Consider the following 1,153,433-nt stretch of genomic DNA (forward strand, 5'->3'; position numbering starts at 1 on the left):
CTGCTGTAAGTGTGTGCTAGTGCTTATCGCAGCTTAGTGAAGGGACCCCATAGTAAACAGGCGTAACTGAGAATAAAGTAGCCTGTGTTCATTTAGCTCCATGTCCAGGCAAAAGTTGAATCAGCTTTGTGGGAATGTAGTCGTGTCTCAGTTAGGGAAATCAGAATTACATCTCCATGGAGGCAATGAGGTGAGGCCTGGAGTGATAAACCTATCGGAGTGTTGTTTTGAGGAAATTGAAATCTGGCTAGTCATATGCCAAGTCATCCTGACTTAACAAAAAATGAAATGAAGTGGCCCATGTACCAACTAAGGGGTGGTGTCCACATTGGGGTATGTTGCTTTTACCAGGGTCCAGTTGAGGAATGCTTTTTTTTTTCTTCCAAGGTCCAGTGGAGGAGCAGGACATATAGTATAAATATGATATGCATCTCAGCCTGCAGTTGCAGCCTAACAGGCAAGGCCCATCTTTAAAGTAGGCTACTTAAATTTTTAATAGTTCTTTTTAAATTGTGATTGCATTTATTTTTAAATAGTGCAACTTGCATTCCTTTTTGTTCTCTCTTTTCCTTCTTGCAGAATCTTATCCATCCCATCCTCACAATTTCATATCCACCTCCCCACTGCAATTTCTCTGTATTTCTCCCTTCTCTTCCTCAAATACTTCTCCATTTCCCCTTCCCTAAAATTCATCTTTATTTATTCCATTAAGCACCTTAACATCTCCTCCTTTCCTCCTCATCTCTTATCAAAGCTTCTTTCCATCATCTCCTCACATAGCCTGTACAATCTCACTAGGATTCCCTTAATTTCCCTTCTCCTTGGGCTCTTCTCTCTCTCATATCCTATCCCTTTGGTTTTCCTTTGTTTTCTCTTCAAACTTTCCAATTTCCTCTCTGTTTTCCTCCTCAGTCTTTCTTCATAGGGAAGATGGGATGACTTCCCTATGAAGAAAGACTAAGGAGGCTAGGGCTTTTCAGCTTGGAGAAGAGACGGCTGAGGAGAGACATGATAGAGGTCTATAAAATAATGAGTGGAGTGGAACAGGTGGATGTGAAGTGTCTGTTCACGCTTTCCAAAAATACTAGGACTAGGGGGCATGCAATGAAACTACAGTGTAGTAAATTTAAAACAAATCAGAGAAACTTTTTCTTCACCCAACGCATAATTAAACTCTGGAATTCGTTGCCAGAGAACATGGTGAAGGCGGTTAGCTTAGCAGAGTTTAAAAAGGGGTTAGACGGTTTCCTAAAGGACAAGTCCATAAACCACTACTAAATGGACTTGGGAAAAATCCACAATTCCAGGAATAACATGTATAGAATGTTTGTATGTTTGGGAAGCTTGCCAGGTGCCCTTGGCCTGGATTGGCCGCTGTCATGGACAGGATTCTGGGCTCGATGGACCCTTGGTCTTTTCCCAGTGTGGCATTACTTATGTACTTATGTACTGAACTTCCACATTCCTTTCCATCTGCGCCATCTTCTCTCCTTCTTATAGTTCTCAAATCCTTGTGAAACAGTATTATGGGAAGAGTAGCGGCAGTCTGTCAGACAGGGATGTGCATAGAGGAAATATTTTTGGTTTGTTTTTAGTTCATTTACCCCTTTTCCCAATTTTTGGAATTTTGTTTTCATTTCTTTTTACACATTGGGTTTATTAGAAATATTTTTAACTTGTTGGAACTTCTTAAAATATGCTAATTGACTTTACATATGTTAATTTATAGGTTTATGCATGCTATATTTATTTAACCAGCACTAACTGGTCGATATTCTGCCCGCGGTGAAACTGCGTGTTAGCTGTCACATCCGGCCACTCCTCCATCCACCCAACTCCCATCCACTCCAAAATTAGGCAGCTAAAGTGGCATTTTTACCATGCGTTGCTCTTTTTAACGTGGCAGACATCAGCATGGGTCTGTACTATTGTCTACCACATAATAAAAGCCATGTTAGCTGCTTAATACATCTTCATAAAAGCTCTAGTGTACCAAGGCGTGGCAGTAGGTGCGGTCCGTTCCAGATGCGGGCAGCAAGGAGGGGCACTGAGCAGTCACGTGGCTGTTTGACTCTGCTGGTCCCCTGCCCTGGAACAGGAAGTTAATGTCAGAGGGGGGCATGAGACCTTCAGAACTGACCGCCATGTGACTGCTCATTGCACCCCCTTGCTCAGAGAGCAACAAAGGTAGGTGTGCCACTGCATAAAAGCATCTCTAAGGGTTGCTAAGGTTAAGCCATCTTAACACACAGGAACTGTGAAATCTCTGTGGTAACTGTTGAAGCTATTTCCAGAATTTGGGGGAGTAAGGTTTGCTACCACATGTCAGCTGCATGGCAGATAACACAGAATGCAGCTAGCTACGCTGCCATGTGTACTGCAAGCCACAGTCCCTGCCCATTTCTTTCCCATTCTGTGCGTCAAAATGACATTTTCTGCATTAGCTGTTTAAATTGGCAGTTTGCACATTCTGTTAATATGGTGCAACGCTGCATGGTCTGCCATCTGTGACATTTGTAATATTTATTTATTTGTATAACATATTTGTTGACTGTCCAGCAAATAAAGCTCTGAGCTAATGCATCTTCCTTTTTTTTTTTTCCACTGATGTTGACGTGGATACTAGAGGTTACAGTTCCTGTCTGTGCAAAGGACATCCATGATCCCTTGATGAAAGGGTTTGCTTTTCTTTCTGGTGAGTAGCATAAACTCCCCTGTGTGCTTGTTGTAAGGTAATTAAATACTGTGGATGAACTTAAGCACTGCTTGGCAAAGTGACACCAGATATATTGTACTTCAGATAGCTCTTAATTCTACTGGAATTGTTGTTAATAAAACATGGTCACAGTCCGCAAATACATCTTGGGTTTCTTTCTTAAAATCAATGTGAAAGAATATTTATATCAATATCTAGAAAGTGGGGAGATATCAATTGTCAAGCATCAAAATGTCTGACTTAGTATGTTCAGAACAACTATCAGTGCGGAGATTACATGTGGACCACTGAACCCTGAGGCAGATCTTCGAAACGGCGGCCATCGTTGGTCGTGGTCGAAGTGTAGGAAGGACCCGCACGTTAAACACCTGATGAAGTTAAGTAAAATCCGGTGTGGACTTTTATGTATCAATGGAATGGATCCTCTGGAGCTTAGTCGAGATCGGGAGGCGGGGCTGGTGGTTGGGAGGCGGGGATAGTGCTGGGCAGACTTATACGGTCTGTGCCAGAGCCAGTGGTGGGAGGCGGGACTGGTGGTTGGGAGGCAGGGATAGTGCTTGACAGACTTATACGGTCTGTGCCAGAGCCGGTGGTTGGGAGGCGGGGATAGTGCTGGGCAGACTTATACTGTCTGTGCCCTGAAGAGCACAGGTACAAATCAAAGTAGGGTATACACAAAAAGTAGCACATATGAGTTGTCTTGTTGGGCAGACTGGATGGACCGTGCAGGTCTTTTTCTGCCATCATCTACTATGTTACTATGTAAGTGAAGTTATTGAGCTAAATTGACAAGATCATTTAGGTTTACAGAGGTTTTCCGGCCGATGATGAAGAAGTCCAGCCCCCCCAAAGCTTTGGTTTATGCTGGGGGCTTCTCTAGGCCTTTCCTCTGATCAGTATTCTGACCATTTGAGTTATTGCATACTAAGTCAGACATTTTGATGCTTGACAATTGATATCTCCCCACTTTCTAGATATTAATCCGATCAATAGGGAGATCATGTCTTTGCTAGATTAAAAGAATATTTATAATCATATCCCACTTAGAACTAGTCTATGTATGAAATATAAGCTAAAAACTGCATGGGACCAATTTTTAAAAAAAGGGTCCCAGAGGTGATCTGGGAAATTATAGACCAGTGAGCCTAACATCAGGGCTGGGCAAAATGGTAGAGACTATTATAAAGAACAAAATTACTGAGCATATACATAGATGTAGATTAATGAGGCAAAGCCAACATGAATTTAGTCAATAGAAACACGTAGATAAAAATGTGGCGGTCGGTATTGTGTATCTGGATTTTCGAAAGGCATTTGACAAAATACATCATGAAAGACTCCCGAGGAAATTAGAAAGTCATGGGATAGGAGGTAGTATCCTATTGAGGATCAAGAACTGGTTGAAAGATAGAAGACAGAGATTACAGTTAAATGGTCAGTATTCTCAATGGAGAAGGGTAGATAGAGAGGTTCCCAGGGGTCTGTGCTGGGATCACTGCTTTTTAACATATTTACAAATGATCTAGAGATGGGAATAACTAGTGAGATAATTAAATTTGCTGATGACACAAAGTTATCCAGGATTGTGAAAAATTGCAAGAGGACCTTACGAGTCTCGGAGATGGCAGATGACATTTAATGTGAGCAAGTGCAAAGTGATGCATATAGGAAAGAGGAACCCAAACTACAGTTACATGATGCAATGTCCCACATTAGGAGTCACTGCCCATGAAAAAGATCTAGGTGTCATTGTTGATGATACATTGAAACCCTCTGCTCAGTGTGTGGCTAAGAAAGCAAATAGAATGTTAGGAATTATTAGGAAAGGAATGGAAAACAAAAATGAAAATATTATAATGCTTTGGTACCGCACCTCGAATACTGCGTACAGTTCTGGTCACCACATCTCAAAAAAGATGTAGCGGAATTAGAAAAGGTACAGAGACGGGCTATGAAAATGATAAAAGGGATGAGATGATTTCCCTATGAGGAAAGGCTAAAGTGGCTATGGCTCTTCAGCTTGGAGAAGAGATGGCTTAGGGAAGATATGATAGAGGTCTATAAAATACTGAGTGGAGTGGAATGGGTAGATGTGAAATAGCTTGTTTACTCTTTCCAAAAATACAAGGACTAGGGTGCACACAATGAAGCTACTAAGTAGTAAATTTACAACAAATTGGAGAAAATATTTCTTCACTGAGGGGCCATTTTACTAAAGGGCTTGCCACGTGGCAATCCGCCACTACTGCTGACCTTATGTGGGCACCAGCGATAGTGACACCCCCAGCATATGCCATTTCTGATACTCCTGGAAATTAACTGTAATTTTTACTGCCAGATTAACATGGGAGCCCTTACTACTACCTCAGTGGCAGGGGCGTAGCCAGACACCCAATTTTGGGTGGGCCTGTGCCCAATATGGGTGAGCAGAAGAACCCCCACCCCATCCCACAGGTGATTTGGTCTCTCCTTCTCTCACCTGCATGTTATATGGTCTCTCAAACATCCCCCCTCTCCCACAAAGCTTTTAAATAGCAGATTTTCACCGGCAGCAAGCAACAACTAATACACTACTCATGTTGTCCCCACAGCCTGTTTCCGCATAGGCGGGAACACGTCAAAGGGAAGGCTGTGGGGCCAAAGCGAGAAGTATGTATCAGTCGCTGCTTGCTGTAGGGGAAGATCTGCTATTTGCAAGGTATGCAGAAGGTACAGTTGTTGGGAGTTTTCAGCTGGTGTGGCTTGGGAATCCCTGCCAGTCACATCATAGGTGTGCTGCTACAGGGTGGGCCTGAGCCCAAAGTGGGTGGGCCTGGGCCCACAGAGCCCACCCTTGGCTACACCACTGCTCAGTGGGTGGTGGTAAGGGCTTCCCCAGAAATGGCTCACAGCAAGTGTTTACTTACTGCATGGCCATTTCCTTTTTGGGGCTTTTTACTCGCTGCAGTAAAAGGGGTCTCGGCACGCGGCAAATCCATGCACTTATGCTACCGCAAGGCCCCTTTTACTGCAGCTTGATAAAATGGGACCCCCCCCCCCCCCCATCATGTTGTAAAACTCTGGAATTCATTGACAGAGAATGTGGTAAAAGCAGTTAGCCTAATAGGGTTTAAAAAAGGTTTGGCTAATTTCTTAAAAGTCAATAAGACATTATTAAGATGGACTTGGGAAACTCCACTGCTTATTTCTAGGATAAGCAGCATAAGATCTGTTTTACTCCTTAAGGATCTTGCCAGGTACTTGTGACCTGGATTGTTCACTGTTGGAAACAGGATACTGGGCTTAAAGGTCTGTCACAGTTTGGCATTGCTTATGTTCTTATGTTCTAGGTGAGGTACAACCAAGCCATATTAATCTCAGAATACTATTTTTAGGCTCAACTGATGAAGGGGTCCCCATTCAGGAAGTGGCAGATCCCATAAAAACTGCAAAAAAAAACATCATGACAGGAAGCCATAGTAGGCAGGATATAGCCTGGGGTTAGTGGGTAGAACCCAAGGCCAGGGAAAAGAAGGAATCTGGAGTCACAAGGGAGGGGCTCAAATATAAAATGCTTTGCATATGGTCAAAATGAATACTTTCAGAAAAATTGTGTAAGGAAGCTTGGAGAAAGCAGATTCCTAGCTGAACCTCTTCCTGCCTATATGGAGGAAGTGACTATAGAAAGGGTACCGGCAGTGGCGTAGCAAGGGCGTAGCAAGGGGGGGCGGGAGGGGCAGTCCACCCCGGGTGTCAGCTTGGGGGGGGGGGTGCTCCCTGCCAGCTCCCCCCCCCTCGGCGCTTCAACAGCCCCCCCCCCAACCAGTGCCTACCCTCCTCAGCTCCCTCCGGCTCCAACCACCTCCCACACCCTACCTTTAAAGAAATTTCAGAAGCCGTGGAGAGGCGAGGCACAGCGCCTCGTGCCTGCATGTAAAAGAAGTGTGGATCCTCATCGGGCCTTCCCTCACGCTGTCTGTCCCGCCCTCCGTTGACGCAACTTCCTATTTCCGCAAGGGCGGGACAGACAGCGTGAGGGAAGGCCCGATGACAATCCATGCTTTTTTTACATGCAGGCACGAGGCGCTGTGCCTCGCCTCTCCACAGCTTCCAAAATTTCTTTAAAGGTAGAGTGCGGGAGCTGGTTGGAGGGAGCTGAGGAGGGTAGGCACTGGGTCAGGGGGGTGTTGATGCGCTGAGTGGGGGTGTCATCGTGCAACGGCGAACGCCCCGGGTGGCAGTCCTCCTTGCTACGCCATTGGGTACCGGTGAGGGCCCTGTTAGATTCTCTGTCAACCCAATCAATGGTAGTGGGGAAGTTGACGACTAGGATTTGGCAGCAGAAAGGTGAAAGGGTGTCTAGGCTCCAAGATAAAGTGCAGATATGATGCATCCATGGGGCATCAACCCCATATCCTGTACATGAAGTGAGGATTAGATGTCAGGAAAGCACATATTGGTTAAGTGTGGTGATAGTAATTTGTCTTCCTTGTGATTTGAACTTAGTAAGGGATTAGAGGGTTATTGTAGAACTCTTAGACTCCTCTGAAGGGTATGTGACACAGTGGCATAGCCATGGGGGCTTTGGGGGCCTGGGGCCCCCTATGGGCTCGGGTCCCTTTCCAGAACTGCAGCACCCTTTTACCTTCGATGGTGGGGATGCCAAAGCCCCATCAGCCAAATAAATACAGTGCCGCCACTCCCCTCCTCCTCGTACTGCTTCCTTAATGCAGAAGTCAGTGGCGTGCCTTCAGCCACTGACACAGGGACTTCTCATGCATGCAGTGTGAGGAGGAGGAGGGGAACGGCTTGGGCACCTGTATTTATTTGGCTGATGGGGCCTCGGCATCCTCACCAGCAAATATATGTTTAATTCATGAGGAGGGGAGGGGGGAGGAATGCATTGCCCCCCTCCCCAGTCCACTCCTGGGCGCCTTTAAAATTCTAAGGCTGGCTACACCCCTGATGTGACAGGGGCAGAGGAAGAGAGAAGGCTAGTAGGAAAGTTTGAGGAAACGTTTCCTTTTGATAAATGTGATATGATTGCCACCCCAGGTTGTCTCTGGAAAGAAAAGAGACAGAGAAAGGAAGAGACACGGTGAAGGATTATGCAAATAGAACAGGCCAGGCAGTTAATGTACAGAATACTAATACTTACACACATAAGTGCACACTTACCTGTGAAGGTGGTAGAAAGGTGCCTGAGCACTAATCATGTAAGTGACACAGTGTGTAAATGAAAGGGGGATACGCAAGGGTATGCATTCGTTGGGACATGGGCGGGGCTCCCGCTTACCCATGTAACTTCACTGAATACTCTAAGTTACATGCATCTCTGCTGCATTTAGGCACTCACTGTTATACCAGGTCTATGACTGAGGTAACTGCAGGCGTGTAAATGTAAGGCATGCTTCCTCCCCTTCCTCCCCAGGCATTCTCTTTCCTCTTCCCCCCCTCCCCTTATCTCCTCAGCAAACATGATTCATACAGCACACCTCCTGCAGTGGTACTGCTCTTTGGCGCTTGTTGACCTGAAATGCTGCCTATCTGGCCCTGGCTGAAAGAGTGTGTAAGCATATTTTTTGTACTCAGTCACAGACATCATTTCTGATGCTAAGTCCATTTCACAATATATCTGGCTTACTGCTGTTCTTCTAGGTGGACGTGGGAAAGACAACAGCTACATCATAACATTTCCAGAGAACTCATCTTTCAATGAAGTGCCTGAGAAGATTTTAATAAATGTGTTAACTTACTTAACCTCAGTTGCAAGGTATGGTATCCTTATACGTTTTAGGATCTACCGGCAGAGACGTTTCTGGCTGATTTAGAGGAGTTTCCCTTGCGTTAGTTGCCTCCTTTGCACAAACCTGAGCTACCTATGCAAATGAGCTGGCTAGCTTAATCTCTCACAAACTGGGATATAAAAATTCTGGCAAAAAGATAACTACATCTCAACGATGTATTTTATGAAGATAGGCCTGTACCATAATTCGTTATTCATGAGCTGCTTTCTTCTTTTGTAAAACCTTGCTTCTGTTTCCCTCCTACATGCAAAAGCTTTCTGCTGTGAAGCAGCAAAATTGCAATTATTCACAAATGTCAGCAGAATATCAACCCTTTTTTAATTTTATTTAAAAATGTCTATTCTGCCTAAGAACTAAGTGGAGTACTCATAACACACACATAAAAACATAATACAGATACAAATTCTGTACGCTATTACATCTCTCAGCGAGGTAAAAAAAAAAAAAAAGTCCTAACAAAACAGTTTAACAAAAAAAAAAAATGAGTTTTCAAACCATGACATCATCTTACATTTTCTGACAAGGTGTTCCACAACAGTGTCCCTGCTATTGATAGAGCTGTAACACACCTGTCTGTATATCTTGTCCTTGTCACTCTCTCAAGAAAGCCTCATAGCGGTTTCAGATCTTAAATGTCTTGCTGGTCGGTAGATTGCAAAGCTTGCTGAAAATACCAAGGGGCTGGGGGGATGGGAGGGTGGTGGGGTGTTTCTGGTACCTCAGTGTAATTTGGGAGTGTTTTGGTGGGGTTGCATTTCCTTGTTTTATTCTAATAAAAGTTTATTGAAAAAAAATACCAAGGGGCAATTGCATACAAAACCTGATGAATTATTGATAATATTTTATACTGAACCCAGCATGTAATAGGTAACCAGTGCAGTTGTTGCAATAATAGTGTAATACGGTCAAGCCACAAGGCCACCCAGACTCATCCTGGCAGCACACTTGCACTTTTTGCATGTTTCTATGCATTGTGTCTCCTTTTAAGCTCCCTGATACAGCACGGTGAGATCCTCAACTGCCACGGCATCTGGGCACCTGGATTTGGTTATAGAATACTAGTGCAACATTGAATCGGGTCACCCAAAATCTTGGCACCTGCAATTATACCAGCCATAGACTAGGCATAATTGTGAGCACCTAAATGTGGCAAGGATGTGCAGTATTCTGTAAGCAACACCTGTAAGTTTCAGCCCTGCCCTTGCCCCTCTCATGCTTTGCCCTTGTGAACACCTCCCTTGCATTTCCATGCTATGCCTCCTAGGTACTACTACTACTTATCATTTCAATAGCGCTACTAGACGTACGCAGCGCTGTAGAACATCAAGAGACAGTCCCTGCTCGACAGAGCTTACAATCTAATTAGGACAAAGAGTAGCAAGATTCCAAGCAGAATCCCAAAGAATAGCAAGATTCCGGAATCCCATAGTAGCAAGATTCTGTGTGGAATCCCAAAGAGTAGCAAGATTCCGGAATCCCAAAGACTACTACTTATCATTTCTATAGCGCTACTAGACGTACGCAGCGCTGTACACTTGAACATGAAGAGACAGTCCCTGCTTGACAGAGCTTACAATCTAATTAGGACAGACAAACAGGACAAATAAGAGATAAGGGAATTACTAGGGTGGGAATGATAAAATATGGATACTGAACAAGTGAGTAAGGGTTAGGAGTTAAAATCAGCATCAGAAAGGTGTTTTGCTGCCACTTGTACACTTACCCACACAGTTGACAGTATTCTGTGCACTGGGGGTTCTCAACCCAGTCCTTGGGAGACATCTAGCCAGTCAGGTTTTCAGGATGCCCACAATGAATAGGCATGAAATAGATATGAATACAATGGGGATAGTGTCTGCAAATTTAGGTCATGCCTATTCATTGTGGGTATCCTGAAAACCGGACTGGCTAGGTGTGTCCAGAAGACTGGATTGAGAACCCTGCTGTACATTTACATTCCCAAGAAGTTTATATATGTAGGCACTTTATATATCAACCTTCCGCTGTTAGACATGATCATTGCATGTGACTCACTCTTCTGCTTATTTCAGAATCAGTAAGACAAAAATCAAACATAAGACATTACTAAGACCCCCATGGTATCCAGACATTGTTCAAAATGTCTTATAAATATAACAGTTTTTGCTGTATACTTTGATGATAAATTTGCCTATGACATCTAGGTTGGAAAACAGATGTTTAAGAGGGTGCATGCAAAACTGCAGTAGTATTTTATATAAGGTATGCTGAGCATTGGGCAGGTACAGGATGTGTTCCTGCTCCAGCAGGCTTACATTCCAACAAAAGTTTACTTCTCTTTTAGTGCTGAACTTTTGAGCATTAAGATTACTTCTTGTATAACAAATGTTTCAGCATGCAAAAATATTGTGCTAATCTTAGCATGATTATTATGCAGAATACATGCTAATGAGCTACATATGGAATTATTTCTGATGCTTCTGCTAAAGTTCAGTGCACTAATTCTTCCTGAATCATTCTGAATCTTTACTTCATCGCTGGAGATAAGATTCACAATTTGGGGACCAACAGATCCAAGATCCCCAAGGAGACCTTGATCCAGGAGGACCTCCTGGAAGACTGGCCCAGGATACCTATGAAGGGACTGTCCCAGGACATGAGTCAGGGGTACTCTAATCTTGGACCTGTACTTACTTACCCACTAATCATGTCCCCAACCACTCACCTCTTCCTCTACCCATCCACCGTTGAGCAGGCTAAAGAAGGTTAGGTGCCGAAAGCAGCATTGAAGAGGTGAGTTTTAAACAGAGATTGGAAGATGGGTAGGGAGGGGGCTTGGCGTAGGGGTTGAGGAAGATTGTTCCAGGCATAGGGTGAGGCAAGGCAGAATGAGCGGAGCCTGGAGTTGGCAGTGGTGGAGAAGGGAACTGAAAGGAGGGATTTGTCCTCTGAGCGGAGGTTACAGGCGGGAACATAGAGGGAGATGAGGGTAGAGAGGTAGTGAGGAGCCGCAGACCGGGTGCATTTGTAAGTAAGGAGGAGAAGCTTGAATTGTATGTGGTATCTGATCGGAAGCCAGTGAAGTGACTTGAGGAGAGTCTTCAAATCTCTGCTTAAAACTCACCTCTTCAATGCTACTTTCGGCACCTAACCTTTCGTGAAATATAGTATGCCCTATCAGACTGACTCTACACTTGTCTTTTGACTGTACACTTGTCTTTAGATTGTACACCTGTCTTTTAGATTGTAAGCTCCTTGAGCAGGGACTGTCCTTCCATGTTAAATTGTACAGCGCTGCGTAACCCTAGTAGCGCTTTAGAAATGTTAAGTAGTATTAGTAGTAGTAGAAGGGAAGGTAGATAGGAGGGGTGGTGAGTAGGTGTGTAATGGTTGGGGATTGGGTAGGCAGGCAGATGGGTAAAGGGTAAGGGAGTGTTTAGGGGTACTGAGTAGGCAGGAGTTTAGACAGTGAGTGTTAAGTATGTGGGGGCGGGGGGGGGGGGGCTCTTTGGTCCCAGGATATTTTTGCTAAGGGCTTTTAGTGCTGAGTTCTTTATTATGGGATTTTTATATTACAATAGGCATTTTATTGGAAGTAAAGTAATCACTTATTAATAAAAAATAAAATCTTTGTTTAAAAATCTAATGCAGGTTTTTGGCACAGTTGTATTATATTGTCCTGTTAGTTTGTGCCAGAGGCAATGGAGGATGAAGTGACTTGCCTAAAGTCACAAGGTGCATCAGCGGGAAAGGTGGGATTTGAATCCTGGCTTCACTGCTTCACAGCCCCTCCACTGATCTAACCACTAGCTTCCTCTTCTGTTCCATACTGTAGAGTTATAGCCTACTGCTATCAGCCCGGTTACTCCTATGGTCTGCAATTTTGCTAGGTTGTGTTGTGCTTCCACCATTTATTCCCTTTTTGAAGCTAAATATCCATCCTTAGTTCGTATCTTCTGCCTTTCTGGGCTCTATTATTGTTTTAGCCTCTTCCAACTCAGTTCTGAGGGTATTACACATATCCCCTAACCTTCCCATGAAAAGTTATTTCCTGACATTGGAAAAATCATCTCAGAAAGGAGTCATTGCATTGATAGATCTACTTTAGGGTTGTCCTTGAATTGTTTATGTACCTAACAAAAAGTACAAAAGGTAAAATTATGGAGGCAAATCATATTTTTAACTAAGATTACTTTTGGTTTGTAAAACAGGACAACACATTCAGGAACAACAGGAACCAAATGGTGGAACTCCTTACCACCCAAAATTAGAAATATACGGGAATATACTAGATTCCGCAAAACCCTCAAATCGTTCCTATTCAAACAAACCCTCACAAAGAACGACCATATCTCAGACAATTAATTATTACCTGAATTAGTTATTGCTCTATTTACCATTAACTTTCTCTTTGCTTCATGTACAATTTCTCATTCATAATAGATTTTCTAAATGTTAAACATCCATAGCTTTCCCAGTATGTTTATGATATTGTATTGTAAAATTGGATTCCTACAACAAATTACTTTCTTATGCATTATTCTTTGTTATGTATCCTATATTGTTTATTATAAGCCACATTGAACTCAAACTTGTTTGGGATAATGTGGGGTATAAATGTCACAAATAAGCAGGGCTTTTTTTGAGGGGGTACTTGGGGGTACTGAGTACGGCACCTTTTCCACTGTCTGCTAAACTTGACCCATGGTTCTTGTATTTTAATGAATGAGCTCAGGTTCTACATACAAGTTCTGCCTTGTCATAGATTCTATGACTGGTTTCAGGGGTCCTGGCTATTGTAGGGTGGGTCCCTCAATGATCACTCCAGCCCTGAAGGGTGGCCTGGCATTTGAGTACTGGCACCTTTTTTGCTAGGCAAAATGCACTGCAAATAAGTAAATAAATAAATTAATTCACTCAAGCAGGCCAATAACTTCAGTAGGAGTGCAGGAATAGTCTACTGGTTAGAGCAGCAGACTGAGAGCCAGGGGAGCCCGGTTCAAATCCAACTGCAGCTCTTTGTGATCTTGGATAAATCACGTAACTCTCCATTGCCTCAAGTACAAACTTAGGGCTCCTTTCACAAGTGGTGCTACCGATTAGCAGTGCAAAGAAGCTCATGGGAATTGAATCTGCTTTTTCGCATTTAGCGCACACTAATCGGTAGAGCCGCCTTGTAAAAGGAGCCTATAAATTGTGAGCCCTCCGTGGACAGAGAAATACCTACCATACCTGAATATAGCTTTTAGGCTTGTTGGCAGTATATAAGACATTAAAAGTAAAAAATCTATAACATTTATTTATTTTCTCAATTTATGAGCCTTCTTTCCCAGTTCTGGACCTCAGCGGTGTACTACATGAAAATAAATACAAAATTGAGTACAGTTCAAAAATCATATACTGTATAAACTATTTCATCCAATGTAAATCGTCAACCAGCCCAGTTACCCTTCACTCATCCTTCTCATGCCCCACCTTACTTATGAATATAAATCCAATATAAATCGTCAACCAGCCCAGTTACCCTTCACTCACCCTTCTCATGCCCCACCTTACTTATGAATATGCGGAAATACTTTCACAGTCTGACTCAGCACTGATTGTACTGTTTAGGCATTACAATTAAAATAAAAGTTTTAAAATATATACATATAACTTCCACAAAAATTATATAAAAACCAGACTCCAGAATCGGAGCCCAGTATGGGAAAAGACAATTAGCATATTCATAAGTGACTACTGAACATATTAATAAGGGAGGACAACACCAAACCAAATTTAACTAAAAGCTGAACTAAATGCCCAGTGAAAGAACAAATATTCAGTACTCTTCCTAAAATATTAAGGCACTGAGTTCCAAAAGATGCGTTCAAAACAGGAAAAGAGCCTTTCTGGGTTTCCATCTATTTCACCTCTGCCAAAGATGGAGTGCGAAGTAATACATCTTTCAGTTAGCACATAAAATCTCAACTGGTCCCTCAAATATTCAGCACTAGCCTTAAACAAGGAATTGAAAATCAATATTAATTGCATATGCTGTTATGGAACAGTGACACCTAGTGAATGTTTTGGTTACCTGCATGGTGGTGCTCTTGGTCTCTTTCATATCCTTTGACCTTATGCTTGTGGTGATATATTTCCTGTTTTGCAGTAAAGAGAATCATGGAAACCAGAACAGCACACTTAGACACAGGATACAATAATACCCACAGAAAGCTAGTTTTTACCTCGGCAGTATTTAGATTGCTGCTGTTAGGTCAACCTAAATATATTTTTCTTATTGAGAGATTAGGAACTCATTGCTTGAAAACAGCTCAGCTGCATTTGTACTTGCAGCTCTGTCTGTCCCTTGTGATCTAGAGCAGGGGTTCTCAAACCTGTCCTAGGGGACCACCAACCACTCAGTTTTCAGGAAATCCCTAAAGAATATGCATTAATATGTAACACACAATCAGTTATGCTTGATATGCTTGAAATACTTTTATTTATTTGCTTCCTTAATACAAAATATGATATTTTTACCATATACCTTAATTTCCACATACATACTCACTCACCATACATACCCTTAACCACACTACTACACACAACTAATACAAATCAGTTCTAACTACTCGCTATATCCATAGACCAAAGAATATTTTCAAAGTCCACCATCAAAATCCACTTTCATCTCCTCTTGGGAATAGTTCTCTATGGTTTCAAATGATGTTGCGCTCCTCCGGGCTCCAGTTAGTTAAGCGGTGTAATCCTTTTGTAATCCGGCAACTCATACCACACTGCTTAATGGTGATCCACACTGCATCACTCTTTAATGGTCCCCAGATATTTAAATGAGTAGCATATTCAAATCATTGAGTTCTCAGCTACTGTGCTTGAATCCACATCCATTCGATAAATACACCCCAGACTCAACACAGTCTGCGTTTCGCTAAAACAGGGACATCAGGAGTCTGGTCCTGCATAAATCAACACGTATGATGATCCTCAATATTGTTCAAATTAACCACATTCAATATCTACTACACATCACCATACAGATTTGCATGCTTGTCACCTCTATTAAATACAAATCTTCTCTCATGCATATTTATTAAGGATATCTTGAAAACCCAACTGGTTGGTGGTCCCTCAGAGTAGGTTTGAGAACCACTGATCTAGAGCCTTCTGGTACCCTAGCAAATAAGGTTTAAATTGGATCTTGTGTGATTAGAACAGTGGTTCTCAATCTAGGCCTCAGGACACACTTAGCCAGTCAAATTTTCAGAATACTCACAATAAATGTGTATGAGAGATTTGCATACTATGAAGGTGGTACATGCAAATGTATCTCATGCATAAGCATTGTGGATATCTTGACTGGCTAAGTGTGTCCTGAGGACTGGACTGGTAACCTGTGCAGTAGAATAAAGAGAAACAACTTTCAAAACAATGGGGCAAAGTTTTCAGGGAGGAGCAACTTCTGAAGGGGCCAGTAAGAGCAGTTGTGACCATTGTAGGACATCCTTCAAAATGACTCCCAATTTCAATTATTTCTTCTCTCTCAGTCAGTACGAGTGTGATGTCAAATTTATCCTCATTCTGGACAGAAGATTGGATACGTGGACATCTGTGAAGATGACTCTGCAGAGATTAGCGGTAATCTGTCATTTATTTTGATTTAAATATGTTTGGGCCAATGGTGTAGTTATGTGGGGCCACGGGGCCTGGGCCCTCCCAAATTTGCTCTGGGCCCCTAGTTGGGCTGGTGGAGGTCCCCAACACCCGCCAGCTGAAGCCTTTATCCAGCGCTGGTCTCCGGTGCCGCCACATTGCCTACACTGCTCTCTCTTCCCTTCATGTCCGGCACCCTCCTTTTAGTGAAATTGAGCATACTCAGTTTCACTGAAAGGAGCATGCCGGACATGAGAGGAAGAGAGAGCAGTGCAGGCAATGTGGCAGTGCCGGAGACCAGCGCTGGATGAAGGCTTCAGCTGGCAGGGGATGGGGATCCCTGCTAGCCGAGGTATTTGTGGCAGCAGTGCTTCAGCTGGTGGGGACTGGGGACCCCTGCCAGACAAGATATGTTAACAGAAGTGGCAGTGGGTGGAGAGGAGCAGGGCGGTGAGGCGGCAGAGGGGGGGGGGGGCGGTGAGGTGGAGGAGGGGGCGGCAAGGCGGAGGGGAGGTGGCGGCGGATCAAAATGGGCCCCTCCACCTTGGGCTCTGGCCCCCTCCCATCTCGAGGCTTGGCTATGCCCCTATTTTGGGCCGATATTTAGATGAAGCTGTATGTCCGCTGGTGGTCAGTGACATATAGTTTCACTATTTGTGCATTTTTTAAAATTATGCAAATAGTATTAGGCAGAAATTCTGCTTGAATGACTTGATACTATTTAATATGGGACTGGGCCAGAGTGAGGGTGCTTAGATTGCAGGCATTGACACTTATGCCCATGTCAATAATTTTTCAGGACACACGTAGATGACTGTATTTTTAAATCAACATATGTACTTGCATGCGTTGCCCACATTCCATGCAAACTCTGCCCATGTGCACGCCTATTGGCAAAATATGCAACACCATGTCAAAAGCACGTGTTTTTATGCTGATCAGTATTTTCAAGAAGTGAATGACTATTAAATTATTTGCATAGGAGGGCATTCTATAAATGACGCCGAGATTCTGCGCAGGTAAGAACTGGCATGGAGTGCTATTCTTTAAACGGTGCTCCAGGTTGAATGATGTTTATAAAATAGTGCTTAGAGCCCATTTCTGAGCCAAAGGTTAGGCACCGGTATTTACGCCTGATGAAACATGGTGTAAATGCCGGCACTCTGCTTCGGGCATTTTGGCACAGAAATGGGGCTATTCCAGGGGTTTAGCCAGGTGAGGCCACAGGGGCATGGGTCCCTGCAGATTTAGCCCTGGCCCCCCTGCTTTCACTCCCCCTCCCCCGCTGCCGACTCTTCCCTGCCACATTCAAACCCCCATCCTGCTGCTGCCAAACCTCCCCCGCCACCGCCGTCAGGTACCTTTGCTGGCGGGAGTCCCTAACCCCCACCAGCCAAAGTCAGCACCTGTCTCCGGCATGTTGCTGATCTGGATTCTGTTTCTGTGAGTCCTGATGTCCTGCATGTAGAACATGCAGGACGGCAGGACTCACAGAAACAGAATCCAGATTAGCAAACATGCCGGACTCGGAGACCAGCGCTGAAGGGGACCCCCGCCAGCAAAGGTACCTGGCGGTGGCAGGGGAGGGTTGCAGGGTCGGGAGGGATGGCGGCACCGGGGGGTCAAAAGTGGGGGAGGGGTTCAGTGGCAGCAGGAGGGCTAAAATGTGCCCCCTGACCTCGGTCTCTGGACCCCCCTCCCGCCAAAGTCTGGCCATGCCCCTGGGCTATTCTATAACTTCATGCACCACTTTTAGGAATGCCCCTGCCACTCCGCTGGCCGTGCCCCCTTTTGAGTTGCACTCTAGAGGATTTAAGCACCTGAAGTTATAGAATGGAGCGCAGGGAGATAAGTGCGTAAATTTCAATTATTGCCAATTAGCTGCAATAATTGCAATTAATTGGCTCATAAGCTAATTAATTTGCATGCAGATTGAAATTTCAGCACTGAACTCTTAGTGCCATATATAGCATCTGAGGGATAATATTTTTATTCCTAACATAGAGAAGGGAAGTGTATAATAGGGCACCAAGGTAGGAAAGACATATGTTGTACCTTTCTAAAACAACCTATCCAGAACCTTCTGCACGAAGACACACTTGCTCCAAGACAACAGTAACTATGCACATGTATGTGCTGGAAAACATTGGTACATATGCATGTATTTTATAGAATATACATTCTATTTGCTCGTTCTCTGCCCTTGACATGCTTATAGCTGTATCACCTTCTGTTATGCTGATGATATTTTAATTATACTGGACATTTCTGGGCTGCAAAATGGTTTAAATGCATTATCGGAGTGGTTAATTGAACATCGTCTGGTTCTGAATGTTCAGAAAACTAGAGTATGTTGGATTATAGGACATCTGGATAGGCCTGCTATGATACCAATATTGTTTGGAATCCCAGTGCCCCCAGTAGAATGTTTTAGATACTTGGGGATGCTCATTGACTTGGTTAGCTTTTGAAGACCAGGTCAATAAAGTTTCGCAAGAGGGTTTTGTGATCTTACGGAGGTTAAGATCTTTAAAATATTTGTTTAAAAAAGATACTCTTTTACATGCATTGTTGATAGCAAGATTAGACTATGCAAATGTGACCTATGCAGTCCTATCTGGTAACAACTTCAAGAGACTGCAAACTCTGCAAAATGTTGCAGTTAAAATTTTGGGAAATAAGCACAAATATGATTGTTTCACTCCCTTATTTGTTCATTATCATTGGTTACCTATTAAATTTAGAGTTTCTTGTTTTAGCTCATAAGAAGTTTTATGAATTAAACCCATTGTTCTTAAGTACTTTGACAGAAGGGTACTTGGATCTATGCAAGATTTTTAGAATGACAGTGCCCCCAAGATCTAGAGTAAGGGAGGATTGGGCAAGAGAAATAGCGCCGAATACTACATCAAAAGAAATATACGCCCAGAACTGAACTTAATGTAGTTTAAGACTAAGCTTATTGAAAAAGAGGACATAAGGATTTATTAGGACTTTGTTAATGGGGAAGATAATATTTCTGTGTGCATATCTTGGTGAATAAGTGTCTTGTGAGATTATTATTAGGTCTTTTCTATCATATGGAATGGTGTTTCTTTCTTTTAAATTTGTGATTTTAAAGTTTCATTAACCACCTGATCTGTATAAGCCAGGCAATATATTAAACTTATAATAAACGTAAAGTATACAAATCACTTATACCTCCATTGTCTTGGGTACAAAAACAGAATGTGAGCCTACATGGGATCGAGAAAGTACCTGTACACAGTCCCCCAAATTCTATATATTGCGCCTTAATTTCCACATGGAAATCGAAGCGTATGCTATAATAATCTGCGTAACTTAATTGGTTAACTAGTTCATCAGTGCTGTTAATTGGATGTTAACAAACAATCATCAGCACTAATTGATATTAATTAAGATTTACACCCAGAACTCGGTAAGTGTATTCGGTAACGCGATGTGCATAAATTCCAAGATGCATAGCTGAAAAGGGGGCATGGCTATGGGCATGGAATGGGCGGACTGTGGGCATTTTGAAAACCTATGCACATTATTATAGAATACACGCACTCTGTGCCTAATTTAGGCATCGGGATTAAGGGAAATGGGACTTGTTATACCGCCTTTCGCAACTACATTCAAAGTGGTTTACATATATTCAGGTACTTATTTTGTACCAGGGGCAATGGAGGGTTAAGTGACTTGCCCAGAGTCACAAGGAGCTGCAGTGGGAATCAAACTCAGTTCCCCAGGATCAAAATCCACTGGACTAACCACTAGGCTACTCCTCCACTAGCAACATTCCATGTAGAAGCCTGCCCTTGCAGATCAGCAATGCAGCCGTGCAGGCTTCTGTGAGTCTGACGTCCTGCACATATGTGCAGGACATCAGACTCACAGAAACAGAAGCCTGCGCGGCCACATTGCTGATCTGCAAGGGCAGGCTTCTACATGGAATGTTGCTAGTGGAACATTAACATTCCATGTAGAATCTCAAATAGTAGCAACAGAATCTCAATAGTAGCAACATTCCATGTAGAATCTCAAATAGGGAAAGGGAAATGGGACTTGATATACCGCCTTTCTGAGGTTTTTGCAACTACATTCAAAGCGGTTTACATATATTCAGGTACTTATTTTGTACCACGGGCAATGGAGGGTTAAGTGACTTGCCCAGAGTCACAAGGAGCTGCAGTGGGAATTGAACTCAGTTCCCCAGGATCAAAGTCCACTGCACTAACCAATAGGCTAAAAGATGGCCTAAATGGATGCAACCAAATTTACAACTGCACCAGTAATCAAAGTTAATGTGTGACAGAAAAAAAACCATGAGTATGTGTTTGAGTGAAGATATCATCCCATCCCTACCAGATTCTGCAGCATTATTAGGAGGAATGAGATTTTAGAGAAAAGAAAAGAAGGAAGTCCTTTAAAAAGAAAATGTTACAAAGTTCTTGTCATTCAAATCAACATAGGAGGTAGCATTTATTAGAATACTTTTTAAAGGTAGCCTTGTGTCTTTAAATATAACTTTTATAAAATAAGCTTTTGCAAGCGTCTGCAATGCAGAAGTTCCTGTATTGTTGAAAGCTTTTAGGTTTGCACGCATTCTGCACCACTTCCTCCTCCTCCACTTCCAGATATTTATTTGCCTCATACCATAGTCAAGGAAATTAAGAAAATAGTGAACAGTTTGGGAAGAAAATATAGAGCATGAACTGATGACCATTTCTAGTTTATTTTGCTGATAACAGACAGACTAAATTCAATTTTTAAAAAAAATAGCTTGTGAACCTAAAATTCTTGCATTCAGTTTTTAACTTCTTATAAATGTTATCCTGCCACCTTAAATATTACAGTGGATTAAATACATGAATTTACATCCACCAAAGGCAGGACGCAACATTTACGGTGGTGGATCATTTTCCAATCCATTGCTTTCCCTGTGCAGAGTAGCTGGGGATGAACTAACCTCCCTTGAACCACGATTAGTGATTGTGGGAACCTGTCAGCTACAAATTAAAATAAACCCCAGGAAATAGATGCGCGGTGGGGGGGGGGGGGGGGGGGGGGGGGGGGGGGGTTGCAATCCGCTGTGTAGAGTGTTACCGGACCATCTCTCCAGTGCTGCTGTCGAAATGGAATCAGCTGCACGGCTCAATCTGGGCTTTTTCTTGCAATTCTTAAACACCTAACAGAGGAACGGATCAGATTTCATCCACGCCGCACTGCTGACTGGAAGAGGAAGGCATTTATTGTATAAAAAGAGATGGCAGAAGCAAATCCCCAAAGAGACATGATGAGGTTCCGAAGGAATGCGGTAAGGGCTCTTGCTACTGCACTGCCTGACTTCAAACGCTGGGATGCTGCAGCCTGGTGCAAGCACAGACTGCTTAATAGTGCTAGAGAGAGGACAGGCAGAAACAACCCAGCCTCGTAATGTATTTCTCAATGTTACATCCAAATGAGACAAAATACACTGCTGATCTGCTGAGATGGAGAACGGTGTGAAATGGTAGTCGGAAATAGTTCATAGGGGAGTCCAGGTTGTTTTCTAGGGAAAACTGTTGGGTGATATTTTAATGGGTTCTCTGAGGGCTGTGAAACCTTTTATTGGATCAATATAAGAATAATCCTAAAGATAATGTAATGCATTTGAAGGTAGTACCTTTGCAGTCTGGAAAGCACGTGCACAGCATCAGCCTGCAGATGATACCTCTGAAGTCCTACTTAAGTTAACCCCTAGCATAGGACAGGTGTCTTTCTAGGGAGAGAAAAGGATTTTGCTGTATTTTCAACCTTTTATCCTTCATACTTTTCACATTTGTTTTACATTCTGATCGGTATACACATCTCCTCCTGATAACAATGTCCTTCCTTATTAAAATTCCTAGGAAATTGTAATGATGCAAGAGGTTCAGAGGAGCTGGGATTGCCTCTTTACTTGTCCTGATTGATCTTTCAGAATTAAATGCTGTTAGTTCCTCCCGTAGAAATGACTTAAGAGCTTTATTTTCAAAAGTGTTGTTAAGGTCAACTCTTGTGAACGGAGAATCTCCCACATCCAATGATGAGCAGACTGTGATTAATTACAGTAATAAGGGGCCCTTTTACTAAGCTGCTTAAGTGTCTACGCACGTCCAACATACGCCAAAATGGAGTTACCGCCCGGCTACTGTGTGGCTTTTGTGGTAATTTCATTTTTGGCGCTCATCCGATACGCGCATCCCAAAAATAATTTTTAGTTTTGGACGCGCATCCGACATGCACTTGATGTGCATAGGTCATTAGCACCTGGTTACCACGTGAGACTTTACCGCTAGGTCAGTAGCTGGTGGTAAGGTCTCAGACCCAAAATGTATGCACGGCAATTTTTATTTTGCCGTATGTCAATTTTCGGCAAAAATTGAAAAAAAGCATTTTTACAGGTGTGCTGAAAAATGATTCTGATTGTGCCCAAAACACATGTCTACACTACCACAGGCCATTTTTAAGCGCACCTTTGTAAAAGGGCCCTTAAAATAGCAGCAGAATTATTTTGAATCGCTGTGAAAATGTATTAATGTTTTCTTTTCCTGTAAGAAAAATGGAAATAGCATTAAAGTAATCATTTGTTGTCTCAGTATTTGGACCACATCTTCCATGAGCAGGTTTGGGTTTTGTTTTTAATTTTTTTTCTTTCCCTTTGGCTGTAAGTAAGTGATCAGTTAACCTGATTTGACCCTAAAAATGGTGGTGAATGTACAAGATACAGGCCTACTTAAAATCAATAGAAATCAGTTGCCAACAGCTCTTGCTTCCAATCTGTTCCTGGCTCAGATTATTATAGATAATGGTGGTATCCTTTCCAAACTATAGTGCTGTCACCAGAACCAGATCCTTACAGGAGCCTCCAAGTTACCCAGTTCCAGGAGGAAGACTTGGCCACTCCTCTTTTTAAAGTTATATCCCAAAGGCGTGTGGTATTTGTAGTCCCTGATTCTACCCATTGAAATCAGTGCTGCAGATCCCAGAATGCATCAGGATGAGCTTGCCAGAAATCCTTGCATTTCCCTCCTGTAACTGGGTAATTTAGAAGCCCTGTCCTTATTGTTTCAAAACCATTTAGCTAAGCCTGTTTTTTTCAAGCATGGCACATCTTAGATATTCATGATGAGGGGTTACATTTTTACTGCTGCTGTAAGTATTTCTGCTATATAGGACATTTCTCAAAGCCATTCACCCGGTTAAACTGGTTATCTGAAAATTGCTGTAGTCCAGTGTTTCCCAAGTCAGTCCTGGAGCACCCTCTTTGCCAGGATATCCACAATGAATATGCATGAAATTGATTTGCACACACTGCCTCCTTTATATCAGGGGCGTATCTGGACTCTGGCAGTAGGGGGGGCCAGGGCCAGAGGGAGGGGGCATATTTAGCCCCCCCTCGGCACCACTGACCCCCCCCGCCATTGCCAGAGCCCCCCTGCCACCAACGACTCCCCCCCGCCATTGCCAGAGCCCCCCCGCCACCAATGACTCTCTCCACCTCCTCTCCCGCCGCCAACCCTCCCCCGCTGACGTTGTTTACCTTTGCTGGCGGGGACCCCAACCCCCGCCAGCCGAGGTCCGCTTCCGCCTGCTTTTAAAAATAATTCTTCAGCTGGCGGGGGACCCCAACCCCCGCCAGCCGCCGAGGTCTTCAAAGTTCTTGTTCATCGTCCTCCTCCGTGACCATGCTGTACACTGCTGATTCGGAGTCTGTCTGACGTCGCACCACGTTGTACGCGCGTACAACGTGGTGCGACGTCAGACAGACTCCGAATCAACAGGGTACAGCATGGCCATGGAGGAGGACGACGAACAAGAACTTTGAAGACCTCGGCGGCTGGCGGGGGTTGGTGTCCCCCGCCAGCTGAAGAATTATTTTTAAAAGCAGGCGGAAGCGGACCTCGGCTGGTGGGGGTTGGGGTCCCCCGCCAGCAAAGGTAAACAACATTAGCAGGGGAGGGTTGGCTGCGGGAGGGGGGCCAGGGCGAAATCTGCGGGGGCCCAGGCCCCTGTTGCTCCACGCAGATACGCCCCTGCTTTATATGCAAATCTTTTTCATACATATTCGTTGTGGATATCCTGAAAACCTGATTGGCAAGGGGGGGGGGGGGGTACTCCAGGACAGACTTGGGAAGCACCAGGACTGCTGAGAGGGGGGGTCAGGGGGGGCAAGATTCCCCCAGGCCCAGCCTCCTGACGGGACCCGGGTGATCACGTTAACGCAACCACCTGGGTCCTGACAGGAGCAGGAGAGAGACGGACTCCGGTGTCGGGCCCCCCTTAGAGACTAGGGAGGAACAGACCCAGGATTCCAAATTGGGTTCCTGTGGTTTGGCTGGCGGGGAAACCTTCCTCCAGTGCTGAAGCACAAATTTGAGGGGAAGTAGCCACAAGGCAGGCAATGTAGCGGAGAACAGCCCTGGAGGATGGCTTCTACTGGCGGGCTTGGGAACCCCCAGCAGCCAAGATATGTGGAGTTATGGTGGGGGGCAGGGAGGTGGGGAAAAATGTACCTCTTCCCACTTTGGGCTCAAGACCCCCCCCCCCCCCCCAATTTTTGAAGTACGGGTATATGGTGTCCTGGTTAGGGCGGCAGCGGCGGTCCTGCCCCGGGCCCTGTTCAGTCTCTCGGCGGGCCTGGGAAACACTGCTGTAGTCAGTCCATTTGTTCTGCACCATAGCATGCTTACTTGCAATCAAAGTGAGGGAAGGAATCCCTAGGGGCTTGTTTTGAGCAGGATGGGAAATTAGTGAATGTGGATTGTATTTTCAAATCTACTTTTATTAGTTTCCTTAAGTAGAGGAGTGTTATTTCCAATCTGACGAAGAAGGGCAACCTTCGAAAGCTAATCAAGAAATGTATTAAGTTACAGTATGTCCAATAAAAAAGGTATCATCTTATTTTCTTTTCCATGTTTTATTTTGTTTGATTTCTATTGATTAGTTTCCTTAGAAATTTTACCTGCAGAAAAAGTAGGCACAGAGGACAATGGGTATTTTGTTCCTGTTGCAGTTTTCAAAAGGAAGGTGTTTGTGTACTTTCCATTTGAAAATTAGGTACAAGATTTGAATCTATGGACTCATTACTAAGACAGACAGCGAACAACTTGCTTTTGTAGTGAAAGGTTGTCACTGTCTCAATTCTTCCCATAGATCACCTGGAAAATAATAATCTACTAAAAATATTTTTTGCAGGTATTTACTGTGTAATAGGGATCAGAGGCGTAGCCAGGTTTTGATCTCAGGGGGAGCAGACTTTTATAAAATAGGCGCTGGTTGGTGTCAGCTAGACAGCAGTGTCGTGGCGGGCAACGATTAATACAGGCTGTCTCTGTTACATTCTGCCTACAAGGAAACAGTAAGTTACATCAGGAGGCAGGACAGAGAAGAGGTCCCTGGACTGGCCAGAGCAGGCAACTTGTCTTCTTAACTTTAAATAAAAATATTCAAATCATGACCATCACCTCAGGAATAGCACACCCAGTCCTTCCACTGCTAGACACCAAGATGGGCTTTTGTTTGTGTGGTGACTCTACAGGATGTGAAGAACACTATTCTTGAGCATTTTTATTTTGGGTGACAAGGGCCACCAAGGTGGCCCTTGCCCCAGAGTCTACTTTCAAATAGGCTAGACACTGTGAAATAACACAAACCCCTGCAAAAAGACACCCAAAACATATACTGAAAACTTACCACACCATAACAGCCCTAACCCATCTATGAAAAGACAGTGCTAGAAATATTACAGTGGGACCTAGAGAAGTGTTTCCCTAGGTGGTCCTGGAGTACCCCCTTGCCATTCAGGTTTTCAGGCTATCCACAATGAATCTACGTGAAAAAGATTTGCATGTAATGGAGGCAGTATATGCAAATCAATGTCATGCACATTTATTGTGGATATCCTGAAAACCTGACTGGCAAGGGGGTACTCCAGAACTGCCCTAGAACACAAAACTTACCACACCATAACAGCCCTAACCCACCTATCAGAAGACAGTGCTATATATTTATATTACACTGGGCTCTGGAGCACCAATATACCTACTATTGGGAAACTGGAACAAGCTGCACTGTTACACATCCCTACACAGATACTACATGCTGGCAGAATCCTTCACCTCAGTCACACATGCAGAACATGGACAGACCCTCATCTATATAACATAAGAGTAGCCATACTGCGTCAGATCAATGGTCTATCTAGCCCAGTATCCTGTTTCCAATGTGGCCAACCCAGGTCACAAGCACCTGGCAGAAACCCAAATTGTGACAACATTCCATGCTACCAATCTAATGCAGAATAGGGAGCCAAAAAAAAAAAAAAAACAACAAATATCCTGTACTTTGCAAAATAAAAATAGAAAAAAATGTACATTTTACAAAGCAGGTACATCTCAGTCCTTACAAAGTATTAAATAAAAATAATTTTTTTCTACCTTTGTTGTCTGGGAATTTGGCTGGTCCCAGTCTTTTTTTCCATGTTCCATGAGTCAGCCTTACAAATTCTTTTCCAGGTTGGCCTTTCCATTTCTTCTCCCGCCTCTTGTCTTCTTCCTTTCCTTCTCTACATCTGTCTCCAAGTGCACCATCCTTTTTTCCTCTGCACCACTATTTGTCCTGTCCAGCATCTCCCTTCTGTGTCCCTTGTTCCTATCCTGGCCCCAAGTTCAGCATCTGTCCTTTCTGTGTTCCCATCTCCCCCACTTTTTAGCACACGCCTACCTGGTCTCCTCATCTCCCCCTTTCTAGCATCTGCTATCCTGGTGTCCCCACCTCTCCCTTTTTCTAAGATTGTCCTGTGTCCCCATTATATTATATAAAGATTTATAATTAAATATAATGGTTGTTTTAGAAAATAAATGTATATACAGTATATATAACAGCCTCTCAGTGGATATGATAGGACTGTGAACTCTATATTCCAGAAAGCTTGGGACAAACACAGATCTCCTGAGGTAGAGGAAGGGACTTGTACAGCTTAGTAGTTGATAAGGATGAGCAGACTGGATAGGCCATATGTTCTTTATCTGCCATATTTCCTATGATTCTATGTTTTATGCTCCTGTAAACATGTTGAATTAGGTCTTGCTAGAATTATAGAAATATAAATCTATTTTAAGCATATCTTTTTTTTTTAATTATAGAAATATAAATTTATTTTAATCATATCTTTTTTCTTCCCCAGAACTCTTTCCCTGGAAATCTGCAGTTAGTGTTAGTGCTTCGCCCTACAGGGTTTTTCCAGCGCACTTTCACTGATATTGGATTTCGATTCAGTCAGGAGGATTTCATACTCAAATTACCGGTAGGAAGATATTAAATAGACTGTTTATGTCTGTTTTGAGCTACCAATTTATCACGTTGTAACCTGGTGTTTTATATTTGGGTATGTTTAAGCTATGAACTATGGAATTCTAATTACCCAGACCCCTAGATTTTATTATGAAAATTGTAGGCAAATAGGCAAAATATGGTGAAATTGAACTTTATTGATACATTCACAAACCCTCCTTAATTACAGCACTGATGATTTTTGTTATTTTATAATTTTCAACAGGAAACCCTCCTATTAAACTCTTTGGTGATTATTTTTGCAAATATATAAATTTAATAGTTACAAAAATATTCCCAATAATGAAAGATTCTGCTGTTAGCACATTTGAAAGAACTCAGTTTGGATTTTGAAGTATGTAGTATTTAATGTAACAAACTGATTTTATTTATAGATTCTGGATTCTGTTTTCAAAACTGGCTATCAGCATGTTGTTGTTTTTTTTTTAACACAGCTGTGACACTGAATATGTGTATTGGGCTAGATTCTATATATGGCACCTGAAAAATCCATGTGGAAAAAAATACACTTAGGCATAGGCATATTCTGTAAAGTACACCAAGCGGCTCTCTAAGCAACTAAATTTGGTTGTGTTTATTTAGGCAACGTTTTATTTGGTGTAAATTCCGATGCCTAAATTAGGCGCAGATTAGGTGTATTCTATAATAATGTGCATAGATTTTAGAAACACCCATGGCCACACCCCCTTTCAAGTATGCAACTTAGAATTTAAGTGTACCACGTTATATAGAATAAACTTACAGTCAGATGATCAAAAGCAAACGCCGGCGCTAGAGGCTGTTAGCACCATACTAGCACCGGCGTTTGCTACTGCCCCGTGATCAGAGCCCATGAGCGCGTGAAACAATGTCTCTCGCTGGGAGGGGGGGTTTGGCCAGTGGCCACTGGACCACCAGGGACCATTGTCTGGGGGTTTGGAGGGCTGGAGACCCACCGGATCTCCAGCCCTCCCTAAACCTGGGGGGGGGGGGAGTTCGTTGGGGGACCGGAAGTCCGCCGGACCTCCAGCCCCCATTGCTCGGGGCAGGGATAGTCAGAGCCTGGTGGTCCCATGCACCTCCAGCCCCTGTGTTTGACAGGTTTGGGCTTTTGACAGCCCAGACCTGTCAAACAAGTGTGGGAGGATTGTGCTGAGTGCATGCTCAGGCACAATTCGCCCGCACTTCTACCCCATGATCAGAGATAATTGCGCTGCTTAAATTTGCATGCATTATCTCTGATCATAGGTCCAATAGCGCCCCATGCTGTTCCAGCGCTATTTTAGAGTGCTGTTTGGAACAGCACGGGGCTTTTGATCATCCCTTTAACTTTCCGCCCCACTTATCCCTTTCCATTTATTGTACTCGCTTGTTTGTAACTTAAAAAATTGTAAGCCACATTGAGCCTGCCAGTGGTGGGAAATTGTGGGGTATAAATAAATAACTAATCTGGCCCTTAGTGAGTTGTGCACATAAATTTCATTTAATGCCAATTAGTGCTGACAATTGTTTGTTAACATCCAACTAACAGTGCTGATTAGCTAGTAGTTAACCAATGAAAAACTGGTGTACATACCCACGTCTAACTTTAGGTGTGGAACAGGTTATTCTATAACACTGCATGTAAATTTTAAGAATGCCCATGACCCGCCCATGCTCCTGCAATGACCACGCCTACTGTTGAGATCCATGTTGTACAATTTATGTGGCCTACTTTATAGAATACACTTAGCGAGTAGTGCACGTAAATTCTAATTAGTGTCAATTAGTGCTTAACATCCAATTATCAGCGCTGATTGGCTTGTTAACAAATTGAATTGCGTAGGCTAATCAGAATACACCCAGATTTGCATGTGCAACTCTAGTTGGACTATATAGAACTTGCAGGATAGTGTGTGGCCTGCCAGGCAAATATTTAGTCCTTTCCATGGCGATATTCATGTGGAAATACCAGCATTTACATGCGTATATCACATACACTTCTAAAAACAATTTCAGAAATTCTCTATTTACATGTTGAAATTCACATTATGTAGAGCTGAGGTTCTCAACCCAGTCCTCAGGAAACACCTAGCCAGTCAGGGTTTCAAAATGTCTACAATGCATACGCATCAGATAATTTGCACGCACAACCTCTATTCTATGCAAATTTATCTCATGCATATTCTTTCTGGATATCCTGAAAACCTGACCAATTAGGCATGTCTGGGTTGAGAACCCCTGATGTAGAGATTTCAAGGGTGAGGGGTGGGGGTTTGGGTGCGGTTGGTGAGGCTAACATCTACTTGTGTATTCCCCAGTTCACTAAGGGGTCATTTAATTAAGCTGCAGCAAAAAGCGGCCTTGGTGTGACCTTATGTGGGGTTTTCCTGTGCAATAAAACTATTTTTACCACAGCCATAGAAATGGGCTTTTTGTATTAATGAGGATCCAAGAAAACAAAAAGGCAGATGATCTGCAAACTCCAAAGTGGAAAAATAGAACAAAGCAGATCGTTAAAAAACAAAATATAATTTATTAATGAGAACCAAAGAATTGTATATAAATCAGTCCGACACAGGCTGTGTTTCGCCTAGCAGAGCTGCTTCAGGGGCTACACAATGATCCTTTGCTGTCACAATATAGTGGATATATATTGATGAAAACGACTGCAAAAAATGTACAGTAGATCGCAATCATTGATCATCTGGATTATATATTGGAACAACAGCTCAGCCAAATAGACTAAAAAAGAGTACTGACATGAAATCAATCGGACATTCTCTTGACTCTGATAGAGCTGACAAAACTCTATCAGAGTCAAGAGAGTGTCCGATTGATTTCATGTCAGTACTCTTTTTTGGTCTATTTGACTGAGTTTTTTTTTTTCAATATATAATCCAGATGATCAATGATTGCGATCTTCTGTACATTTTTTGCAGTCGTTTTCATCAATAATAAATTATATTTTGTTTTTTAACGATCTGCTTTGTTCTATTTTTCCACTTTTTGTATTAATGGCTATGCACTAATGTTGCTGTCAGTCTGTGGCCTTTAAGAATTTTACCACATTTTCTACCACCCATTTTGTAGCCAAGGCTCACATGGTATTCCTACACTGACAAGTTAGCACACATTAATGTAGCTATGTTAACTGATTAGCACAGGAATGCCCATTCTCTGCCCCCTGACATACCCTCTCAAAAAAGAGTAAAAATATTTTTTATCGTGCGGTTAGTGCTTGTTAATTAGGCAGTTACCACAGGACACCTGAGTACATTCTATGGAATGCGATTTTAAGCTGCATTAGATACATATTAGCGCTTAGGACTAGGTTATATACATGGCACCTAAAACACTGGCGCCAAAAGAGCCCATGTAAATGGTATTTTATAAGCTGCACCTAAAATTCAGTGCAGTTTATAGGATTAACGCTTAGCAGACAGATCGCGTGTAAATTTAGTAGTGGCCCTTTGCACCTACGAAAATGTAGTGCAAATGCCCACACCTAAATTTACGTGTGCAGCACCTATATTCTGTAATGACGTGTGTAACTCAAAAACACGCCCCCGATCCACCCCGAGATGCCCATGATCCTTCTATTCCCATGCCCCCTTTTTTGCCGTACATAAATTTTAGGTTTGGGATCCGTGCTTAACTTTACGCATGTTAGTCCCAATTAAATCTAATTAGTGCCAATAACTGCTTGTTAAAAAGCCAATTATTGGCACTAATTGACTCATTATTCTATTAAATTGTGCTTGAATATTGGGAATGTGCCTAACTTTTCACATGCAGTTTTTGGCAACCTTTATAGAATCAGGGGATTAACACAGCTTAGAAGAGCACCTAAGGGAATACATGGGTACGGGGAAAAAGTTTCACAGTGCTTTTCACACCAGCTCCGTGACACATATAGGGTTTAAAAAAGAGCTTGTTTCAGCCAGAGCTTTACCTGAGGGATTAAGGGGGTCATTTTCCTAATTCCCATGTAGGTTTTTTCTGCCTCCAAAATGGAACCAGGATAAAATTGTGGCCTTACTACTTAATTGGTAGCACTTGCACATGTAGGTTTGTAAAATGGCAGGGCACGTGTAAGAGTTAAAATGTTTGTGTATTAAAGGAATTTGGAAGGTCTCACATAACCAAGATTCTGCTATTTGACACTTGATGCTGCCTGAAGGGTGTTAACATGTGCTTCATATTTATGTACCGCCCAATGTTCAAAGTGATTTATGTGGGCAGAAGAGGCTTCTGCCTGCTTAAATCGCTTGGGGCTGTCCAGCTGCCGATGTTCAAAGGCACTTAACTGGGCAGTCTTGCTGAATATTGGCTCTGACCACCCAACAAAAAAATGGGCAGGTCAGTGGCAGTGTTGTGGAAGAGTAGCCGAATGGTTAGTGCAGCAGGCTTTGATCCTGTCAACCCGGGGTTTGATTCCCACTGCAGTTCCTTGTGACCTTGGACAAGCCACTTAACTCTCCATTGTCCCAGGTACAAAACCTTAGCCTGTGAGCCCTCTAGGGAGAAAGAAAGTAACTGCATATAATGTGTACAGCACTGCATACATCTAGTAGAGCTATAAAAATGATTATTAGTAGTAGGAGACAGTAGCTATGCGTTGCCAGCACCCACATAGCTAAGTAGGTGAAAGCTGTCCTTAAATCCCCTACTTAGCTATGCAAGCTCGACACTGAATATCAGCCGGGGCCCACATAACTGCAAAACTCTTTGAAGGCCTTTTTGGAATGGCAGCTGCCAAGGGCAGGAGCGACTGGCCTTTACTCTTGCTCCCATCGCTCCACTGGACCACCAGAGATATGCAGGTAGGCCTAGGAGGGCCTATCTTGCATGTTAGAAGAACGGAGGGAGGGAGTTGCATGATTGGGGGGAGAGGCATGGACCAGGGGCTCCCAGGTCAGGAGGGTGGGTGGGGAGATCAGAGGGCTCCATGCTGAAAGGGAATGGGGATCAGAGGGCCTTGTAAGGGCTTTGCAGTTATGCAGGACCTGGTTGAAATTCAGCCTGGACCCACATAACTCTCATACGTGGGCCCTGGCTGAATATCAGCTGTGACGCGCTTAAGCTCCACCAGCCAGTCCCACTGAGCTTAGTACTGGATTTGCAGTTATGGTGGCCACTCATAGCCCAGCACTGAATATCTGGGGCTAATTTAGACAGCCACAATCAGTGCTTAAAAAGCACTGACCGCTGCCAGCTGAATATCTATCCTGTTGTTTTTAAGAAAGGAATTATCCGGATAATTACCCCTGATGCAGCCCAGTATTGGGCGAAACGTGGTCATGTTGGTTCTTTTTTATGTGAGATCTTCCAATTCCTTTAATAAATGAATGTTTTATCTGCTACTGCTTCTCTCATCCTGACTGTTGGCTCTAGACGGAAGTGTGCTTTTTCGATTTTTACCTCTCTAGTTTTGCCTCTGACACAGCCTTTTGGTGACACATGGCCACTCCAGGCATAAGTATTCATTTGGTTGAATTAAAGTCTTTGAAACCTCTTTCTGCAATTGTTGGTCTGCTATTTGTTGTACAGGGCTACCAAGCCCGTGCTGTTCATTTTTTCAATATTTATATTTGCAAAATGGCTGATTCCACTCCACGTGTTCACAAATACCCGTGCAGGCCTGCATGTTTTCTTTTTGTAAGATTATATCAGCAGATTATTTTCTAAAATACCACTGGAATTGAACACGTCCTGACCTGCTTACAAGCTCTACATTCTGTATAAAATGGGGCTTCACATGTATAGCTTGTGAAAATATATGGCTAGGGCAGTGATTCCCAAACCTGGTCTTGGAGACACCCCAGCCAGTCAGGTTTTCAAGATATCCACAATGAATATTCATGAGAGAGATTTACATGCACTGTCTCCACTGCATGCAAATCTCTCTCATGAATATTCATTGTGGATATCCTGAAAACTTGACTGGCTGGGGTGCCTCTAGGACCAGGTTTGAGAATGACTGGGCTAGAGGATTTATGTGGTTGCCAGTTGCTTGTGATTTCATAAGTCATTTGAAAACTTGACCCTTATTTTAAAAGGATTCCGAGGCTTATAGCATGAAGAAAACAATTGAAAAACTTTCAATTTTGTACTAGCAATATTACGTTGCTCCTTAAATCCTTTTTGAATTTATATACAACTTATAAGTGTGAAATGGTAAAATACATTTTATAGTTTTATATTAGACTGATCAAGACATTGCCATTCACAATGGAGAGAAAATTTTTCACATTAAGAGAGCCCATTTATTAGTGACTAGTAAAAAAGGCCCGTTTCTGTTTTAAAGGAAACGGGCGCTAGCAAGGTTTTCCTCGGAGTGTGTATGTTTGAGAGAGAGAGTGTGTGTGAGAGTGACTGTGTGAGAGAGTGTATGTGTGTGTGACACAGAGAGAGTGAGACTGTGTGCGTGTGTGTGTGTGAGAATGAGAGTATGTGCCAGGGTCCCCCCTCCCTCCCAGTTGCAGGGTCGTCATCCCCCCCGGGTCTGTCTCGCAGTTGCAGGGGGTTACCCCTTCCCCTTCCCGCCCCCCAGTTGCAGGATCCCCCCTCCCTCCTTCCTCCCTCCCTCCGAGTTGCAGGGTATGTTTGTCTCCCCCCTCCTTTTGTCCTCCAAGTTTTAAAGCACTGTCTATCCAGTTGAAAGAGCTTTAGACTTGTTTCAGATGGAATAACATTTTTAAAATGACAATGTCAAGCAGCTGCAAGTTTATGCTTGTTTTTCAGTGTATAGTAATGACGGCTGCGTAGGGGAGCGGAAACAGAGATTAACCAATGGGCTTCATTGCTTACTGAAGACTTGCTTTGCTGACTTCCACTCCTGACTATTGAACTTGCTGCAACATCTCATAGGTTTGCAGCCTTTGTTTTGAGTGAACGGGGATGACGGCTGCGCTGTAGTAGGAGCCGCTCCTCTTTGCCGCCTCCGTCTTGCGAATCGCCAGTGGACCCCAACCCCCCCGTCCTGAGCCCACACCCGCCTCCTGCAGATTCAACACTCGCCGCAGTCACCGTGTCGCCGCCCTCCCTCTTCGTCCTCTCCGATTGAGGGCGGTTAGTGTGCGCGGGTGGTTCGGGAGGTTCGCAGGCAGTGTGCAGCGATTCCTAGGCAGGGGGAGGAGTATGGAAACACGCTCCACATGTTTCCCTACTCCTCCCCCTTCCTGGGTCGCTGTTTCCTGCTGGCTGGGTGACGGTTTCCCTGGGTCGCTGTTTTCTGCTGGCTGGGTGACGGTTTGTTGCTGGGGGTCGGGCTGGACTCGGAGGCGCAGCCAATCAGTGGCACTTTTTTCATGACGTCACTTTTATCTACTCCACTCCATTAAGTAGAGCACCTCTGGCCGGAAGCCACGGTTCCAGGCAGCCTCAGAACGTTGGAGGTGAGAATTATTATATAGGATGTGCATTTCTTTGGATACAAAATGATACACACAATGAGAAGCTTGTTTCATTTTGTTTCATTTGAAAACAACATGAAAAAACTGAGAAGATTTGTTTTTATAAAATTTAGTTGGTTTCCTTTTATCTGCACAGTTTGCAAATAGGGCATGGCATTTGCAAATAATGGGCACTGAAAGTGAGATGAAATGGATCAGTAAAAAAAAAAAAGGAAAGAAACATTTAAACAAAATGAAAAAAAAAAATGCCGAAAACAAAATTAAAGGTTGCCAGTGTGCATAGGCCCACTATTTATGAAATAGTGTTTACATTTAAAAGCACATTAGCATATACTGTTAGTCAGTAGCCTGCATTAAGTTTATTTATTTATTTTTTTTCTTTATTTATACATTTCACATATACAGTACCAAGAACACCTCTTGTACAATTTAGGAGAACTGTAAGTACATCTTTACACAGGAAATCTCTACCCCCAACACACTCTCCCGCCTCCCCTGTTAGTCCACAACTGAAGCCAGTGACCAAGCCACTATTCTGGGAAAAATTGAAACTGGAACAATCCAACTCAAAAAAGAGACACTGAAGGGAGACGTGGAAGGCAATTATAACTGAGGTGGAGATGCATTCGCCGCCCCAGGTGCCAGAGAAGGAGCCCCCCTGTCCCCCCGGGAATCCAGGAATGCTTTCAACTGCACAGGTTCAAAAAACACATACTTTACAGCATTCAACTTCACCACACATTTGCAGGGATAATTGAGCCAGAAAAGGCCCCCCCAACTGAAACACAGTGGGGCGCAACTTAAGAAAAGCTTGTCGCCTCCTCTGCGTTACCTTGGTCACATCAGGATACATCCGTACTTGTACATTCAAAAATTTTTCTTTCCGAAATTTAAAGAATAACTTCAAAATCCTATCTCTATCTAACTGTGAAACAAATGTCACTATAAGAGTAGCTCGCTCCCGCCGCTCCTCTTCACCCTCCAACTCCCGAATAAAGTCCAAAGTGTCAAACCGCCCAGCAGACTCCTCACTAGCAGCCTGCTCGAGCCTGCATTAAGTTTAATGGACTGATTGACCATCTCCATATGTTAACACAATTTGATAAACAGGCGCCTAAGCTAGCAGAGTATGGAGTAAGATGTCCTCATTTTATATCTTTCCATCTGTGTGCTTATTGTAGCTATAATGATAAGGTAGCAATATAGCTCCATGAAAAGCGGGGGCAGGCTGATTTTATTGCGTTTGTATTTATAGAGTAGTAATTTTATTCCTTGTAATGCAGCAGTAGTAAAACAGATTGACTCATTCTGCCCTGTTTGGCACAGAGCTATGCAGTGACCCTACGTCATCTGATGGGAAGTCTTTGACTGTTAAAAAAGAACTTTCCCAAGTTTCAGAGAGAACAATTCAATGAATGAAGGATTCCTCAGGCCTTAATCCGAGAGGGTTGTTTCCCTGTTCTTTGCACATGGGAATAAAGTTTATTGAATAAAGCCTGCTGGTGCCTATTTGCTAAATTGTGTCCAGTTTTTAACCTGTGTTTTAATGCATGCTACATGTTAACTCACAGTTCTAGAAAGCCTGAATGCACTGCAGTAACAGCACATGTTAACCGCTGTATAAAACATCTAGCATAACAACATAGTAGTCGACGACATATAAAGACTTGAATGGTCCACCCAGTCAGCCCAACAGCTACACTCATTATCAATTCAGGATTAAACCAACAATGAGTGTGGTATAAAATACTTGAACCTGGTCTTTCCTTGCCATTTCTGGGACATAAGACTGTAGAAGTCCACCTGGCACTGTCCTTATGTTCCAACTACTGCAGTTGCTGTCGAAGCCTTCTCCTGCCTATCCCCATAGGCGGTCGGTGGCCCAACTGGTTGGGGAGGCTAAAGGGGGCGGGGTTAGGGGTGGGGCCAGGGGTGGAGCTTAAATCCATAATTGTCTGATAACACACAGAAAAAAAAATAAAAATAAAAGTCATAATTAATACCTTTTATTAAATTTAGATATTAGATATGTATCATATGTCAAAGAATAAAGTGGTTGCTCAAAGCATATACTAACCACAATCGCTCAACTGCAAAACACTATGCACAACTTTGTGCAAAAACACACTCAGAACCTTACTGTACCATAAATATTACACTGGGCAGAACTTAATACACCAATATACCACCCATACGGAAAATGCAGACTGTCAACAATATGAAACAAGGGATCATAATATCACAATTCTCATGTACAGCCACAAAACACCCTAATTCATGTTTAATGTGGGATAAAATGCCATAAATAAGTAAATAAATATAAACTTTTAATGTTGAGCACCTGATTCTCAAAGTGGACATATTCCAAACACTATAATGAAAATAAAATGATCTTTTCTACCTTTGTTGTCTGGTGACTTTGTTTTTCTGATCATGCTGGCCCAGTATCCGATTCTGCTGCTATCTGTCCTCTTAACTCCATTTCCAGGGCTTCCTTTCCATTTATTTCTTTACTTTCCGCCTTTCTTCTTCGTTTCTTGTCCTACATCTGTAAGTAAAAGCTGGGTCCTCCGCAGACTTGACTGTCCAGTGGATCCAGCTTCTGCCTGTTTTCTCCATCCATGTGCAGTTTTTCTTCCTTTTCCTTTTCCCTCATCTCATCTCCTTCCTCTCTCTTCCCTCCCCTCCCCTCTATGTCCAGCAATTTCTCCTCTCTCCCTGGGCCCAGTCTTCCCATCCATGTCCATCCATGCTCCTCTCTCCCCTGCCCCCCCTCCATTCACCCATATTCAGCAATTCCCCTCTTTCCCTGAGCCCTGCCATCCCATCCATGCTCCTCTCTCCCCTGCCCCCCTCCATTCACCCATATTCAGCAATTACCCTCTTTCCCTGAGCCTTGCCATCCCATTCATCTCACTCTCTCCCCTGCCCCAACTGCCCACCCTCTTCTCCCCCCAAGATCCCTTTACTTTTTTTTCTTTCAAATTTACCTCCAGTCCGGCAGCGCAGCGACAGCGTCAGTGAAAGCGCTCCCAGTAAAAGCGCTTCGTTCTCTTCGCTCAGTGACCCGCCTTCTTCTGACGTCATGATGTCATGATATCAGAAGAAGGCGGGGCACTGAGCGAAGAGAAGCGCTTTTACTGGGAGCGCTTTCACTGATGCTGCCTGTCGCTGTGCTGCCGGACTGGAGGTAAATTTAAAAAAAAAGGAAACGGATCTTGGGGGAAAGAGGGCGGGCAGTTGGGACGAGCGTCGTCGTCGTCATCAGGATCCGATCTTCGGCTGGGGAGGCTTAGCCTCCCCAAGCCTCCGATACTGGGTGCCTATGCCTATCCCAATCTGTCTTGCTATATTAATTTGCTTGTTCTATGTGTTAGATTGTAAACCACTCTGAAGGCTGCTATAGGGAGAGGTAGTAACTTCTAAATAAACTTGGAAACTTGGACACAGATGTGCAAGTCTGCCCGGAACTGTCTTCACATTCCAACTACTAGAGATTTCTTCAAAATCCTCTACAGCCCACCCTAAACTGTCTTGCCATATCCAGGACACAGACAGTAGAAGTCTACCCGGAACTGACCTTAGTTCTTCACAACTAGAATCGCCATCTAAGCACCACTTGATACATCAACACACATGCAGTCATTCAAGTTTAGTTTTTTTTATACCATCCATTTTCTAATTAGGGACCTCTGTGTTCATCCTACTCCTTTTTGAACTGTGTCACCGATTTTATCTCCACCACTTGCCTCATGAGGGCTTTCCAGGAATCAATCAAGCTCTCTGTGAAAAAGAATTTCCTGACATTACTCCTAAGTCTACCAGCCCGCATCCTCAATTCATGTCCTCTAGTTTTACCATTTTCCTTTCTCTGGAAAAGATTTGTTTCTATATTAATACCTTTTAAATATTTAAACATCTGTATCTATCTCCCTTATCTCTCCTTTCCTCTAGGGCAGGGGTGGGCAACCATGGTTCTTGAGGGTCACAACCCAGTCTGGTTTTCAAGATTTCCACAATGAATATGCATGAGATCTATTTGTGTACAGTGGAAATCTTGAAAGCTTGACTCAGTTGTGGCCCTTGAGGACCGTGCTTGCCCATCCCTGCTCTAGAGTATACGAATTCGTGTCTTCCAGTCTCTTTTCATATGTCTTTTGGTGCAAGCTCCATACCGTTTTTGTCACCTTCCTCTGAACCGCTTAGTCTTTTTATATCCTTAGCAAGATATGGCCTCCACAACTGAACACAGTACTCCAAGTGGGACCTCACAAACAACATGTACAGGGGCATCAACACTCCTTTCTTCTGCTGGTTACACCTCCCTCTATGTAGCCTAGCATCCTTCTGGCTACGGCCACCGCCTTGTCACACTGTTATGTAGCCTTCAGTTCTGCAGACACTATCACTCCAAGGTTGTTCTGCCTGTCTGTGTATATCATTCTTTCACCTCCTACCACATACACCTCCTTTGGATTTCTACTCTGCACTTCTTTGCATTAAATTTTAACTGTCAACAGAGCATTCTTCTAACTTTTTCAGATTCCTTTTCATGTTGTCCACTTCTTCTGAGATGTCCATTCGGTTACAAATCTTGGTATCATCCTCAAAAAGGTAAACCTTACCTTCTAACCCTTCATTAATGATGCTCAAAAATATATTGAATTCCTTCAGCAGCACTTCCATTACTTTTCCAATGACCAAAGTGAGGCGAACCGACCTGTAGTTTCCCACTTCTCTGTCACCACTTTTGTGAAGCGGGACCAAAAGTTATCTAATACAGTGCAAGTTATTTTCCCCATGCCTGTATCTATTTTTTTTTTCTGGGGGGGGGGGGGGGAGGTTGTAGCTGCTGTGCAGTGCAGGTTAGTTTCTCCATGATTTCTTAAGCACAAAAGTCATTTCACATCTGTTTTGAGTTGAGGTGCTCCATTCTTGTTTTGTATCCTCTTGCCCTTTAGGGATCCACTGTGCAGTTAATGGTATTCTCCGTTAGCGGCACAAAGTTAAATGTCCAGTAGCAGATACTGCCCCATGTCAGTGGCACAACAGCCTTGCCCAAAGTGCCAGGAATTCCTTCTGTTATTATTGTGGAGGTTTTGACCTTCTATGGGTTAAATGTTGCAGTTCATTTTGTCAACTACAAAATCCTAACACAGTTCAATAGTTTGGGGCCACTGTGTTTTACAGGGTCTTGGGAAATAATATTCAGTCTTCTTGCACAATTATCCAGAAATATGTAATTGGGACAAAGATGAATCAGTGTGGACAGGATAAAACAAATATGTGCTCCCCTCCTGACTGAAACACAGTTGTAGTGTAATGGCCCCGTTGAATCAAGCAACCTTTGCTATATATATATATATATATATATATGAAATGGATTTGAAGTCTGTACATTTCTGTGGTCCTTGGTGATTAACCTTTGTAAGCACCTGTGCTGCTCTCAGTACTTGTTGCTGCCTGCCTCTGGGCGTACTGGGAGGAGCAGGTTTGCTCCTTCCCTCCGAGTGAAGAGAAAGGTAGAAGAATTATTAAAGACTCACCTATTCGGAAAGGCATACCCGACTGACCCAACTTAAATGCCTCAACCCTGCAACACTTCACTATCAAAGATGGTACTGGACATTAACAAACCCTTCTACCTCTAACCCAACTTGACTGAATCTTACCTTCCCCATCCCACGATACATCTTTTGTACTTATCCCCTACCGGACTTGGCGAATGCCTTTACGGTATTATGTAAGCCACATTGAGCCTGCAAATATGTGGGAAAATGTGGGATACAAATAAATAAATAAACAAACATGGCAACTGTTAGAAATATCCCTTAAAAATGAATCCATTGTGTGGAGTGGCAGAACACTCCATACTGAAGCAGCTCCTAGCTGCTTAGTAGCCCTTTCAAACATAGAAAGCCATAGTGATTTTCCAGCTGTTGACTGTTGACTGCTCTTGTTGATTGTTAGCTTCTGCCAATGCTGTCTCTCTGATGCTGGTTTGTGAGTACCTCATTTAGCAGTCAGTGACAATTCTTCTCTTTGGAAGAGGATTAAGTTACAGGCACAGACTCATTTTGTTTGAACAGAGTCCTAATCCAGATGAATTCTGTTTACAAGTGTTCCATTTGATTTATTCATTTGTCATCAATTATGTTAAATGTGAATTTGAATGAAGGATTTGGAGTCTCCCTTGTTTAGTAGAAAACAGTTTCAGTACAGCCATAGGTTTACCCATCAGGATATACGTGGTAAAAAGACCTTGTAGAGGCCTGAATAAGTATGTTAGTGGTTTACGTTCTGCCAGCTTTGGAAGCTGTAATTCTAGTGAAATTCAACTTCTGTAAACAACATGCAAACAGCTACTGCATTTCCAGGCTCTGTGATACAGAGCACAATAGATTATGAGTCCATATGAAAACTGGATTCTGTGCATACTGAATGTTAACTAGTAATATCCAATTCTGTATCTAGGAAAATGCTGGAAAATTGTTGTTGGGCTAATTATATATACTTTCATCTGCCTGATTAGGATTGGCGTACCATTTAATGTTACTTTGAAAGACAAGAAAATCCTGCTCTGTTTCCATAGGTGGTTATGCTCAGCTCTGTCACTGATTTGCTGAAGTACATTGATGAGAAACAGTTAACAGCAGAGTTTGGTGGCACCTTGGAGTACTGTCACAGTGACTGGGTTATCTTCAGAACAGTAAGTAACTCTCCTGCACAACTGAGGTTTCTTGGGATAATGTGGGATATAGGTAAATGTATCCTCTACCTTTTAAGACTCTGCTTATCTAGCAGGACAGTGGTGGCACAATGAAAGCAAGTTTGGTCCAGTGAAGACTAGCTCAAAATAACCTGTTCCTTAGCTGGACCCTAGTATTACCATATTGAGAATGCGACCATAACCTGCCTCCGTGATTAAGTTCCACTAATAAGATAAACAATTAACTGACTATCTTGAAAGGATTATGCAACCTTTGGATGCATGACTAAGGACACCAACATACACTTATTTATTCATTATCACAATTCCTCATTTACAGCCAGAAAACAACCTTTTAGGGTGGGTAGTGTTCACAATGAGCTCCTTTTGTTATCGATTAATGATCATTTAGAAGAGATAAGTCTTCAGTTTTAGCACAGTATAAGTCAGCACAAGAACGAAATATAAGAAAACCAATTGACTGCATTAAGGGCTTATAGCCCATTTAGTTATGTTTAAACAAATGAGAGATCTGCATGAAACAAAATGTTTGTTTTTATTTTGACTTATAAAACCACTTGTCCCTGAAATATGCTCAAAATTGAATAATCCATTTGTGTATCTAAAATGTAAACTTCTACAAAACAGATGCAGATGTGATTCCATATGCTCAAATGAAAGGAGAATTTAATTTTACTTCCATCTAATTTCAGTATATTCCATCTTTATAACACCAGGCTTCCCAAGGCAGATTACAGCAACAGTTAAGATGAACCCATCAAGAAATTAGATATCCTCAGTGAAATCTCTCTATCTGGATTGTATAGTACAGTGTAGAAAAATGAACACAAAATACAGAGGTTATAACTGCTATAATAATTTCTACCAACTATAATAATTTTTAAGCTGTTTTACTGACTTTTTATTTCATGATATTTATATCTAAATATGGGAAGCTTTCAAACAAATTAAAAAGCTGTCAAGTAAAACAAAAAACAAAAGCAAAATCTTTTGTCCTCCACCTTTTAAGGCACTGCCTGTCCAACTGGAACAGCTTTAGACTTTTTACAGATGGACCACACATTTATTTTTAATAATCTTTTGCTATTGTTTCAATAGTGTTTGCTATTGCTTTGGGTGAACTAAAGCTCTGCCTACTGCTGTCAAGCTCCAACTACTGGCTTTAGCCCGTATAATGGACTAGATAGGAACACCCCGTCTCCTGTTTTCTTCAACCTCCTTGCGCCAGAGATAGGGTTACCATATGGCTCCAGAAAAAGGAGGACACACTGATCCAGTCCAGTTTTTGCTTCCATTGAAAGCAATGGAAGTAAAACCCAGACTGGCTCAATCTGTCCTCCTTTTTCTGGAGCCATATGGTAACCCTAGGCTCAGGGAAGGAAGAATTGATGCCCCAGCTTACAACACTACAACTCACATTTAATGATTGTGGCCTGGCTGAAGTAAGACACTTTTGTTTCCTGTTTGAGGCTTGCAAGCTTTGCTCTGAGGTCTGGCTGGAGCAGGACCCTAAAACTCAGAGAAGAACCAAGAAGGTCTTACAGGCTTTGTTTGGGGCGTGGCAGCCCCACCAGCCTCATACTGTGTTATGGGCCTGCCAGCCAGAGGCTTGCTCAAGACTGTGCTTCTTGAACTGCAGAGGCATTTTACCTTGCGTTCCTGGCCCTGTGACATAACAGGCCTCAGGATTCAATTAAATAAAACACTTGTATTCACATATATCCCTTTGTCCGGCTGTGTTATTTTACAGGCCCACCCTCAACCCTCACTCAAGTTATCACAGGGAGATTATGGTACAGTGGACAATTTTACAAGCCTCTTTGGCATAATAAGCAGCCCTGTATGTGCACCATTAGATTTTCATAAAATTTCCTGCCCATTATGCACACAAAATTATATACATACAACTTGTATGTGCACAGTGTCATGGGTCTAGGATAGATGTATTCCAGAGGGTCTCTGGTTGTTGTTAGGATGCCCATAAATATACTCACATTTTCTGTACATAAATTACTTAATGTAGTGTGTGAGTTATTTTGGTAGACCAGTTTTTAAAGTGGAAGTATGTGCACTTTTTCTTTGAAAACTAATGGAGCTTATGGATATATCTGACGCATAGATCAAGAGGGTTGTTCTCAAAATGAGGCAACTACTTAGAAGGAAACTCAATGGAGCAGTTACAAAGGTTAAAAGTTTGCATGAGACATTGAGGGGGTCTTTTTCTAAGCCGTGGTAGCGTTTTTGGCTCGTGGTAGAAATGAGCTGGTGGTAAATGCTGAGGTGCCCATAGGGATATAATGGGTGTCTCTGCATTTACTGCCAGCTGATTTCTACTGTGAGCTAAAAATGTTACCATGGCTTAGAAAAAGAATCCCTGAGACTGCTTAAAAATTGAAGGCCCAGGTAAAATGTATTCCACAAATTAAAAATAGGTTGAAAGAAAAATAAGTGTCTGCTAACATGGCTAAATAGTACGGTGAAAAGGGCTAATAATACCATAGTGGCATTTTTTAAGAAATGGAGAGCAGAACTTAATAGGAAAATGTTAGTGTGCATGTGGGAGCTCTTACATTAACAAGAGTTAATCACTCTAAATTGCCAGTTAGCTTATTAGATGAATGGTAAAAGGGACACTTGGGGAGAATAATGCTATAGCAGAAAACCTACATGAATTCCTTGTTTTGGTTTTTATTGTGGAAGATGTTGAGGAAATAACCACAGTGAACCATTCTTTATACAGTAGCTGGTGACTCAGAAGAAGTAAAACAAATAATTGCAAGTTTGGAAGAAGTTCTAGCACAAGCTGACAAACTAAACAGTACCAAATCACCGAGACTTAATGTTTTCACCCCAGAATTTTAAAGGAGCTTAAATTGCAGACCTATTACTGGTGATCTGTAACCTATCATTCAAAGCTGCTTCTGATGACTGGATAGTAGCCAATGTAAACATCTATTTTCAAAAATGCCTCCGGGGGTGACTCAAATAATTACAGATCAGTGAACATGATATTTTTGCATAAATTAGTAGAAGCTATTGCTCAGAACAAAACTGCTTATATAAACAGCCTTAATGGGAAAGAGTCAGCATATGGATAAATGTAAACCAGTTTGTATTGGGTATTTGTGTTCTAGAAAGTAACCCTCATGAGTGATTCCTCATGGAAGGGAAAAGTCATGGGATAGTTCTAGCGGGTGTACCTAGGTATACCTATATTACTCCAGTTTTTACAAAAATTTCACTGGTAGCTGATTGAGCATTGAATAAAGTTTATGGGTTCCTTTTACTAAGGTGTGGTGAAAATGGCCTGTGCTGGTGTAGACATGTGTATTGAGCACGTGCAGGTCCATTTTTCAGCGCACCTTTTTTCTGTTGGCCGAAAGTGGACTTGCCGCAAAATAAAAATTGGTGCACGCCCATTTTGGGCCTGAGACCTTACCGCCACCCATTGACTTAGTGGTAAGATCTCACATGTTAACCAGGTGGTTATGGTCTACGCACATAGAATGATGATTACTGCACGGTTTCCACCATGCGCCAGAAAATAAAAATTATTTTCCTGCGCGAGTAGCGGACACGTGTAAAAAAAGAAAATTACCACCCAGGCTACATGGTAGCCAGGTGGTATCTCTGAATTGACATGCGTTGGACGTGAGTAGGCGCCTATGTGGCTTAGTAAAAGGGCCTCTAAGATTGTTTAGTTTTTAAAGAACTGCATTAAATGATTTCTCCAATTCTCGCTTCTAGTTTATGCCTCTATCAGCCTGTTGGAACTCTTTCTTCCTCTACTTGAGGTTCCTTCATTTCATCTTATTAGACTTGAAGTTAATAAGAAATCTATCTTTTGACTCGTAGGCCCTAAACTTTGGAATGAACTTCCTGGAACCCTTCGTAAGATTACTACCTTTGTTCAATTTAAGAAAGGTCTTAAAACATGGTTATTTCATGAGACATTTGGAAATTAGACTTGTTTCTTAGTATATATTGCTGTGTCTGGGAAGAATTGAAAATAGGGTTATCTTTTGAAGTGTATGGCAATTAGATTACTTTATTTCTTTTATATGTGTTTTATGTATTTTTCAATGAAAATTTACGGTTAATTTTAATGTAAGATTGATTTATATGTTTATTTTTACTAGTCATTTATGTTCTTTTGTAACCTGCCCAGAACTGTGGATGGTACAGGATATAAATATGTTAAATAAAGAAATAAATAAATCTTATTGTGGACTGGTTAAAAGATTTAAAACAAAGATAAGGCGTAAATGGTCAAGTTCACAATGAGAAGAGTTAATAATAGAGTGGCTCAAGAAAGGGGCAGGGCCTTGAGCTCAGCTTGTGCTTAATTTCTATTGCTCCACCTCCATCACAGCCATAAGGTTTACTGTTGGAGGAAGAATCAAATGTCCACAGGTTATGAGAAATCAGAAAGCCTTATTTTGGGGGAAGTTCATGGTGTGTCTGTTGTTTCCAATCCCCGGCATAAACCAAACAGCAAATACAGTGGTACAGCTTGTAATTCAATCGATATAGGTTATTGAGCTTGCAATTTTATAAGAACAGAATCTCATTAAAAAGCTTAGCAAGTGAACTGTCTAATAGTAATTTTCTTTTATCAGGCAATAGAAAGCTTTGCACTAACAGTGAAGGAAATGGCTCAGATGCTGCAGGCTTTTGGCACAGAGCTGGCTGAAGCAGAGCTGCCCAATGATATGTATTCAGTAGAACATATTCTGGCACTGCACACTGAAAGATACTGCCAGCTAAAGGTATGAATAATCAAATCCTGTTTAGAGATATGAGATGCCCTCAGTTAGGTGGCAGGTTGATTCGATCCAGGTTTTTCATTCTTGCCTGCATGGAAGTTTCCTGTTTTTGCTTTGTTGTGACTTTTTGAGGGAGGAGAAGTCAACTTAATGCACCACATCACATGCTTGCAATGGGATGACACAAAACTGGATCAGCTTCTTCTGAAATAAATAAAGCCAAGTGGTACCTGCTTTCAGGGGGTCTTTCACTCAGGGGCATAGCCAGACTTTGGTGGGAGGGGGGTCCAGAGCCCGAGGTGAGGGGCACATTTTAGCCCCCCTCCAGTGCCGCTGACCCCCCTGCCATTGCCGACACCCACCCCCCCCGCCACCATTGCCGACTTCCCCCACTGCCGCCGACCCTCTCGACCCCTCTCCCACTGCCAACTCACCATCAGAAACAGAAGGAAGCCTTTTGCGAGAAGAAGAGGACCTTGGCTGGCGGGGGTTGGGGTCCCCCATCAGCAAAGGCAGGCAAATGCAGGTTGACGGCGGGAGGGGGGGGGGGGTCGAGCGGGTCAGCAGCAGGGGGGTCTAGGGCCAAATCTATGGGGGCCCAGGCCCCCCTGGCCCCACATAGCTATGCCACTGCTTTCACTATGGCAAGCTCACATTTTTAGTGTGTGCTAAAAATACGCGCATGCTAAGTGTTAGAGACGCCAATGTATTCCTATGGGCATCTCTAACGTTTAGCACGCGCTAGTAAAAGACCCCCTCAATTTTTAATCACGTTGAAGATGTCAACTGAAAAGGACCATATGTCCACTAGTCTGTCCAGTCTGTCTGTGGTCTTTTCCCTCCCTTTCCTTATACTAAGATGTCTTTAAAGATGATCTATTAAATTGCAGTTTTTTTTCCTAACGGGACTTACAAGCTTTAAAATGTGTAGATGGTGCAAAATAAACATTAATGTTTTTGCACATTTTTCTGCATGTATGGCCCATTTGAAAAGGTTCACAAAATGGCCTCCTTGCAAGTAATAATTTTCATGCATAGCCTGCTACATGCAAAAGTTTACTAATATTTTGAGTTCATGAGCTACTGTGATACAAAATTGTGCAAACAGCTCAATACCTCAGAACTTAGCAAAATATGGTAGTTGAAGTCTTTTGAGCCAAAGAGAAAACTTTCTCAGTGAGGTACACTTATAAGCATGTTCTCTTTGCCTAACTGGGCTTGCTGCATCTCCATTTGTGCCCGTGCTAGTTCACTATTATCATTTGTTGGTTTTATAATACTCTAATAGTGATAATTTGATTTTGGGGGGAAGTTTTCAATGTGGGCTGATGATATGTTAATTTGCAACTAATTTGTGCTATGTTAGCACAGGTCTCATTGCACAAGTTAGTAGTACCATTAAGATAGGTTATTATACTGTTAACCAGGGTTAAAAGTAAAATAAAAAACTGATCAGGTGGTGTGGAAGCACACAATATTTAAAAAAAAATCAACCAGTCCACATATTAGAAAATTACTATATTCAAAGGAAATGGGCTCAATGAGTCATTTTCTAATATGTGGACTGGTTGTTTTTTTTTTTTTTTTTTAAATAAAAGTAAAATAAGCCATCTTAACGGTAGCCCGCATTGTTAGCCTCCCCCTTTATTTGTTGTCACTCCCAATGTGAACTGCTCATAGACGAAAGAGCCACAAACAAAAGATGATGGGTCATTACCCATCTGTATCTCCCTGTTTCTCACCCCACATCCCCACCCCTAGCTTTCCACTTGGGATGCCATTGGAATGCTATTATGTTTCAGTTATATTTTCTAATATTTGTCATTTTTTGCTCATATTGTTATTACCTAAGGAAGAGGTTCTGGTCTGGAGATATGATAGAGGTATGTAAAATACTGAATGGAGTGGAACAAATAGATATGAATCGCTTGTTTACTCTTTCCAAAACTACTGGGACTAGGGGGCACGCAAAGAAGCTACTAAGTAATAAATTTAAAATGAATCAGAGAAAATATTTCTTACTCAAAGAATACTTAAACTCTGGTATTCATTGCCAGAGAATGTGGTAAAAGCAGTTAGCTTAGCAGGGTTTAAAAAAAAGTTTGGATAATTTCCTAAAATTAAAGTCCATAAGCCATTGTTAAGATGGACTTGGGGAAAATCCACTGCATATTCTAGGATAAACAGCATAAAATCTGTTTTGCTTTAATGGGATCTTGCCAGGTGCTTGTGACCTAGATTGGCCACTGTTGGAAACAGGATATGGGGCTTGAGGGACCTTTGGTCTGTCCCAGTATGACAATTCTTATGTTCTTAAAAGCTAGTCAAAAATGTATTAAGCTAGTCAATTTATGAACCTTTAAAATGGACTAACATGGTCACTGTACTTCTTTATTCAAGAGTAGCTGAGAAGACTTTTTTTAAGGGTGTGAGAGGAACAACATCAGTTGGGGCATGGGAGTGCCTGGCATTTCCTGTGTGACATCATACCCTTTGTGAACCACTTCTACTTGGAGCTGTGCTGTGTGGTGGAAAATTGCACTTGGATTTATCTAAAAAAACCCAACTTGTCTTAATTGTCTCTTTTGCTCTTACTGTGCTAAAAAGTTTGTAGTTGCTGGGTCTTTGTGGTTTGAATAGAGGTAGTTAGGCCTCCAGGCTGATTGAAAGAGGTGACACTAATATCAATGCTATTTCTTCATTGTGGGGTTATTGCTCCAAGAATACAAAGTAATTGGGAAAAGAAGATAGGCAGTCAGACAATTGATATGTAGTTGGGGTTTCAACTTTGAACCCAGAGGAAGAATAATCATTCACTGTGTAATAAGATCAGATTAATTTTAGAACAAGGACTTTGTTCTGAGCCTGATTTTCCATGATTGATAAAGCATTGAAAATGACCTACATTTTTTTTCATATTAATGCACATTCACTAAATAGCAAGTCTTTCTTTCTTCATGATTTGATTTTGGAATTTTGCTTGTGTTCTGGAATTAGTTGTTGAAGCATGGTTAACCAGTATGTCACACTATATTCCAGCCAAGTAAAGTAACGTTGGTATTCAATTTTGGTTGCACTACAAGAATTTCTATTGCTGCAGCTAGAGTATGAACACATTTTTTTTTTCATATTATGCACATTCACTAAATAGCAAGTCTTTCTTTGTTCATGATTTGATTTTGGATGTTGCCTATGTTCTGGCATTAGTTGTTGAAGCATGGTTAACCAGTATGTCACACTCATTCCAGCCAAGTAAAGTAATGTTGGCATTCACAGGCTCTGAAGACAATCAAAGAGACATACCATAAGATAAAAAGAGGCTGATCCATAGTGAGTTCAGCAGTTAGTAGAATATTTTAAGAGGAGTAGTCTAGTGGTTAGCACAGCAGACTTTGATCCTGGAGAACTGGGTTCGATTCCCACTGCAGCTCCTTGTGAATCTGGGCAAGTCACTTAACCCTCCATTGCCCCAGGTACAAATAAGTACCTTTATTTAATATGTAAACCACTTTGAATGTAGTTGCAAAAACCACGGAAAGGTGGTATATCAAGTCCCATTCCCCCCTTTTCCACCCATAAATGTTCAGATTCAGTTTCAGATTGAATTAGAATGTCATAAATATATTTGATTATATTGTCTCCACAAGACACCTGAGCTAGGGCTTCCTGCATGTATTTGTGGAACATGGATGAAGAATCCTTATAACCCTGAGGTAACACAGTCCATGCGTACTGTTTATTTAGCCACTGAAATGCTGTTTTGTACTGGCATTCCAGGGCCAGGGTCAGGCTCCAAAACCCATTTGAAATGTCTAGGACAGAAAATAATTTACAGTTGGGGTTTAATTTAGAGATCATTTCCGGGTATGAGGCTACCACCGGCACCACAGATTTTGATACATGCTTTAGGGCGCAGAAATCTATGGTCAGTCTAAAAGAGCCTCCTGGTTTAACTATTGGCCATGCTGGTGAGTTGCATGTAGAAGAGATCGGTCTAATTATACGCCTCTCTTCCAGTACCTGTATAATCTTAGCTATGGGTTCTATTGCCTGATGAGGTACTGGATATTGCTTTTGTGGCGGAGGATCCTCACCTTCCAACAGGATTTCTGTGGACATTCTGCCACATTCTAGTTTGTCTTGTGCCCAGACAGAGATGTCTGTAACCTCTGTGGGAATTACATTCAGATCATACTGTTGGTCAGCTTTTGTGCATTGTGTGGCCAAATGCATGGGAATTGCTTCGTGCACCAAAACTGTAGACATTTTTGGAGATCCAATACATTGCCACAGTGTAAGATTAGCCATATCCACTACCAAATTTAACTGGTTAAGGACATCAATTCCAATTATCTCCTTTTCTGTGCTTACTATAGTGGCGGCATTGGTTTCCAAAATTTCATTATCATGTTCCCTCTGCATCTGCACCGGGATACCCCATTTAACTGGGATAGCCACACAGTTGGTAACTGTGTCATTGACCCCTTGGATTTTATATGTTTGCACATTTTCCTGGTCTGCAGTAGGAGAAGCCCTACTTGTAAAACTGATTCCAGCCCCTGTGTCAATCAATGCTAATTTATCCTGACCCCCTATCCTGCTGTTCACATTGGGGCGTCCACAAGTGTCCAAAATCAAGGGTGCCACAAACTTTAATTTATATTCTGAATCTGTCTCCTTTCCCCTCTCCCAAAGTGCTGGAAGTATGTGCTCAGGTAAGTGAAAGGAGTCAGGCTGGGCACAAAAGACTTGGGATTGTTTGATATTTGGACACTGGAGATCAGGACATCCCTAATCCTTTTTTTCTTGATTATCCTGGGCAACTGTCAATTCACTTTTTATTCTGTCTATTTCAAGCTGCATGGTATATTTATCTTGCTGCTACTTAATTTGCTGCTGTGCTAACTGGTCTCTCATGAAGAGCTCATGAAACGTGATGTAGCTTGAGGAATTTCTAAAATTACCTCTGCCCTGCCCTCTCCAGAGGGCCTGTCCTGTGTTTCCTGACCTATTGCTGTGGGAGGGCCCTTCTGCTTGCCATTTCTTCGCTTCTGACACAGTAATTACCTGGGATGGCTGAGTTTTCCACACAGATCCAATCCTGAGCATTAACGTGTCAAAACGAGTTTCTTTGGGATCCTCAGCAAACAATCGGAGATGTTTAGTAATCTCAGGGGATAGGATTTCCAATAAAAATGCTTTATGCTGTTCCTGACCATAATCTTCTGTTTTGGGTCAACCCTCCTGGTCTCAAAAGGCTGCTTCCAGTACCCACAATCTATGCGCAAATTGTTCTAGTGTGTCATTTGGCAGGGGTGCAAGTGTTCTAAATGCTTGCATTTGAGTACAGCGAAATAATTGCTCAAGACCCTTTTTCACCAACTGGTATGGGTGGGTGAGAGATTCTACTTTAAAATAGTGGGGTCTTAAAGCCACGTGCGTAAGTTAGTCAAAGTCAGACGTTTTCCTCTTATACTTTCCTAGGCCCCAATGAATCAGAATATCAGTGGCCCATTTGCACCATTCATTCGGATTAAAAGGCATAGGGCTGACCTTCTTTATTATCCTTTCAATGTCACTATCCTTTAATGAGTCATACAGTACCAGGTTTACTGGTGTTCGGGGGGTCTGTACTGGACTCACTCTCTGTGTCTGCAGAATCCTCCCTGCCCCTCAGGTTAGTGCTTGAGTCTAGGGTTTCCTCATCTGTGAATGTCTGAGTGCTTAATTCAGTGTTTTCAGTCTTAGATTTGTCCTCACTTCTCAAGTGCACTACACATACTTCTGTGTGCTTTTGTGGTTCTATGAATTGAAAACCTGGCTTGTAGGGTGTTTCATAGGCCGGAGGTGCTGAGGGAGAAATACTCGGGGCCTATCAGTGCACAGAGTTAATCTGGTCCTTTGAGGCAGATTTACTTTTTAAATGTTTTAATTCTGTTTTAGCCTCGTCCTTTTTGAAGTCCCTAGTTTTGGAGCCTATCTGTCTGGCATTGGTTTTTCTCAAGCCCTGCTCCCAGATAGGACAAAAGGTATGTTAATCAGGAGTAATTAAGAAAACCCAGGGCTAGCAGGCAGCTGAGCACCATATGGTCCATTTGCCATCCTTAGTGATTCCTGAGGGAGGGGGAAGTTATCAGAAGTCAGAAGCTGGTTTAATATTAATCTAAGTATGTCAAGCTGGTTTCATATTAATTTAAGTATGTCCAGCAATCCTGACAACTACCACAGCTTAGTAAAAGGACCTCTAAGTGGACAGACTCCATCAGGGTTGCTGCATTATATACTCCCTTTCTGGTCATATTCAAATCCAGTCTAAAATCTCAACTCATTTAAGTTGCTTTCAAATCTTAACCACTATTCTATAGCAACTACAGTTGTTTCCGATATGTTTGTCTTAACTTGATTGTAAGATCTGTTGAGCAGGCACCGTCTCTTATACATATTTGTAAAATACTACATACTTCCGGTAGTGCTGTGAGAAATGATAAGTTATAAGAAGGGAAAATGTGAATAAAGATGCAAATTGCAGTCTTTTCTTTTGAGGATAAAGCTGTGAAGGAGGTCATGCTTTGAATCTATTTTTGACTGATTTAGTGATTAGGTCAATGTCAGTGAAGCACATCCATACCACAAGGCATAAAACTAAAAATAGCAATACAGTAATAAATGTCTCTAATCTCTTAAGCTAAGGATGGAGATAAAATGTCATGTATTATTGCTTGCACTAAATTATTTTAGTGGGTTAAAAACTGACACTGTAATAGGATGATGTAGTACAAGGAGCAATGCTTTGTGCAATTTTTGCAGAAGTCTACTCAGTGTCTTTACAGCAGAGCTTATCTGCAAATAAGCATGATAGAAAAATAACATGCAATGGTTTACTCTGGGGAATTTCACACAGAACCCCCCCCCCCCCCCCACACACACACACCAAATAACTCATACAAATTTTTTTTCTTGTAGATTTTGCCTTGCTAAGTAATAATGTCTTCTATTTGCTAATTTCATTGCCTGTGTTTTTTTTTCCATTTTGAACTCTGTTTGGCTATGAAGTGTAGTTTTTTGTTTTTATTTTTGTAAATCTGGCCTGCAAAGCAAATTTTGCATGGTTTATGTAAACCATAAACCATGTGCATAAAAAATGGGGGAAAAAAATCATATTAGGTCATACTAAAGCTCCATGAAACCTAGCAGCTTGTGTCCAACAGTGGCCAATCCAGGTCACAAGTATCTGGCAAAATCCCAAAGAACAGATCAGCCAAACCTTTTCAGTTCGCGGCACCCCCCTCCCCGGCCACATGGGTCTCTGCACCACCCCCCCCCCCCTGCCACATAGGTCTCCCTTTCCCTGCAGCCCCCACCTCTCACACCAGCACACCTCTGCCTTCCCCAATCCAGCATCGCTCGCTATCTTTCTTCCTGCAGGTCCAGGATCACCACCGCTTCCTTCTCCTACCCCAACCACCACAGCAGGGCTTGCAGCTTACATTTTCCGGCTGTTCAGGATTCACACACGCAATCCAGGGCCTTCCCAGTTTGCCGTGTCCAGCCCTCTCTGAAGCAACTTCCCGTTAAAAGGGAAGTTACGCACAGATTGCCCTACATCCTATTCTATAAAATGCATGCAGAGCACCCTTTACAGAAGTCTAGTTTAGTGCAGATCATCTTGGCACCTAACTTTGGGCAAACAATAAGGAGTGGGAACTGGATCAAGCTCTTTAAAAACAGACTCAGGCCTCCCAATGTGAAATTATACATGTTTATTTAAGATGACTCAACATGGTACCATGTTTCGGCACACATGTGCCTGCCTCAGGAGTCTTCATGCGTATACTTGACAATCACATTTGTCCTTGGCAATACATCTTGTAAAATGAACATAAGCTTGTCTTTAAAAAGACCGTTGATGAAAGAGAAAGTATGAATAGTGTGTAAAATGCCGCTTCGAGTCATCTTAAATAAGCATCTATAATTTCACATTGGGAGTCCCGAGTCTGTTTTCAAAGAGCCTGATCCAGTTCCCCATTCCTTGTTTTTTTTACTTTTTCTATCCCGTGGGACATTTGTGTTCTTTCCACTTTTTGTGGTCTCTTTTGTACTTAACTTTGAGCACCATTTCTTGAATTTCCCCATATATCTGTGCCAGGGAACTGTTTCTAAGGTCTACAAAGCACCAGTATTCTCAAATCTCAAGTTACTAGGGACAAAGGCATCAAGAAAAAAAACTATCAAAAATTCTTCAGGTCTTCCTCTTCAGGATTCACTGGGATTTGGTCCTACACAGACTAGACTGGCACTTCTAAAACACCCTCAAAGTCCTCCAAGCTCCTCAAGAATATGGAAAATTGACCTCAAATTGAGATTTTTGTGTATATCTGGGCTCAGACCCTACAGACTTCTTGCTGACACTAGTAGCTATAACCAACTGAGGGCTCCTTTTACTAAGTGGCAGTAAGCCCAACGCAGGCTTACCACTTGCTATACAGGAAGTACCATCAGGCTACCACAGCAGCCCGACGGTACTTCCTACCCCTAGCGCGCCATTATTTCCAGCACTTCAAAATTTATTTTTGCATCGCCTGAGAGTACCCAGCGGTAATCAGGCAGTGCCGTGCACTGCCCGGTTACCGCTGGGTTAATGCGGGAGCCCTTACCGTCACCTCAATGGGTGGCAGTAAGGGCTCCCCCCGAAATGGCCGTGCAGCAAGTGCTTTACTTGCCACCTGGCCATTTCCTGTAGAAAATCAAGACTTCCCTTTACCAGCTGCGGTAAAAAGGGGGCCTCAGCGCACATGTAAAACACGCACCAAAGTCAGTGCTGGCCCCCTTTTGCCACAGCTTGGTAAAAGGGGCCCTGAATATCTGCACTTCTTCAGATCACCTAGGGACAACTCCCTTCAGGTGCCTGGAAACAGCACAAAGCCCCAAGCCCTACTGGGCTGTAGCAAGACTTCCATTTATGCCTCAGATTTAGAATCGGTAAGGCATTTAAACTCAGATGGATATTTTTGCCTGTCCTCTGTTTTATAGCACAGTTATTGAGCACAAATTAAGAGTACTCTACTGAGGAACGTTTTGGGGAATCTTCAAGTGAATATGCTGCCTAATTGAAATCCATTGCAGTTCTCAGCCGTAACGGACTCCCTAGTGCCAGTCATGCACACTTGACAAGTATTTAAGATGTCTCTTGACATGAATTGTCCTATGCAAGTCTGGAAGTTGTTCTCTTAGGGTATTTGGTGATTCTAAATGCAAGCATGCAGTATGCAGGTAAGTGTGCAGAAATGGTATTGTGTCTAACAAGTACTGATTTGCATTTGTGCAGAAAGAAATCACAGCGGTAAGGAAAGAAGGAGATTTGCTCTTGAGTAACCTGGAAGTGCCCTGCTGCAGTACAGCAAATAACCTTTCTGAAAAGCACGTTGACTGGGAAACTGTAAACAGGTAAGTGATATCCAAAACTTAAGGCAGATCTTCAGTACATTGAATCACATGTGCAATAATATGTATGTGTATAATCATAGATAGCTCCAACATGTTAAAGAGCTTTAATTTAATTAACACAAACATTTATATAGTAACATTGAGGGGGATAATCGAACGGGGGCGCCCATCTCTAAGGATGGCCCTGTAAAGGGGCGGGGCAACCCGTATTATCGAAACAAAATGGATGTCCATCTTTCGTTTCAATAATACGGTCGGGGATGCCCAAATTATGAAATTTAGGTCGACCTTAGAGATGGTTGTCCCCGGTTTTCGGCGATAATGGAAAGCGAGGATGCCCATCTCAGAAACGACCAAATGTAAGCCATTTGGTCATGGGAGGAGCCAGCATTTGTAGTGCACTGGTCCCACTAATTGAATGGAAAAAGCCCTTCCTAATCCGGAAAGGAACGGGCATGCATGAAGGAAATTGCATGCAAATGAGCTGCTCGCTGTTAGCTCATTTGCACACGATTTCCTTCCTAAGGAAGGGAAGCGATGGCAGTTGAGGATGTCCAAAATGTGGGTGTTTCTGTGAGAAGGACATCTATTTATTATATTTGTATATCCCACATTTTCCCACCTCTTTGCAGGCTCAATGTGGCTTACAATACATCATGGATAGTGGTAATGATAAGAGAATAGACATTTGGTGTTACAGAAGGATTTTGGGTTGAATGGTAATGGAATACATGATAGTAATATAACAGAAGGCATTATTAACATTTCTGGATATATGTGGGAGTTTCATATGTTTTGATCTTTGTGGTATGTCTTGTTGAAGAGATGGGTCTTTAGTAGTTTACGGAAGTTGGTCAGTTCATAGGTCACTTTTAGGTTGCTGGGCAATGCGTTCCAGAATTGCGTGCCTTTGCTATGCCTCTGATACTCTCTTTATTTATTTATTTGGATTTTGGATCACAAGTAGCAGCAGTGGGATTTGAACTGGCCACCTCTAGATTGCAAGACCAGTGCTCTAACCACTCCACTCCCTTGAAATTTGGCTGTCCCTGTGGGGGGGGGGGGGGCAGTTGAGGACGTCCAAAATGTTTGAAAGAAGGATGTCCATGCCTTCGTTATGCCTCTGCTGACACACACATACCTCCCCCCCCCCCCCCCCCGGGATCTGCATACTGCCTCCCCCACACACTGGGATGGCCAAATTTAAAGGGAGTGGAGTGGCGGAGTGGCCTAGTGGTTAGAGCACTGGTATTATAATCCAGAGGTGGCTTAGTGGTTAGAGCCCCAGTCTTACAATCCAGAGGTGGCTGGTTCAAATCCCACTGCTGCCACTGCCCCTCCTCCCTCCCCCTTGTTCTTTAACTCTTTCCTCACCTCATTCCCCTGTAGCTGCTCTTTGTCCCTACTCTCTCCTAAACCCTCCCCCCTTCCCCTTGTCTTCGCTGGCCTTCAGTCCATTTGTGGGCAGCCTCCCCTAATGTGTCTGCCTTTTTCTTTTTAATTGCGGTTTTGTAAAAAGGCCCCTTAGTGACACGGTCAGAGTCACCAGTTGCTGCCGTGGTAATTGAACCTGGTTCTCAGGCCACTGCACAACCACCAGTTGTTGTGACTGTTTTAATTATGTATATTTTGAGGGTAATTTAATAACAGGGTGTCTGGTTTTAAACAAGCACATAGGCGCCTACTTAGGCACTATTTTATGAATACATATGGAAGGGTGTTTTCAAAAGGATATCCACATCAGACCATCCCAAATGGATGTCCATCTCACTTATATTTTCAAACAGGAAATACATTGAGATTTCATGTTCAAAAATTCACGAAATGGACATCCATGTGCTAAAGATGTCCAGTATGAATAGCCATTTTACAAACTGGAACGTCCAGATTATAAATGGAGGAAAATAAGGGACATTGACATGTCTATGGCAGCATTCTTAGAAAATGGCCACACAGACATCCATGAAGAGCAGAAGGGGAGCCTAGTGGTTAGTGCAGTGGACTGTAAACCAAGGGACTCAAGTTAAAATCCCACTTTCTCTCTCTTAATTTTTTTTTTTATTGTGAGCCCTCTAGGAACAGAAAAATACCTACTGTACCTGAACGTACACCACTTCAATAGTTTCAGACTTGTAGGTGGCTTATATATTTAGATATTCTTCTGTTCCTGGAGGGCTCACAATAAAAAAAAAAAAAATTAAAGTGGAATTTGAACCTGGGTCCCATGGTTTAAAATTCACTGGACTATCCACTAGGTTACTTCTTAGATTGGGCTTCCTTCTTTGTTAACAATACTCATAATACCTGAAACTGTCATGGAGCTTGGTATCCCCTGTCAGTTTCACTTTCAGGGGAGAGGGAGGGGGACAGCAAGCACTGTTCTGTGATTGTCGATGCACTTAGGATTCAGGAAGAGTCAGGCCTTAATCCCTCCCTTGGTCAGCTACTCAATCAGAGCACCTTTTTGTACACTGGATGTTCCTAAAACAGGTCTAACTAAGGACATCCTTCTTTAAGTTTGGACGGTTCATCCCCTTTGGTAATTGCTGTTGGTCATCCTGATTGTGGACCCTCCCTAGTCCTGTCCAGAACACACACCCTTGCTGTTTGGACATATGGCGGTGTCAGATATGTCCAAATCTTGCCTTTGCAAAATCGAGATTTGGATATTTCAAGCACATGGACGTCCTTTTCAGCATTTTGGGATGTCCATATGCTTTGAAAATAAGTGCCTATGGTATCTATGTGTTTTTATAAAATGCCTACCTTGCAGGCACAGACATTTGCACCTGGTCTCAAGCAATGTAAGTTATTAATGTATGTGCATCAATATGCATCAAATTAGCATATTTTATAATCTGTGTGTGTCAGGGGCGTAGCCAGACACCCAACTGTGGGTGGGCCTGGGCCCAAGATGGGTGGGCAGAAGAACTCTGCGTTGTCCCACAAGTGATTTGGTCTCTCCCACTCTCGCCTGCATGCCATATGGTCTCTCAAACATCCCCCCTCCCTCGCATACCCACTTAAATAGCAGATTTTTACTGGCAGCGAGCAGCAACTAATGCACACTGCTCATGTTGGCCCCACAGCTTTCCCTCTGATACAACTTCCTGTTTCCGCATAGGTGGGAATGCATCAGAGGGAAGACTGTGGTGCCGGTGCGAGCAGTATGTATGAGTCGCTGCTTGCTGCAGACAAAGATCTGCTATTTACAAGATATGCAGGAGAGACAGTTGTTGGGAGTTTTCGACTGGTGGGGCTTGGGGATCTCTGCCAGCCACATCATAGGTGTGCTGCTACTGGGTGGGCCTGAGCCCAAAGTGGGTGGGCCTGGGCCCACCCAAGCCCACCCTTGGCTACGCCACTGGTGTGTGTGTATTTGTTGACTCCATCCACACTCTCCCCAAACTCTGAAGTTGTAGAATCCCATCAGCAAAGTTCATACCATCATCTCAAAGTACATACTTCTATGCTGGTTGGTAGTTTTAAAAGGGGCTATTTGTGTGCCAAAATGATGTTATAAAATTGCCCCCTTTGTGTTTTGATGAGAATATGTAACTTGTACAATCATTCGTGCTGAAACATAGACATTAATATGTTTTATGTTTTTTGTAAAGACCTCTTGGTATAGTCCTGTGGTTATTCTTGAAGAGTTGAAGCTGTTTCTTCTGTATATATTCTTCTGTATATATTGTGTTACTTTGCAACACCATCCATTTCCTTGTGTGCGGGATCGGACGAACAGTGTATATTAGTATACACAGTACTCTCAGACTCCTGAGGCAGGTGCTTATATGCCGAAACACAGCCGCTGTGTCGAGTCTTTTCTCGTATTTTCAATAAAATATCAAGTACAAAAACTCTTGTGTCTCCCTTGTGTACTTTGGAAGAGCCTACCCACCCTACTCTTTGTTATAAAATTACCCCCTTTGTGTTTTGATGAGAATATGTAACTTGTGTAGGCATTCTTGCTGAACCAGAGACATATATATATATATTAATTCAAAGACTTGAATTAATATTTTTATAAACCATTTTTAAAATTCGATTTCCATAAGGTCAAATGTAATATGTCCTATTTGACTATGTTGGTTGTACATCACCACTGTATGATTTTTCCTTATTGTGTATTGCAGGTATTTGCCTTTTTTTGTTTTATTCTTAAACAATGAACAGATTCTTCTTAACCCATTTGCTCATTCTTTTTCTAGATTATTATCTCAGTTACATGAGATGGAAATAGCATTTGATGGATTCTGGGAAAAACATCAACTGAAAATGGAACAATATCTCGAACTGATAAAGTTTGAGCAGAATTTTCAAGAGGTAGGGTAGCCACTAATTTTTATGTGTGCTTCACCACAAATAAAGAGAAATAGAAGACTGCTGCTCTTAAATAATTGAAACTCACTTTTACTTAGAATGTTGAGATGGGAATTGACACTTCAGAGCATTCACAATTACCCCGGTATTTTACAAAAGGCAATGACAGTCACAGAACCTTTTGTAAAATACTGTAAGGATGTGCAGGAGTGCATATGTATTGGACACGCATCCCACAGAAGCAGTGATTTTGAAAAGGAGGAAATATTTTTTTTCACTCAATGAATAGTTAAGCTCTAGAACTCTTTGCCGGAGGATGTGGTAACAGTGATTAACGTATCTGGGTTTTAAAAAGGTTTGGGCATGTTGCTGGAGGAAAAGTCCATAGTCAGCTATTGAGACAGACATGGTAGGGATGTGAAGCATCAATGCTGCCCTAATCGGGAATAGGCTTGTTGGATAGGTAAGAGAGGTGGTGGAGTTTTAATCAATTTTAGGGATAGTTTGTGTTTTAGAAAAGTGAATATTGGAGAGACTGAAGGAGATGTGATATGTTTGGTGTTAAAAAATTAAGCTATGACTGTTTGTTTTTTTTACATGTCCACCTGGAATATTGGATGGTTGATTGTTCTGCTGTAACTGATGTTTTGGCAAGTTTGCCTCTGGATTTTAAATGTGTTTCTGTGTTGGGAGATTTTAACATACCTTTTGATCCGGTTTCAAGGAAATTTCTTGAGTTTGTTCTTCTGAGCAAGTTGTCAAGGTTGCTACCCATAGGGCTGGACATACTTTTTTTTTTTGGTGTTTTTGAACTCACCGCCAGTAATAGATGATGTAGGGCCTCATATATTAAGCCACGCTATCAGTTCCTGCATGGCAATGCTGACGAAACCCATTCAAAGTGAATGAGCTTTGTCAACATTACCATAACAGTATCCATTAACGTGGCTTGATAAAAGAGACCCTTAGTTTGGTTAAGTCATTTGTTGATTCACTTCTCGATGTTAGTAAAAAGGGAAGTATTTGAGAGGAGAGTGAGAGGATATATTTTATTTTATTTATTTTTATTTTCAGAACTTGTTTATATTCAAATGTGACAGAACTGTGGGGTTTTAAGCCTGTGATAACTGTTTTGATATTTTCCTGCAATGTATTTCTCTAGTTTAGCCATCAGGTGGTGCATGTTATGTTTTAAGCTGTTGCAGGTAAGCAAATGATTTCTCCTTTAGTTTAAGCAAAAAGAGGAAGTGCTTGCAGTAATGTGGCCAGCTATTTTCAAATATTGTTGTTCTGGGCTCTGATTGGCCTGGAGTTCAAAATTACCCAGGAGTTACTGGTTTTGCCTCTAAATTCAGCCAGAGAGAAGAGAGAGAGAAATCTCTTTGCTGAATCCCTGTGAAAAGTTATATTTGATAACTTGTGAGCACCTATATGTCTTGATCTCACCAGGTACTATTTAGATAGCATACAAATGTTTAGTTAGTGTTATAATTAATCTATATTTCAGTTACCTGTTATTGTTTTGCTGATTGTACCTTTTCTGTTTATTGTTCTGTTTTGGTCTATGAGTGCTTTCTGGGAACTGTGGGACCACTGGGAGTGTGTCCCCAGTAACCTAGAAATAATGGGGGATAATTTGAGAGCAGGAGTCTCACCCAGAGGCGGTTGAGACCCAGTCGGTGGGAGGAGGGTTCTAGTGTAGAGCACAAGCGGCAGGTGCAGGTGGACCTGAGCTGTGCTGGGGATAGACCCTCTAAGTGGCCACAGGGTAGCCCCAGGTGGGTGGCTAGGCATTTCATGACACTCATCTACAAATCTAGGCAGCTTATAATAGTACACACATCATAAGTACATAAGTACATAAGTAGTGCCATACTGGGAAAGACCAAAGGTCCATCTAGCCCAGCATCCTGTCACCGACAGTGGCCAATCCAGGTCAAGGGCACCTGGCACGCTCCCCAAACGTAAAAACATTCCAGACAAGTTATACCTAAAAATGCGGAATTTTTCCAAGTCCATTTAATAGCGGTCTATGGACTTGTCCTTTAGGAATCTATCTAACCCCTTTTTAAACTCCGTCAAGCTAACCGCCCGTACCACGTTCTCCGGTAATGAATTCCAGAGTCTAATTACACGTTGGGTGAAGAAAAATTTTCTCCGATTCGTTTTAAATTTACCACACTGTAGCTTCAACTCATGCCCTCTAGTCCTAGTATTTTTGGATAGCGTGAACAGTCGCTTCACATCCACCCGATCCATTCCACTCATTATTTTATACACTTCTATCATATCTCCCCTCAGCCGTCTCTTCTCCAAGCTGAAAAGCCCTAGCCTTCTCAGCCTCTCTTCATAGGAAAGTCGTCCCATCCCCACTATCATTTTCGTCGCCCTTCGCTGTACCTTTTCCAATTCTACTATATCTTTTTTGAGATACGGAGACCAGTACTGAACACAATACTCCAGGTGCGGTCGCACCATGGAGCGATACAACGGCATTATAACATCCGCACACCTGGACTCCATACCCTTCCTAATAACACCCAACATTCTATTCGCTTTCCTAGCCGCAGCAGCACACTGAGCAGAAGGTTTCAGCGTATCATCGACGACGACACCCAGATCCCTTTCTTGATCCGTAACTCCTAACGCGGAACCTTGCAAGATGTAGCTATAATTCGGGTTCCTCTTACCCACATGCATCACTTTGCACTTGTCAACATTGAACTTCATCTGCCACTTGCACGCCCATTCTCCCAGTCTCGCAAGGTCCTCCTGTAATCGTTCACATTCCTCCTGCGACTTGACGACCCTGAATAATTTTGTGTCATCGGCGAATTTAATTACCTCACTAGTTATTCCCATCTCTAGGTCATTTATAAATACATTAAAAAGCAACGGACCCAGCACAGACCCCTGCGGGACCCCACTAACTACCCTCCTCCACTGAGAATACTGGCCACGCAATCCTACTCTCTGCTTCCTATCTTTCAACCAGTTCTTAATCCATAATAATACCCTACCTCCGATTCCATGACTCTGCAATTTCTTCAGGAGTCTTTCGTGCGGCACTTTGTCAAACGCCTTCTGAAAATCCAGATATACAATATCAACCGGCTCCCCATTGTCCACATGTTTGCTTACCCCCTCAAAAAAATGCATTAGATTGGTGAGGCAAGACTTCCCTTCACTAAATCCGTGCTGACTTTGTCTCATCAGTCCATGTTTTTGTATATGCTCTGCAATTTTATTCTTAATAATAGCCTCCACCATCTTGCCCGGCACCGACGTCAGACTCACCGGTCTATAATTTCCCGGATCTCCTCTGGAACCTTTCTTAAAAATCGGAGTAACATTGGCTACCCTCCAGTCTTCCGGTATTACACTCGATTTTAGGGACAGATTGCATATTTCTAACAGTAGCTCCGCAAGTTCATTTTTTAGTTCTATTAATACTCTGGGATGAATACCATCAGGTCCCGGTGATTTACTACTCTTCAGCTTGCTGAACTGACCCATTACATCCTCCAAGGTTACAGAGAATTTGTTTAGTTTCTCCGACTCCCCCGCTTCAAATATTCTTTCCGGCACCGGTGTCCCCCCCAAATCCTCCTCGGTGAAGACCGAAGCAAAGAATTCATTTAATTTCTCCGCTACGGCTTTGTCCTCCTTGATCGCCCCTTTAACACCATTTTCGTCCAGCGGCCCAACCGACTCTTTGGCCGGTTTCCTGCTTTTAATGTATCTAAAAAGTTTTTACTATGTATTTTTGCTTCCAACGCTAATTTCTTCTCAAAGTCCTTTTTGCCCTCCTTATCTCCGCTTTGCATTTGGCTTGGCATTCCTTATGATCTATCCTGTTACTTTCAGTTGGTTCTCTTCTCCACTTTCTGAAGGATTGTTTTTTGGCTCTAATGATTTCCTTTATCTTACTGTTTAGCCACGCCGGCTGACGTTTAGTCTTTTTTCCCTTTTTTCTAATACGTGGAATATATTTGTCCTGAACCTCCAGGATGGTGTTTTTAAACAGCATCCACGCCTGATGCAAGTTTTTTACTCTGCGAGCTGCTCCTTTCAGTCTTTTTTTCACCATTTTTCTCATTTTGTCGTAATCACCTTTTCTATAGTTAAACGCTAGCGTACTTGATTTCCTAGTTTCACTTCCTTCAATGCCAATATCAAAACCGATCATATTATGATCACTGTTATCAAGCGGCCCTCGTATCGTTACCCCCTGCACTAGATCATGAGCACCACTAAGGACTAAGTCTAGTATTTTTCCTTCTCTTGTCGGCTCCTGAACTAGCTGTTCCATGAAGCTGTCCTTGATTTCATCAAGAAATCTTATGTCCCTTACGTGTACAGATGTTACATTAACCCAGTCTATATGCGGGTAATTGAAATCCCCCATTATTATTGTGTTGCCCAGTTTGTTTGCGTCCCTGATTTCCTTTAACATTTCCGCATCCGTCTGTTCGTCCTGGCCAGGCGGACGGTAGTACACTCCTATCACTATCCTTTTCCCCTTTGCACATGGAATTTCAATCCACAGTGATTCCAAGGAGTGTTTTGCTTCCTGCAGAATTTTCAATCTATTTGATTCAAGGCTCTCGTTAATATACAATGCTACCCCTCCACCAATCCGATTCACCCTATCACTACGATATAATTTGTACCCCGGTATGACAGTGTCCCACTGGTTATCCTCCTTCCACCAGGTCTCAGAGATGCCTATTATATCTAATTTTTCATTTAGTGCAATATATTCTAACTCCCCCATAAAATCAAACAAATACAAACTGACAACATAACTAGTGCAAGGGGGCATGAAAGAGTGCATGGTGGAGGGGGAGGAGAATACCCGTACACCTACTGCAAGCAACACACACACACACTCTCTTTCCAGATATCCCCCACAAACATTCCTACAGATGTGTGGAGAGTGATGAGAAAAAAAAGCAGAAATGCTAAACAAATATTTCTTTTCAGTATACATGGAGGAAAATCTTGGAGAAAGTCAGCCGATGATAAACAAAGGTAGATATGAGAATGGACTATATATCACACCATTCATGGAAGAAAGTGTTTATGAACAACTTGTGAAGTTGAAAGTGGATTAAAGCTATGGGGACAGATGAGATACTTTCCAAGATACTAAATATGGTACATTTCTACTCAAGGACTTTGTACCTGATTTGCAGCAGGAACAAAGTTTGTGGCCTACACCAAATACAATTTCGAAATGAAATCCCTGTGGTTTGTCAGTTGGTTCTGCTCTCTTCTGATCTTGGGCCCTGCCTTTCTTCAGCAGAGAGGGAGGGTAATTATCAACCCCCAGCTTAGCAAGTTACTGCTCAATTACCTTGGTAAAATCATTTCAAAACTGCCGACTAAAAACAGTCATGTTTTCAAAGTAGTCATGACAATAATGTCATTTTAGCAGGAGTTTTCTGAAAATAGGTACCAGACAGTAATTTTGTCCTTTTTAGTTGCTTAACAAGATGACTATTTTTAATATAGCAGATTTAATGTTTCTATGGGTACACTCTGACTCTATTTGTTTGAATGCTGGTTACTTTCCTATTAGCATATCGTAGTTCCTTTCTTGTTTTCTATTATAATGCTGTTTTATTTAAAATGTAAACTGCCCAGGTCTATGAATTAGTAACAGCGCTATAACACATTATTGTTAGTAAATAAATAAATTATTGGGCTATTGCCTAAGCCTAAAAGTACTTTCACCACAAATGGTTCTGAAATTATAATCTACTGTGTTAATGTCTTTATATTTTATTGTTTAGATGAGGAACACGTTTGAGCATTTAATGATGCAGCAAGCAGCATTGGCAGACACTGGAGACAGCCTCTCACAAGTAAAGCAAACGCTGGTGGACTTGGATGCTTTACATGATAAGTCTGAGGTCAGCTGCGTGAAGTCTGCTCCTCTCAATCTCACTGCCAGCATGACGGCTTAATAAGAAAACAAAAAATGTAAAGCCGCAAACCTGTTAGTGGTTCAATAGGATAAGGGGCTGGATTATGTTTACTATATTTGGAGTGAAAATTTTTTATATTGTATGACTGACATTTTTTTAGAGAGAAAATACCAGCTGAGACATAAATATTTTCTTCAATACGTTCCCAGTGAAGGAGGTGGGGACAAAAGCAGTGACAGAATTCAAAAACATATGGAATAAACAGAGAATCCCTATATAGACAGAGGATGAAATAAACGCAAAATTTAAACGACTTTCATACTTTAAGCAGGGCATAAAGCTGCAGTTACTGGCAGGTATGACTCTGGCCACCTTGCTGGGCAGACTGGATGGACCATACAAAATCTGCTGTCATTTACTATGCTACTATGGTGGCTATTTCCTTCCCCTTGTCTAAACGTGTACAGCGCTGCGTAACCCTGGCAGCGCTATAGAAATGCTAAGTAGTAGTAGTAGTAGTATTTTAGAAGTTCTATTCGCTTTTTTAGATGTCCCCAAAATAGCATTTAGATGTCCAAAGTGCAAGGAGTCCAAATGTCGCTTTTTATAATGTTACAGTTGTCCAAACCTGCAGAACATCCATATGGCAAGGGGGTGTGCTCTGGCCATGTTGTGGATGGCACTAGGGAGTGGCTAACACTTGACACTCATGTCCCAGCCATTTCCTGTTGCAGAACAAGAAGGAACATCCATGTCCACAAACATGGATGTTGGTATTTAGTAGGACTGCACATGGAGATAAAAGCTCAGAAAACTGAATTTTGTTTTTTCATGGAGGCTGTCTGCGCACCAAAGCTCAAGCTTGGTGCCAAACATGCCTCAGTGAAGCACTTACTCAATCCAAAAGAGGTGCAGATTCCTCTTTTGGTAACAGAAGCTGAAAGGGCCAGATTCTGTAAATGACGTCTATTCTGTATAATGCCCTAAAGTAAGGTGTGTCGTATAGAATAGCGCACAGGACTGGGGAACACGCCTAGGTTTATTTTATTTATTTATTGCATTTGTACCCCACATTTTCCCACCTGTTTGCAGGCTCAATGTGGCTTACATAGTACTGTCAAAGGCATTTGCCCAGTCGGTGGATAACAAATACAAAGTTGTATAGTGATCGTATGAGGTATAAGTGGAGGGTCGGCATGGATGAAGATTGCGTGATGTCCTCTTCGATCATAGTCATGCTGTATTTAGGTGCTGCCATTTACACCACTGAAAACCTGGTGTAAATACCTATGCCTAAATATTGGCAAGTTCTCCCAATTTCTATAATAACGCACATAATAAGAAACAGCATAAGGAATGGCAAGTCAAATGCAAAACGCTGATAAGGAAGGGAAAGAGGGACTTTGAAAAAAAGATTAGGTCTATTAAGAGGAAGAAGCCGGCAAAAGAATCAGTTGGACCGCTAGATAACCGAAGGGTAAAAGGGGCACTCAGGGAAGACAACGCCAGAGCAGAGAGATTAAATGAATTCTTTGCTTAGGTTTTCATCGAGGAAGATTTGGGAGAGATACTGGTGCCAGAAAAGATAAAGCTGATGAGTCAGAGAAACTGAATGAAATCTCTATAAACCTGCAAGATGTAATGGCGCAATTTGACGAATTGAAGCGTAGTAAATCGCCTGAACTGGATGGTATTTATCCCAGAGTACTGATAGAATTGAAGGGGAATCTTACCTCACCAATCTATTACATTTCCTTGAAGGGGTGAACAAACGTGGGTAAAGGTGAGCCGGTCGATATTGTGTATCTGGATTTTCAAAAGTTTGACAAAATACCTCATGAAAGACTCCAGAGGAAATTGAAGAGTCATGGGATAAGAGGTAGTGCACTATTGTGGATTAAAAACTGATTAAAAGATAGAAAACAGAGAGTAACGTTAAATGGTCAGTATTCTCAATGGAGAACAGTAGATATTGCGGTTCTGCAGGGGTCTGTGTTGGGACCACTGCTTTTTAACATATTTATAAATGATCTAGAGATGGGAGTAACTAGTGAGGTAATTAAATTTGCTGACAACACAAAGTTATTAAATTGCAAGAGGATTGTGAAAAATGACAAGATGATCTTACGAGACTGGGAGACTGGGCATCTAAATGCTAGATGACGTTTAATGTGAGCAAGTGCAAAGTGATGCATGTGGGAAAGAGGAACCCAAACTAACTATATCTACGTAATGCAAGGTTCCATATTAGGAGTCTCCGACCAGGAAAGAGATCTAGGTGTCATCATTGATGATACGTTGAAACCCTCTGCTTAGTGTGTACTTATAATGCCCCTGACATGCCCACACTCCTCCCATGGCCATGACCCCTTTTCAGTTACATGCATTAGAATTTATGTGTGCCAATTTTTAGAATATGCCTAAAAAGGTGTGCGCGTAAATTCCAATTATTGCCAATTAGTGATGATGATTGGTTGTTATTGGCCAATTATCAACACTGATTGGCTCATTTCTCAATGAAGTAGCACACGTAAATTGGGCTTGTGCCCAGTTTAACATATGCTACTTGCCATGCCTTATATAGATTCCAGGGAGGAAAGAACAAATATTGACCAGTTAGTGCTGATAGACTGTGAAATATTTTCACTAAGCTCCTGATCCCTACTCTTCTTGATTACCATTCCAAAAGCCAAAAAATGTTGAATTCCAAAATGCGTCTGGTCCCAAGAATTTCGGTTAAGAGATTGTGTACCTTTACTCTGTAACGTAAGTGTATTATTGAAATCCAATAATCTTTGAAAAAGAGTGAAAGTACTTAGATGAATTCTTGTAAATATTGAAGCTGGTGCAGGGAGTGCTAATGAAATTAAAAAGGAAATAAAGACCACACTAAGATGAGTAAAAGCCATGACCTTGCAATCTCTGCTCTGTTACACATTAGCATAACATGTTATCTGTCATGTTAACAACCAGCACTGAGCGGGGCAGAGAATGGGTATAGAGTGGATGGATATTTATTTATTTATTTATTTATTTATTTGTAACATTTATCCCAAACATGTTTGAGTTCATTGTGGCTTACAGTGGATGTATAGTGCCTTACAGTTGACACAGAGGTTGTTACCATGTGTTAATTGATAACTTGGCAGACAACTTGGCATGGTGCAGTTAACACCCCCAGAATAGATACAGCTAAGTACATTATATTATCTGCAATGTAGTTAACACAATATAATGACATTTCCTCTGTTTATCTGAATGGGGAATAGCTATGAGCCCCCCTCCCCCCAAACAGTTAACACAGGGGTTTTGCAGTTATCACATATTAATCAACCATACTTTAAAAAACAAGGCTGAAAATGTATTGCTGTTATGAGGATGTATGATAATTTATAAGGTTTATTATCATTTATTCAGGGTCCCTTTTACTAAGCTGTGTAAGCGTCTATGCGTGCCCAATGTGTGCCAAAATGAACTTACTGCCCGATTACCGCGTGACTCTTTTGGCAATTTCATTTTTGGCGTGCGTCCGCTACGCGCATCTGAAAAATCTTTTTTACTTTCTGGTGCATAGCGGACGCGAGTCAAGTGGCATTTGAGGCGCGTAGGTCAATATTGCACAAATTATTTACCGCTAGGTCTGTGGCTGGCAGTAAGGTCAGAGACCCAAAATGGACCCGCGGCAATTTTGATTTTGCCGCACGTCCATTTTCGGGAAAAAAAGAGGACTTTTTAACAGGTGGCCTGAAAAATAATTCTGCGAGTGCCAAAAACCCGTGCCTACACTACCACAGGCCACTTTTTACCGCGGCTTAGTAAAAGGACCTCTCAGTGTTTTTATTGTATGTTATTTCTGTTATTTCATGCAATGAACTTTTGATAGGCAATAGAATAATAAAATAAATTATTATTATTATCATTATCATTTTTAGGCTTTAATAGGAAATGCTCAGGTTGTAATCTTACACGGTCACCAGCTAGCAGCAAACCATCACTATGCACTGAACTTAATTTGCCAGCGCTGCAATGAACTGAGGCACATTTCAGATACCTTGGGTGATGAAATCAGGAAGAAATATAGAAGACTCAGCAAGACACTTGAATTGCACCTTCGACTTAAGCAGGTAAGGGAATGAAATAAGGATCCAGGTATCCTAAATAATCTCTATTGGAAATATCAAATTTGGAAATGTTGACTTAATAGGCAGCTTATTGCATCAGTCGTGTGTGTTTTTAATGCACTGATATATAGAATTACTTTTAAACAATCATGACATCATTTTTTATCCTTTTCTGTGGCTCTAGCTCAGCTCGTTTGGAAGTAGAACCCTTGTGAAAGTATTGATTGTTTAGTTCAAACAACCATGGTTTGAGTTAGCTGAACACTTAGTTGCTCGTTGACTGAAAAGGACCATGCAGCTCTTTTTCTGCCGTCATCTACTATGTTACTATTGGATCCTCAGAAGCTTAGCCGAGATTGGGAGGCGGGGCTGGTGTTTGGGAGGCGGGGCTAGTGCTGGGCAAGACTTCTATGGTCTGTGCCCTGAAAATGGCAGATGCAAATCAAGGTAAGGTATACACAAGAAGTAGCACATATGAGTTTATCTTGTTGGGCAGACTAGATGGACCGTGCAGGTCTTTTTCTGCTGTCATCTACTATGTTACTAGGTTACTGTCCACCTTATAATTGAAAGAGAAAAACGCCTAGATTTCGACCCAAATCGGGAGATAGATGTTTATCTCACAAAAACAAATAAATCGGTATAATGGAAAGCCGATTTTGGACGTTTTCAACTGCACTCCATCGCGGAAGCGTACAAAGTTGACGGGGGCATGTCAGAGGCGTGGTGAAGGTGGAACTGGGGCGTGGTTATCGGCCGAGGAGAGATGGACGCCTTTCGCCGATAATGGAAAAAAAGTATGCGTTTGTAGCTAGAATTTAGGGCACTTTTCCTGGACCCTGTTTTTTCCACGAATAAGGCCCCAAAAAGTGCCCTAAATGACCAGATTACCCCCAGAGGGAATTGGGGATGACCTCCCCTGACTCCCCCAGTGGTCACTAACCCCCTCCCACCACAAAAAATTATGTTTCACAACTTTTTATTTTCACCATCAAATGTCATACCCACCTCCCTGGCAGCAGTATGCAGGTCCCTGGAGCAGTTGTTAGGGGGTGCAGTGGACTTCAGGCAGGTGGACCCAGGCCCACCCCCCCTACCTGTTACAATTGTGCTGCTTAATGCTTAGTCGTCCAACCCCCCCAACCCCACTGTACCCACATGTAGGTGCCCCCCTTCACCCCTTAGGGCTATAGTAATGGTGTAGACTTGTGGGCAGTGGGTTTTGAGGGGGATTTGGGGGGCTCAACACACAAGGGAAGGGTGCTATGCACCTGGGAGCTCTTTTACCTTTTTTTTTTGTTTTTGTAAAAGTGCCCCCTAGGGTGTCCGGTTGGTGTCCTGGCATGTGAGGGGGACCAGTGCACTACGAATCCTGGCCCCTCCCACGAACAAATGCCTTGGATTTATTCGTTTTTGAGTTGGGCGCTTTCATTTTCCATTATCACTGAAAAACAAAAACGCCCAGCTCACAAATTGTCGAATAAAACATGGACGTCTATTTTTTTCGAAAATACAGTTCGGTCCGCCCCTTCACGGACCCGTTCTCGGAGATAAACACCCATGGAGATAGACGTTTTTGTTCAATTATGCCCCTCCATGTAAATCCTGGCCTCCTAATATTCTGTCTACAGGGAAGGAGAAGAACACGTATCACTCATAGGAAGGTTTAGGAGAGAATAAGTGACAACAGGTGTCATAGTCATAGTTGGGGTGAAGTTGGAAGGTTATAAAAGTGAGAGGATTAGCGAGCACATGGTCTTTGGTTGCCGTCACTCCCGCCAGGACTCGTGAGGAGAGGGGGTATCCTGATCAGACCGAATAACCTAAGGCTGAACTAAGTAGTAGTTGCTGTTAATAAAAGCAGTAACTGTGAGGAGAGCTCCTGGTGCGTAGAAAGGATTAACTCCCCCGGGAGCAGAACAGGAAGGAGCCTGTTCAGTGCCAGAGGCAGCAGCTTGAAGTGCACCTCTGGAGGAAGGACAGACAGGGGAGGTCTGGTCCTGAGTGGGTCCGGCAACTGGATAAATGCCCAGCAGGACAGCTTGCCATGGAAGGAGTGGGGTGCCGCAGCCTTGGATTGTTCTGCCAGAAAGGATGGGAATTGGAGGATTGGTGGATATTCTAAATATATAAATACCCTAGGATTTATAAAGAGACCATTAATTTAGTAGTTGGAACTTTACACCAAAAGTCTTGGATTGGCACAAAAACCAATTTCAGCAATTTGAACTGTTTGTTAAAGAAAAGTATGAAGTTTGGATATCTGCCTGTTGCATCGTTCCAGTAAGTTATGTTTTGCGTTTAACATAAAACCTGGAGTGAAGCGTTTCACTGGAGTGAGAGTGAAGTCAATTTATTCACAGACTGGTAAAGAAATAATAAAGAGTGTGGCTTAAAACCTTACGGTCTACCGGGATCAAGCCCAACCCTGGCCTGCACCCAGCTCAGTGGAGTGAAACTTTTTTGTATGTGGCCCTAGTTTCAAATACCTGACCTGACGAACTAGCTGGTGCCCAGAACTTGTGGTGAGGCCAGGATTGCAGTCAGATAGAGGGTGTCCTGGAAAGTTGAAATGTTCTCCTATTGTTTTTTGAAAGTTGCCATTTTTCATGTCAGATTTGTGGCCAGTTATTTGGGGGGGGGGGGGGGGGGGGGGAATTGACCTGTTTGTCCTTTGTAGTTAGAAGATAGACATTGCTGGGAGATGATGGTGTATATTACATTGGAGGATTCCCTTCATTATGTGTACAAGAGATTTCATTACTGAAAACATGAGGAAACATTTACTTTTCTCTGGGAAATTATTACTAACTTTCCTCCTCCCTTTGCATTTCCATAAAACAATATATTGGTTGTTATTTTTGTTCTCTAGTGCAATCAGAGATGATGATCCTGCACAGTCGCTATACTTCTTTGTTCATTGTTTGCATTTTTTTATGCTGTCCCTAGGTCCATGATTGTTGTGATGAAGGTGCCTACCTCTTAGCAAATCAGCAAGTAGATACGTATCAATGCAAAGAAGGAGCACAGAAGGCTCTTCACGAGATAGAAACGTTCCTTGAAAACTCCGCACTCTATTCAAATCACAATCCCCATGCTCTGCATTACGAATTTGAATCCATTTTAACAAATGAGTTGAAGGTGAGATTTTTTTTCCCTTGCAAAATAAGTGACATTTTAATAGCGTTGTGATCATCTTATGGGTCCTTTTATTAAGCTGCAGCAAAAACTGGCCTTAACATTACCTTATTTGGGTTTTTCCTGCACACCAAGGCCAGTTTTGCCACAGTTGTAAAATGGCCGATTTTCTATTTTCTTTTAAATTTAATGGGCATTAAAAAAAATTACCATGTGAGCCCTTACTGCCATGCATTTTGTAGGCAGTAAGGGCTCATGTGGGAATCCTGCACTAACTGGTTGGCGTGTGCTAATATAGATGTGCTACTTGGTTAGCACAGGAACACCCACTCTCTGTCCCCAGACACATCCTGTCAAAAAAAATGTAAAAAAAAATGTTAGCACATAGTTACCTCCGGATTCTATATAGCTCAACTCATGCTGCTTGCACAAAGCCAGTCATATTCTGGATTTGCATGTGCAACTGAATTAGTTAACAAGCCAATCAGCACTAATAATTGCCACTTAACAAGCAAAGTGGCGGGGGGGGGGGTTGGTGGCTAAACAGTGCCCCCTCCACCTTGGGCTCTGGCACCCCCCTCCCGCGAGGTCTGGCTACGGCCCTCCATTAAACTCTTAATTCTATGTAGTATGCCACAAGTTAGGCACCAGGTGGACATGGACGTTAGGCCCAAATGGGGGTACACAGCAGTTAAGGGCTAGATTCTATGTATGGTGCCTGAAAAATCTGTGCGTAAAAAAATTATGCCTATGGAAATTTAAGTCTATTCTATCCATGCAGTACATAGAATACACTGAGTCATAACTAAATTTGATTGCGTCCATTCAGGCCACTTTTTACTTGGTTTAAATCCCGATGCCTAAATTAGGCACAGGCCATGCCCCCTTTTAAACTATGCAACTTAGAATTTAGGTGTGCCACGTTATAGAGTACACTTAGGGCCCTGTTTGCTAAGGTGCGCTAACATAAAAATTAGCACGCGCTAATGCTAGAGATACCTATATATTTTTATGGGTGCCTCTAGCATAAGTATGCAGTAAAAACGCTAATGCGCCTATAACATGGCTTAGTAAACTGGGCCCTTAGCAAGTTGTGTGAGTAAATCTCAATTTAATGCCAAAAGCTGTGAAAACAATCCACGACCACTTGAACTTCAGGAAATCACTAAAAAACAACCTCTTCAAAAAGGCCTACCCCAACGACCCCATGTAACCCTCTTCACCTACCAACACAGCATGACTATGATCAAACAGAACATCACGCAATCTTCATCCATTCCGACCCTCCACTTATACCTCATATGATCACTATACAACTTTGTATTTGTTATCCACCGACTGGGCAAACGCCTTTGACGGTACTATGTAAGCCACATTGAGCCTGCAAATAGGTGGGAAAATGTGGGGTACAAATGCAACAAATAAATAAATAAATTATTGCTGATAATTGCTTGTTAAAATTCAATTAACAGCGCTTATTAGCTTGTTAACCAATTAAATTGTGCATATTGTTATAGAATACACTTCAGTTTCCATGCGGATTTGTAGGCGCCATGTATAGAATCCAGGTGTAAGTGTCTAAACTGCACTTAAGTGTAATTCTATAATAAGTTAGCACTTAAGTTCTTTAGCGTGTAACTGCAAAAGGGGCATGTATGTGGTTGGGGCATGGACAGGGCATACACTTCGGTGCCAAACTTATAGAATACTACAAATTATGTGCCTAGGAGCCAAAGTATTGGGAATGGTTTTAGATTCTGCACTGACCATGGAGCCTCAGATGAATAACAGTTCAGAAAGCTTATTTTAAGCTGAAACAATTATGATTGTTGCATCTGTATTTTTTGCAGGATCACATTTGAATTATTGTTCAATTATCGATTTTAGCTTGATTATGGAAATTCCTTGTATTTGGGAACAACTACAAAGTTGACTAATAAGATTCAGTTGATTCATCATTCAGCAGCTAGACTGATATACTGTAAATCGAGAGATGATCATGTTACACCTTTTTTGGTAGAACTGAACTGGTTGCTAGTGCAGGCTCAGGCTCATTTTAAGGTGGTCTGTTTGGTATTTAAGATCTTGGAAGGCTATTGTCCAGACGGATTATCCCAATCGATTAAAATGTTAAGTTCAACTACAGTAACTTGGAGCTATAATTATTTGCATTTGGCTTTCCCAACCGTAATAAATGTTAGGTTTAAAGCACATTTCCCCCCCATTCTTTTATGTATCTTGCTGGGCAGTTATGGAATGATCTTCCCATTGAAATTCATTCTTTAAGAAGTATTTTTCTGTACATAAAATGATGAAGACTATTTGTTTTCTAACTCTTTTAAAAAGTAGTCAAAACAATGTGTAATTCCTGATCAAATGTATTGGCATTGTTTTGTATCCCGCTTAGAATCTCAATTGAGGGAGTTGGTGGATTATAAATCCATTATAACATAACATTTAGGAGCCCATATGTACATGGTGTAAGTGTGGGTAACTAAATGTTGACACATACAGGGGTACTTTTACCAAGCTGCAGTGAAAGGGGGCTGTGTTAGCATCAGCGCATGTTTTTAACGCATATTGAGGCGTGGGTAAAAGGCTTTTTTTGTTTTTGAACAGAAATGGCCATATGGTAAGTGAACCATTTGCTGCATAGCCATTTCGGGGGGGGGGGGGGGAAGTATTACTGCTACCCATTGATGTGGCTCCTGTGCTAACCTGGCAGTAGCCGGGCAGCACCGATTACCATCAGGAAAGCCCCGGCGCTACAAAAATAGAACATATTTTTATAGCGTTGGAAGTGGTATGCAGTGGGGGTGGGAACTACCGCCGGGCTCCAGCGGTAGTTCCGGATTGGCATGTGGCAACCCTTTAGTAAAAGGGCCCCACAGTTAGGTGCTTTAATGTTGAAGCCCAAATACCAACTTGGGCTCTATTTTGTAATGGAATCTGGGTGCCCAGATGCCTTTATAGAATACTATATTAGTGCACAGGTTTTACACGCCTAATTTTTAGTGCCCTTTATAGAATTGACACCTAACTGTCCAATTAATTTCTGTTACTGAATACTAGAAATGGTAGTAAATTGTGGTGAATATTGTCATTGTGTTGCTTCTTTAATGGTTCAAATCTAATACAGAAATAGATTCTGGTCCATAGAGAATATTCATGATTTGAGTTTGCTTAGAGGAAGCTTCTTGTATAATTATAGGCTCAAATAGCAGCAGTACACCTCAAATTAGTGAATGTTCGAGGGATGTTTGAAGACCAACAGACGTGCCTTAGAAAACTTGCAGATAAACAAGTGAGACCAGTCCAACTTGTAGCACCCCGATCCGAAAACTCACCCAGGTCCAAGTCTCCACTGTTCTCACAGAAGCATGGTAAGTAGCTGTCAAGATATCTAAGACTGCTGACCTCACCTTCATGACTGCAGTGTACCAGGAGTGGCCTAGTGGTTAGGGTGGTGGACTTTGGTCCTGAGGAACTGAGTTCAATTCCCACTTCAGGCAGCTCCTTGTGACTCTGGGCAAGTCATTTAACCCTCCATTGCCCCATGTAAGCTGCATTGAGCCTGCCATGAGTGGGAAAGCACAGGGTACAAATGTAACAAAAAAAACCTAACTAATTAAGGCTTTTCCTCCAATAGGGAAAAAAAGGCTTAGTAAATCAGACACTCTTTAACTGACTTAGTTGAGCTATGCAGTTTAAGGTAAAGATAAGTAATCACCACACATGCTGCAGGGATTGTGCTTATCTGGTTCCTTTTCTTTTTGTCTGTGAACCTTCTGCACTGATAACACTCTAGAGGTAAGTTCATAATTTGAGTGGAGGAGTAGCCCAATGGTTAATGCAGTGGCCTGAAAACTAGGGGAATTGGGTTCAGTTTCTACTGCAGCTCCTTGTGCGTCTGGGCAAGTCACTTAACCCTCCATTGCACCAGGTACAAAATAAGTACCTGTATATAATATGCAAACCACTTTGATTGTAACGACAGAAAGGTAGTATATGACATCCTATCCCCTTTTCACATTCAAGCACTGCTGTGCATGGTGGGTATATTTTATGTCTTTATTTTTTTGTTTTATTTTTGTTACATTTGTACCCCACGTTTTCCCACTCATGGCAGGCTCAATGCGGCTTACATATTGTATACAGGTACTTATTTGTACCTGGGGCAATGGAGGGTTAAGTGACTTGCCCAGAGTCACAAGGAGCTGCCTGTGCCTGAAGTGGGGAATCAAACTCAGTTCTCAGTTCCCCAGGAGCAAAGTCCACCACCCTAACCACTAGGTCACTCCTCCACTCAAATTATGAACTTACCTCTAGAGTGTATTTACGTAGCTGTTAATAAATTTGTCATACTCTACTCCATTTCTTTTACATACAGGTAGAACAGTAAAAGGAACTGGCCTATCATTAAAGAAAGCACAGAGAAATAGCTGTTGACACAGTTCATCTCTATCTTTCTAGTCTCACTCAGATTTTAAGACTCTGCTATCTTGTTTCTCCTTTTACTTCTTTCATCGCAATAATACTGTATCCTATAGTACAGGGGTCCTCAAATCTAGTCCTCAAGGTCCACTACCCAGTTTGATTTTCAGTATTAATACAATGAATATGTAAGAAATCTATGTGTATTCACTACTTCCATTGTATACAAATAGATCTCTATACATATTCATTGTGGAATCCTGAAAACCAGGCTGGGTTGTGGACCTCGAGGGCTGGATTTGAGGACCCCTGCTATAGTGGATATGCTTCCACTACTACCTCATTCTCAATGGGAGTCTTCTATCTTGAGTTTTCCTTTCACTTTTTTTTAGCTTACTTAGTGCTTCAGTCTTCTTCCACACATTTCAGTACCTTGTGAACACCAGGATTGAGTCTCAAATTTCAACCATTGCTTGCCCAATATTAGTACCTGGGAGTCCCACCACCAGCTTAAATTCACATGGCCTAAGCAGAACGTTCTATTTTTCCTCTTATATTTATTTTGTCCTTTCTTCCTCTTTCTACCTTGGTAAGTAATACTGTCAGTCCCCCCCTCCCCCCCAGTCAGTTTTTGCATGAAATAAATCCTTCTTTATTTGGTATCACAGAATCGCAAAGTACCTGGAAGATGAAATAATTGTGAACAGATAAGTGATGGTGCTTGTGCAATACTTTTCACTTAATTAGGATCAGTGAAAAGGTTTTGACATTTTAAGATCCTTTTTCCATACCTACAATTTACAATAAGTATGCTCTGCCTGTTTACTTATAAAGTAATCATCTTTTCAGAGTTAACCTATTTTATTTTATTGTTAGATGCAAAACACACACCTTTCTCCTTACATTTTTCCCAGGGTAACGATCTTACTGTAGCCTTTTTTGACTTAGGTGGTAAGTGAGCCTAGGGGCGTAGCCAGACACCAATTTTGGGCAGGCTTGAGCCCCAAATGAGTGAGCACGTGAACCCCGCTCCCCACCTGGCATCTCCTCCTCCCCCCAGACAATCTGGCATCTCTTAACTTTATTCCTCCAACCCCCCCCCCTTTTTCCTGGTACCTTTTAAATCCTTCAATGCTGGGCCTGCAGCAAGCATTGACTCATACCGGTTGCTTGCGCTGGCCCTCAGCTTTCCCTCTGACCAACAGGGCCGGCGCAAGCAGCCAGAATGAGTTGCTGCTCACTGCCGGTCCAGCATGTAAGGATTTAACAGGTACCAGAGGAAGGATTTGGTAGAATAAAGTTTAAGAGACACCGGATCGCTGGAAGTCTTCAGCTGGCGGGGCTTGGGGATCCCCGCCAGCCATAAACTTGCTGTGTCGTTGATGGGTGGGCCTAAGCTCAAAGTGGGTGGGCCTGTGCCCACCCGTGGCTACGTCACTGAATAAACTTAGAATGACAGAGTTCTGAATCTGTAGGAAGAACAAAATGTTTTGACAGAGTTATGTCTTTTACGTTTTTTGTGTTGTAGGTGCAGACTTTAATTCAGGCTTGAAATTTTCTTTTGACATTTCCTTACCTGGTAAAAAATCACCAAGAAAAGTGCAAAGTTCCCGGAAGGTAATATTCTATGAAACACAGTTTTGTAAAAAAGAAACAAAATAAAACAGAATGCTGTGAACGTCTCCAGCACGTCAATACCGTAAATGCACAGTTTGTTTTATTGCATTGTCATGTTTACTACTACTACTACTTAACATTTCTAGAGCACTACTAGGGTTACGCAGCGCTATACAGTTTAACAAAGAAGGACAGTCCCTGCTCGAAGGAGCTTACAATCTAAAGGACGAAATGTCAAGTTGGGGCAGTTTCTAGTTTCTAGTAGAGCAGTAGCCTTTTATTCTGTTGCCAGCAGTGGTGATTTTCTGGCAGGTCATGCCAGATCACCAGCCTGGAACATTTTTGAACAAGCATTTGTTTCCCCATTGCTTCTGGAGTAGAAGGTAGAACCTCTCACTGACTCCAGAATGGTATCATTTTAGAAAATTGCCCTATATGACGTGATCTCCTTATCTTGATATGATGTTTGCAGAGTACCATAGTGAAAGGTAGTATTCATGAGTCAGTCCGTTTCTTAAGAACATTTTTAACATTGCTGTTGTATGGTGACAACCCCATTTTAGAGGATCTTAAATGGGTTTATCATAATATTCCAGTGTTCTGTATACCTAACTTCAAGATTTATGGGACTAGCTTTAATCTTCCAAAATAAAAATCCTCCCACTCTGAATACCTAAATTTACATACCTAGAAAGTAGATGGGGACCGGGGGAATAAAATTTGGTACTCAGTTGCTTATTGTTAGGGGGGTAGTTACTGAACTGAGATAAAATATCAGTTGGTGAAGAGAAAAAAGGAGAGTATAAAGTTGGATCAGTGAAGGATGGATGAACAGATGGGGACAAATGTATTTAGGCAAGCCTTAAGATCAACTCAGCAAGCTGTGCTATTCTGTGGTTGATATCTAAAGTGATTTAAACAACCAGCAGAAGATCCTGGCCATTTAAATTACTTGTGTGGGACTAGCCAGGGATATTCAGTGGCTTACCCAGAAAGTGCCGCTGAAGATCCCCTTTTTTAAATTTGGAGTTTCAGTAGTAAAATACCCTTACCCTTTGTTATAGTTTTTATGTCCAGAAACTGTATAGGAACATACTGAGAAAGCCCCCAACAGTTACCACACAGGCCTTCTACTTACTGAGTGGTAGGTGCCAAACGTTATTGCTCTTTAGTGAAAGGAACCCAGAGTTTCTCTCTGGAGCTGTAAAGTAAGAGTCAAGTTTTTGCTGACACAGAAAATATAACTCTGAACACAGACTGTAATTTTGTCTTCTGTTGCAGATTGAAGTGATGCATGATTACCAAAGAAAGCGAAATTCCTTGCAGTCATTTATTTCTGACAGCGATGACACCTTGGATATTCTGAAAGGGTATGAATGGGTGCATTAATTCCTATTAAATGGCAGGGGACGCGAAGGGGTAGATTTTCAAAGAGATCTAGTTAAGTAGCCAGATCAGTTTCTTTGAAAATCTTCTATCACTGAGCGACTAAATATAGCCACATATTTTCATTAGAGGCAATTTTTAAACTTTTTTTTTACTTTGTACCAAGTCTCAGAGTAAAAGTATATATGTACTTTATCTTTGAAAATTTTCACAGTTAAGAATTCATGTAGTCACTCACACCTGCTTTTATTTGTCAGTGTGAAGTTGAAAACGCAGAGCACGATATAGTTTCTACCATAAGCTAAACATACCCCTAGGAACACCACCTCTCAATGCATTAATAGTTCTTGTGTTGTGGAAAAATACGTAGACTCTTGATCATAGAAGGCAAATCTCACACTGCAGGCAAAACATTTTTTTTATCTGTATGAATTGTTTTGAAAGTTGTCCTTGATGGGTGGGTATATTTAGTTGCAGTGTGATTGCTCCAGACAGAGGAAACTAAGAATATAAGTACATTAGGCCAAGGTCCCTTGAGCCCAGCATCCTAGCCAGTCCTGGTAACAAGTACCTGGCAGATCCCAGAATGTAGATCTATTTCTCGTAGATCTTTTCTAGGGATGAGCAATGGCTCTCCTAAGTTTCCCTCAAAATTGTCCAAACCTTTTTCAGACTCTGCATCGTATTTATTGCGGACTTAGAGGGGTATAATCGAAAGGGGCGCCCAAGTTTTCCTGAGGCAGGGAAACCTGTATTATCGAAACAAGATGGGCATCCATCTTTCATTTCGATAATACAGTCTGGACGCCCAAATTGCAAAATTTAGGTCGTCCGTAGAGATGGTTGTCCTTAGAGATGGCAACAATGTAAACCGAGGATGCCTATCTCAGAAAAGACCAAATCCAAGCCCTTTCGTCATGGGAGGAGCCAGCATTCGTAGTGCACTGGTCCCCCTGACATGCCAAGACACCAACCGGGCACCCTAGGGGGCACTACAATGGACTTCAGAAATTGCTCCCAGGTGCATAGCTCCCTTACCTTGTGTGCTGAGCCCCCCCAACCCCCCCAAACCCACTCCCCACAACTGTACACCACTATTATAGCCCTTATGGGTGAAGGGGGGCACCTACATGTGGGTACAGTGGGTTTGTGGTGGGTTTTGAAGGGCTCACGTTTACCACCACAAGTGTAACAGGTAGGGGGGGATGGGCCTGGGTCTGCCTGCCTGAAGTGCACTGCACCCACTAAAACTGCTCCAGATACCTGCATACTGCTGTGATGGAGCTGGGTATGACATTTGAGGCTGGCATAGAGGCTGGTAAAAAAGTATTATTTAAATTTTTTATTGAGGTTGGGAGGGGTTAGTGACCACTTGGGTAGTAATGGGAGGCCATCCCCAATTCCCTCCGGTGGTCATCTGGTCATTTAGTGCACATTTTTGTGGCTTGGTCCAAAGAAAAAAAGGACCTGGTAAAGTCGTCCAAGTTTTCGTCAGGGACACCCTTCTTTTTTCCATTATCGGTCGAGGACGCCCATGTGTTAGGCACGCCCCAGTCCTGCGTTCGCTACACCTCCGACATGCCTCCATGAACTTTGGTTGTCCCCATGACGGAAAGCAATTGAGGATGCCCAAAATCGGCTTTTGATTATGCCGATTTGGGTGACCCTGTGAGAAGGAAGTCCAACTTGCGATTTGTATCGAAAGATGGGCGCCCTTCTCTTTCGAAAATAAACCTGATAATGTACTGCCCTTCAGACATTGCCAAACAGAGCAGTTTATAAAATTAAAACAAGAAGCTTAAAAGAAAGGAGCTAAAAATGCTGACAGGAACAAAAAAGAATAGGAGGGAACTGAGAAGACAGTGCCAGGGCTCCTGTGCTCAGAGTGGCATTTTTGAAAGGGGTCCAAGTCAGAATAGGGATAGCCAAACGGACATCTATTTTCAAATAGGAAATACGTTGAGATTTCCTGTTTGAAAACACGTGAGATGGATGTCCATGTGCTGGAGACGTCCAGCATGAACAGCCATTTTACAAACTGGAATGTCCAATTACGAACAGGGGAAAACATGGGAAATGGACGTTTGTTTTGCAACATTCTTGGAAAATAGCCACACAGATGTCCATGAAGAGCAGAGGGGCAGCCTAGTAGTTAGTGCAGTGGACTATAAACCGAGGGATCCAAGTTTAAATCCCACTTTAACTCTTTTATTTTGTAATTGTGAGCCCTGCAGGCACAGAAAAATGCCTACTGTACACCACTTCAATAGCCTTCAAGCTTGCAGGTAGCTTATATATTTAGATATGATAGGTATTGTTCCATTCCTGGAGGGCTCACAATAAAAAAAAAATTAAAAGAATTAAAGTGGGATTTGAGCCTGGGTCTCTTGTAGGCCACTACACTAACCACTAGGCTACTCCTCAGACTTGCTTTCTGCTTTAAGAGTGCCCATAATACGTGAAGCTGTCATGCAAAGCTGCTTAGGCGGCTGACCTTATATGCTCCACCCAGACCCACCCATATAGGCACCCACAGAGGCACCAGTGGTAGCCTCTCCTTCCCATGCCAGCAGGGGAGGCCTTCCTAAAACATCATTTCCTGCTGCCGTGGGACCACAGGGAGGGGAGACCACTCAGCAGGAGATACTGGCTCCTCAGTGGGCAATAACTTAGAAAAATGGGAGTCTCCAGCTAAAAGCAGGATATTTGGTAGGTCTGGTAATAGAACCTGGTATCCCCTTTCAGTTTCACTTTTGGGGTGAGAGAAGGGGACAGCAACCACTGGGGGATTAAGGAGGTGTCATACCTTAATCCCTCCAGTGGACAGCTGCTCAATTATAGAAATTTTCTGTAACCTGGACCTGCTGTGTTCTTCAAGGTGACCCAGGCTGGCCATTATCTGAGAAAGGATGCTGAGCTTAGTGGAACATTGTGCTCTCTCAGAATTGCATCTTTTACATTCATCTATGAACCAGGAGGGAGTGAGAACTGACGAAACACTAGGCCCCAATAGCTCTGTTTCCAGTGTCTAGGCAGGCTATTGGAGAAGAGGGTTCTGGAATTTTCCAAATAATCAGAGTTTCTGGTTACTGAGTCTTTGGATAAATGGTACTCTACAGTATGTAATACTTCAGCAGGTGTAGGAACAACATTAAATAGAAAAGGAAATATGCCAGCATCAAGTGTTACCTTTAGATACCTTGACAGTCAAACTTTGATGGTACCACCTGTATGGACTAATATTTTCCCCACCAATGCAAAACTAGAGTAAACTGTTGATGTATCCATCTACAAAAGGATTTAGAGGGAAAGTTATAAAGATGCTGTAAAAAGTGGGCTTTTACCGTGCCTTGATTTACTGAGGAAGTCAGAAACCAGTGGTAGCTCAGGTTATTGACTCCTGTGGTATATGATTAGTGATCAACCTTGTAAGCAGTGCTATTCTAACATCCTGGGAGCATCGGGCCACAAAGCTGGAACCTGATGATTATAGCTACATCTTAAAAGGGTCATGCCAGGTAACTGTGAGGTGCCTCCCTACAAGCCACCCCCCCCCCCCAGCATATACCCCCACCATAAACCTGCCTCCCAAACCAGGTTTCACAAATACAAGTCATTGACTAGGAACCGGGCCTTTAGTTATGTGGGTCCAACCTTATGGAATTCTCTGTCTGATGTGGTTAGCAGTTTAAGCGGCTACTTCAGTTTTCGAAAAGCGTTGAAAACTTGGATGTTTCAAAATGCATTTGGTGATTTTTAATTGCATTCATTTCTGAGGTTTTATTATGAATATTGAACATTTCATTTATCTTATCTGTTTATTGTATTGTGAACTGGTCACCCTTTCAAGGCCTGGCCAGGGCTGACCCTGCTTAGCTTCCTTCACAAACGTTCACCAACACCAGGCTTCTTGTAACCAAAGGTTTTATTAGTTGCCATTTAACATAATCTTCAGGGCTTATTTCTTCTTTAACTCAAACATTTCTTCTTCAACTCAAACATAACAAAAAGGCATGACTCAGAGTCTTCTAATTAAACCCTTTTCAGACTTAAAGCAGTTCCTCAAACTTTCACAGTTCAAACAGCTAAACAAAAGCATTTACTTTTCATTTAAAGACTTTCTCAGATGGGCGATCAAGGAGGACAAAGCCGTAGCGGAGAAATTAAATGAATTCTTTGCTTCGGTCTTCACCGAGGAGGATTTGGGGGGGACACCGGTGCCGGAAAGAATATTTGAAGCGGGGGAGTCGGAGAAACTAAACAAATTCTCTGTAACCTTGGAGGATGTAATGGGTCAGTTCAGCAAGCTGAAGAGTAGTAAATCACCGGGACCTGATGGTATTCATCCCAGAGTATTAATAGAACTAAAAAATGAACTTGCGGAGCTACTGTTAGAAATATGCAATCTGTCCCTAAAATCGAGTGTAGTACCGGAAGACTGGAGGGTAGCCAATGTTACTCCGATTTTTAAGAAGGGTTCCAGAGGAGATCCGGGAAATTATAGACCGGTGAGTCTGACGTCGGTGCCGGGCAAGATGGTGGAGGCTATTATTAAGAATAAAATTGCAGAGCATATACAAAAACATGGACTGATGAGACAAAGTCAGCACGGATTTAGTGAAGGGAAGTCTTGCCTCACCAATCTAATGCATTTTTTTGAGGGGGTAAGCAAACATGTGGACAATGGGGAGCCGGTTGATATTGTATATCTGGATTTTCAGAAGGCGTTTGACAAAGTGCCGCACGAAAGACTCCTGAAGAAATTGCAGAGTCATGGAATCGGAGGTAGGGTATTATTATGGATTAAGAACTGGTTGAAAGATAGGAAGCAGAGAGTAGGATTGCGTGGCCAGTATTCTCAGTGGAGGAGGGTAGTTAGTGGGGTCCCGCAGGGGTCTGTGCTGGGTCCGTTGCTTTTTAATGTATTTATAAATGACCTAGAGATGGGAATAACTAGTGAGATAATTAAATTCGCCGATGACACAAAATTATTCAGGGTCGTCAAGTCGCAGGAGGAATGTGAACGATTACAGGAGGACCTTGCGAGACTGGGAGAATGGGCGTGCAAGTGGCAGATGAAGTTCAATGTTGACAAGTGCAAAGTGATGCATGTGGGTAAGAGGAACCCGAATTATAGCTACATCTTGCAAGGTTCCGCGTTAGGAGTTACGGATCAAGAAAGGGATCTGGGTGTCGTCGTCGATGATACGCTGAAACCTTCTGCTCAGTGTGCTGCTGCGGCTAGGAAAGCGAATAGAATGTTGGGTGTTATTAGGAAGGGTATGGAGTCCAGGTGTGCGGATGTTATAATGCCGTTGTATCGCTCCATGGTGCGACCGCACCTGGAGTATTGTGTTCAGTACTGGTCTCCGTATCTCAAAAAAGATATAGTAGAATTGGAAAAGGTACAGCGAAGGGCGACGAAAATGATAGTGGGGATGGGACGACTTTCCTATGAAGAGAGGCTGAGAAGGCTAGGGCTTTTCAGCTTGGAGAAGAGACGGCTGAGGGGAGATATGATAGAAGTGTATAAAATAATGAGTGGAATGGATCGGGTGGATGTGAAGCGACTGTTCACGCTATCCAAAAATACTAGGACTAGAGGGCATGAGTTGAAGCTACAGTGTGGTAAATTTAAAACGAATCGGAGAAAATTTTTCTTCACCCAACGTGTAATTAGACTCTGGAATTCGTTGCCGGAGAACGTGGTACGGGCGGTTAGCTTGACGGAGTTTAAAAAGGGGTTAGATAGATTCCTAAAGGACAAGTCCATAGACCGCTATTAAATGGACTTGGAAAAATTCCGCATTTTTAGGTATAACTTGTCTGGAATGTTTTTACGTTTGGGGAGCATGCCAGGTGCCCTTGACCTGGATTGGCCACTGTCGGTGACAGGATGCTGGGCTAGATGGACCTTTGGTCTTTCCCAGTATGGCACTACTTATGTACTTATGTACTTATGTAGTGCAGCTGTCACCTTTTCAGCAGAGAGTTTCACAAGTCCACAGAGTTCAGCCAGTACCTTCAAGGGGATCTTCCTCCTCTAGCTCCCAGGTCTCCAGCTCCTCTCTCTTCTCTTTCCTTTCTAAACTCAGGTAGGTATAAGGTGGTTAATTAGCTTCTTCACCCCTATAGGCCCTTCCCCCTACTTCCAGGCAGGACCCAGCCCATAACAACTTCCACACGTTTCCACCCCAGGACTCTCCCTGGTCCTAGCAACCTCCACCTGGACATTCCCCCTACTGGCTCCCTCTAGTGACTCCTCAATAATGACATGACCTGGACATTTCCCCTCATTTCTATGGGACCAGCGCCCTCTAGTGGCCTAGCCCGGATAGGACAGTCCCTTATTCTTCACAGTATATATGCATTAAAAAATTTGTTATTGTAAAACGCTTTAAAACTTGTGTGTAAGGTGATATATCAAATTATTAAATGAAATCAAGCCCCCCCCCCCCCACCTGGAAGTCCTTATTCAGAAACTTGACTCCTGGTAGAGGATTGTGCTTGGGGGGTCACCTCACAATAACTTGGCTCAGCCCCATTATAGGATTTTATAGCTGCATTATAAGATTTATATAGTACTAAGCTGCTTTACTGCATGTGCGTGCTCTGCACCTCATTATTATGTACCTTGCAGTGACTTAAATAACACTGCTATACAGCACACAAACTGAGTTAGAGCCCTTTAACACAAATTAAGGGGGGGATGAATAATAAGAGTTATCACTGTAACACAACTTGATAACTTCCCCCCTTACAGAAGTATTTACTAAGTGCCCTTATTTGGCAGTTTGACCCCTTATGGTAATGTTGTGAGAATACTGTTATGGGTCAGATGTGCCATTTTGATGCTGTTAGGAGGAGTGACTAGGGATTGCTACTGCCCCTTACTGCTAGACATCAGGGACAGCCCAGTAAATCTGAGAGTTGGTTCTGGAAGGTGTCCAAGGGATTATGGGGGTTCTCTTTAGGAGAGTCCAGGGCCTCTTTGAAGAGGTCCAGAAGTCTGAGTAGGGTCTCTTTGGGAGTGTCCTGGCATTCACTTTGGAGAGGTCTTGGTGGGTATCTTTGGGGTAGGATACAGTGTCTACTTCAGGGGGGTCTGGGGTTTTCTTCAATGGGTGGGGTGTCTCTTGGAGGATTTTGTTTGGACAGTATCTCTGACTGGGGGAGGGATACTGCCAGCCCTTTTAAGATGTCTTTCATGAACATTGAGCCGCGTGTTAGCACATAACACCCGATGTTGCCATTTAACGTGCATTAAATGTCACAAATCCTGTTAATGTTGTAATGCATTAATAAATACCCCTTTTAAATGAGTACAATAGTTCCCTGTTTCTGTTATTTATACACTGGAGCAGCAAAAGGTACAGAAGGAATGTAGTGTTTGCTTTCTTTTTTTTTAGACATGTCATAAATGAGCTCATAGAGACAGAGCGGATATACGTAGATGAACTGTCTACTGTTTTGGTGGTGAGTTTGCAGAAAAGTAGTGTGGTTGCCATGTGAATTCATCTGAATATACAGAGATAAAGGTCTTCAAATAAGCAGATGGTGACACCTTTATATTGATCTGACTCAAAACCTTTGAGACCAGTTTTTGAGATCTGTGGCCCCTTCGTCAAGTCAATGCATCTTGTCACACTTTGCATGTGCCATTGCTTACTATCATAGGATTTACCTCTGCAACTAGGCAGTCTGGGTCTAAAAGCTCAGAATTCATGATCTTCGTAACTCTCTCTGCATTGGAATTTGTCATCATGGGGGCATCAGGAATGTACATGTACATCAGGAAGTTACAGAATTCTGGTGTTGTACCCTTGAATGTGTACACATACTAGTGTAAATGCCAACTAAGTGGTATACATATTATTCTGTAATAGGGGATCTCAATCCAGTCCTCGGGACACACCCAGCCAGTCAGGTTTTCACAATATCTACAATGAATATGCATGAGATAGATTTGCATACAACGGAGGTATGGAAATGCTTTTAAAACAAATAGGAGGAAATATTTTCTCACTCAAATAGCTGGAACTCACTCCGAAGGATGTGGTAACTGTGGTTAACGTATCTGGGTTTAGAAAAGGTTTGGACAAGTTCCTGGAGGAAAAGTCCAATAGTCTGTTATTGAGATGGACATGGGGAAAGCCATGGCTTGCCCTGGGATTGGTAATATGGAATTGTGCTGTTAATTGGGTTTCTGCCAGGTACTTGTGACTTGGATTGGCCACTGCTGGAAGCAGGATACTGGGCTAGATGGATCTTTGGTTTGACCAAGTATGGCTATTCTTATGTTCTTATACATCCCATAATATTCATTATGGATATTGGGAATCCCACACTGGCTTGGTGTGTTCTGAGGACTGGGTTGAGAACCCTTGTTCTATAATTATGCATGTATCCCCTATAGAGCGTAAATGGAGATTTGGGCATTTACTTTTATACATGTAACTTTCACGTTAATTCCCGCATTCTATAAATGGTGTGCAAATTTCCACGTGGAAAATTGCATGCTATCCTGAGATGTACGTGCAACTAAATTGGCAAACTAGCCAATTAGCACCAATAATTGGGTGTTTATTGGCAGTAATTGGCAACATTATGGATTTGCGTGTGCATCTTGCTAAGCACCATTCTATAAAGATCCACAGGCAAATCTTATAGCGCACAACTCAGAAGGGGGTGTGGCTATGGGAGGAGCAAAAATAAAAGTAGTTGAGGACCAATACAATTCCAACTCAAGGCTACAAAGCTATTTTATTAGTCAGATTTGACGCAGATCTGCATTTCAGAGTGTGTGTGTGTGTGTGTGTGTGTGTGGGGGGGGGGGGGGGGTGCCTCCCTGAGGAGTCAGCAAATCAATCCAGATGGAATGGATATCACTGTACACAAACTCATTCAGACACTTTACAAGGCATGTGAATAAAACTAAAAAAGCAGTGTCCTTGGTAATGCAGATACCAACAGAGTAAAATATTATGTGCATTGCTATTTCTTCTGACCACGTTTTGTAAAACCTGCAATATACTTGCAGCACAGAATATTTACTCTGTTGGTATTTGCACTGTTTTTAGTACACTGATATCCACACCCAAATGGATTGATTTGTGATTTCTGAGGCAGGTGCCCCCATGCCGAAGCTCAGATCTGCGTCAAATCCGACTAATAAAATTGCTTTTTACTAGGGCTGCATTTCGATTAAAACTTTTAATCACAATTAATCGCACAATTAAAGGAATTGTTATTACTTACTTATTTCTCACTGCAGCTACTTGTGACTCCGGGCAAATCACTTAACCCTCCATTGCCCCAGGTACAAATTAAGAACCTGTATATAATATGTAAACTGCTTTGATTGTAACCACAGAAAGGTGGTATATCAAATCGCAACCCCCTTACCGTCCCTAAAGGACTAATCTGTCTCCCTCCCACCCCTAGATCCAACATCTCTTCATTTCTCTTTCTTCCCCCCCTCTTTTCTTTTACCAGATTCATTCTCTCTCTTTCTTTTCTGGGGTCCCCCTATCTCTCTTTCTTTTCTGGGGTCCCCCCTCTCTCTCTCTCTTCCCTTCCTTCCTCCTTCCTATTGTCTAGCATCTCTCCCTCCCTCCCCTCCACCTCTATGAGCAGTGACACAAGCTTGGTGGTGAGCAGCACCATGCTGTTCTTGTGGCTACTGCAGCTCACTTCCTTGGCCGTAGCTTCCATCAATGGCCCCTCCAGTTCTTCTTGCGGGTCTGCAGATCACTCCTCTCCCCCCACCCATGGTTCAGCATCTTTCCTCTTCACAATCCCCTCTGCCAGCCTACTTTAAAGGTGATCTTCTGTTGGTCCCTGGAAGTGGCAGCATTGCACATATACTGCCTGTGGCCTGGCCTGAAGCTTTCTCTCTGGCCTGTCCTGCCTCCTCTGACATCACTTCTTTTTTTTCTGCATGGATGGGATGGGTCAGAGGGAAACTTTTGGACCAGGATGCAGGCAGCATATATGCAATGCTGCTGCTGGCAAGGAATAACAGAAGACCACCTTTAAGGTAGACTGGTGTAGGGATGAGTGATGTTGAAAGACAGGTGGGGGGGGGGGGGGGGGAGATGTCTAATTGCACCGAGGACTGGGGTTGGTATTGTAAGAGTGTAGAAGAGAAAAGATGTTTGAAGGAGACAGGAGGCGCTGTTTTTTTAATTGTGATCCATTTTTTAAAATCATGATTAATGCATTAATCATATAGTTAACTGCAATTAAAATGCAGCCCTACTTTTTACCCTTGGGTTGGAATTTCATCGTCCTCTCCTACTTTTATTTTTGCTCTCCGCCTTGATTCATAGGGGTTTTCTCTTCTTTTTTTTGTGGCCATGGGAAGGGCATGGACAGGTCAGGGTCATTCACTTATGATGTGCACATTATTACAAAATATCGGAGATCTGCGCCAAAATTACGCACCAAGATTTACACTAGGGTTCAGTTGGTGTAAATCCTCGCTGCCAAAGTTTGGTGCGGAAATTGGTTCTAAGCGCAATTCTATAAATGGTGTTCAACTCAGAGCACCGTTTATAGAGTATCGCTCTGCGTGGATTTTTTTTCAGGGCTGTTTTTGAGCATCATTTATTGAATCTAGTCCTATGGCATGAACATTTACACTAGTTCTATCACTGGATTATGTGCTCTTCCCCAAAATAGAGCTGTGTGTATACCCAGTTAGGCTAATATTCTGTAAAGGAAAATGAGCACCTTGGAGATGATATTCAGACCACGGAAGGTAGCCGGCTGCCTCCCACAGTTGGCGGTCAGCCCAGATATTCAATACTGGGCTGTTTACGGTGATTGCCACTGAATATCCAGGTGTTTTTTGGTTGGTTAAAATTTAACAGGCCAAGCTGATATTCAGCACTGGCCAGTTAAGGTTAAACCAACCAAAGATATTCCAGCTATTTTGGTGGCCTAATTTGGCTGCCAAACTTAGCTGGCAATGTGCTGAATATCGATGGATAACCAGTTATAACGCATGATATAACCATTTATCTGCTAAGCGCTAAACGTCACTATTCAGCTGGAGATAGCTGGCTATCTCCTGCTGAATATTGCCAGATAGCTGATTAAGTGCCTTTTAAGTGCCAGACTGGTTAAATGGTTTTAAATATCAATAGGCCCCTGACAAGTGCACTTTAGGTGCATATATCTAGGCGCCATTTTATAGAATTGCCCTTATATATCATTATTATATAATAGCTAGGGGGAGGAGGGAAAGAGGAGTGTAAGGGAGAAATATACTTCCAGAATGCTGTGGTGATATGACTGTGCTGTCTGCCCAAGCAACGTTACAGCATGATTTAATATAACGAGTAGAGCTGCAGTGCAGTGTCTGCGATGGTTTGCTAGCAATGCTGACTGGAGAGATGCTCTAAATCAACATCTGTGACCAGAAATACAGATCTATCTGGCACCTTGATTGCATTTCTAGATCATGATCACTAAAAAAAAAAAAAAATGACATTGATTGTGAATCCAAACACAGGAGTTCTGAGAGAAAATTTTCCATTCGTTTTTTGTTCATTTGTCTTTTTTCCATGATTTTCAGACATTTTATTTATGGTTTATTTCAGGGGCCCTTTTACTAAGGTGTGTAGGCACCTATGCGTGTACAATGATCATCAAATTAGAACTGCCCGGCTACCATGTGCCCAGGGCAGTAATTCTTACAGGCATCCAAAACGCGTGTCATTAAATATTTTTTTATTTTCCGCCGAGCGGCGCTAACCAGGCAGTAATTGGCAGTGTGTGTGACAATTACCGCCCAGTTAATGCGTGAGACCTTACCTCTAAGTCAATGGGTGACAGTAAGGTCTCAGGCCCAAAATGGACGCGCGCCAATTTTTATTTTGCCAACGTCTATTTTTGGTCAAAAAAAGGCCTTTTTTGAAGGTGCGTTGAAAAATGGACCTGCGTGTGCCCAATACACGTGCCTACACCAGCGCAGGCCATTTTTCAGCACGCCTTAGTAAAAGGAGCCCTCAATAATTACCTTTGTATCACATTCATTTTAATAACTTTTTAAAAACATTTATTAGAACTTTTCAGTGTATGCAAATCAATTGTATGTATGTTAATTTAGACATGTTAATAATCCACATGCACACCGTGGACTGTGGTTCCCTAGAAGGAATCATATTTCACAGATTTAAGTCTGTATATGGACTTCTAACTTTATAGTATTATTTAATTCTTGCAGAGATCTATGTATGAAATGATGCGGCCAATATTCAGCCACTAGTGGTCAGTGATTTTTAAAGCACTAATGGTCGCCATTTAAATTAGACCCCATTATTCAATGCCAAGCTATTTTTATTTTAAAAGCTTTATATCCCGCTCCATCTACAATTTGAGGCACTGACATTGAATATGCAGGCATGACCATGGTCAAATTTCAGCCAGGACCCACATAAGACACTTATCTGTCAGCTACTCCAACCATCCTTCGGTTCTGATCCCCTTGATCCAATCCCATCCGCCGAACTGAAACACCCCTGGATGCTCCTCCTACTCACCCTGACACACCCCTGTAAAAAAACAAAACCCTTGGGACTTACCCAGAAGCTATCTCTGATAGTCTAGTGGGATAGGGAAGAAGCAATCCCCTTCTGCTCCTGCCCTGTCTGGCTCAGGGTTCAAAATGGCAGCACTGACCCTTAGCAGTAGTAACACAAGACTACTGCCATGGGACCCAGAGCCAGACAGGGCAGGAGTGGAAGAGGAAAATTCCTGTCCCTTCCCAATAGACCATTAGAGGTGGTCCCTGGGTAAGTCAGGGCATTCTTGGGGGTTTGCAGTGCATGGGATGAGCAATGAAGGTTATCACTTGGGCAGGGGGATTAAATCAGAGGGGTACTGCATGGGAGGACTGGAATGGGGTATAGGGATAATCAGAACAAGAGGGATCAGAATGGGGGAGCAGGGGGATTGAAAAAGGGGGATATGTAGAGGAAATTAGATCTGGGGTTGGTTTAGGGGATTGGAGTAGAGGGATTAGGGAGATTGGGAAGAGGATTGGATTGATGATCCAGCAGCTGTGACCTGTTATGCAGGTGCTGGATGATATCTATTGCCAGCACCCGCATAACATGAGATCAAAGATAGGACAGCCTTTTGTGTAGTCCAGTCTGGCTGCTTAGCTGTGCGGCCACCAGCACTCAATATGGCCCATCCCCGCATAAGTGTTGGCTCTTCCCCAACTTTCAAAATGTACAAAGACTAGGGGACCCTTAAGGAAGTTACATGGGATTAATTTTAAAACACATAGGAGGAAATATCTTTTTTCACTCAACGAATAGTTAAGCTCTGGAACTCTTTCCCAGGGGATCTAGTAACAGCAGTTAGCATATCTGTGTTTAAAAAAAGGTTTGGACAAGTTCTTGGAGGAAATGTTCATATTCTGCTATTGAGACAGACTTGGGGAAGCACTTGCCCTGGGATTGGTTGCATGGAATGTTGCCACTATTTAGGTTTCTGCCAGGTGCTTGTGACCTGGATTGGCCACTGTTGGAAGCAGTATATTGGGCTAGATGGACCATTGGTCTGACCCAGTATGGCTAGTCTCATGTTCTTATGTCCACCCTGAATTGCCCCTCCAGTGCCCCACTTTCGAATAGTCAGGTAAGGTGCTGCTGAATATTAATGACTGGCCTGCTCAGCATACTTTAACAGCTCAGGAGCCTCTCCTGCCCTGTTTAAACCCTTTTGAATATCAGGCATGACGTACTTAGCAAGAATGATTAGAAATCTCCCCATAACTTATAGAATGGCAAAATAGACATTTCTTAAATTTAAATAACATCTTTCTGTTTTTGTCTCCCAAACAGTATTTAGGTTTTTTTTTGTTACATTTGTACCCTGCGCTTTCCCACTCATGGCAGGCTCAATGCAGCCTACATGGGGCAATGGAGGGTTAAGTGACTTGCCCAGAGTCACAAGGAGCTGCCTGTGCCTGAAGTGGGAATCAAACTCAGTTCCTCAGGACCAGAGTCCCACCACCCTAACCACTAGGCCACTCCTCCACTTTACTTTAATGATCGGAACCAGCTATGTGATCAGAACGTTTTCCTCTGTGATTCAGGTTATCTGAATCCATTGTAAATAGTGAACATTTTAAAATCTTCTTCCCCTCCCCTACATCTTGAATTAGTAGGATTTTAAAGTTTAAAAAATAAATCTATTTCTAGCCTACAACATTGATGGTTTGTAAATTACAGTACATACGTCTGCAGGTTCGGTCTTGAGGGCCCTGGGTAGAGGGAGTGACCGGGGCCGATTGCCCGCGCAGCCTCTCACCCCTCCCATCTCCGGAGGACCGGCGGGCCGACGGGACCTGTGCTCCTGGGGTTGATGCCGTCGGTGCTGATTTCGTGGACATCGGTACCGGTACCGAAGATCCGGCCGTCGATACCGATGCCGTCGAAGTCGACGTCGAGGGGCCGGCGCAAGTTCCAAAAAGCCGGTCACGAAGAACTTGCCTCGCTACTTGTGTCCGTTTCCGGAGAGCGAGACACAAGGTACACGACTTGGTATCGTGCTCCGGCCCGAGGCACTGGAGGTACCAAGCGTGAGTATTGGTCTACGAGATATGCCGGCCGCAGCGACCACACTTTTTAAATCCACTCGGGACCTTCGAGGACATCGACGGAAAAATCGCGTCAGCGAAGTCAAAGTCGTCGATGGTGGCGGTAAAAATCACACCTCGAAAATAAATCGACCGCGCGGCCACAAGGCCGCAACGCAACGCCCCCGCTAAAAGACGAGGGAAACAAAGTTCAGCGCGTTTTAATTTTTTTATTTTTTAAGAAAGAGAAAAAACGCGAACCAAGAACGAAAAGAAGAAAAAATTCGCGCGAAAACGCGATCCGGTTTCCGGGGCTGACAGAGAGAGAGAGAGAGACGAATGCGGCTCTCTCCAGCGCGGAAAAGAAAGAACTGAGCGGGAACGGTCACGCACGGGCGGGAAGACGGCCGCACATGCGCGGTGGGCGTGCCCTGCGTGCGGGACCGCCCGCGAAGTTTTGTTCCGGTTGGTGGGGGCTGCCGTGGACGTCAACCCAGTCGTGAGAACAAGCAGCCTGCTTGTCCTCAGAGAATGATGGTTTGTAAATTACAGTACATACGTCTGCTCTGTGAAAAGGGTTCAATGAGAGCAGTATACAACTTTTTAAAATAATAGTGGTTAATTATAGAATAAGTTCTACCCTAAGCTCTATGGCTTACTCAATAAGTGTTCTCATTCTCTGGGGTTTTTGTCAGTTTACACTCTATCCCATGAACTCTTGATCACTGTGGCATGGGAAAGTAAATACTATTATTTCTTCATTTTCCTGAGTACTGTTAGAAGTATGATGTGTTGCAAGTGCTGTACCTGTTAAACAGATTTATTTAAGGTGGACTTTGTTCTGTTTGTTCAAGATTCTACCCATTCACACTGACATTGCCCAAACAATATAAGAAAAAGTTGCTTATCACTGTTTCCTTAAAAACATTCGACCATCGGTATTTTATCTCATGTTGCAAAACAGATATTCAGGCTAGCTCCTTGGTTATTCATCTCTCTCCAGTGAAATGTCTGCATTTCATATAGGAGGGAAGTTATCAAGGTGTGGTAAAAGACGGGCTTGTACCTAACCTTGATTTATTACTACTCTTAGTACTTCTACTTATCATTTCTATAGCGCTACTAAGCATACACAGCACTGTACATTAACCACATATGTACCATGGGAATCGCCCTCCTGCAGTATCTCAGGAACACTGGCTGCTGATTCCTGTAATTAAGGAATAATGATGCTTGCGAGCCACTTCATATAGGTGCCCTTTTATGGAAACACGATCTCTTGCAGTACAACTGTGAGGTTATTGCTAGGGGTTGCTGGTGCCATTTTGGATAAAGGCGCTGGCAGGGCAGGAGAGACTGGAGCTTGCTCCTACCTGAACCAGTAGACACCAGGGATTTGAGTAAAATAAGATTGATGGGACTTTCAAGAGAGTGGGGGAACGCTAGGAAGGGGATAAGATCTTGAGGGGGTATGTAGTTGAGGGAGGGGCACTTTCAGCTAGAGGGAGTTGGATACTAACCCCCTGCTATTCTTTTGCAGTCCACTGTCAGCATTAAAACTGGATATTCAATGCCAAGCCATTTCCTGTGACTGGCATTTAATATCCAGTTTCATTTTCGACCGTGGCAAATAAACTGGTTAAGCCGATAAATAAATATATTTTTGTAGCGCCAGATATGATGACACACTGGGGGTGGGAAGTACCACCGGGCTGCTGCGGTAGCCCGGTGGTACTTCCTTTTTAGTAAGTAGTAAGCCCATGTTGGGCTTACCGCCGCTTTGTAAAAGGGGCCCTACATGTTTAGCAGTTAAGGATAGGCCTGCTATTTATGCGGCCTATTTTAACCACTAATCATAGCCAGTTTGGCATTGAGTATCGTTGCCTAACCACATATGTCTCATTTGCCTGTTTTGAATCTCATTACTCTGTAATGTGATGTGACGTTAATGCTACATTATGGCACCACACCCAGCATTAGAACCCTTTACAATACATTAAGGAACAAATAACACAGATCAGTACCCTAACACAGCTTGATAAATACCCCCTATAGTGTCTTATTGCCTGTAGAATGCCATCCATATCCTGACACAACACTTATGGCTCTATTTATTAACAGATTAACATGTGTTAATGTGATCTAATACATGCAAAACAATACAAGACCCATTCTCATGGGGCCTGTTTATTAACTATGCTTAATTCAGATTATTGCATATAAACATGCTCTAATGCATGTTAACTGGTTAACATATGTTGGTAAATAGAGCCCTAGTCTTTACTAGTCCTTTTTGTTGTATGGACCTGGACGTTTTTTATATATTTTTTTCAGGGTCAGTGTAAGGGTATTGGTTTCCCCCTAGATGAACCTTCAGCCTTATGTTTTCCTACCTCCCTCCCCCCCCCCCCCCGCCACTCAATAAACTTTATTGTCCCTAATCTGTCCCCCCTCCGTAGTGTTTATATATCAAAAAAACATACAAATAATGAGGGAAATTTCCAAAATACAGAAGAACAAGGACTTTGCAGAGAAAATCAAACTCAGGATACAGCGAAGGTGACACAATGAGACGATGATGCTGTGTGGTTTAGAAGATTTATTCAACAGCTCTACACCTTGTCTCGAGATGATTTTGATGTTTTTATGTATAGACTCCTGAGGCAGGTCACTGAGCTGAAACACAGTCATGTCAAATCAAGGTGTAGAGCTGCTGAATAAATATTCTAAACCACACAGCATCGACTCATTGTGTCACCTTTGCTATATCCTGAGAGGGAAATTTCCAAAAGTAATTTATGCAGGTTAATGGGCTCTTTGAACATCTTCCACCGTTCCTGCAGATTGCAGATAAAAGTATTCATTGATGATTCTGTGGCTCTCAGGATCTATTGTTTTGCTTTGCAGCTGCTCTTTGCCAGCCCCAACCACCTTGTCTTGCCTAATGGTTGGGCCAGCCCTGCCACACTTGTGTAAGGAATATTTTTCAACTTTGATCGTGAATCTAATTCATGTTTTATAATAGTATATAAGATAAAACTGACATACTGGGTGAGATCAAAGATCCATCTAGCCAAGTACCCTGCTTATAGCAGTGCCCAAGCCAGATCCCAAGTATCTGGCAGAATCCCAAAACGTAGCAAGGTTCCATGCTACCTCTTTCCAGAAATAAGCAGTGGCTTTCTCTGGGTGTACTTTAAGAACAGTTTATGGACTATACCGCTAAGAATTTATAACTCAGCTATGCTAACTGACAATGAGTTCCAGAGCTTAATTATGCATTGAGTGAAAAAATATTTTCTCCTTTTTTTTTTAACAGTACCCTCTCCGGTATGATGTGCACATCTAGATTTCACTTGCCATAGTGCCTTCTTTTTTATTGTGCCCATTCTCTGGATTCCACCCTTGTGTCTCTTAGGGGCTCTTTTAGAAAGCAACGGTAAGCCCACCGTGGAGTTACCACATGGCAATCTGGTACTACCGCTGGTCCAACGTTGGCACTGGCAATAGTTCCACTCCCAGTGCGCGACATTTCCGATGCCTGTGGAAATATTTGAAAAATATTTCCACAGGGGGTTGCGCGTAAGTGCAACCCCCACATGGCCATGCAGTAAGTATAATCTTACTGCATGGTCATTTCTTTTTTTTGCCTTTTACCCGCTGTGATAAAAAATGCCTCAGCATTCAACAAAAATGGCTGCTGTCACTATTGCAAGGGCCCTACCGCATCTTAGTAAAAAGACCCCTTAGGAAAGTAGAATCATTCTGTAGATTTTTTAAATGGCCTATCTTTTAAAGAGGCCTACCAACCCTGATCAATGACCATAAGCATCGACTGTTCTAGGTGCTCATTGATTTTTTGCAGTGGACCCAAGGGTGGTGAAACATTGTGTGCAAATACTTTTAAATTCCTAAATGATTTTACACTCTTCATTTTCACTCTTGCTCTTGTTTCTTTCTCTATCCTATCACCTAAAATTTTGCTCCTTTCTTATTTGTTGGGTCCTTTTATTAAGCTATGGTATAAAGTGGCCTTAGTGTGCCTGCTCACTAAGGTCATTTTTATTGCAGCCATAAAATGGTCAATTTTCTATTTTTTTATATTAAGGGCCAGGTGCTAATGTTGCAATTAGCGCATGGCCATTAAAAAAAATTACCATATGAGCACTTACCATTACTCATTTTGTAGGCATTAAAGGCTCACACAGTATTTCTGCGCTAACCAGTTAGCATGTGCTAATGTAGATGTGGTAACTGTTTAGTGCAGGAAGGGCCACTGTCGGCCCTCTGACATGCCCCCTCAAAAAAAATCTTTTTAGCACGTGCACATTTGGCAGTTACCACAGGATACATGAGCACCTAACACAGCTTAGTAAAAAAGCCCCTTAATATTTTCACATTTTAATTTGTAAACCTTCTTGTTACATTGTCAGGAAGGGCATCGATCAAGCCTAATAAACCTAAACCTTTATGTTCGTAGCACCTCCACCCCCTCAATCAGTTCTATATTAGCTATATTGTCAGTTCTGTATATTTTTATCTTATTGAATGAAATATTATTTCTTTACCACACCCTCACATGATTTTCTTCTATCCTAAATGAAAACCACAATGATGATTAAGGCAGAGATTTTCAATATTTCTAAGCCAATATACAGTCTGATGGCTGGTTTTATTATGAACATGACTTTTTTTTTATTTCAACACTCCAGGGTTACAGAGCTCAAATGGAAAATCCAGCAATGGTTACTTTCATACCACCTGCCCTGAGGAACACCAAAAACATTCTGTTTGGAAATATGCCAGAGATCTATGACTTCCACAACAAGTAGGAAAGCAAAGAGTTTGTAAAATATGTATGAGCTAAGGATGTTTTCCATTTTCAGTCCCTCGTTGAATTGTTTCACTTTCTTTCAGAGTTTTTCTACAGAAGCTTGAAAGTTGCCTTGAAGCGCCAGAAAGAGTTGGATTCTGCTTCCTAGAAAGGGTATGTGGGGATGCTAAACCCCATTCTTACAACAAATAACAATTAACGTGTAACAATATTTCTATTTATATATTTCCCACTGTTCAAGATCATCAATAAAAATGTTGATGTCTAATGTGCATTTTGTTTATATGGCGCTTTCTTGACGTCTATAAGTAGAGAGGTGTGGTAGCCGTGTTAATCCACTCTTAAAGGTTATCAATAGAAATCAAACAAAATAAAACATGGAAAAGAAAATAAGATGATACCTTTTTTATTGGACATAACTTAATACATTTGTTGATTAGCTTTCGAAGGTTGCCGATCTGACGAAGAAGGGCAACCTTTGAAAGCTAATCAAGAAATGTATTGTTATGTCCAATAAAAAAGGTATCATCTTATTTTCTTTTCCATGTTTTATTTTGTTTGATTTCTATTGATAACCTTGAAGTCTATAGAAGCAAGTACAGTTGAATGTATGCAGTGGAGTGACTCGGGCTGCACATACTGCAGTAGGACCTGTTTATCCACTCCTACCCTAGCTGAGATAATGTTTAACCATCTCTCTGACCTTATGTGCAACTTTCTTTAAGTCAATCACCTTACTTTCTAACTCTTCCTACTTTCTTACCGACTTATATGTTACTTCTTTGCTTTACCCTTCACTATCAATTATAATACTCTATTATGTATTATGTTGACATTATAAGTAGTATACCATGCCATACTTTGAATAGTTTTTGAATGTTTTTACAGCTGTAATTGCCTATTGCTCATGTTTGATCTATCTTACTGTACACCGCCTTGAGTAAATTCCTCCAAAAAGGCGGTAAATAAATCCTAATAAATAAATAAAATAATTGCAATATTTATGTAAGCAAATATAATGAAAATGCACTGAAAATTCTACTCTGGCCCTGAAGAACTTTAACCAAGTCTGTTTTCAAGATATCCACAATGAAAAGTCATGGAATACATTTGCATAGATTTAGTTTAATATCTTTACGTTGTTACATATTTTGATTATCCAGAAAATGACATCTGCTTGCCGCCCACCAGATCTAGATTTGGTAATTTTGACTTTGATTTATGTAGCCATTGAATTAATTTGGAAACAGGAATAATGTGAACACCCTGGGAAGATCCACTTGCAAAAATATTCACAGCAAATGCAAAGAGGAAGCATATATTATTTTCAGCTGTTTGCTGTAGAAATGCATATGAAGGTTTTGGATGAAATATGGGAAAATGTGGCCATTATGTTGATTTTTTTTCCAAAGGAGTGAATAAATATGTAGATAAAGGTGAGACTGTTGGTACTGTTTGTCTTGATTTTCAGAATGAAATAATAAAATAAGCCCATGTTTACGAAAGCCACCCTCACTTTGAATGGGCTGTGTTGGCAATGCCGCACAGCAGCCGTTAGCACGGCTTTGTAAACGGGGGGAATAATGTTTTATTTTAACTTTTAAAATGATGGTGGCTAGGCCTTCAGAATTTAGGGTTGCTCAGTTCCCAGTCGTAACCCAGGTAGAACTTGCATCTTAATGAATGAGTCACTGTAATGTGACATATCAACAGTGGTTCCCCAAAATATCACTGATCTTACCGATGTGGAAATTAACACCAAAAATATGTACTAATAGGGGCCTTTTACTAAGCTCTGATAAAAGGACCCCTGAGATGGCATCAGTGCACGGGTTTGCGAAATGCCGAGGCCCCCTTTTACAGCAGCAGGTAAAAGGCTTTTTTTTTTTTAAAAAAAAAAAAAAAGGAAATTGGCTGTGTAGTAAGTTAACCACATGCCACGCGGCCATTTCCTGGGGGAGTCCTTATGGCACCTATTTAGGAGACAGTAAGGGCTCCATCACCAATCCAATGGTAACCCCCCCACCCCCAAAAAACTTCTGACACGCTGGAAATGGCATATGGTGGGGGCAGGCACTACTACCAGGCTCCTGCAGCAGCCCGGCAATAATGCCAGATCACCATGTGGCAGGCCCGCAGTGGGCTTCCCATACTTTAGTAAAAGGACCCCTATGTGTCCAAAATGATGTGTCCACTGTGTTGATTACATTCTTGGAACACTGGTATATTGCGATGCTGAGTCACGTACTTTGAAAGCAACCTTACCTGAGGAAGATGCTTTGAAACTGGGCCCCTTGTTGGACCTTAGCACTTTGGCCTACAATAGATAAGAGATGAACAGTTGTTTATTGTTGTTTAATGAATAACATTCTAGAACTTTTGAATCCAGCAGGTGCTTTTGTTTTATCATAAGTATTGAATGAGAATACAGGATTTTTGGACAGTTAGGGGACTTTTACCAAATTGCGATAAAAAGGACCCTGTGGTAGTGGCGGCAGCTGTTTTTGCTGCGTGCCAGGGCCCTTTTTACCACAGCAGGTAAAAATGGCCGAAAATCGACATGACCATGCAGTAAAATTGTATATACCACGTGGCCATGTGTGTGTGTGTGTGGGGGGGGGGGGGGGGGAAAGCACTTACGCCACCCATTGAGGTGGTGGTCAGGGCTCCTACTACTACTACTACTATTTAGCATTTCTATAGCGCTACAAGGTGTACACAGTGCTGCACAAACATAGAAGAAAGACAGTCCCTGCTCAAAGAGCTTACAATCTAATAGACAAAAAATAAATAAAGTAAGCAAATCAAATCAATTAATGTGAACGGGGAGGAAGAGAGGAGAGTAGGTGGAGGCGAGTGGTTACGAGTCAAAAGCAATGTTAAAGAGGTGGGTTTTCAGTACAGATTTAAAGGTGGCCAAGGATGGGGCAAGACGTAGGGGCTCAGGAAGTTTATTCCAGGCGTAGGGTGCAGCGAGACAGAAGGCGCGAAGTCTGGAGTTGGCAGTAGTGGAGAAGGGAACAGATAAGAAGGATTTATCCATGGAGCGGAGTGCACGGGAAGGGGTGTAGGGAAGGACGAGTGTGGAGAGATACTGGGGAGCAGCAGAGTGAATACATTTATAGGTTAGTAGAAGAAGTTTGAACAGGATGCGAAAACGGATAGGGAGCCAGTGAAGGGTCTTGAGGAGAGGGGTAGTATGAGTAAAGCGACCCTGGTGGAAGATGAGACGGGCAGCAGAGTTTTGAACCGACTGGAGAGGGGAGAGGTGACTAAGTGGGAGGCCAGCAAAAAGCAGATTGCAGTAGTCTAAACGAGAGGTGACAAGGGTGTGGATGAGGGTTGTGGTAGAGTGCTCGGAAAGAAAGGGGCGGATTTTATGGATGTTGTAAAGAAAGAAACGACAGGTCTTGGCAATCTGCTGGATATGAGCAGAGAAGGAGAGAGAAGAGTCAAAGATGACCCCAAGGTTTCGAGCTGAGGAGACAGGGAGAATGAGAGAGCCATCAACAGAAATAGAAAACGGGGGGAGCGGGGAGGTGGATTTGGGGGGGAAAATGAGAAGCTCGGTTTTGGTCATATTTAATTTCAGGTGGCGTTGAGACATCCAGACAGCAATGTCAGACAAGCACGCTGAAACTTTGGTTTGGATGCAAGGTGAGATATCAGGCTCCTGCAGTAACCTTGCAGTAACTGGGCAGCATGTGGCACTGCCCAGTTAGTGCCGTGCTAATAATTATGGAAAAAATTTCTGTAGTGCCGGAAATGGTGCACACTTGAGGCGGAACTAACCCAGTGGGCCGGCGGTAGTTCCAGATTGCCACCTGGCAACCCTTTCATAAAAGGGCCCCTTAGAGCAGTGTGGATTATTTATTTTCACAGATTTTTGGTATTAACTGCCATTGAATATTAGGCCTGTAGTAAATAACATGAATCCATCTTACTGCAAAGACAGTAAAAACCCCTCCCTAGGCCCTCTTTCCATAGCCCCTCTAATCTCTGCGCCTCCTTGTGACCCTGAGGAAATCCAAAGGGGGCTCTAACGGAGTCATGCCTCTTCAGACCATCCAAGGGCATGCACCTGTGGCCCACATATTGTGGATCCTGCAGGCTTTTATATCTGACAGTTGCATAGTGCCACCTGATGATGTCACTCATTGCACAGAAGTTCAAGGCAGTCACAACAGGTGTGGTGTACTGGAATTAAACAGCTCCTGCTCAACTTCCTGTGTTTGGAGTCGGGTATCAGCTTACACTCCTCCCCCTCTGGCATACTTTATAGAGGTAAAATGTACACATACATTTCCTCTGAAAATTGGTGTAACTTTTGTGTGTATTTGGCACATAAGTTAGGAAGTCTGAGATAGATATTCAGCCGACGGGGGTGAGCATTTTTAAGCTGTTGTTGGCGTTATTCCTGAATATTCAATGCTGAGTCATGTATGGACACTGGCATTCAATATCCAAGTTTATGTGGCTGGCTATCTCTTATGCAGTTAAGTGTGGTATTCTGCACTTAACCACTTATGCGATACCACATAAAGATAGGACTGACTTTTATGCAGTCCGATATGGCTGCCTAACTTAGGGCCTCTTTTATCAAAACACACTAGTGGCCATAGCTGCCAAGGGGGGGCGGGGGCAGGGGGGACAAAATTCCCCGGGCCTCCAAGGGGGGCCTGGCGCCGCAGTCCCACCTGCCCTCCGTCGTTGACCGTCTGCCCCCTGCATTGAAATCGCAGTCTCACCTCCATGAAAGCAGCGCTGCAGGCAGTAGAACACCTCCCTTTGGCCCTCCTTCCCTCCCTGTGTCCCGCCCTCGTCTGACGTAACTTCCGCGAGGGCGGGACACAAGGAGGGACGGAGGGCCGAAGGGAGACATTCTGCTGCCTGCAGCGCTGCTTTCACAGAGGTGAGACTGCGATTTCAATGCAGGGGGCCCGGCCCGGTGGCAGATGGATGGGGGGAGTGGTGGCGGCGACCTCAGGGGGGGGGTGGAGGGGGAGCAGTGGCTGCGGCGTTTTTGGGGGATGCGGTGGCGACCTCAGGGGGGTAGAGGGGGAGCAGCGGCAGCGGCAACCTCGAGGGCGGGGCCCCAGGGGCAGCCTTGCCCTGGGCCTGGCCCAGTCTCTCGGCAGCCCTGCTAGTGGCTCCCAGTGCAGTAATGCTGACAAAGCCCGTTCACTTTGAATGGGCTCAGTTGACATTGCCACATGGGAACCGTTTGCATGGCTTGATAAAAACCGCCCTTAGGCGGTTAATTCCAGAATATTGACACTTAACCGCATAAGAGATACGCTCCTGGACCGGCTACAAAATAGCTGGCTTTCAATTTAGTGGTTTGTGGTGATATTCAGCGGCATTAACCGGTTAAGTGCCACGGAATATCAACAGATAGTCCTGCACAAGCAATTTAACCAGCCAGGAGCCCTATCTGGTTAAATTGTTTTGAATATTGACCCCTCTGTTACTACCTTTTAACATGCACAAAGTCAGGAAAACACAATTAAAAAAAAATCACCAATGAAATGGAATACAAAACCTGAACACTCCAAGTTGTTACACTGTGCTATTATGAACTTGATTGATCTGTCAATTTAAATGGTTTTTTTTTTGCATCCTAAAGTCTTTTTCTCTTTAGCAATTTGTAGTAAAATGTATTTCTTTTTACTTCAGCGGAAGGATTTTCAGATGTATGAGAAGTATTGTCAGAATAAGCCCCGCTCAGAATCTCTCTGGAGGCAGTTTGCTGATAGCACTTTCTTTCAGGTATGGTCCTTAATAAAATATTGAGTTGAATCATTGTAAAATCTTATGTTTATGCACAATTAAGGTTCTGGGGAGGTTTCACTTTCCCTTTGGTAATTATTTGCCAGTTTGTCCAAACAAAGCAATTAAGGCCCCGATGCTCAAAAGTTGTAATTAAATACCGAGTGCGAATATCTCCGCGGTTGAAATTACCGGTTTTGAACCAGCAATTGATGCTCAAAGGAAATCGCATGCAAACGAGCTGTGCAGAAATTCTGCAAGTGACTCAGTAGGGAAAGCGCTTAGCACATGCGCAGAACAGTTTTGCGAAAAGTGTTGATGTACTATGCATGCCCAGGCAAAATAAAAAAGGCGACAACTGCGCTGTAGGCGTGCGTCCAGTGACATCACATGGAGTTTCCTATTTTTTCCACAACAACTTTTTAACACTACTGTTTACGTGCAAGACACACACATATATAATACATTCACATGACACACACATATAATACACTCGCATTTTATACACACAAGTGCAGCTACTATTAAAACATGTTCCACGACAACTTTTTAACACTACTGCTATGTGTGGGACACACATGAATTTAGGGCCCTGTTTACTAAGCTGTGTTATAGGTGCATTAGCATGTTAACCATGGACGCATGTTAACTGTGTATGCACCTACAATATCCCTATAGGTGCCTATACGGTTAACACACGCATTAATGGTAGGTGCATTAAAAATGCTAATGTGCCTTAGTATTCAAACATAACAGCAGGGTTGACATATAATATGGCACAGGTGTGGGTATAATTAGGAGGAAAAAGCCTTGAGGAAACTCCTCTTTTGTGCAACCAAATGCTTTAATCGGAGTTGGACTTTCTCATCATTGGCTAAAAAAACCTTCAGATAACACAACTTAAACTAAGAACATTAAAGCTTTTCAACTTAGCTTATGCTGTTCTTCAATGGTCTTGATCTTCGCATTTGTCTATAAGCGTTGGCTGTGAACGTTGGCTGTGATCTACGGCGGCCAGCGTTTCGAGTCCTCTCTGCATCAGGATTACAAACCAAGTGTTCTCCACTCAGTTACGGTGGCCAGCATTTTGAATCCTCTCTGCATCAGGATCACAGACCAAGTGTTCTTTCAATTAGGTTTTCAGCTGCTCGCTCTCGAAAGAACACTTGGTCTGTGATCCTGATGCAGAGAGGATTCGAAACGCTGGCCGCCGTAGATCACAGCCAACGTTCACAGCCAACGCTTATAGACAAATGCGAAGATCAAGACCATTGAAGAACAGCATAAGCTAAGTTGAAAAGCTTTAATGTTCTTAGTTTAAGTTGTGTTATGTGAAGGTTTTTTTAGCCAATGATGAGAAAGTCCAACTCCGATTAAAGCATTTGGTTGCACAAAAGAGGAGTTTCCTCAAGGCTTTTTCCTCCTAATTATACTCACACCTGTGCCATATTATATGTCAACCCTGCTGTTATTTTTGAATCATTTGAACAAATTCAGTGTTTAAACCCTTATTGAATTTTTGAATCTAGAGCAATGTGCCTTAAAAACAGGGCCCATAATATATGCACATAGCACATTTCAGTGCAAAGTAGAGAAGGAGTGGGGAAGGTAGGCTCTTTCCAAACAGAGAGAAAGACGTATGATTAAAAAAAAAGTTTATTGGTAACATCAAAAAAAGTATGACTCAACACAGCCGTGTTTCGGTGCCGGAGCGCCTTCTTCAGGAGTCTTATGATGTAATATGATGTTGAATTCCAACTAAATATATAGTATGGTGGGACCACAGTCCTTTTCACATACTTTGTCTCAGAAATCCTGTCAAGCAGTCAGAGCTTTCACAATCTTCACTCTTCAGGAGGGGCTGAGGACACTGATGAGTGAAGATTGTGAAAGCTCTGACTGCTTGACAGGATTTCTGAGACAGAAAGTATGTGAAAAGGACTGTGATCCCACACTAATGTCTACATGCAGTAAAACCTGGGTTAGCTGCTTAATACAGTTTATAAAAGGAATCGATTTAAAATTAAGAGCCCAGGAATCCAATAAGTTGAAACCTACTTTGATTTTGTTTGCAATCTCATGTAATTCTTTGAGGAATGGGATATAAATTGTAACATCATCAGCAAATAAGAATTCTGAAAACCTGTTTGATTCTAGCAAATGGCCTAAAGGGATTATTATATTGTTAAACAAAATAGGTGACAGAGGAGAACCCTGTGGCACTCTACTACAGGAAACCCATGATGACGAGATAGTACCCAGCTGCTTTACTTTGTAAGACCTGGATTTCAAAAATCCAGACAACCATTTCAAGACAGTTGCACAGATTCCATAATAGTCAAGTATTTTAAAAGGATGTCATGATCTACTGTAAATACATTTGACATGTCAAATTGGAGAATTAAAATGTTGTTTCCTAAGCTTAATTCTCATCTAAGATTGGCTACTAATGTAGTAAAAATGGCTTCAGGTCATCCAAAATATTGCTTCTAGAATCATAGTTGATACTCAAAGAATATATTTTATTACCTCTATTCATTGTTAAGTGCACTGGCTTCCTGCAGTGTGGAGGATTTGGTGTAAGATCTTGTCCCTAATTCTCAAGGTACTCAACCATGAGGCTTCTCTGAGCAACAGTACTGAACTTAGAATTTATAGATCACCTGATATGCTTTGCTGGATGTTCCTTCTTTTCACCACGTTTGTCTTGATGAAATTCAAGCTCGTATATTTGCTGTTGCTGGGTCGAAACTTTGGAACTGACTGCCAGATGATTTAAGAGCTCTCACCTGCCCAGGAACATTTTGTAAGCACCTTAAATCAGGCTTTTCCCTTACACTAATTATGATATGTTTTCTTCTTTATAGTAGATGAGGACAGCTTGATATAGTGAGCTTGGAATTGGTAGATGTTAGCTGAGGGAGACTGTATGTGGGTGTACAAGATAAATTTTCTTTTCTTTTTTTATTGTTAAAAATTATTTTTATATGACCGTTGACTTGTATTCCACCTAGGGTTGTAAGTAATGCAGATTATAAATATTTGAAATGAATAAATAGTCCTGTGGGGCATTTTTATTGAAACTGCAAGGGTCTTCTGATTTTTAATGTCTGCTGATCTATAGACCTCTGGGAACCGGAGATTCTGTGTTGGAACAGCTGGCTTGTCCTTATTTCAGAGTTATTACTGAAGTACCCTTTGTTAATAGATTTAGGAGATTTAAATATTTATGATAGTAGATAATTTTTCTCTTCTACATTTCTATGTGGGTTTTATGAAGACTGTTTAAAATCAACTCATCAGTTGAGGAGTATACTCAACATGATTTTTATTCGTGTTTCTGTTAAAACTGAGAAGAGGGTATATTCTACCTTTCTGTTCTCATGGTCAGACCATTTCTAATATTATTTAAAACTTCAATTTTGTTTGTTTTGGTGAAGTCAGCTAGATCTAACACAAAACTTAAAGGGGAAAGTTATCAAAGTGCAGTAAACACACTTTGATTTAATTGGAGTCAACAGCCTGCAGTGCCTCTATACTGCAGGTTGCTGATCCCATGGTAAAGGACTGATGTTGCCTTTGAGCCACAGCACAAGTGACCTAAGGCCAGCAGCCCAGAAGGGGCTCCATAAAGGGGCCAGCACCATAAACTTAACCTGCTGGCTAGACGGCTTCCCCCAAGGGTGAAAGCCCCGCTTGGGCCCCTCCCAAATTCATTCCTCACCTTTTGTGCAGCATCCCCTGGTACTACCCCCCAACTGGGATGGCCTTCCTAGTGTACCCAAATGCTACAGTGGCACTGCCAACACAAATTCCCCCACACTCCTGAAGGCTCTCCAGATCTACCTGATATCAAATATCCCTGGTTGCTAGGAGCCAGGCTGGAGCAATCCCCAATTGCACCTGCCCTTGTGGCTCCATCATCCAAAATTATGCTGGTGATCTCTAGTGGAAGTCTGACAGTACTACCGCTAGGGATCATCATTCCATATAAGGGCAAAGAAGGAGAGCAGTTACAACTTGGGGGGGATCTGTGTTGGGTTAGCCACTGTAGCGGGTTGACCCGCTGGGGGCCCACCCCAGTTGGGAAGGCCAGTGCCAGCAGATACCACACAAGGGGGCATAACAGATTTGGGGGGGAAGGTCCCTCTAGCCAACAGGTTTATGTTTGGGCTGCTGGCCCCTCTATGGCAGGGCCTGAGATCACTGGGCCATGGCTTGGCAGCCTGATGATCCCAGAAAGTGAAATAAACACAGCTTTTAGCTAGGGTTATTTTACTTGTCATGCCACTGCTCCTGTCAAGTTAAACTGGGTGATGCTGCTGAAGAGTAAGAGTGTAGCAGCAACTTAGCTGGTTAGTAGCAATTGTTTGCTAACCAGCTATGTAAGAGCATAAACTTGGCCAGCAAAATGACTGGCCCAACTTTATTCACCAATAACCCAGCATATGTTTGAATATTGGCTGGTGCATGCTTAACTTCCGAGTCAGCGCACATACCCAGATATTCAATGCTGGGAGCTGCACATGCCCTGGTATTGAATATACAGGGTTAGGTCGGCCCACAGCTGAAGTGGCTTGCAAGCTGCTTATCACTGCAGGCTGAATATCAGCCCCTATTTGTTAGTCGTACACCTGTGGAATCTAGCTGTGAGCATATATGCCAGTTATATAGCTGGAGAAATGCTCACACTTAAGTGTATACACACATGTATATCCATTACACTAGTATTGCATAAAGGATAGTAGATACCTGCTTTTATTTACTGAAAAGCAGGTGTCTACTATCCTTTATGCAATACTTAATTGGCATCCTCTCGGAACCTAATTATAGGTGACCTTTTACAGAATTGCCTTCTATGTGTTATATGGTCTGACTTGAGTCCAATTAAAGTACAGGATTATTTCCATTTTAATTTCTGTGAGACATATAATTTTAGGATGTTTAACACAAAAGAACATTCCCAGCAGTCATCCAGTACGTAGGAAGATCTGTTTATTTTTCTTTTTAAATTCTGACTCTACTTGAAATACATGCACAGTTTTTATTACAATAGATTAACTTTTATTTTTCATTGTCTTAATTTTTTTTATTTCCAGGAATGCCAAAGAAAACTAGAACACAAACTAGGGCTGGATTCATATTTACTTAAACCAGTGCAACGTCTAGCAAAATATCAGTTATTGTTGAAGGTATGTATGCAACAGGTGAATTCTCAAAACAAAAGACCATATCTAAAACTGAACCTATGTAATCTTGAACACATATGTACAACACCATCCTTGGATAATTCTTATTTTGATCTGACTGGAAAGTTTCACAACTTGGAAAGCAAAGGATAGTCTAAGGTGGGGCTCGACAAATTCTAGGTGCCAGGTGTCTGCCACCTAGAAATTGCACCGCAGAACCTGGGATTTCCACTCCCTAAAAGGTTTTGTTTTTCTAAATTTTAAAGTAGAGACAAAGGATTTTTTGCTGTCTGTACCTTGTGACTTTGGGCCCCTTTTACAAAGCGGCGGTAAGCCCAACTTGAGCTTATCGCTTGCTAAAAAGGAAGCACCACCGGGCTACCACACCAGCCTGGCATTAGTTCCCACCCCCAAAGCGAGTCATATCCGGTGTGTACCTGGCGGTAATCAGGCAGTGCCGCGCTCTGCCCAGTTATCACCGGGTTAGCACAGGAGCCCTTACCGCCACCTCGATGGGTGGTGGTAAGGTCCCCCCCCCCTAAAAAATGGCCACGTGGCAAGCGCTTCACTTGCTGCATGGCCATGTCCTGAAAGAAAGAATGAACTAACTTTTACTTGCTGCGGTAGAAGGGGGCCTCTTCGCACATCAAAAACACATGCCAATGCCAGCTCAGGCCCCCTTTTGCCGCAGCTTGGTAAAAGGGGCCCTTAGCTTGCAGTAAGTTTCAGCCGTGGGGTGTCGGAAATGCCTGCTGGTCTAATGCACTGAAATCTCATGAGACTTCAGACTGAAAGACTAGTAAATACTTCCTACACTGTATGGCTCAAATTTACTGAGCTGGAATGGATCGGGTGGATGTGAAGCGACTGTTCACGCTATCCAAAAATACTAGGACTAGAGGGCATGAGTTGAAGCTATAGTGTGGTAAATTTAAAACGAATCGGAGAAAATTTTTCTTCACCCAACGTGTAATTAGACTCTGGAATTCGTTTCCGGAGAACGTGGTACGGGCGGTTAGCTTGACGGAGTTTAAAAAGGGGTTAGATAGATTCCTAAAGGACAAGTCCATAGACCGCTATTAAATGGACTTGGAAAAATTCCGCATTTTAGGTATAACTTGTCTGGAATGTTTTTACGTTTGGGGAGCGTGCCAGGTGCCCTTGACCTGGATTGGCCACTGTCGGTGACAGGATGCTGGGCTAGATGGACCTTTGGTCTTTCCCAGTATGGCACTACTTATGTACTTATGTACTTATGTATCATGCAGTACACATGGTAGGAGGGACCTTATTTCTTTGGCTACATCATTAGCAGGGAGTGGGGTGTGGGTGAGGGGTGGCCAACTGGATTCCTGGAGGTGCATCAAGGTCACTTGCTGATTACCTAGGAGGGGGGGATAATTCGGGAGAGTTGTGGATTAGGCCTGTTGGGTTTTATGGGGAGGTGGGGGTGGGGCACACAAACTGGATGAGGACAGAATGGGTATGAGCTAGGATGCAGATATGGTTCCATGACAAAATGTCACGGACAAAAAGTAATGATGACAAAATGTAATGGGAGAAACTAGCACAGACAACTTGGCATGGGAACAATGATATGGACAATGATGTATGGAAAATGGGAAGTGAAATACATCCTGTTCTGTGTTTTATTGAAAACTTAAACAGTCACCTAAAAATTAAAGGATAAAGGGTGCTGGGCATAGAATGTTTGAAGATATTAAACTACAGCAGCCACTGGAAATCAAAGAATAGACCAGTATAGAATAAAGGGTGCTGTGCAATCAAAACAGGTTTATAATGTAATGCATAAGGAATCCAATACACTGCAATACAAAAGAGCCAGTGGACATCAAAGAAGCCACAAGAACAAAGCATGCTAAACAAACAAATCAGCAAAGGCTTATCATGTCTTCACTTCTCCAGTTAACAATTTTTTATATTATTGGATGATTTAAGTTAAACAGATGACTGCAGTTATTGCACCGATATAAATAGCCTCATGTAGTAAGGCTAACGGGTGTAAATTCATATAAACTAAGAATGTCAGAATTCATAGTATTGCAGAAAGGAACAAGAAAGCTGGTAGTTTTAGCTTATTTGTTTACAAAGCATTCTGATGGTAGCAGCGGGAAAGAATTGTTGTGATGCAAGAAAAGATCATGCATGGCTTGTGTTCACATAAAGGTTGGTGACATCATCTTTGAAATGAGTCCATATGGTCATTCATGGGTAACCTGAGGTGAAGAAAGCATGAGTCAATGTGAAATGGAGAGCAGAGTCATCCAAAGAAGCAACAAAATCAACCATCCAAAATGAACTCCTGGTTCTGCTTCATATAGCCATACATCTTCTTCCCAAAGATCAACACTTGCCCGCAACATTCAGCACCATCTCCAGAAAGAAAGATCCATTGATACCTCCATCTATTCATAAACTCAAAGTGGTCAAATCTTCATCCGTGTTCAAAACATTCTATCAACAGTTGTAATTTTTACTTTATGCAGTGTTTACGGAGGAGGTTGCAAGCTGAAGGATTATCTACATACTACAGAGATTAACCTGATTTTACTTTTAACACAAAGTGTTTTCTTGCACTTGCCTTTGTCCCACCTGATGATGTCATCAGCATTTTTAAAGACTAACAGATGAACCTATGTATCTTGATCTGGAATATGTTCTTGACTATCTGGAAGGCAATTTTATTGGTCAACCAAGAAGGGTTAGAAGAGGACAACGCAGACATGTGTATAAACCTGCCTTACTTAAGGTAGCTGCCCCCCCCCTCCCCTAGCATCAGAGCTATCTTAAGATGGCTGACATGATCTTTGCTACCTCTGTAAAGCAGAGTCTGGCCAACTGTGTGATATAAGTAAAAGCAGGCTATGTCAGCAGAATTTCACAAGTCTCCATGTCAGCAGAATTTAACATAAGGAATGCTAACACAGCAACAGGAAGGGGCTGAAGAAAGGAAATGAAGCTCTAGGATGTTCACAGGTAGCCTGAGAGGTTGTGATTTATGTGGTCACAAATAGTGAAACAGGACAAGGTATCTTAAAATTAATATGTAGCAGATGTTGAACAGGAAAAGGGGAGGGGAAGTAACAGTAGAAGCAATAGATGTAAGACATGGTACATATGGCTAGAATTAAAGTATATAAGGAATGCTTTGTTAATATAGAAACAGGAACATCCTCTGACTCTAAGAAGCAGCTTGCTTCAGAGATAACTCAAGTTCCTCTCACAGGAAGAAAGAGACTCTATTTGCATGTACTACTTATGTAATTGGCAAAACAGCAATTAGATGTCTATTCCTATATGTACAATAAATCTGCTTCTTTGATAAATTTGTGATTGGCTAATGGTATATCTCTTCCTGTGATCTTCATGCCAAATTAGTTTATCTGGGGGAACAAGCACCTTGAAGGTTTAGCCTTGCATCTTGCAGTCTGTCTGATAAGGGCACCGGTATAAGGCTAAACACATGCAATCAAGATTTAGAATTAATACACACGTGTACTTCAAAACTTGCCTCAAAGCATCAATGCTATTGAAGGATGGCATAATACCTTCAATAACAATGTTGGATTTTCCCCTCCCACTACAAACAAACTTGCATGCAAGCTACAGTAGGAGCAACACAGTGTGGAACTCCTGCATCGGCAGCTTGAACTTGGGGTTCAGCCAGGAAAGAAAAAGAAGACAAACATGAGGATCATTGAAGACCTTCACACTATGGTGACTGACTACAGTTGTTTTAATATTGCAGCATGACATTAGGTTCATGCCAGTTTATCCATTATGCTAATTTTAAGTTAGAATAAACTTCAGAATGCAATATTTAAATATATTATCAATTATCAGGTTTGTAAAAATAATGCTACATGCCATTTTGTCCATACCATTTTGTCAGGTCACTAGTGAGAACAAATTGGGAAGGGGATGAGAGAAGAGAGGAAGACTGGTGAGGTCCATGCCACACTGATAGGTGAAGCAAATCAAAACTCCTAATCCTTTCCCCTGAACTTTGGTGGGAACAACATAGAAGAGGAAGGATGGTTCTGAGATTCAAATATCAATTGTCAAGGCCTGTTCTAAGGGGTCTATGGAAATTAATAATGTGCCACCCTCAATGCTCCAGTAGTTTACATTGGTGAAGTGCAATACTTACATTTTGCTCTTTTCCCCCCCAGGAGTTACTGAAATACAGTATTAATTGTGATGGGATTCAGGAATTACAGGAAGCTTTGGTAGCCATGTTGGATTTATTAAAATCAGTCAATGACTCCATGCATCAGATTGCAATTACAGGATATGATGTACGTATATATTAATCTTATTTATATGAAAGAATCATCTTATACTCTGTAATGATAGCTGTATGGAGGGTGATGCCTTCTTTTTTGACCCATCCAAAGCACATTTGGATAGAAGCAAGTTGTTGTGAACATGAGAGACTGGATAGGCACAAGCATGGCTTTGGAACCATTGAAGTTGAGGTAAGGATGGAGAAAACATTTTGGAGAATTATAAGGGACATTGGTAGATGCGCAGTGTATGCATGGGTCACCTGGTATTGAAGAAGAAATAGCAGGTTAGAGCTGGAACATGATCATAAGAAGAGAGAATGTGAAGAACGTGTGTGGATAAAGAGTGGAATGGGAGCTATGTATGTCTTTCAAGATAGAGGAAAACAAGAAGAAAGGTGAAAGGACATGTGGTGTGTAGGGAGCAAAGTTGGTGTGGCTTCACTTTCTGGGAAAGAGTATTATAGAAAGTAGAAGTTGAAAGTGGAAACTAAAAAGGAACAATTGAAGACACTTAGCTCTGAAGCACAATTGTTATTTAAACAAAATAAAATGGCAAAGCCAGGAGAAAACATAGAGAAGATGAGAGTGATCAGATCTCACTAACATTTTAAAATAGTACAGCCTTAGAGGGTGGAGAGTTTATATTTGCACCTCAACATACAAACCATTGATTAAAACTGACTTAAAATAGTAGTCACTGATGAACAGGAAGAAGGCCCAATCTGTTGATTCTTGCACACTTGCTCTGTACATAGTTATGGTGCACAAAACCACTACAGGCTCCGGCAATGAGTCTTCGCATGCCAGAGACTTTCCAAATTGCAAAAGATTCCTATGGAAATGCGTACAAGCTAAACATTCCACAAACTCATGTAACATAGTAACATAGTAAGTGACAGCAGATAAAGACCTGAACGGTTCATCCAGTCTGACCAACTGTCACACTCATTATCAATTCATGATTAAATCAGCAATGAATATGATGTAAAATACTTGGTCATGGTCTTTCTTTGCCATTTCTGTGATATAGACCATAGAAGTCTGCCCAACCCTGTCCTTATGTTCCAACTGCTAGAGTTGCTGTTAAAGCCCACTGCAGCCTATCTGTCTCGTCATTTGCAGGACACAGTCTGTAAAAGTCTGCCTGGCACTATCCTCAGGTTCCAGCCACTGAAGTTGCTGTCGAAGCCCTTTTCAACCCATCCGAAACCAATTGCGTTATACAGGACACAGACCGTAGAAGTCTGACCGGCACCAGCCCTAGTTCCTCACAGTTGGAGTCTCCAAGTGTCAACGCAACACATCCACACACATGCAGCCATTTAAGTTTAGGTGTTTTAATACCATTTATTTTCTAATTAGAGATCCTCTGTGTTTATCCTACGCCATTTTCAATTCTGTCACATTTTTGTTTCTACCATCTCCCTTGGGAGGGCATTCCAGGCTTTGACCACCCTCTCTGTGAAAAAATTATTCTAAATTCCCAAGCTGATGTCTGATTGATTGACTCCATTGAATCTGTATATTTTGGGACAGTCCTCTTGTAATTTTGTAACTCTTTTAACTCATACACTCTTATCTGATCTGACTGCAGATTTGTCAATTCCTAAAACGGGCTTGGAAATTAGCCTACATTTACAATAAATCATTCCGTGCGATGCATGAAACTTATTTACTTAAAAGAACAAACAAACAATTTTGGCAATGAAAGCATGTGTTTTTTTGTGATATATCAAAAAATATGAAACAATCTCTTTTTTTTTCAGGGTGACATAAATGATTTTGGGAAAGTATTAATGCAGGGCTCCTTCAGCGTGTGGATAGGACATAGGAAAGGCCCAACAAAAATGAAGGATCTGGCACGATTCAAACCAATGCAAAGACATATCTTCTTGCATGAGAAAGCCATCGTCTTCTGTAAGAAAAGAGAGGAATATGGCAATGGACATGACAAAACTCCTTCTTACAGTTTCAAACATCTTCTGAAAGTATGAACAGAAATCAAGAAGTTTTGATAAGACTTTGGTAACTTTTGTAATTATGAGATGTCCCTTAACTTCTATAAAGTAGATTAATGACTTGAATCATTAAAGGTTTCTTCCATTCTTGTGTACTTGAGGAAAAAAAAAAAACCTTAGAGGCAGGTTCTGTGTGAGATTTAATAATAGCAAACAAAGAGGCTGATGTACTCCTGTGCTTTTTGTGCTCAACTTTCCATACAGAATAGCGTTGAAATAGGCGCCATAACCAGTGCATTTAGTAGGTGCTTTGTCATATAATTACTCTCTTACTGTGCTTTAATGGCAAAAGTGCTGCGGTAACGTGCTACTGGTGATAGTGGTGGTGGGGGTGTACCCAGCATGTTCTCTGTAGTTACTACACAGCAACGTTCTTTACACACATCAAGGGCTCCTTTTACAAAGTCGCGCTAGCGATTCTGGCTTGGCAAAAGCAACAAAGTCCATTCAGTTTCTATGGGCTTCGTTGCATTTGCTGCGCCGGAATCGTTAGCGCGGCTTTGTAAAAGGAGCCCCAAGTTTCTTTGCAGTTTTCATGGATGCACTTCTATACCTTCTCTTTAGGATATGGTAAGTGCACTTGTGTAACTGCACAGGTGTGCATTAAGTACCTTGTGCTAACAGAAATGGGCAATCCATGTCCATTTTCTGCCCATAACCCACCCAGTACCAACCCCCTTAGCATACAGTACAGCTTGCTCAGGAGTTTTAGTAAGCTGGCTGTTTTCAGTGCATGGTAGCCATTACTGCAGGCCTGTTCTAATCGAATGTGTTAAATCTTATGCTACCTTCCTTAAATTGAACAATTGTCGCAGTCTGTTTCATAGGCAAACAATCTCATTCTTTTGACTTCCAAAGCTAATGTGCGCACATGGTCTGTTTTTTAGATGACTGCTGTTGGTATCACTGAGAATGTGAAAGGTGATAATCGAAAATTTGAAATTTGGTACAGTGGCCGGGAAGAAGTGTATGTTGTACAGGTTTGTACAGTGCATGCAATGCTATTACAGTGGCCTGTGGTAATCACTTTTTACTTACAAATGAATTGACCCACTGCATTGTACTGTATTGGAGATACTGTGTTTGCTTCTCTAATTTGTCCAGATCATTTCCACAACGTCATGGGATTGCTATCCTATAAAAACAATGTTAAAGGACTCATTTTTGAAACAAAAAAAGTCCAAAAAGTGGCACAAAGTGGTATTTAGACCCAGTCTTTAAAATTGAAGACATTTGTCTATGCGGAGTGGCCTAGTGGTTAGGGTGGTAGATTTTGGTCCTGGGGAACTGAGGAACTGAGTTCAATTCCCGGCACAGGCAGCTCCTTGTGACTCTGGGCAAGTCACTTAATCCTCCATTGCCCCATGTAAGCCGCATTGAGCCTGCCATGAGTGGGAAAGCGCGGGGTACAAATGTAACAAAAATAAATAAAATACACTCTTAATACATGTGGTATCAATGAAATCCATACATTAAATCAGAAACTAATTAAGATCACTGACTTGCTTAGACACCATCAGTTTGTTCTCAACCCCTCAAAATCAAAGTTTTTTTTTTTTCCAATACAACAAATGTTCCATTACTTGGGTGTATTTTTCTCTCAAATGTTCCAGTTCCAAGGGCGGACACTGTGCAAATTCTAGGCATTTTTCTTGATTCCAATCTTTCATTCAAACCTCAAATATCCTGAATTATTAAAAGCTGCTTTTACAAGCTTCATCTTATTCGTTCAGTCCGCTCTCTGATTCTTCCTTCTGTTCTTAATATTCTAGTCCATTCAGTAGTGATCACACAGTTAGATTATTGTAACTCGTTATACCATAGACTTCAGATCAAAGAGCTTAGATGTCTCTAAATTATTCAAAATACCACAATTCATCTGATTACTAACATAAGAAAGCATGATCATGTCACATCACACCTTAAAAATGCTCACTGGCTACCAGTTAATCACCGTATCACATACAAAATTTTACTTCTAACTCATAAGATATTAGCCTCAGGAGAACCATTGCACCTTTCAAGTGATTTAATTCCATATAGTCCATCTAGAACTCTTCGGTATGATCAACTAAACCAGCTCATAAACCAAACTTATCATATTATAGTTCATGAACATATCAGATACTCTATCTTCCCTGTCCAAGGACCACAACTCTGGAAAACTCTTCCAGACTCCCTAATACTGCAGTCATCCCTAGCAAAGTTTAAGGTAGATCTCAAAACCTATCTTTTTGATGACACTTTCTTCTGACATTTGTTGCACCCAGGATACTCACTGATCTTACAGAGCCTCCCCTTCCTTTTGTGTATCTATGATCTTTTCTATCTTTATTGTAGTTCTACCCCCTTTAACTCAGTTGTTAGTCTTATGTCTACTTTATTTTACTTTTTTAAAATGTTTTATGTTATAAACCACCCTGAAGACTGCCATAGGACAGTGTAGAAAATTCTAAATAAACTTACAAACTTGGAAAACTTCCAAATCACTACTTTCCAAACTAATTTGTAAGACATTTTTTAATGCAGTTCGTCAGCAGTATGTCCAAATCACAAGGGGGCATGTTGGGGGCGTGTTGGGGGTAGGATTTGGGTGTTCCTAACCCTGGACATTTTTGTTTTGTTCCATTATGGAAGAAAAATGTTCAACACAACATTTTTCTTCCATAATGGAACAAAACAAAAATGTCCAGGGTTACAATTTAGACATTTTGGTCTAGACCTATTTTTATCACAACTAAGCCCTAAATGACCAGATAACTACTAGAGCGATTAAGGCATGACCCACCTTACTCTCCTAGTGGTCACTGACCCCCCTCCCATCCACCAAACATGTGAATGAAACAGTACATACCAGCCTCTATGACAGCTTCAGATGTTATGGTCAGTCCTATTAGAATAGCAAGCGGGTCCCTGGAGTATCCTAGTGGTTGGTGCAGTGCACTGTAGAGAAGGGGACTCAGGCTCATAACCCACTCTAACTAGTACACTTGTGGCAGAAAGTGTGAGCCCTCCAAAACTCACCAAAACCTACTGTACCTACATATAGATGACACTTGCAGGCATAAGGGATATTGTAGAGGTGTACAGTTGGATACAGTAGGTTTTTGGTGGGTTTTACAGGGCTCACATACAATATAAGGGGGCAACAGTGAGATGGATATCTGGGACCTTTTATATGGTCCACTGCAGTGCCCCCTAGAGTGCTCCACAGCTCTGCTGGGATGTCTTTGTGTCCAGTCTACTAAGAATGCTGGCTCCTCCTACATCCCAAAGGCATCATTTTATGTGTTTTTTTACTTGGATTTTTTTTTTTTTTTCAAAAATGGTCCAAAAATATAGATGCACTGAACACAACAATGTCTAGCAAATGGCCATTTTCAAATAAAAAAAGAGACGTTTTTCAGGTTCAGAAATGGCCATGTTTGCTACTGGATTTTTGGGCGTTTTCTGCAAAATGTTCAAAGTTGATTTTAGATGTCATATTAGAAATTTGTGTATCCACTTCTTTTTGGTACAGTGGTTTTTGTTTAATTTGTATTGAGTAGTCATGATATCTTTTCTAGGACGTGATTACTGCAGTTTTAAAATAAGCTGTAAGCCATGTCACACTTTTGAACCAGAAGGATTCCATAGCTAACTAATTTAAATCTGAACTTTAATCTTAATGGAAGATACCCATGACTGTATGGACAGGCCCATCTTTAATATAAATGCTTGGGATGTAAAATTAAGAAGGTGTCTAGGCAGGAAAGACATAGGCGCACATGTTGTGCTTATTTTATAAAGACAAAAGCTATAACTGTTCTGTGTAAAATACATTTGACCAAATGTCTTATATATGTAAAATGGTAGAACCATCAGCAAAACACTTATTTGGCCATTACAACTTGTTTATTTTAGAGTTCTTCACCTTCAGACTGTTAGTTTTCATTTATAGGTTCAACACAAAAATATTGTGCACTCAAAACACGTTATGCAAATTGCATAATTACGCTCCTATTAATTATAAACATTATGGGCCAGATTCAATAAATAACGCTGAAAGTTAGGCACTAGAAAGATCCATGCTGAAATCCTATTCTATAATGAATGTTCCATGCCAAATGCCCTTTATAGAATAATGTTTTATTGCCGATTTCTCTGACCAACTTTGGGTGCACGGACCTTCACCAAGTGAAACAAGTTGAGCATGCAACCATGGAATTCTATAAAATGACAACTAAGTGGGTCTTTTACAAAGGCACGCTAGTGATGCCCATACAAATAACAAAAGATGGCATATGGGGCCCCTTTTACCAAGCTGTGGCAAAAGGGGGGCATTAGCGCATGTTTTACATGCGTGCCGCCGAGGCCACTTTTACTGCTGATAAAAGGGACGGTCTTGCTTTCCTGCAAGAAATGGCCAGGCTTAAATGGTCATTTGGGGGGGGGGGCCCATTGAGGTTGTGGTGAGGGCTCCTGTGCTAACCCGATGGTAACTGGGCTGTGCGCAGCACTGCCCGATTACTGCCAGGTACAGTCTGCTGCTACAAAAATATTTTTTTTGTGGCACCGGAAATGATGGCGCAATAGGGGTGAGAAGTACAGCTGGGATACTGCAGTAGACTGGCGGTACTTCTGTGATAGCGAGCGGTAATCCCGCATTGGGCTTACCGCCACTTAGTAAAAGGAGTCCACAGTTTGTAGAAGACTTGATAACATAGCTTTCGTTAGTAGTAGGATTAGTCCATTGAGAGCATTTTTCTGTGAAAGCATTAAAATTACATGTACTGCAATGCAATAAGAATGCATAACCATGTCTCTAAGAATCCTGCTTTGAAAGAATGTAATACATGGGCCCAATTGAAAATTTGGGTATATAGACAACACATGCCATTTCAACCTAGTTGATACAAGTGTTATGAGCAATTGTAGAGCAACCAGAGTGATTCTACAGTATGTCAATAACTGCAGTTTTCATGTGAATTTTATCAAAGCTTGCTTACATGGTAGGAGGTCATCTACTACTTTATAAATGAAATTACCAAACTATACATTTCAGGGTTTGATAAAATAAGAGAAATTATGTTTGTGACCCCTTAACAGTATGTTAAAATTAATTGCTGACAAAAGTTCAATCAAGTATTTAAGCAAAGCCTGGAACCGTTTGGGGGGAAAGATGTGAAATAGGTTACTGTTATCATATTGTCTATGTTCACTTGAAATGAAATATTGACTGAACAGTAGGACTTTTCATTATCTTTCAGGCTCAGTCGATAGACCTGAAGATAGCTTGGCTGACTGAAATTAGAAAAATCTTGACCAAGCAGCAGGATGTTATGAAAGGTACAACTCACCCTGTTAATTGCTACAAGCCCCACCACACCATTGCTGCAATGCAACCTGTGATTTGTTTATCCAGGTAGCATCATCCATAGCTCAATCAATACTGACCTGAAGAAAATAGTATAGCTCTTGAAAGTTAGTCATAAATATATAAGAAATCTGTTAAAAGGGACCACCTACAGCTTCCATTGTATGCAAATGGAGCTCATGCATATTCTGCTCTGAATTATCTGCTGCATTAAAAGTTAAAGCATGGTAATATTTTCTGTATTTACTGTAAAGCACAGTCCCTGCTCATTTCTAGCTCCTAACTATCATTTTCTATATTAACTGTTCAGTGTGACAATTATCACATGTTAACAGTTAACATATTGCACTTTTAGTTTCCAAAAAATAAAAATAAAAAATAGTCAATCCCATAGGAGCCAACGTTTCAAAATTATTGGGGGTGCTAAGCCCAGTGGAAATAACCCCTCCCTGGACACATTCAATGAATATTCTCTATATTGGGGGTGCTCAAGCACCCACAGCACCCACAGGGTTGGCTCTTATGGCAATCCCAACACAAAATCGGTGTAGAGATGTCTAGAGAAATGCACAATCCTGTAGCATAAAACATATTTTAATTAAAAAGGGGACAAATGGAGAATTCAGTATAGGCTGCACCCACAACCGAGCTTAAATGTCAGTGAGTTCAGCCAAAAAAAAGGCTCACTTGAAAGATCTATACATTATTTGTACTCCTTATAATTATCACTTATTATTTTTTATATGTGTATATATCAAACATTTGCTAAACATAATGCATGATGTATATCCAAACAGGAGTGTGAACACCTCAATAGAAATACTACACACCCTCCCCCCCCCCCCCCCCCCCCCCCAAATCTGTAGACTGAAAAACCAATCCAAAAATAATCTAAATCAAAAAATATATGTCCATACAAAATATAAAGAAGCACCAGAATGTAAACGGGCAGACAGGAGCGAACTTATCTTATCTCATGTTTTCTCACAGTTTCACTGTCTTTTAGTATAGCACTGCACTGTTGGTGAATGCTAATAGCCATATGAAACAGCTAATGAACTGTGCTTTATGCATGATTCTGAGTCAGCAAGTGAAAAAAAACAGTTTATTGTAGTGCATACCATAACACTTTCTTTGTCCAATTAAAATGAAGCAGGGCATGAAAGGGGTCCTCTGTGTATTCTATAATTCTGAGACAGCATGACTATATAGAGGGGCATAATCGAATGCGGACGCCCATCTCCATGGGCGACTATCTCCGAGGGCGGGTACACGAAGGGGCGGGACACACCGTATTTTCGAAAAAGATGGGCGTCCATATTTTGTTCCGATAATATGGTTGGTGCCAGGCAAATGCATCAGATTTGGGCGGATTTGAGATGGGCGGTATTGGTTTTCAGCAATAATGGAAACCGAAGCCGCCCAGCTGAAAAACGAACAACTCCAAGGCATTTGGTCGTGGGAGGAGCCAGGATTCGTAGTGCACTGGTCCCCCTCACATGCCAGGACACCAACCGGGCACCCTAGGGGGCACTTGTAAGCAGTAAAAAAAACAGTAAAATACCTCCCAAATCCATAGCTCCCTTTCCTTGGGTGCTGAGCCCCCCAAATCCCCCCCAAACCCACTCCCCACAACTCTACACCAGTACCATAGCAATTATGGATGAAAGGGGGCACCTACATGTGGGTACAGTGGGTTTTGGGGGCGGTTTGGAGGGCTCCCATTTACCACCACAAGTGAAACAGGTAGAGGCGGGGTGGGCCTGGGTCCACCTGATTGAAGTGCACTGCACCCACTAACAACTGCTCCAGGGACCTGCATACTGCTGTGATGGAGCTGGGTATGACATTTGAGGCTGGAAAAAAAGTTTATAAAGTTTTTTTTTTTTTGGTGGGAGGGGGTTAGTGACTACTGGGGGAGTCAGGGGAGGTCATCCCCAATTCCCTTCGGTGGTCATCTGGGCAGTTGAGACACTTTTTGGGGACTTGTTCGTGAAAAAAAAGGGTCCAAATAAAGCGGCCCAAATTCTCGCTTCTGCCGCCCTTCTTTTTTCCATTATTGGCCAGGCGCGCCCATCTCTCCTCAGCCGATAAACATGCCCCAGTCCCGCCTTCACCACGCCTCCGACATGCCCTGTCAACTTTGTTCGTTCCCGCGACAGACTGCAATTGGAGGCGCCCAAAATCGGCTTTCAATTATATCGATTTGGGCGCCCACGGGAGAAAGGCGTCCATCTTCCGATTTGGGTCGAAATATGGGTGTCTTTCTCTTTCGAAAATAAGCTGGATAGCATTCTGATATTAACTAATATTTGTTCAAGGTGGAAGGGTGATAAGTAAAGCTGGTGGATTATGTTGTGTGATAACTAATGGCTTGCTTTGCTGAGTCATATTATCTGCATTCCATTCACAGCCGGAAAACAGCAACAGAATCAGTTTTCAGATGAGATTCAACACTCTCCACCGCTAAACAAGAGGTAAATATTGAAGTACCAGAAGGCGTCTTTCTTTTGTTTGATGGCAGCATTTTATTTGTTTATATCAGGTTACTTTTGTATAAAATTGAGCATAATGCATACCTCTGTAAAATGTGAATGCTACCAAAAGCGTCAGCTGTAATATTCTGCTCAATAGTGTAGAAGTTAGCCATTATTTGGCAATATTATCAACATTTACCCTACCCACACCATCTCTAAAATGAAGAATGAACAATGTTTTCCAGACAGCTTCACTTTTACAGTATATCTGGGTAAATGTAGTGTGTGAATCATAGGCTTTTCTAACATGCTTTGTGAGGAATTACAGGCCCGAAACGCAGCTAGCATAATGGCTTAAAAAGAAAAAAAAAATCCAGCCCAGGAATGCATAACTTCTGGCTATTCAACTTTCAATAGAGCCAAAGTTGGAATCCAATGAAAGTGCTTCTCAGTACTGCACTTTGAATTTGTCTTAATATTATGTAGGGGGAGAGTCATGAGTAACCAAGCTGAGGTAGACAGGATTTTTCCGCCAGTTTAAATAGGTAAGTGACTCCTTTAGCTCAGTAATAGCAATTGATGTGGTGCTATATCTTTGGTGGGTTAAATCCTAAAGGTTTGTAGTTTGAGAATATGCTGTAGTGTTGAGTTTTTCAGTTAACATTCAACCTTCTCTATATGCATTAAGAAAGTTTTCCTTTTATATTGTTTCCCGTTTTGTTAAAATAATTTTCCTTCCTTTTGTGTTAAAAAGCTTGGCTGCCCCTACTTCTTCTTAATTCTACTTCCAAATATGCTTTGTCTTGTTGCCCCTCTTTTTCTTCGACTTAATATAGATGATTCATGACTCTGACCCACCGAGGAGCCCTTTAACTAAGCTGCTTAGGCACCTACGTGCGCCCAATGTGTGCCAAATTGGAGTTACCGCCTGGTTACCACATAGCCCTTGCGGTAATTTCTACGCGGGTCTGAAAATTTTTTTTCTGGCGCACGGCAGCTACACACGTCAAGTGGCATTTGACACGGGTAGACCATTACTGCCCAGTTACCGCATAAGACCTTACCCGCTAGGTCAATGGCTTGCGGTAAGGTCTCAGACTCAAAATGGACGCGCGGCAATTTTCGGCCAAAAAAAGGCATTTTTTTGTAGGTGCGATACAAAATAATTCTGCTCATGCCCAAAACACACGTCTACACTACTGCAGGCCATTTTTCAGCACACCTTAGTAAAAGGACCCCTGAGTTTGTTATATTATGGTTGGATATTTGTTTTGTTGTATTTCTATGGTAGGCATGTATAGAATAAGGTTCTGTCTGATATCTGGTGGTTGATTGCAATGTACTGTCTTACCTTTGAATAAATAAAGTATTAAAAAAAATTCTTTAACTTGCTCAGTTGAGCAATAAGTTTCCCTACTCTTTCAACCATCACTACCCACCTGTGGGTCAAATACTGTAATCTGTGACTCATTTGACCATAAGACTAACTTATAAATGCCAGATTTCACTCTAAGGGGCCCTTTTACTAAAATGTGCTAAAATTTGCAGTTACCACAGCTTAATGTGGGGTTATACTGCATGGTAGTTCTGCAAATTTCACATGGCACATTTTAGGAGTGTTCCCATTATTTTTATTGCAGATCATACTGCGTGGTACCTGCTGAGAGTTAACGCCTCCTACGTTTGCTTATTAAAGCCTATGGAATTGGTGTAAACAAAGGAAATGTGAAACGGGCTTGATTAAGTTTATCAAAACTGTTGGAATGTGCGTAGGAATCTGAAATTGTAGTAGTTAGGGATGAGAAAATACCTGATTTTGGAAAGCCATCCAAGTAGATATGGGCAATTGTTTTATGTTTTTGATTGGTGTTTTCTAAAGGAAAATCTGGTTTTGTATGATATGTTGTTATTATATGTTTTGTATTATATAAGCGGTATGTAAGCTAATAAACCATAAATCATAAGTGGTCGCGTGTTACCTCTGTGTAGCCAATTAGCTCATGGTAAGTGCAATGCCCACTTTCTACCTATGCAACACCCCCTGAGAGAAAATATCCAAAAAAATGCAGTAACATGGTTTAACATGCAGTAACAGGTAAACTACCAGAAAATCCTTTAAAGTGGTCACGTGGTAACCTGTTTCCCTGCCTTAACCACACATTAAGGGCTTAAAGCCCTTATGTGTCAACCATTAGAGTAGTACATGGCCCCCATTATCCATACATTTTTGAGGTCATCAATCAAAACTATGATCACTGTATAAGGAGACTCCTTCCTCTAGCCAGCCAAAGCTTCATGCCTGGATCTCCTGTGCACGCACCACACTGTTTCAGTACTTTTATACATATATATCAGGGATTCTCAACCCAGTCCTCAGGATATAACCAGCCAGACAGATTTTCCGGATACCCACCATGAATATGCTTGAGATAGATTTGCATAGAATAAAGACAGTGCAAATTTCTCATGCATATTCATTGGGGATATCCTGAAAACCTGACTGGCTGGGTGTGCCCTGAGGTCTAGGTTGAGAACTCCTGATATATGATGCCACTATGGATGTCCAAGTAAGAAATTTGTGCTTTTGATATTGCATTGTTTTGTGTTATTTTCAGACTGTTGAACATTTTTGTTCATTTAGATATTCAAACACACATTAATTGACTGCATAGTCATGAATTTACAGGTTAATTCATGTAAATTGGTTTAGCACGCACTACATTTTTTAAGGTGCATTAACAAATGGAATGTGTGCTAACGAATGCACATACCTAGAGGTTATGATGCTGCTTAGGTGAGATGACACCCCATTCAGAGTTTGTATTGTTAAGGTTTGCCACATTCTACTTCACAATGTACTCGAACCAAATAAATTCCAGAAAATCAAGTTTGCTAGAGGTCTTTGAAAAAGAACAGTGTCTTTTCATGTTCCTCATTACAAGATTGTATGCAGTAACCTGAGACCTCCTCAGTACACAAAATCATTCTACAGCTTTGCTTGTCCATGTTTGTAGTGAAGAGATGTTACATCTCTATATGAGATTACATTTTAAACATGATTTTAGAGATATCACTTGTTTTGTTTGCTTGCATTCCAGAAATGAGCAACGAGCTTCAGTAAGCTCAGAAGAAAATGATTCTGAATGCACCAGTCCTGTAATTCTGGATGGCGTATTCTCATCACCAGAGAATAAGCCAAATAAAAGTATGTACTATATCACATCACTCTTCTCTGTGGACATCACTTCCAACACGGTATTATTTAAACGCTGACCACCCTGGGCAGAATTAGCCCTGGATATTCAGTTCTTGGCCATGTCTGAGTGCTGACACTGAATATCGGGGGCTAACTCTGAACAAGCTGGCCACCAGAGTTTACGTGGGTGTCAGCTGATTATCGGCCGAGAACCACATAAGGGTTTCTGCTGAGGTCCAGGCTGCCCTCCATCTGATCCCCCCTCCTACCCATGGGAACGGTACTTCCCAGTGTTATGGAGATTGAAGGATTTGCTTTCTAGTGTGAACTTTAGGAGAGTGGCACAGTCACTTATGACTCCTTAGTTTGACTATTGTAATTTTTTTGCTTTGAGGTCTTCTGAATTAACCTATAAGTTTTTCTCCTATTCATTCCTCCTTTATCACTGAGCAAGCCTGTTAACACTTTAGTGCCACCTTGTGGTCTGCAGAGGTCCCTGACACAAATGCAGCTTACTCATTCACCCTCAGCAACTGAGGCTGATCTCCTTCCGTGGTAGCATAGGGTCTAACATGACATTTAGGTTTCAGAACACAGCACTGTTTATAGGATCATTGGGTTGCTACCATATATTTCATATTCAGTTACAGCAAAATTGAGGTGTGTACCTGTTTATCACATGTCTCTTATTTGGGCGAAAGTCCATCTACAATGTGATTAAAGTTTTCTACATTATTTCAATACAGGTTGGCCAGGAATGTCACAGTCTGTAGAAATCTGTGAAGGTCTTGAAGACTGGTGTGGAAATCGCTATCTTTGTAATTCAGATACTGAAGAAGAAGATGGAACTCTGTTGGTAAGTGACCATAAATGTATCTCTCTCTCTCTCTCTCTCTCTCTCTCTAGATGTGTAGTTAGTATTAAAAAATACTGAAAAAGAAATTCCAGATTTATGCTTCCATAGTTTCCCTCTACCTTCTCTTTCACAGACAGGTATCATCATATAGAAATATTTAAAAAAAATGCAAAAAGGGGATAATGTTGTCCAGCATTACAAAATAATTCAGATCAAAAGAATAGGCCATACAATTTTTCACAATTTGTTTTTATCAGAAAATGTACATATCAAATGCATTGTGCTGTGAAATCTATATTTCTAATTTCAAAACACAAACACACACACCGTCCCTCTGATTCTGCAAAGGTCGCTGAAAATTATGTGTGCAAATTTAGGTGTGGTGCCAATTTGCATGCACAACTTAATAAGATAATGAGCTAGGTAGTGACAGGAATTGGATTTTTAACAAGCAATTATTGGCACTAATTAGATTTAATCTGGTGTTACATGTGTAAAGTAAGGCGCATGACCCATGCCTAAAACTTATGCGTGGCACAAAAAGGGGATGGCGATGGGTGTTTTGGGGAATAGTGGGGTATGGTTTTGAGTTACACACATAACGCCCTTAAAGAAATGACCAGTACCTGAAGAATAGGATAAGCCTTTACACACCTCTAAGGACACTAAGGTCCTCTCAAGGACTATCACTAACCAAACCATCTCCAAAAGATATTACATGATGTGATACCCGCAAGCGAGGCTTCTCCGGAGTACCCCCCACACTCTGGAGTGCACTCCCTGAAAGACTCCGCTTAACACAAGACTATCTCTACTTCAGGAAGCAAGTGAAAGCTTGACTGTTCAACCAGGCCTTTAATGGAAGAAGTAACTAACTTGTTAATTTCACTCACACACACACACACACACACACACACACACACACACACACACACACACACACAAGGAGTGACACGGGCTGCACATACTGCAGCAGGACATGTTTATCCACTCCTACCCTAGCTGAGATAATATTTAACCATCTCTCTGATCTCATTTGCACCTTCCTTTAAATTAGTCACCTTATTTTCTAACTCCTCTTACTCTCTTACGTACATGTTCCATCTTTGCTTATACCCTACACTGTCAATTAAACTGTTCTATTACGTATTGTGTTGACATTATACACTACACTGTCAATTAAAATGTTCTATTATGTATTCCTGCTTATAATCGAACGAGAAAAACGCCCAAGTTCCGACCTAAATCGGGAGATGGACGTTTATCTCACAAAAACGAATAAAGCGGTATAATCGAAAGCCGATTTTTGGACGTTTTCAACTGCACTCCGTCGCGGATGCGGACAAAGTTGATGGGGGCGTGTCAGAGGTGTGGCGAAGGCGGAACTGGGGCGTGGTTATCTGCCGAACAAAGATGGGCGCATTTCACCGATAATGGGAAAAAAGTATGCGTTTTTAGCTAGAATTTAGGACACTTTTCCTGGACCCTGTTTTTTCACGAATAAGGCCCCAAAAAGTGCCCTAAATGACCAGATGACCACTGGAGGGAATCGGGGATGACCTCCCCTGACTCCCCCAGTGGTCACTAACCCCCTCCCACCACAAAAAAATGATGTTTCACAACTTTTTATTTTCACCCTCAAATGTCATACCCAGCTCCCTGGCAGCAGTATGCAGGTCACTGGAGGAGTTGTTAGGGGGTGCAATGGACTTCAGGCAGGTGGACCCAGGCCCATCCCCCCTACCTGTTACAATTGTGCTGCTTAATGCTTATTAGTCGTCCAACCCCCCCAAACCCACTGTACCCACATGTAGGTGCCCCCCTTCACCCCTTAGGGCTATAGTAATGGTGTAGACTTGTGGGCAGTGGGTTTTGAGGGGGATTTGGGGGGCTCAACACACAAGGGAAGGGTGCTATGCACCTGGGAGCTCTTTTACCTGTTTTTTTGGTTTTGTAAAAGTGCCCCCTAGGGTGCCCGGTTGATGTCCTGGCATGTGAGGGGGACCAGTGCACTACGAATCCTGGCCCCTCCCACAAATAAATGTCTTGGATTTATTCGTTTTTGAGCTGGGCGCTTTCATTTTCCATTATCGCTGAAAAACAAAAACGCCCAGCTCACACATTGTTGAATAAAACATGGGCGTCTATTTTTTCCCAAAATACGGTTCGGTCCACCCCTTCACGGACCCGTTCTCGGAGATAAACGCCCATGGAGATAGGCGTTTTCGTTCAATTATGCCCCTCATTGTGTTGACATTATACCCTACACAGTCAATTAAAATGTTCTATTACATATTGTGTTGAAATTATAAGTAGTATACTATCCAGCTTATTTTCGAAAGAGACAGACGCCCGTATTTCAACCCAAATCAGGAGATGGGCGTCTTTCTCTCATGGGCGCCCAAATCGGTATAATCGAAAGCCGATTTTGGGTGCCTCCAACTACAGTCTCTCACAAGAATGGACAAAGTTGATGGGGGTGTGTCAGAGGCGTGGTGAAGGTGGGACTGGGACGTGTTTATCGGCTGAGGAGAGATGGGCGCGCTCGGCCAATAATGGAAAAAAGAAGGGCGCCAGAAGCGAGAATTTGGGTCACTTTTTCTGGACCTTTTTTTCTCATGAACAAGTCCCCCAAAAGTGCCCCAACTGCCCAGATGACCACCAGAAGGAATCGGGGTTGACCTCCCCTGACTCCCCCAGTGATCACTAACCCCCTCCCACCCACCCCAAAAAAAAGAACTTTAAAAACTTTTTTTTTTCAGCCTGTATGCCAGCCTCAAATGTCATACCCAGCTCCATCACAGCAGTATGCAGGTCCCTGGAGCAGTTGTTAGTGGGTGCAGTGGACTTCAGCCAGGTGGACCCAGGCCCATCCCCCCCCAACCTGTTACACTTGTGCTGGTAATTGGGAGCGCTCCAAACCGCCCCCAAAACCCACTGTACCCACATGGAGGTGCCCCACTTCAGCCATAAGTGCTATGGTAATGGTGTAGAGTTGTGGGCAGTGGGTTTTAGGGGGGGGGATTTGGGGGGCTCAGCACCCAAGGGAAGGGAGCTATGGACTTGAGAAGTATTTTAATTTATTTTTTAATTGTTACAAGTGTCCCCTAGGGTGCCCAGTTGGTGTCCTGGCATGTGAGGGGGACCAGTGCACTAAGAATCCTGGCCCCTCCCATGACCAAATGCCTTGGATTTGTTCGTTTTTGAGCCGGGCGCCTTTGGTTTCCATTATCGCTGAAAAAAGGATACCGCCCAGCTCAAATCTGCACAAATCCAATGCATTTGCCCAGCACAAACTGTATTATCGAAAAAAAAGATGGACACCCATCTTTTTCACAAATACAGTATGTCCCGCCCCTTCACATACCCGTCCTCGGAGATAGACGCCCATGGAGATGGGCGTTTGCGTTTGATTATGCCCCTCTATGTCATACTTTGTATTGTTATTTGAATATTTTTTACTGCTGTAATTGTCTATTGTTCTTGTTTGAATTATTCTTACCAGTACATTTTCTCTAGAGAAAAAGGTGCCGGTACTCAAATGCCAGACCACCCTTCAGGGGTGGGGTGATCACTGAGGGACCCACCCCACAATAGCCAGGCCCCCTGCAACCAGTCACAGAATCTATGACAAGGCAGAATGTGTGTGTGTAGAGCCTGAGATCTTTCATTAAAACTTGGGGACCATGGGTCAGTTTTAGCAGACAATGGAAAAAGTGCCGGTACTCAGTACCCCCAAGTACCCCTTCAAAAAAAGCCCTGATTCTTACTGTACACCATCTTGAGTGAATTCCTTCAAAAAGGCGGTAAATAAATTCTCATAAATAAATAAATTACAGAATAAGAATGCTCTATGCATAAATTTAGTTGCAGGCATTTGCATAATGTTTTTGGGGTGCAGATGGTGGCACCTAAATATACACTTGACCATAACACTTAAGCATTGTTCTGTAAACTGCGCTGAACTTTAGGTGTGGCTTATACACTTAAGCAAGGTTTTTTTAGGCACCATATGTATAGGTTTTGAAATTATAAACATGGATTTCACAACTTTTTTAAAGATTACACATGTGTTTTGACATTCTCATGCTTGCTTCAGGGGTGAGTAAATATTCTAAAGGAAAACAAAAATTGTTTTATGAAAACACAAAATTCTCTCCAGCACCATTACCATTCAAAAATGTATATAATCAAAACAAAAACAGCAGAGAGGCACAAAAGAGCCACAGCAAAGATCCAGTAATCCAAAGAAAAAGCAACCAGGCAAACCAGCTGGTGGCTACCGTATTTTATTAGGTTTTATGTTTAGGTTTATTATTTATAACCTGCCCTTAACCAGGCTGGGGAACAAAAAACACACCTAAAATACATAAAAAAATTCATAAAAATACATACACAACTACAATATACTCAAATAACAATGTAACAAAAAGCTGTCCATTCAGTCACTTCTCATTGGAATCCTTGTTCCTCAAAAAGAGAGTATATGTGTCTCAAAATGATAAGCTAACTTTATAGGCACGTTAAAAACGCTAACACGCCTTAGTAAACATACCTCTAAGAGTGTAAAAACACTTCTTACCATGCAAAAATGGCTCAAAAATGCTCATTTTGATTTTAAAAAATTGTCATTACCAGCTTCCCTGATTAAAAAGACAAAAAATTGTGCCAAAACAGTAGCATGACCCCACATGGGGTCAAGATAGAAAAACTGGAAAGAAAATATGCCAAAATAATATAAAAGGAAGTTTCATTTTAAAAAAGAATTCTAAACTTGGAATTTTTAAAGACTGGACATGTGTTTTGATATTCCTATGCTTGCTTCAGGGGCGAACAAATAGTCTAAAGACATGAAAAATAAAAATTAACTCTTCTGAAACCACAAAATTCTCTCCAGCACCATTACTATTCAAAAATGTATATAATAAAAAAAAAAAAAAACCCAACTGGACACCAACATTTATACATTGTTTTGAAATGTTAAATGTAGATTTGATAGTACAATGTTTTTGAGATAAAGTGATGTATATGGAGAATTGATACACACATTTTGTGATAAAAATGTGTGGAAATAGTCTGTTTTGCAAACAAATTAAAAACAAATTCATTATTGATGATGGGCAGGACCCTTGTTCTCCTGTGACTTGACAGATTTGGGAATGACTGCAAAATCTTCCCTTAACTGGCAGCAAGTTTGCTTCTAGAGAGAACCTAGGCAGAAGTTCTCTCTAGAAGCAAACTTTGCTGCCAGTTAAGTAACGCCATGTGACTGTATGAAGTACTACTGAGATCACAAGGGTTATGGTGAAGGCACTTTAAACAAAAGGTTGAAAAGTTTAAAATGTATATAAAAATATATAATTTTCAATTTCAAGAAGTGGTCACCTTAGGACTGCACTACCCGGCGGTAGGGGTGATTTGGTGCATGCTATGTGTACAGTAGCCCTACTGTGGTACTTGGTCAAAATAACCCCGACAAAAAGGCCCCGACAAAAAAGCTCCAAGCGAAAAAAGCTCCCGACATAATAGTCTCTGACACAACAGCCACTGTCAAAACAGCCTGCCCACAATATAACCCTTGACAAGTTAGCCCCCCCCCCCCCGACAAAAGGGCCCGATCAGGCTGCCCAGAACACGGGACTGCATTTTTTCCCTAATAATCTTACCTTGCGAAACAGGATATGGTTGGTAAGACTATGAAAATGATGACAATATTGCTTTTTTTTTTTTTTAATTAGCATGTTGATGGAAGAATAGTTTCTTTAAATAGCAGAACGGATCATGAATACCGGTTTGTAGCTATAGAATTTTGTTTATTTATATATGCTTTATGCAATTGAATGCTGGTAGGTGTCTTTATCAGTGAAGATATCAGTTGTAGTTTATTTATTTTTTGTGATGTGTTATTTTTTCTTAGTGGACTGTTTTGTTAAGGGGCTATTTTGTCAAGGGTTGTTTTGTGGGAGGGGCCATTTTGTCAAGAGCTACTTTGTTAGGGTGTGAAATGTCAAGGGTTATTTTGTTACAAGGCTGTTTTGTTTGGGCTATTTTGTCTGGTCTATTTTGTCAGGGCTTTTATGACTGGGTGCCCCCTACCTAAATCAGCAAAGATTGTGAAATAATAAGATATGGACTCATACAACTTTTGCTCCACTAGATTCCAGTTTGCTAGGGGTCCTATATATTAAAATCATCCCTAAGGTGCCACAATTAATTGGATTCCTAAGTTGGCTGTCCAGATTTTTGTCATATAAACTGTCTATTAATTTGAGAGAAAAGAAGTTCTTATAAATCAGAGCACGGCCTCCTCCTTTCTTATGTTGTCTAGGACAGTGTATAGCTTTAAAAGCTTGTGGACAGATATTTAAAATATAAAGTAAACGTTAATGTAATTCTACTTCTCTAGTCTCCAGGTAAATATAAAGCCTCAGCTGATTGTAACAGGAGAGACTCTGATGATTTACTTGTCAGAAATGGAGATTTGATTCAGCTCGTGCACGAGAATGGAGAAGGACAATGGTAGGATTTCCTTTTACTTTTCTACTTCACATAGAGGGGCCCTTTTACTAAGCCGCGTGAGCGTCTACACGTGTCCAACGCACGCCAATTCTGAGTTACCACCCAGCTAATGCATGGTCCAGGTGGTAATTTCATTTTTGACACGCGCCCAATACATGCGTCAGAAAATATTTGTATTTTCTGGTGCGCAGGCGATAATCAGCATATGGACGTGTGTTGAGCATTACCACCCAGTTAACACATGAGACCTTAACTGCTAAGTCAATGGCTGGTGGTAAAGTCTCAGACCCAAAATGAACAGGCGCCAATTTTCATTTTGCCGCATGTCCGTTTCAGTCCCCCCCTTCCAAAAAAGGCATTTTTACAGGTGTGCTGAAAAATGATTCTGCGCATGTCCAAAACACACACCTACACTTTGGCCATTTTTCAGTGCACCTTAGTGAAGAATGGAGAAGGACAATGGTAAGATTTTCTTTAATTTTCTACTTCATATAGAGGTTCTTTTATAAAGATGTGCTAAAAAAGTGGCCTATGCTACTTTTAGTGCTTGATTTTCCCGTGCACTCAGGTCGCCTCTTAGCACATCTGCAGAAATGCCAAAATTCTATTTACAGAATTAATGGCCAGGCACTAAGTTCAAAATTAGTGTTTGGCCATTTACCGTGTGAGCCCTTACCGCCGTCTATTAACTTGGCGGTAAGGGCTCACGTGTTAACTCTGTGGTAATCGGGCAGCACACAGCAATGTGTAGAAAACAGAAAATTGATGACATCTAATTTCTGTCCTCCAATTGATATAAGATTGATGATCTTTTGTTTCATTTACAGATTCTCTCAAATTTTCTGCAACATCTTTTAAATAATGCTACGGACTCTGTGAACCATGAGTTATTGGTCTTTCTTAAATTCTTTTCTTTTAAAGGGACTTGTTCATCCAGGGGCCCTTTTCTACCACAGGAAACTGCTTGCGGTAACTACAGAACTGCCAGTGGGTTCCTGTGTTACCCCAGCGGTAGAGCCGATTTGGCGTTCGTTGCCCGTGCGGTATCCCTACCTTGTCTTTATAAGCCCCTTATTTTGTTTCTAAAGTCTTTCTGGGGGTTATATTGCATATACCATGTTGTGTTTTATTAGTATATATATATTTATATATCATTCTTAAATTAATTATTCATCATTCTTTATAGCTCTATGCATAAAGTTCTGTCTTCTTCCAAATCTACTTTGTTCAGTGTCATTATGGGAGGAAGTTATCAAGTTGTGGTAAAAAGTGAGGTTTTTCTCGCACCTTGATTTACCATGGGAATCACTATCCTGCGGTGTCTCTGTACCACAGGTTGCTAATTCCCATGGTAAGGGTCTAATGCTGCCTGCGAGTCACCTGATACACAGCATTAGTCCAGTGGCCTGGAAGAGTTAGGTTCAAAGCATGGTTCGATACTTCTGGGCCACAGTTCTATCCTTCTACTCCCTGAGCAGCACCCACACCCTACATCACAACCCCCCTAATAGCAAGCCTCTCAATCACACACACCCCGATCACAGTCCCAATGGGGCGGTATTGGGGATAGCATTGCAGCCCCTTTAAGATGTAGCCCAGAAGTACACTTTGAGGCCCGATGCTCCCAAGATGGCAAAATAACCTCAGCTTCTGGTTGGTATTATTTTGCCAGTTACAGAACTTACATAGTATTGAGCTGCAGTACATGCGTTTGAATGTTTTGCTTCTCATTACTACGTACCCTAGATTGATTTGATTATCACTGAGTTACAGTAATTTAAGTCACTTTAGAGCAGTGTTTCCCAAGTCCGGTCCTGGAGTACCCCTTGCCAGTCAGGTTTTTAGGATAAAGGAATTAGAGAAGATGCAGAGAAGGGGGACGAAAATGATAAAGGGAATGGAACGACTTCCCTATGAAGAAAGGCTGAGAAGGTTAGGGCTCTTCAGCTTGGAGAGAAGGCGGCTGAGGGGTGATAGGATAGAAGTCTACAAGATAATGAGCGGAATAGAGCGAACAGATGTGAAGCGTTTGTTTACACTTTCAAACAACAACAAAACCAGGGGACACAAGATGAAGCTAGAATATGGTAGATTTAAAACAAATAGGAGAAGGTTTTTCTTTACTCAGCGTGTAGTTAGACTCTGGAACTTGTTGTCGGAGAATGTAGTGACAGCAGCTGGCCTTACGGAATTTAAAGGGGGTTTGGACAGATTTCTGAGGGAAAAGTCCATTGAACATTATAAATTTTTTTTTTTGGGGGGGGGGGTGGTCTTGAAGCCTGGATTGGCTGCTGTCAGAGACAGGATGCTGGGCTTGATAGACCCTTAGTCTTTTCCCAGTATGGCGGTGCTTATGTACTTACTAGTAAAAAAGGCCCGTTTCTGTTTTAAAGGAAATGGGCGCTAGCAAGGTTTTCATCGGAGTGTGTATGTTTGAGAGAGTGTGAGAGAGAGTGAATGTGCGAGTGTGTGTGTGTGACAGAGAGTGAGACTGGGTGCGAGTGTGTGTGTGAGAATGAGAGTATGTGCCAGGGTCCCCCCTCCCTCCCAGTTCCAGGGTGGGGGTCTCCCTTCCCTCCCTTCCTCCCTCCCACCCAGTTGCAGGGTCGGTCGCCCTCCCTCCCTCCCAGTTGTAGGGTCTGTATGTCTCCCCCCTCCTTTTGTCCTCCATGTTTTAAGGCACTGTCTATCCAGTTGAAACAGCTTTAGACTTGTTTCAGATGGAACAACAATTTAAAAATGACAATGTGAAGCAGCAGCTCATAGGTTTGCTTGTTTTTGAGTGTATACCAATGACGGCTGCGTAGGGGAGTGGAAACAGAGATTAACCAATGGGCTTCCTTGCTTACCGTAGACTTGCTTTGCTCACTTCCACTCCTGTCTATTAAACGTCCTGCAGCATCTCATAGGTTTGCTTACTTTGTGACTTCACCTGAGGCGCAGCCAATCAGTGGGATTCATGACATCAGTTTGATCTACAGCACCTAGCAGACCACGGTTCCAGGCAGCCTCAGAACGTTGGAGGTGAGAATTATTATATAGGATAATATGCATGAAGGAGGTTTGTATATAATGGAGGCACTGTCTGTGTGCAAATCTTCTTCATGCATATTCATTGTGGAGATCCTGAAAACCTGACTGGCAAGGGGTACTCTGGGACTGGACTTGGGAAATGCTTCTACAGAGCTATTTAATTCATGTTAAGGGGCTAATAGTAAAACTTGTTAACTCCCCTCCCTTTTTTGAAAAAGTCCCTTTTTCCTGTTCTAAGGGAATGTTTAGTTTAATTATTTCATGGTATAGCACACCTCCTCCTTAGTAGCACAGTTTGTGATCCAAAAAAATAAAAATACAAAAGAGAGAAAGGAAATAAAATTAAAATGGAACAGTTCCACAAAAGAAATCACTCAGTAGATAGCAAAAAGAAGGGCAGCAAGAAAAGCAGCAGTCTCACCAGCCCTGCCAAATTCGACTGCAGTCCAACTGCTAATCTGGGCCATATGCCAAAGTAAACAAAAAGATTTTCAAAGTAGCCCTAAACCTTTCATGGTTTTATTCACTACAGAGAACAGGTGAAAGGTAATTTCAATGATAAAGTCCTAGAAATGCAAAACAAGATTGCTGTAGATATTCATGACAATGTGGAGGAATGGGAAGTTGATGAATTTACTGTGATCCTATAGGCCATGAGGGAAAATATGGAGGAAGCAGTGTAGACAATTGCAGGGGTAGCCGATATTGAAGGGACTTGTGAACCAACAGAAGAATCTTATACTGAATACAAAATGGGTAGCCAATGCAAGGACTGAAGTACCGGTAAAATATGATAGAGGAAGGGAAAGGGGATGGGATTGGATACACTGCCTTAGTGGTTACGATCAAAGCAGTTTACATCTAGTATAATAATTTGCTCCTCCAACATTCCAATGTGTGTCACTGGGATCGTAACCACCTGCTGACATCACTCCTCCAACGTTCCAATGTGTGTCACTGGGATTGTAACCACCTGCTGACGTCATTCCTCCAACGTTCTCCGTCCCCCCTCCCTCCCAGTTCCATGGGACCCTGGAACTGGGAGGGAGGGACGGAGGGACAGAGGGAGGGGGGACCCTGGAAATGGGAGGGAGGGAGGGCGACACTGGAAGTCGGAAGGGGGAAAGGAGGGAGGGAGGGGGACCTGGAACTCGGAGAGAGGTGGAGGGGACAGGGAGAGATGCTGCACATGGATAGATGGAGGGGGCAGGGCACAGGGGACGTTGCCTGCATATGGATGAATGCAGGGGAGAAAGCATAATGCAGGGGAGGGAGGGGACCCTGAAACTCGGAGGGAGGCAGGGAGGGGACGACTCTGGAACTCAGAGGCAGGGAGGGGGACAACAACCCTGGAACTCGGAGGGAGGGAGGCGGGGACGACCCTGGAACTCAGAGGGAGGGAGGGGGACCCTAGAACTGGGAGGGAGGGGGGCCCTGGCACACACTCTCATGCTCACACACACACACTCTCTCTCTCACAGACACACTCGCACCCAGTCTCACTCTCTCTCTGTCACACACACACACTCGCACATTCACTCTCTCTCTCTCACACAGTCACTCTCACACACACTCTCTCAAACATACACACTCCGAGGAAAACCTTGCTAGCGCCCGTTTCATTTGTGTCAGAAACGGGCCTTTTTTACTAGTATTGTATACAGTAACTATTTTATACTATGGGTAATGGATTGCTCCCTAATTAGCTGTTCTTATACTTGAAGGTCTACTTACATGTGTAAGTAGCAAAATCACATCTTATAAATAATAAATCATTCAAAAAATCATGCACTTGTAGTGCTTATACATATAGGGCTAATTTTCAAAAGAGAAAAACATCCAAAACGTGACATAAAGCAGCAGATAGACATTTTTTTAACAAAAACATCCAAATCGCTATTTTCAAAACCAATTTTTAAGACGTCTTTATATGCAGTTCGGGGCAGGATTTTTGTGTGTTCCTAAAACTTGAGTGTTTTTCTGCCAAAGCCAAAATGTCCAGGGCTAAAAGTTAGATTTTTTGGTCTAGATCTGTTTCAGTCATGACTAAGTTACAAAAAGGTGCCCTAAATGACCAAGTGACCACTGGAAGAATTAAAGCATGACCCACCATTATTCCCCCAGTGGTCACTGACCCCAAAGATGTGAAAGAAACAGTGCATACCAGCATCTATGATAGATTTAAATGTTATGGCCAGGCCTATTAGAGCAGCAAGCAGATCACTGGAGTAGCCTAGTGGTTGGTGCAGTGCACTGTAGAGAAGGGGACCCAGACCCATAGCCCACTCTAACTGTTACACTTGTGGTGGAAAGTGTGAGCCCTCCAAAACCCATCAAAAATATATTGTACCCACATATAGATAGCACCTACAGGCATAAGGTTAATGTAGTAGTGTACAGTTGGGTTTTTGGTGGATTTTGGAGGGCTCAAAGTACAATATAAGGGGTAAAGGTGAAATGTGAAGTCCACTCCTGAGATGTTTGTGTGGCCAGTGTACTAAGAATGGTGGCCCTCCATACAGCTTGTTTTTGTGCATTTTTCACTTGGACTTTTTTCTTGTTGAAAATGATCGAAAAAGATAGACACACAGAGCCCAAGGACTTCTAATAAATGGCCATTTTTGAAACAAAAAGATAGAGGTTTTTCTGGTTCAAAAATTGCTGTGTTCACCATATTATTTTTTGGACATTTTCAGCAAAATGTCCAAAATTGAATTTAGACATCATATCGAAAATGCCCGTAATAACCCCCCAAATAATGGTGCTCTTTTATTTTCTAATGTATTCATTTGTAGAATGGCCTCCCCTGTTTGTGTTGCACCAAATATATATGCTTCTGTGGCGATACAGTGCATATTTTATTTTTTTTAACAAATGCTGTTTTTGTTGAGTCTTTTATAAAATATTAGTGTAGTTTTAAGTGCCTGGATTCATGTCTGTTTTCCAACCTGGATGACTTATAGAAATTTATCCTCTTAGGCCACTCTATGTGTTAGGGAGGAGATATATCTTCAGGCTCCATTCCACTCAATATCAAGCTCATAACTTGCAAACCTATCAGGCTTATTTTCGAAAGAGAAGGGCGCCCATCTTCCGACACAAATCGGATGATGGGCATTCTTCTATCAGGGTCGCCCAAATTGGCATAATCGAAACCAATTTTAGGCGTCCTCAGCTGCTTTCTGTTGCGGGGATGACCAAAGTTCACGGGGCGTGTCGGCACCGAAGGCGAAGGCGGGACTCGGGCGTGATTAAGAGATGGGCGTCCTCTGCCGATAATGGAAAAAAGAATGGTGTCCCTGATGAGCACTTGGGTGACTTTACTTGGTCCATTTTTTTCTTGCGACCAAGCCTCAAAAAGGTGCCCGAACTGACCAGATGACCACCGGAGGGAATCGGAGATGACCTCCCCTTACTCCCCCAATGGTCACCAACCCCCTCCCACTCCTAAAAAATTTTTTAATCATTTTTGTGCCAGCTTCTATGCCAGTCTCAAATGTCATACCCGGCTCCATGACAGCAGTATGCATGTCCCTGGAACAGTTTAAGTAGGTGCAGTGCACTTCAGGCAGGCGGACCCAGGCCCATCCCCCCCCCCCCACCTGTGGTGGTAAATATGATCCCTCCAAAACCCACCTGAAACCCACTGTACCCACATGTAGATGCCCCCCTTCACCCCTTAGGGCTATGGTAGTGGTGTACAGTTGTGGGGAGTGGGTTTTGGGGGGGCTCAGCACCCAAGGTAAGGGAGCTATGCACCTGGGAGCAATTTGTGAAGTCCTCTGCAGTGCCCCCTAGGGTGCCCGGTTGGTGTTCTGGCATGTCAGGGGGACCAGTGCACTACGAATTCTGGCTCCTCCCACAAGGTCTTGGATTTGGTCGTTTTTGAGATGGGCGTCCTCGGTTTTCATTATGGCCGAAAACGGGGGACGACTATCTCTAAGGCCGACCATCTCAACATTTAGGTCGACCATCTCTAAGGTCGACCTAAATGTTGAGATTTGGGCGTCCCCGACCGTATTATCGAAACAAAAGATGGATGCCCATCTTGTTTCGATAATACAGGTTTCCCTGCCCCTTCGCGGGGCCGTCCTGTGAGGACGCCCTCATGAAAACATGGGCGCCCCATTCGATTATGGCCCTCCACGTCACCACTATTTTCTGAGCTTTTGTAGAAGATGGATTATTCTCTGAGCATGTCAGGGCTGTAAAACAAGGATAGCTTACATTCCTTTATTTTTCTGCTCCTCTGCATCTTTTGCTAATGCAGATCAAGAGTTCAATAACTTTGGGTGCATGTGAATGACTATTGACGTTACGGATCTAGAAAGCAAACAGATTTGGTTTTCAGGATAACCAGAATATGCAAATTAGGCTCTGCATGCATATTTCTTTTGAATATTCATTATGAATAGCCTGAAAATTGTTTGTGACAGTTGAAGAATGAAGTTGAATGGCTGTTTTGTTACAATCCACAGAAATGTGAAAAAATGAGAGATTCAACCCATGAATGTAATATATGCAGTTTATCAATCAGGATCAATAAACTTATGGAATTGGATCGTTTCTATGATTCAGTTTTGGCAAATCACCATGTTAGATTCTGGACCAGGCTTTTGTACTATGGTCAAAATATATGGATATTTAACATTTGTACTTTAACGTCACTGATCTTTGCCACTAATGCAATTGCTTGTCGAACGATTTCAAGGTTGGTGAAAAATTTGAACAGGAAGAAAGAAGGCTGGCTTCCTGGCGCCAGTTTACATGCCCTCATCAGTGACTGTAGGTTTCGGCATGCCAAACTTGCAGGTACAGTATGTGCATCTAAGAGCTGTGTGCATTAATTCATGTGGTTTACTACAGCTTACATTATTTCTTTTTTTTCTCCATATTTTTATTAAAGGTTTTTCATAACATAAAACAGAAAAGTAAACACAAAAGCAAACAAAAACAACACTCCATGGTAAATAAGCGTAAATAAAGATCAGAACAATATTATCATTGTTCCATGACAACACCTTTAGACAAACATCCTAGATACATAAAGTCAAGTAGTGCTATGCGGTTCCTGACAAAAGAGGTCTAAACGAGCCCAAGTCCTTAAGACAGACTTAACTCTATGAAGTCTATGGGCCAGAATTGTATCTTATTTTCTTATCACACAAATGTAACTCCACCACTCATTATAATTTAGCTAATAATGCACAATGGCAAGCGTTGGCACATCTCACATCTTATATTACTCGTCTGTTTATAAACTCATGCTGTTTATAAATTCATATTCAGTGGCTAGCACAGTGGCGGCCCTGTCATTAGGCCAACTGAGGTAGGGGCCTCAGGTAGCATTCTTCATGGAGCAGCAGTCTCCATGTCCTTCCTCGATCCTCTTCCCCATGTTTACCTCATTTTTTTCTTTGCCAAAAGGTGACTGGCAGCAGCAATGGCAGCGATTCCCATAGGCTGCCCTGCCACTGCCACCTACCTCTTCTCCCTCCTGCGGCCCGCCTCTTGAAGTAACTTCCTGTTTTCTCAGAAGTGGGATGCAGTACAGCGAAGAGGCCAGTGTGGGTGGCACTGCAGCAGAGCAGCCTATGGTAATCACTGCCGCTGCCACCTTTTGGAAAAGAAAAAAAATAAGGTAAATGCGTGGAAGAGGGTTGAGGAGGGAAGGAGGAAGACGCCAGACTGTGGCCGCCGGCTGGGGTGGGGGCAAGAGCGGCCTCTCAACCCTTCTCAGGTGGCAGGTTCCTGGGCTAGCCTATTTGTGACAGCAGATAGCCAAGACCTGTCGCTTCTTCCTCTATATCATTAGCAAAATCCGCCCTTTCCTCTCTGAGCACACCACCCGAACTCTCATCCACTCTCTCATTACCTCTCACCTTGACTACTGCAACCTACTCCTCACTGGTCTCCCACTTAGCCACCTATCCCCCCTTCAGTCCATTCAGAACTCTGCTGCACATCTTATCTTCCGCCTGAACCGCTACACTCATATCACCCCCCTCCTCAAGTCACTTCATTGGCTTCCGATCAGATACCGCATTCAATTCAAGCTTCTGCTACTAACCTACAAATGTACTCGATCTGCAGCCCCTCCTTACCTCTCAACCCTCATCTCCCTTTACGTTCCTACCCGTAACCTCCGCTCTCAAGACAAATCCCTCCTTTCAGTACCCTTCTCCACCACCGCCAACTCCAGGCTCCGCCCTTTCTGCCTCGCCTCACCCCACGCATGGAACAAACTCCCCGAGCCCATACGCCAGGCCCCCTCCCTGCCCATCTTCAAATCTCTGCTTAAAGCCCACCTCTTCAACATCGCCTTCGGCACCTAACCTCTACACCTCTACCCAGGAAATCTAGATTGCCCAACTTGACATTTCGTTCTTTAGATTGTAAGCTCCTATGAGCAGGGACCGTCCTTCTTTGTTTATTTTGTACAGCGCTGCGTAACCCTAGTAGCGCTCTAGAAATGTTAAGTAGTAGTAGTAGTAGTAAGTTCAGGCAACAGAGACCATTTTGAAGAATTCTGTATTACAGAAAATGTAGAAAAAATATAGCAGTCATATGACTGAATTCATATTCTGTGGAAGTGGCACATTTCTTTCCGTAAGTGTCCACATAATGGACATAACACAACTCTTCCGTTCTCCGATTCCCTAACGTGGCTGTGCCACATGAACTTGATCTTACCACAACATCACCCTGTATTTGTTCACACCGGAGCCTGCAAAGGCCTCTCCGGTACTGCATAAGTCACATTGAGCCTACAAATAGGTGGGAAAATGTGGGATACAAATGTAATAAGTAACTATAGTAGAGTTGTACACTGCAGGTATAGCTGAATAAACCATTTGGCACTCATTAACCTATTCTGGTATGCTAATCAACTGCAGTTGTTTGAACTGACCTCTGAAAGAATTGTTAGCTACTAGAAGACAGGTGCCATGGTGCAGAAGAAGGAGAATTAATCATTATTAACAGTGAGCCTGCTGGCACAGGCTATTTCTGCTCAGGAATGAAATGAGAATCGAGCCAGAATCCTGATGAGTTTGTTCATTTTAAATACTGGTTTAATTATATACAGACACTGAAAACTTCTAGTGCCACTGCTTTAAAAATCTATTTGGTTTGGTCTGGATGGAGTGCAGATGGAATCTGTAGGTATGTGCGTTCATTATACAATACTTCAAACAACACTTGTACCTGTGAACTTTACATGTGAACATTTATACCTGCTCTCAAGCAGGTGTACATGGCCGCGCCTGTACTCAAAGTGCAATGTCTGCTGCAGATGGTAGTATTTTATAAAGACACATAGGTGTCTACTGGGCCTCTTCACCTAGGCACCTTATTATAAAATTACCCTCAAAACCAACTTCTTAGATAGCTGATGTTTGGCATAGATCAGGGGTTCTCATCCAGTCCTTGGAACACACAGTCAGGTTTTCAGGATACCCACCATGAACATACATGAGATGAATTTGTATAAAGGGGAGGATGTGCATACAGATTTATCTCATGCATATTCATAGTGGATATCCCCAAATCCTGACTGGCTAGGTGTGTCCCAAGGACTAACTGCTGGTCTAGAGAAATGGGACTATTTGCTAAAAATGCTCAAAGTTTGGAAGTTCCAAAGCAATTAAAACCCTCTGCTGTCATCCATGGCTGGCAGGAAGTATCTGATTTGGCACGTCTGTTGTTTCTAAATACCATGCGGGTGATTTTAAAATCACCTGCCTACTTTAAAAGTTTGAACACACTTTTATTGCAGATAAGTACATAAGTATTGCCATACTGGGAAAGACCAAAGGTCCATCAAGTCCAGCATCCTGTTTTCAACAGTGGCCAATCCAGGTCACAAATACCTGGCAAGATCCCAAAAAAGTACAAAGCATTCTATACTGCATATGCCAGAAATAGTGGATTTTCCCCAAGTCCATTTAATAATGGTCTATAGACTTTTCCTTTAGGAAGCCGTCCAAACCCTTTTTAAACTCCGCTAAGCTAACCGCCTTTACCACATTCTCTGGCAACGAATTCCAGAGTTTAATTACACATGGAGTGAAGAAACATTTTCTCCGATTTGTTTTAAATTTACTACATTCTAGCTTCATCGCATGCCCCCTAGTCCTAGTATTTTTGGAAAGCGTAAACAGACGCTTCACATCTACCCGTTCAACTCCACTCATTATTTTATAGACCTCTATCGTATCTCCTCTCAGCTGCCTTTTCTCCATGCTGAAAAGCCCTAGCCACTTTAGCCTTTCCTCATAGGGAAGTCGTCCCATCCCCTTATGTCATTTTCTTCGCACTTCTCTGTACCTTTTCTAATTCCACTATAATATCTTTTTTGAGATGCGGTGACCAGAATTGAACACAACAATCGAGGTGCGGTCGCACCATGGAGCAATACAAAGGCATTATAACATCCTCAATTTTGTTTTCCATTCCTTTCCTAATAATACCTAACATTCTATTTGCTTTCTTAGCAGCAGCAGCACACTAATTTTTAGAAAGAAATAGTACCTGGCAGGAATTAGGCAGTTTCTGTATACACATATACCTACTAGGGTCCACTATCTATTTCCAGAGTACCAACTCAACAATTGAACTCATTAAAGTACTCAGTACATCAGTATGTCTTATTAACATTTATTTACCCAGCTTGTGCCCGTAACAAAAAATGTCAATTCGGAACTCACTTTCCACGCACTTGCCACGCACTGCCCAGTTACTGCCGAGGTAGCACAGGAGCCCTTACTGCCACCTCAGTGGGTGGCAGTAAGTGCCCCCACCCAAAATGGGCGCACAGCAAGTTATTCACTTGCCGCACATCAATTTCTTAAAAAAAAAAAAAAAAAACTCCTGCCTTTTACCCACTGCGTTAAAAGGGAGTCTTGGCGCGAGTCAAAAACATGCGTCAACACCAGTTCTTGCCCCCTTTTGCCACAGCTTCATAAAAGCACCCCTTAGCGCTGAGATTCCATACAAACTACACATTGGTAACTTGACAATAAGTATCACGTGGTGCCCACATTCTCTTAACGGATGCCAAGCTTCTTCTCTTTATTGCTGCCACCTCCTCATACCTTTGGACAAGACATACAGCATTGGCATTCCACCACCCAATCATACTCAACTCAGAATTACTTTCATGGAGAAGGGCTTGTGAAAATGACTTCCACTTGCACTATTTTGCTCCGTGATCTATACAGTTCTTTGTGAATGCTTTCCTGCTAGAAGTACTGTATATATACCGTGAAAATTCATGCTTACTTTTAGCTGGGTAAAGAAGGGCTTAATGCACATTCTTTTGAGGATTAGTGCACACTAAATCAACTTAGCATGTACTAAAACATTTGGGGGGGAGGGTTCTTTTACAAGTGCACTAAATGGTAGAGACACCCATAGGAATATTTGGGCATCTCTAGTGTTTAGTGCATGCTTATATTTTTGTGCGTGCTAAAAACGCTTGCGTGTCTTTTTAAAAGGGGCCCTTAGGTAGACTAGTGAAGCAAATGTACACTAACAAATGTACCCTTCTGCTCTTCTACCTTTTCACAGAGCTGCCAAATTACCCAGGTCCAGGGGAGATATTTTAGACCAGTCCTGGATTTCTGATAAGCCTCTCCTGATACGTTATGAGACCTGTGAGGTTGATTTCAGTGGGTAGAATCAGGAACTATACTCCTTCATAGTGTAAGTTTAAAGCAGAACTGACCAAATAGTCTCCTTCCTGCAACTGGGTAAATTGACAGCTCTGCCTTCCTGCTGCCTATAAGCCCATTTAGTAAGGTTATCAGATAAATACTTATGGCTTTGTCTTAGGAATTATAGGGTCTTTTCGCAAAGGCAGACTAGCATTTTTAGCATGCGCTAAATGCTAGAGATGTCCATATATTCCTATGGGTGTTTCTATCGTTTAGCACTCGCTAATCATTGGCATGCATTAAAACACTACAGCGCCTTTGTAAAAGACACCCTATATATTTCAGCATTATGAGATAACTGTGTTGTCAGCAGGGCTGTGGAGTCATTACATTAAACCTTGGGGGGTCCTTTTACTAAGCCGTGTAATCATCTACGCACACCCAACGTGCGCCAAAATGGAGTTACCGCCCGACTACCATGTGGCTCTTGCGGTAATTTCATTTTTGGCATGCATCCAATATGAGCGTCTGAAAAATATTTTTTATTTTCAGACACGCATAATGGATGCATGCCAAGAGGCATTTGGCGCGCGTAGGTTATTACCACCCGGATTCAATGGCTGGTGGTAAGGTCTCAGACCCAAAATGGATGTGCAGCAATTTTGATTTTGTTGCACTTCCATTTTCGGCAAAAAAATAAAAGGCCTTTTTCACAGGCGCGCTGAAAAATGCATTGGCGCACGCCCAAAACCCGCGCCTAAACTACTGCAAGCCATTTTCAGCACACCTTTGTAAAAAAACCCCTTGGACTCCAATTCTGATTCAGACTCCTTTATTTTTCTACTGACTCCGACTATGTATAGTAAATTTAAGAGAAATTTGATTAATTATAGAAACAGGACATTTCTTTATGTACAAAGTTAGGTCTAATAGACCACAGAATATATTTATTTGAAGACTGAACAAAGAACCTGAACAAAAAGTAAACAAATACATATAAAATAATACATTTATCATATATTATAATGTTGTAAGTTTTTATTTTGAAGCTGGAGTCAGTACATTATTTTGACTCCAACTCCATGCAAACTTGCTTCTGACTCCGAATCCACAGCCCTGGTTGTCAGGCAACTAATTACTGACGTGGCATGGCACCTAACTCTAATAGCATGTAATTCAAAAGGGGGCGTGACCGCGGGTGGGTCAGGAGTGTTCCAAAAGGTTGCACGCATAATTATGGGCCTAACTTGGGCACCAGCATTCACACCAGGTTTCAGCCTAAAGTTAGGTGTGAAAATCAGCGCCTACATGCTATTCTATAAAGGGTACATGACTAAATCTGGTCACGTCTGTAGTCTTTGTCATCTTTAGTGATCATTGGCAGAAAAATATGTATTCTTAGTGGAAAGCAAAACATTAACAATATTCCTCACTGTTTTTTAGATGCTGCCTTCTGTAATATTAGAAAACTAAGCTCCCCTTGAATTAAGGTCAGCTGCCTAGAGCCTTCCTTGAACTACTTTCTGAAGAAGCGAACTCTAAAGCTGGCAGCACTGCTGAGAGCTAGTCAGATAGATGACCTCTTTGTTCCTTCATTTTTGGAGTCATCCAGCCTCCTCGACCCTGAGCAGCAGTGTATTCCCAGCGGTCTGTCACTGTTGGAAGCAAAGCCATTTTTCACCGCATCATTTTTCCAAGGAGAAGTGCAATACCGTTTTATATTGCTCCCTGTTTTTCATAAACTCCTGTTCTCTAGACGCAAAACAATGAACTTTTTTGATGATCTTAAAGACACGATGCATTTGCTGACAGTTTCAGTTCATCTGTGTCACTCTCCTGGATATTACTGATCAGAGGGGACTGTCCCTTTTCGGTAAAGGACTGCGTACACTCTGTAGCACTATATAAATGTCTAATAGTGGTAGAAATAGAAAGAAAGCACATGGAGAGCCAGTTTCTGGTTTAATAGTGGTTTGAATGGTTAGTGCAGCGGGCTGAGAACCTGGGGAACTGGGTTTGATTCCCTCTGCAGCTCCTTGTGACTCTGGACAAGTCATTTAATGCTCCATTACCCTAGGTACAAAAAATTAGATTGTGAGCCCAATAGGGACAGAGAAAGTACCTGCATATAATAAAAACTGCTTTATTTGTGACACAGAAAGGCGGAATATCAAGCACATGACCCTACTTGCCCAGGACAAATTGGCCAGCAATCCTCCACCTGGAATTCTGCAGGGTGTGGGAAGGTAATCCTTGGGTGTGAGGACTCCTCATAGGAGCCGACTCTGTGGGTGCTGTGGGTGCTTGAGCACCCCCAATATTGAGAAAATTCCTTGTATGTGTCCAAGAAGGGGTTATTTCCACTGGGCTTAGCACCCCCAATAATTTTGAAAAGTTGGCTCTTCTGCGGATAGGGTAGGGGAATAAAACAATGTATCTAGAATGAATTTTCAAATTTATGTGAATTGTCTTCCAACAACAACAAAAACTCCTAAATGCACACTTTATTTTCATGAAAAGTTTTTAAAGGGAAATTGCCTTGCATTTTCCTTTAGTATATTTACTGTGAGACCCATGGGTACATAAAAGGCAATTCTGTATCTGCACGCCTACAGTTTTGTGACCCTGCACATGTGAATGTAGTAGCAAATTCCACGTATGCACCAAGGGTGCTCATACATGGCATAGGGATAGATTCTATATAGGGCGCCCACATTTAGGTGCTGGTAAAGTGCACACTAACCCCCTAATTCTATAAAAGTTGCCAAAATTGCAATTAATGCGTGTAAATTTAGGTAGGGAATCCATGCTTAAAATTCACGCACAATCTTAAAAAGGTGAAGTGGGAGGGGGATGGGCTTAATGGGGGACACTCCTAAAATTAATGTGCATTCTTATAGAATAACAAAGATACGTGCCTAATGTAGCTGCATACATTTCAGTTTGTGCAAATGGCCATGCCTAAAGCTAGGTGTGATTCATGGTCTTAAGCACTAGTCTATAAACCACACCTAACTTTAAGCATGGCTTATAGAATAGTGCTTTTTTTTCAGTGCTGATTTTTTTGGCACCATATATAGAATCTAGTCCTAAGTGGCTGTTCTATAAAGGAAAGTATGCTTGTGCTTTCTGTTATAAAGTAGTGACCATGTCTGCATTTATGCATGCCTATTTAGGTGCCTCCCACTTAGGCCAGCTCAAACACTGATGTAAATATGGGCACCTAAATGAGTCAAATGCATGTGTAAATACAGGTGTTCTGTAACCTACACATGCATATTCTTGGCATGTCCCTGACACATCCCATGTTCTCCCACATCCATGACCCCTTTAAAGATGTGCACCCTTGAATTTATATGCTCAGGTTATAGAATAACGACTAAGAGCAGTTGGGTGCGTAACTACAAATTGGTGCCAGTTAGTGCCAATTATATCCAATTTTAGTTGATAATTGGCTAGTATGACCAATTAACAGCCAATTATTAATTTGTGTGTATATATTGGGCTAGATTCTATATATATAATGCCTGAAAAACCCACACTGAATAAAATTACACCTAGGTGTATTCTCTAAAGTACGCCTAAATTTAATAGAATAGAGTTAAATTTCCATGTGGTACACAGAATACACCGAGTGACTCATCACGCAACTAAATTTGGTCACGTCCATTTAGGCCATGTTTTACTTGGTGTAAATCCTGATTCCTAAATTATGCACAGATTAGGTGTACCTTCTGGTATTTTTCCTCTTTCTTCTTCCTTCTCATAAAATTCTCTTATTATATGCTGTTCTGTTCTTGTCAAATTAGAGCTGGCTTGATCAGAATATTTCCTGAATTCATTCTTCATAAAAATGTTGATGAACTTTACTGTATATATTTTACAGATTTGAAGACTGATTTTCAGGGACTGAGGATCATTTCAGATGGGGTGAATGTATGATATACAGTACAGGCTTCTTCTGGAGTAGGTACTGAAACATGTTGCAATAACACACTGGGGTCTGTTGTCTTTTGCACTTAGCTTTACACTTCATTGTCGTCAGGAATGACTTCAGCCTGGGTGGTATTCCTAGGCTAAAACTTGTACAGTCTCTAGGAGGAACTGAAGTTTACATGCGTTGCTTTGTAGTTGTATAATATGTGCCATAGCCGGAATTTCATTGGTCACATCACACTAAAGATATTAGAATAAGAAGATGCTACAAGAGCTTTCTGTACTTTTTAGATTGCCTCAATGGAATTTTGATATAGAATATGTGATCTGTAGGTGTCTTTATTTCAATTTTCTCCTTACTACAGATGTAGCTTGACTTTTTAAGTAGGTGCTCAATTGAGATAGCTGCTATTTGCTTCTAGAAACAGTTAGTATTGCATATGTATCTTCTGTTCATGCCCATCCATCAGATTAACCTCCCTGTTTACAAAGCTACGTTAGCGGTGCCGTGTGGCATTGCCGACACAGCCCATTCAAATTGAATGGGCTCTGTCGGCATTACTGGACAGACAGCTGTTAGCGTGGCTTTGTAAACAGGGAGGTAAATGTTTTCATATGGTGGCTACAGGAGAACTTTTGGCCTCTCTCTGAGTTTATGAATTAAGCATCCTGAGATGCATTATAAAGTTGTTATATAACATACAAAAGCCCGTTTACTAAGCTGTGTTAAATATTTAACACTTGTTTTCATTTAATGCACATTAGCAGTTAGGGGGTGATTCTATATTGTAGGCACTAACGGTTATGTGCCGATTACATGCATAAATGATTAGAATAATTAGAATATATGTGCACATACGTATGTAGGTATATGACAACAATCTACCTAAGCATTGTTCTTGAAAGAATATGCAAATCTTACATAGTGCATATTTTACAGGTGGGTGTACATATAAATGATGTCTAGACAAAGCACAGGTGGGACTCATATGCACATAACTTATAGAATACTGCAAATTACTTATCTGTCTTTAGTACTTAGTCACATTCACTTACACCAGCTCTACGGCTGATATAACGTCTCACATCCAATTTATACACGTGTAGCTGTTAGGCCAGTAGTTTAAAAGGACAGTAGGTGCCTGCATGCCTTTAGCAAATAGACTCCTACCAAGTACTAAGTTATAGAACTGCAGTTTTCACATGGTGTTCAGAAACAATTAACGTCATGTTAACTGCGCACATTAACCACAGGTTTAAACATGTGGAGACACAGAAAAATAATCCAATATGTAACCCCCCTTAGAATTATTTTTACAGTTTTTTTCAGCAACTGCTTGGATTTCATGAAATTTTACATCTTTGTTTGTTGTTACTATCTGCATTTATATGCTGAGTGGAATGAGATTATCTATAAACATAGAAACGTTACAGACATTTTAGCGTGATCACCCAGCGACTTTCACGCATTCAAAAATGTTTGCACTGTAAAACTACATTATTGAAAAGAAACAAGGTTGCAGTTTACTGTTGATGATGTCACAGTGATGTAGACCTTTGCCTGGGAAGCAATGTTGGAGGCCTATCACAAGCTTCGCCCAAAGCCACAAACAATCGCTTGGAAAAGCCTGCCACAGGGACCAATCAACAAGGCTGTTAAGAAATTCCCAAAGCAACTGAAGGCCTGTGTTAAAGCTGGGGTTGGACACTGAGCATTCACAGTGACTGTGAAAATTCTGACAGACACACTGTTAATTGTATCGTTTGAATTATGTTATTTTACTGTGTTTTAGCTCAAACATTTTTAATGCGCAAAACTTCCTAGGTAGTAATGCTAAAATGTCAGTATCATCAACATAGCTTAAGATAATTAAATGTTGTTTAATATGTAAGTATGATGACTAAATAAGTATGTGAGATTACTCATTGAAGTTCAAAGCGGTTGCTGAGAAAATGGCAAAAAATTACTCTAGAGGAGTAGCCTAGTGGTTAGTGCAGTGGACAGAGATCTTGGGGAACTGGGCTCCCACTGCAGCTCCATGTGATCCTGAACAAGTTACTTAGGGGTCCTTTTACTAAGGTGTGCTGAAAAATGGCCTGTGGTAGAGTAGATGTGTCTTTTGGGTGCATGCAGAATTATTTTTTAGCGTACCTAAAAAAAAATGCCTTTCTTTAAATTTTTGCTGAAAACAGACGTGTGGCAAAATGAAAATTGCCGCGCATCCATTTTTGGTCTGAGACCTTACTGAAAGCCATTGACCTAGTGGTAAGGTCTCATGTGATAACCAGACGGTAATGTTCTACGTGCATCAAATGCCACTTGAAGCGAGTAGCTGCCGCACGCCAGAAAATAAAAAATATTTTTCAGACGCGTGTAGCGGACGCATGCCAAAATTGAAATTACCGCAAGGTCCATGTTGTAACCGGGTGGTAACTCCAATATGGTGCATGTGTAGTGTGTGTAGGCACCTACGCGGCTTAGTAAAAGGGCCCCTTAAACATCCATTACCCCAGGTACACAAACTTAGGGCTCTATTTACTAAGCCATGAACTAATGATAAAGACACCCATTATATTCCTATGAGTGTCTCTAGCATTAGTGCATGCTAATTTTTAGTGTGCACTAAAACGTTAGTGTGCCTACAGAGTGGCTTAGTAAACAGAGGAGGTCTTTTACTAAAGATTAGCTTGAGTTATCTGCAGCAGGGCCCATAGGAATAAAATGAGCCCTGCTGCAGATAACTTTAGCTAATCTTTAGTAAAAGACCCCCCAGGGCCCTTAGATTGTAAGACCACTAGGGACAGAGAAAGTACCTTCATATACCCCCAGAATCTATAAACAGAAACGAATGTTATGCATGCAAATCTAATGCATTGCCAATTTCTGTGTGCAAGTTAATTGTTTAATCAGCACTGATATTTGGCTACTATCAAGCAATTATTGGCACTAATTAGAATTTACGCATGCAACTTTCTAAGTGTATTCTGTAAAGTGGTGCATGCAAATTATAATGTGTGGATCACAAAAGGGGGTGTGGCCATAGGCAAATAATGGACATTCCTGAAAATTACGTGCACCATTACAGAATATGCCCAATTCATGCCTAAATAAGATGTGGGCATTACACCAGGTTTTAGTTGGCATAAATGGCTGGGACTAACTTTTAGTCATGGGATGGCTGCTACGTATATTCTATAAACCATGCCCAGCTTTAGACAAGGTTTATAGAATAGTGCTAAGCACAGGTTTTTTTGGCCCCAATTTTTTGGTGCCATATATAGAATCTGGTCTATAATGTGTACAGCACTGTGTATGTCTAGTAGTGCTATAAATATGATTAGTGTTAATAGTAGGGTTTTGTTTTTGCCTCTCTTTGTAGGGGGCAAAGAATGGGTAGGGAATGGGCAGGGACTGTGCCTGGCAGATAACACAGGGGTCATTAATGTGCATTAACTGTTAATGTAGCAGATACCAGGGAACAATTTGGAACCCTTTCACTAAAGGGCATTACAATCTGGACTTAGTGCAACTAGACATGAGATTTTCCTGTGTGCTAAGCCCAGATGCCAATATTTAGGGCATTTTAGTTTTTATTCTTGTGTAGGTCCCATGCTAATCTTTCCTGTAGTGTGTAGGACTTGCAAAAAAATTTATGCAGGAGCACTTACCACCTCCTATTTAGGTGCACCTCTGTTAACTCAGCATTAACCAGGGTTAATGCAAACACGGTAGCTGTTTAATGCTTCCATGCCCATTCTCTACCATGACACCCCGTCCAAAAATATATATTTTTTAAATACACGGTTAACACGTGAAATGGAGATATTAACACAAAATGCTTTAACACGTTTACAGTGAGGGGTTCATTTACAAAGCTGTGGGGAAAAGGGCCTTGCGCTAGCGGCGAGGGCTGTTTTTCCTGTGCGCCAAGGCCCTTTTTTACCACAGTAGGTAAAAAGCCCCCAGACAAACATGGCCATATGGTGAGAGAACTCTGACCGTGTGGCCATGTGGTGAGAAACCCTTACCACCACCCGTTGAAATGTTGATAAGCGCTCCTGCAGTAACCCAGCAGTAACTGGGCAGTGCGCAGCGATACCCGATTACTGCCAGGTTACCGCCATGCAAGCCATTTCCGGGGATTTTCTTTTTCCCCTGGAAATGGCGTGTGCTCAGGGCAGAACTACCGCCAGTGGCCGCATTTGGCCAGCGGTTATCTCAGTTAGGTGTTTGGTAAGCCCACGTTGGGTTTACCAAAGCTTTGTAAAAGATCCCCTAAGTGTTTTCTCACGCGTTAAGCATGTGTTATGGCTTAACACCAGTGGCGTAGCAAGGGCGGCTGCCACCTGGGGCGGTTCGCTGCTACACACCCCCCCTCCTGGGTGCAGCATGACACCCCCCCTCAGCGCATCAACCCCCCCTCGGCGCATCACCCAAGCCCCCCCCTGAGTGCATTCTTTCCTGTGCCGTGTGCACGCCGCTGGGGAGGTGTCGGTTCCGCTGGTTCCCTGCTCCCTCTGCCCCACAACAGGAAGTAACCTGTTCCTGGGCAGAGGGAGCAGGGAACCAGCGGAGCCGACACCCCCCCCAGCGGCATGCACCCGGGACGGACCGCCCCCACCGCCCCACCCTTGCTATGCCATTGCTTAACACCCTTAACTAATAGGGCCTCTTAGTTTTAGAGAATTGTGATCTATTTAGTGGTCATGCTAATAATGCACAATAGCAAGCTTTGCCCCACTTTACTAAAACAAATGGCTTCCTCATAGTGCTGGGCATGTCCTGATACTGCAAGGGATTAGCTGTTAATGAGAGGTAGCTACAAAGTCTTAGCACAAATTAGTAAACAGGCCCCACAATGTAGTTTAATTTTCCATTATATAACTGTTTTTTCTAAAGATGGACTGTTACTATAGGAATACATCATATGAGATTTATTGTAAATTATATATTACTTTATCCATTCTTGACAACCCTGTATGTTTGCCAGAAATGGCCTTATTCTACGACATGTGGTGTTGGGTCTTAATACATGGTTTAATGGAACAGAGTCAACATGGATTCAGCCAAGGGAAGTCTTGCCTCACCAATTTGCTTCATTTCTTTGCATTCGTGAATAAACATGGATAGCGGTAAGCCGGTTGATGTAGTGTATGTAGATTTTCAGAAAGTGTTTGGCAAAGTCCCTCATGAGAGACTCCTGAGAAAATTTAAAAACCCATGAGATAGGAGGCAATGTTGTATTGTGGATTAGGAATTGGCTGATGGACAGAAAACAGAGGGTAGGATTAAGTGGCCAATTCTGTCAGTGGAGGAGGGTGAATAGTGGAGTGCCCCAGGGATCTGTACTGGGACCGGTGCTATTTAACATATTATTGATCTGGAGATTGGAACAATGAGTGAGATGATTAAATTTGCAGATGACACAAAACTATTCAAAGTTGTTAAAACACATGTGGATTATGAAAAATTACAGGAAGGCTTTAGTAAGGCAGAAGACTGGGCATCCAAATGGCAGTAATGTAGAAAAATGCAAAATGATGCACATTGGGAAGAATAATCCAAATCATAGTTATTTGATGCTAGGTTCCACCCTAGGAATCAATACCCAATGAAAAGATCTAGGTGTCATCGTGTTCAATATGCTGAAATCTTCTGCCCAGTGTGTGGCAGAGTCCAAAAAAGCAAACAGAATGCTAGGAATTATTAGGAAAGGGATAGAAAATAAGACAAAGAATAATGCCTCTGTATCACTCCATGGTGTGCAAATCTGGTTGCCGTATCTTAAAAAAGATATAGCAGAATTAGAAAAGATTCAAAAAAGAGTGACCAAAATGATTAAGGGGATGGAACTCCTCTCTTATGAAGAAAGACTAGAGGTTAGGACTCTTCAGTTTGGAAACAGACAGATGGTGGGGGGGGGGGGGGGGAGGGGGAATCAGACAGAGGTCTACAAGATTCTGAGTGGTATAGAACAGATAAACATAAATCAATTTTTTACTTTTTCAAAAAGTACAAGACTAGGGGATGCTCAAGGCAGTTACATGGTACTACTTTTAAAATGAAGAGGAGGAAATATTTTTTTATTCAATGATTAGTTAAGCTCTAGAACTCGTTGCCAGAAGATGTGATATCAGTGGTTAGTGTATCTAGGTTTAAAAAAGGTTTGGACACGTTCCTGGAGGAAAAGTCCATAATCTGCTATTGAGATAGACATGGGGAAAACCACTGCTTGTCCCTGGGATCAGTAGCATGAGTTTTGCTACTATTTGGGATTCTGTCGGGTACTTGACCTGAATTGACCAATGTTGGAAGCAGGATACTGGGCTAGATGGACCATTGGTCTGACTCAATATGGTTATTCCTATGTTCTTGTTTTAAATCATGTTGATGCATCTCTTTGGTTTCTGAAACACATTGAATGCACTTGCACAAACATATTATACACATAAATTCTTCTTACTAGTATTGAAGGGGAGTTTATTATTTGTCTGTGTGAACTATAAAAAATCTTATGCACAGCTTTTAAGTAAAGCAGTGGGCATTAGTGACCTTTTTCATGTTAGATATCGCATTCTGTGGAAGATGTGAAGCAGGTTTTGTTTTCTTCAATGCAAGGTAATTTACCTCCAATCTTGAACTGAAATACCCAATTAAAGAAGCAAGGGCAGAGAGTTTAACCATAATAGTACACAACACCTTTTATTTTCACCCAGCAGTATTAACTGTAAGACTTTCACCCACTTACAAAAGATGCATAAGAAGTAATGAGGTCTGCACTAAATAAGGCACATAATGGTGTGCTCATACTTAATTCATCCTTAGGAATTGGGGGGGGGGGGTATTTAATTGTTGATAAAGATATAACTGATTCTGCAATTTTTTTCACATTGAAACTTTGCACAGTGATTTTTGACTAATTGTCTCTCAGTCAAAATAATTTAGAATTTACTGGCCAGGCCTAGTATGTGTCATTTTGCAGTTCTACGAATCACATTTTTGTTTTCAAGATATTCATTTAAAATTGACTGCACTATAAAAACATACTTGTACAAAAGTGTGAATTCTATATTTATGTCTGAAAACTATTGATAAATAAAACAATTTATGTAAGTGTATTTTAATCTGTTTCATAAGTGTTTTATATTTGTTCAGTATAAACAATACTTAATATTGGCACTTGCATTGCATCCGTTCCTCACACACACATGAACAAAACATACTATGATAATTTTATAAATTGGAAAAATAATTTTGGCCGCAGCTTTATTAACCAATCAAAAATTCATAACCAATACAAATAAAAATGTTATTATCAATATTTCAATGCAAGCTTCATTTTTCTTATGACCTTTATAAAGCTAGCCGGTGCCGACCTAGCTGCACATATTTATTCCATCAAATGTATTAATACTCCATGAACCACCTTGTAATGAGACCTGTGGTGACATCAAGGCCTCACTTCTGCTTCTAGCGGTTTCACACACAAGCAGATTACACTGTAAAATCCATATAGCCAATAAATTCATTGTCCTTAAATGAAGGCTGCTTGAAAAATTCTCATTTAAATTACTGCAGCTGCGACATAAACTACCCCTTTTAACATCCCTAAACATTGCTATCCCAACTACAAAATTATCCAAGATCCCAATCCCAACCCTCACTCTTCTAAATTTTGGGAGGGATTGGGTGAGATGAAATTTCTTGCTTCAGTTCCCTCAACTATCTTTCCTCCTTGCTGCCCATCAATTCTCCTCAGCCTGGAGTCCGCCAATTTTCCTGATGTTCTCCTGCTCTTGTCCTCCGCCCCCAGCCTTAAAAAAAACAAACCAAAATTTACATACCCTTTGAAGTCACCATTCTTTCTGCTCTAATTTGGATGCCTTACTAAACCTCAACATCTCTTCCCAGTAATCCCTTCTTTGCTAATTAATTTGTTAATTAATTAATTACATCAAAATTTCATTAATTTTAATTTTAATTCCTAAGTCTTTATAAGACTCCCATTGCAAAATAATTAAATTATCTTCTTAACGAGTATATATCTCCCCTGCCACCACCCATTTTTCTTTTATCCCTTCACCATAACAAAATATATATAGGCACTACTGCAGCAATGCCAATATTATCCACCCATAATTGATCTTTTGGGTTTTCTTTGATGATACATTGAATAGAGTAGAGCACCTTCCAAAGTCTTTTATTTATATAAAAAAAAATTAAAATAAAACAAAGTTGCATACCTGTGATGGGTGTTCTCCATGGACAGCAGGATCAAACAGCTACACTAATTGATGACATCATTAGGATGGTGCCAACTGGCATTAGCTTCTCCAGGAATAGCTTTCTTAGGGTGCATGATAGTTCCCACACTACTGCTACTGTAATTATAACCATCAATACATTTTCAAACATGCTTTGATGCAGGGTGGGCTGGGAGGGAGACATGTTACAAGTATACAACTTTATTTTCTCCATGAACAGAAAGAATTGAACAGCTGCCCTTGTTACGGGAACATTTTAACAACTCAAATGACCCTGCACCCCAAGGACCATGGAGGTAGAAGTTTGTTGAAGCATTAACTAGACAATTTGTTTCTAAACTGAGTGAACAAAGTCACTGTTCAAAGAGGATAGTTGGTCAATACAGTGATGTTTAGTTAAAGTGTGCTGAGAAGATTGTGTAGCCACCCTACAGATCTTCTCTTTTGCAATTTTGTAACTGCTGCTTTTCTAAATTGATGAGCAATAACTTTCCCTCATGGTTGCAAATTTGTTCTCTAATAGCAGAAATCCATACAAAAACTAGGAGAGAGTTCTTTTATTTATTCACATATTTTTTCTTCTATCGTTGAAGAATAAGACAAGTTGGGAAGGTCTATTCTTCAAAGAGGTTCTTGTAAGTACGTTTGCAATACCCTCTTGCAATCTAAAGTGTGAAATCTTCTATGAAGATCATCTTTAGGAGATGGGCATAAACTGAAAGCACCATGATTTCAATGAGAAGAAAATCCAATACTACCTTTGGTAGGAACTTTGAGTGCGTCCTGAGAAGTACCTTATTCTCCAGAAACTGCACATATAGGTAGAAGTGTAACAAAGTATGTAATTCACTAATCCTGCAAATTGAAGTTATGCCACTAAGAATAAAGTTTTTCATGGGAGAAATTTAGTGAAGCATGGTCTAATAATTCAAAGCAAGTTTCCATCAGCTGGTGCAGAACTATGCTTCATGCTGGAATTGTTTTTTTTTTTGAGTGGTGGTTTCCAGTTGTTAGATCTTGAATAAACCTCCTTACAAGGGTGATCAGCTTTATGGCTATGTGGTCATGGTCCACTGCATGGTAATCTTCTGGCCACGAAAAGGAACAGTTTTCTTGACAAATATAATTAAAACATATTTTTCTTAACCATCTCAGACCAACAAAGTGGCACACGTTGGAATGGCAGTGATGTTAAATGTGTACATTTTTTTTATACTGTTTTATGGTAGTTCTATTATTAGGTTTCAATTTACAGTTTTCAAGTTTATCTTATTTATTGTATTTATATTTATTCTTGGTTACTTTACTATTGTTATGCAGTTAACAAAATTATGTTTTATGTTACGTACCTACTGTAGACTGCCTTGAGTGAAACTCTTCATAAATGTGGTTAATAAATCCCAATAAATAAATAAATAAAAGGGAGGGGGCTCTTGTTAGTGTCATGGTCTCTTTGGCATTGAAGGTGATCTTCTCCCATTGGAAGTCCTTACATCAGGCCACTTATCAGGAATGGTGGAACTCATTGCTCCAAATGTACAAATTCGAATTACATCTGGCGAAGAAATCTTCTCGTGTCACTTCCTATAGGGAAAAATGGCTGCCACTAGTATCCTGTTTTGCTTCGGTACAGAGATAAGCAATGAGGTTGATGTATGTTGTGGCCTATGCATGCTCCATGTCTGGATTTGTATCCTCCAGCCCTCCCCCCTCTCTTTTTTTTAACTTCTCCACCTCCTCTTTCTTCCCCCTTTTTCTTAATGTGTTTCAAGTTGTGGATAGTTGTTTCTTGAATGTGAGCTCCAGTTTTGCCATGATTTGTAAATGTTGCTTGATGAACTGTGGTGAGCTCTTGCTTCTATTGTATTATATCGAAATCCAATAAAAGATATTTAATATATAAAAGGGAACAGTACTTAGTGATCACCACAAGATGGTTCATGGAAAGAGAAATTATGGTTTATCAATGTGTGTCGAGATGAGCAAACCTGCATATTGGATTTCTTAATCAACGTAACCAAGTTGGAAAAAATGATATCTCAAAAGCCAATTTGTAACATTTTCTACAGATTTCAGAAATATTTGATATGACTTTTGCTCACTTTTGATAACGTTGTGTTTTTTTTTGCAAGGGGGGGGGGGGGAACCTTGAAGACATTTTTCAAATTTCTTTCAAATATTCTCCACCTCTGCTGTTAAATATCTAGGTTTGAAGAAATTGCAACAATTCCTCTGGACTTGTACCTATTTGGTTCAATCTTAACTTCAAATAGTTTGTGCATTTCTGCATGTCCTTTGTATGTTATGGAGAACAAAGTAACCCCAATATGGTAGAAATGGACATAACCTTCTGCCCATTTTTGCTGATAAAGGGGCCCTTTTACTAAGCTGTGGCCAAAAGTGGCATTTGATTTTCTTGCACGCTAAGGCCATTTTTTCCACAGTCGTAAAATGGCCAATTTTCCATTTTTTTGTATTAATGGCCACTCACTAATGTTGTTATTAGCATGTGGCCATTAAAAAATATCGCATTATTGTGTGAGCATTTACCGCCACTCATTTTGTAGGCAGTAAGGGCTCAGGTTAATTCTGCGTGAGCTGAGCATGCGTGACTAGTCTCAGCATTGGTGGCTGGAGGCACCCTACCAATTTACGGGTTAGTGCAGCAGCAAGAGGAGGAGGAGAGCAGCTTAGTAGGGAATTTATTTGGCTGGTGGGACTTTGGAATCCCCGCCAGCCGTTTAACGGGTGCAGTGTATGTTTGGAGGGGGCCTGAGCCCTAAGTATGTGGCCCAGGCTCCCAAATCCCCCGTCGTGGCTATGCAACTGTCATGGATTAGTACGTGCTAAATTTTCATTTGCCACAGGATGCCTGTGTGCATCCTATGGTTCACCATTTTAAGCTGCATTAGGCACATGTTACCGCATAACCGTACCTTAGTAAGAGGGCCCTAAATGATTTGGCCTGCTTACTTTCCATTTCTCAGGTTCCCACCTTTAAAAAGGCCTCTGATATCTCAATTGTACAGCCATATAGGTTAAAATATTCATCAATGAACCAGAGTGGTTTCTTTGCAGCAACTCAACCAATTTGTAAAACTTAGCAAATATAGCTACAGTGTGATTCAGTGACTTGTAATTATAGATTACCCAGGCATTGATGAAAAAAATAAACAAACCTTGCACTGCATTTAACTAAATATTGGAATTCTTTTGTCGCAGTACATTACAGAACCTATCCTTTATTTCTATTTATATATGAGATTTATTAACCACCTTTATGAAAATATTCACCCAAGGCGATGTTCAGCAGGTATAACTTAATAAAAACAACTCACATTGTGCTAAGTGTAATAATTAGATGGATTTGAACCTTCCAACTTTGCAAGCTGTAGGTTTTAGCGACTCATCCATTAATTCACAATAAACTATATGCAGGCAGCCATGGCTTTGTGCAGAATTCAGTAAATGAAGCACAGCACTTTATACAATGTTTTCAGTAGGAAACAGAAACTACAAAGCCTTCCGTGTCAAGTGCACTGCATGGCTCATATCACAATGGGTAAATGACTATAAGAATCAAATGCTTTTGCTTGTACTGATTGAAAATCATATTTAGGTCATATTGCTATCTGGGCACAATCGTGCTGCCTCACAGCTAGTTCATTGGAAAGTGAAAGGTTTCTGTTGGCCAATGAAAAGGAAGATGACAAGAACAAGAACATGCGAGCATGGTAAGGGCACTTAAATGTGCTTGGGACAGGTATAGAGACATTGGGGCCCTTTTGCTAAACCTTAGTGCATGCTAACTCCTGGATTCTATAAATGGAGCCCAAAGTTGGGTGTCCAAATTTGCTCATGACCCGCATGCAAATAAATTACAATGAGCCATTAATTGGCTGTTAACAAGCAATTACTGTTGTTAATTGGCACTAATTTGGATTTGCACATGGATCTGGCTGCACGTGATTCTATAAAGATCTGCACTCAAATCCTCTCACGCACAATCTAACAGGGGGTGTGGCCATGGGAGGGAAGAGCAGGTCAGGGGCATTCACAAAATATGCACGCAGAATTCTGGGGATCCACACTCAACGTGCATGTCAGGATTTACATCAAGGTTCAGTTGGTGTAAGTCCTTGCGCGAATCCACACCAATCCACACTCAAGTTGTGTGTTAGGATTTACACTTGGTGTAAGTCCTCATGCAAATCCTCACTAGGCTCTGTTCTATAAAGGGTACTCATCCTGGAGCACTCTGATTAGAATAGCTTTGAGTGCTGATTTTTCCCAGCGCCATTCACAGAATCTGGTCCTAAATGTTAAGAAGTCCATTTTATACCTAGCATTTAGCATGTGCTAAGCTTTAGTACAAGGGCCCCATTATTAGGAAAAGGATTAAGAGGTTTTAGCTCCATTGCTTAGGAATATGGAGGGGGTATTCCAGAACTGGAAGGTTTAAATTGAGATTCTGTCCAACTGATGCAGAACCTAGTCTTCACTCTTATATTGAATAATTAGTTGAAAAATGTTATCATTTATAATGGTAGTTTTACTAGCTGGGGGGGGGGGGGGGGGTTCTCTTCAGGTCCTTGGGACTTTTTAATGTATAGTGTTATGCATCTAATTTGTGCTGGCAATAATGTGGTGGTGGACACAATGAATCTAAATGTCACTTTGACTTGCTACCACCCAAAATTCTTCTGTCTGGAGATACCAGTAGCCTACTGGCTTTCCTTTTTTTTCACCTTGATTGACAGTTTTTCTAGAAGGTCCTTTGGAGAACAATTGCTACTGCTATTCACCATCCTGTCCTAAAACTGCAAAAAAATGTGTTTGGTGGGGGAAGGGGTATAATTCTGAATATCTTCCCTGGGTGCAGAAAACACTGTGTAAAATAATATTTTTCAAGTTGTACTGTTTCTGAGGATTTTTAATAGCAAAACTGTCTTTCAAGGTCAAACAATTCTTTTTGTTAATTTCCTATGAAGGAGGAATTGGCTAGTTGTTAGTGTAGCGGGCTTTGATCCTGGTGAACTGGGCTCAATTTCTACTGTAGCTCCTTGTGACTCTGGGTACAAACTAAGTGCCTGTATATAATATGTAAACCACTTTGATTGTAATCACAGAAAGACAGTATATCAAATCCTATCCCCTTCCCTTAAACTTCAGTTTCTCTTACCTGCCCTCCTTAATTGACAGTCTTACTTTGAATTTTGAGCAAGGGATTTGTCCATTTGTGATGAAATGCGGGATCCATACAGTTAGAGTGGAGGAGTGGCCTAGTGGTTAGGGTGGTGGACTTTGGTCCTGGGGAACTGAGCTCGATTCCCACTTCAGGCACAGGCAGCTGCTTGTGACTCTGGGCAAGTCACTTAACCCTCCATTGCCCCATGTAAGCTGCATTGAGCCTGCCATGAGTGGGAAAGTGCGGGGTACAAATGTAATAAAAATTACACAGTAGGTAAGCACAATGATCATTTGTGCATATGGATTATTAAGTGCATTTCCTCTACCTTCATTGTGCACAAGGTAAAGGTTCGTGGATTTGATATACCACCTTTCTATGGTGCAAGGGTCAAGAATTTAATATATTGTTTTTCTGAGGTACAACCAAAACAGTTTACATTTATTAATATATGCAGGTACTTTGTCCATAATGGACTCACATTAAATGTTTTTGTACCTAGTGCAATGGAGAGTTAACTGACTAGCCCGGTGTCACGAGGAGCCACAGAGAAATTGAACCCAGTTTCCCAGGCTCTCAGCTCACTGCTCTAACCATGAGGCTACTCTTGACACCTTGATAGTGACTACAGTTAACAGCTGGGTAGGTATTGAGTTAATCAGCAGAACAGGCGTGACGTGACCTCTGTGACTTTGTTTAAAACAGGTCCTTGAATTTCATTTACAAATAAAATGATCTACTAAGTTAGAGAAAACAGACTCTCTATTTTTTTAATTTCTATGAAAAAGAGATGAGTATTTATCCTATCAAAATTAAAATTTATTAAAAGAAACCCGTGAAGATAGTGGAAAAGAGGTAGTACCTTTACTAGGCTAGCCAATATTTGAAGAGAGGTCTTATGGAATATTAAGTTCTAGTCCTTTGGGAACGTAACACAAACAAGGTTGAATTTTACCGTGAGAGGGCAGAAAAGTAAAGTATAAGAAAATAATGTAATCATAGTAAAGCTTAGTGTGTGCAAAGTGCCATGTGGCCCATAGGTATGAAATAGGATACACAGCATTTAATGTGAGCCAGTGGCGTTCCGAGGGGTGCTGACACCCGAGGCGGATCACCGATGCGCCCTGCCCCTCGGGTGCAGCGCCCCCACCCGTGCAGCGCGACCCCCCCACGGCGAAGGTACACCCCCCACCCTGGCGAAAGAACCCCCCCGGGTGCACGCCACTGGGGGGTGCTGCGTGCCGGTCAGCATCATTCGTTTCCATGCTCCCTCTCCCCCGGAACAGGTTACTTCCTGTTCCGGGGCAGAGGGAGCATGGAAACGAACGACGCTGACTGGCGCACGGTACCCCCCCAGCAGCGTGCACCCGGGGCGGACCGCCTCCATCGCCCCCCCCCCCCTTGGTATGCCACTGATGTGAGCTAATGTTCATTAGTGTGGCTAAGCTACATAAATTGTATTCCATAAAAAAATAAAATCAATAGAGATGAGAATAAGTCATTTCTGAATCAACTATGTATCAGAAATCACTACCATGAACAGTGCCATTGATCGCTTCAATCTAAATTCAGATGCCTAATTGCATACTGATTCTCAAACAAAGAGATGAGCAGCTCTCTTAACATGTTTTGGTATGTGCAATTCAATTACATTTGATCTTTGTGGCATGTTCTCATTAATGCTGGGAAATTACTGGATATCAGGTAATGAAACATGTGGCAGATTATGATTAAAACCCTGAGCCCATCTTCTGCCCCTTGAGCCCCCCCCCCCCCCCCGACTTGGAATGCTACAGAGATAATCTTTATATCAAAGGCTATGGGCAGGGGAGGATTGCCCTATCAAAGGATCAGGCATTCCCCAGCAGGACCCTGATGTAAACAAACTACAGCAAGTCTGTCCTCTTAAAGGTGTAGGGGTTTGCAGGTTAGCAGTATAGCAGTAGCTGCCAGTCTTTGAACTCTTGTGCCTTTAAGAGGGGGCTTAACTGATGCTACAGTTTGTTTACATCAATTGCAGACATGGTTCATGGAACAGGGGGTAGAGCAATGGCAGCCATTGCCTGGAGTGGTAGAGGATGCAGTGGTGTACCTAGCTTGGTTGCCACCCAAGGCAAATCACCCCTCTCCTTTAGTCGCACCCTCCCCCCCCAAGCAGTAAGAGGGTGCATTGAGCAGTCACGGAGACACAGTCTACATGCACGCGGCTGTCGGATCTGCCGATCTCCTGCTCTGTGACTGCTCGATGCATCCCTTTACTGCCTGTACCAGAGGTAGACCACACCCACTTCCCTGTCCTTGGTATGCCACTGAGGGGATGCAACTTCCAGGTTAGATAGGAAGGGGGCAAGAGAGAAACAGGGGAGAGGAGGGGCCAGAAACATGTCTGGACTGATTTTATTTTCCATCACCTGTCCTGAATCTGGGTGCCAAAAATCCAAAGGGCCTGTTTTCAACTTTAGGTGACAGAATAAAGAAGCAAGAGAAATAAGTTCATGGCCCAGACCACCGGCACCAAAACCCTGTTTGTAATCTATCATGTAGAATTTGGGAACATTGATATTTTATCTTGAAAACAATAAGCACTTTTTTTCCTGATCTTTTTTAAATCTGTATTTTTATTTGAATTTTCCTTTTGAAATGTGTAGAACAACACTGGGAGAGTGCACTCTCCAACACAAGAGAAAAACCAATTCCTACAGTAAAGAAAGACTTGGCTGAGAGAGGCTTGGTGAAGAGAATATTTCACTTTTTAAGCAACAGGCTGTTAAAATAGAAGAATAAAAATGACATTAAGTGAGTCAGTTATCTTATTCCATTTTGAGTCTGAATAATGCATTGCACTACTGAGTTAGCTGACACTAACACCATGAATGTGAAATAGGCCATTGCATAAAATGGGACCTGTGATAAATAATACACCTTAATGGTGCATTATGGTAGCATCGTTTAATAAATCTAGCCCAAATTAAGTGAGATGTGCATAACTTTTTATCCAGTCAGTAAATTTTGAAACTCTGGTATAGATTCCATATTTATCCTTCATGGCGCACTGTTCTCCCCAGCTGGTTATTCCAGTGAGGAACCAGGTGTGCAGAAACTCTGTTGTGTGGGGACCTCCACTGTCTCCCTGACATGCATCTTTCGTTTCGGTTGCATACCCAGCGCAAAACATATTTACAAACACAGAGTATTTGCTGGAGTTCTTGCATGTTGCCCTTTCAATAAATGGCACCTCCAATTTCTGGAGAATTGTGGCTGGTCTTCCTTGGAATCTGACATCACCCCAACCGCTCACGACACTGTTCTTCTTCCTTCTGAGGAGGTCGTCTGTGAATTCTTTGTTAGCAATGCAAATGGGCGTTACATAGCTGTTAAACGTCATTGCCGTCTTCATTTCCAAGAGCGCTATGTCATTGTTGTACCTCTTTTTGCTTGCATTATAGCTGGGATGCATGATAATATTTGCCACTTCTAGGTATTGTTCTGTTCCATCACTCTGCTCGGTGTTATGTTCACCTGTTGAAAAATACACATTGCTCTTAAAAATCTCAGTACCATGAAGATCAATTAATGAGAGGTTAAATGGGTAATTTTATAACAAGTTACCTAGGTTGAGAGGGAAAGTAGGCCCTTATTTAGTGCCTCTTTTATGAGGACATGAAAACGCCTGTGTTGTTATGAAATACTAGGAGAAAACCAGCAGAAATTGCAGCTACGAAATAGGTGGTGTTAAGGGTTCACATGCCAATTGTTTTGGTAATGGCCCTGTGCTAATGGCAACCTCATTTCAGAAAATGGAAAATTGGCCGTTTTCTAGCTGCGGTGAAAATGGTCTTAGCACATGAAAAAGATCCGCGTAAGGGGGCACTGAGACCACTTTCTACCTAAGCTTTGTAAAAGGAGCCCTTATTATGCAGGGGATCATCCTTACTGTTGTGGTGTGACAATTTATAAAATACATACGTTGGCTGTGACGCTGCCCACACTCCATTCAAACTCCATCCCAGAACATGTTTCCATGAAGGTCACATAAAAATACATATCTTCTTGGTACCGCAAACACTTTTATGCATAAATCTCTTCATTCCATAGCAGGCTGTACATGTCTATTGTACGTGTAAATTTGTAGGATATCAATATACCACTGTCTCCCCTTCATGGGTTCATCATGGTTTACAGGCAAAATACATGCAAGTAAGTGTTCACATACCTATGTAAATGGCACCATTGAGTCTAATCACTATTCTGAAATTACATACTCACTTGCATAAATCATAGGGACCAAAAAAGTGGGTCACGTCTGAAAAACACAGCTGCTCATTGATGTGTTTGTACATGCATATGTACGTGTAAATTTGTAGAATATCAATATACCACTGTCTCCCCTTCACGGGTTCATCATGGTTTACAGGCAAAATACATGCAAGTAAGTGTTCACATACCTATGTAAATGGCACCATTGAGTCTAATCACTATTCTGAAATTACATACTCACTTGCATAAATCATAGGGACCAAAAAAGTGGGTCACGTCTGAAAAACACAGCTGCTCATTGATGTGTTTGTACATGCATATGTACGTGTAAATTTGTAGAATATCAATATACCACTGTCTCCCCTTCACGGGTTCATCATGGTTTACAGGCAAAATACATGCAAGTAAGTGTTCACATACCTATGTAAATGGCACCATTGAGTCTAATCACTATTCTGAAATTACATACTCACTTGCATAAATCATAGGGACCAAAAAAGTGGGTCACGTCTGAAAAACACAGCTGCTCATTGATGTGTTTGTACATGCATATGTACGTGTAAATTTGTAGAATATCAATATACCACTGTCTCCCCTTCACGGGTTCATCATGGTTTACAGGCAAAATACATGCAAGTAAGTGTTCACATACCTATGTAAATGGCACCATTGAGTCTAATCACTATTCTGAAATTACATACTCACTTGCATAAATCATAGGGACCAAAAAAGTGGGTCACGTCTGAAAAACACAGCTGCTCATTGATGTGTTTGTACATGCATATGTACGTGTAAATTTGTAGAATATCAATATACCACTGTCTCCTCTTCACGGGTTCATCATGGTTTACAGGCAAAATACATGCAAGTAAGTGTTCACATACCTATGTAAATGGCACCATTGAGTCTAATCACTATTCTGAAATTACATACTCACTTGCATAAATCATAGGGACCAAAAAAGTGGGTCACGTCTGAAAAACACAGCTGCTCATTGATGTGTTTGTACATGCATATGTACGTGTAAATTTGTAGAATATCAATATACCACTGTCTCCCCTTCACGGGTTCATCATGGTTTACAGGCAAAATACATGCAAGTAAGTGTTCACATACCTATGTAAATGGCACCATTGAGTCTAATCACTATTCTGAAATTACATACTCACTTGCATAAATCATAGGGACCAAAAAAGTGGGTCACGTCTGAAAAACACAGCTGCTCATTGATGTGTTTGTACATGCATATGTACGTGTAAATTTGTAGAATATCAATATACCACTGTCTCCCCTTCACGGGTTCATCATGGTTTACAGGCAAAATACATGCAAGTAAGTGTTCACATACCTATGTAAATGGCACCATTGAGTCTAATCACTATTCTGAAATTACATACTCACTTGCATAAATCATAGGGACCAAAAAAGTGGGTCACGTCTGAAAAACACAGCTGCTCATTGATGTGTTTGTACATGCATATGTACGTGTAAATTTGTAGAATATCAATATACCACTGTCTCCCCTTCACGGGTTCATCATGGTTTACAGGCAAAATACATGCAAGTAAGTGTTCACATACCTATGTAAATGGCACCATTGAGTCTAATCACTATTCTGAAATTACATACTCACTTGCATAAATCATAGGGACCAAAAAAGTGGGTCACGTCTGAAAAACACAGCTGCTCATTGATGTGTTTGTACATGCATATGTACGTGTAAATTTGTAGAATATCAATATACCACTGTCTCCCCTTCACGGGTTCATCATGGTTTACAGGCAAAATACATGCAAGTAAGTGTTCACATACCTATGTAAATGGCACCATTGAGTCTAATCACTATTCTGAAATTACATACTCACTTGCATAAATCATAGGGACCAAAAAAGTGGGTCACGTCTGAAAAACACAGCTGCTCATTGATGTGTTTGTACATGCATATGTACGTGTAAATTTGTAGAATATCAATATACCACTGTCTCCCCTTCACGGGTTCATCATGGTTTACAGGCAAAATACATGCAAGTAAGTGTTCACATACCTATGTAAATGGCACCATTGAGTCTAATCACTATTCTGAAATTACATACTCACTTGCATAAATCATAGGGACCAAAAAAGTGGGTCACGTCTGAAAAACACAGCTGCTCATTGATGTGTTTGTACATGCATATGTACGTGTAAATTTGTAGAATATCAATATACCACTGTCTCCCCTTCACGGGTTCATCATGGTTTACAGGCAAAATACATGCAAGTAAGTGTTCACATACCTATGTAAATGGCACCATTGAGTCTAATCACTATTCTGAAATTACATACTCACTTGCATAAATCATAGGGACCAAAAAAGTGGGTCACGTCTGAAAAACACAGCTGCTCATTGATGTGTTTGTACATGCATATGTACGTGTAAATTTGTAGAATATCAATATACCACTGTCTCCCCTTCACGGGTTCATCATGGTTTACAGGCAAAATACATGCAAGTAAGTGTTCACATACCTATGTAAATGGCACCATTGAGTCTAATCACTATTCTGAAATTACATACTCACTTGCATAAATCATAGGGACCAAAAAAGTGGGTCACGTCTGAAAAACACAGCTGCTCATTGATGTGTTTGTACATGCATATGTACGTGTAAATTTGTAGAATATCAATATACCACTGTCTCCCCTTCACGGGTTCATCATGGTTTACAGGCAAAATACATGCAAGTAAGTGTTCACATACCTATGTAAATGGCACCATTGAGTCTAATCACTATTCTGAAATTACATACTCACTTGCATAAATCATAGGGACCAAAAAAGTGGGTCACGTCTGAAAAACACAGCTGCTCATTGATGTGTTTGTACATGCATATGTACGTGTAAATTTGTAGAATATCAATATACCACTGTCTCCCCTTCACGGGTTCATCATGGTTTACAGGCAAAATACATGCAAGTAAGTGTTCACATACCTATGTAAATGGCACCATTGAGTCTAATCACTATTCTGAAATTACATACTCACTTGCATAAATCATAGGGACCAAAAAAGTGGGTCACGTCTGAAAAACACAGCTGCTCATTGATGTGTTTGTACATGCATATGTACGTGTAAATTTGTAGAATATCAATATACCACTGTCTCCCCTTCACGGGTTCATCATGGTTTACAGGCAAAATACATGCAAGTAAGTGTTCACATACCTATGTAAATGGCACCATTGAGTCTAATCACTATTCTGAAATTACATACTCACTTGCATAAATCATAGGGACCAAAAAAGTGGGTCACGTCTGAAAAACACAGCTGCTCATTGATGTGTTTGTACATGCATATGTACGTGTAAATTTGTAGAATATCAATATACCACTGTCTCCCCTTCACGGGTTCATCATGGTTTACAGGCAAAATACATGCAAGTAAGTGTTCACATACCTATGTAAATGGCACCATTGAGTCTAATCACTATTCTGAAATTACATACTCACTTGCATAAATCATAGGGACCAAAAAAGTGGGTCACGTCTGAAAAACACAGCTGCTCATTGATGTGTTTGTACATGCATATGTACGTGTAAATTTGTAGAATATCAATATACCACTGTCTCCCCTTCACGGGTTCATCATGGTTTACAGGCAAAATACATGCAAGTAAGTGTTCACATACCTATGTAAATGGCACCATTGAGTCTAATCACTATTCTGAAATTACATACTCACTTGCATAAATCATAGGGACCAAAAAAGTGGGTCACGTCTGAAAAACACAGCTGCTCATTGATGTGTTTGTACATGCATATGTACGTGTAAATTTGTAGAATATCAATATACCACTGTCTCCCCTTCACGGGTTCATCATGGTTTACAGGCAAAATACATGCAAGTAAGTGTTCACATACCTATGTAAATGGCACCATTGAGTCTAATCACTATTCTGAAATTACATACTCACTTGCATAAATCATAGGGACCAAAAAAGTGGGTCACGTCTGAAAAACACAGCTGCTCATTGATGTGTTTGTACATGCATATGTACGTGTAAATTTGTAGAATATCAATATACCACTGTCTCCCCTTCACGGGTTCATCATGGTTTACAGGCAAAATACATGCAAGTAAGTGTTCACATACCTATGTAAATGGCACCATTGAGTCTAATCACTATTCTGAAATTACATACTCACTTGCATAAATCATAGGGACCAAAAAAGTGGGTCACGTCTGAAAAACACAGCTGCTCATTGATGTGTTTGTACATGCATATGTACGTGTAAATTTGTAGAATATCAATATACCACTGTCTCCCCTTCACGGGTTCATCATGGTTTACAGGCAAAATACATGCAAGTAAGTGTTCACATACCTATGTAAATGGCACCATTGAGTCTAATCACTATTCTGAAATTACATACTCACTTGCATAAATCATAGGGACCAAAAAAGTGGGTCACGTCTGAAAAACACAGCTGCTCATTGATGTGTTTGTACATGCATATGTACGTGTAAATTTGTAGAATATCAATATACCACTGTCTCCCCTTCACGGGTTCATCATGGTTTACAGGCAAAATACATGCAAGTAAGTGTTCACATACCTATGTAAATGGCACCATTGAGTCTAATCACTATTCTGAAATTACATACTCACTTGCATAAATCATAGGGACCAAAAAAGTGGGTCACGTCTGAAAAACACAGCTGCTCATTGATGTGTTTGTACATGCATATGTACGTGTAAATTTGTAGAATATCAATATACCACTGTCTCCCCTTCACGGGTTCATCATGGTTTACAGGCAAAATACATGCAAGTAAGTGTTCACATACCTATGTAAATGGCACCATTGAGTCTAATCACTATTCTGAAATTACATACTCACTTGCATAAATCATAGGGACCAAAAAAGTGGGTCACGTCTGAAAAACACAGCTGCTCATTGATGTGTTTGTACATGCATATGTACGTGTAAATTTGTAGAATATCAATATACCACTGTCTCCCCTTCACGGGTTCATCATGGTTTACAGGCAAAATACATGCAAGTAAGTGTTCACATACCTATGTAAATGGCACCATTGAGTCTAATCACTATTCTGAAATTACATACTCACTTGCATAAATCATAGGGACCAAAAAAGTGGGTCACGTCTGAAAAACACAGCTGCTCATTGATGTGTTTGTACATGCATATGTACGTGTAAATTTGTAGAATATCAATATACCACTGTCTCCCCTTCACGGGTTCATCATGGTTTACAGGCAAAATACATGCAAGTAAGTGTTCACATACCTATGTAAATGGCACCATTGAGTCTAATCACTATTCTGAAATTACATACTCACTTGCATAAATCATAGGGACCAAAAAAGTGGGTCACGTCTGAAAAAACACAGCTGCTCATTGATGTGTTTGTACATGCATATGTACGTGTAAATTTGTAGAATATCAATATACCACTGTCTCCCCTTCACGGGTTCATCATGGTTTACAGGCAAAATACATGCAAGTAAGTGTTCACATACCTATGTAAATGGCACCATTGAGTCTAATCACTATTCTGAAATTACATACTCACTTGCATAAATCATAGGGACCAAAAAAGTGGGTCACGTCTGAAAAACACAGCTGCTCATTGATGTGTTTGTACATGCATATTTTGATGCTTAGTGATGGAATAACAAAAACAAAGATGGAAGATGATTGTGTCAGCATATTTGAATTGATGTTTAACGCTTTATGTTGTTTTTTTATCTGTTCAATATGTGTGTTTATATGGTAGCTGCTTAGGTTTTAAGTGCTTTAGAAGTTTTTAAAACAAATAATAAATAAATGCTAAGCCACCAACAGAGGTTATTTTATTTATTTGCTGCATTTATATCCCACATTTTCCCACCTATTTGCAGGCTCAATGTGGCTTACAATATAATACAACAATAATCACATTGATGCAATAAGAAAATCAGAATAAAGATAACAGATAAGGTGCAAAAAATATATCATGGCAACCATATTAACGGAATGAGAATTTCAACATTGTGGCAGGTAAGGTGCAAGGAAATTTATATATATATATAATAAGAAGTGAAAAATAGATAAAATATGACATAATGAGCAGCTCTGTTTTTCACACATAGCCCACCTTTTTGGCCCCGAATGATATGCAAACAAGGCTCAACAATGGCCTTCTGGACATGGCTCCACACCCCATTCCAACCCCCATAGGCAGCCCCTGGTATATAGGACAAATTCTGCTGGTTTCCTCTATTGACGTACCTGCTATAAGTATCTAAGTTTTACATATTTGTAAAGTCCTTTATGAGACTTCAGTCCTGCAACTTAAGCACAGTAGGAAGTGAAGAAGGGCAGGTCTTGAGCTGCTTATTTTCTGTGTGGACATTTGCAAAACATGATACAAAAGTCAAACTTCGCAGCTTGGATTTCATGAAAACATAGCAACAATGAAAGGGTAAGGCTCCATCAGTGGTAAGTGGCTTATATATTCAAAGGGGTGGTATTATCTTATCTGGTTTCACTATATCCTACAACCATTGATGCTCTTAAACAATGCAATTATAAATTGACAAATAGCCTCTTTTACTAAACTGCACTAGTGATTCTTGCATGACAAATGCAACATAGCCCATTCAAAATGCTATACTGGGAATCGCTAGCGCAGGTTAGTAAAAGAAGCCTTAAACTAAATTCAGTGTTGAGATTTATTTTTCTTTAAAGAAATTTAAATGAAAGATGAGAAGTTTTTCCCCCCTTCAAAAACTCTTGACTTATTATTTTGACATTAAAAAATATGAGAACATAATAATTCCAGGCATGGCCACAAAGCAATATTTTTAAACTTTAGGAACATAAGATATGCCATGCTGGGCCAGATCAAAAGTCCTTCAAGACTGGCATCCTGTCTCCCACAGTGGCCAATAAATAATAGAATAGAACCTCACTGGCTTCATGTTTTGCTCTCTTGGGTACGTTTCTTATATTAAGTCACCAGCAGCCCAGTTTGCCAAAGATATTAGACTTGATCTGGAGAGAAATGAGTAATCAAATCAGAGGAAAAAAGAAACTGTTTGAAGCTGTTTCAAATGGAGGTAGAGAAGGAAAATCATTTTTCACCTTAACCTTAGGTGCTCATAAACCTAATACCATGACTATCAATCTCATGGTAATAAAAAACAAGGGAAAAACAAACTAGTATCATTACAAAAAATTGATTTAAAAAAATGTTTGTTTAAAGATAGGGAACACCCCCCCTAGGGACTTAAGGGATAATCTATATAAAAGAAAACGTCAAAACTCCCGATAGGGGTAATTTTTAGAAAAAAAAAAGTACTCCTTTCGGGTGTTTTAAGGTTTCATTTTATTTAATAAGAAGATTATCCCTTAAGTCCCTAGGGGGTGTGTTCCCTATCTTTAAACAAAAGGTTTTGTGAATTTTGGTACCAATCTCATGACCCATCTTTGCTTCTGATTTTATTGCAATAAGAAATTATCAGATGAGCAAGATCCAATATTTAATAGCCCAAAGTGACTTTTCAGCTCTTCTTTAGCTAAATGAGTATTGAACTAAACTAAACAGTATTTTTATATCGCAACCACCTTGCCGGTTCTATGCAATAAAAGAACCAGGTATTCCTGGGAAGTAACAATCAAGATAAAAGACAAAAAAATCAAACAAATTATAAAATAGAATCCAATATTAAACTTACTTCAAACATTTCTCAAATAGCCATGTTTTAAGGATTTTTCTAAATAATAAGAGACTATTGAAAGATCTAAGAATGCCTGGGAGCTCATTCCAGGATTTTATTCCCATAAAAACAAATGAGGACTGGAAAACTGACTTAAATCTGACAAATTTTGAAGACTGGAGATTTAAAGTAAAGTATTCTGTAGTTTTATGGTGTTACCCCGACAAGGAAAAGTAAATAATGACAGCATATATTTGGGAGTGAGATCATGTAAAGCTTTGAAGATGATTGTACAAAAGTTTTAAAATGGAGTGGAGGAGTGGCCTAGTGGTTAGGGTGGTGGACTTTGGTCCTGAGGAACTGAGTTCACTTCAAGCACAGGCAGCTCCTTGTGACTCTGGGCAAGTCACTTAACCCTCCATTGCCTCATGTAAGCCACATTGAGCCTGCCATGAGTGGGAAAGCACAGGGTACAAATGTAACTAAAATAAATCCTAGCTTGAATGGGAAGTCAGTGGGCCCTCACCAAGAGGAGAAACACCTTATTATACATATTAGCAGAATATATCAAACAAACTACTATATTTTGCAAAGTTTGCAGCCTCTTTCAAATTGGTTGCGTGCATCCAATAAAAAGTACATTACAATAGTCTAGCTGGCTTAAAATCAAGGCCTGAGCAACCAACCTAAACCACAGGGATTCAAAGCAATGTCTAATCCTTCTTAGCCTTCTCAGACTAAAAACACTTTTTTAGTTAGTTGTGCCACATGTTTCTCAAAGGAGAAACCAATATCCAGAACTACACCTAAAAGTTTTAACTCTGATTCGATTGGGAAAGGAATATTGTTTGTAGTAATCATATGATATGAAATATTCTGTCTTGGATTAGAAGCCAAGAAAATTTTTTTTTAATCCAAATCTAATTTTAGTTTGAGTAGTTACCCAGTCTTCCACTAGCTGAACTCCAAATGTAGCCTTATTATTAACATTTGATAGGCTTTATCCAGGGGAATAATTAAGGTGATGTCATTTGAGTAGATTAAATTTTGCACCACATGTCTATCTAAGATTTTTCCTAAAGATGACATCACTTTGAAAGGACCCGGCAGTACTGATGTGGGGACTTACTTTCAAATATAGTTTATTTATGTTCCAAACATCCAATGTTATAAGTATATCACAGTCCACATTCACATATGGAGTGGAGGAGTGGCCTAGTGGTTAGGGTGGTGGATTTTGGTCCTGAGGAACTGAGTTCAATTCCCACTTCAGGCACAGGCAGCTCCTTGTGACTCTGGGCAAGTCACTTAACCCTCCATTGCCCCATGTAAGCCACATTGAGCCTACCATGAGTGGGAAAGCGCGGGGTACAAATGTAACCAAAATAAATATACTTCAAACTCATTACATATTTTTCTAGAACGGGGATCATCAGTATACTTAACAGCATTTCCCATTTGGGCACAGCGTCCCATATACATATGGTGCTTTGTACTTCCTCATTGATCTACCCGATTTTTTAATATAAATTTTTTGTGCAATCTTCAACATTTATATTCCAAAAGGCATGTACCTTTTAACTTTTAAGATACAAGTAAAATGGCCATTTTTTCTGCGATTGCAAGCACAGACTATAACAAACCTCTACCCTGATGAAGAATCACGGAACCTGGCCATGTCGGCAGAGGTTTCACTTGGATATAAAATTGCTGCCAAAGCTAAGTATTTTTACTTGTATTTTAAAAGTTAAAAGGTACATGCCTTTTGGAATGTAAATGTTGAAGATTGCACAAAAACTTTATATAAAAAAATCGGGTAGATCAATGAGGAAGTACAAAGTGCCATAAGTATATGGGATGCTGTGCCCAAATGGGAAATGCTGTTAAGTATTCTGATGATCCCCGTTCTAGAAAAATATGTAATGAGTTTGAAGAGTTGAAGATTACTAGATTAATGACAGTAGGTGACAGGGGAGATCCCTTAGGGACACCACACACTGAATCCCATAAAGGGGAAACTTCATTCCTTATTTTTACTTAGTAAGATCTTAAAGTTAGAAATCCCCTGAACCAGTCCAGGACTGGACTTACTGCCTCGATTTTATCCAATAACTATAACACCAACTCATGATCTATCACATCAAATGCTGCCAACAGATCAAATTGGATCAACAGCACCTGAAGACCCTTACTGAGGCGCCCTTTTACTAAGCTGCGGTAAAAAGTGGCCTGTGATAGTCTGGATACGTGAAATTGGAGTGCACTGGGCCACTTTTCACCGTGGCTAGGAAAAAGGGCTTTTTTAGTTCGGAAGTAAATGGCTTTATGCTAATATTAAAAGTAGCACATGGCTATTTAATGTCTGAGCCCTTTCCACTACATATTGACCTAGCAGTAAGGGCTCATGTGCTACTTATGCGGTAATCAGGTAGCATGTGCCAATGTGGCCGCACTGACGATTACCACTGGGAATGCCCCCCATGGTAGAAAACAGAAAAATATTTTCTACCGTGGGAAACAGCGTGCGTCAACTTTGAAATTACCGCCGGACACCCGTATTAGCCTGGTGGTAGTGTCGATTTGGTGCATGCTACATGTGCGTTAGCCCTCCTGCAGCTTAGTAAAAGGGCCCCATATGCCAGTATTTTACTTCTGCTGCTGTGGCATTCAGGGGCCCTTTGACTAAGCTACGGCAAAACGTGGCCCGTGGCAGTGCGAGCACGTCTTTTGGGCGCATGCCAGACCAGTTTTTGCTGTATCCTGGAAAAAAGGGCATTTTTCTAAAGGGCCAGAAAATGAACGTGCGGCAAAATAAAAACCAGCGCACGTCCACTGCCGTTTACCGCCGGGGAAGCACTACAGGGTAGAAAATAGAAAATATTTTCTACCGTGTGTTTTGGCGCACGCCAAATTCAGAATTACCACCCAGGGTCCTTACTCGCCCCTTAAAGCTGTTTCGGTGCTGAAGTTCTTTCTGAAGCCTGATTTTGAAACAGACAGAATGTTATATTGATCAAGATACGCCACAAGTTGTAAGTACGACTTCTAATATCTTTACAAACATGGTATCATAGGAAATGCTTATATAATGAAAAGTGCTTAGAGCTTACTTACCTACCACAACACTAAACTCGGTGCTGCTTAGAAAGTGATTTGTATCAGTTAGCATGCAATGTGCAGCAGTTACTATCCAGGTCTCACTGATAATAGATCCACCACAGAAACCAGCTCCAGCCTTGTTCACTAAATAAGCCTGGAGCAAAGGAAATAATTTTAATTATGTATCACACAAACTGGTAAGTCAAACCATTAGCAAGAAATAGTGATATCTTCATAACTAGCATGGACATCCAGTAGAGGGGCTTTGGGGAGGCAATTCTAAAGTGGGTGCTAAAATTTATACACCGATTATGAGTATAAATGCTTAGAATTATGCCATAAATGCTCATATATGTACACATACATGTATAAATAATCTTCAAAACCTGCGCATTCATTTACATACAATACATGGTTACAGGTTAGAATTAACTGATTTACCAGCTCAAAATGCATCCATAAAATCCGTAAAATACCTCATAATTTATTATCCTAACTATAAAAACATCAGTTTCAAGTCTATATTATACAAAGATTTCTCTCATGTAGACACTAAATGGTAGAATGATCTACCAGTTGAAATTAAATTAATTTCTAACTATTTAATATTCTAAAATTCCTGAAAACTTTTCTCTTTGAAAAATTTCTGAAATAAGTACGCTATCCATCAAATTCTAGTATTTCTGTAAAAGCCTTTGAAATCTAGCTAAGTTGCTTTAACAGATCGATCTTTACATAAATATTTGAATCTGCTTTTACTTAACTGTTTTTAGCCACATAGAGCTGAATAATTGGTATTTGGATTATGTGGGATATAAGAACCAAATAAAAATAAATACATGTCAAAATTCTGCCTAAGTGATATTCTGTAAATATGTGAGTATCCAAGAAAACAACAGGGCAATCTATGTGCAAGATCCAAGATGGTGACACAAAAAGTAGTCATACGAGTTAGAACACATATGTGAAGAGGTATCCAGTTCTCAACATAATTTGCCCCTGGAGCAGTCCATGTATGGGCGAAACATGGCCTATGTCGGGCATTGTTGGTTGAATAAATTCATCTTCATATAGATTTCTTCATCTGTTCTGCTTTTTGTGTCACCAATATGTGCATATCCTACATGGCAGATAGTTCACAAATTGGTACACCTACTTAGGTAGAATGTAGGTGGGACTCAATGGCATGTAACTTATAGAATACTATCTGACCGATATTCAGCCCATGGGAGGCAGGCCGGCTAAGTCCAGAGATTGGCTCTGAGCCCGGATATTCAATGTCAGGCCATTTTGGTGACCAGCATTGAACATCCAGGGTTTTTTTTCGGCTGGTTTAAACTTAACCAGCTATGTTAATATTCAGCGCTGGCTGGTTAAGTTTGTACCGGCTGATATTCAGTGCTATTTAACTGGTCAGGAATGACTCCTAGCCAGTTAAATAGCACTTAACTGGCTAAGCACTAATATTCAGCACAAGATACCTGGTTATCTTCGCTGAATATTACTACTTAGTATATAGCAGCTAACTGGCTAGCCACGTGAATTCAGTGCATTGCCGGCTAAGTTTGGCAGCCAAATTGGGCTGCCCAAATAGCAGGCCTATCTTTGGCCACTATAAACTAAACCGTCTAGCTCTGAATATTGATATGGCTGGTTAAGTTTAAGCCATCCAAAAAAAAACCTGGATATTCAATGCTGGTTACCGGAAATGGCTCACCATTGAATATCCAGGGTCAGTGCTGATTGCAGCACTTAGGCGGCCTGCCTCCCGCAGGCTGAATATCGGCCAGACAGTGGCCAAAGATAGGACTGCTATTTAGGCGGTCCTATTTGGCTGCTCAACTTAGCTGGCAATGCACTGAATATTCACAGCTAGGAGGTTATGTCACGCTATATAGCTGATCTGAAATTATGCGCTAAGTGGTAATGAAATTATGCTCTAAGTGGTAATATTCAGTGGAGATAACCAGCTAACCCACACTGCTTAGCTGGTTAAGTGCTATTTAACTGACCAGGAATGGATCCTGGCCGTTTAAATAGCGCTGAATATCGGTTGATATAAGTTATGCACTTATCTTTGGCATTGAGCCCAGTGCATCTATCATGTTACATTAGAATTCTATAAAGGAAAGTGGGCACCTACTTTACTTTATAGATATGCTCTGAGCAGGAGCCCACTAGGCACCTATATTTGGGCATATGGTTATAAGAATTGCCATCCCTATGTCTGCATGTGTGAGGGTAGGAGTTGAATGTGGGAGAAAAGAGATGTGTGAGTAGGAGAAAGGTGTGTGAGGTAAGATGAATGGGTATAGCTACAGGCAAGAGCATACTTCTCCTCCAATTCGATATGTCGTGCATTCAACATGGTAAACCACAACATGCTACTAAGACTCTTAGACTACTTCGGGATTGGTGGAAATATCCTTAGCTGGATCAAGGGCTTTCTTACCACCAGAACATACCAAGTGAAATCAAAATTAAACATATCACCTCCTTGGAAAGCAGACTGTGGAGTACCTCAAGGATCACCACTATCACCAACACTCTTCAACATAAAGATGATCCCACTGGCCAAGGCCTTATCAAAGCAAGGCCTCAACCCGGTTATCTATGCAGACGATGTCACAATATACATTCCCTTCAGACACGACCTAACAGAAATCACCAATGAAATCAAACTCGGTTTGAACACCATGAATTCCTGGGCAAATTCTTTCAAATCAAACTGAACACTGAAAAACACACTGTCTCATCCTCTCATCTCAACACAATACATACAAACCCACAACCTTAATCACCCCAGACCACACCCTCCCTATATCAGACAGTCTGAAAATACTCGGCGATACTATCGACCGCATCCTCACATTCGAGATCCAAGTGAACTTTACAACTAAGAAAATGTTCCACTCAATGTGGAAACTCAAACGCATAAAACCTTTCTTCCCAAGGGAAATATTTCACAACCTTGTACAATCAGTGGTACTAAGCCATGCAGACTACTGCAACGGAAACTATTCGGGATGCAAAGAACAACTTACAAAAAAACTCCAGACCGCTCAACAGTGGTGTAGCAAGGGCGGGGCGGTGGGGGCGGTCCGCCCCGGGTGTCATCAGGTGGGGGGGTGCTCCGCTCCCGCTGCTCCGCCTTTAAAATTTTTTTCGAAGCACCGGAGAGTGGCAGGCAGCGCGCCTCGCGTCTGCCCTGCTAGTAAAGAAGATCTCGCTGACGTCGTCGCCCTTCCCACATTGAGTCCCGCCCCCCTCTGAGGCAACTTCCTATTACCGCGAGGGCGGGCGGGACTCAGTGTGGGAAGGATGACGACATCGATGAGATCTTCTTTACTAGCAGGGCAGACGTGAGGCACACTGCCTGCCACTCTCCCGCACATCGAAAAATTTTTTTTAAAGGCAGGACAGGGTAGGAGCAGCAGGAGAACGGATCTCAGCTGTCGGGTCGGGGGGGACTCAGAGGGGAGAAGGGGATTGGGGAGGGTGGGGGAGCTCAGAGGGGTGCTTAAAGGGGATTAGGGAGGGTGGGGGAGCTCAGAGAGGGGAGAAGGGGATTGGGGAAGGGTGGGGGAGCTCAGAGGGGTGCTTAAAGGGGATTAGGGAGGGTGGGGGAGCTCAGAGAGGGGAGAAGGGGATTGGGGAAGGGTGGGGGAGCTCAGAGGGGTGCTTAAAGGGGATTAGGGAGGGTGGGAAGCTCAGAGAGGGGAGAAGGGGATTGGGGAGGGGTGGAGGAGCTCAGAGGGGTGCTTAAAGGGGATTAGGGAGGGTGGGGGAGCTCAGATGGCTGCTCAGAGAGGGGAGAAGGGGAGGGGAGGGAAGGGGAGTGCTCAGATGGGAGAAGGGGTCTGAAGCTGGAACTGGGGTCTGACAAGGGGGCAGGAGGGAAAATGGGTCCATGCCTGGGACAGGTGGGAGAATGGGTCTGGGGCTGTAAAGGGGGGATGCAAGGCTTGTGGTAGATGAAGGGGGCTGAAACTATGGGGACTAGGGTCTTTAAAGGGGACAGGGAGAACTGGCTGGGGCTGAAGCTCGGGACTGGTGAGAGAAAAGGGCTGGGGTTGAAACTAGGGGCTGAAAAGAGGACAGAGAGAAGTGGCTGGGGGCTGAAGCTCAGGACTGATGGGAGAAAAGGGCTGGGGACTGGTGGGATAGTGGGGCTGAAAAGGGGGGCAGGTGGGAGATGTGGGCTGGGGCTGGAACTAGGGGCATGTGGAATAAGGGGGCTGGAACTGGGGGCTGAAAAGAGGAGGCAGAGAGGGGATAGAAGGGGGGAGCGTGAGGGAGGGCAGACCCTGGATGGATGGTAGAGGGAGGGCAGACGGATTGAAGGGACAGAGAGAAAGGGCAGATGGTGGGTGAAAGGGGAGAGAGAAAGAGGGCAGACTGGGGCAAATGGTGGATGGAAGGGGCAGAGATAGAGGGCAGATGTTGATGGAAGGGGGAGAGAGATGGCAGACTGGGGCAGATGGTGCATGGAAGGGGCAGAAGTGGATGGAAGGGAAAGAGGGCAGACAGTGGATGGAAGGGGCAGAGAGAGAGGGCAGACACTGGATGGCAAAGAGAGAGCGAAGACAGGTGCTGGATAGAAGGAAGACAGTGAAAAGATGAGGAAAGCAGAAACCAGAGACAACGAACTGTAAATATATATTTTTATTTTTTTTTTGCTTTAGGATAAAGTAGTATTGTAGCTGTGTTAATAAATGTTTATAATAGAACATGTAAATAAGGTAATCTTTTTATTGGACTAATTTTAATACATTTTACTTTCGGAGAACAAAACCCCCTTCCTCAGGTCAAGATAGGACACTGTAACAGTACTATACTGAATTGACCTGAGGAAGGAGGTTTTGGCCTCTGAAAGCTAAATGTATTAGTCCAATAAAATGATATTATTTGTTTTATTTCTATTTGTTAATTTGTAAAGTGGTGATTGGTATTTGTTAGTTTTTTCAAATTTACATCTGCTGTCTTTATATTTTGCACAGTACTAGAGGACATTTTCTGTTTCTGTGGTGTTGCATTGTATGCAGAGTCTGGCATCGGGGGTTCAGTTTAATTTTTGTCTAAATAGAAAGTTTATGATTGCTTATTCTATAGTGGATTAGGGTGTATCTGTATTTGTGAAAAAGACATGGCTTTCGGTTGGCATGACTGTGCAGGATCGACGATCTGTACTAATCTGTCTGTTTTCGTTTTACAATAGGTGAATTGATGTTCTAGTGCTCACTGTAGTGTTTAAGATGCTTTCCTTTTCCTTGTGTGACTCGTACAAATTACTGCTTATGGTATGGTAGAATTGCTCTATAGGTCCTGAGTGTTTTGTATTCTCGGTATGCCTAGTACTGGATTTCGGGGGGGGGGGGGGGGGGGGTGTTAAAAAATGACTGGCCTCGGGTGTCAACTACCCTAGCTACGCCACTGCCGCTCAAAACACAGCAACTAGGCTGATATTTGGTAAATCGCGATTCGAAAGTGCCAAACCCCTTCGAGAGAAAATGCACTGGCTTCCAATCAAAGAATGTATCACCTTCAAAATCTGTACCTTGGTCCACAAAATTATCTACGGCCAAGTCCCAGGATACATGACAAACCTCATCGACCTACCAATCAGAAACATAACCAATACATCTTGAAAATACCTAAACCTCCACTACCCAAGCTGCAAAGGACTCAAATACAAAGCAACCTACGCATCCAGCTTCTCCTATATAAGCATACAACTATGGAACGCATTGCCAAAAGCAGTGAAAACAACCTACGACCACCTAAACTTCAGGAAATCACTAAAAACCTACCTATTCAAACAGGCATACCCCACAGACCCAACATAGATACCTACACTCAGCAACACAGCAAAACCAAAGATCGAAATGGACGCTATATAACCTTTCTTCCCTTCAACCCCCATTGTACCTGACACACATATACCTTATTCAACCACAATATCACCTTGTATTTGTTTCTCTTCCGGACTTGGTGAATGCCTTATTCGACCACAATATCACCTTGTATTTGTTTCTCTACCGGACTTGGTGAATGCCTTTACGGTACTATGTAAGCCACATTGAGCCTGAAAATAGGTGGGAAAATGTGGGATACAAATGCAACAAATAAATATATGTGTAGGGTTACCATATGGCTCGAGAAAAACGACAGATTAAACCAGTTTGGGTTTCACTTTCATTGTTTTCAGTGGAAGCAAAACCCGGAGTGGATCAATGTGTTCTCCTTTTTTTTGGAGCCATATGCTAACCCTATATATGTGGGGTAGGGTTGAGTGTATGGAGGGGTGGTATTTGTGTGTGGGGGAAATGGGGAGGTGTGTGTGTGTCTGCATGAGGTGGTATGTATATATGTGGATGTGTATTAGAATTGTGGTCACATGTGGGGGAGGGAATGAGTCGGATGAGGGGAGATATGATTGATATCTACGAAATCCTGAGTGGTGTAGAACAAGTTGAAGTGAATCGATTTTTTACTCATTCCAAAAGTACAAAGACTGTGTGCATGGATCTGTTTCATGGATGTGTTAGCGTAAGGTTGTGTGTGGGATGGGAGGCAAGCTATTTTGTAGGAGGAAGGACAGGCTGTGTGTGTGGGGGGGGGGGGGGTGGGGGATCAGGACTGTGTATATGTGTGGAGAGAAGCTCATATATCTGTGTTCTGTGGGGGGGGGGCAGTGAGTTTGTTTGTTCAGTGGTGGTGTGAGCATGTTTCAGTGGGTGGATGTCTGAGGAATGTGCATGTATGCGTGTCGGAGGATGTGGTAACAGCAGGTAGCGTATTTGGTTTGGACAATTTCCTGGAGGAAAAGTTTATAGTCTGCTACTGAGGCAGACATAAGGAAGCCACTGCTTGTCCTGGGATTGGTATCATAGAATGTTGCTACTAATTGGGTTTCTGCCAGGTACTTGTGACCTGGATTGGCCACTGTTGGAAGCAGGATACTGGGCTAGATGGACCATTGGTCTGATCCAGTATGGCTATTCTTATGTCCTTATGTTTGTGGCCTGGCTGGACCCAGGCCTGGTTTGTTTGATACTGCAGTTAAGCTAGTGCACACTGGGACTGATTTTCTAAAGACTTTATTTTCAATTTCCCATGCCTGTAAAGAGAACAGGCTTAAGCATACCTTACTGAACATTGATAGTTTTATTTTACTTTTAAACCCTTGTGTGGCTGTGTCTATGTAGGCTCTGTGCCCAACTCTCTCATGTCATTGTATGTCGTTAATAAAAGAAAACAAGCAGAAAATACACATTTTATGTTTCTTTGTTTGCTTATAATAGTGCAAATTCTTTTCTGGATAGCACACATATGAGTGAACCATTATTCATGCACATGCATCAGTAAAAGAGTGTACACTAGTGCATCCACTTTGCCAACAGTGCAATCTGTTTAGGAAAAGTGACATCTTTGCAAAGAGTGCACACTCTCGATAATGTAGCTCCCATAACAAAAATGTCTGGAAAATAAATGAGCAAACATTTCTGGAAACAACACGAGAAATAACACCAAACAAAAAATTTCCGGCTGCCCATCTCTAAGTACTATGCAGAGCCTAGACCCACAACATAATTTCCTGTATAGAGAAGTCTACTACTACTACTATTTAGCATTTCTATAGCGCTACAAGGCATACGCAGCGCTGCACAAACATAGAAGAAAGACAGTCCCTGCTCAAAGAGCTTACAACTCATCTTCCAGACATGGTCTTGAAGTCCTGCTCACCAAGCCTAGAGGGAAAGTGCAATATAAAGTCACTGGATGAGGCTACCACATATTTAGGCCAAATTTGCACATTGCTGATGCTCTTAAAGACTGAAAATGTAAATTCATCAAGTTTTAATTAAGCTAAATTTGGAGAGTTGATTTGTTTAAGATATTAAAATGATAGAACAGAAATAAAAGTAGTTTTTCCTTTAAAATGTTCTTATTATTTGTACTTTCAAATATTTAATGATAATTAAGGGTATGGACATTTTTAAGGATAGAAACAACAGCAGAGGCGATAAGAGTGGCTGAAGATCTTTAATAATAATTCCACAATATGACTCATGTTGACTCAATTGATAGGAAGGTTTTTTCAAATCTAGAACCTGGTTTCCTTCTGTGAGGAAAACAGTCTCCTAATGCATGCCCTTTCGCTGAAACACGGTCATGTCGACTCACATTGTGGAATTGTTATTAAAGATCTCCAGCCACTCTCATCGCTTCCGCTGCTGGCTTTGTGCAGAGGATGGACATTTTGAAGCGATTTATTATGCTATGTAACTCTTTCATTGTAAATCCTACCCTAGAAAAGAACCACAGGTCAGTCCTGTGGGTTATGTTGTAGCTCTGGAATAGGAAAATCATGTTTAGATCCCTAGTACCTTGGGGCCAGTTATAGCAAAATGCATTGTGGTGGTGATGATATGCTCAAGCCTCAGGAAGGAGGGGAGTCAGTTGCTATTACTGATGGCCAAAGAAGAACAGCACTGAGAATGTGCTTTGGTGGTGGCTCCTTTGCAGCCCTCCAACTGGTGAGACTTTGCAGAGCCAGCCAGGCATGTCACTGCTCAACGATTGAGGGTGATAAAAGTATGATGTCTGATTATGCATTTTTACAGGGTTATTCTGGGAGAGGCTGTGTTTGAGAATCTCAGGAAGGAAGCCCGAAAGGTAATTGATAGGTGTGGAATGCTAATGGTTCTCCTAGGATGGCCTAATACCGTTGCACCAACCATTATTTTGATTATCTTGATCTCAACAACTACATAAAAGAAGACAATGTGCATTACTGAACTGTTATTGAGAATCTCTTCATGGGCATTATGAGTCATGGCTATGTGAACCATGCCCATGTCCACAGTTATGGGAAGAAGCCTATTTTATCATCTTTCTAGGACAGAGATTCAGTGATGAGTCAACTAGCTCTTCAGAGCAATTCAATAAAAAGTAAACTGTCACAGCAATGAGAACTCTTGAGGCAGATCATTTTTATTGAAAAAAACCCCACAATTTTATAGCATCTGACCACCAGAGGGTAGCACAATACGAAAAGTGTCATACACAGCTATGGTACATTTTTTTCCCACAGACACACACACACACACTTGCAAAACCCTTTGATAAATCACACCCACAGTATGCAATTTATATATATAAAAAAAGTTGCATTGCAAGGGCTGTTATTACATGATAATAAAATTACTACCTAATTGCAAAGCTGCGAAATACTTACACAAGTAAAAACCTTGTTAACATGCTGCATTACTATGTATTAAAGACAGGGAAACTGCTTAGAATTTATTATCATATCCTTTCCTTTCATAACACCTTTGCTGAGCCTTCTTTCCCTTTTCTCTTTCTGCATAAATGAGCATATTGAAGACCGAAAAGTATTTTAATGAGCTCTGGCTTGCTTTCTTGTCTGATGAGAAAAATGAACTGTGGAGCCAGGGACAGTAGATTTTCAGAAAGCTTTTGACAAAGTTCCTCATGAGAGACTCCTGAGAAAATTAAAAATTCATGGGATAGGAGGCAGTGTTCTGGTATGGATTAGAAATTGGATATTGGATAGAAAACTGAGGGTCGGGTTAAGTGGCCATTTTTCTCAATGGTGAAGGGTGAATAGTGGAGTGCTGCAGGAATCTGTACTGGCACTGGTGCTATTTAACATATTTATAAATGATCTGGAAATCAGAATGATGAGTGAGGTGATTAAATTTGCAGATGACGCAAAACTATTCAGGGTTGTTAAAACACATGTGGACTGTGAAACATTGCAGGAACACCTTAGGAAACTGTTTACATAGATGTGTTAGCATTTTTAACGCACCTATAAAGTTAAGGCACGCTAATCGCTAACATGCCAATGCATTCCTATAGGCACGTTAGCATTTAATGTGCGTTAAAAATGCTAATGCGTCTATAGCACACCTTTGTAAACATAGACATTGTGGACAAATGCAAAGTGATGCATATTGGAAGAATATTCTGAATCATAGTTACCTGATGCTAGAGTCCAACCTGGGGTCAGCACCCAAGAAAAAATCTAGGTGTTTTTGTAGATAATACGTTGAAATCTTTTTGCTCAGTGTGCGGCAGTGACCAAAAAAGCAAACAGGATGTTAGGAATTATTAGGAAAGGGATGTTAAATAAGACCGGAAATACAATAATGCTTCTGTTTTGCTCCATGGTGCGACCTCACCTTGAGTATTTTGTTCAGGTCTAGTCATCTTATCTCAAAAAGAGGTTAGGGCTCTTCAGCTTGAAAAAGAGATGGATGAGGGGAGATATGATTTAGGAGTACAAAATCTTGACTGGTGTAGAATGACTAGAAGTAAATTGATTTTTTACTCGTTCCAAAAGTACAAAGACTAGGGGACACGAGGAAGTTACATGGAAATACTTTAAAAAATAGGAGGAAATATTTTTTCACTCAAGAAATAAATAAGCTGTGGAACTTTTTGCTGGAGGATGTGGCAACAACAGTTAGCATATCTGGGTTTAAAAAAGGGTTGGATAGGTTCCTGGAGGAAAAGTCCATAGTCTGCTAGTGAGACAGACATGGGGAAGCTACTGCTTGCCCCAGAATTGGTAGCATGGAATTTTGCTAATAATTGGGTTTCTCTCAGGTACTTGTGACCTGCATTGGCCACTGTTGGAAACAGGAAACTGGACTAGATGGACCATTGGTCTGACCCAGAATGGCTATTCATTCATATGTTCTTATCACAGTAGCAACAGGAACTGAGGGGTTGGATTATGGAGCAGAGTGTCTATTTTGGATGGGGTAGAATGTAACAGTTCTTGAGCATGGACCTTTGCTTGGAAGATCTTACCCTGAAGGAATATTTATAGCATTCTACAAATATAGAATCACATGAAGGATTACAATTAAATAAAGGTAATTTCTGATGTGGCAAATGTATAATCTGTGCTATTACGGATGAAATTACTGAGTTTGCCAATCCAGTGATCATAAAAAATATATATTAAGACATTTTTCAGACTGTAAAACAGAGTTTGTCATCTACATTATTCGAAGTCCATGTTATATATTGAAAGCTACAGACAAAAAAAAAAAAGCAATACTGGGCTTTCAAGATTGAGATAACAGGAGTCCTTTATTGGCAGGTGAGCCAACACAGGCCGTGTTTCGGCATTAAACGCCTGCCTCAGGGGTCAAGGTTTGGTTCTGCAGTATATAAATCGTATAAATCCAAGGCCTCAAAAAATGAGACGGTGTCTGTTGAAGATTATCGCCACAATGCGAAGATTAAGCTCCTGTAATCTTCAACAGATACCGTCTCATTTTTTGAGGCATTGGACTTATACAAGTTATATACCTCAGAACCAAACCTTAACCCCTGATGCAGGCGTTGTTTAACGCCGAAACACGGCCCGTGTCGGGTCACCCGTCAATAAAGGGCTCCTGTTGTCTCAGTCTTGAAGGCCCAGTGTTGCTTTATTTTGTCTGTATACTTTCTATGTATGCTGTATTACCCTCTCTATTTGTTTTGTAGATATTGAAAGCTAACCATAGCATTTATTGAGTATCTGAGGTCTTTTTCCTCCTTAAATTTGTTTCATATAAAACCAGTTTACTAGATTCTTATACTTTAAAGTTTGACATGAGGGATTGCATACCATTTTGCTGCAGCATCCCCTACTGGGATAGCTGCAGTGGTTCTACTATCTACTGTTCCCTTTAAGCTGAGCGGGAGTCCTCCACCTACAGCCCTGTCAGTGGGAGGGGGGGGTGCTGTTTCACTATTATATTTTCAACAGTAAGGGACAGAACTTCAGGGAACCTGCCTGTATCTAGCGATTGAAAACACAATATTGAAGCACCACCTCCTACTGGCAGCAATGCAGTTGGACGATTCGTCTCCTGCTCAACTTAGAGGGATCACTGCTGCTAAGCCTTTATAAGCTACAGAATCCTAGGATGTGGTACAGTATTGATTTATTGTTGTTTGATTAGTGAAGTAATACCTTTTGTTTATGGCTCAGTCTTTAGGCCTAAATAGTGTAAGTTTTAAGTTACTGTCCCTTTCTGAAGTGCATGAAGGTCAGAGGATTTACTCATTCCTCTGCCTCACAGCAGAAGAAAAGAGTGAATGCAGGAGCATGAGTTACAAGTCAAAGGAGTAGTGAGAAACAGCTTGCACACTGCCTTGGGTGAATTTCTTCATAAAGGCGGTTAATAAATCCCATAACTAAATTAATAATTGGAGCTTAACTACAGAAGGAGGTATTGTGCAGAAAAGATTTCCTTGTGAAGAGAATGTAGAAGAGGGTCCCATAGAGGAGATAAATGCTCTTGTGAAGTTTGGTCAAAAGAATACAGGTTCACCTACTACTCAGGGAAACCCCTAATGAAAACCAGTGAAAGGGATCACAGACACAGTTGAAGCTCTATGGTGCAATGCTATGTATGAAGTAACCCTATACTGAATTGTGTTTACTCAGTCCTGTACAACTTCTGGAAAGAAATGCTATCTTGAACCAGTTTGGGCCAGATTTATAAATGATGCTCAAAAATGGGTGCTGAAAAGATTGGTGCTAAGCATGATTCTGTAAAGGGCATGTGCCCTTTATGGAATTGCGCTTAGTGATGATTCACACACCCTAACTTTGAGCACCAGACTTATGCCTGCTAAAACCTGGTGTGAATGTTGGCATCCAAGTTGGGTGTGCTCACCCATAACGACGCATGCAACGTTTTGGAATCTGGACTGGCTACTGTCAGAGGCAGGATGCTGGTCTCAATGGATCTTGGTCTGAGTCAACATGGCTTCCAGATCCAGATGTGCCCTCAAGTTGAATCAATTTCTAGTGGCAAAACAATGAAAACAGCAGGGATGACCCAGGGGGAATGACTGAGGAGACCAGAGTTCCAATGACTGACCTCCCGATATTCAGCGCTATTTAACTGTGGGAGATAGCGTTTATCTTCCATTGAATATTCTCAGTCAGCGCTTACCCCCAGATTCTATATAATGCGACAAGTTGCGTGTGCAAATCTGGTCATATTCTGGATTTGCACATGTAACTTAATTAGCTAGCAAGCCAATCAGCACCAATAATTGCAAATTAACAATTAATTATTGACTAATTGGCATTCGTTAGAATTTGCACATAGAACTGTCTAAGCATATTCTGTAAAGTAATGCACGTAAATTCTAAGGCACATAGTTAAAAAAGAGGCATGGACATGGGGTGGAATGGACAGATTGTGGGCTTTTCTAAAAACTATGGGGCCCTTTTACTAAGCCGCGTAAGCGTCTATGCGTGCCCAACACGTGCCAAAATGGAGTTACCACTCGACTACCGCTTGGCTCTTGTGGTAATTTCATTTTTGGTATGCGTCCAAAAATATTTTTATTTTCGGGAACGTGAAATGGAATTGCGCCAAGTAGCATTTGGCCACATAGGACATTATCGCCCGGTTACCATGTGAGTCCTTACCGCTTTGTCAATGGCTGGTGGTAAGGTCTCAGACCCAAAATGGACGTGCGGTAATTTTCATTTTGCCGCACGTCCATTTTTGGCAAAAATTAAAAAAGGCCTTTTTTACAGGCGCACTAAAAAATGAATCGGCGTGCGCCCAAAACCCACGCCTACACTACCGCAAGCCATTTTTCAGCTCGCCTTTGTAAAAGGACCCCTATGAGCGTTCCTAAAGAACACATCCGGTCTGTGTCCAGCATGGGTGTAGGCATTTACATCAAGTTTTAATTAGAGTAATTGCCTGTAACATAGTAACATAGTAAATGATGGCAGAAAAAGACCTGCATGGTCCATCCAGTCTGCCCAACAAGACAAACTCATATGTGCTACTTTTTGTGTATACCCTACTTTGATTTGTACCTGTCCTCTTCAGGGCACAGACCGTATAAGTCTGCCCAGCACTATCCTCGCCTCCCACCACCGGCTGGCTCTGCCACCCAATCTCAGCTAAGCTCCTTAGGATCCATTCCTTCTGAACAGGATTCCTTTATGTTTATCCCACGCGTGTTTGAATTCTGTTACCGTTTTCATTTCCACCACCTCCCGCGGGAGGGCATTCCAAGCATCCACTACTCTCTCCGTGAAAAAATACTTCCTGACATTTTTCTTGAGCCTGCCCCCCTTCAATCTCATTTCATGTCCTCTCGTTCTACCGCCTTCGCACCTCCGGAAAAGGTTCGTTTGCGGATTAATACTTTTCAAATATTTGAACGTCTGTATCATATCACCCCTGTTTCTCCTTTCTTCCAGAGTGTACATGTTCAGATCATCAAGTCTCTCCTCATACGTCTTGTAACGCAAATCCCTTACCATTCTTGTAGCTTTTCTTTGCACCGCTTCAATTCTTTTTACATCCTTCGCAAGGTACGGCCTCCAAAACTGAACACAATACTCTAGGTGGGGCCTCACCAATGACTTATACAGGGGCATCAACACCTCCTTTCTTCTGCTGGTCACATCTCTCTCTATACAGCCTAACAACCTTCTAGCTACGGCCACCGCCTTGTCACACTGTTTCGTCGCCTTCAGATCCTCAGATACTATCACCCCAAGATCCCTCTCCCCGTCCGTACCTATCAGATTCTCCCCGCCTAACACATACATCTCCCGAGGGTTTCTATTCCCTAAATGCATCACTTTGCATTTCTTCACATTGAATTTTAATTGCCAAACCTTAGACCATTTTTCTAGCTTCCTCAGATCCTTTTTCATGTTTTCCACTCCCTCCCGGGTGTCCACTCTGTTGCAGATCTTAGTATCATCCGCAAATAGGCAAACTTTACCTTCTAACCCTTCGGCAATGTCACTCACTTTACCTTCTAACCCTTCGGCAATGTCACTCAATGCCTGTGATTAAATTTAGTCGTGCGGACGGGTGCTAGGCATAATCTATAAACTGCACCTAAATTTAGGTTACTTTAAAGAATATGTCTAGATGTATTTTTTTGTTCCAATTTTTTTAGGCGTGATATATAGAATCTAGCCCATAGTGGCTAACCAGTTATATTGCACAATATAACTATCTATCCGCGAATGTCCAAATCAGGCCATCCAAACAGCAGGTCTTTCTTTGGGTGCTATAAACTTAACTGGCCAGTGCTGATTATTAGCGTGGTGAGTTAAGTTTAGACCAGTTAAAAATAAACTAGGCTGACTCCTGCGGCCTGAATATCGGCCCCTGAGACTTTATTATGGGGTCCTTTGGGCGTGTTAGTGTTTTTAGTGTATGCTAAAATAACCGTGTGCTAAACGCTAGAGATGCCCATATATTCCTATGGGTATCTCTATTTTTTATCACACACTAATCATTAGCGTGCGCTAAAAATACTAATATGCCTTTGTAAAAGACCCCCTATATAACCAAATAAACTGTTCCAAGGACCTGACACAGACTTTGTTTTGGCAATCTATGCCTGCATCAGGAGTCCAAAAGGGCTAAGATATAACATAACATAAAAGCTGACGATTAGTTAAGGTTAATAAATAATGAGAAATATGTAAAAATATCTATGAATATAAAAAATATATAAAAAGACACAGACAAAGACACTCTGCAGAATTAAATATCAATACACGGTAATGAAAAAATAATAAAAAATAATACAATAGCAAACAATTATCCAGTTAGTAATAATCTGGACAAAATCACAAATGCTATAAAATAAAGACCAAATTAATAACACTTATATTACTCCTGGTCAATATATATTCATTAAACTGATATTCCTACTTTATTTATGGAAGGATAAGTTAACTATAATTGACTAGTGAAAATATAATAACTGAACTGAGATATAACATTAAAAATAATATCCAATTCACAATTCAAAGACCAGGCATTAAAGCATCTAATCATTTTCAAACTGATTTCACACCTGAATTTACAAATAAATACTTTCATTATGAAACTTTCTTATTACATAGTTTTTATAGTTCATAGCATCAAAACAAAGCAAGAAACAGTTACAAGGGCAATTTGGAGCTCTGGAGGGGCATAATCCAACGAGGGGCACCCATCTCTAATGACGGCCCCGTAAAGCAGGTTGATCACTGAAGGACCCACCCCACAATAGCCAGGCCTCCTGGAACCAGTCACAGAATCTATGACAAGGTAGAATTGGTTTGTAGAGCCTTAGCTCTTTCATTAAAACTTGGGGACCATGGGTCAATTTTAGCAGACAATGGAAAAGGTGCCGGTACGCAGTACCCCCAAGAACCCCCTCAAAAAAAGCCCTGCTCCTGTGTTCCTAGCATGCCTTATCTCCTTATATTTACGAGGTACAACTTTCTAAATTTAACAATGAAAGCTATGTATTGCAATTCGGCTTTTCAAATATTTAACAATCTACAAATGTTTTACACTGAGATCAAAAACGTTTTTCTGTATATAGATCATTAACGCTGAAGCACAGTGAAAACATAAGAATGTGTACTTAAATTCCAGTATCCCAGCAATCCTGAGCTAACACAGCTTTTATTCTGGTGACTATTAGAGACACATGATAGCCAAACAACATAAACTCTCCCCTGTGTATTTGTTTACTGCAACTAATTCATAAAGATTATAGTTCAGACTCTTGAGAAAAAGGGACTTTACTGCAGGGATTCATTGCCTGCTTGTATCGTTGGAGTCTTCATGGCAATTGATGCTAGATAGTGAAATTCAAAATTGAGTCCAAAGCATCAGGAGGAGACATAAATGTTATTACAACAGTAATATACATGTGGAGGAGTGGATAATGATATATAAGAGTAAAAAAGGGTGCTATTGAATTTGAAAAGGAGAAGGGTTATATGGGGAAGGTAAGAATATAGTATGGATTATACAACTATGAATATCAAGGTAGAGAGACGGGTGACACTAGAAAAGCTCCAAGAAAAGTGTAATATTCAAATTGGAAAAGAAATAGATATAACGGTAAAAAGAAAAAAGAAGCACAATTGACAGACATCCCAGAGAATAACAAAGACATACTTAGACACTAATATACAAATACTTCTTTTTAACTTCCTGTGTTTATTTTACAGTTCCATTTACTAATGGTATGTTTTAATTCCATTTGTGATAGTCAGAGGCTCATTTTACTAAGGTGCGCTAATGATTAGCATGTGCTAAATGATAAGATGGCCATTATGGGCTGAATTCTATATATTGCACCACAGAAAATTGGCACCCCCCCCCCCCCCCCCCCCCAGTATAAGCAGTATTTTTTAGCTGCACCTAAAATTTGACATGGTTTATAAAATTAGTGTTTAAGTGGATAGGTCTTGTGTAAATTTAGGCACGGCTATTTGTACCACAGAAAATGTGGTGCAAATGCCCACACCAAAATTTATGCACAGAGCACCGTTATTCTACAATTACGCACCAAACTCAAAACCATGCCCCCGAACTGCCCCAAAACGCCTATGACCCTATCAATTCTGTACCCCCTTTTTTTGGACCACATGTAAATTTTAGGTGCAGATCCTACGCCTAACTTTATGTGGGTAACTCCCAATTAAATCTAATTAGTGCCAATAACTGCTTGTTTAAAAGTCAATTATTGGTACTAATTGTCTCATTATTCTATTAAATTGCATGTGCAAATAAGGAACACGCCTAAATGTGTGCACTCAATTTTTGGTGACCTTTATAGAATCAGGGGGTATATTCCTATGGGTGTCTTATCATTTAGTGCATGCTAATCGTTAGCACATGCTAAATCTGTTAGTGCACCTTAGTGAAAGGGCCCTTTTTTTTAACTTTGTAATTTTATGTTCTTTGAAAATGAGATCCTTTACCATCTTCCCTTACAAATTTGTTATAACACAAAAATTTTAGGAAAACTCCAAAGATCAATCTTTTTTAAATTTGTCCTGTGATACTTGAGTTTTGAATTATGTTTTAACTATTTGTATATTCCTGGAAATTGTCCAGCTCTATTAGACTCTGTAAGAAGCATAGAACTCCAGTGGGTCATTGTGGGGTATAAGCCTTATAGTATAGGATAAGATAGTATAGTATAGTACAGTACAATACCTGCCAAGGAATTTCCCCTTTTAGACTGTCTGTTCCACCAACAATCCTCTCATTGCCCGCCAATACAGGAACAATTACAGTGCTGTTGTCTGTTAGTTTGGTCTCTGTGGTTGCATTTTCTGTTTTAATGGTGGGCCAGTCCCCAGGCAAAGAGCGGCTAAAAGGTGTTTTGGGTACAGCTTCTTCTGCAGTAATTCTTCCACATGGAAATTTCACTGTTGACGAAGTTCACATAATAATATCATACCATTTCCTCTTGGCAAATTTATGCAAATTAGCTCTCAGTTAGACCTGGGAATGCTACATTGAAATGCTGCTAATAATACTAATAAAAGCATACTATGGTCTCATTTTCAAAGCACATAGACTTACAAAGTTACATGGAGGGGGACTTCCAATATGATGGCTGAGTCTGACTTTGGACGTGTTGATCAAAATATCCAGAATTCAAATAGTGAATATAGCGATTTTCGAAACAGCAAAATGTCTATCTTTATTTAATCAAAAATGGCTACTTGCTCGATGTTTTTGTGTTCTGTGCGTTTATCTTTTTGGTTCACTTTTGAAAAAAAAGTACAAGTGAAAAATGCACAAAATCAAGCCTTTGGGATGTAGGAGGAGCCAACATTGTTAATACATTGGCCACACAGACATTCCAGCAGAGCAGTGGGCACAGGGGGCGCTGCAGTGGAAGTCACATAAAAACTCTAAGGTATACATCTCACCATTACCCCTGTATATTATGTAGGATGCCCTCCAAAACCCAACAAAAACCTACTGTACTTAACTATACACCACTACAATAGCCCTTATGGCTGCAGGTATCACCTATATGTAGGTGCAGTAGGTTTTTGGTGGGGTTTTTTTTTTTTGGGGGGGGGGGCTGACACTTTCCACCACAAGTGTAACAGAGTGCATTATAGGCCTGGGTCCCCTTCCCTAGAGTGCACTGGACTGACCACTAGGCTACTCCAGTGACCTGCTTGCTGCTCTAATAGGACTGGCTATAACATCTGAAGCTGTCAGAGAGGCTGGTATGTACTGTTTTTTTCACATCTTTGGGAGGTGGAAGAACATCAATGACCACTGGGGAAGTAAAGGGGGTGGGTTATTCTTTTATTTGTCCAGAGGCTATCTGGTCATTTAGGGCACTTTTTTTGTGGCTTAGCCATTATTAAGAGAACCAAAAAGGTAAAGAAACTCCTACACACAGAACAACCACATCCAGAAGTAGGGACTGATTTGATGGCATCTTTGTTGACACTATAGCATTCCAGCACTTTTGGCATTCCATTTTTTCATCTTGCACCAACTCATTATCAATTCATCTCATATTATGTACATGACCCATGAGGCAGACATGTGTGTCGGGACCAATACATGAGTGGTGCCTAATAAAGGCTCATATATTACCCATCCGGCTGCAAGAGTCTTCTTGGTCCACCCCCTACTTTATCTACCCCTACTGATGTTGTTAGTGGTTATTAAAACAGGTCTAGCTCAAATCATCTTAGTTTTACTCCTATACATTTGTTTTTGTTCCATTATGGCTGAAAAACATCCAAGTGTTAGGAACACCCTAATCCTGCCCCCAATATTCCCCTGACATGCCCATTTCTGATTTGGATAAACTACAGATGAAATGCATAGATAAACATCTGCAAAATAGGTTTCTAAAATAGCAATTTGAATGTTTTGGCAAGCACAACTCCAAATGCTGCTTTTTGCCGCTTTTTAAATGTTTTTCTCTTTTGAAAATGAGCCCCATAGTAACCACGTAACTTTGTAAGTCTATGAACTTTGGAAATGAGCCTTCACATGCATGAAAAATACTCCACAGTTTTAGAATATCAAGTACTCAAAGTACTTTAACATTTCCAGTGAGAGCAAATGGTTGATAAGATTAGTTTACAATGATAATAAAGTGCTCACTAGACACCAAAAACTAATGACTATTTACATTTCATAAACTAACCTGCTGGCTCACAGGATTTCATATCTTCACCAAGCTCATAGCCATGTGCACAAGAACAAACAACTCTCTTGACAGGATCATTCCTGCAGAAATGCTGGCAACCTCCATTCAAAATTGAGCAAATGACGGGTATTGCTAGGTTGGGGAGGAAGAAGGACAGGGTAGAGGAATACATATAATGCATTAAAACATCTTGTGTGGAAAAATATAAATTTCATACTAGCTGACCAAGTACCTCTATCCTGATCCAACTGAATCTCTAAAAATGCCTGCTTTTTTCAATGATTAAATATAGCTATGCATATAAGGATGCCTTTAAAAGGCATTTCTGTGGGTGAAGTTCTGTTCTATACACATAAATAGCCTGTTATAAAATTGTAAGGAGTATAAGCACCTAAACTTATGCACATGCAACCTATCCCCCAAATTCCATATATGGGGCCTTAGTTCTGCATACAACTTAATTGATTAACAAGCAAAGCAGTGCTGATAATTTGTACTTAACAACCAATTAGCAGTACTAATTGGCTTTAATTAGAATTAACATGCACTACTTTCTAGGCATATTCTATAACTCGGTGCACATACATTCTAATGTGCACAGTTGAAAAGGGGACGTGACCATAGATGTGGAATGGGTGGGTTGTGGCCATTTCAAAAAACTATGTACACTATTATAGAATACACCTGATCAGCGTCTAACTTAGATGCAGGTATTTAGGCCTGGTTATTTGTGGCCTAAATGGGTGTGCCTAAATTTTAGTCGCAAGAACAGCATGTGAGCATATTCTATAAATTGCGTGTAACTTTAGGCATAGTTAATAGAATCACACTAAGCGCGTGATTTTATGGCACCAATTTAAAATGCATGATGCTGAAAAGGGGGCATGGCCATGGGTATGGAAAGGGCAGGTAGTGGGCACTTAAAAATCTATGTATACTATTATGGAATACACCTGATCTGTGCTTAAGTTAGGAGCAGGTATTTAGACCTGGTTTTACAAAGCTGCACTAGCGGCTTCCGGTGTGGTAATGCCGACACAACCCATTCAAAGTTAATTGGGCTGTGTCGGCATTGCTGTGCGGCGACTGCTAGAGCAGCTTTGTAAAAGGGGAGGGTTGTCATTAACACACAGCAACTGTAAATAATTAACACGGGAGCACTTAAATGTTCACAAGTTAAGTGTGTGTTAAGTGTGTTCCCAAGTTAAGTGTGTGTTATTCAGGTAGCACATGCTAATCATAATGTGCTACCTGAATAACACTTCCAGGCCCATTCCTCACCCATGGCACGTGTCATATCTGCAAGGTAGGTGAGCCCTTAGGTCCCGCGAGGCCCCGAGGGACCTCAAAGGACAGCCGTGCAACCCCAAGTCTTCACCCGCGGCGACCGCCGTTCACCAAGGGTTGAGCCCCCAGCTGCAGGCGGTCAACGGGACTTCAGGAACCGCGGGGTGCCGAACTGACCCGGACAGGGACCAGGAGAGCAGAGGGCAGATGGAGAATGAGGACATCCAATGACAGGCAATAGTTCAGGGCCGGCAGCTAACAGCATAGTCAAGAACAGGCAAGAGGTCGAGGCAGGCGGCTAGCAGAGAAAAACCAGGAACAGTCCAAAAGTCAAAACCGGAAGTACAAGGAAAACAACGGAGCACAGGAACCCACGGAGACTGGCCTCTGGAACAGAACCTGAAGCAAAGTTCTAACACAGTCTTTCCCCTTAAGTACTGCTCAGGATCAGCCGCCCCACCCCTGCAGGTATTGCCGACCAACCCGGGTCTGGTTACTGACAGAGCCCTTCTGATTGGCTCTGTCTGCCCAATCCGGCACCTCGGAGGCGGAGCTCCAAACCCCCGCGCCCGGGAGAGACGAGGACGCCGGCCATCGCGCCTGGGCACCGCCTCCTCCAGCAGCGCCAACTCTGCCCCCACAGCCGGCGACCGAGAGGCCGGCGGCCGCAATCGCCAGCCTCTGCCCTTGGCCCCGGGTTGAGCGGCCATCACCGCGGCGGGCCTCGGCTCCCCGCCGCGGCTTCCGACTCGCCACCCCTTGCCACGATGGACACCAGCTCTCGCCCCCCGCGGCGCAGGCGCCGGGAGGAGCAGCGGACGCGACAGCACGCCCCTTGGGAAAAATATTTTTTAAAAGTAAATAACGTGGGAAATTGCAAATTGCTGCAAAACACTTTAATATGTTTTGCGGTTGCACACTAATCCCCTGATTCTATAAATATCGCCAAAATTGCGTGAACAAATTTAGGTATGTGCCCAATTTGCAAGTGGAATTTAATAGCACAATAAGCCAATTAGTGCCAATAATTAGGTTTTAAAAATAATATTTTTATTCAAAATGTTTCAAAATATAAACACAGCGATTATGACAACTCCCACAGTAACTCAGTTGCAACCCTTTTCCTGCACTTTTCAAATCCATCTTCTTTCCACTCTCCTCAAACTTCTCAAAACCTTTTTATCCTGCATGTGCTTATTTAACCCCAGATCTCCTATCTTAGCCTGAGGCTCTCCTATTCCACCTCTACGACCATCTTCTGACCAACCCCTCATTACCATATCATACTGACCTTGATCTCCCATTTCTTCATAAGCCATCCGTTTCAGAATATTTTCATCCTTCCTCCAGCACTGCTCATGACCACCATTACTTGAAGTAGCTTCAGCTATACCTTCATCTTCTAGCTGTTCACATACCACCCCACCAAAGCTACTTACTTCCCTTGAACCCATCCCTCTAGCCTTCAGGCCATTCCCTTACTTTTATTTTTATTTCCCAACCCACCCCTCTGTGTTTGTCCTGCACCTTTCCCAATATTCCTCCTTTGTTTCTTCTTACTATCCTCAATCCCTTTTCTCCCTTTCATCTATTGTGTGGCAGAATCCCAAAACTTTAATCCTTTAAACCCTCTGTTCAATACCAACAATCCTCCCCACCACCCTTTTAGTGCTCTTTGGGGCCTTTTTACAAAGGCACGCTGAAAAATGACCTGCGGTAGTGGAGACAAGCGTTTTGTGCATGTGCAGAATCATTTTTCAGTGCACCTGTAAAAAATGCCTTTTTTATTTTTGCTGAAAATGGACGTGTGGCAAAATGAAAATTGCCGTGTGTTCATTTTGTGTCTGAGTCCTTACCGCCAACCATTGACCTAGTGGTAAGATCTCATGCGGTAACCGGGCGGTAATGGTCTACATGCGTAAAATGACGATTACCGCCCACGCACCAGAAAATAAAAATATTTTCCAGCGTGCATAGTGGGCCACGCAGTAGCCAGGCAGTAACAAAAAATCAACGCACGTTGGGTGCATATAGGCACCTATGCGGCTTAGTGAAAGGGCCCTTTTAACTTTTCCACATCACATTTTTTTTAATCATCTTGTCTTACAATGCCCTTGCTGCCACAAAAGCAGCACAAACATGGTCCAACCTCCTCCTCAACAATGGTGACAGAACTGTGGCTTTGACTCCCCATACAGCACCTCTAACACTGAACACCTGCAGCTTCAGTCAATGTAGCAGCCACTCAATGCTGAGATCATACTCAAAGCTATTTCCTCTCACCACTGCTGCAACTGTAACCAAAGATAGACATGGGGGTAAGTCACTATTTATCACTGGGATTGGTAGAATGGAACTACTATTTGGGATTCTGCCATATACTTGTGACCTGGATTGGCCACTGTTGGAAGCGGGATACTGGGCTAGATGGACCATCATCTGACCCAGTATGGTTATTCTTATGCTCTTATAGTCCCAGAGAAAACTTTTGCTGCCAATGAATACACTGCCAAAGCCACCAAATTCAATATTTTTCTTATATATTTGTCAATTGCCAGCCATTCACCTCCCACCTGAACACTCTCTGCTTTGCTGGTAAGCCCCTCCTCTTTCTTTCCCTGCTCAGAACTGTCCTTCACTTTACCCTTCCTCCCACTCCTAAACAAGTAGGCTCAGACTCAGCTATGTTAGGAACCTCCAACCTACCAATCTATTAGTTCAGGGACCATATAATATGAATATGTTTCCAAACAAATATATGATGTGTGCTTATCTATATATTATCATCATCATTAACCTAGCTCAATTTATCCCAAAGTCAAATTTCTAAGCACAGGAAAAGGCTTGATTATAATAAAAGGGTTTTTAGCACTGTTTCAAATTTACAAAAAAGAAGTTGAGGAACGAATGTATAGAGGTAGTCCATTGCACAGTACAGATGTCACAACTTGATAACAAAAGTGGCAGATAGAATCCAAGTGAATTTGCATATGGGTGGGAACTGTATGGAGAGAGGGTTGAAGAGATCAAGAGGGAATACGTGAAATAATAGAGTTACACAGAAATGGAGGAATGCCAGTATAGAAAGCGGTATGGGCTAGTAGAAGGATTTTAAATGGCATGCAGAATATAACTGAAAATCAACGTTCTTTAGATAGCAGTGGTGATACCCTATTACATTCCTTAGCTCCATAGAGCAATTTGATAGAGACATTTTGAATTATCTCAAGCCTACAAAGTTGTACTTGAGGTAAAACATATAAAAGAAAATTACAGTAGTCTAAGTGTGACAGAACTAAAGAATGAAGTAAAAACCATAACACAGATAGTTCTCAATTGCTGTAGCATAGCAAATCATTTCTTCACCTCTTCAGAGATGTGTACAGAAAAGCACAAATGACTATCGACGAGTTCTACACAAAGTGAGAATGTGAACTGCCACTTTGCACTTGGCAATTTTGAATGTTCTGTTGTAAACTAATCTTCAAAATAGCAGCAGCACATAGGAAAGAAGTATTAGTGATTTTAATAAAAAATATGTTGTTTATTTCTAATCTCTTATCATTTACTCAGTCATGTCATATTTTATTTAAAAAAGATTGCTTTTGGTTCACCATATTTATTTATTTCATGTATATTCCTGTTTTTGGTTTTTTTTTCTGCAAAATAGTATAAGGGGGATTACACCTGTGTTTGTTTTATTACTCTGGAAGAGTAATGAGTATCACTTTTGGCTATGTATCTCACTACTTTAGTTCTGCATTCTCCGTTTCCCCACAAGCAACTAGAGTACATAACAATTTAGTAGTGGTTTATGGACTTGTCCTTTAGGAAACCGTCTAACCCCTTTTTAAACTCTGCTAAGCTAACCGCCTTCACCACGTTCTCCAGCAACGAATTCCAGAGTTTAATTATGCGTTGGGTGAAGAAACATTTTCTCCGATTTGTTTTAAATGTACTACACTGTAGTTTCATTGCATGCCCCCTAGTCCTAGTATTTTTGGAAAGTGTGAACAGACGCTTCACATCCACCTGTTCCACTCCACTCATTATTTTATATACCTCTATCCTGTCTCCCCTTAGTCGTCTCTTCTCCAAGCTGAAAAGCCCTAGCCTCCTTAGTCTTTCTTCATGGGGAAGTCGTCCCATCCCCACTATCATTTTAGTCGCCCTTCGCTGCACCTTTACCAATCTTTCCCACTAACAAATGAACAGGCATGAAGTGTATACTATATCCCCGCTGGGACCGCCAGAATATTCATTACCGTCAAAAGCACGAAGCCCCTGGGAAAGAGTGGAAGGTGAACATTAGTCTATACCTAGTAACCTGTATAGGAAGAGTTGGATATGTAGCAAATCCTTCCCTGCTAGGAGACTAATATGTAGATTCACTGAAAATAAAAGTCCTTTATTCTGATCAAGGACACTTACCTAATTCACAGTTCTTTCCATTATATCCTTCCTGACACCAGCACTCATAGGCACTGATGCCATCCTTACACTCGCCTCCATTTAAGCAGGGGTTGGAGTCACATTGATTTCCATCTGTGAAACAAACAGATGACCTGAAACTGGAGGTAGAATTTATACAGCAATAAAGAGACCCATTAACATTTCCTTTGCTTGCACACAGCAGACAAATACACATAGCTGAACAAAATTAGTCTTTTGATTTCCCTGAAAGGTCTAGGCCTTGGGCCTTTCATTTGTCACTTGTACATTAGGACTTGATTAAAGCATTACCTGCCTTTACTCAAGATCTCCTCTCTGAACAATTGTATGAGTCTCACCTCAGCACGAACGTAGGGAAATCAAAAAGGACTGCAACTCCAAGAAGAAATGCAAATGCGTTAACTGTTTACTTTCCATACGCAATGGGCCAAATTCTATATATTGCGCCTGAAAAATCGGCACCGATTAAAGACATGCTTAGTGTGATTCTATAAAGAGTGTGCATAACTTATTGAACAAGAATCTAATCAGTGCTGATAATTGGGAGATAACAATCAATTTTCAGCACTAATTGGCAATAATTAGGATTTAAGTGCATATCCAGTTCTATAATAGATTGTGCCTAAATCATATCGTGCTAACAATTTGGGGTTGTGGATAGAGGCGTTTCTAGGGGTGTTCCCAGATTTTTTGCTTTTGATATAGAAACACTCCAAAGTACGACTAACTTAGGGGTCCTTTTAATATGGTGCGCCAAAAAATGGCACGTGCTGGTGTAGACATGTGTACTGGACATGCGCAGGTCCATTTTTCAGCACATGCAACAAAATAAAAATCGGTGCACGTCCATTTTGGGCCTGACACTTTACCACCACCCATTACATAAGTACATAAGCACTGCCACGCTGAGAAAAGACCAAAGGTCCATCAAGCCCAGCACTCTGTCTCCGACAGCGGCCAATCCAGACCCCAAGAACCTGGCAAATGATCAATGGACTTTTCCTTCAGGAATCTGTCCAGACCCCCTTTAAACTCAGCAAGGCCAGTTGCCGTCACTACCACTACCATTTACCTAGTGGTAAGGTCTCACACGTTAACTGGGCGGTAATGATCTATGCACATACAATGCTGATTACTGCTTGGTTAGTGCTGCACACCGGAAATTTTGTGGCACGCTTAGTGGACACACGTAAAAGATGAAATTACCGCTTGGGCCACACTATGGCTAAGTGGTAGTTCAAAATTTACATGCGTAGGATGAACGTACGTGCCTACATGGCTTAGTAAAAGGGCCCCTCAGGCACCAGTATTTATGTCTAATTGCAGCCACCTAGTTAGGCACACCTTAGTGCTAAGTGCGAATCTATAAAGGAAGCATACTCATTATAGCATTGTGCTAAACATGTCAGTGGAGTTGAGGACTGGCCTAGTGGTTAGAGCACCAGTCTTGCAATCCAGAAGTGGCTGGTTCAAATCCCACTGCTGCTCCTTGTGATCTTGGGCAGATCGCTTAACCCTCCATTGATTGTGAGCCCTCCTGGGACAGGAAATATCCAGTGTACTTGAATGTAACTCACCTTGAGCTACTACTGAAAAAAGGTGTGAGCAAAAAGCTAAATAAGTAAATATTATCAGTGCCAATTTTCAGGTGCTGCTTATAGAATTAACCCCAATGAGACTTCACTTTAAGAAACAGTATGGTGTCTTAAAGGTTATTCTTCAGGAACAATGATATCAAAATCCATAATTCAGAGCTCTTTGTTGTATTTCTGATGACCTAGATTTACAAAATGTAAACTAAACCTTCAGAAAAGCAAATAGAATTTTCTGTACCAGGTTATCAAGTAAGTAATGCTTCTTGTGTTTCATGAGGTAACATCTCCAAATGAGTGAGTTTTGTACGTACTATGACAGCAGTGAACTTCATGCTTAAGCCAGGGTATGTGGAGTATGATCTGTCTCTCAAATTTATGCTAATGATCGCTGGGAAAGCGGAGTTGCAGCTGTCCTGACTATTGCAGTGTTCCTGCTTTTAATTACCATCTTTGCTGTTAATTTAGGGGTCCTTTTACCAAAGTGTGTCGAAAAGTGGCCTGCGCTGATGTAGACGCATGTATTGGACGTGCGCAGATCCATTTTTCAGTGCACCTGCAAAAAAGGCGCTTTTGGGGGCTGAAAATGGACATGTGGCAAAATGAAAATTGGCGTGCGTCCGTTTTGGGCCTGAGACCTTACCGTCACCCATTTACTTAGTGGTAAGCTCTCATGTGTTAACCGGGCGGTAATCATCAGCGTACGTACAATGCCAATTACCATCCGGTTAGCGCCGCGTGCCAGAAAATGAAATATATTTTCCAGCACGTGTAGTGGACGCTTGTAAAAAATGAAATTACCACCTGGGCCACGCGGTAGTCAGGCAGTAATTCCGAATTGGTACACATTGGGCACCAATTAGGCACCTACGCGGCTTATTTAAAGGGCCCTTAAGTATATTTTTGTATGTATTACATTTATTCGGTAACATACTAGTGCTATGTACTGACTATTTAATATGCAAATCATTTTGATGGCACCGCACTAAATGTTTCATCTTCTTCATGTTCAATTATAAAGTGCTGCGTACGACTGCTAGTGCTATAGAAATGATTTGTAGTAGTAGTAGTAGTAGTAGTAATCATCTCTCTGACCTCATATGCAACTTTCTTTAAGTTGGTCACCTTATTTTCTAACTCCTCTTACTCTCTTACCTATCTATATGTTCAATCTATACTGCCTATTAAAATGTTTAATTACCGATTGTGTTGACATTGTAACTAGTATACTATCCTGCTTACAATTGAAAGAGAAAAACGCCTATATTGCAACCCAAATCGGGAGATGGGCATCTTTCTCCCGTGGGCGCCCAAATCGGTATAATCGAAAGCCGATTTTGGGCGTTTCCAACTGCAATCTGTCGCGGAAATGGGTAAAGTTGATGGGGGCATGTCAGAGGCGTGGTGAAGGCGGAACTGGGGCGTGGTTATCGGCCGAGGAGAGATGGGCGTCTTTAGCTGATAATCGAAATTTTGGGTCGCTTTTTTTGCACCCTTTTCTTCACGAACAAGTCCCAAAAAAGTGCCCCAACTGACCAGATGACCACCAGAGGGAATCGGGGATGACCTCCTCAGACTCCCCCAGTGGTCACTAACCCCCTCCCACCAAAAAAACCCACTTTAATAACTTTTTTTCCAGCCTCTATGCCAGCCTCAAATGCCGTACCCACCTCTATGACAGCAGAATGTGTTCTATCCTGTGACAGCCTTTCCCTGGTTCTGATGTGGCTCTCGGGTGAGTGTGACAACTTTTCTGTTATGCGCACTGCAGTCACATGAGCAATGCATTGTGGTGGGTGTAGGGTATTGGGCTCCATGATTCCACTAGCTTGTGGCAAATGCTCACAATGTTGGTAGTTGGTAGGCTCTACTCCCATGGTGCTTTTCCCCTGCTTACTGGGTCAGAGTGTGCCCTGTTTTGTTTCCGGTAGTCCATGAGGTAGTGGCCATTTTTGTATGCCAGTTTTAGATCCCTTTCACGTGTTAGCCACGTTACAGAACTTAGTTATTACCTTGAATGTGGCTGAAAGAGGGCATTGTACACCATTCTGCCAGCTCTGACCTACTGCTAATCTCAGTACCAGGGAGACTCGTTGCCAGTGGGGCACAACCTTTGATCTGTAGTTAACTGTGAGTAAGTGTGCTTATTCCAATAAAGGACGTTTTCGGAGAGATTAGTCTTCAGGTGTCAACTGGTGTGCCAATGTTATATAGCAGCAACAAGTCCTTTGGAGCACTTTTAGTGGGTACCGCAGTGCACTTCAGTCAGGTGGACCCAGGCCCATCCCCCCTACCTGTAACACTTCTGCTGGTAAATGGGAGGTCTGCAAAACCCACTGTACCCACATGTAGGTGCCCCCTTCACCCCTAAGAGCTATGGTAGTGTTGTACATTTGTGGGTAGTGAGGTTTGGGGGAGGGGGTTGGGTGCTCAGCACCCGTGGTAAGGGAGCTATGCATGTAGGAGCGTTGTCTGAAGTCCACCGCACTGACCTCTAGGGTGCCCAGTTGGTGTCCTGGCATGTCAGGGGGGCGAGTGTACTACGAATCATGGCCCCTCCCATGACCAAATGGCTCGGATTAGGATGTTTTTGAGCTGGGTGTTTTTAGTTTCCATTATCGCTAAAAAAAACAAACGACCAGCTGAAAAACATCCATTTTTTTGAAAATATGGTCTGTCCCGCCTCTTCACGTACCCGTTTTCGGACATAGATGCCCATGGAGATAGGCGTTCGCATTCGATTATGCCCCTCTATCTCAATTTCCATATAGCTATCCAATGGTAATACAGATTCATCTCACAGTTTGAGGTGTAGGTATATTCTTATTTTATCAACCCAGGACCTCAGCGCTACCCAGCGTGGCTTATTCTACAAAGAATACTTGCTCCTGTACAAGAGCGCCATCGCTTAACATTGGAGCTGTATTTCTATCATCGGTCCTTATTTTATTTTCTTATTTTGTTATTTCTTATTTTCTTGTGGTGGTAATACCCACAATCAATGTAAAAAAACTCCTAAATAAGGAGGAAAAAGCAATGGTTACCTGGACCTCTCGTCGCTACTACACACCCTTACTGTGAGAGAGGTATGTCCCTTTAACCGTGAAATCTAACATGTGACTAAATATCAATTCTTTACCTTTTTCTTTCAATAATAATTTTTTAAAATCTAGATGGATAGCATATACTTTTATCCCAATCCCGGCTGTTCACTTATCTTAACAGCTTGTGTCTTTGCTGTGTTATATCTTGGGGCACTCTGTTTTTCATTGCTGCTTCATCTTCCCAACCGGTTGGTACATTCGTGCTGTCCAAGTTCAACTCCAATGTTAATTCCAATCTCCCTTCTTAATCTCCCGCATTGATGTTAGTTTTTTCTTCTTCTACAAGCACGTCTTGTTCCACAATTATTATTGCTGCTTCAGGAAGAGTTCTTTTTCTCATGCCTCATGGAAATTGAGACAGTGAACCAGTGGTCCCTAACAGAACGAGTTTAGTAGTATACTATGCCATTCTTTGTATTTTTATTTGAATATTTTTATTGCTGTAATTGTCTATTGCTTATGTTCGATTTATTCTTATTGTACACACCAACTTGAGTGAATTCTTTCAAATAGGCAGTAAATAAATCCTAATAATTGAACCTTGAAAAACCCTAAGGGGAGAAATCAAGAATATGGTGCCCAAAGTTAGGAGATCCATAATAAACTAGTATTCTGGAAAAGGTACTCTGTGTGGAACGACCTCTACAAAATACTAGCTTAGCATGCATCTCACACCTAACTTTGGGCATGAGCATTTACGCTTGCCCAAGGCTGGTGTAAATGCTGGCGTCCAAGCTAATGACAGTTAGGCACACAAATGCAGGTATTTTATAACATCTTGCCTGACCTTCCCATGCCCCTCCCATAAATATGCCCACTTTGGAGTTCCACACTATGAAATTTTAGGTGTGTATATTCAATAAAGGTGTAATTCCTAATTACTGCTAATTAAGTGCTTGTTAGTGCCAATAATTGATTTTTAGCACCTAATTGGCCAATTAGTTTTCACGTGAATCTGGGACCTTTGGTCAACCTTTATTGCATTCTCCCCTAAATTTATTTATTTATTTATTATTACATTTATATCCCACCTTTTCCCACTGATCGCAGGCTCAAAGTGGCTTACAGTACAAGAAGAACAATTATACAAATTGAGAATAAAGATATAAAATAACAATTAAACAGCAAAAGACAAGAGATAATAACAGGTAATTATAGTCCTTGGGTCTGAAATTTATGATAATAGTTAATTCTAGTTAAGTAAAACCTGGGGAATAAGCCTTCTTAAACAATACTGATTTCAATAATTTATGCAAATTTAGGTAGTTCTGGGTAGATTTTGTTTGGGTAGAGCATTCCATAATTGAGTGCCTACGTATGTAAAGTTGGTGGCGTAAATTGATTTGTATTTAAGGCCATTACAGTCTGGGTAGTGCAAGTTCAGATATGACCTTGAGGTCATGAATCTGTTTCTAAAAACACTGAGGACCCTGTTTACTAAGCTTTGCTAGCGTTTTTAGCACACACTAAATGCTAGAGTCGCCATATGTTCCTATAGGCGACTTAGCGTTTAGCGTATCCTAATTATTAATGTGATTTCTGCCAATTAAATGCCCAGTGTATGAAAAAGCATAAAAAGGGCAATTCTAGGCAGCTGCATTTAGTGGCTCCCTGTGTGTATAAATATATATAATACCAACACTTGAGTGAATAATATATACTTACACGTGAAAGTCCTAGTAGGGCACTTAAGCATTATTCTGTCAGTAATGTGAGTAAGTGGCATAGGGCTCAATTCAGTTAAGGGTGCCAAAAATTAGCGAATTTAATTACACACATTAATGACCCCTGTGAGCCCAATTGGAGGATAGCACTGACATGTGTAACTTACAGAATACTGTACATTATGCGTTATCCCTGCAACATATACAGGTCTGCAGTTAGGCCAAGTCTGGTGTAATTATGGGTTCGTAAATCTTAGATGCACCAAGACAGGGTAATGCTAGAATCTAGGTGCCGGGATGCTGTTTTAGAATAGTTCACTGCATGTCCTTGGGGCACCTAAATGGAGGTGCCCCGTTGTAGAATTGCCCCCAGTGTGTTTTCATGGATTGATATATGGTATGTTGTACCATTGATTTTAACTTTGCTTTTTAGATTGTCATTGTTCTATATAGAATGCATTTCACTTTAAACCTTCTGACTTCAACTATATGAATTTTTTTAAAATTTTGTTTGTAATGTAAGTGATGTAAGTTTACATTGTGTCAGTCCTCATGTTCTATTTGAATTTGTTTGATGCATATTTTATTGTGTTCTTATTTGCTGCCATCTGCAATTATATAATTAATAATTGGCATCCTTTCCTTGGCTATTATTGATTATTGTTTTTTTCACTTCTATTTTCAATCTTATTTTTATTTGTATAGTGTCCACCTTTTGATACATATATGTAATACAGTGCATGAGTACATGTTTGCTGTTAATTGTTGAACGTCTTTTTATGTATACATGATTTTGATTGTGTGTATACATATTTTTTTGCATTTAGATTGTCTGACCCCTGAGGCAGGCGCTCCCTCCGCCTAAATACGGTCCCATGTCAGGTCTCAATATGGGCCCCTTTTACAAAGCTGCAGTAAATGGGACCCTGCAGTAATGTCAGCACTTGAATTTGCCGCACACCAAGGGCCCCTGTTAATGCAGCAGGTAAAAGGCTTTTTTTTTTTGGAAAAAGGAAATGGGCATGCGGGAAGTGAACCACTTGCCATGTGGCCATTTCCCAGGGAAGTCTCTACCACCACCTATTTAGGAGGAAATTACAATCAAGTAAGCTCAAGGTGCTTGGGGGCAGGGACTACTGCCGGGCTTCTGTGGTAGTAGCCCAGTGGTAGTGCCGGATTGGTAGCGGCAAAACAGCGGTACGGGTACCACCGCTTTGTAAAAGGAGCCCTGTATGTGGTCCTTTTCCAAAACATTTTTCCATTGACATGTGGAGGAACATTGTCTGTCCCTCCTTTTTTTCTGTTGTGGTTTCCTGTGTAGGGTTTCTCTTTCTGGTTCTTGTTTGTTACTATTTACACATTTACATAAAGGAATCCTGTTCAGAAGGAATGGATCCTCGGAAGCTTAGCCGAGATTGGGTGGCAGAGCCAGTGGTGGGAGGCGGGGTTTGTGGTTGGGAGGCGGGGCTAATGCTGGGCAGATTTCTATGGTCTGTGCCCTGAAAATGGCAGATACAAATCAAGGTTAGGTATACACAAAAAGTAGCACATATGAGTTTATCTTGTTGGGCAGACTGGATGGACCGTGCAGGTCTTTTTCTGCCGTCATCTACTACGTATGTTACATGCTTCTAAAATGACCTCCTTAGCAGGCAGCTGGAAAGGCTTTAGTTTTGATCTTGTGCCCATTGTATGAAACAAAATTTGCCTTACTGCAAGACCTATCATGACTTGTCATTGCTTTCTTAGCACCTTAGTTTATTTTACTAAAACTTAGTGTGTGCTAACAGATATTAAGTTGCGCTGTCACATGGCTCATAGTTATAAAACAGGATATGCAGCGTTCAGTATGCACTAATGTCCATTTGTACGTGTTAAGTGTTAGTAAAAGGGCCCTTTAGTATCCCAGACTGAAAGGTATTTTTAAAACAGCATCCAATGTTTAAATGTGACCAATATCACATATATCAAAGTCTAATATTATAAGAAGCATCATTCATTACAACCAGATTTCTCCTTTAAAAGATGCAGAAAATGTATTAAATGGTAACACACTGAAGTACTTATGATAAAGTTATTTCAATTATACCCAACAAAAGTAGTTAAAGTTGTATTTTTTTGATGTATTGCTATTGTCTTTTCAACAGGTCAGCTTCAAAACTATCTTTGATGAATCTACATTCTATATTATGGATGAGCTCATTTTAATTATTGAAGACTTTTTTTTACTGAGCTGTTCTGGGCATACATCCAGCTACAAAACAGGATCATTTGCTGAGAAACATCTCTTTAAAATTAGTGTCAAATATTATTATGCATTTAGAAGTTGATTTATGGTGTCCTTTCTGGTTGTCTCACATAATAATACACATTCATGAATAGTTAGGTGACACCAAGTCCAGGTTCTGATATCAGGTTTCATCAACACCATGAAAAGATGTAGGAATCAGGCCTTCCTGCTCATTCCAATGGACTAGCTGCTATTGCAGTGGGCAAGATACTATAGCATTGCTTTCAATAAAGGATGCATCAGCTCATTGAGGGGCCCTTTTACTAAAGAGTTGGTGCACTACCATAGCCCTTAGGGGTGAAGGGGGGCACCTAAATGTGTGTACAATGGGGGTTGGAGGGCTCCCATTTACCACCACAAGTGTAACAAGTAGGGGGGGATGGGCCTGGGTCTGCCTGCCTGAAGTGCACTGCACCCACTAAAACTGCTCCAGGGACCTGCATACTGCTGTCAAGGAGCTGGGTATGACATTTAAGGCTGGCATAGACGCTGGCAAAAAATGTATTTATTTATTTTTTTTAGGTAGGAGGGGGGTTGGTGACCACTGGGGGAGTAAGGAGAGGTGATCCCCGATTCCCTCTGGTGGTCATCTGGTCAGTTCGGGTACCTTTTCGAGGCTTGGTCATGAACAAAAAGGGACCAAGTGAAGTCAGCCAAATGATCGTCAGGGCTGGCCTTCTTTTTTCCATTATCGGCCGAGGCCGGCCATCTTTTAACCATGCCCCCTGTCCCGCCTTCGGATTTTGTCAGCGTGCCCACGTGACCTCTCTGCTAATTTTGCGAAAACAAAGGGCAACCCATGCGTTCTCCTGCTCAGTGTGGCGTTGTTTCTCGTTGTGTGAGCATCACCCTGTGCGTCTAGCCAAACAATTCCATTGCTTTCCAGTGTTGATTCATATGGAAATAATTGCCTCGGTTTTCATCGGTTTCGGATTTCACTGATAGTTTTCGGATGGATTATCGACGAAAACCGAGGTCTCATTGTACAACATAACTACTTGGTGCCAAGTATGTGTATGCACCAGGGATTGCGCCGGTAGGATCTGGGTGTGTGTTTCAGGGAGTGCAAGGTCTTTGCAGTGGGAGGGGGGTGTCTGGGAGTATCTTCAGTTGGGAAGGGGAAGGGATTCTGCACTGTAGTTTACCTCCAGCACTTTTATCATGCCCCCTGGGAGCATTGGGCCATGTGTTAGCAGCCCAATAGTTCCAAGCAAGGATAATATCAGCAACTCAAAGCTGGATTTATTTTTCCATGAATAACACAGTTTACAAGGTTCAGTGCAAACTGTGTTATTGATATACTGCAGGAGCTACTAAACTGTGGCACTGAGCTACCACAGGTAAGTGACTTCCGTGGTAAAGTAAGCTATGGTAAATGTGATATGTGCCGCCAACTTAGTGACTTTTCTTTAAGTACTTCTTCAGGATTTTATAGGGATAATAAGTAGAGAAATCTAGGTTCCTGGCTCTGTACAATACAATTATATTATTTATACTAGAAATGTTTGAGGAAATTTTCATCTTACCAATATATTTCTTCCAAAATGTATTCTACAATGAAAAAAAATCAGAAATAATAAATAATAATTATGGCAATTGGACTTGGAATATTTTTTTAACAATGTACTCATACACATACATACTGTATGCACACATACACATGCCCACACACACACACACACACACATACACATCTATATATAAGGAAATATTGTAACCCTGGGTTACAACTCATAGGGACTTTTTAACTCTTTCTGCTTCAACAACAAAGACTTTTGTAAGTTAACTTTTGATTCAGATCTGTTATCTTGCAACATATCTCTCCTGTAAAGATTCTGAAGCTATTACCTCTTGCTTGCAACATGATTACATTGCCTGTATTGTAAATAAACCCCTTTTGAAGCTACATATATGGTCTTTTTTGTTCTTTGCACATGTTCTTAAACCTGGCAATGCAGGTTAATGTAATTCAATAAATATAGCATTTAATTCCTCTTTAATCTTGCAATTGTAAATCTTATTACCTTATAGGTAATTGGTAGAGAATTAATCAAAATATATATCTTAAAACTTATAAATACAGTGCATGTTCTTAAAAACTAGAAATATTTCCACATGCTCTGAGTAATTCCCTCTGTTCTTAAATATCATATTAGAACTGTAACATTTTTGTAACATTTTAATGGATATTAAGAACTGTGAATATTTTTTGTAACATTTTATTCTTCCTTAACATATATATGCAAATGATATATATCTATACCATGATCTGTTCACGTATGTTATGTTACATGTATATTACCATGTATGTATGCAACTTAACACATTACCATTTGTAATTCTATTACTCGGAAATGGCAACCGCCATTACGGCAAATGTAAGCCACATTGAGCCTGCAAATTGTTGGGAAAATGTGGGACACAAATGCTACAAATAAATAAATAAATAAACAAACAAACAAACAAACAAACAAACAAACTAAAGTGTGGTAAAGTTTTGCAGTTAATTTCCTATAAGTGTGCATATTACCTCATGGTAACTGAAAAGTCTCTGCTAACTTTAATTGCTAATTATCACTGTCTAATTGTTTGTTTGTTTTTTTTAACTGGTAGTTCTTTCCTGCTGCTTTTTTTCCTCCAACTCAATAGGAACCAAATTGAGTTCCGGTGCCACAGGCCTTCATTTGCAGTATTTGGGGATATTTTCCCCTTATTGTGTGTTCCACCCATCCTCCAAACGTGTCCTATTAGATCACTGCATCCTAGCCTGAGATTCATGAAACTTGACTCCTTTTGGAACCGTACAATTGATCCTGACGACGACTACTACTACTACTACTTATCATTTCTATAGTGCTACTAGACATACGCAGTGCTGTACACTGGTCATGAAGAGACAGTCCCTGCTCAATAGAGCTTACATTCTAATTAGGACAGTCAAATAGGACAAATAAAGGATAATGGAATTACTAAGGTGGGAATGGTCAAACATGGATACTAACAACGTGAGTAAGGGTTAGGAGTTGAAAGCAGCATCAAAAAGGTGGGCATTTAGCCTAGATTTGAAGACAGCCAGAGATGGGAGCTTGATGTACCGGCTCAGGAAGTCTATTCCAGGCATAAGGTGCAGCAAGAAGAAAGGAATGGAGTCTGGAGTAGAGAGATGCGCGGGAATGGGGTTCGCGGGAATTCTGCGGAACCCGCGGGATTCCCACAGGAACGGAGGCAGTTCCTGCGGGGTTCCTGCGGGGATAGAAGCAGTTCTGTGGGGTTCCCGCGGGGACGGAGGCAGTTCCCACAGGGTTCCCGCGGGATGGAAGCAGATCAGCGGGATTCCCGTGAAAGTATAAGCTGCACCTGCACCAGCCTCTCATCTACCGAATACCAAGTTCTTGAGTGCTGTATCCTCCTCTTCCTCTTCTTCCTTGCTTTAACAGCACAAATGTGGAAAGTCTTCCATTAAGGAGGTGGCAGAGTCACAAATGATGACGGAATTCAAAAAGACATGGGATGAACACAAAGGATCTCTAATTAGAAAATGGAAGTTATATAAAACCTAACCTTAAATGACTGCATGTGTGTGGATGTGTCAAGTGACGCTTAGATGGCGACTCTGGCTGTGATGAACTAGGGCTGATACCTGGCAGACTTGTATGGTCTGTGTCTCATATATGGCAATCTGGTTTAGGATGGGCTGGAAAGGGCTTAGACAGCAACTTCAGTGGCTGGAATATGAGGACAGTGCTGGACAGACTTTTACGGTCTGTGTCCCACAAATGAGAAGACGAATAGACTGGAGTGGGCTTCAACGGCAATTCCAGTAGTTGTAACATAAGGATAGGGCCAGATAGACTTCTGTGATCTTTGTTCCAGAAACACGAAAGAAAGACCTTAATCAAGTATATAATATCACACTCGTTGATTTAATGATGAATTGATAATGAGTGTGACTATTGAGCAGAATGGATGGACCGTTCAGGTCTATTTGCTGTCACTTACTATGTTACTATTAATCCTATTTGCTCCCAGGCTGGTGCACAGACCTCAGCTCTGACACAGGCACAAGAATCAGATGCCACCTGACCTACTGGCATGTGCATGTGGCAACCTCTCAGCACACAATGCCAGTGAATCAGAGACAAATCTTACATGTGCGCACCAGAGTGTTCCAAGTTCCAACTTCCGGTCCTTCCTTGCCTACAGTGCTATGGCTCAAAACCAGAGACAGACTGAGGGAGCTGACTGGAATTTTATGTACCATTAAATTTTAGGGGATGGGTGGGGATGGGTTAAAGTTTTGCAGGGACGGGTGGGGATGGGTAAGATTCCAGCAGGGACGGGCGGGGATGGGTAAGATTTCTGTCCCCGTGCAACTCTCTAGTCTGGAGTTAGCAGTGGAGGAGAAGGGTACAGATAAGAGAGATTTACCCTGTGAAACGGAGTTCCCGGGGAGGAAGTAGGGAGAGATAAGAGTGGAGAGGTACTGAGGAGCTGCAGAGTGAATGCACTTGTAAGTCAATAAGAGGAGTTTGAACTGTATGTGGAAATGGATAGAGAGCCAATGAAGTAACTTGAGGAGAGGGTTAATATGAGCATAGCGACACTGAAGAAATATAAGTCATGCAGCGGAATTTTGAACAGATTGAAGGGGAGAGAGATGGCTGAGTGGGAGACATGTGAGAAGCAAGTTGCAATAGTCTTAGCGAGAAGTGACACGAGTGTGGATAAGTGTTCTGATAGTGTACTCAGAAAGGAAAGGACAACTGTTGGTGATATTATAGAGAAGGAAATGATAGGTTTTAGTATTCTGTTGAATATATGCAGAGAAGGAGAGAGAGGAGTCAAAGATGATCCCAAGGTTACGGGCTGATGAGACAGGGAGAATGAGAGTGTTATCCACTGAGATAGAGAATGGGGGAAGAGGAGAGGTTGGTTTACGGGGAAGATAGAAGCTCAATTTTGGTCATGTTTAGTTCCAGATGGTGGAGAGACATCCAGGCAGCAATGTCAGACAGGCAGGCTGATACTTTGGCCTGGATTCCTGCTAAAACTTCTGGTGTGAGAGGTAGATCTGGGAGTCATCAGCTAAAGGTGATACTGAAAACCATGGGATGAGATCAGAGTACCAAGGGATGAAGTATAGAAGGAGAAAAGAAGAGGGTCCCAGGACAGATCCCTGAGGCTGTGTTTCTTATCAATGGGCTTCCTGAATGGCTATAGCCCAGAAGTTGTTAAATGTGAACTGGAATATGGAAATAATATAATATTTCCTTTAAACAGACATAATAGGCTTGATATTCCACTGACCAAAGTCAGAAAAGAATTTAAGATGTATTACCTTGATAATGCTGCTGAAAGTTATCACAGATTATCCTGGCACTACATCGATAGAACCGGGGCAGTCTAGGGGTAGAGCTGGGATTCATAAGAACTTATGTAATTTATCCTTAAAATCGAGTGTGGTACCAGAAGATTGGAGGGTGTTCAATGAAACGCCAATTTTAAAAAAGATTCCAGAGGAGATCCTGGAAATTATAGACCGGTGAGTCTGACATCGGTGCCCGGGCAAAATGATAGAGACTATTATTAAGAAAAAAATTAACAGAGCATAGTCAAAAGCTGGATTAATGAGACAAAGTCAACATGGATTAGTGAAGGGAAATCTTGCCTCAATACATTTCTTTGAAGGGGTGGAGAAACTTGTGGATAAAGGGTGAGACAGTTGATATTGTTTAACTGAGTTTCAGAAGGTTTTGACAAAGTACCTCATGAAAGACTCAAGAGGAAATTGGAGAGTCATGGGATAGGAGGTAGTGTTCTATTGTGATTGAAACTGTTTGAAAAAAATAGAAAATAGAGAGTAGGGCTAAATGGTCAGTATTCTCAATGGAGAAGGGTAGTTATGGGGTTCACCCAGGGCTCTGTGCTGGGACTGCTGCTTTTTAACTTATTTATAAATGACCTAGAATGGAGTAAATAGTGAGGTAATTAATTTGCTGATGACACAAAGTTTATTCAAAGTCGTATAATCGCGGAAGATTGTGAAAAAATACAAGGGGACCTTACGAGACTGGGGAGACTGGGCGTCTAAATGCAGATGATGTTTAATGTGAGCAAGATGTGGGAAAGAGGAACCAGAATTATAGCTATGTCATGCAAGGTTCCACGTTAGGAGTCACAGACCAAGAAAGGGATCTAGGTGTCATCGTTGATGATATGTTGAAACCTTGTGCTCAGTGTGCTGCTGTGGCTAAGAAAACAAATAGATGTTTAGGTATTATAGGAAAGGAATGGAAAACAAAAATGAGGATGTTATAATTCCTTTGTATCGCTCCATGGTGCGACCACACCTTGAATATTATGTTCATTCTGGTCACCACATTTTCAAAACGAAGTATAGTGGGAATTAGAAAAGGTGCAGAGAAGGGGGACGAAAATGAGAAAGCGATGGGCAACTTCCCTATGATGAAAGGGTAAAGCAGCTAAGGCTCTTCACTTGGAGAATGGCAGCTGAGGGGAGATATGATAGAGGTCTATAAAATAATGAGTGGAATTGATGGGTAGAAGTGAAGCATCTGTTCACGCTTTCCAAAAATACTAGGACTAGGGGGCATGCGTGAGCTACAATGTAGCAATTTAAAACGAATCAGAGAAAATGTTTCTTCACTCAGCGTGTAATTAAACGCTGGAATTCGTTGCCAGAGAATGTGGTAAGGCGGTTAGCTTAGCGGAGTTTTAAAAAGGGTTTGGACGGCTTCCTAAAGGAAAAGTCCATAGACCGTTATTAAATGGACTTGGGGAAAATCCACTATTTCTGGATAAGCAGTATAAAATGTTTGTACATTTTTGGGGATCTTGCCGGTATTTGTACCTGGATTGGCCACTGTTGGAAACAGGATGCTGGGCTTGCTTGATGGACCTTTGGTCTTTCCCAGTATGGCAATTTTATGTACTTATTACTTAAGATTAGCATACAGGGTCATACCAATGTCCATCTATCCCAGTATCCTGTTTCTAACAGTGGTCAATCTAGGTCACAAGCACCTTGCAGAAACCATCCAGAGACCAATGATATTTAGTGCTTGTACGTGGATACTATCCAGCTAATTTAGGACAAAAAAGAACAGGCCTAATATATCCAGATTTTATCTGGATATCAGCTGCAGTCACCTCCATTCCCATATTTTCACTGCCGATATCCAGCTATCACTTGGTACTGAATATTTGAAGTGGAGAAGTAGCCTAGTGATTAGTGTAGTGGCCAGACAACCAGGTTTGATTCCCACTGCAGCTCCTTGTGACTCTGGACAAAATAAGTACTTGTATTATAATATGTAAACCACTTTGTAACCACAAAAAGGCAGTACATCAAATCCCCCCCCCCCCCCCCCTTCCCTTTATTTGGGTTATAAATTTAAATGCAATGGCTGGCTTTTAAATGAAATGCTGACCACAGTGTTTAAATATTGACCAGAATTGATTTATATGCGTTTGCGCATGAATTTATCAATGGAATAAAAATAGCTTTGAAATAACTCCTCTGATAATCATCCTTCAAGATTAAAGTAATCTTGGAGATAAGAAAGCAAGAGAGCAACTTTTAAAAATGATTGTATGATTATATGTTTTAATTTACAGTGACACTTACAGTGAGTTCGGTGTTTTCAAAGACCTCGGCCGGGCTTCTTCATAGCTGCAAAGCTCTTCTTTGCATTCCCTTCAAGATCCCCGGCAGAAAACTCTTCAAACTTTCCCGAGTTGTATCTCTTTGTCGCACTAAAATATTATCTGCCTGCTTATTTGCGATGAAAACTGCAATGCAATAAGAAAACATGCAATCAAAATAACGCAACTTGGGAAGTAGAAAAGATAATGAAGCACCTGACAGAATCATATAAAATAAAAAAACTGTTGACAAGACAAAAGTGTCAGACTTTTCACATCACCTAGCAACCACATTTCGCATAATTCAATGGGTCACAAAATAATATGAACAATTTCATCAAACTACTGACTATCAGGATCTTTTCCATGAAAAATGCAATGAAACAAATTTTCCACATAATTCTTCACCTAGAAAAATATATATATTTCTAAGATTAATTCAACAGTTTTTTGTTTTTTAACATAAAGCCTTTCAACTTATTGTGGAACAACAAAGCAAAGCAGTTTTAATCAGAGATGCAGCCATGTATTTTACTCTACTTTTTTAGATTTTTAATGAGAAAAATTAGTCCCTAGAGCATCTCATTAGATTTTAAATGCAACCCACCTCTACATTCAGCACTGCAGATATAATCCAGTAGATAAATTAAAGATAAAAGTAAAGAATTTTGCCATTTTCCTTCTACCAACAATTTTTGCTAATGAATTATGCCAGCATTGAAAAAGGATCAATACTTCCAAAGGTCAAACACATGTTTATTTGCCTTGGACCTACGTACATGTGTAGATGGATCTTTCACTGCTGCAACAAGCAGCACGTAGAAATCAGGTCTAAAGCATGCCTTGCAGCTTGGATACAAAAAACTGTTAATAACTATCGGGGCAGTGTTTCTTAAGATCATCAACCTTCTTGCATGCATAATCCATAAACGGAACTCATTTGTGAAGGCTTTTATAGGGTGTAGGCTGGTGGTCTTGAATTGCCATGCGTATCCTGAGAATAGCTCTTGTAAATGTTTAGTGTCATCACGCTCTTTCTAGCAATGTATGACTTCCAGCTTCCAAGAAAAAAGAATGGAGGAGTAGCCTAATGGTTAGAGTAATAGGCAGACGACAATGAAAACCTGGTTCAAGTTCCACTTTCTTATCTTGAGAAATTCATTTAGGGGTCCTTTTACTAAAGCTTAGAAATATTAGCATGCACTAAGTGCCATATGGCCCATAGGGACAAAATAGGACGTGCAGTATTTAGTGCATGCTAAGCGTTAGTAAAAAGCAGCGGGTAAAAAAAAAGGCTGAAAATAGCCATGGCCATGTGATAAGATTGCACTTACCGCATGGCCATGTGAGGGGGGGGGGAGCATTTACCGGCACCCACTGAGGTGGCAGTAAGGGCTCCTGTGCTAACCCAGCAGTAACTGGGAAGCACACAGCGCTGTGCGATTACTGCTGGGTAACTGCCGTGCAAAAGAAATTGAGCTCTATTTTCCCCAGCATGGGAAATAGCGCACGCTGGGGCTAGAACTGCCACCAGTGTCCATGTTGGGCCAGCGGTAGCTCCAAATTGGCATACAATAAGCCCACGTTGGGCTTACCTCTGCTTTGTAAAAGGGCCCATGTATGCAGGTTTACCACTTTACTCTTTAAAACGTCTTCAATTAGTGCAATCTACATCAGTTTGCCTTCTTCATCATCCAAAACTTTTTGACCATATCTCCCGTCTGTTTTACCAAGAACATTGCTTGCCACTTTCTGCATGCATTCAATTTAAACTCGCATTTTGGTGTTCAAACCCCGCCTTCCAGCTGCTCCGGACTACCTTTCCTACCTCTTCATCTCCTACACACCCTCTCGTTCACTCAGTTCCACAAATGATGGTTTGCTACAACTTCCCCCTCCTTCTGTCATCCGTCTGGACTCTGTACATGCATCAGTTCATAGCTACAGTATGTAGGCCCCAGACTCTGGAACACTCTCCCCTTCCATGTTCGCTTTGAATCCTCCTACACCAAATTCAAGTCCTCTCTTAAAACTCATCTCCTTTCAATTGTCTCTATCACCTATGGCAGCTATGAAATCTCTCTCCATATACTGAAAAGATTAATCTGGCCACAGTGGTCCATGCCATGATAACATCATGACTAGACTACTGTAATGCCCTGTACACTGGTCAAACCAAAAATAGTTTGTTTCAGCTCCAACTAATTCAGAATGCTGCAGTATGACTGATATAAGGCTGCAAATGGTGTGACCACATCATACCCTTCCTGCAAAAACTACAATGGCTACCAGTAACCTTTTAGGGCTAAATTTAAAACTCTATGTTTGATTTTCAAGACCTCAGATAAAAATGGGCCATAGTCTATAATATGTTAGCCCTCTACACATCTTGAGACCTCTAAGATGCTCTCAAGGAGCATCACCATCTGTCCCCCTTATCAAAAGGAAATTGTACGGTGTGATACCCGCCAGTGAGCCTTCTCAGGAATAGCCCACACCTTTGGAATTTACTCCCAGAGGTGGCTGCATTTAACTTGAGACTATCTCTACTTCAGGAAACAGATAAAAGCCTGGCTCTTCTCCAAGCCTTTAATACATAGGGTCACTGACTATACACCCATTCTGCACCTGACTAGCTTGCTACACACACTGTAACTTAGACCAGTTCCTTATCTCTTGCTTAACTATACAAGAACTCGCCATTAGTTTAGCCACCCATTTATTTATCCCAACTGACTCTGTACCACGCATCTTGTCCCCATCTATATATCTGCACTTGGCCCCCTCAGCTATATGGTAGCTGTATTGTATAAAAGCATTAGTATCATAGCAATGTATTTGAATGTTCTATTGTGTGCTTATTAGATAGTCCATCACTACTATGGTTACATCATATTATATCTGTTATCTGAATTTCAGTGCTGTTAAGTATGTATATGTTTGATCCTGTTTCATGGTATCCTATTATTAAGTCTCAATTTACTTCTTTCAAGTTTTCCTCTTTCGTTGATAGGGTTGGGGTATACTTGTTCATTGTACTGTTGTTATTCTGTTAACAAAATTGTAAGTTTTATGTTAAACCTGCATCTGCTGTATACCGCCTTGGTTGGATCTCTTCATAAAGGGTGGTTAATAATTCCCAATACTACAATAAAAATAAATTAACAGCAAATCTGACTGCCAGATTCTGTTCATAGAATATGTGTAAGTTGGCATCTACTGCCTATGCTTAGGCAGACCCTCATAGATCATGTCAATAGCAGATTTACATGAGCACTCTTAAATGTGGCATTTTAGCACATACTGTATCATACAATATTCTGTAAGTTATGCAAATAAATGTTGGAGATGTCCATGTCCTGCCTATGCTCCTTCCCCTGTGAATGCTTCCTTGCATTTACATACATAGGACTAGACTCTATATATGGCACTGAAAAAATTGGCGTGGAAAAATGCGCTTAATGCTATTCTTTAACCTGCGCATAATGTTAGGCGCGATTTATAGAATATGAGTAGTGTCTGGACCCGAGACTAAATTTAGGCATTACCATTTATGCCAACTAAAACCTAGTGTAATTGCCCACACTTATTTTAGGTGCAGATCAGGCATATTGTATAACAGTGTATGTAATTTCTAGGAATGCCCATGACCCTCCCATGACCACACCCCATTTGAGATCCACTCATTAGAATTTATGTGCATCACTTTACAGACTAGGCTTAGAAAGCTGTGTGTGTAAATTCTAGTTAGTGCCAATTCATGCCGATCAATTATCAGCACCGATTGGCTTGTTAAATAATTAAGCGTAATTTGGCTGCACTGCAAAATTTGCATGTGTAGCTCTAGTTGCCTTATATAGAATCTTGGGGTAATCAAGTCGCGTGCTAAAGTTACAGAATACTGCTTAATGCCCAACTAGCACTTATGTACACAAGTGTAACAGTCATGTGCAAAAGTGTTGGTATTCTATAACTTACAAATGCACTAGCCCCCAGATTCTATAAATGTCGTGCAAATTTATGCATGCAAAAATAGCATGTTATCCTGAGATATGCGTGCAACTAAATTGGTTAACGAGTCAATTAATGTCAATAATTGGGTGCTAACAATCAATTATTAATGTTAATTGGCAACAATTTGGTTTTGTGCGTGCATATTGCTACATGCTAGTCTCTTAAGATCTGCACACAAACCTTATAGCGTACAACTCAAAATGAAGTGTGGACATGGGAGGGGCATGGGCAGGTTATGGGCATTCATTAAAGATGCACACAGCAATACTGAATACCAGGGATTCACACCAAATGTACGCACCATGATTTACGCTAGTGTAAATCCTAATGCCTGTGAAGGTATACATGGGACTGTTAGATCATGAAGGAGCAAAACGGATGCCAGGAAAGACAAGGTCATAGTGGAGAGATTGAATGAATTCTTTGCTTTCGTTTTTACAGAAGATGCATACTGGGCTAGATGGACCATTGGTGTGACCCAGTATGGCTATTCTTACGTTGTTATGTTCAAATTTGCTCTAAGTGCTATTCTATAAATGGCGCACAACTCTGTTTATAGAATAGCGCTTATGTGGAATTTTTTTGGCACCATTTTTTCGGCCATTTACTGAATCTAGTCCTGTACCGGAAATAGTTTTCAAAGGTGATGATGCAGAGGAACTGAAAGAAATCTGGGTGAACCTGGAAGATGTACTGAGTCAAATTGGCAAGTTAAAGAGTAATAAATCACCTGGATCGGATTGTATATACTCCAGGGTAATGAAAGAACTCAAACATGAAATTACTGATCTGCTGTTAGTGATCTGTACAACCTGTCATTAAGATCATCCGTAGTACTTGAAGATTGGAAGGTCGTCAATGTAATGCCAATTTTTACAAAGTGTTCCAAGGGTGATCCAGGAAATTACAGATAGGTAAGCCTGATGTCAGTGCCAGGCAAGGGTTAAATGGCCATTTTTCTCAATGGAGGAGGATGAATAGTGGAATGTTGCAGGGATCTGTACTGGGATCAGTGCTATTTAACATATTTATAAGTGATATGGAAATCGGAATGGCAAGTGAGGTGATTAATGTGCAGATGACACAAACATTTTTAAAGTTTTCAAAAAGAATGGAGATTGTGAAAAATTGCAGGCAGACCTTAGGAAACTGGAAAACTGGGCACCAAAATAGCAGATGAAATTTAATGTGGACAAATGCAAAGTGATGCACATTGGGAATAATCTGAATCATAGTTACCTGAAGCTAGGGTCCAACTTGGGGGTCAGCACCCAAGAAAAAGATCTAGGTTTCATTGTAGATGATATCCTGAAATCTTCTGCCCACTGTGTGGCGGCAGACAAAAAAGCAAACAGATTGAGGTGTCATTGTATACAATTCTCTGAAATGTTCTGCCTAGTGTGAGGCAGTGGCCAAAAAAGCAAACAGGATGCTGGAAAGTATTAGGAAAGGGATGCAAAATAAGACCAAGAATATTATAATGCCTCTGGTACACTCCATGGTGCAACCTCACCTTCAGTATAGCATTCAATTCTGATCACCATATCTCAAAAAAGATACAGCGGAATTAAAAAAAAAGGTTCAAAAGAGTCCTTCTGCTGGTTTGGATTGGGGCATTAATTTTGTGAGATTGTAAAGGATGCAGGTGGTAGGACTAGGAAGCGTAATATTTTTCATATGAGTGGAGGGGCAGGGTATCACAGATAACCTATCAGTCACCCCGCTCAACTTTTGAAGTTCTTTGGGAGGGAAAGGGATTCCAAAGGGGATTGAAAGCCTCCTGTTTTACTTTATCAGATCCATAGGAGGGAGAGAGAATGCTGGGGGGAGGAGATTCACCCCAGCTTGATTTAAACTATGCAGTGGAAATAATAAGGGGTGCCATCAGCCCCTTACTTTAACTTTTTAAAGTAGCAGGAGAGGGGAATATGAACAGCCAAACTTAGGCCTGCTGTGCTATTGCCTAGATATGTGTGTAATGAATAAGGCTCCTTTTTCATCTGTCCTCCAACCTCTCCTGGATTATCCAAAGGGACTAAAAGCAGGCTGAGAAGACCAACTCAGATATCTTCTATTTCAATCCGTATAGCACTGCCACTAAGCCATCAGCCTAGTCCAGCAGACCCTTTCTTTAATGGAAACAAAATAATGCATTTCCTTTCTATGATACATATAATTAAAATTATTCATGTTAATATTAATAATAGGGTTTCTGAAGGACTATTGTCAGATTTCTCTGCAAGATAAATGTGGCAAGATGAGCTGAGACGTTATTAATAGAGGAATTTGTCAGATGAATGCAAAATAGAAGGATCAATAATCAGAACTCATTGTTCTTTAGAAAAAACATACAAAAGGCAATATAGGCTGTCCTTAAATGGCTGTATTTTATACTGAGTAGAAGTGCATTCATAGCTCTAATTAAATATAACAATTAACTCCATCCATAATCAATGTTTTCTATTGTAAGATGTTAGTAACGTGGATTCAGTCCCACATTATTTACAGCATTAGTACTGAAGATGGTCTCTCAACAGAAATGTCACCATCATTAGTATCAGAAGCAATTAACACAGTGGAATGAAATTCATGGATATATTGTACTCCTGCTACTCATAATTGAGGATGAACTGAAAATAATAGATTTGCATTGCTTTTCTTTTAACATCATTATTGTGTTGCAATAGTACTTCCAAAAGACTGTGGTGCTTATTTTCAAAGCATATGGACATCCCAAAATGCTCAAATGGATGCCCATGTGCTTGAAATGTCCAAATCCTAATTTTGCAAAGACAAGATTTGAATGTCCAACACTGCCCATTGTCCAAATAGCAAGGGGGCATACTGTGGGCTTATTATGGGCAGGACTTGGGAGGGCCCAAAATCAGGACATCCAATAGAGATTACCGAAAGGGAAGAAATGTCCAAGTCTAAAATGAAGGGCATCCTTATTTAGACCTGTTCTGGAACATCCAGAGTACAAAACAGTGCTCTGATTGAGGAGTTGTCCACTGGAGGGATTAAGGCATGACATCTGCTTAATCTCCCAGTGGTTGCTGATCTCACTCCCTCTCCCCAGAAAGTGGAACTGAAAAGGGATACCAGGCTTCAGGTATTATGGGCATTCTTTACAAAACAAATCACAAGTCTAGTGGTTATAAGCTATAAACCAAGGGACCCAGGCTCAAATCCTACTTTAACTCAGTTATTTTTTTTTATTGTGAGCCCTCCATGAACAGAAAAATAATTACTGTACCTAAATATATAAGCCACTTGCAAACCTGAAGGCTATTGAAATGCTGTATATTCAGGTACAGTAACAGGCTCATTTTCGAAAGAGAAGGACGCTCATCTTTTGACACAAATCGGAAGATGGGCGTCCTTCTCCCAGGGTTGCCCAAATCGGCATAATCGAAAGTCGATTTTGGGTGCCCTCAACTGCTTTCCGTTGCGGGGACGACCAAAGTTCCTTGGGGGCGTGTCTGAAGCATAGCGAAGGCGGGACTGGGGCGTGATTAACACATGGGCGTCCTCGGCCAATAATGGAAAAAAGAAGGGCGTCCCTGATGAGGACTTGGCCGACTTTACTTGGTCCATTTTTTCTTGTGACCAAGCCTCAAAAAGCTGCCCAAACTGACCAGATGACCAACAAAGGAAATCGGGGATGACCTCCCGTTACTTCCCCAGTGGTCACTAACCCCCTCCCACCCTAAAAAAAAATTTAAAAATATTTTTTGCCAGCCTCTATGCCAGCCTCAAATGTCATACCCAGCTCCTTGACAGCAGTATGCAGGTCCCTGGAGCAGTTTTAGTGGGTGCAGTGCACTTCAGGCAGGCGGACCCAGGCCCATCCCCCCTACCTATTACACTTGTGATGGTAAACATGAGCCCTTCAAAACCCACCATAAACCTACTATACCGACATGTAGGTGCCCCCCTTCACCCGTTAGGGCTATGGTAGTGTTGTACAGTTGTGGGGAGTGGGTTTTGGGGGGCTCAGCACACAAGGTAAGGGAGCTATGCACCTGGGATCAATTTGTGAAGTCCACTGCAGTGCCCCCTAGGGTGCCCAGTTGTTGTCCTGGCATGTCAGGGGGACCAGTGCACTACGAATGCTGACTCCTCCCATAACCAAATGGCTTGGATTTGATCGTTTCTGAGATGGGCATCCTCGGTTTCCATTAGCGCCGAAAATCGGAGATGACCATCTCTAAGGACGACCATCTCTAAGGTCAACCTAAATGTGGAGATTTGGGCGTCTCCAACCATATTATCAAAACGAAAGATGGATGCCCATCTTGTTTCGATAATATGGGTTTCCCCACCCCTTCACGAGAACGTCCTGTGAGGATGCCCTCAGGAAAACTTGGGGGCCACGTTCGATTATGCCCCTCTAAGTATTTTTCTGTTCCAGAGGGCTCACAATTACAAAATAAAAGAATTAAAATGAGATTTGAACCTGGGTCCCTTGGTTTACAGTCCACTACACGAACCCTAGGCTGTCCGTCTGGTCTGTATGGACATCAGTGTGACTATTTTCTAAGAATGCTGCAATACTGATGTCTATGTTTCTTTTTTTCCCCTGTTCATAATTTGGACGTTCCAGTTTATAAAATGGCTGTTCATGCTGGATGTCTCTAGCACATGGATGTCCATCTCATGTATTTTTGAACAGGAAATCTTGATGTATTTCCTGTTCAAACATTCATTTGAGATGGACATCCATTTGGGACATTCTGACATGGACATCCCTATTCTGAAATGGATGTCCCTTTGAAAATGTTTCTCCACAAATGGCAGGGTAGTATGTTTATTGTTGATACAGCATATTACCTTTCATCACATATACAAGTAAAATGGCATGTGTTCAACCTGCTTTTTTACATGAGTGGGTAAAGACTAACTGAGTGGTGGCTCTTCCTTGCACCAGGAAGTCTTTTGGTCACATCATTTCTTAATAACTGTTTTTGGTAGTAGCTGGGAAGCAACAGTTCAATTGTTCACTGGAAGCTAAGCAATATCACGATAGGTATGACTAAACTTCAGCATGCATTTTTAAAATTTGGCTGTTTTTACTGAAGGTACTTTGCAGTTAAATATTCAGAAGAATGGGTGGCTTTTTCTAGGAGGGGGGAATCAGAGGAAACACATTTCTTTTGTGAAAGAAAAAAGTAGGGAGATTGAAATAATTTTTTTGTGATTTTTCCTAGAACTTTGATAATTAAAAATAATGGGATTATGCCTTTACTGTAACTCTTTGTTCCCTGATTTATCTCACATTCAACTCAATGTATCCAATATCCAGAATTCAGCTTCATGATGCCAAACAGTAGGACAGAGTATTCCACTTTTGATTACTGTACATTGGCTCCCCATCACCTATTGCATGTCCTTCAGCATCCTCCCTATAGCTCACCAACCATTCTACTCTAGCTACCCTAAATTTCTCTTCAACCTTTTAATTCTCTATACAGCATCTTGAACTCTCTGCTCTACTTAACATAATCTCTTAATCACTCTCTTCCACCTTCAGGTCCTCTTAGATGAATTTTGCCAAGTTTGTTTTTAGGGGCTCTTTTACTAAGGTGTGGTAGGCCTAACACAGGCCTACTGTGGCTAAAATGGCACTACCATGGGACATGCTGAGGTGTCCTGCAGTAGTTTCCAACTCAGTGCAGGCTAATCCCATGTAGGAGGCATGCCCATGGGCGGAGAGTAGGGATGCCTGTGCTAATCAGGTAGCACAGGCACATTACCGCATGCTACCCAATTAGAATGGGAGTAGCACGGGATCCCTTACCACCTCCTAAATATGTGGTGGTAAGGGCTTCCATGGTAATGACCATGTTGTAATGGGGAAATTAGCATTGGCCACTACAAAAAAAAAATATGGCATGGCGGCCATTTTACTGCCATGATAAAAGTGGCCACAGTCACGGAAAAAACCCACATGCTGATACCGGTGCTGGCCACTCTTTAGCACGGCTTGGTAAAAGGACCTTTAACGTGGCTGTCCCCAACTATGGAATGGCCTCCCACTCTACATTCATACAGAAACTTCTTATACCAAATTCAAGTCAGTACTGGAGACGGATTATCTTGGTCTGGCTTTCCCAACTGACTAATCTGTGGCTACCTTTGTCTGCTTCATAGTCCTAGCTTGCCATCATGTTTGCCCAGTATCTGGCAATAGTATCCCACCACTTCTATTTTCATGCCTTTGTTATGTCTTCTTAGTGGCATGGATTTGGCAGAATCAGTAGTGACAATGGGAAGATCTTGAAGACTGGGGTAATGTGGTTAGGAATCAAGCTTAAATTCTGCCCGATCATTTCCTATAACAGAAAATCTAATTATATTAATATGACAGGGAGGTTATTAAAATAATATCAAAGCTGTTCATTTGCTTTTCTAAACTGTTCCAGTTCATTTGCAGTTCTGCCCAAGAGAAATAGAATGATTCAGATATTTTTTTTAAATGACACATCAGTATATTGAATTGGAAGAGAATAAATTATTGGAATTGTTTGATTGGAACCTTATTTGCTATGAGATGACTATCACATTAAGGGACTTAGTAAATATATGTATACTGAAGACACTGAATCAAGCTCTTTTATAAAGCATTAACCCTCAGATTCTATATAGTGTGACTAAATTTGTGTGCACAAATCCAAGCGCATTCCATATAATGCAGATAACTTAATTGGTTAACTAGTCAATCATTGCCGATAATTGGATGTTAACAAGCAATTATCAGCACTAATTGGGACTAATTAGTATTTACATGCACTACTCGCTAAGCGTATTCTATAAGCTAGTCCGTGTAAATTCTACCACACACATCTGAAAAAGGGGCATTCTGAGGGATGTGACATGGGCATTCCTAAATTCTATGAGCATGGTTATAGAATTTGGTGCTTCACGTGGAAATTTGGATGTCTCCTGGACAGACTTTAGGCGCTATTCTATTTATGGTGCCTTGGACTGAACAGACTACTGTTCCTATGGACTAACCTATTCCTGTAACTTGGGGTTCTGATATATTAACATTTTGGCCTACCATGCTTTTCAGTTCCTCAGAACAATCCAACATAGATTTTGGTCTCGGTTAATGGGAAGAACTGAGTGTTGCGCTCAATTTGGGGGCTTCCAGGTCCCAGCTGGTTAGACAATCCCTACTGTACTTAGATGTTTCTCATCAATAACAAACCTAAACACTCTCTATGTAGTGTGGTCTAAAGGCAAGCACACTGAACTCTGATGCTACAAAGTAGGGTTCTAGTCCCACTGAAGCTTGGGCTTCTTATATATTTACTTTTTGGCCAACCATACTTTTCATGTCTTCAGAATAATCCAACATAGACATTTGTCTTAGTTTATGGGAAGAGTTGGGTGTGGCTCTCTCTTTGAGGGGAGGGGGATTCCAGGTCACAGCTGGCCAGACAATCCCTACTGTGCTGAGGTGTCTTATCAATAGCAAGCTTAAACACTGTTGATGTACTGTGGTCCAATGGCTAGCAAACCCACCTCTAATACTACAGAATGGCGTTCAAGTTCTGTTGACCATGACTGAACTTCTTATCTTTCCCGTTAAACCCACCTCTCCTCTTCCCCCATTCTCTAGCTCTGTGGATAACAGTCTCATCGTTCCTGTCTCATCAGCTTGTAACCTTGGGGTCATCTCACTCCTCTCTCTCTTTCTCTGCACATATCCAACAGACTGCTAAAACCTGTCATTTCTTTCTCCATAATTTCACCAAAATTTGTCCCTTCTTTTCTTAGCACACTACCAAAACCCTTATCCACACTCTTATCACCTCTTGCTTAGACTACTGCAACTTGTTTCTCACAGTCTCCAAGTCATCTCTCTCCCCTTCAATCTGTTCAAAGTTCTGCTGCATGACTTATATTCTGCCAGTGTCATTATGCTCATATTAGCCCTCTCCTCAAGTCACTTTATTGGCTCCTTATCTGTGTTTGCACACAGTTCAAACTCCTCTTACTGATTTACAAGTACATTCACTCTGCAGCTCCTCAGTACCTCTCCATTCTTATTTCTTCCTACACTCCTCCCTGGGAACTCCGTTCATTGGGTAAATCTTCTTATCTGTACCCTTCTCCTCCACTGCTAACTCCAAACTACATTCCTTTTATCTTGCTGCATCATATGCCTGGAATAGACTTCCAGAGTCAATATATCAAGCTGAATCTCTGGCTATCTTCATATCTTGGCTAAAAGCCCACCTTTTTGAAGCTGCTTTTAACTCCTAACCCCTATTCACTTGTTCAGTACCCGTGTCTGTTGTATCATTCCCACCTTGAGTAATTCCCTTATCCCTATTTGTCCTGTTTGCCTGTGCTGATTAGATTGTCCCAGCACTTAACTTTGGACACCACTTAAAGAATCCCCCCCTTTGTGCATAGGCTTTCCAAGGGGATGGTTTGGGGGGGGGGGGGGGAAGAGGCAGAGTTGTGATGTACACATGTACATAAGAACATAAGAATTGCCATATTGGGACAGACTGAAGGTCCATCAAGCCCAGTATCCTGTTTCCAACAGTGGCCAATCCAGGTTACAAGTATCTGGCAAGATTCCAAAACAGTACAATACATTTTATGCTGCTTATCCTAGAAATAAGCAGTGGATTTTCCCCAAGTCCATCTTAGCAGTGGCTTATGGACTTTTCTTTTAGGAAGGTGTTCAAACCTTTTTTAAGCCCTGCTAAACTAACTGCTTTTACCACATTCTCTGGCAATGAATTCCAGAGTTTAATTACACATTGAGTGAAGAAATATTTTCTCACATTTGTTTTAAATTTAATACTTTGTAGCTACATTGCAAGCCCCCTAGTCCTATTATTTTTGGAAAGAGTAAAAAAGTGATTCATGTCTACCTGTTCCCCTCCACTCATTATTTTATAGACCTCTATCATATCTCCCTCAGTTATCTTTTCTCCAAAATGAAGAACCCTAGCTGCTTTAGCCTTTCCTCATAGGGAAGTCGTCCCATCCCCTTTATCATTTCTGTCACCCTTATCTGTACCTTCTCTAATTCCATTATATCTTTTTTGAGATGCAGTGATCAGAATTGCACACAATATTCGAGGTGTAGTCGCACCATGGAGCGATACAAAGGCATTACACACTTCCTCATTTTTGCTTTCCATTCCTTTCCTAATAATACCTAACATTCTATTTGCTTTCTTAGCCGCCGCCACACACTGAGCAGAGGTTTTCAATGTATCATCAACGATGACACCTAGATCCCTTTCCTGGTCGGTGACTCCTAATGTGGAACCTTGCATCATGTAACTATAGTTAACTCCAGTTATATCTGGAGTTAGTTCAGCCCACTGCTGGGAGTGGGAGAATATTATCGTTGTAGATCATAAAAAATAGGCTAATCTATTCACGTACTTAAAGGGAGGTGTAAATGTTCCCACTTGCCTGTCTTTATAAAATAGCCTTAAAAGACACTTTAGTTACTTCCATAAAGTGTATGGCTAGTCTGCATGTAAGATGTGCCTTTAGGAAGTTCATGAAAATACAGAACATACATATGGGTTAACTCAGTTTAAGGGAGAAGCAGTAAATGTGAATTAAAGCTCAGATCTCCAATCCAAAAGCGGCTTTGAACTCTTTAAAAGCAAGATTGGTATGAGAAATTCTAGACAGGGTTTAAAAATAGGGCATTAAAATATTTTGAGCCGTGACAGTAAAATAAGTGGGTTTGTTGTAGTTAGCTTTCCTGTTTCTAAAAATATCAGAATTGCTCCTACACGTAATAATAGAAAAAAGGAATATACTTTTACCATGTTGAGAAGGACAATTTTATAAAGTCAGCTAACACAGGTAAAAACCTTTTTACCTTCATAAATCATTCTCTTAATGTCTGGCAAACAGGCTAAATTACAGCAGATAAGAAAATGTAGTAAAGGGCTGCTTGTAAATAAATTAATATTTCATTACTTTTTGGATTTAATCTTTGCTGTATTTGACAGCATTTTCATGGCCATTCATGCTGTTCAGATATAGTACGTTCTCATTGTAAATTAAAAGCATTTTCCCTCATCTGTTATGCCTGTTAGTTTCTTCCTCACTGTGAGCTATTTACCTCCTGCAAATGTCATATATATATGGCAGCAGGGTTCCCGAGATGAAAGACAAGTTACCTTCTCTGCTTAGAAATATAATTTAATATGAATACAAGGAACAGCATGAAGTCCTATTAAAATTGTTATTCTATAAGGCACCACAATTTAAAGTAATCAATTGATCAGTCAATTTGTTATCTCTAAAGTTACAATAAAATGATGCAAAGTTGTCTTCTATTTTTTGTTTAGGAGGTTCAAGTCAAGAAATGTTCGCGATTCAAGAGATGATATGTTATAAACAAGAGAGCATATGATAATTAACTCCATTTTCTTTTGCAAATTGTCATTTCAGTGATGAAAGACTAGGCTATAAAGAGAAGATCCAATTAAAGGCCACTAGGTACCTAGAATCATGCTGTCTGCCTTTTAACTGAGCAAGATATTTGTTGAATGTAAGTAAGCTGCCTTTGCCCCCTGGGACAGTCAAAAGACAAAGTTGCATTATTCATTAACAGAACGTCAAACACAAAAATTCTGTATTTAACATTGGCCAATATTCAATGGATTTGTGTGGGCTAACCAGGTGAGATACAATTCCAAACAGATACTTTGACATGCTGAAGCTAATTACTGCAAACTGTATTCTTTTACAGCACTAACAATATATTTGGCCATATTAAAATGATTATATGTGATGGCTGCATCTGATTATGCTACTTATGTTAAAAGACTCTTTTACGTGATCATATAACTATTGTACGGCAATTATCAGTGGATTGTTGCAGAATCCAAATGTTCCTTTCTCCATGAACTGCACATCAGTTCTCAAAGGGAAGGGGTGCACCTAGGAGTCCAACAGAACATTAGTGACTGTGAATCATTCCTTCTTCGCACTAGACTACTAGTGCTAGGAATGGATTAGGGGGTAGGGTAGGGGTTCATACCTGAAAGGGAGGTCAGGGGTTCTTGATAGGTTTGAGAAGTTTCGGGGGGTGCTGAACTCATGGGGGGGGGGGGGTTGTTCAGAAGATTTGAGGAATGCTGAGCTAGTTTGGAGGATCTGGGAGAGTTCAAGGTCAGGAGTGATGATGTTAGGAGGGTGTTGAGAGTTGGGGGAATGCTATTCCATAGCCTTTGTACCTGCTCTTTCAAGCTGACATTTCTTCATGCTTCATGGTAGGTGTAAAGCAGACAAAAAAGGTTGATAGTTGCTAAAAAAAAAAAAAAGAAATACACATTTTAAAAGCTGACATATTATATAACATTTTTGGTATCTTTCCACGTGCATTCTTCTTGTAAAATGGGGAAACCACAACCTATCCATGTCTCCTTGAAACCTCTGCATGGTGTGGATTTCCGCAGATAAATAACAGATTTCTAAATACCTATTTATACATAAAATAATCTCAATTGCTTTCCATATGTTATCATTTTTTCCCATTTTCCCCTAGAACTGTTCAATATTTTAGTTTCTAAAGGCTTTTTTTTTTGGCCTGAAGGCATTGTCCTATCTATCCTCAGTGATGGTTTAAAGCCCTTCTTGGTAGGTGAACAATTTGTTCTGGAAAAACTCTCCATGCCTTCTTTGAAAGCTGGACTGTATCTATGCTCAGCAACCTTTGGAAAATCATCCCATGGTTCAGAAGGTAAAATTGCTTTGTCAATACCACATACACAGTTATGCATTCATCTCTAGAATGCAACCTCCTTTGCTTACATATTTAGTACTTCTAATATTATTTCTGCAGACCCACTTGTATTTTGCCAATATGGTTGTGATTCCATCTGTCGTTTGTTGGAAGTTGCCCTGATTTCATTATTCTTCCTGCAAGTGCTGATAGAGGACTCTTGAATTCCCTTTACTGTTAGAGCCAGAGTCCATTCCATCAACCAGCTACACAACAGAGCAGTTAGGAAAGCAGAGAAGTCATCAAAGTCCTATGAGAAAGAGTTTAACATTTAGTAGACTGGAGCATCCAACCATGGTCTTGACAAGGTAACCCCTGTTAGTGTAGTCATTCATTATTGGCCTTTTCACTTACTAACTTCTGTGAGGGGTTTGAGAGGAGCCTGCTTCAAGGAGGGCTAAGGCAGAGGCCAGAGAAAACTGTGCTCTTGAGGAAGAGCAAATTTCACCCACAGGTTCCTTATAGAGAATTCGCCCCCTAGTGGCCAAAAGGCCGGTCAGACTACTAACTAAGGGTAGGAACTACCATCCCCAGAACCCACCAGTTCCAATACAGGACTCTCAGGAAATAGAGGGGGAGGGAGATGATTGGGAAATGGTTTCTGATCAAGGAGATGGGGAGCAGCTGAGGGAACCCTGTGGGGAGGAGGCTATGGAATGGGATAAAATGGAAGCAGATGAGGAGGTAGGGGAGGAGAGCATGAAAGTTTCGGTGTTAGCACAGACTCCAGCTGGTAAGGTAAAAGGTTTCATTGCTACAGTGTTGCCTCAACTATTTAAGATCGGGGATGTGAAGTTGGTGCAGTTTGGGAGGAACTTGTGGAGGAAGCTAGCCAACAAACTACCTGAAGACAGAAGGTAGTGCCGAGAAAGGTTGAGCTGTGGTTAAATCTCCCTGAGGAGGGGACTTGAACTATGTTGATGAATGAATGACTGTGAAAGTGGAAATAGCCAGCAAACTACCTGAGGACAGAGGGTAGTGCAGAGAAAGTTTGAACTGTGGTTAAATCTCCATGGAATGGGGACTTGAACTATGTTGAGGAAATGAAATGAATGTAGAAAGCTGAAGTTGGGACCTGTCATGTGGTGATGAAGCTGGAACAAGAATAAGACTGTGTGACTAAGCCTTTGTGAAATAAGGCCTTTTACCTATAAAAGTATTGGAGCTGCTGCACTTTTGTTTGACCACTACCGTTAAGACAGCTTGAGTAGCTGCTACTAGGAAGGAGCTGGAGAAACTGGTGAGTGAAGTAAGGACAAGACTGTTAGTCTGAATACCTTGGCCCACATTGAATCTGACAAGCTAAACAAGGTCAACCCTGGCCTGCTGAAGGAAGGGGGACCAGATGACACTTCAAAACAAACCCATCTGCTTATAATTTCTGATATCACATTGCAAATGCACTACCTGAAAGGCTCTGCTTAACACAAGGACTATCTCTACTTCAGGAAACAGGTGAAAGCTTGGATCTTCAACCCGGGCCTTTAATGTAAGAAGTAACTAACTTGTTAGTCTCACTCACCCACATAAGGAGTGACTCAGGGCTGCACATACTACAGCAGGACATGTTTATCTGCTACCTACTCTAGCTGAGATAATATTTAACCATCCATTATCAGCCAAGGACGTCCATCTGTTAACCACACCCCGTCCCGCCTACGGTACACTGCCGACACGCCCCCGTTGAACTTTGATCGTCCCCGCGACGGAAAGCAGTTGAGGATGCCCAAATCGGCTTTCGATTATGCAATTTGGGCAACCTTGGAGAAGGACGCCCATCTCCCGATTTGTGTCTGAAGATGTTGCAAAAAAAAAAAAAAATCGGCTTTCGATTATGCCAATTTGGGCAACCTTAGGAGAAGGACGCCCATCTCCCGATTTGTGTCTGAAAGATGGGCGCCCTTCTCCTTAGAAAATAAGCAGGATAGTGTAAGTAGTATACATGCCATACTTTGTATTGTTATTTGAATATTTTTACTGCTGTAATTGCCTATAGCTCATATTTGATATATTCTTTACTGCACATCGCCTTGAGTGAATTACTTCAAAAAGGCAGTAAATCAATCCTAATTAAAAAAAAAAAAAATAGAAAAGTGGATTTATTGCAAAATATAAATGTTTCTCTTGTTTTAGAATATTTTATACTATCTCTGGGTAATTTTTCATACCACATTTTCCTTTTTTATGCTTCTAAAACTGACTTCCTTGGAAAAGGAAACAACTTTTACATCAGAAGAGCTGGTTGTCAGACAGAAACACTGTTCCTCCCCCCACCTTCTACCTGACTTATGGAAGACTTACAAAAGGTAGGGATGAGGAAGGGCAGCTAATGTTGGTCAGCTACTAGCAATTTCAGTCCTGGGATATCAGAGCCCACTATGGGCCATTTCAGAAGCGTACATGTGTGTGGGGGGGAGGGGAGGGGGTATTGGTATGTTCCGACCCTTTAAATGCAAAAGGGGCAAAATGTCCTGGCAGTAACATTGACAGATGCATTAACTTGCTGATGCTTTTGCCAAAATTTAATTACACAACCAGAGGTTGTTAATATTTAACTTTAATAGAAGGTTAACTCAATCATGTTTGTTGCCACCATTTGTATCAATTGGTGTTTGTATTAATGAGGTATTCTGCATAAATTTGTTGTACAACTTAATATTTCCCTTAGTTGAGTCAACTTGAATATGTTGCAAATAAAGGTAATCAAATAAATAGCAGTTTTATTTCATGTTAATGGTAATGCAAATGTGCGTTGTTGTTAATGTATAATGGTGCTGTTTAACAGACCTTAGTAAACAGGCTCTTTTTTTCTACAATGATCCCAAAATAATCAGATTTAAATGTCAGTATTGCAGGACATGGCTGAAATGTATTTTAAACACGCCAAGACTGGTGGTGGGAGGTGGGGCTGGTGGTTGGGAGGCGGGGATAGTGCTGGGCAGACTTATACGGTCTGTGCCAGAGCCGGTGGTGGGAGGCGGGACTGGTGGTTGGGGGGGCGGGGATAGTGCTGGGCAGACTTATACGGTCTGTGCCAGAGCCGGTGGTGGGAGGCGGGGCTGGGGGTTGGGAGGGCGGGGATAGTGGCTGGGCAGACTTATACGGTCTGTGCCCTGAAGAGGACAGGTACAAATCAAAGTAGGGTATACACAAAAAGTAGCACATATGAGTTTATCTTGTTAGGCAGACTGGATGGACCGTGCAGGTCTTTTTCTGCCGTCATCTACTATATTACTATCACGTTACATATGGAATTAACAGATAAATAATAATGAATACATTTGGTGTGCTGTAGCAAGATGGTAGTTACCTCATATTAAACTTGTTGCCATGCTAGAGAGTATGCCTGCTAAATGTTAGGGTGCAAAAAAAGAGCTAGCATGAAAAGCAGAAGGATGACATGTTAAGGGTCTTTATACTGTTAGCTATTGAGTGCGACTTTGCAATAACAATAATACATTATCAATGTAAGCAAAATGAAGGCATTGTTTGGTCATTTGTGGAGTGGAGGAGTAGCCTAGTGGTTAGTGCAGCGGACTTTGATCCTGGGGAACTGGGTTCAATTCCCACTGCAGCTCCTTGTGACCCTGGGCAAGTCACTTAACCCTCCATTGTCCCAGGTACAAATAAGTACCTGCATATAATATGTAAACCACTTTGAATGTAGGTGGACAAACCACAGAAAGGCGGTATATAATTCCCATTTGTATACTTGTTTGTGGGACATATTAAGATGCCAGTTACTGAGGTATTCAGAGGTCCATTACCTACCTGATTTGCACTCTGAATGTCACTATCATACTGTAGAATCTTAACCGTCTACATCTTTACCATCAGATACTTCTGTGTTATAGGAAGCAACATTGAATGATTCATGTGTAGAGCTGGTGCTTAGCTTTGTCATCATCAATGGGAGACATATTAAGAGGCCAGCTCCTGAGGCATTCAGAGAGCCATTACCCACCAATTTGAATCCCAAATGTCACCATTGTGCCACCTCTGTGCTATCAGAAGCAACATCGGGCAATCTGTGGGAGCAACCAGGTGCACAATTATGACTTCAAAACTGCAGGACATATTAATATGCCAGATCCTGAGGTGGTAATGCAGAAGGGTCATACCAAAGGGCAAACTCCTTTGTGAAGTCCAGTCATGAGCGCCTAGATCACAAAGCCTAAAAATTTAATTTTAATACCTTATTTATTAGTATTTTGGGTAAAGGAAAGTACCCTCTTCGTGATTAGTACTAATGGGTTATAACATAGTGTTCATTTTTAGTTTATTATTGGTTTGGGGCTTGGGATCCTGTAGTTTGTCTGCAGTGCCTCTATTACTTAAACCAAATCCCAGCAATCATCTTTAATAAAAGGTATGTTAAATCTTCCTTTGAATCTTTCAGTGATAGACAACATTGCCTGAAAGATTGTTCTATAGCAATGCCTCAAACTAAAGAAGGCTTGACTAGTAGCAAGTTTGGATTTCATAGAAATTGATCTAAATTACTAAAAAAAACCCAAAAGATTTAACAATTTGAATAACACAAAATATACAATTGAAGCATCATATTCCCCTCAACTTTCTATTCCATGCTTTTTAGCAATGATGCTAAGTCTGTCTGTAATAACAGTCAATAGAAATAGAATAAAATAAAACATAGAAAAGAAAATAAGATGATACCTTTTTTATGGTTAGCTTTCGAAGGTAGCCCTCCTTCATCAGATCAGAAATAAGCAAATTTTGATAAGTAACGGATGAGGGAGGGGTGGGCTAGGTGAGAAACAGAGAGGGCTGAGAGAATGGGGGACAGGGAGATATGCATGGTGGTCAGAGGGTGACAAAGCAGTGAAATTTCATGGTTTATAATGGGTTAGAAAACCCAGATCTTTGTTAAGTCCCCGTCTGGTGGGTGTCAAAATATTTAATCATTTTGACTTCAAAGGTCTTGCGTTCCTGTATTGTTTTAAAGTTTCCTTTAAGTATTCTCACCATAAATCATTAGTACAGTGTTCTGGTTTTGTAAAGTGCTGTCCCACAGAGGTAACATCCTGGTTGGCACTGGCATTTTTCATATGATGTCTAATGGAAATTAAATCTCTTCTTCAGCATCTGGCTTGTTTCTCCAATATAGCATCCTTCATCACATTTTTTACACTGGATGACATATACTACATTGGAAGATGAGCATGTGAAGGATTCCTTTATGCTGAATATTTTTCCTTGTAAATGACTGTGGGGTCTTGTGAAATGTTTTGGCATAGTTTGCAGCTGGATATATTGCAAGGATAAAGGTATCATCTTATTTTCTTTTCTATGTTTATTTATTCTATTTCTATTGGCTGCTTTTAGAAGTGGACTAACACGGCTACCACATCTGTCTGTAATAAGAAAGCGATTATTCACCAATTGGATAGAAGATCTACAGCCAGGCTATATTTTTATTAATGAGACATAGATACAATCATTTAGGGGTAAATGCAAGAAAGGGTGCCAAAAGTTAGATGCAAAAAAAGACTCAGGGAGTCTTTTACTTAGGCGTGCTGGCATTTTTAAAGCGCGCTAAAAATAGGCACGCGCTAAATGCTAAAGACGCCCATAGGAATACATTGGCGTCTCTAGTGTTTAGCGTGCGTCTCTTTTTGTCATGTGGCTAAACACGCCAGCATGCCTTAGTAAAAGACACACTGTGCCTAAATTTTAATGTGTGCAGGCAAAAAGGGTTGTAGCTATGGGCGTGGAAATGGGCATTTCAAAATTTACGCACATTGTTATGGAATATGGCCCTCGGCACCTAAATCAAAGTTCCAGGATTTATGCAGCATTTTTGTTAGTGTAAATGGATGTACTTAGTTTTAGGCACTAGGATATCGTCTAAGCATATTCTATATACTGTGCCTATATCTAGGTGCCGATTATATTTTTATTTATTTTTGTTACATTTGTACCCCACGCTTTTTTCCCCACTCATGGCAGGCTCAATGCGGCAGGCAATGGAGGGTTAAGTGACTTGCCCAGAGTCACAAGGAGCTGGCTGTGCCGGGAATCGAACTCAGTTCCTCAGTTTCCCAGGACCAAAGTCCACCACCCTAACCACTAGGCCACTCCTCCACTCGCTTAGGCAGAAATGTTTTCCGCGTGGATTTTAAGCGCCATATATAGAATCTGGCCCTAAGTTCCTGACATGCCCATTTGCCTCCCACGTTAACAATCACTTTGCAGTTATGTGCCATAGAACTTAGGCACTACACTTATAGAATAGCACCTAAGTGCAGTTATGTTTAGCCCTTAGACAAGTGTAAGTTAGGTTGTGTTAGCTGGATTGTTGTGTACATGCTGCATGCATGTTCCTGCATGAGTGTCTATGTAATATGATTTGCTAACTTTAACATCTTATATAATAATTCTCACCTCCAACATTCTATGCGTCGGCCTGCCTGTGTCCGTAACTTTCTTCACAGATGGGCTCCGAAGCCCTAGCTGATGTCACTAGACCCATTATGACGCATCCTATATAATTCTCACCCCTAACGTTCTATGCGTCTGCCTGCCTGTGTCCGTAACTTTCTTCACAGATGGGCTCCAAAGCCCCGAGGGTTGGCGGCGGGAAGGGGGGCTCGAGAAGGTTGTGGCAGGGAGGTCCAGGGGTCAGGAACTCCGATGGGGGGTCAGGAACTCCGAGGGGGGGGTCGGGAAATTGGAGGAAGGGGAGTCTGCAAATCGGAGGGAGGGAGGCAGGGAGGTGGGGTCTGGAACTTGGAGAGCGGGAGGGATCTGGAACTCGGAGGGGGTTCTGGAATTCGGAGGGGGAGGGGGAGGGAGGGGGTCTGGAACTTGGAGGAGGGGATGAGAGGGGAGGGGGAGGGGGAATGCACCACCTGTACAAAAACTAAAAAAAAAAAAAAAAAATGGGGGGGGGGGGACAACCCTGGAACTCGGAGGGAGGGAGGGGCATGACAACCCTGGAACACGGAGGAAGGGGGGACACTGGAACTGAGTGGGGAGGGAGGGGCCCCAGGCACACACACTCTCTCTCACAGACACAGTCGCACCCAGTCTCACTCTCTCTGTCACACACACACACTCGCAGATTCACTCTCTCTCTCACACAGTCACTCTCACACACACTCTCTCAAACATATACACTCCGAAGAAAACCTTGCTAGCGCCCATTTCAATTGTGTCAGAAACGGGCCTTTTTTTACTAGTTAATTATATTTTAGTATATGTATGCTTCTGGATGCCTGGGCCTTTCCTATCCATGAATGCAGTTCCTTTCTATTCTTTTAAGTTGTCATTTTTATTGTAAACTGCCTTGATTTGTCTTCAAGGTAGGCAGTATATCAAATTAATAAGCGATAAATGGTAAACATGTGTAACTGCAAATTAGTGCCAATCAATGCCACATAACACTTATTATTGGCAGTTAAAAACAATTTAGTGCCCAGTTAAACAATTAACTTAGGCATTATTCTATAACTTCTGTGTGTAATTTTACACATTAGTCACAAAATTGTGCACCCAAGTTTATAGAATTAGGGTGTTAATAACCCAATGGTATTAGAGATCTGTTCTATATAAGATTTCTTATTTACCATGAGAAAGACATAAAGGAGGAGGAATTGCATTAACCTAATGATGACACCTTTAGCCAAATCGCTATCCAACTAAGGACTCAACCGTACATCTATGCAGACGATGTCACGATATACATCCCGTTCAAACAAGACACAACCGAAATCACAAATGAAATCACACACAGCCTCCAAATAATGAACTCATGGGCGGACGCATTCCAACTAAAGTTAAACGCAGAAAAAACACAATGTCTCATCCTGTCCTCACAATGCAACACAAACAAGCTCAATACCATAAACACCCCAGACTACACCCTTCCGATCTCAGACAGCCTGAAAATTCTGGGAGTCACAATTGACCGAAATCTCACACTCGAAGACCATGCGAAGAATACAGCAAAGAAAATGTTCTACTCAATGTGGAAACTTAAAAGAATCAAATCTTTCTTCTCAAGGGAAGTATTCCGCAGCCTAGTACAATCAATGGTGCTAAGTCATCTAGACTACTGCAATGCCATTTATGCTGGATGCAAAGAACAAATCATTAAGAAGCTACAAACCGCTCAAAACACAGCAGCCAGACTCATATTTGGGAAAGCGAAATACGAAAGCGCCAAACCCCTAAGAGAAAAACTATACTGGCTCCCATTAAAAGAACGAATTACGTTCAAAGTTTGCACACTGGTCCATAAAATTATTTACAGGGAAGCCCCGACCTATATGTCAGACCTTATAGACTTGCCTATTAGGAACGCAAAAAGATCATCATGCACATTCCTCAATCTCCATTATCCGAACTGCAAAGGGCTAAAATATAAATCCACATACGCGACCAGTTTCTCATACATCTGCACGCAGCTATGGAATGCACTACCGAGGGCCATAAAAACAATGCAAGACCTAACCATCTTCCGAAGGCTACTGAAAACAGATCTTTTCAAGAAGGCATACAATAAACAGCCATCTTAAATTCTAAATAATAACACTATACAAGATCTATACAAAACCTAAATCTTATCACATGACTGATTAACCTCTTTGCTATTAATGATCAAGCACTACCACCTAAAACCTTACGTCGAATAGGGTCTCTCTATAATCGATGATCTAATGTATGTTACAATCCAATCTATTACTCAGGAACCTTCATGCAATATCTTAATGTATTCTTCTTTACCATGTATGTATGCACATGGTATATATATATATATATACCATGATCTGTTCCATATATGTTATGTTCCATTTATGCTACCATGAATGTATGCACCTTAATGCAATACTTTTTGTACTTCTGTTACCCGGAAATGGCAACCGCCATTACGGCAAATGTAAGCCACATTGAGCTTGCAAATTGGTGGGAAAATGTGGGATACAAATGCTACAAATAAATAAATAAATAAATAAATATAAAGATTCTTTTTAAATATCTATAATGAATTGATTTAGAATCAGAAATTAGAAATTTTCTGTTGTGAAATAGCAAATGACTGTATATTGCATTCCTCGCTGGACCCTGGCAGGAGACCAAGCAAGATTTTTACAATATTATCTCTCAAAATGTTTTAAAGTTTAATGATTGCATAATTTTTAGGTGATCCAAGGAAACTTATGTGTTAAGTGGTGAGAGGCTGATATGCACAGACAGGGGGAGGGACCTTGGGTTGATAGCATCTAAGGATCCGAAGGTGACGAAACAGTGTGACAAGGCAATGGCTGTAGCCAGAAGGAGACATAATCAGCAGAAGAAAAGAGATATTGATGCCCCTGTACAAGTCTAGAGTTCTTGTGTTCAGTTTTGGAAGCTGTATCTTGTCAGAGGAAGGCAATACAAATAATATGCAGCTTGTGCCAAAAGATACATGAGAAGAGACTGGAAGACTTGAATGTGTACCCTACAGAAGAGGAGGGACAGGGGAGATATGATACAGATGTTTAAATACTTGAAAGGTATTAATATAGAAACAAATATTTTCCAGAGAAGGGAATATAGTCGAATTAGAAAAGGTACAGAGAAGGGTGACGAAAATGATAAAAGGGATGGGATGACTTCACTATGAGGAAAGGCTAAAGTGGCTAGGGCTCTTCAGCTTGGAGAAAAGATGGCTGAGGGGAGATATGATAGAGGTCTATAGAATAATGAATGGAGTGGAATGGGTAGACGTGAATCACTTGTTTACTCCTTCCAAAAATACTAGGACTAGGGGGCATGCAATGAAGCTACAAAGTAGTAAATTTAAAACAAATCTGAGAAAATATTTCTTCACTCAGCATGTAATTAAACTCTGGAATTCATTGCCAGAGAATGTAGTAAAAACTGTTAGCTTAGCGGGTTTAAAAAAAGGCTTGGATAGCTTCCAAACAGAAAAGTCCATAAGCCATTATTAAAATGGACTTGGGAAAAATCCACAGCTTATTTCTAGGCTAAGCAGCATAAAATGTATTTTACTGTTTTGGGATCTTGCCAGATACTTGTAACCTGGATTGGCCACTATTGGAAACAAGATACTGGGCTTGATTGACCTTTGGTCTATCCCAGTATGACAACACTTATGTACTTATAAGCTCTGGAGCTCGCTGCCAGAGGATGTGATAACAATGGTTGACATATTTGGGTTTAAAAAGGTTTGGACAAGTTCCTGGAGGAAAAAGCCATAATCTGTTAATGAGACAGACATGGGGAAGCCACTGCTTGCCCCAGGATTGCTAGCATGGAATGTTGTTACTAATTGGGTTTATGTAAGGTACTTGTGACCTGGATTGGCCACTGTTGGAAGCAGGATACTGGGCTAGATGAATCATTGGTCTGACTCACTATGGCTATTCTTATGTTCTTATATGATGGCTATTCCTATTAGAGCAGCAAGTAGATTCCAGGAGTAGCCAAGTGCTAAGTGTAGTGTACTGTAGAGAAGGGGACCAAGGTCCATATCTCTTTCTAACTGGTACACTTGTGGTGGAATATGTGTGTCCTCCAAAAAACACTAAAAACCTACTGTACGTATATATAGGTGATACCTGCAGATATAAGGACTAGTATTGTGGTGTACAGTTGGGTACAGTAGGTTTTTGGTGGGTATTGAAGAGATGTGTACCTGGGGCCTTTAATGTAAAATCCACTGTAGCACCCCCTAGGTTGCCCCACTGCTCTGCTGGGATGTCTGTGTTGCTAGTCAACTAAGAATGCTGCCCCTAACCCCCCATATATCCTAATGGCTTGGTTTTGAGCATTTTTCTCTTGGTTGTTTTTTTTTTTTTTTTTTTAAATGGTCCTAACATCTAGCAAATGGCCATTTTCCAAACCAAAATGTGGTCATTTTTCAGGTTTGAAAATGGCCATGTTCGCTACTGGATTTTTGGACGTCCTGAACTTAAATTGTTAAATAATCCATTTGATTTGGGACCACAATTCGAGAACGGGGTACTTATATGGATAAAGTTATTCACATGGTGCTGAATATTGGGACAGTCTGTTTAACTTTGTCCCTGCCCCACAGTCTTTTCTTGCTCCTTCTAAAAGCATAATTTTTTTCTGAACATCAAGATGCCTCTCCAAAAGTTATGCATTGACCAACCCCATATTTTTTGAAAAGAAGGACATAAGCAGTTAATTCTGAAGTTAGCCATATAAATCATTTTGAAATCAATGTCTAAGAAACTCTACTAGTAGCCTGCTCACTACCTGTGTTATCTATCTATCTATCTATCTATCTTGCTGAGCCATAGTTTGTTTAGTGCAAAGAATCCATTAGAAAACTTAAACCAAGGATGTGGGTGAAAGAGGTAGATAGTAGCCCAGGCTCCTATCTGAGTACACAATGGCAATGTGTTCAGAACCAGATTAAAACTAGTTCAGATTACATGAAAGAACTAAGGAGTTCTTTTACTAAAGTATGATAGGTGATTAACAAGTGAATTAGCACACATTAACTGCAACTTTACAGGTGCTAATTCATGGGTTAAGGGCATTTTGAGTTGGGTGGAAGTAACTAGAGGCCTGATGATCAAAGGTAAATGTGGGCGCTAGAGGCCACTAGCACTGGACTAGTGCTGGCATTTACCTGTTCCTCCATGATCATTGGGCTGACAGCGCCTGAGTGAAGCAATAGCACAGAGCTCACTTAAATTTATTTAAATGAGTTCTGCTTGTATTTAGTCATTAATTAGGATTTGTTTATCGCCTTTTTGAAGGAATTCACTCAAGGTGATGTAAAATAAGAATAAATCAAACATGAACGATAGCCAATTACAGCAGTAAAAACATTCAAATAACAATACAAAGTATGGCAAAGTATACTACTTACAATGCCAACACAATACATAATATAACATGTTAATTGACAATGTAGGGGATAAGCAAAGATGGAACATTTAGATAGATAAGAGAGTAAGAGGAGTTAGAAAGTAAGGTGACTAATTTCTCTGATCATAGGGGCGGAATAGCGCCTTAACCCTATATCAGCTCAGAGCTGGCGTTAGGGTTAAGGCTCTGTTCCCACCACCATCTCCCCCCCCCCCCCCCCACCTCTATCAGAGTCAGGCAGTCTGGGCTCTCACTGTCAGCTCGGGCTGCCAACATGTCCTGGGAGTCTATTGGACCACTGGACCCCCCCTACAAAAGTGAGGCCCAGATGGCCTAGTGCCCCCCAAGCCCCCCCCCCCCCTGAACAGCCCCTGCTCACCCTCCAATTTCCGCGCCTCAGCTCTTCCTCTCTCTGACCATCACCTGATCACCTTCACACTTCGTCACCCTCCCCCTCAGTCCCGCCCAACACTAACCACTACTTCCAGGAATCTCCAGGCTGTCGACCCTCCCACCTTATCCTCTAGTATCTCTAATCTCCTCCCTTCCATTATGTCCTCCGAGTCTGTCGACAAGGCTGTCTCCACTTACAATGCCACTCTCTCCTCTGCACTGGACACCCTTGCACCATCCATCTCACGTCCCACAAGGCATACTAATCCCCAGCCCTGGCTGACCCCTTGCACCCGATACCTTCGCTCCTGCGCCCAATCGGCTGAACGCCTCTGGAGGAAATCTCGCACCCATACTGATTTCATTCATTACAAATTCATGCTATCCTCCTTACAGTCCTCCCTATTCCTCGCCAAACAGGACTATTACACCCAGTTGACTAATTCCCTCAGCTCTAACCCTCGTCATCTCTTCGCCACGCTTAACTCCCTCCTCAAAGTGCCCTCCGCTCCCACCCCCCTCACTCTCTCCTCAATCACTGGCTGATTACTTCCGCGACAAGGTGCAGAAGATCAACCTCAAATTCACCACCAAACCATCTCCTCCTCTTCACCCTTTAAACCACTCCCTCAGCCAACCAACCCAGGCCTCCTTCTCCTCTTTTCCTGATATCACTGAAGAGGAAACCGCCCATCTTCTCTCCTCCTTGAAATGCACCACCTGTTCCTCTGACCCCATCCCCACCAACTTACTCAACACCATCTCTCCTACTGTGACTCCCCCCATCTGTCATATCCTCAACCTCTCTCTCTCCACTGCAACTGTTCCTGACACCTTCAAGCATGCTGTAGTAACACCACTTCTCAAAAAAAACATCACTTGACCCTACCTGTCCCTCTAACTACCGCCCAATTTCCCTCCTACCCTTCCTCTCCAAGATACTTGAACGCGTCATTCATAGCCTTTGCCTTGATTTTCTCTCCTCTCATGCTATCCTCAATCTGCTTCAATCCGGCTTTCACCCTCTACACTCAACAGAAACGGCACTCACTAAAGTCTGCAATGACCTGTTCCTTGCCAAATCCAAAGGCCACTACTCCATTCTCATCCTCCTCGACCTATCCGCCGCTTTTGACACTGTCAATCACAATTTACTTCTTTCCACACTGTCCTCATTTGGGTTCCAGGGCTCTGTCCTCTCCTGGTTCTCTTCTTATCTCTCCCACCGTACCTTCAGAGTACATTATCATGGTTCTTCCTCCATCCCCATCCCACTCTCTGTTGGAGTTCCTCAGGAATCTGTCCTTGGTCCCCTTCTTTTTTCAATCTACACCTCTTCCCTGGGCTCCCTGATCTCATCTCACGGTTTCCAATATCATCTTTATGCCGACGACACCCAGCTTTATCTCTCCACACCAGACATCACTGCGGAAACCCAGGCCAAGGTATCGGCCTGCTTATCCGACATTGCTGCCTGGATGTCCAACCGCCACCTAAAACTGAACATGGCCGAGCTTATTGTCTTCCCACCCAAACCCACTTCTCCTCTCCCTCCACTCTCTATCTCAGTTGATAACACCCTCATCCTCCCCATATCATCTGCCCGCAACCTCGGAGTCATCTTCGACTCCTGCCTCTCCTCTGCGCATATCCAGCAGATAGCCAAGACCCGTCGCTTCTTCCTCTATAACATTAGCAAAATTCACCCTTTCTTCTCCGAGCACACCACCCGAACTCTCATCCACTCTCTCATTACCTCTCACCTTACTACTGCAACCTACTCCTCACTGGCCTCCCACTTAGCCATCTATCCCCCCTTCAGTCCATTCAGAACTCTGCTGCACGTCTTATCTTCAGCCTCGACCGATATACTCATATCACCCCTCTCCTCAAGTCACTGCACTGGCTTCTGATTAGGTACCGCATACAGTTCAAGCTTCTCCTACTAACCTACAAATGCACTCGATCTGCAGCCCCTCCCTACCTCTCTACCCTCATCTCCCCCTACGTTCCTACTGTAACCTCCGCTCTCAAGACAAATCCCTCCTTTCAGTACCCTTCTCCACCACTGCCAACTCCAGGCTCCGCCCTTTCTGCCTCGCCTCACCCCATGCTTGGAATAAACTCCCTGAGCCCATTCGCCAGGCCCCCTCCCTGCCCATCTTCAAATCCTTACTCAAAGCCCACCTCTTCAATGTCGCCTTCAGCACCTAACCACCATACCTCTATTCAGGAAATCTAGACTGCCCCAATTTAACATTTCGTCCTTTAGATTGTAAGCTCAATTGAGCAGGGACTGTCCTTCTTTGTTAAACTGTACAGCGCTGCGTAACCCTAGTAGCGCTCTAGAAATGTTAAGTAGTAGTAGCCTGATCCCCCTGACATGAGGGCATGGGGGCTGGAGATCTGATGGATCTCCAGCCTCCTAACCTCCCCCCCCCCCAAATCCCCCAAATTCCCTGGTGACCAAAGTGGGCTGCCACACCAACCCCTCCAGCCACCCTGGTGGTGTAGTAGACTCCTCCCCCTCCCCCGTACCTCTGTGTTGGAGGAGGGATTAGCACACTCCCTCTTCTTTCCAGTGCTGCCTTCAAAATGGCAGCACCCAGTTCTGCCCAGTGAAGTGAAGTGAATCGATTTTTTACTATGTCAGAAAGTACAAAGACTAGGGGACACTCCATGAAGTTACATAAAATACTTTTAAAACAAATAGGAGGGAATATTTTTTCACTCAACTAATAGTTAAGCTCTGGAATTAGTTGCCGGAGGATGCAGTGTCAGCAGTTAGCGTATCTGGGTTTATAAAAGGTTTGGACAAGTTTCTGGAGGAAAGTCTATAGTCTGCTATTGAGACAAACACGGGAAGCCACTGCTTGCACTGGGATTGGTAGCATGGAATAATACTACTTGGGGTTCTGCCAGGTACTTGTAACCTGAATTGACCACTGTTGGAAACAGGATACTGGGCTAGATGATCCATTGGTCTGGTTCAGTATTGCTATTATTATGTTAAGGTATGGTAACTACAAATACAATGCACTTTAGTAAAAGGGAACAAAAAAAAGCAGAGGATAAACGACTATTCATTTCCAGCCATTAAATAATATTTAAAGTGCATAATTGCAGAAAAAATAATGCTCTCTAATTGGGTCCAAATGAAGCACCATTTAGTCCGGCACTGTCACACTGACAGTGACGGACAGCGAGTGCTTATAAAAACTTTCACATTTCTAAATCTCCACCTTTTATTTAATGAAGCTAGAAGACGGCCAGACACTTCATGTCTGGATACATAACCAGAAATAAACCAGGTGATCTTGTTTATAAATAGCGCATGCCAAGGAGAAGAGTAGATGATGCATGTTGATCAATGCACTTAGCAGATGACCAGATGGAAAAACACGATACTGGCAAGATGAAATCCAAATTGCATCTCCCAAACAGAATGCTGCTTTAACAGAGCAAAATAAAACAAATGAGAGTAAGAAGCATAAGGACTCAGTAAATAATTTCCTCACAGCTTTATACTGTTAGCAGAAGGCTGTAGCTAAGGGCAGCTGCACAATGAAATATGGACTAAAATTGTTTGGGGGGTCTCAGAGATACTACATTGTAAGAAACATTCCAGATGGACTCTGGTGAAAGCTGTGAATCTGGCTCACTGGCTGGAGTCTCTGACAGATTAATGCATCAATTCAAATGAATAATTACCAGTTGAGAGTGGCTAATGTGTATGGAAAATAGTGCACGAGAGAGAATCCTGCAATAGACCTGAACAGCATGAGTTGAAGAAGCAGCCAGAATTTACATAGCAAAATAGTAAATGACGGCAGATAAAGACCTATATGGTCCAGCCAGTCTGCCCAACAAGATGACCAGAGCCACACCCACCCCTCTGTGCAGGTTACACACCTTCATGATTAAACACTGGTATTTAAACAAGGCAGTTGGCAACTTCACCACAATGTCAGTCACATATAGGCAGTTACGTGTGGGAGGTAAATTCTATAAACGCCGCCTAAAAAAAAATCAGTGCTAAAAATAACCCGCTTAAGCGGTATTCTATAAGCCATGTCTAAAGTTTGGTGCAGTTTATAGAATACATGCTTAAGCGGAGAGTCACATGTAAATTTAGGCACAGCCACTTGCACCAACGAAAATGTGGTGCAAATGCACCAGTATTCTCTAATGCACATAGCTCAAAGCCATGCTCCCATTCTTTCCCATGACCCTCCCATTTCTGTGCCCCCTTTTTTGGAACACACGTAAATTTTAGGCGCGGATCCCGTGCCTAACTTTACATGCATTGGTCCCAATTAAATCTAATTAGTGCCAAAAGCTCTTGTTAAAAAAGTCAATTATTGGCACTAATTGGCTTGTTAGTCAATTAAATTGGGCAAAAATTGAGAGCAGGCCTAAATTTGCACATGCAATGTTTGGCAACCTTTACAGGATCAGGGGGATAATGCAATCTTGGAACAGTAGTTTTTTAAAACTTTGGCCTAGCATGATCTCATAACACATGATAAAAGGAACAATCCAACAATGTTGCTATCAACATTTTACTTGCTATTTTCAGTCTTTAATATGCCTTCCCCTCCCTCCAAACATTGCTCTAAAAATAGCACCACAACAGCACGGGGCTATATTGCCCCTATGATCAAAGCTAATAGCATGCAAATTTATGCGCACTATTAGCTCTGATCATAGGGGTACTTCTGCAGGAGGATTGTGCCTGGGCATGCACCAAAGGCACAATCGTTTCACAGAAGTTGACAGATCCAGGCTGTCAAAAGCCCGGACCTATCAAACAGCACAGGAGGTTTGACAGGTCCAGGATTTTCTCCCAGACCAGTCAAACCTAAACCCATCCCCCTCAAACAAGACCTGGAGGTCCGGTAGACTACCAGGCCCCCCACCACCAAAACACAAAAACCCTGGTGGTCCAATGGGACCGCTATCTTCCCCCCCCTCCCACCCACCACATTAAAAAAAATGCCCTGAGATGAGGGATGAGACGCCACTCCAGCCACCTGCACGAGTCCAACATCTCTCTAGTCACACTCTCTTTTTCTCTCCCAACTGCCTCCCACCCTCCCAGCCAATGTCTGGCATCTCATCTCCTCCTTCCTTCCTCAACCCCCTTCCCATAGCTGCCCTGCTGCCGGCACTGGCCTTTTATCTCTACTGCGTCCCACCTCTGAGGAAACAGAAAGTTACATCAGAGAGGTGGGCTGCAGTAGATAGAAGAGGCTGGTGCCGGTGGTAGGCAACTACGAGAATCACTGCTGATGATGATTTAAGGAAAACAAGAAAAGAAGGTAGATTCTGTAAAGGGGGTTAAGAAAGGAAGAGCGGTGGGAGATCTCAGACCATGGCCAGTGTGGAGGGATTTCGCTCCACAAAAAAAGTGCTGCCTGAGGCCCCCACCTTAGCTTGCCTAATGGTAGGGATACCACTGTTCAGACCAGCCCCAGGGCTCTGCTTTCAGCACCTTGAAGTGTAACTGTAGGTCTGTGATTAGAGAAGTGTGTTTTGAATCAGGGAAGCCAGGATTCAAATTGTTCTTCAGTAATACTCTCTGTGACCTTGGGGAGCATTTCACCCTCATTGCCTCAGGTACAACTAGATTGAGCTTGGATTTGGGAAAAGGTGGGACATAAATTTAAAAATGTAAATCCTAACTAGATGCATCAGTAGTGCCTGAGAGAATGTGTAATCACTCATGCCTCTCCTTCCTAACTATGGCATGGGCCTTGTAGTTTGGATGTTACTAGGCAACATGCAGGGCACAGATAGCTGGCTCCACCTTGGGCAGCACACATTTCCCTAGATTCTACAAAAGTCACCTAAATTTATGTGCCAAAATCTAGGCAACAGTCCAGAGATATGTGTGCAACTTAATTGGTTAAAAATAGTGAGACATATAAATAAACCATAGCAGTGTTGAAAGGCTTGCTCAAAATAATTAGACATTACATTTTTTCCTAAGTATTCCTTTTGCCCCTTGATCAATTATTGGTCCAAATGACTCCCTCATAGGCTTTTTGTTTTGAATATACTTGAAAATATTTTTAATATTTGGCTAGCTTCTTTTAAAAGTCTTTGTTGGCCTACATTATTATAGCTTTTATTTAACTTGTCAGTGCTTATCCTTATGCTCTTATTCATCATTAGGGTCTTCTTTCTATTTTATGGAAGATGCCCTTTTGACTTTAACTGTCTCTTTCACTTCACTATTAATGTACCCTGGCAGGTGTTTGGTCTTCTATCTACCTTTTTGAACATATGTAATATATTTTATCTGGACTTCAAAAATAGTAGGTCTGATACTGAAAGGCAGTGGCTGGTATATGATACGGATAAGTCTTCTATCTGTATGTTTTTGACAGCACTATATGAATAGTGCCACTGAAACTTTCCTCTGACTGCTCTGGCACTATCCATGTGAAGCGATATTCTTTAACGTAGGTGCTCTAATATATGTATGTAAATGTTTAGAATACTAACATTTGTGCACATATGTGCACATTTATACCTAAGTGCTATTCTGCAATTACCTGCTTAACTTATGGCATGTATTTAAAAGGGGGGTGTACAGATGAGTGTAGCATGGGTGGGATATAGGTGGGGCTCTCACTTGTGCACCTCACTTACATAATACTACCATACTTAGGCACACATATTTCTACCAGCTCTATGACTAGCATAAGTGCAAGTACCTAAATTTTAGGTGTTACACTAATATTTTATAATGGAACCTAGATGCCTAGGACCCTTTATAAAATAGGCTCCTACCATGCACCATCCTTGCCTCCAATTGGAGGCACCCAGTTAAAAAATTAGAGCCTGACCAAATTTCAGTTTCGGCACCAAAACCGACCTGAAATCTGGGTTCAGTCATTCTTTGGCTTTGGCCTCTGACAACCCCCTCTGTGACCACTCTCTGCCTTGCCCTCCTCCCCCCTACCACAAGCACTGCTAGAGAGCAGATCCCACCTGGCCAGGCCAACCACCCCAGCCACAACTCCTCCACCTTCTCACCAAATGATAGCCCTCCCTGGGCCTACCTTTAAATATCTTGGAGATCTAATGGCCTCTTCAGAAAAAGATGATCTCCTATTCCTCCTGCCCCTGCCAGTTCCTCAGTCAAAATGGCTGCAAAGACTGATGTGGGAGGTCCTAGCAGCCATTTTGAGATTGGAACAAGCATGGGCAGGAGCAATACCCAATTGCTCCTGCCCATGTCAGTTCCAATCTCAAAAAGGCTACTGGGACCTCCTGCAGCACTCTTGCGAGGCTGCTGTAGGAAGTCTCAGCAGCCATTTTGACTGAGGAACCAGCAGGGGTAGGAGAGACTGGGGATCCTCTTGCCAGGAAAAGGCTACTAGACCACCCGGGCATTTAAAGGTAGGCATGGGGAGGGCATTTGGATGGTGGGAGGGTGAGGGGGTGGCTGGCCCAGTGGGATTCACTCTCTCTGCCAGAGGGTCAAGGATGGAAGCCCACGAAGACCTACTCTCTCTGCCAGGTGATCAAGGGTGGTGGCCCATGAGGACCTGCTCGCTCTGCTGGGGGGGAAGAAGGGAGGCACTGTTTTCTGTTTTGGCTGAAACCGAGTGTAACATTTTGGCTGCTAATTTGGTTTTGGTCGCCCTCTGTATAGAATTGCCCCCTTAGTGCCAGGGTGTAGCAAGGAAAGAGTTAGGGAATTTGATATTCAGTCACTATCCCCCAGATTCTATAAACTTGTTCACCCACTTTTACGCTTAGTGCACAAAGTTGCCTGTGCAAGTTATACAATAAGCTAGGTTGTACATGTAAATTAATAAGCAATGATAGGCTACAATTGGCCTTAATTGGCACTAATTGCCACCAATTAGCAGTTATGCATGGAATTGCTCTTAGTTGGTATTCTATAATGTACTCATGGAAAATTTCTCGCATGCCTAACTACCTACAGTTAGGAGTGAGCATGTGGTTCTGTGGCTCTAAGGGGACTCTGTCAGCTCTTATGTGAGGGAGGAAAAATAAAAAACAAAAGGTACTTGAGACTTTTGGTCCCACCACCCCCCCCCCCCCCCCCCCCAACACACACACACATCCTGATGCTCTGATAGCTTGATAGACAAAGGGCTTCTGCTTACAAATATATCTATATCTATGGGGTCGATATTCAAAGTGATTTAACCAGCCAGAAATGGCTCCTGGCCTGTTAAATCTCTTTTTTGGGGCAAACCGGTCATATTCAGTGGCACTTAACCACTGAAAATGTCCAGTTGGTGTCCAACTCATAATTGGCTATTTTGGGAGTGTTCAGGGGCAGAGTTAGTACTTTTCCGGTTAAGTACTTTTATTCAGCACTTAGGGGTAGATGCACTAAAAAAAATCGTTAAAGCCCTTCCCTTACCAATTCCTTAGCGAATCGGTAAGAAACGGGCATGCATCAAGGAAATTGCATGCAAATGAGCTGGTCGCTGCTAGCTCATTTGCATGGGATTTCCTTCCAAGCCAATCGGCCTGCTGAGCATGCGCAGAGCAGCCAAGCATTATGCTGGCTGCTCTGCGCATGCCAAGGACATCCTTTATGGACGTCCTTCACTCAAAAAAACAACAAAAAAAGGATGTCCCTGAAGAGCAGGATGGGCTTTTCTTCAAACGGGTGCTTGATTATGCCCCTCCTCCAGGTCACTCTCAGCCAATCAAAGCGCATTTAGCTGTCACTGGTGTCAGCTAAATGCGCTGTGATTGGCTGAGAGGCCGTGGGGGGGGGGGGGGGGGCGACTGGAGCAGGACGGGCTTTTCTTCAAACTGAAGGGATTTTTTTTTCTCTACAGATTTTTTGATGGGCATCCTTCAAATATTCGATTAAACTTATGGATGTCCGTCACTAAAAAAAAAAAAACAACCTACTCAAATGCTTGAAACAGCACCCTCTCTGTTCCTTTTCCTTGGCTTCAGATCCTGTGTACTCGCACAGCCCTCGGGCACCGCTAGATTTCTGGCACAATGCCCAGCTCAGCTCCTCTACTCTCTCACTTCTATGGCAGCACGAACCGATCCCTCATAAGCACCCTGCTCTTGTGATAGGTCTCAACACACCACACCAGCTCGGCATCCTCCCCTAACTCTCAGCTCAGGAGGAGGACAGCAGCAGCAGAGCCCTAACACAGCACTCATCTCCTGTACACACACACACACAGAAGGGGGAGGGGAGGGGGCGCTTCATCACAGTCATAAGACAGGAATCGAACAGATCCTCTTGCACTCCCTTCGGACTTTTCAGTCACAGAATACTCGCTATATACAGGCTTTGTCACACATCGGCAAACTACGGGCTTTCAAGGGCTATTTAGTTATACGGATCAGCAGTCTTGACACGCAGCTTCCGTACTCCAGTTTTACCCCATCACAACGTAGCAGCAGCGCAGTGTGACTGACCACCGCACACTCCCGGGGCTTTAGGGTCACAGCATCAATAGAACTTTAACGCAGTACTGAGCCTCCTCCAGCACTGGAGACACCAGCCACACGAGCTACGTTCAGCTTTCTTTCTTGCAGGGTCTCTCTCTCTTTTTTTTTTTTTTCTGATTCCCTCACAGCAGCCCCAACGAGAGGTGCAGACCTCCCATTAGGTTTTCCATGGTGAGGGGATCGGAAAATGATAGTGCATCTCATTGTAATACGAATTATACACATTATAATACTAATTTGCTCATCTGCATTCCGTTTTCGTTAGCTGCTACCGTGACAGGACCAGGCCTTTTTTTGAGGGGGTACTTGGGGGTACTGAGTACTGGCATCTTTTCCATTGTCTGCTAAAATTGAGCCATGGTCTCCAAGTTTTAATGAAAGAGCTCAGGCTCTATACAACAATTCTGCCTTATCATAGGTTTTGTTACTGGTTGCAGGGGGCCTGGCTATTGTGGGGTGGGTCCCTCAGTGATCACTCCCACCCCCGAAGGGTGGCCTGCCATTTGAGTACCGGCACCTTTTTCGCTAGAAAATATGCACTGGACAGGACAATGCCCTTTTGTGCATGTCCTGCTTTACTACTTGCACGTTAAACTGGCTAGAACCAGTTTAAAACCCACGTTACTGGCTTGTTTATTTTAGTGCATCTAGCCCTTAATCGGCCAAAGTTACTAGATAAATAGGACCATATAAAAGCCAGTTCTATCTGAATATCACTATGGTTTCGCTGGCTCTGTAAACCTGAAAATTCAATGTCAGAGCCCAGACATAGCCTGCTATTGAATTTCCAGGTGTACCGCTGGCAGCGGACAGCAAAATACTGAGCACCATCGGCTGAATATAGATGTAGATATAGGTACAGATATATAAACCTATATCTTGTGAGGTAGAGAAAATAATATCCAAAATTGAAGTATAATTGTAAAATTATGTGGGTTGGGGGGTGTGGCAAATAGATAATCAGTAATGCAATTTATTTAGAAGAAATGAATGATAATTCACTATGGTTTTTTTAAGACAACTTTGAAGCCTACAAAGATTTTTTTATTCCACATTCTGCTTCATCTTGATTTTATTGGCTGATCTATAGTGATCTTCTCTTCCCTTTATTCTCTGTCTGTCTTGCACAGTAATAGGCCTTATTTGGAGGATTTCAAATGGTATCCTTGAAAGCAGAAACACTATGAGAACAAGAACTGCACTTTTCCTCATTATAATTTAACCTACATGAACCTCATGCATTCAGTCTCACCTAATCAGGGTGTCAGAGACGCCTCTTGACGTGATACAAGGAAGAGAATGTAACACAACATTTCATATCCCATCATTAGTGCTAGGATACAGTTTGCACTGGTCTGACATATTTAAAGCTAAGGGAGTAATATTCAGTGAGATCCAGCCAGCAATGGGACCCTTTTACTAAGCTATGTTAGGCTCTAGTGTGTGCATAACAAAACTTAAAATGGCGTACTGTGGAACACACTCAAGCATCCTGCGGTACGTGACAATTTCGCATGCAATAATCCACACTTTAAAAAAGTTTCTGTTTTTGGAGGGGGCATGTCAGAGGGCGTTCAAGCACTAATCAATTAGCATAGCTACATTACTGCATGAGCCCTTATTGCCTTCAAAATGGGTGGAGGTAAGTGTTCATGTAGTAATTTTGTTTTAATGGCCTCGTGGTAATGGCGGGAGTAGCATGATCAACAAGACTCTTCCAAAGGACCAAGGAGATGAGAGGAAGAATAATAACAGTACACTGCATTCTGTTTTATAACTTGACACAACACGGCACTGCCCATCACATTTGCGGACTCCTGAACACTTTAGAGCATCCAGTATTAACGCCGTTGCTCTATATTACTCCGACAACATCAGTCTTTTTAAAGACTTGATCCTGGTTTTATAGTTTCATCTTTAGTACACCCTTTTTTATTATCTCACAACAACCAGACACAGACTTCCGAGGCAGTCATGTTCAACGAAACACGGTGCCATGTCGAGTCAAGTAATAAAACAGTAGATAGTGTACTGTTTTTATTATTCATCTCATCTCCTTGGTCCTTTGGAAGAGTCTTGTTGATCACGCTACTCCCTCCTCACTGACTTACTTTGTTCGTAGCAGATCCTGTTTCTCCACCTAGGTGGTTGACCTTTATTCATGTTAATGGCAACATTAGCACATGTGCATTAATACAAAAAATGGCTGTGGCACAAATGACCTTAGCACATAGAAAAAACAAGCCCAAGGGCACGGTAAGGCCACTTTTTGCAGTAGCTTAGTAAAAGGGTCCCTACGGGGGCCGTTTTTCCCGCGCACTAGGACCCTTTTTACTGCAGTCGGTAAAAAGCCCCCAGACAAACACGGCCATGCGGTAAGAGAACTCTTACTGCATGGCCATGCAGCAGGGATCCCTTACCACTACCCACTGAGGTGGGGATAAGGGCTCCCGTGATAACCTGGCAGTAACCGGGCAGTGCACGGTGATGCATGATTACCGCTGGGTTACTGCCGTGCAAGCGATTTCCGGGGGTTTTCTTTTCCCCCTGGAAATGGCACATGCTCGGGTGGAACTACCGCTGGCAGCCGCTTTAGGCCAGTGGTAGTCCTGATTTAGCGTTTGGTAAGCCTGCTATATTAGCTAACTAGATGCTTCTGAATGAAAATAGTTCAATTCCCTTTTGTCTCCTTCCCCCTCCTGCTGAGTTGCTAACAATAATTTCCTAATCTATGTATTCCACAGGTTGTAATTTGGTGGGGTGACAGAAGCCAGCCAGCTAGCAGAAATCATTAACACTAGGCATCCAACTTAAGCTGCTCTCTTTTTGTGCAATCATAGCTAGTTTAAATCTAAAGGCTGGGGCCAAAAACTGAAAGCAAGTTATGCATTCACTGGCAGGTTGTGAATGCATAGCTCATTTATTCATCAATTTTCAGCACTTAGATATAGAAGACCAGGCCATTAACTTTCCAAACAGTCTGAGTTTGTGCTTATAAAAAAGGGCCGGCACTTGGGTAGGGTGAAGGTTGAGTCAACAGTTATACATTTTACAGTAGTGATCAGCTGCTAAATGTGGATATTTTGAAAATTGCTCCATAAAACAGTAGTTGGATAGTTGATATTGCCAATGTTCTCTTTATTAGGAAACTGCAATGCTTCTGTGGGACAAGAGGTGAACAATTGTTTATTCACTTACCAGATAAATTAAGAAAATCAATACTTTTTCTCATGGGGAACAAAATTATTTCAAAAACTATATGCACAATGCACAGTTTGTGAGGGTAATTCAACATGACCTATATGTGGTGAGATTTTATACTCATACTATTCTTGAAGAGAAAAAAATCTATCTATTTCTGCACTACGATCAAATAACCAGGAACACTTGAACAGTCCATCTGTACAAGTTCCCTGTAGGCCTTTACTTATCTAATTATTTACTGCTAAAACTTACTTACTTAACATACCCTTCAAAATTAAAAGCCCACCAAAGCTGTTTACAATCTAAAGATAAACTCAATTCAAAACATATGAAAGTAAAATAATAAGAAAACAAACAAACCTAAAACTAAAACAAAACTGCCCGGTACATGACAACCTACGGAAGAAACACTGTAGCCACCTCAGCTAAAACATCTCTGTGAAAGCCTGCTTAAAGAAAAGAGCTTTTCACCCCTTTTTAAAACTTCTGCACCTGCTCCTATACTTGCTTTGTGGTGAGTGTACAGAGTTGTTGTCAGACTTGTGAGTTCTTGTACCAAGTAGAGCGCTGCTGAGCCCAGTACTCGGACCAGGTTCTGCTTGGCGGCCGGACAACCCAAGGTTTCACCTGTGCTGACCTTCGTTCCCCAGAGGTTGAGCCCCTAGGTGCGGGTGGCCTGCAGGACTTATCAGACGGAGCTGGAAGCGGGGTGGTGAACGTATTGGCCAGGCAGGCAGGCAGGCAGGCAGCAGGTCAAGAGAGTAATCCAGGTACAGGCAAAGTCAGTAGGCAGGCTGCAGGCAAGAGAGTAATCCAGGCACAGGTAAAGTCAGCAACGAGGGACAAAGTAGAGAAGAAGCAAACTACTGAGCAAGTAACACCTAACAAAGTAGAAGCCAAAGCATGGAGCTCAGCTGATAAAGTGCTAGCATCTGACATCAGCAGGGAGAAGGAGCACAGCCATAGGAGAAGAGCAGGGGAAGGAGGAACCAGAAGACCAATAGGAGAGAAGCAAGGGAAGCCAGACAGAGAGAGAGAGAGCAGACTCAGGTGCATGGAAGCAAAGCAATCAAGGAGCCTGCAGCCAGAGAAGAACTACACACACATGGCTCAGGGCTGTGCCAGTCAAGTGTGTGTGTGTGTCGATGGGACCCCGCGCAGCCCGAGGATGCCACTTGTGTTGAGGTAGGGGACATGACAATTGGAATAGCCTTGCTCAGGATTTAAGGTTGGAGTATGAACTACTACATTTGTTTAGGTTGGCGTATCCTGATTGATACATTTTCAGGGACAGTTACTAAGCTATGATAAAATGCAAGGAGTAATTCTGTAAAGGAGCCACCTTGCTTTCAGTGGCAGGAAGGTGCATAAATGGTGATATTGTAGTCATGTGTAATGGCATTTTAGAAAGGATGCCCAACTCCGAATAAGGACATCCAGGTCAGTATTTCACTGGTGCTGCTAGTAATTTAGAATAGGATCTGCTGACATACAGCCTGTTTATAAAAAAAATAAGAAATGGATGTCTATGTTTTGGTGACCTCCAGCAATGAACTTGTATTTTAGAAACTGAAGCAAGGGACATGGGCATCATAGTGGCAACATAAAAACATTCATTTTATAAAATGACTACATAGATGTCCATTTCAAATAGTCTAATGATTAAAACCAGGGGACCCTAGTTCAAATCCCACTACAGCTCTTTGTGATTTCTTTATTTTCCAATCTGATGAAGAAGGGCAACCTTCGAAAGCTAATCAAGAAATGTATTAAGTTATGTCCAATAAAAAAAGGTATCATCTTATTTTCTTTTCCATGTTTTATTTTGTTTGATTTCTATTGATTTCTTTATTTAATTGTGAGCCCTCCAAGGACAGAAAAATGCCTGAATATGGATTGCTTCAAATAGCCTTTGGACTTTTATGGAAACAGTGTACATTCAAGTACAGTAGATATTTTTCTGTGCCTGGAGGGCTCACAATAAAAAATAATCACGCAGAGGTGCAGTGGAATTTGAGCTGGGTCTCCTAGTTCTCAGCCCACTGCTCTAGTCATAAGACTGTTTCACAGGGAAGGCTATGTGGCATTTTATTAACATGAATGCTCATAGTTACTGAAGCCAGTGATGTTCAAAGTACTTGGTCCAAGTATTAAGTAAAAGTAAAAATACAAGTATATTTTTATATTTAAGTAAAAGTGAAAAGTACAGTGAAGAATACATTAAAATATCTACCTAATTAACAGTAAAAAAAAGTTATTGCCTAATATAATACTTTTTGAATAAAAAGTAAAAGTACTGCAACTACAATGAATGCAATAAAAACTTCATTGCTGTACAATTCAATCCACTTTGCTTTTAGAAATCTAAATTTTTGAAAATGACTGTCGCTCATGCAAGTGTGCTTGTGAGTCGTTAATCCAGCACAGCTGAAAACATTTTCAACAACTGCACTAGCAGAAAGTGGATTGTTCAGGCTGATAAAAAGTTCCTTCAAAGGAGGCAAGGTTGCAATATTACTGATGTCCCCGTCTCATCTGCCCACAACCTCGGAGTCATCTTTGACTCCTCCCTCTCCTTCTCTGCGCATATCCAGCAGATAGCCAATACCTGTCGATTCTCTCTATAACATTAGCAAGATTCGCCCTTTCCTCTCTGAACACACCACCCGAACTCTCGTCCACGCTCTCATTACCTCTCGCCTTGACTACTGCAACTTACTCCTCACCGGCCTCCCACTTAGCCACCTATCCCCCCTTCAATCTGTTCAGAACTCTGCTGCACGTCTTATCTTCCGCCTGGACCGATATACTCATATCACCCCTCTCCTCAAGTCACTTCACTGGCTTCCGATCAGGTATTGCATACAGTTCAAGCTTCTCCTATTAACCTACAAATGCACTCGATCTACAGCCCCTCCTTACCTCTCTACCCTCATCTCCCCTTACGTTCCTACCCATAACCTCCGCTCTCAAGACAAATCCCTCCTTTCAGTACCCTTCTCCACCACCACCAACTCCAGGCTCCGCCCTTTCTGCCTCGCCTCACCCCATGCTTGGAATAAACTCCCTGAGCCCATACGCCAGGCCCCCTCCCTGCCCATCTTCAAATCCTTACTCAAAGCCCACCTCTTCAGTGTTGCCTTCAGCACCTAACCACTTTACCTCTATTCAGGAAATCTAGACTGCCCCAACTTGACATTTCGTCCTTTAGATTGTAAGCTCCTTTGAGCAGGGAGTGGCCTTCTTTGTTAAACTGTACAGCGCTGCGTAACCTTAGTAGCGCTCTAGAAATGTTAAGTAGTAGTAGTAGTAGTGATGTCTTCTGACTGGGTCTGCAGGTTTTTAATAAAGGGAATCTCTGAAATACTTGACTTCCACATAGCAAAGAATACTTTATCATCAGCATTAGAAGTAGTGCTATCTAATTCATCACTTGCATCTTCATCTTCCTTATCATCGTCATTCTGTCCAATTACAAAGAAGGCTTTCACAAAGGGTCTCTTTTACTAAGCCACGTCAGCGCCTACATGCGCCCAATGCGCACCAATTCTGAGTTACCACCCTGCTGCTGCGTGGCCCTTATGGTAATTTCATTTTTGACACACGTCCGCTACGAGCACTCGAAAAATATTTTTTATTTTCTGGCATGCATCAGCTATGCGCGTCAATTGGCATTTGACACGCGTAGGTCATTACCACCCAGTTACCACGTGAGATTTTACCGCTAGGTCCATGGCTGGCGGTAAGGTTTTAGACCCAAAATGGACAGGCAGCAATTTTTATTTTGCCGCACGTCCATTTTCGGCAAAAATGTTAAAAAGGCTTTTTTTTTACAGGTGCGCTAAAAAATGATTCCTCACGTGCCCAAAACACGTGTCTATACTACCACAGGCCATTTTTCAGCGCACCTTTAGTAAAAGGATCCCAAGGTTGGAATCATTGTCTGTTGTTCTAACAATTTTTCATCTGATGGCAAACTCTGTTTGAATATTTTTGAGAACTGATGCAAGAAAGTCAGATGTGTGAGAACCCTTCAGTCTTAAGGCCAGGCAAGCAGACTTCCTCCCTAAAGACTCTTATCAATCCAGTGGACAAACCCCAATGTAAAATTTCCTATGGGATGATGAGCAGTCTGTTGTGGTAGAGACATTTGTCTGTTCACCAAGAATTGCTACCAGCTTCAGCTTCATCTCTGCTTTAAAGTGACTGTTCTGTTTGGCTGGAGACCAGTAATGAGTTAACACAGGCAACTCCACTGTTCTTATAAGTTGTACTCACTGAACAGCAAAATTTAAGATGAGATGATCCACTGTTTGCATGACAAGGTTTGCAATAGCAAAATTCTGTTCTCAGTTTTGCTGTTTCATTTGGTTTACTGAGGAATCATCATTTACATCTCCCTTGTTTTTTAACTTTATATTTTTAACTGCAAGAATTAGATGTAACTGAGTAAAAGTAGTAAAAATTGGCAAAATTAATACTTCAGTAAAATAAACAAATGTTATCCTGTACTTCATTAAAAGTAAAAGTAACAAAACTTTTACTTAAGTAGAGCAACTAGTTACATTTTCTTAGTACTATACAACACTGACTGAAGCAGTCACAGAGGCCGGTATCCCTTGCCAGTTTCACATTTGGGGTAGGCAGCATCTACTGGGGAATTAAGGGGGTGGTGAATTCCTCCAGTGGAAAGCTGCTCCATCGCAGCACCTTTCTATAAGTAAGTCAAACAGAGCAAGGGTGACAAATGATTGAACAGCAGACGATGTCCAACATACTGTAGCTCTATTGTAACATCCAAGACTCAACACGAGTTGTGTTTTGGCCAAAAACGACCTTCCTCAGGAGTCTTCTATTGAATGGATGAAATTCTTAGCTAGCTCCTATAAAATATACATGATGTCTTATACCTTACTGCTCACACCTCCGGACAGTCCAAGCATTCACAATTTTTCTACGAGGTGCGAGAAGTAAGACATCATCTGCTGTTCAATCATTTGTCACACTCGCTGTGTTTGACTTGTTTGTGTGATTGCAAGGGTTGCTGTTCTTCTGTTTGTTTTTTTGCCATGACCAGCACCTTTCTATAATCTGGATATGTCAAGTACCAAGTCTAAATACCACCATCCATCTGGACATAGATGTCCCTTTCTCTTCTAAAATTAATTGTACATCTATACTTTGGCCCCTATCCTCCCTCCCAAAACATGCCCAGACCACGTCCTCTTACCAAAAGGATGTTCTGTAGTTTTAGATGTCTATATCTCGGCTTTATAAAATTGGGATTTGGATAGCCATGCAATATGGATGTCTAAATGCTGGTTTTCATATGTCTAAAATACAACTAGAGCTTCTAAAATAAGGGACTGTGACATGTAAAGTTGCTGAATTGGGCCTGGGACCTATGTGCAAACGACCTCTTATAGAAGGTCACTAGTGGAAAAGTACTTGCCATGTTTTGATGGCACATACTTTGCCATTAGGCAGGCACGTATGTGGAGCTTGGGCTCAACTTGGGAGCACAGAACTAAAACACACATAGATTATAGTATTCACTAATTTACATATGATCTGGCTAACATCTAGTCACAAGCATATAAGGGCCAGATTCTATATAAGGCATGGCGAGTAGTGCACCTTAAATGGTGCACGTGGTCAATCTACACACACTATGCAATTGACTAATAAGTCAATTAGTCATGATAATTGGCCAATAACAAGCAATTATCATCATTAATTGACAATAATTGGAATTTACATGCATTTCTTTTTAGGCACATTCTAAATAGAGCAGAGTCGCACAGAGGGGAGGCAGGGGGCAAAATTTCCCAGGCCCGGGCCTCCAAGGGGGGCCTGGCACCAGGGTCTCTCTCTCTCTTCTGCTCTTGATGGGACCCGGGTGATCACATCCCGACAGGAGAGCAGGATAAAGAAAACCCCGGCGCTGGGCCCCCCCTTGCATTGCCTGCCAAGCAGCTGCTGGGCCCTCATGTCACACATGCTAGGTTTTGAAACTGAGCATGCAGGACCTGAGAGAAAAGCAGCCTCAGGGGCAGGCAATGCGGCAGCTGGCAGAGGAAAGAACAGCGTTGCCTGGAGGAAGACTTCTGCTGGTGGGGCCTCAGGATCCCCACCAGCCAAGGTACTGGCAGTTTGGGTGGGCAGCAGTGATCCTGGGGGGGGGGGGGGGGGGGAGCAGCGGCGGCTCTGCCCTGGGTCCTGCTCAGTCTCTCAGCGTCCCTGAAATAGAGGTGTACATAAATTCCAATGAATGTAGCTGAAAAGGGGGCATGGCCATGGGAGGAGCATAGCCATGTCAGAGATGCCAATCAAATTTACATGCATTGTTATAGAATTCGAAGGAACGTGCATATATTTAGGCGCGGGCATCTACACCAGGTTTTCAGTGGTGTAAATGGCCATGCCTAAATGTACACATATTCCCCCGGCCTATGCATTTTTCTATAAACCCTATCTTACTGTAGACACAGTTTATAGAAGCACTTAGTGTGTTATTCCAACTCGCCTACATTTTAGACACCATATACAGATTCTCCCTATACTGTACACAGTCTATAGGGCTGGTGTTAAGTGATCACAACTTAAATGTAAACATGTTCTCTGCCATTTGCGCTAGTATTCTATACAGAAAAGCAAGTACCTACTTTTTTTTTTTTTTTACAGAATTTGTTTAAAATAAGCTCTCCCTTGTACTATCTTAGGTGCTCTGTTAAATAATTACTCTTATAAAGCTTGCCCTCATATTGGTTTAAGCTGGGTGCTCATTTGTGCATGCTGAACTAGGTGTAGGAGTTCAGCATTTATAATTTCAGCAACTGGGTTGCTCTGTGCTAATATTTACCATCCTATAGATGTACAGGGTTTATTTGCTGAAAGCAGTCTGACTTCAGAGCAAGATGTCAGCAGTTCTAGCTCATCAAAAGCAGTGTCTCATGTTACACTGGCCAGCTGATGCCCCTAGAAGAGTCTTGCAAGCTATAGCTGCTGAAAGCATACGTAAAACTTTGAACTGAAGATAGCTTTTGCTTGTAGTTTCAGGCTGCTAACAGTTTTGAGAGTTGTTTATTTTGTTTGCTTAGTAAAAGTCCATCAAAAATCCATTTAACATGGGGTCATCATATAGGGGATATATCAGATAATAAACTGGTAAGAACATATATTGCAGAGGCAGAAAATCTATGCTGATTAACCACACTGAGAAGATGCCTTTCTACGTCTGTAGAAATTCTTCAGTAAATCTATATAGTTTTTTTTGGTTTGTTTTGCTACCACTAATAGGCCAGATGCTTAAGACAAAAATCAACTTACGCAGGCACTGCATTAAACACTACAAAACTAACCAAGGTGATACCTCTGTAGGAGACAATTTTGCAAGACCAGTGCACTACATCAGTGTCTTTATGATGAGAATACTAAACAGACATTTTAAAATAATACAGGAACTTAAGACCTTTGAAGTTAAAATGATGAAAAATTTTGACATCCACAAGACAGGACTTAATAAAAATTTTGGTTTCCTATCACATTATAAATCACAAAATTATACTGCTGTTCGTCACCCTCTGATCACCTGTCCATCTCTCCCTATTTCTCACCCCCCCCCCAATACTTTTCCCTGTTAGACTGTCATTGGAATGCTTTTATATTTCACTTATATATTCTGATGTTTGTCATCTTTTGCTCACTTTTGACCCCAAAAAGAAGGTATTGCCTTTGAAAGCTTGTCAAAACTTTGTACTGTTAATTCAATGAAAAAGTATAATCATCTTTTTGTTTGTTTTATTTCTATTCACCATTTTTATTTATTTGTTTGTTGGGATTTATTAACCGCCTTTATGAAGAGATTCATCCAAGGCGGTGTACAGCAGGTACAGTTTAACATAAAACTTACAATTTTTTCAACAGTGTAACAATAGTAAAATAACCAAGAATAAATATAAAAACAATAAATGAGGTAAACTTGAAAACAGTAAATTGAAACGTAATAATAGAATTCCCATGAAATAGTATCAAAAATATACACATCTAACAACATTGGAATTCAAATACCAGAGATATAATACAATGTTAGCATAATACTAATGATACACCTAATAAGCATGCATTAGAACATTCAATTAACATAGATATGATGCTAAAGATTTTCTACAATACAGCTTAGCATATAGCTGAGGGACCAAGAGCAGATATATGATAGGAACAAATGCATGGTACAGAGTCAGCTGGGATAATTTGATGGTTAAGTAAAATCTAGGTAAGTTCTTTGTATAGTTAAGCAAGAGATAAGGAACTGTTCTAAGTTACAGTGTGTGTAGCAAGCTAGTCCAGGTGCAGAATGAGTATATAGTCAGTCACCCTATGTATTAAAAGCTTGGGAGAAGAGCCAGGCTTTCACCTGTTTCTTGAAGTAGAGGTACTCTCAAGTTATTCATAGCCCCTCTGGGAGTAAATTCCAGACTGTGGGGGCTACTCCTGAGAAGGCTCACTGGCGGGTATCACACCGTACAATTTATTTTGACAAAGGTACAGATAGTGATGATCCTTGACAGGACCTTAAAGGTCTTCAAGGTGTGTAAAGGGCTAAGTTATTATTTAAGTATTCTAGCTCATTTTGACTGAGGACCTTGAAAATCAAACATAGAGTTTTAAATTTAGCTCTGTAAGATACTGGTAGCCAGTGCAGTTTTTGCAGGAAGGGTGTGGTGTGGTCATGCGACTTGCAGCCTTCTATCAGTCATGCTGCAATATTCTGAATTAGTTGGAGCTGATAGAGGAGTGTGGTAGCCATGTTAGTCCACTCTTAAGGTTATCAATAGAAATCAAACAAAATAAAACATGGAAAAGAAAATAAGATGATACCTTTTTTATTGGACATAACTTAATACATTTCTTGATTAGCTTTCGAAGGTTGCCCTTCTTCGTCAGATCGGAAATAAGCAAATGTGTTAGCTGACAGTGTATATAAGTGAAAACCTTCAAGCATTACTATGACAGTCTGACAGGGTGAGAGGATGGGGGTGGGTCGGAGGTATGCATGGGGACATCAAAGCATATCATTGATATTCTAACAGGATGGGTGTGGATAGGTGAGGGGTGAAGAAACTCTGAAACAATTTTATTCTGCCTTCAATACATACCATCCTACAATCAGATTCAAAATTGACTACTCCCCAGAAAAAGTCAATTTTTTGGACACCACGGTCTCAATCAGTGATGGCTGTATACAAACATCTATATACAAGAAACCCACAGACAGATGCAGCTACCTCCACAACTCTAGCTTCCATCCTTCACATACAAAACGATCCATCATTTACAGCCAAGCCACAAGATACCACCGTATCTGCTCTGACCCAGGGGACAGAGACAGACACCTTAAAAGCCTGACTGCATCCTTCAAACAGAAAGGCTACAACCCCAAAATAAATCCAAGAATATTGCCTCCTCCCTCAAAACACCCAGGGAGAATCTGCTACAGTACAAGGAGAAAAAATCCACAGACAGAATTCCCCTTGTAGTGACATACAATCCAGAGCTGGAAAAACTGAGGAAAATCATAAGAGATCTACAACCTATACTCCAGGAGGATGAATTACTGAAAGAGATATTCCTATCCCCACCAGTACTGGCCTTCCGACAACCACCCAACTTAAAACACAAGCTAATCAGAAGTAAACTTCCATCACAGACTGAAAAGGAACAGAAGGGCACACGTCCCTGTAATTTATCCAGTTGCAAACTATGCCAAAATATTTCACAGGACCCCACAGTTACCCACAAAGGAAAGATATTCAACATAAGGGATCTTTCACTTGCTCATCTTCCAATGTGGTATATATCATTCAGTGTAAAAAATGTAACAAAGGATGCTATATTGGAGAAACAGGCCAGATGCTTAAGACAAGATTCAATTTACATAGACATCATATGAACAATACAGCCAGTAGGGCCCCCACCCCGGTGGGACAGCACTTCACAGAACCAGGACACTGTACCAGTGATTTCACAGTGAGAATACTGAAAGGTAACTTTAAAACCATACAAGAATGTAAGACCTTTGAAGTCAGAATGATTGAATATTTTAACACCCAACAGAAAGGACTTAACAAGGACCTGGGGTTCCTAGCCCATTATAAACCATAAAGCTGTATGTCTCTGTTGATCACCCCACCCCTCACCTATCCACACCCATCCTGTTAGAATATCAATGATATGCTTTGATGTCCCCATGCATACCTCCGACCCACCCCCATCCTCTCACCCTGTCAGACTGTCATAGTAATGCTTGAAGGTTTTCACTTATATACACTGTCAGCTAGCACATTTGCTTATTTCCGATCTGACGAAGAAGGGCAACCTTCGAAAGCTAATCAAGAAATGTATTAAGTTATGTCCAATAAAAAAGGTATCATCTTATTTTCTTTTCCATATTTTATTTTGTTTGATTTCTATTGGAGCTGATACAAACTCGTTTTGGTTTGGCCAGTGTGCAGGGCATTACAGTAGTCTAGTCGTGATGTTATCATGGCATGGACCACTGTAGCCAGACTTGTCTTTTCAATATATGGAGAGAGATTTCATAGCTGCTGTTGGTGATAAAGACAATTTTTGAAGGTTGTTTGAATTTTTGGGATCAGAGTGAGTGATAAGTCTAGCAGTATCCCAAGATTCCTGACCTGTGATTTTAGGGAAAATTCATACTTCCCAAAAGGTATTTTGAAGTTGAATATTTGTCCACTTGTGTTTAGTACCGAAATAGTCTCTGTTTTATTTGGGTTCAGGCAAAGTTGTTTTTTTTTTTTTTTTTGCCCATTTCTGAGTTCCGCTTATGCAAGCAGTCAGTTTACTCAGAGCTATGAGTAGATCCAGTTCAATGGATATGAATAGCATTACCTTGCTAAGCACTAAAATCCAGAATGTTCTGCTTCTGGGGTGACCAACTGGGAGAAAAATTATACTCTGAGACAGGAAGACTAGGCACCCCAATGGGGGAAATGGAAGTTAGTCACATGGATATTTCTGACCTATTGAATCTAAGATTATAGACCACAAGATAACAGAGACAACAAAGGCACTCATAAGCCATCGGAGCACAGTATAATACACTACACCGAATCTGGAAGCTGTACAAATAAAACTGGATTCTTTGTAGATTGTGATGTCTTTTTATGGAATCAATGCAATAATCCATCATCTTTGGATAAAGAAGTATGCAGCTTGCAGCAAAGCAATTATGCTTTCAGTAAAGTAACAGCTCCATTATAACAGTTCAGCTTGAACACTTTTATGGCATGAAAATATTACAAACTTTTTAGCTCTTAATTCTTTATTCTTTATCAAAATAGCTAGTGATTCACAAAACAACTGCTCCTTTTATGCACTGTACTGCGCTTTTAGATGCAAACATGAGAATCAATGAAACTATCTCAAAATAATACTGTACTTAGTCATTGGTTTTAAACATTCAAATGTATTCAAGCTTTATTTTTAGGACTATTGATGTTGGGAAAAGACACCTGCACAGTAGGTCTGAAATCCATTCCTTGAGACCTTTCTATACTGCATATTCCTGAAGTGTATGTAAAAATATTTCTTCTCATAACAACTTTATTTTGCCAAGAAAACAGCACTATAAGGGATTCTTATTGTGCAGAACAGCATTTATGCATTTGAATAGGTGCTTATAAAATCACCCAAGTAGACATTCAGAAAACATATGGACTGATATGTTTATGAGTAGCCAGTGAATATATAGTATAGTTTATAAAGGGCCCTGTTTACTAACGTGCAGTAACTGGCAGTGTACGCGCACTGACGATTACCGTCCGCTTAATGCGTGAGACCTTACCACTAAGGTGGCGGTAAGGTCTTAGGCCCAAAATGGACGTGCACCAATTTTTATTTTGCCGCACGTCCATTTTCAGCCAACAAAAAGGCCTTTTTTGCAGGCGTGCTGAAAAATGGACCTGTGCGTGACCAATACACATGCCTACAACAGCGCAGGCCATTTTTCGGCTCACCTTAGTAAAAGGACCCCCTAATGCTTCCAGAAAGACAACTGAAATGATAAAGGGATGGACCACCTCTATTATAAAGACAAGCTAAACAGTTTATTTAGGGACCCTTTTATCAAGGTGCCGTAGGGCTCCTGCGCAGGTAACACGTGGCAAGACAGCACTACCGCCGGGTGTGCCCAGACGCCCTGCAGTAGTTTTGGTTTTGTTGCGTGCCATGTCCCACACTAGAAAATAATTTTTATTTTCTAGCATAGGGGAGAGGGAGTAGGGGTTCCCGGAGGTAATCCAGCAGAGCGGGCACATTGCTGTACGCTGCCTGATTACCACATGAGTAGCGCGTGAGCCCTTACCACCTTCTAAATAGGAGATAGTAAGGGCACAGGAGGTAATGGTCATGCACTAATTTGGAAATTAGCGTGTGGCCATTAATAGGAAAAACTGAAATTCTACCATTTTCAAGCCACGCTAAGAAGTGGTTGGAGTGCGCAGGAAACCCACACACTATAACTACTGCTAGCCACTTTTTAGCATGGCTTAGTAAAAGAACCCTTTAGATTGTAAAACAGGTGACTGAAAGGGGAGGTGATGTTTATAAAATCAGAACTGGGGTGGAATGGTTAGAGAAATGTTGTTTAACAGCTCAAACAACAAGAAAGAAGATACTCCATGAAACTAAAAATTAGGGATGTGCAGCACCAAAATGTACATTTTGTAGTTTCCCATGATGTTTACAGGAATTTTCACTTTATTCAGATTTTTTTAAATGAGGTTTTATCACTTGGGGAACAATATTATGAGTGTGCACTCTCTCAGAAGAATGCAGACTATCTACGACACAGCAAAAACGTCAAATTTGTATCTGTCATTTCTCGCAACAAGTGACACAAAATGACATGATGTTAGGGTTTTGCTTTAGGGGAGTAAAAACAGGGCTGTTGCCCTGGGTCCCTAGGCTACATGGGGCCCCTAAGCCTGCTTAAATCTGAAAGAGATGTGGAGGGGCATTTTTGATATCATGTCTATTTTTGTATGTTTTGCTAAAAATGTCCAAAAAGCAAGTGGTGATCATTGTGATTTTTAAACCAGAAAAATGTCTACCTTTTTTTTTTTTTAATATCCAGTTCCTAGATGTTTTGTGCTCAGCATTTTCTTTTTGTGACCATTTTCAGAAGAAAAAAAAAAACATCCAGGGGAAAAACACATACCAACAAGCCATTGGGATATATGGGGGACCAGCATTCTTAGTAGACTGGCCACACAGACATACCCGCAGAGCAGTGGGGTAGCCTAAGGGGCCCTACAGTGGATGTCATATAAAAGTTCCCAGGTACACATCTCATCATTACCCTATTATCTTGTATGATGAGCCCTCTAAAACCTACAAAAACCTACTGTATCCAACTATACAACTCTACAATAGCCCTTATGACTGTGAGGGGCATAATCGAACGGCACCGGCCATCTATTTGGCCAGTGCAGCAAAGAGCAGTCCCGAACCGTATTATTGAAAAAGATGGCCAGCCATCTTTTGTTTCGATAATACGGTTGGGGCCGTCCAAATGTCAGAGATGGCCGGCATCGGTTTTCGCTGATAATGGAAACTAATGCCGGCGATCTCAAACCTGGCCAAATCCAAGGCATTTGGTTATGGGAGGAGCCAGCATTTGTAGTGCACTGGTCCCCCTCACATGCCAGGACACCAACCGGGCACCCTAGGAGGCACTGCAGTGGACTTCAAAAATAGCTCCCAGGTGCATAGCTCCCTTACCTCGGGTACTGAGCCCTCCATAAAAAAACCAAAACCCACTCCCCACAAATGTACACCACTACCATAGCCCTTAGGAATGAAGGGGGGCACCTACATGTGGGTACAGTGGGTTTTGGGGGGGTTTGGAGGGCTCAACATTTTTCACCACAAGTATAACAGGTAGGGGGGATGGGCCTGGGTCCACCTGCCTGAAGTGTACTGCACCCACAAAAATCTGCTCCAGGGACCTGAATACTGCTGTCAGGGAGCTGGGTATGACATTTCAGGCTGGCCTAGAGGCTGGCAAAAAATTGTGTTTTTAATTTTTTTTAGGGTGGGAGGGGGTTGGTGACCACTGGGGGAGTAGGGGAGGTCATCCCTGATTCCCTCCAGTGGTCATCTGGTCAACTGGGGCACTTTTTTGAGGTTTGCTCGTAAAAATAAATGGACCAAGTGAAGCCGGCGAAATGCTAGTCAGAGCCGGCCATCTTTTTCCCATTATCGGCTGAAGCCGGCCATCTCATAACCATGCCCCTGTCCCGCCTTCCATACCCTTCCGAAATGCCCCCTTTAACTTTGGCCGGCTCTGCGACGGAAAGCAGTTGGAGCCGGCCAAAATCGGCTTTCCATTATACTGATTTGGCTGGCTTCAGGAGATGGCTGGCCATCTCCCGATTTTTGTCAGAAGATGGCCGGCGATCTCCTTCGAAAATAAGCTGGTGTGTCACCTATATGAAGTTACAGTAGGTTTTTTTGTGGGTTTTGGAAGGCTCACATTTTCTAGCACAAGTGTTACAGTTAGAGTTGGATATGGTCCTGTATCCTCCTCTTTACAGTGCACTGCACTGACCACTAAGCTGCTCAAGGGACCTGCTTGCTACTTTGATAAGACTGGCCATAACATCTGAAGTTGTCATCAAGACTGGTATGTACTATTTCTTTCACATCTTTGCGGGGTGGGAAGGGGTCAGTGACTACTGAGGGAGTAAGGAGGTCATGCCTTAATCCAGTGGTCATTTAGAGCACCTTTTTGTGACTTAAGGCCCTGTTTACTAAGCAGCATTATAGGCGAGTTAACGTTTTTAACGCGCGTTAACTATGTTCGCACGTTAGCCATGTACATGTCTACAATATCCCTATAGGCGCCTACATGGTTAGCTTGCAGGCTAAGTGTAGGTACACTGAAAACATTAACGCACCTTAGTAAACAGGGCCCTTAGTCATGATTGAACCAGGTCTAGACCAAAATGCCTAACTTTTAGTCCTGGACATTTTTGTTTTGTTCCATTATGATAGAAAAACATCCAGTTTTGGGAGCGCCCAAATCCTACCCCCAACATGCCCCCTTGTGATTTGGACTGCATAGAAAAACATCTTAAAAATGGGTTTCAAAAAATAGCGATCTGGACCTTTTGGCAAAAAAAAAAAGTCCATCTGCCATTCTGTGCCGCCTTTTGGACATTTTTCTGTTTTGAAATTGAGCCCCATAGCCTGCTGGTGGCTTTTTGGGCCCCCTTCCAAATTTCTGCCTTGGGCCTGGCACTTTTAACACCAGCCCTGCACATCCCTACTAACAATCAGCAGATTGAAAAGAAATCATAGGAAACATTTTTTCATGGAGACCCCTAATTAAGCTCTAGACTCTGTTGACAGAGGATGTGGTCAAAGTGAGTCACACAGCAAGTTCCCGGAGTCAAGTCTATAAAAATGATTAGTCAGGTAGACCTGAGAAAGCCATTCTTTATCCCTAGAAATGAGCTATGAGAAACTGATCTAGTTTTTTAGATCTGCTGGGGACTTCTGACCTGCTCTATCCATGACTGGAGACAGGATGCTGGGCTTGATGGACCTTGGTTTGACACGGCATGGCATTTCTCATCGTCTTACGTTCTACTACTTTTCCACAGGGAAAAGACTAGGAATGGGGTAAAAAGCAAGTTTGAAAAACACCTGCTAATTGTTTTTAGCACAGAAAGCTTCTATTTTCTTCCTGCTGCCAGCACTTGGCTCAGGCAGAAAAACTGAAAATCAAAATATTTAGAAAATATTGCCTTCCACCAAGTGTAACATTAAAAAAAAAGAAAAAGCTTTCTGTTATTCCTTTTATTCAAGTTGTATGAACAGAGCAAAGCAGCCAGTCTCTCTCCTCCAGCTTGATATAAAGGATATATAGGGGTCCTTTTACTAAGGTGCGCTGAAAAATGGGCTGCGCTAGTATAGGCGTGTGTTATGGGTGCGTACAAATCCATTTTTCAGTGCGCCTGTAAAAAAGGCCTTTTTAAATTTGTGCCAAAAATGGATGTGCGTCAAAATAAAAATTGCCGCGTGTCAATTTTGGGTCTGAGACCTTACTGCCAGCCATTGACTTAGCAGTAAGGTCTCATGTGGTAACCGTGCGGTAAATCTCTATGTGCGTAGAATGACAATTACCACCCGGTTTCTGCCGCATGCAGGAAAATACAAATTATTTCTGATGCGCGTAGTGGATGCACATAAAAAACAAAATTACTGCCCGGGCTGTGCGGTAGCCAGGTGGTAACTCCAAATTGACACACGTAGGGCGTGTGTACACGCCTACACGGCTTTGTAAATGGGCCTCATAATTACTTAAGGCAACCAGTCAAAGAACATTTGTTGATCTCGGCAGGTCTAAGCAAAAAAAAAAAAAAAAAAGAAACTAAACATAAATCCAACAATCAATGTCTCCTATGAGTAATTGAATGGCATTGGTTCAGTTTTAAGATTAAAAAAGAAAACTGAAATTGCCACAGGATAGTATAGAATACTCTCAAAAAACCAACTGTGGACCAATACATACTCTGTTGCAAATCATTAGCGCACGGAAGCCGCTACTGCAGCTTAGTAAACAGGGGGGGCTAGAAATTCCAAAAATCAGCTGAGCTGCAGTATTTTGCATTAGTTGTTACTTCCTTAAATGTCTAGCAGATAGGCCTGCATAAAGGACATTGCAATAATCTAGATAAGGAAGATTAAGCAACTGAACTAAGAGCAAGATGCACTAAAGACGTCGGTAATTCCCGTTCCCTACGGATTCCACAGCGAATCGGTAGGGAACGGGAATGCATCAACGATAGGGAATGCAAATGAGCTACTCTTTGTAGCTCACTTGCATTCTCTATTCCTTTGGTACCTGAGTTGGAGAATCGGGACGTCCCTTTTGATTAGGCTCCTCTTCCTGGTCTCTTCAGCCAATCAAAGCGGGCTTAGCTGGCTGTTGTCAGCGAAACGCGCTTTGATTGGCTGAAGAGACCAGGAACAGGAGCCTAATCTAAAGGGACGTCCCGATTCTCCGGTAACCAGGAAAATAGAAAAAGTTTGCTGTGGAGGGGTAAGTGGCGCGGTGAAGACAAAATAGAAGGGGGAAAAAAACACGAGCGCCGGCAGAGCAAAAAACTGCGAAAAAAAGTCTCTCACAAGCGCAGGGAGAGTACGTCCTTAAAGGACGCCCCTCACATGCGCTCCCTGCTTTTTTTTTCTTTTTTACCTTTTTGGGGGGGCCCTTTTCCTTTCCGATTCCCTCACAGGAGCCCTAACGAGAGGTGCAGACCTCCCGTTAGGATTTCTACGGTAAGGGAATCGGAAAAACGGTAGTGCATCTCATTATAATAGCTTTTGAATCATTTGCATTCCGTTTTCATTGCCTGCTACCGTGGCAGGGAAAATGCCCTTAGTGCATGCCCCGGGTAAACTACTTGCATTTTAAACTGGCTGGAACCAGTTTAAAACGCAAGTTGTGGGCTCGTTAGGTTTTGTGCATCTGGCCCTAAAACAGCAAATGTTTTAGGATCGAAAAAAACTCTTATTAATCTTAATTCCTGTGATCTGAAAAACGTTCTGTGCCATATAGTTCTGAGAACTATATTGCCGTGATGAATCTAGTATAATTCCTAGAACCCTAGATTCTGAATCAACTAGTAAGACTTTATTGTTAGGTAACAGTAATGATGATGGTACTGATACTCCAGGATTTTTTAAACCATAAAACTTAGGTTTTATCAGGATTTAGTTTTCACTTATTTATTTACAAGCAACAAAGCCCATTTAATGAAAAATGAAACGGGCCCTAGGAAGGCTCTCATCTAAGTGATTTCTCCTCTCTCTCCTGCCCTCCCCTCCATGTCCAGCGATTCTTCCCTCCCATCCCATCCCATCCATGTCCAGCGATTCTTCTTTACCCTCCCCTCCCATCCAATCCATGTCCAGCAATTCTCCTCTGCCCTCCCCTCCGTGTCCCGTGATTTTGTCCTCCCCTCCATGTCCAGCGATTCTCCTCTGCTCTGCCCTCCCCTCCGTGTCCCGCGATTCTCCCCTCGCCTCCCATCCCCTCCATGTCCAGCGATTTTCCCCTACCCTACCTTCCCCTCCTATCCCATCCCCTCCCATCCATGGCCACTGACTCTGTCCTTCCTGCTAAGCCGTTCATCTTACCTCAGGTCGCAGCGGCAACAGGCTGGGCTCGCATCACCTCCAGCCTTCCCTTGCCTTCTCTCTCAATACCCTGTCCTCCTCTGACATCATTTCGACTTTACGCGAGGGCAGGACACAGAGAGGGAAGAGAACACTGGAGGCGAGCTGACGTATGCTCATTTGCATATGGTTACGAACCCAGCCAGCCAGCCATCCAGGGACGCAGATGGACAAATTATTATATAGAGAGATAGCTCAATTTTATATTCTACTCATTCTAGACAGAACATTGTTAGACAAATGAGTAATGTTTATTGGTACTGGTACTAGTCAGGGAGTTTGAAAATAGCAAGAGGACATTAGTAAGTGATGGACCCTTTTACTAAAGGGTTGGTGTGCGGCAACAGGCTTGTCGTGTGCCAATCCGGAACTGCTACCGGGCTCTAGTTCCCACCCCCAGCACGTGCCATTTCCAGCACTACAAAATATTTTCTATTTTTGTAGCTCCAGTGCTTACCCAGTGGCGCTGCCCGCTTAGTTAGTGTGGGAGCCCTTACCGCCACCTCAATGGGTGAAGGTAAATGCTCCCCCCACCCAAAATGGCCACTCGGTAAGTGGTTCACTTACCACATGGCTATTTCTTTTCAGGAACAGAAGACAGTCTTTGACCCACTGCAGTAAAAGGAGCCTCAGCGCACGTCAAAAACACGTGCTGACGCTTGCTCAGCCCACCCTTTTACTTCAACTTAGTAAAAGGACCCGTGGTGTTCAAAAAAGGTTATGCCCCCTTTTCCCAAGTCCTGTTTGCATTTGATATGTGATAAACTGGCACTTAAACATTTTTCTTGCATAAATGCCTAAGTCCCCGAGTGCATGGTCTGGGCATGTCTTGGGTGGGACAGGTACTTGACAAGTTTATAGATGTTTATTTCCCATTTTAGAAGGGGTCTAAACATCCATTTCCTAAAAGATCAATGTTGGGAGTTACAACTGCTACCAAGCAAGTTTAGGATTTAGCGAACAGCTGCTATTGAGTAGCACTCTGCTGGAGGGAATAGGGGGGTTTCCCTCTTAATCCCCCTAATGGTCCCCTCCCCAAAGACAAACTGAAACTGAAATAACATCAGGATAATAAATGGTTCTGTTTCTAAGGTCGCAAAGATAAAAGGTTATGTGCTGGCTTTGAACCCATTAATAATATATCCCTACATGGCGTAAATGGCCGCGACTAAATTTGGTCGCATAGAGAGGCACTTGGTGTATTCTATATACTATGTGGAAATTTAAATCTATTCTATAAAATACAGTCATGCTTTATAGAATATGCCTAGGCATATTTTTTTTCTGCTTGGAATTTTCAGGTATCATATATAGAACCTAGCCCTTTGCGATAAACATCCAAAATCCAAATGGAAAACATGATCATTTTCAAAACCGCAAAATATCTATTTTTTATTTTCAAAAATACCATTTGTAACAAGGTTTTGTGCTCTGTGCATTTATCTTTTCAGGACATTTTTTAAATAAACCCGTGCAAGTGAAAATCAAGCCATTGGGATGTAGGAGATGCCAGCATTTTTAGCAGACTGGTCCCCCAGACATCCCAAGAGAGTAGTGGGGCACCCTAGGTGACTACTACTGTAGACTTCATATAAATTCTCTCAGGTACATATCTCACCGTTGCTCCTTTTTATTGTCTGCTGAGCACTCCAAAACTCACTAAAAACCCACTGCTCCCAACTGTACACCACTACAATAGCCCTTATGGGTGAAGAGGCACCTATATGTGGGTACAGTAGGTTTCTGGTGAGTTTGGGAGGGCTCACAGTTTCCACCACAAGTGTAACAGGTAGGGGGAGGTATGGGCCTGGGTCAACTTATCTACAGTGCACTGTACCCGCCACTACACTATTCCGGGGACCTGCATGCTTCTCTAATGGGCCGGCCATAACATCTGAGGCTGTCATAGAGGCTGGCGAGTACCATTTTTATTCACATTTTTGGGGGGTAGAAGGAGGTCAATGACCACTGTGGGAGTGATTCCCTCCAGTGGTCATCTGGTCAATTAAGGCACCTTTTTGTGCCATATTGATTCTGAAATTAGGTCTAGACCAAAAGGTTGAAGTTTTTGCACTAGACATTTTTGTTTTGTTCCATTGTGTCTGTAAAACATCCCAGTGTTAGGTACGCCCTAAACCCACCCTAACCCCGCTTTCAAAACACCCCCAACACACCTCCTTGTGATTTGGATGCACTGCCGACAAAATACCTAGATAAACATCTGCAAAAAAGGTTTCGAAAATACCAATTTGGACGTTTGGAGAAGAAATCCATCCATATGGTGATTTATGACCCTTTTTGGACGTTTTTCTCTTTCAAAAATGAGCCCCATAGTAGTCTATGGAACTTTGTAACTCTAAGTGCTTTGAAAATGAACACCTAAGTGGAAAACAATTAACCATTCACAATTTAAAATAAATATGCAAACATATATCAGATAAAATTCAGCACTGAATCACAACTCCATACCCCATATCAGACATATGCTTGTATTTGTTTTTGTCTCTTAGGATCCTGTTTACTAAGCAGCGTTATAGATGTGTTAAGAGTTTTAATGCACGTTAGCCATGTACATGCCTACAATATCCCTATAGGCGCCTACATGGTTAGTGCATGCACTAAGTGTAGGCGTGCTAAAAACACTAACGCACCTTAGTAAACGGGGCCCTTAGGTAATAAATAAGTTCTGATGTAATATTTTTTTATTACCTCAGCGAGTGCTCCTCTGACCCTATTCCCACTCATCTACTCAACACTATCTCACCCACTGTCATCCCTTTCATCTGTCATATCCTCAATCTTTCCCTTTCCACTGCGACTGTTCCCGATGCCTTCAAACATGCCGTAGTAACACCACTCCTAAAGAAACCCTCATTGGACCCTACCTGTCCCTCCAACTATCGCCCCATCTCCCTCCTCCCTTTCCTATCCAAGATGCTTGAACGTGCTGTTCACCATCGCTGCCTCGACTTCCTATCATCTAAAGCAATTCTTGATCCACTTCAATCTGGCTTTCGCCCCCATCATTCAACCGAAACGGCGCTTACTAAAGTCTCCAACGACCTGCTTCAGGCCAGATCCAAAGGGCTTTATTCTATCCTCATCCTTCTTGATCTATCTGCTGCTTTTGACACGGTCGATCACAGTTTACTACCTCGATACGCTATCCTCACTTGGTTTTCAAGGCTCTGTTCTTTCTTGGTTTTCTTCTTATCTCTCCAAACGTACTTTTAGCGTATACTCTGGTGGATCCTCCTCCTCTTCTATCCCGCTGTCAGGTGGTGTACCTCAGGGATCTGTCCTGGGACCTCTACTCTTCTCCATCTATACTTCTTCGCTTGGTACTCTGATCTCATCCCATGGTTTTCAGTATCATCTTTACGCCAACGACTCCCAGATCTACCTCTCTACACCAGAAATCTCAGCAGGCATCCAGGCCAAAGTTTCAGCATGCCTGTCTGACATTGCTGCCTGGATGTTTCACCGCCATCTGAAGCTAAACATGACCAAGACTGAGCTTCTTATCTTTCCACCTAAACCGACCTCTCCTCTCCCCCCTTTCTCTATTTCTGTGGATAATAAGCTCATCCTTCCTGTCTCATCAGCACGTAACCTTGGGGTCATCTTCGACTCCTCCCTCTCCTTTGCTTCACATATTCAACAGACTGCTAAAACCTGTCGTTTCTTCCTCTATAACATCACCAAAATTCGCTCTTTCCTTTCTGAGTATGCAACCAGAACCCTCATCCACACTCTTATCACTTCCTGCTTAGACTACTGCAACTTGCTTCTCACAAGTCTTCCACTTAGCCATCTCTCTCCTCTTCAATCTGTTCAAAATTCGACTGCATGACTAATATTCCGCCAGTGTCGTTATGCTCATATTAGCCCTCTCCTCAAGTCACTTCATTGGCTCCCTATCCGTTTCCGCATTCAGTTCAAACTCCTCTTACTGACTTACAAATGCATTCACTCTGCAGCTCCTCAGTACCTCTTCACGCTCATCTCTCCCTACACTCCTCCCCGTGAACTCCGCTCACTGGGCAAATCTCTCTTATCTGCACCCTTCTCCTCCACCGCTAACTCCAGACTCCGTTCCTTCTATCTTGCTACACCATATACCTGGGATAAACTTCCTGAGCCGGTACGCCAAGCCTCATCTCTGGCCATCTTCAAATCTAGGCTAAAAACCCACCTCTTCGATGCTGCTTTTAACTCCTAAACCTAAACCTAACCCTTCAACTGTCCCCTATCCCTGATATGTCCTGTCTGTCCTAACCCTTATCCCTTACTTGTCCTGTCTGTCTGTCATAATTAGATTGTAAGCTCTATCGAGCAGGGACTGTCTCTCCATGTTCAAATGTGAAGCGCTGCGTACGTCCGGTAGCGCTATAGAAATGATAAGTAGTAGTAGTACTGAGTGGGTTGCAGCGTGTGAGAGTGGGTAGTGATTTGGCTCCCTATTGGGATCTGTACTACTCCCACTTATCACTCACAGTTTTCAACTTTTTAAAAAATTCAGGCATGAATAAACAAAAGGCATAAACTACCAAGTAATTTGTTCTATAATAAAGGTCCAGTGATGGACAAAGCACTGTCACAAGTGTCAGAGTAACAAACGTTTGCTAATGAGGGCAACACCAATTGCCATGTTCCCATACATCTAAGGGAACAGACTGGGTCATAAACCTAGAGAGCTTGCTTGAAGTACACAGGAGCTGTGCCAAAGTCTTAAAAATCAGCATCAGCAATTTAAATTGTGCTCTAAATCGCACTGGGAACCAATGTAAGGAAACATGATCAAATCTCCTTAATCCCATAATCAAACATAGTGCAGCATGCAGTTTTACTTGAAGAGCCCTACAACATGATTGAGACAGGCCCAAAGATAAGCTGCTACACAATCTAATTTTGGCAAAACGAGACTTTGAACAACAATTCAAAAATCGGGACTTGGCAGCATTGGCTTGATTTCATTTAGGAAATGTAAGTGATAAAAACAAGTTGTATTCTTGTTTTGATATTAATTGTCTTGTAATGCTTCTTCTTAATTTGTTATGCATGCTGCATTGAACCTGAGCTGTCTTGGGAAAATGCGGGGTAGAAATGTCATGATAAATAAATACACAAGTTTGGACAACTTTAGCTACCTGAGCTCTTAAATTCAGCTGAGAGCCCCAAGACTAACAATCTGAGCTTTAATTAAAAGATTGCAGTCTTGGCGTTTCACCGGAACCACAGCCTCAAACCTGACATCTCTGCCCACTGTCATAATTTATGTCTGCGAAATGTAGAGCCAAGTTAGTTGTGCTCATCCAACATTATATGGTCTCCAAGCAGTACTGCAATGATACATCTATTAATGCAATTGCTGTAATGGATCAGTAATGGCCCCACCATTTACCTATATATAAATAAGAAAATGCAGAATAGAAATTAAGCTTGTGGAGTGCAGACCAATGGCAGACTGAAACATTTTGATAATAGGAGGATACCTGAGGGCCCACAGCAGTAGGGGGCCCACTACTCTCCCCTGGCTTTTTAGTTTAATCAGTTTTGATAGATGGTTTTGGGCCATAGTGTCTGAGGGCCCAGATCCTTCTCAGTCCACCTGGTGCACAATAAATATTAAGGTATGCTCACTCTCACCTGCTATTGTAGAGCTGCTGAGCAGAATTGCTGCATGATTTGGTGAATTAATATGCCACATTCTGATTTTTGTTGAGTGCCCTTGGAGATTTCTCAGGTGTTTTAAAGAGTAACTGGGGTCCTTTTACTAAGCCGCAGTAAAAGCGGGCTGCGGTAGTGTGAGCGCGTCTTTTGAGCACGCGCTGTGCTATTTTTTTTACTGCGCCTAGGAAAAAGGGCCTTTTTTAAGGAGTCAGAAAATGGACGTGCGCTAAAATTGAAAGCAGCTTGTGTCCATTTTCGGGCCTGAGACCGTACCACACCCATTGATCTAGCAGTAAGGTTCTCATGCGCTGCCCTTGCGGTAAGCATGCAGCACACGCCAACTACTGTTTACCGCCGAGTAAGTGGACCGTGGTAGAAGATTATTTTCTGCCAAGCGATTCGGCGTGTGCCAAATTCAGAATTACTGCCTGGCTCATATGCCAGCTGGGTGGTAGTGCCGATTTATTTATTTATTTGTAGCATTTGTATCCCACATTTCCCCACCTATTTGCAGGCTCAATGTGGCTTACAATTGTTCCGTAATGGTGATCACCAATTCCGGAAAAGAGAAATACATAGTTAAAGTATGGAGGTGACACAGAGGGGCATAATCGAATGGAAACGCCTATCTCCATGGGCGTTTATCTCCGAGAACGGGTCCATGAAGGGGCGGGCCGAACCGTATTTTCGAAAAAATGGACCGTTTCTTTTTTTTTAGCGATAATGGAAACTAAAAACGCCCAGCTCAAAAACGTCCTAATCTGAACCATTTGGTCATGGGAGGGGCCAGGATTCATAGTACACTGGCCCCCTGATATGCCAGGACACCAACTGGGCACCCTAGGTCAGTGCGGTGGACTTCAAAAAAAGCTCCCACATGCATAGCTCCCTTACCACGGTTGCTGAGCTCCCAACTCCCTCCCCCAAAACCCACTACCCACAAATGTACAACACTACCATAGCTCTTAGGGGTGAAGGGGGCACCTACATGTGGGTACAGTGGGTTTTGGAGGCCTCCCATTTACCAGCACAAGTGTTACAGGTGGGGGGGATGGGCCTGGATCCACCTGGCTGAAGTGCACTGCGGTACCCACTAAAAGTGCTCCAGGGACCTGCATACACGCGGGCCTCTAGGACTTGTTACTGCTGTATAATATTGGCATACCAGTTTACACCTGAAGACTAATCTCTCCGAAAACGTCCTTTATTGGAATAAGCACGCTTACTCACAGTTAACTGCAGATCAGAGGTTGTGCCCCACTGGCAATGAGTCTCCCTGGTAGTGAGATTAGCAGTAGGTCAGAGCTGGCAGAATGCTGTACAATGCCCTCTTTCAGCCACATTCAAGGTAAGAACTAAATTCTCTAACGTGGCTAACACATGGAAAGGATCTAAAACTGGCTTAGAAAAATGGCCACTACCTCATGGACTACCGGAAACAAAACTGGACACACTCTGACCCAGTAGGCAGGGGGAAAGCACCATGGGAGAAGAACTTACCAACTACCAACATCGTGAGACTGTAACACAAGCTAATGAAATCACAGAGCCCGATACCCTACACCCACCACAATGCAATGCTGATGTGACCCTGTAGTGCACCCGAGAGCCACATCTGACCCAGGGAAAGGCTGTGACAGGATCAAACATATTCTGCTGTCATGGAGGTGGGTATGGCATTTGAGGCTGGCATAGAGGCTGGAAAAAAGTTTTTTAAGTGGGTATTTTTTGGTGGGAGGGGCTTAGTGACCACTGGGGGGGTCTGGGGAGGTCATCCTCGATTCCCTCCAGTGGTCATCTGGGCAGTTGGAGCACTTTTTTGGGACTTGTTCGTGAAAAAAAAGGGTCCAAAAAAAGTGACCCAAAATCACGGTAAAAACGCCTTTTTTTTTTTCAATTATCAGCTAAAGACGCCCATCTCTCCTCGGCTGATAACCACACCCCAGTCCTGCCTCCAGCACGCCTCCGACACACCCCCGTCAACTTTATTCATTTCCGCGACGGAGTGCAGTTGGAAACGCCCAAAATCGGCTTTCGATTATACCGATTTGGGCGCCTTTGCGAGAAAAACGCCCATCTCCCGATTTGGGTCAAAATATAGGCGTTTTTCTCTTTCGATTATAAGCTGGAAAGTGGAATTAGGTAGTCAAATAAAGTCCATTTTCGTAATAAGAAATAAAAAGTAATTGGATAAAACTTCAATCGTAGTAGATTAGCTTGAACAATCAGGAATAAAGAGTTACGTTTTGTGTAGTTCTGATGTAAATTTTGTTACTGAAATTTAGGATGGATCTTTGTGGTATGCCTTATTGAATAGGTTAGTTTTCAGTAATTTTCAGAAATTATTTATGTCGTGTGTTGTTTTTATTGGTTTTGGTAATTCATTCCATATTTGCGTGCTTATATAAGAGAAACTGGATGCATATGTTGATTTATATTTTAGTCCTTTACAGTTGGGGTAGTGGAGATTCAGGAACGTACGTGATAATCTAGTAGAATTCCTGGTTGGTAGGTCTATAAGGCCTGACATATACCCCGGAGCTTCACCGTGAATGATCTTATGAACCGGAGTACAGAGTGCAGATTTGGTACGGTGTATATGCTTAGGCCCTCCTGCGCCTTTGTAAAAGGGCCCCATAGTATGGAAATACAAGAGGGGGATCCATGTACACATGTGTGGAGCATAGGTGAGTCTTCTAGTTTTACACATAACTTATGTAATCCTCTAAGTTGCATGCATCACTTCCACAGTTAGTTGTCCACAGTTATCCCAGGACTATGGCAGGCTTGTAAATGTTAGCTATGTTGATACTGGGTTATGCTAGTGTTGTATAATGGAACCTAGGTACCAGCACTGTTCCCTCTAAGCTGAGCAGGAGTCCTCCATTCATAGTCCTGCCAGTGGGGGGTGCTGTTTCACTATCACATTTTCAATAGTGAGGGACAGACAAGCTCAGCAGGATTCCAGAGAAGCTGCCTGTCCGTAGCAATTGAAAACACAATATTGAAGCATCACCCCCTACTGGCAGCAATGCAATTGGAGGACTCCCTCTCAGCTTAGAGGGGACAGTGGTACCCAGGTGCTGTTCAGAATAGGCTCATACTGTGTATCCGCAGGGTGCCTAAATGGAGGTTCATAGTTATAGAATTGCCCTCATATGTGTGTATGTGCCATGATTCTGGTCATTTATGTGAATACTTGGTACCTAAATGTTGGTGCCCTCTTTATGGAATTGTCCTCCTTGTAGCCCTCTCAACCTGGGCAACCTAGTAGAAAATTACCCTGAATAGGCATCTCAGAGACATGGTGGAGGGAGGACAACCCATGGGACACTGTGATACCAGGGTACAAATTATACTAAAATAAAATAGGGCAGATCCAATGCTACATGTTAAACATGGCAGAGAGTTAAACAGGAATCTTTCTGGAAAGAAATCACATTGTAATTGGGAAGAATTCAATGGTGGAAGTATTCTACTGTTCACCTGTGCAAGATTAAGAAATAGAAAGGGAAATGTTAACAGACACAAGGAAGGCTAATAAATTTGATTCTATAATAATGGAGATTTCAATAACCCCACAACTGATTGCTTACGCAGCTAGCAGAAACAAACGTTGGTGGCACAGCATTTATATGGTTCAAATACTATTTGTCAAAGAGACAACAAACAGTTCTGTCCCCAGTAGCACATTATCACCTTGGCCACTGAACTGGCATCCATGTTGTACTTTATTTAATATCTTTCTCTAGCTGAAGTTGCTTAGTTGATGGATGTAACCAGGGGTGTGCTGGTAAATTGTTAACAGGGGGCTCTCTCTCGCCAGCAAAGTAAAAGAGAATTCAGGAGGGGCCCAAGCCCACATTTTGGGATCCATTTGTTAAAGTAGCCATGGAGAACCGTCTCCCAAAATTCTTAAAAACTTAACAAACGGCTCTCGAGAGCCTGTGAGAGCCTGCTCCAGCACACTACTGGATGTAACATACTATATCTATGCCAATGATGTGCAGCTACTCAAACTCACTGAACTAGATCTACCCACAGCTTTGAGTAAACTTACTGTCTGTCGAACTGCAACTCAGGAATGGGCAAAAAACAGCAAAAAAAAATCTGTCTGAACCCAAGTAAACCAGAAATTCTGTGATTTCAAAATACCTTTCAGGAAGTATGAATGCCCCCTATTATTACAGGTCAGGAATCTTAGCATTCAATATTCAGCTGGCGGTGGTTAGTATGCTGTTTTTTAAATGTATTTTTATTAAATTTTAAGCAACTATTACAACAACAACAATATAAAGAAGAAATGTTGTACAGAAGGACATATAAGTTGAGATTATACACATTCAGTTCAATAAAATCGAGGTGGATAAAATATTCATCTAATATTTTCCACTTTCGTAGCCTAGAAGACATGCCTGAAGATTGAAATATCATGGATTGTTCATATTTCTTAAATAACAAAGTACAATTCTACCACATGTAGATGTTGACAGTTGAATTGGTTAATTTCCCCAACTTTGTCATGTATCTTAACTCTTTTGTTCTTTCCAAAGGCTAATCGCTGGTATAATCCTTGTGTCACCGATAATCTTCCTATATGGCTTCAAGTTGAAAGTTTACTGAACAGACCTTATCCCTGTTCATTTTAGCTCACACTCCTTTTTTAGAACACACACATATTTCCTCCTATAAATTTGTTACTATTGCTACAAGGAAAGCTTTCCAGCAATTATCCAATCACTTTCTAAATCTCCAAACACCCTAGAAAATGTGGTTCTTTGGAATAATAAACATATTATGGTTAATGAGGAAACACTTCAATGGTGCATTTGGCAGAAGTGCAATATATGGGTTCTCAGTCAGTTATTAGACAAGGGTTATTTCAAGTGTTTTTTTGCAATTGCGTCAAGATTATGGCATTCCAAACTCCCAATTTTTACAAAGGATACAATTGCAACAAGCTATTAAATCCTTTGATAAAGACCGTATTACCTCTGACTTTACCAGATATGTTGACAATTTCATTAATGGTCCTCATTATCTCACTGTGCTGCAATCTTCTACAAGACTTTTCAAGCCTCTCTTACTCACTCATGCCACAACAATCAACAGGCATGAGAGAAAGACATTGGGGAGTCTATCTCAGAATCAAAATTTGGACCTAGAGCCCATTTTGTTTTCATCATTGACACATTTTACGTATTTCCTATATCACAGGGCTCTGTGGACCCCCCATGAAAATGCAAGTTAACTGGATCTTGTAATTTTGACCTGTGCTGGCCCTGTCAAACTGCTATTGGTACATTGATGCATATTCTTTTTGACTGCCCCAATTTAGTCTTCTGGATAGATGTGTGGTGTAAAATTCAGAATATCCTTCAATTTCAAGCTCCGCTATATCCTAAATATATTTTATGGAAATCCACATGTTGTCGGATGATAGAAAATCTTTATTTGACTTCTTCATCACAGTGGCATTAAAACTACTAATATCACATTAGTCGGTGTATTTTTTAAATGAGACTGCTGGTGGCTGAATTAGGCTCTGAAATTCAATGCTGGGCCATGTCAGTATGTATTGGCTGTTGGATCTTATGTAGATGCCAGCCAATATTCTACCAGGCGGAATGATTGTTATGTCAGAGTGGTGGAATTTATTGAAAGGGGCAGGGTTGGCTGTTTGGATTGTGAATGGGGATGTTGAGTCATGGGGGGGATCGGATTGTGTCTGCCATCAAGAGGTTCAGGGTTGTGTCAGGTGTATCAGGGAGATCAGACAAGTGGGAGGAAGTGTGGAATTGGTGAGATGTGGGGGATGACGCAGCACCGTGGCAGTTAAGAAGGTACTTATTTATTTTAGAATGGGTCCATACTGCATTATCTGCAGTGGCAGATACTGTGAGTACTCCCATGCTCTTATTCTAGGCAATGTGGTGCCATGCCTTAACAGTATATCTTGTGGAGTAAATGCAGGACAGATGGTGGGCATGCCCTCTGCATTTATTGCACAAGCTCTGCACTTATTGTATGTTAATTTTTGGGTTAAATCTATAGAGAACTGGAGCTGGCTGGTGAAATGAGGCAGAGCCTGCTGTGGAGTAGAGGGAATAAGAAATCGGGTCAAGGGGAAGTGGGAAACAGAGCAAATTTAGAAGGAGTAGGTAAAGAGCTATTAATCTACATATCAAAACCAAAATATCACCACAGCTAAGTTCCTGAGTACTAGAATTCATACAAGTGATCAATTCTCCCACCCACAAAAAGGACTTGCTGTTCTACACAAGGGTGACATCTTAGAACTCCGGGATAGCAGTATTGAAATAATACCTCTATCATGAACAGACCACCTTCTAATCAGATTTTCTCTAAGTGACCACCTGAAACAAATGGTACCTCCCAGAGTTAGAAGAAGTTGACTGCTGAGAATTTCTTAGAGACCTTGGGCTATCCACATGTGGATGAAAAAACAACTATGGTGTCAAAGCAGAATTATATTTGGAATACACACTTATCTAGGGCCCTAGAGAAAAATGCACCATTAAAAAATGATGCCCAACTCATAAATGCTCACCTTGCTTCTTTCCAGAATTTTGGACCCATAACATGAAGGACGGAAACTGGAAAGAAGATGGTATAAACCGTGCCTGGATGAGGACAAGCTAAACTGTAGGAAACACATGGCAAAATACCATCAAGCCTTAACAGCAGCCAAATAACAATATTTCAATGCATTGAACAGACTGCCAATTCAATCAAGCACCTATTAGGCATAGTAAATGGCCTACTGCATCCCCCACAACAGCATCAGCCTGCCCAGTCAAAACTGAACTGCAGTGATTTTGCTGCATACGTTGCCAACAAAATTAAAAGTCTCCACCAGGATTTACAGGCACTCTCACCCAGACTCCTGTCAATTAACCAGGAGCCCACAAACTTGCCCTCTCCTTATACATACATATCAGTGGCGTAGCCAAGGGTGGGCCTAGGTGGGCCCAGGCCCACCCACTTTGAGCTCAGGCCCACTCAGTAGCAGCACACCTATGATGTGGGTAACAGGGATCCCAAGCCCCACCAGCCGAAAACTCTCAACAACTGCATACCTTGTAAATAGCAGATCTTCACCTGCAGTGAATTGATACATGCTGTGGGGCCAACATGAGCAGTGTATACTAGTTGCTGCTCACTGCCAATGAAAATCTACTATTTAAAAGGTATGCGGGGGTGGGGGGGGATGTTTGAGAGACCATATGGCATGCAGGCGAGAGAGAACGAGACCATATCACTTGCGGGACAAGGCGGAGTTCAGCTCACCCATCTTTGACCCAGGCCCACCCAAAATTGGGTGTCTGGCTACGCCCCTGATACATATGGGACTCTTTTAACCCAATAACGAGGAGATCCTTGACAAAATCGTTGACAAAATCCTAAGAAAAATTCAACCAGCTACTTGCTCCCTTGACCCCTGCCCATCAAAAATAGTGCAGCAAACAAACAGAGGCTTCATAGAAGGGACCACAAAAATCATGAACTCCTCTCTTTCTATACCAATAGCATTAGAATGGGCAGTAATGTGTCTTCTGGTAAAGAAGAACAACCTTGACCAGTACAAGCTTGAAAGTTACCAGCCAGTATCTAGCAATCCCATTTCTAGGAAAACTTATAGAACAATCTGTGTTCAACTCAATGATTGTATAGAAGCGAGAAAATGGTTAGATCCATGTCAATCCAGATTCAGACAAAGTTATGGAATAGAGATAATTCTCGTAATCCTAGCAGATGATCTTCACAGAAAATGAGAAAATGGATTTAGCTAAGTGTCAGTACTACTGGATTTCTCAGCATCTTTGATACTGGACCACAATAGCATGCTAACACAACTTGTAGAAACGGGTATAAGTGGCACAGTACTTTGCTTGGTTCACATCCTCTATCAGATTGGCAACAGTTCATACTGTTTGGAAGCACCTCATCACCACCATGTCCTGAGGAACACCACAAGAATTGATACTGTGCCTATACTGTTTAATATCTACCTCAAGCCACTAGCCGAGCCGATTTGGTCAGTGGATACTCAGTTCTCCATGTACGTGGATAACGTGAACCTACTCATACCCACTGAACTAGATTTACCTATAGCCCTAAATAAACCGATTCCCCATTTAACAGCATTCAAGAATGGGCTAAAAACTACAACATGTGCCTGAACCTAAGTAAAACTGAGCTCCTGTGGGTTCATAACGTAAGTGGGCACATACCTGCACCAAACTTCTTTTAGGAGATACAAACTCCTCCTTAAATCACAAGTCAGGAACCTTGCAGTACAGCTACATTTATGCTGAGAAATATGATACATAACAGTTTTTTAAAGTTGGCTCTTATGCCTCTCTTTCCCATCTCAACAATAAATCTTCATAATTCTGGAAAATTCCAATCTTCGCTGGCAGGAGAGATGTGAGTTGCCACCTGCCAGCAAAACTACTCTGACAAATGATTTCATCTAGTAGCATTTGACTATTAGATAGCACCATGTATATAGGTGCAGCAGTGCTGGCAAGAAACTCCTCATGTCACTCCTGTTGATTAAAACTGGAAATAGTAAGGATTTATTCCAGAGGGGTTCATTCCACTTAAAGGCAAGACAGAGGCCTTGGTGTTAGGGCAATTTATCTAATTTTATTCCCCACCAATCTACCCCTCACCTACCTATCCCATTTGCTGCTTTTCTCGATCCACAATGCATGTACGTTTACCTATAAGGAAAGGAAGAATTCTTGGAGCAAATTTAGATGATTGGAGGGATGTGTAGATGGAATTTTCAAAGCTATATATGCACTTTAAAAATTAAATCTGCACAAAACTGCATATGTGTGGATGTACTTTGTGCCTACAACAATTTGTGGAATAAAAGTCCATTTGTATATTCCCTTTCAAAATCTGTGCAAATTTGTGCATAAAAAGCACATGCAAAGTTTGCATCACTATAAGAAGTTTGACTATTATCCTCTAAGGGGTAAATATTTAGCTGGTGATGGTGGGCAATGTTTTTGTGGTCACCAGCTTTATGCCAGGCCATGTCCAAGCACTAGCATAGAATATCTGGGTATTTTGTGGCTAGCCAACACTTATCCGGTTATAGGTCAATATTCAGCCATTAACCAGATACGTGAAACCAGACAAACTTGAACTTTCTGCCACAGCCTACAGCATTAATGGATAGCCTCTAGAAGGCACAGCAGGGCCTAGTTCTGTCTTCATTCCCTCTTACCCACTGTCCCCAACTTCCACCCACCCCTAACACATCTCTTCATTTATAGTCTTAACTTATAGTCAATTATACTAATTAGGATAACAAAACAGGAGTGTTTATTACAGAATTTTAATGTCATGTAGATTCCAATCTTTCTAGGCATGAAGAAGGGATAGAAAGTCGATGAGCATGAATACTATGCAAGTAATGAGATAGGTAGTACAAAGTAATAAGAGTCAGAAGATATGGTGCAGAAGTTAAGAATAAAACTTTGAAGACCAGTAATAGAATATTGAACTGTATCCAGTAAGGGACAGGAAGCTAATGGCAGCATGATAAGAGAGGGGATATGTGATCGAATTTAGAGGTGTTAATCTGACAGCAGTGTTCTAGACTGTTTGCATCCCTCTAAGTTGACATTGAGAAATATCTGAGTATTCTATATTACAGTAATATTGTCTTGATAAAATAAGTGAGCAAAGCAGTGATATCTGTGTTGAAGAGTCAAGATAGTATTTAATTGACACAATGCCATGAACCCGGTTTTGATCATATTATTAATTTGTTTTTCAAAGGAGAGTTTATAATCTTAAACAATTCCAAGATATTTGACATGGTTCGCCATTGTTCTAGAAGAACCACAAAGAGCAGAAGATGGTTTTGGATGATGACCCATAAGCCAGCAAGCTAGGGGTTTCAAGAGATTAAGGACTAGATGATTAGTGGAAAGCCAAGAGGCACCCGCAGATAGAAAGTAGTTTAATGGAGTAATATCAGGAGTTAGCAGCCAAGTATAAAAAATGAGTAAGGTATCATCTGCATAATGGTATGCACTCAGTCCTCGGGACTGTACAAGTAAGACAAGAGGGCTTAAGAAGATATCAAAAAGTAAGGGAGAAAGAATGAACTCTTGAAAAAAAGTGGTAAGAATGGAGAGGAAGAGAAGGTGCGGTTATGGAGAAATGAGGTAAACCGTTGCAAGAAGATGTCAGTGACACCGATATAGCATCGAGTCGAGAGATAAGAAGAGAATGTATGAAACTGAAAGACAGAAAACACAAAAGAAATATGGGAAGAAACTTTTTCACTGAGAGAGTAGTGGACAAAAAAATAGACTTCTGACAGAGGTTACAAGATCTAAAACATTGGCAGAGCTCAAGTGTACATGGGATATATACATATGAAGTAAGTCCATAAAGAATTTTCCATGTATTACACACAGCAAATGGCTATTATAAAATTGCACATGGGAATGCTGGCATAAATTGTAGGTGTATCTCAAGATTACATTGCCTTTTACATGATCTGTAAAAGACATGGGCTGTTGTTTGTAATGAATATGCTTACCTATAATAAGGCGCACTATCAGGAAATAGTATGGACTATGTATTAAAATCCATGATAATTGCTCAGCACATGTTAGTAAAAGGGTCCCTTTACCTTTGAGCTATTCCTTTAAAATCTAAAAAGCTACTGCATACCTACCAGTCACTGTTGCCTCTAAGCTGAGCAGGACTCCTCCAACTGCATTGCTGCCACTGTGGGATGGTGCTTCAATATTGTGTTTTCAATTTCTAGGGACAGGAAGGTTCCCTGGAGTCCTGTAGAGCTTGCCTGCCCCTCATGTGGAAAAAAATGATAGTGAAACAGCACCCCCCACTGGCAGGCCTGTAGGTGGAGGACTCCCGTTCAGCTTACAGGGAAAAGTGCTACCAGTACTTTTTTTCCTTTTAAATTGTTCTCAGAAAATATATAGTGTGATTCATATGCATCAAGTACATTTGAATAGAAATGCAAATCCAGCAGGAGGCTTGAATCAAAATTTGCAGCGTTCAGCAGCTAGGATTAATGTTTGATTAGCATTATAGAAAGCTAATCCATTAAAATTACCAGACGTTCAGAAATATTCCATTCACTGCTACTTTCATTTATAGAAGCTGTGGTGTAAATTTGATATTCTGGGACAAAATGGCCACCCCTCCCACCAACATTTCTTGAGGTATGCTATTATATTCTAATGAGCCCAGGGTTTGAAACAGCTTGATCCATTAAACATTGAATTTAAAATAAATTTATTCCTAACTTGTTTTTAATAAGACTTGGCTAGCACTCAAATAAGGATCGTTAAGTCTTTTCTGATTTTCTTGATAATGAGTAACCGTCCTCTGCCACAAGGGCTTTAAAACAGCTACACAGTGCAGTTTTGTCATAGTATCATTCTGTGAATTGTCTAAAAATGGACTTAAGACTGACACATAAGAACATGAGAATTGCCAAGCCTGCTCAGACCAAAAGCCCCTCAAACCCAGTATCTTCTCTGATAGAGCAAGCAGCAGGTATACATTCTCTTATATATGTTTTATCATTACACAACATCTCACTGGCTCCTTATGTGCTAATAAGGAACGTGCATCTGTCTCTTTGGCCTTGGTTTGCTCAGTCTCTTCAGCCCTAGTTCGCGTTCTCCCTCTTGTCCAAAGAAGCTTATTTTAATGTGATTTTTCATACAACTCAGGGACATTTTCAAGTGCTTTGAAGGGAATTATTTACTGAGCCAATGTGAAATAAGAAGAAATAATGTTTTGCTATGCCCGAGTGAGAGTAAGTTGATGAGAAAATAATGACAGCATTCTGTAGCTCCTCAGTTTCTCTCCTCTCTCATCTCTCCCTACACCCCTTCTTGGGAACTTCATTTCTCAGGAAAGTCACTCTTATCTGTGTCCCTCCACTGCAAACTTCAGACTCCTTTTCTTTCCAGTGGCGTACCAAGGGCGGGGCGGTCCGCCCTGGGTGCACGCTGCTGGAGGGTGCAGAGAGCAGCCGCGCACCTGTCGGCTCCGCTGGTTCCCTGCTCCCTCTGCCCCGGAAGAGGGAGCAGGGAGCCAGTGGAGCTGACAGGTGCGCGACTGCTCTCTGCACCCTCCAGCAGCCAAGAATGCACCTGGGGGGGGGGGCTTGATGTGCCGGGGAGGGGGGTGTCATTGCACCGGGGGGGGGGGGGTCGTGTTGCACCCTGGGGGGACTGAAGCCGCTGCACCCGGAGGGGGGGGGGGGGGTGCGCAGCGGCGATCTGCCCCAGGTGGCAGCCAACCTAGGATCGTCACTGTTTCATCTTTCTGCGTCATCCCCTAAATTTTATAAAAATCACTATAAATTGTGCATGCAAATTTGGGCACGTGCTCAATTTGTGTATGCAACTTAATTGAATAATAAGCCAATTAGAACTATTAATTGGCTTTTTAACAAGCAATTATTGTTGCTAATTGGACTTAATTGAAATTTGTGTGCCTAAATTTAGGTGCAGGATCTACGCATACATTTTACATGTAGGTCCAAAAAGGGGGTGCGGTCATGGGAGGGTCATGGGTGGATTGAGGGCAGTCCCACAATTTATGGGCTTTGTTCTAGAATAATGGGGATCCGCACCTAATTTAGGCACTGGATTTATACCAAGCTTTTGTTGGTATAAATGGTCACACCTAAACGTAGTCATGGTTCCATGACTTTGGGGCCTTTTACTAAGCTGCATAAGGGCCTACACGCATACAGCGCATGCCAAATCGGCACTACCACCCAGCTAGCTTGCACGTGAGCTGGGCAGTAATTCCAAATTTGGCTCTCACCAAATCCCGCAGAAGAAAAAAATTTCTATTTTCTACCGTGGGCCGCTTATCTGGCGGTAAACAGCAGCTGGTGTTTGCTGCATGCTTACCGTGCGGGTAGCGTCTGAGACCTTACCACTAGGTCAATTGGTGGCGGTAAAGTCTCAGGCCTAAAATGGACGCACGCTGGTTTCAATTTTAGTACACATGTATTTTCTGGCCTCTTAAAAAAGACCCTTTTTTTCTAGACATTGTTAAAAAAAATAGCCCAGAACGTACGCCCAAAAGATGCACTCACACTACCACAGGCCACTTTTTACCATGGCTTAGTAAAAGAACCCCTTTAAGCACCATTTAGAAAATAGTGTTAAGTGCTATTTTTTTCGGTGCCAATTTTTTAGGCACCATTTATAGAATTTAGTCCCATATACCTGGAATAGACTTCCTGAGTCGGTAAGTCATGCTCCTATAAAATCTCCCTAACCCCTTATTTGTCCTGTTGTCTGTCTTGGATAGATCATAAGCTCTGTTGTGTACAGCTCTGCATAAGTCTAGTAGTGCTATAGAGATGATTAGTAGTAGTAGCAGTATAACATGTCAGTACTCATACTTAGCTGTTATTATCCGTACAATCCAGATTAAATCTCCTTTAGATCTTTAATATAATAAAGTCCTTTTTCAAAAGAGCACAACTCATAATACAGATACTTCAGGATCAAATCATATATTTATATCCCAGAACCTCGGTGATGTTAATCGCTATCCATTTAAAATACAGCGATTTCAATAACATCAAGCTCTTCACCGGTTCTTTGCTGATAACTTTTGCTGAGTTGACGCTATAAGAAACACGGGGGGAATGTCCTTGAGACCGCCCATTGTGGGCGAAACGTGCATGTCGGGCAGATGATCCCCTTGGTTCGACAAGTGTAATAAATTGAAAAGATAAGTAATGTTAAAGCTACATATATATATATATATATATATATAAATTAAGAAATTAGAAAAAGAACTGGTGAAGAGCTTGATGTTATTGAAATCGCTGTATTTTAAATGGATAGCGATTAACATCACCGAGGTTCTGGGATATAAATATATGATTTGATCCTGAAGTATCTGTATTATGAGTTGTGCTCTTTTGAAAAAGACAAAACACTAAGACCTGCTGTCAAAAAAATGACTAATAGCCAAATAATGCAATAGCGGAAAAAGCCTCAAAAAGCTTCTGGGTCTTGAATTGACCTAAAGAAGCTATAACGGGTCAAAGGACCTCACTTTCATCACAGGCATAAAAAACCGCTACTGTAATTTTACTTATACTCAACTTATGATCATCTATGGTTTATACTTTATATAAACACCACACTTATCTTTGCAGTGGGTGCTTGTAGCGTGCAAATGCTGATATCTTTCCTCTCCACAAGTGCGGGGCCGTAGCGTGCAAATGCTGATATCTTTCCTCTCCACAAGTGCGGGGCCGACGATGGCCAGCGTTTCGTTTTTGAGGCTTTTTCCGCTATTGCATTATTTGGCTATTAGTCATTTTTTTGACAGCAGGTCTTAGTGTTTTGTTTTGTTCAATAGTAAGTCGATCTGCAATCGGGCACATCTATATAATAGTTGACTCTTTTGAAAAAGGACTTTATTATATTAAAGATCTAAAGGAGATTTAATCTGGATTGTACGGATAATAACAGCTATTTACAATAATCCAGTTTTAAAAGATCTACTTTGCCTTAATGCTGAGTGGCAGTACTCATACTTAGACATTTATCTATGCACAAATCTACTGGTAGTTACATGTGCAAGTAGTCAAATCACTGCTTGTGGCCGAATTGGACAATATTAGGAGCCATTTACCCAGCTAATGGCCATTATTTTCTAGATAAATGGCTTAGAGGCTCTTCTATTAAACTGTGAGAGGCCATTTTTCATTTGTTAAGCACACTTTAATTATTTTTAAAATATATATTTTTAGAGGGGAGTGTGTCATGGGCGGAGAATGGGCATGAATGTCTTAACCAGCTAGCATGTTGTGATCACTGTGCGCTAGCTGGCTAACACTGACTTAACTCAGGAGCAGTAAAGGAGGAATCCATCATGCGGCATAATATTGGCACTTGCATTGCATCCGTTCCTGACTCGCACATGAACAAAGAATGCTATGACAACCTTATAAACTGGAGAAATAATTTTGGCTGCAGCTTTATTAACCAATCAAAAATTCATAACCAACACAAATAAAAATGTTATTGTCAATATTTCAATGCAACTTCACTTTTCTTATGACCTTTTATAAAGCTAGTCGGTGCCAACCTAGCTGCATGTATTTATTCCATCAAATGTATTAATACTCTATTAACCATCTTGTAAAGTGTTACCTGCGGTGACATCAAGGCCTCACTTCTGCTTCAGGCAGTTTCGTGCACAAGCAAATTAAACTGTAAAATCCATATAGCCAGTAAATTCATTGTCCTTAAATGAAGGCTGCTTGAAAAATTCTCGTTTAAATTACCGCAGCTGTGACTTAAACTACCCCTTTTAACATCCTTAAACACTGTTATCCCAACTACAAAATTACCCAAAATCCAAATCCCAACCCTTATTCTTCTAAATGTTGAGAGGGATTGGGTGGGATGAAATTTCTTGTTTCAGGTCCCATAACTAGCTTTTTCTTTGTCGCCCATCAATGCTCCTCAGCCTGGAGCCCGCCGATTTTACTGACTTTCTCGTGGTGTTTTGCTCGGCCCCCAAACATTTAAAAAAATTTCATACCCTTTCAAGTCACCATTCTTTCTGCTCTAATTTGAATGCCTTACTAAACCTCAACATCTCTTTCCAGTAATCCATTCTTATTTTGTTTATCCGTTTTTGCTCATTAATTTGTTAATTAATTAATTCAATTACATCAAATTTCATTAATTTTAATTTTTAATTCCTGTCTTTATAAGACTCACATTGCAAAATAATTAAATTATCTTCCAATCGAGTATATATCTCCCCTGCCACCACCCATTTTTCGTTTATCCCGTCACCATAACAAAATATATATATGCACTACTGCAGCAATGCCAATATTATCCACCCATAATTGATCGTATGTGTTTTCTTTATGGTCTTAATGCATGTTAAGGAGATTAACATGTGCTAAATGCTAAAGCCCATTCTGTACCTATGGGCTTTTAGCATTTAACATGCACAAATTCCCTTAACATGAACTAAGGTGCATTGAGACCATAATGCCACTTGATGAATTCCCCCCTTAGTGCCAGATTGTATATATAGCACCTAAAAACTCAGCTCGAAATACATTTCCAACTGTGTATTCTGTAAGTGGTGCCTATTTTTAGGCGTGGTATATAGAATACGCTTAGTTGATATCACGGTGCTTAAAACTATGTGCATACATTTACACCAAGCAAAATGTGGCGTGATTTAGGTGCACAGGGGCATGTTCTATGTGAAGTTCTATGCACAGTGTGCATACATTTTGGAATGTCCATGAAACGCCCATTTCTCCGCCCATAACCGTGCCCCTTTTTGGCTGTACACATTAGAATTTAGGAGCAGTGCATTACAGAATACGCTTAGTGAGTTGTGTGCATAAATTCTAATTATTGCCAATTAGTGCACATTATTGCTCATTAAGACCTGTTGTCAACACTGATTAGCTTGTTAAGCCCATTAGATTACGTGCGTTGCTATAGAATACACTTGGATTTCGGTGTGGAACACTAGGCACGCTATATAGAATCTGGTGGTCAATGTCTCCTAAACAGAAGGCGGTAAGTGTTCGCACGTTACCAAGTATGACACGCTAACATGAACATTAGCATGTGACCTGAAAAATTAAAAAAGAAGAAATGGCCTAAAAAAGTGCGGCATTAAATCTGGGCTTATGAGCAGGAAAGTCCCCAGTTAGCATGTGCTAAGTCCAGATTTCAGCACAGTTTAGTAGAAGGAAGCCTTACTTGGGCCTATATGTGGATAATCAGCTGCATTATCTGGATAGAGCTGCTGAAAATTCTTACAGACCACCTCAGCATTATCCGGATAGGACCAGATTCTATATATAGCACCCGAAAAACCAGCACAGAAGAAAAACACACTGAGCAGTATTCTATAAACCTCATCTGAAGTTAGGCACAGTTTATAAAATATATATCGCAGTCATCTCCTCAAATGTAATTCAGGCACAGCCATTCATGCCAACTAAAACCTGATGTGAATGTCCACATCTTATTTAGGTACGGATCAGGCATATTCTATAACAGTGCACGTAAATTTCAGGAACATTCATGACCTGCCCATGTCCTTCCTATGGCCATGTCCCCTTTTGTGATCCATGCATTAGGATTTATGTGCAACACTTTACAGAATACACTTAAACAGTTGCGTGTGTAAATTCTAATTAGTGCCAGTTAGTGCTGATAATTGCTTTTTAGTGGGCATTTATCAGCGCTGATTAGCTTGTTAAACAGTTACACATGCAAATCAGCTTTGTGTGCTAATTTGTGCACACAATTTAGTCATCATATATAGAATCAGAGGATAGTGCTAGGGGTAGTCTAGGGTGGAGTTTGGGTGGAGTTATTGGTTATCCAGTTAGCAGCGATATGCTGCCCTCTAACCAAATAACTAATTGGATATAGTCAGGACAGCAAAAAGTGATTCTGGTTACTGATGAATCCAGATATTCAGCACCAGCTGCTATTCAGAAGAGATGTTGAATATCCATATTTAATTCAGCTGTGGAGGCTGACTTTAAAATAAATAAAAACATTGTCCACCTCAGCTGACTACTAACCCAGTATGTGATGCTTACATATGGGGTTAAATCCAAGAAAGGTCACCTAAAGTTAGATAGAAAATATTTGGGTACTAAGCATGATTTTTTAATATATATTTATGCTATTATCATTCTATAATGACAACTATGTGTGTAATAGCCTTTATAGAATGCTAGCATAAGTTGACATTCATGCACCAAACTCTAGGCACGAGCATTATGCCACGTCAAAGGCTGCTGTAAATGCTCACGCCTAACTGTTGCCAGTTGTGCATATGTACATATGCAACTGCTGAACATGCATCGGACTCACCCATGCACATTCCCTCTTTGCAGTTGTGTGCTACAGCATTAGGCACTATGGGCTGGATTGAGTAAATCAGTGTTTCCCAGGTCCAGTCCTGGAGTACCCCCTTACCAGTCAGGTTTTCAGGATGTCTGCAATGAATATGCCTAAAGGAGATCTGCATATAATGGAGGCAGTGTGTGCAAATCAAGTTCATGCATATTCATTGTGACTATCCTGAAAACCTGACTGGTAAGGGGATACTCAAGGACCAGACATTGGAAACACTGGAGTAAATGGTGCCCAAATTTGGATGCCGTAAAAAATCAGTATGGAACACTATTCCAGAAAGAGCAGTCTGAGTTGAATGCTCTTTATAGAATAGTGCTTACAGCCCATTCTTCCCATGCCTAAATCTGGGTACCGACATTCATGCCAGGTGTACACCTGGTCTATATGCCTGGGCCCAACTCTTGGCATTTGGGCACAGGAATGGTGGCATTCTATAACTTTGTGTTCAAATTTTTGGAACGCACCTACCATACCCTCTTTTGAGTGGTGCTTTAGGGGATTTAGGCATGCGGGTTATAGAATAGTGTGCAGGAAGATGCATGCGCCAAATCTAACTAGTGCATATTAACTGCAACAATAGATTGTTAACATCAATTTATTGCTAGTTGATGTATTGTTAGCTAATTAATTTATATATGCATCTTTCATCCTTGTGCAAATCTCAGCACCCACATTTGGAAGCCATACATAGAATCCAGGGCATGGTTATAGAAAAATGCCTTAGAGCAGTTACATCAGTGTCACTGTCAGCACCAATTATTAAGTGCTATTATTGGTAATTAAAGCTGATTATGGCTAGATTCTATATATGGCGCCTAAAAAATCCACACAGATTTAAGCGTATTCTATAAAATTTAGGTGTGGTTTATAGAATACACCTGGTCAATACTGTAGGTCCTAAATCTACGTGCACCCATTTATGCCAGTAAAAACCTGGTGTAAATCCATTTGCGTATATTTAGGTACACTGACCTGTATTCTGCAATTACGTGTGGAAATTTTGGAATGCCCATGAACACACCCCTTTATTTTATTTTGAACTGTGCACTTTTCAATTTAGATTCAGTTCTTTATAGAATACGTTTAGCGATTTCCGCTCATACATTCTGATCTGCCAATTAGTGCTCATTATTGCTTGTTAAGTGCTATTAAAAATGTTGATTGGCCTGTTACACCAATTAAGCTGTGTGCGTATTTCCATGTGGAAATCTAGGTGCCATATATAGAATCTGGCCTAATGCAATGACTAAGTTAGGTGCATAACTGGTCCTGTTCTATAACCTTTGTTTTTCAATTTTGCACACTAGTCGTGAAATTGTGTGTGCAAATTTATAGAATGAGATGAATGATGTCCCAGGTAACAATGCACTTTTATTTCTATGTTTTGTTGTAGGAAATAGTTGCTTCTGATGTGCATCATACCAAATTTATATTTTTCATGCAGACCTACATGCATTTTACAAGAGGCTTAATGTTCTGTGAATCCATTGTGAAATGCATTGCAAATTCCAAACTTGAGCATTCCTTTTCTGACCTAGACACCGTATACAAGATTAAGCTTCACCTATGTTGACCCAAAAACTGTGACCATGCTGCATGAGAGACTTTCCATTTACTAGTGGCTATCAAGGCCATCTTTATTTATGTGTAATGGAAAGAACAAAACCAGGTCAAACTTTTCAGTATCTGCCTTCTCATGAATCTTAAGATTTCCTGTTGAATCTTTAATCACAACTTTTTCCATCTTTAGCTCCTTCATGACTGCTCTTCTACACTCACAATGTTCTATTTCTCTCACTTAAATTTCTTTAGCCTGACTTTTCTCTTTTGACATCTCAGTAAGTTGGAATACCTTTTATTAATCAGAACTGACTTCTGTGATCTCCAAAGCTTATGTGCTAGAGAATCTAGTTGGGGGGGGGGGGGGGGGAGTGCAATAAAAGATACTCAGGTATGCAAAGATTTCAGTTTTCATAAGATTAATAGGACTAATAAACTTTGCCTTGCATTTCTCTCTTATAGTTTTCTTTCTGTGGCCCACTAGTTAATTTAATTAGAGAAGTCACATTGCAAGGGAAGAGAAAAGCTACAGAACCTCTGTTTCTAGGAAGGTAACTTTACAATAATCCGGGGTATGCCACCAGTGTTAAATCCTTCTTGAAGGGGTTAATACCGAGAATGTAAGATCTTTGAAGTCAAGATGGTGAAATATTTTGACACTCACTTAACAGGACTTAACAAAGATCTGGGTTTTCTATCACATTATAAACCGTAAACTTATACTACTTTGTCATCTTCTGATTTCTCATCCACCTCTCCCTGTTTCTTACTCTTCCCCCCTCCCCACCTCTACTTTTTCCTCAGAAAGCATTGGAATGTTTTTCATGTTTCACATATATATTTTGATATTGTCATCTTTTGCTAATATATTACCTGAAAAAGATTCTACCTTTGGAAGGTTATCAAAAGATGTATTGTTAGTCCAGTAAAAAGGTATAACCTATTTTCCTTTCTCTTAATTTATTTCTATTTATTATCTTTAAGCTCAGCAACAAATGCAGGTTCCACAAGTCTATCAAGCCAAGATTCCTGTCTCCAATAGTAGCCAATCCAGGAGACTAGAAAAAAACCTTGATAGATCCCAAAGTTTGGATCTATTTCTTGTTGCTCCATGGGATGCGAGTTGGTATTAAACTGTACTTGGCTACTAAATGTTTATAGAGTCACCCACCCCCAATCCCCCTGTAAACCCAGCTATGCTAGATCCTTGACCACACCCTCCAGCAGCAAATTCCACAGTGCAATTGTGCATTTTGTTAAAAAAAAAAAAAAACCTTTCTCCAACTTCTTTTACATCTGTTATTTAAAGGGAACATCCCCTAGTCTTGGTACTTCTTGAAGGGGTTAATACTTTTCAAGTATTTAAGTCTGTATCATATTTTTCCTAGAGCACCTTTCCTTTAAAAGGTTTTATATTTAGGTCTTCAAGTGTCTTCTCATATGTCTACTGCTGCAGAGCCTTCACTTTACCACATTCAGCCTCTTTATGTGGGTTAAAAATATGGTCTATTGTATTTCCAGCTTTTATGTTTCCAATCTTTTAACATACTTTGCCTTCAAATGCAGGGCTGTATAAACAGCATAAACTTTATTTTCAGAAGAATTTAACATTTCTAACCTGATGTCTATACATATCATTAATGCATACCTTTCAATATCCTCCCCACAAGTACACATCATTTGTTTTGAAAATGGAATGCTCTAGAAAAGTGGTTTTCAAACCTGTCCTGGGAGACCACCATCCAGTCAGGTTTTCAGATATCTCTAATTAATATGCATTAGATTTGCATTATATGTAAATCTATTTCATGCATATTCACTAGGAATATACTGAAAACCCAAACAAAACAAAATGAAAAGTCCTGAAAATAACATGTGGATCTAAACAGAACAAAAAATGTTGACCTGTACACACACCTAGTAATAATAAGAATAGCTATACACAAGAACATAAGAATAACTATACTGGGTCAGACCAAAGGTCCATCTAGCCCAGTATCCTGTTTCCAACAGTGGCCAAGCCAGGTCACAAGTACCTGGCAGAAACCCAAATAGTGACATCATTCCATGCTACAAATCCCAGGGCAAGCAGTAGCTTCCCCATGTCTGTCTCAATAGCAGACTATAGACTTTCCTCCAGGAACTTGTTCAAACCTTTTTAAAATCCAGATGCACTAATCGCGCTTACTATATCCTCCAGGAGAGATCCAGAACTTAATTATTAATCAAGTAAAAAAAATATTTCCTTCTATTTTTTTTAAGTATTTCCGTGTAACTTCTTTGAGTGTCCCCTAGTCTTTGTACTTTTGGAATGAGTAAAAAATCGATTCACTTCTACTCGTTCTACACCATTCAGGATTTTATAGACCTCAATCATATCTCCCCTCATCCATCTCTTTTCCAAGCTGAAGAGCTCTAACCTAACCTCTTTAGCCTTTCCTCATATGAGAGGAGTTCCATCATCTTTATCATGTTGGTTGCTCTTCTTTGAACCTTCTCTAATTCCTCTATATCTTTTTAAAGATACGGTGACCAGAGCTGAATGCAATACTCAAGTTGAGGTTGCACCATGGTACGATACAGAAGCTAGTTTGCTTTTTTGTCTGCCGCCACACACTGAGCAGAAGATTCCAGGATATCATCTACAATGAATCCTAGATCTTTTTCTTGGGTGCTGACCCCCAAGTTGGACCTAGCATCAGGTAACTATGATTTGGATTAATCTTTCCAATGTACATCACTTTGTATTTGTCTACATTAAATTTCATCTGCCATTTGGATGCCCAGTCTTCCAATTTCCTAAGGCCCTCCTGCAATTTTTCACAGTCCACATGTGTTTTAAGAATCTTGAATAGTTTTGTGTTATCTGCAAATTTAATCACCTCACTAGTCATTCCGATTTCCATATCATTTATAAATATGTTAAGTAGCACTGATCTCAGTACTGATCCCTGCGGCACTCCACTATTCACCCTCCTCCATTGAGACAAATGACCATTTAACCCTACCCTCTGTTTTCTGTCCAAAAACAATTCCTAATCCACACCAGAACATTACATCCTATCCCAGGACTCTTTAATTTTCTCAAGAGTCTCTCATGAGGAACTTTGTCAAAAGCTTTCTGAAAATCCAGATACACTACATTAACTGGCTCACCTTTATCCACATATTTATTCATGCCTTCAAAGAAATGAAGCAAACTGGTGAGGTAAGACTTCCCTTGGCTGAACCCATGCTCACTCTGTCCCATTAAACCATATTTATTTATGTGTTCTGTAGTTTTATTTTTAATAATAGTTTCCACTCTTTTACCCAGCACTGACATCAGGCTTACCAGTCTGTAATTTCCTAGATAATCTTCCATTCTCATGCCAGAGATGATTACTTCTAGTATTTTTATGACTCTTGGTATGGGGAGCCCTAGGGACTACAATTGTAGACAAAAGAACAACATATGGTTGTTAAGGATTGTCCCTTACCTATTACCATCAATTTATGTATATAACTTTCCAAACCTGTCCTGTTGACCTCACAGATAGTCAGCAATTTAAGATATCCACACAATGGGCAGTGCATTTGGGGTCTGCCACCAGTGTTAAATCCAGATATTCAATGCCGGGCCATATCCAGCGACTGGCATTGAATATCTGGATTTATTTTGGCCACTAAAACGTTAACCAGCTATGCTGATATTCAGCGCTAACCAGTTAACGTTTTAGCAGTCAAAGATATGCCCTGCTGTTTAAGCAGCTTATTTTGAACATATGTGCTTAACCGGCTTTGTCGTGCGATATAGCTGGTTAGTGGCTAGTTGCTAATCGGGATATTCAGTGGAAGATAACCAGTTATCTCCTACTGAATATCTGTGATTAGGTGCTTAAACCCTATTTAACCATCCAGGAGCCATTCCTGGTCAGTTAAATGGTTTTGAATATTGGGGGGAATGAACATATATGAGGTAAATTAATGTGCATTAATGATTCAAGATATGAAAACTTATCTCATGCATATTCATTATAGCTATCCTAAAAAACCCAATTAGCTGTAGGGTTACCAGGAAAGGTTTTAGAAACTCAGTGTATACAGTTTGAATATGAGTATAGAAAGGGAATACAGAACAGGCATTATATTAATTCATTCCACTCCTACATCACTAAGTGCCCTTTTTTACAAAGCAGCATTGTCCAACATGGGCTTACTACTCACTAAAAGGGAAGTATTACTGGACTTACTCAGCAGCCTGGTGGTAGTTCCCACCCCCAGCGCGTGAAGCGCTGCGTACGATTGGTAGCGTTATAGAAATGATTTATAGTAGTAGTAGTCATATCTGGCACTACAAAAATGTTTTTTATAGCGCTATTGTATACCCAGCAGTAATAGGGAAGTGTCGTGCGCTGTCCGGTTACTGCTGGGTTAGTTCAGGAGCCCTTACCGCCACCTCAATGGGTGGCGGTAAGTGCTCCCTCTGAAATGGCTGCACGGCAAGTGCTTCACTTGCCGCATGGCCATGTCCTGAAAAAAAAGAAAGACCTGCCTTTTACCCGTTGCGGTAAAAGGGGGCCTCAGCACATATCACAAACACACGCCGATGCCAGCATAGGCCCCCTTTTGCTGCAGCTTTGTAAAAGGTTTTTTTTTACTCACAACATTTGCAACACAATGCCAGGTCTATCTTAGGGCCCCTTTTATGAAGATGCAGCACAAGGGGGCCCTAAGGTAGAGCTAGCATTGTGTTGCAAATGTTGTGAGTATATGATAGCAAACTTCATGCCAATGTCCCAGTGCGTAGCATACCAATGATCCATGAACATAGCACCAGGGCTTTTTCTGCTCTCCACTTTATTCTACAGGTTTTAACATGCAGTTGCATACTTGAGGGAAAATATTTCACATCTTTTTCTCTTTAATTAACAGCAGGTCCTCTAGCATTCTACTGTTTTAAGCCTTCTAAGGATTATTTTTATCTGTGAATATAAGTAGAGTCAGTTCATGAGGGGAATTATTCATTCCAGAGCCAGCAGAAAGTAGAGACAGACTAAACCATAGAAAGACCAGCGTAGTACCAGCATATGCAGGACCTGGCTACAGGTAATGACTTGAATCAGTGCACATCTTTCAGTAAGTGGGCTTTTTTATTTACAGTGCTGTCCGTGCTTATCAGGATAACCACACTGTAGTACCACTGATAATTCAGTTCATACCTTTCCTGTGCCGTACAGGTATCTGTAAAGAGGCACCATTTGCTTCTGAGAGAGGCCAGAGACTCCTATCCAACTTCCTGGTTCATCAAGTTTTGTCAAAGAAGTCAGGAAAGACCATGGGACAGTATATCACCCATGGTCTTTCTTGCATAGCATAGGGGGGAGGTCAAGAAAGCATGGCTATAACAGTGGGAGAAACAGCAGTTGGCAGAGGTGCAGAGACAGCATCAGCCTACCTTCGTTTCTTGCCAGTGCTATAGCTGTAGTTGTGCTTTTGTAAGAACATAAGTGTTGCCATACTGGGACAGATTGAGGATCCATCAAGCCCAGTATCCTGTTTCCAACAGTCTCCCAGTCTCATAAGATCCTCTTGTAATTTTTCACAATCCTCTTGTGATTTAACAACTTTGAATAACCATGTGTCGCCAGCAAATTTAATTACCTCACTAGTTACTCCCATCTCTAGATCATTTATAAATATGTTAAAAAGCAGCAATCCCAGCACAGACCCCTGGGGAACCCCACTATCTATCCTTCTCCATTGAGAATACTGACCATTTAACCCTACTCTCTATTTTCTATCTGTTAACCAGATTTAATCCACTATAGAACACTATCTCCTATCCCATGACTCTCCAATTTCCTGTGAAGTCTTTCATGAGGTACTTTGTCAAATGCCTTTTGAAAATCTGGATAAACAGTATCAACTGGCTCAACTTTATCCACATGTTTGTTCACCCCTTCAAAGAAATGTAATAGATTGGTGAGGCAAGATTTCCCTTCACTAAATCTATGTTGGCTTTGTCTCATTAATCCATGCTTTTGAATATGCTCTATAATTTTGTTCTTTATAATAGTGTCTGCCATTTTGCCCAGCACCAACATCCGGCTCACCAGTCTATAATTTATGGGTCACCTCTGGAGCCCTTTTTAAAAACTGATGTTACATTGGCCACCCTCTAATCTTCCAGTACCATGCTTGATTGTAAAGATAAGTTACATATTACTAACAATAGATCTGCAAGTTCAATTTTCAATTCTATCAGTACTCTGGGATGTACACCAGTTGGTCCAGATGATTTGCTACTCTTCAGTTTGTCAAATTGCCCCATTACATCTTCCAGGTTTACAGAGATTTGTTTCAATTTCTCTGACTCGTCAGCAATGGATACCATTTCTGGCACTGGTATCTCTCCAAAGAAAAATCCAAGGAGTAGGGTAGACTGGCTCTTCCAAGAGACCAAGGGAGGCACTTGCTCAAAAAGGTGATCTTTATTGAAAATCATCAAACAATTCAAATTACTCGATACAGATGCTGTGTTTTGGCGCCAAAGCACCTGCCTCAGGAATCTTGTGGTGTTCATTGTGTAATGGTAAACAATTTTTCCAAGATCACATTCAACCTTAAGCAAAAACAATTTCTCCAAAATCTAGGGCAATGCATGAAACTTCTGTAAGCTAAAACTAAAGCTGAAGTTTCTTCCATTTTCCCCTTTAATAGAGCATGACTCGACATGGTACCAAGTTTCAGCATTGAAAGTGCCTTCTTCGGAAGTCTTGGTGCACATGTCTGACAATCTTAATTGTTATGTCTTCAAAAATGAAACTTTGTAGTGTTTACAAAGACTGTTGAAAGATGTTGTGAGTAAAATCGCTTCTGAATGCCAACTGTAGGCTAGAAAAAATAAATATATAAAATATAAATAGGGGGTATAATTCCTTGACAAAATCAAGGATTGCTTTATAGAGCAGCTGGTACAGGAGCCAACGAGAGAAGGAAAAATTCTAGACCTAGTCCTTAGTGGAGCACATGATCTGGTGCAGGAGGTAATGGTGATGGGGTCGCTTGATAATATGATCAGATTTGATATCGGCTGTGGAGTAAATACACACAGGAAATCCAATATGTTAGCATTTAACCTTCAAAAAGGAGACTATGATAAAATGAGAAGAACGGTGAAAAATAACTTAGAGGAGCAGCTGTGAAGGTCAAAAATTTAAATCAAGCATGGATGTGGGTTCAAAAGTACCATCCTTGAAGCCCAGGCCAAATATATTCTGTGTATTAAAAAAGGAGGGAGGAAGACCAAACGATAGCCAGTATGGTTAAAAAATGAGGTGAAGGATGCTATGAGAGATAAAAGAAAATCCTTCAGAAAATGGAAGAAGAATCCAACTGAAAATAATAAGAAACAAGCGCTGATAAGGAAGTCAAAGAGGGACTTTGAAAAAGAAAAGATTGCATTGGAGGCAAAAACACATAGTAATTTTTTTTAGGTATATTAAAAGCAAGAAGCCGGCAAAAGAATTGGTTGGACTGCTAGATGACCAAGGGGTAAAATGGGCAGTCAAGGAAGACAAAGCCATAGCAGAAAGATTAAATGAATTCTTTGCTTCATTCTTCACCGAGGAAGATTTGGGAGAGATACTGGTGCAGAAAAGATATTAAAAGCTGACGAGTGAGAGAAACTGAATGAAATCTCTATAAACCTGAAAGATGTAATGCCACAATTTGACATATTGAAGAGTAGCAAATCACCTGGACAAGATGGTACTCATCCCAGAGTACTGATAGAATTGAAAAATGAAAACTTTTATGAGAACTTTTTAGTGGGTTCCAGAGAGGGTTAATGTATCCATTACCCTCTTGTATTGTATGGTGAGCCCTCCAAAACCTAACAAGAAACCTACTGTATCCAACTGTACACCATTACCATAGCCCTTATTTCTGCAAGTGTCACCTACATGTGGATACAGTAGGTTTTTGGTAGGTTTTAGAGGGCTCAAACTTTCCACCACAAGTGTAACAGTTACAGTGGGATATGGACCTGGGTTCCCTTCTCTACAGTGTATTGCACCGACCACTAGGCTACTTAAGGGACCTATTTACTGCTCTACTAGGACTGGCCATAACATCTGAAGCTGTCATAAAGCCTGGTATTTACTGTTTATTTTACATTTTTGGGGGGTGGGAGGGGGTCAGTGATCACTGAAGGAGTAAAGGGGATCATGGCTTAATTCCTCCAGTGGTCATTTGGTCTTTTGGAGCACTTTTTTGTGACTTAGTCATTATTAAAACCAGTCTAGTCCAAAATATGTAGGTTTTAGCTCTGGACATTTTTACTTTTTCCATTATGGCAGAAAAACAGGATGTTTTTCTGCCATAATGGAACAAAGCAAAAATGGAATGCCCAAACCCGGCTTCCAACATGCCCCTGACAAGCCCCCTTCTGACTTGAACACACTTCAGATGAACTGTATAGAAATACATCTTAAAATGGGTTTCCAATATAGCGATTTGGATGTTTTGTGAAAAAAAAGTCCAAATGCTGGTTTGTGCAGCGTTTTGGACATTATTCTGTTTTAAAAAAGAGCCCCATGGAGAGGCATAATCGAATGGCGCCGGCCATCTCTATGGGCGGCCATCTCCGGGGCCGGACATCTTTTTCTTCGCTAATATGGTTGGGCCTGGCCAAACGTCACAGTTCGCCGGGTTTGAGATGGCCGGCATCGGTTTTTGGCCATAATGGAAAATAATGCCGGCGATCTCAAACCCAGCGAAATGCAAGGCATTTGGTCGTGGAAGGAGCCAGCATTTGTAGTGCACTGGACCCCCTCACATGCCAGGACACCAACCGGGCACCATAGGGTGCACTTCTAAAAAATTAAAAATAAAAATAAAAATTGCTCCCAGGTGCATAGCTCCCTTCCCTTGGTTGTTTAGCCCCCCCAAATCCCCCTCCCAAAACCCACTCCCCACAACTCTACACCATTACCATAGCCCTAAGGGGTGAAGGGGGTCACCTACATGTGGGTACAGTGGGTTTTGGGTGGGTTTTGGAGGGCTCCCATTTACCACCACAAGTGGAACAGGTAGGGGGGATGGGCCTGGGTCCAACTGTCTGAAGTGCACTGCACCCACAAAAACTGCTCCAGGGACTTGCATACTGCTATCAGGGAGCTGGGTATGACATTTGAGGCTGGCATAGAGGCTGGCAAAAAAGGGTTTTTTTTTGGGTGGGAGGGGGTTGGTGACCACTGGGGGAGTAAGGGGAGGTCATCCCCGATTCCCTCCGGTGGTCATTTGGTCAGTTGGGGCTCCTTTTCGAAGCTTGGTCGTGAAAAAAAGGGATCAAGTAAAGCCGGCGAAATGCTCGTCAAGCCTGGCTTTTTTTCCATTACCGGGCGAAGCCGGCCATCTGATGAGCACGCCCCCGTCCCGCCCCATCCTGCCTTTACTACCCTACCAATACGCCCCCTTGATGTTTCGCCAGCTCTGCGACAGAAAGCAGTTGAACCCGGCCAAAATCGGCTTTCGATTATACCGATTTGGCCGGGTTCAGGAGATTTGTGTCGGAAGATGGCCGGCAATCACTTTCGAAAATGAGCTGGATAGGTACCTATGTTTCTTTATCAAATTACACCAAAAAGCTGCAGATATGACAGCTAAAATGCAACCATCAACAATTACGCCGGCAGATATGCACATATCCCCCAAGCAAGTCCATAGGCACTTATGTGAGTAGGTAAAACAGTTTTACACACCCAAGCAACTTATAACATTACCACCATAATGTACTGGGGGCAGAGGTAGAAAGGTATTTTTTCTTTTCTTCTCTAAACAGATATACACATTACCAAACCTTCTGGAGGACATAATGAAAATTACATTCATAAAACCACCAGAGATTTAGATCATAAAACTACAGTAGTGTATCCAACAAGTAATCAAAGCAACCCATAAAAGCTAAAGCAGGGTATACTCATACCATATTACATATTCTGTTTCAGTGCTATAATACTGTGTCAAATGCTGAACCATTTAGAAAAAAATTGTACTGTAGTTTAAAATAATGCAAACCTGCTATTCTCAGTGCAACTCATTACACTGTATTCATTCTACATTTAAATCACTTGTCAAAATGAAATGAATAAAAATAATACTTACTGCTCAGATTAGTTCTACAGCAGTTTATGTAGCAGCCGGTCTGTTGCAATATTTTCAGAGGTAATGCTAAGGGTTGCTCTGAGCATTAAGGAATGTAATGTTTTGGATAAAGGATACTGAAAATATTCTCTTATACTTTAAAGCTACAAGCAAGTTCCATCAGTTCCAGAAAACATAGCTTTACTTGGCTAAATGTCAGTAAACAGATGCCTGCATAATATCAGAGCAGATGACGGCAGAAAAGGGGCCACTGTCCCACCTAGCTTGCCAGGTTATTCCTATCTATACTGATCTAGCTAAAGATATACTTACCCTGCATCTCGTGTAAGGTTGTAATCCAAAAAGCATCTCTTGATTCCACTGGGGCCTATCCAAGATGACTACAAGGGGTCATGGTGGCCATTTTGGATCCCAGTGAAGTTTGGGGCTTCCTTTTTTTTTACTGTAAAAGGGAGGGGTTAGTATTGAGAGTATTGAGAGGGAGGACTGGGAAACCAGAGGGTGCGTCACTGTGGTCCTTCTTCTGTCAGAAGCCAATCTGTTGGATTGCTGATATTGCAACTGCAGTTAGCACCTCCTGTGGAGATGGTGCTAACTGCAGCCACACTATTGGTAGTCATGACAGTTGCCACACAGTACCAACCCATGCACTAGCTATCACCAATGGCCACTCCTCTGCTACGCCCCTGTCACTCAGCACATTAAGCAGCTAGAGTGTATTTAAAGGGTTGAATCCTGGATTTGATATACTGCCTTTCAAAGTGATTTACATATATTGTATATGCAGATGCTTTTTCTGTCCCTAATGGCCTCCAGATTTAAACTTTGTACTTGGCTGTTGCCCAGGGTTACAAGGATTTGTGCTGTGCTAGATTTTTAAAAGTGCAATAGTGTTTGTTTACTGATTGATTGATTGATTTACATGTAATCCCTGGTTAGGTTGGGATTACTGAAAAGAGTGAACCCTGGTAGAGAGTCACTGGGGGAATTGACTGGGAGATCCCTGGGTGGGAGGAAGCATAGCCCATGGGAGGGTTTGTGGAATAAAATATAGAAAGATAGTGCTCATGTTGGGGAGTGATAGATTTGGGAGGTGTTAAGAGGAAATAAAAGAAGAATGAGAGTGGGAAATGTCATTGGTTTTGCCTCAAGCCATGGTTGACCGAGGGTCATTTGGTTGTCTGAAAATCCCCTGACAATACATCTGGAGGAGAGAGGGGAGTCCTGTTGGAAGGAGTGTAATCTTTGGTTGACAAGAATGGTAACCAGAGGATTAATAGTGCTACGGGTGGGCAGAGAAGGTTCCCAGCCCAGAAGCAGTGGGATTAGAGCCAGGGAAAGCTCAGTCCCAGGTCCAGGTTGGATCTAGAGAGGGATCACCACTGGAGAAGGGTCAGACAGTGAGGTCTGAGCCTGTTGGATATAAATTGATTGAGAGAGAAGAAACCAGTCTTTGGGATTTAACACTGCCTCACCAGGATGGGCATGGGCAGGTGCAGTTGTCTATATGTAAATAGCCCTAAAATATCTCTGTACATATACTCCTGAAGAAAGTGATATAGGTGTTACCCCCGGAATGAAAGAAGTTGGAGATTAAGTTATAATAGAGAGCTACAATCAATTGTGTTGCCATCTGCTTATTGCAGCTTCTCCTATATAAGCACGCAACTATGGAACGCAGTACCAAACGCCGTGAAAACAACGCAAGACCTATCAAACTTCCAGAAAACATTAAAAAGTTACCTGTTCAAAAAGGCATATCCGAATGATCCAATTTAAATGCCTAAACCCTGCAACACAACAAATCTAATACTCGAAATGGACTTAACATAACTCTTCCTCCTTTCGGATTCCATAATGTGTCTGTCACACATACTCTCTACCATGATATCACTATGATTTTCTCATACTGGAACTGGCGATCGCCAGCATGGTGCTATGTAAGCCACATTGAGCCTGCAAATAGGTGGAAAATATGGGATACAAATGCAACAAATAAATAAAGTTGAGTTTATTATTAAGCCTTTGGTGTGCAGCGTGGATCCTTGACTGAAGAGCTGAGTGTCTCTCAAACATCCGGATCGCTATTCCAGACCACTGACCCACTCCCAGCTTGAATGCAAGTGGACTGGAATTAGGGTGCGTGAAAGCGAAGACTGTGAGGTTTGAGAAAGATAGTGAAGTTCGTTTGTGGCCTGGGTCCGGAGCTAAAACTGGGTGAGACCCAGGTTACATACAGTATTTATATTCTGCTTTATCTGCAAAATACTAGGCAGAGAGCAAAGTAAGCATGCATAATATTAAAACATAAAGCATAGACATTCAAGAAAAATACAACAAATTTAGAAATTCACCATAAAATTCAACAATTGAGCAAATCCTAAATCAAAATTCTAAAAACTAGCCTTTAAGACTAAAACTTCTTGAAACAGCATAGTTTTAAGGGCTACTTTTAAAATCCTTCAAAATTGCTTGAATATTTGCAGGTAGAGCGTTCCATAGTAAAAGATCTACTATATAGAATATATATATGTCTCACAATGAACAACCTTGTGAAGGAACATCCATGAAGGAACATCCAAAAGATGAGCTGATGATGATGGTAATGATCAAACAGGTTGATGCAAATGTAAAGGTGCTGCAACCACCAGAGAAATCTTATTAATCAACACCTTAAAAAGAAAAACAAACTCTATATTCAACTAGTAACCAGGTCTGCACTAATATTTAACACATGGTAAAACCTGCTAGCTGCTTAACACAGCTTAGCAAAGGGCCCCAAATATTGCTGTACAAATAGTAAGTATAATGTTAAATAGGTAATTTTATAGAGGTTCCACTTGAATAGTGCTGCTATAAATCTGGATTACCTCTATTTAAAATTATGCAGCAGCCATTTGGCAAAAAGTGTGCCTCTTGTCGCTGGATTATTTTTATTGATTAACAAAAATGCTTATATATTGCCTCCCCAACTTTTATGAGATTGCCCAAATTGGTGTACAAATCAACATCAACAAACAGAAGACTTAAACTACTACTAGGGCACTCTCAAGATTCTTTCCAGCACTGCCCAGACATCAGAGCTGAAATCTTTGGGATGTGGAGCTGCACTGGAAAGCAGGAAGGATGGCTGTGTTTCTGCAGCTACTGCACCAGCCTTCCCCTGTATCCTATTGACCGGCTAAGGAACGACTAACCAATGGGCTTCAGAGAAAAGCAGGATGGAAGGTTGGAGTCTCTCAAGGAGGATGGAGAAAAAACAGGAGACAGCATGACATCACAAAGCTGAAACCAGTTTCCTCCAGCAGCCACCATATTGGTACACCCTAAAGAAAGCTAGGAGGCTATCACCTGCTGTATCCAAATTGTTATTGTTATTTTAGCTCAGTTATACTTAGAAACATACTGGCTTGTGCAGCACACAGATATACACAGATGAACTATCACCACAAAATAACAAAAAAAAAGCATTTCTGCCCATTCTTACCTAATACCTGATAAGAAGGAGTCCTGGTGCATGACCCCAGCATAAGGACTGCCGCTGCAATGTCTAGGCTAAAATAAATTGAGATAAAGTACAATTGCCTGAGGATTTCCCCCCCTTGCTTAAATGAAGGCTCTTGGCACCAGGATTCCTGGTTCTGACTGAGTTGGGAGTCCAAAGAAGTAGGCTATATTATCACACAGCACATTAAACAACACATGAATAATGCATATAAATGTAAGTTCAAAACGAATACTTTGGTGGCCTGTAAAAAAATGATTTAAATCAAATACTGCAGCTCAGTTCAGTTGGGAATTACCCCCTATTCCATGCTGATTATTGGCTGACTTCATAAGTTCTTGTTGCCAATGCCATCCCCTTAGATTAAGAGACTACTTATCCAATGGTAAGCCTCAATAAGAGTCTTATCCATAAAACATTCTCCATAGAATGATGCTCTTGGGTGACTGAGGTACAATAGACATTTTCATTCTAAAATGGGGCAGGATTTTTATTAACCAAGTTGAAGTAAAACTATAACGTGATCTTTTCTTCCTACTATTAAAGCCATGCGTTTAAGGGAATTCTAGTCAATAAGATATAAGAATTGATAAACATACTGGAATAAATTACATTTTCCCTTTCAACAGGCTAGCTATAAGCTTTCATAGCTGCAGGGAGTGAAATGATCTTTCGTAAATTTATTACAAGAAAGATTTGATTGGCATGCTAAACAAAAACTGCACACCGGATAAGCTTTAAAAAAAATGTAATATGCACTCCAGGTACGTTAATGAGACACATTGGCCAAATTCCAATTCCATTAACTTGCAACTAAAATTTTGTTGGGTTTCTAGTATGCCTTGGGAACAAACTCTGTTTTACTAATATGCATCTGGCAACAGAAAACATGGTGAAAATAATAACTGTTCTACATTTTCTTGCAGCTTGGTTAAATAATCCAACTTAGAACTTCATTTGCACTTATGATTGACTCAATTTTTCCATGTAAATTCTTCACACGCAGAATGTTTGCCCTTCACTTAGGGTCTTTTGTGTGGTACCAGTTGAAATACGTTCAGAAGGAATGGATCCTCAGAATCTTAGCCAAGATTGGGTGGCAGAGCCGGTGGTGAGAGGCGGGGCTGGTGGTTGGGAGGCGGGGATAGTGCTGGGCAGACTTCTACGGTCTGTGCCCTGAAAATTACAGATACAGATCAAGGTAAGGTATACACAAGAAGTGGCACATATGAGTTTATCTTGTTGGGCAGACTGGGTGGACCGTGCAGGTCTTTTTTCTGCCTCATCTACTATGTTACTCACGTTACTATGTTTTCCATGTAGAAATAGTGTCTGAGTGAGTAGTAAATCAGGGAATGGTAAGTCTGAGAAACAGCTTGAGGGGCCGATGCAGAAAGCAATAGCAAGCCTAGCCGTGGGGATGTACGTGTGTGTTAATGGCCAAGCAATGTACAGAGGGGTTGAGAGCAGGTGTTAACTTGTGTGGAAAACATGGATGTAGATTGTGTTACAATGTATGGTAATAAAGCCATTAAGAATTGCACGTCAGGCAGCGAAGGGAGCAGTGGCTTTTAGCATGTGGATAACACAAGAATATTTTTGCCAGGTTTGGGACAGTATAGAAATATTAGCAGAGATGATTTAATGCCAGGTTCTAAGATTTAACTGCCAGCTTTGACTTCTACAGCCCGAAGTTCATGCCAGGTATTTATGACCACTGTTGGAAACAGAATGCTGGCCTTGATGGACCTTTGGTCTGTTCCAGTGTAGCAATACTTATATACTTATCTAGAGAGCACAAGTTGGTGATAGCCAGCCTTTACTACATCTATCTCCAGCAAGTGCATCTAGGGAGGTTTCTAATTTGTAAATCTAAGCTCTAAAAGATGTCATAGAAATCCGGATGACTCTCAAAAAATGCCATCATGTGGATGTCTTTCTTTGTTCAGATATCTTATTCATCATATATGCTTTGAATCACCTATATGGCTACTGATGTTACAAGATCTATCTTGTTCATGAACTGAATTGTTGGATCAGAGTTTCATTGCCTATAGTAAAATAAAACAGAGTTTATTGGAATCAATGAAATATGAGAACTGCTGCTTTCTTGCCATACTAACAGCTGCATGCCAAGGTTGAAGATAAATAATTTGCATGCCTGGGAATGGACTCTACTTTACCATCTGCAAATAACATCTAACCAGATGCTCACAATTGGATGCTGTGGTATGTGTGGAGTGGTGGAAAGGCACATCCAGGAACTGGTCCTTTCTCCGAGTTCCAGGTACTACATCCTTCCCCTCACAGCTTCTATAAGGTAAGCTAAGGGGATTTGACTTTATCAATAGTAGCTCAAGGCAAGTTACAGTCAGTTTGTACCTAAGGCATTGAAGGCATCACAAGGGGCATCAGTGGGATTTCAACCTTAGCTTCCCTGGATCTCAGCCTGCTGCTGCTGCTGCAACCATTAAGCTACTTCTCAATATTTAAACCCCATGGCCAGTGATTCTTATATGCCACATTAATGTATATTCAGCATTATTATATGTATAGGCAAGGGCATATAAGCATTTACTAAAACAACCATTATAATCAATTGTAAATCTTTATTTATGTAACATTACTCAAATATTTCACATTATTGTTCAGTGCATAAACATTAAAAATCCACTTACATAAACCACCTCATTCCAACATTCATCCACACACATACTATTGTGCAAAATTACAAAATATCAGGATACAAAATTAATAACATTCCACAGAATACGTCATCAAGAACCGCTATAACAATCATCTTATTCCACTGTTATACTCCATTGTTATTCCTTCTATCAAATATGGTCCTTTTGATGGATCCCTCCTCTCATTGGTTAATAATGTAAATTCCAATAGAGTTATCAGTTCTCTAACCACATGTCCATGATCTAACTCCGTATGCTTTACTGGAGTATGGTTGCAGTACTCAGTAAACGTATACTTGCTTTTGTTCTTGTAAACCAGAAGTCATTCAAACTAATCTTCAATATCCTTAATACCACTTTCAACCGGCAGGCTAGAGGAATGTAAATCAGTGTTCATCTCTGCCGTACTTGCACCTGGTTTTATTTTAGTGGCAATAAAGTTCCTTTAACTCCAAGACCCTACACGCACGTGTTTCGCTCCATTGAGCGGCTTCAGGGGTCATGTTCGGCTATCACAGGCATTTGGGCATTCGAACGCGAGTCGCTTGTAAGAACGTCAAAAGACGCCTACACATGACATTTACCGAGTACTGCAAAAATATTCCAGTAAAGCATATGGAGTTAGATCATGGACATGTGGTTAGAGAACTGATAACTCTATTGGAATTTACATTATTAACCAATGAGAGGAGAGATCCATCAAAAGGACCATATTTGATAGGAGTAACAATTATATATATATAGCCATACAGCTGAATTTAATGTGGACAAATGCAAAGTGATGCACATTGGGAAGAATAATCTGAATCATAGTTACTTAATCCTAGGGTCCACCTTAGGAGTCAACACTCAAGAAAAGATCTAGGTATCATTGAAGAAATTACGCTGAAATGTTCTACCCAGTGTGTGGTGGTGGCCAAAAAAGCAAACAAGATGATAGGAATTATTAGGATAGGGATGCAAAATAAGACCAAGAATATTATAATGCCTCTATATCATTCCATGGTGCTGCCTCACATTGAGTATTGCATTGAATTCTGGTTGCCATATCTGAAAGAAGATATAACGGAATTAGAAAAGGTTCAAAGAAGAGGTACCAAAATGATAAAGGGGATGGAATTCTTCCCATATGATGAAAGGTTAAAGAGGTTAGGGCTTTTCAGCTTGGAAAATAGATGGCTGAGGGGGGTATCATTGAGGTCTACAAAATCCTGAGTGGTGTAGAATGGGAAAAAGTGAATCGATTTTTCACTCTTTCAAAAAGTAGAGAGACCAAGGGACACTCAGTGAAATTACATGGAACTATTTTTCTACTCAAAGAATAGTTAAACTCTAGAATTCATTGCCAGAGCATATGGTACCTATGGGTAGTGTATCTGGGTTTAAAAAAGGTTTGGACAAGTTCTTGGAGGAAAAGCCCATAGTCTGCCCTTGAAATAGACTTGGAGGAAGCCACTGCTTGCCCCGGGATTAGTAGCATGGAATGTTGCTACTAATTGGGTTTCTGCTAGGTACTTGTGGCCTGGATTGGTTACTACTGGATGCAGGATACTGGGCTAGATTGACCATTGGTCTGACCCAGTATAGCTACTGCCAGGTACCACAGGAGCCCAGCGGTAGTTCCCACCCCCTGGACACAACATTTTTATAGCTCCGGTGCTTACCCGGCAGCACCATGCTCTGCCCGGTTACTGCTTGTTAGCATGGGAGCCCTTACTGCCACCTCAATGGGTGGCGGTAAGTGCTCCCTCTCAAAATGGCCACATGGCAAGTGGTTCACTTACCACATGGCCATTTCTTTTAGGCCAAAAAAAAAAAGACAGACTTTTACCCGTTGGGCAAAAGGGGGCCTCAGTGCGCATCAAAAACACGCGCTGACACTAATGCAGGCCCCCTTTTACTGCAGCTTAGTAAAAGGACTACTGGGTGTGTAAAGCATAAATATTCATTTTAGAAAAGTAAACATATAAAAAAATTGATGGTACTTAACCGGTTATGTGCCAGCAAGAAGCATAAATGCCAGCTGCTTCTTGTTGAGGTGTTCTTAACCTTTAGCCATTTCACCACATATTGGTGTTATACTCCTGATGAAGCCCTAAGTTGGGTGAAACATGACCATCAGACTCATTTTCAAAAGTGATCACTGGCGATCTACCGACACAAATCGGGAGATCACCGGCGATCTCCTGATCCCGGCCAAATCAGTATTATTGAAAGCCGATTTTGGCCGGCCCCAACTGCTTTTTCGTCGCGGCACCAGACAACCTTCAAAGGGGCATGTTGGTAGGGTAGTGAAGGCAGGACGGGTGGCGGGGTGGGGTGGGAGCGTGGGTACGAGATGGCCGGCTTCGCCTTATAATGGAAAAAAAAGTGGCCGGTTCAAACAAGCATTTCGCCGGCTGGACTTGGTCCATTTATTTTTAGGGCCTAGACACAAAAAAGGGCCCCAATTGACCAGATGACCACCGGAGGGAAGTGGGGTTCACCTCCCCTTACTCCCCCAGTGGTCACCTCCCACCCAAAAAAAACTTAAAACATTTTTTTGCCAGCTTGTATGCCAGCCTGAAATGTCATGCCCAGCTCCTTGACAGCAGTATGCAGGTCCCTGGAGCAGTATTTAGTGGGTGCAGTGGACTTCAGGCAGGTGGACCCAGGCCCATCCCCCCCTACCTGTTACACTTGTGGTGATAAATATTGAGCCCTCCAAAACCCCCCAAAATCCACTGTACCCACAACTAGGTGCCCCCTTCACCCGTTAGGGCTATGGTAATGGTGTAGAGTTGTGGCAAGTGGGTTTTGGGGGGGGATTTGGGGGGAGCAGCACCCAAGGTAAGGGTGCTATGCACCTGGAAGCTATTTTTTTTTGTTTTTTTAATTTTGTTTAAGTTCCCCCTAGGGTGCCCGGTTGGTGTCCTGGCATGTGAGGGGAGCCAGTGCACTACAAATGCTGGCTCCTCCCACGCCCAAATGCCTTGCATTTCGCCGGGTTTGAGATGGTCGGGCCCGGTTTCCATTATGGTTGAAAAACGAAGCCGGCCATCTCATATAAACCTGGCGATCCTGCTCTAAACCCGGTGAGCGATTTGGCCGGCACCAAGCGTACTTCGAAAATACGCTTAGCTCCGCCCCATCGCGAAGCTGGCCCTGAAGATGGCCGGCCATCGATTTGGCCGGCGCCGTTCGATTATGCCCCTCTATGTTGTTATGATTTTTAGTCCTCAGATAAAGGGCCCTGTTTACTAAGGCACGTTAGCATTTTTAACGCGCTTACAATTAGCGCGTGCTAACCGTGTAGGCACCTATAGGGATATTGTAGGTGCGTACATGGTTAACGTGTGTACATGGTTAACGTGTGTTAAAGACACTAATGTGCCTATAACACAGCTTAGTAAACAGGGCCTAAAGTTTTGTAGTTTTACTGTAATAAACTGTGTCAAAATTTCTATTGTTCTTAGATCTGCTGTGGTATTTTGCTTTGGCTCCTGCGGTTCTTTTGCCCTTTCATTCTCTGCACTATAAAATATTACATTCCTCTTCAAAATCATTTTAGATAGTTGTAATCTAATCATGCATATGTTGCATTATATTCTCCACTTTTATCTTTGCTGTGCAACTTCTCTTTAATGTGTGCAATATTTCATATACATTCCTGGCAACATTTATTGTTTCTTCCCCTGCACTGGTGGGGTTTATAGCACTTTACAAGTGATTCTTTTTCTCTGTTATACAGTAGCTGCAATTTTTGATACACAGAATCACCACTTAATAGCATTCACAGGGAGTACACTGCCATCCTATATTTTAATTTGATTCCTTTATAGTTCTAGTTTATTGCAAGGCAATGGTAACTAGAAGTTAATTTACAACCTAGTTCCTTAAGAATGAGAATATTTCTGAGGGAAATATGACAATGAGGATTTTAAGTATGATACAAAGCACCGTTAACAGAAGATGCTTTGATTTATCTACTAAGTGCAAATATCGAGAGACTCATAATCACATATAATGGAAATTTAAGAGTGGAAAGTGCTGTAAAAGAGGGCTAAGAAAAAAAAAATCACATTCCTACCACCCAATAATGTGCAATTTTTATGGCAACACCTGACATTTACCTTGATTTTTAATGATAAGCTAGAAGTAAAAATGAAAATACTGACAGAGGATGCATACACAACACACACACCTTGAATAAATATGCCACTGTTACATGCATATCTCTAACAGAATCGAATCAATAATGAGTATCCACTGATCTCTGGTAAATAAGGTGGTTATAACACACTGTTGGAACGAGGATATACAGTGGCGAAGGAAGGGGGGGCGGTGGGGCGGTCCACCCCGGGTGCACGCCGCTGGGGGGGTGTCAGCTCCGCTGGTTCCCTGCTCCCTTTCCCCTGGAACAGGCTACTTCCTGTTCCGGGGCAGAGAGAGGAGGGAACCAGCAGAGCCGACGCAGCTCCCAGCGATGTGCACTTGGGGCGGATTGGCGTTCCCGCCCTCCCCCGCTTTCGTATGGCAGTAAGAATGCGCTCTGGGGGGGTGCGCCGTGCTGCATCCGGGGGAGGTGCGCAGCGGCGACCCGCCCCGGGTGTCAGCTGCCCTCTCTACAGCACTGAGGATATAACAAACCTATTGCAAATTAAACTTTCCAAAACTGCCACAAGATATCTTGTGGCAGTTTTGGAAAGTTTTGTCTTCCCACCCAAACCCACTTCTCCTCTCCCTCCACTCTCTATCTCAGTTGATAACACCCTCATCGTCCCCGTCTCATCTGCCCGCAACCTTGGTGTCATCTTCGACTCCTCCCTCTCCTTCTCCGCGCATATCCAGCAGATAGCCAAGACCTGTCGCTTCTTCCTCTATAACATTAGCAAAATTCGCCCTTTCCTCTCTGAGCACACCACCTGAACTCTCATCCACTCTCTCATTACCTCTCACCTTGACTACTGCAACATACTCCTCACTGGCCTCCCACTTAGCCATCTATCCCCCCCTTCAGTCCATTCAGAACTCTGCTGCAAGTCTTATCTTCCACCTGGACCGATATACTCATATCACCCCTCTCCTCAAGTCACTTCACTGGCTTCCGATCAGGTACCGCATACAGTTCAAGCTTCTCCTACTAACCTACAAATGCACGCGATCTGCAGCCCCTCCTTACCTCTCTACCCTCATCTCCCCTTACATTCCTACCCGTAACCTCCGCTCTCAAGACAAATCCCTCCTTTCAGTACCCTTCTCCACCACCGCTAACTCCAGGCTCCGCCCTTTCTGCCTCGCCTACTACTACTACTATTTAGCATTTCTATAGCGCTACAAGGCATACGCAGTGCTGCACAAACATAGAAGAAAGACAGTCTCGCCTCACCCCATGTGTGGAACAAACTCCCTGAGCATATACGCCAGGCCCCCTCCCTGCCCATCTTCAAATTATTGCTCAAAGCCCACCTCTTCAATGTCGCCTTCGGCACCTAACCACTATTCAAGAAATCTAGACTGACCCAACTTGTAATTTTGTCCTTTAGATTGTAAGCTCCTTTGAGCAGGGACCGTCCTTCTTTGTTGTACAGCACTGAGTAACCCTAGCAGCGCTCTAGAAATGTTAAGTAGTGTAGTGTAGTATCCTGGTTCCAACAGTGTGTTATAACATGCATATCTCTGGCATTTAGGTGTCAGCATTTATACCAGCTCTATGCCTGGTGTAAGGACTTGGCGCCTAACGGCTACACAGGTTGCACATATTTATTCTAGTATTTTATAAAGGAAAGATGAAACTTGGGGTCCTTTTACTAAACTGCTGTAAAAGGGGGCCTGTGCTAGTGCCAGTGCGTGTTTTGGAAACGTGCTGAGGCCCCCTTTTACTGCAGCGAGTAAATGGCTGTCTCTTTTTTTTTAAAAAGAAGTGGCCATGTGGTAAGTAAACCATCCATTTCTCAGGGGAGCTCTTACCGCCACCCATTGATGTTACGGTAAGGGATCCTACGCTTACCTGGCGGTAACCGGGCAGCCCACGGCACATGCATCCTGTGCACATCTCTAAGGACTGCTTTACTTTATGCCCTCCTCCCTCTGTGCAAACAAAGAACTTCTTCTAAGACTTCCCAGCCTTCTTCCCAGCCTTCCTCCAGCTTTACTTCCTCTTTCCAGCTGCCTTTTCTCCATGCTGTGTACTCCTTCAGGGATATCTTTACTCCAAGCCCTCCCCCCCCCTGTCTGCAGACAGGGCATTTCTTAAAAAATCAGCTTATTTCTCTACCTTTTCTGGCTTTGTATACACAGCACCTGTCTTTCTTTCCAACTCTCCCCTTTTTCTCTGCAGGTTGCTTCACATCTCCTAGGGCTCCCCATCCCTTTCTACCTCTGAAGCTTCCCAAAATCCCACTTACCTTGTGCAAATAAACAGACATTCCCTCTTCTACAGCTGGATGGCAGCTAATGACTAATCTGCTCACCTTCAATAACAGCCTCTGCTACTACAACTCCCAGGATGCTTATCTTCATTCCCCAAGCTGTCTGTTAGGCTAGCTTCATGGGTTTGTTTCCTTTCTGCCCCTTCCTTGGAGTCTCTACTTGTTCCAGATCCCAGTGTTTCTCAGGACCCTGACAAGCCTGACTTTTAAGTTAAGAAAAGTTTTTCCTTGGAGATAGGCACGCTCTAATCCCACCTTCAACATGCCCCTTGTGATTTGGATGCACTGCGGATGAATTGGGTAGATAAGCATCTGCAATATAGGTTTCAAAAATACCGATTTGGATGTTTTAAGAAGAAAAACATCCAAATGGTGTTTTATGACACTTTTTGGAAGTTTTTCTCATTTGAAAATGAGCCCCATGGAGCGGCATAATCGAACGGGGATGACCATCTCTAAGGGCGTCCATCTCTAAGGACGTATTATCAAAACAAGATGGGCGTCCATCTTTCGTTTCGATAATATGGTTGGGGACGCCCAAATCTCAACATTTAGGTCGACCTTAGAGATGGTCGACCTTAGAGATAGTAGTCCCCAGTTTTCGGCCATAATGGAAACCGAGGACGCCCATCTCAAAAATGACCAAATCCAAGCCCTTTGGTCATGGGAGGAGCCAGAATTCGTAGTGCACTGGTCCCCCTGACATGCCAGGACACCAACCGGCACCCTAGGGGGCACTGCAGTGGACTTCATAAATTGCTCCCAGGCATAGAGGCTGTCAAAAAAAAATGTTTTTTTTAGGGTGGGAGGGGTTGGTGACCACTGGGGGAGTAAGGGGAGGTCATCCCCGATTCCCTCTGGTGGTCATCTGGTCAGTTTGGGCACCTTTTCATGGCTTGATCGCAAAAAAAAATGGACCAAGTAAAGTTGGCCAAGTGCTCGTCAGGGACGCCCTTCTTTTTTCCATTATCGGCCGAGGACGCCCATCTCCTAATCACGCCCCAGTCCCGCCTTCGCTACGGTGCCGACACGCCCCCCGTGAACTTTAGTCATCCTCGCGACGGGAAGCAGTTGAGGACGCCCAAAATCGGCTTTCGATTATGCCAATTTGGGCGACCCTGAGAGAAGAACGCCCATCTCCCGATTTGTGCCCTTCTCTTTCGAAAATAAGCCTGATAGTAACCTATGGAACTTTGTAAGTCTAAGTGCTTTGAAAATGAGCCCCTTAATGTTAGGGATCTTTGTCAAATACCTTCTGAAAATCCAGGTTCATACTATTGACTAATTCCCATTATTTACATGCCTATATATTCACAAAGTTTTAATAGATAAGGCAAGGCTTTTTATTTGATCAATCCATGTTGCCCTGTCACACTGTCATGTCTATTCATATGTCCGATATTTCTGTTTTCAGGAATAACCTCTATTGTTTTGTTCCACATCATTTAAGGCTCACTGACCTAGAGTTTCTTGGATTGTCCTCAGATCCGGTTTTAAGAGCTGGCATTATATTGGCTGCTTTCTAGTCTTCATGCACAGTGGCTGATTTTTATAATAGGTTAAGATTGCAAGTAATAGGTATACAGTTTCATATTTGAGTTCATTAATGTCTGCTTATGTTTATTAAAGTTTGATCCATCACTCAGAACAAACATGGCAACAGAGTGATGTACAAAATAAAACTTGTACACAATAAACTAAACATACAATAAAATAGATCATTAATTTCAATTTTAAACAAAATAAAATGTTGACGCCAAGCAACAATGACTTCCCTTTAAGTGAAAGATTAGGTAAACAGCCATGTCTTTTATTTTTTTCTATAAGAAAAAAAAGAGCATATGATGTCTGGGAGTGAAAACTTAAAAGAAGATGTTCCAAATTTGGGAGCCACATATCTAAACTCCGATTTTCTTCTTGTAGACAGCCTCACCTCTCTTAGGGGGTTGTTTACTAAAGCTTAGCTCGAATTATCTGCAGCAGGGCCCATTTCATTCCTATGGGCCCTGCTGCAGATAACTCGAGCTAAGCTTTAGTAAACAGGGGAGTTAAAGCAGAAAGATAATTAACAAACTGTGGCCCAGATGCATCAACAAAACGTAAAACAACCGAAAACGTAAAGTCATTACCATTTTAGAAAAAACGAAGGATGCACTAAAAAAATAAAGACGCACATGTTCGGCGCGGTGTTCAAATGTCGGATGCATGAAAGTATCGTTAATCTGGTGTAATCTCCACCAGCGGTATAGGAAACGCATGCGCACAATCGCCAAACCTATGATATCACCTTGCCCGAAGACTCCGTGCCGCTCACCTCCCCGTTTTTCAATCAGCTGATATCGGAGAGTGCAGTTGAAAGTGTGCATCACAAAAATAGCCTTCCATTTTGGCCATTATTTACACCCAAATAATAAAAACTTCTTTTATGGCCGTGCTTCACAGTCAGCTAAGAGATCTGGAAGTTTCTGAGCCAATCACAGCGCGTTTAGCTCAGCTAAACGCGCTGTGATTGGCTCAGAGACTTCCAGGTCTCTCAGCTGAGTGAAGCATGGCCAAAAAGGAAGTTTTTATTATTTGGGTGTGAATAATGGCCAAAATGGAAGGCTATTTTTGTGACGGACGATTTCAACTGCACTCTCCGATATCAGCTGATTGAAAACCCGGCCAAAATTGAAGGCTATTTTTCTGACGGACGATTTCAACTGCACTCTCCGATGTCAGCTGATTGAAAAACGGGGAGGTGAGCGGCACGGCGTCTTCAGGCGGCATATATGACATACATTTTTGATAATTTTTCGATCTAGCGCAGCCCCAAAGAGAGGTACAACCTCTCGTTAAATTTTCCGGGGATTTCCACCGTTAAGGCAATCAGAAAAGGTTAGTGCATCTCATTACAATAGGGTTTCTGCACAATTTGCTCATCTGCATTCCGTTTTCATTAGCTGCTACCGCCGTTGGAAAATGGCCTTTAGTGCATGCCACGGTTAAAAACTTGTTCGTTAAAGGCTCGTTTAGTTTAGTGCATCTTACTCTATGTCCTTGCCTGCTTTATTCTGATCAAATGTTAAGGAAATCTAATTTAGCATGATTAGTGCCATCCTCCTCAATTCATTTCTAACTCTACAGCTATAAAAGCTGGCTCCCAGTCTGGGATATCACTGACAATACTGCATGTTGTTGTTGTTGGGTTGTTTTTTTTTTTTAAGAGATCCATAAAGCCTTTAATTTCTGTGCATTAAGTTTTAATTTATGGGCTAATAACCACATTGCTGCCAGACAATTTTCCATTTTTGCTACTGTACCTGCCAGATCGTCTTCTTCCATAAAAGCAACTGTATATCATTAACATAGGTAAATCAAATCCACATGCAGAAATTATAGTTACCAATGAAGAGATAAACAAATTTGTAAAGAACAAGTGGAGAATGGAGCCCCAAAGGAGCACGGAGAGTAACTATCACTCCTTAGGCCTGACATTTTCCTAGCAGACAATCTGAGATCTAATCTTGAAAAATGATTGAAGCAAAGACCATACTGGGTCCTTAAAACCATAGAATTTAGGCACACATGTCACTGCATATTCTGTAACAATGCGCGCTGAACTTCTAACGTGCAGGTAAAAAGGGACATGGTTATGGGTGGGGAAATGGGCGTTCCAAAAGTTATGCATCTAGTTATAGAATATGGCCATTTCTCTCATTGCAAAAGCAACAAGTCATTGTCAAAGGTACCAAATATAGATGCTAAATCTAATTGTTTAATTGTACTTTTCTGTTCTGTAGCCTTCCTACAGATTTGTGTAAGCCACATTGAGCCTGCAACTAGCGGGAAAATGTGGGGTATAAATGTATTAAATAAATAATTGAAGCAGCAAAACACCCTGACCATTATTCCCCGGATTCTATATAGCACGCCTACTGACATAGGAGCCGACTCTGTGCATGCTGTGGGTGCTTGAGCAGCCCCAGGTATTGAGAAAATTCCTTGTATGTGTCCAAGGAAAGGTTATTTCCACTGGGCTTAGCACCCCCAATAATTTTGAAAAGTTGGCTCCTTTGCACCTACAGCTCTGTGCTGAAATCGACGCGGATTCTATAACAATGTGCGTAACTTAAACATAACGAGCTAATGAATGCTATTAACAGCACTTAACAAGCAATAATCAGCACTAATTGGCTCTGATTAGAATTTAGGCGCACAAGTCACTGCATATTCTGTAACAATGCGCGCCGAACTTCTAACATGTGCAGGTAAAAAGGGACATGGTTATGGGTGGGGAAATGGGCATTTCATGGGTGTTCCAAAAGTTATGCATCTAGTTACAGAATATGGCCCAGTGCGCCTAAATCTACATGCACAGATTTACGCCAAATTTTCATTGGTGTAAATGGATGTGCGTAGATTTAGGTGCTGAAATATGAACTAATCATATTGTAGAATCGGTGCCTAAATCTAGGTGCCGATGATAGAATATGCTTAGTCGGCGCTGATTTCAGTGCTGATTTTTTAGGCTCCATATATAGAATCTCCTCCAATGTGCTCTTATTGCATGCAGACACTATCAGAAATAATGTTCTCTATTTAGAAAAAAGTGCACAGTATTAAAAAAAAAAAAGGCATATTCCCCCAAATTCTATAAAAGGCGCCTTAAGTTGTGCATGATAATTTGATGCATTCGAAGGTGAGGCGCTTAAGGTCAGTGCAGAGGGCCTGGTGGTGGGTGGAGGGGGGGCCCGGCGACCTCAGATAGGGGTGGGGGGCCCCGGGGTCGGCTTTGTCCCGGGCCTGGCCCAGTCTCTCGGCGGCCCTGGTTCTAATATGCTATTTAACCAGTCATTACCTGTGTCTGTGTGGTTAAATAGCTTTGAATATCGGGGGGGGGGGGGGGGGGGGGGGTAAGTGTTTTAGGAATTATGGGGGGTCTTTTGCTAAAGATTAGCACATGCTGTCTGTAGGAGGGTCATTAGGAATAAAATAGGTCTATGGCAGATAACAGGCACTAATCTTTAGAAAAAGACCCCCTGAGTCTTTGAGCAAATGATATGTTATTTCAAACCAGTCTAATAACAAAAACTAAAAGCAAACACCCCTCCTCCCATAAATCATAGATTAGTATATTCAGAAAATAAAAAGTGAAAAAAAGATGGTTTATTCATTTCATGCTTTTTCCACAGTCTTTATGGATGTACTGCAATGATGAGATTGTCTCATTCTCAGGTAAGAAATGATCTATTACTTTATTGCATGCTCTTTAAAATCCCAGGAAACATATTTTACATAGTTTATAATAAATTCAGAACCGAAACCTACTGTTTCCCAAGTCCGGTCCTGAAGTATCCCTTGCCAATCAGGTTTTCAGGATATCCACACTGAATATGCATGAACTTGATTTGCATACACTGTCTCCATTGTATGCAAATCTCTTTCATGCAAATTCATCGTGGATATCCTGAAAACCTGACTGTCAAAGGGTATTCCAGGACCAGACTTGGGGAAACACTGCACTAAAGCATTCTACATTAGTTTTGCCATTTGCATGCATGCATTTATTTGAAGAAAGTTTTTGTAAGGGCATGTTAGGGGCAGAGAATGGGCGTGGAATTACTATTCAGATAGCACGGTAATATGTATGCTAATTGAATAATGCAATTCAACAACAAAAAAAATGATCCCAAGTAACAAGTACTCTGGTAATTGGTAATAAAATTGAACTACAAGCCAGATACTATCATAACATGGATACTATAAAAGGTGAAAGCTTGACACACAATTTGATTGAATTTTATTACTGTGGTGGAGTTATACAACTCTCTTATAATTAGAGCTCTTTATAGTGGTTTGGACAAGTCACGATATAGAATACAAAAAAAAAAACACGGAGTGGTTCAATGATTGAGATGCTCAACCACCCGTAGAGAATGCAAGTTTCAGTCACATGAGATATAAAAGCAGCCTCATATTGGGTGAGTAAATACTCTGAGGACCCTCCTAAATAAATATTATATTCCACAGTGTTCAGTTTAAACGTGAGGTCAAGCTTTCACCTTTTATAGTATCCACGTTATGATAGTATCTGACTTGTAGATTAATTGAATAATGCAGGCTTAAGACAGGAGTCATTAGCACCTCCTAAATAGGAGGCAGTACATGCTCCCGCATTCATTATTTTTAATGGCTCCATGCTAATGCCAACATTAGCACATGGCTAGATATTCAATACATTTACAGGACATGCTTCATTGTTCCCTCAAAGACAGGGGTTCTCAGCCCAGTCCTCGGGGGGCACACCAAGCCAGACAGGCTTCTAGGAATCCCCCAATGAATATGCATGAGATAAATTTGCATACCAAGGAGGTAAGGCATGCAAATTTATTTCATGCATATTCATTGTGTGTATCCTGAAAACCTGACTGGCTATGGGGCTCATTTTCAAAAGAGAAAAATGTCCAAAAAGTGGCATAAATCTGCATTTTGGATGATTTTCTCACAAAAACGTCCTAATTGTTATTTTCAAAACCAACTTTTAGATGTTTTTCTACCAGAAGTGCATTTAAATCACAAGGGGGCATGTCAAGGGCGTATTAAGGGCAGGATCTGGGCCTTCCTAACACTTTGTTCCATTATGGCAGAAAAACATCCAACACTTGGATGTTTTTCTGCCATAATGGAACAAAGCAAAAACATCCAGTGCTATAAGTTGGACATTTTGGTCTAGACCTGTTTTATAAGCCACAAAAAGTGCTCTAAATGACCAGATCACCACTGGAGGGAATCAGGGATGACCTCCCTTACTCCCCAAGTGGTCACTAACCCCCTCCCACCCCGAACAAATTGGATTAAAAATATTATTTACCAGCCTCTATGACAGCCTCAGCTGTTACACTCAGGTCCATTAGAACAATATGCGGGTCCCTGGAGTACAATGCACTGCAGACAGGTGGACCCAGAGCCATGTATCCCCCTACCTGTTAACACTTGTGGTGGAAACTGTGAGCCCTCCAAAACTCACCAGAAACCCATTGTACCCACATATAGGTGCCCCCTTCATCCATAAGGGCTGTTGTAGTGGTGTACAGTTGGGAGTAGTGGGTTTGGGGAGGCTCAGCAGACAAGATAAGGGAGCAATGGTGACATGGAAACATTTTTTTGAAGTCTACTGTAGTGCCCCCTAGGATGCCCCATTGCTCTCCTGGGACGTTTGTGTGGCCAGTCTACTAAGAATGCCGGCTCCTCCTACATCCCAATGGCTTGATTTTGTGTTTTTCACTTGGATGTTTTTTTTTTTCTAAAATGGACCAAAAAGATAAACACACAGAGCACAAAAAATATCTAGCAAATAGCCATTTTTGGAGAACAAAATGACAGTTTTCTGTTTTGAAAATGGCTATATTCCCCATTTGAATTTTGGGTGTTTTTAGCAAAACTGCTCAGCTTAAAGGGATCAATGATGCTAGAAATGGTCTTAAACTGTGAGGAAAGTCCAGACTTTGGATGTGCTAAGCCTATTTTCTAGCACAGATTAGTAAAAAGGGCTTCTTCCTTCCTTTTTGTGGTACTGGCGCTAATAGTGCTATATTGATGACTTGTATTCAAAGCTTTAATCTAGTGTGCCATCTTATCATTTCAAAATAAAATTAGAGAAAATAAGTAACCCAATGTTTCTAATATTCCTTGAAACTTATTATAGCCTTAAGTGAAAATCTTCTCATGCTGGGGAGTTTATAAAATATGAATCGGTTTCTGGTTCTAGGATCTCAATTTCATTTTAGTGTTTATTTCTTAGTGATCAAATTCATGCCGAGAGGACACAATTAAAATGGATGCTTGTTTTAACAGTGCCAGGATTCAGGGCACCAAATTCAAAATTATATTATACATCACTTTGTTATTTAGCTCCTCTGTTAACCATTACTTTAGAGAGATTTATCTCAGTAAATTTACAGCCACAGCTTGATGGGAAAATGAAAACCTAACTTCAGATCCTCAATGCAATAGATGGCTGTAACTAACTGAACTGTTGTACGTGCTGTTCTGAAATGAAGCCAAGTACAAAGTATAAATGCTGAAAAAAAAACAGAGTGGAATATTGACAAGAGATAAACTGGAAATCCAAGAGGCCCTGCAAATGCAATCCAGCTGGTTTAAAGGAACAATCTTATTTAGAGAAAGAGCATTATCTGTGCCAAGAGTTACCCGCTCCTATCTGTAGTCGCCTTCCCTCAGATGCTCATTGGTTATAGTATGAATACAGAGCAGCTCAGTTCTCTGTAGCCATGCTTTACAATAATCAAAAACAGGAGGAGTTCGCTGTAGACATCAATCTAGCAACAAAATACTCAAAACCTTTCTAAAACTGCTGAGCATATTTTAAATTAGGCTACAGCAGGTGTTGCAAAAGGCTAAGCATACATAAAATAAACATACCAGCTGCCATTTTTGTTAATTTTCTTATGTGACAGGCATACATTATGATTCTATTATATCTGTCATTTGTTATTCATCTCTTTTCTTTTCCTCTAAGCCACCTATCCGACTGAAGGAAATGGCTGTGTATAGTAACATAGTCTAATTCGGAGTTACCTAGTCTTTACACACAACAAAAGGATGGAATTGTGCAGTGCAGCTGAGAGGAAAAACTCTGCACCCCACTGAACATTGTACAGCAGCTCTTGTTAAAGAACAGAATAACCCTAAGGGCAATCTATTATACTAACACAATGAAAAATCCTAAAGCAGAGCTGATGACATCAGAGTTTGGTTTGTTTCCTTTTTATTCAATAAAACTAAGGTGGCCTTATAACTCTGCAAGTAGGATTGATTCAGTTACTCCTGCTTTATCCCCACTGCGATTGCATGCATTGTAATTTTAGGGCCTGATATTCAAAGCCATTTAAACATCCAGGAGAGGCTATGGGCTGTTGAAATGGCTTGCCGGGGACTACCCAGGGATATTCAGCAGTGCTTAACCAGTTAGTGCCGCTAAATATCCCCACTAACTGGTCATTCCTAACTGGCTAGGGATGGCTAACTGAAGAAGTGATCTAACTGAAACCCTTGGAGTTGGGTGTTTTAGGGGGGGGGGGGGGGGCTCTTTTGAATCATCTGCAGAGAGTACACTGACTTTGAGGAGTGTCTTTGACACCAGATAAGTAAAATTATATAACTACAAAATTATTTATAAAAATGTGCAGCATACATTGGAGTGTGGTGGACACTTATGAATTTATTTGATATGGTTGCACTGATTTATCTTAGGCATGTTTATGGAGCCAGCCCGATGAAAGAGAATTGAGGCTTCTTTTGCAAAGCTGCACTAGCGATTCCTTCGAGGCAGATAAGAGGAAGCCCATAGGAATAGAATGGGCTTCCTCTCATTTGCCGCACTGGGAATCGGTACCGTGGCTTTGTAAAAGAGGCCCTGAGCTCTCTAAGCCTGTGTTAGACAGTGTATATACTGAGCTGCATAGTGGGTGTTTGGTGAAGATCTAGACAATTTGGCTAAGGATGTAGGGGATTCAAAATCTCAGAAGCTCTATAAAGATAAGCCTAGAATTTCAATACATTTCTCTTCTAGTCATTCTTGTTTCCGGGCACAAAATTTTATGGGTCAGGACATTCTGGGAAGTACTAGTGATCCTGTTTTCAGAACAGGCAGTCTTCCTTTCTGGAGGATAGAAGGGGTTCAACCCAAACTTCTCATTTCTTCAATGCTTCCTGATCTTCACAATGATGGAGCCCAGGCCTATTCGTCGAGGACCTGGATATGAGGTCACCTGTCTGGGTTTCTTAACAAGTGGGCTCAAATAATGACCAACCAGTGGGCACTGGAAGTTATCAGGGTAGTATACAAACTGGAATTTTTCTGCCCCCTTACAGATTCCTTCTTAGAGTCTGTTTGCAAAACTCTGATCAAACAAAGAGCAGGCGGTCCACTTTGCAGAACCTCCTCAATCTAGGGGTGGTAGTTGTGCAAAAGGGAGATATTCCACATATTTAGCGGTCCCAAAGAAGTAGGGTGCCTTTCAACCTGTCCTGGACCTCAAAACGGGCAATCACTCCCTTTGTATGATTCATTTCATGACGGACCCTTTGGTGATACCTCAGTTTTTCCAGGTGAATTTCTTATGTCCCTAGATCTTTCCGCTGCTTTTGACACTGTCGATCACAGCATACTTCTCGATACCCTGTCCTCACTTGGATTCCAGGGCTCTGTCCTTTCCTGGTTCTCTTTCTACCTCTCCCTCCGCACCTTTAGTGTTCACTCTGGTGGATCCTCTTCTACTTCTATCCCTCTGCCTGTCGGCGTACCTCAGGATTCTGTTCTTGGTCCCCTCCTCTTTTCTATCTACACTTCTTCCCTTGGTTCATTAATCTCATCCCATGGCTTTTCCTACCATCTCTATGCTGATGACTCCCAAATCTACCTTTCTACCCCTGATATCTCACCTTGCATCCAAACCAAAGTTTCAGCGTGCTTGTCTGACATTGCTGCCTGGATGTCTCAACGCCACCTGAAATTAAATATGACCAAAACCGAGCTTCTCATTTTCCCCCCCAAACCCCCCCGTTTTCTATTTCTGTTGATGGCTCTCTCATTCTCCCTGTCTCCTCAGCTCGAAACCTTGGGGTCATCTTTGACTCTTCTCTCTCCTTCTCTGCTCATATCCAGCAGACCGCCAAGACCTGTCGTTTCTTTCTTTACAACATCCGTAAAATCCGTCCCTTTCTTTCCGAGCACTCTACCAAAACCCTCATCCACACCCTTGTCACCTCTCGTTTAGACTACTGCAATCTGCTTCTTGCTGGCCTCCCACTTAGTCACCTCTCCCCTCTCCAGTCAGTTCAAAACTCTGCTGCCCGTCTCATCTTCCGCCAGGGTCGCTTTACTCATACTACCCCTCTCCTCAAGACCCTTCACTGGCTCACTATCCGTTTTCGCATCCTGTTCAAACTTCTTCTACTAACCTATAAATGTATTCACTCTGCTGCTCCCCAGTATCTCTCCACACTCGTCCTTCCCTACACCCCTTCCCGTGCACTCCGCTCCATGGATAAATCCTTCTTATCTGTTCCCTTCTCCACTACTGCCAACTCCAGACTTCGCACCTTCTGTCTCGCTGCACCCTACGCCTGGAATAAACTTCCTGAGCCCCTACGTCTTGCCCCATCCTTGGCCACCTTTAAATCTAGACTGAAAGCCCACCTCTTTAACATTGCTTTTGACTCGTAACCACTTGTAACCACTCGCCTCCACCTACCCTCCTCTCTTCCTTCCCGTTCACATTAATTGATTTGATTTGCTTACTTTATTTATTTTTTGTCTATTAGATTGTAAGCTCTTTGAGCAGGGACTGTCTTTCTTCTATGTTTGTGCAGCGCTGCGTATGCCTTGTAGCGCTATAGAAATGCTAAATAGTAGTAGTAGTAATCTCAAGGAGGCATATTTTCATTTTACGATTTGGCCTTTTCAGCATTTCCTGCATTTTGCAGTCCTCATTGATTGTTATCAGTTTTGAGTAATGCTCTTCTGCCTTGCCACAGCTCCCAGGTCCTTCTCAACGGTCATGGTGATCTTGGCAGTAGCTCTTCAATGAAAGGAAATCAGAATTCCTTCATATCTGCTACCCAGGAAAGTGTCTAACATCACCTCCAAGTTAGTGAGATTGCTGCTCCAGTCTCAAGGTTGGATAATCAACCTCTCCAAAAGTTGGTTCTCTCTCTCCCCCCCTCCCCCACCACATACACACTCAGCCCTGGGAGCCCACGTACTTGGGAGCCCTGTTTGATATGCAGGCAGGGAAGGTCTTTCTCCCAGAAACCAGAAGAGAGAAGTTACAGTCTCAGATTCAAGTATTCCTACTGCAAAGGAATCCTAGGGCATTGGAGTGCATGCAAGTTTTGGGATCAATGGTGGCAATTTTTGATGTAGTTCCATGGGCAAGGGCTCATATGAGATCTCTACTGCAATCTCTTTTGGGTTGATGGTCCACGACATCTCAGGATAATAACTTCCAACTTCCCTGGATCTGTCAGGCAAAAGCCAGTATGAGGTAATGGCTTCAGAATCACAACCTTCAACAGGACAGCAAAAAGACTGTCATAACTTTATGGGGAAAAGTTAACCAAGTACTGGTCTGAATATCGGTCAGTGTCTGGTTCACTTCCAGGTGACTGCTAAGTCCTGGATATTCAATGCTGGGAACTGTACATGCTCTGGCATTGACTATTCGGGATCAGTTGAGCTTGCAGTTGTGAGCAGCTCAGATGTTGCTTACCACTGTGGACTGAATATTGGGCAGGTAGTCTTTGTCCTTTTAGGGCTAGTTCAATAAAGTAATATCAGAGCTGTCTTCATTCTGTGGCTTTTTCTATATGGAGGTACTTCAAATTTTAAAAAAATGATTACGATGGGACCGGAATGGGCCTAAACAATTAAATGTGTAGTCCTCATTTCAGAAGGGGGAATGCATGTCTATGTCCAAAAATATCAACGTTGGGATTTACATCTGCTACCCGGGACATCTATGTGTCAGAAAAAGTGCTCCTATTGATCAGTGTTTCACCGGAAGGATTGTGGAATTTCACCCCCCCCCCCCCCCCCGTGGCTGATGTCCCCTCCTGTTGCAAAACTGGCAAAGGATACTGAGCTTGTGATAGCTTTGGGACAAATAAACACACATCTGCTCGATATTCAAACCGATTTAGGCTCCTGCATGATTAAGGGGCCCTTTTAGTAAGCTGTGCTAGCAAATGGGCTTAGCATGCCCTAATATACACTTTCCCATGTACTAAGAGGTGTATTCTATAAGTAGCACCTAAAAATTGGTGCTGAAAATTTAATTTTTGCATTAGAATGGGGCCATTAAAAAATAATGCCTGAGCACTTATCCCCTCTTATTTAGGAGGCGGTAAAGGCTCATGCATTAACTGTGCATTAATCAGCTAGTGCACAGCAATGTTGATGTACTAACTGGTTGGTGCAGGACATCCACTAACCAGGCCCTGGCTACCTCTCAGAAGTGGTCAAATAGTGCCCTGGGACTCCCATGCTTTCCTTGATCATGATTCCTTCTCCTTCCCTCCTCCTGAAGCAAAACTCAAGACCAACCCCCACCCCACCCTCTCCTCCCTCCATAGGCCCCTCAGAGGTACCTTTTAATGAGCAATTAACTGTTGGATGAAAGCCAACTGTTTAAGGTTAACTGTGTCAAAAACTCGAGTTATGTCTTTTGAGTCATCTTTCTAATGATGTTCCCAAATCTTTTGATGTTGATGGAGTTCAAATTTATCTTGTAGAAAAAGTAACATCTCTAGGTATTGTCTTGGATCCTGCTTTAACAATGAAGGATCAAGTATGAAAAGCAGTGAGTATCATCTTTGCAAATTTTAGAAATAATCTGACATTTAAGAGAGTATCTTGATCCAGGAAATTTAAGATTGTGCAGAGCATTATGGTTCCACACTTTAATTTCTGTAATTGTTTGTTAATTGTATGGATTATCAGGATTTGATCATATCTTTCCAACTCTTATGCACCTTCACTAGTTACCAATTGAATTTTTTAAATTCAATACTAAATTTTGTTATTGGTATTTAAAGTGTGTGTGACTGTCGTGATCGCTTCTACCTTACATTTGCATCAACCTGTATGGTCGTTACAATCCGTATCCCTGAACTTGTTGGATGTGCCTTCTTTTCATTCATTCTATTTGGAAGAATATAGAGCTTCAATCTTTTATATAGCTGGAGCACCTTGCCTTCTGCTGTAAGATCACTGAGAATTATAGACACATTTAAAAAGATTTTAAAGATTATGTTATTCCAGTGTGCCTTCTGTGAGAAATGAGGAAATTCTGAGAGCTGGCTACCAATACTTTTGTCAGCTTGAGATGTAATAAGATATTGCAATGGGTAAATGAATATTGTTTTATGTGTGTTGTGTATGTATTTAGGTATGTATGTCTTATATGTTGGAATTATTATTTGTTTATGTTGAATTGTGATCCACCAAGGATAGTTGATTAGCAGGATAAAAATGTTTGAATAAAATAAATATATTGAGAAATACTGTTTGTCAGATTTCTAAATGTGAAAAGACTACCTGGGAGAAAAGGGGATTTTTGCAGAAAATGACACAGGTAGAGTTGCCTGTTTCTACATTTTCTGAATTTAACCATCCTTAATTTTTATCTTGGTGGAATTCTTGGCTCCTTGTTCTGGTGTTCGCATTTATTGTCATTTTTATTCTTGTAAATTCAATAAAGAAATTGGAATTTGTTGTGCTTCAGCTGCCCTGGGGGTGTTTGTGCAGCTATCTGGGCTTGCTGTCATCCAGAAGAAGCCTGGGATGAAAGCCAGGGGAAAAGGCAACCTGGCTGCTCTCCTTCACCAGAAATATAATTGTTGCAAGCATTTACCTTGAAAACATAAACAGGAACATAAATATCATTTGACAATTGTGACATTTTCCACTTCAGCATAAGTTTAACAAATGTAGTACATAATTGCCAACTGTTGATGGAAACATCAACAATTTACCTGCAGCAGGAAAAAAAAAAGAGGTGATAGTTCCCTTGTATAAGTTGGGTTGTGGACCTCGATGACTGGATTTGAGGATCCTTGCTTTTTAAGGAGCCATGTTAATCTAGATGGCAAGTACTTGCATAAATGACAATATTCTACTTATTTACTCGCATAAATGACATAGGTCTTCCACTTTCAAGGATGGAAGACACTATTCAGTCTATTGCCTCTGCTGTCTGCACTGATAAAGAATCCCGGTGGTTTGTATGTTGGGTCTATGAGTGCTTTCTGGGAACTGTGGGACCACTGGGAGTGTGGCCCCAGTAACCTATAAATCATTGGGGAAAATTTGGAAGCAGGAGACTTGCTCAGAGGCAGTTGGGGCCCAGTCAATGGGAGGAGGGTGCTAGTGTAGAGCACAAGTGGCAGATGCAGGCGGACCTGAGCTGTGTTGGGGATAAACTCTCTAAGTGGCTGCGGGATAGCCCCAGGTGGGTGGCTAGGCATTTTGTGACAGAATTCTTCAAACACCTAACTTTGGGCATGAGGACTTATGCCTGCCAAAAGCTGTTGTAAATCCTCACACCCTAAGATGACAGTTGGGCAAGCAAATCCAAGTAGTCTATTATATGGCGCCTAATTTCAGGGAATGTCCCAGACTTGCCCATGCCCCTCCATGGCTACACCCCCTTTGGAGTTGCACAATACTGCTCCGATGCTCAGAACTCTCATGATAAGCCAACAATACTGAAAAAATATTGCCAGAACAGCACAGAAAATTAGCTCACCAATGCTAAAAGTGAATGGTATGCAAATTATATGCACACTGTTAAAAGTGAACACAAGGAGGGGGGATGTGCTTAGTGCATGTGCAGAAGAGTTAGCACAGTAAGCGCAACTCCTGTGCGCATGTGCCAGACAAACCCAAACATGAAACACAAATTGGTGTTTGTTTTCTGCACCTTTAAATAAAAGCTTTTTTTTTCTACTTAGAAGGCTTTGTTCCCATGCTTGGAACAAACTCCCTGAGCCCATACGCCGGGCCCCCTCCCTACCCATCTTCAAATCATTGCTCAAAGCCCACCTCTTCAATGTCGCCTTCGGCACCTAATCACTACACCTCTTCTCAGGAAATCTAAACTACCCCAACTTGACATTTCGTCCTTTAGATTGTAAGCTCTTCTGAGCAGGGACTGTCCTTATTTGTTAATTTGTACAGCGCTGCGTAACCCTAGTAGCGCTCTAGAAATATTAAGTAGTAGTAGTAGTAGTAGTATATTTAAACAGGCGCCAATGTGTTCTTTCACTATCGGGTTTGCTCGGACTCATGCATTTGTTTCTTACTACTGGCACTTAGAGGCTTGCACGGGCTTCCTTCAGCATCCAAACTATATAAAACATGACAGATTTAAGAGAAAGAATCATGAGAAATCCTCTCTACAAACCCCTTATGTTATTTTTTACAGGGGTAAAACATCTTTGCTTTGTGCACTTTTCTCTGAGCATTGGAAGGGAATAGGAAATTAGTGATTGAATACATTAGCATGCTTTTGCACTAATCTTTGGCATGCTAGAGCATCTGAGCATTCTGCACTCACTAATGCAGACACTAGTTTGGTGTTAATGGCCTCTGGCACCCATGTTTGCTTCTGAGTATGGGGGCATATGAAATTTAGGTGCCCATGTTATAGAATAAGGTGTTGGGCATATAAATGTAAAACACCAAATGAATGCCAATTATTCACTGTTAATGCCTCATTAATTATTTATAGTTTACGTGCACAACTGAGATCCACACCCAAATTTGGGTGACCTAGTCAGAACCTGGGGACCTATGTGTGCATTTGGGATGTGCAGAGCCTGGGCTCTTTCATTAATAATTTGTGACTATGGATCAAATTTTAGCAAGCAATCCCCTGAAAAAAAGCTCTCCGCAGGAGGAAAACTATTGGGTCATAAAGAACAGAACATTTAAAGGGAAAATAAAAGCAAAAGGGCAGGAGCGGACAGAGAAATTAGAAAGCTAGAAGAAAAAGAAATTTGATTTAAGATGACAATGATTTGCTGTAACAGACAGAGCAGTGTTGACATCAGAGGGCCAGTGAAATGAAAATCCGCTGAACTTACTAAGAGCAAGGTCAATTTAGCAGACCACCATGCTAAGAGTGCCAGTAGCATACAGCAATGTTTTGAAAGATAGAAAAGGCTGAAATTAGGCCAGTCTACGCCTATGGACATTCAAGTAGGACAGTGCCTTAAGCCTGAAGCATTTGTGAATTGGAGATTGTTAGAGGAAGTGAGGGAATTTTGCTTCAGGGGTGATTGAGTTAGCCGCAGCATTCTGCTCTAGCTAGAAAGGGCAGAAGGTTAAAAACAGAAAACCTAGTTGAGCTGTTAGGTGAAAGCAAGGGTGAGCAACAGTAAGAACACAAAATGTGAACAATAGTAAACATATGAAAAATAAAACACATTTCTCCAGATTCCATATAGCACGCCTAGATATCCGTGCTGAAATATAAGCGTATTCTATAATAAGATGCATAACTTAATTGGCTTAAGAAGATAATCGGCATTGATAACTTGTCTTAATAAATAATAATGAGCACTAATTAGCAATAATTAGAATTTACATGCATAACTCGCTAAGTGCGTTCTGTAATGCAGTGCGTCTAACTTCTAATGTGCGCAGGCAAAAAGGGGCGTGATTATGGGCAGGGAAATGGGCGTTTCATGGGTGTTCCAAAATTTACGCACGTAGTTAGAGAATATAGCCCAGCGTGCCAAATTTATGTGCCGGGATTTATGCCATGTTTTCATTGGTGTAAATGGATGCGCCTTTAGGCACTGTGATTTCTGCCTAGGTGTATTCTTTATACCATGACTAAATCTAGGTGCTGCTTATAGAAAACACTTAGTCGGCATTGATTTCTGTGCCAATTTTTTAGGTGCCATATATAGAATCTCCCCCATTATGCAGAAATGGAAATAATTAGTTAACATGTGAGATTAGTGAGGAGATAGCAAAACAGTATAGTCTAATGGGTAGAGTACAGGTCTGAAACCATGTGCTTATTTTGCTATCTCCAGTACTTGCCACATGACAATAATCACGTCATCCAAGCCGCTTAAAGTCAAATTTAAGCTCTGGCTAGGCTCATTACAGTAATGTGAATTAGCATCTATAATACTGTGAAGGGTGCTCCATAAATTCAAGGAGGCCTGTTTATTAAACTAAGGTAAGACTTTACAGTTACTGTTAGTAATTGCTAAAATTAATGTTCAGTGGTGAGGGCTGTTCCTGCACCTTCCAATACAGTTAACACACAAAAAAGTTGACTACTGCATGCAAACTCCATTGCAAATGTGATGCAGTTAGCTACAGCTATTGAGGCGGTGTTATCTGCCATGTTAGCAGTTAATGTGTGGTAACTACCACCATATTAACTTTGAGGTGAAGTCTCTTGCCCATTCGTCAACTCTCCATACATTTTCTACCTCATTCTGTGTTAGCTGTTAATGTGGAAATCGCTACATGCCAGCTGCTAAAGAACAGCTTTAACAGCTAACGTGCTTCAATTCCCATGTCAACAGGTAACACAGCTGTTCAACTGGCCCATAAATATCATGACACTGGCATTCATACCCCTTCCTCCCCCTGACAAATCACTAACTGGACTCTTTTGAGTGGCAAAAAAAATGTAGACGCTTAATTTACATAGAACATCATTTAGTAACATCATAAATCAATGTGAATTCACTTTCTTTAATTGTCCCTCACCCTGACATAGGCAAAATATCTCATATAAAGTTCCAACAAATGATTTAGCTTAGCAACCCTTCGAAAGGCTAGTACTCCACATATATCTGGTGCCACAGACAACCACTTATCTAGTTGATGACAATCTAGTCCTAATCAGGATCAGGCACCCATCAGATCATCACTGTCTACAATTCCATGCAGCTAAACCAGGAGTGGGCAACCATCGTCCTTAAGGGTCACAACCCAGTCGGGCTTTCAAGATTTCCACAATGAATATGCATCAGATTGATTTGCATGTACTGCTTCCATTGTATACAAATAGATCTCATGCATATTCATAGTGGAAATCTTGAAAACCAGGCTGGGCTGTAGCCCTCCAGAACTGTGGTTGAACACTCTTGTGCTAAGCTTTCTGGAAAAAAGGGCAGACTGACACTACATACAGAAGCCTATATTGTGTATGTAAAATTGTGATTCACCCAGAACTGTAGGATGGAGCAAAATATATATTTTTTAAATAAATAGATGCTTTTTTGGCAGCATTGCATGAAGATCCCCAAGTCTCCTGTAGCCTCATACATCTGAGATGAAAAGGACCCTTACCCAGAGCCCTGAGGAGGGGTATTGAATTCCAAAATTGCTGCTATACTGTGGCATTATCCCTAATCTAACCCCCCTCACACACACAGTTCAATCAATCTGAGTGGGTCCAAAGATTAGCTGCATAAGGCACTCCAGCTCTTAATTTAATGAAGATTTCTACAATATCCATCCCCTTGTCTCTAGACTTCCTATGCAGGGCTATGATAGACCCTCATTGTTAACCACCAACTTTATTCACTCAACTGCAACTACCATGACCTAATGAAAACCCTCAAACTACCTTAACATCTTAAGGTAGACAAGGAATCAGGGATTTGGATAGGTTAGAAAGCCCCATCTAAAGTAGATGGCTTAACCATATTCTTGACTAAGATTCTTTATAGTTATGTATGATAACTAAGAATTAATGAAAAGAAAGAAAAAATGATCTCTCCTAGTTCAGTTTCAGAGAATTATTTATTCTTTAAAAGTCTTTGTCTTTGCCATTTTATGGAAACCATGTGAAAAATATACAGTGGGGAATCACAAAAAGTAAATGGTTCATAATGCTTATTCTTCTAGCTGTAAGAAAAGTGATAATGGCTGCTCCTGGGAGAATACAGCACCACTGTGCAACGCAGAATTTGCATAGAATTCTGCAAATTTCATGCATAGTTCTACACAGGGAAGAGGCAGATGCGGAGGCACGCAGTGAAGCTACAAAGTAGCAAATTTAAAATGAATCAGAGAAAATATTTCTTCACTCAATGTGTAATTAAACTCTGGAATTCATTGCCAGAGAATGTAGTAAAAGCAGTTAGCTTAGCGGGGTTTAGAAAAGGGTTGGACAGCTTCCTAAAAGAAAAGTCTAGGATAAGCAGCATAAAATGTATTGTACTGTTTTGGGATCTTGCCAGGTTCTTGTAACCTGGATTGGCCACTTTTGGAAACTGGATGCTGGGCTTGATGGACCTTCGGTCTGCCCCAGTATGGCAACACTTATATTTTTATGTTCGAGTTTTCCTATCTCCCCCTTTCCCCTTCTCACCCAGTACAACAAGAAGAGGTGATGTACATCACGTGTTGTCCTCCTCTGCCATTTTGAAGCATCAGATTTGAACTCTCTGGGACTTCATATAGCCATGCTATTCATATCAGAAGTGGGAAGGTGGATGACAGGGGAGGAGGATGTGGCTTGATGTGCAGATGTTTGCCTTCTCCACTTACTATATGAGCTGGGGGAGGGAGTATAAGCAAGAAGTATGTACCTGGAGGGGGCAAAGAATGAGAGCTGAGGCTATGTGCCTTGAAGAAAAGGGAGGAAAAGAATGAGAGCTGAGGATATGTGATGGGGAGGATGAATACTGGTGGTGTGTGAGGGGGGACTTTGGGGACAGAGAACTAGGGGTTCTTGGTTGACAGGTAGAGAGAACAGGGTGGGGGGAGTGCAGAGAAGACTTTAGAGTGAGAAGGGCAGAGAGATTTCTAGGCAGGGTAGGGAGAAAGAAAACAGGTGAACAGAAAAAGGGGGCAAAGAGAGAAGGCTGAAAAATGTCCACCCTGAGGACATAGGGAAGGTGGAACCTGGAGAATGATATTCTATGGAGGGTTAAGGCTGAAGAGGGAAGAAGCTGGGGAAGGGGGCCACGTCTTATGATGTGGTAATTATTTTTTGTACAAAATAATTAGAAATAAAGGGCTCAATTGTGCTAAAAGGTGGCCAGTGCTATGACTAGCTCATGGATTTCCCTGCACGCTGAGGCAGAGCCGTAGCGAGGTGAGCTCACACCCGGGGCGGATCGCCGCTGCGCACCCCCCCCCCCCGGATGCAGCACGGCGCACCCTCCTCACGCTGGAGCACACCCCCCCAGAGCGCATACCTCCCCCCCCCGGAGCGCATACCTGCGGCGAGGGACGGCGGGAGGGCCGATCTTCCCAACTGCACGTTGCTGGGGTGTGTCGGCTCCGCGCTGTTCACTGCTCTCTCTGTCCCGGAACAGGAAGTAACCTGTTCCGGGGCAGAGAGGGCAGTGCACCAGCATGGAGCTGACACCCCCCAGCGGCATGCACCCAGGGCGGACCGCCCCCCCGCCCCCTTCCTACGCCACTGCACTGAGGCCACCTTTAGTTCAGTAGTAAAATGGCCGAGTTTTCATTTCCTCAATTAAAGGCCATGCCTAATTTTCCCAACTAGCGCATAGCCATTAGCACCTGAGCCCTTATGACACCTATTTAGTAGGCGAGAAAGGCTCACACAGTAACCATGAGCTAATTGATAGGTGTACGGCTGTATAGCTGCGCTAGCCGATTTGCACCGGCACACTTACTCTCTGCCCCCAAACAGGCCTCTGGCGCTAACAAATAAAAAGCATTTTTTTGCACCTGGGAAGCATGCACAGATGCCAACACTTCCACAGGATGCCTGAGCGCACCCCACGGTAGTGCATTTTCCCCACATGGTAAGCACGCATTAGTGCTTACTGCTACTTAGTAAAAGGACCCCATAGCGTACAGAATTACCCTACCAGTAAATGGTTAAACAAGAAAACTTTACTCAACAATCATCTCCAGCTTTCCTATGCACAGTGTGTTCACAAAAGACCACAGAAAGAGATGTGACAATGCCAGCTCTCTGCCTATTCAGTTGTCTTCTAGCAGGCATTGTACCTTGTCTTTACTAGATTTTAATTGGCCAACCAAAGAGAAAGGCAAGGGCTCTAATCAGCTCTCTAGGCAAAGCACACGTTGTTTACATTTTTTTAAATAAATGAACCCTGAAGATTTGTGGTTGAAATTCTCATATCTAGGGACCAGCAAGCCTAGAATAGGCAGTTATTTGGAAGTCTGCCTGTAGATTTGATGTATTCCCTTGGCTATATTAACTCACATTCATCTACTTAGGGAGTATAATGCCCACTCAAATATTTGCTATTTAGGTGATGAATAATGGCCAGTAGCCAAGTGAATGTGCATTAAAATTGGAAACCTTAACAGAAGGCTCTGGCCGGTGTAAATAATAGGTATTTGAGACCTAGAACATTCTTACATTATCTCAGCCCCTATCCTCTTAATGCAGGATAAAAGTCATAGAGTCTGTGGCTATTTAACACCCAGTTTACCTTTTGTTTTCACCAATTCTGTATGTGCAGTAAAGAAAAAAAAATAGTCCAGATAAATTAGGACCTTACTTAGAAAGCTCACTTTATTGTTTGTTTGTTTTTAATGATGTTTTAAAAAAAAATAAAAATATTTAATGGGATTGGTCATATTTGTGAATTTTGTACTTTTGTTCATTGCATAGAATGGTTTTAACTGGTTTTGTATTCTATAATGTGTGATAAATAAATACACATTCTGCTAAGAAAAGCCCCTGGAAAACCCAAGAAAAATACCTTGATTTTCAAACCTCAAATTGATGCAATTTTCTTCCCTGTTTTCTTTGCAATGCATCACATCCATTTAGTCTGCTCCTTCCTATCCCCTTGTCTGATCCATACTCTTATTGGCCTTGGTCATCGCTCACTTATCCCCTGTTAAATTGGGATTACTGAAGAGAGTAAGTTCCTGTGAAGAGTCACTGAGGGGAGTGACTGAGAGGTCCCTGGGTGGGAGGAAGCCCAGCCCATGGGAGTGTTTAATAAACAACATGCAGAGGGAAAGTTCCCTGGTACAGAAGAGTGACAGGGAAGGGAGGGAGGGGGGACCCTGGAACTCAGAGGGAGGGAGAGGGACCCTGGAACTCAGAGGGAGGGGGATGGAAAGGAGAGAGAGAGGGGAGGGAGGGGGGCCTGGTACTCAGAGGGAGGGGGATGGAAAGGAGAGAGAGAGGGGAGGGAGGGGGCCTGGAACTCGAAGGGAGATGGAGGGGGGAACGGGGGGAGAGGGAGGGGGGACTGCACCACCTGTAACAAAAAAAAAATTTTCAGCATCCCCAAACATTTTGAAAAGTTGGCTACTATGAGTAGTATTGATATCCAAAATTTGCTCAATGCAAACTGCACAGGGGGATTGTATATAACTGTACATATATTCAACAATCCTGAGTTTCCCTGTAAATATACCTGGAAGGGAGGAGACAGGATTCCCTTTGTTGAATCAGAGGCCTTGTTATTTACAGCAAACACTCTGCCTGGTCTGTAGACTGGTGCATCCAGAGAGCGCCTCAGGATTAGAAGAGAAGAGGCAAAGGGAAGCAAAGTATAGGGCACAAGCCCTGAACACCCAGTTATATTCCCCTATTAGGTAAGATAATACAGTAATACCTCGGTTTTCATTGATAATCTGTTCGAAAACAATCGGCGAAATCCAAAACCGATGAAAACCGAGGCAATTATTTCCATATGAATCAATACGCGGGGTGATGCTCACACAATGAGAAACAACGCCACACTGAGCAGAACGCGTGGGGTCGCCCTTTGTTTTCGCAAAATTAGCAGCGAGGTCACATGGGCACGCCAACGAAATCCAAGACAAATTTTTTGCAGAAAGAAAATCTGCGAAAACCGAAACCGACGATAGCCGAAGTCAACGAAAACCGAGGTATTACTGTACAGCTCTAGCAGGTTTATCCATCAAATGTTATGTTTCTGCGTGTTTAACAATGAACAAATGTAAAGGGGGGGGGGGGGGGGGGGGTCACTATGCCTGAAAGAGATATGATGTTCCCATGCCTTGATGCTGCTGGTAATAGAGTGTCTGTGCAGAACACCCCCTCCCTAAAAAAAAGCCTGACTCACTAGTGCTATGGTAAAAAAGCCCAGCTTCCCCCCCCCCCCCCCCCCCCACTGCATCCTGTCCCTCCTTTCTACAATCTCTGGCTGGAAGGGTCTCAATCTATAGGTTGGAGAAGCAGCTACAAACACTGCTCCCCCTCCCCCTCAATAACACTTTGGGCTGTGTGGTGACCTTCAGTGTCATGGTCACATAGCGCTAGAGATAGTCAAGAACTTAACAACTCCACAATGGTCTTTCTTATCGGGGGAAAAGGACCTCAGACTACGCTCGATATTATAACTGCCACTTTATTCTGTGGCTACTTTCACCATCATAAGCAATACTTTAATCATTGGTCCAAAACCCCCCAAATAACAACAGTCCATATTCTTTATTGCCAACTAGTAAAAGAGGCCCGTTTCAGAGCAAATGAAACGGGCGCTAGCAAGGTTTTCGTCGCCAACACCCCCCCTCCCTGGCCAACCCCTTCATTGTTCTGCCATTGCTCCGCCCCCAACATCATGACGTTTGACGCGAGGGCAGGGCCCAAAGAGATTTCCCACCCCGCCTCCCTGCCTCCCTCCCTGCCAACCCCTTCATTGTTCTGCCATTGCTCCGCCCCCGTCATGACGTTTGACGCGAGGGCAGGGCCCGAAGTGATTTCCCACCCCACCCCGCCTCCCTGCCTCCCTCCCCTTTCATTGTTCTGCCATTGCTCCGCCCTCGAGGGCGGGGCCCGGAGCGATTTTGGTGGCTTCATCACCACGAACCTTCAAACCTTTTTGAAGGAAGTCAGGGCTTGGCTTCACTGACGTCAGTGTCCTCAGAATGTTGAGGGTGAGTTTTATTATAGTAGATTATAAAACTTCATTTCAATTCTTCAAGTTTTCTTGTTTTTACTTCCATGTTTATAATTTCACATAATAAAAGCTTTGTGAGGGTTAAATTAACATATCACTTATCTCAACTATAATAAAAGGCACCGTCAACGTTCTGAAGCTGACTCCGTGGCTTCAAGTGAAGGGTTCGTAAGGATCGTTAGGTTCGTCGCTCTGTCACCATCTTGCTCGGCCCCACCCTCACGCCTCTGATAGGTGCGCCGCCCTCGACGTCATCGCGTTTTGACATCCTTGACATCATCACATTTTGACGTCGAAGGCGGCGGACCTATCAGAGGCGCGAGGGCGGGGCCAACAGAGATGGTTAAAGAGCAACAAACCCGACGAAAATTACGAACCCTTCACTTGAAGCCACGGAGTCAGCTTCAGAACATTGCAGGTGGGTGGCTGGAGGGGAGGGGAGAGGAGGGAAAGAAAGGGGCCAACTACCCTGCAACTGCGAGGGAGGGAGAGGGGGGCAGCGATCCAGGAACTGGGTGTGAGGGTGGGCGGCCCCTGCAACTTGCAGGGTGGGCGGCCGGACCCTGGAACTTGGAGGGGGGGCCAGGCGCACCCAGAAACTGGGATGGATGGAGGGAGGGGGAGGGGGGGAAGACCCTGGAATGGGTGGGTGGGAGGGAGGGAGGGAGAGCAGACTCTGGAACTTGGAGGGGGTCCGGAACCTTAAATTGGGAGGGAGGGGGCACAGGCGGACCCTGAAACTGGGTGGGAGGGGGCCCCTGGCACACACTTTCATTCTCACACACACACTCTCGCACACAGTCTCACTCTCTCCATCACACACATTCACACATTCACTCTCCCTCGGGCGCACACACTCACACATTCACTCTTTCTGTATCACACACTCACTGTCACACACACTCTGTAAAACACACACACTCCGAGGAAAACCTTGCTAGCGCCCGTTTCATTTCTGTCTGAAATGGGCCTTTTTTCCTAGTCTTAAATAAAGATCCTGAAGATCCTACTGGCTTCATTGGAGGATCTTCAAAAACAATGATTGCGCAACTATCTCTGGAAACCTATCCCCCACAAATGCTAACCACCTGAAGTCCTTTTCCCCCAATAAAAAAAGAAGATTGTGGAGTTGTTAAGTTCTTGATTATCTTTTGCTTATACTACTTAAATTTGAAGAACTTCTGTTTTTTGCCATACTTTTGTTAGATAAGTATCCTCGCATAGGGGCCTTTTTACTAAGCCGTGTAGGCTCCTATGCACACCCAACGAGCTTCAATTTTGAGTTACCACCCAGCTACCATGTGGCCCTTGCGGTAATTTCATTTTTGATGCCCCTCCGCTACACGTGCCAGAAAATATTTTTATTTTCTGGCGTGCAGGCGGTAATCGGCATTTTACACGCATAGACCATTATGCCTGGTTACTGTTTGAGACCTTACCACCAGGTCAATGGCTGGTGATAAGGTCTCAGATCCAAAATGGACACGCAGCAATTTTCTACTTGCCGCATGTCCATTTTCAGCAAAAATTTTAAAAAGGCTGTTTAACTTTTTGGTTTCAGTTGCGCTGAAACTGATCATATGGAACTGGAAGCACAATTCCCAAGTGAACGTGGTGGTTCGGTGGCGCTGGATTCTATGGACAGACCGCAGCAACTTCTCTTACTGGGCACACTTCTACTCTTCAAAAATGGAAATCCTTAGACCCTTTCCTTTCGCCTGCAGACTAATGTTCAGAATTGAACTCAGCTTGGTGTGTTTTCTAATGCTGTATTATGTTTGTGTTTGTTGTATCTTTAAACTCTAATAAGCAAATTTTCCAAATAAAAAAAGGCATTTTTTACAGGTGCGCTGAAAAATGAGTCTGCACGCGCCCAAAACACACGTTTACACCAGTGGCATAGCTCAGGCCCATCCAGTAGCAGCACACCTATGATGTGTGGCTGGCAGGGATCCCAAAGCCCCACTAGCCAAAAACTGTCCTTCCTGCTTACCTTTTAAATAGCAGATCTTCACTTGATGCGAGCAGCGACTGATACATACTGCTTGCACTGACCCCACAGCCTTCCCCCTCTGATGTATTCCCAACTATGTGGAAACAGGAAGATGCATCAGAGGGAAGGCTGTGGGGCCAACATGAGCAGCGTGTATTAGTTGCTGCTCACTGCCAGTGAAAATCTGCTATTTAAAATGCATGCGGGGGAGGGAGATGTTTGAGAAATCATATGGCATGCAGGTGAGAAAGGGAGATACCAAATCACTTATGGGACAAGGTGAAGTTCTTCTGCCCACCCATCTTGGGCCCAGGCCCACCCAAAATTGGGTGTCTGGCTACGCCCCTGGTTTACACTACCACAGGCCATTTTTCAACGTGCCTGATTATACATGTACCTGTGGATAGTCTCCCGAGCTTCCACCTGATTGGGGCACTCAGGGTGGGCTGACTACCAGGCTTATAAAGAAATAGCATTTACCTCTGTCTGTCTATCTATTCTACTTTATCTGACTCTCCCACCCTCATTGCATATCTGTACAATAGGTACATGTATAAGCATATGTTTAGTTAGCTACACTCAGTAGAAAAAGTATTGTTCTTACATGAGTGCTTTGTTGATGATGACTTATAATGGCTTTATTTAACACCGATATAATGATAATGGATCGGAGAATATTTATATAGAGAGTGATTGTTGCACATTATGGCAGAGGGTTCGAGCTTAAATGGACACGAATTGAAAGATGGGCCAGAGGTTTCCTAATATTTGGCTATGGCTTGTGTGTACTGGCTTTTTTCAAATTGCTCAGAGTGACCTGGATAAGGACCAGGTCTGGCTTTCTGGACCAGGCTGACATGAGATATAGCTATAAATCATAGCTGAGGAGGGGACGGGCTGCCCCACAAGAACGTAAGGGTGACTGAGTGGCCCTGTGAGTAAGTTAAGATGGGCTTTGCTAATCCTGGTGTGCCCAGGGCTCCATGTGGTCTGTAGACTGGTGCATCCAGAGGGTGCCTTTTCCAGCATGGGGGGAGGGGAGAGAAGGAGGTGGATAGACTAGAATATAAGCTTGCAGCATACAGTGAGATTCTACTGTCAAGTTATCTAATAAACAGTGGCGTTCCTAGGGGGGCTGACACCCAGGGCGGATCACAGATGCACCCCGCCCACTGGGTGCAGCACCCCCCCGGAACAGCGTGATGCCCCCCCCCAGCGAAAGAACCCCTGATCCCCCGCAAAAGAACCCCCTGGGTGCACACCGCTGGGGGGGTGCCGCGCGCCTGCCGGCTCTTCGTTTTCATGCTCCCTCTGCACCCGGGGCGGACCGCTCTCACCGCCCCCCCCCCCCCTTGGTACGCCACTGCTAATAAAATTGCAGCCAACTTCTCCATCAATCATGTTGTGTTTCCATGCACTTAAAATGGACACCGGGCAGAAACAGGGGTCATTGCTACCCCATTGTTTTTTTCATTTTTTTTAAGTGGTGATGGTGGTGGTGTGTGTGTGTTTAGTACAAATCACTTTGTATCAGTCTCTAAAGATCTAATTGTTTTAAAACAAAACTTGACTTTTTAAACAAACCTCTAATGTTTGATACTCTGTTTTTGAATGATTAGGATAACTTTGCAAGTGAATAGTAAATTCCAGGTTTTCCATTGCTTATAAATCACAGACAGTTCTCATTCAGCTCTAAAAAGAACTTATTTTGTATAGGGATCCATATATCAGGATTTCTAGTCCTGAGTTTTGGAGGAAATCCACAGAATGCTTTTCTCCAAACTCCATCTCTTTTGACCATTTAAGATTAAAAGCTAGACCATGTTTTCATTATAGGTGGGAAAGAGGGAATCACAGATCCAGTTGCTACTGGTGATTTTAGGCAGGAAAAAGAGAGAGAGAGAAAGATTCTAATAAATGGAACATGTCCAATTTGGGGTTTTTTTTCTGGACTTTAGGAAAAAGGGTTGACTCACTATTATGTGAACAATAAATCAGAGATAATGTGTTCTTAAAGGTCACTACAGTTCTACTTACAACGGGCGTGTTGATTTCACTTGTGAAATAGAATTTCCAAAATCCTAACTTCAGTAAACATTTTTGAAAAAGTCTGGAGCCCTTCAGAAATATATCTATGATGATTTTAGCCAAGGCACTGCTACAACGAAATGCATTTAATCAAAATAATATTTGAACGGAGGAGCTGTTCTGTTTATACTGCGTACTTCTGTGTACCTCTAAATCGGAGACAAGACAAATCTGTGAACCGAACCTAACGTACAGGGAACAGAGACAATACCTACCCAAAACTACAAAAACGCAAAGGCTGGCAGATCCCCTTCCCCTCCCCCCCCCCCCCCCCATATTTAAATCTGTTTTTCTTCCTGCATTAAAAGTCAGGTTCTCCATAAAAGCTAGAAAATGAAAGTATATCCCAGTGTTCAGACATTTATCCCCCCCCCCCCCCCCCCAAAAAAAAAAAAAAAAAAAAACAGAAATGAGAAGGAAACACAGACCTTGCTGAAAAGCAATTAAAATAAGGGGGGAGGGGACCCTGAAAACTCAAATAAGAATCCCTGTATTTAAATCTGTTTTTCTTCCTGCACCAAAAGTCAGATTCTGCATAAAAGCTAGAAAAGGAAATTATATCCCAGTATTCAGACACTTATCAAAACCAAAAAAAAACAACAACAACCCAGAAATGAGAAGGAAACACAGACCTTGCTGAAAAAAAGTAAACATAAGAATAAAACAGAAAACTCAAAGAAGAATCCCCGAATTTCAGGTCCTTAGATCACATTCTGGAATCGTATAACTGTATAAAGATTCATAGTTTGCTGTCACTTTCTGCCCACAACCCCTACGTCACCATTTTATGGCTTCCCAACAGCAAGGTAAGGAGTCATCATCCTCCGTTTCTCAGCCAAGTCCGATAAGACCTTGGGGCGCATCTCCTGAGTGAGAAAAGCTGAACTAGCAAACTCCTTTTGAAAATACAACCCTAAACAGCAACAACCAAGTTGTTCACCCCTCCTTCAAGTGCATGCCTTTCACCCAGGAGAGCCTTAGCCTGGTAAAATGATCTGCCCACAGCTGTTTTTTACACTTAGAGCAACGTGGAAAGCAAAATAACGTGGAGAGGAATTCAGTTCCACTAAAAATAGAAGCAATATAGATCCTGTGACTTATTATCACTTCTTAACTCCTGCATCCAGTAAATTACCCCGCCACTCCATCCTTACTGGTGAAAACACCACAGGTTTGCTCACAATCAAAGGCACGTGAGGATTTTGTTTAAATGGTGTGTGTGATCACTGCACAATAGCCCTGATTTTGTTTAAGGTACTGGTCGATAATGGGATTCAGTTACTATTGACTACTCACAGTACGTCTGCTCTGAAGGTAGGTGCACAGAGGGCTGCTGAAATCCGTGAGAACGTGGCAGTGGGGTGTGTGGACAATGACTGATCATTAATATCACGCGGTTTCTGGGATAAGAATCATACCAGGCAGAATAATAAGAACTGGTCCAATACGTATGGGGTTGAACGACTTCAGCTTCTCATGCTTTGAGCCGCTGATTGGAAATGTATTAGCTGAAAAGCCTCTCCCTGCTAGTCGTGGTTGAGATTTATTTATGGTGAGTCTGCCTTAGACTTCTTCCTTAGTGTCATCTACCTCTTTGGTTTATTTGCACTGCACATTGTGGCTGCTTAACAGAAGCTCTAAGGAAAGACAGTCATGATTACTGAATGAAGTATTAGTGAAGGCTTGAGCACTGTCAGGTGTTTGGACTGGAACAGAATTATTGGGACCTGAGTAGAATAGCGCCCTCTGTTGACAAGGAAGGGGGAGCGGCTTATTAGGGATGTGCAAGGGTTTTTCTTCATGCTCATTTCATTAGTAGATATTTTTGTTTAATTTCTTTATTTTTTTTGTGTACTATCGTTCAACAGTGCCTACACTAAAACTGGCCATTTCAAATACAATCACATCCCTAGTGGACATTTATTCCTGTAGTATTTGAATATAAAAATGGTTTTGCTGTAGGCTATGTTGAACTCCATCTCATTGCAGAAAGCTTATTTGATGACTATGCCCTTTGCCTTCCCTATTGTCCAACCATTTTAAACATGTTTTACAAAGGAAATTCAATTAAAATCCAGTCTTTGTTTAGATGCTGCCTATACTGTGCATTTGACATAGATTATGCTAATCCAGAGCCAGCCTTGCCACTTGGCAGACTAAGCATCTGTCTAAGGAGGCAGAGTTTTTTTTTTTTTTTTTTTGGGGGGGGGGGGGGCAATGGTACAGCTCTGGCATATGCTAGAGCCTTCCGCCTCTGGGCCTGCTGTTGTTGCCCCCTCTACCTCCTCCGATTCTGGCCCTGATTTAAGAAATGATGAGTACTGCACAGACCCTGTAACAACAGGCGTGCATTGAAGTTCTGCTGCTGTTTCCTCCCCCTTGCAAATTCATTCTTCTTTAACTTGGGGCTGGTGCATGAGGAGGTAGATAGGTAGGTAGGTTGTTAGTGACCCAGATGCAGTGAAGGAATAGAGGAAGATACTAGACACATGGTAGGGATAGGGAAGGGGAGACTAGATGCTGGGCAACTGGGTGGGAGGAGGATTAGAAAGAAAGGGAAGATATTGGCAACCTAGGGAAGGGGATACATAGGAGAAGGGGAGCTGCTGTTGTCTTGAAGAATAGGGTGGTAGATAGGGAAAGGGGAGATGCTGACCACCTGGGGGAATACAGACCACGGGAAGGGAGATAGAAAGAGGAAGGGAAGATGCTGACTATGTGGGAGTGGTGTAGAGGGGGGAAAGGAGAAGAGGGGAAGGGGAGATGCTGGCCATGGGAAGGGAACGTGCTGACCACATGGGGGTGGTGTAGAGAGGAGAAAGGAAGATGTTGGCAATCTGAGGAGTGTAGGGAGAGGAAGGGGAGATGCTGAACTATTAGGAGGCGGTAGAGCCTTCAACTGACCCGGGGGAGGGGGAAGAGAAAAGAAGAAAATCCCATCACATTCTTGGAACCTATGTTTTATATGGCAAATTTGGCACTTAATACCAACAAGAGATGTTCATTCATGTTAATGAAATAATAGAAACCCTCCTTGAAGACTAGTGTACACTACAATGCACACTATCAACAACACACCAACACAAACTTTATGCAAACAGAACAAAAGGGGAAAAATGAAATGACAAACAAAACAAATTGTCCATGCACATTCCTACTCTATGCTCAAAGCTAGTTATCCATACTCCAACCTTGTACATAAAAAATAGATGCCCTAAATTCACTTGGATATAAATAGCAAAAACAGTCAAATGGTGGTTTTCGTCATTGCTCAAGAGGTGGAATTAAGTACAACTGCAGTACCGGCAGTGAGTAGTGCAGCCCCAGAGGTGAAAGGACAAGTGAACTGATCATCTTTTCACGCCCCAATGTTGGAATTTAGCAAGCAAACATTTCTTTCTTTCTTAATTGCCTGTCCTCTCATTAAGGCTTCTTTTTTTAGATGTTTGTAGAGGTCTGGTATTCAAAGTGAGTTATACATTTTCTAACAGGTTAGAAATTCATAAATCGCTAATATGTGAATTTTCAGCCCTCATACAGAGAACTGGGCCTCTTCACCCACCACAAATTCTCTTCCATGAAAACGTTTTAAAAATTTTTTTTTACATTTTTAAGCTAATAACTTCAATGAAAAACTTCTTATACTATCACTAATGCCATGCTTCACTGAATAGTTGCTTCAGGAAATGTGGAGGAATGTTTGATGTTGGGCTCAGACTAGACTGCGGTGGGTGCGATCTGCCCCGGGTGCACACGGCAGGAGGGGTGCAGGGAGCAGCCGCGTGGCTGTCGGCTCTGCTAGTTCCCTGCTCCCTCTGCTGTTACTTCCTGTTCCCTGCAGGCAGGGCCGGTCCAACCCAGTAAGCGAGGTAAGCATGGCAGGAGGGCGCTGACCTCTGGAGGGTGCCGCCGCGCCATGTTGACCCTCGCTGCTTACCTCAGCTCCCACACCCCGACAGCAGCCCTGCCTTCAGTTTCCTGCTCCGGTACCCGCGCCGCCCTAGGGCATTTAAATCTTATATTTAAATTTACCTCCACGGCGCAGCTGCTGCGCAGCATCAGTGAAAGCGCTGCTGCCCGATGTCTCTAGCTTTCCCTTCGCTCATTCGTTCCCTTCTCAGTGTCCCGCCCTTGCAAGGAAATGAAGTCAGAAGAAGGCGAGACACTGAGGGAACGAACGAGCAAAGGGAAGGCTGGGAGACATCGGCAGCATCGCTTTCACTGACGCTGCACAGCTGCTGCGACGTCAGAAGTGAATTTAAACACAAGATTTAATCCAGAGAAGAGGGCGGGCAGGTGGACATGGGAGCGGGAGGGCAGGGGAGAGAGGAGCATTGATTGATGGACATGGATGGGAGAGCAGGGCCCAGAGAGACAGGAGAAATTGCTGGACATGGAGGGGAGGGAGGAGAATTGCTGGATATGGATGGATGGAGGAGGGAAGGGGAGAGAGGAGCATCGATGGACAGGGCCCAGGGAGACAGGAGAAATTGCTGGACATGGAGGGGAGGGCAGGGGAGAAAGAGGAGAATTGCTGGATATGGATGGAAAGATGTATGGAGGGCAGGGGAGTTGCTGGACATGGGTGGATGGAGGGGAGGGCAGGGAGAGAATTGTTGGACATAGATGGAGGGGAGGGGAGGGAAGGGAAGACGGGTGTAATATTTTCAATGATGCCATGGCTAGTAAAAGGGGTGTGACTACTGTAGGGGTGGAGCCATAGTGATCCCGCCCCTGGATGGGTAGGGGCGCCGACTAATAGGCTGCAGGAGGGCGCCAGAAACCTTAGGACCGGCCCTGCCTGCAGGTAGGAAGAATGCACTGGTGGGGGGCTTGGAGGTGCTGCACCAGGGGGGGGATGTCCTGCTGCACCTGGGGGGGTGCGCAGCGGCGATCTGCCCCGGGTGGCAGCTGACTAAGGAACACCACTGCTGGACTGATCCCTGAAGCAGCTGTTCAGCAAAACATGGCGCATGTCGGGCATCTGGCCCTTTGCATTAAGGGGCCCTTTTACTAAGCTGTGGTAAAAAGGGCCTTTCGCTAGTGGTGGCAGCTGTTTTTGCCATACGCTGAGGCCTTTTTTATTTTTTTTTTACCGCAGTGGGAAAAAGTCCAATAAAAGAAATGGCCATGTGGTAAGTTTGCACTTACCTTGTGGCTATTTCAGGGGGAACACTTCCTGCCTCCCATTGAGGTGGCAGTAAGGGTTCCTACGCTAAGCTGGTGGTAACCGGGCAGCAACCCCTGTGGTAATATTTTTCTGGAATTTCCAGTAGCACTTGCAATGCATGTGCTGGGGGTAGAACTACCACCAGAGGCCATGTTAGGCCTGTGGTAGTTCTGAGTTACCGTGCAGCAATTCTTTAGTAAAAGGGCTCCTAAGTTTAGTGCGTTAGCAATATTATAAGAGGTTTTTCAGTGAATTTATTAGCTTTAAAACTTTATATATATATATATATATATATATATATATATATATATATATATATATATATATATAATTTTTTTTTTCATGAAAGAAAATTAGTGAGGCAGGTGAATCATGACCTTGTGCTGGTCATGTAAAGAGTCACCACTGAGGTTACATTCCTTTTTATATATTACATAGATTAGCTATGTTGTAAAGTATATGGTTAGCATGGGAAGCACACATTTTCATTGCCCAATTTTGCAGGCATGCCTACGTTCCGCCCATGGGCACGCCTCCCACCTTGAAAAATAAAAAAAATATTTTTTAGTGCAGGATTAGCACGCGCTAAGTGGAAAACTACCGCGGGACGCCTCCATATTTTCCACAGTAGTGCTCTTTTAGCATGCGGTAGACCCGTATTAGGCCTACCGTACCTTAATAAAAGGGCCCCTTTACCTCAGTCCTAGGAGCTTTGTTATTACTGCTGTTGGATTGAACCCCCATTAACATAGTTGATGGAAAGTACAAAATACTTTAATATAGAAATGTCAAACAGTATGGGCTAGGGTACTGCAAATTTTCTCAAGATATTAACAGAAAAAGCTCTTTGCTGCTTCAGGGTGATTTAAGTAAGGATCATCATTGTACAGTTATGAGACACATGAGAACCCTTGAATCAAATTCCAGAGAGAAATAAAGTGAGTTTTTAATATTCCTTTGATATAAGTGAATTACAATAACTAAATAACATATTCTACTGCATTCTATACTGTGTATAACCTGGAAATCAAGAATTTCATGAAGATGAAATCAGTGGAATAGATGTATCTGAAAGAGCTTAATAAAAGTATGCTAGAGATCAAAAAATTAGAGAAAGTGCTTTTGTGATTCTATCAGTTTAATAGAACACTGGGAAAACATAGACATAAGTACATAAGTATTGCCATACTGGGACAGACCAAAGGTCCATCAAGCCCAGCATCCTGTTTACAACAGTGGCCAATCCAGGTCACAAATACCTGGCAAGATTCCAAAAAAGTACAAAAAAAAATGTATACTGCTTATCCCAGAAATAGTGGATTTTCCCCAAGTCCAATTTAATAATGATCTATGGACTTTTCCTTTAGGAAGCCGTCCAAACCTTTTTAAAACTCTGCTAAGCTAACCGCCTTTACCACATTCTCTGGCAACAAATTCCAGAGACAATAGATTTATTTTTATTTATTTATGCATGTGTATGCCACATTTTCCAATCATGTTGTCGGTTCAATGTAGCATACAGTTTAAAACAGTTAGACGTAGAATTTTCATTAGTAGTTGGCGCATGTCATTAATCATTTTCTATTGGTGGTCGAGTTCCGTGGTGTGTAGCATTGTTGATTAGTTAATCTGTGCGGGATGCTCGAAGAAAGATTGTCTAAAGAAGTGGGCTTTCAGGTGTTTTTGAAAAGTTATGTAGTCGGTCGTGCATTTTAGGACTTTTTTATATTGTGTTCCAAATTTTGGGACATATGCATGTGAAACAGGTTCAGTTATGCAGATTTGTATTTCAGACCTTGACATCTGGGGAATTGTAGGGTGAGATAGGTTCTTGTGCCTTCGATTGCAATGTGCATAGGTAGTTCTATTTGGTTTGTCATGTTTTCTGGTGCAAGGCCAAAAATTATCCTGTGAGCTACAGAGCAAATCTTGAAGGATATGCATTTGATGGGTAGCCAGTGAAGTTTGAGGAGCAGTGGTCTTGCACTTTCATATCAACTTTTTCCAAATATTAGTCTAGCAGCTGTATTTTGAGCTGTTTGCAGTTTCTTTAGGAGTTGTTCCCTGCATCCAGCATAAAATCCATTGCAATAGTCTGCATGGGCGAGGACCATGGATTGGATTAGTGTGCGAAATGCATCTCTCGGGAAGTAGGTTTTTTTTTAATGTGTTTCAGTTTCCACATGGTATGGAACATTTTCTTTGTTGTGTTTGAGAGGGTCTCTATTATGCCCAGTATGTTAGTGCACCTTTTGTCCCATTCTAATAGGAATCCTTCTGTGTTAATCGTTGGAGACCATTGGTTTTCGTATATGGCCGTCCAAAGTTTGTTTGAATCAATTGTGATTTATTTGGCATTCATGTTTTTGTTGGGTAGGTTCTGAGTTCTTTCCAGTAGAGGATCATATTTAGTTTAAAGTGATCAAACCAGGGGGATGCTGTCCAACTTGGGTTTTGTATTTTGAAGTTATTAGTTGGGGTGCTCATGGCCAGCCAGGGATCCAGGTGCTCGCTGCGGTCCTGTGGTGCTACCGGTTAGGCAGCCATCCTTTGTAGAAAAGTTTGTGATATCATAGAAAACTTATCTATCAATAGTTTCTATTTTCTGTTTGAAATTCTGCTCTTTGCATTATTTTATTCCCTATATTGAGCTTGTGCTGCTGAACTTTTTTTGTTGTTGTTGTTTTTAAATGATGGACACAACAGGTAAAATAAATCCAAATATTCAGTGACAATATGCAGATAGTGGCTACTGCTGAAAATCCAGAGTCCTTACTAACTTGCTGTGTTATCTGGTCAGCGGTGATATTTAGACTACTAATAGGATAGCAGGGGTGGACTGATCATTGGAACAATAGGGGCAGTGCCTGAGGACCACAACAGTAGGGGGGCCATGACCCTTATTGCCCAGGGGCCCAGATTGCTGTCAGTTTGCTCCTGCTGAATAGATTTCCAGATAAACTTAGGCAGACTGGATAGACTGTACAGGTCTTTTATCTGCCATCATCTACTATGTTACTATAGGGCTATATTTCAAAAGAGAAAAACATCCAAAAAGTGGCATAAATCTGCATTTGGACATTTTTCTCACAACACTTAGGCATTTTTCTGCCATAATGGAACAAAACAAAAACATCCAGGTCTATAAGTTGGACACTTTGGTCTAGACCTGTCTTATTAGCGAATAAGCCACAATAAAGTACCCTAAATGGCCACTGCCGGAATAAAGGAATGGCACATCCTTACTCCTTCAGTGGTCATTGACCCCCTTCCACCCCGCAAAGATGTAAATGAAACAGTACATACCAGCCTCTATGACAGCTTCAGATGTTATGGAAAGTCCTATTAGAGCAGCAAGCAGGTCCTTGGAATACCCTAGTGGTTAGTGCAGTGCACTGTACAGAAGGTGACCCATGCACTTAATCCACTCTAACTATTATACTTGTGGTGGAAAGTATCAGCCCCCCAATCCCCTCCCCCCCCCCCAAATTTTACTGTACCTACATAAAGGTGACACTTGCAGCCACAAAAAACCTACTGTAGTGGTGTATAGTTGGGTACAGTAGGTTTTTCGTGGGTTTTAAAGGGCTGACCATACAATTTAAGAAGGTAATGGTGAGATATGCACCTGGGACCTTTTATATGAAGTCCACTGCAGTGCCCCCTAGGGTTCCCCACTGCTCTGCTGAGATGCCTGTGTAGTTAGTCTAGTAGGAAAGCTGGCTCCGCCTACATCCCAATGGCTTGATTTTGTGCATTTTTCACGTAGGCTTATTTTTTTTTAACAGTCCAAAAAGATAGATGCACTAAGCACAACAACCTCTAGGAAATGGCCATGGTCATTTTCACTTCACGATTTTTGGGTGTTTTCAGGAAAACTTCCAAAGTTGGATTTAGATGTCATATCGAAAATGCCCCTCCATGTTTCTATATTACAACTTTTAACTCTGACTGTTTTATCTCACTATAACTTTTTGCTTATATTTATCTCTTATGTTCTATTGTTAACACTAAAGTGTTGATTGCCCTTCCTTTTTTACACTGATGAATGCTCTCTTTATAATTGTTGCTTTTTTTGTAATCCTGTTTATTATAAAAATCAATTAAATTTAATGAAAAAGCAAAAAAACTGTTTTGCTGTTCTAACTTTATCCAGATAACTATCTGGAAATGGTCTGAATATCACAGCTAAGCTGATAACTTCTGATTTTGCCCAAGCCCCAATCACTACCAACTTCCCCAGCCATGTTAACTCCTCTTCGATCCCAAGCTTCTATCAGTAGTTTCCTCCAACGTTTCACAGGTGCTTCACTAGAGTGTGGTCTCACTGTGGAGCACATTGGAGGAGATTCTGTTCTGTTAGGAGGTGGCTTCTCTCCCCCCCCCCCCCCCCCACCAATAGATGCTCCTGAACTGTGGTGATTTTTGATCAACGATGGCACTGCTGCTTCTTTGTGCAATCTGATGAGGTCATAGCATGGGAAGCAACTAGATGAGTTGCTCCAAATGAAGGAGGGTCTATGGATGGAGACTCTGGACCAGGAGTCACCAAGCCCTGTCCTCAAAGGACACAATCCTTTCAGGTTTTCAGGGTTTTAACAATGTATATGCATGAGATCTATTTGCATGCAATAGAGGCAGGGAATGCACTAGATTTCATACATATTCATTGTGAAAATAATGAAAATCAGACTGGTTGTGGCTCTGAAGGACCAGGCTGGGGGACTCCTGCTCTGAAACTACCACTCTGCAATTTTGGTGAAGGAGTGATGTTGCTCACTAAAGAGGTGCCTGGAAATTTAGGGGTGATGGCCATTAGATCACCCTCAGTGAGCACAGTGATGGATACTTCACATTTTCCCTTGGAGAAGCCCTCGCAAGTAACCCAGGACATGATTTGGGCCTCTGGTGAGGATGAATAATTGTTTCTTTTTGCACAAAAGATACTTTTTATATTAATGAAGAATATGTTACTTTAGCTGCTAATCAAACTTCCAAGCTTACAAAAGTATCTGGCAAGGTTGAACAATTAGGCTCAATGGTGAATGAAATTAAAGAAGTTAATGTGAATTTCCTTAAGGATAAATTGGTGAGACATCAAAGAACAGAACAGTTAGCAAAAATTAAGATTTGTGAATTTTCATAGGATCTTGGGATTAACACCTAGAGAAATATTTGATGGAAGTATTGGAGATAGGGGTCTCCAATATATATATATATATTTTACCAGCTATTAAGAAAAGGCAGAGAACAGAACAGATTGAAATGCCTTCTTCACCAGCTATGAAAGCGATTCCGGGCTACCAAGGTAGTCTCTTTTTTGTGTTTCAACAAGACCTGGATACAGTTATGAAACTAAGTCTCAGATGTTATGTGATAAGACATTACCAGAACCACTCAGGAGTCCGCAGACTTGTGCTCCCGGTGCTTTCTTTGTACTGCATTTCCTATGTAAATGTGTAGTTAAATATACTGGCTCCTGAAAGCCACTGTTTATCCTGGGATTGGTAGCATGGAATGTTGCTGCTATTTGGATTTCTGCCAGGTTATTGTGACCTGGATTGGCCACTGTTGGAAACAAGGATACTGGGCTTGATGGACCATTGTTCTGACCCAGTATGGCTATTCTTATGCACTTAGGGGCCCTTTTACTAAACTGCGTAAGCATCTACGTGCACCCAAAGTGCGCCAAAATGGAGTTACTGCCCAACTACCATGTGGCTCTTGAGGTAATTTCATTTTTGGCGCGCGTCCGATACTCGCATCTGAAAAATATTTTTCATTTTCAGGCACGTGTAATGGACATGCGCCAAGTGGCGTTTGGCGCGCATAGGTCATTACTACCCAGTTACCACGTGAGTCTTTACTGCTAGGTCCAGGGCTTTTTTTGAGGGGGTACTTGGGGGTACTGAGTACCGGCACCTTTTCCATTTTCTGCTAAAATTGACCCATGGTCTCCAAGTTGTAATGAAAGTGCTCAGGCTCTACACAATTCTGCCTTATCATAGGTTCTGTTACTGGTTGCAGGGGACCTAGCTGTTGTGGGGTGGGTCCCTCAGTGATCAGTCCCACCCCTGAAAGGTGGCCTGCTATTTGAGTACCGGCAGCTTTTTCGCTAGAAAATATGCACTGGCTAGGTCAATGGCAGGTGTTAAGGTCTCAGACCCAAAATGGACATGCGGCAATTTTCATTTTGCCGCATGTGCATTTTCGGCAAAAGTTTTAAAAATGCCTTTTTTTTTTTTTTACAGGCACAGTAAAAAAATGGATGAGCGCATGCCCAAAACCCATGCCTATACTACTGCAAGCCATTTTTCAGCGCGCCTTCGTAAAAGGACCCCTTATATTGTCATGTAACAATCAAGAGTTTTCTTAACTAGTAAAAAAGTCCCTAATCCTGGTTGTATAGATGTAAGATTTAGCAAGAGTGTCTTTTTCCCCCAGGGATGACACGTTAAATCTATATTTTAAAAAATTTGTTCTCACATTTTCTCTTCAGTGTCTCTCTTACTGAGGTCTACTGGAATGTAGGGCTTTTGTTGTTTATCTGTTTCTTTATTAAATATTTTCTTAATTTTTTTGTGTATGAAAGCTCATACTCAAATTGCTCTAATTCTAGGGCACACCTCTGGCTCAGCTCCACCCTGGGGTTTCTATCATATCCCAGAATAAAACATGGAAAAGAAAATAAGATGATACCTTTTTTATTGGACCTAACTTAATATATTTCTTGATTAGCTTTCGAAGGTTGCCCTTCTTCCTCAGATGGGAAATAAGCAAATGAGGTAGTATATATGAGAGAAACATCAAAGCATTACTTTGACTGTCTGACAGAGTGGGAGGGTGGGGGGTATGCATGGGGACATCAAAGCATTTCATTGATATTCTAACAGAATGGGTGTTGGTAGGTGAGAGGAGGGTAATAAACAGAGAAATAAACAGAGTTAGAAACCTTGAAACCCTGACTGCATCCTTCAAACAGAAAGGTTACAACCCCAAAATAATCTCCAAGAATATTGCCTCCTCCCTCAGAGCACCCAGGGAAAATCTGCTACAGTACAAACAAAAAAAAGCCAACCACAGAATTCCCCTTGTAGTGACATACAACCCAGAGCTGGAGAAACTGAGGAAAATCATAAGAGACCTACAGCCACTACTTCAGGAAGATGAATTACTGAAAGAGATATTCCCATCCCCACCAGTGCTGGCCTTCCGACAGCCACCAAATTTAAAACACAAGCTGATCAGAAGTAAACTTCCAACACAGACGGAAAAAGAAAAGGGCACGTTCCCGTGTAACACAGCCAGCTGCAAACTATGCCAAAACATTTCACAAGACCCCACAGTCATTCACAAAGGAAAAATATTCAACATAAAGGACTATTTTACATGCTCATCTTCCAATGTGGTATATGTCATTCAGTGTAAGAAATGTAATGAAGGATGCTATATTGGAGAAACAGGCCAGATGCTTAAGACAAGATTCAATCTACACAGACATCACTCGAAAATAGCCGGTGCCAGTCAGGCCCCCACCCCTGTGGGCCAACACTTCACAAGACCAGAACACTGCAACAGTGATTTCATAGTAAGAATACTGAAAGGTAATTTTAAAACAATACAGGAACGCAAGACCTTTGAAATAAGAATGATTGAATATTTTGACACCCAACAAACAGGACTTAATAAGGAACTGGGTTTTCTAACTCATTATAAAACATAAAGCTGTATTTCTCTGTTTATTTCTCTGTTTATTACCCTCCTCTCACCTACCAACACCCATTCTGTTAGAATATCAATGAAATGCTTTGATGTCCCCATGCATACCCCCACCCTCCCACTCTGTCAGACAGTCAAAGTAATGCTTTGATGTTTCTCTCATATATACTATCTGCTACCTCATTTGTTTATTTCCGATCTGAGGAAGAAGGGCAACCTTCGAAAGCTAATCAAGAAATGTATTAAGTTATGTCCAATAAAAGAGGTATCATCTTATTTTCTTTTCCATGTTTTATTTTGTTTGATTTCTATTGATAACCCTTTAAGAGTGGACTAACACGGCTACCACACCTCTCTATCATATCCCACAATGACTGAGGTCACACAGACAAAGTACTTCTGCCACACAGGCAAATCCAGTGGCAGGATCACAGGAGCTGGGCACAGGCCAGGGTCAGAATCAATCCATTAGGCCAAGGGTACTCTTTCTCTGGGCACTTCAGGGGCGTAGCCAGACAACAGATTTTGGGTGGGCCTAGACAAGAAGTGGGTGGGCACCAAGTGTTCTCCCCTTCACCCACCACCAAAATAAAATCTCAGCTGGCGGGAAAACGCTTCTTTCCACCTTAGCAGTCTGCAGCAGGCATGAGCTGAAAACTAAGCATGTGCAGGTGCTGGTATGATGGAGAATAGTGTTTTCATTACCATCAGGGGGAAGTCTTCAGGTGGCAGAGCTTGGGATCCCCACCTGCTAGCGCTTGTAAGCTCCTTTGAGCAGGGACTGTCCTTTTTGTTAAACTGTACAGCGCTGCATAACCCTAGTAGCGCTCTAGAAATGTTAAGTAGTAGTAGTAATATGTGTGCTACTATTGGGTGGGCCTGATCCCCGGGGCCCACCCAGGCCCACCTGTGGCTACGCCACTGGGGCACTTTCACTCAAAAAGCAGTCAGCAGTCTCCGTTGCAAAAAGCTTCAACATGCTTTACTAACAGGAACTTGAAAAACAGTTCATAAACTTGTCAACTTGGTCTGTACAATTCAGGGTGTTTTTTTTTTTTTCTTCAGATGGTCAGCACGGTGCAAAACATAGTCTCCACATGATATCAGGGCTTTCAAACTCACAGTTCAGTTCTATCTTAAATCTCCTGTTTGCAACCAGAACAAGGTACTTATCAATCTCCTCTGTTTGCAGCCAGGCATCAGCCATGGTAATCTCCACACTGATCTCTTTCAGTCCTCAATCACCTTCACATAATCTCCTCAATTACCCACTGTCCCATACCAGAACAGGGGTCTTTTTTTCACCAGTGCAATGCAAGTCCTGCCAGAAGTAAGGCATGCCCACTCCCACTTCTCCCACCTAGGGTGGTTATCCCCAGTCACTCCTACTTTGTTCCCAGATCGTTAACACTACTGCAGACACCATCAGGCAGATGATCAAAAGCACCGAGCTGTTCCAAACAGCGCTCTAAAATAGCACTGGAACAGCACAAGGCGCTATTAGACCTATGATCAGAGATAATGCATGCAAATTTAAGCAGTGCAATTATCTCCGATCATGGGGTAGAAGTGCGGGCGAATTGTGCCTGAGCATGCGCTCAGCACAATCCTCCTGCACTTGTTTGACAGGTCTGGGCTGTCAAAAGCCCAAACCTGTCAAACACAGGGGCTGGAGGTCCATGGGACCATCAGGCCCTGACAACCCCTGCCCCGAGCAATGGGGGCTGGAGGTTCGACGGACTTCCGGTCCCCCTGACGATCCCCCCCCCAGGTCTCCGGCCCCCCCAAACCCCCAGAAAATGGTCCCTGGTGGTCCAGTGGCCGCCAGCCAAACCCCTCCCTCCCAGCGAGTGATGGGGGGGCTGGCGGTTCGGTGGACCTCCAGCCCACCTCAAATCCACCCCCCCCCCCAGCGTTGTCTGCCGAATCCCTGGTGGTCCAGCGTGAAAAAGAACCCCCTCACAGCCCCCTACCTTAGTTGGAGGAGGAAGGCAGCCTGCCTCCCTCCTCTTCCTTGGGTTGAGCCTGCCGCAAAATGTCGGCACCCAGCCCCGCCCACTGCATCCTGGGATTCACTGGGCGGGGCTACAGACCATATAAGGGAGCAATTCCCTTATATGGTCTGTAGACCCGCCCTGTTTAGCATGCTACTTGCGCAAAGAGCCCTTGAGCACGTTTCACGCGCTCGAGGGCTCTGATCATGGGGCGGTAGCAAATGCTGGCGCTAGTATGGCGCTAACATCCTCTAGCACCGGCGTTTGCTTTTGATCATCTGCCCCCATATGCCTTGTACAGAGGCTTCCAAACAGCACACTTTCAAACTTCTATTGGTTCCCAGGACTTCCCCCTTGGTGCTATGGGTCTCAGCAGGGGAGGGCTATTAAAGACCAGAATTTTCTCCAAGTAATCTCTTTCATTAACTTCTCTATCCTGTCCGCATGGGCTTTACTTTGATTTCCTCAACAGGCTGTCGATACCAGTTCTGTCTCCTTTGTGACCACCCTAAAAATCCTTTCTCCCACCCTTCAGGCATGGGCATTTTCGGGGGGGGGGGGGGGGGGAGAGAGGTCACACTTCTATGATGTTTTGTGAAAAAATATAACAAAGAAAAAAGAATACCTCTCTCTTTGATACTTAAGAACTGTTCCTAGCCAGATGAGTGCCTTTGAATATCAACCCTACATGTTTAGCATATGTTTTCTAGTCAAGGAACACCTCAAACGCTGCACTTAAATGAACAGTATGACTAAATTAACATATAATGGATTTTTATTTCTTCACCCAAACTTCTCATATACTTCTTTTTCTAGCATTTCTTTGTTTCCTATGTGGCAACTAAGTTACCTCCGCAAGCAAGAGTAGGTATCTGGAAGGAGAGGCAGGGGGACAAACAGAGCAATTGCCTGAAGCCCCAGTACCCTCAGGGTCCTGCTGAATAACTGAGGAAGAGCTTCTGACCGCCTGGCATATCTGAGTCCAATCCGTACCTCCTGCTCGTGCCTCCTGGTTTCTGCTGCCTATGAAGGTCTTGATCACACATGACGTGAAGGCTCTTTTCTTCTGGGTTTGACATTTACTAAGTTATGCACATCTTTTTCTTCTGTTATCACATAGTTCAGATAAGCTAATTATTGGATGGATATTGGAAACAAAAACAAGCAGTTACTCAAAGACTGAATGGAGATACAGCAGTCAGCCGCCTATATGGCACAGTTTTAGCATCTGCAGTAGCTTTTCTCAATTCAATTACCATCTTACATTCAATTGTAGAGCGGCTATTAATCCAGCATCTGCAATATTTCCTTGCCAGGTTAATGCTTTTACATGAACCAAATTATGGCAAGCAGGAAATTTACTTTCTGGCGTAGAAGGAGCTTTTGCAAAACCTCAAGAGATCTGCATATATTCAGACTATATCAGATAAAGACCGAAGTGAAGAGTGTTAATGTAGAAATATCTGTGGGGGAAGTAATGCAGCTTCACACATAGAGGGACATTTTTGATGTGACATCTAATTCCGACTTTGGACGTTTTTTGAACAGGAAAACGGGTCATTGGCGAAAAAGAAAAACATTTTTTTTTTTTAACTACTGTTTTGGACTAGGTTTTTTGCTTTGGATGTTTTGCTTTTTTGGTCCATTTTCGAAAAAAAAAAAAAAAAAAAAGAAGTGCAAAACGGAGAAAATCAAGTCATTGGGATGTTATTTTTTAGGCGGAAGGGACTCGCTTGCTAAATGGTTAGTATGTGGAAGTGCCAATGTGCTGATTTGCATAGACACACCCCCATGCCAAAAAAAATACATTTTCTTTTTAGAGCATGGTTAGTGTGACTACATGGCAAGATTACTACGGGACACCTTAGCATGCCATGTGGTTGCCATTTTGTGCTCATTAGGCATGCGCTAGTGCTTACGGTCACTTAGTAAAAGGGCCCCAAATGAACCGAATGCATTGCAAGGTTTGTGATAATGTGCATCACCAGCCAGCCACACAGGCAACTTGTAGAAAGCACCACCCCTTAGCACCTTCTCATATTTATTAAAACTGCCTACATGCTTCATACAAATGACATAGGCAGGCATGATACCTGGCTTCTGTCCTCACTCCCCTCTCTTGAAAAACAAGACATGGGAAGGAGTAGTCTAGTGTTAAGAGCAGTACGCTGGCAGCCAGGGAAGCCCAGTTGAAATCTCACTGCTGCTGCTTGAGATCTCGGACAAGTCACTTAACCCTCCGTTGCCTCCGGCACAAACTCAGATTGTGAGGCCTCTGGAGAAGGGGAAATACCCAGTGGCGTACCAAGGTGGGGGCGGTCCGCCCTGGGTGCACGCTGCTGGAGGGTGCAGAGAGCAGCCACGTGCCTGTTGACTCTGCTGGTTCCCTGCTCCCTCTGCCCCGGAACAGGTTACTTCCTGTTCCGGGGCTGAGGAAGCAGGGAGCCAGTGGAGCCAACAGCCACATGGCTGCTCCCAGCAGCTAAGAATGCACCCGGGGGGGGGGGGGGGGTGTTGTGGTGCACCCTGGGGGGATGGACGCCGCTGCACCCAGGGGGGGGGGGGTTCGTAGCGGCGATCCGCCCCGGGTGGCAGTTGACCTAGGATCACCACTGAGTGTACCTTCCACTCTTTGGCAGGACATAGGTTGGCATTACTTTCTCTTTTGGCAGGTTACTGGAATTTGCACACAAGCATGAGGTTTTTTTTTTTGGTTAGCACCTGTTTTGTGGAACAAGATCCCACCTACATTGAGAGAGGATTTTTCCTACAAATGTTTTTTGGGCACAGTTGAAATCTTACTGTTTTACCTGTGCCTTTGGGCATCAGATCACTGGTGGGACTTCAGGTTTTCTGAAAAGTACCCTTTTGACTTTGTGGTGTTCATTTCAAAGCAGATGGGTGTCTTAAAATGCCTAAAAACAAATGTCTATCTGCTAAAAATGTCCAGATCTTGAATTTCGAAAGTCAGAATTTGGATGCTTCACACTGTTGTTCATCCAAATAGAAAGGGGGCATGTTACATAAGTACATAAGTATTGCCATACTGGGAAAGACCAAAGGTCCATCGAGCCCAGCATCCTGTTTCCAACAGTGGCCAATCCAGGTCACAAATACCCGGCAAGATCCCAAAAATGTACAAAACATTTTATACTGCTTATCCCAGAAATAGTGGATTTTCCCCAAGTCCATTTAATAACGGTCTATGGACTTTTCCTTTAGGAAGCCGTCCAAACCTTTTTTAAATTCCGCTAAGCTAACTACCTTTACATCATTCTCTGGCAACGAATTCCAGAGTTTAATTACACGTTGAGTGAAGAAACATTTTCTCCAATTCGTTTTAAATTTACTACATTGTAGCTTCATTGCATGCCCCCTAGTATTTTTGGAAAGCGTGATCAGACACTTCACATCTACCCGTTCAACTCCACTCATTATTTTATAGACCTCTATCATATCTCCCCTCAGCCGCCTTTTCTCCAAGCTGAAGAGCCCTAGCTGCTTTAGCCTATCCTCATAGGGAAGTCGTCCCATCCCCTTTATCATTTTCGTCGCCCTTCTCTGCACCTTTTCTAATTCCACTATATCTTTTTTGAGATGCGGCGACCAGAATTGATCACAATATTCAAGATGCGGTCGCTCCATGGAGCGATACGAAGGCATTATAACATCCTCATTTTTGTTTTCCATTCCTTTCCTAATAATACCTAACATTCTATTTGCTTTCTTAGCCTCAGCAGCACACTGAGCAGAAGGTTTCAACGTATCATCAACAACGACACCTAGATCCCTTTCTTGGTCCGTGACTCCTAACGTGGAACCTTGCTTGACCTTGCATGTTTTGGGCAGGACTAGGGAGGGCCCAAAAGTGGGACCTCCAACAGGGATTTTCAAAAACAAAAAAGGAATATCCATGTCTTAAAAAAAGGACATTTTTATCTAGACCTGTTTCAGTCACTTCCAAGTTACAAAAAGGTGCTCTGATTTGATTAGCTGCCTACTGGAGGGATTAAGGCATGATTTTTCCTTAATCCTCCAGTGTTTGCTGTCCTCCTTCCCTCCCTCTCCTCTGAAACTGGAAAGGAAAACCAGGCTTTATATCAGCTGCAGGTATTGTCAGGGCCGCCGGGGCCGGGCCCGGGACAAGGCCCCCCTGCCCCCCCCCCCCCCCGAGGTCGCCGCCCACCTGAAGTCGCTGGGCCCCCCCCCTCCACCCGCTACCGGGCCTGGCACTAACCTTGAGCCTCCTTCTTTCACTTTGCGCAAGCAGGGCAGATCTCTCCTCCTTCCTTCCGTGCCCCGCCCTCGCGGACGTTACGTCAGGCGAGGGCGGGACACGGAAGGAAGGAAGGAGACTTAAGGTTAGTTCCGGAGCGAGGCGGGCGGGCCACACTGCAGCGGTGGCGCCGGGCCCCTCCCAGAGGCCCGGGCCCGGGGACTTTTGACCCCCTGTCCCCCCCTCTCGGCGGCCCTGGGTATTGTAGCCATTCTGAACAAAGCAGCAAGTAGGTCAGAGGAGTAACTGTGACCCAGGGACCCAGATTCAACTCTATTTAAAAAAGAAAATAATAATTCTGAGCCTTCCAGAAACAGCAACAATACCTACTGTATCCAGTGCATTTTTTTCTAGCGAAAAAGGTGTCAGGACTCAAATGCCAGGCCACCCTGCAGGGGTGGGGTGATCACTGAGTGACCCACCCCACAATAGCCAGGCCCCCTGCAAGCAGTCACAGAATCTATGACAAGGCAGAATTTGTATGTAGAACCTGAGCTCTTTCATTCAAACTTGGGGTTGACGGGTCAATTTTAGCAGACATTGGAAAAGATGCTGGTACTCAGTACCCCCTCAAAAAAAGCCCTGACTGTATCTAAATATATAAGCCACCTGAAGGCTACTTAAGTGGTGTTCAATCAAGTCCTGGAGGGATCACATTTACAAAAAAAAAAAAAAAGCTCTAGTGGGGTTTTGAACCTATGTCCCTTGGTTTACAGTGCACTGTACTAACCACTAGACTACTCCTCTATTCTATATAGACATCTACGTGGTCATGTTTTTGAAAATGATGCCAGACAGATGTTCATGGCCTTGTTTTATTGTCATTCGAAATGGATATTTACAATATCACTTTGTATTTGTTTACACATGAGTCTGCTAAACGCCTCTCCATCTCCAGTACTATGTAAGCCACATTGAGCCTATAAATAGGTGGGAAAATGTGGGATACAAATGTAACAAATAAATAAATATTTCACTTTGGAAAATGGCTATTCATTTTTGATGTTTTTAGTGCAAAAATGTCCATCCTACAGCCATATTCAGTCAAAGAAATCTAGATGCTTTTCCTGTTTGATTATGGCCATGAGGTGGCTGGTTTTTTTGGACCTTATGAGCAGGACTTTATTATTTGGTTTTTTTTTAACTTACACATTTTTTTAAAAATGCCTTTCCACATTTCTAAATTTTGGGTTGTGTAGAAGTCTCTATCTTGACTTCTTGTGTCGATGCTCATTCCTATTAAATAGAGTTTCTTTCTGTCTTTTATATCATTTGCTTTTGATGTAAATGCATCTTGGGTTAATAGGAACTGCAGTTTTATTGCAGTAGACATAATACAGGCCCAAGCACCAGAAAAAAAAAATCACTACTATTAAGTTAGACTGTTATGTTCCATCCTATCCCCAGCAGTCACAGTTGGTATCTGGGCAGCTAACTGCCACATCTCAGCTGTGATCCACATTCAGAGCTTATCATCATCCCTTACAATGACATGATGTTGGATTTCCCAGAATCCACGATGATGACTGCACCTCCCTCATAATCTTGGGCTTCAGTACAATAATCTCTTCTCACCACTAGCCCTACCTACCCACCAAGAACAGGCAAATCAAAATGCAGCAATTGATGCAGCTGGGCTTAGATTTTGCTACAGTTGTGGCAATACAAACTAGATTCAACTATGAGTGAGGAAGAGAATGTGGTAATGGCGGTTAGCTTAGCGGGGTTTTAAAAAGGTTTGGACGGCATCCTAAAGGAAAAGTCCATAGGCCATTATTAAAATGGACTTGAGGAAAATCCACTGATTGTTTCTGGGGTAAGCAGCATAAAATGTTTTGTACTTTTTGGGGATCTTCCCAGGTATTTTTGACCTGGATTGGCCACTGTTGGAAATAGGATGTTGGGCTTGGTGGACCTTTGGTCTGTCCTAGTATGGCACTACTTATGCACTTATGTACATTGGATAAAGGTCTACATTGGCCCCACCCACTTCCTGATGGCCCGACTGGCACCCTTTGATATCATGGCTTATATACAGGCCAAACACCATGACATCTCTGGGTCTCTAACTCAGACTGTCTTTCCTTACATCCCAACCCAGCCTCAGATAGGAAGAAATCCCTCTCAGTAACAGTGGCATAGCTATGGGTGGGCCTGGGTGGGCACAGGTCCACTATTCCTGACTCAGGCCCACCCTGTGTGGCCTTCAAAACAGTTCAGCAGCAGCTGCCTCACTTCCCTCTCTCCCTCTGCTTCACCCCAAGATCTGGCATTTGCCTCCCGCCTGCAGCTCCACAACTCACCTCTTCCCTGTTCTACCTCAGCACTTTCCTCAGCAGCTTCCCTTTGCCACACCGTGTCCTCACTGACATCACTTCCTGTTTCCTCCCTGGCAAGACGCGGCAGAGGAAAGCCTGTGGGCTGGCCAGGCAGTGGATGTATATAGTTGCTGTCAAAAGTACTGAGGTATGGGGCTAGTTTCAGAGAGGGGGAGATGCTGGATCTTGGAGCAGAGGACGGAGAGAAAGATGAAGGAGGGAGAGATTTTAGAAGGCCCACCCATCCAAATTCTGGGCCCACCCAAAATAAAAGGTCTGTCTACGCCCCTGCTCAGTAAATGATTTTTTTTTTGTATTTAGCATATATATTTTCATTAGTAGATCAAGATGAGTTACAACGAGGTATAATAGTTTTCTAGAGGGCTTACAATGGGTTAGGGACCTGCCAAAGACCACAAAGGATAGCACTGGAATTTGAACCTGGCTTTTTTGGTTACCAATCTACTGCTGTAACCACTAGGCTACTTATCTGATGCACTTCTTCTTTAGAACTGATTTTGGACTGAGGATTGATTTCATTGCACCAAGAATGTGGTGAATAAATGAGCAGTAAGAGCTTGTAGCTGTCAACTACATCAGCTGAGGGAAAGGAGGTTAGGTCATGACCTCCTCTCACTATGCTTGGGGTGGGGGGGGGGGGGGTGTGAGACATAGGGTGGGCAATCATGATGCAGAAAGTGGGAGATCTGGTGGGTTGGATAAGGAAGAATGAAGTACAGTGAGACAAATCTTTAAAGAAAATTAGTGAAGAAAGAAAGACAGGTGCAGTGAGTGAGACAAACATTTTTTTATGGCAAAAAAAGAAATGTGGAAGGATCAAAGTACTCTGGGTCAGGCCTTAAAAAAACTGTGAAAATGAGATGGGGACAATTGGGGAATCATGGACAGTCCCCCCCCTTTTTTTTTTTTTTTTTTTTATAAAAGTAAAATGGAATAGAGAAAGGAGGAAAAGGGACTCACTACCCTTGGAATCTGGCAGGAGGGAGGAACTACTGGTTTTCAGGGTGGGGTGGGGGCAGTGGTGTGCTGGAGCAGGCTCTCACAGGCTCTTGAGAGCCGTTTGTTAAGTTTTTAAGAATTTTGGGAGCCGGTTCTCCATGGCTACTTTAACAAATGGATCCCAAAATGTGGGCTTGGGCCCCTCCTGAATTCTCTTTTACTTTGCTGGTGAGAGAGAGCCCCCTGTTAACAATTTACCAGCACACCCCTGGGTGGGGGGTTAAGGACCTGAGGTGTATTTACTAAAATGTGGGATACAAATGCAGCAAATAAATACATAAATAAATACAGTATTTAACACATTATACACTTGATGCAGGTATCCAAAATAGCTACTACATTGTGAGAAGTTCTTGCTGAGAACAATTAGGTGTTAACTGCTGCATTAAACACCTAAAGTGGAATTTCATATTAAAGAGTGTGTCATTAATATGAATTAACTTAACTTTGCCTATTAACAAGTATCTAAGTTCAAAAGGCAGTTTGGTAAATAGACCCTTTGTTTGATTAGTCAGAAAACTCAGCCATATAACATCTACCCAGAAAAACATGCATTTGAAAACCCAGCTAGTTAGACTTTGCTGAATATTCTTCTAAAGGTAACTGCCTATAGTTATCTTTCTAGCTGAGAAGATCTGTAGCTGACCCTGTATTATAGGGGTTTTAGGAAAGCTTTAAAACCCAGGTTTTTTTCTATGCAGTATATCAGAGGGATAATTGGATGTCTGTTTCCCACCTGGAGTCAGCTGGGGGGGGGGAGGGGGAGGAAGGGGTGTTTAAAGACAGGGTCAATAAAAGTTTTGTTTAGTGTTAGGGTATATCTTGTAATTTAAGCTATAATTTGCTGCTTTATATAGATACAGTGGGGGTGGGAGTTGGGAGATAAATCCTCTTAAATATTTTTTGGAAGGTTTTGGAGCTGGGTGGGAATAGGTAGGGTGATTATAATTATATACTACTTTGATAGTTTTTGTTAACTTGTAAACAGTATATAACATATAAAATAAATAAGTGCTAGGTAAAGGTCTACACTGGCCAGGACAAGTTCTTGGAGGAAAAGTCCATAGTCTGCTACTGAGATAAAGATGTGGAAGCCACTTCTTGCCCTGGGATTGGTAACATGGAATGCTGCTACTATTTGGGTTTTTTCCAGGTACTTGTGATCTGGACTGGCCACTGGACAGGCTAGATGGACCATTGGTCTGACCCAGTATGGCTATTCTTATGTAGGTGGTATGACCCATAGAGCTAGTTGGTAACCTTCAATACCAGTGGTAGACACCAGTCACTATTTGACACAAAACACCATCTGCCCTCCCCTGAGTCCCTTACATAGGTGGTCTTCTCCTGCTCCTCCACCCAGAGGGGAACATAAGAACATAAGCTTTGCCATACTGGGACAAGCTGAAGCTCCATCAAGCCCAGTATTCTCTTTCCAACAGTGACCAATCCAGGTTACAAGTACCTGGCAAGATCCCAGAACAGCAAAACAGACTGCATGCTGCTTATCCTAAAAATAAGAAGTAGATTTTCCCAAGTCCATCTTGATAATGGTTTACAGATTTTTCTTTTAGAAAATTATCCAAACCTTTTTTAAACCCTGCCAAGCTGACTGCTTCATCACATTCTCTGGCAATGAATTCCAGAGTTTAATTGCACATTGAGGGCTAGATTCTATATATGGTGCCTAAACAATTGGTGCTAAAAGATACCAGCTTAAATGGTATTCTATAAGCTGAACCTAAAGTTCAGCGTGGTTTATAGAATAAACACTTAAGAAGAGAGGTGTAAATGTCCACACCTAAATGTATGTGCGGAGCACCCATATTCTGTAATTATGTGCATAACTCAAAACCATACCCCTGTTTTGCTCTGAAATGCCCATGGCCCTCCCATTCCCGTGCCCCTTTTTTAGGTCGTGCATAAATATTAGGTGCAGATCCTACTCCTAACTTTACATGCATAGGTGGCAAGTAAATCTAATTAATGCCAATAATTGCTTGTTAGAAATGCCAATTATTGGCACTAATTAACTCATTATTCTATTAAATTGCACATACAAATCGAGAATGCACCTAAATTTGCATGCACTATTTTTGGCAACTTTTATAGAATCAGGGAGTGAGTGAAGAAATATTTTCTCCGATTAGTTTTAAATTTACTATTTAGTAGCTTCATTTTGTGCCCTCTAATCCTAGTATTTTTGGAAAGAGTAAACAAGCTATTCAGGTCTATCCATTCCAGTCCACTCAGTATTTTATAAACCTCTATCATATCTCTCTCAGCTGTCTCTTAAGGCTGAAGAGCCCCAGCCTCTTTAGCCTTTCCTCGTAAGGAAGCCATTCCATCCCCTTTATCATTTTCGTGCCCCTTCTCTGTACCTTTCTAATTCTGCTATATCTTTTTTTTTATTTTTTTTTTTAGGTGCAGTGACCAGAATTGCACATAGTATTCAATGTGTGGTTTACCATGGAACATTACAAATACATTATAACATTCTCATTTTTGTTTTCCATTCCTCTCCTAACAATTCCTAACATTCTATTTGTTTTCTTAGCTGCCACTGCACACTGAAAGAGCTCTCATTTTTGGCCACAGCTCAGGGGCTTAGCTATTACCCTGTTAAAAACAGTGCATACAGACTGTAGCCACTTGCCTCACATGAATTAGATCTCTTCCGAAAAGTTATTTGAAAGAGGGATTGCAAGCATCAGCCTGGTGGTTAGTGCAGTGGACTTTGAGCCTGTGGAACTGAGTTCGATTCCCACTGCAGCTCCTTGTGACTCTGGGCAAGTCACCTAACCCTCCATTGCCCCTGGTACAAAATAAGTACCTGTATATAGTATGTAAACCACTTTGAATGTAGTTGCAAAAACCTCAGAAAGGCAGTATATCAAGTCTCATTTCCCCTTTCCATATTAAGAGTATTCCTCATTGCATATGAATGGAGCACCTATGGGGGTTTTTTTTTTCCGGATATTTTCAGAATGAACTGCAACAGTTTCTGGTGTAATTGAATAAAGCTGGGTATCTAGAGTAACACCACCTTTCCTTGATTGGTAACATAGTGGCACACCATCCCTTTTTCATTTCTGAATACTTAAAATACAGCAGCTTGATCAGTATGACAATGAATCATGCTGAAATTGTTGTATGTATATGCAGAGAGGGGGGGGGGGGGGGTAATATCCAGGAATTCTGCTTCCATTTCCTTAGCAACACTAAGCAGATGAGTTTTACTCCCTTTGGATTTTATCCTACAAAATGGTAATAAGTATACTGTTAGGTATTCCTAGCCGTCATACAAAGAATCAACTGGTAATAAAATTGAGGATGTCATGAAGCCTCAGTCCACGAACAAAGGAAGAGCAACCCAGCTAAATCTATTGCAGTGTAGTAGAGGAACAGGCTTCCTTTACAACCTGCGCACTACAGTCCCAACAGCTGGATTGTGGTGCCTGGTCCAGGAGCTCTGTGTGTGGCTGAACTGCGGTCAGCTCGGGAACAGAGGGGACCTGGATGCTTGGGGGGGGGGGGGGGGGAGGAGGGGAGAGATCTGTTGTTCCCTTGCTTTCTCTCCTACTGTCCTTCAGGTCAGGTTGTCCCCAGGGTCAGGTGGCCCCAGTGTGGCGAGGAAGCGGATCTGACGGTCTCCTCTATTTCTCTAGAGAGAGAGAGAGGTTATTCCCCTCCCTCTGACTGTCTGATCTGACATCGTCACGCTTTTACTACAACAGGCTGTTTCGGTGTCGTCGTCCCCTCCCCCCCCCCCCCCCCCCCCCCCCCGCTATGTGACAGCATTTATTTAAACACCTTGCATTTGAGTCAGGGTAAAAAACAGGTAAGGGGACAGAGGAGGGCTTCAGGCGGGCCAGCTCCTTGACTGTTCCCACCGATTCCAAATAAAGCCGCCATAGCTTTAAGCGGACTTCACCGACGAGGGGGAAAAATTAACCCTTGCTGCGGTGAACAGAAGCTGACGTTTGTCGTCACACTTGCAGTAGTCGGGTTACGCGTGCATTTTCCTGAGCACACTTTTCTGCCTGTTTCGAGGGGGGGGGGGGGGAAGACAATGCATTGCAAAGCTTGTAATGAAACCACCCCCACCACACACACACACCCCCAGCGTATTTTTTTTCTCTTTTCTGTAAGTAATGATGTGAGCTTTTGACAGGAAAACATAATTGGAGACTATCATTGGCTGAAAGAAAAGGGGGAGGGGGAGGCAGCATCTCTTTTGTCTCGTACAGATCCCCCACGTACTGTAGTGAGAAAGCCCGCCTGGCAGGCTTTTTGCCTTTTTAGGTTGCTCCTTTATTCCCCCCCATTTTCTTCCTTCTTTCTATAGGAAACTGGAAACCCAAATCAAGCACAAAGGTGCTGGGGGGAAGGATTTGCCTGTAAGATTCGTCTGAGCTCGATTCTGCGAGGCTTCAGTCTCATTTAGGAATTTTTACGATCAAACTGGGATCTATGAGTGGAAAGGCGATCAAGCCAAAAGAGGAAAAAGATGCATCTAAGGGTAAGCCGAACTCCTTTACCTCACTTTTGTCAGTCATTCTGGAACAGGTGGTGACCTTTTACTAGAGAAAACCTCTTGTTGATTTCTCTTAGTCTGGATCTGACTGGGTAAGAATTTGACTTCCTGGAATACTGAGGGAATCAGTGCTTGGTCTGACAGTTAGAGATGCTTTTGGTTTGGAAGTGGCGTGTGCATATATTCTCCTAGACAATGTTTCATATTGTACTTAAACCTGAATCTTACTGCTGGCAACTACCTAAAGTCTAAAAATGTCTGTTCTAGACGTCTAAGTTCATTGTTTTGCTGCCTGGAAGTGTTTTTTGTGTGTGTGAGATATATATATATATATATATATATATATATATATATATATATATATAACACACACACACGTTTGTCTGTTCGCTCATGTTACTTTGCTGCATGAAGCTGCTAGTTTCACAACAAAAGGCTTTCTGAAAAAAAACCCCAATGATTATAATAACAAAAGCGACTGTCCCTTTAATGCACCGGGGAAATGGCCGGAAACCTTGTCATTATCAATTTGCTGGGTAAACTCAGATGGTGGAAGATGGAGCGGTCAGCTGGCCTTGATCCTAGTTCATAATGCTAGACTCTCCCCTCGTCACTCCGAGGGGAGAGATTCTTCCAGGAGGGTCCTGTGTGTGTGTCTCTGTTGTCATGCAATAGTAGGGCTTTGCTGCTTGATGTAAACTGGGTAACAATTACCATGGTGACATATTTTTTTACAAAAGGGAAAGAGGTGTGGAGGACCGCAACAGAGTCAAATTGGTTTTACAGTCTCAGAACAGTCAGGAGAAAAGGTTGCGCTGTGCCTCGGGATTAGCCAGATCTGCAAAGAAAAAAAATCGTTTCTAAATAGGTTTATGAAAGAGAGGGTCAATGATCTGTCTTGGCACGTAACAAAATGAATTTGTCCCCCTCCCCCAATAGTTCTTACAAGGGAATAAACCCTCCAGCTACATAAGCCTTTTTCTGAATGTGTGAGTTGAGGGCGATTTAAATACATCGTATCTCCCCCCCCCCCCCCAGTATTTCTTAGGAAGTAAATATCCCTTTAGTCCATCTAGGCATTGTTACATAACAGGTAGGGCATGGACTATATTAGTATTAGCCTTTCCACCTTTTTTTTCCATAAAACCTCATTTTTATGTCTAACAGATTTTCTGTTTTAGTAAATAATAATAATGACTTTTCCCCCAAACAGCTGCTTTAAAAGTAAAGCCTGAACCTCTGTATAGTAACAAGGACCAGTCGCTACTAGTGAGAGTAAGACTCGGGTTTAATGGAGTCTTATCGAGCGCCACGTACCGTGCACGTCTTTTAACCATTTTTTTCCCTCCTAATCTGAGCCTATCAGTTAAAAGACCGCGACATCGACGTGTGTGGCAGAGTAGTAAGTGTGTGTATTCATTGTTAAAGGAACACAAACCGCAGACTTCTTTAGAAGACCCTCTCCTGTCTGCTACACTTGCCCGAAACATTACCGATTTTTGTAATGAGCATTCAGGTGGAAACTGCCTCAGACAGGCTTATTTTTCCGTAGCTTGTTCCTAAAAATTCAAAGCCTTAATCTGAAGGTAGTAAAAAAGAAACGAAACAAAAGAGGGAGAGGCTGCGGCGCAGGGGGGGAACTTATTCTCTGATTTCCTGCCACTGCGCTAGCAGAGCTGCGGTATTGCGCTAACAGCTGACTTTCCAATGTGAATTATATGGTGATGTGCAATTCTTTCAAAGACTTTGGCTGCTGATATCTATTTGAGCCAGTCTGTCTATAAATCCTGTAAAATTTCTGTTCTTCTAACTGACAGGAATAGCACATGGGCTAAGATGTACTGTTACAGCACAAGCGTTTTTAGCATAAACTGTTGATTGGCTGTGCTAATTCTACAGCCCTTACTTATAATATTCATTTCCTTTCCTGTCTACTTCACGATGCAACAGATAACGTTGGAAAAATTTTGATGAGCCTCTCCTGGTTTCGTAGGATAAAAATCCTGCAGTAAATTTTGTCTTTTTGACTGGAAGATAATATCATATTTCGATTTGACTAATTATTTCAGATGCCTAGAAGTCAATTATTTTAATCCTCCAACATTTGGCAAGAACGGCTGAGTTCAACATTTACTTGAACCCCTGAACCCATTTCAGACAAACGCCTTAAGCCACAGAAGTGCAATTGCTCTGCTTGGGTGGTTGATAAAACCATGATACATTTATCTATATTAATAAATCCCACCTTGAACGTTCTGAAGCTCACTCCAAGGCAGAGAAGCACAAAAATCCTGTAGTCTTCATAGGCTAGGACCAGTCACCCTCACTCATAGACCCGCCCTCAGCCACGCCCCATCTGTACATAAAACGCTACCTCAACATTCTGAAGACAACCTGCTGAAGCCATCTGCAAAATCCCTAAACAGTTCATGGGTTCATGTTGGTGAAGCCATCCAACTCACCATGTCTCTATGCCCCGCCCTCAAGGGCGGAACACAGAGAGTAAAGGGATCCATAAAGGCACCCCTACCAACTGACAACCCCCTCCAACAAACAACGACCCAGGCAGGGGGAGTGTTTCCGTACTCCTCCCCCTGCCTAGGAATCGCTACAGACTGCTGGCAAACTCCCCAACCACACGACCACAAAAGCCACCCCCAAACCCCCCCCACACACACAAACACATACACATAAACACACACACAAACGCAAACACACACACATACACACAAACACATACACACACAAACACACACATGCAAACACACAGACACACACACGCAAACACACATGCAAACACACACACAAACACACACACACAAACACATGCACACACAAACACATACACAAACACACACACGCAAACACACACACATAAACACATACACACACATAAACACACACACAAACAGAAACACAAACACACACACATACACACACAAACACATGCAAACACACACAAACACATATGCAAACACACACACACAAACAAACGCAAACACACACACACACACGCAAACACACACACACACACACACACAAACACACACACGCAAACACACACACATAAACACACACACAAACAAATGCACACACACACATAAACATACACACACATAAACACACACACAAACAGAAACACACACACACACAAACACATACGCAAACACACACACATAAACACACACACAAACAAATGCACACACACACATAAACATACACACACATAAACACACACACAAACAGAAACACACACACATACACACATAAACACACACATACACACACAAACACATGCAAACACACACAAACACATATGAAACACACACACACAAACACACACACAAACAAACGCAAACACACACACACAAACGCAAACACACACACACACACACACACAAACACACACACGCAAACACACACACATAAACACACACACAAACAAATGCACACACACACATAAACATACACACACATAAACACACACACAAACAGAAACACACACACACACAAACACATACGCAAACACACACACATAAACACACACACAAACAAATGCACACACACACATAAACATACACACACATAAACACACACACAAACAGAAACACACACACATACACACATAAACACACACATACACACACACACACACGCAAACACATACACGAACACACAAACACATACACGAACACACACACACATAAACACACACACAAACAGAAACACACACACATACACACATAAACACACACATACACACACACACACACGCAAACACACACACACACACAAACAAACACATACACGAACACACAAACACATACACGAACACACACACACACAAACACACACACATGCAAACACACACACATAAACACACACACAAACACACACACACACACGCACACACACAAACGCACACACACAAACACAAAAACATACACACACAAACACACGCACACACACACGCACAAACGCACACACACAAACACACACACACAAACGCACATACACAAACACACACACATAAACACACACAAACACACATGCAAACGCACACACAAACGCACACACACACAAACACACTCACACACACACATAAGCACACACAAACGCACACACACACAAACACACTCACACACACACATAAACTCACACAAACACACACACACACAAACACACTCACACACACACACATAAACTCACACAAACACACACACAAACGCACACACACACAAACACATAAACACACACAAACACACATGCAAATGCACACACAAACGCACACACACAAATGCACACACACAACCACACAACCACAAACACACAAACACAAACACACACACATAAACACACACACAATCTCACACAAACACACACACACATAATCTCACACACACACACACAAACGCAAACACACACACACACATAATCTCACACACACACACACATAATCTCACACACACGCAAACACACACACACGCAAACACACACACACGCAAACGCAAACACAAACACACACACACACACACACAAACACACAAATGCAAACACACACAAACACACACAAATGCAAACACAAACACACACAAACATACACACACATAAACATACACAAACACAAACACAAACACACACACACACATAACACACACACACAAACATACACACATGCAAACACATACACACATAAACACACACACAAACAAACGCACACACACAAATGTAAACACACACAAACACACATACGCACACACACAAATGCACACAAACACAAACACACACAAACACACAAACAAACACTCACACAGAAACACAAATACACAAACACTCACACAGAAACACACACACACACACACAAACACACACACACACACAAACACAAACACACAAATGCAAACACACACACAAACACACAAATGCAAACACACACACACACACAAACACACACACGCAAACACACACACACACACACACACATAAACACACACGCAAACACATACACACATAAACATCTCTGCAGCCGCTCCTCCTCTCCCCTCAACGTCAGTGCCCCTGCCAGAAGACCCCGGAGAAACGCCAAGACGTCAGAGGGGAGAGGAGGAGCGCATGCTGAGACTTCAGCCAATGTGAGATGGTTCTCAACGGAGGTGTGTTTTAGGAGGATTTTTTTTTGTTTGTTTTCTTTATGTACGGGCTGCTGCTGCTGAATAGCAGAAGCAGCAGCCGCCGGACACAGTTTGTATTAGCGGTTGCGGGTGGCTAGGGGGTTGATGAGGGGGGAGGGGCTTGGTGATATGCCATGGTGGGGGGGTCGGGTGATGTGCGAAGGGGGGGGACAAGGGGCTTTCTTTGGGTGCTGCGCCAGCTGGGGGGGAGGGGGGTCTCGCTGGACATGGGTGGCTGGAAGGAAGCAGGGGGAGGGGAGGGTCGCTGCACATGTGTGACTGCAGGGGGGGCAGGGAACAGGGAGATAGGGATGGGGCTCCACACACCACATGGGTGCCTGCAAGGGGGACAGGGGATACAGGACGGACACTGCAGGGCGGGCAGGGGGACAGAAGGGTTGGTGGTCATCAGGGGGGACAGGTGGGTCGATGGACATGGCTGGCCACAGGGGAGGAACAGGGAAAAAGGAGAGGAGTGTCCTCAGACATGGGTGGCTGCACAGCAGAGGAGGGTCGCTGGACATGGGTAGCTGCAGGGAGGGCAGGGGGACAGAAGGGTCGCTGGACATGGCTGGCTGCAGGGGGGACAGGGGAGAAAGGAGGGACGCTGCACATGCGTGCCTGCAGGGGGACAGGAGAGATGCTGAGGGGGGGGGCCTGAGACCACATGGGTGGCTGCAGGGGGAGCAGGAGAGACAGGAAGGACGCAGCAGGGGGAGAGGAGGGTTGATGGGCATGGGTGGCTGCAGGGGGATGCTGGACATGGGTGGCTGCAGGGGGAACACGGGGAGAGGAGGGTCGCTGCACATGCCTGGCTGCAAGGGGGCAGGGGAGAGGGAGGGGGTTCCTCACACCACACACGCAGTCACTCATTCTCTGTCTGCCACATACACTCTCACTCACACACTCACTGTCTTTGTCCCTCTCTTTCACACTCTCACTCACACACAGTGTCACATAGAAACACAAACACTGTCTCTCACACACTCTCTCTCTCGCACAAACACATACACTCTGTCTCTCTCTCTCTCACATTCTCTCTCTGACACACACGCTCCATCTCTCACACACGCTCTTTCTGAAACATACACTCCAAGGAAAACCTTGCTAGCGCCCGTTTCATTTCTAACAGAAACGGGCCTTTTTTACTAGTATGCCATAAAGGAGGGAATGTTGTTGCATAAGCCCTACTTAGATAAACGTTTGGTCAGTGGGAAAAGAGGGTCCCTTTGAAGAGTGAATATACCCTACTCCTATGGCAGGCTGTTTATACCTGCTCAAAGACACAATATGCAAAAATGTCAGGGTGTTTTTAATCCACTTTATTTAGCATGCATCATTTTAGCATATAAACTCCAATGCAGGGGGCAGACTAACCATTTGGGCAACCGGGCAGTGCCCAGGGGCCCAGAGGCTTTAGGGGGCCCAGAGGTTCTGCCCAGTTGCCTGCTGCCACCATCACACACTACAACCCTCCAGTCTTACCTTGATGGACCCTGGTCCAGTGGGCGGGACGGGAAAGAGCAACACTCTTTCCTGACCACTGCCGCTATTCTGCCTGGTACCACCTTTGTTTTCAAAATGGCTGCCGAGATTCCTTGTGGCAGTCTTGCGAGACTGTTGAGACCTGTGAGACCACTGTGGGACGTCTTGGCTACCATTTTGAAAACACTGCGGTGCCGAGAAGAATAACTGTAGTGGGCCCTTCAAGGTAGGGCTGGGAAGAGCTCACTTAGGTTCTGGGGACTGTGGTGTGTGGGAGGGGGGCGGCAGGCAGTGGCCAGGGGGCCCAGATCACCCTCACTGCCTGGAGGCCCAGATCACTGACAGCCTGCCCCTGATCCAATGGGCCAATATTCAGACTGCTGTGGGCAGAACTTGAACTGGATATTTATTTATTTATTACATTTGTACCCCGTGCTTTCCCACACATGGCAGGCTCAATGCGGCTTACAAAGTAACAATATAAATAATTACAAAGTCGTCAGAAGAATATACAGTTTCTAGTAAATGCAATATTAATGGGGTTAACGGATAAGTAAATTGAACATAGGAGGAATTGGGTGCAGACGGATAAGAGCGTTGGGAGGAAGGCGTAGAAAGATGGAAAGGAATGGATATGGGGTAGCAGAAAGGATAATGGGGAACATGGTCAGAATACAACTATTTATTATCAGTGTCAGGATATTCAGTGTCAGGTCTAATCTGTGCACTGGGTGATGGCTGATACTCAAAGTGGTGTCCAGATAGCAAAAAGGAGAAAATTAGGATGCTCTTTTGGCTCTCTGATCCGGTCATCTCCAGTTGAATGCTGGCCCACAAAATTCCAGGGTTTCACATAGTCTAGCATGAAAATCTTCCTTTTGCACAAGTTTCCATAAATTTTCTATTCATGGCAGGAAAATGTTTTTCACATAGTTTGGGCCATACAATAATGCATTTAAACTTGTGAAAACATCTCAGTCTTTTTGAATTTAGAATAAATAGGCTTTGCATATATGGCTTTGCATATTTGTGTTTGCAAAAGGAGATGTAATTATCTTTGCTTGGTAGCACACTTTAAAGGGTGCCATTTTGCTACCCAGCTTACCTGCATGGTTAGCAAAGACGTGTGAACAAAGTAATAAGCCATGGGAAATCCCACAGTACATAATGAAGCTGTGGAATCTGCTTCTAAAGCAGAGGTTCTCAACCCAGTCCTTGGGGCAGGTTTTCAGGATACCCAAAATGAATATTCATGAGATAGATTTGCACACAATGGAGGTTGAATATGCAAATTTATCTCACGAAAATATTCATTTTGGGTAACAGATTTGCACACAATGGAGGCTGAATATGCAAATTTATCTTACGAATATTCATTGTGGATATGCTGAAAACCAGTGTGGCTTGTGTATCCCAAAGAATGGGTTGAGAACCCCTGTGCTGGAGGATGCAGCAGTAGATCCCCAAGCCCTGCTAGCTGAAGACTCCTGGCATCTCTCCCTCCCTTCCTCTCCCAGACAATCAGGGATCTCTTACCTCCACTCCCCACACCCAGTACCCTATAAATCCTTTAGTTTTTCTCCATCAACAAGCAGGGACTCATACCAGGGGCGTAGCTAGGTGGGGCCACGGGGGCATGGGCCCCCACAGATTTAGTCCTGGCCCCCTCTGCCACCGATCCTCCCCCACCGCTGCCAGGTACCTTTGCTGGTGGAGGTCCACAACCCCCGCCAGCCGGTCTTCTTCAGTGCCGGTCTCCGGTACGTTTGCTGATCTGTTTCTGTGAGTCCTGAGACTCCTGACGTCCTGCACGTGTGCACGCAGGAGTCAGACATCAGGAGTCAGGACTCAGAGAAACAGATCAGCGAACACACCGGAGACCGGTGCTTAAGAAGACTTTGGCTGGCGGGGGTTGGGGACCCCCGCCAGCAAAGGTACCTGGTGACAGCGGCAACGGGGGATGGTCGGCGGTGGGAGGGGGGTTGAAAGTGGCGGGCTAAACTGTGCCCCCCTACCTCGGGCTCAGGAGCCCTCTCTCGCCGAGGTCTGGCTATGCCTCTGACTCATACCCACCGCTCATGCCAGCCTTGAGCCTTCCCTCTATACGTTTGCCACCCATTTCAGAAATGGGATGCGCTTATATGATGTACTATGAAAAATAATGCTGACAGCTTGCACACTGGAGAGCTGTTCATTGTTTTTTGGGGTTTGGATCACTACAAATAGAAGCTCACTATATTCCCTAAGACCCCCTTTTCCTAAGGCGTGCTCACATTTTTAGTGCATGCTAAAATTGGACGTGCGCTAAACGTTAGAGACGCCTATGCATTCCTATGGGCGTCTCTAACATTTAGCATGCGCCCAATTTTAGCGCGTGCTAAAAACGCAAGCGTGCCTTAGTAATAGACCTCCTGAGTGACATCTTTACTGGACTGGATGACTCCTGATGCAGGCATCACCACCAAAACACGGTCATGTATAGTCCGATTCCTTGTGACACCTAACTCGTAGTTGATAATTTCCTGTTTGGAGTAATACATTTTAATAGGACAAGGCTTTTCACTGCATCCTTTTTGGTTTTACATCCTCACTTTCTGTTTCTCATGTTTTACTATTTCAATATGAGGATTAACAGCTCATTTTCTGTTCTGTTATGAAATTAGCATTCCTTTCCACCTGTATGTTTATTTGATATACCGCTTATCTCATACAATACAAAGCGGTTTACATAACAATTAAAATCATCCAGGAAAAAACACCAGTACTTTGATAAGAAAGCCTAAACCCACAACAGAAAATACAAATTTCCTATACAAACCAACTAAATAAAACTCAATTACACCTTGATATGACAGGAAGTATAGTAAACTGAGGGCCAGATGCACTAATCCTAACGAGCCCACAACTTGCGTTTTAAACTGGTTCCAGTCAGTTTAAAACGCAAGTAGTTTACTGGGGGGCATGCACTAAGGGCATTTTCCCTGCCACGGTAGCAGGCAACAAAAACAGAATGCAAATTATTCAAAAGCTATTATAATGAGCTGCACTACCGTTTTTCCGATTCCCTTACCGTAGAAACCCTAACGGGAGGTCTGCACCTCTCATTAGGGCTCCTGTGAGGGAATCGGAAAGGAAAAGGGCCCCCCAAAAAAGGTAAGAAAGAAAAAAAAAGCAGGGAGCGCATGTGAGGAGCGTCCTTTATGGAAGTACTCTCCCTGCGCTTTGAGAGACGTCTTTTTTTTTCGCCGTTTTTCGCTCTGCCGTTTTTTCCCCCTTCTATTTTGTCTTCGCCGCGCCACTTACCCCTCCTGGTTGCCGGAGAATCAGGACGTCCCTTTCGATTATGCACCTCTTCCTGGTCTCTTCAGCCAATCAAAGCAGCTTTAACTGGCTGTTTTCAGCGAAACGCGCTCTGATTGGCTGAAGAGACCAGGAAGAGGTGCATAATCGAAAGGGACGTCCTGATTCTCTGACTGGCAACCGATGAAAATAGTGAATGCAACTGAGCTACAACGAGTAGCTCATTTGCATTCCCTATCGTTGATGCATTCCCGTTCCCTACCGATTCGCTATGGAATCGGTAGGGAACGGGAATTACCGACGACTTTGGTGCATCTGGCTCTGAATGTACCATAAGCCATGTATAGTTTGTAAAAACTGATTGTTTTGGCCAGCCCTTTACAGGAGGGGTTAGAAGAGGCATCCTCCTTAATCCCTCATTCTTTATTAAATCCTCCAAACGGTGGCCTCCTAGTTAATTAGCAGTATTTACACATATAGGTTTGCAAGGTGACTCACATACATGCACCAATTACACATGTGGGGACCTGTTTATTAATCTGCGTTAAAAAATGGCCTGCACTATGGCTAAATGCTAATTTCCCAATTAGCACGTAGCCCTTACCAACACCTGTTTTCTAGGCGGTAAGGGATCCCTTGCTAACCATATGCTAAATGGTTAGTGCATGGTGATGTAGCTATCCACCCCCAAAACATGGCCCCAGCTCTAAAACAAATAATAAAAAGTATTTCTTAGTGGGTGGGAACCACACGCTGAACTGAAAATACCGCTGGATGCCTGAGCAGTAGTGGTGATCACACATTAGTGCTTACCGTAACTTAGTAAACGGGTCCCATAAGTTGCTGAGTTTCCTCCATTATTTTTGTAAGCTGTTTGCTTTCCATGGCACAAGCCTGTAAATGCATTTGCACTTCTGCATGTAGTTTAGAAAAGGTTCTGCATCGCCAGATCCTTTACTACTGGAATTGAGCATGTCCCGACTTGGATGTCTGAATTCCAAACTCCACCTTCTATGTAAAATGGGGCTATATATATATAGCCTAATGGTTATAGCAGCAGGTAAGCCAGGTTCAAAACTCACTTTTCCTCCATCTAAACATGGACAAGATCATTAACTCTCCATTGCCTCATCTATAAACCTAGATTGTTAGCCCTCTGGGCTACCTAATGTAACTGAATGTTAACCCACCTTGAACTACAACTAAAAAGGCATGAACGGAACCCCAAATCTCTTTTCCCTCTCCTTCCCTCTTTGAAGTGACACAGGGCCAGTGTTAGACATGCAGGGACCCAGGGCAGAAGCTGGGAAGGATCCCCCCAAATCTGCCTGCAAGGTATGCCTCCTTCAGCTTGAGGCAGGTTGGGGCCCCCCGTGGCATGGGGTCCCAGGACAATTGCCCTGTTTGTCACCCCCTAATGCCAACCCTGAGGTGACATTTTGTGCAGCTGTGGTATTGGCAGTCATGATAGCTGTTGTCTGGTAATGTCCTTCACACTAGCTGTCTGTGCCAGCCACCCCATGTCCCACTTTGATCACGTCCTTAACCGTTCCAAGTAGCTAGCTTGAGATCTTTACCATGTTGGCTGGTTTTAGTGCGCAGTAGCCTTTGGCATGGGTCCACACTAAAGGTTACCACACACTAACCCTTTCACTAGCTATTCAGGGGCCCTTTTACTAAGCTACAGTAGGGCTAACATGTGAGTAGTGCACGCCAAATTGCCACTACCACTGAGGTAGCGCAGTGCCTGGCGGTAATTCCAAAGTTTGCACGCGCTGTTTCCCATGGTAGCAAGCAAAAAAAAACAGCACGAAGGGCCTTTAAAAACAAAAAGAACACAGTTATTTCATTAGAAAAATCCTTTAATATTGAACTTTGATTGAAGAAAGACCTGACGCGGGCCGTGTTTCGGTGCTACCGCACCTGCGTCAGGGGGTCACACCAATGACAAAGGAGGTTTCAACAGACTAATTTCAAACGTCTGATGTTTTCCAAAATTTCGTATGATATGTTCCTTCGGATATAATGCAGTGCAAAACCACGAGGGCAGCCACATTGGTACGTGTTACGTGATTACCATGTGAGTAGCATGTGAGCCCTTACCACTAGTTCAAAGGGTGGTGGAAAGGGCTCGGGCAGTAAATAGCCGTGCACCACTTTTTATTTTAGTGCATGGCCATTACTGCCCCATTAAAAAAAAGCCTTTTTCCCAGCCATGGTAAAAAAAATGGCTCAGCGTGCGCCAATTTCATCAATCCACACTACTGCAGGCCACTTTTTTACCACATCTTATTACAAGGGCCCCTCAATAAATAACACGAGCTATTACAAAATGAAACAAAAGAATACAAAAATGCACAATACTATATATTATGCCAAACTTGTGAGCAGATAACTTTTTTTCCATTCTCTACCGACATTCCTGCCGTGTTGTTTTGCAATGAATTCTTAGAGTTCGCAATGCACTCAGGGGCGTATCTGCGTGGGGCCACAGGGGCCTGGGCCCCCACAGATTTCACCCTGGCCCCCTCCCCGCCCGTCAACCCTCCCCCGCTGCTTACGTTTGCTGGCGGGGGGCCCCAACCCCCGCCAGCCGAGGTCCGACCCGCAATCTCCATATTTCGTCTTCCTCCGTGGCCATGTGCTTCAAGGAAGTAACGCTGCAGTGCTGATTCGTTGAATCCAGTTCGGCGTCTGACGTCGCAGACGAAATATGGAGATTGCGGGTCGGACCTCGGCTGGCGGGGGTTGGGGCCCCCCGCCAGCAAAAGTAAGCAGCGGGGGAGGGTTGATGGCGGCGGCGGCGGGGGGGGGGAGGGAGGCAAAAATGTGCCCCCCCTCTCTGGCTCTGGCCCCCCCTACCGCCGGATTCCAGATACGCCCCTGAATGCACTTATCAAAGAATGATTTTGATCCACACACATAGTTATGATTTTTTTTGTTGCCTTAGTACTGGGTTGCCTGCCCTTTCTGAGGACACAGGCAGGTGTTTTATTATCTCATTAAATTGAAATATATTATTTATTTATTCATTACATTTGTACTCCGCGCTTTCCCACATATAGCAGGTTCAGTGCGGCTTACATAGTAAAAAGCATTACAGAAGAAACCTGTAAGAAGAACATTATTATCTGTGATAAGCATATCTGCTTAGATAGTAAAAAGCATTACTAAGGACATGTAAGAGGAGTAATATAAACTGTGAAAGACACATTGGCAGCAGTGCACAAGAATATATGAATTGGGATAGGGAAGGTAGACTAGGATAGGATATATAGCTGTAGAACTTTTGAGATATTTTTACTTTTAGTCTAAATGCTTGTTTATGGATAGCAACATAAAAACATGAAAGACAGTTTCATCAAATATAAGCATAATGGTCTGCTAAATTGATAACTTCACACAGCAGGAGAGAAGAACTTTGAACTTTGATTTTGTTGATTGTTTTGTGGGTTTTTTTTATGTTTGTGAAGTTTTCAAAACGTGTGGGAAAAAAACAGTGCATGGTTCTAGCAGCGTTAGCTTGGAAATAGAATTATTTTTAAAATTTTCTATTTGGCCAGTCTTCAGTAGTGTGGTAGCTGTGTTAGACCACCTATAAATGTAATAAATAGAAATTTTAAAAAAAGATGATGATACCTTTTTTTTATTGGACTAACAATTTATTTTTTGAAGGCAATACCTTCTTCAGATCAGAAAAAAGCAAATGATGACATACATCAGACTATATCTGTGAAACATAAAAGCGTTCCAATGATATTCTCATAGGGAAAGGTAGGAATGGGGGTGGGGGAGAGAAACAGGGAGACATGGATGGGTGATAAGAGAATGACAATGAAGTATAATTTTGTGCTTTATAATGTGATAAGAAAGCCAGATCTTTGTTAAATCCTGTCTGGTAGGTGTCAAAATATTTCATTATTTTAACTTCAAAGGTTTTATGTTCCTGGATGATTTTGAAATAATCTTTTAGTATTCTCACCATAAAGTCATTCATGCAGTGCTCTGGAGCTGGCAAAATGTGTCCTACAGAGGTGTCAACCTGGTTAGCACTATGGTGTTTAATGTGGTACCAATGTAAATTGAGCTTAGTCTTTTGCATTTGGCCTCTCTTTCCAACATAACATCCTTCTTCACATATTTTGCATTGAATACTATACACAACATTTGAAGATGAGCAAGTGTAGGATTCCCTTTAGCACATGTCCCCGCAGGAGTGGCCTAGTGGTTAGAGTGGTGGACTTTGGTCCTGGGGAACTGGGTTTGATTCCCACTGCAGGCACAGGCAGGTCCTTGTGACTCTGGGCAAGTCACTTAACCCTCCATTGCCCCAGGTACAAATAAGTACCTGTATATAATATGTAAGCCGCATTGAGCCTGCCATGAGTGGGAAAGCGCGGGGTACAAATGTAACAAAAATAAAATAGATACTATTGGAGATTCTAGATGGAATGTTGCTACTATTGAGATTCTGTTGCTATTCCACTAGCAACATTCCATGTAGAAGGCTGCACAGGCTTCTGTTCTGTGAGTCTGACGTCCTGCACGTACGTGCAGGACATCAGACTCACAGAAGCAGAAGCCTGCGCGGCCACATTGGTGATCTGCAAGGGCCGACTTCTACATGGAATGTTGCTAGTGGAATAGCAGAATCTCAAATAGTAGCAACAGTGGAGGAGTGGCCTAGTGGTTAGGGTGGTGGACTTTGGTCCTGGGGAACTGGGTTTGATTCCCACTGCAGGCACAGGCAGGTCCTTGTGACTCTGGGCAAGTCACTTAACCCTCCATTGCCCCGGTACAAATAAGTACCTAAGCCACATTGAGCCTGCCATGAGTGGGAAAGAGCGGGGTACAAATTAAAAAAAAAAAAAAAAAAAAAAAATATATATATATATATATATATGCACCAAAGCTGCAAACTGTGCCAACACATATCACAGGACCCCACAGTCACTCACATGGGAAAAACATTCTTTGTTGGTAAAGCATCATTGGTGTTTCCAAAGTTCTGCTGGCCATGAAAATTAACTAATAGCTTCATGCTGGCCAATGTAACTTTCTCCACTGTGTCTCACCTAAATATAGGAGTACACTAATGAGCATCATAAGGTTAAAATTAAACAAGACAACACTATATTTTTTTGTGTTTTTTTTTCTTTTATTAAAGCATCTGTTACTCATCACTGTCTTGACAACAGACATGGTGAAAATGACAAAAAGAAACAAGATTGTCTATTTTAAGGATCTGTTTTCCTATTTTATATCTAATGGTGGAAGAAATTCAAAAAGAGATAACACTGGTTTACACAAAATGTATATAGCTGTAAAATTAACCATCTGTATGTAACTAAATTACTTGCCAAATGTACCTAGTGGTCCATAAAAGTGGCAACGCTAGCAAACCTTTTGATTTTTAAAGGTAATTCAGCTGATATTTAAAACTGATAAGATAATAATGTTGAACGTTTTCCCAACCTTGTCTTTCCTAGCCAGGCCAACACATATTTATTTATTTATTTGCTGCATTTGTATCCCACATTTCCCCACCTACTTGCAGGCTCAATGTGGCTTACAATATGTTACAACAACACTCACATGACTGGAATAAGAATTACAGAATATAAATACAGATAAGGTGCATAAGAATATCATGGCAATCATATTAACAGAATAAGAATTTCAAAATCAAATCTGTAACAAATAAGATGCATGAGAATAACATGTAGGATTAGAAGTGTATAAATAGATAAAAACAAAACATAGCATAGTGATATCAGGACAAAATATAATGTTCAGTGATGAGGATGTAATTAAAATAAACAAGTTAGATAACTTCAATAGGAGTCAGATCATTATGGGGGATCCTTTTTATATGTCTTTTTGAACAAATAAGTCTTCAATGACTTTTGGAAGGTTGTCAAGTCGTGTGTTGTTTTTATGGTGATCGGTAATTCGCTCCATAATTGTGTGCAGATGTATGAGAAGCTAGATACGTGCATTGATTTGTATTTAAGACCTCTGCAGCTGGGATAATGGAGGCTTAAGAAAGTTCGTATATGAAGCTAAATAAGAGTGTTTTTCCCCGATGCGTATCAAAAGTCATTGTAGATGTCTGACTGGTACATGTATCGTATGATTGTTCAATGAGCAGGTAAAGCACGATTTAAGGAAAGAAGATTAAGGGACTCTTTTACCAAACTGCAATAAAAGGTGGCCGGCAGTGGAATCGGTGTATGGGATTGTCACACATCGAGGCCACTTTTTACTGCCACGGGTAAAAGTGTTTTTTTAAAGGAGGAAGTAAATGGCCAATTTGATGTGCACACACCCAGTGGTGATAAAAGGACCCCTAAGAAAAGGGAGTCTTCACCACTTTGTGGAGAAGTGGATGAAATAAAAATATGAAATACAATGAGGGGTTGCAATTATCTTATTAGACCTAAGTAGTTTACAGTTTAATTTTACAGGTACTGGGTCTGCCCCTAGTGGGCTCACAATTTAAGAAGTATATCGTGCTACTGTTGTACCTGGGGCAACAGAGGGTTAAGTGACTTGCCCAGGGTCACACAGAGCTGCAGAGGGAACTGAACCTGTTTCCCCAGAAGCTCAACCCACTGCAGACCATCAAGCAGCAGTGGGAATTGAACCTGGTTTGTAACCTGCTGCGCTAACCATTAGGCCACTCCACCACTCCAACCTAGACATCTAAATTCTGATTTTTACATTCTATCTAAAGTGTGTGTGTGTTACTTGCACGTGTATACATTCACAAAGAGTACATTTCATAGTGTGTGAATTTTATGTATGCAGCAGGATCTCCAAAATGTGCCTTCTATCTACACACAGAGAAACATTTTGGAGTCCCTGCTCCTACCAAACCCCTTCTTGAATTATGAGGTAATAGAGGCTACATTTACTTGGTAATAGTTGGCAGGGGAGTGGGCTAGGGGAGTCCTCTTTTCTATTTAGGCGTCTATGCAGGACCCCATCATTTACCTACCAGTAAAGGATTCTAGAGATCAAGAACGTCTATGGATATCCAGTCGGATGCTACATAGCTAAGGAGTCTACATCTAATGTGACCAGCCTGGTCACTTGCTTTATTTTATTTATTTTAGTTACATTTGTACCCCGCGCTTTCCCACTCATGGCAGGCTCAATGCGGCTTACATGGGGCAATGGAGGGTTAAGTGACGTGCCCAGAGTCACCAGGAGCTGCCTGTGCCTGAAGTGGGAATCGAACTCAGTTCCTCAGTTCCCCAGGACCAAAGTCCACCACCCTAACCACTAGGCCACTCCTCCACTTCACTCCACTTTAGGCTGCAGGAAACCCACAAGCTAGCTAGGTTTGACCAAGCAGTAAGCTGAACTAAAATGAAGATCTGGAAGAGTCCAATTACAGGGGAGTCAAGTGTTGCAATGGGAGAAAGTCATCAAGGTATCTGGATTTTCAGAAGGCGTTTGACAAAGTACCTCATGAAAGACTCCAGAGGAAATTGGAGAGTCATGGGATAGGAGGCAGTGTTCTATTGTGGATTAAAAACTGGTTAAAAGATAGAAAACAGAGAGTAGGGTTAAATGGTCAGTATTCTCAACGGAGAAGGGTAGTTAGTGGGGTTCCCCAGGGCTCTGTGCTGGGACTGCTGCTTTTTTAACATATTTATAAATGACCTAGAGATGGGAGTAACTAGTGAGGTAATTAAATTTGCTGATGACACAAAGTTATTCAAAGTCGTTAAATTGCGAGAGGATTGTGAAAAATTACAAACGAACCTTACGAGACTGGGAGACTGGCAGATGACGTTTAATGTGAGCAAGTGCAAAGTGATGCATGTGGGAAAGAGGAACCCAAATTTTAGCTACGTCATGCAAGGTTCCACGTTAGGAGTCACGGACCAAGAAAGGGATCCAGGTGTCATTGTTGATGATACGTTGAAACCTTTTGCTCAGTGTGTTGCTGCGGCTAAGAAAACAAATAGAATGTTAGGTATTATTAGGAAAGGAATGGAAAACAAAAATGAGGATGTTATAATGCCTTTGTATTGCTCCATGGTGTGACCACAACCCGAATATTGTGTTCAATTTTGGTCGCTGCATCTCAAAAAAGATATTGTGGAATTAGAAAAGGTGCAGAGAAGGGCGACGAAAATGATAAAGGGGATGGATGGGACAACTTCCCTATGAGGAAAGGCTAAAGCAGCTAGGGCTCTTCAGCTTGGAGAAAAGGCGGCTGAGGGGAGATATGATAGAGGTCTATAAAATAATGAGTGGAGTGGAACAGGTGGATGTGAAGGATCTGTTCACGCTTTCCAAAAATATTAGGACTAGGGGGCATGCGATGAAGCTGCAATGTAGTAAATACACATTCATGAGAGAGATTTGCATGCAGTACCTCCTTGGTATGCAAATCTATCTTATGAATATTTATTGTGGATATCCTGAAAACCTGATTGGCTGGGGTGCCTCTAGGACCATGTTTAGGACCATGTTTGGAATCATTGCTCTATGAGATGTAGAATTATTTTTCAAAATTTTATTTACAAAAACTTTGAGGCTCTTTTCTTAAATTACGATAAGGTTTTGCACTTTCTGGGTACTAAGTTAACACATGGTGAGAGCAAAGCCTGTATTACTGGTTGTTCTTTCACCTTTTTCAGTGGATTAATGATTTGAAAGACCCAGTTTCCCCACTGACACTCAAGCAGAATGTGATAGCAAACAATGTCACTAAAAGACAGTGCTATATTCATTACTCACGTGAAAAATCAAGTTATGAAGACAAATACAAGTGAATATTGGCAGAGATATTGAGTCGCTGATGGACAATAACAAAGGCCAACATTAATTTCTGATGGCATTCCTTACTATGTAGGTAGTTCTTGGATTTTCTTTAGAGTATCATTAAATGCAGCATAGAATTTGTCAGCAGAAACTTTTTCCCATTTCTTATATTCCATCTGTACTGCTAAGTTCAAGGTGGATTCCTTAAAAAAAACCCAAAAATATAATTGTGGGAGCATACAAAAGAACATACCAATACTCAAATATAAACAGTAGTAAAATAATCCTAAACTGATCAGGATCAATCTATAACTTTGCTAAGTAGAGATTACATATTGCTTTACCCAGTTTCTTAAAAACTTCATAATTTGCTAATTGTCTTATAGATATGGGTAATATGTTGCACATTCTTGCTGCCTGATAAGAAAATGATAGAGAAAAATCTCCAATTTCAACTGATAACGTGTTTCTTATCTTTTAGACGGGTTCAAGGTATTAGTTAATCTATGTGTATATTATGGTACACTTCCATGAACAATTTTGAATATTAAACTATATAATTTATAATAAATTCTGGCTTCTATAGGCAAATTAGACAAACAGAAGTGTTCTGTAAAGTTTGTAATCTCTGTAATAAATGCTTTGAACAACCCAAGTAGACTATATGCAGTAGTCTAATTTGGATAGCATTAAAGCCTGCATAGTTTACTTCCAGGGACAAAAGATCCATAAATTTTCTTTAAGCCTTCACGTTTAAGAGAAAGTTTGACACAGAGAGGTAGAAATAAACTGGTGCTTTGGTCACATTGGTCAATTTTATGCCAATCCACCACTGGTTTGGCTGCAAATGCCAACGTTAAATGGTTGCAAATAGATCCAGGATATATGGATTTTCTGAAATTGCTGCAGATATGTGAATGAGATTTTAACAGGTTTACATGTCCTTAAGTCTTACAGTATCATTTTATGATGAAACAAATCACAAGGAAAATGTAACACAAATATCAAATCATTTTGATGTAGGGAAAACAATTGATTAACCAAAAATATGTACTTGACAGCAGTTCTTGGTGTAGCATAGACCTTAAAGACTCTTTCAGAAAGTATATATGAATATTCATTGTAGATATCCTGAAAACCCAATGGGACTAGGCGTGCCGTGAAGACTGGGTAAGGAATGACTGATTTATAAAGAAAACTGTATTGGATTTTTCAAAAGTAGAACTTGATGAAGGCTAGCCTGTTATGTGGGACATATTCAGGCATTGCAGGTAGTGATGAATTCAACAGCACGTTTGCTATATGGACTTTCAAAATATGAACACGTTACTCCCTGTTTTCAGAAACTGAATTGGTTATCAATGCAATATAGAATTAATTACAAGTTGTTGATGATGGTTCATTACTGTGTGCATCATTATTTGTTCCAGTATCTATCAGACTGTCTTTATCTATATTGCCTGAAGCGGGTGCTTCGTTCAGACAATACTTGTTTGATGACAATTCCACAGTTTTGATTGTTTCGTTTAGAGGAAACAGGAGATGTATCTTCTCTGTTGCTGGACTGACAAAAATGGAATAAATTACCTGTAATTCTTAGGACACAGAATAATTTAGGGTTGTTTAAGAGACTGCTGAAACAGCATTTGTTGGCGCAGGCTAATCAGTGATTTAGGCAGTTGATGGACACATTATGGCAACCTATTTATTTGTTATGTTTCAATGAGTTTGTACTGTATTTGATGTATTTTGATTTGCAATGTTTTATTATGTACTAGTAAAAAAGGCCCGTTTCTGACACAAATGAAACGGGCGCTAGCAAGGTTTTCCTCAGAGTGTGTATGTTTGAGAGAGTGTATGTGAGAGAGAGAGTGAATGTGTGAGTGTGTGTGTGTGTGAGAGAGAGTGAGTCTGGGTGTGAGTGTGTCTGTGAGAGAGAGAGTGTGTGTGTGAGAATGAGAGTGTGTGCAAGTGCGTATGTAAGACACAGTGAGAGAGAGAGAGAGAGTGTGTGTGAGACACAGACTCTCTGTGAGACTGAGTGTAAGAGACCAAGAGAGTGTGTGAGTGACTGTGTGACACATAGAGAGTGAATGTGATACAGTGTGAGACAGAGTGTGTGAGAGACAGTGTGTGAGAGTGACAGAGGTACCTCTGCCCCCCCCCCTATGGTGTCAGGCCCCCCTCTCTCTCTCTCTGGTGTCTGAGTGTTACTGTGCAGGACGCTGAGCTCTGGCTGTGCTTCAAGGAACTGACCAATCCTATTTAATAGAATGCACCTCCAACATTCTGAAGCCAAGAAACCTCGTGTGGTTGGTCACTTCTGCTTGTGACAAACCCGGAAGTATGTGATGTCAATTCAGGAGATGGATACAGAGAGCAGGAATGCCTCAGCCATGCAATCAGCTTCAGAATGTTGGAGGTGCGTTTGATTTGTACACCACTTTGGGTAAGAACAGTATATAAATGGTAATAAATAAAATGCTGAGGCCTAATAATTAACAGCTGTCTTGGATCAGGTGTTAACTTTTTGGCATGCATGCTATATCCAGGGCTTAGCACGGTGGTTTTTTTTACATGGAGTTGACACTGTAAAAGTTTACTCATAGACTTTAAAGCTAAAATTCACCATTCCTGTCCTATTTGGAAAAGAATCCAATACACAACTATCTACACAAATCTTCATTTAATTAAACTGCAAAAATGTATTCTCAAAAAGGTTAACTGTTTAAACGTTGTTTACACCACAATGTACAAAGTTACTACTACTACTACTACTACTATTTAGCATTTCTATAGCGCTACAAGGTATACGCAGCGCTGCACAAACATAGAAGAAAGACAGTCCCTGCTCAAAGAGCTTACAATCTAAAGTTAAGTCGTTTTACTGTTTCTAATAAAGACACATTCCATAATTATATAGTTCATAAGGAATTAGCTAAACTATAGCTAGACAAAGTGATAGAACCAAATGGGTTATCTTAGTAGGGTTTAAAAAGGTTTGGATGGCTTCCTAAAAGAAAAGTCAATAGATCATTATGAAAATGGACTTGAGGAAAATACACTGCTTATTTCTAGAATAAGCAGCATAAAATATACTGTTTTGGGATCTTGCCAGATACTTGAGACCTGGATTGGCCACTGTTGGAAACAGGATGCTGGACTCGATGGACCTTCGGTCTGTCCCAATATGGCAATACTTATGTACTTATCTGAGGGTGTTGAAGGAAGTTCTGTTGGCTCTGCTGTCTGACCTTTTCAATGGTTCTTGAGAGTCAGGAGTGGTTTTGGAGGTTTGAAGAGTTGGTCTAGTCCCTCTCCACATAATTGGAAGGAGGAGGTCAGGAGCTAAAGGCTGGTTAGTCTAGCCTATGTGATGTGCAAATTAATGGCAATGCTTCTAAAACAGAGGATAATGAAGTTTCTGGAATCCAGTGGATTGCAGGACCCAAGGTAGCATGATTTTGCTAGAGCTAGGTCATAGCAGACCAATCTGATTAATTTCTTTGACCGAATGACCAGATAGTTGGATCGAGAGAGAATATTAGTTGTGCTGTACTTAGATTTTAGCAAAGCCTTTGACACAATTCTGAATAGGTGATTTAGAAATAAACAGAGTGCCCTCGGTATGGACCCTAAAATGAATGACTGTGTGAGAAACTGTTTGAGTGGAACACGACAAAGGGTAGTGGTAAATGGAATTCACTCTGAATAAAGGGACGTTACTAAATGGTGTTTTTCAAGGATCAGTTCTTGGGCTGACTCTTTTTAATGTGGTTGTAAGCAACATGAGTGGAAGAGTGGGCTAGTGATTAGAGCACTGCCCTTGACATCCAAAGGTAGTCGGTTCAGATCACACCACTGCTCTTTGTGACCTTGGGCAAGCCACTTAACTCTTCATTGCTTCAGCTATAAACTTAGGGGTATGTTTACTAAGGTGCGTTAGCGTTGTTAACAGGCCTGTAAATTTAAGACACGTTAAATGCTAATGCACCTATACATTTCTATGGGTGCGTTAGCTTTTAACGTGTGTAAACCATTTACGCATGTTAAAAATGCTAACGCGCCCATAGCACCACTTAGTAAACCCTAGCCCAAAGATTGTGAGCCCTCTAGGGAGAAGGAAATACCCAGTGTACCTGACTGTAACTCACCTTAAGTTACTACTGAAAAGGTGTGAGCAAAATCTAAATAAATAAATAAATATTGCAGAAAGGCTGTTTGGTATGGTTTGCCTCTTTGTGGATGACACCAAAATTTGACAGACACCTCATGGTGTGAATAACATGAGGAATAATCTAGTGAAGCTTGAAGAATAGTTTACAATTTAGCAGCTAAGGTATAATGATGATAAAAAGTGTAGGGTCATGCATTTTATTTATTAGGATTATTTACCGCCTTTTTGAAAGAATTCATTCAAGGTGGTGTACAGTAAGAATAAATCAAACATGAGCAATAGACAATTAGAGCAGAAAAAATATTCAAATAACAATACAAAGTATGGCATAGAGGGGCATAATCGAACGGGGCCGGCCATCTATAAGGGCGGCCATCTCTAACGCCAGCCTCGTCAAGCGGCGTACCCGACTGTATTATTGAAACAAGATGGCCGACCATCTTTCGTTTCGATAATACGGTCAGGGCCGGCTAAATCTCAACATTTGGCCTACCCTTAAAGATTGCCAGTGTTAGAGATGTCCGCCATTGGTTTTCGCTGATAATGGAAACTAATTGCAGCCATCTCAAACCTGGCCAAATCCAAGGCATTTGGTCTTGGGAGGAGCCCGCGTTTGTAGTGCACTGGTCCCCTCACATGCCAGGACACCAACCGGGCACCCTAGGGGGCACTGCAGTGGACTTCACAAATTGATCCCAGGTGCATAGCTCCCTTATCTTGTGTGCTGAGCCCCCCCAAAACCCACTCCCCACAACTGTACACCACTACCATAGCCCTTATGGGTGAAGGGGGGCACCTAGATGTGGGTACAGTGGTTTCTGGTGGATTTTGGAGGGCTCCCATTTACCACCACAAGTGTAACAGGTAGGGAGGAATGGGCCTGGGTCCACCTGCCTGAAGTGCACTGCAGTACCCACTAAAAACTGCTCCAGGGACCTGCATAGGCTGTGATGGAGCTGGGTATGACATTTGAGGCTGGCAAAAAAATGTTTTTAAATTTTTTTTTTGGGTGGGAGGGGGTTGGTGACCACTGGGGGAGTAAGGAGAGGTCATCCCCGATTCCCTCCGGTGGTCATCTGGTCCTTTAGGGTACATTTTTGAGGCTTGGTCATGAACAAAAAAGGACCAAGTAAAGTCACTCCTTGTGTGACTGAGACTAACAAATTAGCTACTTCCTTCATTAAAGGTCTGGTTGAAGAGTCAAGCTTTCCCCTGCTTCCTGAAGTAGAGATAGTCTTGTGTTAAGCAGAGCCTTTCAAGGAGTTCAGAGAAGGCTCACAAAAAACCAAAGGGAACAGTACAATATAGGGTGTGAAGTATTTGGGTGTACAATAGAAAAGTGGGATTTGGGGGCAATTGTATCTGATGATCTTAAGGTGGCCAAAGAAGTAGAAAAGGCAGCAGCAAAAGCCGCTTCTGCTTTCAGCACTGACAATGAGGCTTTACGCCAGGCTTACTTTCATGCAGTTTTGTTACAAGGAAGCTGAACCATGAGGAAACACAGATGGCACAGGTTTAGTTTACCACATACACATTATTTTGCTTAGCGTGTACATTGTAAATTTATCAAATTTATATCTGCTCCATCCACAATTAAAGGCGAGTTACAGGAAAAATGTACACAATAATTGTTTTAAAAATATGTACATTAAAACGAATACAAGTGTTAAACGAGAACCAACATCAAAATTAAAATATCATGCTAGTTACAGTAAACATACTGATTATTATAGCTCATTGCCATATGCTTCTCGAAATAGCAATGTCTTAAGTTCCTTCTTGAACTGAATGAAAGAAGTAATCCTATAAAAGTATGCAGGAAGTTCATTCCAGAGCTTAGGATCCATTACTCTAAACATAGATATCCTGTTTATTGTGAACATAATATACTGCCTTATTTGAAATACAAGTCAATATGGTTCAGAAATTAAAATGATAAAATCAGATAAAGGGAAAAGGACTCCAATAAACCATAGAAAAGACACACTCATACAGGAGAGTCCATTCATGTGCTGACAATAAAAACACAGTATCCTATACAAATTCACTCCAATGTTGTAGGAGGAATAGTCATGTCTATCTCCCATCTATGACCCTGGTGATCTTCCGAAAGCATTCTTAAAATAGTATGCTTTCAAAGCCGCTCGAAATTTAGCATAAGAAAATTCAGATCACAGGGATAGTGGAAGATCATTCCAGATGGAGAGAGCCAAAAAGAAGGAGGCACTGTTTCCTTTGGATTCGCTGCCTGTTCTAGGAGGACCAGGAAGGACAAGAACCAATCTGTGGTCATTGATAGATCGAAGGAATCGAGTAAGGACATAAGGAATAGTAAGAGAAGCCAAACAATTGGGAATGCCTGTAAGAAGCGCCTTATGATCCAGAGTTAGTATCTTCAATTTAATCCTGAATGTAATGGGTAACCAATGTAGTTGCTGGAATAAGCGAGAAACGTGATCACATACATGCTGTTTAGTGCTCTGGTGGATGCAATGTTCATTTAGAACCTATCTTGTTTTTAACATATTTTTCAAGCAAACAAGGTACCAGTGCTCAAATGTAGGACCATCCCTAAGGGGTGGGGTCAGAGCCGGTTTAGCCTATGAACCAGGAGAGGCTCTGGCTCAGGGCGCTGGAGATAAAGGATGCCAAATGCCTGAGCTTGTGATGTCATTGGCCCTACAGGTTAAGCTGGCCCAGAGCTTACCTGGCAGCATTGAGTATGCAGGGAAAAAAGAAGAGCCAGGAACCCCCTTCCTCTTTTTGTCTCAGGCCACCTTACCCCATCTACCTTTCAGGGCCGCCGAGAGACTGGGCCGGGCCCGGGGCTAGGCCGCCCCCATCCCCCCCGCCGAGGTTGTCGTCGCCACCCCCCTCTGTCCATCACCGGGCTGGGCCCCCTGAATTAAAATCATAGTGCCTCACCTCGACCTCGCTCCTTGTGAAAGAAGCGCAGCAGTGGCAGTCTGCAGATCGCAGACGGAGGGGGGTGGGTGGAGGGGACTGCGGCGCTGGTCCCCCCTTGGAGGCCCAGGCCCGAGGAATTTTGTCCCCCCGCCCCCCCTCTCGGCTGCCCTGCTACCTTTAAAGGTAGTTTTTCCCTCCCAAACACAGACAGCATTTCACCTAATGCTACCAGCATTAGTGACCTGGCATCTTCCTTCTGCCTCGCCCCAATCCCTCCTTTGACATACCTTTCTGTTTCCACAGGGGTGTGGCAGAGAGAAGATGCAGGGGCTTATGTGGGTAGCATTAGGTGAGACTGTTAGCATTCAGGACGGGGAAACTGACTTTAAAGGTAGGCCAGGGTGGGGGGGGGGGGGGGTGCCAGTGGGAGCGGGCGAAACCTACAATAAAACAGAATTAGAAATAAAAATGCATCACCACAAATTAAAAGTAGAAATGTGCAGACAAAAAACTGAAGCTGGACTCTGCCTACAGAATTAGAAATAAAAACGCATTTCATGCTGTACTGTGCAAAATGCAAAGATATCAGAGATTCTGCACACTCAGATTCACAAACTGGCATTCTCAGATCACTAAACCAGAACTACATCTATAAATTGCCTTGATTGTCTAGACAGCTCAGCTCATGTAGTCTATCTCATTCACATTTTGCAGAGACTGAGCTATTGTGTGCTGGCTACAGTATGGGCCTCTTCATTCTCCCATGGACCTGCAGGGATTGGCCATGTGTGCATTTGGGATGTGCAGAGCCTGGACCTTTTCTACTTGGGAGACAGACATGAGTTAATTTTAGCAGACAATGGAAAAGGTGCCAGTACTAATATATAGGTTAATATAGAAACAAATATTTTCTATAGAAGGGAAAACGGTCAAACTAGAGGACATGAATTGAGGTTGCCGAGTGGCAGACTTAGGAGTAATGTCAGGAAATTCTTTTTCATGGAGAAGGTGATTGATGTCTGGAATGCCCTTCAGAGGGAGGTGGTGGAGACAAAAATGGTAACGGAATTCAAAAAGGCATGGGATGAACACAGAGGATCCCTAATTAGAAAATGGCTGGTTTAAAAAAACAAACTTAAATGGTGGCCTTAGATGACCACTCCAGTTGTGAAGAACTAAGGCAGGTGCTGGGCAAGCTTGTACAGTCTGGGACCCATATATGGCAATTCAGTTTAGGATGGACTGGAGAAGGCTTTGACGGAAATTCCAGTAATTTGGAACATGAGGTCGGGTAGACTTTTATGGTCTATGTCCTGTAATTGACAAGGCAGATTTGAATAGGCTGGAGTGGGCTTCGATGGCAACTTCAGTAGTTAGAACCTAAGGACAGGGCTGGGTAGACTTCTGTGCTCTATGTCCCAGAAATGCCAAAGAGAGACAATGCTCAAGTATTTTATATCATATTCATTGTTGATTGACTCATGACTTGATAATGAGTGTAAAAACAGTCTAAAAAAGGAAGCCACACAAAGTGTGGAGGCGCACTTAATCCCCACGAAACAATATAAGAAGAAAAGAGAAGAGTGGGGGAAGATAGGCTCTTTCCAATCAATAGGTGAGATGTATATTTTAAAAAAGTGTATTTATTATAACAGGTTGACTCAATGCAGCCGTGTTTCGGCGTCATAGCGCCTTCTTCAGGAGTCTACAAAACCAAATATAAAACATAAATAAATCTAACTATAAGTTGTGAACAACAATAATCGTAAAAGCATAGATTATGACCGAGAAAAAACATCAAATAAAGTTATAAATACAAAAATGCATGAAATGTTTTCACAAAAGCAAATGCAAATCAGCAAAATTAAAAACATAAAACCAAACAAGATGTGGTGTTGCAAATGAAAACTTAAAATCCTAAAATGCGCCAAGAAATAAGAATTGATGAGTGTAACTGTCGGGCAGACTGGATGGACCGTTCAGGTCTTTATCAGCCATCAATTACTATGTTACCATGTTTCTCAGTACTCGCTGAGTACCCCCTAAAAGACCCTCTGGTTTCCATTAAAATGCATATTTATTGTGTATGCTATACATGAAACATGTCAAATTGAGCTACAAAAATTTAGGGACCCTTTTACCAAGCACTGATGCATGCTTACCACAGCTTAAATGGCAAACTGTGGGGCACACTTGAGTTGTACCATGGTACTTTTCACTTGTGTGCGCACTACCGGCACATTAAAAATAATGCTTTTTTGCCACGGGGGTGTGTCTGGGGTGGAGAGTGGGTGTCTGCACTAATCAGTTAGCGCAACTATATTACCGCACGCTGATTAATACAGGATTAGCTTATGAGCCTTTACTGCCTACAAAATAGGTGGCGTTAAGGGCTCACACACTAATATTTGTTAATGGCTGCATGCTAATAGCAACATTAGTGAATGGGTATTAAATTGGAGGATGGAAAATCAGCCATTTTCCGGCTGCGGCAATAAATGGGCTTAGTACAAGTGAAAGATCCGCAAAGGGGTGAGCTAAGACCAATTTTGCTGCACTTTTGTAAAAGGGCTCCATAATGCATTACCCCCAGATTCTGTATTGGTTGCACAAAGTTAGGCATTCAATTTTTGGTTCGGATCACAGATCTGTGCACAAACTAATTAGCTAATTAGGTGCTAACAATCAATAATTGGTGTCAAAGCACTGAGCAGAATTTAGGAGTTACTTGTGAATCTGCCCTATGCCCTCTTCTATAATATGCATGTGTAAATGTTATAACATGCAACTCCGAAGGGGGCGTGGCAATGGGAGGAGCATGGGTGGGTCAGGGGAGTTCCCAGAATTTAGGCACATTTGCGCACCTAACTGCATTTGGTGTGTGCCAGCATTACACCAGCCTTTGGCAGGCATAAATTCTTGTGCCCAAATGCATGCTATGCTAATGTTCTGGAAAGGCTGTTCCACCCAGAGTACCCTTTACAGCATATTAGCACAGATTATCCTGGCTCATAACTTTGGTTAAACAAAAAAACAGGGAGTGGGTTCAAAGCACAAAACAAAGTCCAAACAAAAAAAAAAAAGTACCAGGAGCCTTCACAAGTGGGGCAAAACCTTTAATTGTACATCATATATCATTGATCCGACTCGGGGCGTGTTTCGGCGTGAAGCGCCTGTGTCAGCGGTCATTTGCTCTTAATTATCTAGGATGAAGAGAACAGCTGAAAGCTGAATTCACATCAAATGTGACAAAAATCCGCGCCAAATGCAAGCATAAAATGCTTGCTTGCTCCGCACGGGAGCGCATTGTCCCTCTTACTTCAGGCACAGTCAAACAGCTGTCAGTAATTGCTTATTAAGGTTTCAATTATTGGTGCTGATTGTCTTGTTAAGCTAATTAAGTTGCACACATAAATCCAGAATACGACCAGATTTGCGCTGGCAACTCAAGTCCCACTATATAGAATCCGGGGAGTATGTGTTCCAACTTTATCACCCAGTCCTATAGCTAGTCATATTTTAGATTTAATTATCAACTTAATTTAATGATGTTTTCCTACTATGAAATGCAGAGACACGGAAAAATTTGTGCACTGGTTGCCGATTTTCTTGCCAGTTTTTGAAGCAAGATGCAAAAATGTCATGAGTTGGCAGTCTTTGATATTGATCTGAAAACAAGGGCAGCACAGTGTCAACTACTGGTTGTAGATATAACTTTATTGAGAAAGTAACCTTTGACAGTGGTGTGAATCTATGTTTTTCAAACATTTAGATGTCAGAATAAATGTCTGACATGTTTTGGTATTTAAAATACCTGCATCAGGGGAAAATTAAATTTTGCTTCAAAGACACAGGTCACAGATAAAGCTCATAAACAAAGATATGTTTATGAGCTTATATATATATATATATATATATATATATATATATATATATATATATATATATATAGCAATAAATGAAATGCAAAATTAATAAAAGAGAAAACAAACCAAAATAATGATACAAAATAAAATACAGTGAAATTGACCTAAAACACCGTTAGTGCCACTGAAAATGAAAATAACTGGTTTGCATCAAACAAACCTTCCTGTTTGCTAAGCTGTACTAGCAGCTGCCGTGCGCTAATGCCGAAACAACCCATTCACTTTGAATGGGCTGTGTTGGCATTGCTGCATGACTTAGTAAATGGGGGTGGGGGTGGGGTAAAAACTGGCACATTTAAAAAAAAAATCGTTATTTCTAAGTGTTTAGAATAATACAATAATAATAATAACACACATATTTGTAAGAAATGAACAAGCTCCATATGGTGTATCCAATTAATCATCAAACATTTTCAAAGACTAAAATAAAAGCAACAAACCAAAAACAAAAAAGTAGCAGTAGGTTAACAGAGAATAAAGCAGAACAGTATGTGGACATGATTAAAAGGAGTTGATTTTACCTAATAAAGTTACACACAAATATCACTTAACATCGTTGTCTAGCAATGACCATGTTTTACGGAAGGACAAAATATGACAATTTTATGGCAGCTATTTCCTCATAATGCCTATATGAACAGAGCAAATTCCACCATTCATGAAATGAGACGTGAAGATTATTTTTCCAATGTAAAACAATCAAGTGAAGAGCAATCATCAAATTAAACAATTTTACATGCTTTAGTGGAACTGACAAACCAGGGGTGGATGCTTTAAGGATTAGCACTTTAAAAGACAAAGCATCTGGAATGCCAAATACCTTCTGAATAATGTCCCAAATCCAGTTTCCAATACGGTTACAAATTATGACAGTAAAAAAGCATATGATGAAGGGATCACACAGCAGATTGACATGACCAGCACAAATTTGATATATTACGATTTACTTTAGCAAGCTTTGCAGGCGTCCAATAGGATTTATGTAAAATATAATAAGTGGATTGTAAAAGAGCAGCTGATAGAGAAGAATGCATGTTTTTTGTCCAAAAGAGTTTCAGTTCCTTACTGGAAAGTGAAACATTTAGTTCCTTTTCCCAGGCAGAAGTTAGGGTGGAACACATATTCGGTTTAGACAATTGTAGGAGTTTATACAATGCTGATGCAGATTTGGGCACCATGAGGGACTGTCATAAACTATTGAAACTTGAAGTCGAAGATTGACGAGCCAGTGACGTAGGATACAGGTGGTTAATAAGCTGAGTCAGATGATCCCAAAAGGCTCTATGTGAATGAGGGATATTATAGCAGGTGCAGAAATCCTGAAAAGGAATAATGTTAACGCCTGACAACAACTGAACTGGTGACCAAATATTGGCAGAAAAACATATTTTACGAAGTTTAGGAGATGTTTTAACTGGAAACATAGAGTTATGCCAAATGGAAATATCCATGGAGTTTGACCATATTTAAAAATTTGAAGAGAACATTTTAACTGCTCAGCAGCTCTATGGGGGCAATTCTATAACAGGTGCCTTTCTTTAGGTGCCCCAATACTGTATGGCTTCTAGGCACACTGATTCTATTATAGAATACTGGTGTAAACCTGCATTGGTGTAACCATTTATGCCAGGTGTAAATGTGCAGGTCTGATCACTTGTTATCGCCCAAGTGAACCATGCAACACACATAGCAAATAGTATTCGATAAGTCACTTGCATTAGTTGGAGATGCTCAAAATCCATGCACATATACACTTCTTACAGTTTCACAATATAGCACTAATGCACTCTCTTACAGAATAGCAGATAGAGGACTTATGCACATTAGTACCACTTTTCTGGGCATTTATTTGCACAAGGCACGTGCAACTTCACATGTCCAGTTATTTAACTGCATTTAATCTTTACACAAGAAACAGTTAACTGGATTACCCTTCTGAATATTGATCTCAATGTATTCAAAAGAAAGGAGTTAACTGGATTACTCTTCTGGATATCGACCTCAATAAATTTAACATAAAGGAGTTAACTGGATAACTTCTGAATTTTGATCACAATGTGCTCAACAGAACTGAATAACTCTTCTAGATATTGACCTTTCAATGTGTTCAATAGGAAGGAGTTAACTGGATAACTCTTATCCAGTTAACTCTTCTGGATATTGACCTTAATAGGTATTATAAAAAAGGAACTATGAGGTCAATATTCAGTGGCTACTACCCAATTAACTCAGGCTGATCAGGTGCTGCCAAATATTTGTTCAAACCACTTTGTAACTGTGCAGTTAGTGCCGGGTACTCCTGGGATGCACTCAAGGTAGAAGTGAGAGTTACCCAGCTAGTACAGTTTTCATTTCACTAACCAGATAATGACGTAGATAAAGTTAGAACACCAAAAAGGCTATCCTAACATTATCCAGGTACTGCTCTGCATATATGTGGTAATCGGATAAGTTTTCATCAGAAGGTCTGGTCTCTTGTTATCATACTTGAAGGACCAATGTAAGAGGACCAGGTCCTGCCAACACATTCTCCAATCACCCTACCAAGAAACTCGCACTCTATGAGCCACCATGCCCAGGTGCAGTCCACTGGCCTAGTGAATAAATGAGTGCCTAACAATCCAGACCTCATAAGGAAGTATATAACCTTTATACCTTTCAGGAAATCTAGACTACCCCTATTTGACTGACTGTACATTTGTCCTTTAGATTGTAAGCTCCTTTGAGCAGGGACTGTCCTTCTATGTTAAATTGTACAGCGCTGCGTAACCCTAGTAGCGCTTTAGAAATGTCAAGTAGTAGTAAGTGTACCTGTAAAAGTCAGGAAAGAACAGGAAGCAAGACAGAAAACTAGACAACTGCACCACAAGACCGAGTGTATTATTGGGACTTCCTGATCCAACTCCTGAAATCCCCAGACTTCCATCTACCCAGTTGCTGTATAGCTTTATATCTCAAGCCTGCTGCCTCAGCACTAGTAGCTCCACCTATTCGGAAGGAGTGAGTGGTACATCTTGTGACATCCAAACCCAGGTGCCGAACCACCATCCAAAGCACCGATGCAAATTAAAATCTGATCCATGGTGAGCAGTCATTATGAAGCAGGAAGAAGGGAGACTTGTGATATCAGATATGGAGAAATTGTAGCACATTAAAATGGATACAGGTAACTAGACCATCAAACCTTCTTAGCGTGGTGGTATGACCATGGGCCAATTGATTTGTTTTAGACCTAGCAATCATGATCTGTAGAGTATGCGTCAACAGCTGAATGTGCTCTATCAACAATCTCTCACTGCACTGTGAGGCAGATCTAGGAATCAACTCGCCAACTACCAACTGCATAAAAGGCCAGACTAAATGCAGCTCAAAAGAGCACCACTTCAAATGATGAAGTGGCAACCACAGGTAGAGCTGACCACAAGTACAGTAGAATGTCATAAATAATAGGAAGGCAAAAGTCCAGCAAGGAAGGCTCCACCTGGCCACAACCTTTAAACATCTGTCTAATCCAGCCCCCCTCCCCAGCAGGATTCTGTTCACCAACGGGGGCCAAAGCAGAAATAGAAGCACCGGCAGTACCCACCCAGTCTGTAGAATCAAGCAGAGAGTCACCAGACAAGATTTTGATGGACTGTAGTGGATCCAAACCTCCTTCTGCCATTGAGAGTGTATGCTGAGCTGGTAAACTGGATGTACTGGAAACAAGATGCCTCCAAGGAGCAGGAAAAATCTTTCTCTCCAGAGGCACCATCTTATAAATTCCCCTCCCAGCTCCTCCCACTGAGAAAAAAAGAAGCCCATGATTGGGTGATTTTACTATGACAGGCATGTTTAAAAAATACTGTCCTATCCCAGAGACGTTGACCAAGGCTGGGGCGACTATGCCCAGGCCGGTGTCAAGTGAAGCCCAACCCCTTTTTAAAAATTGTCTCTAAACTAGCCGCTTGCCCTCAGGAACTTCTCTGCCCTGTATCCCAAAATGCTGACTGTACCAATGGCATGTGTGGTCTCTGCAGTTTAATACTGGATAGAGTCAGCCAATCCTGAGGAAAGAAGGGCTGAATCTTTTCTATGTATAAAGGGATCCTATCATAGAGCTGAATATGGAGGGTCAGTGCAGGTCATTCAGCCTATAGCATATGAGCAGACACAGAGACTCCACCCTCCCCCCCCCCCCCCGTGGGTCTGGCATATCTCCCCTTCTCTCATCTCCCCTAATCTAGTCTCTCTTTCCCCTCTGCAACCCCCTCCCTGTGGGTCCAGCATCACTCCTTCTCCTCACTTCTCTTTCCCCTTACCCTGCGGTTTTGTAAACCTTGTGTGAGTTACCGGCTGCAGCCTGAACACGGGCTGCTTTTGGCCAGGCCATAGGTCTTCCCTCTTTCATGTCCTGCCCACAAGAAATTGCATCAGAGGAGGTAGGGCAACAAAGGGAAGACTCAAGGTCTGGTCAAACCAGTCTGTGTTCAAGCTGCTGCTGGTAAGTGACACAAGATTCATAGAACTGCTGGAGGGAGATGGAGAGGTACAAAAGCAAAGAGGCAAAGAACAGCGATGCCAGACCCACAGGTGTGTTTGGGGGGAAAGAGATTGGGCCAGGGGGCAAGAGAAGGGGAGAAATACTGGACCTGCAGGGAGGAGGGAGAAGAGAGAAGAAAAGACTTTAAACATTATACCAGGTGAGGTTAAAAGGCTAAGGATTTTGGCGTCCTTTATTGCCAGCACCCTAAGCCAGTGCCCCACCTGGTCGAATGGTTAAACTGGCCCTACCTACATTTAAAGGTTGGAAAACTCTTTCCTTTGTGCTTTTATTTGCACCACCTAATAACAACTCATACACTGTACCTGTCTCATGCTGTCTCCTCTGCACACTTACCAGCTCCATGGTCAGCCTGTCACATATGGTGCCAGAAATAGAATTATTTTTCCCACAGGTGAACAGATGAACTGACACTGACCCACAATGAGAACAGAGAAACTGTTCAAGGTGCTACTTGAGCAGCAACAAGCGGCTGCAGTAACCATGAAGCAGCCACAACACATACAGCAGTGATATTCACTCTCAGTCCTCCAGGACTGCCAGAATACCCCTAATGAATATGCATGAACCAGTCTTGCATACCTGGAGGTAATGGGAATGCAAATCCTTCTCATGTTTATTTATTAGAGATATTCTAAACACGTGACCCACTGGCAGCCCTTGAGAAGTAGGAATGAATATCAAGGACATACAGCATGCTGTCTCCTTGGTACAGTTGTCAGCACTCAGGTCAGCCTATCACAATGGGACACATATTTTAATTTTTTTCCGGGTGTGCAGTCAGATTGTCTTCCTGCCCAATCTGTTCTCAGAATCAATCTTTCCAAAATCAGAGAACTGCCCACGGTAATAAATAAAAAAGCCCCATCCTTTAGCTTCTTTGATAATCCACCAGGGTACATTCATCTACATGTAGGGATTGATATTCAAAATGATTTAAAAGGCTAGGAGATGCTCATAGCTGTTCAAATCACTTGTCTTTGGCTAACTGGATATATTCAGTGGCACTTAACTGGATAATGCCTCTGAATATACCCAGTTAGGGCTAGATTCTATACATGGTGCCTGAAAAATTGGTGCCAAAAAACTTTCCACCTAGACATATTCTATAAACTGTGCCTGACTAGGTGTGGTTTATAGAATACGGTTTGAGTCCTTATGCATGCCTAAACCTAGTCGTGGGAATTTACGCCAAGTAAAACCTGGTGTAAATACAGATGCCTAAGGGATTCTTTTACTAAGGGGCATCAAAAAGTGGCCTGCGCTAGTGTAGACGCATGTATTGGATGCGCGCAGGTTCATTTATTCAGCGCACCTGCAAAAAAAGGCCTCTTTTTTATGGCCAAAATGGACATGCGGCAAAATGAAAATTGGCACACGTCCATTTCAAGCCTGAGACCTTACCGCTACCCATTGACTTAGCGGTAAGGTCTCATGCGTTAACTGGGCGGTAATCGTCAGCGTGTGTAAAATGACGATTGCCGCCCAGTTAGTGCCGCATGCCGTAAAATTTCTGACGTGCCTACTGGACGCACGTACAGAATGAAATTACCACCTGGGCTACACGGTAGCCCAAATTGGCACATATTGGGCGTGCATAGGCGCCTACGTGGCTTAAGTTAGGCATGGTGTAGGGGTATTCTATAACCATGCGCATAATGTTTTTGTAATGCTCACAATCCGCCCATTCCATGCCCATGGCCCCTTTTCGGCTTCACACCTTGGAATTTCTACACACCACTTTATAGAATATGCCTAGCAAGTTGTGTGTGTAAATTCTAATTAAAGCCAATTAGTGTCAATAATTGCCTGTTAAGTGGCAATTATCGGCGCTGATTGTCTTGTTAACTAATTAAATTGCATGCATAAATACAGAATACGCCTGGATTTCCACGTGCAATTTCGGTCACACTATATAGAATCCGAGGGTTAGCTTCTAAGCTGAAACTGGCTATTATGTGGAAGGTCTGAGGTCAGTTGGCACTTTTTTTTAGTTAAGTGCTAATATTCAGCACATAAACAGGTTAACTGGATAAAAGGCCCACATAAAACACAGTCCTGTTTTTATCTGGTTGAATTTATCCGATTAAGTTCTGGACATGTCCTGGCATCGAATATCCAGGGATATTATCAGTGGCAACCAAAAAACATTGACTACTGCCAGTTAATTATTGTTTCCAGAACTTTTCAATGGTTCAAATAAAGAGCTGCACTTTAGTAATGCAACACAACAACAGTTTGAACAGTTTGAAATATTTATCAGTTTTTGATTTATAATTTCAACCGCTGTCATTTCTCGGCTACCTTTTTCTTCTAACTCAAACCAGCCTGAATGTAGATGGGGTATTTTGAAACCATGTTCTGACACGATTGCCTTTTCAACCAGAGGCTTACATGGTATGCAGGAGGCATGGATTTGGAAATATATCTAAAAATGGTTTAGCTGTGGCAAATCTTTTGCGGCCGCTCTTTACCACTGAGACAACAGCTGTTGCTTTGTTGTTCTTGTAAAGCTTGTACAGTTTCATGTACACATGCAACTAATCTCTGAGCTGACATACAGAGAATATGTGAAAAATGAGCTAATTACAGACAGATTTCATTTGTCGATCAGTTCACAGTTTAAGGTCGACAGGATATTTGGAAGCTCTGATTTCAATTACATGTTTACTACCTGCTTTGGGTTCAATTCACCTACATATCTTTGGGCCTCTGGTAGGTGAAGGGTGAAAACTACAAAAACAACTGTGGTGAAAATGGGAAAAGCAGATATTGAGTCAACATTCCAAGTTTACTGGATCATACAAATGAAGGAGTGACCGTAGAGGTTTGATAAATGCTTTCCTCTCTGCCCAGAGATGTGTGTCAAAAATGCAAGCAATAGGAGTCAGATAAACGGTCTGAGTATTTTGGAGATGAATGGTGATAATCCATACGGATGTGCATTTGTTTGAAAAAAGTCTCAGTGTATCAGGTTTCTTTCCGGTATCTTTAAATTTCAGATTAAAAAAAAAAAACTGAATGTGTTGCGGTCAGCTGCCTTCCAGGAAGAGCTATTCTGCCCCTTGGGAGCCTGCTTATAGCTGTATCTTGTATTTCTGGTAATCTTAGTTTTCTTTTCCTGACTAGCCCAGCAGGAACTAGCATTTCTGCCCCCACCTTTGGGCTTGTTTCTAATTGCTTCAGTGTTGTTTTCTTCTCCAGTCCTGTTGTTTGCCTTACTTCTTTTTTTTTTTTTTATAATGTTTTTATTAAGTAGAGAAACACAACATACAGATAGGAAAAGCATAATATATCAGCACCCTTTTACAGATTGGCGGTTAGCCCAACGCAGGCTTTCCCGCTCATTCTTCCGGGACTACCACCAGCCCAACCTGGCCACAGGCGGTAGTCCCGCCCCGAGCGCACGCCATTTCCAGGGGGAAAAAAATCCCAGAAATGGCTTGCGCAGCGGTAATCAGGCATCACCGCATGCTGCCCGGTTAGCATGGGAGCCCTTATCTCCACCTTAATGGATGGCAGTAAGGGCTCCCTGCCGCATGGTCATGCGTTAAGAGTTATCTCATCGCGTGGCTATTTTTTGGAGGGGGCTTTTACCGGCTGTAGAAAAAAGGGCCCTGGTACGCAGCACAAACTGCCCTCCCCCCTCTGCCATCAAAGGGCCCTTTTCCTCGCAGCTTGGTAAAAGGACCCCTCAGGGCTTTATGATTTCAGTAATCCCTGTTTGCCTTTTTGTGTTGGATGCATCCCTTGGATGTACAGTGACACTAAGACTTACACTAAGCAACCCTAGCTTTTATCTTGTTCTAGTCTAGCATTCAAACCTCAGGAGTCCGTGTTAGGGATGTGATGGAATGAACCAGCCAAAGTAAATATGTTAAAAGATTGACACAGTCACCTAGATTTAAAAAGCTGATAGGAGAGTATAGCTAAATCAAGTACTCACATTGCTTCTAGTTTCGGGTGTCTGCACATGCTCCAAATATTCCTCAGGCTGTGTCTTTAAGACATGTTTCAAAGCCTCCTGCTTCCAATGATGCATGTCTGGCATTCCTGTGCAGTGGTTACAGGTATTTGCTTTAGTGCAGTGAGATTGTGAGTGAAAGAGGATCACTCCTGCACCAACGCTATATAACACCAGTGATAATCTGGTAAAAGCCAGGGAGGATCAACTGCTTTTTCAGTGGTGGTGGTGGGTTGATGCATTGCCTAATACTGGTGTGGGGGGGTGGGATTGAAGGGGATGAAGGGTGGGTTGGCTGATGCTCTTAGGAGGATGCTGGTTGTCATTGGGGATTCAGGCTATGATAGGGGAGAGGGATTTTGAGGTAGTTTGTCACAAACAGGCTTTTGTTTTTTTTTCTTTGGTCAGCAGCCACCTCCACCTCTTAATCAGCAAAATTACCCTGAAACAATAATTTATAAAAATAAAACTATACAAAAATGTATAAAAACAAAATGAAAAAACCTGCAAATGACACAGGAAATTAGACTTTTTTTTTTTTTTTTTTTTTTTTGCCTGCACATCCTTATCAAGTTGAATGTTTGGAAAAGTTGAATGTTTGGAGATATTTCTTCCAAAGATCAAAGATTCTGGTAAATTCACTTAATGAAAGACTTTTATTCCCCTGTTTACTAAGCCATGCTAGCAGCTGTGGTGCACTAATGCTGACACAGCCCATTCACTCTGAATGGGCTGTGTCTGCATTGCCACACCGCAGCTGCAGCATGGCCAAGTAAACAGGGGGAAAGTTGAGAAAGACAATATAGCTTGTACCCTCATAAAACCAGCAACGAAATATATCTAATACCAATTGTTTCTTGAGACACTTTTAAGATGTTTTAAATGTATATTCAGTGTTGACATTATAAGTAGCATGTTATGACATAATATGTACAATTTGAATATTTTTAGTACTGTAATTGTGTATTGCCTATCCAGCTTACTCTTGCTGAACACCGCCTTGGGTGAATTTTTGCAAAAAGGAAGTAAATAAATCCTAATAAATAAACATATTAATTAAATTTAAATAAATATTGGAAATCCTGACAATTAAATCAAGTTATAGTGTAGGAAGGAAAAATTAATTCATGAAGATCAAGATAAAATCACACAATATCAAAGAGAGAAAGATTCTCGCAGTGCAGGAGCAATATGAAAGCAAAGTTTGGACTGTTTTATGGAGAAAGAACAGGCGTGCACAAGTTCTTTCTTGAAGGGACATAAAAAAATCAGATATTCAGGATATACCTAATGAATATATGTGACATATCTTCTTACTTACTACCTCTGTTGTATGCAGATCTCTCATGCATATTCATTAGATCAATTATCAAGTAACTACCTCGTACGTTATTCAAAACCTTTTAAACAACTTCTTTATGAAAACTCTCAATTGTGAATAGTTTAAAATCACATCATTTCTTAATATTAACTCACACTCTAGCTCATTCTCACCATTCATTCCACACTCACTTTTAATATACCACCCATTATGTGAGCTCAGATAAACATTGGACTGTTTAAACTTCTAATATATCAATTCTTCACTCCATGTGACATACAGTGGGGGAAATAAGTATTTGATCCCTTGCTGATTTTGTAAGTTTGCCCACTGACAAAGACATGAGCAGCCCATAATTGAAGGGTAGGTTATTGGTAACAGTGAGAGATAGCACATCACAAATTAAATCCGGAAAATCACATTGTGGAAAGTATATGAATTTATTTGCATTCTGCAGAGGGAAATAAGTATTTAATCCCTCTGGCAAACAAGACCTAATACTTGGTGGCAAAACCCTTGTTGGCAAGCACAGCGGTCAGACGTCTTCTGTAGTTGATGATGAGGTTTGCACACATGTCAGGAGGAATTTTGGTCCACTCCTCTTTGCAGATCATCTCTAAATCATTAAGAGTTCTGGGCTGTCGCTTGGCAACTCGCAGCTTCAGCTCCCTCCATAAGTTTTCAATGGGATTAAGGTCTGGTGACTGGCTAGGCCACTCCATGACCCTAATGTGCTTCTTCCTGAGCCACTCCTTTGTTGCCTTGGCTGTATGTTTTGGGTCATTGTCGTGCTGGAAGACCCAGCCACGACCCATTTTTAAGGCCCTGGCGGAGGGAAGGAGGTTGTCACTCAGAATTGTACGGTACATGGCCCCATCCATTCTCCCATTGATGCGGTGAAGTAGTCCTGTGCCCTTAGCAGAGAAACACCCCCAAAACATAACATTTCCACCTCCATGCTTGACAGTGGGGACGGTGTTCTTTGGGTCATAGGCAGCATTTCTCTTCCTCCAAACACGGCGAGTTGAGTTCATGCCAAAGAGCTCAATTTTTGTCTCATCTGACCACAGCACCTTCTCCCAATCACTCTCGGCATCATCCAGGTGTTCACTGGCAAACTTCAGACGGGCCGTCACATGTGCCTTCCGGAGCAGGGGGACCTTGCGGGCACTGCAGGATTGCAATCCGTTATGTCGTAATGTGTTACCAATGGTTTTCGTGGTGACAGTGGTCCCAGCTGCCTTGAGATCATTGACAAGTTCCCCCCTTGTAGTTGTAGGCTGATTTCTAACCTTCCTCATGATCAAGGATACCCCACGAGGTGAGATTTTGCGTGGAGCCCCAGATCTTTGTCGATTGACAGTCATTTTGTACTTCTTCCATTTTCTTACTATGGCACCAACAGTTGTCTCCTTCTCGCCCAGCGTCTTACTGATGGTTTTGTAGCCCATTCCAGCCTTGTGCAGGTGTATGATCTTGTCCCTGACATCCTTAGACAGCTCCTTGCTCTTGGCCATTTTGTAGAGGTTAGAGTCTGACTGATTCACTGAGTCTGTGGACAGGTGTCTTTCATACAGGTGACCATTGCCGACAGCTGTCTGTCATGCAGGTAACGAGTTGATTTGGAGCATCTACCTGGTCTGCAGGGGCCAGATCTCTTACTGGTTGGTGGGGGATCAAATACTTATTTCCCTCTGCAGAATGCAAATAAATTCATATACTTTCCACAATGTGATTTTCCGGATTTAATTTGTGATGTGCTATCTCTCACTGTTACCAATAACCTACCCTTCAATTATGGGCTGCTCATGTCTTTGTCAGTGGGCAAACTTACAAAATCAGCAAGGGATCAAATACTTATTTCCCCCACTGTATATCTCCACTCTATTACAAAATATCCATTTTGTTTTACACAGAATATATTTCAATGTACAAATCCCCAATAATTGTCCATCAGTTCTCAAATGCTTTTACCTTAACGTTCACTTATCACTATTACTTCCATTCCAATGATTATAGTTCCCACATGTATCTCAAATGATGTCTTATCTCTCTAATGCAAACTTCTTCATACGGAAAAGATTCACATTGTTGTTCCCTCCGACTCCGTGCAACTCATATCTTCACAGTTTTATCCACTTCACTTTAACAACGTCAAAGTTGTTAAAAAAAATTTGAACAACGTTTGAGGTAGTTATTTGATAATTGACGTTCTGAGCTATATCTAGAGATATGCATATTCATTAGGAATCAAAGTCCATTGCTCTAACCATTAGGTTAGTATGCATGCAACTTGTGACTTTGTCATGCACCAACTCTGAGCATGTCTGCTACAAGATCATATATACTTTATTTGCATGGTGTAGTTTTATGAGAAGTAATTTATATGCATATACCAGCATAAATATTCAAAAAAAATGCCTTTATAAATTACCCTCAGTCAGGCCATTTTCCTGGGTGAGTACCTTTGAAAGTTTCTCTCTTAATAATCAGTAGATACGGTAGGTTATGCTGAAGATATTTCATATCATCGGGAAGAAAACATAGGGAACATGCACAAGCAGCACTTGGTTTTTCAAACACAGCTTGTCACAAAATGGTTCTCCAGACTGATGTATTTATAACATGTGTCTGCAAAATTTAAGTTTAGAAGCTTCTTACATGAGAATATTTTGACAGTTGAAGAAGACAGATTTCATTATATTATATGCACAAAAGAACATACAGAATGACACCTAAACCTAAACCTATCTGTATAAAGGAATAAAGCACAGCAGAAGAGAATATAATGTTTTCATGTAGAATTGTTAGCACTCCTGACAGATTGCTCTTTGCTGCTTATCTGCAAATTCTATAACCTTTAATCCCCATTACAAATAATTAATGGTTCTTGCAGTCCAGTAGTCCCTCAGGCCTCAATGCAGTAAACACTGTGCTAGAATGCGGTTCTAGGCTTCAGTACACAGCATTCCAATGCACATACTAAAATTATGTTTACTCCTAATACAGTAAACTACTGACATGCAGTTTACTGCAGTGTTAAACATGTGCCTGCCAGGAAGAGACATATATAAACATATAACAGACCAGGCTCTCTGAATCCTACCCCCCCTACCCCCATTCAACAAAAATACTCTGGAGGCCCAAGTGGTCCCCTTTACAAATCCCCCCCCCCCCCCCCCCCCCCCCCCCCCCCCCCACACACACACACACCAACAACATCCGGGAGGCAGGACCAACATTTAAACCAATAACAGGTCAGTCTTTCAAATTAGGCAATACTTTTTTTTTTTTGTGGATTGACCTTAAGACAATGATTCCTTTGGTAGACTACTAAAGAAAGTAATATTTCCTTTGGTAAATTAACCCCTAGAGGTACATCCTGACTCACAGTTCGGGTTTAGGTGCCACCATTTTTCCAAGATGGCAGTGTTAGAGGCAGAAACCAGTAAGTGTTGCACCTGCTTCTTAGCTGTTAGATAGGGGTTTGGGATCTCTGGAGGGGCCACCTTGGGCCAGCAGGACTTGCTTATGAGGGTTAAGGGTGGAAGGTCCAGTAGGAACTCTACTTGGGCCACCAGAAACTGTCTTTGTGGAATCAGGGAGAGAGTGTTCTAGCCCCTACTTGAGCCACCAGGGCCTGGTTTTTCATAGGGTCATGGGGAGGGGGTGAGAGGTCTGAGAGTCAATTTGGGCCACTAGGAATCAATTTCTGTTCTTATGTGGAATCTTCAGGCCAGCTTGAGCATTCAGTTCTAAAAGAGCAGTAAAAAAAACTATGCTAAATTTAAGTGCAGTTTTTATCTTGGGAGCAATTTTTTATTTAGCGGTTTGCATATATTTTGCATGTCCATTGTGTCACCCTTTAGCACAGTAGTTTTACGCTGATTTTCCCATACTAATATTTCTTCCTATTAGCACAGACTGCTGTACTAAAGGTTAGCACAGCTCATTGTATCATCTCCTCGGTGTTCTTAACATTTGGCACTCCAGGTCTCACACAGACTCTATGTATTAGCTCTCTGAAGTAACAAAATATGCATTTCCTACATTCTGTATTTGAAAGGCTATAGCTTAGCTGTAGCATAAGTGCAGTAAACAAGAACAGTGGAGTCTAAAAAACAGAAAAGAATATTTCATGCACAATTTATCCTTCAAAATAAGCCTTCAAAGGCCCTGCTTTGTGCGATTTCCATATATGACTTTTGCATCTATATAAGATGGCTGCAACTCAGTTCTGCTGGTCAAATGATGTTGAGTCTTGCAGATTGCTCTGATTAACCCTAAACCCTTCCCATCGCCCTTCCTTTACAGAAGGGAGACATGGCAGGAGTTTGGGACACATTTAGTAATATTAGGAGTTGCCACCACAGAAGGTTGTAAGAGTTTTTCAAAAGTGAAATGGAAGCATAAATGTGCTGTTTTCCTTGGATCTTACTAAGAACAGGGTTACTAGAGCATTTGTGGCAAGCCGAGACTGGAGAGTAGTGGTGATAGTGGGAACCTAAATGCCATGGTGGAACCCTTTTGAAGCAACATCAGAACACAGCCTTAAAGCAAGCGGAAGCACATTCCTATTTAACACCTTCAGAATTCCTGCCCAACACAGTTTCCTAACCCTACATCTGCAACTGACCAAGTTGACCTTGGCTTTGCCATATCGAAATCAGGCTTAACTGGAATTGTAGGTACTTACACAGTAGAGTACCATCAAGAGTAGCTTAGTGTCATGCATGTGGATTGAAGGTAATTGGCCTTTTAGATGTAAAGTCAGAAAGAGAGGGGGGTGGATATTCAAAGTGATTTAACCGGGTGGGGGAGGGTAGTGTTCGGGGCTATCTGCTGATATTAAGTGGCACTTGACTCGATAGTGCCGCTGAACATCAACATTAACCGCTAAACTGAAAATCAACTATTTTGTGAGCCTTCTGGGGCGGAGTCGGCAGTTATGCCTGTTAATTGGACAAATTTGACCACATATCTAGTTTCAATTAGGCAGTTAGTGCTGAATATCGCACTTGACCAGGTAAGAGTTGACCGTACAAACCTGGATATTCAGTGCTGGTGCCTGCACATGGTGTGGCATTGAATATCAAGGCATAAGTCGCCAGAACTCCCATGATAAGCCAACAGCGCCGAAGAAAATACCACTGGAACAACACAGAAAATTAGCTTGCAAATGCTCAATGGAAATGGTATGCAAGTTATTTGCACTCTGTTAAGGCAAAAACAATGAGGTGGATGTGGCTGGCGCATGCGCAGAAGAGTTAGTGCCGTAAGTGCAGTTCCTATGTGCATGCACCAGGCAAACCCCAACCTGAAAAACATATTGGTGCCTGTTTACTGCATCTTTAAATATAAGCTTTTCCTTTTTTTACTTGAAAGGCTTATATTTAAACGCAGAAAACTGGCACCAATATATGCTTTCACTTTCAGGTTTGCTCGGATTCACGTAGATTTGTTTCTTACTGCTGGTGCTTAGGGATTTGCACAGACTTCCTACTGCATCCAAACTGTATAGAACCCAGCAGATTTTAGAGAGAGAATCATGAGAAATTCTTTCTTCAAACCCCCTAATGCCTGCTCCAAGCTGGCAATATGTTTTATTTATTTATTATATTTGTACCCCGCTCTTTCCCACATACAGCAGGTCCAGTGCGGCTTACATAGTAAAAGAAAGCATCTTACATGGTAAAGAATACAGTAAAAACAAGGAAATGTAGGAACAGTATTATAAATTGTGATGATCATAACTACTTACATTATGAAAGGCATTACAAAGGACATGTGAAAAGAACGTAATGAACTAGAATAGGGAAGGTAGACAAGGATATGATAGGTGAAAGGGAAGGAGAATGGGAGGGAAATGGTAAAGGATGGAGGAAAGAATATGAGGGATTGAGTATAACATTGGGGTCAGAGTAAGCATCAACGTCTTAGCAGGAGTATCGTAGGTGATCTGGTGGAATTAAGCTGGTCCAGTAGGGTAAACTTGCTTGAAAAAATGGGACTTCAACATTTTCCTGAAAGGTAAATAGTTATTAATAGCTCGGATGGATCTTGGGAGAGCATTCCAAAGTTGACTAACCAGAAAGGAGAAACTGGATGCATAGTATGTTTTGTACTTGACACCTTTGCAGTTTGGGAGGTGTAGATTGAGGTATATTCGCAATGACAGGCTTTGTTTCATGCACTGTTCTCTGAGCATTGGGAGAGAATAGGAAATCAGCTCATTAACATGCATTTGACTACATTTACCCCCTCTGGGGTAAAATGGCCACTTGTCCTATTTTTTATATTGATGACCACATGCTAATTTTCATATTAGTGCATGGCCATTAGCAAGTGAGTCCCTAACTGCACCTATTTTGTATTTTGTAGGTGGTAGGTACTGATGCACTAAACCAATGCTAACAAGCACATGGCAATGCCTCAATGCTAAACAATTAGCACAGAACATACCCACTCTCCACCCCCAGACCTGCCCCCATGTGCTAAAAAATATTATTTTTTAGTGCGTGAGTAGTACAGGCACATCCCCAAATTACCGCGAGATGCCTGAGCGTGCCTTACGGCAAGCCATTTTTTGCTGCGGTAAGCACATGTCAGTGCTTACCACAGATTTGTAAAAAGAACCCTTAATGACTGTTGAGTAGTCTGGCCATTGACTTGCCAAAAACAATGTTACATATTCTAAACAAACCCATGCAGGCAGGCTAATTCTTGTCCAGATTCAATAGGATTATTTTCAGCTATCATTACACTGGCTGCCTATTGAGGTCAGAATTTATTTCAAATTGGCGTGTTTTCTCTTCAAACGTCTACACGGCTTGGCACCAGATTACTTATATCCACATTTTATATTCACTTATGCCTTGAGAACAAGACGCAACGCAGTAGTACTGTAGGTTATTTATTCTTTGCCATCATCAAAAGGGAAAAAAGAGATTGCATCTCTTGGAATTAGGGTTGGCATTTCAAGCGGTAAGATTATGGACTATAATCAGATCTATTTTCATATCTTCTCAGTCCTATATTATTTTTAGGAAAATTTTGAAAATCCTCTTGTTTCAGGAATATGTATCTTGTTCTAATTATTGACTTCAGTATGTATTCTTATTTCAATATGTATTTTTTTTTCTCAACTACTGAATTTTGTTTTACTGTGGCCCTTTTTCCCAGTTAAATAAAACTGGCTTCTTAAAAATTGTAACCTGCTTAGAACTGTGAGGTAATACTGGATAGAAAACTGTTTTACCATTACCTTTGGCATTAATACCTTCTGGAGAGATTTTGGAAAACAAAAGATTCAAAGGGAATTCTGACTCTCTGATATTTTTACAAATGAAATAGCAGGTGTGTTAAAATGATCTTAAATCTTTTCCCAACTGCTGAATTGAACTCCTTTACTGTGCATCTGGTTGACTAGAATTTGTATTTCCTAATTATGCCTCCTTTTCAAACTGTAGCACTGTGCAGGTAGTTAATTCGACAGCGTACCAGGGCTCTGGATATGCTGCTGTCACATCTGTAGCTGAGCCCAGCGGATTCCTGCTGACATTATTGGCAGATGGCTAGATCATTACAGAGCTTTTTTTCTCACATTACACCTCTGTCTATTTTGGCTCCTTTAAATCTTAAGTGAGCCATGGCAGGGGGCTGAGGTTGCAGCCTTCCTGTGTGGAGACAAAAAAAAAACTGCATAATCATGTTGACAGGAATGGTCTTTGCTTGGACAGACTGAAGCTTTTCTTGAACCAACATTTTTCCTGGCAGTGGAGCAGTAATTCATGTATCTTGAATCAAGAGGATGATCAGTTAGAGTTTTCATGCATTTTAAACAAAATTTTCAAAGAGTTGATAATATATATTGTATTAGAACATTTTCTTTATGAATTTCCTGTATTAGATATGCTTTTCTAAGAATGGCATCTTCTTGGTACTGTTCCAATTGCTTATTTTTTACATAGTGCTAACAGTTGTCAGTATAAATCAGACAACGCGCGGACACAATAAAAGATTCATATGAGTCATGTTGGTACAGGGAGTAAGTTTTGTGCACCTCAGGCCTTACATACATCAAATCAGTTTTGCTTCACCAGTTTATGAAATATTAATCAGATGTATATTGTAAAAGGTGCAACTATTACAATGATTTGTTAAAAGCTTCAGATATATGTTATCTCCCCCTCCTTCCTCATATCTGTATGTGTGTGAGAGAGGGAGAGAGAGAGAGTATGTATGGAGAGTATGAGTGTGTGTGTGTGTGTGTGTGTGTGAGAGAGAGAGAGAGAATATGTGAGAGTGTGTTTGAGTGTGTGTGCGTGAGAGAATGAGAGTGTGTATGAGTGTGTGTTTGTGTGAGAGTGTGTACATGTATGTGTAAGTGTGTTTGAGTGTGTGTGTGTATGTGTGAGTGTGTGTGTGAGAGAGTGAGAGTGTGTGTGCATGTGAGAGAGAGAATGTGAGTGTGTATGAGTGTGTGTGTGAGAGTATGTGTGAGAGTGTGTATGAATGTGTGTTTGTGTGAGAGAGAGAAAGTATATGTGAGAGTGTTGTGAGTGTGTATGTGTGTGTGAGAGAGTGTGTATGAGTGTGTGTGTGTGTGAGAGAATGTGTGAGTGTGTATGTGTTTGTGTGTCAGAGAGAGTGAGAGTATGTGTGAGAGTGTATGAGTGTGTGTGTGAGAGAGTATTGTGAGAGTGTGTATGGATGTGTGTTTGTGTGAGAGAGAGAGAAAGTATATGTAAGAGTGTTTGTGTGTGTGAGAGAGAGAGAGAGTGAGAGTATGTGTGTGTGTGCGAGAGAGAGAGAGAGAGTGAGAGTATGTGTGAGAGTGTGTATGAGTGTGTGTGTGAGAGAGAGAGAGAGTGAGAGTATGTGTGTGTGAGAGAGAGAGAGAGTGAGAGTGTGTATGAGTGTGTGTGTGTGAGAGAGAGAGAGAGTGAGAGTGTGTATGAGTGTGTGTGTGTGAGAGAGAGAGAGAGTGAGAGTATGTGTGAGAGTGTGTATGAATGTGTGTTTGTGTATGAGAGAGAGAGTGAGAGTATGTGTGAGAGTGTCTATGAATGTGTGTTTGTGTATGAGAGAGAGAAAGTATGTGAGAGTGTTTGAGTGTGTCTGTGTGTATGAGAGTGTGTATGAGTGTGTGTGTGTGAGAGAGAGAGAGAGTGTGTGTGTATGAGTGTGTGTGTGTGTGTGAGAGAGAGTGTGTATGAGTGTGTCTGTGTGTGAGAGTGTGTATGTATGTGTGTCTGTGTGTGTGTGAGAGAGTATATGTGAGAGTATGTATGAGTGTGTGTGTGTGTGAGAGAGTATATGTGAGAGTATATGTGAGAGTATGTATGAGTGTGTCTGTGTGTGTGAGAGAGAGAGAGAGTATATGTCAATACCTGAGAATGGAGTTTCCTATCTTGCACCATACCTACCGACCATTCCTGACCAAAAATACTCCCCCACATGATTGTCTGACACCTTCTGTTTGTGCTGCCTCCAGTCTATGGAGCCAGCAAGTGGGGAATGTAGAAATATGGTACAACCAGGAGCCCCCACCGGAATGGTGGAAGACCAAGCCTTAGAGCTCAGGCCATATAGAAACCCTGGTCAGGTCAACAATGTAATGGCTAATATGGTTGGAAGCTTGCTGGAAAAGCAGCACACAGCTTTTAGCCCAGATTGAGGACTAAATGACCTAAAATTGGAAAAGAATGGTCAAGGAATCTGAAATCAAAATGGAAACTGTCAGCTATAAGATGGATTCCCTTATTTCTGTATCTGAGTTAGAAAAAAAACTTATTTTTCTGATAATGCCAGGTGCAAGAAAATAGGGAAGTAACAGTTAAGATAGAGGAGGAGGCTTTTCCGGTGAGCATCTTGTTGTCAAGCAAGTTATGAAGTAAACAAGTTTAACATTGAAGTCTATGGAAGCCCATTGATTTGAATGTAAGCAGAAGGGTATAAAAGACAGAGAAAATTTGGGTGGGGTTGGAGAACTCCCAGATGCCATGCAGAGATGCTGTCAGTCTGTGAATCTGTTTACCTTGTACTGCTTTGGTGAGTTGGAAAATAAAGCCTAATATCTTTGTGGCTTATCTTCTCTCTTTCTTTCTTATACCATATTCAAAGGGGTAACTAATCTTTTGGGTGAAGATGGGTATGAGAAGGTGTTTATATTCCCCTACACCCACAAGGAGTCAGATGATTGAGGGTACTATTGATAGCCTTCTAGAAGACCTCTCTGGTATGTGGGCAATTGACCAGCCTACCAGAGGGGACCCATGGGACAGTTTTCCCCATAAAATTCATACCATATTTCTACAGTGTGTATGAGTGTGTGTGTGAAAGAGAGAGAGAGTGTGTATGAGTGAGAGAGTGTGTATGAGTGTGTCTGTGAGAGAGAGAGAGTATGTGAGAGTGTGTCTGTGTGTGTATGTGAGAGAGAGAGTGTGTATGAGTGTGTGTGAGAGAGTGTGTATGAGTGTGTCCGTATGTGAGTGTAGGGAGTAATTTTATAAAGTGTGTACTAACATTCGCATGCCAGTAATGTGCATAAATGATCAGAATGATAGTATATACAGATAGGAGTACTCAAGGACTGAAAATAACCGGATAGCCGTGAACAAGCGATTTAACCAGTTGGCAGCCGTTTCCAGCTGGTTAAATCAGTTCAAATATCAGTTAGTTTATAAGAAATATCCAGAAATACTGTGTCAAGTATAGTTGGTTTGGTTGAAAGCTCAAATAACTTTTGCCTAATGTAAATAAATAAATTAGAGATGAGTTAAAGACTAAGCGCCCCCCCCCCCCCCCATTTACAAAGCTGCACTAGTGGCGGCCAAGCGGCAATGCCGACATAGCCCATTCAAAGTGAATGGGCTTTGTCAGCATTAGCGCACCAGCAGCCAATAGCGTAGCTTTGTGGGGTAAAGGGCTGGCACTCAAAGCACATATCTGGATATCAGGTGCTGCTAACTGTATTAGTGCTGATGAGAGGGATATAGGGCAGCCAAATATTTCCTCTGACCAGCTCGGTACTATCCAAGTAGTACCAAGATTGTCTAAAGTCATCTGGTTAGTGGCGATATTCAGATAAGTCTTTATCTGGTTGGCGGTATGAATATTGTCACTAACCAGAGAGCATCAGCAACTCAGAATTTGATTCTAGATATTCAGCATCAACTGGCATCAGGATATTGGATCTGAATATCCATTGTTTTGCAATTGTGATGGCTGACATTTTAAAAAATGCTGATTGCTAAGGACTGAATATTGGTAGGTAGCTTTGAAGCAACAATTTCCCCATGTTCATTTGGACTTTTAGCCTAATCAGAACTGGCCAGTATTGGATTGTGGCATCATAAGCTATAGTTAACAGCTACCAAGGGATTGTCCCTCTCTGTTAAATCCTCTCCCAACTCATTTAGCCCAGTCACTGTAGTAGCAGTCCCCAGCAAGAGACATTTCTTGTGGAATCATCTGTCCACTAGATGATGCATGAATGTGGACTGAGATTTTTCTCTCCTCTATGGGTGTGAATGTTGCTCCAGTGTTGATTTTCCACAACATCATGCCAGGTTGCCAAAGTGGAGTCTAGAGCCTTTTGTTACCAACCTAGAATCTTTCTAAATCTGTTTCCTTTTACCCATTGCAATTGGAGTGGAAGGCGGAGCTCCCCCCCTCCCCCCCCCCCCAAATCTGGTACCTTTTTTTTTTTTCTTTTGAAAATTATTACTTCTTACCTCCACAACATCTCCATTCTTGTCTGAGCTAAATAGCAGGTCTTGATTGAGGAACTGAACACAATTCCCCTGGTCTGGTCCATTCATACCCTGGACAGTCACCTACTAATGGTGTTTATTGAAGCCTAAATCTCAGATTATAATGTTAATACTTTGGAAAAAAGGAGCTTATTATCTTGAAGGTCTACATTAACTTTATAAGGGAATCATCCCTTTGTGTTAGGTAACCGAAAATCAGAATGAATTAGGGACCCTTTTACTAAACCACACTAAAAAGTGGCAGTAAAATGACCGCATTTACATATTTCTCTTTAATGGCCATGCACTAATTTCCCAATTAGTGTGTGGCCAATACCATGGGAGCCCTTACCGACACCTATTTTGTAGGCATTAAGGGCTCCCACGCTAACCCCATGGTAATCAGTCAGTGCTTGACAATATGCCCTTGCAACCTCTTAGCACAGGTCACGCCTACTCTCTGCCCATAGTCACCCCTCCCACACTGAAAAATAAAAACTATTTTTCAGCACGGGATTAGCACTACTATGGGACACCTCGGCGTGTCCGGCTGCAATGCTTTTTGGTGCACAGTAGGCACATGCTAGCATCTACCGTGGAGTAGTAAAAGGGTCCCTCAGTTAGCAGAAAATTCATTTAGGGTTTTTTAAAATTTGCATCACAAATTTATCATCAAAGACCAAAGCTTTGAATAGAAATTCAAGCACAGGAATAGAAAATTCCTTTAGGCTTTGATTATTAAGAGACATTGTATTCTTCTACTTGGTGAATATTCTCCAAAACTCATTCAGCGAGCACTACAGTACATGTTAACAAATACAAGTACTTGTGTTTTTTTGTAGAAAAACACAGACCTGTGGACCTGAGTTTTTCAAGCAGTGTCTGCTGGATTGTGATTTACTGCACTGAAATTTAATTCAAGCAACATACGGTTTCTATCTTTTTCCATAGGGGGCATTGTATATCTGATTTTCAGGTGCTGTGATGCTGCATTATATTTTATTTTGATTTATTAAAACTTAGATTTATTTCCACCCACCTGACAACCTTAGGCTTGTTACACCTTTCTGTATCACTGTTTTGGGACCTTTTGTCATATTGGATGCATCTATGTTTCATCATCTGGACCGGTGCAACCTACTGTGCAAGGAGGCTGCAATGCTCAACTGTCTTAGCAAGGGGGAGTGAGCCTGACAGAAGCAACGCTACCCATTCTCTGAGTGCACAGTTTCATGGAGCATCATTTTTCCTAAAATTGGGTGCACCATTTAGGTTCCCCAAGTCACACAGTGTAAGCCTATTCAAATCTAAGCTAAAAGCCCACCTTTTTGATGTTGCTTTTAACTCCTAACCCTTATTCACTTGTTCAAAACCCTTATTTTTATCATCCTTGCTTTAATATTCCCTTATCTCTTGTTTGTCCTGTTTGTCCTAATTAGGTTGTAAGCTTTGTTGAGCAGGGACTGTCTCTTCGTGTTCAAGTGGACAGCGCTGCGTACGTCTAGTAACGTTTTAGAATTGATAAGTAGTAGTAATAGTAGTCTTTGGGATTCTGGAATCTTGCTATTCTTTGGGTTCCGGAATCTTGCTACACTTTCGGATTCCGGAATCTTGCTACCCTTTGTCCTTATCCCTTATTTGTTCTGTCTGTCCTAATTAGATTGTAAGCTCTGTCGAGCAGGGACTGTCTCTTCATGTTCAACTGTACAGCACTGCGTATGTGTAGTGGCACTTTAGAAATGATAAGTAGTAGTAGTAAAACATGGTTCATCTAAAATACTAGGGAACCGTTTCTGTTCTACAATCCACTATCGGAGTGCCTAACATTTTTGCGGCCACAGTTACACCAACCATAGGCCTGGCATAACTTTGGATGCCTAAATACAGCAAAGATTCCAGTAACTTACAGTATTCTTTAAGATACATGTAAGTGGGAGTCCTGCCCATGTTTCAACCATGTTTCCCCTCCTGAAAACACCCCCTTGCATTTACATGCTTTCACCAGCAACAAGGAAAAGGCGTTTCAGTTACAAGTTGTGCACATGTTGCTATGCTGGTGGACAGAGTCAGTGTGGTATTAGTGGTGTAACAAGCTCTGGTCACTTCTGTTGCTGCTGTGAGTAGAGTAAAGGAGGGTAGGAGTGGGGAGAGAGAATTTAGGGAAGTATTCTGAAAGAGAGGGTGGAGGGTTAGAGGAAGGAACCAGGTGTGGGGAAGGGAGTACAGAAGTCAGGAGCAAGGTGCCAATGAGGGCGAGAGGGAGAAGAACCAGATGCTGGGGGAGGTGGAAAGCAGGAGCCAGATATTGGGGAAAAGAGGGGAAGAAGTTGAGCCAAATGCAGAGGAGGGTGAAGTGGAAGTCAGGAACCAAATGCTAGGGAAGAAATAAAGGGAGAGGGCATGACTTGATCTGCCACCTTTCTGTGGTTATAATCAAAGCGGTTTATATATTATATATTATATACAGGTACTTATTTTGTATGTTGGGCAATGAAGGGCAAGAAAGGGATCTGGGTGTCGTCGTCGATGATACGCTGAAACCTTCTGCTCAGTGTGCTGCTGCGGCTAGGAAAGCGAATAGAATGTTGGGTGTTATTAGGAAGGGTATGGAGTCCAGGTGTGCGGATGTTATAATGCCGTTGTATCGCTCCATGGTGCAACCGCACCTGGAGTATTGTGTTCAGTACTGGTCTCCGTATCTCAAAAAAGATATAGTAGAATTGGAAAAGGTACAGCGAAGGGCGACGAAAATGATAGTGGGGATGGGACGACTTTCCTATGAAGAGAGGCTGAGAAGGCTAGGGCTTTTTAGCTTGGAGAAGAGACGGCTGAGGGGAGATATGATAGAAGTGTATAAAATAATGAGTGGAATGGATCGGGTGGATGTGAAGCGACTGTTCACGCTATCCAAAATACTAGGACTAGAGGGCATGAGTTGAAGCTACAGTGTGGTAAATTTAAAACGAATCGGAGAAAATTTTTCTTCACCCAACGTGTAATTAGACTCTGGAATTCGTTGCCGGAGAACGTGGTATGGGCGGTTAGCTTGACGGAGTTTAAAAAGGGGTTAGATAGATTCCTAAAGGACAAGTCCATAGACCGCTATTAAATGGACTTGGAAAAATTCCGCATTTTTAGGTATAACTTGTCTGGAATGTTTTTACGTTTGGGGAGCGTGCCAGGTGCCCTTGACCTGGATTGGCCACTGTCGGTGACAGGATGCTGGGCTAGATGGACCTTTGGTCTTTCCCAGTATGGCACTACTTATGTACTTATGTACTTATGTAAAGGAGCTACAGTGGAAATTGAACCTAGTTCACCAGGATCAAAGCCACCTGCGCTAACCACTAGGCTATTCCTCCAGGCTACTCCTTCTCTCTAAATAAGGGTATCATAGAAATAAAACTGGCCTGCAAACATTGCTTCAGGGCTAAAAATTGAAGCTTAACAGTTTTGCTTCCAGGTTCAATTAATTGCACTGATTCATATCTATTAATTATATAATTTAGAAATTCTACATCACCTTTTATTTTCTAAATTCAATTTAAGACAAATTGCATGCCCCTGAAAGCTTTAGAAATACCAGGCGGACCTCCGGTATGCAAATACAAGTATTTGGTTTTGTCTGAATGTGAATTCTGAAATGAGCACTGCAGTTAGTTTTCCACTTGGAACAAACTGCCTGAGGACTCATAGGGGAGTGAAGCTCTTATGTAGTAGCAAGCATTTGTGGAGGAGGAGGGTGCAGTGAATACCTCCTGATTAAGTCTCATTGTATCTTGCCATTCAAGACTGTGAAGCTGCCAATTATTTACCTTCACTAGGTATTAAGGGCATTCTGAATTAGTTGTTCTCTCAAAATAGAAAGGAGGTTGAAACTACTGAGAAAAATGTACTTTAAAATCACTTTCAGTGATCTCCACTGGGGTTTTCTAAGCACTTTCACTTCTGGAATGTTTACAAAGAGAATATTAGAGCATGGGGGATGGCTATGGGAACCTGGATGATACCACAGGATGACAGCCTTCTTATCAAACACCAGGGGGGATGGCTATGGGAACCTGGATGACACCACAGGATGCATAGGTGGTCGGTGGCCCAACTGTTTAGGGAGGCTAAAGGGGGCGGGGTTAGGGTGGGGCTTATATCCATAATTTTCTGACAACACACAGAAAAAAAATAAGTAAAATAGCCACAATTAATTAAGTTAAGTTTAAACAAAAGAGATCTGCATGAAACAAATTGTTTATTTTGATTTTGATTTATAAAACCTTTAGCTTGCAGCACTGTGACACACGTTGGATGTAACTAGTCAGTCTTGTCTAGTACCTAGGACACTTTCTCCTTTGTTTTTACTTCCTAGTGTTTTTCATTCCCTAGTTTGCACATGTGCATGACATTAGCGTGTAAACAGTGCGGTGCCCACCCCCTATCTCGTCCCTTCTCGGGATCGCCCTTTCACTTTCAGCCGCTCGTAAGACTCACTTTGCGGGGAGGTGGTTGCATCCTAGAGGGGTCCTGCTTCGGGACTGGCTAAGCTCGCGTCTCCCAGGCTCTGGCTGCCAAGTGTCCGAAAGCAACTTTCACTTTCAGGTCCCTCCAGTGTCACGGTGCCGAGTCCGCTCCGCAGCTCCTCCTCCTTCTGTCCAGCTCTGGAAATGCCCTCCCACAGCTCCTCCCCTCCCTGTCACCACTCCTGGACTTCCTTCACCTGCACTGCAAGCATCACTCACAACAAGGCTCTGCCGTCGCGCCGGAAGTGCAGGAACAGGAAGCCTGAACCGCTGGGGAAGGACTGTCTCGGAGATGGAACGGAGCCTTGGGAGTGGGAGACAGGCATCCAGCTGGTAAAAGAAGAAGCCAGCGCAGCAAGTAGGGGTGGACGGTGGCGCCAGAGCAGAGAACAGAGGAACATATACAATTTTGTTCTGTCCCACCTTTGAGGAGGAGGCAGCCAGGGTCAGGTCACGGTTGGGCTGGGGAGGCTTAGCCTCCCCAAGCCTCTTATATGGGGTGCCTATGACAGGATGACAGCCTTCTTATCAAACACCAGAGAGGATGATCACCTTTGAATGGAAACTACAGAAAATCTTTCAGATATTTCCAATAGGTCAATGACAATTTATGATGTGGACTGAGGGAGATAAGAATGAACTACCTGTATTTCACAATTCAATTAGGGGGTCATTTACTAATGATTAGTGTGTGCTAATTAGCCTTATCTGCTGCAGGGCCCATTTTACTTCTATCGGTCCCATGACTGATGATGTGTGATAAAGGCATTCGTATGCACTAACCATTAGTAAATGACCCCTTTAATGCATTCTATATAATACATATAGGATTAAATTCTATAAATGGTGCCTCAAAACTTGGCAGAGAAAAAAATGCTATTCTATAAATGATGCTTAGCGTTAGTCGCCATTTATAGAATAGCACTTAACATCAGGAACCTTGACTACATTTAGGTGTGACCTTTTACACCAACGAAACCTTGGTGTAAATCTCCATGCCTAAATTAGGTACGGATCCCCATTATTCTATAACAATACACATAAATTGTGAGAACACCCCCAATCTGTCTATGACCCTCCCATGGCCACACCCCCTTTTTTGGACCTGTGCTTAAAATTTACATGTATAAATTTTAATTAAATCTAATTAGTACCAATAATTGCTTGTTAAGAAGCCAATTATCAGTGCTAATCGGCTCATTCAATTAAATTGCACGCACAAATTGGACATGTGCCCAAATTTGCGTGTGCAAATTTTAGTGATTTTATAGAATTTGAAACTTCCGTTTAGGCCCAGTGCTAAATATTTACATATAACTTGAACTATCCAAATTAGAGATGTTGAGTTATAGCTGCTATTTGTATGGCCCACTTTGCTATCTATTTTATAGTATTGGGGTTAATTTTATAAAGAACTGTCCATTTGATAGATAGATAGATAGATAGATAGATAGACAGACAAGGAAAGAGAGGCAGATAAAGAAATACACACATATATAGATACAGATATGAAACAGAGAAAAAAAGAAGGCAGATAAAGACCATATGGCCTATTCAGTCTGCCCATCCATACCATCTACTATCCCTTCCTCTCCCTTAGAGATCCTTTATACCTGTCCCATGCTTCTTCAATTCAGTTGTTTTTTTGTCTCCACCGCTTCCACCAGGAGGCTGTTCCACAAATTTACCACCCTTTGTACGAAGACGTATTTTCTTAGGTTACTTCTGAGTCTGTCCCCTTTCACCTTCATCCTAAGCCCCCTCATTCCAGAGCTTCCTTTCAATTGAAAGAGACTTGCCTCCTGTGCATTTATGCCATGGAGGTATTTAAACATCTCTATCATATCTCCCCTCCTATGCTTTTCTGCCAAAACATACATATTGAGATCTTTATATGCTTTATGATGAAGACCACTGATTGTTTTAGTAGCAGACTCTGGATTGACTCCTTCCTGTTTATATCTTTTTGAAGGTGAGGTCTCCAGATTTGTATACAATATTCTAAATGAGGTCTCACCAGAGTCTTATAAAGGACATCATCACCTCCCTTTCCTACTGGTTATTCCTCTCATTTTGCACCCATGCATCCTTCTAGCTTTTGCTATCGCCTTTTCTATCAGTTTGGCCACCCAAATCATACTCCTCTTTCATGCACAAAAGTTCTTTGCCCTCTGAACTGTGTTGTTCTCTTGGGTTTTTGTAGCCCAAATGTATGACCCTGCATTGTTTAGCATTAATTCTTAGCTACACACTCTGGACCATTCTTTAAGCTTTGCTAGGTCCTTCCTCATGTTATCCACATGATCAGGGGTGTCTACCCTATTGCAGATTTTAGCATCATCTGCAAAGAGGCAAACCTTACCAGACAACCTCTAGCAATATTGTTTACAAGAATGCTAAAAAGAACCAAACCTTGAGGCAAACCACTGGTAGCATCCTTTTCCTTAGCGTGAGTGCCATTTACCACTACCCTCTGTCAACTTACACTCAACCAGTTCCTAATCCAATCAGTCAGTTTAGGGTCCATACCAAGGGCACGCAGTTCATTTAGAGGTCATCTATGCAGAATCATGTCAAAGGCTTTGTTAAAAATCTAAATACCACACATCTAGTGCTTTCCCTCGATCCAACTCTGTAGTCACCAATTCAAATACATTAATCAGATATATATAGACATAGAAATAGAAATAGATATTCACAAGCTATTGGGAGAAAAGTGAAAGTATTGGTCATAACTTGAATAAAGATATTTGCAACATGTAAGAGGAGATGCCGTACAAAGGTTCCATATCTATCTATCTATCTATCTATCTATCTATCTATCTATCTATCTATCTATCTATCTATCTATCTATCTATCTATCTATCTATCTATCTATCTATCTATCTATCTATCTATCTATCTATCTATCTATCTATCTATCTATCTATCTATCTATCTATCTATCTATCTATCTATCTATCTATCTATCTATCTATCTATCTATCTATCTATCTATCTATCTATCTATTGTGGAGGAGTGGCCTAGTGGTTAGGGTGGTGGACTTTGGTCCTGAGGAACTGAGTTCGATTCCCGGCATAGGCAGCTCCTTGTGACTCTGGGCAAGTCACTTAACCCTTCATTGCCCGCCGCATTGAGCCTGCCATGAGTGGGAAACCGCGGGGTACAAATGTAACAAAAATAAATAAAATATCTATCTATCTACTATGTCTTTGTACATGACCATAATGTCATGTTCATCCAAGCGATTTTTTTTTACTGCTGGGAGCTCTCAGAACCAAATACATTTACTCATGCCTGAGGCTGACATAATCTAGGCCAATGAGCTGTCACATCTCCCACTGTCTCCTACAGCAACAATTTCTGGCCCTTTTAATTATTTTATGTTTGGAAACAAAAGAGGAAAGCTCATATAAACAAAAACACTACCACTGAATTGTTAAAAAAGGAACAATTTTTTTTTTTTTAGTATCCATATTTATATGCTTTCAAACTCTCTTTTCCCCCTCAATAGGCACTTAGTCAATACTGTTTCTTCTATAGGCATTGCTGTTCTGAATATTTAAGTCTGCTGAGGTCGCACAACATTCACAAACAAGGTTCTTACACTGTCTAAGTTTTTCATGAAGACAGATCATTTTATCATTTTCACACATCTATATGTGCATGCATATGTTAGTTCATATATCCAGTTCTCAATGAATAATAAAACTATGGATTCTTAGAAGCAGTACTACCATGCCATTGAATCTATCAATAAAACTTTTTCTCATACATCTTCCTCTCTGTTTGGAGAGAGGCCTAGCTTCCCCACTTCTTTTCTATGTTGTACTACCATGCCATTCAGCCACAGGCAATAAATACCAAATCACACTGTATAGTTACAGCAGTGCAGAATTTTACTACATGTTGGCATATTTCTAGGATACAATCCATTGGACAGCAATTTCATTCAAATCCATATTTCATACCGTGTAGCTACTTACAGGTCTTCACTTCTAATCAGTGCTCCCTCTAAACTAATAGGTTTTGTGGTTACTGTGTAGTAATAGCCAAGATTAATTCACGGTAGCTGCAAAAAACATCTGTGTTAAATGTTGGGGACCTTCCTATCATGTTTGTGGAGAGTTACTGTGTATTACCTGCATGGCAGATAATTCGTCCTTTTACTAAGCTGTGCAAATAGGCTTAACACATCCGCTAAGCCCATTTCTGGCACGGCTGTAAACTTGGCCTTTTGCAATTATTTCTTTTTCTGACCGTGTGCTACTGTTAGCCTTAGCACGTGGCGACTGAAAACATTAATATGATAGCCCCTACTGCATCCTATTTAGGAAGCACTAAGGGCTCCTGCATTAAGCTAGCATTACTCAGTTAGCATGTGCTAATGTCAGCGCACTTGGGGGCTTTTGAACTAAAGAGTTGCTGTGCGACAACCAGGAACCATCACTGGCCCAACACAGCTACCAGCGGTAGTTCTGCCTCAAGTGCGTGCTATTTTTGGCACTATGGAAAATAATTCTGTATTTTATAGTGCAGCGCTAACCCAGCAGTAAGTGGGCAGTGCTGCTTACTGCCCAGTTACTGCCGGGTTACCACGGGAGTTCTTACCGCCACCTCAATGCGTGGTGGTATGTGCTCCCCCCCTCCCCAACCTGGCCACATGGTAAGAATAATCCTACTGCATGGCCATGTCTTTTTAGGAGCTTTTTACCAGCTACAGTAAAAAGGGTCCTGGCATGCAGCAAAAATGGCCCCCGTCACTACCGCATGGCCTTTTTTTACCATAGCTTGGTAAAAGGACCCCTAGACGAATAGTGCTTCCGCACCCTTTCTTTACCCCTGACACAACTCCTCCTCCAAATAAATAAAATAAAATAAATATCTTGGGGTTAGCGCACGCAAACGGCAAAACTAACACAAATGCTATAATGAAGTGATGTTAACTGCTCTGCATTATCTACCAGATTAGCAATTAATACACAGTAACGACCTACTTGTTAATTGTACGGTACAGTCACTATGCCTATTCCATTGTCCAAAATGTTTTTTTGTGTGTTAGCTGTTTACCCCTGGATTCTATATAGTGCGACCAGGGCTTTTTTTTTTGAGGGGGTACTTGGGGGTACTGAGTACCGGCACCTTTTCCATTGTCTTCTAAAATTGGCCCATGGTCCCCCCCCCCCCCCCCCCAAGTTTTAATGAAAGAGCTCAGGCTCTACACACCAATTCTGCCTTGTCATAGATTCTGTGACTGGTTGCAGGGGGCCTGGCTATCGTGGGGTGGGTCCCTCAGTGATCACCCCACCCCTGAAGGGTGGCCTGACATTTGAGTACTGGCACCTTTTTCGCTAGGAAAAATGCACAGAGTGCGACCAAAATTGCACATGCAAATCTGGTCGTATTCTGGATTTGCACACGCGATTTACTTAACAAGCCAATCAACGCTGATAATTGCCACTTAACCAATATTGGGTTACACTAGTATTCTATAATGGAATCTGGGGCCCAGGTGCTGTTATGGGAAATGCTTTCTCTGCATGGCATCGGGACACCTAGAAAGAGATGCTCACCTATAGAATTTCTCCCTTAACGTGGGATTTTAGAGCACAGGTTGTTTCAACTTTGGTAACCATTAGCACAGGCCTGCATTAACTGAATAGTGCACTTTCGAAAATGTGCCCTTTATATCTAGAAACAGCAAGTAATAAATCTGAAGAAAATCCAAATACTGAATCTCCCTGGCTGATACTGTAGAGCAAGTTGCATTTTTGTGATGTCATATGGTGCTTTTTATTTCTTTCGATTTGTGAAGCTTACCTCAAATTGAAGGGCATAATCGAACGCAAACGCCAATCTCCATGGGCGTCTATGTCCAAAAACGGGTACGTGAAGAGGCGGGACAGACCGTATTTTCGAAAAAATGGACGTTTTTCAGCTGGGCGTTTTTTTTTGGGGGGGGGGGGGGGGGATAATGGAAACTAAAAACACCCAGTTCAAAAACGTCCTAATCCGAGACATTTGGTTGTGGGAGGGGCCACGATTCATAGTACACTCGCCTCCCTGACATGCCAGGACACCAACTGGGCGCCCTAGAGGTCAGTGCGGTGGACTTCAGTCAACGCTCCCACATGCATGGCTCCCTTATCACGGGTGCTGAGCACCCAACCCCCTCCCCCAAAACCCACTACCCACAAATGTACAACACTACCATAGTTCTTAGGGGTGAAGGGGGCACCTACATGTGGGTACAGTGGGTTTTGGAGACCTCCCATTTACCAGCACAAGTGTTACAGGTAGGGGGGATGGGTCTGGGTCCACCTGGCTGAAGTGCACTGCGGTACCCACTAAAAGTGCTCCAGGGACCTGCATACACGCAGGCCTCTAGGACTTGCTGCTATATAACATTGGCACACCAGTTGACACCTGAAGACTAATCTCTCCGAAAACGTCCTTTATTGGAATAAGCACGCTTACTCACAGTTAACGGCAGATCAGAGGTTGTGCCCCACTGGCAATGAGTCTCCCTGGTACTGAGATTAGCAGTAGGTCAGAGCTGGCAGAATGGTGTACAATGCCCTCTTTCAGCCACATTCAAGGTAAGAACTAAGTTCTGTAACGTGACTAACGCGTGAAAGGGATCTAAAACTGGCTTACGAAAATGGCCACTACCTCATGGACTACTGGAAACAAAACAGGGCACACTCTGACCCAGTAAGCAGGGGGAAAAGCACCATGGGAGTAAAGTCTACCAACTACCAACATCGTGAGCATTTGCCACAAGCTAGTGGAATCACGGAGCCCAATACCCTACACCCACCACAATGCATTGCTGATGTGACTCTGCAGTGCGCATAACAGAAAAGGTGTCACACTCACCCGAGAGCCACATCAGAACCAGGGAAAGGCTGTCAGAGGATAGAACACATTCTGCTGTCATGGAGGTGGGTACTGCATTTGAGGCTGGCATAGAGGCTGGAAAAAAAGTTTGTAAAGTGTTTTTTTTTTGTGGGAGGGGGTTAGTGACCACTGGGGGAGTCCGGGGAGGTCATCTACGATTCCCTCCAGTGGTCATCTGGGGGCACTTTTTTGGGACTTGTTCATGAAAAAAAAGGGTCCACAAAAAGTGACCCAAAATCGCGGTAAAAACGCCTTTTTATTCAATTATCAGCTAAATCAGTCGATAACCATGCCCCAGTTCCGCCTTCACCACGCCTCCGACACGCCTCCCGTCAACTTTATCCGTTTCTGCGACGGATTGCAGTTTGAAACGCCCAAAATCGGCTTTCGATTATACCGATTTGGGCGCCCACGGGAGAAAGACACCCATCTCCCGATTTGGGTCGCAATATAGGCGTTTTTCTCTTTCGATTATAAGCAGGTTTGTCATCTATAATATTGTTGCAGCTTGCTATGCTCTGCACTTAGGGATTAGAAACTCTTATTTTCATTTGGCTTTTTGAAAGCTTACATTTAACAGTGCAGTAAACTATAGAAGCAGAGAACATGCCAATAGATCAAGCTGCGCGCATCTGATGAGTGTTATATAATTGAGAATGATGGTGATGATACTCCTCCCAGTGTCATTCCTTATCCAATACCATAGACCCCAGCCACTCTCTTTTGCTTTCCCCTCATGTTCCCAGATTCCACTGGTTAATTATAACATATGTATAGTGGAAGCCTGGCTCAAAGTACATCACTAATCTCTAACCACATGTCTCTTTTCTATCAGCAGTAAGTAATTAATCTGCCGCTTCTCTTGTCTTGCAGTGTTTATGTTTCAAGTCAGTCATTTCAGCATTTGGCAGTTCATGACAGAATAGATGATAACACTGTCAGTTTGATTGTTAAATTGTTATTCTATTACATATCATTTTTTTTTCTGTAAAAGACCTGAAGGAACATGACCCACTATAATTTCTTCTTCTGGGTTTAATTTTCACCATATTATTGTTAAGGATGAACTGTCATTTGCGATGACATGGGAAATTTATTTATTTTTCAATTTTATAGCCTGTAATCCCGACCACGCCCAGAACTGGTTACACACTTACATCCATAATAAGACAACACAATACAAGATAACAATAAAACAATATTAAAACAATCTGCCAGCTTAACAAAATAAATCAGTCCATCAAAAACTTAGAAGATCGTTGATAGATCTCACAGCAGAAGGCAGCCTATTCCATAGCCAGATCAATGTCAACAACATATCTCATATCGTTGCGTCATTAACAATCGAAAAAGAGTTGAAAAAGCATGACATTTCCCCCCTAATTCTATTACCTGCATGCCCATTGCTGTGCTTAGCGTGTAAAATTATATATGCAGGTTATACAACACTGTCAGATATGCATGTAACTTAATTGTTAAATTAGGCATTAATTGACATTAACCGTCAATAATGGGCTATAATTGGATACAGTTGGGATTTGCAGTCATGCATGTAACTGCACTCAGTCGACATTCTATAACTTCCTTTAGCGTGCAACTGCTAGGGGTATGTGGACACAGGAAGGGCATGGGTGGGCCAGGGGCATGCCTAGCACTTACACGCTAATTGATAAAATATTGTCACTTTTGCTCCTAATTGACAGAAGTTAGGTGTGACCATTTATACCAGCCATTGAGCTAACATAAGTGCTTGCACCTAAAGTTAGACAAGTTATTGCAGACTTACGCTTGTATTTTATAACAGTAATTATACGTGTACTTATCCTTATAGAATTTGCTCTTAAAGCACCCACTTTGGGTTCCTAACTTTAGACAATCTTTTGAGAATCGCTTTCTTTGTGCTTTTTCATTCACTGACAATAGTGTGCACTCTTGGGAATTTCCTTATATCAGACCCAAAATGGACATACACCAATTTTTATTTTGCAGCACGTCCATTTTTGGCCAAAAAATGGCGTTTTTTGCAGGTGCACTGAAAAATGGATCTGTGCGCGACCAATACATGCGTCTACACCAGCGCAGGCCATTTTTAAATGCACCTTAATAAAAGGACCCCTCACTACAGCACTTACGGAGTCATAAATATCTGTGCTTCTATTTGCTACAAGAGAGATTATATTCCAAATGCTAAGGAAGGGCACTAAGAAAAGAATGATAATGGCAAGTCCCATAGGTCATGGTTCAAGTATAGGAGGAAGCCCCAGGGCCAAAGTTCAAGAAACAGCAGGACAGTAAACAGCTCTCAGTGCTGAGGCAAGAAGAGCCCTGTGGAGAAAATCTATGGAACCTGTTTGCCTGCTTGTGGAAGGTGGGATCACACAAAGAAGGAGGTCTGCCTAAAAGGGCATCACATTGCTGAAGCAAAGACAGGCAGCTGAGCCTAAGGCAAGAGAAAGCAAAACATTAGAACAGAAAAGGTCAACTGCTAGTCCGCTGGAATGATGTGTAAACTGGAAGCAAACAGAGTGGAGAGTAGCTGTGCTGAGAAGACTGATCTGGCTTCTGGATATTTACTAGGGGAAGGAGCAAAATGAGTAGGCCTACTCCCCAATGAGGTAAGGCTAAAGAGGTTAGGGCTCTTTGGCTTGGAAAAGAGATGGCTGAGGGGAAATATAAAATAATGCGTGGAGAAATGACTGAGGGGAGGGCTATAAGATAATAAGTGGAGAAATTATTTCTTCACTCAACATATAATTAAGCTTTGGCTTAATTATACACTTCTGAAATATAATTGTTGCCAGAAAATGTGGTAAAAGCCGTTTACATAGCAGGCTTTAAAAATGTTTTGAACAAGTTCCTGGAAGGAAAGTCCATAAACACTTATTAAAATGGACTTGGGAAACATCCAGTATATATTTCTGTGATAAGCGTCATGAAATCTATTTTGCTCTTTTGGGATCCATTGTGACCTGGATTGGCCACTGTTAGAAACATGATAATGGGCTTGATGAACTGTCCTGGTACAGCAATATAGAATTGCATTAAAGACCAGTGTCTGAAGTGACAGCCCTGGGCAATATAGAGGCATATTTTCAAAGCACTTAGCCTTTCAAAGTTCCACAGAAACCTATGAAACTTTGGAAGGCTAAGTGCTTTGAAAATGAGTGTCATAGTAAAAGAACAAAATTATGAAAGGATTCTGAGTCAAATCCGCATAGATGTAGAACTGAGTTAATAGTGCATTGACTGACAAAATACTTTCTCAAATGTGTTTTAGATCTCTTACCAGTTAATTTTGTGGACTCTCTTTTGTTGTCTTAGTTTTACTTGAAAAGGTAAATAACAGTTTCCTAGCAACTCGTCCTACACCACTCAGGATTTTTATAGACTCTAGCACAGTGGTTACCATACCTGGTCCTGGAGGCACCCCAGCCAGTCAGGCATTCAGAACATCCACAATAAATATTCATGATAAAGATTTGCATGCAGTGGAGGCAGTGCATGCAGATCTCTCTCATGAATATTAATTGGGGATATCTTAAACCCTGACTGGCTGGAGTACCTCCAGGACCAGGATTGGGAACAACTGCTCTAGAACAGTGTCTCCCAAGTCCAGTCCTGGAGTACCCCTTGCCAGTCAGGTTTTCAGGATATCTACAATGAATATACATGAAAGAGATTCGCATATATTGGAGGCAGTGTATGCAAATCAAGTTCATGCATATTCATTGTGGATATCCTGGCCTGGACTTGGAAAACACTGCTCTATTATATTCCCTCTAAATTTTCTCTTTCAGCATGAAGATCCTTAATCTGTTTAGACTTTCTTCCTAGAGAAGCTGGTCTTTGCCTTTTATCATTTGTGTTATCGTTCTCTAGGCCTTTTCCTGGTCTGCTATATATTGTTTTAGAGATGTGACAATGAGAACTGCACACAACACTCAAGGTGTGATCACACCAAGGGATTATAATATTCTCCGACATATTCAACATTTCTTTCTGAATATTTGCTAATATTATGTTTTCTATTTACTTCACAGTTTCCTCAGGATTGAGGACTATAAGACTTCCAGTGGTTTAGAATATAAAACCACAATGTTTATTCTCATTTTCACCTGTGGATTACCTTGAAACTGTTCCTAACAAGTCAGAACACATCTTTACTCTCATCTCATAGTGACTTATTTATATTAGGAGAGGGTAATTCTAAAAAAGTACCAATTTTTAGTAGGATGGGGTTAGGGGATGAGACTTGATATGCTGTCTTTCTGTGGTTACAATCAAAGTGGTTTACATAGTAATTATTTTGTACCTGGAACAATGGAGGATTTAGTGGCTTGCCCAGAGTCACAGGGAGCTGCAGTGGAATCAATCCCAGTTCCCCAGGTTCTTAGGCCACTGCACTAATCATTAGGCTATTCTGCTACTCTACAGTGTTAAGAATGCTCATAAATGAGTAGAATAATGGCATATACATGTATATACATGTGCAAATGACAATATTCCAGTTATGTAACACACACAGGGGTCCTTTTACTAAGGTGTGCTAACGTATGAATTAGTGTGCATTAAAAACTAAATTCTATATAGCATGCCTAAAAAAAACAGTGCCAAAAAATACACCTAGGTTTATTCTATAAAGTATGCTCACATTTAGGCATGCTTTATAGAATACACCTACATTTCAAAGCAGTTTATAGAATATGCTGAGTGCTTATCTGTGTGACTAAATTTTAGTCATGGACAGTTATGGAAAGTAAAACGTGGTGTGAATGCCGATGCCTAACTTAGTCGTGGACCAGGTATATTCTATAACAACGTGCATAGATTTTAGAAATGACCACTCCCCACCTATGGCCATGACCCCTTTTGAGTCAACACACATTAGAATTTATGCACATCACTTTACAGAATATGCCTAGCAAGTTGTGCGTGTTAATTCTAATTAATGCTAATTACTATCAGTGTGGAAATTATTGGCGCTGATTGGCTTGTTAAGTAATTAAATTGCACACACCAATCCAGAATACCGCATTTAACACATAGTAAAAGGACCTCATAGTAACAGAGTAAATGATGGCAGATAAATGGTCTATTCAGTCTGCCCAACGAGGTGTGATTCTATACACTGGTGCCTAAATGTGATGGTGTGTATTTTGAAAGTGGGCATATACATGAATGGCATCTGGGCAGAGTGTGGGTGGGATGCGCAGTTATGTGCTTAAGTTAATTATAATGTTCTAGTACATATTGTGTTGTCATTGCAAGTAGTATACCATGCCATACTTTGTATTGTTAGTTGAATAATTTTACTGCTCTAATTGCCTATTGCTTGTTTGATCTATTCTTACTGTATACCGCCTTGAGTGAATTCCTTCAAAAAGGCAGTAAATAAATCCTAATAAAAATAAATAAAGGTGGAAGATTTTACAATGGCTTGGATGGCTTGTGCAAGTGGTCATGCAAATATTGGTGTGAATGTACCCATAGGAGCCGACTCTGTGGGTGCTGTGGGTGCTTGAGCACCCCCAATATTGAGAAAATTTCTTGTATGTATCCAGGAAGGGGTTATTTCCACTGGGCTTAGCCCGCCCAATAATTTTGAAAAGTTGGCTCCTATGAATGTACCCTGCTGTGCTGGTATTCTGGAAAAGAAAGTAGGCATGTACTTGTCTTTAGAAAGCAGTCTCCACATAGTTTCTTCCTTAGGGCCCCTTTTACAAAGGTGAACTAGCATTTTTAGCATGCGCTAAAAATAGTGCACGCTAACTGTGTAGATGCCTATAGGAATATTATAGGCATCTACATGGTTAGTGCGTGCTAATTTTTAGTGCATGCTAAAAATGATAGTGCACCTTTGGAAAAGATCCCCTTAGGGCTAGATTCTATATATGACACCTGAAAAATCTGCATGGAAAAAATAACGCCTAGACATATTCTTTAAAGTATGGCTAAATTTTATAGAATAGATTTAAATTTCCAAGTGGTATTTAGAATACATTGAGTGGCTCGCCTCGCAACTAAATTTGGTCATGTCCATTTAGGCCACTTTTTACTTGGTTTAAATTCCAATGCCTAAATTAGGTGCTGATTGGGTGTATTCTATAATAATGCACATAGATTGAAGAAACTCCCATGCCCTGCCCATAGCCATGCCCCTTTTTCAACTATGCGACTTAGAATTTAGGTACACCACATTATAGAATACTAGTGGAACAATGCCCGTTTCCTCAACAATGAAACTGGCCCTAGGAAGGCTGTCATGTAAGCTTTTTTTTTCTCTCTTCCCTGTCCTCCCCTCCATGTCCAGCGATTCTTCCCTCCCTTCCATGTCCAGCGATTCTCCTCTTCCCTGCCCTTCCATCCGTGTCCTGTGATTCTCTCCTCTACTGTCCTCCCATCCCATCCATTTTCCTCTGCCCTGCCCTCCCCTCAATTTGTACCTGAACATGCTCTGGTTGGCTGGCTTCCGTTCCGTTTGTAACAACGCTCCTGACGTCAGCTCGCCTCCAGTGTTCCCTTTTCTCTCACTGTTCCGCCCTCTGACATCATTACATCTTTTTTTAAAATTCTTTTTAGACATCATTACATCTTGACACGAGGGCGGGACAGTGAGGGGGAATGGAACGCTGGAGGCTGGCTGACGTCAGGAGATGTTATGAACCCAGGCAGCCAGGAGATACTACGAACCCAGGCAGCCAGACATGGAATGCTGGAGGTGCAAATTATTATATAGGATATACTTAACAAGTTGTGCATATAAATCTCAAGTAATGTCAATTAGTGCTGATAATTGCTTGTTAATATCCAATTAACAGTGCTGATTAACTAAACCAATTAAGTTATGTGCATTGTTATAGCATACACTTTGGTTTCCACGCAGATTTTCAGGCGCCATATATAGAATCTGGGAGTTAGTGCCTAAAATAGTTGCACTGTTAAAGAATTAGCCCCATTTCTTTGGTATGCAATATGTAGCCATTTCCTATGAACATATATGATTAATATTTCAGGTTCTTAGGTCCACTGTGATAGGATATTTGGGAATGCTCCATAATTGTTTTCATATTTGTAAGCAATTGTCATTCCCAGCTCTGTGGATATTTTCGTTTTCATTTTCTGAGTTCTGGATAAATCTCTGATCTTTATTTGTTATATTTTTGTTGTTACCTTCAAGACTCCTATTGCTTTAGTCTACATAATTTGTCTTATTTTATGCTTCCCTAATTAAGAGAGAGAAAAACCTTTTCTCCAAGAAATAGGTTGGTGGCCTTGAAGAAACAGAAAACATTAAAAGCTTGTCATTTAAATAGTTTGATGAACATTTTTCAAATGGCTAATCCTGTTATGAATTTTAATCGATAACACCCATGGTTATATCTTGTAATATCTGTAATCCCGGTAGCAAACCTTCAGGGGTGGTAGGCTCCCTTCAGCAGTCCACAAACAAAGTCCTTCCAGACAACACAGCTTTTAGTACCAAACAATTTATTTCCCCTCCTCCACAAAATCTCAGTTCAAGGGGGTTAAAGTCCCATTCAGTTTCCAAAATAAAGCAACAAGAAAAAACTTCCCTTTAAATCCAAGTTCTCCCCCAGTTCAACAGCCTGGGTTTCAGTTTTAAAAGTCTTTCCACTTGGGTGGATGCAGAATGGCAGTACACCGCCCACAACACAGTTAATTGACTCCTGTGACCACCCACTGCCTTCAGTCCCTGCAACTCTGCCCCAAAATACAATTACAGTCCATGTCAACTGGCTCCTCCAAACCTGGTGTGTTGGTCTCTCCAGCCTCTCCTTCCTCCAAGCACTCCATTAACTCTGCTTCTCTGCTAGGCTGTTGGTTGGAGACCTCCTCCCCCTCCCAGGTGGAAGGAATCTTGTACTGATTTCTAACCCAAGGGTATTGAGCTTTGTCATCCCTGCTCCCCCTTCTGGCCCTCGCCTGCCATAGCAGCTGCTCTTTCCAGTCCTTTTCTCCCTCCCTTCCACGTGGGGGCCATACCGGGTTTTGGGACCTACAACCCCGATCCCTTCTCTCAGGGCCTTGTGGGGAATGTAGTCTGGCCCCATACCTCCTCCTGAGCTGCTTAGACCCTCCAACCTCCTTACAATCTACAAAAGTATACAAGTAAATGGGTTTAGCACATGCTAACGTGGGACTTTCTCATGAGTTACCCTATTTCCCGAGTGCACTAGAAATGGGCTTATTTTCAATTATTCCCTTTTCAGGCCATGCACTGTTTGCATTAGTGTGCGGTATATAAAAAGAAAGGCCTTTTTTATAGGTGCGCTGAAAAATTATTCTGCACATCCCCAAAACCTGCGCCTACACTACCACAGGCCATTTTTCAGCGCACTTTAGTATGCATAGGCAAGAGAAGGAAGATGTAATAGAGACATTTAAATACCTCCATGCATAAATGACCAGAAAGCAAGTCTCTTTCAGTTGAAAGGAAACTCTGGAATGAGGGGGAAAAATGAAGGTGAAAGCGGACAGACTCAAGAATAATCTAAGAAATACTTGTTCGTGGAAAGGGTGGAAGAGAGAGGAAGGGATAGCAGATGGCATGGATGGGTAGACTGGATAGGCCATAAGGTCTTTATCTGCCCTCATTTTCTGTTTCTGTGTTTAAGAGCTACCACTGCTGGAAGGACAGAATTACAGGGATACTAGGGAGCAGCGCAGGGAGCCTGTCTTTTAGAGACTTCTGAGTCTGCCAACACCTAGCAAGCATTTTAAAAACTTGCAACATAATTGTGCTAATCTTACAATAAATGAAATTAGTATCACTGGCTCCTCCAAGTTTTAAATGTGCTGACAAGATGGGCTGTCAGCCACCTTGCTTTTCTCCATGACTTGGCTTATAAAGCTACAGTTTCTTTTTCTCATCTAGTTGGAGGCAAATCACATCTTTTTACACCACAGTGATGGGGGAATGTTGAACTGTGGGAGTTCTGTTTTTCTCTGGTGTGTTTCACTGTGTCTCCTTGCACCAAAACAACAAGTAATGCCTCCCTGAAGCAGCATGAAATCTGCAAATCTACCAGTCAATATTCAGCTGGCAGCAGACAGCATTTATTGAAGTGCTGATCCACCATGGGCAGAATTGGATGCAATATTCAATGCCAAGCCGTATTAAGGCATTGCCATTGTACATTGTGGTCTAACTGGACTGAAGATAGCTGACAGCACTTATGCGGGTCCCGGCCAATGGCTGAGACCCACATAAGTGGAGACCACCTGATCAGCTTCAGAACCCTCTCCTCCCTTCTGATTAGTTTCATAACCCCCTGTCACCCATCCAATCAGTTTAAAAAAACCTTCCTGCTCCCCAGATCAGCTTCAAAACTCCCTTTCTGCCTGCCTGATCAGCTTTAGAACCCCCCCTCATTCCTGCTCAATCAGCTTCCAACCATCCCTCCTGCCCCCACCCTGAGTCCCAGTAGGTCCCTTCTCAAGGCCCATCATTTCTGGTCATCTAGTAGTCATCCTACAGTGACCTCTAGCGGTAGCATTGCTGTACTGCAAGACCACTGCTAGACGTCATGACAACCATTTTTGTCGAAGGAACCATGAGGGTCAGAAGTGAATGGGTTTGCTCCTGACCCATGGATCACTAGACCACCAATAATGATAGGTAGGTCTGTGGAGGCTGCAGGAGCTTGGGGTGGGAGCTGGAGGGTTGGTTGGAAGCTGATGAGGAGAGGGGGGTTCTGAAGCTGATCAGGAAAGTGGGAGGGTTTCTGAAACTGTGGGGAAGGAGGTTCCGAAGCTGATTGAAGGTTCAGAAGATAATCATGGAGTGGGAGGGGGTTCCGAAGCTGATCGGGGAGGGAGGGTTGGTTCAAAGTTGATTGGGGGTAGGAGGGAGTTTTGATGCTGATCGTGGGGTGGGAGGGTTGATCAGAAGGTGATGGGGGGGGTGAGATGGGGTTCTGAATGGGATTTTGTTGCAGATGGGCAGGAGGGAGGGGTAATGAGTTTCAGGCTACTACTGTCAGCTATGCAGGTGCCAGTCAATATTCAATGCCATCACCTATATAGCTAACCAGGCAAAGTTAGGACTGCTTTTGATATGGTCCTAAGTTCCCAGTTAGCTATTGGGTCACTGGCAGTGAATATTGTTGGCACCCACATAACTCCCAGCTCCTCCCTGACTCTGTCCCCTGTAAAGCCCTTCTCTTGCCTTCTTTCAGTAAGCCGGCTAGGACCAATAGTCAGCAATTGGTTAAGTGCTGCTGAATATCCACAGCTGGGCCTCCCTGAGTGTGATTTAAGCAGGCAGGAACCTCTTCTGCCTGCTTAAATCACTTCGAATATCAGACCCCTGGCCTCTTCCAGATAGATACTGCTGCTTTAGGACTGAAAAGAGCTCAGATTTAATAAGCATCCAATGGTAGAGTTAGGAGGGTGACATGCAGCTGGTCACCTGGCACACTGTAAAAGGCAAACTGATCCAGTTTAATTACTTACATACCACCTGCAAGCCTGAAAACTATTGTAGCGTACATTAGGTATTTTTCTGCCCTGGAGGGCTCACAATCTGAATTTGTGCCTGAGGCAATGGAGGATTAAGTGACTTACCCAAGATCACAAGAAGCTAAAGTGAGATTTGAACTAGGCTCCCCCAGTTTCCAGCCCACTGCTGTAACCATTAAAGTACTCCTCCATAGTTTTCAGCTGTCTTGGATCAACTATTAAATCAAAGTTTAATTTATTTTACAATAATTAGATGTCTGCATTATGCATCTCAAAAATATTGTGGATAGCTAAAGTGAGATAATAATCTTGTGTCATTTATGAGCAAGCACCTATCTTATTGGTTCACTAAATTATCATTATGAAATGACTCTCTCTCTCTCTCTCTTCTGCAGTCCACATTTACTATATCTGAGTATCAAGAAAAATCTTAATAGACCCAGATTTTCAATTATACCATTTCAAACATCTGTTTCAGTGTACTATACTGAATTAATAACTCTATTCAGTTTTGCTGTATTCGTTTTTGTTGTCTGGTGGTTTGTTTAAAATGAAGGAGAAGTGAGTATGGAACAGACATGCAAAAGGCTTATTCTTTCCCAAACTCACTTCTCTCTTTACTAAGCCTTCCAACTAAGATAATACCAATTAGTCTTAATTGTGCTAGTAGCTATTTTTGTGGCATGGACATCTGTACACTGCGATGTGAATAGAGACTATCTAATCATTTTGCACAGGTCAGCAATTAGCCATCCGATAGCCAATAATGATCGCTTTGTGAGCCAGTGTTCATATTTCTTTTTTTTTTTCATTGAATTGACAGGAATATTTTAAGAGCATCAAAAGAGAGAGAATCCAAAGCCAAACAACAAATGCACGATAGGCCTCCAAGAGTGTGTTTGCAGCCAAACTTTAATCAGGGACCTTACAGGGGCCATGTTCCGGTGGAACACCTGATTCAGCTTCTAAGAAATGGATCCTCAGAAGCTTGGCGGAGATTGGGTGGCGGCACCGGTGGGTGGGAGGTGGGGCTAGTGGTTGGGAGGCGGGGCTAGTGCTGGCAGACTTCTACGATCTGTGCCCTGAAAATGGCAGATACGAATCAAGGTCAGGTATACATATAAAGTAGCACAAATGAGCTTATCTTGTTGGACAGACTGGATGGACCGTACAGGTCTTTTTCTGCCGTCACTTACTATCATTATATAAATATGTGTATATGCGAACAAACTTGTAAAACAATTTAAAAAAGCAAAATTAACAATTTAAATAAAAGCTCCTGGCTCTTTAAATCGCCTGTCCAGGACTAACTGGAGATTTTCAGCAGGACTTAACTGGTTAGTGCTGCTGAAAATACCTGTGAGCACTCAAGCCGAAACCATCTATTTTGATGGCGTTCTGGGAGCAAAGACGGCACATAGCTATTTAAATACTGATATTTGGAACTTAACCATTTAAGACAGCCATATAAATAGGACCGATTAGAATACAGCCCTATCTTTATGCAGTTGTTCATAGCTGGTTAAGTGTTAAATATTGCACTTAACCAGCTACGTTTTAGCCAGTTCCTTTATACCCAGAATTCAGTGCTGGAACCCACCAGCTGAAGATTGGGCCCATCATGTGCATTCCACATTTTACAAGGGTAATAAATGTATATGGGTAAAAATCTTCACGTGGGGCTTTACAACAGCTCAAAGGCATGCATAGGTTTTAAAAGTGCTCATAATCAAACCAGAGAATAGATTGAGAGCCCACAAATCTTAGCTGTTGAGCTTCCTAGTATGCTATCTATTGTCTCCAGAAATTTTGCTGTGAGAATATTTTTATTTTGAAGCAATACTTCCGCCCCCCCCCCCCCCCCCCGATATTCAGCCGGTGGTGGTGAGCATTTTGCTGCCTGCCACTGGTGTTATTCTCGGATATTCAATGGCTTTGAGTATGTTAGTTATCTTTTCAGCTGGCTAAGTCAATGTTCGGCCCTTGCCCACATAAGCCAAACTGCTTAAAGATAGAACTGCTGTCTATGCAGCCTGATTTAAGCGGTTTGCTTATGTGGTGAAGGGCTGAATATTGGCACTTAACCTGACTTTTCCCCTACAATGTCCATGAGTGCTAGCTGCTTTTGAATTTTATGCTAACCTATCATGTTCAGCAAAGATAACTGGTTAGGTGCTGCTGAAAATGACTGGATAGTTGTGAACAAACAATTTATTTACTTACCACCTATCTGAAGGAATTCACTCAAGGTGGTGCACAGTAAGAATAGATCAAACATGAGCTATAGGCAATTACAGCAGCAAAAATATTCAAATAACAATACAAAGTATGACATAGTATACTACTTACAATGTCAACACAATACATAATAGAACATTTTAATTGATAGTGAAGAGTAAAGCAAAGATGTAACAGGTGAGGCCTATAATGCTCTGTCAAATTTTGAATGTTTCAATTTGACTAATTTCCTCAAATCTTCACAGGATAGCATTGCTACTAGGGCTATCCTCCTCATGATAAAGCTAATGTGCTATGATCTTACTTTTAGAAAACAAAAAAGATTCCCTGTATTGTGGTAGGAGACTTCAAATGTTTTCTGATATGGCTAAAAGTACGTAATTGAAAGGGAAATATTTCTTAATCTTAAAGAACAGATGCTTGCATTGGGTGGAAGTTTCTTTTTGAAATTTCCCTGTGAGTGTCTTATAAGATTCGCTGATATATATTATGTTGTCTTTGTCACTACACAGAAAGATTGCTTATACATAAAGAAGCCTAAGCAATGTAATAATGTTAACAGATGGCATAATTAGATTGTACTATTTGGTCATAATATTCCAAGTTTGATGACATTGCTATTAGTCTAGATTTCCTTAGATCAGGGATTCTCATCCCAGTCCTCAGGACTCACCAAATCATTTAGGTTTTCAGGATACCAGCAATGAATACGGATGAGATAGATTTACATACAATGGAGACAGCACATGCAAATTTATGTCATGCATATTCGTTGTGGGTATCCTGAAAACCTGACTGGCTGGGTGTGTCCTAAGGACTGGGTTGAGAACCCTGCCTTAGATTATCGTGGGGCTCATTTTCAAAGCACTTAGACTTATAAAGTTGCATAGTAACCTATCTCTAAGTGCTTTCAAAATACACCTCTATGTATGTTCTTCTCCTCCTCATTGACGTGGACTTGTATATTTTGTCAATCTCTTTTGAGTATCATTAATTTCAAATTCTCAAAAATAAAAGTGCTGCTCATTTTGACCAATGGGCAATTCTGTAACTTGGTCCCTCAGTTTAGTGCCAATTCTATAATGGCATCTTGGCACCAAGATTCCGTTATAGAATACTAACGTATGCCAACATCGGTATGCAGAAGTTTAAGTGGATCCTCTTATACTGTGTCAATGGTAGGTATAAGCTGGCATACCTAAGTGTGTCAAGCAGGGGCAGAGTGACTATTGGACAATAGGATAGTGCTTCAGGACCCAAAGTAGTGGGGGGGGGGGGCACTCTTCTTTAGCTTCCATTGAATTTAATCATTTTTGGTCGGTGGTTAAAGGCCTAGATAACCGTGAGTCTGCTCCTGGTGCCAAGTGACGTATATAGTATTCTATAAACTAATCATATAACTGGGAGAAATGCCCATGACCCACTCATTTTCTGTCCCTTTGTATGCCCTCCCCTGCAGTTAGGCACTATCTTACAGAATGCATATAGATGACTAAATGTCATGTCAGTTGCACCTTTGATGCACCTAATGGACATGCACCTCTAGCCACCAGTTTATAGAATTACCCCCTAAGTCTTTACATAAGAGATTAAGCTGTCCTTTTACAAAAGCGCCTAGTGTTTTTAGCATGTACTAAAAATAAGCTTGCATTAAACACTAGAGATGTCTACATATTCCTATGGGCATCTCTAGTGTTTAGCGCGCACTAGTGATTACCGCACACTAAAAACGCTAGCATGCCTTTGTAAAAGGACCCCAAAGGGAGTTATTTTCTTTAATCCTCATTGGAGTCAATATTTAGCGGATTTTAAGCGGGCAGTAGAGTCTCCTGCCTACATAAACCATGCTGAGCTAGCTGGCCACTGATATTCAGCAGCATTTAACTGGGCAGTTCTTCTGAATATTGGCTCTGACCACCAGAGGTGCTTTTAGGTCTGAAAGTTATATGGGAACCATCAGTATTCAGTGCAAGTGCCCACATGTCTAATTGGGCAATTGGGACTTTGTAAATAGCAATTTTGCCTGCTTAGGTCTGCAGGCATAACACTGAATATTGGCCATACTCACATAACTTCTGAGTAACTCTGCAGACCCGGATATTCAAAAGTAGTGTCTGGACATAGCCTGGCTTTGAATATTCAGCTATAGTTTAGTCCCTGGTGGTCAGCAGTTAGAAAAATGCTCGTTGCTGTTGGCTGAATATCAGGGGAATTGTTTATTTCTGCCACCGAAATGTAGAGAGGTGTGGTAGCCGTGTTAGTCCACTCTTAAAGGTAATCAATAGAAATCAAACAAAATTAAAACATGGAAAAGAAAATAAGATGATACCTTTTTTATTGGACATAACTTAATATATTTCTTGATTAGCTTTCGAAGGTTGCCCTTCTTCGTCATTTGCTTATTTCTGATCTGACGAAGAAGGGCAACCTTCGAAAGCTAATCAAGAAATGTATTAAGTTATGTCCAATAAAAAAGGTATCATCTTATTTTCTTTTCCATGTTTTAATTTTGTTTGATTTCTATTGCCCCCAAAATGAAACCATGAATGGTGGCCTCACTCCTTAATTGTTGGTACTTACACTTGCAGGTTTGTAAAATGGGGTAGCTGTATGTGGAAGTGGCACTGCTTACATGTAGACGTTATAAAATCCACTAAACAATATACAGGATGGGTGTGGAAATAATTAATTGCTTAAAAAATTCAAAAATGATTTTCCATAATCAAAAAAAGCAAAAGAATATCTTTAGCATAAAGCATTACTCATCACAAACACTCTTTAGACTAGGAAGGGAAAAGGCCTCAAAGAGCTCCAAGATATAACAAATCCTTTATAGATAAATGGGTTGTTATGATCGACTCTTCATCATTGGCCACCAAAAAACCTTCCACGATTGCTTCGAATGGTTTGGACGAAAAAAAATGTACTTTAATTCAAAAATCTTTTCTATGTACTGATAGTGCTAATAAGCTACTATAGAACTGATTCAAGTCACCAATACTGCAATCAACCAACTACTGCAATATGCTGTGTACCCGAGAAAAAAATACCAGCACTTATCTTATCGGTGGTATTCATTCACAGCAGTGAAATCTCATCATGTTGTGTCGAGCAGCTTGCCCCCTTCCTTTTATATATATATATATAGATAGATAGATAGATGTCCCCAAGCCGACGATGGCCAGCATTCCACGCTATGGTTGCTTCAGGGTCTCGGTGACAAGGCAACTTCTGCGAATAAAGCACAACAGATAGCAATTTCTCGGTCATTTCACATTGTAACATTCACCAAATCCCAACAGTCTCTTACTTGAAAAAGGCATGTGTTCTCCTCACATAGCTTCACTCGACATCTGACAAGCTGATCTAAAGCTGACTAATATACCCGGAGTGACGTCAGACGCTGTCGGACCGATAATCAATCAATGACCATGTCTGAGATCTAATAAAAATGGCACCACTCAATTTGTGAGTTCAAGCCAATCAGTTCGAGAGAACATAATTTAAATTAGCACATGAATCTTTACCGCCACCTGCTTTATAGGCAGTAAGGGCTCATGCGCTTATCCTGCACTAATCAACACATGGTAATGTAGCTGCACTGACTAATTCGCATAGACACACCCACTCTCTGCCCCCCAGATATGCTCTTGCGGTGAAAAAAGCACATCTGCACATCTCAAAAGAACCACGGGATGACTCAGCATGCCCTATGGTATGCAATTTTAAGCTACGATAAGCATGTGTTAATGCTTACCACAGCTTGGTAAAAGGGCCCCTTAGTTCTCTGTACATTGCTTTTTGTACGTTTGAATGATGGTGCTATAAGAGTTGAGACTGCCCCTTTCATGAGGACTGAGGTTTTGTGGTATCAGTATAGCATTATTTTCACAGTTTGAATTATGATTATTTAAGAATCCAGGGTATAAACAGAAATAAACTCAGTGAAAAAGACATATTTCTTCATATAAAATTCTTGAAAGGAGTTTTATGCTGATTAGGTTCATAGGCCTCCATATGAATTATTTTAATGGGTTCCAGTACTTAGCATGTTACTCGCGCTACAAAACAAACAATCAATCTGTCGCAGACTAAATATTTAAGTAATGAAAAGGCCGGGCTGGCTGTTACAATTACTTAATAATTCATTGATGTTTGTGACACTAATGATTTACTATATCATAATGGGTTTCCATAGCGATTGCTTGTTCTGTCACTTTCATTACTTAATCTTCAGAAACCATAAGTGATGTCTTTTCCAGTGCGCATAACTTTCCCATGAAGTAATCACTGAATGGCGAAAAAGCCATAAATTCTCCATAAAGATACATGAAAGCTTGAGAGTCAAAAGGAAAAAAAAAATAATTGGTTTACGTAATCCTCTAATATTAGCTTGAATACACATTTTCACACTTACACCCGAATTCTATAAAAGTTGCTAAAAATTATACATGCAAATTTGGGCGCGGGTGGAATGGGAGTGTTCCTAAAATTTACATGGGTAGTTATATAATAATGGGGATACATGCCTAATTTAGGCATGAAGATTTGCACCACGTTTCAGTTGGTGCAAATGATTGGAGCCTAAACTTAGGCGCGATTTCTGGGCATAAGCGCTATTCTATAAATTCTATAAATTCTATAAATTGCACCTAACTTGAAGGGCCCTGTTTACAAAGCTACACTAGCATTTTTAGCAGACGCTAAAACTATTGCGTGTTAAATGCTAGAGTTGACCATATGTTCTTATGGATGACTTAGCATTTAGCGTGTCCTAATCATTAGCATGCACTAAAAATGCTAATGTGCCCTTAGTGCTGCTTAGTAAATATGGCCCTAAGTGTGGCTTTTCAAATAGTGCTTTTTTTCAGGGCAAATTTTTTCGGGGCATCATATGTAGAATTCACCATTTAGCACACAACATTGTGTATACATGCTATAGAATAATGGCAAATTTAATTAATTGTTACATTCGATGCTAATTGGTGTTAACAGCAAGTAATTGGTGTTAATTAGCATCAATTGGCACCAATTTGCAATTACGTGTGTAACTGACCTTGGTGGTATTCTATAAATCATAGTGTGAACTTCTAAGGGGATGTGGATATGGGAAGTGCATAGAAGAGTCAGGGACCTGCCTAATATGTACATGCATAGGGCCAGATTCAATATATGGTGCCTGAAAACTCCACGCGGAATACATTTCCGCCTAAGCGTACTCTGTAATTGGCACCTGTATTTATGCTTAGTTGATATCACAGCGCTTAAAACTATGTCTACTTTCCTTTCCTATACAATATGATCCTATCAGGCACCCTTTAGATGCTTATATATAGACAAAGTTTTATAGAATTACCTCCATGTGTAATGTGATGCTTTTAGAATATGATATTACCTGCTAGCCAAGAAGGAAATGAACTGACCTATAATCATTTACTTCTAATTCATCATCAACCCACAGATACTTGGGTATATGCCCTATTTGCATGCATAATTTAATTGATTAACGAGCCAATTAGTGCCTATAATTGGACCCTAACAATCAATTATTGTGCTAATTGGGCATAGGCGTAGTTTGACTGTTTCATTTGGGGGGGGGGGCAAAAAATGGGCGGAGCATATTAGCATATCATTTGCATATATATATATGCAAATGAATATGCTAATATGGAGGAAGGAAATTAAATTTACAGGCAAAATATCACAGATGCACATTTCAAAAAGCTGACACATTTCAATTAATAAATTATGAATAAAATAAACTTTTATTTACCTTTGTTGTCTGATCATGTAGTTTTTCTATTCGCTTTGATCCCAGTGTCTTCTGTTTTATGCAGTGTCTTCTTTCCAGTAGGCTTCCCTCTGCTCCCCACCCTCCCAGTCCCATCCATCTCTTGCTCCTTCCCTCTGCTCCCCACCCCTCCCAGTCCCATCCATCTTCTGTTCCTTCCCTCTGCTCACCATCCCTCCGTCCCATCCATCTCTTGCTCCTTCCCTCTGCTGTGCCTGACCTCTCCAAATCCCATCCATCTCCTGGTCCATCCCTCTGCTCCCCACCCCTCGCAGTCCCATCCATCTCTTGCTCCTTCCCTCTGCTCCCCACCCCTCCCAGTCCCAACCATCTCTTGCTCCTTCCCGCTGCTCCCCACCCCTCCCAGTCCCATCCATCTCCTGCTCCTTCCCTCTGCTGTGCCTGACCTCTCCAAATCCCATCCATCTCCTGGTCCATCCCTCTGCTCCCCACCCCTCGCAGTCCCATCCATCTCTTGCTCCTTCCCTCTGCTGTGCCTGACCTCTCCAAATCCCATCCATCTCCTGGTCCATCCCTCTGCTCCCCACCCCTCGCAGTCCCATCCATCTCTTGCTCCTTCCCTCTGCTCCCCACCCCTCCCAGTCCCAACCATCTCTTGCTCCTTCCCGCTGCTCCCCACCCCTCCCAGTCCCATCCATCTCCTGCTCCTTCCCTCTGCTCACCTCCTTTCCCAGTCCAATCCAATTCCTGGTCCTTCCCTCTGCTCCCCACCCACCCCTCCCAGTCCCATCCATCTCTTGCTCCTTCCCACCCTCCCAGTCCCATCCATCTCCTGCTCCTTCCCTCTGCTCCCCACCCCCCCCCCCCCCGCGCGAGGTCCAAGATGGTGACTCCGTTTACCCCCTCTCTTCCTCCCTCCCTCCCTCCGGCGCAGGCAGCAGTCTTTTCCAGCGTTCCTGGCAGCGGTAGCGTTGTACACGCTGCCTTCGGTCTGCCCCGGAAGCCTTCTCTTCAAGTTCCTGTTCCCACCTATGCGGGAACAGGAACTTGAAGAGAAGGCTTCGGGGCAGAGCCAAAGGCAGCGTGTACAACGCTACCGCTGCCAGGAACGCTGGAAAAGACTGCTGCCTGCGCCGGAGGAAGGGAGGAAGAGAGGGGAGTAGACGGACACGCTCCTCTCCGTCCGCTTGGCTTCCCTGCCCTCTCTGTCTGCGTCCCGCCCGAAAGGAAATGACGTCAGAGGAAGGCGGGACGCAGATAGAGAGGGCAGGGAAGCCAATCGGACGGAGAGGAGCGTGTGCCTGCATGTGTTTTTTTTTTTTTTTTAACTAATGGCGCGGCAGCGCCTCGCGTCGTTTGGGGGGGCACTGCCCCCCCTCGCCCCCCCCAGTCTACGCCTATGTAATTGGGATTGATTTAAATTTACACGTGAAAATCTATGCCCCTTGATCCATGCATAGATTTTACACGTGGCTTCAAAAAGAGGCTATGGGCATGGGAGGGTCATGTGGAGAACAGGGGTGTTCCCGCAATTTATGCACGTGGTTATAGAATAAGGGGATTTGAGCCCAATTTAGGTGCAAGGATTTATACCAGGGTTTAGTTGGTATAAATGCTCGCATGTAAAAGTACCAATATTTGGGCAGTTTTTCTTATGCAATCTTATTAGGAACCTTCTATATGTAAACACTTCAAATTACTCGGTCCTAGATATACATTTCCCTCCACCTTCATCCAATATTCACAATGTTTTAATTTTTTTATATTTCAGTTTGCCTCAGTGGTACTCATTGCCCAGTCATTATTTCTGTGGCAATTGCTTTAGCACCCAAATCTTCATCGGCTGTATATAATCATTTATCTGTGTAAGTATTCGGACTGGGGGCTCAAAGATGTACGGCATGTATGTTTACCTGGCAGGAGTAATCCTGTAAGTAATATAGCAAAGCTGGCGCTAAAACGGCATAAGGGGGAAGTCCTTGATACAGCTTAGCAGCGAAACATGCATGTCGGACATCTTTGAGCCCCCAGTCCGAATACTTACACAGATAATTGTTTAAATTATACATAAATGATTATATACAGACTATGAAGATTTGGGTGCTAAAGCAATTGCCACAGAAATAATGACTGGGCAATGAGTACCACTGAGGCAAACTGAAATATAAAAATATTAAAACATTGTGAATATTGGATGAAGGTGGAGGGAAATGTATATCTAGGACCGAGTAATTTGAAGTGTTCACATGTAAAAGTAGTCAAGGATCCCGGCACTAAGCAATGCCTACCTTTGAATGCTGGTTGTAGAATAGCTCTAAGTGCTATGGGGTTTTTTTTTTGTGCCAATCTTTCGGCACCATTTATAGAATTTAGTCCCAAGTGTCTGCATTTTGTATGGGGAATTTACTTTTTCTGTAAATGCTGGATTACAAACCTCTGCATGGAAGAGATTTCTGGTTTAATGCTGACCTGTTAATTTTTCACTGTGTTGTGGAAGCTGCTGCTTCTATTGACTTTTGCTACAGCACCAGACATTACTCTCAGTTGTCTGTGTTTTAAGTTGTGCATATTGGCCCCTGAGGCAGGCGGCTGCATCTGCCGAAACACGGCCCGTGTCGGGTGTTCTCATTTTACTGCTTGAATACATTTGCTTTGAACTACATCTCCCTGGTGAATTGCTCATTGTGTCATCCTCTACTCCTGCTTTGGTTTTCTTTGTGTGGATCTTCATAGAGGATGTTTTCCTGCTTCTGCTGTAGAGATTTCAGGCTTTCATTTGTTTTTGTTTTTGCTTCAGTGTCTTCCCCCTGTATCTATTCTTACAGTTAGCCTCTTTTCTTGTTTTACATATATTTACTTCAAAGGTGTATGTGGACCTCTGGGAAGAACTGTATTGCCAACATCATACCTTTCCTTTACTCGAAGTGGAACCTTTGGGGAACTAGTATTACACGAATAACGAGATGGAATTCTATACAATAATACAGGCATATACCTAACAAAAGCTCTCCAGGTCTTTGCCCTTTAAGATGTATTTCTGAAGCTTTGAATTTATCCTTTTAATAGAAATCCATACCATAGAGACATAATATGTGGAATTCAATTACTCTGGAACGCTAGGAAGCTGATGTGCTAAACTCAGGGATTTCCAAAGAGATGTTGGTGGTCTACTTATAGATAAATGCTATAGATGCAAATTAACTCCCTTACAAACTTTCATGTGTAAAGGAGCTCTGGGGCAGCTGGTAGGAAAGGTAACTACACCTCATCTAATATAATAAAACGCACCGTGAACGTTCTAATGAGGACGACGTTCTATGAAGCCATCTGACGTCACTCCCAGGCTGAGGCTGAAGGGTTCGTGGATTCGTGGTGTGAAGCCTCCCTTCAAGCCAGCCAGCCAGCCGTCTCTGCCCCGCCCTCGCGACAAAACAAACAAATCCGGAAGCGAAACTTCAGGGAAGGAGGCGGCGCTCCCGACGTCTAGCCTTCCCTTCGCTGTGTTCCGCCTTCAAAATAAGGCGGAACACAGCGAAGGGAAAGCTAGACGTCGGGAGCGCCGCCTCCTTCCCTGACGCTTCGCTGCCGGAAACGCCACGGAGGTAAATTGAAAAAGAAGAAAAACAAAAAACAAAACGATGCATGGATGCGAAGGGGGGGGGAGAAGAGGGCGGGCCAGGCTGGGACATGGGATAGAGAGGAGCATGGATGCGAGGGGGGGGGGTCATGGAAGGGAGAGAGGGGACTTGCTGGAAAAGGATGAATGGAGGCGGCAGGGGACAGAGGAGCATGGATGGGCATGGATTGCGAGGGCAGGGCTCAGGGAGAGAGGGGAATTGCTGGAAATGGATGAATGGAGGGGGCAGGGGACAGAGAAGCATGGGTGGCCATGGATTGGGAGGGCAGGACTCAGGGAGAGAGGGAAATTGCTGGCTAGGGATGAATAGAGGGGACAGATGGGCATGGATGGATATGGATTGCAGGGCAGGCCTCAGGGAGAGAGGGCAATTGCTGGATAGGGATGAATGGAGGGGCCAGGTGACAAAGGAGCATGGATGGGCATGGATTGGAAGGGCAGGACTCAGGGAGAGGGGAAATGCTGGATAGGGATGAATGGAGGGAACAGATGGGCATGGATGGATATGGATTGCAGGGCAGAGAGGGAAAATGCTGGATAGGGATGAATGGAGGGGGCAGGTGACAGAGAAATATGGATGGCCATGGATTGGGAGGGCAGGGCTCAGGGAGAGAGGGGAATTGCTGGAAAGGGATGAATGGAGGGGGGCAGGGGACAGAGGAGCATGGATGGGCATTGATTGGGAGGGCAGGGCTCAGGGAGAGAGGGGAATTGCTGGAAAAGGATGAATGGAGGGGCCAGGGGACAGATGGCCATGGATTGGGAGGGCACGGCTCACACTCTCTCTCTGATATACAATGTCTTTCTGACTCTCACTCTCACACACTCTGTCTCACACTGTATCACATTCACTCTCTATGTGCCACACAGTCACTCACACACTCGCTTGGTCTCATACACTCACTCAAACAGAGAATCTGTGTCTCACACACACTCTCTCTCTCGCCCACACACACACACTCTCTCTCACACTGTGTCTCACATACACACTTGCACACACTCTCATTCTCACACACACACTCTCTCACAAACACACTCACACCCAGACTCACTCTCTCTCTCACACACTCACACTTTCACTCTGACTCTCAAACAGTCACTCTCACATACACTCTCCCAAACATACACACTCCGAGGAAAACCTTGCTAGCGCCCGTTTCATTTGTGTCAGAAACGGGCCTTTTTTACTAGTTGAAATATAATAAACTTTTTTGGTAAAAACAGGCTTGAGAAGCCTCTTAAACGAGTCATATATCAGGAACTGATTTGCATATTTCTGTAAATATTCACATATAGTGGACCATACATGAATATTTCCTGAAGAGATTAGCATTTTGCAAGATTTATTTGTAGGAGGAATGTATTCGAAGGCCAGTATCCATGGGACAGGCAGTGTATAATTTGAAAAGTCAAATTTAGTCAGTGTAAATCTTTACATATTTCCAACGGAGCTATCTGTTTAGACAGTGCTGCTGAACATAGAAGTATGACTTGGAATATCCAAAGTAGATGCTTCAGCTATATGTGTTTTATGTGTGGCCTAGCTAGATGTATAATTATATACATGAAGAGCAATTCTATAAGAATATAAGAACATAAGAATGGCGATACTGGGGCCCAGTATTCTGCTTTCAACAGTGGCCAAGGAAATCAGGGCAAGCGATCCACAAGATCCAAAATGGCAATATGAAAAGAGCAGATCACACAAGGAAAATTCCTTTTGGAAATGCTTTATTCATGTGAGGTATAAAATTATACAATACGCCAACACTGGCTGTATTTTGCCCATGCAAGGGCTGCGTCAGGGGCTATGGTAACCAGGCAGTGTGTATAAGCAACTTCACTTCCTTGTTTACAACAACATATGCCAAAAGATGGCAGCCTCAGTAGTAAAGTCCCTGATGCAGTCCTCGGAAGAGTGGAAGAGTAGCTTGGTGGTTAGTGCAGTGGCCTGAGAAGTTGGGAGCTGGGTTTAATTCCCACTGCAGCTCCTTGTGACTCTGGGCAAGTCACTTAACCCTCCATTGCCCCAGGTACAAAATAAGTACCTGTATATAATATGTAAAACTACTTTGATTGTAACCACAGAAAGGTGGTATATCAAGTCCCATTCCATTTCCCTTGTGTGGGCAAAACACAGTCAGTGCCAGGTGCATCATATACTTTTATACCTCACATGAATAAAGCATTTACAAAGGGACTTTTTCTTATGTAACCTGCTCTTTTCATATTTCCAGCAGTGGCCAATGCAGGTCACAAGTACTTGGCAGAATCCCAAAGAGTAGCAACATTCCATGATACCAATCCCAGGGACAGTAGTGGCTTTTCCTATTTCAACCTCAATAATAGACTATGGACTTTTCCTCAGGGAACTTGCCCAAACCTTTTTAAAACCCTGATACACTAATACTGTTACCATATCTTCTGGTAACAAGTTCCAAAGTGTAAGTATTTGTAAAGTGAAAAAATATTTCCTCCTAATGTTTTAAAATCTAGGCATGTGCATTTATGCAGCCCTTGTGCATGTCAATGTTTAGAATACTACCACTTATGTGTGTTAAATGTTCACTAACATTGACATTCACACTTCAGGCAGCCCTTAACACATACTTAAAATTTTTAAATAATTCAAACAACAATTTCTTTTTTGGAATAAAATTTGGCTGCAGCTTTATTTTCAAATATTAATTCATTTACTTAACATCAACTTAGTAACATATAATTTTCCACCAGGTTAACTTCAGAATGCGGTTAATAATGTTAAGCCCTTCGGTAACGAACTGGCTCACTTTCTCCCCACTTCACAGTGTGATTAATAATAATGTTAAGCCATTCGGTAACGAACTGGCTCACTTTCTTCCCCCCTTACCCCCCTCCCCCCAGGTGACTTACGGTACCGTCAAGCCACCTCTTACTCATGGCGGTTCCGCCCACGAGTTCATTTCCATTTCATATATTTCATACAATTCCTTTAACCGCTTCTGGTGCCTCTTAAACCCCTCATCCAGGCCACAAGCGGTGACAGACTCCATCTTGTCACCGCTCCCCCATAACCAAAGCTGCCGCCAAATCCTTCTTTAAGCAATCCTCCAACAAATCTTGGAGTGCACTCAAAAAGATATCAGTTCCAATATCGGACAGATGAACTCCATCCTGCCTATACAAACCTGCACAATCTGACGAGATCAAATCATGTGCTAACACCAAACCCCCCATTCTCCCCATAAATTTTGACACTTCCCAATTCACCCTGCGCCTCAACCGCTCAATACCTTTTGGATTAACTGCCCCCCTCCACACTCTTCTGGGAATAATCTGTGACCATACAATCACTGCTCCTGGAAAATAACTCATCACCTCCAATAATTCTGCTTTCATTAAACGAATTAACTGAACTCCTTTTACAGCACATAAATCATTTCCCCCCAAATGAATACAAATTAGAACTGGAGAAGAAAATCGCCGAGCTTGCAGTAATGCTGGCAACAACTGCTTCCAAGTCATTCCTCGTATGGCCAACCAGCGGATTTGAATACCAAATTCCACCAATCCCAGGTTAGATCCCCACTTTGATTCCAGAGCATGCTTGTGTGCCCAAAAGACATATGAATGTCCGCAGATCCATACACATATGTCCAGAAGCAATACATCTGTAAAAGAAACTAGAACAATTAGCATAAACCTAATCACTTCTCATCCCGAACATACCCTTTATATCTATTAGACCTCCATCTTCCCACCCGCTGAATTAAAGCCACTGAACCCCCTTCTTGGGCTACATTGGAAGCAGCACCAATTCGAAAGGAATGTGTCCCATACTCCTTTGGCTCCAAACCCATATATCTCAAACCTTTCTTAAGCACTGCTGCAAATTGATACCTCGTTAACGGCATACCATTGCTATGCACCAACCAAACCTCACCCCCCACCGGTCTTACACCATTGAACTCCACTGCACATTGCACTGGACAAAATTCCAAAGTCTTAGCCGCTCGCAGACTAATCCAAATGCCTTTTCCATCTTGGTCCGTTTTAGGCTTCCTTAAATATATACGCAACACCCCCTTTTCCACCACCACATCCCTTCTTCTCAAACCTTCATCATCCATAGCTCGCGTTGATGAAGCTACCAACTCCCCAACCCTGCAAGCTGAAAAGAAGGCTACCACAAAAGCCACCTGAAATAACAATATTTCATATTTTGAAAAACAAATATTGGTTAATACCTTGCACAATTGCACTACCTGTGCATAAAATAGCGGCCTCCTCACCCTCTCCATTCGTGATTTCCCATGTTCTCTGGAAAAACCACACAATAATTTACGAATCAAATATTTCCCCGCTGGATCTCCCCAACCCAGCAATTTAGACACAAATGCTATTGCAGCCATCGTCTGAGATACCATCCCAAACGACCATTTATTATCCACTGCAAAAGCAATAAGTCGGACCACTCTCTCTTCACAAATTGGGAAGACCAAATCCCAACCTCTGTCAGCCAGAAATGATAGGAATCGCCTCCATCCAACTCCATAAGCCTTCCAAGTATTAGGAGCTAATGCTCTCATCAACAGCGCCTCACAACCTCCTGAAAATTGTGCCACAAATCTTCGGACATCCGTGTAGGCTCCCAATCTGCTGACGGAGCCAAAGCTCTGAAACGATGTAACTGTAAACGAGATAACGCATCAGCAATCTCATTACAAACACCAGGCACATGTCTTGCTGTTAGCCATAAATTTAATTGCAAACATTTTAACACAATCAATCTCAACAGCTCCACTAACAGCGGACAACGCGAATACTGCTTATTGATTGCCCATACTACTGACATGTTATCAGAATACAAGGCAATCCTCCTGTTACACAACCTCCGTTCCCATAGCCACAAAGCCACCCAAATTGGAAATAATTCCAACAAAGCTATATTCTTGCACAAACCCATCTCTCTCCACCATTGAGGCCACTCTTCCGCACACCATGCCCCTCCAAAATAAATCCCAAATCCAATTTCTCCCGACACATCCGTGAATAATTGTAAATCCACACTTGAAACCAATACATCTTGCCAAACACAAGTTCCATTAAACACCGACAAAAATTCTCTCCAGATTTGCAAATCCGCTCGCACTGCCTGTGTCACACGCACTCTAAAATGCGCCTTCCGCAAACCAACTGTTAACAATGCTAAACGTCTCGAAAAAACTCGTCCCATAGGAATCACTCTCGTTGCAAAATTAAAATGCCCCAACAACGACTGAATCTCCTTCAACGTCACCTTTTTCTTGATGCATACCCTATCAATCTCCTGACGCAAAACCACAATCTTTTCTTTAGGCAGACGAGACTTCATTCTCACTGAATCCAACTCTATCCCCAAAAACACCAATTTGGTAACTGGGCCCTCACTTTTTTCTTTAGCCAAAGGCACACCCAACTCCTTTGCCACCGTTCTAAATGCTGACATCAAGGAAGCACACTGCAATGAATTTTCTGGACCCCCAAACAAAAAATCATCCAAATAATGAACAATAGAATCCCAACCACTAACCTGTTCCACTACCCAATGTAAAAATGTAGCAAATGCTTCAAAATAATTACAAGAAATAGAACAACCCATAGGCATACATTTATCAAAATAAAATTTACCTTCAAACTTAAATCCAAGCAACCTAAAAGCTGTAGGGTGCACTGGCAATAAACGGAAATCTGCTTCAATGTCCGCTTTTCCCATCAATGCACCTTTTCCCAAATTCCTCAACAAATCCACCGCTTGTTCAAAACTAGCATATTGCACTGTACACAAATCCGGATCAATAAAACTATTTACACCAGAACCTTCAGGATAGGACAAATTATGAATCAACCTGTATGTACCCGGCTCTTTTTTCGGTATCACACCCAATGGAGACACTACCAAATTTTTAAGCGGCGGGTCAGCAAACGGTCCTGCTATCCGCCCAAGACTCAACTCCTTCATCAACTTTTTCCGAACCACCTCCGCATGCTGAATCACAGATACTGAATTCTTGCACTTATGATCCAACACTGGTCCCTCAAACGGGATCGGGAAACCTTCTGAAAAACCTACCCACAGCAAATATGCATCACCACCACACGGATACAGACCCAACCAATTTTGTAACGCCGCTACATTAATAGGAGAAGGGGCCTTGCCAGCCCACACCTGGGCCGCCCATAGCTCCTCCCCTCCCCGACCTTCCCCGACCTCCCAATCCCCCTCTTGGACATTTAAACACAGGGTGGAATCCCTGACAGACACTGCAACAGTGTCTGAATCTGCAGGCAGGCCTATTACATCGTCCCGCATTAAATTGGAAACCAGCATTACCGGGGCTACTCCCTTTTCCCCCCAATCCGCTTGTCCCCACACTTCCTCCTCCTGCCATTCCAAAACTCCCTGTTCGACCAACGCCCATTCCCCCGGTATTTCCAACTGAGCCACTACCATACCCGGGAAATCCAGCAGAGGCTCCCGAACGAAAGGGAGGATTAACCGAAGGAGTAAAATTAGCAATCCACAAATCCACATCTCTCACACCCCAATTCTCAGATTTGTCTTTCGCCAAACTCCGCCTAAACTGCTCATCATAATTTACCCAAGCCCAACCTCCATATATTTTATAAGCTCTCAAAATTAAATCACAGTAATTCCATAAACCCGGATAAAGAGCAGGTTTCTGACTTCCCAACACACTCGCAAAAACATGAAAACTTAACAACCAATTCATGATTGTCTTTGGTACCCTCCCTCTTTTCTTCTTTCCTTCTTCCTTACCCCCATCCTTCCCCCCATTAACATCCCTATCACGCACTAACAAGGCAAATAAATCTATATATTTTCCTTTTAAAATTCTCTGCTTCCATTTTAACGTTATATAACAATCCAGAGGGGCAATATTACATAATGTATGACCCATCCTCGAACCCATAAATATACCTGCCATTTGATTCTCCCGCATCCCACTTACAACATTCCCCCTTTCCACCTCTACTTCATCCAAAGAAGATGAAGAAGACCCTGATGAATCCCAGGAGTCTGAGGATTCCCATACCTGCATAGGATCACCTGTTCCACCCCTCCTCTGCCTTTTTTCACTATCCAACCGTCTTACCACATGACACAAATTCCTCAAAAATTTTTTATTCCGCAGCTTCTTTCTCAAACCTTTTCCCGTCACCCCTTTTTCCCAACTACCCCGATCTCTAACCCCCTCCCGTACTTCCCCTCCCCCCGCCCCTTCTATATCCAGATACACACAATTCCTCCAACTCACCCATTGCTCTCCCAGAAGAAGGCCCCTCCAACGGATCCTCCGCCGCAGCATCCTGCAAAGGAACATCACCACGGGTCCGCATACCACCTGCCATCGCACTGGTTGCCGTCCCACATTCCATCCTGCTACCCCTCTCCTGCTCAATATTCAATCCCACCTGACACCCCATTTCCACACCTTGTCCACCACTCACCCCTTCTGCAACATCAGCATCTCTCCCTATATACCCCCTTTTGCACTCCCCCCCTCCAGACACATTCATCCCATGTTTCTTTTTTCCACTCACTTTACCCCCACTTTTCACAATCTTCTTTGGCCCCATTAAACAGTATTTGATTAATTTATTATTTACTATTATATATATATATATATATATATATAGATAGATAGATATATATATATTTATTTAATATAATCAATTACCCACAATCACTCACTCTCCCCGCTCCCAAGCAAACACCCCTTCAATTTTGAGTCCCTTAATCTCTCCTTTTAAAAGGTTACACTGCTGATTTAGGTCCCCTAATTTGCCCATCCAGTTCCTGACCAGGGTTGCACCTGCTTAGCTTCCTGCTTTTGCCATGTGACATACACCTTCACCATGTGGGTGGCCCCCAATAAAAACTCTACCCCTCCTCCTCACCTACCCAACTCACTGTTCACACTTTCTTTCCCCACTGTAAAATCACCACAATCCAAACATATCCATCCAATCCCTCCCCTTCAAACTCCCAAAATTACCCACGAAACGCTCACCCCACCCCCCTTTCCACACACATACGTCACCCCCCACTTGCACAGCCCCACACACCAAATAAAACCGCCAACTCCCAAATTACTTCCTTGCTCCGCTTCAAATAAACACCCCCAACACCTCGCAAACCGGAAGTGCCTTCCCAACACACTTTAACTCACCCACCCCCTCCCAACGTAACACACACTTCAAAAACCCCGTTTTTCCGCCCAGCAACCAAAAACCAACCCAAATCCCCCTCCGTACTCCTCACCTCCGCGAAACCGGAAGTGCCGTCGCGATGTTTTCTACGACGCCACTGCCAAGCACCAGCCTCCCCCACCTCAGGTAATCTTTAAAGGGGAATCGAACCAGCAACCTTCTGATTACAAGCTCAGTGCTCTAGCCACTGCTCCACTGATTAGACATAAGAATTCTTTTCGTTTTTTCACTTTTAAACCCCCCCCCCAACTTCTCTTTCACTCCCTCCTATTCACCCTAATCCTCTCCTACCTAACTAAAAACTAATTCTGAGCGCCCAAATCTTCCCTATCCTAGCACTTCCCTTCCAGCCAATCCTATCCCTTAATTCCTACCCAATGCCCTTTCTCCCTTTCCTGTTGCTAACCTAAACACTAACTACTTCCAAACTAACTCCCTCCTGCAACTCCCCCCCCCCCCTTTCCTTTCTTCTTCTGGCTGCCTGGCTTCAGCCAATGTTAACACCCTCACAGCTTAACTGTGAGGGCTTCCTTATCTGCATAAGTGCCAGCAGGGTGAATAAGCGCTATTCTGTAATGACGTGTATAACTGACATAGAACATCTAAATGCAAATTGGAGGGAGTGTACTCATGGACAAAACATGGATGGAATATGGGTGGGGCTTCCAGTTATATGCATAATTTACAGAATACTACAAGTTATGTGTGTTCCTGCCACATTTAGGCACCCACACGTAACTAGCTCTTTGACGGGTGTAACTGTGATCATGCCAATGCTATATGATGCTTGTATTCTATTAGAAAACCTGGGTGCCCAGGTGCTGTTACAGAATAGGCTCTTACCATGCATCCTTAGGCATCTAAATAGATGCATCACAACACTTCGGCATCTAAAAGTTGGCAGCTTCAGGATGCCAAAATTGCTATGTCGCATTCTGATTGTTCATGGATATCACATCTTTAACCTGCTTTGGTTTGCTGATTTTATGGGCTTTTAGGTCACTATTTTAAATACATTGATTCCATTTACCCTGATGCAGACACTTGCTGCTGAAATACATCCTGTGTCAGGTCTAATAAAAAGACTCTTGATGACCCCATACTTGAGCGGCCCCTGATGTTTTTTTGTATCTTCAGAATACTAGTATCTACACACATATGTGTACACGGGTGCACGAGATGCCAAAAATGGTTTATAAAATTACCCTCATCCTGTATTAGTAACCCCAGTGTTTTCCACCCTTCCTTCCTGTGAGGGACTGAGTGACGTGGAGGGGCATAATCGAAAGTCGCCGGCCAAATAGATCGCCGGCGATCTATGTTGGCAGCGGCGCTACAGCTGGCCGGAACCGTATTATCGAAAAAGATGGCCGGCCATCTTTTTTGTCGATAATATGGTTTAGCCCGGCCAAATGCTAAGTAGTAATAGTACTTCTGCCTCGCATCACCTTAAGCCTGGAACAGACTTCCCCAGCCCATATGCCATGCGCCCTCCCTGCCCATTTTCAAGTCCATACTCAAAGCCCATCTCTTCTCCCTTGCTTTTGGCACCTAACCACCCTCCCCATTCATGATACCTACACTGACTACATAGTTTGTCACCTTTAGATTGTAAGCTCTCTTGAGCAGGGACTGTCCTTCCCCATGTTTAAACTTGTACAGCGCTGCGTAACCTTGGCAGCTCTATAGAAATGCTAAGTAGTAGTAGTAGTAGTAGTTCGCCGGGTTTGAGATGGCCAGGTTTGTTTTTCAGCGATAATGGAAAGTTATGTCGGCCATCTCAAACCCCGGCCAAATTCAAGGCATTTGGCCATGGGAGGAGCCAGCATTTTTAGTGCACTGGCCCCCCTGACATGCCAGGACACCAACCAGCCACCCTAGGGGTCACTGCGGTGGACTTCAGAAAAGCTCCCACGTGCATAGCTCCCTTACTTAGGGAGCTGAGCCCCCCAACCCCACTACCCACTAAAATTGCTCCAGGGACCTGCATACAGCCTCTAGGACTTATTGCCGCTGTATAACTTTGGCACACCAGTTCACACCTGAAGACTAATCTCTCTGAAAAAGTCCTTTCTTGAAATAACCACATTTACTCACAGTTAACTGCAGATCAGAGGTTGTACCCCACTGGCAAAGAGTCCCCTGGTACTAAGATTAGCAGTAGGTCAGAGCTGGCACAATGGTGTACAATGCCCTCTTTCAGCACCATTCAAGGTAAGAACTACGTTCTCTAATGTGGGTAACACAGGAAAGGGAACTAAAACTGGCTTACAAAAATGGCCACTACCGCATGGACTGCAACAGGAAACAAAACAGGGCACACTCTGACCCAGTTAGCAGGGGGGGAAAGCACCATGGGAGTAGAGCCCAGTACCCTACACCCACCACAATGCATTGCTAATGTGACTCTGCAGGGCACCTAACAGAAAAGGTGTCACACTCACTCGAGAGCCACATCGCAACCAGGGAAAGGCTGTCGGAGGATACAACACATTCTGCTGTCATGGATGTGGGTACGGCATTTGAGGCTGGCATACAGGCTGGCAAAAAAGGTTTTTAGTTTTATTTTTTTAGTATGGAAGGGGGTTGGTGACCACTGGGGGAGTATGGAGAGGTCATCCCCCATTCCCTCCAGTGGTCATCTGGTCAGTTGGGGCACCTTTTTGAGGCTTGGTCGTGAAAATAAAAGGACCAAGTAAACCTGGCAAAATACTGCTTAATGCCGCTTTTTTTTTCCATTATCGGCGAAAGCCAGCCATCTGCTAGCCATGCCCATGCCCACCCATGTCCCGCCTTCGCTAATCTACCGACACACCCCCTTGAACTTTTGCCGGTGAAGCGACGGGAAAGCGGCGATGCTGTCAAAAATGCTGCTTTCGATTATACCGATTTCGCCGCTTTTAAGAAATTGCCGGCCATCTCCCGATTTGTTTTGTAAGATGGCCGGCGATCACTTTCGATTATAAGCTGGATAGTGGCAGGCATCCCTAGAAACACTCCTTCACTGAGGTTACAATTCAGCTACCTTACAGCAGGTGGAACTAGTCTGCTGAGACAGAGGCCGTCAGAGAGGCAGGGGCTCAGGCCAGGAGGGTGTTAAATGTCCTGGGTCAGTGAGAGAGAGAGAGAGAGAGAGAGGGCCCGAGTGCAGAGGATCCAAGGGTGGCAAGCAGGGCTGCAGTCCCTGGGAGGAGCCTAGGGAAGAAGAGAAGTCTTACCAGGGAGTGCTACGCCATAAGTGACAGAGCAGAAGAGGATTTGGGTAGGACAAGTTTGACTTACAACCTGGTAGACAGTGAGGCATATTTTCAAAGCACTTAGCCTTCCAAAGTTCCATAGGTTTCTATGGAACTTTGGAAGGCTAAGTGCTTTGAAAATATGCCTCAGTGTGACTTGGGAAGTCAGTGAAAGTGGAACAGCAGAGATTCCAGGAAGAAACACTAATTGGGCTGCCTGATGGAGGGGTGATCAAGCGTGTGCTGTGGTCATATAGGAACAGGCCATAGGAGAGAAAGCTTGTGATTATAAGAAGTGACTTTGTATGCTTATTTACCTCTGACCTGTGAAGAGAACAGGGTACACATTTCTTTTCATGTAAATAAATATGTACCTTTCACCTTTAACCCCTGACTGGCAATATTTATTGCAGGCCTCCCTCACCAACTTGGCTCACACAATCACACTTCCATGTTTTCTAAATGGCTTATTGTTTCCTGGCCTCCGATATATTTTTTTTAAATTTTATTTATAACTTTTGAGAATAATACATTCATATCACTATAAATGCAAAGTTTAAGATTAAATTAAACAATATTATCATATCAATAAAAAAAAGGAAATTAAATCATATACATATTGACCACCATAATTGGGAAAACAAGATATCAGAAAAATAGATAGGAAATAAATTCAATCAATCAAGGTGGAGAGCGTTATCCACACACTAGAAGGCATTAACAGTATCGTTTCCTATGTTGTCATTCAGGGTTGAACCTTCCCCTCTTCCTTGGCTTTTATAAATACAGCCATTTTTTGAGGGTCTAGAAAAACATAACTAACATTTTCAAGTGTGACCAAGCATCTACAGGGATACTTCAGCATATACAACCCGCCTAGGGCAATAATCCTTGGCTTTAAGATTAAAAACTCACGGCGTCTTTTCTGAGTATCCCTGTTGAGGTCTGGATAAATTTGAATTTTGTCCCCCATAAATTTGGCTTGCATACTGGCCTCCTATATTTTCTGATAATGCATTATATATGATATTCCACCATTTCTTTTGTTGTATTCCTACTGATAACAACTACTTACTGAATTAGAATTATACATACTGTAGATGGATCTAATTTTGCAAAGTGTTTCTAATTCTGTCTATCTAGCTATTTCCTCTCTCTGACTTGCTAGTTCAGGAAGCTACTCATAAACACATCCTCTACTTTTAGACTGCTATTATAGAAAATCACCCCAGATTGTCCTTGTATATCATTATCAAGGGTTGTCTGTCAATGGGAGGGAAACTGGGAAATGTGAACTACCATAAATATCCTATGTAGTAAAGTGATCTTTTTTGGTCTGTTTTTCCAAGGATTTGAATGAGTTCCAGCTTCGATAAACTTGTGCACCCAACTTTGTGCTATGCTATATGGCTCTTACATTCTGCTAGGTTCAGAAAAAAAGATTCTAAGTAGATTACAAACAAGAATTCCTTCATTCAGAAGAATTACAATAAAAACATTGAGAGGTCCCTTTTACTATGCTGCGCAAGTGCCTACGTGTGCCTAACACGCATCAGTTCACAACTACTGCCCGGCTACCACGTGGCCTGGGCAGTAATTTTTTTATGCGTGTCCGGAAAATATATTTTATTTTCCAGTGCACAGTGCTAACAGGGCAGTAATCGGCATTGTACGCGCACTGATAATTACCATCCGTTAACGCATGAGACCTTACCGCTAAGTGAATGGATGTCAGTAAGGTCTCAGGACCAAAATGGCCACGCATCAATTTTCATTTTGCCGCACATCCATTTTCGGCCAAAGGGAAAAAAAGGCCTTTTTTGCAGGTGCGCTGAAAAATGGATCTGCGTGCATCCAGTACACGCATCTACACCAACACAGGCCACTTTACAGCACACCTTAGTAAAAGGACCCCTATAGACTTAAACTAAAATACAGCCCTCATCTCTATAAAACATCATTCCCGTCCAAAAGAATAACTTTAGCACTCTTCAAAAAGAATAATATTATGGTATTCTCTGAATTTCCAAAGGCAATCTGTTCCAAAGCTTCACTCCCTGATATAAAAAGGAAAGCTCTAGCATGAATTTCTTTTGAACACTCTTAAAAGACAGATCATTACATTATAAACTATATTCTGACCTAGCCAAGGAAAGACATGAAGAAAAATCCAAATAATTAATCAAATTATCAGAGCCATCACCATACAACAATTTATACATCATGCAAGCTGGTTTAAATTGTAATCTTGAGTACACAGGAAGCCAATGTAGCTCCTTTAATAAGGGGGATGCTTTAGCATACTTTTCCAAATCATAAATCAATCTTGCAACTGTGCTGTGCAGGAATTGCAATCTTTGTAGCAACTCTTTAATAAGACTCCCAAACAGCGAGTTGAAATAATCCAAACATGGAATTAAAACTGCCTGTGTCACTGTTCTAAAATTATCTGGGTGGAGCTTAGAGCAAATTGCTCTTAGCTGCCGTAATCAGAAAAAAAAAATTGGGGGTAAGTTTTTCACATGTATTTCAAAAGTTAAACCTGAATCATTAAAACTCCCAACACTTTTGAATGACCTTCAGTCATTAATCTCGCCTGTTCCCAATTCCAAACACTTTGCTGGCAACTTCTCATAATCTCCAAACCAAACAACCCTAGTCTTTAGTCTATTCAATTTTTTAAAAATGTCAATCATCACTTAATAACAATTTCCTTCAAAAAATTCATAGGGCTCTGTTTACTAAGGTGAGCTTTTTTAGCATGTGCACAAAATTAGGGCATGCTAACTGTGTAGGCGTCCATAGGAATATTGTGGGCGCCTATACAGTGCGTGCTAATGGTTAGCGCGAGCTAAAAGCACTAATGCACCTCTAGTGCGGCTTAGTAAACATGGCCCATAGTGTCTTCAAACGTTTTCTGAACTTCACATAAGAAAAAAATATCATCAGCATATGCTTTTTTTTTTAAATATTTTATTGGTTTTCCAAATGTAACAATAATAAGGAACAGTGAAGGAAAAAGGCAAAGGAAAAAATAGGTGAATAAAATAAAATTAAAAAAAGAAAAATGTCCAGGTGTCTGATATATAAGTTTCTTATGTTGGGCCAATGTTAGGTCTGAAGAGATTGAAGATAGTGTTCCACTGGAGACCAGACTTTTTTCGTAGAGATTGTTGCTCAAAACTTCCCTGCCATAGCAAACTCAAATTTCTGGTGTTGTAGAACTGTATTCCACCAAAAGTGAACATTCAATAGTTGTACTGATTTCCAGTTCTGCAAAATATGTCTTTGAGAAATGGTAAGGAGAACGTCCAGTAACTTTATCTCTTGTTTATCCTGTTTGTCTGTCCTAATTAGATTGTAAACTCTGTCGAGCAGGGACTGTCACTTCATGTTCAAGTGTACAGCGCTGTACGTCTAGTAGCGCTATAGAAATGATAAGTAGTAGTAGTAGTAGTAACTTTGCTTGTGACCTTGACAAATCAAAAGATTTAGATGTAGATTTGAAAATTATGATGGAATAAGATAGGTTATCAACTATAGGTAGAATCTTTTGAACGATGCTCCAAACTTCTTTCCAGAATTTTTAAAAACCATTTGACACTCGAACATCATATGAAAGAGTACCTACATACTGTGAGCAATGCCAACATTTGTCTGATGAGTTCACCCGTCCAGTTTGTTGTATGATACAGAAAAAACATTGATTGTAAAATTGATGCAGAAGAAAGTGGTCTCACCACTCTTGACCAGAAGTGAGACCACATTCCTTCGCTTAAAACACAACCAGTATCGAGTTGCCAATTATTTTGGAGGGCAGTATTAAAATTATACGTTACGTTGACAAAAATTTTATATATGGAAGAAGTGGTGTGACCTTTTAATATCAATGCTTATGCAGTAGAAAATATAAAATGCAATTGAGACGACAATGGTGTTAATTTAGTGCATGTCTTAATACTACTAACCTGCTTATAATCGAACGAGAAAAACGCCCAAGTTCCGACCTAAATCGGGAGATGGACGTTTATCTCACAAAAACGAATAACACGGTATAATTGAAAGCCGAACTTGGACATTTTCAACTGCACTCCATCGCGGAAGCGTACAAAGTTGACGGGGGCGTGTCGGAGGCGTGGTGAAGGCGGGACTGGGGCATGGTTATCACCCGAACAGAGATGGGCGCCTTTCGCCGATAATGGAAAAAAAGTATGCGTTTGTAGCTAGAATTTAGGGCACTTTTCCTGGACCCTGTTTTTTCACGTATAAGGCCCCAAAAAAGTGCCCTAAATGACCAGATTACCACCAGAGGGAATCGGGGATGACCTCCCCTGACTCCCCCAGTGGTCACTAACCCCCTCCCACCACAAAAAATGATGTTTCACAACTTTTTATTTTCACCCTCAAATGTCATACCCACCTCTCTGGCAGCAGTATGCAGGTCCCTGGAGCAGTTGTTAGGGGGTGCAGTGGACTTCAGGCAGGTGGACCCAGGCCCATCCCCCCTACCTGTTACAATTGTGCTGTTTAATGCTTATTTGTCCAACCCCCCAAACCCACTGTACCCACATGTAGGTGCCCCCCTTCACCCCTTAGGGCTATAGTAATGGTGTAGACTTGTGGGCAGTGGGTTTTGAGGGGGATTTGGGGGGCTCAACACACAAGGGAAGGGTGCTATGCACCTGGGAGCTCTTTTACCTTTTTTTTGTTTTTGTAAAAGTGCCCCCTAGGGTGCCCGGTTGGTGTCCTGGCATGTGAGGGGGGACCAGTGCACTACGAATCCTGGCCCCTCCCACGAACAAATGCCTTGGATTTATTAGTTTTTGAGCTGGGCGCTTTCATTTTCCATTATCGCTGAAAAGCAAAAACGCCCAGCTCACAAATTGTCGAATAAAACATGGATGTCTATTTTTTTTCGAAAATACGGTTCGGTCCGCCCCTTCACGGACCTGTTATCGGAGATAAACGCCCATGGAGATAGATGTTTTCGTTCGATTATGCCCCTCCACGAGTTGTAACCATTGAAAGTAGTCAGTACAATTTCCCATCATACTCAAATAGATATTAAACAGATAGGGTGATAAAAGTGACCCCTGGGGGACTCCGCAATCTGCATTCCACTGTGAGGATACCTTAGAGTCCTTTCTTACACTATGAATTCTCCTCTGCAAAAACTCACTAAACCATTTTAATACAGTCCTGTTCACTCCAGTCTGACTCAGGCTGCTCAGGAATTGATCGTGATTCACTGCATCAAAAGTGGCTGAAATATCAAATTGTAGCAGAATCATTTACGTACCCTTACCGAGAGCCAGCCTAATTTCTGTTACCATTTCCAACAGCAGAGTTTTGGTACTGTGTACGCTGAGTACAGAAAGTTGTGCATGCAAGTTATAGACTAAGGTCGGTTGCATACATAAATTAATTTAATAATGAGCTAATAATTGGTTTTAATTAGCAATCTTAGGCTAAATTGACCTTATTTGGCACCAATTAGCAGTTATACATGCAACTACCCTTAGTAGGTATTCTATAACATATGCGCGCAAATTCCATCACATGCACCTACTAAGGGGTGTGGCTATTGTAGGGGCATGCCTAGAGTTTACATGCTCATGGTATAGAATGCTAGCATTTATATGCTTAACTGCCGATATTTAGGCACGATCACTTACAAGGTGTAAATGCTTGTGCCTAAAGTTAAGCTCATATATGTGGACTTACACTAGTATTCTATAATGGCAGTTGCATGAGCAATTGCCATTATAGAATCCATGCTTAGAGTGCTGTATCCTGGCACACAATTGTATAATTCTATGAGGTATGTCTACAAAAGGACACTAGAAAATTGGCTTAGGACTAGATTCAGTAAATGGTGCTCAAAATACAGCGCCAAAAAAAACACACTAAGCACCTTATTCTATAAAGGTTATACTCCTAAATTTATGCTCCTAATTTATGAGCATAATTTATGCCCTAAATTACGAGCATAATCTATTTTAGAGTATAGCGTTTGATTGTAATTTAGGTGCATAAATTTACGAGCATAAATTTTAGGAGCGTAAATTTAGGAGCATAACCTTTGTAGAATATGGCCCAGAGCACTATTCTATAAAAGGCACTCTGAGTTGGATGCTTAGATTTTGCCGTGAAAATTGGGTCTAAGTGTGAGAATTTTCATGTTCGTAAGTCAATCTAATCATATCCAATTGTTATTTTTACAGTGTTACAGAGCTGGAGGCATCATTTGAGCTGGCAAAACTATTGTGTCTCTAGGACCTCAATACCTGACAAGCCTTGCTTCTTTGAGTCTCTCGTTCTAAGTTATAAGATGCTCCTAAATGATATTGAGGGGCATTTTTGATATGACGTCTAAGTTCGACTTTGCACGTTTTGCAAAAAACGTCCAAAATCTAAATAGGAAAGAAGGTAATTTTTGAAAAAGAAAAACGTCTTTTTTTTTTTTTAATGATTTGGATGTTTTGTTTTTTGGATGATTTGTGATTTGGATGATTTTTTTTGGGGGGGGGGGGGTTGGGGGGGGGGTCCATTTTTGAAAACAAAAAATCCATCCAAGTGCAAAAAATCAAGCCATTGCAATGTAGGAAGAGCCAGCACTTTTAGTAGACTGGTCCCTCTGACATCCCCAAGACAGCAATAGGGCATCCTAGGGGGCACTGCAGTGAACTTCATAAAGGTACACATCTCACCATGGCTCCCTTACCTTGTCTGCTGAGCAACCCAAAACCAGTGTGTTTTTTCTAGCAAAAAAGGTGCCGGTACTCAAATGCTAGGCCACCGTTCAGGGGCGGGGTGATCACTGAGGGACTCATCCCACAATAGCCAGGCCAACCAGTCACAGAATCTATGACAAGGCAGAATTGGTGCTTAGAGCCTGAGCTCTTTCATTAAAACTTGGGGTTAATTTTAGCAGACCATGGGAAAGGTGCCAGTACTCAGTACCCCCAAGTATCCCCTCAAAAAAAGCCCTGCCCAAAACCCATCCAAACCCACTATCCCCAACTGTACACCACTACCATAGCCCTTATGGGTGAAGGGGGCACCTATATGTGGGCACAATGGGTTTCTGGTGAGTTTTGGAGATCTCACCGTTTCCTCCACAAGTATAACAGGTAGGGGGAGGTAGGAGCCTGGGCCAACCTGTCTGCAGTGCACTGCACCACTACTAGAGTACCCCAGGGACCTGCATGCTATTCTAATGGACCTGAGTATAACATCTGAGGTTGGCATAGAGGCTGGCAACTAATGTTTTTCATCACATTTTATTGGGTTGGGAAGGAGTTAGTGACCACTGGGGGAATAAGGGGAGGTAACCAGTGGTCATCTAGTTATTTAGGACACCTTTTTGTGCCTTATTCATTATAAAAACAGGTCTAGCTCAAAATGTCTTAGTTTTAGTCCGGGACGTTTTTGTTTTGTTACATTATAGCTGAAAAATGTCTAATTCGTAGGAATGCCCAAGTCCCGCCTTGAACACGCCTCTGGCATGCCCCCTTGAGATTTGGACGTACTTCTGATGGACCTCATAAAAAATGTCTAAAAATGGATTTTGAAAATACTGATTTGGGCGTCCCCGACCGTATTATCGAAACGCGAGATGGACGTCCTTCACCAGGACTTTTTGCGAGGACGTTTTCAGCAAAACTTGGACGTCCCTTTCGATTATGCCCCTCCACGTTTGACTGTTGGTTGAACGCCTATGTTATTATTCTCAGTATGGAAGTTTTGTCTGTTCTGTCCTATCATATAATGGATTTCCTAGTTTAAGCTAATTTGTGTGTTATTGTACAATTTTAGACTTGTGAACTGTTCTGGCTTGCTATGCAATAAGTGACAGTATAGTAAACAATTAAACAATAAACGATAAGAAATGATGAGCTCTGGCCAGTCCAGTGGCAGTTCCTTGCAGAAGAAACTGCATTTTATTTCTGGCTCCGGTCCTCTTCTCCCTGGGTTGGCCAGAGCTGGGGGAATGCTGCAAAGGCAGAACCCACAGCTTTGGCGACACTTACAGGGCAGCTCGATAACAGAGGCAGTCACATATATACAGTGGTGGAAATAAGTATTTGATCCCTTGCTGATTTTGTAAGTTTGCCCACTGACAAAGACATGAGCAGCCCATAATTGAAGGGTAGGTTATTGGTAACAGTGAGAGATAGCACATCACAAATTAAATCCGGAAAATCACATTGTGGAAAGTATATGAATTTATTTGCATTCTGCAGAGGGAAATAAGTATTTGATCCCCCACCAACCAGTAAGAGATCTGGCCCCTACAGACCAGGTAGATGCTCCAAATCAACTCGTTACCTGCATGACAGACAGCTGTCGGCAATGGTCACCTGTATGAAAGACACCTGTCTACAGACTCAGTGAATCAGTCAGACTCTAACCTCTACAAAATGGCCAAGAGCAAGGAGCTGTCTAAGGATGTCAGGGACAAGATCATACACCTGCACAAGGCTGGAATGGGCTACAAAACCATCAGTAAGACGCTGGGCGAGAAGGAGACAACTGTTGGTGCCATAGTAAGAAAATGGAAGAAGTACAAAATGACTGTCAATCGACAAAGATCTGGGGCTCCACGCAAAATCTCACCTCGTGGGGTATCCTTGATCATGAGGAAGGTTAGAAATCAGCCTACAACTACAAGGGGGGAACTTGTCAATGATCTCAAGGCAGCTGGGACCACTGTCACCACGAAAACCATTGGTAACACATTACGACATAACGGATTGCAATCCTGCAGTGCCCGCAAGGTCCCCCTGCTCCGGAAGGCACATGTGACGGCCCGTCTGAAGTTTGCCAGTGAACACCTGGATGATGCCGAGAGTGATTGGGAGAAGGTGCTGTGGTCAGATGAGACAAAAATTGAGCTCTTTGGCATGAACTCAACTCGCCGTGTTTGGAGGAAGAGAAATGCTGCCTATGACCCAAAGAACACCGTCCCCACTGTCAAGCATGGAGGTGGAAATGTTATGTTTTGGGGGTGTTTCTCTGCTAAGGGCACAGGACTACTTCACCGCATCAATGGGAGAATGGATGGGGCCATGTACCGTACAATTCTGAGTGACAACCTCCTTCCCTCCGCCAGGGCCTTAAAAATGGGTCGTGGCTGGGTCTTCCAGCACGACAATGACCCAAAACATACAGCCAAGGCAACAAAGGAGTGGCTCAGGAAGAAGCACATTAGGGTCATGGAGTGGCCTAGCCAGTCACCAGACCTTAATCCCATTGAAAACTTATGGAGGGAGCTGAAGCTGCGAGTTGCCAAGCGACAGCCCAGAACTCTTAATGATTTAGAGATGATCTGCAAAGAGGAGTGGACCAAAATTCCTCCTGACATGTGTGCAAACCTCATCATCAACTACAGAAGACGTCTGACCGCTGTGCTTGCCAACAAGGGTTTTGCCACCAAGTATTAGGTCTTGTTTGCCAGAGGGATTAAATACTTATTTCCCTCTGCAGAATGCAAATAAATTCATATACTTTCCACAATGTGATTTTCCGGATTTAATTTGTGATGTGCTATCTCTCACTGTTACCAATAACCTACCCTTCAATTATGGGCTGCTCATGTCTTTGTCAGTGGGCAAACTTACAAAATCAGCAAGGGATCAAATACTTATTTCCACCACTGTACATGTGTTTTGTGTGTAAACATTTAGAATACTAACATTTACATGTGTATGTGCACATATATGCAAGTAAATGCTAGCATGGTACCTAAGTATTATTCTGCAAATACCCACATAACTTATATACCCCCTGATTCTATATATGGCACCCAAATTTGGGTGAACTTCCAAGATGCATGCACAATTTAATTGGCTAATGAATTGTTAACCATCAATAATTGAATGCCAACAATGAATTATTGACATTAATTGACACCTATTAGGATTTGGCTGCATGCTATGCTATAACGCTGGGTGATTACATCCCATAACACACAACCCAAAAGGGGGCATGGTCATGGAAGGGGCATGGGCAGGTCAGGGGCATTCCAAAATGTTGCACGCAGTGTTATAGAATAATAAGTCGATGTGCCCCTTGGGTGCCAGGATTTACACCAGGTTTCAGCAGGCGTGTCAGGGATAGCATGGGAGCCCTTACCGTCACCTCAGTGGGGTGCAGGTAAGGGATCCGCCTGAAATGACCGGGTGGCAAGCGCTTCACTTGTGGCATGACCATTTCTTGAAAAAAAGAAAACCAAAGACCTGTCTTTTACCTGCTGCAGTAAAAGGGGGCCTCGGTGTACATCAAAAACATGCATCGACACCAGCGCAGGCCCCCTTTTGCTGCAGCTTTGTAAAGGACACCTGGAGGTGCTCAGTTATAGAATTGTTCTCATTAATGGCCAATTTTGGGTTAACAGTTGCAGGATTCCAGCAGAAACTCTAGTGCATGACCCAAGCTGAGGACTGCCACTATGATTTGGGAGGGAAGTCCCTCAGTTGTGAGTGAAGTTCTTGGTCCAGATTCAACTCAGCTGGAAGCCTAAAGGAGTAGGGGAAAAAAAAACCTGCCAGGTTAAAACACTGAGCTCACTGTAGTGATAACATTTGGGCTTGATATCCTGTAGGATGCAATTTACATATCTGATTGAGCATTATCTAATAACAGCAATGAAAATTCACAACTGTCACCATTGCAAGAGCAGCTGTGTTTACGGATTATAACAGGTAAAATTAAACCAAGCAGCAACAGACAAAGCTAATCTGTATTTTGAGGACATTTAACAAGTGTAAAGCATCAATAATGTTGTAGAACTTGCAAGGTAAACATGGGCTTTAATGACACTATCAGAAAAATATGCTAGAAGGTATAAATTAAATGACCCGACTAAGGGAGATACTTTTCACTATTAGCCTAAAATATAAAACACATAATTGCTGGCAAAGCCACATATGATGTCATTAAGTCTTTAAAGTACATGTAAAACAAAACTGTTCTTATACATGCCAGGCTACATTGCACAGCATAATGAGGGCAATTTTCAAAGTGATGTGAATCGGGCAAATAGCATTCTACTCATGTTAATTGGTTGTCTCAGAACGGCCCTGCCTCAGTGCCTTTAGTGAATTCTTAAAGGGGCTTGAGCATTTTTAATAATTTCTAAATGAGGTGGTAATGATCGTCACTGATCATTTAAGTCCTCAGGCTCTATCTAGTTCTACCAGCAAAGTTTTCGGTGTCACCTCCTGCTTTCATCATTATCCTCATGTCACTCGTATTCCAGCTCCTATAAATTCCCAGCAGAAGTGTAGCCAGGTTTTGACATGAGTGGGAGCAGATCTTTTTGTAAAATAAGCACTGGTCTGAGGCTGAAGGGCTGATCCACAAAGGCAGGTGTGTAAGAAAATTAGAGTGAAACAATTTTATTAAACATTATGAAGAAAATACAAGCAAACAAATGAAATGTTCAACGTTTGACAATGGCATCCCAAATTCCCACTCCCCTCCCGCTTCCCAATAAGTGAAAGCCCTTGAACAAGAACTGTGAGAGGAAAAAAAAAACACAACCTACCTAGATGAGCAGTGCAGGACCCCCACCCCAATGGTTTTTAAGGCGTTAAGAATTAAGCTCCTTGTTTTATGCTGCAGGAATTGCAGATATGAGCTCCAAACCAATAAAAAGAATGTTTTCTGTTTAGGAGAAGCCTTAGCTTGGGATCTTGGGGTGATAGTATCTGAGGACCTGAAGGCAACGAAACAGTGTGACAAGGCGGTGGCCATAGCTAGAAGATTGCTAGGCTGTATAGAGAGAGGTGTGACCAGCAGAAGAAAAGAGGTTTTAATACCCCTGTATAAGACATTGGTGAGGCCCCACCTGGAGTATTGTGTTCAGTTTTGGAGGCCGTATCTTGTGAAGGATGTGAAAAAAAATGGAAGGGGTGCAAAGAAAAGCTACGAGAATGGTATGGGATTTGCGTTACAAGACATATGAGGAGAGACTTGCGGACCTGAACATGTATACCCTGGAGGAAAGGAGAAACAGGGGTGATATGATACAGACGTTCAAATATTTGAAAGGTATTAATCTGCAAACAAACCTTTTCCGGAGAGGGGAAGGCGGTAGAACGAGAGGACATGAAATGAGATTGAAGGGGGGCAGACTCAAGAAAAATGTCAGGAAGTATTTTTTCACGGAGAGAGTGGTGGATGCTTGGAATGCCCTCCCGCGGGAGGTGGTGGAGAGGAAAACGGTAACGGAATTCAAACATGCGTGGGATAAACATAAAGGAATCCTCCTCAGAAGGAAGGGATCCCCAGAAGCTTAGCCGGTGGTGGGAGGTGGGGATAGTGCTGGGCAGGCTTATAGGGTCTGTGCCAGAGCCGGTGGTGGGAGATGGGGCAGGTGGTTGGGAGGTGGGGATAGTGCTGGACAGACTTATATGGTCTGTGCCCTGAAAAATACAGGTACAAATCAAGGTAAGGTATACACAAAAAATGACACGTGAGTTTATCTTGTTGGGCAGATTGGGTGGACCGTGCAGGTCTTTTTCTGCCGTCATCTACTATGTTACTATGTTCTTCAAAAGCATTAAACCATGAAAATGATTGTGCCAAGTCCAATAGGAAGGCGCATCTCCACTGGTCCAAACACCCACTATAATTTTCTTTCCCAGAACCCTCGCCTTCCGCTACCACGATCCTGTAACCTAAAGGCTTCATATTTATCCAGCAGCAGTCCCGCCGGTGAAAACGAAACAGCATGGCCCGGTAGTGTTTCCATATACCGAAGTACAGCTGGGCAAAAAAGTTTAATCGAGGGGCATGACCAAAAAGTAGGATGAAAGGAATTAACACCTTTGGTGCATTTGAGACAAATTGGGGTATCGATCCTACCAGAATTATAGACCTGATCCCAGGTAAAGTATGTTCTGTATAACACTGAAAACTGACATTCCCTCAACTCTGCACTAACCAAAATTTCAGGAATACGTTATACCAGTGTCAACAAATCTGAGGCGTCAAGAGTTATTTGGCAACAATTGGGATTTGCACGCACATCTGCTTTAGTCACTAATCTATAACATCTGTGCCTAGATTTCATAGCGCACAGCTCAAAAGGGGCATAGCTATGGGAGGAGAATGGGCAGATCTTGCTGCACCATATGCCTAGAATAGACTTCCTGAGTCAGTACGTCAAGCTCTATCTCTGGCTGTCTTGAAATCTAGGCTAAAAGCACACCTTTTGATGCAGCTTTTAACTCCTAACCCTTACTCACTTGTTTAGTACCCATGTTTTATCATTCCCACCTTAGTAATTTCTCTTATCTCTTATTTGTCCTGTTTGTCTGTCCTAATTAGATTGTAAGCTCGGTCGAGAAGGGACTTTCTCTTTTATGTCCAGTGTACAACACTGCATATGTCTAGTAGTGCTATAGAAATGATAAGTAGTAGTAGTAGTAAATCAGGGGGGTGTTCCCAGAAGTTAGACTCAATGTTATAGAGTAGAGAGCTGCACAGAAATGGGGATTGCAGGATTGCAGCAGGTATTGAAGAAATTGCCACAGGATTCCCATGGGGATGGAAGAAGTTGCTGTGGGATTCCCATGGAAGTGTAGTCAAAACCTCTGGTGACTCCAGAATGAGGCTTGGAATGCACTGAGACAGGCAGTTGGAGTGACAGATTGAGGCTTGGAATGTCCAGAGAAGCAGGCTGAGACTTAGAACACTCTTTAGTTGAATAATGAATAGCATCCAAAAAGTCCTCAGGAGGCTGTTGGGGTTGTGAGGAAAAAGAGGGCTGGAAGCAATAATAGCATTGACTCCAGAGGATATGAATGGGCATGGAGGAGATTAATTGTGAGGATGGGCAGGGATGAAATTGATCTTAATGGTTACAGGTAGGCAGTGGCGTTCCTAGGGGGGCTGGCACCCGGGGCAGATCGCCGATGCGCCCCGCCCCCCCCCCCCCCGATGCAGCACAGCCCCCCCCCAGGTGCACGCCACAGGGGGGTGCCGCGTGCGTGCCTGTCCTCCATTGTTCCATGCTTCTTCTCTGCCCCGGAACAGGAATTAACCTGTTCCGGGGCAGAGAAGAAGCATGGAACAACAGAGGACAGGAGCGCACGGCACCCCCCTGGCGGCGTGCACCCGGGGTGGACTGCACCCACCGACCCCCCCTAGGAATGCCACTGCAGGTAGGTATGGGTTAGATTCCACTGGGGATGGGCGGAGATGGGTAAAATTTCTGTCATATCCGTAACTAGTTTAGGTGCCAGCATTACACCAGGTTTCAGCAGGCGTAAACTCAGCCCCAGCGTTAGTCACAAGATCGGCACTAAGTCAGTATTCTGGAAAGAGTATGCACCCTTTCCAGAAAACTAGTTTAATTATCTTTTTGCCACCTAAATTTGGGCACCATTTACTGAATTCAGCTCCTAGCGATTGAATACTCAAGTTATGCCAGTATTCTACAAAGGAAAGTAGATACGTACTTTCCTTTATAGAATAGACTCCTACCACACGCTCGCTAGATACATAATTCTAGGTTTGCCCCATATGTGGTGCAGGTTTCCGAGACCACTCCATTATCGTTTATCATTTATTATTTACTATATCGTTACTTATTGCTAGCAAAACAGAACGGTTTACATAAAAGAAAAAATTTAAAACATATAAAAACACTCATAATAACATCTAGGAAATCCAATAATTGAAAGCACAGCAAATCAAACATACAATAATTAGTAACAAACTAATAATCCTGAATAACCATACACTTAACATAAAGTATGTATCTTCAAGTCTGAGTAGCTTTGGAAGACTATTCCAAAGTGAAGGCGATAAATAAAAGAAAGCTGACTTTCGTGTGGATTCCCATCTAGCCCTTGTTAATGGAGGAATAACTAATCTGTTATCTGTTAACGATCTAAGGGTACGTATGGTATAGTAAGATTAGCCAAATATAATGGAGTTAGTAAATGTAGCGCTTTATATGTCAAGATATAAATCTTATATTTTATTCTGGCTTCAATTGGAAGCCATTGAAGCTGGTATAAGAGTGGTGTAATTCTATCATATTAAAAATCTACTCATTTCCTTGGATCTTTATTTTGCATTTGATGTTGTTGAACACTTCCTGCTTCCATGCTGTCTTTCTGAGGTTGGTATCTCTAACACAGCTCTGGGTTGTTTTTCATCTTTCCTGTACCCTTTCTATTTCTATTGGGTCATCAGTATCTGCTCCGAATTCTCTCCATTTTGGTGTCCCTCAGGGTTCTGCACTTTCACCTCTTCTATTCAACATTAGTCTCAGTCCACTGGCTTCTCTGCTCCAGGATCTCAATATTAATTTTTACATTTATGCAGGCGACATTCTTCTGGTTTTTCCATTTTCTCCATACTCAGTTGATCTTTCCTATGTTCAAACTTGCCTTAGCACTATTCACATATGGCTTTCTGATCAACAACTCATTTTAAATCCAAATAAAACTATTGTATGCTGGATTACGGGTTCGCTTTCAGCTCCTATATTTCCCCTCACTCTTTTTAACCAATCTGTTCATCCTATTCCCTCATTTCGATACTTGGGTCTTATACTCGATTCTCAGCTATCCTTTGCACAGCATATCTCGTCTGTTCTTGTCTTCTGAATTCCCATGTAAAAAGACTCAGAACTCTCAAAATTCTGCTATTCATTTTCTTTGTAAGGCCAAATGCTCTGATCATGTTGCACCTTTGTTTCTCCGACTTTACTGGTTGCCTTTCCCTTATCAATCTTTTTTCAAGCTACCCTGTCTTGTTCACAAAATTTACCACATTGGTTATCCTTCTTTCTTCTCATCGGTGATAATTCCTTATACCCCTTCTAGATCATTGCATTCTATCAACTGTCACCGATTAGTACTTCCTTCTCCAAGACTTAGGGAAGTATCACTGGCTACCGCAGCAGCCCGGTGGAAGCTCCCGTCCTCAGCGCGCAATGGTAATCTGGCAGTGCCACACGCTGCTCAGTTAAAGCCTGGTTAGCATGAGAGCCTTTACAACCACCTCAATGTGTGGCAGTAAGTGCTCCCCGAAATGGCCACATGGCAAGTGCTTCACTTGCTGCATAGCCATTTCCTGAAAAAAAGAAAGACCTGCCTTTTACCCGCTGTGGTAAAAGGGGGCCTCGGCGTGCATCAAAAACACACACCAATGCCAGCACAGGCCCTCTTTTGCCACAGCTTTGTAAAAGAGACCCTAAGAATCCACACGTTATTCTGCCTTCTATTTTCTTGGCCCTAAGCTCTGGAACGATCTACCACCTTCTATCCACTCTGATCCTTCTTTCAATAAATTCAAGTCTTCACTTAAAACACACTATTGCACTATTGCTTTCGACTCTGGTTATCAATTATGCTTTTCTTGACTAGGGATTCCAGCTTGTTTGTTTGTCTTAACTCTTTTCCCTGCTTTTCCAGGTGTGTGTTTTTTCTTTCCTAATGAAATTCCTTTTCTCTGTTTCTTTTTCTCTGTTTTTATTTATTTATACTGTAGTTTTTGTAAACTGCCCTGACCTGCTTGCACAGATAAGGCAGTATAACAAATTTTAATAAACATAAAGTTAAGCAATATTGCTGCCAAATGCAGAAGGTGAGAGAGAGAGTTAGATCATAAGAAACACTTTTACTATCCACCTCAATAGACACACAAATGGAAAAATATAAATAGAACTGAAATCTGAGTCAGAGTGAGTTGGTCAAAACTGATTTTAATATGGGCTGAAGCTTTGATGATGAAAAAGAAGAGAGCATATTTTAAGGGGCAAGAATATTTTGAAGAGGAAAATTGTTCCATTTTCTGATTATTGGAGCTTAGGACTCAAATCATGAAGAAAACCAGGCAACTTTGCCTGTGACACACTGTGAATTGTAGATAATAATACAACTTACTTGACTGCCCCAGATATGAGGCATATTGTATCAGAGCACAATTAAAAGAAACACCAAATAAGAAATCTGTAGCTTCTAGGCCCAATATTCAGACCACGGGAGTTAACACTGCTAACTCCCGTGGTTGGCGCTGAGTCCGGATATTTAATGCCGGGCCGTTTCTAGTGACCAGTATTGAATATCCTCTTTATTCTTGGCCAGTTCAAGCTTAGCCGGCCAAGCCAATATTCAGCATTGGCCGGTTAAGTTTGAACCAACCAAAGATAGGCCTGGTATTCATACGGCAAAATATGGCTGCCAAACATGCGCTGAAAATCAGTGAATAAACGGTTATATCATGCAATATAACTGGCTAGCCACTTGCCACTAACTACAAATGTTCAGCAGATCATGGCCAGTCATGTCCTGCTGAAAATTTGTGATTAGCTGATTATGGGGCATTTAACTAGTCTGGCTTGGTGTGTCCCGAGGACTGGTTTGAGAGGCCCTCATCTAGAGCAGTGGTTTTCAAAGCTGTCCTGGGGGACTTCTAGCCAATCAGATTTTCAGGATGTCCCTAATGAATATGCATGAGAGAGATTTGCATATAATAGAAGTAACAGTCTTGCAAATTTATCTTATGCATATTCAATAGGAAGATCCTGAAGACCCAAATGGATGGTGCTCCCCTAATACAGGTTTGAGAACCACTGGAGTAGAGCATATCACCTCCCACAAGCTATGAGAAAGGGAAGTGAAGATCAGGTTCCAGCTTCTTACTGAGTTTTTGGAGCAATCACAGATTTCACAGGGACGTCAAATCTGCTTTTAATCTGTGCACTTAATCCTGACAGGGATTGGCTGCTAAAATGTTTTTAAGAGCAAGAGATTCTATGTTTATGAATTGTCATCGGAAGATGCACTCAGATGTTTTGAAGACTATACAGACACAGAGGAAACAATTCCTTTTATTTAGAACAAGTGTTTCACAGACTGGAAGTTTATTCTTTTGCAAATGCTAAACATCAGGGTGACAGATATAGCTTTTTTGAGCCTCAACAATAATCTGTTCTTCCGCTCTGTCTGATAAGGTGCCTAATCCTCCCAGTTTCAGTGAGGATATGAGATTGTTTGCCATTGTATGTATCCATCACTATCTATTAATAAGGCTTTGGTATCCTTTTTCCTGTGATTACGGTCTTAGATCTCTTTATAATTGTGGATTAGTAGAGATCACATTTTTTTTTTGCTTGTATTATGTATCTTCTAAGTCTGGTTTATAAGCCATCTATTTTTCTGTAACAAGTGAAGTATGTACATATTCAGTAAAATAAATATCTGAAAAATATAGTACTGCACTGCACCCTGAAATATCAAGGCTTCAGTTCAGCTTTAAATTTCTTAAAAGACCCCTCCTGTCTGAGATAGAATGGTGAAAGGCTCCACAGAGATGATGCAAGAAAAGCAAATGCTGAACATCTAGAGGAGAATTCTATTAATGACGCAGGAAAAGATCAATGGTAAGTGCTTTTCTATAAAGGGCACACATTCTTTATAGAATAGTGTTTAGTGCCAATTTCCATACCCAACTCTGAGCAATAAGGGTCAGACTTATACCTGCTGAAACCTGGTGTAAATCCCTGCACCCCAGTTGGGTGTGGAGACCCATTATTCTATAACAATGTGCACAACATTTTAGAATGCCCATGACTTGTCCATGCCCTCCCATGATCTCGCCCCCTTTTGAGTTGCATGCTGTAGAATTTTGGTGCTCATATTTTAGAATAGTGCGCAAAGTATGCACCCGCAAATCCTAAATTATGCCAATTAACATCAATAATTGGCTGTTAGCATCCAATTATTAATGGTTAACAGTTCATTAGATAATTAAGTTGCACACACATCTCGGCAGCACACTCAAATGTGGGCACCAAATACAGAATCCAGGGGATAGTGACCTCCAGATGGATCCTAACAGTTGGTGGAACTGGCAACAAAGAAGCCTGGAAAGACTGTAAAGCAGAGGCAAACTGACAGGCATCTAAGTCCCTGAGCAATAAGGGTCATGTCATCCCCCCTCCCGGTCCCATATATTTCCCTTTCTCCCTTCGTCTCCCCAGATCTGACATCTCTCTCCCCGCTCCAGATCCAACATCCTTCATCCCCCCAGCTGCAATATTTCTCCCTTTCATTCTTCTCCCTCCCTCAGGTGCACCATCTCTGTGTCTCCCTCCCCCTGGGTGCACCATCTCTGTCTCCTCCCGCTACAGCTCCACCATCTCTGCCCTACCCCACAACTGGATCCAAGATCTCTGCCTCCCTCCCTTCCCCAGGTCCAACATCCCTCCCAAGGCCAATATCTCTGCCTTTCTCCTTTCTCCCCTCCTTCCCCTGATTCAGCTCTTCCCCCTCCTCTCCTGCATATACATCAAAAGTTTATTTCTCCATACATGGCCCCAGCATAAGCTGTCTGCTGGATCAGAACCTTCTCTCTGCCACAGTCCACCCTTATGGAAGCAGGAAGTTACATCAGAAAGGGGCGGGCTGTGGCAGAGAGAAGGTTACAGTCAGCGGCAGACAACCTATGCTAGGTCCCTGTACAGAGAAAGGAACTTTTGAGGTAAGCAAGGGGGGTGTCAGAGACAGGAGAGATGCTAGGGCAGGGGAGGGGTGAGAGAGAAGGGGAATTCCAGACCTGGGGACGGAGGGGAGAGAGATCGGTCATGTGGGGAGGAGGTACTGAGTTACCCAACTGCTCTGGGCTCTCGGTTACCGCTTAGTTGCCCAAATGGTCAATCCACCCCTGCTGTAAATATCTAGTTGGAACATATGGGGTTAATCAATTGGCCAGTTTAGCCATTCTGTATATACTACATGGTAGTTTAGTATCAACATATTAAACTTTAGACCATACAAAACTAGGAGCCAGTGCTGAGCAGACATGACTAAATTTTCTAGCTCCTGGCAATAATTTCATTTCTGTACTTTAGTCAGATGTAAGTGTTTCAAAGAGTTCCATGGCAAAAAAAAAAAACCCCATTGTAAAGCATAGAATTAAAATAGAAATCAATTAATGTGAGATCCTGAGAATCCAAACAGGATTCTCATTGTTTCTTTCAGTCTATCATTTTAATATATGTTAAAGATTCCAAGTCACAATACAGACTCCAGGGATATCCCATTATTGATATTTTTCCATTTATAAAACTCACCATTTAGTCCTAATTTGTTTCCTGGTTTTTAGCCAGTTCCCAGTCCACAAAGGGACATTGGGGGGGGGGGGGGGTTCTATAAATGGCATCCAAAGATAGCAAGGAAGATCAGCACCAAGCAGATTCATGCACCCAACTTTGGGAAAGTGCCTGCTGAAACCTGGTGTAAATGCTGTCACACAACCAATGGCAGTCAGGCAAGTAAATGAGCCTATTCTATAACTCTGTGTCTAAATTTTGGAAGCTCCCCTGACATACGCACACCCCTTACCTGGCCATGCCCCCTTTTGAGTTGAACACAAGACAATTTAGGCACACAGCGTTATAGAATAGCACATAAGCCTATCTGCGTTAGTCCTAATTAGTGCCAATTAAAGTCAATAATTTGATTGTTAATGACTCATTCATTAGTTTGCGAGCAGATCTGGGATCCATGCCCAAATGTGGGTGACCTTTATAGAAACTGGGGGATTGCCTCCTTTCCATGACTTTTTAATTTCCTGAGAGACTTTGTCAGATTCTTTTGAAAATATAAATGTACCACATCAATCAGCTTACCCGAATCTACATCAGGGGCGAAGGCACACCTGCCATTTTGGGTGGGCCCAAAGTTAACCTGGGTGGACCCTTCCCAACCACACCCCTACTCCTGTACATACATACAATATAGTTGATATTTTTAATGACCCAACATCTGCCCATTTCTCTCTGAACCCCCTCCCCCAGTTCTACCTCAGAGCCATTGCAATTCCTATAGTCAACCTGCGCTGGCCCTGTAGGCTTCTCTCTACCATGTCCCCCACCAAAGAAACAAGAAGTGACATCATTGAGGGCAGGACATGATAGAGAGATGCCTGCAGGGCCAGAACAGAATGCATATAGGAATTGCCACCAGCAGTAGCTCTGAGGTAGACCAGGAGGGTGGGGGGGTTCCAGAGAGAGACAGGCAGATGCCAGTCCACGAGTGGAGAACAGGGAGAGAGAGTAGTGAGGCGCCGCCACTGAAGAGTTTTGGGGGCCTCATGGGCTGCTGACTGGGTGGGCCTGAGGCAAGAATGGCCCACCCTTAGCTACGCCACTGATCTATGTTGGTTTGCCCTTCATAAATATAGAATAAATTTGTAAAACAAGACTTTCCTTTGCTAATTCTATGCAAACTCACTCCCATTAAACCATGTCTATCCACATGGGTCAGTAATCTTGTTTTTTAGAATTGCTTCTAAAGCCAGAAGGAGTCATCTAGAGGACACCCACAAAAATGGTTGACCATGTTTGTTATAAATCATAAGGAGACAGACTTAAAGATCTAAATACATACCCTGGAAGAGAGGTTGTATAGGACAAATATGATAAAGACATTTAAATACCTCTGAGATATACAAGAGTCAGGCTGTTTTGAATGGACAGGAGACATGAACAGGAAGTCATACAATGAGACTTGAAAGGAACAGACTGAAGAGTAATATAAAGATATAGTTCTTTACAGAAAGATTGGTTGAATGCATGTAACAGCCTCCAAGTGGAGGTGATCGAGATGGAGGCAGTATCAGAATTCAACAGATTGGATGAACACCAAGGATCTCTGAGGGAGAATACGGAGTTGCAAGGACGAGGTTGTTGGTTTGGAAGGGCAGATTGGCTAAGCCATGTGCTCTTTTTCTGCTCTCATCCTATATAATAATTCTCACCTCCAACAGGATGTGCTTGGGACCGTGCCTGCTGGAAGTGGTCTGCTAGGCAGGCACGCATTGACCTCAGTGACATCAGTGACAGACAATTTGGCAAAGCAAAACAATCTGAGTGCTGGCCATTAAGACACAGGGTTGATAGGAGAGTTTTAAAAGACTGAAGGAGCCAAAAGTGTTAAATGGGGGGAGGGGGGAGTTCTGAACCACTGAAAGACATGAACATTTGGGAAAGGAAAACAATCTGAATGCTGGCCATTAAGGCCCAGATGCACTAAACGTTTTTCATCGTTAAATGAGCCCTTAAGGAAGAATTTTCTATCCTTTCCATGCACTAAAGCCTATTTTTTGACGGCAGTAGCAGTTAACGAAACTGGAATGCAAATGAGAAACTACCATTGAAATGTAGACAATTCGGAATGCACTAACCATACCAACGATAGCAACGATTCACTTACCGCCAGAAATTTAACGTCAGCTCAGACCTGTCGTTAAAGCCTGAGCTGTCATCTCCCCACTGCCCCCTGCACGATGAAAAACCAAATTGCTGGCATGTTTTAAAAGAAAAGTGGCTCCCTGCTTCCCTGTGCCTAAAATAAACAAGGAAACTAAATTAAAAAAGGATCAGGAGGGGGCAAAGGCGCTCATCAGCAGCGTCCTGTATGGACGGCCTTGCCTTGCCCCCCCCCCCCCCCCCAAAGTCCCCGCTGCTCTGTTTGTGAAACAAAAGCTTTTAAAAATGAAACCTTTGCAGTTGCTGGGCTCCCCCTCCCTTCCTGTGTCTCTCTTCTTTAGTCGGCAATGCTCCGCCTCCTGCCCTCCTCCACCTCCGTGCCCCACCCCCCCCCCCCCATTTCATCCCCGCCGCTTCCCCCCCCCCCCCCACCGGACCCCCCCTCCACCATAATGGCCGGTGCAGCACCTCTCACCTATGTTTGAAGGCGCTGCACAGGATGGATCAGCTATTCTTTAGCTCTTCTGTCTCCTCCGATGTCTCCTTTTTCTTCCTGTGTCCGCCCTCCTCTGACGTCAGTTATCTACGTAGTTTTTACTAGTTTCATATGTTTCTGTCTATCTACCTTTTTTCCCAGAACTGGTGTCAGGCTCACTGGACTAGAGTTTGCCAGATCAATCTCGTCCTGTCTTCAGTGTTCATCTGTCATCTAAATTGTAAACTCCATAATTAGGGAAAATCTCTTTGATATGTCTGTCCTGCATATACCTCTTAGCTTTATATAAATGCCTTTAATAGTAGTAATATTAGTAGATCACCCCTGGAGCCCTCTTTGAAAAATGGTATTAAATTGGCCACTCTCTAGTTCTCAGGTACCATGGCAATTTTAAATGATAATTTATAGATTAGTAGCTGAGAGAAGGGGAGAGGATAGCTGCCAGACCACACAGAGCTGATTAAGAGAGTTGTACAGGTTGAAGAGCTTGGGATGGCTACAACGTGGAGAGCACAAAGGGCTCTCAAGAATGGGACAAGTATACTTGTCCCACTCTTGAGAGATCTTTGTGCTTCTTTTTGGATTGCTTGTTCTATGTACTCTGACTCTCTCCATTGCATGTGGCTTTACAATGGGGAGAGGACAGATGAGAGTGTTGGGTGGGGCCAGAGCTTGGGAATTTCACTTGGTGTTAGCTGATATTTCAGGCAATTTTCCTATTGCTGTCATTTCCTGCCTTCTTAGTTATTAAGAGATGATGATTATGTTTACATAAGTGTAAATATGCAGGGGTCAATATTGAAAAGGGCTTACTCTCCTGCCCAGTTAAACCCCACTGAGTGAGCCAAAAGCTGATTCAGCTGCACATAACTAGTTAGTACCCCTGAATATGTCCACTAACTGGCCATCCCCTAACTAGATAGATAGATAGATAGATAGATAGATAGATAGATAGATAGATAGATAGATAGATAGATAGATAGATTAGGGGTGGGTGGGAGCAGAGTTAAGGCAGAGCATCAACTTGGCCGGTTAGCAGTGATTTTCAGTTCGCTGACCTGCTAAGTAGCAACATAAAGTTAGGACAGCAAAACAGCTGTTCCTAACTTTATGTGGTGAGTTAACTGGGTACTGATCTGATTAGGATCTGATATGTCAGCTGCTTACCCCTCACTGTTTAAAGGTAAAATATTGTTTGAAAAATGTTTTCTAGTTTGATGTGACTTGTGAACTAGAGACCAACATTTCCAAAATGAAATTGCAAAACTACATGGAAAGACTATGGAGTATCAGATTATTGCAGCCAACCTATTATGCAGATATAGTAAGTAAATGAACTCATTGTTTCTAAGGATTACTAAATACAGTTCAGTAACAGAGTATCAGACTTTCACAGATCTAGGGCCCCTTTTACAGAGCGGCGGTAAGCCCAACACAGGCTTACCGCTCGCACTTCCAGGACTTCCGCCGGCCCAATGTGGCCACCGGCGGTAGTCCCGCCCTGAGCTTGTGCCATTTCTGGGGGAAAAAGAAAACTCTTTGAAATTGTTTGCACTGCGATAACCCAACAGTAATTGGGCATTTCCATGTGCTGCCCGGTTACTGCCGGGTTAGCGGTAAGTGTTCCCTGCCACATGGCCATGCGGTAAGAGTTCTCTCACCACATGCCCAGTTGTGCTGGGGGCTTTTTTACCTGCTGCGGTAAAAAGGGCCCTGGCGTGCGGGAAAAACAACCTCTCTCTCTAGCACAGGGCCCTTTTTCCCGCAGCTTGGTAAATGGACCCCTTAGAATGTAAAGCATTTCATCTTTTTTATTATTAAACATACAATATAAATATATCTCTTCATAAAGGCGATTAATAAATCCCAATAAATAAAGAAAATACAAGGCTCATTTAACAGGATATGCTCAGAACTGTAGATATTTTATGACACCATTAATACTTAGATACCTGCAGTAGAATGGATTCAACAAATTAACCTTAAGCATACACTATAGTGGAATGTTGCACAGAATAATTGTTACCAAAATCTATTGAGCTCCAGATACTTAGACTTAGATAAAAATCAAGACTCAATTTCTAACTGCAAAGATCTACTTATCTGACTTTTCTGCATCTGTAGCTCTTCTTAAAGTATAGAACGGGTAAAAGTGAATCCATTTATCACTTTTTCTAAAAATACAAAGACCAGGAGGACACAGTGAAATTACTTGGAAATACTTTTAAAACAAATAAGAGGAAATATTTTTTCATTCAAAAAAGTCTCTAGAACTCATTGCCAGAGGATGTGGTAACAGCGGTTAGCGTATCTAGGTTTAAAAAAAGGTTTAGACACGTTCTTGGAGGAAAAGTCCATAGTCTGATATTCAGACAGACATGGGGAAGCCACTGCTTACCCTGGAATTACTATCATGGAATGTTGCTACTATTTGGGTTTCTGCCAGGTACTTGTGACCTGTATTGGCCACTGTGGAAGAAGGATACTGGGCTAGATGGACCATTGATCTGACGCAGTATGGCTAGTCTTATGCACTTATGTTTTTTTTTTAACTTACTGTAATAATAGAGGAAGCCTTGTTTGTTTTTTTATTATTATTTTTTACTATTCTGCAGCAGATCTTTAGCATTTAAACAATGCTTCTCGTGCTGGTTCAGTGGTGGTGAGTAATCACCTCTCCGGGGAAGAAATCAGTAAAGCTGAAGTGCCTGCTAATGAATGGTATGCAAGTTGTTTCCTGTTCCCAGGTCATTAAAAGAGCAATTGACACACACAGAACATTAATATTTCACAAGTCAGAATGAGTAGTAGATACAGCTTAGCTCAGATGTTGCTCAGTCTACAATTAATTAGAAACACAGATTTAAAAAAAAAAAAAAAAAAAAAAAACTACTGCAATTAAGTGAATGCAAAACAAGAACACCAAGGTGCCATGTGAAAACACGTTGAATTCTGCATCCCTAAATGGTGAAAAATAGTAAAACCAAAGATGAGCTATCCTAGAAACTGTCAGAAATAATACAGAAATTGTTTTTAAAAAAATGCTTCTCCCAGTCCTTCTGCAGCACTGATGGTTCTTTACATCTTCAAAAACATTTGACGTCTGCACTGAACAAAATAAACAAAACCTTGTTCTGTGTTATGTTGTTTTTTGGATTCTTTTTAACATCAAATCAGTTTAGCATATATATCTTTCTGTCACTTTTGTATATGCTCTATTTTAACAATACATATACTTTGTTTTACAATTTTATGGATGCTTTACTCAAAAACTATAGCATGAACTAAAATAGCATAAGAACACAGGAGCCCTTTTATTAAGGTGTGGCAAAAATTGGGCCTTATTGTGGCCTTGCACAGGTTTTTCCCATGCACTAAAGCCATTTTTTGTTGCAGCCATAAACTAGCTAATTTTCTACCTTTTCTATTAGTGGCCAGTGTTGTATAGTAACTAAGGGGCCCTTTTACAAAGGTATGTTAAGTTCTACGAGCGTGCCAGGCTACCACACCCCCATGGCAGTAATTTCAGGTTTGCCACACGCTCATAATGCCAGGATGATTTATTTATTTATTTATTTATTTCCTCCCACACACGTTGTTTCCGGTGATAATCAGCAATTGGTGTGCGCTGACCGGTCACCGTGTGTGTAGTACATGAGCCCTTACTGTTAGATCAATGGGTGGCATTAAAGGCTCAGACCAGATTCAGGCACATGCTGGTTTCAGATTTACCTCATGCCTTTTCCCATCCCATTAAAAAAAGGCCCTTTTTTTCCAGACGTGGTCAAATCTGGCCCACCGTGCACTCAGAACATGTACCTACGCTGTCGCAGGCCACTGTTTACTGTGGCTTAATAAAAGGACCCCTAAGTTACTGAAGACGCACTTGTTCGAAGAGACTTACAAAATGAATCCTCCTTATTGACTTGACTCCAATCTACACCAGAACCAACTTATACTGATCCCTTTAATTCGATTATTTTTAATCATATTATCATCATTGATTATTATATCTTAACCTGCTCTCAATTATATGTTATGTATTATCATACTACTGTCCCTACTTACCTGAATTCTTACACATTAATCTGTAACATTATGCCAAACCTCTTACTCTGTTAAAAGTGATGCCTTTACAACATAATGTAAGCCACATTGAGCCTGCAAATAGGTGGGAAAATGTGGGGTACAAATGCACCAAATAAATAAATAAATGTAACTAGTTACCGTACTTAAGTAAAAGTTTTGTTAGTTTTATTTGTAAAGCAGTACAGGAAAAATGTGTTACTTTTACTGAAGCAATAATTTTACCATTTTTTACTACTTTTACCTAGTTACTTCTGATGTTTGCAGTTAAAAGTAAAAGTGGCAGATAGACCTAAATGATGATTCCTCAGTAAACCAAAATGAAACAGCAAACCCTAAAACAGGATTTTGCAATTGCAAACCTCGTCACACAAACAGCAGATCATCTCATCTTAAATTTTGGTGCTCAGCTTGTTAAACTGGTTACTAGTCTCCAGCCAAACAGAAAAATAACGAGTATGGTCACTTTGAAGCGGAGATGAAGCTGAAGCTGGTTGCAGTTCCTGGTCAACAGACATATGTCTTCTACCACAACAGACTGCTGGACAGCCTATAGAAAATTTTACATTGGTGTGACCAGGGATTTTTGTTTTGAGGGGGTACTCAGTACTAGCACCTTTTCCATTGCTAAAATTGATCCATTGACCCCAAGTTTTAATGAAAGAACTCGGACTCTACACACCAATTCTACTTTGTCATAGATTCTGTGACTGGTAGCAGGGGGCCTGGCTATTGTGGGATGGGTCCTCAGTGATCACCCCACCCCTGAAGGGTAGCCTAGCATTTGAGTACCAGCACCTTTTTTGCTAGAAAAAAACGCACTGGGCATGACAGTCCACTGCATTGATAGTCTGCTTGTCTGGCCTTAAGACTGAAGAGTTTCCATACATTTGACGTTCTTGCATCAGTTATTGAATATATTTAGAGTTTGCCATCAAACGAAAAATAGGACAACAGACGATTTCAACTTTGTGAAAGCCTTCTCTATAATTGGACAGCATGACAGTGGTAACAAAGATGAAGATGCAAATGATGAATTAGCATTGCTACTAATGCAGATGATAATGATAACGAGGATGATAAGGCATTCTTTGCTATAAGGAAATCTTTGATCAATACCTGCAGACCCAGTTAAAAAGTCATCAGTAACATTGCATCCTGGCCTGATTTGAAGGAACTTTTTATCAGACTGAACAATCCACTTCCTGATAGTGCGGTTGTTGAATACCTTTTTAGCTGTGGTGGATTAAAGACTCACAAGCGCACTCACATGAGTGACAGTCATTTTCAGAAAACAAAGTAGATTGAATTGTACAGCAATAAAATTGTTGGGATGAAAATGTGAACAATAGTTGCATTCATCATAATTGCGATACTTTTACTGAAAAAGTATTAAAATTAGGCAGTAACATTTTTCCTTTTATTTAAGTACATTTTTTAAATGTGATCTTCATTGTACTTATACTTTTACTTAAGTATTAAAATATACATTTATTTTTACGTGTACTTAAGTACTTTGAACCACACTATTTGTGGCCATGCATTAATGTTGACATTAGCGTATAGCCATTAATAAAAATGATCACATGAGCGCTTACTGACACCCTTTTTGTAAGTAGTAAGGACTCACGTGGTAATCCTTCACTAACCGGTTAGCGTACGATAATGTAGCTGCACTAACTGATTAGCGTGGAACGCCCCCTGACAAGCCGTCTCCCCCCAAAATCGAAAAATTTGATAGCATTTGGATTTACATTTGCTAAAATGACACTTAACCGCAGTACACCTGAGCGTGTCCCATGGTATGCCATTTTAAGCTGAGTTAGTCAATTCTATAATTGGGCACCCCATTCAGGTGTCCTGAGGCCGTGTGGTAGGAGCCTGTTCTACAATGGAACTAGGTACCTAGGCTCTCTTATAGAATACTAGCCTAACTTGGAATCAGAGGGCCTACCATTTACATGCCCACACTTATACCAGACATAGAGTTGGCATAAGTGTAAGCGCCTAATTGTGACAGGTGTCCGTGAAATTCTGTAAGTTGTACTAAGGTGCGCTAGCATTTTTAGCGTATGCTAAACTTTAGCACACGCTAATGCTAGAGATACCCATATAGTTCTATGGGTGTTTCTCGCATCAGCCTGTGCTCATTTTTAGCATGCGCTAAAAACAATAGCGTGCCTACAGCGTGGCTTAGTAAATGGGGCCTAAATGTTATATGCTGAAAATATGGAAAATGATCAAGAAGTTTTAAAATAAGTAATTAAAAAAATGGATCGATGAAGATATATGGTGAGGTAATAGTTCTTGTAAATTGAAGATCTGTTTGATATTGGAACTTTTGAAAGGTCCATAAATGTTTTTTCCTTCACATGTTGGAGTGCAGAATTATTTTAATGTATAAGAATTGTTGTAAATACTTTTTGTGTTGGTCTAGTTTTTGGCTTATGTTTTCCCCACATTTTGAAAAGAATATTTGTTTAGACTTAAGTGATTATTCTAAACATCTACATGCATATCACATACATAAATGTGAACACTTAGGTTTTTAGAATTGCCCTTCATGTGTGCTATACTGGGTCTGAACAAAGGTCCATCAAGTCCAGCATCCTGTCTTCGAAAGTGGCCAATCCAGGTTACAAGTACTTGATACCAGGTACGGATCCCTACACAGGCCTATTGGGCCCAGGCCCAAGGGCTCAAAGGTCTGGGGGGACCATTCTCATTATCATGGTGGGCTTAGCACAGGAGCCTACCTGTATAGTCTGGCTGGCAACAGATCAGCAAAATTGTGCACTTGGCAGTTGTAGCTGGGAAGGAGGAGGGGGACCTCTGTGTTAGGTGGCCCAGGGGCTCACAAAGTTGTTATCCATCCCTGCCTAGCACAACACTAAGAAGTAGATTGCTCATACTCAAGAAAAGCATTGAGTTTATCAAGACTACATGACTAATATTGGGTAATGAATTGGGGACTTGTCTAAATCATTTTAAACCCAGCTATGCTAACTGCTTTTACCATATTTTCTAGCAACAAATACAATAACTTAATTGCACATTCAGTGAGAGAATAGTTTGATTCATTTTAAATGTGCTACCTATTAGTGTCAAGGAGTGTCCCTCATCTTAATAGTATTTGAAAGAGTAAACTTGTGCATACATACCATCCCACTCATGGTTTTATAGACTTCTATCATATTGTCTTTCAGCTATCTCTTGACTGAACTGAGGAGTCCTAACTTTTTTATCACTTTGGTTGTAGTTTTCTATATCTATTCTAATTCCACTGTACAGTATCTTTTCTGAGAAGGGTCAACCAGAACTGAACATAGTACTAAAGGTACGCTTTAGAAATGATAAGTAGTAGTAGTAGTGTTGTTGCTCCATGGATCGATGTAAAGGAATTATAATATTCTGTTTTATTCTTCATGCCTTTCTAAATTGTTCCTAACATTCTATTTGCTTTTTTGAGTGCCAGTCCACACTGATCTGAGAGTTTCTAAGTATTATCCAGAATGATTCTAAGGTCCATTTCCTGGGTGCAGGGCTGCTGAGAGACAAAGTTGAACCTGAGTCAAACAATGTTAAGGGGCCAGCTGCCACCACCACGGATACTGCCCCTCTCCCACTGCGGTAACCACTGCCCCCTGCCACCGACACCCCCTCCCCAGTCTTCTACTTGCCTGGAGTCATTGAATGTCAAGCAATAGCGATCGAGAGAGACTGCTGTGCTGGCCAAGGGTCCTGCTTCCTGCCGCATCCGGCCTATACAGAAAGATGAAGTTACTTCACAGGAGGTGGAATGCGGCAGGAAGAAGGACCCATGGCTGGCAGAGCAGTTTCTCTTTGTTCTGACCTGGTTTTACAGCCTGCCTCACTGACACAGACCACTCAGTAATTACTGTGGATTATTTTGGATTTGTATTAGGTAAATGAGACTTTTATTAGAAGTTCACTTTAAAATGGAGAGTGTATAAGTCATTATTGTCTAAGATACACAATGATTAAGCTATATACCTATAAACAATCATTACATCACTGGTCCCTACATCCAAGCAACGCTAAGAGTCTCTTGACCAGGAAAAGAAGCAATAATACATCATAATACACATACATCACTGATCAGGAATTACCACATTCAGGCCCTTGTCTTATCAGCTGGGAAGCGCCTACAGCAAAAACCTGAAGTCTCGCGTGACCAGGAACGGACCTTCTATGTGATACGTCTATCCATAGATGAGCTTCTGGCTTCACTGTTCAAAGTTCCCCTTTTTATTAGGCTTAGAACTCATTTTCAGAGTTAAGGAAAATTACAGAATGCTTGAGACATGTGGGACTGTGGTCACATGTTTCTCCATCCAGGTGGCCAGCCTGGACTCAAAACATGCTCCATCTTCCCCCGCATATAGCTGTGTCTTATCTTCTTACACATTCCAATTCGTTTTCACATGAACAGAATTATAACTTTAATGAGAAAGTGCACTGTCGGTCACTCAGAGTTGAAAAGCAATTTTTAAAATCCTTTACACTCTTGATCATTGTTGTCTGCCATTCAATGTGCCCTTACAGAGGTCTTTTCTTTGTGTGCTGAGGCCACTTTTTGCTGCAGCTGGAAAATGACTGATTTTCCATTTTCTGATGTTGCCATTAATGTGTAGCCATTAACAAAAATTAGCACATTAGCCCTTACCCCCACCTATTTTGTAGGTGGTAATGGCTAGACAAGCTAATCCTGCGCTAATCAGTTAGTTCACAGTAATATAGCTGCATTAAGGGGTCCTTTTACTAAGGTGCGCTGAAAAATGGCCTGTGGTAATGTAGGCAGGTGTTATAGACATGCACAGAATCATTTTTCAGCGCATCTGTAAAAATGCCTTTTTGGATTTTGTCCGAAAATGGAGGAGCGGCAAAATGAAAATTGGCGCATGTCCATTTTGGGTCTGAGACCTTACCGCCACCCATTCACGTAGTGGTAAGATCTCACGCGTTAACCGGGTCATAAGGGTCTATGCACGTCAGATGCCTTTTACCGCCTGGTAATGCCACTTAAAAATTATTTTCTGGCAAGCGTAGGGGACACGTGCCAAAAATTAAATTTTATTTTTCAGTATGTCGGTAGCATGCACACAATGTCAAAAATACCATGGGACACCTCAGTGCACCCTGTGGTATGCCATTTTAAGCTGTGGTAAGCAGGCATTAGACTCTTGAGGTGAGTGGAATCCATGACAATGAACAGGGCCGTGCCTAGGGTCTCCAGCGCCCCCCTGCAGTTGGCCCCGCCGGCGCGCCCCCCCCCCCGAAAACGATCGCTACACTACCCGCCCTCTTTTCCCCAGATCCTTTTCCTTTTTGTTTAAATTTACCTCTTCGGCGCGCGGCAGCGTAGCGTTAGTGAGAAGGAGGCGGCGCTCCCCCGCCCCGACGTGTCTTCTTCCCTTTGCTCAGTGTCCCGCCTTCTTCTGACATCATTTCTGACGTCAGAAGAAGGCGGAACCGAGCGAAGGGAAGAGACTGACACGTCGGGCGGGGGAGCGCCGCCTCCTCACTAACGCTACGCTGCCACACGCCGGAGAGGTAAATTTAAACAAAAAAAAAAGGACAAGGATCTGGGGAGAAGAGGGCGAGGTAAGCATAGTGCGGCGGGGCGCCCCCCAGAGGATGGTGCCCTCCTGCCATGCTTACCTCGCTTACCGTGTCGGCACGGCCCTGACAGTGAAGAGAGTGGATAAAGCATGCACAGAAGTAAAGCCAGTCTTCCTCTCACTCCTCTGAAATTACTAAAAGAGGTGAAGAGTGGTTGCCACTCTCATCCCTATAACCATATCACGCAGTCCAGGACAGAGCCTCTACACTTACAGAGAATATTGCAATATGTTTAAAATGTCTGCCAAATGAAAAAAACAAAAATTACATTGCATATAACTACTTTTATTTTGAATTATAAATTAAAGTGCTTTGACATAGTCTCTCTCTGTTTGTCATTCTAAATTCAATCAAATCCTACTTCTCTTGTGAAGCATTCTATAAATCTGGCATGAGTTGTATTTAAGTGAATAATTTCTCAACTGCATGCCGATTTTTGGTGATTCACGTCTAAATACCAAGTGGATGAATTACAAAATTCATTGCAGCTGGCACTTCTGATTCTTTTACTCCTAGAAAAGGAAAACACTGCAAAGCCATTTTTGCTCAGTAATCTTCCTCGTTTACCCTAATCCAGTCCTGGCCATGACAGCCCTGGACTAAAGTGCACTCCCTCTAGGACTCTGCAAATTGTAGATTCTAAAGCCAGCAGTAGGTACTACCACTGCTCAGTGATCTTGGCTCTTTCTCTCTGGGCTGGCAGGGAGAACGGAGAATCAACCAGGTTTCAGGGTGCTGCTCTGCAGCTGAGTCACCGAGGTCATACTTTGCAAGACTTTTAATACTCAGATCGAGGTACCATTTACTGAGTTAAAAATATTTACAAAGAACATTCTTTTAAGAAGCTTTTAGATTATGACATGAAGGGGCCTGTTTACTAAGCTGTATTAGCTGTTTAACGTGAGAATTAATGAGTGAAAACAGTGCAACAACAAATGAAGAAGCCCTTTCCCCAAACTATGGTAAAAAGTGGCCTTATGCATAGTTAGGTACATCATTCCCATGCGCTAAGGCCATTTTTACTGCATGAATAAAATGGCCGCGTTTTCTATTTTTTTAATTAATGGCCACGCGCTCATTTTCCCCATGAGCAATTAACAACACCTATTTTGTACCCACTAAGGGCTCACATGCTAATGGGTTAGCACATGGCAATGTAGCTGTGCTAACCAATTAGTGCAGAACACGCCTACTCTCCACCCCTGACCCTCCCCAGCACTAAAAAATAATATCTATTTTTTAAAGCTTGGGAACCATGTGGCAATTGCAAAATTACTTCAGCACAACTGAGTATGACCCACTCTAAGGGCCCCTTTTACCAAACTGCAGCAAAAGGGGGCTGGCACTGGCATCAGTATGTGTTTTACTTGCGCACCGAGGCCCCCTTTTACCGCAGCTGGTAAGAAGAAAGTCTCGACTTCCTACGGGAAATGGCCATGCGGCAAGTAAAGCACTTGCCGCGTAGCCATTTCGTGAGAGAGCCTTTACCGCCACCCATTGAGGTGGCAGTAAGGGCTCCCAGGTTAACCCAGCAGTAACCGGGCAGCGCATGGCACTGCCCAATTACCGTCGGGTACACTCCACAAATTTTTGTAACACTGGAAATGACGGTGTGCTAGGGGTGGGAAGTATTACCATGCTGCTGCAGTAGCCCAGCGGTACTTCCTGTGTAATGAGCGGTAAGCCCACATTGGGCTTATTGCTGCTTAGTAAAAAGGAGCCCTAAAGCATTTGAGCTGCGGTAAGCGTGCATTAGTGCTTACTGCAGCTTAGTAAAAGGATTCCTAACTGTTAGCACATTACTCTACAGCATCATATAGAAGATTTTAAATGTGTGTGTGCCAGGGGCTTAGCCAGACCTCGCAGTGGGAGGGGGCCAGTGCCCAAGGTTGGAGACAATGTTGGTCTGCCACCCCGCCACCCTACCGCTCCCCACCCACTTCTGCAGCAAATACGTTGGCTGACAGGGGTCCCCATCCCCTTCCAGCTGAAGCCTTCTCCAGGGTCCTCAACCCCCGCCAGCTGAAGCCTTCTCCAGCGCCGGTCTCCAGTGCCACCGCGTTGCTTGCCTGCTTTCTCTTCCCCCTCACATCCTGTATGCTCCTTTTATTTATTTATTTGTTGTATTTGTATCCCACATTTTCCCACCTATTTGCAGGCTCAATGTGGCTTACATAGTACCGTGATGGTGATCGCCAATTACGGTGAGCAAAATACAGAGTGATCTAGTATTAATGTTCATAAGTGACAAGAGTATATTAAGTGTACAAGGAGAGAGAATTAAGTTTTGTCCAGTTCTGGTAGGAGTTTCGATTGTGTTGCAGGGTTATAGGTGTTTAGGTTGGATCGTTCTGGTACGCCTTTGAGAACAGGTTGGTTTTTAGTGATTTCCGGTCGTGCATTGTTTTCATGACGTTTGGGAGTGCTGAGCAATTTCACTAAAAGGAGTGTGCAGGACGTGAGGGAGAAGAGAGAGCAGGGCAGGCAATGCGGTGACGCCAGAGACCAGCGCTGGACAAGGCTTCAGCTCACGGGGGTTAGGGACCCCTGCCAGCAAAACCAGTGGCCCAGAGGAAATTTGAGAAGGCCCAGGCCCCGTGGCCCCACATAGCTACGCCACTTGTGCATGCACTAACAACACACTTCATAATTTTTAAAACTTGGGAGGTGGGGTCATTGTCAGGGACTGTGAATGAGCATTTTTGTCCTAACTATGTAGCACAGCTACATTACAGCACTCTAACTGGTTAGCACATAGACAACGCAGAAGCCCTTACCGCCTACAAAGTGCTTCAGAGGTAATTTTTTAAAATGGCCACATGCTAATGGCAGCATTAGCAGATAATGAACTAAACCAAAAAGTAAGGGAAGGAACCCTAAAATCAATTCCATATACATAAATATATTTTAAGAGTTCTCTTGTAGTCTGACTTTCAAATACAGTGATATTCGCAGGAGGATAAGCAATGAGAGCAGGGCTGCTTCATTGGCACAAAAAACCTCCTTATAAGCATACACATCAACTGCAAAACTGCAAAGCTGTATTCCAAAAAATACGTAGAAGTACTTATCTCAAACGGATCTTCCTTGCACTCCTCTAAATAAAAGACCGTGACCTATGGTGGCCAACGTTTCGTTGCTTGCTTCAGGGTCCAGCGGTCAAGAATTATATCAAAAGCAAAACAGGGAGTGAATACTCAAGGAATCACATGAAATGTCCAAGCAAGCTTATAGTTATATAACTTCCAGCATACATCGAGAGAGCCTCACCCGTCTCTTCGCAAGAGGAAGACAGCAAGCAGAAAAAATGGCAACCCTTTAAGCAGCCCTGCTCTTGTTTCTTATCGCACCAGTGAGCTTCTTGAGGCTTTTTCCTCCTGCAAATATCACTGTATTTGAAAGTCAGTGTCACGATGGTGACTATTTCCTTGTCTGTGCTTGCCTTGCCCTCTGGTGGCCAGAACCGGTGGCTGCTATGAACTGTCATGCATTCCAGACTTCAGCAAAGTCCGGTCCGGATCTTCCGGGCTGCCAGACTTGCTTCTTTTGTTTATGCCTGAACAGCACCCGTAGCTGCCTTGTGATTCCTGCAGCTGAACTTCAGCAGCTGATGGGCTTTATTAATCACCTGGAGACTTCTGTGTTTGCCTTTGCATCATCTAAGATCCCTGGTATGTTGGTGTGCTTGTTGCACTTCTGCCTAGTCTGGTTTCTTGTCTGAGTTTCTTGTCCAGTTCTAGTTAGTCTGTGTGTAGTTTAGCTTAGGTTATTGCTTGTTCCCTAGTCTTGTTCCTGTTCTGTATTCCTGGTCTAGTTTCTGTTTGTCTGTGTTCTTGCTTAGTGGCTGCTCTGCAGCTTTCAGTCCTGACTCTTGTCTGTCAGTGTTTTTCAGTGGCTGCTTGGCAGCTTTCAGTTCCTGTCCTTTAGCTTGTCCATTTTCTGCCTTCTGTAGTATTGTCTGTCTGCGAGTCCTATCCCAGTTTCCTGCCTTGCTGCCCATGTATATTTCCTTTCCCCTCTGATCCTCAGTCCCTGTTCAGCCTAGTTGGTATCCAGTTCCTGTCCTGCTGGCCGCCTGCACCCAGGGGCTTAACTCCTGAGGAAAGGCGTCAAGTGCAGGTGAAGTCTAGCTGTTTCTGTCAGAGTTCTGCCTTGTCTCTGGTGTGGGGTGGTTTTGCCTGCCACTGCTGCTCCTCGGCAGTGGTCCAAGGGCTCACAAACCTAGTTTCTGCCTTGAAAACCTAACAATCAGACTACAAGAGAACTCTTCTTATTTATTTGAGCATTAGCAGATAGCCATTAATGGAGAACATTTTTTAAAAGATATTTTTTACAGCTGTGATAAAAATTACCATAGAGTGATGGAAAATCTTGCGTAAGGGCGTGCTGTGGCCAGTTGTTACCACAACTTACTAAAAGGGCCCCTAAAAACATAACATAAGAACTGTCAGATTGGGCCAGACCAAAGGTCCTTCTAGCCCAGAATCCTGTTTCCAGCAGTGGCCAATCCAGGTTACAAGTACCTGTCAAAATCCCAAAGAGAAATCAGATTACATGTTACCAACTCCAGGGATAAGCAGTGGCTTTTCCCATGTCTACCTTAATGACATTTAGTGGACTTTTTTGTTGAAACATTTTTAAAAATCCATTTACACTAACTGTTTTTATCACATCCTCTGGAGAAAATTCCAGAGAATATCTATTCATGGAGTGAAAAAAATAAAAAAATATTTTTTCCTATTTGAAATGATGGGGAATGAGCTGGAACAGTGCTTTGTAGTTCATGCAGAGGTTCTTACCTCATGCGAACCAGGGGTGTAGCCAGACAGCAGATTTTGGGTGGGCCTAGGCAAGAAGTGGGTGGGCACCAAATGTTCTCTCCCCCACCCTCACATCAAAAAAATATCTCAGTTGGTGGGAAAATTCTCTCCAGTCTCCACCTTGGTAGTCTGCAGCAGGCATGTGCTGAAAACTGAGAATGCAAAGGTGCCAGTATTGTGGAGAGCAGCATTTTCATTACCATGTGCTACTGTTGGATGGGCCTGAGCCCCAAGTGGGTGGGCCCCGGCCCACCCAGGCCCACCTGTGGCTATGCCACTGATGCGAACTGTGCAGTTAGCTGCTCTCAAGAGGTGTAGCTAAATGAATTCCATATTATTTGCTGAGCTGTTAAGACATGGTAACAAAACTGGCTGTGTATGAGGAAGGCAATTTTAAAAGAGGGTGTCTAAGGTAAGAGATTAACGAGGCATCTATTTCAAGCCTATTCTATAAGGAAAAGTAGCACAAGTGGCAGAAAACGTGCCTACATTTATGATGCACTCACTTACAGCAGCCTATGCCTGGTGCAAATGCTCACATTTAGATGTTAGCCAGAATGGGGTGCTAAATTGCTGTTATAGAACAGAGCATAAGTTGGAACACACACCTAACTTTTGGTGCAAGCACTTATGCCATGTCAAAGGCTGGTGAAAATGATCGCACCTAAAGTTGTCAGTTGCATGTGTAAGTGAGAATATTCTATGACTTACACACACAACTTCAGTTCATGCCCTTGGTCCACCCATATATACACCCCCTTTATCCTTACACACTATAGTATTTAGGTGCTAAGTTTATAGAATAACGCCTAACTACAGCTAAAAGCCCACATCTTCAATGTCACCTTCGGCACCTAACCACCATACCTCTATTCAGGAAATCTGGACTACCCCTACTTGACATTTCGTCCATTAGATTGTAAGCTCCTTGGAGCAGGGACTGTCCTTTTTCTTAATCTGTACAGCGCTGCGTAACCCTAGTAGCGCTCTAGAAATGTTAAGTAGTAGTACTAACTACAGTTATGCATGTAACTTCAAATTTGTGCCAAATAGCACCAATTAATACCACTTAAGAGCTATTATAGGTACTTAAGTCCAATAGGTGCCTAATTTAACAATTAAGTTAGATGCACAACTAGCTTTCACGTCCAAATTTGCACAATAGTTGCAAATTTGGGTATACAAATTTATAGAATCTGGATGGGAAGTGTGCAAATGATAGAATGCTATAATTTACACTTATTTTTGCATGCTCCGCCCAAACTCCCTTCATGTGCACAACCACAGGAAATGTGTACTTTTGTGCAGTCAGAATTCTTAAGAGGTCATATATGCATGTAAACGGACGCTTGTACTCATAAATCACTGGACTCCAACCATTTATGTGCATTCCTCCTGCTGAAAACCAGGTGGCTCCTTATAGAATTACCCCCTTAAAAGCCTAGCTAGCCTTTCACTAATGCTGCACACCCTCCAGCAGATGATTTCTATAAATTATTTGCACAGTAGGATCAACCATAGTTACTTTTTTTTATAAAAAATATACAAGAAATGTGGGTAGCAGCAGTCTTTGCAAAAAAAAGAAAAAAAAGAAGCATCAGTGTTCCAAGTGTCAGGTCAAAGCTTATCATATTCTTGAGGGAATGTAGAAAATGAGGTTCAAGAACTGCAGATAATCAGAGAATATAAGATTTTAAATATTTACTGTAACCTCTGACTTTTGGTTTGCTGAGTTTGCCTTTTTTTTCTATCTTATTAGAGCTATTTCACTCCTCACCCACAACTTGTGTCATTAACAGTGACAGCACATACAACTTAAGATTTGATTTTTTTTTAATAGACTTGAAAGGCATTCATTCTTTTTAGTTGTAATAAAATCCCTCAGCAAAGCTAAAGATTCTGTTGGCATTCCGCATGGATTCCATCAGTGCCCTAGAATGTTCCATTCTGTCCATTCCTGTGATGGTATGAGTCTAATATTGACTTTGAGGCAGTGGTGTTCTGAGGGGCGCTGACACCCGGGGCGGATCGCCGATGCGCCTCGCCCCCTGGGTGCAGCGACCCCACCCCGGCGAAAGACCCCCCAAGGTGCACGCCGGTGGGGGGGGTGCCGCTCGCCGGTCAGCGTCGTTGGTTTCCACGCTCCCTCTGGGGCAGAGGGAGCATGGAAACCAACGATGCTGACCGGCGCGTGGCACCCCCCCCAGCGGCGTGCACCCGGGGCGGACCGCCCCCACCGCCCCCCCTTGGTATGCCACTGCTTTGAGGGTAATTTGATAAACAACTTATGCGTCTAAAATAGCATTTCACCAAATTGCTATTCTAGATTTACATACATGAAAGTAGATACTAGCCGGCTGATATTCAACGCTATTTAACCAACTAGAAACGTCCGCTGACTGGTTAAATACCGTTTTCATGCCTAACTGCTAACAGTCAGCGCGAGATAATCGGTTACCTCCATTGAATATTGTTGGTAAATGCCAAAAATATAACTGGTTATATCCACTGGCGTTCCTAGGGTGGCTGATACCCAGGGCAGATTGCCAATGCACGTCCCCCCTGGTGCAGTGCGACCGCCCACCCCCGCCGAAAGGCCACCTCCCCCCGGCGAAAGGATACCCCCTGGGTGCATTTTTACCTGCTGGGGGGGGTGCGCCGCGCGCCTGTCTGCTTCGCTCGTTCCATGCTCCCTCTGCCCTGGAACAGGAAGTAACCTGTTCCGGGGCAGAGGGAGCACGGAACGAGCGGAGCAGACAGGCGTGCGGCACCCCCCCCCCCCCCAGCGGTGTGCACCTGGGGCGGACCGCATCCACCGCCCCCCCCCCCAGGAGCGCCACTGGTTATATCATGTGATAACTGGCAATATTCAGCGCTGGCCTGCTAAGTTTAGAGGCCAAATCGGACAGCCTAAATAGCAGTGGCCTGCGGTAGTGTGGGCGCATCTTTTGAGCGCACTGGGCCACTTTTTACTGTGACTGGGAAAAAGGCCATTTTTTTAATGGGCCTAGAAATGAGCGTGTGCAAAAATTAACACTAGTGAGCACCTATTTATGATCTGAGCCCTTACCACCAGCCATTGAGTTAGCGGTAAGGGCTTATGCGCTACCCACATGGTAATCATGTAGCGCACACCAATGTGGCTACATTGCCAATTACTGCCGGGAACTCCCCCCACAATAGAAAAAGATTTTCTGTTGCTGGATTTGGCACGCACTAAACTCGGAATTACTTCTGTGCACACATGCTACCCCGGCACTAGTGCCAATTTGGTGCAGGCTACCCACACGTTAGCCCTCCTGTAGCTTTGTAAAAGGGCCCCTAAGGGCCCTGTTTACTACGTGAGCTAAGGGCATGCTAGTGTTTTTAGTGTGCGCTAATGATTAGCACGCATTAAACACTAAGTTGACCATAGGAACATGTTAAAATTAGCACCTACCTATAAGACCGAAAATACTATGCCTTTGTATTACTCCATGGTGCAACCTCACCTTGAGTACTGCGCCCAGTTCTGGTCGCCGTATATAGATATAGCGGAATTAGAAAAGGTTCAAAGAAGAGCAATCAAAATGATAGAGGGGATGGAACTCCTCTTGTATGAGGAAAGGACAAAGAGGTTAGGGCTCTTTAGCTTGGAAAAGAGACAGATGAGGAGAGATATGATTGAGGACTACAAAATCCTGAGTGGTGTAGAACGAGTAGAAGTAAATTGATTTTTTACCTTTCCAAAAGTACAAAGACTAGGGGACACTTGAGGAAGTTACATGGAAATACTTTTAAAACGAATAGGAGGAAATATTTTTTCACTCAATGAACAGTTAAGCTCTGAAAACTCTTTGCTGGAGGATGTGGTAACAGTGGATAGCATATCTGGCTTTAAAAAAGGTTTGGACAAATTCCTGGAGGAAAGTCCATTGTCTGCTATTGAGATAGTCATGGGGAAGCAATTACTTGCCCCGAGATTGGTAGCATGGAATGTTGCCGCTAATTGGGTTTCTGCCAGGTACTTGTGACCTGGCTTGGCCACTGTTTGGAAAATAGGATACTGGGCTAGATATAGTTCCAAGAGACGTTGACCAGACCTAGTTTTAAACTTGCATCCCAAAGTCCTAGTTTTATTTCTATCCCAAAGCAGTGTGGTAACTGTAGTCCCTCATTCTACCCACTGAAATTTGTGCATCAGGTCCCATCATGCACCAGAATGGAGATTATCAGCAAACCAGGACTTACTTAGAATCTCATTCCTGGAACTGAATGACCAGAGTCTCTCCTTCCTCCATGGGAAAACCACAGTGCTGCCAAACTTTAGAAATATATGCTTATTAGGGTCTGCTTACACCAACACCAAGCTCCCCCTCCCCCCCATGCATCTTTGCTTCATCCACAGGAGTCACCAAAGTTACTTCTGTTCTGCTGGGCCTCTGTTTCAAACTAGTGCCGTGCAGCCTTGAGGTGAGCCCCATTTTGTTATATGGTGGCATACTTCTGTACAAGAAAATGGTGGTGGCCTTATGGCAAGCCAGTGTTATTTTGAAATAAGGAATCCAGCAGGGCAGGAGCACTAGGGACCAGCCCTGCCTTACTTAAACTTCAGAGACACCCAGACATCCCAGATGTAGTAAAATGCATAGGCGGGTAAGGGGTGGGGCAAGCATCTTGGTGGCTTATATTTATACATTTCTCAGTGCTTGGTTTTTGTTTAGCAGGCGGAGGGGCCAGGAAGGCTTTTACAGTTGATATTATCCAGATTGCAGTGGCCTTAAATACAAATCTACTTACGCATCCAACTTCTCCTTCATAGGCACACAACTATGGAATGCACTACCCAGAACCTTAAAATCAATTCAGAATTATTTAAATTTCAGAAAATTATTGAAGACCACCATGTTTAAAAAGGCGTACCTTCCAGACTCAACCTAATCTTAATTTTTCCTGTTTTCAGCAAAATCCATGGACCTTATTATCTTGTATTACCCTGTACTATCTTTTGTTATCTCTGTTGTTTTATATGATACCTATACGCTTAATAACCTGCTATTACATCGTTCATTTATACTTTCTGAACTGTAGCCTACCCTACGGTTATGTGTAAGCCACATTGAGCCTACAACTAGTGGGGAAATGTGGGGTATAAATGTATTAAATAAATAAATAAAATATTATTAGTTAAAACAGCAAAACACAATTAACATTTAATTATTTTTGCTAAAATATCCTGTTTCATTTCAAATGAATGCCTGTTACTTAGCCTCCACTCCTGCATTAGGAGGTGGTCTGGTATGGACTAGTGTTTGTTTTTGGCTGTTGCTGCCACATTGGGAGGTGGGATGGTCTAACATTAGCTTTTTTTGAGACCCAAGCAATGATATTGGCAAGAGAGGAGGTCTGGGCAATGGTTATCTTTGACCTTTTGTCCGCATATCAGGGGGAAGGATGTCCCTGGTAGTTGCTTGCTTAAGCCTTGGCAGTCATACTGCAGTGTTGAACACCACAAATGCATGCCTGACACAGTGTACACATATTTCCAAAATGACAAACACTGGGCATTAGATTGAGCTATTCCCATTTTTAACCTGAAATCTAGTAATGAAACTCTTTCTGTGCGATTTCTCTCCTGCTTTCTCTTTGTACTAGTCCAAAGACAGCAGAAATTCAGGCCTCCTAAGCATTCTAGTTAACTGCAAACGGAAAAAGCACCACACTTGAATTTAATGTCTTAAAAATATTATTTTTCATCATGCAGATCCATAGAGTAAACTGCTTCAAACAGATACTCACTGTTGGAAATGAGAACATGAGACCCATGCTAGCATTTAAGCAAACTGCGAACATTAAAAAACTAGGATCTGATTTTAATGGTTTCTTGCTTCCTTAAAACGGAAGCTGGATTTATTCTGAATTGGCAAATAAATCTACAAAAAGACATTTGAAATCTTAGCACACAACACACTACTGAATCTGTCATATGCTCAGAGATTCATCCATTGTGACTGCAGAGAAAGTGTGAATCTTAGTGTCACTGCAGTAAAGGTTAGTGTGCATGCTAAGCTAATTTCATGTGCTTTAAAGATAGCACATTGTGTAGTAACACCTTAGAGGATAATTCTTCAAAGGCCAACCTAACTTGTGCAACCAATACAAACATAAGATGCACCATTTTTTAAAGGGAAGATGCTTCCATACTTTCCTTCAGAAACTGATCATACTAAAAGTGGCCACACATATTTATTTTAAAACCTTATAACCTGCTTAGAACCTAACCCCCAAATTCTAAAAATGGAAATACTTTTAAAACTTCATTGCCGAAGGATGTGGTAACAGCGGTTAGTGTATCTGGATTTTAAAAAGGTTTAGACAAGTTCCTGGAGAAAAAGTCCTTAGCCTGCTATTGAGACAGACATGGGGAAGCCACTGCTTGCCCCGGGATTGGTAACATAGAATGTTGCTACTATTTGGGTTTTTGCCAGGTACTTGTGACCTGGATTGGCCACTGTTAGAAGCAGGATACTGGGCTGGATGGACCATTGGTCTGACCCAGTATTGCTAATCTTATGTTCTTAACCACTGCATTTGCAGCAGTTCTGGGGCTGGAACCTGGCAACAACCGGTGCAGGAGTTACTGTAAAGTTAAATAAATCTGTAGCCAAAGTTTTTGCCACTTTGGGGTGTCTAAATGGAGGTGCCCAGTTGTAGAATTGTCCCCTTGTGTGGTGGTAGCATATGTTTAGTGCATGTATAATCTTGGGCAATGATTATATTCACATATTTAAATGTATAATAAAATAAAATTCTGGGTCTGAGGTGGGTAGTAGGATCTAGAGAGGGGAAGTCAGCCACGTCATCTGCATACTGAACCTCATCTTTCTTATTTTGCTCTGCCTCTTACTACTGAGCTCCAACAAGAATGCTAAAATTTCAAATTTCAAAAATAAACATTTTTCTTTTCAGAAGCAGAACAGTTGACTAAAAGCTTGCAAAGGCTGTAGGAGTTTATATTTTTGTTATGGAGTGGTAGAGGACGTTCAGCTTCATCATTGTTTGCAGAATTGCAACGCGGAATGGTTTAAATGCTCACTAGAGACTGTGGATGATTCCAAATAATGTTCACTGGAGACAGAACTAAATGGCAGTGTAAATGATATTCCCACAAGGGCAGACAGCATTCTACGCCTTATCAATATTAGATAAACCATAGCAGAACTTTTTTTTTCCTTTTGCTACTTCAGATAAGAATTGGAAAGCACATTTTTAAACTGTTTCTGTGCTAAAAGAATCGGTGTAGCAGCTTATGGACAGGTGGTCCAGTGGGCAGTCTTCCATAGGGGCTTCTTTCTACAGCAGCATCATGTATCCGGAACCAAGGACCAAGACACTTCCTGAGCAGCTGGAGTGAACACTGCCAAAGTCCCAGGGGTGGGAGGCGTGAAGGTCAGCTGCCTTTTTCATAACATCCAGAAATGCTGCTCACAAAATTGGTGCATAGACAGATTGGGATTTATACGTTTGCAGTGGAAATGGTAGCAGGGCTATCAGTTCAGAGCCAAAATGATACATGACTGCATGCTTGTTGCATAAGAACCCAAAGGCATAATTCTGTTCCACCCCCCCCCCCCCCCCCCACTGAAATAGTAAAAAATATAAAAGGTGAAAACCAAGATTATCATAGTGAAACCAGGATATTTGTTAGTGCTGTGTTTTGAGCTGTATCTGGGAAGGGCCAGGCAGCAGGAATTTATTTTTTGTTACATTTGTACCCCGCGCTTTCCCACTCATGGCAGGCTCAATGCGGCTTACATGGGGCAATGGAGGGTTAAGTGACTTGCCCAGAGTCACAAGGAGCTGCCTGTGCCTGAAGTGGGAATGGAACTCAGTTCCTCAGTTCCCCAGGACCAAACTCCACCACCCTAACCACTAGGCCACTCCTCCATTGTTCCTACAATTTGAGATGCTACATGGAATGTTGTTATTCCACTAGCAACATTCCATGTAGAAGTTGGCCCTTGCAGATCACCAATGTGGCCGCGCAGGCTTCTGCTTCTGTGAGTCTGACGTCCTGCACGTACGTGCAGGACGTCAGACTCAGAAACAGAAGCCTGCGCAGCCTTCTACATGGAATGTTGCTAGTGGATATAGCAACATTCCATGTAGACTCTCCAATAGTAGCAACATTCCATGTAGAATCTCCAATAGTATCTATTTTATTTTTGATACATTTGTACCCTGCACTTTCCAACTCATGGCAGGCTCAATGTGACTTACATGGGGCAATGGAGGGTTAAGTGACTTGCCCAGAGTCACAAGGAACTGCCTGTGTCTGAAGTGGGAATTGAACTCAGTTCCTCAGTTCCCCAGGACCAAACTCCACCACCCTAACCACTAGGCCACTCCTCCACTCCAGGAATGAAACAACAGATTGATATGTTAGTTATTAATTCATGATGTTTGCTTTATCATTGGAAATCATAGATAAGCCATTTATAAAATGTATAAAATACAGTAAGGCTGACAGCAGGTTAATTATTAAAGATCCTAATAAGTGCTGAAAATTGGGTGTTAGCAAAGCTCCAAAATTTGTAGCTCTTTTCTCTGGGGCCCTTGTACTAAGCCGTGTAGGCGCCTACGTGCGCCCGATGCACACCAATTCAGAACTACTGCCTGGCTACTACATTGGGCGGCAGTGTAATTTTTTACATGTGCCTACTATGTGTGCTGGAAAATTTCTGTTGTGTGGCACCAACTGGGTAGTAATTGGCATTGTAAGCGCGCTGACGATTACCGCCTGATTTAACATGTGAGACCTTACCTCTATGTGAATGGGTGGTGGTAAGGTCTGAGGTCCAAAATGGACGTGCGCCAATTTTCATTTTGCCACACGTCCATTTTCGGCCAAAAAAGGGCCTTTTTTGCAGGTGTGCTGAAAAATGGACCTGTGTGTGCCCAATACACGCATCTACACCAGCACAGGCCACTTTTTGGTGCACCTTAGTAAAAGAACCGCTCTCAGGCTTATTTTCAAAAGAGAAGGACGCCCATCTTTCGACACAAATCGGAAGATGGGCATCCTTCTCACAGGGTCGCCCAAATCAGCATAATCGAAAGCTGATTTTGGGCGTCCCCAACTGCTTTAGTTCACAGGGGGCGTGTCGGAGGCGTAGTGAAGGCCTAACACATGGGCATCCTCAACCCATAATGGAAAAAAATGGCGTCCCCGATGAGCACTTGGATGACTTTACCTGGTCCTGTTTTTCTTATGACCAAGGCACAAAAAGGTGCCCGAACTAACCAGATGACCACCCAAGGGAATTGGGGATAACCTCCTCTTACTCCCCCAGTGGTCACTAACCTCCTCCCACCCTCAAAAAATACCTTTAACAATATTTTGTGCTAGCCTCTATGCCAGCCTCAAATGTCATACTCAGGTCCATCACAGCAGTATGCAGGTCCCTGGAGCAGTTTTAGTGCGTGCAGTGTACTTCAGGCAGGCAGACCCAGGCCCACCCCCCCCCCCACCTGTTACATTTGTGGTGGTAAATGTGAGCCCTCCAAAACCCACCAGAAACCCACTGTACCCACATCTAGGTGCCCCCTTCACCCATAAAGGCTATGGTAGTGGTGTACAGTTGGGGGTAGTGGGTTTTGGGGGGCTCAGCACACAAGGTAAGGGAGCTATGTACCTGGGAGTAATTTCTGAAGTCCACTGCAGTGCCCCGAGGGTGGCCAGTTGGTGTCCTGGCATGTCAGGGGGACCAGTGCACTACGAGTGCTGGCTCCTCTCATGACCACAGGGCTTGGATTTGGTCATTTCTGAGATGGGTGTCCTTGGTTTCCATTATCGCCGAAAATCAGAAACAACCAAGTCTAGGGACGACCATCTCTAAGGATGACCTAAATTTCAAGATGTGGGTGTCCCCGACCATATTATCGAAATGAAAGATGGATGCCCATCTTGTTTCAATAATGCGGGTTTCCCCACCCCTTCGCCGGGAAGTTTTGCGAGGATGTCCTCCGCAAAATTTGGCCGTCCCTTTCGATTATGCCCCTCTCTGTGTATCTGGTTTACAATATCTTTTACTGATCGAGTCTAGAAGAACAGAGTAAGACTGCCTCTTAAAATGCATAGTCTGCTTTGCCTGGAAAATGCTCAGCCATTAAAAATTACTATCAAGCAGGATGCATACAAGTTACAGAACTGTAAAGCTGTACAGCTGTAATGAATCCCTGCTTGATGCTGAAAGGAGAGCAGCCGCGTCACTGATCATGCCTCTCTTAGATTTACCTTTAATTTAAGACCCTCTCCTGCTTTCACTCTGAATATCTCATAAAAAGTAATATCCCTACTGATTGACCAATTAGGAGCTTTCTGCCACAACTCAGAGGCTTGTAGTGTAGCTGTGAAATGATGCATATACAAGATGCCGCAGTAATGAAATGCTCTCCTACTTTTCTCCTGGAATACACAGTTTTGAATAGCCATTAAAGTGCATCTGATTCCTACCTTACATGTTGAAAATGCCTATGAAAATGATGATATGCATCTCTCAAGGAGTGTAGCCTGAGATAAAGGCTGATAAGCAAACCCGAACGGAGAGAAAAGTCTTAAAAACCTGAACTTTGAGAGTCTTTTATTAAAGATTAGTGCATTAGATTTTCATTCTATGGGCACCGCTGCAAATCGTTAGTGAAAGATTCCCCCCCACCCACCCTTTGGTGCCCTTTTACTAAACCATGATAAGTGCTAATGCGTGCTTAAAGTGGGAAGAAAGATTTGCTGCAAAATTTGCTGACCAAGAAATTAAAAAAAAAACACAAAGAGACGCATTTTTGATATGACATCTAAGTCCGACTTTGGACATTTTGCAAAAAAAGTCCAAAATCCAAATGGGAAAGGAGGTCATTTTCAAAAAAGAAACATGTCTTTTTTTTCCAAAAATACTGTTTTATGCTTTGGATGATTTGTTTCTTGGTCCATTAAAAAAAAAAATGAATAGGTGCAAAACGTAGAGATGCATGCCATTGGGATGTAGGAGGATGTAGACTGGTCACCCAGACATCCCAGGAGAGCAGTGGGTCATCCTAGAGGGCAATTCCGTGCACTCCATGAAAATGCTCCTAGGTGCACATCTCACCTATGTTCCCTTATCTTGTCCCCTGAGCCATCCAAAACCCACCCAAACCATACTGTCCCCCACTGTACACCACTACAATAGCCCTTATAGGTGAAGGGGCACCCATATGTGGATACAGTAGGGTTTTGGAGGGGTCACAGTTTACAGAAGTGTGAGAGGTAAAGAGAGATAGGGACCTGGGTCCCCCACTCCATAGTACACTGCACCAACCACTACACTACTCCAGTGATCTGCATGCTGCTCTAATATACCTGACTTTAACATCTGAGACTGTCATAGAGGCTGTTAAGTCATATTTTTATTCACATATTTTGTTGGTTGGAAGGAGTTAGTGACTACTAGGGGAGTAAGGGGGGGGGAGTCATCCCTGATTCCCTCCAGCGGTCACCTGGTCATTTAGGGAACCTTTTTGTCTAAACCAAAATGTCTTAGTTTTAGTCCTGTTTTGTTCCATTATGGCTGTAGAACATCCAAGTGTTCGACAGTGTTAGGCATGCCCTAATCCCACCTTCGCAATGCCCCTGGCATGCCTCCTTGTGATTTGGATGCACTGCAGATGAATTGCATAGACGTTTGTCTGCAAAATAGGTTTCATACCAATTTGGATGTTTCTAGAAGAAAAACATCCAAATGCTGCTTTATGAGACATTTTAGATGTTTTTCTCTTTTGAAAATGAGCTCCAAATTGTCTATGTTGAGCTGGGTGCAGGCCAAGAGAGGATTTAAGGTAGATCTTGGGGTATTAAGCCACAAGTCTTTGCAGATCTTTGGTAATTTTCCTTCTCATCAATAATATTCTTCACTCCAGTATTTGTACTAATGCAAAAAAAAAAAAAAACAACACATTGAAAATTCTTGGAGTCACACTTGACCGAAATCTCACACTCAATAACCACGTAAAGAATACAACTAAGAAAATGTCTCACTCCATGTGGAAACTTAAAAGAGTAAAACCTTTCTTCCCAAGATCCATCTTTTGCAACCTGGTACAGTCAATGGTACTAAGCCACCTGGACTATTGCAACGCACTCTATGCCGGCTGTACAGAACAGATCGTCAAGAAACTTCAAACAGCCCAAAATGCCACAGCCAGACTCATATGCGGAAAAACAAAATACGAAAGCGCAAAGCCCTTAAGAGAGAAACTACACTGGCTCCCACTTAAAGAACGGACCACATTCAAGATCTGCACAATTGTTCATAAAATCATCTACGGAGATGCTCCAACTTACATGTTAGACCTCATTGACTTACCTCCCAGAAATGCTAAAAGATCCTCCCGCACATTTCTTAACCTACACTTCCCAGGCTGTAAAGGATTAAAATACAGGTTAACACCTGCTACCAGCTTTTCCTACATGAGCACGCAGCTGTGGAATGCACTACCAACAAATCTGAAAACAATTAACGAAATCACTAACTTTCGCAAATCTTTGAAAACCTATCTCTTCAACAAGGCCTACCACGAAAATCCATAGCTTAACTATAACACTTCACCAATCCACCTACTCTGAATGATGCCTTTTATAACTGCATGCTTAGTTCTTCTATGTCATCCTCGATCTCATTGCAATACCAACTGTACCTTCTACCCTGGAATGGCATTGCCATAACAGTTCTTTGTAATCCACATTGAGCCTGCAAATAGGTGGGGAAATGTGGGATACAAGTGCAATAAATAAATAAATATATTCCTATGGATGTCTCTAGCATTAGTGTATGCTAATTTTTAGTGTGTACTAAAAAATTAGCATACCTAAAGTGAAGCTTAGTAAACAGGACCCTAAATGAGGATTGAGTATTACAATATGTAATATGGAAACAAATGCTAGATGTAAAAAGGTAACAATATATAGTCATCCATGTATAATAACAATTAGAATGGAACTGAGAAATTGGAATAATTGTACAATTAGGGATTTAAATAAATTATGATCATCCGTGAGAAATTGCTTAAACAGAGAGGCTTTAAGGAATTTATGGAATATCAAATAATTGGTTTCCATTTGATGAATTTTGGAAGGGAATTCCACCATTTGGTACAGAGGTAAGGGAATCCTGACATGCAGATTGACTTGTAGATCACATTTTTGCAACTGGGATAGTGGAGGGTTAGATAATCTCTTGAACCGGGTAGATGGTTGCAAAGGGGGGGGGGGGGGGGGTCATATACTTGGGTTAAGCCATAAGAGTTTTGAAAATGTGCATAGTTTGCAACAGAATATTTACACATTCTTTATTTCACATAGGTCTAGTGCTAATACACTTGTAATTTCAACACTATTTTTGTAGTCACTGCTTACAATGTGTATTTTTCTTTTCATAATCCTGGGAAGCTCTCTGGTAAGCCATCAAAATATTCTCCAACAGAGCAATAATGTGCTCAATCCAGCTGGCTCAAGGCCATCAGATAGCAAAGCCTATTACCACAGCATTCTCCACCCCAGTGTTACAGGCCACTTTGTCACTGTCAAGAAATCAGACTTATCAACAGCTGCAATGAAACTGGCAGGTACTGCTGTACCTGCTACACAAGGGCTGTGTGCTTGCCAAGTCTCCTCTACATTTTAATTGTCTCTCTGCTTCTTATTTTTCCTTTGGTGATTGCGTCGTGAAAACCTCATTTAATAGTTATGTAGTGGTGCAATAAACTTCACAATTGTTAATTTGGGATGGATAGATATTTACGTTTTAGATTAAGGACCTACCAAATGTCTAATAAATGACGTGGACCAGCATTTTAGAAAGGACATCCAACTCGGAATATGGACGTCCAAGTCGGGACATCGCACACGGGCATCCATCTCACATGTATTGTAGAAAAGGATGCAGATGTGAGATAGACATCCATGTACTAGAAACATCCAGTATGAATATCTATTATTCAGATTGAAATGTCCAAACTATGAACAGGGAAAACAATGGACATGGACCTCTGTATGGCAGCATAGGAATGTCCATCTTACAAAACGGCCTATTTTCAGCCAAATTTAGGAGCATAACTTTTCAGCTGAAAATTAATCTTAATTTAGGAGCTTAAAAGTTATACTCATAAATTTAGGCCTGCATTCAAGTGCCTAGATTTGAGCCTAATTTATGAGGCTAGTACTGAAAATCAGTGCTGAACTCCTAACTTCTTTACCCACCCTAAATTCAGCCCTATTGCCACCCATTTTTTGTACTCCTAAATGTAAGAGTTTTAGGCCCGATATTTATCCGTCGGCAATCAGAATTTTGCTGACCACTGCCAGCATTAAACCCAGAAATTCAATGCTGGGCCACATCCGGGCGCCAACATTGAATTTCTGGGTTTCTGGAGCCAGCTAATGCATAGCCACTTAAGTGCAAGCAAAATAAAAAGTAAGAGTTAAATACAAAATTAAATCAGGAGCCACACCTCATCAATATACCTAAGAAACAAAAACCTTTATAAAGGATGTCTAAAATCAACATTTTGAACTAATGTAAGCCACATTGAGCCTGCCCATGGGTGGGAAAGTGTGGGATATAAATGCTATAAATAAATAAACATTTAAAACAGCAGCACATAGGGAATAAAAAGCATACTAACTAGCTCTTTCTCCAGCACTCCCAATCCCTAAATCCCTCCCCTCTGAGACTTTCACAGCTGGTGTCAAGATTGTTGCAGTTGTCCAGGTCTTCCTGCATCAGAGTAAGTGAAACCAATGTTTCAGCCATCATGGTGCAACAATCAAGCCTGGAATCTGACTGGCTGAGTGAAAAATATCTTCAATCTAAGCTATAACTACTTGCAACAAAGAAAGAAAAACTCCAAGAATAAATACCACAACAGAAGACAAGGAACTGGCCATGGGCAATAAGGAATGAACCACAGTGAGACTGTCAATACGTTACCAATTAAGTATTTGAAACAAGAGGAAAGTGGAACAAAATCAAACTATAACTATAGTGGAGGAGTGGCCTAGTGGTTAGGGTGGTGGACTTTGGTCCTGGGGAACTGAGGAACTGAGTTTGATTCCCACTTCAGGCACAGGCAGCTCCTTGTGACTCTGGGCAAGTCACTTAACCCTCCATTGCCCCATGTAAGCCGCATTGAGCCTGCCATGAGTGGGAAAGCGCGGGGTACAAATGTAGCAAAATAGACTAAATCACCAATTTCTACTACAAACAATCACTATTAATTTGTTCAGGGACAAAGGACTGTGTGCAATGTTATTCACTGACACGTTTAGTTGGGAAGGAAAAAGCTCCGGAACCCAGTCTAAAATATACTTTAGACAATTAAACTTCAATGAGTAATAACCTCATCAGCTGAAAAGAAAACCCCTTCCCATAATTTGTGTATGACAAGAAATATATCAAACTTGTGCAAGAAAAGTGTATAGCAAATGTCAAAAAACTTATCTGTGTTCCCAGAAAAAAAAATGAACAGTAATGTCCCACCAACAGCAGTCAGCGTTTCACTGAAAAGCTGCATCAGGGTAAACAGGACCAGACTTTAAATATTGCAGCGGTAAGCATGCCCACAGGCACTCAGAGATATCTAATTGTCTAAAGTACATTTTAGACTGGGTTCTAAGGCTTTTTCCTTTCCAACTAACATATGTCAGTGAATAATGTTGCACACAGTCTGTTCACAGAAAAACAGAGCAGGGTTCACACTCTCCACAGCGATCAAACACAACAAAAATGGGGTGGAGAGGGCCCAATGTCAAGAGATCAGTCACCACGCATAAGGGTAAGATGCTGCAGAAAAACCTTTATTTGGACCCATCACGGTCCGTGTTTCGGCTATATCAGCCTTCTTCAGGCGTCAATCTATGGATGTACGGTGATATATCGATTGATGAAGCATTTAATGATCATTAATAAGAATCACAAAAACCTTGACAAGCACTTCATACGATGCACTGCTGGAAAGTTTGAAAGAATAAAAAGAATAACACAGTCTGTTATCATTGAACAATTTAACAGTGATTGTTGTGAAAATTGGTGATTTAAGCTGTCAACATGTCCCAATGTAGGATATATGAATATATTAAATGACCCCACATGGATCATGTTTTGGCCTTTGCCTGCATCAGTGGCCGTGGTATGAGGATCTCAAAACATAGACAAAAGGTGCAATAATGGCAGGTAAGAACAGTGCCAAAATCTTCATAGGTGGTTCAACATTGAAAACAAAACCCTGTATCTTAGGAGCTATCAGCAATAGGCAGTATTTGCAATTGTTTATGCTGTATTAGAATGAATAAAGGTACATATTTTAAAGAAAGTAGCAAAGTGTCTTTTTGGAGACCAGTCCACCACTAATCCCCATTGGATAAAGTAATTTCTTCCTCTTCCCCGAAGTACAACTTAGCAGAGTTTAAAAAGGGGTTAAACGGTTTCCTAAAGGACAAGTCCATAAACCACTACTAAATGGACTTGGGAAAAATCCACAATTCCAGGAATAACATGTATAGAATGTTTGTACGTTTGGGAAGCTTGCCAGGTGCCCTTGGCCTGGATAGGCCGCTGTCGTGGACAGGATGCTGGGCTCGATGGACCCTTGGTCTTTTTCCCAGTGTGGCATTATTTATGTACTTAACTACTTTCTTCCGCATTCAATAAGCTTTATTCTTACAGAAGTAGAATGAGAAAAAAGCCTTAGTAAATCAGGTATCTGATGTCATCCACATTATTTTCCTATTTTAATATTTTTTTTTATTATGTATAAGATTCAAGTTAACGCTTTTCCAAATTCTTTAGGAAATCAGGTTCCCCTATCATTCATGATTATACTTTGCAGGCAAAGTAGAGCTGAGTCAAAGTGGATTAACACATATTACCAATGTTTGCCTCCAAAATTATGTATGGTAGCAAGCAAGTCATCTGATTCAGACAGAGAAAATAATAGCTTTTTAACTATATAGCTACAGTACGTTGGTGGTAATAACAGACTTGCTCACAAACACTTTCATTTTAAAGCTCCATTTTTTGGCATTCTCTTTTCAGATTGCTGGTGTTACCGCACTAATTATAACATTATAGCAATAAACATTTTTTATAGCTCTGCTTAGAAAACAGATTTTAAGTCTGGCATGTTAGCGTGGTGATAGTATTGTGAGCTGACATTTGAGAGACTTGGTTACTATGAGGATTCTGCTCTTCAGGTCAGTCAGACTTGGAATGCTAGTGCTTATTGCAAAGTACTACTACTACTACTAACTAGCATTTCTAAAGCGCTACTAGGGTTACGCAGCGCTGTACAATTTAAACATAGAAGGACGGTCCCTGCTCAAAGAGCTTACAATCTAAAAGACAAGAGAACAATCTAAAGACAAGTGAACAATCTAGAGGACGAGTGAGCAGTGAAATCTACTAACATGACTTTGGAAGGGGAAGCCAAGGGCCATTAGTGCAATAACTGCTCTACTTGGGGTAGTTACGAGTTTTGTTTGGATTGTGTTGGAAGCTCAAATGAGCAGAAATAAACTGCTGGGTCAAATAAAAAGAAAACTAATATAAAACAAAAACTAGTATATTTCTGAGTCTAAAGCCCTATGTAAAGTTATGACTAGCATCTGGATAGTCACACAAAAATATTCCATCCTGTCCCATAACTTCAGATCTAAACCTGAGATGTTTCCTTGCGATGATGCTAATGATGCTGCTGGTGTTGTCCAGTATTTGTGTAAAATCATAGGCCTAAAAATTCATAACTAGCATTCAATCTGTAATGCCACCAGCAATGATAGGTAAAGAAATTCCAGTTTGACTTGTTTGGTTTAGGTGTGTGTCAATACAGAGAATGAGGTCAAACTTCCACAATTAAGATGAAGTCCAAAAAAAGAAAAAGAAAAAAAGAGAAAAATAAACCATTGCCAGTATGGAAGATCAGAGAAGGATGAACATATTCATATCCCATTATTGCTGTCAACATTTTGATCCCTAAGGATGGTATACAGAAGTGAATCTTTAGCCATTAAGGTGCTGACCACAACCGAATAGGGTGTTTAGTCATAAACAGGCGGCAGCTGGCACTGAGGACAGGGGAGATGAATAAGGGAAGACACAAGGTGGGTGGGGCTGAAGAAAAGGTACAGCAGTAGGAAAAAGCTAGGAGGTAGAAGTTAGGGTTGAGGTCAGAAAGGGTTAAGAAAAAGGGGTGGGGTAGGGCAAATGAGAGCTCCAGGGGTTGAATATTGGGTGGAGACTTGGGGGCCCTTTTAGTAAGCTGTGTGGGTACCTATCCACGCCCAACGTGCATCAATTTGGAGTTACTGCCCGGCTACCACGTGGTCCTTGTGATAATTTCATTTTTTTTTACATGCGTCCACAGAAACCGGGTGATAATCATCATTCTACATGCATAGACGATTACCGCATGATTACCATGTGAGACCTTACTGCTAAGTCAATGGCTGGCGGTAAGGCCTCAGACCCAAAACGGATGCGCGCCAATTTTTATTTTGACGCACGTCCATTTTCGGCAACAATTTTTTAAAAAGGCCTTTTTTTATAGACGCGCTGGAAAATGGATCTGCGCGCGCCCAAAACGTGCGCCTACACTACCGCAGCCCATTTTCGGTGTACCTTAGTAAAAGGGCCCCTTGGAGCTTTAAGTAAGGGTGGGTACAAAGGTGCCTCATCATTTTCCTTACCGCTCTGGCTGTTTTGAACAGAGACGGGCTTGTTTTAGTGGAAGAGCAGCTCTACATACATTTATCTTGCGGTACTTTTCCAGGTCTCTCAGTGCAGCACTGCTGCCCAGCCAGTGATTCCATGATGTAGAGAAAGAAAGAGAGAGAGAGAGAGAGAGAGAGAGAGAGAGAGAGAAGGTATCAGGCTCCTAGAGTGAAAAGTGCAATGATGACTGCTTTTTGGGGGGATTTAATTTTGAATCAGTAGTGCCAAGATTTTATGTCATACAAAGTGCATGTATGAAGGTACAGGTGTTTGTACATGAGCTTAAGCATGTCCACCAAAATGTATATATGCTGACCCCGAAAAGTTTAAGATGCACATTTCAATTTAAACACAAGAACATACTGAAGATATACGTCTTGAAATGATGTAAGATGTTGAGCTCAGTCAATACTAGCCTTCTTTCTTTATTTCTGTTGTAAATTCTGTTTGGCTTCTTCCACACATGAAGGGTTAACAATGGAGTTAGCCTACTAAATGCCCGGGAATTGCTTTCTAAAGACTTTTTCAATAGCAGATGAATGCAAGAAATCCTCATGAGAACTGTATGCCATGTGCTGTCTAACAGGAGGATGCCTGTGTTTGGTTTTGAAAAATATGGCAAGAGAAATATACTTAATTATAATGTTATGTACAATAATTACTAGTATCATTTTTTCTAGTTGTCTAAGAGCCTAGAATGTTCCATTTTAGTATTAAACATATGTAAGAAAAATGAGATCACACAACCTCCCCTAGTAAGCTGTTCTCTTGTTGTCCTGCCATGAAAATAAACATTGTTATTGCCTTAGCAGCTAGATCTGTGACCTTCAGAAGCATTTTAATTAGGCTTTTAAATCTGAAAGCAGATTCAAATTATCAGACACAAGGCTGGTTTTTAAACACACAATTATATTTTTGTAATTTACTGTATTGCCTGTTCAGAACTGTAGGTGTTTTATTTATTTATTTATTTATTAGTATTTATTTACCACCTTTTTGAAGGAATTCACAGAAAGCGGTATACAGTAAAAATAAATCAAACATGAGCAATAGGCAATTACAGCAGTAAAAATATTCGAATGTCTGTAATGTCACATGAATTATGCCTACAATCATGCAGCTAAATATAGATACCTCTCATTTGAGATATGTCTCTTGAATGATTAGTTTGCAGAGAGCTTTACGCCATAATGTCCAGTTCAAAAGTACAGAAAAGTTTAAATGATCTTCTTTTTTTTATATATTCAGCAAGTGTCTGAAATTCAATTCCTCTGAAGTACTTTTCTTCAAATGGCAGAACTAGGAATTGGAAAATTACAAAATGTTTCAGTGAAGGAATGTTTATCACAGATTTCTCGAGATAAACTGAAGTGGCTAGAATTACTAGATGAGGGCCGCTGCCTGAAGTACGATAAAAGGAATTGCATTTTCATGTACAATTATGTGCAAGGCATTTGATTTCGTTGATACTTTTAAGCATATAAAACCAAGACTGATTTTAAAGACAGCCTTATCCTTTAGATATAGGCCGGATTCAGTAAATGGCTCCCGAAAGTAGGCACCGGAAAGATCCGTGCTAAATTTAGATTCTACAAAGGGTGCTCTGCGCCAAGGGCCCATTAAAGAATAGCACTTAATGCCAATTCCTGCGCCCGACTTTGGGAGTGAGGACGTAGGCCTGCAGAAAGTTGGGCATGAAACCCAGGAATTCTATACAAATGCGCCTACATTTTTGGAGCACCTCTGAACAGTCCATGCCCCACCCTTTGGGGTTACTGAATAGTGTATAGGCAGATACACCCACAAGTTCAAATTGGTGCCAGTTAACACCAATAATTGATTGCTAACTGCTCATTAACTAATTAGTTTATATGCACATCTGCCCTGTGGTGACCTATATCGAATCCGGGGGGATAGGGTCAGGGCCGGTGCTAGAGTTTCTGGTGCTACCCTGCAGCCTATTAGTCGGTGCCCCCTGCCCATCCAGCATCTCCTGTCTCTCCTTTCTCCTCCCAACCCCTCCCCTCCCCCTGTCTAGCACATTCTCTCCCTCCTCCCCTTAGTGAGAGCAACACAAATTCCTCCACTACCAGACACCTGCCCCCAGTGTTTTTTTTTTTTTGTAGGAATAAAGGTACTGGTACTCATTATGGGTAACCTTAGGGGCAGGATCACTATAGCTCTGCGCCTACAGTAGCCACACCCCTTTTACTAGCCATAGCACATATAAACAGGCATCATTAAAAATATTACACCAGTATAGGAGAAGAAAAATAACTTGTGCTTTTTTTTTTTCATTATAAATAATTTCTGTAAGCAGTTACAGCTCCAGTATACCCTGTGCAAAATAAGACAGCAGATATACATTCTCAAATTGGACATATTCCAAACACTAAAATTAAAATAAAATGATTTTTTTCTACCTTTGTTATCTGGTGACTTTGTTTTTCTAATCTAGTTGGTCCCAGTCTGATTCTGCTGCTCCCTATCTGTTCTTTTAATTCCATTTCCAGGGCTTCCTTTCCATTTATTTATTTACTTTCCTCCTTTCTTCTTCATATCATAGCCTACATCCATAAATAAAAGCTGGGTCCTCCGCAGACTTGACTGAAGGAGGTATAGAGTGGATCCAGCTTTTGCCTATTTTCTCCATCCATGTGCAGTTTTTCTCCTCCCTTCCTTTTCCTCATCTCTATCCATGTGCATCTCCTTCCTCTGTCTTCCATCCCCACCATCCATGTCCAGCATTTCTCATCTCTCCCCTCCCCTCCATCCATGTGCATCTCCATCCTCTGTCTTCCCTCTCCTCTATCCATGTCTAGCAATTTTCCTCTCTCCCCTGCCCTCCCCCTCCATCCATGCCCAGAAATTCTTCTCTCTCTCCTCCATCCATGTCCAGCCAATTCTCCTCTCTCCCCTGCCCTCCCCTCCCATCCATGTCCACCAATTCTCCTCTCTCTCCTCTGCCCTCCCCTCCATCCATCCATGTCCAGTGATTCTTCGCTCTCTCCTGGCCTCCCCATCCATCTATCCATGTCCAACAATTCTCCTTTTACCCCTATCCTTCCCTCCCATCCATGTCCAACAATTCTCCTTTTACCCCTATCCTTCCCTCCCATCTGTCAGGCCTAGTAACCCTCAGAAAGTGAGCCCCTGTGCCGAACGGAGTTAGGCAGCCGGACAATCCTGATCTTACCTGAAGAATGGAGCAGCAACTCCTCAGGAGGTCAGGGGTGTGTAGACACAGGTGAGACTTCCAGGGCAGATGGAAAGCAGGAGCAAAGTCCAAGACCAGACAAGTCTCAGAGCAGGTGACAAACAAAAGCACAGTCCAGGTCCAGGCAAGTTTCAGGGCAGGCGGCAAACAAAAGCAGAGTCCAGGTCCAGACAAGTCTCAGGGCAGGCGGCAAACAAAAGCAGAGTCCAGGTCCAGGCAAGTTTCAGGGCAGGCGGCAAACAAAAGCAGAGTCCAGGTCCAGGCAAGTGTCAGAGCAAGAGCAGTCCAAGAAAAACCCAACGCCACAGAATCCACAAAAGCAGAAGCTGAAGCAATGAGAGTTCTACCTTGCTGCTCCTAAATAGCCCTCCCCATCAGGAGGACCGGTAACAGCTGAAAGGAGGCAGAGCTACCCACAACCGTGACTCAACAGCCCCGGATTGGCCGGCCAGAAGCAGGAGGCGGAGTCAGCCGTGATCGGCCAATCTGGACGTTGTGGGGAGTGACATCATTCTTCTGAGGCTCCGCGCCTGCAAGGGATCCCTTTCTCGGGGAACGCCGGCCCTGTCCACCTGGCCGGCATCTCCCCGCCGCCACCGAAGCGGACCGGAGGGCCGGAGCAGCCCAGACCGCAGACAGGACTCCAGCGGTGTGACGCAGGGGCCTGGCGCCCGACCGCCTCTCCTGGCCAACACTCCCTGCGGCACCCTGACAGCGCGGCACGCCCGACGGAGAAGCGGCACAGGTGAGGGACGCGACACCATCCATGTCCAGCAATTCTCCGTTGCCCTGCCCTCCCTTCTCATCTATGTCTGGCAATTCTCCTTTGTTCTGTATCCTTCCCTCCCATCCATGCTCAGCAATTCACCCCAGCCCCCACCTTCCCCCCTTTTCAGACTCTGTTCCAGCCTTAGCCCCCTTCTCAGCTGCTGCTAGTTACAGTTCCAACCCCAGCCCCCCATCTGCCCATCCTCTTCTGCAACAGCCCCTTTTTTATTCCTCCCCCCGTGTTTAAATCTTTTACCTCAAAATCACAGTGGCAGCAGCAGCAGCAGGAGACAGTGAAAGAAGCAGGCTCAACTAGAACTTTCCCTTCCCTCACAGTGTCCCGCCCTCACAGAAACAGGAAGTTACATCAGAGAAAGGTGGGACACTGAGAGGGAAGAAAAGGCTCAAGGTGAGCCTTCTTCTTTCATTGCTGCCGCCACTGCCGCTTTGACTTTGAGGGCAGGGCAGCATGAACAAAAAAAGGGCTGTCACAGGAGCTCTGAGGGTAGGCAGGTAGGGAGCAGGGGGTTGCGGTTGGGGCTGGAACTGTGAGCCGTTGGTGGTGGTAAGCATGGCTTGTGGCGCCCTCCAGAAGTCGGTGCATCCCTGCCATACTTACTGCACTTACCACCTTGCACCAGACCTGAATAGGGTGCCTGTTCAACTATGTCACAGCTGGGGCGGGGGGGGGGGGGGGGTACTCTGGCATCCATTCCTAGATTCCCTACAATACCTGGGCAATTAGATTCCCTATATTGGAGCCAGCATCAGTTAGATAGACACTGTCCTGAAAAGGGAGCTCTATCTATACTTCACCCTGCCCCCTCTAGTGGCAGGTCCTCTCTCTTTTCATCCCCAGCTGCTGTCCCTCCAATAGCTTCCCTAGTACTCAGTGAAAGGCTGTGTTCTCAAATTCAAAGTGTCACTTCTTTATTCACCTTAATTCAAAAGTATGAACTTCACTCTTTGCACTCAAAAGGGTAAACATAAATTCCTATTAGAGAATGTCTTGGTACATTCTAGACAATTAAGAATATTTAAATAAACATAGCCAAGAATTCCTCAGGTGAGCTTCCAACACTGGAGTGTTAATCTTAGAGCTCTCTATATTTTTTTAGTCTGAACAACAAAGAATGCACACAATAAACAGCACTGAACTTCTTAGCTAACAAGTTTTTAAGCCTGCTCTCCCCAGTAACCTTCCCTCTGGGTTTCACTTGTAACAGGGGTTAATCTCTTCCAGAACCTTATTTCAGAATCACAAACCTTTCCCTGCTCATACAGTTCCCTAGTCCAAGGCTTCTCAGTGATTCTTTTGTCCTTACCAGGGCTAAACCCTACCCTTCATAGACTGCATGTAAGCTCCTGCAGACTTTTTCCCTGCATGAGAGCAATCTTTCTAAAAGCAACTTACTTTCTCTTTCCAGCTTCCTCTGCCCCACATCATCTCTACAGCACTCTATGGTTTAGTTTCCTCTAAGCCAGGGAATATCCTGAAAAACCTAACCGGCTGGGTGTGCCCAGTGGCGTAGGAAGGGGGGGGGCGGTCCGCCCCAGGTGCATGTTGCTGGGGGGTGTCGGCTCCGCGCTGGTGCACTGCCCTCTCTGCCCTGGAACAGGTTACTTCCTGTTCCGGGACAGAGAGAGCAGTGAACCAGCGCGGAGCCGACACACCCCAGCAACGTGCAGTCGGGGCGGATCGGCCCTCCTGCCCGTCCCTCACCGCAGGTATGCGCTCCAGGGGGGGGGAGGTATGTGCTCCGGGGGAGGGTATGCGCTCCGGGGGGGGGGGGGTGCGCTCCAGCGGGAGGAGGGTGCGCCGTGCTGCACCCGGGGGGGTGCGCAGCGGCGACCCGGCCCGGGTGTCAGCTCCCCTCACTACGGCTCTGGGTGTGCCCTAAGCCTTTCTCCCTCTCTCTCTCTGCAACCAGAACACTTTAAAAGATACTTAGTTCCCCTTCTTCAGATTGTACCTTACTTTCCCACTGCCTTTTCTCCTATACACCTTCCTGGGAATTAGCTTTTCCTCCAAGCCCTCCTCCCTCTATGCAAACAGAACACCTTCAAAGGACAGTGAACCTACTAGCTTTCCGAAGACAGCACCTTGCTTCATGGAGCCAGCTTCCCCTTAAGTCTCCCCTTCAATACTCAAGTTGCATTATGTCTCCCAGAGCTCCTCTCCTCTGTGCCTCCAGATCTCTAATATACTGCTGATTTTCTTTACAGTATCAGCCACACCATTTTCTCTCTCTGCAAACCAGCTAACTACTAATTTGTCCACCTGCAAGGAAAACTCCATGTCACTACAATCAGGGTTGCCAGATTTAAATAATTTTTCCGACCCAAACCAGCCTCTAAACCTGCCCAAAAACCGCAACCCCGCCCCCGCTGTCACCAACCCCGCCCCCGCCGTCATCAGCTCCACCCCGACGTTCATAGCTCCGCCCCTGATGTCAACAGCTCTGCCCCTGACGTCACCAGCTCCGCTCCCGACGTCATTAACCACGCCCCCCACGGGGCAAAAAACCGCAGCTGGCGAGGAAAAAACCTCCGCCCAACGGAAAAGAAAGCCGCCCAAAAAACCGCGACCCGCAGCGGGCAAAAATTTCCCGCAGCGGGTCGCGGAAAGCCGCCCAATTGGGGCGGGAAAACCGCCCATCTGGCATCTTTGACTACAATCCCTGTGATTCTTGTCTGCATTCCCCAAGCTGTATGTTATGTGCCTGGTCAGCTTCCTGAGTTTTCTTTTCTGCCTGCTCTTCCTCCCAGGGCTTCTTCTGCTTCTTCTTGCTCCATGTATTTTATAGAATTCTGACAGCAGGAATTCCTAAGGACAGTTTTTCTCAATTTCTTTCTGTTTTCCTCTCCTTTCCTCCTCTTCTCATTCCATGACAGGGCTGTAGCAGAACTTTAATGCGAATTATCTGACAGGTGAAATAAATTAGCGTTACACTCCAGCCAACACAACCACTTGGCAAGTCCCTTCATTTTGTGCAATTAGGCCTACTCATGCCCATTCTTCCATATTCAGCATTTTCAGACTTTTTCAGACACTTTGGAACACCTTCCTGCAATATCTTTGATTGAAACACTATATCAAAACTTCAAAATAGGCCTCAAAACTTAACTTTTTTTGAGAAGGCTTTTTTTAAATTTAAATTCAGCTAACACTTGGGTTTGCAGCATCACCTAATCTGGAATACCCAAGACCCGCAGACTAAAAGTTATGTTTCCCTTTCCCATTTGTAAAGGGCTGCTGCAAGGGACAGGAGCAAGGGGTCTTCACTCCTGCCTCCAATGAGCCCCACAGACCACCAGGGACTTCAAATATGCCTAAGAGGCCTACCTAGATTTCAGGGAGTTGGGAGGCCTCATTCTGGGGTGGAGGGGAGGGGCTTTAGGTATTACTGGCTGGGTGTAGGGGAAGGAGGGAAGGGGCTATTTGGAAAGCTGAAAAGGGGGATCAAGGGGATTTCAGAGCCAACAATAATTATACAGATCCCATCCAATAATTTGTCAGGGCCACATAACTGTCATATATGATCCCCGGCTAAATATTGGCCAGGATCCACATAGTATCTGGTGGCCATTTAGCCCCCAATATTCAATGCCAGTGTCTACACATGGCCTGAGGAGTGGCCTAGTGGTTAGGGTGGTGGACTTTGGTCCTGAGGAACTGAGTTCAATTCCCACTTCAGGCACAGGCAGCTCCTTGTGACTCTGGGCAAGTCACTTAACCCTCCATTGCCCCATGTAAGCTGCATTGAGCCTGCCATGAGTGGGAAAGCACAGGGTACAAATGTAACAAAAAAAATATTGGGAGCTAATCTAGCTAGCAACAGTGTTTTTAAAAAATGCCGTTGTTGCTGACTGAATATCGGTCAGACTTTTGTAAAGATGTGTTTTAATTTTCTGGAATCAAAATTTTTTTTGCATTGTTTGATTTAGTGGCACAAATCACCCAGGATGGCTTCCCTTTTTTATATACCTTGTGACATTTTCTACAAAATATCACTAACTTCCTTTACATTCCATATTAAATAATTTCCCAGGTGACTTCAAACTGCTGAGATGAATTATGAATTATGTTGCCTCGCAGGAAGCTTTTGATACACCTACATTTATCTCTTTCCACCAACAAACAGCAAAGTGAAGCACCTATTCTGTTGAAAATAAAGAAAAAAAATCTGTAACATGAATGAAATTGTACTATATCAGGCTTTTTGGATGCTGACAACCCTCTGAGTGAATTATTGAGTAAGGAAAGGACATGTTATATTAATAAATTTATCATTGTATCAAGCGGTGAAGTGAGAGGATAATCAGAAGTGATAGCACAAAATGTAGCACAAATGCCTGAATGAATAAATCTGCCATTCACTAGCTGATATCAGATCACAGATAATCTCCCATTTACACAGAGTTTGCTCTGAAGAGATCTTTATGCCCAGAGATTAAGGATGTGCATTTCTTTGAAACAACATGGGAGATGTCAACATTTTCCGTGCTGCTCCATGTTACTTTCTGCCCAAAAGGATAGGAAAAATACTAACAATTTCTTTTTCCTGTGTGTGTATGTCATTAATAGTGCACACTTTTCTGAAAGAGTGTGCTTTTTGTTTTTGTTTTTTTCAGAATGCACACTCTTCTTTTTCAAAAGAAAGTGCAATCTTTCCTGATAGGGAAGCATGACGTTTGGGCATGGATGTTTCAGTGCCACTGTTTAGGCACTGCTGTCTTTGCACCCGTGGGAACTGCAGTATTGGTGCTGGACTTTTGGGCACCCATACAGGCAGCATCTAAAAGTCCTCCATCCCTTCCCCAAACTCATCAGGATCTGAGCCAGGGGCCATCTGTGCTGGCAGAAGCACAGTGATGCAGGCAGGGTAGCCCTCAAAGTGTAAGGGAGAGCATGGCTGCCCCAAGAAGTGCCTATGAGAGGTGCCTGTGAGACAGGATGGAGCAGGCACAAGAAGGTTTAATTGACAGGAGACAGTGGGAGTGTGCTTGGCCCATTATCTGGCCTGAATCCAGTAGGTGGAGCTTGTTGCCATTTTGAGTCACCCAAAACAATAGCCAACAATTATTAGAAATAAGGAATGCCTATGTATGGCTTCACGTGGAGGACCAATAGTTTGCTTTGGTTTTGAGTGTATCAAGATGGTGGCTATGGCTTCAGCCTTGTCATGTGACACTATCTCCTTTCAATTAAACCTCCTTGAGCAGGCAGCATCCTCTATCACAGGCATATTATTTTCCATTTTTAGAGACAGGGATTTGTGTAGATCTATTTTTTGTATGTTTGCAAACTACAGGATGAAATACATTTCAGTTTTTCTTTTTCCAGTGCTGCACTTCTCAGTCTAGCTCTTTGGGGTGTTTCTTGTTTTTTGACTGCATGCTTTGGTTCCTGTTTGCTAAGCCTTCCTGTAGGTGCACTAACGCTTTTAGCGCATGCTAAAAATTAGCACATGCTATAACACTAGAGACTCCCATGAGTGTCTCTAGTGTTAGAGCGTGCTAATTTTTAGCACACGCTAAAAACACTAGCACGCCTTAGTAAACAGGGACCTTTGTTTCTAATTTGTAATCTCTTTTTCTGTATTAGATGAGGGTCTGTATGTGCCCCCAAGGTGAAGGATTCAGCTCGTGTGTAGTTCCTATGTATAGGGACTTCTAGCAGTTTGATTTGTTGAGTTTTCCCAGTAGGAGGTGTGTTGATGTCTATGGCCTGGTGCAATATCTGTAGTGTTGCCTTTTTACAGGAAGGATTGTTGCAGTTTGAATCGTGGGAGTCGGTACTATTTTGGCATGATGTTTGCTGTATGGGTTCTGAGTGTTGTTTTTTTGTTTTTTGCAGGGTTTTGTTTTATTTTACAAAGCATTTGCAGTGGAAAATGAGTGTGTTACCAAGAGAGTACTAGAGTTTTAAATATTTATTTTTATATGCTGACTTATGTCCCCCAGCTTCATAATTGGGGAATGTGGAGTAGATTACAGAACTGGGAGTGACGGGGTTTTATTGAGATTCTGTCCCATCCTCTGTAGCAGTGCTTCTCAACCCAGTCCTCGAAGCACATCCAACTAGTCAGGTTTTCAGGATATCGTCAATGAATATGCGTGAGATAGATTTGCATACACTGACTCCTTGTTTATGCAAATCAATCTCTTGCATATTCATTGTGAATATCCTGAAAACCAGACTGGGTTGAGAAACCCTACTCTATAGCCTACCATATGGAAGAATTCATTGAATTGTGCCATCAAATAAACATTGCTCTCTGTGTGACTGAAACCGAATAAAGGGGGTTATAAGGCCTTTGAGACTTATAGTATCATTTATAGGTAATTTAAAGGGGAGAGGGGACGGATGTGATGTAAAAAAATGTCACTTTGACTTGCCTCCCCCAATACATGGGTTGCCCTCCCCCCCCCCCCCCCCCCCCCCCCACCAAATACTTTTATCTAATGATGCCACTGGCCTGAGATCACAAGGATCCTCCCCTAGAGAAGCAGGATTTGAACAATAATTTCCCTGGTTCTCATTCTGTCATTGTGTACCACTTGGCTCCTCCTTCTCATCTGTCTAAAATTGTTTTTAGAAATATATCACAAGCAAATAGTCAGCAAACTGAAATCTGACAGGCAAGTGGTTAATTATAAATGAAGGGGAAAAATAACCCTGTGCTTATAGCTGTGCCAGGCCTTTTGATAGATGAAGATATGTCTGAGCCTGCACAAGTCATGCTTCTTGTATCTGTCACAATTTATTTGCTCTGGTTTACTGCATCCATAATATTCAAGACGCACTGGTTGCTCTTAAAGTAACAGTGACTCCTATTCACAGTAAAATTCACATTATCCATGTATAGGAGGATAGGCCTCACTGTGACAAAACCAAAGAACCAATAGGGTCCATTCTAGAAGAAACTGGCTCTTCTCTCCTCCCTGTCAGGCTTCTCACAGAAGCACAGGGTTTGTGAGCCCTTGGACCACTGCCGTGGAGTGGCAGTGGCAGGCAAAACCACCCCCCACCAGAGACAAGGCAGAACTCTGACAGGAAGAGCTAGACTTCACCTGCACTTGACCGCCGTTCCTCAGGAGTTGAGCCCCTGGGTGCAGGCGGCTGGCAGGACTTACCGGACAGGGCAGGAACTGAATACCAACTAGGCTGAACAGAGACTGAGGGTCAGAGGGGAAAGGAATATACATGGGCAGCAAGGCAGGAAACTGGGCTAGGACTCACAGACAGACAAAGCTACACAAAGCAGGAGATGGACAAGCTAAAGGACAGGAACTAAAAGCTGACAAGCAGCCACTGAAATAGGGGGCAAACACTGACAGAAAAGAGATAGGATTGAAAGCTGCAGAGTAGCCACTAAGCAAGAGACACAGACAAACAGAAACTAGATCAAGAATACAAATCAGAAACAAGACTAAGAAATAAGCAATAAACCTAAGCTAAACTTCACACAGACTAACTAGAATCAGACAAGGAGCTATACAAGAAACCAGACTAGGCAGAAGTGCAACAAAGCACCAACAAACCAGGGACCTTAGACGATGCAAAGGCAAACACAGAAGTTTCCAGATGGCTAATAAAGCCCATCAGCAGCTGAAGTTCAGCTGCAGGAATCACAAGGCAACTACGGGTGCTGTTCAGGTACAAACAAGAAAAGCAAGTCTGGCAACCCGGAAGATCTGGACCGGATTGGGCTGAAATCTGGAACGTGTGACAGTCCATAGCAGCCACCAGTTCTGGCCACTAGAGGGCGAGGTGAGCACAGACAAGGAAACATTCACATACGTGACATTCTCAATAGCATGACCTCTTTTTAACTTGTAATTCTATGAAGCGGGTGTTAACATTCTTGTGCTGATTATCTGCATGTAACCCCCAGGGGCGTAGCTAGGTGGGGCATTGGAGGCATGGGCCCCCGCAGATTTAGCCCTGGCCCCCCTGCTTTCACCCCCCCTGCCGCCGCCACTCCCCCGCCACATTCGACCCCCCCCTCCCGCAGCTGCCAACCGTCCCCTGCCACCGCCGTCAGGTATCTTTGCTGGCGGGGGTCCCCATCCCCCGCCTGCTGACATCCTCTTCAGCGCCGGTCTCCGGCACGTTGCTGATCTGGATTCTGTTTCTGTGAGTCCTGACGTCCTGCACGTTCCTACGTGCAGGACGTCAGGACTCACAGAAACAGAATCCAGATCAGCGAACGCACCAGACTCGGAGAGCAGCGCTGAAGGGGACTTTGGCTGGCGGGGGATAGGGACTCCCGCCTGCAAAGGTACCTGGTGGTGGTGGTGGAGGGTCAAAAGGGACGGGGAGGGGTGGTGGCGCCAGGGGGGTGTCAAAAGTGGCGGAGGGGGGGTCAGTGGCACCGAGGGGGGGGGGCTAAAATGTGCCCCCTCACCTCAGGCTCTGGACCCCCCTCCCGCCGAAGTCTGGCTACACCCCTGGTAACCCCCCATTAGAATGGAGATTAATTAAGTTTGTGCACCTACAGCGTGGCTTTGTAAATAGGGCCCTTTGTTTTACAATGGTCTGCTTATACACTGCTTAGCTGAAATGATTCTGAGGGGCCCTTTTACAGAATAGCGGTCCAACATGGCCACCGGCAGTAGTCCTGCCCTGAGCGTGTGCCATTTCCAGGGGAAAAAGAAACCCCCCCAGAAATGGCTTTGTGGCAATAACCTGCTAAGGTAAAAAGGGCCCTGGTGCATGGGAAAAACGTCTCTCGTCGCCAGTGCAGGGCCCCTTTTTCCCAAAGCTTTGTAAAAGGATCTTTTTTTGATTAGCAGCATATCAAATGGTGTTAAATAAATAAAAAAAGCTCTCTTACAGCCCTCTAATGAAGAGAGGTGTGTCTCCTAGGCAATGATGGGCTTTAGGACATTCACCTGCCCTCTTCCCTATGAGTTCATGTACAAAATACAGTTCTCCTAGGGTAGAGATCAGTCTGGGTGACTGGTCTCTTTCCAATGCAATGCTGAGCTCCAAGCAGCAGAGCAGGGATATATCTAGGTGTCAGGTCCTTCCAAAACCCTTAAATATGTTTATTTTCTTTTTTCCTTTCCTAACAGATATTTAGACATTTATCTCTCCCTGGGTACACCGACTCTTCTGTGCTGGTAAAGCCTACAATATTCTGTAGTTAGTAGCAAGATAGGTCACAGGGAACTCTGGGCCCAGCCTGGGTGCGGCCCTTATAGGCTCAGGCAGGTTCTCCTCACTCCCTGGACTCTTTATGGCAGGAGGGAGGAAAAAAAAACACAATAGCTATCTTGCAAGGCCCTTTTTTAGTTCCTCTAAATCTGTAGATATGACACCTCTTGCCTATGACTATCAGGTAAGGCCATCTCCCATTACATTTACTGAGCAGGAAGGATTCCAGAATGTTCCTCATGGAGTGACAGAGGACACATTGCTGATACCTCATCTACACATATAATCCTATGCCAATGCCTGAAGTAAATGAGGTCTAGCTTTCTGCTTTACTAACCTGCCTTATTCTGTTGTCATGGCATTTGTGATGTCAGCTGCTCACTACTTCCCTAATGTCAGTTTTATTTGTACCTGGGGCATATTAAACTGTAGAACAGTAACCTTCTGCTTCCTAAATACATGCAATGGTGCTTTTATTCTTCTGTAGCAGCTAGAAACCATGGAAGGTGAAGATGCAAATATAAGTGAAGCTAGATTGCCATGTTTTATGACCACCGCATTGTTTACAGGAATAGGCAGACGAAACTGCTTGTCTGCAAGTCAGAGACCCACACTGCTATAAATAGATCCTTTCCAGCATTGCTTCCAGCAGCTGGTGGGACGCTGTAATGAGTCTTCATCAGATTTTATCTTTTTTTTTTTTTTTTTTTTTAGTAATGCATTGCAAGACCTAGGAATAGCTTTGAAATACCTTAAAGGTATAGCATTCAGACATACTTGACAATCATCATTTCAACGAATTTCAAACAAGGCATCAGTTTAAAGATGCACAATAAATATATGATTGAGGTGCTCCATACTAGCCAAAATGAATAACAGAACAGTGGAACACGGATATAATGCGCCCTGCTATAACACAGATTTGCATATAACACAATCGTGTCTCGGCTCCCCATACAGGTCTTTTTTTTTCAACAGATCAGTTTTTGGTTCAGTTGGGTTCATGTTCTATTGGACCCACTGTAACGTGACCCCGCATTTAATGCAATGATATTTTCTGGATCCCAATCATAGGGTTCTATTAGGGTTCCACTGTATTTCAGTATGAAAAAAATCAGCTAATTTTACTATCCTCACAGGGGGCAATATTCAGTCAGTAGCAGTCAGCATGTCTTTAAACCATATATTCTGCCCCTGCCTAGGAACCGGCGCTGAATATGCGGATCTGGCTAGGAGATACTTGGACACCACCAATATTTAACATCAGTTCCCAGAGAGCTACTTGGTTAACCTTTTTGCTCCTATGGAGGAGGAGGAGTAGCCTACTGGCTAGTGCAGTGGACTTTGATCCTGGGGAACTGAGTTCAATTCCCACTGCAGCTCCTTTTTGACTCTGGGCAAGTCACTTAACCCTCCATTGTCCCTGGTAGAAAATAAGTGCCTGAATATATGTAAACCGCTTTGAATGTAGTTGCAAACACCCCAGAAAGGCAGTATATCAAGTCCCATTTCCCTTTCCCCTGTGGGTCTCTAACACACACAGATGGTTATCCAGGTACTGCCACTGGATATCAGTGGTGTCAGGTAAACACATGGCACCACAGTGGTCAGGCAGGATATTCAGTAACACTATCTGATTATGTGTTACTGAACAGCCTTTGGGGACCAGTCAGTGGTAATTAATTTGGATGGAATCTCTCCTACCCAGTCAACTAGCATTGAATATTGCCCCACATTAACTTGGATGAACATTAAGAACAGAATATTCTACACAATTCAGGTAGAATTCTAAGGGGTCCATTCACTAAGCCACGGTAGGCACGAGTGGGAGGTGGTGGAAACAAAAACGGTAACGGAATTCAAACATGCGTGGGATAAACATAAAGGAATCGTGCTCAGAAGGAATGGATCCTAAGGAGCTTAGACGAGATTGGGTGGCAAAGCCGGTAGCGGGAGACTGAGATGGTGCTGGGCAGACTTATACGGTCTGTGCCAGAGCCAATGGTGGGAGGCAGGACTGGTGGTTTGGAGGCGGGGATATTGCTGGGCAGACTTATACGGTCTGTGCCCGGAAAAGGACAGGTACAAATCAAGGTAAGGTATACACAAAAAGTAGCACATGTGAGTTTATCTTGTTGGGCAGACTGGATGGACCGCGCAGGTCTTTTTCTGCCGTCATCTACTATGTTACAAAATAGGTGTTGGTAAGGACTTCCATGGTAATGGCCATGAGCTAATTGGGAAATTAACATGTGGCCTTTACAGAAAAAGAAACAAATGCAGCTATTTTCCCACTGTGCTAAAAGTAACTGCAGCACATGGGAAACCCACGGGCTAACAAAAACGCCTACCACTTTTTAGCACAGGTTAGTAAAAAGGGTCCCTAAGTTACACTAAAGTTCTGCAAAATTTAAGGTGTGTTAAGTGCTAAATCTTGTGTGCTTTAGGGCATTAAAGACAGCCGTGGAGTTAATATGGAGACTTGTTTTTTAATGATTATTAATGGCATGACTGATAATACAGGGGCCCTTTTACTGCGCTCTTTTAAAAAACAAGAAGTGGCTGTGTGGTAAGTGAACAACCACTTACCGCTCGGATATGTCGGGGGGGGGGGTGGTATTTATCGCCACCCATTGAGGTGGCAGTAAGGGCTCCTGTGCTAAAGTAACCGGTCAGAACGCGGCATTGCTGATTACTGCTGGGTAAACACCGGTGCTACAAAAAAAATATATTCATAGCATCATAAATAACAAGTCCTCAATTTAGGCTCCTTATCAATTCCATCAGGTCCCAGATCACAATGTAATCTCCAGCCCACGGAAGCATCAAACAAAAGCCCTCCCTCCCTTGTATTTGAGTAGTAATGAATGGGGCTACTTTATGGAATCTCATTTTATTTTGTATATAGGGCCAGTGTTACAGGATTGCAAACAGGACACTTAGCCTGCCCCCCCCCCCCATGCCAGAAGGGGATCTAAGGCTACCCAAAACTAAAGGCAGCACAGCCTACTGGTAGGTTTTGGGGCCCCCTTGCAAATTTCTGCACTGGGCCCCAGCGTGTCTACTACTGGCCTTGTGCCCTATTTGTGGTGTTAGACATACTAGAAAACCAGTTGTGCAAAATCACAAGAAAAGGGGAAATACTAAACATGTTTACCCAAAATCACTACTTGTGATCGGTGAACTACTCAGGTAGGGGTAATGCTTTGGTCATTGATCACCAGGCCAAGGATGTCAGGCTGTGGTAGCAAATTGGGCCTGCACTGCATGACAGGTAAGGACCTATAGTATGGCCCCTCTCCCATTCATTTTAAAATAAGGAAACAATTGATAATATGGAAGGCAAATACTGCATTCACTCGGTCTTTACTACAACCTACTAATTTTCTCATAACAGCAATAAAGTGACTTTTACATTGCCACTTTAATCCCAATTGCTTGTTTGGTATGTGAAATGAAAAGGGTTAGAAAAGAGATAAACCAGGGTAAGTGGATGTTTGCCATGAGTAGTGTGAAGAGGGATAGACAGGGGTGGCCTCTACAACTGGCAATGTTGCAAAATGAGACAGGACAATAGCAAATATGATATGGAAATCCAAATAAACTAGGCGCAGTCTTGGAATTGATGGTATGAGTTGAGAACAGCATAGATCTTCTCTGTTTAACAGTGGTTTTAATGAATTCATTAACGAATTCATTAATGAATTCATTCACTCTAGCACGCTGGCAAATGTATCAAACAAATCTCACGTACTCACAAAAGGGATAAACATAAGAACGTAAGCATTGCCGTACTGAGACAGACTGGCAGTCCATCAAGCCCGGTATCCTATTTGCAGCAGTGGCCAATCCAGGTCAAAAGTATCTGATCGGATCCAAAATGAGTAAAATGCATAAAAAGTGTATGCACTAAACTGAATGTAGCTTTTTCATTTGCTTATCCTATATAATAAAACACACCTCCAACATTCTGAAGCTGACTGCATGGCTGAGGCATTTCTGCTCTCTGTATCCATCTCCTGAATTGACATCTCGTACTTCCGGGTTCATCACAAGCAGAAGTGACCAACCACACAAGGTTTCTCAGCTTTAGAATGTTGGAGGTGCATTCTATTAAATAGGATTGGTCAGTTCCTTGAAGCACAGCCAGTGCTCAGCGTCCTGCACAGTAACGCTCAGACACCAGTGAGAGAGAGGGAGGGCCTGGCACCAGAGAGAGGGAGGGAGGGGGGCCTGACACCTGAGAAGGGGGGAGGTATCTCTGTCACACACACTCTCTCTCTCTCTCTCTCACTCTCTCTCTCTCTCTCACACAGTCAATGTCTTTCTCTCTCTCACTCTCACACACTGTCTCTCACACACTCTATGTCTCACACTGTATCACATTCACTCTCTATGTGTCACACAGTCACTCACACACCCTCTTGGTCTCATACACTCAGTCTCACAGAGAGTCTGTGTCTCACACACACTCTCTCTCTTGCACACACTGTATCTGTGTGAAACACACTCTCTCTCACAGTGTGTCTCACATACGCACTTGCACACACTCTCATTCTCACACACACTCTCTCTCTCTCACAGACACACTCGCACCCAGACTCACTCTCTCTCTCTCACACACACACACTCGCACATTCACTCTTTCTCTCTCACACAGTCACTCTCACATACACTCTCTCAAACATACACACTCCGAGGAAAACCTTGCTAGCGCCCGTTTCATTTGTGTCAGAAACGAGCCTTTTTTACTAGTAAGTCATAAAATTGCAGATAATGAAAGGGCAGTTAAAACATGTTAGTTAGTCACTTCATTTCTGTGATTTCCATGAATTTTCTTTCCATTGAGCCAGAACTAGTGCATTATTCTCAGAGCACTGAGTAAGAAACTTAAATTTAAAAATGCAGTTCAGCTATTTTCATTATAACTGTGACTCTACTGCTTAATACGGTTGTACATGCTCAAAATATTTGTAGTTCATTTTTGGAAGTTTTAGGGATCCTTTTTCTAACCTGCGGTAAGCACTATTGTGGGTTGTGCTCAGGCGTCCCATGGTAGGTTTTGCATGTGTGCACATTATTCATATGCTAAAAAATACAATTTATTTTTTTAGCACTGGGGATATTTGGGGGCAGAGAGTGGGCATGGCTGTGCTAATCAGTTAACGTATAAGCATTGCTATGTGCCAACTGATTAACACAGGATTAGGTGTTGGTAAACAAAATAGGTGTTGGCAAATGTTCACTCAGTAATGGCCACGTGCTAATGAGAAAATTAGCATGTGGCCATTATTGTAGAAAGAGGAAACTCAGCCATTTACAGGCCATGTTAAAAGTGGCCTTAATGCATGGGAAAGACCCACGCTAGGGATAGTGCAGGCCACTTTTTAGCACTGCTTAGTAAAAGGGCCCCATAGAATTTTCTTTTTTGATTTCCAGTTAAATCTTGAATTAGTTTCACAAATTCAGTTTAATGCACATTTTTTTTAACATACATTAAAAATGTTTAATATACAGAAATTGACTCTGCAGCTACTTGTAACCCGTCCACTATTGGAAACAGGATATTGAGCTAGATGGACTCTTGGTTTTACCCAATAGGACAACTTATATTTTTATGCTGTTATGATTGCACGTGCATTAAATGTAAGCTGATATATCACAGATATCAAGGAAGACCCATATCCTTCTTTTGAAATGTTAGAATGTATTTGAATAATTGCAGATTGTAAATTACATTTAAATGTATTCATTCTTGTATCCCACAATTATCCAAAAATGAGTTTTGGTTCAATGTGGCTTACATTGCATAGATACTTGAATGCAGTGCTTATCAATCTTTTTACAGCCGTGACCCCATGATCACAGCCCAATAAAACAGTGTGACACCTCAGAAGTGCAGAATAGTGATGCACCAATGGACAGCCCACCCAGGCAGAGACCCTGAGTGCAGATTTTGTAACCCCATTTGCAGTCCCAACCCACAGCTTGGGAAATTCTACTTTAATGAAACAAGCATAGGGCTTCTTTTACAAAGCTCATTCAATTCCTATGAGCTTCCTCTCATTTGTCGCACGGGAATCACTAGCGCAACTTTGTAAAGAGGCCCATAGTTTTACACACATTTATTTAAATAATTACCTGAATAATACTAATCAGTTCTGGGTAATGCTAATGACCAAATACAGTACATTTTTATAATGAGAAAAAAATTGAAAATGATACTTGCATATCATTATGTTATACTCTCTGAATGTAGAGTGTGTATAATAATTTTTTGTATGCTAGTATTATGTTTGTGTCTCTGACTGGAGTAGGTAACATTTGAGAGTCAGAAGTCAAATGGAACTTGTCCCCCTCCCCCTGTTGCATGAATATACAGGTTGATTAGGGAAAGGGAAATCACCTTTCTGTGGTATTTTGCAACTACATTCAAAGTGGTTTACATATATACAGGTACTTATTTTGTACCTGGGGCAATGGAGGGTTAAGTGACTTGCCCATGGTCACAAGGAGCTGCAGTGGGAACTGAACCCAGTTCCCCAGGATTAAAGTCCGCTGCACTAACCACTAGGCTACTCCTCCACTGATTAATGGATTTTTCTCTAAGTTCTTGGCAAAACCTTTAATTGGTACATAGCTGTAAAGTCAATTATAGGTATTGCCATGCTGCAATTTTTGATAAGTTACAACTGTCACATAAATGAATTCCTTTCTCATTATGGTAAAAAGAAATGAAATCTTTAAACACTTGTCAATACCTCTAAGGCTGCAAATTATTCTGTGCTTTTCCTTCAGTAAGAGAGGCAAGAGATATCTAGCTGGATTTCTTGTAGGCTGTAATATGTTTCTTCTGACCAAAGATGTTGATATAGATCCGTTACTGAAGCCACGTCATTCTCTTTATTGGGTATTGAATTTCAATGCTGATGAGAACATTTGCCGCAACAGTTTCATATATGACAAGTACAAGATGATAGCAGGACTATTTTAATAAATAGAATTCTAGCATTAGAGTGTAACTGTCGGGGGGGGGGGGGCGTACATGTGGTCAGAGCATCAGCGTGTCATGGGCATATTGCTGAGCAATTCATTCAAGTTATAGAATATTATCAGTTGTGTTCAATATGGACTAGATTCTATGTATGGTGCCAAAAAAAGTGCTATTCTGTAAGCCAGGCTTAAGGTTAGTGCGGTTTATAGAATAGTGCTTACACCAGGGAATCACATCTAACTTTAGGCACAGCCATTTGCACCAACTGAAACATGGCACAAATGTAGATACCTACATTAAGTGTGTATCCCCATTATTCTATAACAACACATGTTAATTTTAGAAATGCCCCTGTTACACCCATGATGCTCCCATTTTCACACTCTCTTTTTCAGATTGCACATAAGTCAATTAAATCTAATTAGTGCCAATAACTGCTTGTTAAAAAGCCAATTGGCGGTGCTAATTAGCTAATTTTTCAATTAAATTGTGCACAGAAATTGGGTGTATGCCCAAATTTGCGCAATTTGTGGTGACCTGTTGTAAGTCGGAGTGCCTAATTTTTGGTGTCCCAATGGGGCTTTGTGCTAACATTCTGTGAACTACTTAGGCAGAGCCTTAAGCCATATTAGCCAACGGATTCTATTTAGGATGCCTAGCAATCCACGCTGAAATTCAAATGTATTCTGTAACAATGCGCGTAAATTAATTAGTTTAACAAGCCAATCAGTATTGTTAACAGCACTTAACAAGCAATACTGAGCACTAATTGGCCATAATTCATATGCACAACTCTCTAAGCTTATTCTGTAATGCACTGCGCCTAAATTTTATTGTGAGCAGGCAAAAAGGGGAATGGTTATAGGCGGGGAAATGGACATTTCATGGGCATTCCAAAATGTACATGCACTATTAAGGAATATGGCCTTTTGTGCCTAAATCTACATGCCAGGATTTATGCCACATTTTCAATGGTATAAATGGAGGTGCGTAGTTTTAGGCATTAGGATATCAACTAAACATATTCTTTATACCGCGTCTAGATCTAGGTGCCACTTATGGAATACGCTTAGGTGGAACTATTTTCCACACGTATTTTCTAGGCGCCTTATATAGAATTTCCCCCTAAGTGTGCCCCCTTGTGGCAACTAAAATTAGGCACCAATTTATAAAATAGCCCCCTAACTGCACAGTCTTGCTGTAGTAAAAGGCCCCTGTTTCTTCTACTCTGTCACAATTGACTTTTAAAACAGGGCTACCATCACTTTGAAAATCCACTTTCTCTTTAGAAACAAATCAATGTGTTGGTGAATGACTACATAAAAACAATTGATGAGTGGTTCCATCATGTTTTGTTGACTTTATTGATGTTGATGAAGGTTTGCTGCTTGGGTTCCTCCTATAATGTGAGGGTTTGGGGATGGAGTAACAACAGCTTTGTATGTCACAAATGCAGTTGCTGAACCAGTTTTTTTCCTTTCATAAAAATTGATAAGGCTTACTTGTCTGAGTCCCCCCTCCCCACATTTCATCAGTGATTTGTTTTGCAAGATTTCCCTTGAAGAAGGTGTTTTTTATTTTTAATTAGGGTTTCACTAGTGCCCTCTTATGATTTCAAATCAAATTCTCAAATTTCTTATTTCATCGACTATGCATGCTATTGTTTTAGAGAAAACATTTTTATCAGGATTTTGACAAACTAACTTGCTTTGTATTGGATGTGACCACTGAAAGAGAGAAATAAACACACAAATCATTGCAATCTTGCTTATTAATTTCTTTCCTGAAGCAGTTTTTAAAGTGAAGTTGTCTGGTACTGATAACTGTAGCATCTGAAACAACTCATATGTTCCTTACAAGACACGTATTCGTCCTTAATTAATATCCAGCAGGCTGTTTTATCTGTAAGACCTAGATAGCTATAAATTGTCAGTAAAACATGATTCAGTAATGTCATTTACTTTCATGTGAGTGGCTTTCTATTGTACTTAACTCTTGCCTCTATAAGAGGACAACATATCACTCAGATCAGATTTCTGTTTTTCCTGAGCCTATGACCACATTCAATTGTTGTGTCTTCATTGGTCCATTGAATATTCACTCTGCATCTCCTTAGTATCACTCTTATCTCTCTCTCTCTCTCTCTACATCCCTCCCCAGGAACTCCGTTTGTCAAGTAAGTCTCTCTTATCTGTACCCTTCTCCGCTGCCAACTCCAGACTCCTTTCCTTTTATCTTGCTGCACTATACTCCTGGAATAGACTTCCTGAGCCACTAAGTCAAGCTCCATCTCTGGCCATCTTCAAATCTAGGCTAAAAGCTTACTTTTGAGGCTGCTTTTAATTCCTAACTCCTGTTCACTTGTTCAGTGCCCATGTCTGTTTAATCACTCGCACAATAAGTAATTCCCTAATCCCTTATTTGTCCTGGTTGTATATCTTGATTAAATTGTAAGCTCTGTTGAACAGGGACTGTCTCATATGTGTTTAATATACAGCACTGCGTATGGCAGTAGTAGTAGTAATAGGTACTAAGGGGTCCTTTTACTAAGGTGCCCTGAAAAATTGCCTGTGCTGTTGTAGGTGTGAGTATTGGATGCACACAGGTCCATTTTTCAGTGCACCTGCAGAAAAGGCCTTTGTGGCCAAAAATGGACGTGTGGCAAAATAAAAATTGGCGCGTGTCCATTTTGAGCCTGAGACCTTACCACCACCCATTGACTTAGCAGTAAGGTCTCATGTATTAACTGGGCGATAATTGTCAGTGTACACTGCTTATTACCACCCAAATAGCACTATGTGGTAGAACATAAAAAATATTTTCAGTAGCCGGGCGGTAGTTCCAAATTGATACACATTGGACGCTCATAGGCGCCTACATGCCTTAGTAAAAGAACCCCTAAAAGTAGTAATCATTTTCCCTCTCTGTGATAATAAATTCTATAGCAATCATAATATTTGGGGGGGGGGGGGTTAAATCACAGGGTATTTGCCAGCTTATGGTGTACTATCGAGGCCAGTTCTTAGCATTTACATACAGTACATGAGGGTGCTGAAATGCACTAGATTCTACATTGACTTCATGTTTTAACCAGAGTATAGCTTCACTGATAGCCATAGATATTTGTTTAGGGGTCTGAGAACAATATATGCAGTAAAAAGGCATGCCAAAAAATAATCAGGGTCTATTTTCTGATGTAATAATTTAGGATGCTAGTGGAAGTAAAAACTAAACACAAATCTAAGGAGGAATATGGTGAACCTCTTATAGATGTTTGTCATTATATATTCAGAAGAAATCTACCTGGGTGGAGAACTCTGAAATCCCATGAAGTGTAGTAGAAACAAAAGAATGGTGGGAAATGGATCACGGACTCCAGAAACATTTCTAGAGTGGTCCATTTCCCCCCTATTCTTTTGTTGTCATTATGCATTGCCTCAGAGATGAATTTGGTATCTAAAGGTCTGATAGTAAAGATATACAACTGGCCAACTAGTGTGACCTTTGTGGTAAATAAATGAATGCAAATGCTTCTAAAACAGAGAATAGTGAGGTTTCTAGAATCCAATGCACTGCAGGATGTGAATCAGCATGGTTTCACTAGAGGCAGACCTTGTCAGACAAATTTTATTAATTTCTTTGACTGGGTGACCAGAGAGTTGGATTGCTGAAGGGCTGTCTGGTAAGGGTTCCCTTTTTGTGGATGATAACAAAATCTGCAGTAAGGTAAACACCCCTCATGGTATGGATGACATGAGGAAGGTCTTAGCAACATTTGAAGAATCTGACAGCTAAGATTTAATGTTTAAAAATGCAGGGTCATGCATTTGGGCTGCAAAAACCTGAGAGAGTGGTACAGCTTAGGCGGTGAAGTACTTTTGTGCATGAAAGAGGAACAACATTTAGGTGTAATCATATGTGATGATCTTAAGATGGTCAAACAGGTAGAAAAGGCAACAGTGAAAGCTAAAGGGATGTTTGGGTACATAGCGAGAGGAATGGCCAGCAGGAAAAAGATGATAATGCCTTTTTATAAGTCTCTAGTGTACACCTAAGTACTGTGTGCATTCTGGAGACCACACCTTCAAAAAGATTATAAACAGGATGGAGTTGGTCCTGAAGGTGGCTTCTAAAATGGTCAGTGGTCTTCGTCATAAAGATGTTTAAATCCCTCTGATTTTCTTTACTCAGCGTGTAGTTAGACTCTGGAACTCGTTGCCAGAAAATGTAGTGACAGCGGCTGTCCTTACGGAATTTAAAGGGTGTTTGGACAGATTCCTGAGGGAAAAGTCCATTGAACATGATTAAGAATTAAGTTTTTTTTTTTTTGGGGGGGGGGGGGGGTTGCCGGGTTCTTGAAGCCTGGATTGGCCACTGTTGGAGACAGGATGCTGGGCTTGATGGATCCTTGGTCTTTTCCCAGTGTGGCAGTGCTTATGTACTTATATGTACTTATGTGTGAATTCCTTATGTTGATCCCTGAAATCCAAGCAACCTTCAGGAGCTGCCTCTATCATCTATGACAGCTATACTGTCTCTCTACATACATCGAGAATGCAAGCTTTGTCACAGTGGTTCATGCCGTGATAATATAAAGACTGTAATGTCGTGTACACTTGTGTGAATACGAAGGATTTGCTTAAATTCCAGTTGATTCAGAATGCTGCAGCATGACTAATAGAAGGTCGTAAGTGATGTGATTGCATCACACCATTTCTGCAAACATTTTTCTGGCTACCAGTACAATAGAGGGTTAAATTTAAAACTTTGTCTGATCTTCAGGACCTTTAAATTAAATGAACCAAAATTTCACTAGCTACCAGTACAACAGAGGGTAAATTAAAAACTTTATGTCTGATCTTCAAGGCCCTTAAATTAAATAGACCAGAGCATCCAAAGAACTCTACACACCTCCAAAGTCTAAGATCTTCCCAAGGAGTTTTCCTAACCACACCCTCTCCAAAGGAATTCACACAATATGATACATATCATTAGGCTTCTCCAGAGTAACACCCACAGTCTGGAACACATTCACAGAAATCCTTCCATCACATACACCTTCTCTCTAGTTATGAGCAGTCACAGCATTCATCTCGATCCTATCCCTTTTGTCATAATAAATCAATCTTGACAAATTCTTGGACAATTCACACTTGTTTGTAAATTAACGGGGTTGTAACGCAGTTCCTACCATGAGTTAAATTCAGCCTGAATATCTGCTATAAGTTAGTTGAGATGTTTGAGCCACAAAATCTGCTGTGTAGCAGGTTAGGCTACGTTCCAGGGTTCTCTGTCATAGTTTTAAACGATCTCCCACTGCAGCTGCTCTTGCATCATCATTTTATATCTTCTGCTGTTGCGCAACACTAGCTCACTGCGATGTATTAATACCCTGATCCCTATACATTAGGATATTAGGGATGAACTTGACACAGGGTAGGAATTTTGCTACAATCCTGTCAATTCACAAACTAGTGTGGGCTATTTTGATGTAACAATTGATATGTATCTTTTTACATGGAACGAGTACTTTAAAACCAGTAGGTGAAGCATTCTGTCAACACCACTTGATTCTGTTTCCAGCCCCTGACGCAGCCCTTTGAGAGGGTGAAACGTGGCCATGTCAGGCTTTTAATTATTGATGTATTTATTATTTTAATGGTGAATAAATTGTACATGTTGCACATCTTGGAGGTTTTTTTTTTTTTTTTTTTTTAGTTCTACTGCTTTTTTTCCGTACTGACCTTGTAGATCACTTGCCTATTTGTTTTCTTGGATCAACATTAGTGCATGACCATTAATACAAAAAAATCAGAAATCGACTGTTTTACGGCTGCAGCAAAAATAACCTTAGTGTGTGGGGAAAAACCTGTGCAAGGGCATTGCTAAGGCCACTTTTGCCACAGCTTTGTAAAAGGGCCCCTTAATTGCTTAGTGCCTGTGTCCAATTATTCACACTGTACACCACCTTGGGTGAATTTCTTTAAAAAGGTGGTCAACAAATCCACAGATAGATAGATAAGATAGTAGAGTAGAGTATTTTATTTATTTATTTATTTATTTATTTATTTATTTATTTATTTATTTATTGCATTTGTATCCCACATTCCCCCACCTATTTGTAGGCTCAATGTGGCTTACATAGTTTTGTTAGTATTGTCATTCCAGGATATCAGGTACAGTTAATATTGTGCAGAGATTAATTAGGGGAAGACAGCAGAAGGAAGGGATTTATTAGGGAACTTATAGAAGGTGGGCTACCATAACTGAATGGGTTGGTGAAATGGATTGGGGAAGTGGATTCGTGAGGCTATAGGTTCTCATTGTAGGCCTTGTTGAAGAAGTATGTCTTTAGAGATTTGCGAAAGATAGGATGATTTCCTATCTGTAACTTTTTTACTCCAGGTCCCTGGTTACCCTTTCTATGGCATTGTATTTAGTCAAATTAATTATTACTACTACTACTACTTCACTTATATAGCGCTGCCAATTACCAGGCATACACAGTGCTATACACCATACACATAAAGGCAGTCCCTGCTCAAAAGAGCTTACAATCTAATAAGACAGGTAACAGACAGAACAACTAAGAGGCAGGGGGAATTAAAGAGAAGGGGATAAAGATACAGGCAAGTGAGCAGTGGTTAGGACTTAAAAGCCACGTCAAAGAGGTGGGCTTTTAGCTTGGACTTAAAACCGGTCAAAGATGGGGCTAGAATAAAGAGAAAAAGAATTTTCTTTGTCAGTTAGAAAAAAAAAACAGCAATTGAGTGACATCATGGACTGAGCTTTGTAGAAAAATATCGTTCTTGGAATGGTGACATATTTCAATTAGTAATTTTTACATGTTGATTGATAGCACCATTGCAGCACTTTTTCACAGTAAATGAGCCAAGTGGCAGATGCATTTCACATCTTAAACAGATGCTTGTTTTGTTTGTATCCTTCTTACTGTACATGCTGTGTTTTCAGCCTGGATTACCTGCATTATCATCATTGTGTGTAGTGCATTGTATTATTATCAACTTCATAATCCATATTGATCATTTGCAGCTATAGAAAATATCTGGTGAGTATTCAGCCCATGGCGGTCAGCATTTTTTTAAATGCAAAGTTACACTGCATAGCCACATTATTGACATGTACACATGTAAGTGTGTGAATATTCAGATCATTTATATGCATTCCTGGTGCCCAAACGTTGCACCTTCCTTCTAGGATTACCCCCAATTTGGCATACAGTGATATCACTACAGCTGTTACTCTTATAAATGGGAATCTTTCTGACGTGTACATTTTATTCTAGACCTCATTTTGAACTTATAAGCAAGTAAAGAATGATTATGAATTGATTACTTACCCCCATATTCTACATAAGTCACTCAAATTTGGGGGCAGAGCCAGAGGGCCAGATTCTGTATATGGCACCTGAAATATCCACGTGGAAAAAAATTATGCCTAGGCATATTCTCTAAAGTAAGCCTAAATGTTATAGAATAGACAAATTTCCAGGGGTGTAGCTGCTAAGGGGCCACGGGGGCCTGGGCCCCCATAGATTTGGCCCTGGACCCCCCTGCTGGCAACCCTCTCAACCCCCCCCTGCCGCCAACCCGTCGCTTGCTACCTTTGCTGGCGGGGGACCCCAACCCCCGCCAGCCGAAGTCGTCTTCCTTCGTTTGGTTTCTCAGTCTGATGTCCGTGCAGGACGTCAGACTGAGAAACCAAATGCAGGAAGAAGACTTCGGCTGGCGGGGGTTGGGGTCTCCCGCCAGCAAAGGTAGACGACGGTGAGCGGGGGGGTTGAGAGGGTAGTTGGCGGGGGGGTCAAAGTTGTTGGATGGGTCGGCAATGGCATGGGGTGTCGGCAATGGTGGCGGGAGGGAGTCGGAGGTGGCAGGGGGGGCTAAAATGTGCCCCCTCACCTCGGCTCTGGACCCCTCTATCGCTGAAGTCTGGGTACGCCCCTGCAAATTTCTGCATGTATATAGAATATGCTGAGCAGCTCACCACACAACTAAATTTCGTCTTGTCCATTTAGGCCCGCTTTACTTAGTATAAATCCCGATGCCTAAATTAGGCGCAGATTGGGTGTATTCTATAATAACGCGCATAGATTTTAGAAACACCTATGCCCCGCCCATGGCCGTGCCCCCTTTTCAACTATGCAACTTAGAATTTAGGTGCACCACATTAAGTAAGTTGTGCTTGTAAATCTCAATTAATGCCAATTAGTGCTGATAATTGCATAGCATCCAATTAGCAGTGCTGATTAGCTAGTTAACCAATTAAGTTACACGTTGTTATAGAGTACGCTTCGATTTTCAGGCACCATATATAGAATCCAGGGGAAGATACACCTGTAAACTAATTAGTCAATTGTGTACTAACAACCAGTTAATTAGCACTAATTTGGATTTACACATACATCTGCCTATGTGCTATTTTATAATGTAATGCGCTCAAAGTGTCTTGCATACAAATCAAAAGGGGGCATGGCCATGGGAGAGACATGGGCGGGTCAGGGGCATTCCAATTATTTAAGTGCAGTGTTGTAGACTACTGGGGGTTATGCATCCAACTTACTTACTAGGATTTACATCACATTTCAGCTGGCATAAGTCTTCTTGCACAAAGTTGGGTGCAGGAATTGGTAAGTGTTATTCTTTCTAGAATTGTGCTTAGCATGGATTTTTCCCGATGCCTAAATCTGAGCACCATTTACTAAATCTGGCCCACTATCCCCTGGATTCTAAATAGTGCAATTTAAGTTGTAGGTGCAAATCTGGTTATATTCCGGATTTTTATGCTCAACTTAATTAGTTAACAAGCCAATCGGATGCCGACAATTGCAAATTATCTAACAACTAGTAAAAAAAGGCCCATTTCTCTGTGAAATGAAATGGGTGCTAGCAAGGGCTCCCTCCCTCTCACCCCCCCAACTACCCCCCGGATGTTCCCTGCACCCCTGTCTTTGGAGTTCCACACCCCCATTCATCCATCCCTCTCTGTCCTCCGAGTTCGAGCCCCCTTCCCCTCGGAGTTCCATGCCACCTACCTCCCTCCCTCCCTGTCCTCCGCGTTCCAGGACCCCCTCCCCTTACAGTTGCAGGACCCCACCTCCCATTCGAGTTACAGGCCCCCACCTTCCTTTCGACTTCCAGGACCGCCCCTCCCCTTCCAGGACCCGCCCCTCCCCTTCCAGGCCCCGCCCCTCCACCACTCTCCACTCTTTCGTCCCAAGACCTCCTCCCTATTGGTCCGCCCTTCCACAAACAGGAAATGAGGGCGGGACCAGAGGCACAGCTGAAACAGAAGTGAAAGCGAAGGCAGTCTGAAGCGGCGTCCGTGCATGCTGGACTTCACTATTGCTGGCGGAGCAGGAGGTAAAAAGTTTTAAAGAACAGCCGGTACTTACGAAGGGCAGGGGCAGCTGCACATGTTCTGCTTGCACTCAAAGGGCACAGAGAGAGAGAGAGGGAGGGAGGGAGGGAGGCGGTTGAAATCAGAGGAGAGGGGGGCGTGGAACTCGGATGGGATTGGGGCTGTCAGATGGGAGTGGGCCCGTGGAACTCAGATGGACGGGAGTGGAAGGAAGGAGGGAGGGAGGGAGGTAGGGGGTCATGGAACTTGGGGGGGGGCAATTCTTTACTCACCTGGTGCTGGGTTCCGTCCCTCTCACTTCCCATTGGTCCGCCCTGTGATGTCATCCAGACGGAGGTACAAATTATTATATAGGATTATTGACACTAATTGGCATTATTTAGAATTTATGTGCACAAATGTCTAAGCATATTCTAACATGATGCATGTAAATGGGCAGGTCATACACCTGTTCTGCGCCTAATTTAGGCATTGATATTTACACCATGTTTTACTTGGTGTAACTCTCTGCAACTAAATTTAGTTGCACGGAAGGGCGCTCGGCGTATTCTATAAACTACATAGAAATTTAGGTGTATTCTATAAATGTAGGTGTACTTTATAGAATATGTCTGGGGGGAGGGGTTTTATTGCCAATTTTTTAGGCCTGATAGATCAAATCTAGTTCTATGTACTTACTGACCAAGTCTAATTTGTGTTTTGCTGTGTACAAAGAAGGTCTTCATTGACTTTCCCGTTCTTGATTTGGACTCATGTAAATTATGCATCCACCTCGGAAAAATTCTTTCCCTCAACCTAACTCCACTCACCTCTCCACCTACTTTGAGGCTCCTAAATTTAAGTGTTTGGGGGAGAAGTTCTATAACTGGGCAAGTTAGATGCCCAAATTTTGCAGGCTGTGAGCCTATTCTATAACTTAGGAGCTCAGCTTCGTTTGCCTATTGGGCCAATTTATGCCTGACAACTTCAATAAAGGTAGGAATTCGTTATTAGAGTAATAAGCACTCCTGAGCTCAATAGTACCCTATTTTCAGAAGTTATTTGTGATAAGAATATAAAAATTGCCATACTATATCAAGCCAAAGGTCTGTCAAGCAATGCATTTGTGCTAATTGGTAGTGTTCATGCACATGCCTGATTTAACTAGTACCTGCATAACTATTTATCTTTTCCTCAGTTCCTTTAGGCATCTACAGAACCCAAACCTGTCACCTGGCTTTCAACACCTGCCTCTGGTCCACACTCAGGAATTCCATTATACACAGAGGAAACATTTGCAAATTTAGTGCAAATATTTGTGAGAAATCTTTATAACATACAGAATCAGGGGGGAATTTATCAACATGGCCTACGATTAAGACTGGTTATTTTACCACTAGCTTGTGCTATTTTAGAGGACAGGTCCCATTTTATGCAGTGAGACCCAGTTACCAATAGGTTACCAGTAAAATAACCCACCTTAATGGTAGTTCACATTGTTAACTTACCCCATTACCCCCCGGATTCTGTATAGCGCACCTAGCATTCCGCATCAAAATCCATGCATTTTCTATAACATGCGTAACTTAATTGGCTTAACAAGCCAATCAGCATTGTTAACAGCACTTAAGCAACAATGAGCACTAATTGGCAATAATTAAAATTTATACACACAAATATTCTGTAATGCATAGTGCCTAAAGTTTAATGCATGCTGGCAAAAAGGGACGTGGTTATGGGCGGAGAAATGGGAGTTTTATAGGCTTTCCAAATTTTACAAACACTGTTATAGAAAATGGCCCTTACATGCTGAGATTTACGCCATGTTTTCGTTGGTGTACATTGCACATAGATTTAGGTGCTAGGGTGTCAACTAAGTGTATTGTATATTCCACACCTAAATCTAGACACTGCTTATACAATACGCTTAAGCAGAAATGTTTTCCATGTGGATTTTTTAGGTGCCATATATAGAATCTGCCCTCCTTAATGTCCCACTTGATATACATGAAATTCCGTCATGTGCAAAGAAACATTGGGCCTGGTATTCAGCCAGTGGCGAGCAGCGCTTTTGTTGTCCATTGCTGGCGTTAAACCTGGATATTCAATGCCGGGCCTTTTCACATGACAGGCATTGAATATCCAGGTTTTTTTAACTGTTAAAACGTTAACCAGTTATGCCTATATTTAGCATTAACTGGTTAACTTTTTAGCGGTCAAAGATAAGACACTATTTATGCTGTCCTATTTGACTGCTAAACATCCAGTTAGGCGTTGAATATCGGCACCTAACGGGATAAGTTACACAATATGCTCAGTTATGCACTTGGTGCTAACTGGCAATATTCAGTGGAGATAACCGGTTATCTCCCACTGAATATTAATGGTTAGGTGCCAATATGCTATTTTACTGGTCAGAGGCCATGTCTGGCTGGTTAAATAGCTTTGCATATCAGGGGGATTGTATCTGTTCATGAGCTTTTGTTTCATGAAGTACAAAAGAAGAGTAGTAGGTTGAACAGTTACAATATTTCATTGTTTTCTTAATCCTGGTCTATGAGTACATGCCATTTGCTTGCTCGTCTGATGTTACTTCCTGCATCAGTGAACATGATACTCCTACCATATGTTGCACTCAGTACGGCATACACAGTGACTCTGAATTACTGTCTGTGAATTAAATGGCCTTCCCTAGAGAATCTCTTGTAAACAAAATGAAAAGAAAATATGAACACAGTTGTATTTATTGTTTACTTTTGTTTCGTTTAAATGCGTTTCTGCCCCCTCCCCATCTAAACTTCAACTTCATTCTTGTTTAAAACCCTCCCATCCCTCTGGCCTCCATGCCCTACTTCTTCATATTGGAGCCCCATTTCAGACTGAGTCTAGACCAAGCCTCCTTTGGATCCCAGAATCTGGTAAGGTAAAGGGGGCACCCCTTTGGGCCCATGCCTCCTCATCTTCCTTGATTCTAATGGTCCAAATGGGGCAGAAGTAACCCCCAAGTCACACCAAAATGGTGCCAGCCAGTCACTATTCATCAGCCTCTCAATTACCCCCTACCAGTCTAATTTTCATTTGGGCCCATGCCTCTTCATCTTCCTTGATTCTAATGGTCCAAATGGGGCAGAAGTAACCCCCAAGTCACACCAAAATGGTGCCAGCCAGTCACTATTCATCAGCCTCTCAATTACCCCCTACCAGTCTAATTTTCATTTGGGCCCATGCCTCTTCATCTTCCTTGATTCTAATGGTCCAAATGGGGCAGAAGTAACCCCCAAGTCACACCAAAATGGTGCCAGCCAGTCACTATTCATCAGCCTCTCAATTACCCCCTACCAGTCTAATTTTCATTTGGGCCCATGCCTCTTCATCTTCCTTGATTCTAATGGTCCAAATGGGGCAGAAGTAACCCCCAAGTCACACCAAAATGGTGCCAGCCAGTCACTATTCATCAGCCTCTCAATTACCCTCTACCAGTCTAATTTTCATTTGAAAGTAGAACTGAGGGAGGGGAAGGGAAGGGAGGGAATAGTAATGCTGAGCTGGAGGTTTATTTTATATTTCTATGTTTCTATGAAGTGTTAGAATAAATGAACTAGTGATCTAAAGTAGACAGATAGGGGTAAATTCTATAAGTGGTGCCAAAAATGCTATGCAGTGAGCTCTATTCTATAGTGGGCACATGTCCTTTATAGAATAGCGTTTAAGTATGGTGCCTGAAAAATCCATGTGGTAAAAAAATAACCTAGGCGTATTCTGTAAAGTACGACTAAATTTTATAGAATAGGCGTAAATTTCCTTGAGGTGTATATAGAATACGCTGAGTGCCTCTCCACGTGACCAAATTTGGTCACGTCCATTTAGGTTGTGTTTTACTTCGTGTAAATCCTGACACCTAAATTAGGCATAGGGTGGGTATATTCTATAATAATGCACATAGATTTTGGAAGCATCCCATACCACGCCCATAACTATTCTCCTTTTTAAACTATGCAACTTGGAATTTACACACATCATGTTACAGAATACGCCTAGCGGGTTGTGCGTGTAAATCTTAATGCCAATTAGTGCTGATAATTGCTTGTTAACATCCAATTGACAGTGCTGATTAGCTAGCCAACCAATTAAGTTACATGTATTGTTATAGAATATGCTTTGATTTCCACACTGAAATCAAGGTGCAATATATAGAATTTGGGGATTAGGGCATAAACGACACGTAACTTTAGGCACTGGCAATTATGCCTGCTAAAAGCTAGTGTAAACGCTGGCACCTAAATTAGGTGCAATACAGCCTAATTCTGTATTTACATGTGTAAAATGTTTGAACGCCCCCCCCCCCCCCCCAAGCTACACCCCCCAAAATTTACACATGTTAGGATTTACATGCGGATAATTATAGAATATGATCTGTGCATAAATCCTAATTAAGGCCAGTTAATGCCAATAATTGGTGGTTAGTAGCCAATTATTGGCACTGATTGGCTTGTTAACCAATTCATTTTCAGTTTTCAATCAATTAATTGATTTATACTCGCAACTTTAGTTGCTGTTTATAGAATCTGGGGGATAGTGCGCAGTATAGTAACATAGGCAGACTCTCACGCAGAAATTTTGTTTTTTCTGGGAACAGGACCATTGGCTCCACCCCTAGATATTATTAACTGACTTGCTTATTGCCCATCTCCTGGTGGGGTAGATGGGAGTGCATTTCTCCATTTTTGGACTGTTACTCTTTCTCTTTACTCTCCTTTCCTATTAATAATGTAACTTATTTTCATCCTTCCCCACTTTTTTTTAGATTATAGTATTATAAACCACATAGACTGGATTTCTGAATGGGTGGTATATCAAATATTAATTAAACTTGAAAATCACTGAAAAAGGTTTACATCTAAATAAAGGTTTCAGAAAAGATTACTCCCTTGATTTAATAAGACTTAAGAAGATAGGGTATTCAGTTAACTCACTGTGATTACAGTCTGGCTCTAGTTCCTTCGTATTATTTATTGAGGAAATTAGATCATTGTACAGAGTTCACATATGCACACTAATATTCTCCATGCTGTTAGACTTTGAAGGCAGAATTACATAAGTATTGCCATACTGGGCCAGACCAAAGATCCATCAAGCCGAGCATCCTGTTTCCAACAGTGGCCAATCTAGGTCACAAATACCTGGCAAGATCCCAAAAAAAGTACAAAACATTTTATGCTGCTTATCCCAGAAATATGGACATTTCATTTAGGAAGCCATCCAAACCTTTTTAAACCCCACTAATCTAACCGCCTTTACCACATTCTCTGGCAATGATTTCCAGAGTTTAATTACACGTTGAGTGAAGAAATTTACTACTTTGTAGCTTCATTGAATGCCCCCTAGTCCTATTATTTTTGGAAAGAGTAAACAGATGCTTCATGTCTACCCTTTCCACTCCACTCCACTCATTATTTTATAGACCTCTATCATATCTCCCCTCAGTCATCTTTTCTCCAAGCTGAACAGACCTTGCCACTTTAGCCTTTCCTCATAGGTAAGTTGTCCCATCCTCTTTATCATTTTTGTCGCCCTTCTCTGCACCTTTTCTAATTCCACTATATCTTTTTTGAGATGTGGTGACCAGAATTGAACACACTATTTGAGGTGTGGTCGCACCATGGAGCGATACAAAGGCATTATAACGTCCTTATTTTTGTTTCCCACTCCACAGACAATGGTACAATTCCACAATTCTGCCACATTTTCCCATTTTGAAAAAAAAATGAGTTGATTTGCAAATACTTAAAAAAACAGTGAATTTTGGCACTTTTTTGGCTTGACAAATATTTTCAGTTGAATTTCTTTGGTAACACTATTTTCAAAAAGATACATTTTTTCTCACAGTTTTCCACTAAGGTGAAAAATCCACATATCCATACTCAAAAGCACATATGCAGTTAGCACTGAGTATTAATCCCATAAGTGCTTTCACCTGAAAGTTTCCTACTGTTGATGGGAAAACAATTTAGGCCATAAAAGTTGATATCTGACAAAGTGTGTGTGTGGGGGGGAAGGGGGTTATTTACTAACATGTGTTAAGGGAATAATGCACAATCTGTTAAAGAACATTAAATGGCAAATCATGTGTTACATTACTGTAACTCACATTAATTTGTTACCATAGGCTGCGAAATAATGAGATGCAATGCATACATTAATGTGCACATTGAATAATGCAGCTTGTGTTGAATACTGCCAACTGTGTTATTCATGGAAAAATACCTCAAAGCTGGTATTATTTTCCTGCCTGGGAGCACTGGGCTACTTCCGCATGGACTAATGCTCCTGGGCACCATCTTAAGGAGCCTGACCTTTATTAATCATTCCCTCCCCCAAGAAGATTCTCACCCTACTGGCATCTTTCCAAACAATCCAAGGCCCACCCACCTGCCCAAACACCCACACTGTAGGCCCTCCAAAGACCTCCCTGTAATTCCTCCACCCCTAAAGACCCCACATAAGCCCCCACCCCCAGAGGTCCCTCCAGGCCTACCTGAAGTAATCCCTGAATCAACTGGAGATCACACCCAACCCATTCCACTGGACCACTGGAGATTGCATCAAGAAGGCCCAAGGGACCTATGGGGGGGGGGGTCTTTAGGAAGCTGAGATACCTTGGAATGTTTGGAAAAGTGCCAGAAGGGGAGTGTGAGAGTGTATGGGGAGAGGGTGCCACTATTTATACAGTTCTGACCCTTATAAGAAGGTTCCCATAGCGCATCAGACTGTGTGTTACCAGCCTCATGCTCCTAGGCAGCAGAATAACACAGCTTGTGAGGTTCATTGTTTCTACTTTTACTTTTCATTAATCATGTAAACAGTAAAGCATAGTCTATGCTGAGATTACGTTGTCTTTAAGTATTGTAGATAGAGATTATCTAAAGAAAGATTTTTGATTATTGCTCTTAAGTCCATCATGTTAGAACTTCATATGATTATCTCTTATCCTGAAATATTCCCTCATCTCTTATCCTAAAATATTCCCTTCTGTCCTCTTTCCTGTTCCTGTGCATTTACCTCACTGAGGTATGCGAAAGTCTCTGTCATATCCAACCTCTTCTCTTCTATAAGATGTAAGTATCTGGTTCCTTAATGCTCCTCTGTCATGTCTTTTAATATAGAACTGGGGCCAAATTGGTTGCATTTCTCTAGGCTGCCTCCACTGTGCCTGTATTCTTTTGAGAGTAAAGTCTGCAGAACTGAACATAATGTTTTAGGTGAGGTAGTTTCAATGACATATACCGCAGCCCAGAATCGCTTGAACTCTGGCCACCACCTTCTTTTACTGTTTTGCTACCCTGAGATCAACAGACACATTCATGTCAAGGTCTCTGTCCTTGGTGCTGAACTTCAGTATCATCTGTCATTATATGATGCTTTTTTTTTTGCCTTTCTATAGCCCAAAAGAATGATTCACAGTAATCCACAGTACTTCATATTAAAGCGTTACAGTAATATAGCATAAAAACATAGAAAATGAAGGTAGATAAAGATCATATGGAGGGGCATAATTGAACGAAAACGTCTATCTCCATGGGCGTTTATTTCCGAGAACGGGTCCGTGAAGGGGCGGACCGAACCGTATTTTCGAAAAAAATAGACGTCCATGTTTTATTCGACAATTTGTGAGCTGGGCGTTTTTGTTTTTCAGTGATAATGGAAAATGAAAGCGCCCAGCTCAAAAACGAATAAATCCAAGGCATTTGTTCGTGGGAGGGGCCAGGATTCGTAGTGCACTGGTCCCCCTCACATGCCAGGACACCAACCAGGCACCCTAGGGGGCACTTTTACAAAAACAAAAAAAAGGTAAAAGAGCTCCCAGGTGCATAGCACCCTTCCCTTGTGTGTTGAGCCCCCCCAAATCCCCCTCAAAACCCACTGCCCACAAGTCTACACCATTACTATAGCCCTAAGGGGTGAAGGGGGGCACCTACATGTGGGTACAGTGGGTTTGGGGGGGTTGGATGACTAAGTATTAAGCAGCACAATTGTAACAGGTAGGGGGGGATGGGCCTGGGTCCACCTGCCTGAAGTCCACTGCACCCCCTAACAACTGCTCCAGGGACCTGCCAGGGAGGTGGGTATGACATTTGAGGGTGAAAATAAAAAGTTGTGAAACATCATTTTTTGTGGTGGGAGGGGGTTAGTGACCACTGGGGGAGTCAGAGGAGGTCATCCCCGATTCCCTCTGGGGGTAATCTGGTCAATTAGGGCACCTTTTGGGGCCTTATTCGTGAAAAAACAGGGTCCAGGAAAAGTGCCCTAAATTCTAGCTACAAACGCATACTTTTTTTCCATTATCGGCGAAAGGCGCCCATCTCTCCTCGGCCGATAACCACGCCCCAGTTCCACCTTTGCCACGCCTCCGACACGCCCCCGTCAACTTTGTACGCTTCCGCGATGGAGTGCAGTTGAAAACGTCCAAAATCGGCTTTCCATTATACCGATTTATTCGTTTTTGAGAGATAAACGCCTATCTCCTGATTTGGGTCGAAATCTAGGCGTTTTTCTCTTTGAATTATAAGGTGGATGGCCTATCCAGTCTGCCCAACCATGTCATCTATTATCCCTTCCTCTCTCTTAGAGATCCTAGCTACATGTCCTAAGCTTTCTTGAATTCAGATACAGTCTCCATCTCCACTTTGGGTGGAGGAGTGTTCATTCCATTAATTCACTACCCTGTTTGTGAAGTATTTCCTCAGGTTACTTCCGAATCTATCCTCTTTCACCTTCATCCTGTGCCCCACATATTCCAGAGTTTCCATTCAATTGAAAAACACTTTCTTCCTATGCAATTATGCCATGGAGGGATTTAAACATCTCTATCATGTCTCCCCTCTCCTGCGTTTTTTTTCCCAAACTACACATATTGAGATCTTAAAGTCTGTCACCATACATGCATTAAGGGGCAAATAACATGCATTGGGGCCATAGCGTACCTTAATAACTACCTCCATAAATCACGCCAACATACTTGAATAAATGAGGCCCATAGTTCATTATCCACATTGAACGAAGAAGCTCTGCTCTCTCCAGCAAAGTCTTCATCATAGTATTATTTTCAGTTCTGAATGCATAATGTTGTATCAGTGGTAAATCAATTATTTATTTATTAGGATGTATTTACCACCTTTTTGAAGGAATTCACTTAAATCAAACATAAGCAACAGACTATTACAGCAGTAAAATATTCAAATTACAATATAAAGTATCGCACAGTTTGCTATATTACAATGTCAACACAATATGCACTAAAACATTTTAATAGACAACATAGGGTGTAAGCAAAGATGGAACTTATAGATAGATAAGAGCTAGGGAATAAGGGGACTAATTTAAAGAAAGTTACATATGCGGTCAGAATGGTGCTTGAATATTATCTTAGCTAGGGTAGTAATGGATAAACATGTTCTGCTATGTCATTCTTTGTGTGTACGTGACTAGCAAGCTAGTTACTTCTTAAGAGTCAAGCTTTCACCTGCTTCCTGAAGTAGAGATAGTCTTGTGTTAAGTGAAGCCTTTCAGGGAGTGCATTCCAGAGTCCTTGTGAGGACTTTCTTTCCGAGCACTCTACCAAAACCCTCATCCACACCCTTGTCACCTCTCGTTTAGACTACTGCAATCTGCTTCTTGCTGGCCTCCCACTTAGTCACCTCTCCCCTCTCCAGTCGGTTCAAAACTCTGCTGCCCGTCTCATCTTCCGCCAGGGTCGCTTTACTCATACTACCCCTCTCCTCAAGACCCTTCACTGGCTCCCTATCCGTTTTCGCATCCTGTTCAAACTTCTTCTACTAACCTATGAATGTACTCACTCTGCTGCTCCCCAGTATCTCTCCACACTCGTCCTTCCCTACACCCCTTCCCGTGCACTCCGCTCCATGGATAAATCCTTCTTATCTGTTCCCTTCTCCACTACTGCCAACTCCAGACTTCGCGCCTTCTGTCTCGCTGCACCCTACGCCTGGAATAAACTTCCTGAGCCCTTACGTCTTGCCCCATCCTTGGCCACCTTTAAATCTAGACTGAAAGCCCACCTCTTTAACATTGCTTTTGACTCGTAACCACTTCTAACCACTCGCCTCCACCTACCCTCCTCTCTTCCTTCCCGTTCACATTAATTGATTTGATTTGCTTACTTTATTTATTTTTTGTCTATTAGATTGTAAGCTCTTTGAGCAGGGACTGTCTTTCTTCTATGTTTGTGCAGCGCTGCGTATGCCTTCTAGCGCTATAGAAATGCTAAATAGTAGTAGTAGTAGTAGTAGTAGTAGGTGTGTAGAGGGAGATCTGTTCTTCAAGTACTCTGGGCCATTTCCTTTAAACGCCTTGAAGATCAGACATAGAGTTTTAAATTTAGCCTTGTATTGTACTGGTAGCCAGTGAAGTTTTTGTAAAAATGGTATGGTGTAGGTACACCACTGAAACCTTCTATTAGTCATGCTGCAGAATTTTGAATCCGTTGGAACTGGTGCAGACCCTTTGTAGTCAGAACAGTGTAGAGTGCATTACAGTAATCTAGTTTTGATGTTATCATGGCATGCACAACTGTGACAAGACTTGTCTTCTCAATGTAAAGAGAGAGAGGCAGCATAGTTGTTGTAAATTATAGAAGCAGCTTTTGAAGGCTGCTTGGATTTGGGGGATCAGTGTACATGTTGAGTCTAACTGTATTCCAAGGCTCCTGACTTGTAATTTGAGAGGGAGTTCATATTTCCCAAAAGAAATTTTGATGTCGGGTATGTGAAAAATGATGGGGAATAGCAGTGCTTAAACTAAGATTCTACTACTAATGATCATTTCTATAGTGCTACTAGACATATGCAGTGCTGTACACATTACATGCAGGTACTATTTCTCTGTTCCTAAAGGGCTCACAATCTAAGCTTTTTTGTACCTGGGGTAATGGAGGGTTAGGTGACTTTCCCAAGGACACAAGGAGTTGCACTGGGAATTGAACCCAGGTTGTCAGGCTCAAAGTCCACTGCACTAACCATTAGGCTATTCCTCCACTCCTGTTATACAAGAAGCAGGAAGCCTGTATGAGGATGAGAAGTTACTGATGTGCTGACATTTCTAAATGGGGAAATAAAAATGGCAGTATTTCATGTTTTCATGTTGTGTTACTTCCCATCCAAAATGACACAATAAAACACCTTTCTGTTTCTACATCTTAGCAAAATTCAGTGGCATTCATTTATTATTTGGATTTTGCTCACACCTTTCTCAGTAGGAGCTCAGTTCCAGCTTGAGGACTGCAAATAGTTCAGGTTTTCTTAATATCCCTAATGAATATACATGACATAGATTTGCATACAATGGAGGTAACATGCAAGGACATCTGCCTCCTGCATTTGTTGAGAATATCTTGAAAATCCTTGGGCACTGTCAGTGAATACCACTGCACTAAATCATTACAGTGTGCTCCAAGGAGATAATTTTATAACAAGGCGGCTATAAACATTTTTTTAAAAATGTGCCTATTTTATGCCCACTTTATAGGGATGTGCATCTGTACATTCAATTCATTACCTTGCCTTAAAAAAATTTAGGGGCCTTTTTACCAAGCGGCGGTTAAAGGTGGGCCACAGTGGCATCGGCACGTGAGATTGCCACCCACCAATGCCAACTTTTACCGCAGCAGGGAAAAGGGTTTTTTTTTAAGAAAACAGTAAGTGGCTATGCAGTACCCAAACAATTGCTGCATGGCCATTTACTGCTGAAGCCCTTACCGCCTCCTATTTTATTTATTTATTTATTTATTGCACTTGTATCCCACATTTCCCCACCTATTTGCAGGCTCAGAGTGGCTTATAGAGACCTGTAATGGCATCACCATTTCAGGGTAGAAGATACATTTGGTATTACAGTGAGATCAAGGATGACATAGAAGAGATAAGCAAACCGTCATAGAAAGGTGTCGTTCAGCGTAAGGTGGAGTGGTGAGGTGTTGTATTGACGCTATGGGTTCTCGTGATAGGCTTTGTTGAAGAGATAGGTTGAAGAGATAGGTTTTCAGAAATTTGCAGAAGTTGGAGATTTCATTGATTGTTTTCAAATTTGTTGGTAGTGCATTCCACACCTTCGTGCTCAGGTAGGAAAAGCTAGTCGCGTGTGTTAGTCTGTATTTTAATCCTTTGCAACTCGGGAAGTGTAGGTTGAGGAGTGTGCAGGAAGATCTTTTAGCATTTCTGGAAGGTAAGTCAACGAGGTCTGACATGTAAGTTGGGGCGTCTCTGTAGATGATTTTATGGACAATCATGCAGATCTTGAATGTGGTCCGTCCTTTAAGTGGAAGCCAGTGTAGTTTCTCTCTTAAGGGTTTTGCACTTTCATATTGTGTTTTTCCAAATACGAGTCTGGCTGCGGTATTTTGGAGTTTCTTGACGTTCTGTTCTGTGCAGCCATCATAAAGTGCGTTGCAATAGTCCAGGTGACTTAGTATCAGTGACTGTACCAAGTTACGAAAGGTGGATCTTGGGAAGAAAGGTTTTACTCTTTTAAGTTTCCACATGGAGTGGAACATTTTCTTGGTTGTGTTCTTCACGTGGTTATTGAGTGTGAGATTTCGGTCAAGGGTGACTCCAAGAATTTTCAATGTATTAGAGACTGGAAGGGAAACGTTTGGTGTGGTTATGGTAGTGAATTTATTTGAGTTGTGTTGTGAGGTGAGTATAAGGCATTGTGTTTTTTCTGCGTTGAGTTTTAGCTGAAATGAGAAGGCGGTGAGGGCTCCAGCAGTAACCCGACAGCGCACAGCACTTTCTGATTACCACCAGGCACGCCCACTCCCCTCCCACTGGCACTAGAAAATAAAAAATATTTTCTAGTGCTGGAAATGGCTGGAACTACTGCCAGGCTCTTGTGCAAGACTGTAGGGTCGATTTTTTGCACGCAAACCCAGTGGTAGCCCTACCGTCTCTTCATAAAAAGGCCTCCTAATGTACACAGAATTGGTTTAATGCATGTTAAACTTTGAATTCACGTGCATTATTTGATTAATGTGTGTTACAAAGTTCTGTTGCAAATTGAAACATTTTATTAAAATAAATCTGTCAAATGATCTGAAAATAAGCCCCTGAACATTGGGAGAAAGACAGAAAATGGCCAAAGAACAGACCAACAATATTTTACATACACATCCCTACCATTTAGAATCCATTAGCACACCTAAGTACTTGGACCCTTAAATGATTTTTACACTTTGGGGTTGTTTTACTAAAGGGCATTTTCCTTAACACACAGTTAGCACAGGCTAACAAGCTATCGCAGAACACATTAAAGCATTTTGCAGTAATTTGCCTGTTAGTGCATGCAAACCTATGCGTTACCTAATTTTTAAAAATATATATTTTTAGAAGGGGGCTTGTCATGGGCAGAGAGTGAGTGTTCCTGCGTTATCTGATTCGTGTGTTTTGATTGGCATGTGCTAACTGGATTATGCAGAGTTAACGTAGGAACACTTAGGTACAGATTCTACATATGGTGCCTAGATAACCATGCGGAAATATGCCCGTAACTTAATTGACGTAACAAGCCAATCAGCATTTTTAACAGCACATAACAAGTAATAATGAATACTAATTGGTAATTATAGAATTTATGCACGGAAATCGCTAAGCATATTCTACAAAGAACTGCACCTAAATTGAAAAGCACACAGTTCAAAATAAATGCATATAATTTAAAAGGGGCGTGTTTTGGGGCATTTCATAGGTGTGCCAAAATTTCCACACATAACTACAGAATATGGGTCAGTGCGTCTAAATATATGCACACGGATTTACACCAGGTTTTTATTGGCATAAATGGACATGCGTAGATTTCAGCAGCACGGTATCGACAAAGCGTATTCCATAAACCACGCCTAAATCCTATAGAATACATTTAAATCCATGTGGATTTTTAAGGTGCCATATATATAGATTCTGGCCATTAGCATCTTCTAAATGAGAGGTAGTAAGCGTTCCTGTGTTTATTCTTTGCAGATACTGCACTAATGGGAACATTAGCAAACAAACTTCTATTAAAACAAAAGAAAAAACCCTGAAAATGTCATGCTCAATCTGGGTGTGATGCTCAAGAAAATCCCCTGTTAACTTGCATTAAGACCAGATTTCACCAAGGCTTAGTAGAATGACTTCTTTGTGTAACAGCTTAGCATATACTAAAACGCAGAGCAAAATGAAAAATAATGGAAATGGGACTTGATATACTGCCTTTCTGAGGTTTTTGCAACTACATTCAAAGTGGTTCACATATATTCAGGTACTTATTTTTGTACCAGGGGCAATGGAGGGTTAAGTGACTTGCCCAGAGTCACAAGGAGTTGCAGTGGGAATTGAACTCAGTTCCCCAGGATCAAAGTTCACTGCACTAATCACTAGGCTACTCCTCCACTCCTAATGGAAAGTTTTGCTATGCAAACTCGTATTGTTTACCATTTAATTGTTTACTGTCACTTATTGCATAGCAAGCCAGAACGGTTTAGAAATCTAAAATTGTACAATAGCACACAAATTAGTTTTCGGCAATAATGGAAACCAAGGATGCCCATCTCAAAAATGACCAAATCCAAGCCATTTGGTCGTGGGAGGAGCCAGAATTTGTAGTACACTGGTCCCCCTGACATGCCAGGACACCAACTGGGCACCCTAGGGGGCACTGCAGTGGACTTCACAAATTGCTCCCAGGTGCATAGCTCCCTTACCTTGGGTTCTAAGCCCCCCAAAACCCACGCCTCACAACTGTACACCACTACCATAGCCCTAAGGGGTGAAGGGGGCACCTACATGTGGGTACAGTGAGTTTCGGGTGGGTTTTGGAGGGCTCACATTTACCACCACAAGTGTAACAGGTAGAGGGGGATGGGCCTGGGTCCACCTGGCTGAAGTGCACTGCACCCACTAAAACTGCTCCAGGGACCTGCATACTGCTGTCATGGAGCTGGGTATGACATTTGAGGCTCGCATAGAGGCTGCAAAAACATTTTTAAAGTTTTTTTTGAGGGTGGGAGGGGGTTGGTGACCACTGGGGGAGAAAGGGAGGTGATCCCTGATTCCATCCAGTAGTCATCTGGTCATTTAGGGCACCTTTTTGAGGCTTGGTCGCAAGAAAAAAATGGACCAAGTAAAGTTGGCCAAGTGCTCGTCAGAGACACCCTTCTTTTTTCCATTATTGGCCAAGGACGCCCATGTGTTAAGCACGCCCCAGTCCTGCCTTCGCTACGGTGCCGACACACCCCCGTGAACTTTGGTCGTCCCCGTGACGGGAAGCAGTTGAGGACACCCAAAATCGGCTTTCGATTATGCAGATTTGGGTGTCCCTGGGAGAAGGACGCCCATCTCCCGATTTCTGTCAGAAGATAGGCGCCCTTCACTTTCGAAAATAAGCCTGATAGTTATCTAATGATTAGCATCTCCTTGTACAATATTAAGCACTCTAAGCACCTATGTGGTCTTTCTATTAATGCACAATATTACATATCAAAGGCTGTTTTGTAAAAATAAGTTTTCAGAGCTTTACGGGAAAGAGGGTATGATTGTTCTAGCCTAATTGATTGTGGTAGAGAATTCCACAATGCTGGGCACAAAAAGAAAAATGCTGACACACGGGTTAATTCTCATCTAGCCCTTGAAGGTGGTGGTGTCACTAGTCTATTGTCTGTGAGTGAACGGAGCATTTGCGTCAGTGTGTACGGAATAGTTAGGGTCGCAAGGTAAGATGGAGTTGCTGTATAAAGCGGTTTATATATCACAATGAGAACCTTAAATTTTACTCTTAGGTCTATCAGGATCCAGTGAAGACAGTGTAAAAGAGGAGTGGCTCTATCATATTTTGAAGCTCCACAGATAATACAGGCGGCTGTGTTCTGAATAGTTTACAAGCGTTTTAGATTAGATTTTGCGATGCCTATGTAAATAATATTACAATAATCAAATCGTGTTGTAATATAGGTGCATGCTAAAGTACGTAGGGGGTCTTTATAGAATTTCTGATGGAGGGTAATTGTCACAGGTAATAGAATGATTTTTTTCATCTCATCGGATATCTGATCATTGAAAGAGAGAGCAGAATCTATAATCACTCCTAGACATCTAAAAGACTGCACCGGAGTGATCTGCCTGTCAAACAATGTTGGAGTTAAGGATGGCGCAGGACTATGACCTGTTACCCAGGAAGCTATTGTCTTATCCGGGTTTAATATCAAGTGGTGCTTGGAGAGCCATCTGGCAATCTAACCGAGACAGCTCTGCACTTGCTTTAAACCTACGTTGGATGGATTTACATAGTGGATCAAAAGGAAATGAGATACAGAAAAACACATGGAAAAGTTCAACAGAGGATATAATAAAAGGTTACAGAGCATAAGAATGTCTGAGATACAAGAAATTAGATTCAGTAAAGGAAGAGGATTGCATTGTAATGTTCTACAAGGATATCTAGAATGAATGATCACATTAGTGCTCTTCGTCCTGCGGGGCAACCAGTAGCTCTTATTACATGAATTTATTAGAGCCGCAGGAACTAACCTGCCTAGTCAGACATACATTTGTGTGTTTTAGAAATTTCATGCAAACGCAATGTCTTATTATCTCAAGGGTTTCTTTTTTTTCTATTATAGTGCTAATACCAAATCTACTTTAAAAAAAAAATGGGTCCAATGCTTTCAAGCCTAGAACATGCTTCATTTATAAAACAGTAGATTTTTGCTGCAGAGGAATGATGATGTTTTCTAACAAGGGATTTTAAATCATTTGTTCTTTCCTACTTCTTTCGGAAACATGATATGAGCTCAGACTGCGGTAGAAAAACATTACCTTGCAGTGCTGCTAAAACTTGGCAGTGAGAGTCTAACATATGGATCATCATTATTCTACCTGCTGATCCCCCAAAGACCTACTGCTACTTTTTCTCTGAAACTAGGCCGAAACATTTCCAGGATGGCAGATACAATAGTCAATTTCCCTTGCTCTCTATTCCATTCTTTTCCTAATAGGTTAACCAGCAGGGACTACAAGCATATACCTTCAAAGTTAAGTTCCTCCAAATTACTCTACATCAATCTCCATGAATAAAAAGTGAGAGTGAATGAACCAGGCCACATCCGTCTGTCTAAGGTGGAAAAACACAAACTTCTCTGGAAACAACTTTCTCTTTTCATCTCAGCTGTTGCCCCACAAACATCTATAATCATATTCTGGTTAAATCTCTTGAAACCTTTTCAAGCATTATGACGTGTTTGTATCTTGTCCTTGTGACCTTGCCTGAGTATTTTCAGCTTGATAGTGCCCTTGTATAAGTCTCTGGTGAGGCCCCATTTAGAGTACTATGTGCAGTTCTGGAGACCGCACCTACAGAAAGAAATAAACAGGATGGAGTCGGTCCAGAGGGCGGCTACAAAATTAGTAAGCGGTCTTGAACACACAAAAAATAGGGACAGGCTTATGAACCTCAACATGTATATGCTGGAAGAGAGGAGGGAGAGAGGAGATATGATAGAGACGTTTAAATATCTCAAGGGCATTAATGTATAGGAAGTGAGTTTTTTTCAACTGAAGGAAAGCTCTGGAACAAGGGGGCATACGATGAAGTTAAGAGGGAATAGGCTTAGGAGTAATCTAAGAAAGTATTATTTCACATAAAGGGTGGTGGAGGCATAGAATAGCCTCCTGGTGGAGGTTGTAGAGTCGAGAACTGTGTCAGAATTTAAAAAGGCATGGGATAAACATATGGGATCGCTTAGGAAAAGGAAGAGTCAGGGGTTACAGAGGATGGGCAGACTGGATGGGCAATTTAGCCTTTTTCTGCCGTCATGTTTCTATGAAAGATGAGCAGAAAATAAGAGGTGATGATCTATCAGGTTTTGTTGAAGGAATCATAAGGTCCCTGATATCAGAAGGTGCTTTCCTATTTAATAAGAGCAGCTCATCCCCTCTGGTGGGTAGACAACAGGGATTACTTCAGGTAGGCTGTGGGGGAGGGGCCAAGGGAGATACAGTGGGCACCCTGGGCACCTGGGGGGAATCGCGGGGCAGAAGGCATCAGGAATAGGGTTTGATTCAATGTTTTGAGTGGCAGCATCAGGAGAGAGGGGAGTGTTTAGGGTTGAGGGGGTTGTGATGGGGGCATATCAACACTTTACTCAGCCTCTTTAAGAAGCAGCTGGGAGAATCCAGGCGCAATTTTGCAGCCTGCTGTTCTCGGGATAGAAAAACACCACAAGCTGTATGCTGGTGGTATTTTTCCAGGAATAATGTGACCTACAGGTGGGGACATTGAAAGAAAGGGGATGAGGGGGTATTGAGAGACAGTGTGCAGGGTTATTTTTGTTGTGACTGGTCTGCATGGCAAAGGGATGGTAAAATGTTTGAGACAGAGGTGATGAGGTCAGCCTCAAAAGAGGTGACTTACAGGAGCAAGGGAAGTAAACAAGTTCCCAGGTTAATTTTCAAAGGGAATTTATCACTATAATTTAAAAATTGATGTAACTTATGTGGATTAAAGGTACCCACAAACTTCACACATATGTGTTTGGTTTGAAAGGTGACCTCTTGTGCTTTTTTACTTAGAACATCTTATAAAACAAAGGGACAACAAAAATGTTGATATGTAAATATGGAAATTATGCTGTCTATTTTTATCTGGTGTGTGTGTCTAAGTCCAGAGCATTCAGGCAATTAGTCTCTCAAACTCAATGAGCACTTTCAAAACATTTTTCAAATTCAATTAAAAATTGATTTGCAGTATGCATTATATTTATCTGGGACTGTGGATTTATTTTTGTTGATATTTTCCTCTGTCCCTCAGTATATGGAGGTTGTTGAGCCTGAATAATTTTTAGGTAAAACGTTTTTGGCATAACTATTGTCCACACAAAAAGAAGAGAGAGAAGAAAAACCCCTGCGTTTCTTTGCTGCATAACTATTGTCCATACAGAATAGGTATTTCTACATCTTTTAGAAATGAACGATGTAAACCACAAGTTGGAATAGGAAAATGCTTTGTGAAACTGCTGACAAAAGCTTCTCCCAAGCAAGTTTTAAACTGCTATAATAATCCCTTGTGCGTAGACAAATAAACCAATATGAAGCTATGATAATTACTTTGCAATCTCATATCATATCGTCATATTAGGCCAGCTTTCAATAAAATGTTTCAAATTATTCACACGCACTCAGTGGCACTGTACATGAGCAGCGCCATTTTAGAAAAGTTGTGGATGTCAGCATAGAGACGTTTTAGTCAAAACGTATAGAGCCTGTGGTGTATTTTACAAACATAGACAACTAAGGTTTAATCCCAAAAAATGCAGGGTCATGCACTTGGGTCACAAAAATCCACATGAACGGTACAGTATAGGGGGTGTAGTGCTTCAGTGTGTGAAGGAAGAGCAGCAGTGGCGTTCCTAGGCTGCCTGACACCTGGGGCGGATCGCCGATGCGCCCCCCCCCCCAGGTGCAGCGTGCCCCCCCCCACCGGCAAAATTACACCCTCACCCCCCCCCCCCGGGTGCATTTTTACCTGCTGGGGGGGTGCCGCGCACCTGTTGGCCGAGTCCGCTCGTTCCCTCCCTGCTGCTCCCTCTGCCCCGGAACAGGAAGTAACCTGTTCCGCGCAGAGGGAGCAGCAGGGAGGGAATGAGCGGACTCAGCCAACAGGCGCGCGGCATGCACCCGGGGCCAACCGCCCCCCGCCCCCCCCCTTGATATGCCACTGGAGACAGGACTTGGGGGTGATTGTGTCTGATGACCTTAAAGCTTTCAAGCAGATAGAAAAAGTGATGGCCAAAGCCAGAAGGATGCTTGGGTGCATAAAGAGAGGCATGACCAGCAGGAAAAAGGAGGTGATAGTGCCGTTGTATAAGTCTCTGGAAGTGATGGCCAAAGCCAGAAGGATGCTTGGGTGCATAAAGAGAGGCATGACCAGCAGGAAAAAGGAGGTGATAGTGCCGTTGTATAAGTCTCTGGTGAGGCCTCATTTGGAGTACTGCGTGCAGTTCTGGTGACCGCACCTACAGAAAGATATAAACAGGATGGACTCGGTCCAGAGGGCAACTACAAAATTAGTAAGTGGTCTTGAATGCAAAAATTATAGGGACAGGCTTATGAACCTCAACATGTATACGCTGGAAGAGAGGAGGGAGAGAGGAGACATTATAGAAACGTTTAAATATCCCAAGGGCATTTATGTACAGGAAGAGAGCCTTTTTTAAATGAAGGAGAGCTCTGGAATGAAGGGGCATATGACAAAGTTAAGAGGGAATAGGCTTAAGAGTAACCTAAAGAAGTATTATTTCACAGAAAGGGTGGTGGAGGCGTGGAATGGCCTCTCGGTGGAGGTGGTGGAGACAAGGACTGTTCCAGAATTTAAAAAGGCATGGGATAAGCATGTGGGATCGCTTAGGAACAGGAAGAATTAGGGGTTATAGAGGATGGGCAGACTGGATGGGTCATATGGCCTTTATCTGCCGTCAGGTTTCTATGTTTCTATGTAAATGTAGAAGCCTAATGTAAAATCGGCATATCCCTAACCCCTGTCCATGGCATTCAAAAATGTATAGCGCCGGATAAGACGGTGTGCTAGGGGTCTGAAGTACCGCCTGGCTGCTGCGGTAGTCTGGCGGTACTTCATGTTTAATTGAACGGTAAACCCGCGTTGGGCTTACTGCCACTTAGTAAAAGGGACCCTATGTGCAGCCATGCTACCAGAAGTCCAGTAGTGTGGTTGCTACCCAAGCTATGAGCTATCTGTGTGACAGTTCTGCCCTCTTCGGGTCTCCCCTGCCATCACCCCCCCCCCCCCCCCCCCCGCTATTTCTGACTATTCAATCTCCTCTCCCCCCACCCCAGAATTTTTCCCTATTCAATCCCCTCAGTCATCAGGGCCTGATTAACAGTATATCGGGCTCTAAACAAATGTATATTTGTGCTCCTCCCCCCACCACCACATTTCACCTTTCTAGATGTAACAGACAAATGTTCAGAGTCTACCGGTGGGCATGGCAGTAATAATAGGTTGTGAGGGAGCATGGGGACTAGGCAAGCACATGCTTCAAATGGAGAGGCTTAATGGTTAGAGCTAGAGAGTTGCCAAGTTCCAAGAGGGAGATTCTAATAGTACATTGTGGGACCTGAAGTGCTGATTTCTACTGGTACTATTAGGAACTACAAATAGCACACTGATCTGTGATGTATGTTAAAAAAAAAAAAAAAGGACTGGCCAGCGTCTCCCTAATCTGACAGCTCTGAAGCAGTGGACTAAGAACCAGGGAGGTTGAGCAAATCATTTTCACTCTCCATTGCCTCTCGTTCTAACCAGAGGTACCAAGTGTGGAGTGTCCATAGAGTGAACTATTTATAGACAATGTGTCTGAGGCATAAATTTACGTATGAAAAAAACTTCACAAATTGAAGAAGCAAAATAATATATTTAGCTTTTTTGGTGCTTCTGGAGGGATATAGACAGAGTGGATGCAGAGTTAGGACAGTGTTGAAAGGAATTTACCCATGGCCTCTTTTATCAAGCCATGCTTGTAGTTCCCCCGTGCGGCTTGATAAAAAAGGCCTTAAATAGATAGCTGGGTAATTTCCAGGGACAAAAACGCCCCTTCACTTAGTATGCACATAGATGAATTTGTACCAGCAAACTTCTCTGTTCCAGTACAGATTTTCAAAGGGAAGCTCTATTTATTTATTTAAATTTTGCTCACACCGTTTTCAGTAGTAGCTCAAGGTGAGTTACATTCAGGTACACTGTGTATTTCCCTGTCCTTGGAGGGCTCATAATTTAATATTGTACCTGAGGCAATTGAGGGTTAAGGGCCCCTTTTACCAAGCTGCGGCAAAAGGGGGCCTGCACTGGCATCAGCTCGCGTTTTTCACATGCACCGAGGTCCCCTTTTATCGCAGCGGGTAAAAGGGAAGTCTCTCTTTCCTGCAGGAAATGACCATGTGGCAAATAAAGCACTTGCCGTGCGGCCATTTTGGGAGGGGAGCCCTTACTGCTACACATTGAGGTGGCGGTAAGGGCTACTGAGCTAACCCAGTGGTAACCGGCCAGCACGTGGCACTACCTGATTACCGCCAGGTACACTCCGGCACTAGAAAAATAAATATATTTTTGTAGCGCCAGATATGATGATGCGGTAGGGGTGGGAAGTACTGCTAGGCTGATGCTATAGCCCGGCAGTACTTTCTGCTTAGCGAGTGGTAAGCCCATGTTGGGCTTACTGCTGCTTAGTAAAAGGGACCCTAAGTTACTTGCCCAAGATCACAAGGAGCAGCAGTGGGATTTGAACCAGGTACCTCTGGATAGCAAGGTCGGTGCTCTAACCACAAGGCTGCTCCTCCACTCTATTCATATGAAACTATTCCTGCCAGAGACACAAGTTCATGCACTCTGTAGCTCTCTTTTTCTGGTGCTGTTCTGCTGCTCATGTACTCATTCAGTCAGTGCCCTCCACCAGCTCTGTTCACCATCATAGAAAGTTCTTGCATGTGCTGCCAGATCTTTTCCTCAGCCTGAAGCAGACCTGTCACAGTTTCCCATAATCTTCTTACATTTCTACTCCTTTTACAAAAGCTGAAGGGTTGGGGGGAGGGGGCGGTCTTCAGGCAGTAGCCTTCATTGGGAAGGGGAAGAGATCATGACACAAGAGTTAACATGGCCCATTTAACATGAGGTTGGGGAGGGTTGGGCTGTGGATCTCAGGTCCGATCAATGCTCCTGGGCACATAGAGTAATACTGTTTTCAGGATGACTCAGAAGCAGGGTTAGTCTTTTAGCATCGAATTCAGCAACCTGTGGTCCTAAAATACTGTAGGTTGCTGAATTTATTTATTTATTTATTTATTTATTTGTGGCATTTATACCCCGCTCTTTCCCGCTCGATAGCAGGTTCAGTGCGGCTTACACCTTTTACCTTTTACCGCACCTTGATAACTCCCTTAGGTTTTCTTTCATGCTATAAATTCAAGGAAATCGAGAACTGACCTGAAGTCTTTTGTAGAACTGCAGGTTTTTGGAGTATATTTTTCAGCTACATTTCCTTTCATGGATGTCCAGTTTCGTTAAGCGTTTCATAGTCTGCAACAGCTTTACAGATTATTCTATGCGTTGCTGAAGAAAATAGTGCACTCACAATCCATCATATATGAAACTACTGTAGCAGTGGTGCTTCTCTTCTTGTTAATCAGGAAATTGTGGCTCAGAGCGATCGATTGGAGAAGGATTATGAAACAACAAAGAGTGTACAGACAATTAAATAACTTAGCAGACTGAGCAGCCAATGTCCCTTTACTCTAGCTGTGCCGTATTCAACCTGCCACCCTCTCACTGAATCACTGGACAGAACCAGAAAAAAATATTGTATAAGATAACTTCTTATCATTTTTGAAATCCGATAAAGCTTTTCTTTTCAAATATTCTATGCAGTCTGAATTACATCTTGTTCTTTCTGGAAATTTGTTAATAGCATAAGTACTTAAGTACATAAGTATTGCCACACTGGGACAGACCAGAGGTCCATCAAGCCCAGCATCCTGTTTCCAACAGTGGCCAATTCAGATCACAAATACCTGGCAAAATCTCAAAAAAGTTCAATACATTTTATGCTGCTTATCCCAGAAATAAGAAGTGGATTTTCCCCAAGTCATTTTAATAATGGTCTGTGGACTTTTCCTTTAGGAAGCCATTCAAACTTTTTTTTTAAACCCTGCTAAGCTAACTGCATTTACCACATTCTCTGGCAACAAATTCCAGAGTTTAATTACACATTGAGTGAAGAAATAGTTTCTATGATTCATTTTAAATGTACTACTTTGTAGCTTCATCTCATGCCCACTAGTTCTAGTATTTTTGGAAAGAGTAAACAAACAATTCATGTCTACCCATTCCACTCCACTCATTATTTTATAGACCTCTATCATATCTCCCCTTTTCTCCAAACTGAATAGCCCTAGCCACTTCAGCCTTTCCTCATAGGGAAGTTGTCCCATCATCATTTCCGTCGCCCTTCTCTGTACCTTTTCTAATTCCACTTTATCTTTTTTGAGATGCGCTGACCAGAACTGAACGCAATATTTGAGGTGCGGTCACATTATTTGACTCCTGGTTGACTTCTACTGGTGAACAGTCTAAGGGGCCTTTTTACAGAGCAGCAGTAGAGCTACCACCACTTTGTCATGTGCCAATCCGGCACTACTGCTGGCTCACCATGGGAGCCAGCGGTGGTGCCATCCCCACCATGCGCCATTTCCAGCATGATGGAAATTATTTTTAATTTTTTCCGCTGGGGATTTACCCAGCAGTAATTGGGCAGCACCATGCACTGCCTGGTTACTGCGGTAAGGGCTCTTCCATCAAATGACCACATGGCAAGTATATACTTACTACACAGTTATTTCCTTTTTTTTCATAGAAACCCAGCTGCGGTAAAAAAAAAAGGTCCTCATAAAGTGGCAAAATCCACACGCTGAGGAAACCTCAGGACCCATTTTACTGCAGCGTAGAAAAAGGGCCCCTACGACCAATACATAAAAATATGTATGACTTGTCTTAACGTGGCACATGCTGAAAAAAAAAAAGTTAAATGTAGACTTTTCTGCCTGGTTGCAGAAGCTACAACAATATTTCACTATATTAAATAATAAAAGACTTGGAAATTAAGAAGACAAATATATAAAAATAATGACATGCTATTTTAAAAAATGCAGCCCAGACACCCTGCATATCTTGGGAAAACAATAAACTTGTCCATATTGGGTGTTTAGATCAGCCATCACTCCGTTCAGCACTTAAGATACTAGGATGATAGCATAAACAGGAATGCATAAAATGCAGGCTTATTTTTAGGTGGTTCACCATAGCCGCTTAAGACACTTAACTGTCTAAGGGGTCCTTTTATTAAGCTGCGGTAAACACTAATGCATGTTTACTGCAGATTAAAATCCACTACCGCTCAGATATCCCATGGTAGTTTTGTGTTCGGTGCGCGCTACCCATGCGCTAAAAAATAGAAAATATGTTTTAGCGCTGGGCGTGTGTTTGGGGATTGAGAGTAGGCATGTCCAATGCTAATCAGCATGCCCAGCACTAATTGATGTGGTTAGTGCGCGATCCCTTACCACCTAGTAAATAGATGGCGATAAGGAGTCCTGTGCTAATGACCACATGCTAATTGGGAAATTAGCACATGGCCATTTATACAGAAAATGGGGCATCTGGCCATTTTACACCTGCACTAAAAATGACCTCAACGTGTGGGAAAGCCTCATACAACTGATACCACAGTGCAGCTTAGTGAAAGGGCCCCTATCTTTTCATCTCCTGTGTAACCTGGACATTCAGTGCCAGAGCCCAGACATAACCTGGCATTGAACTTCCGGGGATATCGCCGGTGGCAGTTGGCAAAATGCTGAGTATTGCTGTATGACTATCTACCCCATCATTTATAAGACTTATGCCAGTATTATAGCCTGCAAACCTGCAAGTCTAGGCCAATGGGTGAGTCATCAGAAATGTACTGCTGTACAGGAAAGAGTGGTACTGCAAACTGTATGATACAAGTTCAGATTGTGGAGGCAGATAAATATTGTGATCAACAGGACTCTTCCAAAAACCAAGGAGATGTCATGAAGAAGTAGTGCCTTTATTCGATACTAAAAATGGCCTTGACACGGCACCATGTTTCAATCAAGTGCCTGCATCAAGAGTTTATATGTTGTGTTGAAAGACAGTGAGAATGTGTAAATAAAAACTGAACAAAATCAAGTCTTTAAAAAGACTGACGATACCAGTAAACAATTATAAGTACCATCAGCAACAAAGCAGAAACTCTGGGAGAAAATTTTCATGCAGCGTCTTTGGACAACTATGTTCTCCCAGAATTTCTGCTTTGGTGCCAACGGTACTTATAATTGTTTACTGGTATCATTAGTCTTTTTAAAGACTTGATCCTGTTAAGTTTTTATTTACTTATTCTCACTGTCTTCCAACACGACATACAGACTCCTGATGCAGGAAGTTTGCCAAAACACGGTGCCGTGTCGAGTCCATTTTTAGTATTGAATAAGGACACTACTTCTTCATCACATCTCCTTGGTTTTTGGAAGAGCCCTGTTGATAATGCTACTTCTTTGCCTCCACATTGTCCTTTTCGTAGCGGATCTTGTTTCTCCACAAGTTCAGATTGGTAATAATCAAGGCTAATGTAATGTTAGCATACTGTGCCCTTTTCCTATATAGATATGCTCTTACAAGGTCGCTACTTCCTGGAGGACTCGCAGGATCTGAACCAGTCTTCCTTTTCCTTATGACCTCGTCTCTCTCCAGGGAGCAGCTGCACTCCCTGCAGTAATCTTTGAGGAAGTGATTCAGACAGAAAGAAGCATGCTGTGGCTGATTCAAATGAAGCTTGGCAAAGGCACAATACATTACTGGTGCGCCTAACCCATTACAGAATTCAAGCACAAAGCTGTCCTGGCATGCTGAAACTTAGTCATGACCACTTATGCCAGCTCAGTGGCAGGTGTAAATTGCCGCATCTAAGCAGAATAAAATCTGTTTTACTGTTCTGGGATCTTGCCACTTTTGAAAACAGGATACCGGGCTTGTTGGAACTTGGGCTGTCCCAGTATGGCAACGCATGCAACTACCAACATTCTATAGGTTGCATGCATCTCATGGTGACATGCCCATGACTTCTCCATGCTACACACACATGGCCCACTTTTGGTTATGCACTATACAAGTTGTGCACCAATTTTGTAAAACAGTACAAAGCTCTTATGTGCCTATGAGCCAACTAATGGTGCCAGTCCTGAGCATAAGTTGCACTATTCTATAAACTGGCTCCGAACTGATGCCTAACTTAAGGATTGCTTTACAGAATTGCTTTTCGCCTACTTTAGCTGTTACAAGGCACATGCTGCCCAATAGAAGACTATCATACATTAGGATATATCTCCTGAAAAGATGTCATATCTAACATGTAGTGCTACTTTTCAGTTCATGCAGCTTCCAAGTTGGTGACTCAGATGTGAAGCTTATGTTCATGCTTTCCAAAATTACTAGGACTAGGGGGCATGTGATGAAACTACAATGTAGTAAATTTAAAACAAATCGGAGAAAATGTTTCTTCACCCAACGCGTAATTAAACTCTGGAATTCGTTGCCGGAGAACGTGGTGAAGGTGGTTAGCTTAGCAGAGTTTAAAAAGGGGTTAGATGGTTTCCTAAAGGACAAGTCCATAAGCCACTACTAAATGGATCTGGGAAAAATCCACAATTCCAGGAATAACATGAATAGAATGTTTGTACATTTGGGAAGCTTGTCAGGTGCCCTTGGCCTGGATTGGCCGCTGTCGTGGACAGGATGCTGGGCTCGATGGACCCTTGGTCTTTTCCCAGTGTGGCATTACTTATGTACTTATGGTTCTACTCCATAGAAAGATATTGATGTGGTTGGTGAAGAGATTGTTTTTATATTCCAATCATTTCCACCTCTCCCTGCTCAACCCTCATCTTCTACACATTCCTTGTCCCTCACACATATTTCACCTTTTTTCCTTCCTCATGCATTTATTGCATGGATTAAAGATATGGTCCAAGGGGAAACACCATTTGAGACTGCCACTGTGGTATATCCCAATTCCAGACACTAGAGAGCAGTGCATTTTCACCCAGATGGAGTATAAAAGATCAGTGCTTGCTCGTTTATTCTGACAACAGACCAGTGGAAGTGTTGAAGATGAGAACATTACCTGAAATCAAGAAAGCATGGGACAGGCATTGAAGGGCTGTAGAGACTAGGCAGTTGAGCTGGATGGGCAGACTACATAGGATATCAGGTCTTTTTATTCCGCCATTCTTTTAATGCTAACTGCTGTGGCTGTAAAAAACAAAATCCAGAGCTAGTATCCAAAAAGTGGTTGGTGCTGAATATCTAGATTCGGGGTGACAAGTGCTGCTGTCTGGATAGTTGCAATATTGAGTCCACTATCCTGATGGCTAACTGGATCAGCTTAGGACAGCCTTTGTGCTGTGGTAGCTGTTGTTATATGGCTAGTGGACTGTATTTCATTGCTAACCAGATAACTGGTAACTCCACCCTAGCTCAATTCAGGGACTGCCCTAACAATATCTGAATTGTGCTGAGGTGGTCTGTAAGTGCATTCAGTGGCACCGCCCAGATGGTGCTTCTAAATATCCCAGTCACAGGCACTTATCAGACAGTAGATATTATTATCTTAATAAGTGCTGCTGGATATTCTATAAATCATTTAAATATAAATCTTCACATTTGATAATGCATGCTGTCGATAGTTCCATATCATCCTGCCTCAGTTTCTGACAGGAATACTTCCTTCACAGTCTTGTACACAACTGATTCTTGGGAGTGAGCTATGCAGTTCTCTAGAACACACAACCTTATGATCCCTAGCCTTTCCCAGGCTAGGCCAACTTTGTTTGGAGTGAATGAGATACTTAGGGGACCTTTTACTAAACCGCATAGGTGCCTACGCACGCCTAATGCGCGTCAATTTTGAGTTACCGCGTGGCCCTTGAGATAATTTCATTTTTGATGTGCGCAAGAAAATATTTGTATTTTCTGGCACGCAGGCAGTAATCGGGTGGTAATTGTCATTCTACGCACGTAGACCATTATTGCCTGGTTACCTTGTGAGACCTTACCGCTAGGTCAATGGCTGGCGGTAAGGTCTGAGACCCAAAATGGACACACAGCAATTTTCATTTTGCCACATGTCCATTTTCGGCAAAACATTTAGAAAGGCATTTTTTTACAGGTGCGCTGAAAAATGATTCTGTGTGAGGCCAAAACATGTCTACACTACTGCAGGCCATTTTTCAGTGCACCTTTGTAAAAGGGCCTCTGAGAGCTACTTAGGGGGCCAGCATGCCCCCAGTGCACTCCAGTGTTCTCCTTCCCAGAAGGGTGCCAAAGCTTTATTCTGCAATTCTGCATCTTCCAATGATAACAGCATTAGAAGCAAGCTTTGGTGTATTTCCTGACATACAGTCCATCTTATGTTGCATGGTTGTGTCATGAAAAGGGTTCATCATTTGATTCCCCTGTTTACAAAATCAGAGGGAATCCTCCTCACAAAAGAATGAGACATTTTTTATATAAAAATTTGGACAAAAAAGGTTCTTGTTGCATTGTCTCAAAGAAGAAGAAATATTTAGCTGGCTACTGAAGCAATAGCTGACAGTGAACTCAAGTATCATCACTATAGAGAGCAAACCTGCAAAAGGTGATGTGTCTCTAAAAGGTACAGCACATTAAACAATTACTTTTATGTTATTCCCACATTAAAGATACACCATTTCACACTTTTGGAAACTATCATCAGGGTTACCAATATGATACTACAATCAGAGGGGGTTACTTTAGAAGCATCTTCACATGTCAGTAGTGGTCTTGGTTGGTTGCATGTTCTGATAGCAATTTTAGAAAGACAGTATGCATGGAGATCCACACCATGTACAGATTGCAAAGGGACATTGTTATGCAGAAGATAGGATTTTGGTGTGGGCTGGTGTTAAATATCAGGCAAACAGGTAGAGGGCATCCAAACTATAGGAAACCAAAGCCGAACAAAAAAAGCACAATGAATCTCCAAGAATGGGTTGGCATCAAAACTTTAATGAACTTTTTAACAGTTTCAAATATTGACATATATCCCTCCACTTTTAGAGAATGAATACATGTGGATAGCAGAAATGTTCTCTGTTGGCTTTTATGCCTTCTCCGAAACATGAGCCAGTTTATAGGGGCAAATGCATAGCCTAACACAACCCCCTTCTGCTAGATTCCTCGACACAATCTGAGCAAAGTAAGCTTATCCCTAAACCCTGGCACCCTCCAACAAAACTAAACCTCCTCCCTGGATCCCTGATGATCCTCAACAGATATAAAGCCCACCCAGAACCCCCAACACCATCCCCTGACAGAAATAAGAATCCTCATAATGCCCCTCCTCCGATGCTTCAGGTGTTTCCCTATGGTCTGCTGGGGAGCATTGGTGATTCCCAGTCACTCCTGCTCTCTCCAAAGCCTGAGTTAAAAATGGCATCACTCATCCCCTAGTGGTGGTCTCACAGTACTAACGCTAGGGCTAAAGCTGCCAAATAAGGGCAGTAGTACCATGAGACCACTGTTAGGGGTCAGGTGGTGCCCTATGTGACTAGAGATCATTCCTACTCTCTTCTAGATTACCAGGGAGTCTCCCAGTATGATTGAGAGAGGTGTTAGAGGTGGAAGAGAATTCAGGGGTCCTTTATGTCTTTCAGGGATTGTGAGGGATTCTAGGGGCTTTATTCTGCCAGGAAGGTGTTGAGGGGCTGGGAAGGCTTTATTTTTGTTGGGGTGTAGGAGGTGCATGTGACCTCACCATCAGCTCATGAACAGATAGCAGATGTTTCAGACCCATTATTCTATTGCTACGTTCAGGAACCCGCAAATTCCTGCATGCAGCAACGCATACTTTCATGCATCAGGACACAGTATTTTTTTTTTAATAAAAAAAACTGCTCCTACCAATGTGCAGGGAAATGAATGTACATTTCTGCACATCCTTTTAGATATTTTACACATGGCTGTGCAGTTGGCAGAACCTTTTGTAAAACACAGAGGAAACTGTACTTATCTGGACATATTAATTCCTCCCTCGACATTCTATGTAAAATGGGCTTTATGGTCTCTCAAAGATAATTTAACAATCATACTTCCCTTTTTACGTAATATCTAAACAGCTATCTGCAAAACAGTAGCAGAAAATCAAATTACTCACCAAAGCCCAAGGGCTCTCATTTCATTTAGGTAAAATTCAAACATCATCTTTAAGAAGGCCTCTTCTTCTGATCTATTATAACCAGAGATCTGATTTATTTTGCAGGCCCACTGATTCTGATTTCTTTTATATTTGTTTGTTTGATGCTGCACCCCCCCCCCCCCCCAAAGCAGCCTCTTTCCCTCTTCCTCCTCTTTCCTGAACAGTTACCAATATGGTCCTTCATTTTCTCCTCAGTCAACCATCATAACTACCGTGTTTCTGCCAAATGAGCCTCATAAGACTATGGGGCCCTACAGAGGTCAAACTACCAAGCTGCAGTCAGATATACATAGGTCTCTGTCCTCATACTATCTAGGGAAAGAAGCTTGGTGGTAGCAAACTGAAAGATGGAGAGTGACCTCTCAGATGGCGTGAGGTGGCTATTGGGGTTGTCTTTTAATACTGTTCTGGAGCATGCCAGCACTGCATACAAGGGGTAATTCTCAAAAAGTGACCTAAAGTCAGATGCTGGGATGATGCAAGCTAAGCACAAATTGTAAAATGCAGTTGTGCGTGCAACTGCCATTATAGGACGCTAGCATAAGTAAACATTTACACGCCTAACTTTAGGTACAAGCACTTATGCTGGCTGGCATAAATGTCCGCATTTAATTGTAAAAATAGCTGTCTGAATTGTCCCTGACCTGCCCCTCCCAGGTTCACACTCCCCTCAAAGTTGCAGGATCTGGAATTTGAGTGTGCAACTTCTTGAATACCGACTCAAGGCAATTACAGTGGTGGAAATAAGTATTTGATCCCTTGCTGATTTTGTAAGTTTGCCCACTGACAAAGACATGAGCAGCCCATAATTGAAGGGTAGGTTATTGGTAACAGTGAGAGATAGCACATCACAAATTAAATCCGGAAAATCACATTGTGGAAAGTATATGAATTTATTTGCATTCTGCAGAGGGAAATAAGTATTTGATCCCCCACCAACCAGTAAGAGATCTGGCCCCTACAGACCAGGTAGATGCTCCAAATCAACTCGTTACCTGCATGACAGACAGCTGTCGGCAATGGTCACCTGTATGAAAGACACCTGTCCACAGACTCAGTGAATCAGTCAGACTCTAACCTCTACAAAATGGCCAAGAGCAAGGAGCTGTCTAAGGATGTCAGGGACAAGATCATATACCTGCACAAGGCTGGAATGGGCTACAAAACCATCAGTAAGACGCTGGGCGAGAAGGAGACAACTGTTGGTGCCATAGTAAGAAAATGGAAGAAGTACAAAATGACTGTCAACCGACAAAGATCTGGGGCTCCACGCAAAATCTCACCTCGTGGGGTATCCTTGATCATGAGGAAGGTTAGAAATCAGCCTACAACTACAAGGGGGGAACTTGTCAATGATCTCAAGGCAGCTGGGACCACTGTCACCACGAAAACCATTGGTAACACATTACGACATAACGGATTGCAATCCTGCAGTGCCCGCAAGGTCCCCCTGCTCCGGAAGGCACATGTGACGGCCCGTCTGAAGTTTGCCAGTGAACACCTGGATGATGCCGAGAGTGATTGGGAGAAGGTGCTGTGGTCAGATGAGACAAAAATTGAGCTCTTTGGCATGAACTCAACTCGCCGTGTTTGGAGGAAGAGAAATGCTGCCTATGACCCAAAGAACACCGTCCCCACTGTCAAGCATGGAGGTGGAAATGTTATGTTTTGGGGGTGTTTCTCTGCTAAGGGCACAGGACTACTTCACCGCATCAATGGGAGAATGGATGGGGCCATGTACCGTACAATTCTGAGTGACAACCTCCTTCCCTCCGCCAGGGCCTTAAAAATGGGTCGTGGCTGGGTCTTCCAGCACGACAATGACCCAAAACATACAGCCAAGGCAACAAAGGAGTGGCTCAGGAAGAAGCACATTAGGGTCATGGAGTGGCCTAGCCAGTCACCAGACCTTAATCCCATTGAAAACTTATGGAGGGAGCTGAAGCTGCGAGTTGCCAAGCGACAGCCCAGAACTCTTAATGATTTAGAGATGATCTGCAAAGAGGAGTGGACCAAAATTCCTCCTGACATGTGTGCAAACCTCATCATCAACTACAGAAGACGTCTGACCGCTGTGCTTGCCAACAAGGGTTTTGCCACCAAGTATTAGGTCTTGTTTGCCAGAGGGATTAAATACTTATTTCCCTCTGCAGAATGCAAATAAATTCATATACTTTCCACAATGTGATTTTCCGGATTTAATTTGTGATGTGCTATCTCTCACTGTTACCAATAACCTACCCTTCAATTATGGGCTGCTCATGTCTTTGTCAGTGGGCAAACTTACAAAATCAGCAAGGGATCAAATACTTATTTCCACCACTGTATGCGCGTAACTGCTAATTGTTGCCAATTAGTGCCAATTATGGCCAATGATAGCCTTATTGTTCATTAACACCATTTATCAGCTCATTATAAAATTAGTTTAAAACTAATTCTATAACTTGCGTGTGTAACTTTGTGCACTATTGCAAATTTGGGCATGCGGCTTTCAAGAATTAGAGGAATACCACAACCAACCTCAGTGAGGAGGACATTGAAGTCTTAAGTGGCAGTGTTATATCTCATCTTTTGCCATTAAATAACTGAAATTTCACTGAATGTTTTGCTTTTGTCACTGCAGGCCCTACATTATACTATAATTTTTTTTTTTTTTAATATCATGGCCTTGTGGAAGTAGAGAAACTGTTTTCATAGAAAATAGGATAAATTTTATGCTTGTGGGCGTTTATCGCTCTGTTGCTGGCAGTCTTTATGGGAGGGACTTTGGAATGGTGAGGCTATCTCACTGGCGTTTATTCACAGAGGATGGAGGAGCTGTCATTGGGTTCATAGGTTCCTGGACACCTACAGGATTCGTTGTTGGTGCTGAATATCATCTTCTCGATTGTTTCATAGTCTTATTATTATTATTATTATTATTTGTTACATTTGTACCCCACATTTTCCCACCTATTTGCAGGCTCAATGTGGCTTACATAGTACCGTACAGGCGTTCGCCAGTCAGTTGTTAACAAATACAGGTTATATTGTGGTCAAATTGAGGTAGGTGTGTATCAGTCACCATGAGGATGGGAGGGATGAAGATTGTATATTGTCCAGTACGATCATTGGTTGTGTTGTGTTGCTGGGTGTGGGGATTTACATTGGATCGGTGGGGTAGGCCTTTTTGAAGAGGGTGGTTTTTAGTGATTTCCTGAAGTTTAGATGGTCATGGATTATTTTCACAGCTTTAGGGAGTCCATTCCATAGTTGTGCGCTTAGGTAGGAGAAGCTGGATGCATAAATTGTTTTGTATTTCAGTCCTTTGCAATTTGGGTAATGTAGGTTTAGGTATGATCGTGATGATCTGAATCTGTTTCTGGTAGGTAGATCTATCAGGTCTATCATGTATCCTGGGACTACGCTGTAGATAATTTTGTGGACCAAGGTGCAGATTTTGAAGATGATCCATTCTTTGATTGGGAGCCAGTGTAGCTTTTCTCGGAGGGGTTTAGTGCTTTCAAAGCGTGTTTTACCAAATATCAGCCTGGCAGCTGTGTTTTGGGCGGTCTGGAGTTTTTTTGCGAGTTGTTCTTTACATCCCGCGTAGATTCCATTGCAGTAGTCTGTATGGCTTAGGACCATTGATTGTATTAGGTTTCGAAAAATTTCCCTTGGGAAGAAAGGTTTTATTCATTTGAGTTTCCACATTGAGTTAAACATTTTCTTTATTACGGAGTTTACTTGGCTCTCAAGGGTAAGGTTACAGTCGATTATGACGCCAAGTAATTTTAGGCTGTCTGAGGTAGGGAAGGTGTGTTCTGGGGTGTTTATGGATATGGGTTTATACCTGTTATGTTGAGATGAGAGGATGAGGCAGTGTGTTTTTTCACTGTTCAGTTTCAATTGGAATGAGTTTGCCCAGGAGTCCATGATGTTCAGGCCGTCATTGATTTCATTGGTTATTTCTGTTAAGTCATGACTGAAGGGAATATAGATTGTGACGTCATCTGCATAGATGAATGGGTTGAGGCCTCGGTTGGATAGGGACTTTGCCAGTGGGATCATCATCATGTTGAAGAGTATTGGTGATAATGGTGATCCTTGAGGTACTCCACAGGTGGCTTTCCACAATGGTGATATGTTTGAGTTTGATTTTACTTGGTAATTTCTAGTGGTTAGAAAACGCTTTATCCAGTTAAGTACATTTCCATCAATCCTGAAGTGGCCAAGGAGTCTTAGTAGTATATTGTGGTTGACCATGTCGAATGCGCTCAACATGTCAAATTGGAGGAGAAGTATACTTTTACCAGTGGCTATTTCTTGTTTGAATTTGGCCAGGAGAGTGACTAGGACAGTTTCAGTACTATGGTGGGGGCGAAATCCTGACTGTGAGTCGTGTAATATTGAGAACTTGTCCATGTATTCTGTAAGCTGTTTGGTCACCAAACTCTCCATCAGTTTGACTACTAGTGGGATAGACGCAACTGGGCGGTAATTGGTTAGGTCGTTAGTGTTTTTCTTGGCGTCTTTAGGTATTGGGGTGAGTAGGATGTTACCATATTCCTCGGGGAAGAGACTTTGTTGTAGCCTGAAGTTTAGGTGGGATGTGAGGTCTGCCATGAAGCGGTCAGGGGCGGATTTGAGTAGATGACTGGGACATATATCCAGTTTGCAGTGGGTGTTGGCAAACCTAAGAGTTGCTTTTGTAACTGATTCAGCGGTGAGGAGAGTAAATGTTGTCCAGATATGGTCAGCTGGACATCCACCAGGGATTAGGTCCAGGTCATTGAAGAAGTTTTCGATGTTAGTGTTGTGCTGAGGAAGTCTGCTGCGTAGTTTTATTATTTTTTCGTGAAAGTAATTAGCGAGTTTATCTGCAGATGGGATGTCTGTGTTGGTCTTGGTGATAGGAGTGGTGTCTAGTAGCTTATTTACGAGTTGGAATAGTTTCCTCAGATCTTTGTAATCCGGTCCTATTTTAGTTTGTAATAGGACCTTTTGGTTTGTCTTATAGCATATTTGTATTTTCTATGTGTTTGTTTCCATGCATTGAGTGTGTGTTCATCTTTTGTCTTTCTCCATGCTCATTCAAGTTTCCTGGATTATGTTTTGAGTTTTTTTAATTCTTCATTGAACCATGGTATCGAGTTTTGTCTTCTTGATACTACCTCTTGTGCCATTATGTTGCACTGGATGCTTTCATAAATCTTGCTACATTGCTTCTGGCTCTGCTATTATTGTTAGGTCCTCTCATTCATGTGCTAGAGGAACAACACTCTATTCCTGTGATCATTTTCCACAGAATTCGGGGTGGAGGGACTGGAGCCCCTTTCTGCCATGGTCCTCTCCCAACACAGACTACTCTTGGACGAAGAAATTCTTTCTTCAAGTGTCACTTAGTCACTGTAAAACTTTTAAAACATGCTTCTCCTTCCTATTTGCCTATCCCTGTGGGTTATGTTAATGCCAGGTCAGTCACAAACAATATTGAGGACTGGATTGTGGAGGAGAGTCTTGGTTTGCTGCTACTTACAGAAACTTGGTTACATGCAGCTGATGACCCTCTGTTCAATGACTTATGTCCTCCAGATTTCAAGATACTTCACCAGTCGAGGTTTGGGAAAAGAGGAGGCAGTATTGTTATCATTTATAGGGCCTTTTTAAAATGTTGTACTAGTCTCTCATTACAATTTTCCTGGTCTAGAAATTCTGGCTTGCAGAATTGTTGATGACAGCTTTCTGACTTCCCTTTCTTAGTTCTTTTCTATCATCCACCAGGTAGTTGGCTGCCTGTGGAAGGTTGTTTTACAGAGTTTGCCTTTAATGTCTGTACTAGATTTTCTAATGTCCTGTTGATGAGTCATATCAATCTGCATTTAGAAAAAAAAAACAGTAATGTATACACAAGGAACCTATTTGATTTCCTTGCTTCTTGGCAGTTTGTCCATACTTCTCATATTGGATGTCATCTTTTGGACCTACTAGCATATCGGGGAGCAAATACTAGTATTTTCTATATAGGTAACCCAGGTGATCACGTATACCCTGGTCTGACCAAGCAAAACTTGAGTTTACTCTTTACTGGAGAGAATCTGGCAAAGCTGTGCCAGCTAGAAACATTTCTTCTTTTTGTAAATCCAGGGGCAAAATGGAGGAGTGGCCTAGTGGTTAGGGTGGTGGACTTTGGTCCTGGGGAACTGAGGAACTGAGTTTGATTCCCACTTCAGGCACAGGCAGCTCCTTGTGACTCTGGGCAAGTCACTTAACCCTCCATTGCCCCATGTAAGCCGCATTGAGCCTGTCATGAGTGGGAAAGCGCGGGGTACAAATGTAACAAAAAAAAATAGATAAAGACCAGTGTATTCAATAGTCCACTGCTCCCAATGTCAATGACTGCAGATTTTTTAGTTCAGTGGAATGGATTCTGTGAACACATTCTGGATGTCTTAGCCCCCCTAAAAATTAAGCCTCAACTCACTCGCAAAGTGTCTCCCTGGTTTGACCAATCCCTTCTATCTCTCAAAAGACACTGTAGAAAGCTTGAAAGGCAGTGGTCCAGAAGTAGATCTGATGTTAATAGACTGCTTTGGAGAAGAGCTGTTAGGGATTATAAAAATAAAATTTGGGAGGCTAAGATGAGGTATTTCGCTGAACAGATTGGGGACATTAAATTAAATATCCACAAACTCTATCAGTTGGTGCACAGAGTTTTTTTCCACCAAAGAGGACACAGTTATCAAAGTGATTATGCCTACAGCACAACCACTTTCAGTTGAAAATAGCAACTATTAGGAGGGCAGTTCTTCAGTCCCCTTGCAACAATGCTGCTCTTCCAGTTTTGCGGGCTGATCATTGGGCTGGTATCCCTGCTGATAGATTTTGGCCTTCTTTTCAGTTACCCTTCTCTGAAACAGTTAAATTCTTCCTTTCAAAGTATTCCTCATCCCACTGTATCCTTGATGCCTGCCAAGTAATCTTCTGAAGAATGCCCCTAGCTTATTCATTGAAGTTCTCAGGGAACATTCATCTTTCTTGTTTACTGAAGGCCTCTTCCCAGCTGAGAGAGGTTCTATAATTTTAACCCCTATTCCTAAAACACCCTCAGGCTCATTGAGTGATGTCAACTACAGGCCGCTTGCTTCCATCCTCTTATTGGTCAAGGTGATGGAAGGAATTGTAGCAGCTCAGCTCTCTGATTATCTTTCCATCTTTCATCTTCTGCATTTGTCCCAGTCTGGCTTCAGGCTGTGCTACAGTACTGAGACTATTTTAACCACTTTAGTTTCTGCCTTCAGGGAGGAAATTTGTTTACTACTACTATTACTACTACTATTTAGCATTTCTATAGTGCTACAAGGCATACGCAGCACTGCACAAACAGAAGAAAGACAGTCCCTGCTCAAAGAGCTTACAATCTAATAGACAAAAAATAAATAAAGTAAGCAAATCAAATCAATTAATGTGAACGGGAAGGAAGAGAGGAGGGTAGGTGGAGGCGAGTGGTTACAAGTGGTTACGAGTCAAAAGCAATGTTAAAGAGGTGGGCTTTCAGTCTAGATTTAAAGGTGGCCAAGGATGGGGCAAGACGTAGGGGCTCAGGAAGTTTATTCCAGGCGTAGGGTGCAGCGAGACAGAAGGCGCGAAGTCTGGAGTTGGCAGTAGTGGAGAAGGGAACAGATAAGAAGGATTTATCCATGGAGCGGAGTGCACGGGAAGGGGTGTAGGGAAGGACGAGTGTGAAGAGATACTGGGGAGCAGCAGAGTGAATACATTTATAGGTTAGTAGAAGAAGTTTGAACAGGATGCGAAAATGGATAGGGAGCCAGTGAAGGGTCTTGAGGAGAGGGGTAGTATGAGTAAAGCGACCCTGGCGGAAGATGAGACGGGCAGCAGAGTTTTGAACCGACTGGAGAGGGGAGAGGTGACTAAGTGGGAGGCCAGCAAGAAGCAGATTGCAGTAGTCTAAACGAGAGGTGACAAGGGTGTGGATGAGGGTTTTGGTAGAGTGCTCGGAAAGAAAGGGGCGGATTTTACAGATGTTGTAAAGAAAGAAATGACAGGTCTTGGCGGTCAGCTGGATATGAGCAGAGAAGGAGAGAGAAGAGTCAAAGATGACCCCAAGGTTTCGAGCTGAGGAGACAGGGAGAATGAGAGCGCCATCAACAGAAATAGAAAACGGGGGGAGCGGGGAGGTGGGTTTGGGAGGGGAAATGAGAAGCTCGGTTTTGATCATATTTAATTTCAGGTGGCGTTGAGACATCCAGGCAGCAATGTCAGACAAGCACGCTGAAACTTTGGTTTGGATGCAAGGTGAGATATCAGGGGTAGAAAGGTAGATTTGGGAGTCATCAGCATAGAGATGGAAGGAAAAGCCATGGGATGAGATTAATGAACCAAGGGAAGAAGTGTAGATAGAAAAGAGGAGGGGACCAAGAACAGAACCCTGAGGTACGCCGACAGGCAGAGGGATAGAAGTAGAAGAGGATCCAACAGAGTGAACACTAAAGGTGCGGAGGGAGAGGTAGGAAGAGAACCAGGAAAGGACAGAGCCCTGGAATCCAAGTGAGGACAGGGTATCGAGAAGTATGCTGTGATCGACAGTGTCAAAAGCAGCGGAAAGATCAAGAAGAATGAGGATGGAATATTGACCTCTGGATTTAGCCAGTAATAGGTCATTGGAGACTTTAGTAAGCGCAGTTTCGGTTGAGTGGAGAGGGCGAAAACCAGATTGTAATGGGTCAAGAATAGCATGTGAGGAGAGAAAATCAAGGCAGCGGCGGTGAACAGCATGCTCAAGTAATTTGGAGAGAAAAGGAAGGAGGGAGATGGGTCGGTAATTAGAGGGACAAGTAGGGTCAAGTGAAGGCTTCTTAAGGAGAGGTGTGACCACAGCATGTTTAAAGGCAGCAGGGACAGTCGCAGTGGATAGTGAGAGGTTGAGAATGTGACAGATAAAAGGAATAAGAGTAGGAGAGATGGCATTAAGAAGGTGGGTGGGAATGGGATCAGAGGAACAGGTGGTACATTTTGAGGAAGAAAGGAGAAGTGTAGTTTCCTCAATAGTAACTTCAGGAAAGGAGGAAAGGGAATGAGGGGAAGGAGAGAGAGGGGAACGGACTAGTGGAGGGAGAGCTGGTGAGGTAGAGAAAGCAAGGTTTATCTTTTGAACCTTGTTGTGAAAGAATTCAGCAAGGGTCTGAGGAGATAATTTGTTTAGGCAACAAGGTCCTGGTTATGCAATTTGACATGTCAAGTGCCTTTGATATATTGGATCTTGATCTTTTGTTAACTTTACCATACCAGTTTGAGATTTGTGAGAAGGTCTTGCCCTGGTTTCAGGGCTTCCTGAAGTCTAGGTCTTACAGAATAAAAATGTTGGGTGCATTATCATCACCTTGGTCTCCAAATTTTGGTGTGCCGCAACTTGGCACACCCCTATCTCTAATATTATTTAATGTGATGATGGCTCCGCTAGGAGGGAGACATGAGTCAATGGGATTCCATCCTTTTATCTATGCAGATGATGTCACTATATACATCCTTTTTCGAGGGGACATCCAGGGAATTCTATATAGGATTAAAACTGGCCTTGATTTATTGGAATCCTGGGCCTCTGAATTCGGCTAAAATTAAATCGGGAAAATACTAAATTTTTGGTAATAACCAATTTGTTTGAACATAATCCCTGCAGCAATTTTAGCATTGACTGTGTTTTTTATCCTTTGGAGTCCACTCTAAAAATTTTAGAGGTTGTTGTTGATCGGCACTTAACCTTGAATCTCAGGTGTCCTCTGTGGTTACTAAATCTTTTAAATTACTTGGAAGCTGAAGCGCATTAGGCTCTTTTTTTCAATTGATATTTTCAGATTACTTGTCCAATCTCTTGTTTTGACCCAATTTGATTATTGTAATTCCGTGTAAAGAATGTATCTTAAGGAAAGTGCAAACTGCCAAAAATACTGCGGCTAGACTTGTCATGCATGTACCATGCTTTGAGAGGGCTACTCCTTTGCTGATACATTTGCATTGACTTCTCATTAGGGCCAGGATTGTAGTCAAACTCTGTGCTCTCATATTTCAGATCTTGTATGGTGTTGCCCCTTGTTACTTTGCCTTCTTGCAATTCAATCTTTGGTGCAAGAGACTACCTGCATCTTGATTTTCCTACCTGTAAGAAAGTAGTTTATAAATCTATATATTCATTTACTTTTTCATACCAAGGTACTAAAGGGTGGAATTCCTTGCCAAAAATACAAGATCCCAACTTGATTATTTGGTTTTTCGTAAGTTTGTGAAATCTTTTCTTTTCAAAAAATGTCTGTCAAGTCATCCTGGTACCTAATCTCCCCCTCTATTCTCCCCATTATGTTTTATTATTGAATTCTTTATACATTTGCGATTCTTTCCTTATTGATATGTGTGTGAGTTTATGTATTTTGTTTCATATTTATGACTTCTTTTTAGCTTGTTAGCCACATTGAATTCAAAATTGTACAGGAAAATGTGCGATATAATGTCATAAATAAATAAATTACCATTAACAGATGAGTTGGCACAATACATCACTAGCTAGTGTCCATTTCAAAGAGAAACAGAAGAGGAATGTGCCTAAGAGGCCCTTTTACAAAGTGGCAGTAGAGCTCCGCCGCTTTGTCGAATAACAATCCGACACTACTGCTAGATCACAATGGGAGCTGGTGGTAGTGTCACCCCCAGGGTGCACTATTTCTGGTGCAACTAGAAATTTTTTACCACTGAGGGGTTACCCGACAGTAATCTGCCCGGTTACCACCGGGTTAGCGCAGGAGCCCCTACCACCTCCTAAATAGAAATGGCCATGTGGCAAGTATTTATTAACAGCACAGCCATTTCATTTTGGGCTTTTCATTTTACCACAGCTTGGTAAAAGGAGCCCTAAGTCTTTTTTCTTTAATTAGAAAAACATCTATGTAATTTTTGTTATATTTATTTATCCTTAGAGTTTAGAATTTGACCTCATGCTAGGAGAAAGGGGACATTTCTAAAGTTTGATGCAACACTCTGAACTTTCCATTTATCCCTTTATCCATTTGCCCCTTTGTTCTATATATGGTGCTTTGAGTTACACGTACAAATTTGGGTGTGCACCTTGATTGAAAAATGAGCCAATTAGTGCTGATATTTGGGGCCCTGTTTACTAAGCCCCACTGTAGGTACGTTAACATTTTAGGGCTCTGTTTACTAAGGAGTGCTAGCGTTTTTAGCACGTGCACAAAATTAGGGCATGCTATCTGTGTAGGCACCCATAGGAATATTGTGGGCGCCTACACAGTTAACGCACGTTAATGGTTAGCACGCACTAAAAGTACTAACACGCCTCTAGGGCGGCTTAGTAAACAGGCCCTTAGTGCCTGCTAAAAATTAGTGCTCGCTAATTCTAGAGACACCATATATTCCTATGGGTGTCTTTAGCGTTAGTCAGTGCGTTTTTTCTAGCAAAAAAGGTGCCGGTACTCAAATGCCAGGTCATCCTTCAGGAGTGGGGTGATCACGGAGGGACCCACGCCACAATAGCCAGGCCCCCTGCAACCAGTCACAGAATCTATGGCAAGGCAGAATTGGTGTGTAGAACTTGACCTCTTTCATTAAAATTTGGGGACCATGGGTCAATTTTAGCAGACAATGGAAAAGGTGCCAGTACTCAGTACCCCCAAGTACCCCCTCAAAAAAAGACCTGGCGTTAGTGCACGCTAAAAAGTTATCACACCTACAGTGTGGCTTAGTAAACAGGGCCTTTGGCATCCTAACAAGCAATTATTAGCGCAAATTGGATTTAATTAGCAATTATGCATGTAAATTTAGGCACCGCATCTGCACCTAAATTTTACATGTGAGTCCAAAAAGGGGGCATGGAAATGGGAGGGTCATGGATGGATTGGGGGAATGCACCTAATTTAGGTGCAAGGATTTGCACCACATTTCAGTTGTTGCAAATGGCCACGCCTAAAGTTAGGTGTGATTCCCAGGTATAAGCACTATTCTATAAACTGTGCTTACAGTTAGCACGGAGCTCTATTATTTTGCTGTCGATTTTTTAGTTGCCATATATAGAATCTATCCCTAGAAGCCAGCGACAATTTAAAAAAAAGACTGAGGTGCTTATCGAGTAGTAATTATCAAAATGCTCTTAAATTAATGCATGTCATGTTGTACAAAAAATGTTTATGAGCTTATCTAGCTTCGTAGAAATACGAATGAACCTCTGCACACAGACATTTGAAAAATACTGAAAAGAAAAACAGATGATCACACACCTTAAAGAAAAATAACATTCCATTCTTTTGACTTTTATTTATTTATTTATTTATTTATTTTATAATAGGAAGAGCACTTTTGCTTAAGCAACTGTAATATGCCTACACTTGGTCATAAACTTTCTGCAGTGGCTTAGAGGCTGATGCAGAAATCTACCGTGACCGTGACCCTAAAACCGCGGGGCTACCGAGGGTTGTTCATGCACATTAACGGCCAGACAATACAGAGAGGGCTTGAACTTGCACCGAAGACATGGCCACATACTGCATTAAAATTTATGGTAATGAGGCCATTAAGTACTATATTTCTTAGCAATGCAACGAAGGGAATAGTGGCTTTTGCCTTGTAGACAACACGAGAAGTTTTCATCAGGTCTGAGGCAGTGTAGAAGGGTTAGCAGAGAGGATTTAGTGCCAAATTTTAAGATTTAACAGCCAGTTGTGTCTTCTACTTTAATGACAGGAGGTAATAAATCTTGTGCTTATGCCAGAACAAATACAAAAGTGTCAGCACACGTCAGCGGCTGTTCTGCACTTACATATCAGCCTCGCAACAACTTTATGTGCAAGAAAGTTTTGCGAGGATGACATTATACACAGAAGAACAGGTGTCGATGTATACTGACACTTCTGTTTTGAGCTGACACGCGCACAAGAAGCCACGCTTACTATGAAACCTCTGTGCATATGCATCAAACAGACTCACCCCAATTAGGGCTGGATTCAGTAAATGGAGCTCAAACTTTTGCACCGAGAAAAACATCAGCACTGAAGGGTATTCTAAAATGGGCATTCTGGGATTGGCAACCTTTATGGAATAGCGCATACTGCCGGTATCTGTGCCCATCTTTGGGCACAAGGATTTACATCAACTGAAACCTGGTGTAAATCCTGGCTTGTAAGGCGTGGATCCCAGGTATTCAGTAATATGTGCCCATCTTTAGTGAACACCCATGCCCCTCTGATACCCATGCTGCCTGTTGAGTTGTGCACTATGGGCCCTATATTCAGACCTCGGGAGTTAGCTCGGCTAATTCCTGCGGTTGGCGCTGAGCCTAGATATTCAATGCCAGGTGACCGGTATTAAATATCTGGTTTATTTTTGACCAGTTCAAACTTAATAAGTACATAAGTAAAGCCATAATGGGAAAAGACCAAAGGTCCATTGAACCCAGCCTCCTGTCCCCAGCGGCCAATCCAAGTCAAGGGCACCTGGCAAGCTACCCAAACGTACAAACATTTTATACAAGTTATTCCCGAAATTGTGGACATTCAGCACTGGCTGGTTAAGTTTGAATCAGCCAAAGAGAGGCCTGGTATTCACGCAGTTAAATATCACGGAATCGGCTAGCCAGTCACTGCTAACCACGAATTTTCAGCAGGTCATTGCTGGCCATGTCTCACTGAAAATTTGTGATAGCCAGTTATGGGGCATTTGATGCTGATCCTGGCCAGTTAAATGCTTTTGAATATTGGAGGTATTAGATTTGCATGCAGATCTTTATAGAATAGTGCTTAGCAAGATAAGCATAAAAAAATGTTGCCCATTATTGACTAATTGTTAGCCACTATTATTAGCACTAATTAGCTGTTAGCCAGTTTCGTTGCACATGCATCTCAGGATAGCGCACAATTGTATACACAGAAACTTGTGCTCCGTTTATAGAATCTGGCCCTTAGTGATCAAGTTCTGCATTATAAAATTTGCATATACTTAGCTTTCCGCATGGCATTGTATTACTCTCATGGCAGAAGCCATGTGCTCAAACACCCTGCGCAATTCTAATGCGTGGCTTTCTGCATCGGTCTCTCAGTGTTTATAGATGACTAGGAGCTGGGTTTTGCTGAGCAGGTCTCAGTTGCCAGTAGGGTAAAACTTTGACTCTAATAACAGCTAAAACAAAACAGTAGAAAAACAAGCCCCCTGCTGAGCCCTCCTAACCCACCACCTCTGTTCTTTCTAAAAAATGTTGTTTTCTCTGGACAGAAGATAATGATAGCATGTTTGAGTAAGACTTTCAGTTTCTTTCTTTTCCCTAAGCTCTAACATCAGTTCATTTTGTTATGTGGTAACCACAGTTTTGGATGACGCTCCCCCTGGCACACAGGAGTACATTATGTTACGGCAAGATTCCATCCAATCAGCGGAATTAAGGAAAAAAGAGTCCCCTTTTCGTGCTAAGTGTCACGAAATCTTCTGCTGCCCTCTGAAGCAAGTGCACCTCAAAGAAAACACAGAGCCAGAAGGTTTGTGTACTATAGATCCATGTCTTGTTTGCAAGCTTTTGATTTTGTTTCTCTTTTTTTTTGTTTGTTTGTTTGTTTGATTTTTGTTCTTCTGTCCATGTCCCTTCCCTCTCTGGTGTGCTGTGTTTTACAGCCTGTGTCGGACAATGCAAAGGACACAGGAAACAAATTTGCTTGGCCACCCCCAACATCTCCCGCTTGCCTGTTAATGCCTTCTACCAGTTCATTGCAGGGCCTGGTATAATGTAATGCATGTGTACCAGTGCAGAACAGGAGAGTCGCATTGCTTGTCCGCCAATAAATATGCAGCACTTGATTTTCTTTTGTTTTATTTTTGCAGTTCTCATGTCATCAGTGGCGTAGCTACAGGGGGCTTGAGGGCCTGAGCCCCCCCCCCAAATTGGATCCGGGGCCCCTGGTTTGGCTGGTGGGGGTCCACAACCCCCACCAGCTGAAGCCTTTCTCCAGCGCTGTTCTCTCTGCATTGCCTAACCAGCCTCCTCTCACGTCACATGCATGCTTGGTTTTAGTGAAACTGAGCATGCATGACTTCTCACACATGCTCAGTTTCACTAAACCAAGCATGCACGCAAGGTAAGGGGAAGCAGGGCAGGTAATGCACAGAGAACAGTGCTGGATAAAGACTTCAGCTGGCGGGGGTTGGGGACCTCCAGCAGCCAAAACATGTCGAGTTGCAGAGGGGGAAGGGGTTGCGGCAGGGAGACGGGCCAAACTGTGCCCCCCCCCCCCCCCACACACACACTTGGGCTCCAGACTACCCAAACGTTGAGGTCTGGCTACGCCCCTCACACATACCTTTCCTGGCTGCTAGATTGGCTTGCTTAGTCCAAAAAGCATCCACCCTAGTCCATTGTTTCTGCTGAATGTTTCAAAGGCTGCACTCTGCTGAGGAATGGCACTTAAAAGAGATCGCCCCAGGATTCTTCCCAACTCTTCCCCACCTCCTAAGGCTTCTGCACTGTGCTGTAAGAATCTGCTGGCACAGCAGGGTGTGGGTGTAATGCATACTGCATTGTGATTGGAATGCATGCAGCTACAGAAGTACTTTGTGAGCAAGCTGTTTTCCTTTTCAGACAAAACAAAGGTTCGGAAGAGGCTGCATTCAATAAAACCAAAATGGCAGGGATGTTAGTAATATAATGTAATCGTTGATCTATAAATGACTCTTTTGCTTGTTAACAATCAAATGCTTTTGCATTTTTTTGTAGATGTGCTTAACTTAAGAAAATGAGAAGGCGAGTCATTAGGTCTAGTGTTCTGAAGGAACCCTAATACCATGACAAAGGGGGAAAGTTATCAATGGGGGCTAATGTTAAGATGTGTTATTTTAATTTTATACTGGGTTTTTAGTAACTAGGGTTTACTGCATAAAATGCGACCTGTTCTGAAATAGTACAAACAACCTGTCTTAACGGTAGCCCACATTAATAATTCCCCTCCTATGAGGCCTGAGCAATAATGTTTAATGTGCACAATGAGGACCTTTTCAGCATGCTAAAATGGTCCTCCAGCACATTCATGACTAAATGTTAAAGTTAGGTATTACTTATATGTAAATGAGTGTGTCATATGCAAATGAATCCTTACCGAGTGCATGGTGCTATTTACATGGGCCTGCAAAATGGTAAAATTTAACAAAATATAATCTGTGTTAATTTTTTGTTTTAACCATGCATACTTAGAACAAAATCCCAGTCCTTTTCTTTCAGTTTTAGCCAATTAGCATAGGGAATTTCACACCTCCCACCATGAGAAGCATCATCCACCCTGCCTGATAGATACCCTTAACCGCAGTGAACCAGGAACATCCCTGTCCCTCCTGGTAGTCATTTCCCATCTCCACCCCCTCCCAGGCCCTAAGGCCAGAGACAGCCATAGCAAATGTGGGGCCCTGTGCAAACCAGTTTGGTGTTGTCGTTCTCAACCCGCAATCTGCCTGAGACTTAAGATTTCAAATGAGGTGTCAGGAATTTACTTATTTAAACCAAGTTCTTTAATTGCTAACTACTATTTACAACTTGGAATACCCTGGACTGAACAGACAATAAATTGGCCCTATCCCTCTGAGACGCATGAAACCAAAGGGTGAGGGAGCAGATGTAAGGACTGGCTTGCAGTGATGTGAGAGGAGGATAGAGCATCAGTGCTGAAGAACACAATTACCAAGGAGAAGGGGGAAGGAGAAAGAAGGAGATGGAAAGGGAAAAGACGCTTTAAATTTTGGTCAGCTGCCAGTTGCAAAGCTGACTCAGTTAAGGGCAGGGCTCCTAGGAGTGTGAAGCCCTCTGCAGCTGCCCCTGTTGCCCATGTTTAAGGCTGGACCTGCCTTAAACATGCCTTTACATTCAGTGGCGTAGCCATGAGACCACCCACTTTGGGCACAGACCCACCTAGCAGCGGCACAACTGTAATATGCTTGGCAGGAAAACCCAAGCACCACCAGTTGAAGGCTCCTGGCATCTCTCCCTTTCCTTCCCCTGCAGGTGATCGGGTAACATCCAGTTATTGTGTTAGTCCACGTTGATGCATAGAAATTAAGGTCAAATACAAGTCAAATGGCTAATTTAGTAATTGAGTAATTCAAGGATCCCAATTGCATACACAGTCTAAAATAATGGCACCCAATAGATCAGTATATAGAGATCAAATATTTCCAATCGCTTATACTATGTCCATTCAATCCTTACTTATGAATTTCTTTGGTGACCTCAGCGGTGCTGATTGCTAATACATAGAAATAGCAATGTAACCAACACCCACCTCTTCATCGGTTCACCCGATTATCATTTATGCATTTATACTTTTCACTAATTCTTATTCTTATTTGAGAGTACTCATCTTTTTATACGTCAGACCCAGGGGTTTTAGTGTCCGACATGCATATTTCGCCCAAAGTTGAGGTGTCTCAAGGACAGTCCCCTACAAAAAAAAAGAGCAAATGTCATATCTAGAGCCACTGCGTTAGATTCATATCTTTCTATTCTCATGCAGTCATCCATTGAATTTAAAACATTCTCTTACCCTAAGCAGACAAAGCAGAGCTTTGCATGAATTGTGAGCAATTTTCAAAATAGCCCATTACCTGAGTTTTAGATATTACCCCTATTATTTGTGTGTGTGTGTGGGGGGGGGGGGGGGGGGGATACACAGGTTACACCCTTTCTTGGTGTAATTGGGGAACATGACTCTCAGTATAACTTGTGGAAAAACATGACACAGGAACACATTGATATTAGATAGTGTAGTGTCTGGAAAGTAATTACATTCCTTTTATCTATAGACTCTAATTCTACTGCTCAGAATATACTAACAGAACTGACTCTGCACCTAAGGGATTATAAAAATAGAACCTAATTCATTTACATAGCAGCAGAAACAGTGAAAAAGAAGCAAGAATAATGACAATGCCAATCTTATCTTTATTCAACCTAAGGCAAATGCACACAAAACCTTAAAATAGGCTTCTAGATCAGCCAGTTATCCTAACCCCAAAGCAACACTACAGGCAACCATACAACCTGGACAAAGATGGCACACGACATCCAGCAAGTGTCAGAGTGTTCCTCAGGCAGGTCAGTGAAACAGGCAGAGCAGGGACAGCACTTCAGATCCGATGGAAGCAAAAAACAGCAACAAACCTTTTTCTCCGCTATGAGGCTCCTTTATGTAGAATTGCAGCAGCTGAGTTGGTGATGTGCATTCCTGGCCTTGTTGTCGATGCACAACAATCTTTGTCTCAGATGTTGTGACTTGAGGGCTCACGATATTTTCTCATTGGTACCACATTTAAGGGGCACCTTAACATTGTTTCAGTAAACAATGTGCTATTCTGGGCTGGAATTGAGCCTCAAAGTCTGCAACCACAAGTTTGTAAATTCCCCTCGTGGTGAGGTAATGTGGTTGTTCTCCTCCTTGTCCACTGGTAATCTTGGTGATGTTTTGTCATCCTTGCTGACTGCATGCAAGTCTGGGGTCTAACAAACAACATGCCTTTGTAGTGAAAGATGAATTTAGCCAGAGTCTGTATTTTAATGTCAAGCTGTTAATACTTGATAGTGCTATGTATTATAATCCTATATAGCTTTGTTAAATAGTGGCATGTAGTTCTGTATATGGTGCCTTGTGCTCCTACGTGTGTGTGTGTGTGTGTGTGTGTGTGTGTGTGTGTGTGTGTGTGTGTGTGTGTGTGTGTGTGTGTGTGTGTGTGTGTGTGTGATATGTACGCAACAAAATGTAATATTGAAAAGCATATTGTCTTAGGGAGGAGGGCAGAATAGAGGCCTGAATTTAATTGAGTGGGGAGGGGGCATTAGACTCTAGGTTCTCATAAAGTGCCCAATATCCTTGTAGTGGAACTACCTGGATGAGCACCCTAGACTCTTCTGTCATGCTCCTGCAAGACACTCTAACAAGATACAGTCCACAGAACACCTCAAAACATCTCTGATACTGTGGCCTGGACCTCTGGTAGTAAAATTCCCCAAAACCACAATCAAAACTAGGTAGTATTGGGGAAAGGCATTGGAAAACACAAACTATGTCCTCAGAGACAAAACTTCAAAATAATCAACCCTTCACATCATAGTCTGGACTCCTCTAGTGAAATACACTCTCTTGTCTCACCAACCCCTGAGGTACTCAGGAATTCAGTCTTCCAATTTGAATCATTCTGAAACCCCTGGCTAAGACTCTGCAGGCTTCTGCTGCTTCCAATAACTACTCACCATTGGACACAAAATCTCCAGACTTGCCATGGGTCTTGATTTCTCTCAGCTCCTCTTTACTAGTAAGGCAAACCTGGCCAAGGAGATTTCTTCTCCTCTTGAAAAGCCTAGCAGGCCACTAGAAATGATAGCTCCTCCTGCTCCGCAGCAGTTCTGAGCTCACCTGGGCTCTGTGGCATCTCAGCCCAGACCTAGGTAAGAATCTCCTAGCACTAGTTCAGCAGGCCTTATATAGTTCCCTCCTAAAACACATAAGGAGAACATCTACTTGTAATGACAGACATATGATCCCATTCTCCATGACCTCCCTTTGGGCATAGTTTCATGTTTATTTATTTCTTACTATACCCGCATATTGGGGATACCATACAAGCAGTTTTACATAGGACAAGTTAGGAGCATTAGGATAGAGGAACATTTTCTGACCTGATACATAGGTAAAAAAATATTTTATCTTATATTCAATAAATTGAATATTCTAAAAATTCTTAAGGCTCACAGTAGACAGATCAAGGGCTAACTCTTTTAAACAAGCCCATGAAAGCCCATCTTATAAAAGCCATTGTGCATTTGGAATAGTCTACTGAACAATGTGGTTACAGCTAGGCCAGTATATTCCTGCAAAAATGAGATTACAAGATATTAGTGCTAACCTAAGAATCGACCTTTAAATAATCGTAGAGAGACTCTTACGAGCATTCATTGTTTTCTGTTTTCTCTGAAAAACTCAGAGCCTAGAAATAAATCAGACTCTTTTTTTGGCATTTTCATACAAGAGATACATAATGAGAAGAGTATTTTAAAAAATAGCCAGAGGATAATCATATTCCTAATCATATCATTTGGCTCTGGGCTTTTGCCCAAAGTTCTATTTTCATATATTTTTTAACATTCAGACTTCTTGAAGGCATATATAATCCTTATATCCAGAAACACAATGCTACAGAAAGCTCTGGTTTGCAAAATGCATCTGGGATAGCATCTGCTAATGGAGCAGTACAGCTTTTATCAGCCTCCAGTAATCATAATCATATGAAATTATAATGATTCAAATCTGCATCATGTTCTCTTATGCCATCACTGACTTTGCCTTAATTTTTATCAGTTCTAGAAATAGAATCACTGGTACTGAGATCTCATTCCACCCATTTGAGGTTAAAGAAATGGTAGAATATCTTGTGTGTGTGTGTGTGTATATATATATATATATATATAATTTTCTTTTTATGCTTGTCCCAACTCACCCTTAGCCATCTTCTTTACTTTTGTCATGCATCTCAAATTGTGCCCGTAGGAATAATGCTGTAATACTGCAAAAGTGATGCACGTGGTTAACTGCTGTCCTACAATGAAAGAAAAATATAACCTCTCTTTTCCTTCGCATTCTTCTTTGTAAAGACTTGTCCTTTACCCTTTCCATAGGAGATCTTCATTAACCTTGCTTTTCCATTGAAGGTCCCTTGAAAGATCCTTCTCATAATAGTTGTCTTTTAACCAGTTTCCTTTTTCTCTTCCCTTACCATCTCCTTAATCCTTTCATGCTTCATAGTTAATCATGCACTGTGTTCTCTTCTTCTTTATCATATCACTTTAGTGCCTGATTTGCTGCTTTACTATTATACTTTCCTTAGAAACAACTGTACTAGAACTGTGAGTGTCAAAACTGTGATGATATAGAAATCAAAAACAATTCTTAGCAATTACAAGCATAACTAAGGGGGTCACATGATGAGCATACAGTGAGCGGATGCCTGATTAACAAGCTTCCAAGAATTTCCCTCCAAATACTCAAACTTAACTTCCTATAACAGGCATGGACGTTGTTTAAAAATACCAATAAGGAAGCCTACACCAGATGTATTCCGCGTATTAATAGAGGTGGAAAGATGAGCAAACGACAACCAGCATGGTTAAAAGGTGAAGTGAAAGAGGCTATTAGAGTCCCTAGTACATTTTTCAAAGAATGGAAAAAAGATCCGAATGAAGAAAATAAAAAGCAACATAAGCACTATCAAGCTAAGTGCAAAGCATTGGTATAGAAGGCTAAAAGAGAATATGAAGAAAAACTTGCCACGGAGACAAAAACTCATAGTAACACCTTTTTCAGGTACATCAGAAGCAGAGAGGGAATCCGTGGGACCATTAGATCATGAAGGAGCAAAAGGGACACTCAGGGAGGACAAGGCCATAGTGCAGAGTTTGCCACCACAACTTGCTAAGGGGACCTTTTCCTAAGCTGTGGTAGAAAGTGGCCTTAATGTACCCTTACACAGATTTTTCCTGCACACTAAGGCCAGTTTTATTGCAGCCAGAAATTGGCCAATTTTCCATTTTCTGAATTAATGGCCATACACTAATGTTGCCATTAGTGCATGGCCATTACCCAAAATTGGAGTGTGAGCCTTTACCGCCACCCATTTTTAGGTGGTAAGGGCTCACACGCTAGTTCTCCACTAATCAGTTAGTGCTTGGTAATGTGGCTATGCTGGTATGTGCAAGCAAAAATAGACTGTAAGACAAGTGTCTTGAACTTCTATTTTCTACATGAGAGCAATCACAGAGGAGAATTAGTTTATAAGTGAGTAAGAGGGATAATAACGCTGATTGCCAATCTTATGATCCCCTGGAGGACAGAGTCCTTCAAATTAATTATGTAGTAATATAGTAAGTGACAGTAGATAAAGACCTGAATCCAGTCTGCCCAACAGTCTCACCCCTTCTCAGTTGTGTAGTAATATAGTAAGTGACGGCAGATAAAGACCTGAATAATCCATCCAGTCTGCCCAACAGTCTCATCCATTCTCAATTCTATAGTAACATAGTAAGTGACGGCAGATAAAGACCTGAATGGTCCATCCAGTCTGCCCAACAGTCTCACCCATTCTCAGTTCTGTAGTAATATAGTAAGTGACGGCAGATAAAGACCTGAATAGTCTATCCAGTCTGCCCAACAGTCTCACCCATTCTCAGTTCTGTAGTAATATAGTAAGTGACGGCAGATAAAGACCTGAATAATCCATCCAGTCTGCCCAACAGTCTCATCCATTCTCAATTCTATAGTAACATAGTAAGTGACGGCAGATAAAGACCTGAATAATCCATCCAGTCTGCCCAACAGTCTCATCCAATCTCAATTCTATAGTAACATAGTAAGTGACGGCAGATAAAGACCTGAATGGTCCGTCCAGTCTGCCCAACAGTCTCATCCATTCTCAATTCTATAGTAACATAGTAAGTGACGGCAGATAAAGACCTGAATAATCCATCCAGTCTGCTCAACAGTCTCATCCAATCTCAATTCTATAGTAACATAGTAAGTGATGGCAGATAAAGACCTGAATGGTCCATCCAGTCTGCCCAACAGTCTCACCCATTCTCAGTTCTGTAGTAATATAGTAAGTGACGGCAGATAAAGACCTGAATAATCCATCCAGTCTGCCCAACAGTCTCACCCATTCTCAATTCTATAGTAACATAGTAAGTGACGGCAGATAAAGACCTGAATAATCCATCCAATCTGCCCAACAGTCTCATCCATTCTCAATTCTATAGTAACATAGTAATTGACGGCAGATAAGGCCTGAATGGTCCATCCAGTCTGCCCAACAGTCTCATCCATTCTCAATTCTATAGTAACATAGTAAGTGACGGCAGATAAAGACCTGAATGGTCCATCCAGTCTGCCCAACAGTCTCATCCAATCTCAATTCTATAGTAACATAGTAAGTGACGGCAGATAAAGACCTGAATGGTCCATCCAGTCTGCCCAACAGTCTCATCCATTCTCAATTCTATAGTAACATAGTAAGTGACGGCAGATAAAGACCTGAATAATCCATCCAGTCTGCCCAACAGTCTCATCCAATCTCAATTCTATAGTAACATAGTAAGTGACGGCAGATAAAGACCTGAATGGTCCATCCAGTCTGCCCAACAGTCTCATCCATTCTCAATTCAATAGTAACATTGTAAGTGGCGGCAGATAAAGACCTGAATGTTTATCCAGTCTGCCCAACAATCTAGTAATGAGCTATAATGCTGTACTTACTGCTGCATTTGCAAGCTGCTTGTCATGGATTAGCATTTGTGTTTACTTTGTGCTTAACTCACAAGTTTTATTCAATTGTTTTTAACACTCTGTGAAGCTGTGCTTCCATTAGTCAGCCCTTTTATTCTCATAGACTCCTGATGTAGATCGTTTGACATGTTTTTTCTCCACCCTCCTTTTGCAGCTGTTGCATTATTGTGGAATTTTGACTTCCCTCCTTTTGTTGTTGGCATTATTCAATTGAAGGCATTCTCAATATAGCTATGAAAGGGGAAAGTATTGGCCTTATGTCAATATACTGGATGTTGTCTGAGATATCCCTGTTGCAGTGTCATCTATCAGCAGGGAGATAGTGAATTCCGTAAAAGGAGAACTATTCCAGCAGTTGGTAATGAAACTCACTTGGGATGGGGCTGTGAGGGTTAAAGCCTGACTAATCTTTTATATGCCTGTGTGATGCCAAAACCAAACCATCATGGATTCTATGCATATGCACTTATTTGAAATGACATAAGGAATGTAAATATTTTATTTGTCATTTCTAACACAAAAAAACAGGGATAAACCCCGAAATGTAATTTTAGTCATTCTTCCCAGTTTTAATAGCTATCAGATATAAGCCAATCTTGAACCACTTACTCTTGGGTACGGGAGATGGCTGCTTTCCAAGAAAAAAATGCTCTGCTTCTTGAGAGTGTTATAGCTAGCCCATTACTTGCTGTATTTTTTATTTCTGGTAATCTTAGTTCCCATTTCATGATTGGAACCAACTCAGGGCAGGTTACATAAGTACATAAGTATTGCCACACTGGGACAGACCAAAGGTCCATCAAGCCCAGCATCCTGTTTCCAACAGTGGCCAATCCAGATCACAAATACCTGGTAAGATCCCCAAAATAGCTCAATACATTTTATGCTGCCTATCCCAGAAATAAGAAGTGGATTTTCACCAAGTCCATTTAAATAATGGTCTATGGATTTTTCCTTTAGGAAGCCATCCAGACCTTTTTAAAACCCTGCTAAGCCAACCACTTTTACCGCATTCTCTGGCAACGAATTCCAGAGTTTAATTACACGTTGAGTGAAGAAACATTTTCTTCAATTCATATTAAATTTACTACTTTGTAGCTTCATCTCATGCCCTCTAGTCCTAGTATTTTTGGAAAGAGTAAACAAACGATTCACGTCTACCCGTTCCACTCCACTCATTATTTTATAGATCTCTATCATATCTCCCCTTTTCTCCAAGCTCAATAGCCCTGGCCACTTCAGCCTTTACTCATAGGGAAGTTGTCCCATCACCTTTATCATTTTCGGCGCCCTTCTTTGTACCTTTTCTAATCCCACTATATCTTTTTTGAGATACAGCAACCAGAATTGAACAAAATATTCGAGGTGCAGTTGCACCATGGACCGATACAAAGGCATTATAACATCCTCACTTTTGTTTTCCATTCCTTTCCTAATAATACCTAACATTCTCTTCGCTTTCTTAGCCGCCACAGCACACTGAGCAGAGGGTTTCAACATATCATCAACAATGACGCTGAGATCCCTTTCTTGGTCGGTGACTCCTAACATGGAACCTTGTATTACTTAGCTATATTTCAGGTTCCTCTTTCCAACATGCACCGCTTTTTCACTTGGATCATTTCTATCTTGTTTCCAGATTGACTCATTGCTTTCAGTAATCCTTGGGTGCATTTTTCTGCTGGATGCTCTTCTTAGAGGTTTTATTATATTAAGAGTTACCTTGAGCAGTCCTAGTTCTTGTCTTGTTCTAGACTGGGATTCAAACCTCAGCAGTGCATGGTAGGGACTCTGTGACAGAATGAACCAATCAAATAAAAACGCTGATAGAAAAACTCAGCTAAATTTGTGTCTAACCCAAAAGTACAGGGGAAAACCCACAAAATGTCAGGTTCTTTTTTCAGTATCATTAAATTTTGGATTATTTTTCCCACTATTAATAGCTATCATGCACATGTTGGAGAGGTGACATTTTCTAAGAATATCTATTCTGCATCTTGAGAGTCTGCTGTAGCTAGCCCATGCCTACCTGTATCTTCTATTTCTGGTCATCTTGGTCTTTTTTTTCCTGACTAGCCCTACAAGAGCCATCTCAGCATTCCTGCCCTGCCTCTTAGCTTGTTTCCTGTTGCTTCAATGCTGTTCTTGTCCAATTATGCCCTAAAAATTGTACCAACAAAAAGAAACAAAGAAAATTATAAAAACAAAACAAAAAATGAAAAGGCCAGCAAATGAGACAGGAAACTAAAAAAAAAAAAAAAAATTTTGCCTACATATTCTTAATTGATTCTGTAAAACAAAGCACTCTGGACTTCTGACACTCCAGAACTGCCTAGCTAGTAGATACCTGAGTGTGAAAAAACATTGTTGTTTTCTTGCTGTGTACGTCAGTGGTGTAGCTACGGGGGGATATAGGGGCCTGGACCCCCCAAATTTGATCTGGGGCCCCCAACCCCCACCAGCTAAATTATTTGTCCCATGGGGTCTCACATTGCCTGGCGCTCTGTCCTGTTTTCAGTCGCTGTGCATGCTTGTTTTAATGAATGTAGTATCCTATTGTGGATTAAAAACTGGTTAAAAGATAGAAAACAGAGAGTAGGGTTAAATGGTCAGCATTCTCAATGGAGAAGGGTAGATAGTGGGATTCCCCAGGGATCTGTGCTGGGACCACTGCTACATATTTATAAATGATCTAGAGATGGGAGTAACTAGTGAGGTAATTACATTTGCTGACGACACAAAGTTATTCAAAGTTGTTAAATCGCAAAAGGATTGTGAAAAATTACAAGAGGACCTTATGAGACTGGGAGACTGGTCATCTAAATGGCAGATGATGTTTAATGTGAGCAAGTGCAAGGTGATGCATTTGGGAAAGAGGAACCCGAATTATAGTTACGTAATACAAGGTTCCACATTAGGAGTCACCAACCATGAAAGGGATCTAGGTGTCATCATTGATGATACATTGAAACTCTCTGCTCAGTGTGTGGCGCCAGCTAAGAAAACAAGCATAATGCTATGTATTATTAGGAAAGGAATGGAAAACAAAAGTGAGGACATTATAATACAGACACATCTTGAATACTGTGTTCAATTCTGGTCACCGCATCTCAAAAAAGATGTAGAGGGGCATTTTCGAAAGGGACGTCCAGGTGTTGATGAGGACGTCCTCGCAAAATGTCCCCATCCAGGGGCGGGGAAACCCGTATTTTCAAAACAAGATAGAAGTCCATCTTTCGTTTCGATCATACGGTCAGGGAAGTCCAAATCCTGAAATTTGGTTGTCCTTAGAGATGGTCGTCCCTAGACTTAGTCGTTTCTGATTTTTGGTGATAATGGAAACCAAGGAAGTCCATCTCAGAAATGACCAAATGCAAGCCATTTGGTCATGGGAGGAGCCAGCATTTGTAGTGCACTGGTCCCCCTGACATGCCAGGACACCAACCGGGCACCCTAGGGGGCACTGCAGTGGACTTCATAAATTGCTCCCAGGTACATAGCTCCCTTACCTTGTGTGCTGAGCCCCCCAACCCCCCCCCCCCCCACACTCAAAACCCACTACCCCCAACTGTACACCACTACGATAGCCCTTAGGGGTGAAGGGGGCACCTAGATGTGGGTACAGTGGGTTTGTGGTGGGTTTTGGAGGGCTCGCTGTTTCCTCCACAAATGTAAGAGGTAGGGGGGGGGGATGATCTGGGTCCGCCTGCCTGAAGTGCACTGTACCCACTAAAACTTCTCCAGGGACCTGCATACTGTTGTCATGGAGCTGAGTATGACATCTGAGGCTGGCATAGGGGCTGGCAATCAATATTTTGAAAGATATTTTTTGAGGGTGGGAGGGAGTTAGTGACTACTGGGAGAGTAATGGGATGCCATCCCCGATTCTCTCCAGTGGTCATCTCATCATTTTGGGCACCTTTTTGTGCCTTGGACGTAAGAAAAACAAGACTAGGTAAAGTCGTCCAAGTGTTCGTCAGGAACGTCCTTGTTTCTTTTGATTATGGGTTGAGGACGTCCAGGTGTTAGGAACGCCTAAGCCCTGCCTTCGCTCTGCCTCCGATACACCCCCTTGAACTTTGGCTGTCCCTGTGACGGAAAGCAGTTGGGGACGTCCAAAATCAGCATTCGATTATATCGATTTGGACGACCCTGTGAGAAGGACGCCCATCTTCTGATTTATGTCGAAAAATGGGTGTCCTTCTCTTTCGAAAATGACCCAATAGTGGAATTAGAAAAGGTGCAGAGAAGGGCAACGAAAATGCTAAAGGGGATGGGACGACTTCCCTGTGAGGAAAGGCTAAAGTAGCTAGGGCTCTTCAGAACTATATGCTGCCCAACAAAACCATTTTCAGAGTCCCCCTTTTGTGGTTTAAAGGTGTACATTGATTGATGGGAAAGAATAACCAACTATTCCTCATTCTTACTGCTCTAAGATGTCTGGAATGCAATGCAGCAAGCTGTACAATGGCATCATGATCCACAGGCTTCCATTATTAACATTTTTTTTAATAATACCCACCTATCCTGTAAACAGCAGCAACAAGTATGTTCCTATTCATTTCACAGAGCTGACATTTTGGACATATAACTGATAGAAGAAAAACATATTGGCAGGTCTAAAATCATGTCTAGTAATATCAGTTTGCACTTGGAGAGAACACTACAGTTACATGAAAATAGTGATGCACATTGTTTTTTAAACAGAAATGTATTACTGAAAGGTAAGGCTTTCAATACAAAGCTGATGCAAGGCTCTCTAGGCAAACCATCAGCCATGTGCTCCCTTCCCATTGCTTATGTTTATTAACATTTGATATGCAATATTTCTCTCAATGCATTGAACAGGCTGCCAATTCAATCAAGCACCTGTTCAGCATGCTAAACAGCCTACTGCAACCCCCACAACAGAACCAGCCTGCCCAGTCACAACTGAACTGCAGTGTTTTTGCTGCTTACTCTGCCAATAAAAATAAAAAAATCTTTGCCAGGATTTACAGGCAGTCCCACCCGGTCTCCTATCAGCTAACCAGGAGCACACAACTCGTCTTCTCCTGAAACGGACATGTGGGACTCTTTTAACCCAATAACAGAGGGGAGAGCCTTGACAAAATGCTAAGAGACCTTCGACCTTCTACTATTTCCCCCAACCCCTGGCCATCAGAGATAGTGCAGCAGGCAAGCAGAGGCCTCATAAAAGGCGCCACATAAATCGGGCAGTGGTGCATCTATTGCCAAAGAAGAACAACCTTCACCAAATTCAAAGTTACCAGCCAGTATCCAACATTCCATTTTTAGGAAAACTTAAAGAACTTCTGTAATCAACTCAGTGATTGGCTAGAATAGAGAAACTGGCTTAGATCAATGTCAATCTGGAATCAGACCTGTGTATGGAACAGAAACAGTCCTTGTATCCCTACTAGATGATCTTCAAAGAAACTGAGACAGGAGATTTGCCTTGGTGTTAGTAGTGCTAGATTTCTCAGCAGCTTTTGACACTGTGGACCACAATATTATGCTAGCACGAGTCTGGCAGAAACAGGTATCAGTGGCACAGTACTTGCCTAGTTAAGATCCTATCCTATTAATGAGCATACCCCACTGGCCCAACATAAAAATACTGGACACTTGCGACACAACATAACCAAAGACTGCAACGGACAATACCTGACTCTTCTTCCCCATTTCCCTCTCTAAGTTCCCCCGAACTGTTTCCTACCATACATATACCTCATTATACCACAATATCACTTTGTATTCATTCATACTATGTATTTGTTCAAACCGTAATCGGCTAACACCGTTAACGGTTATATGTAAGCCACATTGAGCCTGAAAAAGGTGGGAAAATGTGGGATACAAATGTAACACATAATAATAATAATCTATCAGACAGGCAACAGTCCACAGTATCTACCTCAGGCCACTAGCTGAGCTGATTCAGTCAATGACCTTCAATTCTACATCTATGCAGATGATGTGCAGCTACTCATGCCCATAGTACCTAACTTACCCACAGCCCTGAATAAACTGACTACCTGTTTGACATCAATTCAAGAATGGGATAAAAACAACAAACTTTGTCTGAACCCAAGTAAAATAAAGCTTCTATGGAACACATACCTGACATCAAAGTCTCTTTTTGGAAATGTGAACTCCCTCTCAAATCACATGTCAGGAACCTTGAAATATAGCTCAATTCAACACTTACTCTGATCAGGGCCACTGAGAGACTAGGCCGGGCCCGGGTCAAGGCTGCCCCACCTCCATCCCCCCCCCCCCCACCGCTACTGCCCCCGTTTCTCCCCCCCGCCGCTGCAGTCCCCGGTCTCACCTGCCTGCCTCCATGGCTCCGGGCCCCCTGCATTCAAGGCTGCAGTCGCAGATCGCCTCTCTTCTGGCCTTCCCTCCCTTTGTCCCGCCCTTGTCTGATATAACTTCCAGTTTCCGTGAGGGCGGGACATAGGGAAGGAAGGTCCGAAGGGAAGCGATCTGTGACTGCCGCTTCGAATGCCGGGGGCCCGGAGCCAAGGAGGCAGGCAGGTGAGACCGGGGACTGCAGCACCGGCGGCCTGACCCCGGAGCCCTGACCCCGGCGTCGGGCCCCCCTTGGAGGCCCGGACCTGGGGAATTTTGTCCCCCCTGCCCCCCCTCTCAGCGGCCCTGACTCTGATCCCCCAAATCCAAGCAGCCTTCAAGAGCAGCTTCTATCACTTGCAACAACTATGCTGCTTTTCTCTTTAAACTGAGAAGGCAAGCCTTGTGCATGCCATGATAACATGACTGGATTACTATAATGCACTCTACACTGGTCTGACTACAAAGGATCTGCACCACTCCAATTGATTCTGAATGTTGCAGCTAGACTAATAGAAGGTTGTAAGCAAAGTGACCATATCACATCATTTTTGCAAACACTTCATTGGCTACCAGTACAATACAGGGCCAAATTTAAACTTATGTTTAACTTACAAGGCCCTTAAAGGAAATGGCCCAAAGTACTTGAAGAACAGGATCTCCCTCTAGACACCTCCAAGGTCACTAAGGTCCTCCCAAAGAGTATCCCTAATCACACCCTCTCCATGATGTGATACCTGCAAGCAAGCCATCTCTGGAGCAGCCCCCACACTCTGGAATGCACTCCCTGAAAGGCTTCACTTAACACAGGACTATCTCTACTTCAGGAAGCAGGTGAAAACTTGGCTCTTCAACTAGACCTTTAATGGAAGGAATAACTAACTTGCTAGTCACACACTCACACGGAATGACACCAGCTGCACATACTATGTTTATCCACTCGTACCCTAGCTAAGATAATGTTCAAGCACCTTTCTGACCTCAATTGTAACTTTCTTTAAATTAGTCCATTATTTTCTTACTGCTGTTACTCTATCTTACCTATCTTATGTTCCATCTTTGCTAACAACCTATGCTGTTAAAATGTGTATTGTGTTGACATTGTAATGTAACATACTATCGGGGCTTATTTTGACTATTTATATAAAACATGAATAGACAAATCTAATAACCTCAGGAAGAGTATTCCAAGTTGAAGTTGCTTTATAAGAAAAAGAATTCTCCAACGTTCTCTTTAATTGAACACCTTTAAAGGAGGGAAACATTGTCTGTTTGAAGGAATGGTTCAATATTGGCTGATGAATGGTCTTAATTTATAGGCTGCATATACTAGTTTATGATGAATATAATCAGCATCCACAAATTCCACACAATATCAGTAATCTTGACCTTTCAAATGCAAAATAGATAAGAATATCTAGCCGACATGTATGCACTATTGTCTGCTATTGAACAAGCTAAATAAAGCTTTACCTTGGTCCTATTGTCTAATTTAATTCAGTTGCGCAGTCTAAAAAGAGATACAGCACTATTAGAAAATCAGTGCATTGTAGCTCTGGAGAGAAGGATGTTGATGAAAGCAAGATGTCTGATATTTACATCCCATCTAGAGATTTGCTGTACAGAATATCCACAATGAATGTTCTCAAGCTTTGTTTACACACACAGGCTCGAGCTTTTGTTTCATTTAAATGCTATCTTTTTTTTTTTGACAACTGAACTCGTGTACAGTATCAGACCACAGTGTACCACTGTAGCCATATATAGCAGAAAACACACACTGTAAAATCTCACATGGCTCTCTACTTTAAATGCCTAGCTAAGTCATCAACTATTGCAAATCTGATTTCCTTTGCCCCTCAAAATAGATAGCAGAGCTTGTCACAGAATGATATTTTTTTTTCAGGTGCACAAAATAGTTCAGATCCGACATTAGTTTTCTACTGATAGAGGTCCGGCCCCATCCTTAGGTAAGATAAGGCAGTCACTTAGGACAACAGCTTATGGGGAGCACCAAAGAGCAGCTGCAGTCAAAGCAAGACACTAGGTCTTGACAAACACAAAGAAACAGGAGGTATTTTTTTTACCAGTAGCAAGTGTAGTTAGTTTTCAAATAGCCATTTACCTAGATTATTCCGAAAGGGGTGATATTGGGGTGATCATGATTGTTGAAGAGGCCAAAGGGCCTAAAGGTGAATGGGATTTAAGGGACTATTTTTGACTTATAAGATTTTTTTTGGAGAAGCACCTACATATTTATCTTTTTTGGTAATTCCTTCTATTCCAGGTCATCAGTTGCATTGAGGAATAGGCATAGACTGGTTATTTCGATCCCTTCCAAAACTCAGTTAGAATGCACGAGAGAGAGTATTTTTAGTGGCTAACTCTTTTAGTTTGGAATCAGTTATCTGTGTCTCTTCATTTGGAATTATCGCCTACAAAGTTTAAGACTGTGTTTAGTATGTTTGAAGCGCTACGTACGTCTGGTAGCACTATAGAAATGATAAGTAGTAGTAGTTTAGGAGGGCTTTGGTGACTCAGTTGGGGACATGCACTAAGTATGATCTCTTTCTTTACTATAGGTTGTTATCAAGATGTGTGGCTTTTATTGTGTGATGGATAGGTTTGTTTCCTATTTTAATTGTATTTCTTTTCCCTGTTTTGTGTACATTTTATTTGTCAACTGCTGTGGCCTGTCTGGAATTGGCGGTATTTATTTATTTATTAGTATTTATTTACCACCGTTTTGATGGAAATCACTCAAGGCGGTGTACATCAAGAACAACTGAAACATTAGCTATAGTAGTAAAAATATTCAAACAACAATATAAAGTATGGCGTGGAGGGGCATTTTCAATATAACATCTAAGTCTGACTTTGGATGTTTTGCACAAAACGTCCAAAATCCAAATAGGAAAGAAGGTTATTTTTGAAAAAAAGAAAAAGTCTAACTTTTTTTTTTTTCAAAAATACTATTTTAAACAAGATTTTGTGCTTTGTACATTGCCTGAATGATGCTAGGCTGCATAGATAGGGGTATAACCAGTAGAAGAAAGGAGGTGTTGATGCCCCTCTATAAATCATTGGTGAAACCCTACTTAGAATACTGTGTTCAGTTTTGTAGGCTGTATCTTGCTAAGGATGCAAAAAGACTTGAAGTGGTTCAGAGAAAAGCAACAAAAATGGTATGAAATTTACGTTGCAGGACGTACGAGGAGAGATGTGCACAAGGGGTATAATTGAATGGGGACGACCATTTCTAAGGGCGCCCATCTCTAAGGACGTCCTGGCGAAGGGGCGGGGAAACCCATATTATCAAAACAAGATGGGTGTCCATCTTTCGTTTCGATAATACGGTCGGGGACGCCCAAATCTCAACATTTAGGTCGACCTTAGAGATGGTCGGCCTAAATGTTGAGATTGCTGACCTTAGAGATGGGCGACCTAGGTTTCCGCCGATAATGATGTTTATTTGTCAGTATCAACTGTAATCTGCTCAGAATGTATAGATGGGTGGAATATTAATGTAGTGAAATGAATAACATAATTCCACAGTAGTGGTAGACAGGTATCAGTGGTAATGTTATATGTATTGCTCAGATAACTTTTCCCTATAAATTGACAAGGCAGAAATGTTCAAGCTTGCTATGAGCTAGTTCCTGGTGGGCTAATCAGGAAACAGGAACTAAGATTACCAGAAATAAAAGTCACAGCTAGGAATGGGTAGGCTAGGCCAGACTTTCAAGAGGCAGAATAGCTCTTCCTTAAAGGTGGCTGATGTCCAACCTGGAAGTCACAGGCTCAAAGTTGGCTGTGTGCATGATAGCTTTTAACACTGGAAAAAAAATGCTGAAATGTAACAATACTATAAAGAAACCTGTCCTTTTTTTCTTGTCAGCATTTTTATTTCTGTGACTGAGTGACTCTTTCAGTACCTTTACTTTGGCTGGTTCATTCTATCACAGGGACTCCTGAGACTTGAAGACTAGACTAGACAAGAATGAGAATTGCTCAAGGTATCCTAGTTCTTTTCTTGTTCTAGTGTGGTATTCAAGTCACAGGAGAACAACACTAAAGCAACAGGAACATAGTAACATATAGTAACATAGTAGATGACGGCAGAAAAAGACCTGCACAGTCCATCCAGTCTGCCCAACAAGATAACTCATATGTGCCACATTTTGTGTATACCTTACCTTGATTTGTACCTGTCTTTTTCAGGGCACAGACCGTATAAGTCTGCCCAGCACTATCCCCGCCCCCCAACCACCAGCCCCACCTCCCACCACCGGCTCAGGCACAGACCGTATAAGTCTGCCCAGCACTATCCCCGCCTCCCACTATCAACTCTTGCCACCCAATCTCGGCTAAGCTCCTGAGATTCCATTCCTTCTGAACAGGATTCCTTTATGTTTATCCCATTCATGCTTGAATTCCGTTACCGTTTTCATCTCCACCACCTCCCGCAGGAAAGGCAGAAATACTGAAACCTGCCCTGAGCTGGCTCCTGGAGGGCCAGTCAGAAGACAGGAATGAAGATTACCAGAAATACAAGACACAGCTAGTGTGGACTGGCTATAACAGACTCTGAAGAGACAGATTTTCTTTTTCTGAATGTCACAGTTCAAGGCTGCCTGATAGCTATTAACACTAGGAAATATATGTGGAAATTTAATGACACTGGAAAGAAACTTGTCATTAAAAACAAATGCACATTTCTATCCCTTATGTTTATTCTAATGAAAGTCAGATCTTGGTCTTGATAGATTCATTACGTCCTGAAATTTCCTCATTGATCATCTGACCACAATTGTAGAGTGGATCCAGATATACAGATGTTTTTAAATGCTTCTAAGTGTGGGGTATTATGGTACCAGCATTAGCTCCTTTGATTCATGGAGATCCCATTGCTTTCCATGTTAGACTTTTATCTGGATTCACTTCTAACCATACGAATACTGATCTCATCAGTAGTGAAGACATCATTTTGCACTTCATGTAGGTTTAGGTTTATGAACCAAGCGTACCTTTGCACATCAATATGTAACTCACAAAAACATATTCCCCAGTGTAATGTGCAAAAATTCCATAAACAATCTCTCTTCTATGGTGTCTTCAATTACTGTAAAAAGGGAGAAAAGACCTCAGATGTCCACAGCCTATACAAATATTGAGCTCTTAAAAGACTCCACTTTCTCTTTCATTGGTCAACCCACCACCCTGCCCCCCCCCAAAAAAAATCTTTATTATTATTATTATTACTGATTCACTTCACGTTTTGATTTTTTTATGAATACTTTTTATATAAAAATTATGTCATCTTAGGGGCCCCTTTACTACAGCATGGCAAGCCCATCACAGGCTTGCTGCAAGGTGATCCGGCACTACCGCCGGGCTACTACAGGAGCCCAGTGGTAGTGCCTGCCCCTACCACGCTCCATTACTGGCATGTTGGATTTTTTTTTTGGGGGGGGGGGTTAGCACAGGGTTAGCGTGGGAGCCCTTACTGCCTCCAAAATAGGTGCGGGTAAGGGCTCCCCCGGGAAATGGCCTGCAGCAAGTAGTTAATGTACCCCACAGCCATTTCCTTTAAAAAAAAAGTCTTTTACCCACTGCGGTAAAAGGGGGGTCTCAGCACATGTCAAAACCACACACCGATGCCACATGGGCCCCCTTTTACAGCAGCCTGGTAAAAAGGGCCCTTAATCATCACCAGCAATTTCAGAACTTTTTTTTTAGTTCAATAAGTTTTATTGAATTTTCAAAACAAAAAAGCAGTTACATTTCAGTATAACATACAAAAAAAACACTAAACAAAAGTTATACCTATGGCCAAGTTAATGTTATGTCAATAGTAGTGCATGACTTGCAATGGGAGTATTACACACAACAACATTGATAATGAAAAAGTCATAAATTTTCCTCCAGTAGAAAATGTATACAATTATATAATGTGCATAACCTTACAGTAGTCAAATAAGGGCGATCAAGTTTTATTTTGAGGCTAGAGAACCTGACTTTTAGGCAGCAATGTTTTCAAATTTAGCATATTGTACTCCAGACGAATTCAATCTTTCCAACTGGTTAGTATGGGTTTTAGTGCTATTAATAGTATAGTTTTAATAATTTAGTTCTGTGGTGATCCAACCCATTTTGTAATGCAGCAGCACCAAATATTATAATGGAAAATGATAAAGAGTTTTGAAGCTGAAGGATTTTACATATCAAAGTCCATGCTTTGTCTCCAAAAATGTGAACATTCGGGCAGGAATGCACCATGTGGTCAAGTGTACCAACTGCAGTACTGCATGACCAACGTATGCTACAATTCATGTTGTTAACCTTAGAAAGCTTGAAAGGAATCCAGTAAGCTCTATGCAGCAAGAAATGCACAGATTGAGATATAGATGCTGACCTCAATGATTTAAAACTATAAAATCATATTTCTTGCCATTGTTTGTCCTCCAATGCAGTGTTTGTGTCCTGATTCCAAATGCTATATAAAGCAGATGTTTAGGAAATTTTGCCAATTGTTGTAGCTTATACCAGTTTGATGCCTCTTTTTTGTTCTTTATTATATTACTCTAGTTCACTCAGGGGAAAATCGCTTTGTATTAGAGTACGATTACTACATACGTTCTATTACAAAAGTACTGCAATGTTGCTTAACATCAACTTTTAATAAGTAATAATATATGCACATATACTATCCACAACCTAATTTTGATTTCCTTGGAACTCACTCTTACAAGCCTTTCACACCGTCATCCACACCGGCGCCTACAGCATCTACGCGCCATCCACATAATTCAATATTTCAATGAAACATTGCAGTGTTTATATCAACAGTTCAACTTCAGTAAACACATTGAGTTTTAAATGATGTTATAAAATGTTCTTTGCTTATAGAGAGTTAAAGCCCAACTGTCCAGAATGACACCAGCGGGCAACTTGCTCCAAGCTGTGCTTAATAGAATACCAAGCCTCAGTTTTTCAAACAGGCTTAAAAGCTCCACTTGTAGATGATAAATCTTGCGCTGTAGTCAAACTTCACCTCTGTCTTTCACCAACTAGATATCATAATAGGCTCCATATGTGGCAACACTGCGCGGCGTGAAGAGAGCTTCCATAAGAAACCAGTCAGAGTTGAATTAATGACTTAACTTTAGCTCCTCGATGCGAGACCACATTTCATGATATACTTCATCAGGAGGAACCACTCCCTAAACCTATAACAATCCAATAATCCATAGCTGAACAGTGTTGATATAAACACTGCAATGTTTCATTGAAATGTTGAATTATGTGGATGGCGCATAGATGCTATAGGCGCTGATGTGGATGACGGTGTGAAAGGCTTGTAAGCAGGGGCGTATCTGGAATCCGGCGGTAGGGGGGGCCAGAGCCAGAGAGAGGGGGCACATTTTTGCCTCCCTCCCCCCCCCCCCGCTGCCGCCGCCACTCTCCACCCCCCCTCCACCATCAACCCTCCCCCGCTGCTTACCTTTGCTGGTGGGGGGCCCCAACCCCCGCCAGCCGAGATCCGACCCGCAGTCTTCATATTTCGTCTTCCTCCGACTTCTCCGTGTTGGGGCCCCCCGCCAGCAAAAGTAAGCAGCGGGGGAGGGTTGACAGCGGAGAGGGGGGCCAGGGCGAAATCTGCGGGGGCCCAGACCCCTGTGGCCCCACGCAGATACGCCCCTGCTTGTAAGAGTGAGTTCCAAGGAAATCAAAATTAGGTTGTGGATAGTATATGTGCATATATTATTACTTATTAAAAGCTGATGTTAAGCAACATTGGAATACTTTTGTAATAGAGCTTTATTATATTATGACATAAAGTAAAAGAAGTGGGAGCTGAGCATATTGAAGTAGTCAAACCATGTTTTAATACTGTGTGAAAGTCGCAACCAACTTTAGTATTGAGATGTGGGAAGGGAATATAGATTTCAAATTTGAACCAGTCATTGCCATCCATAAGTTGGCCAATAAACCATATCCCTAATTGTTGCATATCTCAATCTACACCTTCCCAACTGCAAAGGTCTCAAGTACAAAATGTACTACGCATCCAACTTCTCCGTTATAGGCAGCCAACTCTGGAATGCCTTACCAAGCCCCATTCGAGCAGTTAGCGACCATCTACCCTTCCGGAAGTTGATAAAAACTTACCTCTTCAAGCAAGCCTACCCAAATGACCAGACTTAACCTATGAACCCACTTTACACCACTCCTACCTCTCCTACCTCTACATCCCCTGCCCATTTCACCTATCTCAACCTATTTCCTAACAACCATATCTTACCTGTACTATTGCTACAGCTGTGTTCTTTCTGTGATACTATGTAAGCCGCACTGAACCTGCTACCGAGCAGGAAAGAGCGGGGTATAAATGCAACAAATAAATAAATAAATAAACCAAGTTACACGATGATCTTGAATTTTAATGTCAGGATTATTCCAAAGTAGAGTAATTTTAGATTCATGCCATTTTGTCTATGCATTAGCTTTTTTTTTTTTATAGAGCCGTGCTTAGTGCCAAACTTTATTGGTGCCCATTTTTGAGCGTGATTTATAGAATTTCCCCCATATTGCATTCAGTAAATTGACGTTAAAGTGGTTTACAAAGAATTGGGTAACATAAAGGGAAAATGAGAGACATCCAAAAATACAAAAGACTAAAATCCTGACTGTAAAGTTGGATAGACAAGATCTTACGATTGTGAATCATGCTTTGTGTAGACTGGGAGAGAAGATCCACCAGCAAGCGGAAAACTGGGAGCAGGCAAGGAAGTGATATGTAGAGCAGCACAATTCAGCCCCTCTGCTTATAACCTGTATGCATAACTTAGGCCAGCGAAAAAGCAAGCCTAACTTTTATATAGGAGCAGTGATAGAGTCACCACTTGCACGTATATTCACCAGCACCATTGAAATAATTGGTGTCACCGAGTAACAAGTTAAGTATCATCCCTGATGCTTTATTCAGCAGCCGTAGCCGTGGAAAATCCAGCACAGGGTTTTGTTTTGCAGATCTTCTGCTGCATTGCTGAAAAAGTAGGACGTTTACAGTGACAAAACTGGCAGAAATGATCCGTGAGAAACAGCCAGGTCACCAGAGTGCAAACAGCCAAATCTGCAGAAATAATTATTTACCATGTGCAGTCTGAGAATTGGCACTGCGTTTGCAACTGTAGCAGTTCATCAAGAGGAAACTTATTTAGCAGACACATAAAGTTGTTAGTGCATAGTGCTTTTTTTTTTGGTGCACATTAGGCAGCCTTTGCAGGAACCAGTGAGGTCTGATTGCTTTAAAAGCAGAAGACTCAGTGAATGTTGATGGCATTGAGGTCTGCATCTGTCTGTATCGGGATTTCATTTGTGAACAAGGAGACATCAAATTTTATGAGGGGAGGCAACAAAATTAGGTCATGGGTGAAAAACTCCAACTTTTACAACGGCGAGCAATTTAATTGTTGTTTGGATCATCAAGAATTTTTAGTTGTTATATAGTGAAGCATTTGATTATCCTGAATAACCTTTACATTTAAACTACACTATTTCCAAGAAGGCAGTTTAGATAGATGTGTCGCTATCTTTCTGCTGTTCTTTGGCTGAAATGCCACTTGAGGATAAAATTAGGGCTCATTGAACCAGAGATGCAATAGCAACGCTGCATAACCTCAGGTCAGCTCCGTTTTCTAAGTTCTGTAATTCACAGCACTTGGACTTGATTAAAGATTGTGCCTTTGAAAGGCATTGCTACCTTGACTTTGTGACAGCAGAATTCTAAATTTAGCTGTGATGCTTTGCATGCTATTTCCTGTCTGAGTGACCAGCTCTTTCATTTAGAGTTCAGGTTTGAATCCAACAATTTCCATTTATAGCTTTCCCATCTTTTGTGCACAACTAATCAAGCAATTGTTTAACACAGTAATCTAGTAACATAGTAGATGATGACAGATAAAAACCTGGAACGTCCATCCAGTCTGCTCAACAAGATAAACTCGTAGTATATGATATGATATGATAATATATGCATACTTGATGTTCATCTCTCCCTTTTTTTTCTTTCAACTTAATCTCCCAGGACTGGGCTGAGGGAATTTAGGAAGAGCAAGGAACTTCTATTTTTATTTTCCTAATGTATTAGGAGTAGAAACCAGGAGGGAGGGGAGCTCACTATCTTCTGGGTTGGCAGGGGCCCCATAAAGACCTCTGACAATGTGCCTCACCAAGCTGGGATGCATGAACTAGATCTGGAGGCTGAGATAACACAAACTCCTAGTTTAACTGGAAGTACGGACTGCAGCCCGAACTTTGGGAGCTGAGGCTCTACAAGGCTCAACCTAGTTGGACACAGGCTGTAGGCTGCACCCAGGAAGTTGAACCTACCTAAGCTATCCTATCATACCAACTCAAGTTTAACAAGGTCTTTGGTATCTCTTAATGCTAAAATAATATTTGATTTGATATGCTGCTATACATGTCTGAAATAAGAGCACTCACCAGATGTGAATCTTCTGCTCACTGCAAGAGTCTTTGCGCTATGTATCCAGATTGCCTTTATTGCAGCTTGAGCAATTACCTGGTTGGGAGTATATCCATTTTGTTAGACAATGGTAAGATTGAGTTTCTCCTGAAAATAAATATTTCTGGTTATCCTTGACTGTTAGATGTAGCAGATTTTAATTTTCATGTAGATGCTAAGTGTTTAGAGTCTCAGATTCTTCAACTGAGCACCTCCATTTAGGCGCCCCAGGGACACGGGATGGAAGCCTTTTCCAAAATGGCATATTGGCGCACATTCCATTATAGAACCCTAGTGTAATTGAGTATCAGCATGTCTTACATTTATTCATGTGTAGTTACACCAGTCATAGACCTAGTATAGCAGCAGCCATGTAAATGCAGCACAGATGTATAAGTGGGAGCCCTGCCCATACCTTGCCCATGCTCGGTCCATATATATATATATATATATATATATATATATATATATATATATATACCCCCTTGTATTCATGCACTATATAAGATATATAATGCCATTGAAGAATAGCACTTAGGCACCCTGATGGAAATTTAGTGCACAAGTGTATACTTATGCATGTGTTGGTATTCGATACATTTATATACAAAAGGGGCACAGAAATTATATATTTGCCCTTTTAGGGAAGTTACTAAGTAGTAAATTTTAAACAAATCAGAGAAAATATTTCTTCACTTAATGTGTAATTAAACTGTGGAATTCATTGCAGTTAGCTTTGCAGGATTTAAAAAAGATTTGGATAATTTCCTAAAAGAAATGCCCATAAGTCATTAATAATAAAACTTTATTTATAACCCGCTATATCTTTAAAAGTCTAAGCGGGAAACAAATCATATACAAAATATTTAAAAAAACAAAAGAATAAAAATTATTTCATTACACAACAAACTATACAAAAACTCCCGCCAGACAGGAAATAATGAAAGCATGGGTGGGGACCCCGGCTGATGGAAGCCTGCAGGGCTGGTGCAGGCATCAATAATGAATCACTGTAGGTGCAGGGAACGCCTGTAAGGAACACTAGGGAGGGATGGGTTTCAACGATGGGTGGGCAGATGCCAGGACACTGCAGAGGAGGAGAGATGTTGATGTGATGTGCTGCTGCTCGGTGGGGCTGAGCCAAGAATGGGTGGGCCTGTGCCCATCCAGGCCCACCCATAGTTACGCCACTAGTCCCATGATCAAATTAGGAGGAAATACAGAGTGGATAAAAAAACCTTCTGTCTCACATTTAGCTGAGTATTTTCACATGAATGATCAGAAGATAAGAGAGCAATTTGATAATATCGATTCCTATTGGGACCCACCTTTTTATAATTGTCTCTAATCTCAGTTGATAAAATCTGGTCAGAATTTACCCCTTTAGAATGGCCAAATGTTGCTGTTCTTTTTAGAAAGTATGTTACTTCTTATTGTATATTGGATAATGTTCCCCTTATATTTCAAAAACTCTTCTTTAGAATTTAAAAAATATACTTTTCGGTTGGTTACAACAATGTTTATCCATAGGATTCTTCCTTTCACAATTGGGAGAGATCACAGTTACCCCTACTGTGAAAAATCAGAAAGATTCTAATAGCTTAATTACTAACTATAGACCAATAGCTTCAATTCCATTTTTTGTGAAACTAATGGAAGGTATAACTGAGTCACATTTGGCAAATTATTTGGATCAACATGACATATTGTATTCATCACAACCTGGTTTTATATCAACATTCAGCACTGAAACTATAATAGGTTCTTTAATGGACAGTATACGTCAATTATTCTGTAATGGTAAAAAGGCACTGATTCTTCTATTCAACCCATCTAGTGGCTTTGATCTGGTGGGTCATGACATTTTATTACAAATATAGGAAAGTTTAGGTATCTCTACTCATGTACATGGGTGTTTTCAGGGTTTCTTACAACACCAATTGTACAGGTTAAGATGCATAATTGTTTTTCAGATAGTTGGCATATCCCTTATGGTGTTCCACAAGGCTCTCCCCTATCTCCATTACGTTTTAATGTATTTGTAAACTCATTCAGTTTTGACCTGGAAAAATTAGGTGTTTGCTCTTACAGTTACGCTAATGATGTAACAGTTTTGATGCCTATTCATATTTCACTGTCATCTGAATCTAATACAATTTCTAGAGTTACTAGTACTATCGAAAAATGGATGGCAACTAAACATAGATAAAAACGAAATTCTTATTTATTAATAACTCTTCAGTCACTGAGGAGACTAGCATCACTATAAATCAAATGATCTATCAACTTTCTTCTACTATAAGGATCCTACGGGTACTTTTTCATTCCAAATTGTCTTTACAAACCGCGAGTTAATTTGTCGATACAAAGATCTTTCATACTCGTGCAAAACATCTGTTGCCTTCGCAAGTATTTGAACGGAAACATTTTCATTTACTTGTGCAATCTATTTTATAGTTAGTGCCCTGTTTACTAAGCCACACTGTAGACACGCTAGTGTTTTTAGCGTTTGCTAAAAATTAGCACATGCTAATGCTAGAGACATCTATATATTCCTATGGGTGTCTCTAGCATTAGCATGCGCATGCTAAAAACGCTAGTGCACCTATAGCACGACTTAGTAAACAGGGTCCTTAGGTTGTTCTAAGTGATTAATAAAAAAAACTTCAAACCATCCATAACATAATATTATCCCTGTCCTACAGTGGCGTAGCAAGGGCAGACGGTGGGGGTGGTCCGCCCTGGGTGCACGCCGCTGGGGGGGTGTCGGCTCCACTGGTTCCCTGCTCCCTCTGCTCTGGAACAGATTACTTCCTGTTCCGGGGCAGAGGGAGCAGGGAACCAGCGGAACCAACACATCCCCAGCGGCATGCACAGGCAAGAATGCACTCAGGGGGGAGGGGCTTGGGTGATGAGCCTAGGGGGGGGGGTTGATGCGCCGAGGGGGGTGCGCAGCAGCTAACCGCCCCGGCTGGCAGTCACCCTCGCTACGCCACTGCTGTCCTATACATTAAAAATAAACTGATAGTTTAACACCAGCATACACTAAAGCTCATTGTTTTTCTTCGGTTTATAAGGTTTCATTTGGGCTCATTCCTCAGTATTTGTAAATCATTTTCTATTTTCGATCTTAATTAGACCACTGAGAAATTTAAGTTTGTTTGCCTTTCCACTTTCTCTTTTTAGTCAGCAAGATTAGATATATATATTTATTACTAACTTCCTATTATCTGCCAGGGATTACAGACATTTCAGGAATTTGATTAAAACATACTTATTTAGAAAATTCCTATTAAAGAAATAGAATCATACGACACAAGAAGTTTATTCCTTTCGCTGTATTTTTCTAGTCTATTATCATTATTGTTTTTTTCTTTTTGTAAAGTCTGTATTTCCTGGTAATGACCAGTTTCTTTTGGTTGTGATCCACATAGAACCACAAGGTCAACAGCGGAATACAAGACATTATGTTATGTTATGTTATGGATTAAGTAAGGACATGATAGTTTCCCAGGGTAAGATAGATGTTAGTTCAGTATTCAGATTCCTACTGATACTGTGGGTTTCAGCATCTTAATTGATAACCACATAGAATTGAATATTGTCCAAAGTTTTAGATGTGTTTGTGCTTGGGAAAGAGAAGACAAGAAAGATGGGAGTTTTAGCCTGTAGTTTTCTACAGATTTAGAGGAGCAAATTAAACTGGTAAGTGGACTAGAAAGGCTGTGGAGACAGGCATTTAGGACTATCTGCTGGAAAGCTGCTAATTAGTATTATGCAGGTTTTGTGAGGGCAAAATAAGATCATTTTATTTCTTGTATTCAGAAAGTAGAAAATAGTTCAAGAAATGTTTCAAGTGGAAAAATGGATTGAATCATTGGAGTAATCAACTTGCTAGGATTCCAGAATGCATAGATGATTTATTTAGCCTTTGAAGTTTTACAGTCTTTTTTTTTTTAAATGTGGGTTTCAGGAGCTGTTATTATAGAGGTAAGGTAGAGCGTTTAATCTGAGGGGTGAAGGGGATGATAATGAAAGAAGTAAATAAAGAGAAAAAGGAGGGTAGGGTCATTTTAGAATTCTCCCCATTAAAATATCTCTGTTTGATCTTAAGAAGGCATTAAGCAGATTAAAGATTTCAGGTTATTTGACCCTTGCCTAGCTTAATTAGGAAAGACTGCTGTCAAAGTGTTTGACTGGCTGGTTGGGGCAGATAATGCTTCACTGAGAGAAGGAAGTTTACCCCTCTCCATCCGGATCATTTTGAACAAGCCAGCTTTGAATCCCATAGTTTATGCTAATTATTGGCCTGTTTCAAAATGTGGTTTTCCTCTCAAGATGATTAAGAGGTAGAGACCTCACAGTTAGATCCTTTTAAAACTGAGGTGAATCATAGCATGGAATCAGTATTGATTTATGGAGCTAATGAGGTTATGGATTTTATTGATAAAGGGGATTGTGCTTTCCTAGATTAAATTGGTAGCACAGGCATTTTTGATTTAGTGTAATACCGCATCCTTTTGAAGGTGTCATAAGCTGGAAATTGGAGGGAAACCCTTAGCTGGAGGAGAGGTAAAAGTTCAGTGTGAATTTGAAGAGATGGGGAATGTCTTGCAGCGCTATACAAGATTCTACACTTTACCCTGTTTATGTATTATTCTTATGCAAACAGAAGAAAGTTAGGGATTCTGATTTTAGGCTTTATCTAATAAATACTGATAAAACACTCTCAGGGCAAAAGCTGTAAAATAAACAGTATTTATTGGTTAAAAACATGAAAATTCACTTCCTTAGTATATGTTCATCTTTTTCCTTGCCTGCTGTGGATCTCTCAGTCTGTTTCTATGCTTTTTCTGCATCAACATCTAATCATCTGTCTAAATGGATGTATTTTATTCCACCAAACAAGGTACCCAGCAGTGGCATCTGCACCATGAAAACATTGATATACTGTGATTTATTTTTTGTGTGTGTGTGCTTTCAGAGAACCCTTAATTAGAAAGAAAAATAAACTAAGGGACTCTTTTACTAAACTGTGTTAGGAAATGGGCTTAGTGCATTTTATCACAGGACTTTCCCATACACTAAGTCCATTTCTAATGCAGGAGTATTTAAGGCATTTTTCAATTAATTTTTTTTTCAGATTCTGTGCTAATGTTCGTATTAGTGTGCATTGCCCGATGAAGTAGCTAGATAATGCATCTACACCCATTCCAGCCCATGACATGTCAGCTTCTGAAAAAATTATTTTAAAAAAAAAGTAACATGGGATTAGCATGCACTGACAGGCAAATTACCGCAAAATACCTTAACGTTTTACGGTAAGCCTTTTCCTGCATTAAGCACATGTTAGTGCTTATCGTGGTTCAATAAAAGGGCCCCTAAATATTTTGAGCACTGTTCATACTTTGAACAAGATAGTCTACACAAATAAAGCCTATGTCCAGCTAATATTTCTAGTGGGCTAAGACTTACTGTATCTGAGGTGATTCAGTCATTATATAAGGAATTCCAAATTATACACCAGTTCCTGGAGAGAAGTTTGTTATTGAATGATATCAAGAAAGAAGTTCATTTTTTAGGGAAGTGATTTGCTACCAATTATCTTGCATGAAGTGTGTCTTGGTCTAGAGGAGAAAGTGCATGAGTTGGGAGTTTTAGTAGATTTTCATTTTTATTTTTATTTATTTTTTTATTTGTTACGTTTATATCCCACATTTTCCCAGGCTCAATGTGGCTTACATAGTACCGGAGAGGCGTTACAGACTCCGGTGTAAACAAATACAAAGTGATGTTGTGGTAAGATAAAGTTCATGTGGCACAGCCACACTAGGGAATCGTACAACGGAAGAGTTGCGTTATGTCCATTACGTTCTTTAGTTTTGTTATGTTGCAAAGGTCAGCAATTTATGTTGGATCAGTAGGGTATGCCTTTTTAAACAGGTTAGTTTTTAGTGTTTTCCAGAAGTTTAGGTGGTCGTTAGTAGTTTTCAAGGCTTTTGGTAATGCGTTCCACAGTTGTGTGCTTATGTAAGAAAAACTGGACGCGTAAGTTGATTTGTATTTGAGTCTTTTGCAGCTTGGGTAGTGCAGATTTAGATACGTTCGTGTCGATTCGGATGTGTTTCTAATTGGTAGGTCGATCAAGTCTGTCATGTATCCCAGAGCTTCAAAACCAAACTGTTTTTAGTTGTGAAGAGAACATTTTACAAATTGAGGCCCTTTTACTACAGTGGCATAGCCACAGGTGGGCCTGGGTGGGCCAGGGCCCACCCACTTAGGGTTCAGGCCCACCCAACAGTAGCACAATTTAGCGGTAGCTGATGGGAATCCCAAGCTCCGCCAGCTGAAGACTTCCCCCTGATCGTAACAAAAACACTACTCTCCACGATACCGACACCTGCACATGCTCAGTTTTCAGTACATGCCTGCTTCAGACTGCCAAGATGGAAAGAAATGTTTTCCCGCCAGCTGAAATATTTTTTTTTTGGTGGTGGGGGAGAACACATGTTGCCTACCCACTTCTTGCCTAGGCCCACCCAAAATCTGTTGCCTGGCTACGCCCCTGTTTTACTAAGGTGTGTATGTGACTATGTGCATCCAACATGTGCCAAATTGGAACTACTGCCCAGCTACCATGTGCCCCAGGCGGTAATTCCGTTTTTGACACGCATCCAAAACACAAGGTAGAAAATATTTTCTATTTTCTACCACGTGGCGCAGCGGTAATTGGCAGTTTACGTATGCTGGGTATTTACCACCCGGTTAGCACATGAGACCTTACCACTAAGTCAATGGGTGGTGGTAAGGTCTCAGGCCAAAAATGGACGCGCGGTGGTTTTAATTTTGCCGCACGTCTGTTTTCGGCCACAAAAAAAATGCCTTTTTTCCAGGTGTGCTGAAAAAATGACCTATGTGTGTCCAAAAGATGCGCCTACGCCAGCGCAGGCCACTTTTAGATGTGCCTTAGTAAAAGGGCCCCTAAGACAGGTAGGAAACTACACCCTTTTTTGCATGTGTCTTCTTTCAAAACAGTAGTCGAGGCATCTGCTGTGGAGATTCTGGACTATTAATTGGCATATATTCTGATATTCACTATAATAAACTTGGGTTCAGAATAATTTATCTTTTTTTATATATATATATGTATGCACTTTAAAAAAATGCTAAAATGTTTTAAATTGTTTTAAATGTGCTCAGACCATACCGTTTACACCCATTATATCCCCAAGAGGAATATGTGGTGGTGTCACTTGGGCTCAGCTGTATGTACATACACGAATATTAGGAGGTGGAACATCACATGTGCAATGATGGTTCCATTGTGACACCACCATATATTCCTCTTGGGGATATAATGGGTGTAAACGGTATGGTCTGAGCACATTTAAAACAATTTAAAACACTTCAGCATTTTTTTAAAGTGCATACATATATATATATATATATAAAAAGATAAATTATTCTGAACCCAAGTTTATTATAGTGAGTTTAAGGTTTAACTTGGTTTGTTGGATTTGTTCTTCCTGATTTCTTGTAATATATTCTGATATACCAGCTAAAATCATTAGCAGGTCCTGCAAAATCTAGCAGCAGATTACTTTTTTAAAGCTTCTTGCAGGCATTGTGATGGACCTTTGTTATGCAGGCCTCATTTGATTCTGATTAAGACCTGAAACAATTTTTAAATTGCCTACTTTGATCTTTAAGATGATGAGGGTAAATGGTCTTATTTATCACATATATTGAACTGGTACCAGCCAAATGGTCCATTATGATCTTCTAGGAGTGAAATTCTATCATTCCATGTGGTCAGCAAATGGACTTTTTATTCAAGAATGTTTTTGGTAGTGGATCACAGTCTTTCAAACTCTTTCTGCTACAGATTAACTCAGATCTGAATTATGTAGGTTGCAGAAAAAAATCATAAAGTGAGGAATTTATCAAGATGTGGTAAAAGGCATGCTGGTATCCAAATGGCTTTGATGACCCCTAGCAGTAATTTTGTGGTACTACTGCTAGGGTTCATGTTTCCATTTAAGGGTTGTTTGGTACAGGAAAGAAGGTATATGTATCAATTAAGGAAACTAAAATTAAATTTGATAGTTTGACACATGTCACCTTTCTAAATAATGTTTCACGTTTTTCTGATGGCCATGCCTCTAGTTTCATTTAATTCTTTCCCAGATTTCACTTCATTGTTGACGGTGCTTTTCTGCTTTGCATGTTTCTCTCTGGCAGTATGGAATTCTGATGGGAGCTTGTTCTACTGTGCCCCAATTTTACTGGCAGCACGGATTCTCCCTTGGTGCCACTCTGACTCTGAATGGACTGGCAGCATTCCCATGAGAAGTAGCCTAATGGTTAAAGTACTAGTCTGAGAACCAAGGGACCTTGGGTAAACTCTCACTTCAGCTCTTTGTTACAGCAGAAGTCCAAAAATCCAGACTGCTCTGGGATCGGGTAAGTCCAGATTTTTGGACATTCCAGATTGTTAGAAAATACTTGTTACCCAGCAACCAGCCCCTCTCCCAGGCCTCCAGGACCCCTCCTCTTTGGCTATCCTTCCCCCTTCCATCCCTCCTCTCTCCTCCCTCCCTCACCACATGGTCCGGTGTCTTTCCCCCACTCCTGGCCCTGCCCATTTGCTCTTTGTTACCTTTCCTGAAGTCTTAGGTGCTGCAGCACCAGTGGCATTTTGGCAGCCTTGATCACTGGCTGCCTCCGGAATGCAGTGGACCTTTCCCCTCTCACCCGTCCCTCCCTTTTGATGCAACTTCCTATTGTCAGAAGGGTGGGACAGGTCAGAGGAGAAAGGCCCACTGCATGTCAGAAGCAATCAGTGAGTAAGGCTGCCATTGGTGCTGCAGCACCAAAGACTTCAGGAAAGATAACAAAGAGCAGCAGGCAGGACCTAGGAGAGGGGGAAAGATGGGCATGTGAGGGGGCAGAGAGAGGGAGGAAGAGATGGAAGGGGGGAGGTACAGCCATGGGGGGGGGGGGGCCTTGGAGAGAAGCAAACGCAGAGCCAAGAATGGAGGAAGAAAAGCTGTACGGGGGGGGGGGGGGGGTGGAGTCCAGATTCTTGGGTGGTTGGCAGACAATTTTAAAAGGTCGGATTCTCAGATGGTGACATCTGAATTTCCACACTTCTACTGTTTTATTTTTTTTAGACTAAGCCTTTCAGGGACAGAAAACACCTACTGTACTTGAATGTCTAAAAAACCTGCATTCCTAAAGCAGTGTATATTCAGATACAGTAGATATTTTTATTTCCTGGAGGGATCACAATGTTAAAAAAAAAAAAAAAGACAATTGGCTGAAGAGGGATTAGAACCTGGATCCCCTGAGCCTTGTTGCACTACTAACCATTAGGCTACTCCTCTGCTCTGCATGTATGTCTGTGTGGCTATAAAATGGACTTTCTATGCTGCCACAAAGATGTTCTGCGTCATTCATCGTTTGGCTGTTTCAATTTATAAAATGGATATTCATGCAGGACATCACCAGCACATGGATTTCCATTTATGTTTATACCACACTTGATATACCACCTTTCTTTCTCATGTATTTTAGGGCAGGCTGTATGTCACCAGATCCTGTTCTAATATATACGAGAAGCGGACATCCACATGGGATGTACTGGCTTGAGTATCCATCTTTTGAGTTGGACATCCTTTCCAAAACGCTGCTCCATATATTTGTAGATGCTTTCCTGTAGGAAGAAGGAACAACATTATTGGTACTTCTGCTCTCGTGTAATGGCTATTGGATAAAACCCAGTGTTTAAAGGTGAAAATTATTTTGTGTTTCCATCAGTGAACTGGTCGAACAAATCATTGGACTAATTTATATCTTTGGAAGGCAAAGGCCAGTCATTCTCTTCACTTTTGAGATAACATAGGCAGCCGAGAGACCTCGGTTTGCAATTTTAAAGCAGTAACATCATTAATCATCATAAGACACAATGTATTTAATCTGGTATAACTCGGCCGCAGCTTTATTTATATACAAACATCTTACATATGGGTATACCCAAGCCTCCTCCAGCCTCTGGCTCAATGTCCATCCACCGTCCTAGCAGGACTGACCAATCGTAAACCTGAGCTCCCCGCCGTCTAGCAAGAGAGCTCCACCGTACTCGCAGCTGCCCCAGCTGCCTAGCTTAAACCATCAGGCTTGGGTACCCCGCCAAAGCTGCGACAGTATAGAACAATGTACAGTAAACATAGCATAAATTGGGCAGGGAGGGCTGGGTGCACCTGGAGCCCGGACACGAAAGAGGGTGTCCGGGCTCCTCCCCGGGGCTTTTATACCCCGTTTTTCTCTCCTCCTTCTCCCAGCGGGGTGCCCCTTTCACGTCGGGCACGCGAACACCTAGTACCTGTCCTGGGCACCCCACTGGCCTGAGCGCGCATGCCCCCTCGGTGCACGGCGCCATGTTATCTTCGGCTCCGTACACCCAAGGGGGCACTGCGCCTCTCTGAAATAAGAGAAACTACAGTTTGTTTGTTTCTTGAAACACATACTCTGTTTCAAAGGAAGTACTCAAAGGTATCTTGGGGGCTGAAGATGTCAATTGAACAACAGAACAAAGCAGCAATTCGGTTGCACCTGTTCCAGTTGGCTGTTCTCACTTCAGCTGGAAAAGTTCCTCAGCGATTATGCTGAGAGTGGGCAGCCTGCAATTAAATGACTGAAGTGTGTCAAGATTTTCAATGACAGAAGAATTCCAGTGAAAAGGAGGACGGGACCGGCACTTCAGTTTCTGGCTTTGATGACATTTCAGCTGAGTTGGCTTTGTATATTGAAAAGATGCCTGCCCTGCCCCCCCCCCCCCCCCACGCACACACACACACACACACACACAATCCAGAGCATTCTGCAAGAGGAAACTGACATACTGACATTTACCATGTTTTCGTCAACAACAGCTGACCATCTTCCAAAACTGAAAGTATTGGGACTGCTATTAAAAGTATTTATCCATGTATTAGTAGCTGGTATTTGAATAAATGCCCTATTCAGGAATTTTCAGCAGCTCTATCTATATAGTGCTGATATACTGGATACTGCCGGGGCAGAGTGAGGGAGAAGCAGTAAAAATATACAGATACTCCAAATTCTATAAATGGTGCTAAGCATGCAGTTATAGAATTGGGCCTGTTGCACACATTATGCAATTAACTAATTGACATTAACAAGCACGAATTGTCGCTAATTTGCTATAGTGCTTGTAACACACTTACACCCCTGTTCTATAAGCAGTGCACCTAACGTCTCTCACATTCAGATGCAAAGGGGACATTAATGTGGGAGAGGCAGTAGTGTACCATTGGCGGGGCAGTGGGGTTGGTCCGCCCCAGGTGCAGGCAGAAAGGGGGTACATGGAGCAGGCACGTGGCTGTTGACTTTGCCGATCCTCCTGCCCCCTCTGACATTACTTCCTATTCTGGGGCAGGGGACCGGCAGAGATGACAACCACTCGCCTTCTCCATGCGCCCTCTTGCTAGGAGGAAAAGTAGTGGGGTGATGTGCTTTGGGGTGTGTGGCGCATCTTGGGGGAGTGACACGTCGGGGGGTGAAGCGCCGGGGTGCACAGAGGCGACCTACCCCAGGTGGCGAACAAGCTAGATACACCACTGGGGAGAGGCGTAGGGTGTTCTGACTATTATTATGTGCACTTAGAATAGTTGCATTTCTGCACACAACTGCTGCATTTAGGCACCACAGTAGACATGGCATACAGTGGTGGAAATAAGTATTTGATCCCTTGCTGATTTTGTAAGTTTGCCCACTGACAAAGACATGAGCAGCCCATAATTGAAGGGTAGGTTATTGGTAACAGTGAGAGATAGCACATCACAAATTAAATCCGGAAAATCACATTGTGGAAAGTATATGAATTTATTTGCATTCTGCAGAGGGAAATAAGTATTTGATCCCCCACCAACCAGTAAGAGATCTGGCCCCTACAGACCAGGTAGATGCTCCAAATCAACTCGTTACCTGCATGACAGACAGCTGTCGGCAATGGTCACCTGTATGAAAGACACCTGTCCACAGACTCAGTGAATCAGTCAGACTCTAACCTCTAGAAAATGGCCAAGAGCAAGGAGCTGTCTAAGGATGTCAGGGACAAGATCATACACCTGCACAAGGCTGGAATGGGCTACAAAACCATCAGTAAGACGCTGGGCGAGAAGGAGACAACTGTTGGTGCTATAGTAAGAAAATGGAAGAAGTACAAAATGACTGTCAATCGACAAAGATCTGGGGCTCCACGCAAAATCTCACCTCGTGGGGTATCCTTGATCATGAGGAAGGTTAGAAATCAGCCTACAACTACAAGGGGGGAACTTGTCAATGATCTCAAGGCAGCTGGGACCACTGTCACCACGAAAACCATTGGTAACACATTACGACATAACGGATTGCAATCCTGCAGTGCCCGCAAGGTCCCCCTGCTCCGGAAGGCACATGTGACGGCCCATCTGAAGTTTGCCAGTGAACACCTGGATGATGCCGAGAGTGATTGGGAGAAGGTGCTGTGGTCAGATGAGACAAAAATTGAGCTCTTTGGCATGAACTCAACTCGCCGTGTTTGGAGGAAGAGAAATGCTGCCTATGACCCAAAGAACACCGTCCCCACTGTCAAGCATGGAGGTGGAAATGTTATGTTTTGGGGGTGTTTCTCTGCTAAGGGCACAGGACTACTTCACCGCATCAATGGGAGAATGGATGGGGCCATGTACCGTACAATTCTGAGTGACAACCTCCTTCCCTCCGCCAGGGCCTTAAAAATGGGTCGTGGCTGGGTCTTCCAGCACGACAATGACCCAAAACATACAGCCAAGGCAACAAAGGAGTGGCTCAGGAAGAAGCACATTAGGGTCATGGAGTGGCCTAGCCAGTCACCAGACCTTAATCCCATTGAAAACTTATGGAGGGAGCTGAAGCTGCGAGTTGCCAAGCGACAGCCCAGAACTCTTAATGATTTAGAGATGATCTGCAAAGAGGAGTGGACCAAAATTCCTCCTGACATGTGTGCAAACCTCATCATCAACTACAGAAGACGTCTGACCGCTGTGCTTGCCAACAAGGGTTTTGCCACCAAGTATTAGGTCTTGTTTGCCAGAGGGATTAAATACTTATTTCCCTCTGCAGAATGCAAATAAATTCATATACTTTCCACAATGTGATTTTCCGGATTTAATTTGTGATGTGCTATCTCTCACTGTTACCAATAACCTACCCTTCAATTATGGGCTGCTCATGTCTTTGTCAGTGGGCAAACTTACAAAATCAGCAAGGGATCAAATACTTATTTCCACCACTGTACATGGTCGCACCTAAAATTTGGTGCATAACTGTGGAGTTATGCCTCTATAACACATTAGCTCCTGGATTCTACATAAGGCGCAGTGAGTAGCCTTTGAGGCGCACACCTTAATTGAGTAACGAGTCATTCAGTGATAAGTGGCCGATAACCAGTTATCACTAATTGGCAATAATTGGAATTTACACATGCTTTTGTTAGGCATATTATAAAAAGATGCACGCGTAAATTCCAACGTGCATAGCTGAAAAGGGGGTATGACCATGGGAGGAGTGTGGGTGTGTCAGGTCATTCCTTAAATTTATTCATGTCATAGAATTTGGAGGAATGCATCTACATTTAGGTGTGGGTATCTACACCAGGGTTTCAGTGGCGTAAATGGTCGCACCTAAATGTAGGCATGTTCTCCAGCCCTATAAGCTATTCTCTAAACCACGTTTAACTTTAGGCATGGTTTAGAGAATAGCTTATAGGGCTGAGAACATGCCTGGGATTTGTGCATGCATCTTGCTAAGTGCTATTCTAGAAAGATTTGTGAGCAAATGTTTTACTGCACAACTCAAAAGGGGGCATGGTGATGAAAGGGGCATAGGTGGGTCAGAGGCATTCACTAAAGATGCGTGCAGTATTATAGTATTTGGGGGATCTGCACCTAACTTACGTGCCATGATTTACACCAGGTTTCAGTTGGGGTAAAGCCTTATGCTCAAAGTTGGGTATGGATCCCATACCTATTCTATTCTATAAATGGCATGCAATTTGGAGCACCGTTTATAGAATAGCAAAGATTTGGGTGCTAGATACTGAATCTAGTCCTAGTTGTTTATTTTATGAAATAATGACTTAGATGTCGGCATTCATGCAGGGTTATTTTAGGTTTGAACATAGGACTTAATCAGATAGGATAGCAGATAATCAAGAGTCCTCCAGTTGGTTACAAAAAGATTAAATAATTAAAACTTGAACTATAGATATAATTCACGGTAGATACATTGAGGATAATAGACACAAGAACAAGAAATTTAATGAGCAAATGGAAAAACGCTGTTGCAAGCTGAAAAGGAAAAAGCTGTAGACGCATTTGTACAGAAATCACATAATCGGCAGCTGGACTGAAGAAAGCAAATTGGACACTAGATTGCAGCTTGATCTTGCTAAAGGAGAAGAATGTATAATTTGTTTCTTTTTGTAACTTGGGAAGCCTGCTGCCTGCAAAAACTCAAAGTCTGCTCAGAGTGGGAAAAATGTTATCTAACCGGAAGGATGTATGCCCGCATGATCCCTCTTGAAGAAAAAAATATAAAAGTGGCCTACACACTAAAAGTGAGAATGCATGCCAAGGCCATTTAAGGTACACACAAAAAAAAAAGTGATATGCACTAATGGTCTAATGTACCTAGGGCAGGTTTAATCATGAGGCAAACTAGATGGTCACCTAAGATAGCACCTTCTAGGGAGTGGGTGAGGGGCACAGAACAGCTGTGGTCAAAGCAGAATATGTCCTGATAGGCCCATAAAGTCAGAGAACCAGTAACCAATGCTTTTCACTTTTTGATCCTGAAAAAACATACAATTGGACATCATACTTTAAATATTATTCTAGGAGGGAAGATGCTGGGATAGTCAATGATTGTTGACTTTAATTATTACAATCTTTTTGGAGGACAGGCTTAAAGGTCTGAAAGGTAACTGAGAAGAAGGGCACAAAGCTGAAGGTTTGCCTAGGATGTCTAACGACCTTCCACTGACCTTGAGTGGGCCTATTAAATCAGTATGCTGAACATAAGAACATAAGCATCACCATACTGGGACAGACTGAAGGTCCATCAAATCTAGTATTCTGATTCCATCAGTAGTCCAGGGCCACCGAGAAGGGGGCCAGGGAGGTCATAAATTCCCCAGGCCCAGCCTCCAATGGGGGGCCCAGGCCCGGCACTGACAAGCTTCTTCCTGCCTGCCTGTTTCTGGGTCTGTCCTCTCCTGCTCTTGCGTGCCACCCAGGACCCGGATGATTGCATTAGCATGCTACCGCCTTAATGCAATCATCCAGGTCCCAACTCCCAGCATGGATAGAAACAGGAGAGGACAAATTAGCAGGCAGGAAGAGGCTTGTCGGCACCAGGCCTGGGCCCTCTTTGGAGGCAGAGACAGAAAGGCAAGGGAGCGGGAGGGAGGGAGCAGCGATGCAAGTGGGAGGCGGTGCGCAGTGGTCTGGTTCTGCCCCGGACCCGGCTGTATCTCTCAGCAGCCCTGCAGTGGTCAATCCGGATTACAACTACCTGGCAAGATCCCAAAAGAATAACAGTGCACAAATTTTGGCAAGCACCCAATCTGCGCATGCAATTTAATTGAGCAACAATCCAATTAACACCAATAATTGGACACTAACAATTAGTTACTGGCACTAATTGGCAACAATATGAATTTACGCGTGCATTGTACTATGCACTATTCTATAAACATGCATGTATAATTTTTTCAGCATGCAACTAAAAAGGGGTGTGGCCATGGGAAGGGCATGGGCGGTTCAGGGGCATTCATTACAGATGTACGCAGTTTTATAGAATATGAGAGATCTGTGTCTAATTTAGGCATGAGGATTTATACCAGGTTTCAGTTGGTGTAAATTCTCGTGCCCAAACTGGATGTGGATCCTGGTGTTGAGCGCTATTCTATAAATGCCACTCAAGTCGTGCCATTTATAATTCTATAAAAACACACCTATGTTTTTAGGTGCCAAGAATGCTCCTATTTAGAGCCTATTCTGTTAAGAAAAGTAGGTGCCTACTTTTATACTAGTGTAACCATTTAGAACTGGTGTAAATGCTTGCACCTAGATTGGAAAAGGCGCCTAGATTGGGAAAGTACATGCCCGAGGCAGCTATAAATAAGGGGAGTGGCTGCACGCCTGTAAAAGCAAGCTGGCTGTATATTTGAAGCCTGCAAACAGAAAGAGAGCAGAACTGGTATATGGATGTCAGCAGAAACCTCCCTTGGAGCTGTAGGCTGCTCATCCCAAGAAAAGCCAGGCTTTTAGGGGAGTGAAATGAGAGCCATACAGAGATGGAAGCACTTAGAAAGGAAAGGCATTCTGGATAGTTCTTTTGAGAGTTGAGCTATCTGTCTCATAAGGAGAAGACTAAAATCTGGTCCCCCTTTTCTAAGTAAGTGAAATTTGGTTATTTCCTTTGGGGGATGCAAACTATGTTGCCATGAGCAAGAGGAGACTGAAGAGGAGGTCTTGGCCCAAGGAAAAGAGGGTTTGCATCCAGGAGAGGAAAGGTAATATAAAACATGTTTTATAAAGTGAGAGGTAGAAGTAACAAAAGTGAATCACATTCTAGAGCAGGCATAGCAGTCACTATGTTAGAAGCATGGAGGTGTATTTTCAAAACACTTAGACTTACATAGAGGGGCATTTTCGAAAGAAACGTATAAGTTGGAATTTGGACGTCTTTGTAAAATGTCCAAATTTGGAGGCGAGGAGAAGGTCATTTTTGAAAAAAGATGGACATCCATCTTTGTGTTTGAAAATACCAGTGGATGTCCTCGGATTTGGACGTCCTTGGATTTGGACGTCTTTGATTTTCGGCCATTTTCGAAACCAAAAAACATCCAAGTCTAAAACATCCAAATTCAAGTCATTTGAATGTGAGAGGAGCCAGCATTTGTAGTACACTGGTCCCCCTGACTTGCCAGGACAGCAATCGGGCACCCTAGGGGGCACTGCAGTGGACTTCATAAACTGCTCCCAGGTACATAGCTCCCTTACCTTGTGTGTTGAGCCCCTCAACCCCCCCAAAAACCCACTACCCCCAACTGTACACCACTACCATAGCCCTTACGGGTGAAGGGGCACCTATATGTGGGTACAGAGGGTTTGTGGTGGGTTTTGGAGGGCTTGCTGTTTCCTCTACAAAAGTAACAGGTGGGGGGGGGTATGGGCCTGGGTCCTCCTGTCTGAAGTGCACTGCACCTACTACTAATCTACTCCAGGGACCTGCATGCGCTGTCATTGACCTGAGTATGACATCTGAGGCTGGCAAGTAATATTTCTAATCATGTTTTTTTGGGGTGGGAGGGAGTTAGTGACCACTGGGGGAGTAACAGGAGGTCATCCCCGATTCCCTCCAGTGGTCATCTGGTCATTTTGGGCACCTTTTTGTGCCTTATTGTAAATGAGAAAAAAATAAAATAATAAATAAAAATTACCTTTTTTTCTCGAGGGTTGGGGGGTTTTATAAATGGTGTGTTCCCGGTGGTCTTTTGGGCCATCTTGGGCTGCTAGTGTCAATGAGTTGTGTGTGCTGAGCCAAAGCTCAGTAACAGGGGAAACGTTGTTTGACATAGGTTCAGGGGCAGTTAGGAGCATTGTCTGAGATACTGCTAGGTGTCAGCAATCGTTGTCTAGGTATGGTCCCGGGTCCAGTTCACAGGATTGTGAAAAATTACAGAAGGACCTTACGAGACTGGGAGACTGGGTAGCTAAATGGCAGATGACGTTTAATGTGAGCAAGTGCAAGGTGATGCATGTGGGAAACAGAACCCAAATTATAGCTATGTCATGCAAGGTTCCACGTTAGGAGTTACGGACCAAGAAAGGGATCTGGGTGTCATCGTCAATACTACACTGAAACCTTCTGCTCAGTGTGCTGCTGCGGCTCAGAAAGCGAATAGAATGTTGGGTATTATTAGGAAAGGTATGGAAAACAGGTGTGAGGATGTTATAATGCCGTTATATCGCTCCATGGTGCGACCGCACCTTGAGTATTGTGTTCAATTCTGGTCGCCGCATCTCAAGAAAGATATAATGGAAATGGAATTGGAAAAGGTGTAGCGAAGGGCGACTAAAATGATAGCGGGGATGGGACGACTTCCCTATGAAGAAAGACTAAGGAGGCTAGGGCTTTTCAGCTTGGAGAAGAGACGGCTGAGGGGAGACATGATAGAGATATATAAAATAATGAGTGGAGTGGAACAGATGGATGTGAAACGTCCAAAAATACTAGGACTAGGGGGCATGCGATGAAACTACAGTGTAGTAAATTTAAAACAAATCGGAGAAAAGTTTTCTTCACCCAACGCGTAATTAAACTCTGGAATTCGTTGCCAGAGAACGTGGTGAAGGCAGTTAGCTTGGCAGAGTTTAAAATGGGGTTAGAAGGTTTCCTAAAAGGATAAGTCCATAAACCGCTACTAAATGGACTTGGGAAAAATCCACAATTCCGGGAATAACATGTATAGAATGTTCGTACGTTTGGGAAGCTTGGCCTGGATTGGCCGCTGTCGTGGACAGGATGCTGGGCTGGATGGACTCTTGGTCTTTTCCCAGTGTGGCATTACTTATGTACTTATTTACTTATGTACTTATGTAGAGGCAGTTGGGTCCATTTCACAGAGGCAGTGGTTTCCCAAAGAATACACAATCCACACGGGGTTTGGATATATATAGAAAGTATATTGTATTTGCATATATAGGATCACAGCACTTAGTACAGGTAAGTATTCCAATGCTGTATCTATATGTATATTCTTCAGTTTCCCAAATTTGTATTAATTCCCTCGTGTGTGCAACCCAATCAAGTATATGATCAATGTATATGACTTCTAGGATGTTAACTAGTTATGTTCTTCGGCTTCCCAGATTGTAGTTACTCTAAGCATGTAACCCTTGCTATGTAATCTCTGTTCTTTGTAAACTGATTGATTATTCCCTGTTCATTTTCAGTTGATTGTACTCCAACTAGAACTTAATGGTAGAGTGGATTATAAATGCCCTTATTAAATTACATTTATAAAAGACTGACTTTTCTGCATGAAGCTCCACCCTCCCAACCCCTTTCCCACCTCTCTGGAATAAATCTTTTCTCACTCTAGAGTTTTCACCAGCAAGAGGAGTGCTTCTACTGTTAGCTTAGCAGTTAGCTTAGCAGAGTTTAAAAAGGCGTTGGCCCTTGGCCTGGATTGGCCGCTGTCGTGGACAAGATGCTGGGCTCAATGGACCCTTGGTCTTTTCCCAGTATGGCATTACTTATGTACTTATGTACCATTGCAATCACCATGTGAAGGGGGTCAGAACTTAATGAAGAGGTTGGGACTTGGTGTGCTGGGGTTATGCTCTTGATGGAGAGGTTGAGATTCATACAGAAGAAAGGGAAAGGGAATTGATGTACTAACTGTCTGTGGTTACAATCAAAGCAGTTTACATACAGGTACTTATTTGGTACCTGGGGCAATGGAGGGTTAAGTGATTTGCCCAAAGCCACAAGGAGCTATAGTGGGAATTGAGCCCAGTTCCCTAGGATGAAAGTCTGCTGCACTAACCGCTAGACTACTCCACTCCAAAAAGAGACACCACTGATGTGGGGTGTAGGAGGAGATTTTAATCCTTAATGCTAACCAATCCAGAACATTTTTGGCCAGTAATCATGGGGATTCTGTAACAATCATGTGCAGAATAAACTATTGTGGATGGCCTATATGTTAATAGTATGTGATTGCAGGAGCAAGCTAAAACTTCATGCACAAAACGTTCCTTTGCAGAGTGCATGATAAATGCTAGCTCAAGGATGCAGAAACTTCAAAGGAAATTGATAGAAGTTCTACAATTCTGCGAGGGGGCAACAGAACTGATCAGGAAAAGGCCTGTCACCAACAGGCACAAAAATAGCACAATCAGAATGTTTTATTCATATAGATAATGATTTTTGAAGGGGGAAAATATCTCATGAGACAGAGCGTCTATCAAAAAGAGCAAGGTGACAATACAAAATGCTTTACTTGTAAGTAAATATATTTATTACAGTCTGTCAGATGAACACTTAAAAAGACATATACACTAAATAAACATGAATGAACATTTTTGGATTATTTTAGTGAAATGTATTAGGTTGAATTAGCCTTGTTAAAATTTGAAATGAGGCATTAACTGTGTTTAAAATGTTTGGAGGGCCTGATATAATAGAGGGATTTTACCTTGACTTTCAGTACACCAGTGATTCATTTCGAAATGAAATAGTTTATTTATGTTTTCTGGATTTCTGAACCTAAACGCTATAAATATTCTTTTACCAGATTTGAATTTACATGATTTTGCCTGGAACAGGCTGAAGGAATGAATCACATTATAAGTTCATGTTGGAAGTAATAAATCTCCAGGAGAGTTCATTATAAAAGTGCAACTCAAAATTTAAAAACAGGCGTTCATCTGCTCAGGGCTAAATCAAATAAAATGTACGTTGGGTGCCCAAAGGAACTTTTAAAGATTGTATTTTACCATGTATTCCATTATTGTTTTTTTAAGTTTAGAAAATAAGCAGCAACAAACCTGCCAAAGAGTTTTCTTACACAATTCTGAAGTAGTCCATCTGCTGTCCAGTTTTGCATTCCCTGAGCTTTCTGAAACAACAGACAAGAAGGGAAACCTAAGTGCAAAAATGTAATTGTATAATATATAGAGCAACCAGGAATATCTATGTATGTTGATCTACCTATTAACCCTGCCAGAATTCTGCACCAAAAAAGTCAAACTTCTGTGTAATATATTTCAAAATTCTTTGCACAAAATTTGTAAATTCTGCAAGTTTATTTGGCATAATTTAACCAATGCTACAGCACCCCTCTTCCTGTACACATATACCATCCATATTTTTCCAGCTCCCCTGCACCCACACACAGCATCCCTCTTTTTTACACCCCCCTCTCTGTCCCTGCCTCCCCCTCCCTGCACCCATACTTAGCATCCTCCTTTTTTCCAGCCCCCTCTCTCCCTCCCTCCCTGCACTCACACATAGCATCTCTCTTTTTACAGCCTTTCCCTCCCCCACACAGAGCACCCCCTTTTTTGCAGCCCGAGGAGGAGGAACTGCAGCAGGAGAACCTCTTTGGGGCAGGAAAGAACCCCACTCGTTCCTGCCCTGCAGCTGCAGCTCTCTCTCTAGTGCTATGCTTTTTCCAAATGGCCACTGAGACTTGCAGCAGTAGTCTCACAAGATTACGCTTGAAGTCTTGGTGGCCATTTTGAAAAATCATGTCATCAGCAAGAGAATGGTAGCCATGGGGCAGGAAAGACTGGGGTTCTTTCCTGCCCCTGAAGAGGCCACTAGACCACAAGGGTGTGCTGTGCTTAGTTGGGCCAGGTGGCAATGGGCAGGGGAGAGTGTAGATTCTGCACAGAAATGTTGAATTCTGCACAACTGGAGAATTCTGTGCACATTCTGTGCTCCACAGTCACGTAGAATTCTGGCAGGAGTAATATATATATATATATAGATATCAAACAAAACAATTTTATTTCAAAAATACATCTAAAAACATATACACAACAGTTTTACATTATATAATACAATGGGTTGACCCAAGAATAAAATAGTGCTTCCACAAAAATAAATGACTGTCATTTTCAGTTTGTTGCATATAATATCACCACATATCAAGTACCCAATATGTTTTGTTGTAATGCCTGTTTCAGGGGCCTTTTAAACTTGTGGAGGGGCATTTTTAATATGACATCTAAATCTGAATTGAAACGCTTTACCGTAAACGTCTCAATCCAACGTCTCGCATTTAGCCATAATTGAACCAGAAAAACTTCTAAATTTCTGGTTTAATAATGGCTTGGAGGTAGACGTTTTTAGGCTGAATACATCCATCTGTAAGTACCATTTAAAAAAAAAAGTCCCAAAGATAAACGTTGAAGACAAGCCATAGGGATGTCTGTCTGGCAGCATTCCTAGTGAACTGACCACACAGACATCCCAGCAGTGCAGAGGGACAGCCTAGTAGTCAGTACAATGAACTTCACATAAAAGGACCTAGGTAACAATCCCATTTAAACCCCTTCATATTGCATTGTGAGCCCTCCAGGAACAGAGAAAACCTACTTTACTTAAAGGTCCACCACTACAATAGCCCCTCCGGCTTGCAGGTCACTTATATATTTAGGCAGGAGGTATGTCTATGTTCCACGAGGGTTCACATATTTGTGCTGAAATGAAAGAGTTATAGTGGGAATTGAACTTGGGTCGTGTTGTTCACTGTCCACTTCAACTGACCACTAGGCTAAGAACATCAGAATAGCCATACTAGGTCAGACCAATGGTCCATCTAGCCCAGTATCCTGCTTCCAGCAGTGGCCAATACAGGTCGCAAGTTCCTGGCAGAAACCCAATTAGTAGCACCAAATCATGCTACCAATCCCAGGGTAAGCAGTGGTTTTCCCCATGTCCATCTCAATAACAGACTATGGACTTTTCCTCCAGGAACTTGTTCATACATTTTTTTAAACCTAGATACTCTACTCCATTCACCTGCTCGCTGATTTCTTAGGAATGGCCATAATATCTGGAGCTGTCATAGAGCCTGGAATCTACTGTCACTGTCACATCTTTGGGGGGGGGGTGGGGGGTGGGAGGGGGTAAGTGACCTCTAGGAAATTAAGGGGGGGTGAGACCTTGGGCAAGGGTTATGGGGTGTGAAAATAAATGTTTTAGTCACCTGAGCCCTGGAACCTGTTACCTCACAGGCCAGGAACCTCAGATGCAACATTTTCTCTTATTTAGTGACAGTCTGGAGAGGGCCTCTGGCTAGCAGGCCAAGCAGTTTGTGGCTGGTGAGGCTGCTCTGCCCCAAACATAGCCTATAAGTTCTCAGGTCCTGAAAAATAAATTTAAAAAAACAGAGTTAAAGAAAACCCTATTAATAGAGGAAATAAATATCATCCATTAGTCCACAATGTTGCTGGAGTCAAGCAGGAAACATAAATATAGAAAAAGAAATAAAACCTTAATAACAAGACAGATGAATCAAATACAGTGACAGACAGATTACGTGCTAACTAACCAAAGGGAAATACCAGCGCAGTCGGACCACCCCCTCAAGCCACCAAAAATTACAACAATTGCTTAGGTTCAAGAAATAAATCACCAACATTAAATTTTTACATGGCATATAACAGGAAATTTTAACAAGTAAGATGACCCTATCACCAAGACCCTTGGGCAAAATCCCGAAAAAGTCCTTACAGTACATTGGGATCACCAAAGAAAAATCAGGAAAATAGATGAACATTAGAACCCAAAAATTGGTCATACATATATCTGAGGTAATTATATTACATCAAATTTCTGTATAGTTCCAGGGCAAAAGGTTACTAAATGATAGATCTAAACACCTTGTATTTCCACCTTAACCTGGATAACCCAGACTTCTCATACGGCATCACAGTCGACTACTACTGGTTTCTGTAATCCACCGAGGGTGACATTGAACCAACCCAACAGCACTAGACATTGTTGCAGTGTCAAGCCTTGATCCTTAGTAACCTCTCTCCCAGCCACCTCAAAAAGGGTAACTTCTCTCCTGGCCACCTCTATGACTGGCTTCCCACTCGATAAGGCTAACTTCTGTCCCTTTACAGGCAGTGCAAAAACCAACAAACTGCTTCCCAATCTCCAAATTAGCGTGCAGTAAGCCCACGTTGGGCTTACCGATGCTTTGTAAAAGGGACCCTTAATGAGCATCATGAACCTGTACCTGAAAAAGGAAACTGCCAATCCCTTGCGAGCCTTGTTCTTTATAGACACATTTTCACAGGGTGCTGATTGTCCAACTCTTTGAAGCTAGACTGCCCCAGCTGGTGCTGATGTACCCAGAAAGCCATATAAAATTTGTCCCCTGGGTCATTAGGCACCACCCCTGCTGCCAGCCTCCAGTCAGACAACAGTGCAGTCAACCATGTCCCACAGCCATGTCAGATTATGTGCCCTACATAGGGAAGGAAAGATATTCCTACAGCCCTGTTCCCCATCATTATTTTTTGGCTTGACACTCCTACCCCACACGTCCCATCTTCATTAAGAGCTGCTGCTAAATTTCAAGACCTGCAAAAGTTACTTTCAAAGCTTCCTAGAAATCATTATTCGGCAGGCCCTGACCAATGGCTGATAGGTGAATTTCCGAAACCCAAGAAGTAGAGGATAACACAAGAACTTCCAACTGCTTGGGTTTCTTTCAGATTTTCATAGAGGATACCTTCCTGTTTCTCTTTGGACTTTTGATAGGTGAATTTCACCACCCTGACAAAGACCTGCTCATCCACTTGTATCCAGTTATGGTTGGTCTTTCTACCACCTGTGTTGATGGTCAGATTTATCCTATCTCCTGTCTATTAAGCTTCAGGCTTCAATGCTATAACTTATGATGTTTTTACTGCCAACAAGGTCTAAAGGAGGAGTAGCCTAGTGGTTAATGCAGCAGACTTTGATCCTGGGGAACTGAGTTTGATTCCCACTGCAGCTCCTTGTGACTCTGGGCAAGTCACTCAACCCTCCATTGCCCCTGGTATAAAATAAGTACCTGGATATATGTAAACTGCTTTGAATGTAGTTGCAAGCAACCTCAGAAAGGCAGTATATCAAGTCCCAATTCCTATTTTGCATAGAATGTTGAGATCATAATTCAGACGTCTAGGTCAAGATGTATTTTAACAAATTCCAGTGGTATTTTAGAAAAGGCTCTGCCTAATGTGGAGATTTTATAGAAGGCCTATAAATAAGGTCATGCAGGAGTACATATGTATGTGCTGGTATCCTATAGTGGGAGCAGTCATTTTACCAATATACACTTGGAAAAAAATGGCTGTGGCATGAACCTAGCAGCATCCACATGCATCAGCAATTCTTCATGGAAGCGGCCATTTTGCAACTTCTGTATGTAAGTAATACTGCTTCCACATGCCACTGTCCCATTTTACAAAGTTATGGGAATGATTCTATATAGGGTATTACAATTCTAGCACAAAAAAAGTGAGTACTAAGCCACTATTCTCTAATGGCCAAATTGCACGATGACCACTTATGCCTACTCTATATCAAGCATAACTGCTGTCATTTAATGTGACAGTTGTCACATAACTGCCAGTATTCTGGAAGGTGCGTACTGAAATAGTCAACATCCCCCTGACCTGTCCATACTCCACCCACGTGAATGTCCCCATTGTAGTTGCCTGCTAGAGGAGTTAGGTGCTAGCTTTATAGAATAGAACTCTGGGCTGGTATTAAACCCCATAAGGAAATTTGTTCCGTAAATGTGTATTCCCTGCATAAAATGAGGACTACACGTGATTTTTGTCCTACTCAAGGCACGTCCAAATTATGCCCCTACCATTCCGCCTTGAAATCTCTGCAAGGTGTGGAACTCCATGTGTAAATAGCAGCTTTCTGAAATTGCCATTTAGTTATACTGTAGTTTCCACGGGTTTGAATTTGAAATTGAATTGGCTATCCCTAATGTGAAACTCTGCTCCTGATTGGCTCAGTGGGTCATGGGTTCAAATATATGTTAGTTCTGTGTGGGGTGCCATTTTAGGTAACTAACAGAAGACAGATGCCAATATACATGTAAGATCAGCCTTGAAGCAGCATTTTGCGAACATGGCCCATGTCGGCTATGGGGTCCTTCGTCTATAACCAGACTGCTGGGACTAAGTTAAGTGTGCAACATGTAGTCTTAAATTACTTAATTTATGTGTTTTCAATAAAAATATAGAATGTACAGAATTTTGAAACTTCTCTAGACTAATGACAATGTAGGTGAATCATAAACCTGTTAATCCCATGCAAAACGACTCACCATTGAGGCCTGGATTCAGATACAAGCATGTCTAAATTATAGGCATATATTAGATGTGTTATGAGTATTTTCTAAAGGAAGACTCTACATAGGCATACTCAAGGCACCTAAATATGGAATTCTATACCTGAACAAATATGAATGCTTTTTGGATATTTACAATTTCGTAAATAATTGAAGACTTATCTTTTTAGTAAGTATTTGGATAAATAATATGGTAGGGCTATCAGTATCTTTAATTGTGTATTTTGAACTTTATGTAACTTGCTTAGATTCTTCACTGACTGTCGCGGGATATAAATACCCAGAATAGAATAGAATCAGCCTCACCATTACTGCCATTTCAGTATTACTTTCAGAGTGATAATCTGACTTGCAAAAATGTCTCAACTGGAGCTAAAATTAGCTCATGCATTTGAAAGTAGATTAAGTCAAACTTGACAAAGCAAAAAAGAACCTTTGCTGAGGTAGCACTCAAATGATATACTGCATTAATGATTCATTTTAGAGGACAGATGTATTTTAACCATTGATAATTTCTTAGCAGCTGTAAGAGAAGTTAAGAAAAACCTGTCTTGAAATATTTACCCTGCTTATATACTGATATTTTCCTGTTGAGACTTTGGAAGTCTATATTAAACTTACCAGATGATAAAGGAGTATCTTAGAGATTTAAAAAATGCTAGATATAAATATCAACTATATATTGCAATATAGAACATTGATAGTTCTCTAAAGTAATTTATTCAAGATGATATTATAATTTTATGCAATTGCTTGAAAATCTTTGCAATTTTGCTTGAAAAAAAAAAGTCAATGTTACGTGTTTCTAAATAATATTGATTACTTCTGTAATGCAGAGATCAATATTTTTAGTTCTTATGTTAAGTTTGTAATTTTTGTTATTTTGATTGTATTTTAATTATGTATATTTATATTTGGAAACCACTAGTTTATAGGTTTTGTCTATACATTTTTTAAATAAATAAATATGACTAAATTCAAGTCCGACAAAAATTATGCAGAGATCTGCATAATTTAAAACTACAATTAACACCTGGAAATGAACCTTTGAAGTTGTTGCATGAATTTATTACACTGCCAATACATTATTAAATTATTTTTCTCTTGAACTATCAAGTCAGTATTCAAAAAGATAGTACCAGTGGATGCTCTATCAGTATTCATTACACTATCGCCCTAGACCTATAACAGCCACTGGGTACACAGAGGTCATTTATATGCATAAATAAGGGACCCTTTTACTAAAGCTTAGTGCCTGTTAACGGAATTAGTGTGTACTAAATTCTAAATTCTTAGACCTATCCACCTTGGGAGACCCTGCCAGTAGTTACCCACCAATGACATAGCTCTCAGTATCACTGATATAATCAAACCCTCACAACACGACACGCTGCAAATGAAGCGAAAGACACACAAAGATGGCCATTTCCAAAATATAACAAAGTGCTCCAGCAAAAGCTGCCTGCTGTAGTGCTTACTTTGTTGCATTTTAGAAATGGACTGTGAGAATGTGTAATGTAAAGACACAACAAAGATGTGTGAACATTTCTTCATGCTTAATTTCTTTTACTGCAGAGATTTATATATTGTTATGACAGTGTGTATAACCATGTGCAAATCTCTGCCGTAAAGGAAATTAAGCATGATGAAATATTCACATATCTTTCTTGTGTTTTTATATTACATTCTCACAGGTCATTTCCGAAATGCAACAAAGTACTACAGCAAGCAACTGAGTTTTACTGTTAGCCAGTCCCCCTCCTCCCATGCCCTTACTGGTAAAAGAAATCCACTTCTGTGGTAGAGAGTTGCATGTAGACAGAAATTTCACCCTTCATCACATATCTCCGCTGGAATCTAACTCATGCCTCCCCCCCCCCCCCCCCCCACACACACACCAAAAAGAAAACACCACCACCACCGTACCCATTAAAATCCTTTCCATCTTTACCCATTCTAGCAATTAATCTTCCTCAATCTCGCCCGTATCCACAGGAGTCGATACTATTACTTGCTCGCAGCTCTCTGTTTCCTCCCAACCCCAAATACCTCCTGTGGGTTGTTTTTTTTTTGTGTGTGGTATTCACTATTCAACCAATGAGTGTTTTAAGCCATAGCCTGGTATACTGGCTGCATCTTTGGACATTCCAAGCCTCATTCTGGCACTCCGGTTGCCTTGCTCAGCGCTTTCCAAGCTTCATTCTGGCCAGAGATTTTGACTACACTCCTGCGGGACTCCTGCAGCAACTTCTTCCATCCCCACAGGAATCCCATGTCAACTTTTGCCATCCCTGTGGATTGCTGAGGGCAGACACTCGCTGCATGGCATATAGAGGCATTTTTTGAAGGAAACGTCTAAGTCGGAATTTGGACATTTTACAAAGATGGGTTCAATTCCCACTGCTGCTCCTTGAGACTTTGGGCAAGTCAAATACAGAAAGGGCATTTTTGGATATGACATCTAAGTATGAATTTGGACGTTTTTTGTAAAACGTCCAAAATCAGAAAAGGAAAGCTAATTTTCTACAAAAAAAGTCTATCTTTTCCTTTTGAAAGTGCTGTTTGGAAAAATGTTTTGGGGTGTAGCTGGGTCTCTCTTCCAGGTCCCAGCCAGGCTTGACCCTGCTTAGCTTCCTTCTTCACCTGACTGTTGCCTCGCTCCACACCACCTTGGCCTGTTCTGGGAACTCAGCGCCAGACCCCCTGAGAGCTTGCAGGACTTCCTCCGCTCTCTATTGTTTCCACAGAGGCTCAATCAAGGCAAAACGTTTATAGAAAAAAAAAACTTTATTTTCTTGCTTCCATTCAGCATAGACACAAAAGGAAAACACCTTACTCCCAGGTTGTTAAGGTTTGCTGCCAAAGTCTCATTCAGGGTTTAAACAGTCCATATAACTTCACTTTAGCCAAAATTACTTCTTTTAGGGAACAGTACCTTATCAGAAAGAAAACACAATAGCTTAGTAGGTTGCAGGCCCAGACCTTTTCAGTATGAAACAGTTTACACAGTCTTTCTTACAGCACAGCTATACGGCTTTGGTCCCACCTGGTTCAGACTGGGGTTTCAATTGTGCCCAGCCCTCTTTCTCTCCCAGTGGCTGCACCTGTTTCCTCTTTAGTAGAGATCTCCCCCAGCGCCTCAGTCTCTCTCCTCTGGTCTTCCACCAGTCTCTCCAAGGCACAGCTAGCCACTCTCTTACAGCAGCTTTTCGGGTTTGAGCCAGAGCTCCAATCTCCATCTGTTCCTCCTCTAGTCCTTCAGTAACCTCCATTTTATCCTCCTCTTCAACTTCCCCCGCCCCCAACCTCTCCAGCTGGCCCTCATCACCTTCCTCAGAGACCATTTCCCAATCTTCTATCTCCTCCCCTAACTCTTGCACAGCCGGGTGGGGAAGAGAGGGATTCTGGGACTGGTAGTTCCTCCTCTTCTTCCTTAACCCAGCCAACCTCTCTGCCTCCGGTAGCGCAGCTTTCTGAATGTGGGTGTTGTGCACATGAAGTCTGCCCCGTTGGGGTTCCCCGGCTGCCTGCACCCATCTTCTGCGTGCCTTCCCGGATCCCCTTTCACCTACCTTCTCACAGGGGGGAGTAAGGGACGTGATCCCCGAGTCCCTCCAGTGGTCATCTGGTCATTTGGGGCACCTCTTGTGTGAAATAGAGGAGTAGCCTAGTTTGTAGTACATCAGACCTTGATCCCGGAGAAGTGGGTTCAATTCCCACTGCAGCTATTTTTTATAAAAACAGGTCTAGCTCAAAACATCTAAGTTTTAGTCTTGGACGTCTTTGTTTTGTTCCATTATCACTGAAAGATGTCCATGTAATAGGAACACCCAAGTCCCGCCTTGAACATACCCCTGGCACACCCCCTTCAGATTTGGATGTCCATCTGACAGACTGCAGTTGGAGACATCCAAAATCGGATTTCAATTATACCGATTTGGATGTCCCTGGGAGATGGACGTCCATGTTCCGATTTATATCGAAAGATGGACGTCCATCTTTTTCCAAAATGAGCCTGATAGTAATATAGTAAGTGACATAGATGTAGTTTGTTTCTTTGTTGGGGGTATAGATGGAGGTAGGGAGATTTGATTGTCAAGAAGTAGAGGGTAAATATTCCCCTCCCCTGATTGGTTTGGATTAGCATTTGCCCCCTCCCCATCCTATCCACTCCCTGACACATACACATCTCTTTATCACACTCCCTCCACCACCAGCCCCCATTCTCCATACTCCACCAGCCTTAACCTTCTCTCCTGTTCAGCTAAAACTGCAACAGTGATAACAATAAAATAATTGAAAAAAAAGCCTTTAAAATAAAAATCTTCCTTTCACTTCCTTGATCTTTCTTCAATTTCTTTCCTGTTTTCTTTAGTCTTTTATTTAGATTTATTTTCATTTCTATTCCTTTTAATTATTAATTCTTTTTTCCATATTTCTTCTCTGATTTCAAAGTTTCCTTCTTGTGTTGCCCATTTTATTTTCTCAGCATTTCCTCTAGATTTTTCCACCATTAAAATCTGTTTTGTATTTGTGTTAGACGCTGTGCGATAAGCCATCAACGCCCTACTGTAATGCAAGTTTTCTACATTGACCCTTCTGTTTGCCAGGCTGTGCTGGAGACATAGGAAGTTGAATGCTGCTGGTTTGATAGATTAGGTAACCTTATTTGTGAGCATAGATTAGTTGGGTAGATTGGATGGGCCGAATAGTCTTTTTATACCATCATTTACCATGTTACTAGGAGAAGGTAGGGGTGGGAACAGATATTCAACAGGCCACTTCTGCAGAAAGATAACTAGCTTACTTATCTGGCAACTTTTAAACAGATTTTCAGATGACTTTGTGGTTAAATCAGATTGCAGAATATGCTGCCCTAAACTTAATTGGATAAGTAATCTGCTTAGCACAGGACAGCTATGTATACAGTCCAATTTAAGTGGATTAAGATAACCAGATAGTGGTGAATAACAGCTGCTGGAATGCCTCCAATCCCTTCCAGACAACACCAGAATTCGGGGCTGACATCAGGATATATGGCCAAAAGTTATGCTTCTAGGCACTCCACATTTTCAATGCTAGTGATTTATACAATTAATTCTGAAGTTAACCAGATAAGTCATTTTAAATGTTACCTTCTGTGTTACAATCATCCCACACTGTGTGGAAAATCTATTCTCTGGTACTTGATCCATATCCTTCAGAAAAACAATGAAAGTTCACATACAGTTTGAGTTCAACAAATAGCTTCATCCAGAACAGAGGAAAAACTTCAAGTGCCACTTCTGAAGTTTTTTTGCAGAGATGATGATGTGTGAAGAGAAATGTCGTCCCCACTCTGCTGCTACTCAATCACACCAACCTTCTCCTTTCCTGTAAAAACCTAGAGCTTGCTGGAATGTTTCTTGGAACAAACCATTCTAGCAATGTATTACAGTGCCTTCTGCCTAAAAATTCCAACCACATGTCTTCTCTCTGAGGATATCGTCCTGGTAAGGATACAATTTAGTGGTTGTGCTTAAAAGTTAACCCCCAGATTCTATATAGCATGACTTATGTTGCATGCACAAATCCAGTCATATTCTGTATTTATCTGTGCAACTTAATTAGTTAACAAAGCAACCAGTGCCGATAATTGCCACTTAACTGGCAATTATTGACACCATTTAACATTAATTAGAATTCACGTGCAGAACTGTTTAAACGTATTCTATAACATGATGCATGTAAATTCTAAGTCGCATAGTTGAAAAGGGGGTGTGACTATGGCCATGGGCATGGAATGGGTGGGTTGTGGGTGTTTCTAAAATCTATACAAGTTGTTATAGCATATGCCCGGTCTGCGCCTAATTTAGGCATTGGCATTTGCACTAATTTTTACTTGACGTAACTGCCCATGACTAAATTTAGTCACTTGGATGGGCACTCAACGTATTCTATGAACTGCATAGAAGTTTAGGCTTATTCTATAAAGTACGCCTAAATTTAGACATACTTTACAGAATACGCCTACACATACTTCATTTTTTAGGTGTGAAACATAGAATCCAGTCCTAAGTGTATAAAACCAGACTTACACTGGAAATGATAATGGAATTATCATTATAGAATTCACGCTTAGCACGCATATTTTAGGCACCTAACTTTAAGAATCTGTTTGGAATTACCCCCATAGAGTGGTCTCATAAGCTTTTTTTCTCCCTTCAAAAAGTAGGATAAAAATGTGTAAGTGGAATTTGCTACTTCTTTTTTTTTAATTAGAAATGTTTTAAGTATAACATACACAAACAAAAGCAAATAATTCCAAATATTAGAAGAAAAATTAAATGAAGCAAGATTATCCAAAATAGCACTTTAAAGTCTACATTAATGAGGAAGCAAACACCAAAAAACAGAAGTACCTTACTAAGGGGTCCTTTTGCTAAGCTGTGGTAAGGGCTAACACGCTTACTGTAGCTTGAAAGGGCTTATCACTGGATGCCCCGAGGTGTCCTGCTGTAACATCCCAATATGCACGCATAAACCACATCTTTAAAAAATTACTAAATATTTCTTGGAGGGGCATCTCTGGGGACAGAGAGGGGCATGACAGCTACAATCAGTGCAGCCATATTACTGTACACTAACAGATTAGTGCAGGATTACTGAGTGAGCCTTACTGCCTAAAAAATAGGCTTACATGCGAGAGAAGTCCCATCATGCTGCTCAGAGCCAGAAACAAGCAGCGGGGAGAGGTAGCAGTCTATGTATTGGTCGGTGGGACTCGGCATCCCTGCCAGCCAAGGTATGCCTAGCGTGCCCGGATGAGGGAGGGAGAGAGACATGCATTGCCTCCGCCAGTGCACCCCAACTCCCCCCCCCCCAAAAAAAAAAAAAAATTGCAGGGCTGGTTACGCCCGGAGAGAAAGCCCATTGTTAAACTTACCAGCACACCCCTACACGTATTCATTCTTTCTTGCATGTATTTTAGAAATGGCTATACGTTGACAGATTCTTCTCTAAAATATTAGCAGCCCTTGACAGGTCCTGTACATTCCTTCAAAAATCTGTCATCACATGTTCCTGCCCACACTAGAACTTGGTACATTACCAGAGGATTTACTAATCTATAGTAGACAGGCAGCACAGATTAGTAAATCCCATGACATTATATTGTGTGCTCAAATTTCTCTGTTTTAGCATGGTTTAGTAAATAAGTTTCTCAATCTACTGTTGACTCTGGTAACCACTTAGATTGTAAAAACTCTGGCAGCCCTGGAATAACCATTAAGCAAAATATGAACGAGCTTAGGGCACCAAGGGAAGGGGGGGACCACAGAGGTTTTTTTCCCCTAGCTATCATGCTTTTAACTCAGTGTTTTTCTAATCATTATGAATATATATAACATTTTGTTTGATACAATAATGATAGTTCTCAGCACTTGTTGAGTCTTAATGTCTTTTCAGTTAGATGATGGAAGGGTCAAGGGGCACCATTTTGGGGTTGTGCTTAGGGCATTAGTTGGATTTAATCTGGCCTTGCTCTCTGGGGAAAGGATTTACTATACCTGATAAAAGATGTTATAAATTGTCTTCAGCTAACATTAGAAAGTTGGGCTAGAAATATAGAGGTCTATTTTTAGCTGTTGCATATACTATAAATGCCATCAATGGCGTTAAAAGAATTGCAGGAAAAAGAGGCAAAATGTGACCATAGTATAGAGTAAATCCAGAGACAAAAAGCAGCCTTGCTGACAGCCAGTAATAATGAGTTTATTAAAAAAAGCAACTTTAAAAAACAAATAGCGATCAAAATGTCTTAACATAATTGGTCAAATGCCCAACAAGTCTTTTTATTTTTATATTAACCTCATTCCCACTTCCACTTTTTTTTTTCTTTGTTTTCCTTTCCACGTGTCTATTTTGATTTGTTAAGATTGTCAGTAAAAGCTTTATAGGGGATAAGAACATAGTACATCAAAAGTTAGAAACAGTGGATAACTATAATTGAGAATAGCCATAGTGGGTGAGACCAATGGTCCATCTAGCCCAGTATCTTGCTTCCAACAGTGGCCAATCCAGGTCACAAGTACCTGGCACAAACCCAAATAGTAGCAACATTCCATGTTACCAATGCCGGGTAAGCAGTGTTTAAGATTTGAAGCTGTCCCTCTCTTTATTTTAGTAATTTCCTTTTTATTATGAAACTACTATCTCTCCTTTGTTTTAAATTTTTTTCATTCTGGAGCTCCTCACATTGTGGTGTCTGGAAAATCACTGCCAAAATGTTTCCTGTTTAAAATTTTTGCTTCTTGTTAATATTTATAGCATTATAATTCCTTTTCCTAATAAAGCAATTAGCTTGTATATTTTCTTGTTTAAAAAAATGTTTTTGAAATACAAAAATAAAAAAGATACTGTTTAGAAAATATTAGGTAGGATCATAGTTCAGATAAAATAGCTTTTGAATTTGCATCTGAGGTGGGCACCAGGCATTTGACTGATTATCTCATTTTGATCCATGTTTTTTTTTTTTAAAGTTCTCTTTACATACATTTATTATTACTGGTTTTTAAAATGCATATTATTTCATGCCCCTAGAACTTACAGTCAGCTCTGAATATATGAGCAGTATGCTGACTGCTACTCCATTAAAAAAGGGCTGCCTCGGGGGTATATGACTCTTCAGACAACTTCAAAAATGATGCTGAGGTGGCAGTAAATAACGTTCAGAATTGTGGATACATCTGCCACAAGGGACATTTTGGATAAATATTACGGTCTCCTGGGATTCTGATTTCCAGACTGCAGTTAGCTTAAATCTCGAGGAGATGTGAGAGAGATGCTGCACCTGTGGAATCCTGTGAGGGAGTTCCTTACTCCGGCACTATTTTATTGGGATCTGGATTTGGGGTCTGCTTTTTGTTTTTTTTGCATGACGTTTGTTACTTGTTAAGAGCTGTTCTCAACACTAATTAGCTTGTTAAGCTAATTAAGTTACGTGGATTGTTATAGAATGTGCCTGGATTTCAACCTAGATCTCTAGGCATGTTATATAGAATCTGGGGGATAGGGCCCAATATTGAAAAAGGCTTATCCTATCAAGAAAGGCTCCTTCCCAGTTAAATCCCTCTGAGCTGGCTATCTGCAATATTCAGTGTCAGTTAAGCGGGTAGCCTTGCTGAATGTTGTCTCTGACTATTGCATCACTGTCTGGTTATGACAGGAAAAGAATGGAAAACAAAAATGAGGACGTTATAATGCCTTTTGTATTGCTCCATGGTGCGACCGCACCTGGAATATTGTGTTAAATTCTGGTCGCCGCATCTCAAAAAAGATATAGTGGAATTAGAAAAGATACAGAGAAGGGTGACGAAAATGATAAAGGGGGTGGGACAACTTTCCTATGAGGAAAGGGTAAAGCGGCTAGGGCTCTTCAGCTTGAAGAAAAGATGGCTGAGGGGAGATATGATAGAGGTCTATAAAATAATGAGTGGAGTTGAACTGGTAGACGTAAATCATTTGATTACTCTTTCCAAAAATACTAGGACTAGGGGGCACGCAATGAAGCTAGAAAGTAGTAAATGTAAAACAAATCAGAGAAAATATTTCTTCACTCAACGTGTGATTAAACTCTGGAATTCGTTGCCAGAGAATGTAGTAAAAGTGGTTAGCTTAGCGGGGTTTAAAAAAAGGTTTGGATTGCTTCATAAAGGAAAAGTCCATAGACCATTCTTAAAGTGGACTTGGGGAAAATCCACTGCTTATTTCTAGAATATGCAGCATAAAATGTATTGTACTGTTTTGGGATCTTGCCAGGTACTTGTGACCTGGATTGGCCACTGTTGAAAATGAGATGCTGGGCTTGATGGACCTTCAGTCTGTCCCAGTATGGTGATACCTATGTACTTATGAGGCAGTCCATATATGGAGCTTGGGTGGATCCTGCACTTAACTAGTTAGAAGTGATATTTATGGGCCAACGCACAAAGCTGGGTGAAGAAGAGTATAACACAAAATCCATTACACAGAAAAGAATACAATGAAATAGCAAAGCAATGCTAAAAGAAATGCAAATGATATGTGCAGTTAATTGGCTCTAACAAACTAAAAGCAAAGGGAGTACCATGCCTGGCACATGCGCACAAAAGGTTTGAAGTAAGCACGGCTCTTGTGCTCATGCCCAGACAAACCTGAAAGCACGTGAACACAATGACGTTGTTGTGTGCACTTTTAAAAATGAGCCTTTCAAACAATTGTTTGCACTTACATTTTTTCAAATGCTCATATTTAACCACAGAAAAATAGGCACTGATGTTTGCTTTTACAATTGTTTTTTCTCTGACTTGCGCACGTGCTTGGTTCTCATTAGCAGCACTCAAACTTGCACAGGCTTCCGTCCGCTTGTAAAAGAAGACAAAATCACAGTGCAATGTGAAAAACTGACATGAAATTGCCCAAAAACCTTCTACGCTGCCTCTGACCTGGTAGTGAAGTTTTGGCGCTATGGGCCATCATTTTATTCTGTGCATTACAGCGCATTCACTGTGCATTGGGAAGGAACACTAGCTGACCTTATTCGCGTCCATTTATATGTGTTTCAATACAATTTGCAGCAATGTTTAGCACACATGCTAACACTCAAGCTTAATCCCTTTTGAGCATTCTGTGCACGATAACATCCGAATAAATCAGGCAGTGCCGTAGCGAGGACAGCTGACACCCGAGGCGGGTCACCGCTGCGCACCCTCCCCCCCGGGTGCAGCACGGCGCCCCCCCCAGAGCGCATTGTTACTTACTTAGAAGCGAGGGGCGGATGGGCCGATCCGCCCCCGAGTCCACGTCGCTGGGAGCTGCGTCGGCTCCATTGGTTCCTTGCTCTCTCTGCCCCGGAACAGGAAGTAACCTGTTCCGGGGCAGAGGGAGCAAGGAACCAACGGAGACGACACCCCCCCCAGCAGCGTGCACCCGGGGCGGACCGCCCCACCGCCCCCCCCCTTCCTACGCCACTGAAATCAGGCACTAACCACTTTCTAACACTGGCATTAGCTTTGAGCATCAACTCCTCAATCCACTAACAGGTTAAGTAAGAGCATAATCTGAAGACAGCACAAAGGTTGTCTAACTTTATCTGCCAGGTTAACTGGTGACTGCTTCACTTCTAGGTGACCGAAATATTCAATACCAGAGGCCAGATATAGTCCAGAATTGAATATCTGGGCTTAATCCAGCCCATGGCTGTCACAGACTGAATATCAGGGCCATAATTATCTTTGAAAATTGGCGTAACACAATTTTTGTTCTCTCTCCCAATCAGAGTGCCTCTAGTCAATAAAATGCTTTGGATATAGTAACAGTGGAGGAGTGGCCTAGTGGTTAGGGTGGTGGACTTTGGTCCTGAGGAACTGAGTTTGATTCCCAGCACAGGCAGCTCCTTGTGACTCTGGGCAAGTCACATAACCCTCCATTGACTACCGCATTGAGCCTGCCATGAGTAGGAAAGCGCGGGGTACAAATGTAACAAAACAAACAAACAAACAACATGAGTTGACTAGTAGAAGATGTTTATATTCTTGCACAAATCTCTTGGTTTAAAAGTAAAAAAAAACCATACAATTACAATGATTTATATCTATTAATATGTGGTTTATATCTCTGTGCTTTATCAATAGACAAGATAGACAGATAGGTAGATATAAAGAGAGAGAGGGGGGGGGGGGAATTAAAATATTCTCTACTTCTACAATATTTTCAAGCTCAGACTCTAGATGTAATCTGAGAAGCTGCAAGTGACAAGACAAAATGAACATTATCGCTTTTTTGCAAAAATCCTTTTGTGGGGTATAAATTTCCTTTGGTGCTTCTGGTAAACTCCTGTAGTCAGTATAATTCGCCTGATGTTTCCTGTTGAGATCAGTTTTCATAAAAGTAATATAAGCCTTCCTAGTAACATGTAAGTACCTCTTTGTGGTTACAAATATTTTGATCAGGGAAGATTTAGAGGCTTGCTGTTACAGGGTATTTATTAATCTGCTTTTTGTGTGTTCTCCTATTATGAAATAGTTCCCAGCGCAGCATTTTAAATTTCAACTACAGATGCAGCCATGTATTGTGGGTCTGTTGCTAATTGTGTTCTTTGGATCGACTGACAGCCAGTTGTGAGTGGCAAAGAGACCAGAGTTGGCTCTTTTGACTGTAAAAGCTAAATGGGGCTCAGAGCTCTGCCTATATAGTACCAACACTGGCCACCCTGCTAGATAGACATATCGAGTTTGGCACTGCTGTGTCCATGTGGGAATTTTACACCACACTGCACACCCACGGCATCACTCCCCAATTCCTCCACCCCCTGACCACATTTTCCAATCTCACCTGAAATGACAGGAAAGTTAATCTGACATTGAATTTTGCACAGTATTTGGACAATAGTTTTAGTTTTATTATATATATATATATATATATATATATATATATATATATATATATATATATATATATACAGTGGTGGAAATAAGTATTTGATCCCTTGCTGATTTTGTAAGTTTGCCCACTGACAAAGACATGAGCAGCCCATAATTGAAGGGTAGGTTATTGGTAACAGTGAGAGATAGCACATCACAAATTAAATCCGGAAAATCACATTGTGGAAAGTATTTGAATTTATTTGCATTCTGCAGAGGGAAATAAGTATTTAATCCCTCTGGCAAACAAGACCTAATACTTGGTGGCAAAACCCTTGTTGGCAAGCACAGCGGTCAGACGTCTTCTGTAGTTGATGATGAGGTTTGCACACATGTCAGGAGGAATTTTGGTCCACTCCTCTTTGCAGATCATCTCTAAATCATTAAGAGTTCTGGGCTGTCGCTTGGCAACTCGCAGCTTCAGCTCCCTCCATAAGTTTTCAATGGGATTAAAGTCTGGTGACTGGCTAGGCCACTCCATGACCCTAATGTGCTTCTTCCTGAGCCACTCCTTTGTTGCCTTGGCTGTATGTTTTGGGTCATTGTCGTGCTGGAAGACCCAGCCATGACCCATTTTTAAGGCCCTGGCGGAGGGAAGGAGGTTGTCACTCAGAATTGTACGGTACATGGCCCCATCCATTCTCCCATTGATGCGGTGAAGTAGTCCTGTGCCCTTAGCAGAGAAACACCCCCAAAACATAACATTTCCACCTCCATGCTTGACAGTGGGGACGGTGTTCTTTGGGTCATAGGCAGCATTTCTCTTCCTCCAAACACGGCGAGTTGAGTTCATGCCAAAGAGCTCAATTTTTGTCTCATCTGACCACAGCACCTTCTCCCAATCACTCTCGGCATCATCCAGGTGTTCACTGGAAAACTTCAGACGGGCCGTCACATGTGCCTTCCGGAGCAGGGGGACCTTGCGGGCACTGCAGGATTGCAATCCGTTATGTCGTAATGTGTTACCAATGGTTTTCGTGGTGACAGTGGTCCCAGCTGCCTTGAGATCATTGACAAGTTCCCCCCTTGTAGTTGTAGGCTGATTTCTAACCTTCCTCATGATCAAGGATACCCCACGAGGTGAGATTTTGCGTGGAGCCCCAGATCTTTGTCGATTGACAGTCATTTTGTACTTCTTCCATTTTCTTACTATGGCACCAACAGTTGTCTCCTTCTCGCCCAGCGTCTTACTGATGGTTTTGTAGCCCATTCCAGCCTTGTGCAGGTGTATGATCTTGTCCCTGACATCCTTAGACAGCTCCTTGCTCTTGGCCATTTTGTAGAGGTTAGAGTCTGACTGATTCACTGAGTCTGTGGACAGGTGTCTTTCATACAGGTGACCATTGCCGACAGCTGTCTGTCATGCAGGTAACGAGTTGATTTGGAGCATCTACCTGGTCTGTAGGGGCCAGATCTCTTACTGGTTGGTGGGGGATCAAATACTTATTTCCCTCTGCAGAATGCAAATAAATTCATATACTTTCCACAATGTGATTTTCCGGATTTAATTTGTGATGTGCTATCTCTCACTGTTACCAATAACCTACCCTTCAATTATGGGCTGCTCATGTCTTTGTCAGTGGGCAAACTTACAAAATCAGCAAGGGATCAAATACTTATTTCCACCACTGTATATATATATATATATATATATATATATATATATATATATATACACACACACACACACATATACATACATACATACATACATACATACAATAGTTAATATATATACAATAGTTAATATAATATATATAGTAGAGGGGCATCACACCTCCTTTCTTCGCTGGTTATACCACTCTCTATGCAACCTAGCAGCATCCTTCTGGCCAGAGTCGTCACCTTGACTTGTTGGGAGTCATTTTATAGATGATTGAGAGACACCCCAAGGTCTCTCTCCTGAGTCGAGCTTACTAATCTCTCTCCTCCTATTCGGTCCTCTGTGGGGGACCGTATCAAGGGCTTTGCTGAAATCCAAGTAGATTACATCTAGTGCACAGCCTTCATCCAGTTCTTTGGTCACCTAGTCAAAGAAGTCATACACACACACAAAAAAGCACCTATAAATTGGCTCCCTATTTGTGTTTGGTTACTGGCTTGTTAATAGGTTCAGTACAATAGCTCCTCATGTATATCAACACTTGCCCTCTGAGTCAGAGGGCAAAGCAATAGCCTTCTAACCAGTCAGACCCTCCAGTTCAAGATCTACTAGTGGCCATTCCTAACAGTAACCACTATGTAGTAGTCTCTCAGTCCTCATCCCATAGGATAGACCTACCATCACTTTCACAGATATTTAGGGATTGAAAGATTGTCTAGCACATTAGATTATGATAGGCTTTTAATCCTGCTTTATCCCTAATTAGATCAGTGTGTATTTGAACATATTCTGGTCACCAGGAGAGCAGAAAGTGTCTCTACATTAAAAGCCTTGTTTATTGTACTTTTCCGCTTTAATCATAACAAGGCGGCGTGAGATTTAAAGACAAAATGTCAAGGTCATTTATTAAATAAAGCACATGGAAATAATTAAGTATGATGCTGATCTCAATAACTTTAATATTAGGTTAGTGTCAGTGCCGTTGATACTACTTCTCCATTTGAGTAGGAAAAACTAATAGGGCAAGAAAGGAAAACTGTTCTCTTCTTTCCTTTTTTTACAACATCAACAAAATGATAGATGGGCGGGGTATGTGAACTAAGAAGGTCATTCTACAAAAATGGCTGCCAACATTTACGTATATGCCGCTAATGTTTAGAATAATGGCTTATATGCCGAAATTCCACTTACGCACTATTCTGTAAGTACACTCTTATCTTACGGAGGGTCTGGGCAGAGTATGGACAGAACTCACATAAGTGTAACTTAGAAAATACTATGGGCTCAATATTCAGCCAGCAGCAATCAGCATTAAACCCGGAATTTAAGAGTTTCCGGAGCCGTCTAATGCATAGCCGGATAAGTGCGATATTCAGCACTTAACTGACTATGGGTTACCGCGTAAAGATAGGATTGACTTTTATGCAGTACTATTTATGCAATTAACCTGGCCAAGTGCTGGCTTTGCCACCAGAATGCCCACCAAAATAACCCTTTTTGAGTTTTACAGCTCACCGGTTATTTTCAGCGACACTAATTGGTTAAGTGACATTGAAAAGCCGATCCCCAAACAGCTGATTTAGGCAGCTAGGAGTCATTCCTGGCCATTTAAATCATTTTGAATATTGACCTCTATAAGTTAAGTACGTGTCTTTAGTATTTATCCATGAGTAATATTATCATGCTTTTGCCCAAATTATAGATGTATATAGCAAAATTACATACCTGTAGTAGGTATTCTCTGAGGACAGCAGGCCATTCATTCATTCTCACATGTGGGTGATCTCATCCATGTTGCCCAGTACAGGGCATTAAAAACCTAATATTGCTTTAAGACTACACGCAGTGACCCACCACGCATGTGTGACTGCCTTCCCGCCCGCTGTGAGAGCAGGGGACCAACAGTACAATACTACAGCATGGAATCAACTCCAAGGGAAGGTGGGAGGGTATGTGAGAACAAATGGCCCGTTGTCCTCGGAGAATACCTGCTACAGGTAATTAACTTTGCTTCCTCCAAAAAAAAAGCAGGCCATATTCCCACATGTGGGAATCCCTAACTATCAGGCTCACCAAAAATAACAACCATTGGTCAATTGGACCTCACAACTGTGAGGTCAAAATTCTAATTAACCTGAAACTATATAGAAAGTGTGAGAGTGCATCCTGGAACAGAACAAAATGGGACTAGGGAGGTGGAGTTTGATTCTAGACCCCAAACAAATAATGCAGTACTGTCTGTCCAAACTGACTATTACATCAGATATTCTGCTCAAGGCAGTAATGAGATGTGAATGTGTGGACTGAAGACTAAGTTGCAGTATTGCATATTTCTTCAATGGAGATTGACCTCAAGTGGGCTACCGACACCACCATGGCTCTGACATTATGAGTCTTGATATGACAATCAAGAGTCAACCCATCCTGGGCATAAGTGAATGAAATGCAATCTGCTATCCAATTGAGAATGGTGCATTTCCTGATGTCACCCCTATTCTGTTGGGATCAAAAGAAACAAACAGCTGGATAGACTCTCTGTAGGGCTAGTCCTCTCCAAGTAAAAGGCCAGTGCTCGCTTGCAGTCCAAGGTGTGCAGTTCACTTTCACCAGGATGGGCATGAGGTCTGGGAAAAAATGTTGTAAGGAAAATCTACTGGTTCAGATGAAACTGCAACATGACCTTAGGCAGAAAGCGTGTATGTTGAGAACTTAGTGTAAGGTGAATCTGCCACTAGGTCCTGAAGCACATGACCCTGTGAGCTGAAGTAACAGCCACCAAAAACAAGACATTCCAGGTGAAGTACTTCAGATGACAGAAATCAAGTGGCTCAAAGGTGCTTTCATCATCAGTGTGAGGATGATGTTGAAGTTCCATGACCCAGGTGGAGGCTTGACAGGGGACTTTGTCAAAAGCGAACCTTTCATGAAGTGATCAACTACAGACTTATCTAGATATGGGCTTACCCTCTACACATTGATAAGTACTAATCATACTAAGAGAACCCTTATAGAGTTGGTCTTGAGACCAGACTCAGAGAGGTGTAGAAGGTATTCAAGCAGGGACTGTGTAGGGCAAGAAAGGGGATCTAGGGCCTTGCCTTCCCACCAGATGGCAAAACTTCCTCCATTTGAAAGAGTAACACCTATTAGTGGAATCTTTCCTGAAAGTCAGCAAGACCTTGGAGACACCCTCAGGAAGATGCGCTGACTCTTGATTGTCATGTCATGGCTCATAATGTCAGAGCCATGGTGGTGTCGGTAGCCCACATCCAGGCCGTGAGGGCCAGAGACTGGAGGTTGGGTTGTAGAAGAGATCCCTCATTCTACATGATGAGGGTCAGAAAACACTTCAATCTCCAAGGTTCTTTGGAGGGCAACTCCAGAAGACGAGGGAACCAGATCTGCCTGGGCTAGTATGGAGTGATCAGTAATATGGTTCCTCAGTCTTGCTTGAGTTTCAGCAAAGTCTTCTCCACAATAGGAATGGGAGGATACTCATAGGGAAGACCTATCCCTCAGTGAATGAGGAAGGCATCCAATGCTAGTCTGTCATGGGCCTGAAGCCTGGAACAGAAGTGGGGACTTTGTGATTGAACTGAGTGGCAAAGAGATCCACCAAGGGGGTGCCACACACTCAGAAGATCTCATGAACTACACCCATGCTGGGTGACCACTTGTACAGTTGCACGACCTTGCTCAGTCTGTCAGCTAGGCTGTAGGATTTGCCCGAGAATGTTGATGTGGGAATCCATCTCCTGGGCTGACCAAGCAACTTGGATGTGAAGCCCATCTAAGTGAACTCTCCAGTCCAAGTGGGATGCATGCATCATCAGCATGTTCTGGATCTAAGGAATTTGGAAAAGAAGTCACACAGTCAAATTGGATCGAATTGTCCACCAAAGCAGAGACTGAACCAACTCTGGTGTCACTCGGATGACATCAGCTAGGTTCCCCAAGGCTTGACACCACTGGGAAGCAAGGGTTAACTTAGCAGTTCTCATGTGAAGATGTAACATGGGCATGGCATGGATAATAGAGACCATCAGGCCTATTTTCGAAAGAGAAGGGTGCCCATCTTCCAACACAAATCAGGAGATGGGTGTCCTTCTCTCAGGATCGCCCAAATCGGCATAATCGAAAGCTCATTTTGGGCGTCCTCAACTGCTTCCCATCGTGGGGACGACCAAAGTTCACAGGGGCATGTCGGCACCGTAGCGAAGGCGGGACTGGGGTGTGATTAAGAGATGGGCGCCCTCAGCCGATAATGGAAAAAAGAAGGGCGTCCCTGACGAGCACTTGGCCGACTTTACTTGGTCCATTTTTTCTTGCGACCAAGCCAATTTAGTTCAATAGCCAATACTGTTTTAAAATGAAGCAATGAATGTTCACTCAAAAGTATTTTCAACACAAGTGAATTCCCTGAGTGATTTAGTTTGCTTTGGGGCTCTGCTGGAAAATATATTTACTGTAATTTTGTCATAAAACTTGAACATTTATACTGCTTGCTTTCAACTTTACAAACCTCCTAAGCCATACAGATGACTGAATATTTGGAGAGATTTTAGCCTGGTGCTTTTGATACTGTATCCATTGTGTTTTATTTTTTTTATATATACTTCTTGCTTTAATGTTTTCATTTACATGTTTAAGTTGTCAGTAATATTGCATAAGACATTAGGTAGATGAATGCAAAAGGATCAATATAACTGAATGTTCTCAGTTTTGACCCAATGTCTTGGCTCTGGGTCTCCAGGAGAGCTTGCAGCTCCTCCAGCTCCACAGCTGTTCACTACATATGATTGGTGACGTCTCCTTGCAGAGTGGTCACAAAGGTATTCTTGTCTCCTGAGCTGCTTTTCCTACCTCCTCCCATGATCTAGTGCTTTTTAGCACAAGTATTTAGACTGCAAGAAAAGACACAGGCAGCAGGGCAGAAGAGAGAAGCACTTCTTGCCTGTCTACCACTGCTATCGCTACTGATAGTTACCCTCAATACTGAAACAGCGCTTTCAGGGGAACTGAAAAAAGGGGAAGGAAAATGAGAGTGAAGCTACTAAGGAAGGAAAGAAAACAAAAGAGAGAACAAAGAAGGGGAGACCTTAATTGGGAAAAAGGACTAGTAACATAGAAGATGAGGGCAATAAAGATCTGTACTGTCCATCCAGTCTGCCCAACAAGATAAACTCATATGTGCTACCTTATATGTATACCTGACCTTGATTTGTCCTTGCCATTTTCAGGGCACAGACCATAGAAGTCTACCCAGCACTAGCTTTCCTTCTCAATTACCGGTGTTGCCACCCAATCTGTAGATTCATTCCTTCAGAACAGGATTCCTTTGTGTTTATTTATTTATTTATGTATTTATTGCATTTGTATCCCACATTGTCCCACCTTTTTGCAGGCTCAATGTGGCTTACAATGTATCGTATTTGGTGGTAATGGATTAGAACATAGTCACTTATTGTTACATAGAGATTTTGAGTAACATGGTAGAAGTTTAAAAGAAGCAGAGATTTTAAAATAATTACATATTGTTACATAATTTGAGTAACATAGTAGAAGTTTAGAACAAACAGATTTTATCCCACGCATTTTTTAATTCCGTTACCATTTTCATCTCCACCACCTCCCGCGGGAGGGCATGCCAATTATCCACCACTCTCTCCATGAAAAAATACTTCCTGACATTTTTCACGAGTCTGCCCATCTCAACCTCAATTCATGTCCTCTAGTTCTATCGCCTTTCCGTCTCTGGAAAAGGTTTGTTTGCGGATTAATACCTTTCAAATATTTGTCTGTTTCATATCACTCCTATTTCTCCTTTCCTCCAGGGAATACATGTTCAGGTCAGTAAGTCTTTCCTTGTATGTCTTATAACTCAAATACCATACCATTTTTGTAGCTTTTCTTTGCATCGTTTCACATCTTTTTATATCCTTAGGGAAGAGCAGCAGATTTAAACTGATTTTCTTTTTTTTGGGGGGGTGGGGAGAAGGGGGACAGCATTAGTCACTGCTATGCTAGCTAATGAACACAACCTTAGCATGCACCTGAAAAATGGATAGTCTTCAACAGCTGTCATGCATCATGGCTATTGTGTCAAGTATTTGAAACGCTATTATTTCAAGCACTTACCAATGCTAAAGCCATCAAGACACTGATGAAAACAGTTCAATTATATTTACATGTCTCAAGAGGCAACATCCCATAACTAAACTTGACCAAACAAAATGTCTGCTAGTAAGACAAACATTGTAACACAAATCATTGCATTTTTTTTCATAGTTCCCTCTCCAGAATGCTCAAGGTGAAAAACACGATAGCTATAGTATAATAGATTTTCAACTGATAATTACTAAGAATTACTCCAGTTATACAGATTTGGCCTTGGGAAGTGTGTATATGATATTTTCTTTTAGTTATATTTATTAGTAATCTTTAATTTGTTATATTAGATATTGCCCCTTATGTTAGAAGCACCCACATGTGGAAATAGCAACTTTTACACATGTCGTTAGACAGACACCTATGAAAGCCATTTAAAAGGGGGGTTATTTACATGTGATGATACTCATCACATTTACATTGCCAGGAGGTGTGGTAGGGGGAGGGGAGAAGGAGTGGTTGGGGCAGGCCTAAAATAATGATGAAGATTTCCTATCATATAAGTGGAATCCACATAGATAAAAAGAAAAGAAAATCATATTATGAGCATTTACACCTGTCCCTAGTCACCCCTAAGTGCCTGCCTTAGGGGACACATTTCAATGCAGAGATCCAGCCACCTGATTGCCTTAGTCATAGAGTCTCCCGCCCCTCCCCCCCTAAATCACCCCTGTGGTGGCTTTTTAAAGTCTTCCCTCTTCTCACCAACTCCTGGCAACAATGAACACCCTCTAGCTAAAAACACTGCCATGCCTTTGTAAACAGGGCCCCTAATGACTTTTATTGTGTTGGTTTTTAGGTTTTTATTTTCCCGTGGTTTGATTATGTCAGTATAATCTTTCAGGCTTTCCTAACATCACCCTTTCGGCACCTCAGCTTCTGTAGAATTTTGCTGTCAGACTGCTGCTGGGATTGTCATGTTCTCAGCACACTGGGCTAGATTCTATATAACACGCCTAAATAATCTGTGAAAAGTATGCCTAAATTTAGGTGTACTTTATAGAATATGCTTAAATTTTGGTACGGTTTATAGAATACACCGAGCACCCTCAGGGGTGGATTAATGCCAGATGGTGTGAAACCACAAGTTAACTGAGGCTGGAGACACACTGTTTTTATCAGTTTGGTGATGCTTGAGATTTCACACCAGCTGGTATTCATCCGCCCCTGAGGCAGCAAAACATGGCCATGTCGGGTATTATTTAACATGACCTTTATGGATTTTGGTTTCTCCTCTTTGGGAGTTAACTACTATTCATATGCTGATGATATGTTGCTGCTTGTCCCCAGTTTGTGATCAGCTGTCTGACACTGTTTCAAAGGTGGCTAGTTGTATGAAGAAGATCAAACATCTAAATTCAATTCGTGGTTTTAAATTAAATGGGGATAAAACTAAGCTACTTTGGCTAGCATGTAAAGGCAGCATTATACCTGAAATTCTTGTAGGGTTTTGGATTCTCTCTCTCTCTCTCTTTAGAGCCCCATGTGAACCATTTATCACGAGTTGTCTTTTTTTCAACTTGTGTCAGCTACGTTGTATTCTGAACTATTTTGACAAATATAATTTTACTATTCTAATACAAGCATGCATTTTAAGTCATTTAAGGGTCTGGTTACAAAGCTACGCTAGCAGCTGTCCATGCGCTAGTGCCAATACGGTCCATTCAAAGTGAATGGGATGTGTCAGCACTAGCGCATGGACAGCCACTAGATCTGCTTAGGGTCATTTACTAAGCCACGGTAAAAGTGTCCTGCGTTACTGTGGTGTGCGTGTTTTGGCATGCACTGGGCCAGTTTTTTTACTACATCTGGAAAAAGAGCTTTTTTTCAATAGGTCAGGAAAAGGGCCTGCGGTAAAATTTATTTTTGACCGACGGCGTTCTACAGGAGCCTCTGCATTTTCCTTGGTAGGGAATTATACTTTAAACTAGAAATCAAACAAAATAAAACATGGAAAGGAAAATAAGATGATACCTTTTTTATTGGACATAACTTAATACAATAAAAAAGGTATCATCTTATTTCTTTTCCATGTTTTATCTTGTTTGATTTCTATTAATAACCTTTAAGAGTGGACTAACATGGCTACCACACCTCTCTACTTTAAACTAAAAATCTGTTCCTACAGAGCTCCCTACCTTGATATTGAACTTGGACCCCTGAGGCAGGCGTTGTGGATGTCGAAACACAGCCCATGTTGGGTCTTATCTCAATAAAGGGCTCCTGTTGTCTCCGTCTTGAAGGCTCAGTTGTGCTTTTTTTTTCTGTTTGCTATTTTGTGTATACTGTTTTACCCTCTCTGGTTGCCTTGTAAAATTGAAACCAGCATGTGCCTATTTATGGCCTGAGTCCTTAATACCACCCATTGATCTAGCAGTAAGGGCTCACACACTACCTGTGTGGTGACCGGTCGGCACGCACCAACTGCTGATTAACGCCAGAAACGCTGGATCATGGTAGAAGATTTAAAAATAATTTGTCCTGGCGGTATGGGCGCATGCCAAATCAGAAACTACTGCCGAGGGTGCGTTAGGCTGGCGGTAGTCTCGATTTGTCATGTGCTGCATGCGTGTAGAGTCTACCACAATTTTATAAAAGGGCCCCTTAGGTTATTCGAATGGCTTACATGCCTCCTTTACACAAAACATTTTCTTTCAAATTAGTTATTGCAGAATATGGCAGCCAAACTTATATTGGTTTTGAAGAGATCTGGCAGCTCAGAAGCTGCTCTCGCTACCTTACTTTGACTTCCTATCTGGTCTAGGATTATGTTTAAACTGGCATGTTTAATTTGTAAAATATTTCACAGTTCTGCACTGGAATATTTTCTTAAATTAGCCTCTTGTCGTGGACTCTTGACAATCCGAGATCCATTTCATCTTCTATTGCCTTCCTTTAATGGAATTAACTATAAATAGATTTTGGTATCATCGTTCTGTTTTCAAGGTCTCAGTTTTGGCTTTCTTTACCCCAGGTATTATGTGAGTTTAATACTTATTTCTCTTTCAGAGAACAGTTGAAAACTTATGGAATTAAATGCTTTATGTCTTAAATTCAACCCTTTTTTTGTTTTTTATTCTTAAACTGCTTTGAACCTCTGTTTAGAGGGTGTTAGCAGTATACAAGAAAAACATCACATCACACACGATCTTGTTTAGACCTGGGAGTTATAAGTGGCAAAAAAAAAAAAAGCCTGTTTTTTTATATGGTCTGCTTCTCATCTGTTCTCCATATTGAATTTCACGGACTGTTTGCCTTGATGCTTTCTCAACCCTTCCCAAAATGCAGCCATTAATATGACTAAATAGCTCTGCATATACAGCATTAAGGAGTCATTTTGCTAAACTACAGGAAAAAGTGGCCTTTGTGCAACCTTATGTGGGTTTTCCCCATACGCTAAGGTTATTTTTAGTGCATTAGTAAAATGGCTGATTTTCCATTTTGTAAGGTCTCTTGCACCGGGAGACTCTTGAAAAAGTCTCCTGCACCGGGAGACTCTTCACTCGGCCCGTTAGCTGAGCTGTGTGCTGCAATCCACTGCTAAAGAACACACGGCAATCCACAAGGTCAGATCATTATATTTTATTGCAATCCCTTTGTGTCAACTGCTCCTCAAAAGGTAGTTACCACCACAGCATTTCTCAAGAAGCATAGCAGTTCAACAGCATAGTATTCAAAAAAAAAAAAAAAGGTTCCAAAATCCTAGTAGTTCATATAAAACAGTTATGCAAAGCAATTCTTCAAACAAAGGATCTCAAAAAGGGCTCAAACTCCCAGCAGTTCATGTATAGCAGGTATGCAAAACAATTCCCCAAACACAGCAGATCATGTATAACAGTTATGCCCTAAACCACCACTCCTCCTCTCTCCCTTTCAAAAGAAATCAACCTAGGGAGAATGGCAAGGGTCCCTCCCCAACCAGGCCAGCATTATACCCTGACCACCACTCGCATGATCCTTCCGTGGTAAACCTGTTATCTCAGCTCCCCTCGTGGGATAGCCACCTTTTCCCTTCTTCTACCAGGCTCTCCTCCCGAGCAGCCCTCTCCTGTTTCACCTCCTTTCCTTCCAGTTTAGTCAGAGCAGCAATCTCCATCGTCTCCTCTTGCTCTAGTTCCTCCCCCCTTTCCTTCCCCTTGCCAATCCATAGGTTCCTCCCCACACCCATTGCTCAGCTTGTCTCCATTTGCTTGCTTGATTGGGCAGGTTCAGAACTCCTTCCCTCATCCTGGCCCTCTAGGACAGGTTTTTCCACCTTCTCTTGCCCTTCTCCTGACCTCCTCTGGGGGCTGTTGGGGATTGAAGTCCCTGTTTCTACCATGGGACCTACTCAGGGGCTGCTGGGAATTGCAGTATTTTCCTTTTCTCCAGTCCCCCAGGAGAAAAGACTCCTTCCTTTCTCTACCCAGTCTCCCTCCCTCGCGAGCCTCCTTGTTCCTCCATGTGCCTTCATTCTCCCTCTCACCCTCATATTCCTCACAATTTATTTTATTAATGGCCAAGTGTTAATGTGCCATTAGTGCATGGCAAAAAGTTAGCACATGAGCACTCACCGCCACCTACTGGGTTTGTGAGGTACAGGAGCAAGAACATAACATAGTAGCATAGTAAATGACGGCAGATAAAGACCTGTACGGTCCATCCAGTCTGCCCAACAAGATAAACTCATTTTACTTTATATTTGATGCTTTATATGTATACCCGAGTTTTATTTGTCCTTGCCTTTCTCAGGGCACAGACTGTAGAAGTCTGCCCAGCACTCTTCTTGTACTAAAAGTTCTGAAGCTATTGTCAAGGCCCCTTAAAATTTACACTCCAGCCCATCCCTATCTATTGAGTCGTGATCAGGGCATAGACCATAGAAGTCTGCCCAGCTCCTGTTTTGTTTCCCAATTACCGGCATCGCCACGGAAACTACAGAAATAATTTTTGCTATTTGTGATTTGTTTTGTTTTTGATCTGAGGTTTGTGATGTATTTTATTACTGTGTATGTAACTTTGTAATCCACCAAGAACGCAGGATTGTGCGGAATAGAAATGTGAAATAATCAGTTTGCGCACGGTAATGTAGATCATCTGATTAGCACAGAAACACCCACCCTCTGCCTCAAAATGCTCCCCCCCCCCCCCCATTTATTTTGCATGTGGTTTGCATGCAGAAATGTAAAACTTACCACAGGATTACCTGAGTGCATGCATTAGTGTCTAATGCAGCTTAGTAAAAGGACTTTTAAATATCCACTGTACCCACATAACATCTGAGCAGTCAAAAAGAGAGGCAAAACCCAACACAATGTATTAGACTAGATTATCTTCATTTAGCTTCCTAGGAATGTTCTGGCTCCTTGTTTTGTAATCTGCTTGGAACTCTAGAGGATATTTCAGAATATAAGAACACAGAGACACATAAGCATAGTCAAAGATCAACTCTCCTCTGGACGCACACCTAGACAGAATAAATATGCATGAGATAGATTTGCATACAACAAATTTCCACTGTGCACATGCGTAATCATTGTGGTAATCCTGAAAACATGACTGGCTAGTGTTTCTCCATGGGAAGGTTGAGTTGCATTGCACTAGCTCATATGCCATTCCCTCTACACTATGTAGGATTCACTCGATCTATGTACCAATTCTTAAATATATTTCTAATTTCCTGTGCTTCAGCCGGAATGACATTTCTGCCCTTTGGAATGCCATTGTCATGTTTATGTAAATTGGAGTGTTAGCATATCAATTATAGGCTTTATGCTGGATTATTTTATTTCTCCAAACCATTAAATATTTTGTAGTATGACATTCTTGAATATTCCTAGCTGTGCTTGTAAAACTGTTAGGTAATACTGCCACCTTCAGGTAAACATTAGGCAATACTGCTAAATGTCGATTGAGAGAGACAACTTGAAAAAGAGTCTCCTGTTATAAAAATATCCCAATTCAACAGAAATAGCAATATAAATATAGATAAAGGTAAATCTAGATATAGACATGGGTGAATCTCTTCATAAATGTGGTTAATAAATCCCAATAAATAAATTTAAAAAATAGATATATCGCCCAGGATATGATAGAAAGAGGGGAGGAAACAGTATGTGATAAGGAATTATAGGCAACCACCTGAATGGCATAAAAAAACCTCTGTAGCTGAACATGTTTATGAAAATGTTGCCAAATAGATCACACCAACAGTGGCCTGTTTTCACACTCCGCTATTTCTGGGCATTCCTAATGATCAATCCATAATCTTGCACTGCTGGCCAGGGCTAATTTAGCCAGCTGAGGGCGCCTTTTACTAAGGCATGCTCACGTTTTTAGCATGCGCTAAAATTGGGGTGCGCTAAACATTAGAGACGCCCCTAGGAATGCACTGGCGTCTCTAATGTTTAGAGCGCCCATATTTTTAGCATGCGCTAAAAATGTGAGTGCGCCTTAGTAAAAGACACCCTGAGTGAATATTCAGCACTGGCTGGTTAAATTAATAGCGGACAAAGATAAGACTGCTATTTATGGGGTTTGATTTGTTCACTAAACTTAGCTGGCCAATGCTGAATATTGCTGGTTATTGCACGATATAGCCGGTTAACTTTTCGGCACTGAATGCAAAGATTCAGCAGAAATAACCAGTTATCTCATGCGGAATATTCTCAATTAGGCCAGAAACTGGTCGGTGGTTATTTCTGGCTAGTTAAATATCTTTGAATATCTGGGGAAATAATAGAAATGGGAAGCAGGAAGCAATATGCATTCTTTTGTATTGAGTTGCCTAGACTATGGCAATGTGCTGTAATAACACTGCTGACCTGAAATGGCTGCAAACTGTGCACAATCCTCCCCAGACCCTATATAGTGCACCTAGAAATCTGCACCAAATTCAGTATGGATCAGTAGCGTAGACAGAGTTCAATTTTTAGATGGGCCTGGAGGTGGACTGGGTGGGCACAGGCCTCGCATTTCCTCTCCACCCGCTACCCTCCTTCGCCCCCCCGCCCCCACCCCCAACTGAACTGTTTCAAATTTTTACTGCCCTGAAGCTCCGTTCTCCCTCCAGCACTGGCGATTCTCATCATAGTCAGCCTTCTGCCAGCGTGCGTCATTGGGGCCTCTCCTCAGACACGCATCCCACCTTTGCGGAAAACAGGAAGTTGCAGAGTAGGCAGGACGCGCCTGAGAAGAAGCCCCAACAACGCACGCTGGCAGAAGGCTAGCTATGGGAATCGCCGGTGCTGGAGGGAGAACGGTGCTTCAGGGCAGTAAAAGTGAGCAGACCATGCGGACGGGGAGAGCGGGCAGAAGAGGCAGGAAAAGATTGGAACCTCACTTGGGAGAGCTTCGCCAGTGGTTGGGTTGGGGCTAGTTAGGGTGGGCGGGCCTGGAGCAAAAGTGGCTGGGCCTGGGCCCGTCCAGGTCCGTCCCTGGTATGGATTCTATAACAATGCATATAACTTAGCAACAAGCTAATGAGCGCTGATAACAGCACTTAACAAGCAACAATGAGCATTGATTAAAATTTAGGAACACAACTCGCTAAGCGTATTCTGTAACGATGTGCCCTGAACTTCTAATATGCACATACAAAAAAGAGCGTGGTTCTGGGAAGGGAAATTGTCATTTCGTGGGCATTCCAAAATTTAGGTGCCTAGTTATAGAATAGTAGTTATAGAATATAGCTTAGTAGACACTGATTTCAGCGCTGATTTTTTTAGGCATCATATATAGAATCTCCTCCAATGGGGCTATCAGAGTACTCTGTTCAGCCACAAAATCTGACTTTCCCTCATCTTCCTAGGCCTAATTGGAAGCAAGACAATCAGCCTTTTTTTGTTGCTGGTCCAGCACTTAGGTAAACAGGCAAAGAATTCCACTGTACTGAGAGATCTTCTCAAGGTTTTAACCAGGGGCATAGCCAGACTTCGGCGGGAGGGGGGGTCCAGAGCCCGAGGTGAGGGGCACATTTTACCCCACCACCACCACCATTGCTGACCCCCCCCCCCCGCCACCACCACCAACAACAACTTGGGCCCCCCCCTGCCGACGACCCTCTCGACCCCCCCCCCTCCACCACCAATCCTTCCCCGCCGCCACCTACCTTTGCTGGCGGGGACCCCAACCTCCGCCAGCCGAGGTCCTCTTCTTCCGGCGCAAGGCTTCGTTCTGTTTCTATGAGTCTGACGTCCTGCACGTTGTACGTGCAGGATGTCAGACTCACAGAAACAGAACGAAGCCTTGCAGATCAGCCAGCAACTCACAGAAACAGAACGAAGCCTTGCGCCGGAAGAAGATGACCTCGGCTGGCGGGGGTTGGGGTCCCCCACCAACAAAGGTAGGCGACGGCGACACCAGCGGCGGGGGAGGGTTGATGGCAGGGGGGTCCAGGGCCAAATCTACCGGGGCCCAGCCCCCGTGGCCCCACGTAGCTACGCCACTGGTTTTAACAGAGCCTAAAAATCTCTTCTTTGAGAAAGCTTTTGGGATACTTTTGGGTGAAATCACTGGGGTGTGGGGTATTTTCTGTTTTACCTAAATTTGTACCTGATTTTATTGCTATGGAATTAGTCCCTTTCTGTGTGCTCCATGCACTGTTAATTCTATGCTTTATTTCTACTCCTGCTTGCTCCTTTTGTTTTACTAGTTATAAACCTGTTTGATATGAAAAGAGGTATATGAAACAGTGGCGTAGCTATGTGGGGCCTGAGGGGGCCTGGGCCCCCGTAGATTTCAGTGGGGACCCCCCTCCCGGCGAACCCGCCCCCGCCGCCGCCTACCTTCCGTTTTGCTGGCGGGGGACCCCACTCCCCACCAGCCGACTTCCTCTCCGACCGTAGAACGCAGCGGCAGCCGGCAGAGAAAAGTCTTCTTCTTCCTTGCATGCTGCTGACGTCCTGCACATTGTACATAAGTACATAAGTAGTGCCATACTGGGAAAGACCAAAGGTCCATCTAGCCCAGCATCCTGTCACCGACAGTGGCCAATCCAGGTCAAGGGCACCTGGCACGCTCCCCAAACGTAAAAACATTCCAGACAAGTTATACCTAAAAATGCGGAATTTTTCCAAGTCCATTTAATAGCGGTCTATGGACTTGTCCTTTAGGAATCTATCTAACCCCTTTTTAAACTCCGTCAAGCTAACCGCCCGTACCACGTTCTCCGGCAACGAATTCCAGAGTCTAATTACACGTTGGGTGAAGAAAAATTTTCTCCGATTCGTTTTAAATTTACCACACTGTAGCTTCAACTCATGCCCTCTAGTCCTAGTATTTTTGGATAGCGTGAACAGTCGCTTCACATCCACCCGATCCATTCCACTCATTATTTTATACACTTCTATCATATCTCCCCTCAGCCGTCTCTTCTCCAAGCTGAAAAGCCCTAGCCTTCTCAGCCTCTCTTCATAGGAAAGTCGTCCCATCCCCACTATCATTTTCGTCGCCCTTCGCTGTACCTTTTCCAATTCTACTATATCTTTTTTGAGATACGGAGACCAGTACTGAACACAATACTCCAGGTGCGGTCGCACCATGGAGCGATACAACGGCATTATAACATCCGCACACCTGGACTCCATACCCTTCCTAATAACACCCAACATTCTATTCGCTTTCCTAGCCGCAGCAGCACACTGAGCAGAAGGTTTCAGCGTATCATCGACGACGACACCCAGATCCCTTTCTTGATCCGTAACTCCTAACGCGGAACCTTGCAAGACGTAGCTATAATTCGGGTTCCTCTTACCCACATGCATCACTTTGCACTTGTCAACATTGAACTTCATCTGCCACTTGCACGCCCATTCTCCCAGTCTCGCAAGGTCCTCCTGTAATCGTTCACATTCCTCCTGCGACTTGACGACCCTGAATAATTTTGTGTCATCGGCGAATTTAATTACCTCACTAGTTATTCCCATCTCTAGGTCATTTATAAATACATTAAAAAGCAACGGACCCAGCACAGACCCCTGCGGGACCCCACTAACTACCCTCCTCCACTGAGAATACTGGCCACGCAATCCTACTCTCTGCTTCCTATCTTTCAACCAGTTCTTAATCCATAATAATACCCTACCTCCGATTCCATGACTCAGCAATTTCTTCAGGAGTCTTTCGTGCGGCACTTTGTCAAACGCCTTCTGAAAATCCAGATATACAATATCAACCGGCTCCCCATTGTCCACATGTTTGCTTACCCCCTCAAAAAAATGCATTAGATTGGTGAGGCAAGACTTCCCTTCACTAAATCCGTGCTGACTTTGTCTCATCAGTCCATGTTTTTGTATATGCTCTGCAATTTTATTCTTAATAATAGCCTCCACCATCTTGCCCGGCACCGACGTCAGACTCACCGGTCTATAATTTCCCGGATCTCCTCTGGAACCCTTCTTAAAAATCGGAGTAACATTGGCTACCCTCCAGTCTTCCGGTACTACACTCGATTTTAGGGACAGATTGCATATTTCTAACAGTAGCTCCGCAAGTTCATTTTTTAGTTCTATTAATACTCTGGGATGAATACCATCAGGTCCCGGTGATTTACTACTCTTCAGCTTGCTGAACTGACCCATTACATCCTCCAAGGTTACAGAGAATTTGTTTAGTTTCTCCGACTCCCCCGTTTCAAATATTCTTTCCGGCACCGGTGTCCCCCCCAAATCCTCCTCGGTGAAGACCGAAGCAAAGAATTCATTTAATTTCTCCGCTACGGTTTTGTCCTCCTTGATCGCCCCTTTAACACCATTTTCGTCCAGCGGCCCAACCGACTCTTTGGCCGGTTTCCTGCTTTTAATGTATCTAAAAAAATTTTTACTATGTATTTTTGCTTCCAACGCTAATTTCTTCTCAAAGTCCTTTTTTGCCCTCCTTATCTCCGCTTTGCATTTGGCTTGGCATTCCTTATGATGTATCCTGTTACTTTCAGTTGGTTCTCTTCTCCACTTTCTGAAGGATTGTTTTTTGGCTCTAATGATTTCCTTTATCTTACTGTTTAGCCACGCCGGCTGACGTTTAGTCTTTTTTCCCTTTTTTCTAATACGTGGAATATATTTGTCCTGAACCTCCAGGATGGTGTTTTTAAACAGCATCCACGCCTGATGCAAGTTTTTTACTCTGCGAGCTGCTCCTTTCAGTCTTTTTTTTACCATTTTTCTCATTTTGTCGTAATCACCTTTTCTATAGTTAAACGCTAGCGTACTTGATTTCCTAGTTTCACTTCCTTCAATGCCAATATCAAAACCGATCATATTATGATCAGTGTTATCAAGCGGCCCTCGTATCGTTACCCCTGCACTAGATCATGAGCACCACTAAGGACTAAGTCTAGTATTTTTCCTTCTCTTGTCGGCTCCTGAACTAGCTGTTCCATGAAGCTGTCCTTGATTTCATCAAGAAATCTTATGTCCCTTGCGTGTACAGATGTTACATTAACCCAGTCTATATGCGGGTAATTGAAATCCCCCATTATTATTGTGTTGCCCAGTTTGTTTGCGTCCCTGATTTCCTTTAACATTTCCGCATCCGTCTGTTCGTCCTGGCCAGGCGGACGGTAGTACACATGCAGGACGTCAGACTCAGAGAACAGTTCTGGTCTGCAGGACGTCAGCAGCATGCAAGGAAGAAGAAGACTTTTCTCTGCCGGCTGCCGCTGCGTTCTACGGTCGGAGAGGAAGTCGGCTGGTGGGGAGTGGGGTCCCCCGCCAGCAAAACGGAAGGTAGGTGGCGGCGGGGGCGGGTTCACCGGGAGGGGGGTCCCCACTGAAATCTACGGGGGCCCAGGCCCCCTCAGGCCCCACATAGCTACGCCACTGTTTCATATACCTCTTTTCATATCAAACAGGTTTATAACTAGTAAAACAAAAGGAGCAAGCAGGAGTAGAAATAAAGAAATAAAGCATAATGTCCCCCTCCCCTCGAGCTCTGGACCCCCCTCCCACGGAAGTCTGGCTACGCCCCTGAAAATACAAATAACCTAAGCTAATGTGTATTCTGTTATGCAGATTTATGAAGAAAATAATCAGAATCCAAACTTTATTCTTAATCTACAGTTCTCTAGATTTTAATGGTAGATCATCTGATTCTGGTTGATCTGGTTGATTTTGACATTTTTTTCAAATCATTTCTGTGAAATGTATGATGACAGTCCTGTGTGCTGCAAGCAGTTACAACCTCAACATATACTTTTTATTTTTTTAAAGAAACATCTCCACACCCCCCCCCCCCCCCCCCAGGAGGGGGGGTTTGAACACAGAAGGAAAGGGAAAACTTTTGATAAAAGTGGGTTTGGGAAAGCAGTGTGACTCTGGCTGAGGTAAACTGAGAGTAAAATGAGAGCATTCTAACTGATATACTTTGTGCTGTTCACAGCAGGCCTCTGGAAAAAATAACATTTTGATACATTCAGTAAGATGGTGAACAGCACAATATGTACTTTTGTCACTGAGAGAAAAACAACTCCAACAGAAGGGAACCTCTCCACTGAAGATCAATGCCAAGCAAACAAATGGAGAAAAGTAACCTCTCTCGGATGGTGTCCTCAACAAGCTCTTTATTCAAAAACAGTAAGCAAAAAAGCAACCCAACACGGGTCGTGTTTCGGCCCTACTGGCCTGCATCAGGGGTCTACAGATATTGTAAAGCAGTACACTTTCCTAGAGCGGTTGGATTGTAGCCAAACTCCTATGTAGTATGTATATCACACAGTGTTTTATGTTCAAAGATGAATCACCTTGCAAAATAACTGTAAAGCGCTCAAGGAAACTGTACTGCTATACAATATCCCTAGACCCCTGATGCAGGCTGGTAGGGCCGAAACACGACTCGTGTTGGTCGCTTTTTTGCTTACTGTTTTTGAGCTTGTTGAGGACACCATCTGAGAGAGGTTACTTTTCTCCATTTGTTCACTGAGAAAAAAGACAGGCCAATGGTCAACATGTCAAACTTTTGAGGATGATTGTCCATTAAAGTTAATAAATAAAGTTGGGGTTAATGCACATACACTAAAGGCAACTGAAGTTGGTTAGGGGGTCAAAGAAAACTCACCAGAATGAATTTGGGGCAGTTTAGCTATGACCTCACTGAAATTCAGATTCAATTTCTGAAATATATACAGATTCTGCCCTAGGATCTCTGTCTTTAAGGAGCTTAGCCGAGATTGGGTGGCAGAGCTAGCCGGTGGTGGGAGGCGAGGATAGTGCTGGGCAGACTTATACGGTCTGTGCCAGAGCCAGTGGTGGGAGGCGGGGCTGGTGGTTGGGCGGCGGGGATAGTGCTGGGCAGACTTATACGGTCTGTGCCCTGAAAAGGACAGGTACAAATCAAAGTAGGGTATACACAAAAAGTAGCACATATGAGTTTGTCTTGTTGGGCAGACTGGATGGACCATGCAGGTCTTTTTCTGCCGTCATTTACTATGTTACTATGTTACTATGTTTTGGTCTTTTGGCTAAGAAGATAGACTTCCCTCTATTGGCAAAACCCTGGAACTGCAGGCCCCAGGCTCAAAAGAGCTAAGAACTGTGAACATGGCAGGGAAGGGACACCTGGAGGCTGCTTCTAAAGAGAGCAGGCAGCCTACCAGGAAGAAGAGGGAGCCCAGCAGTGCTTCAGAGCAGGCTTGGGGAAGGAAGGCCCTTGGAAGCAAGCTCAGGGTGAGAAAAAGGCCTCTAAGGGCAAGATCAGTGCCTGAGGCTGACCACCTCTTGGGAGCAGGTTTAGGACAGGGTGGTTCTTGATCCAGAATGTTTCAGCAAGAGGGTGAGACCTGGGGGACATGATGGGAATGGACAAGGAGAAAAAAAATCAATGAAGGAAAAAGGCAATATAGGTAATACTACCACTCCAATTAAAAGACATAATAAAAGAATAGAGAAAGCTGTTTAAAGCTGCCACATTGTTAAAGAGATTAACTGGTTCCAAGAGTAATGTTTAAAGGTTGCTTATTGAACACTATTCACTCAGAAAACTTAGTAAGTTGATTAACAAACTACTTCTCGTTAGCAAATGTCTTAATGCTTTCATATAATATGAGTTGTATACAGTTCAATAAACTGTTTAACATTTTAGCCAGCCATGTTCTCAGTGATCTTTCTTCCCAAGGTGCCAATTATTTCAGGACCCAATGGAGACTACCCAAGAGAGACTCCAGCCAGGTCGGCCCCAGACCCAGGAACACTCACAAGGGGGCAATTCATATATGTCTAAATAGCGGCATTTATGTCTGTAGATTGCATACACATGTCAATGGTGGTTTTAGAAAGCTGCTGTTTAGATGGTGGGAGAGCAGTTTGTGTAACACAGAGGGGATAAAAATCTAGACAGTGTTCAAATTTGCAGATCACAGAAAATTATTCAAAGTTCTTAAATCACAGGCAGATTATGAGAAACTACAGGAGGACTTTATGAGACTGGAAGACTGGACACTCCCAAATGACAAATGAAATATAAGGTAGACAAGTACGAAGTGATTGCACATAATTAGCATGAGACAAAAATGTTCAGGCTGCCCTCCTCTATTATTTTATTATTATTAGGACTTGGCCCATGTCTTTTTCAAGCTCTCACCTTTTCAGTTGTAGCTCAAGATGATATCCCCCTGTCCAATCTAAGGGGTCCTTTAACTAAGTTGTGGGGGGGAAGGGTCCTGTGGTAGTGGCGGGGCCATTTTCCCATGCTCCATGGCCCTTTTTTCCACAGCCAGTAAAAAGCGCCCTCCCCCCCCCCAAAAAAAATGGCCATGCATGAAAGAACTCTTACTGCGTGACCATGCGGCAGGGAGCCCTTACCGCCACCCATTGAGAACCAGGCAGCATATGGCGATTTCCGTGGGTTTTCTTTTTTTCCCTGAAAATGGCGCATGCTCGCAGTGGGACTACCGTGTGGAGCCGGCTGTAGTCCCCGAAAAGCGAGCGGTAAGCTCACATTGGGCTTACTGCCACTCTGTAAAAGGGCCCTTAAGTTTGTGTTTGAGGTAATAGAGAGTTAAGTGACTCGCCCAAGGTCTTAAGGAGCAGCAGCAGCAGGATTTGAATTGGGCTTCCCTGGTTCTCAGCCTGTTACTCTAACCCTTAGGCTATATCTGTGCAACAGATGTGCTCATTTTACTGCTCTGCAAAAATCTATTTTGTTTCACTCTGTCATGTCCCTGTTGAAACAGATTTTTTTTTCTGTGATGAATGTAAGAGTGAGACTTTTCACTGAAGCATAAACTACTACTACTACTATTTAGCATTTCTATAGCGCTACAAAGCATACGCAGCGCTGCACAAACATAGAAACTTTGGTACTTCAGTCCCTATTTCCTATGGTACAGGACATTACAACAGATCCATCTAAACAGGCTTACTCTAAATTCCTGAGTTCGTATAGACTGGTAAAATTGCAAAACTTCATTGTTTTGCTTCCTGGGAGAAATGTGCAATGCTGAGCTTAGTACTGGGATTTTGTTTTGTGACTATTTTGCAAATATAGCCTTTTCTTGCCACCAGGGGGCACTGTTAGACAAAGCATAGGAAATAGCATCTAGTCACAACAAGGTGTACCTTGCTCTGCCCATTTTCCATTCTCTGCTGCAAAACTGCTGATTTCACTTGATCCCTTGCCTTTACATCACTTTCTTGCAGTTATATATCCTGCTTTCTCGTGCTTTCTTGAACACTGAGATTGTATTTGCTTCCATTTTCTCCATGGGAAGGCTGTGAAGAAATATTTCCTTATCTTCGTCCAAATTCTACTCTCTTCCCTACTTCTCTAATGCATTATATCCTTTGTCATCCTGTGCCACTTTAGATTTATAAAACAATTTTCTGCTGATCCGCTGAATTTGGAGTGCAATAGGTTAAAAAATACACATGAAACCATATCGACATTGAAAATATAGAAAAATTCAAGAATAAAAATTACTAATCATAAATAACTTGAAATGCAGTTATGTAATATGCCAGATCCAAACTTTTCAGCATTCCTATAAACGTCAAATGGTCAATCAGGAGCCTCTCCTTGGAGAAGGAGCTCCACAAGTGAGGGGCAAAACTGGAAGATACATTCTTTTTCCTATTAAACACCTCTGGGTAGGGGGTGGGAGGAAGATCCCAAAAGAATGCCTGATAATTGCAGCTTCCTGATATTGCAGCTGTTGGAATATGTAAGGTCTAGCGACAGTTTCATAGAGTAGTATTGGGTTGTATTGCAAGGCTCTGTTCTGGTGCCTATGCTTTTAATATCTATTTATCCCTCTTGCCCAGGCTCATCCAAAGTCTTGATTCAGTTGTTTTTACGCCAGTGACCCTGACTTCCTAGTCCTTGGCTTCTTAGATCTTCAGTATGTTTAGATGCTCTTGCTCAGTGGCTTAATAAACTTAAGCTTCAGCTCTGTCCTACTACCTATGAAGTCATCTCAATCTGCAGGAAGATGCGCTTTTCTATCTCACCTACGGGCCCTTTTACTAAGCCGTGGTAGGCTCTATGTGCGTGCACCAAAATGAAAACTACCGCCAAACCGGTGCTCCCTCCTGGCGGTAATTTCAGATTTGGCATGCGCCCATAACACCTGGATGAATTATTTATTTATTTCCTCCTATGCGCACGGGTTCCAGCGGTAATCGACACTTGGCACGCAGCAACCGGTCACCATGCGTGTAGCACGTGAGCCTTTACCACTAGATCAATGGGTGGCATTAAGGGCTCGGGTCGGTCTTGGGCACGCACTGATTGCATTTTTATGCAGGCCCTTTTCCCGTCCCATTAAAAAAAAAAGAAACATTTCTTGTAGATGCGTTAAAAACTGACTCTGTCACCACATCAGAGAGGTGATTCTATGTGCGCTTATAAATAGGGGAGACCTGTCGGACACAATTACTGCTCTCTATCCCTTTGACTTTCTGCTTCCCTGTCTCTTTCCTGTCGTACACTGTAGCTCCTTCTATCTCTTCTCTACTACTGTACCTCTTGTTCCCCTTTTCTTTTAGTATTTTACACCGCTTAGATGGTTCCCAGTTTGCAGTATATCAAGTTCTAAATAAACTTGAAATTTAAGTAGTCCCAGAGAGTGCCTGGTATGAGTCTATCCTATAAGGAATGAAGGCTCCTACTTTCCTTCATAGAATACTAACATAACAGCAAAGATATGAGCCTATAATTTAGGACAAGCTCTTACCTCTTCACACTTGATTGATAACCATGCAGCAGTTTTGTCAGTCTAGAGGGGGATAATTGAACGGGGGCGCCCATCTCTAAGGATGGCCCCATAAAGGGGCGGGGCAACCCATATGATCAAAACAAGATGGACGTCCATCTTTCATTTCGATAATACGGTTGGGGACACCCAAATCATGAAATTTAGGTCGACCTTAGAGATTCTCGTCCCCGGTTTTCGGCAATAATGGAAAGTGAGGATGCCATCTCAGAAACGACCAAATCCAAGCCAAAAGTTTCTTTGGGGGTGGGAGGTGGTTAATGACCACTGGGTAAGTCAGGGGAGGTCATCCCCGATTCCCTCCGGTGGTCATCTGGTCAGTTCGGGCACCTTTTTGATGCTTGGTCGTGAAAAAAATGGACCAAGTAAAGTCGGCCAAATGCTCGTCAGGGACGCCCTTCTTTTTTCCATTATCAGCCAAGGACGCCCATCTGTTAACCACGCCCCCGTCCCACCTTCAGTACACTGCCGACACGCCCCCTTGAAGTTTGGTTGTCCCCGCGACGGAAAGCAGTTGAGGACACCCAAAATCGGCTTTTGATTATGCTAATTTGGGTGATCTTAGGAGAAGGACGCCCATCTCCCGATTTGTGTCGGAAGATGGGCGCCCTTCTCCTTCGAAAATAAGCAGGCTACTGTCCTATGCAACTAAGGTGCGCAAGATTCTTGGCTTATTTCGCCCAATATTCAAAGCCAATTATATGTGGTGGCTAGTGAACACAATTGTCTTTGACACTGAATTTGGTAACAGGCCCAATTATATGCACAATTTATGCACCCAATTGACATGGACAGTGAACCTATTCTATAACAACAATTATGCATAAGTCGGCATTAATGTGCCCATATTTAGGCCCTTCCACTTACGCCATGTCAATAGCAGGCATAAATGCATGCACCTAAATGTGGCATTTGCACACGTTACTTACAGTATTCTGTAAGTAATGCATGTGAGTGTCACACCTATGCCTCGCCCGTGCTTCTCTCCTTCTTAACTCCCCTTTGCATTTATGTGCTAAGGCACTTGCCCCCTAAAGTTGTAGACTTCTGCTCTGGGTGAGCCTAGCACTTACACATGTAACTGTAACAGGGGACAAGGGCAGCCCTACAAATTATCCAGATGGAGGCAATACTCAGCTGCCATCTAGGTACTTGTTTTTATATGGACAGTGACATTGAATATACAGATTAAGCTAAGAACCAGCACCACAATGGCTTAAACTCCTTTCCATTATTTATTAGTTAGTATTGCTGTTTAAGACTCTAAGAACATAAGAGTTAGATATACCCAGTATCCTGCTTCCAACAGTTGCCAATCCAGGTGACAAGTACCTGGCAGAATAGTAGCAACATTCCATGCTACCAATCCCAGGGCAAGCAGTGGCTTCTCCATGTCTGTCTCAATAGCAGACAATGGACTTTTCCTCCAGGAACTTGACCAAACTCTTTTTAAACCCAGATTTTTAAAACCTACAGATTTCGATAGAAATGTCTGTCTATATGCATTATACAACATATTTCACTGTTATTTGTGTATTTGTAGAGTAATGATGTCATGATATAGTCAAGGTCTGGATCACAGAAACAAAGTCAGATTTTAAAAGACAGGATTACAAAATGTCTTAGTAATTAGAAATGCACAAAAGCCCTCATAATGGGCTAGATTCTGTATATCACGGCTAAAGAACCGGCACCAAATCAAAATAAATGTAGGTGTACTTTATAGAATACCCCTAAATTTCCATGTGGTCTATACAATACACCAAGCGCCTGTCCACGCCACTAAACTTAGTTGCAGGCGGTTATGCCAAGTAAAACTTAGGGACCTGTTTACAAAAGCGCACTAGTGCCTGTTAGCGCACACTAAAGAATGCTAAGTGCCTTTGTAAACAGGGCCCTAAGAGTAAATATCAATAGCTAAATTAGATGTGGACCAGGTGTATTCTATAACAATGTGCATAGATTTTAGAAACGCCCATGACCCTTCCATTCCATTCCCCATAGTCATGCCCCCTTTTCAACTATGCAACTTAGAATTTACGCGCATCGCATTAAAGAATACGCTTAGACAGGCCTGCGCATAAATTCCAATTAATGTGAATTAGTGTCAATAATTGCTTGTTAAGTGGCAATTATTGGTGCTGGTTGGTTTGTTAACTAATTGGATTTGCGCACGCAACCTGTCGCACTATATAGGATTTGGGGGAATTTCTGTTGGGTTGATATTCAAAAGATTGGTCTGGTTAACTTTGAGACTAATCTTTATGTTTTAATCTGCTGCCCTGGGAACCAGATGGCTTCTCTGAACATCTTGATGTCTGGACAAAAGTTACCTGGTTAAAGTGAGGAGGAATGAAGAGGTGCGCTGTAGGTAGTTAAAAAAAAACGTGGGGTTGGTGATTTTAGGTGTATTGCCTATGTGTGAAAGTCAGGTGAGCTCCTATTTCCAGCTTCTTTTATAAAGAAGTGGCACCTATGTGTCTTTATAAAATACTAAGGACAAAACAGCAAGGTTTTTTTTTTTTATTATTTCCCTTTTTATGTTACCCACCTTCCCCTCTTTATTTACCTCTTGGTTTTTCCCCCCTCTTTCCCTGCTTGCCTATTTGAAATTGTAGTTCTTTTCTGCTTTGTTTTTCGTCTTACTTTGTAAAGTACTTGGTTCTGTGTTTCTGTTGAAGCGGTATAGTAAATGCAAATAAACAATAAAGACATCATGGCTGGGATTAACATTTATGTGTAAAAGGGCATTTAAAAAATCACCCTTCCCCCAGCTTATGTGTTTACATAGTAACATAGTAGATGACAGCAGATAAAAACCTGTACATTCCATGTAGTCTGTCCAACAAGATAAACTCATTACATAAGGTATGATGTGAAACTTCATATGTATACCTGATCTTGATTTGTCCTTGCCGTTTTCAGGGCATAGACTGTAGAAGTCTGCCCGGCACTATCCTTGTCCTAAAACTTCTGAAGCTGTCATCGAAGTCCCTGAAAAGCTTCACTCCAGTCCACTCCAGTCCATCCAAATCTATTCAGCCACGATCAAGGAACAGACCGTAGAGGTCTGCCTAGCACTGGCCTTGTTCTCCAACTTCTGAAGCTAAATCTGTCCAGCCATGATCAGGGCATAGACTAAAGAAGTCTGCCCAGCACTGGTACCTAATCTCTGCTAAGCTTCTTTTGATCCATTCCTTTTAAACAGGATTCCTATTTAAGAGTGCATACGGTATCACGGCAGCATGCACTTTTACACAACCCATGTGCAGGCATGTTCTAAGGTAGCGTTTGGGTGAAGCATGGATGGCATTGTGATTTACACATATATTTTATTCACGAGTATTTACATCTTCACCTTGAGCAAGCACAGTGTCTGCAGCTTCAATGTAGAATTGCAAGACATAAGATTGAATTGTAAAATTGGAAAACTGTATATTTATGACTGATTCTTGTTAATTGTATCTTTATTCAATATATTGTTAATGTAATTGAGTTCTATTAAATGCAAGCCCCATTGAACTGAAATTAATTTTTGGATAATGTGGGATATAGGAACAAATAAATAAATCTAGGCGCCTTGGAGGGAATTCTATACTTGGGATTCTACAATAAGACCCTCGTCTACAAAGGAACGTAGGTGCTACTCTCCTTCATAGAATACAGTTGTAAAACATCTGCCAAAGAAGTAAGAATGGGCTGTGCAGTATCCAAAGATTCCATCAGTTATACATTCGGTACCCTATGGAGAAGAACTACTGGTTCCTGATGAGCCAGAATCATTCTCACTAGAGTCCAACAAAGAAGAGGATGGAACTTCTGGTCCTGAGCCATCAATGTCACATGCCCCAGATTTCCTCCCATCCTCCTCATTTTAACCGCACCTCATAACACATAGAGGCATATTTTCAAAGCACTTTGGGAGGCTAAGTTCCATATGTTTCTATGGAACTTTGGGAGGCTAAGTGCTTTGAAAATAAGCCTCATGGTGAACTGAATGGCATTCTCATGGATTTTGAATTACCTATGAGTAAAGCAGATCTGTTTGGCTCCAGCCTACAGCAGTAGAATCTCCTGGCAAGCGGTTAGGGTTTCTATGTGTTGTGACCGTCAAAAGCATTGAGGCCCATTCTTCTTCTTGGAAGGTGATCTTTTAGCCTGCAACAACATCAATGGTCAATTGACAGCCCAACATCAGCCATGATCAAGATGAGTGGAGACTGTTCAGTAATTCATTGAAGATAAGTCTTAATGCAGGAATGGTGTTGGATCAGCTTGGAAACGATGATTATAACATGATCAAATTTGAGCTGATATCTGGAGTGAAGTCACTTAAGAAATCCTCTGTATCAGCTTTCAATTTTCAAAAGAGTGACTATGACAAAATGAGGCTGTATCTCATAGTATAGTAAAATTAGAAAAGGTTCAAAGAAAAGTGACCAAAATGATAAAGGGGATAGAATTCCTCCCATATGAGGAAAAACTAAAGAGGTTAAGGCTGGAAAAGAGACAGCTGAAGGGGGATATGATTGAGGTCTACAAAATCTTGAATGGTGTAGAACGTGTAGAAGTGAATCGATTTTTCACTCTTTCAAAAAGTACAAAGACCAGGGGACACTCACTGAAATTTCATAGAAATACTTCTAAAACAAATAGGAGGACTTATTTTTTCACTCAAAGAATAGCTAAGCTCTGGAACTCGCTGCTGGAGGGTGTGGTAACAGCGGTTAGTGTATCTTGGTTTTAAAAAGTTTTGGACAAGTTCCTAGAGGAAAAGACCACAGTCTGTTATTGAGATGAACATGGAGGAAGCCACTGTTTTTTCCCGGGATTGGTAGCATGGAACGTTGCTACTAATTAGGTTTCTGCCAAGTACTTGTGACCTGGATTGGCCACTGTTGGAAGCAGGATACTGAGCTAGATGAACCATTGGTCTGACCCAGTATGGCTATTCTTATGTTCAGCTTTATGGCGATTTGAATGTTGTTCTTGTTTGGTCTGCGGACTGGATGCACAAAGTACTGCTATTTTCTCTGTGAATGGTATAGTAATGCAAGAAATTCCCACTACATCAAGAGAGACTGCCCCCCCTAGACAATCATTGGAGCCTGGGAGGAAAAGTGTTCAGCATCCATCACTTATTGAATCAAAGCTTTTGTTACCACTCTTATACATCAAGCTGGGTCTAATGAAGAACTTTGCCAAGGCTATGGACAAGAGAAAAGCAGCTTTCAAGTACCTTTTTGGAAAATTTTCAAGGTTAAGTGAGGTTAAGATAAACGAAGATGTCTTTCTGGGTCCTCAGATTTGCCAGCTTCTGCAAGATGATGCATTCGATCACACGCTGCATGATAAAGAAAAGGCGGCATGGAAAGCCTTCCAGTTAGTGGCAACAAATTTTCTTGGAAACAAGGCAGACAATTACAAGCAGTTGGTAGAAAACTTCTTTAAGGCATACAAAAGCCTTGGCTACAGCATGTCACTACAGATATACTTTGTGCAGTCTCATCTAGATTTTTTTTTCCACCCAACTGTGGTGCAGAGAGCAATGAGAATGATGAGTGGTTTCACCAGGACATTTCAAGAATGAAGCAATGCTATCAAGGCAAATGGATCCCATCAATGCTTGCACTGTTATTGAATGACCTTCCACATGTGTGAATTAGCATATGGAAGTAGGAGCTATTACTGTGCTGACATGACAATTAACATGTACTAACTGCACATCCTGTAATGGGTGAGTTATGGTCACTCACCATGCACTGTTATGCAGTTAGTATGGATTCACAGTAATTTGGATACTTAACCACACTTGTAAAAGACCCCTTCACTTATACGCTGTTAGACCAACAAGTTTTAGGCAGCAAGGACAGGTCTAAATGCCACTATTCTAATCAAATATGTACATATCTGGGCATAACCTTGAAGACTTGGAGGTCCTTTTTATTAACCTGCGGTAAGCACTAATGCATGCTTACCACAGCAAAAAAGGCCTTACCGTGGGGCGCACTCAGGCATCCCACACAATTTTGTGTTTGGTGCATGCTTCCCATGTGTTAAAAAAATAGATTTTATTTTTTAGTGCTAGGAGCAGGTCAGGGGGCGCGATTAGCATGTCAGCCCTTACTGCCTACAAAATAGGTGGCAATAGGGGCTCAGGAGCTAATGACCGCACACTAATGAGAAAATTAGCACATGATCATTAATTCAAAAAAATAGAAAGAGAGGCCATTTTACTGCTGCAACAAAAATGGCCACAGTGTGTGGCAATGAGCTGTGTAAGGGCATGCTAACGCCACATTTTGCTGCAAGTGTCCCTTGGTTTTTTAGGCAGGCTTTTGAATCTTTCATTAGATGAATGTTAATTCCCTGACCATCCTTTAATCATCCTTTTTTCTCTGCAATTTCCCTCCCCCCCCCACTTCTTCCTAGGTTTAGCTATTTCTATGTTGATTTGCCACTTCAGTTGTAAAAGGCTATTTAGGTTATGCTCTGCTTTCCCCTTCCTTCATGGCTACTTCTTTCTCTTGTGTGGTTTGTTTGCATCTTAATTTTTAATCAGTTTACCTATACCTTTTTGTAAACCAGCTTGATATCCTTGGATCATTTGGCGGTAAGACAAATGTTCAAATAAATAAATAAATAAAGGGCAAGATTCTATAAATGGTGCCTAAACATTTGCCGCTGAAAACCCCCCACTTAAACAGTATTCTATAAGCCATGCCTAAAGATCAGCGTGGTTTATAGAATTAACCCTTAAGCAGAGAGGTTGCTTGTAAATTTAGGTGCTTCCATTTGCACCAACAAAAACGTGATGCAAATGCTCATGCCTAAATTTACACGCAGTGCATCATTATTCTATAATTACGCACGTAACTCATAACTGTTCCCCCTAATTCGTCCTGAAACACCCATGACCCTCCCATTTCCATGCTCCCCTTTTTTTGGGTTGTGCGTACAATTTAGGTGTGGATCCTACACCTAACTTTATTCATGAAATTCCCAATTAAATCTAATTAGAGCCAATAACTACTTGTTAAAATGCAATTGACTCGTTATTCTATTACATTGTGTGCACCTCGCTGGTTTCCCGGAGATTTGTTTTTACAGAGTTGTTGCATTTGCTCTTCACTTTGGAATGGAGATTTTCAAGGAAACAGATTCTGATACTGCTCTGGTTCTACCTTGCAGGGTATTAGATCAAGTACAAGGAATAAATAAATTTTAAAAAATGAATAGCAATCTAATACCTCTGTGACATAGAAGACCTACCCCGCCTTCGTTTAAGGTGACAGTTTGAATTGAAAAAGATTTGGAGTTTTAAATCCAAGCTCACGGTACAGGTGATAGGTCCCTGTCCAAGAGGGCTTACAATCTCGGCATTACCTGGAAGACTCAGCAAACAGTAATGGGAGATTCTCACCATATTCTGTGTATGTTTATCATACTGTCATTTGTATCCCTGATAGCACAAGATCTTCCATTCATCTTTTTTTTTTTGTCGTTGTTCCTCTAATTTAAATGAACTGTTGCATTATTGGGAGATAAAGTATCTAATGACCTGTCTGCACAGCCCTGGGAGTGCTACTGAATAAGGCAATAAACAGAAGGAAATCAAATTCTATTTCCTGTCATTTTTTACAGTTAATCTGACATGATGCCTGCTTCCTGTCATTGCCTCACAGGATAGAATTGAAATACAGTCGTTTGCCAGAGTGCATTACAGCACATGTAATTGACATTAATGCATAACCGTATGACCAGGAGTTGATGTGTATGTTCTCATTTGCTAGACTAGGGTGAACAGAGTTCCTGTCAACAGATCTATTAGCTACCCAAGTACTGGTACAGGGTACAGAACAGGGGCGTATCTGCATGGGGCCAAGGGGGCCTGGGCCCCCCGCAGATTTCGCCCTGGACCCCCTACCACTGTCACCTACCTTTGCTGGCGGGGACCCCAACCCCCGCCAGCCGAGGTCCGCTTCCTCCTGCCGCTGCCTTTAAAAATATTCCTTCGGCTGGCGGGGGACCCCAACCCCCGCCAGCCGAGCCGAGGTCTTTTAAAGTTATTTTTCGTCCTCCGGAGTCCGTGCTGTTCAAAGCTGCTCCTTTCGAAGTCTGACGTCGCTACACGTTGTGCCCCCTCACTCTAGTCCTGGCCCCCCCTACCGCCGCATTTCAGATACGCCCCTGGTACAGAAGAACCTCACTGATTATCAGCCTTGTTTGCTGATGGTTAGTTTAGTAGGGCTACTGCTGTACAATAGAAGGGGGGGGGGGGTTCCTTTTACTAAGCTGTGGTCAAAGGGGGCCTGCGCTACCCTCATTGCGCTGAGGCCCCCCTTTTACTGCAGCAGGTAAAAGGCTGCCCATTTTTGGGGAAAAAGAAATGGCCGTGCGGCGAGTGAACCACTCACTGCACGGCCATTTCGGTGGGGAGCCCTTACCGCCACCCATTGAGATGGCGGTAAGGGATCCCATGCTAACCCAGTGGTAACTGGGCAGCACGAGATGCTGCCCGATTACCGCCGGTTAAGTTCCGTCTGTACAAAAATAGGGCATATTTTTTGTAGCGCTGGAAATGGTGTGCGCTAGGGGGTGGGAAGTACCACCAAGCTCCTGCGGTAGCCCAGCAGTAGTTTCAGATTGGTCATGCGGTAAGCCCACGGTGGTTCTTACCACTGCTTAGTAAAAGGGTCCCTAAGATGCTTCTACAACCATGTAATTTAGCACTATTGTTGGGCCAGAAGAGATAATGAGATTATGCATGTTTTGTATTATCTTGTTTTTATTGTAATTTTACATTAAAAAAAAAGGGGGGGGGGCCTTTCATAAATTGCACTAAATTTGCAAATACCATGGCTTAACACTGGGATTTTACATCGCGATAGCTGCAAATTTTACACAGTATCTTTTGGAGGTGTACCCAGTATTTTTATTGCAGATTGTGTGTTAATGTTCCCATTAGTGCCTGCTCAGAGTTGAGGACCACTTACTGCCTCCTATTTAAGAGGGGGTAAGTGGTCCCATGTTAACTCTATGTTAGCCAGGTAGCACACAGTAAGTGCAATGCACTAGTTGGTTAACACTTCCATGCCCACTCTCCAGCCATGCCATGCCCCGGAGGGGAAACAAAATCTGCAAAATGCTGTAATGCATGGTTTAACACAAAGAAACAGACCAACTACTGCAAAACCCCTTAATACGGACTCCTGGAAGCCTGTAAAAGGACCCCCTAAGTATACAATTGAGGAAATGCTAGATGTCACTTGCATGTGCAAATGGTCATGTACTTGTAAGTAGTGGGTTTAGAAAAGTCACTATTTATTTATTGGGATTTATTAACCACCTTTATGAAGAGATTCATCCAAGGTGGTGAACAGCAGTTACTGTTCAACATAAAACGTACAATGTATTGTGTATACCAGCAGCAAGCACAGATTTTGAAAGGGTTGTGCTTTGGATATGGCTTGGACCAGCCTGATATTCAGAAGGGTTTAACTAAGCAGGAGAGGCTCCTCCCTGGGTAACCTACATTGAGTGGGCTGGGAAGTGATATTCTGTAGTACATATTAAGGCGGGGTCACCTAATGTCTCTTTTGACTGCTGCTGCAGTGCTGGGGCAGTCTGGGAAGGAATCTGGGTTGAGCTGGGATTTACCCAGTTAGAGCTAGATTCTATATATGGCACCTTAAAACTTGGCACCGAAAATACCCGCTTAAGTGTTATTCTATAAACCGTGCCTAAAGTTTGGTGCGGTTTATAGAATAACGCTTAAGCATTATGGTCATGTGTAAATTAAGGTGGTGCCATTTGCACCAATGAGAACATGCAAACGGTCACGCCTAAGTTTACACGTGAAGCACTTTTATTTTGTAACTCAAAGCAACACCCCCATTCTGCCCTGAAACGCCCATGACCGTCCCCTTTCCATGCCCTCTTTTTTGGGTCGTGCATAAAATTCAGGCGCATATCCCGTGCCTAACTTTATGAATATAACCCCCAATTAAATCAAATTAGTGTTAGTTGCTTGCTAAAAAAGACAATTATTGGTACAAATTGGCTCATTATCCTATTAAATTGTGTGAGCAAATCAGGACTGTGCCTAAATTTGCGCATTCTATTTTCGGTGACTCTTACAGAATTAGGGGTTAGTGGTGATAAACAGTCTGCTATCTGGGTAAGTAAGTAGATAAACACTGGGGTTTACTAAGCTGCTAGCATGACTGGCTGTGCGCTAGTGCCGACACAGCCTATTCACTTTGAATGGGCTGTCGGCAATGCCGTGTGGAAGCCACTTGCACAGCTTAGTAAACAGACACTAAAGTTAGAACGCCAAAACAGCTGTACTAGCTTTATCTACCATACCAGGGTGGTCTGATTATCAACTGGTGCCCGAGTAACTTCCACATAGTTGTGCTTACATGGCCCAGCATTGATTATCTGTGTCTATTTCAGCACATACTTGCCAGTGGCTTGAAAGCTGACTGCTGCAGGCTAAATTTTGGCCTCTATCCCCCGGATTCTATATAATGCGACTGAAACTGCATGCGCAAATCTGGTCATATTGTGGATTTGTTGTGTGTGCAATCTAATTACTTAACAAGCCAATTAGTGTCGATAATTGCCACTTAAGCAATTATTGACGCTAATTGGCATTAATTAGAATTTACGCACACAGTTTGCTAGGTGTATTCTGTAAAGTGGTGCACATGAATTCTAATGTGCGCTACCAAATAGGGGTCGAGGAGTGGGTGGAATGTGGGCATTCCAAAAATCTATGCACACAGTTATACAATACACCTGCTCTGCGCCTAACGTAGGCGTCGATACTTATACCAAGTTCTACTTGGCGTAAATGGACACAATTAGAGAGGTCCAATTACTAAGCCAATTTTAGCACTCATCCATTTTCCGGCCCCTTAACTGAGGCCCTTTTTCCTAGATGCAGTGAAAAATGGCCCAGCATGTGCCCAAAAGATGCGCTCGCACTACCGCAGGCCAGTTTTTACCATGGCTTAGTAAAAGGATCCCTCTAAGTGTGCCCATTTAAGTGTTTTTGGCACATACTGGGCCAGTTTGTACCATGCCTGGGAAAAAAGGGATTGGGAAAAGGGCCTGTGGAAAAAATTGAAACCTGCGTGCGCCTATATAATGCCACTGATTGATCTAGTGGTAAGGGCTCATGTGCTTACACGCACGGTGACCAGTCAGCACACGCCAACTGCCGATTAACGCTGGAAACGCTGTGCACGGTAGGAAATTTTTTTTTAATTTGTCCCGGCGGTATGGATGCATGTCAAATCCAAAATTACCACCAGGGGGTGTGCTAGCTTGGCGGTTGTCTCATTTTGGCATGCGCTGCATGCGCATAAAGCCTACCGCACCTTTGTAAAAGGGCCTCAATCATCTATTTGGCACTGCATAAATATAGGATAGACTGCAGTCCTATTTATGCGGTTACTTTGCTGCGTCAGGGGTTAAGAGACCACCATCTATTGTGCTCATGGATTCAAACTCTCTTCACTGAGCATATCCTATTCTGAATGGTTGCATGTGTGTTTGCCTGCCGAGTGGCGCTTTAGATGGTGACTCTAGATGTGAAGAACAAAGGCCGGTGCTGGGCAGGCTTGTACGGTCTGGGTCTCATATATGGCAATCTGGTTTAGGATGGGCTGGTGAGGGCTTCAACAAACTCCAGTAATTTGGAACATGAGGACAGTGCTGGGCAGACTTTAACGATCTGTATCCTGCAATTGACAAGACATATTTGGATAGGCTGAAATGGGCTTCAGTAGTTGGAAACTAAGGACAGGTGGACTTGATTGGTCTATGTCTCAGAAATGCCAAAGAGATACAATGGTCAATCATTTTAAATCTTATTCATTGTAGGTTTAATCATGACTTAATAATGAGTGTGACTGTTGGGCAGACTGGATGGACTGTTCAGGTCTTAATCTGCTGTCATTTACTATGTTACATCTGATTCTCCCTGTCTCCCAGAAGGCATCATTCCTCCCAGATACCAGCCCTCCAATCATAGTGCTTCTCCATATGTGGGCAAGTACCATGAGGTCTACACCACCCCAACGATCAAAGTATTTAAAATGGACCTCCTGGCAAAAGCCCACATCCTCAATCTCATTCCTAGGCTTTTACCAGGGCTCCCTGAGGTCTAGTGGGTGGGAGCAATGCCCACTTGCTCTTCCTTCAAAGTTCAGCAACCTCAGATTTGTTGTTGAGACATCTAGCAGTAATATCATGGTATTTACCACTAAGAGTTAGGTTTTCATATATGTGCCATCACTTATAACTGGTGCATAAATGTACATACCTGAATGTTGGTTTGTTTGTTTTTTAGAAAGGGCTCTACATTGGCAGATCATTTTCCAAATTACTAGAATTTGACATCATGTCTCAGTTCCAATTTCTATGTTCTGTCTAATATGAAGCTGCAGTGTATTTTAGAAAAGGCTCCATGTTCAGTGTGCCCTTTGTAAAATACATTGCAAATTATGAATGCCCTGACTTGGGTATCCTTTTTCCTACCAAGACAAAATATGCAAAATTGTCTTTAAATGAATGGAGATGGCATTCAGCTCTGTTATGAGCTTGGGGGAAATCAAGTTCCTTGATTAAGTTGAACATTGGTTGGCCTTATAACACTACAAGGGTGGATTGTACCAAGATACTAGCTCAGGAATTTTTTTGTAAATATATTTATACCATCTTATCCAGTCAAGCCCACATTTCTCTTCCCTCCCCCTTCCATCACCTTAAACAGTAGTCACATGGACACCTGCACCCTATCTTGCAGCATGGAAGCAACAAGTGTGGACCCATGAACCACGGCAAGACTCCTGCTCTCTCCTTCAGTACATGCTTTCTTTTTTTATACTTAATTTCCTTCCTCGGTGCCAGTGTTCTTCCGTCCCAACCCCAGACAGCACTCAGTCCAGTGGGGTGTGCCCAAATACCCAAAACGGCAATCCACCCCTTTCTTAGGAACTGAAAATGCTAGATGATTCTCTTGTATTCGGTGAAGTATGTACAGCCAACCTCTTTGAAACAAATTTTGCCTAAAGTATGGTTTCTTTATGCATTTGTTTGTTTTAGGATGGTACTAACTTTGTCTTTTATATTAGCTATATCTGAGGTACACCATGAGCCTGAGGAGAGTAGTATAACTTTGATAAATAAACATGTCTAGTACTGTATAGATACATATATGAGTTCCTGCCCCGTGGAGCTTACCATCTAGTTGAAACAGCAAACAAGATAAATATATTTCTAATCATCACTTTACTACTACAGTAAAAACGCATGTATCATGAGACCGCTAATTCCAGAAAGAATCAGGGGGTTTGGATTTAAAAGCAATTCTCTATTGAGCTTTTTAATGCCATTAAGGTAGAGAATTTCCTGTGGAGGTTTTGAACTGTTTACTTTAAAAAAAATGTGAATTTAAAAATGCAGTGTGCTATCTGTTCTTAACTTCTTTTCCAAGCTTGTTGCATCCTCTCCCATTCTGGTTAAATGACCTGTCTGTCTGACTGAATGGCTGTTGTCTACAGTCTCTGAATGGTTTCCTAGTATTTCGAATTTATGCTTTGTTTTATTCATTGGTTGCAACTCTGAAATTTCTGTCTGTCTCTCTAAACTGCGTGATTATCATCCGATATAACTGCAGTGTCAATAACAATCAAGGGTGTTGTCATGGAAAGACTGCTAAGCTATTAAACTGCTGAAGTGTCACATGACTTTCCTAGCATCTAAGTTCATCCTGATTAAATATTTCTAGAGTCTGGTCCCTAGACAGGAGCATCAGCTGAAGAGTGAAATGTATTCTCTCCCATTATCAATAACAATCAAAAGGTATTTCCACAAGCCAAGGGTAAAATACGTTCGGACTCCCCCTAACAAACACTATCTGCCCTTGATGATCTGAATTTAAAAAAAAAATAAAATTAAATTAAAAAAAGACTTTTCGTTTCTAGTACAGCCCATATTTTTCATAAGATTTAAAGAGAATATGGTCATCTTTGCAGAGAATCACCGTTTGTGCCAGGATTACAACCTGGTGCACAAATTAAATATTGTAAGTTGTTTAGTGTATCTAATTCTTGTAAATGCTTCCTACAATTGTAATATTTATTGCGCATAAATAATTCAACAAAATAAGACAAATGAACAGTTGTGATTTTAGTGCTGGTACATAGCCTTGCTCTGTTTACCAAAAAGAAAATCCTGATCGGGTTTGAAAAGCTCTTAGTGTGCTGTGGTTTCATGTTACGTTCGTTTTTCGTAATTCTAGAAGTCAGAAAACATCATTTTCGTACTGAATATAATGTGTTTAAGCAAATCTGAAAGGGGTGGGGAGAACATTTACAAGCCCAAGAAACGTTTTGATATTGCCAGAAGACTTACTGCCACGTAATGAATCATTAATGACCTCTGAAAGTCATAATGGTCTGTCACTAATGCCCATTAATGATCTCTCTATACCGCTAGTATGAGCTTGATGGTCCTGGGCAGTACCTTGGAGAATACTTTAAAAAATGCCTTAAACTTTCTCTGATCTAGTCTGTGCGGCTGCTTCAAATGTAGACTGCCAGCATCTGCTAGCACCACCTTCAGAGAAGCATGGCTTTAGGACTAAGGAAGTCGTATTCAGGTAAACATACTTTCAACTATTTACAAGAAAAATGAACGTGGAGGCATATGTTTGTAACTCGTCCTGTGGAAAGATCTAGGGAAGGGGTACCCAGTTGAGTCTATTTATTGTGTAAATATTGCGCGTGCGTTCTTCCTAATGCACCATTCCTGAATTTGCAATGAAAGTTTTTTTTTTTTTTTGTAAATTAAAAGATACATATTTATTTGATCGAAGCCTGCAAATCAATTGAATTGTGCAGTGTAACCAGCGCACGGACCCCCCGTTATGTAATAGCAATGTTAATGCAAGATCTATGGATACAATTATTTAAGCAAACAAAGCAATACAAATGGTAAATTTTAAGGTGAGGCCGTTATCAAATGTGAAGTTGTATTATTTGTAAAGAGCAAAAAATTGTTTATAATGAATTATTCTCTTTATCCATATTTATAGCTATAGCTACCTACAAGTGTTACTTTTGATATGTTACTTTGTCCTTAGCTGCTATTTAAAAAAAAGTACCTAAATATATCTATTCTGTTAAGGTGATAGATGTTCTCTCTTATTTGAGATAATCCAATAAAAAAATATAACAGGGAACCGACGCCCTATGTGAAAACAGCTGAATTAAAAAGATGAGGGAGCCCAGATAGCATCTCTGGTTACACACTGACAACAAAACGGATTTCTTTAAGATAGTAGTGTTCTTTTATCTTGTTCTGTTCCTTATTTCTGAATCGCAGACAAGGTAGCTCTTTGCTTAATTTCTGCGGCACATAATGCATCCACATTAACTCAACAGGATCGATGAGAATGGAACAACTGAGGACATATTCCAAAATGCAAACAGAGTGTTGTGATGCCTAAGACTTTTAAACAAAATGTTTTATTCAAAACAGCTTTCAAGACCCTACTTCAGTTCAGCCTATGGCTGTTTTAAATCAAGAGAGTAAAGATAGCAAGAGAGTAAAGATAGCATATCGAAGGATCTGGCTTTTAATGTCTTTATAAAGAAGGAATAAAATTGCTTTCCGTTCAGCACCATGGACAACACTCAGTTGAGGTTCCTATTTAAACATGACGTCCAAACCTTATATTTTTTGAAAATGGAAATGATCATAACAACCATCTGGCATTAGTTTTGCAAATGAAGATTGAGGAGAGTAAATGATATACAGGACACGTGGAAATATGTTTTATGAGATGAGTTTGGAGTTGTTAAAAATGAGATATATATTGTGAAACTGCACAAAACCTTCTGTTATAGGTTAGTCTGTCTGCTCTTATTTTCAGTTTCAATAGTTTCATCAGCTCTATTCTGTGATGCTAATGTAACTAAAAATGTTAAAAAAAAAAAAAGGTTTAAAGAGGTACAATAAAAGTAAAATGAGCGCACATATAAAAACAAACATATGGAAGCATTGCCCCGCTAAACCAGATTCATTGATACCTATTTGAAACAGATGTTCTGTTGAGTCACAGTAATCATAATTAGTAACTGACACATCAAAACATAGTAGAGCTAAAATGAACAGTGGAAAATAAATGCACTTTTGTTTTGAGTCAAGTTCAGGTGCACCTAGTCTTACCACTGCTACTGATGTTCTGGGAGAATTATACCTTTAGAAAACAAAAACAAAAGAATCCAAGCATCTTTTTGCAGATTATTTATATCCAGTAAACTCTTAAAAGTGAACTAAAAAAAATCTACTTAGTACTCCTTTCTCTAAGTTACATGTCAGCTTTATGTTTAGATTAATATGTAGAAGGGTCGTTTATGAAACTGAATCATTTTATACTAATTTTCAGGCTGTGTATTTTAAAGGCTTGATTCACCAAGGAGCCGATGATCAAAAGTAAATATGGGAGCTACAGGTCATTAGCGCTGTACTCGCACCCACAAATACCAGTGCAGAATGATGACAGGGGTCTAGCGCAGCAAATGAGTGCACCAGGCCTTAGCGCAGATAGCATGTACATGTAGTCAAGCTCATTTAAATGAGGTTATGTTGTATTCTTCCACAATGATCAGAAAAGAGCACCCGAAACAAAGGAACCTTATCGCTGTAAAAAATAACGCCAGGTCCGAGCAGGCATTAGGGTGATGGAAGAGAGGATTTCCGATGATTCTCATGCTTCTCTCATGATTCTTTCTACAAAATCTACCACTTTAGATTGCTTTTGGAATCAGAAGGAAGCCCATACAAGACAGCAGACCCAAACGTGAAGCACACATTGGTGTTCTTGTCCTGCGTCTAAATTTAAAACAGCCATGGTTAAAAAAAAAACCAAAGCACACATTGGCGTCTGTTACTTGCATCTAAATATAAGCATACAGAAAAAAATAAATTAAAAATGCTTATATTTAGGCTGCAAAAAACAGATGCCAATGTGTGCTTCACATTCAGGTTTTACTAGGTGCATACACATGTGAGCTGAGCTTAACGCTGAACTCTTCTCCGCATGCGCCAAGCAAAATCCTCCCACCGAACTCCCTAATGCTTAAAGCTATGAGTGCCCCAATAGCTTGCATCTCATTAGCTTTGAACATTAGGGCATTGTTCTGCACTGTTCCATTGGTGTTTTTATGGCACTATTCAGAATAGCTTCAGAGTTTTGATCATTGGCCCTTAATAGAGGACTAGTGGTGTAAATGCAAGTTCCATTGCTTGATTCCTCTGGGTGGAACTACTGCTCAAATTGCACTCATTAAAAAAAAATCATTCAGTCCTAAGTTTGTTTTACAAGGCAGTATTTAAGGCACAGCGAATATTACTTGGTCACAAGTTAGGAATCTCCATTTCATCTAAAACCTAAAGTATCACATTGTTGCAGCAACTGAAAAGTTACAGAATACAAAAGCCACTTTGTAGACATGAAAAGCTTACTGTACATGCAGGATCATCACCTGGACCATATGGCTCACATCATTTACAATGAATGTGTTAGTATCTCAGTTATTAATCAACAACAATGGTTTATGAAACCCAAATAGTGTTACCCTTGTGCATGACCTTATAATGTGCCAGCCTTTGTCCAATGGTATCATAAACCAGAACTTCCCAAATCAGGAGTCACAAAACTTGCATTTGAGGTTGCAACCTGGGTGGGCCCTCCATAAATACATCATTATTCTGCACCTCTATGGTTCACACGATTTCAGTTGGTGGCAATTATGGAGTCACAGCCACAAAAAGATTGCTAAGCACTGACATAGGCAGCAAAAACAAAGATATAGTTAACAATCTATTCATAAAAAAGAACTGACAAGATAAAAAAAATTCTTAATTTTAAACATTGGTCAATTTCTGTACAGTATGGCTAATAATATTAACTTTCAGTGTTTTCAGTTGCATCTGCAAAATGTTTGAGCAACTTTCACTCAAAATCTCAATAGACAAACACTACTACTACTACTACTACTATTTAGCATTTCTATAGCGCTACAAGGCGTACGCAGCGCTGCACAAACATAGAAGAAAGACAGGCCCTGCTCAAAGAGCTTACAATCTAATAGACAAAAATAAAGTAAACAAATCAAATCAATGTGTACAGGAAGGAGGAGAGGAGGGTAGGTGGAGGCGAGTGGTTTCGAGTCAAAAGCAATGTTAAAGAGGTGGGCTTTCAGTCTAGATTTAAAGGTGGCCAAGGATGGGGCAAGATGTAGGGGCTCAGGAAGTTTATTCAAGGCGTAGGGGAAAAAAATAAGAATGCTAGGCAGGGGAAAAAAGGCAGATAGACCCAGTGAGACTCATGCTCTGCAGAAGGGGTTATAGCATGTTGAACTGGAAATATCAAAGCATGAGTTTGAAAATGAACATAAAGGCTGGATGCAATGATGCGCTCACAAGCAGCTTTGGCAGTGAGTAGATCCTCTCTGATTTCTTAAAATAATTTAAAGAAATCCCAGGAACCATCAGCAGTACATTACTAGTTAAATGTTTTGTGGCACATGTGTGTATATGGAGGAAAAAGCCTCGAGCAAACTCCTATTGTACTATAACAGATGGTTTAGTCAGAGTTGGACTTCCTTATCATCGGCTAAAAAACCTCCAGGTGTTTAATATCAATGATTAAGTAACAAAAAGCTTTCAAACTTAGCTTTAGTAATCTTTAGTGATCTTGGTCTCAATGCCTTTCTGTAAACGTTGGCTGTGATCTACGGCGACCAGCGTTTCGAATTCCTTCTGCATCAGGGTCACAGACCAAGTGGTCTCTGCTCAATCTTGCTGGCAGTCGCAAATAAGACCGCCGGAAAGATTGAGTGGAGAGTACTTGGTCTGTGATCCTGACGCAGAAGGAATTCAAAACGCTGGCTGCCGTAGATCATAGCCAACGTTTACAGAAAGGCATTGAGACCAAGATCACTAAAGATTACTAAAGCTAAGTTTGAAAGCTTTTTGTTACTTAATCATTGATATTAAACACCTGAAGGTTTTTTAGCCGATGATGAGGAAGTCCAACTCTGACTAAACCATCTGTTATAGTACAATAGGAGTTTGCTCGAGGCTTTTTCCTCCATATACACACATATGCCATACTTAATTAGAACCCTGCTTTCATTTGATTTTGTTTATAGAATAGCACATAGCCAGTACATTAGCATTTACATGTGTATGTGCACACATATGTGTGTATATGCTGGTATTCTGGACATTATGTGCACTCTTGGCACTTAAATGTTGGCAATTCCTTTATAGAACTACCCCAGAGGGTCCATAGTTTAATCAAAAATCAAGTAGACTCTGCAGCATTCAATAGGCAAAGTACATGAGCCTAGTAATCTTCAGTTGGCATTATATTCTTTTTAGTATTTATAAAGACTTGTATTCTTTGTTTTCTCTTGGGTTTGTATGTTAAACTTTTAATTGTTTTCTTAGCAAGTACCTTGTGCATTTGTTGCTCTTCAGATCATCATAGGATACTTGTTTAAAAATATTTTAGGTGAATAATAGGAAAGGTGACTTATTCATGCTAAGATTATATTTACCTTGTAGAGCTACATTTTCTTAAAAACAAGTGAAATTTAAATCCACAACAAAATAAATACTAATTTACAGTAAAGTTCTTGCAGAGAAGGATATTAATGACATCTAGTATGATTATCATTAAACTTGCATATACTGAATATAGGCATGAAGAGAAAGGAAACAGTATATTTGGGGGAGTGTATTTTTAAGCAATTATAATGCTAAAATTGTGAATAAGCTAAAAAGATACAATTTAGCACATATTGGGGCATATTTTCAAAAAGGAAAATCATTTAAAAAGTAGCACAAAGCAGTATTTGCTTGCCAAAATGTTCAAATCACTATGTTTGACACCTATTTTACAAAGTGCCAGTTCCTTAGCGTCTTAGGCATGGAAGACTACTCTGCCTGTGCTGCTGTTGCCAACTTGCACTTGGCGTGGGAGTTAAGCTCCGCCCATTATCACCTGACGTAAGATTCCTTGGGTTGATTTAAACTGCGGCACCTAAGGCGCGCACCTTAGTACATGCCTTTGTGTGGCACCTGAAGTGGGTTGCAGGAAGGATTGTAAGCTTTCAAATATTGCTTTAGTAGGTGTCTGTGTTTAGGATTGCTAAAATGGATCAGTTATGGTTTTATGTTGTGATATTTTTAATTATGGGTGGGATTATTGATAAATCAGATTTAGTCACTCATGGTTTCCCATTTTATTGACTAATAGTTTATATTCAATAGAAACTGGGGAAAAAAGCAGTCAGATAGTATCTGTTAGACTGCTCCAGTTATATAGCCTTGAGGTTTTGATTGGAGATTGAAAAAGATCCTCATGTAGACATAAAATTGCATATGGGAACAGGAAAAGTTATAGGATTTATTGTTCACAAACTTCATAGGTCTTTATACAAAGATCTGAAAGTGTCCATAAACCAGCTTTTTATGTAAATGTGCGCTCTCTAAGAAACAAAGCGAATGTTATACAGGATTGGATTGCAGAGGCTCAACCTGGATTTGTTTATTTTACTAAGACATGGTTAACTTCGGATGACAATCCAGTTTTGAATGACTTGTGTCCCCTGGGCTATAAATTCTTATCTGTATCACAAGAAGAAATGGGGGAAGCACTGGTGTTTTATATAAAGGTTTTATGTTAGAGGAATCATTTATTTTATTTATTGATTTGGATTTTGCTCACATCTTTTTCAGTAGTAGCTCAAGGTGAGGTACATTGAGGTATCACCTCTCGCCTAGACTATTGCAACCTGATTCTCATCGGCCTCCCACTTAGCCATTTCTCTTCTCTTCAATCAGTCCAAAACTCTGCTGTGCGACTCATTTTCCACCAGAGTCGCTATGCTCACATTAGCCCTCTCCTCAAGTCACTTCACTGGCTCCCTATCCGTTTCCGCATTCAATTCAAACTTCTCTTACTGACATATAAGTGCATTCACTCTACCGCTCCTCAGTACCTCTCCACTCTTGTCTCTCCCTATGCCCCCCCCCTCGGGTACCTGGTCCGTGGATAAATCTCTCTTGTCTGTCCCCTTCTCCTCTACTGCTAATTCCAAACTCCGTTCCTTTTCTCTCGCTGCACCTCACGCCTGGAATAGACTTCCCGAGCCTGTACGTCTAGCCCCGTCTTTGGCCGTTTTCAAATCCAGGCTAAAAGCCCACCTCTTTAACATTGCTTTTGACTCCTAACCACTACTCACTTGCCCTGTCCCCTTTTATCCCCACCTCTCGTTAATTCCCTTACCTCTTAGTTGTCTGTCTTTGTGTTTGTCCTATTTAGATTGTGAGCTCTTTGAGCAGGGACTGTCTTTTTCATGTATGGTGTACAGCGCTGCGTATGCCTTGTAGCGCTATAGAAGTAGTAGTAGTAGTAGTACACTGATTTTTTAGGCACCATTTATAGGATAGTTCTCCATCCATAGAGATTTTGTGTTATAAAATATGTGATTCCTCTTTACTAAGCTCTTTAAACTGTATTTTGTTTTACCGTCTGCCAGGCAAATGGCTAACTGCTAAGGATGATTTTTACGATTTTGTTGGTAAAGCTATCTTGAGTTATCCTTACAATTTATTGTTGGGTGATGTAAATTTACATTTAGAGCTAGTGGATAATGTAAATGTGAGAGATTTGAAGTCATTTTTAGAAAGTTTGGATTTTGTATTACCACCAGCCTCAACAACACACAAAAAGGGCCATTAACTTGATGTACTAGCTTATTCTCACAAAACAAGGGGGAATATAATTATTTCAGAGCCGATATGGAATGAAATTATATGGTCGGATCATTTTCAAGCTTCCTGGACCATGTACTGGTCGTCAGTGCCCCACACTCAGAAGAAACCTGTTAAAATTGGTCCAATTACAGAATTATATAGGCCAAAAATTGATCACGCACTATTTTGGAATGAGATTATGTTACAGTTTCCTTTATCAGAGGACAAGCAGATTGACATGATGCATAACTGGAATGAATATTGTGATGTAGTTCTAAATAAGATAGCTCCTATTTGCCAAAAAAAAACATTAAGCAGCCTCGTGACAAGTGGTACACAGTAGAGCTAGCAGATATGAAGCATAATTGCAGGATTTTGGAAAGGTTATGGAGGAAGGATAAATCCCACCTAAATAAAAAGAGATGGAGGATAGATATAAATACATACAAAAAAAGCAATTGTTAATGCTAAGACGAAATATTTTTCAGATACCATAGCACGAGATATTACAAATGTGGGCCAACTTTTTCACACAGTAAATAATTTAATTGATGCATCACAAATATCTGAGAAGTCAGGGGGTCCTTTTACTAAGGTGCACTGAAAAAATGGCTTGCGGTAGTGTAGGTGCAGGTTTTGGGCGTGCGCCAATTCATTTTTTAGCGCGCATGTAAAAAAAGCCTTTTTTTAAAATTTTGCCTAAAATGGACTTGCGGCAAAATCAAAATTGCCGTGTCCATTTTGGATCTGAGACCTTACCGCCAGCCATTGATCTAGTGGTAAAGTCTCACATGGTAACCGGGCGATAATGACCTATGCGCGCCAAATGCCACTTGGCGTACGTAGCTGATGCGCACCAGAAAATAAAAGATATTTTTCAGGCTCACGTAGGGGACGCATGCCAAAAATGAAATTACTGCAAGGGCCACACGGTAGCCATGCGGTAACTCCATTGTGGCGCACGTTGGGTGCACGCAGATGCTTACGCGGCTTAGGAAAAGGGCACCTGGGTGAATTATTGCCTACTATTAACCAGTTTGCTTCTCATTTTCAGGCAAAGGTTACTGCTGTGTTTGAATCTTTACTTAAGTCTACTGGAAGCATAGATAGATTATCCAATGAGTTATATTCAGACGAAGGTTGCTTAGCGGATTGAAATTGGAATACATGCATGATTTGGAACTATTCCCTTGCAGTGGCGTTCCTAGGGGGGCTGACACCCGGGGCGGATTGCCGATGCGCCCCTGCCCCCCCCCCCCCAGATGTAGTGCGACACCCCCCCGGTGAAAGGACACCCCCCCCCCGCAAAAGAACCCCCCTGGGTGCACCCCGCTGGGAGGTGCCGCACGCGCCTGTAATTCATTCGTTCCATGCTCCCTCTGCCCCGGAACAGGAATTGTTCCGGGGCAGAGGGAGCATGGAACGAACAAAGGACAGGTGCGCGCGGCACCCCCCCAGCGGCGTGCACCTGGGGCGGACCGCACCCACCGCCCCCCCTAGGAACGCCACTGTTCCCCTGGATTCTACATAACGTGCTTAGATTTAGGCGCCAAAATCAACGCGGATTCTATAACATCATGAGTAACTTAATTGGCTTTACAAGCACATGAGCACTGATAACAGCACATAACAAGCAATAATGAGCACTAATTGGCACTGATTAGAATTTAGGTGCTCAACTCGCTAAGTGTATTCTGTAATGATGTGCGCCAAACGTCTATTGCGTGGAGGCAAAAAGGGGTGTGGTTATAGGCGTGGAAATGGGTGTTTTGTGGGCATTCCCGAATTTAGGCGCCTAGTTATAGAATGTGGCCCAGTGCGCCTAAATCTACACACTGAGATTTACACCAGGTTTTCATTGGTGTAAATGGATATGTGTAGGTATCGGTACTGAAATATCAACTAAGCATATTCTATAATCAGCGCCTAAATCCAGGTGCTGATTATAGAATATGCATAGTCGGCAGTGACTTCAGCATCTGTTTAGGTCGCCCAAATTGGGGTGTGGATTCCAGATCCCCGCATAAACGAATTAGTTAATTATGCGCTAATAATAAATAAATAATAATAATAAACATGCACTTGATTGGCATTAATTAGGAGCAGGGCTTTTTTTGAGGGGGTACTTGGGGGTACTGAGTACCGGCACCTTTTCCATTGTCTGATAAAATTGACCCATGGTCCTCAAGTGTTAATGAAAGAGCTCAAGCTCTACATACCAATTCTGCCTTGTCATAGATTCTGTGACTGGTTGCAGGGGGCCTGGGTATTGTGGGGTGGGTCCCTCAGTGATCACACCACCCTTGAAAGGTGGCCTAACATTTGAGTACCGTCACCTTTTTTGCTAGAAAAAAAACGCACTGATTCGGAGTTGCATGTAGATCTGCCCTATACCCTATTTTATAGCATGTGCACCTAAATTTTATAGTATACAACTCCAAAGGGGCATGGCCAAGGGAGGGGCATAAACAGGTCAGGGGCATTCCTAGAAATTAGGCGTGATGTTATAGAATACCCTTTGTCATGCCAAACCCAAATTATATCTGTTTTTAGGCTTCTGTGACACTGCCAAAGGCCTCTTAAAGAGGCATTATGCTGGGCAGCGTCCACATTGGGCTCTGTTGAATGGCATCACCTATATGTGAGAAACAATGTCCTGCTTGTCCTTGGAAAACTTCAAATGCAACTGAACAAACACAAGGAAATTAAAAAAAACAAAAAAAACTAGCTCAGAGAATCAGAACCCTAGGTTTCAAAGTCAAAAAGTCCTGGCGTGTCTTTCATAGCTTCAGATAAATCAGGAAATATATGTACCTTAACCTCCAAAAACCGCTCGTTCACAGTCTGCACCATTATTTCAGTATACTTTTATGTGTGGCTGTGACCACATCTCCACCTAAATGAGAGCTTCTCTCACAAAGCCGCGCTAGCGATTCCCGTGCGGCAAATGAGAGGAAGCCCATTCCGTTCCTATGGGCTTCCTCTCATTTGCCGCACTGAGAATCGGTAGCGCGGTTTTGTAAAAGACGTCCTGAATAAAGTACCACAAAAGGGGGTGTGCACTTTACTGCTTAAAATATACGCCCCCTAAGGGGGTAATTTTATAAGAATTCACCTACATTTAGGCACCTGTTTTATAGCAGGCATTCATTTTCCTTTATTGAATAGTAGTAAAAAAGGCCCATTTCTGACACAAATGAAACAGGCCGCTAGCAAGGTTTTCCTCGGAGTGTGTATGTTTGAGAGAGTGTATGTGAGAGTGACTGTGTGTGAGAGAGAGAATGAATGTGCGAGTGTGTGTGTGTGAGAGAGAGAGAGTGAGTCTGGGTGCGAGTGTGTCTGTGAGAGAGAGTGTGTGTGAGAATGAGAGTGTGTGCAAGTGCGTATGTGAGACACAGTGTGAGAGAGAGAGAGAGAGAGAGTGTGTTTCACACAGATACAGTGTGCGAGAGAGAGAGTGTGTGTGAGACACAGACTCTCTGTGAGACTGAGTGTATGAGACCAAGAGAGTGTGTGAGTGACTCTGTGACACATAGAGAGTGAATGTGATACATTGTGAGACATAGAGTGTGTGAGAGACAGTGTGTGAGAGAGAGAAAGAAAGACATTGACTGTGAGAGAGAGTGTGTGAGAGTGTGTGTGAGTGACAGAGATACCTCCCCCCCTCCGGTGTCAGGCCCCCCCTCCCTCCCTCTCTCTGGTGTCAGCCCCCCCCCCCCCTCTCTCTCTCTGGTGTCTGAGCGTTACTGTGCAGGACGCTGAGCTCTGGCTGTGTTTCAAGGAACTGACCAATCCTATTTAATAGAATGCACCTCCAACATTCTGAAGCCGAGAAACCTCGTTTGGTTGGTCACTTCTGCTTGTGACGAACCCGGAAATACGTGATGTCAATTCAGGAGATGGATACAGAGAGCAGGAATGCCTCAGCCATGCAGTCAGCTTCAGAATGTTGGCGGTGCGTTTTATTATATAGGACTAGTGTCCAGAAAACAGAAAAATCAGCCAGAAGAATCAACTAGTGGCTGATAAGGAAAGAATTTGGACCTCTTTTATCAAGCTGCTTACAGATTTAGTGCATGCTAATGATTAGTGTGTGCTAAATGATACGATGCCCATAGGAATATAATGGGCTTCTTCTTATTTAGCACGTGCTATTCATTAGCGCATCTAAGTAAAAGGACGCTCTATATTTCTAAACCTGGACTCCAACCTGATACAAAGTTCCTGTTGATTAAGACTCACATTCTGGCCATTCAGTGACTCGCAAAGCCAGTATTTTCAGTAGCACAGAAAATTAACAAAAGTATTCAATCAGGACCTGCTGCCGACAGCCTGAATGGTTTTGAATATTAATCTGATAGTTTTCAGATAAAAACAAGTAAATATAATCCTGATTAGAAGAAAAGTGCACATTTTATGAGAGGAAATTGCCCATCAGCATATCTTTCAAATTCATACTCGAGCTAAAACAAAAGTTAAGTACCAATAAAGGTCTAAAAATATGTTGCAGTACCTCTCTAGTGGACTCAATACATTTGTGGCCAGCTTTTAAGAGCTATGGGCCTTTTATCAGGTCAGTGCCGACTGAGCTGGCAATCACGTTGCCTGAATATGACAAATAAATTATAGGTTGTATTATAGCAGAGCTTACAGCTGCAGAAGGATTGCATCTAGTAATAGGTGATATGCGCCTCCCTCTGTTTTCTCACCTCTCTGCAAACACATTTCCACCTCCCCACCCCCAACCACTATCACCATTCAAACCTTTTACTTTACAACTCTTACAGCTATGAAGATCAAACATCACTGTACCACCATTCCAATGTAACCTGTAATTTACTTGACATTTTCAAGCAACACCATATGCTGTTTATTCTACACTAACCTGCTGAAAGGATTGTATCTTTTAAAAGTTCAAATTGATTCAGTTAGTAAACTGAAAAGGTAGCAACTATAACTTTATTATTATTGGGGCTTTTTTGAGGGGGTACTTGGGGGGGGGTACTGAGTACCGGTGCCTTTTCCATTGCCTGCTAAAATTGACCCGTGGACCCCAAGTTTTACTGAAAGAGCTCAGGCTCTACACACCAATTCTGCCTTGTCATAGATTCTGTGACTGGTTGCAGGGGGCCTCAGTGATCACCCCACCTGTGAAGGGTGGCCTGGCATTTGAGTACCGGCACCATTTTTGCTAGAAAAAAAATGCACTGATTATTATTATTATTATTAGTTAGTTAGTTCTATGTATTCATGTAGTCTAGCATGGCAACCTCACATCTTTAGTCCAAATTAAACAGCAAATTAATGTGATGATTTATGATTCAGTATAATCCAAACTTTTGCAAACCTAACTTTCCTATTTCAATTGTTATTTCAAAATTTCCAGAGTAATTTTTGGCATATTTTAAGCATTGTTTGAATACACTTGATTAAATAGTATAAGTAAAATGTATAAATAAAACTGGAGACTGTGGTAACTTCAAAACTGAACACTAGATGTCCCTCCTGTTTCTCATTCATTTTTTTGGCACTAGGCCCAAAGGTCTAAAATAAATGAAAGTCATATTTCAGCTTTTATTTGTTGTGTTTGTTCTTTTAACATTGACACAACTGTATATATGAAGGACAACATTTCAACAGGGCATGAGAACTAAACAAATCTATTATTTATTTAGAATTTGGTTTAGACCCTTTCAGTAATAGTTTAAGGCAAGTTAAGTACATAAGTATTGCCACACTGGGACAGACCAAAGGTCCATCAAGCCCAGCAACCTGTTTCCAACAGTTGCCAATCCAGGTCACAAATACCTGGCAAGATCCCGAAAAAGTTCAATACATTTTATGCTTATCCCAGAAATAAGCAGTGGATTATCCCCAAGTCAATTTAATAATGGTCTATGGACTTTTCCTTTAGGAAGCCATCCAGACTTTTTTAAAACCACGCTAAGCTAACATGCATAGTTACATATGTTCCTCTCCCCAGAGGGTTTAAAATCTAATTTTAAACCTGAGCCACTGGGGGGGATCTAAGATGGCGGCGATACAGGAAGGCTGAGGAGAACGCTCTTCCACTAAAAGCTTGAAAACTTTAATTTTCCTCACAACGAGCATGCCGAAGAGGAAGGGGAACCTTAAGGGACCTCCTCTCCCAAAGCTAGAAGCCCCCTCATTGTGTCAAGCTTCTATCTCAGCCTATTTGGTGTCAACCTCGTATTCGGGTGCTTCCGTTACCGGGGTGAGGAAGAGCCCCGGTCAGGAGGGCGAACTTTCGCTCAGCCCGCTAGGACCAACTACCCCTCCACTCCTGCGACCGGATGGGGCAACAGTACTGAGAGAACAGATTAACAGAGACTTGAAAGGGAGGTGAACCTCATCTCAGGAAGCGGTTGATGGAAATACTGCCAAGGTTATTCCTTGGCCTTCAGTGGAGGGGATCCAGCAATTTCCGACTATGGTGTTGGGAGAGGCAATGGTGGAGGTTGTTGCTACTGGCTATTCTCAGGAGGAAATTTCCTTGTGTGCCTTGGCGATTCAGTCACTGAAAAGACCACAGGAAATATCGCTGGAATCCATTTGGACTGCTCTTGAAACCCTGCACAAGTTTTTTTCTTCTTTTGTATCTGTGTCTTTAAATAATTCTGTGCAAGTAAGAAAGGTCAAGAAAACTATTGAAAATTTTTCCGCTAAACAAATTAAACTGGAAACAGACATGGTAAAAGATCAAGAGAATCAAGCTCAGTTCGCAGGAAATAGATTACTTCTTCATCGTAAAATTGAAAATTTAGAGAATATAACAAGGAACTTTAATTTACGAATACTCAATTTTCCATACTCAAAGTTTATTGCTCCAAGGGAAATGTTTCATAAGTTTCTAAAAGAGAATTTGAAATATCCAGATCAATCTTTTCCACCAGTTCAGAAGTTATATTACTTAAATACAAAATTTAAACAGCAGGATACTCGAGAGCAATAGGTAGATCAAGAACAACAGGAAACATCTGTGGATGTATTAAATATTTCTACGTTTCTGGAACAATCTAAAGAGGAAATTAAAACCAGAGCTACACTTTTGGTCTCTTTTGTATTCCTACAAGATAAAGAAGACTTATTAAGACTATATTTTCAAAAAAACCAACCTGAATTTCTAGCAGAGAAAGCAACAATTTTTCCTGATATTTCTAAATGGACTCAACAAAGGAGGAAAAAATTCTTGGAGATGAAACAAGAGACTCTTTCATTAAATGCTCGTTTCCAATTGCAATTTCCATGCAAATGTACTCTTTTCTTTAAAGACAAAAAATATGTGTTCTTTGAACCTCTTCAATTGCGCAGTTTCTTGAATTCACAGGGCAGCAAGGGAGGAGAACCAAATGTTTAGCTGATCAAGAGTAAAAGGAGTAACTACCTGCATTTTTCTTTTATAATATTTCCTATATCTAACTTCCTTTGGACATAATCATAGATCCCTCTCTTACTTGTGGACTAACTAACCAAGAATTTAACTCACAGTTGTCACTTTTCCTAGAATGTATTTTCTTTTGGATATTGGTGTATTCTTTCAAAGATTATAGTATCTTTGTATTCAATTGAAAAATTTATAAATAAGATTTAAAAAAAAAACCTGAGCCACTGGAGGGTTAAGTTGACTTGCCTAAGATTATAAAGAATGACAGCTGTAAATTGAACCTTGGCTTCCCTGGTTATCAGCAGACTGCTCTAACCATTAGACTACTCCTCTACTGACTGATGCTGCTGTAAGTTGCCAGGTCAACTCAGCAGAGGCGTACCAAGGGGGGGGGGGCGGTGGGGGCGGTCCGCCCCGGGTGTACGCCGCTGGGGGGTGCCGTGCGCCTGGCGGCTCTTTGTTTTCATGCTCCCTTTGCCCCGGAACAGGTTACTTCCTGTTCCGGGGTAGAGGGAGCATGAAAACGAAGAGCCAGCAGGTGCGCGGCACCCCCCCCCCCCCAGCGGCATGCACCCAGGGGGGGTCCTTTCGCTGGGGGATCGGGGGTTCTTTTGCTGGGGGGGGGCGTCGCGCTGTTCTGGGGGGGTGCAGCGCATCGGCGATCCGCCCCGGGTGTCAGCCCCCCTAGGAACGCCACTGCAACTCAGTAACTACTGCAATATACACTTGAGTGTGCTGTGTGGCACAAGGTTGAAGATCATGCACTGAGCCATATATTTGACATAAAAATGAATGCCATTTTCAAAGCAACTAATAAAGCCCAGACAGTGAGAAGGAACAAGCCTTCCTGCTGGCTTTCTTCAGGTTACTTTGTGATAGATCTGAAGAGTAGTGGTAGGGGTCTGCAAACTGAGGGAGATTTATGCAGATATAGAGAAGAGAGGAATTGGGAGATGACCTCTCTTCTTTGTTTTTATCAGGTGCCAGCAGTAGCATCAAAGTGAGGAACACCCAGGAGTGGCCTAGTGGTTAGCGTGGTGGACGTTGGTCCTGGGGAACTGGGTTTGATTCCCACTGCAGGCACAGGCAGCTCCTAGTGACTCTGTGCAAGTCACTTAACCCTCCATTGCCCCAGGTACAAATAAGTACCTATATATAATATGTAAGCCGCATTGAACCTGCTCTGAGTGGGAAAGCACAGGGTACAAATGTAACAAAAAAAACCTTTCTGGTGATGATTGATGAAGGCAGCCATTGGATTAGGAATTATTGACTGTTCTTTAAAAACAAAACAACCAATTTACTAGGAGGTCCTTTTTAAAAGGCATGCTAGCTTTTTTAGCACATGTTAAAAATAAGCATGTGCTAAATGTTAGAGACACCCATGTATTCCTATGGGCATCTCTAGAATTTAGCGTGTGCTAATCATTAGCATGCGCTAAACACGCTAGCTCACCTTTGTAAAAGACTCCTTGGTTAGTGTTGATAGGCACCATTAAGGAATAATTCTGTAAAGAGGGTCCTAACATTTACAGGCTGGTTATGAGTGATAATGATTAGAATAATAGCATAGACTCACATTATGCCAAAAACTAGCAGCCATGTCTGCACCTTACTCTAGGAGCGTCCATTTATGCCAAGTAAAACTTGATGTAAATACAGGCGCATAAGTTAGCCGTGGAGCAGGTGCATTTTATAAGCGTTGTGCCTAGATTTTCAAATAGCCACACCCCCTTTTGGCACCACACATTAGAATTTTACCTTACTGAATACGCTTAGGAAGTTGTGTGCATACATTCTAATTAATGCTAATTAGTATCAATAATTGCTTGTTAAGTGGCAATCAACACTGATTGGCTTGTTATTATTCAAATCTTTTTATTGATAATTGAAAAGAACCATACAAGCATAAAAATTCAACATTTTAGTATTATTAACACAGTTGTCTCCATTCAGAGCTAGTTCAAACAGTCAAACAAATTCTTCTATGTCTCTATACCCTTTCCCTCCTTTTTCCCATCTCTATTATAAAATGTTTTATCAACGTGTTTTGAAACAAAGCCAGTAATAACTATCCAAGACTCTTAATATCTCCCTTAAGCAATTATTGACAGGTAAAATAATATTTGTCCTCAGTTACAAATCATCATCCTAAAATTAACATCCATCAGTAATACCACTCCCAGCCTATGTCATTTGTGTGCTGTCTATTATTATCAATGATGGAGTTGAGGTCTCCTCCTCCCTCCTCCATATGTTCTTCCAATTGCTTCTTCTTAAAAATCCCCTATTTCCCACCCCCTCCCTTTCCCTCCCCAACAGGAAGTTTCCCATACTCTCAGGGGATCTATATCACCAGCCAGTATTACTAATTATGTCATGCAGGAATGTGGGGGTCTCCCAGTCGATTAAGAATAAAACTGCGGGCTCTAGGTGCAAGATTATGTATATAGTTCCTCCAGATCAAATACAGTTCTTTCTGTTTTTTGAGTCTCAAAGAAACATCTCGCAATTCCATCAGCAACAAAGCATGGAATCTATTACGCCATTGCCAATACGTGGGTGGTTCGGGCTTAACCCAATTGACCATTATGCATTTTTTGCCTATCAAACATGCTTTATAAATCAATAGATTATGATGGCCAGCCCCAGTCTCCAACACAGCATCTTCCCCCAGGAGAACCTGTTCAGAGCATGGTGTGATGTGTTTATTTAACAAAAATCCCAAAAATCTAAATATCCTAGTCCAGAACCGCTGGATTCCCTGGCATTCCCACAGGGCGTGGTAAAAAGTACAGGGGGCCCTAGTACACTTTTCACAAACAGGGGAATCCACTCCTCCCATTTTATAAAGCCTCGATTTAGATGTATAGGCTCGAAAAATCACCCTTCCTTGGCATTCTCTCAGTTCTGCACTATGTATTTTTCTGGGGATCTGTCTCATATTGCTCAAAAGCATTTGCAGTGTTATCACTCTCTTAGTATCCGCCGACCATTTTGTTATAAGATGCTCTATGTGCTTATGCTTTTCCTGCTGCAGAAGCCATTTGTGTAGTATTGATATTGATATGGCTTCGTCTGTGGGGGGCATAACATCACCAGTTAAGAGATCTAAGATTTTGCAAGCATTGAATAGACGAAAGGCACATATAGCACTGCTTCAGGAAACGCATTTGAATGCAATTGAACACAAAAAACTGGGCCGATGGTGGGTGGGTGATTTAGTGGACAGCCCCACAACTAATAAAAAGGCGGGAGTAGTAATTTTATTTCGGAAGGGGCTCCAATATGTGTTACACCGTAAGGTCACTGATTCTCAAGGGAGATACAGTATGTTATTCAGCACATAACACTAAACAACAGGCCACTGCTATTGGTTAATATATATGCCCCAAACCAATATGATAAAAAAAAAATTCTGAATATTATCAGGCAGATACAGAGTTTTGAGCAGATGCCAGTGATAATGGGAGGAGATTTTAATCAAGTATTTGACCCATTGGTAGACAGTACTGGCCACTCCCGGATTAAACCGGTGAACTACTCAAGGGGAGTGCCCTGGATGTGTTCGGAGTTAGAGCTGCTGGATTCTTGGCGCCTGCTGCATCCAGGGGAGCGTGATTACACCCACTTATCTAGGGCCCATGGTACACAATCACGTATAGATTATTTGCTAATATCACAATACATTACGACTCACCTGGAGGCAGCGGAAATAGGCCCAACACAAATATCTGATCATGCAATGATATGGGTAACATTGAATTGGAATAATGAAACCCTGAGACCTTTTTCTTGGAGATTCCCTAGGGCTTTATATTATGATTCCCAATTCCATGCATTTATGAAAGAAAAATGGAGAGATTATGGGGAAATCAATAGAGAAAGTTTTCAATCAAATCCAGTACTTTTTTGGGAAGCCGCTAAGGCGGTGCTGCGGGGCCATATAATATCTTACTCTGCTCATAAAAAGAAAATGAGGGAAGCTGAGATGAGGAGATTAGAGGAGAGGGTGCGAAAACTCCGACAACTATATGGTCAAACACTGATTGGCTTGTTAAGTAATTAAACTGCACACACAAATCCAGAATATGACCAAATTTGCACGAGCATTTTCAGTTGTGCTGCATAGAATCCAAGGGATAACTACAAATTAGTGCCAATGAGCACAATTAACACCAATTATCGCCAACTATTGGTTGTTGGTGCCAATTAACAGCTCATTTGTCGGTTAAGTTATCTATATTACTGCAGGTATTATACAAACTATGTGTGCAATTTTGAGCGCTGTGTAAAATTTTGTATGCATTATAGAATGAGGGAGTTACCTTTTAGCATACAAGTTACTGCCACAGCATCTACACAGTTTGAATGTGCATATTAACCCCAAAAGTATAGCATCTTCACCATTTTCCTTATTATCCGACTTTTCACTTATCCGACAATGCGTCGGTCCATTGACATTGGATAATCGAGACTGTACTGACTGTATCTACCCCATGGGAATTCTGGTGCTACCTTATTATGAATCTTGTATACTAATTGCAGATACGTAGCCTGGAAACACAGTATAGAAGGCATTACCAGGTGCCTAAAAGGTATCTAGCAAAGTTATTTCTAAATTACTAAATTTTAAAGCTGAACTTTGTACCGTCCTAGTGGAACATGCTTCTGTTACAACTGACTTGGGTTGTAGTGTTGCTCTGATGGTTTACTAGTCACACAGTCCCTAGTACAGGGGCAGCAGAATACCTTTTTGGTAGGAGGAGCCAAACAAACCAATCTCCAGCCCGGCCCTCAAGCTCTCTAGTTGCTGATGCTGTGTTCGGCAAAATATTGGTCAGGTCGTAGTCCCTGTGACCCACCACATGCTGCTTCCTATGCCCTAGTGTAATAATGACAATGTGCTTCATTTTAATAGTGGGAGGAAGGAAACCTATTTGGAAGGACAGCTTTACAACCAGCTTCTTATGCACTTGTGTCAGCTTATTGTGCATTTCTTTTAACCATAATTGTAGACCCCAAGGTCATTCTGGATGGGATTTTTATGGATAACAAAAGTTCCTATGACACCCCAATCAGAGCCCTCACAGTTTCACCAGACCTTACCTACTCACTCTGCCACTTCTTAGACTCACTCCTTTACCTTTTCCTCCCATGTGGTTCGCAAAATTAATTTCCTTGATCCGTGTGTGGTGCTCAGATCTGATGATATTTTAGAAGAGGATCTGCTGACTCCAGGGGCGGTCCAAAGCAATCTGCCGCTTGAGGTAGGGATGAAATGGAACCCCAGCCCCTAGCATTCCACATCCTGCCAACTCCTTCCCGCCCCCCTTAGCCATGGTCTAGCTTCTCACCCCCTCCCCCGAGCTTACCTTCTCTTTTTTTGTTGTTTCAAAAGTTGGAGGCGGCAGCGATCCCCATATGCTGCCCTGCCACCGGCACCGGCATCTCCTCTGAACTGTACCATGCCTCTGAGGAAACAGGAAATTATGTCAGAGGGGCGGCCTGTAGTACAGAGGCGACGCCGGTGCTGGCAGCAGGGCAGCATATGGGGATGACTGCCACCTCCGACTTTTGAAAAACAAAAAAAGAAGGTAGACTGTGGAAGGGAGTTGAGGAAGGAAGGGGAAAGATGCTACTCCATAATGAGTATACTTATAAGTACAGAACACAGTTGTCAAAAGGTAATCAGAGTTTATCTGATTAAAGGAGGAAATCGCCTCAAGAATAAGCCCCTCCCACAAATACAACATGGGGTAAAGGCTACAACTTCATCATCATGGGCGTTTCTATAAACCTCCTCTTTTTTTCTTTTAACATTTTTCTCTGAAAGTTATTTTTCTAAATGCTCAATAAAAAAGCCGCTCTGCCGAATTTACTATATAAAACTTTTTAACTTAACTTCGGCTGACTGCAGGCTTTCTCCTCCCAGACCGTGGTTTAACTGTGGTCAACGGTCCCGTTTCACATTCCGCTGCTTCAGGACCACAGCCATATAATCACCCGGTTCTCCGGTCACAAATCAATCCGTTCATTATTGCCGACGGTAGCATGAAGGGCCCTGCTACCGTCGGCAATAATGAACGGATTGATTTGTGACCGGAGAACCGGGTGATTATATGGCTGTGGTCCTGAAGCAGCGGAATGTGAAACGGGACCGTTGACCACAGTTAAACCACGGTCTGGGAGGAGAAAGCCTGCAGTCAGCCGAAGTTAAGTTAAAAAGTTTTATATAGTAAATTCGGCAGAGCGGCTTTTTTATTGAGCATTTAGAAAAATAACTTTCAGAGAAAAATGTTAAAAGAAAAAAAGAGGAGGTTTATAGAAACGCCCATGATGATGAAGTTGTAGCCTTTACCCCATGTTGTACTTGTGGGAGGGGCTTATTCTTGAGGCGATTTCCTCCTTTAATCAGATAAACTCTGACTTACTTTTTGACAACTGTGTTCTGTACTTATAAGTATAGTGAAGAAGAAGTGGAACCAGTCTCCCTGTGTATATATCTTTAGTTTGACTCCATAATGAGTGCCATTTGAGGTCCCCTTACTCAGTTGACCTGAGGGTAGGGCTGCCACAGATCCATTTCTAAATTGTGTTTTGGTACACTCATGGCAGGCTCAATGTGGCTTACATGGAGCAATGGAGGGTTAAGTGACTTGCCCAGAGTCACAAGGAGCTGCCTGTGCCTGAAGTGGGAATTGAACTCAGTTCCCCAGGACCAAAGTCCACCACCCTAACCACTAGGCCACTCCTCCACTCAAATATCTGCAGTAGTGCATGAGTATTTGCTGGCAAAGGCAGTGAGAGTGGCTATTTTACAAAGATATATGCTGAGAAACGGCAGGGATCTACAGTAGCAGCTTGCATGTGGAAGTGTCTGCACTTACACATGAAAGTGGTGGTTTCACAACTTGGGCATGTAAGTGGTACTGCTTCCATGTGCTGCTGCTCCGTTTTACAAACTCACATATGTACATATTATAAATTAAACATTAAGGCCACATTTTTAATAGCTTCATTTTGGAGCTGGAAATAAAGAATTTAGGATTATGGAGAATGACTCCCTTAATCCCTCGTGCAAAGCCTTGGCCGAAGCAAGCACTTTTTAAAAACCTATTTGTGGCTTTCAGCAAGTGTAAATCCAAAATGAGAATTTTCCCCCATACACATGTATTTCATTTTAAAATGGGAAATACATGCATAGATTTTAGTCCCACCCGAGCCATACCCAGACAGTTCCCCCTTGATGAGCATATCTACATGCAAATATCAGCTTTCTGAAATTGGCATTTATGCTATATTCTGAATATGTTTCTAAAATACTGGTCATATTCCAGAGATGCCAAGGGTGGCCCATTCCAAAGCTAGAGATAACCACCCCTATGCTGGAGAATGCTAAAGGTTTTTCTCATAAGCCCCAGCCATGTCTAAAACCAGCTCTGGCAGATGTACATTTTAAAAACTGGTATATTCTAATCAATTTTCTACCTTTTTTGTTTGCTCATTTTATTTTTCTAATTATGTTGGTTCCAGACTCTGCTTTCCTCTGCCTTCTCTTAATTCTCTTACCAGGGTCCCTTTGTCCATTGGCATGTCCTCTCTTTCCATGTCCACCATCCATCTTCCCTGTGTGTTGCTATCCACCCTGTCCAGTATTCCCCTGGGTCTCTGTTCCTATCCTCCCACCATGTTGAACATCCTCCTTCTCTGTGTCCATATTTTTGCCCTGTCCAGCATCACCCCTCTGTATCCCCATCCCTCCTCACATGTCTATCATCATCCCTCTGTGTCCCCGCCACCTGTCCAGCATCAGCCCTCTGTGTCTCTATCCCCCCACCTGTCTGAAATCCCCCTTCTATGTCTCTAACTCATGCCATGTCCAGCATCTCTCCCTTTCTCTTCCCTTCCTCCTGCCTTCCTCCTCTGGAATTCATCAAATGTCCCTCTGTCTCCTGTCCTTCACCAGTAGCTCTCAGTATGGGTCCAGTATATCTCCCTCTTCCTCCTCCCTCCACAGGCCCAAGCATCATTTCCTTCCCTCCCCCTCCCAATTCCAGTATCTCACACTCTTCTCCTGCAGGTCCTGCATCATTTAGCTCTCTCGCCCTTGCAGAATGGCACATTGCACTCACGTCCCATCCCCCCCCCCCCCGGTCTTCATCTCTCACTCACTTCTCTCCTCCCTCCCCCTAGCTTAGCATCTTTGATTCACTTTCCTCCTCCCTCCCCCATCGGTTTGTCATCTGTCACTCACTTCCCCTTCCCCTCCCCTGGTTTGGTATCTCATTACGTTTGGATACCAAGTTGTCAGCTGTCCATCATTTGGCAACTGGGATGTCGCAAGGATCAGTTTTTTTCAGTTACTTTATTTAATTTGCATCTTCAACCTTTGTGCTTTGTATTACAATCTTTAGGAGTTTCTTACAAGATTTATGCAGATGACATTCATTTTGTTTTGTTTTTTTTGCCTGTGACAGTGACAGATACTAATATGATTTCCCAATTGCATTTGATTTTTGAAGCAGTAATGGGTTGGTTAAAAAAGAAGACTGAAATAATGTGGGTTGTGTCAGATTATTCATTGGTGTTGCCTTGACAATTGGAGATACAGGATGTACCTCTTAAGATTGTAACGCAAATTAAGAATTTGGGAATCGTGTTAGATTCAGCCTTTATATTTAGAATGCAAGTCCAGGATTTGATTCGTTCTTTGTATTTTATGTTGAGAAGGTTGTCTCGATTGAAATCTCTTTTGTCTTGGCATGATTTTAAAGCAGTGTTGCGAACTAGGGTGTTTTGCTGCCTAGATTATTGCAATATTGTGTACCTTGGCCTGCCAAAGTATTCATTTCAAGCACTTCAGACAGTCATGAATTCTGCTGTGTGATTGCTGATGGGACTTTCCCATTCTGAGCATATTACTCCTTGTTTGAAGTGCTTGAAAATGGTTACCAGTACAATGGAGAATACTGTACAGGTTGTTGAGCATGGTTCATCAGGCTATTTACCAAGATTCAGCTCAATACTTAGAAACTGCTATGCATCGGTATACGCCATCTCGATCTTTGCGATCTGAGCTCTGGCATATACTTGTGATTCCAACATTACAGCATGTGCGTTTGGAACTTACAAAACTGGGAACTTATTCCATCCGAGATCCCATTGAATGGAACAGTTTGTCACTGCGGCTCAAATGTGAAACCAGTAAGTCAGCATTTCAGAAGCACCTAAGACACTTTCTTTTATTTAAAGCCTTTTGTACTTCTGAATGATGATGGATTTGTGATATGTTTTGATTTTTCTGTTTTCTGTATTTGTTTATTGTATTTTTTTGTTTTATTGTAGCCCGCCCTTATCCGAGTAATAAATCTAATCTAATCTCTCACTTGCTCCCCTCCCTCAAGCAGCATCTTTTAAACCTGCCCTCAATCCATGCCACAGTGGTGAAAACAGGCTGCTTGACAGTGGTCCTGCCCCTCTGGAAACAGGAAGTAGAATCAGAGGAGGCGGGGCTGGCAGAGGAAAGGCTTCCCAGACCACTCACAGGCAACCTTTCAGTGCTTCAGCTGCTACTGCTGCTAGCGAGGATCCAGAGCAAGTTTAAAGGACCCCAGGAGGAGGGAATAATTGAGAAATGACAAACTGGAGGAGGGGGAAGGAGGGAAGAAGTGGGTCAGAGATGCCAAACCCGGGGGGGGGGGGGAGGGAGGAGTCGGTGCTGGAAGAAAAGGCACAGGGCACTGTGGTGTGTGAGCTGCAGAAGGGCAGCAAATATGTGTGTCACATGCATAATGTGAATTGGCACATCTATTATTCTGCTGCATATGATTTATAACTTGTGTGATAAAGTAGATCATTTGCCCTGTCAGTATAAAGAAAGCCTAGAGTTAGACCCCTGTGTGAGAAGAGAAAACCCGGGTAAGGCATTCCATGGAAGGAAGGGGATTGCAGAGCCATGATAGCCACCAGCATACAGGCAGAAAGCCTGAAGGGCAAGGGGCAGGGCAAAGCAGTACCATACTTCCCCAGGCTCACAGTGCACTAAATAAGGGCCATGGTGGGGGGGGGGAGGGGATAGGAAGAGGAGTCTCAGCCTAGTGCTGCCTAGGAAAGACACTGACAACCAGTGGGTTCAGACCCACCCAGTAACAGCATACCTATGAAGTGGCTGGCAGGGATCCCCAAGCCCCACCAGCCGAAAACTCCCAACAAGTGTCCCTCCTGCATACCTTGTAAGTAGCAAATCTTCGCCTGCAGTGAGCAGTGACATACATACTGCTCGCACCGGCCCTACAGCCTTCCCTCTGATGTATTTCTGCCTAGGCAGAAACAGGAAGTTGCATCAGAGAGAAGGGTGTGGGGCCAACATGAGCAGTGTGTATTAGTTGGTGCTCGCTGCTGGTGAAAATCTGCTATTTAAAAGGTATACGGGAGAGGGGGGATGTTTGAGAGACCATATGGCATGCAGGCGAGAGGAGAGACCAAATCGCCTGTGGGACGGGGCAAGGTTCTTCTGCCCACCCATCTTGGGTCCAGGCCCACCCAAACTTGGGTGTCTGGCTACGCCTCTGCTGACAACCAAGGGAGGAAGAGGAATCCACCAGGTGCAGCCCCACACCAGAGACTGACAGCTGGATTGGATGGTAGAAAGAGGTGACCCCCCCACAGGGAGAGTATGGATATGGGTTTCTGAGAAGTATTTTTGTTTACACTGAAATAGTAAATAGACTGAGGAAAGTGTGGGAGGCCCATAGTGAAAGCGACTGTAGAGAGGGAGATTACTGTTGTTCAAGCCCTGAAAACTTCTTCCCAGAGCTTAAAGAGGAGAGCATATCATATGACTGCACTGCAAAATGTGTGCTGATAAGACTGCAACATAAACCATTTTCTTTTGGTTGTTTACTTGTAAGAGAAAACACAGCTCAGGCTGGAGGAGGGATGGGCTGAGCTCCAGGGAGCAGTGCTGCAGCTGCTGGAATCACTGGAAATGCTGAAATGGCTGCAAAATGGAAGAACTTTAAAAAGACAATTTCACATACTGTTATGCTTGCTTGAGCTAGGAAACTGCATGTGCCTTGGGTCAGCAATTAAGAGATACTATTAAATTTGGCAGTCTGGAATTTCATGAGGGAGGATTTTGCTTAGTACCTGAATAGGACTCTGGAGGCAAAACCCAAAACACGGAATGGAGTAGTGGAGGCAGGTTTTCTGTATTATTAACTTGAATTAAGAAACTGCTTACTCCCTGGAACAGAACTGTATTCCCTACAAATAATAGTGTTTCAGAAAATAAATATTATGAAATTTGTTTGATGTTGGGACACAGGAGATCTGAGGCTGAAACCAATTGCTGGCATGTATTAATGTCCAACGAAGACTGATCTATGAGCAGGAATACATCTTATGAACCAGTGGCTGCAGGGACCCCCCACTACTCACCGAACTTGCCACCTCAAATCTTAAAAAACATGACTCTGTGCTTTGTAGTGTGTTACCAAAGGGGCCGGCTCATTTGCTGTCATCAAGCTACTTTTGTGTCATCAGAATATGGAAAAAAGTAACTATTGAGTACTTTCCTGCTGACTGATCTCAGGAGCAACTGTCTTATGCCACTCCCTGATCACTATCAGTGAGGGGCAAGCAAGGCGTTCCTTTTACAGAGCTTAGATGTCCTTTCAAGGGCAGAATTTTGTTTCTCTCTAAGACTTCAAGGCTGTTTTCCAAGACTGATATAGGTCAGTCTTTGGCTAACTTCAAATTAAAGACTGGCTGACCGGAGAATCATTTAAGGCCAGTTGCTAGAGGCCCAACACAATTTGAAGATATGCTTTCCTCCAAGAATAAAAGCCTCATTTCTAAATTATATCACGTGTTATCTTTGTCTAATAATGAGGCCTAGAAAATAGCTTTGATAGCAGACTACTTGCTGGTGATTTGGAAACACAACAGGACACGCTGTTTGTACTGTTTTTTTTTTTTTTTCATTTCCTTTTTCCTTGTCCTGAAATGCAATTTGCAATTGTTCTTATTCGTAGAGATACAGACTAGCCCCTGACGCAGTCCTTTTGTGGGCAAAACACGGCCTGTGTCGGGCAACTGTCTTAAATACGGTATCTTCAATAAAATATTTTGGACAATATACTGATCTGCTTGCTCATTTTCCACGTTGGATTTAATAATGAGGCCTTACAGGGATTGAAATGCTTCTGGGAGGGTGATCTTGGTGCTGAGGAGAACCAGTTAATGTTGTTTGAGTGATGGAAGAAAAAGACCTTGATTGGCACAGTCACTGGTCTTATATCCTTGAACATCTGTATAAAATGAAGTGTTTGCCATGTTGCATTGAGTTAGCACAATTGTGAAGGACTGGGATATTTTTTTTTTCATATTTGGTGGTCCTGCTCGGTGATTATTATTATTATTATTTGGTCTGAAATCCTTTCTTGGAGTCACAGGATTACCAAATGTCAGATCCCTTGCAATCCCTTAACTTCTGTTACTGGGTTCTGGCCTGAAGAGACACAGGCATGGCATTGACAGAGGAATATATCTTGAAGACCCATTTATAGGTGGCTTTGAGGGTCGCCGTAACCCTCCATTTGCCAGAGGTTTCTGTTTCAAAGGATATCAATAGAAATCAAACAAAATAAAACATGGAAAAGAAAATAAGATACCTTTTTTTATTGGACATAACTTAATACATTTCTTGATTAGCTTTCGAAGGTTGCCCTTCTTCGTCAGATCGGAAATAAGCAAATGTGGACAAAGAGTGGACTAACACAGCTACCACACCTCTTTACTTAAGATGTTTCAAAGGAGAAACTTACCTTCATGATGAGGGACAAGTATGTAGAAATTATGGCTATTTTTGTAGAGGATATGAAAGAGATGATTTATGGCTGAGGGGTGTTATTCCCATATGGAGAATGATAATGAAGCCAGAGACACATGTAGGTCATATTATAATGCTTCTTATTTTGAACCCGAGTAGGTAAATTGTTTTGTTTTTATATTTTTACTCTTCACTTGTAGTTCTCTTTGGGGGTCTTTTACTAAAGTTTAGCTCGAGTTATCTGCGGCAGAGCCCATTTTATTCCTATGGGCCCTGCTGCAGATAATGTGAGCTAAGCTTTAGTAAAAGACTCCCTTTGTGTGTTTCCTTTCTTGTATGATATATGCATGTTGTGAACACTTGATTGAAAATACAAAACAAAAGTCTGCCTTCATGTTCATTTAGTCATAATTTAAGCTTCCTCTTGGTGCAAGCTACTTATAGTTAAGGACACGAGCAGTCTATATAAACTACCCCTGTAGAGGTTCAATTGGTATTTTATCATGATCAAATCTTTCATCCAGTAGTTAGATGTTACCATTCCAATCCCACAATGATTTGTTGGCAAAAAGAACAAGATTCCCAATACTGATGACTCAAAGACCTCGGCTCCATCTGTGTTGTTAACTACAACATAAGAGAATTGACTGCTTTGTCCTTACTGTTTGATCTACATGTAAAAGAAATTGAAGGTGTCTCCAAAAAGGTGTTTTTGAATAATATTTGCCACTCCCCGAATCTTTTGCAGAAAAATTGAATGTACACACAGTTCTATCCTGTACTTCACATTGTTTATACTGTAAAAAATAACTCCCATGCACTAAATGATGTTTTAATTGATGATAGGGGAAATCTATACACTAATATGAAGGCTTAAGAAACAGTTATTGAGGTGCAGTAAAAATTGGGCTTATACCGCACCTTAATTTCCCAAAGGAGTGACTAACCTGTGGTAGCTCAGTACTGCAGGTTAGTCACTTTTGCAGTATATGAAAAACACTGTTTGCAATCAACCTCATAAGCAGCATTATTCTCACTGCCCAAGAGCATCGAGCTGCGAAGCATTGGCCCAATACTCCCAGGCACTTCTTAAAGGGACTTGGCAAAGTGAAAGTGTGCTTCCCCTATTAGCCCTCCCAATCACAAGCTTCCCTTCCTGATGACTCTGCCCAATTCAAGCCCCCCCCCCTTGCCTGGAAGGACCCCCCAATCAGCAAATTCCCCTCCCCCCAGGCCTACTTGGCATATTCCCTAGTGTCTAGTGGGGTTAAGTCAAGAGTGATCCCTAGTTGCTTTTGCCCCAAGGATATTCCAAAATGTTGTGTGCAGTGTAATAGAATAATAAGTCTCTATGTAACCGGTTAAGTACCGCCTCTGCCCCTTGGATGCCCCCCCCCCCCCCCCGAGTACTTGGTTTTGGCTTGGGCGTTAACTAGGCATTTTCAGCAGCACTATCTGGTTAAAAATGCTTGGCTAGCCCCAGACAGGTGATTTAAACAGCCAGGAGTCTCTCTTGGCCTTTTTAATCATTTTTAATATCGGGCCCATTGTTTTTTGTTATTAACTCTATAGAATGATAAGTCATGCTCAACACTTTAGATTCATGCATAATAGACCCTGCTCCTTGGAGTTTCCAAGCTACTTAAGACAGACAAGCAAGACACACCGATAAAAATATGAATTAACACTATGGAGATGATAAAAGAAGGGAACCAGTGGCGTTCCTAGCCTGGATGACACCCGGGGTGGATCGCCGATGCGCCCCCCCCCCTGCGAAATGACACCTCCCCCCCTGGCGAAATGACACCCCCCCCCGGGTGCACGCCACTGGGGGGGGAGGTGCCGCGGCACGCGCCTGTCAGCTCCTGCAGCTCCCTCTGCCCCGGAACAGGAAGTAACCTGTTCCGGGGCAGAGGAAGCTGCAGCAAACGAGCAAAGTTAGCAAACTCGGAGCCGACAGGTGCGTGCCGCGGCGTGCACCCGGGGCGGACCGCCCCCCCCCCTTGGTACGCCACTGAAGGGAACCACATAGGTAGTGAGTAAGGTGAATATTTTAGAAGTGCTATTCGCCTTTTAGATGTATGTAAACTTCCATTTAGACATCTGTATTGCATAAATGTCGAAATACCAATTTTACAAAGCTAGAATATACACATCTAAAACTGAAAAACATGCATATGACAAGGCAAGGGTGTAGCTAGAACTTAATTTTGGAGGGCGTACAGGGGTAGACTGGTGGGACCAAGCATTTTCTCTCTCTCTCCTCCCCATCAGCTAAAGAGATTCACCATTGTAGCCCCTGCCCCTGCTGCCTAAGAAGTGAGGAAGCTGGCAGGTGCTCTAGCTTCTGACAAGGTCACTTCTGTGTATGCTCAGTTTAATGCATGAACTGAGCATGCATGAATGTGTCAGCATTAGTGGTTGGAACACTTCCTGCTGCTAAGGCAGCAATGGCTGAGGCTCCAGCAGTGAATCTCTTCGGCTAATGGCGCTTGAACATCCCTGCCAGCCATGCATCTGGTGCTGCAAGTTTGAAGGGGGCCTGAGCCCAAGGTGGGGGGAGGAAGGCCCCTGACACCCCCTCATGGGCTACACCACTGTGAAAAAGTGGGATTAGGGTGCAAAAAATGTATCTTGCACATTTCATATGATTAATTATAACCAAAGTGTTGTCTATTAAAATGTTTTTAATGTGTGTTTTGTTGACATTGTAAGTGGCATACCATGCTAGACTGTGGACTCTTATTTGAATGTTTTTTTAATTACTTTAATTGCTTATTGCCTATGTCCAGGTTATTCTTGCTCTACACTACCTTGGGTGAATTTCTTCAAAAATGTATTTGGGTAAACAAATCCTAATAAATACATGTTTGTTTGTTTTTTAAAGCCCATAGTGCCCTGAACCCCCGGAGCTTTTGACTCTACCTGTTCTTTAGTCTTCCCCTTCCTCTTCTCCATCAGTAAATACAAAGACAAAAAAAGAAGTCACACTTTATACATAACAACAGGAATTGCAAAAATGCTCCAAAGTTGCCCCTTTGGTCATGCGGACTGTGAAAAATTGCAGAAAGACCTTAGGAAATTGGAATGCTGGGCATCCAAATGCCAGATGAAATTAATTGTGGACAAATGCAAGCGATGCACATTGGGAAGAATAACCCAAATCATAGTTACCTGACGCTAGGGTCCATCTTGGGGGGTCAGCACTCAAGAAAAAGATCTAGGTGTTGTTGTACACAATACACTGAAATCTTTTCCCCAGTGTGCATTGGCAGCCCAAAAAGCAAACAGGATACTAGGAATTATAAAGAAAAGGATGATAAACAAGACCAAGAATACGATAATGCCTCTGTATCGCTCTATGGTGCTACCTCACCTTGAGTGTTGTGTTCAATTCTGGTTGCTGTATCTCAAAAAAGATATAGCGGAATTAGAAAAGGTTCAAAGAAGAGCAACCAAAATGATAAAGGGGATGGAACTCCTCTCGTATGAGCAAAGGCGACAAAGATTAGGGCTGTTCCGCTTAGAATAGAGATGGCTGAGAGGAGATATGATTGATGTGTATAAAATCCTGATTTTCTTTCAAAAGTACGAAGACTAGGGGACACTCAATGAAGTTATTATTATTAGCATTTGTATAGCGCTACCAGACGCACGCAGCGCTGAACACCTGATACAAAGAGACAGTCCCTGCTCAAAAGAGCTTACAATCTAAATAATACAGACAGACAAGACAGTTACGGGTGAGGGAAGTAATGGGTGAGAAGGGAGGAAGGGACAAGGGGAGGGCAATTGTGGCTAGGAGCTAAAAGCAGCAGTGAAAAGGTGGGTTTTCAGCATAGATTTGAAAACAGGTAGAGATGGAGCTAGATGTATAGGTCCAGGAAGTCTATTCCAGGAATAAGGTGCCGTGCGAGAAAAGGAGCGAAGCCTGGAGTTAGTAGTGGAGGAGAAGGAGGACGACAAGAGAGACTTGTCCAGTGAGCGGAGTTCACGGGGAGGAATGTAGGGAGAGATGAGAGCGGAGAGGTAATGGGGGCTGCAGAGTGGATGCATTTAAAGGTCAGTACGAGAAGTTTAAACTGAATGCAGAAGCGGACAGGGAGCCAGTGAAGTGACTTGAGGAGTGGGCTAGTGTGGGTATAACAATTCTGGCGGAAAACAAGTCGTGTCACAGAATTTTGGACAGATTGGAGAGGAGAGAGATGGCTGAGCGGAAGACCAGTGAGAAGTAAATTGCAATAGTCCAAGCGAGAGGCGACAAGGGTGTGGATAAGGGTTCTGGCAGCGTATTCAGAAAGGAAGGGGCAAATTTTGCTAATTTTGTAGATAAAGAAGCGACAGGTTTTGGTGATCTGTTGAATATGGGCAGAGAAGGAGAGAGAGGAATCAAAGATGACTTGAAGGTTATGAGACGAGGAGAAAGGGAGGATGTGAGAGCCATTAACAGAGATAGAGATAGAGAAAGAGGGAAGAGGGGAGGTGGGTTTAGGGGGGGAAATGAGAAGTTCTGTTTTGGTCATGTTGAGCTTTAGATGGCATTGAGATATCCAAGCAGCAATGTCTGACAAGCAGGCTGAGATTTTGTCCTGGATCGAGGTTGAGATTTCAGGGGTGGAGATGTAGATCTGAGAGTCATCAGCATAAAGATGGTACTGGAAGCCATGGGATGAAATCAGAGTACCAAGGGAAGAGGTATAGATGGAGAAGAGGAGGGGGTCCAAGGACAGAACCCTGAGGCACACCAACAAAAAGCGGGATGGAAGTTGAAGAGGATCCACCAGAGTGAACACTGAAAGAACGAAGCGAGAGGTAAGAGGAGAACTAGGAAAGAACAGGGCCCTGGAATCCAAGCAAGGACAGTGTATCCAGAAGTATAGTGTGGTCAACAGTGTTGAAAGCAGCAGATAGGTCAAGAAGGATAAGGATAGAATAGAGACCTCTGGATTTAGCCAGTAGTAGGTCATTAGTTACATGGAAATACTTTTAAAACAGGTAGGAGGAAATATTCTTTCACTCAGCAAATAGTTAAGCTCTGGAACTCTTTGCTGGAAGATGTGGTAACAGCGGTTAGCATATCTGGGTTTTAAAAAAGTTTAGACAAGTTCCTATAGGAAAAGTCCATAGTCTGCTATTGGGACAGACATGGGGAAGCCACTGCTTGCTCTGGGATTGATAGCATGAAATCTTGCTACTCTTTGCGATTCTGCCAGGTATTTGTGACCTGGATTGACTGCTATTGGAAACAAGATACTGGGCTAGATGGACCATTGGTCTGATCCAATATGGCTATTCTTATGTCTGTAGATTTTTAAAAAGTGTGTTTAATTGCAAAAGTGCATGTTTATTTTTCATCCTGCATAAACCGAAAGAACCAGGTGGATAGTGTTTGAATACGGCATGTTAAGCTACTAGAAGTACAATGGCCACATACAAATAAAAAAAACAAAAACAAAAGACAAGACATTTAATGATGGGCAGTTTAAAATCTGAATAAATGAAACAAAAAAATATGAAAAGGCAGGTTATCAGCATGCCTATTTTGCATGTATATTTTTGAAACCTAAATGTAAGCACGCGGTTTCCAGTCACATCCTCAAAGCTTCAACACCCCTCCCCCGCACCCCCCCCCCCCCCCCCCAAGATTATTTTTCTATAGCTTACAAATATGTACGTTTTCAAACTACTGGAATATTTGCAGGCAGCTGGGAATCTACTAATACAAATTCATTGTTCATTGTAAAATTAATAAAGTTTGAGATTTAAAAAAAAAATCTAATTTGACTATGTTGATTCTTCTTCTTTATTCTAAGAAGATTTATTGTCTGAAACCCAGAGATAGAAAGGCATTTTAGCTGGCTACAGAGGGAAAATGTAAGAATTAATTTAGCTTAACATCCAGCATGAAATCCCAGGAGTATGACTGAAACTAATATGCAAAATTACACTCTAGAACAGTCACCATACTGGTTAACACTGTTCTACGTGTATAACAGTCAGCAGCACATTATGTTACCTTCCGGTCTTCAAAACACACTTTCTTGGTGAAGTTAAATAGTAAGCACCATCTGAAAATATCCATGGCCAAAAATAATGAGCACTTCCATTCAAGTTTTAAGTGCTACGCTGTGAATGTTGAGAATGTAGTACATAAAATAATGTATCTCTTCCACTGAAATTAAATGCTATATAGATCCTGTCATCAAGTTTACTACTACAGCTAAACACAATCTTCTGGCCAGCGGGAAACAAATTAAAAAACCCAAGGAAATAGTCAAAGGGAACAGACACACCAATCAGAGACTGCCTAGAGTGACCAATCAGGAACTAGTTTACATCTCGAGTTTAGTTAACAGGTCTCTCTAGTTGTGCTGGGAGAAGCACACAGTCCTGTGTGGAATAAATACCCTTCTCTCTCCGGGAGGTGGCTCTTGCGAGCAGCATCTCCATTCGGCTCATCCTGACCTGCTAAGCCTTCTGGTGAAGGAAAACCTCTGCGTAGACTGAGAAGGCTGGAATACACCTTTCCACTCACTCCCAAAACCAGCAATTGGCGTGGCTGTATTCCAGTGCTTTTGCTGTGCAATTAAAAAGTAACTGAAGGACTGCAGAAAACAGACATCAAGGGAGTAAGTACTAGACTGTTCACTTCAGCTTTCTTTCTTTATTTTGGAAAAGAAGAGGAGAATCATTGTGCCTGCATTCTCTTTTCTCTGTCTCTGACACCCAGTTACAAGTGGCTTAGGTGCCTGAAAGACGAACTGCAGCTGCAGCTGCAGTGCAAGCTGACTAAATCCCAGAGAGGCTGCATTTTCACCTAAGTGAATAAACCAGGGTTGCAATGCAAAAGCTAAAATGCATTTCACAGCGGAGAGGAGGTGGACACAGGATCTTAGCTTAGCTGATAATAAGACGTAAAAAATGATCTGAAGCCTGACACCAGGTTATGTCAAGATTTACACATTGTTTTTTTTTTAAATCTTAAAGTCAAATGCAGATTTCTACTAAGGAAGAAGAAAATTCAGAGCAGAACATCCAAACTGTGGACTCTTAACAGGTATCAGAATTAGACAAGTTGCAGCCATCCTGAGGGGAAAAAAAAAAGATGTGATTCCCAGCCGTGAATGTGTGTCTACAGTGACTGGACCCAAACCATGCTGTGTTTTCATTTTGGAAAATCACCAAGAACCTTCTAGGATTGTCTGCTGCTTGATACAGAAGCTTTCCCCATAGCCTCATGTTCACTTTCCAGCCTTCAGCTTTGAAAAGTGAAGTTACACCAAGCAAGACTGTTGCACAGAGCATTTTTGACAACTAGTGCGTGCTGGCTCTTTGGTAAGGGACATTATCCATGGCTGCTGCCATCGCCAGCTCTCTGATCAGACAGAAGCGACAAGCCCGGGAACGGGAGAAATCCAATGCATGCAAATGTGCCAGCAGCCCCAGCAAAGGGAAAGGCAGCTCTGAGAAAAATAAACTCAGTGTCTTCTCCCGGGTCAAGCTCTTTGGCTCCAAGAAAAGGCGAAGGCGGCGACCAGGTTTGAAGACTTATTACAAAATATTAATTTTGTGCTGTCCGGTGTTCCGTGCAGCAAGTCGGATGTTCATTATTTTCATGAATTTTGTGCATTATATAAAAAAAAGTAATGTAATGGAAGTAGCCATTGGCATTTCTATTGTCAAAGCTGGAGAAATAAATATGGTAGCTGTGAAATAGTAAAAACAATTGGCCTGAACTTCTGCTTAGTTTTGTGGTAGGGGAAGCTGTTCCTTTTGCTGTTGTAAGGAAACAGTTAAAACTGGGAATTCCAGCCGGTATTCTCTTAAAAAAATAAAAAACCTGACTGTTATCATCATACCTCTAAACACATTACCAACCACTCCAATATAATTCTACACTCCATCACCAAGAGAGATTTTGTATTTCCCTTAGAATTGCAGTTTTTTTAAAACCCAATCCCGTGTGCTGTGCAAGAAAACAAGGGTTCTGTGTCTTTCAATTCGCTGATGAATAATATAAGTTTTACATCCTTCTGGTGTGCTTATTAAACCTTTCTGGCACTGCACTAAGTAGACTTAATAAATATGTCTTTCTATAATAATGGAACGTGGATAAGGTAAAAACCCACTTCTTTTGTTTCTTTGGCTGAGTAAGGTCCCCACATAGAAACTTATATTCAGTGATTGGTTTCTAATAATCCCATTCTGTTTCATTTAATTCAGCTGGATGCTCACAAGCAAAGACCAGTAGAAATCATTCTTGGCACAAGCCCGCGTAGATTAATTGTTCAGTGGTAATAATGATCTTGCTCATTATAATGAGGATTTCGTCAAGGCTTTATGGAAACAGATTGTTTTCAAGTGATTGATGACAGCCCAGTGTAGGTCATTACACACATGAGGTAATTCTAAAATGAAGGTGCCAACATTTAGTTACTGAGAGCATTCATAAATGACCAGAATAGTGGTGTATATATGTGAAGATATGCGCAAAAATGCCAATATTCTATCTATACACTATTCTATACAATGGTGCAATAGGAGGACATTTTTTTTCAGTCAACGAATGCTTACACTCTGGGACTTATTACCAGAGAGCACATCAGGGTTTTAAAAAAGGTTTGGGCAAGTTCCTTGAGGAAAAGTCCATAGTCTGCTATTGAGATAGAAATGGGGAAGCCACTGCTGTCCCTGGGATTGGTAACATGGAATATTGCTACTCTTTTGGATTCCGGAATAACAATATAAGAATAGCCAAACTGGGTCAAACTGATGGTCCATCTAGCCCAGTATTCTTCTTCCAACAGTGACCAATTCAGGTCACAAGTACCTGGCAGAAACCCAGTTTCTACTCTTCGGGATTCCAGAATCTTGCTACTCGTTGGGTTTCTGCCAGGTACTTGTGACCTGAATTGGTCACTGTTGGAAGAAGAATACTGGGCTAGATGGACCATCAGTCTGACCCAGTATGGTTATTCTTATGTTCTTATGCGCTTAAATGCAATAGTGAATAGATTGACGTTGGGCATACACATGGGCAGAGTCTGGGTGGAGTAAGGATGGGGTGAACAGGTACATTAAAATACTGTAATTTACACCAACTTTTCATTGGCTTAAATGGACGAATGTAGATTTACGCACATGAACTATGGCTAAACATATTCTAAATCCCATGTGTAGATTTATGCATGGTATTTAGAATACGTTTAGCCGTAATTACCTAGCACGCGTTAATTTTAGGCGCCATATATACAATCGGGCCCTAAGTGCAAAAACGTAATGCACTTTAGAATAAGACCCCCACTTGTAATGGTTTGAGCAGTTAGTCTGTTTGGTTGCATTAGGTAATTCATGAATCTCAAAAATACTACATACTCTGTTAAACATTGATCTTTTTCATGTGCGTTCAGGTCTTGCTTACATTGTTTTAGCAACCTGAATTTCTGAATTGGAGAAGTTATTGATGGCTAATTGTGTGCTGCATATATTCTAGGCTTTATGTTGTTTATCACAGTAGTAGTGACCTGTGAATAAGTATTAGCAGCAGTGCCATCCCATGATTGGTACTGAACTCTTGGCCACACCCAAAGCTAAGTGTCAATTTTCTTATTGTTCAGGAAAGATGCAAATCTAAAAGAGGACAGGATCCACATTGGCAACCATTTCAGTCTTAAGCACAGCTAGGCACAGGATGCCGAGATTTTGCTGCAAACCAGCATTAAAATCTTGGGAGTAACATTGGATTCTTCCTTATGACATATAAATGATATTATTCGGAAATCTTTTTATAAACTTAAGATCCTACGTAGAATTAAGCCCTTCTTAGAGCCTTCACATTTAAGAACAATTATACAAGTTACAATTTAGTAATAGACTATTGTAATATTGTCTTACTGGGTTTACCTAATTCGGCAGTCTAGAATTAACACCATGAAGAAAATGCAGAAGCTATATTGATATTGGGAGGCAGATTGTCTGATTATGTAACACTGCTTCTCATTGCCCTGCATTGGTTGCCAGTCCGTGTGACGATACATTTTAAGTTACTTATATTTGTTTTTAAAAATGTATATGGTTTTGTGCCAGACTATCTCTCTTAAGAGGTACTGCTTTATTCTACCCCCAGGTCCTTACGATCAGCTCAAGAGATAAGATTAAGAGTGCCTTCCTTATCAGTTTGTCATAAATTACTAACTAGGAATAGACAGAAGACGGGGAGATTCGCTTCAACTTGTACAAGACAACAGTAATGAGAAGGCGAATCTGTTCACACAAAATATTGTGCAGGGTACAAGAATTAGGAAGAAGAGGGGAAAGACCTCGGAAAGGTGACACACAGCAAGACTGCTAAAATTGTTACAAAAAGAGTCACTGCACCTTCTTCAATTATTGGTCTTAACACCCCCCCCCCCCCGCCTCCCTTTGTGTGGAAATATTTTTTTCAAAACTAATTTTTTTTAAAGATATGCTCAATATACTGTGACAAAATTGTAGAGACTCAGAAAAAGAAAAAAAAAACACTTAGCTGAATAGCAGCGTCTTGAACGGGCATCCCCACCCGAGGGACCCATTTTACCGAGGGGCTTGTTCAGGGGATAAGTACGCCAAGCTAGGAGTCACTGCTCCAGTGGATATTTGTTAAGTCCTACAACAACAAAAACAAAATGTGAATAACAGATAATGAGCCACTTACCCCGCCACATGGTGATGTGAGAACTGAAAAACAAAAGAAATGAACACACATTCAATGAATCGGCCTGACTGGTGGCTCGAAACACAGCTGCTGCACAAAGTGTCTCACAAAAACGGCGTCTCTTATATGTTCCAGCGTCCTTATCCCCTGAAGAAGCCCCTCGGTGAAACGGGTCCGTCGGGTGGGGATGCCCGTTCAGTACGCTGCTATTCAGCTAAGTGGTTTTTTTTTCTTTTTCTGAGTCTCTACAATTTTGTCACAGTATATTGAGCATATCTTTTTAAAAAACAATTTTTGAAAAAAATATTTCCACACAAAGGGAGGTGGGGGGTTTTAAGACCAATGATTGAAGATGGTAAGGTGACTCGTTTTAAAACAATTTCAGCAGTCTTGCTGTGTGTCACCTTTCTGAGGTCTTTCCCCTTTTCTTCCTAACTAGGAATAGAACCATAACCTACACGGGTCCAGAATTATGGAACAGTTTGCCCAAAAAAATCAGGAGTATTCCTTTTTACTTAATTTTTAGAAAGTCTCTTAAGACTTTATTTGTTTTCTTTATTCTTGAATGATTCAGAGGTCTGGAGTACTTTGTTAGTTTATAATTTGATTTTTTTTTTGCTTGTATAACTTTGGTTATTTATTTGATTTTTTTTGTTCCATATTTTGTTATTTTGTTCCATTTTTATTTCTTTTGTAATCCGCCTTGAGCCCTTCCTGGGTAAAGTGGACTAGAAATCTGTGTGTTAGATTAAATTAGATTCATTCACTGTATATGAACAGTTAAAGTAAATTTGCATAGTAGAAAATGGCCTTACGATAGTTTAAATGATCGACCTTTTTGTCAGTCTATGTTTCAACAAAAAGGATTTTTAAAAATAAAGTTGCCTATTGCCTTTTCTTCAAATATACACCTTTGAAAGAAACATAAAGGCTTATTTTGAAGCCTGATATGCAAATTCATGTTCATTGATTTAAAATAGGGGTTTTCCTTTCTTACAGAGCCCCAGCTAAAAGGTATAGTAACAAAACTATACAGTAGACAAGGATATCACTTACAATTACAAGCAGATGGAACGATTGATGGAACGAAAGAGGAAGAAAGTACTTATAGTAAGTAGAATTTGTATGCATGAGATGTTTCCGCTCTTTTTGCATGGTTTTAAGATAAGATTTTAAGTTGGAGATGCCTCATCGTTATAGACGAATGAAACTTCTTTATTTCGTGCACTTCGTTTCATTCTAGTACAACAACCCCCCCCCCCCCCCCCCCCAAATCCCTGTTCATCATAAAACAATGGACTAGATTCTATATAGCACGCCTAAAAAATTTGTGCTGAAAAAAATATGCCTAGGCGTATTCTTTCAACCATGCCACATGCTGAGTGAGGCCTTTTTTTGCACAGTGGTAAAATGGCTCTGTTTTCCATTTTCCTTATTAACAGTCATGAGCTAATTTCCCCATTAGCGCATTAGTGCATGAGCGCTTACTGATACCTATTTTTCTGGCGGTAATCGGTTAGCACATGGTGATGTAGCTGCGCTAACTGATTATTTATTTATTTGTTGTATTTGTATCCCACATTTTCCCACCTATTTGCAGGCTCAGTGTGGCTTACATTGTTCCGTCATGGCGATCACCATTTCCGGAGTGAGAGATACAAGTGGTATTACATTAAAGATCATTATTGACATAGTGGGTTAAGCAGTCAAGTGTAAAGAGTACATATTCGGAATGAGGGATAAAGTGGTATTGTGTTAAAGTTTACTCGTGGTAGAGTAGACCTTGGTAGTCGAGTATAGAGAGTTAGGTTTTATCCAGTACATGCCTTCTCTCTGCCCCCCAGACAGGCCCCCCAGCACTAAAAATTAAAATCTATTTTTAGCATGTGGGAAGTGCACACCGATCCCGAAACTGAGTGTGCCTCGCGATCGTGGCTTTTAACCTGCGGCATGCATGCATTAATGCTTACTGAGCTCAGTAAAAGTGCCCCTAAGTTTAGAAAGCTAAAGCGTACTTGTTCAGAGCTTCTCAAACCAGGCCTCAGGATACACCAGGCCCCCAGTCTGGTTTTCATGATATCCACAATGAATATGCATAAGATACATTTGCATGCAATACCGCCATTGTATGCAAATATGTCTCGTGCATATTCATTATGGGTATCCTGAAAACCTGACTGGCTTGGTGTGTCCCGAGGATTGGGTTGAGAACCTCTGTTCTAGTTCAATCTTCATTTAGAGGTCCTTTTACTAACATGCTGCAAGGCCTTTGCGTTTACAAAGCATGGAGCAAACAAAGAGCAGATCACTGAAGAAAGTCCATAAAATTGTTTATTCACCACAACTCTTAGATAAAAAAAACCTAAAGCCTGACATGGCAGTGTTTCATTTTTAGGGGTTTTTTTTTGTATCTGAGAGTTATGGTGAATAAACAATTTTATGGACTTTCTTCAGTGATCTGTTCTTTGTTTGCCCCATGCTTTGTAAATGGACTGATCTGTTCTTTGTTTGCCCCGTATTGGATCTTACAGATCTTCTGCCTCCTTATTTCTTAAGGTTTTGCAGTTATTGCCCTTTTAACAGCAAATATTAATACATGTAAAGTGCAGAGACTGGGCAGTAACTGTTGTGGGTGTGTCCAGCACGTCCTCTGCCGTCAGTGTTGGGTAAAATCATTTTGAATCAAAATCACTAAGTACAAAATGAATTTGAAATCAAAATCAGTAAGCCAGCTGTGATTTCAAATCGAAATGAGTTAACAAATGATTTCAAATTGAATATTGGCAGAGAAAGGTACAACTGTTAGATCTAATTGTCATGGGACAAGAATATAGACTAATCTTTCAATATTGATAAGTGTGAACATGTGATTACAAGTCTTTTATATAGCAAGAATTACCCCCAAATTCTATAAATGGTGCTGTAAGTTGTGTGCGCTAATTTGGCCGCATTGCCAAATTGTGCACACAACTTAATTGATTAACAAATCATTCGGTGCAGATAATTGGTACTTAACCAATTAGCAGCCCTAATTGGCTTTAATTAGAATATGCATATAGCGTTCTATTCATATTCTGGAATGTGGTGTGCAAATATTCTAATGTGTGCAGCCGAAAAGGGGGCATGGCCTTGGGCATGTTGTATGCGTTTCAAAAAACTATTCGCGCTATTATGGAATACACAATCTGTGTCTAAGTTAGGTGCAGGTATTTAGGCCTGGTTTTAGGTGGCCTAAATGGGTGCACCTAAATTTTAATCACAAGAACGGCGCGTGAGCATATTCTGTAAACTACACCTAACTTTAAGCGTAGTTTATAGAATCATGCTAACATCATGGTTTTTCGGCGCTGAGTTTTAAGGCACTATTTATAGAATTTGGCCCTTAATGTATAAGTAGGGTTTATGGACTTCGGAAGCTTAGGCTCGAGTTTAGACCTCGCCAATATTATTGACTATCACAGTAATAAATCAATGAATCTTAACATTAAATCAGTGTCCATCAGCAAATGAATTTTGATTTTCTGACAAAAAAAAATTCAAAATCACTTGAATATGTGATTTCAAATCTAAAATCCAAATCAGGTTGAAAGAGTGATTTCAAATAAAAATCATCCAAAATGATTTTAAATCATTATGTCAATGTACTTGATTTGAAATTGTATCCAAGACTGCCTGCGGTTATCCCACAGATAGGTTGTTTACCTCATATTGTTTATTCACAGTTAGCAATGGTGCACTAATCACCTCTTCTTGAGGATGCAGTAAGTACACCTGTGCTAAGTGTACAAGAGTCAGTTATAGGGAATTCTATGTATAGCACCGAACATTAGGCACTACTGTACACGTTTTGGCATGGAAAAGCATTCTAATCGATGCAAGGTGCCAAAATGGGGCAGAAATGGCAGATCTGCGTGAAAACACACTTATGCACCCATTTTTAGAATAGCGCATTAAGTTTTCTGCATGGATTTGCAAAGGGGGCATGGCCATGGGAAGAGCATGGTCAGTGGTATTTCCTTAAATGTACCCAGTGTGCTAGAATAGTGTGAATCCACACACAACTTCTGCACTGGGATTTACACCTGGTTTCTATTGGTGTAACTTCTCGTGTCCAAAGGTGGGTGTGGTTCTCGGCACTGCTTGCTATTATACAGAGGGCTCTAATCCCGGAATGCCCATTTTAGAATACAGTTCAGCGCCGATTTTTTTTTTTTTGGTGCTGAATTTTAACTACCACTTACTAAGGGCCCTTTTACAAAGCAGCAGTAAGCACAACACGGGCTTACCATTCGCTAAAAAGGAAGTACCGCCAGGCTACTGCAGCAACCTGGTGGTAGTTCCCACCTCCAGTGCGCCATCATATCCGGCGCTACAAAAATATTTTTATTTTTATAGCACCGGTTTGTAACTGACATTAATCGGTTATTGCCAGGCTAGCGTGGGAGCCCTTACTGCCACCTCAAGGGGTGACGGTAAGGGCTACCCCCGAAATGGCTGCGTGGCAAGTGTTTCACTTGTCATACAGCCATTTCCTGAAAATAAAGACTTACCTTTTACCCACTGCGGTAAAAGGGGGCCTTGGGGCGTATTTTTATTTATTTGTTTATTGCACTTGTATCCCACATTTTCCCACCTATTTGGAGGCTCAATGTGGCTTACAGATATCTGTTATGGCATCGCCATGATGGTGAAAGGAACAAATTGGTGTTATAGAGAGATCAATGATGATAGAGAAGAACTAAGCAGACATTTAAAGAAAGATGTCGTTTAAAATTGGGTGGGGTGGTGAAGTGTTATAGCTAAGCTACGAGTTCTCGTGGTAGGCCTTGTTGAAGAGAGGGGTTTTCAGAGATTTGCGAAAGTTAGTTATTTCGTTAACTGTTTTCAATTTTGTTGGTAGAGCATTCCACAGTTGTGTTGTCATGTATGAAAAGTATCAAAAACATGTGTCAATGCCAGCGTAGGCCCCCTTTTGCCGCAGCTTGGTAAAAGGGGCCCTTAATGCACAGTACATACTGCGTGCTTCCTGCAGTGTGCAGTCCATGCCCATTCTCCAGTCCCCCTCCCCCAAACACAGCATGCTGTTAATGAGTGAATAAACGCACCCTGTCATGCCAGTATTGTGGCAATTGACATGTTCATGCGGTAACAGTGCGTGCTGGTTTGCGTGTTAACTGTTCGATGCGCTGTAGTGAAAGGGCCCATTAATCCTTCATTTTGCAAAGTTTTTGACTGAAATTAATGTGCACAGCTCATCTCCATGTCTAAAGTTAGTAGAAGAAAAGGAAAACATTATGGATTCTGCATGTGTCTGAAACCTTCCCAAATGTTATCACCATGGTGATCTAGACAGGTTTGGAGTGGTCCTCTGAATTTTATTTCATTATATTTCACAAGATGTGCTTACAAACACATCTAGCCAGACACAGAATTAAGCAGTTTCCTCCTTGCATTGCCTCGTCTTCGTTTAATTCACTCTTTCCAGGCTAATTCCTTTTTTTTTTTTTTCAATCACTGTGCTCCATTCACTGTTCAATAGTTTACAGGTTTTGTAACATCTGATGTCAGACTAAAAATAGCTAAATAGTAACATGAACAAAAATAAATACGTTTCTCAAATGGTTCTATTCATTTATGACTTTGATATCAGTAATGGTTTCCTTTATTTTTTCTAAATATTTTTATGATCAAAGTAGACTTGAGATGAACATAAATTCTGATGTTACTAGAAAGCAAACACAAACATGCCTTCATTCACCAGTAGGAAGGAAGGAACATACATTGGTTCAATGGTTCCCATCCTGGGATACCCCAATCTTGCTGCTTTTCAGGATATCTGCAGTGAAAATGCATGAGATTTGCATCCAATATCCTGAAAACCAAACTGGCTGGGGGGTCTGATAAAATAGGTTTAGGAACCATTGGCTTGTATTATTCCCATAATAAAGATGCATTTGTAATATCATTTATAAATCTGGCTGTGCCATTCAAGGGCTCAAGGCAATTAAGTGCAATGACACTTAATAAAGATACAAAACAACCATATTCATAGATACATTTGTATGTTCAGTTGGAGTCATTAAATACAAGATACAGACCGTATCCACCTTCCTAATGAAAGGAAGTACCACGTCACTCAGACTTTTATACTACTGACATGTAAACCATGAAGGAGTGACCTAATGGTTGAGAACCAGGGGAACCTGGTTGAAATCCCACTGCAGCTCCTCATGATCTTTGGTAAGTCACTTAACCCTTCATCGCCTCAGGTACAAACTCAGGGGTCCTTTTACAAAGGCACGCTGAAAAATGTCTTGCAGTAGTGTAGGCGCAGGTTTTGGGTGCGCACAGATCCATTTTTTTCAGCGCGCCTGCAAAAAATGCTTCTTTTTGTTTTGTCGAAAATGGACTTGCGGCAAAATCAAAATTACCGTTTGTCCATTTTGGGTCTGAGACCTTACCGCCAGCCATAGACCTAGCAGTAAAGAATTTGGGCGGTAATGACCTACGTGCATCAGATGCCAGTTGGCGTGCGTCCGCTACGCGCATCAGAAAATAAACAAATATTTTTTAGATGCACATAGTGGACGTGCGCCAAAATTGAAATTACCGCAAGGACAGCATGGTAACTGGGCAGTAACTCCAATTTGGCGTTCATTGGGTGCGCGTAGGCACCTACGCGCCTTAGTAAAAGGGGCCCTCAGATTGTAAGCCATCAAGGACCAGAACATTCTTGCTGCACCTGAATGCACACTGCTTTGATACCCTTCAGGTTTGCAGGGAATATAAAAAAATAAAATAAATGGCGGTGAGTTTTATAAGTTCTTGATGTCCCAGCATCTTCCTATGTACATATGAGCAAATCTGCTTTTGTGTCTCAGCTTACTTGACTAGTACTGGTGTTAAGACGGGGCTTCTCCTCCTGCTCTCCAGCAGGCCTCACTGGCCTGTGGCTCCTGAGCAGGACTCCAGACGGTCTCTTCCCAAGACCATGAACACACCAACCTTCAGGATCCTAGGTCCCTTGTTTACTCAGGGTGACCTTGTTCTTAATATGCAAATTAGATGTAGATTAGACAGTTCTCAACAACAGCATATTCATCAGGCAGCTCTTTATTCCAGCCCCCTGGTCACACTTCTTCCTGCTGAAACACTTTCACAGGTCTTCCCATTGAGCCCTCACACAGACACCTGGGCCCAGTGCTAACAGCCCCCCCTGGCCAAAACGGAATGTTCTTCCCTCACTCTGAGGGTACAGCTCTGTCCTCCAGCCCCTGGCTGCTAGTTCATTGTTAACAGATAGCTCTATCTACACGCAGTCCACCAAAAGTCCACAGAGTTCAGCCAGTACCTTCAAGGGGATCCTCTTCCTCCAGCTGCCAGGTTTCCAGCTCCTCTCTCTTCTTTCTTCCTTTCACAGCTCAGGTAGGTATAAGGTGGTTGATTAGCTTATCCACCCCTTTAGACTCTTCCCCCTAATTCCAGGCAGGAACCAGCCCATAACAACTTGCACCTGTTTCCAGCCCCGGACTCTCCTTGGTCCTAGCAACCTCCATCTGGACATTACCCTACTGGCTCCCTCTAGTGACCCATCCTGGGTATTTTCCCCCATTTCAATGGGAACAGCACCCTCTAGTGGCCTACCCAGGACAGGACAGCCCCTTACTCTTCACACTGGGTAATTATGACAATAATATGATTGCTTCACCTCACTTCAAATGTGGGAGTCAGGCATTCATCCCTAAGGAAGCCTTTTACTAAGCCGCGTAAGCATCTACGTGCGCCCAGCGTGTGTCAAACTGGAGTTACTGCCCAGCTACCGCGTGGCTCTTGCGGTAATTTCATTTTTGGTGCACGTCCGATATGCGTAGCTGAAAAATAATTTTTATTTTCGCACACACATATCGGACGTGCACCAAGTAGCATTTGACATGCGTAGGTCATTACTGCCCAGTTACCGTGTGAGACTTAACCGCTAGGTCAATGGCTAGCGGTAAGGTCGTAGACCTAAAACGGACACGCGGCAATTTTGACTTTGACGCACGTTCACTTTCGGCAAAAATTTTAAAAGGCCTTTTTTACAGGCACGTTGAAAAATGGATCGGCGTGTGCCCAAAACCCACGCCTACACTACCGCAAGCCATTTTTCAGCACACCTTAGTAAAAGGACCTTTAAATGTTCCTAAGTCACTGAGATTCAGTCTGGAAGAAAGTCAAATGGTATGTTCAAATAATAACTAATGTTAGTTTCCTAGGAATGTGTATTTGTTAGTGTTGCCTTTGTGGATCCTTTTGCTAATTGGCCTGTGCTATTACTAGTGCGTGAGTTCTCCACATACTGAGGACACTTGTAAAATGACCGCATTTTCTTTTTTTAAACTTTTTATTTTCCATATTTTAAATTATGCAATCCCAAAAAATGTAACTAAAGAAATTTAACCAGGTATTATATATAAAAAGAAAATTAACAACAAAAAAATTTTCCTTAAACTTGTGTCCACTAGATTAAGAAAATAGGACCAAGTTATATAGGGAAAAAAAAAGAAGTGAAAATAACTATATCAAGAGAAAACATCTTTTACAAACAAAGAACGTTGACAATTGCCCCCAATCCCTCCATAGGCTGTCATGTATTTATTTTCAATTCTTCCTTTGAAGCCACAAATTTCAATAATTGTTTGGGTTCATTAAAGATATAAGAATTATTTTGATAAGATGTATAACAAAAACAAGGAAAACAGAGCAAAAAAAATCATACCCAGAGCCTGCGCCCAAGGGCGTTAAACCAAAACTTCTGGCACCTTCTCTGGATATTTCTCAAAAGATCAGGAAAAACCCTTATCTTAGAACCCAAAAATTCACAATCCATATAATGAAAATACAGCTTAAGAACCATATCTCTGTCTGGCTCTAAAGCAAAACTCACCAAGAGTGTAGTTCTTTGAGTAATAGGTTAGGAGCTATGGACCAAGAAAGGGATCTGGGTGTCGTCGTCAATAATACACTGAAACCTTCTGCTCAGTGTGCTGCTGCGGCTTAGAAAGCGAATAGAATGTTGGGTATTATTAGGAAAGGTATGGAAAACTGGTGTGAGGATGTTATAATGCCGTTATATCGCTCCATGGTGCGACCGCACCTTGAGTATTGTGTTCAATTCTGGTCGCCGCATCTCAAGAAAGATATAGTGGAATTGGAAAAGGTGCAGCGAAGGGCGACTAAAATGATAGCGGGGATGGGACGACTTCCCTATGAGGAAAGGCTAAGGAGGTTAGGGCTTTTCAGCTTGGAGAAGAGACGGCTGAGGGGAGATATGATAGAGGTATATAAAATAATGAGTGGAGTGGAACAGGTGGATGTGAAGCGTCTGTTAACGCTTTCCAAAAATACTAGGACTAGGGGGTATGCGATGAAACTACAGTGTAGTAAATTTAAAACAAATCGGAGAAAATATTTCTTCACCCAACGCGTATTTAAACTCTGGAATTCATTGCCGGAAAACGTGGTGAAGGCGGTTAGCTTGGCAAAGTTTAAAAGGGGGTTAGACAGTTTCCTAAAGGACAAGTCCATAAACTGCTACTAAATGGACTTGGGAAGAATACACAATTCCAGGAATAACATGTGTAGAGTGTTTGTACATTTGGGAAGCTTGCCAGGTGCCCTTGGCCTGGATTGGCCGCTGTCGTGGCCCCTTGGTCTTTTCCCAGTGTGGCATTACTTATGTACTTATGTAGGTCCAGACAAGATGACCCCCAAGAATTCTGTCAAATTTGCCTCCTGAAGGCCTGACCCTCTCTTACTACTACTACTATTTAGCATTTCTATAGCGCTACAAGGCGTACGCAGCACTGCACAAACATAGAAGAAAGACAGTCCCTGCTCAAAGAGCTTACAATCTAATAGACAAAAAATAAATAAAGTAAGCAAATCAAATCAATTAATGTGAACGGGAAGGAAGAGAGGAGGGTAGGTGGAGGCGAGTGGTTACAAGTGGTTACGAGTCAAAAGCAATGTTAAAGAGGTGGGCTTTCAGTCTAGATTTAAAGGTGGCCAAGGATGGGGCAAGACGTAGGGGCTCAGAAAGTTTATTCCAGGCGTAGGGTGCAGCGAGACAGAAGGCGCGAAGTCTGGAGTTGGCAGTAGTGGAGAAGGGAACAGATAAGAAGGATTTATCCATGGAGCGGAGTGCACGGGAAGGGGTGTAGGGAAGGACGAGTGTGGAGAGATACTGGGGAGCAGCAGAGTGAGTACATTTATAGGTTAGTAGAAGAAGTTTGAACAGGATGCAAAAACGGATAGGGAGCCAGTGAAGGGTCTTGAGGAGAGGGGAAGTATGAGTAAAGCGACCCTGGCGGAAGACGAGACAGGCAGCAGAGTTTTGAACCAACTGGAGAGGGAAAAGGTGACTAAGTGGGAGGCCAGCAAGAAGCAGATTGCAGTAGTCTAAACGAGAGGTGACAAGGGTGTGGATGAGGGTTTTGGTAGAGTGCTCGGAAAGAAAGGGGCGAATTTTACGGATGTTGTAAAGAAAGAAACGACAGGTCTTGGCAATCTGCTGGATATGAGCAGAGAAGGAGAGAGAAGAGTCAAAGATGACCCCAAGGTTTCAAGCTGAGGAGACAGGGAGAATGAGAGAACCATCAACAGAAATAGAAAACAGGGGGAGCGGGGAGGTGGGTTTGGGGGGGAAAATGAGAAGCTCGGTTTTGGTCATATTTAATTTCAGGTGGCGTTGAGACATCCAGACAGCAATGTCAGACAAGCACGCTGAAACTTTGGTTTGGATGCAAGGTGAGATATCAGGGGTAGTTAGGTATCGAGTTCTTACTATAGATGGTAACATCTCATATGGAAATTTAAGCACTTCCGTGAAGTAGGTCTTGGCCATATTAACTGGGGCAATTAAAGGAAACTTAAGAAAGTTCAAGAATCGCAAAGTATTTTTCCTTAGATGGTTCTCCGTATATTCCTTTTTTTAAAAAAACATAATTCTTGTCCTTAACCAAAGTCCCACAGAGTTCCTGTAACTCAGAGACCTTAGTCTCCAAATTAACTACCTTGGCAGACTGTTGCTCCACTGCCTGAGCCTGAACATTCAGGGTTCCGCTTAGAAGATTCAATTCTGAGGAAAATTTAGACTCAACTTTGTTAAAAGAAGAATTGACTGTGTCCATGGCTTCCTACAGAGTCTCTAAAGTTACCTTTGCAGGTTTAACCAGTAATGTCACCATGCTCGAATGAGCGTCTTCCCCCACAGCAATGGCAGTACTCACAGAAGGTAAAAAATGCAGGCTTATTGAGCGCTGAATGGAGAGAACCCCAGGGGTGGACACCATAGCTGGGAGATGCTCCAGGTGCTGGAATTCCTCCAGACTGCCATTCTGTCCTGCTGCGCTATCCTTTCCGGGTTGTGGTGGTGCCAACCTCGGGATAGGGCTAAGGGAAACCCTGCCAACACTGCTGCCAGGAGACTGATATTCCGACGAAACTGAAGTGGCCCCTTTGTTTGTACGGACAGGAACTCTTCTAGAGTTGCCTGTCTGAGGACATGGGACCCGCCCGACGCCACAGGAAGCTGCCGGACCTTGGCTTTCCTCTTCCTCATTTCGCAGCGGGGGGGGGGGGGGGGGGATGTCCCAAAGCAAAGGTAATCTCATTCAGAACAGAGCTCCTGATAGCCGCATTTTCTATTTCCACTATTAATGGCCACAAGCTAATTTCCCAATTATCGCGTGGCCATTAGAGCGTGAACCCTGACCACCACCTATTTAATAAGCAGTAAGGGCTCCTGAGCTAACCACGGTCTAATTGGTTGGTGCTTGGTGATGCAGCTGCACTAATTGATTAGCGCCAGGCACGCCTATTTTCAGCCCACAAACAAGCCCCCAATGCTAAAAAATATTTTCTATTTTTTAGCACATGGGTAGCATACACTGAACATGATATATAGCATATGCTTAGTTGATATCACAGCTCTTAAAACTATGTGCATTTATTTACACTAAGAGAACAGTGGCAGAAATGCTTGTGCATAGATTTAGGCGCACAGGGGCATATTCTATAACAGTGCGTGTAAATTTTGGAACGCCCATGAAACACCCATTTCCCCATCCATAGCCACGCCTGTTTTTGGCTGGGCACATTAGAATTTAGGCGCTCTGTGTTACAGAATACTCTTAGCCAGTTGTGCGCTTAAATTCTAATTATTGCCAAGTAGTGCTAATTATTATTATTATTATTTATTGCATTTGTATCCCACATTTTCCCACCTATTTGCAGGCCTGTTATCAACTCTGGTTAGCTTGTTAAACCAATTAAGTTACGTGCATTGTAATAGAATATGCTTGGATTTTGGCACCGAACACTAGGCACAATATATAGAATCTGGGGGCTAGTGGGTTAACTTCGTACCGCACTTTATTATCATATCTGTATCATATGTGTCTTATAGTGGCCTGATATTTATTTTTCTTTTTTTCCACAGCTTTGTTTAACCTTATACCTGTGGGTTTACGAGTGGTGGCTATTCAAGGTGTTCAAACAAAATTATATTTGGCGATGAACAGTGAAGGGTACTTATATACATCAGTAAGTATGCACTGTCTTTAAGATGTGGGTTTATGAGACATAGGGTGCTGGGCTTTGAAAATATAAAGCCTGAGGCCATTGTATGTGAAGTGAAGTGTGGTCTTCATGTATTGGAACCACCTCAGAGTTCTGTGCAGAATGGTAAACATAGTATGAGGCTAAAATTGGTCTTATATATAATACAGTAAATCATCTAGAAACCCTTTAGGGAAGGTAAAAATAGAGTACCCTTTTTACCAAGCCGAGTAAGCGTCTACATGCGGCCAATGCGTGCCAAAATGGACTTACCGCCCGACTACCGCGTGGTTCTTGCAGTAATTTCATTTTTGATGCACGTCCGAAAAATATTTTTTATTTTCTGGCGCACATAGCGGACGCTCGCCAAGTGGCACCTGTTGCGCGCAGGTCATTACCACACAAATTCTTTACTGCTAGGCCTATGGTTGGCGGTAAGGTCTGAGACCCAAAATGGACGCGCAACAATTTCGATTTTGCCACACGTCCATTTTCGTGGGGGGAAAAAGAGGCCTTTTTTACAGGCGCACTGAAAAATAATTGTACACGCGTCCATAACCTGCGTCTACACTACCGCAGGCCACTTTTTACCGCGGCTTTGTAAAAGGACTCCCTGGTCAGCCAATCTGTCAGCTACGTCCACCTCTGGAGGGCAGTATAGAGTTCTGTTTTTCAGGATGTTCACAATAGATTTTTGAGAAATAGGAGGCCATTTTTGTATCAGCTTCATGAGAGAATGCAGCCAGTATGGGGGGAATATGGTATAGATCGTCCAAGGTACGCACTGGGATGATACGTACTAAGTGCAAATTATATAACGGCAGTTCCATACCTGAACATGACTCACCTTGAGCTACTATCGCAAAAAGCATGAGCTAAATCCAAATCCCTTCCCTTCCCCTATCCATTTTTGTGCCATACAGAAGTTTTACTGCTTTGTTTTGTTTGAGTTGAAGGCACCTAGTACATATGTCGTTCTGTCATTTGGAGATTACATGTACTTTATTATGATAACTTAATCACTTCTTGTAATTTTAATCACAACAAGTTGTTAGCCACATTGAACCTGATTTATTGGGATAATGAGCGGCCATAATGCAGAGCCGCATACATTGAGCATTTGAACAGTAAGGCAGCACAGAGTCCCCTGAGGAAGCCATTTGGTGAAACGGGTCCCTGTAGGGACATTTCGCTACTGCCTTACATTATTGCCTACAAGATGTCAATCTTTTATCTTTTTCATGCTTTGGAAGAAATGAAAAATGTTGTTTTTGCATCACTATATAATCATAAAAATTGTATTGGTGGGCGTTTTTGACCTATGATCGAAGCCAGCACTGTTTTTAATTGCTGCATTATACAACAGCGTTAAAGAAGCACAGGCGTCTGAGGTCTTTTCCCCAACTTTTGGTAATAACTTATACATCTGTAGTGGGAGCCACAGTTAACGTTTTTTTCCCCACTTTTTTCCTCACTTGTTTTGCTTGGATAATGTGGGATATAAATAAATAGAGATAGGATCCAGAAAAGATTTTATGGAGCAAATTCTTCTTCAGCAAACAGAGGGGCTGATGCAGTAAGCTTGCGTATGTGCACACAACCAAATGAGGGGCCCTTTTACAAAGCAGTGGCGCTCGCTGAAAGGGAAGTACCGCTGGGCTACCACAGCTTCCCTGCGGTAATTTCCTTCCCCAGCATGCACCATTTCCGGCGCTGCAAAAATATTTCAGTTTTTATAGTGCTGGTGTGTACCCGGCGGTAATTGGGCAGTGCCGCGCACTGCCCAGTTACTGCCGCGATAGCATAGGAGCCTTTACCACCACCAGTAAGTGCTCACCCATCAAATGGCTGTGCGGCAAGTGATTCACTTGCCGCACGGCCATTTCTTGAAAAAAAAAATCACCGTGCATCCTTTTGCCACAGCTTTGTAAAAGGACCCCTTAGTTCACAAGGTATCAAGTATGAATTAATGGATCTTAACAATCAGTATTTTACTTAATTGGCACTAATTTGGATTCTGTTTGCATGCTAAACCCGAGTGCCTAAATCCCTCAGCATGCAACACCAAAGTGAGCATGGCTGAGGAGGGTCATGAGCAAGTCAGGGGCATTGCAAAAATATATTCACAGTTTTATAGAATAGCGCAATTGTGTTCACATTGTACTATGCCATGCTTTATATTGTTTGAATATTTTTACTGCTGTAATAGTCTATTGCTTATGTTTGACTTATTCTTGCTGTACACCACTTTGAGTGAAATCCTTCAAAAAGGTGGTAAATAAATCCTAATAAATAAAAAACAAAACAAAATTGTATGCGCCAAAATGCCATGAGTTGAGTGCCAGAAGAAATCAACCTGGTTGGAGAACTCTAAAATCCCACGAAGTATACTGAAAGCAAAAAAGTAGTGGGAAATGGACTCCAGAAACGAGGGGAAAATAACTCCATGCTTCAAGAAGATTTATTGATCATAGACTCGACACAGAACTGTGTTTCAGCCTACTGCCTGCCTCAGGAGTCTTTTGATAATAAATAGATAACAAAATCTTCAATGTGTCTTTTCAGCCTTGTGACACTAAAGATGGGTCTTTAAAAAGACCTTTGAGGTGGTATTACAAATGGTAGACTAACAGGCTCATTTTCAAAAGAGAAGGACGCCGATCTTTTGACACAAATCGGAAGACAGGCGTCCTCACAGGGTCGCCCAAATCGGTATAATCGAAAGCCGATTTTGGGCATCCCCCAACTGCTTTCCGTTGCAGGGACGACCAAAGTTCATGGGACGTGTCAGAGGTGTAGCGAAGGCGGGACTCCGGCGTGCCTAACACACAGATGTCCTCGACCCATAATGGAAAAAAGGGCATCCCTGACGAGCACTTGGACGACTTTACCTGGTTCTGTTTTTCTTACAATCAAGCCACAAAAAGGTGCCCGAACTGACCAGATGACCACTGGAGAGAATCAGGGATGACCTCCCCTTACTCCCGCAGTGGTCACTAACCCCCTCCCACCCTCAAAACAAATCTCTAAAAATATTTTGTGCCAGCGTCAAATGTCATACTCAGGTCCATGACAGCAGTATGCAGGTCCCTGGAGCAGTTTTAGTGGATGCAGTGCACTTCAGGCAGGCGGACCCAGGCCCACCCCCCTACCTGTTACACTTGTAAATTTGAGCCCTCCAAAACCCACCAGAAACCCACTGTACCTACATCTAGGTGCCCCTTCACCCATAAGGGCTAGTGGGGTAGTGGGTTTTGGGGGGGGAATTGGGGGGCTCAGCACACAAGGTAAGGGAGCTGTGTACCTGGGAGCAATTTATGAAGTCCACTGCAGTTCCCCCTAGGGTGCCTGGTTGGTGTCCTAGCATGTCAGGGGGACCAGTGCACTACGAATGCTGGCTCCTCCCATGACCAAAGGGCTTGCATTTGGTCGTTTCTGAGATGGGCGTCCTTGGTTTCTATTATCGCTGAAAATCAGAATTGACCAAGTCTAGGGACGACTATCTCTAAAGACGACCTAAATTTCTGGATTTGGGCATCTCCGACCGTATTATCGAAACGAAAGATGGATATCCATCTTGTTTAGATAATACGGGTTTCCCTGCCCCTCTATTGGGACGTTTTGTGAGGACGTCCTCAGCAAAACTTGGGCATCTCTTTTGATGATGCCCCTCTATGTCTTCTAAACATAGGCAGGCCAATGACCGAAACACAGTTCTATGTAGAGTCTATGATCAATAAATCTTCTTGAAGTATCAAGTTTGTTTCTCTCATTTCTGGAGTCCGTGGTCCATTTCTAACTACTTTTTTGCTTTCAATGAATTGAGTGCCGGCAGGTTTCAGCTGGCGTAAATACTGGAGCTCCAATGTAGGCACAAGAATCAGCTCTGAAGTGCTATTCTGTAAAGAACGCTCATCTCAAAGTGTCCTTTATAGAATACTTTTTAGTGCCAATTTTTGTGTGCAACTTAATAGAATTACCCCATGGCTTCCTAGCTTAAACTTAATGCAAAAGATTTGTTCCCCAGTGCAAGAAGTAAATATCTGTGAAATAGAAAATCTTTGCTTGTATGAATACTATCTCTGTTTTGTGTGGTTTCTGCCCTATTTGTAATGGATTTCCTGTTCCTTTTTTTTTATTATTTAATTGTTTGTATATTGTAAATCGTTCTGATACGCTCAACAGAAAAGGCAGTACAGAAACGTTTTAATAAAGATAAACATAGTTTGCAAATTACCACTGCATTAAAAGTGTGCATTCTTAGACAAAAAAACAACAACCCAGCACATACCACTGTGGTTATATGCAGCTGTTTGCTGCATTAAGGAGTAAAATGTGTCTCTTCCTGTCAGTGCATTGAGGGAAGATTGGCTCATGCACTGACAGCAAGGGAAACATTAGAAAAAAATTACATTAGAGTTTGTGTCCCCTCTCCATTACCCACCATCCTCTAAAATAATCCTAATGGTCTAGTGGATTCCTTCCCTCCTGTGACCCTCATTTGGCCACATGACTTCCCCTCCCCTTTGCCCTCTTGATCCCTTAATCTTCCATCTCCCTGACATCCAAAGTAAGATCCATGACAGTCTAGTGGACCCCTCCCACTCTTCTCACTCTCCTGATACTGAAAATAAAATCTGTAGTGGTCTAGGGGACCCCAACCCCCCTACTTCTGGCCCCCTCTGAATCACTTAGCCCCCTGGAACCTACTCCTGCCATCTTGCAAAATGGTGGCACCTGACCGCATGTAGTAGTTCCAGGAGGCACTGTGTTGGGTTAGGCACTGCCATTGTGCAAGATAGCAAAACATAGTAACATAGTAACATAGTAGATGATGGCAGAAAAAGACCTGCATGGTCCATCCAGTCTGCCCAAGACAAACTCATACGTGTATACCTTACCTTGAATTGAATTTGTACCTGTCCTTTTCAGGGCACAGACCTTATAAGTCTGCCCAGCAGTATTTGCCGCCTCCCAACCACCAGTCCCGCCTCCCATCACCGGCTCTGGTACAGACCGTAAAAGTCTGCCCTCCCCTATCCTTGCTTCCCAACCACCACCCCCTCTTCCCCCCACCTGCTCCGCCACCCAATTTCAGCTAAGCTTCTGAGGATCCATTCCTTCTGCACAGGATTCCTCTATGCATATCCCACGCATGTTTGAACTCCGTTACCGTTTTCATCTCCACCACCTCCCACGGGAGGGCATTCCAAGCGTCCACCACCCTCTCCGTGAAAAAATACTTCCTGACATCTTTCCTGAGTCTGCCCCCCTTCAATCTCATTTCATGTCCTCTCGTTCTACTGCCTTCCCATCTCCGGAAAAGATTCGTTTGCGGATTAATACCAGAATGAAGGCAGGAGAGAATGAGCATTGCTCCTAGTTCCCAATCTCAGGATGCACAGGAGGAATTTGAGGGAGGGGTAAGGGAGGGACATGAGACTCAGAGTCCAATAGACAACCATGGATTTTTTTTTAATGTCAGGGGGTGGGGTTGAGGGAGGGGAGGGTGTCCACTAGACTATTATGGATTTTATTCTGGGTTTCTGAGTGGTTGGGGGATTGGAGAAGGGGAGGTGTTTCTCTTGACCGCCAGGGATTTTTTTGTTTTGGGTGTCAGAGTGGGGGATTAGGGGATGGGGTGGTCATCTTTGGAGTCAGGTGGGTGGGGAGCTGAGGGCCTTTAGTATAGGTTGGTTATCTAAGGTATGGTGTTGCACTTTGCCTCAGATCACCATCTGTTCTGAAGCAAGTTTTGGGTCCTCTACACCTCCTCTGATTTGGCATAGAAGCCCCAGCATTGCATTCAGCCTTTGAGTCTTCAGTGTTCTTGTCCATATCTGCACTGAATAGAGAATTAGATGTATTTCCATTTGTTTTAAATTTGCTGTGTGCTGATGTCTGATTCAGAGCTTTGCACAAAGTTAGCTTGTGTGCAAAACCCATTTCTGCATTGTATGCTCAGAAAATTGTACATTAAAGCTGCACTAACCCTGTACGTAGCCTGAGCACACTATTGTATTGAACAGAGAGAGACCTTTTGCTAAATAGGAGATTTGGAGATACGTGTAAGTTGTTTGCCAAGAATGAAACCAAGATTAGTGATGAATTCCTTCACTGTGATCGTGGTTCCTGGAGTAGCAGAGTAGTGGGCTGAGAACTGGAGGAACTAGGTTTGATTTCCACTGCAGCTACTTGTGACCCTGGGCAAGTCACTTAACCCTCAATTTGCCCAGGTGCAAAACTTTAGATTGTGAACCCACTAGGGATAGAGTAAGTATCTGTATGTAATATGTAAACCACTTTCGTTGTACCACAGAAAGGCAGTATATCAAGGATCATAACAGTTATTGGCATAAACAGAATGGATGATTTCTTATAGGAGAACCAGATGGACTCTGATTTTTTTGGGGCTCTTTCGGTTGTGAGATAGGAACCAGGAGGCAAAAGCAGAGAATCTGTGGGGCTCATATGTCCTGAGACTCATAAGGAAACATCAGCTAGGTGTCCTGAGTATATATATATATATAGATAGATAGATAGATAGATAGATAGATAGATAGATAGATAGATAGATAGATAGATAGATAGATAGATAGATAGATAGATAGATAGATAGATATGTAGATGCCAATCCCATAACCTTGAACTATAGAAACCAATGCGGGAGAGGGGTTATCAATGTGGATTACCGTTAAGATCTGTTATTTTACTTTTAACCCCAGGTATTAGTAATTAGGTCTCATTACATAAAATGTGACCAGTGTTAACATAGCACACGTTATCACAATTAATCACACAATTACAGAAGCAATATCTTCCTCCAACCCACCCCCCCCCCAGGTCTAACATCTCTCACTCTTTCTTCTCTTCCTCCCTCCTTCCCAGTGTTCAGCATCTGTCCCTCCCTCCCTTCTACCTGCCATGTCCATTATCTCTCTCTTTCTCCCCTCCAGCTTCCCCCCCCCCCCCCAGTCCAACATCTCACTGTGTATCCTGGCTGTGTCTCTTCTAAAAGGCAAAACCTTCTTTTAAATTCTCCTCATAGCAGGAGATGGGTGAGTAGGGTTACCATATGGCTCCAGAAAAAGGAGGACACATTGATCCAGTCCGGGTTTTGCTTCCATTGAAAGCAACGGAAGTAAAATCCAGACTGGCTCAATCTGTCCTCCTTTTTCTGGAGCCATAAGGTAACCCTATGGGTGAGTAATCAAGCACCTCAGAACTTAATAATTAGTCCTACTTCCAGGTTCCTCAAACACCCGCTCTTTCCCACCTCCAGCCCTTCTGCTTGCTGGGAAATGTAGTCTGGCTTTCTCCACTCCAGTGCTTTTTTTGTAGAAAAAAAGGTGACGGTACTCATTATGGGCGGGGTCACCACATATGGCTCCACCCCTATGATAGCCACACCCACATTAACCACACACCCTATACCAGCCATGGCGCATATAAACAGACATCATTGAAAATATTACAGTACTATAGGAGAAAAAAATAACGTGATTTGCTAAGTAGTAGTAGTAGTATACCCAGTGCAAAATAAGACAGCCAATGTAAATTCTCAAATTGGACATATTACAAACACTAAAATGAAAATAAAATTATTTTTTTCTACCTTTGTTGTCTGGTGACTGTTTTTCTTTCCATATTGGTCCCAGTCTGTGATTCTCCTTTCCTTTGTTTTCGCTTAACTCTTCTGTGCCATTTGTCATTTTTGTCTCCTTTTTCTTTGCTTTCTTCAATATTTTTCAGGCTCTCTCTCTCTGTCCAGATTTAATTCATTCTTACTATCCATTCTTTAATTTCCTTCATCTACCTGTGGCTTTTCATCTTTTCCTCACCCTTGTTCTCCCCATGCCCCTTCCTCTTATTCTCCAGTCTTTCTCTATTCCCCTTTTCCATCCAGCAGCTCTGCTTTCTCTCCCCATCCTTCCAGTGTCTCCCCTATTTCTTTCTGCATTCTTCCATCCAGCGTCTTCCCTCTTTCTCTCCCTATCCTTCCGTTTTCCCTCTCTCTCTCCCCATCCTTCCATCTGTTTTTCCCTCTCTCTCTCTCTCCCCATCCTTCCATCTGTTTTTCCCCCTCTCTCTCCCCATCCTTCCATCTGTTTTCCCTCTCTCTTTCCTCATCCTTCCATCTGTTTTTCCCTCTCTCCCCAATCCTTCCATCTGTGTTTTTCCCTCTCTCTCCCCATCCTTCCATCTGTTTTTCCCCTCTCCCCAATCCTTCCATCTGTTTTTCCCTCTCTCTCCCCAATCCTTCCCTCTGTTGTTTTCCCTCTTTCTCTCACTCCCCAATCCTTCCCTCTGTTGGTTTCCCCTCTCTCTCTCTCTCTCTCTCTCTCTCTCTCCCCAATCCTTCCCTCTGTTGGTTTCCCTCTTTCTCTCTCTCCCCAATCCTTCCCTCTTTCTCCAATCCTTCCCTCTGTTGGTTTCCCTCTTTCTCTCTCTCCCCAATCCTTCCCTCTGTTGGTTTCCCTCTTTCTCTAATCCTTCCCTCTGTTGGTTTCCCTCTTTCTCTCTCTCCCCAATCCTTCCCTCTGTTGTTTTCCCTCTTTCTCCAATCCTTCCCTCTGTTGGTTTCCCTCTTTCTCCAATCCTTCCCTCTGTTGGTTTCCCTCTTTCTCTCTCTCCCCAATCCTTCCCTCTGTTGTTTTCCCTCTTTCTCCAATCCTTCCCTCTGTTGGTTTCCCTCTTTCTCTCTCTCCCCAATCCTTCCCTCTGTTGGTTTCCCTCTTTCTCTCTCTCCCCAATCCTTCCCTCTGTTGGTTTCCCTCTCCCTGCCAAGTTTCCCGCGAACGGCACGAAGTCTCGACGCACGCGGCACCAGCCCCTATTTCCGGCCGCTGCTGCTTCTCCTGTTGAGCAGCAGCGGCCGCTACACAAAGAAAAAGAAGATTAAAAAAAAAAAAACTTCAAACCTGGCTGAAACGCGGCACCCCGGCACTGTAGACAGCCATTAGGCATTGGCTGTTGCCCCGCAGCCGCTCCTCCTCTGCCTCTACGTCACTGCCCCTGGAGGAAGACCCCGGAGGAGCGCAGTGACGTAGAGGCAAGAGGAGGAGCAGCTGTGGGCAACAGCCAATGCCTAATGGCTGTCTACAGTGTCGGGGTGCCGCGTTTCAGCCAGGTTTGAAGTTTTTTTAAAAATCTTTTTCTTTGTGTAGCGGCCGCTGCTGCTCAACAGGAGAAGCAGCAGCGGCCGGAAATGGGGGCTGGCACTGCGTCCGTCACGGGGCGGGGGGAGCAAAAAAAAAAGGTGCCGGTACGCCGTACCGTTGCGTACCGGCACAAAAAAAGCACTGCTCCACTCTCAAGCACATACTCCTTTCAATTCCAGTCCTACTGTGTGCTGGGAAATGCAATCCAGCTTTTTCAAAGCATCTTATGCTTTACCCAGTGCCGTAGCGAGGGCGGCTGACACCCGGGGCGGGTCGCCGCTGCGCAACCCCCCCCCTCATCGCGCACCCTTCCCTCTCCGGAGCGCACCCTCCCCCTGGAGCGCATTCTTACATTGAATTAGGAAGCGAGGGGCGGGCGAGAGGGCCGATCCGCCCCCGAGTGCACGTCGCTGGGAGCTGCATTGGCTCCGCTGTTTCCCTGCTCTCTCTGCCCCGGATCAGGAAGTAACCTGTTCTGGGGCAGAGGGCAGGGAATCAGCGGAGCTGACACCCCCCCAGCGGCGTGCACCTGGGGCGGACCGCCCCACCCTCCCCCCCCCCCCCCCCCCCACGCCACTGGCTTTACCTTTCCTTATACTTATGATGTGGACGTTAACTCTAATTTTTATTCCTAACTTCCTTACATGACAAACATTTCCTAGCTGCTTGTCACAATATTTATTTATTTGTTGCATTTGTATCCCACATTTTCCCACCAATTTGCAGGCTCAATGTGGCTTTCATTATGCCGTGATGGCGATCACCATTTCCGGATAGAGAATTACAAGTGATATTGCATTAATGCGCATAAATGGTAAAGTAGAAGAATACAAAGTGGTAATGCATTGGAGTTTCTGAATGATAGACTGAATTATAAAATAAGTTAGATAATCAATTATAGAAAGTTAATTTCCGGCATGAGAAATAAAGTGGTAATGCGTATTGCGTAACTTTTCATTTATATTGCCAATCATTAGTATTCCTTAAAAAATAAAGGTGCTGATATAACCTTTAATTTGATTCACATGCCAACATATACTTGTAAATTTTTAAAAAGGCACAACAGTCCAAATGTGTAGGTTTTGAAAGACTGTCAACAACTGTGAATGTAGATAAGTACCATGCTGATGGATTAGTACATTAGTAGACAACTTCAGATGGCAAGCTGTTTGATCTTTTCTGTAGATTAATGAAGAATGCCTGATTATTGTTTAATGAATGCAGCCTTGTCTTACTGCCAATTACAGATGTGCTTTTATTTCAGATGAATTAGGAAATGTCAATTTATTTTCATTCTGTAAGCAAAACCAAAGAAACTTTGACAGCATTTCATTTTATTTTCAGTTTTGTTGTTTGCAAAACAATCTCCCCCTCTGATGACTCTATGCATCTCAGCATCTACAAAAAAAAAAAAAGAAAAAATGCCCCCCAGACTTCCCCTACCCCCACAGATCTCAATCAAGTAAATATGTCACAAACCTTATTCAAAAATCAGTAACTCAGGCTTGTTCCATTCCCCCTGAATCCCTTCTGTCCTGCATTTTACCCCACTCTGAATGTCCGAATGGGCAGGAACAATCTCCAGTCACTTCGGACTCAAAGATGATAGACTTTAAAATGGCACCAGCCCTGAATCCGACACCATTTTGTAGTATGGTACCAGTGAGGTAACACTAACTAGAGATCTTTCCTACCTCCTTTGGAATTTGGGGAAAAAGTAAGATCCTAAAGGTGGGGGGGGGGGGGGGGGGGGGATCAAGGGAATGTAGGCAAGGCCAGGGAAGCTTTTTTTGTGAGTTTTATGGTGCATTAACTAAAGTGACAAAGAATGGGTGTGGTATTATACATTCAAAATAACAAAAACAAATAATAATCCACAAAAGATGAAACTTATGAATAACAGTATAAAGTAACAAATTACTTACAAAAGGAAGACGAAGGTAATGCCTCAAAGTAGCTCAAAACACACAGTTTTTAAAGAGCTAAAGCAGTCCAAAGAAGACCTTACTTCATCATTGGCAAAAGCCTTCTGATAAGAATAGTAGCTACATTCAAAATGCAAAATATAATAACTTATCTCTTGAGAAATATGTAGCTCTTAAAACGTGTGTGGTGGAAGTCTAAAGATGCATGAATGCCCCCGGGCCAACGTTGGCCAGCGTTTCGTAAAAACTGCTTCAGGGTCCCAGAAGACACAAAAATTCCACATGCATTTACTTGGGTTGAAGAGCACATGACTAGTAGCCAGTTTTTAATATGTGCTAGAAATGAAAAGAAAACAAATTTAAAGCATGGAGAAAATGAATGCCCCCCAAGTTTGGATATCAAGATTATAAAATGTTTCTTGTAAAGGGAAATAAATATCTTATCCAAGCAGTACCCTGGTCCATATCAACCAACTCACTGTTATCCACTTATTTGTTTACAACTTCAAGAAAATCTAATAAATTGGTAAGTACTTGCCATAGCTAAACCCATGCTGACTCATTCCCATTAAGCTGTGTCTATCTATATAGTCAGTAAATGTATATATGAATATATTATTGAGTATAGCTTTGATTATTTTGCCTGGGTCTGATTAAGCAATCGGGAATTTTTCGTTTCTTTTTCTTATGCTCTTTCCTATAGGAATTGTAAGGCATGTTGGACTAGATTCAATAGATCACGCCTACAAAATCGGCACCAAATTGAAATTTGCCCAAGCATATTCTATAAAACGTGCCTTAATGTAGGTGTACTTTATAGAATAAGCCTTAATTTCCACACAGTATATAGAATACTTTGAGCGCTGCTCCGTGTAACTAAATTTAGTCGCGGGCAATTATGCTAAGTAAAACTTGATATAAATCCTGATGCCTAAATTATGCACGGATCGGTGTATTTTATAGCAACGCTCATGCCCTACCCATTCCACACCCATAGGCATGCCCACTTTTCAACTACACGAATTAGAATTTACACTCACCACATTACAGAATACGCTTAGACAGTTCTTCACGTAAATTCTAATTAATACCAATTAGTGCTGATAATCATAGGAGCCAGCTCTGTGGGTGCTGTAGGTGCTTGAGCACCCTCAATATTGAACAAACTCTTTGACTATGTCCAGGGAGAGGTTATTACCATTGGGTTCGGCCTGGGAGGTTTAATGACAGGAGATGGCATGATGTCACAAGGCTGAAGCCGGTCTCCACCCACTGCACCCAATGAGGTTTTAATTCTCCCCAGTGCAGCTGCTGCCATTTTGGTACACCCAAAACTGTAATTGATAGGGTGACAAGCTCTGCCTGCTGGCTTCAGCCCACGTAATGAGCCCGATAGGATCATGTCATCTCATGTCATTAAACCTCCTTGGGTTCAGCACCCCTCATCATTTTGAAAAATTGGCACCTATGCTGATAATTAATTGTTAGCATCCAATTATCAATGCTGATTAGATTGTTTACCAATTAGCTTATGCACATTACTATGGAAAGTGCTTTGATTTCAATGCGTAAATCTCAGCACAATATATAGAATCCCAGGGGTTATGTGGATTAGTGAACTAAACTCCTACTTTAATGCATTTAGAACTCTATTTTTTAGCCAACAGATTGTGAAAAATATATATGGGTGTGAAGACTTTTGTAATGCACTTTATACTTTATTCGCCATATTGTATCCCCAGTCCCAACTTCTACCCAGCCTATCCAGTCCAACCCATCTAATCACATAACATGCAGAAATCTATTCTACCTTTAGCACAAGTCTTGTGCTAAAGTCTTTTGCCATATGCATACTCTGTATCTCAAGAAATGGGAGGAATGAGGAAGCCTCTGACCCCCATGTTCCACGTTCCCTCTGAGTTGTGCAGGAGTCCTCCAAACATGTTGCTTCAGTATTGTGTTTTCAATCAGTAGGGACACACAGGTCCTCTGCAGTTCTGCAGTACTTACCTGACCAAAACAAACAAACAGTGGATCCAAAAAGGTCCTCTCACAAATGGTGTTTTCCTAAACAAGGTCTTTATTTTGAATCAATAAAAGTAACCCGACACGAATCGTGTTTCGGCCGTAAAGGCCTGCATCAGGGGTCTATTGATTTCCAATAAAGAAATAATCTTGCAGAACAAATAACACACAGTTAACGTTCTGCTGACTGAGAAATCGCATGCAAAGTCCTGCTGTACAACCTTCTCTATCAAAACCGGGTATGCCTGACCCTCACTGTTGAAAATGTAATATTGGCACATCACTGCTGACAGAAATGTAGGTGGATGACTCCCACTCAGGTTAGAGCAGGGTTTTTAACCCAGTCCTTGGGACACACAAGGCCAGTCAGGTTTTCAGGATAACTCCAACAAATTTGTATACAGTGGAGATAGTGCATGCAAATTTATCTCATGCATATTCATTGCAGATATCTTGAAAACCAGCCTGGCTTGGTGTGTCCCAAGGACTAGGTTGAAAACCCCTGGACAGAGGGAGCAACTGCCCCATATTATCCTTTTTTTTTTTTTTAGACACTAGTGATGGCAAGGAACCTCCAGTAGGATTTTTTTTTTAATAGCCAAAGACCTGAAAAGGGGTGTAGAAGATAGCTGCTGAGACATTTCCTTGATGATGGTTACAGCCTGTTTAAAGGGAGGGAAAGAAAGGGGTCAGAAGATGATTTATTATAAAGGCTTTGTGCTCTTTTTTTTTTTTACCATGGGGAGGAACAGAGAATGGTCACAGAGTAATTCTGCAGTAATTTTGATACCAGCAGAAAAGGAGGCAAGGGAGACCTTTTTTTTACTGTTATTTTACTGCCAGAGAGATGAAGGAAATGGGATAGATACCGAGTCATTTTTTAATGATTCTCACAGCCTAGAGACATCGATGGAAGGAAGGTAGTAAGGAGGGGGTGGTTTTTAATGCTTTATTTTATTTTTTTATTTTTTTTACTGAAGACAGGGGAATAGCTGCAGGGCCATTTAAATGCTATAGTTTTGACAGTTGCAGAATACAAGGACAGGATAACAGCTTTATGGACATTGTTTTATAATGCTTTTACAGTCCAGTGGAAGGGAAGGCAGAGAGGGCAGCCTGAATTGTTTCTTTCCCTAAATTTCAGTTAAGAAGAAGAATGACTGGCTGATTTAGGAATTCTGTTGGAGGGTCTGAGGGCCCCTTTTACAAAGCAGGGGTACCCTTACTTCTGCCTTTGCTTCACATCATTTTGGCAGTACCACCAGGCTAGTGCAGGAGCCTGGCCATAGTGCGAGCCTACAGCACAAGCCATTTCCTGTGCTTAAAAATTACTTTTATTATTTTAGCGCAGGGGGCTTACCCAGTGGTAATCGGAGAGCCCCACGTGCTACCCGGTTACCGCCGGGTTAGCACGGGAGCCCGTACTACCTCCAAAATAAGTGGTGCTACGGGATCCCCGGAAAATGGTTGTGCGGTAAGTGGTTTACTTACCACGCGGCCATTTCCTTTTTTTTTTTTTTTTTTTTTAAAAAGCCTTTTACCCAATGTGGTAAAAGGTGTCCTCGCTGCGAGGCCCAGTCCTAGTACCGACAATATGACAAGACCCTTGTTACAGCAACTTTGTAAAAGGGGCCCTAAATCTGGCCAGTCATGTTCAGTGTCTAGCCCTGAAAATCACTGCTAGCTCCCAAACTTTAGTTTTCTACCCAGACCTCTCCATTCATAATATATCATTGCTTATCTTACCTACACCAGTTTTAATGAAATTCACTAATGAAGTCTACTGCTTGTCTGCAAGTGCAGGTGCTTAGGGTCCAGCGTCTCTTCCTGTACTGCATGACTGGAAGTAAACAGGGTCATGTCATACTGATAGCAAAAGAAATTGCTAAAAAGGGAATGATAATGCGTCACAGGGCAAGGAAGAGGGCACGAGGAGATAATGAGAAAACCAGCAATGAGGGAAGGGGAGAAAGGAAGGGGCAGAATTAGAATATAAGAAGAGGAGAAAGAAGGAAAGCCTGGGAAGGGAACAAGCGAGGTGAAAGGAATGAGGGACTGCAGACTGAAGAAAGATGCTGTAGGAGCAAATGAGAGAGTAGGATAGGGGAGTTAGAAAAAACTGACTGAGGGCAGCGGGACTGAGGAGAGATGAAGATGAAAACAGAAAAAAAATATATACAAATGAATGAAAGGAAAGGAATGCAGAAGAAGAAGAAAGAAGTAAAATGGAGATGAGAAATAAGGAGAAAATGTGCAGGCACATTAACGATGAAAAAACTTTGGAAGCCCTTTTACTAAGCTGCAGTAAAAAGTGGCCATAGCGTAAGTCTGTTCTTAGCACAGCCGGAAAATGGCCATGTACTAATGTTCTAAAACTGCCATTTGGTGACTTAAATCTCTTCTTTATAAAGGCAACGGCCCATCGGAGGTGAGCTTCCATAAAATTCTGGAAGAGGTGGAACACCTCTGTCATCATCATTCCAAGCAGTTATTTTATATTTTCCAGTGCATTTTTTCTAGCAAAAAAGGTGCAGGTGCTCAAATGCCAGGCCAGCCTTCAGGGGCGGGGGTGATCACTGAGAAACTTACCCACAATAGCCAGGCCCCCTGCAACCAGTCACAGAATCTATGACAAGGCAGAATTGTTGTGTAGAGCCTGAACTCTTTCATTAAAACCTGGGGACCATGGGTCAATTTTAGTAGACAATGGAAAAGGTGCAGGTACTCAGTATCCCCAGTAACCCCTCAAAAAAAAGCCCTGATATTTTTGTACTTTTTCATACATTTTTCTTAATCTTCATCAAGTTTCACAAAACTGACATGTGTTTCAACTTTTGCTATTTCAAGACAGCCCCCTTTAAATTTATCTGGCCAAATTTCAGCAAGAGTGCGCATTCTATAACAATGCATATAACTTAATTGGTTAACTAGCTAATCAGAGCTGTTGATTAGTTGTTAACAACCAATTATCAGCACTAATTGGCATTAATTAAGATTTACACACAGAACTCGCTAAACATATTCTGTAACCTGGTACATGTAAATTCTAAGTCGCATAGTTGAAAAGAGGGTGTGGCCATGGGTGGCACATGGGCGTTTCTAAAATGTATGCATGTTGTTATAGAAATTTATACTCCAGAGAGTCCACGTGTTCTACAAGGTTATTTGTAAGAGAAATAGCAAGATATTGAATATTACCTGTATCACATTGGACTTGACTTAATATCAGCATACATCCAACCAAAGACTCCTGCGGAAGGCCCTTGCGGGCCAAAATACGACTCGTGTTGCGTCCTGGATGTTTAATAAAGGTATTAGTTCGGACATCGTCTGCTGCCCTTCCTTTTGTCACCCTTGTTGTGACTGTTTCGTCTGTGTGCCTACAAGGGTTACTGTTCTTCTGTTTTCCTGCCGTATAGAATACACTCGCCATCCCCTGGATTATATAGTGCATCTCAAGATCCGCACCAAAATCCAAGCGTATTCTATAACACACATAACTTATTTGGCTTAACAACTAATCTACGCAGATACCAGCTGTTAACAAGCAATAATGAGCACTAATTGACAATAATTAGAATTTACACACACAACTCGCTAAGCACTTTCTGTAATGCAGTACGCCTAACTTCTTACATGCACAGGCAAAAAGGGGCATAGTTATGGTCAGGGAAATGGGCGTTTCATGGGTGTTCTGAAATTTACGCATATAGTTTTAGAATATGGTCCAGTGCGCCTAAACCTACATGCTGGGATTTACGCCCCAGTTTTGTTGGTATAAATGGAGGCGCATAGTTTTAGGCCCTGAGATATCAACTAAGCGTATTCTATATACCGCGCCTAAATCTAGGCGCTGCTTATAGAATATGCTTAGTCGGCACTGATTTCCGTGCCAGTTTTTTTTAGGCACCATATATAGAATCTCCCCCATGTGCCTAATTTAGATGTCAAGATTTACACAAAGTAAAACGTGGCATAAATGGCTGTGCCTACATTTAGTCGCATGGAGAGGCACTTAGCGTAATCCTATATAGCGCATGGAAATTTAAGCCTATTCTGTAAAATGTTGGCGTACTTTAGAGAATACATCTAGGCGTATTTTTTCCCTGCACGGAATTTTCAGGCTTCATGTATACAATCTAGCCCAAAACAGCAGTATATTTGTATATTACTACTACTACTACTACTACTACTACTACTACTATCTATCATTTCTATAGCGCTACAAGGCATACGCAGTGCTGTACACCATACACAAAAAGACAGTCCCTGCTCAAAGAGCTTACAATCTAGATAAGACAGGTAAACAGACAGAACAATTAAGGGTAGGGGAATAAATAGGCGAGGTAAAGGACAGGGCAAGTGAGTAGTGGTTAGGAGTCAAAAGCAGTGGTAAAGAGGTGGGCTTTAAGTTTGGACTTGAAAACGGCCAAAGACGGGGCTAGACGCATAGGCTCTGGAAGTCTATTCCAGGCGTGAGGTGCAGCAAGACAAAAGGGGCAGATAGAATTAGCAGTAGAGGAGAAGGGGACAGATAAGAGAGATTTATCTACAGAACGGTGTACCCGAGGTGGGGGGGGGGGGCATAGAGAGAGACGAGAGTGGAGAGGTAATGGGGTATATGAGTTTTAGAATATTTAAACTGTTATGCGATTATAGTGGGTTATAAATAGCCATCTTGATTCTCATACACAAATGTTGCCATTAGTGCACGGCCATTAAAAAAAACCTAGTACACGAGTCCTTAACGCCATGTGTTTTGAAAGTGGTAAGGGCTCACGTGCTAATCCTGCACTAATCAGTTATCGCATGGTAACATAGATGTGCTGAGTCAGTGGTTCCCAAACCTGGTCCTGGAGGCAACCCAGCCAGTCAGGTTTTTAGGATATCCGCAATGAATATTCATGAGAGACATTTGCATGCACTGCTTCCACTGCTTTCAAATCTCTCTCATGAATATGCATTATGGGTATCCTGAAAACCTGATTAGGCACAGATCGGGTGTATTCTGTAACAGAGTGTGTAATGTTTAAGAACTCCCATGACCCATCTTTGCCTCTCCCATGGCCATACCCCCTTTTGTGATCTGCACATTAGAATTTACACACACCACTTTACAGGATACACTTAGGGCTCCTTTTACTAAGCAGCAGTAAGCCCAACGTAGGCTTACTGCTCGCTATACAGGAAGTACCGCCAGGCTACTGCAGCAGCCCGCCGGCACTTCTAACCCCTAGCGTGCCACCATTTCCGGCACTACAAAAATGCATTTATTTTTGTAGCGCAAGAGTGTACCTGGCAATAATCGGGCAGTGCCGCGCGCTGCCTGGTTACCACCGGGTTAACATAGGAACCCCTGCCACCTCAATGGATGGCGGTAAGGGCTCCCCCCCAAAATGGCTGTGCTGCAAGTGCTTTACTTGCCGCCTGGCCATTTCTTGTCAGAAAGCGAGACTTCCCTTTTACCAGCTGCGGTAAAAGGGGGCCTCGGTGCGTGTGTAAAACGCGCCGATGCCAGCACCAGCCCCCTTTTGCCGCAGCTTGGTGAAAGGGCCCTTTAGAAAGTTGCACACATAAACTCTAATTAGTGCCAATAATTGCTTGTTAGTGGCCAATTATCATCGCTGATTAGCTTGATAAGGCATGAAATTATGCATGCAAATCAGCTACGTGTTCTAATTTGCGCATGCAACTTTATAGAATCCGGGGACAGCGCATTTCAGTGATGATCTGAAAGAGAAGAAAAAAACAGGAACATCTAATATTGATCCCTTCTCTCCTTCTAAATTGGTGCACTAAACAATAAATAAAATAAAAAAAAAAAAAACCTTCTCTTTTTAGTTCAACCATACATTTCAAGGGTTCCTGAGCTTCTGTTCTGCCGAAACAGAATAACCACACTTCAGTTTATTTTCTTCATTTAACTCTGCAGTTCTTAAAGTGTTACATGTTCAAAGTAAAATGCAAATTGCAGTAGGCTGTGAGGCACAATAAGGAGGCCTATCTATCAAAACATGAAGGAGCACTAATGCATATTGAAAAAAAAAAAGATCCATTAATCTCAATGGAGCCTATTACAATGCAAATTAGTGCATTATTGCATGTTGGTAAATCACCTCCTTGCAGCTCAGGTCTCCTTTCTCTCTGGGAAAAAGAAATGCAAGTGCAGCGAAGGGCGACTAAAATGATAGCGGGGATGGGAGGACTTCCCTATGAAGAAAGAGTAAGGAGGCTAGGGCTTTTCAGCTTGGAGAAGAGATGGCTGAGGGGAGACATGATGGAGACATATAAAATAATGAGTGGAGTGGAACAGGTGGATGTGAAGCGTCTGTTCACGCTTTCCAAAAATACTAGGACTAGGGGGCATGCGATGAAACTAAAGTGTAGTAAATTTAAAACAAATCAGAGAAACATTTTTCTTCACCCAACGCGTATTTAAGCTCTGGAATTCGTTGCCGGAGAACGTGGTGAAGGCGGTTAGCTTGGCAGAGTTTAAAAAGGGGTTGGACGGTTTCCTAAAGGATAAGTCCATAAACCACTACTAAATAGACTTGGGAAAAATCCACAATTCCAGGAATAACATGTATAGAATATTTGTACGTTTGGGAAGCTTGCCAGGTGCCCTTGGCCTGGATTGGCCGCTGTCGTGGATAGGATGCTGGGCTGGATGGGCTCTTGGTCTTTTCCCAGTGTGGCATTACTTATGTACTTATGCACAGAAGCTGTTTTATTCTAGCCTAAGGAAGAAAACTGGAAGATGGGTGGCATTTTGCTGCATGCATGCATAGAAATAGCTGTAAAAGGTTGTGTCTGTTTTTAAGAAGGCTTCCAGTACTTGGCCAGGAAGGATATCTGAAGCATCAATCAGTTATTTCAAAGATATAGGGATAGTAGAGGGAAGAGTGCAATTTCATATATACACAGGCTCCTCCCTATTCTTACCCTTTTCAGTCATGGCCTTGAAATCTCGTGAACATCGTTTGACTAATTCATGTGTTGGTTAAAATGATCAAAATCTGCAAAGTACTCAAATTCCTCTAGAATCAATAGGAATTAGAACCGTGCATTGTAAGTACAAGTGTCTGCACAGCTAGTACAAATTATCAGTCTACAAGTAAAACAGGTGCGTTTCTGACACAAATGAAACGGGCACTTGCAAGGTTTTTCTCGGAGTGTGTATGTTTCAGAGAGTGTGTGTGAGAGTGACTGTGTGTGAGAGAGAGAGAGAGTGAATGTGCGAGTGTGTGTGTGTGACAGAGAGTGAGACTGCTGGGTGCGAGTGTGTCTCCTCTGTCCCCTACCCCCCCTCCAGCCACCCAGCAATTCTCCTCTCTCCCCTGCTCCCCCTCCAGCCACCCAGTGATTCTCCTCTGTCCCCTGTCCCCCCCTGTAGCCACCCAGCGATTCTCCTCTCTTCCCTGCCCCCCTCCAGCCACCCAGTGATTCTCCTCTGTCCCCTGCCCCCCCCCTGTAGCCACCCAGCGATTCTCCTCTCTCCCCTGCCCCCCCCTCCAGCCACCCTGTGATTCTCCTCTGTCCCCTGCTCCCCCTCCAGCCACCCAGTGATTCTCCTCTCTCCCCTGCCCCCCTCCAGCCACCCAGCAATTCTCCTCTCTCCCCTGCCCCCCTCCAGCCACCCACCGATGCTCTTCTCTCCCCTGCCCCCCTCCAGCCACCCAGCGTTTCTCCTCTCTCCCCTGCCCCCTTCCAGCCACTCAGTGATTCTCCTCTCTCCCCTGCCCCACCTCCAGTCACCCAGCGATTCTCGTCTCTCCCCTGCCCCCCTCCAGCCACCCAGCAATTGTCCTATCTCCCCTGCCCCCCTCCAGCCACCCTGCAATTCTCCTCTCTCCCCTGCCCCCCCCCTACAGGCACCCAGCGATTGTCCTCTCTCCCCTGCTCCCCCTCCAGCCACCCAGAGATTATCCTCGCTCCCCTGCCCCCCTCCAGCCACCCATCGATTCTCCTCGCTCCCCTGTTTACCTCCATCGAAGCGGCTGTGTCTTTGAAAGCCCTGCCCATCTGTAGCCTTCCCTTCGACTTCGTTCCCTCAGAGTCCCACCTACTGACGTCATTTCCTCTTTCCGCGAGGGCAGGTCTCTGAGGGAACGAACTCGAAGGGAAGGCTATAGACGTTGAGGTTGTGCCTCGTGCTGCTATCCTGTGGTTGGTCAGTGCTGTTTGTGACGAACCCGGAAGTACGTCACGTCAGTTCAGGAGATGGATATAGCGTTACAGACAGCACAAACCCTCCAAACCTTCACTGCCACGGAATCAGCTTCAAAACGTTGGAGGTGCTTTTTATTATATAGGATGTAGGATGATGAGTATTCCAATCATTGTTTCTGTGTGCCTAGTTATTAGTCTGTACAGAAAATTGAAAGACATACTCCATCTTTGGGTCCTATGCACTGAGCAGGAGTCCTCCACCTACAATCTTGCCAGTGTAGGGCGCTGTTTCACTATCACATTTTCAATAGTGAGAGACAGGTAAGCTCTCTAGTACTCCAGGGAACTTGTCTGCTCCTAGTAATTGAAAATGCAGTACTGATGCACCACCCTCCACTGGCAGCAATGTAGTTAGAGGGCTCCACCTCAGCTTAGATGGAGCAGTGGCCCTATGTATAAGAGTACAGTAAGACTTTGCCATTACCCAAGGTTAATGGACAAACTTAGTGCTAGTAACATAGTAACATAGTAGATGACGGCAGAAAAAGACCTGCACGGTCCATCTAGTCTGCCCAACAAGATAAACTCATGTGCTACTTCTTGTGTATACCTTACCTTGATTTGTATCTGCCATTTTCAAGACACAGACTGTAGAAGTCTTGCCCAGAACTAGCCCCATTTTCAGGACACAGACCGTAGACGTCTTGCCCAGAACTAGCCCCACCACCCAAACACCAGCCCCGCCTCCCAATCTCGGCTAAGCTTCTGAGGATCCATTCCTTCTGCACAGGATTCCTTTATGTTTATCCCACACATTCTTGAATTCTGCTACCGTTTTCATCTCCACCACCTCCCGCGGGAGGGCATTCCAAGTATCTACCGCTCTCTTTGTGAAAAAATACTTCCTGACATTTTTCTTGAGTCTGCCCCCCTTCACTCTCATATCATGTCCTCTCGTTCTACCGCCCTCCCATCTCCGGAAAAGGTTCGTTTGCGGATTAATACCTTTCAAATATTTGAACATCTGGAAATCGCCCACATTAACTTTTGGGGGTGTTCTCAACATGCTGTCATTCAGTTAATGCAGACAATGAGCTGATCGTGCAATATGGTTGGCTACAACTATTCAGGTGGTGTTAAATACACTGTGTTGTCTGTCACATCAACAGTCAATGCACTGTAACTGTGTGTTTACTGTAAGACCCAATCCAAGCTCATTCTTCACAGCCAGCTAAAATGAAAGTGTACTAACTCCTAAGGTGCCATGTTAACTGGTAGCCCAGCATCCCCAGTAACTGTTAGCATACTAAACAGTAATTTTTCATGATTTATTCTTCCAGTGAGTTACTGGTAGTACGAACAAAATATATTATTATTGTGGGCCTTTCATGTCAAGCTTTCAAACGCACGGATTCTGGGGTTAAAATACTATGTTTAATTTTCTTTCCCACAGAGATAAAGAATATGGCTCCATTTTTCCCATTCTTGCTTATCAAATGAAAGTAATCTTTATGCCCTCTGAATGATTTTTAAATTGGTTTTGGTACACTAGAGAGAAGAAAAGAAAAAAGAATTGCATTCTTAAAAACAGAACAGTCCTGATGTAGCTTTTAGGATATAGCTTCTGCAGCTGTGGTGAACTGAGAGAAGATGACATTTTTCTTCCTCGGGGTACAAATATGACTCAGAAAAGATGAAAATTAACCCAAAGGCTCCTTTAGTTAACATTTTCATGTATCCAAATAAATCACACCTTTTTTTTCCCCAAGAATGGAGCAACACCTTAGCACAGTAAAGTTTCCATTACTTATTTATTATTCATGAACTTCCTTTCATGTAGGACCCAGGAGACCCTGTTCATTAAGGCCCTTGTTTTAGGAACTGAAAACTGGCATTTAGACAACCATATTGCATGGATGCCCAAATCCTGATTTTATAAAACCAGGATATGAATGTCTAAAAATTGCAGATTGCCCATATGGCAAGGGGGCGTGGCCTGGGTATGTTTTAGGCAGGACTAGGGAGGGGCCAAATATAGATATCTAACTCTGACATCAGAAGGGGGCAGAGACATCTATGCCCCAAAAAATGGATGTTGTTATTTAGATGTGGTACTTGGCACGTCCAGGTGTTCTCATTGCGTAGCTTGTCACTGGAGAGATCAAGATAAGGCAAATCCCCACAATGGTTGATGTCTCCCTCCCTCCCCAAAATGTGAAACTACCAAGGGATATGGGATCTATGACAGCTTCAGGAACTATGGACAATCATGGTATTAAAATCTTTCTTAAATGTACGCCATGCAGAGTTGAGGAGTTGCCTAATGGTTAGTGCAGTGTATGAAGAAGCAGGGGACACAGGTTCAAATACCACTTCAGTTCTTTTTTTGTTGTTGTTTTAATTGTGATCCCTCTAGACACAGAAAAATACCCTTCTGTACCTGAATATATAAGAAACATGCAAGCCTGAAGTATATTGAAGCATTGTACATTTAGGTAAAGTAGGTATTTTTCAGTTCCTGGAGGGCTCACGATTAAACATTCAGAGGGTTTTTTACTAAGGCATGCTCATATTTTTGGTGCGCTAAACGTTAGAGACACCGATGCATTCCTATGGGTGTCTCTAACATTTAGAGCACCCACAATTTTAGTGCACGCTAAAAATATGAGCGCGCCTTAGTAAAAGATGCCCAAAATCACAGAGGGCTAATTTGGGATTTGAACCTGGGTCTTCTGCTCTCAATTTGCTTCTTTAATCTCTACCCCTCTGCTTCACATGGATGTCTATGTGGCCATTTTATAACATGGATGTTCCTCTGTCGCCACAAAGATGTCCATGTCCCTTGTTCAAAATTTGGAAATTTCAGTTTGTAAAACGTTCGTTCATGTTGGACGTAACCAACACATGACCATCCATTTCTCATGCATTTTAGAAAAGGCTGTATGCCAGCGCATCCTATTCTAAAATACATGAGAAGCGGACATTCATATCTGAGTTGGACATCCTTTCTAAAATGTCGTTCTAAATATTGTCTCTAGCATTTAGCGGATGCTAAAAATGCTGGTGCACCTATAGCGTGGCTTAGTAAACAGGTCCCTAAGAATGCAATGAAATTTGTGGGTTTTCAATTTTGTCTGCTATTTGAAAATAGCATGCATGAAAATAAAATGGAACGAAAAGGAAAAAGCTAAATGAAATAACATGTGGAGAAAAATGACCAAAGTGAAACAAAAGCAACAAAAATAAGGGGAAGCTCACTCAATTGAGTAACTATCGTCAAAACAAAACCAATAGCGGACTGTAGGGTGAAACACCTGAAAAGGAATAAACAGGGAGAAGACCTCAGAAAGCTGTGGTCTCCGGCTCAATAGCAGGTTAAAAAAACATCTATATCTTTCAAACCACTGTTCTTCGCTTTAATCATCGGTCATAAAAAACCCCGATCCAACCTGGTGTGTATTCAAAAAAATGTTTTTTAATTTTCTTTTCTCATTGCTTTTGTGTAAACAGCATTTATACAACAAAAGCTCTCCACAGCAGTTCTCTAGTTGTAATCAATCAAATCAAAACTGAACTTAGCTTATCTTGGTTGTTTTTGACAGTCCCTGTCATAGGTATCCAGACCCGACGGACCCGTTTCACCATAAGGCTTTTTCAGGGGATAATGCATACCGGGACCCCTTTGGGAAATCGTGTTCAATCAAGCGCTGGCGGTTCAACTGTTGGAAAGCAGAAAATCACTCATTGCAAAAATTATAAAAATCGCACACCAAACAAAACAGTGTCACCCATACCAAAGTAATCTAATAATATATGGAACTCATTCCCCGGACCTTGAAAGGCGCTATGAAGCTTGCAGGCTGTGAGAAGAGCCGGCAAAAATGGTGGCTCTATAACAAGAGACGCTCACACCTGCGCAAAAAAGCGTCCAATCAAAACCCGGACAGCTAACTATTCAAGCTGTCAACCCATGTGATGAAAAAATCAAGAATAAAAAATGTAAAGAACGTGGAAAATCCAACTTAAAAATAAAAAATGGCAAAAAGAAAAAAAATGCCAAATAGAAAACCAACATCCCACGATACTGTGTTTACATCTGCACATCTGTAACCATGGCAACACACATATATGCAACCATCCATGTTGAAAAAAAGTTAAACCATAGTCTGAAAAACTATCCTCTATCAGAGAGGCTGCACATGGTCAAAAAAAGGCCATCCAGTCAATCTTTGCATTCAGACCAGCCAGTTGTACCAAGTTCAAACGAAATATCCACCATTGTTCCAGTTGTAACAACCTTCTGTCCGTGTTGCCTCCTATAAGTTTTGGGACCACACTGTTGATCACTCTCACTTTAAAATCTTCCTGGGAATAGTGATGTTCCAAGCAGTGGGACACTAAAGGCACCCCCGCTATCTGATGCAGGATACTGTGCCTGTGTTCATTGATCCAGATATTGAGGGATCTAATGGTCTTTCCTACGTATAATTTCAAACATGGACACTGTAATGTGTATGCCACATTACAGGATCTACAATCCGTGTAGCGCATGGAGCGATAGACTTTGTTAATCAAAAGGATTTGTGAAGACATCCCCTTGCACAGTGATCGAGCAGGTCATGCAATGACCACACCTGAAGTGGCCAACCCTCCTTGGACCCGGTGTGGTCTCCATCACGGGAGACAATTCCGCAGGATTGATGATTTCCTTTATATTTCTGCCCCTGGAAAAGGCAACCATAAGTTCTTGATCTCTGAACACTGCATGTGATCTCATGACATCCCAGTGTTTGTGAAGGATACTGGCTACCACCTCGCCTCCCTCTGTGTGCCTCATTACTCAAACCATCTTGTGTTCCTCCCATCCTATAGACTTAGGTGTAAACAGTAGGTCCCAATTGATGTAACAGGCCCTCCAGTAGGCCATCTTCAACACTCTGAGCGGGTAACCTCTTGATAACAAATTACGAAACATAATTCTGGAGTGGAGTTTTAAAATCATGGATGGACGTATGATTGAGGATTGTGTTGTCATTTGCCTGCCTGCTGCAGAGGTGGTAGATCTTATGCATCACCTAGATCAAATTTTACAATAACAGGGCTCTACATGCAAGACCATAGTAAATTTGACTTATCTCCTCTCCCTTCCCCCCAGATGTGAAAAAGACATCAAAAAATATTTAGGACATAAATGTGGATCTCAAAAAATGATGCCATAGTAAACATTGAAATCCATAATGTTATGAAAGGGTGCTTAATATACAGGAAGTGATTCACACAGGCAAATGTGCATTTCCTTCCCCTACACATGTTGTAATCAGTCTCTGTGAGGTCCTTTCATGTAGAAACTGACTGTTTTGTGCCTGCATGGAAATACATCTGGCATGGTTATGGCACCACTGTCAGCACTAAACGTGAAGCACCAAACAGGCAGTGTTGTATAACAGAGTATGGTATAAGCAGCTGCAGAGAAAGAACTCAATTCACCATCACAAAAGAGGAATCCACAGAATGGCTGATTCTAGCTTGAAGAGCTCCTTATTTCCTTCTACTGTGTCTCTCAGGGTGAACTGGCAGATAGACTTCAAATATTGTAGCAGCACATAGGGAAGAATAACTTTTAGGCATAGGCGTAGACTGGGGGGGGGGGGCGAGGGGGGGCAATGCCCCCCCAAACGACGAGGACGTGGACTGGCGCTAGAATGAAAAAAAAAAAAAAAACAAGCAGGCACGCGCTCGTCTCCGTCCGCTTCGCTGCTTCCCTGCCCTCTCTGTCTGCGTCCCGCCCGAAAGGAAATGACATCAGAGGAAGGCGGGACGCAGACAGAGAAGGCAGGGAAGCAGCGAAGCGGACGGAGACGAGCGTGTCTATCTACCCCCTCTCTTCCTACCCTCCGGCGCAGGCAGCACCAATCTTCTATAAGTCTTTCTTGTTCCTGGCAGCGGTAGCGACGTACACGCTGCCTTCAGCTCTGCCCCGAAGCCTTCTCTTCAAGTTCCTGTTCCCGCATAGGTGGGAACAGGAACTTGAAGAGAAGGCTTCCGGGGCAGACCGAAGGCAGCATGTATACGTCGCTACCGCTGCCAGGAGCACAGAAAGGTTGAAGAAGACTGCTGCCTGCACCGGAGAGAGGGAGGAAGAGGGGGGGTAAACGGAGTCACGATCCTGGACCTCGCGGGGGGGGGGGGAGCAGAGGGAAGATGAATGGGACTGGGAGGGTGGAGAGCAGAGGGAAGGAGTAAGAGATGGATGGGACTGGGAGGGTGGGAAGCAGTGGGAAGGAGCAGGAGATGGATGGGACTGGGAGGGGTGGGAAGCAGAGGGAAGGAGCAAGAGATGGATGGGACTGGGAGGGGTGGGTGGGGAGCAGAGGGAAGGACCAGGAATTGGATGGGACTGGGAGGGTGGGAAGCAGAGTGAAGGAGCAGGAGATGGATGGGACTGGGAGGGGTGGGTGGGGAGCAGAGGGAAGGAGCAGGAGATGGATGGGACTGGGAGGGGTGGGGAGCAGAGGGAAGGAGCAAGAGATGGATGGGACTGGGAGGGGTGGGTGGGGAGCAGAGGGAAGGACCAGGAATTGGATTGGACTGGGAAAGGAGGTGAGCAGAGGGAAGGAGCAGGAGATGGATGGGACTGGGAGGGGTGGGAAGCAGAGGGAAGGAGCAAGAGATGGATGGGACTGGGAGGGGTGGGTGGGGAGCAGAGGGAAGGACCAGGAATTGGATTGGACTGGGAAAGGAGGTGAGCAGAGGGAAGGAACAGAAGATGGATGGGACTGCGAGGGGTGGGGAGCAGAGGGATGGACCAGGAGATGGATGGGATTTGGAGAGGTCAGGCACAGCAGAGGGAAGGAGCAAGAGATGGATGGGACGGAGGGATGGTGAGCAGAGGGAAGGAACAGAAGATGGATGGGACTGGGAGGGGTGGGGAGCAGAGGGAAGGAGCAAGAGATGGATGGGACTGGGAGGGGTGGGTGGGGAGCAGAGGGAAGGAGCAAGAGATGGTTGGGACTGGGAGTGGTGGGGAGCAGAGGGAAGGAGCAAGAGATGGATGGGACTGGGAGGGGTGGGAAGCAGAGGGAAGGAGCAAGAGATGGATGGGACTGGGAGGGGTGGGTGGGGAGCAGAGGGAAGGACCAGGAATTGGATGGGACTGGGATGGTGGGAAGCAGAGTGAAGGAGCAGGAGATGGATGGGACTGGGAGGGTGGGAAGCAGTGGGAAGGAGCAGGAGAAGGATGGGACTGGGAGGGGTGGGAAGCAGAGGGAAGGAGCAAGAGATGGATGGGACTGGGAGGGGTGGGTGGGGAGCAGAGGGAAGGACCAGGAATTGGATTGGACTGGGAAAGGAGGTGAGCAGAGGGAAGGAGCAGGAGATGGATGGGACTGGGAGGGGTGGGTGGGGAGCAGAGGGAAGGAGCAGGAGATGGATGGGACTGGGAGGGGTGGGGAGCAGAGGGAAGGAGCAAGAGATGGATGGGACTGGGAGGGGTGGGTGGGGAGCAGAGGGAAGGACCAGGAATTGGATTGGACTGGGAAAGGAGGTGAGCAGAGGGAAGGAACAGAAGATGGATGGGACTGCGAGGGGTGGGGAGCAGAGGGATGGACCAGGAGATGGATGGGATTTGGAGAGGTCAGGCACAGCAGAGGGAAGGAGCAAGAGATGGATGGGATGGAGGGATGGTGAGCAGAGGGAAGGAACAGAAGATGGATGGGACTGGGAGGGGTGGGGAGCAGAGGGAAGGAGCAAGAGATGGATGGGACTGGGAGGGGTGGGTGGGGAGCAGAGGGAAGGACCAGGAATTGGATTGGACTGGGAAAGGAGGTGAGCAGAGGGAAGGAGCAGGAGATGGATGGGACTGGGAGGGGTGGGGAGCAGCTGGAAGGAGCAAGAGATGGTTGGGACTGGGAGGGGTGGGGAGCAGAGGGAAGGAGCAAGAGATGGATGGGACTGCGAGGGGTGGGGAGCAGAGGGATGGACCAGGAGATGGATGGGATTGGGAGAGGTCAGGCACAGCAGAGGGAAGGAGCAGAAGATGGATGGGACGGAGGGATGGTGAGCAGAGGGAAGGAACAGAAGATGGATGGGACTGGGAGGGGTGGGGAGCAGAGGGAAGGAGCAAGAGATGGATGGGACTGGGAGGGTGGGGAGCAGAGGGAAGCCTACTGGAAAGAAGACACTGCATAAAACAGAAGACACTGGGATCAAAGCGAATAGAAAAACTACATGATCAGACAACAAAGGTACTGTAAATAAAAGTTTATTTTATTCATAATTTATTAATTGAAATGTGTCAGCTTTTTGAAATGTGCATCTGTGATATTTTGCCTGTAAATTTCATTTCCTTCCTCCATATTAGCATATTCATTTGCATATGTATATATGCAAATGATATGCTAATATGCTCCGCCCATTTTTTTGCCCCCCCCAAATGAAACAGTCAAACTACGCCTATGCTTTTAGGGATATATATTCACTGGCATTCGGCCGCATTTTTTTTAAACATTGACAGCCACGGACAGAATTAACCCCAGATATGTCCAGGCACAGGAATTAAATATCCAGGGCTAATTACAGTTGTGCTGGCCTCCAGAGCTTATGTGGGTCCCAGCTAATATTCCGCACAGACCCCCATAAAACTCCTTTGTGGGCCTGGCTGAATATTAGCCAGGACACATATAAGGGATATAGGTGCCCTCTGCCCCCCCTCCCAATTCCCCTTCCTTCCCCTATGATGCCGATCCCCCTAACTCCCTCCTTTCCTTCCATCCCTAATAGCATACAATCCCCCTCTTCTGATTCCCCTCCCTACCTTCCAATCCCTCCACCCCAAGGGCAGAAAGGTTGATTGGGATTTGCAAGTACCACGAGGCTGCCATTATAGAGCTCATGGCAGTCATTTTAGGAAAGCAGCCACCATGTACAGAAGCAAGTGGGCATCACTCCAGTTCTTAGGACCCAACTGGACCACCAGTACTCTTCAGGGTAGGCCCAGGAGGGCCTACGGGCTGGGAGGAGTGGAGGTAGGCTCAGTTGGCCTCTTTTCACAAATAGCACAGCTTGAGAAAATTCAATGCAAACTGCATTATCCAATTTGTATAACAGTGAGGTACTTTGCATTCTTTGCATCTCATTGTTATTTAGCTTACGTTGCACATTCAAAATGTGAGGAATTGGATAAGGGGCCACCTAGTTTTAGGCAGCAGGACGGGGCATAAATGGTGGTAATGCTTGTAATTTCTTATGGAATACAAAGAAGGACAGTCCCTGCTCAAAGGAGCTTACCATCTAAAGGACGAAATGTCAAGTTGGGGCAGTCTAGATTTCCTGAATAGAGGTATAGTGGTTAGGTGCCGAAGGCGACATTGAAGAGGTGGGCTTTGAGCAAGGAATTGAAGATGGGCAGGGAGGGGGCTTGGCGTATGGGCTCAGGGAGTTTATTCCAAGCATGGGGTGAGGCGAGGCAGAAAGGGCGGAGCCTGGAGTTGGCGGTGGTGGAGAAGGGTACTGAAAGGAGTGATGCTTGTAATTTCTTATGGAATACCAACTGTACATGCCATGACTTCATGGTGTGTGTTTTGCCAGTGGGCATGCTATTATGTACGTACAGTATGTTTGTGCTAACATCTAAGCACAAGCATTTACATCACTTGTAAAGCTGGGGTAAGTGATCAAGTCTTACTGTATGCCGATTTTCAGCCAATAGTCCAAATATTTATTTGTTAGGATTTATTTACCGCCTTTTTAATGAATTCACTCAAGACGGTGTATAGTAAGAAAAAAATCAAACATAAGCAATAGACAGTTGCAGCAGTAAAAGTATTCAAATAGCAATACAAAGTATGGCATAATATGCTTCTTACTATATTAACACAATACGCAATAAAACATTTTAACAGACAGTGTAGGGTATAAGCAAAGATGGAACATAAAGATAGGTAAGAGATTAAGAGGAGTTAGAAAACAAGGTGACTAATTTAAAGAAAGTTGCACATGAGGTCAGTGAGATGATTAAATGTTATCTCAGCTAGGGTAGGAGTGGATAAACATATCCTGCTGCAGTATATGCAGTCTGTGTCACTCCTTGTGTGTGTGAGACTAAGAAGTTAGTTTCTTCTTCCATTAAAGGCCTTGTTGAAGAGCCAAGCTTTCACCATATTCTGTAAACAAAAGTAGGTACCTGGGGGGGGCCAATATTCAGCCGCGGGAGGCAGGCTGGCTAAGTCCTTCATTTTTCTTTGAGCCTGGATATTCAATGTCGGGTCATTTTCGGTGAGTGGCATCGAATATCTGTTTTGAGGTTTTTTGGGCCACTATAAACTTAACTGGCCAAGTTAAGCATTTAAATTAGGTTGACAAAATAGCTTGCCTATCTTTGGCCTCTATAAACTTAGTCGGCCAGAGTTGAATATTAACTTGGCCAGTGAAACGCTGAATATTCGCAGATAGCTGGTTATATCGCATGATATAACCAGTTAACTGCTATGGGTCAGATTCTGTATATAGCGTCTTGAAAATCCACATGGAAAACACTTCCGCCTAAGCTTATTCTATAAGCGGCACCTAGATTTAAGTGCAGTATATAGAATACGCTTAGTTGATATCCTAGTGCCTAAAACTATGCACCTCTATTTATACCAACAAAAATATGGTGTAAATCCTGGCGCATAGATCTAGGCACAGAGGGCCATATTCTATGACAACGAGTGTAAATTTTGAAACACCCATTTCCCTGCCCATAACCATGGCCCTTTTTGCCTGCATGCATTAAAATTTAGGTGCATTGTGTTACACAATATGCTTAGGGTGTTGTGGGCGTAAAATCTAATTATTGCCAACTAATGCTCATTATTGCTTGTTAAGTGCTATTAACAACACTGATTGGCTTGTTAAGCCAATTAAGCTATGTGTGTTATTACAGAATAAGCATGGGTTTTGGCACGGATCTCTAGGCTTGATATATAGAATCCAGGGATATGCACTGACCGCGAATATTCAGCGAGAGATAGCCAGCTATCTCTAGCTGAATATTCGCGGATAGCCAGTTAAGTGCTATCTAATCAGCCAGGAGCCATTCCTGGCCAGCTAAATAGTACTGAATATCAAAACCAGTGTCTATCATGGGCACCCTTTTATAGAATTACTCTCTATGGGACCTTTTTACTAACCTGGTTTAGGTGCTAATGCGCCAATGTAGCTTAAAATGTATTCTTCAGGACATCCTGCAATAACTGCCAAATATGCGCACACTAAAAAATATTTTTGAAGAATATGTCAGGAGGCGGAAAGTGGGTGTTCCTGTACTGAACAGCGCATCTACATTACATAATAATATAGTAAGTGACGGCAGATAAAGACCTGACCTGTCCATCTAGTCTGTCCAACTGTCACACCCATTATCATATCATGATTAAATCAACAATGAATGTGATATAAAATACTTGATCATGGTCTTTCTTTGGCATTTCTGGGACATAGACCATAGAAGTGAAGTTTCATGGCCATGAGAAGGAAGCATTACAGCTGATGACCACATACCATTAGCATACACTAACTGGTCAGCGCAGGAATACCACATGAGCCCTAACCGTCCAAAATGGATGGCAGTAAGTGCTCACGTGGTCATTTTTTTTAATGTTCGCAGACTAAAAACAACATTAGTTCATGGCCATTAATATGAAAAATAGAAGATCTACCATTTTACGGCTGTGGTAAAAATGGCCTTAGTGCATGGGAAAAAACCTGTGAAAGGGCACACTAAGGTCACTTTCTACCACAGCCTAATAAAAGGACCCCAAACCTTTAGTGCTGGACTTTAAATGGCGCTCAAAAATGGGCACCGGAAAAATTGGCGTTATGCACAATTTCATAAATAATGTATACACTTTATAGAATTGTGATTAATGCCAATTCCCACATCCTAACTTTAGGTGCCAGACATACACCTGCTGAAACCTGGTGTAAATGCTGGCATCGAAGTTAGGTGTGTGTAACAATATGTTCGACTTTTCATAACCACACCCCCTTTTGAGTTGCACGCTATGGGATTTGGACACCGAGTATCATAGAATAGTGCTCAACCAGATGCGTGCGGAAATCCTAATTGCTGCCAATTAATGTCAGTAATTGGATGTGAGTGATCAAATATTGCTCGTTATCAGCTCATTAGCCAATTAAATTGTGCACGCATTTTGGGATCATGCCCAAATTTAGAGACCCAAATATGAGTGCCATATATAGAACTGAGCAGTTCATACATGCCGAGTACTCTGCTGTGTTATTAGGGCTAACATCTAAAACCTTAAGGGCCCTGTTTGCTAAGGTGCACTAGTGTTTTTAGTGCGTGCTAAAAATCAGCATGCACTAACGCTAGAGACACCCATAGGAATATATGAGTATCTCTAGCATTAGCGTACACTAAAAATGTTAGCGCGCCTACAACACGGCTTAGTAAACAGGGCCCTACATGCTGAGTCCATGCTTAAATTACATGAATAATAACCTACAGGTTTTCTGTTTAATCCCTAAGAAGATCCCTTGATGCTACAAAAGTTTCTCCTTCTTATGGGGTTTTAAAGCATTAGCTTTCTGTTTCTTGGTTATCTGATTTAGACTCATTGCAAAAATTTTGAAAAGCAGTGTTATATATGGCTTTGCCATTTCTGATAAAATTTAACTGCACAGTTATTATAAAACTTCTATTGTTAGACTTTTCCTTCGTGTAGACGGATGGAATGAAATCCAAATGTAACAGTAGAACACAAAATGGATTTATCCATCATTTCCATCTTTTCCAGAAGAGCTAAATGGGTTATAAATGTACCCACGTTTATCACCAGAGACAGTTAATTATTATTCCTATCTGGTTGGAATGTGTTGGCAGAAGATCAAAAATGTATAACAAGAAGATGAGCAAGTCATTGCATCTTGATAAATGTCCTTTGTAACCCATATGTGAAGTTTGTTTGCTTTATGACTTTGATTATTAATTAATCTGGTTTCAATGTACTCACATTTTAGAGTTAGGAAAATTTCTGGCCAAAATATATCCACTGATTTTGGCAAGTAAATATAAAAACATCCTATTTTTGGAGGATGTGCATGTGTATACCAACACTCGCTTGAAATAACTTAGTATATTATAAACTTAATTACAAAAATGCATTAGCCTGTTATTCTTGTCTAGATATCCAGTTGCTCTTCTTGCCTCACCAATATGTGGAAATAAATTGAGCATGCTCCCATTCCAGTGTTAGCTCAAATTAAAGTCAAGAAACCAAAAATGCTTGGCCACACGTCAGCCACCAAACGGCTCCAGTTAAACAATGTTTAAAACAGAGCAACCTGGTTCCACTGGAGTCAATAAGGAATTTTAGCAGACTGAAAACACTACAGTGAAAAAGATTGTATGTTGAAAACATCTGTGATACATGCAGATGTGATTGCAAATATTAATCTTATTTCATAAAACAGAAACAACTGGGGAAGGCAAAGCTGTACTTGATAATTGTTTCCAGACTTTTGATAACAATCCAAGTATCTCTTAGGGACCAATTGATAAGAAAATGACAGAGATCACAGAAAGAAAGAGATGCACCAGAGTCATAGATTTATCTTAGATCACAGGCTTCATTTTAATAAAAATAAAGCTATGTGAGAAGCTAAAACGGCAGAAAACATGACAAAGGAAAGCGTAGTGGAACTTATGTGCAGGATAAACATCATTTCAATTTCTAGTAATATGGTAATAGATGGATAAAACAAAACAAAGAAAAGAAAATAAGATGATACCTTTTTACTGCACAGACAATACATTTTTGATCAGCTTTTGAAGGCAATACCTTCTTCTTCGGATCAGAAATGAGCCAATGATCACATATCAGAATTAGGTCTGCAATCCGATTAAAATTTTAATTGTGATTAATCACACAATCAGTGGCGTACCAAGGTGGGGGCAGTCCGCCCTGGGTGCATGCCACTGGGGAGTGCTGCGGCGCACGCCTGACTCCGAGTTCGCTATCTTCGCTCGTTCGCTGCAGCTCCCTCTGCCCCGGAACAGGTTACTTCCTGTTCCAGGGCAGAGGAAGCTGCAGCGAACGAGCGAAGTTAGCGAACTTTTTGGAGCTGACAGGCGCTCGCTGCGGCACCCCCAGCGGAGTGCACCCAGGGGGTGTCATTTCGCGGGGGGGGGGGGCGCATCGGCGATCCGCCCCGGATGCCATCCTGGCTAGGAACACCACTGCACACAATTAAAGGTATTTTTCCCCCTCAGTGCAGCTTCTTGTGATTCTGGGCAAGTCACTTAACCCTCCATTGCCCAGAGTCACAGAGAGCTGCATTGTATGTGTGTGTGGGGGGGGGGGGGGGGGGTGGGGGATAGCATATAAATTTGAATTGAAATGCAGCCCTAAAAAATTAAAGAATGAAAGTTAACAAATACAAAATACAAATTGACAAATTACAATTTAAGGGCCCTGTTTACTAAGCTGCACTATAGGTGTGCTAGTGTTTTTAGCACACGCTAAAAATGAACATGCACTAATGCTAGAGACACCTGTGGTAATATATGTGTGTCTCTAGCATTGGCACTTGCTAAAAACGCTAGTGCACCTTAGTAAACAAGGCCCTAAAGAATCTAAAATAGCTTGCAGAATAACTATAAACAGCCTTACAGATTTCACAGCCTACTTCAGAAAAGCAAGTCTAATCAGAATATATATGTAAAATATAAAAGCATTTCAATATTTTGTTTTATGTTTTACATATATTTTTGTATTTTACATACAGTGGGGGAAATAAGTATTTGATCCCTTGCTGATTTTGTAAGTTTGCCCACTGACAAAGACATGAGCAGCCCATAATTGAAGGGTAGGTTATTGGTAACAGTGAGAGATAGCACATCACAAATTAAATCCGGAAAATCACATTGTGGAAAGTATATGAATTTATTTGCATTCTGCAGAGGGAAATAAGTATTTGATCCCCCATCAACCAGTAAGAGATCTGGCCCCTACAGACCAGGTAGATGCTCCAAATCAACTCGTTACCTGCATGACAGACAGCTGTCGGCAATGGTCACCTGTATGAAAGACACCTGTCCACAGACTCAGTGAATCAGTCAGACTCTAACCTCTACAAAATGGCCAAGAGCAAGGAGCTGTCTAAGGATGTCAGGGACAAGATCATACACCTGCACAAGGCTGGAATGGGCTACAAAACCATCAGTAAGACGCTGGGCGAGAAGGAGACAACTGTTGGTGCCATAGTAAGAAAATGGAAGAAGTACAAAATGACTGTCAATCGACAAAGATCTGGGGCTCCACGCAAAATCTCACCTCGTGGGGTATCCTTGATCATGAGGAAGGTTAGAAATCAGCCTACAACTACAAGAGGGGAACTTGTCAATGATCTCAAGGCAGCTGGGACCACTGTCACCACGAAAACCATTGGTAACACATTACGACGTAACGGATTGCAATCCTGCAGTGCCCGCAAGGTCCCCCTGCTCCGGAAGACACATGTGACGGCCCGTCTGAAGTTTGCCAGTGAACATCTGGATGATGCCGAGAGTGATTGGGAGAAGGTGCTGTGGTCAGATGAGACAAAAATTGAGCTCTTTGGCATGAACTCAACTCGCCGTGTTTGGAGGAAGAGAAATGCTGCCTATGACCCAAAGAACACCGTCCCCACTGTCAAGCATGGAGGTGGAAATGTTATGTTTTGGGGGTGTTTCTCTGCTAAGGGCACAGGACTACTTCACCGCATCAATGGGAGAATGGATGGGGCCATGTACCATACAATTCTGAGTGACAACCTCCTTCCCTCCGCCAGGGCCTTAAAAATGGGTCGTGGCTGGGTCTTCCAGCACAACAATGACCCAAAACATACAGCCAAGGCAACAAAGGAGTGGCTCAGGAAGAAGCACATTAGGGTCATGGAGTGGCCTAGCCAGTCACCAGACCTTAATCCCATTGAAAACTTATGGAGGGAGCTGAAGCTGCGAGTTGCCAAGCGACAGCCCAGAACTCTTAATGATTTAGAGATGATCTGCAAAGAGGAGTGGACCAAAATTCCTCCTGACATGTGTGCAAACCTCATCATCAACTACAGAAGACGTCTGACCGCTGTACTTGCCAACAAGGGTTTTGCCACCAAGTATTAGGTCTTGTTTGCCAGAGGGATTAAATACTTATTTCCCTCTGCAGAATGCAAATAAATTCATATACTTTCCACAATGTGATTTTCCGGATTTAATTTGTGATGTGCTATCTCTCACTGTTACCAATAACCTACCCTTCAATTATGGGCTGCTCATGTCTTTGTCAGTGGGCAAACTTACAAAATCAGCAAGGGATCAAATACTTATTTCCCCCACTGTATATATTCTGATATATGTCATCATTGGCTCATTTCTGATCTGCAGAAGAAGGTATTGCCTTCAAAAGCTGATCAAAAAAATGAATTGTTAGTCCAATAGAAAGGTATCATCTTATTTCCTTTTCATTGTTTTGCTTTATCTCTATTTATTATTTTTAAAAGTGGACTAACACGGCTACCACAGCACTAGAAGTATGGTAAAAACCGAAGTATTCATTCACTTCGAAACCACCTTCATCTTATCAGAGTTAACATCTTCATTTGCACAGGATCAAGAGCCAGATATACAAAGCATTTTTCCCATCAATACAAAATATGAAAAATGCTGTAGTACATCTGGCTTTAAATGTAGAAGCAACCTCCTAACACCTTTATTTGCTGCATAATAGAAACAGAGAGTGATAGAGCCACAGCTAACCAAGACTGTACCCTCTGGAAAGTAGAGAAGCTGGTGGAGATTTAAGCCGCGTAAAAAGAATTTGTGGCATCACCAGCTTTGTGCTTCAGATAACTAGAGGGATGGTCAAAAGGCAATGAAACAACCATAGAAAGGACCAGAAATCCTGCAAGAACAACTTTTCGCCTATGGTAGTGAAGCTCTTGGTTCATGATGTGGTCTTGTATTCTGCACAACTAAATGGAACAAAGTCTAGAACTCAAGGCTAGAAAGCAGCCAGCTATTAAAAACTCCAAACTGTTGCAAATAGTGTTGGACAAATGCAGAGGAGGTGGACGAAGGGAAACACCAGGGGGTGGGGGGGATGTGAACTCACAAGTGTAAGTTAGTAAGGATGAAATAGAATATCAGAGGTACTGAAAGAAGTGGATTGCAGAACACAACGTTTCAAGAAAACCCATAAACAGTAGAATTCTATTTTCATCCAACCAAGAACAATCCTTATGACTATAGAGTGCCAGCTTAAGTCATGAACCAGGTGAGGCACTGGCTCAGGGTGTCAGAGCTCAAGAGCACCAAAAGCCTGCCTCACCGGCTCAACCTTCACAGCAGCAAAAACGTATGGTTTGCTCTTGCCATTGTGCTCTTTTAACTGTTCTGCCTTTTGCCGCAGGGGTGTAGCTAGCTGGGGCCACAGGGGCCTGGCCCCCCCAGATTTAGTACGGGCCCCTGGTTTTGCTGGTGAGGGTCCTGAACCCCCGCCAGCCGAAGCCTTCTTCAGCTCCGGTCTCTGGTGTGCCGTGTTCTCTGATCTGTGCTTTCTTGAGTCTTGACATCCTGCTTGTTCCTTTAAGTGAAACTGAGCATGCTCAGTTTCACTTAAAGGAACATGCAGGCGCACCGCGTTCGCTGATCTGTACTTTCTTCCTCCTTCCTCCCCACTTTGGGCTCTAGACCCCCTCCCGCCGAGGTCTGGCTACGCCCCTGTGTCACCGGCACAATGACCCATTTTACATTTAAGAATAGTTACTTCATGTTCTTACGAGAAACAGGAGGTACCCATTCTCGTATTTAAACCTAATGACAGTGCAGGCAGCAGGCAGGACAAGGAAGATATCACAGTGGCAAGGGCAATGAAACACATTCTTGTCAAGCCAATTAAGTTATGCACATTATTACAGAATACGCTTGGATTTTTGTTACGGATCTCTAGGCTTGGTTTAAAGGATCTGCTAAGGGGCTGATGCAGGTGAGGGGCAGAGCTGGCTGAAAGGACAGAGATGCTTTGGGAGGGGGGAGCCAGCACTGATGGTAAACAGCGGATGCTGAGACTGGGACTGGAAGGGGAAAATGCTCAGGGTACTTGTAAAGGAAAGGGTCTGATGCTAAGGGTCTGGAAGGGTCTAATGCTGGGGAGGCCTGAATTGGAAGGGAGCTGATGGGTGGCCCATGAGTTGTCAAAGGTTTTATCAAAGCTCGCTAATTACCCCCTTCTTCACTTTATGACCTTTCTAAATCACTTAGAGTTTTACTATATAGATGATATATTAAATAAATTGAACCTGAACCTGTAGAGGGATTGGGGAGGATGAGATTGGAAGGGGATAATGGTAGGAGGCTCAAACTGTAAGGAGACAGATGCTTGAGGGCTGGCAAGACTGAAAAGAGCTCAAACTGGAAGGGGCTGATGCCTGTGGTGGCTGGTGCTGGAAGTATGGGCCATGGGGAAGGGTGGGAGAAAGAGGCAGATGCTGGGAGTGATGAGGAAAGGAGAACAGACACTGTGGGGGGGGGGGGGGGGGGAGGAAGAATCAAAGCATATGCAGAGGAAGTTAGGAAGGGTCATAGGGATGGGTGCTGGGGTTAGAAGGAGGAAAGATTGGATCAGTGAATATTGGAGGTGGTAGCAGACAGGCATTACTGGGGAAGGGGAGAAGGAGGCAGGAAGGCAGAGACTGGGGATATGTGAATGTCAAAATGCAAGTGTTCTAATGTATGCAGAAACTCTTAAAATTGGAAATAGATTGCAACAGACTCTAGCACTGGCTGAGTATTGGGAGCATAAGTGGGGATTCGGGGCTTGGGTGATACTGTGAAGACTCAGGGCCTGGGTAGGGTGGAATAGTGGGGATTTGGGTATTAGATGAGGTGATAGTGAGAACTAATTAAGCAAGGGTGGGAAGAATAATAGGGATTAGGGGCCCAATGCACAAAACTCCGGCGCTGTTCAGCTCAGCACTAAATCGGAATTACTGACCAATGTTCAACACTAACAGCATGCAAATTATATGCATGCTGTTAATTTTGAGCATTGGTTGGTAAAAGGGTCCGAGCATTTCTGGCGCATGCCCACAAGAGCTGTGCAATACACAGAGCTCTTATGTGTATGTCCAGTGATGATTGGGCCCCTCCCAAACCCCTTCCAACCTTTAAAACTGTCTGGTGGTCAAGAAGACCGGCCCACCCAGAACCAAAAAAATCCCTAGTGATCCAGTGGACCACCTCTCAAGCCCACCCCCTCCGTAACCCAAAAACCTCTGCGGTAGCCTAGTAACCCCCATCCCTCCACATACCTTTGACAGTTGGAGACCGGAGGGCAGGCGCAATCAAAACATCTCTGATGTGATGCACTGAGAGGGGCTAAGTACCATATAAGGGAAAAACTCCTTATGTGGTGCATAGCCCCTCCCACCAGATAGGGGCTGGATGTTGCCATTTTGAGAAGGGTGTGCCCAGAGGCAGGAGGGAGTAGGTGTTCTCCTGCCCTCCTGTCAACTCTTAAGGTATGTGGAGAGATGGAGGCCATTAGACCAACATGGAGATTTTTTGTTTGCCGGGAGGGGCGGGGGGCTTGAGAGGGGATCCACTAGATCACCAGGGATTTTTTTTAGTGTGGGAGCTCGAGAGGGGGTCCACTGGACCACCATAGATATTTTTACCCAGTAAATCAAGGTTTCCATTAGAAAAGATATGAACACTACATGCATCCAACAGTTATTACTAGCTTAGGGGTCCTTTTACTAAGGTGCAGGAAGCAGTTACTGCGTGAATACGCATATGGCAACATGCACTAATTCATGGAGTATCTGCATATCCTGGAATGGAGCAAGGAATGGGCATGTACTTCGCCTCAACAGTGCTCGGTAACGTACTGTGTGTTGTCATAAATGTTGACAATAGAGGTAAGTGCATTCGTACAGTCATTACATTTGCCAAGCAGCAAAGGTTTTTCGTATGTGGTAATTGCATGGGCAGATGCTGGGAATTCCCCCAACAATTACCATACCGGCTTTGCAGTTACTGTGCAGTAAGTAGAAAACGTTGCCACAGTTTAGTAAAAGGTCTCTGTAATGAGTCACCTGCATTGATCTGGTTGTTTGAAAATGTATTTCTGACTGGCAAGAGGATGTTTCATAACACATGTGCTTTTATTACCTTGAAAAAGATGCCTGCCCTTAGGCATGTTTAGGTTGTGCACATATTTCTGAATTTTCATATGCATGCATGTAATTGCCCAGCAGGTGCAGTGTTCATTGCTATTTTTCTATCTACATAATAACATTTACAGGAACAAAGAAAACCTACATACTTTGCCATTAGACATCCTGCTGATAATGACCCGAGTTGTTCAAAAAGCCTTTATACACTGTAATGAGATATACAGTAAAATTGCTCATATTCTGTGTCAGCATTAAAATGTGTGAGTTTCTTGCCCAATTTAAATACACTTTTACTGTCATATAGGGGAAAGATTCTAATTTAATTCCTATTGACTCTAATAAACTCTCAGTTTCCTCTCTGCTCTGTATGTTCAGCTGTTTGACCTTTCAAACTTACTGTACTAGATTACCTCATTATCTCTCAGCAGTGCTGATTCAATATAGTCCATTAAGGACCTTAAGGTCTTCACAATACAAAGTACTTGCATTAATCTCAGCAGTGAGGGTGAAGTATGAATCTGCTAGTAAAAGTGTGTGTGTGTGTATGTAAGTGTTTTTTTTTTTAACAAAGCTTTTTTGTTGTGGAACACACTACCATAGGAAATATGAAATAGGAATAATTTGAATGGGCTTGATATTCAAAGGATTTATGCTCCTAAATTGGCCTCTTTAAAAATGTACTAAGGGTCTAATATTCAAAGGGGTTTAACCAAGCAGGAGAGGCTGTGGCCTAGTCTAGTGGTTCCCAAACCTGACCCTGGAGGCACCCCAACCAGTCAGGTTTTTGAGATATCCACAGTGAATTTTCATGAGAGAGATTTGCATGCAGTGGAGGCAGTGCTTGCAAATATTTCTCATGAATATTCATTGTGGAAATTCCAACAACCTGACTGGCTGGGGTGCCTCCAGGATCATGTTTGGCGACCACTGGCCTAGTCAAACCCTGCTGATCAGGCCAGCTGCCAATACTCAGTGGCGCTTAACCGATGTTGCTGCTGAATGTCTCCGTAAATCGGCCAACCTCTATCCAGCTAGGTTAGGAATGGTCTGGGGGTGGAGTTTGAGTGGAGCCACAAAGCCAGTTAACAGTGATATTCGATCTAACCTACTAAGCAAGCACATAACATTAGGACAGCAAAAAGGCTGGCATAACTTTGGAGCCCTTTTACAAAGGCACGGCAAGCCCACCGCAGGCTTGCCGCGTACCAATTCAGCACTACTGCCTAGCTACTGTACAAGCCCAACGGGTTGTCTGCCCCCACTGTGCATCATTTCCGGCACTCAAAAAATATTTTCATTTTTTTAGTGCCATCAGCTTACCTGGTGGTAATCAGGCAGTTCGGTGTGCTGCCCAGTTACTGCCAGGTTGGTGCAGGAGCACACGGAACTGTGTCGGTGCATGGATTTGCCATGCGACGAATCCCCCTTTTACCGCAGTCGGTAATAGGCTTCTTGGAAATAGCCTATTACCCACTGCGGTAAAAGTGGGATTCGTCGCATGGCAAATCCATGCACCGGCACTACCGCAGGGCCTCTTTTACAGGAGCTTTGTAAAAGGGTCCCTTTATGCGACGAGTAACTGGGCACTGTGCTGAATATCATCGGCCTGTGTCCGGTTAACTGCCAGGTCAGCATATATACTTGGATATTGAATGCTGGAAGCCATCTGTGCCCAAGTATTCAATATCTGGGGTTAGTTCAGGCCATGACCATGAGCAGCGTACAAGCTCCTCACAACCGCAGGCTGAATATTGATCTCTCACTCCTAAAAAATGGGTAACAACAGAGGCTATTTAGGGCAAAGAAAAAGGTTAGGAGCTTAGCACTGAATTTTAGCACCAGGCTCATAAATTAAGGGGTCCTTTTACTAAGGTGCACCGAAAAATGGTCTACGCTGGTGTAGACGCGTGTTTTGGACACGTGCAGATCCATTTTTCAGCGCACCTGTAAAAAATTCCTTTTTTAAAATTTTTACATGTGACAAAATGAAAATTGGTGTGCGTCCATTTTAGGTCTGACATCTTACTGCCATCCAGGGCAGAGAGAGCAGGGAAACAGTGGAGCCAACACCCCCCCCCCCCCCAGTAGCATGCACCCGGGGCGGACAGCACCACCGCCCCCCCCCCCTTCCTACGCCACTGCCTGGTTGCTTATTTGTGGAAGCTTTTGGCTAAACCAATTAGATGAAGTGGCTATTATAAACCTCAAAATACCCTTCCTTTTGTTTCTGGAAACAAGTTGTAACTTCAAAGCTCTTCTGTCCTTTGTCTATTTGATGTTTTGAGTCTGTTTATCTTATCCTTTAGGTGCCTGGCTTTGATTAAGTTAGTAGAGTAAATTGTTTAAATAAATAAATACATTTTAGATTTATCTGTAACTTCATAAACTAATATTTATTTTTAAAAAAGAAAGGAAAAGCTATACCACATTTTTCCCCACGTTTTTTAAAGTCCTAGCAAATAGGTGAGATTTTAGGCTACAAAGAACTGCCGTGGACCTTCAGTGGGAAGATACTTCTCCCAGGCATCTACTGAGTACCCAGTGCTACTTTGTGAGATTATTGCATTGCTCATTTAACAGAAGGGGGAGAAGGCCAAGAAATATTATTAAATGGAACAATTCTTTTCCTGGCACTTTCTTCACTACCGTTTCCCCCTGTGTCCTCCCGCTGCCTGATCTGGCTTGTTTTTATTTGCTCTTTGAACTGCTGTCGCTGTAATAACATCTAATATCATACACCATTCATTATACTTTTTTATTGTATTTATTTCAGCATTTGGGTCATCTGCCATTATCTTTGAATGTTGGCAGAGGAGCTTTGTGTGTTCAAGGGCATTTTGAGATGCTTTGCACCTATTTGTGAATTTTTGTTGATATTGGGGATGAAAGGATGGCAAAGAGAAAGCAACACCGTAGGGGATTTTGGCCCAGATGATCAAAAGCCCCGCGCTGTTCCAAACAGCACCCTAAAAATAGCGCCGGGACAGCGCAGGGCTTTTCTGCATCGATGATCAAAGATAATGCATGCAAATCTAAGCAGTGCTATTATCTTTGATTATCATGTTTTAGTGCGGGAGAATTGTGCCGCACAATCCTCCCGCACTTGCGGTCAATCAATGATTTGTGGGGGTTTGGGGGGCTGGAGACCCACCGATCCTCCAGCCTTCCCCCCCCCCCCCCTGTCGCTGGGTGGGAGGGTAGGACAGCATTTTTCGGGAGGTGGCCACTTGGATTTCTGTGGGTTCAGGGGGTGGGGGTGCTGGAGACCCACCGGATTTCCAGCCCTCCGTGAACATGGGGGGGGGGATCATCGGGGGGACCAGAGGTCCACCGGACCTCCCGCCCCCCGTTCGCATTTGCTTTGGGGGGGAAGGGAGGCCTGCCAGCATGCAACTGCATGCTGGACAGGGCTCACCATTCCTCCCCAATGATCCACAAAATCTAACGCCAGTTCGGAGCTGGCGTTGATTTTGCTGTGGCCAGTGACCCAATCTTTGGCGTGCTGGTCGCTGATCATTGGGGATGAATGCGTTAAGCGCCGATTAGCATGCATTTGCAAGCTAATTGCGCTAGAAGCCCTGTTTAGCATGCATTTGCATGCTACTTGCGCTGAGAGCCCTCGAGTGTGCTGTTTCAGGCGCTCAAGGGCTCTGATCATGGGTCGGCTGCAAACTCTGGCGCTAGTATGGCGTTAACAGCCTCTAGCGCCGGAGTTTGCTTTTGATCATGAGGGCCTTTGTGTATTACAAGACAGATACAAATCTCCTTCTAACCCTTCATCTCTGGTCCTCTTTGACTGCCACTTAATCTAATGGTTCCAGTAGCTTACAAGCAGGGTTTTCAATGATGCAGGATCAATATAATGTTTATTGTGGCTTTTCTTTTTTGTGTGTTTGGGTCCATCCATTGTGTAATTCAGCAGAATAACTAGCTATCCAGCTATTTCAGAGCTATTTCTCTTCTTTTTTTTTAATTGATACGTGTAAAGCCCCTTTTTGCATATGGTCTTTACCTGGGAAATAGGATATCCAGTTTGGAGATGTTCACATTTCTCCCAATATTTCACAAAATGCTCTGCTGAATGTGAATCCTTTTGTCAAATACATATGAGAGCAAGCTGCAGTACTGGTGTATTTGCTGGCAAGTCTCACTAGAGCATCCAATTTGGAAACTTACATGTGCAGAAAAATAATGACATCTCTCGGGGCTTTACACGTGCAAGCAGCAGCAGCATCTGCTCTTGCAGGCATGATTCCATAATATGCACATCTAATTGTAGGTGTTTACATGTATATAGGCTGCATTGCACATATAAGAGGAGCCAATTAAAAAGCCAAGTGAAATACATTACAGGCTCGATGATCTGACCTTTGCTAATCCAACCATCTGGCATATCTGCGGAGGAGTGGCCTAGTGGTTAGGGTGGTGGACTTTGGTCCTGAGGAACTGAGTTTGATTCCCGGCACAGGCAGCTCCTTGTGACTCTGGGTAAGTCACTTAACCCTCCGTTGCCCTCCGCATTGAGCCTGCCATGAGTGGGAAAGCACGGGGTACAAATGTAACAAAAATAAATCTGATAGACCCACGGTGATGTCATCTCATCGCCAATAAGAAGCGTGCAGCTTCTCTTTCTTTTTTACGTCATAGCACAGAGGGAAGTTTCGCACCTGAAACAATTAGTTTCGAACCCAGGAACTTTTTTTACCACATGTGACGTCCCACCCTCATCTGATGTAACTTCCAGTTTCCATGAGGGTGGGACACAGGGAGGGCCCGAAGGGAGGCGATCAGCCTTTCCAAACGGAGCTGAGGCGCTGCCGATTTTAATGCATGGGGCCTGGTGGCGGACTGAGCTGAGGGCAGGCAGGTGCGACTGGGGACTGCAGCGCCAGCGGCCTGACCCCGGTGCCGGGCCTCCCTTGGAGGACCAGGGAATTTGTCCCCCCTGCCCCCCCCTCTCGGTGGCCCTGGTGCACTGTAGAGAGAAGGCTTCAGGCCCATATCTCACTCTACCTGTTATACTTGTGTTAGAAACTGTGAGCCTTCTAAAACTCACCAAACACTTTCTTACCCTCATATAGGTGACCCCTTCACCCATAAGGGCTATTGTAGTGGTGTACACTTGGGGGGCAGTGGGTTTTGGAGGGTTCAGCAGACAAGATAAGGGAGCAATGGTGAGATGTATACCTGGGAACTTTTTATATGAAGTCTACAGCAGTGCACCCAAGGGTGCTCCATTGCTCTCCTGGGATGTCAGTGTGGCCAGTCTACTAACAATGCTGGTTCCTCCTACATCCCAATAGCTTGATTTTGTGCGTTTTGCACGAGCAAAAAAATGAAGGCACACAGCAAAAAAAACATCTAGCATGTGGCCATTAAAAAAAAAAAAAAAAAGAAGACATTTCAATTTCCTATTTGAATTTGTGACATTTGTGCAAAACGTCCAAAGTCTGACTTAGATGTCATTTTGAAAATGTCCCTCTGAGTGTGGTTTAAGAGGTCAGGAGCCTTTCCTTCCTACTTAGTCCACACTGAATGTTGACCCTGTTATGTTTATTTTCACATTAAGATTTTTGTGAATGTTAGAAGGGTTTCCTAGGCTGACAACTGTATTGATTCTGTTTCTGGACTTACTGAGGCTGAGGTTCCTGATCTTTCTCGGTTTCTCTTTCTTTTATTCTATTTTTTTCCTTGTCCCTAAACGTGGACTGGTTTTGATGAATATAATGCCTGATAACTGATTTGTATGTTATGAATTGTTTATTAATTTCTATTCAAAGCAAATCCTTTGATTTGTATAATCTTCAAAAGCAAATTAAAAAAAAATGTTTTGTGAAAATAATGAGGGAGGATCAAATAAAATTTAAGAAAACATATTTTACTGGAGGGTAGTGGACACCTGCAAAAGATTTCCAGCACAGAAGTTAGGGGGGAAAAAAAGGTGGCAGAATTCAACCACGTATAGTAGATCATAGAACAAGTAACATCTGGGAACAGCTTAGTAGGCAAGCACAAACAGACAGTGAGTGGACCAAGTGGCCGTTACTTGCTGACGTCTTCTGTATTTCCAAGTGAATATGCCTTAAACCCATCCATCCTATTACAATGTTTATACTTAATTTCCTACTTTGCATAACAAAATTCTGTGTTACCTATTACTATGTAAGCCACATTGAGCCTGCTTTTAGTGGGAAAGTGCGGGATACAAATGTAATAAATAAATAATGGGGAAAACATCCTTTCCATTACGCTACCAGAGATTTCTATTCCGCTTACACCAAAACTTTGTTCGAAGCAGATTAAATTCTAAGTAGGAACCAGTCCAGTAAACTGGGAGCTCACAAAGCAAAATACAAAATACTATGGGGGTCTTTTACTATGAAGAAAGACTAAGGAGGCTAGGGCTTTTCAGCTTGGAGAAGAGACGGCTGAGGGGAGACATGATAGAGGTATATAAAATAATGAGTGGAGTGGAACAGGTGGATGTAAAGCGTCTGTTCACGCTTTCCAAAAATACTAGGACTAGGGGGCATGCGATGAAACTACAGTGTAGTAAATTTAAAACAAATCTGAGAAAATATTTCTTCACCCAACACATAATTAAACTCTGGAATTCGTTGCCGGAGAACATGGTGAAAGCGGTTAGCTTGGCAGAGTTTAAAAAGGGGTTAGGCTGTTTCCTAAAGGACAAGTCCATAAACCACTACTAAATGGACTTGGGAAAAATCCACAATTCCAGGAATAACATGTATAGAATGTGTGCACGTTTAGGAAGCTCGCCAGGTGCCCTTGGCCTGGATTGGCCGCTGTCGTGGACAGGATTCTGGGCTCGATGGACCCTTGGTCTTTTCCCAGTGGGGCATTACTTATGTACTTATGAGTTATCTGCAGCAGGGCCCATTGGAATAAAATGGGCCCTGCTGCAGATAACTTGATCTAATCTTTTAGTAAAAGACTCCCATATTAATTCAAAAAGACAGAAGTTTTTAGTCAAAACTTAACCCTAAAGCATACTTTCTGAATAAATCTGCCTTAAGCAATTTGTGAAAAAAATACATTCTGAAATAGAAAATCTGGCAGAGAATTTCAAACCGGCAGAGAATTCCACATTTTTGCAGCTTGAAAAGAGACCGAGCTTGAAAAATGTCTTTTAGACCGCATTCCTTTATATGAAGGAGATGATAGTAGTAAATAATTTTGAGTATTATATTTAGAAGATAAAATTTTAACCATCAAGCACATATATGCTGGAGCAGTGCCCTGCATGATATTAAAAACAAAACAACACAGTTTAAAAAGTATTCAGGCCTCTACCAGCAACCAATGGAATTCAACATAATGAGGAGAGACTCTATCGAACTTTCTTAGACCACAGATAAGTCAAATGGCTGTGTTCTGACTAGTTCTTAGTTTTCTAATCAAATATTTTGCACAACCTTAGTGAAGTGGCCTCAAATTATAATATTCTTTACATAGGTCTTTATCAGGAATGAACTGTATTACTACCAGTGGCGTACCAAGGGGGGGGGGGGGGGTGGTCCGCCCCGGGTGTCAGTGGGTGGGGGGGGGGGGTGATCCGGTTCGCTCCCGCTGCTCCCACTTTACCTTAAAAAAAAGTTTTTTTGAAGCGTCGTTGCAGGCAGCGCCTCGCGTCTGCCCTGCATGTTGTAAAAGAAGTAAATCTCTTCGCTTCGTCGTCGTCAGGCCCAGGGTTGCCAGGTGGAAAATATTTTTCCAGCCTAAAGGAGCCCAAAATCCAGCCCAAAACCCGCCCAAACTCAAACCCCGCCCCTGACACCCCCGCCCCCGCGTCATCACCCCCGCCCCCGCCGTCATCAACCCCGCCCCCGCCGTCATCGGCCCCACCTTCCCCGTCACTAACCCCGCCTCCCACGTCACTAACCCCGCCTCCCACGTCACTAACCCCGCCTCCCACGTCACTAACCCCGCCCACCGCGGCCGAAAAAGCCACCTAAAAAAAACCGCCCGAAGCACAAAAACCAGCCCAAAAAACCGCAACCCGCCGCGGGCAAAAATTTCCCGCGGCGGGTCGCGGAAAACCGCCCAATTGGGCGGTAAAACCGCCCACCTGGCAACACTGGTCAGGCCTCACTATGTCCCGCCCTCCTCTGAGGTAATTTCTGCGAGGGCGGGACATAGTGAGGCCCGATGACGACGAAGCGAAGAGATTTACTTCTTTTACAAGCAGGGCAGACGGGAGGCGCTGCCTGCAACGACACTTCAAAAAAAATTTTTTAAAGTAGGGTGGGAGCAGGAGAGTCGGGTCGGGGTGCGGTCCTCAGATGGGAGAGGGGTATTGTGGGGGTTCTCACATGTGGAGGGGAGGGGAGGGGGTTTTCATATGGGAGACGGGGACTGAGTGGGGAGGAGGTTCTCAGATGGGAGAGGGGTGTTGTGAGGTTCTCACATGGGGAGGGGGTTTTCATATGGGAGAAGGGGACTGGAGTGGGGAGGGGGCTCTCAGATGGGAGAGGGATGTTGTGGGGGTTCTCACATGGGGGGAGGGGATTTTATATGGGAAAAGGGGACTGGGGTGGGGAGGGGGTTCTCAGATGGGAGAGGGGTGTTGTGGGGGTTCTTAGATGGGGAGGGGGTTTTCAGATGGGAGAAGGGGACTGGAGTGGGGAGGGGGGTTCTCAGATGGGAGAGGAGAGGGGTGTTCTGGGGATTCTCAGATGGGAGAAGGACGGGGGTGGGGAGGGGGTTCTCAGATGGGAGAAGGGGACTGGGGTGGGGTGGGGGTTCTCAGATGGGAGGAGGGGGCTCTTAAATGGGAGAAGGGGGCTAGAACTGGGGTCTAAGAAGGGGTCATGACGGAAAATGGGGCATGCCTGGGTCAGGTGGGAGAATGGGTTGGGCTGAAAAGGGGGGCAAGACATGTGGATGAAGGGGGCTGAAACTGGGGGCTGAAAGGAGGGTAGGTGGGATAAGGGGGCTAGTACTGGGACTGGGGGCTGAAAGGCGGCAGGGGCTGAAATTGTGGGGACTGGGGGCTGAAAAGGAGACAGGGAGAAGTGGCTGGGGGCTAAAGCTCGGGACTGGTAGGAGAAAAGGACTGGGGCTGAAACTGGGGACTGGTGGGATAGTGGGGCTGGAACTGGGGGCTGAAAAAAGGGGCAGAGAGAGGGGACAGATCCTGGATGGAAGGGGGAGGAGAAGGAGGGCAGACCCTGGATGGATGGGAGAGGGATGGCAAATGATGGATTGAAGGGGCAGAGAGAAAGGGCAGACAGTGAATGGAAGGGGGAGAGAGAGAGGGCAGACGGGCAGATGGTGGATGGAAGGGGCATAGATAGAGGGCAGATGTAAATGGAAAGGGCAGGGAGAGAGGGCAGACATTGGATGGAGGCGACAGCAGAGAGGGCAGACACTTGATGGCAGAGAGAGAACAAAGACAGATGCTGGATGGAAGGAAGACAGTGAAAAGAAGATGAGGAAAGCAGAAACCAGAGACAACAAACTGTAAATAAAATATATATTTTTATTTTTTTTTTGCTTTAGGATAAAGTAGTATTGTAGCTGTGTTAATGTTTATAATAGAACATGTAAACAAGGTAATCTTTTTATTGGACTAATTTTAATACATTTTGGCTAACTTTCGGAGAACAAAACCCCCTTCCTCAGGTCCGGATAGGATATTGTAACAGCACTATACTGTATTGACCTGAGGAAGGATGTTTTGGCCTCTGAAAGCTAAATGTATTAGTCCAATAAAATGGTATTATTTTATTTTCTATATTTGTTTTATTTCTATTTGTTAATTTGTAAAGTGGTGATTGGTACTTGTTAGTTTTTTCAAATTTACATCTGCTGTCTTTATGTTTTGCACAGTACTAGAGGACATTTTCTGTTTCTGTGGTGTTGCATTGTATGCAGAGTCTGGCATCTTGGGGGTTCAGTTTAATTTTTGTCTAAATAGAAAGGTTATTGCTTATTCTATAGTGGATTAGGGTGTATCTGTGTTTGTGAAAAAGACATGGCTTTCGGTTGGCATTGACTGTGCAAGATGGACGATCTGTGTTATTCTGCCTGGTTTTGTTTTACAGTAGGTGAATTGATGTTCTAGTGCTCACTGTAGTGTTTAAGATGCTTTCCTTTTCCTTGTGTGACTTGTAGAAATTACTGCTTATGGTATGCTAGAATTGCTCTATAGGTCCTGAGTGTTTTGTATTCTCGGCATGCCTAGTACTAGATTTTGAAGGGGGGGGGGGTGTTAAAAAATGACCGGCCCCGGGTGTCAACTACCCTAGGTACGCCACTGATTACTACATTTGGAGATGAAACCTTATCAAGCCGCCGTTTTAAGAAAATATTTATATGCAAATTCTGCTTTCCTAATAACCATCCAATGAATCTAGTATCAGTATTTCAGTAGAGGGGGCTTCATGTATATATTTCATATATTACCCAGCTCTCACAACAATTCAGCACATTTTTCAATGCTAAAGGGTATTATTTTATTGTATAGGATCCGTCAGATACCTCTGTCACCACCACACAGGCTATATAATGTGAGCCAGGCACTTCTATGGTGGGCAGATATTCCTCATTTGATCCATCTCATTTTTACATCACTCTTTAATATAAGCTCTTCATGTTTTTATACTTTTTTACTTTTTTTAAATATATATTCAAACTAAAGCACTTTGCTTTTAAAACGTAGCTTCATTATACACGTCTTCTTCTTCTTCACATTTCAAACTGCTTTAACAAACCGATCATTCATCTCGGAGATCACATTACCGACATGAATTCACGTTTCGCAACTAGTGCTGTATCAAGGTATATCTCCTCAGTCGAGCCTGGAAACAACTTCCTGCTTTCTTCTCCATTTTTTTCCAGGCTCGGTTGAGGAGATAGACCTTGATACAGCACTAGTTGCGAAACGTGAATTCATGTCGGTAATGTGATCTCCGAGATGAATGATCGGTTTGTTAAAGCAGTTTGAAATGTGAAGAAGAAGACGTGTATAATGAAGCTATGTTTTAAAAGCTAAGTGCTTTAGTTTGAATATATATTTTAAAAAAGTAAAAAAGTATAAAAACATGAAGAGCTTATATTAAAGAGTGATGTAAAAATGAGATGGATCAAATGAGGAATATCTGCCCACCATAGAAGTGCCTGGCTCACGTTATATAGCCTGTGTGGTGGTGACAGAGGTATCTGACGGATCCTATACAATATAATGATACCCTTTAGCATTGAAAAATGTGCTGAATTGTTGTGAGAGCTGGGTAATATATGAAATACTAGGAAAAAATGCCCGTTTCTGAGCAGAATGAAACGGGCGCTAGCAAGGGGCCCCCTCCCTCCGTCCCTCGAAGCTACTTGCCTTGTTCGCTGTGGGCCGTTTCGGCCCTGGAGTGTCAATAGCTCCGCCCTTGACGTCATGACGTTTTGACGCGAGGGCGGTGCAGACACTCCAGGGCACACCGGATATCTCGGGCGCCTCAACTTCCGTGGAGGCTTCAGAACGTTGGGGTTGCCTTTTATATATATAGATTCCTAATAACCATATCATCACATATCATAACGTGTTACATATGAGATATTCTGTTGGTTCATGATATACAGTTACTAGTATTTTCCATAATATTATTGATGTACTAGAAATAATAGAGTGAACGCTAACCGCTGCATACTAAAGAAAGCAGTCTACTCAGGATCTGGAATGATATCTACAGTCAACCTTGATGCCGAACATGTGATGTAAGGTCAATAGATAGAGCCCTTTAAAAATGGATAGCAAGAGGCCAGGAAAATCATCTTGGAAGATAACTTTGCTAAATGTTTCCTTGGTCCAGACTGGCTGGTACAATTTAAATCCTAGCACATCTTTTCTATCGATCTTGTTGCACTTAAGCCTATGCTTGTGTGACCTCTAAGAGAACAGCTGAATGGTTTAATGATTTAGGAGTGAGCAAGGAAAGTCCACACTTTCTGTATTGACTATTGCCCTACAGGAAAGTGACATATTGTGGTATCAAATTGCACTCAATTTCTTTGTTGCAGTAAGGAAAACTGTATTTATTTAGTCAAGGTGAGGAAAATCAGAATGCCTAATTGGATTTTCTTTGCCATTTACTCCATATCTAATAGAAAGTGTTGCATCTTGTTGAAAGTACTTTTGTAAACAAAAACCTATGAACTATGAAATGAATAGAAAAGCAATATTCAAACAAGAAATCTGAAATTCTAAAAGTGAAAACATACCTGTGAATCAGTACAGTACATTGGATTAATATGCCAGAAAAACACATAATACAAGTAGTCTCAAAGTTACAGGTATACAAGTACTTGCAACATATACACTGTGCAAGATATGCACATCAGTACATAAGCATCGCCATACTGGGATAGACCAAAAGTCCATCAATGCAGTATCCTGATTCCAGCAGTGGCCAGTCTAGGTCCAAGTACCTGGCAAGATCCCAAAAGAGTAAAGCAGATGATGCTGCTTATCACAGGAATAAACAGTGGACTTTCCCAAGTCTATCTTAATAGTGGCATATGGCTAGGAACTTGTCCAAACCTTTCTTTAAATATTGCTGAGCTAACTGCTTTTACCACATCTTCTGGCAGCAAATTCAAGAACTTAATTATACATTGAGGGAGGACTTCTATACGTGGCACTCAGTTAGAAGAAGATCCATGCTAAACTAGTATTCTGCAAAGGGCGCTGTGCGTGGACAGCCTTTTATAGAGCACTGCAGTGGCGTAGCCACAGGTGGGCCTGGGTGGGCCGGGGCCCACCCACTTAGAGCTCAAGCCCACCCAACAGTAGCACACATTTAGTGGTAGCTGGTGGGGATCTCAAGCTCTGCCAGCTGAAGACTTCCCTCTGATGGTAACAAAAACGCTACTCTTCATGATACCGGCACCTGTGCGTGCTCAGTTTTCAGCACATGCCTGCTACAGACTGCCATGGTGGAAAGAAGCATTTTCCTGCCAACTGAGATATATTTTTGGTGTGGGGGGGGGGGGGGGGAGAGAAAACACTTGGTGGCCACCCACTTCTTGCCTAGGCACACCCAAAATCTATTGTTTGGCTATGCCCCTGGAGCACTGGTTTAGCGTGGATCTCATGCCTCACTTTGGGCACCTCACTTATGCCTGCTGAAACCAGGTGTAATTCTGGTGCACAATTAATGACAGTTGGATGCATAAATGACTCTATTGTATAACATGCCTAATTTCTAGGAATGCCCCTCCCATGGCCACGCCCCCTTTGAGTTACATGCTATAAAATTAGGCATGCATTGTCTAGAATAGGGCATAGGGCAGATCCAGTGTAAACCCAAATGAGTGCCAATTAATACCAATTATTGATTGTCAACAGCTAAGTAATTAATTAGTTTGCCACGGATCTGGGATCCATGCCCAAATTTTGGCGACCTATATATAATCCGTGGGTGAATGAAGGAATGTTTTTTTTTCTGATTTGTTTTAAATGTACTATGAGTTGCTTCATTCCTTGCTCCCCACTGGGCCAAAGCGAATAGAAAAACTAAATGCTCAGACAACAAAGGTAGAAAAAAGTATTTTATTCAGAATTTATTAATTGGAATTTGGCAGCTTTTGGAATTGTGCATCTGTGATATTTTGCACGTAAGTTTCAATTTCTCTAGTATTGCTGCATGCCGAGCCTGACTTCTTGAGGTAACTTTCCAGTTCAGTATTTTGCCTTCATATCTTTTGATTTCTAGTTCCTTGTGTCATATCTGTTGTCATGTGTTTTTCATGTGTGATCAAGGTGCAGTATTCTGCTAGCGTGTACTATTTGCAGCCCTTTTGATTTAGTTTTTTTTCACTAGGTAGTGTATTGGTGTTTTAGAGCCTGGTGTAATTACAGTGCTGGCTTTCCACGCATAAGGTTGTAGCTCATCCTGTCCTTGGAATTAGTGCTGTTATGGTTTGGTAAGGTTCTGAGTGTGTTTTTGCACATCTTTGTGTATAGTGTTTTGCAGTGGAGAGATTGTGTGTTGGCCGTACTAAGGTGACATCAACACTTTAAATTAATTTTAGTTTGTTTGTCATAACATCAGACATGGTTTTATAATATTTTGGAGGATCTGATGTTGAATTGTTAAAGGTATATTAATTGTGACTATTTTACTTTTATTTATTTATTTTTCTGTGTGTTGTCAGACAATTATGGATATAAGCCCCACCCCTGGCACCACCCCTAACCCTGCCCCCTTTAGCCTCCCCAAACAGTTGGGCCACCGACCGCCTATGTGTAAGAGGGGGCTTTAGTGTGTGAGCTGGAGAATGGGGCTGAAAGCATGTTCTGTAGTTTGCAGTATATTTTTCATGTGCTCTCTAAGGTGAGAGCTCTGACCAAAGGAATTTGAAGACATACTAGCATAACTGTTATCATTATAATGTCAAACATCAGACCCTGCAGCAAAGCCCAAACAAATAGCCACCCATCCTACAAAATGCTGATACACACTGTAGTCATTATTGATGATAGAGAAGAGCATAAAAACCTGACTGCAAAAGATCCAATTAAGTTCAATAAAGATTTTATACTGCAGCACAGAGAGCACCATAAGGGCACAATTATGGTTCTCAGTGCAGAAGAAACTGTTCCAAACAAACCTTTATACACTTAAACAACTGCAAATCAAACTATGTGCTGACAACAAGGTAGCACCCACATACTCCTGTAGACATACAGGGAGTCAGGAGAATCTAGACCAAAAGTTCTGAAAGGGAAGGAGAAAAAGATCCATTGTTTATCCACATTGGACACCGTATCCTTGTGCAACTACCTTTAAAAAAGGATCATGAGGCAATTTGTTTAATATGTCTGAACTTTTTATTGCCTTGGCAGTTTCCTGCTGCTATTTTGATCTTCCAGTGCATAATTGGAATGGCCTCTGTTGGTTTCAAGTTTCAAGTTGGTTAAATACTTGATACATTGTTGCTGTGATGAGTAAGTATGCCTCCCAATAAGCTGTTCAGGTTGGGACTAGACTTTTCTTCCCCTTTCTAGGGATCAGGCATGGACCCACCCAGTTCTGTACGTACAATTAACAATTCATGTCTTTCCTAAGTAATTAGTTCCCTTCCCATCTCCAGTTCTCATCCCCATCAGTTACCCCACTTCACTTTTTTTCCCCCACTGTCCATCTATACCACACTCTATCCCTTCCAGTCAAGGCTGGTCCATCTATACCACTTGTGGAGGGGCATAATCGAACGGGGCGCCCAGGTTTTCCTGAGGGCGTCCTCACAGGACGTCCTCGCGAAGGGGCTGGGAAACCTGTATTATCGAAACAAGATGGGCGTCCATCTTTTGTTTTTCGATAATACGGTCGGGGACGCCCAAATCTCCACATTTAGGTCATCCTTAGAGATGGTCGTCCCCGGTTTTCAGCGATAATGGAAACTGAGGACGCCCATCTCAGAAACGACCAAATCCAAGCCATTTGGTCGTGAGAGGAGCCAGCATTCGTAGTGCACTGCTTCTCCCTGACATGCCAGGACACCAACCGGGCACCCTAGGGGGCACTGAAGTGGACTTCACAAATTGCTCCCAGGTGCATAGCTCCCTGACCTTGGGTGCTGAGCCCCCAAAAACCCACTCCCCACTCCCCACAACTGTACAACACTACCATAGCCCTAAGGGGTGAAGGGGAGGCACCTACATGTGGGTACAATGGGTTTGTGGTGGGTTTTGAAGGGCTCACATTTACCACTACAAGTGTAACAGGTCCTGGATCCACCTGCCTGAAGTGCACTGCACCCACTAAAACTGCTCCAGGGACCTGCATACTGCTGTCAGGGAGCTGGGTATGACATTTGAGGCTGGCAAAAATATTTTTTAAGTTTTTTTTTTTAGGATGGGAGGGGTTGGTGACCACTGGGGGAGTAAGGGGAGGTCATCCCCGATTTCCTCTGGTGGTCATCTGGTCAGTTCGGGCACCTTTTTGAGGCTTGGTTGCAAGAAAAAATGGACCAAGTAAAGCCGTCCAAGTGCTCGTCAGGGACACCCTTCTTTTTTCCATTATCGGCCGAGGACACCCATGTGTTAAGCATACCCCAATCCCGCCTTCGCTATGCTTCCGACATGCCCATGGGAACTTTGGTCATCCCTGCGACAGAAAGCAGTTGAGGACGCCAAGAATCGGCTTTCGATTATGCCAATTTGGGCGACCCTGGGAGAAGGATGCCTATCTCCCGATTTGTGTCGAAAGATGGGCGTCCTTCTCTTTCGAAAATATGCCTGATAGTCTCCCTCTCTGAGCCAGTCTTCAGGTCACTGTTCCCTATCCAGTCCATCCACACCACACACTTTCTGTTCTCCCAGACCACTCCCACTTTTTTCTCAACTCTACTTTCACTTAATCACTTCTTCCACCTCTCATCTGCTTTATCTAATTTTCCCTTGTTTCTTACCCCTGTATATAATTTCAGTTATGCCCACACCTGCTCCACTTCGCCATCCTAAACTTCTCTTCTTCCTACTTCTTCTTGACCCACTGTGTTGTCCCTCACCTATCCATGAAGGCTAAATATCCCTTCACTGGGCCCTTCCCTCACCCTCAGCAGATTCATTTTATGCTCAACTTATTCTCTCTCACAGGTATGGATCACCTTCCTGCTCCCTTTTTCCAGGTCCCCAGCACAATGTCTGTTCCCTGGGACTATTCCATTCTTCCCTCATGAGTTTCAGGACAGTAGTAATTCCATGCCTAGAGAGTCTCGCCACAGTTGCCGAACTGCAAAAGCACATCATGCTTCCTGCCCTCAGCCTGAAAACCCCAGAAATTACTTGCTGAGCGGGAGATCTAGATTCAATCCAGTAGCTCTGGACACAAAGGTATACACTCGAATCAATCCACCACATGCTACCTGATAAATCTCTAGTGGCCATGAAGCAAGTTGCTGGTATGGGGAGCCATATTAGGGCTGGCTATAAGCTAACCAGCATTCTGTGAAGAAACAGAAATTGACATCTCCTTTGCTGTTGGCACATCACATCCTCATTTATTGTGCTTTTGTTTTTCGCTCCTGTGTTGGGTGTACTTTGGACTCCCTCTCTTGTGTTACTCAGACAAAATGGGCCAGAGTCCCTGTACATATCTGTATTTACATATTTATTTTATAAAATTTGTTATACCATCTTTCAAACCAATAGAATATCAAAACAGTTTACAGTGTATAAAAAAGTAATCACAGAAAAACAAGACACGTACAAATAAATAAAATATAAAACAGGATAACACATAGGTGGGGAATGTAAATAGGAAAACAATTCAAACCAATGGACATTGTTCATTAATCAGTGACACATTAAGAATGTTGACTATCTTAGAATGGGCCAAAAGAGATACTAACAAAACATGTCTAAATAGCCATGTATTCAGGACTTTTTTTTATACCCTGCTGCTGAGGTTTCCATCCTCAATTCTAACAGAAGGGAGTTTCACAAAGTTGGTGCTACCATACTAAAAACTGTTCTGCTCCTAGAATACAACCAAAATCTAGAGCAAGATGGTATTACTAATAAATTTGCCTGGGAAGATCAGAATAGTCAAATTGGCTGAGGCCTCTAAGAGCCTCTCAAGGACATCACTATTTGTACTCTGATCAAGAAAATTGCTCAGTGTGATACCCACCAGCTTGCCTTCTCAAGAGTAGTTCCCATGTTCTGGAACTCACTCCTAGAGGGGCTATGTCTACTTCAAGAAATAGGGGAAAGCCTGGCTCTTCTTCCAAGCCTTTAATGTCTGTGGTAGATGACTATAAGGATTAGCTTGCCACTAAGACCAGTTCCATGTACTTTATTCAGCTGTACACATAATTTGCCTTATATTTACTACCAAAACTAATAAAGAAGCTTGTTTAATTACAGGATGCACACCCTATGAGAGCTTACAGGATAAGCAATATTTAAAAAACGAAACCTCAAAACCCCCCAGTAGGGGTACTTATAGAATTGCCAACCCACTACATTAGAAGGAGTGCCTGTCCTATCATCGGTTTCTAAATGCTAAAGGGGAGAGGGGGGAAGAATCAGTGTAAAAAAAATCTCCTATTATGGAGAAAAATAACTGATTCCAAAAAAATCCCCTCGTACAAATCCTAAGAAAAGTACACAGTGGGTGTGCCCTGAAAAATTGTATAATTCAAGTGGTTCTAAATAAATATAGTCAAAGAAACGAGCATGCTCAAAAAGAAACTAAGAAGAAAAAGTACTTATCTGAAGATCTCAAAAGTCTCTAGCAAACAGTCCTTCAGTCTTGTGTCTTTCCACCACCCCACGGAACCAAACCCTTAACCATGCGCAAAAAGGTCATATTCCAACTGCTTCAGGACCGCTCCCCTTCAGACTTTCAAACTCTTTCTCTTCAGCATCACATCATTTCAAATCAAAATCCTCAACAAGGATGCCTTGTTTCACTGATTTCCGCTGCTTCAAGAGAAAAATCAGAACTTAGAACTACTACTATAACTACTATAAATCACTTCTATAGCGCTACCAGTCATACGTAGCGCTTTACAATTGAACATGAAGAAAGACAGTCCCTGCTCAAAAGAACTTACAATCTAAATCAGGACAAACAGACAGGATCAATAAGGATAAGGGAAGGACAGACAGAAGGACACAAGGATAAGATAAAAGTTACAAGTCAGGAGTCGAAAGCAGCATCAAACAGGTAGGCCTTTAGCCCGGATTTGAAGGCAACCAGGGGTGGAGCTAGACGTAATGGCTCAGGAAGCCTATTCCAGGCATAAGGTGCGGCGAGATAGAAGGAGCGGAGTCTGGAGTTAGCGATGGAGGAGAAGGGTGCAACTAGGAGAGATTTGCCTAGTGAACGGAGTTCTAGGGAAGGAGTGTAGGGAGAGATGAGGGTGGAGAGGTAGTGAGGGGCTGCAGAGTGAATGCACTTATAGGTCAATAAGAGGAGCTTGAATTGTATACGGAAACGGATAGGGAACTCACCCTTTACTCATGATGACCACAACTTCTAAAGAAGAAGGCCAACTGGGTCAACCACCAATCAGCATTTTACTTGTTTCTCTGAATATATTTATTTAGATCTACTTGAATTATAAAAATAATTTCAGGGCACACCCACTGTGGACTTTTCTTGGGATTTGTACGAGGGGATTTTTTGGAATCAGTTATTTTTCTCCATAAAAGGAGGTTTGTTACACTGATTCTTGTTTTCCCCCTTACTATTTAGAAACCAGTGATAGGGCAGGCACTCCTTCTAATGTAGTGGGTTGGCAATTCTATAAGTACCCCTACTGGGGGGTTTTGAGGTTTCATTTTTTAAATATTGGTTATCCTGTAAGCTCTCACGGGGTTTGCATCCTGTAATTAAACACATTTTTTGTTAGTTTTGGTAGTTATACTTGTTCCCCCAGTTTTTGATTATTATCATAGCCAGTCATTTCTTTCTCCCAGTGCCTTTGTCCTATCCATCATATGTGTCTATATGACTAAGAACATAAGAATAGCCATACTGGGTCAGACCAATGGTCCATCTAGCCTGCTTCCAACAGTGGCCAATCCAGGTCACAAGTACCTGGCAGAAACCCAGATAGATAGTAGCAACATTCCATGCTACCAATCCCAGGGTAAGCAGTGGCTTCCCTATGTCTATCTGCACTTGCTTCCTTTTCCCCTCCCCCTGCCATCACGGCTTGCCTATTAAGGTATTTCATCGTGAGCATTCTATCCGTGTTATTTGAGTGTTCTAATGTGTGTCATTCCACAGCACTGAGACCCCCAAAACAGGGTCCCTGCAGATCACCTCAGGGCTCTTAGGGGCACCCACCTAGAGGATGAGGGTTAAGGTTAGGGCTAGGATTAGGTCCCAAGAAGGGGCCTATGCAGGGCCTGCTTTACCAACTGGGTCAAGCTCTGGAGGCAAAAAATCCACCGAGGCCCCTAGGAACACCCTATAAAGGGACCCAGGAAGAACAGAAATGTAAAAGCCCATCAAATGACCAGGGAATTTTTCTTTGACTGAATTGAGAGAGAAGAGAGGATTCTAACTTCTAATTGCCAGTTTCCTCTGGCAGGAACATTGTGTGAGAGGAATGTATCCATTTTAGCTGAAGTGGGGAAAGGAACAACACATGTAAGATGCTCACTGAAAGAAAGGCAGACAGACTGAATGAACCACATTTACACACTATAAAAATAATTCATTACCCCTGCTCAGCTGCTGGCTATGAAGGCTGCCCAGCGTGTGCTTTCAGTATGCTGTACCACATGCAGACACGTGCTGGCCTGCCTGTCTTCTCCGGCCTACCTTGACTAGGGGCTTCATCATCTCTGTTGTCCCTGGATCTCTCGTAGTGCACCTAGATTGAAATTCTCTACTTAATACTTTACACTAGCATTAGCCCCTGACAAAAGGCATGAAGCCAACTAAGCTTGGTACTTATGCTGCCAAAGCGAGCAGTTTTGGAAAGCCTGGGAGCTGCAGGGGAGCCTGTGGGGAGTATATCCAAACAGGGTGAACCGGCAAGAGGGGTAGGGGATGTGGACTTTTATTTCTCGGGCAAGGCCCCACAGGACCGAGCCAAAGCCTCACACAGTGGTACTGGCAGCTGCAGAGCCAAACTCTGAGTTCAACCAAGTACAGTCCTGAGACTGTGACCTGACAGTGGCTGTTAGACTCGACTATGCTGTGCGGCTGTGGCCAGCAGAATGGGGAGCTAGGCCAGAGACAGGTGTACCATCAGCACAACTTACCACCTGCTGAAGGAAGAGAAATGTACAGAGCTGCGTACGTCTAGTAGCACTATAAAATGATAAGTAGTAGTAGTAGTAAAACTGGATTGTTCCAGGGAGCACGTCTGTTTCTGTTGGTGATGTCACTGGCAGAATTAGTTTTCTCTACCTCCACCTGCTGGTAGTAAGGGATAACACCTACTGACTCAGAACAGTGGAGCTGACGCTAAGAAATTGGATATTTATGCACCAGGTGCATTAACATGTTCAATTCAGTACATAACCGGTTATAGAAACATAACTGGCTATTATCCCAACACTATTTTAATTGTAAGTTTCTCTTGCCAGTTTGGCATGGAGCTGCAGGGTAAGGGGACAACTCCCCCCCCCCCCTTATCCCACCAGAGGAGTGCTGCTCAGTAGCAGCTGTTTACTATATCCTAAACGTGCACAGTAGCAGGTGTAACCCCTGACGTTGATCTTTTTAGGACATAGATGTTCAGTCCCCTTTTGAAATGTGGAATAAACACCTATGAAATTGCCATGCCTTTATCCTGCCTAAGACATGCCCAGATCCCCCCCCCCCCCCCTCCGCCAGTTGCACACACTTGGGTTTGATACATGTATATGTTTTCTTTGTAAAATGCAAGTTAAACGTTTTAGTGACGGTTTAATCATATATCAAACCTCTATAGGGCTTGTAAAATGAGGACCATAGCCTATCTATATATATATAAAACTCACCCTCAACGTTCTGAGGACACTGACGTCAGTGAAGCCAAGCCCTGACTTCCTTCAAAAAGGTTTGAAGGTTCGTGGTGGTGAAGCCACCAAAATCGCTCCGGGCCCTGCCCTCGTGGGCGGAGCAATGGCAGAACAAAAAAAGGGGTTGGCAGGGAAGGAGGCAGGGAGGCGGGGAGGTGGGAAATCGCTACAGGCCCCGCCCTCGAGGGCGGAGCAATGGCAGAACAACCAAGGGGTTGGCAGGGAGGGAGGGAGGCGGGGAAGTGGGAAATCGCTACGGGCCCCGCCCTCGCGTCAAACGTCATGACGTTGAGGGCGGAGCAATGCCACAACAACGAAGGGGTTGGCGGGGGGGGGGGGGTGTTGCCGACGAAAACCTTGCTAGCGCCCGTTTCATTTGCTCAGAAACGGGCCTCTTTTACTAGTATTTCTATAAACAAGAAAAGAAAGAAAGACAAATCAACAAAAACAGTGTTGAAAATGGCAGTTTTACTGGTTTCACCAGGATAGCATTGTTTCTCATCTGTTCAACTGAGCGGAAAAAGCGAAAACGACAAGCTGAGGAGACCATAGTGTGAGGGGAAGGGCCGCGCGTGCTCAGAACTTTATACTTAATTCTGAGCTCTGGATGAACAGTTCTGCCCTGATGCTGTCGGATGATGTTGCCCACTGGTATGCCTGACTCAGTCTTCCTTATCAACAGAAACAGGGGCGTAGCTACGCTAAGGACGAAAAATGTTTAAAAAAAAAAAAAAAAAGCACAGCACCGGCAGGCACTGTCTAGGCAGCCTTGAGGCATTGGCTGCTGGCTCGCAGGCTCCTCCCGTCTCCTACGTCACTGCAGTGACGTAGGAGACGGGAGGAGCCTGCGAGCCAGCAGCCAATGCCTCAAGGCTGCCTAGACAGTGCCTGCCGGTGCCGTGCTTTTTTTTTTTTTTTTTAAACATTTTTCGTCCTTAGCGCCGTTAGCGCTTCTTCTTTTTGTAGCGCCGGCCCTGCTGCTCAACAGGAAAAGCAGCAGTGGCCGGCGATGGGAGCTGGGGCTGGCTGGCGTGGCATGCAGGGCGGGCCTCGTCGAAGAAAAGAGGGAAAACATGGAAGGATGGGGAGAAAAAGAGGGAAAACAGATGGAAGGATGGGGAGAAAGAGGGAAAACAGATGGAAGGATGGGGAGAAAGAGGGAAAACAGATGGAAGGATGGCAGAGAATGAGGGAAAACATGGAAGGATGGGGAGAAAGAGGGAAAACAGATGGAAGGATGGGGAGAAAGAGGGAAAACAGATGGAAGGATGGCAGAGAATGAGGGAAAACATGGAAGGATGGGGAGAAAGAGGGAAAACAGATGGAAGGATGGGGAGAAAGAGGGAAAACAGATGGAAGGATGGCAGAGAATGAGGGAAAACATGGAAGGATAGCAGAGAATGAGGGAAAACATGGAAGGATGGGGAGAAAGAGGGAAAACATGGAAGGATGGGGAGAAAAGAGGGAAAACAGATGGAAGGATGGCAGAGAAAGAGGGAAAACATGGAAGGATGGGAGAAAGAGGGAAAACATGGAAGGATGGGGAGAAAAGAGGGAAAACAGATGGAAGGATGGCAGAGAATGAGGGAAAACATGGAAGGATGGCAGAGAAAGAGGGAAAACATGGAAGGATGGGGAGAAAGAGGGAAAATAGATGGAAGGATGGGGAGAAAAGATAGAAAACAGATGGAAGGATGGCAGAGAATGAGGGAAAACATGGAAGGATGGCAGAGAAAGAGGGAAAACATGGAAGGATGGGGAGAAAGAGGGAAATAGATGGAAGGATGGGGAGAAAAGATAGAAAACAGATGGAAGGATGGCAGAGAAAGAGGGAAAACAGATGGAAGGATGGGGAGAGAAAGAGGGAAAACGGATGGATGGGGAGAGAGACTGGATGGAAGGATGGGGAGAGAAAGGGGAGAGACTGGAAGGATGCAGAGAGAAAGGGGAGAGACTGGAAGGATGTGGAGAGAGAAGGGACACTGAACAGAAAAGGGTAGAGTGATACAGAGACACTGGTTAGAAAGAGGGAGAGAGAGATATTAGATGGAAGGATCAGGAGAGAGGGTAGATGGATGGAAGGATGGGGAGAGAAAGAGGGAAGACGCTGGATGGAAGGGTAAGGAGAAAGAGGTGACACTGGATGGAAGGATGCAGAAAGAAAGAGGGGAGACTACTGGAAGGATGGGGCGAGAGAGGGGAGACTGGAAGGATGGGGAGAGAAAGAAGAGAGCTGCTGGATGGAAAAGGAGAGTAGTGAAAGACTGGAGAATAAGAGGAAGGGGCATGGGGAGAACAAGGGAGAGAAAAAGATGAAAAGCCATAAGTAGATGAAGGAAATTAAAGAATGGATAGTAAGAATGAATTAAATCAGAACAGAGAGAGAGAGAGGCAGAAAAATATTGAAGAAAGCAAAGAAAAAGGAGAGAAAAATGAGAAATGGCCAGGAAACCGTGGCAGAAGAGTTAAGTGAAAACGAAGGAAAGCAGAATCTAGAGACTGGGAGCGACACAATGAGAAAAAGTAAATGACCATAAAAGAAAGGTAAAGAAAATAATTTTATTTTTAATTTAGGATAAAGTAATATGGTACCTATGTTAATGAAGTTTCAGAGACCAATACTTCCTTCCTTAGGTCATGCGAGGATACCATAACAGCATTATACTGACCTGAGGCAGGAGGTTTTGGCCTCTGAAAGCTCACTGAAAAGGGTGTTAGGCTATTAAATAAATTTTCTGAAATCTGATGCACTGAAAAGCAGCACTTTACCCTGTGTGACAAATGCATCTGATTAGTGTGACTAAATTTTGCTGGGGGAGGGGGGTAGAGAGAAAATTTTGTGCCCACCCACTTTGGGTTCAGGCCCATCCAAAATTGGCAGTCTGGCTACGCCACTGAACAGAAAGTATAAGAAGATAAAGAAAAGTGAAACAGCAGAAAGGTGCGAACTAGAAAAACAGGATAACAATTTGAGTGTTAGATTGCAATCTGCATATAAACCAGCTGTGTCAATCAGTATCTCACAATCTCACACAGCACCGTTTGGTAGAACTTCATGGCAGGTACAGAACATTCAGGCTTCATTTTTCACTTGTCTTGGACCATTGGGAACTGTGTGTGCTGAATCAAGACTCTCAGATATCCTGAACTTAGCTATTACTTTAGAAAAAAAAATTTTAATCTGACAAGTTAAAGCTGTTCAGCACTGTGATTGTGATCAGAAATGCAATGCATCTGTTTTATACTTTTGTAAGAACTCTTTGTTTTGCCAAAAAGTAGAGATTAAGAACAATGACTAATGTAACTTTGTCAAATATTGTACCCTAGCACCTTTATAGCGTTTTTTTCTCAGGATGTAGGAAGGCCGAGGAAACAAACCTAATCAATGTTGCAAGTTTTAAAAACAAATGTGGAACAACCAAAGAATTAAGGAGGGAAGTTATAAAGCTGTATTAGGGCAATAACCTACATAAGTGGAATGGAGGAGTGGCCTAGTGGTTAGAGCTTAGGTCTTCATATCCTGAGGTGGCCAGTTCAAATCCTGCTGCTGCTCCTTGTGCCCAAGTCACTGTAGGGGTCCTTTCACTAAGATGTGCTGAAAAACGAACTGTGCTAGTGTAGGCGTGTGTTTTGGGCGCGCAGATCCATTTTTCAACTCACCTGTAAAAAAGGCCTTTTTAAAATTTTTGCCAAAAATGGACGTGCATGTCCATTCTGGGTCTGAGACCTTACCGCCACCCATTGACTTAGCAGTAAGTTCTCACGCGGTAACCCTGCGGTAATCGTCTACGCACGTAGAATGACGATTACTGCCCAGTTTCCGCTGTGCGCAGGAAAATAAAAATTATTTTCCGGCATGCGTAGCGGATATGCGTAAAAAACAAAATTACCGCCCAGGCTACGCGATAGCTGGGCGCTAACTCCAAATTGACACACGTAGGACATGTGTATGTGCCTATGCAGCTTAGTAAAAGGGCTCCTTAACCATCTATTGCCTCACGTACAAAATTAGATTGTGAGCCCGCTATGGAGAGAGACATGCTCAATGTACCTGAATGTAACTCACCTTGAACTACTACTGAAAAACTACTACTGAACCCCTTAAAGCAACTTCAAGGGCTCTAATGCAGGTTTTCTTGCTCCAACACAGCAATATTTAGGGCACCACAGATATAGTAATGAAATGCAAATGGATGTAAAGCACCTTATTACTATGTAAAAACCATAACACAATGTGCAGTGAATACAGGCACACCACAAGTTGTAATATGGCCATAAAATTATGGCAAAATAACCCCAGCAGAAATGGAAGAAGTAGGGGTGGACCGAAAAATCTTCACAGCCAGAGGTCGATAAAAGCAGTCATTCTTTGTTTATTGTACAGCGCTGCGTAACCCTAGTAGCGCTCTATACATGTCAAATAGTAGTAGTAGTAGTTATTCAGCACCACACAAGTGTATGACCCAACACGGGGCCGTGTTTCAACGGAAGAACTGTCTGCTTCAGGGGTCTGACACTGTTGAAAATCACAAAATGGTGCAGAATAGTACAATTGATGGTCAATAAACCTGCTGTGTGTGGAAGCAGACGCGTCGCCCTGGCTTGATCAGATTTCCTGCTGCTCCAGCTGCACCATCTCAAGCAGCCGGGGCAGCGAACAGACCCCTGCACTCTGGCACCGATCTGGTTTAAGAGTCTGTGAGAATACAGCAGCCATGCATCTGCTTCCACGCACATCAGGTTTATTGATCATCACTTGTACTATTCTGCACACATATTTTGTGATTTTCAACAGTAAGAGTCAGACCCCTGAAGCAGACGGTTGTTCCGTCGAAACACGGCCCTGTGTCAAGTTATACACTTGTGTGGTGCTAAATAAAATTGCTATTATCGACCTCTGGCTGAGAAGGGCTCACTGAGGTTCAGGGGACTGCAGTGTGCAGGAGAGGGCGGTGGCAGCACAACAGTGGGTTGGGGGGGGCGACAGATAGCAGTCGGGGGGGGGGGGCAATTACCCTTACTGCCCAGGGGCCCAGATCATTGTCAGCCTGCCCCTGTAACCCTGCTCCAGAAACAACAAATAACAGGTCCAGGAATGAAGATAGCACAAAATTTGGCGATCTCTTTCAATACAGAATTTTGTGCTATCTTCATTTCTGAACCTGTTATTTGTTGTTTCTGGACCCACTGTTGTTGTTCTTGGTTCAGATCTCAAGAGCCTCTCTGATGTGTACTATAATTTGTTGCTCCCTCATTTTTAAAAAAAATGTATCAGTATTTCTTTATCAGGTGAAATAATCCCATGTATTATATGTTTATAAAGCCCGGATCAACATTTTTTTTTTTGCAACCCTGAAGCACAGCAAAAATTCTGTCTTTCACCTCCCCCACAGCAACCCCCAACTCTCTTTCCCTCCCTTCAAAAGCATCCACTTCTTATCCCTCATCTTATCTCTCTAATCCTGTATGTAAGACATATTTACAGAGAGTGACAGCAGTTGCTAATGGAAGCAATGTGGATCCTGTGACACTGTTTATACGCTCAGACACCCTATGGCAACCCTACCCCTCACATAGCTTTGCTTTGTAACAGGAACTGTACATGTAAAGAGGGAACAGGGCCACTTGGAAGCCCAACAAAAGTTCTATTTCTGAATACCATCAATACTGATTGTGGCTTTCAGAAGACATGTTATCTTTGAAATGTTGCTTCTCACTTCCCTCTCCACTCCTGCCCTTGCCTTTCTGTGGAGCTGAACATAGCAAAGTTAAATTCTCTAAGTCTCTAGGGATAGGCAGCGGCGTAGCAAGGGCGGGGCGGTGGGGGCGGTCTGCCACGGGTGCACGCCGCTGGAGGGGTGCAGAGAGCAGCCGCACGCTTGTCGGCTCCGCTGTTTCCCTGCTCCCTCTGCCCCAGAACAGGTTACTTCCTGTTCCAGGGCAGAGGGAGCAGGGAGCCAGCGGAGCCGAGAGCCGCGCGGCTGCTCCCAGCAGCAAAGAATGCACCGGGTGGGGGGGGGGGGGGATGCGCTGGGGGGTGTCTTTGCACCAGGGGGTGTCTTGCTGCACCCGGGGGGGGGGGGGTTGCACATCGGTGATCCGCCCCGGGTGGCAGCCAACCTAGGATCGTCACTGGGGATAGGCAAACTCCCGTCCTTATGGACACCTATCCACTTGGAATTTCAGGATATCCCTAATGAATATGCATGAGATTGATTTGCGTTCACACTGTTTCAACTGCATGTCTGTGCCTGCACATGTCACCAGATGACTGATGATAATGCTTTCAATCTAATTGGAAAAGAATACTTCCATTGTCTTGGTTGAGGAACCTGCTGCATGTGCAGCTGTTTGGACTAAAAGGCATCTCCTTTAAAAGAGGAAAAATGAAAAAGGAAATATTCATCTTAATAGAATTACATTTTTTTTTAAATTTTCGGGAGGAAGAATAATATTTTCTCTAAGGGAAAAACTAATCTTACAACAGTGCTATAGTCCTTGTGTGCATGCATATTCAGCACGGCACGAGGAATAGGAAAGATAATTGTGCCTGTAGAAACTTAACACCCACGCATATTTCCCCTTCTGCTCTTGATATATTGGCCTTTGGAATGATTCCCAGGAGCAGGTCTCAAATGCAAACTGGTAAGATCTAAAGTGACATCAGATCTGCTGTAGCTTGTAGCTGACACTTAAACACTGCTTTGAAAAAGGCATTAAATTAGGCTGTATTTGGACCAAAGTAACTGTAAAATCTTTTAAAACAGAGGAGCGAAGGTGCACTGAAGGGATGTTGATAGGTGCAGAAATTTATTGAAATAGTTATCTGATATTGCACAGGAACGAAATTGTCATCCAAAGATTAGAGAATCTCCAGTTCAGCTGTGGTCGTAGAATAAGAGACATTTCATAAACATCCCATATATCATGTCTGCTGTGCACCAAATGAATTCAGTCTTCAGGGCATGTGGGGATACAGTGCAGAATTCATGCAAGAAATTCAAGTCAAATTTTATAATCAGTATGAATGGAGCTCCTTGTACCTTCTGCTATTGCACAGTAAACTCAGGTTTTAGCATGCTTACAAAGAAATTTCTAGATTACAAGAACAGAAGATTCTATCATATCTCAGAATACTATACTGTCTTCCTCCTATTATCAGGATAAATTTCAAAACCATTTATCCTGGTAAATAAGTGTTTAGTAGGATTTAAAAAAACTGAAAATTGCCTGCCTACCTCTGCCCGCCTAGCTAAAATGTGTACCAACTTCAGAAAAGTGTGTGTTTTTAGCCATGGAAAAGGGAGCATTCCTTTGACAGAATATAGATGGGGGGGGGGGGGGGGGGGAGTAAATTGTATGCATATATTCAGTTTGGAAATGTACCTGTACTGTTTGGCCCACACTTGGCTACCCATACAAATAACTGGTGCAAAGTACTTGGGTGCCTCTACTGCATGAACTATCTGCTCTCCAGTTTTCTCTAGTTTCCATTTTGAAATTGCTGGCAATGTATGTAACATGCTAACAGGTCCCAAAAAGCACACAGGCAAGTGATCTACAAGAACCAAAACAGCAGAAAAGAAAAGCAGACCCACTTGGTAAAATAAAACAAAATGTATTCAGCGCATATACATAAAATCAGCATATAACTTTCTTTTAACCGCCCAACATGGCCATGTTTCACCCTCTCAAGGACTGCGTCAGTAGGCTTGTGTTGTGCCACTCCTTTGCCACCCCAATTCTACCTGGTTTCTTCTACCTGCCCTCCCCCCCCCCCCCGAGGTTGAGTGTCTTTCCCTCTTCCTCCACCTCCCTGCTGTACCGCCTGGGACCTCCTCTCTATTCCCTTCCTCCTCCTCTCCCCCCCACCCCCAGCAGTCCTCCAAGGGTCCAACCTTTGGTATATTGCCGGCCTGCTCTCATGTGGCTTCCTGTTTCTGCATAGGCAGGATGTGGCACAAAAAACAGTTCTTGAGCCGGCCAGTGGTAGTCTGCTTGCATAGCTGACACTTCTGGCAATGTACCAAATGACTGCAAGATTACTGGGGGGGGGGGGGGGGGGGGAGGAAAGGAATAGAGAGAAGGTGCCAGCCACACTGCACTGCACCAGGGGAACAGGGAAGATAAAGATGCCAAACTTGCGGGCAAATGGGCAGGGGGGGAGAAATAGTGATGTCTGATCACAGGGGTTGGATGGGGTTGGGGAGAGATGCTGGATGTGGTGAGTGGAGAGAACCAAGAAATCGAATGAAGGGATGGGGAAGAGAGCGGAGATATGCTGGTGCTACTGAGGGAAGAGGGGGAGAGACAAAAATGCTGGGATGGTAAGGAGTGAGTAGAAGGAAAAGATAGAGACTGGATGTTGGGGAGGTTGGAGGAAGAGTTGGAGACACAAAGAGAGATGCTAGACTGTGGGGAGGGGGAAAGGGTGAAGAGATACTGGCCCTTGGATGGGAGATGCAGGAGAATGGGGGGAAGCTGATCACAAGAAGGGACAGGAACACAGATAGGTGATAAGTACATAAGTAATGCCATACTGGGAAAAGACCAAGGGTCCATCGAGCCCAGCATCCTGTCCACGACAGCGGCCAATCCAGGCCAAGGGCACCTGGCAAGCTTCCCAAACGTACAAACATTCTATACATGTTATTCCTGGAATTTTGAAGTTTTCCAAGTCTGTTTAGTAGCGGTTTATGGACTTGTCCTTTAGGAAACCGTCCAACCCCTTTTTAAACTCTGCTAAGCTAACCGCCTTCACCACTTTCTCCGGCAACGAATTCCAGAGTTTAATTACACGTTGGGTGAAGAAAAATTTTCTTCGATTTGTTTTAAATTTACTACACTGTAGTTTCATCGCATGCCCCCTAGTCCTAGTATTTTTGGAAAGCGTGAACATACGCTTCACATCCACCTGTTCCACTCCACTCATTATTTTATATACCTCTATCATGTCTCCCCTCAGCCGTCTCTTCTCCAAGCTGTATAGCCCTAGCCTCCTTAGTCTTTCTTCATAGGGAAGTCGTCCCATCCCCGCTATCAGTTTAGTCGCCCTTCGCTGCACCTTTTCCAATTCTACTATATCTTTCTTGAGATGCGGCGACCAGAATTGAACACAATACTCAAGGTGCGGTCGCACCATGGAGCGATACAACGGCATTATAACATCCTCACACCTGTTTTCCATACCTTTCCTGATAATACCCAACATTCTATTCGCTTTCTTAGCCGCAGCAGCACACTGAGCAAAAGGTTTCAGTGTGTTATCAACGACGACACCCAGATCCCTTTCTTGGTCCGTAACTCCTAACGTGGAACCTTGCATGACGTAGCTATAATTCGGGTTCTTTTTTCCCACATGCATCACCTTGCACTTGCTCACATTAAACATCATCTGCCATTTAGCCGCCCAGTCTCCCAGTCTCGTAAGGTCCTCTTGTAATTTTTCACAATCCTGACGCGATTTAACGACTTTGAATAACTTTGTGTCATCAGCAAATTTAATTACCTCGCTAGTTACTCCATCTCTAAATCATTTATAAATATATTAAAAAGCAGCGGTCCTAGCACGGACCCCTGAGGAACCCCACTAACTACCCTTCTCCATTGTGAATACTGCCCATTTAACCCCACTCTCTGTTTCCTATCCTTCAACCAGTTTTTAATCCACAATAGGACATTTCCTCCTATCCCATGACCCTCCAATTTCCTCTGTAGCCTTTCATGAGGTACCTTGTCAAACGCCTTTTGAAAATCCAGATACACAATATCAACCGACTCCCCTTTGTCCACATGTTTGTTCACTCCTTCAAAGAATTGAAGTAAATTGGTCAGGCAAGATTTCCACACACAAAAGCCATGCTGACTTGGTCTCAGTAATCCATGTCCTCTGATGTGCTCTGTGATTTTGTTTTTGATAATAGCCTCTACCATTTTCCCCGGCACCGACGTCAGACTCACCGGTCTATAATTTCCCGGATCTCCCCTGGAGCCTTTTTTAAAAATGGGCGTTACATTGGCCACCCTCCAATCTTCCGGTACCACGCTCGATTTTAAGGATAAGTTGCATATCACTAGCAGTAGCTCCGCAAGCTCGTTTTTCAGTTCTATCAGTACTCTAGGATGAATACCATCCGGTCCAGGAGATTTGCTACTCTTCAGTTTGCCGAACTGCCCCATTACGTCCTCCAGGTTTACCGTGAAGTCAGTAAGTTTCTCCGACTCGTCCGCTTGAAATACCATTTCCGACACCGGTACCCCACCCAAATCTTCCTCGGTGAAGACCGAAGCAAAGAATTCATTCAGTCTCTCCGCTACGTCTTTGTCTTCCTTGATCGCCCCTTTTACCCCTCGGTCATCCAGCGGCCCAACCGATTCTTTTGCCGGCTTCCTGCTTTTAATATACCCAAAAAAATTTTTACTATGTTTTTTTGCCTCTAATGCTATCTTTTTTTCATACTCCCTCTTGGCCTTCTTAATCTGCGCCTTGCCAGACACAGAGGAAGGGGTATGGGGACAAAGAGGATAAGTGCTGAACATGGGGGAGGGATAGGTACAGGGACAAAGGGGAGATGTTAGGACAGATAGGGACACACAGGGAATAATGGTAGACATGGGGAGAGAAGAAATGGACCAGAAACCCTGGAAATAGAAGATGGATAGAACTCAGGGGTGGGGGGTAGGGGAACAGAGCATAAGATGGTTGGGACACAGGGGTGAGGATCGGGGTAAAGGAACAGAATAGATGATGGATTAGACCAAGGGGTGGGGGATAAAGAAACAGAGCAGAGAATAAATTTGACCCAGAGGTGGAGGGTAGGGGAAGAGAGCAGAAGATAAGTGCATAAGTAATGCCATACTGGGAAAAGACCAAAGGTCCATCGAGCCCAGCATCCTGTCCCCGACAGCAGCCAATCCATGTCAAGGGCACCTGGCAAGCTACCCAATCGTACAAACATTTTATACAAGTTATTCCCAAAATTGTGGATTTTTCCCAACTCCATTTAGTAGCGGTTTATGGATTTGTCCTTTAGAAAACCGTCCAACCCCTTTTTAAACTCTGTCAAGCTAACCTCCTTCACTACGTTCTCCGGCAACGAATTCCAGAGTTTAATTATGCATTGGGTGAAGAAATTTTTACTCCTATTTGTTTTAAATTTACTACACTGTAGTTTCATCGCATGCCCCCTAGTCCTAGTATTTTTAGAAAGCGTGAACAGATGCTTCACATCCACCTGTTCCACTCCACTCATTATTTTATATACCTCTATCATGTCTCCCCTCAGCCATCTCTTCTCTAAGCTGAAAAGCTTTAGCCTCCTTAGTCTTTCCTCATAGGGAAGTCGTCCCATCCCCGCTGAGACATGATGATTGTGTGGGTGAATGTTTTTTTGGGGAGTGGAAGAGCAGGGAATTATGGATGAGTGAGATTGAGAGGGAATTTTGAGGGGAAAGGGAAGGTAATTGGTAGGTATGTCGATGGGTTGGAAAAATGAGTGAAATGGGAGGTAATAGAGAGGGGAGGAAGTGTGGGGGATGGTTGATACGTAATGTGAATGACCTGGAAGATAGGAGAGAGGATTAAAGGCTTTGAAAAGGGATGGGAGTATTAGGAAGAGCTATGAGATGAAGGGGATGGGTCTCTGAGGGGGTTGAATGAGAGTGGAAATAGGGATAAAATGACAGTGAAAGAGAGGCAATAGGAGATGGGGTAGAGGGTAAGAGAGCCTGGAGGTAAAGGAAGGAAAGCGACAGGGATGGAGCTGGATTGGTGAGGGGATGAGAGGCAGTGGAGGGTAGGTGAGGGTGAGCACCAAAGATGGATATGGAGGACTAGGATATGGGTGAAAGATGGGGAGTGCGGGGTGATAGGAAACTAGGGAAAGAGAAGAACAGAGGAGACAATGGGAGTACTGGAAAAGGGATGCGAGGAAGATAGGAAAAGCTGGTAGGTAGATCAGAGCTGAGAAGTAGGAGACTTTTCAAATGGGCAGATATAAATACAGAGAAGAGAAAATAGAAAAAAAAACATGAAAAGAGAGATCAGTGGCAGACACATGTATGGAAGGAACAGAAGACAAGAGGAGAGAAAAATGGAAAGACAAATCTGGAAAATAATTCGGGAGAAAACAGGCAAACCTGGAAAATAATTTGGGAGAAATCTGACAGTAGGAAAGTGGAAAAGAGACTGGGACCAGTCCAGTCAGATAAATAAAAAGCTCAGACAACAACAGTAAAAAACAAAAATATTATTTAATACTTTTAAGGATTGGAATGTGTCCCCTTTGAAAAATGTACATCTTTCCTGTTTTTCTATTTAGTAGAGTACAAGACAAAATGCATTTGTTTCTCTTTTACCAGTATTTTCCTGCTTTCTTGGGCATGAGGAGGGGGGGGGGGGGGTTCTATTTCTGTTTTTGTGCATGTTTTTTATGGTCCCCTATGATGTGGATCTATCAGTGTTCTGCATGCATGACTGAGGTGAAGGATTCTGCTATCATGTGGGGTCTGGGTAGGAATTTGTAACTGTACAGTTACAATTTCCCACTAGTAGGTATATCGGTGCTCTAGGGCCCAGTGTAATATTTATAGCACTGTTATTTCATAGGTGGATTGGGGCTCTTATGGTTTGGCAAGTTTGCTACGAAGGTTTTGAATATGTTTTTCCAGGGTTTTGTGTTATTTTGAAAAGTGTCTGGCCCTATTTGAAAGCAGGCCCTTGGTACCCAAAATAAAAGTGTTCAAGACTAGTGGGCTCCACACAGTGGTGTGCTGGAGCCGGCTCGCACCGGCTCATAAGAGCCGGTTGTTAAATTTTCTTCCGGCTTGCGAGCCGGTTGTTAAAAATAGCGAGCCGGCTCTGGCTCTCCGCCCTCCCTCCTCCCTCCCTCCGGATCCGCCTCACCGCCCGCTTGTTTTTTAAATTCTTCGCTTCCAGCACCGAGTCGCCGACGGTCCTGAGTCCTCCCTTGCCGATTTGCGCTTTAAAAATGGCCACCGAGACTTCCAGAGGCGGCCTCGCGAGACTTTGGCTGAAGTCTCGGCAGCCATTTTGAAGCGCGAATTGGCAAGGGAGGACAGTCGGCGCTGGAAGCGGGCAGGCAAGACTGCCTGCCCCGAAGAATTAAAAAAACAAGCGGGCGGTGAGGGACCGGATCGGGAGGGAGGGAGGGAGGAAAAGAATTCACGAAACAACTCGGGAGGGGGTGGCAGGGGGGGAAAGGGAGTCGCTGCTGGGCATGGGTGGATGGAGGGGGTCGCTGGGTATGGGTGCATGCAGGGCAGGGAAGAGGAGGGTACACTGCTGGACATGGGTGCATGCAGGGCAGGGGAAAGGAGGGTCACTGTTGGACATGGGCGCATGCAGGGGAGAGGAGGGTCACTGCTGGACATCTGGGTGCATGCAGGGCAGGGCAGAGGAGGTTCACTGGGTATGGGTGCATGCAGGGCAGGGGAGAGGAGGGTCACTGCTGGACATGGGTGCATGCAGGGCAGGGGAGAGGAGGGTACACTGCTGGACATTGGTGCATGCAGGGCAGGGGAAAGGAGGGTCACTGCTGGACATCTGGGTGCATGCAGGCAGGGCAGAGGAGGGTCGCTGGGTATGGGTGCATGCAGGGCAGGGGAGAGGAGGGTCACTGCTGGACATGGGTGCATGCAGGGCAGGGGAGAGGAGGGGAGAGAAAAGAAATGCTGGACATGGATGGAGGGGAGAGAAGAGTGAGGAAGGAGATGAGATGAGGGAAAAGGAAGAGAGGAGAAAAACTGCACATGGGTGAAGAAAATAGGCAGAAGCTGAGGACCAGAAATGAAGAAGAAAGGAGGAAAGAAATAAATGGAAAGGAAGCCCTGGAAGCGGAGTTAAGAGGACAGATAGCAGCAGAATCGGATACTGGGCCAGCATGATCAGAAAAACAGTCACCAGACAACAAAGGTAGAAAAAAAATCATTTTATTTTCATTATAATGTTTGGAATATGTTCGCTTTGAGAATCAGGTGCTCAACATTAAAAGTTTATATTTATTTATTTACTTATTTATGGCATTTTATCCCACATTAAACATGAATTAGATTGGAACCTGGGATCATTTAATTTTTTTTCCTGGAGAGAGTAATGCATTTCCCCCCTCCCCCGCTATAACCAGCTCTGCAATTTTGGGGGGGGCGCAGAGGTGGACGGGGGTGGGTGGGTGCAGTGGTGGATGGGGGGGGGGGGCGCTGAGGTGGACCGGGGAGAGAGCCTGTTGTTAAAAATTTACCAGCACACCACTGGCTCCACATCCTGTGGAGTCACCACACAAAGAAAAATCCATCTGGCTGGCAGTGGAAGGAGCGTCTGCTATTCCTGAGGTGATAATCACAATCTGAATAATTTTTGAGTAGCGTGTTATAAGAGAGATAGCTCTATTGTTGGGCAGCATGGAGTTTGTGATACAGAACTGGAGGTGCAGAGTTTATATTGAGATTCTGTCCACTCCTTTAGAAAATCCAGACTTCACGCCACACAGAAGAATTTATTGAATGATGCTATCAATTATAATGGTGGTTTTACCTGCTAGCTGAAACTAGATGGAGGGAGAGGGTTTCTTTATGCACGGAAGGCCATGGTGTCCTATTTTGTTAATTTAAAAATGGGGTTGGAGAGGGGAGGGGGAGTGTGATGTGGAGGTTATGATGTGCAGAAATGTCACTTTGGCTTGCCTCCTCCATGCTTAGCTTGTCTCCCCCCTCCAAATATTTCTGTCTGGAGACGCCACTGGGTGGGAAGGAGTGCTGGCATCACAGGAACCCCAGACAGTGGGGGCATTTAGACGTGCCTCAGTGCAGGTGTGTAAATTCCAGCATCTAGATTTTCTATGTGAAGTAGGGAATGTACCATCTCTATTGTAGCCCTACTCAAACCACTCCTCCCTCTGCCCTCCCCATACCCTCTTGCCATCTATAAGTTCAGAGCTTTCCCACATGTGTGGATGGACCCTGTTTAAAAAGGAGTTTAAATGTCTGAACCTCTGCATTTACACGTGGGGATGCTTTTAAAATAACTGCCATTATATTTTAGCCTCTATTTTAAAAGCATCTGCGTATGTAGATGGCTAGCAGCTCTGTAAAAGGTTGATTGTGAAACAAAGTGGGAATTTACTATATGGATATAATTATAAAAAGGGAATTTTTAGTGGAAAAACATCAGTGACTAAAAAGGTTTGTTCATCAGCATGATGTGTGGTTGAAATTACTTATTTTGTTTAAATCCTTTGAAATATTTTCTCCTATCATGTTATTATATTTTATGTTAAATACCTCCCGTACTGATTATGTATGAATCTCCAATTCTTATGCAAATTCTGCCACAGTCTGCAGTATAGAAATTAACAGCTGGAAAAAATCATCTAAGACAGGTAATGGTTTTTCAAAGTCTGACAAATTAATTACTTTTTGCAACCTTATACAGTTCAGATTCCTTTATTACATAGTCACTTTTTTGAGAGTGATACTATGGCAAATTAATCCTTTAATAACAAATATTCAAATGAGAGAGAGAGAATATATTATTAGAAGGAGCAGAATTTGACACGCTTCTGGTTTTAATAAATGCGGTACTAGAAGAAATTTTAATGTGTATCTTCCATGGAATAATTTCGTAGTGTTTATTAAGGGGCCCTTGTACTAAACTGCATTAGATTTTTCAGTTGCCACAGATTAAAACAGAAAAGTAAGGCATGGTAGCTGCAAATCGAATGCAGTAACTGGGGCATGCCCAGCATCTTCCCCGCGTCCTGTGTTAAAGGGTGCAGTACTCATGTTTAGTTAGTGTGTGACCACTTAGTGCTTCAAAGAGAGGCTAAGTGGTCCTTTGCTAACTATAGAGGCGATGGTTAGCACACATTGTGAAAAACTCTATCAATCATGTCTAAAAAAATCCTCACCAAATAGCAATATTCTATAAACCACGCCTAAAGTTAGGCGCGGTTTATGGAATTGCATCTAAGCCCAGGGATTGTACCTACATTTGGGCACAGCTGTTTGCACCAACGAAAATGTGGTGAAAATGTCCATGCCTATATTTAGGTGCAGAGCCCCCCCCCCCCCCTTATTCTATAATTACACTTGTAACTAAAGGTCACACCCCCGATCCACCAATGGCCTTCCCATTTCCCTGCCCCCTTTTTCTGTCATTCGCGCTCATGTTAATTGAATCTAATTAGTGCCAATAATGGCTTGTTAAAAGGTCAATTATTAGTGCTAATTAGCTCATCATTCAATTAAAAAGTGTGTGCAAATTGTGCGAGTGCCCACATTTGTGTATACATTTTTTAGCACTTTTTACAGAATTATGAGGATTATGTGCTGCATGCTACCTACAAAATGCTTTGCCCAGCCATTGTCTGCACATCTCACCTAGTTACCATCCCCTACCACTAATTGCATGGTAACTTGTTAAAATAACACAAAACTGCTTGTGAAATAGCGGTTGCAGCATGCTAAATTCCACCCACAAACAATGCAGTGAAATAAACAGAGCAGATCAGCAATAAATAATAAGTGGTTTATTGGAAAATGATTACCCAACATGGCCACGTTTTGCCCACAGGCTGCGTCAGGGGTAAGAACTAAGCTAAAAAACATACAATGTAAATAATAAATAATAATTATATGAAAACTACATGAAACATCAATTAAAATCAATATTTGAAAATGGCTGTGCAAAGCATTTTGTAGGTAGCATGCAGCACATAATCCTTATCATTCTGTAAAAAGCACTAAAAAATGCACGCGCAAATTTGTTATATTAAATTTTGATTTTAATTGATTTTTCATATAATTATTATTTATTATTTACATTGTATGTTGTAGACACGTGTATTGGATGCACGCAAGTCCATTTTTTTAGCGCGCCTGCAAAATGAAAATTGGTGTGTGTCCATATTTTGGACCTGAGACCTTACTGCCACCCATTGACTTAGCTGTAAGATCTTACGCGTTAACCGGGAGGTAATCTTCAGCACGCATACAATGTCGATTACTACCCGGTTAGTGCCACATGCCAGAAATTTTCCGGGGTGCGTAGTGAGGTCATGTAAAAAATGAAATTACTGTCCGGGCCACGTTGTAGCCGGGTGGTAGTTCCGAATTTGCACACATTGGGCGCACGTAGGCGCCTACACAGCTTAGTAAAAGGGCCCCTTAATCACTTGTGAGGGGCTATCCGCTGAAATTTACTGGCCACTGAATATCATCACACATCGCTAAAGTGAAAGCTGCCTATTTTATTGGCAGTCCTGGAGCAGAGTTGGTTAAGTGACGATATTCAGCACTTAACTTCCTAAGGGGGTCTTTTACTAAGGTGCGCTAGCGTTTTTAGCTTGCACTACAAATCAGCTGGTGCTAAACATTGAGATGCTCATAGGAATATATGGCTAGATTCCATATATAGTGCCTGAAAATTCATCGTGGAAAAAATAATGCCTAGGCGTATTCTCTAAAGTATGCCTATATTTTATAGAATAGGCTTAAATTTTATAGAATACGCTGAGTGCCTCCTCATGTGACCAAATTTAGTCATGGCCATTTACACCATGTTTTACTTGGCGTAAATTCTGACGCCTAAATTAGGCTCAGAGAGCTAGATTCTATATATGGTGCCTGAAAAATCTGTGCTGAAAAACAATCTGCCTAGGCATATTCTCTAAAGTACGCCTACATTTTATAGAATTGGCTTAACTTTCCACACGGTATATTGAATAACGCCGAGCACCTCTCAACACGACCAGATTTGGTCACATCCTTTTAGGACATGTTTTACCCGGAGTAAATACCGACACCTAAATTAGGCGCAGAGCGGATGTATTCTATAATAATGCACATAGATTATAGAAACGCCCATGGCCATGCCCCATTTTCAACTATGTGACTTAGAAATTAGGCACACCTTGTTACAGAATACACTTAGATGCCCTTTTACTAAGCCGTGTCGGCACCTACGCCCGCCCAACATGCGTCAATTCGGAGTTACCGCCCAGCTTCTGTATGGCCTGGGCGGTAATTTTATTTTTTTACGTGATACCATTCAAGTTGCTCTCTGAATCAATGCCAGTTTGTGGTGATTGTTTCCCTAGACCTATCTTCAGCCTTTGACTTAGTGGATCATTCGCTTCTTCTCCAATGTCTTCATGACATCAGGATTTCTGGCACTGTACTATCCTGGTTTACTAGCTACCTTTCTAGTCATTCCTTTCAACATGTGTGCTCTGGCACTTTTTCTGGCACTTTCCCTGTATACTCAGGTATTTCCTCAAGAGTCTATCCTTTCCCTCACCCTTTTCAATATCTTTTTGGCCCCTCCTCCTGACTGTTATCCAGGATCATGGTTGTCTCCCCTTCTGTTATACTGTTGACATTCAGTTCCTTTACCATGTTCCTTATTCTCTCTCTCTCTCTCTCTCTCTCTCTCTCTCTCTCTCTCTCTCTCTCTCTCTCTCTCTCTCTCTCTCCTGCCTTCAATCTATCTCAGCTTGGCTCAAGAAAACGGTGTCTTCCTGAATTCTGCAAAATGTGAGTCCTCTGTCTTTCCTCTGCTACCTCCTGCTCCCACCATTGCCAATTCACCTCTTACTTATAGCAACTCTGTAAAGATCTTAGAGGTACACTTTGATTCTAGCCTTTCCTCAAAAAACAAATTAATGGGGTTGTGCATTTTTCTTTCTTTGCTTTCCACCGTATCCATTCTATTTGTTCTTCTCTCTCACCTCATTCAGTTCACATCCTTATTTTCACTAAGGTCCCTTTCTTCCCTGAAACATCCCCAACTCATACAATCTACTGCGGTCAAACTTATTCACTGCGCACGTTATTTTGATCACGTTACCCCTCTCCTCCATCTCGAACATTGGCTCTCCATCTCCTTCTGAGTTCGCTGCAAAATTCTGTTGTTAGTCTTCAAGTGTCACTCCCCTTCTGTTGCAGTTTACCTTAACAAAGTTCTGATCCCCTATTCTCCTTCCTGCACCCTTCATTCCTGGCAGTCTCCTCTTTGTTCTCTCCCCCCCCCCCCCACCACCCGATTGAGTCATTAGGCTCTCACTTTCTCATGTGTGCATTCAGTTACGTAGATCCCTCCCTATCACGGTTGCCAGATGGGCGGTTTTCCGCCCAATTGGGCGGTTTTCCGCGACCTGCTGTGGGAAATTTTTGACCGCTGCGGGTTGCGGTTTTTTGGGCTATTTTTTTTTTTGACGGGCATTTTTTTTTCCTCCGCCAGCTGTGGTTTTTCGTGCCGCGGGGGGAGGAGTGGTTAGTAATGTCAGGGACGGGGCTGGTGACATCGGGGGCGGGGCTGGTGACGGCAGGGGTGGTGCTGATGACGCCAAGGGCGGGGTTGATGATGGTGGGGTGGAGCTGATGACGGTGGGGGTGGGGTCGATGACGGCAGGGGTGGGGTTGATGACGGTGGGGGCGGGGGTGTGAACTTTTTGGGCAGGTTTGGGGACTGGGTAATCGGCATCACTGCTCCCTATGGAGCTTCCTTCCTCCCCTCCTTAGACAGGCCTCCTCTCTCCAGACTTTCAAAGCCCTTCTAAAGGCATTTTTGTTCTGTTCTTCTTTTGTCTCATCTTCTTAACCTGTCTTCTCTTGCTCCTTTATCTGTACAAAGTGTTAATGTTTAGTGGGTGGTTAACCGCTTAGTAGCCAGTGATTGGATTGTTTGCGGTATATCAAATGTCAGAAGTAAATAAATAAGGTTAGGATCAGGAATTTAAATTATTGGATGGTTTGTGAAAAAATAACAACTCCCTCCCCCTTCAAATGTGATTCAGGACCCAGTAACTTTTAGGAAAATCAAATAAGCCCCACTTATGCAGGTTTTCAAACCAGTCTCTGCTTGACCTTGTGACACTAGCAGATTGCAGCATATATAACCCACGTTACCCATTTCTCGGTATACAGAGTCCTTTTCCTGATGTCTGCATCATAAGTACAACAAGTATTCTGAGCATGCTAGAGAAATAACAACTCAACCAGGAGCAGGAAGCTAAAAATCCTTGCCTAGCTGTCGATCAACACTGTCTAATTTATTTATAGTGAAAAGCATTTATGTAATACTACTCCATAATCATTTTATAATTCATGATATTATACTTTATTGTAGGATTAAAAAAAAAAAATCTCTGCCATGGAATGCATGTTGTTATTTTAATGTATATTGTTTGATATTGCATTTTAATGTTGTCTAATATTAGACAAATTTTGGAAAGTTGGACAACAAATTGAGAGAAATCAGTCAACAAAATAACAGTGGAAAAACAATAATTTATTCTCCTTTAAATAATTTTATTTTATAAAGATATAAAAAGGAATGTTATGTAAGAGGTGTTAAAAGTTTTTAATTTAAATTGATCTGAGACAAAAATGAGTCTCACGCACTTTATACCCTGTGGCAGGAGTCAGATACAGAAAGCTTGCAATAGTGTTCCAGGAGTCTATGTGCACTCAATATCTGCCTTAGTAGATTAATGAGCATGTATGAGTCAGCAGCTGGATATAGGAGCTGCATAAATAGAGTAAAGAGTAGATAACGCATTACCACTTGCAGACATGGTGGGAGGTAATTCTGTAATTGTATGCATGACTAAAAACTACACACATACTTTTCTATGTGCACATTCTGCCAGATTTTCAAAATGAAGTACAACTTTTCTTCCCCTTTGAAAAGTACTCCAGTAAAACTCTGTGCATATATTTGCATACTCTTTAGTGCACACCTATTTTCAAAGTTAATGTAGTGGATATGGTAGAATTTCTAAACAATGTGTGGATGAATATAAACCCCTTCCCGAGTCAACCCTCAAATACCTTCATTCAGTTTAGTTAAACCCACATGTGAACAGGCTGTACTCATGCAAATTAATCTACATTGGGCTGCCTATTTTATCAAAGCTAGCATCAGTGCATAAAGTACTGTTATATCTGCATAAATTTGCAGATTGTAAACATGCATAAATAATGCCAATTTTCAAAGAGAACTTCTCTGCAAGCAAGCAGAGTGGAGGAGTAGCCTAGTGATTAGAGTACCAGTCTTGACATCCAGAGGTGGTGGGTTCAAATCCCACTGCTGTTCCTTGTGATCTTCATCAAGTAACTTAACTCTCCATTGCCTCAGGTACAAATTTAGATTGTGAGCCCTCCAGGGGCAGAGAAATGATCAGTATACCTGAATATAACTCATCATGAGCAACTATAGAAAAAGGTGTGAGCAAAATGTATGTAAATAAAGTCTACTTGGAATATTACCCATGTTCAACCATCCATACACAGGTCCACCTGCTAATTGGTACAGGCAATTTTACTGTGAAAAGTCCGATAGGTCACTATAACTAAATTAACTAAAACATAGCCTGTATGTACCGAAAGGGAATACTGATCCTTTGAGACACTATTATTTTTATGTGTCAGACATAGGCGTAGACTGGGGGGGCGAGGGGGGGCAATGCCCCCCCAAACGATGCAAGGCGCCGCCGCGCCATTAGTTAAAAAAAAAAAACACATGCAGGCACACGCTCCTCTCCATCCGCTTGGCTTCCCTGCCCTCTCTATCTGCGTCCCGCCTTCCTCTGACGTCATTTCCTTTCGGGCGGGACGCAGACAGAGAGGGCAGGGAAGCCAAGCGGACGGAGAGGAGCATGTCCGTCTACCCCTCTCTCTTCCTCCCTCCCTCCGGCGCAGGCAGCAGTTTTTTCCAGTGTTCCTGGCAGCGGTAGCGTTGTACACGCTGCCTTTGGCTCTGCCCCGAAGCCTTCTCTTCAAGTTCCTGTTCCTGCATAGGTGGGAACAGGAACTTTAAGAGAAGGCTTCCGGGCAGACCGAAGGCAGTGTGTACATCGCTACCGCTGCCAGGAACGCTGGAAAAGACTGCTGCCTGCGCCGGAGGGAGGGAGGAAGAGAGGGGGTAAACGGAGTCACCATCTTGGACCTCGCGGGGGGGGGGGGGGAGCAGAGGGAAGATGGAGGGGATGGAGGGATGGTGAGCAGAGGGAAGGAACAGAAGATGGATGGGACTGGGAGGGGTGGGGAGCAGAGGGAAGGAGCAAGAGATGGATGGGACTGCGAGGGGTGGGGAGCAGAGGGATGGACCAGGAGATGGATGGGATTGGGAGAGGTTAGGCACAGCAGAGGGAAGGAGCAGAAGATGGATGGGACGGAGGGATGGTGAGCAGAGGGAAGGAACAGAAGATGGATGGGACTGGGAGGGGTGGGGAGCAGAGGGAAGGACCAGGAGATGGATGGGACTGGGAGCGTTGGGAGCAGAGGGAAGGAGCAAGAGATGGATTGGACTGGGAGAGGTGGGGAGCAGAGGGAAGGAGCAGGAGATGGATGGGGTTGGGAGAGTTGGGAGCAGAGGGAAGGACCAGGAGATGGATGGGACTGGGAGCGTTGGGAGCAGAGGGAAGGACCAGGAGATGGATTGGACTGGGAGGGGTGGGGAGCAGAGGGAAGGAGCAACAGATGGATGGGACTGGGAGCATTGGGAGCAGAGGGAAGGAGCAAGAGATGGTTGGGACTGGGAGGGGTGGGGAGCAGAGGGAAGGAGCAACAGATGGATGGGACTGGGAGGGTGGGGAGCAGAGGGAAGCCTACTGGAAAGAAGACACTGCATAAAACAGAAGACACTGGGATCAAAGCAAATAGAAAAACTAAATGATCAGACAACAAAGGTAAATAAAAGTATTTTATTCATAATTTATTAATTGAAATGTGTCAGCTTTTTGAAATGTGCATCTGTGATATTTTGCCTGTAAATTTAATTTCCTTCATCCATATTAGCATATTCATTTGCATATGTATATATGCAAATGATATGCTAATATGCTCCGCCCATTCTTTGCCCCCCCCCCCCCCAAATGAAACAGTCAAACTACGCCTATGGTGTCAGAAGTAAAAGCGATCCACCATGTGTTCTTTATTACATGATGGAAAAAAAGTTCCAAATCACAAATGTACTGATCTCAGTAAAGATAGACAATCTCAAGGAGCCCCACTGTTGTCTTCATCTATATGAACATTAAAACCACCCAATCTAAGAATATCTGTTGTATCTATTAAACTGAATGGGCCCTCCTGTCTAGATCTTATTCTCCTCTGGGAATAGTAGATCAATTAAAAGCTAATCCTACACATTTTTATCAGTTTTTCTAATACAAACACTGCTACTTCTCTAATTGTGGCCACCTCTCAAATTGTTATACAGATTTAAATATAATTGTGACTCACCTCCTCTCTTCTTCCCACTCAGTTGATGCAAGATTCTGTAACTGGATATCACATGTTAGGTGCCCTAATGGAAACGAGGATCAGGAACAGCAAACAGGAAAAACCTCCAGATAGACAGTGCAATCAAACAAAAGTAGAGGCTGGCCAACAGACACTCCAACACAGGAGATGGTGCTTAAAGGACGCTTTATTTGGTGCTTGGACAAAAGGACCCGACACAGTCTGTGTTTCAGAGCAATCAAATGCCCGCCTCAAGAGTCACATTAACGTTCAAGAAAGTCTTGAACAAATAAAACTGCCCAAAGAACTCCGTTCTGGAGAGAATCTTGAACACACGGCGTTACCCGAAGGGTTCAGTTCATTTAGATTCTCTCCTGAACAGAGTTCTTTGGCCAGTTTTATTTGTTCAAGACTTTCTTGAACATTAATGTGACCCCTCAGGCCAGCGTTTGATTGTGCCAAAACACGGACCATGCCAGGTCCTTTTGTCCAAGCATCAAATAAAGCGTCCTTTAAGCACCACCTCCTGTGTTGGAATGTCTGTTGGCCAGCCTGTACTTTTGTTTAGGTGCCCTAATGGTGTATACTGAACTCCAATTCTGTAACAGCAGCTGTGTACACGGAGAAGCCCTTTTACTAAGCAGCGGTAGGGCTAACATGTGGGGTAGCATGTGCCAAATCAACACTACCGCTGGGGTAGCGCGGACGCCAGGTAATTCTGAAGTTGGCGTGCTCTGTTTCCTGCTATAGAAAATACTTTTCTATTTTCTACCAAAGGGGGCGTTCCAAGTGATAATCAGCAGCGCAGCCGCATTGGCACATGCTGCATTATTGCACAAGTAGCACATGACACTTACTGCTAGGTCAGTGGCTGGCAGTAAGGGCTCAGGCAGTAAATAGCCACACACTACTTTTAATTTTACATCATGGCCATTTGCTGCCCCATTAAAAAAAAAAAGCCTTTTTTCCCAGCCGCCGTAAAAAAAGTGGCCCCGTGCACATAAGAACATAAAGAGTAGTCATACGGGTCAGACCAATGGTCCATCTAGCCCAGTATCCTGTTTCCGAACAGTAGCCAAGCCACGTCACAAGTGCGTGGCAGAAACCCAGTTAGTAGCAACATTCCATGCTACCAGTCCCGGGGCAAGCAGTTGCTTCCCCATGTCCAAACCTTTCTTAAACCCAGATATACTAACCGTTGTTACCACATCCTCCATCAAAGAGTTTCAGAGCTTAACTATTCATTAATAATATTTCCTCCTATTTGTTTTAAAAGTATTTCCATGTATGTAACTTCATTGAGTGTCCCCTAGTCTTTGTACTTTTGGAACGAGTAAAAAATTGACCTACTCTTTCTACACCCTCAGGATTTTGTAGACTTCAATCATATCTCCACTCATCTGTCTCTTTTCCAAGCTGAAGTGCCTTAACAGCTTTAGCCTTTCCTCATACGAGAGGAGTACCATCCCTTTTATCATTTTGGCTGCTCTTCTTTGAACCTTTTCTAATTCCGCTATATCTTTCTTGAGATATGTCGACCAGAACTGAACGCAATACTCAAGGTGCGGATGCACCATGGAGCAATACAGAGGCATTATAGTATTTTCAGTCTTATTCACCATTCCCTTCCTAATAATTCCTAGCATCCTGTTTGCTTTTTTGGCCACCGTCACACACTGAACAGAAGATTTCAGCGTATTGCCTACAACAACACCTACATCTTTTTCTTGAGTTCTGACCGCCAAGGTGGACCCTAGCATCAGGTAAGTGATTCAGATTATTCTTTCCAATGTGCGTCACCTTGCATTTGGCCACTTTAAGTTTCATCTGCCATTTGGATGCCAGTCTTCCAATTTCCTAATGTTTTCCTGCAATATTTCACAGTCCGCACATGTTTTAACAACCTTGAATAGTTTTATGTCATCTGTAAATGTAATCATCTCACTCATCATTCCAATTTCCATATCATTTATAAATATGTTAAATAGCACTGGTCCTAGTACTGATCTCTTCGGTACTCCACTGTTCACCCTTCTCCATTGAGAGAAATGACCATTTAACTCTACCCTCTGTTTTCTGTCCAATAACCAATTCCTAATCCACACCAGAACCTTGCCTCCTATCCCATAGCTTTTTAATTTTCTCAGGAGTCTCTCATGAGGAACTTTATCAGCTTTCTGAAAATCTAGATACACTACATCAACCGGGTCACCTTTATCCATATGTTTATTCAAGCCTTCAAATTGGTGAGGCAAAACTTCCCTTAGCTGAACCCATGCTGACTCTGTCCCAATAAACCATGTTTTTCTATGTGTTCTGTAATTTTATTCTTTATAATAGCTTCCACTATTTTCCCGGCACTGATATCAGGCTTACCAGCTGTAATTTCCTGGATCACCCCTAGAACCATTTTTATTAAAAATCAGCATCACATTGGCCACTCTCCAATCTTCAGGTACTACAGATGATTTTAATGACAGGTTACATATTACTAACAGCAGAGCAGCAATTTCATACTTGAGTTCTCTGAGTACCCTTGGATGTATGCCATCCGGTCCAGGTGATTTACTACTCTTTAATTTGTCAATTTGACTCAGTACATCTTCCAGGTTCACCAAGATTTCTTTCATTTCCTCCACATCATCACCCTTGAAAATCATTTCTGGTACAGGCAGATCTCTTACATTTTCTTCCCTAAAGACAGAAGCAAAGAAGTCATTCAGTTTCTCCACTATGGCCTTGTCCTCCCTGAGTGCCCTTTTTGCTCCTTCATGATCTAACGGTCCCATGGATTACTTCGCAGGCTTTCTGCTTGTGATGTACTTGAAAAAGTTGTTTTTGTGAGTTTTAGCCTCTACGGCAAGTTTCTCTTCATATTCTCTTTTAGCCTTCTTTATTAATGCTTTGCATCTGACTTCCCAGTGCTTATGTTGTTTCTTATTTTCTTCATTTGGATCCTTTTTCCATTCTTTGAAGGAAAATCATTTGGCTGTAATAGCCTCTTTTACTTCACCTTTTAACCATGCTGGCTGTCGTTTCTCTTCTTTCCACTTTTGCAAATGCGTGGAATGCATCTGATCCGGGCTTCCAAGATGCTATTTTTGAATAACGTCCATGCTTGATTTAGTGTCCTAACCTCAGCAGCTGGTCCTTGTAGTTTCTTTTTAACCATTTTCCTCATTTTATTATAGTCTCCCTTTTGAAAATTAAATTCAGCTACAGTAGATTTCACACTTGATCATGTTATAATCACTGTTTTCCAGGGGACCCAACACCGCCACCTCTTGCAATTTAATTTGTCCACAATACCGCAGGCCACTTTTCGCACTTTAGTAAAAGGGCCCCAAAGATAGGCGCTGTCACTTACACTGAGTCAATGGCAGATGTAACTGGAGGTGCCTAAATGTAAGTTATGCACATAAGTGGGAGACACACCCATGTCCCACCCATTCTCCACCCATATGTATGCCCCCATGCAAGTGCTACTTTGTAGAATAATGTGTAGTACATATACGTGTGTAAGAGTCAATTGTCTTAGCACTTACATATATGGGGGGAGATTCTATATATGGTGCCTAAAAAATCGGCGCAGAAATCAGTGCCATCTAAGCGTATTCTATAAGTAGCACCTAGATTTAGATGCAGTATATAGAGTATGCTTAGATTTTATCTTAGCACCTAAAACTACGTGTCTCCATTTACACCAATGAAAACATGACGCAAATCCTGGCATATAGATTTAGGTGCACTGGACCATATTCTATAACTGTGCGTGTACATTTCAGAGTGCCCACAAAAAGCCCATTTCCCCGCCCATAACCATGCCTCTTTTTGCCTGCACACGTTAGAAGTTAGGCACACTGCATTACAGAATATGTTTAGAGAGTTGTGCTCGTAAATTCTATTTATTGTCAATTATTGCTCATTATTACTTGTTGAGAGCTGTTATCAATGATGATTAGCTTGTTAAGCCAATTACGTTATGCACATTGTTATAGAATATGCTTGGATTTCTGCGCTGATCTCTAGGCATACTATATAGAATCCAGGGGATGGTGCATGTAACTACACAACTTGCCCGTCACAGCTCTCTGGACACAGATTTGATACATAAACTACTTTTATGTTGGTCAGCCATATCTCTATGATAAAACAGATATGTAAAGCATGGTAAAAAATCACATTTTTGATCAACATACCCTTACTGACTGACCATGTGGTTATCTAAAGACAATTCAGTGCATTTTTAAATCAGTTTGAGGGATATGCATTCATTAGAACTCATTTGGTTCATCATCTGAGTACACAGAAAATTGATTTTGTGTGCATAAATCAGAAATCTACATGTGTAAGACTGATTTCTATCCCTTGTTATTCATAAAGGCTTATTCTAACCCCTTCCCCTTCATTCATTTATATCCCAAATATTTCAATAGTGATTCTCCCATCCACCCAGTGCATAGCACCCATAACCTACAGTTGGTTGGATATGCAGTTTAGACCACTCTTACATTTTTGGCTCACAGAGAGGCATGTTAAGGGGCATGCCCCTTTGGCATGGCACTGAAAGGCACTGCATAAGGGTCCCTCTAGTGACATCATATGTAGGGATGGAACTATCAAGAGAGTGGGAATTACAAGCTGGAGTCCCAATTTTGCCTCTAATTTCCTGTGTGCTGAATCCTATGAACTTTCTGTGGAGATAAATAGCAAGGAGTTTGAATCCAAGTATAAATTATCCACAAAATATCTCTTAAGCATTTCCAAAGGGGAATCAAACTATGAAAAAGAAAATTTTTGAAAAGAAGATAATTATAAAGATACACATTTTCAATTGCCTTTAATCAAAGCTTGGTTTGAGTATTCCTGAATTACAGCATTGTCATGCTCCAAAGACTTGTCAAGGGATGCAAATTTGGCCACTGCCTCAACTGAAAACATACAAAGCCAGGACAAGTAGCTAGATAGGGTAACCTCCATTCTGGCTATCGATCGCCAGATTGCCAAATTAAAACCTCTATAGATGGGGGGGTTATTAGAAGAGGCCTCCCCCACCATGATCACCTTAGAAGGTCATAGGTTTCAAACTTTCCACCTGGATTTCTCCTTGATCTATCATAAATACTAGGGAGCCACCAGTCACCAACATCATTTTATGGTTCTTCTCCATATATTGAAAGAATTCCAGAACTATAAAGCAAACCTCAAACAAACAACAACAACAAATAGAAAAAATGAAGACAAAGGAGAAACAAATAATAAGGTTCTTGCCCTATATAAAAACCCAATATATATCCTATATAGCTGGAGAACGTGGTGAAGGCGGTTAGCTTAGCAGAGTTTAAAAAGGGGTTAGATGGTTTCCTAAAGAACAAGTCCATAAACCACTACTAAATGGACTTGGAAAAAATCCACAATTCCAGGAATAACATGTATAGAATGTTTGTATGTTTGGTAAGCTCGCCAGGTGCCCTTGGCCTGGATTGGCCGCTGTCGTGGACAGGATGCTGGGCTCGATGGACCCTTGGTCTTTTCCCAGTGTGGCATTACTTATGTACTTATGAGCTTTTAGTTAATTAGATACCACTTACTCCAACTGTGGGGTCTCTGTGGCCAAAATGACGCAACAGTCATCCCCAGTTGCTCCTACCTTGCTTGATTTCATTTTCAGAATGACATGAAGCAGCTCTGAGGCCAGTACTGTTTTGTTATGTGTGCTATAATATGGCTATATAAGAAAATAATGGGGAAGAGAATTACCTGTTATCAGACCCCCAGTCACGAAAGTTCATCCAGGATATGCTTCATTGTGTACCATCTTTCTTCCAAGGATAGACTGGAACAGCTGTGGCATCAAAGTGACATCATGTGGTACCACATGAATATAAAAGCTCAGCATGAGCCGTGGTACATGGCCTGTGGAACCCTCTATGGATTCTACTAAGGAATTAGTGAGAAGTGCCATTGTCAAAGGACTTTCCTTGATTTTTAACTTCCTGGAATGGGAAAAAGGAAGGACAATTTTAAGTCCAGTTTATGTTTATATTTATTCAGGTACTTGCTATACTGCCTTTTAGCAAAAGAACATCAAAGCAGTATGCAATACTTAATATATGAAAAGGAAAAGAACACCAAATGTACATAGGAAAGAGGAAAACAAAAGGAGGGAAACAACAGGGAGGAGACAGAGAGAGGGAGTGAGGAGAGGGGAGGCAATACTGACCATCAACTGAGCCTCAGCCGGATGGCCCTCCCAGTTAAAAGCTAATTAAGGAGGGTCATTAAATGTCAGAGAAAACAAGTGGACCTTTAGGAGACAGTGGAAATGAGGATAAGAAAGTTCAGATTGCAAGTCTGGAAAGAGAGAAGTCAAAAGAGACGGTGCCAGGTGAAAGAAAGCTGAGTGACGAGTGGACTCTAGCCTAGTCATATGTATCGGAGGAATAGAAAGACGAGATTCTAAAGCAGAGCATAGGACATGTGTAGGTTGATAGGGCGTAATCAGAGCAGCGAGGTAAGGAGGGGAAGCTGATTGACGAGCATGGAAAGTGATGGCGAGGATCTTATGAATGATTCAAGACCTAATGTGAAGCCGATGGTGACGTTTTAATAGCAGGATGACATCGTTTATCATCTTGGTCTTACACTATGCAGGAACCTATGGATACCTTTTGTTGTACTGTGGGGCATTAGCAGCCCCAGCATTTCCATGTGCAGCACAAAAACAAACTTAGCCAGCCAAGATGGATTTCTGCCTGTGTGAATTCACTGCCGCACAGCCTTAGTTTGTGATTTTGTGAGACAGATATGATCAGAGACACTGTGTTCCTATGTTTATTGCCTGCCATAGACTGATTGAATCCAGCTTGAGACTTGATGCCTTCAGAGATTTCTGTGCAGAACTACCAACCACGCCAAAACATGACATTCCTGGATGGGGTTTGTCATGAGGATATTACAGACATTGTTCTTTGGTGACCCATGTGAGGACTTACTTGGGTTGGGTATATCGATCCTCAGTCACAAAGATTGTTTATGAGGGAAATAACTATGGCACTGAAACATAATAATGGCTGGTCGGAGATTGAAGGGACACACAGGCTCCATTTCTTTCTTTAGAGAAACTTTCTGAGAAGTTTAATTTCATGCTTTCACTCTTGCCTGCTTACCCTCTGGACCCCTTTTAACTCACCAATTCTGGCCAGCTGGAGCCGAAAGAATATCACTTAATGAGGGATGCAGCTGCATTTGGAGCTAAATTCCCTCTGGCAAAATCCACCACTGCACAAGATTGTAAGGAGTTTATCATTCTTTCTGGGAGAGATAAGAAGTGTTTTATTTTTCTTATAAGCGTGAGCCGAGTCAATTGGTATCATGTTTAACCTTGTTAGAGGACAAGGTTATTCTGTGGGGGGGGGGGGGGGGGGGGTTCCTTAGAATTTTTTTCTAGGACATGGACATTAATAATACGAATTATAACTGAACCATTTTTAGGAATTTGTATTATTATTAGCATGTACCAGCTAAGGTAAATAAACTACTATATTGTTCCAGATACTGGGTGTCAATCTCTGTTGTCAGCATATCAGGGAAGGCAGGTAGAACTGGGCTGGGGGATAGTTGTGACAATTACTCCCGGACATCATGTGAGCCACAATCAGACCCCCCCCCCCCCCCCCCATATGTCCTATAATACTGGCAGTTATTCATTTTCCAGGGTTATTTTATTTTATATCTTACTTACTACCTGCAAGCCATCAAAGTGGTGTACATTCACGTACAGTAGATATTTTTCTCTCCCTGGAGGGTTTACAATCTGAGTTTGTACCTGAGGCAATGGACAGCTAAGTGATTTACCCACGATCACAGGGAGCTACAGTGGGATTTGAGCCAGACTCCCCTGGTTCTCAGCACGCTATTGTAAGCATTTAAGCTATTCCTTCACTCCCTGAGGTTAGGCTCCACTCCTAAAGGTTGGGCTCAGGTGCATCCATTTTAGTGGAAGGGGACAGCCCTGAGTACTTTTGTTGAGTCCTGACTTTCGCCCACCATCCTTGCTACTAACTACCTCAAGAGAGAGGTCTCCCCTAGTATCTAGTCCACTGCAAATGAGTGGAAATGTCAGGATGTGTCACTAGCCTTGGAGGTTAAAATCGAGGAGCATAAGGAAGAGACTGCCCCTTGTATGGAAACTCCCTCTGTGACTGCTGTCTTGAATAGTGAGAAGAGTAAAACACTTCTGGTGGGGGGAAATAATTCTAGTTTGCTGATGTCATCATTTAATCCTTTTATTTCACGGGGTGTATAAGCACCAATGTGCCCTTTGGCTCTGACTGCTCCCAAAGAGGCTACCAACTTGGAGATCTGGAGAATTGTGGCCAAGATGGAGTAGGATTCAGCTTTGTAAATACTCCAGAGATATTGGGGCCCTTTTACTAAAGCGTGGAAGGCCTAACATGGGCCTACCATGCACTAAAAGGGCACTACCTCGAGACACGCGGAGCTGTCCCATGGTAGTTTCCCGCTCAGCACGTCTTAATCCCACTGGAAAATATTTTTTATTTTCCAGCGCGGGAGGCATGCCCATGGGCGGGGAGTAGGTGTGCCTGCGCTAATCAGGTAGCGTAGGCACGTTAACACATTCTACACAATTAGCCCAGGAGTAGCAAGGAAGCCTTTACCACCTCCTAAATAGGTGGCAGTAAGGGCTCCCACTATAATGGTCTCACGCTAATGGGGAAATTAGCAGGTGGCCATTATAAAAAAAAATGTGGCATGTGGCCATTTTACTACCACAGTAAAAAAGTGGCTGCAGCATGCGGCAGACCCATTCGCTGACACCAGCGCCGGCTACTTTTTAGTGCAGCTTGGTAAAAGGAGCCATTGTGAGGAATGTATCTGCTATAGAGAATGAAGAAGGGACTCTAATAGACCTTTCAAAAGAGTTGACTCTCCCACGGAATCCATTCTTTTCTGTAATTAAGAGAAATTAATTTCTGAGAACCAAGTTAGAAAAAAGAAAAATCTTTATATGCTACAGTAATCATTTGCATTTTCTTAATTTTCCTTTTGCAATTTAATTTCTGACAAAGAAATATGAAAGTGATATTCTTGACGTTTTGCATTTGGATTCTGTATCTTTTCCAATTATTACTAAAGTGTATTATGCACCTGTTCTAGTAACATAGGCGGTCTTTTACAAAGGTAGACATCAAGGTACATCTATGAAGTGAACTGAATAGATGTCTCCAAGAGAGTCATTAAAGTCTGCAGAATCTCTTCCAATTATGGGACCCCTTTTACAAAAGTGTTAGCGTTTTTAGTCCGTGCTAAAAATGAGCGTATACTAAATGCTAAGACACTGATTATATTCCTATGGGTGTCTTCGCATTTGGCACATGCTAATTTTTAACGGGTATTAGAAACACTAACACTTTTGTAAAAGGGGCCCATAATTGGGAGAGATTCTGCAAACTTTAATGACTCTCCTGGAGACATCTATTCAGAAGTCCACTCCATAGATGTACCTTGATGGCTACCTTTATGACGTTATCTGAGAGGGATTTAGTTTTGGTAGCAGTTCATAGTTTCTAACACAGTTTTGTTTTGTTTTTTTCATGTTTCTCCTAGAACTCAAGAGTTCGGAGAGAATTCCTCAAGTTGAGACCCAGAGCTGTTGTGCTGGGTATGGTCTTTTTGTTGAAATTTCCAGGAAAATGCTTATTAAATATCAAGGGACAGAATATATATATTTTTGGAATCCCTTACAGTCGAACAGAAGGAGTTGATTAGTGCACAAGAGGAAGTAATTAAATCTCAGCATGTAGCAGTTAAGACTCCAATTTTCTCTGGTTACTGAGAGTTATGAATAAGTGTAAAATACTGATATGTCAGGTTACATATGAGTGCATTGTTCCTCTATTTTTTCTTTGTTATAATTACATTGTATTTGATATTTATTCCTCTGCTTTCATTTTTTTCTAAGTAGGGTTTCTTGATTTTTTTGAACTGATATTTCTTCTGGTCTTCATTTCATGGCTTGATATAGTTTTGAAATTGTGTGCTTTCATTTTCCTAATTATATTCTTTGATAAAACATAATTTTTAAAAAAAGTATAATCCCCGGTCCGCTATGCTACCCTGTGCAAACTTACGCTTGCAGGAGGTAGATTGGAAAACACATCCAGATGTAGAAGGAGGGTGAATAGGCGAGAACACTTCCTCCCTTACAGGAAAAACAGGGTTGTGTGACACTGATCCACTGGAGAAATATAGATAGGTATAACAGTTTCATACACAAATTAACTAGCGAGGCAGGTGTATAATTCACAACAATAACTTTGCTGGAGAGAACTGGGTTTAACAAGAGAAAAAGAATAACAAAGCAATAGGGTATTTATACAAGGAAAAGAACCAGTATATAAAGATAAAGATAAATAGAACTTCCTTTAAACAGCAAATGTTATTGCAAGACCTGGGATTTCAGTCAGTTACTTATCACACTGCTAAACCTGACAGTGAATGTGTTACTCAAGATAAGTTCATTTCAATAATAAAATAGCAGGGTGTTGGGGCCCATTTGGACCTTTCAGGGGTCCTTTTACTAAGCTGCGGGGAAAAGGGCCCTGTGGTAGTGGCGGGGGCCATTTTAGCTATAAGATTGTTTTAGGCATAGGCGTAGTTTGACTGTTTCATTTGGGGGGGCAAAGGATGGGGCGGAGCATATTAGCATATTCATTTTCATATATGCATATGCAAATGAATATGCTAATATGGAGGAAGGAAGGGAAAGAGAGCTGGCTTTTTTGGGGAATAACCATAATGAATATGTATGAGATATCAAGCCAGCCCTTTCTCCCTTTCTTCCTTCCTTCTTTCCTCCTTACCCAGCACTCCCTCTTCATCTCCAGTAGTATTTCCCCACCCCCTTTCCCATACCATACCAGTGTTGACCTTAGAAATGCATAGGCTCTATATGTAGATCCTTCAAGAGGTAGTGTGTCATGATTTAGGCTCTATACCCTTTCTGATGTTTTGGTGCCACCTCAGTAAGGCCAACACACAATCTCTCCACTGCAAAACGCTATACACAAACTTGTGCAAAAACACACTCATACCCTTACTAAACCATAACAGCACTAATTCCAAGGACAGGACGAGCTACAACCTTATGCTTGAAAAGGCAGAATTGTAATTACACTAGGCTCTAAAACACCAATACACTACCTCGTGAAAAAAAAAGCAAAACAAAAAGGGCTGCAAATACTACACGCTAGCAGAATACTGCACCTTGATCACACATGAAAAACACATGACACAACAGACATGACAGAAGGAACTAGAAATCAAAAAATATGAAGACAAAATACTGAACTGGAAAGTTAGCTCAAGAAGTCAGACTCAGCATGCAGCAATACCAGAAAAATTGAAACTTATATGCAAAATATCACAGATGCACATTTCCAAAAGCTGACATATTCCAATTAATAAATTCTGAATAAAATACTTTTTTCTACCTTTGTTGTCTGATCATTTAGTTTTTCTATTCGCTTTGGTCCCAGTGTCTTCTGTTTTATGCAGTGTCTTCTTTCCATTTGATATTTTTTCTCTCACCATGTCCACCATCCTCCTGTGTCCTTATGCGTCCTGTCTACCATCTATAGCCCTGTCCCTATCCTTCCTCGAGTTTCAGTATCTGCCCTCAACGTGTTCCAAACCAGCCCTTAAACTCAGCAGTTTCTCCTCCATCCATATCCAGCATTTCTCCTCACTCCCCTCCATCCATGTGCATCTACTTCCTCTGTCTTCTCTCTCCTCCATCCTTGTCCAGCATTTCTCCTCTCTCCCTTCCCCTCCATCCATGTGCATCTCCTTCCTTTGTCTTTCCTTCCCTCCATCCTTGTCCAACATTTCTCCTCTCTTCCCTGCCCTCCACTCCATCCATGTCCAGCATTTCTCCTCTCTTCCCTCCATCCATGTGCATCTCCTTCCTGACTTCTATTTCCTCCCTCCATCCATCCGCCCAGCAACTCTCCATTCTCCCCTGCCCTCTCCTCCATCCATCCATCCATATCCAGCAAATTTCCTCTCTCCCCTTTCCCTCCATCCATCCATGCCTAGCAATTCTCCTCCTTCCCCTGCCCTCCGCTCCATGTCCAGCGATTTCTATTCTCTCCCCTGCCCTCCTCTCCATCCATCCATCCAGCAACTCTCCATTCTCCCCTGCCTTCTCCTCCATCCATCTCCAGCAAATTTCCTCTCTTCCCTGTCCCCTCCATCAATCCCTGTTGTCCAGCAATTCTCCTCTCTCCCCTGCCCATCCTGTTTCTGCTTCCTTAACTTTCTTTACAAGATCTCCAGTCCATCTCCTATTTTTTCTCTCCCTTCCTGTCTTCTTCACCCATTTCCAGCATCTCCCCTGTCTTCTTACTCACCCTATGCCCAGCATCTTCCAATATCCCTTTTTCCCTTCCAGCATTATCCCTATGTGTCCTTATCCCCTCTGTGTCCAGCACTGTCCCTTTGTGTCCCTGTCTCTATGCTCCCTCGCTGACCAGAATCTCGCTTCTCTGTCTCCCTGACACTCTCTTTTCTCTTCCCTTCCTCTTACCATCCATTCACGGTCCAGTGTCTCTCCTCCTTTCCCCAAGTCCAGTCTCCCTTCCTCCCTCCTACCAGCTAATCCACATCCACAGCAGTGACTCTTGGGATTTGCTCACACCGACCGGCTCCGTTCTATCCAGGCTCAGCCTCTTTCCTGCACAACAGCCGAACACCCCGCGACTTTTCTGCCTGCCTTGTCTGTATTCCGGTGGTGACACGTGGCCAGGTGAATGCAGTGCAACTTTCCTAGAAAACTCAGGGGACTTCGCGCTATGTCTGAGAGTTTGCTGGTGGCTGAGTGTCCTTCGCTTCTACCAGGGGCCTCTACCAGTGCAAGCAGTGAGGGCAATGTTGTTGGCGGTAGTGGCGCCTCCGTGAATCCGCTCTCCCGGAAGCTGCACAAGATCAGGCAGCAGGCTCGCTCAGGCAGGCTGCTCGTGACGTCACTCACGTCGTCAAACGTCTTCTCTCTCCCAGTCTCAGGCAGGGTCGGGGCGCGGCTGCTGCAGGCATTTAAGAGAAGCCTGCAGCCCGCCTCTGCGGGGCTTCTATTGGTCCAAATTGCCAGCAAATTGCAAATTGGCAGCAAATTGGAGCAATAGAAGCCCTGCAGAGGCGAGCTGCAGGCTGAAGAGGGGAGGGGAATGCTGGGCTTGTCGTCGGACCTGCTTAGTGCTTGCTGCTTTTACTATTGAAGTGGTGCCCCGCCCGCCAGTTCGCCGCTGCAGATTGTCGTCGTTTGGGGAGGCAATGCCCCCCCTCGCCCCCCCCCAGTCTACGCCCATGGTTTTAGGATGTTAAATCCTAAGATCATGTAACTCCTCTTTTGCAGGACCAACATTGGTTGCCAGTTCAGGGGCCAAATTAAATTTAAAATTCTGATTTTGGCCCACAGAGCTTATCATATTGGGATTCCTTATTACCTGCACGCTCTTCTCCTTTAATAGTGACCGTTTCAAAATTTGCATTCATCTCAAGCTAATTATCTAGTAGTTCCCTCACATACTAGAATATAGCTTGACATTTGACCCCACACAGCTTTTAGCTGTATGCTGCCTACATTTTGGAACTCTCTTCCGTTGAATCTAAGGTTGGAGGCCTCTTATCAACTTTCATGCTTTTGACTTGAAATGGACAATTGTGGCATTTTTACTGTGAACTGGATTAGTCTTGTTCATTTCAATTATTTTATTGTGCTAGGCATTTCCCTTCCTTTTGTGGTTTTTAGGTCCGTGATTGTTAATTTTACTGTTATCATGTTTTATATTTTTTGTTTTTATTTTATTTTACTGCTTTGTGGTTTGCTATTGTATTCTACCTTGATGTGAGCATTGAAAGGTGGCATATTAAATACTGTCTCTTCAAAACTGCATAGAGCAATATTATAACAGAAACTAAATTACTCCAATTGCTCTAACTCATTAGGAAAAAGATGAGAAGATGAACAACTATGTTTTCATTTTGTTACGTTTTATATATATAGCCTCATACGTCCAGGGTACCTTTATAGAAAATTAGGACACCGCTGACTGACATTCATCATAGGCTACCACCACCTGCCAAGTGCTGCCGAGAAAAACTCTCCTATTTCAAAATGAGAGAAAAGTCTGCAGCACTACGGCATATGGGACTATCAATTTTAATAAACACAGGTTCAAATACTCATCTAACCTAATTCGACCCCACAAAAAAACTTGTAAAAGGGTCAAAACGAAAAAGAAGAAAATGTAAACATCAAAAAACTTTGGGATACACTTGCCAGATTTAAATATAGTCACTTAGCTTTTGCCCTTTAAAAAGCTCCGTAAGAGGTTAATTCATTTCAATTATCCATGGTAGTAACTTCTTAACTCGACGTGTAGCTCCCACTCTTTCTCATTCTAATTCCTCGACAGAATTAGGACTCCTACTGTTTCGATTTCTTCATCAGGAGAAACAATAAGAAAGCTTCATACATTTCTCTTTCAATTAATATGACCACAAAATGGCGAATGTTTATATAAGACGCCCAGAGGGAGACTCCTCCTTCCTCTGTCGTCATAAGTATTTCCTTAATCGTAAGCCTAACACTAAAGACACTTCCTCAATTGAGAACCAATCAATAAAAGGCAGCCCATTCCATAGGGCCATTCAGCCCTTTAGGGCTAACCGTTTGTAATCGATAAATCCATCTTTGTTCTTTTTGATGTAATACCTTTGAGATGTCGCCCCGTCTACCATTGTTAATAATCTGCTCAATAATCATACATTTAAGTTGCTCAAAAGAGTGCTTCATCTCATTACAATGTTTAGCCAGGGGCATATGCATTTTACCGGCTTGGATCCCATGCTTATGTTCACTTAATCGAGTTTTAAGCATACGTTTTGTTTGTCCAATATATCTATACCCACAAGGGCATGTAATCATATAAATCACTCCTTTCGAAGTGCAGTCTGTCAAGTTCTTCAAATTGATCCAACAATTTTTAATAGGATCCCAGAATCGATCCACCTCCTCCATAACTTCACACATAATACACTTCTTGCATTTAAAGTGCAAATAAATAAATAAAATACACCGAAGTTTGGGATGCAACTGTTGCTCCATGCTGCTTACCCTAGTGCTGTTATTTTGATGATTAACTATTAGTTTGTCTTTTCTACATATAGCTTCTGCTTTGAACAATAAACAAAGAGTTAGAGTTGTTCTAGAATCAGAGCCAAACTATTGGACTTTCTAATTCTAGCAGCATAAAAGAATGTGTATTAAAGCTAAGGGGTGGTGAATTATATCATTATACACCTAGGGCCCCTTTTATTGAGTGGATTAAATTTGTAGTATCAATGCATCAATACTCAAAAAGTTAATTGACTAAAAAAGAATTCTGCATTAACTGTTGGTGCATGCAAAGCATCTTTCCATGCAGTAGATGCAAAGATAATATTGTTACCATATTGTAACGCTATTATCTTATACGTGATAGGAAATTGGAAGACAGGGCAGATGACTTTTAATGTGGACAAGTGCAAGGTGATGCACATTGGGAAGAATAACCCAAATCATAGTTACCTGATGCTTGGGTCCACCATGCATATTTTCCAGTGCGGGATTAACATGCGCTAAGCAGAACACTGCTGTGGGATGTCTCAGTGTGTCTCATGGTAGTGCTGTTTAGCACATGGTAGGCCTGTGGTAGGCCTACTGTGGCTTAGTAAAAGGGCCCCCCAAGCCTTTTCTTCCTCAGCTGTTGTCCTTATAGCTAAGACCAGCTCTCTTTTACCATAATAGGAGCTGTATTTACACTTCTAGGATTTATGTGAGATCACTGTCTCTCAATATTCGCCTCTGGAAATATTTTTCTGTGTAGTGTATTAGATTCTTTCCCATTATTGTGGACTAGTGGAGAATTTCTGTATATTTTTACTGAGTGGAGGAGCGGCCTGATGGTTAGTGCAGTGGGCTGAGTAACTGGGGAACTGGATTTAAGTCCCACTGTGGCTCCTTGTGGCCCTGGACAAGTCACTTAACCCTCCAATGCCCCAGGTAGAAAAACCTGTGTTGTGAGCCCACTAGAGACAGAGAAAATACCTGCATTCAACAATAATAGTAAATTGCTTTGGTTGTGCCACAGCAAGGCAGTATATCAAATCCATGACCCTTTACCTATATTACTTCTTCATTTTTTTCTTGATTCCCTCTTTTTCTGTAGCTCGTGATATTTAAGAAAATTTAAAAAAAAGAGAAATGATAGATAGTGTATATGATAAAGTGAAAGTACGCACAATTAAAAGGGAAGCGAAATTACATAAATAATAAAAATGGTTTTGCTATTTTCAGCCATCTCTTCTCAGTGGTGCATTCTATAGTAAATAATTAGATTTGGGACCAGAGAGCAAAAAAGTAATTTGCTGCTTCATCAGTGATGCATCTGGTTCAGCAAAATTTGAATTAAGTGACACTGGTGTGACTTGTGATAGGTATTGCAAGTAAATTGCATATCACCAGTGCTAGGTAGATCTGCAAGGATGGGGATGTTCCTAGGAACTCTGAGCCTTTATACCACTGTAAAATCAATTGGTACAATTCAGATTGTCAAAACATAACATTTATTTAAACATTTATTACTCACCAAATCAACAAAAAAAAAAGTTCAAAGTGAGGAGCAAGAAACAAGAAAAGGAAATACAAGCAAATTGTTGAATGAAAAAGCTAACCACTAAATATACAATATAATTTAAATTGTATAAAACAAAGGCCCATAAATCTGGCAAATAATATCAGTAAAATGATTGATTAAACTGAACAATGTTTAAGATATTAGACATGAAATCAAAAATATTAAATTTTGGCTGAACAAGCATGATTTCATGCTTCAGTGAAGAGCTGCATGATCTGTTAGATGAATAATTTTGGGGTCCTTTTACTAAGATGCACTGAAAAATGGCCTGCGGTAGTGTAGGCGTGGGTTTTGGGCGCACGCAGAATCTTTTTCAGTGCATCTGTAGAGAAAGGCCTTTTTTAAATTTTTTGCTAAAAATGGATGTGTGGCAAACTGATCTCATGGTTTCAAGTTTCACTAGACTTGAACCAACTCGAACTTCCGGCATGGCATGGCTCAAGCTTGCAGAGAGCCAAGTCATGGTGAGGAAGCATGAATCCCACTGTTTCTTCTGTAGCCAAAGATAGGTGAGGGCAAAGAAACTGGGTGAAGGCTGGGGGATACATGAGCGAAGGAGATTGGAGTAAGGCAGGGTAAGGGAGACTGGAGGAAGGTTGGGGAGTTACATGAGTGAGAGTGAGACTGGGTGAATACAGGGGAGGGGATGATGCATTGTCTTAATTTACTAGTATTTGACAAAACATGTGGCAAAATATGATGGTTCATGTTTTGGCCCTCTGAATGTTACAAAATATAAAATGTGGCCCTGATAGAAAAAGTTGGACAAGCCTGCTTTAAAGCAGCACAGTAAATAGTGGGAGATTATATTTGGCAAGGAAAAGGGCCACAAATAGTGTGGATAGTTGTATATAAAGGAAAAGACAAGGGAAGGTTGGCTATGCAAACATTTCTTAAATACTGTAACCAAACGAACAAACAAAGCAAACACGGGGCCTTCAGGATTGAGAAAAATGTAGTTCTTTATTTATAATAGAGACCCGACACAGTCCGTGTTTCGGGGTACGAACGCCTGTATCAGGGGTCAAAGGACTCCTATAGGTCAGCAAGATAGTAAGTTAACAGTGATGTGGAATAAACAATCAGGTTATATTACCTGCAGCCCGCCTGGGTGCCTGCTGTTTCCTCCTGCCTTATACTGTAAGGCAGCATAAGTACAAGTTCCTCTAGAAGTAGCTGGAGCTGAAGGCATGGGTAGTAGTGGAGCAAGAACAAGTGAAAGGATCCAATCTCTGGCACAGGCTTTGGGATCCTGAGCATAAAGAGTATTTTAAAACAGTGAATAACTCATGTACAGCATTAACCTTCAGAATCTGGGAGAAATGGAAAATCTGTAGGACAGAGAAAGGAGCATACTCTAGGTAAACCCAGTTAAGGGACAGTCCAGCGTTCTCTGTCCGTGCAAAGGGTAAGTATTTAAATGCTGGATCAAACAGGACTTCAATTTGTGGGAAATATATGGAGGAAAAGTGAATATCAGAATTTCCAGACATATAGAGGAAATACCCATAGTTCAAGCCTCCCCACTAATGTACCCTTCTTTCCCTCCCCACTGCTAACCCTTATCAAGACCCCTACCCCCTGGAAGACCCTCCTCCACCTCCCCCCCAGCCATGCAGGCAGGCCCTCCTTCTGGGCCTACCTATATCCCTGGTGGTCCAGAGGGTCTAAAATGGTTGCCGTGACCTGGGGGGGTCTTCTGGGGGTGGGGGTCTTGATAAGGGCTGGCAGCGTGGGGGGGGGGGGGAGATTGAGGGGCCATGGGGGATTTAGTAAAGAACAAAAAATAAAAATAAATAAAAAAGAAGTTATGCGGGTGCCGGCATGATATTCAGGGCTGGCACCCACTTAGCTAAGCAACCTTATTTAAATGAAGCTGCTTAGCTATTCGGGTGCCGGCACTGAATATTGCTGGCACTCACATAATCTGGGGCTCCTCCCCAGTGCTTCCCTCAGCGCTGCACGTGACATTCCCTCTTTTTTGTTTGGCAGTCTGAGGGGATATTCAGTGGCACTGTCTGGTTGTTTCACTGAATATCCCTGGTTAGCCGCCGGGGTGCTGAATAAAGATTACTGTATTTCATATCTGGTTGTGAAGATTTCTTGTGCCACCTCTATTCTGTGGATTTTCCTTCACTAATTCGTAAATCTAGAAAGAGTGAATTGTGGGGTATCAGCAGTGCTTTTTTTGTGCCGGTACGCAACGGTACGGCGTACCGGCACCTTTTTTTTTTGCTCCCCCCGCCCCGTGAGTCCATGTCCCACACGCAGTGCCAGCCCCCATTTCCGGCCGCTGCTGCTTCTCCTGTTGAGCAGCAGCGGCCGCTACACAAAGAAAAAGATTTAAAAAAAAATTGAAACCTGTCTGAAACGCGGCACCCCGGCACTGTAGACAGCCATTAGGCATTGGCTGTTGCCCCGCAACCGCTCCTCCTCTTGCCTCTACGTCACTGCGCTCCTCCGGGGTCTTCCTACAGGGGCAGTGACGTAGAGGCAAGAGGAGGAGCGGTTGCGGGGCAACAGCCAATGCCTAATGGCTGTCTACAGTGCCGGGGTGCCGCGTTTCAGCCAGGTTTCAATTTTTTTTAAATCTTTTTCTTTGTGTAGCGGCCGCTGCTGCTCAACAACAGGAGAAGCAGCAGCGGCCGGAAATAGGGGCTGGTGCCGCGTGCGTCGCGTCTTCGCGCCAAACTTGGCAGGGAGAGGGAATCCAACAGAGGGAAGGATTGGGGAGAGAGAGAAAGAGGGAAGGATTGGGGAGAGAGAGGGAAAACAACAGAGGGAAGAATTGGGGAGAGAGAGGGAAAACAACAGAGTGAAGGATTGGGGAGAGAGAGAAAGAGGGAAAACAACAGGGAAGGATTGGGGAGAGAGAGGGAAAAACAGATGGAAGGATGGGGAGAGAGAGGGAAAAACAGATGGAAGGATGGGGATAGAGAGAGGGAAAACAGGGAAGGATTGGGGAGAGAGAAAGAGGGAAGGATTGGGGAGAGAGGGGAAAACAGATGGAAGGATGGGGAGAGAGAGGGAAAACAGATGGAAGGATTGGGGAAAGAGAGAGGGAAAACAGATGGAAGGATGGGGAAAGAGAGGGGGAAAACAGATGGAAGGATGGGGAGAGAGAGAAAGAGGGAAAACAACAGAGGGAAGGATTGGGGAGAGAGAGAAAGAGGGGAAACAACAGAGGGAAGGATTGGGGAGAGAGAGAGAGGGAAAAACAGATGGAAGGATGGGGAGAGAGAGAGGGAAAACGGAAGGATAGGGAGAGAAAGAGGGAAGACGCTGGATGGAAGAATGCAGAAAGAAATAGGGGAGACACTGGAAGGATGGGGAGAGAAAGCAGAGCTGCTGGATGGAAAAGGGGAATAGAGAAAGACTGGAGAATAAGAGGAAGGGGCATGGGGAGAACAAGGGTGAGGAAAAGATGAAAAGCCACAGGTAGATGAAGGAAATTAAAGAATGGATAGTAAGAATGAATTAAATCTGGACAGAGAGAGAGCCTGAAAAATATTGAAGAAAGCAAAGAAAAAGGAGACAAAAATGACAAATGGCACAGAAGAGTTAAGCGAAAAGAAAGCAGAATCACAGAATGGGACCAATATGGAAAGAAAAACAGTCACCAGACAACAAAGGTAGAAAAAAATCATTTTATTTTCATTTTAGTGTTTGTAATTATGTCCAATTTGAGAACTTACATTGGCTGTCTTATTTTGCACTGGGTATACTGGAGCTGTAAGAGCTTACAGAGATTATTTATAATGAAAAAAATCACGTTATTTTTTTCTCCTATAGTACTATAATATTTTCAATGATGTCTGTTTATATGCGCCATGGCTGGTATAGGGGGTGTGGTTAATGTGGGTGTGGCTATCATAGGGGTGGAGCCATATGTGGTGACCCCGCCCATAATGAGTACCGGCACCTTTTTTTCTACAAAAAAAGCACTGGGTATCAGGAAGGAAGGGGTTGGGAGGGAGGTAGGGAAGGGAGTAGATATCTTAATAACTGTTAATTTTGGTAGTGTGTTGAGATGCCTGAAAGGAACAATGAGGTCCCAATATTTTCTATGCTTTACGTTTGTATGGAATTAAGAAATAATTTAAATAAAATTATTGTTAAAAAAAAAAAAAAAAAGAAAGGAGCTGAAAGATAAATGCTTATAATTTCTGTGTCTTGCTCCCTTTTCAAACTTGGAAAAGTATAAAAATAGGAGGAAAAGAAGAAGATTGAGTTAAACTTATGCTTACTATTATAAATGCTACTCAACATTCAGAAATATACTGATCATTTTAACACCAAATTGTTCTATATAAAATTTTCCTCAGAGTCTAATGATATTGTGCAAGAATATCAGTCCATTTTGTTTTAATTAGTCTCCTGAAGACTGTAAAGTAGGAGCAAATCCTCATTTATTTTCTTTGAATTTTAAGAGAGAACAGTGTGAACTACAGTATACAGCGAAGTAATTCAACAGCATCCTAATAGTTATGAGATATGGGGCCAGGAAAGGCTCTGTCTCTCTCGTTTTTCAAATGTAAGGGAACAGTGAATTAGCAGATGTAGCACTGTGCCGGAAAGGTGTTAATTATTTTATCAACCTCTGCCAATCACTGGTAGTACAACAAGTTTGTTTTGCTGATTTCTTCCTATGAAGAATGTTATTTGGAAAAAAAAGTCATTTGCCTCTAATCATTCTCTCCATCCTTCCTCCAACCTATGTCAAAGAGGTAGGCAGCAATTGTGTCTGTTCTTTCCCACATTAAAGGATAGAGTGAAAATCTCTATGATATATTTGGTCACTGGATAGAGTTTATTTGTTGCAGTGGCATACCAAGGGCAGGGTGGTGGGGGCGGTCTGCCTCGGGTGCACGCTGCAATGGGGTTTCAGGGAGCATGTTGGCTCCGCCGGTTTCCTGCTTCCTCTGACGTTACTTCCTATTCTGGGGCAGGGAACCGGCAGAGGCAACATGCGATGGAAGGGTTGGTGATTCACTGGGGGGAGGGGGGGAGTGATGCTCCAGGGGGCACGGCGTGATCAGCCCCGGGTGGCAGCCGACCTACGATCACCACTGGTTTGTTGCCAGAGGGTGGGATGCGCATTCACACATCAGTGCCTGAATGAGAGCACACTTAGGTAGTGCTTCTTTTAAGCCTAGAGTTGCATGGGAATCCACTGGCATTCCTGCTGGTCGATGGAGGTGCGATGATGTCACATTCTCTGTCATAGGGGACAGACAGATCCCTAGCATTCCTCCTTTTTTGCTTTGCAATTGAATGTACAATATCATCGCACAACCCCTCACTGGCAGCGAGTGCCAGCAGAGGACTCTTTTGGAGCTCAGCGTTGCTTAGTGGGAACATTGTGGGGGGGGGGGGGGGGGGGCAGGCTTCCACAGCCTGTAATTGGCAATGGATCTCATTCCCTGTGGAGGATGAGACACTATTGAGTCAAGGGACCAGACAGAGATGATGAGCTGCTGGAAGGAGGCATTGAGCTGCTGGATTCCCCCACCCCTTCTGCCTCTCTCTCTTCCCCTTTGCTGACTGAGCCTCAGGAGGAGGAAGAGCAGAATAGCAACTCATTTGGCTGCAGCCTCCTCTTCTGCTACCTGGAGCCAATTTTTGATTTAAGACAACAGAGGAGTAGGAGTTTGCAGTTGAATGTACTGCTGCTGTCCTCCTCGTCTTCCTTGAGGCTCAGTCATCATGAGATGGGTGAAGGATAGGAAAGAAGATAAGCTGTGGGAGTAAAAGAGGGGATGCAAGCTTCAAAAGGGGAGAGTGTGTAGAAGTTGATCTAGGGCATTGGCTGAATTACATAAAACAGAAGCTGAAGGGATGCCGAGCGAGATCCATGTAAATGAGGGACTGGAGGATCGGTGGTGAGAGGAGTTGAAAAAAAGGGGGTGGGGTGTTTTGTGTGTGTGTGTATTGGCACGGAACGAAAGAAGGCACCTGGTATAGGAAGAGAAAGAAGATTGGGCTGCAGAGAACAATGGAGTGAAAGAACGCCTGGGTGAGGCAGAGGAGTAAAATGGGGCAGTGAGTTAAGAGAAAGAAAACAGGAGGCTTAGGTCAGCTGGGGGTGGGGGGGGGGGGGAGAGAGATGAGAGTATGGTTGGGACCAGGGGATGGGATTTGATATACCACCTTTGTATGGTTACAATCAAAGTGCTTTACATATTATATGCAGGTACTTATTTTGTATCTTGGTCGATGGAGGATTAAGTGACTTGCCCAGAGTCACAAGCAGCTCCCTAGGTTGTCAGGCCATACACTAACCATCAGCCCACTCCTGAATGCTTCAGAGGGAGCTGCATGGGTTGAGTTTGTTGGGGATGGAGGATCTTAAAAGCCTCTGGATAATTTAAATAGGTAGTTGCATCACTGTTGTGACTTTGCTTTGGTTGTACTTTCTTGATTTATTATCATCTTGTTAATTTGCCAAATTTATTCTAATGTCGGATAAAAGTTAAAATAATGGGGAAAATTGTTCTTTCAGGATGGAGGGAAACCAGTTGATTTTAATAACAGACTCTAAAGATTTCCTTTTAGATAGGGTGCCTGATTTAGAGTTTCCAAATTTATTGAAATTCATAACAAATGGCAAATATTGAAAAGCACTTATCCGTATAGCAGGAGCTAGTATGTGAATATGGGGCTCATTTTCAAAGCACTTAGACTTACAAAGTTCCATAGGTTGCTATGTAACTTTATTTTATTTCTTTTATTTATTTATTTATTTATTTATGCATTCGTGACTAATTTCGGTTCAAAGTTGCTTACAATCTACATTTTGGTGGCATTACAATAGTGTTGTGCAATGTGGAGAGAGCATCAGTTCATGTGGTTATTCATACAGTTTTTGAAGAGATAGATTTGAAGAGGAAAAGATAGTGGTAGCTTTTGTGTTCAGTTGTAGATTTTTGGTGATGTTTATTTGTATAGTTTTTGAAGAGGTAGATTTGAAAGGAAGTCTAAGCGCTTTGAAAATATGCCTCTAAGTGTCCTATCCACCAGTATTCAGAGGTACTATCCGGATGGCGCAACTGAATGTTCTTAGAGACCACCTCGGCACTGTCTGGTTAGCGCCATTCTTACAGACCACCTCAGCACCCTCCAGTTAGTACCAGGGTGGAACAAGAGATGATCTTGGCCATTCTACCTAACTCTACAAATAGCCAGTGAATTTAGACAGAATCAGTAAAAAGGTTGGCCTAACTTAAACCACATATCAATGCAAAATAGTAGCTGAATATCATTGAGTACCCATGGAGGTAGGCCAAATGTCCATGCTCTGTCCTTGCTCCACCCCAGTGCTATCTGGGTAGTGTTGAGGTGGTTTGTAAGAATAAAAGTAAGCAAATGAAAAAGCTGTCCTAGCTTACACCGTCAATATCACTGCTGTCCTTATGCCCAGTGGCAGTCATTGCTTTCCATGTGTATTCAGCACTGCTTGCTCACCTAATAAAGATGCTGAACATACAGAATAGATTTGAATGCCCCAACCAGTATTTTTTTTAAAGATGCTGGCTGTGGTATTTGAATACTAACTTGATAATTTTTTAAATGATTATTTTGTTCTTATTAATTTACTGGGACTGTTGCACATGCCACTTAAACCCTAATTCTATATATGGCACTCAAAATTGCATGCACAGATCTGAGGGCGCACAAACTAGCCAATTAGTGCAGAAAACTGGGTGTTGATAATCAATTATCAGCGCTAATTGGCATTAATTTAATTTTACGCATGCATTTTTAGGTGCCAGGATCTGCGTGTAAATTTTATGCATGGATCAGAAAAGGAGGAGCAGCCATGAGAGGGGCATGGGCGAATGAGGAGCATTCCTGGAATTTGCATGCAGTGTTACAGAATAAGGGAGATCCACATATAATTTAGGAGGTCTTTTACAAAGACGTGGTAGCGTTTTTAGTGCACGCTAAATTCTAGAGATGCCTATAGGAAAATATACGCATTTGTATTAGCCAATCTTATCAAATGTGACTCTAGAAGACCCCAAGAATATCAAACTCTTCCACTATGTCGGGTCTTAAACATACAAATTGATTCTCACAACTTTCCAATACATAAAAACATTTATATATTTGTTTTTATCCACTTATCGCCTCAGCGGTGCTCATCACCAACAATTTTTTATGGCAATAGTCTAAAAGCTAGACTATTTATATTTCTTTTGATTCTTTTAATTCATTTTAAAGCTTTAATTATCATAAGCCCTTATCTGTTGTACTAGTCAGACTGGGGGTTTCAGCTTGTCCGACATGCATGTTTTGCCTAATTACTAGGCTGTGTCAAGGACTTCCCCCTCAACCGTCTTCAGCGCCAGCCTTGCCTTTTATTCTCGGGACCACCTCTAGCAAAGAAAATGGGAAATATATGGGCATCTCTAACGTTTAGTGCACACTAATTTTTAGCATGTACGCTAAAAGGCCCACTTAAATGCAATCCTCGCTCCCAAACTTAGGCAAAGACCCCGATGCCAAATGCTATTCCAGAAATGGTGACTGTCGAGAGAGAGATTGATTATAACTATATTTCATGGGACTTTTGAAGCTTCTTTGACACTACATTAAGATTGGAGATGACTCATGGATGTAAACTATTTTCCCTGTAGTTGAAGCTAAGTACTTCATCGTTTTTTTGTAGTTCTGATGATTCCGGATGGTGTTCCCTCGATATAGTTTCTTTTTGCTATGATTATCATTCTTCCGATAATATACACAAGATGTTGATTTAGTTCAACTGTTATTACGTATGCATATTGATAAGTGATTTGTTACTATTACAACCCTCTGTTCTTTACTGCAGATTGGTTTAGTGGTTTCACTCTGCAGGTTTTTCGGAGGTGGTGGTTGGCCTGTGATGAAAGCCATTATACTACTACTACTACTTAACATTTCTAGAGCGCTACTAGGGTTACGCAGCGCTGTACAATTTAACAAAGAGAGACAGTCCCTGCTCAAAGAGCTTACAATCTAATAGACAAGTGAACGGTCGGTCCGATAGGGGCAGTCAAATTGGGGCAGTCTGGATTCACTGAACGGTAAGGGTTAGGTGCCGAACACAGCATTGAAGAGGTGGGCTTTAAGCAAAGACTTATAGGTGTGTCCACTGAGTTAGTACCCTTGGCTTATGAGGCCTTTACTTATAATTATCTAAGAAGTAACGTCTTACATATGCACGAGTAATATTTATAGTTATTTACAAGTTTTTTTTTATTCCAGAAATGGTGCCAACTCTGAGTTCCAATTATAGACTAGCACTTAGCACCCATTTTTATCGGCGCCATATACAGAATTTAATCCATAGTCTCTCCCTGCTCATCCTGTTACATATTGCACTCAGTGACACTGCAAACTTTATATTTCCTCTAAATATTTTGTGCTTCAGATAGTGCTTGATTGTGTCGGGGCGGGGGTGGGAGGAGGTTTATTACTAAAGAGTATTAATGCTTTAACAGACAGTAAAACATGTGTCATTGTCTAATATGAATTAAAATAGCATTAGCACAGAAAAACTTCTGTCACATTAAGAGGATTTAGGGCATTAATGATAATGTGGGCATATATGCCTGCATTATCATTAATGCCCTGAATCCTTTTAATGTGACAGAATTTTTTTCCGTTATTCTATTAAATTGTATTAAACTGCCTGATGTAAATCACTGTGGACATTAATGAGCAAGGAGGTATGAAAGTGAGAAAAATATGAATGAGTTGCACTCTGTGTAAATCAATCTACTATAATAAAACTCACCCTCAACGTTCTGAGGACACTGACGTCAGTGAAGCCAAGCTCTGACTTCCTTCAAAAAGGTTCGAAGGTTCGTGGTGGTGAAGCCACCAAAATCGCTCCGGGCCCCGCCCTCGAGGGGCGGAGCAATGGCAGAACAACAAAGGGGTTGGCAGGGAGGGAGGGAGGCAGGGAAGCGGGGGGTGGGAAATCACTCCGGGCCTCGCCCTCGAGGGCGGAGCAATGGCAGAACAACGAAGGGGTTGGCAGGGAGGGAGGCAGGGAGGCGGGGGGGTGGGAAATCGCTCTGGGCCCCGCCCTCAAGGGCGGAGCAATGGCAGAACAATGAAGGGGTTGGCAGGGAGGGAGGCAGGGAGGCGGAGGGGGTGGGAAATCGCTCTAGGCCCCGCCCTTGTGTCAAACATCATGATGTTGGGGGCGGAGCAATGCCAGAACAACGAAGGGGTTGCCCAGGGACGGAGGGGGGTGTTGGCGACGAAAACCTTGCTAGCGCCCATTTCATTTTCTCTGAAACCGGCTTCTTTTACTAGTTTATTAATATTAAAAGAGTTTAATGAGGTCCAGCTCAGTGGCTTGGGTGGCAGTTGCTATGCCCTGCCATGCAAAAAGTCTCTGGTTTGATTCGTAAATTGGGCCTCCTATTCCCTGACTTTACTGGGGCTTAGGATTCTATGGGAATATTTTTCAAAGTTCCTTGGAGTGCAGAAGTCATGATCATTATTTAAGGGTAAAATCTAGTGGTCAGATTCAAGGCTTATTTTGCAGAGTTCCAGCAGGAGCCATGGTATTTGGTTCCCAGCACAGGTTGTTCATTGCAATGACCAGACTATTTATATTGAGGAAGGGGAACATAAAATAGAGGGGAGAAAAGCCCCACTCTCACCTGTCAATCTCCTAGAAAATTAACTGGGAAACCTATGAAATCCCTTCTTTCCACCCATCCCCTCCCCCCAAAAAACTTAGAGATCTTCAGTAGAAAAAAATGGGGCAAGAGCTAAGAAAGCTTTCCTCTCTCCCTCCATCTCATAAGAGGAAGGAAGGGCCTGTGAAAATCCTTTTCTCTCTGTCCAAATAGGAGGAAGGGAACTGTTACAACTTGCACTTGGAGGAGGGGGTGGACCACGGGGCTCCCAATCCCCACCCCCAATCCCAGTAGGCTTCTGGCAACGTAGAAGTGAGAACTCCAGAGCACCATTGCTCTTATTAGGAGGAAATGTGTTATTAGGGCCCCTTCATCATCCCTTCTCCTAGTAGGAGGCATTGGCAAGACCTTCCTTTTGTCTTTCTGGGGAAGATTGAGAAAGGAAATCTCTGACAGATCCTCCCTCTTCATCCTTTTAAAAAGGAGAGAATCAGAGAAGGTTGGCAGATTCTCACTTTGCCTCTTACAAGAAGGAGGTGAGGAGGGAGATGGAGACCTGTGCGTTCATGAGTCACAAATTGGTTTACTAGTTCACTAGCAAGAGGCTTTTTTAAATTGTTTACCAACCTTAAGGTGGTGAGAAACAAAATCTCAAATTTGTAGTTTTAATCATTATCATAGTTTCAGACATACTCCAGAATGATATTCATTTCATGAAAAAAATGGTTAGGTGTATCATGAAAATGTACATAGGTTTTGTAGTCTGTAGCATAGGAGCCAACATTTCAAAATTATTGGGGGTGCTAAGCCCAATGGAAGTAATCCCTCCCTGGATACATACAAGGAATTCTCTCAATATTGAGAGTGCTCAAGCACCCATAGCACCCACAGCACCCACAGAGTCGGCTCCTATGGTCTGTAGTAGATCTTTTTGTTTATATTCTTTACCACTTTTAGGTGTAATAAATGAACAACAATAGGACAACAGAGGATCAGGCTTTGTTGGGGTTGCAATCTTGTTATCAGGTGTATGATTGGAGTAGGTCAGTGGGAGCACCATCTCAACTTCTGTTCAGCATTCTGCAGTGCCAGTAGTGCAGATTCACTCACTGCATCCTATTTAGGTGGCGGTAAGTTCGGGTGTGCTATCAGCTATCCTGACAGCTAGTACATGGTAACCACCCATGTGCTAGCTGTCACAGCCAGCCAGATCCCGCTCAGTTCCATGGTAGGCATGCTAATGCAGGATTTTTAACACAAGAGCTTCCTTTTTATTTTAAGGTCGTAGTATTTTTATTAAATTTAAAATTAGAATAACAGAAGACAATTCAGTGTAACAGTACAACAACATACAAATTGCAAAAATCATGTAAAGGACAGAAGAGAGAAAGAGTGGAGAGGAAGAAAAGAAAAACACTTCTCATCAAGCATCTCAAAAGTAGGACAATAACAAAGACCACTTTTCCTTATAAGTGATATAGCGACATGACTTTTTAGCCAGAAAGGTATCATATTTATAAGTCTGAAATACCAAATTCCACCATTCTTGATATGTGACTTGACCCAGGGTCTTCCAGTGCCCAAAAACTACAAGAGCGTCCTTTTTAGTGCAGTAGACAGTAGTGCGGTCCTGCACTACAGTCTATCACATTGAAAATCCCACATTAGCTGCTTAACGCGGCTTAGTAAAAGCCCCCTTAAGTAAGAAATATCGGGGCCCTTTTATTAAGGCTCGTATATACCCTCTCCTGGAGTGTATTTATGGCATTCCCAATCACCTAACAATATTTCAACTTAAACACCCATCATGAAGTGTTCCTTATTCTCACTGAACTTTGTACATTAAAATTAAAAAAATCATGTGGTGTTTATATTGTATGCAGTGATGCATTATCGCATGTATCTGTGGTTTGGGGGTTTTGCCATGCTTATAAAGTCCATGTATAGAAGAACAGTGTATGCTAATTTAGAATAGTATCTGTAATTAACAACAACTTCTGGAATTGTGGGGTTTCTTCTATTATTTTGTTTTGAAAATAATATGAAATGGTGCAGGATACATTGTTGGCATTTCCTAGGTCATTTGAAATAACTACATATCCCTACCATCTTGTTTGTCCATTGTCCTTTCTTACTAAAGTGCCATAGACCTACTTGATTTCTAGGCCCTTTCCCACCACCATGGATCCTCTGCATGCATACTGTGCTTTCACCAATCAATTATCACTTTTGCCCCATTATATCTCATATATCACACTACAGTAGAACCCAAAAGCAGTATTGATCACCTGTAACTGAAGTGACATTATTTGCATAGGAGGCAATTCTATAACAAGGTGCCAGAATTTAGGCATCATCCTCTGGATTCTATAACAGTGCGCGTAACTTAACAAGCTAATGAGCACTGATAGCAGCAATAATGTGCACTAATTGGCACTAATTAGAATTTATGCTCACAACCTGCTGAGCATATTCTGTAACAAAGTGCGCCAAACTTCTAACACTCGTAGATAAAAGGGGCATATTTATGGGTGGGGAAATGGGTGTTTCATGGGCGTTCTGAAATTTACATGCATAGTTATAGACAATGGCCCAGTGCGCTTAAATCTATGTGCAGGGATTTATGCCTGGTTTTCGTTGGTGTAAACGGATGCATGTAGATTTAGGTACTGATATATCAACTAAATGTATTCTATATACTGCGCCTGAATCTAGGCATCAATTATAGAATACACTTAGCACTGATTTCAGCGCTAATTTTTAGACACCATATATAGACCCCCCCCCCCTATATTTTCAGTACCTGAAAAAGAAAATTGTAAACCACATAGATCTAGGAGGTATATAATTACTGAAAATAAATAAATATATATTTCCATGGGCAGTGACGACAAACACACCTGTGTGTGTAAGTGTTCTTATGGAATACTAGTTTAAGTTGACACTGACCAGCCTAAATTTCGGCACAAACATTTACGCTAGGTCTATGTGTGCAACTTACATTATTGTGTAAATTCAACGCAGAAATGTTGAGCTTGCACATGCCCCTTCCTGTGAATGCCTCCTTGACAGTTACACAGTAAGCTTTTCAAGCACGTAATTATACAATACTGTTTTGTTTTTTGTTACATTTGTACCCTGCGCTTTCCCACTCATGGCAGGCTCAATGCGGCTTACATGGAGCAATGGAGGGTTAAGTGACTTGCCCAAAGTCACAAGGAGCTGCCTGTGCCTGAAGTTGGAATCAAACTCAGTTCCTCAGGACCAAAGTCCACTACCCTAACCACTAGGCCACTCCTCCACTCTGGTACTGCCATGCATGCATATGTGTCCACTTACCTTTGTGAATGCCTGTATTCTATAAATTTGAGCACATAAATGGCCCTTAACTTTCAGCGATCTGTTATAGAATGTTATAGTGTACAGTTCTGACCATGTGCAGCCCTTACCACATGGAGCAGTCTCCTCAGCTACTCAGTTGATCTCAAAGCTCAATGCAAACAACTCCCAGGGAGGAAGAAGGGACTGTGTGCTTTTTAAGTCCTGCTATCTATGGAAAACATCTGTTACAGGTGAACAACACTGCTTTTTCTGAAAACAAACAGGATTGAGTCAAGCACGTAAGTGAATCACTTCCAAGGTTAGGGCTATTCAACTTTAATAGCCGCCATAATCATTTGTTTGCTCCTAGAGAGAGATTGGCCACCTCTGCTTGGCTGGAGAAATTGTCCTGTGCTGAGACTTTGTCCAAATAATGTGCAGTAAAACTATGAAGAGAAGACAGTGCAGCTGCTTACAGATGGTATTCAACGAGGCAGACATTAAAAGGGCCAATTTTGATGTAGGAGCTCTAATTTGATGACATGACTAGAGTTGAGAGGAACACCTGTTTTTTTTCATAGAAGAATTGAATACAAGAAGTTAGCCAATTTACTAAAGTCCTTTTCAGAACTAGTATACCACATCTATTTGAATCGAAGGACACAAAAAGTTAAATAGGTTTTCTAAATGATTCAGTTCTTTTCAAACAGCAGACCAGAGCCCATGTATAGTCTACAGTATGAAGTGCTTTCTTGCGTGGTTTTGAATAGGGCTTTGAACAGAAAGTTGGATGCATTCTTTCATTTAAGGGTCAAGAGTCCTGGATTTGATATACCGACTTTCTGTGGGTACAATCAAAGTGGTTTACATTTAGATGAAAAAGTGTCACATCTTTAAACAAGAACTTGGGATATGTCTGAAGAACAACCTTAGGACGATGGAATTTTGGTAGGGTTTATATATTACAGCACTTAAAGTTCACTCACTTTTCTAGAGCAAGTTCTCAACCTTAAAGGTACTCTATTAAGAAGAGTGCCCTCCAGATTAGGCAGTTAAGAGATGGGGAAGGGGGGGGGGGGAGTTTTCAAATTGCATTAGGGCTTTAAGTCATGTTATTTGCCCCTTAAAGTGACTTAAAGGGCACAAACATAGCTCATTTTACCCTAATGTAGCGATATATTATACTATACTATGAATGTCTTATATGCCGCAATATCTTTCTAGTAGAATTAATTGGGGATTACATTATAAGAAGCAGCCACATACAGTTGGAATTACAAGTATAGACAGACCTGAAATTAATAACACAGTATAAACAAACCAATATTAATCATTATCAATATCAGAGAACATGTAGGTCTTCAGATTTTTCCTAAATAAAAAATATGAGTTACAGCATTTTATATAGTTTGGTAGTCCATTCCAGACTTTAACAGCCAAATATTTAAAAACGGATTTGAAACTTTTTTTTTTTTTTTACCCCTCTATAGCTTGGAAATGCTATAGTTAAAGTATGTGATACTACTATATACCGGTCCCATCTGTAGCAAACTTCACACCAATCACTTCAGTGGACATAAAGAGAACTTCAGTTATCTATTAAATTTAGTCCACTGAAGTGATTGGTGTGGTTTGTTATAGAAATGTTAAATAGTAGTAGTAGTAGCAGTTTGTTATAGAAGGGATTAGTATATAGTAGTATGGTCGCTATCCCATGGTTTTGAATCTATTTCCCCTTGTTTTGTGATAGCTAAAGTATGAGCAGCTCGAGAAGCCCTACCAAAATTCAGTAATAAAGAATACTTGGCTAACCCTACCGAATTAACTCCTACCAAAGACTTAAAAAACATTCATGCTATCTTGAAATTTATTTGCAAATGAACCGGAAGGCAGTGAAGTCTTCTAAGGAGCAGAGATGGTCTCTCAAATGTGCTCATCCTAAAAATCAGTCTAGCTGTTGTATTCTGTAAAAGTTGGAATCTTTGCAATAATTTCAAGAAAATTCTTCCATATATAGAATTACAGTAATCCAAATAAGGCAACAGCACTGCCTGCTCTACACTTCTAAAGCTTTGAACACTCAAGGATGAGTGAATAGTCCTCGATTGATATAGTCGGAAATTAAAATTTCTGGCAAGTATAGTAACCTTAGCCTCAAAAGTTAATCTTGAATTTAGTATTACTCTTATACTTTTGACTTGTTTTCAGTCTTCAAAGTATACCCAATAACAAGTTTTAAAAACTTCCTAGGAAGAGAATGAAAGTCCCCAAACCATACAACCTTGGTTTTTTGTCTATTGAGTTTCAAAAAAATTTCCTGGTCCCAAAAATCAACCTTAGAGATATTCTTGGTCAACATTTCAGCAGTATCATCAAAAGTATCCAATGTTAGCCAAAGAAGAAAGATATTATTAGCATAAGACATTACTAAGATGACGAGAGGTCAAAGATTCCTCTAACAGCTTCATATAGACATTAAGGGCTAGATTCTATATATGGTGCCTGAAAATTCTGCACGGAAAATAATATGTCTAGGGTATTCTCTAAAGCACACCTATATTTTATACAATAGGCTTACATTTCCACATAGTATATAGAATATGCCAAGCGCCTCTCCATGCGACCAAATTTAGTCATGGCATTTACATCATGTTTTACTTGGCGTAAATCCTGACACCTAAATTAGGTGCAGAGTGGGTGTATTCTGTAACAACATGCATAAATTTTAGAAACGCTCATGCCCCACCCATGGCCTTGGACCCTTTTCAACTATGAGTTAGAATTTAAGTGCATCACATTACAGAATACACTTAACAATTTGTGCGTGTAAATCTTAATTAATGCCAATTAGTGCTGATAATTGCTTGTTAACATCCAATTGATAGCAATGATTAGCTTGTTAACCAATTAAGTTATGCTCACTCTTATAGAATAGGCTTCAATTTCCATGCGGAAATTAAGGTGCAATACATAGAATCCCGGGGTAAATAACAAAAGGGAAAGTGGTGACCCCTACAGGATGCTACAATCCAATGACCAATATGTTGAAACTGACCCATTTTTTGTACTTTATATGACTTTTTCCTCAAAGGTTCTTCAAACCACTTAATAACTATACCTATGATGCCAAGTTGACTGAGCCTATAAAACATTGGGGAATGATCAATAGTATCAAAGTCCCACGAACTATCAAACTGTAGAAGTACTACCTGTCTACCTCTACTCAAAATATCCTTAATCTCTGTGGTCAAGACCAATAGTAAAAACTTTGTACTATGTGAAGGATGAAACCCATGTTGAGAAAAATGCAGCAAATCATTAGTAAAAATAAAATCATGGAACTGTTGATAGACTACAAACTCTTGCAACTTGGTCAGCCAGGGAATATTAGCTACCAACCTGTAGTTATCTACTTTTATAAGGTCTGTGCCTAATGATTTGAGTATAGGAGTAAGTACACTCTCTGAAATAGAATCAGGGTAATAGCCCTCATTTAATAACAAACTAACCAACTCTGCCAACCATAACACTATGGTTTGCAACAGATACAGTGGTGGAAATAAGTATTTGATCCCTTGCTGATTTTGTAAGTTTGCCCACTGACAAAGACATGAGCAGCCCATAATTGAAGGGTAGGTTATTGGTAACAGTGAGAGATAGCACATCACAAATTAAATCCGGAAAATCACATTGTGGAAAGTATATGAATTTATTTGCATTCTGCAGAGGGAAATAAGTATTTAATCCCTCTGGCAAACAAGACCTAATACTTGGTGGCAAAACCCTTGTTGGCAAGCACAGCGGTCAGACGTCTTCTGTAGTTGATGATGAGGTTTGCACACATGTCAGGAGGAATTTTGGTCCACTCCTCTTTGCAGATCATCTCTAAATCATTAAGAGTTCTGGGCTGTCGCTTGGCAACTCGCAGCTTCAGCTCCCTCCATAAGTTTTCAATGGGATTAAGGTCTGGTGACTGGCTAGGCCACTCCATGACCCTAATGTGCTTCTTCCTGAGCCACTCCTTTGTTGCCTTGACTGTATGTTTTGGGTCATTGTCGTGCTGGAAGACCCAGCCACGACCCATTTTTAAGGCCCTGGCGGAGGGAAGGAGGTTGTCACTCAGAATTGTACGGTACATGGCCCCATCCATTCTCCCATTGATGCGGTGAAGTAGTCCTGTGCCCTTAGCAGAGAAACACCCCCAAAACATAACATTTCCACCTCCATGCTTGACAGTGGGGACGGTGTTCTTTGGGTCATAGGCAGCATTTCTCTTCCTCCAAACACGGCGAGTTGAGTTCATGCCAAAGAGTTCAATTTTTGTCTCATCTGACCACAGCACCTTCTCCCAATCACTCTCGGCATCATCCAGGTGTTCACTGGCAAACTTCAGACGGGCCGTCACATGTGCCTTCCGGAGCAGGGGGACCTTGCGGGCACTGCAGGATTGCAATCCGTTATGTCGTAATGTGTTACCAATGGTTTTCGTGGTGACAGTGGTCCCAGCTGCCTTGAGATCATTGACAAGTTCCCCCCTTGTAGTTGTAGGCTGATTTCTAACCTTCCTCATGATCAAGGATACCCCACGAGGTGAGATTTTGCGTGGAGCCCCAGATCTTTGTCGATTGACAGTCATTTTGTACTTCTTCCATTTTCTTACTATGGCACCAACAGTTGTCTCCTTCTCGCCCAGCGTCTTACTGATGGTTTTGTAGCCCATTCCAGCCTTGTGCAGGTGTATGATCTTGTCCCTGACATCCTTAGACAGCTCCTTGCTCTTGGCCATTTTGTAGAGGTTAGAGTCTGACTGATTCACTGAGTCTGTGGACAGGTGTCTTTCATACAGGTGACCATTGCCGACAGCTGTCTGTCATGCAGGTAACGAGTTGATTTGGAGCATCTACCTGGTCTGTAGGGGCCAGATCTCTTACTGGTTGGTGGGGGATCAAATACTTATTTCCCTCTGCAGAATGCAAATAAATTCATATACTTTCCACAATGTGATTTTCCGGATTTAATTTGTGATGTGCTATCTCTCACTGTTACCAATAACCTACCCTTCAATTATGGGCTGCTCATGTCTTTGTCAGTGGGCAAACTTACAAAATCAGCAAGGGATCAAATACTTATTTCCACCACTGTAGGAAGGACAGATATCTAAACTACAAGATTTTTTTATAGCTTTTTCAGTAGTTTCATAATACTATCTGAAGAGACTAAAGAAAAACCATCCCAGACTATATCTCCAAGAGAGCCATTGATCTCAGCCATAGATGTAGGTAAGCAATCAACAAAACCTACTGAGCTCAGGCAGAAAACCTGTCTAATTTTATTAACTTTAGGTTGAAAAAAGTTTGCCAAACTTTCTGCAGACGGTTGTAAATTCTGAGATTGTAAGCTCTTTGAGCAGGGACTGTCTTTCTTCTATGTTTGTGCAGCACTGCGTACGCCTTGTAGCGCTATAGAAATGCTAAATAGTAGTAGTAGTAGGAATAAAAATGATGTCATCTGTACTAATTAGCCTATTAAATATGTTAAATAATTCCTTTGAAGAGTTTTCAGATTGCTGTATGTTCCGGTCATAATACTCAACTTTAGCTAATGAAATTGCATCCTTATCTTTTCTGACATTAGAATGACACAGTGCATAACAAGATTGATCTGACTTTTTCCATAATTTAAGTTATTGGGGGTTACATAGTAATAAGATGCAAAACACTGAAATGCATGTAAAGTAGCTCATTGTTATGTAAATTTCATAATTTACCTTGTGGCCCGATGCTTCTGGACCATCTCTTAAAATGGCAGTACCTATAGAAATAGTCCCCCATGCAGGCCCCATAGAGTTCCCCACCAATAGTGTCCCAAGTACAACCCCCTGCATGTACCCCCCCCCCCCCCCCAGATTTGAGAAGATGCCACACACACCCATTATTCCCTCTCATCCATACCTTCAAATATCCATTGTAATCTAGGAGGTGGCCAGAAGCAATCCCCATTCGCTCCTGTCCTTCTGATGCTAGGATCCAAAATGGTACTGGCAACCCCTAGCTGTAGTCTTGCTGTACTACCATTAGGGGTCATTTAATATAAGGGCAAAACAAGTGGGCTTGTGTAATTGAGACATAAACATGTTTTTCTCAATGTCAGGAGCTCCACAGAAAAGGTGTTAATACTGCACTGTTCATTTTACACAGTAAGCAAGTCCATTCACCTCCTCGGCAGTAGGAGTATCAGTGCTGGCATGTATATGCTTTGTCTGTGCTTCAGCTGGGGTTGACAAAAGCAGATTTTTCTCAGTCTTTTGCAGGGACTCCAGAAGCATCTGCGCTGTGAGCCTGAAAACCTCTGGAATATGCAATCTGCTTTGACGATTGTCTGTCGGTCCCCTTGGTTGACTAGACTCGTAAGGTTACTGCATCGAGGAGTTGATGGCCTTTCTATGGGAGTTCTTTTATGTTCAGTTTTCCAAGAAATAGCTTTTTCTTGGCTTTGAAATGCTCCTGAATACAATTCAGACAATCTCTCCGTGCTCAGGGTGACATTTAAGCACAGTGTTTGCATTCTTTTTCATCGTGGTCAGAATTCAAGCATAAGAGACACTTGGAAATAAGAGTAGAATCTCTGCATCTTTTTATTGCATTTCAGGCAAGGTCTAAATCTGTTGGCAAAATTAATGATGCCTTTAAAAAAAATCAAAGAAGGAACTTACACAAAACAACATTAAAGAAATAACAATTTTCAGAGTTGTATGGGAGAGCTTTGTGTTGCATTTATTCAGACAAGTAGAAAAAAAAACCAAAATGAAACTGCTGAGGAAACCACAGCACATACAAAGGGCTATGTATGTTCAAAAATGTACACTAAGCGCCCTGTTTACTGCGGTGCACTCGCATTTTTAGCGCATTCTAACATTAGCATGCGCTAAACACTAGTGACACCCGTATATTCCTATAGGTGTCTCTAACGTTAGCGTGCACTAATTTTTAATGCTAGCTAAAAATGCTAGCGTGCCCGTAGCATGGCTTAGTAAACAGGGCCCTAAGATCTCAGGGGTAGTTTCTCCAAATCGGTTAGTTTTGCGCATACCATGACAGTAGTGAACCTTACTCCTAAGCCAGGACTGTAGGAGAATGATTCTGTCCTGGTGCCATCAGATTTTTTTAACAATTTTTTTTATTGCATTTTATTTATTGCCCTGTCCTGGTGCCATTTATTGCATTTATAAATGGCACCAGGACAGGGTGCTTAGTGTACATTTTTGAGCATGCATAGCCCTTTGTACGTGCAGTGGTCTCCTCAGCAGTTTCATTTTGTTTTTTTCTGATGGGCACCAGGACAGAATTCCTCATGCATGTATATATGCTTGTTCATTTATAAATGAACAAGCATATATACATGCATGAGGAATAAAGCCAAGTGCAAAGAAAAAAAATAAATAAAAATAAACAAACAGAAGTAATACAGGAGAAAAATCCCTCATCTCTTACAAATCAAATTATTCTTAAGCACGTTAGATCCCTATAAGTCCACAAAGTAATTGAAGGGAACCCATAAAGAAACAAGGCAGGTATCCAAAAATAACAAGAACCCCCCCACCCCCCCCCCCCCCAAAAAAAAAAAAAAAAATGAAAAATGCACCTAGAGTGACAAAACCTATTTAAAGTCTATTTTAGCCTGCATCCTGTGGGAAAAGGTGGGGTATAAATGCAATAAATAAATATTAGTAACTATGGGCCCCTTTTACCAAGCTGCAGCAAAAGGGGGCCTGCGCTGGCATCAGTGTGTGTTTTTGATGCGCGCCAAGGCCCCCTTTTACCATAGTGGGTAAAAGGGTAGTCTTTCTTTTCTGTAGGAAATGGCCTTGCAGCAAGTAAAGCACTTGCCACGCGGCTATTTTGTGTGTGTGGGGAGGGAGCCCTTACCGCCACCCATTGATGGTGCACTGGGGGTGGGAAGTACCACTGGGCTGATGTGGTAGCCCAGTGGTACTTTCTGTTTATCGAGCGGTAAGCCCGCATTGGGCTTACCGCTGCTTTTTAAAAGGAGCCCTATCCTGATTATAATCGAACGAGAAAAACGCCCAAGTTCCGACCTAAATCGGGAGATGGACGTTTATCTCACAAAAACGAATAACGCGGTATAATCAAAAGCCAAACTTGGACATTTTCAACTGCACTCCATCGCGGAAGCGTACAAAGTTGACGGGGGCGTGTCAGAGGCGTGGTGAAGGTGGGACTGGGGCATGGTTATCACCCGAACAGAGATGGGCGCCTTTCGCCGATCATGGAAAAAAAGTATGCGTTTGTAGCTAGAATTTAGGGCACTTTTCCTGGACCCTGTTTTTTCATGAATAAGGCCCCAAAAAGTGCCCGAAATGACCAGATTACCACCAGAGGGAATCGGGGATGACCTCCCCTGACTCCCCCAATGGTCACTAACCCCCTCCCACCACAAAAAATGATGTTTCACAACTTTTTATTTTCACCCTCAAATGTCATACCCACCTCCCTGGCAGCAGTATGCAGGTCCCTGGAGCAGTTGTTAGGGGGTGCAGTGGACTTCAGGCAGGTGGACCCAGGCCCATCCCCCCCTACCTGTTACAATTGTGCTGCTTAATGCTTAGTCGTCCAACTCCCCCAAACCCACTGTACCCACATGTAGGTGCCCCCTTCACCCCTTAGGGCTATAGTAATGGTGTAGACTTGTGGGCAGTGGGTTTTGAGGGGGATTTGGGGGGCTCAACACACAAGGGAAGGGTGCTATGCACCTGGGAGCTCTTTTACCTTTTTTTTTTGTTTTTGTAAAAGTGCCCCCTAGGGTGCCCGGTTGGTGTCCTGGCATGTGAGGGGGACCAGTGCACTACGAATCCTGGCCCCTCACACGAACAAATGCCTTGGATTTATTCGTTTTTGAGCTGGGCGCTTTCATTTTCCATTATCGCTGAAAAACAAAAACGCCCAGCTCCCAAATTGTCGAATAAAACATGGACGTCTATTTTTTTTGAAAATACGGTTCGGTCCGCCCCTTCACGGACCCGTTCTCAGAGATAAACGCCCATGGAGATAGACGTTTTCGTTCGATTATGCCCCTCTATATGACTTATTTACCCTTTAACACATAGGAGGCTGAACAGAATATCTATTATCAAGAAAAGCCCTAAGTTGTTTGGGATCATAGAAAAGGTATCGATTTGAATCTAACTGAATCAAACATTTGCAAGGAAAATATAAAAAGAAATGAGCTTCCAGAGATAATACCTCCAGGCGCATTGACAAAAATTGTTTCCTCCTCTCTTGTGTCTCCACACAGATATCAGGAAAAAAAAAAAAACCTTCCTTCCCAAAAACAACTTGTCACAATTCCTTAGTCTCAGCACCCAGTCCTTATCTGGTTCTAGTGCAGAAGTAACTAAGAGGGTAGATCTAACGTTTTCTTCTTTAATAGAGCTCTGGAATGAGGGGACATACGACAAAGTTGAGAGGGAATAGGCTTAGGAGTAACCTAAGGAAGTATTATTTCACAGAAAGGGTGGTGGAGGTGTGGAATGGCCTCCCGGTGGAGTCGAGCACTGTTCCAGAATTTAAAAAGGCATGGGATAAGCATGTGGGTTCGCTTAGGAACAGAAAGAAATAGGGGTTACAGAGGATGGGCAGACTGTATGGGTCTTATGGCTTTTATCTGCCGTCATGTTTCTGTGTTTCTGTGCAACTGCGAACACCTAAGTGTGGCAGATATCCGCGTAGCTTACAATCCTCTGTAGGTTGCATGCATAAATGGGAGTCCCATCTTTATCCCAACCATGCTTCATCCCTGCGTACTCTTCCCCCCCCCCCTTGCAAATGCACGCTATAAGCAGCTATATGCTAGCATTGTAAACATTTATATTGCTGCAGGCTGGAAAATCATGGCTATTTTAGGGGTTTTTTTACAAAGGCGCGGTTGCATTTTTAGTGAACGTTAAATGTGAGAGACACCCATAGGAATATATGGGTATCTATAGTGTTTAGCGCACATGCTAAAAATACTAGTGCGCCTTTGTAAAAGAACCCCTTAATAAGTTAGGCTTTAGAGCCTAAACTAAAAGCATAAGTGCACTGGATTTTTTTCATTTTTGCCTCTTCTTGCCACATATTTCTGCCAGAGAGAGATTTCCCAGGGTGGCACAAGAAAACACGTTATTTTCTTTCCTCACATATTTTTCTTAGTAGTGTGGGTTGTATGAACAGACACAGATGGAAAAATATCCATTTTCTCATCCATCTTTTGCACCTGCGATAAACATGTTTTTTTCATGTTTTTGTGTTTCCTGATTGGCTACGGCAGCCGGAGCCCCCTGAATGCAGAGACTTTAATGATCATTGTATGTTCCGGCTATTTAGAACAATGAATCTCTTGAAACGTTCTCTTAGAATGTTCTCTTGGGATATTCCATATACAGAGGCTGGCATCAAGACCCATACCAGATGTGCAGATCAGGTTTTGGGGATTTAAGGACTTGTGTTTGTGTCCTCTGCTGCTCTAGCAACTCCTCCAGAGCAGGCAGAGTGGGGGTCCCCGAGCTGTTCCTGTGCTCTTCTGATTGCTCTCTAATTGCCAGTCGCTGCACTAGATTGCCAAAATGCTGTTCCTGTGTTTTCCGATTGCTGACAGCTGATGCCTGATGATTATCTACTTTGTCCGACCTATCACCTGCAAATACCTTTTGTTATTATTACGATTAAGATTTATTTACTGTCTTTTTGAAGGAATTCATGCAAGATGGTGTACAGCAAGAATAAGTCAAACATAAGCAAAAGACAATTACAGCAGTAAAAATATTCAAATATCAATACAATTTCACCTTCTTCCTGAAGCAGAGATAGTCTTGTGTTAAGTGGAGCCTTTCAGGGAGTGCCTTCCAGAGTGTGGGGGCTACTCCGGAGCAGGCTTGCTTGCGGGTGTCACATTGTGTAATGTCCTTTGGAGAGGGTGTGGTTAGGGATAGTCCTTGGGAGGACCTTAGGGCCCTGTTTACTAAGCTTCGTTATAGGTGTGTTACTGTTTTTAATGCGTGTTAAACATGTATGTGTGTTAACCGTGTAGGTGCCTACAATACCCCTATAGGCGCCTACACGGTTTAGCTCACGCGCTAATTATAGGTGCGTTAAAAACACTAACATGCCTTAGTAAACAAGGCCTTTTAGTGTCCTTGAAGGTGTGTAGAGGGCAAGTGGCTGAAAACATTGTAACATTATGAGATGATGGAAGATAAAGACCTCCATGGTCCATCCTGTCTGCTCAACAAGATAAGCTTATAGTATAAGATATGTTGTGATACTACATATGTATCAGTGCATGATGAAAAACTCATGTCTAAATGTTGGCATGTAAATGGTGACTTTGCTAGTATTCTAGAATGAAATCTGGCTACCGGGAACCCATTATAGAATTTGCTCTTAGTATCCAGCATTTTGGCGATTTAACATTTGGTGCACTTTATAGAATTGTCCTCTTTTTGTATTTCAGCACAACTACCTTTATGGGTAATGATGCTGAATATACAGATTCATATAAACCTTTTACTTTCTAATGCCTGGTAAATAATATCATGATAAATTGTCTGCATTTGAAAGAATCTCTTTGATCCTATGGAAAGAATGAGGATGCTAGCACTGAGCTGCTATGGAATTTTCCATAGACTAGCAGCAGAAAAGGAAAGCTTTAAAAATTCAACAATCAATTATGATTTTCTATACATTTATAAGTGGTAATATTTATTAATGTGCTTAATATTTGAAAAGATTGTGCTGTTAGTAGAATCTACCATGACAGTTTTTAAATACTTAATATAGCTATCTAGTATTTGTAAAAAATGTGCAGGAGAACATCTTTAGACAGGGTATGTACTGGAGAATAATGCCAACTGGGGGGGACATCAAAGACCTTGCAAAATGTGCCCTGCCCTGAGCGAATTAGTATAATTAAATGAGGATTTTTATGAAATAAAAAAAAAATTCTACTATCGCCGGCATTGTTCACCGCAATTTAATGCCCAATTCAAATTCTCTTTGAGAATCTTTAACAGCATGGTGTCTCTGCAATTTATTTAATAAGGAAGAATATCTTTAGAAAGTGTGCGCCTCATTGTGAGAAAAGATGTTAAGAAAATAATCACCATCTGGGCACTGAGATAACTGACGGACTCACAGGCCCAAATGTTCTTTGTAATAGGAACTGTTTTGTAAGCAACTGTTTGTAAGCATTTCATAAGAACAGAACATAAGAATAGCAATACTGGGTCAGACCAGTGGTCCATCTAACCCAGTATCTTGTTTCTAACAGTGGCCAACCCAGGTCGCAAGTACCAGACAATAGCAACATTTTATGCTACCAATCCCAGTGATAGCAGTGGCTTCCTGTCTATCTCAATAGCAGACTACGGACTTTCCTCCAGGAACTTATACAAACCTTTTTAAAACCCAGGCACGCTTACCACATCCTCTGACAACAAGTTCCAGAGCTTAACTATTCTTTGAGTCAAAAAATATTTCCTCCTATTTGTTTAATGATATTTAATGTCCACTAACAATTCAGCTTTTTTGGAGGGAGGAGGGGGGAATAGAGGAGAAGGAAGTAAGATATTTTGCAGTTTTCATCATATTTACTGGAAATTTACTGATATGTTTTGGATTGCCCAATCATATGAATTCTTTGGTGGCAATTCTTTAAATTGACACCAAGATTTAGGCATCTTACTGCCATGCACTGAGCGCCAACTTTATAACAGCACCTTGGCGCCAAGATGTCATTATAGAATGCTAGCATAAGTTGGCACTGGCATGACTAAAGGTGGGTGCCAACAGTTACACCAAGCCAGTGGCAGTCATAACTGTTAGCACCTAAGAGTTCTTAAATGATAGTATTGTATAAGTTACGCATGTATCTACAATACACACCCATGACCCACCCATACTCTGCATGTTTACGCCCCCTCACAATTTCGGAATGCATGTTATAGAATAACATCTAGGACTTAATTTACATAAATGCCAATTAGTGATGTCATTTACGTGCATAAGTGCACCTGTTTTATGAAGTGATGCATGTAAATGGCACCTACATTTAGGTGCTCCTTGTAGAACTGCCCTTCATACTGTGTATCATATATAATTAGTTTGCCCTTTCTACTTTTAAAATTCAAAAGGATCAGAAGAGAAATGTTTGCTCAGCAGTTACAGATTCAGTGAATGAATCTTTTTGGATATGTTCTGTTGCCAAAGGGGTCATCTGACTTTGTCATCTGTCCATCTGTATATATTAGTTCTTGTGCACATGTGAGGCCAGATGGCTAGCAGGTGACAGATGTGCTGTGGAGAATGGCAGGCCAGCAGGGGTTCCCAATGCCCTTTGGCTCACACTGAAGGCTCATGTCGTTTTTGTCACATTGGAAATGTTGGCAAGAGTTCTCAAGTTCTTCTGGTAGTGGGACTATAGAGATTGGAATGCCAAGGGGATTTTGAAGTACCATTGGCTGGGGCTGGAGGCTTGAAGCATCTGATAAATTGGATCCCCACATATAGTTGAAGCTGAAGGCTCATACAGTGATACTGAAGAGTACCTGGGTGGTCTCTGAAGCCCTGGCAGCCATGGATAGAGGTTCATACAGCAGCAGTAAAATAGTAAATGCCAGCAGGTCTTCCAAAGGCAAATCAGCTGAAGGTAAAATTTTTTTATCCAAAGGGCGAGGTGGGGAGGAGGAGGAATAAAGCGATGGGGAGAAAAGAAGATGAGCATTTTGCAGTGGGAAGAAGGAGTGTGCTTTATTCAGCCACTTACTCCCCTGTAAACCCCCTCACTACCCTACACAAACACACACCCATATGCTCCCCCAAACACACAGTCAAACCCCCAGACCTCTCCTACAATTGCTCCCTGCCAGACCTCCCACACACACACTTCTGACCCCACACCCTTCACCAACATACATTCATGCCCACATAAACCCTTATGTGCTATCCAGTGCTCCCTCTCTCACACACATACTGTATCTCCTATGTACATTTGCCTATCATGTGCACATGTATACCTACTCACCCCCATGTTCAAAGACACATACTTATCTCTCATGTGCACATACATTCACCCTTTCATGTACATGTACATGCTGATCCCCCATGTGCACATTCACACACACTTGCTATCTGTTCCCCCATTCAAGTACACATATGCACCCTTTCCTACACATACAGGCTTATTTTCGAAAATGATCGCCGGCCATCTTCCGACATAAATCGTGAGATGGCCGGCGATCTCTCAAAAGCGGCGAAATCGGTATAATCGAAAGTGGCTCTTTTGACAACATTGCCGCTTTCCCGTCACCGCGCCAGCGAAAGTTCAAGGGAGCGAGTCGGCGGCATAGTGAAGGCGGGACATGGGTGGGCATAGGCGTGGCTACCAGATGGCCGGCTTTCGCGGATAATGGAAAAAAAAAGCGGTGTTAATCAGTATTTCGCCGGGTTTACTTGGTCCTTTTATTTTCACGACCAAGCCTCAAAAAGGTGCCCCAACTGACCAGATGACCACCGGAGGGAATGGGGGATGACCTCCCCGTACTCCCTCAGTGGTCACCAACCCCCTCCCACACTAAAAAAAATAAAAACCTTTTTTTACCAGCCTGTATGCCAGCCTCAAATGTCATACCGAGCTCCATCACAGCAGTGTGCAAGTCCCTGGAGAAGTTTTTAATGGGTGCAGTGCACTTCAGGCAGGCAGACCCAGGTCCATCCCCCCCCCCCCTACCTGTTACACTTGTGGTGCTAAGTGTTGAGCCCTCCAACCCCCCCCCAAACCCACTGTACCCATATCTAGGTACCCCCCTTCACCCATAAGGGCTATGGTAATGGTGTAGAGTTGTGGGGAGTGGGTTTGGGGGGGATTTGGGGGGCTCAGCACCCAAGGTAAGGGAGCTATTCACCTGGGAGCTATTTGTGTATTTTTTAAACATTTTTAGAAGTGCCCCCTAGGGCGCCCGGTTGATGTCCTGGCATGTCAGGGGGACCAGTGCATTACAAATGCTGGCTCCTCCCATGACCAAATGCCTTGGATTTCGCTGGGTTTGAGATGGCCAGTATTTTTTTCCATTATCGCTGAAAAACAAAACCGGCGATCTCAAACCCAGCGAACTCTGGTATTTGGCTGGCCATCTTTTTCGATAATATGGTTCCGGCCAGCTGCCGCCGCCAAAATAGATCACCGGCGATGTTCAATTGTGCCCCTCATAGTCTCCTTCCCTCTGTGCGTACTCCCACTACATGCACAAAATCCCAACGGAGGAAGAAGAATCATGCCATTGCTTCACAGTAAGGGGACTTTTTACAAAGCCACATTAAAGTTTTGCTGTTAATGCGGTGGTAGCTGCAAAATCTCTATGGTAGCTGTTGTGGGCATTCTTGCAACTTGTGTGTTAATGGCACAAGAGTGCACTTAGCTACATCTCTGGAGGTATATCATGTTATCAGGATGAATTACCAGCTAACATGCTGTAACAACCTGCTCAATAACTGAAGGTACAATCTCCACCTCATGTTCATTACTGTATAATGTGACAATTAGTGCAGTTAATGCACAGAGTTAACTGTTGTTGTGACACTATACTGTTAACATGTATTAAAATCCAAATTAAATACCTGATGCGGTTCAGAGCATAGGTCACTAACCCCCAGATTTTATATATGGTGCTGGAATGTTGCAATTTAATTGCTTAATTAGGTCAATCATTGGCTAATATTGGTCTTAATTTTTAAAGCTTTTCATGGAGATTGGCTAGGCTACTGGATTGATAACCTTGTTTTTCTGAACAGAAGCCATTATAGAAATCTTCATGTGTTAGGTTTCACGCCTGTCCACGTGTAAAAGCATTGTGACCTTTTAAGTCTTCTTTGACATATCAAGCAGTTTCCATTTGGAATCTTCTGCCTCTTTCTGTTAGGCAAACAAGAGACTATCATCAGTTTAGGAAGTTGTTAAAGACCTTACTTTATTGAAGGTATCTTTTATAATTAATTGATTCAAGTTTCTGATTTTTTTTGAGATTGTGATTATTTGTTATATTGTAAATCTGTCTGAAGAATGCTTCAGTTCTTGACTATTATCTGCACTGAACTTGTTGGTAGTAGTGGACTATAAGATTTTGATGTAATGTAATTATTCGTGTTATAAAGAACTTAATTGACACCTGTTGAGGGTTACACACAGATCTCCGATCTGCACACTTCTCCACCAACCATTCCAAACCGTTCTCTCACGGATCTCAAAAGGGGACATGGGCGGGGCATGGGCATTCCAAAACGTTGTGTGTGGTGTTATAGAATAATGGTCTCCGCACCCAACTTGGGCACTGGGGTCTACATCAGGTTTCAGCTGTGGCTGATGTAAGTCTGGCACACCAAGTGCTATTTTATAAACAGTGCTCCAAGTTGGGCACCATTTATAGAATAGCACATAGCACCGGGATATAGTGCCAGTAATTCATTGTTGGTGCAAAATTATCAGCGCTAATTGTCTCGTTAAGCAATTTAATTGCATGCACAAATTGGGCATGTGCCCAAATTTGCACATGCAGTTTTGAGTGCTATATATAGCATTAGGGTGTAGATGTCACTATTCTGAAAAAACTGACTCCCTTTATCCAGTGACGGTGAACACTACCTCTGCAGCATCCCCGGTCAATGACTAGGTAGAAATCAAGCCCAAATCTTTTTGAATAACATTCTTGGAGAATTACTAGTGAGTTGCTAACTTTGCTACCATAATAAATGTTGCCATTTTCACTACGATCTTTTCTCAGTTGAAAAAGAGGAGCAGTGAAAACCAAAGAGAGGGATGCTAAGCAGCTCAGAAGTCTACCAGGACTGAACAGGTTTATTATCTCCAAATATGACAGTAAAATGAATCACCGCACGCAAGATGATCCTGCCAGACTAATTTTGGGTGTAAATTGCCTGCATTATGAGTTCACAACTGTGATAAGCCAAACTTCTATATACAGTATTATAATTCTTGGGTACTTCTCGGCTCCACCTTTGCAATAGCTCATGATATGTAAACAAGAAGCCTTAGCAGAATGATCAAACCCTGTCCATACTGTTTATTCTGTTAAGCATATCCATTTTGCTTGAGCTGTCAATTGTGTGGTGTGAGTTTTAGCTGAGGGAAAGCATCAATATGCTTAACAGAATAAACAGTGTGGGCAGGGCTTGGTGGACTCCTAAGTTGGTTATCATCCTTCTCCATGGTCGTCTTCTTTTTCATCTGTTTTTCTGCAGGAAATTTTCTTCTTTGCCTCCATCCTTCTCTCAGTTGAAATCAGATTGGAACTGAAAATTCAGATTGCCCAAGAGTAGTGAAAGATATATTTAAAATAGATAATTTGATGATACCAGCATTGTAGTGTTCTTCATCCAAGGACACTTCAGGAGCTCAGCTGAGTAGATCAAAAACAAGAAGCAACCTCTGACAGTTCATTCTCCTGCTTACTTAAGCATGGCTGAGTTGTGTTCGGAATAAATCTAGCTGTTTCCTCAAAGGAATGGCATTGTAGCTGCAGAATAATTTTTGCATAGATGAACATTGTATTTTATATTCGCATCCTTCTGTCTTATTAACTCTTGATTTAACAGAAATATTAAATAATGAGAATGTTATTCCATACACCCTTCTTTTTGTATTTAACTGGAAACTCCGCAGTTGTGATCCAGGTTATGTTATTAGCTGGCATAAAATGATGTGTGACTGTGCATATCATTTCATTCCAGCCTGTGGTGACTAAGCTATTTTCCACAGAAAATGTTAGTTGAGAATAACAGCTCACAAGGGATAAACATTTGTCTAACTGCATATGGAAATTGATGGGTATAGAAGCATTTAGAACACAAACAGTGTGCTCTGTTCACCCACATTCCTTGCATGCTCTGGAGGAGGAAAAGCAGGAAATAGGTTTTGTTGAATATCAAGTGTCATAACAGGAGATGTTGAGGAGATACTTGCTGAACAGCCTGCTGAAAAAGTTAATTAAATGATGCAAGAGAAGTGTCTAACATGGATGCTCCATTAATGCATTCAATTCCGTTCCACTAATAGACACCAATGTGCTCAAATACATGCACACTTTTCATCCATGTACCCAAAACCTGGCAACTGGATATATTTGTAACTGATCCAGTTGGGCATGAGTCAAAGCTGATTCGTTGCAGCAACTGCACACGTTGACTACTGCCTATGAAAACAATTTTTAACTGGATCTGTCCGGAAAGAGCATAGAAAAAAAATTTAGCCCCAAATTCTATATATGGCGCCTCAAGTTGGGCACACTAATTTGGCTGCATGGCCACATTGTGTGCACAACTTAATTGATTAACAATTCAATCAGTGCCAATAATTGGTACTTAAACAATTAGTGGCACTAATTGGCTTTAATTAGAATTTATGCGCACAACTTTCTAGGCTTATTCTATAATATAGAGTATGTAAATTCTAATGTACACAGTCAAAAGGTGGGCATGGAATGGGCAGGTTGTGGTCATTTCAAAAAATTATGCATGTTATTATGGAATACACTTGATCTACGCCTAACTTAGTCACAGGTAGTTAGGCCTGGTTTTAGGTGACCTAAATGGGTGTGCCTGAATTTTAAGTGCAAGAAAAGCACGTGAGCATAGTCTATAAACTACTCCTAACTTTAGGCGTAATTTATAGAATTGCACTAATCACATGGTTTTGTGGCACCAATTTTTAAGGTGCCAAATATAGAATTTGTCCCTTTAATGTATAATAACATTTTAACATGACTACATAGTAATAAACTATGATCCTATTAGCTATAAATTCATTAGTCCTTCCATTGAGAGGGCAAAGCAATGATCCCTAGCCACATACAAAATAATTTACTTAAATGTAATTATGCATCGATACATATTTGGTCTTAGATAATCAGGTTGTCCCCAGACCCCTTATTTTTCCTGTACTAGTTTGTTCATTGCTGGGCTATGCAGCGTAGTCAGAGCATGTTTTCCTAGGATGTAATGTGAAGAAAGATTCTCCATAGCTGTGGAAGGGATGTGTGTTGATTTTGAAGGTAATTAAATTTGGCTCATTGAAGAGTAATGAAAAGGAGAAGTGTACAAGGACTTTTTCTACATACTTAACTCCAGTAACATTCATTTTAATGTACCTCTGCTTATGACCATATTTTTCTCTATTAAGTATGAAAAATGTTTGTTTGTTTTTTTGTCTGTATTCTCACCATGGATGCCAATGGAACTCGTCCACATTTAGGACCAAATCCTAGAAATGGTGCTGAAAAAAATGAGCACTAAGCACTTTTCTGTAAATGATGCTCTGAGTTGGGCACCGTTTATAGAATAGCATCTAGCGCCGGGATCCGTGCATAACTTTTAGGAGCGAGGATTTACACGAACTGGTGTAAATCTCCACGCCTAAATTAGGCACAGATCAGGTGTATTCTTCAACAGTGCATGCAAATTCTTGGAGTGCCCATGCCCCACCTATGGTTATGTCCCCATTTTCAGATTGTCACACTAGAATTTACGTGCCCATCTTTATAAAATTCTTCCAGCAGGATGCATGCATAAATTTTAATTGTTGCCAATTAGTGCTGATAATTGATTATTAGCACCCAATTATCAGCGCTAATTGGTTCATTATTCAATTAAATTGTGTGCTGAAATTGGGCACATGCCTAAATTTCCACACACAATTTTGAGCACTATATATAGAATCCAGGGGTTAGGGGGCAAATTATCAATGTGGCCTACCATTAAGATGTGTTATTTTACCACTAACTCGGACTCTTTTAGCATAGGTCTCATTAGTTACTACTAACTAGGATTCATAGTAAAATAATATGTTTAATGGCAACCCATGTTGATAACTTACCCCCTTCTTATTTTAACATATATTTAAAAGAGACGTGACCAAATCCTACCATTTTGTTTACCATGTGTCCTGATTTCAAACCATTTTGTTTTCTCTGCCTGTTACAGATATTTATGGTATCAGAAACCCTACTTTGTATCCTGGAAAATGAATAATTGGAAATATGTATATTGTGCTCATTACAGAATCCGCTTAGGGCCTCATTCTGTAAAGGTTATGCTCCTAAATTTACACTCCCTAAATTTATGCTCCTAAATTATGAGTATAATATATTTTGGAGCATAGAGTATGCTCATAATTTAGGAGGATAAATTTATAAGCATAACCTTTATAGAATAAGGCCCTTAGCATGTTATGTGCATAAATTCTAATTATTACCAATTGGTGCTCATTATTGCTTGTTAAGTGCTAATATGCTGAATAGCTTGTCAAGCCAATTACTTTACACGTGTTGTTATACATAAGTACATAAGTATTGCCTTACTAGGACAGACCGAAAGTCCATCTAGTCCGGCATTCTGTTTCCAACAGTGGCCAATCCAGGTTACAAGTACCTGGCAAGATTCCAAAACAGTACAATATATTTTATGCTTCTTATCTTAGAAATAAGCAGTGAATTTTCCCCAAGTCCATTTTAATAATGGCTTATGGACTTTGCTTTTAGGAAGCTATCCATAGAAATCAAACAAAATAAAACATGGAAAAGAAAATAAGATGATACCTTTTTTATTGGACATAACTTAAAACATTTCTTGATTAGCTTTCGAAGGTTGCCCTTCTTCGTCAGATTGGAAATAAGCAAATGTGGAAGATGACAGTATATTTAAGTGAAACATCCAAGCATTTCATTGATAGTCTAACAGGATGGGTGTGGGTAATGGGGGAAGAGGGAGATAAACAGAGAAATACCACTTTATGGTTTATAATGGGCTAGAAAACCCAGGTCTAAGTCCTGGGTTTTCTAGCCCATTATAAACCAGGCAGCACCCCCTTTCCCAGATTTCCAGCCTTACGCCACTCCGATCCGATATTTTTTGGCATAGATCAGTATCATTGCCTAGAAAAAAAACGAAAGGTGCACCTTGACCAGTACGATCGGTTCCGTCCAATGAAGCTAATACTCGGCAAGTAAAGTATTTAAGTAACCGCGAAAATCTGTTTTTAGTTGCTATTGAATTATTGCTGCCAAATCGCACTAATCATTTCAAAGTACACTTCAAGGGCTCAGGGTTACCCCGTGAGAGGTGCTTCCAAGAGTTTTCAGTCTCCACTCAAGAAAGACCCGGTGTCTTGCAACCAAGAAACACAGAACTTACCATTTTGTCCTTTCTTTTTTTCAAGAAGCCCTCGAACAACAAATCTTCTGTGCAAGCCATCACGGATTCCCCCCGGGTTTGGTGCCAGTGTGCAGAGCAGTGGCACCTCCAGGCAATGGCTGGCACAGTGCAAGGTTCCTCCTTCGCGGGAGGGGGAGTCACACCCCGGGTGTGGGCTCAGCAGGGGGGGCACTCCTTTTCATTCCGATCTACTTCCTTTTTCTCAAAGCTCCTGCTCGCACGATCTGGACTCAACATTCAGTCTTCTGGCCGGAGCTGTCCCTACCACCTTAGCAAACACAAAAATAAACGCGCTGCACCCTGCTCTTTTTCCTGTCGGATACGCTGCCATGGCAGAACTGAAAGGCTGTGCACTGATTGGTTGGAGGAGTAGGGAAAACTGGGTGGGCCTGAGCTGTGATTGGATGGGCCTGGGCCCACCCAGGCCCACCCGTAGCTACGCCCCTGTAACTGTCATCTTCCACATTTGCTTATTTCCGATCTGACAAAGAAGGGCAACCTTCGAAAGCTAATCAAGAAATGTATTAACTTATGTCCAATAAAAAAGGTATCATCTTATTTTCTTTTTCATGTTTTATTTTGTTTGATTTCTATTAATTACCTCTAAAAGTGGACTAACACGGCTACCACACCTCTCTACTTAGGAAGCTATCCAAACCTTTTTAAACTCTGCTAAGCTAACTGATTTTACCACATTCTCTGGCAACAAATTCCAGAGTTTAAATTACACGTTGAGTGAAGAAATATTTTCTGTAATTCATTTTCAATTTACTGTTTTGTAGCTTCATTTCGTGCCCCCTAGTCCTAGACCACTCAGCTCCTGCATGCAGCGTGGGCCATATTTAACCAAACATACAGAGATTTCATTGAGACAGGAGAGGTAAACCGAGTTGTAACAGGAAGTGTGGCTACTACTCATCTATTGTACTGAACATTTACTGCATCAGGAGATGTGACTTGAGCAGGAACTTTAAGTGTGGTTAACTCAACTGAACTACAGAAATCTTTCCGAGTCAGTAGATGCATTCTGACTTGTTACATGTAGTGTAGCCTATACTCAACTGATGTACAAGTATTTCACTGCATCAGGAGAAGTATCTGAGCTGTAACATGAAATGCATCTTGACTCAATTGACTGACAGATGTGTGAATGAGTCAACAGATGCTTTCTGACTTGTAATATGAATATGCCTGGATTTTGGCGTGGCTCTCTAGGCGCACTACATAGAATCCGACAGTAAGTGTGATTCGATAGAGGGTGTGCACCCTTTATAGAATTGCACAGTGCCAGTTTTTTCTGATGCTGATTTTTGATCCTCATTTATAGAAGTCCCCCCCCCACCCCATGTTGTGTTTTTCAGCTCTTGTTCAGTTGATAACAACATAAGATGACACAGGATTTACCATTGATGTTTCCTCTTATGTTGAAATGACAACCTATCCCTAACACATTGTAAAAGAAAAAAAAGCTTGGAAAGCGATGTGTCTGAGTTTCATCATGTTGTTGCTCTGAATGCGCAGAGTAATTGCAGGTAGCTGAAAAAGCTGAAACTCAAATTTTCCTGTTCAATTAAAACTAAAGAAATCAATGAAAGAAAGAGGAATGTTCAGCTATAAAGCACCTAACTGCTCTCATGAGAGCCATTTTTAAATATATACTTGCATATAAATACATTTTGTTATCTTAGGGAAGAACAAGAGTAGTATTGAACAAACATATTTACTATGAGCTCACTAGCCTCTCCGTGCCATCTGCCAGATGTCTCTGCAGCTCCCAGTGCCACCTGACAGCGTCTGATCTATATTTCCTTCTGCTGTGGTGACATGCTATCCTGTGTTTTTTTTTATGGATGATAATTTATTAGAAAACCCAAGTCTTTCTTAAGTCCTTTCTTGCTAGTTTCAATGTATCTGAGCATTTTAATTTCAAAATTATTTATTTAGATTTTGCTCACACCTTTTTCAGTAGTAGCTCAAGGTGAGTTACATTCAGGTACACTGGGTATTTCTGTCCCTGGAGGGCTCACAATCTAAGTTCTTACCTGAAGCAATGTAAGGTTAAGGGCCCTTTTATCAAGCAGTGTCAAAAGGTGGCTTGCGCTGGCGTCATTGCGTGTTTTTCATGCACGCCAAGGCTCCCTTTTACTGCAGCAGATAAAAGGGAAATCTCCCTTTCGTGCAGGAAATGGCCATGCGGCGAGTAAAGCACTTGCCGCGCGGCCATTTTGGGGGCAGCCCTTACTGCCACCCATTGAGGTGGCAGTACGGGCTTCCATGCTAACCTGGCAGTAACCGGGTAGTGCACGGCACTGCCCAATTACTGCCAGGTACACTCCAGCGCTACAAAAATAAATATGTTTTTGTAGTGCTGGATATGACGACGCGCTAGGGGTGGGAACTACCACTGTGCTGCTGTGGTAGCCTGGCGGTGCTTCCTGTTTAGCGTGCGGTAAGCCCACATTGGGCTTACCGCCGCTTAGTAAAAGGGACCCGTGGAGGGGCATAATCGAATGGGGCCGGCCATCTATATGGGTGGCCATCTCAAAGGCCGGCCCCGTAAAGCGGCATACCCGACTGTATTATTGAAACAAGATGGCCGGCCATCTTTCGTTTCGATAATATGGTCGGGGCCGGCCAAATCTCAACATTTGGGCCAGCGTTAGAGATGGCTGGCATTAGAGATCGCCGCCATTGGTTTCTGCCGATAATGGAAACTAATGGCGGCCATCTCAAACCCGGCCAAATCCAAGCCATTTGGTTGTGGGAGGAGCCAGCATTTATAGTGCAGTGGTCCCCCTCACATGCCAGGACACCAACTGGGCACCCTAGGGGGCACTGCAGTGGACTTCACAAATAGCTCCCAGGTGCATAGCTCCCTTACCTTGTGTGCTGAGCCCCCCAAAAACCCCCAAACCCACTACCCACAACTGTACAACACTACCATAGCCCTTATAGGTGAAGGGGGGCACCTACATGTGGGTACAGTGGGTTTTGGAGGGCTCCTATTTTCAAGTGTAACAGGTAGGGGGGATGGGCCTGGGTATGCCTGCCTGAAGTCCACTGCAGTACCCACTAAAAACTGCTCCAGGGACCTGCATAGTGCTGTGATGGAGCTGGGTATGACATATGAGGCTGGCACAAAAATGTTTATAATTTTTTTTTTTTTTTTGGGGGGGGGGGGGTTGGTGACCACTGGGAGAGTAAGGGGAGGTGATCCCCGATTCCCTCCGGTGGTCATCTGGTCAGTTGGGGCACTTTTTTGAGGCTTGGTCCTAAAAATAAATGGACCAAGTAAAGCCGGCCAAGTGCTCGTCAGAGCCGGCCTTCTTTTTTCCATTATCGGCCGAAGCTGGCCATCTTTAACCACGCCCCCGTCCCGCCTTCTGTACCCTGCTGACACGCCCCCTTGAACTTTGGCCAGCCCTGCGACAGAAAGCAGTTGAAGCCTGCCAAAATCAGCTTTCAATTATATCGATTTGGCCGGGTTTAGGAGATGGCCAGCCATCTCCCGATTTGTGTCAGAAGATGGCCGGCCTTCTCCTTCGAAAATAAGCAGGATAGTGACTTACCCAAGATCACAAAAATATTTTGGGATTATTTTTAAGTTTCCTTTTAGTATCCTGATCATAAGGATATTGATGCAGTGCTCTGGTCACGATAAGTATCCCGCCACAGACATGTCTCCATGATCTGCTTTATAGTTTCTGATGTGAGATCTGTGTGAATTAATTTGTATCTTTAGCATCTGGCCCATTTCCCTAGTGTAGGATCCTTGCTCACATTTCTTATATTGAATAAAATATTCTATATTACAGGATGTGCATAAGTAGGATCCCGTTATGTTAAATGTTTTTCCCGTGTGGGTAACCCCGGGTCCTCTGATCTTTTCTGGAACAGTTTGCAATTAGATAAATACTACAGGGTCTTGTTTCATTTGCTTCTTTTTGAACATCAGTTAGAAGATTGTTTTTCACTAATTTTAACTTGAGATTTGAGGGTAGTAAGCTAATCAAAAGAGTATTAAGTTTTTATTTATTAACCTTTATTTTGATACAATGGCAATCCCACTGCTACCTTTTCTCTCAGTTCACATTCAGCCAGAAAACATTTTGTGGTTGATTATTTTTCCAGTGTGAAAAGCTCAAATTTTTTAACTCATCTATCGCAGGAATAATTGTAAAAAAAAATAGCAGATAATTACAGTAATGTGACTGACTGGAAAATTATACTTTGAATAACTTAAATAATGATAATGAGCTATATCACAGCTCAAATTAATACTGTGTGCCAAAAAAAGCATAAACCTGCAAAATATCTGTCACAAAATGCCTAGCCACCCACCTGGGGATAACCCTGTGGCCACTTAGAGAGTCTATCCCCAACAAAGCTCAGGTCCACCTGCACCTGCCGCTTGTACTCTATACTAGCACCCTCCTCCCGACTGGGTCCAAACTGCCTCTGGGCGAGTCTCATGCTCTCAAATTATCCCCAGTGATTTCTTGGTTACTGAGCCTACACTCCCAGTGGCCCCACAGTTCCTGGGAAGCACTAATAGATCCAACACACAAACCACAAGGATTCTAGTCCAGACAAGCAGAGGTAATAAATTAAGTTTGTTTATTGTCATGAAAACAATTAGAATAATGAACAGAAAAGGTGCAATCAGCAAAACACTAACAGGTAACTGAAATATGGATCAGTTATAACACGATCTAAACATGTGTTTACTATCTAAATAGTACCTGGGGAGATCAGAACATACAGCTGCTCAGAGGTTATCAAATATAATTTTTCACAGGGTCTCAGTAAAGAGGTCTTTCTCTCTCTATCTCCAAGCTGAGACCGGAGAAAAATCCAATATTTCCTAGATGAATTTGAGGTCCTCGGCCAATCAGAGCCCAGAACAACAAGTTTCAAAAATAGTTGGCCCACTGCAGGTTATCTCTTATAGTGTTAACTAAAGAGAGAGCAGTCAGTTCTCTGTAACAGCTTTAAACATAAACATATACCTCCTGCTGGCCAAACTAGAGAAATACACTTTGAGAAATAATACAATTTTACAGGCTTAAACCCCACTGTTTTGTCACAATATCCATAAATCTATTGCCCTCAGTCATGCCTTTCTGCTTCAGAATCCTTGATTTTAAGGGAGCTGCAGTTGGTTGTAAAAGATCAGCAGTGCCCAGTAACCTTTTTAGGAGACTGCACTGTTTGTTATATTGTTGAATTCTGCAAAAACTGTTTTTACTATGACTTTTTGAAAGAAGATTGTATACATAAAATTATTTTTACTCTTTTTATAATAGAAGTAAAATGGACAGCTCCAAAATCAATAGATAGCTTTGCACTTAGTAGGCAGTGATCCACTGTCATGATGGACTTTCCTGCCAACCATCTAGTGTTTTCCACAGATATGATTCTGTTACAAAGGGGAAATTAAGCAGATGTTTCATCTCCTATCTTAACCAAGCCCAACACATTTTAGTAAAGCTTTTAATTAGCAAGGAAATTAATCATTTTTGACTTGATTTAGTAAATGGTGTTCAAAAATTGGTGCCAAAAAAAATTGGCTGATTTCAGTGCCCAGATTTGAACACCTGGACTTACGCCTGCTGTATTCTATAACATTTCATGCAAATTGTAAGAATGCCCCTGACCCACCCATGCCCCTTCCAAGGCCACATCCCTTTTGAGTTCCGCACTATGGAATTTGGGCGGAATTGTTACAGAATTGCATGTATCAAGATGTGCATGGAAATTTAAATCAGTGTCAATTATCACCCAGTTTTTGGCACTAATTGGCTCGTTAGCCACTTTAGTTGGGCACACATCTTGGATCAGCACCCAATTTTGGGCACCACATATAGAATCCAAGGGTTTAGGGACAATTCTGTAATTGAGTCCAAAGTTAGGAGCCTAGATGCAGCACACAGAGCATGAAATTTATAATGGAATCTAAGCACCAAGATTCTGTAGTATAAATCAGCAGCTACATGCCTGCAGATACGTGCACTCACTTACACTATGTTAATAGCAGGTGTAAATGTGTGCACCCAAATACGTCACATCAGGGGCGTAGCTAGACTTTGACTGGAGGGGGGTCCAGAGCCCGAGGTGAGGGGGCACATTTTAGCCCCCCCTCCTGCCCGCTGCCGCCAACTTTAACCACACACCCCCCCCGCCGCAACCCTCTAGACCCCCCTTCCTGCTGCCAACCCTCCCCCGCCGCCGTCATGTACCTTTGCTGGTGGGGGACCCCAACTCCTGCCATCCGAAGTTCTCTTGGCCACACAGCGTTGCTGAACCGCCACCGCCACAACCCTCTGAACCCCCCTTCCCGCTGTGTATCTTTGCTTGGCGGGGACCCCAACCCCCGCCAGCCGAAGCCCTCTTCTCGGCCGCGCGGCGTTGCTTGCTGAATGATCTGTTTCTGTGCTTGCGTCTGGGGTCCCCCGCCAGCAAAGATGTGCGGCGGGGGGTAGGGATGGAAGCAGGAAGGGGGTTGAGAGTAGGGTTACCATTTTGTGTCCTCTGAAAAAGAGGATACATGTCACGCCCCCCTGCCCCGCTCCCACCACGCCCATTTCAGGTCATCGTTCCGCCCCTATTCCCCTCCCCCATCACATAGTCCCCTCCCCCACCCCCGTCACATACCCCCCGCACCCCCTGTCACATATTCCCCCCACATATCCCCCCCCCCACTTACTATCTAGCCCTGGTGGTCTAGTGACGTCTTCAGGGCAGGAAAGAGCCCCCTCTCTCCTGCCTGGAGCGCTGCCTGCCCTTGCCTGCATCCTCCTCGGTCTCGGCTAGGGATTCAAAATGGCCGCCGAGAGTTGAAGTGGCCTCGCGAGACTTCAACTCTCGGCGGCCATTTTGAATCCCCAGCCGACCGAGAAGGATGATGGACAAGGGAGGCAGCGCTCCGGGCAGGAAAGAGGTGGCTCTTTCCTGCCCCAAAGACGTCACTAGACCACCAGGGAACATGGTAGGGGAGGGGAGACGAGACCAGACCCACAGCATCGATCACCCGCACGCACGCCCGTGCCCACGTTTGTCCAGAAATCCGGACAAACGTTCGTGCGGGCAAAATCCACCGGACGCCCCGGACATGCCCTCAAAAAGAGGACATGTCCGTGGAAATCCGGACAAATGGTAACCCTAGTCGAGAGGGTCACAGCAGGGGGACCAGGGCCAAATCTACGGGGGCCCAGGTCCCCGTGGCCCCATGATAGCTACGCCTCTGCGTCACATTAACACAGAACTTATAATCGAGAACTCTGCCTTTGCCCCACCCATTTTTGTTTCAGGAACAATGTTGATAAGAGGGCACCCTCTTTCCAAAAGTAGTGCAGGCTCTGCAGAAAAGGAAAACTATCATCGACAAATGAATAGACACAAAGGACTAGATTCTATATATCACGTATATGCCAGCCCAGTGGGATTCCCCCTGCTGCTTCTTGCCCTTGCTGACTTCACTTCCTGTTTCCAGACTGGTGTAATATGGCAGAGGAAGCCCATGGGGCTAGCAGAGGCAGTTCTAAGCTAGATTGCCAGGTTCTCAGAAGGAGGAGTTGCCAGGCTATGGGGAAGGGAGGGGCAGATGCTATATTCAAGGGTAGAGGAGAGGGGGAAAGATGCAGGACAAAGGGATAGAGAGGGGGGAAAGAAAGATGCAGAGATATTGGACCAAGGGATGGAGGGGAGCGAGGAAGAGTTGTTGGACAATGGGAAGGAGAGAAGAGAGATAGAAAGATTATAGACCCAGGGCAGAGAGGAAGGGGAAAGGGAAATGGGACTTGATATACCACCTTTCTGAGGTTTTTGCAACTATATTCAAAGTGGTTTACATATATTCAGGTACTTATTTTGTACCAGGGGCACTGGAGGGTTAAGTGACTTGCCCAGAGTCACAAGGAGCTGCAGTGGGAATCAAACTCAGTTCCCCAGGATCAAAGTCCGCTGCACTAACCACTAGGCTACTCCTCCAGGAGAGAAGAGAGAGGGAGAGAGATTCTGGACCACAGCAGTGAGGAGGATGGAGGGAAGAATGGAGGGAAAGAAAGAGGGAGATATGCTGGATGATGGGGGAGAAGAGAAATTCTGGACTATGGGTGGGGAAGGAGGGATGAGAGATGGGACTAGGAGATGCTGGAGGTGGAGGGAAAGGGACAGTAAAATGTCAGGCTACAATTGTCTGGGGGGAGAGAAGGAGGAAGAGCGATGCTGGGCTATAAGGGTAGAGGGGGAGGGAGAGACTGGGAACCATGTGGGAGAGGATGTGGGCTGTTGTTAAGGAGATGAGTGGAGAAGGACAGTGAGAACAGAGCGTAAAAAATTGGTAATAGGGTGTAGATGATAGAAGCAAATAGAAGACTTGGGAAGGAGTGAGACTGAAAATGGGAAAGCAAGGGGTAAAAGAAGGAAATGGAAAGTTGATAGATAAGTCAAAAGTAAAAATGAAATGGAGTACTGGAGGATGAAAAAAAGGGTGAAATTTGAGTGTACAGAAGTTGAAAAGAAAGAAAGGAAGGAAGGAAAGAGCTAAAAGAGAAAGATCACTATGTCAGAAGCAGCTGTAGTGAGGAAATGGAACAAGACAGGAGGGGAGAGGCAGTGGCGTTCTGTGGTTCACTGCCACCCAGGGCGGATCACTGCTGTGCGCACCCCCCCCCCCCCCCCCCACGGCTGCAGGGCAACACCCCACCCCCGACCCAGTCCCCACCTGTCTACCAGCTCCATCCACCCAATGCCTCGCGTGACTCTGCACTGCTGTAAAAGAAGAAAATCGCCTCGTCGGCCCTTCCCTCACTGTGTCCCGCCCTCTGATATAACGTCCTATTTCCTCGAGGGCAGGACAGAGGGAGGGAAGGGCCGACGAGGCGATTTTCTTCTTTTACAGCAGTGCAGAGTTGCACGACGTGCCGCACCACACAGCTGCCGGGTGGATGGAGCTGGTAGGGACTCGCCAGCAGAGCACCCCCCCACCCGTTGACACCCGGGGCGGACCGCCCCCACCGCCCCACACTTGGTACACCACTGGGGAGAGGAGAAATAACAAATGAATAGCAGACCCTTAAAAGAGAGTTAGCAAAAGACAGACAGGAAAACAGAAAAGAGAAATTGGCAACGAAACAATCTCAATAAAGCAGATCCAAAAAAAGATACAGGCACAATGGTGTGCTAAGAAGTTAGCAAACTTTATTAAAATAAAACAAGACCCGGCATGGATCGTGTTTCACCCTACTGGCCTGTACTAGGATCCAAAAATACATCAATTGTCTCCCTTTCATGCACAGAGCTCCTCTGTGTCAATGAGGCACCTGTTATTGGAATAGAAATGATGCAAATACTGGAGAGAAGATCTCTCCTGCTTTCGAAGAGAGGATGAAGTTGGGTTCTGTACTTGGGTAAATACAGTTCTTAAAGCAGGACAATGTCAGAGAATAATGTTTATACCTTATAGTTGTATCCTGCTGTCCCTAGTTTGTTAACTTCTTAACATACCATTCTTTTTTTGTTCTCTGTTTTTTGTACTGTGTTTAGGACATTTATGCATACCAGTCTCCTTGTAGAATAGACTCGTTAAGATGTGAAGCGTCTGTTCACGCTTTCCAAAAATACTAGGACTAGGGGGCATGCGATGAAGCTACAATGTAGTAAATTTAAAATGAATCAGAGAAAATGTTTCTTCACTCAACATGTAATTAAACTCTGGAATTTGTTGCCAGAGAATGTGGTAAAGGTGGTTAGCTTAGCAGAGTTTAAAAAAGGTTTGGACGGCTTCCTAAAGGAAAAGTCCATAGACCGTTACTAAATGGACTTGGGGAAAATCCACTATTTCTGGGATAAGCAGTATAAAATGTTTTGTACTTTTTTGGGATCTTGCCAGGTATATGTGATCTGGATTGGCCACTGTTGGAAACAGGATGCTGGGCTAGATGGACCTTTGGTCTTTCCCAGTATGGCAATACTTATGTAGCACATTATTCAGCCCCCCTCAATAGAAGTGCCTGTTTTTGAACTGCCTCCCGTATGCATATTTTGCAAAATAAAAAAGAAACTAATTCAGAGAAATCAATAATAGAAGCAGTTTGATGCTCATTTCCTAGGATATAGATGGTTGACATGGAATATCTTACTGCTAGTGAGAGATTACAGAGCAGAGTCAGGTGATCCAGAGGGACTGTATTTTTATTCTAAGCACTGTTGTTTAGCATTGACATCACAGCCACGGTGTTTAGCATGGAGCTTCTGTGACTTATGGGCTCATTTTCAAAACAGAAAAATGTCTATAAAGTGGCATAAAGCAGCATTTGGACGCTTTTCTCACAAAAACATCCAAATCAGTATTTTCGAAACCTATTTCTAGACGTTTTTCTATGAAGTCCATCAGAAGTGCACCTAAATCTCAAGGGGGGCGTGTCAGGGGTGTGTTTAGACTGGGACTTTTTTCAGCCATAATGAAACAAAACAAAACCGTCCAGGACTAAACCTAAGACATTTTGAGCTAGACCTGTTTTTATTACAAATAAGGCACAAAAAGGTGCCCTAAATATACAGATGACCACTGGAGGAAATCAGGGATGACCTCCCCTTATTCCCCCAGTGGTCACCAACCCCCTCCCACCCCCCAAAAATGTGATGAAAAACATTACTTACCAACCTCTATGCCAGCCTCAGATGTTATACTCAGGTCCATTAGAACAGCATGCAGGTCCCTAGAGTAGTCTAGTGTTGGGTGCAGTGCACTGCAGATAGGTGGACCCAGGCTACTACCTCCCTTACACTTGAGGAGGAAACTGTGAGCCCTCCAAAATGCACCAGAAACCTACTGTACCCACATATAGGTGCCCCTATCACCTGTAAGGGCTATGATAATGGCGTACAGTTGGGGGTAGTGGGTTTTGGGTAGGTTTGGGAGGGCTTAGCACACAGGGTAAGGGAGCAATGATGAGATGTGTACTTGGGAGCATTTTATGAAGTCCACTTCAGTGCCCCCCTAGGGTGCCCTATTGCTGTCCTGGGAAGTCAGGGGAACCAGTCTACCGAAAATGCTGACTCCTTCTACATCCCAATGGCTTCATTTTGTGTATTTTGCACTTGGACATTTTTTTTTTTTTTCGAAAATGAACCAAAACACAAAACATCCAAATCAAAAAACATTGTTCGAAACAGTATTTTCGAAAACAAAACATAGACGTTTATCTTTTTTGAAAATCAAAACGTCCAAAGTCGGACTTAGACGTCATATCGAAAATGCCCCTCTTAGTGTGTTACTGGTTAATTGCAGTGCATTACCAGAGCTGCATCTTAAGGTAGGGTCTGGCAGTGTCCTATTCATACTACTACTTAATTCTCGCAGCAATAAAGTGAGTAGAATATAAAGGATATAATGTTTTCATTCCCAGGATTGTTTTCAAGCTTATCCTTCTTCCTTTCTGTATTATCTATATGGTTGTAAATTTAAAGCAGGACACCTATAAACATTGTAAAAAAAAAACCCACTTATTTATTTATAACTTTTTAATACCATTATTAAAGAAAAATAATCCATTCAAATGGTTTGCAATTAAAAAAATAATAACAGCAAGAACAATAGATTAAAGCAGAACAGATATAACATACAAGTATACAAATATCAGCACTGAGCCCCATAGGTGTGAACAAATTGCAAGGTCTTCAGTCTCCTCCTAATGGAAAACAGTGAAGATTGATCTTTCAAATCTTGAGAAAGACGATTCCAACCTTCTGAACCAATAAATCTAAGGAACTGTTTTCTACAGTGGACAAGCGTCATAATGTCCCAACCAGGTATCTCAAACAGATGCCTGGTTTCAGAAGTAAAGTTCTCCTTGGACAGTATGGCTCCAAAGTTCCATAAGGTACAAAGTCCTAGACATATCAACCAACTTGTACATGATCATCAATAAGTTAAACTGGCAACACTATTTCCTTGGAAGCCAATGCAGACATGCCATATAACTATGAACACTGCCCCACCTTGTCAACCAAAAATCAAATGAAAAGCCAGATTGTTCAATAATTGCAATTTGTTCAAATATCATACCATAACCCCATTATACAGGTCATTACTATGATACACATAGATACCTCATCTAGATACAGCTGAATCGACCATGTCAACCGTAATTTGGCCATAGCTCTTCTTGTCACATGACTAATTTGTTCCTGACTGATACCATATTGCCCAAAATGTCACCCAAGTGTTGTACCTCTGAAATCCAGGGAATAGAAACATTCCCAACTTTCATAAAAACTCCCAAATCAGCAGAGTTTATATCTTCTATTCCTAAGCAAGTGGTTTGTGTCAATCAATAATCCACTTTCCACCTATTTTATAAATGTACATTCACAAAAACCTAATAAACATTACAGAATAAGCAGCTAAGCAAATTTTCTAGTAATGTTTATTTGGTTTTGGTGATTGCCTTTTGATTCATAGCATCTCCCACTGCTACGCATATTTTTTAGGGATTTTTCTTTGTTGTTTTATAAAGGAACATAAGAAACCATAATCCCCAAAGCTCTTGCACAAATGTACCTGCTATGAGGAAGGTGTAAATGCATGTTGGTTGTCAATGTGTACATGCAAATTTGAAGTCCACAGGGCTAATATTCACCGGCGGCAGTAAGCAACTTGTAAGCCATTTTGGCAGCAGGGTGACCTAACCCTGGATATTAAATGCTGGGTCATGTGCACCTTCCAGGATTAAATATCCAGGTATGTGTGTTGACCCAGAAGTTAACTGGGCACCAGCTGTTATTCAGATTGGTGCCCATTTAATCCGGTGAATAAAGTTAGGACACCTTTTCTTCTAACCTTTATGCGTTTGCTTAGTGGACTAAAAATTGCCACTAATTGGTTAAGAGCAGGTTCCACCCAAGCTCCACTCGTGGACCACCCGTAACTTGGCTGGCTAGGGGATGGCTGATTAGCAGAGATATTCATGTGCATAACTTTCTTTAAAATTAGTCTCCTTATTTTCTAATTCCTCTTAATCTCTTATCTAGCTATATGTTCCATCTTTGCTTATACCCTATACAGTCAATTAAAATGTTCTATTACGTATTGTGTTGACATTGTAACGTAGTATACTGTCAGGCTTATTTTCGAAAGAGAAGGGCGCCCATCTTTCAACACAAATCGGGAAATGGGAGTCCTTCTCCCAGGGTCGCCCAAATCGGCATAATCGAAAGCCGATTTTGGGCGTCCTCGACTGCTTTCCGTCGCTGGGATGACCAAAGTTCCTGGGGGCGTGTCAGAAGCATAGCGAAGGCAGGACTGGAGCTTGCTTAACACATGGGCATCCTCTGCCGATAATGGAAAAAAGAATGGCGTACCTGACGAGCACTTGGCCGACTTTACTTGATCCATTTTTTCTTGCAACCAAGCCTCAAAAAGGTGCCCGAACTGAGCAGATGAGCACCGGAGGGAATCGGGGATGACCTCTTCTTACTCCCCCAGTGGCCATTAACCCCCTCCCAATCTAAAAACTTTAAAAATATTTTTTCCAGCCTCTATGCCAGCCTCAAATGACATACCCAGCTCCCTGACAGCAGTATGCAGGTCCCTGGAGCAGTTTTGGTGGGTGCAGTGCACTTCAGGCAGGTGGACCCAGGCCCACCACCCCCCCCCCCCGTACCTGTTACACTTGTGGTGGTAAATGTGAGCCCTTCAAAACCCACCACAAACCCACTGTACCCACATGTAGGTGCCCACCTTCACCCCTTAGGGCTATGGTAGTGTTGTACAGTTGTGTGGAGTGGGTTTGGGGGGGCTCAGCACCCAATGTAAGGGAGCTATGCACCTGGAAGCAATTTCTGAAGTCCACTGCAGTGCCCCCTAGGGTGCCCGGTTGGTGTCCTGGCATGTGAGGGGGACCAGTGCACTACGAATGCTGGCTCCTCCCATGACCAAAGGTCTTGCATTTGGTCGTTTCTGAGATGGGCGTCCTCGGTTTCCATTATCGCTGAAAACCGGGGACGACCTTCTCTAAGATTTGGACATCTCCAACCGTATTATCGAAACAAAAGATGGATGCCCATCTTGTTTCGATAATAAGGGTTTCCCCGCCCCTTCGCCGGGACGTCCTGCGAGGATGTCCTCATGAAAACATGGGAACCCCGTTCGATTATGCCCCTCCACGTCATACTTTGTATTGTTATTTGAATTATTTTTAATGCTGTAATTGTCTATTGCTTCTGTTTGATTTATTCTTATTGTATGCCGCCTTGAGTGAATTCTTTCAAAAAGGTGGTAAATAAATCCTAACAAATAAATAAAATGTTCAGCAGGTTTAACTGGGGAGGAGCCTCTCCTGTCTGGTTTAACCCTTTTAAATATTGACCCCCACATGTATATCACAGCTCCACTCCTGCTTAACTATACTATGCCCCTGGGAATACCTACTGATGGATGACATGAAAGCATATGTGTTCTTGACGACACATGAACTTGTATCAAAATATGCACCCGTACAATTTTATAAGCATAATTACTATATGTAAATCATGCTTTTCATGCTGGAAAAAGCTATATTGTAGCTTCTTTTAGGTATCTTCTGGCAGTATTTTGAGGTGTTAAGAATGCCAGTGATAGTTGTAATTATAATTACATTTCTTTGTTTCTTCTTTGGAAACATTTTCCACAGAAAAGCAGTTCGTGTTAGCATCAATCCATTTCCTGTAAAGAAAACTTGATTTAAATATTGTGGCTGTGTTTCATGATCTGACTATCTCTTCTTGAATGCAAGATACTCATTATATTGTAGAAGACTTCAAATTGTCAGGGCGGTTTGATAAAAAGGATTCTAGAATTAAGCACACAGAGTGTTCCTGGTAGGAGCCTAGTCTATAAAGGAATGTAGGTGCCTGCTCTCCTTTATATAATACTAGCCGTTAAGCCCGTTAAAACGGGTGAGATTTCCAGCTACCCTCCTCGCCGCCGCTCCCTCCCCCCTCCGTGCCGGGCCCCCTGCACTGACCTGACAGCACCTCTCACCTCTGTGTGAAAGCGCTGCAGGCAGCAGCAGATCGCTCTGCTGCTGCCTGCAGCGCTTCCACACGGAGGTGAGAGGCGCTGTCAGGTCAGTGCAGGGGTTGCCCGATACAGAGGGGGCGGGAGCCGTGGCAGGGATGGGGGGAGGGTGGAGGTTGGTGCTCGCGATGTTCGTTTCCAGGCTCCAGCGGCAGCGTCCGACAGTCTGACTCCATTTCCCTCTCTGTTCTGCCCTCTGACGTCATCACGTCTAGACGCGAGGGCGGGACAGAGAGGGAAGTCTCTACTGCGCATTTGCAGGTGAGTCGGTCACTTGCCATTTATATGTTTGATTAGCTGCACTTGGTATAAAATGCCTAACAGGAGCAAAGACGTATCCCTAGAGCTGGTGTTGTCAGTACCTAAGTGTTGGAGATACGCGTGCAATCTACAGTATTCTGTAAGGTATGCATGTAGGTGGGAGCCCGCCCATGTGTGTGCTCTCTTGCAAATATGTGCCATATAAATTAAGTGCATACGTATAGAATAGCACTTAGGCATAATTCTGGCATTAGCATGCATACATGTGCACATATGCATGTATATGCCATTATTCTAAACGTTTCTTCATGAAATATGTGCATAAATCTTAGTACTATGTTACAGAATTGCTCCTATATGTTGTGCCTCAACCAAGTACAACACATTGATGTTTCTAGTCTATCGATGGTATTTGGATAAAGAGAGCTTGTGGATAACTCAGGTCAATTATAACATGATCTACCTGCAAGCAAGGCCACCGCTCACCTTTCATGTGAGAGGAGACACTGGATGAAAGGATGCACAGAGAAAGAGGGGAAGACACTGGAAGGATGGGGAGAGAAAGAGGGAAGGCGCTGGATGGAAGGGTAGGAAGAAAAAGAGGGGAAATGCTGGATGGGAAGGGGGAGAGGATAATGTTAGTGACAGACTTGGAGAATAAGAGGAAGGGGCATAGGGGAGAAAAGGAAAGATGAAAAGCCGTAGGTATATGAAGTAAAAGAGGGAAATTGAAGACTAGATAGTAAGAATGAATTAAATCTGGACAGAGAGGCAGAAAAATAAATTGAAAAAAAACCTGAAAGAAACAGGAGGGTAAAAAATGACAAATGGACAGGAAACCTGGCAAGATAGTTAAGAGAAGATGAAGGAAAGCAGAAGGAATAGAATGAGACCAACACAATTGGAAAAAGTAAATGGCCAGACAAAAAAAGTAGAGAAAATAAGTTTATTATTAATTTAGGATAAATAATGTGATAGCTGTGTTAATAAAGGTTAATAAATACAAATAAAATACAAAATAGGATATAAGATTATACCTTTATATCGGACTAATTTTTAATACATTTTTTACTAATCTTCAGAGACCAACACTTTTTTCCTCAAGTCAGGAGAGGATACCATATCAGCAGTGATTCAACCAGTGCCACAGTTTTGGAGTGGGCTTAAACTGAAAGTGTGTGTGTGGGGGGGGGGGGGGGGGGGGGAGCGAGGTCTCCTTGTGGTTATGCCCCTGGGTGGAATAGATGCTCGATAGGGGGTATAATAGTGTGAACTGAAACACTCCCTCTTGCCCATCCCTGTGGTCATTGGTGTAAGTAAAATATTTTCTTCAATGGCCATGGGTTTGAGGTGTGCCAGGGGGGTGGAGCCATGAGGTAGAGTGGGTGGGTGGGCTAGGACAGAGTGGGGCAGGGCTAGGAGCATGTACTAAAATCTCCCTCTTAAAAATTAGGACCCCTTGGTAGCTCCGCATTCTCCAGTTACTCCATACCCTCCCATTTCCTTTCCATCCTCTTCAACCCAGCCCCCTGCAATATTATTGTATGAAGTTTTTGTGATGGATAGAGGACCTACAGAGTCATCTTCATTAGATTCAATTGGTCTTAATAGAAAATTTAGGAAAATTGTATCACAAAACCAATTATTTTAAAGGATGTATTCAATAATTCAACTGTGACAGTGGGAAGTTCTTTGAAGATTCTGGAGGGAAAGAATGCAGGCTGGGTCCTTTGTAGATTTTAAAAAAATCAGAGTTTTAGATATTGATCTAGTGTTTTCTTGCAGGAACATTTCACGCCTGAATGCAAGTTTAAGGAATCAGTATTTGAAAACTACTATGTGACATATTCTTCAATGATATACAGACAGCACTCTGGCCGTGGTTGGTATTTGGGTCTTAACAAAGAAGGTGAAATCATGAAAGGAAATCATGTCAAAAAAAATAAACCCGCAGCTCATTTCCTTCCAAAACCATTAAAAGGTAAGATTCTTAATACATTATTTTCCAGCTCTTATTGCATAAGCATGTGCTTCTACAAATAAGTTATAATAAGCATGCTGCCGAAATCATTTAAATAATTTTTCCACTGACAAACACTAACCCCCAATTGAATTTAATTGAATAACGAGACAATTAATACTGATAATTGGGCTTAATGCTTCAACTAGAAATTACGCATGTAAATTTAGGCACCGAGATCCGCACATAAAAATTATGTCCAGGTCTGAAAAAGGTCATGGGCGGATCAGGGTGTTCCTTTAAATTACGTATGTTATTATAAAATAAAGGGGATCCACACCTAATTTAGACACAGGGATTTACACCATAGAGTTGTTGGTGTATATGGTTCCCGACACTAAGTGCTATTCTATAAATGACACCTAACTTTAAGCTACCAAAATTGCAAAAAATCTGCTTAGAGCAATAAACTTAGAAACTATAGGTGTATATTTGCTCTAAAACATAGACTGCTGTCTGCGTGATAGTCAAGAGTCAGTTATAATGAATATCAAATTAGGCCTCATAAGCCAAGGGTACCAACTAAGTGGACACACCTGATTAGGCTATCATCATAGGCCAACTACCACCACCAGCAAACCTGCAGAGAGCAAAAAAACCTCAACCTATAAAGAAAAAAAATGCAGTCTGCAGTACTACTACTACTTATCATTTCTATAGCAAAAACCGGAGGGATTGTTAATGACTAATACTTAATTTCAGGTGCGTAGCCAGACTTCGGCGGGAGGGGGGTCCAGAGCCTGAGGTGAGGGGGCACATTTTACCGCCCCCCCCCCCCCCCCGCCACCAACAACTTTGACTTCCCCCTGCCGACAACCCTCTCAACCCCCCCCTCCCGCCATCGCCTACCTTTGATGGCGGGGGACCCCAACCCCCGCCAGCCGAGGTCCTCTTCTTCCGGCGCAAGGCTTCGTTCTTTTTCTGTGAGTCTGTTGTCCTACACGTTGTACATGCAGGACATCAGACTCACAGAAACAGAATGAAGCCTTGCGCCGGAAGAAGAGGACCTCGGCCCCCGCCAACAAAGGTAGCGGACGGCGGCGGCGGCGGGGGAGGGTTGGTGGCGGGAGGGGGGTCGAGAAGGTCGTCGGCAGGGGGGTCTAGGACCAAATCTATGGGGGCCTAGGCCCCCGTGGCCCCACGTAGCTACGCCACTGCTTAATTTAAATACACAGGCAGCATCCGTGCGGAGCTAGTAAGCAACTCTTTATATGTTGAGTTTTTTTTGCTCTCTGCAGGTTTTCTGGTGGTGGTACTTAACCTATGATGATAGCCTAATCAGGTGTGTCCACTTAGTTGGTACCCTTGGCTTATGAGGCCTAATTTGATATTCATTAAAACTGACTCTTTAGAGCAAATATACACCTAACTTTAAGTACCATTTATAGAATAGCGCTAAGAGCTATTTTTTGGCATCAAATTTTCAGGCACCATTTATAGAATTTAGTCCTAAGCACCTAATTTCCTAAGGGGTCCTTTTACTAAGCTGCGCTGAAAAAATGGCCTGTGGTAGTGTAGGCATGGGGTTTGGGCATGCGCAGAGCCATTTTTCAACACGCCTGTAAAAAATTCATTTTTTAAATTTTGCCTAAAATGGATGTGCGGCAAAATAAAAATTGGCACCTGTCCATTTTGAGTCTGAGACCTTACTGCCAGCCATTGACTTAGCGGTAAGGTCTCTCACGTTAACCATGCGGTAATCGCCTACACGCGTCAAGTTGGAGTTACCGGCCAATTTTTTGCCGCGTGCCAGAAAATAAAACGTATTTTTTGGCACGCGTAGTGGATGCATGTAAAAAATGAAATTAACCCACTGGCCACGTGGTAGCCAGGCGGTAACTCCAAATTGACACGTAGGCACCTATACAGCTTAATAAAAGGGCCCCAAAGCTTTTTTCCCCCATAGACCTAGAATGGGAGGAAAGCCTAATTGAATCAGGCCCTATACTCATTATCATGAATGGGAAAAGCAAGGCAGTACACTAATACATTCATTTATGATTGCCTTCAAATGTTCCAATAGACCCTGTTAAAACTGGATAATTGCAGTTGGCAGCATGGAGAAGGCAAACTGATAGCACAGTGAGCCATCCCATAGTAAAAAAAAAAATAGAAAAAAAACCCCAACTTGTTAATGCCATCTGTCTCATGGTATCAATACTTTTAAAATTCCGGAAATTTTCAAACATATAATCTATCAGCAGTTTCACTAGAAATGTAAAGATGAGCAACGACTACGTTATTCCTTACATATAAGTTAATATATTATGGGACCATTCAATCTTTATTGCAAGAAGTGCACTTTATGGAATCATTTTTCATATAATTACACAGTTGCAAATTATTTAGGTACCTTAATTGTATTCACATTATACAGATTTTCAAAGTGAAACAACCCTTTTCTGCTCCTCTTTGAAACTGAATGTGAAGTATGGGTGTAAAATGTTGTCATGTAATTCATGTCTGCCCTTTTATGTGGGTGGCCAAAAGGGAGAAAACAGTGTGTACTCTTGGAAAAATGACTGTGAGGGATTGAATAGCACGTTAATGCAAAAATGTCGTGTACTACTACTACTACTACTAACTAGCATTTCTAAAGCGCTACTAGGGTTACGCAGCGCTGTACAATTTAGACATAGAAGGACGGTCCCTGCTCAAAGAGCTTACAATCTAAAAGACAAGAGAACAATCTAAAGGCAAGTGAACAATCTAGAGGACGAGTGAACAGTTAATCTGATAGAGTGGATAGATAGGGGCATTCTGTCTATCTAGAGCGGTTAGGCGCCGAAGGCAGCATAGAAGAGGTGAGTTTTAAGCAGAGATTTGAAGATGGGTAGGGAGGGGGCATGGCGTATGGGTAAAGGAAGATTGTTCCAGGCATAGGGTGAAGCAAGGCAGAATGAGCGGAGCCTGGAGTTGGCAGTGGTGGAGAAGGGTACTGAGAGAAGGGCTTTGTCCTGTGAGCGGAGGTTACGGGCGGGAACATAGGGGGAGATGAGGGTGGAGAGGTAGTGAGGAGCCGCAGACTGAGTGCACTTGTAGGTAAGGAGGAGGAGCTTGAATTGTATGCGATATCTGATTGGAAGCCAATGAAGTGACTTGAGGAGAGGGGTGATATGAGTATATCGGTTTTGGCGGAATATAAGACGTGCAGCAGCGTACTGAACTGATGCCTGCCTCTGGGAATGCCTCCTCTCAGCCCGTATAAAACTGCACCATAGGCTTAATATAATGCTGAATTGAATAAAACGTGAACAAAGGTCAGACCCCAATGTCCATGTCATAACGGCTGTACAATGTACTACCAACATGTTCATCCTCAGTGAAGACGCTGCCCTCTTCGTGGTGAAGCAGCCTGCAGTCGCTTCCATTTCTGGGCTGACTTTTCCCAAGCTGACATGGCAATGTAGCAATGAGGCAATGTAGTGTATTGTGTTCCTAATCCTAGTGCTGAAGACCAGGACTTTTTTTCAGGCGGTATGCAGCCAGCAGAAAAGCCTCAGTGTGGTAGGGCAGACATAATAGGGTAGCAGCAGTGCAGCTGACCGCTGTGGTTAGGGCTGCAACCAGCCCTCTATGTCCCTATTCCTCCCCATGTCCAGTTTCTCCCTCTTTCTTTCCTCCTCCCCCCTCACCATGGTCCAGCATATCCCCTTCTTACCTCTCCCCACCAAAGTCCTCCAGCACCCAGTCTGTCCCTCCTTCCTCACTGGTCCAGCCCCCCCCCCCCCCAAAGCCTTTTAGATTCCAAGTCCCTTGTCATATCTTCAGTACAGTGAAAGGGAATGGGTCGCTTATTGTCCTGCTAAAGGGCTATGTCAGGTTGTTCCACGCCTGGTCCCTCTGACTTGCACTTCCTACAGCCTTTTTGCTGTCCAAGGTCATCTGGATGGCAGTCTGAATATTCTGGGATTGCCCTGGCTCTGCTTTGGCACGGTCTGGATAGTGCCAATGCCAGTCTAAGGATATACAGAGGCATGATCCAGATGGTATCTCTGAATATCCTGGTCAGCAGTGCTTATCCAGATAACTACTACTACTACTACTACTATTTAGCATTTCTATAGCGCTACAAGGCATACGCAGCGCTGCACAAACATAGAAGAAAGACAGTCCCTGCTCAAAGAGCTTACAATCTAACAGGTGCTGCTATCTCAGTAAGTGCTTTTGAATATTGATCAGCTTGGGTATATGGTATCAGATGATTTTATATCGCATGTTTCACATGCAGAAAAAAAAGCATTTATAAAATTAGGCATGGGTAAGCATGTATAAAAAGTAGGTGCATGGAAGAATACTGGCTATATTTATGTAATCTGAATCAAGCATTCTCAAAGGTATTTTTGGGCAAGGCAGGGGTGGAATTGCAATGTACACATGCATTTATACAATATATAAGTAATCACATAGGGGCAATTCTATAAGGTGCACAAAAAAAGTTAGGCACCAAAATTCTGGGTGCTAATTGCAAATTTAATAACAGTATCTGAGAGCCCAGATTCCGTTATAGAATATTAGCATAAGGTGGCATTTATGCACTAAAATTAAGGCATGCCCACTTTTGCCACGTCTGTAGGAAGTAGTGTAAATATGTGCACTTAAGTGCTGCAGTTAGGCACGTAAGTGACACTATAGCACGTGCATCCAATTGTGAGAGATGGTCATGCCCAGGCCATGTGAACGCCCTCCCATGCAATTGCATGCTAAGAAAGTTATGTGTAAGATTTTAAAATATCATTTAGCATCCAGCTGGCAAACGTAAATATGTAACATTTATGTGCAGAACTGCTGGTGTTCTACAAAGACACTCATATTGATGAAGATAAAATCGTGCCAAATGAATCTGATTGAATTTTTCGACTGGGTGACCAGAGATTTGGATCGAGCACATGTGCTAGATGTAATCTACTTAGATTTCAGCAAAGCCTTTGACATGGTTCCTCATAGGAGGCTCTTGAATAAACTTGACAAGCTGAAGTTAGGACCCAAAGTGGTGAACTGGATTAGGAACTGGTTACAGACAGATGCCAGGGGGGGTGGTTAATGGAATTCACTTGGAGGAAGGAAAGGCGAGTAGCGGAGTGCCTAAGTGATCAATGCCGGGGCCGATTCTGTTCAATATATTTGTGAGCGACATTGCCGAAGGGTTAGAAGGTAAGGTTTGCCTTTTTGCGGATGATACCAACATTTGTAACAGAGTGGACACCTCAGAGGGAGTGAAAAACATGAAAAAGGATCTGCAAAAGTTAGAAGAATAGTCTAATGTTTGACGATTAAAATTCAATGCAAAGAAGTGCAAAGTGAGGCACTTAGGGAGTAGAAATCCAAAGGAGCCGCATGTGCTAGGAGGTGAGAAGCTGATATTCACAGATAGGGAGAAGGACCTTGGGGTAAAAGTATCTAAGGATCTGAAAGTGACGAAACAGTGTGACAAAGTGATGGCCATAGTCAGAAGAATGCTAGGCTGTATAGAGAGAGGTGTAACCAGCAAATGAAAGGAGGTGTTGATGCCCCTGTACAAGTCATTGGTGAGGTCCCATTTGGAGTATTGTGTTCAGTTTTGGAGGCTGTATCTTGCTAAGGTTGTAAGAAGACTTGAATCTGTCCGGTGGAAGGTGACAAAAATGGTATGGGCCTTGCACCAAAAGATGTATAACAAGAGACTGGAAAACCTGAATATGCAAACCCTAGAGAAGAGGAGGGACAGGGGAAATATAATACAGACATTTAAATACTTGAAAGGTATTAACGTAAAAACAAATATTTTCCAGAGAAGAGAAAATGGTAAAACTAGAGGCTATGAATTAAGGTTGCGGGGTGGTAGACTTAGGAGTATTGTCAGGAAATTATTTTTCATGGAGAAGGGTGGTTGATGCCTGGAATAATCTCCGAGGGAGGTGGTGGAGAAAAAAACGGTGATGGAATTCAAAAAGGTGTGGGATAAACACAGAGGATCTCTACTTAGTAGCGCTTTAGATGGCAACTCTACCTGTGAACACCTAAGGCTAGTGATGGGCAGTCTTGTACGGTCTGAGTCCCATATATGGCAATCCAGTTTAGTGCAGGGCCCTTTTTACCGCATCTTAATAAAGAACTCATGCTTTGGGAAGCGAGGGGAGCACGATTGACACCTAAGCGTCAGTTAAGGTTCATGAGTGTGTGGGGGCCTTACATAAACAAGATATCGCCTCGAGCGCTCAGTCAAGTGCTGAATAGACTACCTTGGGGACAAGAGGAAAGGAGACAAGATCGAGCATAAATCATGCAAGCAGGAAGGGAGGGAGAGCAGGCGGGAAAGAGCGAGGGGGGAGGGTAATGGGAATGGGGGATATAAATGTGAGAAAATATTGGAAATATGGATATACAAATGTATGGTACTAGATGATTTTAACCCAGCTTATTGTTCCTGAATTTTCAGTTGTATTTATGCCGATAAAAACGATATTAAAATAAATAAAGGGCTCTAAAATGATGTAGATCATATGTGTTCTCCATGTCCATGAATGCTAGTACACATGTATTTTCCATATATTTTTATAGTGTGTGTAAACCATGTTTAACATTTGGAATATGCTTTAGAATATTATTCTCCAGTGTGAATAGAATCCTCTAATTATCGCATGTAAAGTCTTCTTACCTGTTAATTCTGTCTACTTTGCAGTGGCTATGTACAAAGAACCTTCTCTTCACGATCTCACAGAATTTTCAAGGTCTGGAAGTGGGACCCCAACAAAAAGCAGAAGTGTTTCAGGAATGCTAAATGGAGGCAAATCCATGAGTCAAAATGAATCATCGTAGCCAGGATAAGGCAAGTCAGGTGTTCTAAAATGGAAACTTACCTCTGGATGCTGTTGAATTCTTATTAGCAGTTTTTCATCCAAATGTTCAATTATTCAGGACAAGCCAATGAACCTAAGTAGGTCACTCTTGTGTCAACCATTAGATCTTCTGGTTGTCAATGGATATATCCCGTTATTGTAGAATATGCTTGTACATCTCTGAAGGTACCTGGATTGCCAGCGAAATATAACCATGGAATAAAACCTCCGAGAAGAAATGTTCTGCTCTCTCTTTATACCGCCTAGGCTTTGTGGAAAACTAAACAAAACATTTATCACAGCACTCACTGCTGATAAGAATTTGCTTTCCAACTGAGAAAAAAAAAGACCACTTTTGCTCTTTAAAGAAAATTTTAATGCTTATATGTTTTATAGGGGCAAACAAACACGACAGACTGTAAAATTGATTGTTTTCTTGGCTTTACTGTTTTATAACTAAGCTTAATGAAATTGTACTATTAATTTGAAGTAGTGCAGTTTTTTTGATTTTCGGCAGATGTAGCTTTCTGGAGTCTGTTGGGTCAATAAAGCTGGGTCTTTAAAAATAAACATTGACAACAACAAAAATCCAAAATCAGGGTTGGAGCTGAGTTTGCATCTCATGCTCATGTAAACAGCGTTCTTGTAATTTTAAATACACTGAACTATACATTTTTATAGATTTCTAGTACTCTGGTAAAAGTTTTCTGTTAAGCCCACTCTGTAGAAGCCAAGTTTGTTCATCATCCCAAAACAGTGAAAGGCACCATCAAATAAGGCTTAGGCTACGTGTCCATGTAGTTTTCGTTTAATTCCATTTGTGCGTCTCATGTTAATATATTGCTGTGACTGATTTTCTAAAGACAAAATTGTAGAGTTAAAGGTGACATTTTTAAAAATAAGTAATGTCTTATATGTTAAAGTCCTTCTTTCACTGTATCAGGTATGTGAGTTTAACGTACAAAAAATACTTGGCAAGTTACCCCTAAACAACATATACATGCTCCTGGGAAATGGTTTTGATTTTGTTAGTTTTCCATTTAGATCACCCTAACTGTTGCATGGGAGGAACTTGGAGAATTGCAATAGGGTTGCATGATGTATAGGATTTTGTGCATTAAAACACTGGATTCTTTGCTCCAAAATTTTCATGGTATGTACAAGCAGTTTTCTGTCTTGTAAAAAGAGTTGTTTATTATTTGTTGTATACACAAACCTGCACTGAATAAACTATTTATAAGATATACTTTTTTTAAAACGTTTGATAATTTATTGACTTGGTATTATTGTGTTCTTTTCCTCTTATTACACAAAGTGGAGTTCTGAAATTGGAGACTGCTTCTGAGCTAGAATGACGACCACGAAAATTAGAGATGCATGAATCTCTACAATCTCAGTTCAAATCCTTATTAATCTCTAAGAGGCCCTTTTACTATGCCATGTAGGCGCCTATGTGCACCCAACGTGCGCCAATTTGGAACTACCGCCCAGCTACCGTGAGGCCCGGGTGGTAATTTCATTTTTTACACGTATCCACTACGCGCACTGGAAAATTTCCAGCACACGGCGCTAACCGGGTGATAATCGGCAGTGTACACGCACTGACGATTACTGCCCGGTTAACGTGTGAGACTTTACCGCTAATTCAATGAGTGGCAGCAATTTTTATTTTGCCGCATGTCCATTTTAGCCAAAAAAAGGCCTTTTTTGCAGGTGCGCTGAAAAATGGACCTGTGCACAGCCAATACATGTGTCTACACCAGTGCTGGCCATTTTTCACTGCACCTTAGTAAAAGGACCCCTAAGGGTCTGGTGTGAAAATATTTGGATACTCAAGATTAGGTTTACTAAAGTACATTACTGCATTGGTGCATAATGCTGTTAACTTGTTATTAGTAAATAACAGCCATGGTCTGTAAATGGTATCAAGACACAGAACTACCTATTATGTGAGCAAATAAATCACTGAGGGGCCTGTTTACTAAGATGTGTTCAGCAGTTTGCGAGGGATTTAGCATGCACTGTCAGGATGATCCTGTGCCAATGGCTACTACACACTAAAAAACAGTAAAACTCCTGCACTAAATACTCAGCACAGTATGAAGCAGGAACAGGGTCACTTAACGGCAGTGCTTGCAGTTACGATGCATTAAATAACAAGGTTGATGATAGGGTGGGAGCACTTAACACCTCCTCAAGAGAAGGCATTAAGGCCCTCATGATCAAAAGCAAACTCTGGCGCTAGAGGCTGTTAATGCCATACTAGCGCCAGAGTTTGCAGCCGACCCATGATCAGAGCCCTCGAGCGCCTGAAACAGCGCACTCGAGGGCTCTCAGCGCAAGTAGCATGCAAATGCATGCTAAACAGGGCTTCTAACGATTCCCTTACATGGTCTGTAGCCCCGCCCAGTGCATCCCAGGATGCAGTGGGTGGTGCTGAGCGCCGCCATTTTGGGCGTCGACTGACTGGAAGAGGAGGGAGGCAGGCAGGCAGGCTGCGTCCCTCCTCCAACACAAGGTAGGGGGGCTGGGACGGGGCCAGGGGGGTGTCACGACACCACAGCACACCACAGACCACCAGGGAATCTAAGGACAACGTTGGGGGGAGGATTTCTGGGGGTTTCGGGGGCTGGAGACCCATCGATCCTCCAGCCCCCCCCCCCCCCCGTCGCTGGGTGGGAGGGTGGGAGAGGGTTTGGCCAGCGGCAGCCACGACGTTTTCTGGGGGTTTGGGGGGGGGCTCGTTGTTCGGGCCTCGGGGCAGGCTGTTTGACAGGTTTGGGCAGTTGACAGCCCAGACCTGTCAAACAAGTGCGGGAGGATTGTGCTGAGCGCATGCTCGGCACAATTCTCCCGCACTTTAAACCTGATAATCAAAGATAATAGCGCTGCTTAGATTTGCATGCATTATCTTTGATCATCGATGCAGAAAAGCCCTGCGCTGTCCCGTCGCTATTTTTAGGGCGCTGTTTGGAACAGCGCAGGGCTTTTGATCATCTGGGCCTAAGTGCAATTGAGGTATCGGCAACAGTAAAGGTGGCTCCATGTGCTGCAAAATGAAATATACTCTATCCCTGTAGTAGCACCCCAATTCCTCCGATTCCCCTAAGTGACATGATCACCTCCCACTCTCTGATGTCCCCCCAAGTCACAGCATCACAGCCACCCCTAAACTCTTCCCCCAAAGAGGTAGCACATCCTTCACCCTGATCCACCCATCCCTCCCTAGTCTATATTGAGGGCTTCCATGACATTATAGTGATGGGGCAGGAGAGTTCCTTGGATGCTCATCCCTGTTACATCCCAAGTTCAAATTGCAACTCTGACTCCTAGTGGTAGTCTCCTGGTAGTTCCTCTGGGGTCAAGCTGCCAAATAAGGACATATCAGTTTGATCCCTTGTAGGAGTACTTCAAAACTACCATCAGAGTCACAGTTTTGGAATCGAGAGGCAACGGCAGAATCATCCATGAATCACTCCTACCATACCACTATGGAAATTCCTGGTAAATGCCAGGGAAGTGGGAGGAGATTGAAGGGAGGGTCAATTGCCTATTTGATGGTAGGAGAAATGGGTCATGCTGAGGCTTAGGAGGGCATCAGAGGGTAGGGGGTGATGATGTGACTTGAGAGGCATCAGAGATGTCAGGATGTTGCTAGGGAGATGGGGTGCATTTGAGCTTTCGTATCTTATGGGGCTGCAGTAAATGCATCAGCATGTACCATAGGTATACTTACCATGCTGTCCGCTGATGCATTTACCATGCAGTATCCTCCTAATTCTATTAACTTGTGTTCACAATTTTATGCTTAGCACATGAAGTTAAGCACACATTTCATAGAATAGTCATATACGTAACTAATTAGCCACTAATCGGCGTTAACAACCAATTATTGACTATAATTGGTGTTTATTGTTGCTAATTAGCACTAATTGGCAGTTATGCACATAACTGCCCTTAATCGGGGTTCTACAAATTGTGCATGCAAAATTCATAGTGTGCAGCTGGAAGAGGGTGTTGACCTGGTGAGGTGTGGGCAGGTCAGGGGTGTACCTAGCACTAATGCACACGAGTTATAGAATACTGTCTGTTACGCACCTAACTGACAGCAATATGAGGACTTATACCAGCCTTTGAGCTAGCATAGGTGATTGCACCTAAACTTAGGCAAGTAACTGCAGACTTATTCTATAACAGCAACTATGCAATAATTTCTCATATGGAATTCATCCTTAGCAAGCATCATCCTGGCATCTAATTTTAGGTGAACTGTAGAGAATTAACCCCTCTGGACCTGATAAGACCATGGGAGATAGCCAGGCTGTCTCCCCCGATCTGTGCTGACCCAGATATCCAATACTGGGCCGTTTCCGGTGACCAGCATTGAATATACTGGGTTTTTTGGGCTGGATTCAACAAAACTGGCTATGTTGATATTCAGACATAGCCGGTTGTCTTTAAACCAACCAAAGATATACCGGGGTTTAACATGGTCAAATATGACCACCAAACGTGGTATAAAAATTGGCGGCTGGCTGGTTATATCATGTGATATAACCATTTATCTGCCAGCCGCTAACCACAGATATTCAGTGGAGGATAGTCAGTTATCCCCCACTGAATATCCGCAGATAGCCACTTAAGCGCTATTTAACCAGTCAGCATACTTTCTGACCGGTTAAATAGCACAAAATATCGGGTGGTGTGTGTTTCCTTGTGCTATAGATACAAGGCAGATGCTGGGCTTGCTCCCAACATTTCCCACACAAGATTTGCATTTCTTCCCTCTAATTCTATGTGGAGGGGCATTTTCGATATGACATCTAACTCCGCTTATGGATGTTTTGCAAAAAAACATCCCAAATCTGAATAGGACAGAAGGTCATTTTCAAAAAAGAAAATGTCTTCTTTTTAAAAGAAAAAAAATACTGTTTTCGAACAAGGTTTTGTGGTTTGGATGTTTTGTTTTTTGTTCCATTGTCGAGAAACAAAATGAATAAGTGCAAAACGTAGAAAATCAAGCCATTGGGATGTAGGAGGAGCCAGTATTTTTAGCAGACTGATCCCCCAGACATCCCTGGAGAGCAATGGGGCACCCTAGAGGGCATTTCTATGCACTTCATAAAAATGCTCCCAGGTACACATCTCACCTTTGCTCTCTTATCTTGTCCCCTGAGCTCTCTGAAACCCACCCAAAACCTACTGTCTCCCACTGTACAGCACTACAATAGCCCTTATGGGTGAAGGGGGCACCTATATGTGGGTACAGTAGGGTTTTGTTGACTTTGGGAGGGGTCATAGTTTTTACCACAAGAGTGACAGGTAGAGGATGATAGGGACCTGGGTCCTCCACTGGATAGTGCACTGCATCAACCACTACACTACTCAAGGGACCTGCATACATCTGAGACTGTCATAGAGGCTGGTAAGTCATATTTTTATTCACATTTTTTTGGAGGGGGGTGGGAGGGGTCAGTAACTATTGTAGGGCATTGGAAGGGTCATCCCCGATTCCCTTCAGTGGTCAACTGGTCATTTAGGGCACCTTGTTGTACCTTATTCATTATAAAAATAGCTCAAAATGTCTTAGTTTTAGTTTTGTTTTGTTCTGGATAACGAAGATGTAGCCTTTTGTATAGTGGAGACAGTCCTTGAAACAGCAGTTTTTGTGAAACATGAGTTCATGTCGGTACAAGAAGTCTCTTCCAATCTAATATGGGGAAATTGAGAATTGATAAAAAAAGAAGAAGCTTCTAAGCTAAGTACTTGAAGTTTGAAAAATAAGTTTTTTGATAAGACAGATTAAAAATTAAAAAAGTTAAAAAAAATAATAAAATAATAAAATTTTGATCAATGACGAATATATGCCAGCTCTAAGTAATGCTTGGCTTGATAAATTGAGTCATAGTAGTGGTGACATGCGCATCCGATAGATCCAGTAGTACTACTAACATAAGTGTTATTTATGAGAAGAATTTGTAATTGGTCTGGAGCTGGGCATTGTTATTTCAAGAATCTTACCTAGCACTGTTGCCTTTTAACTAAACACGATGCCAGAAAAGAGAAAGAGAAACCCCGCACGCATCTAAGTGACAATGCTGTGTTGTCACCGAGGTATGTTGAATAATCCAGAAGGTCGCATAAGTGAGACTATTGTATTGTAGTTGTGCAGGTTCAAAGAAAACAGTTGTAATATTTTGATAGAAAACAAAGAATTCACAGCAAAATTGAAAGGCAGCCTCCAAGGAAACAACTGATTGTCTCATAGTCAAGAACCTTTTTCTTCTAAGTTGTGTCCATCTTGAAACATCCAGTAAAATCAATATTTTTTAACACAGGAAAGTTGGATTGATGGATCTATAAAACAATCTCAAAATTGCATTTTTTTAAATCTTGCAAGAACACAAGGGAAACCAATAAAGTGTTTCTGCCTATAATGTCAATCTCAGAAGATTCCAAAAGAGCAGATGCATCTAACTCTGGTGCTTCTGGTGCTGTATCTGTCTGATGATTCTTGTATGAATCTGAATAGGAGGCAAGTTAGTTTCTGAGAATTTCAACACCGAAGTTAGGAAATTATGAAACAAAACTCTAGATGTTGATATTCTGGATACTGGAAAATTTAATAGACTTAAGTTTAGATTCCTATTAAAGATTTTAATAGGAATTAAATTAGCTTAAATTAGGACGTTTTCCTAATTTTCTAATAACCATATTCTTACCTTGAAAATTTTGCACAGATGCACCTTTTATGTCTGACATGGAGGGGCATTTTCGTTATGACATCTAAGTCCGACTTTAGACGTTTTGCAAAAAAAGATCCAAAATCTGAATAAGAAAGAAGTTCATTTTCCAAAAAGAAAACCGTTTATCTTTTGTTTTTGAAACTACTGTTTCTAACAAGGTTTTGTGCTTTGGACATTTTGGTTATTGGTCCATTTTCAAAAAAGAAAAAGTCCAAGTGAAAAATGTAGAAAATCAAGCCATTAGGATGTAGGAGGGGGCCAGCATTTTTAGTAGACTGGTCTCCCAGACATCCCAGGAGATAAATGGGGCACCCTAGCGGACACTGCAGTGGACTTCAAAAACATGCTCCCAGCTACACATCTCACCGTTGCTCCCTTACCTTGTCTGCTGAGCCCCCCCAAAACCCACTGCCCACAGCTGTACACAATAGCCCTTATGGGTGAAGGGACACCTATATATGGGTATAGTGGGTTTCTGGTGAGTTTTGGAGAGTTCATAGTTTCCAACACAAATGTGACAGGTAAAGAGAGATAGGGACCAGAGTCCCCCACTCCATGGTGCACTGCACACTACACTACTCCAGGGACCTGCATGCTGCTCTAATAGACCTGACTCTAATATCTGAGGTTGTCATAGAGGTTTCTAAGTCATATTTATATTCACATTTGTGGGGGGTATTGGAGGGGTCACCCCTGATTCCCTCCAGTGGTCATCTGGTCACTTAGAGCAACCTTTTGTGTCTTATTCGTTATAAAAACAGGTCTAGCTCAAAACGTCTTAGTTTTAGTCCTGGACGGTTTTATTTTGTTCCATTATGGCTGAAAAACGTCCAAGTGTTAGGAACACCCAGATCCCATCTTTAACACACCCCTGACATGCCCCCTTGTGATTTCAAAGCACTTCTGACGGACTTCATATAAAAAACATGTAAAAATTGGTTTTGAAAATACCGATTTGGACGTTTTTATGAGAAAAACGTCCAAATGCAGATTTATGCCACTTTTTGGACGTTTTTCTCTTTTGAAAATAAGCTCCAAAGTCTTTTCCAAACCATCAATCCTGGAAGCTTGATAGTTTAAATTGATTTTCAAATCTTGCAGGTTAGAGGTTGTGTTCAAAGAAATAGTTACAAATGAAGAGCATATCTGATGTAGGCTTTCCAGGGCTTGTCCACGGTGCATCCATTTTCCCTATCTGTGGTTGGAGACAGGTTAGAGAAGCAGGGATAGTCTCAGCCATATTATCTGCTCTCACCAATGTTTCTGCAACACATCTCTGCATTTGAACACTGGCTTGCTGCAGTCGCTCATTCCCTTGTGCTGGCATTGTTTCTAACACCAATGCCGAACTTGTATCGATTCTCTCCGGGAGCTGATGAGGAGAAGTAACTCGTGGTTCCTCCTCAGACCATGCTAATGGTTCTCACAGCATTCTCAGGGAAGGAGGAGTGCTTGACTCAGCTGGGTTGGGCGAAACATTGCTGTTGAAGTCAATCACCTTCCTGAGGCCAACAGCTAATCTGCACAGAATAGAAGGTACTGCAAAAGATGTTATTGCAGTCTCATGTGGTGAGGTAGCAGAGAAGGAACTCTCTGTTTCCCTCTGTGCTTGGGCATCTGTCTCAAAGGTAATTGAGAAAAATCAAAGAAACGTCTTAAGCAGTAGCAGGAGCCTTCAGAACTGCATCTCACTCTGACGCTATCTTGGCTATCCTCAAGAATTCCCTAGCCTTTCTCATGTATTTTAAAATATACTGTACATTCGCAGATCCTGTTCTTAAACACTAGCATCACGGGCAACGTGCTGACCTGGACATCCTTATTCTGAGTTGAACATCCTTTCTAAAATGCCACATGTATACCTGGTTACGCTAGTATTCTACAATGCAACATAGGCTCCGATTCCTTGGTTCTACAATTCGTATATTTCCTGATCTTGCTCAAGTGACACAAAAATGCAAAAAAGATTTTTTTCCCCCTATGGGCAACAATCTTGGCGTTAGGTGCCACATTTATTTTGATATTTCCAGCTAAATGCTGTATAACGTTTGGTGGTAAAAGTTATGTTTTCTTTGAACTGAGGCAAATGTTGGATTTTTTTGGTGGCAAAGGAATTAGGAGGAGTATCAGTTGCCTCCCATAATTAATTAGCACGTACTGGCTGCAGGGACATGTCGGCCATTCTGTCGCTCTTGTTTAGTTCTAGGATATGTAATATTTAGACTCCTACCTGTGGCCCCCCCCCCCCTTCTATATTGCAGACATTGAGCCTGCAAAGAGGTGGGATAATGTGGGATACAAATGCAATAAATAAAATATTATTGTGGACTAAATGATCTTTAATTTTCCTTTTTGCTTATTGCCATGTTTCGTTTCGTTTCATTTCGTTCATTTACATTTATTTATAACCTGCCCTTATCCAGGGCAGTGAACAATAAAACATGCATAAAATGCACACAAATATCAAAATAACAAACAAAATCAGACATATTCAACAATCAATACGGCCAAGCATTAGATTAAGGCAACTAAGGCAAATATCAGAAACAGTCCATATTTAAATAGTTACATGGTAGGTTAAACATAACGGATGGTCTTATAACTGAGGCTTAAAAGCAGCCAGATGAGTTTCCTTTTAAGTCCCACAAGGCAGTTGGTTCCATTCATGTGGCCTGGTGACAAAGCAGGTACAACAAGATAGCATGTCACTGCCGACCGCAATGGCTATGGAGGTATTTACCATTGTACTGCAAGTGAAAGATAAAAAGAATTCTGCTAAAGTCTATAATGAATCGTTAACGACAACTTAATTTTATACGATAAGCAACAGGCAACCATCATAATTGCTTCAAATAGATGGTAATATGTTCAGTCCTCGGCAAACAGTACAACAAACATACCGAAGAGTTCTGAAAGATTTGAAGCGATTGGATGCAAGAGGCTGATAATCCCAAATAGATGATGTTACAATAATCTAACCATATTTAACACCATTGCCTGCAAAACTCTTTTAAAATCCATTCTGGACAACAAAGCCATAGCTTACTCAGCAAACACAATTTGAAATAGGAATTGTAAATCAACAATTCAGCTTGAAACTTAAATAAGCATGTTTCTTGGAATTTTCTGTTTTCTGTTTTTCAAGTATTGCATAAATAGATAAATAAATGTGTGTGTGTGTATTTATAAAAACATGGGAGCCCTTTTAATAAGTGGCAGTAAACACTAACTCATGGCCATATAGGCTCCTATGTTCTTTTTTAAAAGAGGCATGCCTCTAACCGTGCACAGTTTTTGCACTTACTGCACGTTCATTTTTCCAGCTACAGCACAGAAAGTGGGATAATTTATCACACTTTATTAAATAGGCACCTAAATTTGGCCATGATGAAAAAAAAATCTCTATTCTACAGATGGCCTCCAAGCTTGTTTTAATAGAGTAATGCAAGAATATTAGAATTTGAAGTTAGACTGTAGCTCACTTATAGTGATCTGATACCTGAAATTGAAAAATTATCACTATACCAGGAGAGAATGAGTTCTCCATTAACCAGTAATCAAAACTTTAGAAAAACATACCTAATATGGTGAATGATGCATGGAATAAAGTTTTTACACATTATTTTTAATGCATTAATTCTATCTTCCTATTTAGGATGACATTGTGAATAATGGTTTGCTGCAGAATACCAATTATTTGCTATAATAATATTTTCACTGTATTGCTATAGATAATGCTAAATTCAGTTATACATTGCAATGAATTAAACCCAAACTTATACAAATCCAAACAAGTTAAATCTATTTTACTATTTATAATAATTAGACTGTAACATAGACAAAAAGGCTTATATTGATTTTTTTCCCATAAAAATACCTTGAGCTGTAGAGTATCAAAGGCATTCTTAATGCAATTCCTACCAAAATACACGAGGGTAGTTTTACCATCATGTTTGCACACACATGTCAATATACATGCAAATAGGAGATAGTAAACATAAAATATCGATTAGCATAAAAGTGCGTACCATGACATGACAGGGGCAGAACATGGGTGGAGTTGGAAAATATATGTGTAGATTATAACATTTACTATTCAACATATGTGCTTAGAAATTATAGGTACAAACATTTACACCCATGCCTGTCACACTAGCATTCAATAAAGGTAGGTTGGTGACAACGTATCCATAAACCAGGAGCCTTTTATAAATTTACCCCAACATAAAAGTAAAGTCATAAATACACTTTGTTCAGTTAACAAGACCTCAGCCGTGCAGCTCAATGGATCAAACTCATACCATCAAGAATTAAGCACCATCGTCTTCACTGGTCTATTTCAATGTCATTTTTATATGTCGGCAAGATTTGGCTAAATAGATAGGGGTTCGCCTTTGATAAAGCACATTGCGAAACGTGATTCACGTCAGACAATTGACCCCCTAAGCTGACAAAGAGCTGACATCTTGTTAAATGAACAAAGTGATTATATTTATCTTTTAAGGGCCCCTTTTACAGACATGGGCTTAGTGCTTGCTAAAAAGGAGGTACTGCGGGCTACTGCAGCAGTCTGGCGGGAGTTCCCACCCCCAGGGCACCATCATATCTGAAACTACAAAAATATTTTTATTTTTGTAGCAACAGTGTGTATCTGTCAGTAATCGGGCAGTGCCGTGCACTGCCCAGTTACTGCAAGGTTAGCACGGAAGCCCTTACCGCCACCTCAGTGGGTGGCAGTAAGGGCTCCCCCCCCCAAAAAAAATGGCTGTATGGCAAGTGATTCACTTGTCGCATGGACATTTCCTGAAAAAAAGAAAGACCTACCTTTTACCTAATTAAGTAAAAGGGGGCCTCGGCGTGCGTCAAAAACACGTACTGATGCCTGCACAGACCCCCATTTGCCGCAACTTGGTAAAAGTGGCCCTTAATTCCAACATTAGCAGTTTTTAAATATTTTTTGTTGGATTTGATTTTTTTCACTGCCTATTTGGCACAATAGCATATATTTTATGGATGTATACTGTAGGCCTATTCTGGAGAGGAGTTTGGGCACAATATGTAGAGGTGTGATTTACAATTGTATATTCTCAAATGCATAAAATTGTTGTACCTGAACAAGTGTGAATGTATATAGACTGGCTAGAGATCTGCGCCGAAATCCAAGCAGATTCTATAACAATGCGCATAACTTAACAAGCTCAGGGGTCCTTTTACAAATGTCATACCCAGCTCCATCACAGCACGATGCAGGTCCCTGGAGCAGTTTTTAGTGGGTGCAGTGCACTTCAGGCAGGCATAGAGGCTGGCAAAAAAAAAAGTTTTATTTTTTTTAAGGGTGGGAGGGGGTTGGTGACCACTGGGGGAGTAAGGGGAGGTCATCCTTGATTCCCTCCGGTGATCATCTGGTCAGTTTTGGCACCTTTTTAAGGCTTGGTCGTGAAAAAAAATGGACCAAGTAAAGTCAACCAAATGCTCGTCAGGGACGCCCTTCTTTTTTCCATTATCAGCCGAGGACGCCCATCTCTTAAGCACGCCCCAGTCCTGCCTTCGTTACGCCTCCGATAAGTGTTGTGGGTCATGTACCTTGACGGCCACTCTCTCCTTTGTGATAAAAGGCCCCCTAGAGTGGGTTGGAGGGTTCTCTATCAACTAAAAAGAGATGGTGGAATGGGGGTTCCCTATTTTGAGCTTTATCTTGTTGTAGCCCTTCTCCAAACCATAGCAATCTGGCAGCAGGTGGGCTCTAAGCTGTGGCTACATAATGAGTAACACCTGATGGGGGATGCCCCACAATGGACTGCAGTTGAGGACGCCCAAAATCGGCTTTCGATTATGCCGATTTGGGCAACCCTGAGAGAAGGACGCCCATCTCCCGATTTGTGTCGGAAGATGGGTGCCCTTCTCTTTCGAAGATGCCCCTGATAGTATTCTTTTCAGAAGACTATTTTTGCTATGGTTAAAGTAATGGTCCTCTCTTTGGCCTAAAGTTCTTCTTCTAGGGGTTGATAGTGAAAGCAATTTCACCAGTTAAATCGCCTGTGCAGGACTATCCAGAGATACTCGGTGACAATCAGATCGTGTCACTGAATATCCCCCTCTAACCACCTAAGCTAAAACCAGCTATGTTGTAGGCAGTCTGGGACAGGAGTTGGGGAAGGGGGAGAAGACAAAACTTATCTGGTTAAGTTCCAATATTCAACACTTAACCAGATAAGTTGACTGGAAAATCGAACCAATAAAACAGTTTTACCATTGTCCAGTTGAACTTATTTGGATAAGGGCTGAATATTGACACTTAACTGGATAAGTGCTGGCCATCTTCACAAAACTGGCTATTCACTGCCCGTGCCTGGACATAGCCTGATACAGAATGTCCAGGCATAAAACCAGTGGCTGCGAAAAAAATCACTGCTTACCCGCCGGAAGGTATTTATCCTCTAATTTCTAGTGCTATGTATCAAGGTCATAACCATCCCAAAGGCCTAACTTATAGTGTTTCCTTGACAACTAGGTGAACTTTGACACCTCTTATGCCTTTGGAGTGGTCCATGAAGATCTACAATATTATCACTATGGAGTAAATAAAGCTTGATATGAGGAGCATGTTGCCTGCATGGCTGGTACTAATCTCATACTGTGAACACTCGAAATCTAATCTAATGTAGGTATTTATATTCTGCCTAACCTGGACATGGCTCAAAGCGGATTACAATAGATATAACAAAGACAATGGGCATAGTCCCAAGAATTACAAAATCACCAGTAGATTAATCCAACATAAAGTAACATAACTTCTTAACTATTTAACAAGGAAGGGTCAAACAGATAAGCTTTCACCTGTTTTCTGAATACCGGGTAACATATAATTGACCTTATATTACAAGGTAATCTATTCCATAAATCAAGACTATGACCCACTTTTCTGGTAGATACTTTATTTATTTATTTTATTTTTATTTGTAGCATTTGTATCCCACATTTTCCCACCAATTTGCAGGCTCAATGTGGCTTACATTTGCCGTAATGGCGGTTGCCATTTCCGGATAACAGATTACAAGTGGTAATGCGTTAAGTTGCATACATACATGGTAGCGTACAGTATTAGATGGTATCAAAAGTCAAATATCCTGTGTAGAACAAAGTGTTCTTGTGGCTGAGTACAGCATAATGGAATCCAAAAAGTACCCAGGTGGAAGACCATATAATATCTTAAAAATGAATATCAAGAAGCTAAAATGAATTCTTGCTCTTACAGGGAGCCAGTGTAACCTTATCAACAATGGAGTGGTATGGTCTAGAGCACTACCCCCCCCCCCCCCCCAAATTCATCTTGGCTGCTACATTCTGGACAATCTGTAGTCACCTAAACTGCGAGTCAGCTAGACCTAGCAAGACAACATTACAGTAGTCAATTTGACTCATGATTGTTGCCAAAAACACCGTCTACTACTACTACTACTACTACTTAGCATTTCTATAGCGCTGCTAGGGTTACGCAGCGCTGTACAAGTTTAGCATGGGGAAGGACAGTCCCTGCTCAAGAGAGCTTACAATCTAAAGGTTACAAACTATGTAGTCAGTGTAGGTAACTTACAACTTAGGTAGTCAATGTAGGTAGCTTACAATCTAAAGGTTATGAACTATGTACTCAGTGGAGGTGACATGAATGGGGAAGGTGGTTAGGCGCCAAAAGCAAGGGAGAAGAGATGGGCTTTGAGTAAGGACTTGAAGATGGGCAAGGAGGGCGCATGGCGTATGGGCTCGGGAAGTCTGTTCCAGGCATAAGGTGATGCGAGGTAGAAGGGGCGGAGTCTGGAGTTAGCGGTGGTAGAGAAGGTACAGATAGTAGTGATTTGTCCTGAGAGCGGAGGTTACGGGTGGGAACATACGGGGAGAGGAGGGTAGAGAGGTAAAGGGGGGCTGCAGATTGAGTGCACTTGAAGGTCAATAGGAGAAGCTTGAACTGTATACGGTAGTGGATCGGGAGCCAGTGAAGCGACTTGAGGAGAGGGGTGATATGAGAGTATCGATTCACACGGTAGATAAGACGTGCAGCGGAATTTTGAACAGATTGAAGGGGGGATAGATGGCTAAGCGGGAGGCCAGTGAGAAGAAGGTTGCAATAGTCAAGACGAGAGGTAACGAGCGAGTGGACGAGGGTTCGGGTGGTCTGTTCAGAGAGGAATGGGCGGATTTTGCTAATATTAAAGAGGAAGAAGCGACAGGTTTTAGCTGTCTGCTGGATATGGGCAGAGAAGGAGAGGGAGGAGTCGAAGATGACTTCGAGATTGCGGGCTGAAGAGATGGGGAGGATGAGGGCATTGTCAACAGAGACGGAAAGTGGGGGAAGAGGAGAAGAGGGTTTGGGTGGAAAGACAAGGAGCTCGGTCTTAGCCATGTTCAGTTTCAGATGCCGGTTGGACATCCAGGCAGCGATGTCAGAGAGGCAGGCCGAAACTTTGGCCTGGGTTTCGACTGTGATGTCGGGAGTGGACAGATAAAGCTGGGTGTCATCAGCATAGAGATGGTACTGGAAACCATGTGATGAGATCAGCGAGCCCAGGGAAGAGGTGTAGATCGAGAAAAGAAGCGGTCCAAGGACAGATCCTTGAGGAACCCCAACAGAGAGCGGGATGGGGGTGGAAGAAGAGCCATTAGAAAATACTCTGAAGGTGCGTTGGGAAAGGTACGAAGAGAACCAGGAGAGGACGGAGTCCTGGAACCCGAATGAGGACAGTGTGTCAAGAAGTAAATTATGATTAACGGTGTCAAAGGCGGCCGATAGGTCGAGGAGGATGAGGATGGAATAGTGACCTTTGGATTTGGCAAGGAACAGGTCATTGCAGACTTTAGAGAGTGCTGTTTCTGTCGAGTGTAGTGGGCGAAAGCCAGATTGAAGCGGATCGAGGATGGCCTGAGAGGAGAGGAAATCGAGGCAGCAGCTGTGGACAGCGCGTTCAAGTAATTTGGAGAGGAAGGGTAGAAGAGAGATGGGGCGGTAGTTGGAGGGACAGGTGGGGTCAAGTGAAGGTTTTTTGAGAAGTGGTGTGACTACAGCATGCTTGAAGGTGTCAGGGACAGTAGCAGTGGAGAGAGAGAGGTTGATGATGTGACAGATTGAGGGGATAACTGTGGGAGAGATGTTGTTAAGCAGGTCTACAGTTGGGAGGATGCTAGGAATGGTTTAATTTTAGTTTGGCAATAGATTTCCTGATTGTATATTTTCTGAACATCCCTCTCTTACTACACAATGTTTAGTATGCTTATGTGTATAGTTTGGTCATTGTCATTTGGTGAACAGCCTGGATGTGACTGGAATATTTCTCAATTTCAGTGAAATTGGGTTGGGGTGAATAGGGAAAAGATAATTAGAGACAGCTGCATGGTCTTGTTATCATGTCAGAATGTAGCCTGGAGCGTTTTATTTCACTGACTGATAAATTAGTAAAAATATCTATTTTTCTATATCAATGCATGACTTCTAATGCAAGGAGTGCTACCAGGGGTATGCAAGTGGAACCTCCAAATGCAGAAGTAATGTTACAAGATGACTTGTCCTTAAGAAACTATTTCATGCTTTCTGGAAATCAATTAGTAACTAGGCCTTCTAGCCATTTACTACCTACACCAGCATCAGCAGTCAATAGCTTCTATTTCTAAATATAATATCCATTTCTTTTTACCAGGAAAAGTGAAACTGAAAAGCATTCAGCTCCCACACTTTTTCCATAATCCCACAGCAGGACTTTTCATCTGATAATAGCAGAATAAAAAAGCTACTCTACAACTATTTGATCAGCTCTGTTTATAATCCTGTACATTTTGGTAGGCTAGTGTAATGCAGAATAAATGTGATTAGTTTTTTTTCAATTGCCAACTCAAAGGTATTGAAACACAAGAATGTGGAAGACGCATACACATGTATGCCCCCAAATTCTATATATGGCACTCAAAATTGTGCATGGTCATATGCTCAATTTGTATGCATAATTTAATTGAATAACAAGTCAATTAGCACCAATAATTGGGAGCTAACAATCTATTATTGGCACTAATTGGCAACAATTTAAATTTACATAAGCATCTTCCTAGTCAGGATTCTATATAAAGATGTGCAAGTAAAATTTTCTGCGCATTTCTGAAAAGGGGATGTGACCTTGGGATGCACATGGGTGAATCATTGGACTTCCTAGAATTTGTGCACAGCATTATAGAAGATGGTAGCTTCACGCCTAATTTAGGCGTGAGGGTTTACACCAGGGGCCCTGTTTGCTAAGGGCGCACTAGTGTTCTTAGCGTGCACTAAACAGCATGTGCTAAACATTAAAGTCACCCATATATTCCTCTGGGTGTCGCTAACGTTTTGCAGGCGCTAAACGCTAGCACACCTTAGTAAATGGGGCCCCAGGTTTCCTGAGTGCTAGTCTATAAATGTTGCTCAACTTCAAGTGCCATTAATAGACTAGCGCTTAGCACTCATTTGGGGGGAGAACTCTCAATTTTGGGTGCTAATTACTGAATTTAGCCTATGGGGGAGGGAGCGTTCAATAAATGGTGCCCAAAGTTAGATGCCGGGAAGATCCACACCAAGTGCAAGTTCTATAAAGGTTGTTTAGCACTAAGCAGTCTTTATAGAAATACGCTTGGCATGAGGACTTGTGCCTGTTGAGATCTGGTGTAAATGATGGTGCTTAACCACTGGCAATTGGGTGTACAAATGATCATATTCTATAATACTGTGCTTAAATTTGGGGAATGTTCCTTACCTGCCCATGCTCCCCTCCCATGGCTAAGCCCCCTTTTGAGTTGCACATGATACAATTTAGGCACACAAGGGTCATTTTACTAAGCTGCGGTAGTGTGGGTGCGTCTTTTAGGTGCGCACTCGGCCATTTTTTGCTGTGGCTGGAAAACGGGGCTTTTTTTATGTACTAGTATATATATTGGTTCTTGTCTCTTTTCGCACATTACAAATGTCCTTTACTATTGCTTTTTTTATACATTTGTTAATGCCAGTGTTCTTTTGCAACATATATTAGTTTTGTCTCTTTCCACATTTTATATTTGATTTAAATTATTAATAGGAGATTTTGCTGTTTGACGACTAATCTAGGAACACGTATTCAATGACAAATTCCTAGGTATGGTATCTTTCCAACTATTTATATATTTTGTTTATGTATATTTATGTATACAGTTCATATTTTTGATTATTTTGTACAATTTTTAAACCTTTTAGACCCCTGATGCAGACCGGTTAGGCCGAAACGTGAGTCGTTTTGGGTCTCCCTCATTGTTTTAGAAGAACTTTTTAATGAAGACATTTCTGAACACCACCTTCGAGAGGTTCCTTTGCTCTACTGTTACTTGCCAAAAATTAAAACTAACAGGCGCCTATTTGCCCACTGACCTAGCGATAAGGGCTCATGCGCTACCTGTGTGGTAGCCAAGCAGCGCGTGCCAACTGCTGATTACCGCCAAGATGGCACCCCACGGTAGAAAATTATTTTCTACCGTGGGATTCGGTGCATACCAAACATAGAATTAATGCCAGGTGCACACGCTACCCCGGCAGTAGTGCCGATTTGGCGTACGCTACCCACGCGTTAACCCTCCCGCACCTTAATAAAAATGCCCCACAGTGTTATAGAATGCACATAGGCAGAACAGCTTCCATCTGAAAATTGTGCTCCCTAAATGCAGTTACAAGCATGAATGCGCGATATTCCACAATGTACATAATTCTAACTAGGGATGTGCAACCCCAAAATGTTCATTTTGTGTGTGGGAATTTCTGTTTATTCAGTTCTTTTTCTTTCTTTGTTTGTTGGGTTTTTGTTTTGTTTTTTTCATTTTAGGAGCAAAATTATTCATCCGTGTTTTTTCCAGAAACAGTGTGTACTCTTATTTATTTATTTATTTATTTATTTGCTGCATTTGTATCCCACATTTTCCCACCTATTTGCAGGCTCAATGTGGCTTACAATGTTCCTTCATGGCATTTGCCACTCCAGAGTAAAAAGGTACAGTTGATATTAAATAGAGTACATGGATTACATAATAGATTATGTGATTAACATAATGGATCGTCATTACAGAGTAAAAGAGACAATTGGTATTACCTAAAGAATATTGATGACCTGGAAGATTAAATAGATAGATTAATAGCACGTCATTTCAGGGTATAGATGCAATTTGTATACTACAGAGAATAAAGATGATCTAAAAGAACTAAGCAATAAGCATAAGGAGAAAACATTTTGGATATCAGTAAGAGGTGATGTATTACAGTTCCTGTTATGGGTCATTGTGGTATGCCTTGTAGAAGAGATAGGTCTTCAGTGATTTGCAAAAGTTGATTAGATTGTAAATTATTTTCAGGTCCATCGGCAATGTATTCCACAGAGAACACACTTTTCAAATAGTGCACACTCCTCACAGCAAAGGATGAAAAATAGAACTTTCCTGTCTAAAAACAACACAAAATGACATAGGATATGTTACTTCAAATAAATGCATATCCCTACTTCTAACTGCCTTTAGAGAAGGTATTCCAGGGGAAATATTTAGGGTAGGGGATGAGAATGATGCTGTAGATTTTCATCTCTGCATTCTTTATTTCCTATGAAAAATGGACAAATACGAAAAGAGGGCACAACGTTTCACAAAGTCAAAAGGTAAATAGTATTCATTGCCCTTACATGGAAGGCTGACCCCTAGTGAATGGAGAGCATTCTTGCCCTGTCTCACTAGACCACCATGGATGGCTTCCTGGTAGGTCCTGGAACTTCTCAGGGAGTCAGGTGGGTGGGGGAGGGATGTTAGGGGAGGGTCTTGCAGAGGGGTGGAGCATATTATCAATGCATGAGTGAGATGGGAGGAATACCGAGGGGTCTCAATTGGGGGTCATGATCAATTGGGGGAGATCATCTCCAGATTTGGGGGGGGGGGGGTTCTGAAGGGGGGATCAGAACCCAAGGGGATAATAATAATAATAAGGGTTATGCTCTTCAGCCATTTTGAAAACATGGTGGCGCCAGGCACAGTAGCAACAGCGAGCAGAAAAGAGTGGGGTTCCTTCCTGCCCCTGAAGAAGCCACTAGACCACCAAGACCCTTCAAGGTAGGAGCGGGGAGGGCCCACTGAGGCTGTGGCAGGGGCGAGAGCTGGAATGTGCGGTGGTGGCGAGCAACCGGCAGAGCCTCTGGGCCCTCAGGCACTGCCCAGTTGCCCATATGGTCTGTCCGAACCTGGGTGTGGCACCAAGTGATGCATGCAACTTGAAGAATATTGTTACAACTTGACCTGTGTGGATTTACACTAGTATTCTTTAATGGCTTAGGCACACATAAGTGTCATTATAGAACTGGCACTATGCAGCAGTGGGGTGGTGGGCAGTGGCCGGAGAGGCCCAATGACTTTTACAGTCCGGAGGCTCTGACCACTGTCAGTCCACTCTTGGCCACACCCATGGCTTGCCCATACTCTGCCTACATGTACAACCCCCCCCCCCCCCATGCAGTCACATTCTATAGCACTTAGGAGCTACCTTATAAAGTAGCACTTAGTGCACATACGTTTGTAACTGCAAATTATTGGTGCCTCTGATATGTGTAAGTGATATGTAATTCTACGCACCAGTTTATAGAATTGTCCTGCAATTGTTTACAAACTTGATTGCAACATGCATACACCTACAGATTAAAAATAATAACAAAAATACAACAAAACAAAACACTCACTCTATTAAAAATTGCATTACCAGTTCTCTTTCACTCAACAGAATGGTAATTCACAAGTGGAAAAAGCCTCAGAGTTCACGTAAGTGAAAAAACTCTAAACCACTTATTCGGTCACGTCAGAGGCATAAGGAACCTTCCTGAGATTACCATCTCTTTTGTTTTTTAAACAGACAGTATCTTCAAATCAGTAAACTCTGCTTCATTTACTATGCAAGCAAAGGAGAAAAAAAGCTGCTTATCTGGTACATCTACAGATTAACACACATAAAGTTGATTATTCTGTGTTAAAAAGTTCTAGCACGCATTAAAAGAATTGTGTTAATGCCTGTGTGAAGTGAACTGAAAATAAAATCTGAAGTCAAGAAATGTCCATAAATGACCCAAAACTTATGACAGTTGGGCTGTATGTATTTTTCCCCTTGCTGCTCTCAATTGTGCATCAGTGTCTGTATCCAGCTGGTGGCTGGTAGCCTTCTCGTCTGTCAGCCAATAGGAGTGAGTTGATGGCAGGGGAGCCAACTTTTCAAAATTATTGGGGGTGCTAAACCGAATAGAAATGACCTCTCCCTGGACACAGTCAAGGAATTTGCTCAATATTGGGGGTGCTCAAGCACCCACAGCACCCACACAGCCGACTCCTATGGTTGATGATAGATTTTCCCAGCATTCCGTTTCAAGCTATATGCAAACCTAGGGCCTCTAGGCTGCATTTTTGACCTACTGTTTTTCCTGTGTGCTTCCTGCACCAATTCTAGTGCACAAATAATCAGACATTCTGGCACTAGATCCTGCTAGAGGGTTAGAACAGTTTCTGGTATTTTCTAGAAGGGAACCCGGGAGCAGGGAGGAGTTGGACCTTCTGAAGCAGTGTTGCTAATGGCAGTAGTGTAGATCTCCTATGGGTGAGGTTTTAAAGAGGGTGGTAAAAAGATATAATCACGGTGAATGGGCTCCCACGCTAAACACTCACCACTTAGGAAATTTACAGGAAAATTGAGGAAATTCTGTATTATGAACGTTATTTAATGTGCAATTTAAGATGGTCAAGGAATTTCCTCTGATGTTTCAAGTTTTAAAGAATGATGTTAATATTGCACACTCAAACATTAAATTAAAGTAATTTATTGCACAAGATCTTTTAAAAAGTATAATAAATATTTCAATAAATATATTAAGATCGATTTTGTTAAAGAAACAGCTATATTAAAAATGTAATATATTGATGTTAAATTGCATTTAAAATGTAAATTATAAAGTGCAGTCAGTTTTTATATTGCGCTACAAATAAATGTAACTTGCAACAATTCTACTTTCTTACGTTTCCACACATTGTGTATACTTTCAATTAACAAGTTTTATCTATACAATAACTTCACACAGCAAAAATAATCAGGTAAGTATTTATATTTGTTAATTCCTCTTTTGCTCAAACTTTAACTATGAAAATTTTAATTAAGAAATTGATTCTTTGTGCCAACGTTTTGTTTTTCACAATCAAACTTTTCTTCTAATAGGAGTGAACCTAAACACCCAACACCTAACTTCCAGGTAAGTATTTAATTGTGAATATAGAGTCTCTTTTAATGCTGTATGATGTCATGCTTGTACACTTAGCTGCTTATGTTGACCTTTCTTGAATGAGGGACACTTTGGTCTTTCTTGAATGATGGTGCACTTGTTGTTCCAGCGCTGTCTCTTTAACAGCTCCCGTAACCTGTACTTTAATTAACTCAAAGGAAATAAAACCCTATTTCCTTATCCAGTGGGGATTCTATAGAGAATTTTAATTTTAATACTGTGGCCAAAATATCTAAATCAAATCAATAAATAATTGAATTTCCCTATAGTGAGACCTATCTTATTACTCTGTTTTCCCTAGCTAAAGAGGAACACTTTTCTCTATAACTTTGTCACACCTTATCAGCCATTCACCATATACCACTGACATAAACAATCTAGCAAAAGATGTCAATCTTGCTCAAGGTCAGGCTTTCAGCAGAACGAAACAATAAATATCCACGAATCTCTGGTAGATAAATAGAATATAATGCACTACTGGAACCAGGATCTCTAATACCTAATAAAAGTTCATACTAATATGTTCTAGAATATTGCCATAATATGTGTATATGTATATTTTTTATTTTGTTTTAGAGTACACTCAGATATTCCCACTATCTTCGGCACACAGTTACACTGCTGCCTAGTGGTGTAGCACTTCTTTCATCGGATTACTCATTTTATGTGTAATTAAAACACCATATAAGTGCTGGTATGTTCACACAACTTTCTAAGTGATACACCTTCTGAACCAGCCCCTATGTGAAAACCAGCCTTAAATATAATACATTGTATAAGCCAACACAAGTTTTCACCAATGGCAATACTCTCAAAAAATCAATCAGCACTGATCTGTTTTTTTTTTTCTTTTTCTTCCGTGCTGTCTCCTCAATGCCTCGCTATGTCCAAAGGCTGAATTTTAAGAAAACATCTGACGGATTGCCTTCCCCTGAACACACGCGGGGGTGTCAGCTGCGATGGCAGGGAGGTGTCAGGCAGCAGCCGAGTGGGGGGCCCAAATCAGCCTCAGTGCCCGGGAGCCCAGACCACCCTCAGTCCGCCCCTGATATGTACATATTCCATACTGGAACTGGCCCTTGCAAATAAACTGGAGGAGAGATGTGGTAGAGTTCCCCTGAGAAACAACAGAAGAATTGGAACAGAGTTTGTGTTTACCTGGAGTTGGATCACAAAAGACAGCTGTTGCTGCTGTTAGTTGGAAAATAAAAGTTTAAGTTCTTGCATAGACTCAGTGCCGTAGCGAGGGCTAATGGCACCCGGGGCGGGTCACCGCTGCGCACCCCCCCCCCCGGGTGCAGCATGGTGCGACCCCCCCCCCCCCCTCAGTGGCGCACCCCCCCGGAGCGCAACCCCCCCCCCCCCGGGGACCACATTCTTACCTGCGAGATGGCCGATCTGCCCCGAGTGCACGTCACTCGGAGCTGCGTCAGCCCCGCTGGTTCCCTGCTCTCTCTGCCCCGGAACAGAAAGTAACCTGTTCCGGGGCAGAGAGAGCAGGGAACCAGTGGGGCCGGCACCCCCCCCCCCGAGTGCGTGCACCCGGGGCGGACCGCCCCTCCCGCCCCCCCCTTCCTACGCCACTGCATAGACTGTGGATTACAGTGTGTCTTTGGTGACCGAGAGGCGAGAGTGAACTGATCCCTGAGAACATGAATGTCTCCCAAACCCCCGTATCTCTATTCCGGACCAATGGCCCACTCCCAAGTTTGACTGCATGTGTGCTGGAACTGATAAGTGAGGAGAGAGCGGCTCTGAATGTGATTAATCTGCTTTGTGGCCCTGGCACGGAGCTAGCACATGGGTGAGACCTGGGTTACACTAATAAATTACACAGTCAATAGATCGTTGATCTAAGGGAGAGAAGTTTTCTTCCCAAAGAAGCCCCTGAGAAGGGTTCATTGCCTCTTCCTTTCCACCCCATAACAGCTCAATCTTCTCAGAACTCAGTTTTAGTGTGTTAGCAGATATCTCCTCTGATTTATGTAAAAGCAAGAAAAAGGCTTGTATGACTCAGCTGATATAACAGCAAGTTGGAATTAAATGCTGAGTCATTCATATAACTATCGTGAATGACATCTAGAGAGCAGTTCAGAGCACCAAGTGGTTGAATGTACACTTAAAAATGGGGTGGGGGGGGGGGGGGGGGGACTCCACTAGCCATAGCTCAAGGTCTTGAAAATGAGGAGGCAATTGTTCCATTTTGCTGATGGTCAAATAAAAAAAAAAAAGAGGGGACCAACCAGCTGCAGAGCCTTGCTTTCCTAAATCCCCCAGGCCTTATCGTCAACACACTATGATTGACTACATAAAAGCAGCAGAAATATCAAGCTGCATAAAAATCTCTAACCCCTCTCTATCCATCACGATTCAAAGATCTTGGAGGGCAATCAATAGCATTTTAGTAGTGCACCCTCTCCTAAATCACAACTGCAAGAAGCTGGAAGGCAGCAAGTCTCAAGATATCAACTAATTTAGATAAGAATGAGTTTTGTTACCAGCTTACAGTGTGCATACAGCTGTCTTCAGGGATGGAGGGAAAACTCTAGTGCCAACTTGTTAACCCTTTCTGTTCTATATTAATGAACAATGTAAGCCATTCCAAAGCAGCCCAGATAAAAGATAAACTGGACCTAAGTCTAAAAAACAACTTTTCGTACTAAATTTAGATACCAATGACTTTATTCCAAATGCAAAACCCATTCATCAGTGCCAAACAGATTTTTTAGAAGTCGGAAATGGATAATTATAAGCTGGTTGAATAGTATTTCCTACAGGTACAATATTAGTTGAAGTGAAACTGACTTTGCAACAAACCCCCTAACTTGTCAACTTTAGCCTGGAAATAGCGAGCAAACCATTCAGCAGTTGGGACAGAATCCAGTAGGCCACAACCTATATCAGAAGTATTCCGCAGTTTTTTTGAGCTATTCTTCACAGACACAGTACTAACAAATTTCCTATCTGAAGTGACTCAAAAGACTATGGGGCTCATTTGCTAAAGTGCACTAAGGTTTTACCACTAGTGCATATTAAGGTCCAGATTCAGTTAATGGTGTCAAAACGTAAGCGCCGAGAAAAATTCATGCCCAGCACTATTCTATAAAGAGTGCTCCTGTCTAAGCGCTCTTTATAGAATAGGGCAGTGGTTCACAAACTTTCTCAAGTCACGGTGCCCCTAGGCTACACATTTCTTCTCAAATCTCTCCCCTCTGTCCTGGCCCCCTTACCCCCCACTCCCACCCCCAACAGCATTGATTCCTACCTTTGCTGGCGGGGATGACCAAGCCCCACTAGCTGAAGAGGTTCACTGCCAGCATCTGCCCTTCTCTCTCCCCCTTCCATCCAGCATCTGCCCTCCTTCAGTCTCCCATTCCTCTCTCTCTCACCACTTTCATCCAGCCACTGTCCTATGTGCCCCTTCCATCCAGCCTTTGTTTTCCCCCTCTCCCCACTTTCATCCAGCATCTACCCTTTCTCCTTCCATCCAGCCTCTGCCCTCCCTTTCCCCTACTTTCATCCAGCTTCTGCCCTCCCTTACCTCCCCCTTCCATCCAGCCTAAGCCCCCTCTTTGTTTTTCTCTGCAATTCAGTGTCTGCCTCCTCTCTATCCCTGCTCCCCCCACACCCATCCCTGCTGCTTTTCTAGATCAGCAGAAGCAGTGGCAAAACAAGCTGTGGCTACATGGGACCAGACTCCCATACACGCAGCTGCCGGATGTGCTCTGGAACAGGAAGTTATGTTCAAGGGGACAGAATCATCAGCTGCATGTAAGAAGAATCTGGCACTGTGTGGCTGCAGCTTGATTTGCTGCTCTTGCTGCTCATCTAGAGAAGCAGCAGTGGCAGGAATGGGTGTGTGTGCGGGGACAGAGAGGAGGAAGACACTGGATTGGGGGGAGCAGTAGTAGTTTATGTGGTGGGAGGGAGGTCATGATTTTCTGCGGCGAGTTCACTGTGGTAAACCAGGGTGCCATCGCGCACAGTTTGGGAACCGCTGAATTAGGGCTTAGTGCATTTTCTAGTGCCCAACGTTGGGTGCAAGGACTTACACTAACTGAAACCTGGTGTAAATCCTAGGGCACAACTTGAGCTTGCAGCCCCCAGATTCCATAACATTGCACATAATTCTTTGGAACGCCCCTGGCCTGACCATGCCCTTCTCATAGCCACACCCCCTTTTGGGTTGCACATGAGTGAATTTGGGCATGGATCTTCATAGAATTGCATGCCAATTGCATCAATATTTAACTGCCAATTATTGATAGTTAATGGCTCATTAACTAATTTACTTGCATGTGGATCCCAGGATCAAGCGCAATTGTGGGCATTCAAATTTGGGTGACATTTATAGAATCTGGGGATAATTGTCTAAATGAATGCACAGTTAGGACTAGATTCTATATATTGTGCCAAAAAAATTGAAACAGAAAAAAATGCAGTTTGCGCTATTCTATAACATTAGGCACGGTTTATAGAACATGTGTAGTGCCAAGACCCATTGCTAAATTTAGGTGTGACCATTTACGCCAACTAAAACCTGGTATAAATGCCTGTGCCTAACTTAGGTGCTGATTGGGCATATTCTATAACAATGCACGTAATTTCTAGGAATGCCCACGACCCGCCAATTGCCGTCCCATGGCCATATCCCCTTTTGAGATTAGCACATTAGAATTTACGCACACCACTTTACAGAGTATGCCTAAAACGTTATGCACATAAATTCTAATTAGTGCCAACTAGTGCTGATAATTGCTCGTTATCAGCCAATTATCAACACCAATTGGCTTGTTAAACAATTAAGTTGCATGCGCAATTTGGCCGCACTGCCAAATTTGAATTTGCAACTTTAGTTGCCATATATAGAATCAGGGGGAGTTACTTCATAACTGTGGCTGTGCCACACGAACTTTATCTTACCACAACATCACTTTGTATTTGTTCTCACCGGAGTCAGCAAACGCCTCTCCGGTACTATGTAAGCCACATTGAGCCTGCAAATAGGTGGGAAAATGTGGGATACAAATGCAACAAATAAATAAATAAATTATTGCACCCTTAGATAACACAATAGCTAGCCTGAAGAAGTTTGCGATGCCTATTCAGTTGGTGGCAACTGTGCCATATTATCTACTGTGTAAATAGTTAATATGTGGAGTAGAGGAGTGGCCTAGTGGGTAGAGCACTAATCGTGACATCCAGAAGTGACCAGTTCAAATACTACCGCTGTTCTGTGTGATCTTGGGCAAGCAACTTAACCCTCCATTGCCTCAGGTACAAACTTAGATTGTGAGCCCTCCATGGAGAGGGAAACACCCAGCATACCTGAATTTAACTCACCTTGAGTTATTATTGAAAAAGGTGTGAGCGAAATCCAAATAAACAAGTAAAATAAGGCCCATTCATCACCCACTGCGTACTCATTCTCCATCAGAGAAGCCCTTATCACTGTTATTTGCAGGATTTGCAAAGCAAATGTTGAAAAATTGCACACCTTGTAATAAAAATGGAGTGCATGAAACAAAGAAAATGGAAATAAATATTTTTTCATGCCCATTGTTGAACTAAATGCTATTTCAGTTTTTTCTTCAATTTATATATATATATATATATATATATATATATATATACAAATGACAATTTCTGTAGAGCAATTACAAGGACTACAGTTGCATGTGGGATTTTTCTCTTATGTCTGGTCTCTGCTCCATTTGTTGACAGTAAAAAGTTCATCTTTAATAGCAATTTCACATTTACAATCTTATCAGAAAGGTGTTGAGCTGCAATACCAGGCACAATGGACTTTATTTTTACACCTCTGCAGTTCACAGCAGTTTTACAGATTGGTTAAAATGTAGTCCTGGCTGAAGTTCACCTTGTTAACCTTTCTCATTCCAAATCCTAATGTAATACCTCTGCACATCTCAAGGGCAGTGAACTGAAGCATCTATCAACTTACATAACGGCTGGACTGCTGATTTGTAAGTGGGAGTGGATATTGAAGTCTCTTGTTTTATTGTGTTCTTATCCTGCAAAAGCGAGATCATTACAGGCTTTAAAAGTCGGGGGCCCTTTTAGTCAGCTGTGCAAAGCAGCTAGCGTGGGTTTTCTCACATGTTAAATATTAGCGTGAACACTCGTTGAAATTGGAATGGTGATTCCTCAGTGGCTGTAGTGGAGGTCAAAGGTATCTTGGCAGAAATGGATCTGTAGGCTTTGATTCATGCCTTAACATAGTGGCAACAGATAGAAAATTGATAGAGGCTGATAGCTCTGTGAAATCAATATGTTTACAGATATAGCAACTATGATATTGAACCAGCAGTTTATATCTGAAAGGTTACCTCATTTTGCCTTGGAAAGCCATCAAAGTTATTTTCACTTCGTTCAGAATGACACCAAGCTAATCTTGATGCAATGAAGTTAAAGAGGAGTTCTGGCTCTCATGAATGACATTCCATCAATGCAAAAAAAAACACGTGAAGAAAGGTGCTATAGTGGGGAGACAGGACATGTGCTAGACAAGAAGTAACTCACATGGGCACAACACCAATCATCTCAAAGCAAACAAATTAGCGATACATTTCAGAGACTGCGATCATATTCCAGATGCCCTTGCTTAGGAGTGAGGCTCATTCATGTCATTGTGGGTGAGATTCTATATATCCAGGGCTTTTTTTGAGGGGGTACTTGGGGCTACTGAGTACCGGCACCTTTTTCAATGTCTGCTAACACTTATCATGCCTAAAAAATTGGTGCTGAAAAAAATACACCTAGGCATCCTATATAATAAAATGCACCTCCAACATTCTGAAGCTGAGAAAGTGAAGCAGCCTTGAAGCATTCCTGCAATGCTCCGGAACTACGTGTCATCAATTGAGGAGATGGAGCCTTACAGAGTGCACGAATGCTTCAAGGCTTGAAGGCTTCACTTTCTCACACACACACACACTCACTCTCTGTCTCTCACATACACTTTCTCTCACACACTCTATCTCTCTCTCACACACACTCTCTCTCTCTCACACACACACTCACTGTCATACACACATACACTCTGTCTCTCACACACACTTTCTCTCTCACACACACACACTCTCTCTCAAACATACATACTCCGAGGAAAACCTTGCTAACGCCTGTTTCATTTGTGTCAGAAATGGGCCTGTTTTACTAGTATTCTATAAAAAACACATACTTTATAGAATACACTGACAAGTAAAACTTGGTGTAAATGCTGACGCCTAAATTAGGCATGAACTGGGTGTATCCTATAACAAAATGCATAGATTTTAGAAACGCCTATGACCAGCCCATTCCATGCCCACACCCTCTTTTCAACAATGTGCCATAGAATTTATGCGCATCACTTTACAGAATAAACTTAGATAGTTGTGCATGTAAATTTTAATTAATACCAATTACTGTCAATTGCCCGTTAATTGGCAATTATCAGCACTGAATGGCTTGCTAGCTAATTAAGTTGTGCATGCAAATCCAGAATATGACCATATTTGCATGCACAACTTAAGTTGTAAAACTAACCCAGCGAAACACTGGCCACCATCAGAGGGACATTACAAATTAATTATACAGATAAGTTAGTTTTGATGACACATTTTGATATATTGTTCCAGGCTGAGTCTGCGTTGCTCTGAGCATTTTTATATTGACTTGGGGAGGTTTTTTTTAATGCTTATGAGGTCATTACCTTTAACATCCTCATTGCGTTTCCGAGGTAGAGGTGGGGTACCCCCCCTTTTTTTTTTTTGCCTGTGTGATGCATGTCAGTCTGTAGTCAGATGGTTGATACTTGATTGTGAGTTCCATGAGGAGCGTACAAGTTGTTTTTGGTTATGTTTTCTCTCCTTATTTTTTGGTGTAATTTATACTGCAGCTACAATTAGGGCACAGACCATAGAAGTCTGCCCGGCACTGGTCTATCTGTCCAGTACTTAGGTGCCATGCTATCACACATAAGTGATAGAATGGCACCTAACTGCTATTCTGCAAATTAATGCTTGCATTGTGCATATTTGCAAGGCAGGGCTCCTGCTTATGCATTTAACTTTCAGAATACTGCCTGTTACACTTTTTTTTTGTTACATTTGTACCCCGCGCTTTTATTTTTTATTTTTGTTACATTTGTACCCCGCACTGTCCCACTCATGGCAGGCTCAATGCGGCTTACATGGGGCAATGGAGGGTTAAGTGACTTGCCCAGAGTCACAAGGAGCTGCCTGTACCGGGAATTGAACTCAGTTCCTCAGTTCCCCAGGACCAAAGTCCACCACCCTAACCACTAGGCCACTCCTCCACTCATGGCAGGCTCAATGTGGCTTACATATTGCATGCAGGTACTTATTTGTACCTGGGGCAATGGAGAGTTAGGTGACTTGCCCAGAGTCACAAGGAGCTGCCTGTGCCTGAAGTGGGAATTGAACTCAGTTCCTCAGTTCCCCAGGACCAAAGTCCACCACCCTAACCACTAGGCCACTCTACAGCTAGTGTAAGTGTGAAAACTTAAATGTGAGGCATGTTAATACCTGGTTAGGCTAGTATTCTATAAAGGAACACTGTCACCTACTTTCCTGTACAGAATAGACTCCTCCATATGCCCTCTGGGCACCTAGTTATAGAATTGTGCTTATAGCAGACAGGAGAGTATCTATAGATTAACCGTAAATTCAACATCAGGTTCAAACAAAAGTTTACACTGTTTTGCACAATAGACTTCCTAATAAGGAAGATTCTCAATACTAATTGCTCAGAAAATAGCTTCAATTATGTTTCACAGCCCATGCATTGGGTTTATTAATTTAAACAGCTGTTAAATTATATGATTGTTAAGTCGTTAATTCTATTGCTCGATAAAATAGATATTTCTAATGGAAATGGATTGTTAAGAAATTGTCTCATATCTTTTTGACAAGGACAGATCTTTCCACATAAGTCCTCTGCTTCTAATTTCCTGAGCAGAGAAGGCCAATCAATAAAACATATTCCACACAAGTTGTGGGACAGATCAATAGCTTCTTCTCAGAATAATAAGTTTCTTTAGAAACAGTCACATCCATTGTTCAGAATAAAGCGTTCTTGGGGGGGGGGGGGGGTGGGTTATCTGCAGTGTTGACTGTTTCTATCCTAGTACCTACAAATACGAAACATATATATCTGGAATAAAGATTGTGCATACAGGGGCCCTTTTTCTAAGCTGCAGTAAAAGGGGTTCAAAACTAGCAGTGGCCATTTTTGTCGCATGACAGGGCCCCTTATACTACAGCAGTTAAAGAGGCTGAAAAAAGAAATGGCCATGTAGTAAGTTTGCACACGTCGCTGCCCGAATACTGCCAGGTAACCCCCCTCTGTAGATATTTTTTAAATATTTCCACTAGTGTCAGAAATGATGCGTGCTGGGGGTCGAACTACTGCCGGCACCCGCATTAGACCAGCGGTAATTCCGGGTTGCCGCGCAGCAACCCTTTAGTAAAAGGACCCCATGAAGCAGTATGAAATACTGCACTAGCTGTTAATGTTGAACCGTGTGCTAACAGTTAACATGGCATCTTCATCGTTAGGGGATAATTCTATAAAGTTGCACATTACTTTTGGTACGCTAAGCACTAATCCTATAATGGAACTTTGCAGTCATGATTCTGATATACAATGCTAACACCAGCCAACTGTCACGAAACGCCTAGCCACCCACCTGGTGCTGCCCCGTGGCCACTTAGAGGGTCTATCCCCAGCTCAGGGCTGCCTGCACCTGCCGCTTGTGTTCTACACTAACATCCTCCTCCCACCGACTGGGTCACAACCACCTCTGGGCAAATCTCCCGCTCTCAAATTATCCACAGTGATTTGTAGGTTACTGGAGGCCACACTTCCAGTGGTCCCACAGTTCCCAGAAAGCACTCACAGACCCAACACACAAACCACTAGGATTCTTAGCAGTCCAGACAAGCAGAGTCAAGAAACTAATAGTGTTTATTATCACAGAACTTGGAACAGAGAAACAGAAAAAGTGCAATCAGCAGAATAATAACAGGTAACTGAAATATGGAACAATTATAACACTATGTAAACATTTTATACCATCTAAGTAGAAGGCATGAGTTGAAGGCATGAGTTGAAGCTACAGTGTGGTAAATTTAAAACGAATCGGAGAAAATTTTTCTTCACCCAACGTGTAATTAGACTCTGGAATTCATTGCCGGAGAACGTGGTACGGGCGGTTAGCTTGACGGAGTTTAAAAAGGGGTTAGATAGATTCCTAAAGGACAAGTCCATAGACCGCTATTAAATGGACTGGAAAAATTCCTCATTTTTAGGTATAACTTGTCTGGAATGTTTTTACGTTTGGGGAGCGTGCCAGGTGCCCTTGACCTGGATTGGCCACTGTCGGTGACAGGATGCTGGGCTAGATGGACCTTTGGTCTTTCCCAGTATGGCACTACTTATGTACTTATGTACTTATGTAGAAGCTGGGAAGATCAAGACATATAGCTGCTCACCAGTTAACAAATATAACTGTTTTTACAGGGCTTCAGCAAAGAGCTCTCTCTTTCTCTCTTCTCCCGGGCTGAAACTGGAGCAAAAGCTAGTAGTTCCTGGGTAAACTCAAACTTCAGGCCAATCAGAGCCCAGAACAATAACATTTGAAAATAGCTGGCTACATCACTGCAGTCACTTCCCCTTTCTCCGTGGGCGTCTTTTACTAAGGCAGGCTCATGTTTTTAAAATTGCAGGCACGCTAAATGTTAGAGACGCCCATAGGAATGCACTGGCGTCTCTAATGTTTAGTGTGCCCACAAATTTAGCGCACACTAAAAACGTGAGCGTACCTTTAATATACAATGCTACCCCTCCACCAATTCGATCCACCCTATCACTACGATATAATTTGTACCCTGGTATGACAGTGTCCCACTGGTTATCCTCCATCCACCAAGTCTCAGAGATGCTTATTATATCTGCCTATCTTCCCTGTTTTGGTGATATCTTTGAAAGATACCTTATCCCAAACCACGCGCTTTTGAGCGACTGTCGGCCTTCCCCCCATTTCTAGTTTAAAAGCTGCTCTATCTCCTTTTTAAATGCCGATGCCAGCAGCCTGGTCCCACCCTGGTTAAGGTGGATCCCATCCTTTCAGAAAAAGGCTCCCCCTTCCCCAGAATGTTGCCCAGTTCCTAACAAATCTAAAACCCTCCTCCCTGCACCATCGTCTCATCCACGCATTGAGACTCCAGAGCGTGGAATGGGTAGCATTTCAGAAAATGCTACCCTAGATGTTCTGGATTTGAGCTTTCTACCTAAGAGCCTACATTTGGCTTCCAGAACCTCTCTCCCACATTTTCCTATGTCATTGGTACCCACAAGTACCAAGACAGCCGGCTCCTCCCCAGCACTATCTAAAATCCTATCTAGGCGACGCGTGAGGTCCGCCACCTTCGCACCAGGCAGGCAAGTCACCAGGCGATCCTCACATTCACCAGCCACCCAGCTATCTATATGCCTAATGATCGAATCACCAGCTACAACAGCTGTCCTAACATGTCCCTCCCAGTCAGCACTTAGAGACATATCCTCAGTGCGAGAGGATAGTACATCCCCTGGTGGGCAGGTTCTGGCTACAGGAGTACCTCCTACTTCACCAGGGTGATGCTCTCCTAGGAGACCTTCCTCCTCCAAGGTAGCACAGGGGCTACCAGACTGGAGGTGGGACTTCTCTACAACATCCCTGTAGGTCTCCTCTATGTACCTCTCTGTCTCCCTCAGCTCCACCAAGTCTGCTACTCTAGCCTCAAGAGAATGGACACGTTCTCTGAGAACTAGGAGCTCTTTGCTTCGGGCACACACATATGACATCTCACCAACTGGGAGATGATCATACATGTGACACTCAATGCAAAAGACTGGATAGCAAACAATAACAGGTAACTGAAATATGGATCAATTATAACACTAACTAAACATTTAGTTGGAAACAGGATGCTGGGCTTGATGGACCTTTGGTCTTTCCCAGTATGGCAATACTTATGTTCTTCCTGAAAAGTACCTGGGGAGATTAGGACATATATAACTGTTCACCAGTTATCAAATATAACTGTTTTTTACAGGGCTTCAGCAAAGAGCTCTCTCTTCTCCTGACTGAAAACTGAAGCAACAGCCAGCAAATGCTAGGTAATTTCAAACTACAAGCCAATCAGAGCCCAGTCAACACGTTTTAAAAGTATACTGCTCACAGTACTGTAGAGTCACTTCTTCACTGAGTGAAACTAAAAAAGGGCATTCACTTTTCTATAACAGCTTTAACATAAAGCATGCACCACCTGCTGGCCAAACTAGAGAAATGCACTTCAAGGTTTAAATAAAGGCAATTTTACAGGTTTAAAACACACTGTTCTTTCACAGACATCAATCGTGCTTTGAATGGAAGCCAGTGTAATTTGAGGAATAACGGGGTTTCTCTATCATACTTTGATACCCTGAAAATCAAGCAGCCTGCTGTATTTTGAGAAGTCTGTAGCATTTTGATCAGTTTCCTGACAAGAATGGCAAGAATATTGGTACATACGTTAATAGGTGTGCACATAGCTGTACACGCAGAAATGCCAATATTCCAGCTATGCACTACTTTATAAAATGGCAGCAAAATGTGATGGCACATAGTTTGAAGGTGGGTGTACCTGTACTGAGCATTCACGAGAGAGACCTGAACTAAACATGCACAAGAGAGCTGGCATTATCGGTCGAAGCAAGCCAGCAGGAGCAACTCAGATAGGAAACATCTTCAGCTGGTGGGGTTTGGCAAGCCTGCCAGCCATGAAAGCAGAGGGGTCCCAAGCCAAAGATGTACCTGAATGTACTTCAATAGCCTTTAGACTTACTGATATCTTATATATTTAGATACACTAGATATTTTTCAGAGGTGTGACCAGCACTTACATGCATGAGCTATTTGAATACTAACAGTTATGCACCTAACTGCCTACAGTTAGGCATGAGTTTACCTGTAGGCAGTTAGGTGAGTTTAACTGTAGGCAATTGGGTGAGCTTAACTACATATATTAACTGTTGCTCCTAAAGGCTTTCATTCGGGTGCCCCTCTTTATCTTTCAACACTAACGATCCCATACACTCTCTCTCTCTCTCTCTCTCTCTCTCTCTCTCTCGTGGTCTTCGCTTTATAAATGACAATCGTATGATTCTCCCCAGCACTAGATTGGCCAAATTAGAACACACCTGACACACAGCCTGGGATCCTTTTACAAAGCAGCGGTAAGCCCAATGTGGGCTTACCACTCGCTAAAAGGGAATTACCACTGGGCTACTGCAGCAGCCTGGCAGTAGTTCCCACCCCAGTGCATGCCATTTCCGGTGCTACGAGAATATTTGTATTTTTGTATTGCAGTGTATACCTGGTAATCAGGTGGTAATCGGGTAGTGCCACATGCTGCCTGGGTAGCGCAGGAGCCTTACCCCTACCAAAATGGGTGGCGGTAAGTACTTGCACCTGAAATGGGCATATGGCAAGTGCTTCATTTGCCGCACATCCATTTCTTAAAAAAAAAAACACCTGCCTTTTACCTGCTGCGGTCATAGGGGGCCTCAGTGTGTGTCAAAAACACGCACTGACATCAGCACAAGCCCCCCTTTGCCGTAACTTCATAAACGGATCCAACTATGAGGCAAATACTGCAAAGTGCATTAAAGTGTTTTATGGTATCCCGCTGATAAACATTAACGTGCATTAGGGCTTAACACCCTTTAGTAAAAGGGTCCCCATGTATGTAATGTTTGTTATGCAGTGTATTTTGTGTTAATATTTTGTTTCTTAACTTGATTCTTTTACCTATGAATGGTGTATGTAATTTGTATGCCACCTAGAACTGTAGACAGTGTGGGTAATACATTTTTTAAATAAATAAATAAATAGAATAAACTGATTAATATGCAGTACTGTTATTTCGGCTAAATGATCACTTCGCAGCTGTAATATCTTTTGCTCCTCCCTGACAACCAGTTAAATTTAAGAGGTAGAAGAAAATTAAAAGTAAAATGTGCCCATTAAACTCCCAAATCTAATCAGATAAATTTTTCAAATATTGGCTCCACAGTTTATATCTAACTATGCTCAGTAAAATTGGCAATACAAGATTTCTTTTATTCCCTTTCGCATCATTTACATGTAGTATTATTATGCAACACTGGTGCTCTTGACTATTCTATGTTATATTTTTCTACCCAGGTATATGCTCTTAAGCACTGTAATTTGAGCTTGTAGACCCTTAGCATATGAGTAGTAAAACCACTTGGGGTTATAACATTTTTGTTCAGTGGAAGTCTGGAAAGAGAAGCCAAAGAGTCAGCACCAGTTTTGCTGAGCTCCTGATTTTCCAATATGGAGACTTTTCTTTTCTTTTTCATCTCTTAGGTCCTGGCCTACTTTAAGAATATGCAAAAAAAACCTGGGTTGTTCATGATCTTTTGTAAAGGCTTACCAACCAATACACATGTAACTCATGGGGCCCTTTTACTAAGCCGCGTAGGCACCTATGTGCGCCCACCGCGCGCCAATTCGGAACTTCTGCCCGGCTACCTCGTGGCCCGGGTAGTAATTTCATTTTTTTACGCCCATTCACTACGCATGCAGGAAAATTTCCGGTGTGGGGCGGTAATCGGCAGTGCGCACTGACGATTACTGCCTAGTTAACGTGTGAGACCTTATCGCTAAGTCAATGGGTGGCAGTAAGGTCTCAGGTCCAAAATGGACGTGCGCCACTTTTTATTTTGCCGCACGTCCATTTTCAGCCAGAAAAAGGGCTTTTATTGCAGGTGCACTGAAAAATGGATCTGCGCGCGTCCAATACACGCGTCTACACCAGTGCAGGCTATTTTTCAGTACACCTTAGTAAAAGGACCCCTCAGATCTGTCTGTGTAAGCTGTCTTAAGAAATTGGAAAGAAAGGAGTAGGGATGTGCATGTGTTTTAAAAATGCAATATGTGAGGCCATTCTTTATTCAGTTCCTTCAAACTAAGGGTCCTTTTTACCAAGTTGCGGTAAAAGGGGCCCTGCGGTGGCATTGGCACGTGGATTTGCTGCATGCCAAGGCCCCATTTACTACAGCATTTAAAAAAAAGGAAACGGCTGTGCAGTAAGTACAAACTTGCTGCACTGCCATTTCCTGGGGAGTCCTTACCTCCTCCTATTTATCCTGCACTAACCCGGCAGTGAAAAATAAAAAATATTTTCTGTCATGCCAGAAATGGCGTGTGGTGGGGGCAGCACTACCGCCGGTTCCCGCAGTGGGCTAGCGGTAGTGCCAGATTGGTGCGCACCAAAATGATCTTATGATCCAAAAATAATTAATTTGCCCTTTTTTTTCAAATTCTTTATAGTCTATGATGAAGCCAGGAATATAGCTTACCTCTCTGCTTGGCCTGTCACAGCAGATTTACCTTGTGGAGGGACAATAATGAAGCAGGAGTCACTTCACTAATCATGTTGAAACTTTCTGACAAGCAGTCAAACAAGCATATCCTTGACTCACTTCAACCAAATCCCATAGCTGATGATGTCATCAGGAAACAGAAAGCAACAACATTTTCTGTTCATTTCTTTCTTGGGCTTCAGAGGAATAAGTTATCTGCAGGCTAGATGAATTAAAGAGATGAAAATTTAAAATATATATATATATATATATATATATATATATATATATATATATATATATATATATATATATATATATATATATATCATCTTTAGACAGAAATAAAGCAAATAACAGCACACTAAGGGCTCAGTCATAAGTAGAGAAGGACTGGGCTGCCTAATATAGTCTGTGTGTCAGAGAAAAAACATGAGGCCATATATGTGCAACTACAAATTTTACAGTAGAAAATAGACTCCATGGTAAAGGGCATGACTGTGAAAAAGCATAGGACTAACAGAGAAGGGCAGGGCAAAGGACACACACACACACACACACAGTCTTTCTGGTTATGAGAATCACATAGCTAATAAAGTCTGGCACCCTCTAAGAGTAATTCTATAAAGTAGTTGCTAACATTTACATGTTGATTATGCACATAAATGATTAGTCTAATGGTATGTATGCACAATACCAATATATAAATACATATGTATTTATATACTTATACATATAAATGCCAAAAATCTAAGTGCTATTCTGTAAATACATAAGCAAAAAAAGTAAAAGCAAAGCAAAAAGAGTAGTAACATAGTAACATAGTAGATGACGGCAGAAAAAGACCTGCACGGTCCATCCAGTCTGCCCAACAAGACAAACTCATATGTGTAAACCTTACCTTGATTTGTACCTGCCTTATTCAGGGCACAGACCGTACAAGTCTGCGCAGCAGTACTTCCCGCCTCCCAACCACCAGTCCCACCTCCCATCACCGGCTTTGGCACAGACCGTATAAGTCTGCTCTCCACTATCCTCGCCTCCCAACCACCAACTCCTCTTCCCCCCACCTGCTCCGCCACCCAATTTCGGCTAGGCTTCTGAGGATCCATTCCTTCTAGTAGTAGACCATAAAGAAACAGGCAAATACTGCACTTCTTTTGTCCACAAAATAATCACAGTTGAAGTGTTGCAAGTATTCATGAGTTCGTCTCTGTGATTATTTTGTGGACAAAACAAATGCAGTATTTGCCTGTTTCTTTTTGCGAGTGTTGCATACTCCAACATCATTTGGAGAGTAGTGATCTTGTTGCAACACAGTTGTTGTGACCCCCTGAAGAAGGCAATGCACCCGCCGGAACAAAGCCCCGTGCCGGGTCCATTTTCCACTGTGGTACTTAATAAAAACTGTTTCATTCTATCCTTCTGGCTGCAATTTTTTTTTGTCTACCCGTACTCTGTAAATACATGCATATCTCACCTAGTACATATTTTACAGCTAGGCATACACATAGGCGGAGCCTGTTCAGAGCATGAGCGTATATCTTATAGAATGCTATGTTAAGAATAATAATGTCTAATTTATAGATGCATCCAGATCCAGATGTGCTTATGATTCAGAGTAGACTCCTGATGAGTTTATCTTGTTGGGCAGACTGGATGGACCGTCCAGGTCTTTATCTGCCATCATTTACTCATGATATAGGAGTGGTTTGCCATTTTCTTCTTCTGAGGATTAAGTGACTTGCTCAAGGCCACTGGGAACTACTGTGGGACTTGAATCTGAACCTTTGAGTTCCCAGTCTACTGCTCTAACCATTATGCTACCCCTCCACTCCTATGAGTGCATATCTAACCTGTTAGATTAGTATTCTATAAAGGAGTGTAGACACTTTCCATTATAGAATAGATGCCACTTAGGAATGATTATATATGTATATGTGCAGTGTTATAGACTTACCTCCCATGTGGCTGCATAGAAGTGAGTGGCTGTGCCTCGTGTATTATATTATGCTTCCTACACACTACAGATGGTGCACACACTGACTGTTTCTTGTTGTGTATTGTACTCTCCTACTAAAGCTTGGCATGCTTTGCAGGTGCACAAAAGTGCGTGTCTGGTCTGCAGTGTCATATTCTCTGGGAAAATATAGCTCACAATACTTTCGAATATCATTGCTGTTACTGAATTACAAAAAGACTCAGAGGGGGGGAAAAGCCTCAGAACCCTTCCTTCACTTCTGTATGTCAGAAGAAAATATGGTAGGATTTTCTTGGGTAAAATTACTTCACACAGGCATAAAAAAAACCCTTGAGAATTAATTTGTTAAAGCTTCAGAAGTCAGCTTTTATGGATCCAAAACAAAATTTGATATTATTAAAACTTTTGCTTCCACTTTATCAGCTTTCTGTCACGTCTGGCAAGTAACGCAACGGAAAGCTGATGTATAGTTCGCACCTTGACAAAGCCTGTCCGGTGAAACTTTGGCCACAGTCAGTGCAAGTGGAAGCAAAAGTTGCATGTATGTTTCAGTTAAGTTTGAAAGTTTTAATAACGTCGCATTTTGTTTTGGAGCCGTGAAAGCTGACTTTATTGAAGCTTTAACAAATTAAGGGCCCTGCTTATTAAGGCACTAGCGCTTTTTTGTGCGTACTAAATGCTAGAGGCACCTATAGGAGTATATGGCTAGCATTTAGCTTGTGCTAAAAAATGCTAATGCGCTGTTAGCGCAGCTTAATGAACAAGGCCCTAATTCTCAAGGGATATTTTTATACTTGTGAAGTAATTTTACCCTGGAAAATCCTACCATACTTTCTTCTGATATACAGAAGTGGAGGAAGTGTTCTGAGGCATTTTCCCCTATGAGTCTTTTTGTACTTCAGTGACAGCATTTATTTATCTCATTTGTACCCCACAGTTTCCCAACAGTGTCAGGCTCAATGTGGCTTACAACGGACCACAGAGGCAGACGCCAATGCAGTAAAATGAAGCTAATACAGCAGAAAAACCTACAAGAGATATTGGGGAAGAGTGGGAATGGACAGAAGGATTAGGGAAACCTGGAGGGAAGAGGGAATGGGAATGTGTCCACACTGTTTCTAGATCGATGCGCTTCCAACAGTGGAGACACATGCAGAGGTAGTGGGATAAGCACTTCCAAATAACATGGTCTTTAGAGATTTCCTGAAAGTATTGTGAGTTATATTTTCCCGGAGAGAGAATATTATGAAGATTGTGCATATTATCTTTTTCCTCCTCTATTATTGTTAAAGACCTGCAGTGTCATATTGACAGCATCTTTACTAGGTTGGGCAGAAGGCACAGGCATACTGCAAAAGTTCTAGATTACTGTGATAGTTTGATATGCCCATATAGAAACAATAGACTGGCTTGTTTTAGCTAAGTATTCTCAAACTAGGCAGAGGTAGACAGCATTAGGGGGCCCTTTTACAAAGGCACAGGAGGGCTAACGCACAAGTAGCATGCGTCCAATCGGCATTACCACCAGGGTAGCATGTGCGCCCAGCAGTAATTCTGAGTTTGGCACATGCCAAATCCCACAGTAGAAAATAATTTTCTATTTTCTACTGCGGGGGCTTTCCTGGCGGTAACCGGCAGTGCTCCCGCATTGGCACGCACTGCATGGTTACCGCATGGGTAGTGCGTGAGCCCTTACTGCTAGGTCAATGGGTGGCGGTAAGGGCTCAGGCCATAAATAGTTTTAAATATGAGTGCAGGCCCATTTCCCGGCCAATTAAAAAATAACTTTTTTATTTATTTATTTTAGCACATTTATACCCCACATTTCCTCACTAGTTGTAGGCTCAATGTGGCTTACACAAAACCGTAGGGCAGGTTACAATTCAGAAAATACAATTAGACAATGTAATGGTAAGAAAATAATCGTATAGGTATAATAAAAAACAGCAAAGATAATAAGGTCCATGAATTTTGCAATAACAAAGAAGTAGTGAGGTAGGTTGGGTCTGGAGGGTAAGCCTTCTTGAACAGGGTGGTCTTCAGTAGTTTTCTGAAATTTAGATGGTTCTGAGTTAATTTTAAAATTTTGGGTAATGCATTCCATAGCCATGAAGGAGAAAAAAAAAAGGGCCCAGCATGCGCCTAAAACAAGTGCCACACTATTGCAGGCCATTTTTTACAGCAGCTTTGTAAAAGGACCCCTAGAGGACTTGATTCCAGTGCCAAGAAATGCAGATAGAATTCTTCATCGGTACACCTTTACTCTCTCCCACTATCTAAGGGACTTCATGTCTGGGTGAATTTGACGGCAAGATCCTACTTAGTGTTACACTACAAAAAAAAATCACATGAAAGTCTTAGGGCCCTCACTTTGAAATGAATATTGGTATACAACCTAACCCTTACTGATTAGTCCCAAATACAGTTTTCTTTGACAACTTGGATCACCCCTGCCCCATTTCTATTATGGCAACCCTATAGATAGGCTTACTAGGGTCTGATGGGCCCACGGTGGATGAGAAGAAGGGTTGATTTTTTTTTTGATATTCAGGTTTTATTTTAATTACTGAAATGAAAAGGGAGAAAAATGAAGGGGCTATTTCTTTAGTTTTTTACTAAATTGAAAGAGCACTTTGGTTCTATATGTTATAATATGAATGCACATACCTACTGGTTATATTTATCTTCATTTACTACAACAAAATGAAGGCCCCTTTTACCAAGCTGTGGCAAAAGGAGGCCTGCGCTGGCATCAGCATGCGTTTTTGACATGCGCCGATGCCCCCTTTTACCGCAGTGGGTAAAAGGTAGGTCTTGCTTTTCTGTAGGAAATGGCCATGTGGCAAGTAAACCACCAAAACACGAACCAGAGTCTGCAGACGTGGCTACATCTAATGAGGTATCAGCTTGGTATCACTTCTGATCAGAAAGAGAAATTTCTTGGTCAGAAAAACAATTTTCTTAATGATTATTAATTTTTTTGGAGGATTCTCAGAGTTATTCATTTTGTTGGAGGATTCTCAGAGTAAAGCACTTGCCGTGTGGCCATTTCAAGGGCAAGCCCCTACTGTCACCCATTGAGGTGGCAGTAAGGGCTCCCATGCTAACCCGGAAGTAACCAGGCAGCACACGGCACTGCCCAATTACTACTCGTTACACACTGGCAATATAAAAATAAATATATTTTTGTAGTGCCGGATATGACGGCGCCCTGGGGGTGGGTGATAGAGGTAACCTGCACAAAGTTCCAGTTACAACCCTACATGAAGGCAAGGCAGCTACTACCCTAACAATCTTACTGGGTAGACTGATAGGGCTATTTTAGCATTTATCTGCTATCATTTACAATGTTACTATGTAAAATGGAGCGGATTGGCAATTAATCACATAACCAGAAATACCTACAGCATCATGCTTGACTCTCTGGAAGAGGTATCAGCTTGGCTTATTGACTAACATGTTTCTTTCCATTCTTCCTTTATTTTCTCTGAGAATATTATCATTGTGCCTTTGGCTTTTACTGAACTAGGAATAATAATAACAACTCTTTTTTGGAAACTCATACTTCCCAGCTTCTTTTTTTTTTCTTTGACAAAACATGCACAGATGATCATTTGATGTAGGATAATTAAAGATAATACACTGATTAAAATCTCACTGATAGGTTTAAATCAAAATATAGGGTAGCAATATACATATAAACCCTAATCTATAACTCAATCAAAAGTAAAGGCTAAATAATATTATAAATCAATAAAAACAAAGCAAAAAACTACAAACTTTCTTATCAAGGCTACAAAAGGCTCATACTGAGATAAATACAAAATAAATAAAGCAAGATAAATTCACAGAAAAACAATATTTATCCTGAAAAAAATCCCAAATAATTAAATTACAATCCAGGAACAACCCAGGATCCATCCAGGAGCTTTCCAAAAACAAACATTGGAAGGCAAAGGATCTGGTGGAGGAGGAGGTAAACCAAAAATCATCTCATACACTCTTGAATCTCCACTTCCCCAGCTTCAAAGGACTAAAATATAAACTGACACATGCATCCAGCTTCTCCTACATAGGTACGCAGCTATGGAATGCACTACCTACTGCTTTGAAAAAAATGCACGATCAATTCAACTTTCGGAAATCCTTGAAGACCCACCTCTTTAATAGAATATACCATAACGATCCATCATTTGAACATTAGTACATTGCTGTGTTTACCTGTTGTTCCGATATTGATATCTTTATGTATGACACTTTTATATACAACGTTTCCCATATTCGTATGAAATTATAACTGTATATACCATTCTGTCGTGGTGACCCCAAGACGGAACAATGTAAGCCACATTGAGCCTGCAAATGTGTGGGAAAATGTGGAATGCAAATGCAATAAATAAATACATAAATAAAATGAAATCTTCTCAAAACCTCTTCTTCAGTAATTCTTTCCTCTTATTAATGAAGTTAAATCATTTCACTCCAAACAAACCCCAATGAATGCACAACTGAACTAAGCATTTTTTGGTGACCTGCCCTGGGGGCTAGTGTAGATTTTCCACTCTAGCTTTGCTGTTTCAAATTTCTCTGCTGATTCACAAGGGGGCCCTTTTACTAAACCGTGGTAGGGTTACCACGTGGGTAGCGTGTGCCAAATCGACACTACCGCCAGAATAGCGCGGTCACCCAGCATTAATTCCGAAGTTGTCGCATGCTGTTTCCCATGGTAGAAAATAATTTTCTATTTTCTACCTCGGGGGGAATTCCCAGCAGTAATTGGTAGTGTGGCCACATTGCCGCACACCGCCTGATTACCGAACAAGTAGCGAGTGAGCCCTTACCGACAGGTAAATAGGTGGCGGTAAGAGCTCAGACTCTAAATAGCTGTGTGCTACTTTTAATATTAGCACATGGCCATTTACTGCTCCATTAAAAAAGGCCTTTTTACCCATCACGGTAAAAAATGGTCCAGCGCGTACCTATTTCATGCACCCACACTTGAGCAGGCCACAAGGCACCTAGGTATTTATCCAGGGCTTTTTTTGAGGGAGTACTTGGGGGTACTGATTACCGGCACCTTTTCCATTGTCTGCTAAAATTGACCCATGGTCCTCAAGTTTTAATGAAAGAGCTCAAGCTCTACATACCAATTCTGCCTTGTCATAGATTCTGTGACTGCTTGCAAGGGGCCTGGCTATTGTGGGGTGGGTCCCTCAGTAATCACACCACCCCTGAGGGGTGGCCTGGCATTTTGACTTCCGGCACCTTTTTTGCTAGAAAAAACAAACACACTGTGTTCATCTCACTCCTGATGATGCAACAAGGCAAAACACAGTCCTGTGTTGAGTGAAGACGCAAGCAGAGGACAGTTCTCAGCCCTGTGCTGGGCGAAGCTGCCAGCAGAATGAATCAGAGTTAATCATTTTAATGAATGGACATTTTTAAAATCCTCTGGTGGTGAGATTTGAACTTGGGGCTCTAAGGGACTATTTGACCTTTAGGGGACTACTTGATCTCATTCAGTTGTGTATGCGCCAGGCTTTGTTTGGAGCGGAATGAATTCATTTCATTAGTAAGAGGAAAGAATTACTGAAGAAGAGGTTTTGAGAAGATTTGACTTCTTGTTTAACTCTTCCTCCAGCAGAGCCGTTGCCTTCCAGTGCTCCTGGAATGGTTCCTGGGTTGTTCCTGGATTGTAATTTAATTATTTGGGTTTTTCCGAATAAATATTGCTTTTTGTGAGTTTATCATGCTTTTTTTTATATTCATGTAATTCCATTTTGTATTTATCTCAGTGGGAGCTATTTGTAGCCTTGATATGAACGTTTGCAGCTTTTTGAACAAAGTTTTGTTTTTATTAATTTATAGTATTATTTAGCCTTTACTTTTCATCGTTATTGTTAGGTTTAAGATATAAAGCATACAATAATTATAAATACCAAAATAAAATATAAATTGAATTATAAGGATAGCAATTAATTTTGGATATGAGGGTACTGCTGGTCACAGATTGTTTTAAGCTCAGATCAGTGGCGTTCCTAAGGGGACTGACACCCAGGGCGGATCGCCAATGCGCCCCCCCCCCCGGGTGCAGCGCCCCCCCCGGAACAGCGCGACGCCCCCTCGGCGAAAGAACCCCCGATCCCCTGGCGAAAGAACCCCCCCCTGGGTGCACGCCGCTGTGGGGGGGTGCCGCGCGCCTGCTGGCTCTTCGTTTTCATGCTCCCTCTGCCCCAGAACAAGAAGTAACCTGTTCTGGGGCAGAGGGAGCATGAAAACGAAGAGCCAACAGGCGCGCAGCACCCCCCCAGCGGCGTGCACCCGGGGCGGGCTGCCCCCACCACCCCCCCCCCCCTTGGTACACCACTGGCTCAGATGTTATTTGCCTTTTTCAACCCCCTGGAATTACTGCCGTCTTCAAGAAGAATTGAACAGAACTATCATAAGAGATGACTGAACCACTCTCAGCCTTCTTAATCTCCTGGGTTGTAATCCATCTGGGCTGATTGCCTTGCTCACTCTTTTTCTGCCAGCTCTGTGCAAACTCTCTTTTCTAAATATGTTGTGGTCGCAGTGGCGTCGCGAGGGCAGCTGACACCCGGGGCGGGTCGCTGCTACGCACCCCCCCCCCCCCCGGGTGCAGTGCGACGCACCCTCCCCCCTCCGTAGCGCAACCCGCCCCCCGCGAGAACATACCTGGAAGGCGGTGAGGGACAGGCGGGAGAGCCAATCCGCCTAGTGCACGCCACTGGGGGGTGTCGGCGCCTCGCTGGTTCCTTGCTCTCTCTGCCCCAGAACAGGAAGTAACCAGAGAGAGCAAGGAACCAGTGAGGCGCCGACACCCCCCAGCGGCGTGCACCCGGGGCGGAACGCCCCACCGCCCCCCTTCCTAAACCACTGTGTGGTCGTCCCCTCTTCTGTTTGTGCTCTTGACAATATTCTGTAGTCCTTCTCTATCCCTTTCTTCAGTGAACATTGCACAATGTATTTGTCAAGCATTTTCAGTTTATTCTTTGTCATCTTCAGTTCATGGTTGCTCTGCACCTTTTAGCCTTAACATTTTGCCTCTAGATCTATTAAAAAAAAAGTCTTACTATTATGCTTCACATTATTTTCTGGTAGCTATTTTTAACTCCATTTGTACCTTTGCAGTTCTGACAAAAGTTTCAGCTATGCTTGGCATCTCTAAAATGTGATCTTAAGCTATTTCATTGCTGTTTCTTCATAAAAATGTGTTGGTGGATAAGGATATTAAAGCTCATAAAGTGTACCCATCACCATCTTCCATCTCACTTCTCGTAGAGTCTAATTGGTCATTGTCATTTAGGGTTAGATTCAGTAAATGGAGCTCAAAAATCATCACTGAAAAAGTCGTTGCTCAATGCTATTCTATAAGAAGGCACTCAAAGGTGAATGCACATTATAGAATTGTATTCAGTATTGAGTGCCGAGTTGGTGCCCAGGACTTTCACCTGCTGAAACCAGGTGTAATTCCCAGTGTACAATTTGGGCACACATCTCCAAGTTTTATAACACTGTGCACAAATTTTAGGAATGCCCCTGACCTGCCCATGGACCTCCCATGGCCATGTCCCCTTTTGGGTAGCACACTATGGGATTTGGGCACAATAGGCCCCAACAGAGTTCCTCTGTGCCTGTCAAATATGTTCTTGTTTCCACACTCTTCAACAGATTATTTTTTCATAGATCCACCACACTTTCTGTGAAGAAATGTTGTCCCAGGTAGCTCATGAGTTATCCCCTTTCCACTCGAATTCACTGACCCTTTGTTCTCAACTCAAGCTTCCCTTCCACTGAAAAGGCCTGCCTTCCCTCAGAGGCATTTGAAAATACATATTGTATCCCCTTCTCCCTCTTTTACTTAAAGGTATACATATTAAGGATTTTAAGTTCCTCTTGGTACATTTCACACATGTGTCTTAAGTTGTACATGCAAATCTGCATGTGTAGCTGATTTGCGCACAAAGCTTAATTGTTTAACAGCACCTAAATAAGATGTGGGCATTTACACCAGGTTTTAGTTGGCATAAATAGCTGTACCATGAGATGGCTGCTACGCATATTCTATAAACCACACCTAACCTTAGGAGAGGTTTATAGAATACCGCTAAGCGTGATTTTTTTTTTGGTGCCACATATAGAATCTGACCCTTTACGGCGAAAAACATGCCACCAGTTTTGTAGCGGCCCTTTGGATTTATTGCATCCTATCTTCATTCTTCTGTGGATGCTGTCTTCAGAATTGGAAACAGTAGTAGAATAGAAGGATAGGCAGCCAGAAACATTTGTTTTTGTTATTTTAGGTGTAATTTCTAGGAATGTTCAATTCATTTGTTCTCATTTGCTTCCCTGGTGATAAAATGGTCAAAGTTATTAAGTACACACTCTTTGCATTATTTACAAAGAGGGTGCAGTCTTTAGGAAAGATTGCTCACTCTTTTCTCGATAGTTTGGCTGCACTATCAGGAAAAAAGTGTGCACTCTTTCAAAAGGAAAAATATGAACTGTCCACTTATTTTCATTCATTAATGATATGCAATGACATGGGATAAGTCATTGGTACGACAACCTCCTTTCCGTATATCCACAGAGTTTTTGATGGAGCTTGCGCAATTAGTGATTCAACATAATTATTTTTACTTTCAAGATAAATACATGAGCAAAACCGAGGGGTGGCTATGGGAGCAACTGTGGCACCTTCCATAGCCACACTGATGGTAGCTGGATTTGAAGGAGAATTTTTATATATCCTTCTCATTGGCTTAGCTATATAAAAATATGGTGCAGATTTCTTGATGATATTTTCTTCATATGGGAGGAGGATGCTGAGCTGTTGCAAGGTTTTCTGTGTTGGGTCAATTCTTTACCTAGCAGTTTCCAATTTACAGCGTCTGTTAGCAATAATCACGTTGAGTTTTTGGATGTGTTTGTATACGGAGCAGGATCTAGTATAAAAACAATGTTGTACCGCAAGCCTGTGACCAGGAATACATTGTTGAAATTTCCAAGTTTTCATCCATGTACTCTCCATATGACTTTACCAGTGAGTCAGTTAATTTGGGTTAGGAGGATTTGCTCTAGTTAAGCGGACTGTGAACTTCATGCTAGAGCTCCATGGTCCAGTTTCTTAGAACGTGGTTACCCGCATTCAGCAATTTAAAAAGTATATTATCGAGCCAAATTTGCATCAAGGGACAGTCTGCTGGCTTATCAGAGTTCTGTGGAATCTAATAATTTAGAGGCAGTGCTCCCTTATATTTCACATATTTCTTTGGTCACATGCTAAAAAAATGTTATTTGCTCTGCTCTGCCCTGCCCCATATCTCACCCAAGCTCCACCCCACTATATCTTTTCCAAACAGCTGAGTCACTGATTCCTATGTTTAACTTTCTGTTGCCTCAGGTATAAACTTATGATGTAGGCCCCCTGAGGATAGGGAAATAATGACTGTACTTTGTAATGTGCCTCAAGTTACTCCTGAAAAAGTGTGAGCTAAATGCAAATAAACAGAAGTCAAAGACCAAACGTTAAGAGAGACAAACCATTACAAAACTGTAACATACGCATAATCATTTGCCTGCTACTGGGCTTGAAAAAGTAAATAGATTATTATAACTAGTGTCTCAAAAATGTCTCTAATGAGGGTGTAGTAGTTTTACTTTAAGAGCAACTGGGGAATGCTTAATAAACATAACAATTAACGTTTCCCTCATTAGCACAGCAACAGAACAGAGCAGCTAGTTGACACATTTTTTTTAATTCATGCTGATATAATTCTTCCTATATCCCAAAGATTAATCAATATGGTGCTATTTGCCAAATCAAAGTGTTCCCACTACTTATGTGCTGTAGCAGTGTGTCCTCCATTTTGTACATGAAAAGACAGTCCATACCCAGCATAAGCTGATTAATAGATTAAAGATAGGGAAAAATGAGAAACTTGACACACAGCTGTCAAGTTACCAGGATACAAAAGAGAGATGTTAGGCCACTTCTGGATTTTTCACAATCTCATCCTGATGCATTGTGGAACCTGCTGCACTGATTCAACAGATAGAATCAAAGATTATAATGCTCACACTGCTATAATCAGTGGCGTACCAAGGGGGGGGGGCGTTGGGGGCGGTCCGCCCCGGGTGCACGCCGCTGGGGGGGGTGCTGCACGCCTGTCGGCTCTTCGTTTTCATGCTCCCTTTGCCCCGGAACAGGTTACTTCCTGTTCTGGGGCAGAGGGAGCATGAAAACAAAGAGCCGGCAGGCGCGCGGCACCCCACCCCCCAGCGGCCTGCACCCGGGGGGGTTCTTTTGCCGTGGGATCGGGGGTTCTTTCGCCAGGAGGGGGCATCACTCTATTCTTGGGGGGCCCTGCACCCAGGGGGCGGGGCGCATCGGCGATCCGCCCCGGGTGTCAGCCCCCCTAGGAACGCCACTGGCTATAATGCTCAGGACTGACCAAAAAGTCTCCCTCCTGGAACTGGGTAGCTTAGCAAACCTGATATCTGGCTATAGTAGACATCCACAATAGAAAAAAACCCCACAAGGAAGAGGTAAAAATACTAAACAAGAAAATAGAAACTGTCATGAAATGCCTAGTCACCCACCTGGGGCTAACCCTATGGCCACTTAGAGGGTCTATCCCCAGCACAGCTCAGGTCTGCCTGCACCTGGGCATGTGCTCTACACTAGCACCTTCTTCCACCGACTGGGTCCCAACTACCTCTGGGCAAGTCTCCTGCTCTCAAGTTATCACCAGTGATTTCTAGGTTACTGGGGCCACACTCCCAGTAGTCCCACAGTTCCTACAAAGCACTCACAGACCCAACACACAAACCGCTAGGATTCCTAGTCCAGACAAGCACAGCAGAGTCAAACTAAAAAAAGGTTTATTATCATAAAAAATATTGAACAGTGAACTATAAATACAGATGGAAAATAACAGGTAAGTAACAGGTAACTGAATAAGGATCAATTATAAAACTATCTAAACATTTTATCACTACCTGAATAGTGCCTAAGAAGTACAAGAAATATGGCTGCTCACAGATTACAGAATATAACTGCTCACAGGGTCTCAGTAAAGAAGTTTTTCTCTCTCTACTTCCAAACTGATACTGGAGAAAAATCCAGTATTTATTTCTAGACTGAATTTGAGTTCCGGGGTCGATCAGAGTCCAGAACAACATTTTTTAAAAGTAGCTGTCCACATTACTGCAGGTTACTTCCTCTTTGTGTTAAACTAAAAAAAGAACAGTCATTTCTCTATAACAGCTTTTTTTTAAATTATTTAGTTATGATTTTTCAATATTACATTCATATATACTGTATATATATACAAATGCAAAAGAAATTAGCAATATAACACTAAATAGAACATTTTTCCCTTAAACAAGGTTAGGCAAATATTCTTCTAACATTGACCACAATTATGGGACAAAATACAAGGAAATAATTCAAAAACTGAAACAGCTAATCAATCTGAGAGGGGAAACACAAATACTCGCTAGCTGATATTACCAGCATATTATCCTGTGTGAGAATTCAGGTAGAGCCACTACCCTCTTCTTTAGATATTATATAATCTTGCATTTTCTTCGGGTCAAGAAATACATAGTTTGTCTCATTTAAAGATACAAAACATCTACATGGATATTTTAATACATATGTTCCACCTAGAGCGAGTATTCTAGGTTTTAATACCATGAATTCTCGTCTTCTTTTTTGTTTATCTTTATTTAAGTCAGGAAATATGTGAACCTTGGCTCCAAAGAACTTTGCATTCATGTGTCTAAAGTATACTCGAAAAATATTATTCCTGTTTGGCTTAAGTGCAAATTTTTCTAGGAGAGTTGTTCATTGTGTTACCACTTCTAAGGAGCTTTCCAAGAATTCAGTGATATTCAGTTCAAGTTGAGATTCCAAGGTCCGAGTTCTAATTCCAGTTATATATTGAGCTCTGAAAACCCTCCATCGGAACTCCTAACACTTCTCCAAAATATTTTTTCAACATATCAATTGCAGGAATCAAAGGTACTTTTGGAAAATTAAGAGATTTTAAATTATTTCTCCTCCCTTGGTTGTCTAGATATTCCAGCTTCCTAGCCAGAACATCCCTGTCCTTAATCACTGTCCCTGTTAAGCTTTGTAGTTTTTTAATTTCTCCACCTAGTAGATCAGTTTTTCCCTCATATTCTTGAACTCTCCCAGACAGAGAATCTTGAAATTGTTTTAATCCAGAAACATCTTCTTTAAGTGAATTTGTTACCTGGCTAAGGGTAGTGTTCAATCCTTGAATAGTGTCCCACAGGGCCTCCAAAGTTACCACAGCTGGTTTTTGTTGACCTCCTGTTCCCCTGGGAGCAGCTCCCAGATTAGAAAGAGAAAAAGGATTATTCACCCTCGTATTTCTAGATGTTAGCATTTCTGGGGTCGAAGTGGCGGCAGGGCCTTCTCCAGCTGCTTGAGAAATCGACTCTTCGGACGACGACTCCTGCTGCATCCCTGCCGGCATCAGACTGCTTCCGGGTCGTGGGAGAGATCAGAGGCGGGCTTAACAAAACTGCCTCTATGCTGCGATTCGCCTGAACTGCATCAGATCTAATCAACGTGAGCATCTGTGCTTCCAGCTTCTGAACGCTGAACATCTCTAACGTCGGCTGCCAAAGAGCGGGACTTCCAGGGTTAGAGGAGGGCTGTGCCCTGGTTTTCCCTTTCCTCTTCCCCATGAATAATCTGGGGAATGAGTGCTGCTGCTTCAGACTCGTTCGTTCGTTGAGAGTCGGGAGCTCAGGTACACACGACCTCTCTAGACGCCTTCTCTATAACAGCATTAAACATAAAACATGCACCACCTGCTGGCCAAACTAGCAAAATACACTTCAAGAAATAATACAGTTTACACGCTTACAATCCCACTGTTTTGTCACAGAAACCAATCCCGATAAGGCAATTGAGATTCCTATCACCCCTACAATTAGTTAATTGTTTCTAATAAGGGAGAATTCAATATAGACTGCACCCACAGCAGAGCCAACTTCCAATGAACCACATCATCAAATACAGCTCACATGAACGCTCTATACATCACCATTCTCTCTTAATAAAGGTGGTAATGTGCTAAAACAAAACAAACATGTTTGTGCTTTTTCTTATTCTTTATATATTTCATCCAAATAAACGTGCTAGAGTTTCTGAAAGCAGCTTATTTAAATGTTTTGAATAAAATGATCCAACTGTTCAAAATATATTGAATCACATAGGAAACACCAAAAAACAATTTAAGATAGCAGAGGTGACCACTTATCTGAACTCTCCGCAGAAGCAGAACATCCAACAAAGCACCTGTTTAGGAAACTCCTTCCTCGGGGATGTTGAGTGCAACATAAGCCCATGGAAACATACTCCAATCTCTTTGTCAACATTGGCAGAGGATATTAGAGGCAGACTAGAGATAGTACTCAGAGGGTGCACCTACCTGCATTAGGAATTACATATTTTTTAAAGAATATATTTCATATATCTTGAGTCCTTATTTTCCTCACTTGTGGACAAAAGATTAATTTTCATTTTCTTAAAATATTTGAGTGTTTTTTTCCTCTTTCCTCTCCTTTTTCTATGTTTTCTGATTATCTCTGAATTTTCTGAGATATGTATTTGAAAATTGAATAAATAAAAAATGTAAAAAAAAAAAATTATAAAAATAAATACATTGGCAGAGGATAGATCTTATCCTCTGGCAATTTTGTAGACATCCAGTTAGATCCAGCCCTGCCTGCTACCCTCGTATACTGCATTATTCTACCTGCCAGCAGTGGCATATTCAGACCTAAACTTTTGGGTGGGCTAATGGGCAAACTGGGTGAGCATGTGTCTTCTCTGCAGTCTGCCCACTTGCCCCCACACTTTGCCCCCCCCCAAAAAAAAATATTAACCCTGGATTCGACATATGGTACTCAAAATTGTGAGCGTAAATTGGTGTGTGCCCAATTTTTGCACACAATTAGCATCAATAATTGGGCAATAATTGGGATTTATGCTTGCATCTTGCTAAGCACTAGTCTTAAAGATGCACGTGTACGTCCTTTAGCATGCAAATGAAGAGGGGAAGTGGCCATGAGAGGGGAATGGGTGGATCAGGGGCACTAACTAAAGATGTGCACATGTGCAGAATTTATGCACAAGGATTTACACCAGGTTTCAGTTGGTGTAACTCCTCATGCGCAAAGTCTGGCGCAGATCCCGGTGCTATGCATTATTTATTTATTTGTTACATTTGTATCCCACATTTTCCCACCTATTTGTAGGCTCAATGTGGCTTACATAGTGCTGGAGAGCTGTATGCAGACTCCGGAGTAAACAAATACAAGGTGATATTGTGGAAGGATAAGGTTCATGCACCCAACTCAGACCACAGTTTATAGAGCAGCATTCAGTGCTTATTTTGTTCTACGTCCAAATTTGGGTGCCATTTACAGAATCTGGTCCTAAATACCTAAGCTAGTGGGGCTCCCCAAGACCTGTAGCTGAAAATCTCCTCGAACATAACCAGGAATCTCTCCAAGGTGACTCCACAGTTGCCTGAAGCTTTCCTGAGCTGCCAATGCCGGCACCTAGCTCATGCTCCATTTTTGCTCTCTAGAAAACCAATCAGGTGTCTGGTGCTGATGTACTGTGGCTCTGACAAGCTGCAGGCAACTGCAGAGCTATGTTGGACAGATTCCAGGCCATGTTTGAGAATGTTTTCAGCTGGTGGGGCTTGGGGATACAGCCCACCTAGGCCTGCCCATGGCTATGCCACTGCCTGCCAGACACTACACATAGAAACACATGCATAGTCATCTTGGCCTTGCTTTTCATTCTTCAGGTATTTATGTGGCTTATCTAAGATCTGAACTTCAGCACTCTGGTAGGCTAATTCTTTTGCAATCTATAAGTTTCCTAAAATACATAAGCCTTCTTGCCAATTCCACGCTATGGATGAATGCAGTAAGCAGTCTCTGGTTAATGAAACTGTGCCGATTCATTGAAATCCGGAATTACAAGCATAATCTCCAGTAACTGAGGATCATAAAGGATTCACTAAATAGGAGAGAAAGAAAGTCTAGCCTGCAGAGGAGTTCAAACTGAAAGAACATTCAAGCAGTATAAGATAGCACAGAAATAAAAAAAAAAACATATGCAAACCCATATAGAACATATGTGCATAACTAACCCATTTGGAGATATTGCCCCCGAGACAAAACACAGAGGTTGGAATTGAGCTGTCCAGGTCAGGACGTATTAAGGGGGGAAGTTATCAACGTGGACTACTGTGGAGTTATTTCACCAGTCAGGTTATTTTAGCACAGGGTCCCATTTTATGCAAAATAACCTGCCTTGCGGTAAAGTAACCTGACTTATCTGTAGCCCATGTTGATAACTTCCTCCCTAAGGTCCATACTATTTTCTTAAAACATTTTGATGATGCAAAGTCTTTTTTTTTTTCTTAAATACTTGCAGGAAGCAGCTATTTTGCAAATATGTAAACTGTAAATAACCCCCTAAAGTTCTGAGCAGTTTTCTCAGCAACCGCTTTGAATTTCAATGAGAAATTTTACGTACTTATTTAGTTATCAGAAGGCTTAGAATCTAATTTTGCATTTGAAGCAATAGTGAGTTAAGAACGTTGCCCACCATAAGAAGTACCGATGGGATTTGATTTTGTTTTTCCTGGTTCTTAGCCAACTGCTGTAACAACTAGGGTACACATTCACTCTACCTCTAAAGGCCTCGGCATGCGTCAAAAACACGCGCTGACTGCAGTAAAAGGGGCCCTAAAATGGCTAATGTATTGAATTCCTTGCTAAAGTGCTGATGCAGAATTTAATGCAACCACAGTAAAGTGGTGGAAAAGGAGTAGGGAATTATGTAAATGGGAGACACCAGTGTTAATACCGCATTTTCATGCAGAATTGTAACTATACGTCCTGGGATGCAGCGACTGCTTCCATGTTATTTACTAATGCAGTCAAATTCTCAGCTGCACCCAATTATAATTATGAGGCAGGCAATTACGTGCGACAATTATGTGCCTAAGTTTTGGTCGGACCACACCCCAAAGGCAGCAGTTGTGAAACACTCCACAAGTTGATGGGGGCATCCGTGTCCTGCAAGATGTGAAAGACAAGTGTTAAGCAAGCGTAAGCTGATGTGATTCCATTTTTAAAGGCCCTGTTTACTAAGCTGCGATAAGGGCGCGCTGGCGTTTTTAGCACATGCTAATGATTAGAACACGCTAAACTTCCAAGCACATCTGGATAAGTTGCCTATACTTATGAACTCCAGAAAGAAGGTCTCTGTAGCACAATGCAATTACTATGGCCTGCGTTAGCAGTAAACTTGAGAGACTGAGATCATACTTCTTTGTTTACTTCTTTGTTTGCATTCCGCTGGTCTGGTGCTCGCCTTTCCAGTCTAATGTAAGCCACTTTGAGCCCACATCCTGGGGGAAAAGGTGGGGTAAAAATGCACTAAATAAATAAATAAACACTAAGTTGCCCATAGATGGGTGACTCTAGCGTTTAGCATGTGCTCATTTTAGTGCACACTGAAAACAGTAGCGTACCTTAGTAAACAGGCACTAAGGGCCCATTTTACCAAGCTGTAGCAAAGGGGGGCTTGTGCTGGTGTCGGTGCATGTTTTTGATGTGTGCCGAGGCCCCCTGGATCCACAGCGGGTAAAAGGAAGATCTTTCTCTTTTTTTTTTTTTGAGCAAATGTCCATGCGACAAGTGGAGCACACACCACACAGCGATTTTGAGGGGAGCCCTTACCGCCACCCATTGAGGTGGCAGTAAGAGCTCCTGCACTAACCAGGCAGCATGCAGCACTGCCCGATTACTGCTGGATACATACCAGCGCTATAAAAATATTTTTTGTAGCACCAGATATGACAGCACGCTGGGGGTGGGAACTACCACTGGGCTGCTGCTGTAGCCCGGCAGTGCTTCCATTTTAGCGAGCAGTAAGCCCGCGTTGGGCTTACTGCTGCTTTGTAAAAGGGGTCCTCAGTATTTTAAAGTGTTTTCTACTGAAGAGACATTTATTTTGTACAATGAGGAAGATTTGAAAAAGATATTTGGAATTTACTAATGCAGTAGCACATGTTAACATGCATCGCTGCGACATACTGCGCCAGCCACACCCCTATTTTGCACCATTCAGAATGCACATATTTGCCAGTAATCTGCATGCATGTGCCATTAAGGATGAACCAGCTCAATTTATTAAGTAGGCCAGTATATTTATTTAGAATCTGAAGTTAGTAGTATTAATTCATTTTGTTTCACACTTCCCTGTAACTCAGCAAGTATGTCCTCAGTCTGGCAGCCTGAAATCTCATGATGGTTCCACAAATGTTTGTCCCATTCTCACACTTTTATTAATATACTTCATTATTGCAATGTACCACAGAAGGCTTTCCCTACAATTCTTTTTTCTCTGAGTATTTCAAGTAGGTGTTATAATATTAGAAAAAGATGGAACTTGATTGAATTTTGAAGATGAGTCAGTTTTGAACAGTACTGTACAACTGGATGGCCCTAGTAATTCTATGGTGCTGTTAAACTTCATTACGATTGGCTGTGCTGAAATTTTTCATTTGGTTATCTGTCTTCCCTTGGCATTTTTTTCCACTGAGCCTAGTAAAAGTGTTCATAGGCATTCTGCCATGTTGGATGATTTTGTCCCCACAGGAGTAATACCATCAGGATCTGCAAGACTGAGCGAGCAGCTTTGAACATTCTCCTGCAGTAAGCACAGGGGGGATAATTTTCTAAGTGACGAGCACATAGAACGACCTTTTACATGCTAGGCAGACACTTACAAAATTGATTCAGAAAACAATATACCTACTGTTATGCAATAGATACATAGGCATTCCTAGGACAACAAATGATCAAGAGGGGAGACAAGGAATACTATCGGGGCTACCTAACCAAGAATTCCTAACCCTGGACAAGTTTTTAGTGTGCAGGCAAACATTTCTGATCCTCCCGCACAGCATAAGACGGATACATTCCCTACTTTTATTTCGAATACCTTTATAAGCTTACTTTGCCATTTAATTTTTGCCCTTAGGTGGAAACGTCTTTCTAGGGCTCCATCAGTGCCACTAATTGGCCTGGAGAGGTTACCATTAACATTTCCCTCTACTATAGTCTGAACATGCTGATAAGTCAACATCCCTACCCAATCACTCCATAATATTCTCATCAATTAACTCATCTAACCAGGGGTGTGCTGGTAAATTTTTAACAACAGGCTCTTTCTCCGGACGTAGCCAGCTCTGCAGTTGGAAGGGCCAGGGGTGGCCAGGGTGGGGTGGGGGAGCAACACTTGCCTCTATCTCCTCTCTCCCTTCGTGCGGGCACGCTAGGTATACCTTTGCTGGCAGCCAATAAATGGACTGCCACCACTCCCAATGTCTTGCTCTGAGCAGCATGCTGGAACTTCTCTCACATGCTCGAGAAGCTCCAGAGCTGGAAACAAGGAGCGGGGAGCAGCAGTAGTCTATTTACTTGGCTGGCGGGGCTCAGCATCCCTACCAGCAAAATAAAAAATAATTCAGCAGGGGGCCCAAGCCCACATTTTGGGAACCAGTTGTTAAAGTAGCCATGGAGGGCCCTACTTTAACAACCGGCTCCCAAAATTCTTAAAAACTTAACAACCGGCTCTTGCGAGCCTGTGAGAGCCTGCTCCAGCACACCACTGCATCTAACTATCCTGCTGACCCTAGGCCCTCTTACCTAGCTATATATAGGAAGGACTAGCATATTATTTATTGGCAGAGTAATTTTATTTACATATATTTACAGGCTGGGCATTCATTAGAGCACTCATCTTTGGGATCTTATGCAAGGAGAATGTTCTTCAAGATAAATATCGATTGAAACCCTAAATTATTAACTATACTGGATCAATGTGGAGTCACTGTGATTGGTTAAGTGTGGCCAGGCCCTGGGTCCAGATGGTTAGTGTGGTGAATATCTCTGGAATTTCTGAAGATGGTTCTGCAATGATGCTCTCTTGCTTGCAGCAGGGACATGGATGATGATTTTTGAGGCTGGTAGAAAGGGATTTTGTATTTGCAGAGCGGATGGGATGAAGAATGGGAGTTTCTTGCTCTCCTCACAAGTGAAGAGTCAGAGAGAGAGAGAGTGAGCGAGAAAGCAAGAGAGAGGGAGAGAGAGGTGTTTTGTTTCCCCAAATGCTCAGGTTAAACCCTTATAATTGTCTTACTAGCCTGTAGGAACTGAGTTCACATGGGTAATAATCTAATCACAATGCAGGAAAAGTTGAAACTAGATTTTTCTGATTTTTGAGATGGAGGAAAAATTAGCGTCAACTGGTTCAGATGGTCACATGTTTCTTGGTAACTCAGGGGCTTGGATAAAGCATCCAGAAATGTTTAGAACATCACATCAAAGATTAGTGGTGACTGACTTAGGGGGTCTTTCTACAAAGGCGTGCTAGTGTTTTTAGTGTACACTAATGCTTAGCGTGCGCTAAATGCTAGAGATGCCCATAGAGTTATATGAAAAATTCAATTAATTAACAAAACAAATTAATAAATGTGGGGACGTAGATATAACTGAGATAAATAGAGTGTCCCAAACATTAATATTACAGCTGTAATATTAATGTTTGGGACACTCTATCTCAGTCATAGAATTATATGGGCATCTCTAACATTTAGTGTGTGCTTATTTTTAGCGCATGATAAAAACACTAGCATGCCTTTCTACAAAGACCGCTTAGTTATCATTACAGATAAGAATCTGCCCAGGATTTAAGGGCTAGTATCTGAAAACCTCAGGATAAATGGTCTGTCCTAGGGATTATCCAGGCTTTCTTGTTTTTTATTGTCAGCAGGCAGAGAGCTGAGCATCCATGTTCTATTTCTGGGAAATATTATCTACACCCAGATTTATCCTGTACTTGGGGAAAGATTGTAATTTTTTTATGCAACCCAAGTACTTTTCCTGTTTGCATTCCTTTATCTCACAGCTAGCCCTGATCATTAACCCCAGATTCTCTCTCTCTCTCTCTCTCTCTCTCTCTCTCTCTCTTTATATATATATATAGTGTCCAAATTTATGTGTGCAAAATTGCACGTCATTCTGAGATTCACACATAAATAAATTGGCTAACGAGCCAATTAGCACCAATAATTGAGAGCTATCAATTATGGGCATTAACTGGCAACAATTTGGATTTATACCCGCATCTCAATAAGTGCTATTCTATAAAGATCCGCGCACAAATTTTTTTATCACACAATTCAAAAGGGGGGGGGGGGAGTGAATCTGAGAGGGACATGGGTGGATCAAAGGCGTTCACTAAATATGTGCATGGTATTATAGAATTCAGGGGATCCACACCTAACTTGTATGCCAGGATTTACCCCTGGTTTCAGTTGGTGTAAATCCTCATGTCCAAAGTTTGACGTGGATCCCAGCGCTATAGGCAGCAGAATGGGGTGGGCCAGTGGGGTCATGGCCCGCCAATATTTTGTCCAAAACAACATCCACAACTAGAGAACTTTGGGGGAAGGGCTGGATATTGGTTTGTTTGGCCCCTAAACAGAAAGATGTTCCACTGCCCCTGCCCGGCGCTATGTATTTTATATACGATGCGCAACTCAGCATGCTCTTATTTTTCTCAGTGTCCAAATGCGGGTGCCATTTACTGAATCTAGTCCTTAGTGTGTATGGGAGGGGAGGAGGGTCATCTATTTCTCAGTTCAACTGGTCAGCTTCAGCCAGCAAGTATGATATTTAATTTTGAATCCAACAAAATCAATAATTCAGCAAATTCAGGACATCACTCTACATCCTGATAATACCTCTGTGTCACAAACCAGGCAAAAATGTTAAGTGATATGAATATATAATTTTAGATTGCAATCTTGAACCACAATAATTTGTTCTATAAACTTGACAAAGAAATATTAATATATTGATCATTTTTAAGATTAGAACCACAACCAGCAGGATTGGAGGGTCAATATTAGATCACATAACTAGTTAACCTCCTATAATTACTCTGTAGCAATCAAAAATTATTATAAGTTGAGATTTCTAGAAGTTTGTAAGAGAAGGTTTTTTTTTTAGGATGAAAAAGCCTCAGAACTTATGCAACCACTGCTGATATTCTGGTGCTTATTCATTCAATCACTAGCATAAAAAACTTCCTTTTAATCTCTTTCTCTAAATTCAAATTTAGATGCATAATCATGAAGGAACTTAGCTGCTAATATCTTCCATAGCTAACAGGTCCACCTGACGATGGCCCATGTTTTGCGTTTCAATCTCTGCTGCCTCAGGGATTTCAAACAACTATTGTTGTAGGTTTATAAGGATGTGCTGAATGACTAAAGTCCTGATAAGTAAGTATGCAACGATTTTTCTATAACAGACCTCAAGCTGTAATGGGAGTTGATTTCTTTCTATGTCTGTAGATGGCCTTTTTTAAAATCCTCCTATAAAACCTATCTTGCAAACATTTTCTAGAAATCTCAGCTTATCATACAAGAATTTGTGATTGCTAATTATCTGATCTATCATTTTCAAGATTATAAATTTGCCAAAACAATATTTTTTGCAGGTGTTTTGAAAGAATCCTGGCTTTCTGCTAACCATAGTAAGATCTCAGGGTTGCAGCACTGAAATGAGAGTCTCCTCCACCTAGTTCCAGGTGGTGTCCTGTTGGACTCAGGGGGAATTCATCAAGCAGCGTTAGGGCATCCGCATGGGTATTACGGCTTTAATGTGTGGTAAGGGAATTAGTGCACTCTAAATGCTAAGAAGTCTATTTTATACCTATGAGCTTCTTAGCATTTAGCATGTGTTAATTCCCTTAATGTGCCTGAAGGCCCTAACACTGCTTGATGAATCCCCCCTTAGTCTCTTAAAGGTGCAGGGGGTCTCATGGCCTAGTGGCACTTAAAGCACTGAAAACAGAATAACTGCTGGGCCATGACTGTGCATTTAAGGGCATGGTTCTTTGGACAAAGTGCCCCTGGGACAAATGAGAAAGCACCCTTTCAATGTGAGGGAACATTCAGAAGAGGACCTCCTCTCCCTGTATCCTTTAAGGGACTTTCCTTGCCCATTCCTTCCTACCTCGTCTCTCGCTATAATTAGTGGTGGTCAAGAAGACTCCTGTTTTCATTAAGACCTAGCACTTAAATTATAATTAATACATTTCAAAATTCTTCTTATAAGTAATAATCTCCTCAGGGGCATAGCAGACAACAGATTTTGGTGGGCCTAGACAAGAAGTGGGTAGGCACCAAGTGTTATCCCCCCCCCCCCCCCCCCCCCCCCCCACACCACCACCACCACCACAAAAATATCCCAGCTGGTGAGAAAATGCTTCTTTCCACCTTGGCAGTCTACAGCAGGCATACACTGAAAACTGAGCATGCGCAGGTGCCGGTATCATGGAGAGTAGCGTTTTCGTTACCATCAAGGGGAAGTCTTCAGCTGGCGGAGCTTGGGATCCCCATCAGTTACTGCTAAACATGTGCTACTGTTGGGTGGGCCTGAGCCCTAAGTGGGTGGACCCTGGCCCACCCAGGCCCACCTGTGGCTATGCCACTGAATCTCCTGCAGGTAGTCAAAAAAGTGTTGTTCATAGCTGGAAACACCTTTAACTAAAGCAAAATAGACTAACCTAGTAGGCAAAGACAAGGAACAGGCTAGGTAAGCCTGTCACTCCTTATCTGCTAACATCTAGCATATTGTTAGGCTGTGCCTGTGACATTTAAAATACCAAACAGTTTGAAAGTTATTGGGTCTGGAGAAAAACATGGTGGATGGCCAGCTGCAGCAGTTCTTGTCCTCACTATCGTCTTCTGGGATTGATTAAAGGCCAAGCTTCCTACTGGATGCTGCTTGTTAAAAAAGGGAGGAAATGTACACATTTCCTACACCCTCAAGCTTCCTGTTTGCTGTTTATTGCAGTATTCCAGTAAGTGTGATCCTCTGCTGCTTCAACGCACTTGCTGTCTCTTGTTTACTTCCTTCTCTTCCGCCATGAAGTACACTGATTGAGGGCCAGACTCCAAATGAGTCAGATCTTCACAACACGTTCAGAGAAGGCAAGTGGTTTCCCTAGCAACAGCAGCTCTGTGGAATAATAATAATAAAAAGAAGCGAGCAGAAGAGCCGTCTCCCAATGCTCGGAGGGATTTTTAGGGCTGGCTAGTTACAATTGCTCTTCAGACCCTATGACAATGATTTTTCTTTCAAAAATCAATCAGAATCTTTTTTCTTACCATAATCATTTTAACCTTATTTATTTATTATTATTTTTCACATTTAAGGAAACATTTAAATAGATTAGAAAACACGTTGGCCTGTGCTGTTTAGAGATTATGCTAAATGACAAATGGGTACACCGTGAAATGGTTTCTTGCTGCTTGAAAAATGCTCTAAGTGAAGCCCAGTCAGTTATAAACACCAGAAATATCTCAGTTCCACGTCAACATGGATTCTGAAGAATGAAAAAGATTGAAACCAGTTTTTTTCAATATTTTAATACTCTCGTCTACTACCGTTATTGGATCACTATTATTATACAGAAGAAGATTTATGTAATAAAGTATAATAAATGAAACTGAGACTAGCATAGCATTCCAATAGAAAGTATATTTCTGAATACTTAAATTGGAAAAAAAAAGATTTAATAAACCAAGATGTCCTTTTTATTAAGTGGAGGTAAGTACTACAGCGTGCTTCCCAACCACCAAAATGCAATATCATGGGACACACTTGGTAAGGGCTCACGTGTAATGTTCCCTCAAAAGACTGAGTTGATGTGAGCAAAATTTTCTATTACATTACTCTGTGAGCACTACTGTATTACGCAATATAAGTAATCTGTTTATAGGTAACAAGCTGCAATTTCATGCAATACGGAACACATGTATTTATTCAGGCAAAACAAGAGTGCAAAATAAAACTATTTCCATTTCAGACGTCGTCCCATGTACCACTTCAACATACAGGCAATGATATATGTTACGCACAGTTTTGAATCATTGCTGCTGTCTCATACGTTTCTAGCTCTTCATTGGCCATGTTCTGCTTTCAACACAGTAATAAAGGGGTTGTTTACAGATGATCCGCTAACCTCTACAGTGAAACCTCTTTTAAGGAATGACCCATTGGATGTGTTGGAGTTAGGTAACTATAGGCCAATATCCATGGTTCCTGTAGTATTGAAGATAATTGAAAAAGTGGTTCTCCATCAATTGATTGGGTTTGTGGATACGGTGAAGTGCTTGTTTGATCACCAATATGGTTTTAGAGTTGGACATAGTGTTGAGACCCTTTTATTTTCCTCTCTAGATGTAATGAGTTGGGGATTGATGAGGGTCAGACATTTTGTTTTGTATCTTTGGATGTGTCGTTGGCATTTGATGTCGTAGATGTCAATCTTTTGCTGTCTAAGCTTAAGGGAATAGGAATATGTTGAGTTGTGTGGAATTGGTTTGCCTTTTTTTATAGGGATGTCAGATGCAGGTTGTTAGTAGGGGGAGGTATCTACCATGCTGCCAGTATCAAAGGGGATAGCACAGGGTTCTGCTCTTTCTGCTTTGCTATTTAACATCTACATAGCCTCTTTGAGAGCAGTGACAACGGAATTGCAGGTTGAATACAGGATTTATGCTGATGATGTGCAATTTTTCTTTCCAGTGCAAGAGGGTTTGGATGGATTGATTGAACAATTGAACGAATGTATGGCAGCTGTCAAAAGATGGATGTGTTCGAATAGACTAGTTTTAAATTTTAGTAAAACTTAAGAGATGTTTATTGGAAATAATGAGGATTTGCTCCACTGTCAGTCAGTGAGGTTGGGTGAGTCTGAGTTGCCAGTGAAGGATAGAATGTGTGTGATTTTAGATCCTTTATTGTCTGTGCAGGATCAAGTACTGTTATGTGGTTAGATCTGTGATTTTCCAGCTTCATTTACTGGCTATTAAAATGTGATTTTTCGGTCAGTGGTATTTGTCACATTGATTTCTACAATGCACTGTATCTGGGTTTGTCTAAATCTAAGATGCAGGCATTGCACATCATATAGAATGCTTCTGCTCGATTGTTAGCAGGTACATCTTGGTTTCAACATGTATCCTCGATCCTTTGCTTACTAAATTGGTTGCCAGTACATTCTTAAGTGCAGTACAGGGTGTAATGTTTGATCCACAAAGTATTGTACTCAGACTGTGTTCCTTGGTATCTTAAAGATGTGATTGAAGTGTATCAACTGTCAAGATCTTTGCAGTCTAAAAATTTGAAGTTAATAGCAAATGTAAAACTGTATACTGTAAGATATGCCGGTACCCAGAATACCTCCTTTTCGATAGCAGGCCCACAAATTTGAAACAATTTGCCAGGTTACTTGAGATTGTGTAGCAGCAGGGATCAATGTTATAAATTTCTTAAGACATATTTGTTTGAACATGCATGGAGTTGATATTCTTGTCTGTTTTATGAGTGATGATTTCATGATCGTTTTTGATTGTATGTCAGTTTTATTGCTTGCTTTTTTTTATTGTGTATGCTGATTTGTAATCCACCTAGTTGTAGGCAGGATAGAAATTTTTAAATAAATAAAATAAAATAAACAGTTCTAAGAACTGTTTCAGTGTCAGTCATTAAAGATATGTGTTTGCAAGCATCGTGATGATCTACGCAGTGTTGCTCTTGCACATATGGAATGCTACGATGAAGAATTGCAGCAACTTTGTTTTTCTTCCCTAGCTTAACTAATGCACCATCTGAAGTAAACATAACCATTTTTCTGCATGTTCAGTGAGTTGTCCTCATAAAACGTCTTTATTGCTGATACTATTGAAGTACCATCACATGCAGTTAAACTTACAATTCCAGCAAATACTGTCTTGTAAACATTGTTGTCATGAAGCCAAAACTTTGCATATAAAATAAGCATTTTTGTTACTGATATGTCTGTGCTGTCATCTACCATGATCATATGGAAATTAGCATTGCACAGTTCACCAGTGATATGGAGGAGTGGCCTAGTGGTTAGGGTGGTGGACTTTGGTCCTGAGGAACTGAGTTTGATTCCCAGCACAGGCAGCTCCTTGTGACTCTGGACAAGTCACTTAACCCTCTATTGCCTGCTGCATTGAGCCTGCCATGAGTGGGAAAGTGCGGGGTACAAATGTAACTAAAAAAAAAACTACATCATTAATGCACTCTACAAACTCGAATGCATAGTTTTTGCTGCACCAACATTCAGAGATTGACATATATTTTGCCATGTGGTTGTATATATCTTGCACAGTGAGCATAGAAGCATTTGTATTTATAGCCAAGAGTACAAGTCGTTACCTATCAAAATTTTTATCTGGTCTGCTTTTGCACTCTTACACTGTGCCACGACTTGTCTCATTTCTCAGTCACCAGCACTTTCTGTGAGCATTCACAGCTGACTTCCTGACTCTTGATGCCGAAGCTTTGCCACAGAATCAGTGAGTACCTTCTGCTTGATTTGTTTATTAAGATAATCAAGCTTCTAATGTCCCCATCTTATGCCGGTATAGAAATCACCTCCTGCATTAGCTTTCAGACAGATTTTGCAAACAGCAATCATCATCAACATGAGCCTGCAAATAGGTGGGAAAATGTGGGGTACAAATGTAACAAATCACTGTCACGGTATGTAAAAATGTCACTCAGTTTCACCTTCACCTCTGACATAGAAATTGGTAGCTGTGTGCTTACAAGTTCATTAAGAGGGGCATAATCGAACGGGGCGCCCAAGTTTTCCTGGGGCCGTCCTCACAGGACGTCCTGCAAAGGGGCGGGGAAATCCATATTATCGAAACAAGATGGGTGGCCATCTTTCGTTTCGATAATACGGTCGGGGATGCCCAAATCTCCACATTTAGGTCGACCTTAGAGATGGTCATCCCTAGAGATGGTCGTCCCTGATTTTCGCCAATAATGGAAACCGAGGACACCCATCTCAGAAATGACCAAATCCAAGCCATTTGGTTGTGTGAGGAGCCAGCATTCATAGTGCACTGGCCCCCTCATATGTCAGGACACCAACTAGGCACCCTAGGGGCACTGCAGTGGACTTCACAAATTGCTCCCATGTGCATAGCTCCCTTACCTTGGGTGCTGAGCCCACCAAAAAACCCCAAACACCCACTCCCCACAACTGTACACCACTACCATAGCCCTAAGGGGTGAAGGGGGGCATCTACATGTGGTTACAGTGGGTTTCTAGTGGGTTTTGAAGGGCTCACATTTACCACCACAAGTGTAACAGGTGTGGGCGGGATGGGCCTGGATCCACCTGCCTGAAGTGTCGGAAGATGGGCGCCCTTCTCTTTTGAAAATAAGCCTGTAAGCCATTCAGTTTTAAATTGTGTTCTACACTTTCCCTTCACAGTCATTGTTGTGGACAGTTCATGTAAGTGATGTTTAGATATAACATCTTTGGACAAAAATATATCAAACAAAAGGAATATCTGTCCATGAATAAAACATAAGCCTACTGAATTCCACTAAAATATGATTATACACTTTGAAAAACATATTTTGCTTTCATGTATGGTATGTCTGTATTAGCATATGAACACTTTGATGTATTGTTATAGTTTAATTATAAAATGTTGTGCTGATTATTTCTTTTTAAAAAAGATTGGAGCTTTCCCTTTAAGAAAAAAGAGTTGTTCCACTTCTATATATTTTGACATAGACTATACTGCCCCGCAATGGCAGGAGAAAGTAAGTCTGCATAAAGTGAAAAATAATGCCTCCACGCCTCCTTCACTAGCTCCCAGAACCCTTTTGCAGTATCAAAACTTCCACTTCTCCTTTAAATCACAGCCTCATCACCAATGTAACAATGTAATCATTTTATTTTGTTTTAGTTATTGGTATCACTATATGTTTGTTTGTTTTTTTTGCATCAAGCTTTTTAATAGTTGGGCTGGGAATTTCCCAGGTTACCACAGCTTCTTTATTCACTGCAATTCTGTCAGGGTTATAATCCTAGTGTTTTTCTAATACAATGTCAGGATATTTACAGATTTTCCAGTGGATGAGCTGTGCTATTTTGAGCATTTCTGCACCGCAGGCCTTCTGACATCAGTACACAGTGACAAGATATGTAATTGTTTACAGAGTGCTTTCTGCATTTTCCGTTGTTGGCTTTCTCTCTCTCTCTGATATCTATTTTCTGTGTTTTCGTGTGTATCCTCAGTGTGATATATCGAAAATTCCTTATACCACACTAGTTGGTTACAGCTCACAAAGGGGCCATGTACTAAGCTGCGGCAAAAAGTGGCCTTAGAGCACCTTTGTGTTGATTTTTCCTCATGCAAAGGCCATTTTTGCCGCACTCATAAAACAGCCAATTTTCCTCTTGTTTTGTTTTAAGGGCCATGTGCTAATGTTTCCATTAGCACGCAATAGAACAACCAAAAACAAGGTAAAGGAACCCCTAAGCCCAAAGCAACCAAATACAGAAGTAGGGGTGGACCAAGAAGACTCTTGCAGCTGAATGGGTAGTGTGTAAAAACTTTATTAGGCGCCACTCATTTATTAGACCCGACACGGGGTTGTGTTTCAACGGTATACAACCGTCTGCCTCGGGGGTCACTCACAACACAGGATGAATGGATAATCTTTGAAAATCTGGAAAACTTGTGCATGTAACAGCCTACCAAATTTTTGTGAGCTGTTACAGAAGTAATCGCTCTGCATCCAATCTATTCTTTAAGTCGTTGCATATTAATGCTTATACTAAGTAAAATAACTAACAAAGTTATTATTCTAGGATTTTAAAAAATGGGCAAACCATCTCTAGCATTAGCAAAATAAAGAATCCCAATATAATGATGTTGACCTTTGCTAAACTACAATGTTCAACACAAGATGATCTTTACTAGTAGAAGACTGCAAATAATAAAAGACTTAACAGTCTTAGCCGTGACATTGAATTTCATGCTTTCTCGCATCACTTGTTCCTGTTCAGAACCCATTATTCAGTTCTTATTATAATGGAAACCCTCTGTGCACTGGGATGTAGAACAAAGTGATGAGCAACAACTTGGTCCTCTGTTTACTCCTCAAGGTGTACAGTGGCTTTGGCCACCTAATACAGACATTATGAACTTGATTTGATGAAGAAGGCAAAATACATTTTCAAGCAATTGGCCAAGCTGTGTACTCCTCCCTGCCATAAATAAACTCACACAGTTTCTCACAGATGTAATGTATCTGTGTAAAAACAGCTCTTAGTCACTCATCAATCAGAAGGATAAGAATTTGGAAACAGGCCTAGGAGCAATCATCTTAGATGGCCTGGCATTTGTCAATCAGTGGATTAAGGTAGCAGGAAAAGCCAATGGTATGCTTGCATGAATAAGCAAATATATCAGGAGCAGGAAAGCAAAGGTATTATTGGCCTTGTTTAGGTCAGCAATAACTACTACTACTACTACTAATCATTTCTATTGCGCTACTAGATGTACGCAGCACTGTACACGTTATATGCAGGTACTTTTCTCTGTCCCTAGAGAGCTCACAATCTAAGTTTTTGTATCTGGGGCAATGGAGGGTTAAGTGACTTGCCGAAGGTCACAAGGAGCTGTGGTGGGAATTAAACCCACGTCTCCAGGACTAACCATTAGGCTACTCCTGTCTTTTACTAAAGCTTAGCTCAAGTTATCTGTAACAGAGCCCATTTTATTCCTATGGGCCCTGCTGCAGATAACTTGAGCTAAGCTTTAGTAAAAGACCCTCTAAGATTCCAACTTCAACGTTTACCCTTATATGGAAGGCTGATCCCTTGTGATAGTACTGCAGGACTACTGCTAAGATTTTCGATGCTATTTTGAAATCTCGAGCCAGGGATACCCTCAATTAAGCCGTAGGGATGCAAAATTTTAATGCTTTGAGTTGCTATGGTCAAAGTTTTCTGCCAATTTATAAATAATGATTGCTGGATTAAAAAAGCATATATAGCAGTTCAACATTTATGAATTGTTAGAAAACCAAAGATGACGTGAGATACACAGTATAGTCCTTGCCCAATGTTGCAGCTTCAGAGAAAACAAACACACCAAAACATATAAACATAATTAAATAATAAATACATAAATATAGGTAAGACACAAAGACAACAGAATCATAAAAGACATAACATGTTTTACATACCAATGTCTTGTTTTTCACAACCAAAAATCAATCTTAGATCAAAGTCAATGAACCGGTTGTTCTTTTGCAGATAAAAATATGAGTAACAAATAAAAACAAATTTAAAAAATAAAAAAGCTTCAGATGCTTTACATTACAATGTGCCAATTTCATACATTTTTGATTAAAACCAATAGGCAAATTATGTTTTCACATTTTGATGGCAAATATTTAGGGTGGCAACAGGGGGGCTAGCTAAGTATGGAGGGGAGGGCAAACCACAGTGACATTTCTGCACATCATGCTCTCCACATCATCCCCCCCACCCCTCTCATTTTTAAATTAGCAAAATAGGACATCATGACCTTCTATGCATAAAGAAACCCTCTCCCTCCAGCTAGTTTCAGCTATCAGGTAAAACCACCAATATAACTGATAGTTTCATTTAATTCATTCTTTTGTGTGGCATGAAGTCTGGATTCTCTATAGGAGTGGTCAGAATCTCAATATAAACTCTGCACCTCTACTTCTGTATCAAAACTCCATGTTCTCCAACAATAGAGCTATCTCTCTTATAACACGCTACTCAAAAATTATTCAGATTGTGATTATCACCTCAGGAGCTGCAGGCGCTCCTTCCACTGCCAGTCAGATGGAATTTTCTTTGTGTGGTGACTCCACAGGATGTGGAGCCCAGTAGTCTTGAACACCTTTATTTTGGGTGCCAAGGGCCTGCTTTCAAATAGGGCCAGAAGCTTTTCAAAATAACACAAAACCTTGTAAAAACATATTCAAAACCTACGTAGCAAACTTGCAAAACCATAAGAGCCTTAATCCACCTATGAAATGACAGTGCTATAAATATTACAATGGGCCCTAGAGCACCAATATACCTACTAGTGGGAAATTAGAACAAACTGTACTGTTACAAGTTCCTACCCAGACCCCACCTGATAGCAGAATCTTTCACCTCAGTCATGCACGCAGAACACTGATAGATCCACATCATAGGGGACCATAAAAAACATGCACAAAAAAAACGAAAAGAGAGACTAATTCAACCCACGCCCAAGAAAGCCAGAGTCTATAAGCAGGACAATACTGGTAAAAGAGATACAAATACATTTTGTCCTGTACTCTGCTAAATAGAAAAACAAATAAGATGTACATTTTTCAAAGTGGACATGTCCTAATCCTTAAAAAGTATTAAATAATATTTTTGTTTTTTACTATTGTTGTCTGAGCTTTTTATGTATTTATCTGATTGGACTGGTCCCAGTCTCTTTGCACTTTCCTTGTGTCAGTCTTCTCCCAAATTATTTTCAGGGCTTGTATTTCCATTTTTTTCTCTCCTTTTGTCTTCTGTTCCTTCTCTACATGTGTCTGCCACTGATCTCTCTTTTTCATGGTTTTTTTCCCCATTTTTCTCTTCTCTGCCCATTTGAAAAGTCTCCTACTTCTCAGCTCTCATCTACCTATCAGCTTCTCCTACCTCCCTCTCATCCCCTTTCTAGTACTCCCATTGCCCCCTCTGGCCCTCTCCTTCCCTAGTTTCCTATCCTCTCCCTCCATCTTTACCCACTCCCTAGTCCTTCATATCCGTCCTTGGTGCTCACCCTGAAAAGGAGGCATAGGCAGGGGAATGTTGGGGCATTCCAAAATGTTGTGCACAGATTTACAGAATTCATCCGAAGCATTCCTAAGTTGGGTGCTGGCCTTTACACCTGCTTTTAGCAGGTGTACGTATGGCACCCAACGCGCTGGATCCACACTGAACACTACTTTAGAAATGGTGCACTCCCTTTATAGAATAGCACTCAGCAGTCAATATTTTGGCACTGAATTTTCAGTGCCATTTATTGATCTCCCTCTTAAGAGTGTAATATATGGCATTTTTGAACAAAAATGACAGTATATGCACTTAAAATATCTCTTCTAAAATCATCTTACTCTTAAAAGTATGCTCAATGGCAAGAATGTGTGTAGTTTTACATGACTTGGGTAGAGGAGCATGTGGTCTTGGTGGAGTGTGGTTAGAGATGCAATTTACATGTATACTTTATACAATATCCATGTTCGCCTGTAGTATATATATAAAATTTTGTTTAAATCTTCATTTTAGCCATGATTTCTGCAGCTTTGCTTGGATATTTTTATAAATGCACATAGACTCCTACGTGTCCTTATAAAATAGGCTAAAATTAGATTCCTTCTTACCCTTTCATCGTAGGTGACCTGCTACAAAATTACCCTCATGAGTGCTATCTACTGTTGATGAGTAATTTGTTTTGCAGCTCAATTTGCCCGCTGAATGGATAGCTTTTAGGCTTTCATTGCACAAACAGACAAGTATAATAATTTGGAACACAGGCTAAGATAAGAACAGACAAGCTTAGGAGCAAGGATATTAGGAGAACATATAAAAGCTCTGATCATAGTGAAGAAAGTAATTTTAATAAATTGGCTATCTGAAATGCCTCTCTCTGCTTACAAAATGAGGGAATGCACTGCACATGTTGATGAAGATGGAGCAGATGAAGCTGCAAGGCAGAGTTCTTGTGGACAAGTTCATGGCCATTTGGGACTCATATATATAAAATTACTGAAACAGAAGCCTTACAGATCAGCAATGCGGCCGCGCTGGAGAAGAGGACTTCGGCTGGTGGGGGGTTGGGGACCCCTGCCAGCAAAGGTACCCGATAGCGACGGCAGCGGCGGGAAGGGGGGTTCGAAAGGGTTGGTGCTGGGGGGGGGGGTCAAAGATGGTGGTGGTGGCGGGGGGGGGGGGGGGGTCGGCGGCACTGGGGGTGTGGCTAAAATGTGCCCCCTCACCTCGGGCTCTGGACCCCTCTCCCGCCGAAGTCTGGCTACTCCCCTGTCTGACTCGACCTGCCTCTAATGAAGCCATGCTGCCTCGGGTCCTGCAGTCCATTCGATTTGAGAAACCTCACAATTCTCCGCTTTAGAAGCATTTCCATAAGTTTGCTCACCACCAAGGTCAGATCTATAATTTCCAATCTCCTCCTTACTTCCGCTCTTGTGCAGAGGGACCACATCTGCCCTTCTCTAATCCTCCGGAACCGCTCCAGACTCTAAGGAAGCATTGAAGATGTCAGAGCTGCCAAAACACTCTCCAAGTTCCTTGAGCATCCTCGGATGTATCCCATCAGGTCCCATCACTTTGTCTACTTTTAGTTTAGCTAGCTCCTCAGGAACACAGTCTTCTGAGAATCAGTCCCAGTCTTCCATACATCCATCCCCATTTGCATTTGTTTTCTGCGGTCCTACCTCTGGCCTTTCATCCGTGAACACAGAACAGAAATAATTGTTAAGCAGTTCAGCTTTATCCTTATCAGCTTCTACATATACCTTCCCCTCAGCTTTGAGTCTCACAATGTTATTATGGCACTTCCTCCTGTCGCTTATATATCTGGAAGACGTCTTGCCCCCCAATTTTACCATATTGGCTATCTTTTCTTCCATTTGCCTCTTCACATTCCAGACAGCTTTTCCAGCTTTTCTTAGGTTCCCCTGGTATTTTTGTCTGTCCTCCTCTTTCTGAGTCATCTTGTAACGTATTAAGACTAACCTTCTTTCCTTTAATATGTTTGAGAACCAGAGTGGCATTCTTTTCCTCTTACTTTTATGTAATTTTCTAACATAAAGGTTTGTCGCCTTTATGATAGCTCCATTCAGTTTTTCCCACTGCTGTTCTACTTCCTTCAGCTGTTCCCATCCAACTAACTCTTTCTTGAGAAATTCCCCCATCTCGGCAAAGTGTTAGTTCTTTTGAAATCTTGGACCTTCAATCTAGAATAAGCCCTCTCCTCTTTTGTCTTAATATTGAACCACAACATTCGATGATCTCTAGATACCAGATGATCTCCCACCATGACATCAGAAACATTCTCCCCATTTGTGAGCACCAGGTCTAGGATAGCTCCATCCCACGTTGGTTTCTTTACCCACTGTTGAAACAATTCTACCTGTAGAGAATCCAAGATCTCTTTACTTCTAGATGACTGCACAGTAGGAAAGCCCCAATTGAAATCCAGCATGTTAAAATCGCCTATTAGTAATACTTCCCCTTTCCTAGCTATTTTGTTGATGTCTTCAATTAGGTCTCTGTCCATTTCTTCTGACTGTGAAGGTGACCTACTACTACTACTACTACTACTACTTAACATTTCTAGAGCGCTACTAGGGTTACGCAGTGCTGTACAAAATAAACAAAGAAGGACGGTCCCTGCTCAAATGAGCTTACAATCTAAAGAACGAAATGTCAAGTTGGGCAGTCTAGATTTCCTGGGTAGAGATGTAGAGGTTAGGTGCCGAAGGCGACATTGAAGAGGTGGGCTTTAAGCAGAGATTTGAAGATGGGGAGGGAGGGGGGCCTGACGTATGGGCTCGGGGAGTTTGTTCCACGTGTGGGGTGAGGCGAGGCAGAAAGGGCGGAGCCTGGAGTTGGTGGTGGTGGAGAAGGATACTGAAAGGAGGGATTTGTCTTGAGAGCGGAGGTTACGGGTAGGAACGTAAGGGGAGATGAGGGTTGAGAGGTAAGGAGGGGCTGCAGATCGAGTACATTTGTAGGTTAGTAGCAGAAGCTTGAATTGAATGTGGTACCTGATCGGAAGCCAGTGAAGTGACTTGAGGAGAGGGGTGATGTGAGTGTATCGGTTCAGGCGGAAGATAAGACGTGCAGCAGAATTCTGAACGGACTGAAGGGGGGATAGGTGGCTAAGTGGGAGACCAGTGAGGAGTAGGTTGCAGTAGTCAAGGCGAGAGGTAACGAGAGAGTGGATGAGAGTTCGGGTGGTGTGCTCAGAGAGGAAAGGGCGGATTTTGCTAATGTTATAGAGGAAGAAGCGACAGGTCTTGGCTATCTGCTGGATGTGCGCAGAGAAGGAGAGGGAGGAGTCGAAGATGACACCGAGGTTGCGGGCAGATGAGAGGGGGGACGATGAGGGTGTTATCAACTGAGATAGAGAGTGGAGGTAGAGGAGAAGTGGGTTTGGGTGGGAAGACAAGAAGTTCGGTCTTGGCCATGTTCCGTTTCAGGTGGCGGTTGGACATCCAGGCAGCAATGTCAGATAAGCAGGTCGATACTTTGGCTTGGGTTTCCGCAGTGATGTCAGGTGTGGAGAGATAAAGCTGGGTGTCATCAGCATAAAGATGATACTGGAAGCCATGAGACGAGATCAGGGAGCCCAGGGAAGAGGTGTAGATAGAGAAAAGAAGGGGTCCAAGGACAGAACCCTGAGGGACTCCAACAGAGAGTGGGATAGGGGTGGAGGAAGAGCCATGAGAGTGTATATATTATATCAATGTAAATACATTTTCCTTTCCCTGTTACCAGTTTAACCCACAGTGCTTCTTCCTTATCCCATATGTCCTGAAGTTCTGTCACTTTAATATTATTTTTAATGTATAATGCCACTCCTCCACCCTTGTTCCTACCCTGTCCTTCCTGAATAGATTATAGCCAGGTATAACTGTATCCCAGCCATGGATCTCAGTGAATCACGTCTCTGTGACCGCCACTAAATCCAAGTCGGGTTCTATCATTGCAACCTCTAGATCTAGAAATTTGTTTCCCATACTACGGGAATTGGTATAAAAGGCTCTTCAGATGGGACTTTTGTTTTCCTTTTCTATAAGGGTATTTGATGTCTTACCTTCCTGAGGGTTATTTTTTGCCTTTGGGGCTTTTCTCACCCACCCCCAGCAAATTTAGTTTAAAGCCCTCTTCTGTACTTTTGCCAATCTGTTACTGAAGATACTTTACCCCTACCTTGAAAGATGGACACCATCACCACTCAGTAGCTCTTGGAAAATCATCCCATGGTCCAGGAAACCGAAGTGCTCGTGTTGGCACCATCCTTGCAGCCACACATTTAGTTCCAGGATGCGAGCTTCCCTCATTGGCCTTTACCTTCAACCAGAAGGATTGGTGAGAACACCGCCTGCGAACCTAGGTGCTTTATCTTCTGACCCAGGGCCATGAAGTCATGTTTGATATGTTCAGTAGAATACCTGGCAGAATCATTTGTGCCAACATGGATGAGAAGCATAGGACAGTGGTCAGTAGATTTAATGAGTCTAGGCAATCTTTTTATTACATCTTGAATCTTGACATGAGGCAGACAGCATACCTCCCTGGACAACACATCTGGTCTACAGATGGGTACCTCAGTACCCCTCAGAAGAGAATCACCAAAAACAACTACCTTTTGTTTCTTGTTGGTCACCGATCCAGCGGCTTTGGGATTTTTGATCATCATCTCCTCTTGTCCTTGAGATGTTTTGAGCTCTTCTGCCTCCAGAGTAGTGATGGAGTTGGGAAGTTGATTTTGCATGATCTGGTGACCTTCTCTCCCTTTTGCTGGAGATCCCTAATGTTTCAAAATGCATCTGTAGAATGTGTTAGTTGTAAAACCTATCTTCAAAGCTGCATTAAACAACCTTATACGCCGCTGTTTGGGATAAAGGGTAGAGTCTAAGAAGCAATCTGTGGGTTTGCTATCTGTGAAACTATAATGGTTTTCAAATGCAGGCCCAGTAAACAATATCAAATATAACAGTTTTTAAAAATACACTGTAATCAGAACAGACAAGATAAGAAAGGATTAGCCAGAAATTAGAGGGAGTCAATGCAGAAAATGTGGCTTATCTCAGACAGTGAGGTTTCAATCCAAAAAGAAAGACTATGTGTTTGCTCTTAGCTCCCCTATTTTAAGAGGCCAGCCACACCTCAGTCTCAGCCTCTCAATTCAATTCTGCCTACTAGAGGCTAGTGGGGGAAAGGCAGAAGCAAGATCTAGTTCAGAATAGAGAGCTGCACGGCTTCCGTCCCCGCGGGAATCCCGCGGAACCCGCGGGATTCCCGCGGGGACGGAGGCAGTTCATGCGGGGTTCCCGCGGGGATGGAAGCAGTTCTGCGGGGTTCCCGCGGGGACGGAGGCAGTTCCTGCGGGGTTCCCGCGGGGATGGAACCAGTTCTGTGGGCTTCCCGTGGAAGTGTAAGCTGCACCTGCACCAGCCTCTCATCTACCGAATACCAATTTATTTGAGTGCTGTCTCCTCCTCCTCTTCTTCCTTGCTTTAACAGCATAAATGTGGAAAGTCTTCCATTAAGGAGGTGGTAGAGTCACAAATGATGACGGAATTCAAAAAGGCGTGGGATGAACACAGAGGATCTCTAATTAGAAAATGGAAGTTATATAAAAGCTAACCTTAAATGGCTGCATGTGTGTGGATGTGTCAAGTGACACTTAGATGGCGACTCTGGCTGTGATGAACTAGAGCTGATACCTGGCAGACTTGTATGTTCTGTGTCTCATACATGGCAATCTGGTGTAGGATGGGCTGGAAAGGGCTTAGACAGCAACTTCAGTGGCTGGAACATGAGGACAGTGCTGGACAGACTTTTACGGTCTGTGTCCCACAAATGAGAACATGAATAGGCTGGAGTGGGCTTCGATGGCAACTCCAGCAGTTAGAACATAAGGATGGGGCCAGATAGACTCCTGTGGTCTTTGTTCCAGAAACACGAAAGAAAGACCATAATCAAGTATATAATATCACACTCGTTGATTTAATGATGAATTGATCATGAGTGTGACTATTGGGCAGAGTGAATGGACCGTTCAGGTCTATTTGCTGTCACTTACTTTGTTACTATTAATCCTCTTTGCTCCCAGGCTGGTGCACAGACCTCAGCTCTGACACAGGCACGAGAATCAGATGTCACCTGACCTACTGGCGCGTGCATGTGGCGGCCTCTCAGCACACAATCCCAGTGAATCAGAGACAAATCTTACATGTGCGCACCAGAGTGTTCCAAGTTCCAACTTCCGGTCCGTCCTTGCCTACAGTGCTGTGGCTCAAATCCAGAAAGGGAGCTGACTGGAACTTTCTTTTATGTACTATTAAATTCTTACGGGGATGGGTGGGGATGGGTTAAATTCTTGCGGGGACGGGTGGGGACGGGTTGGGATGGTTTAAATTTTTGCGGGGATGGGTGGGTACGGGTAAGATTCCAGCGGAGATGGGTGGGGACGGGTAAGATTCCAGCAGGGACGGGCGGGGATGGGTAGGATTTCTGTCCCCGTGCAACTCTCTAGTTCAGAAACACTGAGAGGCCCTTTTACTAAGCCGTTTAAGCGTCTACGTGCGCCCAACATGCGCCAAAATGGAGTTATCACATGGCTACCACATGGCCCTTGCAGTAATTTCATTTTCGGTGCACGTCTGCTATGCGTGCCCGAAAAATATTTTTTATTTCAGGTGCACATAGGTCATTACCACCTAGTTACCGTGTGAGACATTATTGCTAGGTCAACGGCTGGTGGTAAGGTCTCAGACCCAAAATGGACGCACAGCAATTTTCATTTTGCCGCACGCCCATTTTCAGCAAAAATTTTAAAAAAGGGCTTTTTTTACAGGCGCGCTGAAAAATGGATTGTTGCAAACCCAAAACCCACGCCTACACTACCGCAAGACGTTTTTCGGCGCACCTTAGTAAAAGGGCCCCTGAGGAAATAAAAGCTCTTAAAAGCAGAGAGAACAGTTTTCAAATGCAGTGCCTAGTAGAGAATATCAGATGCCATCCCTGGTGAGGCTTACACAGGACACATTTGAGGTATAGTAATTTATATTAGTGAAACTTGTTTTGGGGAGAAGAGTAGGGGTAAATATGAATTAGAGCAGTGACTTGGTACAGTAGATATTCAAGGAGAGGAGGGTAGGAAGAAGGAATGATCCAGGGAGTTGTGCTGTTGAACTGAACCGTGAAAGGTAAATAAAAGATTATTTGAGCTATGCTCATTGAGACTACATGTTTTTATATTCACCTAAGCAATCTGTGTCCTGGATGGTATATATTTACTTTTATTATTATTAAACATTGGCCAATATTCATGCTGAGTTGGGATGTTGCTCCTTGTTAATTTATTTTGACATTGGATACAGCTATGTAAGATCAGTTTTTCTTCCAAATCTTTTTGGATGACTGATTCAAAATAAGGGGACAAAATGCACCCCCTTCTTAAATGTAATATATGTATGGCTTCTAAACCTAGGTGTTTATAAATTCTAAATTGAGGTGTTTATTTGACAACTAAATTGTGTTCTTTGTGGATAAAAAAAATCAATATTTATTGATGTTTTCTCACCACAGGTAAAGTGATGTGTAAAAATCTAGAATAGGTTGTTTGCATTGGGGAATTTCAGACATATTAGTATTCATTTCATTTCCATTTTTTAAATTCGTGCCTATGTAGTGTTCTCATTCTTTGTGGCTTCCTGTGCATAATGATTATATAAAGCTGTTTCAGTCATAAATGCATGTTACTTATGTGAAAGCCATATATTGCAATTTCAAAGGTTCATTTTATTCGTTATCCCACCGATTATAATTTAAATCATAGCGGTTACAAAGTATTAAAAATGGGGGGGTGGGGGGAAACACATACAATAAAAGAAAATAATAAAGCCAAGACAGATGCACTCAGGGGTCCTTTTACCAAACTGTGGGGAAAAGGGGCCCTGCGTTAGCGGCAGGGCACGTTTTTCCCATGCTCCAGGGCCATTTTTTCCGCAGCTGGTAAAAGCTGGAGAAAAGTGGCCACGCAGTGAGATAACTTTTACTGCGTGGCCATGTGGTGGGGATCCCTTACCACCACCCACTGAGGTGAAGATAAGGGCTCCCATGCTAACCCAGCAGTAACTGGGTAGTACGCAACGATGCCTGATTACCACCGGGTTATCACTGCGCAAGCCATTTCTGGGCGTTTTCTTTTTCCCCTGGAAATGATGCATGCTTGGGGTGGGACTACCTCCAGCAGCCACGTTGGGCCGGTGGTAGTCCCAGAAGAGTGAGCGGTAAGCCCACGTTGGACTTATCGCCGCTCTGTAAAAGGGCCCCTCAAATAGTTAAGTAAATGAAATCTAAAATAAAGTATAGTTTATTAATAAATTGTAAATAGCAAGAATAGGAAACCCCAACCAACAAAAACAAAAAACAATTTCAGTGTGGCTGAAATGACATTTGATTAAAATAAAGGTATTTATTTACTCTTGCACCATTGAATGGACTAACTATATCATTTATCAGCTATGAATACTTGCCACTCCTGAAACATGGGCCACAGAAGTGCACAATAGAAGCAAAAGGCTAAACCTAACAGTAAAGCACTCCATCACTAGAGAGAAAGGACTATTCAAAAAAATCACACATTCACAATAAGCAACAATTCTACGACCTGCAGGCCTCCAAAATTTTCAGCAGGCACTTCCAACCTGATCCCCAAAGGCCATGGCAAAAAAAAATATATATATATATATATGTTTTTAAAAATTTTAAAAACTTTTTTAATAGATGATTACACCCCATACATATACCAGCAAGTGATTCCATAGACACAACACCAAACAAAAGAAGGTCATGTGTAGTAGCCAACAAGGGTTCGACAAAGCAAGCACTATCAAACCATGAGCCAAGGAAGATTCCAACACCTTCCCTGGACTATAAGGGCCAGTTAGGGCAGCCAAATAAGGTGGATCTTACTCAAAAAGTGTTCTATGAGTGAAAACCAACACCTTAACATTATACAATGCCATACTGGTAACACTGTACCAGCAGGGGGGGTCACATGGTTAAAGCAACAATGATGGTGGCTGGTGACCACTTGATTCCTGGCTGCAATGAGTGCTCCTGTCAGCTCTCTTTGATGCAGGATGCTGCTTGGGTATTTTTGGTGCCATATTATGGCAAAAGTTCTTGATTGGATTTAAGTCTGATGACTGGATTGGCCAATCAAGGGCAGAGATCTTTTTGGTTCTCTTCCAGTCAACAATTGCCTTTGCTCGACATGAGCATTGTCATCCTAAAATATGCAGTCACTTGGAAAAAGTTTCACTTCTGACAGAATCATGCACGTCTGTTGTATCTTAATGTATTTCTTGTAGATGTCCCAACACCATTTGCTGTCATGCAGTCTCAAGCCATGATCTTCAATGGATATTTGACAGGCACATTCCAATACTCTGTCCTGCAGTCTTCACCTGAAAGTTATCTTACATATTCTACAATAACATCTAGAGTTATGTGAAAATTGCATACTTAAGCTTTAAAACAGTATTAAGAGCTGCTTATTCCAGACTTTTCTACACCCCTATACTATTGCCAGGTACAGTTTCTAGTGAAATCAAATATAGGTTTATGCAACTTAGGAATCATCAGAGCAGTGAAAGCAAAGAAACTGAGTGGATGACAAGTCAGAAGAAAGGTGAGAGAGAATTAGGAGAAGTGGTGTTTTTTCAGTGCTTATCCAATAAACACCTATTTTGATGTTTTGCTTTGAGATGTTGTATCAGTGTTTATCACTTAAAATGAAATCAGTAGCTTTAAGAATATATTATGCAGTGCAGAAAAAGGGAAAAGAGATGTTACATTGGTGAAGTTGGCCAGAAGTTAAGGACAAGAATAAACCTACACAGATTGAAAATACTGTAACTCATCACAAAGAGCAGAGCAACACCTACATAGAGGGCATTCTTAGAACCAAATCACTGCTAAAGCGATAGTTTTATAGTCATGATGCTACCAAGAGAAATTCTGAGCTATCCAAGAATGTAAACTTAAAATGACCAGAGACTTTGTTCCTTATTTGGCAGCTTGACTTCTAGCGGAAGAGCCATGAGTCTACCACTGGGGTCAGCCAGTGCCATTTTGCACACCACACTGGAGAGGGCCAAAACAACGTGGGATAACTCCTTCCTTTAGCCTAGTGGTTCCAAAACCTGGTCCTGGAGGCACCTCAGTCAGTCAGGTCTTCAGGATATTCACAATGAATATTCATGAGAGAGATTGCATGCACTGCCTCCACTGCAGGCAAATATCGTGTGTCCACTTCTAAGATCTTTGAACATAGATCCAATGAGATGGTGTTATCATCAATATTAATCATGGATATACCTTGGGTCATTATTATGTCCTATCCATAGGAACTTAGTTTTCTCTTTATTAATTTTAAGACGATGAACCAAAATCCAGTTCTCAATTAATCTGATGCACTCTCAAATGTGTTCCAAGGTTTCTGACCAAAATTGGGACAATGGAAGGATGACTAATGTCATCAGCATAAATAAAATGTGTTACCCCAAACTGGTCTAATGCCATACCTAGGGATTGCATATGCAGATCAAAAAAATTAAAGGCAAGAGAGGGAGCATTGTGGGACTCCACAGAATGCCTTTTACCTCTGAAAGAAGATTCTATCCTTTTTAATTCTCTAAAAATGGTTGGCAAAAAATCCCTGGAACCAACTGAATATCTGACCATGAATTCAAAACTGATGGAAGTTTCTTGTCATCAGATCCAGATCAACTAGGTCAAATGCGCCGGAGAGATCAAACTGTATAATTATCCCACACTGACCTTTAAACAATAATTGTTTCCCATATCCCACCAAATAGCCTACTATAGTTTCCGTACTATAATTATTTCTAAATCCCGATTGTGTGGGATAGAGAAGATCATGTTGAGTTAGGTATACTTCCAATTGCTCTGTGACAAATTCCTCCATCACTTTTATAAACAGTGGGATGGAAGCAACAGGACAGTAAAAGCTCAATAATAATGTGTCTTTGGGGATGAGGGTTTGTGGGGATTGGGGGGGGGGGGGTCTATTTGGAGGAAAATCTTTGTTGATGGGTGGAGAGGGGAGGGGAAGCCAGGGACCACACTGCTATTCTTACTCCTTTAGCACCATTATGATGGTGCCTGGGAGCATGAGGCAATCTATTAGAGGCTTGATACTATTAGGCAGAAAAAATAAAGCCATCTTAAATCTGGTGCATAGCCAAGGGTGGGCGGGAGCTCACCCACTTTGGACTCAGGCCCACCCAGTAGCAGCACACCCTGGTTTGTGGATGGCGATGATCCTCAAATCCTAAGATGCCCAGTGGCCCGGAACACCGTACCACCAAGTTCTGCAGTCAGCTCAGTGGCAGCATCCCTGAGTCTGAGTCTGAGCTGGCACCTAATGCACACTCACTTCTTGGGTATGTGCAGAGACTTAGCTACTGGCCACCATCAGAGGACTGGAGGAGGTCTTCATCTGGCAAGGCTAGGGGATTCCCACCAGCTCACACATTTGTAGTGGGGGTGGGACACCAGAGGTAGGGAGGGGTGAAAAGTGGACAGGCAAGGGTTCAGAAGGATGGAGAGGACATTTCGTTCCCACCTATTCTGCCCCTAAGCCCACTCAAAATTTGCTATCTGGCTATGCTACTGCCTCAAAACTAACATTGTTCTACAAATAATACAACACAAGCTATGCCATACAACTTGCATAATAATAATGAGGAGCCCGATATTGAGTTTGTGGCAGCAAGCGCTTTTGCTGTCCGCCGCTAGTGTTAAACCTGAATATTTAATGCCAGGATGTTTCTGGTGACTGGCATTGAATATCCGATTTTTTTAAACTGCTAAAAAGTTAATCAGTTAAGCAAATATTCAGTGTTAACTGGTTAAATTTTTAGTGGTTAAAGATATAGCGCTGCTCTTTATGCAAGGTAGGGGGCAGATCGATCACTGGACCACCAGGGACCCTTTGCTGGGGGGTTGGGGGGGCTGGAGACCCAAAGGATCTCCAGCCCTTCCTGAATTGTCGGGGGGGGACCAGCAGTCCAGAGGACCTCCAGCCCCCCTGTCGCTATGGGGGTGCACATGTTAAGGGGAGTTAGAAGGGCTGGAGACCCACCAGATCTCCAGCCCTCCCTGAACCTGGGGGGGGGGGATCGTTGGGGGGACCGGAGCTCCACCGGACCTCCAGCCCCCTGTCGCTGGCAGGTTTGCCTTGTTGGGCTGGACAGGGCTCATCATTCCTCCCCAATGATCTGTAAAACCCTAACGCCAGCTTGGAGCTGGCATAGGGTTTGCCGCAGCCAGCGACCCAATCTTTGTTGCGCTGGTCGCTGATCATTGGGGATGAATATGTTTAGCCCTGTTTAGCATGCATTTGCATGCTAGTTGCGTTCAGACCCCTCGAGCGCATTGTTTCATGCGCTCGAGGGCTCTGATCATGGGGCGGTAGCAAACACCGGTGCTAGTATGGCGCTAACAGTCTCTAGTGCTGGCGTTTGCTTCTGATCATCCCCTTGTAAGTGACTTACAATAAAAGATAAACCTAAACAAAACAGGGAAGAAACAATATACAGTAAAAAAAAAAAGTCATAAATTCATAATATTCACATGATCAACATTAAATCAAATAAAAATGTTTTCAATCGCTTCCAAAACAACAGACAATTAGGAACCAAATGGCAATAGGTATAGCATTCCAAATATGAATAGTCTGGAATTAAAACAGAAATCTGAGTAGCCTCTTATATGGAATGTCTTTAACTGAAGGGCATCTCAATAACAATTGGTCCCGTCAACAAAGAGAGCAACAACAGAGAGATTGAAAAAAGAAATCAAGCATAGGTTCAGGAGCAGCTCCTTGCAAAACCAAAAAACATGATACAAGCAATTTTAAAGACAATACGACTCTTTAGGGGTAAGTTAATCCAATCCCTGCAAATATCCAATTACTGCCAATTATTCGTGTCAATCACATGTATAAGTGCTAGTATTCTATATATTTGTACGTGTTATTGGTACCTACATTTAGGTGCCCTTTATAGAGAGTTTCCTTTCACGCCTTTTCTTGTCTGAGATGACCGGGAAACATCTAGAAATGAGACCAGAATGTTGTGTATAAAACACGAGCTGCATTTTTTTGTCACTGTAACAGAGTCAATAATAAGAAGTCATTAACTGCTGTGATTTATAAGCTCTTGATTTAGAAAATGTGTTGGAGTAATTGACTACATGATGGTATGATTAGTAATATTTTTGATGGATGCCAGCAAGGAGTCATCTTAATTTTGTATATGGAAATATCATGGTAGAGAGAACATATTTGAACTTGACTCTTTGATACTTATCATATGATTTAAGGACCCATTTACTAAGCTGCATTAAGCTGCTTGCATGGGCTTTACTGCACAATAGTCATTAGTGTGGATCACGGTAACAGCTATCATGTGTTAAAGCAGCATCGTAAAAAAAATTCAACATCAGGTGCTTAATGCAGGTAGGATTGGGTCACAGGCATGGCAGGGCAGCAGCAGACGTATAACCAAATGTGACAGCTAGTGCATAGGTCCGTGCAATGCACTAGCTGTCATGACAGCCATGCTACTGCTTATGCGGTTAAGTGCTGAAAACTCAGTGCTTAACCGCATAAGGTGCTTAACCGCATAAAACACAATCCTATCTTTATGCAGTTAAGTGCTGAATATTTCACTTATCCACATATGTATTATCTGGCTCCATATGCCAGGATATTCAATGCCAGTGCCCGGACATGTCCTGGAATTGATTATCTGGAGATAAAGCTGGCAGCAACCAAAAATCGCTGACTATGCTGGCTGAATATGAAGATATTATTGTGGATTTCCTGGAAACCAGAGAAGAAGCAGATTATTCTAGAATTAATATTTAGGAAATAACAGGCCATGAAAAAGTTACAGAGAACACCTATTCCATTAAACCCCTTTAGCAGACCCAACCCAGTAGCCCTATACAGACAAACCCACTAGTTGCCAGAAATGAAGTTAAGTGAGAAGATTCCCAAAAAACCTATTTACTCAACTGATAGCATACAATACATTTGCAAGGAAAGTTTAGATAAAAGGAAACTCAAATGAACCACTCTCGGCCTAAGTATCAAAACGTGTTTTGACCTTTTCTGAGTTTTACATGACACATCCAGGAAAGCCAAAATCTTATTCCCATAAATGACTTCTTAGATCTAAAATAATATTTAAGTAACATATTTCTATCAAGCCTATTAATGAAAGTCACAACCAATGTCCCAGAGGAACTTCTAGAATAATCCGCCTCTTCTCTAGTTTCCAAGGAATTCACAATAATATCTTCATTAGAAAAAAGATCCATGTTTATACCCTGGTAGACAATATGCTGAGATAATTGCAGTACTTTCAAAAAAATCTCTCTAAATCATTTCTTTAGCAGATGTCTTTAGCAGAAATGGAAAGTTTACAAATCTTAAGTTTGAACTTCTAATAGAATTTTCAAGTTTCCATTTTGAATTATGACATTTGTATCCCACAATTATCCGAAACAAATTTGGGTTCAACGTGGCTCACATTAAAAATAGAACAGTTGATAACGAGTCCAAGTTACATTAGTTATAAAGACAGATACTTATGTGAACATAATGTAATAACAATAATAGAATGCAAAAATCAACATGAATATTTGAACTAATTGAAGAGCTTATTTCCAAAACCCTCTAAGTCTATTGAAACTTAGCGGATTTTGGTAATAAGCTCTTCAATTGCATCTGAGAAACAATTTGTCCCATAGATTGTTCTTTTTCTGTTAAAAAAGCAAGTTTAGGTAGTTGAATATCATGTAAATTTATTTTATGTTTCAATGACTTAGGGCCTTGTTTACTAAGCCACGCTATAGGCATGCTAGCATTTTTAGAGCATGCTAAAAATTAGCACGCGGTAATGTTAAAGACACCCATATATTCCTATGAGTGTCTCTAGCATTAGTGCACACTAAATTTTGGTGTGCGCAAAAAATGCCAGCGCACCTTAGTAAACAGGGCCCTTAATTTGAGGAGGATCATTTTAGCTAAATCTAGGCTGAGGAATAGCACTTAGAACAGATTCCTGTGTTTAACTTTGGGCACGAGGATTTTCACCAGATGAAATTTAGTGTAACTTCTGGCACCCAAGTTAGGGACATAACCCTTGTATTCTATAACACTGTGCCCAAATATTTGTAACACCCCTGATCTGCCCATGCTCCTCCCATGGCTATGCCCTCTTTTGGGTTGTGCACGAGATACTTTGAGCATGCAATGTTATAGAATAGCATGTAGGCAGATGCATCAATCTAAATTAGTGCCAATGAATTCCAATTAACCTCAATTGACTGTATGTTTATGCATGCATCTGGAATCCATGCCAAACTTTGCGTGCCCAAATTTGGGCAACCTATATAAAATCAGGAGTCGTATGCATGCTAAAATTCTAGAATACTAGCATGTATGTGAATGTACAATTATGACCTGCAGGCTAGGTGCTAAGTGGAATTCTTTAATTGATGTACACAGCTTGTTAGTGCATAAACACAAGGGGGTAAAAAACAAACACCTAGAAAAATGTAGGCAAAGACCATAATGACCTATCTAGTCTGCCCATCCATGCCATCTAGTCTCCCTATCACTCCCTTAGAAATCCTTTGCACTCGTCCCAAGCTCTCTTGAATTCAGATACTATTTTCATCTCTACCACTTCCACCGGGAGGTTGTTCCATGAATTCGCTAACCTGTCCGTGAAGAAGTATTTCCTCAGGTTACTTCTGAGTCTGTCCCCTTTCACCTTCATCCTATGCCCCTTGTTCCAAAGCTGCCTTTCAGTTGAAAGAGACTAGCCCCCTGTGCATTTATGCCGCATAAGTATTTAAATGCCTATCATATCTCCACTCTCCCGCCCCTCTTCCAAAGTATACATATTAAGATCTTTAAGTCTGTCCCCATACGTGTTATAATGAAGACCACTGACCATCTTAGTAGCTTCCCTCTGGACCGATGTGGATGGGGCTTGGTCAGATCCCACACTTGCACATGTAACTTATAGAATGCTATCAGATACATGTGCAAGTGTCGCATTTAGACACATGTATTTATACCTACTATTGTTTCTGGGCATCCAAACACCATTATAGAATTAGCACTCACAACGTTGCATCTAGGCAGCTAACTTGTGGCATGAAGTTATAGAATATAGGGTTAAACACCATATTTTATCATGTATGTCACCGTACCAAAAGCATTGCAAAGAGAATTTTATGCTGCTGAAGATTCTTCAAGTTAATTTGACAATGCAGACTTATAGGTACTATCCAGCAGTATTTTTAAGTTGGATTGCAGAGTCAGCTCTACACTATTACCAAGCTTTATTAATGACCCATGAGACAGAGGTGTTTGAAAGTAAATTTCTCTTGTATACGGATACTGACAGGTCAGTGGTCATGCTCAAGGGAAACACTAAATCAACACAGATATTTGTGTCAGAGTACAAAACCTCTGAAATTTGTGGTACAGAGTTGTCCATTCTCCTTAACTCAACTCTACACTGGTAAGGGTTCAGCATGGCAAAGGACAGGAAATGTATGAAGAAAAGTTATTAAGTTTGGTTTTATGAAATACAATGCATTATCCTTCTCCTTTTTCAAATCTAAATAATTTAATAACATATGTTTAGGCTATATTAGTTGTTTCTGCTGCCAAGTAAGAAGACAACTTTTGATTCCTGCCTCACTTTGGATAATTCCTAGGCCCCAATAAGAAGTTAACGTGGTAACATAGTAAATGACGACAGATAAAGACCTGTATTGTCCATCCAGTCTGCCCAACAAGATAAACTCATTTTACATGATATGTGATACTTTATATGAATACCCGAGTTTGATTTGTCCTTGCCTTTCTCAGGGCACAGACTGTAGAAGTCTGCCCAGTGCTGTACTGTTCTTGTAATAAGTTCTAGAGCTAACATTGAGGTGAATACTATTAGTTCTCGAATTAATCTGAATACACTGATTATGATCAGTTTAGAACTCATGAAGTAGAGAGGTGTGGTAGCCGTGTTAGTCCACTCTTAAGGATATCAATAAAAATCAAACAAAATAAAACATGGAAAAGAAAATAAGATGGTGGGGAGGCCCAGGGCAAGCCTTGCTACCCCAGGCTGGTGGCGGGGTACCCAAGCCTGGTGGTGTAAGCTAGGCAGCTGGGATAGCTGCACTTACAGTTGAGCGCCCTTGCTGTGCGGTGGGGAGCTCTGTATACAATTGGTCAGTCTTGCTAATGACGGCGGACTCGGTTGGCCAATAAAAAAGGTATCATCTTATTTTCTTTTACATGTTTTATTTTGTTTGATTTCTATTGCGAACTCATGAAGAAATTCCTCATGAGAGACTCCTGAGAAAATAAAAAAAAAAGTAATGAGAGGGGAGGCAATGTCCTTCTGTGGATTAGGAATTGGTTATTGAACAGAAAACAGAAAGTAGGGTTAAATGCCCATTTTTCTCAAAGGAGGAGGGTGAATAGTGGAGTACCACAGGGATCTGTATTAGGACTGGTGCTGTTTACCATATTTATAAATGATCTGAAAATTGGAATGACAAATGAGGTAATTAAGGCCTCTTTTACTAAACTGCACTAGCGATTCCCCGTGCAGCAAATCAGAGGAAGTCCATTCAATTCCTATGGGCTTTCTCTCATTTACCACATCAGGAATCATTAGCATGGTTTAGTAAAAGAGGCCCTAAATTTGCAGATGACACAAAACTGTTCAAAGTTGTCAAAACACAAGCTGATTGTGAAAAAATTGCTGGAAAACCTTTCATCTTAATGCCAATTAGTGCTGATAATTGCTTAACATCCAATTGATAATGCTAACTAGCTAGTTAACCAATTAAGTTCTTACAGAAATTGTGCCTTAATTTCTGTGCAGATATCCTATAACAATGCAAAGTTATTTGCATTGTTATAGGATATCTGCACAGAAATTAAGGCACAATATATAGAATCCGGCAGTAAATGCTAAACAAAGTCCTATTCCCTAAACTGCCTTTGCTAAATTAGTAAAATAGCTTAAAAATAAAGACACTGAGTTTACCTATTTAGCTCTAAGTCTACTTTCCCCTAAGTTTAAGAGCAATTTGGAAGATGAAATTTAAATGTGGACAAATGTAAAGTGATGCACATTGGAACGAATAATCTGAATCATAATTACCTGATGCTAGGTTCTACCTTAGGAGTAAGAACCCAAGAGAAAGATCTAGGTGTCAGTGTAGACAATACGCTGAAATATTCTGCCCAGTAAGTGGCGACGGCCAAAAAGGCAAACAGAATGCTAGGAATTACTAAGAAAGGGATACAAAATAAGACCAAGAATATTTTTAATGCCACTGTATCGCTCCATGGTGTGACCTCACCTTTAATATTGCATTCAATTCTGATCACTGTATCTCAAAAAAGATTTAGCGGATTTGGAAAAGGTTCAAAGAAAAGCAACCAAAATGATAAAGGGGATGAAACTCCTCCCATATGAGGACAGGCTGAAGAGGTTAGGGCTCTTCAGCATAGAAAAGAAACGACTGAGGGGGGGGGGGGGGGGGGATATGATTGAGGTCTACAAAATCCTGAGTGGTGTAGAATGGGTAAAAGTGAATCAATTTTTCACTCTCAAAAAATACAAAGACTAGGGGACACTCAATGAAATTACATGGAAATACTTTTAAAACAAAAGAAGGAAATATTTTTTTCACTCAAAGAATAGTTAGGCTCTGGAACTTGGTGACAGAGGATGTGGTAACAGCAGTTGGCATATCTGGGTTTAAAAAAGGTTTAGACTAGTTCCTGGAGGAAAAGTCCATAGTCTGTTATTGAGATAGACATGGGGGACTCCACTGCTTACCCTGGGATTGGTAGCATGGCATGTCGCTGTTATTTGGGTTTCTGCCAGGTACTTTTGATCTGGATTGGCTACTGTTCAGGATAGTGGGCTAGATGGGCCATTAGTCTGACCCAGTGTGGCTATTCTTATGTTCTTAAGTCAAAGATCATATACAGTAAGATTTCAGAAATCCCTCTTCTTGGAAGCCATCCTGTGGAGTTCTGCAAGGGTCTCCTTTGTCCCCTATTAAGTTTAATTTATTTATTTTATTTATTTATTTATTGCATTTGTAGCCCACATTTTCCCACCTTATGTGCTGACAAGTTCCTTATGTTACATGCTTTCACCAGTGGTGTATAAGGTTTTTACATATGAGGATGACATAACTATATTGACACCAGTAAGTGGTACGTCTACTGATACTTTGTATAGCATTATAAATTGTATATGACAGCTAGAATGATAGAAAGCAGATCATTTCTTAAACCTAAAGATAAGACCAAATTTTTATTGATTGGTCAAGCTGATCAAATTTGAAATAATACTCTTCTTCAAGTTGATGATTTAAAATCAACTCAAACATTTGTTGCATTTTCAAGGTTTTTGACCTAGTGGTTCAAAGTTTCACACCTGGATTACTGCAACTTGCTCTATCCTGGCAGTATTAAGGTACTGTTGACAAGATTGCAGATGGTACAAAACAACGTGGCGAGGTTGATTTTCTCAGCCCACCATTTTGATAGAGTAAAGCCGTTGTTAAAATCTTTACATTGGTTCCCAGTTATGGCATGAATAGCGTTTAAGATCTGCACTTTAAGTTACAGAATTCGATCCCGGTCTAGCTCCACCTTATCTATTTATGATGTACTATATTATCTTAGGAGAAGGAAATCCGTAAATTTACAATAAATTTTTTCACTGGTTTCTTTCTTAATCTGAAAGCCTATCATTTGAAAAGAGCTTATTATGCTACTCTTTTTTATCAAGTTGTACATATTTGGAATTCTTCACCAATTGCAATAAGGAAAATAGGTTCTTATCTAGTGTTTAGAAAATGATTAGAGACCTATCTTCTTAGGAAATACTTCTATTAAGATATTTTAATTTTGTATTATTTTGGTTTATTATAAATGTGCTTTATATCTCCCGATGATTGTTCAGATTCTTATAATGTTATCTGCATTGAACCTTGCAGGCACAGGCAGCTCCTTGTGACTCTGGGCAAGTCACTTAACCCTCCATTGCCCCATGTAAGCCACATTGAGCCTGCCATGAGTGGGAAAGCGCGGGGTACAAATGTAACAAAAAAAAAATAAGACTATATTGTATTGTATTGCTCTTTCCCCCTTCTTTTCCTCTCCCTATCTCCAAATCCTATAACTGACCCAACACCTGTAAGCTGTTCTGATTGAGGATGGGGTTGGGGCTGTGGCTCTGGTGGCAGTAGCGGGTTGCTCAACTCCACCTTCATTCTCCTTCCTTCTTAAAGGGACCAGGCCAAGTGATTCAAATCTGCTCTATTTGAACCACAGGATTCTGTCTCCACAGAACCCTCTGCAATTCAAACATGACCTGTTTCAACTCCATGGTTCTAACACAGCAGGTTTGAATCATGTGGCCCAGCCTTGTAAGAAGGAGAAAGGAGCTGCTGTGTGACTCGGTGCCACCACTGCTTGCATTAGAGCCGTAGACCCAGCCAGAGCATCTTAAAGGTACTCTCTGGTTCTGATTAGGGTGGCATCTGCCACCCTGTAGCGATGCCTATGAGAGTAACTGCCTATTCCCTACTGATTGCAAGCATGTTATCTGACTCACAGGAAAACAGAGTTAAGAAGCCAATGTCAAAGCGAGAGTGCATAGCAGGGACATAATATGAACTTGGGTTTCTACTCTGTAGGGATGTGCAGAGAAAATTTTCATTTTGTTTCATTTACACTTCTTAGTTATTTCATTAAATTTACTTTCCAAGTTATTTTATTTTATTCTGACATTTATTCTGTTTTACATTAAAGTCCATGGTACTACTACTACTACCACTACTTAACATTTCTAGAGCTCTACTAGGGTTACGCAGCGCTGTACAAATTAATAACTAAGGACGGTCCCTGCTCAGAAGAGCTTACAATCTAAGGATGAAATGTCAAGTTGGGGTAGTCTAGATTTCCTGAATAGAGGTGTTGTGATTAGGTGCCGAAAGCGACATTGAAGAGATGGGCTTTGAGCAATGATTTGAAGATGGGTAGGGAGGGGGCCTGGCGTATGGGCTCAGGGAGGTTGTTCCAAGCATGGGGTGAGGCAAGGCAGAAAGGGCGAAGCCTAGAGTTGGCGGTGGTGGAGAAGAGTACTGCAAGGAGGGATTTGTCTTGAGAGCGTAGGTTATGGGTAGGGACGTAAGGGGAGATGAGGGTAGAGAGGTAAGGAGGGGCTGCAGATCGAGTGCATTTGTAGGTTAGTAGGAGTAGCTTGAACTGTATGCGGTATCTGATCAGAAGCCAGTGAAGTGACTTGAGGAGAGGGGTGATATGAGTATATCGGTCAAGGCGGAAGATTAGACGTGCAGCAGAGTTCTGGATGGACTGAAGGGGGGATAGGTGGCTAAGTGGGAGGCCGGTGAGGACTAGGTTGCAGTAGTCAAGGCGAGAGGTAATGAGAGAGTGGATGAGAGTTCGGGTAGTGTGCTCAGAGAGGAAGGGGCAAATTTTGCTAATGTTGTAGAGGAAGAAGCGACAGGTCTTGGCTATCTGCTGAATATGCGCAGAGAAGGAGAGGGAGGAGTCGAAGATGACACCGAGGTTGCGGGCAGATGAGACAGGGATGATGAGGGTGTTATCAACTGAGATAGAGAGTGAAGGGAGAGGAGAAGTGGGTTTGGGTGGGAAAACAATAAGTTCAGTCTTGGCCATGTTCAGTTTCAGGTGGCGGTTGGACATCCAGGCAGCAATGTCGGATAACCAGGCCGATACTTTGGCCTGGGTTTCCGCAGTGATGTCTGGTGTGGAGAGATACAACTGGGTGTCGTCAGCATAAAGATGATAGTGGAAACCATGAGATGAGATCAGGAAGCCTAAGGAAGAGGTGTAGATTGAAAAAAGGAGGGGCCCAAGGACAGATCCCTGAGGAACTCCAACAGAGAGCGGGATAGGGGAGAAGGACGAACCATGAGAGTGTACTCTGAAGGTACGATGGGAGAGATAAGAGGAGAACCAGGAGAGGACAGAGCCCTGGAACCCAAAGGAGGACAGTGTGTCAAGAAGTAGGTTGTGATTGACAGTGTCAAAAGCGGCGGATAGGTCGAGGAGGATGAGGATGGAGTAGTGACCTTTGGATTTGGTGAGGAACAGGTCATTGCAGACTTTAGATAGTGCTGTTTCTGTCGAGTGTAGGGGGCGAAAGCTGGATTGAAGCGGATCGAGGATGGCATGAGAGGAGAGAAAATCAATGCAGCGGCTGTGAACGGCGCGTTCAAGTATCTTGGAGAGGAAGGGTAGGAGGGAAATGGGGTGGTAGTTGGAGGGACAGGTAGGGTCAAGAGATGGTTTTTTGAGGAGTGGTGTGACCACAGCATGCTTGAAGGTGTCCGGGACAGTTGCAGTGGAGAGAGAGAGGTTGAGGATATGACAGATGGTGGGGGTGATAGTAGGAGCGATGGTGCTAAGTAGGTTGGTGGGGATGGGGTCTGAGGAACAGGTGGTGGATTTCGAGGAGGAGAGGAGATGGGCGGTTTCCTCTTCGGTGATATCAGGAAAAGAGGAGAAGGAGGCCTGGGTTGGTTGGTTGAGAGAGTGGGTTATAGGATGAAGAGGAGGAGAAGGTTTGGTGGTGAATTCGAGGTTGATCTTCTGGACCTTGTCACGGAAGTAGTCGGCCAGAGATTGAGGAGAGAGTGAGGGGGGGTGGGAGCAGAGGGCACTTTGAGGAGGGAGTTGAGGGTGGCGAAGAGATGACGAGGGTTAGAGCTGAGGGAATTAGTCAATTGGGTGTAATAGTCCTGTTTGGTGAGGAATAGGGAGGATTGGAAAGAGGATAGCATGAATTTGAAGTGCGAGATTTCCTCCAGAGGCGTTCAGCCGAACTGGCACAGGAGCGAAGGTATCGGGTGCAAGGGGTCAGCCAGGGCTGGGGATTGGTACGCCTTGTGGGACGGGAGATGGACAGTGCAAGGGTGTCTACAGCAGAGGAGAGAGTGGCATTGTAAGTGGAAACAGCTTTGTCAACAGATTCGGAGGACGTGATGGAAGGGAGGAGATCAGAGATACTATAGGATAAGGTGAGGGGGTCAACAGCCTGGAGATTTCTGGAAGTAGTATTTAGTGTTGGGCGAGAATGAGGGGGAGGGTGCTGAAGTGTGAATGTTATTAGGTGATGGTCAGAGAGAGGAAGAGCTGATGCGCGGAGATTGGAGGGTGAGCAAGTAGAGAGAGGACGAGATCAAGACTGTGGCCAGATTTGTGAGTAGGGGTGGAGGAGCTCAGTTGGAGGTTGAAGGAGGAGATAAGAGTGAGGAACTGAGAAACATATGAGTCGGATGGGTTATCAATGTGTATGTTGAAGTCACCAAGAATGAGGGATGGGGATGAGGGCTCAAGAAAAATGGAGAGCCAGGCATCAAAGTCGGTAAGGAAGGAAGGGAGGGACTTATTAGGGGGGCGGTAAATGACTGCAACTCTGAGTGGCAGCGGGTGGAATAGACGGATGGAGTGAACTTCAAAGGATGAGAAGCAGTGAGACTGAGGTAGGTGGAGAGGTTAAAAACTGCAGGAGGGCGAAAGTAGTAGCCCGACGCCGCCTCCGCAACCAACTGGGCGGGGCGAATGGGAGAAAAGATAGCCTCCGTGGCATAGGGCCGCGATTGAAACCTGGCTCACCCCTGACAACTCTGCCTCAGTTAGGGCGAGCAGTTGAAGGGAATGGGAGATGAAGAGATCGTGGGTGAAGGGACGTTTGTTGCAGATTGAGCAGGCATTCCACAGGGCGCACAAGAAGGGGAGGGAGGAGGGGGGGAGGAGGGGGCTAGAGATGAGATTGGAGATATCGCGGGAACGTTTGCATAGATGAGATGAGGACGAGGACAGGTGTGGGGGCCCTAGGTTGGGATTGATGTCTCCCAAGGATAGCAGGAGAAGGAGCAAGAGAGTGCGGAGAAGGGTGGGTGAGGAAGGGCGACGAAGGCGACGAAGACGGGATGTGCTTAGGAGGAATGGGGAAGGGTTCATGGCAGGAAGGAGGTGTTGAAGGTTGAGAGCTAGGAAGGAGGAGGAGGACAATAGGGATGGTGAGGTGGTGGGGGACAGGGGTAGGTAGGGTATTGCAGTAGTGAGCAGGACGGGAGAGGACATGGATGGGTAGTGAGATCGTGTGGTATACAGCGGTGGGAGGGGGAAAGATTAGGGAGGGACAGGGCGAGGAGTAGAATGTGAATGGGGGCCATGAGTAGTGACTGAGGTGTTCACAGGGCAGGTAGATGGGCTGGGAGGCAGGCAGGTTTCAGGGTGGGCAGTCAGTCAGGTGATTGGCTAGTCAGTCAGTCAGGTGATTGGCTAGTGGGCAGGAGCAGGTGGATTGGGCAGTAGGTTGAGTGGCTAGCAGGCAGGAGCAGGTTGATTGGGCAGCAGGCAGGCAGGAGCAGGTGAGTGCGGTGGAGAGCACAGCAGCAGTACTGGAACAAGCTGGAATGGTATGAAGCAAGAGCTGGCGGACTAGAACAAGCTGAAGCAGATGGACTGGAGCAAGCTGGATCAGGCGGGCTGGAACAGGCTGGATCAGGCAGTCTGGAGCAAGCTGGAGCAGGCAGACTGGAGTAAGCAGGGAGAAGCTGGATCAGGCAGACTGGAACAAACTGGAGCAGATGGACTGGAACAAGCAGGAAGAAGCTGGATCAGGCGGACTGGAACAAACAAGAAGAAGCCGGATCAGGAGGACTGGAACAAGCAGGGAGAAGCCGGATCAGGTAGACTGGAACAGCAGGGAGAAGCCGGATCAGGCGGACTGGAACAAGCAGGAAGCCAGATCAGGCGGACTGGAACAAGCAGGAAGCCGGAACAGGCGGACTGGAACAAGCAGGGAGAAGCCGGATCAGGTGGACTGGAACAGCAGGGAGAAGCTGGATCAGGCGGACTGGAACCAGCAGAAGCAATTCTTCCTATTTTTCTTTTTAACATTGGGGTTTTCCATCCAAGTTTTATGAAACTTGCAAGCAGGCATCAGCAGTAGAGGCAAAAGAGCTTGAAGGTACCAAGTGGGTTAAAATGGCACAAAAGTGCCTTTTACTATGTGGGTTTTACCACACGGTGGCCTTATGCTCCACGCTGTACCTTACAGGGATCATTAGAGCTTTCCCCATCCCCCTGATCACATTCCATTCCCCTGGTCAAAGCTCCCATCCCCCTGATCACATCAGCCACCCCCAATCGCATCACCCACCCCCTGATCCAAGTACCCAGCCTCAATCACATCCCCAACCCTCCCCTCCGATCATTGCCCCTATCCCCTGATCAAAGTTTCCAGCCCCCCAACGGCCCTCCACTCCTTGAAAGAGCCTACCATTATTTTCATTGAGCAAGAGCGACTAGTGATTGTTCCTGCCTGATGACCAAGGGACCACACATGAAAATAATGGTGAGCCCTTTCAAGAGGTTGGGGCTTTGATTGGAGGGTTGGGGCTGTGATGGGATTGGTGTTTGGATCGGAGGGTGGGGGTTTTGCATTGAGGGTGGGAATTGCTAATACTGTGAGACTGCTACTAAAGGTTGTGGCAGCCATTTTGAATAGTAGGCTGCACCAGGCAGGAGTGAGTGAGCATGACTCTTGCCCATTTCCCCCTGGTCCACCATGGACCAGAAAGTTAGACCCAGGGGTCTCGAGACAACTTAAATGTTCTTCAGGGGTGGGAGGGAAGATCAGAAGGGGGAAGCAGGAACACTGCTACTCTGACATTAACTCAGCATCGGCTGATAGTCAGACCGGTGACTAGTTAACTACTACTATTACTACTATTTAGCATTTCTATAGCGCTACAAAGCATACGCAGCGCTGCACAAACAACCTCACCACATAAAGTTAGGACAACATTTTTGCTGAATATTGCCGCTAACCATCTAGGTTGCTGCTCTGCCCTAACTCCTCCTTCGGCTCACACCTAACCTACACAGTTAGGGAAAGGCTGGTTAGTGGGAATATCAGACCCAACGAAACCTCAGATGAGATTGTTTGTGCTTCTTTCTTTAAAGTACAACTGTTAATGCAGATCGAAAGCTGTTTTACCGCTTGATGATTTAAGGACTTTCTTTTTATAGACTTTGGTTTTGACATGCTTTGAATACTGCAATTCATTGTATTAAGGCCTACCAAATAGGCCTTAATACAATGAACACATCAGGCCTATTAATTGACAGAGGTTGTCATGCTTTGAGCACATTACACTGTGTCTTTTTGCCTTGCACTGGCTCTCTGAGGCTTGGAGAATAAAGTTTAAATTGCTTTCTTTAATTCACAGGACTCTTAGTGGGGATATCCCTCAATATTTAAATACAGTTTTAAAAATGTATAAAGCTTCCCGTTCTTTGAGATCAGAAGGGACCCATTAAATTCACATTCTGTCAATTAGACAATTTTACCTATCTGAAACTAGAAACCATTCATTTTCTGTTGCCAGCCTAGTCAAATGGAATGAACCAGTGATGCTGAAAACAATGCTGATTCGTTTAGGAAACAGCTGAAAGCATTATTTGGCAGACATACATTTCCATCTTAATAATCATTAGATTGTAATAGTGTTCTAGGTGATGAATGACTTCCCATTGCTGATTGGTTGTAAGTTGGAGTGACAAGAAAATTGCTGGGTGACGGTCTGAAAGATGGGGTATGTTTTATGGTTATTGGATGTGTTTGGTCTGTAATTTTGTTGCTTGTGTATCTAAATCGCAATCTGTCTGGAACTGTGGATATGCAGACTATAATTATTTTAAATAGATAGTGTCACAAAATCCTTCTACAGTTCTCTGTAAATATGATCACTCCACTCAGAATAGATATTCTTCTGTCCCTGGAGGGCTCGCAATTTAAAAGAAAAAAAATAAATCACAAATAGCTGACATGGGATTTGAACCTGAATTCTCTGGTTCTCAGGCTAATGCTGTAACCATTAGGAAGAGAACCATACGGCCGTTTTATAACATGGTTGGTCTTATAACATGGTTGGTCTTATGCTGCCACAAAGAGTCCATGTCCCTCATTTTGCCCTGTTCAAAAATTTGGATGTTTCTGTTTGAAAAATGAGAGTTCATGTTGGTCATCACCAATACGTGGATATCTATTCTCGTGTATTCTGGAACAGGCTGTATGTCTACAGATTTCTAAACTATATCAGAAATGGATGCACATATTGGAAGTACAAACTTGGACTTCCATATTCTGAGTTAGATATCTTTTCTAAAATGTCACTCCTTGTTGTTATAAAATAGACACCCTCCTATCTTATTAACCTAGACACTCTGTAATAACATTGGGGGGATTTATATATATACTGCCGAAATTTGGGCACTGAAAAGATGAGCACTGAGCCCCTATTCTATTAAAGGAACCTGATCTTTACAGAACATTGGCATGGCACCAGAATTACACCTGATATAAACAGGTGTAAGGCAGGAGCCCAGAGTTAGGCATTGACCAACACTATTCTATAACTTGGTATCTAATTTTAGGGAACGTCCATGGCCTGCCTATGCCCCTCCCATGGCCATGTCTCCTTTGGGTTGTGCATGGGAAAGGTTAGGCACCAAGGTGTAGAACTGCGTGAAGGGGAGATCTGTATGCAAATTCAATCAAGTACCAATTAAGTGGCCAATTGGTGCCCATTACCTCATCAAGTTGCGCACATATTTCGGATCCACACGCAAATTCTGGTGCCCAACATTGGGCAACCTATATAGTTCAATCTCTGTTATTAAGTTGGTTGGACTATTGTAACATCATTTATGTGGGGGTCTTCTAAACAATTATCGAAAAGATCGCAGTCCATCCAGAATATTGCGCTCCGTCTGATATATTCATTGAAAAGTTATGATAGTGTTTCACTATACTTTAGAAATAGTATCTGGCTTCCAGCATACATCAGAGTTATTAAGTTTTTCTGCCTTATTTATAAGGTCCTTTTCAGACCAGCTCCACCATATCTCATTTATCACTTTATTTTCAATTCTCAGGAATACTAAAACCATGGCTCTATTTAGCTTTTCCATTTTAAAGACTTCAAAAAGATTGAAGCTATGAGATAATCTTTTTTCATTTCAAGCTGCTTGTCTTGATAATGAGGTTCAAACTTCTCTGCTTTCCACTACAAGCTAATTTCTCTTTTCAAAAACAAGCTAAAACCTATTTATTTAGAAAATATGTCTTGAATTCTTCTGATTAAGGTAGGGTCACATACTAGACTTATTTCTTTACAAATGGGTTGATATCCGAAAATGCCGGGATAACAGTATTGAAACAACATCCCTATCATGGACAGACCATTTTCCCTGTGTAACCAACTGAAACAAATGGCACCTCCCAGAGTTTGGAAGGAGATCAGAGACAAGAAAAAATTGACTGCTAAGAATATCGTAGAGGCCCTGGACTATCCACACGTGGATGAAAAGACAACTACAGTGTCAGTACAGGTTGATATTGGAATACAAACTTAGCTAAGACCTTAGGGAAAACTGCACCACCAGAAAAGGACTTATACCCCACTCACAACCGCTCTCTTTGGTTTTCTCCAGAACTTCGGACCTTAAGCATGAAGGACAGAAACTGGAAAGGAGATAGCGTAAATCTCGACTGGATGAGGACTGGCAAAACTGCAGGAATCACATGACAAAGTGCCGCCAAGCCTTACTAGCAGCCAAAAAACATTATTTTTCTCAATCTATTGAACAGGCTGCCAATTCAACCAAATACCTCACTGCAACCCCCATAACAGAACCAGCTTGCTCAGTCACAACTGAACTTCTTACTCCTGTTACTCTATTTTATCAATCTACATGTTCCATCTTTGCTTATACCCTAGGCTGTCTATGAAAATGTTTTATTGTGTATTGTGTTGACATTGTAATGTAGCATACTGTAATTGTCTATTGCTTATGTTTGACTTATTCCTTCTGTATACCCCCTTGAGCGAATTCCTTCAAAGAGGCGATAAATAAATCCTAATAAATAAATCTGTTACTTCAAGTTACAAATTGTATAGACGTATGTGGGTGAATGATGTATTTCTTGAAAATATCCAGTTTCATTATAGCATCATCCACATTGAATCACGAGGGGCATAATCGAATGTGAACGCCCATCTCCATGGGCATCTATGTCCGAAAATGGGTACGTGAAGAGGCGGGACAGACCATATTTTCAAAAAAAATGGGCGTCCATCTTTTGTTTCGAAAATACGGTTTGGACGGACCAAATGCAATGGATTTGGTCCTTTCTGAGCAGGGCATTTTTTTTTTTTTTTTTGCGATAATGGGAAAAAAAACACCCAGCTCAGAAACGTCCTAATCCAAACCATTTGGTCTTGGGAGGGACAAATGTGCAACACTGCCATAGCTCTTAGGGGTGAAGGGGGCAACTACATGTGGGTACAGTGGGTTTTAGAGGCCTCCCATTTACCACCACAAGTGTTACAGGTAGGGGGGGATGGGCCTGGGTCTGCCTGTCTGAAGTGCACTGCAGTACCCACTAAAAGTGCTCCAAGGACAGGACTTGCTGCTGCTGTATAACCTTGGCACAGCAGTTGACACCTGAAGACTAATCTCTTTGAAAGCATCCTTTATTTGAATAAGCACATTTACTCACAGGATCAGAGGATGTGCCCCACTGGCAACGAGTCTCGCTGGTACTGAGTGCTGTAACGTGGCTAACACATGAACGGAATCTAAAACTGGCTTACAAAAATGGCCACTATCTCATGGACTACTGGAAACAAAACAGGGCACACTCTGACCCAGTAAGCAGAGGGAAAAGCACCATGGGACTAGAGCCTACCAACTACCAACATCGTGCGGATTTAACACAAGCTAGTGGAATCACGGAGCCCAATACCCTACACCCACCACAATGCATTGCTGATGTGACTCTGCAGTGCCCTTAACAGAAAAGGTGTCACACTCACCCGAGACCCACATCAGAACCATGGAAAGGCTGTCAGAGGATACAAGACATTCTGCTGTCATGGAGGTGGGTACGGCATTTGAGTCTGGCATACAGGCTGGCAAAAAAGTGGGGGGTTTTTTTGTGGGAGGGGGTTAGTGACCACTGGGGGAGTCAGGGCAGGTGATCCCCGATTCCCTCCAGTGGTCATCTGGTCAGTTGGGGCACTTTTTGGGGACTTGTTCATGAAAAAAAGGGTCCAAAAAAAGTGACCCAAAATCGCGGTAAAACGCTTTTTTTTCGATTATCTGCTAAAGACGCCCATCTCTCCTTGGCCGATAACCACGCCCCAGTCCCGCCTTCTCCACGCCTCCAATGCGCCCCCATGATCTTTGTTCGTCTCCGCGACGGACTGCAGTTGAGAACGCCAAAAATCGGGTTTCGATTATACCGATTTGGGTGCCCATGGGAAAAGGACGCCCATCTCCCGATTTGGGTCGCTTTTTGGACGCCTTTCACTTTTGAAAATAAGCTGGAAGGTGTAACACGGAACACAAGTAGGGTTGTTAATGTTAATCTGGGGGATTACATCCTGTAAAACTAAATTTGAAAATAAATACTACTACTACTACTTAACATTTCTAAAGCGCTGTACAATTTGACATAGAGGGACAGTCCCTGCTCAAGGAGCTTACAATCTAAGAGACAAGTGAACAGTCAGTCAGAAAGGGGCAGTCAAATTGGGGCAGTCTGGATTTACTGAACGGTAAGAGTTAGGTGCCGAACGCAGCATTGAAGAGGTGGGCTTTAAGCAAAGACTTGAAGATGGGCAGGGAGGGGGCTTGGCGTAAGGGCTCAGGAAGGTTGTTCCAAGCATAGGGTGAGGCGAGGCAGAATGACAATATTGTATTTTTTTAATGTGAGACACAAGAAATGCTTTATACATATTGGTAAATTAAAGAAATATACAGACTTTCTACTTCCCACACAGAAATGTCCATGTCTTTATACTTAGTTCCTTGACACACAGATTCTAAATGAGATTCCACTGTTTACTAGCTTACTTTGATTGTTCTTTTTATATCATGCAGGCATTTCATATTCATTCTGGGCAGATGATTAAACAATAGATGAATATAAATGAAAAGCAGACTTAATTAAGTTTACATTTTGCATCCTATAAATATATGGATCTATAGATAATATATGTTCTGTTTAAGAAGAAAATCAATTAGATTGTCATGGAGAGTGAGAAAAGACAGAAATGTTTTCATCAAAAATCAAAATGACTTCATTATAACTCCTATACAAGACTGACTTTAGGATGGAGATAGACTAGGCAAAGTCATTTGAAATAAATGTCTAAAGGAATAACTCTAAGGTGCCCTGTTTTCCCAAATTATTTGTCAAATAAATGCTTCAAAATATTGTTCAATGTTTTTATCCCTGGTTTCTCTCTATTTGGGCCTGGTACAAGAGTAGTCTAGTGGAGTGTCCAGCTGAAACCAAGGGAAGTTTTGGTTCAGACCTTACTTCTCCCACTACATTTGTTCTGACCTTGGGCAAGTCACTTAGGGGCCCTTTTACGAAGACACAGAAGGCTCTACACACATATACATGTGCCAAAATGAGACTACCACCAGGCTAGCATGTCTACGCGCGTTGTTATAGAATACACCCGCTCTGCACCTAATTTAGGTGTCGGGATTTACACCAAGTAAAACGTGGCCTAAATGGACATGACCAAATTTAGTCGTGTGGTGAGCTGCTCAGCTTATTCTATATACCACGTGGAAATTCAAGTCTATTCTATAAAATTTAGGCGTACTTTACAGAATAATCCTAGGTGTATTTTTTTTCCACGTGGATTTTTCAGGCGCCATATATAGAATCTGGCCCAACATGTGTATGATGAGGATTATGTATTACATGGCATTTATAAAGAGAGTAATATGTTCATACATAGAACAGTACATAGAAATGTTGACACCTAAAAAGGGGGCATGTTCTGTTTGGGGAATGCGCATGTAATGGGTGGGATACATAAGCAGGTACATATTAAGCCGCATTTTGCATAGGAGCTCTAAAGTGGGAAATGGAATGTCCAGGTTGGGCTTTCACATTTCCCTCATATTTTCCAAAATATGGAAACTTCTATCAAATGTATGCAAAAGTGCAGCAAATGCACATGTATTTGCAGACATGTACAGTGGAAGCAGTGATTTTCTAAATATACACATAGAAAAAAAAAAAGAGAGGAACCAGTGCAAAAGCCAACTGGGATTTTGGGTTTTTTTAATAATGTGTTCCCTGGCTTTTTTTTTTTTTTATTTTTAGTTAGAAATTTGTCCCTTCTCCTCTCTTGATGTGTGCTTGTTCATAACTGGCATGAAGTTATATTTTTTTCCTGTATTTCTTAAAGTATCGTTCTATGATTTTCTTCATTATTGGGCCCTTTTACTAAGCTGCGCTTTCCCACATGCTGAGGCCACTTTTAGCGTGGCAGTAAAATGGCCACATTTTCCATTATTCCCATTAATGGCCACACCCTAAATTCCCCATTAGCACACGGCCATTAGTGCATGAGTACTTTCCAATATCTATTTTCCAGGCATTAAGGGCTCATGCACTAACCCTGCACTAATCGGTTAGTGTGCAGCGATGTAGCTGTGCTAACCGATTACTGCAGTACATGCCTACTCTCCACCCCAAAACATGTCCCCAACGCAGGAGTGGAGCTCAATCTTCGGGTGTGCACTCAGGAAGCAGCCATCACGTGATACCCACCCCACTATCGTCTTTAGTGCTTCATTTTCTTCTCTCTCTCTCTCTCATTCTTTCGCTACATGCTTTATCTAATTCTCTGGGTCTGCTTCCTATTTCTGTATCTTTAGCTCCTTGTCCTTTCTTTTTCTCACCATGCCTCTGTGTGTGCATCTATATCTGTGTTTATCTGTCTTATTATTTAAAAGTCATCTAGAAATAAAATTTCAAACCATAGCTATGGATAGAGTAATCATGTCTTTAAATGGATTCATCTATATTAGCTATGTTTATAAGAGTAAAAATGAAATGGCTTGGAAATGTAAATGGTCATTATGCTGATGAAGACTATTAGCAACATGCTAATTTTATTTCCTTGTTGAAAATGAGTGATCAGGTTATTTGAATGTAAAACCAAAATAAATCAGAGTAAAACTGCGGCTGTTTTGTGATTAATGCTTTTTTTTTGGATCTTTCACTTATTATCAATAACAAAATGGGGAAGGAATGCAAAATAATGGAGTTTGGAGGAGTGGCCTAGTGGTTAGTGTGGTGGACTTTGGTCCTGGGGAGCTGGGTTCAATTCCCACTGCAGGTACAGGCAGCTCCTTGTGACTCTGGGCAAGTCACTTAACCCTCCATTGCCCCAGATACAAATAAGTACCTGTGTATAATATGTAAGCTGCATTGAACCTGCTATGAGTTAGTGGGAAAGCACGGGGTACAAATGTAACAAAAAAAAATACATAGAACGTGTATGCTCTATTCCTTTTACAGTACATTTATGAATGCCCTTCAAATCAAAAAGAATGAACAAAATATTTACATCAAACAAACCGAATTTGTGTCAGGTGCTGATAGCATTTATGACTATTCCCATTTGACAGTTGTCAAGGAACTGATATCTTTCGAGGCCTATTCCCATATCAACAAGAAGTAGGTTAACAAACACGTCTCTTCCAATAGAGCTCCTTTCTGTTTTCGCTTTGGTGATGGGTGAAGTCTGTGCTCATTGTGAGATGCTTGACTCTGTCTAGCTCTTTGATAATGAGAGAGAGACTGTGCAACTGCTGATAATAACCTACTTGGCTTTTCCTATGACTCATGCTATTATGAAGCCCTAGCAACACTTCCAAATTCAGGCTAATGATTATGTGTGCTGTCCATTTACCTAGTGTTTGAAATGCTTTATTTTCATTCACTAATTTTTTTTCTTTCAATTGACTCACTGCACCTGACTTGAATGTGCGCCTTCTTCACGTTAATTGAAAGACAAATAAAATCTCAATACAAAAAGACTGAATGTGATCAAACAAACAGACTAGCTCTGTTTCAGAATTAATTTTCTGCCTCACATAAGGTTAGGGCAATTTTCAAGAAATATTTACCTAGGCAAGTAAACATATTGCCTAGTTAAATAAGAACATAAGAAATGCCATACAGGGTCAAACCATAGGTCCATCTAGCTCACGGGCTGATTCTCAAAACCTAATGCCGGTGCTAGAGCCGATTAGTGCCATCATTAGGGTGGTCAGTATGTTCAGAGAGGCTCTAGTGTGGGAGGCAACGTGGCTGGCAATCACTACCAAAATAGCATGCAATTCTAGTCAAACCAATGATAAATATGTCATTAACTATTGCCTCCCAATGCTGAGAGAATATCACACAAAACAAAGCTGCCCTTACCAACAAAACACTAACGCCAGCTTGGAGCTGGCATTAAGGTGCCTGTAGAGAGATTTCTCATTAGATTCGAAGGCTGTACATTCAGTCAAAATATCCCGCAGACCCTGACATGGCTGTCAGTGCTGGGACAGCTCAAATTGTGCTTGTAAACAAGATTATAAATTGAATTTACCTTTACATTATATAAAAGATCCTGTAAATTAAGCACATGCCCTTGCCCCTTCTCTGGCACAGTTTGCCTTCCAGTAGGTGGCTTCACCCTGGCTCATCATGCAAGGGACACTAGTCACTGGCTCTGGATGTAACGGCTCCACATTATCTTGAGGAACCAGAGGGACAACACATTGCATGAGAGCCATGCAATAACTGGCAGCCCACAAGCTGGCTCATGGGTGGGGAAAGAAGCCAATGGGCTGTGACTGGAACTTTCAAGACAGAAGACAGATTCTCATCTGGACCTCTTTGAGAAGGCACCTCCTTTTGTCCCACCAATCAGCGCCAGGGAGCCACAGAGGGAGGAAGGGTTCAGAAAAATAAGTTACCAATGCCCAATGCTAACTGTGCATAAGTACATAAGTATTGCCAAACTGGGAAAGACCAAAGGTCCATTGAGCCCAGCATCCTGTTTCCAACAGTGGCTAATCTAGGTCACATATACCTGGCAAGATCCCAAAAATGTACAAAACATTTTATACTGCTTATCCCAGTGGATTTTCCCCAAGTCCATTTAATAACAGTCTATGGACTTTTCTTTTAGGAAGCCGTCCAACCCTTTTTAAAACTCCACTAAGCTAACCGCCTTTACCACATTCTGTGGCAACGAATTCCAGAGTTTAATTACACGTTGAGTGAAGAAAGATTTTCTGCGATTCATTTTAAATTTACTACATTGTAGCTTCATCGCATGCCCCCTAGTCCTAGTATTTTTGGAAAGCTTCACATCTACCCATTCAACTCCACTCATTATTTTATAGACCTCTATCATATCTCCCCTCAGCTGCCTTTTCTCCAAGCTGAAGAGCCCTAGCCATTTTAGAATGGGACAGAAGGAAGAGGTTTCAGGGTTTTGTTTAATCCAGAACAGTGATTTTTACTCAAATTATTTTAAAACCATGCCCAGATAAACAAAACATTTATTCATGATTTCCAAGATATGGATGAAAATAATCTTACTTGACACTGGTTTCTACAACTAGCATTACTGACGTTGATAAACTCTGCACACAGTGACAGCTCAATGATAGACATTCCGTCAATTGGGATATGAATAATGGTAAAATCTTATCTTGTATCCTCAGCTATCACTGACATCTCTAATAATGCAGTTATATTTCAGTTTCAATTAATCTCAAAAGAGGTGATCTATGAATTATGTAGTTTACACAATTTTGAGTGAAACAGCCAACAGCTATCTTCTAATTCCACTATTACTATTGTACATGCAGACTGTCCATTCATTTGTGCAAAAATTTAATTTGTACATCACTATCAGATGATCTTTTTTTACATCTGTGCAAATTTTCTCTTTGATTTCCCGCGTTATTAATTCTACAGATCAATTTCTTCAAGGTAACCCTTGGCAATAAGTGGCAATCAAAGCACATGACATAAGTTACTAAAACCATAGCTGCCAGAGGCAGTGATATTCTAAACCTCTGGCACATTGCTTTTTCATTGTATTGATTGATTGAATAGCAAATGACTTGTTGGCAAGATATTAGGACTTTGAAATAAAATACATTCTATTATATTATAAAATATAAAATAAAAGTATTAAAGTGCAATGTGTCTTTCTTAATCATTCCCGTTTAGTGTGCAAGATTTCATAAAGAATTAAAGGGCCCCTTTTACTAAAGTTCAGTGCATGCTTAATGAAATTAGTGCACACTAAGGCCTAGATTCTATATATGGTGTCAAATAAAAAAATACTGAAACCAGCACTATTCAATAAGCCACACTTAAAGTTTTGCACGGTTTATAGAATAGTGCTTACACCTGGGAATTGCACAACACCGGTAATTGGTAAGTGAAATCGTTGCTGGGCAGACTTCTACGGTGTAAGCCCTGATTGTGACTGTATAGATATGGATGGGCTTGAGTGTAAATTTTAAGGGGCTTCGACGTTAGCTTCAGAACTTTTAGTTCAAGAAGAGTGCTGGGCAAACTTCTACAGTCTGTGCCCTGAGAATGGCAAGGACAAATCAAACTCGGGTATACATATCACATACCATGTAAAATGAGTTTATCTTGTTCGGCAGACTGGATGGACTGTACTGGTCTTTATCTGCCGTCATTAACTATGCTACTGTGGGGCCCTTTTACTAAGCTGCATAAGCGTCTATGCGCGCTTAACGTGCGTCAAACTGGAGTTACCGCCTGAGTACAGCGTGACTCTTGCAGTGATTTCATTTTTGACGCGCATCTGATATGCGCGTCTGAAAACTATTTTTTATTTTCAGCTGTGCGAAACGGATGCACACCAAGTGGCATTTGACGTGCGTATGTCATTACCGCCTGGATTCTTTACCGCTAGGTCAATGGCTGGCAGTAGGATCTCAGACCCAAAATGGATGCGTGGGAATTTTGATTTTGCTGCACATATATTTTTGGCAAAAAAAAGGCCTTTTTTACAGGTGCGCTAAAAAATGGATTGGCGCGCACCCAAAACCCATGCCTACACTACCACAACCCATTTTTCAGTGTGCCTCTGTAAAAGGACCCCATGTTACTATGAGTGCACAGAAATGAATTATTTATTTATGTCACTATTTGATTGCCATTCCTCACCAAGATAGCCCAAGACTTGTTACATGACATAAAATTAGACACAATGGTAGTTCATCCCAAAACACCTCCCCCTAACCCACATACCCCATTAATTAATCCTGATAAAATCTGCAAGACATATCAACCTCTTAATCCCCTCTAACTCCATAAAAGTACGTCAGTTCCATACTTACAATAACATCAAAAGCCACAGCTAGCTCCAAAAGAGCAGAGAAATGTAATTTACAGAGCTGTCAAGTAGGACACACTTAGTACCAGAAGCCTGATTATTCCTTTCATGTTCAGGCTGATCAATAACACTTTCGTGCAACTGCTAAAAGCTTCTTAAGTAAACTGTATACCTAGACTTCCAGTGAAGCAGAGTAAGCAAAATGGCAAGAATGAGTTCCAAATCTGCTGGTTCTAGCACAACCTCTAGCTAGAGTTCACAGCAGGCATTCTGTTGTAATGAAGAGCAATGAGTTGAAAGGTAGACCTAGGGGCCCACTGGGTTAGGGCCTGCTTTTGGAGAGAACGGGAGGGAGGAGATCAGAATGAGGAAGGTCGCCTACTTGTCATGAATGGTCAGGAGGATTGGATCACATGGGAGGTGGGTTCTGGAGGGTGGCATTGGTTTGGGGGTAGTGATGGGACTTATGAGCTTACCCAATATTCAGCCCACAACCCAGTTAGCTAACCAGGCAATGAGCTTAATATCTCACCTGGCTGTCTGCATTGTGGGATCACTGCAGGGGTCCAGTTTAGCTCACTTTTAAAGAAGAAAAAACAAACAAACACTGAATATTGGCTTAATATTGGGTAAGCTGGCTGAATATTGACCAGATAAATTTTTACATTACATTTTTGATTCTCCCTAGCAATTAGTCCCCTGGACTATGCCTTGACACCCATTCTACTAATGATAGGACCTGATTATTAGTTGTTTCAAACCTCTGCTATATACTGATGATTGACTTGTGTTGAGTTTTGTTGGTGACATTTTTTCATGTGTTTTTTATATGCATTTTTTTTTCATATAATGCAATCACCAAAACTTTAGTCAAATCAAGCATATTATGATTTTATGCTGATCATCAGTATTAAAAGTTTTATCCCCCAATATTCAAAACCATTTAACCGGCCAGGAATGGCACCTGGCTGGTTAAATGGCACTTAACTGGCAATCCGGCAATATTTAGCAGGGGATAACCGACTGTCCCTCCATATTCCCAGTTAGCAGCTAGGAAATAACCAACTATATCACATGATATAGCGGGCACTAATCAGCATTGGACGTGCACAGACAATAACCGCTCGGTTAACGAATGATTCCTTACCGCTAAAGTCAACTGGTAGACGTAAAGTCTCCAGCCCAAAATGGACACGTGCCAATTTTTATTTTGCCGCACGTCCATTTTCAGTCAAAAAAAAGAGGCCTTTTTTTCGCAGGTATGCTAAAAAATGAACCTGGGCACGTCCAATACATGCGTGTACAACAGCGCAGGCCATTTTTCAGTACACCTTAGTAAAAGGACCCCTCAATGAGATACACTTGGAGATGGCAAACTGAATCCTATTAATAGGGCTAACGTGATGCAGTATCAGAAATGCAAACTTTAGTAGCACTTGTAAAAACAATCGTAAGAGATATGATAAATGTCAGCAGAATATGAAAGATATGTTGTCTAATCAACTATGTTTATGCACATATACACTAAGCAATTTTAAAGTGCTTTCTTGAGTGCATAAAATCCTGTTCCACATGGTTCAGTCCCATATCATATTAATTTTAACTAATTAATGGGCCCATTCACTAAGCAGCGGTAGGCCTAATGCGCGAGTAGTGCATGCCAATTCGGCACTACCGCAGGGGTAGGGCAGGCACCCTGTGGTAGTTTTGAAGGTTGGTGCACGTTACTTCCCAATGGTAGAAAATAATTTTCTATTTTGTACCAGGGGGGCATTCCCGGCCGTAATCGGCAGTGCACCACATTGGCGCACGCTGCCTGATTACCTAACAAGCAGCACAAGTGTCCTTACTGCTAGGTCGATGGTTGGCGGTAAGGGCTCAGGCAGTAAATAACCATGTGCTACTTTTAATTTTAGCACACAGTCATTTACTGCCCTATTTTTAAAAATGCCTTTTTTCCCAGCCATGGTAAAAAAAAATGGCCCAGCGTGCATCAAAAACACGCACCCATATTACCGCACGCCACTTTTGACCATGACTTAGTAAAAGGACCCCTCATTTAATATCATTTCTGAATACGGTAAAATAAATGTGTAATTTGCCAATATCATAGCTGAAATCTGCTTTAAGGAGGTAATTAAGGGGTTCCTTTCCTAAGCTGCGCTGCCTGCGGTAGTGTAGATGCATGTTTTGGGCACGTGCAGAATCATTTTTCAGCACACCTGCAAAAAATGCTTTTTAAAATTTTTGCTGATAATGGACGTGCAGCAACATGAAAATTGCCGTGCGTCCATTTTGGGTCTGAGACCTTAACGCCAGCCATTGACCTAGCAGTAAAGTCTCATGTGGTAACCGGGCGGTAAAAGTCCACGCCTAAAAGTCCACTTGGCGTGCGTAGCTGATACGTGCCAGAAAATAAAAAAAAAGCACCAAAAATGAAATTACCGCAAAGGCCTTCCAGTAGCCGTACGATACCTCCATTTTGGCGCACATTGGGCGCACATAGAAGCTTACACGGCTTAGTAAAAGGGCCCCAGAATAAGACTTTCTGCATGTAGAGCCTGCATGTGGGCATTTCCAGGAGCTTAGAGGAGTGAGAGAGTTTTATAAAATACATATGTAACACTGGTCGAATTCACAAACAAGTTTATACCTTCTTCAGAGTAGGGGTAAGTTTCCATGCTGGTATTTGTTCACATTGAGAGCTGTTACCTGAGAGTCTGTTTTTAAAAGACATATGGCCCTGTTTACTAAGGCACGTTGGTGCTTTTAGCGTGCCTACAATTAGCGCTCGTGCTAACCGTGTAGGTGCTTATAGAGATATTGTAGGCACCTACACTGTTAACGTGGGTACATGGTTAACGCGTGTTAAAAATGCTAACGCGTCACAACACGGCTTAGTAAACAGGGCCCATAGTGACATTTATGTTGCCTTTAGAAAATAAACTTAAGCTGGGTGTCTATCGAACTTATCCCATAGGCGTCCTCTTATAAAATTATTCCCTAAGTATATGAGCTTCTTTGACAGGGGCCAGAATCTAATGGCCAAATCACAGCTGAGAAATAGGCAGCTAATATGGATAATGGCATCATTCATAAAGAACAGACTAGCTTAAAAAACTACAAATAAACCCAGAATCAGATCTAGACTGAAACTGATGTCAAGGAGTCCGTTTAAAGCATGGTACAGGAACAGAACCAAGCAGTAATGAGAGACTGGAACAGAAGCAGGAACAAACTGGGGAACATGGATCATGAATACGCAGGAACCAGAACTAGAAATAATTAGGTAGAAAAAGAGCAGGCTTCAATAAATCTGTTGTACCATCTGGAAGCATAATCCAAGCAGAAATGTTTATACATGAACCATTCCTCACTGGTTTCTGCTAGTCTGATTGTCTGGCAGAAGGTATATCTAATGTGAAACTGCAAGAATTAGAAAAGTAGAGAATGATGCGGGGACAAAGTTTGTCCCCATCCCCGCGAACTCTATCCCCGTCCTCGCGAACTCTGTCCCTATCCACAGAAGCCTCGCTGTTTAACCACACTTAAGATTTACCTTTGGGTTTAAAAAGCAAATTCATGTGCATGTATGGACTGCATACACGAATTAAAACAAATGCCCTTAAAATGTAATAATACTGGACTGGTCTGGCAAGCAATAATGAAACAGTGATGGAATATTCATTCACATAACAAGCAATAATGAACACTAATTTTTCTAATCATTCTATAACCAGGGGCGTAGCCGGACCTCGCCGGGAGGGGGGGCCAGAGCCTGAGGTGGGGGGCACTGTTTAGCCGCCCCCCGCCACATTGGACCCCCTGCCGATGACCCCCTTGAACCCCCCTCGCGCCGCCAACCCTCCCCTGCTGTCGCCGCCTGCCCCGCCGCCGCATCAGATACCTTGTTTGCTGGTGGGGGGCCCTGAACCCCGCCAGCCGAAGAGAGTCTTCTTCAGCGCCTGAGTAGCGCCTTCGTTCAACGAAGTTCCTGGTGTGATCAGCTGTTTCTGACGCCTTACGTCCTGCACGGGGCTACATGCACGGTGCAGGACGTAAGGCGTCAGAAACAGCTGATCACACCAGGAACTTCGTTGAACGAAGGCGCTACTCCGGCGCTGAAGAAGACTCTCTTCGGCTGGCGGGGTTCGGGGACCCCCGCCAGCAAACAAGGTATCTGATGCAATGGCGGGGGAGGGTTGGTGGCAGGAGGGGGGTTCAAGGGGATCGTCGGCAGGGGGGCCAGGGCCACATCTACGGGGGCCAGGCCCCCGCAGGCCCCACGTAGCTAAGCCACTGTCTACAACTCCAAGCACATTTAATTATTTTCTCACTATACAAAACAGGGAACCTCAGAAAAACTGAAATAGAGATCTCCCTCAAGAAAGCCAGGTAAACACCAGTAAAAGAGAAACAGAACTGTATTTTCTCCTGCACTCTGCAAAATACAAAAATAGAAAAGACGTACATTTCACAAAGCAGGCACATCTCAGTCCTTAAAAAGTATTAAATAAAAATATTTCTTTTCTACCTTTGTTGTCCGAGCACTTTTTTTTTCTAATTGGGCTGGTTCCAGTCTCTTTTCCACTTTCCATGTGTCCGTCTTCTCTAAATTCTTTTCCACGTTGGCGTTTCCATTTCTTCTCTCCTCTTGGCTTTGTCCTTTCCTTCTCTACATCTGTCTGACAGTGACCTTTCATTTCATGCCCCCCCCCCTTATTTGTGTTTATCCCCCTTTCTCTCACCCAGGGCCATGCCAAGGGTCTCTGGCGCCCCCCTGTAGACTACCAGTTGGCGCGCCCCCCCCCCCCCCCCCGCACCTGCCTGGCTCCAAGGCAGCGATTCCCCTCTCTCCCCTGCCCTCCCGCTCCCATGTAGGAACTGCCCGCCCTCTTCTCCCCCCCAAGATCCCATTCCTTTTTTTTTTCTTTTAAATTTACCTTCCTCCGGCAGCGCAGTGTCAGTGAAGGAGGCGGCGCTCCCAGTCCCGACGTCTCTAGTCTTCCCTTGTTCGCTGCTCACTGCCCTTCCTTCTGAAGAAGGCGGGGTTCCTACATGGGAGCGGGAGGGCAGGGTAAGCACGCAGCGGTGGCGCCCCCTCCAGAGGATAGCGCCCCCCTGCGGCGCTTACCCCGCTTACCGCATCGGCACGGCCCTGCTCTCACCTTAGTCTCTGTTTCACTTCTCATCTACCTACTAGCTTTTACCATTGCTCCTTCTGTCTCTCACTTAATATCCAGTCTCCTAAACCCCTATCTTTTTTCACCCACTTCCTTAGACCTCATTCCCATCCTATTAGCCCTCATCTACCCTCCACTGGATCTCATCACCCTATCAGTCCCCAGCTCCATCTGTTTCTCTCTTTCATTCCCTTGCTTCCAAGGCCCTATATCCCATGCCCTTCCTTCCTCTTCCCCCTTGCAAGGTCGTGTCACTCTCCCTCCCTCCTTCCCTCTAAGGTCCGGTGTCACTTTCCCTCCCTCTCCCCCCTCCACAAAGTCTGGTGTTGCTTTCCTTCCCTCCATCCTTGTCCAGCATTTCTCCTCTCTTCCCTGCCCTCCACTCCATCCATGTCCAGCATTTCTTCTCTCTTCCCTCCCCTCCATCCATGTGCATCTCCTTTCTGACTTCCCTTCCCTCCATTCATCCATATCCAGCAACTCTCCATTCTCCCCTGCCCTCTCCTCCATCCATCCATATCCAGCAATTTTCTTCTCTCCCCTGCCCCTTCCATCCATCCATGTCCAGCATCTCTCCCCTGCCCCCTCCATCCATCGAGGTCCAGCAGTTGTTCTCTCTCCCTGCCTTCCCCTCCATCCATCCATGTCCAGTAACTCTCCATTTTCCCCTGCCCTCTCCTCCATCCACCCATATCCAGCAAATTTGCTCTCTCCCCTGCCCCCTCCATTCATCTATCCATGTCCAGCAACTGTCCTCTCTCCCCTGCCCTCCCCTCCATCCATTCATGTCCAACAATTCTGCTCTCCCCTTCCCTCCCCTCCTCTCCACGTCCAGGGATCTCTTCTCTCCCCCTGCCCTCCCTTCCCATCCATTTTCAGTGATTCTCCCTGCCCTCCCTCAGCTCCCCGACAGCCTTCCTCTCCGTTCCTTCCTGCCCCCTCCCCCTCGCTTTAAACCTTTTATTTTCCTCACAGCGATGGCAGTGAAGCACACAACACAGTGGGCACGCTTCCAACCTTTCCCTTCCCTCACACAGTGTCTCGCCCTCGTGGAAACAGGAAATACATCATTGCAAGAAGGTGGGACACTGAGTGAGGGAAGGGAAAGGCTGGAGGCAAGCCCGCTGTGTTGTGTGCTTCACTGCTGTCGCTGTGAGGAAAATAAAATGTTTAAATGTATGCGAGGGGGTGGGGGCAGGAAGAAACGAAGAGGCCCAGGCTCCTGCGTAGCCTGGCAGTAGTCCCAATTTAACAAAGGGCCCCTTAGTGAGCACTAATGATTTGCATGCGCTAAATGGCATGTAGCATGTTATATGCCTTTGGGCTGCATGACATTTAGCACATACTAAGCATTAGCACGCACAAAATCTGTTAGTATGCCTTAGTAAAAGGACTCCTAAATGATGCTTCAGGGAGCCACTTGAAGACCAGCCAGTCCTCATCCTAACATATATAACACAGGGCATCATCAAGGGCTTTATTAATCTTTCAATTTGGATTGATTCTTGTCTATGTTTCATTTCTGTAGAACATCCATATTATCAGTATGTGCTAACTGTAGTTTCTTGTCAGTAATATGTCAAGATTTCTTTTTCCTGTAACATGTAGTACTTATTTTCAGTTTAAAACACCTGGTTGTATAAGCAGTGTTGACCTATTTTCTACTGTGGGTGATACTGAGATACTGTATGATGAATAAAGGAGGACTTTTGTGATTTAGCTTTGCTAACATATTGGTCTTTTTACTAAGGTGCGCTCAAAAACGGCTTGCAGTAGTGTAGGCGCGGGTTTTGGGCATGTGCCGATCCATTTTTCAGTGTGCCTGTAAAAAAAGGCCTTTTTAAAATTTTACCAAAAATGGAGGTGCAGCAAAATCAAATTTACCATGCGTCCATTTTGGGTCTGCAACCTTACTGCCAGCCATTGACCTAGCGGTAAAGACTCACATGGTAACCGAGCAGTAATGACCTGCGTGCATCTGATACACACATCTGAAAATAAAAATTATTTTTCGGACTTGCGTATCGGACATGTGTCCCGTTCCGGGCCCTTACCTGGCGGTCCGCGGACAGGAGCGGGAGCCGGGGCGCCCATGGGACCCGGGGGGGCGGTGATAGTCTGCCTGGGGGATCGGGCGCTGCCGCCGGCCGCCGGCCGCTCCGAGGCCGGCAATCCACACAGGCAAGCGCCGGTCTCGAAGAAGGAGAACCGCCGGCCAAGATGGCGGCGCCGGCATGTTCGTTCTCCTCGCTGGAGCGGGGCCGGCGAGGTAGCTCCGCCTACTTGCGCCGGATTGGCGCACCCCCCTGAGAGGCTCCGCCCGCTGGGCGGGAGAGCCAATCCAGGCCCTTAGGTCTGCCTGGGCGAAAGGGATTGGTCCCAGCTGGCACTAGCGAAGGAACGAGCGGGGGATTTAAACGGAGCCACGGAAGGAGTCCAGTGCTTCCGTTTCGTGTTTCTGAAGCCTATTTCCTTTGAAGACTGTGTTTGTTCCTCGTGGCAGCTAGCCGTCCTGCTAGCTATCTCCTTTGAAGACTGTGTTTGTTCCTCGTGGCAGCTAGCCGTCCTGCTAGCTATTTCCTTTGAAGACTGTGTTTGTTCCTCGTGGCAGCTAGCCGTCCTGCTAGCTATCTCCTTTGAAGACTGTGTTTGTTCCTCGTATCAGCTAGCCGTCCTGCTAGCCACCTCCTGTGAAGACTGTGTTGGTTCCTAGTGCTCAGCTGGCCGTGGCTAAGCCACCTCCCTCAGACTGTGTTTGTTCCCAGTGCTCAGCCAGCCGCCCGGCTAAGCCCTTCACCAAGAACTGTGTACTCACATCCAGACAGGCCAGCCGTCACCCCGCGGTTCCAGCAGTCCTGCTGGCCGCCCGCAGCTGAGGGCTCAACTCTCGGTGAACGGCGGTCGCCGCGGGTGAAGATTCGGGGTGCTCGGCTGTTTCCTGGGGCCTTGTGGGGCTCAGGGAGACTTGAGAGCTCACCAACACCAGAGCGACAACAGAGGCGCGACAGAAAACGGAAGCCATGAGCTCGCCGACGCAACCTGATCTACGGGACCTGGCCAAGGTTCTCCAGCAGCAACAGGAACAGCTTAATGCCCTGTCTGGGGCGCTCCAGAACGTATGCTCTCAACTTTCCACGCTTGGGCCGCAGCGGCTCCCCGTGTGGGAGGGTTCCGCATGGGACCTCGGTTCCCTGAACCAGCACGATACGATGGGACCCCTGGAGGTTGTCGGGGGTTCCTTAACCAGTGTAACCTGGCCTTCCGGATGCAACCGGAGGCCTTTGCCTCGGACCAAAGTAAGGTGGGCTACATTATGGGCCTTTGCGTAGGGAAGGCCCAGGACTGGGTGGCCCCCCTGAACGAACAACAGGACCCTGTTTTGGATAATTATAGTGAATTTCAGCGCCGGTTCCGGATGGTGTTCGACCTTCCGGGGAGACCCTCCTCCGTGGCGTCGGAGCTGCTCCGGATTCATCAGGGCGAGGGCACGGTGGCCGACTATGCCATCCGGTTTCGAACCTTAGCCACGGAGCTGCGTTGGAATCCGGAGTCCTTGATGGCCATTTTTATGGAAGGCTTACAAGAACGAATCAAGGACGAATTGGCGGGACGGGAGATTCCCGGACAATTGGATGCCCTCATCTCGCTCTGTATACGAGTAGACACCCGATTCCAGGAGCGAGCCAGAGCCCGGGCGGAGCGGCAGAAGGGGGCACGAGGGACCCCCCGGATGGGCAAAGGGCCTTTCCCTCGCCAGGGGAACCGGGACTCCACGGAGCCCGGGGAAGAGCCGATGGTGATGGGCCGTCACCGTTTGACCCCCTCCGAAAGACAGCAACGACAGTCGAACGGACTGTGCTTCTATTGTGGCAAGGCTGGACATTTCCTCCGGACTTGTTCCGTCCGGCCGGGAAATGCGCTCCCCAAGGCACCCTGAGGGGAGGGTTCTTGGGGCACTCCGCTCCCCTACCGGACTCTTTGATCATCCTACCAGTAACATTACGGTGGCAGGAGGCCACGATCCAGACCCGGGCCCTGGTGGACTCGGGGTCAGGGGGCAACTTTATTGGACTCGAACTGCTGCAAAAAATGGGCTGGCCCACGCTCCCGCGGAGGCCGGTGCTGCGAATAACCTCCATCCAAGGGACTACCCTTCCCCAGCCGGTTACGGAGATCACCCCCGTGTTGGGATTGCAGGTGGGGGAGGATCATCAGGAGGAGGCCGAATTCTTAGTATTATCCCGGACCATTCACCCAGTGGTCCTGGGATTACCGTGGTTACGGTACCACAACCCGGTTATCGACTGGGCCGGGGGAAGAATTCAAGCCTGGGGTAATTCCTGTCAGGAGACCTGTTGTAAAGGTCGGGCTGGCAGCAGTCCGGCCTTAAATATGTTGCCCAACGAGGGACAGGTGGAACTGGGCTCGCTGCCTATGGATTATAGAGACTTTGCAGACGTGTTTAATCCCAAGGAAGCGGAGGTGCTACCGCCTCATTAATCTGAAGACGGATGCGGTACCCCCACGGGGCCGCCTGTACAAACTGTCCCGAGGAGAGTCCAAGGTGATGCAAGAATACATCCGTGAGAACCTGCGAAAAGGGTTCATTCAGCCTTCTACATCCCCAGCCGGGGCAGGGTTCTTTTTCGTTACCAAGAAGGATGGGTCCCTGAGACCTTGTATTGACTATCGGGGATTAAATGCCATCACCGTGAAAGATCGGTTTCCTCTACCGCTCATTCCCGAGCTCTTTGACAGGCTGCAAGGAGCTCAGATGTTCACTAAATTGGATTTGCGGGGGGCCTACAATTTAGTGCGAATCCGGTCAGGGGACGAATGGAAAACGGCCTTCAACACCCACGAGGGACATTTCGAATATCGGGTGATGCCGTTCGGCCTCTGCAATGCCCCTGCGGTGTTTCAACGTCTTATCAACGACGTGCTAGAGGATTTGCTAAACTCCACGGTGATTGTATATCTGGACGACATCCTGGTTTATTCTAAGGACCCCAGGGAGCATCCGGGCCATGTTCGCGCGGTGCTGCACCGCTTACGACAAGCCCATCTATTTGCTAAGCTCAGTAAATGCGCCTTCCATCAGCGGTCCTTACCCTTTTTAGGGTATATCCTGCTTCCAGGGGGTTACAGATGGAGCCAGACAAACTCCGGGCCATTCGAGAGTGGCCACAACCGATGGGACTGAAGGCCCTACAACGATTCTTGGGCTTCGCTAATTACTATCGCCAGTTTATTCCCCAGTACTCTCGATTGACAGCACCGTTGACGGCGCTCACTCAAAAGAACGCGAGGGTCAGGGATTGGCCGCCAGAGGCGCAAGCGGCCTTTCGTCAGGTAAAAGAGGCTTTTGAATCAGCGTCTATTCTGCTGGCCCCGATCCTGAGAAACCTTTTATTGTGGAGGTGGACGCGTCCGCCCTAGGGGCCGGGGCGGTCATTTCTCAAATCAACCCTGAGGGTCGGCGCCAGCCGTGCTCCTTCTTCTCACGTAAATTCTCCCCAGCCGAACGGAATTATACGGTAGGGGATAGAGAACTTTTGGCCCTGAAATTGGCATTGCAGGAGTGGAGACACTTGCTGGAGGGAGCGGAACACCGGTTTACGGTCATCACTGACCATAAGAATCTCCTATACCTCCAAGAGGCTCAGCGGCTGAATCCCCGACAGGCTCGGTGGTCATTATTCTTTGCCAGATTTCATTTTCAATTAGTGTTCCGGGCGGCGTCCCAGAACACTCCGGCGGACTCACTCTCTCGGGCATTTGAGGTCCCGGAAGAGACCAAGGAGACTCATCCCATGTTAGATCCCGCTTGTCTCAGTGCGGCTACAGGGGACATCGCACCGATTCAGAAGTTCGTGGCGGCCGCCGATCGGGGAAAGGTCATGCACTGGGGACACTCGTCTAGATGGGCCGGGCACTTCGGGTATCACAAGACTCTCCGATTCATCACGAGACATTATCAATGGCCACAGATGAGACGAGATATTCTCCAGTTTGTTACCTCGTGCCCGGTGTGTGCACGGACCAAGCCAGTAGGAGGACCCCCCGTGGGAGACCTACAACCACTACCCGTACCGACCAATCCCTGGTCGGAGATATCCATGGATTTCATCACTGATTTACCTCGTTCCCAGGGTCATACCATGATCTGGGTTGTGGTAGACCGGTTCTCAAAGATGGCTCACTTTGTCCCATTCTCGAGCCTTCCTTCGGCAGCCTCTCTAGCCCAGGCCTTCATTCATCACATTTTTCGACTACATGGGATGCCCAGCCGGATCATCAGTGATCGAGGACCCCAATTTACCTCACGCTTCTGGAGAGCCTTGTGCACGGCCTTGGGAGTAGAGACCCATTTTTCATCCGCCTACCATCCTCAAACCAACGGCATGGTTGAGAGGATTAACCAGACACTGAAGGGATTCTTGCGAGCTTTTGTTAACCAACGACAAGATAACTGGGTTTCTCTACTTCCCTGGGCCGAGTTCGCTTATAACCAAAGTGACCACTCATCCTCAGGACAGTCCCCGTTCTTCCTGGTCTACGGACGACATCCTCGGCTTCCAGGGCCGTTCCCTTCTACCGCAGTAACACCGGCGGGGGACCAAGTCGTGGCCGACCTACAGAAGGTCTGGGAGATGGCCAGGGAACAATTACAGAAGACCGTGACCAGGGACAAGATCTTTGCCGACCGCCATCGGCGGGCCGCCCCGGTGCTCCAACCAGGACAGAAGGTATGATTGAGCATGAAGCATCTGAGGTTCCGAGTGCCTTCCCGAAAACTGGGACCTCGATATGCGGGACCATTTGCGATTCAAGAACGAGTTGGGCCAGTAACGTATCGGTTGCGGTTACCCAGTACCCTACGAGTGCACAACGCCTTCCATGTCTCGTTGTTGAAGAGGTTCCGGGGGTCCGGGTGGCACCCGCACCCATCCCAAGAGGAAGATCTCCAGGTGGCCCCGGATCCGGAGTATGAGGTAGGAGAGATTCTTGATTCAAAATGGCGGCGGGGAAGACTGTATTATTTGCTATCATGGAAATCGTTTGGTCCCGAAGACAACTCCTGGGAACCCGTAGCTAATGTACATGCTCCAGAATTGGTCAAAGCCTTCCACGCCCGGTATCCGTCCAAGCCCGGGCCCCGGGAAAAGGGGTCATCCGGGGAGGATACTGTCCCGTTCCGGGCCCTTACCTGGCGGTCCGCGGACAGGAGCGGGAGCCGGGGCGCCCATGGGACCCGGGGGGGCGGTGATAGTCTGCCTGGGGGATCAGGCGCTGCCGCCGGCCGCTCCGAGGCCGGCGATCCACTGAGGCAAGCGCCGGTCTCGAAGAAGGAGAACCGCCGGCCAAGATGGCGGCGCCGGCGTGTTCATTCTCCTCGCTGGAGCGGGGCCGGCGAGGTAGCTCCGCCTACTTGCGCCGGATTGGCGCACCCCCCTGAGAGGCTCCGCCCGCTGGGCAGGAGAGCCAATCCAGGCCCTTAGGTCTGCCTGGGCGAAAGGGATTGGTCCCAGCTGGCACTAGCGAAGGAACGAGCGGGGGATTTAAACGGAGCCACGGAAGAAGTCCAGTGCTTCTGTTTCGTGTTTCAGAAGCCTATTTCCTTTGAAGACTGTGTTTGTTCCTCGTGGCAGCTAGCCGTCCTGCTAGCTATCTCCTTTGAAGACTGTGTTTGTTCCTCGTGTCAGCTAGCCGTCCTGCTAGCTATCTCCTTTGAAGACTGTGTTTGTTCCTCGTGTCAGCTAGCCGTCCTGCTAGCTATCTCCTTTGAAGACTGTGTTTGTTCCTCGTGGCAGCTAGCCGTCCTGCTAGCTATTTCCTTTGAAGACTGTGTTTGTTCCTCGTGGCAGCTAGCCGTCCTGCTAGCTATCTCCTTTGAAGACTGTGTTTGTTCCTCGTATCAGCTAGCCGTCCTGCTAGCCACCTCCTGTGAAGACTGTGTTGGTTCCTAGTGCTCAGCTGGCCGTGGCTAAGCCACCTCCCTCAGACTGTGTTTGTTCCCAGTGCTCAGCCAGCCGCCCGGCTAAGCCCTTCACCAAGAACTGTGTACTCACATCCAGACAGGCTAGCCGTCACCCCGCGGTTCCAGCAGTCCTGCTGGCCGCCCGCAGCTGAGGGCTCAACCCTCGGTGAACGGCGGTCGCCGCGGGTGAAGATTCGGGGTGCTCGGCTGTTTCCTGGGGCCTTGTGGGGCTCAGGGAGACTTGAGAGCTCACCAACACCAGAGCGACAACAGAGGCGCGACAACATGCACCAAAAATGAAATTACCACAACAGCCATGCAGTAGCCATTTAGTAGCTCCATTTTGGCGCATGTTGGGCGCGCATAAATGCTTACATGGCTAAGTAAAAGAGCCCCTCAAAGCATAGTGATTTTTGATTTCTTTCATATCTTAGGCTTTCCAGCACATGGAGATTTGAAAAGAGTTACGTAAAGAGAGTTTGTTTCTGCCTGTCCACCTTACTGTTTGTCAAGAGAAAAATAAGATGTGACAGTCACCAAAATTTGTCTTAGTGGAGGACTTTGATAAGTTTGAAAACCAGAATCGTTATTAGCTCAGTGTCTCCAGTGAATTAACTACTACTACTACTTATCATTTCTATAGCACTACAAGACGTACACAGCACCGTACACTTGAAAAGTGCAGATAGTATTAAAAAATGCAGATCACCATGAAGCTGCGCTTTCACATGCAACCTGCCAGAAAAATTTGAACATTACAGATAGGTGCTCCCTTCTGACAATTGCAAGGAAATGTCTGTGCATCTCATGAAATGCTTGTTTTAATACTAATGAGCTCATTTTAATACATTTGCATCTAGTTTTCAGCCGCTGCTTTCACATATGGTAAAGGCAGTGCCAAAACTCTTTGAGCGTTAGGCACACAATAATGTACACATAAAACTGACCAAAACCCCTACGCGAAAAACTACACTGGCTCCCAATCAAAGAACGCATCGCCTTCAAAATCTACACCCTGGTTCACAAAATCATCTACGTAGAAGCCCCGAGTTACATGACAGACTTGATCGACTTACCAATTAGAAATACATCCGAATCAACATGATCTTATCTAAATCTGCACTACCCAAGCTGCAAAGGACTTAAATACAAAACAACTTGCGCGTCTAGTTTTTCCTACATAAGCACACAACTGTGGAACGCATTACCAAAAGCCTTGAAAACGACGTACGACCACCTAAAATTCTGGAAATCACTAAAAACCAACCTGTTTAAAAAGGCATACCCTACCGATCCAACTTAAATGCCTAATCTCTGCAACACAACCAAACTAAAGCGCATAATGGACACAACACAACTCTTCCGTTCTCCAATTCCCTAATGTGGCTGTGCCACATGAACTTGATCTTACCACAACATCACCCTGTATTTGTTCACACCGGAGCCTGCAAAGGCCTCTCCAGTACTATATAAGCCACATTGAGCCTACAAATAGGTGGGAAAATGAGGGATACAAATGTAACAAATAAATAAAACCTGTAAAAACGGAATGGTTCCATATGCACCTTAGCACCTCCTATTTAGATGCTAACTCCCGGATTCTATATATTCTATTGAGATTTCAGTATGGAAATCGAAGCATATTCCATAACAATGTGCATAACCTAATTTGTTAAGAAGCCAATCAATGCTCATAATTGCCACTTAACAAGAAATTATTGACACTTATTGGCACATTGGTCTGCACTTTATTTAGGTTTTTCTTGGCATAACTGCCCGTGACTATATTTAGTTGCATGTACAGGTGCTTGGCATATTCTATAAACCATGCAGAAATTTAGGCTTATCATATAAGCCTCAAAGGAAAATTCTGATATAATAAATAACTCTCAGTTTAGCATGTGAAAACAGTGAAAATACAGCAAAATGCTTTAATGCATTTATGCAGTAGCCTGTTCTCATGCCTAACGCCCTATAGTAAAAAGGCCCCATAGTTCTTTTAAATGGCTTATGCCTGGTTCCATCACAGGCTCTATAAGAAAGTGTAGCATCCTACAGTACTTTTTTCTCCACTCCTTTTCTTTATTTTCCCACTTTATTTAATTATGTTTTATCTTTTTAATGTATTTTAATTTTTTATGTTGTTGAATTTTTATTTATGTTTATTGCTTCGATCTATTGAAAGGCTATTAAGCAAATACAAAAAAACTAAACTAAATAAATGTAAACATTATATTTTATATACAGTGGTGGAAATAAGTATTTGATCCCTTGCTGATTTTGTAAGTTTGCCCACTGACAAAGACATGAGCAGCCCATAATTGAAGAGTAGGTTATTGGTAACAGTGAGAGATAGCACATCACAAATTAAATCCGGAAAATCACATTGTGGAAAGTATATGAATTTATTTGCATTCTGCAGAGGGAAATAAGTATTTGATCCCCCACCAACCAGTAAGAGATCTGGCCCCTACAGACCAGGTAGATGCTCCAAATCAACTCGTTACCTGCATGACAGACAGCTGTCGGCAATGGTCACCTGTATGAAAGACACCTGTCCACAGACTCAGTGAATCAGTCAGACTCTAACCTCTACAAAATGGCCAAGAGCAAGGAGCTGTCTAAGGATGTCAGGGACAAGATCATACACCTGCACAAGGCTGGAATGGGCTACAAAACCATCAGTAAGACGCTGGGCGAGAAGGAGACAACTGTTGGTGCCATAGTAAGAAAATGGAAGAAGTACAAAATGACTGTCAATCGACAAAGATCTGGGGCTCCACGCAAAATCTCACCTCGTGGGGTATCCTTGATCATGAGGAAGGTTAGAAATCAGCCTACAACTACAAGGGGGGAACTTGTCAATGATCTCAAGGCAGCTGGGACCACTGTCACCACGAAAACCATTGGTAACACATTACGACATAACGGATTGCAATCCTGCAGTGCCCGCAAGGTCCCCCTGCTCCGGAAGGCACATGTGACGGCCCGTCTGAAGTTTGCCAGTGAACACCTGGATGATGCCGAGAGTGATTGGGAGAAGGTGCTGTGGTCAGATGAGACAAAAATTGAGCTCTTTGGCATGAACTCAACTCGCCGTGTTTGGAGGAAGAGAAATGCTGCCTATGACCCAAAGAACACCGTCCCCACTGTCAAGCATGGAGGTGGAAATGTTATGTTTTGGGGGTGTTTCTCTGCTAAGGGCACAGGACTACTTCACCGCATCAATGGGAGAATGGATGGGGCCATGTACCGTACAATTCTGAGTGACAACCTCCTTCCCTCCGCCAGGGCCTTAAAAATGGGTCGTGGCTGGGTCTTCCAGCACGACAATGACCCAAAACATACAGCCAAGGCAACAAAGGAGTGGCTCAGGAAGAAGCACATTAGGGTCATGGAGTGGCCTAGCCAGTCACCAGACCTTAATCCCATTGAAAACTTATGGAGGGAGCTGAAGCTGCGAGTTGCCAAGCGACAGCCCAGAACTCTTAATGATTTAGAGATGATCTGCAAAGAGGAGTGGACCAAAATTCCTCCTGACATGTGTGCAAACCTCATCATCAACTACAGAAGACGTCTGACCGCTGTGCTTGCCAACAAGGGTTTTGCCACCAAGTATTAGGTCTTGTTTGCCAGAGGGATTAAATACTTATTTCCCTCTGCAGAATGCAAATAAATTCATATACTTTCCACAATGTGATTTTCCGGATTTAATTTGTGATGTGCTATCTCTCACTGTTACCAATAACCTACCCTTCAATTATGGGCTGCTCATGTCTTTGTCAGTGGGCAAACTTACAAAATCAGCAAGGGATCAAATACTTATTTCCACCACTGTATGCTGTAGTATAATATGATAAGGATTTATGAAACATAATGATTAGAATGTGCAAGGATGAATTATATAGTACTGAGCTCAAACAGTAAGAATTGTGACTCCAATATATAGATTAATAAATGATTAGTTCACTACATATTTCATGAACAAAATTCAATAGTTTTTCACTTACCATTGGCTATAGATTAGCTACCAGAAACTATACAGAAAGCTCTCAGCATAAGTTTGAAAGAGCAGGGGTGCCTCATTTAGAAACAAAACCTTCAAAATAATGCTATGCTTTTCAACTTTCAACAGCAAACAGAACAAGAGAGTGACAGATCCAGCTGGTGTGAGAGATCAACTGAAAAGAAAAGTTATGGTTGGTCAACTTCCCATAAGTAACTAGCCAAGAGAAAGACTGACGTTGAAAAATGACATAAAAATACATCTTAAATATAAACAAGACATTCATGCCAACTAACAACAAAATAGACAGAAGATATAATCGAAATTGTCATGAATGTTATATAAATGAAATTACATTTTATTATAAATCGCTATGCTGTGAGGTCTTTATTAATGGCAATATATCAACTAATTGTTATAATAATAATAACAATAATATAAAAATGTCATAATGACCGTTAATGTCTTGTGTTGAGAACGATTTTATAGGAGGATTACATAGGTTGAGAGGGCAAGAAGGTAGACTATCTCCAAGCTCACTCAAATCACAACTAAAAAGAAGTCATGGATATTTCAACTGCTTGGAAAAAGGTATAAATGTTTACTTATAATGTACATACATATCCTTATATTTTATAAACATAATGGGAAACAATTCTAGAACATAGGCACTAACATTTATATGTAAATGGTTAGAATAATGGCATTTGCCACATATGAAAATGATAACCAAAAGTCAATATAATGATCCACTAAACTCCAGAAATGTTTCCACAATGGATTATTCAATTAAAAGAAAGAAAAGCCTCAAAGAGCTCCAGATCAACAGGTCTATAGAGCTTGACACGATCACAAAGATCTACTCTTCATCATGAGCTTAAAAACCTTCCAAGTCCATTTTTCCAAATTCTATAATTTTTTTAGGACTGATTAAATATGTCTTCCATATTGTTGTTGGTCACCTACTGCATCACAATGTCTGTGAACAGCACTTTATATACTTTGAAGTGTTCCCAGCATCAGAGGTTCAAAAGCAGAAAAAGTACTTATCTCAATCAACTTCATGAGCCACCACTCTTGAAATTTCTCAAGTCCCCGGACCAACGATGGCCAGTGTTTTACTTAATTCCTTCACGTAATGCTGCTTCAGGGTCTCAAAATCTGTTTTACTGTTCTGGAATCTTGGCAGGTACTTGTGACCTGAATTGGCCACTGTTGGAAACAGGATGCTGGGCTTGATGGACTATCAGTCACTCCCAGTATGGCAATGCTTATATTCTTATGTACCCATATATTGGGAAAGCAATTGCCTGCTTTACCCACAGAAATACCTTTTAAAATTACCTTTCTAATTAGTAACTGTTTGATTGACAGATCTCTCTGATATATAGTTTCTGCTTGACATTATATGTAAATAAATGCCCTTTTCATCATGCTCTTTTTTCTTTCATCCCCAAAGTCAAATTTCTTATCACCATTCCAACTCTGGTGAGCTGGTCTCAGCAAGATCTCACACAGTGCAGGAGATAGATACAATTGTTCTTTAGAAAAATAATACATTTTAAACAAAATATGATAGTTTTCCATGTATTTTTGAGCTGCCAACCAAATTAAGGGCTCCTTTGACTAAACAATGCTAGTGATTCCTGGTATGGCAAATGCAACATAGCCCATACAATTTGATTGGACTTCATCGCATTTGCCATGCAGGAATCACTAGCATGGTTTAGTAAAAGGAACCCTAATTATCCAAAATCAACCTACGCATCCAGTTTTTCCTACATCAGTACACAGTTATGGAACACACTACCAAAAACCGTGAAAACCACCTATGACCACCTCCAATTCAGAAAAAATTTAAAAACCCACCTGTTCCAAAAGGCTTACCCCCCCCCCCCCCCCCCCGACCCAACTTAAATGCCTGAAATCGGCGACACTACACCACCACAGTTCGTATTGATCACCAAACAATCTCATCTGTTCTTGCTATCCTCTATACGGCCCCACCACATGTTCCTTCATGTGGTCCCTACCCTTCCTACCCTAACTTAACCATTATCTGTATTTGCTTTACTCCAGAGCCTATTAATACCTCTCCGGTATCATGTAAGCCATATTGAGCCTGCAAAGAGGTGGGAAAATGTGGGGTACAAATGTAACAAATAAAATAAAAAAATAAAATAAGTAATTATTCATACCAACATTACACAAATTTAGTAGATTAGCAATTGAAAGAAGCATCAGTAATGTATTTTTAGTCACACTCTGAGTGTGAGATCCATGCCCCTATATGATAACCACCAGAGACAATGGTGAGCTGATAAGATTTATTCATTATGCCTTGTTTAACTGCATTTTTGTTTTCAGATTCTACTGTTTTTGTTTGTTACTCGACATCACACATTTCTTTAATTATAAGATGCTGAGTGTTTGTTTTTGGTATCTAGATGTTATTATAGTGTCTTCTTAAATGCTAATGAATTAAATAGAATTTACGTAGGAGTAATAGAACCTTATATGTTACAGAGACAGAGTTATTTATACTAGGTTTTAATGAAGACTGTCGTGTTTGGTATAAAGAGAACAATATATTTGTTTAAAAGAGAAGGTTTGCAATTGTTTCGGTTGTACAGCAAATGTTGCTGACCTTAAAGCCAACTAGAATCATTTTGAAAGAGTTATCCAGTAGGGCAGAAAATACTGGGAGTTGCTTCTGCCCATTGAGGGGTTGGAGGTGCTGGATGCTTTTGGAAGGGAGAAGAGCCCCATAGGCTTTGCTTTATTTTCCTTTTTTCATATATTTTTATGGTTTAATTGGCTTCAAGGGAACAAAATGAAATAAAAGCATAAACAAAATGAACAAGTTGCAATATGTATTTTTTTTAATTAAAAGAAAAACCTTGATCATTTCAAACATTATAATGAATGGTAAACAATAAAACAGTGTGTATGTTGTTTCAATAACCATTTGGGATTATATCAGGTAGTCAATGTAATTCCTATAACCAAAGGATAATTTATTTGTGTCTCACAACTCTAGTTAACAGTCACGCAGCAGTTTGCACTAATTGGTAAACCTGCATATATGTCTTTAGTTTATTTATTTATTTATTGCATTTGTACCCCACATTTTCCCACCTATTTACAGGCTAAATGTGGTTTACATAGTACCGTCAAAGGCGTTTGCCCAGTTGGTGGATAACAAATACAAAGTTGTATAGTGATCGTATGAGGTATAAGTGGAGGGTCAAAATGGATGAAGATTGTATGTTGTCCTGTGCGATCATAGTCATGCTGTGTTTAGAGGCCCCATTCAAGAAATACACATGTAAATATCAGAAAAATTAAGTGAAACATGGGGACCTTTTTATTAGAGTGCGCCAAGCAGTTAATATGCAAGTTAGCACATGTTAACTGCTTCCATAGAAGGGTGCCGACTGCTACTGGAGTAGCATGGCAGTTACCATCTGTTAATTCGCACATTAACTTCATGTTGTGTTAGCATGCGGAAACTAGGCGGGTCATGGGTGGAGAATGGGCTTGGACTGCATACCAGTATTAGCCCACTATGCTTACTGCACACTAACCATCAATTTTGGAGTTTGTGCTGGTTCAAATAACGCCTCATCAATAGGAGGTGCTAAGTGAATCCATGCTTATTGCAACCAGGATTTTGCTTGCCAGTGCAAAGAACATGCTGGGCACACTTCCAACAATTACTGCATAGCCTTTGCACTTAGCACACCTTAACGGTAAAAATTAAAATGCTCCAAGTGCAAAAACATAGCACACTTTAGTCTGTTGCCTGCTTTGGACCCCTAAGGCATCCGTTCCCACCTGGCCACACTGGTCATGTAACACCGACACTCAATAGACCCAGAACAAGTGAATATTTCTTTTTTCTATCTGCAGTGTTTCACGCGCTGAAGGAGAAAACATAAGGAGCAGGTTGTGCTCCTTAGGTGAGTGAAACTAGGGCAAGCAGACAACACTATAGTTTTTACATATCATTTTTTGGTGAGCTATGATTTTGAATATTTTTAACTCCCTTACTGTTGAATTATGTCTCTGGCTATTTTTTTTTTTCACATTATTTTCTGTTGATCAGTTCTACAGGAAGATCAGCAGATCTTGCTCAACAAATTCCAGTCATTTGGGGATATCGTCCCCTTTTCTCGTCTAAGTGATTACTTCAACCTAAAAAGGTATCCAATCTCTTGACTTGTTCAATTAGGGTATCTGACCCACAGGATCATGTAGCAGTCCCTTGTGGTTTTCTTAATGGCAGATCTCTCCAGATGGAAGCACAGTTAGTTCATGACACTTTAATTTCATCACAACTGGATCTTTTATGTCTAAGACCTGGCTGCTACCAGGGGAAGTCTCATCTTTTCCAATATCTGCCCCCAGGTTTCTCAGTTTTTAACTCTTCCCGTTTGTCCCAACGTGGAGGCGGTGTTGCAGTTATATTCTTAAAGTCATTTAAATTTCATCAGGTACTTTCACATAATTTTTCCTATCCCAAATTTTTAGTTTAAGAATTATCTGGCTCTCCTTCAGTTCACTTATTTATTGTCCCCCTTCCCTTACAAGCCCCCACTAGGATTTAGTTTATCAAACTCTAGCAGACATTGCAACAGTCTACCAGAACCTATTATAATGATGATCATATCCATCCTAGAACAATTAAGCTTCTCTCTTTTCTAGAAGATCTAGGTTTGGAGCAACACATTTGAACCATTACTCATGTTGCAAGACATATGTTAGATTTAGTTATTTTACAGCTCCCCCATCCATTACACATAGGTAATTCTACTCTACCCTATTTCCTGGTCGGATCACTATCTTCAAACATTTTCATTTGTTTTGGAAACCCCTCTATCCTCCATTAATTGTTCTTGGTTTTGATCTAGATGTCTTCATTCTCTGGACCCTTCCCTGCTTTCCTATTTTTCTAGTCTATTTCCTTCAGATTTCTCCACTTTATAATTGGATAACCAAGTTTCCTGCGGGATTTGGTACTGCAGGATAAAGTCCCCTTATCTTTCTTTCAATGTTCCAAACAGCAAAAACAACCATGGTATCATTCTGGTCTTTGACTAAATTAACCTGGGCAGAAGGTGTCGCAGGAATGGAAAATGATGTTTGAAACGTAATGATCTTAGAACAAAAATATTGAGCTAAAGCATCTGCTGATAGATGAGAAGTGTCTGCTTTTGATATGAGTTTAAAAAAATAAGACAAACCTGGAAGTGATACAATTTCTGGCATGTCTTACAATATTCAAGTGCAGCCTGAGATCTAGTTTTTATCCAATGTTTTTCTGCTCCATGTGCTTGATATTTCCTGTTTGTCCATCCAGCTGCAATATTTCCACTGAGCTCTATATTGTATACAATTAGCTTTGGGATAAGCTTGTGCCTCGAGCGTACAGGAAAATTGTTGACTTGAAGGCAGCTGTATAACCCCTGATGCAGGCAATACACTGAAACAAAGGCCGTGTCGAATCCTTTTTTAATAAACTCTGCTTCCTCCAAATTCAAGACTCTGCCTCTTAGTTCCATCAGTGCCCACTACACTTTTCTACATTGCTTGGTTTGTGTTGCTGATTCCCTCCATGTTTTTCTTTCTGCTTACTACTTCTTGTAAACCATCTTCAGCTGTTGGCTTTGTACTTAAACCCAGTCCTATATTGGCCTGTTTTCTACAGCTTCATCTGCACTGCTACAGTGTTGCCTCATGTTTGTTTTTCTTGCTTCAGATCCCAAGTCTACTCCGGGACTCTCCTTTTCAAGAATATGTGCCTTTGCTGAGTTCTATCCTTGCTCTTAGGCTAGACCTCTCAGTGAGCCTTTCTGGCTCTTGCTCTCTGCTTACTTTTACTCCTTCTAATGCCCTGGGTTTTGTGCAGGTAAGACCTGATTGCCACCAGCACCAAAGAGCTAAGTTCAAAGGAATACAGCCTCTATAGATGGAAAACTTCACTGACCCTTCTTGTGCCCGGGAGTGGAAGCCTTTCACTGAATCTTGGCCTGCTTGCTACTACTAAGTCATTCTACCTATTGATAGGGTTACCATATGGCTCCAGAAAAAGGAGGACACATTTTTCTGGAGCCATATGGTAACCCTACCTATTGAGATCTATCACATGTAGTATTGGCAACCCAGTTCCTGTAACAATGAACCAAGTTATAGAGATCAGAAGATAAAGCAGAGTCCTGCAAAACTCCATTTAATATCGCTGTCCAACCTAAGACCATTTCTCCTAAGTTTCCTATAAGAGCATGCAATTCTGGAACAAATTGCCACGCAACCTAAAAGCGACCTATGAACTGATCAACTTCCGCAAACTGCTGAAGACCCATCTCTTCGATAAGACATACCACAAAGACCAAAACATGTGAAATTCCCACATATATCTAATAATGTTAAGAATGCCTTACATTATATCATTATCATGTTTTCCATTACCATGCAACCCAAAATACTTCTGTAACACTAAATGTCAATTCTTTCATTTCCACTATCCATGATATATTGTAAGCCACATTGAGCCTGCAAAGAGGTGGGATAATGTGGGATACAAATGCAATAAATAAATAAATGTTCAGCAATAAAGTAGTAAACCAAAAACGTTAGTGGCCTAAATACTAAAACTTATCATCATTCTAATCAAATAGAGGGCTCCTTTTAAATGCGGCGGTAAGCCCAACGCAGGCTTACCACTCACTATTCAGGAAGTACGGCCGGGCTACTGCAGCAGCCCGGTGGTACTTCCCACCCCTACCGCGCCATCATTTCAGGTGCTACTCAAATTTGTAGCGCCGGGTACTACCCGGCGGTAATTGGGCAGTGCTGCATGCTGCCCGGTTACCACCAGGTTAGGGTGGGAGCCCTTACTGCCACCTCAAGGGTGGCGGTAAGGACTCCCCCCTACAATGACCACGTGGCAAATGCTTTATTTGCCATCCGGCCATTTCCTGAAGGAAAGCGAAACCGGCCCTTTTACCAGCTGCGGTAAAAAGGGGCTTTAGCATGCATGTAAAACACACGCCAACGCAGGCCTCCTTTTGCCACAGTTTGATAAAAGGGGGCCTGAGTGTCTTACAGTGTCAAAGGTTGAGGATATATCTAAAAAAAAAATACCCATTCCCTACATTTAAGCCTTGAGGTAGAATATTTAAGATATTACACGTTTAATAATAAAGTCCAGTCCATCATTTTCTGTGATCCTAGAAATGTTTCCCATCTTACTAACTCATATTTGAATGAAGAAATTGCAACCAATGCTATGGAAGCAAATTCAATTCACACAGCATCTTATTCCACAGCACGAGAATCAGCAAACTGTAGTGTAAAATCTAGGTCATGCAAACTGCAGCTCCAATTTATGTAAGAAGTATTACACTGTAGAAAACAATCCATGAGGCTTTTTACCTTACCTTGCTGACTTTCCCTTTCTTTGATGAAAGACATAACTGAGAACATGTAAGTCAGATTCTAACAACTCTACACATAATCTATCAAATGTGTTATCTACAAGCAGTTCAAAGATTATTGGCATTTTGCTTTTTACCAACTTAGTATTGACAAGCCCAATATTATATGCATAAAACATGATTCTGTGATATGGCTAACTTCCATAGCGTTTCTTACTGGATGAGATGGGAAAACGTTTCTAGGGACACAAATCTTGATGTGTTGGTAGATGAGGAGTATAATCCTGTCCTTATATTTTCTTGTCCCTGTGTGCCTTTATAAAGGTGTATGTAGACCTAGTCTTAGCTTAAAGCACCAGTATAGATTAATCATGCGATTGAACGTACGTCAAGTTACTTCCATGTACATTTAAAGCCATATTAATTCACAATGCCAGAAACATTTCTGTATACAGAAAATGTAAAAATTCAATACATACCATATGTGAGGGATTGTATGAGAAAGGCTGAAGCGTCTAGGGCTATTAAGCTTGGAGAATAGACGTCTGAGGGGAGATATGATAGAAGTCTATAAAATAATGAGTGGAGTGGAATGGTTAGACGTGAATCATTTGTTTATTCTTTCCAAAAATACTAGGACTAGGGGGCATGCGATGAAGCTACAAAGTAGTAAATTTAATACAAATCAGAAAAACCTTTTCTTCACTCAACGTGTAATTAAACTCTGGAATTTGTTGCCAGAGAATGTGGTAAAGGCAGTTGCCTTAGTGGAGTTTAAAAAAAGTTGGGATGGCTTCCTAAAGGAAAAGTCCATAGACCGTTATTAAATTGACTTGGGAAAAATCCACTGCGTATTCCTGGAATTAGCAGCATAAAATGTGTTGAACCTTTTCGGGATCATGCCAGGTATTTGTGACCTGGACTGGCCACCGTTGGAAACAGGATGCTGGGCTTGATGGACCTTTGGTCTGTCCCAGTGTGACAATACTTATGTACTTATGTACTAAACTACCATTTCCTGTTAAGCACCCTTCCTCCCAGAGCCACTAGAGGTCTAGGCCTAGGCCTGGTAAGCTTAGCCAGGAGGGCGTGGTTCAAGCCAAGGAAAATAAATGCCCAGGGCTAAAGGCCCAGAGTAGATTAAACCCACACGATATATGTTTGAAGAACCAGAGGGGTAGCCATGAGGTGGGAAAAGTTTTTACATTGCAAATTCTGTTCACACTGACTCTTCTGTGGTCTGGTAAGAACCAGGCCCCTCTTTGTTTGCTATTGAACTCTAAGCTACTTTATATGTAATCTGGAGATAGCAGTCTATGAGGGTAACAGGTTCTTGTATGTTTTTCCTTTTTTGAACCACACAATTAGAGTTTTGTTCACTTATAAACCATGCTTTGTTGGTGATTGTAAAGGCTCCTTGCCCTACACTTGCTCACTGTATCATCATCATATTACTCCAACTCAGAGCAAAGAGCTCATATTTTCCCAAAACATAACAGCAAACATTCACCAAATGAAAAGTTCACCAGTGCATCAATACGCACAAAGGAGCATACAAAGCTGTACTCCTTTGCTGCGCTCTTTTGGCAAAACGCTGCATCAGCTTTTCTAAAATAAGGTTACTAATAGGCATGGCTTGTTGATATCAGAGGGAGCCAGACCCTGACCAGTTCAGTTGCAGCTTGTTCCTTAAAGTGCACTAGTGCTGTGAATATGAATTAATGTTCAAGTCCAGCATGTGCTCAAAGGCAGGCAAACTCATCTCTCTTTGAAGTGTAGGCCCTGTCACATGAGATATAAGAGCCTAAGTATGTTTGATCTAGGGTAAATAAATGTGAGATATGACAAAGAAATTCACGGCTATCTCACCGGAAGCAAGGACTTTTCAGTGAAAAGGAAGTTGTAGTGCAAAGGTTATGAGTTGAAATTCAAAGGGGTTTTAAGGAGCAGGTTTAAGGAGCAGCCAAGGTGAAAGTTACCTCCAGAGTTTAGTGTCCCTTAGTGCAAAGTTCAAGGATTAAGATCTCATTAACCTTTAAAATAACAAGGCAAGTTAACTTATGTGTATACATTATCCAAAGAGTGGCTGAATATTACTGCTCTCTATGCAACTCTTAGTTGATTGCATCACCCTTTCCCACTCGTATTAAAATTGCATAACTGGTGGAGACCCCCACTTCCTTTTCCCACCCACATTAAATAATATGCCAGCAGCAGCAATGCAGCTCTCTTTTTCAGTACTGGCATTTAATATTCATTTATTCACTGCACTCAAGCAGTGATTAAGAACTGAACCAGGGTTGGTCCAGCTCTCAGGATAAATGGATTTTAAAGCTGACCTCAAAACCTATTTATTTGCTAATGCTTATCTGAAGTGGCTAGACTTCTGCAGAGCTATCCTATTGTTTTACCCCACCCACTATGTTATCAAAATTGTAGTTCTGTCCCTATTACCCCTCTGTTTCATATCACTTTAGTCAAGTTCTGCCCCCCTTCCCTTTTCTCTTATATTAGACTGTAAACCGCTCTGAAGATAGGGTAGTAAATATTGGATATTAGGTGTCAGAACTGCAAAATTCTGACAATTCTATGAGGGGCCCTTTTACTAAGCTATGCAAATGTCTATGCACCAAAATGGAGTTACCATCCGGCTACCACACGGCTCTTGCAGAAATTTCATTTTTGGCGTGCGTCCGATACGTGCATCCAAAAACTTTCAGAAGCACGTATTGGGCGGCGCAAGTGCCATTTGACGTGCGTAGGTCATTATTGCCCAGTTACCACTTGAGACCTTACCACTAGGTCAATGGTTGGCAGTAAGGACTCAGACTCAAAATGGCCGCACGTCGATTTTCATTTTGCTGCACGTCCATTTTCGTCAAAATTTTTTAAAAGGCATTTTTTACAGGTGCACTGAAAAATTATTCTTATGTATTCAAAACATGCAACTACACTATTACAGGCCATTTTTCAGTGCGCCTTTGTAAAAGGGCTCCTAAATAGGTCACATTATACCAAATATGCGTGAAAACAATTAGAATACCATCATTTATGCACAAAACATGTCAGAATCTGCCTAAGCAGTATTCTGTAAATATGCACAGAACCGATTAAAAAAAAAGTATATATGCTTTTAGGGGCCCTTTTACCAAGCTGTGATAAGGCTACCACAGGCTTGACTTGTGGCAATTTGGCCCTATGCCAGGCTACCAATGGTCACCATGAGACCAGAGATTCTATATATGGCGCCTAAAATATTGGCACTGAAATCAATGTCAACTAAGCATATTCCACAATCAGTGCCTAGATTTAGGCGCCATATATAGAATAAGCTTAGTTGATATCTCAGTGCCTAAAACTATATGCATCCATTTACACCAATGAAAATGTGGCGTAAATCCCGGCACATAGATTTACATGCACTGGGCCATATTCTATAACTAGGTACATAAATTTCAGAATACCCACAAAACACCCATTGCCCCACCCATAACCATGCCCCTTTTTGCCTACACTTTGTTATAGAATACGCTTAGCGATTTGAACATGTAAATTCTAATCAAAGCCAATTAGTGCTCAATATTGCTTGTTAAGTGCTGTTATCAGTGTTCATTAGCTTGTTAAGCCAATTAAATTATGTGGATTGTTATAGAATCCGTGCTGATTTCGACATGGATCTCTAGGCTCCCTATATAGAATCTGGGTGATGATGACCAAAGTTGCATACTCAACTTTGGGTGCGCTTCTGAGGTGTACACACAAATAAATTGAATAATGAGCTCTGAATTATCAATAATTAGGTACAAACAAACAATTATTGATACTGACACTCAGATGCATGCTATTCTATAAGGCATGGTGCCTAACCCCTATGGTGCGTATCTCAAAAGGGGTCATGGTCATGGGCGTGTTCGGGGGCATTCCAAAAAGTTGCTTGTAGAATTACAGAATACTGCCTAACTGCACTTAACTTGAGTGCCGACATTTACACTAGGTTTCAGCAGGCATACGTCTGGCGCCCAAAGCAGGATTTGCACTAAATGCTACTCTATATAAGGCGTACATCATTTATCGACTAGCGCTTATCACTGAATTTATTTGGTATAATTTATTGAATTCCCTCCAAAATGTATAGGCTTTTTTTTTTTTTGGGGGGGGGGGGGGGTAGAACAGTGGTGGAATCAGTCTATTTGTACTGTCACATACATACACACAGACATTCCTGCCTCAGAGAAGTTGTGAAAGATTTTAGAGAGGTGATATTATGAAGGCATAATAGGTGCATATGTTATATATATGAAATATGCCCTGTCCTGCCACAAATTGAGGAAAACTAAAAAGCCAACATCCAAATTCACCACGATATCACATTTATCAGAACTAATTGAACATTTTTTGTGGACCATCATATATGAAGCAAAAACTTCTTTCAGTAATTATGCTTCTCCTTTCTAATCAATCATCTATCATATATTTATCACATGGTTTAGCCTCTTTTAACAAGCTGTGCTAGCAGTTCCCGCATGGCAATGTTGACAGAGCCCATTCAAAGTGAATGGGCTTTGCTGGCATTAATGTACTGGAAGCTGCTAGCACAACTTAATAAAAGAGACCCTAAAGGCCCTATGTGACAGAACAGTGTGTTATAAGCCTATAAACCTGCCTTATTTAATTCCTGAAGTGTATGGTGCATGTTTATGTTTTGAAGCTGCTGCAGAACCAAGGCTGTTTTCTTTAAGACTTTTGGAAAGGCAGTTTGCAGTATACTTTCAAAGATTGTTGTTCTGGTCTCTGATTGGCCCAGGAGCTCATTTTCATTTGGAATGTACTGGCTTTTCCCCCAGTCTCAGCCCGGGAGAAGAGAGAGACAGATCTTTTTGCCGAGGCCCTGTGATCAGTTATATTTGATAATCTGTAAGCAGCATATTTCCTGATCTTCCCAGGTACTTTTTAGAAAGTAAACAAATGTTTAGTTATTGTTATAATTGATTCATATTTCAGTTACCTGATATTGTTTGCAGATTGCACTTTTTATGTTCATTGTTCAATATTTTTATGACAATTAACACTGTTAGTTTGTTGCCTCTGCTGTCTGGACTGAAGGAATCCTGGTGGTTTGTGTGTTGGGTCTGTGAGTGCTTTCTAGGAACTGTGGGACCACCGGGAGTGTGGCCTCCAGTAACCTAAAAATCACTGGGGATAATTTGAGAGTGGGAGACTCGCTCAGAGGAGGATGTGACCCAGTCGGTGGGAGGACGGTGCTAGTGTGGAGCACAAGCAGCAGCTGTTGGTGGACCTCAGCTGTGCTGGAGATAGACCCCTCTAAGTGGCCACAAGGTAGCCCCAGGTGGGTGGCTAGGTGTTTTGTAACACTCGGTTTACTAAGTCGTGCTGTAGGTATGCTAGCATTTCTAGCACATGCAAAAAATTAGTGTGCACTAATGCTAGAGACACCCCTGATACCCATATATTTCTATGTTAGCGCGCCTCAGTAAACAGGGCCCTAAGTTCATTGAATATCAAATTCAAATTTGAATAAAGTCCATAGAAATTTCTTATATGAGAGATAAATCTTATCTTATTGAAGTTGCTATATATATATATATATATATATATATATATATATATATATATATATATACTAGTAAAACATGCCCGTTTCTTGTGGCAATGAAACGGGCGCTAGCACGTACTCACCCCGACGTACTCACCCCATCGGCTTTCATCCGCCATTGTTGCGGACCTCGGCACGCCACCGTCAATCTGCTGACATTGCTGCGCCCAGACCTCCCCCCCCCCCGCCCTACTCACCCCTTCGACTTTCGTCTGCCATTGTTGCGGACCTCGGCACATCGCCACCATCAATCTGTTGACATTGCTCCGCCCTCGACGTCAGTGTTTTCGGTGGCTTCACCACCACGAAGGCTTCAAACCGGAAGAAAGTGCCGTCAGTGTCCTCAGAACGTTGAAGGTGAGTTTTATTGTATAGGATATATATATATATGAACTGCCCAAGCAAAATCCTCTGTACCTTTACCATACACTTCCCAAGCAGCTTTCCAATATGATCATATTTTCAGTAATATTCTGAATGATAAAATAAAAACTTATTAGGAAGGGTCTACTGCAAATTGAAATGGAGGAGTAGCCTAGTGGTTAGTGCAGCACCCTAAGAACCAGCAGAACTGGGTTCAATTCCCACTACAGCTCCTTGAGACTCAGGACAAGTCATCTGACCCTCCATTGCCCCCAGGTTCAAAATAAGTTCATGTGTATAATGCATAAACTGCTTTAATTGTAATCTCAGAAAGGTAGTATTTCAATTCCTACCCCCTATTAAAAAAATTCAATGTTCCATACATTTGGCTGCAAACTTTTCAAAATGTATTATTTTCAAAATAGCATTTGAGTTTAATCTGCAAACAAAATAAGGGCCCATTTTCAAAGCTGTGGGAGGGCTAACGCGTGGGTAGTGTGAACCAAATCGGCACTACCGTCAGGGTAATGCATGCACCCGGAGGTAATTCTGAGTTTGGCGTGCATCAAATCCCATGGTAGAGGCATTGCATCAAATCTCATGGAGGGCGTTGCATCAAATCCTATGGAGGGCATTCCTGGTGGTAATCGACAGCACAGCAATGTTGGTGTATGCTGCATGGTTACCGCACTGGTAGCGTGTGAGCCCTTACTGCTAGGTCAATGGCTGGCAGTAAAGGCTCAGGCCATAAATAGGCACGCGCTAGTTTTAATTATTGTGCACGCCCATTTCTTGGCCCATTAAAAAATGGCCTTTTTCCCAGCCAAGGTAAAACAAGGCCCAGTGTGTGCCAAAACAATACGTTCACATTTCCACAGGCCACTTTTTACCATGGCTTTGTAAAAGGACCCCTAAGATCAGCTAATCAGGACAAGCCACATCAATTGCAGAAATGAATCAACATACACACCTATATGTCTTTTCTACCTGGGGGCCCTGTTATAACATTACTCTCCACATTTCCTCTGTCTTCATTCCATTCTAAGGGGGTCTTTTACTAAAGCTTAGCTCAAGTCATCTGTATCAGGGCCCATAGGAATAAAAAGGGCCCTGCTGCAGATAACTCTGGCCATCTTCTGACATAAATCGGGAGATGGCCGACGATCTCTCAAAAGCGGCCAAATCGGTATAATCGAAAGCCACTTTTTTTACACCATCGCCACTTTCCCGTCATGGAGCCGGCGAAAGTTCAAGGGGGCGTGTCGGCGGCGTAGCGAAGGCGGGACATGGGCGGGCATGGGCGTGGCTAACAGATGGCCCGCTTCAGCGCATAATGGAAAAAACAAAAGCGGCCTTAATGAATATTTCGCCGGTTTTACTTGGTCCTTTTATTTTCACAACCAAGCCTCAAAAAGGTGCCCCAACTCACCAGATGACCAGCAGAGGGACTAGGGGATGACCTCCCCTTACTCCCCCAGTGGTCACCAACCCCCTCCCACACTAAAAAAATAAAATTACAAACCTTTTTTGCCAGCCTGTATGCCAGCCTCAAATGTCATACCCAGCTCCCTGACAGCAATATGCAGGTCCCTGAAACAGTTTTTGTTGGTTGCAGTGGACTTCAGGCAGGCAGACCCAGGCCCATCCCCCCCTACCTGTTACACTTGTGGTGGTAAGTGTTGAGCCCCCCAAAACCCACTGTACCCACATGCAGGTGCCCCCTTTCACCCATAAGGGCTATGGTAATGGTGTAGAGTTGTGGGGAGTGGGCTTTGTGGGGATTTAGGGGGCTCAGCACCCAAGGTAAGGGAGCTATGCACCTGGGAGCTATTTGTGTATATTTTTTTAATTTTTAGAAGTGCCCCCTAGGGTGCTCGGTTGGTGTCCTGGCATGTCAGGGGGACCAGTGCACTACAAATGCTGGCTCCTCCCACTACAAATGCCTTGGATTTAGCTGGGGTTGAGATGGACGCTTTTAGTTTCCATTATCACTGAAAAACAAAAGCGGCCATCTCAAACCCGCCGAACTCTGGCATTTGGCCAGTCCAAACCGTATTATCAAAACAAAAGATGGCCGCCCATCTTTTTCAATAATACGGTTCCGGCCAGCTGTTTGCGGCGCCATCAAAATAGATCACCGGCAATCTATTTCGCCGGCGCTGTTCGATTATTCCCCTCAATGTACTCCTCAGGAAAGGGCCATCCTAAATGTTTACATCCCAATGCAGCAAGAGTCCCAAGAAACTGCAGCCCATCTTGGCATAAGGTAAAATTCAAATATTTTCACTCCATCAAGACGTGTTTTGAACACTTGAATTTGGGTGAATAGTTTCCTAACTAAAACAAGTTGCATTGGTTTTAATATTGGACTTACTTAAATGTACACAGTATATTGTTCTTGCAATTCCTACTTATTAAAAATAAATTCCCTTTAGTCTTCTTGTCACTCCAATATTCATGGAATCAATTTCAATTACAAATAAGACTTTCCATTAGTTTGGCATACTAGTTTGAAATCAATACATCACATATGCTTATCTTTCTCATGTATAACAATTTTATTTTTCATATAAAGCAAGTTAAAGATTGTCTTTAATGCCTATCATTTTCAATACCTAGACAACTGTAGTTCTGAGCGAGTGCCATGAGTGGACATTACTAATCACAGAGAGAAAAGCTTGGTATATTTTCAATTCCCTGACTCTTGGTAAACATAAAGAGTTTATTAATGTTGCACTTTACAAAGAGTAACGGCTTGTAAGATGACTGTTCATAATGATAAACTGTATGTTTGCAGCATGTACTAACTGTTAAATTATTTAAAACAAGCAAATTTAAATTTCAGTCAGAGTAAAGAGGCTTTCAAGCTCTAATGTTAATGTTCTTGATAGCAACCCAAAGTCTGAAATCTTGTTGGGACCTTTGGGGCCTCAAAAGCTCAGGTCCTCCAACATCTTTTTTGTTGGTCTGATAAAAGTAAATACAATGTACATTTTTATGGGGCTCGTTTTCAAAGTACTTACGGGCCTGTTTACTAAGATGCACAAGATCAGTGTGCTGTGTAGGCGCCCATAGGAATATTGTGGGTGGCTACACAGTTAGCACTAAAAACGATAGCACGCCTACAATGCGGCTTAGTAAACAGGGCCTCTAGACTCATTTTTGAAAAAGACAAAATGTCCAGAAAGCGTCATAAAGCGTCATTTGGACAAATTTCTTCTCAAAACATCTAAATTTGTATTTTTGAAACTTATTTTGCAGTCATTTATCCATGCAATTTGCCTACAATGCATTCAAATCACAAGGGGGCATGTTGATGACGAGTTGGAGGTGGGATTAGAGCGGGCTTAGGGCATACCTACCACTTGGACGTTTTACAGCCAAGATGGAAAAAAAAACAAAAATATCAAGGACTGAAACTTCAATGACCTATTATTAGAACAGTGGTCACAGACCCCCCCCCCCCCCCCCCCCAAAGATGTGAATAAAAGAATAAAAAAATAGTACTTGCCAGCCTCTATGACAGCTTCATTTGTTATAGCCAGGTCTATTAGAGCAGTAAGTCCCTGGAGTAGTCTAGTGGTAGGTGCAGTGCCCATATCTCCCTCTAACTGATACACTTGTGGTGGAAAGTTTGAACCCTTCATAACTCACCAAAACACTACTGTACCCACATATAGGTGACCCCTTCACCCATAAGGGTTATTACAGTGGTATACAGTTGGGGGCAGTGGATTTTAGGCGGGTTTTGGAGGGTTCAGCTGACAAGATAAGGGGGTAACGGTGAGATGTGTACCTGGGAGCTATTATATGACGTCCACGGCAGTGCCCCCTAGGGTGCCCCATTGCTGTCCTGGGATGTCTGTGTGGCCAGTCTACTAAGAATGCTGGCTCCTCCTACATACCAATGGCTTGATTTTCTAAGTTTTTCTTTTGTATGTTTTTTTTTAAATGAATGAAAAGATAAATGAACAAAGTACAAAAACATGTTACATGTGGTATTTTTGAAAAAAAAAGGCATTTTGCTATTTTGAAAATGGCTATATTTCCTATTCAGATTTGGGATGTTTAGCGCAAAACACTACTACTACTACTACTTAACATTTCTAAAGCGCTACTAGGGTTACGCAGCGCTGTACAATTTAACATAGAGGGACGGTCCCTGCTCAAGGAGCTTACAATCTAAGAGACAAGTGAACGGACAGTCCGATAGGGGCGGTCAAATTGGGGCAGTCTGGATTTAGTGAGCGGTAAGAGTTAGGTGCCGAATGCAGCATTGAAGAGGTGGGTTTTAAGCAAAGACTTGAAGATGGGCAGGGAGGGGGCTTGGTGTAAGGGCTCAGGAAGGTTGTTCCAAGCATAGGGTGAGGCGAGGCAGAATGAGCGGAGCCTGGAGTTGGCGGTGTTGGAGAAGGGTACAGAGAGGAGGGATTTGTCCTGTGAACGGAGGTTACGGGCGGGAACATAGGGGGAGATGAGGAAGGAGAGGTAGTGAGGGGCAGCAGACTGAATGCATTTGTAGGTAAGAAGGAGAAGCTTGAATTGAATGCAGTATCTGATTGGAAGCCAGTGAAGTGACCTGAGGAGAGGGGTGATATGAGTAAATCGGTTTTGGCGGAATATGAGACATGCCGCAGAGTTCTGAACAGATTGAAGGGGGGATAGATGGCTAAGTCTGATTTAGATGTCATATCAAAAATGCCCCTCCTCATAACTTTTTAAGTCTAAGTTCTTTGAAAATATGCCCCTATATCATCAAAAACCATGGAACAACATATAATTTTAAAAACAGACATAAAACTGTAAGAGGCAATTCACATAGGCACTGCAAGCTATACCCCCTGAGAGCCAACTACTACCTACTTTACTAAAGCTTTGTACTCATTAAGGCCAATACTTTAGTGGCAACTCACTCTCAGAGAGACAAGAGCCCATAAGGGGAATATTTAAAGTACAGGGGAATAAGGTAAGTTTCTATTTTTCTTAATTTAAACAGATTCTGGAATAATAAACATTGGAACAGGAATGTAACCAAATGTTTTCATATTCTTTTTTTCAGGTGACCTATACTGGATCCAGTTTACAAGCTGGATTTGTAACTATATGATTTATGTCACTCTTTCTTTGTATTTGTGATGTCTATCTGTCTGTCATCTCCACCTCGGTCACAACGGTCTTTCTTGGTTTTCTTTCGTCTTCTCCTTTCTTTTACATTGGAACTCATTCACCTCCAGGTTCTCCTCCTCTGGGGGTAATTATTGCCTATCTTTCCCGAATCTAAAGGAAGCAATACCCTATTCCTATTTTTCTTCACTCAATATGTAATTAAACTCTGGAATTCGTTGCCAGAGAATGTGGTAAAGATGGTTAGCTTAGCGGAGTTTTAAAAAGGTTTGGACGGCTTCCTGTTTGGACGGCTTCCTAAAGGAAACGTTCATAGACCGTTATTAAATGGACTTTGGGAAAATCCACTGTTTCTGGGATAAGCAGTATAGAATGTTTTGTACTTTTTTGGGATCTTGCCAGGTATTTATGACCTGGATTGGCCACTGTTGGAAACAGGATGCTGGACTCAATGGACCTTTGGTCTTTCCCAGTATGGAAATACTTATGTACTTATATGTATGCACCAGATATTTCTTGTCATTGTCCCTAAAACTACCGTTTGAAAAATAAATGTTAATTAGATTCCCTACTAACCCACCCACAGTGAACCTCATGCTCATTACACATGTAGATTGGTCTATTTAACAGCCCCTCACTATTTCAGTCACATAAAACTGCTAGAGTTTATTAATACAGGACCTTGCCAAGAATAGTAAGTTCAGCATTAGATTGGCTCCAAACAAGGTGAACATTGCCCAATGGCTGTCGGCTCTTAGGTAATAGTTACTAGTCACCTTCTTAGGTGTTTGCCAAAGTGGGATTTTTTTTTTTTTTTTTGCTCACTACATGTTTAAATTAGGCTGTCCACCAACTCATACCTACTAAGGCTTGTCAATTTACAGTCCCTTTGTGAGCTAAGGAACTTTACCCTTTTTCACTAAATTGGTCAAAATCATGGATCACTGACACCTTCTAAAAGCTTTGGTTTTATTTTCCAAATGCCAGTGACTTCCAACACCCCTTTAGGTAGCAGTGTTGTAACCAAACACATTTTCAAAGCAGCACCTGTCACTTCTATCTGCTCACTGACAGGACTAATTACCGCCCAGTTGGTAGCAAGTCAAATTCACTAATTTTTAAAACACTTTTCTTAACTTTTAAATTAAAAAGACTCTGTTTTTCAAAGTTCTCTCCTTAGGAACCATTCACACTGACAGCCTCACTATTCCCGAAGAAAGAAAAAAAATACTCACTGGGCTCCACAACTTTAACTAGAGCACTCAAAATACTCTTACTAAACACAAACCTCTGCTAGCACCGCTGAAACCTCTGTTTTCACAGACAGCACTTCACAACACAACCACTTTACTTAATGTTTCCCATCCAACTGCCAGAAAATGGCAGTTCAGAACATTGCCTGCGTTTCTGTCATAACCCTGTGTAGGGTTCCGACAGCACACTGGGTACATGCTGCAATCCTGCACAAAAAACGTTCCCACTTTTCTCCCAACATCACCAGATTCAGGCAAACCAGAAGAGGCAGGACACCCCTTCTACCTTGCCAGGGTCTCCTCTGCATTGCCCAATTCACTGTCCCAATGCTTGGACCCACCTTCTGCTGCATGGCTCTGCCACAAGCCTGCAGCACTGGCCACCAGAATTTATGTATGTTCATGCTCCAGCCACCTGATGTTACAGCACTTTTGCGCATGGGTGCACAGCAACCTCCGCCCACTCTGCTCCTGACAAATATTCAGGACCACACGACTTTGGGGACCCTTTCAGGGCCTCCCTTGTACCACCCAATGGCTCTCCTCCATGCCCCGGAGCAGTCTCACGGGCTCCAGAGTTCACTCCCAGTAAGGCCTCAGGCCTAGCTCTACCTCTATGCATGCACATCAAATGATGTCACTGCCGCAGTGACATCAGACACATGCACAGAGGGATGAGCAAGGCCCTGACTCAGTCTTCCTTTCTCTGCTGCTACAGCTGCGGCAGCTCTTCAAACATCAGATGTGGCTGTCATCGAACAAAAAAAATGCAGCCGTTCTTCCCACCAGCCTCTCTGCACCTCAATTGCAACCCGTGGCACTAGAGTTCTCAGCCACCGAGCCCAAACAGCCCTCACTGGGCCCAAGACCCAGACCCCGAACAGGTATTTAAATAATTTAACCCACCGGATTACAATATGATTGCCTCTTACGGAAGGCAGCCACTCAAAACTCAAAAGCCCTGGATTTCAAACATGCTGACTTTAGTAAAATGGGGGCGTAACTGAATAAAGAGACGAGGGATGGGAAGTGGAAAGACAGTGATCCAGGCAGAAAGGAGCTATTAAAATGGCTACTGACCTTTACGTGAGGAGAGTAAATAAAAGCAAGAAAAAAAGGAAACCGATATGGTTCTCTAATCAAGTGGCTGAGAAAATAAAGGCAAAAGAGTTGTCATTCATGAAATACAGGAAACTCAAGAAGAGGAGCCCAGAAAAGAATTCCGGATAAATCTGAAAGAAGCCAAGAGGGAGATATGTCTGGCAAAGCAGAGGCAGAGGAACAAATGGCTAAAAATGTAAGGAAGGCAGACAATAATTGTTTGAGGTTTCTTAGTGAAAGGAGGAAGACTAAAAATGGAATTGTGAGACTGAAAGATGCTATGGACAGCTATGTGGAGGGCGATGAGGAAAAAACGAACGTGCTAAACAAATACATCTGTGTTCACTGAATCAAATAGCGGAGAAGAACCATGATCAGCTGGTAAAAGTACATATGAGAATGGAATGGATTTTGCACTGTTCAAAGAACGTGTTTATGAACAACTTGAAAAACTGAAGGTGGACAAAGCCATGGGACTGGACGGGATCCATCCCAGGAGGGAGCTTAGAGAGGTTCTTGTGGGTCCTCAAAGATTTGTTTAATAAATCGTTGGATTGCAGAAGGCCCCTCTGTCAAGTGTGGGTAATCTAATTTCAATAGTTTGGGACCTGTAACAGATAAAAAAAAAAATGCACAAAGAATTAATACTTGGAAAAGAAACTAGTAGTAACCGTAAGAAAGTTTTAAATTCAAGAATAAGTAGTATAAAATGCTTACCTGATGTTCAGTTTAAGTTTGGGATCCTTTCTGATTGACAGAGTTGTTATATTATTGGTGAGAGTTTCATACTGTGTCACTGGTTATTAATTGAAAAAATTGAAGGCCGTTGTTAAATATTCGTTTTAACTGACTGTGCACTACCTTGAAATGTGCAATTAGACCATCTTGTGCACTTTGTTGAGCTGTATTTTAACACCCAGTTGAAGTCTTTGACTTCTGGCTTTTAACTTATGGTAACTGTCATGTTTTAATAATATTTAATACCATTTGTTTTAACATCTAAAGTTTACATGCAATAATAAGCATCACAACATTAATTCAAAAACATTGTGTGAGAAGCAATTTCTGAAAAAGACACTTGAAAACCATTGGAAAGTTTTGCACTAAAAATTATACGATTGAGGGCTTTTGGTTCTCCATCACACAAATACCCATAATCTCTTTTCTTCTTATTTTTTTTTTGTAAATTCCTTATGTAGTGCTGGTTTAGAGCAGAAACTCAAGTGTCGTGACGTTCCACATTTTGCTGCAGCAAAATCACACACACAGGGAACCTACATTACTACAAATCATTTCTACAGCGCTACAGTCATACGCATTACTACATATATGGTACCACCCCATCCATAAATTATGCCAATGTATAGGTCATAAGAACATGTTGGCATCATCCAGATTCCCTCCTATCATGACCCATAGCCCAGCTACCTCCTGATATCTGTCATCTTCCTCTCCCTGGGGTGGTCTTCCTCCCTGCCTCCCTCCCTCTCTCTTCCCTGTAACCTGTCCTCCCTTCCAAAAAATAGAATTTTAATATTATAATAAATATTCTAAAAAGGGCACTTTGAGATGCATGCACTCGCCCAAATTATGTGCACATCTTAATTGAATTAGCCAATTAGCACCCATAATTGGCTTACCAAGCTATTATTGGCGCTAATTGGAATCAATTAAGATGTACATGCATACATGTTACACATGTTCCGATAAAGGGGATGAAGAAGTGGGAGGGCCATGGGCAGTTTGGGGTGGATCATGGGCATGTTTTTTTGGTTACATGTACAATTATAGAATAAGGGGACTCCATTCCTAAGTTTAGGTACAGGCATCTGTACCATGTTTTTCCTGGTGCAAATGGATGTGCCTAAATTTAAGAGTGACCCCTGGGACTTAGGCACTATTCTATGAACCATGCCTAACTTTATGTGCTGCATATAGAATAGTACTCTGGGGGGGGGGGGGGGGGTTCAGCATCATGTATAGAATCTAGTCCCATGAGCATTTATTGCTAGAATATGTTTCCCCACTCTGAGGGGCATTTTCGATGGTGCATTTTATGTCAGACTTTGGACATTTTGCCCTAAACGTACCAAATCCGAATAGGAAATAAACCCATTTTTGAAAAAAGAAAAACGTCTATCTTCTTTTTTTTTTTTCTTTTTTTAATACCGTTTTGAAAAAGGTTTTGTACTTTGTGCATTTATCTTTTTAGGTCGTTTTCGAAAAAAAAAAAATGTACAATTGAAAAATGTTGAAAATCAAGCCATTGGTATGTAGGAGTTGCTAGCATTTTTAGCAGACTGGTCTCCCAGATATCTCAGGAAAGCAATGGCACACCCTAGGGGGCACTGCTGTGGACTTCATATAAATGCTCCCAGGTACACATCTCACTGTTGCTCCTTTATCTTGTCTGCTGAGCCCTCCAAAACCCACCCAAAACCCACTAGCTCTAACTGTATGCTACTACAATAGCCCTTATGTACATAAGTACATAAGCACCGCCATACTGGGAAAGACCAAGGGTCCATCAAGCCCAGCATCCTGTCTCCAACAGCGGCCAATCCAGGCTTCAAAAACCCGGCAATCCCCCCCCCCCCCTCCAAAAAAAAATGAATAATGTTCAATGGACTTTTCCCTCAGGAATCTGTCCAAACCCCCTTTAAATTCCGTAAGGCCAGCTGCTGTCACTTTGGGTGAAGGGGGGCAGTTATATGTGGCTACAAAAGGTTTCTGGTGAGTTTTGGAGGGCTCACAGTTTCCACCAAAAGTGTAATAGGTAAGGGAAGGTAAGGGCCTGGATCCACCTGTCTACAGTGCACTGCACCCACCACTACACTACTCCAGGGACCTGCATGCTGCTCTAATGGACCTGGCTAAAACATCTGAGATGGTCATAGAGGATGGTGAGTACTATTTTTAGCATGGGAGGGGCTGGCACTTCCAATAATCCACTAGGGAGATGATTCAATTTGTATAGATGATGTTTATTGGAAAATACACCAAAAAGACTCGACATAGCGGCTGTGTTTCAGCACAGAGGTGCCTGCCTCAGGAGTCTAAAAAATAGTACATATAAATAAATAAAACAATATTAAATCATAATAAAAGTTATATATATTGTGGTATCCCCCTTCTCACTCAGGGTGACCTGGTTCTCAATATGCAGATCATATGCAAATTAGTGTGCTACCCCTTCTCACTCAGGGTGACCTGGTTCCCACTAAGCAAATTAAACAGGTCTCACCAACTGCATATTTCTCAGGCAACTTTTATTCCAGCCCCTGGGCACACTTCTTGTAGCTTAATACTTTATACTTTCATAGGTCTTCACACTGAGCCTCCCCACACAGATACATGGGCTCAGTACTAACTTCAATACTTTGGGGACTTCTAACCCCAGGCTTTGCAGCCTGCTTCTCTCAGTACTGGGACACAGTACTGAGTCCCCCCCCCCCCCCCCCCCTTCTCTGGATATACAGTCCTTCCTTCTTTGGACACACAGTCCTGGACACACAGTCCTTCCTTCTTTGGACTCACAGTCCTTTCTTTGAATACACAGTTCCTGTAAGTACTGAGGACACACAGTCCAACGCTAATGCTTTAGGGAATTCTTACCCCAGGAGTTTCAGCCTGCTTGTCTCCTTTGGACACCAAGTCTACCACAAGTCCATAGGGTTAGCCAGTATCTTCCAGGCGCTCTCCTCTTCTGCTGCCAGCTCACTTCTCTTCCTTTCACAACTCAGGTGGGGTATAAAGTGGTTAATTAGCTACACAGGACCCAGCCCATAACCTCCTACACCTGTGGACATCCCAGGGCTCTCCCCGGTCCTAGCGACCTCCATCTATTCTCCTACTAGCACCCTCTAGTGGCCTACCCCGGATAGGACAGCCTCTTGCTTATCACATACATACATTCCCTAACATGATATACATAATAATACATAAACATAGCAACATATGCATATAATGCTCACATCATGAATTAAAAATTAAAATATTAAAAAACACACTTGTAGGGCTAAAAAAGTATGTCTAACATATACATAAATTGAAAATCTGTAGAAATCTTCTAGAAAATATACATTAATAGGGTCCTAAAAGAGGACTGACTATATGTAAAAATATTTAAAAGCACAACAACAGAATGGTAATTTTAAAAAATGTATTAAAAAATAGAACAATATGGTAAGGTGCAATAGCATGATTGTTAAATCGATAAGTATAACAACTATCTAATTGGATGATATGTTTCATTCAACCCTGTCTCAAAATTATGAACAAACATACAGAGCATGGGTTTACATGGGTTGAATGGTCGATGTGTAGTTCTTTCAAAACACAGTGATTAAATACTGTCCCTGGAGAGCTATATATTAAAAGCAAAGGGTAAAAGTCTCTTTTATCAAGCCGCACTAACAGCTCCCGGTGCGGTAACTCCGTCGGCATTGCCACACGGGAACCGCTAGCGTGGCTTGATAAAAGAAGCTCTGTGTATTAAAAGAATGGGCAAGATGAAAAAACAAAAAAATGTAGGAGGAAAAGCACATCTATAAACAAAAAGATGTGGCAGAATACAGAACTGATACTGACATCTCAGAGAGGGCACTAAGGTCTGGAAAAATGTAAATGTGATCTGTAAAGAAAATAATGGCATGCATAGTTGGTGCAGACAAATATATCCTGGTTTGAAAAAAAAAAAGTCGCTATAATGGAATCGTAAATCACATTGCAAAATAAGATCACTGTATTAAACAGTGTCAACCTAAAGAAGAAATGTCAGAAAGAACAATGCGACAGAATACTGTGCATGATAACAGTATGCAAAAGCGATACTGAGATCTGAGAGAATGCACAAACGGTGTATAAAAATACAAAAAGTGATCTGTGAAGAAGTAATGTCATGCTTTAGTTGGTGCAGATGGTAGAACAAAGTGAACATATCCTGTTTAAAAAAAAAACACAGTCACTATGACACAGTCATGAGTCACATCGTGAAAATAAACTCGCTGTATTAAAACAGTGCTGACCTAAAGAAGAAACGCCAAAATGAGCAATGTAAACATACCTGTTGAGAAATCAACCTATGCTGATTCTGAAAAGTGAGAAAGCACAGCATTGTGGGAGATTAAACTTAGGGCCCTGTTTACTAAGCTGCGCTGAAGGCGCGCTAGCAATTTTAGTGCACACTAAAAATTAGCACGCACTAATGCTAGAGACAGGCTCCCAAAGAAATCCATTAAGAGTCTGTAGACAAATGCCCAGATCTTTCAGATCCAATCTGAGGCCACTCTATTAAATCTAAAATAAATGATGCAAATGCTGTTTTACATGGGGAAAACAGTGAATAGTGCACGTTATTAGCAAACACGCCATGTCCATTTCAATGTGTGAGGTGGGCATAGTGAAATCTTTCAGATTTGCAAAGTTTCCACATGAAATCTTGTATCTGAATTAATATTAAGGACCCTTCTACTACAAGATGTTAAGTGTTGGGTGTAATGTGCTATAATGCAGGCTGGGGCACTGCCAGATTCAGTAGATGGCAGTGCCCTCAAAATTAGGCACCGGGAAAAATTTGCACTAAATGCTATTCTGTAAAGTGTACTCTGGGCGGATTTCTGCCTCCAGCTTTGGGCATGAGGACTCACTATGATGCTACCCACCCACCCTTTTCATACTACCCCCTCACAACCCCACCTCCTGATCACACTTTGTATCCCACCACATCCCCCAATCCTCCAAAAGACCTCCCTCTGTCATCAGTGTCTACCAGCTTTGTACCTAGTGGTCCTAAGGCAGCAGCAATCCCCAGTCACTCTTGCCCTGCTAGTGACATCTCCAAAATCTTCTCCTAGCGGTATTCTTGCACTACTGCTACTAGGGGTCATGTTTGTGTGAGACTACAACTAGGGCTGCCATTTTAGAGATGGTGATAGCATGGCAGGAGCAACTGTCCTAGGACCACTGGACCACCAGGTACAAGGTTGGTAGGCCCCAATGATGGCGTGGGTCCTTTGTGGAGGGTGGGAGATGTGATGAAGTAACGGGTGTGATTAGGGGGTAGAGGGATGTAATGTGGTGGTGGGGGTTGTTATCAGGTGAGATTGTGATCAGGGGTATGGGTGGACAGATTCATGGTCCTTTTAAGCTGGAGCCTGGGAGCATTGGACCATTACTTTGAGGCCTAATGCTCCCTGGCACAGTAAAATAACCCTAGCTTTTGTCTGGGGTTATTTTACCATTATTTTATAGTTTTACCTGGGATATTAATCCAATTTTCACTGCAAGTTGTGTTATGGTTTTTACATAGTAAACGATTTCATATTTTGCATCTCATTAATATGTAACCTTCAGTGATCGAACGCTGCGTTAGAGCTCCTGGAGTCATGTTAAGAGGCTAATAACATGGATTATTGCCCTAACACAGTGTGATAACTTTCCCCGCTTAGGAGAAAATAGATCTGAGGAAAAGGAGAAAAGAGAAAATGGGGCCAAAAACAAAATGTCCAGCGAACAAAGATTAAAAAAAATATCTATTTATTTTGAATGTATTAATTGGAATATACTAGCTTTGGGAAATGTGCATCTCTGATAAGTACATAAGCATCGCCATGCTGGGACAGACCAAGGGTCCATCGAGCCCAGCACCCTGTCACCGACAGCGGCCAAAAGAACAAGCAATTTGTCCCGCCCATCCTAGAAATACTGTATTTTGATGTTTTTGTATTTTGTTCATTACAAGGGGAAATTAATTTTTGCTTCTATTTCTCCAGTTTTGCTGCACGTGCAGGCTTACGTCTTGAAGTTTCTATTTTTGCCTTCTCTGTTACTAATTTGTGGTTCCATCTTCCATGTTTGCAGAGGGTCTGTCTGTTTTTAGCTTCTGTGATTGAAGTGTGGCATTCAGCTGTCATATAATTTCTGTGTAGAGAGCAGTAGCAGTTCCACTTGTTTGGTTTTCTCAGTAGGTCTATTGGTGTTTTAGGGCCCAGTATTTCCGTTTCATAGATAAGGTTGTTACTATTAATGTCCTCAGAGTTAGTGTCGTTATGGTATGGTAAGTTTCTGAGTTTCCATTTTTTCCCCCACAGGAAGGCATTACTTCTCAATAAGAATATAACTAGTATGACTCAGACCTAGTGTTCTCTCCCAATGTTAACCTTGGGTCCCTCCAAAAAAAAAAAAAAAATCAGATGTGGCTATGATGCTGTGCTGGGCCACAGCAAAGAGACTGAGGGAGGTGAGAGAGGAAGAACCTAAGATCAGAGTAGAAGCTAGAAAAGGCCAAGGCTGACGGGCACCCTGAGAGATGGATGGACTCATACCCCTCTATAGCACCCCCATAGGCCAGAATCTCCCTCTCTTCTCCCTCCCTCCCCCCCCCCCCCCCCCCCCCCCCCCCCACCACAGTACTGCATTTCCCCACTCCCTTTTTTCCACAAGGTATGTGTGTGCCTACAATGTAGGTGCAAACACTTACCCAGTCATCGATCTGGTGCAAGTTATGCCAATGATTCAGGCATAACTTATCTTTGTTGTCGCTGCCTCCATATCCACTTTTATATATTTTACCTCTCGTTCACCTTTTCTATCACCTTCTAGTTCTTATTCTCATTCTCTTCAACTGTCATCTGCCTTCCAGCTTTTTCCATCTCATCCTCTCTCCAGCACTCATTGCCTTGTCTCTCTCCTTACCCAATTTCCTACACCCTCTCCATCTTTTAACCTTAGTGTTCACTTCTAGTCTCTATATTCACCTTCTTTCCCCTCATCCTAACACCAGCCACAGCTCCACCTCATCTTTCCTTTCTTCCCTTGTGTCCAGGTCATTCTTTCTTTCTCTTACCCTTTACCCAGCCTCCTACTGCTCCTCTTTCACCATCCTTTTAGACCCATTTCCACCCTTACTCAACTTGTTCAGAGACCATCCTTTTCCTCTTTCATATCCCTCAATAGTGCTCCCATCCCTTTTCACTGCTTCATATTCATTCCTCCAGGTCATTCATGCCATGTCTCAATATTTCCCTACCTTTCATCCCCTTTTAACCCCCATCTCACTCCCTTACTCGTATTCCCAATCCACCTAATACAGCCCCATTCATACCTATCAATTGTTAGGTCTTTATCATCCCTTCCAAATTCCAGCTCTTTCTTACATCCCATTATTCCCTGCTCTTCACCCCCCCCCCCCCCCCCCCACCTTCCACACACTTTTCCATTTGATCACCAAGACTCTATTCTTCCAATTTGTATTTTCTGTTCCTTCCCCATGTCCCATCTATCTTCTGCTCTGCCCCTCCCACCCCACCCTGGCCCAATCCTTCTGTTCTTTTAAGTCCCCTATTTCCTGAAGAGAGACAAATGTGTTTCTCTTCTTAAAAATAGTATGTTTGATACTCCCAATCTATCTTCCATCCCCAACCCCACCCTGTGTCCCCACCACTTTAGTCTGTGGTTCTCAACCAGTGTATCGGGACATATTCATGTGTCACCAAGAGCTGGGAGGTATGTCACCAAAAATTTGATACCAAGCTTGTGCTGTCCTTAACAGTCATGTGCACAGCAGGTTGGAGAGAGTTGATGAAATCAAATGCTTGAAATCTCCATAACTAGTCCTTCTGCCACCAGCCCCAAATGGAATTGTTGCAGGCCTCCAATCCACCACTCCCTCTTCTCCTCATAGTCATTACCATTGCTTCTGCATTTCCCTTGCATTTTTGTTAGGAGCAGTGAAAGGATATATGGGGTGGGGGGGGATTAAAAAATGTGTTCAGATGTGAATTGTAGTATTCAGTATGTCACACAGGCTAGCAATGTCTGTCAGGTGTGTCACAACAGAAGAAAGGATAACAAAAACACTGCCTTACAGGAAATAGTGCTGTCAGAATATCCACAATAAAAGGCATCGAATCTATTTGCATACACTAGATGCAATGTATGTAAACAGATTATGCATATTCATGCTGAAAATCCAGAAAATCTTGCCAGATTGTGACCCTCAAAGACTAAGTTTGAAAACTCCTGGCTTAACTTAAATTCTGACTAAACAAATTATAATCTTGTATGTGAGGTCAGAGTCTAGGAGGAAGGGCATTTGTCCTGGGAAGATTTCTTTCATCACAAATGAAGTTCTTAGTGGGTAATGTAGTTTTGGAAACCATGCAAAAATAACCATATTTTAACCCAAGGGGAGAGAGATCATCCCAAATAAGGACAATTGATATTCTTAACAAAAAGGTTTCCAGAATGTCCATGTGTTTAGATGAAATATACTTATAAAACCAAACTGCAAGGCATACAGTGACCTTTGGCACCATCTTGTGGTCTTAATGGGAAGTGTTATTTGCCATTTATTTCACTAAGGGCCTTTTTTATCATGTCACACTAACAGTTTCCAGACAGCAATGCCGACAGAGCTGGGCTTTGTCGGTATTACCGCACCAGGAGCTGTAACACACTACAATTTTTTATACACACTTTATGTATGATATAAAAATGTATTGCTTCTTTGGGTACTTCGGTATTCTAGGTTCCATTTACTCTATTTTGAAATTTTACATAATGTGTTTTTTTATATACAATGATTTTCTAGTATATTAATCATCGATACCATCTGAAGCCCCCAGTTGTGGTATCAATTTATTTTAATTTGTTGTTTTGCAAAATAATAGAGCAAAAAGACTACATTAAGGAGATCAGAGAACGGAAAAAAATACATCAAATTAGGGCTCTTCAGATTGGAAAAAAGAAGGTTGAGGGGGGGTTTTGATTGAGGCCTATAAATCCTGAGTAGTGTAGAATGAGTAGAAGTGAAGCAATTTTTCACGCTTTCAAAAAGTACAAAGAGCAAGGGACACTCAATGAAATTACATGGAAATACTTTTAAAATAAATAAGATGAAATACTTCTTTACTCAAAGAATAGTTAAGCTCTGGAACTCGCTGCTGGATGATGTGGTAACAGCGGTAAACGTATGGTAAAAATTATCTGGATTTAAAATTGGTTTGGAAAAGTTTCTGGAGGAAAATTCCATAGTCTGTTATTGAGATGGACATGGGGAAAGCCACTGCTTGCCCTGGGATTGGTAGCATGGAATGTTGCTACTAATTGGGTTTCTGCCAGGTACTTGTGACCTGGATTGGCCACTGTTGGAAGCAGGATACTGGGCTAGATGGACCATTGGTCTGACCCAGTATGGCTATTCCTTATGTTCTTACCTAACTTGGTGTAAATACCAGCGCCTAAGTTAGTCATGGAGCAGATGTATTTTATAACCCTGCACACAATTTTTCAGAATGCCCACGCCCATGCCCCCTTTTTAGAAGCACGCATTAGAATTTATGTGCACCACTTCACAGAATACGCTTAGCAAGTTGTGTGCATAAATTCTAATTAATGCCAATTAGTGTCAATAATTGCTTGTTAAGTGGCAATTATCAGCACTGATTGGCTTGTTAAGGTAATTAAATTGCACCTGTAAAAGGATTTGCATGCTCAATTTCTGATGCACCATATAGAATCCGGGGGATAACCTTTAATTAAAAAAATTGTATCTACAGTGGGGGAAATAAGTATTTGATCCCTTGCTGATTTTGTAAGTTTGCCCACTGACAAAGACATGAGCAGCCCATAATTGAAGGGTAGGTTATTGGTAACAGTGAGAGATAGCACATCACAAATTAAATCCGGAAAATCACATTGTGGAAAGTATATGAATTTATTTGCATTCTGCAGAGGGAAATAAGTATTTGATCCCCCACCAACCAGTAAGAGATCTGGCCCCTACAGACCAGGTAGATGCTCCAAATCAACTCATTACCTGCATGACAGACAGCTGTCGGCAATGGTCACCTGTATGAAAGACACCTGTCCACAGACTCAGTGAATCAGTCAGACTCTAACCTCTACAAAATGGCCAAGAGCAAGGAGCTGTCTAAGGATGTCAGGGACAAGATCATACACCTGCACAAGGCTGGAATGGGCTACAAAACCATCAGTAAGACGCTGGGCGAGAAGGAGACAACTGTTGGTGCCATAGTAAGAAAATGGAAGAAGTACAAAATGACTGTCAATCGACAAAGATCTGGGGCTCCACGCAAAATCTAACCTCGTGGGGTATCCTTGATCATGAGGAAGGTTAGAAATCAGCCTACAACTACAAGGGGGGAACTTGTCAATGATCTCAAGGCAGCTGGGACCACTGTCACCACGAAAACCATTGGTAACACATTACGACATAACGGATTGCAATCCTGCAGTGCCCGCAAGGTCCCCCTGCTCCGGAAGGCACATGTGACGGCCCGTCTGAAGTTTGCCAGTGAACACCTGGATGATGCCGAGAGTGATTGGGAGAAGGTGCTGTGGTCAGATGAGACAAAAATTGAGCTCTTTGGCATGAACTCAACTCGCCGTGTTTGGAGGAAGAGAAATGCTGCCTATGACCCAAAGAACACCGTCCCCACTGTCAAGCATGGAGGTGGAAATGTTATGTTTTGGGGGTGTTTCTCTGCTAAGGGCACAGGACTACTTCACCGCATCAATGGGAGAATGGATGGGGCCATGTACCGTACAATTCTGAGTGACAACCTCCTTCCCTCCGCCAGGGCCTTAAAAATGGGTCGTGGCTGGGTCTTCCAGCACGACAATGACCCAAAACATACAGCCAAGGCAACAAAGGAGTGGCTCAGGAAGAAGCACATTAGGGTCATGGAGTGGCCTAGCCAGTCACCAGACCTTAATCCCATTGAAATCTTATGGAGGGAGCTGAAGCTGCGAGTTGGCAAGCGACAGCCCAGAACTCTTAATGATTTAGAGATGATCTGCAAAGAGGAGTGGACCAAAATTCCTCCTGACATGTGTGCAAACCTCATCATCAACTACAGAAGACGTCTGACCGCTGTGCTTGCCAACAAGGGTTTTGCCACCAAGTATTAGGTCTTGTTTGCCAGAGGGATTAAATACTTATTTCCCTCTGCAGAATGCAAATAAATTCATATACTTTCCACAATGTGATTTTCCGGATTTAATTTGTGATGTGCTATCTCTCACTGTTACCAATAACCTACCCTTCAATTATGGGCTGCTCATGTCTTTGTCAGTGGGCAAACTTACAAAATCAGCAAGGGATCAAATACTTATTTCCCCCACTGTATATTCTAGACAGAGGGGAATTTGTGGCTTAAAGACCACTCAGAGTAAATGAAGACCCCTTACATTTTTAATACAGGAGAGAAGCTCAAAATCTATCGGCAAATACTGGGCTGGAGCCTCTGATAGCCAGCGAGGTGGGTGGGGCCTCAAATCGATGTTCTAATGCACTTATACACCACAGTATGGTGTGATTAAAATAAGTGATCGTTAGCTTCACCAGAGCACTAACTTGTAAACTGTAAAGTATATAATACAGTTATTGGGAGAGATCGGTTTTATTCTGTGATCTCATACTTTGGATATAGACATTGGGTTATCTTTGATTTTTTTTGGACATTCAACTAAGTGTGGAGTTTTTTTGGGTCATATGATGTTGCGTCGGGCCCATGCCTTATAGTCCGATGATTCTGGGCTGGCTAGGTGGCGTTACTGATTCCCTTTTTTCTCCATTTTAGGTGTTGAGTGTTTCTGATTTAATTCAGAGTGATACTGGTCTCTATATCCATTGTGATACACAGTGAGTGTGAAGCTGTGTTACTACATGGAGTTGCCGTTTAACTGCATTAACTTTGGATAACCTAGCCCTAAGCACAAAACAAAATTACAGAAAAATAAACAAACATGTTTTTGTTTCATTTGAAATTGGAATTCTGTGGGTAACTGTGCAAAGGAAATGTGAATACAGAGATGTGAGTTTTATAGTGTGAAGAGTCAAACTAGGTGGAACTGTGTCTTCAACTGTCTGTTTAAATGTCCTGCTGTGATAAACCACAAACAGATGCAGTAGCAGCAGGCAAAAAGACCTTTCTGAATGCAAAATCCATTTCTCTAGGAACAGAGAGATTCGGTTGCTTCCCTGAAAGGTGAATCCAGGAGATCTCCATTTGACACTTGCCTTAATGGCCCATGTTAATGATAAGCAAATCAGTTTGAAGGTAAAGATCTTTCATAAAAGTGAACTTTTTAATGCTGATGTAAATACAACTTAAATACCCTGCCCCTTGGTGTAGTTAAAATTATTTTGCTAAAGATTCTGTATTAAAATGTTGTACATTCTAATGCCCTTCATTTAATTATGTAGTCATAGGTAATTAACTGATTCACATAACTATACAGCTCATTACCTACAGTGTTTTGCATTATATTTTGGGCCCATTGCCATGGCAGATAAATTATGTGTATTAAATGCATTGATAAGGCATGTAATTAGTGTAAAATGTTTTAATACTTTTAGGGTGGTGGTTTTAGAACTTTTTCCCATGCATAAATCCAAGTTATTTGCCTGTAAAAGGGTTTTTGTAAAATTACTCCATAGGGTACCTACAATGACAAGACCGCACATACTTCTACACAACCCCTATGTAGATATGTTCTGGGGAAGAGTGTAGGCAGAGAGTATAGGTAGAGTAGTGAACTATGGGGGTCTTTACTAAGGCGCGCTAGTGTTTTTAGCGCATGCTAAAAATAGGCATGCACTAAATGCTAGAAATGCCAATGTATTTCTATGGGTGTCTCTAGCATTTAGCGCATGCCTATTTTTAGCGTACGCTAAAAATGCTAGCGTACCTTTGTAAAAGACCCCCTATGTGTGTTCTTTATAAAAGAAGCATGGTTGTACAGAATGTACCGGGGCGTAGCCACGGGTAGGCCTGGACGGGCCTAGGCCCAGCCACTTTTGCTCCAGGCCCGCCCAGCCTCTAATGCCCACTCTCCCCATCCGCGTGGTCAGCTCACTTTTACTGCCCTGAAGCGCCGTTCTCCCTCCAGCACCGGCGATTCCCATAGCCAGCCTTCTGCCAGCGCGCATCGTCGGGGCCTCTTCTCACCTTTGCGGAAAACAGAAAGTTGCAGAGTAGGTGGGACGCGCCTGAGAAGAGGCTCCGACGATGCATGCTGGCAGAAGGCTGGCTATGGGACTCGCCAGTGCTGGAGGGAGAACGGCGCTTCAGGGCAGTAAAAATGACCAGAACTAACCATGTGCAGGGGACTGTCGCGAGGGGGGGGGTAGCGGATGGAGAGGAAATGCGGCGGCAGGCGGATGGAGAGAAAATGCGACGGCGGCAGGCGGGGTGGTAGCGGGTGGAGAGGAAATGCAAGGCCTGTGCCCACCAAGTCCACCTCCAGGCCCATCTAAAAATTAAACTCTGGCTACGCTACTGGAATGTACAATGCACACATGTTCACAAGCTTCTCAGCTGCTATAAAAATTTGCAACTTCAGTCTAGCCACAATTTCTGCTTTTATCTCTAGCATTTTGAAAATGCTCAAAGTTGCCAATGGGGCTCATTTTCAAAAAAGAGAAAGATGTCTAAAAAGTGGCATAAAGCAGCAGTTGGATGTTTTTCTCACAAAAAATGTCCAGTATTTTCAAAACCTATTTTTTAAAGGTTTTTCTAGGCTTTTCATCTGCAGTGCATCCAAATCTCAAGGGGGAATATCAGGGGTGTGTTAAGGGTGGGATTTGACCGTTCCCAAGACTTGGACATTTTTCAGCCATAATGGAACAAAACAGGACTAAAACTAATACATTTTGAGCTAGACCCATTTTTATAACAAATAAGGCATAAGAAGGTACCCTAAATGACCAGATGACCACTGGAGGGAATCAGGGATGACCTCCCCTTACTCCCCCAGTGGTCACTTAACCTCCTCCCCACCCCGACCCTCTAAAAATGTGATTTAAAACATTACTTACCAGCCTCAGATATTATACTCAGGTCCAGTAGAGCAGCATGCAGGTCCCTGGAATAGTCTAGTAGTGGATGCAGTGCACTGCAGACAGCCAGGCCCATACCTCCTCCTACCTGTTACATTTGTGGTGGAAATTGTGGGCCTTCCAAAACTCACCAGAAACCCACTGTGCCCACATACAGGTGCCCCCTTCCCCTGTAAGGGCTATTGTACAGGTATATGGTTGGGGGTTTAGGGGGGCTCAGCAGACAAGCTGAGAGCAATGGCGAGATATGTACTTTGGAGCATTTATTTGAAGTTCACTGCAGTGCCCCCTAAGTTGCCTCATTGTTCTCTTGGGATGTCTGGGGGACCAGTCTAGTAAAAATTCTGGCCCCTCCTATATCCCAATAGTTTGATTTCTACATTTTTTGGACAGGGTTTTTTTTTTTAACGAAAATGGTCCTCCCTCCCCCAATAAAAACGTACAAAGCACAAAACCTTGTTCGAAATAGTATTTTTGAAAATAAAAAGACAGACGTTTTCCTGTTTTTTTTTTAATGACCTTCTTTCCTATTCGGATTTTGGATGTTTTATGCAAAACATCCAAAGTTGGATTATGACATCATAATGAAAATTCACCTCTATGTATCTTATGAAATAGGCTAGAAATAAACACCTCTTTGCCCTTTCAACTTAAGCAAGCCATTATAAAATTACCCTGTCATAAGTCTAACTCTATCATAAACCTTAGTAGGCATTACAGGAGAAATGGTTCACTGGCACTGGATAAAACTCTGTTTTGCTACAAAGGACTTTGCAAATAGATCTTGCATTCTGCTACAAATGATTTGCAAAACAGGTGTAACTTTAAATACATTTGCATATATCCATGTTGCTCCCCAACAAGGGTTACATAGATTTGCATCTTCAATTGACCTAACTCATGTAGCATAATTATTATGGCAACTCTGCTCACCTGGCTGGCTTAGTATGCCTCCAGAACAATGTTGGGAAAACACTGAATTATGGAAAGCTAGATACCCCACTACGAAATATTTACACTTCATTAATTCCTCTATAGTATGGCAAATTATTTCCCCCATAGATGTATTTCACTTTGCTACTCCTAGCTTAAGGATGTATAGTGTTGCTGTGCTAATGCATCAAACTCAATCTTTTTTCTGTGAACAGCACCTTTTTTCTTTCATTTAAGCAGGCTGGTTAAAAATGTGTCAGAAATGAATTTGGTAGAGGAGGAATTAGAGGGTTTGTTTCTGCTTGATTGTCATTGCCAAGAGAGCCACCAGCAAGTACGGTGACACTGACGCATCAAAGAGGAGGAACAGAAAATTAATGACTTAGCAGTAATTAATTTTCGCTGCACCTCACGCCTAGAATAGACTTCCCGAGCCTGTACGTCTAGCCCCCTCTTTGGCTGTTTTCAAATCCAGACTAAAAGCCCACCTCTTTAACGCTGTTTTTGACTCCTAACCACTATTCACTTGCCCTGTACCCTTTTATCCCCCACCTCTTGAATTCCCTTACCTCTTAGTTGTTCTGTCTGTGTGCCTGTCCTATTTAGATTGTGAGCTCTTTGAGCAGGGATTGTCTTTTTCATGTATGGTTTACAGCGCTGCGTATGCCTTGTAGCGCTACAGAAATGATAAGTAGTAGTAGTAGTAGTAGAAGACCTTCTGTAAAACTCAAAGAGGCTTCAGTGCTTCCTACATATTAGAGTCAGGGCTTTTTTTGAGGGGGTACTGAGTACCGGTACCTTTTTCATGTCTGCTAAAATTGACCCATGGTCCCCCCAAGTTTTAATGAAAGAGCTCAGGATCTACACGCCTTGTCATAGATTCTATGACTGGTTGCAGGGTACTTGGCTGTTGTGGGGTGGGTCCCTTGGTGATCACCCCAGCCCTGAAAGGTGGCCTGGCATTTGAGTACCGGCACCTTTTTCGCTAGAAAAAAATGCTCTGATTAGAGTAGAGCATATATTTCCTGAAAGAACTGGGAGCAAGGGCAGGATTGACCTTTTGGTAGCCCCTACAAGCAAATCTTTCACAAATGGGGCCCTGTGTGGTTCTTACTGAAATGAAAACTGGCAGATGAGGCAGTACCAGTAAGGTGCACTGCTCACCAGCTTCTCCCAGTGGGGGTATGGTGAGGGAGATGGATCTGAGGGCCATGTATCAGGGTTACCCAGGCAGGGTATGACAGATGACATAGATAAACCTCTGCAGGCACTTTTGATACTTGTCTCCCCCCCCCCCCCCCCCCCAGGCAGCTGTGATTTTGCCAACTGCTGACTTATCAGGGCAAATGCTGCCTTAGGAGTCATTGAATTAGTACATCTGAGAGGGCCCACTGTAGAACATTTGGTCCCTATTGCCTATATCTTAATTCTGTCCTGATGGTATATTTCCATATAATGATAGTTCCTCCTGCTCCATATTTTTCCAAAATCATGGAACAATCATGGAGCAATTGGATAACGGAACGTGGACTAAAGCCCATAATGTCATTAGACACTGACCAGTCAATATTTGAACACTATGGCAAGCTTTTGTTGAAAATACTAGTCACTGCATTTAAAACAAACCACATATATTCAGTGTCACGTTCCAGATAATCATCAATGTAGAATACAACTAGACAGTGCTTGCCATACCTGTTATACATATACAACTGGATTCAGTAAATGGCTTGCATATTTCTGCATGCAAAATTGCGAGTTATCCTGAGATGCACGAGCAACTAAATCAGCTAATGAGCAAAGTAACACCAATAATGTGGTGCTAATCAATTATTGGCATTAATTGGCAACATTTTGGGTTCACATGCATTTCTTGCTAAGCGCTATTCTATAAAGATCAGTGCGCAAATCTTATAGCGTGCAACTTAAAAAGGGAGCATGGCCATTGGAGGAGCATGGGATGGTCAAAGCATTAACTAAAGAGGTGCAGTATTAGACTCCTGAGGCAGGCCTGTGGGCCGAAACACAGTACTGTGTCGAGTCTGTGAATAAAGTGCTACCTTTTACACCGGTATCCCGTTTCTCTGGAGTCATTGGTCCACTTCCCACTTTCTTTGACAGTGTATATACACATGTAAATGCCAAAAATGTGCCTAAGTACCATTCTATAAATAATATGTATTTTATAGGTATGCGTACACATGAGCAAAATCTGGGTGGGAGTCACACTTATGTGTACCCTATAGAATGCTACATGTTAATCTATGATTTGTTTTGATTGCAGCTTTAAGGCTGGTGAAAGTGCTGATGCCTAACTACATATGTGAATGTATCCCTAGTCATGCTAGTATTCTATGAAGGATAGTAGATGCCTATTTTCCTTTAGAGAATGGGCACTGCATATAGGTACTCTCTGGGTGCCCAAATATAGATGCACTGTTATAGAATTACCCCCTTCATGGATAGTGCTGGAGCAGTCAGAAGAAATTTTTAGCAGTTCTATCACAACCATGCCACTGATGACTTATTGATAGGGGATTATGAGGGGGTTTATAGACACTGTACCTCACCCTTAAGAATAGTCCCTCAGATAGTCTGAGCCACCTTAAAAGCACTGGTCCCACCCAGGGAGAAAGTGAGGTGGGAGGGGTGGAGCTGAAAGGACAGGAACCAGGAAGTATAAAAGGCAGGGCCAGAGTGGGATTAAGGAGTCCCAAGGAAGGAAGGAAGAACTGAAGCCCCAGCATATGGCTTTGTGATAAACATTTAGCTACCGTGATCTGTATGAGGTAAGCCAACCTTTTGATTTGAAGACTTAGAAGCCTTGTTCTGCTGTTTTGCTGGAACCAGGCCTAGAAACCTAGAGAGAAGCGTATAGACTGTGTTTGGGACATGGCAGTCACATGCCACAAACTATGGTTGGGCCCTGTCAGCCACAGACCCATGTTGAGACTTTTCATAGAATTAAAGAGACTTTACCTGGCCCTGTGAAGTAACAGGCTTCAGGATTAACTGAATAAAGTGCCTGACTTATTTTACAATCTTGTCTGGCTGTGCTATTTTGAAGGCCCATTCCCATCCCTCACTCACAGTATCTCAAGGACTAAGCCATCTAGAGGGCAATTCTATAAAAGGGTGTCTGGCAGAATCCTATTTTATAAAGGAATGTTGCCTAACCAGGTATATACATGCTTAATATTTAGGCATGAGCACTCACGCCCAGTGGCATAGGCAGGCCAGACTTTTTTTGGCGGGGGGGGGGGGGCAGAGTCTACATCGATGGGCACTGCCCATCCCTGTGCTTCTCAACTCCCTCCCCCATTCCACAGCTTCATAGCTTTCAATAGCACTCAGAATGAACTTTGTGTTCTTCTGGCTTTAAGCTAAATCACCAGATCACTATGTGAGGATTACTTATTTTTCTCTCGCTGATAACAAGTCTTCAATTCAGTTTTATTTACCATTCTCTCACAACTTAAGAGACTCTCTTTAAACTTTGGTGTGGAAAAAGTTGATGAGTGAAATTTTGATTGCTTTTTATTTGGTAAAAGCTTGCCAAAGAAAGGACTTTCCTTCCAGGAACATAAATAGACCTCAACTTCTTTTATCCAGCACAAATTTTCAACCAGTAACATTTATAGATTTAAAAAATAAAAAAATCACTGCTATCTATTTTTATCAGTCCCCAGTCTCACTTGCACACCCCCTTTAAACCTTACTTTAATTTGCACATACTACAAGCTCAACCTGAAAGAAGAGCACTTTCCCCATCAGACACATATATAGCACTGGCTCTAGACATTAAAGCAGCTTCAGCACAGCTAGAGTCTGTCTACTTCCATGAAGCCACCAATGGTAAGTGTTGTAATTCTGGGTAGTATAATTGCTCACACCTAAATACCAGAGACATGCATAAATTATAGTATTATATCATTTCTGTGCACAAGTGTGTGCCCCACACATCTTGCACTCATTTGCACACCCCTCTTGCAAATATGCACCACGTAACTTAAGCGGGTATTTGCAGAATAGCACTTAGGCAGAATTTTGGCAAAAATAGCCAGAATATTGCTTTTTAAGAGCATCTGTGCGCACACATTGGTATTCTGGTCATTTATGTGCATTCGTTGGGCCAAAATGTTGACACTTCCTTATAAATGCCCGTCATACTTCTGTATTTTAACTTCAATCCTCTACCTCTGTTTGTTATTGATCTATTTCCCCTCTGCCTTCATATTCCTTTTGTTTTAAGTTGTTTGGGTATTTTTTTTCCCTTCATTTCATTTTTTTTTATAACTTCTTTATCCTCCATATGTGTGTCTTTCTCCATAGACTGTTTGTCCACATCTAATCTCTTCTCACTTCTTCCAGACTTGTTACTATCTTTGACTTCCTTCCCTATTAGAGGAGTAGCCGAGTGGTTAGTGCAACAGTCTTTGATCCTGGGGTAGTGGGTTTGATGCCCACTGCAGCTGCTCACGACTCTGGCCAAACCATTTAACCCTCCATTGCTCCAGGTACAAGCAAAATATAAGTACCTGTATATAGTATGTGAACCGCTTTGATTGCAATCACAGAAAGGCAGTATATCAAGTCCCTTCCCCTTTAGTATCTTTATTTCCCTTTTTTCACCTTCATGTCTCTTCCCTCTCCATCGTGATCCCCTTTTCTCTCACAATCTTTCTTCCAACTCCATTTTTCACAATCCCCCACACAGCTCTTCTTCTAATCATCTCTTCCTGCTCTTCCTCCCCACTAGATCATGTTTCCTTCTCTCAGCTTTCTCTTTCAACTCATTATCACAGCCTGTATCTAATCCAATTTATCTCCGAATTGTAGAGAGCCTTCCAAAAGCAAATAGGAGAAACACTGTCATTTATCTTGATGTACCATCCCTAGTATAATGGTCAGATCATGAAAACTAACCAGATTTTGGAAGTTTCTGTGCTGCTATAGTTCGTCACCAGGACAATTTGAAAGAATTATTACCTTGGACTGAGTTTGCATACAGTAACGCCATGCATTCATCCACCAATTCTATTCCCTTTTATTGTGTGTACAAAAGACATCCAAGGGCATTCATTCACTCCCCTTGTTGCTTCAGATGTGCCTGTGATGGATCACATCATTCAACATTTGAGGAAGATATGTTAATCTGTCCAGTTTGACCGATGCACAGCCATGTAGAAAAAGAAGCAAATGACTGACCAATATTGTTATGTTGGCCCTGGTACACGGTTGGAGATCAGGTGTCTCCAGTGGCGTAGCCAGAAGTCAATTTTTGGGTGGGCCAACAGGTTGGATGGGTGGGCACTAGACAGTGGTTTGCTGGTAAATGTTTAACAACAGGCTCTCTCCCCGGTCCACCTCTGCGCCCCCCCACCTCAAAATTGCAGAGCTGGCTATAGCCAGGGAGAGAGCCTGGGGGGGGGGGGGGAGGCAATGCATTACTCTCTCCAGGAAAAAAAAAAATTAAATGATCCCAGGTTCCAATCTAATTCATGTTTAATGTGGGATAATATGCCATAAATAAATATAAACTTTTAATGTTGAGCACCTGATTCTCAAAGTGGACATATTCCAAACACTATAATGAAAATAAAATGATTTTTTTTTCTACCTTTGTTGTCTGGTGACTTTGTTTTTCTGATTGTGCTGGCCCAGTATCTGATTCTGCTGCTATCTGTCCTCTTAACTCCGTTTCCAGAGCTTCCTTTCCATTTATTTCTTTACTGTCCTCCTTTCTTCATTTCTTGCTCTACATCCGTAAGTAAAAGCTGGGTCCTCTGCAGACTTGACTGTCCAGTGGATCCAGCTTCTGCCTATTTTCTCCATCCATGTGCTGTTTTTCTCCTCTCTTCCTTTTCCCTCATATATCCTTCCTCTCTCTTCCCTCCCCTCCATCCATGTCAGCATTTCTTCTCTCTCCCTTTCCCTCCATCCATGCCCAGAATTTCTTCTTTCTCCCCTCCATCCATGTGCATCTCCTTCTGTCTTCCCTTCCTTTCCCTCCATCCATGTCCAACAATTCTCTCCCTGCCCTCCCCTCCATCCACCCATGTACAGCAACCATCCTCTCTCCACTGCCCTTCCTTCCATCCACCCATGTCCAGCAACCATCCTCTCTCCACTGCCCTTCCTTCCATCCATGTCCAGCAACTCTCTTCTACCCTCCCCTCCATCCACCTTTGTCCAACAACTCTCCTCTCCCCTGCCCTCCCCTCTATCCACCCATGTCCAGCAACTCCCCTGCCCTCCATTCATCTATCTATCCATATCCAGAAATTCTCCTCTCTCCCCTGCCCTCCCCTCCATGTCCAGCAATTTCTCCTCTCTCCCTGGTCCTTGTCCTCCCATCCATGTCCATCGATGCTCCTCTCTCCCCTTTGACCACTTCCCTCTCATTCCCTCTCCAGCACTCCCATTCCCCCCTCTGTCTCTCCCTTACCCAGTCTCCTAAATTCCTCCCCCATCTTTCACCCACTTCATTAGTCCCCCATTCCCCATACTCTGTACTTACCACCCCTCCCAGTCCCATCCATCTTCTGCGCCTTCCCTCTGCTCACTACCCCTCCCAGTCCCATCCTTCCCTCTGCTCACCACCCTCTGCTGAATAAAGAAGACAACATGGATGCAGACAGCACAGCAGCTCACTGGTTTGCTTGCTGTGCTTTAAGTGAATGGCGACGGCTGCGCAGGGGAGTAGAAACAGATTTTTTTTAAATGGCTTCCTTCTGGAGTTGCAGCAGGGGCGAACTGGCGGGCGGCGGCACTAAAAGCATAAAGCAGCGAAGCTCTTCGAGTCCGTCCTTCGCTTTCCGTTTCCTGCCCTCTCAGCGTCCCGCCCGCCCGAAAGGAAATGACATCAAAGGAAGGCGGGACGCTGAGAGGGCAGGAAACGGAAAGCGAAGGACGGACTCGAAGAGCTTCGCTGCTTTATGCTTTTAGTGCCGCTGCCCGCCAGTTCGCCGCTGCTGCAAGTCTGGAGAGATCAGCTGGGTGGGCCTGAGCTGAAATTGGGTGGGCCTGGGCCCACCCAGGCCCACCCGTAGCTACGCCCCTGGGTGTCTCAGGGTGTTATTGGGCCTTATGACATACTAGTAAAAAAGGCCCGTTTCGCTAGGCAATGAAACGGGCGCTAGCAAGGTAATGCCCCCCCTCACGCCCCTGCCACCGAGTTTCAGACTCCCCCTTCCCTCCGATTTCAAACCCCCCCTCCCCGCGTTGCTGACCCCTGGACCCCCCCTTTGACTCCCCACCCCTACCCCTCCCCGCAGAAAAACCTCCCCCAACGCCATCGCGTACCTGTGCTGTCATCCAAAGTTGTCTTCGCGTCTGCACTGGTGTTATTCAGGCAGGGGGAGGAGAAGGAGAGATTGCCCGCCCTCGACGTCCGAGAGGCCAGAGATATAAGTACATAAGTAGTGCCATACTGGGAAAGACCAAAGGTCCATCTAGCCCAGCATCCTGTCACCGACAGTGGCCAATCCAGGTCAAGGGCACCTGGCACGCTCCCCAAACGTAAAAACATTTCAGACAAGTTATACCTAAAAATGCGGAATTTTTCCAAGTCCATTTAATAGCGGTCTATGGACTTGTCCTTTAGGAATCTATCTAACCCCTTTTTAAACTCCGTCAAGCTAACCGCCCGTACCACGTTCTCCGGCAACGAATTCCAGAGTCTAATTACACGTTGGGTGAAGAAAAATTTTCTCCGATTCGTTTTAAATTTACCACACTGTAGCTTCAACTCATGCCCTCTAGTCCTAGTATTTTTGGATAGCGTGAACAGTCGCTTCACATCCACCCGATCCATTCCACTCATTATTTTATACACTTCTATCATATCTCCCCTCAGCCGTCTCTTCTCCAAGCTGAAAAGCCCTAGCCTTCTCAGCCTCTCTTCATAGGAAAGTCGTCCCATCCCCACTATCATTTTCGTCGCCCTTCGCTGTACCTTTTCCAATTCTACTATATCTTTTTTGAGATACGGAGACCAGTACTGAACACAATACTCCAGGTGCGGTCGCACCATGGAGCGATACAACGGCATTATAACATCCACACACCTGGACTCCATACCCTTCCTAATAACACCCAACATTCTATTCGCTTTCCTAGCCGCAGCAGCACACTGAGCAGAAGGTTTCAGCGTATCATCGACGACGACACCCAGATCCCTTTCTTGATCCGTAACTCCTAACGCGGAACCTTGCAAGACGTAGCTATAATTCGGGTTCCTCTTACCCACATGCATCACTTTGCACTTGTCAACATTGAACTTCATCTGCCACTTGCACGCCCATTCTCCCAGTCTCGCAAGGTCCTCCTGTAATCGTTCACATTCCTCCTGCGACTTGACGACCCTGAATAATTTTGTGTCATCGGCGAATTTAATTACCTCACTAGTTATTCCCATCTCTAGGTCATTTATAAATACATTAAAAAGCAACAAACTATAGTACAGGTTCGCGAGGGCGGCAGCCAGTCTCGAATTTTTTGTTTGTTTGTTTGCGCGTACCACTTCATGACGCCACTCTGATCTACCGACGAAAGCAGACCACCTCCGAGGGATTCACGGTCCCAGGCAACGTTCAGAACGTTGGAGGTAAGAATTATTATGTAGGATTTCCATGTGCCTGAAATTACCATCTTCCATTTACATTCCTAACATGTTTCAGGTTTCTATGTTAGGAAAATAAGAATAACCATACTGGATCAGACCAATGGTCCATCTAGCCCAGTAGCCTATTTCCAACTTGTGGCCACTGTTTGGAAAACAGGATACTGGCTAGATGGATCATTGGTCTGACCCAGTATGGCTACTCTTATGTTCTAACGGTGACCACTCCAGGTCTCAAGTACCTGGCAGAAACCTAACTAGTAGCAACATTCCATGCTACCAATCTTGGGGCAAGCAGTGGCTTCTCCCATGTTCATCTCAATCAAAGACTATGGACATTTCCTCAAGGAACTTGTCCAAACCTTTTTTTAAACCCAGATACACAGCAGTGAGTTCCAGAGCTAAACTATTCTTTGAGTGAAAAAATATTTCCTCCTATTTGTTTTAAAAGTATTTCAATATAATTTCAGAGTGTACTTTTTGAAAAAGTAAAAAAAAAATTGAGTCACTTTTACCCGTTGTACATCACTCAGGATTATATAGACCTCAACCACATCCTCCCTCATTCATCTCTTTTCCAAGCAAAAGAGCCCTAACCTCTTTAGCCTTTCCTCAAATGGGAGGAGTTCCATCCCCTTTATCATTTTGGTTGCTCTTTTTTGAACCTTTTCTAATTCTGCTATATCTTTTTTTTTTTTGAGATAGGGTGACCAGAATTGAATGCAATACTCAAGGTGAGGTCGCATCATGGAGTCATACAGAGACATTATAATATTCTTGGTCTTATTTTACATCCCTTTCCTAATAATTCCTAGCATCCTGTTTGCTTTTCAGGTAGTCGTTCTGATTTCCAGATCATTTATAAGTATGTTAAATAGCCCTTGTACCAGTACAGATCCATGCAGCTCTCCACTATTGTGATAAGGCTAGCAATCGTGGCCCCAAAGAGAAGCAGCTAATCCCCAAACTACAATCCCCAGAATCCCTTCCAATAAGGAAAGAGAAGGGTAGACCTAAAAGGGTGGAAGGGATTTCTAACCCCAGTAGGGGGAGAAGTGGCTCAGTGCAAGGTGAGCCAGTTACTCCATTCCCCACTAGAGGGAGAAGAAGCCCAGTTTCCTTGGCTACATAGGCAGTATATAATTCCCCCCAGCTGTGAGAAGGGAGGGTCAGATTTCCTGGAAGCTCCCAGCAGCCAGCAGAGAGAGGAGACTTATTCAGAGAAGGACTCCATGAAGCACGTGGAGGAGGGAAAGAGCCTGCCACTAGAGCTTCCCTGCCTGAAAGAGCAAACTACTATGGAGTGGGAGAATACAAGCACAGCCCTTTCCAGCACATAAAGGCAGTGTGGGAGACCAAAGTCGTTGAGGTGCTGTGAAGTGGGAGGTGAACTGCCAGCCCTGCTCACTACAGGGCACCATCCCTGCTAAGAAGAGGAAAGGTGAATTAAGTATTGTTTTCCTTTGAAGAGAGTTTGTTTGAACTGTGCTGATATAGAGAAAAGCGGGTGGAAATGTTAATGCACCCTTCTTAGGGGAGGGAAGGTCCCCTCTTGGACAGAAGAGGGCAACCCCCACCCGGCCTTTGGGGGTGGGGAAGCGAGGCAACTGAATTGGGCTGGTGCTTTTTGAACCAGGCCTGAACTTTTTTGGATCTGCATTGTGATTCTGTTTGTGAAACTGAACTTGAAATAAAACTTTTTGGACCTAAGTCCTAATTGCAGTATTGTACCTTGCCGGAAACCTGTGCGCGGAACAGGGCTTCTGGCTACAACCCAGAGCGGAAGAAGCGGACCCCTTTACACTATTCACCCTCCTCCATTAAGACAAAATTTGATTCTTTGGATGGGAAGCTAATCCCCCCACCCCCAGGCCAGTCATGATGAATGAGAATATGAGATTCTGAGTATTATGGATGCTCAACGTTAGAGCAGGGGTTCTCAACTCAGACCTCATGTACAATATCTCCAATTTATGCAAACCTCTCTCATGCATATTAACTAAAAGTGTGATTTCTTTGTAAATAATGCACACTCCATTGTAAGAGTATGCACTATTAATGACACATGAGAAAATAACACATTGGGTTTTTTCCTGTTTTAATTTGAAAATAACATGGTTTGACATGGGGCATCTTGTGTCAACTTAAGTCACACTTTTTCTACCAGATATATTGTCTGGGAAATTAAAGTTTAAGCTGGGAATTTCAGTTCCTCGGGTTCTTTTCAGTTGCAATACCACAGAATGCCAGAAGTCATGGCAGAAGTAAACAGATAAATGATGTTCCCATTTACCGGTGCTCTTAGGAGGAATTAACCTTTAGAAATGAGAACCTTGAAAAGACAAATTGACCTGACACACAAAAAAAAGACAATTAAAGTAAATGTTTACAATGTCAAGATTGGTCATTGGGAACAATGTGAGATGTTTTCAGTGTCTCATCCCTGTTACTTTGAACCATGATTTACATATTAGTATCTCCCTATTCATCTAATTTGAGACTTGATGTATTAAAGAATTTTCTCTAATTTTCTGTCTGAGAATAAAGCTTTGAAGGTGATATATAGTGAGCCAAAACTCCAACACTCTTCTGAATACAATGGAATAAAATTATCCAGATAAATATACCTGGATAATTTTAGCATGGGTGTTATACCCAACCAGACCTGACCTGTGCTATTATTGTAAATGTGGATTGAGCTGATTATCAGCATTATCTGGCTTAAGTAAAATCACAAAAAAACATAAAGGCAGTTGATCTGCAAGGATCTTCATAATGGTATAAACACAAGGAGATGATCACCAAAAGAAAGTCCAAAGAGTTTTATTCATCACAATCCAAAGGCCGCATCAGGAGCATACAAAACTGGTTAGAGCACCAGTCTTGCAATCCAGAGGTGGCTGGTTCAAATCCCACTGCTGCTCCTTGTGAGCTTGGGTAAGTCACTTAACCCTCCATTGCCTCAGGTAGAAACCTAGATTGTGAGCCCTCCTGGGACAGAGAAATATCCAGTGTATCTGAATGTAACTCACCTTGAGCTACTTCTCAAAAAGGTGTGAGCAAAATCTAAATAAATTTGTTAGTATAAAACATAATAATCAGGCATAATTTTTTTAAATATAAATGAAATGGACAATTAAAAGTATGTACATATAAAAAATGTGGTGATTCAAATAAAGTCCTCCCTGCATAGCAAACAAGGTGACCTTCATTGTTTCTGGACCTCACTGCCAAGGCACTTGCTTTAGAATTGAATCCCCAATATGCATATACCTGTTTGGTGACTTGTTTTTGTTGTTGTCTTTACAGATCTTTCACTATCCTCTCAGCTGCTATCTCCTGCGTTAATTCCTCCCTGCATAATGAACAAGGTGATGTCACTTCACTATATTTCTGGACCTTACTGCTAATGCACTTGTATCGGAGGCACACGTCGAAGGAGTCTTCTCACTGTGCCTCGGCTCTATGGTTCTTTGCTGGGCTCTGCCTCCTACGGCATTATCTGCATCATGCTGATAAACTCTGGTGTAGACACCAGACTCCCGTTGCACTCCAGCTCTTTCATTCAGCTCTTAAGGAATTTTGTATTTTCACTCGGTAGGCCAAAATAAGTATTTTTTTCTAAACTTAACACTACGGCCATCAATCAGCCACAAATTGCCCACCATATACTGGTGGAACTAGCCCTGACTCAAACAGTTCTCCCTTCTTATGACCCTACTGTGCTTCCGTTGGATGACCTCACTGCCACTTGGCTTGTTGAGAATCTCGGTCAGGCTGTTGTTTCCCCACCACCTGCTCCTCTTGCTGTTATCTCTTTGCCCCCTTTTATCATCTTCGCCTTCTCATTAACCCATTTGTCTGCCCCCTGATGTATCTCTCTTATTCACTACGATCCTTTCTGCATCATGGTCCTCTTTCAATCTTCCATCCATCCATCACCTCTGTGCTTCAGCTGCTTCAGTTTCTCAGTCCTTATTCACCTCTTGATCCTTGGCTCACTCACCTAGTAAAACATTTTTTTCCTTCCTTGCTCTGTTCCTACTTTCTTTGCTCTGCTCTTGTCTTTCTCTAGGTCATTTCCCACCTTCTTAGAAACACACTCTTGTTTGCCCTTTGTTGAAGAAGCCCATTTTAGATCCCTCTGTCCCCTCCAACTCTTCCCCATTTCTAACCCCCCCCCCCTTTTTCTCCAAAATTCTGGAAAAGTCTCTTCAGCTTGACAACTTCCTGGAAACTACCAATGCACTTCACCCTTACCAAGCCAGTTTCAGTCATCATCACAGCACTGAAACCCTTTCTTTGTACGACACTATCCACTTAGCACTCAATCAACACTGTTCTGTCATATCCATCTCACTACACCTTTCCTCTACCTTTGATTCGGTAAACTACTCATTTCCTGTCCCAACTTCATTCCCTAGGAGTAACCGGCCTCATTCTTGATTGGTCACTAGGGGCACCCCCCCCCCCCAGGGATCCACCCTGGTCCCTTCTCTTTTTAATGTCTTCCTTGCCCCCCCCCTTCTAACTCTGATACAGGAGCAAGGATGTCTACCATTTTGTAGGTCCTTTATCGAGTCACTGACCTTATGATAGCACTCTCCACTATTATCACGTCTCAGTCATGTCTCCTCCTGGCTTAAACAGAACCAGCTCTAACTGTGAGTCCATCTCCTTTTCTAACCCCGTTGTTGACCTTCAACCTCCTCCCTATATTTATGGCCACATCCTCCCTTATTCTGATGCTGTTAAGATTCTAGGCATCACATTTAATTCTAAGCTTACATTCAAGTCCCAAATTGATTCTGTTATGAGTTCTTCTTTCTTTGCACTCCATCAAATCTGTCCCTACCTTGACCTCTCACCCCTTCGAGCATTTCTCCTGTCGTCATATCACAGTTGGATTACTGCTACTCTCTTTATGCCGGTCTTCCCCTTTATTAAGGGCCAACAAACTAATTCAATTCACTACTGTAAAATTTCTTCATTCCGCTTGTCACTTTGATCATGTTTCTCCACTTTTGTGTGCTGAATACTGGCTTCCCATATCGGCACAGTTCAAATTTGAAATTCTCTGTTAGTTTTAAGTTCATGCCGCCCCTCTGCTCCTCATCTCCATTTGGTTATTCCTTCCTACAGTCTAGCCCACCCACTTCATTCTTCAGGCACAAATCTTCTTGTGGTGCCCTTTTTTTTCCCCAACATTTCATTTAACAATTTCATGCAAATCTTCTTTCAGTTTCCTGGGTTCCTCTCTCTGGAACTCTCTTCCCTCTTTCCTTTGCTTAGAGACCTCCTATCCCAGATATAAGACCCTACTCTTCACTGAGGCCTCTGGTTGATCTGTAATATTTTGTGTCTCTCTCCCTGTTGTCTCATTCCCCTTCAGATCTGATTTTATTATAAACCACTCAGTTGTTATGTGTGGACCCCTTGTGGTATATCAAATACCTAGAAATAAATAAAAATAACATCCAAATTTAAATCTTAAACTAGTCAAAATAGTTAGCACATATACAAATATGAATGTTAATTCATGTAAAAATAAGCAAATAGATCTGAATCATAAACCAATTACAATTATTAAAATATATTAATACATATTCAGGTATAAATGTTAATTAAAAGTGCTAGGAGAAGAAAGCAAAACCTACCCAAGTGGTGTATTAATCATCATCAGCTACTTGACTAAAAAGTGTGAACAAAAAGAACCTGGCAGTGAAAACATGGTAATAAACAATATAGAAACTAGTGTACAAACCAGATAGCTTCTGAAAAGATACACTTACCAGTATCGCTTTTTAGCAAAGGGGCAGCATAACAACGGCTTGTTGCAGTGAATCTGCTGACCCTAATTGGTATGTAGCTTTAACAGCAAGGTCAAAGGTAAACTCTGATCAAAAACGTATTTAGTAAAAACCTAACATCCAGCTTGTAATGCCCTAAATGCTTCAATATAACATTGAGCAGTAAAATTAAGCTGAGAGAGCTTGTTAAAGTTGAAAACAATACAAAACAGTATGAAAATCCCCTCATGGGGCTTGAAAATGCTAAGAATCACTGGTTAAAACCAAAACCACCACATATGTTCTAAATTTGTAGGAGAATATGCTGCCACTCAAAACTTGAATAGTTTTGTGTCATCTGCAAATTTAATCAACTCACTCGTCATTCCAATTTCCATATCATTTATAAATGAGTTAAATAGCACCGGTCCCAGTTCAGATCTCTGTGGCACTCCATGTTCACCCTCCTCCTTTGAGAGAAATGACCATTCAACCTTACCCTCTTGTTTTCTATCTAATAATCAATTCCTAATCCACACCAGAACATTGCCTCCTATCCCATGACGTTTTCTCAGGACTCTCTCATGAGAAACTTTATCAAAAGCTTTCCCAAAATCGAGATACACTACATCAACCAGCTCACCTTTATCCCCATGTTTATTCATGTCTTCAAATAAATGAAACAAATTGATGAGGCAAGACTTCCCTTGGTTGAACCCATGCTGAATCTGTCCCAATAAACCATGTTTGTCTACATGTTCCATAATTTTATTTTTTATAACAGTTTCCACTATTTTGTTTGGCACTGATGTCAGGCTTACCGGTCTGTAATTTCCCGGATCATGCCTGGAACTCTTTTTAAAATTCGGTGTCACATTGGCCACCCTCCAATCTTCAGGTACTATGAATGATTTTAACATCATGTTGCCTATTACCAACAGTATATAAGCCAGTGGCGTAGCCAGACTGCTGATTTTGGGTGGGCCTGAACCCAAAGTGGGTGGGCACAAAATTTTCTCTCTACCCCCCCCCCCCTCCCCCAGCAAAATTTAGTCACATTTTCAGTGAGCTTTCAGAGGCCAAAACCTCCTGCCTCAGGTCAGTATAATGCTGTTATGGTATCCTCTCCTGACCTAAGGAAGGAAGTATTGGTCTCTGAAACTTTATTAACACAGGTACCATATTACTTTATCCTAAATTAAAAATAAAATTATTTTCTTTACCTTTGTTGTATGGCCATTTACTTTTTCTCATTGTGTTGCTCCCAGTCTCTAGATTCTGCTTTCCTTCGTTTTCGCTTAACTCTTCTGCCACGGTTTCCTGGCCATTTCTCATTTTTCTCTCCTTTTTCTTAGCTTTCTTCAATATTTTTCTGCCTCTCTCTCTCTGTCCTGATTTAATTCATTCTTACTATCCATTCTTTAATTTCCTTCATCTACTTATGGCTTTTCATCTTTTTATCACCCTTGTTCTCCCCATGCCCCTTCCTCTTATTCTCCAATCTTTCACTACTCCCCCTTTCCATGCAGCAGCTCTCCTCTTTCTCTCCCCATCCTTCCAGTGTCTCCCTTCTCTCTCCCCATCCTTCCAATAGTCTCCCCTCTTTCTTTCTGCATCCTTCCATCCATTGTCACCTCTTTCTCCATACCCTTCCATCCAGCGTCTTCCCTCTTTCTCTCCCCATCCTTCCACCCATCTACCCTCTCTCCTGATCCTTCCATCTAATGTCTCTCTCTCCCTCCTTCTAACCAGTGTCTCTCTATCTCTCTACCCTTTTCTGTTCAGTGTCCCTTCTCTCTCCACATCCTTCCAGTCTCTCCCCTTTCTCTCTGCATCCTTTCATCCATCTCCCCTCTTTCTCCCCATTCTTCCATCTGTTTTCCCTCTTTCTCTGCCATCATTCCATCTGTTTTCCCTCTTTCTCTCCCCATCCTTCCATCCGTTTCCCTCTTTCTCCCCATCCTTCCATCTGTTTTCCCTCTCCCTCCTCATCCTTCCATCCGTTTTCCCTCTCTCTCCCCATCCTTCCATCCGTTTCCCTCTTTCTCCCCATCCTTCCATCTGTTTTCCCTCTCTCTGCCATCCTTCCATCCGTTTTCCCTCTCTCTCCCCATCCTTCCATCTGTTTTCCCTCTCTCTCCCCATCCTTCCATCCGTTTTCCCTCTCTCTCCCCATCCTTCCATCCGTTTTCCCTCTTTGCCATCATTCCATCTGTTTTCCCTCTTTCTCTCCCCATCCTTCCATCCGTTTTCCCTCTCGCTCCCCATCCTTCCATCCGTTTCCCTCTTTCTCCCCATCCTTCCATTTGTTTTCCCTCTCTGCCATCCTTCCATCTGTTTTCCCTCTCTCTCCCCATCCTTCCATCTGTTTTCCCTCTCTCTCTCCATCCTTCCATCTGTTTTCCCTCTTTCTCTGCCATCATTCCATCTGTTTTCCCTCTTTCTCTCCCCATCCTTCCATCCGTTTTCCCTCTTTCTCCCCATCCTTCCATCTGTTTTCCCTCTTTCTCCCCATCCTTCCATCTGTTTTCCCCTCTCCTGATTCAGGCCCGCCAGCCCCAGCTCCCATTGCCGGCCACTGCTGCTTTTCTAGTTGAGCAGCAGGGCCGGCGCTACAAAAAGAAGAAGCGCTCAGCTGATTGAGCTGAGCGCCAACGCTAACGAGAAAAAATGTTTAAAAAAAAAAAAGCGCGGCACCAGGTCCGCAGGCAGCCTTGAGGCATTGGCTGCTGGCTCTGCAGGCTCCTCCCGTCTCCCTACATCACTGCCCCTGTTTCGTTCCAGGGGCAGTGACGTAAGAGAAGGGAGGAGCCTGCAGAGCCAGCAGCCAATGCCTCAAGGCTGCCTGCGGACCTGGTGCCGCGCTTTTTTTTTTTTTTAAACATTTTTTCTCGTTAGCGTTGGCGCTCAGCTCAATCAGCTGAGCGCTTCTTCTTTTTGTAGCGCCGGCCCTGCTGCTCAACTGGAAAAGCAGCAGTGGCCGGCAATGGGAGCTGGGGCTGGCATGGCCCTGGAAGAAAAGTGGGCAGGCGTGTGTGTGCGATTGGGTGGGCGGGCCAGAGGTGAAATTGGGTGGGCCTGGGCCCACCCAGGCCCACCCGTACCTACGCCCCTGATATAAGCAATTTCATGCTTGAGTTCTTTGAGTACCCTTGGATGTATGCCATCCAGTCCAGGTGATTTACTAATCTTTAATTTGTCGATTTGGCTCAGCACATCTTCCAGGTTCACCAAGGTTTCTTTCAGTTCCTCCATATGATCACCCTTGAAAACCATTTCTAGTACAGGTAGCTCTCTTACATCTTCTTCTGTAAATACAGAAGCAAAGAATTCATTCAGTTTCTGCGCTATGGCCTTGTCCTCCCTGAGTGCCCCTTTTTGCTCCTTTGTGATCTAATGGTCCCACAGATTCCCTCACAGGCTTTCTGCTTCTGATGTACCTGAAAAAGTTGTTACTGAGAGTTTTAGCCTGTGTGACAAGTTTCTCTTCGTATTCTCTTTTAGCTGCCTTTATTAATGCTTTGCATCTGACTTGCCAGTGCTTATGTTGATTAATGCAGCGATAGAATGAGGCCTCTTGAGTCTGTACAAGAAATCAGTCACTAAGATGGATGGGTGTGGGGCAGGGTGAGATTGTTAAGAGGGCCAAATCTGAACCTAAAAAGAAGTTGCAGCCTGCCTTCATTCACCCCCTCATCTTTTTACAGCAATTTTTTCTTTATCAAAAGGTAAACCAATAAATATACCTAAAGGACTTCCTTTAGCACCAAGATGAGACAAGTGCTGAATTGGCTTAAGTTGAAGTGTCCTTTGGCTGCATTTAGTAAGTACTTGCTGCAAAATTATATTTGCATCAACGTAAACATTCATTGCTGGTTTCAACACATTGAATAAGCTTCTGTGGGACTGTGATTTTCATTTGTCCTATGATGCCATTACCAGATTTTCAAGTAAATTGCAAATATATGATATGATTATGTAGTGGGAAAAAACCCTTAAAGATAGTGACAGCAAAATCCAGGCCATGAAGTATATTACTGCATGTTACCAATGTCCATATTCAAAGTTCTTTAGTGACATGTGTCTATTAGTTTCAGTTTGATCTTTATTTTGCTTCTGTATCATATAGGGGCCCTTTTTACTAAGCTGCGTAAGCGTCTACCATGCCAAAATGGAGTTACCGCCCGGCTAATTTCATTTTTGGCGCACATCTGAAAAATAACTTATTTTCGGACGCACGTATTGGGAGCACAGCAAGTGGCATTTGACGTGCATATGTCATTACTGCCCAGTTACCTCGTGAGACTTTACCACTAGGTCAATGGCTGGCGGTAAGGTCTCAGACCCAAAATGGATGCGCAGCAATTTTCATTTTGCCGCACGTCCATTTTTGGCAAAAATTTTAAAAAGGCATTTTTTGCAGGTGCGCTGAAAAATGATTCTGCGCGCACTCAAAACACGCGTCTACACTACCACAGGCCATTTTTCAGCGCACCTTAGTAAAAGGACCCCATAGTATTTTGACCTGATCCATGAGACTATTTGGAATTTAGAAAGATGGCCATGATTAGTGCCCAGATATACAGGGTGTAATTCTATATGGAGTTGCCTAGTTGATGTAGGCTGCAAGAAGATGCATAAATGGTAGCATTCTCGTTATTTATCTTCCTATGTGGTCACTTAAGCACATAAATGATCTCTCATAGGATACCAACTAGCAGAAAAATAGGCACTATGATTTGATTGCACAGAGACAGGAGGATATGATACAGACATTCAAATATTTGAAAGGTATTAATCTACAAGCAAACTCTTTTCCAGAGACGAGAAGGTGGTAGAACTAGAGGACATGAGCTGAGGTTGCAGGGAGCCCAACTCAGCAATAATGTCAGGAAGTACTTTTTCACAGAGAGAGGTTGATGTCTGGAATGCTCTCCCACTGGAGGTGATGAAGATGAAAATGGTAATGGAGTTTAAAAAAATACATGGGATAAACAAAGGAATCCTGGATAGAAGGCATGGAACCAAACAAGCTTAGCGGTAATTAGATGGCAACACCAGTAATTGGGAGGCAAAGCCAGTGCTGGGCAGACTTCTTTCTGTGCCCTGATTGTGGCTGGGCACATTCAGCTTCAGTAGCTGGAGAAAAAGATCAGTGTTGGGCAGACTTCTATAGTCTGTGCCCTGAAAATGGCAAGGAAAAATCAAGGTAAAGTATGCATATGTGGTATCACATCATACCTTATGCTATGAGTTTATCTTGTTGGGCAGATTGGATGGACTGTACGGGTCTTTATCTGCCATCATTTACTATGTTACTATATTACATATTTTATAAATGAGCATGTGTATGGTAGAGTTTGGGTGGAAATTGGGCAGGGCGGGTTGAGGCACACATGGAAATGATTGAATATAAGGATCCAAGATGTCGCTATGATATGTGTTGAAAAGAGCTCCTCTTGCTGTTCTAGCTTCATTGCCTTCTTATCTGGGAGTAGCACTATAGGCATGAAGAAGGGTGTGAGCTGGGGGAATGCACCCCGGACCGGACCGCAGCTTCGCCAGACCACTTTGCCGGTGGTGAGTCTCAGCTTTCCTCCTCTTCTACTCCTTCCACTTCCTCTGTGGTGGTAGTAGTACCGGAGAGTAATGAAGACCAGGCTTCATTGAGCCCAGTTGAGAGAGTACCTTCACCGTGACTCAAAGCAGTCTACCTGTGGTTGGGGTGAGCGGTTCCAGTCCTGTACAGGTGCTTAATCCGTTCGTGTCAGAATGCCACACACACACACACACTGGCAGTTTCAGCTGGAATGTGCTGGGGAGCTTCCTTGTGATATGGGGAGGCAGCAAGCACAACAGGCTGTGAAAGATATCTTGCAGTTCAAGGAGAAGGCTGCATCATAGGAGGAGGTCCGGAATATTGAGAGACCAGGTACTGTGACTTTAGAGTCGCTCTGGGATGCCATTAGAATAACTCCTTGCTGAAGCTTTCTGGAAAATTTGTTTCAGATGTGACCACTCTTTCTGAAGTTGTGGCTAATTCAGAGAAGTTAGTTAGACCAACAGGCGACCAAGTTGAATTCTCTGAAGAATAATGTGCAGAGAATGCAGGAGGTGACTACTGCATAAGTCCTACAAGCTCAGTAGATTGGAGTATCTGGAGAATCAGTTTAGACATTGCAATTTGAGACTTTTTAATATTCCACAATCACCTTTGATGATCCCAATTGATATGTTTAAAAATATCTTATATGGATATATTGAATACAGAGTCACTTCCACTGATACAGCCCAATATTTCTCCGTAGGGAGGAATTTGGATGAGAAGGCCACACAGGCTAAAGGAGCTGCAATGAATCTAATTGATTTTCTGGAATCTTCTCTGGAAGTCATCATCCAGAGAACAACTTTGGTAGTTACTTTTGCCTTTGAATTTGATCGCAATAATGTTTTTCATCTTTACTTCAGACATATGGCATAACAGTTTAGGGTTTGAAAATACATTTTTTTTCTACGATTTGGCTAAGTAATCTCAGAAAAAGACGCAGGTTTTCTTGGTTTTTAAAACCTAGGACTTTGGCCTTAACAGCATCTTTTCTTCTACGTTTTCCATATAATTGTATGATAATTTTTGAGAGTAAGAAGAATTATTTGTTCTTTGATCCCCAACAGTTGTTGATATTTCTTCAAGCTAATGAGGAAATAAAAGTTAGTGTTGGGCCCACAAAGGAAAAATTGCTGTAAGGGTGGGCTTGGGCATTTTGCCTTTTTGCTAATTGTTTTTAATATCTGCATGGTTTGTATGCGATTATAAATTAAAATTCAATTAATAAAAAAATCTGAATATGATCATTTACTGCTGTGGGTGAATCTCTTCATAAAGGTGGTTACTAAATCCCAATACATAATTTACCTGTGCATATGTAAGTGATCACACCTTAAGGTGCATGTGTTTTGAGACATTTGTGCAATAGTCTATAAAGAAAAGTAGATGCCTACTTTTCTTTATAGAATAGACTTCAAAGTAGGTGCCATAATCAACATGTATAGTGGATACCTTGTTATAAAATTATCCTCGGTGTGTGCATTTGCACTTATTTGCCACTGCTGTTGTAAGAAAATGGTTTGGGGCATTCATTAACTGATCAGCTGGCTAGGTGTCCAAGTTTTCTCTATTTTAAACTGTTTATTGACTGATTAGTAAAGTTCATATGTCAAACCATACACTCAGTATAGCAAAGCAAAAAGAAAATGATAACTTTTTCATTCCATTGTATATAGAGAAATTGTTGTTATCTATGTCAGTGAGTGCAGAACTCCTTGGGTCAACATTCAGCCACTCACAGCCATGGGCTGAACTTCAGTTATATAATCAATGACAGGGCATGTGTAGCTTCTGGCATTGAATATCTGGGTATGTGTGGCAACCCAGAAGTAAACCAAACACTGCCTGATATTCAGACCAGTACCCAGATAACTTGGTGGATAAAGTTAGGGCAGCTGTGTTACGATCCTAACTTTATCCACATACTCAGGTGATTAGTGGACTGAATATTGTAACTAACTGGCTAATGAATGGCTCTGCCTGAACTCTATTCCAGTCCACCTCTAACCTGGCTGGTTAGAGAACAGTCTGTTAGCTGCGATATTCCACGGCACAACTTGGTTTAAGTGCCGCTGAATATCAGTGGCCAGGCTGCTAGGAGGGGTTTAACTGGGCATGAGCCTCTCCCCACTTCCTCACCCCCATGCTATTCAGCCAGTGGCAGGCTGTGCAGTTAGCTGCCACCATCAGCGCTGACCCCAGATATTCAATGGCAGTCTGTTTCCAGTGACTGCTGGCTATATCACGCAATACAGCTAGTTAGCCACTATGGCCTAGATTCTATATATTATGCCTAAAAAAAATCAGCACAAAAAAATAAATTACACCTAAATCTTGGAATAATTTATAGAATATGGCCAACACCCATTTTCTGTGACTATATTTAGTTGTGGCCATTTACGCCAATGAAACCCTGGTATAAATTTTGATGCCTTAATTACCCATGGAACGGACATTCTATCATCGTGTGCATAAATTCTAGGAACGCCAACAACTCACCCATAGCCACACCCTCTTTTCAGAGCCATGTCTTAGAATTTCCGCATATCACTTCATAGAATACACTTAGACACTTGTGCGCTTAAATTCTAATTAATGCCAATTAGTGTCAATTGCTTACTTCAATTACTGGTGCTGATTGGCTTATGCTAATTAAGTTGCAGGTGCAAATCCAGAATGCTAAGAAATTTGCAAGCGCAACTTGTCACACTATATAGAATCCAAGGGAATGTGCTAAGCGCCAATATTCAGCAGAGCTAACCGGCTATCTCACGCTGAATATTAGTGTTTAGCCAGCTGAGCGCTATTTACCCAGCCAGGAGCGATTCCTGGCAGGTTAAAGAACCCTTTTACTTTTTTTCTCCAGAAGATTTGAAATGACCCAAGAGGAGTGTTCATTGGAGCAGTCTGACCTCATCTTGGTTGGAAACTGTTCAGCGTATATGCATATGAGCCACATGTGGTTTCAAAGTGCTTTTGATACTGTTCTACTGTAATAATAATCAATAAAAGCAGCATTAAATATTCATTCTAAAATGCTTTCTGCTAACTCTTGGTGTAATTGCTTTTTTTTTCCAAAAATGACAAAATGTATTATCAAAGATCAATTTTGTGTGAAAACTGTGAGCCAGAGCACACCTACAGCAGGTACTGTAAATGCATAGATGCACGTGTGCCTGTTTCACTGCTTGTGTTTAGATAAATGCAATGTATTTAGCTTCCCATGTATTTGTGTTTTAATCTGAGGTCCACTTTCAAAGCAATTTATGTGGGTTGAAGTCATTTTACCTATGTTAATCATCTGCCTGCAAATTGCCCTAAGTGCAAATAAAGGTTAACATATTCTTTCAAAATGGCAGTAATTTTAAGTCTATTGAGACAGTGGCGTAGCCAGACCTGACATTTTGGGTGGGCCCAGAGCTAATATGGGTGGGCACTAGGTATATATAGGTGTGAGTAGTTTTTTGGGGGATCCTAAATCATTTTTAATAAACAGTCTGCCCAACAGCTGTCCTCCAGCAACATAAACCACATACATATTCGGAACCTATGTTGCAAACCTTAAAATCACCATACCGAGAATACAAAACACTCAGGACCTATAGAGCAATTCTACCATACCATAAGCAGTATTTCTACGAGTCACACAAGGAAAAGGAAAGCATCTTAAACACTACAGTGAGCACTAGAACATCAATTCACCTATTGTAAAACGAAACCAGATCTTCCCTTTCATCTTTCACCATTTTTCTTTTTTCCCTCCTTTTCTTTCCTTCCTTTCCCCTTTCCCTTCTCTTCCATTTCCTTTTTTGACCCTTTCCACTTTCTGTCCTCATTTCTCTCTCCCCTTTTTTCTTCTTTTTACCGTTTCCAACCTTCCCCCTTCTTCTTCTTCTTCTTTCACTCCTCACCTTCCCTTCTCTCTCCTTCCCCCTTTTCTCCTTTCCCCTACCACCCTTTCTCCTTCCCCTTCTATCATGCCTTTTTCTTCCACTTTTCCCTGTTCCACCTCCTCTTCTCTTTTCCATTCCCTTTCCCCTTCCCCTCCTCTTCTCTCTTTTCACCTAGTAAAGGGCCACCAAAAACAGACACCAGATGCAGATGTGATTCCATATGCCCCAATGAAAGGAGAGTTTAATTTTACTTCCATTGAATTTCAGTATATTCCATCTTTATAACACCAGGCTTCCCAATCCCAAAGGCAGATTACAGAAACAGTTAAGATCAAGGAACATTCTCACAGAAATTTTGCAATGTGTATTGTTTAGAAACCAGGGGCGTAGCCAGACAACAGATTTTGGGTGGGCCTAGGCAAGAATGGGTGGGCACCAATTGTTCTACTACCCCCCTCCCCCCCCAAAAAAAAAAATGATCTCAGCTGGTGGGAAAACGCTTCTTTCCACCTTGGCAGCAGGCATGCACCGAAAACTGAGCATGCACAGGTGCCGGTGTCAAGAAGAGTGGCGTTTTTTGTTACCATCAGGGGAAAATCTTCAGATGGTGAAGCTTGGGATTTCCACCAGTTACCACTAAACATGTGCTACTGTTGGGTGGGGCCTGAGCCATAAATGGGTGGGCCCCTGGCCTACCTAAGCCCACCTGTGGCTACGCCACTGTTTAGAACAGCATAGAAAAATGAGCATAAAATACAGAGAATTATAACTGCTGTTTCTACCAGCTATAATCACTTTTAAGCTGTTTTACTGATGTTCAGTTTTTAATTCATGATATTTACTTAAAACCTAGATACAGGAAACTTTTAAATAAATTAAAAAGCTGTCAAATAAGTAAAAAGAAAACCAAATCTTAGGAAGGAACACCTCATCTTCTGTTTTCTCCAACTTCCTGGCTGGCCCTGTCCTGTGGCTGTGTCGGGGATGGGTCAGGTGAGCTTTCAGGTGAGCTTCTGCAAGTGCCACGGAGGTGGACTTGACCTGACCCGTCCAATTCCAGGATCCATCATCCCCCCCCCCCCCCACCCAGTAGCCCCACACCACACACACACACAACGCAGTCAGCACCCCGCAGTGGGAACTGTGTCGGTGGTCGCCTGGTCGCGGTCCCTACCTTAAAGGAGGGCGGGACACAGTGAGGGAAGGCCCGAAGACAATTTCCTTATTTTGCAATGGCACGCAGGGCAGACGCAAGCGCGCCTGTCAAATGGCTTCACTGATTTTTTTTTAAATGCCCGATTTCCCAAGCGCTGACTGGGTGGGCCTGAGTTGTGATTGGGTGGGCCTGGGCCCCTGTATTGAGAGGACGTGTTTCCCAGGGTACAGGGGCAGACTGACAGTGGTTGGGGACCCCAGGCAATAAGGGTCTTTGGGCTTCCCCGGCCACTGCCTGCCGCCCCAGCACTGCACCGTCGCTCCACAGCTGCACCCCCCTACACACACACACTACAGACCCCTGAGTCAAAGTGGGTGCTACCTTGAAGGGCCCTGGTGGTCTAGTGGCTTCTTTGGGGGCAGGAAAGTACCCCACTCTTTCCTGCCCGCTATCGCTATTGTGACCGGTGCCACCAATGTTTTCAAAATGACTGCCGAGACTTCCTGCGGTAGTCTTGCGGGTCTCGGCAGTCATTTTAAAACATGGTGGCACACCAGGCACAGTAGAGGCAGCAGACAGGAGAGAGGGGGATTCTTTCTTACCCCCCACAGATGCCACTAGACCACCAGGGCTCTCCAACTGAGGAGGTAGCGAGTGACCTTGCAGAGCCTCTGGGTCCCCTAAGGCCTCGGGCACTGCCCCAGTTGCCTGAATAGTTAGTCCATCCCTGAATTATATTCCCTGCCAGGGTGTGTTTAGGCCTGGGGAGGAAAAGTATCTTTAGGTTTGCCTGTCCCCCAAATTTCTACCGCAGAGAAAGCAAGTGCAAGATATTACAAAGACTTTGTACCCTCTGCTTTTTCTCTAAGAATTATAATGTAAAGCCTGCATGGTCTTTATCCCCATTGCCTACAGTTGGAAAACTGCTATTATTTGTTGCATTTGTATCCCACATTTTCCCACCTCTTTGCAGGCTCCAATGTGGCTTACAATACATCATGAATAGTGGAAGCATATAAGAAGATATAAGAAGATATACATTTAGATATACATATATGACTAGATTCATTTAATAAAAGTAAAACATGGGGGGGGGGGGGAACTATTAACCTTTAAATGGATTAACATTGCTACCCTACAGCTTTATCCTATGATTTCATTTATATGCTTTAGCTATATCAGGTTGTTATTGAAAAGGATTTAACCAGGTAGGGGAGGTTCCTGCTTGGTTAAACCGCACTGAACGAGTTGGCAGTCAATATTCAGTGGCACTTAACTGGTTAGTGCTTTTGTATATGTCCACTAACTAGCCATCCCCTAACCAGATAGGTTAGGAGTGGGCCAGAGGTGGAGTGAGGTTAGGGGTGGGCCAGAGGTGAAGTTAGGGCACAGCATGAACTTTGCCAGTTAGTAGTGATTTCAGTCATTAACCAGCTATGTAACAGCTGGTCCTGATTATCTCTCTGCTTTCACAATTTCGTATTCCCTTGCCCAGCTCCTTCACTCAATTAACGACCATCATCTTATTCTTCCAAATCCTAAAGGTGCTCCACTTGAATCCACCCGTCATTGCGCTTTTTTTGTGGCCCCTTCTCAATGGAACTCCCTCCCGTTACTTATACAGTTCAAACTTTCTTTTAAGAATTTTTAAAAGGCTCTAATAACCTGGCTTTTCCAACAAGCTTACAGCTAAGTAAATAAAAGATCTGATGTTGTCATGTCTCACTGTTAAACAGTGGCGTAGCAAGGGGGGCTGCCACCCGGGCAGGGCGGTTCGCCGTTGCACTCCCCCCCCCCCCCCGGTGCAGCACGATGACACCCCCCCCCCGACCCAGTGCCTACCCTCCTCCGTCCAACCAGCTCCCGCACCCTACCTTTAAAAAAATATTGGAATCCGAGGCGAGGCGCAGCGCCTCGCGCCTGCACGTAAAAGAAACGTGGACCATCTCATCGGACCTTCTCTCGCGCTGTCCTGTCCCGCCCTTGCGGAAATAGGAAGTTGCGTCAGCGGAGGGCGGGACAGATAGAGCGAGGGAAGGCTCGATGAGATGGTCCACGTTTCTTTTACGTGCAGGCGCGAGGCGCTGCGCCTCGCCTCGGATTCCAATATTTTTTTAAAGGTAGGATGCGGGAGCTGGTTGGACGGAGGGAGGGTATTGTAGTTCTTTTTGATTCTTTTGTTTTAGCCTGTAAACTGCCCAGCTATGAGGTGTAATTGGATTGTAAATGATATTGTTGGAAATCTCCTAGTTTTAGGTGACCTACACATTTTTAAATAAATAAAATAAATCTACAAGTTAGCTTGGGTGATGTAGTAAGCACAAATAAACTATTCACTGATTTAACTGGGCATCAGCTGTTACCTGGTTAAACTTCCAGGTCGATGGATATACCCGAATATTTAATTCTGCGAGCAAGCATGCCCTGGAATTGAATATCCGGGCTTAGTTCAGGGAAGCGGCTTACCAAACCACTACCGTCACAGACTAGCAGGCCTCATAATCTTTTGATTCAACCTGCCCAATCCGTTCTGAACTGTGGAAGAGAGTGACAGCTCCCAAAAGCTACTGAAGAGATGTATTAAGTTAGTCAATATATCCGTTCATATAAATCATTGTTTACTGGCTTGAATTCAGGAGTTTGGACAATGGGTTCATTCCAGTCTCTAGCAACCTAGGGTGGGGTGGTGGGGGCAGTCCTCCTTGGATACCAGCAGTGAGGGGGTGTGTGAAGCAGGCGTGTGCTGTCAGCTCCGCCAGTCTCCTGCCCTGGAACAGGAAGTTGACACCTGAGGAGGCAGGGGACCAGCAAAGCCTACAGCGCATACCTGTTTTCACACACCCCCTTGCTTGGAGGAGGGGTGTGTGTGTTGCCTGGGGGTACATGCGCTCCGCCTGGGGAGACGGGGTGTGCTCCGCCCCCGTTGCCACAATAAGGTAGGTACGCCGCTAAGTTCAGTTTTTAAATTGTGAAATGAAATGGCTACTGCCAGCACAGAATGCATTTAAAAGTGGTTTGACACTGCACCACCCTTGCCTGAAAGTTAAACGGGATACAGAAGTGAACACTGTTCTGAATCAGTTGGCAAAGAACGGAGGGAACTGCTTACACTTAGGACTAGCAGCAGTTAATGCCTTGGCACCACCACCCTCTTGAGGCATTACAGTAAAATGACATCCCCGAAACAGAATATTTGTCCCTTCTCAAAAGAACAAAGAAAAATCTTTGGTAAGTGGAAATCTCAGCACTAGTGTTATACCAAGCTCAAAATTTTATCAATGATCAAATATGCAAGAAGTCAAAAATGATCTACATTTTTGGTGTTTGATTCCCTATCTATGTGACTTATTTGAATATTATTATCATCAATTTTGCATTTAGAATTAGATTTATTATTTATAACCCGCCCGTACCGAGGCCAGAGCAGACAACATATATAAAAATATACATACACATCACATCTTCAATTATAATTCAACAGTACCAACAATTAACAATATCAGCCAGCATAGTTCAAAGATACCACCAGGAAGATAGAAGACAGTCCTTATTAAGTAGGCCAGGGCCCGCAAGTGATCCTTTACCTGGCATTCAACATAAGCAACCAAGATTCATTTCGTATCCTGAGAGGCAGTTTGTTCCATTCAATTGATCAATAACAGAGAATGTGCCCTTTCTTGTCTGACCCAGTGCAGATGTTGCAACAGAGGCACAATAGGTCACATCCCATTGATGATCGCAACGGTTGTGCTGGTATAAACTAATATACTGCAGTTTCAAATTACAAAGATTCTTGATAAACCACACAATTTATTTAGATTTTTTGCTCACACCTTTGTTCAGTAGGTAGCTCAAGTGGTGAGTTACAGTCAGGTACTCTGGATATTCTCCCAGGAAGGGGCTCACAATCTTTTTTTTTTTTTGTTACATTTGTAGCCCCGCGCTTTCCCACTCCATGGCAGCTCATGCAGCGGGCAATGGGGGTTTAAGTGACGTGCCCAGAGTCACAGGAGCTGCCTGTGCTGGGAATCGAACTCAGTTCCTCAGGACCAAAGTCCACCACCTAACCACTAGGCCACTCCTCCCGAGGAAATGGAGGGTTAAGTGACTTGCCCAAGATCACAAGGCAGCAGCAGTGGGATTGAACCAGCCACCTCTGGATTGCAAGGCCGGTGCTCTAACCACTAGGCCCACTCCTGCACTCCAATGAATCATCAATAACAGCTTATACTTTATGCAGTAGTCTACAGGTAGCAACTGCAATTGAGTCAAATAAGCTGTAACATGCTCATATCTCCGGCCGACCAAATAACAACCCTCACCGCCGAGTTATGGGCAATTTGAAGCAATTGTATATAAGAGACTGGTAACGCCAGTTAGATGACATTACAATAATCCAGCCCACTTAACACCATTGCTTGTAAAACTCTCATGAAATCTGTTGCAACTTAAAATATGAATTACAAATTAATACTGATAAAACAACATTTACGATAATAACTAACACTATCCACTTATTCTCTGGATTCAACAATGAAAATCTTTGGCATCTTAATTGAACAGTTTCTTTATATTGAATGCCAATTACCAAGTGGTCTCAAATGTCTTTAATTCATTGTAGAACCTTAAAGATTAAGACCATTCTTTTCAAGATCAGTCTTTCGCACTTTAGTTCAGTCATTAGTCTTAACCAAATTTGACTATTGCAATTCAAATTATGCGGGTATTAAGCTGAGGTCTCCTAAGAAAACTACAAACTGCAGGAAAACGCTACTGCCCACCTTAATATAGATTGCCGCATTACGATAAAGCATTTCCTCTTCTTACGGATCTACATTGGTTACCTATCAATGAAAGAATTTAAATTTAAGCTCTGTGTTCTTCTTCATTAGATCCTTTATGGTATCATACCATCTTATATGATAGATCTCATTAAGTTATCACGACAAAATGCCACCTCGTCATCTAGAGAATCTCTCACATTACATTTCCCAAGTCGTAAAAACATACTACAAAACAATTCATAATGCTATTTTTTTTTCCAAAGTACCAAACTCTGGAGCTCATTACCCAAGTACATCAGACACTTAAAGCCGACTTCTTTAGATCTGTGTTCAGCTAATATGAAAATAATTTTTTTAATAGTTGTATTTAAAAAAAATATTTTCATATTAATATAGTTGTATTCTTATGTTAATATTAATTGTCTTGAAATGCTTCGTAATTTGTTATGCCAAATTGAACCTGGCTTTCTTGGTAAAATGCAGGGTAGAAATGTCATAATAACTAACTAGTTGCGCTTGTGGCTTAAAAGATAACCAGAATCCATCAAAGTCCTCAATTCGCACTTGGAATAGAGATTTTGACAGCCACTCCTGATGATAAAACAAAATCAGGCAACATCATTGTTGAATCTGCAACAATATATAGTTACTCAGTTTTCTCCACATTCAAATTTCAACCTTTTCAATAGTCGCTCAAGGTGAGTTGCATTCAGGTATAAGGTATTTCCTGCCCTCCGAATACTTACAATCTAATTTGTACCCGGGGTCAATGGAGTGATAATTGATTTGCCCAGGATGGCAAGAAAGAGCAGTTGGATTTGAACTGGGCCCTTCTGGTTATCAGCCTGGTGCTCTAACCACGAGACTATTCCCTATTCATACCATTATAATGTTTAGTGCTTGGGAAAATGTTATAATGATTGTGAGCACAACAAAGTAAATTTCTTCAAAATGTGTCACTTCTTCCAGCCTGACTTTTCGTCTGTAAAATGTTTTTCTCGTTTGTCTTCACTGCTTTACAAAAATGATATACAAGGAACAAGCTGCATGGAGCCAAATTAAAAGCATCTTGTAAACAGCAAGAGATTTCAAGAGATTGATGGATACTCAAGGAATCAAAATTTTTTGTAGAGGAAGAAAGTTTCATCACATATTCTAAATATATGCTTATCAGATTTTATGTTATTAAGAATTAAAATAACAAAAAATGAACACTTATGTCAATAGTCTAAAAAAAAAAAAAAAAGAACACATTTACAGAAATAGTACAGCATTTGCAATGTCCACTACAGCAAGCTAATGGTACTTGCCAATTCCTGTTTACATAAGATCATCAAAAAAGGTGTGCATGTATGGGAAGCAAGTGGGGGGGGGGGGAGAGACATACGTTATGATTAAAAACTAAAGTGGAATTGGAAGAATGGGAATTAATGTTCCTGTATTTCAGTATTTACATAGGCACAGATATGCGTAGTGATCCTTTGGTTAACATTAAAAACAGTATTCATTGGTGTACCGTGATGGATGCTGAAGAGCAAAGACATAACTCTTGGAATCCCACCACAGTCCCAGGCCTGTTAAATCTTCCTTCATCCAAAATGTATGCCTAGCTGGAACCAGGGCTTTTTTTTTTTGAGGGAGTACTTGGGGGTACTGAGTACCGGCACCTTTTCCATGTCTGCTAAATTTGACCCCTGGTCTCCAAGTTTTAATGAAAAACCTCAGGCTCCTCACACCAATTCTGCCGTGTCATAGATTCTGAGATGTGGTTGCAGGGGGCCTGGCTATTGTGGGGAGGGTCCCTCAGTGATCACCCCACCCCGAAGGGTGGCCTGGCATTTGAGTACCGGCACCTTTCTCGCTAGATAAAACGCACTGGCTGGAACTATTGGAAGACACCAAGGGGCTCATTTTCAAAGCACTTAGCCTTCCAAAGTTCCATAGATAGTGGATAATTACTAGAAATTAGGCACAATGTTATAGAAAAGGAGTGGCCTAGTGGTTAGGGTGGTGGACTTTGGTCCTGGGGAACTGAGTTTGCTTCCCACTTCAGGCACAGGCAGCTCCTTGTGACTCTGGGCAAGTCACTTAACCCTCCATTGCCCCATGTAAGCCGCATTGAGCCTGCCATGAGTGGGAAAGCACGGGGTACAAATGTAAAAAAAAAAAATTTACACGCCCAATTGCCATTAGTTGTAAGCAGGCACCTACACCAGGTTTCAGTAGGGTTAAGAGTTGCACCCAGAGTTAGGCGCAAGACCTGTGCTAAAATAGTATTCTATGAAGAGTGCCCTTTGCTTACTTTATTTTTGTCTATTAGATTGTAAGCTCTTTGAGCAGGACTGTCTTTCTTTCTATGTTTGTGCAGCGCTGCGTACGCCTTGTAGTGCTATAGAAATGCTAAATAGTAGTAGTAGTAGTTTAACGCATAGTCAGGTTGTTAGGTTAGGTTACTGTTTGTAATAATGACCGATGAGTAATAAAGTTATTATGGTACATTGCAAGCTATGAGTCTTGATTTTCTGAATGCCATGGGAAGATGCTGTGTATTCCAGGGTACCTGTATGGTCACAGATGTATTTTGCAAACCTGTACAGGCTTATATTGTATTGATTATGTTACCGAAAAAAAAATTCAAGTGAAAACAAATAGCGTTCAATACGTACCCTAATTTTTGGTTTGCAATTTTGTTCTGGCTCTGTTCTGAGGTGGGTCAGTCATTACTAGGTCACTGACTTCAGCAATGAATGCTTTATAATAACAGTATTAATGTAATATCTAACAGGTTCCTTTAGGACTGTAACTAATGTGAAAAACATTCAATAATATCTTACATTTAGAAACCTGAATATAGATGGATTTCTCTGCCATGGTAATTACCATATTAATTGTAAAGTGCAGTGTATCTATTAACTGTAAAAGGTCTTTTATTGAAAGCTGTCATTGGTAATATAGTACAGGTCTAATCACAAGGTAATTGCCTTCAAATTAATCGAACAATAAATGCATAATAAGATTCTCATTGACCTTAATGCATTAAGAGAAATGGACATTTACAGGATAGCCTAATTACAAACTAGCTGTCATTCTATAATTAAGCATTTCTGACCTTTAATATTGTAAATGAATGGCTTTCTCTCTGCTGATAGGTCAGCTCTTCTAACATATTCAATCCAACTGTAAACCTCCTGAAGGTTGCTTCAGCTGCCAGTTCTGTTTCAAACAGATGCACTAATAATGAGAGAGCTGTGCTTTCAAAACCTCTTTGCTTCTGGTGAAGAAACCAGTTTCCTCATCTGCTGTAAGAAACTTATCCTGAAACATATGATCTGACTTTTAAACACAGGCAAAAAGTTATTAATGCACTTAGGGGGGTCTTTTACTAAAGATTATAGCTTGAGTTATCTGCAGCAGGACTCATTTGGGGCCTCACTGAGTGGGGGAGTAGCCTAGTGGTTAGTGCAGTAGACTTTGATCCTGGGGAACTGAATTCAATTCCCACTGCAGCTCCTTGTGACCTCTGGCCAAGTCACTTAACCCTCCATTGCCCCTGGTACAAAATAAGTACCTGAATGTATGTAAACTGCTTTGAATGTAGTTGCAAAAACCTCAGAAAGGCGATATATCAAGTCCCATTTCCCTTCCCTTCCCCCCTTTACAAAGGTGCACTGAAAAATGGCCTACGGTAGTGTAGACGCGTGTTTTAGGCGTGCGCAGAATCATTTTTCAGCGTAGCTGTAAAAAATGCCTTTTTAAAATTTTTGCCTAAGTGGACTTGCAGCAAAATGAAAATTGCCCGCGCGTCCATTTTGGGTCTGAGACCTTACCACCAGCCATTGACCTAGCAGTAAAGTCTCATGCGGTAACTGGGCAGTAATGACCTATGCGCGCCAGATGCCACTTGGCACGCGTAGCTGACACGCCAGAAAATAAAACTTTTTTGGGGAATGCATAGTGGATGTGCACCAAAAATAAAATTACCGCAAGGGCCACGCAGTGACCATGCGGTAACTCCATTTTGGCATGCGTTGGGTATATGTAGACGCTCACAAAGCTTAGTAAAAGGGCTCCTTTATTCCTATGGGCACTGCTGCAGATAAACCCGAACTAATCTTTGGTAAAAGACCCTCTTAATTGTACTAGCATGCAGAGATAAACCTCTCCGGAATCAACAACTTAAAACTGAAGCATAGCTATCTATACTTCCCTGAACTTAGTTATACTCACAGTAACTGGAATGGTATTATTTTGGGGGTAGAAATTTCAAGATGCATGTATTCATCACCCCAATATCTAATTAATTCAGCTGTTTAATATTCTCACCTAAAGAATTTATCATTTAATAAGAGAATTCTAGAAAGTTAGGGCTGGATGGTACATCCACAGGTAAATTAGTGTATCTTCCTGCCTCTGTACAGAAAGATTCTGCTGTACCTAATCAAACCTTTTGTGCAGATCTATATGCTGGGCAAGCCAAACTCAGCCAATCATATAAGCAATTCTATTAAAGATGCAAATACATTTGAAAATGCTTTATTTGTCTATTATAACTCTTCCTATATGTTCTTAGGCATGAGCCATAGGCGGTCGGTGGCCCAACTGTTTGGGGAGGCTAAAGGGGGCGGGGTTAGGGGTTAGGCCAGGGGTGGAGCTTAAATCCATAATTGTCTGATAACACACAAAAAAAAATCAATAAATAAAAATAAAAGTCACAATTAATACCTTTTATTAAATTTAGATATTAGATATGTATCATATGTCAAAGAATAAAGTGGTTGCTCAAAGCATATACTAACCACAATCGCTCAACTGCAAAACACTATGCACACCGTTTTGCAAAAACACACTCAGAACCTTACTGTACCATAAATATTACACTGGGCAGAACCAAATACACCAATATACCACCCATACGGAAAATGCAGACCGTCAACAATATGAAACAAGGTATCATAATATCACAATTCTCATGTACAGCCACAAAACACCCTAATTCATGTTTAATGTGGGATAAAATGCCATAAATAAGTAAATAAATATAAACTTTTAATGTTGAGCACCTGATTCTCAAAGTGGACATATTCCAAACACTATAATGAAATAAAATGATCTTTTCTATCTTTGGTGACTTTGTTTTTCTGATCATGCTGGCCCAGTATCCGATTCTGCTGCTATCTGTCCTCTTAACTCCATTTCCAGGGCTTCCTTTCCATTTATTTCTTTACTTTCTGCCTTTCTTCTTCATTTCTTGTCCTACATCCGTAAGTAAAAGCTGGGTCCTCCGCAGACTTGGCTGTCCAGTGGATCCAGCTTCTGCCTATTTTCTCCATCCATGTGCAGTTTTTCTCCTCTCTTCCTTTTCCCTCATCTCATCTCCTTCCTCTCTCTTCCCTCCCCGCCCCTCTATCTCCAGCAATTTCTCCTCTCTCCCTGGGCCCAGCCCTCCCATCCATGCTCCTCTCTCCCTTGCCCCCTCCATTCATCCATATCCAGCAATTCCCCTCTCTCCCTGGGCCCTGCCCTCCCATCCAAGTCCCTCCATGCTCCTCTCCCCCCCCCCCCCTCCATTCATCCATATCCAGCAATTCCCCTCTCTCCCTGAGCCCTTCCATCCCATCCATGTCCATCCATGCTCCTCTCTCCCCTGCCGCAACTGCCCACCCTCTTCTCCCCCACAAGATCCCTTTCCTTTTTCTTTTAAATTTACCTCCGAGTCTGACAGTGCAACGTCAGTGAAAGCGCTTCCCTTTGCTCAGTGTCCCGCCTTCTTCTGATGACATGACGTCAGAAGAAGGTGGGACACTGAGTGAAGGGAAGTGCTTCACTGGGAGCGCTTTCACTGACTCTGTCGCTGCGCTGCCGGACTCGGAGGTAAATTTAAAAGAAAAAAAAAAGGAAAGGGATCTTGGGGGGGGGGGAGAAGAGGGTGGGCAGTTGGGACATGGGAGCGGGAGGGTGAGGTAAGCATGGCGTGGCGGTGCCTTCCAGAGGTCAGCACCCCCCCCCCCTGCCATGCTTACCTCGCTTACCGTGTTGGGCCGGCCCTGGGTGCAAGATTCGCGCAGGACGACGGAGGCAGAGACCGGTCACTAAGATCTGTTTGGGGGAGTGACCGCTCCCCCTGCGCCCCACCAAGCAGCCAAGGGAAGTCCACGATTGGGCTGGCTGGGGAGGCTTAGCCTCCCCAAGCCTCTTATAGGGACGCCTATGGCATGAGCTCATCGCCTCCATTTGAACTGAAGATGAAATGAAACATAATTGACCTCATATTCAAAGAAAGTTGCAGCTGGAAAATGTTTGTAACTTTGCTATCTATGAATTTTAAAAATAATGACAATTCTATAACCAGTGCCTATATTTATGTGCCATTTGCATGTGTAAATGTGCACTGCAAGTTCAACTGGATCATATTCACATCTTTTTCACTTTTAATTTTTGATGCATCCTCACTCCATCTTACAACAATAATTGTTGTTACAGAGCGCTAATGCACTTTGCAGTTACTCTTCCAGCATTTCCATTCACAATATTTAGTCCATACACAATATTCATTCTTTACTTACACTTCCAGTGACAGAAGGATCAGTCTCGAATATATCCTTTGAAGCTATCATTTTCTTTCATTCCATTCTACATCTACCTTTAAATCTGATTTCTCCATAACATATTACAGTACCCTTTGGTTTTATACTTTATTAAATTACATTTGATGTGCTCTGTCTGGATATAGTTTGCTGCTTGTGTTATCTTTACGCAAACATATTTTTCTTTTTGTGTTTATTCAAGCAATTCATTATGTAGTTCTATGGTTAATAATTATATCTTGTTTTTATAATATTTTTGAACATCATTTTAAGTTTATATTCTTAACAATATGGAATATTATTATTATTAATTAACCTTGTGTTTTATTGTCACCGTGGGGTTATTTATATATTATAATATATTTATGTATGTATTATCCCTCTTAGTTTATTACAGAATGTATTTTAATTATTTTTTTTATTAATTATTGTCAATATTTGTTTGTAGACCCCTGATGCAGGCCTATTAGGCCAAAACACAGCCTGTGTTGAATCTTGGTTACTAATAAATTAATTGGACTGTTCACCATCATCTGTCCATTATCCTTATACCACCCTCGCTGTGTGTGTGTGTGTGTGTGTGTTTGTAAATGTACAGAATACCACTTTTGTAAGTATTTCTATACTTACTCGTGTAAGTAGCAGCAAAGCAACATCACTAGTGAGACAGGTAGAGGAAGGTACGGGCCTGGGTCCACCTGCCTACATTGCACTGTGCCGACCACTAGACTACTCCAGGGATCTGCTTGCTGCTCTAATGGAGCTAGCTATAACATCTCAGGCTGTCATAGAGGCTACTACTACTACTACTTAACATTTCTAGAGCGCTACTAGGGTTATGCAGTGCTGTACAGTTCAACAAAGAAGGACAGTCCCTACTCAAAGGAGGTTACAATCTAAAGGACGAAATGTCAAGTTGGGGTAGTGTAGATTTCCTCAATGGAGGTATAATGGTTATGTGCCGAAGGCGACATCGAAGAGGTGGGCTTTGAGTAAGGATTTGAAGATGGGCAGGGAGGGGGCTTGATGTATGGGCTCAGGGAGTTTATTCCAAGCATAGGGTGAGGTGAGGCAGAAAGGGCGGAGCCTGGAGTTGGCGGTAGTGGAGAAGGGTACTGAGAGGAGGGATTTGACCTGTGAGCGGAGGTTTTGGGTAGGAACGTAAGGGGAGATGAGGGTAGAGAGGTAATGAGGGGCTGCAGATCGAGTGCATTTGTAGGTAAGTAGGAGAAGCTTGAACTGTATGCGGTACCTGATCGGAAGTCAGTGAAGTGACTTGAGGAGAGGGCTGATATGGGCATATCGGTCCTGACGGAAGATAAGGCTGGTAAATTCTATTTTTATTCACATTTCTGGAGGATGGGAGGGGATCAGTGGCAGGGGCGTAGCCAGCCTTCCGTGGGGGAGGGGTCCAGAGCCCGGGGGGAGGGGGCACATTTTAGCCCTCCCCCCGGTGCCGCCCCCCAATGCTGACATTGCCCCCCCCCCCCCCCCCGCCGCGAACCCGCTGCTGCTGCAGCCTACCTTTACTTTTGCTGGCGGGGGATCCCACTCCCCGCCAGCCGACGTCTTCTTCTCAGTCCCTTCCTGCTCTTCAATTTGTTTGCTGACGTCCTGCACATACAATTACGTGCAGGACGTCAGCAAACAAACTGAAGTGCAGGAAGGACTGAGAAGACGTCAGCTGGCGGGGAGTGGGATCCCCCACCAGCAAAAGTAAAGGTAGGCGGCGGCGGCAGGTTCGCCGGGAGGGGGGTCCTGGGGTGAATCTGCGGGGGCCCCGGCCCCCTCAGGCTCCACGTAGCTACGCCACTGATCAGTGGCCACTGGAGGAGTAATGGGGAGTCATCCTCGATTCCCTCCAGTGATCACCTGGTCATTTAGGGCACCTTTTTGTGCCTTAGTTGCAAAAACCTCAGAAAGGCGGTATATCAAGTCCCATTTCCCTTTCCCTTATTCATTTTAAAAACAGGTCTAGAGTACCAAAGCGTTTACATTTTCGCCATGGACGTTTTCGTGTTATTCCATTATGGCTGTAAAATGTCCCAAGTGTTAGGTACCTCCTAAGCCCACCTTAATCCCACCTTTGAAATGCCCCTGACATGCTCCCTTGTGGTTTGGCTGCACTGCAGATGAATTGCATAGATACACATTTGGAAAACAAATTTTGAAAAATATCAATTTGGTTGAGAAGATTTTCATCCAAATGCTGCTTTCACACTTTTTTAAACATCTTTCTCTTTCAAAGATGAGCTCCATAGCAAACTGCGTAACTTTGTAAGTCTATGTGCTTTGAAAATGAGCACCTTAATATATTGCTATTTCATGTACTCACCGCAAGGTGGTTTACAATTTAGTTAAAATGAGGAGGACAATTCACGCAATCAATGTAAAATACTAAAAGAAATAAAAACTCCAATTTCACAATAAAAGGTTAAGAACAGTAATACAGTAAGACATACAACTTAGAAATTCCAGCAGAGTGCCGTATCCCCGGGCTGAAATCACCATCAATCAGTCTGAAAAGCTAACTTAAATAAATGCATTTTTAAGGCCGTTCTGAATCTTGTAAAAGAAAGCTCAGTATGCAGTGAATGGGTAATGAATTCCATTACTACAAGGATGCCCGGACAGAAAAAGGCACACTGCCAAGTGAAGTCCAGGCGTGTAGACTGAGCTGAAGGCAATTTAGCTGACCATCATGTTTGGGACCCTGGATGAAACATGGAAATGAGAGAGTTTAGAAGCAAGATATTACAAAAGTTCATTATGATGCAATACCTTCAGGCTTATTTTCGAAAGAGAAGGGCACCCATCTTTTGACACAAATCAGGAGATGGGCGTCCTTCTCACAGGGTCGCCCAACTTGGCATAATCGAAAGCCGATTTTGGGCGTCCTCAACTGCTTTCCATCGCAGGGATGACCAAAGTTCACGGGGGCATGTCAGAAGCATAGCAAAGGCGGGACTGGGGCGTGCTTAACACATGGGCATCCTCAGCCGATAATGGAAAAAAGAAGGGTGTCCCTGATGAACACTTGCCCGACTTTACTTGGTCCTTTTTTTTTTTACAACCAAGCCACAAAGATGTGCCCTAAATGATCAGATGACCACTGGAGGGAATCTGGGATGACCTCCCCTTGCTCCCCCAGTGGTCACTAACCCCCTCCCACTCTAAAAAAATTTTTAAATATTTTTCCAGCCTCTATGCCAGCCTCAAATATCATACCCAGCTCCATGACAGCAGTATGCAAGTCCCTGGAGCAGTTTTAGTGGCTACTGCAGTGCCCTTCAGGCAGGCGGACCCAGGCCCATCCCCCCTACCTGTTATACTTGTGGTGGTAAATGTGAGCCCTCCAAAACCCACCACAGACCCACTGTACCCACATGTAGGTGCCCCCCTTCATCCCTAAGGGCTATGGTAGTGGTGTATAGTTGTGGGGAGTGGGTTTTGGGGGGCTCAGCACACAAGGTGAGGGAGCTATGCACCTGGGAGCTTTTTCTGAAGTCCACTGCAGTGCCCCCTAGGGTGCCCGGTTGGTGTCCTGGCATGTGAGGGGGACCAGTGCACTACGAATGCTGGCTCCTCCCATGACCAAATGGTTTGGATTTCTTCATTTCTGAGATGGGCATCCTTGGTTTCCATTATCGCCGAAAATCGGGGACGACCATCTCTAGGGACGACCATCTATAAGGTCGACCTAAATGTGGAGATTTGAGCGTCCCCGACCGTATTATCGAAACGAAAGATGGCCGCCCATCTTGTTTCGATAATACGGGATTCCCCGCCCCTTTGCTGGGACATCCTGCGAGGACGTCCTCAGGAAAACTTGGGCGCCCTGTTCGATTATGCCCCTCCTTGTGAGCCATGGTTAAAATCTTAACTAGATATGAAATTGGACTGGGGGCCAGTGATGGTCACATAGTATGGGAGTGACATGGTTGCAATGAGTAGCATTGGTAAGGAGTCTAATAGCAAAATTTTGTAGAGTCTATAATTGACTAACATCATAGGGGCCCGTTTACTAAACCGTTATGGACACTAGCACGTGCCTACCACATGGTAAAAATACTGGCACAGGACGTGCTGAGGTATCTCATGGCAGTGTATCCATCAGAGTGTAATTCCATGCTAAAAAAAAATCATTTTTAATTTTTGGCATGGGAGATGTGTCTATGGGCAGAAAGTAGGCATGCCATGCACTAATCGGATAGTGTGGGTAAATTACTGCACGCTGCCCGATTAGCACGGGGTTAGCGCAGGAGCCCTTAGCTCCTACTAAATAGGTGGCGGTAAATGTTCCTGTGGTAATGGCCACACACTAATTTGGAAATTAGCGAATTGCCATTAATGGAAGAGAGAATTGGCTTTTTTACCGCCACACTAAAAGTGGCCTCAGTGCATGTGAAACCCCCGCGTGGCTTAGTCAAAGGACCGCATAATTTGGTAAACCTGAATAAATTACAACTGAAACTGGCTGGGGCGGAGTCAGTGTGGAGTCAGCACTTAACTGTATAAGTGTCTATATTCAGCCCTCAGTCTGTTAACTTAACTGGCCACATAGGACTACATAAATAGCCTTATCTTTAATTGAACAGGTTAAGAGCTGAATATTTTGGACTTATTCGGCGAAGAACTGGCCGGCTGCACATACCTGAAAATTTAATGTCAGTACCCAGACATGGCCCAGCCCTGAGTATCTGGGTATAAATTCAGCAGTAGCAGTCAGCGTTTAAGACAATGCTGACTGCCACCGGATGAATATTACCTCCATAGCTTATATGCATAGTGGTTCAGTCTCTGTTGTATTGATAATCTTTGGTTGCTGCCCTCAGTCCACTCCTCCAGATAGTACTGGTACCTCTTTTTTTTATTTTTTCAAATAATGGTAGTTTTACAGTGCAAATATTATTGAACACCGGAAAAATGACTGGGTGGTCACACCAAAAAAAGTCTGTAACTTCACCACAGAGTGGAGGCGCAGCCTAGTGGTTAGTGCAGTGGACTTTGACCCTGGGGACCTGAGTTCAATTCCCACTGCAGCTCCTTGTGACTTTGGGTAAGTCACAGTGGCATTCCTAGGCTGGCTAACACCCAGGGCAGATTGCTGATGCACCCTCCCCCCCCCCCCCGGGTGCATTTTTACATGCTAGGGGGGTGCTGCGCGCCTGTTAGCTCAGAGTCCGCTCGTTCCCTGGCTGCTGCTCCCTCTGCCCCGGAACAGGAAGTAACCTGTTCCGCGCAGAGGGAGCAGCAGGGAGGGAACGAGCGAACTCGGAGTCAACAGGTGCGCGGCACCCCCCCCCCCCCAGTGGCGTGCACCCGGGGTGGACCGCCCCCACCACCCCTCCTTTGGTAAGTCACTTAACCCTCCATTGTCCCTGGTACAAAATAAGTACCTGAATATATGTAAACCACTTTGAAAGTAGTTGCAAAATCCTCCGAAAAGTGGTATATCAAGTCCCATTTCCCTTTAAAGATGATCTCATTTCCACTTGGCGCATAGTAACAGTAAGTAAAGCTGTAAAGTTTCACGTTGAAATTCCAAGCAGTTGCTCAGAAAACAGCAAAAACCTCTAGCATTTTTTTTTTTGCCTCACCCTGTATTTTTAGCCTGGTGTTATCTGTATGGTGACTGAAAATACAAGCATATTTTATAATATATATGCATAAATCCACACAGAACACTTCCATCTAGGGAACACCTCCACCTAGGTCAGATACATTTATGTGTATACAGGAAATACCATTTTTGTAAACAAAACCCTCCTGGGACAGAGAAATATCCAGAGTACCTGAATGTAACTCAACTAGAGCTACTACTGAAAAAGGTGTGAGCAAAATCTAAAAAATAAATAAATAAAATAAAATACTCCTGTGTGTGAGCAGAAATGTACACCCTTAGAGTGTGGAGAAGTAGCCTAGTGATTAGAACACAGGACTGACAATGAAGAAAGCTCAATTCAAATCTGGCTACTGCTCCCTGTAATCAAGGGCAAGTTGCTTTACCCTTCATTGTCTCAGGTATCAATAGAAATCAAACAAAATAAAACATGGAAAAGAAAATAAGATGATACCTTTTTTATTGGACATAACTTAATACATTTCTTGATTAGCTTTCGAAGGTTGCCCTTCTTCCTCAGATCGGAAATAAGCAAATGTGCTAGCTGACAGTGTATATAAGTGAAAACATTCAAGCATTACTATGACAGTCTGACAGGGTGGGAGGATGGGGGTGGGTAGGAGGTATGCATGGGGACATCAAAGCATATCATTGATATTCTAACAGGATGGATGTGGGTAGGTGAGGGGAGGGTGATCAACAGAGACATACAGTTTTATGGTTTATAATGGGCTAGGAACCCCAGATCCTTGTTAAGTCCTTTCTGTTGGGTGTTAAAATATTCAATCATTCTGAGGTACAAACTCCAGTCAGTCAGGTACACTAGGTATTTATCTAACTCATTTTGAGCTAATACCAAAAAGAGGTATAGAACTAAATCCAAACAAATAACTTGTAAGCCCTACAGAGAAGGAGCCTATCTCCTGTACCTGAATTGTAACTCACATTAAGCATGACTTTGTAAACACAAATAAAATCCAAAAATCCAAATCTATTAGGGAAAGGTAGCGTTACACAACACCATTAATTCTAAAGCTTGTGAACATGGTTTGTCATTGGAAATAAATACATCAGTTCTACAGTGGTAGTTGTGTTCTGCACTACGTAGGTTAACCCTAGAACGCATATTGGGGGCCTTTTAGGCCCCCATGCTTACATTTTTGCTATTATCTGCAAAATTACTTTAGTTAGAATTTTGAAACTCAAGGTATTACTCAAGTATGTCATTGTTGATAATATCCAGTTGTTCATATAATTTTTTTTCATAGGCATTATGGTGTAACAATGCTTGTTTGGTGAAAACTACATCTGTACGAATTGGGGGCCTTTTAGGCCCCCGCTGTTTTTATCATGTTCTCAGAAGTGTTTGTGTCTCAAGTTACTTTATTTGTACTCAGTAATGCTGGTGGAGGGGCCAGGGTGTGGATAATAACATGTGAGGATGTCATGTGATTTTTGGAGGGAGTGATAAGGCCATGACATCACCTCAGGTCCTCTGAACACTGAGGACAGTATACACTGTGAGCTAATTGCTGAAGGACCTGTGATAAGATAAGCTGTTGAGAGGAAATCTGTTTCATTTTCTAACATCTAGTCAGCAATGGCACAGTCTTCCTCCAAGTGTCTGACTGACCAAGAGATTGAAGCGATTATGTTTCAAAGCGATGATGAAAGTGAACTATCTTTGTCTGATGAAGAATATCTGCCACCAGCTAATCAAACATCCTCATCCAGTGATTCTTCTGATGATGAAGAAGTGAATCTAGTGGATCCTCAAGAAGTGATAAGTAGAACATCCAAAACGAATGTTTTTTGGGACAGTAATCCTACATTAGTCGGACGTACTCCAATACACAATATTGTGAGACAGGCTCAAGGAGCTGTGGGAAGTCCCAGTTACTTTACCCCTAAAGATGTATTCTGTACTTATTTTTCTGACAATATTGCAGAAGAGGTCCTATTATGTTCAAACCTAGAAGGAAGACGTATCGCTTCAGCAAAAAATAAGTCCTGGAAAAATATCTCAAAAGAGGAACTTTATGCATATATTGGACTTTTCCTGCTGGCAGGGAGTCAAAAATCGTATGATGTCCCAATACGAGAATTATTTCTGGACCCACTTTCTGATCCACACTATAAGGCGACAATGTCAGTGGGCAGATATGAGGAAATTAGAAGGATCATTCGCTTTGATGATAAGCGAACTCGTGCAGCGAGGTTTGAAACAGACAAATTAGCCCCTATCAGTTATATCTGGAACATATTTATCAAAAATTGCACAAAACTTTACAATCCTAGTACTAATGTTACTGTAGATGAGCAACTTGTACCGTTCAGAGGACGCTGCAAATTCATACAATACATGCCCAGCAAGCCAGCCAAGTACGGTATAAAAATCTTCTGGATGTGTGATTCTGCAAATTATTATGGCATAAATGGAGTAATCTACTGTGGCAAAGAGGTTGGTGCACCAGTACAGAAGGATCTGGGGTCTGAAATAGTCAAAACTCTTGCTGTTCCAATATTCAATTCAGGTAGAAACATCACCATGGACAATTATTTCACCAATGTTGAACTAGGCAATTTTCTGCTTGCAAAAGCTATTACACTTGTTGGTACTATAAAGCAAAACAGACGAGAAATTCCAGCAGCACTCAAACACAATCGTCAGCGAGCACTTAATGAGAGTGTCTTTGGATTCAATAACAAAGCGACTTTGGTATCTTACAAGGCAAAGAAGGAGAAATCTGTAATTTTACTCAGTACCATGCATCACGATTGCAGTGTTGACAGCAATAACCAAAAATTGAAACCAGAAATCATCCTGCATTACAATGCAACAAAAGGAGGTGTAGATAAAATGGATGAGATGGTGGGAGAATATTCGTGTAAGAGGCAAACAAAACGATGACCTGTAGTACTATTTTCAAATATGCTTGATGTAGCAGCCCTAAATTCATTCATTATTTATACAGAAACTCATCCTGAATTTCATGCACAGAGGAAGGACAGGAGACGCTTATTCTTGAAGGACCTTTGTCATGAACTTGTAATACCTCACATGATAGAGCGAAGCGACTTGAAATGCTTGCCAAAGAAAACTAAAGAAGCAATGAAACGGTGTGGCGTACAGTTTCAGATTACTCCAGAGCCAGGAGAAAGAAAACGAAAGCGTTGTTTCATGTGTCCAAGAAACATAGAGAGGAAAACTGAGCGATATTGTTCCACTTGTAAGGAAACTGTTTGCAAAGAACACTCTTCTGAAAAAATAACATGTCAGAATTGTTTGGAAGACTAATATAATAGAAAAGAAAGTTAGAATAAAAATGTAGCTGCAGCTAGTTTGCTATAGATTTCTATGCATTTTTGTGTGTTTTCATGTCTTTGCGTGAAATTTGGGAAAAAAAAGATTTTTTGGTGTTTTCTGTGAAAAATTATAATTAAAATGTTGTCCACTATTCATATTTTATTGAGCAATTTTGAAATAAACTTGTGAAAGTTATTTAAGTGTGTTTTTCTACATTATGTGCATGGGGGCCTAAAAGGCCCCCATGACGTTAATATGTATATTTTTAACGTCATGCGTTCTAGGGTTAAATGTGTGCTGTTTCTTTAGAAAATACAACATTTTTATCTTATTTATTCTCAGTAGTTATGGCATAATGTTGTTCCACCTTGTTCTGCCACTAGTGGTCGCTGTTGCCCTTCTTAAAAACTCAAGTTTAGATTGTTAGTAGATAAAAACAGGAAAAATAAAACCCAGAATGCATTTCTAGCTTTCTTGTTCTCAATGGGTATTGATTACCTTTAAAAAAAATTCTTTTGAAACCAAGCTTCACTTTGCAGGTCTTTTTGCTTGGGTTCAGTACTTGTTCTGTAATTTTAAAACTTTTAAAGACACCAGTCCGAGTGCACACAAGTTTTAGGGTAAATCTGCCGTCTTTTGAGACAACCTAAATTCCAATTCAGAAAGGGGTAACTAAGGGGTCCTTTTACTAAGCTGTCTTAAAAATTAGCCTTAGCACATAGGAAAGGCCCACGTAAGGTGTGCTAAGGCCATTTTTACTGCAACCATAAAAATGCCTTTTTTTCTATTATTTTCATTTGTGGTTATGCACTAATGTTGCCTTTAACATAGATATAAGTACATAAGTATTGCCACACTGGGAAAAGACCAAGGGTCCATCGAGCCCAGCATCCTGTCCATGACAGAGGCCAATCCAGGCCAAGCGCACCTGGCAATCTTCCCAAACGTACAAACATTCTATACATGTTATTCCTGGAATTGTGGATTTTTCCCAAGTCCATTTAGTAGTGGTTTATGGACTTGTCCTTTAGGAAACCGTCTAACCCCTTTTTAAACTCTGCTAAGCTAACTGCCTTCACCACGTTCTCTGGCAACGAATTCCAGAGTTGAATTACACATTGGATGAAGAAACATTTTCTACGATTTGTTTTAAATTTACTACACTGTAGTTTCATCGCATGCCCCCTAGTCCTAGTATTTTTGGAAAGCGTGAACAGACGCTTTACATCCACCTGTTCCACTCCACTCATTATTTTATATACCTCTATCATGTCTCCCCTCAGCCGTCTCTTCTCCAAGCTGAAAAGCCCTAGCCTCCTTAGTCTTTCTTCATGTAAGAAATGAAAATAGAACATTTTGAAGGTGATAAGGGCTTCTGCATTATCACTGTGCAAACTGGTTAGCATACAGTAATAAAGATGCATTACCTGGTTAGCACAGGAATGCACACCCTCTACCCCTGATACAAGGTTACTGCCAGATTTTATATAGTGTTCCTAGAGATCCATGCTGAAATCCAGACGTATTCTGTAACACGCATAACTTTATTGGCTTAACAAGCTAATCTGCATTGATAACATCACTTAAGCAATAATGAGCACTAATTGGCAATAATTAGAATTTACGTGCACAACTCGCTAAGCATGTTCTGTAACGCATTATGCCTTAATTCTAATAAATGCAGTTCGAGAGGGGTATGGCTATAGGCAGGGAAATGGGTGTTCTGTGGGCATTCCCAGATTTATGCACGTAGTTATAGAATATGGCCAGTGCGCATAAATATATGCAGGGATTTATGCAGTGGCGTAGGAAGGGGGGGCGGTGGGGCGGTCCGCCCCGGGTGCACGCGCTGGGGGGGTGTCGGCTCGCTGGTTCCCTGCTCTTTCTGCCCCGGAACAGGTTACTTCCTGTTCCGGGGCAGAGAAAGCAGGGAAGCAGCAGAGCCGATGCAGCTCCCAGTGATGTGCACTGGGGGCGGATTGGCCCTCGCGCCTGCCCCTCACTGAAAGGTAGGGTGCGTTTCGGGGGGGGTGCGCAGCGGCGACCCGCCCCAGGTGTCAGGCACCCTCGCTATGGCACTAGATTTATGCCATATTTTCATTGGTGTAAATGGAGGCGCACAGTTTTAGGCACTAGGATATCAACTAAGTGTATTCTATATGGAGGGGCATTTTCGATATGAAGTCTAAGTCAGACTTTAGATGTTTTGCAAAAAACGTCCAAAATCTGAATAGGAAAGAAGGTCATTTAAAAAAAAAAGTCTCTTTTTGTTTTTGAAAATACTGTTTCTAACAAGGTTTTGTGCTTTGGACGTTTTGTTTTTTGGTCCACTAAAAAAAAAAAGTCCAAGCAAAAAATGTTGGGATGTAGGAGGGGCCAGCATTTTTAGTCAATTGATCTCCCAGACATCCCAGGAGATACATGGAGCACCCTAGGGGACACTGCAGTGGACTTCAAAAACATGCTTCCAGGTACACATCTCACCATTGCTCCCTTATCTTGTCTGCTGAGCCCCCCAAAACTCACTGCCCATACCTGTACACCACTACAGTAGCCCTTATGGGTGAATGGGGTACCTATATGTGGGTACAATGGGTTTCTTGTGAGTTTTGGAGGGCTTGCAGTTTCCCCCACAAATGAGACAGGTAGAGGGAGACAGGAACCAGAGTGGCCCATTCCATGGTGTGCTGCACTGCACTGAACACTACACTACTCCAAGGACCTGCATGCTGCTCTAATAGACCTGGCTCTAACATCTGAGGCTGTCATAGAGGCTGGTTTGTCATACTTGTATTCACATTTGTGGGGGGTGGGAGGGGGTCACCCCTTATTCCCTTCAGATACCCACCAGTGGTTATCTGGTTATTTAGAGCACCCTTTTGTGCCTTATTCATTATAAAAACAGGTCTAGCTCAAAACGTCTTAGTTTTAGTCCTGGACACTTCTGTTTTATTCCATTACTAGCCGTTCAGCCCGTAAAAACGGGCTAGTATAGGAGGGAGGGGTTGAAAGGCCCCCACCCCATCGCCGAGTTCGCCGCTGCCGCTCCCCCTCCGAGTTCGTTCCCCCCCCCCCCCCCCCCACGGAGCCGTCGCCACCCACCTTCCACCCGGTCGGGCCCTCGCTGCACTATTGAATCAGCGAGGGCACGCAGCACACAGCTCTACTGCTGTGCTGCCATGGCCTTCCTTCTTCTCTGCCTGTGTCCCGCCCTCATGTAACGTAACGTCGTTGAGGGCGGGACACAGGCAGAGAAGAAGAAGGAAGGCCGACGGCAGCTCAGCAGTAGAGCTGTGTGCTGCGTGCCCTCGCTGTTTCAATAGCAGAGCGAGGGCCCGACCGGGTGGAAGGTGGGTGGCGGCGGCGACTCCGTGTGGGGGGAGCGTTAGCGACGGCGGTGTCCCTCGCAAATGCGCAGTAGAGACCCTCTCTGTTCCGCCCTCGTCATCACGTATTAATGCGGGGGCGGGGCAGAGAGGGTCTCTACTGCGCATTTGCGAGTGAGTACGACACTCACCATTTATATATATTGATGATGGCTGAAAAATGTCCATGTGTTAGCAATGCCCAGATCCTGCCCTTAACAGGCCCCTGACATTCTGCCTTGTGATTTGAATGCACTTATAATGGACTTCATAAAAAAACCATCTAAAAATTGGTTTTGAAAATACCAATTTGGATGTTTTTGTGAGAAAAACATCCAAATGCAGTGTTATGCCACTTTTTGGACGTTTTTCTCTTTTGAAAATGAGCTCCATACTGTGCCTAAATCTAGGTGCCGCTTGTCGAACACACGTAGTCAGAAATGTTTACCGTGTAGATTTTTTAAGCACCTTATATAGAATCTGGCTCTTAGCGCATATACATGGCAGAACTAATGTAGAACACTTCAGTGCATCCTGTGTTAGGCCATTTTTGCTGTGTTAGGAGAATGTTAGCACCCATCATAGCTTAGTAAAGGGAAAGGAAGGGAAATGGGACTTGATATACTACCTTTCTGAGGTTTTTGCAACTACATTCAAAGTAGTTTACATTTATTCAGGTACTTATTTTGTACTTGGGGCAATGGAGGGTTAGGTGACTTGCCCAGAGTCACAAGAAGCTGCAGTGGGAATTGAACCCAGTTCCCCGGGATCAAAGTTCACTGCACTAACCACTAGGCTTCTCCTCCACTAGCAACATTCCATGTAGAATCTCCAATAGGGAAAGGGAAATGGGACTTGATATACTGCCTTTCTGAGGTTTTTTGCAACTACATTCAAAGTAGTTTACATATATTCAGGTACTTATTTTGTACTTGGGGCAATGGAGGGTTAAGTGACTTGCCCAGAATCACAAGGAGCTGCAGTGGGAATCAAACTCAGTTCCCCAGGATCAAAGTCCACTGCACTAACTCCTAGGCTACTCCTCCACTCCAAAAGAGCCCCTAAATTAATATTAATGCAAACCAAGAGTAGCTGAGATACATATGGTAGCTATTTAATTAATGACTTAATTTCTGCTTCCTATCGGAAAGAGACAGATTTGAATTGTTAAGTTTATTATTTAAAAGTCTTTGGAGTCCTTTTACTAAGATGCCTCAAGCACTAATACTCACATAACACAGCAAAAACTGGACTAACACGGGATGCACTAAAGCATCGCACGTTATTTTTTTCATTTGTGTGCACTAACTGTGTGCTAAATTATTTTTTTGAGGAGGGGGAGGCAGAGAGTGGACATTCCTGTGCTAACCAGTTGGTGCATCTACAGTACCGCCAGACCTGTGGCAATTTTTAAAAAATGGCCTTAGAGCTCAAGACAGACCTGTGTACGATTACACTAATGCCAATTTTTACTGCACTTCTGTTAAAAGGACCCCTTTATTTAAAAAATGGTAAAAAAAAAAAAAAGACTAATTTGATAAAGATTCGACTACACCAGACAGTTTTAAAGTTACTTGACTAGCTAAAATGTTATGGGAAGAAAGATTTTGTTATCCATTATTTAAGCATACAATTTACCATTTCCAACTAATTTTACACCAGCACAGTAAGGAAAGTTTCCAAATTTCAAAGTCATATTTGTGGATAAAGCAGTGTTTTACCTGAAGAAAGGAGGCCACTATGAATGCTCTCCCTCCCTCACATTTTGTTGTATGGTTGCTTTGGTCTGTTTGTTTCAGCTGAGAAAGAGGCCTTGGATGCTATCTTTTAGTGCAGCCATTCCCAGCCCAGCCCTCGGGGCACACCTAATCCCATCGGGTTTTCAGGATATCCACAATGAATATGCATGAGATAGATTTGCATGCATAGTGCAGGGAGTGATGGTAGCAGTGAAATCCATAGAAGTGAGAACAACAGTAAAGGTATTAACACATTTTAGGACTACACTATAAAACTAGTGTAAGGTTGCTGGGGATAGAACACTCCCCACCTGTTATTGGTAGATACCACTATCATTATCATCACAATTTATCACATTAATAGCTTGTAAAGTCCATTCTGTTCATTCAGGCTGTCCGTTAGCTGTGGAGTTATTTTCTTTATCCCACAGGAACTGAAATGAGAGACAAACAATGACAACACTGGACAACATAAAGATAGAAAGTCAGCGAATCTCTGGTCTTCAAGGGTGCTCATGCTTCTTCAAGTGGTACAAGGAGCAAGATCTTGGTGGTGGGTTATACGGACCATTCACTGTAGACAAGACACTTCATCGGGTGTATTGTTGCTCTTGGTTGGAGACCCGAAAGGTGAATTTGTCTTTTTTTAGATCCCAGCTTAGGCCAAGGCATGCGTCTATGTCCTTTAAATCTTTAACGTGGTCTACTGAAGGGAATGCTTTCATCACCACATTGGTGCTGTTGGATATGATTTTGTGGAGCCTCAAATTGGCTTCTAATAGCATCTTCGTTCTTTTTAGCAGGTGGATGGCTTCAGTTTCAGTGAACAGGGACTTCAACCCACCGTCCACATGGAAGGCTCTCTCTGGCATCAACACCATACTCCTCTCTTTCTTGTGCAGTTCTTTGGAGCCCTTTAGGTGGCCACTTGATGTCACTGCAGAACCACTGGAACCTTAAGTCATTCCTGTAATCTTCATGGACAGTAAAGCAGTAGAACATTTGCTGAATGCCGGGTGTTATGGCAATGGGCTCCTTTCTGAAGTAGATTAAGATCCTCAGTAGACTGTTGATCAGGTCGGGCCCAGTGAGCAGCACATTGTTCAGTGAGGTCCCTTGGAACTGGGCACTAGAATCAAATGCAATTCAGATTCAAGCAGTGCCTGGCTCTTGTTTATTCAGTGTCTGTTTGATTTTGATATATTGGGTGTCTCTAACTCATATACTATTTGAGCTATGGTCGTCAATTGGACTGATTTTGTATTTTTATATGATTGTGAGCTGTTTTTTTAAAATTATGAAAACACTTCACTGACCCTTAAAAACATGTGGAAATTTCTGTGATTACTACTACTACTACTTAGCATTTCTATAGCTGCCAGGGTTACGCAGCGCTGTACAAGTTTAAACATGGGGAAGGACAGTCCCTGCTCAAGAGAGCTTACAATCTAAAGGTAACAAACTATGTAGTAAGTGTAGGTATCATGAATGGGGAAGGTGGTTAGGCGCCAAAAGCAAGGGAGAAGAGATGGGCTTTGAGTAAGGACTTGAAAATGGTCAGGGAGGGCGCATGGCGTATGGGCTCGTGAAGTCTGTTCCAGGCATAAGGTGATGCGAGGCAGAAGGGGCGGAGTCTGGAGTTAGCAGTGGTGGAGAAGGGTACAGATAGGAGTGATTTGTTCTGAGAGCGGAGGTTACGGGTGGGAACATACGGGGAGAGGAGGGTAGAGAGGTAATGGGGGGCTGCAGATTGAGTGCACTTGAAGGTCAATAGGAGAAGCTTGAACTGTATACGGTAGCGGATCGGGAGCCAGTGAAGCGACTTGAGGAGAGGGGTGATATGAGAATATCGGTTCACGCGGTAGATAAGACGTGCGGCGGAATTTTGGACAGATTGAAGGGGGGATAGGTGGCTAAGCGGGAAATTTCTGTGATAAAAGGGCAGCACATTGAATGGCCTGTAACTTTGGCAATTTCATTTTAAGCTCTCAGACTCATGCGAGTCCTTACTGATGAATTTCCATTATTTAAAAAAAAAAAAATTCTTTGATATTGTTTTTTGACCAGTTCACTATCCTCTATATGGGTTTTCACTATCCATTGTACTATTTGTAGCTCCCCAGTTATTGTGGGTGTTTAATGTGTCATGCTCTAATGTTGCCATTAGTGTGCGGCCATTAAAAAAATATTAGCATGTGAGCACTTACCAACACCTATTTTATAGGCAATAAGGGCTCATGGGCTAATCATGCGCTAATGAACTGGACAAGGTAATGTAGCTGCACAGAAAAGTCCATTCTGCTCTCAAATGCCCCCTCTGTGATAAAACAATTTTTTAGCATACTGTTTGTGCACTGATCAGGAAATTAGCATGCTCGAGTGCCCCATGGGAAGCCATTTTAAACTGTGGTACACACACACACTAGTGCTTATCACAGCTTAGTAAAAAAAATCCCTTAGATCCCAGAATTTTCTTTTTTTGTTTCATTCTTTTGAATTTTAGAACAAACATACACCAAAACAAACTGGAACACAATGGCTACACATAATAAAACTAAAAGGATAATATTGCTTAGCAATATAACTGTCCAGCTTCCCCCACCATTTCTTCAGTTTGTCCTTGGAACAAAAATAGCTATTAGCTCATCATATTTTGGGATAACACATAGTGAATTCCACCATTCTGTAACATGTAAATGAATACAATTCATCCAATGATTCACAATGATCTTCAATGTCAAAGAGACAAACAAATCAAACAAATATAAATCAGATGGAACAGTTTCTAGAACACTGTACAATTTCCAAATAATTATATGCAAGGCAAGTGTGATCTCAATAACTGAAACTTTGTGCCAAACATCTTGCCAAAAGGAGTAGATTAAGGGACTCTAATATAACCATATGGGAGAGAGTCCCAATATCTTGCTGGCAGTGCCAACATCTATTTCCTAACCATGGATTACTATGCATCTCCTTTACAGGAATCCATAAAGCCTGATGATAAAGAAAATATAAGGACTTAGTCATGGAAACAACGCTATCCAGGGGTTTCTGAACCAGAGGTTCCCCCCAGGACTTATAACATAATGCAACTTCTAATTCACACTCCCATGTTTTTTTTTCTACACCAATGCACCATCTTTGCAATGTCGATATAAGTAATTCATAAAAATTAAAGTCACCAGGTGGAAGGGACAAAATTTGGAGTGAAGCAAACTCTAAAAGCCAATCCTCCTCCAAATCTTATACAGTAGGAATACTGCTTTAATAAAATTGTTCTAGTTGAATCCAAGCAAACAACTGCAATGCTGGAAGTCTGAATTCCAAATCATTTTTAGCACACGCTAATGATTAGCGCTAGAGAGGCCCATAGGATTATATGGACATCTGTAGCATTTAGTGCATGCTAAAAATGTTTGTGCACCTTTGTAAAAGGACCCCTAAATGATTAAATTTTCTACCAGTTATTAGTTGGATGATTGCAATATTTACATGGATTATGCCAGATGGCCATTCTGTAAGAATAGCCAGGTTCCTCTTCTACAATTCCCTCCAATACCTGAAAGGCTGCGAGAGTGGCCTGGTACTGATGAGGACAAACATTGAGGAGCCATTCTTAGCTAACTGGTGCGTGGGCAGGGGCTTCAGCATTGAATATCCGTTTTTTCTTTGAGCTGGCTAACACGTAGCCAGTTAAGTCAATATTCAGCCGTTGACCGCATAAGCCAAACTGCTAAAGATAGGACTGCTATTTATGCAGCCCAATTTAAGTGGTTTATTTATGCAGTGAGGGGCTGATTATTGACACTTAACCCAACTCTGCCCCTGGAATGCCCACAAGTTATCCACTTTTGAATTTGGTACCAACTGATCATTCTCAGCAGAGATAACCAGTAACATGCCGTTGAAAATGACTCGATAGCTGCGAATAAGCAATTTAACTGATCGGCAGCTGTTTGTGGCCAGTTCAATCATTTTGAATATCGAGTAGATTACATTTATGACAGCCTGTATTACTCTTTAGTACCAAATTTGTGTATACTGATTATGTAATAAATGATTAGTTACAGAAAATAAACTTAATTTTTGTTAATATAGAATTATTGGCCTATTGCTTAGTGCTTCTAAAAGCAATATATGTCTTTAAGCCCTGGCAGCTGAGCCTGGAGAGCTCATGCACCTATGTTTACTAAGGTGCGCTATAGGTGCATTAGCAGATCTCTCTCATGAATACTCATTGTGGGTATCCCAAAAACCTGACTGGCTAGGGTGCCTCCAGGACCAGGTTTGGGAACCACTGCACTAGTCAGTTTTTGTGTATTTAGCAGATTTACTTTACATTAAAAGAATTTTAAAATAAGGCTCAAGTCCTCAAACAACCGTTCCTCCAAAAGGGATATCCAGCATTGACAGTGAAGACAGCTTTTTTTATAAGCACGGTTTGCACAGAGAGATTTGTTACGACAATCAGGCCAACCAGTCAGTGGCGTTCCTAGGGGGGCTGACACCCGGGGTGGATCGCCGATGCGCCCCGCCCCCTGGGTGCACCGCCCCCCTGGAACAGCGCAATGCCCCCCCCCCGAGTGCACGCCGCTGGGGGGGGTGCCGCGCGCCTGCCGGCTCTTCGTTTTCATGCTCCCTCTGCCCCGGAACAGGAAGTAACCTGTTCCGGGGCAAAGGGAGCATGAAAAAGAAGAGCCGACAGGCGCGCAGCACCCCCCCAGCGGCGTGCATCCGGGGCGGACCGCCCCCACCGACCTCCCTTGGTACGCCACTGCAACCAGTTCAAGAGGAGAAGTTCATGTTTGTACTGCCTTATTCAAATTTGTCAACAGAAATTTGAAAGTTTGTACACAAGCATTGGTCAATATTAAACTTTTATTTACGGTAAGTTTGCCCTGATTTGTCAACTGTACCATTACAAACAGTCAGGACTATTGGACCAGTCAAGTACGAAGAAGTTGCTGCTGTCAAATGATGCTGTATTCCAGAAAGTGTGGGCTCTCTTGGATGATTATTGCTCATTACAAACTGTGTAGCATTCTGTGCTAGATTTGGATTGTGTTCCATGGGTTTTTCTCTGCTGGGTGGGGGTAGGTTTCTTTGTGCTTGTCCATTTAATAGTAGCATAAGTCCAAAATGTGTTGGGGGGAGGGGGAGGAGCTGAGAAAGAAGTTTGTCATGGTTGTAGATCTTTGCTTGTTTATGCTACATGGTGTTGTGAGTTCTTCTAGTTTCTGTTTTTGTCAATAAAGATATTGGAAATAAAAAAAAAAGAGGCAGTAGCTGACCATGAAATTGACCCAAAATGACAACTGAGAAATGTGGACGATATCAATGGTGTACAGTTATTGAGTGTCCACTGTGGGATTTGGCCAATAATGAATTATCCAGTGTGAGATCAAGCACATTCTACCTGTATGACTGAATTTGTTGTTTATGCTATTATAAGCCCCATGAGCTGATATATGAAGGCAGAAGGACTCGGAAACCATTTGTGGTTAAATGAACACAAACCGCAAATTACAACTGGCAACATTGATGCTCCTTTGGTTGCTTACTGGATTGCTCAACATGATGGACCTATAGACATTTGATGGAAGGTGACTGTTGTAGCTTATCGGGGCTAAAAAGGAGGAGTCTACATGTGATTATTGAATTATAAGGAACAATGATGGATTGATACAATACAGTTACTCTCAACGGTTTAAATGAAGGATTAGAATGGTTCTCTTTGGTCTAATTTGATTAATTGTATAAGTCATGTAACTACTGACCAGTTTGTCTCGTTTTGGTTTAGTAATGAAATGTGTGCCAAGTCTGGTCAAGTTACTGTTTTAAGTGATGGAAGGGACCCTTTTATTACAGGGCTTCTTAGCTTTTAGCGTGTGCTAATGTCATTAGCGCATACTAAGGTTTAATAAAAGGGTCCTGAAGTTAAAATTGCAGAGGACATAAGAACATAACATAAGAGTAGCCATACTGGTTCAGACCAATGGTTCATCTAGCCCAGTATCCCGTTTTCAAACAGTGATCAAGCCAGGTCACAAGTATCTGGCAGAAACCCAATAAGCAGCGACTTTCCATGGTACCAATCCCGGGGTAAGCAGCTGCCTCCTCATGTCTGTATCATTAGGCAATTATGGACTTTTCCTCCAGGAACTTGTCCAAACCTTTTTTAAACCCAGATATGCTAACCGCTGTTACCACATCCTCTGGCAAAGAGTTCCAGAGCTTAACTATTCGTTGAGTGAAAAATATTTCCTTCTATTTGTTTTTAAAGTATCTCTGTGTAACTTCCTTGATTTATTTATTTATTTAGATTTTGCTCACACCTTTTTTTCAGTAGTAGCTCAAGGTGAATTACATTCAGGTACACTGGATATTTCTCTGTCCCAGGAGGGCTCACAATCTAAGTTTGTACCTGAGACAATGGAGAGTTAAGTGACTTGCCCAAGATCACAAGGAGCAGCAGCGGGATTTGAGCCGACCACCTCTGGATTGCAAGACTGGTGTTCTAACCATTAGCAGAAAAACAGAATGGGGTTCACACTCTCCACAGCAATCGAACACAACAGAAAAAAGAAAGGTGGAGAGGGCCCAATGTCAAGAGATCAGTCACCACACTCAAGGCCACTCCTCCCTTAGTCTTCGCACTTTTGGAACAAAAAAAAAATCAATTTGCTTCTACTCGTTCTACACTACTCAGGATTTTGTAGACCTCAATCATATCTTCCCTCATCCATCCCTTTTCCAAGCTGAAGAGCCCTAACCTCTTTAACCTTTCCTCGTACGAGAGGAGTTCCATCCCCTTTATCATTTCGGTTGCTCTTCTTTGAACATCTCACTTAACTGGCTGTGTTTTTCCCACCTACATATACCCGTAAATTCAATGCCAGAGCCCGGACATAACCAGCATTGAATTTTCAGGTATAACAACGGCAAAGGTTAGCAAAACACTAAGTGCCATTGGCTAAATATCTATGGAGGAGTGGCCTAGTGGTTAGGGTGGTGGACTTTGGTCCTGAGGAACTGAGTTCAATTCCCGGTACAGGCAGCTCCTTGTGACTCTGGGCAAGTCACTTAACCCTCTATTGCCCACCGCATTGAGCCTGCCATGAGTGGGAAAGCGCAGGGTACAAATGTAACAAAAATAAATCCCTATATTTTTTAAGTACTAGTGACCCCTACGGAAAACAGATAAGTGAAAATATGTTTCTGAATTGATTACATATGGATTTGAAAACATCGGAAAATGGACACATGATGACCTATGGATAAGGCATTAATAAAATTACTCAGCTTTATTACTACACATCTGATGGTCCAACATACGATGAAGTGTTTTTAGATTGTAGGTTTGTTTTTTTTTCCCCCACTGTCATTAAATTTCTGTTCCCCACTCCCCATAGCTGCCAGGCATGACCCAGCTCTGAATTGGTGACCCTTGGGTTAGAAAGCACCTGTTTTCCAGAGAGCTATTCTGCTTCTTGGGACCTGGCTGTATCCAACCCATTCCTAGCTGAACATTGTATTTCTGGTAATGTTAGTTCCTGTTTCCTGATTGGCCAACACAGCAGAGCCAACTCAGAGCAGGCTTGGTATTTCTGCTGTTCCCTGCTGTTCAACAGTGTATTTGGTTCCTCTTTTTGCCTTGCTTCCTTCCTGATGCCTCAGGATTCCAGTTTCTTCTGAAGCACTTTCCTTCCAATAATCCTTATTTGCCCTTTTTTGTTGATTGCACTTCCTGGAGTTGTAGTGACATTAAGGTTTACCTCAAGCAAGTCTAGTTCTCATCTTGCTCTTGTTTAGTATATAAGCCTTAGGAGCAGTGGCGTAGCTAGGTGGGGCCATTGGGGCCTGGGCCCCCCAGATTTGCTCTGGGCCCCTGGTTGGCTGGCGGGGCTCCCCAACCGCCGCCAGCTGAAGACTTCATTCAGTGCTGGTCTGTGGCAGCACTGTCACGAACGTGAGGGAAAGGGAAAGAGAGAGCAGAGCAGGCAATGCGGCGGCAGTGAATGGTGAAGGCAGCAGAGGGGGGATAGCGGTGGAGGGGGGCAGCGGAAGGGTGGTTACCAAAATGTGCACCCCCACTTTGGGCTCTGGCCCCTCCCATCTCAAGGTCTGGCTACACCCCTGCTTAGGAGTCCCTGTGTAGCTGCTGCCAATACCCTGACTAGGAACTCTGTGACAGAATGGACCCAATTCATTCAAGGTGCTGATAGATTGGCTCAGCCACCAAAAATATAGGACTCTGCTAAATTTGAGTGCTTGTAGCATCTTAAAAGGTAACAAACAGAAAAAGAAAAACAAGAGGATACTTTTTTTTTAGTGTTTTCTTTCTATGTATTACTTTTAAATTGAACTAACACAGCAATCACACTGCTTTATCCATAGTAACTGAAGCCAAGTTACTTACTGCCAAGAGGGAGATTTAAAGCCAGTCTTAGCTGTGGCACATCTATCATGATGCATTGTGGGACCTGAAGCATGGATTTCAATGCGTAGAATCAGGGCCTATAAATCCTTTAAATTTCCAGGTTTCCAAATTTTAGAGTGTAAGTTCAGAACCATGATGGCAAGAATGTCTCCCTCCTGGAACTGGGTAACTTGGTAGCGCTGTCTTAGAAGGATTTCTCATAAAGAGCCCCGTTTACTAAGGTGCACTAGTATTTTTAGCATGCACTACTGCTAGACACACCCATATATTCCTATGGGTGTCTAGTGTTAGCGCACGCAAAAAATGTTAGTGCGCCTAAAGCGCGGCTTAGTAAACAGGGCCCAAAGTGTTTCCAGTGGTTCCTGAAACACCCACAGGAGGTTCTTACAGAAGTCACTCAGATGGACTTTGTTTTCCTGCTGCTCAAAGGAAAACTCTTATGGTGAGTTACTCCCCTGTTGGATGAGAGCCGCCCACTTCTGTGCAATGTTAAAAGTCTTCCGCCATGATCCTATGGCTTTGAGTGCCCTCACTTGCTCCAAATACTCCTATACATGTGGCTTCAAGCCGCATTTCTAAACCACCTGCTTCCAAGATTCCAAAGCCCAGAGTTTGAGTCAGGGTTACACCTATCTCTGTTTCAGTGTTTCCTGTTTCTAAGGCTCCAGCTCTGCAATTATGCAAGTTACTTCATTTTTTTTTACCATAAAACCTTTAACTATGTGCAGATTTTTTGTAAATACTAATGAGCTTTGCATCAATGTAAACTGTGCATTATGTAAATGAGCCGACTAGTGTAAATTTTATCATGTTAAACACATTATTTTACCAAAAGTCCTATTTTAGGCAATAGGACATAGTTACTAATAAATGCACATCGATAGCATTAATATTATGCTATGTGAATATTATGTAAATACTGTTTTTAAATTTTTATACAGAATTTCACATTAACACAGCCTTGTAAATAGGCCTATGGCAGCATGGTTAGCTGACAGGCCTTGGCCCTTTATTAACTACAGCCATACAGAGTGTTAAAAGTAAAACAAGGCACTTTATTGATATATATATGGAAGGGGTGACCTGTTCTTTTCACAGGTGAGGAGAAATAAACAAGCAAAAAAAAAAAAAAATCAGTCTTTGTTCTCAAGAATTCTTCCTGTGGCCTGCTCCTGCAAGTCCACAGCATTCACTAATCTGTCTCTCCAAACAGACAGCTAGTCTCTGGCTTGGAGTCCCAAGTTCTATGCTTCAGGATTCAAACAGGCAGGCCTAACTTAAGTCCAAAGTTACATTTTTCAGCAGGATTCTAAGATAAATTTTGCCTACCTTAGTAGAGCTTCTACAGCTTGCACGTTTATGGTAGAAGAATTCTCTCATCAGGACCTCCCTATTCTGCCCTGTGCCAGAGGGCTTTTAAACTTCCTATTCCCTCTGATCCCCACCCTCCTCACTCAGCAAGCTCCCTAAGCTATTCCTTGCCTTAAGGTAGCTCAGTTTCAGCCTCAGAGAGGGAGTGTCCTTAAGGAAACCCTTCCTTGTATCACTCACTCACTCCCTCCCTCACCATGTAATGTACAACAATTTGTTTCTAAAGTATCAGAAATGCCAAGTCACTCAGTTCCAGGCTGGAGATGTTGGGACAGGCTGGTTTTGAACTTATATTCCAAAGCCGGGTAGGATTTGTATTTTGTAGTGCCTGAACCTGCCCATTGAAATCAGTGCTGCAAGACCCATTATGCACCAGGATGGGGTGGTCAGAAATCCAGGACTGTACCAAAATCTCCATCTTTGAGCTAGGTAGTTAGGAATCTCTGATCTTTAGAAACAAATTACTGTACAATATAACTAATGTTTACAATCTTCTCATCTCGATGCTCTTGTTCCAATGTGGGTATAATACGTGTTCAAAAAGATGTTAAAAAAATAAACCAATTAAAATAATTTCCAAACAGCATAAACCCCACAAAATTAGT

At 42.4% G+C, this 1,153,433-nt stretch overlaps 3 protein-coding genes across 6 annotated transcripts; 2 read left to right on the forward strand and 1 right to left on the reverse strand.

The window, feature by feature from the left end:
• Positions 1-2,625: 2,625 nt before the first annotated feature.
• MCF2 (MCF.2 cell line derived transforming sequence) lies at positions 2,626-150,296 on the forward strand. The gene is made up of 29 exons (XM_030209577.1): positions 2,626-2,695; positions 8,354-8,468; positions 16,029-16,119; positions 27,350-27,469; positions 41,485-41,601; positions 46,242-46,391; positions 55,714-55,832; positions 60,044-60,158; positions 65,954-66,073; positions 70,021-70,212; positions 73,159-73,350; positions 76,559-76,730; positions 79,310-79,398; positions 80,680-80,768; positions 88,194-88,260; positions 100,093-100,208; positions 100,298-100,367; positions 105,891-105,983; positions 111,083-111,175; positions 115,366-115,491; positions 117,249-117,470; positions 118,388-118,480; positions 122,750-122,828; positions 125,270-125,333; positions 128,432-128,538; positions 129,276-129,385; positions 135,792-135,904; positions 143,649-143,749; positions 150,037-150,296. Exons 1-29 carry the CDS (start codon positions 2,671-2,673, stop codon positions 150,075-150,077), a joined length of 3,201 nt encoding a protein of 1,066 aa, XP_030065437.1. The 5' UTR covers positions 2,626-2,670; the 3' UTR covers positions 150,078-150,296.
• An 18,284-nt stretch (positions 150,297-168,580) lies between these two features.
• On the reverse strand, positions 168,581-238,396 carry F9 (coagulation factor IX). Its single transcript, XM_030209892.1, is given in 11 exon segments — positions 168,581-169,501; positions 181,060-181,198; positions 199,086-199,300; positions 201,061-201,195; positions 206,782-206,895; positions 216,979-217,003; positions 223,101-223,127; positions 223,130-223,173; positions 223,176-223,223; positions 223,226-223,264; positions 238,369-238,396. Coding segments are annotated over 11 exon segments (1,365 nt in total). The 3' UTR covers positions 168,581-168,950.
• Positions 238,397-359,784: 121,388 nt separating this feature from the next.
• Positions 359,785-931,102, forward strand: FGF13 (fibroblast growth factor 13). Of its 4 annotated transcripts, XM_030209844.1 has the most exons (7): positions 359,785-359,947; positions 385,479-385,652; positions 612,834-613,001; positions 755,877-755,987; positions 767,359-767,462; positions 922,824-923,019; positions 929,720-931,102. In XM_030209844.1, exons 2-7 carry the CDS (start codon positions 385,604-385,606, stop codon positions 929,854-929,856), a joined length of 765 nt encoding a protein of 254 aa, XP_030065704.1. In that variant the 5' UTR covers positions 359,785-359,947; positions 385,479-385,603; the 3' UTR covers positions 929,857-931,102. The 4 variants fall into 4 exon arrangements, with proteins under 4 accessions (XP_030065704.1, XP_030065707.1, XP_030065706.1 ...); XM_030209847.1 differs by lacking the exon at positions 612,834-613,001; XM_030209846.1 differs by lacking the exon at positions 385,479-385,652.
• The last annotated feature ends 222,331 nt before the right edge of the window (positions 931,103-1,153,433 follow it).

Source organism: Microcaecilia unicolor, chromosome 7, assembly GCF_901765095.1.
Source record: "Microcaecilia unicolor chromosome 7, aMicUni1.1, whole genome shotgun sequence".
NCBI classification, from domain to species: domain Eukaryota; kingdom Metazoa; phylum Chordata; class Amphibia; order Gymnophiona; family Siphonopidae; genus Microcaecilia; species Microcaecilia unicolor.

Excerpts from the sequence above, each read along its gene's own strand:
- MCF2 (XM_030209577.1), top strand. The coding sequence starts at position 2,671 with ATGAAAGGGTTTGCTTTTCTTTCTG. Across the intron at positions 8,469-16,028 it reads TACTTAACCTCAGTTGCAAG|TCAGTACGAGTGTGATGTCA; the intron begins GTATGGTATCCT and ends CTTCTCTCTCAG. Across the intron at positions 129,386-135,791 it reads AAGAAGATGGAACTCTGTTG|TCTCCAGGTAAATATAAAGC; the intron begins GTAAGTGACCAT and ends CTACTTCTCTAG.
- FGF13 (XM_030209844.1), top strand. The coding sequence starts at position 385,604 with ATGAGTGGAAAGGCGATCAAGCCAAAAGAGGAAAAAGATGCATCTAAG. Across the intron at positions 767,463-922,823 it reads AAGGGTACTTATATACATCA|GAACATTTCACGCCTGAATG; the intron begins GTAAGTATGCAC and ends GTTTTCTTGCAG. Across the intron at positions 923,020-929,719 it reads CCTTCCAAAACCATTAAAAG|TGGCTATGTACAAAGAACCT; the intron begins GTAAGATTCTTA and ends TCTACTTTGCAG.